Source organism: Dendrobates tinctorius, unplaced genomic scaffold (assembly GCF_039654945.1).
Source record: "Dendrobates tinctorius isolate UK_male_01 unplaced genomic scaffold, ASM3965494v1 ptg000111l, whole genome shotgun sequence".
In the NCBI taxonomy this organism is placed as follows: domain Eukaryota; kingdom Metazoa; phylum Chordata; class Amphibia; order Anura; family Dendrobatidae; genus Dendrobates; species Dendrobates tinctorius.
In genome coordinates this window covers 25,889,891-27,043,323 of record NW_027361779.1, presented here as the reverse complement: position 1 = coordinate 27,043,323, position 1,153,433 = coordinate 25,889,891, and the positions used below count along the sequence as shown (strand labels likewise).

Below are 1,153,433 nucleotides of genomic sequence, written 5' to 3'. Positions count from 1 at the left end.
GGCAGTGTGCATGCTTGACCTGCACTCTATTCACTACTCATGGGCCTGCTGAGCAGTTCTCTGGGGTTTTTCCAGCAGAACAGATTTATGTGTCATTATCAGATTAAAAATTGTATAAAGTACAAGAGTAAGTGTCATGGCTTTGGAGATGGACTGAGCAGAACACTGACTCCAATTGATAAGGTTACTGTCAGAGGCTACATCATCCTGTTGTGATTGAGATGAGTGATCAGACATATGATACATTATGCCCTCCACTTCTTCCCCACTAATACACTTGCCAGAGTAACAAAAGTTACAGGACAGTTGCTGCAGTGGCGGTTTTGCTGCTGCTAACAGTTAACTTATTCTCATCCATGATGTTAGGGTTTTTTCCATCCCCCAATGATATCCATTACTTGTGCCATATTTGGGTTTAGCATTCATATTAGACACAAGGATTATGTTTCATTTGGATCTAAGATTTGTTGACAACCTTAGTCAACGCTGGAAAAAAATTACATCAACCAGTGAAGTCACGTGATGGGCAAAAAAAGATAACTAAACAATGGCTTGTTCAAAATATGAGTGTGTGTGTCTATGTGTCTCCAACTTGATACTTTAAACCGTGTGGCAAAACAGACCTCCTGTTAAGAATGAGTCACCGTAGGAGGCAAAAGCAGAAATACAAGCTAAGTCCAGAAAACCAGAGAAGTTGGCAACTATCAGATTGCAGACCCCTGAACCTATCAACACAACTAGCAGTAGCCGTGGCGGCTTCCTACGATGCCCTAGACCCCTCGATCACAGCCGGAGAATTAACTAGGCCTAAAGAAAGAAAGGGGAAATCTAAACTGCCCCAGAGCAGACCCCAAAGAAATAGGCAGCCCCCAACATATAATGACGGTGAAGCAAGATGAAAACACTAACACAGACAGAACGATAGACTGAGCAAAGACGGGGCCCAAAACTACCTAGATAGGAAAGGACAGGAAGGCTGCTGTCTGCAATCTGCCAAAACCCTATCAAAGATATAAGCCAACAAGCTGATATGAAAAAGGCCCTGAAGCAGCTAGGCTTCAAAAACTAATTCAGCACTCAGGTATTTTCAGAAGACAGAGCTAAAGGAATTCAGCACACCCCAGCAGGGAATGGCAGAAATCCAGAAAAACAAAGCAAACAAAGTCAAAGCACAAATGCAAAAGGCCGAGCAGCAAACTTAGCTTTAGAGGAGTAGGAATTCAGACTGGTCTCCAAGGATCCCACAGAGAAATCACCCGCAGGGCAGAAGGGCGTAGGCAGCCTTATATCCAGTCAGTAACTCCACTCAGCCAGTCATCATCATCAGCCTCAGGTGTTTGGTAATCAGGCTCACTACCTTTCTTTACCAGAAGAGGGAGTTCCTCGGGCCTCAGTACTGAAGGGGAAAATGAACTCACAACACCTCCACAATTAAATGTCTTGATTTATTGTGAGCATTTTTGGGAAAAAGCACATTAATTTCCATTGATCTAAAAAGACCACATAAAAACTCATAATACCAGGAAGTAAGAACCATGCCTATAAATGCCGCAAAAGACCACAGTATAGTTAGCTAGCATATTATTGTCAAAATGGAATATTGATCGATCTAGGAAGGTAAAATGTAATTCAAGTGTACTTTGTTTCATTTGACATTTAACTTTGGGGGATGTGGGAGAAATATTTTTGATTTAATATTCTCCTACACATAAGAAAAAAATGCTTAACCCTAAATAAAGAGGCCACTATGTAGGTACGCACATAGAAAGTAATGTGTGGCAAAAACTAGCAGTGTTGTTGTGGAGCTTGCTATTGTTAAATGCAATTTCTCAAACAGTTACAAAACCTTAACATCCTATTGTTTGTTTTTTATTGTTTAGAATTAGAGTTGAGCGAAACGGGTCGAAAAAATTCAAAAGTCGCCGACTTTTGGCAAAGTCGGGTTTCATGAAACGAAACCCGACCCTAGGATGAGGTCGGCCACGAGGTCGGCGACTTACGCGCCAAAGTCGCGTTTCAAAAGTTTGTTTTGCGCTCTTTTTCAGCCAATCAGGATCCACGGACACTGTGGACAACGTGATGACATAGGCACGGGTCACCACCATCTTTCAGAAGGGCATGCAAGTGATTGGCTTGCTTTGGTGGGCGTCACAGGGGGTATAAAAGGGCGTGCACGCCGACCGCCATCTTACTTCTGCCGATCTTATCATAGGGAGAGGTTGCTGCTGATTCTGTAGGGAGAGCGTTAGGCAGGGAAGAAGACAAAAAAACTGCTTCTGCTGCTAGCGATTTGGCCTGCACAACACACCAGTCACTGTGTGTGCAGTGCAAGGGGAGGCTATATAGTGGTGTATCAGTGGTGTTGGTTGTTGGGCTGCCTTCTAAGGCTTCCTGACAGGCTGGCATTGCTGTTTACCCACTGCTCCGCAAACTGCTTTTTTAAAAGCAATCCAATCTCCCTTATCCTCTAGTCACTTTGGTCACAGCTGTGCCATCGAGCCTGTCACATAGCGCTCAGATATTCATTGGGCCTCAAACTGCTTTTTTAAAAGCAATCCCAATTTTTTTTTTTGTCCTGCTGAGAAGAAAAAAAAACTGCTTCTGCTGCTGATAGCAATTTGGCCTGCACAACACACCAGTCACTGTGTGTGCAGTGCAAGGGGAGGCTATATTGTGGTGTATCAGTAGTGTTGGTTGTTGGGCTGCCTTTTAAGACTTCATGACAGGCTGGCATTGCTGTTTACCCACTGCTCCGCAAAACTGCTTTTTTAAAAGCAATCCAATCTTCCTTATCCTCTAGTCACTTTGGTCACAGCTGTGCCATCGAGCCTGTCACATAGCGCTCAGATATTCATTGGGCCTCACACAATCCAAAAGTGTCCAGTGTCCAAAAGTGTGTGCAGAGATTCAAAATCTCACTTATCCTCTAGTCACTTAGGTCACAGCTGTGCCATCGAGCCTGTCACATAGCGCTCAGATATTCATTGGGCCTCACACAATCCAAAAGTGTCCAGTGTCCAAAAGTGTGTGCAGAGATTCAAAATCTCACTTATCCTCTAGTCACTTAGGTCACAGCTGTGCCATCGAGCCTGTCTCATAGTGCTCAGATATTCATTGGGCCTCACACAATCCAAAAGTGTCCAGTGTCCAAAAGTGTGTGCAGAGATTCAAAATCTCCCTTATCCTCTAGTCACTTAGGTCACAGCTGTGCCATCGAGCCTGTCACATAGCGCTCAGATATTCATTGGGCCTCACACAATCCAAAAGTGTCCAGTGTCCAAAAGTGTGTGCAGAGATTCAAAATCTCACTTATCCTCTAGTCACTTAGGTCACAGCTGTGCCATCGAGCCTGTCACATAGCGCTCAGATATCAGTGGGCCTCACACAATCCAAAAGTGTCCAGTGTCCAAAAGTGTGTGCAGAGATTCAAAATCTCCCTTATCCTCTAGTCACTTAGGTCACAGCTGTGCCATCGAGCCTGTCACATAGCGCTCAGATATTCATTGGGCCTCACACAATCCAAAAGTGTCCAGTGTCCAAAAGTGTGTGCAGAGATTCAAAATCTCCCTTATCCTCTAGTCACTTAGGTCAAAGCTGTGCCATCGAGCCTGTCACATAGCGCTCAGATATTCATTGGGCCTCACACAATCCAAAAGTGTCCAGTGTCCAAAAGTGTGTGCAGAGATTCAAAATCTCACTTATCCTCTAGTCCAGGGGTCCCCAACCGCCGGTCCGCGGCCCAGCACCGGGCCGCTGCAGTGCCCTTGCCGGTCCGCGGACACAAGGTGAGCCAGGGGCGGTCAGTGGCATAGCGGGGGCTGGGGCGGCGCGCAGCAGCTCTTAGCGGCGGGCAGGGAGCGATCAAGCAGCTCCGCTGCCTGCAAGAGGGAATAGCAGGAGCGGAGCTGCAAGGACCCGTCCAGCTTCCTGCCCGCCGCCCGCGCTTCCTGTCTCTGACTGACACAGAGAGGAGAGCGCGGCTGCTGTGTCAGTGCGAGGAAGCGCGGGCGGCGGGCAGGTGAGAGGAGAGAGGTGGTGTCTGTGTGTATATGTATGTCTGTCTGTGTGTGTGTGTATAATGTGTGTACATGTATGTCTGTGTGTGTGTTGGTCTGTGTTTGTGTAGCCTGGCCCTGGAGGAGATGGGGACATGAGGAGAAGGCCATGAGGGGAGTGATGGGGTGAAGGCAATGATGGGGAGAAGGGAGTGATGGGGTGAAGGCAATGATGGGGAGAAGGGAGTGATGGGGTGAAGGCAATGATGGGGAGAGGGGAGTGATGGGGTGAAGGCAATGATGGAGAGACGGCAGTGATGGGGTGAAGGCAATGATGGGGAGAAGGGAGTGATGGGGTGAAAGCAATGATGGGGAGAAGGGAGTGATGGGGTGAAGGCAATGATGGAGAGACGGCAGTGATGGGGTGAATGCAATGATGGGGAGATGGCAGTGATGGGGTGAAGGCAATGATGGAGAGACAGCAGTGATGGGGTGAAGGCAATGATGGGGAGACAGCAGTGATGGGGTGAAGGCAATGATGGAGAGATGGCAGTGATGGGGTGAAGGCAATGATGGGGAGACAGCACTGATGGGGAGAAGGCAATGATGGGGAGAAGGGAGTGATGGGGTGAAGGCAATGATGGGGAGAAGGGGGTGATGGAGCACTTATTCAAAACCTATGGTGAGTTGAGTCACATTATAAATGTTATTTAATTATAAGTATGCACTGCTACACTACAACCGTGTACATAGCCCCGCCCCCTTATGACCAAAGCCCCGCCCCTGCCACACCTCCATCCCCGCCCTGCCGGGCCATGGAAGAATGGTCTTGCTTGAAACCGGTCCCCGGTGCAAAAAAGGTTGGGGACCACTGCTCTAGTCACTTAGGTCACAGCTGTGCCATCGAGCCTGTCTCATAGTGCTCAGATATTCATTGGGCCTCACACAATCCAAAAGTGTCCAGTGTCCAAGTGTGTGCAGAGATTCAAAATCTCCCTTATCCTCTAGTCACTTAGGTCAAAGCTGTGCCATCGAGCCTGTCACATAGCGCTCAGATAATTCATTGGGCCTCACACAATCCAAAAGTGTCCAGTGTCCAAAAGTGTGTGCAGAGATTCAAAATCTCACTTATCCACTAGCCACTTAGGTCACAGCTGTGCCATCGAGCCTGTCACATAGCGCTCAGATATCAGTGGGCCTCACACAATCCAAAAGTGTCCAGTGTCCAAAAGTGTGTGCAGAGATTCAAAATCTCACTTATCCTCTAGTCACTTAGGTCACAGCTGTGCCATCGAGCCTGTCACATAGCGCTCAGATATCAGAGGGCCTCACACAATCCAAAAGTGTCCAGTGTCCAAAAGTGTGTGCAGAGATTCAAAATCTCACGTATCCTCTAGTCACTTAGGTCACAGCCGTGCCATCGAGCCTGTCACATAGCGCTCAGATATCAGTGGGCCTCACACAATCCAAAAGTGTCCAGTGTCCAAAAGTGTGTGCAGAGATTCAAAATCTCACTTATCCTCTAGTCACTTAGGTCACAGCTGTGCCATCGGGCCTGTCACATAGCACTCAGATATCAGTGGGCCTCACACAATCCAAAAGTGTCCAGTGTCCAAAAGTGTGTGCAGAGATTCAAAATCTCACTTATTCTCTAGTCACTTAGGTCACAGCTGTGCCATCGAGCCTGTCACATAGCGCTCAGATATTCATTGGGCCTCACACAATCCAAAAGTGTCCAGTGTCCAAAAGTGTGTGCAGAGATTCAAAATCTCACTTATCCTCTAGTCACTTAGGTCACAGCTGTGCCATCGAGCCTGTCTCATAGTGCTCAGATATTCATTGGGCCTCACACAATCCAAAAGTTTCCAGTGTCCAAAAGTGTGTGCAGGGATTCAAAATCTCCCTTATCCACTAGTCACTTAGGTCACAGCTGTGCCATCGAGCCTGTCACATAGCGCTCAGATATTCATTGGGCCTCACACAATCCAAAAGTGTCCAGTGTCCAAAAGTGTGTGCAGAGATTCAAAATCTCACTTATCCTCTAGTCACTTAGGTCACAGCTGTGCCATCGAACCTGTCACATAGCGCTCAGATATCAGTGGGCCTCACACAATCCAAAAGTGTCCAGTGTCCAAAAGTGTGTGCAGAGATTCAAAATCTCACTTATCCTCTAGTCACTTAGGTCACAGCTGTGCCATCGAGCCTGTCTCATAGTGCTCAGATATTCATTGGGCCTCACACAATCCAAAAGTGTCCAGTGTCCAAAAGTGTGTGCAGAGATTCAAAATCTCCCTTATCCTCTAGTCACTTAGGTCACAGCTGTGCCATCGAGCCTGTCACATAGCGCTCAGATATTCATTGGGCCTCACACAATCCAAAAGTGTCCAGTGTCCAAAAGTGTGTGCAGAGAATCAAAATCTCACTTAAACTCTAGTCACTTAGGTCACAGCTGTGCCATCGAGTCTGTCACATAGCGCTCAGATAACAGTGGGCCTCACACAATCCAAAAGTGTCCAGTGTCCAAAAGTGTGTGCAGAGATTCAAAATCTCACTTATCCTCTAGTCACTTAGGTCACAGCTGTGCCATCGAGCCTGTCACATAGCGCTCAGATATCAGTGGGCCTCACACAATCCAAAAGTGTCCAGTGTCCAAAAGTGTGTGCAGAGATGCAAAATCTCACTTATCCTCTAGTCACTTAGGTCACAGCTGTGCCATCGAGCCTGTCACATAGCGCTCAGATATCAGTGGGCCTCACACAATCCAAAAGTGTCCAGTGTCCAAAAGTGTGTGCAGAGATTCAAAATCTCACTTATCCTCTAGTCACTTAGGTCACAGCTGTGCCATCGAGCCTGTCACATAGCGCTCAGATATCAGTGGGCCTCACACAATCCAAAAGTGTCCAGTGTCCAAAAGTGTGTGCAGAGATTCAAAATCTCACTTATCCTCTAGTCACTTAGGTCACAGCTGTGCCATCGAGCCTGTCACATAGTGCTCAGATATCAGTGGGCCTCACACAATCCAAAAGTGTCCAGTGTCCAAAAGTGTGTGCAGAGATTCAAAATCTCACTTATCCTCTAGTCACTTAGGTCACAGCTGTGCCATCGAGCCTGTCACATAGCGCTCATATATCAGTGGGCCTCACACAATCCAAAAGAGTCCAGTGTCCAAAAGTGTGTGCAGAGATTCAAAATCTCACTTATCCTCTAGTCACTTAGGTCACAGCTGTGCCATCGAGCCTGTCACATAGCGCTCAGATATCAGTGGGCCTCACACAATCCAAAAGTGTCCAATGTCCAAAAGTGTGTGCAGAGATTCAAAATCTCACTTATCCTCTAGTCACTTAGGTCACAGCTGTGCCATCGAGCCTGTCACATAGCGCTCAGATATCAGTGGGCCTCACACAATCCAAAAGTGTCCAGTGTCCAAAAGTGTGTGCAGAGATTCAAAATCTCCCTTATCCTCTAGTCACTTAGGTCACAGCTGTGCCATCGAGCCTGTCACATAGCACTCAGATATTCATTGGGCCTCACACAATCCAAAAGTGTCCAGTGTCCAAAAGTGTGTGCAGAGATTCAAAATCTCACTTATCCTCTAGTCACTTAGGTCACAGCTGTGCCATCGAGGCTGTCTCATAGTGCTCAGATATTCATTGGGCCTCACACAATCCAAAAGTGTCCAGTGTCCAAAAGTGTGTGCAGAGATTCAAAATCTCCCTTATCCTCTAGTCACTTAGGTCAAAGCTGTGCCATCGAGCCTGTCACATATCGCTCAGATATTCATTGGGCCTCACACAATCCAAAAGTGTCCAGTGTCCAAAAGTGTGTGCAGAGATTCAAAATCTCACTTATCCTCTAGTCACTTAGGTCACAGCTGTGCCATCGAGCCTGTCACATAGCGCTCAGATATCAGTGGGCCTCACACAATCCAAAAGTGTCCAGTGTCCAAAAGTGTGTGCAGAGATTCAAAATCTCACTTATCCTCTAGTCACTTAGGTCACAGCTGTGCCATCGAGCCTGTCACATAGCGCTCAGATATCAGTGGGCCTCACACAATCCAAAAGTGTCCAGTGTCCAAAAGTGTGTGCAGAGATTCAAAATCTCACTTATCCTCTAGTCACTTAGGTCACAGCTGTGCCATAGAGCCTGTCACATAGCGCTCAGATATCAGTGGGCCTCACACAATCCAAAAGTGTCCAGTGTCCAAAAGTGTGTGCAGAGATTCAAAATCTCACTTATCCTCTAGTCACTTAGGTCACAGCTGTGCCATCGAGCCTGTCACATAGCGCTCAGATATCAGTGGGCCTCACACAATCCAAAAGTGTCCAGTGTCCAAAAGTGTGGCAGAGATTCAAAATCTCACTTATCCTCTAGTCACTTAGGTCACAGCTGTGCCATCGAGCCTGTCACATAGCGCTCAGATATCAGTGGGCCTCACACAATCCAAAAGTGTCCAGTGTCCAAAAGTGTGTGCAGAGATTCAAAATCTCACTTATCCTCTAGTCACTTAGGTCACAGCTGTGCCATCGAGCCTGTCTCATAGTGCTCAGATATTCATTGGGCCTCACACAATCCAAAAGTATCCAGTGTCCAAAAGTGTGTGCAGAGATTCAAAATCTCCCTTATCCTCTAGTCACTTAGGTCACAGCTGTGCCATCGAGCCTGTCACATAGCGCTCAGATATCAGTGGGCCTCACACAATCCAAAAGTGTCCAGTGTCCAAAAGTGTGTGCAGAGATTCAAAATCTCCCTTATCCTCTAGTCACTTAGGTCACAGCTGTGCCATCGAGCCTGTCACATAGCGCTCAGATATTCATTGGGCTTCACACAATCCAAAAGTGTCCAGTGTCCAAAAGTGTGTGCAGAGATTCAAAATCTTACTTATCCTCTAGTCACTTAGGTCACAGCTGTGCCATCGAGCCTGTCTCATAGTACTCAGATATTCATTGGGCCTCACACAATCCAAAAGTGTCCAGTGTCCAAAAGTGTGTGCAGAGATTCAAAATCTCCCTTATCCTCTAGTCACTTAGGTCAAAGCTGTGCCATCGAGCCTGTCACATAGCGCTCAGATATTCATTGGGCCTCACACAATCCAAAAGTGTCCAGTGTCCAAAAGTGTGTGCAGAGATTCAAAATCTCACTTATCCTCTAGTCACTTAGGTCACAGCTGTGCCATCGAGCCTGTCACATAGCGCTCAGATATCAGTGGGCATCACACAATCCAAAAGTGTCCAGTGTCCAAAAGTGTGTGCAGAGATTCAAAATCTCACTTATCCTCTAGTCAATTAGGTAACAGCTGTGCCATCGAGCCTGTCACATAGTGCTCAGATATTCATTGGGCCTCACACAATCCAAAAGTGTCCAGTGTCCAAAAGTGTGTGCAGAGATTCAAAATCTCCCTTATCCTCTAGTCACTTAGGTCACAGCTGTGCCATCGAGCCTGTCACATAGCGCTCAGATATTCATTGGGCCTCACACAATCCAAAAGTGTCCAGTGTCCAAAAGTGTGTGCAGAGATTCAAAATCTCACTTATCCTCTAGTCACTTCGGTCACAGCTGTGCCATCGAGCCTGTCACATAGCGCTCAGATATCAGTGGGCCTCACACAATCCAAAAGTGTCCAGAGTCCAAAAGTGTGTGCAGAGATTCAAAATCTCCCTTATCCTCTAGTCACTTAGGTCACAGCTGTGCCATCGAGCCTGTCACATAGCGCTCAGATATTCATTGGGCCTCACACAATCCAAAAGAGTCCAGTGTCCAAAAGTGTGTGCAGAGATTCAAAATCTCACTTATCCTCTAGTCACTTAGGTCACAGCTGTGCCATCGAGCCTGTCTCATAGTGCTCAGATATTCATTGGGCCTCACACAATCCAAAAGTGTCCAGTGTCCAAAAGTGTGTGCAGATATTCCAAATCTCCCTTATCCTCTAGTCACTTAGGTCAAAGCTGTGCCATTGAGCCTGTCACATAGCGCTCAGATATTCATTGGGCCTCACACAATCCAAAAGTGTCCAGTGTCCAAAAGTGTGTGCAGAGATTCAAAATCTCACTTATCCTCTAGTCACTTAGGTCACAGCTGTGCCATCGAGCCTGTCACATAGCGCTCAGATATCAGTGGGCCTCACACAATCCAAAAGTGTCCAGTGTCCAAAAGTGTGTGCAGAGATTCAAAATCTCACTTATCCTCTAGTCACTTAGGTCACAGCTGTGCCATCGAGCCTGTCACATAGCGCTCAGATATCAGTGGGCATCACACAATCCAAAAGTGTCCAGTGTCCAAAAGTGTGTGCAGAGATTCAAAATCTCACTTATCCTCTAGTCACTTAGGTCACAGCTGTGCCATCGAGCCTGTCACATAGTGCTCAGATATTCATTGGGCCTCACACAATCCAAAAGTGTCCAGTGTCCAAAAGTGTGTGCAGAGATTCAAAATCTCCCTTATCCTCTAGTCACTTAGGTCACAGCTGTGCCATCGAGCCTGTCACATAGCGCTCAGATATTCATTGGGCCTCACACAATCCAAAAGTGTCCAGTGTCCAAAAGTGTGTGCAGAGATTCAAAATCTCACTTATCCTCTAGTCACTTCGGTCACAGCTGTGCCATCGAGCCTGTCACATAGCGCTCAGATATCAGTGGGCCTCACACAATCCAAAAGTGTCCAGTGTCCAAAAGTGTGTGCAGAGATTCAAAATCTCCCTTATCCTCTAGTCACTTAGGTCACAGCTGTGCCATCGAGCCTGTCACATAGCACTCAGATATTCATTGGGCCTCACACAATCCAAAAGTGTCCAGTGTCCAAAAGTGTGTGCAGAGATTCAAAATCTCACTTATCCTCTAGTCACTTAGGTCACAGCTGTGCCATCGAGGCTGTCTCATAGTGCTCAGATATTCATTGGGCCTCACACAATCCAAAAGTGTCCAGTGTCCAAAAGTGTGTGCAGAGATTCAAAATCTCCCTTATCCTCTAGTCACTTAGGTCAAAGCTGTGCCATCGAGCCTGTCACATATCGCTCAGATATTCATTGGGCCTCACACAATCCAAAAGTGTCCAGTGTCCAAAAGTGTGTGCAGAGATTCAAAATCTCACTTATCCTCTAGTCACTTAGGTCACAGCTGTGCCATCGAGCCTGTCACATAGCGCTCAGATATCAGTGGGCCTCACACAATCCAAAAGTGTCCAGTGTCCAAAAGTGTGTGCAGAGATTCAAAATCTCACTTATCCTCTAGTCACTTAGGTCACAGCTGTGCCATCGAGCCTGTCACATAGTGCTCAGATATCAGTGGGCCTCACACAATCCAAAAGTGTCCAGTGTCCAAAAGTGTGTGCAGAGATTCAAAATCTCACTTATCCTCTAGTCACTTAGGTCACAGCTGTGCCATCGAGCCTGTCACATAGCGCTCAGATATCAGTGGGCCTCACACAATCCAAAAGTGTCCAGTGTCCAAAAGTGTGTGCAGAGATTCAAAATCTCACTTATCCTCTAGTCACTTAGGTCACAGCTGTGCCATCGAGCCTGTCACATAGTGCTCAGATATCAGTGGGCCTCACACAATCCAAAAGTGTCCAGTGTCCAAAAGTGTGTGCAGAGATTCAAAATCTCACTTATCCTCTAGTCACTTAGGTCACAGCTGTGCCATCGAGCCTGTCACATAGCGCTCATATATCAGTGGGCCTCACACAATCCAAAAGAGTCCAGTGTCCAAAAGTGTGTGCAGAGATTCAAAATCTCACTTATCCTCTAGTCACTTAGGTCACAGCTGTGCCATCGAGCCTGTCACATAGCGCTCAGATATCAGTGGGCCTCACACAATCCAAAAGTGTCCAATGTCCAAAAGTGTGTGCAGAGATTCAAAATCTCACTTATCCTCTAGTCACTTAGGTCACAGCTGTGCCATCGAGCCTGTCACATAGCGCTCAGATATCAGTGGGCCTCACACAATCCAAAAGTGTCCAGTGTCCAAAAGTGTGTGCAGAGATTCAAAATCTCCCTTATCCTCTAGTCACTTAGGTCACAGCTGTGCCATCGAGCCTGTCACATAGCACTCAGATATTCATTGGGCCTCACACAATCCAAAAGTGTCCAGTGTCCAAAAGTGTGTGCAGAGATTCAAAATCTCACTTATCCTCTAGTCACTTAGGTCACAGCTGTGCCATCGAGGCTGTCTCATAGTGCTCAGATATTCATTGGGCCTCACACAATCCAAAAGTGTCCAGTGTCCAAAAGTGTGTGCAGAGATTCAAAATCTCCCTTATCCTCTAGTCACTTAGGTCAAAGCTGTGCCATCGAGCCTGTCACATATCGCTCAGATATTCATTGGGCCTCACACAATCCAAAAGTGTCCAGTGTCCAAAAGTGTGTGCAGAGATTCAAAATCTCACTTATCCTCTAGTCACTTAGGTCACAGCTGTGCCATCGAGCCTGTCACATAGCGCTCAGATATCAGTGGGCCTCACACAATCCAAAAGTGTCCAGTGTCCAAAAGTGTGTGCAGAGATTCAAAATCTCACTTATCCTCTAGTCACTTAGGTCACAGCTGTGCCATCGAGCCTGTCACATAGCGCTCAGATATCAGTGGGCCTCACACAATCCAAAAGTGTCCAGTGTCCAAAAGTGTGTGCAGAGATTCAAAATCTCACTTATCCTCTAGTCACTTAGGTCACAGCTGTGCCATAGAGCCTGTCACATAGCGCTCAGATATCAGTGGGCCTCACACAATCCAAAAGTGTCCAGTGTCCAAAAGTGTGTGCAGAGATTCAAAATCTCACTTATCCTCTAGTCACTTAGGTCACAGCTGTGCCATCGAGCCTGTCACATAGCGCTCAGATATCAGTGGGCCTCACACAATCCAAAAGTGTCCAGTGTCCAAAAGTGTGGCAGAGATTCAAAATCTCACTTATCCTCTAGTCACTTAGGTCACAGCTGTGCCATCGAGCCTGTCACATAGCGCTCAGATATCAGTGGGCCTCACACAATCCAAAAGTGTCCAGTGTCCAAAAGTGTGTGCAGAGATTCAAAATCTCACTTATCCTCTAGTCACTTAGGTCACAGCTGTGCCATCGAGCCTGTCTCATAGTGCTCAGATATTCATTGGGCCTCACACAATCCAAAAGTATCCAGTGTCCAAAAGTGTGTGCAGAGATTCAAAATCTCCCTTATCCTCTAGTCACTTAGGTCACAGCTGTGCCATCGAGCCTGTCACATAGCGCTCAGATATCAGTGGGCCTCACACAATCCAAAAGTGTCCAGTGTCCAAAAGTGTGTGCAGAGATTCAAAATCTCCCTTATCCTCTAGTCACTTAGGTCACAGCTGTGCCATCGAGCCTGTCACATAGCGCTCAGATATTCATTGGGCTTCACACAATCCAAAAGTGTCCAGTGTCCAAAAGTGTGTGCAGAGATTCAAAATCTTACTTATCCTCTAGTCACTTAGGTCACAGCTGTGCCATCGAGCCTGTCTCATAGTACTCAGATATTCATTGGGCCTCACACAATCCAAAAGTGTCCAGTGTCCAAAAGTGTGTGCAGAGATTCAAAATCTCCCTTATCCTCTAGTCACTTAGGTCAAAGCTGTGCCATCGAGCCTGTCACATAGCGCTCAGATATTCATTGGGCCTCACACAATCCAAAAGTGTCCAGTGTCCAAAAGTGTGTGCAGAGATTCAAAATCTCACTTATCCTCTAGTCACTTAGGTCACAGCTGTGCCATCGAGCCTGTCACATAGCGCTCAGATATCAGTGGGCATCACACAATCCAAAAGTGTCCAGTGTCCAAAAGTGTGTGCAGAGATTCAAAATCTCACTTATCCTCTAGTCAATTAGGTAACAGCTGTGCCATCGAGCCTGTCACATAGTGCTCAGATATTCATTGGGCCTCACACAATCCAAAAGTGTCCAGTGTCCAAAAGTGTGTGCAGAGATTCAAAATCTCCCTTATCCTCTAGTCACTTAGGTCACAGCTGTGCCATCGAGCCTGTCACATAGCGCTCAGATATTCATTGGGCCTCACACAATCCAAAAGTGTCCAGTGTCCAAAAGTGTGTGCAGAGATTCAAAATCTCACTTATCCTCTAGTCACTTCGGTCACAGCTGTGCCATCGAGCCTGTCACATAGCGCTCAGATATCAGTGGGCCTCACACAATCCAAAAGTGTCCAGAGTCCAAAAGTGTGTGCAGAGATTCAAAATCTCCCTTATCCTCTAGTCACTTAGGTCACAGCTGTGCCATCGAGCCTGTCACATAGCGCTCAGATATTCATTGGGCCTCACACAATCCAAAAGAGTCCAGTGTCCAAAAGTGTGTGCAGAGATTCAAAATCTCACTTATCCTCTAGTCACTTAGGTCACAGCTGTGCCATCGAGCCTGTCTCATAGTGCTCAGATATTCATTGGGCCTCACACAATCCAAAAGTGTCCAGTGTCCAAAAGTGTGTGCAGATATTCCAAATCTCCCTTATCCTCTAGTCACTTAGGTCAAAGCTGTGCCATTGAGCCTGTCACATAGCGCTCAGATATTCATTGGGCCTCACACAATCCAAAAGTGTCCAGTGTCCAAAAGTGTGTGCAGAGATTCAAAATCTCACTTATCCTCTAGTCACTTAGGTCACAGCTGTGCCATCGAGCCTGTCACATAGCGCTCAGATATCAGTGGGCCTCACACAATCCAAAAGTGTCCAGTGTCCAAAAGTGTGTGCAGAGATTCAAAATCTCACTTATCCTCTAGTCACTTAGGTCACAGCTGTGCCATCGAGCCTGTCACATAGCGCTCAGATATCAGTGGGCATCACACAATCCAAAAGTGTCCAGTGTCCAAAAGTGTGTGCAGAGATTCAAAATCTCACTTATCCTCTAGTCACTTAGGTCACAGCTGTGCCATCGAGCCTGTCACATAGTGCTCAGATATTCATTGGGCCTCACACAATCCAAAAGTGTCCAGTGTCCAAAAGTGTGTGCAGAGATTCAAAATCTCCCTTATCCTCTAGTCACTTAGGTCACAGCTGTGCCATCGAGCCTGTCACATAGCGCTCAGATATTCATTGGGCCTCACACAATCCAAAAGTGTCCAGTGTCCAAAAGTGTGTGCAGAGATTCAAAATCTCACTTATCCTCTAGTCACTTCGGTCACAGCTGTGCCATCGAGCCTGTCACATAGCGCTCAGATATCAGTGGGCCTCACACAATCCAAAAGTGTCCAGTGTCCAAAAGTGTGTGCAGAGATTCAAAATCTCCCTTATCCTCTAGTCACTTAGGTCACAGCTGTGCCATCGAGCCTGTCACATAGCACTCAGATATTCATTGGGCCTCACACAATCCAAAAGTGTCCAGTGTCCAAAAGTGTGTGCAGAGATTCAAAATCTCACTTATCCTCTAGTCACTTAGGTCACAGCTGTGCCATCGAGGCTGTCTCATAGTGCTCAGATATTCATTGGGCCTCACACAATCCAAAAGTGTCCAGTGTCCAAAAGTGTGTGCAGAGATTCAAAATCTCCCTTATCCTCTAGTCACTTAGGTCAAAGCTGTGCCATCGAGCCTGTCACATATCGCTCAGATATTCATTGGGCCTCACACAATCCAAAAGTGTCCAGTGTCCAAAAGTGTGTGCAGAGATTCAAAATCTCACTTATCCTCTAGTCACTTAGGTCACAGCTGTGCCATCGAGCCTGTCACATAGCGCTCAGATATCAGTGGGCCTCACACAATCCAAAAGTGTCCAGTGTCCAAAAGTGTGTGCAGAGATTCAAAATCTCACTTATCCTCTAGTCACTTAGGTCACAGCTGTGCCATCGAGCCTGTCACATAGCGCTCAGATATCAGTGGGCCTCACACAATCCAAAAGTGTCCAGTGTCCAAAAGTGTGTGCAGAGATTCAAAATCTCACTTATCCTCTAGTCACTTAGGTCACAGCTGTGCCATAGAGCCTGTCACATAGCGCTCAGATATCAGTGGGCCTCACACAATCCAAAAGTGTCCAGTGTCCAAAAGTGTGTGCAGAGATTCAAAATCTCACTTATCCTCTAGTCACTTAGGTCACAGCTGTGCCATCGAGCCTGTCACATAGCGCTCAGATATCAGTGGGCCTCACACAATCCAAAAGTGTCCAGTGTCCAAAAGTGTGGCAGAGATTCAAAATCTCACTTATCCTCTAGTCACTTAGGTCACAGCTGTGCCATCGAGCCTGTCACATAGCGCTCAGATATCAGTGGGCCTCACACAATCCAAAAGTGTCCAGTGTCCAAAAGTGTGTGCAGAGATTCAAAATCTCACTTATCCTCTAGTCACTTAGGTCACAGCTGTGCCATCGAGCCTGTCTCATAGTGCTCAGATATTCATTGGGCCTCACACAATCCAAAAGTATCCAGTGTCCAAAAGTGTGTGCAGAGATTCAAAATCTCCCTTATCCTCTAGTCACTTAGGTCACAGCTGTGCCATCGAGCCTGTCACATAGCGCTCAGATATCAGTGGGCCTCACACAATCCAAAAGTGTCCAGTGTCCAAAAGTGTGTGCAGAGATTCAAAATCTCCCTTATCCTCTAGTCACTTAGGTCACAGCTGTGCCATCGAGCCTGTCACATAGCGCTCAGATATTCATTGGGCTTCACACAATCCAAAAGTGTCCAGTGTCCAAAAGTGTGTGCAGAGATTCAAAATCTTACTTATCCTCTAGTCACTTAGGTCACAGCTGTGCCATCGAGCCTGTCTCATAGTACTCAGATATTCATTGGGCCTCACACAATCCAAAAGTGTCCAGTGTCCAAAAGTGTGTGCAGAGATTCAAAATCTCCCTTATCCTCTAGTCACTTAGGTCAAAGCTGTGCCATCGAGCCTGTCACATAGCGCTCAGATATTCATTGGGCCTCACACAATCCAAAAGTGTCCAGTGTCCAAAAGTGTGTGCAGAGATTCAAAATCTCACTTATCCTCTAGTCACTTAGGTCACAGCTGTGCCATCGAGCCTGTCACATAGCGCTCAGATATCAGTGGGCATCACACAATCCAAAAGTGTCCAGTGTCCAAAAGTGTGTGCAGAGATTCAAAATCTCACTTATCCTCTAGTCAATTAGGTAACAGCTGTGCCATCGAGCCTGTCACATAGTGCTCAGATATTCATTGGGCCTCACACAATCCAAAAGTGTCCAGTGTCCAAAAGTGTGTGCAGAGATTCAAAATCTCCCTTATCCTCTAGTCACTTAGGTCACAGCTGTGCCATCGAGCCTGTCACATAGCGCTCAGATATTCATTGGGCCTCACACAATCCAAAAGTGTCCAGTGTCCAAAAGTGTGTGCAGAGAATCAAAATCTCACTTATCCTCTAGTCACTTCGGTCACAGCTGTGCCATCGAGCCTGTCACATAGCGCTCAGATATCAGTGGGCCTCACACAATCCAAAAGTGTCCAGAGTCCAAAAGTGTGTGCAGAGATTCAAAATCTCCCTTATCCTCTAGTCACTTAGGTCACAGCTGTGCCATCGAGCCTGTCACATAGCGCTCAGATATTCATTGGGCCTCACACAATCCAAAAGAGTCCAGTGTCCAAAAGTGTGTGCAGAGATTCAAAATCTCACTTATCCTCTAGTCACTTAGGTCACAGCTGTGCCATCGAGCCTGTCTCATAGTGCTCAGATATTCATTGGGCCTCACACAATCCAAAAGTGTCCAGTGTCCAAAAGTGTGTGCAGATATTCCAAATCTCCCTTATCCTCTAGTCACTTAGGTCAAAGCTGTGCCATTGAGCCTGTCACATAGCGCTCAGATATTCATTGGGCCTCACACAATCCAAAAGTGTCCAGTGTCCAAAAGTGTGTGCAGAGATTCAAAATCTCACTTATCCTCTAGTCACTTAGGTCACAGCTGTGCCATCGAGCCTGTCACATAGCGCTCAGATATCAGTGGGCCTCACACAATCCAAAAGTGTCCAGTGTCCAAAAGTGTGTGCAGAGATTCAAAATCTCACTTATCCTCTAGTCACTTAGGTCACAGCTGTGCCATCGAGCCTGTCACATAGCGCTCAGATATCAGTGGGCATCACACAATCCAAAAGTGTCCAGTGTCCAAAAGTGTGTGCAGAGATTCAAAATCTCACTTATCCTCTAGTCACTTAGGTCACAGCTGTGCCATCGAGCCTGTCACATAGTGCTCAGATATTCATTGGGCCTCACACAATCCAAAAGTGTCCAGTGTCCAAAAGTGTGTGCAGAGATTCAAAATCTCCCTTATCCTCTAGTCACTTAGGTCACAGCTGTGCCATCGAGCCTGTCACATAGCGCTCAGATATTCATTGGGCCTCACACAATCCAAAAGTGTCCAGTGTCCAAAAGTGTGTGCAGAGATTCAAAATCTCACTTATCCTCTAGTCACTTCGGTCACAGCTGTGCCATCGAGCCTGTCACATAGCGCTCAGATATCAGTGGGCCTCACACAATCCAAAAGTGTCCAGTGTCCAAAAGTGTGTGCAGAGATTCAAAATCTCCCTTATGCTCTAGTCACTTAGGTCACAGCTGTGCCATCGAGCCTGTCACATAGTGCTCAGATATTCATTGGGCCTCACACAATCCAAAAGAGTCCAGTGTCCAAAAGTGTGTGCAGAGATTCAAAATCTCACTTATCCTCTAGTCACTTAGGTCACAGCTGTGCCATCGAGCCTGTCGCATAGTGCTCAGATATTCATTGGGCCTCACACAATCCAAAAGTGTCCAGTGTCCAAAAGTGTGTGCAGAGATTCAAAATCTCCCTTATCCTCTAGTCACTTAGGTCAAAGCTGTGCCATCGAGCCTGTCACATAGCGCTCAGATATTCATTGGGCCTCACACAATCCAAAAGTGTCCAGTGTCCAAAAGTGTGTGCAGAGATTCAAAATCTCACTTATCCTCTAGTCACTTAGGTCACAGCTGTGCCATCGAGCCTGTCACATAGCACTCAGATATCAGTGGGCCTCACACAATCCAAAAGTGTCCAGTGTCCAAAAGTGTGTGCAGAGATTCAAAATCTCACTTATCCTCTAGTCACTTAGGTCACAGCTGTGCCATCGAGCCTGTCACATAGCACTCAGATATCAGTGGGCCTCACACAATCCAAAAGTGTCCAGTGTCCAAAAGTGTGTGCAGAGATTCAAAATCTCACTTATCCTCTAGTCACTTAGGTCACAGCTGTGCCATCGAGCCTGTCACATAGCGCTCAGATATTAGTGGGCCTCACACAATCCAAAAGTGTCCAGTGTCCAAAAGTGTGTGCAGAGATTCAAAATCTCACTTATCCTCTAGTCACTTAGGTCACAGCTGTGCCATCGAGCCTGTCACATAGCGCTCAGATATTCATTGGGCCTCACACAATCCAAAAGTGTCCAGTGTCCAAAAGTGTGTGCAGAGATTCAAAATCTCACTTATCCTCTAGTCACTTAGGTCACAGCTGTGCCATCGAGCCTGTCTCATAGTACTGAGATATTCATTGGGCCTCACACAACCCAAAAGTGTCCAGTGTCCAAAAGTGTGTGCAGAGATTCAAAATCTCCCTTATCCTCTAGTCACTTAGGTCAAAGCTCTGCCATCGAGCCTGTCACATAGCGCTCAGATATCAGTGGGCCTCACACAATCCAAAAGTGTCCAGTGTCCAAAAGTGTGTGCAGAGATTCAAAATCTCACTTATCCTCTAGTCACTTAGGTCACAGCTGTGCCATCGAGCCTGTCACATAGCGCTCAGATATCAGTGAGCCTCACACAATCCAAAAGTGTCCAGTGTCCAAAAGTCTGTGCAGAGATTCAAAATCTCACTTATCCTCTAGTCACTTAGGTCACAGCCGTGCCATCGAGCCTGTCACATAGCGCTCAGATATCAGTGGGCCTCACACAATCCAAAAGTGTCCAGTGTCCAAAAGTGTGTGCAGAGATTCAAAATCTCACTTATCCTCTAGTCACTTAGGTCACAGCTGTGCCATCGAGCCTGTCACATAGCGCTCAGATTTCAGTGGGCCTCACACAATCCAAAAGTGTCCAGTGTCCAAAAGTGTGTGCAGAGATTCAAAATCTCACTTATCCTCTAGTTACTTAGGTCACAGCTGTGCCATCGAGCCTGTCACATAGCGCTCAGATATTCATTGGGCCTCACACAATCCAAAAGTGTCCAGTGTCCAAAAGTGTGTGCAGAGATTCAAAATCTCACTTATCCTCTAGTCACTTAGGTCACAGCTGTGCCATCGAGCCTGTCTCATAGTGCTCAGATATTCATTGGGCCTCACACAATCCAAAAGTGTCCAGTGTCCAAAAGGGTGTGCAGAGATTCAAAATCTCCCTTATCCTCTAGTCACTTATGTCACAGCTGTGCCATCGAGCCTGTCACATAGCGCTCAGATATTCATTGGGCCTCACACAATCCAAAAGTGTCCAGTGTCCAAAAGTGTGTGCAGAGATTCAAAATCTCACTTATCCTCTAGTCACTTAGGTCACAGCTGTGCCATCGAGCCTGTCACATAGCGCTCAGATATCAGTGGGCCTCACACAATCCAAAAGTGTCCAGTGTCCAAAAGTGTGTGCAGAGATTCAAAATCTCACTTATCCTCTAGTCACTTAGGTCACAGCTGTGCCATCGAGCCTGTCACATAGCGCTCAGATATCAGTGGGCCTCACACAATCCAAAAGTGTCCAGTGTCCAAAAGTGTGTGCAGAGATTCAAAATCTCACTTATCCTCTAGTCACTTAGGTCACAGCTGTGCCATCGAGCCTGTCTCATAGTGCTCAGATATTCATTGGGCCTCACACAATCCAAAAGTGTCCAGTGTCCAAAAGTGTGTGCAGATATTCCAAATCTCCCTTATCCTCTAGTCACTTAGGTCAAAGCTGTGCCATTGAGCCTGTCACATAGCGCTCAGATATTCATTGGGCCTCACACAATCCAAAAGTGTCCAGTGTCCAAAAGTGTGTGCAGAGATTCAAAATCTCACTTATCCTCTAGTCACTTAGGTCACAGCTGTGCCATCGAGCCTGTCACATAGCGCTCAGATATCAGTGGGCCTCACACAATCCAAAAGTGTCCAGTGTCCAAAAGTGTGTGCAGAGATTCAAAATCTCACTTATCCTCTAGTCACTTAGGTCACAGCTGTGCCATCGAGCCTGTCACATAGCGCTCAGATATCAGTGGGCATCACACAATCCAAAAGTGTCCAGTGTCCAAAAGTGTGTGCAGAGATTCAAAATCTCACTTATCCTCTAGTCACTTAGGTCACAGCTGTGCCATCGAGCCTGTCACATAGTGCTCAGATATTCATTGGGCCTCACACAATCCAAAAGTGTCCAGTGTCCAAAAGTGTGTGCAGAGATTCAAAATCTCCCTTATCCTCTAGTCACTTAGGTCACAGCTGTGCCATAGAGCCTGTCACATAGCGCTCAGATATTCATTGGGCCTCACACAATCCAAAAGTGTCCAGTGTCCAAAAGTGTGTGCAGAGATTCAAAATCTCACTTATCCTCTAGTCACTTCGGTCACAGCTGTGCCATCGAGCCTGTCACATAGCGCTCAGATATCAGTGGGCCTCACACAATCCAAAAGTGTCCAGTGTCCAAAAGTGTGTGCAGAGATTCAAAATCTCCCTTATGCTCTAGTCACTTAGGTCACAGCTGTGCCATCGAGCCTGTCACATAGTGCTCAGATATTCATTGGGCCTCACACAATCCAAAAGAGTCCAGTGTCCAAAAGTGTGTGCAGAGATTCAAAATCTCACTTATCCTCTAGTCACTTAGGTCACAGCTGTGCCATCGAGCCTGTCGCATAGTGCTCAGATATTCATTGGGCCTCACACAATCCAAAAGTGTCCAGTGTCCAAAAGTGTGTGCAGAGATTCAAAATCTCCCTTATCCTCTAGTCACTTAGGTCAAAGCTGTGCCATCGAGCCTGTCACATAGCGCTCAGATATTCATTGGGCCTCACACAATCCAAAAGTGTCCAGTGTCCAAAAGTGTGTGCAGAGATTCAAAATCTCACTTATCCTCTAGTCACTTAGGTCACAGCTGTGCCATCGAGCCTGTCACATAGCACTCAGATATCAGTGGGCCTCACACAATCCAAAAGTGTCCAGTGTCCAAAAGTGTGTGCAGAGATTCAAAATCTCACTTATCCTCTAGTCACTTAGGTCACAGCTGTGCCATCGAGCCTGTCACATAGCACTCAGATATCAGTGGGCCTCACACAATCCAAAAGTGTCCAGTGTCCAAAAGTGTGTGCAGAGATTCAAAATCTCACTTATCCTCTAGTCACTTAGGTCACAGCTGTGCCATCGAGCCTGTCACATAGCGCTCAGATATTAGTGGGCCTCACACAATCCAAAAGTGTCCAGTGTCCAAAAGTGTGTGCAGAGATTCAAAATCTCACTTATCCTCTAGTCACTTAGGTCACAGCTGTGCCATCGAGCCTGTCACATAGCGCTCAGATATTCATTGGGCCTCACACAATCCAAAAGTGTCCAGTGTCCAAAAGTGTGTGCAGAGATTCAAAATCTCACTTATCCTCTAGTCACTTAGGTCACAGCTGTGCCATCGAGCCTGTCTCATAGTACTGAGATATTCATTGGGCCTCACACAACCCAAAAGTGTCCAGTGTCCAAAAGTGTGTGCAGAGATTCAAAATCTCCCTTATCCTCTAGTCACTTAGGTCAAAGCTCTGCCATCGAGCCTGTCACATAGCGCTCAGATATCAGTGGGCCTCACACAATCCAAAAGTGTCCAGTGTCCAAAAGTGTGTGCAGAGATTCAAAATCTCACTTATCCTCTAGTCACTTAGGTCACAGCTGTGCCATCGAGCCTGTCACATAGCGCTCAGATATCAGTGAGCCTCACACAATCCAAAAGTGTCCAGTGTCCAAAAGTCTGTGCAGAGATTCAAAATCTCACTTATCCTCTAGTCACTTAGGTCACAGCCGTGCCATCGAGCCTGTCACATAGCGCTCAGATATCAGTGGGCCTCACACAATCCAAAAGTGTCCAGTGTCCAAAAGTGTGTGCAGAGATTCAAAATCTCACTTATCCTCTAGTCACTTAGGTCACAGCTGTGCCATCGAGCCTGTCACATAGCGCTCAGATTTCAGTGGGCCTCACACAATCCAAAAGTGTCCAGTGTCCAAAAGTGTGTGCAGAGATTCAAAATCTCACTTATCCTCTAGTTACTTAGGTCACAGCTGTGCCATCGAGCCTGTCACATAGCGCTCAGATATTCATTGGGCCTCACACAATCCAAAAGTGTCCAGTGTCCAAAAGTGTGTGCAGAGATTCAAAATCTCACTTATCCTCTAGTCACTTAGGTCACAGCTGTGCCATCGAGCCTGTCTCATAGTGCTCAGATATTCATTGGGCCTCACACAATCCAAAAGTGTCCAGTGTCCAAAAGGGTGTGCAGAGATTCAAAATCTCCCTTATCCTCTAGTCACTTATGTCACAGCTGTGCCATCGAGCCTGTCACATAGCGCTCAGATATTCATTGGGCCTCACACAATCCAAAAGTGTCCAGTGTCCAAAAGTGTGTGCAGAGATTCAAAATCTCACTTATCCTCTAGTCACTTAGGTCACAGCTGTGCCATCGAGCCTGTCACATAGCGCTCAGATATCAGTGGGCCTCACACAATCCAAAAGTGTCCAGTGTCCAAAAGTGTGTGCAGAGATTCAAAATCTCACTTATCCTCTAGTCACTTAGGTCACAGCTGTGCCATCGAGCCTGTCACATAGCGCTCAGATATCAGTGGGCCTCACACAATCCAAAAGTGTCCAGTGTCCAAAAGTGTGTGCAGAGATTCAAAATCTCACTTATCCTCTAGTCACTTAGGTCACAGCTGTGCCATCGAGCCTGTCACAAAGCGCTCAGATATCAGTGGGCCTCACACAATCCAAAAGTGTCCAGTGTCCAAAAGTGTGTGCAAAGATTCAAAATCTCACTTACCCTCTAGTCACTTAGGTCACAGCTGTGCCATCGAGCCTGTCTCATAGTGCTCAGATATTCATTGGGCATCACACAATCCAAAAGTGTCCAGTGTCCAAAAGTGTGTGCAGAGATTCAAAATCTCACTTATCCTCTAGTCACTTAGGTCACAGCTGTGCCATCGAGCCTGTCACATAGCGCTCAGATATTCATTGGGCCTCACACAATCCAAAAGTGTCCAGTGTCCAAAAGTGTGTGCAGAGATTCAAAATCTCACTTATCCTCTAGTCACTTAGGTCACAGCTGTGCCATCGAGCCTGTCACATAGCGCTCAGATAACAGTGGGCCTCACACAATCCAAAAGTGTCCAGTGTCCAAAAGTGTGTGCAGAGATTCAAAATCTCACTTATCCTCTAGTCACTTAGGTCACAGCTGTGCCATCGATCCTGTCACATAGCGCTCAGATATCAGTGGGCCTCACACAATCCAAAAGTGTCCAGTGTCCAAAAGTGTGTGCAGAGATTCAAAATCTCACTTATCCTCTAGTCACTTAGGTCACAGTTGTGCCATCGAGCCTGTCACATAGCGCTCAGATATCAGTGGGCCTCACACAATCCAAAAGTGTCCAGTGTCCAAAAGTGTGTGCAGAGATTCAAAATCTCACTTATCCTCTTGTCACTTAGGTCACAGCTGTGCCATCGAGCCTGTCACATAGCGCTCAGATATCAGTGGGCCTCACACAATCCAAAAGTGTCCAGTGTCCAAAAGTGTGTGCAGAGATTCAAAATCTCACTTATCCTCTAGTCACTTAGGTCACAGCTGTGCCATCGAGCCTGTCACATAGCGCTCAGATATCAGTGGGCCTCACACAATCCAAAAGTGTCCAGTGTCCAAAAGTGTGTGCAGAGATTCAAAATCTCACTTATCCTCTAGTCACTTAGGTCACAGCTGTGCCATCGAGCCTGTCACATAGCACTCATATATCAGTGGGCCTCACACAATCCAAAAGTGTCCAGTGTCCAAAAGTGTGTGCAGAGATTCAAAATCTCACTTATCCTCTAGTCACTTAGGTCACAGCTGTGCCATCGAGCCTGTCACATAGCGCTCAGATATCAGTGGGCCTCACACAATCCAAAAGTGTCCAGTGTCCAAAAGTGTGTGCAGAGATTCAAAATCTCACTTATCCTCTAGTCACTTAGGTCACAGCTGTGCCATCGAGCCTGTCATATAGCGCTCAGATATCAGTGGGCCTCACACAATCCAAAAGTGTCCAGTGTCCAAAAGTGTGTGCAGAGATTCAAAATCTCCCTTATCCTCTAGTCACTTAGGTCACAGCTGTGCCATTGAGCCTGTCACATAGCACTCAGATATTCATTGGGCCTCACACAATCCAAAAGTGTCCAGTGTCCAAAAGTGTGTGCAGAGATTCAAAATCTCACTTATCCTCTAGTCACTTAGGTCACAGCTGTGCCATCGAGCCTGTCTCATAGTGCTCAGATATTCATTGGGCCTCACACAATCCAAAAGTGTCCAGCGTCCAAAAGTGTGTGCAGAGATTCAAAATCTCCCTTATCCTCTAGTCACTTAGGTCAAAGCTGTGCCATCGAGTCTGTCACATAGCGCTCAGATATTCATTGGGCCTCACACAATCCAAAAGTGTCCAGTGTCCAAAAGTGTGTGCAGAGATTCCAAATCTCACTTATCCTCTAGTCACTTAGGTCACAGCTGTGCCATCGAGCCTGTCACATAGCGCTCAGATATCAGTGGGCCTCACACAATCCAAAAGTGTCCAGTGTCCAAAAGTGTGTGCAGAGATTCAAAATCTCACTTATCCTCTAGTCACTTAGGTCACAGCTGTGCCATCGAGCCTGTCACATAGCGCTCAGATATCAGTGGGCCTCACACAATCCAAAAGTGTCCAGTGTCCAAAAGTGTGTGCAGAGATTCAAAATCTCACTTATCCTCTAGTCACTTAGGTCACAGCTGTACCATCGAGCCTGTCACATAGCGCTCAGATATTCATTGGGCCTCACACAATCCAAAAGTGTCCAGTGTCCAAAAGTGTGTGCAGAGATTCAAAATCTCACTTATCCTCTAGTCACTTAGGTCACAGCTGTGCCATCGAGCCTGTCTCATAGTACTGAGATATTCATTGGGCCTCACACAATCCAAAAGTGTCCAGTGTCCAAAAGTGTGTGCAGAGATTCAAAATCTCACTTATCCTCTAGTCACTGAGGTCAAAGCTCTGCCATCGAGCCTGTCACATAGCGCTCAGATATTCATTGGGCCTCACAAAATCCAAAAGTGTCCAGTGTCCAAAAGTGTGTGCAGAGATTCAAAATCTCACTTATCCTCTAGTCACTTAGGTCACAGCTGTGCCATCGAGCCTGTCACATAGCGCTCAGATATCAGTGGGCCTCACACAATCCAAAAGTGTCCAGTGTCCAAAAGTGTGTGCAGAGATTCAAAATCTCACTTATCCTCTAGTCACTTAGGTCACAGCTGTGCCATCGAGCCTGTCACATAGCGCTCAGATATCAGTGGGCCTCACACAATCCAAAAGTGTCCAGTGTCCAAAAGTGTGTGCAGAGATTCAAAATCTCACTTATCCTCTAGTCACTTAGGTCACAGCTGTACCATCGAGCCTGTCACATAGTGCTCAGATATTCATTGGGCCTCACACAATCCAAAAGTGTCCAGTGTCCAAAAGTGTGTGCAGAGATTCAAAATCTCCCTTATCCTCTAGTCACTTAGGTCACAGCTGTGCCATCGAGCCTGTCACATAGCGCTCAGATATTCATTGGGCCTCACACAATCCAAAAGTGTCCAGTGTCCAAAAGTGTGTGCAGAGATTCAAAATCTCACTTATCCTCTAGTCACTTCGGTCACAGCTGTGCCATCGAGCCTGTCACATAGCGCTCAGATATCAGTGGGCCTCACACAATCCAAAAGTGTCCAGTGTCCTAAAGTGTGTGCAGAGATTCAAAATCTCCCTTATCCTCTAGTCACTTAGGTCACGGCTGTGCCATCGAGCCTGTCACATAGTGCTCAGATATTCATTGGGCCTCATACAATCCAAAAGAGTCCAGTGTCCAAAAGTGTGTGCAGAGATTCAAAATCTCACTTATCCTCTAGTCACTTAGGTCACAGCTGTGCCATCGAGCCTGTCGCATAGTGCTCAGATATTCATTGGGCCTCACACAATCCAAAAGTGTCCAGTGTCCAAAAGTGTGTGCAGAGATTCAAAATCTCCCTTATCCTCTAGTCACTTAGGTCAAAGCTGTGCCATCGAGCCTGTCACATAGCAATCAGATATTCATTGGGCCTCACACAATCCAAAAGTGTCCAGTGTCCAAAAGTGTGTGCAGAGATTCAAAATCTCACTTATCCTCTAGTCACTTAGGTCACAGCTGTGCCATCGAGCCTGTCACATAGCACTCAGATATCAGTGGGCCTCACACAATCCAAAAGTGTCCAGTGTCCAAAAGTGTGTGCAGAGATTCAAAATCTCACTTATCCTCTAGTCACTTAGGTCACAGCTGTGCCATCGAGCCTGTCACATAGCGCTCAGATATTAGTGGGCCTCACACAATCCAAAAGTGTCCAGTGTCCAAAAGTGTGTGCAGAGATTCAAAATCTCACTTATCCTCTAGTCACTTAGGTCACAGCTGTGCCATCGAGCCTGTCACATAGCGCTCAGATATTCATTGGGCCTCACACAATCCAAAAGTGTCCAGTGTCCAAAAGTGTGTGCAGAGATTCAAAATCTCACTTATCCTCTAGTCACTTAGGTCACAGCTGTGCCATCGAGCCTGTCTCATAGTACTGAGATATTCATTGGGCCTCACACAATCCAAAAGTGTCCAGTGTCCAAAAGTGTGTGCAGAGATTCAAAATCTCCCTTATCCTCTAGTCACTTAGGTCAAAGCTCTGCCATCGAGCCTGTCACATAGCGCTAAGATATTCATTGGGCCTCACAAAATCCAAAAGTGTCCAGTGTCCAAAAGTGTGTGCAGAGATTCAAAATCTCACTTATCCACTAGTCACTTAGGTCACAGCTGTGCCATCGAGCCTGTCACATAGCGCTCAGATATCAGTGGGCCTCACACAATCCAAAAGTGTCCAGTGTCCAAAAGTGTGTGCAGAGATTCAAAATCTCACTTATCCTCTAGTCACTTAGGTCACAGCTGTGCCATCGAGCCTGTCACATAGCGCTCAGATATCAGTGGGCCTCACACAATCCAAAAGTGTCCAGTGTCCAAAAGTCTGTGCAGAGATTCAAAATCTCACTTATCCTCTAGTCACTTAGGTCACAGCCGTGCCATCGAGCCTGTCACATAGCGCTCAGATATCAGTGGGCCTCACACAATCCAAAAGTGTCCAGTGTCCAAAAGTGTGTGCAGAGATTCAAAATCTCACTTATCCTCTAGTCACTTAGGTCACAGCTGTGCCATCGAGCCTGTCACATAGCGCTCAGATATCAGTGGGCCTCACACAATCCAAAAGTGTCCAGTGTCCAAAAGTGTGTGCAGAGATTCAAAATCTCACTTATCCTCTAGTTACTTAGGTCACAGCTGTGCCATCGAGCCTGTCACATAGCGCTCAGATATTCATTGGGCCTCACACAATCCAAAAGTGTCCAGTGTCCAAAAGTGTGTGCAGAGATTCAAAATCTCACTTATCCTCTAGTCACTTAGGTCACAGCTGTGCCATCGAGCCTGTCTCATAGTGCTCAGATATTCATTGGGCCTCACACAATCCAAAAGTGTCCAGTGTCCAAAAGTGTGTGCAGAGATTCAAAATCTCCCTTATCCTCTAGTCACTTAGGTCACAGCTGTGCCATCGAGCCTGTCACATAGCGCTCAGATATTCATTGGGCCTCACACAATCCAAAAGTGTCCAGTGTCCAAAAGTGTGTGCAGAGATTCAAAATCTCACTTATCCTCTAGTCACTTAGGTCACAGCTGTGCCATCGAGCCTGTCACATAGCGCTCAGATATCAGTGGGCCTCACACAATCCAAAAGTGTCCAGTGTCCAAAAGTGTGTGCAGAGATTCAAAATCTCACTTATCCTCTAGTCACTTAGGTCACAGCTGTGCCATCGAGCCTGTCACATAGCGCTCAGATATCAGTGGGCCTCACACAATCCAAAAGTGTCCAGTGTCCAAAAGTGTGTGCAGAGATTCAAAATCTCACTTATCCTCTAGTCACTTAGGTCACAGCTGTGCCATCGAGCCTGTCACATAGCGCTCAGATATCAGTGGGCCTCACACAATCCAAAAGTGTCCAGTGTCCAAAAGTGTGTGCAAAGATTCAAAATCTCACTTATCCTCTAGTCACTTAGGTCACAGCTGTGCCATCGAGCCTGTCTCATAGTGCTCAGATATTCATTGGGCATCACACAATCCAAAAGTGTCCAGTGTCCAAAAGTGTGTGCAGAGATTCAAAATCTCCCTTATCCTCTAGTCACTTAGGTCACAGCTGTGCCATCGAGCCTGTCACATAGCGCTCAGATATTCATTGGGCCTCACACAATCCAAAAGTGTCCAGTGTCCAAAAGTGTGTGCAGAGATTCAAAATCTCACTTATCCTCTAGTCACTTAGGTCACAGCTGTGCCATCGAGCCTGTCACATAGCGCTCAGATAACAGTGGGCCTCACACAATCCAAAAGTGTCCAGAGTCCAAAAGTGTGTGCAGAGATTCAAAATCTCACTTATCCTCTAGTCACTTAGGTCACAGCTGTGCCATCGATCCTGTCACATAGCGCTCAGATATCAGTGGGCCTCACACAATCCAAAAGTGTCCAGTGTCCAAAAGTGTGTGCAGAGATTCAAAATCTCACTTATCCTCTAGTCACTTAGGTCACAGCTGTGCCATCGAGCCTGTCACATAGCGCTCAGATATCAGTGGGCCTCACACAATCCAAAAGTGTCCAGTGTCCAAAAGTGTGTGCAGAGATTCAAAATCTCACTTATCCTCTTGTCACTTAGGTCACAGCTGTGCCATCGAGCCTGTCACATAGCGCTCAGATATCAGTGGGCCTCACACAATCCAAAAGTGTCCAGTGTCCAAAAGTGTGTGCAGAGATTCAAAATCTCACTTATCCTCTAGTCACTTAGGTCACAGCTGTGCCATCGAGCCTGTCACATAGCGCTCAGATATCAGTGGGCCTCACACAATCCAAAAGTGTCCAGTGTCCAAAAGTGTGTGCAGAGATTCAAAATCTCACTTATCCTCTAGTCACTTAGGTCACAGCTGTGCCATCGAGCCTGTCACATAGCGCTCATATATCAGTGGGCCTCACACAATCCAAAAGTGTCCAGTGTCCAAAAGTGTGTGCAGAGATTCAAAATCTCACTTATCCTCTAGTCACTTAGGTCACAGCTGTGCCATCGAGCCTGTCACATAGCGCTCAGATATCAGTGGGCCTCACACAATCCAAAAGTGTCCAGTGTCCAAAAGTGTGTGCAGAGATTCAAAATCTCACTTATCCTCTAGTCACTTAGGTCACAGCTGTGCCATCGAGCCTGTCACATAGCGCTCAGATATCAGTGGGCCTCACACAATCCAAAAGTGTCCAGTGTCCAAAAGTGTGTGCAGAGATTCAAAATCTCCCTTATCCTCTAGTCACTTAGGTCACAGCTGTGCCATCGAGCCTGTCACATAGCACTCAGATATTCATTGGGCCTCACACAATCCAAAAGTGTCCAGTGTCCAAAAGTGTGTGCAGAGATTCAAAATCTCACTTATCCTCTAGTCACTTAGGTCACAGCTGTGCCATCGAGCCTGTCTCATAGTGCTCAGATATTCATTGGGCCTCACACAATCCAAAAGTGTCCAGCGTCCAAAAGTGTGTGCAGAGATTCAAAATCTCCCTTATCCTCTAGTCACTTAGGTCAAAGCTGTGCCATCGAGCCTGTCACATAGCGCTCAGATATTCATTGGGCCTCACACAATCCAAAAGTGTCCAGTGTCCAAAAGTGTGTGCAGAGATTCAAAATCTCACTTATCCTCTAGTCACTTAGGTCACAGCTGTGCCATCGAGCCTGTCACATAGCGCTCAGATATCAGTGGGCCTCACACAATCCAAAAGTGTCCAGTGTCCAAAAGTGTGTGCAGAGATTCAAAATCTCACTTATCCTCTAGTCACTTAGGTCACAGCTGTGCCATCGAGCCTGTCACAGAGCGCTCAGATATCAGTGGGCCTCACACAATCCAAAAGTGTCCAGTGTCCAAAAGTGTGTGCAGAGATTCAAAATCTCACTTATCCTCTAGTCACTTAGGTCACAGCTGTACCATCGAGCCTGTCACATAGTGCTCAGATATTCATTGGGCCTCACACAATCCAAAAGTGTCCAGTGTCCAAAAGTGTGTGCAGAGATTCAAAATCTCCCTTATCCTCTAGTCACTTAGGTCACAGCTGTGCCATCGAGCCTGTCACATAGCGCTCAGATATTCATTGGGCCTCACACAATCCAAAAGTGTCCAGTGTCCAAAAGTGTGTGCAGAGATTCAAAATCTCACTTATCCTCTAGTCACTTAGGTCACAGCTGTGCCATCGAGCCTGTCACATAGCGCTCAGATATCAGTGGGCCTCACACAATCCAAAAGTGTCCAGTGTCCAAAAGTGTGTGCAGAGATTCAAAATCTCCCTTATACTCTAGTCACTTAGGTCACAGCTGTGCCATCGAGCCTGTCACATAGCGCTCAGATATTCATTGGGCCTCACACAATCCAAAAGTGTCCAGTGTCCAAAAGTCTGTGCAGAGATTCAAAATCTCACTTATCCTCTAGTCACTTAGGTCACAGCTGTGCCATCGAGCCTGTCACATAGCGCTCAGATATCAGTGGGCCTCACACAATCCAAAAGTGTCCAGTGTCCAAAAGTGTGTGCAGAGATTCAAAATCTCACTTATCCTCTAGTCACTTAGGTCACAGCTGTGCCATCGAGCCTGTCACATAGCGCTCAGATATCAGTGGGCCTCACACAATCCAAAAGTGTCCAGTGTCCAAAAGTGTGTGCAGAGATTCAAAAGCTCACTTATCCTCTAGTCACTTAGGTCACAGCTGTGCCATCGAGCCTGTCACATAGCGCTCATATATCAGTGGGCCTCACACAATCCAAAAGTGTCCAGTGTCCAAAAGTGTGTGCAGAGATTCAAAATCTCACTTATCCTCTAGTCACTTAGGTCACAGCTGTGCCATCGAGCCTGTCACATAGCGCTCAGATATCAGTGGGCCTCACACAATCCAAAAGTGTCCAGTGTGCAAAAGTGTGTGCAGAGCTTCAAAATCTCACTTATCCTCTAGTCACTTAGGTCACAGCTGTGCCGTCGAGCCTGTCACATAGCGCTCAGATATCAGTGGGCCTCACACAATCCAAAAGTGTCCAGTGTCCAAAAGTGTGTGCAGAGATTCAAAATCTCCCTTATCCTCTAGTCACTTAGGTCACAGCTGTGCCATCGAGCCTGTAACATAGCACTCAGATATTCATTGGGCCTCACACGATCCAAAAGTGTCCAGTGTCCAAAAGTGTGTGCAGAGATTCAAAATCTCACTTATCCTCTAGTCACTTAGGTCACAGCTGTGCCATCGAGCCTGTCTCATAGTGCTCAGATATTCATTGGGCCTCACACAATCCAAAAGTGTCCAGCGTCCAAAAGTGTGTGCAGAGATTCAAAATCTCCCTTATCCTCTAGTCACTTAGGTCAAAGCTGTGCCATCGAGCCTGTCACATAGCACTCAGATATTCATTGGGCCTCACACAATCCAAAAGTGTCCAGTGTCCAAAAGTGTGTGCAGAGATTCAAAATCTCACTTATCCTCTAGTCACTTAGGTCACAGCTGTGCCATCGAGCCTGTCACATAACGCTCAGATATCAGTGGGCCTCACACAATCCAAAAGTGTCCAGTGTCCAAAAGTGTGTGCAGAGATTCAAAATCTCACTTATCCTCTAGTCACTTAGGTCACAGCTGTGCCATTGAGCCTGTCACATAGCGCTCAGATATCAGTGGGCCTCACACAATCCAAAAGTGTCCAGTGTCCAAAAGTGTGTGCAGAGATTCAAAATCTCACTTATCCTCTAGTCACTTAGGTCACAGCTGTGCCATCGAGCCTGTCACATAGTGCTCAGATATTCATTGGGCCTCACACAATCCAAAAGTGTCCAGTGTCCAAAAGTGTGTGCAGAGATTCAAAATCTCCCTTATCCTCTAGTCACTTAGGTCACAGCTGTGCCATCGAGCCTGTCACATAGCGCTCAGATATTCATTGGGCCTCACACAATCCAAAAGTGTCCAGTGTCCAAAAGTGTGTGCAGAGATTCAAAATCTCCCTTATCCTCTAGTTACTTAGGTCACAGCTGTGCCATCGAGCCTATCACATAGCGCTCAGATATTCATTGGGCCTCACACAATCCAAAAGTGTCCAGTGTCCAAAAGTGTGTGCAGAGATTCAAAATCTCACTTATCCTCTAGTCACTTAGGTCACAGCTGTGCCATCGAGCCTGTCACATAGCGCTCAGATATCAGTGGGCCTCACACAATCCAAAAGTGTCCAGTGTCCAAAAGTGTGTGCAGAGATTCAAAATCTCACTTATCCTCTAGTCACTTAGGTCACAGCCGTGCCATCGAGCCTGTCACATAGCTCTCATATATCAGTGGGCCTCACACAATCCAAAAGTGTCCAGTGTCCAAAAGTGTGTGCAGAGATTCAAAATCTCACTTATCCTCTAGTCACTTAGGTCACAGCTGTGCCATCGAGCCTGTCACATAGCGCTCAGATATCAGTGGGCCTCACACAATCCAAAAGTGTCCAGTGTCCAAAAGTGTGTGCAGAGATTCAAAATCTCACTTATCCTCTAGTCACTTAGGTCATAGCTGTGCCATCGAGCCTGTCACATAGTGCTCAGATATTCATTGGGCCTCACACAATCCAAAAGTGTCCAGTGTCCAAAAGTGTGTGCAGAGATTCAAAATCTCACTTATCCTCTAGTCACTTAGGTCACAGCTGTGCCATCGAGCCTGTCTCATAGTGCTCAGATATTCATTGGGCCTCACACAATCCAAAAGTGTCCAGTGTCCAAAAGTGTGTGCAGAGATTCAAAATCTCCCTTATCCTCTAGTCACTTAGGTCACAGCTGTGCCATCGAGCCTGTCACATAGCGCTCAGATATTCATTGGGCCTCACACAATCCAAAAGTGTCCAGTGTCCAAAAGTGTGTGCAGAGATTCAAAATCTCACTTATCCTCTAGTCACTTAGGTCACAGCTGTGCCATCGAGCCTGTCACATAGCGCTCAGATATCAGTGGGCCTCACACAATCCAAAAGTGTCCAGTGTCCAAAAGTGTGTGCAGAGATTCAAAATCTCACTTATCCTCTAGTCACTTAGGTCACAGCTGTGCCATCGAGCCTGTCACATAGCGCTCAGATATTCATTGGGCCTCACACAATCCAAAAGTGTCCAGTGTCCAAAAGTGTGTGCAGAGATTCAAAATCTCACTTATCCTCTAGTCACTTAGGTCACAGCTGTGCCATCGAGCCTGTCACATAGCGCTCAGATATCAGTGGGCCTCACACAATCCAAAAGTGTCCAGTGTCCAAAAGTGTGTGCAGAGATTCAAAATCTCACTTATCCTCTACTCACTTAGGTCACAGCTGTGCCATCGAGCCTGTCACATAGCGCTCAGATATCAGTGGGCCTCACACAATCCAAAAGTGTCCAGTGTCCAAAAGTGTGTGCAGAGATTCAAAATCTCACTTATCCTCTAGTCACTTAGGTCACAGCTGTGCCATCGAGTCTGTCACATAGCGCTCAGATATCAGTGGGCCTCACACAATCCAAAAGTGTCCAGTGTCCAAAAGTGTGTGCAGAGATTCAAAATCTCACTTATCCTCTAGTCACTTAGGTCAAAGCTGTGCCATCGAGCCTGTCACATAGCGCTCAGATATCAGTGGGCCTCACACAATCCAAAAGTGTTCAGTGTCCAAAAGTGTGTGCAGAGATTCAAAATCTCACTTATCCTCTAGTCACTTAGGTCACAGCTGTGCCATCGAGCCTGTCACATAGCGCTCAGATATCAGTGGGCCTCACACAATCCAAAAGTGTTCAGTGTCCAAAAGTGTGTGCAGAGATTCTAAATCTCACTTATCCTCTAGTCACTTAGGTCACAGCTGTGCCATCGAGCCTGTCACATAGCGCTCAGATATTCATTGGGCCTCACACAATCCAAAAGTGTCCAGTGTCCAAAAGTGTGTGCAGAGATTCAAAATCTCACTTATCCTCTAGTCACTTAGGTCACAGCTGTGCCATCGAGCCTGTCTCATAGTGCTCAGATATTCATTGGGCCTCATACCATCCAAAAGTGTCCAGTGTCCAAAAGTGTGTGCAGGGATTCAAAATCTCCCTTATCCTCTAGTCACTTAGGTCACAGCTGTGCCATCGAGCCTGTCACATAGCGCTCAGATATTCATTGGGCCTCACACAATCCAAAAGTGTCCAGTGTCCAAAAGTGTGTGCAGAGATTCAAAATCTCACTTATCCTCTAGTCACTTAGGTCACAGCTGTGCCATCGAGCCTGTCACATAGCGCTCAGATATCAGTGGGCCTCACACAATCCAAAAGTGTCCAGTGTCCAAAAGTGTGTGCAGAGATTCAAAATCTCACTTATCCTCTAGTCACTTAGGTCACAGCTGTGCCATCGAGCCTGTCACATAGCGCTCAGATATCAGTGGGCCTCACACAATCCAAAAGTGTCCAGTGTCCAAAAGTGTGTGCAGAGATTCAAAATCTCACTTGTCCTCTAGTCACTTAGGTCACAGCTGTGCCATCGAGCCTGTCACATAGCGCTCAGATATCAGTGGGCCTCACACAATCCAAAAGTGTCCAGTGTCTAAAAGTGTGTGCAGAGATTCAAAATCTCACTTATCCTCTAGTCACTTAGGTCACAGCTGTGCCATCGAGCCTGTCTCATAATGCTCAGATATTCATTGGGCCGCACACAATCCAAAAGTGTCCAGTGTCCAAAAGTGTGTGCAGAGATTCAAAATCTCACTTATCCTCTAGTCACTTAGGTCACAGCTGTGCCATCGAGCCTGTCACATAGCGCTCAGATATCAGTGGGCCTCACACAATCCAAAAGTGTCCAGTGTCCAAAAGTGTGTGCAGAGATTCAAAATCTCACTTATCCTCTAGTCACTTAGGTCACAGCTGTGCCATCGAGCCTGTCACATAGCGCTCAGATATCAGTGGGCCTCACACAATCCAAAAGTGTCCAGTGTCCAAAAGTGTGTGCAGAGATTCAAAATCTCACTTATCCTCTAGTCACTTAGGTCACAGCTGTGCCATCGAGCCTGTCACATAGTGCTCAGATATCAGTGGGCCTCACACAATCCAAAAGTGTCCAGTGTCCAAAAGTGTGTGCAGAGATTCAAAATCTCACTTATCCTCTAGTCACTTAGGTCACAGCTGTGCCATCGAGCCTGTCACATAGCGCTCATATATCAGTGGGCCTCACACAATCCAAAAGAGTCCAGTGTCCAAAAGTGTGTGCAGAGATTCAAAATCTCACTTATCCTCTAGTCACTTAGGTCACAGCTGTGCCATCGAGCCTGTCACATAGCGCTCAGATATCAGTGGGCCTCACACAATCCAAAAGTGTCCAATGTCCAAAAGTGTGTGCAGAGATTCAAAATCTCACTTATCCTCTAGTCACTTAGGTCACAGCTGTGCCATCGAGCCTGTCACATAGCGCTCAGATATCAGTGGGCCTCACACAATCCAAAAGTGTCCAGTGTCCAAAAGTGTGTGCAGAGATTCAAAATCTCCCTTATCCTCTAGTCACTTAGGTCACAGCTGTGCCATCGAGCCTGTCACATAGCACTCAGATATTCATTGGGCCTCACACAATCCAAAAGTGTCCAGTGTCCAAAAGTGTGTGCAGAGATTCAAAATCTCACTTATCCTCTAGTCACTTAGGTCACAGCTGTGCCATCGAGGCTGTCTCATAGTGCTCAGATATTCATTGGGCCTCACACAATCCAAAAGTGTCCAGTGTCCAAAAGTGTGTGCAGAGATTCAAAATCTCCCTTATCCTCTAGTCACTTAGGTCAAAGCTGTGCCATCGAGCCTGTCACATATCGCTCAGATATTCATTGGGCCTCACACAATCCAAAAGTGTCCAGTGTCCAAAAGTGTGTGCAGAGATTCAAAATCTCACTTATCCTCTAGTCACTTAGGTCACAGCTGTGCCATCGAGCCTGTCACATAGCGCTCAGATATCAGTGGGCCTCACACAATCCAAAAGTGTCCAGTGTCCAAAAGTGTGTGCAGAGATTCAAAATCTCACTTATCCTCTAGTCACTTAGGTCACAGCTGTGCCATCGAGCCTGTCACATAGCGCTCAGATATCAGTGGGCCTCACACAATCCAAAAGTGTCCAGTGTCCAAAAGTGTGTGCAGAGATTCAAAATCTCACTTATCCTCTAGTCACTTAGGTCACAGCTGTGCCATAGAGCCTGTCACATAGCGCTCAGATATCAGTGGGCCTCACACAATCCAAAAGTGTCCAGTGTCCAAAAGTGTGTGCAGAGATTCAAAATCTCACTTATCCTCTAGTCACTTAGGTCACAGCTGTGCCATCGAGCCTGTCACATAGCGCTCAGATATCAGTGGGCCTCACACAATCCAAAAGTGTCCAGTGTCCAAAAGTGTGGCAGAGATTCAAAATCTCACTTATCCTCTAGTCACTTAGGTCACAGCTGTGCCATCGAGCCTGTCACATAGCGCTCAGATATCAGTGGGCCTCACACAATCCAAAAGTGTCCAGTGTCCAAAAGTGTGTGCAGAGATTCAAAATCTCACTTATCCTCTAGTCACTTAGGTCACAGCTGTGCCATCGAGCCTGTCTCATAGTGCTCAGATATTCATTGGGCCTCACACAATCCAAAAGTATCCAGTGTCCAAAAGTGTGTGCAGAGATTCAAAATCTCCCTTATCCTCTAGTCACTTAGGTCACAGCTGTGCCATCGAGCCTGTCACATAGCGCTCAGATATCAGTGGGCCTCACACAATCCAAAAGTGTCCAGTGTCCAAAAGTGTGTGCAGAGATTCAAAATCTCCCTTATCCTCTAGTCACTTAGGTCACAGCTGTGCCATCGAGCCTGTCACATAGCGCTCAGATATTCATTGGGCTTCACACAATCCAAAAGTGTCCAGTGTCCAAAAGTGTGTGCAGAGATTCAAAATCTTACTTATCCTCTAGTCACTTAGGTCACAGCTGTGCCATCGAGCCTGTCTCATAGTACTCAGATATTCATTGGGCCTCACACAATCCAAAAGTGTCCAGTGTCCAAAAGTGTGTGCAGAGATTCAAAATCTCCCTTATCCTCTAGTCACTTAGGTCAAAGCTGTGCCATCGAGCCTGTCACATAGCGCTCAGATATTCATTGGGCCTCACACAATCCAAAAGTGTCCAGTGTCCAAAAGTGTGTGCAGAGATTCAAAATCTCACTTATCCTCTAGTCACTTAGGTCACAGCTGTGCCATCGAGCCTGTCACATAGCGCTCAGATATCAGTGGGCATCACACAATCCAAAAGTGTCCAGTGTCCAAAAGTGTGTGCAGAGATTCAAAATCTCACTTATCCTCTAGTCAATTAGGTAACAGCTGTGCCATCGAGCCTGTCACATAGTGCTCAGATATTCATTGGGCCTCACACAATCCAAAAGTGTCCAGTGTCCAAAAGTGTGTGCAGAGATTCAAAATCTCCCTTATCCTCTAGTCACTTAGGTCACAGCTGTGCCATCGAGCCTGTCACATAGCGCTCAGATATTCATTGGGCCTCACACAATCCAAAAGTGTCCAGTGTCCAAAAGTGTGTGCAGAGATTCAAAATCTCACTTATCCTCTAGTCACTTCGGTCACAGCTGTGCCATCGAGCCTGTCACATAGCGCTCAGATATCAGTGGGCCTCACACAATCCAAAAGTGTCCAGAGTCCAAAAGTGTGTGCAGAGATTCAAAATCTCCCTTATCCTCTAGTCACTTAGGTCACAGCTGTGCCATCGAGCCTGTCACATAGCGCTCAGATATTCATTGGGCCTCACACAATCCAAAAGAGTCCAGTGTCCAAAAGTGTGTGCAGAGATTCAAAATCTCACTTATCCTCTAGTCACTTAGGTCACAGCTGTGCCATCGAGCCTGTCTCATAGTGCTCAGATATTCATTGGGCCTCACACAATCCAAAAGTGTCCAGTGTCCAAAAGTGTGTGCAGATATTCCAAATCTCCCTTATCCTCTAGTCACTTAGGTCAAAGCTGTGCCATTGAGCCTGTCACATAGCGCTCAGATATTCATTGGGCCTCACACAATCCAAAAGTGTCCAGTGTCCAAAAGTGTGTGCAGAGATTCAAAATCTCACTTATCCTCTAGTCACTTAGGTCACAGCTGTGCCATCGAGCCTGTCACATAGCGCTCAGATATCAGTGGGCCTCACACAATCCAAAAGTGTCCAGTGTCCAAAAGTGTGTGCAGAGATTCAAAATCTCACTTATCCTCTAGTCACTTAGGTCACAGCTGTGCCATCGAGCCTGTCACATAGCGCTCAGATATCAGTGGGCATCACACAATCCAAAAGTGTCCAGTGTCCAAAAGTGTGTGCAGAGATTCAAAATCTCACTTATCCTCTAGTCACTTAGGTCACAGCTGTGCCATCGAGCCTGTCACATAGTGCTCAGATATTCATTGGGCCTCACACAATCCAAAAGTGTCCAGTGTCCAAAAGTGTGTGCAGAGATTCAAAATCTCCCTTATCCTCTAGTCACTTAGGTCACAGCTGTGCCATCGAGCCTGTCACATAGCGCTCAGATATTCATTGGGCCTCACACAATCCAAAAGTGTCCAGTGTCCAAAAGTGTGTGCAGAGATTCAAAATCTCACTTATCCTCTAGTCACTTCGGTCACAGCTGTGCCATCGAGCCTGTCACATAGCGCTCAGATATCAGTGGGCCTCACACAATCCAAAAGTGTCCAGTGTCCAAAAGTGTGTGCAGAGATTCAAAATCTCCCTTATCCTCTAGTCACTTAGGTCACAGCTGTGCCATCGAGCCTGTCACATAGCACTCAGATATTCATTGGGCCTCACACAATCCAAAAGTGTCCAGTGTCCAAAAGTGTGTGCAGAGATTCAAAATCTCACTTATCCTCTAGTCACTTAGGTCACAGCTGTGCCATCGAGGCTGTCTCATAGTGCTCAGATATTCATTGGGCCTCACACAATCCAAAAGTGTCCAGTGTCCAAAAGTGTGTGCAGAGATTCAAAATCTCCCTTATCCTCTAGTCACTTAGGTCAAAGCTGTGCCATCGAGCCTGTCACATATCGCTCAGATATTCATTGGGCCTCACACAATCCAAAAGTGTCCAGTGTCCAAAAGTGTGTGCAGAGATTCAAAATCTCACTTATCCTCTAGTCACTTAGGTCACAGCTGTGCCATCGAGCCTGTCACATAGCGCTCAGATATCAGTGGGCCTCACACAATCCAAAAGTGTCCAGTGTCCAAAAGTGTGTGCAGAGATTCAAAATCTCACTTATCCTCTAGTCACTTAGGTCACAGCTGTGCCATCGAGCCTGTCACATAGCGCTCAGATATCAGTGGGCCTCACACAATCCAAAAGTGTCCAGTGTCCAAAAGTGTGTGCAGAGATTCAAAATCTCACTTATCCTCTAGTCACTTAGGTCACAGCTGTGCCATAGAGCCTGTCACATAGCGCTCAGATATCAGTGGGCCTCACACAATCCAAAAGTGTCCAGTGTCCAAAAGTGTGTGCAGAGATTCAAAATCTCACTTATCCTCTAGTCACTTAGGTCACAGCTGTGCCATCGAGCCTGTCACATAGCGCTCAGATATCAGTGGGCCTCACACAATCCAAAAGTGTCCAGTGTCCAAAAGTGTGGCAGAGATTCAAAATCTCACTTATCCTCTAGTCACTTAGGTCACAGCTGTGCCATCGAGCCTGTCACATAGCGCTCAGATATCAGTGGGCCTCACACAATCCAAAAGTGTCCAGTGTCCAAAAGTGTGTGCAGAGATTCAAAATCTCACTTATCCTCTAGTCACTTAGGTCACAGCTGTGCCATCGAGCCTGTCTCATAGTGCTCAGATATTCATTGGGCCTCACACAATCCAAAAGTATCCAGTGTCCAAAAGTGTGTGCAGAGATTCAAAATCTCCCTTATCCTCTAGTCACTTAGGTCACAGCTGTGCCATCGAGCCTGTCACATAGCGCTCAGATATCAGTGGGCCTCACACAATCCAAAAGTGTCCAGTGTCCAAAAGTGTGTGCAGAGATTCAAAATCTCCCTTATCCTCTAGTCACTTAGGTCACAGCTGTGCCATCGAGCCTGTCACATAGCGCTCAGATATTCATTGGGCTTCACACAATCCAAAAGTGTCCAGTGTCCAAAAGTGTGTGCAGAGATTCAAAATCTTACTTATCCTCTAGTCACTTAGGTCACAGCTGTGCCATCGAGCCTGTCTCATAGTACTCAGATATTCATTGGGCCTCACACAATCCAAAAGTGTCCAGTGTCCAAAAGTGTGTGCAGAGATTCAAAATCTCCCTTATCCTCTAGTCACTTAGGTCAAAGCTGTGCCATCGAGCCTGTCACATAGCGCTCAGATATTCATTGGGCCTCACACAATCCAAAAGTGTCCAGTGTCCAAAAGTGTGTGCAGAGATTCAAAATCTCACTTATCCTCTAGTCACTTAGGTCACAGCTGTGCCATCGAGCCTGTCACATAGCGCTCAGATATCAGTGGGCATCACACAATCCAAAAGTGTCCAGTGTCCAAAAGTGTGTGCAGAGATTCAAAATCTCACTTATCCTCTAGTCACTTAGGTCACAGCTGTGCCATCGAGCCTGTCACATAGCACTCAGATATCAGTGGGCCTCACACAATCCAAAAGTGTCCAGTGTCCAAAAGTGTGTGCAGAGATTCAAAATCTCACTTATCCTCTAGTCACTTAGGTCACAGCTGTGCCATCGAGCCTGTCACATAGCGCTCAGATATTAGTGGGCCTCACACAATCCAAAAGTGTCCAGTGTCCAAAAGTGTGTGCAGAGATTCAAAATCTCACTTATCCTCTAGTCACTTAGGTCACAGCTGTGCCATCGAGCCTGTCTCATAGTACTGAGATATTCATTGGGCCTCACACAACCCAAAAGTGTCCAGTGTCCAAAAGTGTGTGCAGAGATTCAAAATCTCCCTTATCCTCTAGTCACTTAGGTCAAAGCTCTGCCATCGAGCCTGTCACATAGCGCTCAGATATCAGTGGGCCTCACACAATCCAAAAGTGTCCAGTGTCCAAAAGTGTGTGCAGAGATTCAAAATCTCACTTATCCTCTAGTCACTTAGGTCACAGCTGTGCCATCGAGCCTGTCACATAGCGCTCAGATATCAGTGAGCCTCACACAATCCAAAAGTGTCCAGTGTCCAAAAGTCTGTGCAGAGATTCAAAATCTCACTTATCCTCTAGTCACTTAGGTCACAGCCGTGCCATCGAGCCTGTCACATAGCGCTCAGATATCAGTGGGCCTCACACAATCCAAAAGTGTCCAGTGTCCAAAAGTGTGTGCAGAGATTCAAAATCTCACTTATCCTCTAGTCACTTAGGTCACAGCTGTGCCATCGAGCCTGTCACATAGCGCTCAGATTTCAGTGGGCCTCACACAATCCAAAAGTGTCCAGTGTCCAAAAGTGTGTGCAGAGATTCAAAATCTCACTTATCCTCTAGTTACTTAGGTCACAGCTGTGCCATCGAGCCTGTCACATAGCGCTCAGATATTCATTGGGCCTCACACAATCCAAAAGTGTCCAGTGTCCAAAAGTGTGTGCAGAGATTCAAAATCTCACTTATCCTCTAGTCACTTAGGTCACAGCTGTGCCATCGAGCCTGTCTCATAGTGCTCAGATATTCATTGGGCCTCACACAATCCAAAAGTGTCCAGTGTCCAAAAGGGTGTGCAGAGATTCAAAATCTCCCTTATCCTCTAGTCACTTATGTCACAGCTGTGCCATCGAGCCTGTCACATAGCGCTCAGATATTCATTGGGCCTCACACAATCCAAAAGTGTCCAGTGTCCAAAAGTGTGTGCAGAGATTCAAAATCTCACTTATCCTCTAGTCACTTAGGTCACAGCTGTGCCATCGAGCCTGTCACATAGCGCTCAGATATCAGTGGGCCTCACACAATCCAAAAGTGTCCAGTGTCCAAAAGTGTGTGCAGAGATTCAAAATCTCACTTATCCTCTAGTCACTTAGGTCACAGCTGTGCCATCGAGCCTGTCACATAGCGCTCAGATATCAGTGGGCCTCACACAATCCAAAAGTGTCCAGTGTCCAAAAGTGTGTGCAGAGATTCAAAATCTCACTTATCCTCTAGTCACTTAGGTCACAGCTGTGCCATCGAGCCTGTCTCATAGTGCTCAGATATTCATTGGGCCTCACACAATCCAAAAGTGTCCAGTGTCCAAAAGTGTGTGCAGATATTCCAAATCTCCCTTATCCTCTAGTCACTTAGGTCAAAGCTGTGCCATTGAGCCTGTCACATAGCGCTCAGATATTCATTGGGCCTCACACAATCCAAAAGTGTCCAGTGTCCAAAAGTGTGTGCAGAGATTCAAAATCTCACTTATCCTCTAGTCACTTAGGTCACAGCTGTGCCATCGAGCCTGTCACATAGCGCTCAGATATCAGTGGGCCTCACACAATCCAAAAGTGTCCAGTGTCCAAAAGTGTGTGCAGAGATTCAAAATCTCACTTATCCTCTAGTCACTTAGGTCACAGCTGTGCCATCGAGCCTGTCACATAGCGCTCAGATATCAGTGGGCATCACACAATCCAAAAGTGTCCAGTGTCCAAAAGTGTGTGCAGAGATTCAAAATCTCACTTATCCTCTAGTCACTTAGGTCACAGCTGTGCCATCGAGCCTGTCACATAGTGCTCAGATATTCATTGGGCCTCACACAATCCAAAAGTGTCCAGTGTCCAAAAGTGTGTGCAGAGATTCAAAATCTCCCTTATCCTCTAGTCACTTAGGTCACAGCTGTGCCATCGAGCCTGTCACATAGCGCTCAGATATTCATTGGGCCTCACACAATCCAAAAGTGTCCAGTGTCCAAAAGTGTGTGCAGAGATTCAAAATCTCACTTATCCTCTAGTCACTTCGGTCACAGCTGTGCCATCGAGCCTGTCACATAGCGCTCAGATATCAGTGGGCCTCACACAATCCAAAAGTGTCCAGTGTCCAAAAGTGTGTGCAGAGATTCAAAATCTCCCTTATGCTCTAGTCACTTAGGTCACAGCTGTGCCATCGAGCCTGTCACATAGTGCTCAGATATTCATTGGGCCTCACACAATCCAAAAGAGTCCAGTGTCCAAAAGTGTGTGCAGAGATTCAAAATCTCACTTATCCTCTAGTCACTTAGGTCACAGCTGTGCCATCGAGCCTGTCGCATAGTGCTCAGATATTCATTGGGCCTCACACAATCCAAAAGTGTCCAGTGTCCAAAAGTGTGTGCAGAGATTCAAAATCTCCCTTATCCTCTAGTCACTTAGGTCAAAGCTGTGCCATCGAGCCTGTCACATAGCGCTCAGATATTCATTGGGCCTCACACAATCCAAAAGTGTCCAGTGTCCAAAAGTGTGTGCAGAGATTCAAAATCTCACTTATCCTCTAGTCACTTAGGTCACAGCTGTGCCATCGAGCCTGTCACATAGCACTCAGATATCAGTGGGCCTCACACAATCCAAAAGTGTCCAGTGTCCAAAAGTGTGTGCAGAGATTCAAAATCTCACTTATCCTCTAGTCACTTAGGTCACAGCTGTGCCATCGAGCCTGTCACATAGCACTCAGATATCAGTGGGCCTCACACAATCCAAAAGTGTCCAGTGTCCAAAAGTGTGTGCAGAGATTCAAAATCTCACTTATCCTCTAGTCACTTAGGTCACAGCTGTGCCATCGAGCCTGTCACATAGCGCTCAGATATTAGTGGGCCTCACACAATCCAAAAGTGTCCAGTGTCCAAAAGTGTGTGCAGAGATTCAAAATCTCACTTATCCTCTAGTCACTTAGGTCACAGCTGTGCCATCGAGCCTGTCACATAGCGCTCAGATATTCATTGGGCCTCACACAATCCAAAAGTGTCCAGTGTCCAAAAGTGTGTGCAGAGATTCAAAATCTCACTTATCCTCTAGTCACTTAGGTCACAGCTGTGCCATCGAGCCTGTCTCATAGTACTGAGATATTCATTGGGCCTCACACAACCCAAAAGTGTCCAGTGTCCAAAAGTGTGTGCAGAGATTCAAAATCTCCCTTATCCTCTAGTCACTTAGGTCAAAGCTCTGCCATCGAGCCTGTCACATAGCGCTCAGATATCAGTGGGCCTCACACAATCCAAAAGTGTCCAGTGTCCAAAAGTGTGTGCAGAGATTCAAAATCTCACTTATCCTCTAGTCACTTAGGTCACAGCTGTGCCATCGAGCCTGTCACATAGCGCTCAGATATCAGTGAGCCTCACACAATCCAAAAGTGTCCAGTGTCCAAAAGTCTGTGCAGAGATTCAAAATCTCACTTATCCTCTAGTCACTTAGGTCACAGCCGTGCCATCGAGCCTGTCACATAGCGCTCAGATATCAGTGGGCCTCACACAATCCAAAAGTGTCCAGTGTCCAAAAGTGTGTGCAGAGATTCAAAATCTCACTTATCCTCTAGTCACTTAGGTCACAGCTGTGCCATCGAGCCTGTCACATAGCGCTCAGATTTCAGTGGGCCTCACACAATCCAAAAGTGTCCAGTGTCCAAAAGTGTGTGCAGAGATTCAAAATCTCACTTATCCTCTAGTTACTTAGGTCACAGCTGTGCCATCGAGCCTGTCACATAGCGCTCAGATATTCATTGGGCCTCACACAATCCAAAAGTGTCCAGTGTCCAAAAGTGTGTGCAGAGATTCAAAATCTCACTTATCCTCTAGTCACTTAGGTCACAGCTGTGCCATCGAGCCTGTCTCATAGTGCTCAGATATTCATTGGGCCTCACACAATCCAAAAGTGTCCAGTGTCCAAAAGGGTGTGCAGAGATTCAAAATCTCCCTTATCCTCTAGTCACTTATGTCACAGCTGTGCCATCGAGCCTGTCACATAGCGCTCAGATATTCATTGGGCCTCACACAATCCAAAAGTGTCCAGTGTCCAAAAGTGTGTGCAGAGATTCAAAATCTCACTTATCCTCTAGTCACTTAGGTCACAGCTGTGCCATCGAGCCTGTCACATAGCGCTCAGATATCAGTGGGCCTCACACAATCCAAAAGTGTCCAGTGTCCAAAAGTGTGTGCAGAGATTCAAAATCTCACTTATCCTCTAGTCACTTAGGTCACAGCTGTGCCATCGAGCCTGTCACATAGCGCTCAGATATCAGTGGGCCTCACACAATCCAAAAGTGTCCAGTGTCCAAAAGTGTGTGCAGAGATTCAAAATCTCACTTATCCTCTAGTCACTTAGGTCACAGCTGTGCCATCGAGCCTGTCACAAAGCGCTCAGATATCAGTGGGCCTCACACAATCCAAAAGTGTCCAGTGTCCAAAAGTGTGTGCAAAGATTCAAAATCTCACTTACCCTCTAGTCACTTAGGTCACAGCTGTGCCATCGAGCCTGTCTCATAGTGCTCAGATATTCATTGGGCATCACACAATCCAAAAGTGTCCAGTGTCCAAAAGTGTGTGCAGAGATTCAAAATCTCACTTATCCTCTAGTCACTTAGGTCACAGCTGTGCCATCGAGCCTGTCACATAGCGCTCAGATATTCATTGGGCCTCACACAATCCAAAAGTGTCCAGTGTCCAAAAGTGTGTGCAGAGATTCAAAATCTCACTTATCCTCTAGTCACTTAGGTCACAGCTGTGCCATCGAGCCTGTCACATAGCGCTCAGATAACAGTGGGCCTCACACAATCCAAAAGTGTCCAGTGTCCAAAAGTGTGTGCAGAGATTCAAAATCTCACTTATCCTCTAGTCACTTAGGTCACAGCTGTGCCATCGATCCTGTCACATAGAGCTCAGATATCAGTGGGCCTCACACAATCCAAAAGTGTCCAGTGTCCAAAAGTGTGTGCAGAGATTCAAAATCTCACTTATCCTCTAGTCACTTAGGTCACAGTTGTGCCATCGAGCCTGTCACATAGCGCTCAGATATCAGTGGGCCTCACACAATCCAAAAGTGTCCAGTGTCCAAAAGTGTGTGCAGAGATTCAAAATCTCACTTATCCTCTTGTCACTTAGGTCACAGCTGTGCCATCGAGCCTGTCACATAGCGCTCAGATATCAGTGGGCCTCACACAATCCAAAAGTGTCCAGTGTCCAAAAGTGTGTGCAGAGATTCAAAATCTCACTTATCCTCTAGTCACTTAGGTCACAGCTGTGCCATCGAGCCTGTCACATAGCGCTCAGATATCAGTGGGCCTCACACAATCCAAAAGTGTCCAGTGTCCAAAAGTGTGTGCAGAGATTCAAAATCTCACTTATCCTCTAGTCACTTAGGTCACAGCTGTGCCATCGAGCCTGTCACATAGCACTCATATATCAGTGGGCCTCACACAATCCAAAAGTGTCCAGTGTCCAAAAGTGTGTGCAGAGATTCAAAATCTCACTTATCCTCTAGTCACTTAGGTCACAGCTGTGCCATCGAGCCTGTCACATAGCGCTCAGATATCAGTGGGCCTCACACAATCCAAAAGTGTCCAGTGTCCAAAAGTGTGTGCAGAGATTCAAAATCTCACTTATCCTCTAGTCACTTAGGTCACAGCTGTGCCATCGAGCCTGTCATATAGCGCTCAGATATCAGTGGGCCTCACACAATCCAAAAGTGTCCAGTGTCCAAAAGTGTGTGCAGAGATTCAAAATCTCCCTTATCCTCTAGTCACTTAGGTCACAGCTGTGCCATTGAGCCTGTCACATAGCACTCAGATATTCATTGGGCCTCACACAATCCAAAAGTGTCCAGTGTCCAAAAGTGTGTGCAGAGATTCAAAATCTCACTTATCCTCTAGTCACTTAGGTCACAGCTGTGCCATCGAGCCTGTCTCATAGTGCTCAGATATTCATTGGGCCTCACACAATCCAAAAGTGTCCAGCGTCCAAAAGTGTGTGCAGAGATTCAAAATCTCCCTTATCCTCTAGTCACTTAGGTCAAAGCTGTGCCATCGAGCCTGTCACATAGCGCTCAGATATTCATTGGGCCTCACACAATCCAAAAGTGTCCAGTGTCCAAAAGTGTGTGCAGAGATTCCAAATCTCACTTATCCTCTAGTCACTTAGGTCACAGCTGTGCCATCGAGCCTGTCACATAGCGCTCAGATATCAGTGGGCCTCACACAATCCAAAAGTGTCCAGTGTCCAAAAGTGTGTGCAGAGATTCAAAATCTCACTTATCCTCTAGTCACTTAGGTCACAGCTGTGCCATCGAGCCTGTCACATAGCGCTCAGATATCAGTGGGCCTCACACAATCCAAAAGTGTCCAGTGTCCAAAAGTGTGTGCAGAGATTCAAAATCTCACTTATCCTCTAGTCACTTAGGTCACAGCTGTACCATCGAGCCTGTCACATAGCGCTCAGATATTCATTGGGCCTCACACAATCCAAAAGTGTCCAGTGTCCAAAAGTGTGTGCAGAGATTCAAAATCTCCCTTATCCTCTAGTCACTTAGGTCACAGCTGTGCCATCGAGCCTGTCACATAGCGCTCAGATATTCATTGGGCCTCACACAATCCAAAAGTGTCCAGTGTCCAAAAGTGTGTGCAGAGATTCAAAATCTCACTTATCCTCTAGTCACTTCGGTCACAGCTGTGCCATCGAGCCTGTCACATAGCGCTCAGATATCAGTGGGCCTCACACAATCCAAAAGTGTCCAGTGTCCAAAAGTGTGTGCAGAGATTCAAAATCTCCCTTATCCTCTAGTCACTTAGGTCACAGCTGTGCCATCGAGCCTGTCACATAGTGCTCAGATATTCATTGGGCCTCACACAATCCAAAAGAGTCCAGTGTCCAAAAGTGTGTGCAGAGATTCAAAATCTCACTTATCCTCTAGTCACTTAGGTCACAGCTGTGCCATCGAGCCTGTCGCATAGTGCTCAGATATTCATTGGGCCTCACACAATCCAAAAGTGTCCAGTGTCCAAAAGTGTGTGCAGAGATTCAAAATCTCCCTTATCCTCTAGTCACTTAGGTCAAAGCTGTGCCATCGAGCCTGTCACATAGCGCTCAGATATTCATTGGGCCTCACACAATCCAAAAGTGTCCAGTGTCCAAAAGTGTGTGCAGAGATTCAAAATCTCACTTATCCTCTAGTCACTTAGGTCACAGCTGTGCCATCGAGCCTGTCACATAGCACTCAGATATCAGTGGGCCTCACACAATCCAAAAGTGTCCAGTGTCCAAAAGTGTGTGCAGAGATTCAAAATCTCACTTATCCTCTAGTCACTTAGGTCACAGCTGTGCCATCGAGCCTGTCACATAGCGCTCAGATATTAGTGGGCCTCACACAATCCAAAAGTGTCCAGTGTCCAAAAGTGTGTGCAGAGATTCAAAATCTCACTTATCCTCTAGTCACTTAGGTCACAGCTGTGCCATCGAGCCTGTCACATAGCGCTCAGATATTCATTGGGCCTCACACAATCCAAAAGTGTCCAGTGTCCAAAAGTGTGTGCAGAGATTCAAAATCTCACTTATCCTCTAGTCACTTAGGTCACAGCTGTGCCATCGAGCCTGTCTCATAGTACTGAGATATTCATTGGGCCTCACACAATCCAAAAGTGTCCAGTGTCCAAAAGTGTGTGCAGAGATTCAAAATCTCCCTTATCCTCTAGTCACTGAGGTCAAAGCTCTGCCATCGAGCCTGTCACATAGCGCTCAGATATTCATTGGGCCTCACAAAATCCAAAAGTGTCCAGTGTCCAAAAGTGTGTGCAGAGATTCAAAATCTCACTTATCCTCTAGTCACTTAGGTCACAGCTGTGCCATCGAGCCTGTCACATAGCGCTCAGATATCAGTGGGCCTCACACAATCCAAAAGTGTCCAGTGTCCAAAAGTGTGTGCAGAGATTCAAAATCTCACTTATCCTCTAGTCACTTAGGTCACAGCTGTGCCATCGAGCCTGTCACATAGCGCTCAGATATCAGTGGGCCTCACACAATCCAAAAGTGTCCAGTGTCCAAAAGTGTGTGCAGAGATTCAAAATCTCACTTATCCTCTAGTCACTTAGGTCACAGCTGTACCATCGAGCCTGTCACATAGTGCTCAGATATTCATTGGGCCTCACACAATCCAAAAGTGTCCAGTGTCCAAAAGTGTGTGCAGAGATTCAAAATCTCCCTTATCCTCTAGTCACTTAGGTCACAGCTGTGCCATCGAGCCTGTCACATAGCGCTCAGATATTCATTGGGCCTCACACAATCCAAAAGTGTCCAGTGTCCAAAAGTGTGTGCAGAGATTCAAAATCTCACTTATCCTCTAGTCACTTCGGTCACAGCTGTGCCATCGAGCCTGTCACATAGCGCTCAGATATCAGTGGGCCTCACACAATCCAAAAGTGTCCAGTGTCCAAAAGTGTGTGCAGAGATTCAAAATCTCCCTTATCCTCTAGTCACTTAGGTCACGGCTGTGCCATCGAGCCTGTCACATAGTGCTCAGATATTCATTGGGCCTCATACAATCCAAAAGAGTCCAGTGTCCAAAAGTGTGTGCAGAGATTCAAAATCTCACTTATCCTCTAGTCACTTAGGTCACAGCTGTGCCATCGAGCCTGTCGCATAGTGCTCAGATATTCATTGGGCCTCACACAATCCAAAAGTGTCCAGTGTCCAAAAGTGTGTGCAGAGATTCAAAATCTCCCTTATCCTCTAGTCACTTAGGTCAAAGCTGTGCCATCGAGCCTGTCACATAGCGCTCAGATATTCATTGGGCCTCACACAATCCAAAAGTGTCCAGTGTCCAAAAGTGTGTGCAGAGATTCAAAATCTCACTTATCCTCTAGTCACTTAGGTCACAGCTGTGCCATCGAGCCTGTCACATAGCACTCAGATATCAGTGGGCCTCACACAATCCAAAAGTGTCCAGTGTCCAAAAGTGTGTGCAGAGATTCAAAATCTCACTTATCCTCTAGTCACTTAGGTCACAGCTGTGCCATCGAGCCTGTCACATAGCGCTCAGATATTAGTGGGCCTCACACAATCCAAAAGTGTCCAGTGTCCAAAAGTGTGTGCAGAGATTCAAAATCTCACTTATCCTCTAGTCACTTAGGTCACAGCTGTGCCATCGAGCCTGTCACATAGCGCTCAGATATTCATTGGGCCTCACACAATCCAAAAGTGTCCAGTGTCCAAAAGTGTGTGCAGAGATTCAAAATCTCACTTATCCTCTAGTCACTTAGGTCACAGCTGTGCCATCGAGCCTGTCTCATAGTACTGAGATATTCATTGGGCCTCACACAATCCAAAAGTGTCCAGTGTCCAAAAGTGTGTGCAGAGATTCAAAATCTCCCTTATCCTCTAGTCACTTAGGTCAAAGCTCTGCCATCGAGCCTGTCACATAGCGCTAAGATATTCATTGGGCCTCACAAAATCCAAAAGTGTCCAGTGTCCAAAAGTGTGTGCAGAGATTCAAAATCTCACTTATCCACTAGTCACTTAGGTCACAGCTGTGCCATCGAGCCTGTCACATAGCGCTCAGATATCAGTGGGCCTCACACAATCCAAAAGTGTCCAGTGTCCAAAAGTGTGTGCAGAGATTCAAAATCTCACTTATCCTCTAGTCACTTAGGTCACAGCTGTGCCATCGAGCCTGTCACATAGCGCTCAGATATCAGTGGGCCTCACACAATCCAAAAGTGTCCAGTGTCCAAAAGTCTGTGCAGAGATTCAAAATCTCACTTATCCTCTAGTCACTTAGGTCACAGCCGTGCCATCGAGCCTGTCACATAGCGCTCAGATATCAGTGGGCCTCACACAATCCAAAAGTGTCCAGTGTCCAAAAGTGTGTGCAGAGATTCAAAATCTCACTTATCCTCTAGTCACTTAGGTCACAGCTGTGCCATCGAGCCTGTCACATAGCGCTCAGATATCAGTGGGCCTCACACAATCCAAAAGTGTCCAGTGTCCAAAAGTGTGTGCAGAGATTCAAAATCTCACTTATCCTCTAGTTACTTAGGTCACAGCTGTGCCATCGAGCCTGTCACATAGCGCTCAGATATTCATTGGGCCTCACACAATCCAAAAGTGTCCAGTGTCCAAAAGTGTGTGCAGAGATTCAAAATCTCACTTATCCTCTAGTCACTTAGGTCACAGCTGTGCCATCGAGCCTGTCTCATAGTGCTCAGATATTCATTGGGCCTCACACAATCCAAAAGTGTCCAGTGTCCAAAAGTGTGTGCAGAGATTCAAAATCTCCCTTATCCTCTAGTCACTTAGGTCACAGCTGTGCCATCGAGCCTGTCACATAGCGCTCAGATATTCATTGGGCCTCACACAATCCAAAAGTGTCCAGTGTCCAAGAGTGTGTGCAGAGATTCAAAATCTCACTTATCCTCTAGTCACTTAGGTCACAGCTGTGCCATCGAGCCTGTCACATAGCGCTCAGATATCAGTGGGCCTCACACAATCCAAAAGTGTCCAGTGTCCAAAAGTGTGTGCAGAGATTCAAAATCTCACTTATCCTCTAGTCACTTAGGTCACAGCTGTGCCATCGAGCCTGTCACATAGCGCTCAGATATCAGTGGGCCTCACACAATCCAAAAGTGTCCAGTGTCCAAAAGTGTGTGCAGAGATTCAAAATCTCACTTATCCTCTAGTCACTTAGGTCACAGCTGTGCCATCGAGCCTGTCACATAGCGCTCAGATATCAGTGGGCCTCACACAATCCAAAAGTGTCCAGTGTCCAAAAGTGTGTGCAAAGATTCAAAATCTCACTTATCCTCTAGTCACTTAGGTCACAGCTGTGCCATCGAGCCTGTCTCATAGTGCTCAGATATTCATTGGGCATCACACAATCCAAAAGTGTCCAGTGTCCAAAAGTGTGTGCAGAGATTCAAAATCTCCCTTATCCTCTAGTCACTTAGGTCACAGCTGTGCCATCGAGCCTGTCACATAGCGCTCAGATATTCATTGGGCCTCACACAATCCAAAAGTGTCCAGTGTCCAAAAGTGTGTGCAGAGATTCAAAATCTCACTTATCCTCTAGTCACTTAGGTCACAGCTGTGCCATCGAGCCTGTCACATAGCGCTCAGATAACAGTGGGCCTCACACAATCCAAAAGTGTCCAGAGTCCAAAAGTGTGTGCAGAGATTCAAAATCTCACTTATCCTCTAGTCACTTAGGTCACAGCTGTGCCATCGATCCTGTCACATAGCGCTCAGATATCAGTGGGCCTCACACAATCCAAAAGTGTCCAGTGTCCAAAAGTGTGTGCAGAGATTCAAAATCTCACTTATCCTCTAGTCACTTAGGTCACAGCTGTGCCATCGAGCCTGTCACATAGCGCTCAGATATCAGTGGGCCTCACACAATCCAAAAGTGTCCAGTGTCCAAAAGTGTGTGCAGAGATTCAAAATCTCACTTATCCTCTTGTCACTTAGGTCACAGCTGTGCCATCGAGCCTGTCACATAGCGCTCAGATATCAGTGGGCCTCACACAATCCAAAAGTGTCCAGTGTCCAAAAGTGTGTGCAGAGATTCAAAATCTCACTTATCCTCTAGTCACTTAGGTCACAGCTGTGCCATCGAGCCTGTCACATAGCGCTCAGATATCAGTGGGCCTCACACAATCCAAAAGTGTCCAGTGTCCAAAAGTGTGTGCAGAGATTCAAAATCTCACTTATCCTCTAGTCACTTAGGTCACAGCTGTGCCATCGAGCCTGTCACATAGCGCTCATATATCAGTGGGCCTCACACAATCCAAAAGTGTCCAGTGTCCAAAAGTGTGTGCAGAGATTCAAAATCTCACTTATCCTCTAGTCACTTAGGTCACAGCTGTGCCATCGAGCCTGTCACATAGCGCTCAGATATCAGTGGGCCTCACACAATCCAAAAGTGTCCAGTGTCCAAAAGTGTGTGCAGAGATTCAAAATCTCACTTATCCTCTAGTCACTTAGGTCACAGCTGTGCCATCGAGCCTGTCACATAGCGCTCAGATATCAGTGGGCCTCACACAATCCAAAAGTGTCCAGTGTCCAAAAGTGTGTGCAGAGATTCAAAATCTCCCTTATCCTCTAGTCACTTAGGTCACAGCTGTGCCATCGAGCCTGTCACATAGCACTCAGATATTCATTGGGCCTCACACAATCCAAAAGTGTCCAGTGTCCAAAAGTGTGTGCAGAGATTCAAAATCTCACTTATCCTCTAGTCACTTAGGTCACAGCTGTGCCATCGAGCCTGTCTCATAGTGCTCAGATATTCATTGGGCCTCACACAATCCAAAAGTGTCCAGCGTCCAAAAGTGTGTGCAGAGATTCAAAATCTCCCTTATCCTCTAGTCACTTAGGTCAAAGCTGTGCCATCGAGCCTGTCACATAGCGCTCAGATATTCATTGGGCCTCACACAATCCAAAAGTGTCCAGTGTCCAAAAGTGTGTGCAGAGATTCAAAATCTCACTTATCCTCTAGTCACTTAGGTCACAGCTGTGCCATCGAGCCTGTCACATAGCGCTCAGATATCAGTGGGCCTCACACAATCCAAAAGTGTCCAGTGTCCAAAAGTGTGTGCAGAGATTCAAAATCTCACTTATCCTCTAGTCACTTAGGTCACAGCTGTGCCATCGAGCCTGTCACAGAGCGCTCAGATATCAGTGGGCCTCACACAATCCAAAAGTGTCCAGTGTCCAAAAGTGTGTGCAGAGATTCAAAATCTCACTTATCCTCTAGTCACTTAGGTCACAGCTGTACCATCGAGCCTGTCACATAGTGCTCAGATATTCATTGGGCCTCACACAATCCAAAAGTGTCCAGTGTCCAAAAGTGTGTGCAGAGATTCAAAATCTCCCTTATCCTCTAGTCACTTAGGTCACAGCTGTGCCATCGAGCCTGTCACATAGCGCTCAGATATTCATTGGGCCTCACACAATCCAAAAGTGTCCAGTGTCCAAAAGTGTGTGCAGAGATTCAAAATCTCACTTATCCTCTAGTCACTTAGGTCACAGCTGTGCCATCGAGCCTGTCACATAGCGCTCAGATATCAGTGGGCCTCACACAATCCAAAAGTGTCCAGTGTCCAAAAGTGTGTGCAGAGATTCAAAATCTCCCTTATACTCTAGTCACTTAGGTCACAGCTGTGCCATCGAGCCTGTCACATAGCGCTCAGATATTCATTGGGCCTCACACAATCCAAAAGTGTCCAGTGTCCAAAAGTGTGTGCAGAGATTCAAAATCTCACTTATCCTCTAGTCACTTAGGTCACAGCTGTGCCATCGAGCCTGTCACATAGCGCTCAGATATCAGTGGGCCTCACACAATCCAAAAGTGTCCAGTGTCCAAAAGTGTGTGCAGAGATTCAAAATCTCACTTATCCTCTAGTCACTTAGGTCACAGCTGTGCCATCGAGCCTGTCACATAGCGCTCAGATATCAGTGGGCCTCACACAATCCAAAAGTGTCCAGTGTCCAAAAGTGTGTGCAGAGATTCAAAAGCTCACTTATCCTCTAGTCACTTAGGTCACAGCTGTGCCATCGAGCCTGTCACATAGCGCTCATATATCAGTGGGCCTCACACAATCCAAAAGTGTCCAGTGTCCAAAAGTGTGTGCAGAGATTCAAAATCTCACTTATCCTCTAGTCACTTAGGTCACAGCTGTGCCATCGAGCCTGTCACATAGCGCTCAGATATCAGTGGGCCTCACACAATCCAAAAGTGTCCAGTGTGCAAAAGTGTGTGCAGAGCTTCAAAATCTCACTTATCCTCTAGTCACTTAGGTCACAGCTGTGCCGTCGAGCCTGTCACATAGCGCTCAGATATCAGTGGGCCTCACACAATCCAAAAGTGTCCAGTGTCCAAAAGTGTGTGCAGAGATTCAAAATCTCCCTTATCCTCTAGTCACTTAGGTCACAGCTGTGCCATCGAGCCTGTAACATAGCACTCAGATATTCATTGGGCCTCACACGATCCAAAAGTGTCCAGTGTCCAAAAGTGTGTGCAGAGTTTCAAAATCTCACTTATCCTCTAGTCACTTAGGTCACAGCTGTGCCATCGAGCCTGTCTCATAGTGCTCAGATATTCATTGGGCCTCACACAATCCAAAAGTGTCCAGCGTCCAAAAGTGTGTGCAGAGATTCAAAATCTCCCTTATCCTCTAGTCACTTAGGTCAAAGCTGTGCCATCGAGCCTGTCACATAGCACTCAGATATTCATTGGGCCTCACACAATCCAAAAGTGTCCAGTGTCCAAAAGTGTGTGCAGAGATTCAAAATCTCACTTATCCTCTAGTCACTTAGGTCACAGCTGTGCCATCGAGCCTGTCACATAACGCTCAGATATCAGTGGGCCTCACACAATCCAAAAGTGTCCAGTGTCCAAAAGTGTGTGCAGAGATTCAAAATCTCACTTATCCTCTAGTCACTTAGGTCACAGCTGTGCCATTGAGCCTGTCACATAGCGCTCAGATATCAGTGGGCCTCATACAATCCAAAAGTGTCCAGTGTCCAAAAGTGTGTGCAGAGATTCAAAATCTCACTTATCCTCTAGTCACTTAGGTCACAGCTGTGCCATCGAGCCTGTCACATAGTGCTCAGATATTCATTGGGCCTCACACAATCCAAAAGTGTCCAGTGTCCAAAAGTGTGTGCAGAGATTCAAAATCTCCCTTATCCTCTAGTCACTTAGGTCACAGCTGTGCCATCGAGCCTGTCACATAGCGCTCAGATATTCATTGGGCCTCACACAATCCAAAAGTGTCCAGTGTCCAAAAGTGTGTGCAGAGATTCAAAATCTCCCTTATCCTCTAGTTACTTAGGTCACAGCTGTGCCATCGAGCCTATCACATAGCGCTCAGATATTCATTGGGCCTCACACAATCCAAAAGTGTCCAGTGTCCAAAAGTGTGTGCAGAGATTCAAAATCTCACTTATCCTCTAGTCACTTAGGTCACAGCTGTGCCATCGAGCCTGTCACATAGCGCTCAGATATCAGTGGGCCTCACACAATCCAAAAGTGTCCAGTGTCCAAAAGTGTGTGCAGAGATTCAAAATCTCACTTATCCTCTAGTCACTTAGGTCACAGCCGTGCCATCGAGCCTGTCACATAGCTCTCATATATCAGTGGGCCTCACACAATCCAAAAGTGTCCAGTGTCCAAAAGTGTGTGCAGAGATTCAAAATCTCACTTATCCTCTAGTCACTTAGGTCACAGCTGTGCCATCGAGCCTGTCACATAGCGCTCAGATATCAGTGGGCCTCACACAATCCAAAAGTGTCCAGTGTCCAAAAGTGTGTGCAGAGATTCAAAATCTCACTTATCCTCTAGTCACTTAGGTCATAGCTGTGCCATCGAGCCTGTCACATAGTGCTCAGATATTCATTGGGCCTCACACAATCCAAAAGTGTCCAGTGTCCAAAAGTGTGTGCAGAGATTCAAAATCTCACTTATCCTCTAGTCACTTACGTCACAGCTGTGCCATCGAGCCTGTCTCATAGTGCTCAGATATTCATTGGGCCTCACACAATCCAAAAGTGTCCAGTGTCCAAAAGTGTGTGCAGAGATTCAAAATCTCCCTTATCCTCTAGTCACTTAGGTCACAGCTGTGCCATCGAGCCTGTCACATAGCGCTCAGATATTCATTGGGCCTCACACAATCCAAAAGTGTCCAGTGTCCAAAAGTGTGTGCAGAGATTCAAAATCTCACTTATCCTCTAGTCACTTAGGTCACAGCTGTGCCATCGAGCCTGTCACATAGCGCTCAGATATCAGTGGGCCTCACACAATCCAAAAGTGTCCAGTGTCCAAAAGTGTGTGCAGAGATTCAAAATCTCACTTATCCTCTAGTCACTTAGGTCACAGCTGTGCCATCGAGCCTGTCACATAGCGCTCAGATATTCATTGGGCCTCACACAATCCAAAAGTGTCCAGTGTCCAAAAGTGTGTGCAGAGATTCAAAATCTCACTTATCCTCTAGTCACTTAGGTCACAGCTGTGCCATCGAGCCTGTCACATAGCGCTCAGATATCAGTGGGCCTCACACAATCCAAAAGTGTCCAGTGTCCAAAAGTGTGTGCAGAGATTCAAAATCTCACTTATCCTCTAGTCACTTAGGTCACAGCTGTGCCATCGAGCCTGTCACATAGCGCTCAGATATCAGTGGGCCTCACACAATCCAAAAGTGTCCAGTGTCCAAAAGTGTGTGCAGAGATTCAAAATCTCACTTATCCTCTAGTCACTTAGGTCACAGCTGTGCCATCGAGTCTGTCACATAGCGCTCAGATATCAGTGGGCCTCACACAATCCAAAAGTGTCCAGTGTCCAAAAGTGTGTGCAGAGATTCAAAATCTCACTTATCCTCTAGTCACTTAGGTCAAAGCTGTGCCATCGAGCCTGTCACATAGCGCTCAGATATCAGTGGGCCTCACACAATCCAAAAGTGTTCAGTGTCCAAAAGTGTGTGCAGAGATTCAAAATCTCACTTATCCTCTAGTCACTTAGGTCACAGCTGTGCCATCGAGCCTGTCACATAGCGCTCAGATATCAGTGGGCCTCACACAATCCAAAAGTGTTCAGTGTCCAAAAGTGTGTGCAGAGATTCTAAATCTCACTTATCCTCTAGTCACTTAGGTCACAGCTGTGCCATCGAGCCTGTCACATAGCGCTCAGATATTCATTGGGCCTCACACAATCCAAAAGTGTCCAGTGTCCAAAAGTGTGTGCAGAGATTCAAAATCTCACTTATCCTCTAGTCACTTAGGTCACAGCTGTGCCATCGAGCCTGTCTCATAGTGCTCAGATATTCATTGGGCCTCATACCATCCAAAAGTGTCCAGTGTCCAAAAGTGTGTGCAGGGATTCAAAATCTCCCTTATCCTCTAGTCACTTAGGTCACAGCTGTGCCATCGAGCCTGTCACATAGCGCTCAGATATTCATTGGGCCTCACACAATCCAAAAGTGTCCAGTGTCCAAAAGTGTGTGCAGAGATTCAAAATCTCACTTATCCTCTAGTCACTTAGGTCACAGCTGTGCCATCGAGCCTGTCACATAGCGCTCAGATATCAGTGGGCCTCACACAATCCAAAAGTGTCCAGTGTCCAAAAGTGTGTGCAGAGATTCAAAATCTCACTTATCCTCTAGTCACTTAGGTCACAGCTGTGCCATCGAGCCTGTCACATAGCGCTCAGATATCAGTGGGCCTCACACAATCCAAAAGTGTCCAGTGTCCAAAAGTGTGTGCAGAGATTCAAAATCTCACTTGTCCTCTAGTCACTTAGGTCACAGCTGTGCCATCGAGCCTGTCACATAGCGCTCAGATATCAGTGGGCCTCACACAATCCAAAAGTGTCCAGTGTCTAAAAGTGTGTGCAGAGATTCAAAATCTCACTTATCCTCTAGTCACTTAGGTCACAGCTGTGCCATCGAGCCTGTCTCATAATGCTCAGATATTCATTGGGCCGCACACAATCCAAAAGTGTCCAGTGTCCAAAAGTGTGTGCAGAGATTCAAAATCTCACTTATACTCTAGTCACTTAGGTCACAGCTGTGCCATCGAGCCTGTCACAAAGCGCTCAGATATCAGTGGGCCTCACACAATCCAAAAGTGTCCAGTGTCCAAAAGTGTGTGCAGAGATTCAAAATCTCACTTATCCTCTAGTCACTTAGGTCACAGCTGTGCCATCGAGCCTGTCTCATAGTGCTCAGATATTCATTGGGCCTCACACAATCCAAAAGTGTCCAGTGTCCAAAAGTGTGTGCAGAGATTCAAAATCTCCCTTATCCTCTAGTCACTTAGGTCAAAGCTGTGCCATCGAGCCTGTCACATAGCGCTCAGATATCAGTGGGCCTCACACAATCCAAAAGTGTCCAGTGTCCAAAAGTGTGTGCAGAGATTCAAAATCTCACTTATCCTCTAGTCACTTAGGTCACAGCTGTGCCATCGAGCCTGTCACATAGCGCTCAGATATCAGTGGGCCTCACACAATCCAAAAGTGTCCAGTTTCCAAAAGTGTGTCCAGAGATTCAAAATCTCACTTATCCTCTAGTCACTTAGGTCACAGCTGTGCCATCGAGCCTGTCACATAGCGCTCAGATATTCATTGGGCCTCACACAATCCAAAAGTGTCCAGTGTCCAAAAGTGTGTGCAGAGATTCAAAATCTCATTTATCCTCTAGTCACTTAGGTCACAGCTGTGCCATCGAGCCTGTCTCATAGTGCTCAGATATTCATTGGGCCTCACACAATCCAAAAGTGTCCAGTGTCCAAAAGTGTGTGCAGAGATTCAAAATCTCCCTTATCCTCTAGTCACTTAGGTCACAGCTGTGCCATCGAGCCTGTCACATAGCGCTCAGATATTCATTGGGCCTCACACAATCCAAAAGTGTCCAGTGTCCAAAAGTGTGTGCAGAGATTCAAAATCTCACTTATCCTCTAATCACTTAGGTCACAGCTGTGCCATCGAGCCTGTCACAAAGCGCTCAGATATCAGTGGGCCTCACACAATCCAAAAGTGTCCAGTGTCCAAAAGTGTGTGCAGAGATTCAAAATCTCACTTATCCTCTAGTCACTTAGGTCACAGCTGTGCCATCGAGCCTGTCACATAGCGCTCAGATATCAGTGGGCCTCACACAATCCCAAAGTGTCCAGTGTCCAAAAGTGTGTGCAGAGATTCAAAATCTCACTTATCCTCTAGTCACTTAGGTCACAGCTGTGCCATCGAGCCTGTCTCATAGTGCTCAGATATTCATTGGGCCTCACACAATCCAAAAGTGTCCAGTGTCCAAAAGTGTGTGCAGAGATTCAAAATCTCACTTATCCTCTAGTCACTTACGTCACAGCTGTGCCATCGAGCCTGTCACATAGCGCTCAGATATTCATTGGGCCTCACACAATCCAAAAGTGTCCAGTGTCCAAAAGTGTGTGCAGAGATTCAAAATCTCACTTATCCTCTAGTCACTTAGGTCACAGCTGTGCCATCGAGCCTGTCTCATAGTGCTCAGATATTCATTGGGCCTCACACAATCCAAAAGTGTCCAGTGTCCAAAAGTGTGTGCAGAGATTCAAAATCTCCATTATCCTCTAGTCACTTAGGTCACAGCTGTGCCATCGAGCCTGTCACATAGCGCTCAGATATTCATTGGGCCTCACACAATCCAAAAGTGTCCAGTGTCCAAAAGTGTGTGCAGAGATTCAAAATCTCACTTATCCTCTAGTCACTTAGGTCACAGCTGTGCCATCGAGCCTGTCACATAGCGCTCAGATATCAGTGGGCCTCACACAATCCAAAAGTGTCCAGTGTCCAAAAGTGTGTGCAGAGATTCAAAATCTCACTTATCCTCTAGTCACTTAGGTCACAGCTGTGCCATCGAGCCTGTCACATAGCGCTCAGATATCAGTGGGCCTCACACAATCCAAAAGTGTCCAGTGTCCAAAAGTGTGTGCAGAGATTCAAAATCTCACTTATCCTCTAGTCACTTAGGTCACAGCTGTGCCATCGAGCCTGTCTCATAGTGCTCAGATATTCATTGGGCCTCACACAATCCAAAAGTGTCCAGTGTCCAAAAGTGTGTGCAGAGATTCAAAATCTCACTTATCCTCTAGTCACTTAGGTCACAGCTGTGCCATCGAGCCTGTCACATAGCGCTCAGATATTCATTGGGCCTCACACAATCCAAAAGTGTCCAGTGTCCAAAAGTGTGTGCAGAGATTCAAAATCTCACTTATCCTCTAGTCACTTAGGTCACAGCTGTGCCATCGAGCCTGTCACATAGCGCTCAGATATCAGTGGGCCTCACACAATCCAAAAGTGTCCAGTGTCCAAAAGTGTGTGCAGAGATTCAAAATCTCACTTATCCTCTAGTCACTTAGGTCACAGCTGTGCCATCGAGCCTGTCACATAGCGCTCAGATATCAGTGGGCCTCACACAATCCAAAAGTGTCCAGTGTCCAAAAGTGTGTGCAGAGATTCAAAATCTCACTTATCCTCTAGTCACTTAGGTCACAGCTGTGCCATCGAGCCTGTCACATAGCGCTGAGATATCAGTGGGCCTCACACAATCCAAAAGTGTCCAGTGTCCAAAAGTGTGTGCAGAGATTCAAAATCTCACTTATCCTCTAGTCACTTAGGTCACAGCTGTGCCATCGAGCCTGTCACATAGCGCTCAGATATCAGTGGGCCTCACACAATCCAAAAGTGTCCAGTGTCCAAAAGTGTGTGCAGAGATTCAAAATCTCACTTATCCTCTAGTCACTTAGGTCACAGCTGTGCCATCGAGCCTGTCACATAGCGCTCAGATATCAGTGGGCCTCACACAATCCAAAAGTGTCCAGTGTCCAAAAGTGTGTGCAGAGATTCAAAATCTCACTTATCCTCTAGTCACTTAGGTCACAGCTGTGCCATCGAGCCTGTCACATAGCGCTCAGATATCAGTCGGCCTCACACAATCCAAAAGTGTCCAGTGTCCAAAAGTGTGTGCAGAAATTCAAAATCTCCCCTGTCCTATAGACACCTTGTACCTTGTTTTACATACTATATAGTTTGCTGGATTTTGTTTACATTTCTACCAAAAATGAGGAAGGCTGGTGGAAGAGGCCGTGTAATTGGGCGGGGGTTGGCAGCTGGTAATGATGGTGTTGGTGGTGGATCTGATGGTAGTGGCAAGAGCAAAATAGGACCGAATGCAGGAGGTGTTGAGCCTGCGTCATCGTCTGGCTACATAAGGCCTCGAACGCTTAGTTTTCTAGGAGTTGGCAAACCGCTTTTAAAGCCAGAGCATCAGGAAAAAGTTTTGTCTTAGATTGCTGACTCCGCCTCCAGCTCTATCGCCTCCTCTTCTTCAGTTGTAAAAATTAAAAGCACTGAGTCGTCATTGGAGGCTCATGTTCATGAACCACACCTTTCCTTGTGTCCTTCACCCCAACCAAGATTGAAGGATGACGCAGGCCATACTACTGATTACTCCATGGAGCTGTTTTCACATACCATGCCTGGATTATCAAGTCAAATGGTGAATTACCCAGGCCAAGATGAATCTGACATGGAGTGCACTGATGCACAGCCGCTGATGGATGATTCTGCTGGTACATTCACTCAGAGCACTACATTGTCCTCGCAGTGTACAGAGCCAGATTCTGACCCTGATGAGACTCAGGTGCCCCTTCCCGCACACTATACCACCATACACGGTGACACAGAGGAAGGTGCACATGACATAGAAGAGGAGGTGATGGATGACCCAGTTGTTGACCCAGATTGGCATCCATTGGGGGAAGAGGGTGCTGCTTCCAATAGCTCAGATGAGGAGCATCCACAGCAGACATCGACATCGCAACAGCTGTTATCTGGCAGGCCCGGAGCACTCCAAAGACAGGTTCCAAACATCAAAAGAGTTGCTGGACAGCTTGTCCAGAGGGTCAATAGATCACAGCGTGCTAGGCCGCAAAATGTCTGCCAAAGTAGGAAGAGTGCAGTGTGGCACTTTTTTGAACAAAATCCTCATGATCAGGCCAAGGTTATCTGTAAGAAGTGCGCAAAGACCTTTAGCCGAGGGAAAAATCTGAAAAATTTGAATACCAGTTGCATGCTTAGACATTTAACCAGCATGCACTTGCAAGCGTGGACACAACACCAAACCTCAAGTGCCACATGTGCAACTGATCACAACGAAGGTAGTCAGCATCGCTACATTTTTTCCCCCACTGTAAGCCCACCGGTTAGCACAGCAGCAAATGTTGAGGTGTCGTTGCAAGGCCACAGCAGTCAGGGAATCCCACTGTTATATCAACGAAAGACTGATTCTAGGCCATCAGAAAGAACACCAACTCCATCACCATCATCATCCCTCTCTCAGTCCGCCCTGTCCACCGCTACTTCCACCATATGCAGCTCTCAAGTCCAGCTCACCCTCCCAGACACTATGAGTAGGTCAAGAAAGTACTCAGCCTCTCATCCGCGTACACTGGGTTTGAACGCCCACATTGCCAAACTAATCTCGTTTGAGATGATGCCCTTTCGGTTGGTGGAAAGCACAGCTTTCCGCGAACTCATGGCCTATGCAGTACCACGCTATGACCTACCCAGTCGCCACTTCTTCTCTCGCAAAGCCATCCCAGCCCTCCACCATCATGTGAAAGACCGCATTGTCCATGCACTCAAGCAGTCAGTGAGCGGAAAGGTGCACCTCACTACTGATGCATGGTCCAGTCGGCATGGCCAGGGCCGTTACGTGTCCATCACTGCGCACTGGGTTAATGTGGTGGATGCAGGGTCCACAGGGGACAGCGGTGGTGGGACAGTGCTGCCTAGCCCACGGTATAGGAAACAGTTGGCTGTAGGCGTTCCACCCTCCTCCTCCTCCTCCTCCTCCAGAAGCGAAAGCTCGTCCACAGAGCGCAGTCGTACGAGCACTCCATCTGCAGCTGCCACTGTTGCACACGATGTGTCCCCCTATCGAGCAGCTAGTGGAAAGCGTCAGCAGGCTGTGTTGCAGATGATGTGTTTGGGCGACAGACATACCGCCGAGGTGCTGGCCGAGTACTTGAAGCGACAAACTGAGTCATGGCTGGGCAGTGTACATCTTGAGGCAGGCAAGGTAGTTAGTGATAACGGCCGTAATTTTGTGGCAGCCATAGCCCTTTCAAAACTCAGCCACATACCTTGCTTGGCTCACACCTTGAACCTGGTGGTGCAGTGCTTCCTCAAAAATTATCCGGAGTTAACAGCCCTGCTCCAGAAGGTGCGAAGACTGTGCGCGCACATCCGCCGGTCGCCTGTACACTCCGTTCGTATGCAGAAGCTGCAGCGATTGCTCCACCTTCCCAACCACCGCCTCATTATCGACATTGCAACAAGGTGGAACTCCACCCTGCACATGGTGGAGCGGCTGTGCGAGCAGAGGCAGGCCATAATGCATTTGTGGGAGGATACACGGCCAGGCACTTTGAGAGCAGACATGGAGTTGACAGGTGTGCAGTGGTCGAAGCTGAAAGACCTCTGTAAAGTCCTTCAGTGTTTTGAGGAATGCACACGGCTGGGAAGTGCAGACGACGCCATCCTAAGCATGAGCATCCCACTTATGCGTCTGCTCATGCAAACTTTGACGCACCTTAAGGAGCAGGCGTCTGCAGCCAATGTTGATGAGGAGGAAGAGGAGGAGGGAATCCTTGATGACATTCAGCCATTGTCTGCTCAGGGACCTCTCCTGGACGAGGTGGAGGAAGAAGAGGAGGAGGAGGATGATGATGGGGATGATTACTTAGGGGAGGAGGATGCATCTCGTGGGGCAAGTGAAAATGTTGGCGTGGCAAGGTCTGGTACAGGGTTTGTGCGTGACTGGAGGGATGTGGATTTGCCAGAAAGTGCTCCTCCAACCAGCACTCGCAGTGCATCATTGACACCGGGAACATTGGCCCACATGTCAGATTATGCCTTGCGGATCCTAAAAAGGGACCCCCGCATTGCCAAAATGATGAACGATGACGACTACTGGTTGGCCAGCATCCTGGATCCACGCTATAAAGGCAAATTACAAAACATCATGCCACAGGAGAACCTTGACCTAATATTGGCTAATAAACAAGCAACTCTGGTAAATCGGTTGCTTGAGGCATTCCCAGCACACAGCAGCGGTGATGGTTCTCACACGAGCCGTACGGGCCCGGGGCAGCTTGGCAGAGGTGTTCGTGGTGCACACAGCAGAAGTGGCGTTGGAGACAGGGGTTTCATGACAATGTTGTGGACTGATTTTTCAAATACCGCTCACACAACTGGTAATACTGCATCGATGGAAAGTGACAGGAGACAGCAGTTGTCAACCATGGTTACAAACTACTTTTCCTCCCATATCGATGTTCTCCCACACAGGTCATTCCCCTTTGACTATTGGGCCGCTAAACTGGACACCTGGCCTGAATTGGCACAATATGCCTTACAGGAGCTCGCTTGCCCAGCTGCAAGTGTGCTATCGGAAAGAGTCTTCAGTGCAGCTGGATCAATCCTGACAGAAAAAAGGACCCGTCTGTCAACCCAAAATGTGGATGATCTAACCTTCATTAAAATGAACCATGCATGGGTTTCCAAGGATTTTGTCCCACCTTCCCCTGATGACCCATAGGGTGACAGAAAAATGGCTTGCTTTGGTCCACCTCTTCCTGGGACTTGACCTATTTCGCCTTTTGCATCAGCTGAATGTCCAACATCAACATATGCCACTTTCTAAAACTCCCTAACTGTGCTGCCTCCCCCCCATGGCCGGGGTCACCACCTAGCGCACGACATCGTGCGAGTGCCGTTGCCCTGGACAGGTGGGTAGGCCAACTCTTGGGGGCGGGCACTGGCACAGGGTCCCTCATAGTGCAATCAAGTGTCTCTGACGGTGGTGGTGCACACCTGCCGTCAGACACACCGCTGTACTATGAGGGGCCCAGTGCCAGTACCGACGCCCACGAGTGGGCCCCCCTTGCTTGGGCAGGGCCCCAGCATTTGCAATCTTTACCTCTCCCTGCTCCTCCGCTGTGTAATCTGGGCCGTCAAATCCATACTGTGCCTGACACCGTCTGAGCCTGCCTCCTGAGACATATATTTTGAATGTGTACGCTATCCATACATGTTATCCGGGGATACGGTACCCTTTCTAACCTTTGTGCAATCACGTGCAATCCATACTGGGCCTAACACCGTCTGAGCCTGCCTCCTGAGACATATATTTTGAATGTGTACGCTATCCATACATGTTATCCGGGGATACGGTACCCTTTCTAACCTTTGTGCAATCACGTGCAATCCATACTGGGCCTAACACCGTCTGAGCCTGCCTCCTGAGACATATATTTTGAATGTGTACGCTATCCATACATGTTATCCGGGGATACGGTACCCTTTCTAACCTTTGTGCAATCACGTGCAATCCATACTGGGCCTAACACCGTCTGAGCCTGCCTCCTGAGACATATATTTTGAATGTGTACGCTATCCATACATGTTATCCGGGGATACGGTACCCTTTCTAACCTTTGTGCAATCACGTGCAATCCATACTGGGCCTAACACCGTCTGAGCCTGCCTCCTGAGACATATATTTTGAATGTGTACGCTATCCATACATGTTATCCGGGGATACGGTACCCTTTCTAACCTTTGTGCAATCACGTGCAATCCATACTGGGCCTAACACCGTCTGAGCCTGCCTCCTGAGACATATATTTTGAATGTGTACGCTATCCATACATGTTATCCGGGGATACGGTACCCTTTCTAACCTTTGTGCAATCACGTGCAATCCATACTGGGCCTAACACCGTCTGAGCCTGCCTCCTGAGACATATATTTTGAATGTGTACGCTATCCATACATGTTATCCGGGGATACGGTACCCTTTCTAACCTTTGTGCAATCACGTGCAATCCATACTGGGCCTAACACCGTCTGAGCCTGCCTCCTGAGACATATATTTTGAATGTGTACGCTATCCATACATGTTATCCGGGGATACGGTACCCTTTCTAACCTTTGTGCAATCACGTGCAATCCATACTGGGCCTAACACCGTCTGAGCCTGCCTCCTGAGACATATATTTTGAATGTGTACGCTATCCATACATGTTATCTGGGGATACGGTACCCTTTCTAACCTTTGTGCAATCACATGTAATCCATACTGGGCGTGAGAACGGCTGGCGAGCTGTTAAGCAAGCTACAGCACCTGTGGTTTGCACACGTAAGTTTTTCATTTTTTCAGGAATGACGGTTAGGCCTAATTCCGGAACTGCAGTTGACCTGCACTTACTGGGAAATCATTGTTCGCGGGTAATAATTGTAATCAGTGATCCCCATCACTAACGTTGTTCAGCGGGTTATCTGCACCTGTAAGCGACAAACGCTGGCCTTTTCAGTGTAGCGCACATGCAGCCACGGACATGTAAGGGCATGACACACCAGTTATTGGCCAATCTCATGTTCCAGAGCCTCACGTGTCCCTCTAGTAAGCCGGACTCGGACCGCGGGGCATGACGGAGTCTCGTTCGTTAACGGAATTAAGCTTGCAATGTGTGCATCTGTTCTGTAGCTGGCATGGTTGAGGTTTCCCAGGTGGAGTCGAATTTAACCGTAGGCTCCACTCCTGGTGGTGCCCTTCTGGACATTCCTTTAAGGTTCAGCTTTGCAACCATACTGCCCACGTAAAACAAACAATTTGCCTTCATGAACGCTGTTTGGAGGGTCATGACTCGTGGGAATAACGCCGCCCAATCAGTTAACCTGCTAGAGAGATCCTTCGTTGCTCCCAAGCATGACATCACACTCCCTAGGAGGAAGGTAATGCCACTGTGGCGACCGTACTCCTGGGGGCGACACAAGTGCACTGATGCCCAGCCACTGCTCGATGAATCTGCTGGTACATTGACCCAGACCACTACATTCCCCTCGCACGCTACACGGCCTGAATCTGACCCTGATGAAACTCAGGTTACCCTTCCCATATACAGTTCCATCTTACACGGTGACAAAGAGGAAGCTGCAGATGAAAGTGCAGGTTCGGCCCACCCGCCATCAGACACACCACCGTACTATCAGGGGCCCTGTGCCAGTGCCGTCGCCAACGAGTGGGCCCCCCCTGCTTGCTCAGGATCACAGCACTTGCAAGGTTGAAATACTGTGCAGTGAGATGGAAGATGGGGACGACGAGGAGTCCAGACTAGTACAGGGATTCCCTAGCGAGGAGACTTATTTGATTGTTTTCAATGTTGGGACAGCAATTTTTGGGGAGCATGTTACTCTGGAGAATGATAGATGGGGCCCACCATACACTGGAACATTCCAAAGGTGGACATCAGACACTGGAGCAGCATTTACAGGGCCCATTATACACTAGAGCATTAGAAATGGGGCCCATTATGTTTGGAGCATTATTTGGGCCCATAAGACAGTGGAGCTTCATCCATGGGGACCAACATATACTGTAGCATTATGTGGAGCTCACCATATACTGTTTCAAACATTATATGGGACTAATGATTCTGTATGGAGAAATAGATGGGCCTCGTCATGAGATGTAAAAAGTGAAGTATTTTTCATTGTACTATACCGCTATTTCTCTGCCGTATCGGAGCATGATGAGTTGTGGTATGTGTTAAAGGGGCGCTCTTTCGCCCAGGGCACATGAAAACCTGGAGCCAGCCCCCCCCCACAACTTTAGCCAAATAACCCCCATTTTTCAGTGCGTAACTTGTATTATGAAGTTAATTAAGGTTGACAAGCTTAAGTAAGAAGAATTGATGCTTTTGGCATTCAAATGGGCACTGTAGGTGTGTTTCCTGTCCTCCTCTCACTGCCGACTTTTATTCCCCATTGACTTACATTGGGTTTCGTGTTTCGGGACGACCCCGACTTTTCCCTATAATCGGACGATCTTGCTCGACCCGACTTTTGGAAAAGTCGGGTTTCACGAAACGAAACGCGACCCTAAAAAAACAAAAGTCGCTCAACTCTATTTAGAATGTTTTTGTTTTTTTAATATTGATGATTCTTTCATTTCAAGGAATTTAAGGAAACCGTAAGTGCAAGACTGTGAAGTATCCATGTGCAAATTCACAACTATAAAAGATCATGTAGCAATAACAGGCTGTATGGTCGTGGGGTACACAGTATCTACAGTAGACAATTAAATCAGGTATTTCAAAAATGAAAAGAACGTTTATATTACAGCTGAAAAAAAAACACGGGGACGTGCCTTTACAAAATAGGGTAGGATCTTAAAAATCTTGGTACAGTAAAGTCCCAAAAGACAACCTTTGCTGCTGTACTCAGGTGGTGTGCATACACATCTAATATTAGACTATTAGAGCAATGAAGCAGGCTAAAAAATATATTTTAACCAACTTGCACACTTTATTAGGTAAAGAGTTTTGTTAAGAGATTCAGGATTCTGAAGATTTCTCTTTAAAAAAAATAAATGAATAAATAAAATTTAATTTTGCATCTCAAAATACAAGAATCACACTTTTAGTAACGTGCAGGCTTTAAATTAAGAATTTGGTTTGAGTTGCACAATTAGCAATGAGGATTTTAAAGGGGTTGATCACTGCTAGGACATCCCCTTCTCATTCCCCAGGTTAGACCTCGATAAAATAAAAACAATTATACTCCCTTCCCATGCCAGTGTCATTCCAACGGTGCCAGCACTTATGATCCTGTGGCTCTGGTGCGGTTGTTATGACACATGAGCTTGGCACCCAATCAGCACTGGTGTCACTGTCCCCGCCCCAGGATGTATTACTAATGAAGAGGAAGTGAGTGCTCTGGCTGGACGCTCGCTTCCTCTTGATTACTTATATATTACAGGGAGGGCCATTTATATGGATACACCTAAATAAAATGGGACTGGTTGGTAATATCAACTTCCTGTCTGTGGCACATTAGTATATGGGAGGGGAAAAACTTTTTAAGATGGTTGGTGACCATAGTGGTAATTTTGAAGTCGGCTATTTTGGATCCAACTTTATAAATGGCCCACCCAGGTGTATCCATATAAATGGCCCACCCTGTACTTATATATATAATACTAGCTGAAGAGCCAGGCGCTGCCCAGGCATAGTAACTAACTGTGGTTAATTATAACAAATTATAATTATCCTCCATCCCATAGTCCCGTGCCCATATACCCTTAATACTTATCCACGATCCCATAGGCCCGTGCCCATATACCCATCATACATATCCTCCATCCCATAGTCGAGTGCCCATATACCCATCATACATATCCACCATCCCATAGGGTATATGGGCATGGGACTATGGGATGGAGGATGTGTGATGGATATATGGGCATGGGACTTTGGGATGGAGGATGTGTGATGGGTATATGGGCACTCAACTATGGGATGGAGGATATGTATGATGGGTATATGGGCATGCGCCTATGGGATCGTGGATATGTATGATGGGTATATGGGCACGGGCCTATGGGATGGAGGATATGTATGATGGGTATATGGGCACGGGACTATGGGATGGAGGATAATTATAATTTGCTATAACTAACCACAGTTAGTTACTATGCCCAGGCAGCGCCGGGCTCTTCAGCTAGTATAATTATATAATTCTTTATTATTGTGAACTCCACTATGCATGCATTAGCTTATGTGATATGTGCATTAGTTCCTACGATATTTTCATAATATTTGTTTTTAATTGCATCTTTAATGGGGCAATCAAGCAGATTTGATGAGTGATCTTAGCAGATGGAAGAACAAAACTATTTTTTTTTGTTTTATATAAATATAGCAAACCAGTATAATAATACAATGACTTAATACCAAAATAAGAATAATTAACATCTACAAAATGGGATTTTTAGAGGACTCATTGAGATCGGTGTGTCACGCCCATGTTTTTTTAAAACATTGCACAAAACTATAATGCAAGCAATTATATCTGCACAGAGATTGAAGCTTCAGAGACTGGGAGTACTGTGGAAACTGTTTGGGTAAGAATACAAGGACAGAACAATGGAAAGGACACCATTGTAGGCATTTACTACAGGCCGCCTGTGCAAGCTGAAGATATGGATGAACTCTTTATGCATCAAATGGCCAAGTTCTCCAAAAAATATGACATAGTTGTCATGGGAGATTTCAACTATCCAGACATTTGTTGGGAATCTCTCTCAGGCAAAACTAACAGGTCAAGGAAATTCTTATCCTCTCTTGCTGACAACTTTATCTTCCAAAAGGTAGGGGAGAAAACAAGGGGAACTGCTACCTTGGATATAATCCTTACAAACGGTTGAGGAGGTAAAAGTGGCTGGGACCCTAGGAGGTAGCGACCATGCTATTTTAGAATTTTGGATAACTAGTGGAGGAAGACCTGTGAAGACTCAGACGTCAAGGTTAGATTTCAGAAAGGCAGATTTTAAGGGATTCAGAAAGAGAATTGGAGGGATCCAATGGCTGGATATCCTTAAAGACAAAAATGTCCAGGAAGGATGGGAAATCTTGAAAAATGAAATTCTCAAAGCACAATTGTTAACAATTCCAAAAAGAGGGAAGAATAGGAAGCATTTAAGGAAGCCAGGATGGATGAACACAGAACTTAAGCACATGCTAAAAAGGAAGAAAATAATGTTTATAAAATGGAAAGAGGGAGGCATATCTAAAGAAGAATATAATGCTGTCTGCAGAACCTGCAGGGAACAAATCAGATTAACTAAAGCTGACAATGAATTGAGGCTTGCAAGAGATGTCAAAAGCAATAATAAAGGATTTTGGGGATATGTCAAAAGTAAAAGAAAAGTCAAAGATGCTATAGGATTTTTACAGGATGAAAATGATGAAATGGTAAGACAGGATGTTGAGAAGGCCGAACTTTTAAATTCCTATTTTGCATCTGTTTTCTCTCAGAAAGGAAATGTAACATCAACTGTTCTTCACTGTCCTATTAAGGGAATAGAAGAATCCAGGATATCTATAAACAGAAAGATAGTGAGGAAACACTTAGCTAACCTAAATGAATTCAAGTCACCAGGTCCAGATGAATTACACCCCAGAGTACTGAAGGAGATAGCAGAAGAAATTTCTGAACCCCTCTCCATAATCTTTGAAAATTCTTGGAGAACAGGAGAAGTCCCAGAAGACTGGAGAAGAGCAAATGTTGTTCCTATCTTCAAAAAGGGGAAGAAGGTGGACCCAGGCAACTATAGGCCGGTGAGTCTGACTTCTATACCAGGAAAGATCTTTGAACAAATTATTAAACAACATGTATGTCAGCACCTGGATAAGAATGAAGTGATTAAACAGAGTCAGCATGGGTTTGTAACTAATAAGTCATGTCAGACTAAGGCCGGTTTCACATTAGCGCTTTTTAAGCGCACGCACGGCCGGGGGTAGCTCCGCCCCCGAGCCGGCTCTCTGCCCAGCGTGCCCGCCCCTTGCTTATAGCGCCGCCTCCTAGCGGACAGCGGCGCCTGCGATCGGCGCACCCTATCTTTAGCATAGGGTGCGCAGATCGTGCGCAGGCCGTGCGCTAGTTGCGCTTTGACCTGCGCTGCGCACTTTTGACGGTGCGCCGGGCGCGCCAAAATCGAACTTTTCGGATTTTGGCGCGCACGGCGCACTGTCAGAAGTGCGCAGCGCAGGTCAAAGCGCAACTAGCGCACGGCCTGCGCACGATCTGCGCACCCTATGCTAAAGATAGGGTGCGCCGATCGCAGGCGCCGCTGTCCGCTAGGAGGCGGCGCTATAAGCAAGGGGAGGGCACGCCGGACAGAGAGCCGGCTCTGGGGCGGAGCTACCCCTGGCCGTGCGTGCGCTTAAAAAGCGCTAATGTGAAACCGGCCTAACTTAATTTCCTTCTATGATGGAATCACTGATTGGGTGGATCAAGGAAATGCTGTAGATATAGTATATCTTGACTTCAGCAAAGCATTTGACAAAGTATCTCATACAATCCTTATTGAAAAAATGTCTAAGTATGGAATGGACAAGGCAACTGTTAGGTGGATTCATAACTGGCTTAGTGATCGGACCCAAAGAGTGGTCGTAAATGGCTGCACATCCAGTTGGAAGAATGTCTCAAGTGGGGTACCACAGGGCTCTGTCCTGGGCCCTGTATTGTTCAACATCTTTATCAACGATTTAGATGAAGGAATTGAGGGTAAACTGATTAAATTTGCTGATGACACAAAGCTAGGAGGGATAGCTAATACTAGAGAAGAGAGAGAGAGGATTCAAAAAGATATAAATAAACTGGAGAAGTGGGCAGCAACTAACAGAATGGTTTTTAACAGGGAAAAATGCAAAGTACTACATCTGGGCAATAAAAATGAAAAAAGCATATACAGAATGGGAGGAATAGGGCTACGCAACAGCACATGTGAAAAAGACTTGGGCATACTAATAGATCACAGACTGAATATGAGTCAACAGTGTGATGCAGCAGCAAAAAAGGCAAATGCAATTCTAGGATGTATTAACAGAAGCATACAGTCTAGATCACGTGAAGTCATTATTTCCCTCTACTCCTCTTTGGTCAGACCTCATCTGGAATATTGTGTCCAGTTTTGGGCGCCACATTTTAAAAAAGACATCAACAAACTGGAGCAAGTTCAGAAAAGAGCGACCAGAATGGTGACCGGTCTGCAAACCCTGTCTTATGAGGAAAGGTTGCAGGATTTGGGAATGTTTAGTTTGCAAAAGAGAAGACTGAGAGGAGACTTAATAGCTGTCTACAAATATCTAAAGGGCTGTCACATTGTAGAAGGATCAACTTTATTCTCATTTGCACACGGAAAGACTAGAAGCAATGGGATGAAACTGAATGGGAGGAGACACAGATTAGATATTAGAAAAAACTTTTTGACAGTTAGAGTGATCAATGAGTGGAACAAGCTGCCACGAGAAGTGGTGAGTTCTCCTTCAATGGAAGTCTTCAAACAGAGGCTGGACAGACATCTGACTGGGATGATTTAGCGAATCCTGCTTTGAGCAGGGGGTTGGACCAGATGGCCCAGGAGGTCCCTTCCAACTCTACGATTCTATGATTCTATGATTCTATGATAAGAAAGGAAGGAAGGAATATTTATTTGAAAAATATGCTTCTTTCTCCTCCTTTGAGCCATTTCATCTTCCTCCACTACCTCTTGAAGTAATAGTTCACCCTGGAAAACATACATACTCTCTCCAGTTGTCACAACCCACCTAACTAAAATCTTTAATCTCTCCCTCTCCTCGGGCATTTTCCCATCCTCCTTCAAACATACCATCGTTACTCCATTACTCCATTACTAAAGAAACCCGCTCTCGACCCATCCTGCACAAACAACTACAGACCAGTCTCCAATTTCCCCTTCATCTCTAAACTTTTGGAGTACCTAGCTTACTCCCGCCTTACCCGTTACCTCTCCACTCACTCCCTTCTAGACCCTTCACAGTCCGGCTTCCGCCGCCTACATTCGACTGAAACTGCACTCATCAAAGTGACCAATGACCTTCTGACAGCAAAACGTAACGGTGACCACTCTCTACTCATTCTCCTTGACCTATCTGCAGCTTTCGATACTGTTGACCACCATCTTCTAATCTCTAGTCTCCAGTCACTAGGCATTAAGGACACTGCTCTCTCCTGGTTCTCTTCCTAGCTCTCTGACCGCTCCTTCAGTGTTTTGTTCTCTGGCTCCACTTCATCTCCTCTTCCTCTAGCTGTCGGGGTACCTCAGGGCTCAGTCCTTGGCCCCCTTCTCTCTCTACACAGCCCCAATTGGACAGACCATCAGCAGATTTGGCTTTCGGTACCATCTTTATGCTGATGACACACAACTATATACGTCTTCCCCCGACCTTACCCCCTCTGTACTACAGAACGCCAGTGACTCTGTCCACAGTCTCTAATATCATGTCCACTCTCTTTCTGAAATTCAACCTCTCCAAAACTGAACAACTTCTGCTCCCGCCGTCTACTAACTTCCCTAAATCTGACATTTCCCTCTCCGTGGGTGGTACCACAATAACACCCCAGCAGCAGGCGCGCTGTCTGGGTGTTATGTTTGACACCAATCTCTCCTTCACATCCCATATACAATCTCTTGCCCGCTCTTGCCGCTTACACCTAAAGAACATCTCTAGAATCCGCCCTTTTCTCACCATAGAAACAACAAAAACCCTCACTGTAGCATTGATCCACTCCCGCCTGGATTACTGCAACGCTCTATTAATTGGCCTCCCCATCACTCGACTATCCCCTCTCCAGTCCATACTTAATGCAGCAGCCAGGGTCGTCCATCTGGCTAATCGGTACTCAGACATGTCCGCTCTTCGCCAGTCATTACACTGGCTGCCCATTCATTATAGGATCCAATTCAAAGTACTTGTTCTCACCCACAAAGCTCTCCACGGTGCAGCACCTCCCTACATCTCCTCCCTCATTTCTGTCTATCGGCCTAGCCGATCGCTGCGCTCTGCAAATGACTTTTGACTAACCTCTGCACTAATCCGTACCTCCCACTCCCGACTCCAAGACTTCTCCCGTGCTGCTAGTATCCTCTGGAATGCTCTACCCCAAGAAATTAGGACTAACCACAATTTGCATAGGTTTTAGGTGCTCCCTCAAAACACATTTGTTCAGAGCGGCTTATCACGTTCACTAATCAAAGTAATTCTATGTGTAAGTGTGCATGTGTAGCCCATTCACTATCTCCATCCATCCTTCACTCCCTTAAGATGGCTGGACCTTCATTGTAAATACACCATTGTAAATACACACCTGTGCTTTGTATCTCCCCCACCTCATTGTAGATTGTAAGCTCTCACGAGCAGGGTCGTCTTATTTCGTCTTATTTTGCTTTAATTATTGTATTGTTAACGTTGCTACTTATGACTTGTGTTTTAAAAATGTTAATCTGTAAAGCGCTGTGGAATATGTTGGCGCTATATAAATAAAGATTATTATTATTATTATTATACTGACAGCTCAATGAAGTATAAAATTTTTATGGCTTACTGAAGTCTATGGAGATGTTAAAAGGTAAAAGAATGAAGATACAGAGTGAATGAAGGCACAGACACACAAAGCCCCATGCTGCTGCATCCTGTTAAGTGGGTTATCTCACTCCATAGCTGGATTCCCAGCTACACTACTAATTAGCACAGTATAATATATTTTGTAATATAAGAAGTTCCGGCACTCAAGTGCCGGAACTTCTTATTTGATTTGAGGAGTGGTATCCCTTTCCGTGCACCTTGGACAACAACAGAGTGACGTGTACTCTATCCCTATAATATATTTTGTGCTGCTGATATTTTACTTGTTCTCCACATGTTTACCTCATATTGTGTTTTAATGGATGTGCAAAAAACATAGTGGACCACGTAATTTGGGTCATAAAAAAACAAATGATAGACAAAAAGTTGTTCTCCATTGTTCTCAATGTACTGAAGATGTATTGAAACATATAGCAGTATATTTCATTACATCGAAAACATATACATTTTTCTGTCTGTAACATTAACAGCTAGTTGAGAAAAAGTAAAAAAGGATACTTTTTGGCGGATTTTTATTTTAATGTATATAAACATAGATGCATTTAGATTTTGTATAGGTGGAAATGGCACACACTTGAATATATGTTATGCATAAATCCTACCCATGTGACATACATTTGTATAAATACAAATATGAACCTAGTGAAAGCCTGCAATTTCGAGAAATATATTGAGGAAAAAGTGCAGTATGTCTGGCTTGTAACATTGAAAATTGTCTACATGCTTCTAAATATTCAGTTTTTCTATGGTGTGATAGGGTTATTTTAGTACTTTTTTTAACTGCCTTTCAGTTTGATCTCAAGTGACGACTTGATTGTGAAATATCAGTAGGAAGATCAATCTTGTGCAAGCCTAGATAGGTCCACCAGGGTCTTCTCCCCCTGTATCTTCATAGAAGGAAACACACCAACACTGGATGTAATATATTATTGTATATTATAATAAACCAATAAATAGCAATAATAATAATAATAATAATAATAATAATAATAATAATAATAATAATAATAAAAATTAATAAAATATACCACCAGTGTCCAGTGAAATCAGTGATTACACACTGTTAAGGATAAAATACACCAACCAACCAATCAAAAGACCTCTTTACCATAGAAAACCAGACAGGGTGTGCTTATTAAATATTATTTTATTATTTTTGTAATATACAGGTGGTTATATTAAAACCAATTAAAACAAAAAAAGTGCACGTATAGGAACAATTTAACAATATTCTAAAGAATAATAAGACCCAATTTATATATCAAATATGTATACCACATATATTATGAAATGACCATTTTCCAAAAGAGATTATAGAAAAGTGCAAAATTACATAAAAATAATATAATAATAATAAATAACACTCATAAAACAGTGCAAAGTGCGATGTGCAAAATTGTCACATAGTGATATCATATACTAAAAAATAATAAATTACACATGTGCCTTTTAAAACCTCATTTGTATATATTCACAAAGTTTTACACATGTCCAAGATAAAGTGCAGAGTGCCTGTGCAATGAAAACTGTGCACAATATATAGAGCAAACAGTGCCACCTTTTTCTCTGGAAAATTGCAATTAGTTCATATATAGCGCGATATAACATAAACAGATCATTACCTATAGGGGTCACCACGTCCCTATCACGCGCTCCCCGACCCGATAGTATCAAGCTATTGGGTTGCTGGTTTTCTTCTTTGCCTTGTTCCTTCTTTTCTTCCAACCATGATGTCCTTCTCCAGTGATTGCTCTCTTTGTATGATGTGTACAAAGTAGGCAAGTATTAGCTTCATGATCCTTGCTTCCAGTTACATGTCTGGCTTGATTTCTTCCAAAATTGATTTGTTTGCTCTTCTTACTATCCATGGTATTGATAACATAATTCTCTGACACCACATTTCGAAGGTGTCAATTCTTCTTCTGTCTTGTTTCTTTATCGTCCAGGTTTTGCATCCGTATGTTAACACATAAAAAGACCAGACTATGTACGATCCATGTCTTCATCATGAGTGAAATGTTCCATGATTTGAAGACCTTGTCCAGTGACTTGTTTATTTCCCTGTAGCTATTCTCCTATTGACTTCCAGTGTTGTCATTGCATCTTGAGTGATCATCATTCCAAGTAGGCTGAAGTCCTTTACAACGTTCAGTTCAGTGCTGTCCAACCCAAATGTGTCCTGATCATACCTGGTAGTCTATATCTTTGTCCTCTTTGTATTGAGTAGCAGTCCCTTGTTCGAGCCTTCCACTTGACACTCCGTGATAAGTCCTTCATTCCATTTACACTTGTTGCTATCAATGTTGTATTGTAAGGGTATTTAAGAGTGTTGATTTCTTAAATATGTAGATGATACAATTGTAGTAGTATGGGTCATTAACTATTGCACACCAATTTGCACTTGGGCCAAGTATTTATATCACAGATTATAGAAAAAATCCTACTCCTAGCCAAGAGCAATGTGTTAGATTTTCAGACTTAGTCCGGAGTCACACTACAGCGAGATACGGCTGAGTCTCGCAGGTTAAAACCAAGCTCTGGCACCGGCACTCCGGAGTGGAGCGTGCAGCTCCATGTATTGCGGTGCGGCTGCACGCTCCGCTCCGGAGTGCCGGCTCCAGAGCTTGGTTTTAACCTGTGAGACTCGGCCGTATCTCCCATATCTCGCTGTGTGTGATCCCGGCCTTAGTATTACACAGGGTCATGGTTTAGGTAAAGTAAGAAAAAATAGTACCAGCTCCAACCGTAACTTTGAAATGAAATATCAAATATTTTATAGTATTAATATGGCAAACAAATATTAAAAGCATAGCTTACTGTTTACTTTTAAAGGAATTTATGAAAGCATATACATTTTAATATATACAGTTAAAAATATATATACAGTCATATGTTAAAGTTTGGGCACCCCTATCAATGTTAACCTTTTTTCTTTATAACAATTTTGGTTTTTGCAACAGCTATTTCAGTTTCATATATCTAATAACTGATGGACTCCGTTATATTTCTGGATTCAAATGAGGTTTATTGTACTAACAGAAAATGTGCAATCTGCATTTAAACAAAATTTGACCGGTGCAAAAGTATGGGCACCCTTATCATTTTCTTGATTTGAACACTCCTAACTACTTTTTACTGACTTCCTGAAGCACTAAATTGGTTTTGTAACCTCATTGAGCTTTGAACTTCATGGCCAGTTGTATCAAATCATGAGAAAAGGTATTTAAGGTGGCCACTTGCAAGTAGTTCTCCTATTTGATTCTCCTATGAAGAGTGGCATCATGGGCTCCTCAAAACAACTCTCAAATGATCTGAAAACAAAGATTATTCAACATAGCTTTTCAGGGGAAGGATACAAAAAGTTGTCTCAGAGATTTAACCTGTCAGTTTCCACTGTGAGGAACATAGTAAGGAAATGGAAGAACACAGGTACAGTTCTTGTTAAGCCCAGAAGTGGCAGGCCAAGAAAAATATCAGAAAGGCAGAGAAGAAGAATGGTGAGAACAGTCAAGGACAATCCACAGACCACCTCCAAAGACCTGCAGCATCATCTTGCTGCAGATGGTGTCACTGTGCATCGGTCAACAATACAGCGCACTTTGCACAAGGAGAAGCTGTATGGGAGAGTGATGCGAAAGAAGCCGTTTCTGCAAGCACGCCACAAACAGAGTCGCCTGAGGTATGCAAAAGCACATTTGGACAAGCCAGTTACATTTTGGAAGAAGGTCCTGTGGACTGATGAAACAAAGATTGAGTTGTTTGGTCATACAAAAAGGCGTTATGCATGGAGGCTAAAAAACACAGCATTCCAAGAAAAACATTTGCTACCCACAGTAAAATTTGGTGGAGGTTCCATCATGCTTTGGTTCTGTGTGGCCAATGCCGGCACCGGGAATCTTGTTAAAGTTGAGGGTCGCATGGATTCAACTCAGTATCAGCAGATTCTTGACAATAATGTGCAAGATTCAGTGATGAAGTTGAAGTTACGCAGGGGATGGATATTACAGCAAGACAATGATCCAAAACACCGCTCCAAATCTTCTCAGGCATTCATGCAGAGGAAAAATTACAATGTTCTGGAATGGCCATCCCAGTCCCCAGACCTGAATATCATTGAACATCTGTGGGATGATTTGAAGCGGGCTGTCCATGCTCGGCGACCATCAAACTTAACTGAACTGGAATTGTTTTGTAAACAGGAATGGTCACAAATACCTTCATCCAGGATCCAGGAACTCAATAATAGCTACAGGAAGCGACTAGAGGCTGTTATTTTTGCAAAAGGAGGATCTACGAAATATTAATGTCACTTTTATGTTGAGGTGCCCATACATTTGCACCGGTCAATTTTTGTTTAAATGCAGATTGCACATTTTCTGTTAGTACAATAAACCTCATTTGAATCCAGAAATATAACTGAGTCCATCAGTTATTAGATATATGAAACTGAAATAGCTGTTGCAAAAACCAAAATTGTTATAAAGAAAAAAGGTTAACATTAATAGGGGTGCCCAAACTTTAACATATGACTGTATAATATATAGAGTTACTGGTAGTATGAAGCCTACTATTATATTGTTCATTTGAATGCAACTGTTACTAGGTGATGTTGAGAAAAACTGCATATTAATGTAAGTCTAGTCTCTTACCACCATATTTCTGTTATTTAAAACTGTGAATCATAGTATCCCAGTGTTCCTAAATCCCCAACGGGAAGGTGTTAGCAAAGTACATGTGATATCAATACAAGTAGGTGGACTTTTTTGTGACACCTTCATAAGAAGTTGTATAAGACTGAAAATAATGGGGTTTCGTGTTATTTATCATTTAGATTATAATTAACAATATTATTGAAAATTATATTCATCAAAGGGAATATGAAATAAGAAAATTAATTTTGGCAATAGTTTTTTTTTTTTTTTTCCATATCACAAATTGTATTAACAATAACAATGAGAAATCTTGCAACTTTTATACTGGCCACTGAGGCTATACTAAATGTACTGTAGACCTTACTTCAAGGAAATTCACATGAACATTAGCTGCAGCAGGCTATGTGTGAATGGCTTCTTCAGCATCTTTTTTTTTAATTATTTTACATATGAAGTAGTGATGTCCTCCAAGCAGGAGCCACCAGAAGAATGGATCGGACACTTCTTTTAGCTACTTCACACTTAGAGTTTGAATCACTCTGTTTTGTTTTAAAGCATCTAATAAGCATGTGCATAGGCATTGCGAAGGGAGGGGGAGCCTTGACATCACCTACTGTGGTTGGTGGATCCTGTATTTTCAGCTAAGTATAAATGTGTCATTGTATTTCTACTAGTTATGATAATGAGATTTCTAAAAAATTCTTCTTAAAAGGAAGCCAAGCGTTTAAAAAAAATGGATTTAACCCAAAAACCTGATTTAACAATAGATCATTTTCTGATGATACATTCTTTTTAAGTAACACTTCAGAGATGCAAGGTACATAGGCTTTTTTTATAATCTAATTTTGCAGTTTATCAAGCATTGATCACGTAAATAACTACTGAATCTGTTAATAATTATCTGCTAAGATGCTAATTATATATATTAACATTATATTATTACCTTTATTTTTAAAACTTGCCCTGAGAGGCTAATTATCTTCTGCCCTGGATGTGTTTGCTCTATCGAAAGAAATTCTAATTCACTACATAAGAGACCTGAAGAATTGAAAGGATCTCTTGAAAGCATAAAAATGGACTGGTTATTAACTATTAAATAAGCATAGGGGAGTTTTCATCTTCCTGACAAATTGGTTCAGTTTTTGTGTTAACTGGAAATAACATTAAATAATAAATTGCATTAGAAAAGTACACAATACCAGAAAGAGTATAGAAAACTCAAGATATACAATGAAAAAATTATATAAACATAAAATGTATTATATATGCAGTCACAGGAAAGATGTATAGCTTTGTACCGTGTTAGCCAGTAGATAGAAAAATATTCAGGATTGAGAGTCCTCAGTAGTTGATACCTTTTAATGGCTAACTGAAAAGATGGTAACACATTGCAAGCTTTCAAGACTACTCAGGTCTCAGGCATTGACTAATACAAAATCTGAAGAGTCACATATTTATACGCAACACGGCACAGAAAAAATGCAATACATAAGACAAGTGACGCGAAGCAGAACTATCAGTACGGGAAGGGAAGAAACAGTTCTGGCTGTAAATATTGGAAATATTCGTAGATAAGGAGTGTGAAAGTTTTATTGGCCAGTGTTTAGATAGGAAAAAATGTCACTGTCCAATAGTGCACGTTTCTTCAGAAGTGGCTTTAGTTCCATAAGGATGTGGTACAAATGGTATCTTCCATGATATACTGTATATAGTAGCATTTGTTATCAATCCAAAGAAGAAAGGCAACTTCAGCTGCTTGGATGTCCAAATATCCAGATGAAATTGAAAATTAAAATACATTTTATTATCCACACGGTACAACTTGCTTCAACCCCTGGAACATGTTTTTTTTGTGTGAATTGTTGGTTTAGTATAAAATCCAACAATTTGTGTAAAGACTTTGTTTAACTTGAAAAATTGCAGAGTGCTACTAAATACAATGAATGTCCCTGAAGCACTTGATCAAAGACCATTAAAGAGTGCATCACTCTAAAATGAGAGGGATTGCCAAATCCATAGCTCTTTCACCACGCTGTCATAGAGAGTCACCTGAGTCCTACTAACTAAACAGCAGACAGAAATGCCTTGCTGAACCCCCAGCGTATGTTCTGTTATTACTCGCTGAGTGGAGGTTTGCTGAAAAGACACAGATGTCACTTTATAGATTAGCAATGTTATATTGCACTCACCTTATTGTGCTGCTATTATTTCAATCCTCATGAATATCCACAGATAATTGGAAGGCCTCTATTAAGGCAGGTAATAGATTGAACCTGGAACCAGTACAGCTACAAGGCCCAGGACGGTGGTGTTAGCAGGACAGCAACAGATAAGGTGAAGCAGAGTCAGGTATGAGGATACACACAGAACATTACATTTATAGGAATTTTATACCTCTCAGTAGAGATGCAGTTAAGGGCATGTCACACTAAGAGATATCGCTAGCAATATCGCTATAACTAGTGACGTTATAGCGATATTGCTAGCGATATCTCTGTGTCTGATACTTACCTCCGACCGCTCCCCCGCTGCTTATCGCTGATCGCGCGAGAACGTCCAGGACTGTTTCTCGTCGTCAGCTTCCTGCTGGGCTTCCTGCTGTGAGGACGAGCGACGCGTGGAGCCGGGCGGGAGGACGCAGGATCGCCTAGTGTGACAGGTAAGTAGCGACCCCCGTCCCCAGCGATGTCGCTGGTGAGATCTGCCTGTGTGGCAGCTCACTAGCGACCACTTAGCGATGTACCAGCGATCCTGACCGCGTCATATCGCTGGTCGGGATCGCTGGTACATCGCTAAGTGTGACAGTACCTTTAATCACAGGAATTACAGAGAAGGGTATGAAGTCTGGTTATCACAAAGAGGCATGTACAAACTGAAACTTGCAGCAGAGGTTTCTTGATTGCAGAATTTCTAAGTGTGAGCAACACCTACTGATGCCGGCTGCACCAGGCTTTTGCTTGACCTAATCATACAAAAAGGAATGGAAGCTATATACCATAAAATCAGTATGGTATCATGCCCCCATATGTATTGTATTGTGCTATAAGGCATTTTTCATCTATTCCTAATAAAACTTTACTGATTTTATGGTATATAGCTTCCATTCCTTTTTGTATGATTTGTTGATAATTGGAAGTGCCTCATATCTAGGCAATATATAATGTTGTATTTTACTTGACCTAAGTGGAAGATTAAGCAACTCTTGACAAGCACATGGTTGCTGGCAGCAACTTCCAATACTCAGACAATAGTCTGACATTAAAAGGCCTTGAGTTGGAATTGAGATGACATTAAAAGGCCTTGGGTGATGATGTCAGAAGTGTTTGCTACAAGTCAGAAGTAATGCAGAATGATTTAGTACAAAGGGAGCGGGACATAAAGCAAACAACCTGGCCTGGCGTTTGATCTAGGACAGGTGAGTAAGAACTAGATAACCATTTAGTAAAGTGTAAAATAAGCTATTTCATTTGGCATTGTATCAGCTCCTTTAAAATGTATCATAATGCAATAGAAAGTTTGGGGGAGTAAAGGATGAAGAGTGGACACAAAAGCAAGCTGTAGCTGAAAGTTAATTGAGCAGCTAATATTTCCTTGTCATGTCCAATAAAGCTATTAACCTGATCTAAAGGTTAATGGCATTATGGAAGGGCCTGGCTGCAAATCTAAAAATTCATTCATACAGGCATGTCTGGAGAAATTACAGTCACCGCACACAGCACTGAAAGTGGCAGCCGTAAGCATGATCTGGCATTGACTGACAGCCAGCTTTAGAGTGCATCAGTGCTGAGCTGACTGTCAGTCAACGTGTAGAGGCGTGCTTACAGCTGCTGCTTTCAGTGCTCTGAGTGGTGACTGTAACTGCTATAGCACTCGTGCATGACTGAAAGTCGGCAAATCCTGGGAGAAATAAGGTTAATTTTCTCCTGGTGCCTCATTTTCAGTATTGCAGCCAGCCATGTCCATAATGCTTATAACTTGCAATTAACTATATATCTGCAGATTAATATAATTACCAGCCCCGACACGTTCTCTTTAACAAGATATTTTTGGTGACAGTTACAACACCTTCCCACCCTACTATGTGACAATGTCTTTCAAATATATCTAAATATATCTAAATTAATTTATAGAAAATGAAATTATTTTATATACACTCAGTATTCTAGCCTTTAAACACTATAAAGCGTTAAAAAGAATCTGTAAAGAAAAAATCAAATCTGCTAAAAGTAGAAAATGAACAGCAGATAGCCAAGCAACATGAATGCCAAGAAATTATTTAAATATATAAATACAAAAAAAGAAGTTCCGCAAAGGTGGCTTCCATAAGTAATGGTAACGGGATGTTGGTAACTGAGGATCAAGAGAAGACAGAATTACTAAATGGGTTCCTTAGTTCTATATATACCAAAAGAAAGTGCGCAGCAGTTATAATTGATCCCAGTGCTCTTATTATGACATCTAATATACTCAGTCAGTTAAATGTAAATATGGTCTAAGCTAAGTTACATAAAATCAATTTGAACAAGGCCCCAGTCCCAGATGGGTTGCATCCTAAAGTTCATAAGGAATTTAGCTCAGTTATGGCTATTCCCCAATGCAACTTTTAGAGCCTCTCATGGGGCAGGTACTGTAACAAGTATCTGGCGCATATGGGCCACAGGGAGACAACAAGCCACTTGGTTTATGTTATCTCACTGACAAATAATTCTATCCACCGTTTTCCTAATTATAGAATTCTCTATAACCACTGACTATACAAACCTACCTACATTACTTTTCCCTATCCACAGCTGCTATTTGGGCTGTTCTCCCAGCTGTTAGGGAGAGCAGTAGCTATACTATAGAAGGATTCATGCTAAACTAAAGAGACGGCTCCCAGCTCCCAGTGTTCCCCCGAGCCGCACCAGTGATGCCATGACACGGCAACAATGTGACCATCGAGCAGGATAGCTCTTCCATGCTTTCAGACTGTGTTTGCAATGCTGTAGCTGTCTTAACCCAGTACATTAAATCTTTTTTCTTCAATCACCTGTGCTCTTAGGAACTTCAAGCCTGCATCCAAAACACCAATTGTAGGGGTTCACACTCTCCGGTAGGTATTAGGTAGTGTTCATACTGGCAATGTGGTTTGGTCCAAATGTGCAGCTTTATTGCTTTCAGAAACCTTCAACAGATTCAAAATCAATACAGCCTCTTCCAGGCACGAAGGTATAACCGCAAATAAACAGTTCATTCAGCAGGCACATATTTGTCAGTGAGGGCTCACCCGACCAGATTACAGTCGTTTCTCTTCAGGAGTGGTACGGTCCTTCCAATCTCAGTATTAGCTTAGATCCAGCAGCTTCCAGTGCCAAAAAGAGGTGTTCGACTCCAACAGGCTGCAGCTTCCACATGTTTACTCTGCAGCTCCAACACACTGCTCAGCTTTCCTAGCTGAGCCATGCAGTCTCCATTCAGAGAGAGACCCTGGCTTGTCTCTCTCCCAGCTACAGGTTACATCCAGCAGACTGACACAGAGTGAACCCATTCCCTGGTTCTTAGTCAAAGATAGCCATGTGTATATAATTTAGACTTGTAGTTCTAGGATTTAACACAATCCAACCTCGCTTTACTACAACGAACATTGCCAGTTTTGAAACTGACACCCTTGAATCATTATGCAAATTGGCAAGTTTGCTTGGACATGCAAAATCAGTGGTGACCTTCCTTTTCTGAGAATCCTTTTAATTCCCATTACTACATTAACTTACCTACTTGCATACTTGTCTTGACTCACTTCTTCACTCTCTAATTGCTTGCTCAGTGAGCACAATGCTCCTCTCAAGATTGTCAATCACAGGCCGTGTTGCATTTTGCTCTTCCAGGTGAGCAACATACTCACCTCTGTTACCGGGTATTCACCTAGGAACTTTGACTATAGCTGTAAATATATTTGGCAGACTGTATCTGCAATCCATCATGCAATGAAATAGTAAAGAATAATAAAAGGAAGGGAACAATTAAGTACTTACAGGCCATCAACTTCTTTTTTCAACTCCTGTTTTTTAACTCCACCTTATGTATTGCTTATAAAATTCATGTTTAATCAGATCTGGAATAGAACACAGGCCTAATCAGGTGAATTCCAAGTTGTCCTCTGTTCTTGAAATTTCAGTAATTCTCATGGACTTCCAGGCAACCACAGACTGGATGTGCTTGATCACAAAAAAATAGAATAACTACATTTGGACAGTTTGTTATTTGCAAATAGTATGAAAACTATATCTGTGCTGTGAGTTATTAAACAGACTGTTGGTTATCACCAATTGTTTACCCAATTGGACATGCAAATCTTCAAAGATCCCCTGCTGGCAGTGTCCCTGGAGCATTTTTCAACATGACATTGCCAGCCTACAACTTGTTTGTACTACAATGAGTAGCCTGTGTGGCCTAAAGAAGCTATCCTGAAGTTACTCTGGACTTGTCTCTCATCAAGCACATTTGGTATGTCACTCAAATCATTAACATATCTATCGATCCTATGATTTCCATAATTCAACAACTTTTCCCTTTTGGTCTTATATGCTGAGAAACATATGTACGATTATTTAATATTGTTTCTCCTTTGCAACAGCCAAACAAAACTAGTTGTGAGATAGAAGTAGGTCAAATCTCTGGTCCTTTACTTACTGGTTACTAGCAAAACTTTGATCCATCATTCTTTGTTAAAAACAATATGGAAGTATACTATGTCAAAGATAGAGATATGTGTAATTTGTTGAAGATTATAAATAACAGATTTCAATTTAAAGAAACTGTTATGTATAAATCCAAATGTGCAAGTTCTAGATACTTGGACAGGCTCCCTCAGTCTTCATTTTATGTTATTGTGTTTGTTAGGAGATATTTTACTAGTCAAATGTACGGTAATTAGGTAAGAGGTTATATAGGGAATATATAGTTCAACCTAAAAACTACAAAGACTTTCTATGTGTGCTTATCTATCCTGCCCAGACTCGAATATCTAACATTGAAATCAACAAACCTTTCATTTTCTTTGCTAGATACATTTATACATCCTTCAAACCAAGCAAGCCATTGATGTGGCATTGAATCTACTAACAAGAGAACATGCTAGATCTATAGAATGAACACGCATTTCTTCTAAAACGTCACCTATGTGAGAAGAGCATATTTTTTATGTGAACCTCTCTTTAAAGAAATAACACATGAAATTGTGCGTTTTATGAAAAGTATTGCCAGCTTCCACCATAGAAAAATAGGTCCTACTTGCTCATTTGTTGCACAATAGACTACATCTCAATAGGTGGCTCTTCTAATTGTTCATCCCCCGTGTGGGTTATTGTGCAGAAAGGATGGATTCAGATGTTTTATTCAGCCTTGGCTTAGCAGCTCACGGTGGATGCAGCTGGAGAATTCGTTTTCATCCTTAATGAGCATTAGCACCTAAAATGAAAGATCCTTCTCTTGCCGCTGTGTTCTGTGACACCAGAATAAAGCCACATGTTGAGAAGTCATTTAAAACAGATATTAGACACAACAAAGGCCTTATCTGAAACTCCAAGCAACAGAGACTCTCATGCTTCTGATTTCAAGTATAATTTACTTAAGAGTAATGTACATTGTAATAAGCACGACTCACAGAGTCATCCTTTTCATATTGGACCATATTGGTATTATTATTAAAGCAGTTGTGTGACAAAGTGAAAAATACATTTATAAAAAAAATTGATAAACTGAGTTATATAAATCATTCCACTTACTGGAGTTTCATTCCACAGGGCTTAGTAGTTGTAAATCATTACCATGAAATTGCAACTGTTGCTTGTCCATAAACATATGGCATAAAGATTTTCTTCAGCTTCATGTTTATGAGAATAAAGCAAATTTGAGAGTTTTAATTTCTGTATGCACCCAGTGAATGGAAATATAACTGCCTTTGGTGAAGAAAGGAATTTCTTGTAAGTTTTTACATTTCTATAAAAACACAGGATTAAGAAACCCAAATGTCATAAGTGTACATTGAAGTCATTAAAGCTAAGACAACCCCTTTTAAATGTTATGCCCTGATAAAATAATAAAGTCTATGCTCAGCTCCCATGCCGGCTCCGTTCCAGCGGTGTCGGCACTCGCGGTCCTGGGGCTGAGATGCGGTGGAATGACACGTGATGCCCCGTGCCCAATCAGCATACAAGCTGAAAATGAAGCGGAAGCCAGGGGTGAAGCTGATCCCGGACTTCCTCTTCATGTTCAGTTTGTACGAAGGTGGGGACAGTGACACAAGCCCTCGTTGGGTGCCGGGCATTACATGTCACAATACCGCATCACAGCGGAGAGAGCGATTGCCAACACTGCTGAAACAGCGCCGGCACAGGAGTTGAGTATAGGTTTTATTATTTTATCGGGGCCGAACCTAGTTTAAGAATGGGTTGTCCTAATAGTGAACCACCCCTTTAAAGCTCATATTTATCCCCACCAGATTCTATGACAGCGAACTATAGTTTTTGCAAGTTGTTTCAGAAATGAACTTTGTACAAGATATAAGCAAAATATAAGCAGGAAAAGTTGTACTTTTAAAGGATGCCATTCACTTCATCATGTGATGCACTGGAAAGAAGGTAAAAAATTCCAAGTGTGTTGAAATTGCAAGAAAATGCAATTCCACAATTATTATTTTTTTTAACTTAACATGTTCACTATCCGGAAACAAAATTCATGAATTTGTAAAAAGAAAAAAATTTGATTTTGTCTCCATTTTTTGAGACCTGTAATATTTTTAGTTTTCAGGATATGGCGTGTGATAGCTAATTTTTTGCTCCCTGAGCTGATGTTTTTAATGATATCATTTTGGAGTAGCGGGAAGACTTTCAGACAAGGACCGTTCCTTCCTTGTGGCTGCGGTAGGCGGAGCTGTGCTAAAAAGCGCTGTACACGGGAAAAGGAGTCCAGGTGGGAAAACTAAGCGGACAGTCAGGTGTAGTGTCAGCTGTAAGAGTAGAGCATCCATTGGGCGCAGGGCGAATCGAGCGATCCCTGGTGTACCGATCTACTGTGGGTGGATGACGGAGTGCCAGCTTCCCGTTTATCTCTGCGCCTGGAGGTGACCCACATTTTCAACCAGAGACTGTAACGTGCACGCGGCGCAGTGAGAAGAAGGTGACTAGGCCAGAGCCCCTTATCCAGAAACTTGCATACACCGCAGAGCGAAGTTTTGTTCCACCTGTACCACGTACTGGACTGAGCACCGCTTGTGGCATTCGTGAGTGTGGGAATCTCCCACAACTTTCAAGGATCCTTCAACCTGCCCATGAACTGGAACTCCGTCTTCTACAGACACTGCTGAGACGTCATGTGTCGCTGTTGTCGGTGCCACCGTTGGAGAACTGAGACGCTGAAAGCAAGAAGACTACAGACTGATAAGTTTGACCTACTCTCTACTATCAAACCCTCATTCGTTCCTGCCCATCCCCTTCCAAACTCCCTGTCCTGTCCTCCATCCTAACATACCCCCGTTTCCTCACATTTCCTGTCTGGAGAATCCCTGTTGTTAATAAAACCCTGTTAACTTTTGATCTGTCTCCTGTCCGTGAGGACATCCCACGTTCCTGCGATTTCTACAACTAGACCAAAAAGCCAGTCACCAGTTGCTTCTGTCTGCTCGCTTTGCAACTGTCAAGTTACCTTTAAGCACAGGGCAGCATCATGTTGGGAGAGCACATTGCTGTTAGAGATACCCATGCAGTTCACAAAATAAATGGAATTAAGGATGTAAAATTAAGGAAAATCAGCAACATCTCAACACTTACTCCACAAGAAGTTTAAACTTTTTAAACAAGTTAGACAATTTAATAACAATGCTACCAAATACTGACCATATGTACAGGTGTGGGGAAAAAGTGTTTGCCTCCTTCCTGATTTCTTAAACTTTTGCATGTTTGTCTCACTTAAATGTTTCAGATCACTAAACAAATTAAAATATTAGGCAAAATTAACACAACTAAACACAAGATGTAGTTTTTAAAAGGTCTTTATTAAGGGAAAAATAAATCCAAACCTACAGGTCACTGTGTGAAAAGTGATTGCCCCCTAAACCTCATAACTGGTTGGACCACCCTTAGCAGCAACAACTGCAGTCAAGCATTTACGATAACTGGCAATGAGTCTTTTACAATTGTGAAGCTAGTCACTTCTCACGGCTAAGCCGTGAGTCAGAGTGGTCAAGGAGCACAATGGCAGAAGCCAGGAGGGTACGTCATAAACAGAAGGAAGAGACAAAAGCATAGTCAGGTAACGTTCTGAAGTCAGAGTACCGGGAGGATAACGGATCAGAGCTGAAGGGGTTAAACAGGTGGATAGTCAGAACAAAGTCCAAGGTCAGGCAACAGATCAACCATATAGAACTCAAGGCACAGAGAGCACAGCACAAACCTCACAAGATGAATGTACATCTGGCAGTGGTCTGGGATAAGTTGCTCAGCTAAGTAGGCATGGCATTTACCGGGGATAGTGAACACCTGGAGACTGCCGACACCTCCCAGTCACAGATTGGCAGGTCCAACTGTCTATAAACACACTGACAGCTCAGCACGACCCTGAACCAGACAGGAAGGCCATGCTGTCAATCAAAGTACTGTGTAGCGAATGGAAGCGGAGGCACAGGTGGTGAAGTTCACATTCATCTTTTATTTTTTGAGTGGAACCTCGGGACAACAGTCCGGGGGCTCTGAAGGGGGCATGACTAGTGAGCCCCAGGTACTTGTAAGATCCCTCGAACAGGACCAGAGTGGGATACCTGGGGGACACAGGTGCTGCCTCCAGTTAGACCCCGGTTACGTAGCAGCTGTCCCAGTGAGACAAACGGGTAAACAGATATTACAGATATAGTGGAGCTGACCGGCAGAAACCGGGAATATGGGGTGAAGCTGGCTCTGGCGACTTTAGTGTTGTCCATGGGTACGGATGGCGGAGTGGTGGAATGGGATGAAGCTTGAGAGTTATGGTACAGATGTCGTCTGGAATAGCCGATCCACTGGTCAGTGATATTCTGCGGAGACAAAGAGTATAAGCAGAGTGCAAAAACGGAAGGCTATGCAGAGTAGGCAGAACAGAGACAGAACCGGGATTAGCAGGAGTAGATATTCGTTGCTCCGGCACTCTCCCTATGGCAGAGGGGTTAGAAATACTAATCAGTACGCTGCCATTGGTTAATTGATATTTTCAAAAAATGCGCGCTGTCTCTTTAAGAAACTGAGGGTAAGCGTGAAGAGAGAGAGGCAGCAGCAGGATGTCGAGAGACAGACAGAAAGCGAGGATCCTGGCAGGGGCCTCGCAGAGGTAGAGGGGCAGCATTAGGAGCAGGAGCAGGTGAGGGACCAGAACTGGAACCAGTGCCAGAACTGGGTCCAGAACTGGGTGTAACATACTGACAGCTTCAGCATGCCCCTGTACCAGACTGGACGGCCATGCTGTCAATCAAAGTACTGACAGCTTCAGCACTCCCTTGTACCGGACTGGAAGGTCGAGCTGTCAATAACTGCATCCCAGACACCCTGAGGGTTGGAACGGTGACAGTACCCCCTCTTCTAGAAGGTGCCACTAGAACCCTAGGCTTCCCAGAAAATTTTAGATGGAAGGCCCTGACTAACCGATTGGCCTTCACATCTCGAGCAGGGACCCAGCATCTCTCCTCTGGTTTGTATCCCCTCCAGTGGATGAGATACTGAAGCGAATTATGGACCCTCAGAGAATCCACAACCCTCTGAACCTCATATTTCAGGCCTCTGTACACTGAAATCAGAGGAGGCAGTGATGAGGCAGACAATGCAGAAAGGACATACCCCTTTAAGGGATTGATGAAATACGTTAGGGATGCGAAGATATGGAGGAAGTTTTGACCTAAATGCCATAGGATTGACAACCTCTAGGATTTCATATGGACCAATAAACTTTGGACGCAACTTCGCTGACAGCACTTTAAGTTTAATGTTCCTAGACGACAACCAAACCTTATCCCCAATCTTAAAAGCAGGACCACCTACCATCTTCTATCAGTCTTTCGTTTTTGGTGAATCTGAACAGTCCCAATATTCTTTTGAACCTCCCTCCAGACATCCCTAAGTCTCTGCACAGCGACCTCCACCCCAGGGCATTCAGAACTAATCCTAGAAAATTCGCCAAAATGGAGATGAAAACCATAATTACAGAATTGTGTGGTTCCGGTAGATCGATTTACTCGACTGTTGAAAGCAAACTCAGTGAGAGGTAAAAATGAAGACTAGTCCTCCTGTCACGCTGCCACAAAGCACCTTAAAATCTGTTCCAAATATTGATTTGTCCTCTCAGTCTGACCATTGGTTTCAGGGTCATAAGCAGATGAAAATGACAAGTCAATCCTAGTTTATTGCAAAAAGCTGTCCAAAATTAAGACACAAATTGTACTCCTCTATCAGACACAATGTTCAGAGAGATCCCATGTAATCTTACAATATGAGAGATGAACAAACTGGAGAGTCTCTGCATTAGGTAATCCTGACAAAGGAACAAAATGAGCTTGTTTGTTGAATCGATCAACTACCACCCAAATAGCAGTCTTCCCATCAGACAGGCAAATGAGTAATGAAATCCATGGACAAATGAGTCCATGTTCTTTCTGGAATAGGCAATGGAGCCAATTCCCCAGCCGACCAGCTATGACTGACTTTGGCACGTGCGCAGTCTTCACAAGCAGATACAAAATCCTTAATATCCTTATGCATGGATGGCCACCAAAAAAGTCTAGTAATGGCTTTCCTTGTGGCAGTAACCCCAGGATGACCACTTAAAATAGTATCATGAAATTCCTGTAACATCTGCAATCTTAGGTACACAGGCACAAATAATTTGGACCCTGGGGAAGTAGAAGGAGCCAACGACTGGGCTTTACGAATCTCCTCTTCCAGCTCCGAGGTTACCATAGACACCACAATACCCTGAGGAATCATGGAGGATGGAGGTTCTGAAGGAGAAATGGAACCTAGACTACGAGATAAAGCATTAGCTTTCACATTCTTAGACCCTGGCCTGAATGTAATAGAAAAATTAAATCGAGAGAAAAACAAGGACCATCTGGCCTGTCTAGGCGTTAACCTTTTAGCCAATTCAATGTAAGCTAAATTCTTGTGATCCGTGATCACTGAGACTGGATGAATCGCCCCCTCCAAAAAATGACTCCATTCCTCAAAGGCCAATTTTACAACAAGTAACTCCTGATTCCCACCATCATAATTTGTCCTCCACAATGAATGATTTTTGAAGATCAGGTTGGATCAGAATGGGTGCGGACATAAAACACTCTTTAAATCTTTCAAAACCCTGATAGCAACCGGCGACCAAACCTTGAGATTCACCCCCTTATGTGTAAGGTCAGTAAGTGGTTTAGCAATTTGTGAAAAACCCTTTATAAATTTTCTATAATAGTTGGCAAATCCCAGAAAATGCTGCAAAGCTTTAAGATCACAAGGTTGAACCCAGTCAATTATGGCCTGCACCTTCCCAGGGTCCATCTTAAACCCTTCTGCTGCAAAGATAAACCACAAGAAAGAGATTTCCCAAACAGAAAAAAAACACATTTCTCTAATTTAGCAAGCAGAGAGTTCTCCCTCAGTCTCTGTAACACCACACGGACATGTTCCTGGTGAGTGTCCAAGTCTGGCGAGAAAATTAGAATGCCATCGAGAAATATTACAACAAATCTTCCAATGCAATCAGAGAAAATATAATTCATAAAATTTTGAAACACAGCAGGTGCATTAGATAATCTGAAAGGCATGACAAGGTTTTCAAACAGACCCTCAGATGTTAAAAAAGGCTGTTCTCCATTCATCAACCTTCTGAATGTGTATCAAATTGTAAGCCCCACTGTTATGGTTGCTGTTACAGGGGCGATGAGGAACATTGCCATTGGTGAAATGCCGAAGGTATGACGTGAGAGCCTGGTTGACTCGCTCCACTTGACCATTAGACTGGGGGTGATAGGCGGAGGAGAAATCCAGAGTTATCTTTAACAATCCGCAGAGTGCTCACCAAAAACGAGAGGTAAATTGAACTCCCCGATCCGAGAAGATATGCTGAGGAAATCCATGGAGGCGGAAAACATGGAGTAGGAAGATCTTCGCCAACTCGGGAGCAGTAGGCAGGCTAGGCAGAGCTATAAAGTGGGCCATTTTGGAAAATCGATCCATGACCACTAATATCACCGTACATCTGGAAGACGGAGGCAAATCGGTGACGAAATCCATAGCAACATGGGTCCAAGGTTTGGCAGGCACCGGTAATGGATGCAAGAGACCCGAAGGAGGATGTCGAGGGACCTTATTTCGGGCGCAGGAAGGACAAGAGGCGATGAAATCCAAGACGTCTTTGCGAAGGGAAGGCCACCAATAATGACGGGAAACGAGAGAGTCTTTTTAACTCCTGCATGTCCAGAGAATTTAGACGAATGGCTCCAACGTAGAACCTTCAGTCTGTCTTTACTTCGAACAAGGGTTTTACCGGACGGTGGGGACACTATGTTCAGTGGAGCCACAGTAAGGATTTTGGCAGGGTTGATGAGATTGCAGGACCCTCCTCCTTATCCACTGATAAGAATGACCGTGATAGGGCATCGGCCTTGATGTTCTTGTCCCCAGGCCGGAAGTGGAGTTCGAAGTCAAAACGTTCGAGGAACAGTGACCACCTGGCCTGCCGAGGATTAAGCCTTTGAGCGGACTAAAGGTAAGCCAAATTCTTGTGATCTGTGAAGATGGTGAACGGATGGATGGCTCCTTCGAGCAGATGACGCCATTCCTCGAGAGCCAACTTTATGGCCAACAGTTCTCTATCTCCAATTGCATAGTTTCGTTCAGGAGCGGAGAAAGCTTTAGAAAAGAACCCGCAGGTGAGAGTACGGCCGGAAGAGTACTTTTGCATCAGAACAGCTCCCACTGAGGATGCGTCGACTTCGAGAATAAACGGCCTGTTGGTATCTGGGCGATGGAGTACAGGAGATTTCGCAAATTCTTGTTTCAAAGCTTCAAAAGCATCTTGCGCATCAGGAGGCCAGAGGTTGGGATTGACTCCTTTGCGGACAAGAGCGGAAATAGGTTTAGTCAAAGACGAGAAGTGGGGAATAAATTGCCTATAATAATTGGCAAACCCCAAAAAATGTTGGATTGCCTTTACACCAAGAAGACGTGGCCAATTGAGAACTGCGGAGACTTTCTCAGGGTCCATCTCCAACCCCGAGCTCGAGACGATGTAACCAAGAAAAGGCAACAAAGTCTGCTCAAAAGTGCACTTCTCCAACTTAGCAGAAAGGTGGTTTTCTCCGAGACGTTGGAGAACTTGGCGAACATCTCGACGATGTGTGGCTAGATCGGGAGAGTAGACCAAGATGTCGTCCAGGTAGACTAGGACACAAGAGTAGAGGAGATCTCGAAAGATGTCGTTAACGAGTTCCTGGAACACTGCAGGGGCGTTGCAGAGACCAAACGGCATAACCAAATATTCATAGTTCCCGTCTCGCGTATTGAACACGGTCTTCCACTCATCCCCTGAGTGTATGCGAACGAGGTTGTAGGCTCCTCGTAAATCGAGCTTGGTGAACACTCGTGCTCCCCTCAGGCGATTAAAGAGCTCAGAGATGAGCGGCAGGGGGTATTTGTTCTTGATCGTGATGCGATTCAAGCCACGGTAGTCGATGTACGAACGCAGAGACCCATCCTTCTTTTTCACAAAAAAGAAGCCTGCTCCTGCAGGGGACGAAGACTGACGAATAAATCCTCTGGCCAGGTTGTCTTGGATGTATTCAGACATGGCTTGAGTCTCTGCCGAGGAGAGGGGATAAATTCTACCACGAGGAGGAGTGGCACCTGGAACGAGCTCGATGGGACAGTCGTAGGGGCGGTGCGGAGGAAGAGTCTCAGCTTCTCTCTCGTCGAAGACATCTGAAAAAGCAGTGTAAGCCAACGGCAACCCGGCGGGAACAGGGGAAGGAGAGGGGTTACCTACGGGACGCACCAACAGCAGATACCGAGCCCAACAGGACTCCCCCCAGCGCAAGACGTTGCCAGTATGCCAATCCAACGTGGGTTCGTGGAGCCGCAGCCAAGGGAGATCGAGTAAGATAGGATGGGAGATCCCTGCTAAGACACAAAATGTAACTTTCTCCCTGTGCAGGGCCCCTATCTGCAATTCTACCTCTAGAGTAACATGAGTAACGGCCTCCTGTAGGGGTCAGCCATCAACGGACGCAAGAACCTGGGGGTTCTCCAAGACCCTCACAGAGACAGAAAGTTTATTAACTTCCTCAAGTCTAATAAAATTTCCGGCGGTGCCCGAGTCCACATAGGCCATTAGAGAAGCCTGCTTCCCACCAACATGCAAGAGGACAGATAAAGTGAGGGGTTGAGAGGTATCACATACGCCTAGGGAGGCCTCTCTTACCTGGCCTAGGCGGCGAAGTTTTCCGGACGCTCTGGACAAGATCGGAGTAGGTGGGAGTTGCTGCCGCAATAGAAACAAAGGCCCTGGAGACTTCTCTCCCTATGATGCTGGTTCGAGAGCTTAAGGCGGTCCACCTGCATGGGTTCAGGCACAGAAGCAGGAGCGGGGGTCTTCGGTCGGGGACTGGGCGGTCTGCGAACTGAAGATATAAGACGGGGAACCCTTCTCTCGGGCTCGTTCCTGGAACTGGAGATCAATCCGGGTGGCCAGGGAAATCAGATCTTCCAGAGCTGTGGAGGTGTCACGACCAGCAAGCTCGTCCTTAATACAGCCCGAGAAGCCTCGCCAAAAGGCGCCCACCAGCGCCTCGTTATTCCAGCCTAAATCAGAGGACAAGGTCCTAAACTATATGGCATACTGGCCCACAGTCTGAGAACCTTGACAAAGGTTGAACAGTGCCTCGCCGAAAAGTGTCCAAAAATACGGATAGCTGGGTGACCGCTGGGTCGTGACGCTCCCAGAGGGGATTGACCCAAGCCAAGGCGTCCCCCTCCAAATGGGAGATGATGAAGATCACCTTGGCTCAGTCTGTTGGATACTGCTAGGGCAGTAGTTCAAAATGGAGACGGCACTGGTTTAAAAAACCCCGGCATAATTTGGCGTCACCATTATACCAAGGTGGCTTGGCTAGCCATGGAGGTGAATAAAAAACAAATCTGAACTGAGAAAAGTAAGTTAATGTGTATGCACAATGTAAGTGCATATTAACACATGACCATTCACCAGAGAAAACAAAAAGCAAAAAACACAAATATAACTAAGGTTTTAAATACTAGAGTAGGGACTGTCCCACAAGGGTTGCTGTGACGTGGCGGGATGGCTTGTACATTATTTTGATCAAAATTATGTTTACTAAATACCCTTATTATTATCATTACCTTTATGCATTATTTGCAGTATATTTTTTACTTTTTAGTTATATTTGTGTTTTTTGCTTTTTGTTTTCTCTGGTTAATGGTCATGTGTTAATATGCACTTACATTGTGCATACACATTAACTTACTTTTCTCAGTTCAGATTTGTTTTTTATTCATTTCATTGTGCATTCAGTGCATATATGGGTGTGACCTCCCTCTTTCTGAGCTGGGAAAGCCATCCAGTCTGGCCTAAGCTGTTACTAGTGGTTCAGCCGCTCGACCCTTATTCACATTCACGCCACTTGGCAAGTGAAAAGGTTTTAAATACTAGAGTAGGGACTGTCCCACAAGGGTTGCCGTGACGTGGCAGGATGGCTTGTACATTATTTTGATCAAAATTATGTTTACTAAATACCCTTATTATTGTCATTACCTTTATGCATTATTTGTAGTATATTTTTTACTTATTAGTTATATTTGTGTTTTTTGCTTTTTGTTTTCTCTGGTTAATGGTCATGTGTTAATATGCACTTACATTGTGCATACACATTAACTTACTTTTCTCAGTTCAGATTTGTTTTTTATTCATTTCATTGTGCATTCAGTGCATATATGGGTGTGACCGCCCTCTTTCTGAGCTGGGAAAGCCATCCAGTCTGGCCTAAGCAGTTACTAGTGGTTCAGCCGCTCGACCCTTATTCACATTCACGCCACTTGGCAAGTGAAAAGGTTTTAAATACTAGAGTAGGGACTGTCCCACAAGGGTTGCCGTGACGTGGCGGGATGGCTTGTACATTATTTTGATCAAAATTATGTTTACTAAATACCCTTATTATTATTATTATTGCCTTTATGCATTATTTGCAGTATATTTTTTACTTTTTAGTTATATTTGTGTTTTTTGCTTTTTGTTTTCTCTGGTTAATGGTCATGTGTTAATATGCACTTACATTGTGCATACACATTAACTTACTTTTCTCAGTTCAGATTTGTTTTTTATTCATTTCATTGTGCATTCAGTGCATATATGGGTGTGACCGCCCTCTTTCTGAGCTGGGAAAGCCATCCAGTCTGGCCTAAGCTGTTACTAGTGGTTCAGCCGCTCGACCCTTATTCACATTCACGCCACTTTGCAAGTGAAAAGGTTTTAAATACTAGAGTAGGGACTGTCCCACAAGGGTTGCCGTGACGTGGCGGGATGGCTTGTACATTATTTTGATCAAAATTATGTTTACTAAATACCCTTATTATTATCATTACCTTTATGCATTATTTGCAGTATATTTTTTACTTTTTAGCTATATTTGTGTTTTTTGCTTTTTGTTTTCTCTAGCCATGGAGGTGGGTGAGAAACTGGAGCTGGGGAGGAGGCAGAGGCGGCCGACTGCAGGGAAAGTAATCGGGTGTCCACAGACGCCATGTAACTAAGGATATGGGTCTGAGTATCACGCTGCTGAGCTAATTCTTGTTGTAAGCCCGCCAGCTGGGCGGCGTTACCAGGATCAGAGGATTGGAGAGCGGACAGACGCGAGTCCATGGTTTTCATAAAGGACATAATGTGCGTCTGATTCTCCCGAGGGAAAACTAATTCTTTTTGTGCAGCCAAGGCTCCAGCGGGGTCCGTGGCCTGACTGTACTGTTACGGTTGCTGTTACAGGGGCGATGAGGAACAACCCAGAAGTGGACCCTCTGGGTCACGGCTCCAGAGCCCCCGAGGGTGAGTGGCCCAGATGTGGCCACTCCCTATACAGGGAGTGTTAGGGGCAGGCCCACGGAGGGTAGAACCGTGACGGCTGGAGCCAAAGGGGCGACTGGGGTACGCCTGGAGAGGATACACAGGGAATCAGGGCTGATGCAGAGAAGGACCTGGAATAACAGAGAAGGGGCTGTGAGACAGACTCAGCGGATAGCACAAGCGGGAGGCTGCAATAGAGAGGGACAATGGATAAGGCACAGACTTGGAGACAAGGCAGGAGACAAGCGGACAGAGGCAGACACAGGAGACAACGGAGGCAAGGGCAGGCAGAAGAGACAGAGCGAGAGCCGACAGGGAGAGCGCAGGCAAGGCGCAGACAAGACAGGGATGGCACAGCAAGGGGCAGACAGGAGGCACGGCATGAGACACAGTGAACGCTGCAGGAGACAGCGTCACCGAAGTCGACAGTCAGGCACCTTACCTGACTAGACAAAGATCCTAAATAGCCGGTGGATGCCACCATGTTGGGGGCGGCGCCACCGCGTCATCACTCCCAGGAGGCAGAGCGCAGGGATCCCCACAGTGCGCAGGTGCCCAACGCCGAGGAACCCGGAAGCCGGGCGCAGGGACGCGCCGGGGCACAGGGACGTGCCGGGAGGAGCACGCAGCAGTCGGGACCGGGACACCCTCTAAGATCTAAGAAAACACCCTGGCCCCAGAAGCTGATTATATAGGTCGGGGGTGAGTGGAAGTGGGTAGGTATTTTTAACCGTAATCTTGTTTAGTTCTCAGAAATCAAGGCAAGGACGGAGGACCCCCATCTTTCTTTTTAACCTAGAAAAATCCAGCAACTACAGGGGAGGAGGAAGGATGGATATGACCCTTCCGTAAACTCTCATTTACATATTCTTTCATGGCAGCACACTCAGGCCCCGACAAATTGTAAAGGCGAGCTTTTGGCAATTTGACGCTAGGAATAAGGTCAATAGAACAATCATAGGGATGATGGGGAGGTAGTATCTCCACCTCTTTTTCCTAGAACACATCCCCGAAGTCCTTCGGGTACCCCGGAAGACTCTCCAGACTAGCGGGGCATATTTGTACATTTTTTAGACACCAATCAATAACTGGATTGTGAGTCTGCAACCATGGAAACCCCAGTAACAATCCAGCAGGTAAATTATCCAACACAAAACAGGAGATGGATTCAGAGTGGAGTGCTCCCACTTGGAGAGTGAAATTCACTGTTGCTCTTTTGACCAAATTGTGAGCTAAAGGTGTCTTGTCAAGGGTGATTATTTGAATGGGTCTTTCTAAACTACCTGTCCGGGTCTTTCTAAACTACCTGTCCCTGACCCTAAATTCAGAACCAGTCCCGAATCAATAAAGTTAGCAGCAGACCCACAGCCAATGTGGATAACACCTGGTTGTCGAAGGAAATCATCGTATTTATTAGTATATCTGAGGAAGAAAAAGGTACCTGGGAGTCTGGGTGACCTCCTCGGTTGTCACCCAGACTCAGACATTCTCACAATGGTTTGGTGGCTTGAGGATGAGTTGGGCAATTCTTAAGAAAATATCCAGAGAGACCACAGTATAGACAGAGTCTGAGATCTTGTCTTCGTCTTCTCTCCGCAACACGAAGACTGGCAACCCTAACATTGAGTAAATGGACCTGATCTGGGGAAGCAAAACATGCGGCCTGCTGTTCAGCATGTCTCTCACGAATTCTGCGGTCCATTCGTATGGCCTGAGTCATGGCCTCCATCAGAGAACAAGGGGCATCATGGAGGACCAGAGCATCCTTGAGTGTCTCGGAAAGGCCTCTTTGGAACTGACACCTGAGAGCAGCATCATTCCATAGAACTTCGGTGGCCCACTGCCGGAACTCAGTTTAGTAGTCCTCAGCTGTGCAACCCCCCTGTGCCAAATTCATGATCTTAGCCTCTGCAGCCTGGATCCTGTCGAGTTCGTCATATATCAGACCTAACCTGTCAAAAAAGGCAACAATGGAAAACCGTTCTGGGGCTTGTGGGGACAAAGAAAATGCCCAGGTCTGAGGACCCCCTCACAGTTGGGACATGATTATTCCCACACGCTGGGACTCCTCCCCTGGGGTGCAGGGTAAAAATTAACTTACAGCTCTCCCTGAATACCCTAAACTGGTCTTTCTCTCAAGAAAATTTATCAGGGAGGCATATGACACGTTCGGAAGAGACCAATTGTACATCAGAGGGTTCTGACATCACAGCCACTGCCACTGTGGCGGCCAGACATAATGTTCCAAGGTCAGAGTTTCGGGAGGATACTGGATCAGAGCTGAAGGGGTTAAACAGGAGGATAGTCAGAACAATGTCCAAGGTCAGGCAACAGATCAACCATATAGAACTCAAGGCACAAAGAGCACAGCACAAACCTGACATGATGAATGTAGGTCTGGCAGTGGTCTGGGAGAAGCTGCTCAGTTTTGTAGGCATGGCATTTACCCAGGATAGTGAACACCTGGAGACTGCTGACACCTCTCAGTCACAGATTGGCTAGTCGAACTGTCTATAAATACACTGAACCAAACTGAATGGCCATGCTGTCAATCCAAGTACTGACAGCTTCAGCACGCACCTGTACCAGACTGGACGGCCAAGCTGTCAGTAACTGCATCCAAGATACCCTGAGGGGTGGAACCGTGACAACAATGCTCTTTAGGAATTTTGGCACACTCATCTCTGCAGAATTGTTGTAATTCAGCCACTTTGGAGGGTTTTCGAGCATGTACCGCCTTTTTAAGCTCATCTCACAGCATCTCATTTGGATAAAGGTCAGGACTTTGATTAGGCCACTCCAAAGTGGTTTTTTCGTCTTGGAACTCTGCCATGCATGCCATTTTTGTCCTGTCTCTTTCTTATGGTAGAGTCATGAACACTGACCTTAACTGAGGCAAGTGTGGCCCACAGTTCTTTAGATGTTGTTGTGAGGTCTTTTGTGACCTCTTGGATGAGTCGTTGCGCTCTTGGGGTTTTTTGGTCTGCCTGCCACTACTGGGAACATACCCCACTGCTCCATGTTTTCGCCAATTGTGGATAATGGGTCTCATTGTGGTTCGCTGGAGTCCCAAAGCTTTAGAATTGGCTTTATAACCTTTTCCAAGACCGATAGTTCTCAATTTCTTTGTTTCTCACTTGTTCCAGGTTTTCTTTGGATCGCGGCATGATGTCTAGCATTTAAGGATCTTTTGGTCTACTTCATTTTGTTAGGCAAGTCCTATGTAAGTGATTTCTTGATTGAAAACAGGTGTGGTAGTAATTAGGCCTGGGTGTGGGAAGAGAAATTGAACTCAGCTTCTTAAAGATTTGATAAACCACAGTTAATTTATGTTTTAAAGGGGGGATCACTTTTTCACACAAGGCCCTGTAGGTTTGGATTTCTTTTTCCCTTAATAATTAAGCCCTTCATTTAAAAACAAACTGAACTGCATTTTGTGATTATTTGTGTTATATTTGTCTGACATTTAAATTTATTTGGTGATCTGAAACATTTAAGTGTAACAAACATGCAAAAGAATAGGAAATCAGGAAGGGGGCAAACACTTTTTCAAACCACTGTATGTAAACATCTTAGTCACTGGGAATGTGAGGAAAAAAATAAAAGCTCAATTAAATCATTGTCTCTAGTTTTATTTTAAGATTATACTATAGAAATCTAATAGTGATACAAAGTTAACTAAAATAGGGAATGCTTACTAGAATTAGAGGGAACCTGACAGATGATACATGCTGCCCAATGTACAGCATTTCAGATAAAAACATACATAAAAGCTGCTGGGGAACAAGTCGCTCAGTAGACTAGTTGGACAGGTGGTTCCCCAAAGGTTTTTCCCCACTCAGTGAAACACACCTGGCTGGAATCACACAGCCAATGTTTGATACATGCTACCTGTGGATTGGGATGAAATTATCAGCTTTCAGGTTCCTTTTAATTGTCATGAGTTGTGGGAAAAAATTGAGTTTTGCTGAATGTGGCAAAGGTATATGTGAACTTATGACTACAATATATACTAAGGCTAGGTTCACATTTGCGTTTGAATCCGCAGCGTATCATCTGCATTCTCAAACGCATGCAAACGCATGTTTACGCAGTGTTTTTTATCCGCATCATCTTACGCATGACGGTAAAAAAACGCAGCGTTTACATGCATTTATGCGTTTTTGCATGCGTTTGAGTTTTTTATGCGCATACGTTAGAAATTTCCAATTTTTTCCAGTAGCTTTTCCTTAACATCAAACACCCAGTAGGCGTGTCTCATGGGATTTATATATATATATATATATATATATATATACAGTCATGGCCAAAAGTATTGACACCCCTGCAATTCTGTCAGATAATACTCAGTTTCTTCCTGAAAATGATTGCAAACACAAATTCTTTGGTATTATTATCTTCATTTAATTTGTCTTAAATGAAAAAACACAAAAAGAATTGTCCTAAAGCCAAATTGGATATAATTCCACACCAAACATAACAAAGAGGGTGGACAAAAGTATTGGCACTGTTCAAAAAATCATGTGATGCTTCTCTAATTTGTGTAATTAATAGCACCTATAACTTACCTGTGGCACCTAACAGGTGTTGGCAATAACTAAATCACACTTGCAGCCAGTTGACATGGATTACAGTTGACTCAACCTCTGTCCTGTGTCCTTGTGTGTACCACATTGAGCACGGAGAAAAGAAAGAAGACCAAAGAACTGTCTGAGGACTTGAGAAACCAAATTGTGAGGAAGCATGAGCAATCTCAAGGCTACAAGTCCATCTCCAAAGATCTGAATGTTCCTGTGTCTACCGTGCGCAGTGTCATCAAGGAGCTTAAAGCCCATGGCACTGTGGCTAACCTCCCTAGATGTGGCCGGAAAAGAAAAATTGACAAGAGATTTCAACGCAAGATTGTGCGGATGTTGGATAAAGAACCTCCACTAACATCCAAACAAGTTCAAGCTGCCCTGCAGTCCGAGGGTACAACGGTGTCAATCCGTACTATCCGTCGGCATCTGAATGAAAAGGGACTGTATGGTAGGAGACCCAGGAAGACTCCACTTCTTACCCGAGACACAAAAAAGCCAGGCTGGAGTTTGCCAAAACTTACCTGAAAAAGCCTAAAACATTTTGGAAGAATGTTCTCTGGTCAGATGAGACAAAAGTAGAGCTTTTAGGGCAAAAGCATCAACATAGAGTTTACAGGAGAAAAAAGAGGCATTCAAAGAAAAGTACACGGTCCCTATAGTCAAACATGGCGGAGGTTCCCTGATGTTTTGGGGTTGCTTTGCTGCCTCTGGCACTGGACTGCTTGACCGTGTGCATGGCATTATGAAGTCAGAAGACTACCAACAAATTTTGCAGCATAATTTAGGGCCCAGTGTGAGAAAGCTGGGTCTACCTCAGAGGTCATGGGTCTTCCAGCAGGACAATAACCCAAAACACACTTCAAAAAGCACTATAAAATGGTTTGAGAGAAAGCACTGGAGACTTCTAAGGTGGCCAGCAATGAGTCCAGACCTGAATCCCATAGAACACCTGTGGAGAGATCTAAAAATGGCAGTTTGGAGAAGGTACCCTTCAAATATCAGGGACCTGGAGTAGTTTGCCAAAGAAGAATGGTCTAAAATTCCAGCAGAGCATTGTAAGAAACTCATTGATGGTTACCGGAAGCGGTTGGTCGCAGTTATTTTGGCTAAAGGTTGTGCAACCAAGTATTAGGCTAAGGGTGCCAATACTTTTGTCCGGCCCATTTTTGGAGTTTTGTGTGAAATGATCAATGTTTTGCTTTTTGCTTCATTCTCTTTTGTGTTTTTTCATTTAAGACAAATTAAATGAAGATAATAATACCAAAGAATTTGTGTTTGCAATCATTTTCAGGAAGAAACTGAATATTATCTGACAGAATTGCAGGGGTGTCAATACTTTTGGCCATGACTGTATATATATATATATATATATATATATATAGAGAGAGAGAGAGAGAGAGGGATATATATATATGTATAGACGCACTGCACTGAGGAAATCCTCGTCTTTGACTGCTGTATCTAGCTGCAAGATGGATCTTGACCTGGACATCTTCCTAGAAGATCTGGATTTAGAATTGAAGTTGGCTGCTGCCTTTGCATCTGCTTGTCAAGAACACAGAAGAAGAGAAAGACTGAGAAGACTTCGTCGTCGCTATTGGCAACACCCCATCCTTGAACTCCGAGAGAGCTGTGGAGCCTACCACTCTTTGTACACCGAGCTGCAGCAAAACCCGGAGTTTTTTGACTACACGAGGATGTCGCAACAGAGCTTCCATGACTTGCTGCTACGTGTCCAAGGATCCATTGCCAGGCAGGACACACAGCTCCATTGAGCAATTCCTGCTGAGGAACATATCTTGGTCACCCTGAGGTACGTAGTGTTGAAAAAGAAACTCCTCTCACAAATAACCCTAACCCTACCCTGTTTTTAATTTTCTTTTCCGCAGATTCCTGGCTACTGGAGAGACATTGTCCTTGTTACATCTCCAATTCTGGATTGGAGTATTCACCCTTTCTGGGATTATTGTAGACACTTGACGTGCTTTAGTTGGCATTCTGCGGCAAGAATTCCTCCCCCAACCCACAAGTGAACTCTGGATTGAAAATGCATCCAAATTCCAGGAAATTTGCAATTTTCCTAACTATGTGGGGCCTGCTGATGGAAAACACATTAGGATTATGAAACCATCTGGAAGTGGAACATAGTACTTCAATTATAAAAAATATTTTTCCATAGTTCCAATGGCTATTGCGGATGCCGATTGTAAATTCGTTGCCATGGACATTAGCTCATTCAGATGAGGCAATGACTTGCAGACGTTCAAAAACTCAGACATGGGCCAACGTCTGTATAGCAATGATTTTAATTTTTCGCCGTCACGACCTCTGCCCAACACTGATGGACCGCCAATGCCTTTTGTTGTTGTTGGTGATGAGGCATTCCAAATGTGTGCCAACCTCATTAAACCATACTCTAGTAGAAACTTAAATCACACAAAAAAAAATTTCAACTACAGACTGACAAGGGCAGGAAGAACCGTGGCGTGTTATGAATGAGTCACTGTAGGAGGCAAACACAGAAATACTAGCTAAGTCCAGAAAACCAGAAAAGTTGGCCGCTATCGGATTACAGACCCCTGAACCTATCAACAACAACTAGCAGTAGCCGTGGGGGGTTCCTACGATGCCCTAGACCCCTCGATCACAGCCGGAGAACTACATAGGCCTAAAGACCCCAAAGCAATAGGCAGCCCCCAACATATAATGACGGTGAAGTAAGATGAAAAAACACTCACACAGATAGAGCAAAAGATGGGGCCCAAGCTAACTACAAAGGACAGGATAGAAAAGCTGCTGTCTGTAATCAGCCAAAACCCTATCAAAACAAGAGCCAACAGCTGATAGGGAAAAAAGCCCTGAAGACGCTAGGCTTCAAAAAGACTATATCAGCACTCATGTATCTTCTGAAGACAGAGCAAAAAGGAATTCAGCACACCCCAGCAGGGAATGGCAGAAATCCAGAAAAACAAGGAAAAACAAAACCAAAACACAAATGCAAAAGGCAGAGCAGAAAACTTAGCTTTTGAGGAGCAGGAATCAGACTGGTCTCCTAGAATCCCTCTGAGAAATCACCAGCAAGGCAGAAGGGCGTCGGCTGCCTTATATCCAGTCAGCAATTCCCGTCACCCAGTCATCATCATCCTGCCCAGATGCTTGGTAATCAGCCTCACTACCTTCCTTCACCAGAAGAGGGAGTTCATTAGACCTCAATGATGAAGGGGAAAATGAACTCACAACAGTACCTCCCCCTTGAGGAGGGGTCACCGAACCCTCATCCACGCCACCAGGGCGATCAGGGTGAGCCCGATGAAAGCCACGCACCAATCTTTTGGCATGAATATCAGAAGCAGAGACCCAGGAATTATCCTACTGACCATAACCCTTCCACTTAACCAAATACTGGAGTCTCCGTCTAGCCAGACGGGAATCCAGTATCTTCTCTACCTCATATTCCATGTTACCTTCAACCAATACAGGGTCCGGAGGTGCCACCCCAGGAACTACTGGTTCAACAAACCTCTTCAACAAGGACTTATGAAACACATTATGGATTTTAAATGTGACAGGAAGAGCCAAACGAAAAGAGACCGGATTAATAATCTCCAAAATATTGTAAGGTCCAATAAATCTAGGCTTAAACTTAGGAGAAGCCACCTTCATAGCGATATTTTTTGATGATAACCAAACCATATCACCAACCTTAAACTGGGAACCAATGGTCCTATGTCGGTTGGAAAACCGCTGGGCCTTTTCCTGGGAGAGAGATAACTTATCCACCACTTGGTCCCAGATCTGGTGCATTCTCTCCACCACAGTGTCAACACCGGGGCAGGCAGAAGGCTCCACCTGCCCTGAAGAAAATCGAGGATGAAACCCAAAGTTACAAAAAAAAGGTGACATCAAAGTGGCAGAACTAGCTCTATTATTTAAAACAAATTCGGCCAAGGGCAAAAATGAAACCCAATCATCCTGATCAGCGGAAATAAAACATCTCAAATACGACTCCAAGGTCTGGTTTGTTCTCTCCGTCTGCCCATTGGTCTGAGGGTGAAAAGAAGCGGAGAAGGACAACTGAATTCCCAGCTTGGAACAGAAAGTCCTCCAAAATCTAGACACAAACTGAACTCCTCTGTCAGATACAATGTTCTCAGGAATCCCGTGCAAGCGAACCACCTGTTGCAAAAACAGGGGCACTAACTCAGAGGAAGATGGCAACTTAGGGAGTGGTACAAGATGAACCATCTTAGAGAACCTATCACAAATCACCCAAATAACAGTCATTCTCTGAGAGACAGGCATATCAGAGATTAAATCCATTGAAATATGGGTCCATGGCCTCCTGGGGACCGGCAAAGGCATCAACAACCCACTAGAGCGAGAACAAGGTTAGACCGGGAGCAAGTCCCACAGGACTGCACAAAATTCCTGACATCATGAGACAAGGTGGGCCACCAAAAAGACAGACTCACCAGATCTCTAGTACCAAAAATACCTGGATGACCAGCCAATGCAGAGCAATGAACTTCAGACATCACTCATTTCTTCCACTGGTCAGGAACATACAACTTCCCACTGGGACAACGCTCAGGTTTGTCCTCCTGGAACTCTTCCAGAGCACGTCTCAAATCGGGCGAGATGGCAGAAAGAACTACCCCTTCGCCTAAGATGGTAGCAGGCTTGGTCACCACAGGAGAATCAGCAAAGAAGCTCCTAGAGAGAGCGTCAGCCTTGGCATTCTTAGTGCCAGGGAGAAAAGAGACCACAAAATCAAAACGTGTAAAAAACAAGGCCCACCTAGCCTGTCTAGGGTTCAAGCGTTTGGCCGACTCCAGGTAAATCAAATTCTTGTGGTCAGTGAGGACCACGATTTGATGTTTAGCTCCCTCCAACCAATGTCTCCACTCCTCAAATGCCCATTTCATGGCTAACAGTTCCCGATTCCCCACATCATAGTTACGTTCAGATGGAGAGAACTTTCGGGAAAAGAAAGCACAGGGATTCATTTTAGATGTTACAGGATCCTTTTGGGACAAAACAGCTCCTGCACCAATCTCAGAAGCGTCCACCTCTACCTGGAACGGGAGTGAGACATCAGGTTGCCGCAAAACCGGGGCAGAAGTGAATCTTTGCTTCAGCTCCTGAAAGGAAGAAACAGCCTCTGGAGACCAATTCAACACATCAGCACCCTTCTTAGTCAGATCAGTCAATGGCTTGGCAATACTAGAAAATTTTGCTATAAATTTCCGATAAAAATTAGCAAAACCCAAAAACTTCTGGAGGGCCTTCAAAGAAGTGGGCTGAACCCAATCATAAATGGCCTGTACCTTGGCCGGGTCCATTTCAATAGTTGATGGAGACAAAATAAATCCCATAAAAGAAATCCTCTGTACCCCAAAAAGGCATTTCGATCCTTTGACATACAGGGAATTCTCCCTCAAGATCCGGAACACAGTCCGAACATGTTCCACATGAGAATCCCAATCCTTGGAGAAGATCAAAATATCATCCAGATAGATAATCAAAAATTTATCCACAAAGTCTCGGAAAATATCGTTCATGAAGCACTGGAAGACAGAAGGGGCATTAGTGAGCCCAAAAGGCATCACCAGGTACTCAAAATGTCCCTCCAGAGTATTAAACGCCGTCTTCCATTCATCCCCATGCTTAATGCGGATAAGATTATACGCCCCCCTGAGGTCAAGCTTGGTAAACCAGCAAGCACCTTTAACTCTGGAGAATAGATCCGAAATCAGGGGTAATGGATACTGATATTTAATAGTAATTTTGTTGAGGGCACGATAATCAATACAAGGCCTTAATGAACCATCCTTTTTGGCCACGAAAAAAAAAACAGCACCTAAGGGTGAAGAGGATGGTCTAATATGACCCTTCTCCAACGCTTCCTTAATATAGGATCGCATAGCCTCGTGCTCGGGTAAAGATAAATTGAAGAGCCGACCCTTGGGAAATTTACACCCCGGGCTCAGTTCAATTGCACAGTCATAACTCCTATGAGGAGGCAAAGACGCAGACTCATTCTCACTAAATACATCATAAAAATCCGCCAAATAGTCAGTAACATCATGCGACTGAGGTGAGGTGGAAAAAACCGGAGCCTCACTAAGGGCACACCGACAACCCCAACTCACCACAGACACAGATTTCCAATCCAAAACTGGATTATGAATTTGCAGCCAGGGAAACCCCAGAACAATGGTATCATGCAAATTATGCAATACCAAAATTCTGCAATTTTCTTGATGGTCTGGGGCGACCCGCATTACCACCTGGGTCAAAAACTGAGGTTTATTTTTAGCCAAAGGAGTAGCATCAATCCCCCTCAAAGGGATAGGCGTCCGCAGAGGTGTCATCGGAAATCCACAACGTTTAGCAAAATCCAAGTCCATTAGGTTCAGGGCTGCTCCCGAATCCACAAAAGCCTTGGCGGAAAATGTGGACAGGGAGCAGATCAGAGTAATTGCCAGAAGAAACTTAGGTTGAACACCACCCACAGAAAACGTGTGTGCAAAACATTTCTCTCGTTTAGGACAGACAGAAATAATATGCGAGGCATCACCACAAAAAAACACAGCTTATTACGCCTTCTGAACTCCTGACGTTGCTCCCTGGACAAAACTCTATCACATTGCATAGGTTCAGACACTTGTTCAACAGGTGGCAACACCTCTCGTGCAGTCCTGCGTTCACGTAAACGCCGATCAACCTGAATGGCTAATGACATAGAATCGTCAAGACCAGAGGGAACAGGAAATCCCACCATAGTATCTTTTACGGCTTCTGACAAACCCTTCCGAAAGAGAGCTGCCAAGGCATTATCATTCCAGGTAGTAAGGACCGCCCACTTTCGGAATTTTTGACAGTACAATTCTGCAGAATCTCGACCCTGGCTCAATGCCAACAGGGTCTTTTCAGCCTGATCAATAGCATTAGGTTCGTCATACAACAACCCCAAAGCTTGAAAAAATGCGTTCACATTAGTCAGAATAGGATCATCTGGTTTCAAAGAAAACGCCCAATCCTGGGGATCGCCACGCAGCAAAGAGATGACAATTTTAACCTGCTGCGCGGAGCTCCCTGACGAGTTAGGCTTCAAGGCAAAAAATAATTTACAATTATTTTTGAAATTCAAAAATTTAGACCGATCCTCAAAAAACACATCAGGAGTAGGGATCTTTGGTTCAGCAGCATGTGAATGAGCAAGGTAGGCGGAAATTCCCCGCACTTCCGCAGCGAGCTGCTCCACACGATCAGACAATTGCTTTATCTCCATTGAGAGAAAAAAAAAATCCCCCTACGGCCTCAGAGATATAGAGGAAAAAATATACACACTTTTTTTTTTTTTTTTACAATTCTTTCCTGTTATTGAGTACCCTAGGATCTGCGGTATGGCTGGTGATTCTGTTATGATTGAGTCACCGTAGGAGGCAAAAACAGAAATACTAGCTAAGTCCAGAAAACCAGAGAAGTTGGCCGCTATCGGATTACAGACCCCTGAACCTATGAACAACAACTAGCAGTAGCCGTGGGGGGTTCCTACGGTGCCCTAGACCCCTCGATCACAGCCGGAGAACTACATAGGCCTAAAGACAGAAAGGGAAATCTAAACTGCCCCAGAGCAGACCCCAAAGCAATAGGCAGCCCCCAACATATAATGACGGTGAAGCAAGATGAAAAAACACTCACACAGATAGAAAGATAGGCTGAGCAAAAGATGGGGCCCAAGCTAACTACAAAGGACAGGATAGAAAAGCTGCTGTCTGTAATCCGCCAAAACCCTATCAAAATAAGAGCCAACAGCTGATAGGGAAAAAAGCCCTGAAGACGCTAGGCTTCAAAAAGACTATATCAGCACTCATGTATCTTCTGAAGACAGAGCAAAAAGGAATTCAGCACACCCCAGCAGGGAATGGCAGAAATCCAGAAAAACAAGGAAAAACAAAACCAAAACACAAATGCAAAAGGCAGAGCAGAAAACTTAGCTTTTGAGGAGCAGGAATCAGACTGGTCTCCTAGAATCCCTCAGAGAGATCACCAGCAAGGCAGAAGGGCGTCGGCTGCCTAATATCCAGTCAGCAATTCCCGTCACCCAGTCATCATCTACCAGATCAGGTGTTTGGTAATCAGCCTCACTACCTTCCTTCACCAGAAGAGGGAGTTCATCAGACCTCAATGGTGAAGGGGAAAATGAACTCACAACAGTGGAGTGTACATTTGGATTGCTGGTATCAAAATGGTGCATTTTGTGCACATCCATTAACCTAAAAATTGACATTATTGATGAGGTTGTGAAAGCATGTGTTCTGCACAACTACATAATGGTAAAAGAGTGACCAAGCTTACAACCTGAGAAACCTGCTACATTGCATGATTACCAATTTCACCCTCTGAGAACCACTGTGGAAGTTGCCCAGATGAGGGATAAGTTTGCCGCTCACTTTGTTTCAGATAATGGACGTGTGGCATTGCAAGACAAAATGATTTAAGCCGCTAAGTTAAATGTACCTGTTATGTACCTGTAAGGTCAAATAATACATACCTGTTATATTTAAATGTACCTATGATGTTAACATGCACATGTAATGTAATAATTTACCCCTAATGTTTACTGATTTAAATATAAACTACCTTCCCTCAAAAAAAGTGTGTTTGTGTTGTACCTTACCTCAAAAAACAAGTGTGTTTGTGTCAGCGGCGCATAAAGATTAAAAAAAAAGCACAAGATATAATACAACTTTTATTTTCAACACTTTTACAACTTTTATTTTCAACATTTAAAAAAAAGGGTTAAGGTTGGGGTGATTAGTTTTTTCTTTGGGGTTTACATGAGGGTGAAATGAGTAGGATATTGGGGGTGTGGAACTGTGAGGATTGGGTGGTAGTTGATGAGGAAGGGGTTACAGGAGAAGGGGCAACCAATTGAAGGATTGGATCAGGGATGTCAGTGGAGACATTGGGGATATATGACAAAGTAGAATCATGGGAACCGATAGACAAACTGGAAGGAACAGACCGAGACACAAGGGAAGGTAGTGACAAATTGGGACAAATTGGTAGGTGAGGGTGAAGGTGGTGGGTTCAAGGTGGGCAGATTTTTTTGGCTCCTAGTTTTGGTCCTGATGCCAAGATTTTTTTTTGGACCTTGCTTTTCTTGGCCGAGTGGGAGTGCTGGGCTCTGTAGCAGTCATCTGGCATGGTGCTGGACTGGGCCACATTATTGGTGATGTAGTGGGCAGGGGTTCCGGAATGGGCAGGGGTGCTGGACTGCGCAGGGGTGCTATAGTGGGCAGGCGTGGTGGATTGGGCAGGCGTGGTGGATTGGGCAGCATCGTTGATCCTGCTGGCTGCATGGGTGCTGTACTCTGGAGCATGGTGGATGCTCCTGGCTGCAGGGTTGAAAGACTTGGCAGCGTGGTTGCTTGGTGAACTGGTGGCAGTGGTGGTGGCGGATAGTTCAGTGCTGTGGGAGTTGGATAGTAGATTTGCTGATGTTAGTATCCTCTGGCCTGTTGAGTGTAGGATTGTGACTGCTGCTGCTGTAATGCATGGCTGTAAGCAACCTGGCAGGCCTGCATGACGGAAAGCTGGAGTTGAGGCGTAAGGTTTTCTGACACGCTCCGCTCAATTGCAGAGAAAAAATGTTGCGCCAGTCTATTAAGGTCGACTTCCAGGTGGTCTAGGCGATTGTTGTCTTCCTTGAACCCACTCTTCACTCTGTCCGCAATCAACCTAACCCCATCCTGGAAGACCGAGCTTAATTGAAGAAACTCGGGAATGCCTCACTTCTCCCAGGCCCTCTGCCGCTGACGAGAAGACCCAGCAAAAGCAGAGGCAGAGCCGGACTGGGACAAAAAAGCAGCCCTGCCACACAAACCCCACCAGCCCACAAACTAGAACACTCATCAGCCCCGATCAGTGAATTTTTGCTATACTATGTCATCCCCTCATCACTCTATTAGAGGAGTTATTTAAAGAGCCACATGTTAATGGCGTCACAGTGCGTATGATTGGACCACAGCTCCATTTACATGGTGCTCTTCAAACTACGTTTCCTAGGATCATGGGGGTCCCAGCGGTCAGATCCACAACAAACAGAAAGTCATCCCCTATCCAAAAGATAGAGGAGAACTTCCGAATTTGGATAACCCTCCATACAGTATTATGGGCACCACATAGTCCTCCATACAGTATTATGGGCACCACATAGTCCTCCATACATTGTTATTGGTACCACATAGTCCTCTTTACAGTATTATGGGCACCATGTAGTCCTCTATAGAGTATTATAGGCACCATATAGTCCTCCATGCAGTATTATGGGCCAAACATAGTCCTCCATATAGTATTATACGCACCTCATAGACCTCCATACAGTATTATGGGCACCACATAGTCCTCCATACAGTATTATAGGCACCACATAGTCCTTCATAGTATTATGGGCACAACATAGTCCTCCATACAGTATTATGGGCAACACTTAATGCTCCATACAGTACAATGGACCCCACATATTCCTCCATACGGTACAATGAGCCCATATAATGCTCCATACACTATTATGGGCCCCATACATTACTGCATACAGTTTTATGGCCCCCATATAATAGCCCATACAGTATAATGGGCCCTCATACTGTATATTACTTCAAACAGTATAATGGGCCCCATATATTACTTTATATAGTATAATGGGCCCCATATATTACTTCATACAGTACAATGGGCCCCATATAATACTTCTCCCTGTCCCCACTGCTCTGGTCTCCTCAGTGTATTCTGATCCTCTGCACTGCTTGGCACAGACGATTCGCTGTAGTGATGTAATTGCACCCTCTGTACTAAGATGTCACAGAGCTCAGACGCAGAGGGGAAATGATGAGAGAGGGAGCATCAGCAGATGGCTCCCTCACTCATCGTTTTCAACTGTGTCGGCGCTGGCACCGGAGCCCCTACTTACGAGCCCCATAGCATGCCAAGTCCCCGACGGCACTTGCCCGCTTTTGCTGGGTGGTGATGTCAGCCTTGATATGTGTCATAATTGAGCACCACCAAATATTAAGCAGTGGGAGAAATGCTTTTAGGACACACATCCTTAAATCAAAGGCATTTATAAAAAGAAAATAATCAGCACACCGATTAAATGATTAAATAAGAGAAAAGTGGAGGACTCTTTATTTGCTCATGTGGTAATATTTCAATTCCATAGCAGAGAAATGATCTGTTATAGATCCAAAACTTTGTCATGTGGGCTAATAAAGAGTCTGCCACTTTGCACAATTCATCGGAGCGCTTTTTATTTTCATATATACACACTTAAAGCAGATACTTATATTTACTCCATGTATACAGGACAGGAGTATACACAATATACACAGCTCTACGCTATATACTGTGGTAAGGAATATAGAGTGGAGCTGTGTATATACTATATAGTCTAGAGATGGGCCAGTATATATAGTGTGGATTCCACACTATATACTATATACACAGCATCATACTATATGAACAGCTCTACACTATATACACGCAACTCTACATCATAATTGACAGTATTATACTATATTATGTTACATACTGCTGAATATATATCACATTGAGACTACTGTATATACATATGTATATTCGAGTGCTGGGGCTGATGTACATACGGGTGCTGGGGCTGATGTATATATGGGTGCTGGGGCTGATGTATACACGGGTGCTGGGGCTAATGTATATACGGATGCTGGGGCTGATGTATACATGGGTGCTGGGGCTGGTGTATATATGGGTGCTGGGGCTGATGTATATACTGGTGCTGGGGCTGATGTATATACGGGTGCTGGGGCTGATGTATGTATATACAGGTGCTGGGGCACATGTATATACGGGTGCTGGGGCAGATGTATATACGGGTGTTGGGGCTGATGTATACACAGGTGCTGGGACTGATGTATACACGGGTGCTGGGGCTGGTGTATATAGAGGTGCTGGAGCTGATGTATATACAGGTGCTGGGGCTGATGTATACAGTTGTGGCCAAAAGTATTGACACCCCTGCAATTCTGTCAGATAATACTCAGTTTCTTCCTGAAAATGATTGCAATCACAAATTCTTTAGTATTATTATCTTCATTTAATTTGTCTTAAATGAAAAAACACAAAAGAGAATGAAGCAAAAAGCAAAACATTGATCATTTCACACAAAACTCCAAAAATGGGCCAGACAAAGGTATTGGCACCCTCAGCCTAATACTTGGTTGCACAACCTTTATCCAAAATAACTGCGACCAACCGCTTCTGGTAACCATCAATGAGTTTCTTACAATGCTCTGCTGGAATTGTAGACCATTCTTCTTTGGCAAACTGCTCCAGGTCCCTGATATTAGAATGGTGCCTTCTCCAAACTGCCATTTTTAGATCTTTCCACAGGTGTTCTATGGGATTCAGGTCTGGACTCATTGCTGGCCACCTTAGAAGTCTCCAGTGCTTTCTCTCAAACCATTTTCTAGTGCTTTTTGAAGTGTGTTTAGGGTCATTGTCCTGCTGGAAGACCCATGACCTCTGAGGGAGACCAAGCTTTCTCACACTGGGCCCTACACATGGTCAAGCAGTCCAGTGCCAGAGGCAGCAAAGCAACCCCAAAACATCAGGGAACCTCCGCCATGTTTGACTGTAGGGACCGTGTTTTTTTCTTTGAATGCCTCTTTTTTTCTCCTGTAAACTCTATGTTGATGCCTTTGCCCAAAAAGCTCTACTTTTGTCTCATCTGACCAGAGAACATCCTTCCAAAACGTTTTAGGCTTTTTCAGGTACGTTTTGGCAAACTCCAGCCTGGCTTTTTTATGTCTCGGGGTAAGAAGTGGGGTCTTCCTGGGTCTCCTACCATACAGTCCCTTTTCATTCAGACGCCGACAGATAGTACAGGTTGACACTGTTGTACCCTCGGACTGCAGGGCAGCTTGAACTTGTTTGGATGTTAGTCGAGGTTCTTTATCCAACATCCGCACAATCTTGTGCTGAAATCTCTTGTCCATTTTTCTTTTCCGTCCACATCTAGGGAGGTTAGCCACAGTGCCATGGGCTTTAAACTTCTTGATGACACTGCGCACGGTAGACACAGGAACATTCAAGGTCTTTGGAGATGGACTTGTAGCCTTGAGATTGCTCATGCTTCCTCACAATTTGGTTTCTCAAGTCCTCAGACAGTTCTTTGGTCTTCTTTCTTTTCTCCGTGCTCAATGTGGTACACACAAGGACACAGGACAGAGGTTGAGTCAACTTTAATCCATGTCAACTGGCTGCAAGTGTGATTTAGTTATTGCCAACACCTGCTAGGTGCCACAGGTAAGTTACAGGTGCTGTTAATTACACAAATTAGAGAAGCATCACATGATTTTTCGAACAGTGCCAATACTTTTGTTCACCCTCTTTTTTATGTTTGGTGTGGAATTATATCCAATTTGGCTTTAGGACAATTCTTTTTGTGTTTTTTCATTTAAGACATATTAAATGAAGATAATAATACCAAAGAATTTGTGTTTGCAATAATTTTCAGGAAGAAACTGAGTATTATCTTACAAAATTGCAGGGGTGTCAATACTTTTGGCCACAACTGTATACAGGTGCTGGTGTATATACGGGTGCTGGGGCTGATGTATATACGGGTGCTGGTATATATATGGGTGCTGGGGCTGGTGTATATATGGGTGCTGGGACTGGTGTATATATGGGTGCTGGGGCTGGTATATATATGGGTGCTGGGGCTGATGCATAAACAGGTGCTGGGGCTGGTGTATATATAGGTGCTGACTAGAGGCTGATCAGTGATGTATATACATACAGCCCATATATACATCAGCCTCAAGTCAGCACCAGTTTATACATCACCCCCGCTAGCACCTGTATATACATCAGCCCCAGCACCTGTGTATTATACAGGTGCTGATGTATATACTGGTGCTGAGGCTTACGTATATACTGTTGCTGAGGCTTACGTATAGATAGGTGCTGACTCGAGGCTGATGTATATACAGTGTACAGTGTATATACATCAGCCATTTTGGGCACAGTGGCTGGTACTGAGGAAAAGAAAGAAAGAACAGAGAGAGAGAGAGAAAGAAAAAAAGAAAGATTAGAGAGAGAAAGAAGGAAAGAACAGAGAGAGAAAGAAACAGAGAGATAAAGAAATATTCTACAAAAATACTATAGCAGCCTGGCTCCCATTGTAGTGCCCACCTGAGCCTCCCGATGCAGGACATATCATGATCTGCTCACATGGCTGGCATCCCTGATTCGAAAGCAATCTCACTGTCTGCGCTGTCGGAGGAGGACACGGTGATCTGAAGCATTCCCTGAAGTGCCTCCATGGTTCCGTCACAATCTCCTCCCGAAATTACCTAATTTCCGGTCAGCTTCTAGCACGTCACTTCCGGTAGAACGTCACGTGCGAGTTTTAAAGTGCTCCTCGGGGCTCCGCCGTGTACTCCTATGTCTGCGGGAAAAGTAAGTTCCCAGCTGGGGCAGTCTCTCTCTCTCTAAATCAGGACTGTCCCATTGGATACGGGACGGTTGGGAGGTATGAATGTTCCCCACCATACACCTCGTACATGCATGGCTCCGCACGCCTCATAAACACACGGTTGAGCTTTGTATGCCACGTACACACACGGCTCCGCTCCGTACACCTCGCGCACACATGGTTCCACTCAGTACACACATGACTCCGCTCCGTAAAACTCGTACACATGCGACTCTGCTCCGTACGCCGTGTACACACGCGGCCACGCTCTGTACACCTTGTACACACATGGCTCCACTTCGTAAACTTTGTACACATGCGGCTTTGCTCCATACACCTCGCACACATGCGGCTCCGCTCCATACACACGCAGCTCCACTCTGCTCCGTACACCCCGCACACACGCGGCTTCATTCCGTACACACCCAGATCTGCTCCGCTCCATAAACACAAGGCTCAGATCCGTACACTTTGTACACACAGGGCTCCATTCCATACACCTTGTACACACATGGCTCCGCTCCATACACCTCCGGCTCCGCTCCGTACACTTCGTACACACACGGCTCCGCTCCGTAGATCTCGTACACACCTCCGCTCCGTACACCTCATACACACGCGGCTCGGCTCTGTACACCTCGTACACACGTGGCTCCGCTCCGTACACCTTGTACACACATGGCTCCGCACACCTCGTACACACACGGCTCTGCTACATCCACCCTGTAAACCCTTCCTGACCCCACACAAACTTCCCTCATTCAGCACCATGACAACCAGCACAGCAGACTGCAGCAGACACCAAGAGGCAGGGATGTGCGCACAGGACCTGTGATGAGGTCACAAGAGGGGAGGAGTCAGAGGTCACATGATCAGGGGTCTGGATGTAATACTTACATTACAGGCAGAAGTCCAACACCACAGCAGTCAGCACAGGCCAGACGGCAGCAATAGGAGCCAACCACAGCACCAGGAGATGACCATGGGAAACCCGCTGCACCAGGAGACACCCACTGCGCCAGAGAGAATAGGCCAGTCTACAAGGAACAGAAGAAGGATTCAGAGAGACAGACATTTCCAAAGCTTCTATACTTACATAGACAGTGTTGTCCTCACCACGACAGAAAGCAGCACCAGGAGACGAAATGGAGAAAACCGCTGCACCAGGAGACACCCAGTGCGCCAGAGAGAATTGGCCAGTCTACAAGGAACAGAAGAAGGATTCAGAGAGACAGACATTTCCAAAGCTTCTATACTTACATAGACAGTGTTGTCCTCACCACGATAGAAAGCAGCACCAGGAGACGAAATGTAGAAAACCGCTGCATCAGGAGACACCCACTGCGCCAGAGAGAATTGGCCAGTCTACAAGGAACAGAAGAAGGATTCAGAGAGACAGATATTTCCACAGCTTCTATACTTACATAGACAGTGTTGTCCTCACCACGATAGAAAGCAGCACCAGGAGATGAAATTGAGAAAACCGCTGCACCAGGAGACACCCAGTGCGCCAGAGAGAATTGGCCAGTTTACAAGGAACAGAAGAAGGATTCAGAGAGACAGACATTTCCAAAGCTTCTATACTTACATAGACAGTGTTGTCCTCACCACGATAAAAAGCAGCACCAGGAGACGAAATGGAGAAAACCGCTGCACCAGGAGACACCCACTGCACCAGAGAGAATTGGCCAGTCTACAAGGAACAGAAAAAGGATTCAGAGAGACAGATATTTCCACAGCTTCTATACTTACATAGACAGTTTTGTCCTCGCCACGACAGAAAGCAGCACCAGGAGATGAAATTGAGAAAACCGCTGCACCAGGAGACACCCAGTGCGCCAGAGAGAATTGGCCAGTCTACAAGGAACAGAAAAAGCATTCAGAGAGACAGACATTTCCAAAGCTTCAATACTTACATAGACAGTTTTGTCCTCGCCACGACAGAAAGCAGCACCAGGAGACGAAATGGAGAAAGCCGCTGCACCAGGAGCCAATCAGGAGCCAACCACTGTACCAGGTCAAGCGACACATCTAAAAGTAAACAGAAAAAAAATTTAATACAAAGTACAAATAGCAGTGTGGGAGGGTTACATTTTCTAAGGTTCTATACTTACATAGCCAGCGTTGTCCAGAGTCTAGAGTTATGGCCTTGCTGTGTCCACACTTCCTTATACAGAGCTCTCAATTGTCAGGTGGATGAATCACTTCCTGCACCAACTCATTAAAAAAAGGCATGCGTATAAAACGCAGGTGCGTACGCATGTCCTTGCGTACTCATGCGTTCCCATAGACAGTAATGCATTGATTTGACTCACTCATCCGCATGCGCATGAATGTACATATATGACGGATTTTTGCCGCTTCCAAAAATCCAACATGATGCGTTCGCCAGACCACGCCGCACACACAAAAACAACGCATGTGTATGCTGACGCATGCGAACTGATGCAAACGCATGCCCCTGTGTACACCATGTTAATGATAGGGAAACACGACGCATACAGACTGCTGGGGATAAAACCCTGCGCAAACAGACGCAAATGTGAAACCAGCCTAAGCTGCTTTTGTGGATACATTTCTTTATGATAGGCGTCTTCATACCAGTGACTGGAGGGATGCCAAAGGCAGGCTTGTAGACAGTTATTTAACCACAACAAGTAATGTTACTTACTAAATGGAAATAACAATGTAGTTCAGTAAGCTTAATCTAAACTTTCCAGAACTCAATTTTTGAGAAGTTTAATTAAATACTGTGCAGTTTATATTTCATTTCTAGGATGTAGTATGATAGCTTCCTGCACTCACCAACAGTAAAAAGACTAGAAACAATGGAATTTTTATTGGAAATTTTCAGAAGTAATTCACTATATTTGATGATGAGGCAGTTTTTCTATTACTGCAAGCAAAGGAAAAAGAAAACTTGCAGAACAATGTGTAAATATTTACACTTTTTCATTTTGCCCTCTCATAATCCTTGCGCCATGTCTTCCCTATGTCGGCGATGCACATTCATCCCACTGATCATGATGTAAAAAAATGTGTCGTCTTCTTCCATTGCTCCATTTGTGATGAACACATGCCTATTTTAAGTACTTTCAGCAGTGGAATGTGGTCGTCATGGGCATTTTGAATAGTCTCCAGCTATGTCGACGGTGGGATGGCTTTTATGCTATTTTTGATCAAAAACAGTATTACTAAGAATTCTGTGTTATCTAAATGCACTTTTGCATTTTACTTATTTAGTTACAGCAGAGTTTTTGTTCATTTTGTCTCTTGTAGGTTTTGCATGTTTTATGGCCAATATGAACATGCGTTTATGTGCTGCATGTGTACCAACTCAAACCAAGCTCAATTTTTGTGTTTTTTCTATGTAGCACCATAACGTGCAAGCTGTGATGCACATTTGTATCATGGCCAACCATAATTGTTTCTCACCCCTCCAGAGGTGTTACGGTAATGAGATCATCTCTTCAGCACGCAATGCTTTTCATGTTATGGTTGATTGGTTTACATTAATGATTGTAGGAAAAGATGGAAGCATTCTATTCCTTCCTATTCTCAGTACGTTGATTGCAATATGTATAAATTAATTCCACTAATAATTAAAATTATGATTATTATTTGTCTAGTACATATTAATTGTATGTAACAAGCGTCAGAAGTGCTCACAAATCTAATTAACTGCACATTATTCAAGGTGAGTCAAAAGGATGGCACAAAATTATAGCCTTGGATTCGTAACCAAGAGAACATAAAAGTTGGATAGAGTGTATTTTCATTTTAATAAATTAGTGTTATCTATACACTACAGATATTCAAAGTGATTTGCACTTGTGACACTGCTGATATCTTGGCAGTAGTCCAGGTCTGTCCAGACGCATTAAAGCATATCCTCGGATATGGATTCCACAGTTTCAGTGATGCATTGTCTCAGGTTGTTCATGTCCTGGGGTTGGTGAGGGGTCACCACACTGAGTACTTGATTTAGAACCACAGAAAGAAGTCATAGGATGTTAGATACAGAGACCATGGAGACCAGCACAACATTGGTGAATAGATCTGAGACAGCGTATCACTAAATCAGTTGAATTCATATCCAAAGATATATTGGTACATGTCTGGACAGAACTATACTACTGCCTAGATATCTGCTGTGTCACCAATGGAAATTACTTTGGACATTTGAAGTATATAGATAAAACTTGGATAGACAGTGTCTTATCATGTAAATAAATGTGTTATGTTCTTTCAGTTATGAATACAAAGACTATAATTTTGGGGTACATATGCTTACTGGACACTCAGGTGTAGAGTTGAGCGAAACGGGTCGAACAATTTCAAAAGTTGCCGACTTTTGGCAAAGTCGGGTTTCATGAAACGAAACCCGACCCTAGGATGAGGTCGGCCACGAGGTCGGTGACTTACGCGCCAAAGTCGCGTTTCAAAAGTTTGTTTAGCGCTCTTTTTCAGCCAATCAGGATCCACGGACACTGTGGGCAACGTGATGACATAGGCAGGGGTCGCCACCATCTTTCAGAAGGGCATGCAAGTGATTGGCTTGCTTTGGTGGGCGTCACAGGGGTTATAAAAGGGCGTGCACGCCGACCGCCATCTTACTTCTGCCGATCTTAGCATAGGGAGAGGTTGCTGATTCTGTAGGGAGAGCGTTAGGCAGGGAAGAAGACAAAAAAACTGTTTCTGCTGCTAGCGATTTTGCCTGTGCAACACACCAGTCACTGTGTGTGCAGTGCAAGGGGAGGCTATATTGTGGTGGATCAGCGGTGTTGGTTGTTAGGCTGCCTTCTAAGGCTTCCTGACAGCTGCATTGCTGTTTCCCCACTGCTCTGCAAACTGCTTTTTTAAAAGCAATCCCAATTTTTTTTTTGTCCTGCTAAGGTACTGAGCGTGCATTTATTCACACCATACAGCGGTGTACGCTCCTCACACAGTACCGTGTAACGGCTGTTATCACAGCCACAGTGAAGCTATCTGTGTGTCACTGTGGAAGGATAAGTGGAGGACTTGTTCCGTTCTTACAGACCTACACTCTAGGGAGATTCCTATTCTGCCCAATTCTACAATTCACTTTTTTCACACCTGTGCCATCGAGCCTGTGACATAGCGCTCTGATATTCAGTGGGCCTCACACAATCCAAGTGTCCAGTGTCCACAAGTGTCTGCAGAAATTCAAAATCTCCCTTATCCTGTAGTCACTTTTTTCACACCTGTGCCATCGAGCCTGTGACATAGCGCTGTGATATTCAGTGGGCCTCACACAATCCAAGTGTCCAGTGTCCACAAGTGTCTGCAGAAATTCAAAATCTCCCTTATCCTGTAGTCACTTTTTTCACACCTGTGCCATCGAGCCTGTGACATAGCGCTCTGATATTCATTGGGCCTCACACAATCCAAAAGTGTCCAGTGTCTGCAGAAATTCAAAATCTCCCTTATCCTGTAGTCACTTTTTTCACACCTGCTGCATCGAGCCTGTGACATAGCGCTCTGATATTCATTGGGCCTCACACAATCCAAAAGTGTCCAGTGTCCACAAGTGTCTGCAGAAATTCAAAATCTCCCTTATCCTGTAGTAACTTTTTTCACACCTGTGCCATCGAGCCTGTGACATAGCGCTGTGATATTCAGTGGGCCTCACACAATCCAAGTGTCCAGTGTCCACAAGTGTCTGCAGAAATTTAAAATCTCCCTTATCCTGTAGTCACTTTTTTCACACCTGTGCCATCGAGCCTGTGACATAGCACTGTGATATTCAGTGGGCCTCACACAATCCAAGTGTCCAGTGTCCACAAGTGTCTGCAGAAATTCAAAATCTCCCAGAAATTCAAAATCTCCCTTATCCTGTAGTCACTTTTTTCACACCTGTGCCATCGAGCCTGTGACATAGCGCTGTGATATTCAGTGGGCCTCACACAATCCAAGTGTCCAGTGTCCACAAGTGTCTGCAGAAATTCAAAATCTCCCTTATCCTGTAGTCACTTTTTTCACACCTGTGCCATCGAGCCTGTGACATAGCGCTGTGATATTCAGTGGGCCTCACACAATCCAAGTGTCCAGTGTCCACAAGTGTCTGCAGAAATTCAAAATCTCCCAGAAATTCAAAATCTCCCTTATCCTGTAGTCACTTTTTTCACACCTGTGCCATCGAGCCTGTGACATAGCACTGTGATATTCAGTGGGCCTCACACAATCCAAGTGTCCAGTGTCCACAAGTGTCTGCAGAAATTCAAAATCTCCCTTATCCTGTAGTCACTTTTTTCACACCTGTGCCATCGAGCCTGTGATATAGCACTGTGATATTCAGTGGGCCTCACACAATCCAAGTGTCCAGTGTCCACAAGTGTCTGCAGAAATTCAAAATCTCCCAGAAATTCAAAATCTCCCTTATCCTGTAGTCACTTTTTTCACACCTGTGCCATCGAGCCTGTGACATAGCGCTGTGATATTCAGTGGGCCTCACACAATCCAAGTGTCCAGTGTCCACAAGTGTCTGCAGAAATTCAAAATCTCCCAGAAATTCAAAATCTCCCTTATCCTGTAGTCACTTTTTTCACACCTGTGCCATCGAGCCTGTGACATAGCGCTGTGATATTCAGTGGGTCTCACACAATCCAAGTGTCCAGTGTCCACAAGTGTCTGCAGAAATTCAAAATCTCCCAGAAATTCAAAATCTCCCTTATCCTGTAGTCACTTTTTTCACACCTGTGCCATCGAGCCTGTGACATAGCGCTGTGATATTCAGTGCGCCTCACACAATCCAAGTGTCCAGTGTCCACAAGTGTCTGCAGAAATTCAAAATCTCCCTTATCCTGTAGTCACTTTTTTCACACCTGTGCCATCGAGCCTGTGACATAGCACTGTGATATTCAGTGGGCCTCACACAATCCAAGTGTCCAGTGTCCACAAGTGTCTGCAGAAATTCAAAATCTCCCTTATCCTGTAGTCACTTTTTTCACACCTGTGCCATCGAGCCTGTGACATAGCACTGTGATATTCAGTGGGCCTCACACAATCCAAGTGTCCAGTGTCCACAAGTGTCTGCAGAAATTCAAAATCTCCCTTATCCTGTAGTCACTTTTTTCACACCTGTGCCATCGAGCCTGTGACATAGCACTGTGATATTCAGTGGGCCTCACACAATCCAAGTGTCCAGTGTCCACAAGTGTCTGCAGAAATTCAAAATCTCCCAGAAATTCAAAATCTCCCTTATCCTGTAGTCACTTTTTTCACACCTGTGCCATCGAGCCTGTGACATAGCGCTGTGATATTCAGTGGGCCTCACACAATCCAAGTGTCCAGTGTCCACAAGTGTCTGCAGAAATTCAAAATCTCCCAGAAATTCAAAATCTCCCTTATCCTGTAGTCACTTTTTTCACACCTGTGCCATCGAGCCTGTGACGTAGTGCTGTGATATTCAGTGGGCCTCACACAATCCAAGTGTCCAGTGTCCACAAGTGTCTGCAGAAAATCTAAATCTCCCCTGTCCTATAGACACCTTGTACCTTGTTTTACATTACTATATAGTTTGTAGGATTTTGTCTACATTTCTACCAAAAATGAGGAAGGCTGGTGGAAGAGGCCGTGGAATTGCGCGGGGGTTGGCAGCTGGTAATGATGGTGTTGGTGGTGGATCTGATGGTAGTGGCAAAAGCAAAATAGGACCAAATGCAGGGGGTGTTGAGCCTGCGTCATTGTCTGGCTCCATAAGGCTTTGAAGGCTTAGTTTTCTAGGAGTTGGCAAACCGCTTTTAACGCCAGAGCATCAGGAAAAAGTTTTGTCTTACATTGCTGACTCAGCCTCCAGCTCTATCGCCTCCTCTTCAGAAGTTGTAAAAAGTAAAAGCACTGAGTCGTCATTGGAGGCTCATGTTCATGAACCACACCTTTCCTTGTGTCCTTCACCACAACCAAGATTGAAGGATGACGCAGGCCATACTACTGATTACTCCATGGAGCTGTTTTCACATACCATGCCTGGATTATCAAGTGAAATGGTGAATTACCCAGGCCAAGATGAATCTGACATGGATTGCACTGATGCACAGCCGCTGATAGATGATTCTGCTGGTACATTCACTCAGAGCACTACATTGTCCTCGCAGTGTACAGAGCCAGATTCTGACCCTGATGAGACTCAGGTGCCCCTTCCAGCACACTATACCACCATACACGGTGACACAGAGGAAGGTGCACATGACATTGAAGAGGTGATGGATGACCCAGTTGTTGACCCAGATTGGCATCCATTGGGGGAAGAGGGTGCTGCTTCCAATAGCTCAGATGAGGAGCATCCACAGCAGACATCAACATAGCAACAGCTGTTATCTGGCAGGCCCGGAGCACTCCAAAGACAGGTTCCAAAAATCAAAAGAGTTGCTGGACAGCTTGTCCAGTGGGTCAAAACATTACAGCGTGCTAGGCCGCAAAATGTCTGCCAAAGTAGGAAGAGTGCAGTGTGGCACTTTTTTGAACAAAATCCTCATGATCAGGCCAAGGTTATCTGTAAGAAGTGCGCAAAGACCTTTAGCCGAGGGAAAAATCTGAAAAATTTGAATACCAGTTGCATGCTTAGACATTTAACCAGCATGCACTTGCAAGCGTGGACACAACACCAAACCTCAAGTGCCACATGTGCAACTGATCACAAAGAAGGTAGTCAGCAACGCTACATTGTTTCCCCCACTGCAAGGCCACAGCAGTCAGGGAATCCCACTGTTATATCAACGAAATACTGAATCTAGGCCATCAGAAAGAACACCAACTCCATCACCATCATCAACCCTCTCTCAGTCCGCCCTGTCCACCGCTACTTCCACCATATGCATCTCTCAAGTCCAGCTCACCCTCCCAGACACTATGAGTAGGTCAAGAAAGTACTCAGTCTCTCATCCGCGTACACTGGGTTTGAACGCCCACATTGCCAAACTAATCTCGTTTGAGATGATGCCCTATCGGTTGGTGGAAAGCGCAGCTTTCCGCGAACTCATGGCCTATGCAGTACCACGCTATGACCCACCCAGTCGCCACTTCTTCTCTCGCAAAGCCATCCCAGCCCTCCACCATCATGTGAAAGACCGCATTGTCCATGCACTCAAGCAGTCAGTGAGTGGAAAGGTGCACCTCACAACTGATGCATGGTCCAGTCGGCATGGCCAGGGCCGTTACGTGTCCATCACTGCGCACTGGGTTAATGTGGTGGATGCAGGATCCACAGGGGACAGCGGTGGTGGGACAGTGCTGCCTAGCCCACGGTATAGGAAACAGTTGGCTGTAGGCGTTACACCCTCCTCCTCCTCCTCCAGAAGCGAAAGCTCGTCCACAGAGCACAGTCGTACGAGCACTCCATCTGCAGCTGCCACTGTTGCACACGAGGTGTCCCCCTATCGAGCAGCTTGTGGAAAGCGTCAGCAGGCTGTGTTGCAGATGATGTGTTTGGGCGACAGACACACCGCTGAGGTGCTGGCCGAGTACTTGAAGCGACAAACTGAGTCATGGCTGGGCAGTGTACATCTTGAGGCAGGCAAGGTAGTTAGTGATAACGGCCGTAATTTTGTGGCAGCCATAGCCCTTTCAAAACTCAGCCACATACCTTGCTTGGCTCACACCTTGAACCTGGTGGTGCAGTGCTTCCTCAAAAATTATCCGGAGTTAACAGCCCTGCTCCAGAAGGTGCGAAGACTGTGCGCGCACATCCGCCGGTCGCCTGTACACTCCGTTCGTATGCAGAAGCTGCAGCGATTGCTCCACCTTCCCAACCACCGCCTCATTATCGACATTGCAACAAGGTGGAACTCCACCCTGCACATGGTGGAGCGGCTGTGCGAGCAGAGGCAGGCCATAATGCATTTGTGGGAGGATACAAGGCTAGGCACTTTGAGAGCAGACATGGAGTTGACAGGTGTGCAGTGGTCGAAGCTGAAAGACCTCTGTAAAGTCCTTCAGTGTTTTGAGGAATGCACACGGCTGGTAAGCGCAGACGACGCCATCCTAAGCATGAGCATCCCACTTATGCGTCTGCTCATGCAAACTTTGATGCACCTTAATTAGCAGGCGTCTGCAGCCAATGTTGATGAGGAGGAAGAGGTGGAGGGAATCCTTGATGACATTCAGCCATTGTCTGCTCAGGGACCTCTCCTGGATGAGTTGGAGGAAGAAGAGGAGGAGGAGGATGATGATGGGGATGATTACTTAGGGGAGGAGGATGCATCTCGTGGGGCAAGTGAAAATGTTGGCGTGGCAAGGTGTGGTACAGGGTTTGTGCGTGACTGGAGGGATGTGGATTTGCCAGAAAGTGCTCCTCCAACCAGCACTCGCAGTGCATCATTGACACCGGGAACATTGGCCCACATGTCAGATTATGCCTTGCGGATCCTAAAAAGGGACCCCCGCATTGCCAAAATGATGAACGATGACGACTACTGGTTGGCCAGCATCCTGGATCCACGCTATAAAGGCAAATTACAAAACATCATGCCACAGGAGAACCTTGACCTAATATTGGCTAATAATCAAGCAACTCTGGTAAATCGGTTGCTTGAGGCATTCCCAGCACACAGCAGCGGTGATGGTTCTCACACGAGCCGTACGGGCCGGGGGCAGCTTGGCAGAGGTGTTCATGGTGCACACAGCAGAAGTGGCGTTGGAGACAGGGGTTTCTTGACAATGTTGTGGACTGATTTTTCAAGTACCGCTCACACAACTGGTAATACAGCATCGATGGAAAGTGACAGGAGACAGCAGTTGTCAACTATGGTTACAAACTACTTTTCCTCCCATATCGATGTTCTCCCACACAGGTCATTCCCCTTTGACTATTGGGCTGCTAAACTGGACACCTGGCCTGAATTGGCACAATATGCCTTACAGGAGCTCGCTTGCCCAGCTGCAAGTGTGCTATCGGAAAGAGTCTTCAGTGCAGCTGGATCAATCCTGACAGAAAAAAGGACCCGTCTGTCATCCCAAAATGTGGATGATCTAACCTTCATTAAAATGAACCATGCATGGGTTTCCAAGGATTTTGTCCCACCTTCCCCTGATGACCCATAGGGTGACAGAAAAATGGCTTGCTTTGGTCCACCTCTTCCTGGGACTTGACCTATTTCGCCTTTTGCATCAGCTGAATGTCCAACATCAACATATGCCACTTTCTAAAACTCCCTAACTGTGCTGCCTCCCCCCCCATGGCCGGGGTCACCACCTAGCGCACGACACTGTGCGAGTGCCGTTGCCCTGGACAGGTGGGTAGGCCGACTCTTGGGCACGGGCACTGGCACAGGGTCCCTCATAGTGCAATCAAGTGTCTCTGACGGTGGTGGTGCACACCCGCCGTCAGACATACCGCCGTACTATGAGGGGCCCAGTGCCAGTACCGACGCCCACGAGTGGGCCCCCCTTGCTTGGGCAGGGCCCCAGAATTTGCAATCTTTACCTCTCCCTGCTCCTCCGCTGTGTAGTCTGGGCCGTCAAATCCATACTGTGCCTGACACCGTCTGAGCCTGCCTCCTGATGTATAGACATATCTTTTGAATGTGTACGCTATCCATACATGTTATCCGGGGATACGGTACCCTTTCTCACCTTTGTGCAATCACTTGCAAGCCATACTGGGCCTTACACCGTCTGAGCCTGCCTCCTGATGTATAGACATATCTTTTGAATGTGTACGCTATCCATACATGTTATCCGGTGATACGGTACCCTTTCTCACCTTTGTGCAATCACTTGCAAGCCATACTGGGCCTTACACCGTCTGAGCCTGCCTCCTGATGTATAGACATATCTTTTGAATGTGTACGCTATCCATACAGGTTATCCGGGGATACGGTACCCTTTCTCACCTTTGTGCAATTACTTGCAAGCCATACTGGGCCTTACATCGTCTGAGCCTGCCTCCTGATGTATAGACATATGTTTTGAATGTGTACGCTATCCATACATGTTATCCGGGGATACGGTACCCTTTCTCACCTTTGTGCAATCACGTGCAAGCCATACTGGGCCTATCACCGTCTGAGCCTGCCTCCTGATGTATAGACATATCTTTTGAATGTGTACGCTATCCATACATGTTATCCGGGGATACGGTACCCTTTCTCACCTTTGTGCAATCACGTGTAACCCATACTGGTCGTGAGAACGGCTGGCGAGCTGTTAAGCAAGCTACAGCACCTGTGGTTTGCACACGTAAGTTTTTAATTTTTTTCAGGAATGACGGTTAGGCCTAATTCCGGAACTGCGGTTGACCTGCACTTACTGGGAAATCATCGTTCGCGAGTAATAATTGTAATCAGTGATCCCCATCACTAACGTTGTTCAGCGGGTTATCTGCACCTGTAAGCGACAAACGCTGGCCTTTTCAGTGTAGCGCACATGCAGCCACGGACATGTAAGGGCATGACACACCAGTTATTGGCCAATCTCATGTGCCAGAGCCTCACGTGTCCCTCTAGTAAGCCGGACTCGGACCGCGGGGCATGACGGAGTCTCGTTCGTTAACGGAATTAAGCTTGCAATGTGTGCATCTGTTCTGTAGCTGGCATGGTTGAGGTTGCCCGTGTTGAGTCAAATTACGCCGTAGGCTCCACTCCTGGTGGTGCCCTTCTGGACATTCCTTTAAGGTTCAGCTTTGCAACCATACTGCCCACGTAAAACAAACACTTTGCCTTCATGAACGCTGTTTGGAGGGTCATGACTCGTACGAATAACGCCGCCCAATCAGTTAACCTGCTAGAGAGATCCTTCGTTGCTCCCAAGCATGACATCACACTCCCTAGGAGGAAGGTAATGCCACTGTGGCGACCGTACTCCTGGGGGCGACACAAGTGCACTGATGCCCAGCCACTGCTCGATGAATCTGCTGGTACATTGACCCAGACCACTACATTCCCTTCGCACGCTACCCGGCCTGAATCTGACCCTGATGAAACTCAGGTTACCCTTCCCATATACAGTTCCATCTTACACGGTGACAAAGAGGAAGCTGCAGAGGAAAGTGCAGGTTCGGCCCACCCGCCATCAGACACACCACCGTACTATCAGGGGCCCTGTGCCAGTGCCGTCGCCAACGAGTGGGGCCCCCCCTGCTTGCTCAGGATCACAGCACTTGCAAGGTTGAAATACTGTGCAGTGAGATGGAAGATGGGGACGACGAGGAGTCCAGACTAGTACAGGGATTCCCTAGCGAGGAGACTTATTTCATTGTTTTCAATGTTGGGACAGCAATTTTTGGGGAGCACTATACTCTGGAGAATGATAGATGAGGCCTACCATACACTGGAACATTCCAAAGGTGGACATCAGACACTGGAGCAGCATTTACAGGGCCCATTATACACTAGAGCATTAGAAATGGGGCTCATTATGTTTGGAGCATTATTTGGGCCCATAAGACAGTGGGACCAACATATACTGTAGCATTATGTGGAGCTCATCATATACTGTTTCAAACATTATATGGGACCAATGATTCTGTATGGAGAAATAGATGGGCCTCGTCATGAGATGTAAAAAGTGAAGTATTTTTCATTGTACTATACCGCTATTTCTCTGCCGTATCGGAGCATGATGAGTTGTGGTATTATGTGTTAAAGGGGCGCTCTTTCGCCCAGGGCACATGAAAACCTGGAGCCAGCCCTACCCCCCCACAACTTTAGCCAAATAACCCCCATTTTTCAGTGCGTAACTTGTATTATGAAGTTAATTAAGGTTGACCAGCTTAAGTAAGAAGAATTGATGCTTTTGGCATTCAAATGAGCACTGTAGGTGTGTTTCCTGTCCTCCTCTCACTGCCGACTTTTATTCCCCATTGACTTACATTGGGTTTCGTGTTTCGGGACGACCCCGACTTTTCCCTATAATCGGCCGATCTTGCTCGACCCGACTTTTGGAAAAGTCGGGTTTCACGAAACGAAACTCGACCATAAAAAACCAAAAGTCGCTCAACTCTACTCAGGTGCAGTCTACTACATCTGAGTGTCCAGCTCCAGTAGGTGTTTACGCCCGAAAATGATGCACGTCAGAGCGATTGTTGACTCTGTCAAGCACTATAGACTATGGCCCCCATAAAATCATACACCCAAATCCCATCTTGCGAGGGGGGATTCAGACGTAACACCCGACGGGGCCAACAAACGTGTGGCTACACGCCATATGGAGGCACCCTTGGACTGAATTGATGAGTCATAAGGCTGGAGTTCATAGATCATGAAAAAATAGGCAGAGTATATTATATGTTATTCCTACATATAGAAAAAGAAAACACACTATTTTTCCTAGCCTGTCGGTTCAAGACGTGGAGTAGGGTTTATCTTAAAGAATAAAGTAATTTGGTAGGGATGTAACTAATGCAGGCAGAAGTTCAGTACCGACAATGAAGCGCTAGAAAGATCAAGTTGTAATGGTTCTAAATAGATATTGTTATGAAAACCACCTAGAGACACACTGACTATGTCCTTTAATGGCCTTCATATTCAAAACATATCAACTTGTGTACTGAAAGGCCATACACCAGATCGAACTAAGTCACCAGATTAGAGTTTCGCGTAATGAAAGATATGGCTTGAAGCATCATCAATTAAGAAACAATAAAGCATGGAAGAGTATCTGCTGAGATTTTGGTAACATTAATATATACAGCGCTCAGCATAAATGAGTACACTGCAACAGATTTTGTCAGAAAACCTTTAGTTTCCTTTCAGAACCAACATTTTCTATGGTAAACAGTACTACAAAATACTCCCACAAACGTAGGCCATTGATTGCAAACTAAATTTATTTTGCTTACTCAAAAAGCTAATTTTTTTAGATTAATTCACAGGTAAGTCTAATTATTCAGTAAACAGGTGTCCAACAGATAGTTGACAATAAGGGTGTGTCCACACGTAATCGTTTTTTCACGTTTTTAAGCATTTTTACTGGCAAAAACGCTTACAAGAAGCATCCCATTAATTTGAATGAATTCTGCACTTTTTGCGGAAAAAAACGCATCGCGGTAAAAAACGCAGCATGCTCTTTAATTTCACGTAAAAATCTGCATTTCTAACTATATTTGAGACTGGGGATGCTCCGGAAAAAAATCATGGCAAAAACGCTTAAAAATCGCAACAAAATCACACGGAAAAAGACACGCGTTTTCTGGGAAGGAGTCTGTTTTTTTGTCAGGAATTTTCTGCATACGTGGGTACATAGCCTAAAAGCATGTTACTTATAGAAAAGCCCATCCCATTTCACTTTGTCTGCAATAAGACCATATGGAAGAGAAATGTCACAAGGCCTGAGAAAGAAAATAATTACACAAGAATGATGAAAGCTACAAGAAGATCAGCAAAGCGCTACTTATCAGTTAGAATACTGTAGCAAAAGTAATATAAAAAACTAATGAAGATGGAATTACAGCCAGAGAGATGGCAAAGCGGAATTTAACACCTAAACAAGAGCATCTTCTGATATGAAGGTGTAGGGTCTAGCAGGTTCGCAGGATGCAGTGACGAGACACTAGACGGATGGTGGTTTGTGAAATAACTTTTATCAAACTGTAGCCGCTGGGCTCGGCTGAACAAACATAAATTAATGACAAAACAAACAGTCCACGCAGGGACTCAACAGTCTTAACAAGACTATATTACAACTTAGCCGGTTTCGTGGCTGTCCTGACGCCTCGCTACTCCGGAAAGGAATGGGGCTCCACAGGCCCTAAGGAAAGCGATGTCGGTGGGGCGCAACAGGCCCTGAAGAAAGCGATGCCGATGGGGCGCAACAGGCCCTGAAGAAAGCGATGCCGATGGGGCGCAACAGGCCCTGAAGAAAGCGATGCCGGTGGGGCGCTACAGGCCCTGAAGAAAGCGATGCCGGTGGGGCGCAACAGGCATGAAGAAAACGTTGCCGGTGGGGCGTGGTGATGACGCAGTTCCCCAGATGACCTGTAGCAGTCCTTTATCAAGGAGTCTCTCCCAAAGCCGGGGTAGCGGGCCTTTTAACCTCGCCTATGACGAGGTGGCGTATCTTCAGGCCGGTGATGGCAAGGTCGCCGTGGTGGGAGAAGGCACAAGCCTCTGTGGCCTGGTTACGTGTACTTATGGCCACAACCTGAGGTAAAGATCCTCCCCCACAAAGGCGGGGGGCAGCGGGGATGATGCTCTGAGAACAGGGGCGGGGAGCAGTCTCCGGTAACAGTCTCTCACGTCTCTCTTGCGCAGTTCTCTCCTCACAGGCTCCTGTCGGTCTCCCTGCCAGTCACCCTGCTTCCTGTCTTTACTCTGGCTCTTTTCCAACTGCCACCTCAGCGCGCCCCCTGCTCTTTTTTTTCCTAGCCCCGCCCCCTGTTGCCCTGACAACTTCAGTTGCATGTCTCTCTTTGTAATCCCTGTTATGATTGAGTCACCGTAGGAGGCAAAAACAGAAATGCTAGCTAAGTCCTGAAAACCAGAGAAGTTGGCAACTATCAGATTGCAGACCCCTGAACCTATCAACACAACTAGCAGTAGCCGTGGGGGGTTCCTACGATAACCTAGACCCCTCGATCACAGCCGGAGAGATACATAGGCCTAAAGAAGGAAAGGAGAAATCTAACTGCCCCAGAGCAGACCCCAAAGCAATAGGCAGCCCCCCCACATATAATGACGGTGAAGCAAGATGAAAACACTTACACAGACAGAAAGACAGGCTGAGCAAAGACGGGGCCCAAAAACTACCTAGATAGGAACGGATAGGAAAGCTGCTGTCTGCAATCTGCCAAAACCCTATCAGAGACAAAAGCCAACAAGCTGATATAAAAATGGCCCTGAAGCAACTAAGCTTCAAAAACTAAATCAGCACTCAGGTACCTTCAGAAGACAGAGCTCACGGAACACTGCACACTCCAGCAGGAAGTGGCAGAATCCAAAAAGCAAGAAAAACAAAAACAAATCTTAGATGCAAAAGGCAAAACAGAAAACTTAGCTTTAGGAGAGCAGGAATCAGACTGGTGTCCAAGAGTCCACAGAGAAATCACCCGCAGGGCAGAAAGGGCGTAGGCTGCCTTAAATCCAGTCAGTGACTCCACTCAGCCAATCGTCTTCATTAGTCCCAGGTGTCTGATAATCAGGCTCACTACCTTCCTTCACTAGAATAGGGAGTTCACCAGGCCTCAGTGACGGAGGGGAAAATGAACTCACAACAAATCCCCCTGATGTAGTTCCTTCAATAACCCTGATGGCGGTCCCCTTGATTCCGGCCCAGTCACTATATGGGGGTCCTCCTCCCCACAAAGGGTTGAACAAATTCAACATGCAGGTTCACAGCAGTTAACAAAAGAAGTAGAAAGCCAAACCAGAGTGAGTGTTTGCCATAACATAGCATGATAAATGGCATGCATGTATTGTCCATAATGGAAGACTCTGCTAAAGTCCATGCGCAAAAAAAAAGCCTGCTTCAGTTTGTCAGGGCCCATGTTGAAAAATATGAAAAATACCGGGACTCTATACTCTGGAGTGTTGAGATGAAGATAAATGTTTTTGAACTGATAGCTTTGAAATTGTATTACAAAGGTCTCAAAGGTGAGAGGTACAAAGAAAAATGTATGGTGCCTACAGTAAGGGTACCGTTACACTTAGCGATGCACCAGCGATCCCGACAACGATATGGATCGCTGGTGCATCGCTAAGTGGTCGCTAGTGAGCTGCCACACAGGCAGATCTCACCAGCGACATAGTAGGGGTCGGGGGTTGCTACTTACCTGTCAGACGCGGCGATCCTGACGTCCTCCCGCCCACGTCCACGCGTCGCTCGTCGGCGCCACAGGAAGCCCAGCAGGAAGTGCCCAACGAGAAATGATCCAGGACGTTCTCGCGCGACCAGTAATGAGCAGCGGGGGAGCCGATCGGAGGTAAGTATCAGACATAGCGATATCGCTAGCAATATCGCTGCTACGTCACAAAATCGGTGACGTTACAGCGATATTGCTAGTGATATCGCTATGTGTAACGGGGGCTTTAAACATGTTGGTGGGAGTGTCCTTTTGTGGGATGGCATGAGGGCTGCTGGTGTCAGGGAGCTACATTTCATTAATAGTAGCATGGATTATTATTATTATTTATTATTATAGCACCATTTATTCCATGGTGCTATACATGTGTGTAGGGGTATACATAATACATACAAGTACAGTAATCTTAAACAATACAAGTCACGACTGGTACAGGATGAGAGAGGACCCTGCCCACGAGGGCTCACAATCTACAACGGGATGGGTGAGGATACAGTATGTGAGGGTAGAGCTGGTCATGCAGCGGTTTGGTGATCGGTTTGGTGGATTCACAGATGTACTGCTTTATATTGAATGAGAAAATGCTACCATCACTCTCGGCCCTTGGTAGACATGCACTTAGAATCATAGAATCGTAGAGTTGGAAGGGACATCCTGGGCCATCTTGTCCAACCCCCTGCTCAAAGCAGGATTCGCTAAATCATCCCAGACAGATGTCTGTCCAGCCTCTGTTTGAAGACTTCTATTGAAGGAGAACTCACCACCTCTCGTGGCAGCCTGTTCCACTCATTGATCACTCTGTCAAAAAGTTTTTTCTAATATCTAATCCGTGTGTCATCCCATTCAGTTTCATCCCATTGCTTCTAGTCTTTCCTTGTGCAAATGAGAATAAAGATGATCCTTCTACAATGTGACAGCCCTTGAGATATTTGTAGACAGCTATTAAGTCTCCTCTCAGTCTTCTCTTCTGCAAGCTAAACATTCTGTGGTGTAGTAACCACTGTGTCTGCTAGGGAGCGCTGTGTGGAGGTCCCAGGAGAAGGGATGAATGGCAGAGTGTTGAGTGGCCGTTATGTATCTCAAAGTGGGTGGCTTTAAGATGGAGACTTATGTATGTGTGATCAGCAAGGACATTGCTGAGGTCCTGCGTTAATATGTGAGGGAGAAGTCTCCAGGTAACTAGAGTTGGGGGTGCCTGGTTACCTACAAACCCACCCAGGGGGTGTGCTTAAAGCACAGTTGTAAAGAGTGTGAAAATGCCTGAAGGACCTGTGGTGAGGTCAGAGTCATGTGACCCAGTGGGCGTGGCTATGAACGATATAATATGGCCGGGGTGAGTCACAAGGGGTGAATGCAGGGACCTGGTTGGTCCAGAGCGGAAGGTCCCGTGAGGAGAGTTGTCTCCTGGCTAACAGCCTGTGGAGTAGCTGTGTAATGGCTGCCAGCGTCTGAGAGTCCCAGAGGAGAGAGTGGATGCCTGTAGCGTGGAGCAAGAGTCATGAGGAAACCCTGATGTGGGTGAGATAATGATGAGGCTGAAGAGCCTGTGTATGCTGGACACTGCTAACAGAGGGAAACTCTGTAATGGACGCTATGCTGGTGAAATTAACTGTCTGTTGCTGTGATGGTTTATGCTGCATAATAAACCGCATGGATTGCTATGTTTTGTTGGAAAACCTTTGCCGGATGTGATTTGTTCGCTGCCTAGCGAGAATCCCCTAACTAAATGACAGCGCTACCTCACATTTGGTGGAGAATTGCAAAGGGCAATTTTGTAGTCTTGTTGCTAGGGGCAACGGAAAAGGACTGCAAAGTTGGTTGCTACGGGCAACGCTGAGCCAGGAGGGCTGACGGTATGGAAAGCCGTGTGATATGCTGACTGGAGTCAGTGGAAAAGACTTATAGGATACCTCTGCGGTAGAGGAGTCCGAGAACCTGCGCGGCCAGCAAGTGACGGTCGTGAAAACCGTGTTGCACTGACCGGGGTCAGTGAGAGACTGGTGATTGATAGGGTGCCTCTGTGGAGAAGAGGTATCCGAGGACCTGTAGGGCCGACACAGGCAATGAACTGGTGTTTGTGTGGTACTGACCTGGGTCAGTGAGAGAGACTGTGTACCTGGAGGGTTCAGTGAGCAAGGTCCTGGAGGGTCAGTGTTGGGACGTTCTAGATGAAGAATCGTCTCCCTGGAGCACGTGGTATGACCTTGGACCTGGTGAGGCGTGAGTGTTGGGCAGTCTCAGGCGGAGACGGATGTCCTGAATAGCACCCGCTGAGCCCCTGGACCTGGTGAGGCCGGTGTGTTGGGAAACCCTGGGAGGAGGGCTGCTCCCTGAATAGCACCCGGTGCGCCCTGTGTGTTGGACGGTCTCAGGCGGAGACGGTACGTCCTGAATAGCACACAGACAGGACACGTGAGTTTTTTGTATGGTGTATTTTTCTTTTTTTCTCAACTCAGCCTGCGGTGGCTCAGTGGGAGTCAAGAAGGTGACAAGCAGCTTCCGGTAACTCGGCGGGGTTACGAAGGGGACAAGCGGCTTCCGGTGGATCGGCGGGTCCACGAAGACGGCGCAGCAGGAGCTGTCGCAGTGCCAGAAGGAACTGGTGTGGTGTCGGTGATTGGTGACAGCAGGAGCTGTGGTGGTGCCAACAAAGGACTTGTGTGGCATCGTAAAAGAGACAAACTGTGTTGTGTGAACTGTGGTCTGAGAAGACCGGTATAATGGACATGGGGAAATCCTGAAAGGGGCGGTGGCCCAAATTGGGGTGGTAGCCCAAAAGGGGGTGGAGTCCTGGAAGGGGGCGGTGACCCAAAGTGGGGTGGTAACCCAAAAAAAGTGGAGTCCCAGAGGGGGGCGGTGACCCAAATTGGGGAGGTAACCCAAAAACGGGTGGAGTCCCGGGAGGGGGCGGTGACCCAAATTGGGATGGTTCAAGAAATGGCAGCACTGGTTGACTCAGTGGGTATGTCTGGAAACCCGCAGTGTGTCTGTATGAGTTTTGAGGAGTGTGGAATATTCTTTCCGGATAATGACGGGCCACAGGTGTGTACTGTAATGCTGCACCGAGAAGGAGTCTCGGGTCGGCTGGGCTCAAAGAGTCAGGTGACTCTGACAGGAACTCCTCTCGTTTTCTCTCTGACCGAGAAAAATGTCAGGATTCTCTGTAAACATGGGGTCACGGTGAACTATGCCGTAGACAGGGTAATGTTTTAGGGGCCCGTGGGTGGTGTGTGCCAAGAGGGCGGGATACCACGTGACTTAGTCTATGCCTTGGAGAGGGGCCGGGACTTTGTCGCATTTGATGACATATGGCAGGAGGTTGGAGACGTTTCTACTGTTGGGTTAACAGATATTGAGACGGTCACTGCTCCTGACGTGGACAGGTCAGAGGTAGAACTGTCCAGAAGAAGAAATTCATCTGCCCAACTGACGGACCTGACGTCTTGTGACAAGATAGATGGTGGGCTGGGAGATGAGGTGACTGGAGTGGACACACGGTCAGAGGGTAACTGGAGGGTTGACTCGGATGATCGGCGTGACTCAGACTCTGGGGGTGACTGTGGCTCTGAGAGGGAAATAGAGCACAGAATAGAAGGGCTAGAGAAGGAGGTCTCTGAGCTCAAAGGTCACCTGTCAACGTGGCAAAACGTGAACAAGACGCTCAGGGAAGAGATGGAAGAACATGTGAAATGAGAAAGAGTCCTGAGACAACGGGCCGAGCACAGGGTTGAGGAGCTCGAGAAAGAGGTCTTAGAGCTCAAAGAAACTGTAAGTGGTCTTCTGCGGGAGAAGAACTTGGACAGTGATGAACAAAGGTCGGGTCCGACTGGTGGTGGAACGGAGCTGCCGGTGCCCGTCTTGGCAGATGGTCGGGAAGAGATTAGATCTCGTGAAGTTGAGGAACGGAGAACTGAAGAAGACAGTCACCCGGTAGGGGCAACTGTAGTGAGGGAAGTGTCCGTGGTAAAGCCAGAGCCTCCTGGTCAGGAAGAAAGCAAGACCACGACCTTCCAGTCTGTGATTGAGGTACCCAAAGACATGCAAGAAGCCTGTGCGGAGGAAGGTGTACATGAGGCTTTCAAAGAGGCGGCCAAAGAGTGTGAGGTGCACTGGGCACGAGACTCGGCAGTTGGTGGTAATATCAGCCAGAGAAGATACATCAAACCGAGTGGCTGTCCTGAAAGAAATGCATTTACAATGTCTCCACGCCAAACAGCTGGTCAGGCGGAGTAATATGAAGGCTGCTCAACACCTAGAGTTAGCAAAGGAGGCTATGGATTGGCTGGGTTTGCGGAAAGGTGTGGTTCCGGTACCCAAAGCTCTGATTGGAAGAATCATTGGAAGATCCAGGAAGGTAATGCAGGACTGTTGTGAGTTCATTTTCTGGTCTACCAGTTGTGAGTTCTCCTTCCAGGCTCCCTCTGGTGGTAACAGGAGGTAGTGAGGCTGATTTAATCAGTAGAGATCTGCCACCTGATAATGAGGATGATGATTGGACCTCAGGAATCTCAGATTGGATTTAAGACAGCTGACGCCCTACTCTGGTGCTGGTGATTCCTTCTGCTTGTCAGGTCTTGGTTCTCAGCTCTGTTCCAGTCAGCTCAAGCTAAGTTTTCTGCTAATGTTCACACTTGATTTTGTTGTTCTATTCAGTTTTTTGTGTGGTCAGCCAACCCCGGCTGGGGCTGTGCTGTGAGTTCATTCTCTGCTTCACCAGTTGTGAGTTCCCCTTCTAGACTCCCTTTGGTGGTGACAGGAGGTGGTGAGGCTGGTTTGATCGGTGGAGGTCTGCCAACTGAGAATGAGGATGACTATTGGACCTCAGGATTCTCAGATTGGATTTAAGACAGCCGACGCCCTACTCAGTTGCTGGTGATTCCTTCTGGCTTGTCAGCTCTTGGTTTTCAGCTCTGTTCCAGTCATCTAAAGCTAAGTTTTTCTGCTAATGTTCACACTTGATTTTGTTGGTCTATTCAGTTTTTTGTGTGTTCAGCCAGCCCCGGCTGGGGGCTGTGCTGAATTTCCACTCTTATTTATCAGTATTTTGCCAATTGGCTTTTTGTCCCTTACTAGTTCGGTCTCTTTTTGCTCTGTCTCAGAATATTTGTGCTTAGTGCTGATATAGCGGGAGAAGTCTAGTGACTTCAGGGTTAATTTTGCTATCAGAAGTGTTGGACATGATTTTTGTAGGGTTTTTTGCAGGTTGCAGACAGTGTCTTTCCTTTCCTGTCTAGTTAGTTTGGGCCCCATCATTTGCTCAGCCTATTTTCCTGCCTGTGTTTGTGCCTTCATCTTGTTTCACCGTCAATACATGTGTGGGGGCTATCTATTCCTTTGGGGTCTGCTCTGGGGCAGTTAGTCTTCCCTTTTCTTGCTTTAGGCTTATTTAGTCCTCCGGCCGTGACGAGGCGTCTAGGAACATCGTAGGCACGCTCCACGGCTACTGCTAGTTGTGTGGCAAGATCAGGGATCTGCAATCTGCATAGTTAACAACCTCTCTGGTTTTCTGTGACTTAGGCTAGTTTCACACTTGCTTTTTTTTGCAGCGCGTTTTTCCCGCAAAAAAAGCATTGAAAAAACGCATACATAAGCATACAACTGCTGCGTTTTTTTCAAGCATTTTTATGAGCATGCATGAAAAAAACGCAGCGTTTTTATGCGTTTGTATGCGTTTTTAGTGCGTTTTTACCGCGTTTGCGTTTTTTTCCAACATTTTTAGGTGGCCCCTCACACTACCCAAACCATGACTTTACTAACCCTAACCCTGACCCTAACCCTAACCCTGACCCTAACCCTAACCCTGACCCTAACCCTTAACCAAGTCATACTTAACCCTAACCCAAACCCTAAACCCTAACTAACCCTAACCCTAACCCTGACCCTAACCCTGACCCTAACCCTAACCCTGACCCTAATCCTGACCCTAACCCTGACCCTAATCCTTAACAAAACCATACTTAACCCTAATCCTGACCCTAACCCTGACCCTAACCCTAACCCTGACCCTAACCCTAACCCTGACCCTAACCCTTAACAAAACCATACTTAACCCTAACCCTGACCCTAACCCTTAACCAAACCATACTTAACCCTAACCCTGACCCAAACCCCAACCCTAACCCTGACCCTAACCCTAACCCTAAACCCCCTTAACTAACCCTAACTCTAACCCAAACCCCTAAATTCCATGGTTAAAAAAAAAAACGCATATGCAAAAAAACGCATACATGAGCATGCCAGTGCGCACATATGCGCATCCATAGGCTATAATGGCCATTTTTAGCGCAAAACGTGCGCATATGTGCGCATGCGCTTTTTTGCAGGGCCAAAAAATGCAACATGCTGCGTCTGGAAAATACCAACGCACACCCCAAAAAAACGCAGCGCATGAAAATCGCATACATGCGCTTACCAGCGCGCAGGTATGCGCACCCATGTTAAATATAGGGGAAAAAACGCATGCGCAGGTATGCGTTTTTTTCCAGCGCTAAAAAACGCAAATGTGAAACCAGCCTTAGCTTGTTTTGCTTTTTTCTCCTCGGTGACGCATTCATAACAGAATCACCAGCCATACCGCAGAAAGGTAATCAAAAGCAGGAAAGAGTTGTAAGAAAAAAAAAAAGTGTCAGAATTTTTTTATTTTTTTTTATATATATTCTTTCCTCTTTTTTTCTCTGGGGTCGTGTGGAGCAGCTGGCTGCTGAAGTGCAGGGAATTTCCACCTACCTCATTCAGTCACATGCTGCTGAACCTAAGATCCCTACTCCTGATTTGTTTTCTGGGGATCGGTCTAAATTTCTGAATTTTAAGAATAATTGTAAATTATTTCTGGCCTTGAAGCCTAGTTCATCGGGGAGCTCTGTGCAGCAGGTTAAAATTGTCATCTCCTTGCTGCGCGGCGATCCCCAGGATTGGGCTTTTTCTCTGACACCTGAAAATCCTATTCTGACTAATGTGGATGCATTTTTTCAAGCCTTGGGGTTGTTGTATGATGAACCTAATGCTGTTGATCAAGCTGAGAGAACCCTGTTGGCATTAAACCAGGGTCAGGATTCTGCAGAGTTATACTGTCAAAAATTCCGAAAGTGGGCGGTCCTTACTACATGGAATGATAGTGCATTGGCAGCTCTCTTTTGGAAGGGTTTATCAGAGACCGTAAAGGATGTTATGGTGGGATTTCCTGTTCCCTCTGGTCTGGATGATTCTATGTCATTAGCCATTCAAGTTGATCGGCGTCTACGTGAACGTAAAACTACACAGGAGGCGCTGCCACCTTTTGAACAAACGTCTGAACTTATACAATGTGATGGGGTTTTGTCTAGGGCGCAACGTCGGGAGTTTAGAGGGCGTAATAAGCTGTGTTTTTCTGTGGAGACGTCTCTCATACTATTTCTGTCTGCCCAAAATGAGAGAAACGTTTTGCACACACATTTGCTGTGGGCAGTAGACAACCTAAGTTTATTTTGGCAATTACTCTGATCTGCTCCTTATCCACATTTTCCACAAAGGCTTTTGTGGATTCAGGAGCAGCGTTGAATCTGATGGATTTGGACTTTGCTAAACGTTGTGGCTTTTCCATGACGCCTCTGCAGACGCCTATTCCTTTGAGGGGTATTGATGCTACTCCTTCGGTGGAGAATAAACCTCAGTTTTGGACCCAGGTGACAATGCGAGTTGCCCCAGACCACCAAGAAAATTGTAAATTTTTGGTGCTGCATAATTTGCATGATACTATTGTTCTGGGTTTTCCTTGGTTGCAAACTCATAATCCAGTTTTGGATTGGAAATCTGGGTCTGTGGTGAGTTGGGGTTGTCAGTGTGTTCTTAGGGACGCTCCTGTTTTCTCCACCTCTCCTCAGTCTCATGATATTCCTGATTATCTAGCTGATTTTTCTGATGTATTTAGTGAGAGCAAGTCTGTGTCTTTGCCTCCTCATAGGAGTTATGACTGCAATTGAGTTGATGCCTGGGTGTAAATTTCCCAAGGGTCGGCTTTTCAACTTATCAGTACCTGAACATTATGCTATGCGATCCTATATTAAGGAGTCATTGGAGAAGGGTCATATTAGACCATCCTTGTCACCTTTAGGTGCTGGGGTTTTTTTTGTGGCCAAGAAAGATGGTTCATTAAGACCGTGTATTGATTATCGTTCCCTTAACAAGATGACGGTTAAATATCAGTACCCATTACCTCTGATGTCTGATTTATTCTCCAGAGTTAAGAGTGCCTGCTGGTTTACTAAGCTTGACCTCAGGGGGGCGTATAATCTTATTCGCATCAAGCACGGGGATGAATGGAAGACGGCGCTTAATACTCTGGAGGGACATTTTGAGTACCTGGTGATGCCTTTTTGGCTCACTAATGCCCCTTCTGTCTTCCAGTCCTTTATGAATGATATTTTCCGTGACTTTGTGGATAAGTTTTTGATCATCTATCTGGATGATATTTTGATCTTTTCTAGTGATTGGGATTCTCATGTGGAACACGTCCAGACTGTATTCCGGATTTTGAGGGAGAATTCCCTGTTTGTTAAGGGATCGAAATGCCTCTTTGGTGTACATAGGATTTCATTTTTGGGATTTATCTTATCTCCATCGACTATTGAAATGGACCCAGCCAAGGTACAGGCCATTTATGACTGGGTTCACACTACTTCTTTGAAGGCCCTCCAGAAGTTTTTGGGTTTTGCTAATTTCTATCGTAAATTTATAGGTAATTTTTCTGGTATTGTCAAACCAATGACTGATCTGACCAAGAAGGGCGCTGATGTGCTGAATTGGCCTCCTGAGGCTATCTCAGCATTTCAGGAGCATAAGCAGAGATTTACTTCAGCTCCAGTTTTACGGCAACCTGATGTCTCACTTCCATTTCAGGTGGAGGTAGATGCTTCTCAGATTGGAGCAGGAGCTGTTTTGTCCCAAAAAGACCCTGTGACTTCTAAGATGAATCCCTGTGTCTTCTTTTCTCGAAAGCTCTCCCCATCTGAACGCAACTATGACGTGGGGAATCGAGAATTGTTGGCCATGAAGTGGGCATTTGAGGAGTGGAGACATTGGTAGGAGGGAACTAGACATCAAGTTGTGGTCCTCACCGATCACAAGAATTTGATTTATCTGGAGTCGGCCAAACACTTGAATCCTAGACAGGCTAGATGGGCCTTGTTTTTCACGCGTTTTAATTTTGTGGTCTCTTTTCTTCCGGGCACTAAGAATGTTAAGGCAGACACCCTTTCTAGGAGTTTCTTTGCCGATTCTCTTAGTGTGACCGAGCCTACTACCATCCTAGGTGAGGGGGTAGTTCTTTCTGCCATTTCGCCCCATTTGAGACGCGCCCTGGAGGAATTTCAGGAGGATAAACCTGAGCGTTGCCCTATGGGAAGTTGTATGTTCCTGACCAGTGGAGAAAGAGAGTGATGTCTGAAATTAATTGCTCCGCATTGGCTGGTCATCCAGGTATTTTTGGTACCAGAGATTTGGTGAGTCAGTCCTTTTGGTGGCCTGCCTTATCTCGTGACGTCAGGAATTTTGTACAGTCCTGTGGGACTTGTTCTCAGTCTAAACCCTGTTCTCGTTCTAGTGGGTTGCTGATGCCCTTGCCGGTGCCCAAGAGGCCATGGACGCATATCTCAATGGATTTTATTTCTGATCTTCCTGTCTCTCAGAGAATGACTGTTATCTGGGTGATTTGTGATAGATTTTCGAAGATGGTCCATCTTGTACCACTCTCAAAGTTGTCATCTTCTGCTGAGTTGGTGCCCTTGTTTTTACAACAGGTGGTTCGGTTACATGGGATTCCTGAGATCATTGTGTCCGACAGAGGAGTCCAGTTTGTTTCCAGATTCTGGAAAGCCTTTTGTTCCAATCTGGGAATTCAGTTATCCTTCTCCTCCGCGTTTCATCCCCAGACCAATGGACAGATTGAGAGAACAAACCAGACCTTGGAGTCTTATTTGAGATGTTTTATATCTGCTGATCAGGATGATTGGGTCTCATTTTTGCCCTTGGCCGAATTCGCACTGAACAATAGAGCTAGTTCTGCCACTTTGATGTCACCCTTTTTCTGTAATTTTGGGTTTCATCCTCGATTCTCTTCAGGGCAAGTGGAATCTTCTTCCTGCCCAGGTGTGGACACTGTGGTTAAGAGAATGCAGCAGATATGGGACAAAGTGGTGGATAAGTTGTCACTCTCAGGAAAAGGCCCAGCGATTTTCCAACCGGCACAGGACCATTGGTGCCCGGTTTAAAGTGGGTGATATGGTTTGGTTGTCATCTAAGATTATTCCTATGAAGGTTGCATCTCCTAAATTTAAGCCAAGATTTATTGGTCCTTATAAGATTTTGGAAATTCTTAATCCTATTTCGTTTCGATTGGCTCTTCCAGTTACGTTCAAGATCAATAACGTATTTCACAAATCTCTGTTGAAGAGGTTTGTTGAGCCAGTGGTTCCTATGGCAGCACCTCCTGACCCTGTGTTGGTCGAAGGCAATGTGGAATATGAGGTAGAGAAAATATTGGATTCTCGTTTGGTTAGACGGAGACACCAGTATTTGGTCAAATGGAAGGGTTATGGTCAGGAGGATAATTCTTGGGTCTCTGCCTCTGATATTCATGCCAATAGATTGGTTCGTGCTTTTCACCGGGCCCATCCTGATCGGTCTGGTGGCGTGGATGAGGGTTCGGTGACCCCTCCTCAAGGGGGGGTACTGTTGTGAGTTCATTCTCTGGTTCACCAGTTGTGAGTTCCCCTTCCAGACTCCCTCTGGTGGTGACAGGAGGTGGTGAGGCTGGTTTGATCGGTGGAGGTCTGCCACCTGAGAGTGAGGATGACGATTGGACCTCAGGATTCTCAGATTGGATTTAAGACAGCCGACGCCCTATTCAGTTGCTGGTGATTCCTTCTGGCTTGTCAGCTCTTGGTTTTCAGCTCTGTTCCAGTCATCTAAAGCTAAGTTTTTCTGCTAATGTTCACATTTGATTTTGTTTGTGTATTCAGTTTTTTGTGTGTTCAGCCAGCCTCGGCTGGGGGCTGTGCTGAATTTCCACTCTTATTTATCAGTATTTTGCCAATTGGCTTTTTGTCCCTTACTAGTTCGGTCTCTTTTTGCCCTGTCTCAGAATATTTCAGAGTGCTGATATAGTGGGAGAAGTCTAGTGACTTCAGGGTTAATTTTGCTATCAGAAGTGTTGGACATGATTTTTGTAGGGTTTTTTGCAGGTTGCAGACAGTGTCTTTCCTTTCCTGTCTAGTTAGTTTGGGCCCCATCATTTGCTCAGCCTATTTTCCTGCCTGTGTTTGTGCCTTCATCTTGTTTCACCATCAATACATGTGTGGGGGCTATCTATTCCTTTGAGGTCTGCTCTAGGGCAGTTAGTTTTCCCTTTTCTTGCTTTAGGCTTATTTAGTCCTCCGGCCGTGACGAGGCATCTAGGAACATCGTAGGCACGCTCCACGGCTACTGCTAGTTGTGTGGTAAGATCAGGGATCTGCAGTTACCAACCTCTCTGGTTTTCTGTGACTTAGCTTGTTTTGCTTTGTTCTCCTCGGTGACCCATTCATAACAGGGCTGTGCTGAATTTCCACTCTTATTTATCTGTATTTGCCAATTTGCTTTTTGTCCCTTATTAGATTGGCCTCTTTTTGCTCTGTCTCAGAATATTTCAGAGTGCTGATATAGTGGGAGAAGTCTAGTGACTTCAGGGTTAATTTTGTTATCAGAAGTGTTGGACATTATTTTGTAGGGTTTTGGGCAGATTGCAGACAATGTCTTTCCTTTCCTCTCCTTTCTAGATAATTTGGGCCCCATCGTTTGCTCAGCCTATTTTCCTGCCTATGTTTGTGTTTTCATCTTGTTTCACCGTCAATACATGTGTAGGGGCTGTCTATTCCTTTGGGGTCTGCTCTGGGGCAGTTAGTTTTCCCCTTTTCTTGCTTTAGGCTTATTTAGTCCTCCGGCAGTGACGAGGAGTCTAGGTTCATCGTAGGTACGCTCCACGGCTGCTGCTAGTTGTGTGGTTAGGATCAGGGATCTGCAATCTGTGTTGTTACCAACCTCTCTGGTTTTTCTGGGGCTTAGCTTGATTTTGCTATTTTCCTCCTCAGTGACCCATTCATAACACAGAACCTTGTGAATATATCCGGTGTGGTGAGGGTGAGGATCCCTCCTGATGATGAAGACCAAGTGTCCAGTGAAGTGGATAAGATTCCCATCAGGGTGGTTGGCTCCATGGAAAGCCTGAGAGACTTTCGGATGCTCGTGGAGTACCTACAAGAAACTGAGCATTTGAGGCTGGACCGTCGGCGAATTAATGAAGGAATATGGGATACCAGGTGGTGGCCGTCTCCAACCCAAGATGTAAGGACCCGAACGGTTCCTCCAAGAAGCGACATGGCAGATGGCCGAAGAGTGTCAGCAAGGGGTAGTTCGACTGGCATGATGACGTTGAAAGACCGTAGTTCCTGTGAGACGCTGAATGGGTCAGACTTAGGCCAGACAGTAGGCCCGATTAAGACTGATGACCGTACCAACCGGGAGAGCCGGTCAGTGAGAGAAAGGTCAGGTGACGAAGCGCACTATAAGAGTGTAGTGACTAAACAGTGTCTGATGACGCAGACAAACTGTGACTGGAGGGTCAAAGACAATGACCGGTATTATGACCGCTGGGAGCGGGGGAGGCCTAATGTAGAGATGAGGCCGTATGACAAATGGAGACGGTTCTCTCGACCCAGGGGGCAAGGTGTAGTGAGTGCCCGGTCTCGAGAGCCGGGGGTTATGCTGTGTGTTCAACCCCACAGGTTTGAACATAGGGGGAAGGTATGTGGTGTAGTATCCACTGTGACCGCTAGGGGGCGCTGTGTGGAGGTCCCAGGAGAAGGGATGAATGGCAGAGTGTTGAGTGGCCGTTATGTATCTCAAAGTGGGTGGCTTTGAGATGGAGACTTATGTATGTGTGATCAGCAAGGACATTGCTGAGGTGCTGCGTTAATATGTGAGGGAGAAGTCTCCAGGTAACTAGAGAGTTGGGGGTGCCTGGTTACCTAAAAACCCACCCAGGGGGTGTGTTTAAAGCACGGTTGTAAAGAGTGTGAAAATGCCTGAAGGACCTGTGATGAGGTCAGAGTCATGTAACCCAGTGGGCGTGACTATGAACGATATAATGTGGCCGGGGTGAGTCACAAGGGGTGAATGCAGGAACCTGGTTGGTCCAGAGCGGAAGGTCCCATGAGGAGAGTTGTCTCCTGGCTAACAGCCTGTGAAGTGGCTGTGTGAAATGGCTGCCAGCGTATGAGAGTCCCAGAGGAGAGTGGATGTCTGCAGCGTGGAGCAACAGTCATGAGGAAACCCTGACGTGGGTGAGATAATAATGAGGCTGAAGAGCCTGTGTATGCTGGGCATTGCTAACAGAGGGAAACTCTGTAATGGACGCTATGCTGGTGAAATTAACTGTTGCTGTGATGGTTTATGCTGCATAATAAACCGCATGGACTGCTATGTTTTGTTGGAAAACCTGTGCCGAATGTGATTTGTTCGCTGCCTAGCAAGAATCCCCTAACTAAATGACAGCGCTACCTCACAATTCCCAAATCTTGCAACCTTTCCTCATAAGACAGGGTTTGCAGACCGGTCACTATTCTGGTCACTCTTTTCTGAACTTGCTCCAGTTTGTTGATGCCTTTTTTAAAATGTGGCGCCCAAAATTGGACACAGTATTCCAGATGAGGTCTGACCAAAGAGGAGTAGAGGGCAATAATGACTTCACGTGATCTAGACTGTAAGCTTCTGTTAATACATCCTAGAATTGCATTTGCCTTTTTTGCTGCTGCATCACACTGTTGACTCATATTCAGTCTGTGATCTATTAGTATACCCAAGTCTTTTTCACATGTCCTGTTGCTTAGCCCTATTCCTCCCATTTTGTATATGCTTTTTTCATTTTTATTGCCAAAATGTAGTACTTTGCCTTTTTCCCTGTTAAAAACCGTTCTGTTAGTTGCTGCCCACTGCTCCAGTGTATTTATATCTTTTTGAATCCTCTCTTCTCTAGTATTAGCTATCCCTCCTAGCTTTGTGTCATCAGTAAATTTAATCAGTTTACCCTCAATTCCTTGATCTAAATAGTTGATAAAGATATTGAACAATACAGGGCCCAGGACAGAGCCCTGTGGTACCCCACTTGAGACTTTCTTCCAACTGGATGTGCAGCCATTTATGACCACTCTTTGGGTCCAATCACTAAGCCAGTTATGAATCCACCTAACAGTTGCCTTGTCCATTCCATACTTAGCCATTTTTTCAATAAGGATTGTGTGAGATACTTTGTCAAATGCTTTGCTGAAGTCAAGATATACTATATCTACAGCATTTCCCTGATCCACCCAATCAGTGATTATGTCATAGAAGGAAATTAAGTTAGTCTGACATGACATATTAGTTACAAACCCATGCGGACTCTGTTTAATCACTTTATTCTTATCCAGGTACTTACATACATGTTGTTTAATAATTTGTTCAAAGATCTTTCCTGCTATAGAAGTCAGATTCACCGGCCTATAGGTGCCTGGGTCCACCTTCTTCCCCTTTTTGAAGATAGGAACAACATTTGCTCTTCTCCAGTCTTCTGGGACTTTTCCTGTTCTCCAAGAATTTTCAAAGATTATGGAGAGTGGTTCAAAAACTTCTTCCGCTATCTCCTTCAGAACTCTGGGGTGTAATTCATCTGGACCTGGAGACTTGAATTCATTTAGGTTAGCTAAGTGTTTCCTCACTAACTTTCTGTTTATAGATATCCTGGATTCTTCTATTCCATTAATAGAACAGTGACGAACCGTTGATGTTACATTTCCTTTCTGAGAGAAAACAGATGCAAAATAGGAATTTAAAAGTTAGGCCATCTCAACATCCTGTCTTACCATTTCATCATTTTCATCCTGTAAAAATCCTATAGCATCTTTGACTTTTCTTTTACTTTTGACATATCCCCAAAATCCTTTATTATTGCTTTTGACATCTCTTGCAAGCCTCAATTCATTGTCAGCTTTAAATAATCTGATTTGTGCCCTGCAGGTTCTGCAGACAGCATTATATTCTTCTTTAGATATGCCTCCCTCTTTCCATTTTATAAACATTTCTTTCTTCCTTTTTAGCATGTGCTTAAGTTCTGTGTTCATCCATCCTGGTTTCCTTAAATGCTTCCTATTCTTCCCTCTTTTTGGAATTGTTAACAATTGTGCTTTGAGAATTTCATTTTTCAAGATTTCCCATCCTTCCTGGACATTTTTGTCCTTAAGGATGGATATCCAGTCATTGGATCCCTCCAATTCTCTTTCTGAATCCCTTAACCCTGAAGGGTGGTTTGCACGTTCATGAACGGGCCAATTTTTACAATTCTGACCACTGTCCCTTTATTAGGTAGTAACTCCGGAATGCTTCCATGGATCCCGGTGATTCTGACATTGTTTTTTCATGACATATTGTACTTCATGCTAGTGGTAAAATTTAATTCATTTAACTTGCGTTTATTTGTGAAAAAAAACGGAAATTTGGCGAAAATTTCGCAATTTTCCAACTTTGAATTTTTATGCCCTTAAATCACAGAGATACAGCACACAAAAAACTTAATAAGTAACATTTTGTTATGGTCGGCGGAACGCACCAGATATAAAATAATAAGAGGTGCGTTCGCCGCCCGGGGTCCACCGTGCGGTAGTTGGTAAGACCGCTGCTGGGCAATGGCAGATGCACCAGAAGGTGAAGTAGTGCGCACGGGTTAACGTCACCCGAACGCTAGGAGCGGCTCTGTTCAGACACAGAGTCGCTTGCCAGAAATATATACAAAGGTGCTGGCCCTGTTATCGTCACAGGAGTCAGCGTGTGGCGTCGCAGCCGCGAACACCAATAGCTGCTGTTAATGCAGCGCAGCGGCAACTATAGCCGCAAGCGTCGGCGCCGAGGACCGGGCACCGATGGATGCTAGTGTAGGCGAAGGAGCACTGTGGCGTAGCTTGCCTCTACCTGGTGCTGACCTAAGAACACACTCTGTCACCAATCGTATTATCCGAGGGAAGGGGTTTCATAATGAGTCAGCCACCAGTCCATGCATCCGTCACCATTCACACACATAGCAAGATAAGTCTACACTAGCGCATCGCCGAGCCGCCCTGCGGGCTTTTTATAGCGATGCGCTTCCGGAACCCTCCATTAGCTTGGGAAGGACCAATCAGATCCAACGCAGGACCTGAGCATGTGACCCCTGCTCTCCAGTGAGAGGTCAAGTTGCGGGCATGCCCAGTAGCACGGCATGAGGACTTAGCCTCAGGAGCGGTTCCCTGCAAAGCAGGTTGCGCTGCCATTGCTGCACCAGAGGTGGCAGCAACATCCAGGCTGCCAGAGCGAGTCTGAGCAGCAAGTCTGGCTCGCTGTGTTTGCTGAGCAACACCCAGAGCGGTCGAGGAAGAATAGGAGACCGCAGGATGTCTGGCTCTGGATTCCCGCTGTGCAGTGCCAGGAATCCGACGCCTAACACATTTCCCACATGTTTACTTTACATCAGCACAATTTTGGAACCCAAATTTTTTTCCTTAGGAAGTTATCAGGGTTAAAAGTTGACCAGCGATTTCTCATTTTTGCAACACCATTTTATTTTTACGGACCACATCACATTTGAAGTCACTTTGAAGGGTCTATATGATAGAAAATACCCAAAAGTGACACCATTCTAAAAACTGCACCCCTTAAGGTGCTCAAAACCACATTCAAGAAGTTGATTAACCCTTCAGGTGCTCCACAGGAATTTTTTGAATATTTAAAAAAAATGAACATTTAACTTTTTTTCACAAAAAAAATACTTCAGGTTCAATTTTTTTTATTTTACCAAGGGTAACAGGAGAAGTTAGACTGCAAAAGTTATTGTGCAGTTTGTCCTGAGTACGCTGATACCTGATATGTGGGGGGGAACCACTGTTTCGACGCATGGCAGAGCTCAGAAGGGAAGGAGCGCCGTTTGACTTTTTGAATGCAAAATTGGCTAGAATTCAGATCGGACGCCATGTCACGTTTGGAGAGCCCCTGATGTACCTAAACAGTGGAAACCCCCCACAAGTGACCCCATTTTGGAAACTAGACCCCCCAAGGAACTTATCTAGATATGTGGTGAGAACTTTGAACCAACAAGGGCTTCACAGAAGTTTATAACGTACAGTGGTACAATTAAAAAATCATATTTTTTCCACAAAAATGATCTTTTCACCCCCAATTTTTATTTTCCCAAGGGTAATAGGACCCTAAAAGTTTATTGTACAATTTTTCCTGAGTTCGCTGATACCCCATATGTGGGTGTAAACGACTATTTGGGCGCATGGCAGAGCTCAGAAGGGAAGCAGCGCCATTTGACTTTTTTGGCTGGAATTGAGATCGGACACCATGTCGCGATTGGAAACCCCCCTGATGTACCTAAACAGTGGAAACCCCCCACAAATGACACCATTTTGGAAACTAGACCCACCAAGGAGCTTATTTAGATGTGTGGATAGAACGTTGAACCAACAAGGGCTTCACAGAAGTTTATAACGTACAGCGGTACAATTAAAAAATCATATTTTTTCCACAAAAATGATCTTTTCACCCTCAATTCTTATTTTTCCAAGGGTAACAGGACCCTAAAAGTTATTGAGAAATTTGTCCTGAGTATGCTGATACCCCACATGTGGGGGTAAACCACTATTTGGGCGCATGGCAGAGTTCGGAAGGGAAGCAGCGCCATTTGACGTTTTTGGCTGGAATTGAGATCGGACACCATGTCGCGTTTGGAAAGCCCCTGATGTACCAAAACAGTGAAAACCCCCACAAATTACACCATTTTGGAAATTAGACCCCCTAAGGAACTTATCTAGATGTGTGGTGAGCACTTTGAACCCCCCAGTGCTTCACAGAAGTTTATAACGCCCGGGCGTGAAAATAAAAAAATCGTATTTTTTCAACAAACATGATCTTTTAGTCCCCATTTTTTTTATTTTCCCAAGGGTACCATGAGAAATTGGACCCCAAAAGTTGTAGTTCAATTTGTCCTGAGTACGCTGATACCCCAAATGTGGGAGAAAACTGCTGTATGGGCACACGTCGGGGCTCGGAAGGGAAGTAGTGACGTTTTTGGAATGCAGAATTTGATGGAATGGTCTGCGGGTGTCATGTGCGTTTGGAGAGCCCCTGATGTACCTAAACTATTGAAACTCCCCACAAGTGACCCCATTTTGGAAACTAGACCCCCCACGGAACTTATCTAGATGTGTGGTGAGCACTTTGAACCCCCAAGTGATTCACAGAAGTTTATAACGCCCAGGCGTGAAAATAAAAAAAAATAAAAAATTTTTCCACAAAAATATTTTTGCCCACAATTTTTTATTTTCCTAAGGGTAACAGGAGAAATTGGACCCCAAAAGTTGTTTTGCAATTTGTCCTGAGTATGCTGATACCCTATATGTGGGGGTAAAACACTGTTTGGGTGCATGGCAGAGCTTGGAAGGGAAGGAGCACCATTTGACTTTTTCAATGCAGAATTGGCTGGAATTGAGATCAGACGCCATGTTGCATTTGGAGAGCACCTGATGTGCCCAAACAGTGGAAACCCCCCCAAATCTAACTCCAACCCTAACCCCAACACACCCCTAACCCTAATCTCAGCCCTAACCCTAGCCCTAACCCTAATGGGAAAATGGACATAAATACATTTTTTAAATTTTATTATTTTTCCCTAACTAAGGGGGTGATAACGGGGGGTTTGATTTACTATTTATAGCGGTTTTTATGTTTGGCAGCTGTCACACGCTAAAAGACGCTTTTTATTGTAAAAATAGTTTTTGCATCACCACATATTGAGAGCTATAATTTTTCCATATTTTGACCCACTGAGTCATGTGAGGTCTTATTTTGTCGGGACGAGTTGACGCTTTTATTGGTATCATGTTCGGGCACGTGACATCTTTTGATCGCTTTTTATTCCGATTTTTGGGAAGCAGAATGAACAAAAAACAGTGCTTCATGAATTTCTTTTGGGGGGTGCGTTTACACCGTTCCGCGTGTGGTGAAATTGATAAAGCCCTTTTATTCTTCGAGTCAGTACGATTACAGCAATACTTCATTTAGGTCATCTTTTTATGTTTTGGCGCTTTTATGCAATGAAAACAATTTTATATAAAAAATAATTATTTTTGCATCGCTTTATTCTGCGAGTTGTAACTTTTTAATTTTTTCACTGACGAGCCGCCATACCGCGTTGTTTTTTGCGGGACAAGATGACATTTTGAGCGGTATCATGCATATTTATATGCGTCTTTTTGATCGCGCGTTATTGCACTTTTTGTTCGGCGGTATGATAATAAATCATTATTTTTTGCTTCGTTTTTTATTTTTATTTTTTAAGGGGTTCGCTAAAGGGGTTAACTAATGGGACAGTTTTATAGGGCGGGTCGTTACGGACGCAGCAATACCAAATATGTGTACTTTTATTGTTATTTTTTTATTTCCAAAAAATGAATTTATTAGGTACCGTATTTTTCGGACTATAAGATGCACCGGACCATAAGACGCACCCCAATTTTCAGTAGGAAAATAGGGGAAAAAAAATTGTGTCAGATGGGGGTCCATCTTACAGTCCGAATTCAGCTTACCTGGGAAGGGATCCGGCACAGGTGGAGAAGTAGTCACAGGGGTCATTCAGTGGTCCAGGCTCGTGCAGTGGCGGCTCTGTGCTGGGGCAGGTTGGTTGTGCTGGGGCAGCTGCGCTGGGGTAGGGGCAGCTGGGCTGGGACTGGGGCAGCTGTGCTGAGGCAGGGGCAGCTGTGCTGGGGCAGGGGCAGCAGTGCTGGGGCAGGGGCAGCAGTGCTGGGGCTGGGGCAGCTGTGCTGAGGCAGGGGCAGCTGTGCTGGGGCAGGGGCAGCTGTGCTGGGGCAGGGGCAGCTGTGCTGAGGCAGGGGCAGCAGTGCTGGGGCAGCTGTGCTGAGGAAGGGGCAGCTTGCTGGGGCAGGGGCAGCTGTGCTGGGGCAGGTGGGCTTTGCGGTGGTGGCAGCGGGCAGCGCTCTGCGGTGCGGTGGTGGCAGCGGGCTGAGCTCCAGTGCAGGGGCGGCGGCTCCGCCGCCCGGTGGCCCCCGCACTTCCCTTGCTGGCCGCCGCCATGTTGCGGTGGCCTCCGGGAGCATGGACGCCGGAAAGATGGCCGCCGGTCCGGGGACGGCGCATGCGCGGGATCAGATCTCGTCCCAAGCCACCAGGTTAGTACCGTGTATTGCGACCATAAGACGCACCCCCCATTTTCCCCCAAAATTTTTGGGGAAAAAAGTGCTTCTTATGGTCGGAAAAATACGGTAATTTTTTTTTTTTTTAATTTATTTAGCGAATTTTTTAAAATTATTTTTACAACTTTTTTTTTTTTTTTAACTTTATTACATTGTCCCAGGTGGGACATCACTGTCCTGTGACAGATCGCTGATCTGTCACATCACAGATCACTGTGACAGATCAGCGATCTGTCACAGGCATTGAAGCAGACTTCCTCTTGTCTGCGCTTTGCAGGCACTGAGGAAGCCAGCTCCCTGCAGGCCCCCGAAGGTCCCCGTCACCATCTTGGATTCGGGGACCTGCAGGGATGGAGCCCCCCACAGCAGCGCTGCACATTGCGCTGCTGTGGGGTGCTCAGGGAAGCACAGAGGGAGCCCCCTCCCTGCCGATGATTCCCTTTAACTCCCGGTACACCGCGATTGTGTTTGATCGCGGTGTGCAAGGGGTTAACGTGTCGGGGGCGGTCCGTGACCGCCCCTGTCACATTGTGCCGGGTGTCAGCTGTGATAATCAGTTGACATCCAGCCGCGATCACCACGTACTAGTGACATACTATCCCGTCCCTGGGAATTAAGTCCCAGGGCACATGGACAGGATAGTATGTTACATGACAGAAAGGGGTTAAAATCTGCCTTTCTGAATTCTAACCTTGACGTCTGAGTCTTCACAGGTCTTCCTCCTCTAGTTATCCAAAATTCTAAAATAGCATGGTCGCTTCCTCCTAGGTGTCACGATGACCAGTCCTGTGTGACGCGACCCGCAGGTCGGTAACTAAAACAACAAGACGCGGCACGTGATACTGTCCTGTGTGACACGGCCCGCAGGCCGGTAACTAAAACAACAAGACACGGGGAAAGGGGAAACAGTTACAACGGTGGGCCCTGCGATAGGTGAAGGGGAGACCTCCTGCACTCCCCTGAGTCAGCGTCCCTAACGCTCCTAACGTCCCCTATGCCGGTTCCGCACCCTGCTCCGATCAGGAACCTGTCGCCCTAGCACACCTAACACCTATCCCTTGCTAGGGAGCTGGGTGGCGCAGGCACTGGCCCCACCGCTGTACTTATACACACAAAGGGAAAACACAAACAGGGAAACACCACTTAGCTTTACTCTGTTGCACTTGCTCCTGGCAACAGAGTCCACCACCAGAATGCAGCTCTCCTCCTGAATCGCTGCCACCAAGCTCTGTCAGAGCTACAAGGAAATCCCCTATGACTCCTTCCACACCAGGGCTAAGACAGTGCTGCAAGGAACGTTCTCCAGCTCCTTCCTCCACCAAGGATGGTTGAAAAGAACACTATCACCAACACTGATTGCAACACCTGTGACTCTTTTATAGCAGCCAGAGCAATCACACCTGCATTATAATCATGTGCACTTAACTAAAGAAATCAGAGAACAATGACGCTCACCACCACCGGGGGCAAACTTAGAACAAACGACACCACAGTGCAATAATCCTAATGGCCACCGGGGGCAAAAACCAAACTTAAGCACAGCTTAAGAAAAAAAAAGGTTACCTGTGCTTTTTATCAGTCCTGATCCAGCATGGATCATGACACTAGGGTCCCAGCCACTTTTACCTCCTCATCCATTTCCTCCCTGTTTATAAGGATTAGATCCAAGGTAGCAGTTCCCCTTGTTTTCTCCCCTACCTTTTGGAAGATAAAGTTGTCAGCAAGAGAGGATAAGAATTTCCTTGACCTGTTAGTTTTGCCTGAGAGAGATTCCCAACAAATGTCAGGATAGTTGAAATCTCCCATGACAACTATGTCATATTTTTGGAGAACTTGGCCATTTGATGCATAAAGAGTTCATCCATATCTTCAGCTTGCACAGGCGGCCTGTAGTAAATGCCTACAATGGTGTCCTTTCCATTGTTCTGTCCTTCATGTTCCTTTTCCAACATGACAATGATCCAAAACACACATCTAAGGCCATGCTTGCATTTCTTAAAGAAAGAGGGCAAAAGTGATTCATTTTCTAAGTGTCTCCTGATCTGAACCCAAATAGAACAAAGTATCACTCTCCATCCAGAATCCAGGCTCTAAAAGAAGTCTTGCATAGTTACATAGTTTGAAAAAAGACCAAGGTCATCAAGTTCAACCTTTATCCACCAATGATATATTCTGAATGGAATATTTTGCCAACTTGTCCATTCCATGCCTAGGAGACTTGGTGCTGACCTTAACAATCGTGGAGGTAATACATAATACTAAATATAGTAGTTTTCGATGTGAGTATTCATTTTTGCATCAACTAATTTCAAGAGAACTGAAGATTTTGCAACAAAACATATATTATTAACCTTATTTTCAAGTGAAGGGTTAAAAAATATACTAAGAAACAAAGTTGTGTCAAAATGTTGGAAACTGTTCTTGTGTTCAGTGAGATATAGATTAAATTCTTACTTTTCAAAGGAGATATACACTGCTCTGCGTAAATAAGCACATCTGAAGTGCTGAAAGTAAAACTGAAGGAGCTGAAGGATGAGATAGACTGGAATTTATGCCTACATTGGGAATCACTTTACTCCTTTTAGCTACACAATGAGAAAAATCTGGAAGAAGGCTCAGTAATTTCGTTATGATGATATATGTAAGGCTAGGTTCATATTGCGTTAGGGCATCCGCTTAATGGATCCATTAAACGGATGCGCTAACGCTGATGTCATTTTTGACATCTCTTAGGACCTAGCCCTACTGGTATGCGTTAACGCATGGTAGCGCTAAAGTACCATGCACTACCATGCGTTAGCCCATTCAGTTCTATGCACAGTGAACGTGTCCGTTCGCTGTGCGTTACTGCCAATGCACTCAAAAACGCTGCATGCAGCGTTCGAGGGTGCATCATTAGTTAACACATACTTGCTAATGCATGTCGATTTTGGCATGCGTTAGTATGCGCTACATTCATTGTGGGCAATGGCGGCGTTAACGTGTCCGTTACATAGCGTTAGTGTCGCTATGTAATGGATCTGTCAGCGCATTGCCCCCTAACGCAACGTGAACCCAGCCTAAAGCTGAAAATTCAGAACTTAATTTGTTTTCTGAAATTAATTTAAGGTATTATCAATGAAACATATATAAATATATAAAAGCGTAGAAGAGTAATGACCCAACAAATAGAGCTTCCACACAAGATCTGTCGCATGTCCTGTTCAAGTCAATGACTAGAGACCTTGAACCTAAAAATTGAGTTTTTTCAGTCATATAAAGCTTTCTAGATCCTAGACATTTCTGAGAAGCTGCTATTTGCATAGCAGACAAAGTGCTAGCCTTTCAAGCTTTGGAAAGAATTGTTGAACATTTTGATATACCGTTCATAAGTATATATTTTTAACCCCTGCATGATCAGGAAGTCTCTCAGTGTCAGTGCACTAAGTGCAGCACTGACAGCTTCTATAGCATGCAGATGCTGCTTCATCTGAATGCTATAGAAGCGATCAGCCTGAAAAAAATGATTGGCCCATAGTGGGACAAAGTGTAAAAGATAAAGTAAAAAAAAAATTAAATAATTGTAAAAATATTTAAAAATTAAAAAAAATAATAATATATATTCTATATAAATATTTGAATGAAAAAATCTAAACAATAAAAGTACACATATTTGCTATTGCCACATCCGTAACGACCCAACCTATAAAACAGTCCCACTAGTTAACTCCTTCAGTGAACACCATAAAATAAGGTAAAAAACATTGCTTTATCATCATACCGCCGAACAAAAAGTGGAATAACATGCGATTAAAAAGACGGATATAAATAAACATGGTACAGATGAAGACATCATCTTTGTCCCACAAAAAACAAGCCCCATACAACGTCATCACCAGAAAAATAAAAAAGTTATAGCTCTCAGAATAAAGCGATGCAAAAAATAATTATTTTTTATATCAAATAGTTTTTATTGTATAAAAGCGCCAAAACATGAAAAAAAGATGTAAATGAGGTATTGCTGTAATCGTACTAACCCGAAGAATAAAACTGCTTTATCAATTTTACCACAGACGGAATGGTATAAACGCCCCCCCAAAAAATAAATTCATGAATTGCTGGTTTTTGTTCATTCTGCCTCCCAAAAATTGGAATAAAAAGGGATCAAAAAATGTCATGTTCCCGAAAATGGCACCAATAAAAACGTCAACTCGTCCCGCAAAAAAACAAGACCTCACATGACTCTGTAGGCCAAAATATGGAAGAATTATAGCTCTCAAAATTTGTTGATGCAAAAACTATTTAAATAAAAAGCGTCTTTCAGCGTGTGACAGCTGCCAAACATAAAAACCCGCTATAAGGCCTCTTTCACACGTCATGATATTTCCGGTACCGGAGATGTCAGTGTCCGTGTGTCACACGTGTGGCATGTGTGAGCCGTATCAGTACCACAAGGACAGGGCGCCAGGGAAGAAGCATTACAGTAAATGCTGTTTCCCGGTGCTGGGTGCTGAACACGGCTCTCATCATTCTCCCATGCTCTGCCGGCGATCGGCACCTGCAAACTATAACAGTAAAATCTTGCACTCCTTCCATTCTGAGCTCTGCCATGTGCCCAAACAGTGGTTTACCCCCACATATGGGGTATCAGCATACTCAAGACAAATTGCACAATAACTCTTGGGGGTCAAATTTCTTCTATTACCCTTGGGAAAATAAAAATTTGGTGGTGAAAAGATCATATTTGTGGAAAAAATATGACTTTTTATTTGTACAGCTGTACGTTATAAACTTCTGTGAAGCACTTGGGGGTTCAAAGTGCTCACCACACATCTAGATAAGTTCCTTAGGGGGTCTAGTTTCCAAAATGGTGTCACTTGTGGGGGGTTTCCACTGTTTAGGCACATTAGGGGCTCTCCAAACGCTACATGGCGTCTGATCTTAATTACAGCCAATTTTGAATTGAAAAGTCAAACAGTGCTCCTTCCCTTCTGAGCTCTGCCGTGCGCCTAAACAGTGGTTTACCTGCATATATGAGGTACCAGTGTATTCAGGAGAAATTGCACAACAACTTTTGGGGTCCAACTTCTCCTGTTACCCTTGGTAAAATAAAAAGAATTGCATCTGAAGTAATTTTTTTTGTGAAAAAAGTTAAATGTTAATTTTTTTTAAACATTCCAAAAATTCCTGTGAAGCACCTGAAGGGTTAATAAACTTATTCATTGTGGTTTGGAACACCTTCAGGGGTGCAGTTTTTAGAATGGTGTCACATTTTGGTATTTTCTATCATATAGACCCTTCAAAGTGACTTCAAATGTGATGTGATCCCTGAAAAAATGGTGTTGTAAAAATGAGAAATCACTGTTTAAATTTTAACCTTTATAACTTCCTAGCAAAAAAAAACTTTGGTTCCAAAATTGTGCTGATGTAAAGTAAACATGTGGGAAATGTTGCTTATTAAGTATTTTATGTGGCATATCTCTGTGATTTAAGGGCATAAAAATTTAAAGTTGGAAAATTGCGAAATCACCGGGATCCAAGGAAGTGTTCCAGAGGTATTATCTCATAAAGGGACAGTGGTCAGAATTGTAAAAATTGGTCTGGTCATTAACATGCATACCACCCTTGGGAGTAAAGGGGGTTAAAATTATTCTTTGGGAAGATACTTAATTTGACTGTACCAACTTATATATCCCTGAGCAAGAAAAACGCTAGAAACATCTCACACAAAATGTTCTATATCACATACTGCAGGTGGTACGGTATTTTTGAGCATATACTGTACCTTTACCATAATATGTTCGGTATTCATACATTTTGCATATTGTCAGCAGAACATCCCAAACGTGAAAGAATATGTGCTGCCAACAATGATGATTACAAAATAACAATACGATCTGTATTTGCTCATCAACTAACAGTCACTATGTTTACATGGGCCAATGATCGGGAGCAAGTGTCCTCCGTTCAGCCGCTTATCAACAGGTGATTTTTTTCCCCTCATGTAAAGCTTTTGGATGAAGCCACCGAATTGCAAAAAGTCATTATGAAATATCAAGCTGTGGTCATTCGTGTGTATTCCCTTATAGGTATATAAACAAGTTGAACTAAAAATGCCCATTGAGAGTAAAGCAATTTTTTTTATTTCTTCCTTCACATTGGAGCATTTTCAAAGTTTTCTTCAGGGAGAATATTTGATTTGATTCCTTAAATTTATGTGCAACATAAAAGTGAATGGTCACCTTTGAACATCATTCCATTTTCGGGTTTAAAATTCTGTGCTGATTAATTTCACATTATATCCTTATTTATGTCTATGTGAAGGAAAACAGATTTCTGTAGAAAAAAATAGTGCTCTCAACATAATTTTGCTACAGTGCTGAAAATCCTCTTCCTGAAGGTGGGGTTGTTAGACACCCGGCCCACTCACAGATCAGAACATCGAAAAGAGACAGAACAAAAAAGCACCGGTTACTGTGCTGTGGTTGTTGCGATGAAATGCAGCTCACCTCATAATCAAGAGATTAGAAGCTGCGCCTCAGTTCTCGGCAACAGCCTGGATGCCAGATGTAATGCCCCCATCAATCTGATATCGATGATATATCACAAGAATATTTCAATTTAATAAAATTCCTTTAAGCATGTTAGGGAAAACTGAAGATTTCAGAAACTTTTAATTGAGCTTATCTATTTAAAGGGAATCTGTCAGTAGAATCAACCCTCTCAAGCCATCTATATGGATATAGAGTTCAAAAGAAGCTGAATAAAGTGATACTTTCATATCTGCAATCAGATTTCTTATTCCAGAAAAGTCCATTTTTTGCTTGTATGTAAATAAGCTGTTAAAGAGTAAACGCCGGACACTGGTCTGCAGGAGAATTTGCATCCACAGATTATTTTAAAAGGAAGTGGGGGGATTTCTAGTGAGATGTGTAATGGCCACTCTCTGCTCTCCTGATCTCACTGAAGAGCTGTGTGTCGTTGTAACTGACACATCTGCAGGTTCAGCTTCCATCTCACAGACAGGGCTGCAATATTGTTGTATTACAGAGCTGTGAGAGCTGCAGCTGTGAGGTGATGGGGAATAAGCCACTGACCGTCATCTACCATTAACCGTTTGCATGTAATTTGCATCTGCTCTTCTATTTTGCTAGCAATGTAGAATAGACAATATTATTGCCTGCAGTACTACTAATCACCAGCCACAGGAGGCCACTGTTTCCTCTGCACCTGCTTGATGACTCGGATTTAAGCTGGTTTGTGCAGGATTTTCACTGAGGCGGTGACCCCAGTTTTGTGAGGAGAAATAAAAACAGCTATTCTGTTGGTTGAGACTGGTGTTATGTTAAATGGACTCTGTTCTGATGGTTTGAACTGCAGTTTGCACAGATCCAGACAGAGCCCCATGCCTGGGGGCAGTACAAGAAATGAAAAAGTGTCTGACAGGAAGGGGTTGGGTCGGTGGCCATCTTGAGAAAGCTTGGTGCAATCGGGAAGGAGGACGACGTGTGACGTCTCCATTGAGCGCCACCCACGGAGCCAAAATCCCCAAGATCTGACATCCGTGACACACCCGGCAGGTCCTCCAACAAGTCAGCTGTGGTGCCACCACACACTGATTAGAAATACGTCATCCCTTGGCCAAAAACTTACCGTCCAGGCGGGCTCATCTCTGCAACGACAAAGCAACTAGGCACAGGTTGGTAAATCTTGAGCTCAGGCCCACTGCAATTATTACGGTGGGAGTGTGCAAGTGTGAGCAGGTTGTGGGATGCAGTGAGGCAGCAGAAGCAGAGCAAGGGTTAAAGGATTTAATTAACAGGGAAATACTCTATGCAGGGAGATAAAGCAATATAAGGAGGAAACAGGTGATTGAACGTGGGTTATATGATGGGGCAAATAGCAGTAACTATAACAACAGAAATTCTCTTGGTTGACTTATCATTTGGGTCAGTTCTTGGGTTGTGGATGTTGCTGAACCAACGATGCCGCCCACAACGGCGGGTGCAATGCTGATCCGATGAAGTCCTTGGGTAATGAGCCTTTAGTCTATTTACTAATGCAGCCAAGAGGGTACAAGTCTCATTGCTCTCCGGGTTCAACGTAGACCGGTGGACGTAAACGGGGGAATCGGGGAACAGCTTTCGGTTCCACACTAAGTCTCTCTGAGGTGATGCGTGCACGGTACTCACAAGCCCAGAGCATTTGGCACCTCGCTTCAGGGTGACCAATGGGCGTCCTGCATGTCTCTCCTGGCGGACACTGCTAGTCACCGTGGTGATCTGAGGGCGTGGATCTAATCCATGACAGGGCTCGAGGGCCAGAGCACTCACTTCTGCCTGCCGCGCGCTGTATCTTCCCGCCAAAACTATGTACTTACGCGCGCGCTGTGGCTGCAGCCACTTAGCTACACCCCCTACTCCCAGATGTATAGATTTGTCTGGTCTCATTAACTTACCCCCTGACAATAGAGGAGACAGCCCCGAAAGTCTGGACCCGGCATAGAACAGGTACCCATGGTCCGGTCCTTCTTTTTACACACAGATACAGGCACTTGAATGCATCAGCGCCCATCAGACTCAGCTTGCTGAACCACTAGAGACTTACAAAGACTACAGTATTAAAGAGGATGTGCCAAAGTATACAGAGGTGATCTGAGGTGTGGCCCATTACACTCTGTCTGAGTTTAACAGTAAAAGTTAATTTGAGAAATTTAGTATTTACTGCTTTCCTTGTCCACATCTTCGCTGTATCCTGGGAAGCCCACCCGGATCCACGTCTTACACAGCAAATATTTTATAATAAGAAAAATTTCAGTTTTACTGTTCTGTGTTAATAACATGTCTCATACTGGTAATGCCTGATTCTATTAAAAATAAGCCCTGGAGGCAGATGTGCATGCAGATCAGTGTCCGACCCATAGTCCTGAACAGCTCATTTATGTATAAGGAAAATGAGAAGACATCAGATCAAAGATATCAAGGTATCATTCCTTTCAGATTCTTATGACTTCCATGCCCATATAGGTCACTTAGGAGGGTTGAACCTACAGTAATGCTTTAAGCATTACTGTTTAGCATTTTGCAGATTTTAATTGTTCAGGGTTCTTGATAACAATAATATACATACAATATTGGTAAACGTATAGGGACTAGTGATGAGCGAGTATACTCATTGCTCGGGTGATCTCCGAGTATTTGGATGTGCTTGGAGATTTAGTTTCTGTCGCCATAGCTGCATGATTTGCGGCTGCTAGCCAGCCTAAATACATGTGGGGATTACCTGTTTGTTAGGAAATTCCCACATGTATTCAGGCTGGCTAGCAGCCACAAATCATGCAGCTACAGCGACAGATTCTAAATCTCTGAGCACATCTAAATACTCGGAGATCGCCCGAGCATGCTTGGGAAATCTCGAGTAACGAGTATACTCGCTCATCACTAATAGGGACAATTATAGACTAAATCAACAAAGTGTGTGTGATAAATTTACACAATTCATCCAGAAAATCATTTGTGAGGTCACTAATGCCTTTTTCACAATCTCTGTTTCAGTTCTTTACAAAGGTGTTGAATGAGGTTGAGGGCTCACTGTGGGTCATTCAAATTAATACACATCAGACTCACCTAATCATTTCTTTATGAACATTGCTTTGTACACTGTTATTCTGGAATGGAAAAGCCCTTCTCACAAAGTTAGACGAACACAATTTTACAAAACGTCTTGGTAAGCTAAGGCTATGTGCACTCGGTGTGTTTTTGGTGTGTTTTCTCCGCTCGGAAATGGGCGAAAAATGCTATGGGACTCTTATGCTAGCTAATTCAATGAGAATCCTGAAGTGCTGTGCACATGATCAGTAATTTTCCTTGAGTATTTGAAGTGCGCTTTTTTCTGCAGCAGGTCAATTCTTTGTGCGGATTTTTAGTGTTTTTTACCCATTGACTTCAATTGAGTCAGTCAAATCTGCAGCAAAAATGCAGGTATAAAAATGTTTGCGGATTTGCTGAGTTTTTGTTTGCATTTTTACGGGCTTCCTATGATATTTCCCATGCTGTCATCTGGGAATCACCAGTGTGGCAGTACTGATCGGCCGTAACGTCTAACGCCGTTAGAGTGCTGCAAGGTCATACTGTCAGATGTCTGCGTGACCCCGCAGACATACTGTGACCCATGGTAAAAAGCTTACCACAGGTCAGCAGGCACCAGCTGATGAGAAACTACTCCTCCCAGAAGGCTACTTCTGCTGTCACTGACGCCTGTGCTCAAACTTTGGAAAAAACATGTAAACTAATATATTCAAATAAAAGTAAAAAACACATTATACTCATCTAACAACAAATCCCAGATCCTCTTGTCTCCTATAAAAATGTAAAATAAAAAAACAACATATACTCATATTAACACCCAATCCCTGATGCCCTTGTCTCCTATAAAATAAATATAATAAAATACCATATACTCTCCTGACCGCCGTAGTCCACACAATCCAGAGTGTCCCATGGCAATCTCATGCGTAGAAGTCACATCAGGAGATATGACTGCTCTAACCAGTGAAACACTTATAGGAGCGTCATCACTCCGTGTATCACTGAGCTGCCGTGAGAGAGTTCGCCAAAGTTCATCAGCTGATCAGCTCCGGTGATTTCACTTACGGCAGCTCAGTGATACACTGAGGGAGCTTATCAGCTAATGAACTCTGGTGAACTCTCTCACTGCAGCTCAGTGCTATACACTGCAATTACCTCCTGTTTCAGTGTGTAGCTGGCTATTTTTGAGAGCAGTCACATAAGTGACTGCTCTCAAATTCATCATTATTGTTGTGGACCATTATGGATTATCTTCTCTGCAGACAGGTGAGGAATATTGTGCTTTATTATTTATTTTTGTTAGTAAAGGCAGACTACGTGGTTCACTACTGGATTTTATATACCTGAAGCAATGGGGCGGAGTAAAAATAACCTGAACTCAAAGATTAAGAGGAGTGTCCCAATTTGTATGTCTTTGTGGTTTACAATCAAAGGATTTATGGGTTAAGGATTCATAATATTCTTCTAAAATATGGTTCTAATTTAGGCAACAAATAAGAAGAATATGCATAATAAGATACCGTATAACTACATTTAATTATACAGGTAGCACTTTATTTTTGCTGCATGTCTAAGAAAAGGCATTTATGCATATCCCTAAACCATAGTTACTTATTACTTTCGGATAAGTCATCCAGTTTGATTTACATCTTAACACAATAAACCCATCTGGGATGTTAAGCGATATGCTGCATAATACAAAATTGAAATATTTTTGTGGCTAATGAAAGTTAAATATTTTGAACTTTTTACGATTAGACATTTTAATAGTCATATAAGCATACAAGCTTAGATCTTTTATATTAACAGATAAATATGCAGCTTTGATTAGGCTCCAAAAGAGACTTAAGGAAAGAAACCGAAAGAATATTGAAATGCAAATTTGAAAGAAAAAAAACAGTCTTACCTTCAGGATATTACAAGAAAAAGTTCTTATTTGAAATCCTGTTTAATGCGGTAAAGCAATCTCATGTACATTTCAATTAACCCAATGAAGACATTCCTGGCTGCATAATGTAGAAAATTGCCTTGATTAAAACAAACAAAGAGGGCAGCAAGCGGACATCAATCTTTTATAGCCTGAATATTTGCATCATTACTATTATTTACATTTATGTGCAAAAAGCTCAATCTTCAGCATTTATTTCCATATACACAAAGGCACAGGGATCACTGCACATTCAATGCCAAGTGAAAACAAGAACAAAATATCAATATTTAAACTGAAAATGTAGGAAAAGTAGTAACAGCTTGCTAAAAAAAATAACAGTGTCTGCCTTTTCATTTACAAAATTGAATATTTGCAATATAAATGTTCGCTCACATTTGCGCATAAATACGCCAAGTGAAATGTGATTCAAAATCGCATTGCATTTGCACCAATGTTATGCAACGAGGCAGTTTTCATCTGCAAGTTTTCCTTCAGCTGAAATCGGGCTGAGGAAAAAATCTCAGTCTGCTGTGTATGGCCCCTTACAGTAAAGCGGCCAAGGTTCGCCAATGCAAATCTATGGGTGTGAGAAAAAAAATCAGATGGCACACGGATCATCCATGTGCCATCTGACTTTATGCACAAATCTCAAAGAAAAAAATAATATAAATTTATACATAGATAGATGACAGAAAGATATCAGAATAGATATTCTACAAATGTATAAAGTCAGAACTCCCTACATATTAAAAACTTGCATACTTTAGTGCCTTTCACTTGGTACTAAAGAGGATTTAGCTTGGTTTAACCTAATAAATAAATAATTAAAAAACTATGTGGGGTCCCCCCTATTTTTTATAACCAGCAAAGGTAAAGCAGACAACTGCGGGTTGATATTGTCAGGCTGTGAAGGTCCATGGCTATTGGGCATTTCCCAACCTAAAAATACCAGCCCGCAGCTGCCCCAGAAGTGGGTCATCACATTAGATATTTTCCCCAGGTTCACAAATTTATTGAAAAAAAAATACCCTATCTTTAGCATTGGGTATGCAGGCCGTGCGCAGTTATGCATTTGTCGGTGCATGCGTCCTTTTGACGGTGCGCCGAGTGCACCAAAATGCAACACGGTGCAGGTCAGTGAAATGCTAGTGTGAAACTAGCCTTACTGGGTTCTGTATCAATTTATATAGAGTATTATTAAAGTATGTATAAGATGATGTTAAAAAAAAGTATAACATACGGATGGCATATGCATGACATACAGATGCTAGACCAGAAAAAAAATGCACACTCGCATGACATATGGAATAACATATGCAAGACGCTTGCCTAACAGTTGCCAAATTTTCTGGGTCAGAATCTGAGCGATTTTATATACGCAGATGTGATCAAACCCTAAACTGAAATTTGCTTCCAGACTTAGCTTTTTTGTTAATCACAGTACAAATATTTAGTTCTCTAACCTTTATTTCTGAAAACTGCTTTACATCTGTGTGGCATGGAATCAACTAACATCTGACACCTGCAAACAAATGTTCCAGCCCAAGCTGACTGATTACATTCCATAGTTCTTTTGCATTCTTATGTTTTCCTTCAAAAACGGCATTTTTTATGTCACTCCTCATATATTCAATCGGCTTGAGGTCTGTGGATTGGGATGCCCACTGCGTAGCATCAATCTTGTTGGTCTGAAACCGGGATGTTACCTGCTTGCTGATGTGTTTGAGGTCACTGTCCTACTAAAACAGCTATTTCAAGGGCATTTCTTTTTCAGCAAAAGGCAACATGACCTCCTCCGGTATTTTGATATATTCAAATTGGTCCATGGTGCCTGCTATGTGATAAATGATCCAACACTATAGTATGAGAAACATCCAGAAACCCTTATGCTTGCACATCCATGTTTTACAGTCTTCACAGTGTACTATGTCTTGAATTTAGTGTTTTCAAAACAAACTGCGGCCTTTAAATCCAAAAAGAATAATCTTGCTCTCATCGGTCTATAAAATGTTGCACCTCTTCTCTTTAGGCCAATCAATGTGCTCTTTGGCAAACTGTAACCTTTCAACAAGTCTTTTTTTTAGCAATGGTACTTTACAAGGGTTTTTTGTAAATAGTTTCGCTTTGCATAGGCAACTTAAAATCTTGGATGCTTCTTTGCCATACTTGTGATTCTATGATCGATGCGGATGGTAGTATTTCTTTTAACACCACGTGTTTTGGGCTTTGTTTGTAATTTAAAGCACTGGAAATATTTTAAGCTAAGCGGACAATTATTTTCTGTCCTAGTTTAAATGTTATGCCCTCTCTAATTGACTTTGTGATCAAAGTTCTTTTTCATTTGGCACAATGTCTGGAACAACCTATTTTACTCACTGAGCAAGGGCTAAAAACAGCAAGTACATTTGCTGCCCCCTTCTTTAAATAAGGGTCATAGTTGACACGTTTCTTCACAGAATGAATGACCTCACTAATTGAACTCTGCACTGCTATTAATTAGAATACCCCCTTCCATTAAATGAGTCAATTACATCCAATTAGCAGCGTGTATGTTATGGCTGTTGATTATGTTGGATCCCCATTACTCGCCGATATCTAGTCACGATTTTTTTCTGCCAAAAACAGTAAACACCTTCATGATATTAGATTGCTATTATTTTGCACACAATTGTATATTTTCTACATTTTTGTTACTGTTGAATGGTATTAAGTTATGATTGCAAGTTTCACTTGGTTTTATTCTCTTTTTGCTGTCATGCGCATTAGAACTTGCCCGCTTACTGCGTCCACCTACCAGCTCAGCTTCTATATACATGGGTCTTTTTTTTTTTTTTTTAGAAAAGGGTGTGATGTGATCGATGTGCTATATTACCTTGCCCTCTTTTTTGTAGTTGTTTTATTTGACGTAGGACCGGGGGGGTTCACAATTTGTTCACAATATAATCATTTACATGATGAGCATGACATCAAGGGCTGCCAGCAAGCTGATTGAACACTTAATATATAAGGAATATCCTTAAGTGATGATACAACCCCTTAAAAATGGTGGCACCAAAATGCGCATTGGATTTGACACCATCAAATGGACTTTGGGAGCTAATTGGCATAAGTGCATCATGATTTTCTTTAGGTCTCTTGATTTTTTCACTCTGCACTTTATGGTTGGTGTCATTCATATGATTACAGTGGACATAGGCTGGTAAACCAAAATGAGACACAGGTGTATTCAGTGTACAAAATATGCAGATGTAGGTTAGTATGGTTCAACCAAGTGGCTATAGATATCTCCACCAATAGTTAAAACGTGACATGTGTCCAAAATAAAATTCAGGGAATCAAATTGCCCAAGGATGTCCCCCAATTAGCCACAAGGAAACTGCTTAAGCACGGTTTTCCTAAGTATGTGTGATAAAAGTTGGTTCCAGCGATTAATGTAAGTAGAGTACTTACTGGTATCATTCATCCAGCTCCAAATTCGGCGTTGCGCTTGAACAAAGGTCCTTTCCAAGGTAAGACTATTGCAGGAGCACCCTCTCATGAATGCTCCTCTCCTATGCCTGTCATGAGATGTTGAAACGGCAGCGCGATCTGACAGTAAGCGCTGCTGCTAGGCTGCAGCACGAGCAGGGGGCCGGTAAAGTGTGACATCACTGCCAAAAAGCTACGGAACCTTGGTGTGGCCACATTCGAAGATGTGGTCCTTCTTCCTCAGTGTGTGGCCCACCCAGATAAATTAGGTTTAAATAGACTTGCTCATTGAATTGCACTAGTTTCATAACAGAAGGTTCCAGAATGATTCTTCTCCTGACCAAAAATGCAATAAAATAAGTAATCAATTTCAGTAGTCATACATTATCTATCACCTGTAGATTTACAGTAGATGTTCTGAAGAGGTCTTACTTTTTGTCCTGAAAGTAATTTTAATCTATTCACAGCAACTAAAGATCTTCACCTTTTCGCCCAATCTTTAACTTTTCATGATCAAAATGTCGAAAATCTATTTCCAACTGAACCACAACAGAAAGTTTTAAACATTCTATAAGAACTTGCACTTGACCAAAATATCACCGAAGGAGGCAAGATTCTATCCACCATTGCTGCAAGATCCAAAAAATGTTCCCCTTTCTCTACTACCGTGTTTCCCCGAAAGTAGGACCCCCCCGAAAGTAAGACAGGGTGGGGGTTACGGGGGGGTCCTTCAATGTAAGGCCTCCCCCGAATGTAAGGCAGGGTTGGGGGCCGCTGTGAAATGTAAGGCCCTTACCTTTGGGCCGCCGCTGTCCCCCATTGGGTCCCCAGGCTCCAGAGGTGTCCTCAGGTGCAGCTGGGCGGGTCCAGCGCTCATGGGGTTAACTCGCCGTGTTAACCCCGCAATCCGCCCAGCTCAACAGCTCATTGGCCGCCCCTGTTCCCCACGTCACCGCCGGCCCCCGGCTCGAGCACTGATTGGTCCAGCAGCTCGGGCTGTAATTGGCCGCCCCAGCCCCACGTCACCGCTGTTTCCCTGCTAATTGGCACAGCGTTCCCTGCAGCACAGGCCTTCCGCACCCACAGCCGCACCGCAGAGGAAAACGCCCAGCATTTAAAAACCAAGTAGGGAAACATGTACTGTATAGGGTATGGGGCTGTGTGCAGTGGGATACGGCACTGTTATGGGGTATAACAGCATGTTAATAAATGTTAATTTATTGGTTAAAAAGAAATTGTCATTTTTTTTCGGCTAATGTAAGACCTCCCCCGAAAGTAAGACAGGGTGGGACTTTTTGGGGTAAAATTAATGTAAGACAGGGTCTTACTTTCGGGGAAACACGGTAGTTCAAATAGTGCTGATTTAACAACAAAGCCTTAAAAAAACAATCAAGATAACCTATGTAGGGAGGAACGCAATAGCCTTAACAAACTAAAAATTCTTGATGATGTAAATTTTTAACCTGCAGATAATGGAGGCAACATTGTTATATGGCCCAAAACCATTTATGAGGTTGAGGAATTTTGACACTTCAAAAATAAGAATTGTTATTGGAAACTGACCTATAATCCCCTTACATCCTTTACATCACAGCTTTCCCACATTCTAAAAACAGCCAAGGATAGTATTATTGCTAAAGAATTACAATCAGCCCTTAAGTACAGTGAACCAACGATTCTGACATTATACTTTTTTACATAAAATTCCTAAATATTTGTTGCCACCTCCTGGAAGTCCAAAAATTACAGGTAATGGAAACTACCTTGAAAATGTGAGCAAATACATTGAAACAAAACTTTAACAGTAACACTCTTTTGGTAACAAGTCACATTGAGTCCTTGTATATTAATATTAAACATAGATGGCTTAAAGGCTACTAAGTTTTTCTTACAAACTTTGAACATGTCTCCCTCAATGGTACAGTCATGGCCAAAAGTTTTGAGAATGACACAAATATTAATTTTTACAAAGTCTACTGCTTCATTTTTATATAATGGCAATTTGCATATACTCCAGAATGTTATAAAGAGTGATCAGCTTAACAGCAATTACTTGCAAAGTCAATATTTGCCTAGAAAATTAACTTTATCCCCCAAAACACATTTCAACATCATTGCAGCCCTGCCTTAAAAGGACCAGCTAACATCGTTTCAGTGATTGCTCCATTAACACAGGTGTGGGTGTTGATGAGGACAGGGCTGGAGATCAATCTGTCATGATTAAGTAAGAATGACACCACTGGACACTTTAAAAGGAGGCTGGTGCTTGGCATCATTGTTTCTCTTCTGTTAACCATGGTTATCTCTAAAGAAACACGTGCAGTCATCATTGCACTGCACAAAAATGGCCTAACAGGGAAGAGTATCGCAGCTAGAAAGATTGCACCTCAGTCAACAATCTATCGCATCATCAAGAACTTCAAGGAGAGAGGTTCCCTTGTTGTCAAAAAGGCTCCAGGGCGCCCAAGAAAGACCAGCAAGCGCCAGGACCGTCTCTTAAAAGTGTTTCAGCTGCGGATCGGGCTACCAGCAGTGCAGAGCTTGCTCAGGAATGGCAGCAGGCAGGTGTGAGTGCATCTGCACGCACTGTGAGGCGGAGACTCTTGGAGCAAGGCCTGGTCTCAAGGAGGGCTGCAAAGAACCCACTTCTCTCCAGAAAAAACATCATGGACAGACTGATATTCTGCAAGAGGTACAGGGAGTGGAGTGCTGAGGACTGGGGTAAAGTTATTTTCTCTGATGAATCCCCTTTTCGATTGTTTGGGACATCTGGAAAACGGCTTATTCGGAGAAGACCAGGTGAGCGCTACCACCAGTCTTGTCTCATGCCAACTGTCAAGCATCCTGAAACCATTCATGTGTGGGGTTGCTTCTCAGCCAAGGGAATGGGCTCTCTCTCAGTCTTGCCTAAAAACACAGCCATGAATAAAGAATGGTACCAGAATGTCCTCCAAGAGCAACTTCTCCCAACCGTCCAAGAGCAGTTTGGCGAACAACAATGCCTTTTTCAACATGATGGAGCACCTTGCCATAAAGCAAAGGTGATAACTAAATGGCTCAGGGAACAAAACATAGAGATTTTGGGACCATGGCCTGGAAACTCCCCAGATCTTAATCCCATTGAGAACTTGTGGTCAATCATCAAGAGACGGGTGGACAAACAAAAACCTTCAAATTCAGACAAAATAAAAGCATTGATTTTGCAAGAATGGACTGCTATCAGTCAGGATTTGATCAAGAAGTTGATTGAGAGCATGCCAGGGAGAATTGCTGAGGTCCTGAAGAAGAAGGGTCAACACTGCAAATATTGACTTGCTGCATTAACTCATTCTAACTGTCAATATAACCTTTTGTTACTTATAATATGATTGCAATTATATTTCTGTATGTGATAAAAACATCTGACAAACACACATAAAAACCAGAGGGCAGCAGATCATGTGAAAATATAATATTTGTGTCATTCTCAAAACTTTTGGCCATGACTGTACTGTGCAACTTCTGGAATACAGTCTCACACATAATTTTCTCACTTTCAAGGGACCCTACTACCTTCAGCTTCAGGGCAGAGACATTGGTGCTACTTTCGTACCCTTATATTCCAACCCTTTCCTGTGGGTGAGGGAGAGGTACCTCTTCCTGTCAGATCAGTATGCGTGGATGAACCGTGTTTTTTCGGGGAGTGGTACATCAACGACATGTTCTTGATCTGGCAGGACACGGTGGATGAACTACACAAATTTATGTCTTTTCTATACTCCAGTGACAAAAATATACATCTACCATACCATTTGACCCTAATAACTAGTGATTTTTGGATATTAAAATTTAGAGATTCTACCAACATGTTAGCGATGAACATTTAAAGGAAACCCACATCTGTTAATGCATTATTACATTCCTCCTCATCACATCCTGCATCCCTAATTATATCTGTCATTCATATTCTAATACTAATCATCACACTATACCACCAATGAATACAGGTACTATTTTCTAAAAGATACAATTTGGTGTCCTTGATGAATATAATGCAACACCTGTACAGAACATCTCGGATACTTCCTTGGTATTTCAACGTATACCAACACAAATTCTACACAATATATCCCTATATCATGCCACACTAGGAGCAATCATAAGCCGGAGGAAGAATCTTGTCTGGACAACACAATGACTCAAGAAGACACTTGTCCTAATAACACAAAACGGCAATAATGTCCTTCTTGCTGATGTTAGTACTATTGAGTTGGGAGGGGTATTCCTATTTCAAATAGATATTCCCAGCTTTCAGTGTTGGCAGAAGATACCAACACACCCAACTCACTAGGTGAACTCACACCTAGTATCACTCCAGTTGCTAACATCAGAAATACCAATCCTGAAATACCCACCAACAGCAAGGAACACCAAGGAACTTGTGAGAAAGTGACCAAAAACAGGTGAGGCACACATATGACCAACCTAACTTGGGCAATACCACCAGGAGCACGAGCATAAGAAAAATTTGTGAGAACAAAACAAATAGATACATAGGGAGGAGTTTTATTGCCAGAAACAAAGTGACAAGACCATATTTAAAATCCCAATTCAACTGGAATTTTTTCAGGGCAAAAGAACAAAGAATAACAAAACAACAAAGGTAAATGCGGGGGGAAACTCACTAAAAAACAAGCAAAAAACAAATGTAGAGGAACTAAGCCCCCCCCTCAAAAAAAATCTACAATTTAAGATCAGACACACTATTAAAAGAAGAGGAGACCCTCTGACAGAAGGGGCTTAAATTTGCCTGAGGCTTGTCCGTTCATCTTATATATCTTAAATTTTTTTTACGAAACTTAGCCCTAAAGAAGTATTTTATGAAAAAAGGATAGGAATGTATAACATTATCCGAGCAATCAACATTAAATCCGATTAATGAGTACTCTAGTGCCTTCACCACATTTAATAATATGGTCAGCTTGGATATTAGAAAAATTAAAAAGTGGAACCTTAGGGTAAGTCCAGACTAGGCTTTTTTTCTGCAGCAAAACCTGATCTCTTGGCAGGAAAGAAAATGCAGAAAAAAGCATGTTTTCCTTGTTTGCTTTTATTTTTTGCTGCATTTTGGTGTTTTTGGCATGCTATATTTGTCTCTTGTGCATGCTAATAAAGTTTAGTGTTTAAAAAAGGTCCTATTCCATAGAATCAGATTTTGGCATAAAAACGCAGCAAAACTGGATACCTGCGATTTTGGTGCTTTTTGGCACCACCCATTCATTTCAATGGGTGAAAAACGCTGAAAGAAGTGACATGCTTCATTGTACAAAATACCATGCAAAGCACAAAATCCTGATGACAAAAAAAAAACAAGCTGTGTGCATGAGATTTCTGAAATCTCATAAACTTTACTGGTAAGGTAAAATGCAACTGAAAATTTGCATAAAAAGAGCATAAAAAAGGTGCAAAAACGCCCAGTGTGATCCTAACCTAAGTACATACAATCAAATCTCACTAAAAAAGAGAAGGAGGCAATTATCCATCTACAAGAAAATAGTGATGTAATCAATCGCCCAGCCGACAAAAAGGGGTGGTATTGCAATTTTGATCAAGGGCATGTACGATGAGGAGACACTCTGTCTCTTGAGAGGACTCTATAACATATAAAAAGTTCAGACATAACTTGAAAACCCACCTCTTCAAGAAAGCTTACAGCCTGCAATGTTCCCGCTGTGTCCTCACCACTACTGGAGCTGCCACCTCACCAACAATGGAGCTGCTGCAACCATCCCAACCTACTGTCTCCTTCCCCATAATCCTGTAGAATGTAAGCCCACAAGGGCAGGGTCCTCTTTCCTCTGTACCAGTATGTCATTGTTAGTTTGTCTACTGTAAGCAAAATCTGTATTTTAACCCCTTCTGATGGAGAGCGCCATGGAATCAATGGTGTTACATAAATAATAAAAAGAGTGAACCTACAGTAAGATACATCAAATAACTGTGTACTGGCAACAAAGGGGGAATTCCTTAGGGATCAGGAATAAGAAGGAAGACCAAGTCATACTAAATAAGACTCCAAGTACAGCAGTCTTTTACCATATTGCGAAACTCCACAAGAGCACCACATGCTCCCCAAGGAGACCCATCATCTCTTTCATCAACTGCCTAACAGCTAATCTTTTCAAATATGTGGATAGATACCTACAAAAATTTGTCCCATATTTACCCGCTTATTTAAAACATGCGGGATATATATTATAGATTTTGAAGTCAATTGAATGGAAGACTAGTTACACTTTGGGAACTCCTGACATCAAGTCTCTGTATACCGTAATTAATCAACAGAAAGGATGTAATGCAGCAGGCCATTTTTTATATATGTCAAGCACATATGTGGAAACCCAATTTCAGCTTCTCTTGGATAGCATTCTATTTATCTTCACACAATTATTTTATGTACAACCAGCAGATAATTTATCCATCTGGGAAGGGTCACAAGTTCATCTCAATTTATTTATAGCAGATCTATGCCAGAATGATTTCAGCCTAGAACTTATCCCTACCGCTAGCAAATTAAGCGTACATTTTCTAGATCTAACAATTTATGTAGATCAGAATAGTCTTGTCACAAAATGTTATCGCAAACACAGATTCCAACAGCTTCTTGCATATTACCAGTTGTCACCTGCCTGGCTCACAAACATCCCCAAGGCCGGTTTACACGTATTCGACGAAACTGTACTAATTTGGATGACTACACCATAGAGACAGAATACATTAAGCAACAATTCATAGATAAAAGTTATAATAAACCACTTTTAGAGAAATTCATACAGGAAGCCCAATCCATTCTAAGAGGCAACCTGGTATATAAGGAGAAACAGATGAACGAACCTCTAAGCATTTCCCAGCAAATCAGTCAGTTACCTATTATCACTTAACATCATACTAATCATAGTGTATTCAAAAACATTATTCGCAAATATTGGCCATTCCTCAAAGACAAGATTGTTGGAGCGCTATTAACAGATCCCCTTGTCTATAGGAAAGCTCAAACCATAGGCAACTTTACAGCACCCACAATAAAGTCAGGAAATACTCTAAAAATACAATTCAGGATGGAATTGAATTCCTTAGCATGAAATATAGGCTTTATTTCACGCAGAAAATGTTCTTGCTATATTTGCAATAAAATTAGGAAAACCCTTCAAACCACTTTCATCAACTCAAGTGGGACAAATCAATTTTCAATTAAAGAAGCCATTTCATGCCATAAGGCTGGAGTCATAAATATGATCCAATGTCCAGGCAATAGAATCTATATAGGCCGTATAAAAATCACATAGCGCTAACATATTCCGCAGTGCGTTACAGTTTGCACACATTATCATCACTGTCCCCGATGGGGCTCACAATCTAAATTCCCCATCAGTATGTCTTTGGAATGTGGGAGGAAACCGGAGGAAACCCACACAAACACAGGGAGAACATACAAACTCCTTGCAGATGTTGTCCTTGGTGGGATTCGAACCCAGGACTCCAGCGCTGCAAGGCTGCAGTGCTATCCACTGAGCCACCGTGCTGCTGAAACCCACAATCAGCCTCGTGCTGGTGATCATTTTTGTGGCATAAAACAGTCCAAAAAAATTAAAGAGGGGGAGACTTTTTAAAACAAATGTCCAGAATCTAATCTAAGTGGATCTTTGCACTGGGTAGTTTAGCCCTGAAAAGATTGAACCACAAAATCAAGCTATACGCCTTTTAAAATATTCATGGGTACAGATTAACTATTAATACAAAATAAACATCACCATATGCATACTAATTTACAATCATGCCCATTTTATTTGCACATAAGTGGATTTATAACCGTTTTTAGTTCTGGTAAACATGAATTATGGTGTTCTATATGTATAAGTGGAAGTTTACAGATAAATACTTCTGTTGCTGCACACCAGATTAATTTTTTATTGCAACTAGTGTTTTGTAATAAAAGGTTTTTAGCAGGTATTATCACGTGGAATATAATTACCTATGCCATTCCTTTTTTAATGCACCCTCACACACAATTCTGGCAGTATTGGCGCATTTTCCTTAGGCGGCACCTTTCCGTTATATATGTCATGCATAATCCCTTTGTCCAATGGTGAATTTTATGACAATTTTATGAATTGTTTGTCCATATTTTAACACTTTGTATAAGTGTGGCCTTTCCTTACATTCTTCCCCGTCCCTTCTACTTTGAAGAGATCGCAATTAGAAAAGAAATGAAAACAAAAATAAAAATAAATACAAAAAACACACGTAACAAAAATCTTAATAAAAATTTAAATATTAAAATTCCTAAAAATAATAATTAAAGAATCACAGTTTTCCTATAGTAACCCAGTATGTAAACACATTTACAGGTGCTTCTCACAAAATTAGAATATCATCAAAAAATTCATTTATTTCAGTTCTTCAATACAAAAAGTGAAACTCATTATATAGAGTCATTACAAACAGAATGATCTATTTCAGGTGTTTATTTCTGTTTCTGTTGATGATTATGGCTTACAGCCAATTGGTACTTTTGGCAGTGTGGACAGGTGCCATGTCCTATGGGAGAATGAAATTTCCATCTCCAAAAAGCTTGACGGCAAAGAGAAGCATGAAGTGCTCTCAAATTTCCTGGTAGATCGCTGCGCTGTCTGGCGTTGTCTATTGGTCATGAGTGGCTTCACATAAGGAATGCGACACTTGTAGTCCATGTCCTGGATACGTCTGTGTGTGGTCGGTCTTGAAGCAATGACTCCAGCAGCAGTCCACTCGTTGTGAATCTCCCCCTAATTTTTGAATGGCCTTTTCTTAACAATCCTTTGAAGGCTACAGTTAATTCGATTGCTTGTGCAACTTTTTCTACCACACTCTTTCCTTCCATTCAACTTTCCATTAATATGCTTGGATACAGTACACTGAACAGCCAGCTTCTTTAGCAATGACCTTTTGTAGCTTACCCTCCTTTTGGAGTGTGTCAATGACCACCTTCTGGACATCTGTCAAGTCAGCAGTCTTCCCCATGACTGTGGAACCTACTGCAACAGATAAAGGGACCTTTTTAAATGCTTAGGAAGTCTTTGCAGGTATTTTTTGTTAATTATTCTAATTTACTGAGAAAGTGACTTTTGGGTTTTCATTGGCAGTAAGCCATAATCACCAACATTAACAGAAATAGATCACTCTGTCTGTAATGACTCTTTATAATATATGAGTTTCACTTTTTGTATTGAAGAACTGAAGCAAATTAACTTTTTGATGATATTCTAATTTTGTGAGAATCACCGGTATGTTTTTGAGGCTTGGGACCAGGGAAAAATGTATGATACTTAATGTGTTCTAGGTAGAATTCAAATTAACATTTTAAATAAACAATAGTATCTTAGTCATTCGTTTTCTGTGCACATTTTGGTTTACCTGCATTGTACACTCACATCTTGCATTATAGGGCAATCCTAATAAGCAAGGCTATTTAAACCTGATATATGTGAGTGGGCCTCACCCTGAGGAAGGACCAGATCTCATTCGAAATGCGTTGGTTTGTGGCCGCACTGAGGTTCTGTAGCCTTTTTGCCAGTGATGTCACACATTACATGCTCCCCGCTTGTGCCACAGCCAAGCAGCCAGAGTGCGCTGCTCTTTCAACATCTCCTGACAGGCACAGGAGAGGGGCATTCACAGGATGGTGCTTGCACAGGACCTTGATTCAAGCGCAACACTGAATTTGGAGCTGTATGACTGTTACCAGGAAGTACCCTACTTATATCAGTCACTGGAACAAACTTTGTCACACATACTTAGGAAATCTGTACTTAAGCAGATTTCCTGAGGTTGATCGGGAGATATCCACGGGCAATTTGATCCCCTGAATTTTATGAATTTGATCTATTTATTGAATATAGATCTATATATAGCCACTTGAACCACCTCGACATATGTTGTACACTGAATACACCTGTGTCTCATTTTGGTTTACCAGCCTATATCCACTATAATCATGTGTTCTCTTTACATATATGATCCAATTTCTATCACCTTTGCTTCCATTTATCCATAGTCACCGCCAACCTTACTGTGTACAATTTTCTCCAGTAGCGCAGTAGTGTATACTTTGATCATGATATCCTAATTATAAGTATTATTCGCCTAGTGTGTCCATGCAATGCTTTTGTCATTCACCTATTTTTTTTGCAGCTTATTTTTATCATGTTCATAAATAAACATTTAATTATACAATAAAATCATGATTTTGCTTTAGTTGGTGTTTGTGAAATGTCTTGATAGCTTTATATACACATAGTACAATTGAGCATAAAGGTTTACATGACCCTGGTCCAGTAGCTACGTCAGTAGTCCGTGGCTGCCATACTAGAGCACTGTGAACCTACTACACCCTGTGACATCCCTAGTACTTATTCTGATTGTTAGGCCCTCATGACATCATGCATTTATCCGCCGCTACATAATGATGGCACAGATAGCAGGAGGATCATATTGCTTTAGTCCAGAGGCCAAGGACTACCGTTATGAATGCTGGTCATGGATCCTATACATCTTTGTGCTATACTCTATGTATATTTTAGGTCATTCCAGCATGTAGTGATTCAGAATGTCTGATCATCTGGCATTTGTTTCCAGCACAGAACTTTAATGTAATATAATAGAATAAAATTAAGAGTAATTTCTAAATTGCGGTTTTTACCTGGGTCCAGTGAAGCTTTTTGCTCAACCCTAACACACAGTATATAAAATTTGACACTGGCCTACATCCAGAGGGGATTGATTATTCGTTTTTTTAGAATATACACTGCATTGTATCATCCAGTTGTAATAATTTAGAAAAAAGCTGGAAAAGATAATAGCTTATCTGTAGAGGTGTGGTGACCTCATTGAGGCTATGCATTTCAGCACCGAACAGATGCATGACAACTGGGGGTTTGGTGAAGATCCCCGTGCTTGTCATTGCAGATTTGCTATGAATGTCGATGGTTGGCATTCATAAGAAATGATGATTTCTGCTACACTGAAGCCCTGCTACATTTAGCACAAGCAATCAGAAGATCGCAGCTTGGAACGCCCATAAGGCAGTCCTCAGGAGAGGCCTCATTCCGATCTCAAGATACAAAAAAACAAACAAGGAAAAATGTACTAATTTGCAAGCTCAAATAAAAAAGAGGAACAACAAAACAATCTGAAGATACCATCCTCCACCATCCAGGCAGAAATTTTGAAACTTAGACAAAATTTGAGATCTGAGATCTTCCAGGAATATGAATCAGTCATCAAAGCCTCCAAGTTAAAAGTATACACGTCTTTGAACCAGGGCTGTGGAATCGGTAAGCCACAGTTGCGACTCCGACTCCTGGATTTTATCAGGCTCCGACTCCGACTCCTTCATAAATGGCCAATTCATAACAACAAATTTACTGTTGTAAAATATTAAACATCGTGCTTATTCAGTTTCTCACCATCATATAAGTAATCAGACCACTTAGAGCAAAAACTACATTTATTAGAATACAATTAGAATATAGCAAATAACTTTTATAAACTTTTCTAAACTGTAAGTAAATATGCAATAAACACTTATGCAGTTAATAAGAAGAAATCTATAAATTTGTCCTCAGAAAAAGTATTGCCTCTGTCAGATCCTCCTTCATGGATGCCCTCAAATCTGATCTAATTATTTGAGAGCAGAGAACAACCTCTCTACACTAACTTGTGTTGGTGGCAAAGCAGTAACCACTTGGGCAACATCTCTGACAATGTAAGGATACAGAGGAATCGCTTGTTGCACTGTTATTTTTGATGAACGGTCAAATTTCTCAATTTCTTTTAGTGCACATGAAAAATTCTGCTGAAATGTACTGGCTGTGTTCCTTGATGGGGATGACTCTTCTTCTATGCAGGAAAGCTTTGCACGGTCCTTGTGATCCAAATATTTTTCGAAATTAAATTCTTCATCAGTTGATGATGAGGGTGAAGATGTGGCAGGACGACCAAATTCTTCTTGTTCCTCCTGACTGTTCTGCAACCCTTTCATCCTTACTGCTATTTCAAACAGAGCTTCTTTTCCTTTACTTAGCTGTTGATCATCTAGAAGAATCCGATGCATTGGGTCTACATAAACAGCTGCCAAAAGAATGTTATTTTGTAATAGTAGCTCCTCTCTCCGTTTCAGTGATGTAGCAATGCCACTTGCAATTAACCCTCCTCTTTGGGACAGGCGAAACATCAGGTTCTTCCACTCCTTTAAGAAAATACCTGGAGTTAAGTCCTCTGCTTGTAATTTTTTAGTCACTGTAAATGGGTGCTCTAGCAATTTTTCCAGCTCAGTCACCTGATTCCACTGACTTTCATTTAGCATCAGTTGAGGGTTAGCCATGTCTACAAGAAAGGTTTTCAGTTCAACCAAGCGCTGAATCACTATTGATTATTGGCAAACTATTGCCCCTTTTCCAGCACGTCTCTTCAAAATTGAGTCAACTTTAGGGGTTCTGGCAACAGTAGCCAATTTTCTCACCTTGCCAATCAGTGCAGCAGCATGTCCTTCTTGCAGACTGTCTCTTATAGCCAGCTGTAGCGTATGCACAACACAGCGCATGTGATGAATGAAAGAACATATTGACACAGTTTCAACAAGATCATCTAAACTATCATGTTGCTGTTCATCTGAAGCAACTTCAGTTTGCTCCTCAGTTACAATACTGTGTTCCTCTATTTCAAACATTTCTGTGTCTGTGGACCCAGAATGTTGTTCTAGCTGCTGGTCACCATCATTACTCTCATTCATTAGCTTAATAGTACTTATCGTATTTGAAGCATTGTCAGTTACGACAGAAAGAACTTGCTCTTTTTTAAGTTCATAGTCTTGCAGAACCTTTTCCACCAAGACCTGGAGAAACTCACTGGTGTGATGAGCTTTGGTGTCTTTTACTGCCAATGTCTTGGTAACTATTTCATTTTTGTCACAAACAAATCGGACATTGATGGCAAAATAGTTCACTCTGTGAAGTGTGCAGGCATCCATTTTAAGAAACAGAAAGCGTCCCTTGAGAGTTTTTTTAAGTTCTTCCTTTTGTTTAAAAGCTTCTTCGATTACTAATTTTCTAATACTCTCTCTCTCCAGAGAAACACCAAGCTTGCGGGCCATTTCCCCATTCAGACACATAAAAGCTGGTCGTGAAAATAATGAAATAGGCACACTATCCTTTACAAGCTCTATGATCTGTTTTTTAAATGTATCTACTGTCATTGTCACAGTAACTTTGTCACTGACAAAATATCTTGCAACTGATGGCTGCAAAGTTCTCTGCTCCTTTGTTTGGCTGGAAGAGCTGGGCACTGGTTCATTGGTTTGGATGCAGTCTTTCTCATCCACTGCTTTCAGTACTTCTGGATGAAAGCGCTGTAAATGTCTCTTTAGATTAGAAGCTCTGGTAGGAGCATTTTTATCTTTGCCTGAATATGCACTCATCTTGGCTTCACAGCATTTGTTTTCGTCTGGATCATTTGTCATACACTGACAGACATAATGTTTTCTATCTTGAGTGATGGTGAAATGTTCAAATACAGCTGATTTAATGTGATGCTTCTTTGACATTCTCAGGTTTTTAATTCTGCATTCACAATCCAAATGACAATTGTTTTTCCTAAAAACAATTGTACAAAATTATTGCCAGGTCGTACAACTGATATAGTGGTCAGTAATACTGTTATTATTCCTCATGTACTCACAGTTAACTGATGCAAAGTTTGTTGAAAGGATAATACTTCTTACAGTCTTCCTCTTCTGAGTAGCAGGCAGCTGTGAGATGCTTGGAAGACGCACACCTAGTATGATCTAGTCTAGAGGAGGAGCTTTACTACTAAGAATTTGCAACACATTTTCACTTTCAGTTTCATACATTGTAAGTAGGGGGGTTGGGGCAGCATGAGGTTAACCAAGTATAAGATTAGATAAGGGCAATGGAGAACAGTGACACACAAGAAGTAAGAAATGTCTCTATCTCCAGCAGAACTGCTTATCACTGTTGTTCATAGTTTGATACAACATATATATTTGAGTAACATTTATAAAATTCATATGAAAGTTCAATTATGAAATATTAATACATTTTTTTTAAAGCTGGAGTCGGAGTCGGTACATTTCTACCGACTCCGACCAAAACTAACTCCGACTCCACGACTCTACAGCCCTGCTTTGAACTAGCCAACTAAGTACATGATGGCAAAACTTAGTAGAATAACCAAAATTACCCCTTCAGATGAAACCAAGACGCACCCAAGGGACAGTCAAGTCCTTTGCGGAATTCTTTCGTAACTTATATAATTTGAAAGACGACCCTTCAACTCCTATTGTAGACCCAGATTCTATCAATACCCTTTTATCAGATATTAATCTTCCAAAAATAACCTGGACAGTACTAAACTACATTAATAATCCCTTCTCAGAGAAAGAGATAGTTAGTACTATCAATAAACTAAAGACTCAAAAACTGCCTGGGCCAGATGGCTTTTCCAACGAATACTTCAAATCCTTCACAAAAATTTTAGCCCAGCACTTGGTCTCTGTCTTTGATTTAGCATCCTACCGTGGTTCATTCCCCAAAGAGATGTTGGAAGTGGTAACTGTCATGATTCCAAAGGCGGGGGGGGGGGGACACACACACTGAGAGGCTACAGAACTATGGGCCAATATCGCTTATTAATAGAAACATTAAAATCTACTCCAAAATACTCGCAGACCGTCTAAAAAACATCCTTCCTTATCTACTATCAGACGAGCAAATTGGATTCACATAAGGACGTCAAGCATCAGATGGGACCAGAAGGGTGATACATTTAATCAATATGGCTAACACTTCAAAATCCCAATTGGCTTTTCTGGCACTGGACCCCGAGAAAGCTTTTGACAGGTTAAACCGGTCATATTTGAAAGCGACTCTTGATAAACTTGGATTTGACCACAAATTCCTGTCCTCAGTCTCTGCACTTTACTCAGGCCCCAGTGCTAGAATTTATGCCAACAACTTCCTATCCGAGCCCATCCCCATCTCCAATGGAACAAGACAGGGGTGTCCCTTTGTCACCCGTTATTTTTTCTTGCTATCGAACCATTGGCCGAAAGAATTAGAATAAACAAAGACATTCATGGATTTAATTTACCTTCCTGTCATTTCAAAATAGGATTATTTGCTGACGATCTTTTCCTCACACTGCTTGACCTGCAAATTCTATTAAAGCCCTCTGTCTAGAATTGGAACTATTCTCCAAGGCTTCACATTTTAAAATTAATTCCCACAAATCCAAATTTTTGACTTTCAACATGAGTGACTCTGAGATTGAAAACTTAAGGAAACAAACAATATTTGAATGGGAAGGATAGGGGATAGTTTATTTGGGGATTATTATAGAAAATATGATTCAAGCTACCGTTAAGGACATTATCTAAGTTAGCCCTAAGACTGTTTCCCATGACATTTCATTTTTTGTGCAATCAGATCTCTCTATGTTTGGGAGAATATTGTCAGTCAAGTCTTTTATTTTACCCAAGATCCTATACGTTTTCAGTACCTTCCAGGTAACCCTTCCACCTCATTCTATTCAAAAGATCCAAAGTCTAATATATTGGTTTATATGGAAGAGTAGGAGGGCTAGGGTATCATCAGTCATACTTCACAGACACAAACGTAACGGGGGAGCAGGTTTGCCTTATGTGCACGCTTACTACTTGGCCTTGCTGGTTAAGCAGAGCTGGCACTGGTTAAGGGCCACCCTGCTTGGTTTCAACTAGAAGGGGAAATCAGCAAAATTGACTCTGCTCAGGAACTTTTTTTCAATTTCCTGTTCCAAAAACCACATAAGGAATCATCACATCCTATATTTCAATCCATAATTTATGCCTGGAGGGTGCTGGTCAAACCATATAAAAATGTTAATAAAATTGAGCAAGCCATGAAACTCCCTTTGCATTTACTAGCTTTAATATGCAACTTCTCCTTGCCTGAATCATAGGTCAAATTGGTCATTAAAAGGATTGGGAATATTCACAACGGGACCAAATTCCTTACCTTTAGCAAGATAAAATCTAAGCACAATTTACCTTCTTCTGAACTGATCTTTTTCACCATGTTAAAAGACAACATTCAGAAAATTTTGACCGGTAAAGCCTTAAACCTTGAAATTATTTCCTTACTGCTGTGCAACAAACAATAAAAACACTTGGAGCTTAAGTAATCTGTATTGTTACTTTATCAGTGACAATGTCAGCTCTAAAAATGTGTACATGAAGAGATGGGAGTCCGACCTTGGTGTGGACATACCGGCTGAGCAATGGGACCGCGCTATCAAGAACACATATGAGTCAAACATTTCAATGGTTCTTCATGAGTCTTATTTTAAATTAATGAGAAGATGGTACTTTACCCCTATCAGGTTGTCGCACATAAATCCGGAGCATTCTCCCTTATGTTGGAGAGACTGTGGGCAACAAGGTAATCTCTACCATTTATTCTGAGGATGTCCAAAAATAAAAAATCTCTGGTTTCAGGTTTCATGCCATATCAATTCCTTTTCTGAAAATGTTGTGATTACCCCCCAGAGGGGGCTTCTTTCCATTGATCTGGAACAATTTGACCCTTCGGTTAAATACATGATCACACATATCCTCCTAGTGGTCAAAAACACACTGGCATACTGGTAGAAAAAATCCGAACCACCTAGTTTCTCAAGATATTCTGGATAAAATTCACCAGCATAATGCACTGGAATGGAGATTCGCGATCAACAATAATAATGTTTACAAATATACTAACAAGTGGAAGATCTGGAACAGTAAATTTCGAAACATATAAACTCATGGTTACTGGTAATTACATGAGAATGGTTTAAAAATTGCCATTTATATCTCTTTCCTTGAAATTACGTATGACATTTATTTATATCTTCATTCAATTTGCAAACTACTACTGGATTGTTAGAGATTGTTATGAGGGTTCTCTAATTTCATTGATCCCTTCCTCTGTCCACTGTTAACCCTTCCTTTCCTCCCTTCCCATACTTCCCTAATACCGATTTTAACATAAAATCTAATAAAAATATTTAAAAAGGAAGATTGCAGCTTCAAGTCTCCTAAGGGGAATATTGAAGCAATTAAAAAGTAGAATTTTTTTTTTTAAATATAAAAGTTCAAATCATTCCCTTTTGTCCCATTCAAAAAAAAAAAAAAAAATACACATCTGGAATTGCTGCATTCAGAAATGTCTGATCTATCAAAATATAAAAATAATTACCGTAATCCGTTCGGTAAACGGCATAACGAGAAAAAAAAATAAATCAAAACTACAGAATTACGGTCTTTGGTCGCCGCAACATTGCAATAAAATGCCATAACAAGCGATCAAAAGATTGTATCCACACCAAAAAGTCCTCACCCAGCCCCAAATCCTGAAAAATGGAGACACTACACGCCTGGGGAATCATAAAGACAGGTCAGTTTTAGCATTTAGTGAACATGGTAAAAAAAAAAAAAAAAATTGTGGGATTGCACTTTTTTTTGCAATTTCACCGCATTTGCAAATTTTTTTCCCCATTTGCCAGTACATTATATGGTAAAAAAAAAAAAAAAAATCAATGGTGCTGTTCAAAAGTGCAACTCGTCCTGCAAAAATCAAGCCCTCACATGGCCATATTGATGGGAAAAATAAAAAAAGTTTTGGCTCTGGTAAGAAGGGGAGCAAAAAACACTCAAAATCCCAATGTCGTGAAGGGGTTAAAGGAGTTCTCCAAAAGAGGGAATAAAGTAGCTAATGCATGAAAATAATGTATAATCACCTTGCATATCTTTGTGAAGTCTCCAGAAGTGATGTGAGTTCATCAAATTAATCTGATCACTGTAGCCAATTACTGGTCTTATGGGTCATTGTGCTGACCATACTGAAATCGCAGCTTAAGGGCCTGTCACAATAAGCGATATTGCTAGCAATATCGCTATAACTTGTGATGTTATAGCGATATTGCTAGCGATATCGCTGTGTCTGATACTTACCTACAACCTGCTCCCCCGCTGCTTATCGCTGATCACACGAGCACGTCCAGGACTGTTTCTCGTCGTCAGCTTCCTGCGGCGCTTCCTGCTGTGACGACGAGCGACGCGTGGAGCCGGGCGGGAGGACGCAGGATCGCCTGGTGTGACAGGTAAGTAGCGACCCCCGACCCCAGCGATGTCGCTGGTGAGATCTGCCTGTGTGGCAGCTCACTAGCGACCACTTAGCGATGTACCAGCGATCCTGACCGCGTCATATCCCTGGTCGGGATCGCTGGTACATCGCTGAGTGTGACAGTACCTTAAGGCTACAGATCGGCTGCAGCGGTAACATGCATGTGGTCAAAATATCATCACTTGCAGACTGGCAAGAGCAGAAGAGCAGCATTGATAGAGGAATTAGTAGGTGAAAGTGGTTTCAAATAAATCTTGGACTACTCTATTTTACCTGGAATTCTGCAAGTTTTGTTCCCTGAAAGGCGTACTCCTCTCCCTCCTAAAGCAAGGTTTGTTGATTTTCTTGAAAAAGTTTCCCTGTCCAGTAGACTAATTTGTAGGAACTTATGGGAAGATGATCAATGTGAAAAAGTGACATTTAGATAGGCAGTGATAAATATTGTGGTGTTCTTAAAAACAGATTTAAGCATTTATCCCCTTTGTAAATAACAACATAAGCAAAAAAAGAACAAGTTTCACTTTTTATTTCAAAATTTGAAGCAAGGTTTAAAACAGGCAAAACCAGACAATGATGTTGTGTCCTATACAAAGAAAACAATATGTAAAGCGTTGTTTTGTTCAGACTGTGGAGATCTCAAGAAAAGTACATTAAATTAAATAAAAAAGGTCTTTAAGAAAATGAAGGACAAAAGCAACTTATATTTTCTTACACATGGACAAACTGGTAAGAAAACACAAAAGGTGTGTTCCTTGATCTGACGGTTCTTGCTTGTGCATCTTTCAAAAATAAAGTCTTTTCAAAGTCTGTAATGCAATGCTTTGGGTTTTCTGGACTTTCGTGTTAGATTCAAAGTTGATGCTTTTAGTCTTTGATGCACATTTTGGGAAGAAGCAATCTTTGTACATGTAAGAGTGTTGCAATGTCCATGTGCAAAAAGTTGCTTTGTGTGTGGAAAGGTCCTTATTGCAAGTATGTAACATGAACGGGTTCTTAGGATTTCCCCTGTCTGAGATGAAGTCTTTCTGCTTCCGAGAGAATTCTCCTTCAGTTTATCACTCGTGGGATTTTGGGAGGAGGTGGAGGCATAAGCTCAGCATCAGGATCCATTGGATTTCTTTGACTTTGCCCCTGATTTGCTCCTGTGCATCGATCGATGAATTCAAATAGTATTTCCTTTGTTACTGGATACTTAATGCTGTTACATACAGCTATAACGAAAAAAAGGGAAGGAAGATAAGGCACATTTATCAAGTACTGCACATACACAGAAGCATTTTAGCAAGGCTGGTGTCATAGTTGTAGGAAGCATAGGCAATGCAGTCACACAAATGCTAGGATGGGAGTATATGGAAATATGTGTACAATGAATACGGACCCTATAAATATTCCCAAGAAGAAAGAGTCATGCCAAAATAAGCATAAAAGATTATTCAAAAAAGGTGTAAGAGAAGAATATTTGACAAAAGGTGCCTCACTGAAAGGAAAATACTATATAATGTGCCTGGATGAACAAAGTTAATTTTTGGGACAAGCAATGTGGTCAGGAATACTGTATAAATAGGAGGGCTAAAATTCACTCAATAAGTAAGTCCCTAGATGACCCCTATAAAGTCTACCAAGTCCCAAAGTTAAAGGGAATCTGTCACCTCATTTTTGGCCTATAAGCTGCGGCCACCGCCATGAGGGGCTCATCTACAGCATTCTGTAATGCTGTAGATAAGCCCCCAATGTAACCTGAAAGATAAGAAAAACGAGTTATTATACTCATCGGGGGGCATGGTCTAGTGCGGTGGGTGTCGCAGTCCGTTCCGGCGCCTCCCATCTTCTAGCGATGACGTCCTCCTTCTTATGTCTACTGTGACTCCTGCGCAGGCGTACTGATTTGCCCTGTTGAGGGCAGAGTGAAGTACTGCAGTGCACAGGTGCGGGACCTCTTTGACCTTTCCCGGCGCCTGCCCACTGCAGTACTTTACTCTGCCCTCAACAGGGCAAATAAAGTACGTCTGCGCAGGAGCCGCTCTTTATAACCTCGCCTACAACAGTGACTGACAGCTTTCTGTACACTGTGCATAAGCAGAAAGCTGCCAATCAGAGGTGGGGTTATACAGAGCTCATGAATGTGAAGGACTACACAGCAGCAGGTTTACTAGTCCCTTTGTGATTATCTGATAAAACAGTGATCTCATCACAACTACTGCATCACAGTAAGTGATATATCTCCGAAATCAATTAATTTGATTGGTTGCTCCAGGAAAGTGCTTTATAAGACTAGTTTCACATTTGTGCTTTTGAGCGCAGCAACGGCCTGTGCACGGCCGCCGCTAAGCCCCGCCCCCTGCTGCGCCTCCGCTGGTAGCTCCGCCTACCGGCGCATGACGCTGCATGCGTCCCCTATCTTTATCACTGGGGGCGCAGGCCGTGCGCAGTATGTGTTTGGCGGCGCAAGCGTCCTTTTCACGGTGCGCCGAGCGCAACCAAACTGCAGCACGTTGCGTTTGGCGCTGGTCGGCGCACCGTGAAAAGGATGCATGCGCCGCCAAACGCATACTGCGCACGGCCTGCGCCCCCAGTGATAAAGATAGGGGACGCAGGACGCATGCAGTGTCATGCGCCGGTAGGCGGAGCTACCGGCGGAGGCGCGGCAGGGGGTGGGGCTTAGCGGCGGCCGTGCGCAGGCCGTCGCTGTGCTCAAAAGCGCAAATGTGAAACTAGCCTAAATCAGAATTAGAAATAAATCAGTATATAGAAAAGAGCCATCACTTAATGTGAAGATAATCATTGAAAATAAAAGTGGAATCTGGTAAAGTATGCAATGTAATGAAGATGAGGCTAGACACTGGTCAGTCTTTCATAAATTTTACTCACCCAAAGCAGTCTCATAGGCGTTTGGAAAGCTTTTATCAACTCTTTGCCGCATGAAGACCCAGGAATTGTTCTCAAACTTGCACTCTATGATTTTATTGTCATATTGTTTTAAGTCTCTTGTCACCTGTTCAGAAATTATGAGAAAGAATATACTTATAATTGGAAATTCGCCATTACAATTTAATCTTCTCTGCAGCTTCTAAGCCGTCAAAGGCAAAAAGAAATAAAAACACAACGTAGTTGCATTGGAAAATCAGCTTTAAACCTTGAAAGCAGAAAAGAAACCGAGCACGTAAAAGCTCAGCACTTAATAGGTCTATGGCTGCACGCCTGGTGGCCATTATTTTAAACGGACGTGATTTAGGGTTTGAAGAAAGGAACCAGATTATATTTTACATATTCTGTCTACGCTTAACTGGTTTACAACAATCTATGGTTTGCTAAACAGGATAAAAAGGCAGAACTCCGCTTCTACATTATTGTCTAAAAATAGGAAGATTGGACAGTTGTGGCACTTGACCATAGCAATTAATCTGTATTATTAGACATCTATATATACTTCAATGTGCAGTCATTAGCAAACTGGGAGAGCTCATTCTCTGCAGAAAAAGCTAGAATCAGTCTATGCAGCGAACCATATAAATCTTCCAGTTACAAATTAGCTGATCATAGGTCTTAACACAAGCATGTTACACCATACACCCCCAAGAGGAAAACTACACCGATCAGGTATCTGGGGGTCGCTACTTACCTGTCACACTAGGCGATCCTGCGACCTCCCGCCCGGCTCCACGCTTGTCGCTCGTCTCTCCACAGGAAGTACCGCAGGAAGCTGACGACGAGAAGTGGTCCTGAACGTTCTCGCGCGATCAGCGATAACCAGCGGGGGAGCGGGTCGTAGGTGAGTATCAGACACAGCGATGTCACTAGCTATATCGCTATAATGTCACAAGTTATAGCGATATTGCTAGCGATATCGCTTAGTGTGACAGTACCTATAGAGTGAGTGCGGACTTGAAGCCTATGTGTCTGCAGACTTGTGAATCCTCACAGCATGCACACTGCACGCTATGAGGATTCTCCAATGCTGGGAGTGGGCGCTCATGTGACTGCAAGCATACAATTTATATACCAACAGCAGAATTCTGACTAGACATGTCCGGCGGCTTCGCTTAATACTTTTACATTGAGCAAGGCCTTGTGTCACCATTTCTCCGCTAGGTTAATGATTGCTATGCTGTTCTATGGAAACTGTCTTGCTAAGCTGCCAATGTCAGGATTGACAGCTTGGCTGCCCAATACTGGGATGTGTTTGCTGGGCTGTTGGTGCCTTGATTGACAGCTCTGTTCAATCTGTGACTGGGACGTGCAGGACTTTCTGCAGGTGTTCAGTTTCTGGTGATCACCCAGCTACTTAACTGAGCTGTCTGCCCCTGATTCCTGCCAGATGAAGTTTGTGCCTCTTGGTGAGTGTTAGCCTGATTCTGTTGGTCTGAGTTCTGATCTTCTGCATTCTGACCCTTTGGACCGTATTCTAACAATTCATTTGTCTGGACCTTCGCCTTTTGATCCGCTATCTCTCGTTATTGACCATGGACTGTGACCTGACTTACGCCTTCATCTTTTCCCTTGGTAATCTATGTACTCTATTGGTATTGACCCCGAAACGTCTGACTCTTCTGCCTCATGGCTTGTCCGTGAATAGTGGTGACTAGTGTCACACCTTGCATGTCTAGTCTGCACATGAATGCAAATCATACACTTGTGGATGCGCCCACCACTCCCTATACCGGCATCAGAGAATCCTCACAGTGCATTAGATAAGAGGATTCACAAATGACTGCAGACTTGTAGCTTAAGGCCTGAAACCCCTTTCAACTACTAGTTCTAAAAGTGAATACAATAAAGAAAATATTGACATTGTACGGAGTAAGTAAAGATTTTCTTTTAGAAAATAAGCCAAGTATTGTGAGCCGAAATATTCGGAGTTACTAAAGCCCTGTTCACATAAACCTTGGATATTCAATTCAGGGGAACCAGTTAATATTGTCTGCTGAACATTTCGCTCAAACATTTGCAATTGTATACCTACAGATGCACTTAATATACAATCGAATGCATCTGTAACTGACTCCCATAAACTTTGTGCAGCTGGATTGACAGTGTAGAATAGACTACACTTAGCTACAGGTGAGCACTTGCCTACAAAATGAGTAAACATTGACCAAAAGGACACTTCTTGAAATTTCCAAATACATTCAGCTAATGAAAGTCTATGGGGCCCCATTAGTCAGACATTGTAGAGATTCTGAGCATACACGCTGAATCTGTAGGCAAAATGCTAAGTGAACCAAGCCTAATAGAGAAATTAATGATTAATACAAAAGGGCCACAATGGATAACTCCAGCTGGAAAGTAGATTTTTAAATGAGTAAACTGTTAAAGCCAGCCACACACAGCATAAAAAATAAAAAATGTAATGGATTTAATATATTTTCTCATTGTACTGTTAAAAGTTCCATCTCAGCATGTGAGACCCACTTATGAACAATTAAGCTTATCGGGCCTTACAGGCTTCATTTGATTATGACGTGGCCAAGCTAATTAGGAACACAATGGATCCACTAAAATACTTATTATTAATTAGGCTGTGTGATCTTTTTCTTTCAAATGGTAAGAAATGCAGACTGTTCCTTCCATAGAGAAAGATGCAGTCAGCACAAGATGAGGAGGCTTCCAGCTATGGCCGGGAGAAAAACGATCTACGAGAGTTCATGACCAGGGAAAATCCCTACAGAATTTGTACACTGTGCGGTTATTTATTTACTACATCGTATACATAGCTGTCATGTCATACCATATTACACATTATAAAATCTTCCATACTCCAGGGGAATTTCTTGCTAACCCCAGATGTACTATACCAGAGCCAATTTCCTTAAAAGCAAAGCGTTTGCCATAGGAACAGTTCAATTACTATTTCAATGCTGCTAAATTTCCTGTTAAACACCCTCTCAGGAAAATTTCACTCACAAGACAATTATATTTTTGTACTTTGGAATAAAATGTAGTGTACAAGAACCTGTGTACAAAGGGTGTCCTTCAACACGTCAAACAATATTTCTTGCTCTATATCCTTTCTCTGAATTTCTGAAATAAAATAGCGAGTACATTCTCTACATAGCACTCCACAGAAGCTGGCACTGCAAAGCAATGGATAATAAATAGACGCCTTATCATATGCACGGAATACAATAGCAGAACGTATGGTACAGTAATTCTTCATTTTTACGATTCCAGCACCTTGCCTAAAACTTGTGCCGTGAATGACCCTACTATGAAACATGCAAATAGTGCAAACAATGGACTGAAGCCTACAATAGATGGTGGCAGGTCACGAATCAGATTTGGACCATGCCGTGGAAACATAATAGCATTATATGGAGCACATTACATATAAATGCTGCTGTCAGAGATTGACAGGGGTGTTTAAATGGTTAACAGCAACAATCGGATCATAGATCTGGCCGCCTCTGATACAAGCTCTAGATATCATAATATTAATTCAATATGTGTATTACTTAACAGCTAAATAAATAAAATTTAAAGAGAATCTGTCAGCAGGCTTTTTTTACATAATCTGAGAGCAGCATGAGTTAGGGACAGACAGTCTGATTCGAGCAATGTATCTCACTTACTGGACTGCTTGGTTTAATTTTGATATATTCCCCCGTGTTCATTGCCATAGTAGTGGTCAGAATGCTTAGCTGTGTGCAGTATCAGCAAGCTGCCAATGGCAGTCATGGACAGGTGTGGGCAATCCCTTCGTTATGTCATTCTCAATTAATCAGATAAAAGGCCTGGAGTTGATTTGAGGTGTGGTGCTTGCATTTGGAAGGTACAGCAAAAAAAGGTAAATGTAGGCATGAAATGCAACAATTTGTAGCCCACAGATAGATCTTCCGTGGGCGCCCAGGTCTTTTTGCATTGATGAGTTCACCAGTGCTTTTTCTTTCTTTCTCAGGATGTACCAAACTGTAGATTTTGCCACGCCTATTGTTGTAGCAATTTCTCGGATGGATTTTTCTGTTTTTGCAGCTTAAGGATGGCTTGTTTCAGCTGCATGGAGAGCTCCTTTGACCACGTTTCCTTCACAGCAAAACCTTCCAAATGCAAGCACCACACCTCAAATCAACTCCAGGCCTTTTATCTGCTTAATTGAGAATGACATAACGAAGGGATTGCCCACACCTCTCCATGAAATAGCCTTGGAGTCAATTGTCCAATTACTTTTGGTCCCTTTAAAAACAGGGTGGCACATGTTAAGGAGCTGAAACTCCTAAACCCTTCATCCAATTTTAATGTGGATACCCTCAAATGAAAGCTGAAAGTCTGAACGCAAACTGCATCTGAATTGTTTTGTTTAAAATTCATTGTGGTAATGTCTAGAACCAAAATTAGAAAAATGTTGTCTGTCCAAATATATATGGAACTAACTGTAGGTTTTCAACAGGAAGAGTAGAAAAAGCAGCTTCCAGATACTACTGGCAATAGCTCATCTCCCCTGGAAACAAGACTCCCATATGCATCAGATGATTAGCCGGTCCCAAAAAAAATTAGTAGGTTTGGCTGACCATAATCTAACTTGTATGGGGGCCCTGTAGCATTAGGCAAGAGTATTTTTATGTCTTATTTATATCAGGTTTTTGGTTTTGCTTTTCTTTAATAAGGTTCATAAAAATTATTTTGCTGGAAATGAAATAAAAGACAATCTGTCAGTAGGATCATTCCTCCAATATGAGCATGTAGGTCACAGGAAGTTGAATAAAATGCTATCTTGATATCTGCGATCCAATGTCTTATTCTAGAGATATTCATGCTTTTCTTATATGTAAATGTTCCAGGCTATGAGCTGGACACACTACATAAGAATCTACCTCCAGAGATGACCTTAAATAAAAAGTGGCCGTTACTGGTGTGAGACATGTAACTAACATAGAACAGAATGGACATTTGTCTCATAACACACACGTTAGCAGCCGCAGCACTCATAGCTCTGCTGTACTGTAATAGTATTGTATTTTTGTTTGTGTCTGAGATGGAAGCTGAACCTGCAGATGTGTCAGTTATAACCACACACAGCTCTGCAGTGAGATCAGGAGAGCAGAGAGTGGCCATTACACATCACACTGGTAACCATTACACATCACACTCGTAAAATCCACTTGCATTTACAATAATCTTTGGAGGCAGATTCTTACACAGATCAGTGTCGGGCCCATAGCCTGGAACAGCTCATTAACATAAGAAAAACGGGGATTTCTCTGGAATAAAACATCGGATCACAGATATAAAGGTGTCATTTTATTCAGCTTCCTATGATCTACATGGCCATATAGACAGCTTAGAAGCATTAATCCTACTGACAGATGTCCTGTAAAGTCCAAAGAAACATTTTTGAAAATTGACATGCAATGCATTTAATTTAGTTTTGTTGTTTTTGGGCAGCTATCAATTTTTTGAAATAGGACAGGCTCTGTGTCTTTACATGGGAAGTTTTCTTTGTTGTCTTTCTACATAAATTACAGGAAAGATGTATATCTTTGTACCGTGTTAGCCAGTAGATAGAAAAATATTCTGAATTGAGAGTCCTCCGTGGTTGATACCTTTTAATGGCTAACTGAAAAGATGGTAACACATTGCAAGCTTTCGAGACTACTCAGGTCTCTTCATCAGGCATAGACTAATACAAAATCTGAAGAGTCACATATTTATGCACAATACGGCACAGAAAAAATGCAATAGATGAGACAAGTGACGTGAAGCAGAAATGATTATGGGAGAGGGAGAAACATAAATATTGGACCAGTTTATAGATAAGGAGTCCGGATGTTTTATTGTCTATCTACAGGAGACTGGCACAGCTATGGGAAGTAAAATGGCTCCACGGTATGCAAATCTTTTCATGGGCAAGCTTGAAAACGACTTTTTGTCCTCATGCCCCATCAGGCCCCTGGCCTACTACCGCTTCATTGATGATATTTTAATAATCTGGACGGAGTCTGAGCAACAGCTAAAGACGTTCCACGAACAGATTAATCAATTTCATCCCACCATCAATTTAACACTCAACTACTCTAGCACTGAGATTAACTTTTTGGACACCATCATTAAGCTGAAGAACAATGAAATAGAGACATCCCTGTATCAGAAGCCAATCGACCATCCAACATACCTTAAATGTGACAGTTTCCATCCAAAACACATAAAGAACTCTATTATCTATAGCCAAGCCATCAGATACAATCGTATATGTTCCAACCCTATGCAGAGAGACAAACACCTTGGTCACCTCAAAAAGACCTTTTTGAATCAGGGCTACCATCCGAGAACAATTGAAAACCAAATTACAAGAGCCACCAGAATGTCAAAGAATCACCTGCTACATTACAAAAGAAGAAAATAACCGAGTGCCTCTAGTAGTCACCTACAACCCAAATCTGGAAGTGCTAAGGGGAGCTGCACGGAAATTACAACCTTTACTACAAAAAGATGCAGTATTACAATCCATTTTTCCAGACCCCCCACTACTGTGCTTTAGGCAGCCCCCAAATCTAAGAAGCATCATTGTCAGAAGCTCCCTGTCCTCTCCAACAGCTGCAGGAACCTTTCCTTGCAACCAGAAAAAAACAGAAAAAATGTCCCCAATTCACATCAGGACTACAAGATCCCAGATACTTTCAGCTGCATTACATCTAATATGGTGTACTTAATTATTTGTACTAAATGTCCAACTGGGGGTCTGTATGTGGGGGACACAGGGCAAAAGCTTAGAACAAGGATGAATGCTCATCGTCACACAATAAGAGAAAAAAGAATGGATCTACCTGTGGCAAAACATTTTTGTATGATGGACCACAACACCATGGATATGAAATTACTGGTATTGAAAGGTAACTTCACATCTCAGAGAGAGAGAAGAGTCTGTGAGTATAAATTTATGACGACCTTTGACACTCTCAATGCTGGAATGAATGTGTCGCATGGATTTATGTCTTTTTACATCAATTAAGGAATTTGCTCCTAAGACCCTGTGGGGGCATCACAACACATTAGGAAACCCCAATCAGAGGACAATAAAACATCTGGACTCCTTATCTATAAAGTGGTCCAATATTTATGTTTCTCCCTCTCCCATAATCATTTCTGCTTCACGTCACTTGTCTCATCTATTGCATTTTTTCTGTGCTGTATTGTGCATAAATATGTGACTCTTCAGATTTTGTATTAGTCTATGCCTGATGAAGATACCTGAGTAGTCTCGAAAGCTTGCAATGTGTTACCATCTTTTCAGTTAGCCATTAAAAGGTATCAACCACTGAGGACTCTCAATTCTGAATATTTTACATAAATTACAGTGCTTTTCACAGCGGTTTCAAAACATATCAAAAATAAGTCATAGAATCATAGAATCGTAGAGTTGGAAGGGACCTCCTGGGCCATCTGGTCCAACCCCCTGCTCAAAGCAGGATTCGCTAAATCATCCCAGTTAGATGTCTGTCCAGCCTCTGTTTGAAGACTTCCATTGAAGGAGAACTCACCACTTCTTGTGGCAGCCTGTTCCACTCATTGATCACTCTGTCAAAAAGTTTTTTCTAATATCTAATCTGTGTCTCCTCCCATTCAGCTTCATCCCATTGCTTCTAGTCTTTCCTTGTGCAAATGAGAATAAAGTTGATCCTTCTACAATGTGACAGCCCTTTAGATATTTGTAGACAGCTATTAAGTCTCCTCTCAGTCTTCTCTTTTGCAAACTAAACATTCCCAAATCCTGCAACCTTTCCTCATAAGACAGGGTTTGCAGACCGGTCACCATTCTGGTCGCTCTTTTCTGAACTTGCTCCAGTTTGTTGATGTCTTTTTTAAAATGTGGTGCCCAAAATTGGACACAATATTCCAGATGAGGTCTGACCAAAGAGGAGTAGAGGGAAATAATTACTTCACGTGATCTAGACTGTATGCTTCTGTTAATACATCCTAGAATTGCATTTGCCTTTTTTGCTGCTGCATCACACTGTTGACTCATATTCAGTCTGTGATCTATTAGTATACCCAAGTCTTTTTCACATGTGCTGTCACTTAGCCCTATTCCTCCCATTCTATATATGCTTTTTTCATTTTTATTGCCCAGATGTAGTACTTTGCATTTCTCCCTGTTAAAAACCATTCTGTTAGTTGCTGCCCACTTCTCCAGTTTATTTAAATCTTTTTGAATCCTCTCTCTCTCTTCTCTAGTATTAGCTATCCCTCCTAGCTTTGTGTCATCAGCAAATTTTATCAGTTTACCCTCAATTCCTTCATCTAAATCGTTGATAAAGATGTTGAACAATACAGGGCCCAGGACAGAGCCCTGTGGTACCCCACTTGAGACATTCTTCCAACTGGATGTGCAGCCATTTACGACCACTCTTTGGGTCCGATCACTAAGCCAGTTATGAATCCACCTAACAGTTGCCTTGTCCATTCCATACTTAGTCATTTTTTCAATAAGGATTGTATGTGAGACTTTGTCAAATGCTTTGCTGAAGTCAAGATATACTATATCTACAGCATTTCCTTGATCCACCCAATCAGTAATACCGTCATAGAAGGAAATTAAATTAGTCTGACATGACTTATTAGTTACAAACCCATGCTGACTCTGTTTAATCACTTCATTCTTATCCAGGTATTGACATACATGTTGTTTAATAATTTGTTCAAAGATCTTTCCTGGTATAGAAGTCAGACTCACCGGCCTATAGTTGCCTGGGTCCACCTTCTTCCCCTTTTTGAAGATAGGAACAACATTTGCTCTTCTCCAGTCTTCTGGCACTTCTCCTGTTCTCCAAGAATTTTCAAAGATTATGGAGAGGGGTTCAAAAATTTCTTCTGCTATCTCCTTCAGTACTCTGGGGTGTAATTCATCTGGACCTGGAGACTTGAATTCATTTAGGTTAGCTAAGTGTTTCCTCACTATCTTTCTGTTTATAGATATCCTGGATTCTTCTATTCCCTTAATAGGACAGTGAATAACAGTTGATGTTACATTTCCTTTCTGAGAGAAAACAGATGCAAAATAGGAATTTAAAAGTTCAGCCTTCTCAACATCCTGTCTTACCATTTCATCATTTTCATCCTGTAAAAATCCTATAGCATCTTTGACTTTTCTTTTACTTTTGACATATCCCCAAAATCCTTTATTATTGCTTTTGACATCTCTTGCAAGCCTCAATTCATTTTCAGCTTTAGCTATTCTGATTTGTGCCCTGCAGGTTCTGCAGACAGCATTATATTCTTCTTTAGATATGCCTTCCTCTTTCCATTTTATAAACATTTTTTTCTTCCTTTTTAGCATGTGCTTAAGTTCTGTGTTCATCCATCCTGGTTTCCTTAAATGCTTCCTATTCTTCCCTCTTTTCGGAATTGTTAACAACTGTGCTTTGAGAATTTCATTTTTCAAGATTTCCCATCCTTCCTGGACATTTTTGTCTTTAAGGATATCCAGCCATTGGATCCCTCCAATTCTCTTTCTGAATCCCTTAAAATCTGCCTTTCTGAAATCTAACCTTGACGTCTGAGTCTTCACAGGTCTTCCGACTCTAGTTATCCAAAATTCTAAAATAGCATGGTCGCTACCTCCTAGGGTCCCAGCCACTTTTACCTCCTCAACCATTTCCTCCCTGTTTATAAGGATTAGATCCAAGGTAGCAGTTCCCCTTGTTTTCTCCTTTACCTTTTGGAAGATAAAGTTGTCAGCAAGAGAGGATAAGAATTTCCTTGACCTGTTAGTTTTGCCTGAGAGAGATTCCCAACAAATGTCTGGATAGTTGAAATCTCCCATGACAACTATGTCATATTTTTTGGAGAACTTGGCCATTTGATGCATAAAGAGTTCATCCATATCTTCATGTATAAAGTGTATAAAGCTAGTCTGGACTGATTGGCAAATCTTCAAATGAAAAGTATGGACACATGCACATACATTGGCTTTTAACCGGGAAAGTTCTCACGGCGCACGCACTGATGTCCAGGAGGTGAAAGGAGTTCATTGGCTCTGAACTCCAATGACCTTTCTGATGTCACCGCGACTGTGAAAACTTTCTCATGCTCGCAAGCACACGTAGCTTCTTGTCTCTGCAGCCTGGCATGCTGAACACTCATATCATGCCAGCGTGCCAAGTAGATGTAGCAGTGCTAGAGTTGTCTATGGACAAATGAATTATCTTCTCGTCGAAGAGGAGAGGAATATATGGTAGTCTATTTTATTTCTTTTTCAACTCTTTTACAGGTGACATGAACTTCAATGGATTGGGCGTAAAGGTCAGTATGCGATTTTCTTTTAACTCAATAAAAAGAAGTCTGTCATTATTTCAAATAAAGTACTTTATTCTGTTTGACTATGGGGTTAGTAATGGAGATGTCTTATAGACTTCTCTCCATTACTAAGCCCTGGGCTTGATATCACTTGAAAATACAAAGGTGACATCAACCAAAACCCTATCACGCTACTTGCCAAAGCCACAAGGCAAGTGGAAAAGCAAGGCTAAGTGCGAGATTTGACACATCTTATGGATGCGCCATTTCTGGGGCGGCTGAGAGCTGATGTTTTTAGTCTGGGATGGGGCCAATATCCATGGCCCCTTCCTAGCCTATTAATATCAGCCCACAGATGTCTGCCTAGCCTTTGCTGGCAGTTAATTATACAGGGGATCCCACGTCATTGTTTATTCAGAGTTCCCCATTTTAAGAACCAGTAAAAGGCTATATACAGCTGTGAGCTACATGTGTATCACCCCCTTTCCAGACTATAAACATCATCCCACAGTTTTCCGCTCTCCCTCTGCTGGTTAATGTCAGGGGATCCCACACCATTTTTTTCAGAAAATGAATCACACTGACGCCGCATGGACACGTGGCGCATCCGGCAAAAAGTGACAGTGCGGCGTCTGGAAAAAACGTTACATGTAACGTTTTTTGTCTGCGGCGCATCATCCGGCTTTTTGTATAATGGAAGCCTACGGGCGCTGGATCCGGCGTCATCCGGTTTTTCTGTCTGAGCATGCTCTACAAAGTATCAACTCATCAAAAAAGTTGGCAACCAACCCCCACATAGGAAAGGTATAAAAACCTGATTTCCTCGCAACTTCAGATATAAAGTGGAAAACACCCCACGTGTCATCCTCTGTGCCGTTATAGAGTGAATCCAAAACCGACGTCGGCAAAGACGCATGACACGCTGTCTTTCTCGCTCCTTCTCCATGACTATCATTGCCAAACGATTGGCCTCAAAAGTAAAATCCACGATGTTTGCAGTAACAGCTTCCATTTTTCCTCTTGCTCGACAACAATCTATCAACCATGGGGTGTAAAACCAATGTATATATAGGTTTCCTGTAGTTTTCCAGTAGCCAATAACGTTTTTGGGGCATTTTTAAAAACCGGATCCGGCAAAAAACAGACGACACATGACAAACTGGATGAAAACAAATGCGCCGGATCTGGCTTTTTGCCGGATCCGGCGATGCGTATGTTGTGGCTGTGTCACAGCACATGCATGGAGAGCCCAACAAACAGGCCCTCCATGCATGTGTTGTGACTGTGACACAGCCGCAACACATGTAGCTGCGGTGCTGATCAGCTGCCGTGATCCAGGAAGCCGGGTTCCCTCTGCAGCTTATTCGGCAAGCGCTAAAGCTTGCCAAATAAGAGGGAACCCGAACAAATTTGCTCAACTCTATTTAGGAGCAATAAGGTAATATGGTGATTATCAATGCTTTTTCCAGAATGATGCCGCACCATGTCGCAAGGCAAAAATGATCAGATCTCAATCACACTGAGAACCTGTGGTCAATTTTCAAAGAGCAGGTGAACAAACAAAAACTTTGATCAAAAATATTTTTTTAATCAAGTTTGCGTGTTACATGCATGTAAAATAAATGGCAATTATTTTTTTCTTATCACAATCTTTATTTAAAAAAAAAAAAAAGTCTTTCAATATTAATGCTGGCCTCTGGGATTTTTTCAGACTCTTTATTCCAGCAATATTCCTTATCAGAAGCAGGATTGCAATGATAGACAATACCTTCTACATAGCTGATAACACTGAATCCCACATTACAAATAAAGGAGGTCACTGCTCCCCCTTCCTTAACAATGATGTTTGCAAAGGCTCATCAGATGCTTAACCTCTTATTGACCAAGCTAATTTTGCCCTTAACCCCTTTCCCTTCTTAGATGTATAGTAACATCTAAGGTGGGCTCCGGCAATGAGCTCGCAACTTTTCCGGCACACAACAGCTGATTTGAACAGCTGACACATGTCCCTAACAGCCGTGGATGGAATCGCGTTCCACCCGCAGCTGTTAACATGTTAAATGCCGCTGTCAATCTCTGATGGGTCAGAATCTGATGACAGTGGCTAATGTTTTCTGTTCATGTTCTTTGAAATAGGAAGTTAGAGTCTAATGAAGCCCTAGTGGTCAGTGTGAAAATTGCTACATATCTATTTTTTTCTTGTTAATACAGATTGTAACAATGGGGAGAACACTGCCAAAAATACTTTTAACATAAAACCATGATTTTAAAAAATTGGTCATTTTCTGATAAGAGATCTTTAAAGGAAAGCTGTGTGATGCAATGATTAAAACAAGTCTAATTGAGGAATAACCTTGCAACTTAAAAAGACCAACAACTTTTATTGTCTCAGCGTCAAATAGTAGAGGTCATCCTCGGAGGTCTTTGGAGCCCATGTCTTGATAGGTCTGAGCTGTGGTTGTTGGATGAGTAGGACCAAGACAATACTAAGGCTGGAGTCTCACACAGCGACTCACCAGCGATCCTGACAATGATATCAATGTGTTAGGATCGCTGGTGAATCGCTATGTGATCGCTGGTGAGCTGTTAAACAGACAGCTTCACCAGCGATCAGCACAGTGACGCCCAGCGCCCCGGCGTCGCTGTGCACGTTAGTTACCAGCGTGCTGATGCAGGAAGCTGGTAACTAACGTACACATCGGGTATCTAAGGGACGTACACTAGTTACCAGCAGATCGCTGGTCTCCCGCCTGTCACACGCAGTGAAGCGTGGTGGCCAGCGGGAGACCAGCGACCAAAAAAAAGTCCTGGCCTTTCCTGCAGCGATCAGTGATATCGGCAGGGGGGCCGGTCGCTGATCGCTGTCACACACAGCAATCTCGCTGGTGAGATCGCTGTAGTGTCACAAAAATTGTGCCTCAGCAGCGATCTCACAAGCGAGATCGCTATGTGTGATGGGGCATTAAAAAAGTGGCCAGTTGGTATTTACCTAATGACTACCATCTTTAAATAAAGATAAATGACAATTGTCTCTGCAGAAGTGTCTCCTGTAAAATAGTGTAGAGCACCTTGTACTTCTGGTGTGACAGTGGAAAGCCTGTGGATAATTACAAAACAATAAGGAGTAAAAGAATGATGCTGGTGTTCATCTGATGGCATCAGGACAATGACCAAGACAGGAATTTCTTAATATTTACACAGAAAATACAAGATATAAAAAAATCACTTATTAGATCTAAAAATCAACTCTGAACTTTCTTTTTACATATGTAGTTTACAGATGTATAAAATATATTTATTTTTTGTTTGATGCATACATCCAGTATATAAACACTAGTGTGTATATCCCTGAAGCATACATTCACAGTAAAAAAACAACAAAAAATTTATTTAACTTTTAGCGGCATTTAGGAAAAATCTTTCCTTTGCTTTCAAGAAAAATAAGAAGGCATTTGTGTAATTGCACAGTAAACACTAAATATTACAGCTATTTAACCACTTAATGATGTAGAAAGCAAACATTATACTTCCTTATGCGGTTATTTACCTTTTTTATTGTGCTCCCTAAGTTCTTTTGACTTTTGCCAGTTTGGGAATTAAAAAAGGATCAAAATTGAGCTTAGTGATGCTTCTCTATTTCTCAACTGACTCTAAAATCTGTCTCCCGTAACAAAGGCAGGTGTTTGGTACCGAGCCTAGAGAACACAAAGGTCTGCTCCACTTCAGCTGGTGGGCATTGGACACATGAATCTTCCAACTTGCCCAAAACGAAACGTGGTCAGGATCACCCAACCCAGTCATACGCTGCGCTGGTAGTAATAAAGTGTATATTCAGATATGAAGAAGAATGTATTCGGGATCTGCATAAACACAATGCACAGTCCTATTATTGGTATTCTGCGCAGGGGAATGAGTACTTTGCCCTTGTTTAACCAGTGTAACTACACATAAATGTATTAATTTGCACATTTTAAAGATACTGCACCGAAATCGGGTTTCGTATAATGCCGATACCATAAGAAGAAATATTATAAAACAATGGAGCTATTATAAGAGAGTCTGGGGCAGAGGGTATTCATATCTTAAGAATATGCATTTCATCATTAACCACACTTTTATGATGCTACTCTATCCTTGTCAAACTGCACTCATTAGTTCATAGATTCAATTAAGTATCAAATGACTACTGGGCAACACCAGTCAGGAATATTAATAGACGTGAACTGCACTTAAACCTTACATCCCTTGTTATCATTTCCATCTATACTTTTTACCTTTGACTTCTGACCCCTCTATGGCAGAAGTTGCCTCAGATCAAATAGTATTTTAGCCTTGACAGCACTTATGTTTCTCAATAAATGCTGTGAACATAATTTGTAATTTTAAGTCATTCCAGTCTTGGCATGGATTGCTTTTAAGGCTCTTTATGAATCCCAATGTTGTCTTTTGATAAGAAATTTAATTGCATGCACGCCATCTGTCTGTATTGTAATCTCCGATACAGGATATCAGCAGACTGACCTAATTGCAAACCCCTTTACCAAACTACATGCTACACCCCGACCCTGGAAAGAATCTCGGGTGAACAAAGTCTTTTCTGCAGTGTACACTGGAATATATGTGAGCACAGAGCTCATTTGAGTTGGGATATCTAACAATATTGAAACTTTTATTTTTGCGCACATTAAGTGCCGATGCCTAATCCTACCCAACTGAAAGGAAAAATTGTATTGTGAAATAAACATATTAAAAAAGGTTGGCCACTATTTTTTTTATTGGTGGCCTATCCTCAGGATAGTTGGGGGTGCGACATCTGGTACCCATGCCGTTCAACTATTATCGGAGGCGGCTGGAAGATCTTACATGCTGATGGTACAGAGCACCTCCGTCAAAACTACAGTGGCCGTGCCCAGGAACTGCAGATCCATCTCCTATTCAAATGACTAGAAGGGGGATCTGAAGTGCACGGCCGTGGCCACTATAGCTCCTTTAATGCTACAGATAAAGCACAACATATAGATAATCAATCCATAGGAGAGGCCATCAATCCAAGACCAGTGGGGGGTCTGACAGTCAGTACTCCCACCAGTCAGCTGTTATTTGCTCTAGTAACTTCTGGATGAAAACACTTTGGACAGAGCTGCACAGCTACTATTTCTTTTGATAGGCCATCAATATGCTGTGTCCAGACAATCCCTTTAAATCAAACGTTGTTAGCTTAATCTTCATTAAAGGGAATCTGTCAGTAGGATCAACCTTCCTAAGCTGTCTGTATGGGTATGTAGGTCATAAGAAGCTGAATAAAATGATTAATTTATATCTGCGATCCAATGTTTTATTCCAGAGAAATCCATATTTTTCTTGTATGTAAATGAGCTCTTAAGATCTATGGGCCGGACATAGTTCTCCCTGACAATCTGCCTTCAACACTTATTTAAATGAAAGGGGGTGTTACCAGTGTCAGACAAGTAGATCAGGAGAGCAGACTGTCAGTCATTACATGTCTTACACCGGTAACAACTCCTTTCATTGAAATCATTGGACGAGGATTCTCAGGGAGAATTATGTCTGGCCCATAGTTCTTAGCTCATTTACACATAAGAAAAATAACAAATCTGGACTTCTCTGGAATAAGACATCAGATTTCAAATATCAAAGTATCATATAAATGTAGAAATGTACTATATACTAATTATGTAGTTTTCTGACATATAGAAACTGTGTTGTGCAAATGTGTTAAATACAAGGTGCAATTGTGGGCGCACTCAGCTGTGCATGATACAGTAGCAACATCAATGATATGGCCAGGTGCCGCAGCAGTGGAATAATGACAATAAGAAAAAAAAGGAGCGAAAGCACCACTGCAGAAAAAGCACACACTGCACCAATCACAATTAAGACTGAAATAAGTAATTTTTATTGATACAAAAGAGTTATGCATAATAAAAACCTGAAAAAATCACAAAACTATGGCATCCATAGTACCCATAATACATATCAACACATAAATATCATACATATAAGCACATATAATGTGAGCATATAATCCAGCAACACTGTGGCACTATAGCAGTATCCCTCCCTATTCCTAGGCTCATGAGGACTATATAACCCTAGATAAAGCTCAGCCCATAAATGCAATGCAGCGACCACACACAAAAATCCATGTTATATAATATTCATGCCAGGACCCTAATAAGCCCAGATAGCAAGAAAGGGGGGAAAAAAGTTAAATACTCCACATATCAGTGGTGCCAGAGCACATAGTAGGGCAAAACAATATCAAAAACTGCCATAAGGATGATCAATAGCCGCCATGAAAATACGGATACACGGATGCCATACCCAGGACCATTACCCCACGCGTATCGCTGTAACCTGTACGGCTTTGTCAGGGGAAGTGACACAGTGATCCATGGGGCTTTAAATACCTTGCAGAAATCAGTCGGGGCGTTACCACGCTCTGTGAACATCCCCTCTATGAGTCAGCCAAAGCAGGAAGTGTATAGTCCGGCGTCCCGGTCATGTGAATAGGGGCCATGGCAACTACACATGCACTATTTAAGCACAAAGCAAGTACAAGCCGGCGGTCTTGCTGCAGCGCGCATGTATTATAGAAGCCCATAAGGGCCAAGAATATCAGCCCCACCGCGCCTGCGTCCAGCGGAACGCAGGCTAGCGTGTCTGGGGCACACTGAACCTGCGCGCATATTACCACCACCAGCGTGAATTACTAAGAGTACATAAATGAACGCGTGGGCCACTCCCGGGAGTACAGACACACACAAAGACCCAACATACATAGACACCATACAATACAATACACATAGGGGTGAATGGGAACACAGGACATAACAAATATAAAAAACTTCATCTTACTAGGTGATATCATAACCGGTGATCAGGACACTCTTTGAGGAGGAGCCCTCAATAGTTAATCGGGAATCCATTTTGCTTCTAATCCGACACAAATCAAAAAGAAAAAACCCAATGTCTAAATTATTAAAAAAATATGGTATGGAGAATAACGGTATTTAAATAAATAACGGCAATTACCAAGTCTTTTCTGCAGTGTACACTGGAATACATGAGAGCACAGAGCTCATTTGAGTTGGGATATCTAACAATATTGAAACTTTTATTTTTGTTCACAAGGATTCTCACGGAGAATTAGGTTTGGCCCATAGTTCTTAGCTCATTTACACATAAGAAAAATAAAAAATCTGGACTTTTCTGGAATAAGACATCAGATTTCATATATCAAGGTATCATATAAATGCAGAAATGTACTATATACTAATTATGTAGTTTTCTGACATATAGAAACAGTGTGTTGTGCAAATGTGTTGTAACTTTTTTTTTCCAGCCCCGACGATTTTCAGAAAAAAAAAGGGACTTGGCAGTAAGGCCAGGGCCAATCACAGACCCACAGATTCCGTATAATTCTAATTCTGGCACATATCATCCTGAAAAGATGTGCCAAATTCATTAAATGGCATGCATCTCTCATCGAATTTTGCACATCTTATGCCAACAGACTATTCTTGAAGGCTGGCATATAAAATGCCATGTTGAATAGCTAATTAAATATTACACGTAATTTCCGATAAATCACCAACACTGGAGATTCTGCAGCAATAACAGTTGTGGCACAGATTATTACTTTACCCACCTACTTGATCATCACTTTTTGTGAGTATTTATAGGATTTATACATTTTTATACATAAAACTTTTTACCAGGTTCTTCCCAAGTCTAAAACTTGCTATATAGGAGGCAAAAACATTAAAGGGGTTGTCTAGCCTTAGGCTACAAGTGTGCAGTGTCTGCAGACTTGTGAATCCTCACATCGCACCCATTGTGCATTGTCCAGTTCCGGCGTCGGGAGCGTGACCGCAAATATGTGAATTGCTTACATATGGTCAAGTGCTAACTAGACGTGTGCAGTCTATCTAACTGCAAGTGTATTGAGCAGTATTAGCAGAAGTATGCAAAGTACATACTTTCAGACACTACCACCCTCTGCTGTCGCCGGAGAATCGTCAACGCAGGCAGTGCCCAAAATGTGAGGATTCTGTAGTCACAGAGTGACTGTAGACTTGTAGCTTAAGGCCGGACAATCCCTTTAAGATTCAGTCATTTTTACAGAATAAGAATGCATACACACAGTAGAGATTTGGTGCCGATACCATCCCACAATTCTGTTCCAATTTATCGGTTGGATGTGGATTATTAAATCAGCAGCATTCTCACTGTACAGTGTTGCAGAAATCCGCTAAACATAATCGCCAGCAAAATAGGTATGGAACACATGCAGATTTTGCTGCAGAATCCAAATCCATTTGTTTTGAGATCCAAACCACGTGTGGACTTACCCCGAGAAGGCCTACATTGACTGCAGCGATAGACATCAAACCCACGGATTAGTAATGGAGAGGCCGTCTATAAGACACCTAAAACTATAGGATTAGTAATGGATATTGTAAAAAAGAAACAGCAAGAGTAAAGTCTTTTATTTGAAATAAAAACAAAACACACTTTTCCTTTTTCATTTAAAAATAACAAACACAGTTATACTCACCCAACGCCTACTCCATTGGAGCCCTCACCTCCTTTTGTAATAAAACAAAAATAGAAAACAACCATATACCTCACCTGTCAGACGTTCTGTGAATGTGAGGGATATGGTTGTTTTGTATTTTGGCTTTCCTACAGGAGACAAGGGATTCAATGGAATGGACGTTATACTCACCTGTTTGTTATATTTAAATAAAAAAAAGAAAAAGTGTGTTTTGCTTGTATTTCAAATAAGAGACTTTATTCTGGCTGTGTGTTTATTTACCATATAACTATAGGATTAGTAATGGATGGGTGGCTTATAGACGCCTCTCCATTATTAATCCATGGGCTTGATGTCACCAGACAATACAAAGGTGACATCAACCCTACAAATATGAACCCCTTAGGCCACCGCTAGAGGGCAAGTGGGAAAAGCCAGGCAATAGATTTGTCTTTTCTAGGTGGCTGTGGGTTGATAGGCTGGGGGGGTGTCAATATCCATGGCCCCTTACCAGCCTGAGAATACCAGACCCCAGTTGTCTGCTTTAGCAAGACTGGTTTTCAAAAATGGGGGGGGGGCCATGTCATATTTTTTAAAATTATTTATTTAAATAATTATAAAACAGCGTAGGGGCTCCTCTATTTTTTATAACCAACCTTCCTAATGCTGGGTTGCAGTCCCCAGCTGTCAAGTTTTGCCTGGCTGCTTATCAAAAATATAGGGGAACCCACTTTTTTAAATAATTTACTTAGAAGCAGGCGCCGACTGATGAAAACTCCCATCATTTGACGCCTGCTCTTGCTGTTATTACTGGTGGCAGGCATAGGCTGATGGGATCAGTAGTCCCATCAGCCGGCTTAGTGACCGGAGGTAAACTTTTTACCTCCGATCACAGCTGTGGGCTCATGCTGTCATTTTACAGCCTGGGGACTGCGGCTGTCTGACCTGTGGTAATGATTTTACCGCGGATCAGAAGCAGTGTTTGCCGTGCTGTAATGCACATAACAGCACGACAAACACCAGGTGTTCGGGGGGGGCCGAATCCCAACAGTAACACAGATTTCCAGGTGAAGTCCGTGTTTGGTGTTCGGTACGGACGCCAAACTTTACTATTCGGGTTCGCCCATCTCTAACCTTGACTATCCAATGCTAATTATGTGAAACTGATATATAACAGACTGTGTCCAATATAATTAATAAATTCCTTCATAACACAGAGGTGTTTGACTCTTCCATTTGAGTTATAATTCATACATGTTTTTAGAAAATATTACTTTACTTCTGCATAAAAAAAAGATTAAGTAAGAATGTGAATACAACCAACTTCTTGACGAAACGTACTTAATAACTATGTTTATCACATCCTGCAGCACTAAAATATATGGTCTTGAACATTTGTGCTGGAATGGTGGGATTATTACAGGTTCAGCAGCAGAGCTATCGCACCAGTGTAATTGTGTTCAATAAATCACACTAGAGATTTGAATTCTAACAGGAGGAAAGTCTTTTTACCTACTTTACAATTTTATTTTAACAACCAAGGGGCTGAAAGTCAAAGAGCGAGAACATAGATATTATTTTTTTTTACAGAACTGAAAATTATCTGGAACATAAATCCCTCCATATGAATACATCAGAGTTAAAACCAGCTTATAAGTCTAATAAAAGAAGGGGGAAAAAAAATCACATTCTTGTAAAGCTTTCCTGGAAACATCCTGTCCAGTGAACCAGTGAAAGGATTTAACATGTACAGGTTATTGCCATGGAATATGCTACAAGATGACAATCGAAACACGCAAGCTGTTAAAAGTGCTACCGCGTTGGAAAACAAACAGATATGCAATAGTATTCATTATTTCTGGCAAAAGGAAAAATATAAATCTAGTGATGAAGAACAAAACCTTGGTGGACATTTCAGAATGTATGATTTTACGCGCAACACGTTATAAAGGGTTAAAAAGCGAACACCACCTCCTGTCAAAGCAGTGGAATATGCTAATATTAATTAATTGCAAACACAAATATGAGATAAAGCACCAACGCACAGCAAAAAAAAAAAGAAAGATGGAGGCGGTCTGTGTTAGTTGGCTTACTTCCTAGAATGTAATCCAGAATAGTCAGCAACTGTGTAGGTAGTTAATTATACTGCGCAGGAATGCATCACTCCACAATCCTAAAAATAATAAGCGCTTTCTCTTGGTATTATCCAGCATGTCTGGAAGGCTCCAGGAATTGTGGGGCAATGATGATGTGTCCTTTACAAGCAGACATCCGATCATCAGTCTGTGCCCGGTTAAGGGAAGTTAGAGCATTTTACACCGGGGTGGCGTGGCGGTCAGGACAGCAAGCTGCGGGAATGTCATCCATTGCTCATGTGCATGGAACATAACATTACTCAGACATTTAGTAATGCAATTACTCCATTTCTAGATAAATAAAGGGACAGAGCAATAAGCAGCATCTATTAATGTGCCAGCTGTTTGTAACATACATTACTTCCTAGCATGTGGCTGGAACAGTTGATATATGTATGATAATTAAGCATAATGATGTTAAAAGAATAATTAACTGCAACCATATGATTAACTATTCCCATAAGACTATCACGGAGCTCCATCTACATCTTAAACTAGGACTGTACAGGAAAAACAGTAAGACAGCGAAGAACCTCAGCGAAGGGCTAATGAAGGCTAATCCGCTGATTTAAAATGCAAATTAGTGCTTCATCCTCATTTCCCTGCTTATAAAAATAAAGTGTACAGTATATCATGTGGATCATTTACTGAAGGCTTATTAAAAGGACGCAGTCCTGCAACCTCAAGCACTGACTATGACAATGTCAGACAGTTGCTTTTATAGCTGGAAAAGAAAGCAATGAGTTGTGTAAGAAAAGTGCTGCACTGACTACATGTAACTGAGGGTGGCCGTGTGGACTGAACATGCGACTAGACCTGAACAGTATATACTTCATTCATAACTGGAAACCACTTGATCATTGGTCTCCAACCTTTTTTTCACCTTGTGAGCTACATCCAGCACACCCCCACACACGAGTGACACTCAGAAACCATCATGACCAGTGTGATGATAGCCAAAGCTTCCACACAGAAAGCAAAATGAGACCTTGTGCCCTGCTGCCATATATGCATTATACATACAGCCAAGGGTTCCTATTTTACCCTTACGCAGTATTCCCATATCAGGCACACTCGCCACACACACCCCTGACCACCAGTATCATTCTATTCCTCGCCCCTGACCCTCTTACAACCATATGCACATCCACATCTGTTGTTCTGTGTGTGGTTACCTACCACAGTCATCATCTGGAGATCTGGTCTTCATAGCTGGTTGCTATTCCTCTCCCCTGACTCTCTTACAACCATATGCACAGCCACATCTGTTCTTCTGTGTGAGGTTACCTACAAAAGTCATCATCTGGAGATCTGGTCTTCATAGCTGGTTGGTAGATGTCGTGCTAAGGCACCATGCTGACAGACAGTCGTGAGCCACATATCTTGGGCCTGCGAGCCACATGTGACTCTTGAGCCACAGGTTGGGGACCCCTGCTCTGGATACAGCCTTGTCTGTGGAAAAGCGTTTGGATTTATTTATAAAAAATGTAGCTCCTAAGAGTGAATGATATCCCCCTGCTCCATTCATTCTGTTGTACATGTACATGAGTCATCGATGTATGTATCTAAATGGCTAATGTGTAATACATTTGGCCATAGTGCTTTATCTTTGGCTGACTTGGGTGGTTATAATTGTTAGCTGGAGGTGCCCGGTAACTCTGACTACAGAGGGAGGTCTAATCCTGAAGGGGATGTCTCTGATTGGACAGACCCTTTAATATGAATTGTCAGCAACAAAACTTTCCCTATTTGACCTAAATCATACTGTAAGTATATCTATAAGGTCAATATAAAACTGTAACGTTTCTATAAAACATAACGGCTTTGAATGTTAGCATATGACACTCTAATCCAGTAGGTTCCAAGGTGGCAGAGGATCCAGCACACGTAAATAGATGACATTAATGTCTGTGTCAAAAGTGTTAAAAACCATCTTCATCAGTATATATTCCATGTTATAACTAAGAACCAATGAGTTCAAAGATTTGAAACACGTAATAACCCCCATGTCTTATAGACCTCTCGTCAATCTTTTATGGAATATTCACTGTTAAACCTTCTGCGTGGGATTGATTCTCCCAAGTGCTCCTGTACACTGTGTTTCCTGTGATTGCCGGCCGATAGGAAGGTGAGATCAATAATTTTTATGATTCTTATACAGTTGTACCTTAGCTTAAAAATATATACAGTGCACCCCTGGTCAAAATTACTGTTATTGTGAACAGTTAAGAAAGTTGAAGATTAAATAAACTCTAAAAGGCCTAAAGGTAAAGATGACACACTTTGTTTGCATTTTAGACAAAAAAAAAAAGAAGCAATAGTGAAACGGCGCCTGTCGGGTGCAAGGGGAATGCTGCATGACATCCTGACTGCACTACCATCTGTGTCTTACAACTATTCCATGTCTTTACAGCCTGGTACGCATCACTGAGGAAAGGGAATGCATTTACCCCCTATTCATAGATACCCGTTTATGGCAATAAGTAACCACACTTACACATTTTGCAGAGCCCCACAAGGGACTGCATGATAATCAAGGGTATGAGTATTTACTTGCCATAAATGCACAGCCTCACTCCACCACCCTTCCTCCTGTCCTACCTTCCCGATGTCTTCCTCCCCTTTATCTAATTCTTTGCGTACAGTAGCTTCCCCTCCTTATTTGGAGGTCTCATCCCTTGTCTTTTTAAGTGATTTTAATTTTGTATATCAATAAAAATATATTGTTTTATCTCTAAAATGTTTGGAATCTCTTTTTACCAGGTGGTTTTTATCCACCACCTGTCTTTAGTGTTTCTAATGAACTTGTGAAGTGCCTAAAGCCTATTCTTGTATGGACTTATGATTTTGATGGTTAATACATAGTAGTGCCCCCTTTTGCAAGTTTCACAGCTTGTAAACGCTTTTTGTAGCCAGAAAAGAGTCTTCAATTCTTGTTTGAGGGATTTTCATCCATTCTTCCTTGAAAATGTACTTACCTTTATCGGTTTACAGACATATGGGCTAGAGAAACCAAATACATATTGAAGTGGAGACAAATGGAGTTTACTTTCAGGACAGTTAACAGCAATCAATTTTTATTCTGGGTGAGGTCAGCATTGGGAGTGCTCCATACTCCACGTGACTCCATAGCTTATGCCAAGCAGCAAAAAAACACGATCAAAACTGGCATTTTCCATACCAGTCGTTATCCACACATCAGGTATGAAGTAGCATGCACCTTGCTACAAATCTTACTCCAATCCCTCCCAAGGACTAGAGTAAGATTTGTGGAGTAAGGAATGCCATCACTCATGAATTAGACAAGCTGTGGTGGTGTCACGTCACTGTTTTACCTATTTCGGCAGAGCTGGGCAAAATGGTAGTGAAAATGTCCAATTCTGCGCTGAGCAAAAATATACTGACTTTTCAATGCGATTTATGTCATAATTCTGATGTAATTGCTTTCATGAATCGGGGCCTTACCGTCAGTCTATTGTATTCAATTTCTCTGCATTTAGACAGTTCTAGGCCAGAAAACTACAATGTTTCCCACTTTATAAACAAGTATAACAGTATGAACGAATACAGGAAGGAATGTTTTTATTCAATTACTTGAAAAGGTCGCTATAAGCTGACTGAAACTTTGACATTTTAAATAGATTTAGTACAGGTTAAATTATAAACTTTGTGACTTTCTGGAGGGCAATAAATTGTGTTCGATAGCTTTTAAAACCTGCTTTTTTTCATTGAGAGGATCTGAGAAAATTACTTACAACATACTTTGAAATGACTACGTATTTACAAGAACATCAACTCCATTAAAAGGGCTTGCAGAGATCATGTGGGTAACAGGAGAAAAGGTAATAAATTAACAACATTACTCAACTGTTCAAATCCCTGATGCTCCAGCACCCGGAGCTGGGTAGTTCATCTGTGCAACTGATCACTTCCAGTCACCAGCGGCACCGAGTAACGTATTATTCGGACTATAAGACGCACCGGACCATAAGACGCACCCCAAATTTTCAGAAAGAAAAAAGGGAAAAAAATAATGTGTCAAATTGGGGTCCGTCTTACAGTCCAAATTCAGCTTACCAGGGAAGGGATCCGGCACAGGTGGAGTGGTCACAGGGGTCATTCAGTGGTCCAGGCTGGTGCGGTGGTGGCAGCTCTGTGCTGGGGTAGCTGGGACACTGTGTTGGGGCAGCTGGGGCACTGTGCTGGGGCAGGTGGGCCACTGTGCTGGGGCAGCTGGGCCATTGTGCTGGGGCAGCTGGGCCATTGTGCTGGGGCAGGTGGGCTCTGTGGTGTGGTGGCGGGCTGTGCTCCGATGCAGGAGCGGCAGCTCCGATGCAGGAGCAAGCGGCTACGCCGGCATTTCCTCAAAGGCCCCGCACATCCGTTGCTGGCTGGTGCCATGTTGCGGTGGCCTCCGGGAACATGGACGCCGGGAAGATGGCCACCGGTCCGGGGACGGCGCATGCTCAGGTTCAGATCTCGTCCCGAGGTCTCGGGAGATGAGATTCAAATCTCGGCAACGAGATCTCGCGACGAGATCTGAACTTGAGCATGCGCCGTCCCCGGACCGGCGGCCATCTTCCCGGCATCCATGTTCCCGGAGGCCACCACAACATGGCAGCAGCCAGCAACGGATGTGCGGGGGCCTCCAGGCTTTGAGGAAATGCCGGTTGTGCCCCCCACGGAGACCAGAGAGCCGCTGCCCCTGCACCGGAGCACAGCCCGCCGCCACCACCATACCACAGAGCCCTGCGGCACCTGCACCAGCCATGGTCGCAAGTGAGTATATTGCGACCATAAGACGCACTCCCCAATTTTCCCAAAAATTTTTGGGAAAAAAAGTGTGTCTTATGGTCCGAAAAATACAGTATTACTCATCGACAGGGGTACCAAGTGTCACCCCTCCAACCTATCTGACATTGCCAGATCGCACCTGAGCTTCTTTTTCTAAGGAATTAATAAATATAGTAATGCAATTTTTATGGGATGTAAAGAAAAATATTCCTGTCCTTTCACAAAAACCTATAGTAAAACATGCTCTTGTTTCCCTCAAAAACTTGATTTCGGTATACATACCAGTACATGTTCAGAATCTGTCCTTATTCTCTTAGTTAGAACCTTGCTATATACTATTTTCAGTGGGCAGTTCCTTTTTACTGTCATTCTTATGGTATTATGGGTGCATTATAGGTTGATAGTTTTCCAAATCTCCCCGGCTGCCGCACTTAAAGCCAGGCTGCAGGGAGGAAATTAACTTTATTCCACCTGGCAGCCTCCGGCTTTCAGTCCAAGAGGCCAGGCTGAAGAAGTGGTTATAACCACACACGCAAACAGGACAGGAATATAATGGGAAACTATGCTGTAGAACAGAGCAACATCAATAATTTGAGGATATATGATGTGCATTATTGTCACATTTGATACCCCAATTTTAATCTTTAATTCAGCCTAAATAATTACGCAAACACTAATGACTTTACACTACTGATTCCAACGACCTATACAATAACACAATATAAAGCAAAACACATTGCCTTGGGATGTTTCTCTAGTCATAAAGCGACTGAATAAAAAGGCAGCTGACATTCTGAAAAAGCTCCAAACTCACAGTCACAAGATATCGCTATAATGATAGAAATGTGGATTAATCATTAAAAGTTACTCCCTAAAGAGACATAACAGCTGTTGTAAAGGGAAAACATAAGGTTCTGTTAGGAGGCAGATGACCTGGTGTAATCAAGTGCAGAATCTAGTCCAAAGTGACTTCAAGGTTAGAATAATGATTAGACTCTATGCCTGCAGCGTATGCGTGTGTATGTCATATAACAGGACATAAATAGGTATTAGAATGAAATATAGAGAATAATGTAGAATCGGTTACTATAAATCAAGAAGTCATACATTTTTGAAGGGTTGCACATATTCATTGCTGAACTGAGATTTGGTATATTAAATCAGGTTTCACAGTAAGGTGTGCCAATTTAGGTAAGACTTTTTTCATCTCTGAATTTTTTTTTCTTTGCAATATCAAAAACAGTCACTAATTTATAGTTTGTTAATTCTAATTATATTTAGTTACATATGTTTCATGGAGTAGTACTCATGTACCTGCTATTTCTCCATCCTGTAGTAAAGTGTACCTTTAAGTTACAGTATTATTTCATTCTAAACATGTGATGTAGCTACCGGGAGATCAGAGTGGGCGGGTGCCCAAGCCCCTGATTCGGAGGGGCCAAGCAGAGCGGCCACTACCCTTACACTCTGTGGTAGAGAAGGGATACATGTTCTCCCTGCACTACCGCTCTTCATTCTGTAGGCGGCAGGTTGCTGTAGGACTTCGGCCTGTAGAACGGCAGGTCCCAGACTTCTGATGTCCCGTGCGTGCCTCGGCACGATGATATCCCCACATGGACCACCCGCTCTCTGTGCGTGGATTCACTGAGGTTAGGGGAGTAGATTTTTTATTTTAATATTGTGTGAAGGCCCTCATACAGCGCAGGGGCTACTAAGGCTGGGTTCACATTGCATTGCGGCAATGCGCTGATGGTATCCGTTACATAGCGGCACTAATGCTATGTAACGGCTGCGTTAACGCCGCCATTGCCCGCAATAATAGTAACGTATCCCAACGCATGCCAATATCGGCATGCGATAGCGAGGATGTGTTACTTCATGACGCACCCTCGAACACGGTCTGCAGCGTCCGAGGGTGCGTCGGGTCTAGCACAGCGAACGGACGCGTTCGCTGTGCATAGACCTGTATGGGCTAATACATGGTAGCGCATGGTAGCGAACTGCTACCATGAGTTAGTGCCTACGTTAGCACTATGGTCTCAAATGATGTCAAAAATGACATCTGTGTTAGAGCATCTGTTTAACGGATCCGTTAAACGGATGCCCCTAATGCAATGTGAACCTAGCCTAAGGCAGCAGTCATACAGAGTAGGGGCTACTAAGGGGGCTATCGTACAGTGGGAGGCAATCATACAGTGTGGAGGCAACTCTAGGGGCATCATACATTTTGGAGATATTATATTGTGTATAGGGGAACTGTATAGAAGGTATCTGTGGAGACAACATACTGTTTATAGTGGAACCGTGGGTGCATTATATTGTATATATTAGAGCTTTGGGAACATCACATTGTATAGAAGGGATCCGTGGAGACATCATACAGGGTATGGGGAATGTGTATTGAGAGCTGTGATGACATAGATCATAATGAATAGAGGGGAACTGTGATCATACATTGTACAGGGGAGCTGTGGGGTAATTATATTATGTATAGGGGACCTGTGAAGGGGGACTCAAGGGACATTATTAAATGTCAAATGGACACTAATTGTTATAGGGGCACTCAGTGTATTGTGACTGTCAAAGGGGCACACAGGTATTACTTTCTTGGGGACAAAAAGTGTGCACTGTTTTCTAGGACACTTTAACACAGCATTAATATTTTCCATGGGGCAGTTCTACCAGCTTCTAGAGGACACAAAGAAGGCATTTTACTTTGTAAGAGGCACAATGATGGACATTACTATGTGGGAAACTGTTTTTGTGTCACACAGCAGGTATCAAGATTCGCGGCAGCTCTGGTTCCACTATAATTTAAATATAGCTTTTTTCCTTTCAGGCCAGCAAGGTTTAATGTCAGTTTCCTTGCTGGTCAGCTGGTGTGGGTGGTGACCACTCCTACTACCCTTTAAATAGTCACCGGACGCATCAGCTGACTGTAGGTAATAGAGTTTTCCATGTAGACCAGCCTTGGAGTTGTAGCTCTCTGGTGTCAGCGCTGAATCTGCTTCTTCTGTGGAGTTTGGGGTCCTGTTTCCGAATGTTCTGCAGGGTGGAGCTTGGCAGTGGAGGCTTGAGCTAAGTTTTGTGTATTTACCTTGTCTGTCTCGTGCTTGTCACTATCCCATGTTTGTACCATCTGCAGTGGTGATGCTAGCGTCCTTGCCGGCCAGTGCACTAGCCAGGGTGTTGTGAGGTGACAGGGATGTGCCACATCTCTCGTTCCATATTGTTAAGGCCTTCATCTCCCCTTTACCATCCCATTGTGTGTGTATTGTGCTGTCTGCTGGAACGACCCCTGTTGGGTCGTGACAGCAGGTGCAGTAATAAGGATACATATATGAGCAACAGCTCAACCCTGGGATGACAGCAAGATGAGGAGTTTGTGCAAGTTGGGAATAGATGGGGACGGTGCTGGAAATGTGAAAAGTCAAATGTATCGGTGTTATAAATGCCACCAACAGTCCTGGCTAGAGAATTATATTGGTCTGGGCGAGATGGGAAAAAAAAAAGGAAACGTGAACGGAACCATCATAAAGAACGTCAGCTGTATCTATAACTCTATTGTAGTCTCTTACATATTCAGCAGGACTGGTATCTACCACTACATGGCGGTAATATCATTATTGGTCTTTGTATAAAGATTTATTTTCAATAACAGCAAAGTCATCTACTAAGGTTTCCTTACACCCACAATTTGGTGCGGTGAGCCCCCTTAGCTGAAAACATAATTAGCCGGTTAGAGGTCAACTGATTCTAAAAGAACTCTTGTAAAAATGTAATTTAAAGGGATTGGCTCATAAAAGCTTTCACAAATATGTAGTACAGATTATAGAATAATATCAAGTAAAAGGCTTTTCCCTTTACTTTATTACTAGATATGCTGATTAGTAGAGAGCTGTCCCCTTATTTAGTTCAGTCTTCTGAACATAAAGCCTGGTGATCCTGACCTGAACACTGCTGCTTACATAGGGGCATGTAACAGACACAGCCTAGAAAAACACTACACATGGGGAACCCTACGCATGCGCAGAGCTGTGCATCATGCTTTTCATGTGTGGCTGCTGACAGATGTCTTGAGTCCCCTCCATTACCGAAAAAGATAGATTTCAACTCACCTTTTGTAAGTTCATAAGAACTATTGAAAAGCTCTGAGCGCGGACACGTCTCTGCCAGGACGTATAATGACTCCAACTGAACGAAGAAAGGTCCAGCTCCAGAAATTTAAAATCCAGGATTTTTATTGTATCATGTTTAAAATACATTCATGGCTGCTTGTGATCAAGTAACGGCAACAAAGTTCACCACATGGGGATATTCTCCAGGTCTCTGTACGCGTTTCGAGCACAAATGCTCTTAGACCCCAACAGGTCATGTTTTCAGGATTACTGAAGCTGGATCTTTTCTACCTACATGCACTTCGCTTCTACGTCCAGCAGAGGCGTGATCTCGTACTTCTTCCCATGGAACGTACTGGAAATCTACTAAGGGTGAGCTGAAAAACTCTCATTTTGTTCAGGATTTAACAAGTGCCATGTGCCTCATGGGTTAAAACTTTTTGTTATTTACATTTATTTATACTGAATAAAACCATGGCTTATCAATGATATACAGTACTATGTAAAAGTTTTAGAGGTGTGGAAAAAATGCTGCAAAGTTAGAATGCATTACAAAATAGAAACATTAATAGTTTTTCTTATCAACTAACAAAATGTTAAGTGACTGAACAAAAGAGAAAGCTAAATCAAATATTTGGCGTTACCGCACTTTGCCTTCAAAAGAGAATCGATTCTTCTAGACACACTTGCATACAGTTTTTGAAGAACCTCAACAGAAAGGTTGTTCCAAACATCCTCCAGAACTAACCACAGATCTTCTGTGGATGTAAGCTTACACAAAGCCTATTCACAAAGTCTATTCATGTAATCGCATACAGGCTGGATAATGTTGAGATCAGGGCTCTGTGGAAGCCATATTATCATTTCCAGGATTATTTGTCTTCTGTAAGCTGAAGATGGTTCTTAAAGGGGTTGTCCGGTCCAACTGTGTGTGACTGAAGACTTATGAATCCCCCCTGGCGCACATGCACTGTGGGGATCCGCTGGTTTCTTACCCTAGACCAGAAGGTATGTATGAGTAAGGCCGGGATCACACATATGAGGAATACGGCCGAGTCTCGCATGTTAATACCTGGCATTGCCGCCGGCACTCGGATCGGAGCGTGTGGCCGCATAGCAATACATGCAGCTGCACGCTCCCCTCCTGAGTGCCGGCGGCAGTGCCGGGTATTAGCATGCGAGACTTGGTCGCATTCCTCGCATGTGTGATCCCGGCCTTATACATGCTCCCGGCCAGAGCATGTCCACTGGGCATGGCCTCGCTCCATACACTTATACAATGGGCGGCTGTGTCACTAGTCAGGGCGTGGCCTAACTCCATACAAGTGTATGGAGCAAGGCTGCATCCACTGGATAGGCTCTGCCCAGGAGTATGCATAACACATACATACGCTCCGGTCTCGGCTCAGAAACCATCGAACTCCAGCATTGCACAGTGCATGCGCTGGGGGGATTCATAAGTCTGCAGTCACACAGAGCGACTTCAGACTTATTGATTTGGACCGGACAACCCTTTTAATAATGCTGGCTATATTTTTGGAGTCAATGTCCTTTTGCATACATTTGGAGGCAAATCAGATGTCTCCCTGATGGTACTGCATTATGGATAAGTATCTGCCTATATTGCTTCAATGTTGCCAGGAGACACTCATTGTGGTACCACTCTCAAGCTCTTTGGTGACTAAACTGCTTTCTGATACAGTCAAATACAGTAATACCTTGACTAACGAGTGCATCTACTTACAAATTTTCCAAGAAATGAGCCGAGCCATTGCTCGGTTGTTTTGTTGTTTTATGATACGAGCTGAGATCTGAGTTACAGGCGAGTGACCATGGGTCCTAAAAAAGTGAGTTGCCCTGTCAGTTGCACTTTTGACCCTTTCTTGTGAATACATTTCCTGGGGTGTACTGTATTGTTAGGGTACAGTTACAATTAGCGACGCACCAGCGATCCAGACGATACGACCTGGTAATCGCTGGTACGTCGCTAAATGGTCGATAGTAAGTTGTCAAACAGGCAGATTTACCCGACGCAGCAACGATCCAGCGATCCGTATAACGACCTCGGCGGTCGTTGGGACCTTGTCACACAGCAGCGATTCTGACGACTCCTGCCTGCGTCCATGATTTGAGTCGCTAACAAGGCCACTCGTCGGTGTCAAACACAGCGATGCACGCTGGCCAGCGGGACACCAGCGATCAAAAAATGGCCCAGGACATTCGAGCACCATCAGCGACATTGCAGCGGGGGTCTGGTCACATGTAGCGACATCGCTGTTGCGTCACAAAATCGGTGACGCTTCAGCGATCTAGCTAACGATCTCGCTATGTGAGACGGGGCCTTTAGCACCACATGCATTTCACATGGTGCTGTACATAGGATAGTGGTTATTATTTATGCTGAATCCATATGTAAATCTAATAAAGTATATAAAGCTCAATGTGTGTGTGTATGTGTGTGTGTATGTATGTGTGTATGTATGTGTGTATGTCTGGGATTGGCATCTGCACCGTCGCAGCTACAGCCACAAAATTTTGCACAGTCACACGTCTGGACCCCAAGAGCGTCATAGGCTGCGGGTTCCAATTCACCAAACAATTTGGCCTATTATTCTTATTTCTATGGTGTTATCATCCTTCTGTAAAGTTGGAAATAACACAATTTATTACCGTGTCAACACAGACCACCCTCTGACAGACTGCAGGGGGAGCCCAGTATCACACAGGATAGGATTAGATACACGGCTCAGCAGTCAGTATCACACAGGATAGGATTAGATACACAGCTCAGCAGTCAGTATCACACAGGAGAGGATTAGACACATGGCTCAGCAGTCAGTATCACACAGGATAGGATTAGATACACAGCTCAGCAGTCAGTATCACACAGGAGAGGATTAGACACATGGCTCAGCAGTCAGTATCACACAGGATAGGATTAGATACACAGCTCAGCAGACAGTATCACACAGGATAGGATTAGATACACAGCTCAGCAGTCAGTATCACACAGGATAGGAACAGATACATGGCTCAGCAGACAGTATCACACAGGATAGGATTAGATACACAGCTCAGCACACAGTATCACACAGAATAGTATTAGATACACGGCTCAGCAGACAGTATCACACAGAATAGGATTAGATACACGGCTCTGCAGTCAGTATCACACAGGATAGGATTAGATACACAGCTCAGCAGGCAGTATCACACAGGATAGGATTAGATATACAGCTCAGCAGGCAGTATCACACAGGATAGGATTAGCTACACGGCTGAGCAGTGAGTAACACACATGATAGAATTAGGTACACGGCTCAGCAGTCAGTATCACACAGGATAGGGTTAGATACACGGCTCAGCAGATGGTATCACACAGGATAGAATTAAGCTGGAGTCACACATAGCGACTTACCAGCGATCCCGACAACGATATCAACGTGTCAGGATCGCTGGTAAGTCGCTATGTGATCGCTGGTGAGCTGTCACACAGACAGCTTCACCAGCGATCAGCACAGCGACGCCGAGCGCGCGTCGTTGCGGTGTTCGTTAGCTACCAGCGCGCTGATGCAGGGAGCTGGTAGCTAACGTACACATCGGGTATCCGATGTGTTACCAGCTCCCTGTATCAGAGCGCTGGTAACTAACGTACACATCAGGTATCAAAGGGAGGCGCGTCCCTTGGATACCCGATGTGTAAGTTAGTTACCAGCTGATCGCTGGTCTCCTGCCTGTCACACGCAGCGATGCGTGCTGGCCAGCGGGAGATCAGCGAAGAAAGAAATGTCCAGAGGTTTCTTGCAGCGATCAGTGATACCGGCAGGGGGGCCGGTCGCTGATCACTGTCACACACAGCGATCTCGCTGGTGAGATCGCTGTTGTGTCACAAAAATTGTGACTCAGTAGCGATCTCGCTAGCGAGATCACTTTGTGTGACGGGGCCCTAGATACACTGCTCAGCAGTGAGTATCACACAGGATAGTATTAGATACACGGCTGAGCAGTCAGTAACACATGATAGGATTAGATACACAGCTCAGCAGAAAGTATCACACAGGGGAGGATTAGGTACACAGCTCAGCAGACATTATCACACAGGATAGGGTTAGATACACAGATACACATGTTGTTTATCAAAACGCTCTTGAATGAGTTGAAAATAAAATACTATCAATACTTGGGTAATCGTTTAGTTAATTTGTGTTGCAAATATGTAGTGTTGAATATATGATGTGAAATGTTTTTTGGGCAATATAATCATTATAATTTCTTATAACTAACCACAGTTGGTTACTATGCCCAGGCAACGCCGGGCTCTTCAGCTAGTATCTATTCATCCATCCATCCATCCATCCATATATATAACAGCGAGGAAAGCGTGGCGAAAAAGGCAAAAGTCAGTGAAGATGATGATTAAGTGAAGCTACTGTATTTAAAAAAATATATATAAATAAAGCACAGTACAATAGTTTTTCCATATACATATACTGTACATTACTGTCTTCATTAATAAAGTTAATTTTTCCTATTTAAAAACAAGAAAATGTTTTTTTTGCAGGGCTGTAACAATATCAATTTGATAAACAAGCAAATGAGTTTAAGAGCTCGGTTACAGAACAAATTAAACTCTTGAGGGGGGTTTTCCATGAACAAAAGTTGATTTTAATCAATAGACCTTGGAAAAATAATAATTTTCACAATTGGTAGAGATTAAATAAAATGTTCATGTGCTGAGATAATCTTATAATCGTGCCACTGCTATGTGTTGTGTAATGGCTGTGTGTCACCTACAGGGACATGGTCTGATCATACCACAGCTCCTGGGCAGGGGAGGACACAAAAGAGTATACAGACCTTACAGCACAGGATCACAGCTGATTCTTTCTTTAGAGTAAGATATTGTTTAAAAGCAGTAAGGGAAATTGTTTAAATCACAAAAAGAATTAGCTGGTCTCTCATGCTGTCCTCCCCTGCCCAGGAGCTGTGGTGTGATTAGACCATGTCCCTGCACGGTCAGACACAGCCATTACACAGAACACAGCAGGGGCATATTTATAAGATTATCTCAGCACAGAAACATTTTATTTAAACACATCCAATTGTGGGAGTTATTATTATTCCAAGATCTATTGATTAAAATCAACTTTTGATTGTGGGAAAACCCTTTTAAGTTAAGGTATTACTGTAGTTCAAAGTTTGTCTCGTCAGTCTACAGCACCTGCTGCTATTTTTTCTGCGCCCAAGCTCCATTCATAGTTGAGTTGCATGGCCTTATTTCAATATCAAAAGGTATGGCCTTTTGGCCATAATTCTTCCATAAAGAACGTTTCCCAGAACATTAGATTGGCGCAGACAGATCCCAGCGATTGCTGCCAGTTCTTAGTTGATGGCATTGCTAGACATGTTTTGATTTCTAAGGAAGCATGATGTGCCTTTCATTTGCTGCACTAAGTTCCTTGGACATCTATGGTTCTCATGGTTGCCTATTTCTTGGTGTTTCTTCAACAGACCTAAAACTGTAAAATTTGAAATCCGGGTATGTTTTAATCTTTGCGTGGGAGAGACCTTGCTGATGCAGAATGACAGCCTTGTGTCTTGCTGCTTTGCTTAGTCTTGCCATGGTGTATGACTTGTGACATGAAAGTATCTTCCACAAACTCACCTTTGCAGCAGTTTGGCTGTTCCTCTACCAAATTAAGCCTCTTATACAGGTATTTCTGTGTCAGATAAGGACTGTTTCAACATACATATGAAAGCGATAATCCTTATCACCTCTTTATTAGAGTTGAGCGAATATGATCGGGTCCCTGCTTATTCGGCAAGCTATAGCGCTTACCGAATAAGCTACAGCGGGAACCCAGATACATGGAGCGCGCCAGCTGATCAGCCCCGTAGCTGCATGTGTCGCCACTGTGTCACAGTCGCAGAACATGAATGGAGAGCCCAACACACAGGCTCTCCATGCACACTTCACTATAATCCTACAAAATCCCCTGACTTTGTCAAAGTATACCTACAAGAACTGATGCTGCTTTTAAAGTAAAGGTTGTCACACCAAATAATGAATTGACATAGATTTCTCTTATACTAGATGGTGGCCCAATTTTAACGGATCGGGTATTCTAGAATATGTATGTAGTTTATTTATGAAGATTTAATAATAATGCAATAATGCACCCCCCAATCCTGATATGCATGGTCCTCTCACCCCCATTATCCTGTTATGTATGGTCCTCCTCACCCTCCAATCCTGGAATGCATGGTCCTCTCACCCTCCAATCCTGGAATGCATGGTCCTCTCACCCTCCAATCCTGGAATGCATGGTCCTCTCACCTCCCAATCCTGGCATGCATGGTCCTCTCACCCCTCTTTCCTGGTATGCATGGTCCCCTCACCCCCCTTTCCTGGTATGCATGGTCCCCCCCTCACCCCCTTTCCTGGTAAACATGGTCCCGTCACCCCCCCTTTGCTGGTATGTATGGTCACCCTCATCCCCCTTTCCTGGTATGCGTGGTCCCCCTCACCCCCCTTTCCTGGTATGTATGGTCACCTCACCCCCTTTCCTGGTATGCATGGTCCCGTCACCCCCCTTTGCTGGTATGTATGGTCACCCTCATCCCCCTTTCCTGGTATGAGTGGTCCCCCTCACCCACCTATCCTGGTATGCATAGTCCCGTCACCCCCCTTTCCTGGTATGCATGGTCTCTGTTAAAATAAAAAATAGTTATATACTCACCTTCAGACGGCCCCCAATCTCCACTCCACGCTCCATGCACCTGGCATCTTCCGGTCACAGTAATGCTTTGCGCGAAACACCGCTGATGATGTCGCGCTCTCGCGACGTCATCTCCGGCTCTTCGGGCAAAGCATTACTGGGACCGGAAGGTGCCGGGCGAGTGGAGCAGAGTATGGGGTCATCGGAAGGTGAGTATATAACTATTTTTTATTTTAATTCTATTTTTTACATATTCTCACCTTCCGACGGCCCCCGATCTCCTTTCCACGCGCCCGGCCTCGCGGTCCCAGTAATGCTTTGCGGCTTAGACCACTGACGACGTCGCGCTCTCGCGAGAGTGACGTCATCTCCGTTCTAAGGCGCAAAGCATTACTGGGACCGCGAGGCCGGGCGCGTGGAAAGGAGATCGGAGGCCGTCGGAAGGCGAGTATAACCTTATTTTAATTTTAATTCTCTTTTTTACAGATTAAGCCCTGCGCCCGATTGAGTGCTGCGCCTGACTGCGCCTGTCACTGATTGGTCGCGGCCACCAATCAGCAGCAGGCACAGCTTACTGTTACAAACAGCTGCGCCTGTCGATTGGAGCAATCAGCGACACGGGATTTCGGTTACAGACAGATATGATAAGACGATTATATATATACACATTCATTCACATGGCATTATTTCTATTGATAAAAATAAACAATTAACACTTCTATTTTTAAAAGATATTGAACGATCAAAGGTGGTCACTTAAAAATAGTATACCTTTATCTGGGAAAATGGACGTTCGTAGTTTCCAACATAGAGCAATCCAACATTCTGAGTTAGAAGCCTAGAGGAGAAAATAAAGGACATTCAAAATAATTTCTTGCATCTTCAAATAATACTCGGCACTATAAAAAAAAATCTAATTACATATAGTAAGAATTATAGTTTGCTTTTAAGCTAGCTTGGTAGACTTTATACAATAAATATTAATCTGCACAACTAATATAGCAGGCAGCTGGTAAAGAAAACAATCAAGAAACTGTCTGCTTTTTATTCGGCATCTACAATTTACACTGCAACCATCTAAAATTTATAGCAATAGAAAAATCTCCCAGTGCTTATACAGAGGAAAGCACAAAAATACCTATGAAAAAAAGAGCAAAGTCAAACTGAAGGGAAGATAGAGCGGAGTTTTGTGGACACTAATTTCAGCCAGAAGGTACTTCATTCAGATGCTTATAGAGTACATATGGCTACACTTACGGGTAGATTGCAATAGCAATTACTGCCGATACACCAACAGCTAAATCAGAACAATGTTCCCGTGCCTGAAACGCAGTGCTATGTATTAGGATGCGTTGCCACACAACCTACAAACTGCTAGTGTTATTCATCATCAATTCTATGAAATGCCATTTTGTCTGGCTCGTTGATGGAGAGATGACTTACAAAACTTTTTTAGGTATCTAAAAGTCATGCAATTAATAAATAATGGGCAGCATGAATCAGACACTGGCTCCATTTTTGCAGCGGATTATGTTTTTCTATGTAATGCTGAGACTTTTCAGAGAAAGATGTGAGGAAAAAAGGAATTTAATACAGGAAAGAGAAGTAACCGGAACAATATATACCGGTAACTTTCATTAATATTTGTCTACAACTTTGCCATCATATAAAAAGTAAATCGACAAAAAAGACAATCACGTTATGTAATTATTTTAACTTAAAGCCCCCATCACACACAGCGATCTCGCTACCAAAATCGCTGCTGAGTCACAAGTTTTGCGACGCAACAGCGATCTCACCAGTGAGATTGCTGTGTGTGACACCAGCGACCGGCCTCCCTGCCGGGTATCGCTGATTGTCCTGGAATGGCCAGGACATTTTTTTGATCGCTGGTATCCTGCTGGCCAGCACGTATCGCTGCGTGTGGCAGGCGGGAGACCAGCGAGCTGGCGCTGGTAACTAAGGTACACATCGGGTTTCTAAGCGCCGCACGGCGCTTAGAAACCCGATGTGTACCTTAGTTACCAGCGCGCTGGTGCAGGGAGCTGGTAACCAAGGTACACATCGGGTTTCTAAGTGCCGCGCGCCGCTTAGAAACCTGATTTGTACCTTGATTACCAGCTCCCTGCACCAGCGCGCTGGCAACTAAGGTACACAGTGGGTAATTAAGCGATGTGCGTCGCTTGTTACCTGCGTGTCGCTGGTGCTGATCGCTGGTGAAGCTGACTGTTTGGCAGCTCACCACCGATCATGTAGCGATACACCAGCGATCCTGACAAGGTCATATCGTTGTCGGGATCGCTGGTGCGTCACTATGTGTGACGGGGCCCTTACTCTGACGATCTACCAATTTGTATAATTACGTAAACATACGATAAATACCAAAAAGACAAAACAGAACAGATTTTTTGGGGGGCGCTGCACTCCCTACAAAAAATGCAATAAAAAGTTCAAAGCATAGTATGTACCCCAAAATTGTAACAATAAAAATTAAAGCGTGTACCCAAAATAAAAAATGCCGCAAAAAGGATTTTTTTTCTTGTTTTTCAGTATGGTAAACTGAATGGTGTCAGTCAAAATTACAACTTATCCGTCGAAGTCCTCAGATGACTATGTTGATGGACAAATAAAAAAAAGTTATGGTTCTTGCAAGAAAAGGAAATAAAGATTAAAGTGCACAAACTGAGAAATTCCTAATCACTTAGGGGTTAAAAAAAAAAAAAAAGTATTGCCAGGTCTAAAAGAGATAAGAAACTTAATTTATATAACATAATGGCCAATTAAAGATAAGTCACAGAAAACATGTCTCCCGGATAGGTTTCCTTTGGAAGAATTAGTGCGCGTTAGCACTGTGTTCCTATCTAGTTTATCTTTTATTTTATTGATTTTCAAAAAGAAGGAAAAAACTATTTACAATGGTTAAAAAAAACATCAACAGCAGAAAGCACAGATTAAGGCCATTTCTAATACGAGAAATCTCATCAGTGGTGGTAAGTAGGGTACAGACACTTACAGCATTTTGAGGGAGCTGAGACATGGAGTCCTTCGTATATCTTTTTAATCTCACACCGTTTTAGACAACATAGCATTATGCAGAATTTACAGTATATATAATGTTGGAAGAAAATCTATTTTACTAGGTTACACATCTGTATTTGCCTTTTTTTTATTATAAATAAAATTAGATGAATTGGTGTTAGGAGGTTAGTCTCCTCCATAGATTGTAAGCTATATGAAAAATCAATAAAATCAAAACAATTAGGAAAACAAAAAAGAAAGAGGACTCAAATAGTGGAAGGGTAAAATCAGCAGAAGGGAACAAATACTTACAATCACAATGTAAAAGTTACAAGAAATCACACTACATATGAGTGTGAATCAATGTGTGGGAAATGACCCAATACAAAATATACAGCCAATAGTAAAGTACCGAGTGATCACACACACACACACACACACATATATTATACACACATATATATATTATATATATATATATATAGTGAGGTAGCGCTGTCATTCGGGTAGGGGATACTCGCCTGGCAGCCACAAAACTAGATCCAGCACGGGTTTTCCATAAAACAAGCATAGTCCATGCGGTTTATTCAACATCATAAACCTACAGCAGCAACTGGAAACAGCATATAAACAGTAGAGCGTCCATGACAAAGCTTCACTCTGTAAACCTTGTGTTCACACAGGTTGTACAATGTCCAGCATACAGGCTCTCTTAGCTTAACTTATCTCACCCACATCCGGGTTTCCTCATGGCTGCTTCAGCTTACTGCAGACGTTCATTCCCTCCCCTGGGAACTCTCAGACACGTGCAGTCATTCACCACAGCGTTCCTTGCGGTCAGGCAGGCAGCCCCATTTCTCAGCAGGACCTTCCACACTGGACCAACCTGGTCCCTGCATTCACATGTGACTTATCCTGGCCACCATATATGGTCCGTAGCCATGCCCACCGGGTTACATGGCTATGACCTCATCACAGGTCCTTCAACCACTCACACTCTTTACAAGTGTTCTTTAAACACACCCCCTGGGTGGGTTTGTAGGTAACTAGGCCCACTCTTCTCCCTAGTTACCTGGAGACTTCTCCCTGACACATTGAAGCAACACCTCTGCAACCGTCTCCGTCCGTCATCCGGCCTCATCTCTACGTTAGGCCACCCCCGCCCCCAGCGGTCAGCATATTGGCCTTGCTCCTTGGCCCTCCAGTCACAGTCTGTCTGCGTCATCAGACATTGTTTAGTCACCACCCTCCTATAGTGTGTTTCGTCACCTGACCTTTCTCCCACTGACCGGCTCTCCTGGCTGGTACAGTCATCAGTCTTAGTCGGGCCTACTGTCTGGCCTGAGTCTGACCCAGTCAGCGTCTCACAGGAACTAATGTCTCTCAGCCTCGCACGGTCCGTCGAACTGCCACTCGCTGACATTCTTCGGCCACCTGCCATGTCACTACTTGGAGGAACCCTTCGGGTCCTTACATCTTGGGTTGAAGGTGGCCGCCACCTGGTGTTGGGTATCTCTTTATTGATTTGGCGACAGTCCAGCCTCAATAGCTCAATCTCTTGTAGGTACCCCACTCGATACTCCAAGAGCATCCGAAAGTCTCTCAGGCTTTCCACGGAGCCAACCACCATGATGGGAATCCTATCCACTTGGATACCTGGTCTTCATCATCAGGAGGGATCCTCACTCTCACCACACGGGAGATATTTACAAGGTCTTCCCCTACCTTCCCGGATCTCCCAATGATTCACCCAATCAGACCTTTGGGTACCGGAACCACATCTTTCTGCAAACCCAGCCGATCCATAGCCTCCCTTGCTAACTCTAGGCGTCGAGCAGCTTTCGTATTACTCCACCTGACCAGCTGTTTGGCGTGGAGACATTGCAAGTGCATTTCTTTCAGGACAGCTACTCGGTTTGATGTATCTTCTCTGGCTGATATTATAACCAACTGCCAAGTCTCAGGTGTCCAGTGCACTTCACACGCTTTGACCCCTCTTTGAAAGTCTCATGCACACCTTCCTCATCACAGGCTTCTTGCATGTCTTCTGGTACATCAATCACAGACTGGAAGGTCGTGGTCTTGCTCTCTTCCTGGACAGAAGACTCTGGCTTTACCACGAACACTTCCCTCACTACAGTTGACCCGACCGGGTGACTGTTTTCTTCAGCTCTTTGCTCACCAACTTCAGGAGATTTTATCTCTTCACGACCCTTTGCCAAGATGGGTACTGGCAGTTCCGTCTTGTTATCACTCGGACCCGGCTGCTGTACATCTCCGTCCAAGTTCTTTTCCCGCAGAAGACCTTCTACTACTCCTCTGAGTTCCTCCATCTCTTCCTTAAGGCTCTTGTTCACATTTTGCCAGATGGATAGGTGACCTCTGAGCTCCAAGACTTCTTTCTCGAGCCCCTAAACCCTGTGCTCGGTCATTTGTCTCAGGACTCTTTCTCATTCGAGATGTCCTTCCACTGTCTCCTTTATTAACTGTATCTCACGATCTTGTTCTCTTTTAGCCAGCACGTGGTGCACTACTAACTCTTTAATTATATTGTCAAAGAGTACAACTGGGTCAGTCCCGTCAGCCGAGTGAACCCTCCAGTTACCGTCCACCCGTGTGTCTAGTCCAGTCGTCTCATCTCCCCGCCCACCATCCGTCATATCACGAGACGTCAGGTCCATAAGTTGGGCAGATGTACCCTTTCCTCCGGTCACTTCTACACATCTGACCTGTCCACTTTAGAAGGCGTCAGCGTCTCAGTGTCTACTAGCCCCACAGTAGAAATGTCTCCATCCTCATGCCACACATTCTCAAACATGACAAAGTCCTGGCCCCTCTCCAAGGCATAGACTAAGTCTGGTGGTATACCGCCCCCTTGGCACTCAACGCTGTGAGACGGGTCAAACATTACTCTGTCTACGGCATAGCTCACCATGACCCCATGTTTACAGCGAACTGGACCATTTTCTGGGTCAGCCAGAAAGTGAGTGAAGTTCCTGTCAGAGTCACCTCTCTTTGAGTCCAGCCGACCAGAGACTCTTTTCCGGCGCAACATCACAGTACACACCTGTGGCCCATCCTTACTATCCGGAAAGGATAACCCACATTCTGACCAAGTCATACACACACACTGCGGTATTCCAGACATGTCCACTGAGGTACCCAGTGCTGCTATTTCCTGAACCACCCCACATTGGGTCGCCGCCCCCTCCTGGGACTCCACCCCTTTTTGAGTTACCACCCCAATTTGGGTCACCGCCCCCTTATGGGACTCCACCCCCTTTGGGCTACCACCCCGATTTGGGTCACGGCACCCTTCTGGGACTCCACCCCCTTTTGGGCTACCACCCCGTTTTGGGCCACCGCCCCCTTTCGGGATTTCCCCATGTCCATTTTACTGGTCTTCTCAGACCACAGTTCACACAACAGTTTGTCTTTTTTACGATACCACACAAGTCTTTGTTGGCACCACCACAGCTCCTGCTGTCACCGATCACCGACACCACCGGCTGCCTTTCACACACAGCGGCTAGTGTCCTCTTCGTAACCCTGCTGAGTTACAGAAAGCCGCTTGTCCCCTTCGTAACCCCGCCGAGTTACCGGAAGCCGCTTGTCACCTTCTTGATTCCCACTGAGCCACCGCAGGCTGATTTGAGAAAAGAAGTAAAAAAACATACTGCATACCCAATGTTAAAGACAGGTACACAGGATGCTGTTATGAATGAGTCACCGTAGGAGGCAAAAACTGAAATGCTAGCTAAATCCAGAAAACCAGAGAAGTTGGCAGCTATCGGATTGCAGACCCCTAACCTATCAACACAACTAGCAGTAGCCGTGGGGGGTTCCTACGATGCCCTAGACTCCTCGAACACAGCCGGAGGACTATATAGCCTAAAGACAGAAAGGGAAATCTAAACTGCCCCAGAGCAGACCCCAAAGCAAAAGGCAGCCCCCAACATATAATGAAGGTGAAGAAAGAAGAAAGAACACTAACACAGACAGAAAGATAGACTGAGCAAGATAGACTGAGCAAAGACGGGGCCTAAGCTAACTAGATAGGAAAGGACAGGAAGGCTGCTGTCTGCAATCCGTGAAAAACCCTATGAAAATAAGAGCCAACAAACTGACAGTGAAAAAGGCCGTGAAGACGCTAGGCTTCAAAAAGCTATGTCAGTACTCAGGAATATTCTGAAGACAGAGCAACCGGCAAAAGGAGATTCAGCTCACCCCAGCAGGGAATGGAAGAATCCAGAAAAGCAAGGAAAACAAGAACAAAACACAAATGCTAACAGGCAAAGCAGAAAACTTAGCTTTAGAGGAGCAGGAATCAGACTGGTCTCCTAGAAGTCCACAGAGAAATCACCCACAGGGCAGAAGGGCGTCGGCAGCCTTATATCCAGTCCGTGACTCCACTCAGCCAGTCATCATCATCAGGCTCAGGTGCCTGATAATCAGGCTCATTACCTTCCTTTACCAGAATAGGGAGTTCACCAGACCTCAGTGACGAAGGGGAAAATGAACTCACAACAGGATGCATGCAGAAGTAGGCGGACTTAAATGAAAGAAGTGCAGAATTGGGTGGAGCTTCAGGGAGGAAGTATGCAGCCCTCCGCAGAACCCCGGCACGCTAATGTGAAACCAGACTAAGATTACTGGGGGCAGCCGTTCTCACACAATCAGAGCTTTTAGATATAGAATGCAGCAGAGCTGAGTAAGCTGCCAATTTGCACACCAGGCTCTCCACATACAAAGTCCATAGACAGTGAGGTGCTTACTATACGAGGGGGCGTTGCCGGACTAGTGTAGTCTGGCAATGTTAATATCTTGGTGATAAATCCTTCACTTTTAGTAAAGAGCACACACTTTGACAAGTGACACATCCCTGAATTCAGTATTTCAGTCTCTATCTACTGCAGTCTTTAGATTACATAGCAAAAGCCTGCTGACAGATTCTCTTTAATGTACCCCTATACTTTTGTCTCCGACAGTGATGGCACCAACCACGATACAAATGTCTATGAAGCTTTAGTCAGTAATTAATTTTCTCAATTGTATACTTGACAACAGCAACTTTGCAGCAGTATGATTATGCTGTCACAGCTCAGACCAAGCTATAAATTAGAGTTTTCTAAAAAAAATACATTTAGGGCATTAATATCTTTAAAATTCTGTTAGCATGAACTCGAGGCTGAAGACTTTGAATACCCCAGTAGATTCCCAACCATCCGGCAGTGCTGTGTTACCTTGCAGAACACTCATATATTTCAGCACATCAACATTTCGGGAGAAGTTTATACCATCCTCCTCTGCCCACCGGCTTTTTACTTTACAAACACAGATCGATTCTTCTTTTTAGGTTGAGCATGGAGGTCACGGCTCTTCTTCAGCAGCGCCTTGGCATTGCCTCTACCTACTGTCTCTGCTGATTCCCGCTCATAGATCGTTCCTGGGATGAGTCAGCAGGGCTCTGAGCTTTTGGTGTGCGTTGTAACTTGTGCCCCCTTTTTTAGTTTACTGTACTATTGCTGTAAGTTACAAAATTTTGAAAACCAGCAAAGTAAATATAAATGTGCTTCAGCTTTCTGAAACAGTAGCTGGTATATCGAAATGCTCTGGTCATAGCTTACATTTTAATATCTTACATTTTAATATTAACACTTTCTTTAACTAGGTCTATTCACATACCGGTGATTGCACCCAATGAATCCTAAGGGGTATTGAAATGTGAACCACAGTGCAAATTGGCAAAACACAAATCAGGGGAACAAATTGCTCATCTCTAATCGACAGCTGTTGTTCAGTGAATATTTGGCATCTTACCTCTTTTGTCAGTCCATTTTTGATGGAATATGCATTCAACATCACAATTAGGCTAAGTCCGCAGGACTGTATAAAAAGTCGTCAGTTTCATTCAGAAAACTTGGATGATATTTTTCTCACTTGTCAGCCGTGCGCAACTAGTTTTTTTTTTAATCATTTACAGTCTCCTATGTTACAGAATTGCAACGTATCCGTAAAAAAACAGATGCTGCACTGTGGCTCCATATAGAATCTAAGTTTATGCCGCACCCGTAGACTTGAATGACTGAGTCTCAGCTGACACATGGAAGAAACTAGTACTTGCTGCAAATTTTTTCACAAGCAGATTTGGTCAATGAAAAAATTTCGAACTGAAAATATGCTCATGTGAACAGACCCTATGGACAAAACCCACACAAAATAGCTTTACGTATTTGAAACACTAAGTACTCTAACGGAATGGCTTCCAACGCACATACTAATGAGGAATAAGATAGAATAAAGTGTTTTTCTGCAGGTTGAGGTCATGACAAGTGGAAAGCTCATGGAGACAAGGGATCAATAAAAAATAATTTTTGAACTGCCAATGGACATCCACACAAAACTTTACATTTTTTCCAAAGTTTAATAATCGCTGGGTTTAGTGCTAATCCTCTCACACTGTATTTTCTACACAGACTCTCTGAAGACCACAAAAGATGGCCTGAAAACAGCTCCAATTCTCTCACAGTGCTTCATATCAAACAAAAATATCAATATCCCCCAACAGAAAACAGAACATAAAAGAGTCAAGTTTTCTGTTTGAACCACAGAAACCCAGTTTCATTTCACCTTCTGCTAAGCCAAGAGGATAAGTATTCATGATCCAGCAAACCATTCCCATTTCAAGGACATTTCTGAAATAACCAGGCTCTCTCACAGGGCCGCTCATACAATGGACTGTGCATATTAAGCATTCAGCCAGTATAAACACTTGGTTCCGGCTGCCTGCAATCTGCCGCATGCCACTTCACATTCGGTCAGTCGCTTCTTGGCAGTCACCATGTTTGATATGGTACAGTCATTTTAGAGAGTTTTAGGGGTTAATCATTCAGAACATTTCCCTTACTAAACCGCAAAAAGTGTTACTTGTCCATCATGGGAAAACTAAACATACCTACGCAGTCGCAATGCCCAGAGAGCTAACCCTTTCATGACAGCAAGATTTCACATGATGTTTTGTGCTTCTGTTTTTCCCTCTCCTTCCAACAGCCAAAGTCTTTTTATTTTCCTGATAACAGTATGAAGGTTTGGGGCAAGCTGCAGATTTGAATGACAATATTTACTTTAAGAAAATAAAATTACAAGTGTTGTGAAAACAAAAAACGAGAGAAAAGAAAGCGCCTGCAATTAGGCCATTGTTTTTACAGTGTTCATTGTGCAGTAAAAACACCTGGCAATAGGATACATCAGGTCAGTACAATTAGGGCGGCACCAAACTTCTACGTATTTATTTATATTTTAGTGTTTTAAATAATATGGAAACTCCGTAGAAGAGGAAAAAGAGAACTTTTTGTCGCCATTTCCTGAGAATGGTAACTTACCACCCCTCTCCCCCAATCACTTGAGCTTTGTGAGGGCATATTTTTTTGTGCCAAGAGCTGATGCTTTTCATTAACATCATTTTGGGCTACAGTGTTTTAATCATTATCACTTTTTAGAGGAAGTGCAGTAACCAATGAATGGTAATTCTGGTTTAAAGGCAACCTGGCCACATAAACACCGCAGTCAATGATTGACAATGAACATTCGGTTTCTGAGCTAGTGCCAGTCGTTGGTGTTACAGGCAGATGTTGGCTGTTCCGGAGTCTGTGCCATACACTGCCCGGGTCAATATCGCAAATTTACTTTACATGGTCTGGAAGTAATTAAATGGACTGTCAGCACAGAATGCCATATTCAAGCCAAGTAAGGCACTTGGTGCATCATGGCGGGGCCAATCATTTAAGTAAACCTTTCCACCTACATGATTTCCATCTGTCTATGCCGTTCTCTGGCTCTATGAAGCCAAAGCAGTCAATCAAAGAAGAGGTGGATGGAGATAGATGGAAACCAATCAGGTGGGAAGATGCATATAAATGATTGGCCCCGCCATGATGTACCGAGCGCCAGTGCTTGGTTTGAATAGTCATATTTGCTGACAGTCTATTTAAACAAGGATTTCAAAGAAGCCACGTATGTAAGGTTTTCTCATGGTACGTTTTGCAGTGCCCAGTGTGGCTGTACATCAGGAGAATCTCCTAAAATATAGTAGGTTAAAGGGACTCTGTCCGCACAGAACAACTTCTCAAACCACGTGCAAGTGCTCGGTGCACCTATGTTGTGGAAAATCATTTACGGTAATTACACCTTCCCACCCGCTTATTTTCCATCTATTTCTATTGACGGCCAGAGCTCTCAATCAAAGAAGAGAGGGGGAGTGGAGGCAGAGGGAAAACAGGTGGGAAGGTGAAGTTAAATGATTTGCCCTGCCATGATGCGCCGAACACATGTACAATCTATGCTGACAGAGTCCCTTAAAGTATATTGCGCGTGATACTTTTTAAACTGTAAGTCACAGTGAGCCACTGCGTTGTCAGCAAATTTCTTCCATATGTCAAAATAAATTTCTACCCACAATATACCGGCCCAATAGAGGCTAAAAGGCCTTTTTTGGCCCCCAGCAGATAAATGGGAATCTATGGATACTATAGCTATGTGTGGTGTAATGGAGATTTCTACGGGAATACAACCAGCAGGCACTGCAAAGCAGGCTGTGAGAGCAACCTTACCCACACACTCATGCTAAATTGCATCTTTCACATATAATATTATGTAGGATTGGGTAAACTACAAATACATTTAAATAATGTATTATAAACACATTAGAGCTTATTGCAATCAGTATGCACCAAATTATGCTAAGTAAATCAAACTCCATATTGCAGCTGTGCTACAGTGATTACATTAATAGGTAATGTGACAGTATAAAATATACAGGAAATCAGGGCCAAGACACTTCCCTATAACTCAGGAAGCCAAAGGAATAGATATGTTTGGCTTTGGTTAATAGCTTATATCAGATAATTTCCTAACAAAGCTAAACAATATTAAGGGACATTCCTCCGTTATGAGCCATTATTCATAACGTGTCGCAGCCTACAGGGTACTTGCTGCTGTACATGTGAAATAGAGGAACGTTAACACACAGTCTACGATGCACACAACAGTCAAATGAGCAAATACAATACATTACAATACATTAGCAATAAAAGAAAGAGGACCTGCCCTTCAAACCTTCACATTTTGTTGAGGTTGTGGTCACTCACTTTGAGATGGTGAGATCAACTAAAGAGCAGAAACTTCAAAATAAAAAATATTCACAAAGAAATGATTTTTTTTTTTAATATTATGAAATACTGAGTTGTTACGTCTTGTAAATCCTGAGAACTAGAGTTAAACATCAAACTCATAACGGTGTTCACCTAAAATCAAAAGCTTGAGGAAAGCATTTTATGCTTCACTGTCAACTCTGTCAACAACTGAATGCATCATGGAGATGGTAGACATTAGCTGTGTCACACTGGCGGGTGTAGATCCTCTGCATGATGGACCAGGCCTCCCTGGAGGTACAAGGCATAGTGCCTACCTGGTATTCACCTGCCCTCTGATGGCGAGGTGGGACTTGACTGCTGACAGACAAGCAGCACCACTCCCGGGAAGTCCCTGGATGTCACACTCCACCATGGAGCCAGATGGCGCATGGTGAGATGATTGGGAAGGGGAGCACTGCCTCTATTGAAAGGGGCCAACCCTAAGCTCCCTAACATCCTTAGACGGGTTCTTTCACCCCATGCAGCAATCGCTTTCCTATTCCTGTCTTACCCTAAGCAATAGTCCTGCTCTAAGATCTGAACACAAAGGGAAACCGACAAGGGTAAAAAACAGTAATCACTCAATGCGCACCCAGACTACGGAAAGGTATAAAGGGAAAGGAAGGATTTGACAAACCAAAAGGCAGATAAAGAAAGACACCAAACAAACTTCCAAACAGCAATCTACGGAGATGACTTCAAGATGACTTCTCTTTCCAGATCGCACACCTCCATAACGATATCAAGATATAGCAAGCTATCACTGGTAACTACCCAATCTAAGATGTGAGTACTTATACCAGAGGGAGTGGAGAAATGAGAACAGCTGAGATAATCCAGGATGGAAAGCTATAGGTGACCAACAAAACTGCTTAACCCTTGCAACAAAAATTACAAGGGAAATCTGTACAGCTAACTGGAAAGCAAAGAAGATCCAACCAGTGCAGGTGTGCGTGTACCCAAACACTGCGATCTTCTGACCCCTGAAATAGAGGAGACCACTCTGTGGTGGTATCGCTGTGACAAGCTGTTAGCATGTAGAAAGTTAGCAGCCAATTCATAAAGCTAGAAAAGTGGTATAAAAGCTTTGAAAAATTGCAAAAGTTTTGATCAATTGGGAGCTGCGAAAACATTTTGCAAGTTTTGGACTTTTCACACCAGTTTAAATCATTTTAGCCAAAATGGGCAGATTCCTGGGATGTAGCCCTGTCTGCCCATGGAATTCAGCAAAAGCACCTGCATTTTGAAAGTCAGAAATGAAACTACTATTCTCTAACTGGAGCAGTATTTTTGATATGTTGACGCATGACACTCAGAAAATGTGCCAAATTCACTAACTGGTGCGTGCCTCTAAAAGGGATTGTCCACTTCTTGGACAACCCCTTCAAATTCCTATGTTTCCTCCAAGTAAAATAATAACACTTCTACTCAACTCTGGCACTGGCGCCATTCCAGTGGTGTTGGCACTGTATCTCCCTAGAAATGCTTGACATTGTGTCATGCAATCGCTGTGGCCAATCAACGCTGTTTTCATTCTCCTCTCATTCTGACAACTGAACTAAATGGCCACAGGGAATGCAGGACATAATGTAACACAATCACCGGGAGGAGCCAGGGACAACACCTCTGAAAAAGAGCCGACACCGCAGGAGAGTAAAAGTTTTAGTATTTTACTGAGGGAAAGAGGGGTGGAGAATAGAGATTCTGAAGAGGTTGTCTGAGTAGTGACCGATCCCTTTAATGAATTAGGCGCATTCTATTTCAACAAGACTGGCATAGTGAGAGCGGGTTTATGTCCCTTACAGTGTTCTGAATCAAGGTATAACGAGTAGAGTGTTAGGTTAAGAAAAGCTATCCCTGAAACAAACTCAAATAAAAGGAAAATATGTCCTCAAACACCAAAAACAAATCTATCACATTTCTAATTATAAAGAAAAAACTAAATCAACTCCATACCCCACAAACTCATTGTTGCCGTCCCCCGAGGATACAGTAAATTCTGCATAATAAACACACATTATGTTACCTTGGATTCTCTCCTAAATCTGAATGACCACTACAAAAAGGTTTTGTGCACAGGTATTTCAAGATATATGGAGCCATATGTCATCTAAAAATTGGAGAAGAGCAAAGAACAATAAATAGAAACCTTTCTTTGAACCATGTTAGGTAATAGCAAATGCAGGATTATATTCTACAGTAAAACTAAAGGTTCAGACAGCTGTATTTTCTACCAAGAAATAGGAAGGAACAGATGTCACATTGTCAGTTTCCCACCCCAATTAGTAAGCATCTGTTTCTTTACAATTTCTATCATTGTATAATAAATTGTACTTTCTAGTACATTTACTGAACCTGAACAGCCTTGTGCTGAATTCGACCCATGACTAAGTAATGAATATTTTACAATGCTAGCAATAACCATACACCATTTCAATAAATGGCTAGTTTTAGGACACATGCCAGGAAGATACAAACAGTAAAATGGTTAGCTATTTAAAGGGAATCTGTTACCAGGTTTTTGCTAACTGATCTACGAACAAAATAATTTAGGGGAAGAGACCCTGATTCCACTGATGTATTACTTACTCATCTGCTTGTTTTTTTTTTCTTTTTATAGATAATCATTGTTTTATCATCAGGAGATTATCACTGGCGGTATTGGTATATTTCTGTGTTCCAGCCTGGGTTATGCACAGCTCAACATTAGAGAATGGTAGATCTGTAGCATATAAAACAGTTTTTAATCAAAACTGCAGCACCCAGTAAAGTAAATGATGCATCACTGGAATCAGGGTCTGTGTTCCTACAGCAGGCTGCTCTCAGATTACATAGCAAAAACCTGGAGACAGATACCATTTAACGTAATTTTTGTAGTGGTTTAGTTATTCAATACATGGTATGGGGTAACTAATTTGTTTGTCTCGCCATAAAAAAAATAACAATAATAAGATTATTGATTTTACTTCTCACTTTGGCAGGGAACCACAGTGCCAGCTAGCATAGTAATTCACAAACAAAGATCCAAATATTGCAGCACATCTTCTTACTTAAAAATAGACTCTTTATTGAGAAATCTTCATTAAAAATCCAAAAGCAGGATACAGGTTAATAAACCATGGTAAAGACAGGCATTTACGCGTTTCAACTCAACAGAGTCTTACTCATACTCTTTATGAGTAAGACTCTGTTGAGTTGAAACACGTAAATGCCTGTCTTTACCATGGTTTATTAACCTGTATCCTGCTTTTGGATTTTTAATGAAGATTTCTCAATAAAGAGTCTATTTTTAAGTAAGATGATGTGCTGGAATATTTGGATCTTTGCATTTATGTCAGCTTGTGACATTTCCTAGCACCTTCATCAAAGAACTGCCTCCAACGTGACAAGTAAAAAAGGTGAGCTGAATATATTCGTTTTTGTAATTCACAAACCGTGAACAACAGTTCCCACTAGGATGGGATGCACCAATGTTATTGTAAGCTATGCAACCTTCTTATTAGAGCACAGTAGATCTGTAAGGACCCTTTCACACAGCATTTTTTTTATCCTACATTCAGGAAACGCATCGGGGCTAACGCCCAAACCGCCCTCAAAATGGGATTTGAGCATATGCACCAACGGGGCCACTGACTATATTAGTGTAGATGGGGGTCATAATGTACTCTGTTGTGCATCATTTTCAACCTTAAATGCCCCACTGGAGGTGGACAGCACAACGTAATAGACTACATAATGCTGTACACCCAAATCCTGTTTTGCTAATGGGGTTCGGACATAAGCCCCAAGGTGGACACTGAATGTAGGATAAAACACTGTTTGAAAGGGGCCTAAGGGACTACTGATTGCCCTGTCAATTGGCCACTTGCAGAAGTGCATTAGTCACTTTAAGGCTGTAAAATACACCTCCACCACACCACTACATTTCACACCGTCACCTCCTGCATCCATGAACATTCAGCATGTTGGCTAATATGCATATTCACACAATTCATGCCATTGTGTCCCGTTGTGGCTGGGGTGGGCCTGCTACTGGAGGTCTCTCTGTCTACACATGTGGTCTAAACTTTCTGGCACTACCTCCTATCACCAACTGTTCTTGACTTCGCCTCATGGTAGCGCCATGATACAGTCACCCCTGCGTCAGGATCTGAGCGGATGCCAGGCTCCTCCTCCTGATGGATGCTAAAAGAGTGTGTAGATTTTAGAGCATCCAGTTTCAAATTTGTTGTGGTTTCTGTGATCTTACCGAACAAATTGGTATTTGCACAGACCATCACATTCTCATTTTGGCTTTTTAAAATGCCTAGGTGGAATCTTTCTGTCGGATATCATTAATTTTAGCCATTGACTTCGTGTTTTATATTTTATTTTCATCACTGTTTGACCAGAGTGTTAGGTTTTACCATTAGTGTTTAATTTGTGATGTTTCACTGATGGGGGAAAAAACCCTGCAACATTTCTCCTATTCTTTACCATGTTAATCATGGACAGTGTACAGACCAGACATTGATGTCATCTATGTGCTGCCTGGGATAAACTTGTATAGGTCATTTTGATCTAGGAGTCAGATTAAGTATTTCACTGTGATTTTTTGCGGACCGAGGGTGTGGGTCTTTAGAAGAGAGGAGAGGTGTCTATGCTTGTGGGGTAAACTCATCAGCATCATGACATCAGTTGTTACAATCAGGTTGTGACTAGAAGTTTATTATGTAAATGATTGGGATGATGATACTTTCTTTAGGGCTTTGTTATTCACTAATAGCCCCTTTGTGACCAATACTTGGCAGAATTACAAACCCCAGTGTTTACTAGAATGGCCACACTTGTTAGCATTTGCTCATTAGAAAGTAAAATTTCTCTAATGTTACAATTTAATCTTTTTACAATCAGGTTGTGATTACCGATTGTTATCTTTTCTTGTTACCATTTCATTATACAATATATAAATTTATCATTGCTACCAATGTTGATAACTAGATTTACATATGTTTTCTATTATTGGTTGTGAATTTTTTTGCTTTTACGGTATGTCTTGTATTTGCACTTTGTGTTCCATTTTCGAGATTTTTGTCTGTGTAATTTATTTTGTGAATATTTTATTGTTATCAATTCTGTTTTGCTCTTCTGATTAGCGTATACGGTTTTATAATGGGTACGTGTCACATTCTTGAAAAAAATAAAACAGATAAAACAAGTACGCGACTAAGGCTGGTTTCACATTAGCGTTTTATCGTGCAGCGCATCGTGCGCTATAGTAAGCATGCGCAATGCTCCCCTATCTTTAACATGGGTGCGCATTGTATAGCGCTTGCACGTGTTCATCAGCGTTTGTCGTGCGCTGCGCATTTTCCAGGTGTGCGCCCAGATGCTACATGTTGCATTTTTTGCTCCGCCCAACTGATTAAAAAAGCGCATGCGCATGTGTGCGCAAAAAAACTACATTACAGTCTATGGGTGCGCTGGCGAGCGCATGGCTCAGCGCATGTCAGCGCATGGAAAGTTTGAGTAAACAATGTCTAGACACTGGTTCAAACTACCCCCTACACAAGAAACATTGTTTGAGATAAGTCTAGAATAAAAGAAGGTGTCTCCCTGTACTGTACCATAACTCTACAGACAGCCTGGAGAGCAGACACCTTGAAAAATAACACAGAATTTTGGATTCAAGCTTCAGCAGCAAGAATGTGAGTATTCTTACATCTAAAATGTGTGCCTGTCTTGACAAATGTATTATGTACTAATGCTTTTTTTTTTTTTTTTTTTTTTACATGCAGTATGTCTTCAGGATCAAATTATTCACCATCTCGGGAAGAACTGGCCCAATCAGAGAGTGAGGTGATTATTTTCGTGCCTTTCGTAAGTACAGCTGCTGCATCTACAAATGACTAATAATTTTTTTTTCTTTTTTTCAGACATCATCTTCAGCGGACACGGCTAGTGAGGTCGAACAGGGGGAGAAGCAAAGCCAAGTCCCGGCGGTGAGACGCAATGTAAGTATAAAATTATTTTGAATGTCCCTTTTTTTTTTTTAACCTTCTATCTTTCTTCTTTTCTGTTTCTTTTTAGAACCTTTTAATTCATACATTCCAATATACTAATGAGTGTCTTTTTTAATAGGTTCCACAACGGGATGAAGAGGTCTACCTGGATAATGAACACCTGATCCGCCTGGTTCAGGAGCGTGTCCCGTTGTGGGACAGCCGTGACCAGCTTCACAAGGACAATGTGGTGACCCGGCAGCTATGGAATGAGGTGGCCGCAGCGTTGATGGATGGATGGGACAGAGCCCCTGCAACCTCGTCTTTCCCTGCTCTGTGATGCCGCAGTGACTATTGTCCTTGATGACACTGTTGTGTATCCAGCTAGATATATTCTAGCAGGAAACACAACAGTATATCTGGATCAACAGTGACTGCTTTGGGTTTTGTACTGCTGAATTGTGCTGCCTTTACTGTTTTTCCTGATGGCACTGTTGTGTTTACTGATAGATATATTCTATCAGTAAACATAACAGTAATATCAGGATCAACAGTGACTGCTTTGGGTATTGTATTGCTGAATTGTGCTGCTTTCACTGTTTTTCATGATGGCACTGTTGTGTTTACTGATAGATATTGTCAGGAACACCGCACTGCACTTGCTCACTGAGCCAGTGCACGTGTCCTGAGTAAAGCAAACTGTGCTCAAAGATACCTGTGGAGCGGCAGCAGCCGAGTAGGTGTGTACTTCAGAACAGCAGGACCTGAAGCACGTGACTGCTGGGGGCGTGGCCTAAACTCCATAGAGCTAGGAGCTGCACGAGAACTCCTAGCAGGGTAACTGCGAGACAAAGTTACCAAGGGCCATAGACAGGGAGGATAGTCAGGACGTAGCCAATGAATCATACACAGAGATAGCTGCAAGGTACAAGAGGGGCGAGCAGAGAGTAGTCAGATCACAGGCAATGAGTCATACACAGGGAGGGTAGCGAAGTACAGAATCAACAGGCAAACTCACAACGGGGAACAGAACCGGGTCAGAATCATATAAACAAGCTATAACAACTAACAGGCACAGGCACACAGAGGTCACCACACTCGGCCAAAGGCAAAAGTATAACTGACAGGGATTGGAGCTTCCCAGGGGTTTAAGAAGCTCTCCCAGAACCATAGAGAGGCCACAATCATTAACCCCAGGTGTGCAGGTCAAAACCTGCACTGAGCTCCAGACATTAACCCCTGACGTGCAGCTCAAAAACCTGCACTGGGATCATGACAGATATATTCTATCAGTAAACACAACAGTAATATCAGGATCCACAGTGAAAGCAGCACAATTCAGCAATACAATACCCAAAGCAGTCACTGTTGATCCTGATATTACTGTTGTATTTACTGATAGAATATATCTGTCATGATCCCAGTGCAGGTTTTTGAGCTGCACGTCAGGGGTTAATGTCTGGAGCTCAGTGCAGGTTTTGACCTGCACACCTGGGGTTAATGATTGTGGCCTCTCTATGGTTCTGGGAGAGCTTCTTAAACCCCTGGGAAGCTCCAATCCCTGTCAGTTATACTTTTGCCTTTGGCCGAGTGTGGTGACCTGTGTGCCTGTTCGCTGTTATAGCTTGTTTATATGGTTCTGACCCGGTTCTGTTCCCCGTTGTGAGTTTGCCTGTTGATTCTGTACTTTGCTACTATTCTATCAGTAAATACAACAGTAATATCAGTATCAACAGTGACTGCTTTGGGTATTGTATTGCTGAATTGTGCTGCCTTCACTGTTTTTCCTGATAGCACTGTTGTACTTACTTCAAGAATATATCTTGCATCATACACAAATATATTTTCTTTGTATTTCCAACAGTGAACAAAGTCCGAACACGTTGGCGCTCGATGAAGGACCGCTTCAACACTGATGTTCTTGCTGAGGAACAGGTTCGCAGTGGGTCAGCGGCAAGGACCAGAAACAAATACCGGTACCATCACAATTTGGAGTTCCTAAGACCGGTCCTTGCCACCAGAGCTTAAGTATTTTTTTTTTTTTTTTCTTACTATGCTTTTCTATTCCACAGCTGATGCTTCTTGCAAATGCATGACAGTATTGTTTTTCTTTTATTTCCACAGCATCTGGAGCAGCACCCTGCAACCTGTCCCCTGCCACCACTGAGCAGCAGCAGCAGCCGCAGCACCCACAGCAGCAGCAGCCACAGCAGCAGCAAACAGGGGACCTCCATTCCTTATTTGCCCCAAGTTCCAGCCGGAGCCAAGAATCAAGGCGGTCATTGGGCACAAGGAGGTCCAGGCAGGACAGTCTCAGGAGAAACAAAAAAGTTCGCAGAACTTTAACTGTACCTCCCCCCTCTCCTAGTAGTGAGTCTACCTCCATTTCAATCACTTACCTCCCTTCCCCCACAACTTTTGTGGCCCCTTCGCCTAGAACACCTTCACCACTGTAAGCCGTTCACCGTCACTGCACACCCCAAACTTGCTCTCATCTTCCCCCAAACGGGGTAAAAAATAAAGTTAATTTTTCATATTATAAAAAAAATAAATTTTCATTTCAGGTTTACCATAATAAAGTTTGATTAATGTGTTTTTCACCGCCTACACACACTGCACCGTACACAATGTGTATTTGACAACTCATAACTCCACTACTGACACGTTTCTTGTGTCTGTCAAGGAGATATGTGTAGCCAAAAACACAAATATATGACTTGTATTTTCACCACCAGTCTATTCAGTTTGCTAAAATTGCACAGACTGAATAGAGGATGGTGTTGAGTGCAAGGCATATCTATTGTCACCTTAGCAGGTATCCTAAAAATTGAATTGAGGATGTTCTGTTTTCTAACATCCTCAATTCAGTTATTGTGAGACCAGCCCAGGGGGGATTCTAGATATATCTTGTAATTAACGACATCCTCTATTCAGTGAGTGTTGAATAAAATGAGGAAATGATGGGTAAAATACACGTCATATGTACAGTACAATACCCAGGCCTAGTATCACAACTATATATCAAAACTGGGCCGGTGAATACACATGATTTTTCACCTGCAGCGTCACTTCAGTCTGAATATATTTCACGCAGACTGTAGCGATGCTGTAGTTTAACTCATATGTGTATTTACCTGCCCAGGTGTGATAACATTCTGAAGTCAGGATGCGTTATTTTTGGCGTCCTCACTTCAGCATGACACTAGGCCTGGGGATTGTAGTAATTTTATAAACTTTATTATCTCTCCAGTCTCATTTCAAACTTAAGCCACAGTGTTGATCCTACAAATAATATTTAGAGTCACATGGTCAGGTGTCATAACGATTGACAGATGCTACTGCCTAACCATCACACAAATTTTAAAATTCAGGTCATGTGACACAAATATTATTTGTATTATTCACCGTCGCTTTGTATTATCCACTGTTGCTGCAAACTGTAGAGTTGATAAAGGTCATACAAATTGTGTGTATGTATAGTCACCTATTCAGGAGTGCTAGTAAATTCATGAGGCACAAAACACAGCATCATGAATTCACATGGGCAGTTGATTATTGTATTGTAGTGTAAAAATACATAGTGCACTCGGTACAGGTATCAAAACAGTTTATTAACTTTTTTTTATTAACATACACACAAGAAAATATTTTTACACCATTTGATCTTGCCATTCCACCCGTCCTACATCTGAGATGAAGTAGGCCGCAAATTGGTCCCTCATTTGGCCAACTTCAACGGATGACCTGAGAGGGTGCTGAGTGAATTCAGGCAATGGGTTAGGAGCAGCATCATCGAGTTCAAAGGTCGGGTGCTCTTGAGCCATTACAAAATTATGTAGAACCACACACGCCTTCACCACCTCATCCACTGCTTCCAGTTTAAGATTAATGGCTGTGCCGAGAATGCGAAATTGGGAGACAAGAATCCCAAAAGCACACTCTACAGTTCTTCTGGCCCTGGTCAGACAGTAATTAAAATTTTTTTTGGTGTAGTCCAAGTCACTGTTGGGAGTATGGTTTCTGTAGGTTTGCGCACATTTGAAAAGCCTCATCCCCAACCATTACAAAGGGCTGTGGCGGAGCTTCGGTGTGGGTAAAAGGCTGTGGCATGGGGAAATTAAATTGGTTGCCATATAACCTCCGGCCCATGTCCGAGTTTTTAAAAGCCTGGGAGTCATTCCCACGGCCAAATGCCCCAATGTCCACTGTTACAAACATATATCTGGCATCCGCAATGGCCATGAGTACTGTAGAAAAGTACTTTTTGTAATTATAGTACTCAGATCCAGCTCTTTTGGGTTTGATGATTCATATGTGTTTACCATAAACAGCTCCCAAACAGTTGGGGAAATTGCAGACTGTCCAGAATGTCAGCAATTTCCATCCACTTTTCTGCGGTGGGCAGGGGCATAAATTCTGGACAGAGAATGTCCCACAAAGCCCGGCAGGTGTCCGCAACAATTCCCAACAAGGTGGAGATTCCAATCCGGTATCGGAAGTGAAGATAGGGTCTCTCCAGTCGCCAGGAATCTGCTAAACAGAGAAAGAAGTAAAATTATTATTTCTGTATATTGCTTTTTAACACAATTAAAAAAAAATTTAGTACATAGCATAAAAAGAATTCTGCCAGGTTTGGAAAAGTACATGTCACAACAAAGAAAATTATGCAGGCATTGGTTTGTAAATATAACGTACCGTAATGTGACCAGGAGCCGTTCCTCAGGAGGAATTGCACGACGGAGCTGTGTGTCCTGTCTCCGGATGGATTGTTCAACACGAGCAAGTAAATCCTTTAAGCTTTGTTGGTACATCCGTGTCTAATCAGTAAATTTCTCTGGGTTTGCCTGGAGCTCGCTGTAGAGGGTGTGGTACGCTCCCCGGCTCTCCCGGAGTTCAACAATCGATGTATCCACAAATGCCGCCGCTGCCGTATTTGCTGTGTCTCTCTCTCCATTTGTTGATGGCAAGCAACTGCATAAGCCTGTGCCATACTGATGTCCAGATCCAAATTAAAGTGAAAACTCTTCCAGCGCAGATCCATGTTGACACGAGAAAAAGAAAGCAAATGTGAATAGTACAGCTGTAGACAGGGTCTATATAAAGAATTACCATAACACACGCCCAGTGATGTCCCATTGGTGGTGTCTGTTGCAAGTATTTTTCTACAATTTTCCTCCTCCGATTGTGACATCATGCGCATAAAAAACGCAAACGCTTGAAAACGCAAACGCTGCGGTTTTTTGTCGAAATGCGCACGATGATGCGACGAAAAATCGCAGCGTTTACAAGTGCTTGCACACGTTTTTTCAATGCGTTTGATGTGCGCTCGAAACGCAGCGCTAAAAGGCGCAAGTGTGAAACTAACCTCACAGACGTCAGAAATGTCCCTAAGGCCGGAGTCACACTACTGTATAATACGGCCGAGTGCTATACTATAAAACATAGATCTGCAATTATTTGCTCATGCGGATTTGGCATAAGAGAACAATTTGAGAGTGGCAGCGAGACTCGGCTCACTCGCACCCATACAAGCCTATGGGTGTGAGTGAAACATTAGACCGCACTCAGATGTCACCCTAGTGCAGGCCGATATATACAGAATCAGGCCATTGAGGAGATGGAGAAATTACTTTCTCCGTCTTCTCCGCACCCATGGAGAGAATCGCAGCACAGAGCACGGACACTCGCCTCCCACTCTCAGCAGAGTTAACACAGTTTCATTAGCACATGGTTTCTGATGCGCTCGCTGGTGTGATTCCAGCAAAAAGCTCAATGATTGGTGCTGCAAGCCTCTCCTTCATTCTGATGCACTACCAAAAAGTTGCTGTCGTTGTCCATCATGTTATAGACACAATGGAGCAGTGGCCTAGTCAATGATAATCTCATATATATGCAAGTATAAAACGTTTCAAAATTGGAACACCCAAGTACTGTCATAGCAACTAAAAAAAACTGAATTTTTACATGCATAAACACATAAAACTGTGAAGATGAGAGATGCATGAGGACTTCAACTGCATGAAGTGGATTATATCGCTGATACACATTGGCAGAGCCATAGTAGAGACGTAAGAAGATGGGAAGTGGATAATGTCTGCGCTGCTGAATTTGAAAGAGGATCCAATTATCAAAGTGAAGGAAGGTGGTTTATTTTCAATGAGTTTCAAAGTCAAAACTGACACTGTCCTCAGGACAACCACAAGCATCTGAGGAAGGAATCAGTTTTGACTTTGAAACGCGTTGACAATAAACCACCTTCCTTCACTTTGATAATTGGATCCTTTTTCAAATTCAGCAGTGCAGAGTTTATCCACGTCTAATCTCCTTTCCTTACATACGTTCGCAGATGCTGCAGCAGCTGATATCTTCATATTACCAGTGGTTGTGCCACACACAACCTCAGTATGTGAGATGTAGCGATTCTCCACTATCTGTGGACGGGGAGTACTCACTTGGCCGCTGGGACACTCAGGGTTAAAACAAAAGTCCATTCGGTTTATTAATACACAGAATAGACCGTATCTCAGGTACTTGGTAACATGCAGCACCTCGTGCACCTTCCGGCAACCGTTCGGCTCTACAGTACCCACTGTCCTCGCTGAGCCCTTACGTGCCTAGCTGCCATTTTTTCTGAACTATAATACTGGACTTGTAGATAACATGCTCCCTATTTCTGAACATAAGAAAAAACACTAAATGATGAGAAAATAGACATCGTTCCAATCAACCAAGCATTATAAAATGAAAAAATTACTAATTTTTAGATAAATAACTTTGTAAAAGACCAGGCAGCTAAGCATCTTATGTTCTTTGGGTGATATCCTGGAACAGGAGGGGGCGATATCAGACACAGCATTTTTGAGAGTATTACTTCATTTGAATGTGGTCTGATTTTGTATAAAATATGAAACAAGTTGCTGATTGCATTGCATTCTATTGTGTGAACTAGCGTCACACTTCATATACTCCACTCTGACAATATATGGGTAAGAATTGTGTTGAGTGAGCAGAGTCTGACAAAGAAGGCTGGTGTTATAAAAGGGGTATCTAGAGTTGCAGGAAGAGAAGAAAATGGCTTTGATTGCAGATATGGAATAGATAGGAAGACACGTCTATGCATTAGTAGTTATGCATATTTTAATTTTTGTATTACTGATAATACATATAGCTAATAGATTGCCTGGGTTCGTAAAAATTAAACCTACAGGAGGATCTCACACAACTCTGTTGATCCCTGCTGGGCTCTGCTAACTTTCCTATAGTGGTAACGAGCCATACATTCATGAGACTTCAACAGCCAATCACTAGTCTCATCAATCTTGTGCAGTGCATGCTAGGATCACTGCTAAGGCCACAGATTGGCTGTTGCAGTCATGTGGACATATCACAGATCACCACTGCAGAGAAACCAATAGAGGTTAGGGGAGGCCAGCAGACCAATGACCCTGGATCATCAGGCAATTATTCAGATGACATAAGCACTCACCTGCTGGGAAGGGGGGTAACCACTCCAAAGTGTTTCGGAGAGTGGCTCCTGCTACACTTACAATCAGTGCCTACATCAAAACACCATACACGAATGTACCGTGTGATGCGAGTGGAGCCAAGCAGGAGATGGGATAGAGGGGAAGGTGGCCGTCTCATCTAAACTCACTCCGATGTGCCCTGTACTAAACAGTGTAGTGAGTGCAGCTCCCACTAAGCTAACCTGCGGGGCAACACACAAAGGGACCTCCACATTGCTTTGTCCTGGGTATTATTATACAGACGACAGTCGTCCTGGGACAAGAACTCTGCCTCTGAGTGAATACATTTTCTATTACAGTCACCATCCTGGGATAGGCTATTAGTTTTATCATATTTCCTTCTGTTCGCTTCCTTTTTTCAAATCCCAGACAACTCCTTTAATCTCAAATCAAATACCCAACATCTCAATTTAAAAAAAAAAAAAAAAAAAGCTACAAAAGAGTGTTCAATGTAAATTACATTATGAAAAAATCTGTATCAGACAGAGATGCCATCTGGGGGTCTGTGCTATTTTGTTGTATGAAGAGAAAATAGCCCCCATTTATGCAGCAACATCCATCGTTTTGTGCCCCCGGATGAGTCTAACGCACACTGCCCTTGAGTGGAAGCCAGAAAACCATACAAACTAATAAAGATTAAGCTCTCCAAAGCATATACAATTTGGTAAGATGTACTTATCTGCTTAAACATAGGTGTATTTCTCACACACTGCTGATCTTTATGAATATGTGTATTAATAATTAGCCCATTTATACCTGTATCTAGACGGCTTTGGCTTTATTGTTGGTAGTGTACTCAGTAAATGGATTATTTGTAGTAATAATTTGTTGGTCAATTCTGCATGCTCTGGAAATTCTATAAATTCCAGATGTGATCTAATTTGAACCTGGCCAAAACTTAGAATCATGTACCGGATTATCAGGCACTTGATTGGTTTCAAAAGCTTCTGAATTGAAATGACAGGGCAGCTGCTCATGGGTCAACACGATCGCTCACGACATGGTGATGCTGTGGTTTAGGTGTGCACATATTATGGGTATTCATGTGTACCCGTGATGTTTGGAAAATCTAGGAATGTTAGTTTATAAGATTAGTGCACCTATCACACTATATGGTACCTGCAGAACACATACATACTGCATAATGACATACAATTCATATAAAAAAGAAACAGTACAGCAATGTAGGTGATGTAGGAGGGAGCCATGTGTAGCAGAGTGGATGCGTTACAACTAAATATCCTGTATGAAATTATTAGCAAAAACATTGTAATAAAAATTAAAGATTTATATTTACAAAATTTAACAGTAACTTATGTGCATCATTTTCATCTTTTGTTTTCAAAATGGATGTATAAATGAATTGCGTAATTTCTTAGAGAACTTGGCAGCTCTCCTGACATATATGTTTTATTAAATCACTGTATTCGCTAGAAGAATACCGGTCTGGAGCATCCCCTAGAGACCGCTACTGGTCCAATCAGTGATGACAGTATCAGACTGTGCAAAGATACTGTCTGACCTTTTAACAAGGAGAATGATACCACCCAGTTACCAATGTAAGAATGTTACTCAGGAGGAACAACAGAGGAATGGCACGGCACAAAGTTCTGAGAAAAAGATTCTTAAAAATTGTTATTCCTTGGAGAATTCAACTTTTTAACAAACAAGAAGAAGAAAATCCAGCACCATGAACATGTAAAGTATGGGTCTGATTTCCAAACTATCAGGATCCGGGTGCTCACCAAGAATTAGTTCATAATGCGAATAAAGTGAAGAAAAGGTGGCCCTCACCAGCCCTTTAAAAATCCAAACGTCACCATAAAAACTGGTTAGAGGAACGAATGTGGTACAATAGATGGACATTTCAAGCCCATCTACCTATACCTATTGAGCTTCAACGGGTCCTGGAATTCAACTTTTTAAATTACACAGTCATGTCAGGAGTGGAGATGTATTCAGTTAAAAAGAGTGATCTGCTATGGAAAAACCCTCTTCCACACAAGCGTATTAGGTCCATAATACAGATTCACAATACACGGGCATGATAGAACACGATGCATCTATATTTGGTCACTTTTTGATCAGTATTTGCACTCATTGCCATTTTTTTCTACTGGGCCAAAATGGATTGCTTTTGCCCAATAGAAATTGATTGCAATGAATACAAATAATGACAGCATACAGATGTAATAATGATGCATCTCGTTCCATTGTGCGAATCTGTATTATGGATGTACAAAGATATGCTACAGTGAAAGAGGCCAAAGGTTTTCCAACAGTAGACTCCTATAAAGAAGATATAACTCCACTCCCAATATGTTCTGTTTTATTAAAGCGCCTGTCAGCACAAAAAGACTGTTCAAACCAAGCAGAGGCCCTCGATGTACTGTGGTATAGCGCAATATTTGAGTGCACTTCCCACCTGCTTGTTTTCTCTCTATTTCCACTCCCCCTCCTCTTCTTTAATTGACAGCTCAGGCTTCATAGAGCTGAAGAAGAGCAGCCAGAGATGGAAACCAAGCAAGTGGGAAGGTGCACTGAATTGTTTGGCCATGCCCCAGTGCACGTACTTGGTTTGCACTGTCATTGTGTGTGGAGAAAGTCCCTTTAAGTACGGTATATCTATAAGTAAATATGGATAATAAAAAAATACACCAAGCTGCGTTTCTGAGAAAAACAAAACACAGAAGTAAAAAAAAAATAAATGTGGAACAAAATCCTCCTTGTGTCCCACGTCTCCATTTTCTAAGACAGGAACATTTGTGGGGGACTCAGGCACAAATAGGAGAAAAGTGGAGGGGGATCAAGCTTATTGTTTTTATTTTTAAACCCTACTGGGCGGCTGTTAAACATAAAGAAGTGGCGGTCAGCACCTTGGAAGGAGACAATTCCAATAATTTCAATAGAGTAATAAGTTATTGAAGCAATTATCCAATGCATCGCTACTGAACAAGTCATTTTTAATTAGCCTCCCAGCCAAACTCTTCTAAACTCAAGTGCCCAAACAATAAATCAGCTTCATTCTAACAAAGCTACTGTAGAGTATTCACAGTATGCTGCGTGTGAACCATGCCTACAGCTATCACTTCTTGTTAGGAAATCAATAAGCTAGTCTAAAGAAAACGGGAGCTATTACAGTGAGCAGAATTATCTGCATCATTATCAGATACTTCATTGCAACGAGAACGAATAAAAGGTTATCGTAAAGATGAGACAGAAAGCATCATATCTAGCAGAAAACATCTCATTCACACTATACAGAATGCTCGATCTTAATGATTCACAATAGAGAAAGAGGACATGTAGGAGGGGATAGCACGCAATACTGAAGAAAGAGCCCATCTGTAGCTGGATACATGATGTAAGAAAACTCGGCATTCAAAACATGTTTTCACCAAGCATGGAAATAACAAATGAAGCCATACATGTTCAAGAACTAGGTATAAGGGCTTTCTTTATACTGCAATATAACTTGAGTGGGTCTACCCCAGGTGCTCTTCTTACCCTGCAAGAACAACATACATGTTCAAGAAACTAGCTATAAAGGTTTTCTCTATACTGCAATATGACCTGTAAATGATATTCTACAGTTACTCCAGTGTGGATGGAAGCTCCAGCGTGCTAAGTTTGCACTTGAGTAGGTCTACCCCAGGTGCTCTTCTTACCCTGCGAGAACAACATACTTATAGGTAACTCGTTGTATTACACAACAGCCATTCACGTATTATAATGATGACTGGAGCCCACCAGAAGCTTATTTCTCATGAGAATGGATTGGGACTGCTGAATTCTAGCATGCTTGATCATGCATTCCCTAACGTGCTATCAGGACAAAGTCTGGAAACCTCATAGATGGCTGGCTGGTCCCACCAAAAATTGGCAGATTCAGCTGACATCTGTCTAAATTATATGGTCAACTTAACATATCCAATGTGTGCATTAAATGAAGAGATACTGATAAAAATATAAATTAATAGGAGCAAAAAAAGAAGCAATGTATAACTGGCAAGATATAACAAACCACGCAGGAAAACCTCAGCATATGGTCTGTTATTACGCTCATTTATATGCACATATAGAGACAGCCGCTCAGAAAAAAAGAAAAAAAAGCAGAGAACGAACCTTACACATCCTCTCCAGCTGTATAACACTAAAGAATGTGCCAAATATAGAGTGGAAAGTCATCAAAAAACAAAAATTAGGTACATTTGCAACAGTAATACAGTATTTGCTGATTTTAATATGTGCCTTTATTTTTGTAATTATGCTTAACCACTTGTTGACATTTGCCATACATTTATGTCACATGTGAGATATGGAGTGGGTTTGAGAGCGGAGCTCCAATAATTCCAATTGAAAGGTAATCTGTTACTATGAAATTGCTGTCCAATCTGAAAGCACTATGTTATAGAGCAGGAGGAGATGAACAGACTGATAGTTTTTTGTTTTTTTTTCTTTTTTAGAAAAGATTCAGTATAACCTGGGTATTCATCATTTAATGCTGCTCTTTCTGGGATTTTCAGTCCAGTGAGTGGTTCTCATTAGTATACTTGTGGTCTTTCCTCATTAGTATACTTGTGGTCTTTCCTCATTAGTATACTTGTGGTCTTTCCTGATGAAGAAGTCATTTGTCCTTTGAAACGTGTAGAATAAACCACCATTTTGTTTTATATCCTGGGATATACGTCTCATTAACTGTCGGCAAGCGCCGACACCATCCACAAACCTTTCCTTCCATGCTTTGATGACTTATGGTCAACTGCTGACCCGTGGATCTGCTGCAGCTGAAATTACATTTGACAAGCTCTTTGAATATGTCTATAAGGTGAGTATAATCTGATTTTACCGCCTGTCATATCTCTCGGATAAGACCCTATTTTTGCGCTGATCTCTCCTCCAGCTCTGTGATGGTTCTCATTAGTGAAAGCTTCCTTTGTATAATCTGCATACAGTGCTAGCTATCAATCACTAATGGGACAACCCACAGGACTGAAAATCACAGAAAGACCAAGATTTAAGGGAACCTGTTACGAGAAACACAACTTGCAAATATGAGGTTAATCTGCAGGTTAATTGCGCTACTAACCTGCCCATCATCCGCAGTTATCCAACCTCTGTGGGGAGAAAAACTTTATTCTCCCCGGCAGTGTTCCGGTTCCAGTCATGGGGCAGTACCTGCGCAGGTCCAGTCACCGCTCTGAAAATAGAGGACAGCGTCTGTAACTGCTCCCCTGCCCTGACTGACAGCTGTCCCCAACAATGGGCAGGTCAGTATCTTTCACCCAATAAAATAGGAGTGCACAACATTTTCTGGTCCAAAAATCACAATGTGAGACTGAAACTTTACATGATCACTTGGGCACAGCCAATCATGTCCAATCCAAGGTCTGAGCGGGAAGTGAATGATATAGGGATTCAAAGAACGCTATAGAGAGAATATCAATAATGTGTATTGCACCTGCACATGATAACTATTTTTTGTATCAGAAAAATGTGGTTGTCCTTTGACAGACACATTTTTGCAAACCATCAGGACAATGATAAGAATGTTGGCGGTCTGGTGGCTGAAGCCACAAGAATGGCACTAAGGGTGCCAGATAGTACTACCCAGCTATAGATGCATTGGCCACGACCATTGGACCATGTTCAATTTTGTATATCATGTTATACAGCAGCCCTGACGCGCAGTTTCTTTTCTCTTATCAGACATTATCATTATTCCCAATGAGTAAGGACAAGTCTTGGTTCCAGCCTTAAACTCTAAAAAAAAATAAAATAAAGTAAATTGACAGTGTTCCCCACAAGGGAATTGCTCAGGCACTAAACAATTAAACTTTCATCAGTGCAGTATTTGTAGGATTTAATGTCTGCAACATGTTTAATGAAAAAAGAGAAAAAGACTTCAGAAACGCACAATAAGACACCAGCGATGTGTCATAGTGCTGCTCTATATATAAACTGTGTATATCTATAATAATAAATGCCCTAAGCAGCTTCCGGTTGTAACTGGTGACGTCACCGCACACCTCTTTCCATGTTAACCCTCAACACACCACTCCTCCACACACACTCCTCTCACCTTTCACCATCTCCACTCACGTCCACTCACTCTTTCACTCCACATACGACCCCTTCTCTCACTCCGTCTCTCATACTCACGCCGTCATCGCCGCTGATCCACGATCCCCGACATCTTCCGCCGGCGCCATCCTGGATCCAGACGTCCTCCACGCCGGCGACATGTTCTTGCGGCGACGCCATTTTGGATCGGCGAAATCCCGCGATACTCAAGATGGCGTCGCCGCAAGAACATGTCGCCGGCGAGGACGACGTCGGGATCCAAAATGGCCTCGGCGAAAACTTGCGAGATTTCGCCAACGCCATTTTGGATCCTGACGTCGTCCACACCGGCGACATGTTCTTCCAGCGACGCCATCTTGAGTATCGCGGGATTTCACGATACTCAAGATGGCGTCGCCGCAAGAACATGTCGCCGGCGTGGAAGGACGTCTGGATCCAGGATGGCGCCGGCGGAAGATGTCGGGGATCGTGGATCAGCGGCGATGACGGCGTGAGTATGAGAGACGGAGAGAGAGAAGGGGTCGTATGTGGAGTGAAAGAGTGAGTGGACGTGAGTGGAGATGGTGAAAGGTGAGAGGAGTGTGTGTTGAGGAGTGTGTGTGTTGAGGGTTAACATGGCAAGAGGTGTGATGCTATCGCATCCTCCCGATGCAATAGCATCGGGCCATAATCTAGTATATTATATATAAAAAAGACCACCCCTATTGGGGGAGAGAAGGAAGTTCTTTTTTATATATACATATATATACAGTGCCTTGCGAAAGCATTCGGCCCCCTGGAACTTTTCAACCTTTTCCCACATATCATGCTTCAAACATAAAGATACCAAATGTAAATTTTTGGTGAAGAATCAACAACAAGTGGGACACAATTGTGAAGTTGAACGAAATTTATTGGTAATTTAAAATTTTTGTGGAAATTCAAAAACTGAAAAGTGGGGCGTGCAATATTATTCGGCCCCTTTAACTTAATACTTGCGCCAATGTTGCGCCACCTTTTGCTGCAATTACAGCTGGAAGTCGCTTGGGGTATGTCTCTATCAGTTTTGTACATTGAGAGACTGAAATTCTTGCCCATTCTTACCTGGCAAACAGCTCGAGCTCAGTGAGGTTTGATGGAGATCGTTTGTGAAAAGCAGTTTTCAGCTCTTTCCACAGATTCTCGATTGGATTCAGGTCTGGACTTTGACATGGCCTTTTTAACACCTGGATACGTTTATTTGTGAACCATTCCATTGTAGATTTAGCTTTATGTTTGGGATCATTTTCTTGTTGGAAGACAAATCTCTGTCTCAGTCTCAGGTCTTTTGCAGACTCCAACAGGTTCTCTTCAAGAATGGTCCTGTATTTGGCTTCATCCATCTTCCCATCAATTTTAACCATCTTCCCTGTCCCTGCTGAAGAAAAGCAGCCCCAAACCATGAAGCTGCCACCACCATGTTTGACAGTGAGGATGGTGTGTTCAGGGTGATGAGCTGTGTTGCCTTTATGCCAAACATATCGTTTGGCATTGTTGCCAAAAAGTTCGATTTTCATTTCATCTGACTAGAGCACCGTCTTCCACATGTTGGTGTGTCTCCCAGGTGGCTTGTTGCAAACTTTAAACAACACTTTTTATGGATATCTTTGAGAAATGGCTTTCTTCTTGCCACTCTTCCATAAAGGCCAGATTTGTGCAGTGTACGACTGATTGTTGTCCTATGGCCAGACTGTCCCACCTCAGCTGTAGATCTCTGCAGTTCATCCAGAGTGATCATGGGCCTCTTGGCTGTAACTCTAATCAGTCTTCTCCTTGTTGAGATGAAAGTTTAGAGGGACGGCCGGGTCTTGGTAGATTTGCAGTGGTATGATACTCCTTCCATTTCAATATGATCGCTTGCACAGTGCTCCTTGGGATGTTTAAAGTTTTGGAAATCATTTTGTATCCAAATCCAGCTTTAAACTTCTCCACAACAGTATCACGGACCTGCCTGTTGTGTTCTTTGGTCTTCATGATGCTCTCTGTGCTTCAAACAGAACCCTGAGACTATCACAGAGCAAGTGCATTTACACGGAGACTTGATTACGCATAGGTGAATTATATTTATCATCACTAGTCATTTAGGACAAAATTGGATCATTCAGAGATCCACAATGAACTTCTGGAGTGAGTTTGCTGCACTGAAAGTAAAGGGGCCGAATAATATTGCACGCCCCACTTTTCAGTTTTTGAATTTCCACAAAAATTTAAAATAACCAATACATTTCATTCAACTTCACAATTGTGTTCCACTTTTGAGTCTTCATCAAATACTTAAATTTGGTATCTTTATATTTGAAGCATGATATGTGTGAAAAGGTTGAAAAGTTACAGGGGGCTGAATATTTTCGCTAGGCACTGTATATATATATATATATATATATATATATATATATATATATATACACACACACACACACACACACACCCACACACCCAAGTACACACACATTATACATACATGTTCACAGCGTTTCACAATAAGGGAGATGAAATCAAAATAAAAGAACAAGTCACACAAACATAATAGATGAGACAAAAGAAGAGCTGTCCCTGCATATAAGATATTAAAATTCTAACTAAAACAGAGTGAAAGTTTAAAGTGGTAAAATGTGTTCAATATGACTTGTGTTTGTTCATGAAAATAATGGAAATTTGGCAAAAATTTTAAAAATTTCACAATTTTAAACTTTTAATTCATATGCCCATAAATCCGTTATGTCACAGAAAATAGTTCATAAATAACATTTCCCACAATTTTTAAAACTCTTTTTTGGTAGGAAGCTAAAAGGGTTAAAAGTTGATCAGCAATTTTTTATTTTTCCAACAAAATTTACAAAACCATTCTTTAGGGACCACCTCACATTTGAAGTGACTTTTAGGTGTCTATATGACAGAAAATACCCAAAAGTGACACCATTCTAAAATCTGCACCCCTCAAGGTGCTCAAAACCACAGGAACTGAAGCAATGTGGAAGGAAAAAAATTTACATATAACATTTTTCAGTAAAAATTTACTTTAGACCCAAACTTTTTTATTTTCACAAGGGTACCAGTAGGAAATGGACCCCAAAATTTGTTGTGACTTTTTGAATGTGAAATTTGCTGGAATAATTAGTGGATGCCATGTTGCGTTTGGAGAGCCCCTGATGTGTCTACACAGTGGAAAGCCCCCACAAGTTACATTATTTTGGAAACCATACCCCTCAAGGATTTTATCTAGGGGTATAGTGAGCATTTTGAACCCACAGATGCGTCACAGAATTTGATATCATTAGGTCGTCATAATGAATATGTCGTCATTAGTAATGTGCCCAAGCGTTCACTACTCCAGTTTGCATAGGGTGCTCGGGTATGCATCGAGTATCGCAGGGGCTCGTGTGACATTCTTGAGTCCCTGCCCCGCATGTTTCACAAATTTTCTATTGTTGCCGGGTACCAGCCGGCAGATATCAGCGGGAGCACTGCACATGCACCCGTCGTTTTTTTCCAAGATGATGATGCCGGGCTGGTGGACAGATCAGGAGGGGCATCATTTCTCTTCTCTGACATGTATAGGACATGATATACATGTCAGAAGATAAATCATTGAAACAGTGGGCATACTTTTTTTTGATTGCTGCTATTCACTGAATAACTGCAATCACATGATCAGGGACAGCAAAATGCGGCCCTGATCATGTTAGCCGGAGTCTCAGCTACCACCTGTAGCCGAGAGCTTGGTGATTTTTTGACTCGGGGGGGGGGGGGGGGGGGTGTTCTACAGCCTTATTACTAATTGCCATTTTAAAACCTCAATGAGGGAATAAGTACTCTTAGCGGCCGACGTTTCAATGCGTATCGGCGGTCGCTAAGGGTTTAAACAGGTTTTCCACTATTAATTTAACCCCCTTTCATATGTCTGATCTCTTCCTAACACTTGTCTAATACACTTTTATTACCTGCACCGCTCCTGTGAGGCTAGTTTCACACTTGCTTTTTTTTGCAGCGCGTTTTTCCCGCAAAAAAACGCATTGAAAAAACGCATACAAAAGCATACAACTGCTGCGTTTTTTTCAAGCATTTTTATGAGCATGCATGAAAAAAACGCAGCGTTTTTATGCGTTTGTAGTGCGTTTTTACCGCGTTTGCGTTTTTTCCAAACATTAGGTGGCCCTCACACTAACCCAAACCATGACTTTACTAACCCTAACCCTAACCCTTAACCAAACCATACCCTAACCAAACCATACCCTAACCCTTAACCAAACCATACCCTGATCCTAACCCTAACCTTGACCCTGACCCTAACCCTTAACCAAACCATACCCTAACCCTAACCCTTAACCAAACCATACCCTGATCCTAACCCTAACCTTGACCCTGACCCTATCCCTTAACCAAACCATACCCTAACCCTGACCCTAACCCTTAACCAAACCATACCCTGATCCTAACCCTAACCTTGACCCTGACCCTAACCCTTAACCAAACCATACCCTAACCCTGACCCTAACCCTTAACCAAACCATACCCTAACCCTGACCCTAACCCTTAACCAAACCATACCCTGATCCTAACCCTAACCTTGATCCTAACCCTTAACCAAACCATACCCTAACCCTGACCCTAACCCTTAACCAAACCATACCCTGACCCTAACCCTAACCCTTAACCAAACCATACTTAACCCTAACCCAAACCCTAAACCCTAACTAACCCTGACCCTAAACCTAACCCTGACCCTAACCCTGACCCTAACCCTTAACCAAACCATACCATAACCCTTAACCAAACCATACCCTGATCCTAACCCTAACCCTGACCCTAACCCTTAACCAAACCATACCCTGATCCTAACCCTGACCCTAACCCTAAACCCCCTTAACTAACCCTAACTCTAACCCAAACCCCTAAATTCCATTGTCTAAACTAATGGTAAAAAAAAAACGCATGTGCAAAAAAACGCATACATAAGCATGCCAATGCGCACATATGCTCACCATAGACTTATAATGGGTGTCTTGCTGTAAAAAAACGCATTGCGCGCATGCGTTTTTTTGAGGCAAGTCAGACGCACAAAAAATGCAACAGGTTGCATTTTGTGCGCCCGAGCGCATACCGCAAAAAAACGCATGCGCGGAAAAACGCGTACAAACGCATGTGTATGCGCACATAAGCGCATCCCATGCAAAGTATAGGAAAAAAAACCGCATGCGCTATTTAGCGCTAAAATACCGCGGAAAAAAAACGCAAATGTGAAACCAGCCTAAGCTCATCTTTGCATGGATCATATAGCTTTCTTTATTTTCTGCCTCTGCTACTTCCAATCTGTGAACTGGAATTGGATGAACAGAGCAGGGCATGTCACTGGTGGGGGGGCGGTGCTACATCTCAGCGAGTGACAGCAGTCTGCGCACGTATGCTCAGATCAGACTTCACGTTCTTCTCTCTTGAATCCTGTTCTGGAGTGCTGTCCCTTCAAAGCTTTGGCAGAGAGAGTCTGCACCACACATCACAAAGCTCAGGTCAGGCTTCACTCTCCTCTGCCTGAATCCTGCTCTGAGTGGTCTCAATGCTGGACATAGAAAAAAGTGGGGCACTGTGAAAAAAAAAAAGCAAGGTCCCATTGGTAGTTCCTTTGTCAAGAGTTCACATCTCAGGACCCTCTTGGATACAGGACCCTCTAGCAAATCTTTAACGTAATATTTTTTCTTTTAAATTGTATTCCATCGGTAATTGTTAGCCATTGTGCTCATCAATCGTACTACGGCAGAAACTGCATTTTTGTTTATGGTGGACACAGGCCTCCTTACATTTGCACGAGCTACCCAAATAGTTTAGAGGGGTGGTATATATTTCACCCTACATCCAGATGTATTTTAGGTCACTGGTGCAGCAAATCTATATAGTAATGCTCTCATTAAAGAAAATAACAATAGTCAGATAGGTAAATGTTGTACGGATATTTTATAATGATTGGCTCTTTGTAACAAATATCAAACATCTAAGATTTTTTGTCACACTAGCAAAAACTGCTAAACTATCCCAAGCAGTTTTCTAATTAACAGTTGCAATGTAACTTCTACATTGATCCCATTTCTAAGGGTTCTGCAGTATCTCTTAGAATGAAGGTAAGAAGCTGAAGCTCCCAAGCGGCTGTAATGCATTTACAATAATTTGAAAAGTCAATTTATCATTTTAGACTACGGCAATAAAATTACATCATTCTACTAATTCATTTTAATTACCGACAGTAATGAATGACCACAAATGAGTCTCTCAGGTCACACTTAGCAAGCATCCAGGAATCTAGATGGACTCTAGAAGTTATAGCAAAGCTTATAATAGCCCTCATAATAAAAAAAAATAATGGAATGTGATCGCAAGGTCAATTAGTTTGTTAATATTTTATACACACTACACTATGCAAGCTGCATGTACAAAGGACCATACAAAGTAAATGCCTTGGTAAAATGAAGATGTCAATTTAGATCAAATGGCAAACAAAGGTTCAAAGGCCACAGTGCAGCATTCAGGTCAGAAAGCCTCATCTTGATGAAGGTAGCATCTGGTGATGAGACCTAAAGTGTACCTATTATAATTTCTTTTTTCTTCGAGATATGGTTGGAAATGTGACAAAATCATTCTTTGGAATAAAAATTATTCATCTCCCATTGAAAGGTAATTCAATTTATTAGCACAATTCTGCAGCACTTTCCAATTAAGCAGGGATATACCGTATACATAAAATAAATACAATACAAAGTAACACATAGTTCAGTTACAGGGGAGTGAGGGCTCTGCTCATGAGCTTATAATCTACTAGGAAATAGGAGAGACACGATAGCTAAAAAGTGCTGGTCATGTGTGGTACAGCTATAATAATAAATAAGGCATTTCTATTTACCTGCATAATCTGGTCATCAGCAGTTTGTGTCTAAGTACAGTTACCCAGTGGTATTGGGTGCATGGAGAATGTGGAGAGACAAACAGTAGTGACCAGATTATGAGTAAAATTTAGAAAGAGGGAACAGGGAAGAGTTAGATTAGTAAAGTGAAGTGATAGGCTTGTCTACAGAGATGTGATTCTAAAGCACGCTTAAAAATGTGGAGGCTGATTGTCTGACGTAGTGCATTCCAGAGTGCTGGTGGAGTACGAGAGAAGTCTTGAGACAAAAATGTGAGGTTTGGATTATGGAGGATGTTAGTCTTAGATCAGGTTCACTACAGAATGCATGAGTAGGGTTATAGACAAGGATAGGGGAGGACCTGTAGAGTGGTGCAGAACTGTGGCGAGCTTTGTGGGTGAGGGAGATAAGTTTATATTGTATTCTGTATTGAATGGGCAACCAGTGCAATGACTTGCACAAGGTGGAGGCATCGGTGTAGCAGCTGGACAGAAATGAGACTCTGGCTGCCTCATTCAGAATGGATTAGAAGAGAAAGTTTGGCTTGAGGGAGTCCGTTCAGTAGAGAGTTACAGCAGTCCAGATGAGAATGAATAAGAGCAACAGTACATTTTTGCAGTTTCAAACGTGAGAAAAGGTTGGATTCTGGAGATGTTTTTAAGATATAGGTAACAACAGCGAGTGTATATAGGGAATAAAGGAAAGTTGTGTGTCAAATATAACCCCAAGACAGCAAGTGTGTTGCTTGGGGGTCGGGGGTTATGGCTGAAACATCCAAGGCAATTGCAATATTTGGTATAGGTAGGATAGTAGAGGGAGGAAACATGAGCAGTTTAGTTTTGGAGAGATTCAGTTTCAGATAGCGGAGGACTTGATGTTAGAGACCAGCGTACAGACAATCCCTTTTGTATTAAGGTGGAAGTGAGGTCAGGAAAAGAGGTATATAATTGAGTGCTGTCAGCATAGAGATGATACTGGAAATCAAATCTGCTGATGGTTTGACGAAGAGAGGTGGTTTATAGAGAGAAGAGGAGGGGCCCTTGAATTAAGCTTTGTGGAATCCAGATAGCAAGGGAAAGATAAGAGGAATAAGAGCAGGCAAAAGAAACAGTGAAGGAGCGGTCAGAGAGGTAGGAGAAGAACCAAAAGAGAGGAGTTTTTTTGGAGACCTATAGAGTGGAGTATAGTGAGGAGGGTCTGGTGATCCACAGTGTCAACTGCAGCAGTGAGATTCAGGAAAATCTGTAGGGAGTAGTGGTCATTAGGTTTACCTGTTAGAGACTTTCATAAATGCAGTTTCAGTAGAGTATAAAGAGAGGAAACCAGATTGTAAAGGGTCAAGAAGAGTAGTTAGCAGTGCAGTTCTGGTAAAGGGATTTTTAAAATGTAATAGTGGGGTTATGACGGCGTGTATGTATGAAGAGAGAAAAAGGATAAATATTTTAGTAAGGTGGGCAGTGACAGCTGGGGACTGAAGGAGATGGAACGGAATAGGGTCATTGGTGCAGGTTCAAGAGCTAGAGCAAGCAAGGATCCTGGTAACCTCTTCCGTCAAAATTTCAAAGGTGGAAAGTGAGCTTGAGGTGCAGGAAAGAAGGACATTCAGGCTCTGTGGGGATTGTGTGAAAATTTTCTGATGGATCTGGTTGATTTCTTTTCTAGGAAATAAGTGGTCAGATCAACAGCTTGGAGGTTGGTGACTGGGACCTATACTTTAGGGCTCAGGAGAGAGTGGAAAGTTTTGAAGAGTCATTTTCTATTGTTGGCTAGTGAGATGATTCGGGTGCTGAGGTAGACTTGTTTGGCCAGATGGAGAGGAGAGTTATAAGTTTTGAGAATGAACTTATAGTGGATGAAGTCTTCTGCTGAAAGTGATTTTCTCCTCTAATGCTTGGCACACCTTGAGAAACTCTGGAGAAAATGTGATTGCAGTGTGTACCAGGGTTCCATTGTCAGTGCTGCCATCCAGGGCACTTTCCAATGTCTTATCATATTGTGACAATGCAGAGTCTGAACAGGCGAGCGAGGAGGTCGGAACTAAAGATGACTGTAGATTGTTCATAAGCTGCTGGGTATAGATGGCACGTAGATTTCAGTATGTGTGGTGAGTGGTGGTGTCCTGCACAGGGAGAGAGTTCTTCACAGAGAAGGAAGGAAAGTTGTGATCAGAGAGCAGGAGAGGGGAATTAGGAAAGTCATACACTGAGCAAAGCTAGGAGAAGACCAGGTTGAGAGAATTCCCATTCTCATGTGTAGGAGGGTTAGTAAGATGTGAAAGGCTGAGGATGAGGTGAGAGAAAGATGAGTGGCAGATGGGGAGAGTAGAGTATCGATGGGGATGTTAAAGTCCCCCATGATGAGAGTGGGGATGTCACAGGCTAGAGAGTGTGGAAGCAAGGAGGCAAAGTGATCCAGGAACTGGCTGGTTTTGTCTGGAGGGTTATACACAACCATTAATCGCAGGGAGAAGCATTTGAATAGTCTAATGGCATGGACTTGAAAAGGAGGAAAAATAAGGAAGGGTACTGGGTGGATAAACTGGAAACAACATTATAATGAAGGAAGCAGACCAACAAGTCCACCTTATCTGCTCTCAGTTCTGGCGGTATATTAAAATTATCACCCACCATAAGAGCAGTAGCAGAGGTGGTGTCAGACTGCTGGATCCAGGTTTCAGTGACAGCCAGAAGGCAGAGGAAATGGAAGTCTTGGATGTATGGTAGTTAGTTACTAGTGCATGAGCGAACATGCTCGCCACTACTCGTTAACCACCCAAGTATCGCTGTACTCGTGGTACTTGGTGAGCACCGAGCATTTCCGGAATTATTCGTTGGGAGCTCGGGTCCCAGCCCTGCAGGTTTGTCACTCTTTAGAGCGCCAGTCAACATGCAGGGATTGTCTGGCTAGCAATGTAATGCCACAGCCTTCTTTGTTGTGGTATTACAGTGATTGTCTGGCCACACAGCGTCATCAGGTCTATATCAGACCTGGTGACGCCCTGCTCGGCACAGTCGCCTTCGGAATTAAACAGTGTAGGGAGAGTTGCTGCTGAGATAGGGAGAGATTTGTGCTTTTATTAGTCAGTGTGGGTATACAATTGTTAAATCTACATTTCCAGCTAAACCAACAGTCCTTCTAAGGGTATATTGTTTGAAGTGTTAGGTAGGCAGGGGAGTGTATGTGGATATATACACATCAGTGCAAGGCATGCAGGCAGTGCATGTGGGTATATAGATATCATCGCATACATGAAGACAGTCCATTCCATTCCTGTCTGCTGCTGCTGCCTATTACATATACTGACCGTATATACCTAGCCCCAGGTATCAGTGGCTAGGAATACATTTTTTTGCATCCTAATCCTGATTATTTTATTCCAAAGCAATCCAGAACCCCTTTTTTCTCCATTTGCTTGTTGACATTGCAGACTACTGCCAAATCCTTTTGATAGTACAGCATGAAAATCCAGCAATTTTAAATGGGTTAGCCAGTCCCAGGCATCACACCTGAGTGTGCAGAAAAAACTACCATTTTTTGTGGTAGAATTTTTTTTGGAGTGTTACAGTGCAGATATTTTACACTGGGCTTTGTCTGCCACACGGATCGCATATCATTGCGCTGAAAATTTTGCCATTTCAGGACCCCATAGAATTTTTTTTCTTGTGTCTCAGCCTACTTATTGACACAATTTTGCTGGTCAAAAAAAAAATACCGGGCAGATATTTGAAAGTGGGCTATCTCCATCAGATACCTCACCAATCTGTGGGCTACAAATTGTGGCATTTCAGGACTCTATTCCACTGTATTTGCTGCCTGTTACCCTAGTTCTATAGACTATTTTGGGGAGAAAAAAAAAAAAATACAGGCCACATATTGAACAGTGTGGTATCTCCGTCAGATGCCTGATTTATCTGAGGGCTACAAATTGTGGCATTTCAGGCCTACAGTCACCTTTTTTTGCTGTGTCTTACTCTAGTTTTATAGACTATTTTGGAGTAAAAAAAAAAAAAAAAAAAAATACAGGTCACATATTGAACAGTGTGGTATTCTCCATCAGACGCCTCTTCTGTCTGTGGGCTAAAATAGTGGCATTTGAGGGCTCCATTCAACTGTTTTTGCAGTGTCTTTCCTTAATTCTATGCAGTATTTTTCTGTAAAAAAAACAAAACAAAACAAAATACAGGCCACATATCGAACAGTGTGGTACAGTTAGGTCCATATATATTTGGACAGAGACAACATTTTTCTAATTTTGGTTCTAGCCATTACCACAATGAATTTTAAACAAAACAATTCAGATGCAGTTGAAGATCAGACTTTCATTTGAGGGTATCCACATTAAAATTGGATGAAGGGTTTAGGAGTTTCAGCTCCTTAACATGTGCCACCCTGTTTTTAAAGGGACCAAAAGTATTTGGACCGATTAAATAATTGTAAATAAAATGTTCATTTCTAGTACTTGGCTGAAAACCCTTTGTTGGCAATGACTGCCTGAAGTCTTGAACTCATGGACATCACTAGACGCTGTGTTTCCTCCTTTTTGATGTTCTGCTAAGCCTTCACTGCGGTGGCTTTCAGTTGCTGTTTGTTTGTGGGCCTTTCTGTCTGAAGTTTAGTCTTTAACGAGTGAAATGCATGCTCAATTGGAGATCAGGTAACTGACTTGGCCATTCAAGAATATTCCACTTCTTTGCTTTAATAAACTCCTAGGTTGCTTTGGCTTTATATTTTGGGTCATTGTCCATCTGTAGTATGAAACGACGACCAATCAGTTTGGCTGCATTTGGCTGGATCTGAGCACACAGTATGGCTTCTGAATACCTCAGAATTCATTCAGCTGCTTCTGTCCTGTGTCACATCATCAATAAACACTAGTGACCCAGTGCCACTGGCAGCCATGCATGCCCAAGCCATCACACTGCCTCCGCCGTGTTTTACAGATGATGTGGTATGCTTTGGATCATGAGCTGTACCACTCCATTGCCATACTTTTCTCTTTCCATCATTCTGGTAGAGGTTGATCTTGGTTTCATCTGTCCAAAGAATGTTCTTCCAGAACTGTGCTGGATTTTTTAGATGGTTTTAAGCAAAGTCCAGTCTAGCCTTTTTATTCTTGCTGCTTATGAGTGGCTTGCACCATGCAGTAAGCCCCCTGTATTTACTTTCATGCAGTCTTCTCTTTATGGTAGATTTGGATATTGATACGCCTACCTCCTGTAGAATGTTGTTCACTTGGTTGGCTGTTGTGAAGGGGTTTCTCTTCACCATGGAGATTATTCTGCGATCATCCACCACTGTTGTCTTCCTTGGGCGCCCAGGTCTTTTTGCATTGATGAGTTCACCAGTGCTTTATTTCTTTTTCAGGATGTACCAAACTGTAGATTTTGCCACTCCTAATGTTGTAGCAATTTCTCGGATGGGTTTTTTCTGTTTTTGAAACTTAAGGATGGCTTGTTTCATCTGCATGGAGAGCTCCTTTATACGCATGTTTTCTTCACAGCAAAACCTTCCAAATGCAAGCACCACACCTCAAATCAACTCCAGGCCTTTTATCTGCTTGAGAATGACATAACGAAGGGATTGCCCACACCTCTCCATGAAATAGCCTTGGAGTCAATTGTCCAATTACTTTTGGTCCCTTTAAAAACAAGGTGGCACATGTTAAGGAGCTGAAACTCCTAAACCATTCATCCAATTTTAATGTCGATACCCTCAAATGAAAGCTGAAAGTCTGAACTTCAACTGCATCTGAATTGTTTTGTTTAGAATTCATTGTGGTAATGTCTAGAACCAAAATTAGAAAAATGTCTGTCAGACGCCTGATCTATCTGCGGGCTATAAATTGTTGCATTTCATGCCTACATTCACCTTTTTTTGCTGTGTCTATCAGTAATTCTATAGACTATTTTGGGGTAAAAAAAATAAAATACAGGCCACATTGTTATGAATGAGTCACCGTAGGAGGCAAAAACAGAAATACTAGCTAAGCCCAGAAAACCAGAGAAGTTGGCAGCTATCGGATTGCAGATCCCTGAACCTATCAACAACTAGCAGTAGCCGTGGGGGGTTCCTACGGTGCCCTAGACCCCTCGATCACAGCCGGAGAACTACATAGCCCAAAGACAGAAAGGGAAATCTAAACTGCCCCAGAGCAGACCCCAAAGCAATAGGCAGCCCCCAACATACAATGACGGTGAAGCAAGATGAAAAAACACCCACACAGATAGAAAGATAGGCTGAGCAAACGATGGGGCCCAAGCCAACCAGATAGGACAGGACAGAAAAGCTGCTGTCTGCAATCCGCCAAAACCCTATCAAAACAAGACCCAACAGCCGATAGGGAAAAAAGCCCTTAAGACGCTAGGCTTCAAAAAGACTATCAGTACTCAGGTATTTTCTGAAGACAGAGCAAAAAGGAATTCAGCTCACCCCAGAAGGGAATGGCAGAAATCAAGGAAAACAATGCGAAACAAAACCAAAACACAAATGCAAAAAGTAGAGCAGAAAACTTAGCTTTTGAGGAGCAGGAATCAGACTGGTCTCCTAGAATCCGTCAGAGAGATCACCAGCAAGGCAGAAGGGCGTCGGCAGCCTTATATCCAGTCAGTAATTCCCGTCACCCAGTCACCATCATCCTGCCCAGGTGCTTGGTAATCAGCCTCACTACCTTCCTTCACCAGAGGGAGTTCATCAGACCTCAATGGTGAAGGGGAAAATGAACTCACAACACCACATATTGAACAGTGTGGTATCTCCGTCAGACGTCGGATATGCCTGATCTATCTGTGGGCTACAAATTGTTGCATTTCAGGCCTACATTCCACTGTATTTGCTGTGCCTTACCCTAGTTATTGACACCAGTTGGATAACAAAAAATAAATTTCTACCTATATTCCAGATATTTTAAAGAGCGGTTTTCCCGCACACGGATCACATACAAGTTCACTCCCAATTCAGCCATTTGTAGTGAACGTGGAAAATCTTGTAATCCATTTAAAATGGGCAAGGCACGTGGCAAGGGACGGGGAAGTGGACATGATGGTGCATGCAGAGGCAGAGACCATGGGCAAGCTGAAATTGGGCCACAACACCCACATCTTCAAGCATGACCATCCTGGCCGAATTCGTAGGGGACCGCAGAACAGCACTATTGAAACCAGAGCAGTGTCAAAAGGTTGTTGGTTGGATAGCGGATAATGTTTCCACTTACTTTTCCACCACCAGCAGCACCCTGTCTTCCACACGGTCAAGTCTGAATAGCCGTGAGTCTGGACCGCATATTCCGCACCCTGATCCTCCTTCCTCATGCCATGCCGAGTGCCCGGAGACAACTGATCCCACACTTGGACACTCCGAAGAGCTGTTCACTTTTCCATTTATAGATTCGGGCCTCTCGCCCGTTCCACTTGAAGCGGGGCAAGGTGAGATCGGATGTAGCGATGCCCAAATATTTGAACAGCCACGTTCACACGAAGGCGACGGTGGGAACATGTCACAACAGGTGGACGATGATGAGAAACAATTACCAGAAAGTCAGGAGGAGGACCAGGGTGCAGAAGTGGAAGACGAGGTGGTGGATGATATAGTAACTGACCCAACCTGGCAGGAGGACATACAGAGCGAGGACAGCAGCACACAGAGGGAGGAAGGATTAGCACCCCAACAGGCAGGAGGAAGCAAAGTGGTGTCTGCAGCCAGAAGGCGGGCAACCATTCCTTGTAACACCAACACGACGGAAGTTGGCAGTACAATTGTTAGGTCTTTCCGAGTCTGGTTGTTTTTTAAAGACTCTGCCGATAACCCCAAACAGGCCATTTGCACCACCTGCATCAGCAAGGGTAGCAAAACTACCAGTCTGACCACCACCAGCATGATCAGGCACATGGCAGCAAAAAAACCTGACTTTGTGGGCTGAACACCAGGCTCCAGGAACAGTGTCTGTGGATGAAAACACTGCTTCATCCACTGTTGTGGAAGCAAATCCCTTGTCCATGTTGCATGCAAAAATGCCTCCTGCCCTGCACCTGTTGTTGCCCACACTCAACTACCACCATCATCAAGCACGTCCACGTCCTTTTCCCAGCAAAGCCTTCAGTTGTCTATACCCCAGTCATTGGAATGCAAGCGTAAATACGCAGCCAACGCCCCACAGACCACAGTACTAAATACACACATTTCCTGTCTGCTTGCGCTCGAAATGTCGCCTTTTAGGCTCGTGGATATGGAAGCTTTCCGCAACCTGGTGGCTGTGGCCGTCCCAAGGTACTCGGTCCCCAGTGCCACTATTTCTTCCGATGTGCCGTCCCGGAATTACACAAGCATGTGTCCCACACCATTACCTGTGCCCTGAACAATGCTGTTACTGGGAAAGACCACCTAACCACAGACACGTGGACAAGTGCTTGTGGGCAGGGACGCTACATCTCACTGACGGCACACTAGGTTAACATAGTGGAAGCTGGGACTCAGAGGGACCTTGGGATGGAACACGTCTTCCCAACGCCGAGGATTGAGGGCCCTACGTCAGTCTACAGCTCCTGTACCCCTCATCCTCCTCTTCAGCCTCCATCTCCGAAATGACATCAATCACAAGCTGGAAGCACTGCAGCACTGCCTCAGCCAAGCGTCAACAGGCTGTACTGAAGCTAATATGCTTAGGTGACAAACTGCCCAATGCTGAAGAGTTGAGGACAGCTCTGAAAGAACAGGCAGATGTGTGGCTGACACCGCTGAAACTACAGCCAGGCATGGTTGTGTGTGACAATGGCCGGGCGGTGGCTCTGAGGCAAGCTCACACACATACCATGCCTGCCCCATGAGCTTAACCTCGTTCAACGTTTTTTCAAAACCTACCCGGAGCTGACGGATCTGCTTGTCAAAGTACCCTGCCTGTGTGCCCATTTTCGAAAGTCAGCTCCAGCAGCGTTTGCAGATTCCGGCTCATCGACTGGCGTGTGATGTCCCCACGCGTTGGAACTCTACACTGCATATATTGGAAAGGATTTGTGAGTAGAAGAGGGCACTTGTTAACAACCAGCATCAACAAGGCCGTCGGTATTCAGTTCAGACTCCACACATATAACCTCAGGAGTGGACATGGGTGTCAGACATATGTAACATCCTACAAAACTTTGAGAAGTCCACCAAGATGGTGAGCGGCGATGACGCCATAACTAGCGTCACCATCCGGCTTCTCTGTCTTCTGAAACAATCTCTGCTCACAATCAAAGAGGTAGCATTGCAAGCTGAGCACGATGAGATGGAGCAGGGAAGCATACAGGGTGACTACACACAGTCCAGCCTCATGTCATCCCAACATGTATTGGTTGACAATGAAGAAGAGGAGGAGGAGGAAGAACAGGAGCTACTTTCATGTGATATAGACGATACTACAAGCACAACTGTCATTACGTCTGTTCAACGTGGATGACCTGAGGACAGGCAGGAGGAGGAGAGCATGGTCAGTCGTTCTCCTGGTGAGGACACGGAAGTCTTGCCTGTTAAAAGTCTGCCACGCATGGCTGACTTTATGTTGCGCTGCCTTTCCCATGACCCTCGTATTGTCAAAATTTTGGCTGACAGTCATTACTGGTTGGTGACACTTCTAGACCCACGCTACAAGGAGAGCTTTCAATCTCTTCTTCCAGAGGCAGACAGGTGTACTAAAATGTTGAAGTACCAGAAGGCCCTTGTTGTGGAAAAATTAAAAAAAAATTCACATCTGAAAACGCTGGTGGCAGAGGTCACAATTTATTGGACAACAAAGGAGTACAGGTGAGAGACAAATCCAATCCAGCAGAGGCAGGGGAATACTGGCAAAGTTCTGGTTGAGTTTTCTGAAAAGTTCCCATCGCAGTGGCCCTGAGGCGCGAGGTACTGTCACAAGGAGTGCAAAGTTTTGGAAGATCATGAGGGAGTACCTTGCTGACCGTACCAACGTCCTCCAAGATTTTTCTGTGCCTTTTAATTATTGGGTCTCAAAGCTGGATACGTGGCATGAACTGGCTCTCTACGTCTTGGAGGTTCTGGCCTGTCCTGCCAGTAGCGTTTTGTCAGAGTGCGTCTTTAATGCCGCTGATGGAATTATAATTGATAAGCGCATCCGCCTGTCAACTGAAAATGCTGAAAGGCTGACTCTTATAAAAATGAACAAGGGCTGGATCGGGCCAGACTTCTGTACAGCACCGCATGATAACCGTGAAACCAAACCTCAAATCCAGTGTCTTTTTTTGGGAGGTAATTTCCATGAACCTCTTCACACCCACACATGGGTATACACTTCCCGATTTTGACTATTTGCGATTAGCCTCTTTCTTTTCCTCATCTCATCATCCACCACCACTAAATCACCATGGTGACCGTGGTCCATGATGCATCAGCCACTATAAATTTTGCAAGGGTGTTTATAAACCCATTCCAAAAATGTTTACAACTGTATGTTGAGGTGTCCCCCCCAGAGAAAAATGTTTTTCAGCCTTTACATTTAGTGTATGGGCACTACAAGTATAGGAGACCCGCCCCTTTAAACTGGGAAAACACTTCAGAGGCCATCCTCCATGTCTTTTCCATCACCACCACAGCCACTAGAAATTTTTGCAAGGGTGTTTATGATGCCCGTTCCAAAAATGTTTACACTCTATATTGAGGTGTCCCTCATCCCCCAAGAGAAAATGTTTTTCAGACTATACACTTAGTGTATGGGCATTACAAGTATGGGTGATCCGCTCCTGTAAAGTGGGAAAACATTTTTCAGACACCATCCTCCACATTTCTTCCTTGGAGGATTGAAGTATGTGGTAATTTTGGCCAGACCTTGTATTCACTTCATGGGCAAACTTTAGGTGACTTAAAAAAATCAGAATAACGGGAACTTTGGTTTCATGTGGCCATCTAGTACGCGTGTTCAAAGGCTTATTGGGGTGATTGTAACTTTGCATGGTTGCATGTGGTCATCCATGACGTCTGTTCAATGGGTTGTTTGGGTGTGTCCAAATTTTGGGCAGCCATGCCACTCACTACATACGCAATAACAGTATAAGAGACCCAATGTTTAATAATAGGAACAACAAAGCATAGCCGGCTGATGGCTCTCTAAGAATAGTGAGGGCTGACTGCTGGCCCTCTAAAAATAGACTTTGTGGCTTTCAGAGTCCCTCCTTGTTAAATGAAACAGGATTTGTCTGATGTGTCACACACCACATGGCCACAGGTGGTTGTAAACTGTTAAAATGACATTTCCCAGTGAATGCATTTGTCTTGGTTGAAAGCAATGCTAAAGCTGAAAAACACCTCAAAAACGCTTTATGTGAACATAGCCCAAGTGGTGGAGGAACATGTTTGTTTTGGGTTAATTATTTTGCCTTATATAAAAGTCATTACCCTGGAAAGGATGTTCCTTAACATAATTCCCCGGAAAACCCATTTTGTTTTTTTGGTGTGCCTGTAAAAATGGCGTAACACTCTGACATTGTTCACAGCTGTGACCTGGGAGTCACCAGGAGCATTCCCCATGATGTTCCCATGGCATTTGAGCACTGTTTCCATCATTTTGAGACATTTTTAGACTGTAAAAGGACCCCCGGGGTGGGAGTCGCGGTAAAAATACTCGGTTTTCCCATAGACTTACATTGGGCTCGTTGCTCGGGTTCAGCACCCGAGCATTTCAATGCTCGCTCATCACTATTAGTTACATAATGATCGCAAGTTCAAAATAGCACAATTAGAACGGACAGGAGAATACATGCTGAATGTTGATAAAATTGGCACACATACAAATAACAGACAAATCTACAGATTTAACACATCGGCACACATTACACATGCATATACACAAATGTACACCCAAACATTAAATGTAAATACACACATTACTCACATAAAAATAGCATAAAAACTGCATAAATTTCATTTCCAGTAACTCTGTACCAAAACAACTACCACTTTTTAACTTAATTTTTGAAAGGAGAGAAGCAGTCCTACGCAACAAACTTAGTAATTTAAACCTACTACTGATGGAAGTTTGGTAATGCACTTATTCGGACAGCCAAAATAGTCTTTTTGCATTCACCTTCCCACACACTCATAGCCATAAACGCGATTACTTTGTTTTTAAAAGTAACAATTACTACATAAAGTCTTGATTTTTTTTTTTTTTTTTTACATTTTTTACCTCTGAAATTAACATGCTTAATGTGCCAGTGCATCAAAACTTAGGGAAAAAAAAAACAAATAATTTTGTAATTAGTCTTCATGTAAAAATCTCTTAATGTTTGTAACCATAAGCAAGCAATTCTGAATAGGAACTGTAAGTGCAAACGAACCTTGTGTGCAGTCTACTCTTACATTTACACATTTCTTGATTCCCTTGTGCTCACAGATGGCAAACGGAAATTTTATATTAGATGCAATGGAGGTGGAAAACAAAAGTTGAAAATATACACACAATTTCATAATGTGGACATTTTAAAGCAACATGCTGTTCTGTCCATTTAAAAACCATGTTATGTCTACAATATTTATAAATCCAAAGAACGTTTATGCTATGAACATCAGAAAAAACAACAAAGAGGGAACATGGTATGCTGTACATTGAATAAAAAATCTCTTATCAAAAACACGTATGTATCTGTAGTGGACTTATTCCCCTTTGTAATCTTTATGCTGACCTGGATAATAAGAAATTGGAAAAAGTGTTTCCACATGGGATCAGTAAATATATAAAACATAAGCCTTTGAGTTTTTCTTTTACTGTGTAACATTACCCTGAAGCCTCTCATTCCTGCAAGGTTACTAAAGCAAGGTAACAATAGGAGAAGAATAACTGGGTTCTTTTAGAAGAATCTCAGATATTTAAAAAATTGACAAGTATTCAAGTCATAAAATAAATTAAGTTCTTTGCAGAAGCGGACACTGACAGCTGTGCAAGAAAAGTATTTGTGCCCCCTTCATTTATGGCAACCACGCCACAGATTATATATCACTTATCACTAAATTAGAATATCATCAAAAAGTTAATTTCAGTTCTTCAATACAAAAAGTGAAACTCATTACATATAGTCATTACAGAGTGATCTATTTCAAGTGTTTATTTCTGTAAATGTTGATGATTATGGCTTACAGCCAATGAAAACCCAAAAGTCATTATGTCCGTAAATTAGAATACTTTATAACACCAGTTTTAAAAATGATTGTAAAATCTGAAATGTTGGCCTACTGAAATATATGTTCAGTAAATGCGCTCAATACTTGGTCGGGGCTCCTTTTGCATCAATTACTGCATTAATGTATGTGGCGTGGCATGGAGGTGATCAGCTTGTGGCACTGCTGATGTGTTATGGAAGCCCAGGTTGCTTTGATAGCAGCCCTCAGCTTGTCTGCATTGTTGGGTCTGGTGTCTCTCATCTTCCTCTTGACAATACCCCACAGATTCTCTGGGGTTAAGGTCAGGTGAGTTTGCAGACCAATCAAGCACAGTGATACAGTTGTATTTAAACCAGGTATTGGTACTTTTGGCAGTGTGGACAGATGTCAAGTCCTCCTGGAGAATGAAATGTCCTGGTAGACAGCTGTGCTGATTTTGATCGTGATAAAACACAGTGGACCTACACAAGCAGATGACATTGCTCCCCACACATCACTGAATGTGGAAAATCCACACTAGACCTCAAGCAGCTTGGATTGTGTACCGCTCCACTCTTCGTCTAGACTCTGGAACGTTGACTTCCTAATTAAATGCAAAATTTACTTTCATCTGAAAACACCACCTTAGACCACTGCTCAACAGTCCAGTTCTTTTTCTCCTTGGCCCAGGTAAGACGCTTCTGGTGTTGTCTATTGGTCATGAGTGGCTTGACCTTGGCTACCAAGGAAATCGCTATATCAGGCGCAAAACCAACACCGTTCATCAATCCAAGAACACCATCCCCACAGTGAAACATGGTACCAGCATCATGCTGTGGGGATGTGTTTTGGCAGCAGGGACAGGGAAAATGATCAGAGTAGAGGGGAAGATGGATGATGCAAAATACAGGGATATTCGTGAGCAATATGAGCAATATTTGTTGCTTCACAATAAAAAGAAAATCAAATGTTCACAGTTGTAGGCATGTTCTTTACATGAACTAATGCAAACCCGCCGAAAAAAAAACAGTGAAATTCCAGGTTGTGAGTTAGCAAAACACAAAAAATGCCATGGGGGTGAATATATTTGCAAGACACTGTGTAGTCCTTTCTTTTTATGCACAGCACAGTAACTTATATATTGGATTCTCTTGTTATTTTTGTTATTTATAGTGCCCTATCTTTATTAGATACAGTCCTCTCTTGTTACCTGTAAGATGCAATGACCGCTGATGGAACATTGTAAAGTTTCTTTTCTGATGGAGGAGGCTGATGAACAGGTCTTCTGGTCACATGCTGCTCCATCAGCAGTCATTTTATTTGTCATTCTCATTTTATTTTACAGTTAACAAGAGAGTACTCTATGCAATAAAAAGAAGGTGCTCTAATTAACAAAAATAATGAGAATACGCTATGTAAGGGACAATGCTATATAAAACAAAATATAACACTCTGTAATAATGAGAAGGTGCTGAATATAAAGGATGCTACGTAATAAAATAGAAAGGATGGTATGTAATTAGGAATGCCCCTTCCAGTAATAATGACCCCCATACTGGGCCCTTTCCTCAAATAATGTCTCCTACCATTGTACCATTTCAGGTATAATATCCACCATACTGGTTCCATATACCTGGTCACCTTTCTGGTATAATGAGTTGTATCCTGGTCCCCTTTCTGGCATAATGAACTCTATCCTGGTCGATTTCCTGTGATAATGTACCTCACCCTGGTCCCCCTTCCTGGGATAATGTGCCCCATTTTGATTCCCTTCCTGGGACAATGTGTCCCATTCTGGTCTCCTTCCTGATATAATGTGCCCCATCCTGATCCCCTTCCTGGAAAATGTGTCCTATCCTGGTCCCTTTCCTGGTATAATGTTCCTCATACTGGTCCTCTTCCTTTGATAATGTTCTCTAATACATTAGAAAAAAAATGAAAGTACTCACCTTCCCCCACACTCATATGCTGCGTGGAGTCCTCTTCTACAGCAGATGCAGTAGCTGGCAGCTGACTTTGGCATCACTGCCATGGCACATGACATCACTCCTATGCGTCCCCTGTCACCGGCAAGTCACTGTCAGCTGCCAGTCTCTGACTGGTCGGTGGTGTGCATTGCAGCACAGAGAGCTGACGGGTCTCTCCGCCACAATACATTTCAGATGAATGTGCGTCCTTGGACGAAAGGTGCATCTGAAAATTATTATAAAGCAATTGTTCAGGGGGCTAATTTATACCTTATGACAAAATTAAATAATTTACTTGTTATTAATGGACTATCAAATTAATCCAAAACCCATAACGAACACAGGATTTCCAAATATATGGATCAATGGAGATGGATGGGATAGAAAATTAGCCTTGAATCAAAGTGATCTGTGGTATTTTGTCTGGAATAACTAGAGGTATTTGCAAATCTGACAGAGCCACAGAAGTGTATTAATATTACAATATGTATTCCTAATGTGACCCATAAACGGGCATATTGATTAGCATTAACCCGAAGCTAGTTGTCTAATTCTGGAGACTAATATTTGAGAGTCAATAAGCCAGCTTTACTTCTATGAAAAAAAATAAGATTGTTTGGGAAATTCTAGGTCTCTTTCCGGACCAGACATAACTCATATCTTGTTTTTAAAGAAAAAAAACAAACAAAAGATCTCTCCCCTCTGTCCTAATTGGGAGACTTCTAAACAAAAAAAAGCATGGGAGGAACTACCATCTTAATTGAGGTATCATAGATGGAAAATTCCATTTATATAAAGCTGTGGGATCGAATTGGTAACTTTAGATGCAAGATGTAATGAGAATGGTACATTGTATAAACTCTTCAGCAGGTGAAGGACTATTCTTAAATAAGGCTTTAAATTTATTTATGTTATTATGCAAGCCTGAAATATCAGTACATTGGTTTACGGTTTGAAATAAATTTGGGAAAGAAGTGAAAATATGTATAAAGCTTAAGTAGAAAGTCATCTGCAATAAAAGCTCATTATGAATTCAATATGGCCCACCGATAAACCTTTGATATTAAGTTATTTTTCATATTAAAGCTGACAGTAGTTCTATTTCTAGTGCAGATGAAGGTGGGGGGGGTGCAACCTTGGTGTTTCCTTCTATGTATATGGCTGGTATCATTATGCAAAGAAAGGAGTTTAAGGCAGTTATAGTTGGTAGATAGGTTTCACAAATGCCGAATCTGCTTAGTTTTGTGATATGGTTCCATGAGAGGCTATCAAAAGCCTCAATGTCCAATGTCTATCAAAAGCCACAATGTTAATAGCATGAATTTAGTTGATTTCGATTTGGCTTAAAAAAGCAAATCAATATCTTTTCTGACTTTACCAGGTGACTACAAATTAGTATCAGCTGGACTTAGGAACGAAGTGTTAGTGGGAGGCTGACATGACTCAGGGAGGACGGGACGACCAGGTACAGCTTAGAGGGGGGGTGTAAGATGAGACGAGGGGTAAGGGGCTGGAAGAAGGGGATATGACATAGGATGAGGGGTGGGTTTAGGTGGACAAAAGGATTGAGCAGGGCTAGCGAAGCCCTTTCTGACCTCCAAGGACTGGACCGCCCCAGAGGAAGGAGAGAACTTCGGGTTACAGTGGCGATTATCGGCAGTGTTATCATGTTCTTAATGTTTGTAAATTGTGTTTCAAAAAAAAAAAAAAAATGTTTTTTGTTCTTTCACAATGAAAGTAAGAAAAAATTTAAGCGCATTGGCCAGGTAAGCCCTGGGGAAGGGCAATCTTTCAGTCGTGGTTCCCCGGAGGTTTCCACCTATAAAAAAAAAAAAAAAAAAGTAGGGGGTTTTTCCTCTCCCGAGTACTGTCGGATGGCTCTTCGTGAGCGAATGGCCTTTGCTACGTTGGGTATTAACGTTTGAGGCGCTGGTGGGTCCTCGAAGTTGAAAAATATTAGGATTGGGGATTCTTTAAAGGCATGGATCCCCTTCATTTGAGGCAGTGGTTGTCTGGTGAGTTTGGGTGATACCTGGCGATGGAACATCGGGTTCTTATTAACGGGACATTTGGGTGATACCTGGCGATGGAACGTCAGGATCACAGTAACATAAGTGGCAGGTGATACCCGGCGATGGAACGTCGGGTTCACATTAGTATGGGATTGGGTGACTCCCGGCGATGGATCGTCGGAATCACAGGGTCAAGAGTGCAACCCCTTCCCTCGGTGCATGGTGCTTCTGAGTCAGAGGAAAACGCGGCTAGGAGTAAGGCTGGGGGAATGCGATTTGGGAAAACCACCAGACCGGCATAACTTCGAGGACCTCACCATGTGTCTTTGATTACCAATAATATCAATAAACAGGCTGCTGTGGCCATTATTACTCGAAGAAATGGTTGTCGCTTGTCTTTAATTAACATAAAGAAGGGAGGGGCCGGGGGCCCGGGAGGGGGTTACGGCGTCAGGAGAAATCAACCTCTCCAGAGTCATGGATAAATCCTACTTTATTCCTGCTAATAAGTGGAGAGAGGAAGCAGTTTAATCTTATGGTCATGATAGATGTAAGCATTTTACACTATGTTTAGTAAAGAAATAGGTCAATAAAGTGACAGATTAAGATGGTGCTTCTATGGCTTAGGTATAAGTGCTTCTAGGAACTCAGAAGGGGGAACTTTTCCTGAAAATATTGCATTGTAAACAGGCAATAAATAAGAAATTAGTAGCACTCCAAATTTCTGACATGTTGATGAAAAGCAGTCTGTACCTTGGGCCTTTCTGAGCGTACTTTTTTTATTGATAGCTCCAATACTTCCTCAGTGATAGGTAGATTTAATGTTTCTATATTAGCGCTTGTTAAACGAAGAACCTGAATATTCTGAAAAAGTGTAGGAAGCAAAGAGTCATACGGAGTGGTGTATTGTGTGTATAGGAACTTTTAATATTTAAAAAGACTTTGCGAAAGTGCTATGTGCGTGACAAGTCTCTACTGATCCATGGTATACTGTTCTTTTTGTAAACCTTTCAACCATGCAAAGAAAAAAATAAGCTGTTTTATCGTACTATGTGGTAAGAGCTAGGGATGAGCGAGTAGTGAAGTATTCGGACTTGCTGTACTCGTTACAAGTACCTCCTAATACTCGGGTACTCGTAACGAGTCCAATGTAAGTCTATGGGAAATGCGAGTAATGTGCTGTGTATGTATGCTGGGCTGGGCATGGACTGTGGCCGGGCTGTACGGGACTGTGCTGGCCTGTGCCGTGCTCTGCGGGACTGTGCTGGGCTTTGCAGGTACTGTGCGGGGAATATGCCGGGCTATGTGGGACTGTGCTGGGCTTTGCAGGTACTGTGCGGGGAATATGCCGGGCTATGTGGGACTGTGCTGGGCTGTGCAGGACTGTGCTGGGCTGTGCAGGTACTGTGCGGGACTGTGCTGGGCTGTGAGGGGACTGTGCGGGGGACTCTGCCGGGCTGTGCGGGGGACTCTGCCGGGCTGTGCGGGGGACTCTGCCGGGCTGTGCGGGGGACTCTGCCGGGCTGTGCGGGGGACTCTGCCGGGCTGTGCGGGGGACTGTGCCGGGCTGTGCGGGGGGACTGTGCCGAATATTGCGAGGCGAGTAGTGAAATACTCGCCAGGATTCAAGTACCGCATTACTCGTCGAGTACCGAATCCTAACGAGTATACTCACTCATCCCTAGTAAGAGCTAATCTGCTTTTTGATATGTCACATTTGAACCCTCTCAAACATTGTGCACCAATGAATGTGAATTCAGACCAATATGTTTTCTCTGTTTTGGGGAGTAGTGTCAACCTATTTTTCTATTATATGGAAAAAAAAAAGAAAAAATTAGGTGATCGGTCCCAATGTACCCTAAAGAGAATATACTGTATTGGTTTAACACCTTGCTCTAAATTTGATTTCAAGGAAATTAAATTTTTATTAGCAAATATATAGAATGTGGCATTGGTACACAGCTTTTTCTGTTCCTTGAACTAAAATTACATTAATTTTCAACTTAGTATTTTTTATTTGATGTGAAAAAGGAGTTTTATAGATTTGCTTTCTATAATAATAATAATAATAATAATAAAAGGCAAAATGGAAAAAAAACACACTTTTCTAAAGACTTGAGTAGAGGAAGAACAATCTATAGTTGGATTATTGGTGAAATTAAAATGTCCAGATCATACTTAGCGGGAGGGCCCTTTTCGAATTTGCAGAGAAAAAAAATAGAGATCCCCTACAAATAATACAACTAATAGTGAAGGTTTATATTTTTGAGTCAGAAAGGAAGAGAATTCCTAATAACAATTAAGATTCCCCTAGGTTTGCGAGCCATCTAAAATACAGAATAATGATTATGAAAATACCAATGATTTATCAGTGGCAATGACTTATCAGTAAAGTGGGTCTCTTGGAGACATATTATATCTGGTTTAAACTTAAGATTGTGTACAAAAAATTGTCTCCATTTCCAGGAGAGATAAAACCTCTGATGTTATGTGTTATTATATCCCAGCAATGCTTTAGTACCCATGAATATTATCAGAGTTTTTAATATAAAACAAGTGTAAAACTGAAGGGGAGTTATGAAGGAAAGAGTAAGAAATATAAAGAATATGGAAATAAAATTGAAAACTTTTGTCATGTGAAGAAATACACTAACAGCGAAAAATGGGTGCTGTTATGAATACAGGCCAGATGTTACAGCATAGTGGACGGGATTTTATGAAATCCCATATCCACTATGCATTCAAAGACGCAGGTGGCAGACCTGTGTATACGCACAAGTGGCGCGTCTTTATAGATCGCAGCATGTCTATTTATCTTAATGAGACCCTCAGTCTCCGCAAGAAAAATTACAGTATATGTATAGGTTGCGCAGATTCCGCATGTGTTCAATGAACACATGTGGAATCACTGCGCCTACAAAAGTCGGCGGAGCGGCTTCCAAAGCGCTGCTGTTACAGACCGTGGAAACATACCCTAATAGAGAGTCAAGTCCAAAGGTAAATGGTGAATCCAAAAGTGATGAACATCAAAATAACAGGAGAGGTGTAAGGGAAGAAACTGAACGAAAAACTGAAAAGATGGGAAATAGAAAGCGGGCAATGAGAAAGACGGAAAAGGGGAGGTAAGGAAAAAGGAAAATACATAAGAAAGGTGAAAAAAATGAAAAAAAATGAAAGAAGGGGATAGTCAATTAAGTAACTGTGGATTTTTTTTGTTGTTAAGTAATGGGCTTAACAACAGAAAGTCTACAAGTAAACTCAAATTTACAGAATATCAAGAGCCAATATGTATAGTTAGCCACCACTAAAAAAACAAGCAAAATACTGCAGGAGAGAAGAGTGCAAATAGGGTCTTAAACGAGGTTAAAATAATCCTTTGATCAGTTTTCACTCACCTGATTTCTATGATACCGAGGCAAATAGACACATCCGAGTTACAAGCTGCAGCAGATCCACGGGTCAAACCGATGACCGAATCGTAGTATAATAGGGAAAAATTGTGGTTATCATCAGCGCTGCTATCCAAATAATGGTCCAGTCATGTAGATGAAGAAATGGTGTTTTATTCTCTCGACACGTTTCGAAGTCTACAGGACTTCTTCCTCAGGAGATGCTATAGTTGTACAATATTACCACATGCTGTTTAAATAGTCTTTTTTATCTTACTCCTTTTCTTTTTACACCCGTGAACAAATATATAATGTTACAAACAAATTGGATTTGCTTTATTCTATTTTTACTGCATTTTATGTTATAATTTGAACTGTCATGTGCTACATTAAATGTCTGTGTCATGACTGGACCATTATTTGGTTAGCAGCGCAGATGATAACCACAATTTTTCCCTATTATAACACATAAAAGTGGCATATGCATTATATATATTTACAGCTCTGGCAAAAATTTAGAGACCTCTGCAAAATTTTCAGTTTATCTAATTTTTCTCTTTATAGGTATATTTTTTAGCAAAATGTAAATTGCTCTTTTATTTTATAAACTACTGACAACATTTCTCTGAATTTCCAAGCACTAAATTTTGTATTTATTTTCAGAAAATGAGAAATGGTCAAAAGAACAAACAAATGAAGTGGTTGCAGAACTCAAATAATGGTAAGAAAACAAGTTCATAATCATTTAGAATCAACGATACTAATGTTTTAACTCCGGAAGAGTTCAGAAATCAATATTTTGTGGAATAAAATATTCCTGCAGGACCCGGAATGACCCCGCAGCCATCTTAGAGCCGGGGGGGGTTTCCATGGAGCCCACCGGAACAATGCGATCGAATTCTTCTCTATGCCGCCGTCAGTACTAACAGCGGCATCAGAGGGGTTAAATGCCCATGATCGGTGCAAGCACCGATTTTGGGCATTGCTGCGGGGTGTCAGCTGTCACTTACAGCTGACATCCGCACACGATCGCCGCGGCGTTCAGCGTGAGGCCGTGTAATCGTGCCGCCGTACTAGCACTGCGGTTTGTGGGAGTGCAGTTCCCGCAGAGCAGTACTAGTATGGCACATGTCGGGAAGGGGTTAAAAGTTATATTTTAGGGGTCCTTGTTCTCTATAAGTTTGCTCACTTACCATATTTATTTCTCACTGCAAAATGCAAATAAATTTATATAATTTATACAATGTGATTTTCTGGATTTTATTTTTGATATTTATCTCTCAATGTTAAAATTAACCTACTCTTAAAATTATAGACTGTTCATGTCTTTGTCAGTGGTCAAAGTTACAAAATCAGTAAGGGATCAAAAATTAATTTCACCCACCATATATACACAAATAAATGTTTATATATAAATATATATATATATATACATATACATATATATATATATATATATATATATATATATATATATATATATATATATATATATACACATACATACACAGTACAGACCAACAGTTTGGACACACCTCATTCAAAGAGTTTTCTTTATTTTCATGACTATGAAAATTGTAGATTCACTCTGAAGGCATCAAAACTATTAAATAACACATGCGGAATTATATAATTAGCAAAAAAGTGTGAAACAACTGAAAATATGTCTTATATTCTACGTTCTTCAAAGTAGCCACCTTTTACTTTGATTACTGCTTTGCACACTCTTGGCATTCTCTTGATGAGCTTCAAGAGGTAGTCACCGGAAATGGTCTTCCAACAGTCTTGAAGGAGTTCCCAGAGATGCTTAGCACTTGTTGGCCCTTTTGCCTTCACTCTGCGGTCCAGCTCACCCAAACCATCTCTATTGGGTTCAGGTCTGGTGACTGTGGAGGCCAGGTCATCTGGCATAGCACCCCATCACTCTCATTCTTGGTGAAATAGCCCTTACACAGCCTGGAGGTGTGTTTGGGGTCATTGTCCTGTTGAAAAATAAATGAGGGTCCAACTAAACGCAAACCGGATGGAATAGCATGCCGAGTTCATCTGTGGTAGAAGAGCTTGAAACCGGTTTGGGGCTGTATCTATAAGAGCGGTTGTGGTTTCTAGCAGAACACAATTTCTAATATTTGCTCACTGCGAGTGATATTTAAAATCCTTGCATTTACTCTCCAGAAGCTCAGCATTGCACATGAGTTAATCTAATCTTTTTCTATAAAAATTTAAGGTATCCAACAGGTGGTCTGTCTTATACTCAAGAGCTGCCTTAAACTGATGGAGATCATGAATTTGATTAGGTAACACTGTGACGTATGCGGTGATAACAAATAGGTTACGTCTGAGAGTGGACCCTCTGGATCACGGCACTGGAGCTCCCAGGGGTGAGCGCGCCAGGTGGTGCCGACCCCTATACAGGAGCCGTTAGGGGCAGACCCTAAGGAGACAGATGCCGCGACTGCTAGAACCAAGAGGGGCGGCTCGAAGGACTGAGTAGAGGGTGCCGGACTGAGAACTGGAGTATAGGACTGGGCACTGAAGTACAGGACGGAGACACGGAGTGCAGGACGGAGACACGAAGCACAGGACTGGGCAGTGGAGTGTAGGACTGGGCACTGGAGCACAGGACGGAGGCACGGAGTACAGGAGGGAGACACGGAGTACAGGACTGGGCACTGGAGCACAGGACGGAGGCACGGAGTACAGGAGAGAGACACGGCGTACAGGACTGGGCAGAGGAGTGTAGGACTGGGCACTGGAGCACAGGACGGAGGCACGGAGTACAGGAGGGAGACACGGCGTACAGGACTGGGCAGAGGAGTGTAAGGAGTGAGAAGGGGAGAAACCCCTAAACACCCAGGCCAGGATACCGTACGGGAAGTCCACACGATAATCAGGCGTCTCCACCATGTTGGAGACGCCTGATATACCCTGTAGAAGTCGGCTGATTGGGCGCTCAGACCGCTGGGCGGGCGCTACAGAGTTAAAGGATCTGCAGAGCGCGCGCCTGCGGCCTAAGGCGCCCGCAGGAATCCGGCACACGCCGGACGGAGGAGAAGGAAGAGGAGGCGGGCACAGAGCGGCGCGGCGAGCGCAGGCAAGTAAAGGCGGCGGCGGGCCCCGCTGTTGCTGGGATGGCGGCGGCTACCGCCGCCGACGTGACAAACTCTTTTATCGCTGCTGCAAGTTCAGAGGGCAATAGTTATTTAATATGATCAAATAAAGTAGCTTGGGGCCTCCTAATCCTCCAGAGAATGTTTAAGCTCTAGAGCTGAGTAGCTGGATCACTGCAACTTGTGGGAAGATGGCCGTGAACCTTAAAATAGAGTACAGCGCAGGCATCAGGATTTCAAAAGAATGCTGGGGAGGTGCAGCAAGGACTCAAGGAAGAAATGAGTGATGGATGTGAGGCATCTGTGTCAGAGGGGGAAAGACCTGCCCGCCGGTCAAAATTCAGGTATTTTTGAACAATTTTAAAAACTATTATTTCTGTGGTGGAAGAGACGCTAAGTAAAAGAGCCACCTTGACAGAATGCAGCATTAGTGCTGCAAAAGGTGGCTGTTTTACTTAAAAATGCCTGGGGGTGGTGACAGGTTCCCTTTAAAGTGTTTTCCTGAGGATTGATTGCTCAAGTGAGGTTTCCAGTGGCCCATGAGACTGTATTCAGTATGAAATGTGGATTTTGAAGCTGATTTTTATCCATCCAAGCAAGAAAACATTGCCTGAATGATGAACTTACTTTTGAACAACCTTTCAATATCTAGCTTCTGAAAAACTGGGTGAAATTGTAAAATATTTTACTTATTTTTGTCCTTACTTATATTTTTTTGGCACTCAGACTGAAACAGAAATAAATCAGAAAATTCTGCTGGTTACATTTGGAATTTGTGAGCTTTTACTGCTCATCATAAAGATCAAGTGCACACAGAATAATTCCTGCTGCTGAGATTGCCTAAAATTGAAGGCAAATACACATTTTAACAGTATACGGTATATAGTATGTATATTCTCAATATACAGTATATAGTATGTATACCAGGGGTTTCAAACCTTTGCTGGTTAAATGGGCCACACAGAAATTTTTTTTGGAAGTTTACAGGTTGAATTCTTTGCAGGAAGAGATGACATTTTCAGTGATGCCATTCTTTTTATCTATTCAAGCTTTTAATTACATTTTATTCCATTATTTTGTGTGTCAGCATGATGAGAAAGCTACTTTTTTATATACATTATTAATGGTGATCTTTGTATGGGTTAGGGTATAGTTTTAGAGCTTGGGTCATTCCTGATGTGGTGATACCAAATGTATTCTTATTTTGTCTACTTTCATTCTTACATAAAACGGCAAAATATTTTTTTAGGTTTTTTTTTAAAATACTAATTAGCACACTACAGTAATTAGTGGGCCCCATTTGTTCCCATAAACTATTAAAATATGTTCAACATTCTAGCCCTTAACCTGTAATAATGTCCCTGTAACATAACCACCATACAGGACCACCTTTCCCTTGATTAACCCCTTCACCCCCAAGGGTGGTTTGCACGTTCATGACCGGGCCAATTTTTACAATTCTGACCACTGTCCATTTATGAGGTCATAACTCTGGAACGCTTCCATGGATCCCGGTGATTCTGACATTGTTTTCTTGTGACATATTGTACTCCATGATAGTGGTAAAATTTCATTGAAATAACTTGCGTTTATTTGTGAAAAAATTTCGCAATTTTCCAACTTTGAATTTTTATGCCCTTAAAGCACAGAGACACGGCACACAAAAAACTTGATAACTAACATTTCCCACATGTTTACTTTACATCAGCACAATCTTGGAACCAAAATTTTTTTTTGTTAGGAAGTTATAAGGGTTAAAAATTGACCAGCGATTTCTCATTTTTGCAACACCATTTTATTTTTACGGACCACATCACATTTGAAGCCACTTTGAGGGGTCTATATGATAGAAAATACCCAAAAGTGACACCATTCTAAAAACTGCACCCCTCAAGGTGCTCAAAACCACATTCAAGAAGTTTATTAACCCTTTAGGTGCGTCACAGGAATTTTTTTGAATATTTAAAAAAAAAAATGAACATCTAACTTTTTTTCACAAAAAAATTACTTCAGGTTCAATTTTTTTTTATTTTACCAAGGGTAACAGGAGAAATTGGACTGCAAAAGTTATTGCGCAATTGGTCCTGAGTACGCCGATACCTGATATGTGGGGGGGAACGACTGTTTCGGCGCATGGCAGAGCTCAGAAAGGAAGGAGCGCCGTTTGACTTTTTCAATGCAAAATTGGCTGGAATTCAGATCGGACGCCATGTCACGTTTGGAGAGCCCCTGATGTACCTAAACAGCGGAAACCCCCTACAAGTGACCCCATTTTGGAAACTAGACCCCCCAAGGAACTTATCTAGTATGTGGTGAGAACTTTGAACCCACAAGGGCTTCACAGAAGTTTATAACGTACAGCGGTACAATTAAAAAATCATATTTTTTCCACAAAAATGATCTTTTCACCCCAATTTTTATTTTCCCAAGGGTAACAGGACCCTAAAAGTTATTGTGCAATTTGTCCTGAGTACGCTGATACCCCACATGTGGGGGTAAACCACCATTTGGGCACATGGCAGAGCTCGGAAGGGAAGCAGCGCCATTTGACGTTTTTGGCTGGAATTGAGATCGGACACCATGTCGCGATTGGAAAACCCCTGATGTACCAAAACAGTGAAAACTCCCCACAAATGACACCATTTTGGAAACTAGACCCCCTAAGGAACTTATCTAGATATGTGGTGAGAACTTTGAACCCACAAGGGCTTCACAGAAGTTTATAATGCCCGGGCGTGAAAATAAAAAATTTTCTATTTTTTCCACGAACATGATTTTTAGTCACCATTTTTTTTATTTTCCCAAGGGTACAAGGAGAAATTGGACCCCAAAAGTTGTTGTCCAATTTGTCCCGAGTATGCTGATACCCCATATGTGGGAGAAAACTACTGTATGGGCACACGTCGGGGCTCGGAAGGGAAGTAGTGACGTTTTGGAGTGCAGACTTTGATGGAATGGTCTGCGGGTGTCATGTTGCCTTTGGAGAGCCCCTAATGTACCTAAACAGTGGAAACCCCCCACAAATGACCCCATTTTGGAAACTAGACCCCCTAAGGAACTTATCTAGATGTGAGGTGAGCACTTTGAACCCCCAAGGGCTTCACAGAAGGTTATAATGGCCAGGCATGAAAATAAAAAAATCGTATTTTTTCCACAAACATGATCAATTAGTCCCCAATTTTTTCATTTTCCCAAGGGTAACAGGAGAAATTGGACCCCAAAAGTTGTTGTCCAATTTGTCCTGAGTACACGGATACCCCATATGTGGGAGAAAACTATTGTATGGGCACACGTCGGGGCTCGGAAGGGAAGTAGTGACGTTTTGGAATGCAGACTTTGATGGAATGGTCTGCGGGTGTCATGTGCGTTTGGAGAGCCCCTGATGTACCTAAACTATTGAAATTCCCCACAAATGACCCCATTTTGGACACTAGACCCCCCACGGAACTTATCTAGATGTGTGGTGAGCACTTTGAACACCCAAGGGCTTCATAGAAGTTTATAATGCCCGGGCATGAAAATAAAAAAATTGTATTTTTTCCACAAAAATGATATTTTTGCCCCCAATTTTTTATTTTCCTAAGGGTAGCAAGAGAAATTGGACCCCAAACGTTATTTTGCAATTTGTCCTGAGTAGGCAGATACCCTACATGTGGGGGTAAAACACTGTTTGGGCGCATGGCAGAGCTTGGAAGGGAAGGAGCACCATTTGACTTTTTCAAATCAGAATTGGCTGGAATTGAGATCAGATGCCATGTTGCATTTGGAGAGCCCCTGATGTGCCCAAACAGTGGAAACCCCCAATTTTAACTCCAACCCGAACCCCAACACACCCCTAACCCTAATCTCAGCCATAACCCTAACCCTGGACCTAACCCTAGCCCTAACCCTAACGGGAAAATGGAAAAAATACCTTTTCTTTTAATTTTATTTTTCCCTAACTAAGGGGGGATGATAACGGGGGGGGGTTTGATTTACTATTTATGGCAGTTTTTATGTTTGGCGGCTGTCGCACGCTAAAAGACGCTTTTTATTGTAAAAATAGTTTTTGCATCACCACATATTGAGAGCTATAATTTTTCCATATTTTGACCCACCGAGTCATGTGAGGTCTTATTTTTTGGGGGACGAGCTGACGTTTTTATTGGTACAATTTTCGGGCACGTGACATTTTTTGATCGCTTTTTATTCCGATTTTTGGGACGCAGAATGAACAAACACCAGCGTTTCATGAATTTCTTTTGGGGGGTGCGTTTACACCGTTCCGCGTGCGGTAAAATTAATAAGGCGGTTTTATTCTTCGGGTCAGCATGGTTACAGCGATACCTCATTTAGGTCTTTTTTTTATGTTTTGGTGGTTTTATGCAATGAAAACTATTTTATACAAAAAATAATTATTTTTGCATCGCTTTATTCTGCGAGCTATAACTTTTTTATTTTTTCGCTGATGATGCTGCATGGCGGCTTGTTTTTTGCGGGACAAGATGACGTTTTCAGCGGTACCATGGATATTTATATGCGTCTTTTTGATCGCGCGTTATTACACTTTTTATTTGGCGGTATGATAATAAATCATTATTTACTTCGTTTTTTATTTTTATTTTTTAAGGGGTTCGCTAAAGGGGTTAACTAATGGGACAGTTTTATAGGGCGGGTCGTTACGGACGCGGCGATACCTAATATGTGTACTTTTATTGTTTTTTTTGTTTTTTTTATTTCCAAAAAATGGATTTATTGGGGGAATATTTTTTTTTTTTTCTAATTTATTTGGCGATTTTTTTAAAAATTATTTTAACACTTGTTTTTATCTTTTTTTTTTAACTTTATTACATAGTGGGGATCAGCGATCTGTCACAGGCACTACTGCAGACTTCCTCATGCCTGCGCTTTGCAGGCACTGAGGAAGCCAGCTCCCTGCAGGCCCCCGTCGCCATCTTGGATTCGGGGGCCTGTAGGGAAAGAGCCCCCCGCAGCAGTGCTGCACATTGCGCTGCTGTGGGGGGCTCAGGGAAGCACGGAGGGAGCCCCCTCCCTGCCGATGCTTCCCTTTAACCCCGGTACACCGCGATCATGTTTGATCGCGGTGTGCAAAGGGGTTAACGTGTCGGGGGCGGTCCGTGACCGCCCCTGACACATTGTGCCGGGTGTCAGCTGTGATAATCAGCTGACACCCGGCCGCGATCAGCGGCGCTCACCACGTGGGCGCCGCTGATCGCGTTAGACGTACTATCCCGTCCATGGGCATAGGGGCCCGGGTCCCATGGACGGGATAGTACGTCTGATGTCAGAAAGGGGTTAAAAAAAATGGTGTGGTCTACTAGTAGCAACCAATGACTACTCCAACACGTTTAGACTGATGTCTGTCAGCTTATTTTCACTGCACAGCACAGAAAAACAAAACCATAAACACAAAATCCCTAGCCTTGTCCAGGTGCTAGCTAAACAACATAAACCCTGGCTACTCAGACACGGCTGAGCTAGTCCCAGTCCAGTCACACAAAACAACTGTTGTCAATAGCAACCAGTGGCACTAGAGCTTGTGAAGCACACTGCCTGCGCAGTCTCCTCTCTGAGAGATGTGGCTTCTCTCTCTTCCAGGCCAAGAGACTAAGGTGAACACTTGGCCAGGTATATGCACAGCTAGCCAGGTGCAGCGCATTAGGTCATGTAATACTGGTATTTAACCCTGTCCTACAGTTTTCCTCAGCATTTAACAAGAATCAGGGAGAAACACAGACCACTCCAATAACTTCACCATGCAAGACACTACAGTTCCCCATTCTGGCCTCCAATAACGTCTTTTGTCCTGGCACCCATCCCATAAAAATTTCTCATCCTGGCCTCTAGCATTTCAAATATTCCTTGTTCTAGACCCCATCCTCTAATAACTTTCTCTGTCCTGGCCCACATCTTGTAATAACATCCTCATCCTATAGTAACATCCCCCTTCATGGCCACTGTCCTGTAATAAAAACCCCTATCTTAAAATAATGTCCCATGTCCTATAATAATGACCCCCCATCCTGGCTCCCATCCTGTAATTAAGTCCTTTGTCCTAGCACCTATCCTGTAATGTCCCCCCAACCGATAATTTTTTTTGTCCTGGCCCACATCTAATAATAATGTACTCTGTCGTGGCCCCCATTCTGTAAAAATGACCCTCTGTAGTGGCCCTTATCTTGTAAAAATGTCCCTCGTTCCAGCTCTCATCCTATAATAATGTCCTGCCGTCCTGACCCACATCTTGTAAAAATGTCGTCCACACAATGTCACTTATCCTGCAATAATGTAACTGCTCCTGGTTCAAATTCTGCAATAGTGTCCCTTGCACTGTAATAATGTTGCACATCCTGTGATAATGATCCCAGTCCCGATTATCATCCTGTAATTACAGTGGGTACGGAAAGTATTCAGACCCCTTTAAACTTTTCACTCTTTGTTTCATTGCAGCCATTTGGTAAATTCAAAAATTAATTTTTTTCATTAATGTACACTTTGCACCCAATTTTGACTGAAAAAAACCCAGAAATTTAGAAATGTTTGAATATTTATTAAAAAAGAAAAACTGAAATATCATATGGTCATAGGTATTCAGACCCTTTGCTCAGACACTCATTTAAGTCACATGCATGCTGTCCATTTCCTTGTGATCCTCCTTGAGATGGTTCTACTCCTTCAATGGAGTCCAACTGTGTTTAATTAAACTGATAGGACTTGATTTGAAAAGGCACACACCTGTCTATAAGACCTCACAGCTCACAATGCATGTCAGATAAGTATAATAAGAATCATGAGGAAGTATTTTGCTGTGTTCCGGGATATAGTTCATCAGCGCATGCGCAGTAATGCTTTTCGGCTTTGCCCGCAGTTGGGAAAAGCATACTACGCGTGTGCGAGGCAAGATTGCATTCCGCACGTGCCGACTATGGAGGACAACTACTCAAATTCCCGAAAATATTGCGGACAAGGATGGAATGGAGGAAAGGAGACGAAACACCGCCCGTCGGACCGAACACAAGGCATTTAAAGGGAACCTGTCACCCCCCCAGGGCGTTTTTCAGTTAAAGAGCCACCTTCAGCAGCACTAAGGCTGCATTCTGTGAAGGTGGCTCTTCTTATTCTGACCCCTAGTAACGCTGAAATATCGACTTTTATCACTAGCTCCTCATACCTGTAATGAGTCCCATAGGTATGGTGTGTCCCCCTGTATCAGCCGCCTACTATCCGTCCATCATGCCTATCCGGTGTCTCGGCGCCGCCCACCATCTGTCCATCATGATGACCCTATGCATCGGTGCCTCCTCCTGATTTGAATGCCGGCGCTTGCGCTGTGACAAGAGTTCTCGGGCATGCGCAGTGCACGCTGCCCAAGAACCGACATCAGGCTATTGCGCCTGCGTGTTGCGTAGGGCCCAGCCCCGCAGTGTGAATACATCATAATACACTGTGGGGCGGGATCTGGGGCCTCCACAACACGCAGGCGCAATAGCCTGATGTTAGTTCTCGGGCAGCGCGCCGGCAACGAGATCTCAACATGAGCATGCGCCACCCCCGGCAGCCAGTTTCCCGGAGGCCACTGCATTGCAGCAATGGATCTGCAGGGGCTTCCGGGCTTTCAGAAAATGCCGGTGGAGTCCCCCGCACCACTGCTACATCACAGAGCACGACCACCGCATCAGAGAGCACGACCGACGCACCAGCCTGGGAAGGGAGGCTGCATTGCCCTGCAGCGTCAGACCGGAACTGCCGCCACAGTATTTTGTAAGTATATTTCGACTATAAGACGCACCCCCGTTTTCCCCAAAAATTTGCGGGGGAGGGAGTGTGCCTTATGGTTCGAAAAATACGGTAATCTAATCGTTGAATTGCAATTGTGTGAAAATTTCCTATTATTTTGCATGTGTGCAACACATAGATGTTTCGGATCACCAAACAAATTTAAATATTAGACAAAGATAACAAAAGTAAACACAAAATGCATAAAGCAAATAGATGAAGCTACGACTCAAGGAGAAGTCATTATTATGGGGGACTTCAACTACCCTGAAATACATTGGGGAACCGAAACCTGCAGTTCCAGCAAAGGTAATAGGTTTTTGATAACTATGAGAGACAATTACCTTTCACAACTGGTTCAGGACCCAACAAGAGGGGGGGCACTGCTAGACCTAATATTAACCAACAGGCCAGACCGCATATCAAATGTAAGGGTTGAAGGTCACTTGGGTAATAGTGATCACAAATTAATAAGTTTTCATGTATCCTTTAATAAGATGTGTAGTAGAGGGGTTACAAGGACACTAAACTTCAGGAAGGCAAATTTCCAATGGATGAGAGATGATCTTGGTGCAATTAACTGGGACGATATTCTGAGACATAAAAATACACAAAGAAAATGGGAGACATTTATTAGCATCCTGAATAGGACCTGTGCACAATATATACCATATGGGAATAAACATGCTAGAAATAGGAGGAAACCACTACGGCTAAAAAGAGCTGTAAGGGGTGCAATAAGAGATAAAAATAAAGCATTTAGAGAATTAAAGCAAGTAGGTAGTGATGAGGCATTAAATAAATACAGAAAATTAAATAAATTCTGTAAAAAGCAAATCAAGACAGCAAAGATTGAGACAGAGAGACTCATTGCCAGAGAAAGTAAAAATAATCCCAAAATATTCTTTAACTACATAAATAGTAAGAAGCTAAAAAATGATAGTGTTGGTCCCCTTAAAAATAGTCTGGGTGAAATGGTGGATAAGGAAAAAGCCAATATGCTAAATGACTTTTTTCAACAGTATTTACACAAGAAAATCCCATGACGGATAACATGATCAGGGATAAAATTCTCCATTAAATGTCACCTGCTTAACCCAGCAGGAAGTACGGCGGCATCTAAAAATCACTAAAATTGACAAATCCCCGGGCCCGGATGGGATACACCCCCGAGTACTGCAGGAATTAAGCACAGTCATAGATAGACCATTATTTTTAATTTTTAAAGATTCCATAATAACAGGGTCTGTACCACAGGACTGGCGTATAGCAAATGTGTTGCCAATATTCAAAAAGGGGACTAAAACTGAACTTGGAAATTATAGGCCAGTAAGTTTAACCTCAACTGTGGGTAAAATCCTGGAGGGTTTTCTAAGAGATACTATACTGGGGTATCTAGAGAAGAATAACCTCATGACCCAATATCAACAAGGGTTTACAAGGGACCGTTCCTGTCAGACTAATCTGATAACCTTTTATAAAGAGGTAAGTTCAGGACTGGACCAAGGGAATGCAGTGGACGTGGTGTACATGGACTTTTCAAAAGCTTTTGATACAGTGCCACACAAAAGGTTGATTCATAAAATGAGAACAATGGAGATAGGGGAAAATGTTTAGGTGGGTTAAGAGCTGGCTCAGGGATCGGAAACAAAGGGTGGTTATTAATGGAGCACACTCGGACTGGTTCACAGTTAGCAGTGCGGTACCACAGGGGTCAGTTTTGGGCCCGCTTCTTTTTAACATATTTATTAATGACCTTGTTGGGGGCATGGAGAGTAGAATTTCAATATTTGCAGGAGGACAATTTTATATTACAGGAGGATTTATGTAAACTAGAAGCTTGGGTTGATAAATGGCAAATGAGCTTTAATGGGGATAAATGTAAGGTCATGCACTTGGGTAGAATGAACAAGATGTGTAATTATGTGCTTAATTGTAAAACACTGGGCAAAACTGTCACTGAAAAAGACCTGGGTGTATGGGTGGACGACAAACTCACATTTAGTGGCCAGTGTCAGGCAGCTGCTGCAAAGGCAAATAAAATAATGGGATGCATTAAAAGAGGCATAGATGCTCATGAGGAGAACATAATTTTACCTCTATATAAGTCACTAGTGCGACCACACTTAGAATTAGAATACTGTGTACAGTTCTGGTCTCCGATGTATAAGAAAGACATAGCTGAACTGGAGCGGGTGCAGAGAAGAGTGACCAAGGTTATTAGGGAACTAGGGGGGTCTGCAATACCAAGACATGATATTACACTTGGGGTTATTTAGTTTGGAAAATCGAAGGCTTAAGGCCCCGTCTCACTAAGCAATCTCGGTAGCGAGATCGCTGCTGAGTCACAACTTTTGTGACGTAACAGCGATCTCACCAGCGAGATCGCTGTGTGTGACAGCGATCAGCGAGCGACCCCCCTGCCGGTATCGCTGATCGCTGGAAGAAATCTCTGGACATTTCTTTGGTTGCTGGTCTCCCGCTGGCCAGCACGCATCGCTGTGTGTGACAGCGGGAGACCAGCGATCAGGTGTAAAAAAATAATAAAAAAAAATAAAAAATATAGTTATTCTCACCTTCCGATGTCGCGTTCAGCCATCCCGCCTCTCTCCACGCTCCGGTCCCAGTGATCCTTTGCACGAATGACCGCGAGACTTTGTTATCCCGCGAGACTGTGACATCTCGCGGTCATTCTCGCAAAGGATCACTGGGACCGGAGCGTGGAGAGAGGCGGGATGGCTGAACGCGACATCGGAAGGTGAGAATAACTATATTTTTTATTTTGATTCTATTTTTTACAGGATGGCCAGCGATGCCGGGCGCTCGGCATCGCTGTGCTGATCGCTGGTGAAGCTGTCTGTGTGACAGCTCACTAGCGATCACATAGCGTTTTACCAGCGATCCTGACACCTTCATATCGGTGTCGGGATCGCTGGTAAGTCGCTTAGTGTGACGGGGCCTTTAGGGGTGATCTTATTACAATGTATAAATATATGCGGGGACAATACAAAGACCTTTCTAATGATCTTTTTACTCTTAGATCTGTGACGGGGACAAGGGGGCATCCTCTACGTCTGGAGGATAGAAGGTTTAAGCATACTCACAGATGCGGATTCTTTACTGTAAGAGCAGTGAGACGATGGAACTCTGCCATATGATGTTGTAATGAGTGATTCCCTAATAAAATTTAAGAAGGGACTGGATGCCTTTCTTGAAAAGTATAATATTACAGGGTATATACACTAGTTTCCTTAATACTGCGTTGATCCAGGGAGCTAGTCTGATTGCTGTATGTGGAGTCGAGAAGGAATTTTTTTCCCCAATGTGAAGCTTACTGTTTGCCACATGGGGTTTTTTTTTTCCTTCCTCTGGATCAACATGTTAGGCAAGTTAGGATAGGATATGGGTTTAACTAGATGGACTTAAAGTCTTCCTTCAACCTTAATAACTATGTTACTATGTTTATAAATGAAGGTCTTTATTAAGGGAAAATGAAATCCAAACCTACAGGGCCCTTTGTGAAAAAGTGATTGCCTCACACATTAAAGTATAAATTAACTGTGGTTCATCACATCTTTGGGAAGCAGAGATCAAGTTCCCCAGCCAAACGCAGGCCTGATAACTGCCACACCTGTTCTCAAACAAGACATCACTTAAATGGGACCTGCCTGACAAAGTGAAGTAGACCAAAAGGTCCTCAAAAGCTAGACATCATGCACAATCCAAAGAAATTCTGGAATAAATTAAAAATAAAGTAACTGAGATCTATCGGTCTGGAAAAGTTATAAAGCCATTATTCAAGCTTTGGGACTCCAGCGAACCACAGTGAGAGCCATTGTCCCCAAATGGTGAAAACACGTAACAGTGGTGAACCTTCCCAGGTGTGGCTGGCCTGCCAAAATTACCCCGACTCCACCATAAGAGACTGGGCAAAAATTGCCTGCATGGCAGAGTTCCAAGATGAAAACCACTGCTGAGCAATAAGAATTAAGAGGTTCACCTCTGTTTTTCCAGAACACGTCTTGATGATGACCATGACTTTTTGGAGAATACTGTGTGGACTGATGAGACAAAAGTTGAACTTTTTGGAAGGTGTATATCCCATTACATCTGGCGTAGAAATAACACAGGATTTCAGAAAAGTAACATAATACCAAGAGTAAAATATGGTGTGGCTAGTGTGATGGCCTAAGGTAAAATGGAACCATGAATTCTGCTGTCTGACAAAACATCCTGAAGGAAAATGCCCAGCCATCTATTCCTGACCTCAGCAGTACAATGATCCAAAACATACCAGCAAGTCTAATTCTGAATTGCTTAAGAAAAACAAAATTAAGACTTTGGAGTGGCCTACTCAACGTCCTGAGATTAATCCGAGATGCTGTGGCATGACCTTAAAAATGCGTCTCATGCTGGGAAACCCTCCAATGTGACGGAATTACAATAATTCTACAAAGATGAGTGGGCCCAAAATCCTCCAGAGCATTGCAAAATACTCATTGCCAATTATCACAAACGATTGATAGCAGTTGTTGCTGCTAAGGATGGCCCAACCAGTTATTAGGTTTAGAGGACACTTTTTTACACCGTGCGCTGTAGATTTGGATTTCTTTTTCCCTTAATTATAAAGACCTTCATTTAAAAACGGCATTCTGTATTTGTGTTATCTTTGTCTAATATTTAAATTTGTTTGGTGATCTGAAACATTTAAGTGTGACAACCATGCAAAAGAATAAGAAATCAAGAAGGGGGCAAACACTTTTTCACACAACTGCATGAGGCTTAAAGCACCACTCCGGTGTTTTTTTATTATTTCAGTGCTGGAGTGGTGGTACCTGACCCTAATACTAAACGTTCCACCCATTGTCTTCAGCTGTTCCTGGGGCCACTCTGGACCCATGGCATCATCTTGTGACCACAACTGCTGACCTCATTCTGCCTCTCATAGACTTAGATTGAGTTGTGACTCCCTGACTGCTTCAGAAAACACTGGAGCATTCCAGCAGGTTACAAACTGCTGGAGACTGGCCAGAGTGGTGCTGGGAACAGAAGATGATGGTGAATAGTAGCTATAAGACTGGGGGCAGGGATTAGAAGCATTACTCCAGCACTGTAATACAAAAAAAGAAAAGCTGGAGTGGTGCTTTGAGATTGTTACGTAGAGCATATGTTTTAGGGTATGAAAGCAAGGCCACGCCCACTGGCTGGGAGTATGCATAACTCATTCATACCCTCCGGATCGGGCTCAGAAACCGGCAAATCCCTGTAGCGCAGTGCGTGAGCTGCAGGAATTCATAAGACTGTACTCACACAGAGTGACTGCATATTTATCGATTTGGACCGGACAACTCCTTTAATGGCTGGAGCCAGTCAGTCTTTCAGTTCACTAATTTGCCACTCAGCAGAGGTGGTGCGTGCTGACACTTTTTGTACTCTGTTGTACACAAGTAGTTACTTTTTGCAATGCGTGATCGCAACAAAAATGTCTTTCAATGTGGTTTACACTAACCTGCCTAACTCTTGCTAGAGATATAGTGCCATTTCTTATAATGTTACTGTCAACAGTTGTCAGGGCCACCTTACTGCATCTACTTTTCCCCCCTTGCATTTTAGAAGGCATTTTTTTTTTAGAGAGTGGATATATTACCCATGGACACTAGCATATTATTCTAGGATGACAGCCACATCCGCTCACCAGGTTTGGAGCTAGGCTGCCACCAAGGATGTGCAGACACCAACAAATGGCTGATAGTTTTCTGACTATACACATTCTACATATAATGCATTTAATCGATGGTGGGAGTTGAGGAAGATGGTTCATCTATGACAGGAATACCGTAATTGTTTTTCTTAAACCCATCCATTCCACATAGTCTTATCTTGCTGAAATTTGCTTGGAATGAATCTTATGACATTAATTCATCCCTGACATTTTAACCTATTCTGGCTTACAACTTCCTTCCTTTAAATATACAGTAGAAAAAATGGTCACATTATCTGAATATTAATATTCATAAATGCTCCCTGTGAAGATCTGACGTTGTGGGTTGTCAAAGAAACTTAGATTAACAATGCAACTACTTTTTTATTCCTTACGTTCATGGTCCTACAGTAATTGCGGGTATATGGCCACAATGCAATGCCCCCAGTAGTTAAACTGCCCCATACCAGGCGATACCCACTGTCTCCCAACTTTTTGTTGGCCCATAGCTTTTGTATCTCCCGCCAGTATATTTTGTAGTCACAGTTCATGCTCCTCCAGACGACGGATATTACGACTGTAGCACATGTATTCAGCAACAACAGTCCTAAGGATAGTTCCTCAAATCCAGGCGACAGATGTAACGATTCTAATACATGTATCCAGCTCCAGCCAATAATAACCCCTCCACTTCCTTGTCAGTGTCATAATACCCCAAGCCCCTCCAGAATGAAGCTCGGCATTCGAGACCCCCAATCACCCAAAGCTAACTGTGCATTGGAGGAGGTATTTTTCTGTGGCCAAGCCCCATCGCGTGGAACTGTATGTGAGACATCCTGTGGTGACAGCTCCATTGGGTCTACTACCCCATCCACAAAATGGCACCGGTGACTGGAAGAACAATGGCTTTATTGAGGCCCCTGAGACACTGATGAGAGTAATAGAATGATTGCAAAATGCAACTCGCATGTCTTCCTCTGAGAACAGTTAGTGAAAGGAAACAGATTCCTGAGGCTGAACACATTCCAGGAGAGATAAGGTATGTGCCCCATAAACTGATGAGCAAGCAAATCTCTAATAAAACACAAAAATAAGATTGACATAACCAGTGTTCCATGCTGGAAAAAGTCCTTATCCCTTAGAGCCATGGGTCCAATAGTCTTTAGTCTGAAGCCAGCTCCTCACTCCCTAAGGGATCATAGGATGCATTCAAAGCATACGTTTCATGGGTTTACAGCGACAGAGGTGCCAGAAGACCGCAGTGTCTGATTTCCCGCACTGATTAGAAGCACCTCACCATCATATTAAACAATGCAAGTTTCTGCTAGCAGTGCAGGGGATAAAATGTTCAGTTGATAGCTTTTAGTGTTTCCATGTGTTGATGGTCTCAGTATTGGCTACTCCCCTCTACTATATTTACTCGCCTCTGGCTATCAGGGATGCCTGTGTAAAGCGCCCGTTACACAGTGATATCGCTGTAACGTCACTGGTTTTGTGACGTAGCAGCGATATTGCTAGCGATATCGCTACATGTGATACTTACCTCCGACCGGCTCCCCCGCTGTCTGTCGCTGATCGCGCGAGAACGTCCTGGACCATTTCTCATCGGGCGCTTTCTGCTGGGCTTCCTGTGGCGCCGACGAGAGACACGTGGGCGGGAGGACGTCAGGATCGCCGCGCCTGACAGGTAAGTAGCGACCCCCGACCGCTGCTATGTCGCTGGTGAGATCTGCCTGTGCGGCAGCTCACTAGCGACCACTTAGCGATGCACCAGTGATCCATATCGTTGTCGGGATCGCTGCTGCATCGCTTAGTGTAACGGTACCCTTAGTTTCATGCTGCTTGGCTCTGGAGCTGGAGGAGTTGGGTGTTTGAGAAGGCATTTGGAGTGTTTAAAGACTGTTGCTTGGTTATTCGGCTGTGTGCAAATTCTACTCTTCTATTTGATTTGTTTTCCTTCCTTCACTCCCCAGTGTTTCACTCTGTTAATAGTGAGTGCTTATTTGTGTGACTGGTATTTTCCATTATCTCTGTACGTATTCCCTTGTTAATCTGGTTTCTGTATCCACATACATTTCTACTCCCCACTTCCCTGGGTAAGGAACAGATTAAGGGCAGATTTAAGGGCACTTCACACATAGCAAGATCGTTAGCAAGATCGCTGAAATGTCAAAGGTTTTGTGACACAACAGCAACCTCGCCAGCGATCTCGCTACGTGTGACACAAAGCAGCGACCTCCCCCTGCTGCGATATCGCTGATCGTGCTCGAATGTCCTAGGCCATTTTTTGATCATTGGTGTCCCGCTGGCCAGCATGCATCGCTGTGTTTGATGTCATAACGACAAGCGACCTCGTTGGCGACTCAGAACTCAGGGATGCAAGAGTGATTTTGCTTTGTCTTTTCTTTCTTTCAACAATCTTTTTATTGAAAAATTTGCAAGTAGCAAACAGTGGTTGAGAACACAAACAATTCAGCACTAAAAACAGTAGCACAAATATTCAAAAGAGAAAGCAAAAATTTTGTATGTCAGATTTTCAAACACTGCAAGCAAAAGAATAATAGACAGTTGCAGATTTCAATTTTTGTTGACGAGTAGATAACAAGAGACTAGGAAAGGGAAGACGGGGATGGGATCAAAGGGGCAGGTGGGCAAGTGGTGAAGAAGGGAATTGGGAATGGAGGTTGCACCTTGGGATATGTGTCTAATAAAAAATTACAATGTAATTACTGAGTGAAAGGATGTTTGTTTCCTAAATTGGGACCAGTATCTCCAAATATTATTAAATTTAGCCGAACTATAATTTACTCTTGCTGCTAGTTCTTCTACGTAAAAAATTTGATAAATTTTTGAGTAAAGTTGCTGTTTAGTGGGTGTGACTGCGGTATTCCAATTTATAGGGATCAAAGATTTCCCGGCTGCCAGGATAAATTGAGCCAGTTTGTTCACTTCTTTATCTTTCTGCCAGAATGGAAAATTTAATAAAACATTTTCTGGATTCAAAATGGCGTGTTTGCCCAAAACTTTTCGAATGGTTGTGGATATTTCTTTCCAAAAGGGTTGATGCGCCAAACAAGACCAACATATGTGTATATAGCTGCCATCGCTCTCCACACCTCCAACAATTTGTCTCTGCAGTATGTTGCCATCTGCGAATTTGGTTGGGCATAATAATAATAATAATTTGGTAATTATTTTGAATGCGTTTTCCTGAATTCGTACACACTGTGAAGGGCCGTGGGAGTTCCTATAAATATGATTAATTTGTAAGTTAGAAAAGGAGGTACCCAAGTCCCTCTCCCAGTGTGCCATGTATGCCCATTTTAGAGGTACATCAATCTTAAGTAGAGATTGATAGATTGTAGAGAGAACTCTGACTGGCGCTTTTGTTGTGGCACATAAGATTTCGTAAGGAGTTAAGGCTCTGTCAAAATTGATCGAGTAGTTTCAATGGCGAAGTAGGTGGGAAAGTTTTCCATGTTATAAAGAAAGTGAGGCCTGATAACTCTGGTAATTTATGCAACTCTTGTAGGGGGAGAAGGGCCCCATCCTCAAGCAGCTGCTCAATCAGAAGTTGTGCAGCCTGATGAGGCAGGGTTCCCACTAGATCAATGACTTTGGTCAATGGTGAGAGAGGGGGGGCTAGAGCACCACGAGCCTTGTTCCATATTTTAATTGTGGCCAGTGTGTGGATATTTTTACATTCAACTGGGGTTGGGACATCGGAGTGCCCCAGCAAGATGGATCGTAAGGGGAGCGGTGACATTGATTCTTCTATTTTAAGCCATTGTTTGTCCCTTGAGCCCCTAATCCAATTCACTGTTCTGGTTAGATATGCAGCCTGATATTTAGCAACATCATGTGCCCCCATTCCACCCATATCTTTTGGAAGTGTAAGTGATTTAGTATTTATACGAGGTTTACATTTTTGTCAGATATATATAAAGAATAAGGAATGTACTTTAGCTAGATATGACCTGGGTATTTGAATAGGAAGCATATTAAAAATGTAAATAAATTTTGGTAGAATTAGACTTTTTAAGATGTTTTTTGTTCCCATCCATGATAGAAATGTATCTTTCCATGAACCTAGGAATGTGATCGTGGAGTCCAATAGAGGCTTAAGATTGAGTTCAAAGAGATCTTTGTCCAATATGCTTAATTTGATGCCTAAGTACGTTAGACTCTTAAGGGGGTTTTACACATAGCAATATCGCTATAACGTCACCGATTTTGTGACGTTATAGCGATATCGCTATGTGTGATACTTACCTCCGACCGGCTCCCCCGCTGTCCATCGCTGATCGCGCGAGAATGTCTGGCTCCATTTCTCGTCGTCAGCTTCCTGCTGGGCTTCCTGCTGTGACGACGAGCGACGCGTGGAGGCGGGAGGACGTCAGGATCACTGTGTGTGAAAGGTGAGTATCGTGCGCTGCATGGCTGTGAGGTCTGCCTGTGTGACAGCTCACTAGCGATGCGCCAGCGATCCTGACCGGGTCGGATCGCTGGTGCATCGCTAAATGTAAAAGGGTCTTTAGATTGCCAGGCAAAAGGAAAGTTAGATTTGAGTTTGCCTACAATGCAATTGGGCAGCCCCAGGTTTAGCACTTCAGACTTAGTTTCATTAATTTTAAAGTTAGTGAGCTTGCTATAGTTATCCAGGATCTCCATCACAGCAGGAATTCCCCGCAAGGGTTTAGATAATATTAGTAGCAGGTCATCGGCGAAAGCCGCTGTTTTATAGTGGATGTCCTGGACACGCATGCCTTCCACCTCTGTGCTTTGCTGGATAGCCTGTAGGAGAGGCTCTAATGACATTACAAAGAGCAATGGGGATAATGGACATCCCTGCCGCGTCCCATTGTAGATTTGAAAATTTTGTGAGGGAACCATCGAGTCTAATTCTTGCCATGGGCACGGTGTACATTCCCATAATTGCCGTTATTAATGAGGGAGGTAAGCCAAATTTTATTAATGTTTCTTGCAAGAACAACCAGCACCCTGTCAAATGCTTTTTCAGCATCTATACTCATTAACGCTAGCGGGTGTTTTGTAATTTTGCACACTGGATAAGGTGCAGGATCTTATAAGTATTATCCTTTCCTTCTCTCCCTTTCATGAACCCGATTTATTTAAAGAGATTATTAGAGGCAGCACGACCGCAACTCTGTTTGCCATCATTCTCGCATACAATTTTAGGTCCGTATTTAGCAGTGAAATTGGCCTATAGCTACCACACTGCTCCGGATCTTTCCCTTCTTTATAGATCAGCGAGATTCTTGCTTCCGGAGATTGGTGCGGAGCCTCTTCACCCTTTTGAAGAGCGTTGCATGTGTTAAGGAGGTGGGGGAGTAATGCTTCAGGGAAGGATTTGTAATAGTATGCTGTAAGGCCGTCTGGCCCAGGGGCCTTCCCCTTTGGACAATTAGACAGGGCAGACTGGAGCTCTCCAAGAGTAAATGGTCTGGCGAGTTTTTGTTGCTGTGCAGCAGTTAATTTTGGAAGGTTTAAATTTTGCAAGAAGGTTTTAATTTCCTGACTCCTTTGGGTTTTTTCTTGTTCCATTTCGTTCGGGCGCAAATGATAGAGGGATTTGTAATAGTGAAGAAATTCTGCTATTTGGGAGTAATTTTGAGTCCTGGAGCCAGTTTTGGTTTTAATGGCATGTATAAAAGTGCGTGCCTGTCTCCTCTTAGTGAAAAATGAGGATGAACGAACTCATGGAGATCAACATCCAACACTGCGGAGACACCATCACATGTTTCTCAACGCAGTGATTCTAGCGCAAAGCCCCCATCCCTTATGGGAAATATGTAAAATCTGCAAAACACAAGCCACGGAGACACCATGACATGTTTCTCAACACAAGCAATGACTAGCCAGGTCTGTGGATGGATACCATGTTTTGCCATAGGTGGTTTCCTTCATTGGAGACTGCCCTTCCCTTGGTTGTTCCTTCCCGGGGAAAGACCTGGCTAGTCATTGCTTGCGTTGAGAAACATGTGATGGTGTCTCCGCGGCTTGTGTTTTGCATATCTTCTTAATTAGAGACATGGTTAGTTTAGTGGCTTTATCCCCATGGACAAACATACGGTTCCTCCAAGACGCAAAAAACGTAACAGATTTTTCGCTAAGGAGGTCCTTCAGTTTTTGCCTTTTGGCTGCAAGTTCTAGTAGTGCCTGTGACAGTAAAGATTTTTTATGTTGGGACTCTAATTTTGTTATGTCTTGAAGTAAATCGTCTATTTCCTGATTTTTAGCTCTATTTAAGTAAGATGCTGCAGAGATGAACTCCCCCTTATCACAGCTTTGTGAGCTTCCCATAGCACTAAACGTGAGGTCCCCTCGATATTGTTGAGTTCAAAATATGTTTGAATGGCTTTGCTGATACGAGATTTAACTGAGGGGTTATCCAGTAAAGACTCATTTAGTTGCCATGATATACAGGGCGAGAATTGTTTAGAAAGAAGCAAATCAACTGTCACATAAGAACGGACGGAGAAGAGGGAAGGGATGATATCTATTTTTTTGAATGTTGGACAATAGCGATCTGGGAACAATTAGATAATTGATTCGATGGTATGAGCCATGTGAGTGCGAGAAGTATGTGTAATCACGTACATTTGGATGCATGTAGCGCCACAAGTCTACCAGGTTCAGGGAGTGGAGAGCAGCTTTTATTCTCCCTAGGTCCCTCAAAGAGATCACGCTTTTCTTTTTTGTTGTGTCCAAGGTAGGTTCCAGGGCTAGATTGAAATCTCCACCTATAATTAGTGTACCTTTTCTGAAGTCTCTAACTCTTTTAAACACAGCAAGTATCCATTTCAGATGTTTCTTGTTTGGTGCGTATATATTACAGATGGTGACCACGACTCCCGCCAATAATCAATTTATCAAAAGGAAGCGACAGTCTGGATCTGCCAGCTGGTCATGAAGAAGAAACAGGATATCTTTGGCTATGGCGATTGAGATCCCTCTTGATTTCGGTTGGGGAGAGGTGGCATGAAACCATCTGTCATAATATGCTTTCCAAAAAGAGGGAATTTTATCTGTGGTGAAGTGTGTTTCTTGCAAAACTAGCAAGTCTATACCTTTTTTCTTGAAGTGCGAGGGTGTTTGGCCTCTGGGTAACGGGGAACTGAACCCATTAGTGTTGAGAGTGAGTAGTTTAAATACCTTTTGGTTGTTAGCCATTTGGAAGTATTTTTCTTGTCCGCTGTGCTTGTTGACAGAGAATATCCCAAGGTGCCTGGAGAGGGAGGGAAGAGATGGGGGGGGGGGGTCGGAGCTGGGAAGGCAATAGTAAGTAGAGAGAGGTAACAATAAAAAGATATTAGATTGGTAATTACTTCAATATGATGTGAAGCTAAACATAACATATTAACGATTTATCAAACTGGGAGGAGCCTAATGCTACCAGCCAGCAGGGGAGGTAATGTTTATCTATAGATATCACAGTATTAATGAAACAGAACCTTTCTTATATAACATATACATTTTTCAAAATGGTTTGCGGAATATTTTTTTTTCGCAGGGTGTTTCCACAAGAAAGTTCATCTCTTGGACGAGATATTGAAATGTTTATCCGAGATTCCATTCATACGGACAAATATCTTTGTCGACGACTCGGGGGTCATCTTCAGGTGTCTTGAACTTTGGTAGGGGTCGATTTTGATGCTTTACGTCTTATCTTTTGTGATTTAGGTGTAGCGACCAGGTGCGAGGGGGTTGGAAGAGGGAGGGGTTGGAACATGGAGGCCGCATGAAAAGTCTCGATGTCCGGGTATTGGCCTACGGAGATATTTAGGGTGTTGCATAAATTTTTAATTTCCACCGAATTCCTTGCCTGAAGCATTTTATCTTCAAAGGTTATCTGAATCCCAAATGGAAAAAGCCATAGGTATTGTAGTTTTTTCTGGAGCACGGCATCAGTAAGCGGTTTAAGTAGTTTTCGCTTCCTTAGGGTGATTGCTGAGAGGTCTTGAAAAGGCCTGAGTTGCGATCCTTCGTACATGATGTCCTACGCCTCTCTGGCGCGTTTTAGCACCAGATCTTTGGTGCGAAAGTCTAGGAATCTGCAGAGTACATCGCGGGGTGGTTCTGCTTGTTTAGGCTTAGGACAAAGTGCTCTATGAATTCTTACAATTTCGATGTCATGAGGGCCATGTTCCAAAAGGAGCGAGCAGAATATCTCAATTGCAGCATTGTTTAAGGCTTCAAAAGCAACAGACACTGGTAGTCCTTTTATCCGAATGTTATTTCTGCGTTCTCGATTCTCATGATCCTCCAATGTGGAGTGGACAAGTTGCAGTTGTTCCTCTTGCGTTTTAAGACAGGAAAGAAGGGCATTAAAGTGCTCCGTATAGGCGGACTGAGTACTTTCTAAAGTTTCAAGTCTGTGTCCTTGCTGAGAGATTTCCTGTTTAATATCTGTTCTTTTCCAATGGGTTCCAGGGCTTGGATAGGATTTGTTTAATAAAGGAGCACGTCACGGGTTGTTCTTTGCAGTTGGTACCCATATCAGAGTCGCTCTCCGTATCTGTCTCACCTTCTTGAGCTGAATTAGATGGATAGTTTGCTTTATCAGCACCTGGGGTTGAGGGGTGTTTTTTCAAGTATTTGTCAAGATCTGATTGGGTGACTGGATTATTCGTTCTGGTTGATCTGGACGCCTTTACTCCGGATTTAACCATTTTGCAAGATATTGGATTCAACTGAGACAGCTTCTTGCACCTTCCCTGGCCAGCAAGGTGGCTAACTAGAATATCATATTACGAGAGTTCTGTTGTGGGTACAAGAAATTTCGTTTTGACTTAGAAAATAGGCAATGGGTAGGAGAAGTTATGCTGGAGGCAGAGAGTGGATCTCTTATAATTCTTAGGAAGGACAGATCCTGCTATTGGCTAGTAGGTGTCAGTATAGCAACATAGATCAGATATAATGCTCTACTGGTCCTGTGTAGGTACTTTGATATTTATAAATTAGGCTGTGGGGATCCTATTTTCTAGCTTTATGCCTAGAGGATATAACTGAATAGCTGGGCTGCTCCTCTATGGTCCTCTGGAGCCAAGCACTGCTGCTCCTCCACTCCTCCGGAAGCTAAAATGGCACCCGCCTCTGCAGGAAAAACTCCGGGCCCGCTGCCACCTGCACAGGACCATCAATCAAAGGGTCTCTCCTCCGAGCCAACACAAGGGGAGAGCGTCAAATCCACGTTCTTTCAGAAGGCCAACTCGCAGGGTCCAGCACTGCAGGAGTCTCTCCTCTGTGTGCAGCAGCTGGGGGGAGGAGAAGCCAGGCTGTCAGAAATGAATCACTGCAGTGCTTATCTCTTCGGAGCTCAGGAGAGCGTTATGTGGCTAGACAATGAGTAGTGAGGCAGGGGAGGGGAACGCTGACCCAGGACTCTATCTAGTGACACTTCCACAGCAGCAGTACCTTCACAGCAGCTGTCGCAGATTGCAGTCCATCTTCCCCCTCAGCCTTACAAGATGGCATCTGTCTTCTCCAGCCACACTCCACTGCTCGTCTGTGATGCACCTCAGGGGTGACTGGGGCCAAGTCCCCCTCTCTAGTCCTGATTCTTAAAAGTGCCAGATGGGTTTATCACAGCTCTGGGAGTCAAACCGCAGCCGTAGCTTCTCTCAAAACTCTGATTTTAGCAGGTAATGTGGAGGAGCTTCAAGCACACACATCCTGTCTCCTGTGCAGTTAGGCCACGCCCCTCCTTTGCTTTGTCTTTTCAACGCCCCTTCAGCTCTGATTAGTGGTCTCAAATTAGGATCTTTGTAGCGTTTCCTTTTATAGGTCAGCTATCAATTATATGCAATCATAACATTTAACATGTACAATTACAATAATTGCGTGTCCCTGTGTCAGTGACTGTGGATCCACCAATAAATAGCGCACTAGCGACTCAGACAGGGACACTGAAGCAAACCGCGTAGTGATAACGCAGTAGTGGCCACCAATCAGAGCAGAGGGGCGTGGAAAAGGCAACGTTGAAGCACACCTATTGAGGTCTGAGTTGTCAGAATAACTGCCGTGTGAAAAGGTCCCAATGACCGCCGAGGTCGTTATACGGATCGCCATATCATTGCTGCGTCGTTGAGTAGATCTGCCTGTTTGACAGCTTACTAGAGACGTACCAGCGATCCTTACCAGGTCGTATCGTTGTTGGGATTGCTGGAGCATCGTTTTGTGTATCGGAACCCTTAGGTGCTCAGCATGGTACGTGGCCCCAGCATCTTCACCACTATAAGTAATCCGGGGAGCAGGGATAGCTAGGGCACCCCTAGCACTACGGAAAGGGAAGGAGTCCCTGGCCCCACATTATCTGACAACAGAGTCATGATAATATGCTGAGGGTGAACAGTACTCTGCTGTTGACAACTTTAAAACATATGCCTCCAAAAAGCTAGTTCTTTACCATTAGGATGTTGGGGGCTAAAGTGAAGTACATCTAAGATGCTACACCAACTAATAAGTTAAAGTGAATCTTAGGCTGAGTACACATTACGTTTAAACCAGCCCGTTCAAATAGAAAGACATAATTCTATCTTCTATGAAATCTCAGAAAACTTTAAAAAAGCTGATAACACGGCAAGTCAAAAGTCTGCAGGATAGGAAAAACGTGGTCAGACAATTCACGCTGTGAATCACTATAAACAATTATTATTACAGTGGTCTTTATTTGACGCATTTCGAAATTTCACAGAACTCTTTCCTCAGGAAAAAAACACCTGCTTCTTCTACGTCGGTCCCTCGTGGATCCGTGGTTCCTGCAGCAGCGAATTCTCCATGCTTATTACAAGCTCCATCTGGTGAGTGTATTTTTAAATTGATATACCTACACTGGATAATGCACTATTGCGCTATTTCTCTTCAATAGTATCCCAAGTCAAAAGTCTGGACACACCTGTTCATGCAATGGTTTTCCTTGCTCATATCGGAATATGCACATTGTAGATTTAGACAAAGGCCAACAAAACCACAAATGAAGACATGGAAAGAGTAAAGAAAAGTGAGTGAAACAAACCAGAGTGTGTTAAACCTTACATTCTTCACAGTAGACCATCTCCCCACTTTACTCTGAATATAGCTTTACACCCCCCTTGGCATTCTCTGAAGCAGCTTCATCAGGAAGTACATTGCAATCAGAAAAAGGAAAACCATTACATGAACAGACGTGTTTAAACATTTGGCCAGTACTGCATATGGCTAAGAAGTCTTGTGAACTTCTGGGTGTCATTATTATGCTTCTCATACAATCTAAAAGAAGTAATTTTGGAACCTACAGAAAGCCAATACCTGTTCATAGACTTTTATAACAAGACCAGTATATACACGCACATACATACACCCTTAGCATCCAATAATTAATAACTGAAGTACCTTTTGACACTAATAGTAAAAGATAGTAGAAGATGCCCATTATTTTGTTTTTTTATTAGATTGTTATTCATACCAAACATACGGCATATGCTGTAAGCTGTGCACTTCACATGAATCCATTCTTATTCGCTCAAATAACTGACAAGAACCATTTACAAATTCCTTATGACTGCTTTCTTCTCAACAGCCAGAAGCAGGAAAATAAATCGTTTTCCATGTTCAGGAGCCAAAACTTTCCTCCACAATACAATATCTTCATAGAATGCTTGAGGCACAAACAAGAGAAAATGTGTGTGACAAAAGGTAGTGGGACATATCCATAAAACAAGATGATGGTAGTATTCAATGAGACTTAAAAAAAAACTCCATAGCACACCATGATGTGGGATATCTTTATACCTGTATGCATTTGGAATACTTTTTGTAAAATATGGAATGAATAAAGCTACAAAACTTTATTTTTTCACAGAGAAGCAGAAATGAAATCATATTACAGTATATGCTTATTAAAATTAAATATAATGAAGAAAAAAAGCACTGAATGAAGATGAGAAAATATGTAAAAATTAAAGAGAATCTGTCAGCAAGATTTCATACTAAAACTAAAATTTTCTAATTATAAAACGCACCGGAAGAAAGGCCAAATTTTGGGGATTTAAACAGAAAAAATGGGGATCTGCCTTATAGTTCGAATTTACAGTAGCTTACCAGGGGGCAGCGGCGGTGGGTCACAAGAGACAGGGTCGCTGCTGGAGGGCTGGCGGTGGTAGGAGTGGGGTGATGCTGGGGGGCCTGCACTGGGAGAGGGTGTTCTGATGGTGCGAGGCTGCGGGACCTGGGCTTCAATAAAGACGCACACCCATTTTCCTCCCAAATTTGAGAGAAAAATGTGTCTTATAATCCAAAAAAGGCATTATATGCGCATGTAGCCCTTTCAAAGACAAGTCCAGCAATACCTTATCATGTGCAGTCCATTGTTCCTCCATTAATAAGAAATCAGAATTATAATTGATCTGCAAATGAGGCTATGGAACGATTTGTAGATCTGAAACCTGTCACTCCAGCTCTATTCATAGTCTCCTCTCGCTTGTCTAATAACTCCTTTGCCTGACGTCACAGACTATAGAGGCTGTCAGTCAAGAAGGAGGAGGTGGCAGCATTGAGTGAGGAATAGCACTGGAGTAACAGAGAGGTGTCAGATGTACAGCCTAATTTGGATATCAATTCAAACACTGATTTCTTGATCACAGAGGAACAGACCAGCCATGTATTGCTGAACTTGAAAGAGCTACAGTGGGGAAAAAAAGTATTAAGTCAGCCACCAATTGTGCAAGTTCTCCCACTTAAAAAGATGAGAGAGCCCTGTAATTGACATCATAGGTAGACCACAAGTATAAGAGTCTAAATGAGAAAACAAATTCAGAAAATCACCTTGTCTGAATTGGCAACATTTATTTTTGCAAATTATGGTGGATGTAACGATAATGTAAAGTATGATGTATTTTTCTTTATCATCACACCTATCGGAGCATTCCAGTATCTTTTATTCACATACTGAACTCAGGTATGCCAGTTGTGAAGGCTTGACCACCCCTTCCCTTTCCATAGCCGGCCAGCAGCTGCAACTTTCTCTCACTCACAAACTGTGACACTGTCCACCCCCCTATCTCCCCCCTCAGCCTCCACACACATGCATTGTAACCTGAGATATGAGTGAGTGATTTCCCTCCTCCCAGCAGGGAGCCCCTTTGTCTTTCCCATGTGCTCTGACTTCTCATAGACTATAATTGGAATCTAATACTTTGGTCATAAAGCGACGTGAATTTATGATAGAAATGCGAAAACTACATATCCGGGACGTTCTTCGACGGGACTATTTAGTATTTAGCCTGTGTTTTTACAAATTCTAGCTTCAACGGAATCCGAAAGGTAGATTCCTGCGCAGCCGGTGCAGCCCGATGCTTTGTGTTTGGTTTTTTAAATGAACGCCAGCGACAAGCTTAATAAGATGATACTATGTGCGTTTCTATACGAGGTACCCTCTGCGAGATATGATTATTATAGTTTTCTTAGCCAGATTGTAACTCTGAAAGGGGGGAGGACTGCCACAAACCAGCCCCTTTAGTGATGTCACAAGCCCAGAGGTATAAGGTACTTTCCCTCAGTCTGCAGTCATTTCTTGCCTGGGAAACTGCTGCAACCAGACCCTCAATGCATTGTGACATCTGGCTCCTCCCACCAGCATGGCTTGGCCTAAGATGATCTAAGAAATACGTGAGTTTTTCTTCTCTTAACCCCCTTTTATTTGTATTCACTTTGTACATATTTTAATTGTCTCATATTGTAAAATCTTCTTATATCTTCTGTAAACACTGACTACCTTTTTTTGGAGTAAAATATAAAATTACTAGTTTCTTTCTCCATGTTCTTTACCGAACTTTTATGTGCCTGAAGTAATTACGCTACTAATTTGGGTTGGCTTCGTACCCCTTTATTAACTTAAATATAAAGAAATCGGAATCTGGTGGCAGTGAAGTGTGCTCTGGGCTAGCTGGCAGTGACGGAAGGGGTTTTATAAGCTGATTGTCTGGCTGCGGCCAGTGCCTTAATTCCCTCACTGCAGCGGGCCTAAAAAGCCAGTGCACAACAAGTAGTCAGTCCGGCGACTAATTATCCTAGGTGCAGTTCCCTGACTGACCTGAGCGTAAAGGGGGCGCTAGAGAGCTGCAAGTTCCAAAGCAGAACTGAAAAGTGTGATATACATAAATCCCTGCAGTTCGTGACATATTGTGGCAGCAGTGGAATAATTACAATAAGCCCCTGCTGTAAATTGTTAGGGCAAGACTAGCTTGCTGTTTTGATCACATTGCTGGCAGGGGTGGGATAACTAAGATAAGCCCCCTGCACCTGTGATAGCCGTGTGTAGCCAAAGGTCATATAACCCCCTTCCCTGACAGTGGAAAATAAGTATTTGGTCACCTAAAAACATGCAAGATTTCTGGCTCTCACAGACCTGTAACTTTTTATTTAAGAGGCTTTTCTGTCCTCCACTCATCTGTAGTAATGGCACCTGTTTGAGCTTGTTATCAGTATAAAAGACACTTGTCCACAACCTCAAACAGTCACACTCCAAACTCCACTATGATGAAGACCAAAGAGCTGTTGAAGGACACCAGAAACAAAATTGTAGATTTGCACCAGGCTGGCAAGACTAAATCTGCAATAGGCAAGCAGCTAAGGCTAGTTTCACACTAGCGTTTATGGGCGCAGCGACGGCCTGCGCACGGCCGCCGCTAAGCCCCGCTTCGCCCACCGGCGCATGACGCTGCATGCGCCCTGCGTCCCTTATCTTTATCACAGGGGGCGCAGGCCGTGTGCAGTATGCGTTTGGCGGCGCATGCGCCTTTTTGACGGTGCGCCGACGCAACCAAACTGCAGCAGGTTGCGTATGGCGCAGGTCGGCGCACCGTCAAAAGGACGCATGCGCATGCAGCGTCATGTGCCGGTGGGCGGAGCTACCGGCGGGGGCGTGGCAGGGGGCGGGGCTTAGCGGCGGCCGTGCGCAGGCCGTCGCTGCACTCAAACGCTAGTGTGAAACTAGCCTTAGTGTGATGAAATCAACTGTGGGAGCAATAATAAGAAAATGGAAAACATACAAGACCACTGATAATCTCCCTCGATCTGGGGCTCCACGCAAGATCTCTCCCCATGGGGTCAAAATGATCACAAGAACGGTGAGCAAAAGGCCTAGAACCACACGGGGGGACCTAGTGAACGACCTGCATAGAGCTGGGACAACCGTAACAAAGGCTACCATCAGTAACACACTACGCCGCCAGGGACTCAGATCTTGCAGTGCCAGACGTGTCCCCCTGCTTAAGCCAGTACACGTCTGGGCCTGTCTGAACTTTGTTAGAGAGCATTTGGATTATCCAGAAGAGTATTGGGAGAATGTCATATGGTCTGATGAAACCAAAGTAGAACTGTTTGGTAGAAAAAAAACTTGTCATGTTTGGAGGAGACAGAATGCCGAGTTGCATCCAAAGAACACCATGCCTACAGTGACACATGGGGGTGGCAACATCATGCTTTGGGGTTGTTTCTCTGCAAAGGGACCAGAACGACTGATCCGTGTACATGAAAGAATGAATGGGGCCATGTATCATGAGATTTTGAGTGCAAACCTCCTTCCATCAGCAAGGACATTGAAGATGAAATGTGGATGGGTCTTTCAGCATGACAATGATCCCAAGCACACGGCCAGGGCAACGAAGGAGTGGCTTCGTAAGAAGAATATGAAAGTCTTGGAGTGGTCTAGCCAGTCTCCAGATCTCAACCCCACAGAAAACCTTTGGAGCGATTTGAAAGTCCATGTTGCTCAGCGACAGGCCCTAAACATCACTGCTCTAGAGGAGATCTGCATGGAGGAATGGGCCAACATACCACCAACAGTGTGTGCCAACCTTATGAAGTCTTATAGAAAACGATTGACCTCTGTCATTGCCAACAAAGGATATATAACAAAATATTGAGATGAACTTTTGTTAATGACCAAATACTTATTTTCCACCATAATTCGCAACATGAATCTTGCCAAATTAGAAAAGGTGATTTTATGGATGTTTTCTCATTTTGACTCTCATAGTTGTGGTCTACCTATTGTGACGTTCAGGGAATGGACAACGCCCGAGAGTGGACCCTCTGGATCGCGGATCTGGAGCCCCTGAGTCGAGCGCGCCAGGTTATGACCGACCCCTATACAGGAATCGTTAGGGGCAAAACCGCAGAGGACAGAACCGCGACAGCCGGTACCAAGAGGGACGGCTCAGGGACAAGGAGGACCAGAGGAGGGCCAGGGACACTGGACAGAGATAAGCGTACCTGAACAGGGTTATAGGGAGAGCAGGAAACCATGCGGCAGCTACTAGAAGGGCCAGCAGGAGTAGCCACAGAAGCAGGGGGAATGCAGACGTGGAGAGCCCAAGAGGAGATATAGGGACGGATAGGCAGGAGGGAAGAGCACCAGGGAGCCAGGAGAGCGAGGAAGGAAGCAGGACAAGACGGAGGCTGACAGGGAGAAGGCGAGAGGAATATCACCGGAGAACTATAGTAACACTATAGCGGCCAGAACAACGCGTGGATTAGCACACAATCATCAGGCGTCCTCTCTACAGAGCGGACGCCTGAAATACCTTAGGATCAGGAAGTGGGTAAGCGAGCACCGCCCTCAGCGCCGCCCACCGCCGGCAGAAGAGGGAGCGCTGGCTCGCGCCCGCGGCCTAAGGGAGGAGTGCCGGGACGCTGCAGAGTTGGACGCTGGGTAAGAGTGCGCGCTGCAGAGGGAATGCCGGTAAGAAGAGGCTGTAGCGGTTGCCGCCGCAGAAGACGCCAAGGCGGGCATGGCCGCCGATGTTACAACTATGATGTCACACCTATGATGTCAACTACAGGCCTCTCTCATCTTTTTAAGTGGGAGAACTTGCACAATTTGTGGCTGACTAAATATTTTTTTCCCCACTGTACATGCACTTATAAATAGTTTGGGAGGTAAAATCCTGCTGACAGAATTAGGAAAACTGATTTTTTTTTTTTGTACGTTTTCTTTGTTTTCCAATTTATGTTGCAATTTATTTACATGTATTGTGAAAATTAGCTACTTTAGGTTTAAAATCCACTATATGAGAAACAGACTGTTTTTATGAACACCTCCTACTTTTTCATGTACGAAATTATGAAAACCTTCTACTGTATACTATTATGAAACGGTCATTGCAAGACAATAATAAGAATAGTAAAGGCACACAAAGTCTTTCTATGGAGATTTTCTTAATACAGCAAGTCTCAAGTTGTCAAACTTCTTTCTCTTGTAATATTCCTACTTATGTCAGCAACAAAGAAACAGCAGAGCATAATGGTGTGAGACTCTAGCTGAGCAATATCTTGGAAACTACTTCAGTAAACCTTTAGAAAGCTGAACCACTGAGTCAAACATACAGACATGAAAGAAATAGCTAAAGGGAGACTGTCAGTAGGATCAGCTCTCCTAAGTCGTCTATATGGGCATGTAGGTCATAGGAAGCTTTATAAACTTGATAACTGCGATTAGATGTTTTTTTCTGTAGAAATCTACATTTTTCTTATATGAAAATGAGATGTTCAGGACTATGGGCAGGACATAGATCTCACTGAGCATCTGCGGTCAGAGCTTATTTTAAATAAAAGGGGCATTACCAGTTTAAGACATGTAATGAATGCCACTTTGCTCACAAACAGCTCTGCCGTGACATCAGAACTAACAATACAGCAGAGCTAACAGTACAGCAGAAATGAACTTTGTCTTATACAGTGCATGCACTGTGAGGAGTCACAAGTCTGCAGTTACACAAGAGTGACTGTAGACTTTTCATTCTAGACCAGATAACCTTTTTAACCCCTTCCCATCCTTGATTTTCACATGGCAAGCTGAGGTTTTTATTGATAATATTTTGGGGTAGACAAGTTTTCATCACTTACAATTGTTGCAGAGTTGGAGCAGCCAAAATCCCACAATTCTGGGGCTTCAATTCTTTCTTATTACGCTGTTTACCGATTGGCTTATTTAATTATATATTTTCATAGAGTGTTATCGCCATGTTCGTATAAGTACCAATTATTTTAATGTGGGAAAAGGGGGTGATTCATTTTTTTTTTTTTTTAGCTTTTGTTTTGTTTTTTTGGTCTGTTTTGGGGACTTGAAACAGCGATCGACTGATCTTTTGTACTGTGTATTGCAATAACACCATTCTACTATATAGTAAAAATCTATAAAACACCAGACTGATCATCACAGGAGCACCATCATGGGCAAGCACAGGGGCCTTCAGCAAGTCCCTGGCTGCCATGGCAAACTATTGACACCCTGCACCTTAAGTGGCTTATAACAGCGAGGTGAAGCTACAGTTGTGGCCAAAAGTATTGATACCCCTGCAATTCTGTCAGATAATACTCAGTTTCTTCCTGAAAATGATTGCAAACACAAATTCTTTGGTATTATCTTCATTTAATTTGTCTTAAATGAAAAAACACAAAAGAGAATGAAGCAAAAAGCAAAACATTGATCATTTCACACAAAACTCCAAAAATGTGCCAGACAAAAGTATTGACACCCTCAGCCTAATACTTGGTTGCACAACCTTTAGCCAAAATGACTGCGACCAACCGCTTCCGGTAACCATCAATGAGTTTCTTACAATGCTCTGCTGGAATTTTACACCATTCTTCTTTGGCAAACTGCTCCAGGTCCCTGATATTTGAAGGGTGCCTTCTCCAAACTGCCATTTTTAGATCTCTCCACAGGTGATCTATGGGATTCAGGTCTGGACTCATTGCTGGACACCTTAGAAGTCTCCAGTGCTTTCTCTCAAACCATTTTCTAGTGCTTTTTGAAGTGTGTTTTGGGTCATTGTCCTGCTGGAAGACCCATGACCTCTGAGGGAGACCCAGCTTTCTCACACTGGGCCCTACATTATGCTGCAAAATTTGTTGGTAGTCTTCAGACTTTATAATGCCATGCAGACGGTCAAGCAGTCCAGTGCCAGAGGCAGCAAAGGAACCCCAAAACATCAGGGAACCTCCGCCATGTTTGACTGTAGGGACCATGTTCTTTTCTTTGAATGCCTCTTTTTTTCTCCTGTAAACTCCATGTTGATGCCTTTGCCCAAAAAGCTCTACTTTTGTCTCATCTGACCAGAGAACATTCTACCAAAACATTTTAGGCTTTTTCAGGTAAGTTTTGGCAAACTCCAGCCTGGCTTTTTTATGTCTCGGGGTAAGAAGTGGGGTCTTCCTGGGTCTCCTACCATACAGTCCCTTTTCATTCAGACGCCGACGGATAGTACGGGTTGACACTGTTGTACCCTCGGACTGCAGGGCAGCTTGAACTTGTTTGGATGTTAGTCGAGGTTCTTTATCCAACATCCGCACAATCTTGCGTTGAAATCTCTTGTTAATTTTTCTTTTACGTCCACATCTAGGGAGGTTAGCCACAGTGCCATGGGCTTTAAACTTCTTGATGACACTGCGCACGGTAGACACAGGAACATTCAGGTCTTTGGAGATGGACTTGTAGCCTTGAGATTGCTCATGCTTCCTCACAATTTGGTTTCTCAAGTCCTCAGACAGTTCTTTGGTCTTCTTTCTTTTCTCCATGCTCAATGTGGTACACACAAGGACACAGGACATTGGTTGAGTCAACTTTAATCCATGTCAACTGGCTGCAAGGGGAGCAATTTCCTACGCGTTTCACCCTAAGAGGACATTCCATGATTAAGCCCTCTTAGGGTGAAACGCGTAGGAAATTGCTCCCCTCCATACGCCTCTTTATGTCGTTTTTACCTGATGGTATGAAGATTTTATATTCTCAATAAAGCAATTATTATTTTATCTCCTGGAGACGCTGGAAAAATCCTTTTTTATGTTTGGTGTGGAATTATATCCAATTTGGCTTTAGGACAATTCTTTTTGTGTTTTTTCATTTAAGACAAATTAAATGAAGATAATAATACCAAAGAATTTGTGTTTGCAATCAATTTCAGGAAGAAACTGAGTATTGTCTGACAGAATTGCAGGGGTGTCAATACTTTTGGCCACAACTGTAGGTTCTGCTTACTACTGTTAAGAACAGTTGATGGCTGTATTACCCAATATATAATATAATAGTACACATTTTCCTGAAAGTGATATACCCGCAGTCTTGTACAACATAATCTAAAATTTCCATCTTATATAAAAAGCAGTTGGTTAGGTTTACACTTACTTGTTTTCTAAATGACTACAATGTCTGATAATATTCCAAGAGAAATATCACAATTGTCTGGTAGGCGTCTCTAGGAACTGCATCTTTCTAGAGAATAAGGTCCTGTTCAACAACCAAAATGAAAGGAAAGGTGTTTGTATATGCGCAGTTCTCCATTCACTTCTGCGTGAGACCCCAAAATATCTGAGATAGAGTAATCCACCATTTTCTGATTTCCCATAAAAGTAAATGGAGACAGTTGCATATACCTGACCACATTTTCATTCAAAGCAGCCACAAGACAGAGGTCCTCTTTCTAGAAAAGTGTGAGTCTCTCATGTGGGAGGTACAGCACATATTCCATGCATAATCAAAAATGAAAATGACCCTAAAAAAGGGTGAAGAAAATGTAGGCTTTCATATCATTAGACATGGTCTGCTGTTATAATGGATACCTGTGAACCACTGTGTGCAGTATATAAACAATAGAGCAGTATTATGTGCATAAGACACTTCAGTAAGAACCCTTCAACCTTGGAGCAGGAGCCATTAAAAAACTCTTCATTTAATTTTTCTTATATAAACATCATTGTATGGGGATGGAGTAGTCTCTTCTAGCAATATTGATTGCCTGAATTAATTTTTAGCTGGAAAACATATTTTCTCTCTTATCTACTGTCACACTTCACTGAGCTCAGGGAATGTATTTGTTTTATCTGATAACAAATCTACAAAAGTCTGAAGCATGAAAGCAGGCGAGGTTCATGTGAATTGCTTTTAGTGTGAAGTGAATAGCTCCTGCAGTAGAGGTTACTAGCCTGCAGATAAAACCTTATTAAGAGTAGTGTATCATCAGGAAATTTATAAGTCATCTTATTTTACTCACACAGTATAGCCACCAGGTAAAGAACAGTGCCAGCATTAAACGACATCCAACACAAGAAGGAAAGATATTTTTTTTTAGAATGCCCATTAGTGTACTATAGTTTCTCATCCTAAAGGAGTTGACCACTACTTTGACATAATACTTGTGCCATAGTGGTGCTATTAATATATATATATATATTTTACACATACTCCCCTAACAGACCCATTCCGATCCTGCATAAAGCAGCCTGCTCCGATGTAGGACGACAAAGGACCACTGCAGGCAATCAGCAACCGCATATTGTTTGCAGTTGTCATGTCCCATATGAGCCAGAAGAAAGAGCTAACAGATTGGCTCAGATGGAAACATGACCACAGCAGCTAATCCATGGATGCTGACTGGCTGCACCAATTACCCGACACTCCACAACAGAAGAGGAAGACAAGAAGCTCATTTTATACACTGCCAGTAGCACTAGGGGGGCTTCTAGAGGAGTGTTTTGTTTTTAATTGTTGACACTACCATGATTCCTTTTTTGAAGGGAGCCAGTCATCTGGCAAAATGTTATTAACCCACAAATATGGTAGTGGCAATCCTGTTAAATACATATTCTTATATAATTCTTCCTCCTGCAAGAAAATTAGGGTGACACCCACTAATGCCTACTACTGCAGGACCTAGCAGCTATCCATAGACCAGTGATGTCAAACTCAAATACACAGAAGGCTAAAATTAACAGCTCGGACAATGTTGTGGGCAAACCTTGATATTTGGTATTTAAAAAAAAAAAATATTGGGGATGTTTTTCATTATCAAACAGGACGACAACCTTTTTTTTTTTATATGGAAACAAATTTAAAAGGGTTGCCCCACAAGCAAAGTACATTTAAATTAATAAATCTTAGAATAAAATATTAATATTCAAATAATATAATGTGTTATGGAAGAGCAGTAAAAAGCATATGGCTGAATGGATAAAAAATGTTGAATAATAGAGATAATATAGTATGATGCACACAAAAGTTCCCCCAAAACAGTGAATTCATCCACAGTACCCTCCACACGCATGGTATGATGATCCTACTGCACCCCCACCCTCAATCCCCCCCCAACAAAGAATGGTGACCCCCATCACAGTATGATTCTGCAACTGTACTCCTCACACAGCCCTCCATACAGGGTAATGACCCCAGATAGTGTTCCATACAGTGTAATTGTGCCACATAGTGCTCCATTAAGTATACTAGGCATCACATTAAAAATCAATATTACTCACCTCTGCCATTTCCCTGCTGCTCCAGTCTCTTCAATGCGTCTTTAGATCTTCTGCACATCTTGGTACAGCGGCGCATTGTAATTACATGATCACGTTCAGCTGACGCTCCCTCAATCACTACTTTCAACTGTATTGGTATCTACGATAATGATAGAGTTGAGAGAGTGATACCAGGTGAAAGCGCGATGCCAAGTAGGGGACCTGTCTGGCACCACAGGCAAAATATTCTCATCCTGTGGGCTAGACTTGGCCTACGGGGCAGAGTTTGACATATATGACATAGACAGCGCATTGCTTACCTCTAATTTAAAAGTAAAAACTTAGCAAAAGAGTGAAAGAACCATTAGTAACATATTAAACTTAAAGGGAATTGGTCATGTTATTCAGGTCGTTCAAACCACAGGCAACACGACTCAGAGTCTGACTTCATGAAACTAATGTAATCTGACTGGTTTTCTCAGGACTGCTCTTGGTGACTGACAAGTCTATTGCTATGGTAGAGACCTGTCAATCACCTGGAAAAGCCAGACTAGTCTCATCTTTGGCTAAGGTTCTCGGTAGGATCTTATAACTACATTTTATCTGTTTTGCAGGAGTGTTTCAAGAAAAACATACCTGTCTGCAATCACACAGCCAGTGGGATGGGCAGCATGAATCGCCTAACAGGTTTCCTTTAAAAAGTCACAGATGGTGGATACTAGTCTGTGACTGATCTATTTAATATCATCTTAGGACATTTAATTAAGCCCTATGCTGCATATCTTACTGCGATAAACATTAAAACACACTGGCATTGGGCTCGGCTTTAAAAACAAAATATAAATAGCTGCTAAATCAAACTATGTAAATGAATGTGGTTACCCTCATTGAAATGCACAGTACATCCATCACTCCGAATAACTAAGATGGAGCTGAGGAAGTCAGACCTGGCTGCCTAATTGTTCAAGATGAATCTTTGTTTTTCAAAACAAATTGTATTACCAAGCAAATAAACACAAAAAAGTTTGATAGGCAGCCGTGCGAATATGCCGTTACTGTGCCCACTGGAAAATCACCAGGGGTTGGCATATTAATGACCAGAACAAGGTACCCATTACTAACAATTATCAATGGCAATAAAAAACTATTGATTCCAAGAATGAGAAATCTCTTCTGTGGCACTTATCAAGCAGGATTTTCCCAGTTATCGGTTTTTCTAGACAATTCTCCATGTCGGCAGGCTCAGCCTGGCACATAGGGAAAAAGGTGATTTTCCCTGTGGGCCTCTGTGCATTAGTGGGCCCTCCACCCTACTATATGAGCATTCTTGGCACAATACACATGATTCAGTATGTACAGACAAAAACAGCATCTAAACATTCATGTATCAGGCTACACAGTTTATTAAATTTGTGCATGTGGGTAATGTAAAATTTGCATGTAGCTGAACATTGGCCCCAAGAGTTGAGTTAGTGGTGGACCTTTGGCATCTCCAATTTGACATGGATTTCGGGTATAACTAAATCGTAATATACAGTGCAAAGCCACATATATAATTTTGCGCTTTTACAACTAAAATATTACCAATAAATATTATATGAGTTCTATAGAAAGCTTTCTATATAAGCTACACTGATGGAAACTATTGACAGGTCTGTAATCAACAGTAGCCTGAGGTCAGGGCCTGATAATTATACAGATATGAGTGGTACGTGTTATTCTACCCATACTTTGTGCACAATTTTCTTATAGTTCTTTTCATTCCAAACAAGGAATTGTTCGGTAACATGTTGAGGCATATGACAGACAGCCATTTAATAGTTTCTATACAGACATAGGCCACATATGCAAATACTTGCTTTGCTAATCCTGATATAATTTGCACCACTGTAAACTTTGGCATTAACAATTCTTTTTCTTCGGGGAATAGTGAACCATTTGTTGTCAGATACACTACTAAACACAATATTGAGGGTTTATATTACAATGTTGTGTCACATTAGATTACTGTACAGGAACTCGATGTAACAAAGACCATGAACAAAGCAGGCAAGGTGTGAAATTCTAGATCAGAATCCAACAAAAATGCGCATGCATTGATGAGCAATTTTCATGCAGATTATATATTTATATAGTGGCATGCAAACGTTTGGGCACCACTAGGGTTGATCATATAGCTTTGGATAACTGCTTATGCGAATAGTTATAGCACTTCCTGAATAGCTGCATCGGGAACCTGGATACCTGGAGCGCTCACGAAAATCAACTGTTCGGCGCCGCAGCTGCATGTGCCACAGTGCAGAGTGGGACAGCTGATCAGTCGGCGAGCTCCAGGTATCTGGGTTCCCGATGCAGCTATTTGGGAAGCGCTATAACTATTCGCATAAGCAGTTATCCAAAGCTATTCGATGAACCCTAAGCACCACTGGTCAAAATTAACAGTATTGTGAACAGTTAAACAAGCTGTAGATTAAATGATCTCAGGGGCTAAAGTTAAAGATGACAATTTTTTTTGTATTTTAGGCAAAAAATATATACATTTTCATCTTTTATACTTCAAAAATTACAAAAAGAAAAATGGTCAGATACAAAAGTTTGAGCACCTTGCAAGGTTAGCACCTAGTAGCACGGCTTGTAAATTATTTTTGTAGCTAGACAAGGACCTTTCAATTCTTGTTTGAGGGCTTTTCATCCATTCTTCCTTGGAAAATTCTTCGAGTTCTGTGAGATTTCTGGATCGTCTTGCATGCACTGCTATTTTCAGATCTAGACACAGATTTCCAATGATGTTAGGACCAGGGGCCTGTGAGGGCGATTGTAAAACCTTCAGCTTGTGCCTTTTGAGGTAGTCTATTGTGGATTTTGACGTGTATTTAGGATCATTATCCATTTGTAGAAGCCATCCTCTTTTCAACTTCAGCTTTTTAACAGATGGTGTTATGTTTGCATCAAGAATTTGTTGAAATTTCATTGAATCCATTCTTCCCTCTATCCGTGAAATGTTCCCTGTGCCACTAGCTGCAGTACAACCCCAAAGCATGATTGATCCACCCCTATGCTTAATGATTAAAGGGATGTTCTTTTCCTGAAATTCTGTACCCATTTTTCTGCACACATGCCTTTGATCATTGTTCTATTTTAACCTCATTGGTCCACTTGTTTCCAAAATGCATCAGGCTTGTTTAGATGTTCTTTTGCATACTTCTGAAGCTGAATTTTATGGTGCGAACACAGGAGATGTTTTCTTCTGATGACTCTTCTATGAAGGACATATTTGTGCATTTTTCTCTGAACAGCAGAACAATGTACCACAACTCCAGAGTCTGCCAAATCTTTCTGAAACAGTTACATTGGAGGTTCGATTTTCTTCTCTGGCAATCCCACAACCAGCTCTCACTGAAATTTTGCATTGTCTTTCAGACCTTATTTTGACCTCCACTGTTCCTGGCAACTGCCATTTCTTAATTATATTTCGAACTGAGGAAAGGGCAACTTAAACATTATTTGCCATCTTCTTATAGCCTTCTACTGCTTTGTGAGCCTCCACCATTTTCAGAGTGCTAGGCAGCTGCTTAGAAGAACCCATGGTTGCTGTATTTTGGAACAAGGTTAGAGGCTGGGATTTTATAAAACTGGGAAATTTGCATTAACTGGCCTTTCCTAACGATGATAGTGAACAAGCCATAACTCTAGCAGGCTAATTAAGGTTTGAAACTTTGGTCAAAGTTATCTAAGAATACAAATCTCCAAGGGTGCCCAAACTTTTGCATCAGCCCATTTACCTTTTTGTAATTTTTAAAATGCGGAAGATGAATAAAAACTATATATATATATATATATATATATATATATATATATATATATATATATATATATATATATATATACACACACACACATATACACATATATATATATATATATATATATACACACACACACACACACATATACAATTATTTCTTTTATATTGTAGGATATATTATATATATATATATATATATATATATATATATATATATATATATACACACAGTATATACACACATACACTCTGCTCAAAAAAATAACTCCAAGTAAATCAAACTTCTGTGAAATCAAACTGTCCACTTAGGAAGCAACTCTGATTGACAATCAATTTCACATGCTGTTGTGCAAATGGAATAGACAACAGATGGAAATTATTGACAATTATCAAGACACACTCAATAAAGGAGTGGTTTTGCAGGCGGGGACCACAGACCACATCTCAGTACCAATACTTTCTGGCTGATGTTTTAGTCACTTTTGAATGAATGTTGGTTGTGCTTTCACACTCGTGGTAGCATGAAATGGACTCTACAACCCACACAAGTTGCTCAGGTAGTGCAGCGCATCCAGGATGGCACATCAATGCAAGCTGTGGCAAGAAGGTTTGCTGTGTCTGTCCACAGATGGGGATTGTGCTCACAGCCCAACACCGTGCAGGATGCTATCAGTGTGTCAAGAGTGGGAGAAAAGGGTTGCATTGACAAACCAACACAATGGGCAGCACGTTGAACACATTTTATAAGTGGTCATAAACTTGTAAATAACTCATGAAAGAATAAAGTTACGTTAAAACCAAGCATACCATTATTTTTCTTGTGAAATTCTCAATAGGTTTGATGTATCATATGACCCTCTTCCCATTGGAAAACATTAAGATGGATCCAAAATGGCTGACTTCAAAATGGCCGCCATGGTCACCACCCATCTTGAAAAGTTTACCCCCTCCCATATACTAATGTGCCACAAACAGGAAGTTGATATCACCAACCAATCCAATTTTATTCAGGTGTATCCATATAAATGGCCCACCCTGTAGATTACACTTGACAACAGGTGGTAGACAGGAACTTACATAGCAGGGACGTGCCTAGTGGGCAGTACTTGAGTGTTGTTTAAGTTGTAAAAAAAATAAATAAAAGGATTTGTAGATGTTTAAACGTGAGTCCCGACACCACTGGAAAAGCCTTGGCACAGGAACTGAGTCAAACATCGGGAATGATAAGGAGTTGTCCAAGCATTGCACAATTCCTTTAAGATGCTACAAAAACAAATCAAGATGGCCATGTCCTAATCCCACCCAAATTAGCTGGAGGTATCATTTCAAATACTGTCTTTAGTTAATCACATCAGATTGGTAGGGATAACAACATATCCCTCTTCTTGACTGCAAAGAGGTAATTTTCAAAAAGTGAAAGTAGTAAATTGAAAGTAGAAACATCATCAGAATAAGATAAGGTAGTAGTGGTGAATTTGGGGAGAGGGGGTACAATATGAAATGCTCCCTTTAAGTTAGAAATAAAATAACTATGCTTAAGAAGGTGATATTCAGAACATACACAATAGGAATCTATAACTTACCCTTCTCCACCAATTTTTGTTATTTTCAATCGAAAGTCCACAGAATTCATGTTAGGTGGCTTCCATTTCAGAATGTCTTCACAACGACCACCTTTGTATTTCTAGAACAGAAATAAAAAGTACTGTTGAATTGAAAGCAGGCTATGTGTGGAACAATAACAACAGCAAGGCTGAAAGCTTCCATTTGTGCAGTGGGAGAACATGGTCATGTATAAAAGGTATTAGATTTAAAGCCCTTACTAAATTATAGAGGAAATAAAGAGAAAACACTTAACTTTCAGAAAGTAAGATAAAAATACAGAAATTAAAGAGAAAAAATAAAAACATCTGTAATATAAATTGCATTCTAGTTTTACAACAAATGACATTCAATTGAAAAGCGTGCTGAATTAGAAAAAGGATGAAGGCACATAAAAGTGCTGAGGCACCAAGAAACCAATTACATATTAAAAGAGCCAAGTTGTATGGTTGTGAAGTGGGGTGGTTGTGCCCTTTAAGTTTGCAGGGTCATTAATGGATATGCTGGAAAATGGAAGAGGTGTTCAGAAGATACTGATAGCAGGCCAGAGAACATGCTCATCAAGTAAACTTGTTCTTTGTTTCCAGTGGTACTTGAAAGTTTGAACCCTTCAGATTTTTTCCATATTTCAGCTTAAAATTTGACTTATAACTAATTTAAATTTTCGCACAAGTCTTAAAAGTGGATAAATAGAAGTAAATGAGCCATAAATATTACTCTTATCTTTTAAAGGAGGAAAATATTCCAATGTCACATGCCTGTGAGTGGCAAAAGTATGTGAACCTTTGCTTTCAGTATCTGGTGTGATCTCTGTAATGCAACTGCTCCGTAGTTGCGTGCAGCCTCCACCAGGTGGCACTGTTACGGGGAAAAAAGGGTTGCACTTACTGTGTAACACCTCGGTGCAGAAGTGCAGGCCGCCACCAGAGGTGGCAGACTAGTCAGAAAGGCTGGAGTCAGCAACAAACAGGAAGACAATGTACCAGAGGTCACAGCAATGCACGAGGTCTGAGACGAGCCAAAGGTCAGAGCTAGACGGGAGTGCGGTATACAAAATGTGAGATGGAAAGAGGAGTCAAGGTACAAGCCAGTGGGTCAAAAGCCGATTGGAGAACGTAGTACCAGAGACAGAAAAACCTGAGGCGAAGTTCAGAGTTCAAGCCGAGTCATAGACTGTAGGGAAATCACCGAACATACACAAAATCAGGGATAGGGAACGGGTCAGGCACACACGGGAAGTCAGAGGCAGGAGGGTCACTAGGGTATACAGGTCAGCTGCTCAAGCCAAGGACCAGAACTATCACTGACAAAGGCTACCAAAAACAGCACCAATAAATACCCACCCAAAAACCAAAGAGAGGCAGGAAAAGTTAACCCCTCCATGACCAGGCCGGGGAAAGAAAAGCAAAAAGCAAACCCCGACCTGGATCATGACAATCTCCTTGTGCAGCAATAACTGCATCTAAACATTTCTGGTAAATGTTGATTAGTTCTGCACATCGGCTTGGAGCAATGTAGGCAGTGGGGAGCTGGCTGGTAATAATCATGTCATCAACTAAGATGCCGTGTCAAAAGAGCAGAGCAGAAGAGAAGGAGCTGCTTTGTCATAAAATCAGCAGAAACTGCCTGTGACCACTCTGAGCTGGCACAGATCAGTGCCGATAGAAAATGCAGGTACTTAAGAACTACCTGCCTATTAGTACTTAAACCAATAACAAAAAATAATAAAAGTCCTGGCTAATCCTTTTGAGAATGAAAAATGGACCATTTTAAGATGGCCAGCATTGAGTCATGTATTCATTCCAATATGCCAACTTAAGCTCTCTAAAAAATTTTCAATTTTTAGTAACCCTGCAAATATTCAAGAGCCTGCCAAAATTGCAGATAAAAAAGTACCAGCAGACAGATGCAAGCAGCTAACAGATAGCTTTGTGAGAGCAGGATTTATATTTAACTATTCTGACTCCATCTTGGCTTCTTTATACATGCATCACTTTTCTTGCAAGATGGGTCTCAGGAATGTATGTGTCTAAAGACAAAGATAACAGAGAAAAATTAACTGGGGGGGGGGGTAGTACAACACATAGACCCAAAAGCAGGGTGTCAATAATGTTACCTGAGCCAAATAGAAATATGTATGCTAATGCCAGCACATATTTAGAGATAAGATGAGCCAATTATATTGTTACAATGCATGAATACTAATAACCTATATAAACACTGATCTAATGAGGCAATAAAGAGATCTTCTTTGATGCTCAGTGTATCAGCATACCTCTTCCATGCATGCATTTGAATTTTACAATTTAACGTCCCTCATTATGTGGCAACGACAAAACCAAAGACTGCTTGATCCAAATGTTTTGCTGGTGCCTAGACTGACTGACCAATCAAAGCTACAGCAATAAGTAAAAATTTTATTCTTACACTACCTGAATTTGTCTCTCTCTCTTGGCCTAGTGTGCTTGGGTAAGTGGGTCTGCAGGTCACTTGATCTGTTCATAGTAAGTGGGTCAATTATTGTTAGACAAAGAACCCTGATGTGACCTTGTGTACGGTGTTGAATTTCTGAGTTGTAAAGGGAGTGTGAATTTTGAATTTCGCTGCTCACCTGTATGTGAGGTTCGATTGTAACGATTAGTTGATTGTACCTGGTGGAGCTGATGTTAGTGATTGTTGAAAGTAGCCTCTTGTATTGCTAAGAAACCCCATATGATTTTGGCTCCTAGATGTAGTAGCCAATGTTTTTTGTCTGATTATATTGTGACAGGGTCACTGGCAATGTATGTGAAGGGAGACGTGTCACGAAGATTGCTTTCTTCCATAATCTAAAACCCCATAAGTTTCTCTCCAGCATGCTATGTGCTGGAGGGGTTAATCGGCCATGAAGGGACCAGATTTTTTTCGTGAGTAGGTAAGAGTTGGGCAAGACGCCTACTCACCATATCTCCCCCTCAAGGGTGAGGCTGGGGAGTTAAATGTCCAGCCACTATCTTTTTTCTCTGTTGTGTGTTTTGGAGAGGAAAGTCTCCAGACGTGGCTCCAGGAGTAGCTGAGGACTTTGAGTGTTACCTGTGGGTGAATCTTGCAGGGAAAAGGACTCTATTGAATTTTATCTTTGTTTTGTTTTGCCATTAGGCCAGAAAGATCACGTTTACTTTGTTCAACCCTGCTACAGTTTAAGCGGTGTCCTAATAAACAAGGAGGTGATTTACTACAAGAGCTGTTCCTGTGTTAACAAGGAGGTGATTTACTACAAGAGCTTTTCCTGTGTTAAAGGGTAGCAAAAAGCAAAAACACAAAACAAAAAAAATTCTGGTCATGAAGGGGTTAATGGACGGTCCAAGGGAGGACATTTTGGCACCATTGGATCTGGCCATGACCCTGCTATGCATTGACACCAAGCACAGCTTTGCTACCTGACTCCTACTAGCCATTCCTAGTATCTCCCCACCCTGGAGTGCTAGAGCAGATAATCCTATTCCAAATAGAATAAAAATTGGCACCTCTATCAACCTAAAATGAAACCTGCCCCTTGATTCATATTTGCTCAAACCACAGGCAGCATGAATCAGACCTAACTACATAATTGCAGCCAGGTATATTTTTCTCTGAATCGCTCTGGCAGCAACCCTGGCTGGTTTCTCCCAGTGCTGGGATTGACAGGTGTCTCCCATAGCAAGAGTACTGTCAATCCCCTGGAGAGGTGCTGGGAGCAGGGCCGCCATCAGGGCATTACTGCCCTTACTACTGTATGGGGCCCCATGAACAGTAGCAAAAAGAGGGGCCCGGATACGCTGGCAGACCGGGCCCTCCTCTCTTGATACTGCTGTTTGGGCTACAGGTGCAAGAGTTCATGGCCGCTGCAAGCCAGATACATAACACTGCGGTGATTTAAAGATACACCTACAGTGTTGTTAGTGAATGCAGTGGCCAGAAATCAGTGCTGTACCTTTAAAGCAGAAGCAGGACCAAGTGCATCATGGTCCTGACGCAGGTCATGTGACACACTGCGCGCTCTTCTTCATTCTCGAGCAGAGCTGCAACATGTAACGTTTCTGGGAGACAGAAGATGCTGAAATCGGCAGAGGAGGTGGGCAGTGTGTGAGGACTTGCAGGAAGTTGCAGAGGGGAGTGAGGTGAGGAGATGGAAGGCTGCTGAGGTGAGGAGATGGGAGGCTGCTGAGGTGAGGAGATGGAGGCTGCTGAGGTGAGGAGATGGAGGCTGCTGAGGTGAGTAGATGGGAGGCTGCTGAGGTGAGGAGATGGGAGGCTGCTGAGGTGAGGAGATGGGAGGCTGCTGAGGTGAGGAGATGGGAGGCTGCTGAGGTGAGGAGATGGGAGGCTGCTGAGGTGAGGAGATGGAGGCTGCTGAGGTGAGTAGATGGGAGGCTGGTGAGGTGTGGAGATGAGAGGCTGCTGAGCCGAGGCGATAGAGGCTGCTGAGGTGAGGAGATGGAGGCTGCTGAGGTGTGGAGATGGAGGCTGCTGAGGTGTGGAGATGGAGGCTGCTGAGGAGATGGGAGGCTGCTGAGGAGATGGGAGGCTGCTGAGGTGAGGAGATGGGAGGCTGCTGAGGTGTGGAGATGGAGGCTGGTGTGGAGATGGAGGCTGCTGAGGAGATGGAGGCTGCTGAGATGGGAGGCTGCTGAGGAGATGGGAGGCTGCTGAGGAGATGGGAGGCTGCTGAGGTGAGGAGATGGAGACTGCTGAGGAGATGGGAGGCTGCTGAGGTGAGGAGATGGAGGCTGCTGAGGAGATGGGAGGCTGCTAAGGTGAGATGGAGGCTGCTGAGGAGATGGGAGGCTGCTGAGGAGGTGAGATGGGAGGCTGCTAAGGAGCTGAGATGGGAGGCTGCTGAGGAGGTGGGAGGCTGCTGAGGAGGTGGGAGGCTGCTGAGGAGATGGGAGGCTGCTGAGGAGATGGGAGGCTGCTGAGGAGATGGGAGGCTGCTGAGGAGATGGGAGGCTGCTGAGATGTGGAGATGGGAGGCTGCTGAGATGTGGAGATGGGAGGCTGCTGAGGTGTGGAGATGGGAGGCTGCTGAGGTGTGGAGATGGGAGGCTGCTGAGGTGTGGAGATGGGAGGCTGCTGAGGAGAGGAGATGGGAGGCTGCTGAGGAGAGGAGATGGGAGGCTGCTGAGGAGAGGAGATGGGAGGCTGCTGAGGTGAGATGGAGGCTGCTGAGGAGGTGAGATGGGAGGCTGCTGAGGAGGTGAGATGGGAGGCTGCTGAGGAGCTGAGATGGGAGGCTGCTGAGGAGGTGAGATGGGAGGCTGCTGAGGAGGTGGGAGGCTGCTGAGGAGATGGGAGGCTGCTGAGGAGATGGGAGGCTGCTGAGGAGATGGGAGGCTGCTGAGATGGGAGACTGCTGAGGAGATGGGAGGCTGCTGAGATGGGAGACTGCTGAGGAGATGGGAGGCTGCTGAGGTGTGGAGATGGGAGGCTGCTGAGGTGTGGAGATGGGAGGCTGCTGAGGAGGTGGGAGGCTGCTGAGATGGGAGGCTGCTGAGGAGATGGGAGGCTGCTGAGGAGATGGGAGGCTGCTGAGGAGATGGGAGGCTGCTGAGATGGGAGACTGCTGAGGAGATGGGAGGCTGCTGAGATGGGAGGCTGCTGAGGTGTGGAGATGGGAGGCTGCTGAGGTGTGGAGATGAGAGGCTGCTGAGCCGAGGAGATAGAGGCTGCTGAGGTGAGGAGATGGAGGCTGCTGAGGTGTGGAGATGGAGGCTGCTGAGGTGTGGAGATGGAGGCTGCTGAGGAGATGGGAGGCTGCTGAGGAGATGGGAGGCTGCTGAGGAGATGGGAGGCTGCTGAGGTGAGGAGATGGGAGGCTGCTGAGGTGTGGAGATGGAGGCTGGTGTGGAGATGGAGGCTGCTGAGGAGGTGGAGGCTGCTGAGATGGGAGGCTGCTGAGGAGATGGGAGGCTGCTGAGATGGGAGGCTGCTGAGGAGATGGGAGGCTGCTGAGGAGATGGGAGGCTGCTGAGGTGAGGAGATGGAGACTGCTGAGGAGATGGGAGGCTGCTGAGGTGAGGAGATGGAGGCTGCTGAGGAGATGGGAGGCTGCTGAGGTGAGATGGAGGCTGCTGAGGAGATGGGAGGCTGCTGAGGAGGTGAGATGGGAGGCTGCTAAGGAGCTGAGATGGGAGGCTGCTGAGGAGGTGGGAGGCTGCTGAGGAGGTGGGAGGCTGCTGAGGAGGTGGGAGGCTGCTGAGGAGATGGGAGGCTGCTGAGGAGATGGGAGGCTGCTGAGGAGATGGGAGGCTGCTGAGGAGATGGGAGGCTGCTGAGGAGATGGGAGGCTGCTGAGGTGTGGAGATGGGAGGCTGCTGAGGTGTGGAGATGGGAGGCTGCTGAGGTGTGGAGATGGGAGGCTGCTGAGGTGTGGAGATGGGAGGCTGCTGAGGAGAGGAGATGGGAGGCTGCTGAGGAGAGGAGATGGGAGGCTGCTGAGGAGAGGAGATGGGAGGCTGCTGAGGAGAGGAGATGGGAGGCTGCTGAGGTGAGATGGAGGCTGCTGAGGAGATGGGAGGCTGCTGAGGAGGTGAGATGGGAGGCTGCTGAGGAGCTGAGATGGGAGGCTGCTGAGGAGGGGAGGTGGGAGGCTGCTGAGGAGGTGGGAGGCTGCTGAGGAGATGGGAGGCTGCTGAGGAGATGGGAGGCTGCTGAGGAGATGGGAGGCTGCTGAGATGGGAGACTGCTGAGGAGATGGGAGGCTGCTGAGATGGGAGACTGCTGAGGAGATGGAAGGCTGCTGAGGTGTGGAGATGGGAGGCTGCTGAGGTGTGGAGATGGGAGGCTGCTGAGGTGTGGAGATGGGAGGCTGCTGAGGTGTGGAGATGGGAGGCTGCTGAGGTGTGGAGATGGGAGGCTGCTGAGGAGAGGAGATGGGAGGCTGCTGAGGTGTGGAGATGGGAGGCTGCTGAGGAGATGGGAGGCTGCTGAGGAGATGGGAGGCTGCTGAGGAGATGGGAGGCTGCTGAGGTGTGGAGATGGGAGGCTGCTGAGCTGTGGAGATGGGAGACTGCCGAGGTGTGGAGATGGGAGGCTGCTGAGGTGAGGAGATGGAGGCTGAGGTGTGGAGATGGGAGGCTGCTGAGGTGTGGAGATGGGAGGCTGCTGAGGTGTGGAGATGGGAGGCTGCTGAGGTGTGGAGATGGGAGGCTGCTGAGGTGTGGAGATGGGAGGCTGCTGAGGTGAGAGGCTGCTGAGGAGAGAAGATAGGAGGCTGCTGAGGTGTGGAGATGGGAGGCTGCTGAGGAGATGGGAGGCTGCTGAGGTGAGGAGATGGGAGGCTGCTGAGGTGAGGAGATGGGAGGCTGCTGAGGTGAGGAGATGGGAGGCTGCTGAGGAGAGGAGATGGGAGGCTGCTGAGGAGAGGAGATGGGAGGCTGCTGAGGAGAGGAGATGGGAGGCTGCTGAGGAGAGGAGATGGGAGGCTGCTGAGGAGAGGAGATGGGAGGCTGCTGAAACGACCCAAAAAATTCTAGAATTCCACTTTGTTCAATTTCACCGCACTTTGAATTTTTTTTCCCGATTTTCCAGTACGCTATTTGATAAAGCCAGTCATTTCATTCAAAAGTACAACTCGTCATGCAAAAAACAAGCCCTCACATGGCCATATTGATGGAAAAATAAAAAGTGGGTATATATGATTGGGAAACATCTTTATTTGGGAAATTGTTCTGTGCTCGCACTGCGGTGCATGGACTGGGCGCCGATCTCCTGGCCTGCATCCTCATACATGCTGTGAGGCTGCTGAAATTAGTCAGGAGACCCGCGGCCCGTCCATGCACTGTGGTCCGAGCGCAGATCGATATCCACTGACAGCTTCATACATGTACAGAAAACAATACAATAATCTACAATCAGAAATACAGATTATAAAAAAAGGTCACAATCTGGTTTCAATTATTTTTAAAAAAAAGTATGTGACTCATTTCCTTAAAGAAAAAGAAAAATATACCTAAACAGAGTATTGGGTATTTTAACAAATGATTAATAAGTTACAGTAGAGTAGAGCTCATCTAAAAGAGTCTACCTTGTTGTGGTGGCGGCTTAAAATTCTTTTGGCCAGAACAAAAGCTGCTGGCTATATGTATGATCTGGGAAATGTTAATGTGTGATTGGTGAGGACGTGGTGCAGAAGTGGAGTTTTTCCAAGAGTGGGTAGTGGGACTCTGGAAGATTTGAGGGGTGGAGGCACGGCTGGGGTGGAGCCTGGACGGAGTCTCAAGGGGGCCCAAACATTTTTACAGTATGGGACCCTGAAATTCCTAATGGCAGCCCTGGCTGGGAGATGCAATGGACTAGTCTCAACTCTGGTTCCTAGCTTCAATTTCTAACTAATTTTCTCTAAAACACTGGAGTGTTTCATAGAGAAATATAACTGTGTAACGCCATATCAGCATGGGTTTATGAGGAATCGCTTCTGTCAAACTAATCTAATCAGTTTTTATGAAGAGGTAAGCTATAGACTGGAACAAGGTGAGTCATTGGACGTGTTATATCTAGATTTTTCCAAAGCGTTTGATACTGTGAAACACAAGAGGTTGGTGCACAAAATGAGAATGCTGGGTCTGGGGGAAAATGTTTGTAAATGGGTAAGTATCTGGCTTAGTGATAGAAAGCAGAGGGTGGTTATAAATGGTATATTCTCTAACTGGGACGCTGTGACCAGTGGGGTACCACAGGGGTTGGTGTTGGGACCTATTCTCTCCAACAAATTTATTAACGATCTGGTAGAAGGTTTACACAGTAAAATATCGATATTTGCAGATGATACAAAACTACGCAAAGCATTCAATACAAGAGAAGATAGTATTCTGCTACAAATGGATCTGGATAAGTTGGAAACTTGGGCCTAAAGGTGGCAGATGCAGTTTAACAAAGATAAATGTAAGGTTATACACATGGGAAGAAGGAATCAATATCACCATTACACACTGAACGGGAAACCACTGGGTAAATCTGACATGGAGAAGGACTTGGGAATCCAAGTTAATGATAAACTTACATGGTGCAAGTGCCAGGCAGCGGCTACCAAGACAAACAGGAAACAGGATCATGGGGTGCATTAAAAGAGGTCTGGATACACATGATGAGAGCATCATACTGCCTCTCTGCACATATCCCTGGTTAGACAGCACATGGAGTACTATGTACAGTTTTGGGCACCGATGCTCAGGAAGGATATAATGGAACTAGAGTGAGTACAAAGGAGGGCAACAAAATTAATAAAGGGGATAGGGAAACTACAATACACAGAGAAATTAGCAAAATTAGGATTATTTAGTCTAGAAAAAAAGAGGACTGAAGGGCGATCTAATAACCATGTATAAGTATATAAGGGGACAATACAAATATCTATCCGAGGATCTATTTATACCAAGGAATGTGACAGTCACAAGTGGGAATTCTCTGGGTCTGGAGAAGGTTTTTCCACCAACATAGAAGCGGATTCTTTATCTTTAGGGCAGTGAGAATCTGGAATTCCTTGCCTGAGGAGGTGGTGATGGCGAACTCAGTCAAGGGGTTCAAGAGAGGCCTGGATGTCTTCCTGGAGCATAACAATATTGTAGCTTATAGTTATTAGGTTCTTTAGAAGGACATAGATGAGGATTTATTCTGACTGAATATAGGCTGAACTGGATGGACAAATGTTTTTTTTCGGCCTTGCTTGCTAACTATGCATTCATGCTGCCTTTGGTTTGGGCAGTGTGAATGTCATGCTGCCTTTGGTTTGGGCAGTGTGAATGACATGACAGGTTCCCTTTGACTATCTGTGTGCTTGATCTCCCCCCCTCCCTCCACTCTTGTAGATACTATCTTTGTCGAATCTCTTCCTTTTACTGCAGATTCTGCTTAAAGAAAAAGTTTCATGCGAAAATGACCTACTGATCAATAAAAGTTTTTAGAACTGTAGCATAGAAAAATTAAAATCCAGAGAGGGTACATAACACACCTACATTGAACATATGGAATTATAACGGAGGAAGTGAGAGAGATATGACATTTCAACCTCTGTAAAAATAAAACCTCCTTCAGTGACCAGGTAATTACAGCAGATAACTGCTCTGACATTAAGCCTAGGATTCGTATATTCAGAGCCAGCCAAGTACACTTCCGAGGCAAGAGCTTCTTCTGTTGAAATCACTGGTCACAGGCTTTCTGGAGCCTGTGGTCAGTGAAGAATATTGGGGTGTGCACTGATCCGATATTTATGGGAGATATATTTCCGGCATCGTAGTTAATGGATGAATATAATGCATTCACTCACATCACTGTAAGGCTAGCCGAACACATCCAAATTAATATAGTTCACATGGATGATGCTATCCGTGCCATGTTTAATCTCTATAGCAAGGTAAAATCTTGATAGGAAACATGACCACAATATCTCCTGCCTGCGGTGGTCTAGAAGTGGAACAGCTGCAGCCTTGTCCATCACTCATTCGTCAGTCAATTGCAAAATTTTCCCGACTATTGGAGGCAGCAGAGTTGCATCCCCTGACAAATTGGTGGGAGCGGTGGGATCTGCGTGATCTTTCCGGTGTTGTCCTTCAAATATTGGTGGCAGTGATGAGATCTGCACGATTTTTCCTGCTGTTATCCGTGACAATAACCATGTTTATTTTATTTTTTTAAATAGCTTTAGTTTTTCCTAGCACAGAAAGAAAACTAGAAAAGATGTGACTACGACTCTGTACAAGCATGATTACACTGAACATCAAAAGCAAAGGTGTAAAACTGCTGCTATGGGTACTTTGGCAGCGAGCTGTTTCTTCACGGTAATAAAATACTAAAAATGTTGCATCTTCATCCCATTTGATCAGAGCTCAAGAAAAGTATCATTTTACGTTCCATGCACTTTATATGAAGATATCACATTTTTTAGTTCAGCTGTCAGTCTTTGGATTATCCATACAATGTACAGTAGATTGTGTTAAAACCAGAAAACAGACATATGGCTGCTGTCTCTTAGCAATTTATCTACAGAATATAAAGCTCTAAACCAAAAGCTTTATAAAGTAATGTATATTACCCAGATTAACAGTAACAAATGTTGAATTTTACATAATAAAACTGGTTCTTTAGTGCTAGATTAAGAGATATTTGAATTAATGGACTAGAGAAAGCAAACACCGAATATACAACTCTTATAAAACCATCCATTTGTCTATATTAAGACCAGGCAGACGGATAGTAAAATACTCTATATATTAAAACATTGTGGCAAGGAGAATAAAAGTATCACAATTAAAAAAGTGTAAAAAAAAGATCTGATGATCAACTATGTCAAACGCCGTATTTTTTTTTCTAATCAATACTTTTGTCACTGAGTAATCCTAGTCAGGCTAAAGTATTGGGAAAGGGCCTTGTTCTGTTCCCAAAGCAATGCCTTTACTTTCGATATTTTCCACAATGCAAAATAAAATTACAAAAATAGTATTTTTTAGCTGATTAATAATATATAGTAATTTCCTGCGGTGTTCATGCTACCTGTTACCACAGTACCGTATACTGGAAAATTGAGATACAAAGGGAATATAGAATTTATGCAGTTCTCTCGAAAGCTAAATGAAGAGTCATTTCATTAACTTTTGTGTTCAGGATTTTCAGCATATTTTTTATCAACTGTTAATGCTGCATAAAATAAGCATAGCTTTGCTGACTTTTTGCATTACTTTATGATGCATTTTATACTTTCTCCCCATTCATGTGAATGGGTGAAAAACACTGCAAAAACACTGAAAGAATTGACAGATTTGAAACGGTTTCTGCGTTCTTTTGGCTGCAAAAACACAAAGCGTGAAAAAGCCTTTATTAGGGAATTGCCACTTTTACTGACTCTCAATTTACTTGACAAAGAAAATGTTAGGCAATATATCACAGGTGATAGTTAAAAGAAAAAAGCAAAAGAAATGTTTCTGCTACCAACCCCTTCACAGAAATGTAAAAAATATATTTACATTCTGAAACCAGAGGGTAAAAGTATCAAGGAAGCACTACGGTCTTTGATTGTCCCAAAGGTTAAATTCTTTAAAGGCTCACTTCACTACTAGGATACAGATGATCTATCGTTAGGCTAGTATTAAATGGGTGGTGGTCCCCAACAATCAGCTGTTCTCAGCTCCATTAGCGGCCAGATGTAAAGGGTTAGTGGCTCATACTCACATGCGAGAAACTTGGACGAGTCTCGCACGTCAGTACCCGGCACTGCCGCTGGCACTCGGATTGGAGAGTGCGGCTGCATGTATTTCTATGCAGCTGAACGCTCTGATCCAACTGCCGGGTATTAACGTGCGAGACTCGTCCAAGTTTCTCGCATGTGCGTATGAGCCCTAACAGAGCTGATCACCACAATGGCCATTGCTCATCAGCTTCTATTCATTTCAATAGGAGTTGATCGGAAGTACCTGGAAACAGGTGTGCTGCTCTGCTCCATTGAATCTTAATATTGCTGCAGAAAGAGCCAATACAGCTGACTGGTGGGGGTGCAGGATGTCCGACTCCCATTGATCTGACATTGACCAATGCATAGGTAATCCATAACATAATAAGAAAGCATCCCTTTAAGCAGGGCTTGATAACGCTTCCTTTATTTTCTTCAATTAGACATAAGTTTTGCAGATAGGGAGAATTCTTTTGCTTCACATACTGTCTATTCCCTCTACTATTCTTCAAAGTGCAGTACTACATAAAACAACGTACAAAATCAAAGTAATAGATGCTAAAAAAAAAAAAAAAAAAAAAAACCTGGCCACAATATCAGTGTGCTGAAAATATTCATCAATATTCACATGTTTAGAATTGGATTGTTCTGTTAACAAAGAGAAGGCTGCAATTTCTGTTCTGGAAAATGTTTAGTGCAAAGGAGTACGTACGTACTTGGCGCATAGAGAAGAAAAAACTATTAATTTGTACAAGAAAGATAGGCATTCATCACAATGCAGTTTTTAAAAGATACATTTTTTCCCCCCCAAGATGAAAGGCATAATCCAAGACAAATGTTACAATGTAAATGAAAAAAACAAACGAAGCTAACAGTGATTTACAAAGTACACATACTATGCCACTGCCAATATGGCTGAGATAAGGGCAGTCAGACACAATCTATCATCACGTGAACACCTGCATAAGCAGCATGCAAAATCAATGTCCCCAGCCATTTCACGTCTTGGAAGAGATATCCAGACGTAACGCTGCTTGATCAATTCTTCCCCAGAGATCAGGCTGTGTTTACCAAACCCAAGACAACACTACTCAATACAATGCAAAAATCCCAGCTCCCACAGTCAATACCATTTCTTTACTTCCCATCAGGCTTCTACATTTATCACCGTGCACAGTCATTTTCTTCTCCATAAAAAGTCATTAGCAGGTAAGGAACCCCCAAAAGGTGTTTTGTTCAGTACTGAAAAAGCAGCTTTATAACTTTCCAGTTAAAGGCACCCCTCCTCTATCACAATCTATATATGGAACAGGTAAAACTGCAGGAGGACGGAGCTGACGCTATAATTACAGATGCATACGGATCGTTTCTAAATGACGGTTACTCGGCCCTATTCAATTACAGCTTGCAGATAAAGCTTTGTGTTTCCTCCACAGGATGTAAGGAAAGCAGCTTAATAGCTGGACAAGAGCATATGGAGAAGATGCATGTGTAATTAAAGCCATGAAGAACCACTGCAATAGCCATCTTCTGTACCTGACAAGAGAAGAACACAACTAGCAGGAAGGACGATTACATTACAAGGGGCTCAGGCACACTAGGAACATGTCACAAGACCAACAACATCTATCAGCAGACTAAAGATAGAGTCAAATATCTTGGAAAAATCACACTTCAAGTAATTAGAGTGATGAACTAAAATCGCATTCCAGAATGTAGTGACGAAATACACAAATTAAAATAATTGCAAAGCTATATTTACTGTATACAATCATAATGACATTCGGCAGGAACACACCTGGTTCCTCCAAGCAAACAGTTCGGAGAAAAGTGAAAGTTGCAGCATCCATTAGTCTACGAAGAAGCCATCTTAATCTTCTCTCTGGCATCTTGGCACATAGCTCTAACATTTGCCAAGTGGGAAATTATTCATTTTAACACACTTGTATCTTTGCTTGCTTTCTGGAAAAACCCTCTACTATGCTCATGCCCAGCATATTAGGGGGGTTACACATGCTCAGCCTTCTCTCTCTGCTCCACTGACTGCAGAGGAATCCATGGTGGGGTTGTGCTGGCTGCTTCTGAAGCACCTCCTCTTCGGGCTTGTACACACTTCCATAAAGTGACTTTATTATCCGCGGTTGTGTTATGGTCGTCACTTCTAACCTGACCTAGGGTCTTTTGATCATACTTGATTCTGAGCTTTCATTCACCCCCCACATCCGATCACTGGCTCGCTCTTGTTATCTGCACCTCAAAAACATTTCTAGAATTGGACCCTCTCTTAATTTCGACTCTGCAAAAACTCTTAGGCTAAGTGCACATGTACCGGAACTCTGGCGGAAATTACCGCGAGAATTCCGGAATTCCATTCCGCGGGAAAATCGCATTTTAAATTCCCGTGGAAAAATTAGCATTTTGCAAGCGTGTTTAGCTTGCAAAATGCTAGCGTTTTCCAAGCGATCTGTAGCATCGCTTGGAGAACTGATTGACAGGTTGGTCACACTCGTCAAACATAGTGTTTGACAAGTGTGACCAACTTTTTACTACTGAGGCTGCCTATGCAGCGTCAGTAGTAAAAGATAGAATGTAAAAAAAAATAAAAAATAGTGTTATTCTTACCTTCCAACGTCCCGCGCATCCGTTCCCAGTAATCCTTTGCGAAAATGCCCGCGATGACGTCCGTTCTCGCGGGATCGTGATGTCTCGCGGTAATTCGCGATGACGTCGCGCGAATGACCGCGAGACTTCGTGATCCCGCGAGAACGGACGCCATCGCGGGCATTTTCGCAAAGGATTACTGGGAACGGAAGCGTGGAGAGAGGCGGGAATGCTGCGCGGGACGCCGGAAGGTAAGAATAACAATATTTTTTATTTTAAATTCTATTTTTTACAGGGATATGGTACCCAAAGCCTGGAGGACAGTCACCTCTCCTCCGGACCGTGGGTACCATCCGCAAGTGTTCTGCTTACTTTCCGCATGGTGTGCACAGCCACATGCGGGAAGTAAGCGGAACAATGCATTCCTATGAGTGCGGGATCGCCGCGATTCCGCAAATTAATGAGCATGCTGCGTTTTTTACCACAAAGCGATTCCGCCGCGGTAAAAACCGCAGCATTAGCACAGCATTGCGGAATCCCATAGGAATGCACGGGATGCTTATTTTTCGCGTTTTCGCAGCAAAATCGCGTGGTTAAAACCGCCGCGGAAACACGAAAAAAACGCCACGTGTGAACTCAGCCTTACTGTTTCTCTTATTCATTCTCATCTGGACTATTGTAACTCTCTACTATTCGGTCTCCCTCTTACCAAACTCTGCCCTCTCCAGTCTGTCCTGAATGCTGCAGCTAGGATCATATTCCTCACCAATCGTTATACCGATGCCTCTACCTTGTGCCAGTCATTACACTGGTTACCCATCCACTCCAGAATCCAGTACAAACTTATTACCCTTACCCACAAAGTACTCCATAGCTCAGGACCACCCTACATCTCATCCCTCGTCTCAGTCTACCACCCTACCCGTGCCCTCTGTTCTGCTAATGACCTGAGATTAACATCCTCATTAATCAAAACCTCCCACTCCCGTCTCCAAGACGTTTCACGTGCTGTGCCATTTCTTTGGAATGTACTACCCAGGCTAATACGATTAATCCCCAATTCCCACAGTATTAAGCGTGCCCTAAAAATGCATTTGTTCAGACTGGCCTATCACCTCAACACATTAACCTAAATATCCCTGTGTGGCTCGTTCAAAATTTTTTACCATAACCAGGTTCCTTGAATCATGTTCTCACATAATTTATGCATTTAATAGCCCTCTGTGTCTGTACTGTTACATATTTAGACTGTTAACTGGTTCATGCAGCATTACATGAACACCCGATTCTTACACTATGGCTGGTCCAAACAATAAAAGCAATTGTTACCATCCACCTTTCGTGTCTCCCCTTTTTCCTCATAGATTGTAAGCTTGCGAGCAGGGCTCTCATTACTCTTGGTATCTGTTTTGATCCATGTGTTAATTGCTATGCTGTAATGTCTATTGTCTGTACAAGTCCCCTCTATAATGTATGCATGTATGTAATATATGCTGCGGAATATGTTGGCGCTATAGAAATAAAATTATTATTATTATCTGAAGTAACTGCCCTATAAGCATGTATGATTCTGTAAGCTTGGGCTAGGAACAGGGCTGTGGAGTTGCTGGCCATTTTGGTGAAGTCGGAGTGGGTATAAAATGGACCAACTCCTAAAATATATACGGTAAGAAATTGGCTTCAGTGCAGGATGTGCTGTAAATGGTTCCATAAGATTTGGGAAAGTTCTGAAATGTCCTATAAATGCCTGTTCTATTCCTGATGTAAGGATCTTGGCTTTTAGCTGAGATGAATCAATGCTGCACTTTATGCTCATGTTCAGTAGTGACCAGTGCTGTGGGGTCAGGGAAATGGATGAGTTGGAGTCAGAGTCAGTGGTTTGGCTTACTGATTCCATAGAGCTGGTTAGGAAATGAAGGGTTGGGAATTGTATCTGTAACAAGGACTAGAAAATATGTCTCACACACAGTTGTAAGAATATTTCTATTTATTTCTATGCAGCCGCACGCTCCGGTCCCAGTGCCGGCGGCAGTGCCAGGTTTTCGTGCGAGTCTCTAGCAAGAGAGTATAAGCCCTAAGCCTCATTCACACGTCAGTATTTTTGCATCAGTGTTTGTAGTATGTCAAAACCAGGAGTAGAACTTACAGAGAAAATCTGTAATTGAAAGATTGACACCTGTTCTGTGTTTTGGAGACAGTCCCAGTTTTGACATACAAATACCGACGCATAAATACTGATGTATGAATGAGGCCCTACAAGTAGAGAAGACAATGTAGCTTACAGTAAATCTGTTGACAGGTGATTGCAACCTCATCTTGGAGCAGCATTATGTAGGAAGAGAGACGACACTTCGTTTACTGGGTGCAGTGCTAACAGATTCCCTTTATCAAGTAATGAGCTTCCCCCACAGGATTCCTTACACATAACTATTGGAGTACGGAAAGAAGCAAGCGTGAGGTTGTATGCAATTTTACCTTGGGGCATTTATCGAGGTTAATGTGAAAAAAGCTAATCCATAGAAATGGCAAAGAGGGCTATTCTAAAGATATTAATCAAATATCAGGCGATATAAGCTTTTTAATGATGAGTAAATACAAAAAATGTTAACATGGGATGGATTTACCGGTCAATAATATTCTTCATAGGACTACCCCTTTAAAATGTAAGGATGGCCTGCTTTTTGGAACTACAAAGAGTAATACATGCTTTTTCTTTCAGGATGTATTTTTTGATTTCTAGTACATAATCGTATTTGTATTAGGTGTAGCAAACAGGTATGAAAAGCACATCTAAAAATGGTGAATTTTGTGTGTAGCCCTGTACAGCAAAGCAGATCCGGATGCTCATACACTGTCTTGGGGTTTAGAAAAAAGTTATGTGTGGTAAGCTGAAGACTGGATGATACTACCTGTCAGGGGTGCTTGAAGCTTGATGCGACAGTGTGTTGGGAGTGCTTGATAGGAAAATACAGAATGGGGGTATTGAGGGAACTTCTGGATCTCAGTGTACTGCTTTGAGGTGATTTCTATTGAAAAGCCTTGGTTATCATTATACCTGTACTGGGAACGAGAGCTGCATGTGGCACGCGAATCTCTCTAAGAGCTGAATATGGCTCTCAAGGTCAGAAAGGTTGGGGACCACGGATCTAGATCAATGGCGATTCAATCGAATACATTACGGGAATACATGAGAGAAATACAGTCGTGGCCAAAAGTGTTAGCACCCTTTAAATTGTTCCAGATAATTAAGTGCTTCTCCCAGAAACAGATTGCAATTACACGTTTTGTTATACACATACATATTTCCTTTGCGTGTAATGGAACACAAAACAAAAAACAAAGAAAGAAGGCATATTGGAGGAGCGCAGGTTCCGGGGGCCCTTTGACCTTTTCCGGCACCGGCGCACTTCAGTGCTTTGCCCTGCCCTCAACAGGGCAGAGAAGTACACCTGTGCAGGAGCGCGATGCTGGGGACCCCATGTGGATGACATACGGTCGCGTCATCCACAAGAAGCAAGCAAGAGGGCGGCGATCATAATAAGATGGGAGGCACCGGACCAAGACCAGTGACACCCATCGGACCAGTTCGCCCCACAGGTTAGCATAATAAAACTTATTTTTCAGTTCTTCTAGGTCAGGTTGGGGGCTTATATACAGCAATATAGAATGCTTTATATAAGTCCTGAAAGGTGATGGCAGCATATTATATCGGCCAAAACTGCTGACCATTACCTGTAAACACTTACAGTTGCAAGCTGTCATACTAACCGCAGGATTAGATTTTTCAAGCTACACAGGGACTATAAACCCAATGTATTTTTCAATAAGCATAAACAAAGCCCCGTGTTGTATGAATATATCCAAAGATTGGTCATTTTCACCAATATGAATACACTTGGTTGTACTTATGATGAATATAGATATTTTTTTAAAGAAAAATTGGATACACAGAGCTTCCCAAGTACAAGATCTCAAAATCCAGAGAAATGTCATGGAAACAAAAGTGCTCACCATGGTAACATCCTCTCAATTACTGCAGCAAAGCCCTCTAGTCTCTAATGCACTCTTTGACAACATCTTTACACAGATCTCATTTTCATTTCACAGGTCATCAATAACATATTCTGCAGAGCAGCAAAGACCTTCCAGAAACAGATGCCCACAGCTCACTAAGCCAGGTCAGCAAAAGAATTAAAACTAAAGGAACTGAATATGTCGCATGCAATAAAAGGAGAAAGCACGTCATGTCAATAGACAGCCCCGAAATCTGGATTACTGCAGCATGGAATGGTATCTGGTAGGGGTCCAATATCTGATGATGAGAAGCTCTTATAGGCAGGGGTGAGAAGACTAGACAGCCAGAGGCATCAACAAGGAAAAGTTCATCTTCCAGCACGAAGCCTTCCATTCAATGCACCATGACCTTTTTATCGTGCTTGCAATAGGACTTTGTCTCTAACCAATTCACATAGAGACAAAACATGAGGCAATTGATAGGTTGTGATTCTTGCAAATAACGATTGCTTATATTATACCCCTCAACTTAATGAACGTTGTGTCTGGAGCTGATTAGCACACATTTCACAGACTAGTAGAGCGTGACCTTCACGGTTTAATTTATTATGTTACTACAATTGATGCAAGCCAATATGCACAGTAATCCATGTCAGCCATTGGTCTTACCAACATAAGCAATAAGTTCATCTTTAATCAATAATGTCTTCTAATCGGACAATCCACTGATCACGAGCACATCAGTCACGTGTCCTCATGTGAATGGAACAGTGATGCATATGCCTGACCGCCACTCCATTCACGGTATTGCCATAAAAATTAGAAAATGGGATACTTAAGAAAAAAAAAAAAAGATATAATGGGAAGACTTAGTAAAACTGTCTAGATTAGAAGGTGTAAACTTAGATTAGTCTTAAAATACACCAAAATTATCACACTGGATGCAGGACATTGAATTTAGATTGAACTCTTCGACCAGAGATGAAAACATGCAACCCTGCAACCCAGGGGCTATGTGTGGCCTGCGATACCCTTGTGTGTAGCCCACAACCATCTGCATCACTAGTGTCAGTTCACATGTATTTTCCATGTCATGGAAAAATAACTACGGTAGTACGTAGCAATCTAGAGATGAGTAATTCCGAATGCTGTGCTGTGTGGTCATCTCTGGTCGACCAGCCATATTTTGGTAGAATGGACGAGTCCTGACTCTTACAGCACAAAAAGGAGTATACGAGGTGAAGATATGGCCATGTATGAGTGCCGTTATATTCATTGTTGTTTCTGAGAGAAGGGAAACACTTACGGTAAGTGTTTCAGCATCTGACATATTCTACAATGTAGCAAGCTGAATAAATGGTCTCTTCTCTTCTGGACTGCAAACCCATGGGAGGAATACCGGTACCTTCCTGATCGATGGAACCATAAATGGAACCATAACATATTAGATATTTATGGCACATAATTGAAATATGCGCCAAAAGTCTCAGAAGGTCATACTTTGGTAATATTGCGGCCCATGGGGTTGGTTTCATCTGAGAATCTAGCCCTCAAACCACAAATAGTTGTGCACCCGTTTTAGACAGTCTAGTCTAAAGGCCCCGTCACACACAGTGATCTCGCTGTGTGTGACGGGGATCAGCGACCAGCCCCCCTGCCGGTTATCGCTGATCGTGCTCGATCGGCCTGGGCCGTTTTTCGATCGCTGGGCTCCCACTGGCCAGCACGCATCGCTGCGTGTGGCAGCGAGAGACCAGCGATCAGCGACGCTGGTCTCTAATGTATCCAGGAGTCGCGCGGCTCTTAGATTCCCGATGTTTACCTTGGAAAACAGCGTGTAAGCCGGTTTCCAAGGTAAACAGCGGGTATCCAGGAGGCTCCTGAATACCCGATGTTTACATTAGAAACCAGCGTCCAGCGTCGCTGGTCCTGATCGCTGGGGCTGTCTTGTGACAGCCAGCGATCAGCCTAACGATGTCCCAGCGATCCCATCATGTCGGATCGTTGGTGGGATCGCTGGGACATCGTTATGTGTAACGGGGCCTTTAGTTAATGCAATCAATTAGCTGACCGACTTTGCACTAGCAATTTGAGGTTGTGTTTCACTCCTTTTCCAAAAATGTGAGCTTTCTTAACAAGGAGTTCAAAGTGTCTAAAAGGGATGCAGTGCATGCAAGATTTTCTGGGCATATATTGCAAAGGAATTCTACCACATTTAGCTTAGCAAATGTGTTCCATTATTTAGCGGGATATTCCCATGACAAAACATTGTTAAAATAGCCCTGAATACTAATAGGCGTGTACCATAATACACTGGACAGTTTTATTGTAGACTCTAAGTACTTTTACAGCTGACAATGTAGTCAAACAGCACAATCTGATATTTCAATAAGCACTTCTATACTGGTAGTAAATCTGTTCATAATCCCTACTGGAAAAGCACATCAGACTTCCATTTTGGAAATAAAACTAAGCTCCTGGGGACTATCATACCCATTGGGAGGCTTCACCAGCCAGCAGTGCATATCAAGTTATGAGCTGGCAGCAGCATAACAGAGAAATCCCAATTTATTTGCTGTTCTATTGATCCGACAATGAGCATTTATCTCAAATAATTATCTAAACAGAAATACTCCCTTTAGTTTCAGACCAGGGGTTTAACTTTATTGGGTATATGGTTTGTACTCACACCCAGGTCCTGGAGCCTCAGGGGCCGAAAAGCTCTTTGGCCCATAAGAGAAGACCCATTCTAAAACGCATAATAGTTGGTGGCACTTTTAGTGGTTTTGCATTGGGGCCAGGATCGGACTGACTCACGGAGAAACAATTGAACCCCCTGTTAGGCCCCTGTGCAGGAATGATGCCCTTACATGAGCAGTGCTTGGCACTATACACAGACAATGGCAGCATCTCCTCATTCATATAACAAACTAATCAGATATTTTATAGACTGACTTGTGAATGAGGTTGATGTAATATTTGCATATAGTAGAACACTGGGCCCCCAGTGTCAATGTTAACACGAGATTCAAATTATACCACTACGTCAGACAATTTAACAAGAGTTAAACAGGAAAGTGAGAAAATGGGACATCTATAGTGGTTAAAGGGAATCTGTCATCCTTTTTTTGCTTTGCAGCTGCTGGCATAGACATCAGGGGCTTATATACAGTATTCAGAATGCTGTAGATAAGCCCCCGATGTCTATGCCGGCAGCTAATAGGGGATAAAAAGGGTGACAGATCCCCTAGTGCTGCCGTCAGACTACCAGAGAAAGAGAATTGGCTCTTCATGTCTTGTCAGGTTACTCTTCTCACCATGAAGAGCATTTCTTTTAATCTAAAGGTATCTGCCTTATACCAGGCAGATGTGTCTCAGCAATGTCTGTGATGCAGAAATCCAAGTATAGGCTGCCAAGAGAGCATCAATCAGATGTACAGAACCTTCTTGTGGTCATCTAACCTGGGGTATATAAACTTTTGTTAACGTGATTCCTGTTACCAAAAAACAGGACAAAAACTACTCAAGTCTGGAGGTTCAAAACAAAATTACCATACTGCGATTTAAAAAAAAAAAAAAAAATCCATGATTTACCTTTCTATTTATGTAGCCTTGTTTCATGTTGTCAGAAAGGTTGATCATCATCCGTTGTCATCAGTACTAAAACGGATCCGCCATCCGTCCTTTTGGCGGATTTTGACTGATGCAAATAACTGAAGTGTGAAAGAGGCCTTAGGCTGGGTTCACACGTGGCGTTTTTTTCGCGGCAGTTTTAACCGCGCGATTTTGCCGCGAAAACGCGAAAAATAAGCATCCCATGCATTCCTATGGGACTCCGCAATGCTGTGCTAATGCTGCGGTTTTTACCGCGGCGGAATCGCTTCGCGGTAAAAACCGCAGCATGCTCATTATTTTGCGGAATCGCGGCGATCCCGCACCCATAGGAATGCATTGTTCCGCTTATTTCCCGCATGTGGCTGTGCACACCATGCGGAAAGTAAGCAGAACAATTGCGGATGGTACCCATGGTCCGGAGGAGAGGAGACTGTCCTCCGGGCTTTGGGTACCATATCCCTGTAAAAAATAGAATTTAAAATAAAAAGTATTGTTATTCTCACCCTCCGACGTCCCGCGCAGCCTTCCCGCCTCTCTCCACGCTCCCGTTCCCAGTAGTCCTTTGCGAAAATGCCTGCGATGGCGTCCGATCTCGCGGGATCGCGAAGTCTCGCGGTAATTCGCGCGACGTCATCGCGAATTACCGCGAGACGTCGCGTTCCCGCGAGAACTGACGTCATCGCGGGCATTTTCGCAAAGGACTACTGGGAACGGATGCGCGGGACGTCGGAGGGGGAGAATAACACTATTTTTCATTTTTTTTTTTACATTCTATCTTTTACTACTGATGCCGCATAAGCAGCCTCAGTAGTAAAAAGTTGGTCACACTCGTCAAACACTGTGTTTGACGAGTGTGACCAACCTGTCAATCAGTTCTCCAAGCGATGCTACAGATCGCTTGGAGAACGCTAGCATTTTGCAAGCTAATTACGCTTGCAAAATGCTAGTTTTTCCGCGGAAAAATCGCGGGAATTTAAAATGCGATTTTCCCGCGGACTGGAATTCCGGAATTCTCGCGGTAATTTCCGCGAGAGTTCCGGTACGTGTGCACTTAGCCTTACTGTGTGATGGGGGCTTCTTCATGTGGACAGGGAGGGCCTGTAGCTATGGAGGGTGGGGTTGTTGCTATAGAGGGCATGTTTGGAGTAGAGTAGGAGGTTACGACTAGTTCTCATTTCAATGCCATAACCCCCCCCCCCCCTTGGACGTTCTGTTCAGAATATCTAGAAAGCCGTGCAAACTAGTGACAGAAAGTAAATTACTTATTGTCATAATTCTGCAGTCCAGATATGTACTGAGATTATGTGAAAAGCGCGGACAACCCCTTTAACCCCTTCACCATCTTGGGATTTTCCGCTTTCGTTTTTTGCTCCCCTTCTTCCCAGCCGATCTGATCAGCTATCATGTGCCCCTTAACAGCAATGGGTGGAATCACAAACCACCTGTGACATGACTGAGGGGCACTGATGGGTTGGCATGATAAATGAGAGTCTGCAGAAGACCCCCTAGTTTGTCACTGCATATCTGCTATGAGCACCGCCCTGTGGCTGGAGTTCATAGCACTTGAAGCCCTGTAAGGGTGGTTTCACATTAGCGTTTAAGGCCGCAGCGTTGGCCTGCACACGGCTGCCGCTAAGCCCCGCCCCCTGCCGCACCTCCTCCGGTAGCTCCGCCTACGGGCGCATGACTCTGCATGCGTCCTGCGTCCCCTATCTTAGCACTGGGGACGCAGGTCGTACGCAGGTATGCGTTTGGCGGCGCATGCGTCCTTTTAACGGGTGCGCCGACCAGCGCCAAACGCAACCTGTTGCAATTTGGTCCGCTCGGAGCACTGTTAAAAGGACGCATGCGCCGCCAAACGCATACCTGCGTACGGGCTGCGTCCCCAGTGCTAAAGATAGAGGACGCAGGACGCATGCAGCGCCATGCACCCGTAGCCGGAGCTACCGGAGGAGGCGCGGCAGGGGGCGGGGCTTAGCTGCGGCCATGCGCAGGCTGACGCTGCGGCCTTAAACCGCCAATGTGAAACCACCCTTACACAAGAGACCAGAAGAGCGCAGCAAGTCTCCTAAGGAGACTAAAAAAAAAAAAAATCGGGTAAAAAAAAAAAGTTTTAAAAAATATTTAAAAAATTAAACAAATATAAAGTTCAAATCACCATATCAAAATAAAAAAAGTCAAAAATACATGTTTCGTATTGATGTGTTCAGAAACGCCCAATCAATCAATATATAAAAAGAATTAGCCAGATCAGTAAATGGTGCATCGAGAATAAAAAATCAAAAACACCAGAATTACGCTTTTTTGATTGCTGCAACATTGCAATAAATGCAATATCAGGAAACCAAAACATCAAATCGCTCGGCGCGCAGAAAAATAAACCTTCGCCTAGCCCCAGACCACAAAAAATGGAAATGCCACGGCACCATTTTTTTTTTCTATACCAACTTTAGATTTTTTTCCAAAAATTAAATATAAAAAAACCTATACATGTTTGGTATATACAAACTTATACATATATATGTCATAGACGGGAAGGGGTTCCTGACCTTTCACATATAGGTACATCAAGGAATAAAGGATTGTGCCCGCACGATCACCACCGGGATCTCAGCTTAACATAAAGCGGAGACCAAGTGGTGGCTGTACTCCATTTTCTCCTGTTGCCCTTGTGAAAATGGAAAATTTGGGGAAAACCAACATTTTTGTGGGAAAAAAATTTTTTTTTCATTTTCACAGCTCAACGTTATAAAATTCTTTGACACACCTGTGGGTTCAAGGTGCTCATCACCATTCTAGATAAGTTCCTTGAGGGGTCTAGTTTCCAAAATGGAGTCACTTGTGGGTGTTTCCACTGTTTAGGCACATCAGTGGTTCTCCGAACAAGACATGGTGTCCATCAATTCCTGCCATTTTCTCCTGTTACCCTTTTGAAAATTAAAAATTTGAGGCTACATTTTTAACATTTAAATGTTTTGCTTCCACACTGCTATAATTCCTGTGACACATCTGAAGGGTTAATAAATGGACTGAATGTGGTTTTGAGCACCTTGAGGGGTGCAGTTTTTAGAATGGTGTCACTTTTGGGTATTTTTTGTCATATCGGTCCCCCCAAAGTCACTTCAAATGTGATGTGGTCCTTACAAAAATTGTTTTTTTTTTTTTTTTTTAAACATCATTTTTATTGATTTTGTAATGTAAGTTGCATATTACAGGTTATAAACGTTGCATTGAATTGTTACAAGGAACATATTTAAACATGCTTATCACCTAAGCCTGAATAGAAGCAAAAAAAAACTTAACAAATATAAAATTATCAAACACCCTTACATCCACATTTTCATAGATCACATTGACTGAAATCAGATACCTTATCTCCAGCTCCACCTTATCCTCCATATCTAATATATAACGCTCAAGTGTGTGTGTGTGTGTGTGTATGTATGTATGTCCGGGATTGGCATCCGCACCGTCGCAGCTACAGCCACAACTTTTGGCACAGTCACACGTCTCTACTCCGAGAGTGTCCTAAGCTATGTTGTGAGGCGAAATTTTAACCCCGCGCGTTCCAATTCACCAAACAATTTTGCCCCTATCTACATAATGGGGAAAAAGTTATGTCATAATGGTTGCCATGGCGACGCTGATGTCATCATAGGTTGCAAGCCCCGCCGCTCATTATGATGTCATAATGGTTGATTATGGGATGGAGGATGTGTGATGGTATATGGGCACTGGACTATGGGATGGAGGATATGTATGACGGGTATATGGGCACGGGACTATGAGAAGAAGGATGTGTGATGGGTATATGGGCACTCGACTATGGGATGGCGAATATGTATGATGGGTATATGGGCACGGGACTATGGGATGGAGAATATGTATGATGGGTATATGGGCATGGGACTATGGGATGGAGGATGTGTGATGGGTATATGGGCATGGGACTATGGGATGGAAGATATGTATGATGGGTATATGGGCACTCGACTATGGGATGGAGGATATGTATGATGGGTATATGGGCACGGGAATATGGGATGGAGGATAATTATAATTTGTAATAACTAACCACAGTTAGTTACTATGCCCGGGCAGCGCCGGGCTCTTCAGCTAGTAGCTCATATAACACATTTCAGTTTACCCAGATTACCACTCAAATCCTCTAATAGATACCAGTCCGAATCCACAGGTATATTGAAGCCACATATTGTTTTATGCATTATTCTGAACTGACTATCTCTCCATTGTTCATTGATGATATGCTTTCTTACCATTTCCCAGCCCTGCAGAATCTTATGCTCAAGTTCTTCATCATGTATATGTTTTTCCCATTTGTGAAATATTTTGCCCTTCCCTGAAGAGTGTAATATGTCCCTCAGCATCCCATATATTGAGGTGATAGATATTTCTCCAATGTCTTTAGTAACCAAGTCCTCCTATATTTCTGAATCGATTTCCTTCCTCACATCCTGAAGGAGGTCCAATACATAATGCTTTAATTGACTATATAACATCAAATGAAATCTCGGCAGCTCAAATTTGTCTATCACTTCCAATCTCGTCAACCAGCGGCCTTCTTGTAGATGTAGTAAGTCCCCTAACGTCTGTATACCTTTCCCCAACCACTCTGTGTATAATTTATTTTCTCTTCCTAATCTAAAGGCAGGAAATGCCCAAGGATTCAGGTGTTTTGACACTCTCCACGTCATTTTTAGTTTTTTTCTTAATGCCTTCCATGTGGCAATGGTATCGTTACATATTAAAGAATATTTAATGTTTGGCGGTATGTGTGACAGCGGCGAATGTAGCAGCGCCGTCAGGTCCCACAAACCACAAAATTCCATTTCCAATTTGTACTCAGTATATCGCCCCGTTTTTTTAAATCCAGTCTATTACATTCCTCATTAAACACGATAAATTATATCCCCTAATATTTGGTAATCCCACGCACCTCCCTCCTTTGTGTGCATTAGAGTTCTTATAGCCAATCTCGCTCTTTTACCCCTCCAGATGAATTTAGAAAAGGCCCTGTTTAATCTGAGAACATCTGCGTGACGAATTAACATTGGGATAGTTTGCATTGGGTACAGTCATTTCGCAAAGCTTGTCATCTTGATTAGATGGCAGCGACCCAGCAGCGAGAGGGGTAGATTTCCCCACCTCTCCAACTCCTTCTCTATTTTGTCTATGATAGGCTTATAATTGATATCATAAATCTGTTTCGGCGTTCTCCCCAAATAAATTCCCAAGTACTTTATAGATGTTGTCGCTTTCGGGATACCCATTATATTACTCTCCTGGCCACGTTTTACCTCACTCCTCATGAACAGAATCTCACAAATAGACTTATTTAAACGAAAGCCCGAGAATTTTCCAAACTTTTCAATTTCAAGCAGCAACATAGGGAGATCTTCCTCTGGGTTGTTCATGAACAGAATTATGTCATCTGCAAATAGGGCATTTTTGACTGTCTCATTTCCCACCTTTATCCCTTTGTAGGAACTGCAATCACTTAAATATCTCGACATAGGTTCTATCGCCAAATTAAACAGTAAGGGGGACAGCAGGCACCCCTACCAGATTTATTTTATCCAACACTTGACCCAGCCATGGCCACCTCACATTATCGAACGCTTTTTCTGCGTCCAGTGTGACCATAGCTGGATCCTCTCCCTTATCCAAATGCTAACCTCTAATCTTGTCTAGCAATAACATGGCTTTCCTTATATTAGTAACGGCTGATCTTCCCTTCACAAAACCTTAGTATCCTAAGCCAGCCTGTCTGCCATTATCTTTGAGAGAAGTTTAACATCTTGATTTATTAATGATATCGCTCTATATCCTGAAGGGTCTTCCAAATACTTCCCTCCCTTTGGGAGAAGCTTTATGTAGGCTGTATTCATCCCTTCTTACATAGCTTCCCCTTGCAAAATGTGATTATATAAATCTTTACGCATGGGAACTATTTTCTCACTCAGCACCTTATAAAATGAACCATTAAATCCATCGGGCCCTGGAGCCTTATTGGCCCCCAGTCCTTTTATTGCCATACTAATTTCTTCCTCCGTGATGCAACCATTTAAATCCTGTAATTCCTCCTCCGTCAGTTTAGGGATATCAACTCTACCCAGCCATGTCTCCCCGGCTACATCTTGATGATCCTCATCCTTGTATAACCTAGCATAGAATTTGCCCAGCACTGTTTATATCCTTGGGATTAGTCAGTCGTTGTCCTTTTTTATCTCTAATTGCCATTATAGATGTACCCACATATCTTCCCCTAGCCAAATTAGCCAGTATTCTCCCTGCTTTGTCACCATACCCATTTAATTCTACTTCCCAGTGATTTCTATATAATTGCTCTCTTTTTTCAAAAACTTTTTTGGCCCGCATCCATTTATCTTTATCCTCATCCAGTAGTGAGTTCTTATATTTTGTATAGCTGCTCCTAACTTTGCTGCTTGCTGCTAAGTACTGCTCTTTCATTCGTTTTTTTACTCTCTGCGTGTAAGCCATGATGTTTCCCCTTAACACCACCTTCACTGTTTCCCAATGAAGTCTAGGGTTAGATTTGTGCTCCTCATTATACATTGCAAACTCTGTCCACCATTCCCCCATCCATTTCACAAAATCTTGCTCTTTTGTCATGTTTCCTGAAAATCGCCATAAATAGTCCATCCCTTTATGATGTGTATCAGCTAAGTCTAGAGATATAGGACTATGATCTGATATCACCATGTCCTCAATATTGACATCACACATTTTGTGTATCTTATCTGATACAAAGAACATGTCTATTCTCGACCATGTCTTGTGTGCATGAGTAATGTGAAAATTCCCGATCCATAGGGTGTGACGTTCTCCACACATCTTTCAGCTGCCAATTCGATATCATATCTTCCAAATAACCTTTTTTCCCCTATGTCTCTTCCCTTCTCCTGGATTTAATCTTATTAAGCTCCCTTTTCGGTCCTCTTCCTCCTTAAGCACCTCATTACAATCTCCTCCTATGATTATGTTGTTGCCACTATCAGCCAGTATTTTGCTCTGTAAGGACATAAAAAATTTATTTTGATTTATATTCTTGGCATATATATTGTACAGGGTAATACTTTCGTTATTTATCTCTAATTTCAAATGGATTAACCTACCCTCCTGGTCCATTTCTACGGATGAAACTCTGTGTGCCAATGCTTTATGTATAAGTATTAGGACTCCTGCTTTTCTGTCTACCGAGCTAGAACCATAAACTTCTCCCACCCATAATTTCTTCATTCTAAAAAAGTCTTCTTTACCCAAATGTGTCTCCTGAAGCAAGGCTATATCTGCTTTCAATCTTTTCAGGTAACGAAGTATCATCATCCTTTTATGTGGTGAGCGCAACCCTTTTAGATTCCATGTTATTAATCTAACCATTTTCAATTGCAAAATGGTTTCTTCTGCGAGGACGTGTGACGCTTCTCCCTCTCAGGTATGGACCGCCAGTCAGTCATCTCGGTCAGTAATAAAATAATTAGTACAATAGCAGTGGGCTCATGAACTTTAACCTCCCTCCCTTTCTCCCCCACTTCTCATCCTCTCTCCATATAACAACCTCTTCGTTGACGTCTCTTTTTTCCGCCATTATCCAAACCAAGAGAGAAATAATTTCCCGCCCGCCTTTTATCCCATATTTATCATGTTGTATCTATTTTATATCCATTCTCTATCTGAGTCCTGACCCTCATGTATCCTTGAAACTCTTAGATCAACATCTATTTCCCTTAGTTTATCATATCAATTTCCTAACATCTTAATACTCACAACCATATTATCTTAAAGTCCTTCTCCATCTCTCCTTTTTGATGTCAGAGAGGTATAAAAATACTTAACTCCCACCCCCTTCATCCCCCCAAGCAACATCTCCCAATGTGAACCTAGCATTTGTATGATACTTTCCCCCTGGAAGATATCTTAATTTAACACAAAATACTCCCATCAGCATTCAATGAAGATCTTGTCTTCTACCTAGTATATACATCACATCTGGTCATCATTATCCCAACTTTATATATGTCTTTTTGTTGTGAAAACCTCACAATGTCCATAAACCTGGAAGCCACAAATTCGCCATTAGCCAGTATGATCAGGTTGCACACCAATTAAATCAGCACCCCAAATTCTCCATTCAGTCCACCAGAACCTGTGAAAAGAAATAAGATGGGAAAAAAAGTTAAAAAAAAAAAAAAAAAAAAAGGACAGAAAAAGGGGGGGATCTCTCCACCAGCTGTCCTGTAGTCTTCCTTGAACATACATAGTTCCGTCTGATATTGACCCGGTCGGGTGAATATACCTGTAAATTTTTAAGTTTTGTACACCACCATGTGGTTCACAGATTATATCCCTTATTACTGTACGTATTCCTATTTTACGTGATTGGGAGTGTAAGTAGTCTTTCTGTAGCTCAACCTGGACCACAAAAATTTCTCCCTTCCATCTTCATATTATCATGTAAGGTATTCCAGTCATACTTTTCACTTATGCCGACCCCAGGATATAGCTTGACACAATCTCAAAAGCATTAGATCATTTAGTATTCTGTCTTGTTTGGTTCTTCCTGAATGCCCTTGTCATTGGGGTTCTTTGTTCCTTAGCCATTGTCTCTCTTTCATCATCTCCTTCCAAATGTAAATCTGACCTCAGGCTATATGGATAGGGTCTCCCCCTCTTGTCCTCAGCATCTCCCCTGTCTCCTCCCTCGGAGGGCTGGTATTTTCAGGTGATTGCTGGCCAGATGAAGGTTTCTGCTGGGACATAATTTTCATGGCCTCCTTGGAATCTGTAAACGACCTCATCACACCATCTAATGTCCTAAAACGCAGCGTTGCTGGGTAGTTTAGCTGGAATCTGATGTTGCGTTTAAACAGCAGAGTGCATGCTTCACTGAATGCCCTTCTTCTCCGTGTCACCTCTGCTGAATAGTCTCCAAATAAAAGGACTTTATGTCCCTGAATTATCAGTGGTCGCCTTCTTCCTTTATAAGCCCTGAGTATTTCTTCCTTATCTTTAAAGTTCAAGTACTTTGACACTGTCTGGCGTGGTCTCTGAGCTTCCTTGCTATTCTGTTTATTCCTGCCCCTCTCAGTCTCAGAGGACTCTCTGGGGGGCCTAGCCTGTGTGCACACTCCACACTGCAGTTATATGACAGTCCTAGTGCTTTTGGCAATTCCACCTCATAGATATCATTTAGCTGCTGTGACAGTAATCAGCAAGTGCTGGTAAAAAGATAACAAATACAGGGTATTTAGTCGATACACCACATGCCCACACTAGGAAGCGCCTGTCTGAATCCTGTTCATTTAGACTCTGTTCATAAGTTCAGGTTTTAAATACATTAGATAGGGACTGTTCCGTTAAGGGTTACCGTGACGAGGTGGAGTGGCTTGGTATACATTTTTTTGCAAAAAACGTATCGACTAAATACCCTGTATTTGTTATCTTTTTACCAGCACTTGCTGATTACGGTCATATTTTTTACCGCAGAGTATTTTTGCAAATTTGTCATTCTGTGTTTTCTTTTTGTGTTTGTCAGTGGGTGGTGTGAACACTGTCCGACCGACTTGTTCACATTTGTGCATGTCACATGTGTTTTTAATCTATTTTAGAACAAGCCTACCTAGAAGTCAGTGGTGTCCTAAGAAGGTCCCCACAGACCTTCAATTGTAGTTGGCCACCTAATGCTCGGCCCAAGTATGCATGTGACTGCAATGAGAAGACACCTCTCTGGTGGCCAATCCGGTATATCCCAATAAGAAAACAAAAGATTGGGGGGGTTGAAATTCAACAAGCCTGACTATTATTTCCTCCGATTCCTGTGGTTTGCCAGAGATAAAAACAAACAAAAAAAGGTCACGGCCACTCTGTTTCAATGGATGTGCTATAATTTGCATTTCAGACACTTATTTGAATAGGGTATGGCTGCAATTCCATACACCTCCAATTTCAGAGTTGCATATTTTTTTATGACTTCAGACAACCAAGTAATGGCCCATTTTGACAAGGCCATGAAGGTCCGTAAACCACCACAGATCATCTGTTTAGTTTGCAAAAGAGAAGACTGAGAGGAGACTTAATAGCTGTATACAAATATCTAAAGGGCTGTCACATTGTAGAAGGATCAACTTTATTCTCATTTGCACAAGGAAAGACTAGAAGCAATGGGATGAAACTGAATGGGAGGAGACACATTAGATATTAGAAAAAACTTTTTGACAGTTAGAGTGATCAATGAGTGGAACAAGCTGCCACGAGAAGTGGTGAGTTCTCCTTCAATGGAAGTCTTCAAACAGAGGCTGGATAGACATCTGAGTGGGATGATTTAGCAAATCCTGCTTTGAGCAGGGGGTTGGACCAGATGGCCCAGGAGGTCCCTTCCAACTCTACGATTCTATGATTCTAATCTATACATGGGCAAACCAGATATGGTATACACAGGCTGATAACATTGTAAGCCTGTTTAGCCAAGCAAATAAACAGTAATGAGCATTGCCACAAATGCTGGTACTCCAAATTGCAAATGCTGCAAATTATTGGCTCATCTAAATTGCCATTAGGATTGTAACAAACAAACAACAAAAAAAACAAGAACCTGAGGTTGTAATTGCTACACATATATGTGGAAGGCGTGGTGTACACGTACCACAACTGCAACGCCACTGGGGGAGTGGAGGTCACATGGGACACCATGTGACTCGTTACCACAGCTACCTAAGGTCTTGGCAGTACACCACTTAGGCTGGTTTCACACTTATGTTGGGCAGAGCTGCGGAGGGCTGCATACTTCCTCCGTTAAGCCTCGCCCACTGCCGCACATCTTCTATTCAGCTCCGCCTACGTCTGCCTGCGTCCCCATCTTTAACATTGAGTACGCAGGCCGTGCTGATGTATGCGGTAGCTTCCGCTTGCGTCAAACCCAACATGTTGCAATTTGTTGCGGTTGGCGCAGCGTCAAAATGACGCAAGCAAAGGCATAGGTACGCAGGCAGAGCTGAAGAGAAGAGGTGCGGCAGTAGGCAGGGCTTAATAGAGGAAGCACGCAGCCCTCCGCAGCTCTGCCCAACGCAAGTGTGAAACCAGCCTTACTGACTCCTGCCCCTTGAGAAAGCAAGGAAAAAATCCACGCAAAACCCACGTTGGGGTTTGAACCACCATGTTTTGTGCACTGCACAGCACTGTCCTCGTCCACAGGGTAAGATGGTTTTACTCCCTTTTGAAGACAGTGCTGCGGTCAGCCCATTGATACAAATGGTCCTTTATGACCTAATTAAGCACATGGTACATTTTTGATATTTATATGCTGACCGATGCTGCTCTTACTTAAACCTGTATGCATGTTTGCCTACACAGTGAACAATTTCCTGTGGGAAGTAGTTGGATTACTGTGCATTGTGTATATGTTTGTCCTTATGTTTAAGCATTGTCATATTTTGTTAATTAAATAAAAGTTTAACTTGTTTAAACCTATTACTCTTTTTTCTCTTGTTTCAAAAGCTATGCACTAGAGTGGTTTCATGTATGTGACTGCTTAGCACCCACCTCGTGCACAGTCCCATTAATTACGGTATGTTTCAGGTTTTCTTGTTTCTAACATATACTAAAACTAAGTGTCTCCGGAAGGAAGGAGGTGGTGTGAGTGACAGCTTGTTTAAAAAAGTGGCTTTATCCTGAAGGACAAAAATATGCTATTATAAATAATACTTATATTTATAATTTGGCTTACATTTCCTTATATAATTAAAGTCTAAAAAAAAATAAATCTGGAAAAATGTATAGAAAACTCAGATACAAGCAGAGGTATTCTGGGGATAGGAGAAACATCTAAGATCTAACACAGAGGACTATAAATCATGACTTTAACCAGCCCAATGTTCAACAGGATGATTTTATATTCTATAAAACCCTGGAGCATACCATACTTCCTACTTTTCCACATTTCAGTAAAAGTGCTATTTTTCACTAAAGTTCTGAATGATTATAAAATATGAAGCTCCTTTGAAGCATAGTAATAACGATTTTTTCCCCCAATTTTCTACTTCGGAATCTGTTAGACTATATTGCTACAAGCCATTTCTTTTTGACAGTTCTGTTCTTAGATATTGTCAGACCGTTTTCCAGATTTGTGAATGTGCATGTATAATTTCTCATTGGTTGCCTGGCTCCTACGTACGTAATAGGCAGATCAAACAACAAGCAACATTTACATACTCCCAGACAATGTGTTGATCTCAAAAGTAATTAAGAAATCAAAATTTACAGTACATATTTTATGAGTCTTTCCTGAAGACTCTAAGATGTCTTACCTCAGAGGTAAGCGACATGCATGCCTGCAAGGATGCTCTGCCATATTAGTCAAATCATACCAATAGCGACAAGGGGTTTGCCTGGGTTTTTGTCATTGGCATTTCCTTTGCATAAATTACTTTACTAGCTGAAGAACCCGGCGTTGCCTGGGCATAGTAACCAACTGTGGTTAGTTATAACAAATTATAATTATTATATTGCACATAAAAACCGTGTGTCTAATCCTATCCTGTGTGATACTGACTGCTGAGCTGTGTATCTAATCCTATCTTGTGTGATACTGTCTGCTGAGCCATGTACAGTATCTAATCCTATCCTGTGTGATACTGACTGCTGAGCCGTGTTTCTAATCCTATCCTGTGTGATACTGACTGCTGAGCTGTGTGTCTAATCCTATCCTGTGTGATACTGACTGCGGAGCCGTGTATCTAATCCTATTCTGTGTGATACTGTCTGCTGAGCCGTGTATCTATTACTATTCTATGTGATACTGTGTGCTGAGCTGCATATCTAATCCTATCCTGTGTGATACTGTCTGCTGAACCGTGTATCTATTCCTATCCTGTGTGATACTGACTGCTGAGCTGTGTGTCTAATCCTATCCTGTGTGATACTGACTGCTGAGCTGCGTATCTAATCCTATTCTGTGTGATACTGACTGCTGAGCTGTGTATCTAATCCTATCCTGTGTGATACTGCCTGGTGAGCCATGTGTATAATCCTCTCCTGTGTGATACCGACTGCTGAGCCGTGTATCTAATCCTATCCTGAGTGATACTGGGCTCCCCATGCAGTCTGTGTCAGAGGGTGGTCTGTGTTGGCACGGTAATAAATTGTGTTATTTCCAGCTTTACAGAAGGACAATAACACCATAGAAATGATAATAATAATAGGCCTCAGTTACTACAACTGTCAACAAAGAAAACTGTTGCTGATAGCAACCAATCACAGCTCATTTATCATCTTTTAAACAGCTCTGGGACACCGTGGCAAGTTTTGAGTGGCGACTTTTGTGTTTCGACTTTTATGTGGCGAGGTTGGTGTATGTGTGGTGAAATGTGTGCTGAGGGTGGTATATGTGTTGAAGCACGTAGTAGTGTGTGGCGCATTTTGTGTGTGTGTTCATATCCCCGTGTGTGGCGAGTATCCCATGTCAGGGCCCCACATTAGCAACTGTACGGTATATACGCTTTGGCGCCATCGCTCTCATTCTTTAAGTCCCCCTTGTTCACATCTGGCAGCTGTCAATTTAACTCCAACATTTTTCCTTCCACTTGTTCCCCATTATGTAGATAGGGGCAAAATTGTTTGGTGAATTGGAAGACACGGGGTTAAAATTTCGCCTCACAACATAGCCTAAGATGCTTTTGGGGTCCAGACGTGTGACTGTGCCAAATTTTGTGGCTGTAGCTGCGACGGTGCGAATGTCAATCCCGGACATACACACCCACATTGAGCTTTATATATTAGATTATAACAAAGCCTTATGGCTACGGATTCTTGAAAACTTAAAGGGATTGTTCCATGAGCAAACCAGACTGTAATTAATAATTCTTAGAATATTAATAAGTTCCACAATTGGATGTGTCATCTCTATACTCAGTTATAAGTGACTTGTGCTTCCTCCCCTGGCCAGAAGCTGTGGTATGTGCAGACTATGAACTGGAGCAGCTCTGAACGGTGAGACACTTATCAGAATTATAAAACCCATTTAAGGTCCATTTACATTGCAAAAATATTGTAAATGAGTGTTCTATGCAGTCTAAACAGTCTGCTGGTCACCAAATGACCACTGAATGAGCAAAATCCTCGGTTGGGTGCAGCACAAAAAAAAAATCACTCTCGGCCTCACATTTTTCAGTATAAACAGGGCTCACTCTGTTGAAAACAATAGCAGCCTACACATTGACCCAACTATTACAGCATTTGTTATGTGATCTCTGTTGTGAGTTCATTTTCTGGTCTACCAGTTGTGAGTTCTCATTCCAGGCTCCCTCTGGTGGTAACAGGAGGTAGTGAGGCAGATTTAATCAGTAGAGATCTGCCACCTGATAATGAGGATGACAATTGGACCTCAGGAATCTCAGATTGGATTTAAGACAGCCAACGCCCTACTCTGGTGCTGGTAATTCCTCCTGCTTGTCAGGTCTTGGTTCTCAGCCCTGTTCCAGTCAGCTCAAGCTAATTTTCTCTGCTAATGTTCACACTTGATTTTGTTGTTCTATTCAGTTTTTTGTGTGGTCAGCCAGCCCCGGCTGGGGAGTGCTGAATTTCCACTCTTATTTATCTGTATTTGCCAATTTGCTTTTTGTCCCTTATTAGATTGGCCCTTTTTGCTCTGTCTCAGAATATTTCAGAGTGCTGATATAGTGGGAGAAGTCTAGTGACTTCAGGGTTAATTTTGTTATCAGAAGTGTTGGACATTATTTTGTAGGGTTTTGGACAGATTGCAGACAGTGTCTTTCCTTTCCATTCTAGTTAGTTTAGGCCCCATCGTTTGCTCAGCCTATTTTCCTGCCTGTGTTTGTGTTTTCATCTTGTTTCACCGTCGATACATGTGTGGGGGCTGTCTATTCCCTTGGGGTCTGCTCTGGGGCAGTTAGTTTTCCCCTTTTCTTGCTTTAAGCTTATTTAGTCCTCCGGCCGCGACGAGGCGTCTAGGTTCATCGTAGGTACGCTCCACGGCTACTGCTAGTTGTGGTTAGGATCAGGGATCTGCAATCTGCATAGTTACCAACCTCTCTGGTTTTTCTGGGCTTAGCATGTTTAGGCTTTTTCCTCCTCGGTGACCCATTCATATCAGAATCACCAGCCGTACCGCAGATTCTAGGGTACTCAAAAGCAAGTTGTTAAAAAAAAAAAAAAAAAGTGTCAGAATTTTTTTTTTACATGTATTTTTTCCTCTTTTCCTCTGGGGCCGAAGGAGGATTTTTTTTTCCCTAATGGAGATTAAGCAATTGTCTGATCGTGTGGAGCAACTTGCTGCTGAAGTGCAGGGAATTTCCACCTACCTCATTCAGTCACATGCTGCTGAACCGAAGATCCCTACTCCTGATGTGTTTTCTGTGGATCGGTCTAAATTTCTGAATTTTAAGAATAATTGTAAATGATTTCTTGCCTTGAAGCCTAACTCATCGGGGAGCTCTGTGCAGCAGGTTAAAATTGTCATCTCCTTGCTGCGCGGCGATCCCCAGGATTGGGCTTTTTCTCTGACACCTGAAAATCCTATTCTGACTAATGTGGATGCATTTTTTCAAGCCTTGGGTTTGTTGTATGATGAACCTAATGCTGTTGATCAAGCTGAGAGAACCCTGTTGGCATTAAACCAGGGTCAGGATTCTGCAGAGTTATACTGTCAAAAATTCCAAAAGTGGGCGGTCCTTACTACATGGAATGATAGTGCTTTGGCAGATCTCTTTCGGAAGGGTTTATCAGAGACCGTAAAAGATGTTATGGTGGGATTTCCTGTTCCCTCTGGTCTGGATGATTCCATGTCATTAGCCATTCAAGTTGATCAGCGTTTACGTGAACGTAAAACTACACGGGAGGCGCTGCCACCTTTTGAACAAACGTCTGAACCTATGCAATGTGATGGGGTTTTGTCTAGGGTGCAACGTCAGGAGTTTAGAAGGCGTAATAAGCTGTGCTTTTTCTGTGGAGACGCCTCTCATACTATTTCTGTCTCCCCTAAACGAGAGAAACGTTTTGCACACACATTTGCTGAGGGCAGTGTACAACCTAAGTTCCTTTTTGCAATTACTCTGATCTGCTCCGTATGCACGTTTTCCACTAAGGCTTTTGTGGATTCAGGAGCAGCGTTGAATCTGATGGATTTGGACTTTGCTAAACGTTGTGGTTTTTTCCATGACGCCTCTGCGGACGCCTATTCCTTTGAGGGGTATTGATGCTACTCCTTTGGCGGAGAATAAACCTCAGTTTTGGACCCAGGAGATAATGCGAGTTACCCCAGACCACCAAGAAAATTGTAAATTTTTGGTGCTGCATAATTTGCATGATACTCTGGTTCTGGGTTTTCCCTGGTTGCAAACTCATAATCCAGTTTTGGATTGGAAATCTGGGTCTGTGGTGAGTTGGGGTTGTCAGTGTGTTCTTTGGGACGCTCCTGTTTTCTCCACCTCTCCTCAGTCTCATGATATTCCTGATTATCTGGCCAATTTTGCTGATGTATTCAGTGAGAGTAAGTCTGCATCTTTGCCTCCTCATAGGAGTTATGACTGTGCAATTGAGTTGATGCCTGGGTGTAAATTTCCCAAGGGTCGGCTTTTCAACTTATCAGTGACCTGTTATGAATGAGTCACCGTAGGAGGCAAAAACAGAAATACAAGCTAAGTCCAGAAAACCAGAGAAGTTGGCAACTATCAGATTGCAGACCCCTGAACCTATCAACACAACTAGCAGTAGCCGTGGGGGGTTCCTACGATGCCCTAGACCCCTCGATCACAGCCGGAGAATTAAATAGGCCTAAAGAAAGAAAAGGGGAAATCTAAACTGCCCCAGAGCAGACCCCAAATCAAAAGGCAGCCCCCAACATATAATGACGGTGAAGCAAGATGAAAACACTAACACAGACAGAAAGATAGACTGAGCAAAGACGGGGCCCAAAACTACCTAGATAGGAAAGGACAGGAAGGCTGCTGTCTGCAATCTGCCAAAACCCTATCAAAGACAAAAGCCAACAAGCTGATATGAAAAAGGCCCTGAAGCAGCTAGGCTTCAAAAACTAAATCAGCACTGAGGTATTTTCAGAAGACAGAGCTAAAGGAATTCAGCACACCCCAGCAGGGAATGGCAGAAATCCAGAAAAACAAAGCAAAACAAAGTCAAAGCACCAATGCAAAAGGCCGAGCAGCAAACTTAGCTTTAGAGGAGCAGGAATTCAGACTGGTCTCCAAGGATCCCACAGAGAAATCACCCGCAGGGCAGAAGGGTGTCGGCAGCCTTATATCCAGTCAGTAAATCCACTCAGCCAGTCATCAGCAGCAGCCTCAGGTGTTTGATAATCAGGCTCACTACCTTTCTTTACCAGAAGAGGGAGTTCCTCGGGCCTCAGTAATGAAGGGGAAAATTAACTCACAACAGTACCTCCCCCTTGAGGAGGGGTCACCGAACCCTCAACTACGCTACCAGGGCGATCAGGGTGAGCCCGATGAAAGGCACGCACCAATCTTTTGGCATGAATATCAGAGGCAGAGACACAGGAATTATCCTCCTGACCATAACCCTTCCACTTAACCAAATACTGGAGTCTCCGTCTAGCCAGACGGGAATCCAGTACTTTCTCTACCTCATATTCCATGTTACCTTCAACCAATACAGGGTCTGGAGGTGCCACCCCCGGAAAAACAGGTTCAACAAACCTCTTCAACAAAGATTTATGGAAGACATTATGGATTTTAAATGTGACAGGAAGAGCCAAACGAAAAGAGACCGGATTAATAATCTCCACAATCTTGTAAGGTCCAATAAATCTAGGCTTAAACTTAGGAGAAGCCACCTTCATAGCAATATTTTTTTATGATAACCACACCATATCACCAATCTTAAACTGGGGACCAATGGTCCTATGTTGATTGGAAAACCGCTGGGCCTTTTCCTGGGAGAGAGATAACTTATCCACCACTTGGTCCCAGATCTGGTGCATTCTCTCCACCACAGTGTCAACACCTGGGCAGGCAGAAGGCTCCACCTGCCCTGAAGAAAATCGAGGATGAAACCCAAAGCTACAAAAAAAAAGGTGACATCAAAGTGGCAGAACTAGCTCTATTATTTAAAGCAAATTCGGCCAAGGGCAAAAATGAAACCCAATCATCCTGATCAGCGGAAATAAAACATCTCAAATACGATTCCAAGGTCTGCTTTGTTCTCTCTGTCTGCCCATTGGTCTGAGGGTGAAAAGCAGAGGAGAAGGACAACTGAATTCCCAGCTTGGAACAGAAAGTCCTCCAAAATCTAGACACAAACTGAACTCCTCTGTCAGATACAATGTTCTCAGGAATCCCGTGCAAGCGAACCACCTGTTGCAAAAACAGGGGCACTAACTCAGAGGAAGATGGCAACTTAGGGGGTGGTACAAGATGAACCATCTTAGAGAACCTATCACAAATCATCCAAATAACAGTCATTCTTTGAGAGACCGGCATATCAGAGATGAAATCCATTGAAATATGGGTCCATGGCCTCCTGGGGACCGGCAAAGGCATCAACAACCCACTAGAGCGAGAACAAGATTTAGACCGGGAGCAAGTCCCACAGGACTGCACAAAATTCCTGACATCATGAGACAAGGTGGGCCACCAAAAAGAGCGACTCACCAGATCTCTAGTACCAAAAATACCTGGATGACCAGCCAATGCAGAGCAATGAACTTCAGACATCACTCTCTTCTTCCACTGGTCAGGAACATATAACTTTCCACTGGGACAACGCTCAGGTTTGTCCTCCTGGAACTCTTGCAGAGCAAGTCTCAAATCGGGCGAGATGGCAGAAAGAACTACCCCTTCGCCTAAGATGGTAGCAGGCTTGGTCACCACAGGAGAATCAGCAAAGAAGCTCCTAGAGAGGGCGTCTGCCTTGACATTCTTCGTTCCAGGAAGAAAAGAAACCACAAAATCAAAACGTGTAAAAAACAAGGCCCACCTAGCCTGTCTAGGGTTCAAGCGCTTAGCCGACTCTAGGTAAATCAAATTCTTGTGGTCAGTGAGGACCACGACTTGATGCTTAGCTCCCTCCAACCAATGTCTCCACTCCTCAAATGCCCATTTCATGGCCAACAGTTCCCTATTCCCCACATCATAGTTACGTTCAGATGGAGAGAACTTTCGGGAAAAGAGAGCACAGGGATCCATTTTAGATGTTACAGGATCCTTTTGGGACAAAACAGCTCCTGCACCAATCTCAGAAGCATCCACCTCTACCTGGAATAGAAGTGAGACATCAGGTTGCCGCAAAACCGGGGCGGAGGTGAATCTTCGCTTCAGCTCCTGAAAGGAAGAAACAGCCTCAGGAGACCAATTTAACACATCAGCACCTTTCTTAGTCAAATCAGTCAATGGCTTGGCAATACCAGAAAATTTTGCTATAAATTTCCGATAAAAATTAGCAAAACCCAAAAACTTCTGGAGGGCCTTCAAAGAAGTGGGCTGAACCCAATCGTAAATGGCCTGTACCTTGGCCGGGTCCATTTCAATAGTTGACGGGGACAAAATAAATCCCAAAAAAGAAATCCTCTGTACTCCAAAAAGGCATTTAGATCCTTTGACATACAGGGAATTCTCCCTCAAGATCCGGAACACAGTCCGAATATGTTCCACATGAGAATCCCAATCCTTGGAGAAGATCAAAATATCATCCAGATAGATAATCAAAAATTTATCGACAAAATCTCGGAAAATATCGTTTATGAAGCACTGGAAGACAGAAGGGGCATTAGTGAGCCCAAAAGGCATCACCAGGTACTCAAAATGTCCCTCCGGAGTATTAAACGCCGTCTTCCATTCATCCCCATGCTTAATGCGAATAAGATTATACGCCCCCCTGAGGTCAAGCTTGGTAAACCAGCAAGCACCTTTAACTCTGGAGAATAGATCAGAAATCAGGGGTAACGGATACTGATATTTAACAGTAATTTTGTTGAGGGCACGATAATCAATACAAGGTCTTAATGATCCATCCTTTTTGGCTACAAAAAAAAACCGGCACCTAAGGGTGACGAGGATGGTCTAATATGACCCTTCTCCAACGCCTCCTTAATACAGGATCGCATAGCCTCGTGCTCGGGTACAGATAAATTGAAGAGCCGACCCTTGGGAAATTTACACCCCGGGCTCAGTTCAATTGCACAGTCATAACTCCTATGAGGAGGCAGAGACGCAGACTCATTCTCACTAAATACATCATAAAAGTCCGCCAAATAATCAGGAACATCATGCGACTGAGGAGAGGTGGAAAACACCGGAGCCTCACTAAAGGCACACCGACAACCCCAACTCACCAGACACAGATTTCCAATCCAAAACTGGATTATGAATTTGTAACCAGGGAAACCCCAGAACAATAGTATCATGCAGATTATGCAACACCAAAAATCTGCAATTTTCTTGATGGTCTGGGGGCGACCCGCATTACCACCGGGGTCCAAAACTGAGGTTTATTTTTAGCCAAAGGAGTAGCATCAATCCCCCTCAAAGGGATAGGCGTCTGCAGAGGTGTCATCGGAAATCCACAACGTTTAGCAAAATCCAAGTCCATTAGGTTTAGGGCTGCTCCCGAATCCACAAAAGCCTTGGCGGAAAATGTGGACAGGGAGCAGATCAGAGTAATAGCCAGAAGAAACTTAGGTTGAACACCCCCAACAGAAAACGTGTGTGCAAAGCGTTTCTCTCGTTTAGGACAGACAGAAATAATATGCGAGGCATCTCCACAGAAAAAACACAACTTATTACGCCTTCTGAACTCCTGACGCTGCTATCTGGAAAAAACTCTATCACATTGCATAGGTTCAGACATTTGTTCAACAGGTGGCAACACCTCTCGTGCAGCTTTGCGTTCGCGCAAACGCCGATCAACCTGAATGGCTAATGACATAGAATCGTCAAGACCAGAGGGAACAGGAAATCCCACCATAGTATCTTTTACGGCTTCTGACAACCCCTTCCGAAAGAGAGCAGCCAAGGCATTATCATTCCAGGTAGTAAGTACTGTCCACTTTCGGAATTTTTGACAGTACAATTCTGCAGAATCACGACCCTGGTTCAATGCCAGCAGGGTCTTTTCAGCCTGATCAATGGCATTAGGTTCGTCATACAACAACCCCAAGGCCTGAAAAAATGCGTTCACATTAGTCAGAATAGGATCATCTGGTTTCAAAGAAAACGCCCAATCCTGGGGATCGCCACGCAGCAAAGAGATGACAATTTTAACCTGCTGCGCGGAGCTCCCTGACGAGTTAGGCTTCAAGGCAAAAAATAATTTACAATTATTTTTGAAATTCAAAAATTTAGACCAATCCCCAAAAAATACATCAGGTGTAGGAATCTTTGGTTCAGCAGCATGTGAATGAGCAAGGTAGGCGGAAATTCCCCGCACTTCCGCAGCGAGCTGCTCCACACGATCAGACAATTGCTTTATCTCCATTGAGAGAAAAAAAAAATTCCCCCTACAACCTCAGAGATAGAGGAAAAAATATACACACTTTTTTTTTTTTTTTTTTTAACAATTCTTTCCTGCTATTGAGTACCCTAGAATCTGCGGTATGGCGGGTGATTCTGTTATGAATGAGTCACCGTAGGAGGCAAAAACAGAAATACAAGCTAAGTCCAGAAAACCAGAGAAGTTGGCAACTATCAGATTGCAGACCCCTGAACCTATCAACACAACTAGCAGTAGCCGTGGGGGGTTCCTACGATGCCCTAGACCCCTCGATCACAGCCGGAGAATTAAATAGGCCTAAAGAAAGAAAAGGGGAAATCTAAACTGCCCCAGAGCAGACCCCAAAGCAAAAGGCAGCCCCCAACATATAATGACGGTGAAGCAAGATGAAAACACTAACACAGACAGAAAGATAGACTGAGCAAAGACGGGGCCCAAAACTACCTAGATAGGAAAGGACAGGAAGGCTGCTGTCTGAAATCTGCCAAAACCCTATCAAAGACAAAAGCCAACAAGCTATTATGAAAAAGACCCTGAAGCAGCTAGGCTTCAAAAACTAAATCAGCACTCAGGTATTTTCAGAAGACAGAGCTAAAGGAATTCGGCACACTCCAGCAGGGAATGGCAGAAATCCAGAAAAACAAAGCAAAACAAAGTCAAAGCACCAATGCAAAAGGCCGAGCCGCAAACTTAGCTTTAGAGGAGCAGGAATTCAGACTGGTCTCCAAGGATCCCACAGAGAAATCACCCGCAGGGCAGAAGGGTGTCGGCAGCCTTATATCCAGTCAGTAACTCCACTCAGCCAGTCATCATCATCAGCCTCAGGTGTTTGATAAACAGGCTCACTACCTTTCTTTACCAGAAGAGGGAGTTCCTCGGGCCTCAGTAATGAAGGGGAAAATGAACTCACAACAAGTACCCGAACATGATGCTATGCGATCCCATATTAAGGAGTTGGTTGAGAAGGGTCATTTTAGACCATCCTCGTCACCTTTAGGTGCTGTTTTTTTTGTGGCCAAGAAAGATGGTTCATTAAGACCGTGTACTGATTATCGTTCCCTTAACAAGATGACGGTTAAATATCAGTACCCGTTACCTCTGATGTCTGATTTATTCTCCAGAGTTAAGAGTGCCTGCTGGTTTACTAAGCTTGACCTCGGGGGGGGGGGGGGGGGGGGTATAATCTTATTCGCATCAAGCACGGGGATGAATGGAAGACGGCGTTTAATACTCCGGAGGGACATTTTGAGTACTTGGTGATGCCTTTTGGGCTCACTAATGCCCCTTCTGTCTTCCAGTCCTTTATGAATGATATTTTCCGTGACTTTGTGGATAAGTTTTTGATCATCTATCTGGATGATATTTTGATCTTTTCTAGTGATTGGGATTCTCATGTGAAACACGTCCGGACTGTGTTCTGGATTTTGAGGGAGAATTCCCTGTTTGTTAAGGGATTGAAATGCCTCTTTGGTGTACAGAGGATTTCATTTTTGGGATTTATCTTGTCTCCGTCGACTATTGAAATAGACCCGGCCAAGGTACAGGCCATTTATGATTGGGTTCAGCCTACTTCTTTGAAGGTCCTCCAGAAGTTTTTGGGTTTTGCCAATTTCTATCGTAAATTTATTGGTAATTTTTCTGGTATTGTCAAACCACTGACTGATCTGACCAAGAAGGGCGCTGATGTGCTGAATTGGTCTCCTGAGGCTGTCTCAGCATTTCTGGAGCTTAAGCTGAGATTTACTTCAGCTCCAGTTTTACGGCAACCTGATGTCTCACATCCATTTCAGGTGGAGGTAGATTCTTCTGAGATTGGTGCAGGAGCTATTTTGTCCCAAAAAGACCCTGTGACTTCTAAGATGAATCCCTGTGCCTTCTTTTCTCAAAAGTTCTCCCCATCTGAACTCAACTATGACGTGGGGAATCGGGAATTGTTGGCCATGAAATGGGCATTTGAGGAGTGGAGACATAGGTTGGAGGGAGCAAGATATCAAGTTGTGGTCCTCATCGATCACAAGAATTTGATTTATCTGGAGTCGGCCAAACGCTTGAATCCTAGACAGGCTAGATGGGCCTTGTTTTTCACGCGTTTTAATTTTGTGGTCTCTTTTCTTCCGGGCACTAAGAATGTTAAGGCAGACGCCCTTTCTAGGAGTTTCTTTGCCGATTCTCTTAATGTGACCGAGGATACTACCATCCTAGGTGAGGGGGTAGTTCTTTCTGCCATTTCGCCCGATTTGAGACGCGACCTGGAGGAATTTCAGGAGGATAAACCTGAGCGTTGCCCTATGGGAAAATTGTATGTTCCTGACCAGTGGAGAAAGACAGTGATGTCTGAAATTCATTGCTCCGCATTGGCTGGTCATCCAGGTATTTTTGGTACCAGAGATTTGGTGAGTCGGTCCTTTTGGTGGCCTGACTTATCTCGTGATGTCAGGAATTTTGTACAGTCCTGTGGGACTTGTTCTCGGTCTAAACCCTGTTCTCGTTCTAGAGGGTTGCTGATGCCCCTGCCGGTGCCCAAGAGGCCATGGACCCATATCTCAATGGATTTTATTTCTGATCTTCCTGTCTCTCAGAGAATGACTTATCTGGGTGATTTGTGATAGATTTTCGAAGATGGTCCATCTGGTACCACTCCCAAAGTTGCCATCTTCCGCTGAGTTGTGCCCTTGTTTTTACAACAAGTGGTTCGGTTACATGGGATTCCTGAGAACATTGTGTCCGACAGAGGAGTTCAGTTTGTTTCCAGATTCTGGAAAGCCTTTTTTTCCAGTCTGGGAATTCAGTTATCATTCTCCTCCGCGTTTCATCCCCAGACCAATGGACAGACTGAGAAAACAAACCAGACCTTGGAGTCTTATTTGAGATGTTTTATATCTGCTGATCAGGATGATTGGGTCTCATTTTTGCCCTTGGCCGAATTCGCACTGAACAATAGAGCTAGTTCTGCCACTTTGATGTCACCCTTTTTCTGTAATTTTGGGATTCATCCTCCATTCTCTTCAGGGCAAGTGGAATCTTCGTCCTGCCCAGGTGTGGACACTGTGGTTGAGAGAATGCAGCAGATATGGGACCAAGTGTTGAATAAGTTGTCACTCTCTCAGGAAAAGGCCCAGTGATTTTCCAACTGGCATAGGACCATTGGTCCCCAGTTTAAAGTGGGTGATATGGCTTGGTTGTAGTCTAAGAATATTCCTATGAAGGTTGCATCTCCAAAATTGAAGCCAAGATTTATTGGACCTTATAAGATTTTGGAGATTCTTAATCCTGTTTCTTTTCGATTGGCTCTTCCAGTTACGTTCAAGATCCATAACGTATTTCACAAATCTCTGTTGAAGAGGTTTGTTGAGCCAGTGGTTCCTATGGCAGCACCTCCTGACCCTGTGTTGGTTGAAGGCAATGTGGAATATGAGGTAGAGAAAATATTGGATTCTCGTTTGGTTAGACGGAGACTCCAGTATTTGGTCAAATGGAAGGGTTATGGCCAGGAGGATAATTCTTGGGTCTCTGCCTCTGATATTCATGCCAATAGATTGGTTCATGCTTTTCACCGGGCCCATCCTGATCGGCCTGGTGGCGTGGATGAGGGTTCGTTGACCCCTCCTCAAAGGGGGGTACTGTTGTGAGTTCATTTTCTGGTCTACCAGTTGTGAGTTCTCCTTCCAGGCTCCCTCTGGTGGTAACAGGAGTTAGTGAGGCTGATTTAATCAGTAGAGATCTGCCACCTGATAATGAGGATGACGATTGGACCTCAGGAATCTCAGATTGGATTTAAGACAGCCGACGCCCTACTCTGGTGCTGGTAATTCCTCCTGCTTGTCAGGTCTTGGTTCTCAGCTCTGGTCCAGTCAGCTCAAGCTAAGTTTCTCTGCTAATGTTCACACTTGATTTTGTTGTTCTATTCAGTTTTTTGTGTGGTCAGCCAGCCCCAGCTGGGGCTGTGCTGAATTTCCACTCTTATTTATCTATATTTGCCAATTTGCTTTTTGTCCTTATTAGATTGGCCTCTTTTTGCTCTATCTCAGAATATTTCAGAGTCCTGATATAGTGGGAGAAGTCTGGTGACTTCAGGGTTAATTTTGTTATCAGAAGTGTTGGACATTATTTTGTAGGGTTTTGGGCAGATTGCAGACAGTGTCTTTTCTTTCCTCTCCTTTCTAGTTAGTTTGGGCCCCATCGTTTGCTCAGCCTATTTTCCTGCCTGTGTTTGTGTTTTCATCTTGTTTCACCGTCAATACATGTGTGGGAGCTGTCTATTCGTTTGGGGTCTGCTCTGGGACAGTTAGTTTTCCCCTTTTCTTGCTTTAGGCTTATTTAGTCCTCCAGCCGTGACGAGGCATCTAGGTTCATCGTAGGTACGCTCCACGGCTACTGCTAGTTGTGTGGTTAGGATCAGGGATCTGCAATCTGCATAGTTACCAACCTCTCTGTTTTTTTCTGGAATTAGCATGTTTAGGCTTTTTCCTCTTCGGTGACCCATTCATAACAGGTCTCCCTATTAAAAAGGCTTTCACATGAATAAAGTTAATTTTAAATAAGTAGCTCTTGGAATAAAACTACCACATCTCCTGGCCAAGCAAAAAAGTACACAGACATTACAGCACGGGATCGCAGGTGATTCTATCTTTTAGACAAAACATTGTTTAAAAACAGGCAGTGAAATGTTTTACCTCGCATAAGGAATCCGCAGTGATCTCATGCTGTAATGTCTGTACACTTTTTTCCTCCCCCCTGCCCAGTAGCTGTAGTATGATGAGACCATGTTTTATACTGCAGCAATTACTTTGGGCTTGGCGCAAAATGGGTGCAGTTGCTTTACACATAAGATGTCTTGTTGTCCTGAATCCTAGATACACATGTATACTTAGCTCCTCTGAATGGGCAGTGAGGAGTAGGTCGCTCTCAGACATTTCAGGAAATGGCTTATCATCCCTGCTTACAAAAACTAACAAAAAAATTCAATATGCAGTTCCTGACTTCTCCAATTATATTATACAAGCAAAATGGTAGCAATGTTTTTAACTTCACTTTCAGGCCCCATGTCTCACAATCCACTACTGCCTTGAACGAGACTACCATCATTTTATAGACTATCATCTTGGCGGTCTCATACATAAATTTGACTTTCAACTATTTAGCAAACTTGGAATTTGCAGGGTTGGGTGGATGATGTCCATCAAGACAGCAGGAAGGACTATTAGGTGGCAAGAATTGGTGCCGAGCACAGACCTTCGACATCCATTGGACTGAACCTTGTCCACTAGCGTGGGAGATTTGTAAAAAGTATTTTTCATGGATCTATTTGGGTGCTTAGTGTAAAGTCATTTTGAGTCTCTTATATGCCTGTGTTGTATAAGTTGTAGGATTCACCAACTTAAAAGGAAGCTATCATCAAAAATGGCCTATTGTTGAAACAATTTGTGTGGTAACTGTATTTTTTAAAAACATTTTTGGCAATTTTATTTTACATATCACAATGAGTATTAAAAGTAAAACTAAAAATCTTGCATTTTTCACATTAGTCAATTTTTTTACTAACTTTGTTTTTTACTATCAATCTGTTGTTTCAGGAAACAACACATGTACATAGGGTCGTGGGCATGTTTTTATATCATCTTTTATATTGAACTTTATAATGAGCATTGAGTGAAGAAGTCATTGTGTAGGGAGCAGGAGTAGGGTCAGCTGTGACATCGCCTATTGTGAATGGTGGATCCTTTGTTGTCAGCAGTGTGTAGAGGCTGTCACGGCCCCCGTCGCACCACTACATACTCACCTCCCCGCTCCTGCGCCGCAGCCTCTCACCACCCGACAGCCGCGGCGTCCTCCTCTGACAGGTCCACGGCAGACGGCGTCACTGCACGCTATGTGCATGCGCCGTAGGCCGCGTCATCCCTCCTCCTCCTTGTGCTCCGGCGGTGCCCTGACCAGGAAGCACCACCGGACCAATGGGAGGCTTTACCTGAGTATTTCAGGCCGCCCTCCCGTAATGGAGGCGCCTGATCTTCATGTCACTATAACACATTAGGCCCGCTACCCTTGCTAGTCTCTGTGACCTCTCTCCCTTGCTTGTCCCTGCAGTCCCTGCTCCGGTCCTGTCTCCCTGCTCCGTCCTGCTGTCTGTGCCTCCATCCTGCTGTCCTACTTCGGTCCTGCTTCCTGTTGTCCCATGGTCCATTCCTGCCATCCTACTCCGGTCCTGGCTCCTATTGTCCCGTGGTCCACTCCTGCCGTCCTACTCTGGTCCTGCTTTTTGTGTTGTGTCGTGGTCCACTCCTGCAGTCCTACTCCAGTCCTGCCTCCCGTGTTCAGCACCGTCCCGCTGTTCCGTGGTCCTCGCACACAGTCCTACTCCAGTCCTTTCTGAGCCGCCTCTCTTGGTACCGGCTATCGTGGTACGCGAACCTCTGGGCCTGCTCCCAACGATCCCTGTATAGAGGTCGGCTTCACCTGGTTCCACTCCTGGAAGCTTGCCTCGCCAAGCCAGGATGCTTACAGAGGCGTTATCGGTCATTATAATCCTGCCTATGCTGATAAGGAGTCTTGCTGAAATCTCTTCCTGAAAGAACAGAAAATATAAGTCTGAAAAAAAAGCCCCAGTGGCCAATGTGGAAAGTGCAAAATTAGTAATTTGGCTTTTCAAAAAAAAAAATCAAAGATATGACAAAAAAAAAAAACACAACTTTTTTTTTATAAATACTGTACATGTAACAAAAAGCCTGATTTAAAGAACGGTCACTTCCTAAAGATTGCTTCCCTTTCAATGGAACCCATCAGATTCATGCTATCCCAACCACTGGCAACATGAATCAAAATCTGGCTGCATGATTGCAGCAAGTAATGTTTTACTATAAAATGATGTGGCTTTTCAGAAAACACAGAGACCTGCCAATCAACTGGAGTTGGCAAGCAAGCAGCCAGCCAGGGACCACGTCAGACTAGTCAGGTCTACGATTATAGTTCCTTACCAGCTTTTCAACGTCTGTTTTCTCTGAAAAGCCTCAGCTTTTTAGAGGAAAACTAATCCTGACTGCAGTTGCACACCAAAGCTCAGATTCATGCTGCCTGTGGTATGGGCAGCATGAATCTAATTAAGGGATCCTTTTAAACAACTGGTACCTTGTATACAGAGACTCTGTGTAGCTGCATCTGTTTTTGAAAGGGCATGAAACCGTGACTCGTGCTGGGACAACAGACCGGTAAGTCGTCATACAAACTTTCCAATAACTAAACCTACTAAATCAAGCAACACATAAAACCTTATGGACAGTATTTCAAAGATGACGCTAGCATACTGGAATCAATTCCATAAGGCAAAAGGGAAGTAACAAATTGATGAACATGAAAGATGATGCATTTTATCCATTTAAGTCTAGAACAAATCAATAAAACCACAGAAACGCTCTTAAAAAGGAAGTAAGCTATTATAAGGATGGACAAACAGGAGATTGTTTAACACAGATCTTTTCCAGTGCATACATCCTAAAACCTATGCTCAAAAAATTGCAAGAAATTGCTACTTTTATATTTCGCTTAGAGTTTAGCTTTCAATATTTAAAGCAGTTGTACAAATGAAAGTTCTAATTGGCTACTATGGGCAACAAGGACAGTTTTAGGGCTGCTGTCCTTTGCTGTTACTTTTAATTTAGTAAACAATTTACACGTGTGTGTGTATGAGTGTGTGTGTGGGTGGGTGTATCGAGCCACACCCACTCCACATAGCCACACTCACTCCACACACAGAATGCTGCGTGCAGTATTTTTGGGATTGCTGCTGTGTGTGGATGGATCCCTGCAGCCTGTGATCTGCAATCAAGCATCAGATAACCTTGGTTGAGAGGAGGATGATGCCTAGAGGGGTGCTATGGCACGAGCAGGGCGCTATTTACCTGGGTGGTGCTGCAGAGTGGAGCTGTCCACCGACTGTGGTGCCAGCTCTGCCCACTCCAGCTTCTGCCCACTCCAGCCTCCCTATGTACAAGAAGAACGGCACTGCGCATGCCCGATAGTCTACCCTATTGCTAGCATTACACAAGCCTTCCTGGGAAATAGTGCTGTAGCATTAAGTCACCCAGAGCACAAGGTAAAAATGGCCTGGATTCCTCACTGCAAAAGGGGATTGTAGCAGGCAGATGTAGTCTGTGTGTAGGTGCAGACAGCCCAGCACTAATGTCCTCCCTACCTGGGCAGCAGGCTGGGCATGTCCCCCTGACTAAAACTGGCAGAAGAGTTAGAGTATTTGGTCAGTATTTTACCTGTGTTTGATCGGTATTTTACTTCAGTATTTGGTCAGTAATTTACCTCAGTGTTTGGTCTGAATTTTACCTCAGTAATTTCAGTATTTTTCTCTTTAAAGATTAAGCAATCTTTGCTTATTGAATCTGTCAAATTTCTCAGATTTATCTTCCCCATAAGGTGGAGATTATTACAGAGGGAAATACCTAGGTAAGGAATCTCTCTGTTGCACCAGTTAAGGGATGTTTTTTCCTTTATTGCATCTGTTTGTTTAGTGTCAAGATTAAGGGGAAGGATGTTCAATTTTGACTGGTTGATTTTGTAGTTAGATAGGTCCGAGAATTTGTCTAGTTCATTGAAAACCTCAGATGAAGAGTTTTGGGGGTCAGTTAAAGTCAAAATGATGTCATCTGCGAATAGGCTGATTTTGTGTTCCTTGTGTTGGGTATGGATACCTTTAATTTTGGCATTGTTACAAATGTGTTCGGCTAAGGGTTCGAGGGCCAAGTTGAAAAGTAGGGGTGATAGAGGGCACCCCTGTCTGGTGCCGTTCAAGATAGCAAAGGGGTTTGAGATATGATTGTTGGAGGTTATTTTCGCGCTTGGGTTTGAGTATAGTGCCATAATAGTGGTCACTAATTTTTGATTGAATCCAAATTTGAAAAGAGTGTGTCTAAGGAAGTCCCAATTTATGCGGTCAAAGGCCTTCTCGGCATCTAGTGATATTAAAGTTGTTGGAGTTTTAGTAGAGTTGGCGTACCTAATAACGTTTATTAATCTCCTTGTGGCGTCTGCGGGTTGTCTCCCATGGGTGAATCCCATTTGGTCATTGGCCAGAAGATACGGGAGAAAGTTACTCAACCTATTGGCTATTATTTTGGAGAACAGTTTTATGTCTGTGTTGATGAGGGAAATGGGGCGATAATTGGTCATTAGTTCAGGGTTACCTTTAAGTTTTGGAATCAGGACAATCGAGGCCTCAAGCATTTCCTTTGGAAATAGCCCCCGGACTGCGGCAAAGTTGAATACTTCTGCAAGGTGAGGAGATAAGAGTTTACTGAAGGTTTTGTAGTATGAATTGTTGAAACCGTCGGGGCCTGGGGATTTGTGGAGGGGGAATTTGTTAATAGTATCTTCTATTTCAATAGGGGAGAAAGGGGCAGACATAAAGGCCAGGTCGTCGGTTGATAAAGAGGGAAGATTGATTGAGTTGAGGTAGTCATTGATATCTTGCGAGTTAGGTTGGGAAGAGGAAGAAGTTGGTTTGAGGTTATATAATTTTTGGTAAAATTGGGCAAATTCGTTAACTATGTCTTGGGGGTGGGATAGAATGCCGTTTTTGGAGGTGGCTACTATTCTGTTGATTCTATTGTGAACTCTTTTATTCTTTACCCTATTTGACATGAAAGAAGTTGGTTTATTTAGTGCAGAATAATATTTAAATTTTGAGGATTTTACTACAGCATCATAAGGAGTGCTGATAAGTGATTTGAGCTTTTGTCTCAGAGTCAAGAGTTCAAGTTGGAGAGAGGAAGATTGGGAATGATGGGCTAATAATTCGGATTCTTTATTGTGGATTTTGGTTTGGACTTCCAAGATATTCCCTCTATTCTCTTTTTTAATTTTTGATGAAATATCAATGAAAGTACCTCTGAGTACAGCCTTGTGGGTGCACCAATTATTGAAAGGGTTGGTTGAGGAGGATTTGTTATCTAGGAAGAATTGGGAAATGGCCTTTTCTATTTTTTGCTTGTGAAAGGTGTCGTGAAGGATGTTGGAGTTACATCTCCACATATTAGCTTTCTTAAGAGGGGGACCTAATTGAATAAGACTGTGTACTGGTGAATGATCAGAGAAGGACTTTTTGCCTATAGAAACCTCCTGGAGTCTGGGGAGATTAGATCAATCCGGGATGCGGACTGATGTACGTCTGAAAAGAAAGTGTACTCTCTTGACGACGTGTTTAGACACCTGAAGACGTCGAAAAGTTCGTTTTTAAAGATCCACTGATTTAGGTTATTTGAGGGACTACGGGTGTGTGAGGAAGAGTCAACAGTGCTATCCAGTGTAATGTTGAAATCTCCAGCAAGAATTAGTTCACCTTTTCTAACGTTGGAAATGATTTTCAGGAGCTTGTTTAGAAAGCGAAGCTGGTGCCGGTTGGGGGCGTATAGGTTAACTAGGGTACAGATTTGTTCATTAATTTTGCAGATCAATATGAGGTATCTACCGTTAGTATCTTTATGTTCATCTATGATTTCAAAGGGAGTTGAAGAACTTATCATAGTGATTACACCTGCTTTTTTCTGAGGGCCACAAGATGTAAAAATGTGGGGGAACTTTTTGTGGTGGAGGTGTGGATGGTTGTTAATCATGAACTTAGACTCCTGAATACATGCAATGTCAATGTGTGATCTTTCTAGTTCCCTCCAGAGGGAGAAACTCTTCCATGGGCTATTTAGGCCTTTCATATTGTAGGAGGTGAGTTTAAAACTCATGATAGATCTAATTTGGATTAGGTATGGGGATGATCAGTAAGGAGCTATGTAGCTTGGAACCTGGAGCAAATGAATACAATGATAGAGAATAAACCAATACTCGAATACATTCGGTATGTATCGGCAAAAGAAACAACCTGTAAAGAGAAAAGTAGATTGTGAACAATAAACAGTAAACATAAGCAGAACACTAAATAATGAACTGCTACTAAGCACTCGGGGTATTACACATGGACGGGTAATAGTGAAACCCAATGTAAACGTGAAAAGAACCTAGTAGACATTAAAGTTATTTATCATTTTCCAGTATTTTGTCTTGGTCTGGAGATGGATTTTAGAAAATTGGCGCCTTCCTCTGGGGTGAAGACAGGGATAACTTTGCCCTGGTGGCGGATTAGGAGCTTGAGGGGGAACCCCCAATTGTACGGGATTCCTTTATCTCTGAGGGCAGAGGTGACGCTGGAAAAGGAGCGTTTAGCGTCCAATGTGAATTTTGACAGGTCAGGAAAGACCTTCAGATCACTGTACGGGTCCGGGAATGTTTTTTGGTCCTTTAGGTACTTTAGAATTTTTTCCTTCGTTTGGAAGAAGTGTACCCTCAGGATTGTATCCCTGGGGATATCAGCTGCTAGTTTTGATGGCCGTGGAAGTCTATGAGCCCTGTCTATCTCGAGATCGGAAGAAGAGAGGTTTGGGATAGCTGTTTTGAAGATATCTTTAATATGGTCAGAGAGATGTTCTGGAGGAATGCTTTCCGGGATGCCACGTATCTTTAGATTGTTGCGGCGGCTTCTATCCTCCACGTCTGAGAGTTTGAGTTTGTAGACCTCAGCAGAAAGTTCCTTTAAGTCAAAGGACGAATCAGTTGATTTGCGTTCGAGTTTTTGTAGTCTCTCTTCATGATTGATAATTTTTTCAGAGAACTTTTCGAAGATTGAATTTAATTTGAGGTCAAGCTGTTTACTGTGGTCTTTGAAGTTTTTGTCCATATCCCTTCCCATTTTTTCCATTTTTTCAGATAGATTAACCAAGTATGAAAGTACGTCTCCCTGTAGCGATTCGAGACTTGCTTTGGAACCCTTTAAAGATGGAAAATCTTCTTCATAATTGTAACTTGGGAGATTTTTCTTGGCCTTGGATTTCGCGGGGGAGGAATTCGGAGAGATAACATCTGACTCTTCGTCCGAGCCAGATTGTTCGTGTGAAGAGCTATGAACATTTCCCCACACTCCTGGAGCGCTTCTTTTAAGTCTCTGAGAAGTGTCCATCTCCACGAGGAACTGGTTATTTTTACCAGTATTTAGGGGTATGTGTTGGGGGTAGTAGGTTTGCTTTGTGGGAGAGTTAAGCCTGCGTGGTGAGCGGGATCTGCTTCTATTAGTAGTAGTAGCTCTATCGCTGTTAACTTGGCGTTGTGGGAGAGCTTTGTTGCCTCTTGGTAGGTTAGGGATTTTTGAGGCAGGAGAGGAACCTTTGTTTCTAGTGGCGCTCATTCTGGAGATAAGGAGAGATTTTATGGATGTGTAAAGCGTTGTCCGACTCACCCCCCTTGTTTGTTTTTATGTTTCCCCCTTTTTACTTGAGTAGTGGTGGCTGATTTAGAAGATATAGGTTCACAAAGAGTATGGGAAAAAGAGCTTCACCTTTTAAGATATAAGCCACCAGGTGGTGCTATTGTGCTGAGTGTTCCCCAGACCAGTCTCTCTAATAGGAATTGTGTGCTTTGAGCTTGTTGTTATCACAACTTAGCTCTCTGACCATTTAAGGGAGTGAGATTAACCCTTGCTTTTATAGCAACACAACAGGGCTTCCCACTCAGGCAGTGTGATTAACCCCTCCTCAGATTTTAGTATTTCTTGGGGCAAGAGGGATGTGAGGGTCTGTTATCCTCAGTATATACAACCACAGCGGCTCCCTGCTAATAAAGTTTGTGGTAAGTATTATTACTAGTCCGCTTCTTAAGCTCCCAGCCGTCTATTAAGGAAAGACCTTTCCCTGATGTTGGCACAATTAGAACCACAGCATTGCTCCCTGGCTCTTAGTGAGCGGTGATCCTTGTCTCTATATCAGCGCTGGCTAGCTGATCTTTCAGAGCTTTTTCAGAGCCTGCTGTGCTCGTCAGCTCTAGGGGGATTCTGTGCCACTGCAGATGACCCACCTCTTTAGCTGCTGGCGTGGCCGGCGTGGCAGTGTCCCGGTGACGAGAATTCGGCAGTGGCACCTGCTCCTCCCGGTCTTCCTCTCCTGGTCTGCGGCGTCTCCAATGGTTGTAGATCTCCTAAGAGAGAGGGGAGGAGGAGCCAGGCCTCATGTAGAAAATTTAATCCCTGGCTTCAGGTCTGCAATGAGGTATAGGCCGCAACATCTTCAATAAGGGCCAAAATTAGTCCAAAATGATCTTGAAAGATCCTGTAGCTTTTTGGGAAGCTAATAAAGAGGAATCTGAGCTTGGATGGTTCAAAACCGCCGCAGATTAAGTCGGATTTTGCGGGTTTCACTGGAGCACCCGGTTCCTATGTCCTCATGGTACAAGGCATAGGCCACGCCCCAGTAATTTCAGTATTTTACCTCAGTATTTGGTCAGTATTTTATCTCAGTGTTTTAGCATTTTACCCCAGTGTTTGATCAGCATTTTACTTCAGTATTTGGTCAGCATTTTACCTCAGTATTTGGTCAGCGGTTTACCTCAGTGTTTGGTCAGTGGTTTACCTCAGTATTTGATCAGTGGTTTACTTCAGTATTTGGTCAGTGGTTTACCTCAGTATTTGGTCAGTACTTTACCTCAATATTTGGTCATTATTTTACCTCAGTATTTGGTCGGCATTTTACCTCCGTGTTTTAGTATTTCACCTCAGTATTTGGTCAGTATTTTATCTCAGTGTTTTAGTTTAGAGTTTTACCTCAGTGTTTGGTTGGTATTTTACCTCAGTATTTGGTCGGTATTTTAGCTCAGTATTTGGTTAGTATTTTACCTCAGCATTTCGTCGGTATTTTACCTCAGCATTTGGTCGGTATTTTACCTCAGTATTTGGTCAGTATTTTACCTCAGTGTTTGGTCACTATTTTACCTCAGTGTTTGGTCAGTATTTTACCTCAGTGTTTGGTCAGTATTTTACCTCAGTGTTTGGTCAGTATTTTACCTCAGTGTTTGGTTAGTATTTTACTTCAGTACTTGGTCAGTATTTTACCATGGTGTTTGGTCAAGTATTTTACCTCAGTGTTTGAGTATTTACCTCAGTATTTGGTCAGTATTTTACCTCAGTATTTGTAAGCCAAAACCAGGAGTTTGTGAATAATACAGAAGAGGTGATGTGTTTCTATTATACTTTCCTCTGATTATTCCACTCCTGGTTTCAGCTGATGTCAAATACTGACCAAATAGTGAACGTGTGCACGTGGCCTTAGGCTACTTTCACACATCAGGTTTTCGGCGTCAGGCGCGATCCGGCGTCGTGCCGGAATGCCGGATCCGGCAAATGTTTTGTAAAACCTGAAGTGCCGGATCCGGTTTTCTGCCGGATCCGTCTTGTTCTTGACAGACAAAACCGGATCCGTCTCATCCGGTTCATCCGTTTTTCTATCCGTTTTTCGACGGATTACGCCGGATCCGGTTTTTAAAATTGACCCTTGTGGCCTTCCGAACGGGATTGGCTACTGGAAAACTAGATATAGCATGTTCCTACAGCCCTTCTTTGACAGGTTGTAGAGAAGAAAGTGCAGGTTGGAGAGAAGAGCAAGTTACTGGCGAAGATGGATGTTGTCATTGGAAATATTACCACTAGAAGTTCTGTGACGGTTTCAGGGACAATTTTCCACTATACTTTATGTCACCTCAAGGCAGAGTACACTGGGATGACAGAGTGTGAAAGATTTGTGCCCTAAACTTGTGTACCTTCTGGACCAACAGTATATACCTTTGCCAACCAAAGTTGGCTATCTTGTCATGGTCTTACTATTTTTACCTTTAGGCCACAGGTGTGTACCTGGTTGTGTTTTATGCAAAGTATTTCACCTTTTAACAAAAGTTGTGTACATTGGTAGGAAATCACCAACAATAAACACAACTTTTTAGGTGAAATACTTTGCTTCAAACACAACCAGGAACACAACTGTGGCAAAAAGCTAAAATTTACCCACAGTTATATACCTGGTTTTGAATACCTTTTTACCTTTGAAATACCCTGTATTTAACCTTTTTTTAAAACATAGTTCGCCGCAGAAAGAAATGACAGACAACCATTGTGAAACGATAATTTAACTTTTATTTAAATATTTTTTTTTTTAATGTTTTTAAAGTGCAAAAAACTTTTTTAATAAAGGTTTTAAACCCAATGGGCATTTTTATTACAAAAAAAAAAAACATTACAACTCTGTGTACTGTGGGGTGGAAATACTGCTGGAGGGGCTGCGGGACACTTCGACACTGGGTGTGTGGAGAGAGGACTGGGATCGTGGTGGGGAAGGAACAGTTAGAGGTGAAGGTGTGGAAAAAGCTACAGAATGGGTGGACATGTGGGAGGCAGAAGAGGTGGTGGGTGGTGGAGTGGAGGGTTGGGCAGGGACTGTAGGAGCAGATGATGTTGATGGAAAGTTGTATGGGGAAGGAGTTTGGTACGGGGAAGGAGTTTGGTACGGGGAAGGAGTTTGGTACGGGGAAGGAGTTTGGTACGGGGAAGGAGTTTGGTACGGGGAAGGAGTTTGGTACGGGGAAGGAGTTTGGTACGGGGCAGGTTGCTGGAAGTGGGGAGATGTCTGGTACTGGTGAGGTTGCTGGTATGTAATAGGAGGGGGAGGATGGAAAGTGGCTGGAGGGGGTGCAGATGTAATAGGAGGGGGAGGATGGAAAGTGGCTGGAGGGGGTGCAGATGTAATAGGAGGGGGAGGATGGAAAGTGGCTGGAGGGGGTGCAGGTGGAGGAACTACAGTGGTGGGAGGTGGAGGTTGGGAAGTAACCTGCTGTAGAGCACCGTGGCACGAATGCATTACATGCATCTGCTGGGTAGGAGATAGTGTTGCCATGCGCTCCACAACAGACCTGAAAAAGGTGTGGTTTGGCGAAGATCTTGCTTCTGAATGCATGGTTTGCAGAAGTGTCTTCACCTCCAGAATGCTGGAGTTGATCTGCTGAAAGCCTGCGGAGATTTGCTCTGACAAGACTTTGAGACAGTTCTGGAAAGATGCATTCAGATACAAGAACTCTTGCGCATAACTCTTTTCCTGACCCCTCTGCCGCTGCCGCCCAGTACCCGCAGGTGTACTAGAGGTGGCAGGGGCAGAAGGGTGGGGTAAAGGGAAATCGATCTCCTCACCAGCAGCTTCATGTAATGTAGGCGGCCACGATGCTCCTGTGCTGGTGGATGGGACAGATGGGTCGAATGTGTGGGAAGGCTGGGAAGGTGCAGATGTACCGGGGCGGTCGAAGTGTCCCTCGGTGCCGGTCTCCTCAGGGATCGCCTCAGAAGGGTCCGATCGTGCAGGCTCCCGAGTGCTGCTCACCGTGCTGTGGAATAAAGAGAAAAAAAAACTATTAAAATACTGACATGGTATGGCCCTGGCTGAAAAAAAAAGTTACATCTAACATTTTTTTCACATGTGGTGTGTAATATTTACCTTCTGGTGAGCATTGTTTCCCGGAGGAACGACAGGGCTTCTGCGTACTTGTACTTGCTCCTGCGTCCTCCAGATCCACTCGGGGCCCGCATCTCTTTATTGAACTCCTTCTTGAAACGATCCCTCACAGACCGCCACCGATTCACAATTCTGTTCCCTGAAACGAGAAAGGAGTGGTTAGTATACAACATCAGTGTTTCACAAACTCCAGTCCTCATGGTCCCCAGGGGTCATGTTTTCAGGATTTCCATAGTAAATAGAAATCCTGAACACATGATCCGTGGGGACCACGAGGACTGGAGTTCGGGAAACACTGGTTTACATCAAGCAACCGGTACTGTATATACTTACGCTCTTTAATCTGGGCCCGAGCTTCGAGGTCCTCCCAGCGGCCCACAAGGAGAGAACAGATTTCCTCCCAGAGTCGTCGGGTAACGATAAGGTCAGCGTGGCGGCGGTCAGCCATATTCCAGAGCGGCTCCCTTTCTCTGACGAGATCGATGAGGTGGTCCACATCGAGTCCTCCATCCTCACCGTCAGAGTCGGGAGCACGCTGTGAAGGCTGTTAAAGAAAAAGACAAAAATAACATAATTAGCCTCCACAAAAGAAATGAAATAAAAAGTGCAAAAAAAAAGCAAAAATATTTATACTTACACGCTGGTGACCGCCGCGTTGCTGTCGCCGACGACCCTGGGAGGCACTGCGAGGACCTCTTGGCCGAGCACCAGATTGGGAAGACTAGAGAAGAAAACAAAAAATGTTATGTCTTTGGATGTAGGCATTTGTTTGCTGTGTGTGGTCTGCAGAACATTGTTTTCTATGTGTTGTGTGTAGTGTGATGTTGTGTTTCTGCGTTTGATGCAAAAAACTTACCAATTGTGAGCCCACTCCAGGTGTCTGTCCACCCCTTCCTTCTTCTTCTGGGAGCTCCTCTTCATCTTGTGATTCCTGTTTTGAAATAAAAGGCAATGAATAGACATATATTACAGAGATGATGGATTTTGGAAATAAAAACTTACCGTCAAACGCTGACGATGCGAGGGAGGGCTCCCAGAAGAAGATGTGCTGTCCTGTTGATGGCCAGACTCCATGGCTGTGGGTATTGCTGCTGCCAGTGATGCCATTTCTGCTGCTGCTGCTGCTGCTGCATCTCTTTGGCGGCTGTTGAATAAAGAGAAACAAAGGGCCAATGAATATCTTGATATTCCATGGCCCTAGTTTGGAGGAATGGGGGATTTGATAATTACCGTCTCTCATCTGCTGCTGGCCTCCCCTCCTCAGCATGTTCTATTTGCTGCTCCATTTGGGGTGGTGGTGGTGCTGATGGTGCTGCAGTGGTCTCCTGCCTTCTCCTGCTTCGCTTGGTTGCTTTCTTGGGTGGCATGTTGGGTGTGGCTGTGGGTCCCACTGTCTTGCTTTTATATATGTCTTGTGGGCAGAGCTACTGAGCATGCTCAGACCAAAAAACCGGATCCGGCCGCCGGATCCGGCTTTCGCCGGATCCGGCGCTCATAGGCTTTCATTGTGTGAAAAAGCCGGACGCGCCGGATCCGGCGGGTACGGCTTTTTCGCCGGAGACAAAAAACGTTACAGTAGACGTTTTTTCCAGACGCCGGATCGCGACACATTGCGACACATTGCCGGATCCGGCGAAAACCGGATGAAACGCATGGCCATCCGGCGCGATACGGCGCAAATGCAAGTCAATGGGGGGGAAACCGGATCCGGCATTGCATTTCGCCTGATCCGGTTTCTGTCAAAAGCGCCGGATCGCGCCTGACGGCGAAAACCTGATGTGTGAAAGAGGCCTTAAAATTAGACATCAATACAAAAGGTAAGACTATGTTCCCACAATTAGTTTTTGTTGAGATGTTTTATGCTGCATATATCCAAAAAAATGCAAGTAACCTATTTTACCTAATAGGTGCAGAAATGGCACAGAAAATCTGCAACATCAAAAACTCATTGTGGGAACAAAACCTTAAAGTTAGATAGCAATACAAAATGTAAAGTTATTTTTCTACGATGTGCGTTTGGTGAGTTTTTTACACTGCGCATTTTTAAAAAAATGCAAGTGACCTATTTTGCTTGATCGGTTAATAGTTCAGAAAATCTGCCACATCAAGAGCTCATAGTGGGAATATAACCTTACAAAATTATCAGAATGTTCTCTAATAAGGCTAAGTTCCCACAATGAGCTTTTGGTGAGTTTTTGATGTTGCAGATTTTCTGCACCCATTAGCCACTTAATGACCAGGGGTATTTCATCAGTTTTTGCATTAAGCTTTTTTTGCTCCTCTTCTTCCCAGAGCCATAACTTTTATTTTTTGGTCAGTATGGCCATGTGACTTCCCATAATGCTACACAAAGAAGCAGTGAGCTTCAGGTGTGCATTAAAATACATCAACAGGTGTGTCTCTAACTCAGATGTTGCCAAAAAAACCCAGAAAATCAGAAGCTTTTTAACTCATGAAATCATATTGGCAGTCCAGAATTGTTTAAAGGCATAGTAATCTTAGTCTATGTAAACTTTTGACTTTGCAGTAATAAAAAATGCCTTAAAACATTCTCTCTCTTTCATCATTTTCGCATTTGGCAAATATTAATAATTATGGAAATCCTAACTGACCTAAAACGGAAAAGGTTTATTCTGATTTCAAGTCAGATATTGAGAAAAACATGTAGATGTGCATTTTTCTATAGTGTATATAAACTTCTGGTTTTAAAGGGAATCTGTCACCTTTTTTTCGGCTTGCAGCTGCCGGCATAGACATCGGGGGCTTATCTACAGCATTCTGTTGAGGGCAGAGTAGAAGTCTGCAGTGCGCAGGCGCCGGACCTCTCCTGACACCTGCGCACTGCAGGACTCTGCTCTGCCCTCAACAGGGCAGAGCAGTGTGCTTGCGCCGCAGCCAATACAGGATGGGAGAAGAGGACGTCATCGCATGAAGAAAGGGGGCATCGGACCGGACCGCAACGCTCACCGGACCGCCCACCCCGGTGAGTATAATATAACGTGTTTTTCTTCTCTTTCAGGTTACATCGGAGGCTTATCTACAGCATTACAGACTGCTGTAGATAAGCCCCCGATGTCTATGCCGGCAGCCGCAAGCCGAAAAAAAGGGTGACAGATTCCCTTTAACTGTATAATAAATTGGAGAATGAGGGAGGATGCTATTAGAGACTTTGCATCCTCAAACCTCAATTAATTTTAAGAGTCTATACAGCATCCTCCCCACCCCACAATTCATTATAAATATTTGTATAATTGTCCTCTAAACCCCTATCTATATATATATAAAGCTGTGTGTGTGTGTGTATATATCAAGCCACACCCACTCCACATAACCACATTCGCTCCACACGCAAAGCCCCATCCACACGGCCCAAGTTCTTAACGCACACAGGCGGAGATACATTCACCTCAAAAGCCACCCTGCAAAACTCACCGGCTGCGAAGTCCCAGCCGTTGCGAGCTACAATCGGGGCCGCCGCCTTCAGAGTATCATTGCGTGGCAGGCACAGGCCACATTTAGCTCCGTCGTGTCTAGAATGGAGCTGCTCCTGTGAGGCATGACGTCAAGGGAAAGGGAGGAACCTCATGGTTAACATCGATGTGCTCATAACAGGAGAAGTTGCTGTGCACATGTGAAGTGAAAATGAGAGGGAGGGGAAAATGAGAGGACTGAAGGGAAAATGAGAGGAGTGAGAGGAAAATGAGAAGAGTGAGGGGAAAATGAGAAGAGTGAGGGGAAAATAATGGAGTAAGGGGAAAATGAGAGGTGTGAGGTGAAAATGAAGAGTTGAGTGGAAAAGGAGAGGAGTGAGGGGAAAATATTGGAGTGATCGGAAAATGAGAGGTGTGAGGGGGAAAATGAGATGAGTGAGGGGGAAAAGCCGGATTACTTACCGGTAATGCTCTTTTAATGAGTCCACGACAGCACCCACTGGAGGTATCGGATCCGCCCATTTGGAACAGGAAACCCTACAGGAAAGATAAAAGGGGCGGTCCGCCTTTCCTCCTCAGTTTTACGTTTCAGAGTACCAGAAGGACTGCCAAGGATTAGGCAATGTTCTCTTATTTTAATATCTTTCTTATCCATTATTTGGTTGATATACTTTAACTATTGATATCTTTAGGGAGGGAAGTGAGCGGGTGCTGTCGTGGACTCATTAAAAGAGCATTACCGGTAAGTAATCCGGCTTTTTACTCTTCGCCACGACAGCACCCACTGGAGAGATTCCAGAGACCATCACCTGGGTGGGACCACCGTGCCAAGGACAGTCCTGCCAAAGCTTAAGTCAGAGGTTGATGAAAGATCAAGTCTATAGTGGTTATAGAAGGTAGAAGGGGATGACCAAACTGCCGCCTTACATATAGTTTCAATCGGAACATCTCCCTTTTCCGCCCAAGAAGTTGCCATTGCCCTGGTGGAATGCGCCCTGATGTTCCCTGGAGGATCTTCGTTTTTTGCGGAGTAGGCTAAACGAATGGCCTCTCTGATCCACCGGGAAATGGTGCTCTTCGTGACTCCATACCCCTTCTTACAGCCCTGAAATGAAACAAATAGGGCCCTACTCTGCCTCCAACTGTTGGACCTCTCAATATATTTTAGGACAGTTCTTTTGACGTCCAGAGTATGGAACTTCTGCTCTTCCGGAGTAGAGGGATTTTTATAGAAGGTTGGGAGGAGTATCTCCTGAGATCTATGGTATTTTGTTGCCACTTTTGGCAGGTAGGCAGGGTCTGGTTTTAATACCAATCTGTCTTGGTATTCTTGAAAAAAAGGTGGATCTATTGACAAGGCCTGGATATCACCCACTCTTCTAGCTGAGGTCAGTGCTACCAAGAGGGCCATTTTAAGTGCTAAGTATTTGAAGGGTATTGTGTCGATCGGCTCAAAGGGGTCTACCGTTAGGGCGTCTAAGACCAGATTTAGATCCCATGTAGGGACGGAGGGTATGTGGATTGGAGCTATTCGTTCACATGCTGTAATGAATCGAGTTATCCACTTGATGCCTGCTATATTATGGCCATATAGTGCTCCTAATGCCGATATTTGTACTCTTAGCGTATTTACTGCTAAGCCTAAGTCTTTCCCTTTCTGCAGAAATTCCAAGATTGGGATTATCGGAACTTCTGCTGTATGAGGTACTGTATGGAATTGAAGAAATTTTTTCCATATTCTAGTGTAAATTTGGGTTGTGGACTGTTTTCTACTTTGTAGTAGTGTAGTAATTAAAGACTCAGAGAATCCTCTTGTCCTCAATAACTGCCTCTCAAATTCCACGCCGTCAAGTGCAAGCTGAGCACTTGAGGGTGGAAAAAGGGGCCTTGGGAGAGTAGGTTGGGAGTCGAAGGAAGGACCCAAGGATCTGTTATTGACATAATTTGCAGCCACGAAAACCACGGTCTTTTTGGCCAGAACGGTGCTATTAAGATTATCCTTGCTTTGTCGTCTCTGATCTTCCGAATTACTTGAGGTAGGAGGATCAATGGAGGGAACGCATACGCCAGGTTGAACTTCCATGGAGCTAGAAGGGCGTCTAGTATGTCTGGGTGATCTGATGGAGATAGGGAGGCAAATGTTTTTATCTGCCTGTTCTCCTTTGTGGCGAAAAGGTCCACCTCGGGTTGTCCCCATAGGGCTACTATGTCCCTGAAGACCTTCTGATTGAGGCACCACTCTCCTTGCCGTAGAGTGTGTCGGCTTAGGAAGTCTGCCTTTTGATTGCTCTCGCCTCTGATATGAAGGGCCGAGAGGGACAAAAAATAGTTTTCTGCTAAGTTTAAAATTCTTGCCGCTGAAGACATCAGAGTCTCTGATCGAGTCCCTCCTTGTCTGTTTATATAGGCCACTGTGGTGGTGTTGTCCGATAGGATCCTGACATGCTTCTGTTGGAGCTGCGGAAGGAAGTTGTATAGAGCATAGAACACTGCAGTCAGTTCTTTTAAATTGGATGAGTACTCGCATTCCTCTCTATTCCACCTTCCCTGATGAAACCCATTCTCCATGTGGGCTCCCCAGCCCTGGGGACTGGCATCGGTGGTTACGATACAGGATGGAACTATAACCCATGGAACTCCTGAACATAAATGGTCATCATCTAACCACCACTCTAGAGAAGTCAAGACTTCTTGTGACAGGGTTATTTTGCTCTGTAAATGACCACTATGTCGCTTATCCTCTTGGAGGATCTGGTGTTGTAGTGTACGGACATGGTACTGGGCCCACCGGACTGCCGGGGTGCAAGAATTTAGTGATCCTAATAGTGACATTGCTCCTCTCAAGGACACACGTGGTCTATCTATAGCTGCTCGTATTTTTTGTTTTGTGAGGATGATTTTTACCTGAGGTAGTAGACATCTCTGGGTCAAGGAATCTAGTTGAAATCCTAGAAATGTCTGGAGAGATTGTGGATCGAGTCTGGACTTTTGGATATTGATGATCCAGCCAAGGCTCTGAAAAGAGGAGATTGCGTCAGTCACGCGTTCGGTACATTGTTTGACTGAATTCCCAATTATTAGGAAGTCGTCTAAATACGGCACGATCAGTGTGTCCTTTTGGCGAAGGTAGGCCATCACTTCTGCCATCACCTTGGTAAATATTCTTGGTGCCGTGGAAAGCCCGAAGGGCATGGCCGCGTATTGGAAATGACGAATCCTGCCTTCGACTTCCACTGCGACTCTTAGGTATTTCTGGAATCTATTGTGAATAGGGAGATGATAATAAGCATCTTTTAAATCAATCCCTGCCATTACGCAATTTGGGAAAAGAAGCTTTATAGTGGATCTAATTGATTCCATTTTGAAGTTATAATTTTTTATAAATTAATTAAGCTTCTTTAAATTAATAATGGTTCTAAACGTACCGTCTGGTTTAGAAACCAAACACAGGGGAGAGTAAAAGCCTCTACCCTCTTGTTCCTCAGGGATGTCAACTAAAACTTTTTTAGCTAGTAGGACTCGAATCTCGTCTTCGAGAGCCTTTTGCGGAACTGAGGAATTAAGGCGAGTTATAACAAAGAACTCATAAGGGATCTGAAGGAATTCAATCTTTATTCCTTCCTTGATTATGTTCAAAATCCATGGGCTTAACGTAATTTGTTCCCATTTGGTAACAAAAAATTTTAATCTACCCCCAACTGGTGGGTCTAAACTCTTAATTTTTATCTCTCCTATATGTTGGCCCTCTGAAGATGGTACCCTTCTGCTTTTCGTCTTTCGTGGCCCATCTATTCGTTCTGTCCGACTGTCTTCTTCTCCCGAATGGCCGTCTCTTAAAGGTTTTCCTATAAAATGGAATGGGAGAATCACTGAAGGCCTTTTTCCTCTCTTTTGCCTTGGCGAGAATTTCGTCTAAGGCTTTCCCGAAGAGGAACTCACCCTCGCATGGGGTTGCACTAATTTTGGATTTTGATTGTGCGTCCCCTTTCCAGCTTTTTATCCACAGCGCGCATCTGGCGTTATTCACCAGGGCTGCCGACCTCGCTGCCAGTCTTAGGGTGTCCGCTGAAGCATCTGCCATAAAGGCAGCTGCACCTCTTATCAACGGGATGGCTGCACGCAGTTTCTCCCTTGACACTCTTTGCTCGATCTGCTGATCTAATTGATCTAGCCATACCAGCATTGATCTAGCAGTACATGTGCTGGCTATTGCGGGTTTGAATACCCCGGTGGTGGACTCCCAGGACCTTTTGAGCGAAGATTCTGCCTTTCGGTCTAATGGGTCTGCTAACAATCCTGCGTCCTCGACCTGGATCGAGGTCTGTTTGGAAGTGGAGGCTATGACGGCATCCACCTTTGGTATTTTAGTCCATTTCAATAGGTCTTCATCAGTGAACGGATACTTCAGTTTTGAGGCTGATGGGAGAAAACCCCTCTGGTCGTGTTTTTCCCACTCTCTTTTGATGAGGTCCTTAATTGCCGGTATCACCGGAAATTATCTCCTCTTTTTTTCTGCCAATCCCGCAAACATAATGTCCTGCGCGGTTTGGGCTCCCCTTTCCTCTTCACACCCCATAGTATTTCTAACCGCTTTTACTAGGTTATCTACGCTGTCCAGTGGAAAACATGCGCGTCCTTCCATCTCCGAGGATGACGATGAGGACGTGAATGCGGAGCCTGAATTTAACTCCTGTTCTTCCTCTGACTCTGAACTAACAACGACCTGTTTCTTATGACTGGACTCTGAGGGAGTGCTGGCGCGGTTGATGGCTTGTATCTCCTCCCTAATTATGGCTCGGATATCTTTAGAAGATATCATCGACCCCTGCCTGGTCTCTTTCATGCATTGTTTGCAGAGTTTTTTGGGGTAGGAGTCAGGGAGAGGCTCTGAACATAATGCGCATTCTTTATGTTTAGTTTTTTCTTTTTTCTTTGACTGAAGTGGGAGGTCAAAGGTAAAGAGAGGGGGGGGAGGAGGAGGTTAGCTTAATAGGTAGAGTATATACTTTGCACACTCACCCAGTGAAGCTTAATACCGGGTCGGATGGCTGAGACGGTCTGGATCTGGTTTCTGCTGCCTCGCTCCTGCGGGCAGTCTCTGTCCTGGCGCTGCGGTCCCTGGTGGAATTGCCCCCAGCTGAATCCCCTGCTGGGGCCTGCGACTCCGTGGGGGACGACATGGTTCCATCGTTGCAGCGCTGCAGCGCTGTTTTATCTTCACTCCTGTTGTGCCCCCGGAAGTCGCCCTGTGTCAGGGCGCATGCGCCGCGTCATCGCCATCCTACCCCGGAAGTTCAACCATTACTTCCGGGGTATAGGAGCGTCGGGCGCCGGCCGGCTCCTGCGCCACCGCTACTCACACGCGCGGTTCGCGCGCTCATGGCTTCACCTCCCACGCTGTATCCCCACCGGTGGGGGGGGGGGGGTTCTGCCTCCGGATGCCAGACCGGCCCGCTCCCTGGTAAGACCGGGCGGCCCTCCCCGGACCCGGTCATCACCGTTATGCCACCAGACGAGGGGGGAGCCGTCAAACGGAATCTCCCCCGACGCTGCTTCCGGACCGCAGCCCCTGCCGTTCCCGAGGAGACCGCACAAGCGGATGCATGGCCCAGGTAAGATCCTGCAGGATCCTGCTCCATTTGGAACAGGAAACCAAAACTGAGGAGGAAAGGCGGACCGCCCCTTTTATCTTTCCTGTATGGTTTCCTGTTCCAAATGGGCGGATCCGATACCTCCAGTGGGTGCTGTCGTGGCGAAGAGTAAAATATAATTTGTTATTACTAACCACAGTTAGTTACTATGCCTGGGCAACGTCGAACTCTTCAAATAGTTATTAATAGAGATGAATCAAACAATATAACCTGTTTACTGGAATGTTTCAATAATAATATGCTCAGTCGAGTTTATATTATAAAAATGCAAATGTTTGCACAAGGACTGTAAATCACCATTTGAAAACAACACAATATAAATAGCACATAAGGTCAATAGTGTGGCACACAGTGCTATTTGCCTGATCCACATGTTTGAATTAACTTTAACCGATGTACATTTACATTTTATATGTGATATGAGCGATACTTTGTTCACTTTGCCTTAAACTTAATAAAATTATTTACTGGAAAAGAAAAAAAAAAAAAAAATACTTCTGTGGAAGGCAGATATCCAAGGATATTAAACACAGCTGAATAAAACATGTGGACTTACTTCTATATGCATCTGTCTGTGGTGGTTGATCATGGCACAAACAGGAAGATATTATCAGATTCTACACCTCACTAAAGTATTTTATATCTCAACGCAAGTTACATTTTTTGGTATACTCTTACAGTTTTGCTCCATAACTGTGGCAACATTTCAGAGTCTGAACTGTAAACCTCTACACATCAAAAAAAATCATGTTTCTCTTATATAACTCATTAGTTTTAAGAAAAAAAAAAATGATCATGAAAACTTAACTGAACACAATTACCATTGAAGCCAACAACACTCCTCTTGGACAATTTTTAGTAAAAAAAAAAAAAGAAGTTCCTTTCCACGAGGCTACGTTCCTATAACGAATATTTGAGTGTAGAAACATTTCTAAAGAAAACAGGGTGAAAGTAATTCAGAGGCCAAGAATGATTCCTGATCAGAACCCAACCGAACACCTAAGGGGAATTCTGAGGAGACATGTTGAGCATTATTCTCCATCCAACAATCAGGCTCTAAAAGCAGTTGTTACATTAACTTATAACATGAAAGTGAAGTTAATAAACAATCGTTCTTTGAAACTGTTTTGACAACATTTTGGAAATTGATAAAAACATACTTTTCAAAGGGGTTGTACTCATTTATGCTGAGAACTGTATATGTATTATCTATATGTATTTATACACACACCATATACAGTGGCTTTCAAAAGTATTCATCCCCTTAGCTTTTTACCTATTTTGTTACATTACACCCGATGTTTAAATATTTTTGTAATCAAATTTGTGTAAAAAAAAATATAGGCATAAATTAAATTTATGGGAAAAAAATAACTAAAATTGGAATGTGCATATGTATTCACGCCTTTTGTGATGAAGCCCCTAAAAATTTATGGTGCAAGCAATTACCATAAGTCACATGCTTAGTGAAAGGAAATCTACCTGTGTTTTTGCATAGAAAACAATTAGCGTGTGCTAGGGACTCTTTACAGTCCACGACACCAGCACCTCGCTCTTATAGACTGAGTGCACACCAATTTATTCTATTTATTGATCATTTTCTTGGTGTTTGCACCAGTCTCCCAAATGTCAAGCAATACATTTGCCTATGACAGACACTAGTTCTACAGAGTTCCTCAAGACACCTGTATTGGACTTAAGGACCAGAGATTACGAAAAGGCCACACGTCAATTGGTCGCTTATGACCTCCACTGTACCACATTGGCCGAATATCATCAGCAAAATAAAATCCCAAGGGATCTGAGGAGTAATTTATGCCCTACCTTATTCTCAGATAACCAAGAATTTTTCGAAAAATATAAAAAAAATTTGAACAAATGTTCACTAGACATTATTGTTCTTACTGTGGAATATCTTCAGAAAGAGATAACGGACATCAAGAGAAACATTCAGGCTATTGAAACCCAACTAACCACTACTCTTTCATCCACTGAATGGACTACCCTCAAGAACAAGACAGATAAGATTATTGCGGAACATCAAAAATTCCTTCAGGAATGCAAAAGAATCAAGTTTCAGCGTGATAACGAGGATTATTCCAACAATAGGGAGCGACTCCACCGGCTCTGGACCTTGGCAACGACGAACAAACCAACGAGGATTTGGCTCATTCAGTTCTGGCAGCGTCTCTTCAGTGGGCTCAAACAGACCACGTTTTTTACCCAAAGGCCGCAGGGGAGGACATCAGAACACAGACCAAACAGAAGATGACGCAGAAAAAAAAAAGACTACACGCTCCCAGGTAAGCAGCCGAACCTGGTGATCAATATTTCTAGCCATTTCCTCTCCCCTGCGGAACTTGCGGTACTGCAGAAAGGACTGTCCTTGTGACCAACCCCAAACTGGGACGCTTTCCAGTTGGAGAAAGATTTACAACGGTTTTATCAAACTGTCAGACTTAAAACTCATTTTGGTATGTCAACTGAGACCCCGGTGAACTGTGGAGACCCCATGGGGGTTGATACTGTTCCAGAGCTTTCTATCCTATCTCTTGGTCTTCGTAATCCTAGTACCTTTTCTCCTCCTCACACTTATCATGCTGCTGATACTTATATTTCCTTGGTTGATCGTGAAGTTAAATCACATTCACATCAACGATTGGGTTTCTTTCTTACACATGCAAATCTTCCTCTGGAAGAAAAAAAGGGGCCCTTGCTTCAGTCAGGTTGAAAAATAAGATTATAGCAAAACCAGCAGATAAAGGGGGCGCTACTGTAGTTATAGATCGCACCCAATACTGCAATGAAATTAACAGACATTTATTGGATTCTGACACTTACAAAATAATCCCTAGGGACCCCACCTCTATGATCAGCAAAAGGATTCAGGATCTTATCAGACTATACCTTGTTAATCATACCATTGATAAAAAAAAAAATAGCTACCTTCCTTCAGAGCCCTCACCCTATCACACCTGTCTTCTATCCTACCAAAGATTCATAAATGTCTTAATAATCCACTGAGTAGGCCCATTGTGGCCTCCACAGATTCTATTCTCTCACCTATTCTCTAACGCTTCTGATCAAAAAAAACAAGATTTTTTTACTCGACACAGGACTTTTTTTGGAAATTAAAGAACTCCAAATCGTACCCACCCATAGCCTACTTGTGACACTAGATGTAAACAGCCTATATACCTCTATAGCGCATGAAAAAGGTATTTTGGCCACTAGATTCCTCTTGGAAAGTTCTAACATGTCATCTAACTCTGTTCACCTATGCCTGGATCATCTGAAGCTAGTCCTCTATGAAAACTTTTTTCTTTATGAAGATACCTATTATGTTCAAACACGTGGGACCGCGATGGGCTGAAATGTAGCTCTGGCCTATGCTAACGCATTCATGAATCTATTTTAGATTGATTACATCTATACCAATGGCCTCTTTTTACAGTATGCCACTAATTATTATCGCTATATAAATGACATCTTTATCTGGACAGGTACCTCAGATTCAATACAATCATTTTTTAACAATAAATTTTATATTAAAAAAAAAATCTTATAACAGAAAAAACTTGTTTACACAATTATATCAATATAGCAGTCATGTTCAAATTATCACCACTAGTATAAACCAATTCCAAATTGGATATTATAGGAGAGGGGAGGGAAAGAAGAATCACACAGAAGGAAAGGCCGCCAGAATTGGACACAAAAGGTAAATTAATGGATAGTGGGGGGGATGAACTTTAGGAGCTTTTTTTTTTTTTCAGAAAATATTTATTAAAGTTTTTATAACAAAGAAAGGGTACAATACAATAGACCATATGCTACCATTATCTGGGTAGTTAAGCATTATTTAAGTATGAAAGTAGAGAAAAGAAGGAAAAGACATGAGGGAGAAGACATAGTAGTAAGAGTAAGGAAAAAAAAATAAAATAGGTATGGGGATATAGGGTAAGGGAAGGAAGAAGGGGGGGGATTATAGCCCTCAGTAAAAAAAAAAAATAATTTAACTTATTTAACTCAAATCATCTAAATTACTCGGGAGCTAATTATGTATCCAGTTGGCAAATTCCGGACTCTCTTTGAATGAATGCCAAGGAAACCAAGTGTGTCCCTGTCTAGATGTGGAGCCCCTATCTTGGGACATCAGTGATTCCATACGCTCCAATCTATCCATCTCCACCACCCATTCCATCACAGAAGGGACCCTCACGGATCTCCAATGTTTGGGTATGATCATTCTTGCTGCTATTAAGCAAAATCTCCAGAGGCCCCTTTTAATTGTTTTTAATGGGCCAGGGATCAGAGAAAGGAGAGCAATCTGAGGAGATGGTTCATATCTGATTCCAGAGATGATATAGAAAATCTGGAAGATCGCCGACCAAAATGGCTTCAGCAGACGACAGGACCACCAGATATGTAGCATGGAACCCCCGTCCTCTCCGCATCTCCAGTATAAATCAGGGACCCCCGGATAAATCTTGTGCAGCAAGTCAGGGCATCTATACCATCTAGTCAAGATTTTGTAGTTCTTCTCCTGTGGCTCACAAGTGATAGACAACTTATGAGTCAGGGTGAAGATTTTATGGCGATCCGCATCGGAAAAGTTAATCCGCAGATCTTTCTCCCATGCAGTGATGAAGCGGGGCGTGTCTGTAGATTCCAAATCAGAGATCAGGCCATAGAGGAGTGAGATCACATGAGCAGGGCCCTCCGTTAGCTGCATAAGGGTCTCAAATGGTGTCGGCAGACCAAGAGCTATCTTTGAAAAACAGCTCTTGAGCTGAATAAATTCAAGCCAGGGTATCAATCTCCCCGGGCAGGCCGTCCTCATATCCCCCACCGCAGGGAATCCTGCAATCTTGTCTGCAGCCTGGCCTATACTAAGCCGGTCGTCAGAGTCCCAACAAAGAAATGAAGTCCGTGTCGTGGCAGGAGGGAAGTCTATGTTATTAAAGAGGGGGCCTAATCTACTTGGTCTGTTAATGATTTTCATTTTGGTGCTATATTTGTACCAGAAATTTATTACCACTTGTGTGAGCAGTGGGAGTTCAGAAACTGTGTAGTTCCGAGGATCATAGGTCCAAGGGAGCCAATACAGTGAATGTGGGGACATCAGCTTTTCAATGATCACCCATTGTTTATACAGGTCACCATATCTCCAGTCCACCAGTCTGGAAAGAAGAGCAGACCGGTAATATGTTTTAAAATTAGGAAGACCCATGCCACCCCTCGACTTAGGTCTAATCAGAGTGGAGAACCCAAGTCTTGGTTTTCTTGCGCCCCAAACAAAACTGTTAATTGCTGATTGGAGACGGTTAAAAAAATGATCAGGAACAAAAATAGGGACTGTCTGGAAAAGATAAAGAAAACGGGGAAGAATGTCCATTTTGACTGCATTAATACGGCCAAACCAGGAAAGTTGGGATCTATTGTATTTCTTCAAGTCAGCTAGGGTTGTATGGAGGAGTGGGATATAATTAAGATTGAGTAGATCATTGGAGTTTTTAGGAATCATAACTCCCAGGTATTTAAGTGCCCTGTCCTCCCACCTAAAAGGGAAGGAAGATTGGAGTCTATGGGCCTCTTCCTCGGGGAGAGTTATGTTCAAAACTTCTGTTTTGGAATAATTAACTTTAAAGTTAGATACCTCCCCAAATTTTAGGAACTCTCGCATGAGCACTGGGAACGCAATTGAGGGGTTTGTCACGTATATTAATAAATCATCTGCGTATATTGATAGTTTAAAATTATCGTGGCCAATCTGTATGCCCTTAATATCAGGAGCGCTCCGCAGTGCAACTGCCAGGTGCTCCATGGCAATTATATAAAGCAGAGGGGACAATGGACACCCCTGTCTGGTACCATTAGATATGTTCAAGCAAGATGAAAGAGTACCGTTGACTCTAATACGGGCCGTGGGGTTTTGGTACAAGGCGAATATTCTCCCCAGCATTGTGGACCCCAGTCCCAGTTGCGTCAATGAAGAACGTAAAAAGGTCCACCCAAGGCGATCAAAAGCCTTCTCGGCGTCAATAGATAAAAGGCAAGTTAGAATCTTGTGTCTGCGTACATAAGATGCGAGCAGTAGTGTTTTAACCGTGTTGTCTTTGGCCTCTCGTTTCTGCACGAATCCGGCCTGATCACCATGGATGGATCCCGGAAGTAGAGGGCTCAACCTGTTAGCCAACGCCTTAGCAAAGACCTTCACATCCGCATTAATAAGTGAGATGGGACGATAATTTGAACACATCGAATGGTCCTTACCAGGTTTAGGTATCACCGTAATTGTGGCGACCAAGGTTTGTCTGGAAAAAGGACAGGTCTCTGAGATAGAATTGAATAGTTTAGTTATAATGGGTACTATATTAGGTGTAAATAATTTATAAAAGGAAGCTGGGAACCCGTCGGGTCCGGGGCTCCTACCATTAGCCATAGATTGAATAGTATCTGAGATCTCATGATCTGTGAATGGTTCCTCCATGGCTGCTGTATCTGCCACTGGAAGAGGAGGGAGTGGGGTGTTGTTAACATAGTCGTCCACCCTGGCCTGGAAGTTAGTCGGGGACATATCAGCTATTGGCCCCCTAAGATTGTATAAGGAATCGTAATATTCTTTGAAAGAAGCCGTGATTTCTTCTGGATGATGTAATAGTTTACCAGTTTTAGATTTTATGGTAGGGATGTAAGTAACAGGAATACGTGGGTGCAGGAATCGTGCTAAAGCCTTACCAGGCTTATTGGAGAATTCATATAAATATCTCCGAAAACGGTCTCTTTGCCGTGCTGATGCCGTATCCAACAGGGAGGTAAGGTCTTTCCTGGCCTTTAAGAGGTCAGCCAAGGTTTGGGAATTGTGGGTATGCTTATGATCTAGCTCCAGCTTTTGAATGCGTGTGAGTAGATCGTTGATTGCGAATGCTCTTTCTTTCTTTAACCGCGTTCCCTGTTGGATAAACACTCCTCTAATTACTCCCTTTAAAGCCTCCCACTGATAGGGTAAGGCTGTGTGGTCTGATTTGTGAAAGTCTATGAAGTCAGTGATGGCCGTTCGGATTGCTGTCTGGCATGTGGGGTCTTTAAGGAGGCCAGGGTGTAACGACCACGTCCATTCCGTAGGGGCCAGGTCCGGTAGTCGTATGGACAACAAAACAGAGGCATGATCTGACCAAATCATTGGTCCAATCTGAGTCTCTGGGTGACATGTTAATAGTTTGTGACTGATCAGGAAGAAGTCTATCCTACTATAGGAGTCATGTATAGCTGAGTAGTAGGTGTAGTCGCGTGTAGTGGGGTGAGTCAGTCTCCAAACGTCCACTAGTCTAGACTCCACTAATTTGGTCTTTAGGCTCTCCAGTTGGGACGGGGGTATGGACGACCTACCAGACGACGAGTCCACAGTCCTGTCAAGTACAAGATTGAAGTCCCCGCCGGCAATCACCAAGCCCTCGGCGAATGTTGCGAGGCAATTCAAATATGCTCTACATGTCCGAGCCTGATCCTGATTAGGAAGATAAAAATTAGAAATAGTGAACACACCAGCAGCCATTTTCAATTTTAGAAATAAGAACCTGCCATGGGGATCCAATTTAGAATCCAGTACCTGAGCCTGAAGGGATTTGTGTAGTGCAATACTGACCCCCTTTGATTTAGATTCTGGGTTGGTACCATGGAACCACCATGTGTAGTACCTATTCCTAAGGGCCGGTATGCGATCTGATCTGAAATGGGTTTCCTGCAACAGGAGTACATGGATATGTTTCTTATGCATATGGTAGAGCACTTGGGAGCGCTTTTCAGGAGTGTTAAATCCCCTAACATTCAGTGAACACAGATTTAAAGTTGCCATATCAATATGCTACCCGAGCCGAGGGAATGGTACCAGCGGTGGTTGGTAAAAGGTTGGAGGGGGAAGGTTTACACAAGAGGGGAGAAAAAAGATGGGAAGAAGTGGAAAGAGAAAAGAAGTAGCAGATATTTACAGACGAACAGCAGGAAATTTTCAGACAGGAGAAACTTTCCTGTCAAGACAGCTCCCAGATCACTAAGCCTGGGAACTGGAAACTATACAGAGAATACTCTGTAACGTAGTGTCCTTAGACACTCCCTAAAGTGTGGACTGACTGGACCAGGGCACTGAGACTCAGCCAAGCCCCCGCAGCAATTCAATAAGACGTTTAAACATAAACAAGATTAACTGTAGTCCGGCAAAAAGGCAAACTGTGTTAGTAACTGTTCCTATTAACACATATCAGAGAGCTATGAAACAAAACCACAGTCTAAAGTAAGTAACGGGGCCGCAAAGTGATCTACAGATCATATTAGTATATGGAGACTATATAATAACCAGAAAATATAAAGTTGGTAATAAGATAGCATAATAATAATAATTATCAGCTCTTCTCTGGTCACCAGCAGGAACAGAACGTCTATATTGCTCCCGATTTATTAGCCCAGGGTATAATTCCACCAAACAGAGTGTAGTTCGAGATCTTCAGGTAAGGTGGAGAAGAGGGGTCAATGGGGGGAGAATTCCCCTTGAGTCGATCTAAATAAAGTCAAGGGTCCCCATCTTGGGCTCCAAAATCGTGCCTCGGGCCACATCTCCTCTTCCTATTAGGTCCCGATGGTGGTCTCCCTCCTCTCTGTCCTCCCCATAACAATAAAGGTGATGGTCGAGGCCACTCTCCCAGCTGCACCAAGGGTAAATCCAGAGCAGAAGAAAAGGTTGATAAATCCGCCGGTGTCCTCAATATCACTGGGCCAGCTTCTCCGCGTACTTGTAGTTGAAAGGGGTATCCCCATGAGTAGTTGATGTCTTTAGTGCGAAGAGCCTCCAGGAGTGGTCTGAGCGCCCGTCGTTTGGCCAGGGTCAGGCGAGAGAGATCTGCCATAAGCTGAATGTTAGAGTCATTGAATTCAATAGCCTCTTTCTCCCTGGCCCTTTGCATAATTTCTTCCTTTTGTCGATAGAAGTGGATTCTGCATATAACATCTCTTGGTTTGTTGTCAGGATTTTTGGGGCCAAGGGACCTGTGTGCTCTGTCCATTTCAATATGATCGCCTCCAGGTTTGCCTAGAAGCGAATTAAAGATGTTTTGGATGGCAGGGACCAGGTTTCTATTAGTCACTGTTTCCGGAAGTCCACGGATGCGAATATTATTCCTCCGGTTCCTATTTTCGGAGTCTTCCATCATATCAAACACCAGCTGGAATGTCTGGGAGTGATGATCTAGGAGTTCATGTTGGTTATGTAGTTGAGATGCAAGATCCTCCACTTTAGATTCCAAGGTAGTGACTGTACCCTTAAGCTGTGACACTTCCTCTTTAAGTGAGCTAATTTCACCTCTATATACTGCTTCAAGGCGCTGGATATAACCCTCCATGTCAGATCTAGTAGGTATAGCATTCAGCCAGGCATATAGAACCTCAGAGCTCATGTCACAGGATGGGAGTCCTCGTGGTGTCTCTGGAGTGATTGAGGGATAGCACCATCGGGTCCACAGACTGCATATCTGATATGTCGTGGTTAGGGGACTGTAAATTCTGCATCTCAGTGGTGTTTTGCAAATGAACCAGGGCCCCAGTACTGGGCTGAGGAGGCAAAGTTACCTCCTGCTGGACTGGGGAGGAAGGGGTTACACTGCGTGCTTCTTCAATTGCGAAATGGCTGCCTTCTCCCTCCTGCTCTCTGAGACCTGCTGCAGACAGTGAATGTTTAAGTGATGAATATGTGGCGAGGGGGGGATGGGAGCCCCCACTCACTTCATGGGGCTGTTGCTTACAAACTTCTCTGGCCCTTCCCGGGGAGAGCCCTGTCAGGAAGGAGGTCTCTGGGGACCCCTGTAAATCTGGGGAGGGTCGGGACATGCCGCTCACCTTTCCCTGCTTATGCTGAGCATTCTCCCTGAGTGATCCATAATGGGTTTCTCCAGTAATGATTGGGGTACGGCTGGTGACTTTTCCAGAGGACTGGCGTCGCTCTGCACTGCTGCGCTCCCCTCCTTTGTCCACAGGAGAGGAGCGGACCCCTCCTGTTTGTCCCGCTTTTGGTGTCGCTCCAGGAGCCATCATGGCCGCACGGGTAGTAGTTTTTCCCGCTCTCCCCGAGGCTGCCAGAAAGCGGGTAATATCTCCATTTGTGGTCCCCGCCGGTGGTTCCTGTGATGCCTGGGATCTGAGGCCACTTTTGCTCTTCATTTGGGAAGGTTAATGTGTAAATTAATGCTAGATTTCAGCTGCAGGGGCTCAGAAACTGAGGAGCTCTCAGAAGGCACGTCCTCCCAGCACCATGTCCAGGCCACGCCCCCACAATCATTTTTTAGATATCTCAACTCAATTTTTCCTGAACTCCAATTCACTATCCACCATGATACCACACAAATTCCTTTCTTAGACACCATGGTATTGAAGGACATCAATGGACACATTACGACCAATCTATTCTCTAAACCTACTGACTGCAACAGCCTATTGCACTACTCCAGTTGTCATCCTAAAACGAACAAGGATAGCCTGCCACGCTCCCAATTTAAGAGTGTGCCCCGGATTGTCACTGACCCTGAAAAATGTCATATTAGACTGAATTCCATGGCACAAAAATTTAAGGCCAGACACTATCCAGTTAGACTTTTGGACAAAGAATTGACAATCCTCAATCCCACAATCCTCTCCCCCACTGCGACAGTCGCAAAAAAGGATACCATTTATCTATACACATCACCCCTTTATGCCAAAGGTCTTCTCCGTGATCAAAAAACATTGGTCTCTTCTAAACAAAGCATATCCCAACATTACATCATTCCAGACACCAGTATTTATGAGTATGAGGAGACTCACCAACATTAAAGATCAACTAGTGCGAACTGACATTGGTAGAACACACCCAACCTAACTCCACACAAAGGCTACTCAGCACTCGCCGCAATGGTAGTTTCCCATGTCTTGGTTGCGCCGCATGTTCTAACGTTATCAAGTTGGATTGTGTCACCCACCCCAGAACGGGCAAGTCACATCCCATACATGGTTATTATACCTGTGATTCCAATTTTGTCATCTATGTCATCAAGTGCCCTTTTGGGCACCAAAAGGTCTCAATAGAGAATTAGACTGGCTTGTGTAATCATACATTCTTCTATTAAATCAAAAAAATTTTTTTTATCTTCTAGACCCGCTGAATACACACAAATTTGGACGATTTCCAATATAAATATTTTCTCTATAAAGCAGTAATTCCCACAATCCTTGGGGATCCTTCAATCCGCATACTATTTCTATATTAACCCCTTCGCACCCGAGCCTGTTTTTGCCTTCGTGACCGGGCCAATTTTTTCAATTCTGACCAGTGTCACTTTATGAGGTCATAACTCTAGAACGCTTCAACGGATCCTACTGATTCTGACATTGTTTTCTCATGACATATTGTACTTCATGATGGTGGTAAAAATTTTTAGATATGATCTGCACTTATTTGTTAAAAAAATCAAAATTTGGCAAAAATGTAGAAAATTTTGCAATTTTCAAACTTTTAATTTTTATGCCCTTAAATCAGAGAGTGATATCGCACAAAATAGTTAATAAATAACATTTCCCACATGTCTACTTTACATCTGCACAATTTTGGAAACATAATTTTTTTTTTTTAGGAAGTTATAAGGGTTAAAAGTTGACCAGCGATTTCTCATTTTTACAACAAAATTTGCAACACCATTTTTTTTAGGGACCACCTCACATTTGAAGTGAGTTTGGGGGGGTCAATATGACAGAAAATACCCAAAATTGACACCATTCTAAAAACTGCACCTCTCAATGTACTCAAAACCACATTCAAGAAGTTTATTAACCCTTCAGGTGCTTCAAGTGAATGAATGGAATATGGAAGGAAAAAAATAAACATTTAACTTTTTTTCACAAACATTTTACTTCAAAACCATTTTTTTTTATTTTCACAAGTGTAAAAAGAGAAAATGAACCACTAAATTTTTTGTGCAATTTCTCCCGAATACACCAATACCCCGTATGTGGGGCTAAACCACTGTTTGAGCACACGGCAGAGCTCAGAACGGAAGGAGTGCCGTTTGACTTTTTCAATGCAGAATTGGCTGGAATTGAGATCGGATGCCATGTCGCATTTGGAGAGCCCCTGATGTACCTAAACAGTGGAAACCCCCCACAAGTGACCCCATTTTGGAAATTAGACCCCCCCCAAGGGACTTATCTAGATGTGTGGTGAGCACTTTGAACCCCCAAGTGTTTCACTAAAGTTTATAATGTAGAGGCGTGAAAATAAAAAAATCATTTTTTTTCCACAAAAATGATCTTTTAGCCCCAAATTTTTATTTTCACAAGGGTAACAGGAGAAATTGGACCCTAAGAGTTGTTGTCCAATTTGTCCTGAGTATGCTGGTACGCCATATGTTGGAGAAAACTACTGTTTGGGCACACGGTGGGGCTCGGAAGGGAAGTAGTGACGTTCTGAAATGCAGACTTTGATGGAATGGTCTGTGGGTGTCATGTCGCGTTTGCAGAGCCCCTGATGTACCTAAACAGTGGAAACCCCACACAAATGACCCCATTTTGGAAACTAGACCCCCCAAGGAACTTATCTAGATGTGTGGTGAGCACTTTGAACCCCCAAGTGTTTCAGTAAAGTTTATAATGTAGAGGCGTGAAAATAAAAAAATCATTTTTTTTTTCCACAAAAATGATCTTTTAGCCCCCAATTTTTATTTTCACAAGGGTAACAGGAGAAATTGGACCCTAAGAGTTGTTGTCCAATTTGTCCTGAGTACGCTGGTATGCCATATGTTGGAGAAAACTACTGTTTGGGCACACGGTGGGGCTCGGAAGGGAAGTAGTGACGTTCTGAAATGCAGACTTTGATGGAATGGTCTGTGGGTGTCATGTCGCGTTTGCAGAGCCCCTGATGTACCTAAACAGTGGAAACCCCCCACAAGTGACCCCATTTTGGAAACTAGACCCCCCAAGGAACTTATATAGATGTGTGGTGAGCACTTTGGACCCCCAAGTGTTTCAGTAAAGTTTATAATGTAGAGGCGTGAAAATAAAAAAATCATTTTTTTTCCACAAAAATTATCTTTTAGCCCCCAATTTTTATTTTCACAAGGGTAACGGGAGAAATTGGACCCTAAGAGTTGTTGTCCAATTTGTCCTGAGTCATGAGTACGCTGGTACCCCATATGTGGGAGAAAACTACTGTTTGGGCAAACGGTGGGGCTCGGAAGGGAAGTAGTGACGTTCTGAAATGCAGACTTTGATGGAATGGTCTGCGGGCGTCATATTGCATTTACAGAGCCCCTGATGTACCTAAACAGTGGAAACCCCCAATTCTAATTCCAACCCTAACCCCAACACACCCCTAACCCTAATCTCAGCCCTAACCATAACCCTAACCACAAACCTAACACCAACACACCCATAAGCTTAATCCCAGCCCTAGCCCTAACCCTAACTTTTTTTTTTTTACTTTTTTTTTTTATTTTTGTCACAAGATCGCTGCCCTGCGATCTGACTCATAGTAACGCCACTTCACCTCTGATCATCTGTCAGTGTGAGATCAGAGGAGAAGCAGCGTTACTATGTGACAAGATCGCTGCCTGGCACATAATAACGCGACTTCTCCTCTGATCTCACAATGACAGATGATCAGAGGTGAAGCAGCGTTACTGTGTGACAAGATCGCTGCCTGGCACAGCTGTGCCAGGCAGCGATCAGCTGTGCCAGGCAGCGATCTAGTCACACAATAACGCTGCTTCACCTCTGATCAGCTGTCAGTGTTAGATCAGAGGGAGAAGCCGCGTTACAATGAGGGAGATCGCCGGGAAACAAGCAGCTTTCCCAGCGATCGCTCCCATTGGCTGCTGTGACGCTGACGTCATCGGGACCTGAACCAATCACGTCTCGATGACGTCGGGGGTCCCAGCATGCATTGCGCACCGGGATCCCCGCGTTGTAAGGTATGTGGGGGTCCCGGGGGGCACAAAACCGCCGACAGTAGATAAACGTCGGCGCTGCACAAAGCCCAGCAAGCGCCAACGTTTATCTACTGTGGGCGGTCGTGAAGAGGTTAAGGTAATACAAAACCTAATAGCTGTCTCCTTATTTACTATACTTCAGTCAAGCTCCCTGACTTCTTCCTTTATCTTCAATTTTTATTTCTTTCCCTTTGATTTTATTTAAACCGGATACTCTCTAAACTTTACGCACCTGGCTATATTATCTCCTTGCCGCTCTACACCTCTTTGCTTGTTTTGCTCTATGGTTACTATTTAATTGTATTGCAACCAACATATAGTCATTTATTCTGTTTTATTTTATTTACTTTCTTCTGGTGCACCACGTAAATACATGTACTGTATATATTTCATGTTGTTATTAATAGTCATGTCTGTTTTGTCTTTTAGAGACTTTATGAGTAAGACTCGGGAGAGTCGAAACGTCATACTACTTCAGGTCGCTTACTGCATATTTCTTTTTGCTCCCTTTGTTTATGTCTTGTAAATAAAATTCAATTTTTTGCATAGAAAACCATTAGAGTGTGTGTTGTATTCTAAATCCCTGCAATCTAAGGGTCACATCATGGTCTGTCAGTACATACACACCTTTTTCTGAAAGGCCACAGAGGCTCAAACACCACTAACCTCTTAGTGACGGAGCTAAATTTCAACTTACTGACTAGGCCAAATTATTTAAATCTGACCAATGTCACGTTATAATAATTTTATTTCTAAAGTGCCAACATATTCCGCAGCACTTTACATTTTAGAGAGTACTTGTACAGACAATAGACAATACAGCATAACAAACACATAGATCAAAACAGATACCACGAGGAATGAGGGGCCTGCTCGAAAGCTTACAATCTATTAGGATAAAGGGAAGACACGAAAGGTAGATGGTAACAATTGCTTTCGTGGTTCGGACCAGCCATAGTGTAAGAATCGGGTGTTCATATAATGCTGCATGAACCAGTTATCAGCTTAAGTATGAAACAGTACAGACACAGAGGGCTATTAAATGCATAAAGCATGTGAGAACAAGATACAAGGAACCTGGTTATGGTAAAAATGTTGAATGGGCAACAAAGGGATACTTAGGTTAATGCATTGAGGCAGTAGGCCAGTCTGAACAAATGTGTTTTTAGGGCACGCTTAAAACTGTGGGGATTAGGGATTAATCGAATGGGATTAATCGTATTGACCTGGGAAGTGCATTCCAAGGAATTGGCGCAGCACGTGAAAAGTCATGGAGATTGGAGTGGGAGATTCTAATTATTGAGGATGTTAACCTCAGGTCATTAGCAGAATGGAGGGCACCAGTAGGGTGGTAAGCGGAGACGAGGGATGAGATGTAAGGTGGTGCTGAGCCATGGAGTGCTTTGTGGGTGACGATAATAAGTTTGTACTGGATTCTGGTGTGGATGGTAACTAATGCAATGACTGGCACAAGGTAGAGGCACGATTGTGAGGAATATGATCCTGGCTGCTGCATTCAAGACAGATTGGAGAGGGGAGAGTTTGGTAAGAGGGAGACCGATTAGTAGGGAGTTAATAGTCCAGACAAGAATGAATAAGAGAAACAGTAAGAGTTTTTGCAGAGTTGAAAATAAGAACGGGTCTAATTCTAGAAAAGTTTTTGAAGTGCAGATAACAAGAGTGAGCCACTGATCGGAAAATGGGGGTGAATGAAAGCTCGGAATCAAGTATGACCCCAAGACAGCAGGCTTGTTGCTGGGGAGAAATGGTGGAACAACACACAGAAATGGCAATGTCAGGCATAGGTAGGTTAGTAGAGGGAGGAAACACAAGGAGTTCAATTTTTGACAGGTTCCGTTTCAGATAGAGGGAGGACATGATGTTAGAGACAGCGGTAAGACAATCACTAGTGTTTTCTAAAAAAGTAGGCGTGAGATCAGGAGAACAAGTGTATAATTGGGTGTCATCAGCATAGAGATGGTACTGGAAACCAAATCTACTGATTGTTTGTCCAATAGGGGCAGTATACAAAGGGAAGAGGGGGGGGGCCTAGAACCAATCCTTGAGGAACCCCAACAGTAAGGGGATGATGCGAGGAGGAGCCAGCAAAAGATACAGTCTAGGAGCGGTCAGAGAGATAGGAGAACCAGGAGAGAACGATATCCTTGAGGCCGATGGAGGGGAGCATAGTGAGTAGGAGCTGATGACCCACAGTGTTAAATGCTGTAGAGAGATCCAAGAGAATTAGTAGTGACCATTAGATTTAGTTATTAGTAGGTCATTAGAGTCTTTAGTGAGGGCAGTTTCAGTAGAGTGTAAAAAGCGGAAAACGGATTGTAGAGGGTCGAGAAGAGAGTTATCTGAGAGATAGCGGATAAGACCGGAGTGGATGAGGCGTTCCAAGAATTTAGAGATGAAGGGAAGATTAGAGAAAGGTCTATAGTTATGTGGAAATAATACTATAATAATAAAACTCTAGAATATCTCTAAAACGTTATGTGGAAATAACTCTAGATCGCTTCAAGGGAGCCCAGTGATTGTGATTAATTTTTTCATGACATTGTACCTCATGTTCGTGGAAAATTTTGGCTGATAATATCTGTGCATATTTATGAAAAATCGAAAATTTGACATTTTTTTAAAAATATCACAATTTTCAAACTGTAATATTAATTCCTTAAATCATATAGCTAGAACAAACAAAATAATTAATAAATAACATTTCCCACATGTATACTTTACATCAGCACAATTTTTGAAACAATTCTTTATTCTTAGGAAGTTATGATAGAAGGGGTTCAAAGTTGATCAGCAATTTCTCAATTTTCTAACAAAATTTTTAAGGACCGCATTACATTTGAAGTGACTTTAAGGGGTCTATATGACAGAAAATACCAAAAAGTGACATAATTCTAAAACTGCACCCCTAAAAGGCGCTCAAAACCACATTCAAGAAGTTTATTAACCCTTCAGGTGCTTCACAGGAATTAAAGTGGTATTTCCATCTCAAAGATCTTATCCCAATAGGTAGTAGGTGTAATAATATTACGTACTATAGTTATTTGATTCGCTATGTCTCTTTCCTCATGTGCAGGCATTGCAGGACCTTAGGTATCCATGGTTACGATCACTGATATAGTGACAACTAGTTGCTAGTGGCCATAACCATGGATATCCAAGGTCCTGCAATGCCTGCACATGGGTTAAGCAAGGGATTAAAGTAAGAGACACCACTAAAAAACAATAGCATGAAGACCAAGGAGATCTTCAAACAAGTCAAGGACAAAGTTCTTGAGAAGTACAAGTCAAGGTGGGGATATTAAAAAAAAAAATCCCAATCTCTGATGATCCCCCAGAGCGCAATCCAATCCATTATCATCAAGCGGAAAGAACATGGTACCACACAAACCTGCCAAGAGATGGCCGCCCAACAAAACTTTCAGCCCGGGCAAGGAGGACATCAATCAGAGGGGCACCAAAGAGACCAAAGGTAATCCTGAATAAGCTACAGAGTTCTAAAGCAGAGACAAGAATATCTGTCCAATATGACCACAATAAGCTATATACTTCATAGAGGTGACCTTTATGGAAGAGTGGGTGGAAAAAAAACTTACTTATACACAAAAATTGTAAGGCTCATTTTGAGATGGCAAAATAAATTTGGGAGACTTCCCAATGCATGGAGGAAGGTGATGTGTTCAGATGAGACCAAAATTAAACTTTTTGGCCACCAATGTAAAAGCTATGTTTGGCACCAAACCAGAACAGCTCATCCCCTCAATAACACCATCCCCACAGTGAAACATGGTGATGGCAGCATCATGCTGTGGGGATGTATATCGGCAGAAGGTCTGAGTCGAGGGAAGGATTGATGGTGCAAAATACAGGGATATTCTTGAGAAAAACCTGTTTCAATCTGTCAGTGATTTAAGACCGTGACGGAGATTCACCTTGCAACAAGACAATGACCCAAAGCATACTACTAAAGCAACATTAGAGTGGTTTAAGGGAAAAGGTGGAAATATTTTGGATAGGCCTTGTCAAAGCCCAGACGTTAATTCAATTGAGAATCTGTGGGTAGACATGAAAATTGCTGTTCACCAGAGGAAACAATCTAACTTGAATGATTGGGAACAGTTTTGTGTTGTGAATTCTCTTACTTCTGAGTCAGGGCTCCCTCTGGTGGTTACTGTGGGTAGTGGAGCTGGCCGGATTGACAGAGGTCTGCCACCTGACGATGATTGGAGATCTATTTAAGTGAGCAGGTTTCCCTCAGTTGTTGCTGGTGATTAGTTCTTCCTGCTGTTTCTTCCTGTGCAACTTGAGGTCTGCTGTCTCCTGCCTGATCCTGCGTTTTTCGGCTAAGTTGTTCATTAGCTAATCCTTTGCTTCTAATCTGGTTTTGCCTCTTTCTGCTTTGCTGTGCCAGTTCAGCATGCTCCCTGCTGGGGCTGTGCTGGACCCCGCTCCATATGTAACAGCTTGTGTCAGTTTGTTCAGTCCCCCGTTATATTAGTCTCTTTTGCTTTGCTGCCAGTTTTTACACAAGAATGCTGATATAGTGTGGGAGAGGTCGTGAGACCTCAGTGTTTTTGTACATCAGACGTGTTGGATTTTTTAGGGTTTTTGCGTGATTGCAGACAGTGTCTTTTCTTTCCTATCCTATTTAGTCAGTTTGGGCCCCATCATTTGCTCAGTCTATTTTCTGCCTGTGTTTGTCCCTCATCTGGTCTCACCGACAATATGTTTGGGGGCTATCTATTTCTTTGTGGTTCTACTCCGGGGCAGTTTAGATTTCACCTTTCTTGCTTTAGACCTAGTTAGTTCTCCGGCTGTGTCGAGGTGTCTAGGGCATCGTAGGTACGCTCCACAGCTACTGTTAGTTGTGTTGTTAGGATTAGGGGTTTACAATTCGCTAAGTGACCAACCTTTCTGGTTTCCTGGTGGCCTAGCCTATTCCTGCCATCCTCCTCGGTGACCTGTTCATAACAGTTTTGCATTAATGAATGTGCAAAAATTTCAGTTGCAAGATGTAACATAGTAAGCAAGGCCGAAAAAAGACATTTGTCCATACAGTTCAGCCAATATTCCGTCAGAATAAATCCCCAGATCTACGTCCTTCTAAAGAACCTAATAACTCTAATATACAATATTGTTACGCTCCAGAAAGACATCCAGGCCTCTCTTCAACCCCTCGACTGAGTTCGCCATCACCACCTCCTCAGGCAAAGAATTCCAGATTCTCAATGCCTTAAAAGTAAAGAATCCTCTTCTATGTTGGTGGAAAAACCTTCTCTCCTGCCCCCTTGTGACCTGTCCCCTTATATACTTTTACATGGTTATTAGATTGCCCCTCAGTCTTTGTTCTAGACTAAATAATACTAATTTTTCTAATCTCTCTGGGTATTATAGTTCCCCCATCCCCTTTATTAATTTTATTGCCCTCCTTTGTACTCACTCAAGTTCCATTATATCTTTCTTGAGCACCATTGCCCAAAACTGTACACAGTACTCCATGTGCGGTCTAACCAGGGATTTGTACAGAGGCAGTATAATGCTCTCATCATGTGTATCCAGACCTCTTTTAATGCACCCCATGTAGAAAGCTTAAAGAGACTTATCCAATGCGAATTGCAGCTGTAATTGCCACAACAAGAGGCTCTAAAAAGTAATAACTTTAGCGGGTTAATTGTTATGCACTCTGAAGTTATCTGCTATCCTGTCCTATTTGTTGCTTGCTTCACAATAAAAAGAAAACAAAATATTCACCGCTGCAGGCTACACCTAAATAAAATGGGAATGGTTGGTGATATCAACTTCCTGCTTGTGGCACATTAGTATATGGGAGGGGGGAGGACTTTTCAAGATAGGTGGTGACCATGGCGGCCATTTTGAAGTCGGCAATTTTGGATCCATCTTTATTTTTTCCAATGGGAAGAGGGTCATGTGACACATCAAACTTATTGAGAACTTCACAAGAAAAAACAATGTTGTGCTTGGTTTTAACACAACTATTCTTTCATGAGTTATTTACAAGTTTATGACCACTTATAAAAGGTGTTCAAAGTGCTACCTATTGTGTTGGATTGTCAATGCGACCCTCTTCTCTGCTAGTATAAGGGGGTCAGATTCCTTGTATTAATGCTCACAACTGACCCCCATAATGTGGTGGTGCACCATCTTGCTGAAAAAATTAAGGGAATGTACCATCTTCAGTGCATAAAGAGGGAAACACATCATCATGTAGCAATTTCAGATATCCAGTGGCATTAAGGTTTCCATTGATGAAGAATGGCCCCACTATCTTTGTACCCCATATACCACACCATACCATCAATTATGGGTGTCAGGTCCGAGCATTCCTACATCAAGTTTCCTGGAAAGTGGATTGGTCGTGGTGGGCCAGTTGAATGGCCACAAAGGTCTCCTGATCTGACCCCCTTAGACTTTTATCTTTGGGGTCATCTGAAGGCAATTGTCTATGCTGTGAAGATACAAGATGTGCAGCATCTGAAACAAAGGATACTGGAAGCCTGTGCTAGCATTTCTTCTGCGATGTTGCTATACATGTCAAGAGTGGGAGAAGATGGTTGCATTGACAACCCAACACAATGGGCAGCACTTTGAACACATTTTATAAGTGGTCATAAACTTGTAAATAACTCATGAAAGAATAAAGTCTCTTGTGAAATTCTCAATAAGTTTGATGTGTCACATGACCCTCTTCCCATTGAAAAAAAATAAGTCGGATCCAAAATGGCCACCATGGTCACCACCTATCTTGAAAAGTGTACCCCCTCCCATATACTAACACCAACCATTCCCATTTTATTTATTTAGGTGTATCCATATAAATGGCCCACCCTGCATATAAATACATATATATATATATATATATATATATATATATATATACACACACACACACACACACACACATATATATATATATATATACACACACACACACACACACACACACTGAAGCAGTCCAAAGAAATTCAAAATATAGTTTTATTCATCTATTATCATCCAATATGCCTTTATTTCCATTCTGCACAATTTTCCAGTTATAATAACAATGGATGCTTTCAATCTGGTTGCTATGGCTATGTGCCCAGGGGCATGTATATACATATATGCAAGTACAATTTGTCCTCTAATCTATGCAGGCAAATAAACCCTATTACATTATTGAAGCGTAGTAAGTACACAAGTGAATCAATTGCTTTATAGAGATAAAGTATAAACATGTCCCTGGCAAATAAGATTAAAACTATTTTTTATTATTTGTAATTATTACAAAGTCATGTATTTTCTTGACTTCATGATAAACAAACAATAGGTCTTGACTCTCAGACCAGTATGTGGAACGTCATTTTTTTGTCAGGCTGGGGGTAGGGGAATCATAATGTTCTCCTCAGAGCAGCAGAACCTTCCAGCTCAGAAAAGTCTCATGAGGAAGTGTGTACACAGAGCCTGTACAGAGGCAGCTGCAGCTCCACACTATAGAGTCATAAGCACTAGAAATGAGCGTTCGAAAAATGTTCGCCAATCTCAAATTAGGCACGAATGTAGCACATTCGGATTCGTTTTCACATTTTTACTCAAAGTCGGCAAAAGTCAGTCACATTTGAATAGTCTGCGTGAGGAGGATATGGTCCCAGAGGAAAAGTTGGAAGCAGAGGAGGATGCGGAAGGGATAACAGTATCTCAAATTTCCGGTCTGTCGTCGCACAGGCGGGTGCCAAGGGAGGGATGCTTACAGCGCTCAAGGCAGGCTTATAGTACCAGACAAACTGTTAGTGAAGATGCAGGAGCTGAGGAACAAATTAAGGAGGATGAGGTGATGGACATGCCAGTCAGGAGATGAAAAGGATAATGATACGCACTCTGCTGTCTGTGCTTGGTGGGAGGGGATGGAGAAAGCAACCTTGAGTTTTACCCCACCATCAACACAGCATGGACTTAGTGCAGCAAGAAGGAGCTCATGTGTCGAACGTCAAGACGTCAACGCAAAGACATTCGCAACAGCAGCTGATTAAGTGGCATAAGCAATTTCAGTGAGTCGTTCAACACATTTTTTAGACCAGCCTGTGCACCAGCAGAACAGAGTACAAGTCTGACATGTTGTGAACGACTGGAGAGGATGATGCAGGAGTATCTGGAGCTCAATATTAATGCCATCAGGAGGGGTTTGGACCCGTTTACATTTTGGTCTTCAAAAATGGAAAAGTCGCCTGAGCTCGCCTGTCACACCTTGAAGGTTTTGTCATGCCCAGCAGCCAGCGTTTTCTGAGAACGCGTCTTCAGTGCCACTAGTGGTATCCTGATGGATAAGCACATCCAGCTGTACCCTGAAAGTGTAGACCGCCTAACTTTCACCTAAATGAACAAGTCATGGATCTCCGATGACTTTTGCACCCCAATCGCAGATTGGGCAGACTAGGCGATGGTGTCTTTTTAGTGTCATGTATTGATCTCGTTTGCGTTATTGCAGTCTGTGCCATCTTTTTGGTGTGTTCTGCACCTGCGGTTGTTACTGCTGCTGAAGTTGCAAACAAATGTTCAAAATGTGGAGACTCCAAGTTGGGTCTCCATCTGGTGGATTACCTGTAGTGGAAGGTGTGTCAGAGACCTATTATACTGTAACTACTCTGTGGAAATTCATGCCACTTTAGTGGTGAGTGACAATTATTTTTTTTTTTAAAGGTGGAGACTCCAAATTGGGTCCTCATCTGGTGGGTTGCCTGGTAAGTAGGCCTCCTAGACAGGCAGGAGTGCACTTACTTTCAGTCAACTACTTGTGCTACTTTCCTTACATTTTTCTACCAATAGTACTGTATGAGACTGATGCTTGTGCCATCTGAGTGTGGCTGGAATAAAAAAAAAAAATTGGAGGTGTTACATGAGGTCTCTCAGCTAAGAAGGCTTACACCGCTCCCCTAAACACCAGGTCCTTATTAAAACTTAAATGTCAAGCTGTAAATGCTGGGTCAGACCCTGATGACTGCTGCCATGGCTGACTGCTTCTGTGCCATTATGAAAGGTTCTACTGTGGGTCAATTGATCAGTAAACAACCTGTGTTAATTTCCTTACATTTTTCTACCAGAAACACTGTATGAAACTGATGTTTGTGCCATCTGAATGTGGCTGAAATAAATTTAAAAAAAAAAATGGAGGTATTGCATCAGGTATCAGGTCTCTTAGCTAAGAAGGTTTACACGGCTCCCTTAACCACCAGATCCTCATTGAAACTTCAATTCCAACCTGTAAATGCTGGCTCAGACCCGGTCTCATGCATGGCCCATGCTTGACTACTGCGCCATTTTTCATGGTGTCTGCCCCTAATTTTAGCTGTTTGGAAAGGTTATCACCCCTTAAGGTGTTGTCTATGCGTTTTTTTTTGCCTATCACTGAATCTAATGGGGTCTGGATACGTTCTTCGAACCGTTGGGTGAACAGCGGTCCGTTCGGCTAAGCCAAACCAAACCTTGAAAGGTTCGCTCATCTCTAGTAAGAACACCATAAACTGCATATGTTTCTTCTGTGCTGCAGCATATTACAAAAATGTTCCTCCTTTAGAAGTGAAAAAGAAAAAGGAAAACTCAGTCTTTGTGTAGCACTGAGGCAGATGAAGCAGTCAAATTATAAAATGGAAAGACGCAAACCTTTATTATTCCAATTAATCCACAACGCATTTCAAAAGCGGATTGCTGTCTTCATCAGGTGGTATAACAATAAGGCAAGGAGAAATTACATATATAGGAAAAAGCACCAATAAAAGACAATCAATGATTAAATAAACAACACATTAAGGCTACTTTCACACATCAGGTTTTCGGCGTCAGACGCGATCCGGCGTCGTGCCGGAACGCCGGATCCGGCAAATGTTTAGTAAAACCTGATGTGCCGGATCCGGTTTTCTGCCGGATCCGTCTTTTTCTTGACAGACAAAACCGGATCTGTCTCATCCGGTTCATCCGTTTTTCGACGGATTACGCCGGATCCGGTTTTTAAAATTGACCCTTGTGGCCTTCCGAACGGGATTGGCTACTGGAAAACTATATATAGCATGTTCCTACAGCCCTTCTTTGACAGGTTGTAGAGGAGAAAGTGCAGGTTGGAGAGAAGAGCAAGTTACTGGCGAAGATGGATGTTGTCATTGGAAATATTTTGAAGAATTTGGCGGATTTTATAGCGGAGGCAAATCGTTTGAGGGTGATTGTTCTGGAGAAGGAGAGAGCGAGACAGCAGCGCATCAGGCATCATAGACGACGTTTGTGGATCCACCCCATCACAGCCAAGAGAATGACGCGTGGGGTCTATTCTACACTCTGCATGGACCTTCGACGAAACCCGGATAAATTTTTTGGATATGTTAGGATGAAAATGGAGAATTTTGATTACTTGGTGGAGCGCATTGCACACCGCATAAGAAAAGCGGACACCTATTGCCGCTTCTCTGTTTCACCCGCAGAGCGTCTGATGGTGACTTTAAGGTAAGCCACATTTATTGGATGTGATCGCATCAGAGCACACTTTCACTGCAATCTTGTTGGTGGTAATTTGTATCTCCAAGTGTTATAGGTCAGTTTTGGTATGTAATGCTGTGATTTAAAACTAATTTATTGTTTGTTAATTCCCCACAGATTTCTTGCAACTGGAAAATCCCTTTCGTCACTGCATTTCCAGTACAGACTCGGGATTTCCACCATATCTGGAATTGTGAAGTACACATGCCGTGCACTGTGGGACTCCTTAGCTGAAGAGTTTTTACCAGAGCCCACAACAGAGAGGTGGATTGAAATTGCTGACAAGTTTCAACAGATATGTCAGTTTCCAAACTGCTTGGGCGCTGTGGACGGGAAACATATTCGCATTGTAAAGCCAGCTGGATCGGGATCGGAATATTTCAATTACAAGAAATATTTTTCAATTGTCCTCATGGCCATCGCTGACGCGGAATACAAATTTATTGCGGTTGATATTGGGGCCTATGGCCGCTCCAATGACTCTCAAGTTTTCAAACTGTCTGCCATGGGGCGTAAACTGTATGGAAACACCTTCCAGTTCCCACCACCTAGACCGCTGCCGCAAACATCTGGTCCACCTATGCCATTTGTCTGTGTAGGGGATGAAGCCTTCCAGCTGTCAGAACACCTTTTGAAACCGTACTCTAGCAGAGGATTGACAAGACCAAAACGCATTTTTAATTACCGCCTCACAAGAGCAAGAAGAATGGTTGAATGTACCTTTGGTATTCTGACAGCCAAATGGCGGGTCCTATTGACTGCGATCAACCTCAAGACAGAAACTGTGGACGAGGTGATCAAAGCGTGCGTGGTACTCCACAATTTTGTTATCTGCAAGGAACCCATTTCCATTGAGGACACCTCTGAAGAAACCACCTTGCAAGATTACCATGACATTACCACTAGAAGTTCTGTGACGGTTTCAGTAATGAGGGACAATTTTGCACTATACTTTATGTCACCTCAAGGCAGAGTACACTGGCAGGATGACAGAGTGTGAAAGATTTGTGCCCTAACCAAACTTGTGTACCTTCTGTACCAACAGTATATACCTTTGCCAACCAAAGTTGGCTATCTTGTCATGGTCTCTATTTTTAGCTTTAGGCCACAGGTGTGTACCTGGTTGTGTTTTATGCAAAGTATTTCACCTTTTAACAAAAGTTGTGTACATTGTTAGGAAATCACCAACAATAAACACAACTTTTTAGGTGAAATACTTTGCTTCAAACACAACCAGGAACACAACTGTGGCAAAAAGCTAAAATTTACCCACAGTTATATACCTAGTTTTGAATACCATTTCACCTTTTAAATAACCTGTATTTAACCTTTTTCGCCGCAGAAAGAAATGACAGACAACCAGTGTAAAATAATTTAACTTTTACTGAAAAATGTTTTTTTTAGTAAACTTTTTTAAAATGTTAATAAACATGTTTAATAAAAATTTGAAACTATAAAACTGAAACCATAAAACTGGTCATTTTTATTTAAATACACACATTATAATTCTGTGTAGTGTGTGGTGGAAATACTGCTGTAGGGGCTGCGGGACACTTCGACACTGGGAGTGTGGAGAGAGGACTGGGATCGTGGTGGGGAAGGAACAGTTAGAGGTGAAGGTGTGGAAAAAACTACAGAATGGGTGGACATGTGGGAAGCAGAAGAGGTGGTGGGTGGTAGAGTGGAGGGTTGGGCAGGGACTGTAGGAGCAGATGATGTTGATGGCAAGTTGTATGGGGAAGGAGTTTGGTACGGGGCAGGATGCTGGAAGTGGGGAGATGTCTGGTACGGGGCAGGTTGCTGGAAGTGGGGAGATGTCTGGTACGGGGCAGGTTGCTGGAAGTGGGGAGATGTCTGGTACGGGGCAGGTTGCTGGAAGTGGGGAGATGTCTGGTACTGGGGAGTTTGCAGGTACTGGGGAGGTTGCTGGTGCTGGGGAGGTTGCTGGTGCTGGGGAGGTTGCTGGTGCTGGGGAGGTGGATGGTGCTGGGGAGGTGGATGGTGCTGGGGAGGTGGATGGTGCTGGGGAGGTGGATGGTGCTGGGGAGGTGGATGGTGCTGGGGAGGTGGATGGTATGTAATAGGAGGGAAAGGATGGAAAGTGGCTGGAGGTGGATGGTATGTAATAGGAGGGGGAGGATGGAAAGTGGCTGGAGGGGGTGTAGATGTAATAGGAGGGGGAGGATGGAAAGTGGCTGGAGGGGGTGTAGATGTAATAGGAGGGGGAGGATGGAAAGTGGCTGGAGGGGGTGTAGATGTAATAGGAGGGGGAGGATGGAAAGTGGCTGGAGGGGGTGCAGGTGGAGGAACTACTGTGGTGGGAGGAGGAGGTTGGGAGGTAACTTGCTGGAGAGCAGCGTGGCATGAATGCATTACATGCATCTGCTGGGCAGGAGAGAGCGTTTCCATGCGCTCCACAACAGACCTGAAAAAGGTGTGGTTTGGCGAAGATCTTGCTTCTGAATGCATGGTTTGCAGAAGTGTCTTCACCTCCAGAATGCTGGAGTTGATCTGCTGATAGCCTGCGGAGATTTGCTCTGACAAGACTTTTAGACAGTTCTGGAAAGATGCATTCAGATGCAAGAACTCTGGCGCATAAGTCTTTTCCTGACCCCTCTGCCGCTGCCGCCCAGTACCCGCAGGTGTACTAGAGGTGGCAGGGGCAGAAGGGTGGGGTAAAGGGAAAGCGATCTCCTCACCAGCAGCTTCATGTAATGTAGGCGGCCACGATGCTCCTGTGCTGGTGGATGGGACAGATGGGTCGAATGTGTTGGAAGGCTGGGAAGGTGCAGATGTATCGGGGCGGTCGAAGTGTCCCTCGGTGCCGGTCTCCTCAGGGATCGCCTCAGAAGGGTCCAATCGTGCCGGCTCCCGAGTGCTGCTCACCGTGCTGTGGAATAAAGAGAAAAAAAAACAATTAAAATACTGACATGGTATGGCCCTGGCTGAAAAAAAAATTTACATCTAACATTTTTTTTCACATGTGGTGTGTAATATTTACCTTCTGGTGACCATTGTTTCCCGGAGGAACGACAGGGCTTCTGCGTACTTGTACTTGCTCCTGCGTCCTCCAGATCCACTCGGGGCCCGCATCTCTTTATTGAACTCCTTCTTGAAACGATCTCTCACAGACCGCCACCGATTCACAATTCTGTTCCCTGAAACGAGAAAGGAGTGGTTAGTATACAACATCAGTGTTTCCCAAACTCCAGTCCTCATGGTCCCCAGGGGTCATGTTTTCAGGATTTCCATAGTAAATAGAAATCCTGAACACATGATCCGTGGGGACCACGAGGACTGGAGTTCGGGAAACACTGGTTTAAATCAAGCAACCGGTACTGTATATACTTACGCTCTGTAATCTGGGCCCGAACATCGAGGTCCTCCCAGCGTCCCAGAAGGAGCGAACAGATTTCCTCCCAGAGTCGTCGGGTAACGATCAGGTCAGCGTGGCGGCGGTCAGCCATATTCCAGAACGGCTCCCTTTCTCTGACGAGATCGATGAGGCGGTCCACATCAATCCCTCCATCCTCAACGTCAGAGTCGGGAGCACGCTGTGAAGGCTGTTAAAGAAAAAGACAAAAATAACATAATTAGCCTCCACAAAAGAAATGAAATAAAAAGTGCAAAAAAAAAAAGCAAAAATATTTATACTTACACGCTGGTGACCGCCGCGTTGCTGTCGCCGACGACCCTGGGAGGCACTGCGAGGACCTCTTGGCCAAGCACCAGATTGGGAAGACTAGAGAAGAAAACAAAAAAAGTTATGTCTTTGGATGTAGGCATTTGTTTGCTGTGTGTGGTCTGCAGAACATTGTTTTCTATGTGTTGTGTGTAGTGTGATGTTGTGTTTCTGCGTTTGATGCAAAAAACTTACCAATTGTGAGCCCACTCCAGGTGTCTGTCCACCCCTTCCTTCTTCTTCTGGGAGCTCCTCTTCATCTTGTGATTCCTGTTTTGAAATAAAAGGCCATGAATAGACATATATTACAGAGAAGATGGATTTTGGAAATAAAAACTTACCGTCAAACGCTGACGATGCGAGGGAGGGCTCCCAGAAGATGATGTGCTGTCTTCCTGGTGGCCACACTCCATGCCTGTGGGTGGTGTTCCAGCTGCTGCCATTGCTTCTGCTGCTGCTGCTGCATCTATTGGGCGGCTGTTGAATAAAGAGAAACAAAGGGCCAATGAATATCTTGATATTCAATAGCCCTAGTTTGGAGGAATGGGTGATTTGATAATTACCGTCTCTCATCTGCTGCTGGACTCCCCTCCCGTTGTTCAGCATGCTGCTCCAATTGGGGTGGTGCTGATGGTGCTGCTGCAGATGTCTCCTGCCTTCTCCTGCGCCTGGTTGCTGTCTTGGGTGGCATGTTGGGTGTGGCTGTGGGTCCCACTGTCTTGCTTTTATATATGTCTTGTGGGCAGAGCTACTGAGCATGCTCAGACCAAAAAAACGGATCCGGCCGCCGGATCCGGCGCATTGCGGCGCTCATAGGCTTTCATTGTGTGAAAAAGCCGGACGCGCCGGATCCGGCGTGTCCGGCTTTTTCGCCGGAGACAAAAAACGTTACAGGAGACGTTTTTTCCAGACGCCGGATCGCGACACATTGCGACACATTGCCGGATCCGGCGCAAACCGGATGAAACGCATGGCGATCCGGCGCAAATGCAAGTCAATGGGGGGGAAACCGGATCCGGCATTGCATTTCGCCGGATCCGGTTTCTGTCAAAAGCGCCGGATCGCGCCTGAAGGCGAAAACCTGATGTGTGAAAGAGACCTTATAGTTTAAAAAAAAAAAAAAAAAAAAAAAAAATAGCCGCCATTTTCCGATACCCGTAGCGTCTCCATTTTTCGGCAACTAGGGCTGGATAAAGGCTTATTTTTTGCATGCCGAGATGACATTTTTATTGATATCATTTTGGTGTAGATACAACCTTTTGATTGCTCGTTATTGCATTTTAATGCAATGCTGCGATGACCAAAAAAAGGCAATTCGTTTTTTTTAATTGCTTTATTCTGAATGGGGCGAATGGGGGTTGATTTTAACTTTTATATTATAATATATATACACACACACATATATATATATACATATACACACACACAAACACATATACATACACACACATTTTAATTATTTTTATTTTTTACATTTTCACTTTGTATAATCGTCTCCGAGACTGAAAGCTGCGATCATCTGATCGTCTGTTCTATACAGAGCAGGGCTAAGGCCCTGCTATGTGTAGCAGAAATGCTCACTTGCAATGAGCGCCGGATTACTGCGCGGTGCTCATAGTTATCTGGCAAACCACAGGGGTCTCCTGCAGACCCCAGGTTGTCATTCCAACCCATTGGCGACTTGCGGGCATGCAACATGGGTGCTGATGGGTGGGATTAGTGATGCGCTTCCAGCACGATCGTGTTAGGCCTGTTTCACACATCCGTTTGTCACCATCAGTCAAGATCCGCCAATTTGCAAAAAAAACGGATCCGCCATTTTTGCTTGCGGATCCATTTTTTTCCCTCATAGACTCGCATTATCGGCGGATCTTGACGGATGGTCATCCGTTCGATCCGCTATTGTACGGATCCGCCAAGATTTTGCCGTCCGCTAAGCGGACGGGACGGAGCATGTAACTTTTTTTTTCATGCGCGGATCCGCATTTTGCGCTTGTCCGGGTGATTTAACCCTATATCCAGGCTGCGAATTAATGAAAAAAAATCTCTCTCTCCTCACCCGACTTCCTTGATCTTCTCCTCCATCTCCGGCCATCGCGCAATCTCGGCCCCCATCTCCGGCCATGGCGCGATCTCGGCCCCATATCGCGATAGTCCCACTTACTCTCGGATCTCCACATCTCGTGCTCATATCTTCTCCCAGAATTTGGCTTATATCCTGCGGTCCCTTTAAGAATCCTACATCGGCGGATCCCATCGGTCCGCCCGTCCGCTGCCTCATGTTCCTGGATCGGCGTTCACGGATCTGTAATCCGCCTTTTTGGCGGGTGCCGACTGACAGAACAAACGTATGTGTGAAACAGGCCTTAAATGCGATTCCACCTGTTGGGGTCACACGTCCAGAAAAGTTGCGGCTCATTGACGGAGCACGCAGCAAACAGGGGGAGGCCACCTTAAACATAACTAACCGTCTAACATGGTAAAGGAGTTAAAGGGGATATCTGGAGCTGTTATTCTCTGGCCCAGAGCTTCCGAGACCTCTGCTGACATCACGCCTAAAGAGCGGAGGCATCTTTTCCGCTCCGCTCTGTCGACGGGGCGGGATTTCAAAGTCATTCTGATTGACAGGCAGATCCCCACTGCCTAACTGGGGAGCCAGCTGTCAGTCATAATGACGTCAGAAGTCCCACCCCGTCACATCAGCAGAGGCAGCTGAATCCCCGGCAGGAGCAGTCTGTGACTGCTCAGTTGCAACTACCTGCCTGTTAGTGCTTAGACACATTTTTTATTTTTTGTTAAGATCCGGATACCCCCTTTAAAGAGTGTGTTACGGGGCTTTCATGGGTAAAGCATGATGACAGGTTTCCTTTAAAGCTGATACACAACTACTACAACATAAAAAAACAAACTTTATAGCCCTGACTTAAAGCAATTGCGCCAGAATTCTGGACTAAATTGTTTTCAAAAGTCGGAAAATTATTGAGCAACTCGGAACTGAGCAAAAATGTAGTGACTTTTGTAATTTTCATGTCAGTAACCGATTTTGGCAGAGATGGGATAGGATGGGGCGCAGGAGGGGCATGACGTCACAGCTCATCTAATTCATGATGAGCTGCGAAGTTCCTTATGCCAGAAATATTACTCCAGAGTAAAATTTCTGGTGTTGCGCATGCCACACATCAGTCATTCCTGATTCATTAAGAGAGGTGCGCCACATAATGAATCAGGAGTGTATGACTCCAGCACAGCCCCTCATTAAGACTGTTGAAAAACTTGCTGGGTTGATGAATTAGGGCCTAAGAGTGCACATCACTGACCTCATCCAACAAGACTGTTTTCAGATGCTATTGGTTGGGAAAATATCTGATCTTCCTCTCACGCTCAAGATTCTGCTCTTCAACATGAACAGAAGCAACAGGACATTTCCCCTCTGGGATTTTTTCATGGCATATAACGTCTAAAAATACATGTATTCTACCGAGTGCTGATGTGCAGCGCACACTACAAATATTTTGGATTATTCTTTTTTTCTTTTTTTTTTTAACAATATTTACTACTTAGTTCTGCCTCAGAGTACTTTCACATTGCATTTAGGCCCCTGTTCAGCGGCTGCTTCTGCGTGTCCACCTCAAATAAGAATAAATGCCCAAAAATAATACATGGCAGAGAGCACATTTGCTCTTTTTCGGCACCACCATAGTCTATTGCCCCGTTGGCACATATGGCAAGTCTGAATGCCATTTTGCAAGGGGAGGGTTCAGAAGCCCCAACAGGGCAACTGAACGAGTGCCTAGATGTAATATGAAAAGGAAATGAATACTTTTTGTTGCGCATGCAAAAGACAAACCACAGGGCAGCCTCCATAAACCTACAACCACATTTATATGGCTACAATGCGAAAAGGTTTTTTTTTTTAACCAGACAAATGGATTTAAGGATTTTAGAAATGCCAAAATAAGCAAAAGTAATATGCAGAACAATCACTGGTAGAAAACAAAACATGAAAGAAAGCGTCCTGCGTATTGTGATTTCAGACAACTGCAAGCAAACGATACAAGGCAATAGGATCAACCAGCGGGATATCGGACAGCCTCAACTGCTGGTATTTTGATGTATACCTTTCAGTTCTGGGGACAACGTGTTCTTAACATTGTGATAAATAAGCCTTATCTCTGCTTATTTATTAACATATTTTAATCCATATAGAGGAAAGGCTATTTATTGCTATTCACATCATTATCTGGGAAGGAAACAGAAAATTACTCTTTTAGAGCTCTTTTTTCCTCACTCTGGCAAAAGTGTTCATTGCATACTTCCATTAATGCACGATTAACCTTCTAGTTTTGTGTCACGTCAAACTTGAGAACATAGGAAATGTATCTCATAAGAAAGCTTATAAAACAAAAAAATGTAGTGAGAATCATAATATTTCTTTTACCTATTACTCAGATAAGGAAGAAAAAAGATCAAACTTTAAAACAGGTACGGACTGGGACTGAAATTCAGCCCTGGCATTTGAAATCATATAGGCCCATGCTGTCCCCGTCCCCAAGCACCAGATGGGATAAATTACTATTATTACCCTGGATGGAGGAAAGCAAGACTTGCTACAAAACCAATATTACTAATGATACTCATGGCCTGCTGGGGTTAGTAATAGAGTCAGGACTCTGTGCTCCATCACAACTCTTAACCGAATCAGTGTCTTGAGAACACTGATTCTGTTAAAAACGTAGTAGACAAGGCAGCCCACGAACAGACAGGCCCTTCTGGCATTTGCCAGAATTGCCAGATGGCCTGTCCCGACCCAGCTTTAAAATGAAGACAAGGCAAAGCTACTGAGCTAATAAGCTACTAACCAAGTGTCAGGAGTGTGTCAGGGGTGACTGACACTCATCCTGGATTCGGCTGTAGAAGGTCTTTGTCATTAGCACCAGAATCTTCTTGATTTTTGTATAACTGTAGTGGAGCAATATCCCTCTTCCTTTAAGACCCAACGGTTACCTCCTCCTTCTGCTGCTAATTGGACACCTAGCTGTGTCTGCAGCATGGTGCTGGTGATCGCTCTTACTTGTCTCTGTCTAGTTGGAAGTTAAAACAGTCGGTTAGTACCTTTTCAGAAGACTCAGAGGATCGCTGGTGTACCACCTCGGTGGTCTTCTCAAGCTAAGTGTTACCCTCGTTTGTCTACCCTCTTGTTAAGAATGGATCACCGAGGAGGATGGCAGGAACAGGCTAAGCCACCAGAAGACCAGAGAGGTTGGTAACTAAGTGTATTGCAGACCCCTGATCCTATCCACACAACTAGCAGCAGCGGAACGTTCCTATGATGGCCTAGACCTTTCGTCACAGCCGTAGAACTAACTAAGCTCAAAGACAGAAAGGTGAAATCTAAACTGCCCCGAAGCAGATCCCCAAAGGAATAGACAGCCCCCAAACATACATTGTCGGTGAGACAAGATGAGACACAAACACAGGCAGAGAACAGACTGAGCAAACGGTGGGACCCAAGCTGTCTAGACAGGACAGGATAGAAAAGATACTGTCTGCAATCACGCATAAAACCCTAAAAAAGTCCAACACTTCTGATATACAAAAAACCTGAGGTCACAAGACCTCACCCCCCCTAGATCAGCACTTTGGTATAAACTGGAAGCAAAGCAAAAAGATACTAACATAACAGGGGACTGAACAAGCTGCAACATATGAAGCAGGGCCCAGCACTGCCCCCAGCAGGGAGCACACTGAACCCTAGCAACAAAGAAAGCTAATAAAAGGCAAAACCAGATTAGATGCAAAGGATTAGCAAAAGAATCACTTAGCTGAACAATGCAGATCAGGCAGGGGACAAAAGAACTCCAAATGCACAGGGAGGAAATCACCAGCAACCTCCAAGAGCAGCCAGCTAAATTATATGCTCCCAGCCAGTAATCCCAGGTTCCCAATTATCGTCGTCAGGTGGGGAACTTCCATCCACCTGGCCAGCTCCACTACTCTCAGTAATCACCAGAGGGAGCTTCGGCTCAGAACTCCGAGCAAGAGAATTCACAACACCCTCTCTGTCTTTAGTTGTGGTGGGGACTGACTAGTTCCTACCCCTCCGCTCCGTAACCAGGTCCTATCGCTAGCGTCAGGCAGGGATTAGGTTTCTGCTCGGCGATAGGTGCAGAACCTATATAGGGACGTTTAGGGCAGACAGGGTGATTTTTGATATGCCTAGGGGTCTCCACTCCCCTCTTCCCTAGTGTTTTAGCTCCCCCCTACCTCTCCCCATTGTTGTTGTCTACTTACTCCTTCCTCACGCAGTGTGACACCAAGTGAACAACTTGGGTCACACACATGGACTGCTGAATATTTCATCCTAAGCTTTAAAATGGGTAACGTCAATAATAAAAATCTGTAGCAAGTCAATTATTACTTAAAGGGGTTGTCTGGTCTAGGAACAAAATTCTGCACTTTATATGGTCACTATTCCCAGCCATACCAAATGCGAGCAGGATGCAACATGACCTCATAAATGCAATTTTTATACTTGAGGACATGTGCCGCTTAAACTCATCTGTCTTCTCTCAATTCTCTTCCATTGAGAAAAGTCAACCGAGTCTAGTTAGCATGTGACCTCTAGTCTGCAAATCACATGTATGCAAATCGCATTGGAAATATTGGAAAATCTTGACAGCATATATACCGCATGCTATCACCATTCAGCATTGACTGTGCAGATTTTTGTCCCAAAACTAAAAAATCCTTTTAAAAGCTGCACTTCAGATTCATTCAGCTTATTTTTTATCACAGCATGTCGAAAAAAATGATAAATACTTACCGGTAATTTGATTTTCCTAAAAAGGCAATGCCCTTTTCCTCCTTCAATGTAGTTTCCAAGAAGTCAAGTAGGAGTCACCCAAATTATTATCATTATTCTTGTTATTATTTATACATTCACTCAAGCCCATTCTTCATTGTGAGAAGATTGAGAACCACCACCAGCCAAAAAATAATCATAAGCCAGAGGGAGGGAATAAATAGCGGTGCTGTCATGGGTTATAATTATTTTTCCCCTCACCCATGACAGCCTCAGAGATGATGACCAAAAAATCCTCGGATAGGAAGGGAGCAACTCCTGATAGAGCTCAACAATATCCTAGTTTAATGGATAGTGCATCAGGAAGGAAGATTGAATGCTATCTAAGACTTTCACAATCAAAATAATGTCTCTATCAATTTGGAGCGCCAACAAGACTAAATATATTTATAGACTTCACTTATATTTTTGGTTAAATCACCTAACCAAAAACAGAAGTATATACTAACTGGTACAATGACTTAGCATGTCCTCCTTACCTTGTCAAGCCAGAGCTGGTATGTCAATCTCCAGAAACAGAAACCTTACCCTTTAGACCCCAGTCCAGAGCCTCTCACCTAGACAAATCAGTTCTCATACTTTGCACTGACGAGGGCTAACAGCCCAAAACACCGTGTCTGCAAATTGAAATTCTGATTTCGCTTTTATCCCTAGTCATATTACAAGACTCTTTAAAGGGTTGATTGTGACTTGTAGGATCGCTACTTCCAACAGGTGGTGCTATAGAGTTCAAGTCCTCTTTCTCTCTAAAGAGGCAATTTGCATGTTAAAGGAAACAGAAGTCAAGTGATTCAAAGAACCAGGTAATCTTAAAGCATTGACTAGGGTTCCCAGTGGCCCATGGGCCCAGCAACTGCTCCTGCTTAAAATATTATATGTAACATCAAGCCCAATGTTGTTGACATTTAGCATTGAAGGCACCCCTAAGGCAAAGATTGGACCGTAAAAAGCTCTTCTAGTGTCAACAAGTCTACCCAACGCTAAGCTATCAAGTGTAGATTTAGCATTTTTTTGGTGTGCCCCTTAGGATGTAAAGTTAAAGGAGATATCCAGGACTTAAAAAAAAAAAAATAAATGTGCCTAAGCACTAACAGGCAGATAGTTGCTACCTGCCGGTAGTGCCTGGCACTGTTCTCAGCCGGCAGAGGGCTGTCACAGAATTCCGCTGACGTCACACCAACAGAGCCGCAGTTTGTCTTCCTGTTGACAGGGCAGGAATACTGTTCTCAGGCTGATTGACAGCTGGCTTTCCGCTGCCTATTTGGGGAAACCTCCTGTCAATCAGCATAATGACAGTATTTCTGCCCTGTTAACAGGAACTGCTGCTCTGTTGACAGGGAGCAGCGGAATCTCTGGAAGCAGCCAACAATGACCGGCACTGGGCTCAACAGGCAGGTGGTTGTCTCTGTTAGCAACTATAAGCCATTTTTTTTTAAGTCCCAGATATCTCCTTTAAGCCCTCTGTAGTAAGTTATTTAAGCCAAAACAACTATAGTTTGAGATTTCCATCTTTGAAAATTTCTGTTTACAGCATCATAGACAAGTACTAAGAGCTGATACTAATTCTTACCAACAGGTAGAAAGTGGTTGAGGAAGTAAAGGTGGCTGGGAATAGAGATGAGCGAATTTATTCAGATTCTGGTCCCGAATCTGATTTTGACATTCAAGCCATATTTGAACACTACTCATGTCGAATGTATGTCATATGATCAGTTCAGAACATATTCAGCAATTTTTACTCCCATTGACTAATGACGTTCAACTAGGTTTGACGAATATTGCAAAAAACAATATTTGAGTCGGATCGTATTCGGAACCGAATCTGAACAAATTCGCTCATCTCTAGCTGGGAATTTAAGAGACAGTGATCATGCTATCCTCAAAGTGTATTATAAGAGGAGGAAGACCAGCAAGGACAGACTAAGGTTGAACTTCAGAAAGGGAGATTTTAATGGATACAGGGTAGGAAAAGTCCAATGGCTGGATGTTCTAAAGGACAGAAATGACCAAGAAGGATGTGAAACTTTGTTAAATGAAATTCAAACTGCCCAATCAGTAGTAATCCTGAAAAGAAGATAGAATTGGAAACATATAAGAGACCAGGATGGATGAACACAGAACTTAATAACTTGCTAAAAAGGTAAAAAATGTATATCAAATAGAAAGAGGAGGACATATCTAAAGAAGAATATAATGCTATCTGCAGGGAATTCAGGGCGTTAGAAAAGCTAAAGCAAGTAATGAAGTAAGGCTTCCAAGGGAGACCAAAAGCAATTAAAATGGATTCTGGTTGTAGGTTAAATGCAAAAAAAGTCAAAGATGTTATAGGATTTTTACAGGATAAAAAGGGTGAAATGGTCAAACAAAGTTGAGAAGGCAAAACTTTTAAATTCCTATTTTTCAACTGTTCTCTAAGAAAGCAAATGTCGCATCACCTGATCTTCACTGTGCTATGGAAGGAATAAAAGAAGCCACACTATCTATAAACAAAGAAATGGGGAAGGAACACTTCGCCAATTTAAATGAATTTAAATCTCCTGGTCTAGATGAATTACATCCAAGGGTAGTGAAAAAGATCGCAGAGGAAATTGCAGAACCACTATCCAGAATCTCTGAAAATTCCTGGAGAACAGGAGAAATCCCAGAAGATTGGAGAAGGGCAAATGTTGTCCCGAGTTTCAAAAAAGAAAAGAATATGCAGCTAGTAAATTACAGGCCAGTGACCCTTACTTCTATACAAGGAAATATCTTTGAGAAAATTATTGAATAGCATGTATGTAAGTACTTGGATTAGAACGTAGTAATTAAAGAGACAGTATGGGTTTGTAGCAAAGAAGTCATGCCAGACTAATCTAATTTCCTTCTATGATGGAATCATTGAGTGCGTGGATCAGGGAAATGCGGTAGATAAGTTATATATTGACTTCAGCAAAGCATTTGATAAATTATCTCATTTTATGTATGGGATTGACAAGGCTATGGTACGTGAATTCATAACTGGCTCAGTGATTGTACTCAAAGGAGTGTTATTAAATGGTTGCACATCCAATTGGAAGAGTGTTTCAAGTGGGGTACCACAAAGTTCTGTCTTGGGCCCCGTGTTGTTCAACATTTTTATATCTAGATAAGGAAAGTGGAGATAAACTAATCACATTTGCAGACTATGCAAAGCTAGGAGGGATAGATAACACTGGAGAAGACAGAGAAAGGATTCAGTAGGATCTAGATACGATTGAACAATGGGCAGTGACTAATAGAATGGTATTTAACAGGGAGAAATCGAAGATCCTACATATGGGCAAGGAGAAAACGAAAATTACATCTACAGAATGGTAGGAATAGAACTAAGCAACAGCACATGTGAAAAAGACTTGGGTATACTAATAGATCACAGACTGCATATAACTCAAAAGTGTGATGCAGCAGCAAAAAACGCAAACACAGTTCTGAGATTAATTAAGAAAAGCATACATTCTTTATCATGTGAAGCAATTATCCCCCTCTAAAAGATATTGAAAACCTGAAGCAAGTTCAGAAAAGAGCAACCAGGATGGTGAGTGAACTGCAAACTATGTCCTACGAGGAACGGTTAACAGATGTGGGAATGTTTACCTTGCAAAAAAGTGTAGACTTAATAGCGTTCTATGAATATGTGAGGGGATGTCATACAATCATAGAATGGTAGAGTTGGAAGGGACCTCCTGGGTCATCTGGTCCAACCCCCTGCTCAAAGGACAGTGTAAAGGTATCATTTTTGTTCTAATCTGCACATAGAAACACGAGAAGCAATGGAATGAAACTGAAATAGAAAAGATACATATTAGATATAAAAAAAAAATAAATTTCAGTGAGGGTGATCAATGAGTGGACAGGCTGCCACAAGAGGTGGGGAGTTCTCCTGCAATGGAAGTCTTCAAACAGAGGTTGGACAGACATTTGTCTGAGGTGGTTTAGCGAATCCTGCATTGAGCAGGGGGTTGGACACGATGACCCTGGAGGGAGGTCCAGGTTTCAACTCTAACATTCTATGATTCTATGAACTAGACTAGGCAAAAAAAGAGGTCTAAGATATTGTCAAGATAATGTGAATATGATCTATGGTTTCCTTTCCAGAACATTCCCTGGCTTGTCACACACAAGCTGCAGCTGTGAACCCCCTGCACCAAAGATTTCTTCACTCGCAGCCTGTAACATTGTTCTCCCTCACTCCTTACTCACCCCTACCGAAAGAATGTGTTAATTATCCAAGTGAAGTGTCAAGACACGCTGGGGTCTCTTTTGACCCCCCTTCAGCCTCACCACACACATTCACTGTAACCTGAGATTCCAGTGAGTGATCTCCCTCCTCCCTAAGGAATGCTCTTTGTGTCTTCAACATGTGCTTGGCTGTTCCATAGCCTAGAGTTAGAATCAAATCATTTGGACATAATGCAATGCCAGTTTATGGTAGGAATATGAAGATTACATATCTGAGACGTGAGTCGATGGAGCTTCTTAGCCCATGTTTTTCCCAGTTCCAGTGCCAGCAGAACCTGAGAAATAGATTTCTCCTGAACAGAGTGGGCCAGTCGGTATTTAGTGTCGTTAGAAAGCTAATTCCAAGAAAAGATGAGTGATGGTTCTGCCATTATTCTGCTAGGTTCTCCAGCCAAGTTATGATAATTATGTTTTCTTAGCAAATCTGTATCTCTGAAAAAAGGGGAGGGCGGTGGTAACTCAACCCCCTTTAGTGATGTCACAGGCTACAAGTATAAGTTACTGTCAGTCAGTCCAGCCTTCAGTCACTGCCTGGGAAGCTGTTGCACCAAGATCCCTCCGATGCATTTTGACGTAACGCCCTTCCGCCGCCAGCATGGTTAGCCTGGAATGATCTAAGCCACATGTGAGTGTTTCTGTTTTAATCTTCTTTATTTTGTAATTGCATTGTAGATATTTTAATTGTCTCATATTGTAAAATCTTTTTATACCTTCTGTAAACACTGCCTACCTTTTTGGAGTAAAACATAAAATTATTAGTTTTGTCTTCTCCATGCTCTATAATGAATGTACACGTGCCTGAAGTTAATTATGTTACAAATTTGGGTTGGCTTCGTACCCCTTTATTAATTTGGAAATATTAATAGAGTAATCGGAGCTGGTGGCAGCGAAGTATGTTCCGGGCTAGGTGGGTAGTGCTGGAAGTGACGAACGGGTTTTATAAGCTATTGATTGGCTGCAGCCAGAGCACTTATAATTCCTTCACTGCAGCCTGCCTGATAGCCAGTCCACAGTGACGCGGCCCATCTGACGACCAAATATCCGAGGTGCAGTTCCCTGACTGACCTGAGGGTAAGTGGGGCGCCGGAGAGCTGCAAGTTCCAAAGCGGAACTGGAACGTGGGATATACATAAATCCCTGCAGTTTGTGACATATTGTTAAGAGCAGTGGGATAACTACAATAAGCCCCTGCGGTAAATTGATAGGTCAATAGCCTTGTTTGCTGTTTTCATCACATTGTTGGCAGCGGTAGGATAGCTAAGATTAGCGCCCCTGCACATGTGATAGCCATGTGCCAGCCAAAGGTACCCCTTCTGTTTTTCAGCACATTGTTGGCAGCGGTGGGATAACTAAGATAAGTCCCCCTGCACATGTGATAGCCATGTGCCGGCCAAAGGTACCCCTATTCCGTGACAGATATTCAATAGATAGAAGAGCCATGCTAAAACATTCATTTAGTGATGACAGAATTGATCCTATTGTCTATAATGACATCAATTCGGTAACTGAAATGGATGCTAATAATACAATCCAACCAAGAAGATTGTTAATTCAAAACAAATGCAAAACAGATTAAGGTCCCGTTACATTTAGCGATGCAACAGCGATCCCGACAACGATACGACCCGGTCAGGATCGCTGGTGCATCGCTAAATGGTCGCTAGTGAGCTGCCAAACAGGCAGATGTCACCAGCAGCAGCGGTCGGCGGTTGTTACTTTCCTGTCAGACGGCAGCTCTGATGACGACTTCCTCCCGTGTCCATGGAGTCGCTCGTCGGCGCCAGCAGGATGCCGACGAGAAATGGACCAGGACGATCTCGCGCGATCAACGATAGCCAGCGGGGGAGCCAGTCGGAGGTGTCCCATGTAGCGATATTGCTGTTGCGTCACAAAATCGATGACGCTTTAGTGATATCGCTAGCGATATCGCTATGTGTAAAAGGCCCTTTAGTTTTCGAGTAAAGAGACTACAAAACCTAGTGATAACCATCACCTCTGATACATGACTCAGTCAGAAAGGGATATAGACCTCATATGGTATTGGTCAAAGCTCAGATGGTCTTAAACCAAGGTATTAGAACCCCGTCTCCTCAATCATGTACCTTATGGACATATCATTCTGTTCTTAAGTCAGAATGGTCTTACATCAGTGCCAAGGCATTTATTGTGACTGGCGAAGAAGTTACTCCTTCGCCTCAGGAGCCTGACAGGTAAAGGGACTGTAAAGAATATTGGCGACATAATTCCATGTCAATCATCTGTATACTATTGGGCATGGAATTATAAAAAATCCTTTAGCACGTGCTGTGGTAACATTACACCTGGTCAGCTCAGACAAAAGATTCATACCCCAACCTTCTACAGGAAGACCCCTTGTGGATCCAAGCCAAGTGGCCTTAGGGCACCGTCACACACAGCGAGATCGCTAGTGAGATCGCTGATTTTCTGACGCATCAGCGATCTCTCCAGCGATCTCGCTGTGTGTGACATCCATCAGCGACCTGCCCCCTGTCGGGTATCGCTGATCGTGCAGGATCGTCCTGCGCCATTTTTTGATCGTTGGTCTCCCGGTGGCCAGCACGCATCGCTGCGTGTGGCAGCGGGAAACCAACGATTAGAGACGCTGGGAGCAGGTATCTAGGATAAACAGCGAGTATCCAAGAGGTGCGCGGCTCTTGGATACCTGCTGCTTACCCTAGATACCAGCTTGCTTGCTGGTCCTGATGGCTGGTGAGTCTGTCTATATGACAAGTTACCAGCGATCAGCCTATGTCTCAGCGATCCCATCCATGTCGGATCATTGGTGGGATCGCTGGGACATCGTTGTATGTAACGGGGCCTTTAGTCCTTTATTCAGCCAGCTAAAATTTTATGAAGGAGCTATGCAAAAAAAGGGGTGGGGGGGGGTGGGGGTAGAGACAAAAAGCGCAATAGGGTCTTATCCACGTTACAAAGGACAGTATATTTTGAAATATGCTCACCTGGTTAGGGTGAGATAAGAGTGTGTAGGTAGCGGCTGCTGCAGATCCACAGGTCTTCAGTGACCAGAAGAAATGATAAATCCAAAGGGATTTATCATGAAAGTGTCCTTTCAAACCTATTTATGTCTGTGATACCTGTATGTATTTTGTGGTATTTCCTGATGAAGGGGGCATGTGACCCCTGAAACGCGTAGAATAAAACCACTACAAACATACAGCGTTCTTCTGGAATTTGTCTAAAGCGGCAGCGTGGAATATAGCTACGAACTCCCTTTGGATTTATCATGAAGGAGCTATGGAAATACTATACATCATAGAAGTACATCATATATATTTCTGAGATACCCAGACCAGTGCAAGCTCCTGCCTGGGTCTCGAGTCATTCTAACATGCACAGGAAGGGAGATGTATAGAACAGGCACTAGCAGCTTGGTAGGAAAACTGTGTTTATTCTCTGAGTAGCAGGGGTCCGGTCGGATCCAATGGCGCCAGAACCGCTGTCCTAGGACTGCCCAGAAAGGAGTTATAATCTTTTCATAGGTTTTGGGAGATTAATCTCCAAACCTCCAGGGAAGGAGATTTAGGCTGAGTTCACACGTTGCATTTTTTTCGCGTTTCCGCGGCGGTTTTAACCGCACGATTTTGCCGTGAAAACGTGAAAAATAAGCATTCCATGCATTCCTATGGGATTCCGCAATACTGTGCTAATTCTGCGGTTTTTACCGCGGCGGAATCGCTTCGCGGTAAAAACCGCAGCATGCTCATTAATTTTGCAGAATCGCGGCGATCCCGCACCCATAGGAAAGCATTGTTCCGCTTACTTCCCGCATGTGGCTGTGCACACCAAGTATGCAGAACATTTGCGGATGGTACCCACGGTCCGGAGGAGAGGAGACTGTCCTCCGGGCTTTGGGTACCATATCCCTGTAAAAAATAGATTTTAAAATAAAAAATATTGTTATTCTCACCTTCCGACGTCCCGCGCAGCCTTCCCACCTCTCTCCACGCTCTCGTTCCCAGTAATCCTTTGCGAAAATGCCCGCGATGGTGTCCGTTCTCGCGGGATCGAGGTCATTCGCGCAACGTCATCGCGAATTACCGCGAGACGTTGCAATCCCGCGAGAACGTACGTCATTGCGGGCATTTTCGCAAAGGATTATTGGGAACGGCTGCGCGGGACGTCGGGAAGGTAAGAATAACACCATTTTTTATTTTTTTTTACATTTTATCTTTTACTACTGATGCTGCATAGGCGGCCTCAGTAGTAAAAAGTTGGTCACACTTGTCAAACACTGTGTTTGACGAGTGTGACCAACCTGTCAATCAGTTCTCCAAGCGATGCTACAGATCGCTTGGAAAACGCTAGCATTTTGCAAGCTAATTAAGCTTGCAAAATGCTAGTTTTTCCGCAGGAATTTAAAATGCGATTTTCCCGCGGAATGGAATTCCAGAATTCTCGCGGTAATTTCCGCGAGAGTTCCGGTACATGTGAACTTAGCCTTAGGCTAAGCCCAGAGGGCAAGAGGGAAGTGACCAGAGGGTTAAATGCTTGTGTGCAGCATTTTTCTATTGCTTTTTCTCTGGGAGGTAATGAGGATAAGTCACACATCCAGGGGAACACAAGCCTCCCATGTGGCAGCCCCTCCCTCACATGCCAGGCCTTTGATCTAACTGGTAATTGACTATATATTGTTTATACCCTTTGTCCTACCACTATTGCATTTGCATATCTGACCATTATATACCTATAACCATTGTGTAGTAAATATATCATTCAACCTTATCTAATGGTCTAATCTCACATGCTATTGGGGGGTTGGTGCCTGGCCCGATATGACCCTGTTAACAGACCAGACATATTTTGAACGAGGAACTGGTGGACATCCTACCGCGCTGAAGTTATGATTCACTGGGGCTAGTGAAAGGGGCGTGTAAGTTTCTGTATATCCACTCGTACAATACTGTAAATTTAAATGGAACCTGTAAGGCGATTTATGCTGCCCAAACTATGATTGCAGCTAGGCATATTATTCTCTGAAATGCTCCGAGGTATTCATTATGGTCTGTCCTGAGACAGTACTAGTCCATCGCTGCCCTAGGATAACTTTTTCCAGGGATGAAGCAGATGATTGGCAGGTCTCACCCTAAATACCCAGGAGGGAAAGACTTATTAAACAATTGCAGCTGCACTGGGAAGAGCAGACAGAGGGCAGTGCCAGACTATTCTCCTCTCTCTATATGATCCCCAGGAGGATCTTCATAGTGTATTTTCTAGCCGGAGCATTTCAATAATACACCTAGCTGCAATTTTGGAGCCAGAACGCAATTCATGGTATCTAGCTGCATATCTGCAGATTCCTAATAGATAAATAAGTTCAAGTCTAAGTATTTACATACCTCATAAAAATAGAAGAACTACACAAGAAACTAAGGAGTTCTGGCTCTGAATGAGAAGGTAAAAGAGATATTTATAGGGAAATATTGCCTTTCGGTGGCATGAAATTTCCTAGGGATTAAGCTGTCAAAGTGCCATGCAAACCTGCTGAATTGGACTACTCATTCAGCACGCAGATTTATCAGAAATAGCAGACCCAAGCAAAAATAAATGTTACCAATGCCCTGGCGTGACTGCAATTTACCAGTCATATGAACAGAAAGAATTCTTAAAAAAAATAGAAATACTAAAATTCGAGTTCAAATGTATTTAGGAAACAAAGAAAAAATAAATATGCTATAACTAGAAAAGAATATAACCCAAAGTGAAATAATAGCTGTCTCTATGAATTAATCTGCACTTTTACACACTTAACATTATGGCTGATCCATACAATCAAGGCAACTGTTACCACCCACCTTTCGTGTCTCCCCTCTTTCCTCTTAGACTGTAAGCTTGCGAGCAGGGCCCTCATTCCTCTTGGTATCTGTTATGATCTCTGTGATTATTGTTATGCTGTAATGTCTATCGTCTGTACAAGTCCCCTCTGAAATGTAAAGTGCTGCGGAATATGTCGGCGCTATAGAAATAAAATGTATTATTATTATTAAATTAATAACAGATTGGCATTATCAGCTATTTTAAAGTAATCTAAGAGGTAATTCAGAGAGGATACTTCTTTCAAATTGCCTGTGCAGAGCGCAGTTACAAGGTTACGTTCAGACTATGAGTTTTCGGTGAGTATTTTAAGTTGTGTATTTAAAAAAAAAACAAAAACCTGCAACATGCAGGAAACCTGCAACATCAAAATCCCACCAAAAGCTAATCGTGGCAACGTAGCTTAAAGGTTCTCTCTTTGTGAAGGAACTAGAATTTCCATACTTGCATCCAGGGCTGTGGAGTCGGTAAGCCAAACCTGCGACTCCGACTCCTCAATTTCCCTTACACCGACTCCACGACTCCGACTCCCACATATATTGCTTATATTTAAGTGAAAAATTTATTGTAGCACAATGTGAACATCAGACATTTAATCATTTTTATGATACAATAATCAAGATATTTAGATAGAACATTATATATTTATTGGAATACAACTTTAGAACACAAAAAACTGTAATAAATTGTAATTATGTAGTACACTATGTAACATCGATTACATATTCTGTGTATATATATATATATATATATATATATATACTGTATATACATATATATATATATACACATACACAGATACATACATACACACACACACACTATGTAATAAACTATGTAAGTGGCAAAAAACAGTTTTCAACAAAAACATACTAAATAACATTTGTGCAGTCTATGAATTTGTTCTAGGAAATAGAATTGCCTCCATCAGATCCTCCATCATAGATGACCTCAATCTGACCTAATAATTTTAAGGCCAGAGAACAACCTCTCTACACTAACTTGGGGTGGAGGCAAAGCCGTAACCACATGGGCAACATCTCTAACAATTTCCGGGTATAAAGGAATTGCCTCATGCACAGTCAGTCAGTTTTGATGAACGGTTGAATTTTTCTATTTCTTTGAGAGCAAGTGAAAGATTTTGTTGAAATATGATCAATCTGCTTGCTATAGGAGACGGAGTGAAATCTTTTTCCTTGCGGCAACGCTTTGCCTGCTCCATGTCATCCAAATACTTGTCAAAGTCAAACTCCTCATCTGATGAGGATGAAGATATGGCAGCAGTAGCACTGTCAGGACCCAAGTCCTCTTGCGGCTGGCAGTCCTCTTGTAGGCCACTCATCCTAACTGCTACCTCAGTGAGAGCTTCTTTTCCTTTAGTAAGCCGTTGATTATCAAGCAGTATACGATGACTTGGGTCCACATAAACAGCTGCCAGAAAAATGTCATTTTCCAATAGCTGTGTCTCTCTCCATTTCATTGAAGCAGAAATGACACCTGTGATTAAACCTCCTCTTTGGGACAGGCAAAATAGCAAGTTCTTCCACTCCCTTATGAAAATGCCAGGAGTTAAATTCTCAGCTTGTAATTTTTTAGTCACCGGTAAATGGGTGATTAAGCAATTCCTTTAATTCAGCCACCTGTGTCCACTGACCTTCATTTAGGGTTACCTGAGGGTTCACCATTGTGACGACAGCACGCCGCTGCCACCAAATTGTGACGAACGACAGCGCAGCACCCTGTGCTACCAATACGTCATGATCCCACCGCTGTCACCAATATGTGACGACAGCACGCCGCTGCCACCAAATTGTGACGAACAACAGCGCAGCACCCTGTGCCACCAATACGTCACAATCCCACCACTGACACCAGTATGTCAGCGGACGGAGGGATGCGACGCACTGCCGGCACACTGCTATCATAGGCACAGTGGGGGCTTAACAACCTTCCAAGAACTGCGGGGATTTATGTATATCCCACCTTCTCAGTTCCACTTTGGAACTCGCAGCTCTCCGGCGCCCCCTTACCTTCAGGTCAGTCAGGGAACTGCACCTAGGATAGTCAGTCGCCGGACGGGCTGCTTGTTGTGCACGGGCAATTAGGCTACTGCAGTGAGGGAATTATCAATGCTTTGGGCCTCAGCCCCTCATTCAGCAATATAAGACCCTTTCGGACTGCCAACTAGCCCAACCAACCGAACACACCACGCTGCCACCAGCCACGATTCACTTAATCAAAGAGTTAATTAAGAGGGTACGTGGCAAACCCCCAAATTAGTAGCGATCATCTAAAAAAGGCGCATAGTTCGTTTCTCAGAGCATGGAGGCAAACTGATAATTTTTATCATTTATTCCCAAAAATGCAGGCAGTGATTACACAGATAAAAGGTTATTACAAAGTCGAGACATTAAATATGTACAATGCAGTATAAAACAAAAGGATTAAAAGGCAGAATAACACTTACATGTGCATAGTTGGTATTAGGCAGACCATGTGGCTGGGGGATGGGCCGCAACCAGACATCGGCAGATCTTTCTAGCAGGGCATCTGCAGCTCAAACTGAAGCACTGTACGGGAGGGGTACCTTAATGCCCAGGGTCTGTGATCTCATGAAAGGGGAGGTCTGGTGAGGTCCAACCCCCCTATTCTCTGGCTTGCAATTTAACTAAAAACTTATACTAACTACATAAGTATACGCTCACGGAGGGTCTAGCTGGTTGTAGTTTAACGAATATAATAAAACATCAGGCATGCCATAATTAGGACACTCCGTTTGGGAGCAATCCATCTCTCAGGTTCTGGAGGTCCGAAAACTTCGCAAAAGCCACCGTAGCGAAGCCGGGTCCACTCAGATCAGAGAAATGTAATTATTATATCTCTGGCATGAGCGGAGTGCATGCTAGGCTTCTTTTAATATTTCCTATAACTTTATTTAGCTTCTTGGCCAGGACACAGGAATTCTTTAGCTTAACTAATTAACATTCCTTTCTCAACAGGAAATGGATGGTGTCCTGTTACCCAAATGCAGGCAGAGAGCTGTATGTGGAGGAAGGAAGAAACAAAAGGAGGGGGGATGCTGCGGTGTGACAAGGCGATTTTCTCCTCAGAGTGAAATGGGAGATTACTAGCATGTTCTAGAAACATCATGCCTTACAGTATATTACAGCCATATCTATAAGAAACGGTTTTAGTTCAAACAATCGTTCAATCATTAAATAAGTTCTGCCCCACCGAGTGGCTTGATCAACAACTGCCCCTTTCCCAGCAAGTCTCTTAGAGATGGAATCAATTTTAGGGGTTCTGGCGGCAATAACCAATTTCCTCACTTTTCCAATCAGATTTTCAGCATATCCATCTTGCAGACTCTTATTGCCAGCTGCAGTGTGTGCACAACACAGAGCATGTGATGAATATGAAAGCGTTTTGAAGCAGCTTCAACAAGATCATCTATTTCTACAGTATAATTTTGCTGTTCTTCTGTTGTAATTTCTGTTTGTTCCTCAGTTACATGAACAGCACTGTGGCCTTCCATCTCAAACATACTGAATCCTAAAATTTTCTTCTAGCTGTTGTTCATTACTCTCATTCATCAGTTTGATTGTACTTATGTTTGAAGCATTGTCCATTGCAATAGCAAGAACCTGTTCTTTTTTGAGTTCATAATCTTGCAGAACTTTTTCCACTAAGGCCTGGAGAAACTGGCTGCTGTGATGAGCTTTAGTATCTTTTACTGTCTGTGTCTTGGTAACAATTTCTTTGTTGTCACAAACGTATTGAACATTGATGGCAAAATAGTTCACTCTGTGACGTGTGCCGGCATCCATTTCAAGAAACATGAAGCATCTTTTGAGAGTCTTTTTAAGATCTTCCTTTTGTTTAAGAGCTTCTTCAATCACTAATTTTCTAAAGCTCTCTCTTTTCAGAGAAACACCAAAGGATGGATAGATAGAGCAGGCTTCTAATCTGCTTTTGCTATTGAAAACATTATCTATGAGCTCAAAAACCTTTCAGGTGATGCGGGTTTTTAAAAAGCTGATCTGCTTTTGCAGCTGAAAACCGTATCCTCAAAAAACGCTGTGTGTGAATGTAACCTTAGATTAGGAATAGAACATCCATTTCTAGGACATTTCATAACTTTCCCAAATTCCTATGAAAAAATATACAGCACATTCTGCATTGAACGACTCTACCCAATTTATTATATATTTTAGGAGTCTAAAAGAGTCGGTCCATTTTATTCCGACGCCACCAAAATGAGCACTGACTCCACAGCCCTGCTTGCATCTGTGTTTTCTAGTGGCATTCAGCTGATTGCTGAGGGGTTCCAGCAGTGAGAAACCCTGTGATAGGCTTATTTTTTGGGGGACCCGTCAAAAAAAAAATAAATTATTGTATGAGGCAAAGTGCACAGTAACCAACACACAGTGTTAGGTCGGCGCCGTTATACTGATTAAAATGGTATCTTGGTTGATGAAATTCGTCTTATGGTTGTTTAATCTCTATTTTCAGTTTTGAGTTAATGATATGACTGTGCTCCGGGGCGGCCTGTGGGGGGGGGGGGTCTTCATGTGGTGCTCTGAATAGGTATTCACCAGTATGGCTTCTGACAGGTCACTGATCCCTCACTCACTTGCCCCCCCTATTTTATATCCTGATTATTATATGTATTGGAAAAAAAAAAATTACCTTCAGTAAGCAGGTCCCGGAGCCTGCGCTGCAGTCATGGTCGCATGTATAATGTGCATTAAATTGTTATATTTAGTCTTATACATTGATGCTGCAGGCCCGGTGTCAGCGGTGAGGCAGAGCAGGTGTGTTGCGTGGAGCCAGTCGCGGAGACGGAAGTGCCTCAGGGAGCCGGTGGCAGCAGAAGTATGGCGATGCTGCGGCCCGTTGTTGCCGGTGAGCAGAGGGGAGTACATCATTGGTTTCCCGGAGGACATTTTCCTGAAGTTGAAGATGGCCAGTGCGCAGACTGGGATCTCGACCCAGCTGAGATTTCAGTCTGTGCACACGCGGCCTCCAGCAGCAACTTCCCTGAAACCCACAGATTCAAGAAAATGGTGGCTGGAGGTGGCACGTGTGCAGACTGAGATCTCGGCTGGGCCGAGATCCCAATCAGCACACATGCTGCTGGAGGCAGGCCACAGCTTCAGGAAAAAAGCTGCCGAGAAACCAATGATGTACTCTGTTCACCAGCAACAGCATCGCCACAATTCTGCCGACGCAGGCTCCCAGAGGAAGGGACCCTGCTGCATCACTGCCGCAACCCCTCGGTAAGATTGCATTCGTACTATAAGACGCACCCCCCCATTTGCCTTCCAAATTTATGGGGAAAAAAAAGTACGTCTTATTGTTAGAAAAATATGATACATCAAATCTGAATTCAATATTTGATCTGACCACCCTTCGTCTTAAAAAAGCAAGAAAGCATCAATTCCTCTAGTCTAACTTGCAAAAGTAGCAGATTTTTGACATGGGGTCTTCAAGTAGTAAATACAGGTAAGGGTGCCTTGCAATTTAGGGCGAAAATTCAATTAGAACATAACTTTCTTTGGTATTTTCAACTTGCTAATGCGCTGTTCACACATTTCGCTTTTGGAACCATTTTTGGATATTAAAAAGGCAAATAAGATGTTCGAGTACAGGACCAATTCATTTGAATAGGAACGGAAGTGACATAAAATGCTGCTTGCTTACTTTCTCAAATGTAGTCTACAAAATGTTTTTCTCTATAAAAAAAAAAAAAAATATCCGCTAAACACTGAAGTCAATGGGATGTGTTTTTTTCTAATACTGGCTCTGTTATATATGAATGACAACTGGACTGGGCATGTGAACAGAGCCTAGAAAAGGTTATTGCAACACCTATTAGGAGTATAAGTGATTGCATTTTGTTGTGCATTTGAAAAATGATTTAAGAAAAATTATTAAGATGATTTCAGTGTCCTCAGTGGTTGATACATTTTCAAGGCTAACTGATAAGATGGTAGGTAACAAATTGCAAGAGACTATGGGCATCACAGTGGCACTGCAGCCTTGCAGCGCTGGGGACCTGGGTTCAAATACCATCAAGGACAACATCTGCAAGGAGATTGTATGTTCTCCCCCCGAGTACTACTCCCAAAATTCAAAAACATACTGATAGGGAATCTAGATTGTGTACCCCAATGGGGACAGTGCCGATAATATCTGTAAAACGCTGTGCAATTAATGGCACTACATAAGTAAATAAAATAAATAAATACTTAGGTCTCTTCATCAGGCATACAATAACACAAAATCTTAAGAGTCACATATTTATGCACAACAGGACACAGGAATAATGCAATAGATAAGACAAGTGATGTGAAGCAGAACTATCAATGTGGGACCAATAGAAAACAGATGTGGCTGTAAATAATGGAACATTTCATAGATAAGGAGTGTGAAAGTTTTATTGCCCTGTGATTGAGGTCTGGTCCATGGTTGTGATGGCCCCACAAGGTCTGAGAAGCACATTCCTTACTTGATATGGAAAGGCATAAATCCATGGGACACATTCATTCCTGCACTGTGTCAAAGGAAGGTTGTCATAGGTTTATACTCCCAAATGTTTCTGTGTCTCTGAGATTTGAAGTTAGCTTTTAATACCAGAAATTTCATGTCCATGATGCTGTGATCAGGGATACAAAAATGTTTGGCCACAGATCTATTCTTTTATGGTGTGGTGATGAGAATACATCCTTTTTCTAAACTTTTGCCCTGCCTCTCTTACATATAGACCCGAGCTGGACATTCGGTACGTATAATTAAGGACACATTAGATGTGATGCAGCTGAAAGTACATGGGATCTTGTAGTCCGGATGTGAGTTGGGGATTTTTACATTACAGGGAGCTTCTGACAATGATGCTCCTTAGATTTGGGGGCTGCCTAAAACAGTGGAAGGTCTGGAAATATGGTTTGTAATCAGGCATCTTTTTGTAGTAAAGGCTGAAATTTCCATGCAGCTCCCCTTAGCACCTCCAGATTTGGATTGTAGGTGACTACTAGAGGCAGCAAGTTGCTTTCTTGTTTAGGTTTAGTTTTGTAATGTAGCAGGTGATTCTCTGATAATCTGGTGGCTCTTGCAATCTGGTTTTCAATTGTTCTTGGATGGTAGCCCTGGTTCAAAAAGGTCTTTCTGAGGCCACCAAGGGGTTTGTCTCCATCCATAGGGTTGGATCCCTAATCACAGTAACCCTGATCACAGCATAATGAACATGACATTACTGGTATTAACAGGTAACTTCAAATCTCAGAGAGACAGAAACATTTGGCAGTACAAACATATGACAACCTGTGACACAGTCAGTGCAGGAAAGAACACTTTAAGAGGATACTGGGTATACCACCCTAACTATACAGGATAACATGGGTTCTAGTTATGCTGAGAGTATGAAATATGATGCTATGTCAATTTAATTCAGCACAAAAATAGATAAATTTAGAACTTGAATAGAATCAATTACGGCTATTGAACAAAGCGAAGAAGTGAAAACGCAAGCGATAATTGGAGTTAAGACTGTAATTAAAATAATCTGCTTTGAAACATGCAAAATTGTTAACAGCAGCAAAAATAGCTAAAAAAGAAGATCCCAAAAATAACAAAAACAGCTGCAGGCATTCATGATAGAAGTTATGTTGTGTGGTAAGGCATAAAAGATATTAATTAATGAGATATTGTAAGTGGCTACATCTCTCCATTTGCCTTACTGCATTTTTGTACAGCTCATCTACTTGGAGAAATGTTTGCAAATAATGAATGGAAAGTTTACATGGAACTGCGAAATCATGGAATCTAAATTGATATTTAAAAGATAGTAAGCTATTGAACATCCACATAAAAAGTAGCCAGGGAAGCTTGAATTTGTTATTGGGGTTGTCTGTAGTCACTTTATGTGATTGCGGACTTGTGTATCCTCATAACGAATGCACTACACGATTCTCTGGTGCCTGGAGAGTTGGGCATTTGACGCACGTATGTGATTTGCATACACGCAGTCACGGGCTGACTAGCTGGGCACAGACTTGCTCAATGCAAGTGTACTGAGCGAGGCCTGGCAGTCTAATTGGAATGTGGCTGAATCCTCACAGCACGTAGTGTGCACGATGAGAGGAGTCACAAGTCTGCAGTCACACAAAAAGAGAATGCAGACTTGCACCTTAAGACATCACAACCCTATTGAGCACAGAGGAAACTTGTGGCGCTGCACCACTAGAAATAGTCCTATAATAAAAACGTACATTAATAAAATTGAGAAAGTGCAATTCGCAAGGTTTTCATTTGGGTATGGGACTTTTGTGGTAGAGGTTGAAGGACACTACACGGCGCTCACAATGACATTGGTGGAAATCACTTATTCCAAAAGATTTTAAAGTTCAGCATACATATTAGATAATTTAGCTTCAATCCATCCATTAAGGGCTCGCTCACAGTGGCGAGTAGCGTTCGATGATTGAGTGAGGTCACACACCGAATAGTGACCCAGCTGTATGGTGGACGTGGCCGACTAGGGGGTGTGGTCTTGCTCCATTAAAGTGTAAGGGAGCGAGACCATACCCACTAGATGGGCTCTGGCACAGAGTATGAATAACTTAAAATGTTCATAAAGTCTTCATAAAAATGATACAATTATTAAAATCTCATACAAAGCATGCAAGACTGGATATATAGATGAGTACCAATGTCTTATAGTGCAAATTAAATATAACATTGTAATGGGCAGCACGGTGGCTCAGTGGTTAGCACTGCAGCCTTGCAGCACTGGAGTCCTGGGTTTGAATCCCACCAAGGACATCTGCAAGGAGTTTGTATGTTCTCCCCATGTTTGAGTGGGTTTCCTCCGGGTAATCCGGTTTCCTCCCACATTCCAAAGACATACTGAAGGGGAATTTAGATTGTGAGCCCCATCGGGGACAGTGATGATAATGTGTGCAAAACTGTAAAGCGCTGCGGAATATGTTAACGCAATATAAAAGATTATTATTATTATTATTAATGTTCTAGCAAAATCCTTCACAAGTTGCAATTGACATGATAATCACTAGGTGGTCACACACTAAAAAAAATAAATATATACAATTTAAAAACTGACATGTGCCCTCTCAGCAAAATGAACTAAACGTACACGATTATCGGGAACAAGTCTTCTTAGCTACTGCAGTTGCTTTCTTATTCACCCGTTTTTTGAGATGTTATGGTTAGTTTCATATCTTTTTTGAAGTTCGTATGAAATATTTAGATCATGTACCTCATGAATATGCAGCTTGGTTCAGTACAGTTTAATTTGAGATGTACAGAAGTGCAGAAGTGAATATAAAGAAGCAGGAGTTGTTGAAGAATTTGGAAAGTAAAAAAAAATATGACAGTCATCAAAACAAATGACTTGTTTTTGACATGTCTGACTTGATGAGACAGGTTAATATGATGATACTGGCATATGCTTCGTCAAACTTCAGCCATATCTGTGCATATACAGTATATGGTGCTTTGAAGGAATATAGATAACTCTACTTATACTCATGGATTGCGAGATGTGCATAATTAGAATGTACTGTCACCTACATATTAAAATGTTATCTGCCACTTATTATAGCATCTCTTCAATCCATCTTCAAAAATAACAAGATAGGTACAATCCTGTGACAACCACATGCCCTGGAACCCTACTATTCCAACTCCAGCACCTCTGCCGGGTGCCAAACCTTTCCTTCTTCAGTCTTCCAATCTCAATTTACATGCACAACCACAAATTCTTAATCTATTTGAATGTGTGTCTGTGTGCTTTATTGTATAATGGCAGCTATGCATAGCAGCACTATCGGGATACTAGCACTGTAATCTCTTGCTGGCAGAGCAGGACATCATTGATGCAATTAAAATGACTCTTCTGGGTCTCTCTTACTAAGACACCGTCCCAATATGCGTGGCATTTCCATGATAATCATCTTTTTCAGACTGGTGGTTTCATAATCGGTACTTTAAAAAGAATGTGACAGCAGGTGTTTGCCACTTAATCTGAGAGCAGCATAATACAGAGACTGATTCCAGCAATGTATCACTTACTGGGCTTCTTACCGTAGTTTTCATAAAATCACAATTAAATAAAGTAATACTTACAAAAATATATACTGGTGACACACTGCAGAATGGGTTAAAATAGAAGTAAAGTAATTTTTCATCTTACTCAATGTACTGTGATACACATAGGCTGTAGAAGGTAAAAAGTTTTTTATTTGTATCCATATAATGTCTCCATGGAGTAGAAATGTAGAATGTCTCAAGTGTAAGCTGAGGCTTCTTTAAGCATAATTAATTAGAAACACGAGTCAGCCCTACTAGCCTCTGCCCCTTTACAATGAAGAACTTTTTTACTGTGCTGCTCCCTCCTTAAAGAGTGACAAGAAACAGTTTGCTGGTGATTACGGATGCTATATATGGTGAAACAGGTTACCAAACTAAGGGGATGATTACTATTCCCGAGGGTGAAACAGGTGTTACAATGTTAACTCTGTAAAAAATCAATAATTCAAAGAGTATTTAATGTTTTTCCAGGTTCCCTATGTCCCTAGTATTATTGTAGGTTTTAAATTAAAATTAGAAACCATTCACATAACATCAGAAAAAAAAAAAGAAAACAGGCATCACTACAAGGCAGCCCTATACAGCTGCCAATACAGCCTGCCAATTCCATAGTGTCAAATGCAATCACAATGCAGGGACTTAAAGTAAACTTAATATCGCCATCAACAATTACTTATGAAATATTAAACCCTTCATTTCTGAAGGCTACGTCTGCCAACAGGAAATATATGTGATTCAAATTACACAGATATTAGGATGATCTAAATTCTTAGAGTAGTCACCAGAATATAAGTGAGCCCCTTCCATTAGATAAAGGATAGCTCATTGATCGTCAATGGCTTCAACCTCTGAGACCCCTAATGATGTTGAGAATGTGCTCCCCCGAGCTCTGTCTGAATGGAACACAGGTGGAGCATGCGCACTTCCTTTCCACTCTTTCTCTACTGGAATGAATGGAGGGAGGTGCTCTGCTTCATTCAGATCAGCCTCTACAGAGCACCACTCGCATTGAGGGTCCCAGTAAGTTGTCCTCTAGCCTATAGATTGTGAATAACGTCTAAACTTGGTAAATATCTTTTAATAACTTTTATGAATTCAACAAAATAATATAACATGGCATTTTACATAAACGTGGAATTAGTGCTACTGAATTTTAATCACCAGTATAATTTGATTTTTATAGACTTCTGTCCGGGGAGGGAAGATCATAACGCAATGTCGGTATTAGAAGAGATTACAGTGCCAGACTGAACTTACCCCAGTTGGTTGAAAGATGAGTCCATCAACTTCGTGGCTGACCTCTCTAGCAAAGCTTCCTTCGAGCAGCTGTCAATCATAAAAGTCATAATGTTAGAAGAAAAAAAATCAGTATAAGTTATTAAAGTGGAACGCAACATTTATCTACATATAAGCTCGAGCACTTTTGTTATGCGGCTACATTCACCTTTTTTCACTTCTATTTCAGATACTGTTCTTATTTGCCTACATTAAAACTTTGGAGCAAGAAATTGGTTTTCTGTGAATAATCTTTGAAACAACATTGAACGGTTTTGAAACAACAAAAAGCAGTTGCTCAGCTTGAAAAAATAATTTTTTGGGAAGCAAAAAAACGTTTATACTTGTAAAGTTGTGCAAACAGATGCAACTTGCTAATATACTTAAATAAGGAAATGTGAGCTGATCTCTTCCACATTGGACTCAACTTACCAGTCATGTTTGTGAAGGGGGCTGGGTGACTGCTGATCTCAAGAGATAAGCTAGCTCCTTTCTGTGTGTCTGCATCAGCGATAAAACTAAAGGACGATTTCCAAGCCACTTAAATGAAGCGGTCAGCCAGTATTGTTCATAGATTACACTCTCTCCGGTTAGTGATGGGTGAGTAGCATTGTTGCTTGGGTGTCCTCCGAGTATTTTGGCGTGCTCGGAGCTTTAGTTTTCGTCGTCTCAGCTGCATGATTTGCGACTTGTAGACAGGCTGAATACATGTGGGAATTACCTAACAAACAGGCATTCCACACCTGTATTCAAGCTGTCTAGCAGACCACCCGAGCACCAAGTATACCTCACTATCTCCAGTGTCATAGTCAGAAGTGGCAAGAGCCCAGGACTGCTCACGATACAGCTTGAGATCAGGGCAGCTTTCTCAGTTCCCGTGGTAGTATCAACGTGAATTTTTTTTGCCATTCACAAGCATAAAACCAGATTTTTCTCAAGCTGAATAAATAATTATAGCTGGAGTACACATGCCGTTTTGATTATTTTTATAAACCAAGCCTTAATGCTAAGTTCACATGTCCAACAATCATCCGTTTGAAACAGATCTTGCAGCAGTCGTCTTAGCAGGACAAAAAAAAAAATTGTGCTGACAATTTTATGTCTTGCTAAAAAAAAACTGATTGCAACTGGATCAGAATCTTTTTAACAATGACGTCTATGGAAATTGAGTCCGTTGTAAATCCATCCGTTTTTCTTCCATTCAAAACATCTGTTTTTTTCTTACTAGATCAGTTTCAAGTGGATTATTACTTGTTCAGTAGTCTTGAAATTGATACAGTAAGCAAAAACTGTATCCATTCTGAATGGAAATAAAACGGATGGCTGTCTGATGGCTTTGTAAAAGTACTGAAAAAGTATAGCATATTTTGTTTTATTTTATAGTATTCCCTTCTGTAAAATGTAAATACTGGCCAGTCTCCTAACTAACAATACTCTACATGGCAGTGATCCTATATGGGAACAGCGCCTGAATCCGAAACAAAACAATTCTAACTCAAATATGAACAAAGGTGTAAAAAGCAATAGTATAAGCAATATATCAAATGTTCTGGGTGAAACGCTGAAAGCAGTGAATATTATTACACATGAACTCATTTACAACACAGCCTTTCCTCAGTCCTTGCACAAAAACGATACGACTGACAAGCCGAATTCTGACAAGTCTCATGTTTCAGTACAAAATGCATGAAAGGATTACAGCGAAGCTTCTTGCTTTGGCTGCATCTCAATTCCATAAAAACGTCAGTGTCTCTTTCTAAACATCTCTTTCCCGATATCATATCACTTCATTATTGATTATTCATGTATGGGAGCAGTGTCAGAAAGCGACAAAAGGCCCATTTCCTGGGAGCAAAGCTGAAAAGAGAAAAATAGACATCTCTGGGTAAATAAATGGCGAGGCACGTCTGACCACCACATGCAGAGAATGACAAATTGCGATTGCCTTTCATTGTGATGTCTATAGATGATATTGTATGAAATTGGTTAACTCTTTAGTATACGGGATATATACACTTTTAGTCATACTTGAGAAAAATAAATATATGGCTTTGTTCTTCCATTACAGTAATACAAAAGGTTTAAACTTGCATTAGTAAATACTTTGTAAATCCAAAAGAGAAATTGGAAGACACAAAATAATAGATAAGCTAGGTGTAAGCTAAAGAGGCAGTAATGATACCCTTTCACCAGCTCAATGACTCGCTTGCTCTGCAGAACACTATGATGTTATTAATCACCGCCATTGTGTGTGCTGAGAAGATGCATTAAATTCCAAGCTCCATTTCAGAAAAAGGCTATTTCACATCAACATGCACATTCGTGTTAGGCTGATGTTCTAAGTACTCCGGAAGAGAGCAAGCATTTTCAAAAAAAAAAAAAAGGGATTTTAACGTAATTTAATTAAATCAAAATAGTAATTTATTATAAAATGATTGTAAAATTAAAATCTACAAAGCTTACAAAAATGATATAAAAATGTGTTCTAAGCGCTTTTTATGAACCAATCAACATTGTTTTACCCTGCATAGCCTAATCTACTTTTGCTAAAATCAAGAATCATTGATGACTAAGTGATTATTGAAGTATTATATTCCCAGGACTTAAGTCTGCATTAAATTCTTAATTAACTAGGTAAATAAAGGTTTAATGCTCCCAAATGTTCCCATTACAGGTGCAGTTATAAGAACATAGGGGATCAGTGACTAAGGGTGGTTTCACATTAGCGCTTTTTAAGCGCACGCACGGCCGGGGGTAGCTCCGCCCCCGAGCCGGCTCTCTGCCCGGCGTGCCCGCCCCTTGCTTGTAGCGCCGCCTCCTAGCGCACAGCGGCGCCTGCGATCGGCGCACCCTATCTTTAGCATAGGGTGCGCAGATCGTGCGCAGGCCGTGCGCTAGTTGCGCTTTGACCTGCGCTGCGCACTTTTGACGGATTTTGGCGCGCACGGCGCACCGTCAAAAGTGCGCAGCGCAGGTCAAAGCGCAACTAGCGCACGGCCTGTGCACGATCTGCGCATCCTATGCTAAAGATAGGCTGCGCCGATCGCAGGCGCCGCTGTGCGCTAGGAGGCGGTGCTACAAGCAAGGGGCGGGCACGCCGGGCAGAGAGCCGGCTCGGGGGCGGAGCTACCCCCGGCCGTGCGTGCGCTTAAAAAGCGCTAATGTGAAACCACCCTAAGACGTTCCCTGAGTTTGTAAAACTTTCCAACCAATCACTTTGGGGACAATTCTTCAAAGCTTGTAAGCCACAGAAGTGGTGTAAAAGCTTTGAAAAGTTGCAACATTTTTGTGCAGCACAAATGTGGTGGAGCAGCAGAGAAGCCGGGGCGGGTTCACACCCACCCAACCAACTCATCTAAACAGCCAGCATTTTTTTGCATGGCAGAAATGTTACACAGAGAGGCGAACACCACTAAGGAGAAGCACCAAACTCAAACTTATTAAGTGGTTTGCATCTCTTAATGAATTTGGCTCCTCTTGTGCTCCATCAAGACCCCTAAAGCTTTTTTCTGATCACAGACAACTGAGCTAGCCCTGAGAGACATTTTCATGTTTTTTTCCCTTTGGACTACATAAGAAAGAATAGAGAAACAAATTGGACTACAGTGAATTAACAAAGATAGTTAACATAAATAAAAGGTTGATATGAATTTGTTGTGAAACAAATTAGTGTACCACAAGTTTTCTTTTTTTACCATGAACGGTAAGAAAAAACAAAACAATTTTGGAACAAATCAAACCAGATATGCAACTTGAAGCAATTATCACCAAGCTACTACTTGCCTATTTTGGACACACTATTGCTGGAGAAGAACATTATGGTGGAAGAGTAGATGGAACACAGCAAAGAGAAAGACCTGTAGCCCAATTGCTTAATACCATCTAGATAACATCAAAGCAGACCCTTGAACACCTATCTAGACTTGTAGAAGATCAATCTTCCTACAGCTCTTTCATCCATCAAGTTTCCATGCCTCGAAAACACCGATAACTATTAATAAAAAGTTTAGGAACGGGCTTATTTTCTGCATAGCAACCTGTGCTATATACAGTGGGGAAAGTAAGTATTTGATACACTGCCAATTTTGCAAGTTTCCCCACCTGCAAAGACTGGAGAGGGCTGTAATTTTTATAATAAGTACACTTCAACTGTAAGAGACTGAATCTAAAAATAAAAAAACAGAAGATCACATTGCATTATTTGGAAATAATTAAATTGCAGTTTATTGCATGAAATAAGTATTTGATCATCTACCAAACAGCAAGAATTCTGGCTCTCTATTCTTGATAACCAGCCTTGCTAAAGCTGACAGCTGTGGGTTGCAGCCCATAGCTGTGTTTTGCCTGGCTGGTTATCAAAAATAGAGGGGAACCTACGCCATTTTTTTTTTAAATTATTTATAGCGTCGAATGAACACATGCATCAGCTATCACCAACTCTTGCTGTTATTAGCGGCAGCAGGTGTAGGCTGATGGGAGCAGTAGTTTCATCAGCCAACACCAGTGACTGGTTGTAAATTTTTTACCTCTGGTCACAGGAGCGGACTCATGCTGTCATTTTACAGCGTGGGAACTGCAGCTCTCTGACCAGCAGTAATAATCTTACAGCCGATCAGAGGCAGTGTCAAACACTGGATGTTCATGCCCCCATTCCAGTGAATGGGGTCCGAAACATCCCTATACACCAGTGACAAAACTGTAGACCTGAGAAAGGCTGGGATGGGCTAGAGGACAATAGGCAAGCAGATTGGTGAGAAGATAACAACTGTTAGCGCAATTATTAGTAAATAGAAGAAGCACATGTGACTGTCAATCTTCCTCGGTCTGGGGCTCCATGCAGAATCTCACCTCATAGGATAAGGATCATTCTAAGAAAGTTCAGGAATTAGCACAGAATTACATGTGAGGACTTGGTCAATGACCTGAAGAAAGCTGAGACCAGTCTCAAACATTACTGTTAGTAACATACTACACCATCCTGGATTAAAATCCTGTAAGGCAGAAGGTCCCTCTGCTCACGGAAGCACATGTCCAGGCCCATTTGAAGTTCGTCAAACTTTTGAATCAGATCTGGACACTCTACTAGTTGCTAGGGATAGTTTATCATGTGTGGATTTAGTACCAAGGACTTAAATTTCAACAAATCATTGATTTCTCAAATCTATACAGTACAGAAAGAGTATTCAAACTCCCTGAACTTTTCCACATTTTTTTAGGTCACACCCACAAACTGAAATGTATTCTATTGGTATTTTATGTAATATCCCAAATAAAGTAGCACATATTTGTGAAGGGTAATACACCGTTTTCCATTTTAAAAACAGGAATCTGAAAATTGTGAAGTGTATTTGTATTCAGCCCCCTATAGTCTGATACCCCTAATTGAAATCCTGGGTGACCAATCGCATCCAGAAGTCAAAATTAGCACTAATTAGAGAAACAGCCAAGAGGCCGATGGACACTCTGGAGGAGCTGCAAAGATCCACAGCTCAGGTGAGAGAATTTGTCCACAAGAAAACTATTACTTGTATACTCCACAAATCTGGAGTTTATGAAAGAATGACAAAAAGAAATGCATGCTTGAAAGCAAGCCATAAGAAGTCCCATTAGCAATTTGCAAAAAGCCATGTAAGGAACAAAGCGAGCATGTGCAACTAGGTGCTCTGGTCAGATGAGACCAAACGAGAACTTTTTGCACTAAATGCAAAATGATATATTCAGTGGAAAATTAACACTGCACATCACTCTGAAAACATCATCCCCACCATCAAACATGGTGGTGGTAGCATCATGCTGTGGGGATGATTTTCTTCAGAAGGTACAGGGAACTGGTTAGAGTTGATAGGAAGATGGATGGAGCTAACTACAAGGCAATCCTGAAGGAAAACCTGTAAGAGGCTGCAAAAGACTTGAGACTGGGCGTAGGTTCACATTCCACCAGGACAACAAACCTAAACATACCGCTAGAGCTACAATGGAATGAAGTTCAAACCTAAATCCCATTGAGAATCTGTAGCAAGACTTGAAATTTGCTGTTCACAGATGCCCTCCAATCCAATTTTATTGAGCTTAGAGCTAGTTTGCAAAGAAAAATTGGTAAAAATGTCAACTTCTAAATGAGCAAAGCTGGTAAAGACAGACCCCCCCCCCCCCCCCAAAGTATTTGCAGCAGTAATTGTAGTAAAAGGTGGTCCTACAAAGTACTGATACAAATGTACATCACAATTTTCAGAATTATATTTTTTAAATATTTAGAAAACAATGTATAATTTCCTTTACACTTCATAAATACTTGCTACTGTGAGTTGGTATATCACATAAAGTCTGGATAAAATACATTTAATTTTGCGGGTGTAAAGAGAAAAAACTGTGGAAAAGTTTAGTGGGCATGAATACTTTTTCAAGGCATTGTAAAGGCAAGCAATTTGAGTAGAGAAAAAAAAAGACTCTGTAAGGTCATGGTTAGGAAGTGGTGTATTACAAATTATTTTACCAATCTTATATGGAATAAAATTCTTGGACTTATGTGCGCAGCTGAACAAAGTATCAAATCCAGGTCATGTAGAGAGATTAACCAATTATTTCCCAACACGTTTCAAAGTATATAACACTTCTTCCTCTAGGGATGATATGTCACATATCATCCCCTGAGGAAGAAGTGCTATATACTTTGAAATGCATTGGGAAATAAATGGTTAATCTCTCTACATGACCTGGATTTGATACTTTGTTCAGCTGCGCACATAAGTCCAAGAATTTTATTCCTTATAACATTACATTTTGGCGGTCACTGAGTGGACTTTTGGACGTGCAGCAGGCTGACAACTGATCTGATATACCTTAATCTCTCCTGGAAAGGGTGAGTAAATTTCTTTATTTCTTTCAATATCTACCCGGATAAGACCCTATTGCGCTTTTTTTCCTATAGTGTAAATGTATTGAAATTATTTTACCATTAATTTGTTGAACTTCAATGCTGTGTTATTACATAAGCCATGCAATGGCTCCTTGTTGATTTCTGCAGATTATTGTTAATCCTTATTAGGAAAGTAACATTTTATGAATACTGGTATCCAGGGCTGTGGAGTCGGAGTCGTGGAGTCGGAGTTAGTTTTGGTTGGAGTCGGAGTCGGTAGAAATGTACCGACTCCGACTCCAGCTTTAAAAAAAAATGTATTAATATTTCATAATTGAACTTTCATATGAATTTTATAAATGTTACTCAAATATATATGTTATATCAAACTATGAACAACAGTGATAAGCAGTTCTGCTGGAGATAGAGACATTTCTTACTTCTTGTGTGTCACTGTTCTCCACTGCCCTTATCTAATCTTATACTTGGTTAACCTCATGCTGCCCCCAACCCCCCTACTTACAATGTATGAAACTGAAAGTGAAAATGTGTTGCAAATTCTTAGTAGTAAAGCTCCTCCTCTAGACTAGATCATACTAGGTGTGCGTCTTCCAAGCATCTCACAGCTGCCTGCTACTCAGAAGAGGAGACTGTAAGAAGTATTATCCTTTCAACAAACTTTGCATCAGTTAACTGTGAGTACATGAAGAATAACAACAGTATTACTGACCACTATATCAGTTGTACGACCTGGCAATAATTTTGTACAATTGTTTTTAGGAAAAACAATTGTCATTTGGATTGTGAATGCAGAATTAAAAACCTGAGAATGTCAAAGAAGCATCACATTAAATCACCTGTATTTGAACATTTCACCATCACTCAAGATAGAAAACATTATGTCTGTCAGTGTATGACAAATGATCCAGACGAAAACAAATGCTGTGAAGCCAAGATGAGTGCATATTCAGGCAAAGATAAAAATGCTCCTACCAGAGCTTCTAATCTAAAGAGACATTTACAGCGCTTTCATCCAGAAGTACTGAAAGCAGTTGATGAGAAAGACTGCATCCAAACCAATGAACCAGTGTCCAGCTCTTCCAGCCAAACAAAGGAGCAAAGAACTTTGCAGCCATCAGTTGCAAGATATTTTATCAGTGACAAAGTTACTGTGACAATGACAGTAGATACATTTAAAAAACAGATCATAGAGCTTGTTGTAAAGGATAGTGTGCCTATTTCATTATTTTCACGACCAGCTTTTGTATGTCTGAATGGGGAAATGGCCCGCAAGCTTGGTGTTTCTCTGGAGAGAGAGAGTATTAGAAAATTAGTAATCGAAGAAGCTTTTAAACAAAAGGAAGAACTTAAAAAAACTCTCAAGGGACGCTTTCTGTTTCTTAAAATGGATGCCTGCACACGTCACAGAAGGATCTATTTTGCCATCAATGTCCGATTTGTTTGTGACAAAAATGAAATAGTTACCAAGACATTGGCAGTAAAAGACACCAAAGCTCATCACACATGTGAGTTTCTCCAGGTCTTGGTGGAAAAGGTTCTGTAAGACTATGAACTTAAAAAGAGCAAGTTCTTTCTGTCGTAACTGACAATGCTTCAAATATGATAAGTACTATTAAGCTAATGAATGAGAGTAATGATGGTGACCAGCAGCAAGAAGAACATTCTGGGTCCACAGACACAGAAATGTTTGAAATAGAGGAACACAGTATTGTAACTGAGGAGCAAACTGAAGTTGCTTCAGACGAACAGCAACATGATAGTTTAGAAGATCTTGTTGAAACTGTGTCAATATGTTCTTTCATTCATCACATGCGCTGTGTTGTGCATACGCTACAGCTGGCTATAAGAGGCAGTCTGCAAGAAGGACATGCTGCTGCACTGATTGGCAAGGTGAGAAAATTGGCTACTGTTGCCAGAACCCCTAAAGTTGACTCAATTTTGAAGAGACGTGCTGGAAAAGGGGCAATTATTGATCAAGCCACACGATGGGGCAGTACTTACTTAATGATTCAGCGCTTGGTTGAACTGAAAACCTTTCTTGTAGACAAGGCTAACCCTCAACTGACGCTAAATGAAAGTCAGTGGAATCAAGTGACTGAGCTGGAAAAATTGCTAGAGCACCCATTTACAGTGACTAAAAAATTACAAGCAGAGGACTTAACTCCAGGTATTTTCTTAAAGGAGTGGAAGAACCTGATGTTTCGCCTGTCCCAAAGAGGAGGGTTAATTGCAAGTGGCATTGCTACATCAATGAAACGGAGAGAGGAGCTACTATTACAAAATAACATTCTTTTGGCAGCTGTTTATGTAGACCCAATGCATCGGATTCTTTTAGATGATCAACAGCTAAGTAAAGGAAAAGAAGCTCTGTTTGAAATAGCAGTAAGGATGAAAGGGTTGCAGAACACTTAGGAGGAACAAGAAGAATTTGGTCGTCCTGCCACATCTTCACCCTCATCATCAACTGATGAAGAATTTAATTTCGAAAAATATTTGGATCACAAGGACCGTGCAAAGCGTTCCCGCATAGAAGAGTCATCCCCATCAAGGAACACAGTCAGTACATTTCAGCAGAATTTTTCATGTGCACTAAAAGAAATTGAGAAATTTGACCGTTCATCAAAAATAACAGTGCAACAAGCGATTCCTCTGTATCCTGACATTGTCAGAGATGTTGCCCGAGTGGTTACTGCTTTGCCACCAACAAAAGTTAGTGTAGAGAGGTTGTTCTCACTCTCAAAATAATTAGATCAGATTTGAGGGCATCCATGAAGGAGGATCTGACAGAGGCAATACTTTTTCTGAGGACAAATTTATAGATTTCTTCTTATTAACTGCATAAAAGTGTTTATTGCATATTTTCTTACAGTTTAGAAAAGTTTATAAATGTTATTTGCTATATTCTAATTGTATTCTAATAAATGTAGTTTTTGCTCTAAGTGGTCTGATTACTTATATGATGGTGAGAAACTGAATAAGCGCGATGTTTAATATTTTACAACAGTAAATTTGTTGTTATGAATTGGCCATTTATGAAGGAGTCGGAGTCGGAGCCTGATAAAATCCAGGAGTCGGAGTCGCAACTGTGGCTTACCGACTCCACAGCCCTGCTGGTATCTCATATCCCTGTGCTTATTTAAATGTTAATATCACAGTCCCATGGAAGAGGAGAGCAAAAAATATTCTGGAAATGAATAAGGCAGATGCCAAGTGTAATAACTAGTTTGTGCCATTGATAATCCATTTACCACAGCAGCAGGTCCTCTCTATTCTTATTGTTTCTTTGTAGTCTTATTGTTTCTTTGCCTGGTCATTATTGCAGGTAATCTCATATTCTCATGCATTTGGCAAAACAAAAACTATAATTATGTAATTTATGGGTTATAATGTTAAGAAAAACAAGCAACTTTACAGTTTACTTCTTATTAAAGGGAACCTGTCACCCCCCGCAGGCGTTTTTAAGTAAAAGAGCCACCTTGTGCAGCACTAATGCTGCATTCTGTCAAGATGGCTCTTTTATTTAATTTAGGGTACCTTGCACGGCCAAAATAATCCGTCAGAGACGCTTCACATACGTCAGTCATGTATTCCTGCATTGTGTCTCTGCCTCCAAATCTTTATTTTCAAATCCTCGCGCCTGCGCCGGCTGTACTATGTATTCTTTATTACCGTCGCCCGTCCTCTGTAATGCCGTCGGCGGCCCGAGATCCGGCCCCGCAGTCGCTTATGGTTTATTCACACTGCGGGGCATGAATCTCAGGCATGGGCAGTAGTTATTTGCGCCTGAGATTCCCAGCCCCACAGTGTGAATAAACCATAAGCGACCGCGGGGCCGGATCTCTGGCCGCCGACGTCAAGACAGAGGACAGGCGACGGTAATAAAGAATACATAGTACAGCCGGCGCAGGCGCGAGGATTTGAAAATAAAGATTTGGAGGCAGAGACACAATGCAGGAATACATGACTGACGTATGTGAGGCGTCTCTGTCAGATGGGGAAAGACCTGCCCCCCTGACAAATATCAGGTATGTCTAACCAATTTTAAAAATTATTTCGGCGGTGCAAGGTACCCTAAATAAAAGAGCCACCTTGACAGAATGCAGCATTAGTGCTGCACAAGGTGGCTGTTTTACTTAAAAACGCCTGTGGGGGGTGACAGGTTCCCTTTAAGAATTCTCTCAATTCTTGAGACTGGAGGTTACCGGCCTCCAATGCAGCCTCAGTGGTTGGCAGTTCTTCTACACAATGAATGCAGCACTTACAAACTCTTTTTATACAGATTATAGCACTGATCTAAAGCAGCCTGGATCACTGGATCTGGTCAGCTTTAGTGCCCCTGTACTTATCTGATGATGCAGAGACAAAGCTGACTATGCTTGCAGTATTAAGAATACAGTTTGGACTAGTGGTGCATGGTACGCTGGCCACTGGTCCAATCAGGTGATACAAGCGAGAAAGAAGGAAGCTGGGAAGCGACTGATTCCTGAAGAACAATGTTTAGAAAACCGTTTTAAAGCAAACCGGTCATCAGGATTTTGCTAAGTAAACTACAGACACTGTCAGGTTGGCGCCATTACATGAATTAAAATGATGTCTGGGGTTGATGAAATCTGTCTTTTGGTGGTTGTTTAATCTTTATTTGTAGTTTTCAGCTAATGAGATTCACGTGCTTCGGGGCGGCGACCTGTGTGTGTGGAGGGGTGATGATATGCTTACATATGCATCTATATGTGCTTATGACAGGTCACTGATCCCTCAGTTACCTGCTCCCTATTTTACATACTGCATATAATAGTTGACTTTGAAAAAAAAAATTACCTCCAGCAAAACGTCAGCGGTGGTGGCGCCACGGAGCACGGGAATCCCACTAACTGAAACTACAAATAAATATTAAACAACAACCACAAGACAGATTTCATCAAACAAGGAAGGTATTTTAATCAGTATAATGGCACCAACCTGACAGTGTATGTAGTTTACTTAGCAAAATCCTGATGACAAGTTGACATTAAAGGAAACTTTTCATCTGAATAACGCTAACCAAACCACAGACAGCATAAATCAGATACTGACTATTATTGTAACACTGTTTTTTTTTAACTCTAAAATGCTGTGGCATTTCAACAAAAACATACTAAGTAAAGCTAATTTGGATAATTAGTCCTAGGCAGACCCTTGGTGGCATCTCCCAGCTTCCTGTGACTGACAGGTCCCTCTTTAACCCCTTCCCGACCTTTGACGCCACATAGGTGATGCCAATCCGACCCATGACGCCTATGCAGCGTCATGAATTCATTGCCCCCCTGCGGGTCGGATGACCGGGATCACTGAAAGGTCACCTGACCCGCACACAGAGGACCCTTTGAAGTTAACCCCTGGGGGCGTGGCTTAGCCCCCACGTGCCTATGATCGCTCTGATTGGCTGTTAAAAGTGAAATTGCCAATCAGAGCGATTTGTAATATTTCACCAATGAAAATTGGTGAAATATTACAATCCAGCCATGGCCCGATGCTGCAATAGCATCGGGCATGGCAGGAGAAAGAGACCCGACTCCTCCCACACCGACTGGCAGGGGCGATCGGCACCCGCCACCGACGGACGGTGGCTATGTGCCGCCATTACCATCAGCTCACCCTCCCCTTCCCTCCGCTCTCCCCCACCTTCCGATCCCCCCCCACTTACCATCCACGGTGCCTCCGCCGTCCCTCTGGCCGTCCCGGTGTCCCGCAGTCCCGGATCATGGGCGCTGCCATCCTGGAAAATGGCGGGCGCATGCGCAGTGCGCCCACCGGGACCTGCCGGCTGCAGATTAATTTTTTTTCATTTTGATCACTGTGATAAACTCTCACAGTGATCAAAATAAAAAAAAAGTAAATACACCCCCCCTTTATCACCACCATAGGCAGGATCAAACAATAAAATAAAGAAAATATTTTTATTTTTCCATTAGGGTTAGGGCTAGGGTTAGAAATAGGGTTAGGGTTGGAATTAGGGTTAGGGTTGGAATTAGGGTTGGAATTAGGGTTAGGGGTGGAATTAGGGTTAGGATTGGAATTAGGGTTAGGGTTGGAATTAGGGTTAAGACTAGGGTTAGGGGTGGGTTGGGATTAGGTTTAGGGGTGTGTTGGGGTTAGGGTTGTGGTTAGGGTTATGACTAGGGTTAGGGGTGTGTTGGGATTAGGGTTGGAGTTAGAATTGAGGGATTTCCACTGTTTAGGCACATCACAGGGTCTCCAAACGCGACATGGTACCACCATTTATTCCAGCTAATCTTGCGTTTAAAAAGTCAAACAGTGCTCTCTTCATTCCGAGCCCCGACGTGTGCCCAAACAGTGGTTTACTTCCACATATGGGGTATCAACGTACTCAGGAAAAATTGCACAACAACATTAGGGGTCTAATTTCTCCTGTTACCCTTGGGAAAATAAAAAATTGGAGGCTAAAAAAATATTTTTGTGGAAAAAAAAATATTTTTTATTTTTTTCACGGCTCTGCGTTACAAACTTCTGTGAAGCACTTGGGAGATCAAAGTGCTCACCACACATCTAGATAAGTTCCTTGGGTGGTCTAGTTTCCAAAATGGGGTTACTTGTGGGGGGTTTCTACTGTTTAGGCACATCAGGGGCTCTGCGAACGTAACACGATGCCCGCAGACCATTCCATCAAGTCGGTATATCAAACAGTCACTACTTCCCTTCCGAGACCCGACGTGTGCCCAAACAGTGGTCCCCCCACATATGGGGTACCATCGTACGCAGGACAAACTGGACAACAACTTTTGGGGTCCAATTTATCCTCTTACCCTTGTGAAAATAAAAAATTGTGGGTTAAAAATCATTTTTTGAGGAAAAAAAATGATTTTTTATTTTCACAGCTCTGCGTTATAAACTTCTGTGAAGCACGTGGGGGTTCAAAGTGCTCACCACACATGTAGATAAGTTCTTTGGGGGGTCTAGTTTCCAAAATGGGGTCACTTGTGGGGAGTTTCTACTGTTTAGGCACATCAGAGGCTCTGCAAACGTACATGACTCCAGCAGACCATTCCATCAAAGTCGACATTTCAAAACGTCACTACTTCCCTTCCGATCCCCGACATGTGCCCGAAAAGTGGTTCCCCCCCACATATGGGGTACCAGCGTACTCAGGACAAACTGTACAACAATGTTTGGGGTCCATTTTCACCAGTTACCCTCGCGAAAATAAAAAATTGCGGGCTAAAAAATAATTTTGTGAGGAAAAAAATAATTGTATTTTCACGGCTCTGCGTTATACACTTCTGTGAAGCACCTGGGGGTTCAAAGTGCTCACTATGCACCTAGATAAGTTCCTTAGTGGGTCTAGTTTCCAAAATGGGGTCATCTGTGGGGGAGTTCCAAAGTTTAGGTATACAGGGGCTCTCCAAACACGACATGGTGTCCGCTAACGACTGGAGCTAATTTTCCATTCAAAAAGTCAAATGGTGCTTCTTCCCTTCTGATCCCTGCCGTGCGCCTAAACAGTGGTTTCCCCCCACATATGGGGTACCAGCATACGCAGGACAAACTGGACCACAACTTTAGGGGTCCAGTTTATCCTGTTACCCTTGGTAAAATAAAAAATAGCGGGCTAAAATATCATTTTTGAGGAAAAAAATTATTTTTTATTTTCATGGCACTGTGTTTATAAACTTCTGTGAAGCACTTGCGGGTTCAAAGTTCTCATTACACATCTAGATAAGCTCCTTGGGGGGTCTAGTTTCCAAAATGGGGTTACTTGTGGGGGCTTTCTACTGTTTGGGCACATCAGGGGCTCTGCAAATGCAACATGACGCCCGCAGAACATTCCATCAAAGTCTGCATTCCAAAATGGCACTCTTTCCCTTCTGAGCTCTCCCATGTGCCCAAACAGTGGTTCCCCCCCACATATGGGGTATCGATGTACTCATGACAAATTGCACAACTTTTGTGGTCCAATTTCTCCTGTTAGCCTTGTGAAAATAAAAAATAGCGGACTAAAAAATCATTTTTGAAGAAAAAAAATTATTTTTTATTTTCACTGCTCTGCATTATAAACTTCTTTGAAGCACTTGGGGGTTCAAAGTGCTCACCACACATCTTGATAAGTTCCTTGGGGGGTCTAATTTCCAAACGCGACATGGTGTCCGCTAACGAATGGAGCTAATTTTCCATTCAAAAAGTCAAATGGTGCTCCTTCCCTTCCGGGCCCTGCCGTGCGCCCAAACAGTGGTTTATAACCACATATGAGGTATTGGTGTACTCAGGAGAAATTGCCCAACAAATTTTAGGATCCATTTTATCTTGTTGCCCATGTGAAAATGAAAAAAATGAGGCGAAAAGAAAATTTTTGTGAAAAAAAGTCCTTTTTTTACGGATGAATTTGTGAAGCACCTGGGGGTTCAAAGTGCTCACTATGCATCTAGATAAGTTCCTTGGAGGGTCTAGTTTCCAAAATGGCGTCACTTGTGGGGTAGCTCCAATGTTTAGGCGCACAGGGACTCTCCAAACGCGACATGGCAACCGCTAAATATTCCAGCATATTTTCCATTCAAAAAGTCAAATGGCATTCCTTCCCTTCTGAGCCCTGCCGTGCACCCAAATAGTGGTTTATGACCACATAGGAGGTATTGGTGTACTCAGGAGAAATTGTTTAACAAATTTTAGGATCCATTTTATCCTGTTACTCATGTGAAAATGAAAAAATTGGAAAAATTAAAATGTCCATTTTTTCCTTTCACATTGCTTTAGTTCCTGTTAAGCACGTGAAGGGTTAATAATCTTCTTGAATGTAGTTTTGAGTAGCTTGAGGGGTGCAGTTTTTAGAATGGTGTCACTTTTGGGTATTTTCTGCCATATAGACCCCTCAAAGTGACTTCAAATGTGAGGTGGTCCCTAAAAAAAATGGTTTTGTAAATTTTGTTGTAAAAATGAGAAATTGCTGGTCCCTTATAACGTCCTAACAAAAAAAAAATGTTGTTTCCAAATTTGTGCTGATGTAAAGTAGACATGTGGGAAAAGTTATATATTAACTATTTTGTGTCATATAACTCTCTGGTTTAACAGAATAAAATTTCAAAATTTGAAAATTGCGAAATTTTCAAAACTTTCGCCAAATTTCTGTTTTTTTTCACAAATAAACACAAAAATTATCGACCTAAATTTACCACTAACATGAAGCCCAAAATGTCATGAAAAAATAGTCTCAGAATGGCTAGGATGCGTTGGAGCGTTCCTGAGTTATTACCTCATAAAGGGACACTGGTCAGAATTGCAAAATATGGCCAGGTCATTAGGGTCAAAATAGGCTGGGTCATGAAGGGGTTAAGTGTATTTATAGGGCCAAACCTGACAGTCAAAGATATCGGGATGGGGAGAAGTCAGCAGGGACATGCTTGAAACTAGTCATCTGATACACGCAGTCCTTTGATGGTTTTCTCAAGCATAATGTGTCTGAAATCCTGCCACATGACAGGTTCCCTTTCCTTCACATATACAGCTTTATAACGTAAAGTGTTTGCAAGAAATAGCAGTGAAGAAAGTTTCCATTAAGCTCTTCCTATGTGAGATGGAGCTTCTTTTTCCTCAAGTTTTAATTTCTTTTTAATTGCATAAATAGCATAGTTGGCAGCTCTGTTGTTAAAAGACCAGAATATATGAAATCCCGAGAAGGACACCATTATGTCAATGGGATTCAACCAGATTCATCGAGACTGGTTGATTCCAGTATGAACAGCGCCTTATGTACAGACCATGCAAGTAGGAATTTCAATGTATTATTTAAAACAAAGGTATACAATTTTTTAGTTATACTTACACAGTATGCATTATTTATATGGTGCCATTATATTCCGCAGCGCTTTACATACATCACCACTGTCCCCAATGGGGCTCACAATCTAAATTCCCTATCAGTATGCCTTAGTTTATATTCTTACTAGTCTCTTAGAATAAATGTACAGCTTACAGGGACGACTTACTAAATGCTTGCAAAGAGACAATATATGCAAAGAATACATGAAACTGTATCAAGAAACAATCTCTGACAGACACATTAATTCCTTAGCAAAAAAAAAAAAGAAAAGGCAGAAGGCGAGCATCACCCATCTAAATAACGTGGATCTGTACGCGTATGTAAATAAGCAATCATCCTCCTCCTAAGGCACTCCTCTGAAACGTGAACTCTGCCAGCCATCAAGTATAATTTGGAGAATAAATTACAATTCTCTAATAGCACCGAATGACGACAGTGAAGGCACAATGCACAAAAATACCTATTCCCATTCCATTATGGATCCTGTTATCTGCTGTAATTGTTGACACACTACCCCGCAATTTTAAAATGATATAAAAAAACCCCCATAATTGAATAATTATATAATGGCTGTGAATGTAAAAACACTGCTTACAGTCTGCATTGTCCTGATGCTGCGGGCTTATAGGAGGCAATAAACAGTGACTGACATTTCCAGTTGAAAAATAATCTCTAATAAAGAGCACCACCTTTTTGGAGTTTTAGGACTCGAAACGTGGGGAATTAAATCACAATACCAGCGGGTTTATTTCACAGCTGGAGTGGTGCTACTAATCTAACATCCCCGACCTTAGCATGGTACTTACCAGCCGCCATCTTCAGCTGTTCCTGGCGCTGCTCTACTCCGATGCCATCATCTTGTAACCACAACTTCTGAATTACCTTATTCTGGTTCTCATAGAATTACATTGAGTTTTTGATTTCCGGATCACCTGGCAAACACTGGAGTGATCTGGCAGGTCACAAAACGCTGGAGGACATCTGGAGAGGCAGCGTGAACAGCTGAAGACGGCAGCTGGCGAGTAGAAGACTATGGACAGGGAACTTACATAATTACTACCACTCCAGTGCTGCAAGAAAAAACGCTGGAGTGGTGCTTTAGGAAACGTCGGCTAAGTTATTCTGTAAGGATCAAAGCCATAACTGCAACCTTAAATCCAATGTCCATTTATAGGTTACTGAAACAATTATATTACGAGGTTTAAACTAAATCCAACCTGAAAAATAAGTGATCTTACAACAAACAAATATGGTTTCCAAATGCTTAGGAGGAGTCTTAATTGTAACAGGCGCTATCTGTATTAAAAAAAAATAAATGAATTAAAAAACTAATCTTGCAGTTTTCAAACTGACCACAGAAAGGCTCTGAGTAGAGTTGAGCGACTTTGGTCGGATCGGGTTTCGTGAAACCCGAATGAAACAAAATAAGTTTCAGATGAAACTCGTCCGACTAGAGCAAAACAAAGTCGGAGTTTCGTCCGAAACCCGACCCCAATGCAAGTCAATGGGAAATAAAAGTCGGACGAAACTCCGACTTTTTTTGCTCTAGTCGGACGAGTTTCATCTGAAACTTATTTTGTTTCATTCGGGTTTCACGAAACCCGATCCGACCAAAGTCGCTCAACTCTAGCTCTGAGATGTTCTATTCTGTAGAGCTTACGTTTCACTTTTCAGCAGTCATCTCATTACCATCACAGGTAAAAACAATGAAAGATAACATTCCAGTATAAAAATGGAGACAGTCATATCCTTGTAGACCTTATACCCTCATGGACAGAGATCCTTCTACAATCAAAAATGGAGGAATTTCATGCTTATTCAGCTCATGCATTGTAATTCGTACTAACTTGCCTTATGTATAAAGTTATTACAACAAACACTAAACGTGAAAAGCAACAATGGGTGTTATTCCCCCTTCACATGTCCGTGTTTCCAGTACGTGGGGCATCCATTCTTTCCACAGATAACACACGCACCCATTATAACCTATGCATATGTCCCTGTTTTTACACAGACCATGTGTCCTTGCAAAAACCATGGAGACGTCCTTTTGTTTCCAGCAGCACGGAGGACAAGAGCCAATACCATTCCATGGGTCTGTGATAAACCTGTACAGAAGAAGGGCGGCATCCTCGTGCTCTGTGTGTTTAATATTGCAAAGTACAGGAAAAGCTATGTAATTTAAATCTGTCTTTAACCATTCAGGAAAAACACTAAAGATACACTGATGGTTAGAACGGACACAATAATCAGACATGGATGGAAAACACTGATGGCAAGTCTGGAGAAAATCATGAGACACTGATGGCACCAGTACTGTTTTTTTCATGTACATGTACACGGACAGGTGAAAGAGGCCTAAGGCATTGTTAATGGATTTTGTGTTCAGCTTTCATAAACTATTGGGTGATGATTGATTTGGTGGGCATGATCCTTTTACGATATATATATTGGATATACCATTAAAAAGTCATGTTTTAGGATCACTAAACATTGGTCCAATGCCAATTGTGGTTTTCCTAGTCATAGTGAACCCAAGAATTCTAGTTTAACGCACAACTATCTTTGTTACACTCCTTATAATTTTACCTAATATATATTCCCCCTCTCCATGTTAATTAGCTCCATGCATTAACTGATCCCCAGCCTAATGGGCTGAACGGCACTACTGAAAATCCCTTTAAATTAATCTTCCATATATTATCTCTGAACGGTCACCAGATTACTTTATATACTGTTAAAGCCCACATAAATGTAAGGCTACTTTTACACTTACCGCTGTTTTTGCGGCCCGTTATTGTGGCCCGTTTTTGCGGGCCGTATCGCCGCAATTTTTAAGGGCCGCAAAAAAGCTTGCGGATCGCCGTTTTTTATTATTACAATACTATGTAAATAGTATTGAATAAAAATGGCATTCCGCAAAACTGGAAGTCACGGTGTGCCGTAAAAACAAACTTCCGTTTGTTTTTGTGGCCCCATTGTTTTTCAATGGGGGCCGTGTCCGTATTCCGTATCAAAGATCGAGCAAGCTGGGTCTTTTATCCCGGCCGCAAATATGGCCCTCACGGCCGTACGGCACACCGTTGAATTTTTGTGGGCCGATTTTACGACCCCATAGTAAATCTATTGGGGCCGCAAAATCGCCCCGCAAAAATACGGTATGTGTAAAAGCAGCCTTAGAGAAAGTCATCCCAATCTGCTGACTATCTAAAAGGTATGGGGCCTCCCTTAAGTCAACCACCTGCTCTTCATGTTTTCGGGGGAGACAGGCTGATTGACAGAGGTTTCTGGCATCAGCTTTCCCCCCTCAGTCCAATGAAAACACAGATAGCTGGACAAGCCAAGTGTTCATGTATATCAGAAAGTCTATAGCGATGGCTATGACGTGTATAGTCAGCTTAAATGCTCATTACTCTCCTATGTATGTACTCCTTTAATGTGAACATTTATTCCTTTTATGGGCAGCCCCCATGGTCTCTTGCTGCACAACATCTGATCGGCTGCAGGTGTAAGTATTAGTAAAATGGAATGCCCAAACTTCACTTTCAGCGCAGTCTAATAATTGCAGGGTGTATGTAATAAGGCCTTGCGCACTTCCTGACACATCGCTGGCATGCCTAGCATTTTCCTGCACTTGATTTCTAAGTTCCTGTTTAATCAAACAATAAATGACAACACCATCAATTGAGAGTATTTAGTGTCAAAATAAAGAATTAAGTTAAATGCTATCAGCAATGGATGAGAGGGGGCTTAGAAACCCAAATGTTAATTAAACGGATTTATTAAATGATATTAAAATAATTTTTTAGCAGTACTGCTTATATGGGATGCGAAGCTGCAGCACAATAATTGTTTCTCAGTATACACTGGTGATTGTGTTTTAATATATTCACTTGCCAAGCATTGCATGAGGAAAACAAGTTAATCTTGGATATCATTATTCACAGCAATCACTAATGCAGAATACTTGCTTCTGTCATTTACAATAATTTCATATATACTAAATGAATACTTGAAACATATCCATCAAACAAGTTAGCCAAATCTATGTCCTAACAAACCAAACACCTAAAAATAAGGCTTCCTGTAGTAGTCAAACAAGTCACTTTAATGGGAACCTATTCAGAAGATTTTTTTGTACCCCAAACTGACACAATTTATGTTAGGCTGTGGTAAGGTAGAATAAATTCATTCCTTTGTTTGCTCAATCTTTGACTCCATTGTTGAGGAATTGCTATTCCAGTTTTTATGTCAATGAGCCGCGTGTGCATGGGACGCATCACTCCCGTGAGTGGCACATGTGCAGAGCGATAGTCCGGCTATTACAACGTCATCAAGATTTTACTGCACAGGTAACAAAGAAAAGTGACCTTTCAGCAGTGACATGAACAGGGCCATATATTGTCAGTGCTGGCGGGTGGCAAAACCAAAAAATTAGGCTAAAATGAAGAAATCTATCTGATTCCATATCTCCTCTCAATAAGTTAATATTTATCCATGATGCAAATAAAGGGAAAAGAAAAAATTTCCTCCGTAGAACCATGTAGAGAAAAAAAGATCTGTGAGCGGTGATCTTATTTAGGTAGGCTTATGTCTGTTTTACCAAATTCCTACCAGAATTGTTTAATCTCTTCAGTTGCACAAGTTTCAGGTCTTGTAGCCCAAGGAGCATGACTCAAATCCCCAACACAGTGACATTTCAAAGCCACAAGGATTTGGAAGACATTCACATCTAAAGTTGCCTCTTTTGTCTTAAGAAATATTAAAACGGATCAGATTTCACAATACAAGCAGCATACCGTATTTTTCAGATTATAAGACACAACCCAAATTTTGAGGACAAAAATAGGAAAAAAATTACTTTTTAATAAAATGGTGGTGCTTCTTATAATCCATGTGTCTTATTGCTTACCGGGGGTGGTGGCTGTGGTGAAGCGGGGTCCCAGGGTCGCTTTTGGGGGAGGCAGGAGTGGGGTGATGCTGCAGGCCGCAGGCTGGAATGAGGGGGTGTCCGATGTGCAGTGCGCCACTGCAGGTGTCCGGTGCTGCGGGTGTCGCCGACGGTGCTGCCTGGGGTGTCCAGTGGTGCTGCCTGGGGGTGTCCACTGCACAGGGAACAACGGAACCGCGGGGGGCTCTGATCTTTCACAAAATGTCGGCAGAGCCCCCCTGCAACACAGGACCCCCTGGACAGCAGCACCAGGCACCCCAGGCAGCACTGCCAGGCACCCCTTCATCCCAGCCTGCAGCAACGGTACCGGTAAGGTATATATATTGTAAGACGCACCCCCATTTTCCGCCCAAATCTGTGGGGAAAAAAGTGCGTCTTACAATGCGTAAAATACGGTAATTAAATAAATCTCTTTGAAATGGTGAGATTGTGGTACTTATATTGAAATTCCATGTCAGAATTGCGGTATAATCCATTCTGAAAGTTTAAAATTCAATCTCTACCTTTCTTGCCTGATTGAAAGTTTCTCAATGTACTTCCTGCTGCTGAGATCTCCCATTGCTCTGCCCAAGCTGTAGCTGTCAATTAGGCTGCATACACTTGGACTCATGAGCATTCTGTCACTTCTGACTCATAAAATGCTAATTTTAGCATCAGAATTAAACAACCATTCTAACAGATTGCCTAAGTAAGTGCAACAATTCCTTCAGGTCTACTTAATGTAAGCAGCTGGTATTGAATAATCTTATAACAGACCAGCTTTAAGAGATTATTGAATAGAATGTTTCATCTGCTGCATACGTGCATATAGTATTTGTATTGGTCACCAATCCTCACATTACATGGCTTCCTAAATTACCTCTGTTCGGTTATTACCTGCGTCTGTGCACTTAGCCAACAGAATAGTAGAGCGCTTTTCCTGGAATATACTATAACGATACTATAAGTGACCGTTCATCTGATAGAGGTTAAATGCATGTTCTCTAGGCTTTTCTCCAGCAGGTACGCGCCTTCATAGCTAAAGAAATGTATACCATGCAGTATGAGATTATTTACAATGGGTCCCTTTTGTGGTTGTGCACATAAAAATGCTTAGTATGTATTATGTTAAAGATGCTAGGCACGTGCTTGTTCAAAGTTCTTACCCTAGACCACACTGACCCTAAAAGGGTAGCATGACCAACATAAGTAGGGCTGCAAATACTGCAGTAGCTTCTGTAAATATTACATCTTTACTTAGTAATTGCTTTTTAATCCTAAAATGATCAAGTTTGCTGAGAATAGGATTTTCTACTCTAATTCTTCATTTTATGAGAAGTGCTAAAAGGATGTGGAGAAGATTGATTAAAGGGTTTTATTTGGGATATATTAGTTTACATTAAATTTCCTATCAATAAGGGTATATGCAGACGATCAGGTACTGACAGTGCTTTGGGCGTAGTGCATGCTCTCTGCGTCCAAAGCGCTGCTGGCTATTGAATGCATTGTACCGTGCAGATTCACCGCGTCCAATACATTGAATGGGTGAAATTTCTCTTGTGGAGACAGGTGGTCTGGAAAGACACGCTGCATGTCTGTCTCTGCGGGTGTTTCTGAACAGTGTGCATGGGATTTCTTGAAATCCCATCCACTGTGCTGTAACATCTGGACGCTGCGGGTTGGATGCTGCACAAGGACACAGCGTTCAACCCACAGCGTTTAGTGATCGAGTGCACATACCCTAAGGAGCATGCGAGCAGCAGCTATGCCATCCAGCTTTCACTCATAGCCACACTGGACCACAATACCTTACAGTGTATGGCCTGTCTTATGTGGCAGAATGGCCAAGGACATATTGTTAATATGGATCTGAAAGTTCTACTATTTCCAGACAGTAAAAAAAAAAATTACATTTATTTCAAATTCCACATTCTAGTTTGGTCTTGATATATTCACTGCATTAAGGATAGCAATTATATTTTCTAAGAGTTATGACTTTCTGCACTTCAGAAAGACGCTTTCCTGTGTAACAAGCGGCACTGTAACTGCAGATTCCAAGCCCCAGATACACAAATGGCTTTGGCAAACTAAGTCTCTTTATAAACCAAACTACAGGGATTAAAGCGAATCTGTCAACAGGTTTATGCGACCTCATCTGACAGCAGCTTAATGTAGGTCAGTAGTCCCCAACCTGTAGCTCGGGAGTCACATGTGGCTCGCAGTCCCAGGAATTGTGGCTCACGACTGTCTGCCAGCTTGGTGCATTAGCTTCAGGTCTAGCAAACAGGTATGAAGAGTACATCTCAAAATGGTGAATTTTTGAGTAGCCCTGCACAGAAGAGCAGATCTGGATGCATGCACATATGCTGGTCTTAGGGGTTTGGAGAGGTTTAATGTATGGTACGCTGGAGGATGATACTACCTATTAGAGAAAGTTATTGAAGCTGGATGCGACAGTATGTTGGGAGTCCTTGATGGGAGAATACTGAAAGGGGGTATTGTGGGAACCCCTGGATCTCAGTGTACTGCTTTGGGGTGATTTCTGTGGAAAAGCTTTGGTTATCATTATACCCGTAATGGGGACTTTGGTTGACACAACTTTGGGGGAACAGGAGCAGGATGTTGCTCGTGAACCTCTCTGAGAGCTGAATGTGGCTCGTGACTCTCTGTCAGTGCTGAATGTGGCTCTCAAGGTAAAAAAGGTTGGGGACCAGTGATGTAGGTAAAGAGACTCTGAATTCAACAATATAATACTTGGATTACTGGGGGCAGAAGTTCTGACTCAATCAGAGCTTTAGATTTAGCAGTGAAGCAGGACTGAGAAAGCTAACCCCACCCACACCAGGCTCTGCTTGTACATAGTCTATAGACAATAAGCTGCCTATCCCAGGAGGGGCGTGTTGGACCTGGGATCAGGCACCAGATAGTCACAGCAATGATAAGCTACTACTGCTAAAACAATCATTGTAAGCAAACAAACCCTGGAGCGTAATAAGAGAGACAACACTGAAATCTGTGTTTTAAAGGGAATCTGTCACCTCCTTTTTCGGCTATGAGCTGCGGCCACTGCGTTTCGGGGTTTATCTACAGCATTCTAAATTGCTGTAGATAAGCCCCTGATATAGCCTGAAAGATAAGAAAAACAAGTTTTATTATACTCACCAGGGGCAAAGTCCGGTCCAATGGGCGTTGCAGGTCCGGGTCCGCTGCCTCCCATCTTCATACGATATCATCTTCCTTGCTTTGTGTCGTGGCTCCTGAGCAGGCGTACTGATCTGCCCTGCCTCTCTGACCTTTCCCAGCGCCTGCGCACTTCAGTACTTGGCTCTGCCCCTCAACAGGGCAGATCAGTACGCCTGCGCAGGAGCCACGACACGAAGCATGCAAGATGACATCGTATGAAGATGGGAGGCGCCGCACCCGGGACCTGCGACTCCCATCGGACCGGACCACCCCCCCGGGTGAGTGTAATAAAACTTGTTTTTCTTCTCTTTCAGGTTAGATCAGGGGCTTATCTACAGCATTCTAGAATGCTGTAGATAAGCCCCGAAAGGCAGTGGCCGCAGCTTATAGCTGAAAAAGGAGACGACAGGTTCCCTTTAACCCCTATTTCATGCTGTCTTCAGATTACAAAGGAAAAACCTGCTGACATTCATTTCACATGGAATCTGTAAGGTCTCTGAAGTCTCAGAAAAAATTTTTTAATGCTGTCCTTGGCATATGCAAATGTACCTGACTAGTCCAAGAGACTGAGAAGAGTCAGGATTTCCATGCTGTAATCCAGCCCTTCTGGGCATGATTGACATTCTGCATCTTCTCTTCTTGGCCAAGGAAGCAAGACATTGCGTGCATGCCAGAGATTTCAAGCAGAGAACATTCAGCGGGTCACATGGAGGTCAAGGGTGCTCAGGGGCAATGATTAAGGCTGAGAACGGCATTAAAAGTTTATTTTATGATAGTAACGGCAATTGTCTGTAATCCGAGACATCATTGGGAAGCTGGATTCACATTCTAAATTATACAGAAGGTAGTTTCTGAGACTTCAGGGGACTGACAAGGCATTAAAAGCAAGAACAGGACAACAGATCTTAATTCTTCTCAAACTGTATGTAACTGGTCCGGGGCTAGCAGCGGATACAGCGTCCAGGTCCATACGCCCAGGCACTACACCTGCACGTGTTCATGTAACCTGATCTACTGATACAAGACTGTTAAAGCGCTTCAGGCATTAACCTCTTAGGATTATAAGAAATTTATATTTCTCTAACATTAATTGGTTAAAGTATCAACAGATATTAACCCATGCCCACCAGGCATAAACTCTTACAGGCATAAAGCCCCTAGAGACTTAAGCTCCATTGCCTATTCCAATTTCTCCCGGATTCACCAGAGCACTACACGTGTTATAGACAGTTGGTCATTGCAGTAACCTCCAAAATCACTGCCTTGTAATAGGATCTTATATAATTCTCCACTTTTAACTTCATTATCTGCAGCAATCGGCAGACTGACGAAGGCCAATTGTAGGCCGAAATGTCTTTTGTGACTGCCACAATAAAAACTTATTTTGAAAAAGGATCATTCAGTTGAGTGCCAAGTTACTTTATTAATAACGGCAATTGTCTGTAATCAGAGACATCATTGGGAAGCTGGATTCACGTTCTAAATTATACAGAAGGTAGTTTCTGAGGCTTCAGGGGACTGACAAGGCATTAAAAGCAAGAACAGGACAACAGAACTTAATCCTTCTCAAACTGTATGTATCTGGGCTCCACAGTCCTTGATGTGGTGTTGCATGGCTCTCAAATACCACGGAGACAGCAAAAGAGACAAACTTACCCAGGACACACGGCATCTGCCCTGGCAGAAGTAATTTATCACAGAATGCTTCATCTAGGTGGTTTGGCTTGTAAAGGTCTCAGCAGAAGCAGTTTGAGGAATCCTAGTAGATATTAAAGGGTTTTTCCTTAACTTTTATATCGGTGATCTTTTCTTATGATAAGAAAAACAGTATCATATTTCTGGGATCCAGCACCAGACACCCTCTGCCAATAAGCAGACTCACGGAGTTGTAGAAGGATGGACTGAGGCTGAGTAGCGGTGAGCTGCAATACCAGGCACAGCCACTCCGGTATATACAGAGCTGTGCAAGTTAAACAAGCGGACAAGCCCAGCCAATCATTTGATTATAAAATAGTACAAGTTGTACCGTCTATGACGGCCTTGGACCAGCTTTACAAAGTCCCTGAAAATACCTTAAATTGGAACTAAAGAGAAGCATTTAAAAAAGGAGAAAGAAAAACAAGTCTCTTTTGAAGGAGAATTATCAGGCATGAATTGTGAGTGCCTTGTGTATCCTAGAACCTGATTCGAGGTTGCATTTCTATCTTCAATTTGAATGCTGTTTACAAAAATCAGTAAAGTGAAAATTAAGCCGTGAACACTTGGTTATGTGAATTCTTACAGAAGCCTGTACACCCACAGCTCTTATACAAAATGTAAAGTGTTAAGTTCACAGGCCTATGAAGAGCAAAAGCCATAACTCTTTAAATTCATTAAAATGCCAGTTGATGGCAACACATTATTAATTTTGCATAATTGCTGCTGCCCGAAAAGCTGGCACTGGACAAGCAGTATTATTTCAGGCAGTAAGAAACAGAACCGGACACTTTCCATTAGGCCCAATCCACTTATGATAATTTGCATATATAAATAAAAAGCATAGAAAAAGCTTGATAGCATACCTAATTTATGGTTTTGATTAAATAGCTTGCATAAAGGAAATTTATTATCTATATTTTGTTTTATTAATTAAAACCAGATACTTATAATTTTTTCCGTAAAGATTATGAGGACAGCCATTTACCTGAGGTGTAAATAACATTCAGAGATTTATAGCAGACAAATGAAAGTAGTGTGTAGAATCTTAATTGATGTCTATGAGAAAGTCTTCTAAGCATGCTCTGTAACCTGTGCAGAAGTAACTGCGCAGAGAGGGGATGTGGTCAGAGTCAATCACCTACTGTTAATGGTGTTATCGCATGTTAATGTAATATATGTGCTAAAAAAATAGCATATTGGTGATAGTGAAATGTTTATAGTATCATTTGATTGTAAAAATGCTTCATTTCGTCTTCTTTTTTCCAAAAACACATGACATAGGTATGGTAACTGTATGGAGTGGACATTGAACCCTTTAAAATACTAATAAATGCATGCATTTCCTATACCCAGTAAACAAGGTTCTCCCTCTCTTTCTTATAATGTTGCATTCTTTATATTTTATCTCTCAAGCCAAACTTTTTTACAGATACTCATTTAAAAACCATGAAGATCCGACCATTAGAGAACGCAAAACTAAAATAAATAATGTATTTCGCTTACAAAGCGGCGTTTACCTTAAAAGTAATGCTTTACATAAATATTATAAGATCTGAGGTATGTGGTGTCACGATTCAGCTGTCGGATGACCCAGGCTCCTTCCCTGTCCCTAACACTAGGGGCGCCCTAGTTCTCCCTATTCGCCGGGATACTTCTGAAAGCGAAGATGCTGGGGCTTCCATCCTTGCCTCATCTCCTAAATCAGCCCTCCATCTGTTCTCTTCCCACACCAAGGGAAACGGGGTGCTGCCGTGAAACCCGACAAACAAGGCAACACGAACAAGGATAACTGAAAATATAAGGCATTCAAATTTTCACTCACATATAACAGAGTAATGCACTGGGGAGTGGAGGCTGGGGAAAAAAACCAAAGCAGGAGAAGGAAAGGGAATTATCACACGTAGGGCAGAGTCAGACGGCTGTATAACTCATGCGAGAATCGCATCGCACTGAACGGACTGGCCCGGCACCTCTCCTGACCTGAGCAAGACAGCGTGATGGATTACTATGCAGCTGTCAAACTCAGGTCAGGAGAGCCCACAGCCAGTACAAGGTTTACAATGCGATTCTCACATGAGTTATACAGCCGTCTGACTCTGCCCTTACAAACCCACACAACAGTCACAGATAAATCCACCAAACTCCTCCTTATATAAACACCTCTCCTCCTAGCCATGCAGCATAAGCTATGTCTGACATGGATTTCAAACAGGACCCAGATTGGAGAGGCTAACCGAGCCCAGACTCCCAGAGCTCCCAACATGGCCAAAAAACACCTGTTCTGCAAAAAAAAAAAAATAACACCATTTAAAAAGAAGGTAAAGTGTTTCTTTTTAGCGCATAGCAGGAGCAATCAGACACTGCGGTCTTCTGGTTCCTCTCTGTTGTGGATTGATTCCCTTGGTCTAACGTGCCCCACTCTAATTCGTTACAATATGATGGGTCAATTCAAACCTCTTATATGCTGACCCCTATCAGATTTGCCAGTAAGGGAGAATATCTTTTTGGCAACAGTGTTTAAAGAGAACCTGTCAGCAGGATTGAGCCCTATAAACTAAAGGTATGGCCATAATGGCGCTGAGATACTGACTAATTATGCCTGATGTGAAGGGATCTGCTCAGTGGTTGTTTAATACTCACCTTATGAAGTTTACATAAAATTACGTCTTGTGTACTTCGGGGCGGGATGTGGGGACAGGGCCTTTTTCTTGTTCTCGGCATCCCCCACCTGCCACCTCTGCTTCTGGTGCAGGTTACTGATTATACCCTAACCTGCCTCCTCCTTAAAATTCTGCGCAGCAACCATCATTGTGTGGGTTGCGAGTGCGCAGTGGGAGTCGGAGACCTGTGTGCAGGATTTCAATAAAATGGCACTGGAGGTGGCGCATGCGCAAATAGAAATCTTGATCAGCGCATGTGCAGCCTCCTGCACCATTTTATTAAAGTCTTGCCCACAGGATGCAGGCTCCCACTGCACACACACGGCCCACACAATGATGGCAGCTGCGCAGAATTTTAAAAAGTAGGATGCTGGTGGGGAATGCGGATAACAAGATGAAGACCCTGCCCCCACATCAAGCACCGAAGCACACAAGCCGTCATTTTATGAAAACTTTGTAAGGCGAGTATTAACCATTGAGTGGAGCCCTTCACATCAGGCATCATATTAATCAGTATCTCAGCGCCATTATGACCATGCCTTTAGTTTACAGGGCTCAATCCTGCTGACAGGTTCTCTTTAACTATATCTTGAAGTATCTTACTGATTTGTTTCAAAGATTAATAAGGATGGTTAATTGAAATGTTGAAAGTTCTTTTGACAAATGCAACATGTATTTTCTTTATGTAACTCTAATTTATTTTCCATTCTGTATTTATTGGTTTATATCTTAAAAGTTGGAATACTTGTGCAATAAAACCAAACCTGAATTAAAAAAAAAAATGATATATTAAAAAAACATGAAAATTACCAGGTGCTGCTTTTTATAGGTATCTTGGCTGTGAAGATAACAACAGGCTTACTGAAAGGTAATCTCTACAGAATATGAAGCATCAGTCTATTATAATGCCAATAAGAAAACTTCAAGTCTTCAGATTTTTTTTTTTTTTTTTTTTTTTTTTTAAACATACATGTTATGTAAAATAAAATAAAAAACAATGTAATGAATTCTTGAATTGTTTAATAAAATATTTCCACCTACAAGTGACAAAAAAATAAACAGTTTAAATATTAGGGGAACATTAGATCAGGTCACTAATGGTCTAGAAACCAAAAGCATTCTGTGCGTAATAATTCTGAAAACAAGTATTTAATAAATGACTGCTTCTGCCTTTCTTAAATTCTAAGTAGACGATTTAAAACAGTTCTCTATTGACTCCCTCTTCTCTAATAGGTAAAGTTGGAAACATCACCCTAACTCCTAGAGCAGTTAGTATACTATACAGTATACTCAGGAAATTTAATATCCACATCTGATTGTTATTGGTACACTACCAATCTGATAGTGATGACTTATGCTAGGGATAGGTCACTTTTACCTGTACATGGGGTTCCAATGGATGCTACAGTGATAGAAAAAAAAATAGAAAAATGTATATGAAGTTTAAATGGCTAGCACATTTATGACCTATTTAGTGATGGCAAACTGCATATATACTCTCTATATATTGGCAGGTAGATTGTTGGATGGTAGGTATGTGACTGAGGAAGCTACTCAGTAGTATGGATCCTGGAAAAACATGCACACTGAGTAATATTTAGTTGTCAAGTCTGCCATTTAGTAGGTTCTAGGGCAGTGATGATGAACCTCTTAGAGAGAGAATCCTCAAACTGCAAGCTAAAACCCACTTATTTATGGCAAAAATGCCAACACGGCAATTCAACCTGAATACTGAGGTTTTATTTTAGAGAAAAAAAAACTCACTTAGGCTATGTGCACACGCTGCGGTTTTTGCTGCGGTCTTGGCCCTGCGGAACCGCAGCAGTTCCGCAGACATGGTACAGTACGATGTAACCTTATGGGTTTTCAAAACCGCAGTGCTCACGCTGCGGTTTTTTCCACGCAGTTTTGCTGCAGTTTATAAATCGCAGCATGTCAATTGTTTCTGCAGATTCCGCTGTGGTTTCACACCTTTAACATAGAATCATAGAATCGTAGAGTTGGAAGGGACCTTCTGGGCCATCTGGTCCAACCCCCTGCTCAAAGCAGGATTCGCTAAATCATCCCAGTCAGATGTCTGTCCAGCCTCTGTTTGAAGACTTCCATTGAAGGAGAACTCACCACTTCTCGTGGCAGCCTGTTCCACTCATTGATCACTCTGTCAAAAAGTTTTTTCTAATATCTAATCTGTGTCTCCTCCCATTTAGTTTCATCCCATTGCTTCTAGTCTTTCCTTGTGCAAATGAGAATAAAGTTGATCCTTCTACAATGTGACAGCCCTTGAGATATTTGTAGACAGCTATTAAGTCTCCTCTCAGTCTTCTCTTTTGCAAACTAAACATTCCCAAATCCTGCAACCTTTCCTCATAAGACAGGGTTTGCAGACCGGTCACCATTCTGGTCGCTCTTTTGTGAACTTGCTCCAGTTTGTTGATGTCTTTTTTAAAATGTGGTGCCCAAAACTGGACACAATATTCCAGATGAGGTCTGACCAAAGAGGAGTAGAGGGAAATAATGACTTCACGTGATCTAGACTGCATGCTTCTGTTAATACATCCTAGAATTGCATTTGCCTTTTTTGCTGCTGCATCACACTGTTGACTCATATTCAGTCTGTGATCTATTAGTATACCCAAGTCTTTTTCACATGTGCTGTTGCTCAGCCCTATTCCTCCCATTCTGTATATGCGTATATGCTTTTTCATTTTTATTGCCCAGATGTAGTACTTTGCATTTCTCCCTGTTAAAAACCATTCTGTTAGTTGCTGCCCACTTCTCCAGTTTATTTATATCTTTTTGAATCCTCTCTCTCTCTTCTCTAGTATTAGCTATCCCTCCTAACTTTGTGTCATCAGCAAATTTAATCAGTTTACCCTCAATTCCTTCATCTAAATCGTTGATAAAGATGTTGAACAATACAGGGCCCAGGACAGAGCCCTGTGGTACCCCACTTGAGACATTCTTCCAACTGGATGTGCAGCCATTTACGACCACTCTTTGGGTCCGATCACTAAGCCAGTTATGAATCCACCTAACAGTTGCCTTGTCCATTCCATACTTAGTCATTTTTTCAATAAGGATTGTATAAGATACTTTGTCAAATGCTTTGCTGAAGTCAAGATATACTATATCTACAGCATTTCCTTGATCCACCCAATCAGTGATTCCGCCATATAAGGAAATTAAGTTAGTCTGACATGACTTATTAGTTACAAACCCATGCTGACTCTGTTTAATCACTTCATTCTTATCCAGGTACTGACATACATGTTGTTTAATAATTTGTTCAAAGATCTTTCCTGGTATAGAAGTCAGACTCACCGGCCTATAGTTGCCTGGGTCCACCTTATTCCCCTTTTTGAAGATAGGAACAACATTTGCTCTTCTCCAGTCTTCTGGGACTTCTCCTGTTCTCCAAGAATTTTCAAAGATTATGGAGAGGGGTTCAAAAATTTCTTCTGCTATCTCCTTCAGTACTCTGGGGTGTAATTCATCTGGACCTGGAGACTTGAATTCATTTAGGTTAGCTAAGTGTTTCCTCACTATTTTTCTGTTTATAGATATCCTGGATTCTTCTATTCCCTTAATAGGACAGTGAAGAACAATTGATGTTACATTTCCTTTCTGAGAGAAAACAGATACAAAATAGGAATTTAAAAGTTCAGCCTTCTCAGCATCCTGTCTTACCATTTCATCATTTTCATCCTGTAAAAATCCTATAGCATCTTTGACTTTTCTTTTACTTTTGGCATATCCCCAAAATCGTTTATTATTGCTTTTGACATCTCTTGCAAGCCTCAATTCATTTTCAGCTTTAGATAATCTGATTTGTGCCCTGCAGGTTCTGCAGACAGCATTATATTCTTCTTTAGATATGCCTCCTTCTTTCCATTTTATAAACATTTTTTTCTTCCTTTTTAGCATGTGCTTAAGTTCTGTGTTCATCCATCCTGGTTTCCTTAAATGCTTCCTATTCTTCCCTCTTTTCGGAATTGTTAACAACTGTGCTTTGAGAATTTCATTTTTCAAGATTTCCCATCCTTCCTGGACATTTTTGTCTTTAAGGATATCCAGCCATTGGATCCCTCCAATTCTCTTTCTGAATCCCTTAAAATCTGCCTTTCTGAAATCTAACCTTGACGTCTGAGTCTTCACAGGTCTTCCGCCTGTAGTTATCCAAAATTCTAAAATAGCATGGTCGCTACCTCCTAGGGTCCCAGCCACTTTTACCTCCTCAACCATTTCATCCCTGTTTATAAGGATTAGATCCAAGGTAGCAGTTCCCCTTGTTTTCTCCCCTACCTTTAGGAAGATAAAGTTGTCAGCAAGAGAGGATAAAAATTTCCTTGACCTGTTAGTTTAGCCTGAGAGAGATTCCCAACAAATGTCTGGATAGTTGAAATCTCCCATGACAACTATGTCATATGTTTTGGAGAACTTGGCCATTTAATGCATAAAGAGTTCATCCATATCTTCAGCTTGCACAGGCGGCCTGTAGTAAATGCCTACAATGGTGTCCTTTCCATTGTTCTGTCCTTGTATTCTTACCCAAACAGTTTCCACAGAACTCCCAGTCTCTGAAGCTTCAATCTCTGTGCAGATATACGCGTTTCTAACATACAATGCGACACCTCCTCCTCGTTTATCAAGTCTGTTTCTTGCAAATAAGTTGTATCCTTCTAGTCTTGTATTCCAATCATGTGTAGCGTCCCACCAAGATTCACAGATTCCAATGACATTTATTTTCCTGTGTTAGTAGTTTCAATTCTCCTTGTTTGTTGCCCAAGCTTTGTGCATTAGTATAGAAACATTTTAGTTTGTGATAGGTTTCTCTTTCTCCAATATTTTTATTAATTAGATTCTTTTGTCTTTGTTCTTCCTTTCCACTTCTATTAGCAGAGTTCTCAATAGCATTTGTCAGGTGTATGGCTTTTTCTGGTCTTTTGCTTCCCTTCCCATGTTGTTCTAGTTTAAAGCTCTCCTTACAAGTGTAGCAAGGCGACTTCCAAATACATGCTTTCCAGTCTTCGTAAGGTGCACCCCATCTCTAGCAAGTAGTCCATCGTATAAGTAATTCACTCCATGATCCAGAAATCCAAATCTTTGCTGACGGCACAATCGACGTAGCCAGTTGTTCACCTGCAGAATCTTATTCCACCTCCTTGTTCCATGGCCATCCACTGGGAGGATGGAAGAGAAGACCATCTGCGCTCCCAGTTCTTTCATTTTCTTGCCTAAGTCTTCAAAGTCTCTGCAGATGGTTTCCAGGTCATTTCTTGCGGTGTCATTTGTCCCCACATGTAGTAGCAGGAATGGGTAGTCATCTGTAGGTCTGAAGAGTCCTGATATCCTGTCAGACACATCTTTAATTTTTGCACCTGGAAGACAGCACATTTCTCTTGAAGTTATATCCGGTCTGCAGATAGCGGCCTCTGTTCCTCTCAACAGGGAATCCCCCATGACCACCACTCTCCGCTTCTTCACAACATTTTTCTTTCTCCATCCAGGAGGACTCTGAAGGCGTACAAGGTTGCTGTTTTGTTGTGAGTTCATTTTCCCCTTCGTCACTGAGGTCTGGTGAACTCCCTATTCTGGTGAAGGAAGGTAATGAGCCTGATTATCAGGCACCTGAGTCTAATGAGGATGACTGGCTGAGTGGAGTCACTGACTGGATATAAGGCTGCCGACGCCCTTCTGCCCTGCGGGTGATTTCTCTGTGGACTTCTAGGACACCAGTCTGATTCCTGCTTCCCTAAAGCTAAGTTTTCTGCTTTGCCTGTTTGCATTTATGTTTTGTTTTTGTTTTCCTTGCTTTTCTGGATTCTGTCATTCCCTGCTGGGATGAGCTGAATCTCCTTTTGCTGGTTGTTCTTTCTTCAGAATATTCCTGAGTACTGACATAGCTTTTTTGAAGCCTAGCGTCTTCAGGGCCTTTTTCACTGTCAGTCTGTTGGCTCTTATTTTCATAGGGTTTTTCACGGATTGCAGACAGCAGCCTTCCTTGTCCTTTCCTATCTAGGTAATTTGGGCCCCGTCTTTGCTCAGTCTATCTTTCTGTCTGTGTTAGTGTTTTCTTCTTGCTTCACCGTCATTATATGTTGGGGGCTGCCTATTGCTTTGGGGTCTGCTCTGGGGCAGTTTAGATTTCCCCTTTCTTTCTTTAGGCCTATTTAATTTCCGGCTGTGATCGAGGGGTCTAGGGCATCGTAGGAACCCCCCACGGCTACTGTTAGTTGTTGTGATAGGATCAGGGGTCTGCAATCCGATAGCTGCCAACCTCTCTGGTTTTCTGGACTTAGCTAGCATTTCTGTTTTTGCCTCCTACGGTGACTCAATCATAACACTGTTTGTTGGCAAAGTCTTATCCTGATGTATTTCTTCATTGTTTTCCTGCGTGAGAGCCTGGTACTGATTCCTGAGAAGTATGGGTGCTGACTGCCTCCTGATCCTCCTGCTTCTCTGGGTCACATGTCTCCATTCCTGTTTCTTCAGGTGCACTTCAAATTTCTTCTCTTTCTGTAACATGAAGAGATAATTCTGCTCTGTCCAAGAACTCTTCACCTTCCTTAATGATCTTCAACGTAGCTAACCTCTCTCCGAGATTTTGCAACTTTTCCTCCAACAGGGACACAAGCTTGAATTTGTGGCATGTGAAGTTCGGCTTTTCCACTGGTAAGTCTGTGAACATGTAGCATGAAATGCAGCTCACCAAATGGCTCCTGGCCTCTTCCATATTGAGATTTCTTAAAAACGATGAAAGATGAGCCAAAATTCGGCGCGCGGTTTTCCGATTTCCTCTTTTCAGCTGCAACGGCCAAAACCCAGTGATCGTTGAGCTCTCGGAGACTCTTCACTTATCCCAAAAGGCACTGGGAATATGCAAATGATCTCCTCAAGACTCTACCCCTGGTTTTCCAATTTCCTCTATTCAGCTGCAACGGCCAAAACCCAGTGATCGTTGAGCTCGCGGAGACTCTTCACTTATCCCAGAAGGCACTGGGAATATGCAAATGATCTCCTCAAGACTCGTCCCCTGGTTTTCCGATTTCCTCTTTTCAGCTGCAATGGCCAAAACCCAGTGATCGTTGAGCTCGCGGAGACTCTTCACTTATCCCAGAAGGCACTGGGAATATGCAAATGATCTCCTCAAGACTCGTCCCCTACATAGTAGAGGTGTGAAACCGCAGGTCACTTTACCTGCGGTTTTACCTGCGGTTCCGTGGGGAAAAACCCGCAGGTGATTCCGCAGTGTGTGCACATAGCCTTAGAGAGCAGGCAGAGGCAGCAGAGAGTAGCCACAGACATAAAGAGGGGTACCAGACTGAAGATATAAAGTATATTGCTTCCTATCCTAGTATATGCTCTTCCCATGCTGGTATATGCCCCTCCAACCTGGAAAATGCACCCTCATCTTGGTATATGCTCCCCCTTCCTGGAAAATGCACCCTCATCCTGGTACATGCACCCTAATCCTGGTATATGCTACCCCATCCTTGTATATGCCCTTCATCCTGGTATATAATGTCCCCATCCTGGTATATGTCCCCATACTGTCAATGCAAAGGAAAAAAAAAGCACAATAAACATTGCTACTCTCCTTCCTCCTGTCCCCCGCCGCATTGTCTTCTGAAGCCAGCAGCTGATTTCAGCGTCCAAGCGACGGGAGGAGCCTGACGTCACTGCCATGCGCTCATACGTGTGCACGCCAACGTCAGATGCTGGCCTCTGGTTGGCCAGCAGCGTGTATTGCGGCGCACAAACCTGGCAAGTTCATGCTATGCAATACACTTCAGCTGGATCTGTGTCTGAGGACACAGATCCATCTGAAGTATGGGTTGGCGTCGCAGGGCTCCTCACCTGCCGGCCCCAGTTCACTGATATGAACAGCCATGGTGCACGTGCCCTTTCTGGCACAGATGCCATAGGTTCGCCACTGCTGTTCTAGGGTCTGGGAAGAGTGACTGTAGAGCTTGGGTGGGATGCCCATTCCCACTATACTCCAGGGTAAACACCTAAGGCTCCATGTTGTGGCTCTAAAAGTAAATAAAACGGGGACGTTACCTTTGTGCAAGGGAGAGGAAAAGTGGTGTGTTTAGAGAAGCTGGAAGGCTCAGTTCTGTTGAAAGAACAAATCTCGCTAAACAAGGACGTGCTTATTGTCATCTCTAAAAGCATGTGCTTCCCCGTGATATCCTATCTGTGTAAAAATTGGATTATGTGAACGATGTCTAAGAAAAAGAATTGTTTGCCTTTTGTTGAAGAAAATTGTTATTTCAGTTGTAGTTTATATGCTGCAGGACAAGCAAGTTCTAGTTTTACAATCAATTAAGAAACCTATTCCGTCCACAACACCAATGTACACACATATATGTAGAATCCCAACTTAGGCGTTAACTTAAAGGGACTGTCTGGTCAAAACCGATATGTCTGCAGTCACACTTTGCTTTGTCTCAGAAACTGCATTTTTGATTTCACCACACAACTGTTCTATTCGATTAAGCTCTGGGGATTGGGAAGGCCACTCCATAACCTCAATTTTGTTGTACTAGAACCAAGATTTTGCTCATTTACTGGTGGGTTTAGGGGGTCATGGTCTTGTTTAAACACCCATTTCAAGGGTATATCCTCTTCAGTGTAAAGCAACATTACCTCTGCAAGTATTTTAATATATGCAAACTGGTCCACAGTAAGAGAAACATGCCCATATCATGATGTTTGCACCACCATGCTTCACTGACTTCAGAGCGTACTGTGGGTTGAATGCAGAGTTCGGGGGTCGTCTGACAAACTGTCTACGGCCCTTGGGCCCAAAAAGAACAATTTTACTTTCATCAGTCCACAAAATGTTTCTCCATTTCTCTTTAAGCCAGGTCATGTGTTCTTTGGCAAATTGTATCTGCTTCAGTACATCTTTTTTAATAGGACTTTGCGGGGACTTCTTGCTAAGAGATTAGCTTCAAACAGGCGTTTTCTGTCTTTCGATGATCATCCTAGAGCTGATCATTGGCTGAGCCTTTGCCATTCTGGCTATTCTTCCATCCATTGGAATGGCAGTCTTCCTCTTTCTTCCACATCTCTCTGGTTTGGCTTTCCATTCTAAAGCTTTGGAGATCATTTTAGCTGAACAGCCTATCATTATCTGCACTTCTTTATAAGTGTTACCCTCTCAATCAACTTTTTAATCAAAGTACGCAGTTCTTCTGAACAATGTTTCAAACGACCCATATTTCTCAGGCTTTCAAGGAGAAATGCATGTACAGCATGTCCTGGCTTCACTCTTAAATAAGGGCCACCTGACTCTCACCTGTTTCTTCACAGAATGATTGACCTCACTAATTCAACTCCACACTGCTATTATTTTTAACACACAGACTTTCAATTAATTCTAATACACAGACTGTATTAACGCATCATGCGTTTTTGCATGCGTTTGCGTTTTTTAGGCGCATTCGTTCTTTATGGGTAAACCTAGTGTCTACACATTTTTACGACAAAAACGCATGTTCATCAAAACGCAGGCGTGCACATTTCCATGCGCACGCCTGCGTTCCCATAGACTGTAATGCATTTTTTGTCGCATTCCGTGCGCAAGCGTTTTTTTGACAAATTTCGGCGCACCCAAAAATGCAACATGTTACGTCTGAAGTGCAAAGGCGCATGTGACTAAAAAACGCATGCACGCGAAAATGCATACGGACGTGTGCAGACGCAAGACCATGCGCCCACATGTTAAAGATAGGGGCGAATGACGCATGCGCATGGATGCGCCGCAAACGCTGCGCACAAGAACGCTAATGCGAAACCAGCCTTAGTCTGCATATTTACACCATCTTGCCCATCAGTTGATAGCTCAGTCTAGAGAACCTGCAGCTCGCATATTCTTGCAAAACCATTTACTTTAAAAACTAACGCAATTTATGGCAATGGAGAAATAAGTTACAGAACACAAATTGTCTCATTAAAAACAAACGATTGATTTCTTTTTTTTTTGGGGGGGGGGGATGTTTTCTGCATGCTATTCCTCCTCTTTGGTATGAGAAAATGACAGAGGACAACACTTCACAGTGGAAAAGTTCAGCGGGGATGCCAACTGCAGAAAATGTCCTGTAAATAGCTGGAACAATTCATGTCCTTTCCTCAAAAAGAAAAGTACAACTAATTCTACAAGCGTGTCCTGGACTCCAAGAAGTTCTCTAGAACAGAACTGCCAGGGAGGATACATTTAATTGATACAGATTCAACCAACTTCACTGATAAAGTTTCAGAACTATAATAAGTGTGTGTGCATAATAATAAATATGATTGTCGGTATTCTGAGGTTAATTTGCTGTTGCAAATAATTTCTAATAAAATAATCATTTATACTCACTTTCAGTAGCTGTAAAACAGGGAAATGATACATGCCATGTTGATATGCCACCCCACCACTTTATGGAAGAAACAAAAGAACCAGGACAGTACTTTCAATTGTTTCTGTGTCCTCCAAGAGCCACAATGTAAAGCCTTGGTCCCCAAACAGTGACTCTCCAGCTTAGGCCATGTTCACAGATACAATATTTGGTCAGTATTTTACATAACTAGGAGTGGGTGAAAATGCAGAATTGCTGCACCAGATATCCCATATTGAAGTGGTGCACAAGTTTCTATTATACTTTTCCTCTGATTGTTCCACTCCTGGTTTTGGCTTACAAATACTGATGAAAAATACTGGCCAAATACTGAAAGTGTGAATGAGGCCTCGAAAGGTAAGATGCCAATCAACAAATATTAGAGACCTATCAGACAACATTCCTTATTGTGGCTCCAATATGGAGCTTCATTCTAGGACTAAGATAGATTGCAAAAGTTCATTTTGACATCTTTAAAAAATATTGTAATACCCGAAAACGACAATGTACAGAGCAGTGATATTCCCGGTTCTGTACACTGCTTTTTTATTGCTGCTATGGATCCTGCTGTTAGATGAGAGACTGGCAATGCCAGGAATTTGATATTAATGACCCATCCTAAGGATAAGATGGCAATATGAAATACCTGGACAACACTTAAAAAAAAAATCAGCAGCCTGTTAATCAACAGACATTTTAATGGCGCTTTCCGATATTTTATACTGATGAGCTATTGCAGGGGTGGAAATCTCAGATGTATTGGGCTCCCCAATAGGTAAGGGGGCCCAATATCACTTCCAATTCAGGAGCCAGCCTCTCTCAGACAGAAATATTGCACTGCAAAGGGCCCATATACTGCTCTTGCACAGGGACTCTTTTCTACCTGTGTCGGCCACTGGCCTATCCTGACTATGTAGTTACACTCGGCAACTCATCAAATCTGTATGTCATCAAGAACCACTGGTTGGCGGGGGTGCTGCGTAATGCACTCTCATCAATCTGATATTGATGACCTATGCTAAGAATAGGCCATCAACATGAAATACTAAACTCTCTTTAAGGCATATATTTCTATCAAAGCGACTGAACATAATCTCCTTTAAATTGGAAATACCAAAGACGACTATAGGTCACACTGCTTTTAATATAATTTGTTCCTGTTGCAATTCAAGAGCTTTACCAATCGTACAGTAATTTGCAGTTGCTTTGGAAGTAATGTAGGTACGGTAACCTGCTTTAATGACTCTTTGATGGAAAGAAAGAAAAATGCTTTGCTTGCCTTGAAAAAGACACAAAGCCAGAAGAAGTATGACCACAGGTCAAAATGACATCAAATTCCTAAAAAATGTACTTAGAAAGCAGCACTGCATTTCTGCTCTTATATTACCACTATAAATTGGATTTGTAGGGTATCCTGCTCCAGTGTGAAAAGTTCAAGCTTTATGGAAGAAATAAAGGAAAGTAGAAATTAGTTACATTGGCGGTCCATGAACTTTAGAACATCTGGCATTCTATTAAAGATACAGCATCACAATGCATACCCCTGTAGAGAAATAAAGCCCAAAATCTACAGCAAAGATAGTAATCAAATATGAATGCTTTTGTTTGGGTGGTTTCTATGTTCTTTGTTTGCATCTCCATGTTAACCCTTGTAATATGTTGAGATGCGGAATTATAAAATTTTGCAACAAAAGATGTGTACACAGGGATATACTTAGCCTAATACCGCACAGCAAGTAAAAAATAACTACCGCATATACAATTGGAAATGATCATATACAAGAGCATGTGAAAAGCTAGCAGTCTCCTTTGTCACATACAGACTGCGTTCAGGTCTGTGTCAGCAGAATCCCAAATACAAAACGCATACATTGTTACACAGATATTATGGACCTGATGGGGCTGGTATTCTTAATTTGAAAGTCCATGCCAGAATAATTAAGTACGGTAATCCTTATTAAAAGTTTTTTTGTCCAATATTAAAACCAGCCTGTAGCTCTGGATTGACTCTTAAAATGCCAAGATCAGGATTATAAGCCATTCTGAAATGGACGGAAGTACACTAGTGTCATCGAGTCTTAAAAATATGTTTAATAACTTATACAGTTTGCATTGTGAAATCTGGCAACAGAACAAGGAGTCTGGGAAGTGATGATATAGCCCCCACAGCGCTCTAATATGATCTTCATCGAGTCTGTGATTATTATGTAAGCCAACATCCACAAAAGATCTGTGGTTAGTTCTCCAAGACGTGTAGAACAATCTTCCTGCAGACTTCTTTCAAAAACTGTGTGCAAGTGCGTTTAGCAGAATAGATACTTTGATGCCGATTTCAAGGAAAAGGGTGGTCACACCAAATATTGATTTGATTTAGATTTCGCTTTTATCCACTATCTATTTTGTTAATCGATAAAAATAAACTGTTAACATTTATATGTTTGAAAGCATTCTTACTTTTCAGCATTTTTCTAAACTGGACTAAAACTTTTGCACAGTAATAAAGGTTGTTAAAAAAATATAGGCAGGTACAGGTGCATCTCATAAAATTAGAATATCATCAAAAACTTAATTTCAATTCTTCAATTCAAAAAGTGAAACTCCTATATTATATAGAGTCATTACAGAATGTTTTTTTTTCAAGTGTTTATATCTGTTAATGTTGATGATTATGACTTACAGCCAATGAAACCCCAAAAGTCATTATCTCAGTAAATTAGAATACTATATATAACACCAGCTTGAAAATTGATTTTAAAATCCGAAATGTTGGCCTACTGAAAATGTATGCTCAGTAAATGCAATCAATACTTGGTCGGGGCTCCTTTTGCATCAACTACTGCATCAATGCGGCATGGCATGGAAGCGATCAGCCTGTGGCACTGCTGAGGTGTTATGGAAGCCCAGGTTGCTTTGATAGCAGCCTTCAGCTCATCTGCATTGTTGGGTCTGTCGTCTCTCATCTTCCTCTTGACAATACCCTATAGATTCTCTATGGGGTTAAGGTCAGGCGAGTTTGCTGGCCAATCAAGCACAGTGATACTGTTTTTAAACCAGGTATTGGCATTTTTGGCAGTGTAGACAGGTGCGAAGTCCTGCTGGAGAATGAAATTTCCATCTCCAAAAAGCTTGTCGGCAGAGGGAAGCATGAAGTGCTCTAAAATGTCCTGGTAGACGGCTGCGCTGACTTTGATCTTGATAAAACACAGTGGACCTACACCAGCAGATGACATGGCTCCCCAAACCATCATTGATTTTGGATACTTCACACCAGACCTTGTAAACCAAGGTCCTAGAGTCTGGAAGGAAGAGTGGAGAGATAGACAATCCAAGCTGCTTGAGGTATTTGTTGAAAATACACCACCTTCTACAACGCAAGCATGATGCATGGGATTTTAAGAAAATTCAAGAAAATGCTGCAAAATATAGCCGCAGTGTAAAGTGGCAGGAGCTACTGGTTTGAGATCCGCAGCATGTCAATTTAAGCTGCATATGCAGGGAGAACTTTTGTCCTTTACAATGCAAAAGATGCAATGATATCTGCAGTAGTGTAGATATTTGGACTCATTCATACGTCATGTCTATCCGTTTTTTTTTTTTTTTTTAAGGATAAAGCACTTATCCATTACAAACTATGGTGCTAATCACATGGAAGAGTTTTTTCCTGGACTGTGTGTGAGTGAAAAACACTTGACATGTGTTTTTTTCATCTGGTATCACAGATGAAAAGGGCCAGTACAAGTCTATGGGTCCATGAGAAACACGTACAGAACACAGATGACAACAGTGTGCTGTCTGTATTTAACATTGCAAAGGATAGGAAAGCTTTGTCATTTAATTTATCCATCTGTGAAAAATCACTAATGGTAAAAGCAGACACACGGACCATACACTGATGACACACTGATGGCAAAAACCAAAAATAAAAACTATACACAGATGACACACTGATGGTAAAAACGGACATGATCCAAATAATGAAGATACACTGACGGTAAAACAGGACATGAACCATACACTGATGACACACTGATGGTAAACAGGACATGAACCTTACACTGATGACACACTGATGGAATCACTAACTGAGTGGATCATAGAAATGCAGTATATATAGTATACCTTAACTTCAGCAAAACATACACGAACCAAACATTGATGACAAAAACGGACATGAACCAAACACTGATGATATCCTGATGAAAAACACTGATGACACAGACACCATTTTTTCACATTTGTATATAAACATGGACGTGTGAATGAGGCCTTACATAGAAGCATAGACTAAAGCTTCTTTGTAAATTTCTCACCTGGTATTTCCATATCCAATTTACAACTGAAATCAACTGTCACTATGACTTTGTTAACTGATAATAGAAAAAAAGAAAAGGGACAAAAAAGTGGGGTCTTTAAAACAAAAAAAAAAAAAAAAATCAATCATGGAAATGTACTACCATATTTGAAATTAGGAGTGGAGGACACTAAATAATGTAAAGTTTATGTCTGCTTAACATTAACAGAGCAATGTGGAGCGTGCTTAGGAGGAGAGTTGGCTTTACTGTTTCTCCGGTTTTGGATGTCTTGATAGCATGTCTCGTTAGGTACTGTTCACTACCTTGGAGTACTAAATGTCTGCAGTTCTATTCTTCAGTTAAATTATAGGGAAGTCTGACCGAGTCTTCTCATACACAGGAGATTTTTCAGGTCAAAAAGAAAGATATAACAAAAAGGACTATATCCCCAGCCTACCAGAAAGCTCTGTGCAGCACATTATTACAAGTAGCTAAAGAATAGCACAGCAATTCTTATTTTAGATTCTATTTTCAATGGCTAACAAGGAAAATTTTAACATGCATACAAAAAAAGAATATTGATAGCTGCTGATAAGTACTGTGGAGTGAGGTCATACTGGCAGTGTTCTTTATAGATCATTTGGCTTTTCTATTAAAGAGTTGTCCTCTACTCAGAGGACTTAACTGCTGCAGTCACCTGAGTAATAGAAAAAGCTTAAACTTCCCACTCGCACAGGTGTAGTTCCAGCAATATAGTCTCCAGTCTCTCAGCGCTCGCATTACATAGTTAAACAAGGTGAGCGCTGCTGTCAATCAAATGCGCTAACAGACTGCAACATTCACACTTCCTCTGAACAGCCAATTTTCATCAGTGGGAAGACTAAGCACTGCAGCATCTCAGCGCCCGCTGATATGCAATGTCAGATATGAAGCCCAACAACTTCAAGCAAGCCCAGGGAGACAAGGGTTCGTCATCGATGGAATGTCGCTGATGGAGGAAACATGGATATATTTTTTTGCTTTACATAAAGGACTACAGCATGTAAGATGGGGTTGTCCAAGTAGAGGACAACTCCTTTAATGGGTCATTCCAGGCTTGTTGAAGATTATTTCCCGACAACTGATACATGGAGAATTCTTTTAAATATTTAGAAAAATGCAGACAGAAAAAAAATGTGTAGCGGAATTGTAAATACTGAAAAAATACAAAATGTATAATACCTGCATCCACTCTGCAAAAGGTAATGCAGAAAGTTTCACTAAATTATGACATAAAATGCTATGATCCTGCTTCGTGAAATAAACCTTGAAAGTGATGGTCTTAATTTGAACACCATATTACATGTTAAGGAACTGAACTGCCGGAAGGAGGCTAAACAGTGCCCAAAGTTTCATATTTAGACTGTGTTGGCGTCAATACAGTCAGTGGCTACATGAGGGAATGTCTGAATAATGCTTTTGGGGTTATCAGATGGAAGCTGCCAGAACAAGGACCAAGATGCGCTATGAACTCAGCCTTAAGCTGGAGTCACACATTGCGACTTACCAGCGATCCCGACAACGATATCAACGTGTCAGGATCGCTGGTAAGTCGCTATGTGATCGCTGGTGAGTTGTCACACAGACAGCTTCACCAGCGATCAGCACAGCGAATCCAAGAGCGTGGCATCGCTGTGTTCGTTAGCAATGATGCCAATATTCATTTAATATAATATTTATTAATATTAAATATTTAATATATAATATTTAATATTCATTTAATATAATATTCATTCAATATTTCATTTAGGGACAATATTCATTTAACTCCACATGTATGCAGATGATTTGGAGCACTGCTGAATTAAATTAATTTGTACAGAATTTTGAGAAAATTTAGATTAAAAAAAAAGATGTTATTCATCGGTGGACATTCACTTTGAGAAATTTAGGTATGTTTCTCAACAAATATTGCTTTGGTTCTAAATTACCAGACACTTGACAATTGTGCAGGATTAAAAGCTCAACTTTTTTAAATTTGTTGATTGATTTCTGCGCTGTGTTTCTCGTGCCTTTTGGGACATTGTTTAGTGCTTTATTCTTTACATTTGCTAGTTCACAATAATATAAAGTTTTGGAATATGTAGCTCATGGCGCCCAATAATTTAAATGCCAGATGTGGATTGGATCTCTGAAGTTAAAAAATTAGAGCTTTGTTAAGTTTTATGCACTATGCTCCACTCGACTTGATGACCGTGTTCTGCAACTTTACATGGTTTGCTGATTTGTGACTAACTCGCTGTGGCTCTTAAACCCTCCCATTTTTAAAAAATAATACTCAAAGTTGATTGTGGACAATTTAGGACTGAATAAATATCACAAACTGACTGGATACTACAGTGACAGCCTACTACAGAACTACACTATTTTTATATTAGGACTGTGTGACAAAATTGTATTATAAAGAATATTTATAAATAACACACAATCTAACCAAGATAGGCACCACTCTCTGTGAAGCAAAAAAAAAACTATTTCTCAAGCTCAGTGGTTGTTGGGCTAAAATTAGCATATAAAAAATGGTTTCTTTATTCTTTAAATCATTTTGGTGTACAAGCTTCTTTTTTTGCACTCGTGAGCTGCTTCCAAGAGGAAGTCGCCAGGAGAGTGAACATGCTACTTTTCCGAAAAAGTAAAGGACTAAACATGTTCACAGCAATTAGGCTTTTACATTGCTGTGCAATATGTTCACTTTTTATGGCAGTATATGACATTTTCAGGTGATGTGTTTGTATATCTGTATATTAAAGAGTTTTCCCATGAACAAAAGTTAATTTTAAATCAATAGATCTTGGGAATAATAAGTTACACAATTGGATGTGTTTAAATAAAATATTCTTGTGCCGAGATAATCTTATAAATATGCCTGTCACGACTCTGTTGGGTGACCTGGGACCAGGGTCTTCTTACCTGTCCCTACCACTAGGGGGAGTCCTAGCTCGCCCCCTGCTCCGGGATACTTCTGAAGGTGAAGATGCCAGGGCCGCCACCCTTGCCTTATCTCGTGAGTTAGCCCTCCGTCTGTTCTCTTCCACCATCCAGGGAAGAGGGGTGCTACTGTGCAGAGAAGTACACCAACCCGACGAACAAGGCAACACGAACATGGGTAACTGAAAATACCAGGCATACAAATATTCACTCACAAATAACAGCAGAATGCACCAGGGAGTGGAGGACGGGGGAAAAAAAACAAAGTAAGAGGAGGGAAGGGAATTATCACACTTACAAACCATGTAACAGTCACAGATAACTCCTCCAAAACTTCTTCTCATATGAACAACTCTCCTCCAAGCCATGCAGCAAAAGTTAGTTCTGACATGGGTTTGAGTCAGGACCCAGATTATAAAGGAGATGGGGAGTGGCTATCTGAGCTCAGCTGAGAGGTCATACTCCCTGATTTCCATCATGGCCGAATAAATCCTGTTCTGCCAAAAGAAATGAACACCATTTAAAAAGAAGGAAACGTGCTTATTTTCAGCGCAGGAGTAGGTGCAATCAAACGCTGCGGTCCTCTGGCTTCTCTCTGTTGTGGTAGCACCGTGAGTGCCTCTGCTGTGTACTATGTAATGGCTGTATCTGACTGTGCAGGGACATGGTCTGATCATACCACAGCTCCTGGGGGGAAGGAAGCAAAAGAGTATACTGACACTATAGCATGGGTTTACAGCTGATTCTTTGAAGTAAAATATTGTTTAAAACAGGCAAGGAAATGTTTTACATGACAAAAAGAATCTGCTACAATCCCATGCTGTAATGTCTGTATGCTGTTTTGCTTCCTCCCCTGCCCAGGAGCTGTGGTATGATCAGACTATGTCCCTGCACAGTCAGACACAGCCATTACACAGTACACAGCAGGGGCACATTTATAAGATTATCTCAGCATGAAACTTTCTATTTTTTTTTTTTTTTTTTTTAAGTAAAATCGTAAGTTGGTTACCAGTCAGTGATTCAAACCAGTTTTAACTGCTTTGAACAGGTGTGAGTGCCTGTTCAAAGCAGTTAAAACTGGTTTGAATTACTGACTGGTAACCAACTTACGATTTTACTTAAAAAAAAAAAATGCTTTGTCCCAATTAATTTGCACAGCACTGTATTGATTAAAATCAACTTTCGTTCGGGGGGAAAATACCCTTTCCAGGGCTCAGCACCTTCTCCTCCCATGTTTCCCACAAAGGTTTTAATTGAGAGCTACGCCTGGTTTGCTTTTCTTTCCCCATTTACATGAGGCTGTTTATGGCACACAGAGAGGTAAGACATTTAGTGTTAAGGGACCATCCAAAATAAAATGGCATTTGCACTCTTTGATCAAAAAACACTAGCTAAAAACCTCACATTTTAAACTTATTCAGTAACATCGGAGTTCATGTATTCATTATTTTGTTTGTGCTGATGCATGTATACAGTTGTGGCCAAAAGTATTGACACCCCTGCAATTCTGTCAGATAATACTCAGTTTCTTCATGAAAATGATTGCAATCACAAATTCTTTGGTATTATCTTCATTTAACCCCTTCACTACCAAGGGTGGTTTGCACGTTAACTACCGGGCCAATTTTTACAATTCTGACCACTGTCCCTTTATGAGGTCATAACTCTGGAACGCTTCCATGGATCCCGGTGATTCTGACATTGTTTTCTCGTGACATATTGTACTTCATGTTAGTGGTAAAATTGCATTCAAATAACTTGCGTTTATTTGTGAAAAAAACGGAAATTTGGCGAAAATTTTGAAAATTTCGCAATTTTCCAACTTTGAATTTTTATGCCCTTAAATCACAGCGATACGGCACACAAAAAACTTAATACATAACATTTCCCACATGTTTACTTTACATGAGCACAATTTTGGAACCAAAATTTTTTTTTGTTAGGAAGTTATAAGGGTTAAAAATTGACCAGCGATTTCTCATTTTTGCAACACCATTTTATTTTTAGGGACCACTTCACATTTGAACCCACTTTGAGGGGTCTATATGATAGAAAATACCCAAAAGTGACACCATTCTAAAAAATGCACCCCTTAAGGTGCTTAAAACCACATTCAAGAAGTTTATTAACCCTTTAGGTGCGTCACAGGAATTTTTTGAATATTAAAAAAAAAAAAATGAACATTTAACTTTTTTTCACAAAAAAAATACTTCAGGTTCAATTTTCTTTATTTTACCAAGGGTAACAGGAGAAATTGGACGGCAAAAGTTATTGTGCAATTTGTCCTGAGTACGCTGATACCTGATATGTGGGGGGGAACCACTGTTTCGGCGCATGGCAGACCGCAGTAGGGAAGGAGCGCCGTTTGACTTTTTCAATGCAAAATTGGCTGGGATTCAGATCGGACGCCATGCCGCGTTTGGAGAGCCCCTGATGTACCTAAACAGTGGAAACCCCCTACAAGTGACCCCATTTTGGAAACTAGACCACCCCAAGGAACTTATCTAGATATGTGGTGAGAACTTTGAACCCACAAGGGCTTCACAGAAGTTTATAACGTACAGCGGTACAATTAAAAAATCATATTTTTTCCACAAAAATGATCTTTTCACCCCCAATTTTTATTTTTCCAAGGGTAACAGGACCATAAAAGTTATTGTGCAATTTGTCCTGAGTACGCTGATACCCCACATGTGGGTGTAAACCACTATTTGGGCGCATGGCAGAGCTCGGAAGGGAAGCAGCGCCATTTGACGTTTTTGGCTGGAATTGAGATCGGACACCATGTCGCGTTAGGAAAGCCCCTGATGTACCAAAACAGTAGAAACCCCCCACAAATGATACCATTTTGGAAACTAGACCCCCCAAGGAACTTATCTAGATGTGTGGTGAGCACTTTGAACCCCCCAGTGCTTCACTGAAGTTTATAACGTCCGGGCGTGAAAATAAAAAAATCGTATTTTTTCCACAAACATCATCTTTTAGTCCCCATTTTTTATTTTCCCAAGGGTAACAGGAGAAATTGGACCCCAAAAGTTGTTGTCCAATTTGTCCTGAGTACGCTGATACCTCATATGTGGGAGAAAACTACTGTATGGACACACGTCAGGGCTCGGAAGGGAAGTAGTGACGTTTTGGAATGCAGACTTTGATGGAATGGTCTGTGGGTGTCATGTTGCCTTTGGAGAGCCCCTAATGTACCTAAACAGTGAAAACCCCCCACAAATGATCCCATTTTGGAAACTAGACCCCCTGAGGAATTTATCTAGATGTGTGGAGAGCACTTTGAACCCCCAAGTGCTTCACAGAAGTTTATAACGCCTGGGCGTGAAAATAAAAAAAACATTTTTTTCCGCAAAATTATATTTTTGCCCCCAATTTTTTATTTTCCTAAGGGTAACAGGAGAAATTGGACCCCAAAAGTTGTTTTGTAATTTGTCCCGAGTAGGCTGATACCCTACATGTGGGGGTAAAACACTGTTTGGGCGCATGGCAGCTTGGAAGGGAAGGAGCACCATTTGACTTTTTCAACGCAGAATTGGCTGGAATTGAGATCAGACGCCATGTTGCCTTTGGAGAGCACCTGATGTGCCCAAACAGTGGAAACCCCCCAATTATAACTCCAACCCTAACCTCAACACACCCCTAACCCTAATCTGAGCCCTAGCCCTAACCCTAGCCCTAGCCCTAACCCTAGCCCTAACCCTACCCCTAGCGGGAAAATGGAAATAAATACATTTTCTTTTAGTTTTATTATTTTTCCCTAACTAAGGGGGTGATAACGGGGGGTTTGATTTACCATTTATGGCGGTTTTTATGTTTGGCAGCTGTCACACGCTAAAAGACGCTTTTTATTGTAAAAGTAGTTTTTGCATCACCACATATTGAGAGCTATAATTTTTCCGTATTTTGACCCACCGAGTCATGTGAGGTCTTATTTTTTGCGGGACGAGTTGACGTTTTTATTGGTACCATTTTCGGGCACGTGACGTTTTTTGATCGCTTTTTATTCCGATTTTTGGGACGCAGAATGAACAAAAACCAGCATTTCATGAATTTCTTTTGGGGGGGTGCGTTTACACCGTTCCGCGTGCGGTAAAATTGATAAAGCGGTTTTATTCTTCGGGTCAGTACGGTTACAGCGATACCTCATTTAGGTCGGTTTTTTGCAATGAAAACAATTTTATATAAAAAATAATTATTTTTGTATCGCTTTATTCTGCGAGCTATAACTTTTTTATTTTTTTGCGGATGACGCTGTATGGCGGCTCGTTTTTTGCGGGACAAGATGACGTTTTCAGCGGTACCATGGATATTTATATGTGTCTTTTTGATCGCGCGTTATTGCACTTTTTGTTCGGTGGTATGATAATAAATCATTATTTTTTGCTTTGTTTTTTATTTTTATTTTTTTAAGGGGTTCGCTAAAGGGGTTAACTAATGGGACAGTTTTATAGAGCAGGTCATTACAGACGCGGCGATACCAAATATGTGTACTTTTATTGTTTTTGTTTTTTTTATTTTGAAAAAATGGATTTATTGGGGAATATTTTTTTTTTTTTTACTAATTTATTTAGCGATTTTTTTAAAATTATTTTTAACACTTTTTTTTTTTTTACTTTATTACCTTGTCCCAGGTGGGACATCACTGTCCTGTGACAGATCGCTGATCTGTCACATCACAGATAACTGTGACAGATCAGCGATCTGTCACAGGCACTGCTGCAGACTTCCTCATGCCTGCGCTTTGCAGGCACTGAGGTAGCCAGCTTCCTCAGGCCCCCGAAGGCCCCCGTCGCCATCTTGGATTCGGGGGCCTGGAGGAAAGGAGCCCCCCGCAGCAGCGCTGCACATTGCGCTGCTGTGGGGGGCTCAGGGAAGCACGGAGGGAGCCCCCTCCCTGCCGATGCTTCCCTTTAACCCCCGGTACACCGCGATCGCGTTTGATCGCGGTGTGCAAGGGGTTAACGTGTCGGGGGCGGTCCGTGACCGCCCCTGACACATTGTGCCGGGTGTCAGCTATGATAATTAGCTGACACCCGGCCGCGATCAGCGGCGCTCACCACGTGGGCGCCGCTAATCATGGTGACGTAATATTCCGTCCATGGTAATTAGGTCCATGGTCACATGGACGGAATATTACGTCAATTGTAGGTAAGGGGTTAATTTGTCTTAAATGAAAAAACACAAAAGAGAATGAAGCAAAAAGCAAAACATTGATCATTTCATACAAAACTCCAAAAATGGGCCAGACAAAAGTATTCACACCCTCAGCCTAATACTTGTTTGCACAACCTTTAGCCAAAATAACCGCGACCAATCGCGTCTGGTAACCATCAATAAGTTTCTTACAAATGCTCTGCTGGAATTTTAGACCATCCTTCTTTGGCAAACTGCTCCAGGTCCCTGATATTTGAAGGGTGCCTTCTCCAAACTGCCATTTTTAGATCTCTCCACAGGTGTTCTATGGGATTCAGGTCTGGACTCATTGCTGGCCACCTTAGAAGTCTCCAGTGCTTTCTCTCAAACCATTTTCTAGTGCTATTTGAAGTGTGTTTTGGGTCATTGTCCTGCTGGAAGACCCATGACCTCTGAGGGAGACCCAGCTTTCTCACACTGGGCCCTACATTATGCTGCGAAATTTATTGGTAGTCTTCAGACTTTATAATGTCATGCACACGGTGAAGCAGTCCAGTGCCAGAGGCAGCAAAGGAACCCCAAAACATCAGGGAACCTCCGCCATGTTTGACTGTAGGGACCGTGTTTTTTTCTTTGAATGCCTCTTTTTCTCCTGTAAACTCAACGTTGATGCCTTTGCCCAAAAGGTTCTACTTTTGTCTCATCTGACCAGAGAACATTCTTCCAAAACGTTTTTGGCTTTTTCAGGTAAGTTTTGGCAAACTCCAGCCTGGCTTTTTTATGTCTCGGGGTAAGAAGTGGGGTCTTCCTGGGTCTCCTACCATACAGTCCCTTTTCATTCAGACGCCGACGGATAGTACTGGTTGACACTGTTGTACCCGTGGACTGCAGGGCAGTGTGAACTTGTTTGGATGTTAGTTGAGGTTCTTTATCCAACATCCGCACAATCTTGCGTTGAAATCTCTTGTGGACGGAAAAGAAAAATTGACATCTAGGGAAGTTAGCCACAGTGCCATGGGCTTTAAACTTCTTGATGACACTGCGCACGGTAGACACAGGAACATTTTGGTCTTTGGAGATGAACTTGTAGCCTTGAGATTGCTCATGCTTCCTCACAATTTGGTTTCTCAAGTCCTCAGACAGTTCTTTGGTCTTCTTTTCTTTCTCCATGCTCAATGTGGTACACACAAGGACACAGGACAGAGGTTGAGTCAACTTTAATCCATGTCAACTGGCTGCAAGTGTGATTTAGTTATTGCCAACACCTGTTAGGTGCCACATGTAAGTTACAGGTGCTGCTAATTACACAAACTAGAGAAGCATCACATGATTTTTCGAACAGTGCCAATACTTTTGTCAACCCTTTTTTTATGTTTGGTGTGGAATTATATCCAATTTGGCTTTAGGACAATTCTTTTTGTGTTTTTTCATTTAAGACAAATTAAATGAAGATAATAATACCAAAGAATTTGTGTTTGCAATCATTTTCAGGAAGAAACTGAGCATTATCTGACAGAATTGCAGGGGTGTCAATACTTTTGGCCACAACTATATGTGCATGTATGTCTATGTTGATATTTTCAGGTGGATTCTGGGTGGAATCTGCCTTAAAAAAAATGTCATGTGCACATAATGTAACAACAATGCCGGTGTCCCTCCGTGGTTCGTTTCCCCCTCCCAGCAGGGACACGGGCACAGTCACCGTCCCCGCCGTTCGGCGGTGTCCCCTTTCCCTCTTGTGGGTTCTTGATTCTCTGGGCCTGCGCACATCGCGCAAACCTCCCTGCGGAGCAACTAGTGTGTGCGCACGCTCTCAGATTCTTAAAGGGGAAGAGTGCACTTTGGGACTGCCCCCAGCCAGTAGCTTTGAGGCATCAGGTATATATAGGGCAACCTCCTTAGAAACCCTTTAGTTTCCCTACTTAATAATAATTTTATTTCGATAGCACCAACATATTCCGCAGCGCTTACATTTTAGAAGGGACATGTACAGACAAAAGACATTACAGAAAAACAATCACATAAATCATCTGATATAGAAGGAGTGAGGGCCCTGCTTGCAAGCTTACAATGTATGTGTCACGTGGACCCGTCCTGTGTGACACGACCCGCAGGTCGGTAACTAAAACAACAAAACTGGCACGTGTAACTGTCCTGTGTGACACGACCCGCAGGCCGGGAACTGAAACAACAAGACACGGGGGAAGGGGAAACAGTTACAACGGTGGGCCCTGCGATAGGGAACGGCGACGTGGAGACGTCCTGCACTCCCCTGAGCACTTGCTGATTACTGCCATTTTTTATTGCAGAGTATTTTTGCAAATCTGTCATTCTGTGTTTTCTTGTTGAATCTCAGTTAGTGGGTGGTGTGAGCATTGTCTGATCGACGTGTTCACATTTGTGCATGTCACATGTGTGTTTTTAATCTGTTTTTTTCCTTGCTTAGCATGGTTTGGGAGACCCCACCCCTCTCTTGTGTGACGTGCACATAAGAGCTGTCTCAGAACACAAGCCCATACTAGGGAGCGGCTTGTCTGAATCCTGTTCATATTAGACACTGTTCACATGTTCAGGTTTTTAATACATTAGATAGGGACTGCTTCAATAGGGGTTACCTTGACGTGGTGGAGTAGCTTGGTGTATATTTTTTGCGCAAAAAAAAGTATCGACTATATACCCTGTGTTTGTTATCCAGCACTTGCTGATTACTGCCATTTTTTATTGCAGAGTACTTTTGCAAATCTGTCACTCTGTGTTTTCTTGTTGTATCTCAGTTAGTGGGTGGTGTGAGCATTGTCTGATCGACGTGTTCACATTTGTGCATGTCACATGTGTGTTTTTACTCCCCTGAGTCAGTGTCCCTCACACTCCTAACGTTCCCCATACAGGCTCCTCACCTGTCGCCGAGCCGGAACCTGTCACCCTAGCACACCCTACACCTATCCCTTGCTAGGGAGCTGGGTGGTGTAGGCACTGGCCCCACCGCTGTACTAATACACACCAGGGAAAAATACAAACAGGGGAAACACCAAAAACACTTCTCTTGCTCTGCTGCAGCACCAGGCAGCAGAGTGCATCACCGGATTAACTTTTCGCAGTGGCTCGACACCTCACAGCCAGCTGCCACCTTCACCATCTCACTCTGCTGTGGACACCAGGCAGACAGAGCTCAACCCCAGTTTCAGCAGTGGCTCCAACCTTCAAGCCAGCTGCTAACTTCACCAGGTTTCTGCAGTGGCTTCACACCTCAGCCAGCTGCTCCCTTCACCGTGGTTGGAATCCCAAAAGGATGCTATCGCCAACACCTGCTCATAGACCATGTGACCCTATATAGGAAAAGGGAATGGTCAAATGATCAGGGGCCAAAAGCTGCTATAACCCCAGTGACCACCGGGGGCAAAAGGCAAAGCAAAGAAAACATCAAGTGCAATGACACTTGTGGCCACCGGGGACAAAAGGTAACCAAAGCAACCATTAGGATGCAATGACACCCGTGGCCACCGGGGGCAAAACTAACCTTAAGCCAAAGGCTTGAAGGGAAAAAAAGGTTTACGTGCGTTAATCCAGAAGCTGACACGGTTCCAAGAATTGGATCGTGACACAATGAGGAAATAGGGGAGACACAAAAGGTAGATGATAACTGCTTTTATTGTACGGTCCAGCCACCAATGTAACAAACAGAGTGTTCGTGTAATGCTGCATGAACCGGTAACCAACCAGTATGTATAAGAGTACAGACACAGAGGGCTATTAAATACATAAAGAGTGTGAGGACAGATGATACAAGGGTCCTGGTTTTGAAGATAATTTTGAATGGGCAACACAAGGATAGTTAGATAAATATGTTGAGGCGATAGGACAGTCTGAAGAAATGCGTTTTTAGGCCACGCTTAAAACGGTGTATATTGGGTATTATTTAAACTGTCCTGGATAGTATATTGCAAAAAATCGGCACAGCACGTGAGAAGTCTTGGAAAAGGGAGTGGGAGTTTCAGATTATTCAGGATGTTGATCTTAGGTTATTAGCAGAAAAGAGGGCACAAGTAGGGTGGTAGACTGAGACGAGGGAGAAGATGTAGGGTGGTGCTGGACCGTGTTGTTTTTTTTTTGGATGTGAAAAGTGAAAAGATTATATTAAACTCTGAAGTGGATGCGTAATAAGTGCAATGACTGGCACAGGGTATAGGCATATGTGTAGCGGTTGGTGAGAAATATGATCACGGCTGCAGCATTCAAGACAGATTGGAGAAGGAGGAGTCTAGTAGGAGGGAGACTAATTAGTAGAGAGTTACAATATTCCAGAGGAGAATGAATAAGAGCTACAGTAAGCGTTGTTGCAGCGTTGAAAGTAAGAAAAGGTCGAATTCTATAACTATTTTTGAGTTGTAGATGACAAGAGCGAGCCAATGATCGGACGTGAAGTATGAATGAAAGATCTGAATCAAGTATGACCCCAAGACAGCGAGCATGTTGCTGGGGATTAATGGTAGAACCACATATGGATACGGCAATGTCGGGCATAGGTAGGTCATTGGAGGGAGGAAACGCAGAGGTCGGTTTTTGACGGGTTTAGCTTCAGATAGAGGGAGGACATATTTTTTGTAATAATGCATGCATGATGTCAGGAGTAGAGGTATATAATTGGGTGTCAAGAGCATAGAGATGGTGCTGAAGACCAAATCTACTGATTGTTAGTCCAATAGGGTCAGTATACAAGGAGAACAAGCGGGTGGCTTAGGACTGATACTTGAGAAACCCTGACAGTAAGGGGGAAAGGAGAGGAGGAGGAGCCAGCAAAAGATACAGTGAATGAGTAGTCAGAGAGGTAGTAGTAGAACCAGGAAAGAACGGTGCCTTTGAGGCCGGTAGAGCGGAGCATAGTAAGGAGGAGCTGATGATACAGTGTGTCGAATGCTGCAGAGAGATCCAAGAGAATCAGCAAGGAGTAGTGACCATTATATTTAGCTGTTAGTAGATCATTAGATACCGTATATACTCATGTATAAGCCGACCCGAATATAAGCCGACACCCCTGGGTGTCACGGTTCCGTCCGGCGCCTCCCATCTTCATACGATGACGTCCTCTTCTTCCCATCCTGTAGTGGCTCCGGCGCACTGAACTACCATGTTGAGGGCAGAGCAGAATACTGCAATGCGCAGGCGCCAGACCTCTCCCATATAATGCTCCATACAGTTCATGATGGGCTCCATACAAAATACACCCCATATAATGCTGCACAAATGTTTATAATGACCCCATAAGATGCTCCATAGAATAATATGCCCCATATGCTGCTCCATAAAGGTTATGGCCCCATATGCTGCCCCATAAGATGCTCCATAGATTATTCCCCGTAAGATGCTCCATAGATTATGCCCCCATAAGATGCTCCAGAATATGCCCCCATAAGATGCTCCATAGATTATGCCCCCCTAAGATGCTCCATAGATTATGCCTTATATGCTGCCCCATAAGATGCTCCATAGATTATGCCCCATAAGATGCTCCATAGATTATGCCCCCATATGCCGCCCCATAAAATGCTGCATAGATTATGCCCCCATAAGATGCTCCATAAATTATTTCCCATATGCTGATGCTGCAAATAAAAAAAATGACATACTCACCTCTCCGTCGCTGTGGGCCAGGTGCCGGTGTCCACTGGCTCAGGACCTGACAGCTGAGATATTCACCTGTCCCCATTCCATCGCTGCTCGCCGCTGTCTGCTGGGTCCTCTGTCAGTGACATTCAGGAAGCAGAGGGCGCGGCGCGCACTAACCATGTCATCGCGCCCTCTGCTGCCGGGAACGTCACTCACAAAGGACCCGACAGACAGCGGCGAGCAGCATTGGAACAGGAGAATACTACATATACTCACCCCCTCCTGGTGCGGTCTCTGCAGCCCCGCTTCTCTCACGGTCTCCCTTCCTTCCTTCAGTGGTCACGTGGTACCGCTCATTAAAATCATGAATATGCACATATTCATGACTTTAATGAGCGGTACCACGTGACCGCTGTAGGAAGGAAGAACATGGGAGAAGCGGGGGGCTGCAGAGATTGCACCGGGGGGTAAGTATGATCTGACACACCCGCTCCCCCGCCGACCCCCTGGCGTATATGACTCGGGTATAAGCCAAGGAGGACTTTCAGACCAAAAAAATGGGCTGAAAATTTCGGCTTATACGCGAGTATATAAGGTACTTTAGTCAGGATAGTTTCAGTAGAGTTTAAAGAGCAGAAATCGGATTGTAAAGGGTCAAGAAGAGAGTGATCTGAGAGACAGCGGATTAGACGGGAGAGGACCACGCGTTGCAGGAGTTTAGAGATGAGGGGAAGATTAGATACAGGTCTATAGTTAGCAGCACGGTTTTGGTTGACAGATTTTTTTTAAGTAATGGATGTATGTTGGCGTGTTTAAATGAGGGAAAGATACCGGAAGAGAGGTTGAATATTTTTGCTAAGTGAGTGAGGACAGCTGGGTAAATGGACTGTAGGAGATGTGAGGGCCATTAGTGCAAGTAGTAGGGCAATAAGATGCAATGAGCATGATCACTTCTTCCGTGACTGGTTAAAAGACAGAGTGAGCTAGATGCAGTGGGGTAGGGAGGACAGTACATGGTATGAGGGGATTGGGAGAAAATTTCCAGTCGGATATGGTCAATTTCTTCTTTAAAATAATTGGCCAGATTGCCAGCACTGATGTGTGTGTTTGGGGCCAGCACTCTTGGAATGAGGAGGGAATGAAAAGTGTCAGACGTTTAGGATTGTTCGAAAGTGAGGTGAAGAAGGTGTTGAAGTATGCTTGCTTGGAGAGGTGCAAAAACTTACAATCGATGAAATCTTCGGCCAGATTGGATTTCCTCCACAGACGTTCGGCACACCTGGAGCACTAGTGTAGGAAACGTGTTAGCAGCGTGTGCCAAGATGTTTTATGTATAGGAGGTACAGCTTAACCCAGGGCACTTAGTGTGTGTATTTTTGTTACTCTTGTAATTGAAACTGCTGCGGTGGTACCTGAACCAAGACCAGTGCCTGTCCTGTCAGTTTATCCGAAATTTGTACGGTCAGTACAGGCTCCGATATCTATCTACCTGTGATTCTGAATTCTGTCCTGCCACTGACACCAAGCTCGTGTCGGTGATGCTACAGTACCCGGGACTGCCCAGGAATGATACCTGGTGGCTGCTTGCACAGCAAGCCTAACACCACCATGAGGAGCTCTAGTGAAAACTAGGTAGGCATTTAGGCTAGTTTCACGCTTGTGTTAGGAGGCACAGTTCACGGCCGCCGTGCAGCTCTGCCCCCTGCCCCCCCCTCTGGTCAGCTCCTTCTATGGGCGCATGATGCTGCATGCGACCTGCGCAGCCTATCGTTAGCATTAGGTTCGCAGGACGTGCGCTGGTATGATTTTGACGGCGCATGCGCTCTTTTGACGTTGTGCCAACGTGCGCCAAATGCACCATGTTGCATTTTGGTGCACTCGGCGCATGCGCTTTCAAAATCATACCAGCGCACGTCCTGCGTACCCAATGCTAACGATAGGGTGCGCAGGTCGCATGCAGCATCATGCGCCCATAGGAGGAGCTGACCGGAGGGAACACTGCAAGGGGCGGAGCTGCACGGCGGCCGTGAGCTGCGCCTCCTAACACAAGTGTGAAACTAGCCTTAGCGACGTCCCTCCTGAGTAAGCCCGGCTCGTGGCACAGTGGATTCAAGATCCATGTGTGTGTAACATAACCTTTAAGACTAGCTACAACTGTATCCACCTCCCAGCTGTGAGCAGAACTCTGTAGAGGTTTTCTACCAGTGAAGTGATATTTTCATACATGCATCCAGCAGAGAAAACAGAAATGTTGAGGATTTAGAGCAACAAATATATTAGAACCTTTGTGTGAGAAACAAAACAAAAAAAAATTCGGGATAGTGACAATTTATGAACTGGCGTCACTCTGTCTTCCACAGTTTTGCTTCAGTCAGTAAAATGTCATGCTAAAGCGGTGTGTGACAAAGCGATATCTAGCATGACAGATTAACAGTGAACAGAAGTTATAATTACAATTTATTTCTTAGTAAAGTAACAGATAGCTGTGATCTGCCACAATGGGTAGCAGGGTTGTGATAGTAAACATGAGACAGCATGTAGGTATGTTACAGCTGTATTCAATCTCTTTTTACCATTGCAGTGCAATATAAGATACATTAAAACTAGAGTTGAGCGAAACGGGTCGGTCAATTTCAAAAGTCGCCGACTTTCGCAAAAGTCGGGTTTCATGAAAACCGACCATAGCGTGAGGTCAGCCACGAGGTCGGCGACCATGGCACCAAAGTCGCGTTTCAAATGATGCTTCAGCGCCCTTTTTCAGCCAATGATGGAGGACGCACACTGTGGGCAACGCAATGACATAGGCAGCGGTCACCACCATCTTTCAGAAGGGCATGCAAGTGATTGGCTTGCTTTGTGTGGCGTCACAGGGGCTATAAAAGGGCGCACGCCGACCGCCATCTTACTTCTGCTGATCTCAGAATAGGGAGAGCTGCTGCTGCTGATTCTGTAGGGAGAGCGTTAGGCACGGAAGATACAAAAAACTGCTTCTGCTGCTAGCGATTTTGCCTGTACAACACACCAATTAGTGTGCAGTGCAAGTGGAGGATATATTTTGGTGCATCAGCTCTGTTGGTTATTAGGCTGCCTTATAAGGCTCCCTGATAGCTGCATTGCTGTTTTCAAACTGCTGTGCAAACTGCTTTTTTAAAAGCAAAAATACTTTTCATCCTCTTTTTTGCCCAGTTACCAAGCGTTCATTTTTCCACACTTTTGTGTGTAGCAATCCTGCTAATTAGGCTGCCTGCTGCCATACTTGGGACTGAGAGCATCATTGTCAGCTTGCTAAAATCTCTAGGGAGATTCAAATTCTCCCCAGTCCTATATAGACATTTTATACACCATCCAATTTCAGCCTGTTATTTTGAGGTGTAATCTACACTGGGCCTGAGATAATAGTTCAGTGTCCTCAAGTCTGTAGGGAGATTCAATTTCTCCCCAGTCCTATATAGACATTTTATATACCATCCAATTTCAGCCTGTTATATTGAGGTGTAATCTACACTGGGCCTGAGATATTAGTTCAGTGTCCTCAAGTCTGTAGGGAGATTCAAATATCTCCCCAGTCCTATATAGACATTTTATACACCATCCAATTTCAGCCTGTTATATTGAGGTGTAATCTACACTGGGCCTGAGATATTAGTTCAGTGTCCTCAAGTCTGTAGGGAGATTCAAATTCTCCACAGTCCTATATAGACATTTTATACACCGTCCAATTTCAGTCTGTTGTATTGAGGTGTAATCTACACTGGGCCTGAGATATTAGTTCAGTGTCCTCAAGTCTGTAGGGAGATTCTCCCCTATACTATATACACCCTGTACCTTGTACCATATTGCTGGTGGTATTTTGGGTGAATTTTCCCAAAAATGAGGAAGTGTGTTGGAAGAGGCCGTGGAAGTGGGCGGGGGTTGCCAGCTGGTAATGATGATGGTGGTGGTGGTGGTGGATCTGCTGGTAGTGGCAAAAGCACAATAGCACCTAATGCAGGAGGTGTTGAGCCTGCGTCATCGTCTGGCTCCACAAGGCCTCGAAGGCTCCCTTTTCTGGGAGTAGGTAAACCGCTTTTAAAGCCGGAGCTTCAGGAACAAGTTTTGGCTTACATTGCTGACACAGCCTCCAGCTCTATCGCCTCCTCTTCTGAACTTTCAAAAAATAAAAGCACTGAGTCGTCATTGGAGGCTCATGGTCAGGAACCACACCTTTCCTTGTGTCCTTCACCCCTACCAAAAGTAAAGGATGCGGCAGGCCACACTACAGATGACTCCATGGAGCTCTTTTCACATACCATGTCTGGGTTATCAAGTCAGATCGTGAATTACCCAGTCCAAGAAGAATCTGACATGGAGTGCACTGATGCACAGCCACTGCTAGATTTATCTGCTGGTACATTCACTCAGAGCACTACATTGACCTCGCAGTGTACTGAGCCAGAATCTGATCCTGATGAAACTCAGGTGCCCCTTCCCGCATACTATGCCACCTTACAGTCATGGCCAAAAGTTTTGAGAATGACACAAATATTATATTTTCACATGATCTGCTGGCCTCTGGTTTTTATGTGTGTTTGTCAGATGTTTTTATCACATACAGAAATATAATTGCAATCATATTAGGAGTAGCAAAAGGTTATATTGATAGTTAGAATGAGTTAATGCAGCAAGTTAATATTTGCAGTGTTGACCCTTCTTCTTCAGGACCTCAGCAATTCTCCCTGGCATGCTCTCAATCAACTTCTGGATCAAATCCTGACTGATAGCAGTCCATTCTTGCAAAATCAGTGCTACTAAGAAAATCTGGAGAACATGACTTGTTGGGGAATATGAGGACTGAAGTTTGGGAAACACTTGTTTAGATCACACTTTTGGATCTGGATACCAAATTGTTTGTATGTCCTTTTTGAGGCGATTCAATGATCATTTACAATCTGGGCTTTATTACTTACTCATATTCAGCACTTACGGTATACTGGAGCAAGTTCGGAGAGGAGCGACCGGAATGGTGACCGGTCTGCAAACCCTGTCTTATGGGGAGGGGTTGCAGGATTTGGGAATGTTTAGTTTGCAAAAGAGAAGACTGAGAGGAGACTTGGTGGCTGTCTACGAATGTCTGGGGGGCTGTCACATTGTAGAAGGATCAACTTTGTTCTCATTTGCACAGGGAGGGACTGGAAGCGATGGGGTGGGGCTGAATGGGAGGAGACACAGATTGGATATTGGAAAAAACTTTTTGACGGAGTGGTCGGTGGGTGAAGCAGGCTGCCGCGGGAGGTGGTGAGTTCTCCTTCAGTGGAGGTCTTCGAGCAGAGGCTGGACGGACATCTGACTGGGATGATTTAGCGAATCCTGCTTTGAGCAGGGGGTTGGACCAGATGGCCCAGGAGGTCCCTTCCAACTCTACGATTCTATGATTCTATGATTTTTTTGTTTCTACAAAACCGATCTACTTTGGTTTCATCTGACCATTTGACATTCTCCCAATACTCTTCTGGATAATCCAAATGCTCTCTAGCAAACTTCTGATGGACCCGGACATGTACTAGCTTAAGCAGGGGGACACGTCTGGCACTGCAGGATCTGAGTCCCTGGCGGCGAAGTGTGTTACTGATGGTAGCCTTTGTTACGGTGGTCCCAGCTCTATGCAGGTCATTCACTAGGTCCCCCCGTGTGGTTCTGGGATTTTTGCTCACCGTTCTTATCGTTTTAACCCCACAGGGTGAGATCTTGCGTGGCGCCCCAGATCGAGGGAGATTATCAGTGGTCTTGTATGTCTTCCATTTTCTTATTATTACTCCCACAGTTGATTTCATCACACCAAGCCGCTTGCCTATTGCAGATTCAGTCTTCCCAGCCTGGTGCAGGGTGTGGTGTAATGACGACTGTGTCCGCTAGGGGGCGCTGTGTGGGTGTCCCAAGAGAGGATGAGTGGCAGAATATGGAAGGACCGTTATGTATCTCAAGGTGGGTGGCCTTGAGATGGAGACTGATGCGTGTTGAGCAGCAGTGATACTGCTGAGGTGCTGTGTCAATGTGTTAGGGAGAAGTCTCCAGTAACTAGGGAGATGGGCGGGCCCCAGTTACCTACAAACCCACCCAGGGGGAGTGTTTAAATAACACTATTGGATAGTGTGAGTGGTTGAAGGACCTGTGATGAGGTCATAGCCATGTGACCTGGTGGGCGTGGCTACGGACCATATATGGTGGCCAGGGTAGGTCACATGGGGTGAATGCAGGGACCTGGTTGGTCCAGAGCGGAAGGTCCCGCTAGGAGAGGTGTCTCCTGGCTCACAGCATGTGAGGTGGCTGTGAGCAATGGCGATGTGTGCCTGAGAGTTCCCTGGAGGGAATGAATGTGTGCGGGATGGTGAAGCCGCATGAGGAACCCTGACGGGTGAGATAATGCTGAGGCTGAAGAGCCTGCGCAATGGACATTTGCATAACCTGTGTGAGTACAGGATAACCAGAGCGATGCTCTGTAATGGACGCTAAGCTGTTGTATATTGCTGCTGTGGGTTTATGATGGCGGAATAAACCGCACGGACCCTGTTATGGTTTTATGAAAACCCGGTGCCGGATGTGTTTTATTCGCTGCCAAGCGAGTGATCCCCTAACTGAATGACAGCGCTACCTCACAAGGGCTACAATTTTGTTTCTGGTGTCCTTCAACAGCTCTTTGGTCTTCACCATAGTGGAGTTTGGAGTGTGACTGAGGTTGTGGACAGGTGTCTTTTATACTGATAACAAGGTCAAACCTGAGCAAATACTGCAGGTAATGAGTGGAGGACAGAGGAGCCTGGAGGACAGAGGAGTTACAGGTCTGTGAGAACCAGAAATATTGCATGTTTCTAGGTGACCAAATAATTTCCACCTTAATTTGTAGAATAAATCTTGCCAAATCAGACAAGGTGATTTTCTGGATTTGTTTTCTAATTTTGTCTCTCATAGTTGAGCTCTACCTATGATGCCAATTACAGGCCTCTCATCTTTTTAAGTGGGAGAACTTGCACAATTGGGGGCTGACTCAATACTTGTTTCCCCACTGTACGTACTGTGTAATTATATAATTTCATCCATGTTGTGGTTGGCGTGTGATGGATGTGAGAGCATCAATGAGGTTTCTTGTAGTTCCTTGATGCAAATTCTCAATTCTGGTACATTGGGGAAGCGTCCAGGACAAATTTGAGCGTTGTGCGGACGTCTCTGTTGCAGTGGAGCTTGCCTGTAATGCCTTGGTACATTGGGGGCTCGCCTGTGACGCCTTGGTACATTGGGAGCTTGCCTGTAATGCCTTGGTACATTGGGGGCTCGCCTGTGACGCCTTGGTACGTTGGGGGCTCGCCTGTGACGCCTTGGTCTTGCCTGTGACGCCTTGGTACCTTGGGGGCTCGCCTGTGACGCCTTGGTAGGTGATGGCTCTTTCCTTTGCCACCTGGCAGCTTGCTGTCATATAAGAGAAGGAAAATGATAATCTAGAACAGAAACAGAGGAGGACGGAGTCCTCAGACTTTAAGTCGGGGAGGATGAATCGCCACACTGGTGGAATGCTCACAATTCATAAAGTGTGTGGTGTCTTCTACCGGTATCCTGTGTGCGATTGTGGATTGTGATGACGCTTCCATGGAGGGGGCAGTGGTCGCAGCAGTGATTGCAGCTGAGACTGCAACCGTGACCGCAGCACGTGTCCCCCTGATGACTTGTTGCGTATCTCGGCATGCACTTGGGATTCTCAAATGAAGTGTCTCCAAAAAGGAAGAAAGGGAATAGAAAAGCAGAGGATTATGAGGGAAGGATGAACGTATATTAGGAACTGTTTCAATTATGGCACCAGATAGATCGGGATTCAGATGAAAATAACGTTGGCTCCTGGATTCCCCCCCCCCTTTGCAGCAGATAAAGATCCAAATGAGACAAGTAAAAAAATATTATCGGTTTGCATATAAATGTTGGTCCTCCACATCAGCTTGGAGGAATTGTCGCCTATTCCTCCTTACAAAACCGCTTCAACCCTTTCTTCCCCTCTAACTTCCCAAAGCTTAGTGAGGAAAAAAACTGAACTCCTCTTTCCCAACTAACTCTCCTACCAGATCTATCTATCACAGTAATGACCTCACGCTTCCCCTGTTTCGGATGTCCACTGCCTCGGAGTGACCCTCGACTCTGCCCTGTCCTTCACAGCAAACATCCAAGCCCTGACCACCTCCTGTCGCCACCAACTCGAAAACATTTCCAGAATCTGTCCTAAACCCTGAATTTACTAAAATATTAGTTCCCTCCTCATCTCCAGTCTTGACTACTGCAATATCCTCCTTTTATGGCCTCCCTGCTAATACTCTCGCTCCTCGGAAGTATGTCCATAATTCTGCTGCTCGACTAATCCACCTCTCTCCTTGCTACTCCTCCGCTTCTCCCCTTTGCAAATGCCATCATTGGCTCCCAATTCTCCAACATATCCAGTTCACACTACAATTACTGACCTACAAGGCCATCTATAACCTTTCTCATCTGTATATCTCAGAACTAATCTCCCGATATCTTCCCATACATGATCTCCGCTCCTGCCAAGACCTCCTTCTCTCCTTCACACTAATGTGTTCCTCACCCAACTGCGTCCAAGACTTCTCCCGAGCATCCCCCATCCTCTGGAATTCTGTTCCCCAACACATGTGATTATTTGCCACAATAAGAACCTTGAGATGAAACTTTAAAACCCATCACTACAGGAAAGCTACTGCCTGCATTGACCCCCGCTGCCGCCTCACCACCTTTGTGAGCTGCCACCACAACTGGAGTAATTTTAACCCTCTGACCCACGGTCTCCTCCTTACTACCCTGTATATTGTAGGCCTTCTCCATTCTGTACCCGTCTGTAAGTTTACTGTAACCCTTTCCACATTGGATGTGGGTGGATGTGGGTGGATATTGTTAGCGTTGTTACTTATGACTTGTGTTTTGAAACAGTTAAACTGTAAAGCGCTGCGGAATATGTTGGCGCTATATAAATAAAGATTATTATTATTATTATTATTATACTGTGTCTGCTTCTAGCATTGGTCTGTGCATGATTTAGGGATTTAGGATTGTAGCAACCCACTATGGCTGCTTTTACCATGCTTCTGGTCAATTCCATTGTAGTGTTAAGGCCCCTTTACATTTAGCGATGCACCAGCGATCCCGACAACAATACGACCCGGTTAGGATCGCTGGTGCATCGCTAAATGGTCACTAGTGAGCTGCCACACAGGCATATCTCACAGCGATGTAGCGACGCAGCAGCGGTCGTTACTTACCTATAGGCTATGTGCACACGCTGCGATTCTGCTGCGGTTTTGGCCGCAGAACTGCAGCAGTTCTGCAGACAGTGTACAGTAACATGTTATCCTATGGGATTTACATTCTGCTGTGCACATGCTGCGGATTTTTAACTGCGGAAAAGTTGCGATTTTAAATCCGCAGAAATTGACATGTCGATTCTTTTCTGCGGATTCTGCTGCGGTTTACCATCTCCTCCATTGTAGAGATGATAAACCGCAGGTCATTTTACCTGCGGTTTTACCTGCAGCTCCGCAGATAAAAAATCCGCACACCAATCCGCAGCGTGTGCACTTAGCCTTAGTGTCAAGAACTAATCGTAGGTACTTAGAACATGACATTAAGGTTAAGTACCTACGATTAGTTCTTGACACTAAGGTTAAGTGCACACGCTGCGGATTGGTCTGCGGATTTTTTATCTGCGGAACTGCAGGTAAAACTGCAGGTAAAATGACCGGCCTGCGGTTTTTCATCTCTACAATGGAGGAGATGGTAAACCGCAGAAAAGAATCGACATGTCAATTCTTTCTGCGGATGCAGAACCGCAGCTTTTCCGCAGTTAAAAATCCGCAGCATGTGCACAGCAGAATGTAAATCCCATAGGATAACATGCTACTGTATACTGTCTGCAGAACTGCTGCAGTTGTGCGGCCAAAACCGCAGCAGAACCGCAGCAAAAACCGCAGCATGTGCACATAGCCTAAAGGTATGTGCACACGCTGCGGATCCGCAGCGGTTTTGGCCCTGCGGATCTGCAGCAGAATTAGCTGCGTTGTACAGTACCATTATATCCTATGGAAACAGCAGTGCAGACGGTGCGGAATTTTCCGCGTGGTTTTTGCTGCGGTTTCCAATCTGCAGAAAGAATGGACATGTTGATTCTTTTCTGCGGATTCTGCTGCGGTTTACCATCTCCTCCATTGTAGAGATGATAAACCGCAGGTAAAACCGCAGGCCAATACGCAGGTCATTTTACCTGCGGTTTCACCTGCAGTTCCGCAGATAAAAAATCCGCAGACCAATCCGCAGCGTGTGCACTTAGCCTTAGTGTCAAGAACTAATCGTAGGTACTTAACCTTAATGTCATGTTCTAGGACTCAAATTTTTTGGAAACCGCCATATGAGGGCTTGTCTTTTTTCGGGATTAGGCAGGGTTCACACCATGCAAAGGGGGGAGGATGAATCCAGAAACAACCACTGGTCATAGTAAAATTGCTTTATTAGAAGTGTTTAAGGCAAGGAACAAATACAGCGTGCTTTGTAACTATAAAAACATTGCCAAAAAATAGGGACACACAGAACCACTACTGCCATTGCTACATTATAAGTTATATCCATGATTCATGGCAAAGTCAAATATAAACAGATGTGACAGGAGCCTAACAGCTAGCATAATTTAATGTGCCATACATAGTGTAATAATAAGCAGCATAGGTGAAGGCAACCAATCCAGCAAAAATCAAATAACATATAATTGCAGTCAATATATTTTACCTGGACAAAGTAGCAGTTAGCGCACAGAGGGACCCCGTGCCCGCCCTAACGCGCGTTTCGGAACACCTTCGTCAGGGAGTTACAAAGCACGCTGTATTTGTTCCTTGCCTTAAACACTTCTAATAAAGCAATTTTACTATGACCAGTGGTTGTTTCTGGATTCGTCCTCCCCCCTTTGCTATGTGTATTTTCACAACCGGTCAGTTACAGTCCTTTTGAGTACATTTTGGCAGTATGTTGTTTACTTTTATATTAGATAGACATACAAGATTCTCTCATATGCTATATGTACTGTTTTTCACTACCTTCCTCTTTCAGGGTTCACACCATGTTTGCCCTTATGTTCAGTGCCTCAGTTGGGGCTTATATCCAGAACCCCGGCAAAACGAGATATGGGCGTATGCGCTAAAGGAGCCACTGACTATGATGAGGCAGACGGGAGTCACAGCGTGCTTGGTTATGCATCATTTTCGGCCATATAAGTCTAGTTGAGGTTTGCAGCAAAATGTAAGACTGTACATATTGTGATCCTCCCCAAATAAGCATATACGGGTTGAAAATGTTTTCAGAGAACACTGTGACTCTGTCTGCATCATTACTGTCGGTGTACCAGTTAGCGTATAGGCTCGAATACCGTTTTGTGGGGGTTCAGAGGTAATCTCTGACCAGGGTTGCCAACCATACCGAAATTCCAGGACAGCTCGTAAAAATAGAGCATTTTTTTCCCTTATAGACATTTTTAAGGTGTCCGTGATTTATTTGAAGCTGAAGAAATTTATGGTATACAGAATTTTGTTTACTATAATTTTCATAATTTTACAGTTTACAGTGACTGCAGCTGATTGTTCTCATATCAAAATTATGAGCTGTAGATATGTGTAACTTATAGCATAATGATTTATTATAGTTTTGCAATGTGTCCATAAAAAATATCGTCCGTGATTTATTTGATAACCTGACCAGAAAAAATAATAAGTCAAGTGGTCCCGACGAAGCAATGAATGTATGGGGAAATGCCATGTAACCACAGCCTGAGTTGTTTTTGGCAATGGAAACATTTTGGTGTGCTTCGTAATAAACTTTTAATAACTCTTTATGGGGAGGGACATAAAACAAGAATTCTAACACTTAAAAATTTTCAGAGGTTTGCATTTTTATTTACTTTTTTTGTGAAGCAAAATGAACAGAAACATTAATTCTGGCAAAGTTTTTCCCTTTCTTTACAGCATTGACCATGCACAATAATAGCTTAGTTACTCACCGATAACGGTGTTTCTCGGAACCCATGACAGCACCACGGAGAGAGGGGATCAGCCCTTCAGGGACAGGAACCTATAGATAAAAAGGGCGGTACCTCTCCTCCGCCTTCAGTTGGTTACAGAGCATCAGAGGGTCTCCAGGTTAGACAACAGAAATATATACACAGCATTAGAATATTGCTTATTTATCAGGAAACACTCTACAAACAGTAAAACGTGCTCACCACACTTGTGAAGGGGAGGGGAATAAGCGGGTGCTGTCATGGGTTCCGAGAAACACCGTTATCGGTGAGTAAATAAGCTATTCTCTCTCACCCATGACAGCACCACGGACAGAATTACAGAGATTGGTAGCTTAGGGAGGGACCACCGCCTGAAGGACCCTTCTCCCGAAGGTCAGATCAGACATAGAGGCTAGAGCTAATCTATAGTGCCTGAAAAAGGTCGAAGGTGATGACCAGGTTTGTTCTATTGATACCTCAGATCTTTCAGCCCATGAGGTCGCCATCGCTCTTGTGGAATGAGCTTTTAACCAGGGATGGTATTTCCACTGGATGAATGCCAGGGCAATCACATCTCTAATCCATCTTGCCAGGGTACTCTTGGATGCTTTTAGTCCCTTCCGAGGTCCCTGGAAACATACAAAGAGAGAGCCTTCCTTCCTATATTTTTTGGTGGCCTCTAAATATTGTACTAAGCACCTCCTCACGTCTAAGGTGTGAAATTTTTCTTCCTCATTTTTAGGATTTGGACAGAAGGAAGGAAGGACTACCTCTTGGGATCTATGAGAATGTGATGACACTTTTGGTAGATAGGCCGGGTCAGGTTTTAAAATGACTATCTTGTAAAATTTTTGTGAAAGGTGGCCCTGCTGACAGAGCCTGAATATCGCTCACCCTGCGAGTTGATGTTAGTGCAACCAGAAGTACCGTTTTAAAATGACAGGGTTCTGAGGGATGCCGAGTGAATGGGTTGGAACGGAGGGCCTGTCATTGTGGACAATACAAGATTCAGGTCCCATGACGGAATCCTTTGACTAGCTATTGGCCTGGATCTGGTTGCAGCCTTAAAAAACCGTGCCACTCAGGGGCTACCCGCCACATCGTGGTTATAAAGAGCGCCTAAAGCCGCTACTTGGACCTTTAATGTGTTGACCGTCAGACCCCGTTCTAGGTCCCTTTGTAGAAATTCTAGGACCTTATCTATCTGAACCCCGTCCTGAACCTTTACCCCAGAAGTAGATAAGAATTTTTTCCATGTTCTTCCATATGCTCTCATCGTAACCGGTTTTCTGCTTTTTTGTAATGTAGTTATCAGGTTCTCTGAAAATCCTCTGTCCCTCATCAGCGCCCTCTTAAATTCCATGCTGTTAAATGGAGGTTCGCTGCCTGAGGGTGTAGCACTGGGCCCTGCGATAGCAGGTCCGGGAGATCCGGTAGGATCCATGGGTCGGTTACCGAGAGCATTCTTATCCAGGAGAACCAGGTTCTTTTGGGCCAGAAGGGGGCTATTAGTATCATTCTTGCCCCGTCCTCCCTGGCTTTTCTTAGCACTGCCGGGATAAGCATGATCAGGGGAAAAGCGTATGTAAGACTATGCGTTCATGGGAGCATATATACGTCCAGAGCTAGAGGATTCCCCCTGGGGTCTAGGGAGCAGAATGTTTCCACCTTTTTGTTTCCGAAGTCAGCAAACAGATCCATGTCCGGGGCCCCCCACCTTTTTACAATCTGCCGAAAAAAGGACCGTTTTAGTACCCATTCCCCCTGCCGTAGTTGGGTGCGGCTCAGGAAGTCTGCCCTTTGATTCTCCGTGCCTCGGATATGTAGTGCCGACAGTGATAGCAGGTTTGACTCTGCTAGTTTGTGGACTCTGGAGGATGTGTCCATTAGGGCCCGGGACCTGGTTCCCCTAGGCCACTGTGACTTGATTGTCCGAAAACATGCGGACATGGTGATTCTGGAGCAGGGGTAGGAAGCGTGTTAGCGCGTAGCCCACTGCTAACAGTTCTTTCTGGTTTGAGAAGGCTTCTAGTTCTTAGTCTCCCCACGCCCCCTGAGCCACCTCGTTGTTGATGAGTGCTCCCCATCCTGTGGGACTGGCGTCTGTGGTAACTATGTGTGTTATTTTTGTTACCCATGGGATCCCTTTTGGAAAGATTGTCCTGGTTTCTCCACCAAGCTAGGGAATGAATAGTTTTTGAATGTAGGGTAAAAAGACCCTCTAGGTGTCCCCCTACAGCTGATTGGTTGGCTAATACGTCCCACTGGAGTTCTCTTGTGTGTAACTGAGCCCATTGGACTACTGGCAGGCAGGTGGATAGGGAACCCAGTAGTGACATAGCTTTCCTTAATGTCATGGAGGGATTTTGGGTTGCTCTTGTTATCATTTGAGCGATTTTCTCTTTCTTTCGGTCTGGGAGGCGATACTCTTGAATGTTTGAGTCCAGTGTTAGACCCAAGAATTCCTGTACTCTGCTGGGTTCCAATCTTGATTTTTTCAGATTTAGGAGCCAGCCTAGGCCTTGTAGAATGTGCATCACCCTTTCCCTCTGTTCCTTGCATTTTCGGGCCGAGCTGCTTGCTATTAAAAAAATCGTCCAGATACGGAACTATTATGTCTTGCTCCCTTATATGGGCTATCATTTCCGCTACTATTTTGGTAAGCACCCGTGGGGCTACCGATATTCCGAACGGCAAGGCTCTGTACTGGAATTCTTTTACCTCGCCCTTTATTGAGACGGCTAACCTTAGATATTTTCTGGAGTTTTTGTGGATGGGAACGTAATAATAGGCATCGCTGAGGTCTAATACCATCATGAAGCAGTTCAGGAACAGGATTTTGGTGGTGGACCTGATCGACTCCATTTTGAAGCATTGATTCCTGACGTATCTGTTTAATTTTTTCAAATTTATGATCGTCCGAAAGGTGCCGTCTGGTTTGGTCACCAGGAAAAGAGGTGAGTAGAACCCTCTGCCCATTTCCTGCAGGGGAACCTCCTGGAGGACTCCTTTTTTTAACCAGGTTTAGGACCTCGTTTTCTAGGGCTTCCTGCTCCTGCATACTGGATCTTAGCAAAGTTATGTATTTTTGAGGTGGGAGAGAGAGGTCGTCTATTTTTAGGCCATCCTGGATTAGGTTTAATATCCATGGGTTGTTTGAAATTTCCTTCCAGGCTGGAAGGAAACAGGTTAGCCATCACCCCACCCTGGACGAACTGACACTTAGAGGGCTTTTTGTCTCAGGACGAGTTACCAAAGAGGAAACCTCTATCTTTCCTTCTGTCGTCCCATTTATGTTCTCTCGGTGGTCTCCTGTGAAAAAATTTTCTATTCCGAGAGGGCCTCTTAAATGCTGCAGGCCCCAAATTCGGGAACCCTTTCTTCTTGTCCCCTGCTTTCTGTAGGATGTCATGTAATGTCTCCCCAAAAAGGAATTTCCCTTCACAGGGGATTGAACACTTTCATTTTTGTCTGTAGGTCCCCTGGCCAACTTTTGAGCCAAAGTGTTCTTCGGGCTGCATTTGAGAGTGCTGCTGCTTTGGACGCTAGTCGGACTGAATCAGCCGATGAGTCCGTTAAGAAGGCAGCTGCTCCGCTTATTAGTGGGATAGAATCTAGGATCTTATCCCTTGGCGTCCCTTCCCTTAGTTGGTCCACCCATACCATTAGGGATCTTGAGGTACATGTCGCTGCTATGGCTGGTCTGAGATTACCTCCTGCTGACTCCCATGCCCCTTTAAGGAAAGTATCTGCCTTTTTATCTAGGGGATCCCTGAGGGTGCCCATGCCCTCGAAGGGGAGAGCGAATTTTTTTGAGGCCTTTGCGACGGCTACGTCGAGCTTCGGGGCCTTATCCCAAGACGTGGACGCCTCTCCATCAAAGGGATATTTCCTTTTAAGGGAAGGGACTGTTGTGTTTTTCCTGTCCGGTTTGTCACATTCTTTTCGGATTAGCCCCTGAACATTTTCATTTAGCGGGAACACGCTCCGTTTTTTCTGGCCTAGTCCCCCGAACATTATGTCCTGGACAGTTTTACCAGGCCTAGGGTCCAACACCCCCATGGTAGACCTTACTGCTTTTACTAGCTTGTCTACCTCTTCTAGGGGAAAGCAGTGATGCCCCTCTGATTCCTCGTCTGAGGATGAGGAACCGGATTCTGAAGTTTTAGACGAGATTTCCCCAACGTTGAAGAGTCCGACTGGGAGGTCACTACTGTGTCTTTCTTTTTCGATTTGTCCCTGTGCTTAAGGGATGTAAGGGCACTCCGAACCTCTGATTTGATTGCGGCTCTTAAGTCAGAGGCGAAATCCGGAGTTTCCTGACAGAGGACTTCTTTTGTACAAGACTCGCAAAGTTTTTTCTCCCATGATATAGGTAGGGGTCTAGTACAAGTGGGGCATTCCCTGTTCTTTTTCCCCTTCTTCTTTCCCTATCAAGGGAAAGGGATTCTATTACAATGGTGAACATTCACGGAGATCACTCACCTAGAAGTATGCGGCTGCAGGTACTGATTCGGGAGATGGAGTCAGGTCCTGTACAGGCTGACCTCCTTGTGGCGATTTGCTCCTTGCAGCTGACGTGCTGCGCTGCGTGGAGTGACTGCTGGAACGGCCATTCCTGTCTCGTTCCCGATGATGGTGGTGGTGCTGCTGCTGCTTCTTAAGCTGCTGCCTGGCTTGCTGCTCCTGCTGCTGGTCGCTATCCCCCATTGCTCAGGATCGCTTCCAGCCAGGAGTGCTGCTAGCCCCACCATTTTAAATTTCCCGGCTGTGATGTCACTCTCCCATCCTGCACCGCGTTCATCGGGGAGAGTACTCCTGCGCATGCGCCGGTTCCCGGGACTCGGAAGCCGGTTTCTATTTCCGGGGCAGCTGCCATCTTGGTACAACTCTGTACCATGGCGCCGCCCGCATGTTTACCGGGTCCCTGCGAGCCCCGACCTCCTCTCCAGAGCGGCAGCTCCACCGTCTCTCCTGCCCACTCACCTGGCAGCCCGCATCGGCCCCAGCAGTGGCAGCTTCGGGAACCAAACCTTCCCATGGCAGGGGCCTCCCCGCTGCCATGCACCGGTCAGGCCGGCCCCGCACATTCAGGTACAAGGAAACAGGTACCATCCTGTGGGTCCTCTGTCAGGGACAGGAACCCAACTGAAGGCGAAGGAGAGGTACCGTCCTTTTTATCTGTAGGTTCCTGTCCCTGAAGGGCGGATCCCCTCTCTCCGTGGTGCTGTCATGGGTGAGAGAGAAATGATAACATTACAAATTCACAATACTAAATATGTTTTTGAGAAGGTTTGGGTATTTTTATTGTTTGTTACAAATAAACCACTTTTATTACTATAGTTGTGATTTAGTTGTTTTTTTTTTAATATGCATTTTTTTTATTTTACACTTGAAAAGATTTTTTTCAATACTTCCTAGTCGCACGAGAGGACTTGAACATGCAATCCTGTGATCACATTGACAACATACAGCAGAGCTGAGGTTTATGGCAGACATGGAGGCCATTGTTAGACCTCTTTGTTGTTTTAGCAAGAATTATTATCCTGCGATTGTGCTGTGGGGGTGCCGATGGACTGACAAACTAACACTACTGATGGGCACAATTCCTGAGGCCATGCCACGCCAAAATCATAACAGTCAGATTAAGGGCAACCACTTGCAATTTTGACATACATCCATTTGTGGGAAGGGGATAATGATCGTAATAAATGATTACTATGCATAGTAGATTTTAGCTACACAGGTTACCCTGCTTTCTCCTGCCAGGAAACCGTGAGTCTAAAAATCAATGTACATGACACACAAAAGAAACAAATACCGCAGTTTCTAAATTCATAGTACACACAAGGGGAAATGTATCATTTGTGTAGTTTTCTCCTCCAAGACGGTGCCGCCAGCACTTGCGCAGTAGCAGCTATCGGCAAATTGTTTGTCAAGGGTCCTGTTCCTGCCTTTCCCAGCATATGACGGTCAATTTCTGACAGCGAAATTTAACATGCAAGGACAGAGGGGTGAATCATTCCACGGTCTCATTGGCGTGTCAGTCATGTGGTCACGAGGCGTCAATGGGTTGTCATAACAGCCGGTGGTTTGCTGAAGACCCCCATGTCTGTGATTATGATCCTCCGTTAAAAGTATAAAAGTTTGATCACAATATAAAATAAATGAATCTGATCAGTAAATAAAATAACGGGAAAAAAATAAAAACTTCAGAATTACTTTTTGGGGGGCTGCTGCAACGTTGCAATAATCGGCAATCAAAACATCGTATCTATCCCAAAAGTCTGCCAGCCTTCAGTCAGGATTCTCTAACGTTGGCGGAGAGAGCAGGCGTTCACGTGAGCTGATTTATGCGCTTTGAATACTTCCGGCTACATTACAAACTGTCGTGTGTAGTCTTGCTCTATTCACTTGCGTCGTGAGGGGCTTGAGCATGTCTAGTAAGAATGTAGCTGGAAGTATGCAAACTTGCAGTCATGTGGCTGGATGCTCTCGCCGCTGACAGCAGAGAATCCCGACAGCGTGCAATGCGTGCGCTGAGAAGATTCAGAAGTCTGCAGTCACAGATTGGTGATATGCGGTGAAGCAGGGCGTACACTTCCTGGCCTCACTGGAGCACTGTACATGGCCAAGGAGCCAGCAGTCATCCCGGATTCAGCCAGCCACAGGAGCTCCACGCACTTGTCGATAAAACATTGCAAGGCTGGTCTTACATCTCTAATATACCACCAATGAAACGCCCACCTCACTAGTGGGTTATGCATTTCATGGGAGGTATATAAGGGATGTAAGACCTCCGCCAGTGTGCCGGCTACAAATTGCCACAGACAGCAAAGTTGCAGCGATTAGAGGCCATAAACAGGTGATGTGTAATGTATTGTTGCATATGTGGAAAGGGAGACGCTCCTTACTGTGGTGCACCTCCGTAGTTAATAGAGGGGGGTCCCAATATCCTCTGTTATGATGTCCTCATAACATACTAAGGAAGAAATACAGGTATAACACCATTGTAGATATAAACATTTCATCAGAACAGAAAAGTAAAATCAACCAACTATTATACTACGGCACAAAAATAAAGACCGTTATGTTGCGATAAGAAAACACTGTCTACAGCGGCCCTTATCTCTCATCAGCCTCATCATTTACCGGGATGAAACATGATCATCGTTGAGAGAAGGATTCCGCTATCTTTCCTGATCTTGTCTGCTCTTTGGGAGGTATCTGCAGGCAATTGTTCCTCTCACCAGTGGCACTGACAGCGTTAGAGAACCACGAATTGTACTCATTTTCTAGGCTATGACAGAGAGCAGCCTAGACATGGTAAGTTTTCATGTCAACACGAATAGGAAAAAAAATTGATTTTGGATGATAACAGAGGATTTATAGTCTTAGCGCCTGTTCTCTGTCATACAATTAAAGTTTCTAAACTTTTTTTTTCCTCTTTCAACGCTAGAGCTACTGATCTGTGAAATTAGAAATATTAAAAACGGATTTGTCTGACAAGAGCAGACTGCTAATAATATCAAGTCTGGTGTTGGATGGCTTCTAACAACGCAGCACAAGTACTGCTAGTTTTCTGGATGAATGGAGTTGTTGTTTAAAAGAACAAGAGTAAGGTAATTCAGTCTTCGCAAAATTGACATATGTGATAAATGTGCCATTGCTTTACCCATTCTGGGACACACAAGTTACTGTTTCATTTTTATTAACTATTATAATGCAGGAAAGATTAGGATTTTCACTCTGGTCACAGACCACCAAAATACTTTGTCCAATATATATATATCTATATACAGTGGGGAAAAAAAGTATTTAGTCAGTCAGCAATAGTGCAAGTTCCACCACTTAAAAAGATGAGAGGCATCTGTAATTTACATCATAGGTAGACCTCAACTATGGGAGACAAACTGAGAAAAAAAAATCCAGAAAATCACATTGTCTGTTTTTTTTCATTTTATTTGCATATTATGGTGGAAAATAAGTATTTGGTCAGAAACAAAATTTCATCTCAATACTTTGTGATATATCCTTTGTTGGCAATGACAGAGGTCAAACGTTTTCTGTAAGTCTTCACAAGGTTGCCACACACTGTTGTTGGTATGTTGGCCCATTCCTCCATGCAGATCTCCTCTAGAGCAGTGATGTTTTTGGCTTTTCGCTTGGCAACACGGACTTTCAACTCCCTCCAAAGGTTTTCTATAGGGTTGAGATCTGGAGACTGGCTAGGCCACTCCAGGACCTTGAAATGCTTCTTACGAAGCCACTCCTTCGTTGCCCTGGCGGTGTGCTTTGGATCATTGTCATGTTGAAAGACCCAGCCACGTTTCATCTTCAATGCCCTTGCTGATGGAAGGAGGTTTGCACTCAAAATCTCACGATACATGGCCCCATTCATTCTTTCATGTACCCGGATCAGTCGTCCTGGCCCCTTTGCAGAGAAACAGCCCCAAAGCATGATGTTTCCACCACCATGCTTTACAGTAGGTATGGTGTTTGATGGATGCAACTCAGTATTCTTTTTCCTCCAAACACGACAAGTTGTGTTTCTACCAAACAGTTCCAGTTTGGTTTCATCAGACCATAGGACATTCTCCCAAAACTCCTCTGGATCATCCAAATGCTCTCTAGCAAACTTCAGACGGGCCCGGACATGTACAGGCTTAAGCAGTGGGACACGTCTGGCACTGCAGGATCTGAGTCCATGGTGGCGTAGTGTGTTACTTATGGTAGGCCTTGTTACATTGGTCCCAGCTCTCTGCAGTTCATTCACTAGGTCCCCCCGCGTGGTTCTGGGATTTTTTGCTCACCGTTCTTGTGATCATTCTGACCCCACGGGGTGGGATTTTGCGTGGAGCACCAGATCGAGGGAGATTATCAGTGGTCTTGTATGTCTTCCATTTTCTAATTATTGCTCCCACAGTTGATTTCTTCACTCCAAGCTGGTTGGCTATTGCAGATTCAGTCTTCCCAGCCTGGTGCAGGGCTACAATTTTGTTTCTGGTGTCCTTTGACAGCTCTTTGGTCTTCACCATAGTGGAGTTTGGAGTCAGACTGTTTGAGGGTGTGCACAGGTGTCTTTTTATACTGATAACAAGTTTAAACAGGTGCCATTACTACAGGTAATGAGTGGAGGAAAGAGGAGACTCTTAAAGAAGAAGTTACAGGTCTGTGAGAGCCAGAAATCTTGATTGCTTGTTTCTGACCAAATACTTATTTTCCACCATAATATGCAAATAAAATGAAAAAAAACAGACAATGTGATTTTCTGGATTTTTTTTTCTCAGTTTGTCTCCCATAGTTGAGGTCTACCTATGATGTAAATTACAGACGCCTCTCATCTTTTTAAGTGGTGGAACTTGCACTATTGCTGACTGACTAAATACTTTTTTGCCCCACTGTATATATATATCTATATATATATTTTTTTTTTGTTTTGTTTTTTTAATTTACTTATTGCATTAGTTCTTTTTACCCTGGTAACACGAGTGCCAACACTGATGGTGAGTATAGGCGTTTTTACATGAACGGGGCCAAACATGAGGGATGAGAAGGGGTTCTTGTGGCAGTAGACAACCCCTTTAATTTAATAATTTGCTAAAAAAAAGGCTGTATGCAAATTATTTAAAAATAATTATTTTAAAATGAAGTTGTCTTGTTCGATGACCATTTAGAAGTCCGGCTTTGACACTTTCCGTCTCGTGTAGCAATACGGTTACCTACTTAGGCTACGATCCCATCAAACCATTTTTTCAAATCTGTAACAGGTCAATTCTTTCAGCGTTTTTCGCAAATTCAAATGAATAGGAGAAAAAACAAGTAAAAACGCATAAAAAATTAACACAAAAAGGCTTCAAACCATGTGTAATGTTATGCAGCGTTTTTCCTATTAATACTGACTTTTGGTGCTGGAAAATATACTGCTAATAGTGTGTGCACATATCCATACATATTAATTGCAGACTGTGAAAGATGCCTATCGGCTGCATCCAATGGAATCACTGTAATGGATATGTAATAGGACATATCCAGAAAAATAATGTTATTATAGACAATGGGGAACTGATAGCACTGTTAGGCAACTGTCTAACATGTCCATCAACCATGTCATCTGTTAAATGAATAAGTCAGAAAATCTACCGAAAAGCTCAAGATATATCGGTTAAATGGATGTCTTCAACGTGTTGGGCTACTATGATATTTCATAATGTTTGTAGTATCCTGACATATAAAAAGTCAAAATGTTTATAATCAAGACCCTTTTTAATTGATTCTAGATAGACACTGATATAAGAGTGATGCAACTGCAAACATAAGGGAACCACTCTTCTATACATACCCTAGATATGGAAGAAATAATGTGTAACTTTTTTCCATTTTAGTTCATACACATACCTTTCTTGCTGTGTTAATGTCAAAAAATGGCTTATTCCGAACACTAAAAGGTTCCTGCGTTTTATCTATATGTCCAGTCTTCATTTTTTCATGCCTGGGAAAAATAATCTCCTTTTCAATGCACGCCAGACGGATGTTAAAGTCACAGTCCCCAACAGGCTGGCCCTGAAAAATGACAATGTGGGCAATTAAAAAGAAATCTAGAGGTTTAGCAGCATAGACTAGGCAAGGAAAAATGTTGCAATGTGCTGACCTTTGGGAAGGAGAACAAAAACCTAATTCTAATAGCAGAATTGAGAGACAATGACTATTATGGAAAAAAAATAAAGCAGCTTTCAAAAAATATTTAAGTAGCCAATAAAAGTGTATGCCATTATCTTCTACCCAACTTACCTAAGGCTACTTCCACATGTCAGTTTTTCTGCATTAGGCGCGATGCGGCGAAATGTGTAAAAAACGGATCCGGCGCTGTTGCCACCAGGTCTGGTTTTTTCCCATGGAGTTTCATTATCACCGCATGGCGCCGGATGCGGCTCGTCTGTTTTTTTGCCGGATCCGGTCAAAACTGCGGGTCCGGCGTCTGGAAAAAACGTTGCATGCAACGCTTTTTCCAAACGCCGGACTGGTTTTTCGCACTGTGCATGCCCGGAAGACCTTCTCTGCCAGGAATATATCCGGCAGAAAGAAGGATCCGGTGTCTGCGTTTGCGGCCGGATCCGGTAGTCCGGTTTTTCGCCGCATCGTGCCGGGACAAAAAAACTGACATGTGAAAGTAGCCTAAAACACAACTCACAATGACTGATACATAAAAGGCCTTTAGATCACGCTCTTCACTACTGACTACAGAGTTTAGAGAAGGCGCAATAAATCAGAACTACCACTGTCCTATAAATGTGTACAAAAAATCTTTCACTTTAGGCTGGTCTTTCTGTAAATTTCATTTAACATTTATATTTATTTGCTAAAACCACAAGAATACTTTTTGGTCAGATATACCTCAAGCTACTAGCTTTTATCTTAGGAGCCAACTACTCGTCTCAGCCTAAGCTGAAACCTTATAGGTTTCACATTCAGCAAATACTGATTCAGTCAACCAAGACACATCCTTGATAGTCTGCAAAAAAATATGATATGTAATGCAGGGCTGTGGAGTCGGTGCTCATTTTGGTGGAGTCGGAATAAAATGGACCGACTCCGACTTCTAAAATATATAATAAATTGGGTACAGTAGTTCAATGCAGAATGTGCTGAATATTTTTTCATAGGAATTTGGGAAAGTTATGAAATGTCCTATAAATGAATTTCTATTCCTGATCTAAGGCTACATTCACACACAGCGTTTTTCCTGCGTTTTTTGAGGATACGTTTTTCAGTTGCAAAAGCAGATCAGCTTTTTAAAAAACCGCATCACCTGAAAGGTTTTTGTGCTCATAGATAATGTTTTCAATAGCAAAAGCAGATTAGAAATCTGCTCTATCTATATATCCATTTATCCATATCTGTCTATCCATATCATATCTGTACCTAAAAGAATGAAAGTCGGATAGCACACAGACTAACACTCCTTTTTTTTAGCACCAGTCAGGTAAACCTCATAGCTGCCCAAAAGGACGCCCAGGACAGGCATTGCTCGTCTTCAGTAACATCAACATCAACTGATAGTTGGAATAAATAGACTGCATTCATCACCACATCTTCTTAAGGTGCAGGCTTTATTTTCAAGTGTAGGGGTGTGAAGTATGAGGTTCTGCAGCAGCTGAGGTGTGCAGTATGAAATTCTGCGAAACAGTATGAGGTTCTGCCCCCCCCTCCTCTAGGTTTGATCCTGGCTACGCCCATAGTGTGAATGTAGCCTGAGGATCTAGGCCTTCTCTTGGCCGAGATAAGTCACAGTGTGTGCGTATGTGTATATATATATATATATATATATATATACATATATATACACACACAATATATATATATACATATATATATATATATATATATATATATATATATATATATATATATATACACACACACACCGTATATACTCGAGTATAAGCCGACCCGAGTATAAGCCGACCCCCCTAATTTTGCCACAAAACTGGGAAAACTTATTGACTCGAGTATAAGCCTAGGGTGGGAAATGCTCCATAGATTATTCACCCATATATGCTGCCCCCATAAGAAGCTCCATAGATTGTTCCCCCATATGCTGCCCTCATTAGAAGCTCCATATTGTTCCCCCATATACTGCCCCCATAAGAAGCTCCATAGATTGTTCCCCCATACGCTGCCCCCATTAGAAGCTCCATATTGTTCACCCATATGCTGCCCCCATAAGAAGCTCCATAGATTGTTCCCCCATATGCTGCCCCCATTAGAAGCTCCATATTGTTCCCCCATATACTGCCCCCATAAGAAGCTCCATAGTTTGTTCCCCCATATGCTGCCCCCATAAGAAGCTCCATATTGTTCCCCCATATGCTGCCCCCATAAGAAGCTCCATATTGTTCCCCCATATACTGCCCCCATTAGAAGCTCCATAGATTATTCCCCCATGTGCTGCCCCCATTAGAAGCTCCTTAAGATTATTTCCCCATGTGCTGCCGCTGCTGCAGCATGTAAAAATAAAAAAAAATGACATGCTCACCTCTCCGCCGCTGGGTGTCAGATACTCACCTGTCCTGCGTCCATGGCTGCTCACCGCTATCTGCCACGTCATCAGTCAATGACGTTCAGACTGCAGGGGGCGCGGCGCGCACTAATCACGTCACCGCGCCCTCTGCTGTCTGAAGTCACTGACCGATGACAGACAGCAGCAAGCAGCCATGGACGCAGGACAGGTGAGTATCGCTATACTTACCCGTCCTGACGCTGTGTCTTGAGCCCCCAGCTTCTCCGTGCTCTCTCTTCCTGCCTTCAGCGGTCATGTGGTACCGCTCATTAAAACTCATGAATATGCGCATATTCATGAGTTTTAATGAGCGGCACCACGTGACCGCTGAAGGCAGGAAGAGAGAGCACGGGGAGAAGCTGGGGGCTCAAGACACAGCGTCAGGACGGGTAAGTATGACCTGACACCCCCGCCCCCCCCCTCCCCCTCTGACCCCCCGGTGTATATGACTCGAATATAAGCCGAGAGGGGGACTTTCAGCCCAAAAAAACGGGCTGAAAATCTCGGCTTATATTCGAGTATAAACGGTATATATATATATATATATATATATATATATATTATATATACACACATATACACACACACACACACACACACACACACACACACACAGTGCAGACCAAAAGTTTGGACACACCTACACAATCAAAGCGTTTTCTTTATTTTCATGACTATGAAAATTGTAGATTCACTCTGAAGGCATCAAAACTATGAATTAGCACATGTGAAATTATAGAATTAACAAAAAAGTGTGAAACAACTGAAAATGTGTCTTATATTCTAGGTTCTTCAAAGTAGCCACCTTTTGCTTTGATTTCTGCTTTGCACACTCTTGGCATTCTCTTGATGAGCTTCAAGAGGTAGTCACTGGAAATGGTTTTCACTTCACAGGTGTGCCCTGTCAGGTTTAATAAGTGGGATTTCTTGCCTTATAAATTAGGTTGGGACCATCAGTTGTGTTGTGCAGAAGTCTGGTGGATGCACTGCAGATAGTCCTACTGAATAGACTGTTAGAATTTGTATTATGGCAAGAAAAAAGCAGCTAAGTAAAGAAAAACGAGTGGCCATCATTACTTTAAGAAATGAAGGTTAGTCAGTCCGAAAAATTGGGAAAACTTTGAAAATGTCCCTAAGTGCATTGGCAAAAACCATCAAGTGCTACAAAGAAACTGGCTCACATGAGGACCGGCCCAGGAAAGGAAGACCAAGAGTCACCTCAGCTGCGGAGGATGAGTTCGTCCTTATTCACCAGCCTCAGAAATCGCAGGTTAACAGCAGCTCAGATTAGAGACCAGGTCAATGCCACACAGAGTTCTAGCAGCAGACACATCTCTACAACAACTGTTAAGTGGAGACTTTGTGCAGCAGGCCTTCATGGTAAAATAGCTGCTAGGAAACCACTGCTAAGGACAGGCAACAAGCAGAAGAGACTTGTTTGGGCTAGAGAACACAAGGAATGGACATTAGACCAGTGGAAATCTGTGCTTTGGTCTGATGAGTCCACCTTTGAGATCTTTGGTTCCAACCACCGTGTCTTTGTGCGATGCTGAAAAGGTGAACAGATGGACTCTACATGCCTGGTTCCCACCGTGAAGCATGAAGGAGGTGTGATGGTGTGGGGGTGCTTTGCTGGTGACACTGTTGGGGATTTATTCAAAATTGAAGGCATACTGAACCAGCATGGCTACCACAGCATCTTGCAGCGGCATGCTATTCCATCCGGTTTGTGTTTAGTTGGACCATCATTTATTTTTCAACAGGACGATGACCCCAAACACACCTCCAGGCTGTGTAAGGGCTATTTGACCAAGAAGGAGAGTGATGGGGTGCTACGCCAGATGACCTGGCCTCCACAGTCAACAGACCTGAACCCAATCAAGATGGTTTGGGGTGAGCTGGACCGCAGAGTGAAGGCAAAAGGGCCAACAAGTGCTAAGCATCTCTGGGAACTTCTTCAAGACTGTTGGAAGACCATTTCCAGTGACTACCTCTAGAAGCTCATCAAGAGAATGCCAAGAGTGTGCAAAGCAGTAATCAAAGCAAAAGGTGGCTACTTTGAAGAACCTAGAATATAAGACATATTTTCAGTTGTTTCACACTTTTTTGTTAATTATATAATTCCACATGTGTTAATTCATTGTTTTGATGCCTTCAGAGTGAAATCTACAATTTTCATAGTCATGAAAATAAAGAAAACTCTTTGAATGAGATGTGTCCAAACTTTGGTGTGTACCATATGTATGTAATCGATATTATACAGTGTATTACATATGTACAATTTATTACAGTTTTTTGTGCTCTAAAGTTGTATTCCAATAAATAGATATTATGTTCTATCTAAATATCTTGATTATTGGATCATAGAAATGATTAAATGTCTGATGTTCACATTGTACTACAATACATTTTTCACTTAAATATAAGCAATATATGTGGGAGTCGTGGAGTCGGAGTTGGAGTCGGTGTAAGGAAAATTGAGGAGTCGGAGTCACAGGTTTGGCTTACCGACTCCACAGCCCTGATGTAATGGCCGCTCTCTGCAGAGCTGTGTGTGTCAGAACTGATAAATCTGCAGGTTCCTCTCAGCTTTAGTTTCCAGCTCACGGCCTGACAGGGTTTTTATTATTGTTTCCATACAGCAGAGCTGTAAGAGCTGCAGCAGCTAACATGTTTGTTATGAGACAAAGTTCAGCTCTACTGTTGTGTGTTCGTTACATGTCTCACACTGGTAATAGCCCCTTTAAATTAATCTCTGGAGGCAGATTCTCATGCAAATCAGTGTCCAGCCCATAGCCCTGAATAGCTCATTCACATGTAAGAAAAACATGGATTTCTCTGGAATAAGACACTGGATCGCAGCAAGTTATCACATTATTCCGCTTCCTATGACCTACATACCAATATAGACCACTTAAGAGGGTTGATCCTACTGGAAGATTCTCTTTAAGTGAACAGACGAGTTAAAAAAAAACCAAAAACTCTCCATTTTTCACTGTCTAATACTAGGAGAAGCCTGAGAAAACACAATTAGGTTTTTTTGGTATAATAGAAAAACAGAGCTGACACAATGTCCAAACATTAATAAATAAAAACATTATCAATTTTATCCAGCACAATGATGAAAATATGTCCCCTTTCTTTTCCTGTACAAGAGAAAAAACTGGTGCATGAAGGAAAATTAAACTGAAAAGGAGGTTTTTGCAGTGCTACCGATGGAAGAGTTTGTTCATTTACAGCCCAGTGATGGAGTGCTATATAGAGTGTGAACCGACATTAGTCAAGTTTATAAACCCGGTGGCCACAATATAAGTCAATTCTGAAAGCGAAACTTAATACAGTAAAAGCCAAAACTTGAATTAAAAAAAAAGCATCGAGTGATTCAAGCACATATTAATAATAATCTTTATTTTTATGGCGCCAACATATTCGGCAGCGTTTTACAGTTTCAAAACACAAGTCAGAAGTAACAGCGTTCACAATACAATAATTAAAGCAAAATAAGAAAACAGAAATGTCAATGGCAACGACATTCAAGAAGAATAATGTAACAGGCAAACCACACAACGGCTGAAGTGTGAGGAACAACTGTCTCAAATGGACATGATTTAGACTACTATGTCAAATAAAATGAATGACTTAAAGATGATCACTACCAGTAGACATGATAAACTTGTGACAGGCAGGATAAGGAAACGGTTATTCCTGCTACCACACAGAGACAGACGGGATAGACACAGTGGGATCTGGGAAAGAATCTCATCTGCTTGTGTGGCACTGATGTTTGCTAAATTTTAGTTCTACCATCAAGAACATGTTGGAAATGAATGCAATGTGAAAGAGACCATATTTGCATTTCAAATGCTTACTGGAAACTTTGAAAGGAGACCCCCTACAGGCATCGCGGTGTAACATTAAATTAAATTGCCGAACCCAAAGAAGATTCATGACCCACTCCTTTCAACTGCACTTGTAATCACTGTGATGTGAATACTTGAAAGCTTTAAAAGGAACGAGTCATAATAAGAACTCAAAAGGTTTGTATTATTTAAACAGATTACAATTATAATAGTTTTTGTTCTCAGCCTGACTTATTAAACAAGGTACATTTTAGTTCTACTGAAAAAAAAAAAACTCCAATTGCTGCTATGAAAGGTGTAATGTAATTATAAACATTCATTACATTTCAGATTTTAACACTAGAAAACATCAAAAAGGGAGCAACTGAGAAGAGGCATAATTTATGACAAGAAATCATTGATGGGAGCCAGTCACCAGATTCATGCTGTTAAACCATGAGGAGCATGAATCAGACACTGAGCGACTGCAGTCTGGTATGTTTTACTGTGAAATGTAAGAGTAAACATACCATATTTTCGAGACTAGAAGACACTTTTTTCCTCCAAAATGTGGAGGAAAATGGGAGATGTGTCTTACAGTCCGGATGTACCTACTCTGGCTTTGATGGGGAGGTGGGGGAGCGGCAGCGAGGGAGTAGCGGGTCACAGAAGGCAGGAGCTGGCTGCTGCGGCTAACTCCTGTGCCCGCTGCTAAAGAGAAATGAATATTTACTGTTCTCCACTCCTATAGGCGTGGAATGCAGTGAATATTCAATCCCTTTAGTAGACGCACATGTGAATGCCCGGCAACTGCAGGAAGGCGGCGACTGACACTGCTCGCTACAAAAGAGCAATGAATACTCACTGTCCTCCACGCACATAGTCCCTGCATGCAAAGCAGTGAGTATTCCCAGCAGGCTGTGCTCTGCTTGTGAGCAGCGCCATGCTCTGCTTACAAGCAGAAAGCATCTGCTGGCATCGGAACAAGATGCTGTGAAGGAGCGCAGGAAGGTAAGTGTAATATTTTTTGCTTTTTTTAAATATTTTTCTGATGGGGCCATACATACCAGGATGGGGATGGGGGCCAATCATACCAGGATAAAGATAGGGCCATGCATACTAGGATAGGGATGGGGTTAATCATACCGGGGCCATGCATACCAGGATAGAGATAGGGGCCCTCCATACCAGGATAGGGATGAGTGGACCATTCCTACCAGGATAGCGATGAGGGTGCCATGCACACCAGGATGGGGATGAGAATGGTCATACATACTAGGATAAGGATGAGGGGGCCCAAGCACACCAGAATAAGGATGAGGGGGCCCATGCATACCAGGGTGGGGAGCCATGTATGCCAGGATAGGGATGATGGGGTCATGCACACCAAGAAGGAGATGAGAGGTGGCATGCATACCAGCATAAGAATGAGGGGGTCCATGCACACCAGGATAAGGATGAGGGGGCCCATGAATACCAGGGTGGGGGTCCATGTGTGCCAGGATAGGGGTGACTGGGCCATGCGCACCAGGAAGGGGATGAGGAGGCCATGCTCACCAGGATAGGGATGAGGGTGCCATGCACACCAGGATGGGGATGAGAGGGGACATACATACCAGGATAAGGATGAGGGGGCCCATGCACACCAGGATAAGGATGAGGGAGCCCATGCATACCAGGGTGGGGGGCCATGTATGCCACGATAGGGATGAGTGGGCCATGCATACAAGGATGGGGATAAGGGGACCATAAAAGAAAGGATATGGCATATTAGGTACAGAATTTACCACATTATTGCTTCAGTTTTTTCTTCTAATTCCCTCTTCTAAAATCTAGGTGCGTCTTAGAATCATAGAATCGTAGAGTTGGAAGGGACCTCCTGGGCCATCTGGTCCAACCCCCTGCTCAAAGCAGGATTCGCTAAATCATCCCAGTTAGATGTCTGTCCAGCCTCTGTTTGAAGACTTCCATTGGTCTTATGGTGCGGTGAGTCTTATAGTCCGAAAGATACTTTACAAGGTGGCCAGGGACTATGGGTTCTCGGCTGCATAGCTCAAAGCGATCTCCGACGGCTTTTCCCTGCTCCACTTCCATGACGGACAGGTTTCTCCCCATATATACATAGGAAATGACCTGTCAGCTGGTGTAGGGCGGGAGACTGCATCAGATGACTCAGCCAAGACATACAGACAAGTTAGGCCGGTTTCACATTAGCGCATTTTCAGCGCGCGCACGGCCGGGGGTAGCTCCGCCCCCGATCCGGCTCTCTGCCCGGCGTGCCCGCCCCTTCCTTGTAGCGCCGCCTCCTAGCGGACAGCGGCGCCTGCGATCGGCGCACCCTATCTTTAGCATAGGGTGCGCCGATCGTGCGCAGGCCGTGCGCTAGTTGCGCTTTGACCTGCGCTGCGCACTTTTGACGGTGCGCCGTGCGCGCCAAAATCAAACTTTTCGGATTTTGGCGCGCACGGCGCACCGTCAAAAGTGCGCAGCGCAGGTCAAAGCGCAACTAGCGCACGGCCTGCGCACGATCGGCGCACCCTATGCTAAAGATAGGGTGCGCCGATCGCAGGCGCCGCTGTCCGCTAGGAGGCGGCGCTACAAGGAAGGGGCGGGCACGCCGGGCAGAGAGCCGGATCGGGGGCGGAGCTACCCCCGGCCGTGCGCGCGCTGAAAATGCGCTAGTGTGAAACCGGCCTTATAGATTACTCGGCCAGTTTTTTAAAGTATGTTTTTTTCTGACATTTCAGAATAAAACATACCAGGGTGCATGGCTCAGTCAGTGTCCAATTCATGCTTCCCATGTTTCGACCAGCATGAATCTGATGACCTGTTCCCTTTAATGATTTCAGGTCAACGATACATAACTTGCTTAAAGAAAATTTTCTCTGAAATGCTGAAGCATTTCAGAGTAAAATATATCTGGCTTCAATTGTGCCGCCAGCAACTGGTTCATGCTGTCCATGAAATACACCTATTTTGGAACATCTTGGGCTATAATTTTCCCCATTTCCACCAGAAGATTTATTTTTTTAAATCTGTCAGACTGATGACTACCCTAACCTCCCTAACCCACTTCATTTTCAAAGTAGATGAGAGGGAAAGAACGAGAGAGAGGGAGGAAAGAGCGAAAGAGAGAGTGGAAAGAGCGAGAGACAGGGGCGAAAGAGACAGAAAAGGGGGAAATAGACAGAAAAGGGAGAGAGTGAGAGGAGGGGCGAGAGGAGGGTGAGAGCGAGAGCAAGGGTGAGAGCGAGAGCAAGGGTGAGAGCGAGAGAAAGGGTGAGAGCGAGAGAAAGGGTGAGAGCGAGAGAAAGGGTGAGAGCGAGACAAAGGGTGAGAGCGAGACAAAGGGTGAGAGCGAGACAAAGGGTGAGAGCGAGACAAAGGGTGAGAGCGAGACAAAGGGTGAGAGCGAGACAAAGGGTGAGAGCGAGACAAAGGGTGAGAGCGAGACAAAGGGTGAGAGCGAGACAAAGGGTGAGAGCGAGACAAAGGGTGAGAGCGAGACAAAGGGTGAGAGCGAGACAAAGGGTGAGAGCGAGACAAAGGGTGAGAGCGAGACAAAGGGGGAGAGCGAGACAAAGGGGGAGAGCGAGACAAAGGGGGAGAGCGAGACAAAGGGGGAGAGCGAGACAAAGGGGGAGAGCGAGACAAAGGGGGAGAGCGAGACAAAGGGCGAGACAAAGGGCGAGACAAAGGGCGAGACAAAGGGGGAGACAAAGGGGGAGACAAAGGGGGAGAGCGAGACAAAGGGGGAGAGCGAGACAAAGGGCGAGACAAAGGGGCGAGACAAAGGGGGAGACAAAGGGGGAGACAAAGGGGGAGACAAAGGGGGAGACAAAGGGGGAGACAAAGGGGGAGACAAAGGGGGAGACAAAGGGGGAGACAAAGGGGGAGACAAAGGGGGAGACAAAGGGGGAGACAGAAACGGGGAGCGCGACAGAAACGGGGAGCGCGACAGAAACGGGGAGCGCGACAGAAACGGGGAGCGCGACAGAAACGGGGAGCGCGACAGAAACGGGGAGCGCGACAGAAACGGGGAGCGCGACAGAAACGGGGAGCGCGACAGAAACGGGGAGCGCGACAGAAACGGGGAGCGCGACAGAAACGGGGAGCGCGACAGAAACGGGGAGAGCGACAGAAACGGGGAGAGCGACAGAAACGGGGAGAGCGACAGAAACGGGGAGAGCGACAGAAACGGGGAGAGCGACAGAAACGGGGAGAGCGACAGAAACGGGGAGAGCGACAGAAACGGGGAGAGCGACAGAAACGGGGAGAGCGACAGAAACGGGGAGAGCGACAGAAACGGGGAGAGCGACAGAAACGGGGAGAGCGACAGAAACGGGGAGAGCGACAGAAACGGGGAGAGCGACAGAAACGGGGAGAGCGACAGAAACGGGGAGAGCGACAGAAACGGGGAGAGCGACAGAAACGGGGAGAGCGACAGAAACGGGGAGAGCGACAGAAACGGGGAGAGCGACAGAAACGGGGAGAGCGACAGAAACGGGGAGAGCGACAGAAACGGGGAGAGCGACAGAAACGGGGAGAGCGACAGAAACGGGGAGAGCGACAGAAACGGGGAGAGCGACAGAAACGGGGAGAGCGACAGAAAAGGGGAGAGCGACAGAAAAGGGGAGAGCGACAGAAAAGGGGAGAGCGACAGAAAAGGGGAGAGCGACAGAAAAGGGGAGAGCGACAAACGAGAAAGCAAGAGAAACGCGGAGAGCAAGAGAGGGAAGAGCAAGGGGGGTAGAGCAAGGGGGGGGGAAGAGAGAGGGGCAGCGTGAGAGAGAGGGGCAGAGAGCGAGAGGGGGAAGATCGAGAAAGAGGAGGGGTAGAGAGAGAAAGAGGAGGGGAAGAGCAAGAAAGAGGAGGGGAAGAGCGAGAAAATGGAGGGGAAGAGCGAGAAAATGGAGGGGAAGAGAGAAAATGGAGGGGAAGAGAGAGAAAATGGAGGGGAAGAGCGAGAAAGAGGAGGGGAAGAGCGAGAAAGAGGAGGGGAAGAGCGAGAAAGAGGAGGGGAAGAGCGAGAGTGAGAGGGGGGAGAGTGAGGGGGGGGAGCAAGAGTGAGGAGGGAAAGAGCAAGAGGAGGCCAAGAGCAAGATAGGGGAAGCCAAAAGCGAGAGAGGGGAGGCCAAGAGCAAGAGAGAGTAGGGCAAGATCTAGAGAGAAGGGGGCCAGAGAGAGAGGGGAAGAGAAGAATAGTGGAGAGGGAAAGAAATTGCCACTGTTCGGAGGGATCCAGCAAAACGACCTGACACCATAACTAAAACAAGACTTCCATAGTCAATGGGTTCGGTCCAACACTTCAGTTTTTCTGTATGTCTGTTTGGAAGTTCGGAACAAGAATACTGAAATGAGAACGGAGATGTGAACATAGCAAGATTTAAACGTTTCACAAAAAATATAGCCCCAAGCATCACAATGCCCAGCAGCAATTAGTTTTCTCAAAAAGTTTTTTGTCCGTCTTAAAATAAAAATAATTTCAGCTGGATCCACTTTTTTTTTTTTTTTTTTTTTAACATTGAAGGCTATGAAAAATGGATCTGATGTGGTGTTACATACACCCGACTGTTCGCATGATGTAGAAAATATTAAGATTTAAGAGACCAGGCCAACATCTTCCATTGATGCAGTTCTACCGCCTAAATGTCTATATGTGATCAAGATTTGTGCAGTGTTCAGCAGATATGTTCATAATAGGCGTTTTTCACTGTGGATGAGAATTAGCATGGCACTTTTATTAAACAAAACAGATATTTGTCACACAAAAAAAACGGCATCATTTTTATTTAGCTGAGGATCAAACTCATTCCCTGGGTCATAACTGCAGACAAGAGTGCTCTGCAGCAATGACAGAACCTAATGCATAGGCACTCATTATTAACTTAAAAAAACTTTATTACAAATACTACAGTTATACACGGGTTTGGCAACAACCCCTCAGACCAATGACGTTTTGTATAAAAACATGCTTTCTCAAGGTATTCTAAAAATTAACTTACTTTCCAACCGAGTGCTCATTGATTTGGTGCATTCTTATAAATTTCCCTGGGAAAAGAATATGCTCATACATTCCCACCCTGCTTTTATACTATCCATATTTAAACCTTCTCTCGTTAGTGTTGTCCTCCATGCTAGAGCCTTCTGTCATAATCAATCAGCATGCTCAAATGAAAACAAAGTTAACACAACAAGTCAGCAGTAAAGAAATTCCTCACTGGCACTACAGAGTCCATTAAATCATGGCTTCTGTTAGCATTTATCTGAGGATCACACTCATTCCCAGGGCCACAAGCTCGGACAACAACTGTGCTCAGCAACACTAGACAATCGATTTTTTGGTATTAATAGAAGACTTGCAGCATCCGTCCTTAATTTCACACCTAGAAACAGAGTTTGTTCACTTGAAATGGCATTGGCCTGAGAGTGTGCCACTTATCCCGTATATCTGCAGCATTTGGAATAAAGCACATTGAATTCATGGATAAGTGCTGAAAGTCTTCTATTTACTCTTAGGCTATGTGCACACATTGCGGATTCTTATGTGGATCTGCAGTGTTTTTTCCGCATGGATTTGCATAAGAATCCGCAATGTATTGCCCAACCAATGTTAACCAATGGGAATCCAAAATTGGTGTGAACATGCTACGGAAAATTCCGCGCAAATTTGCAGCATTTTATTAGCCGCAGCAAGTCAATTCTTTTTGAGAATCTGCAGCGCTTCTGCACCCACTGACTTACATTGAGTCAGTCAAATCCACAGCTAAACCGCAGGTGTAAAAAGGTCTGCGGATTAGCGTGCCAAAAACGCTGCATAAAGGAAGGAGGAAAAGTGTGTTTGCGTAGACTGTGTGGGAGGAGACTATGTGTGAGCAGAGGACGTGTGTGTGAATGGGGAAGGTGTGCGGGACCACTCATTTAGGACGTCAGAGGAGGGAGAATTTGTGCTGGTATATTATTTTATTTTTGTTGCAGGAGACGAGGGATTCGGGGATTAGGCGATGCAGTAAGTATGGTAAATTAAAGATTAATAAAGGAGTCATTGTGATTATTTCAAATAAAGAACTTTATTATGGGTGTCTGTCTTTACCATATCACTATAGGATTAGTAATGGATAGGTATCTTATAGACGCCTGTCCATTACTAAGCCGTGGGCTTGATGTCACTACAAAGGTGAAATCAACCCCACAAATATTACCCCACTTGCCATCGCTACAGGGTAAGTGAAAAGAGCAAGGCTAAGTGCCAGAATTGGCACCATTTCTGGGGCAGCTGAGAGCTGATTGTTTTATCCTCTGGGAGGGCAAAATCCATGGCCCCTTTCTCAGGCTATTAATATCAGCCCACAGCTGTCTGCCTAGCCTTTGCTGGTTCGATTTTAAAGGGGGACCCCATGTCAATTTTTTTCTGAGGTTCTCCTGTAAACTAGCCAGTAAAGGCTAAGCAAACATCTGTGAGCTGATATTAATACCCTGGGAAGTGGCCATGGATATTGGCTCCTACCCAGAATATTAACATCAGCCCTTAGTCGTCAGCTTTCCCTCTGCTGGTTATGAAAATTACGCGGGAGCCCACATTATTTTACAAAAAGAAATTTAAAAAAATTAACAGTTATAGCATTTGACGTAGATTTTGTGTGTGTGTTTTATTTCACTCTTTCTGTACACGATTTTATTAAATGAGGGTATCTGCATACAGCTCTGGCAAAAATTAAGAGCCCAAATTTTCAGTTTGTCAGATTTTTCTCTTTATATGTATATTTGAGTAAAATGTAACTTGATCTTTTATTCTATAAATTACTGCCAACATGTCTTCGAATTTCCAAGCACTAAATATTGTATTTATTTTCAAAAAATGAGAAATGGTCAAAATAAAAAATACAGTGCTTGCAGACCTCAAATAATGGTAAGAAAACAAGTTCATAATCATTTAGAAACAACAATGCTAATGTTTTAACTCAGGGAGAGTTCAGAAATCAATATTTTGAATATTTTGTGGAATAATCATGATTTTTAATCATAGCAGTCATGCATCTTGGCATGCTTTCCACCAGTTGTTCACACTGCTTTTGGGTGACCTTATGCCACTCCTAGCACAAAAATGTAAGCAGGTCGTCTTTGTTTGATGGCTTGTGACTATCCATCTTCCTCTTGATTACATTCCAGAGGTTTTCAATGGGGTTCAGGTCTGGAGCTTGGGCTGGCCATGACAAGAGATTTGATGTGGTGGTCCTTCATCCAGACATTGATTGACCTGTGTGGCATGGCGCATTGTCCTGCTGGAAAAAATAGTCCTCAGAATTGGGGAACATTGCCTAAGCAGAAGGAATCAACTGTTTTTCCAGGATAACCTTGTGTGACGTCCGCCTGCGGGTCTGGGCTGCAGCCAGGCAACACCCCGAGAAACACTGATACCCTTTACCCCTATACAGGGATCTGGATTTATAGCAGAGCCCAGGAGGCGCTGTCTGAATAGGAGCAGTGACCAGAGCAGGACGGTTGCCAGAAAGGTGTTCCAATACAGGACACAAACGTGGAGATATGCGAGTCTAAACCAGTCGGGCCGCAATGGTACAAAAACGGTAGACAGAAGCAGAGTCAGATTCAGGCCGAGAGTCATAAACCAGGAGAGTAGCAGAGGTACAGAATCGTTAGGCAGAAGCAGAGTCAGATTCAGGCCGAGAGTCATAAACCAGGAGAGTAGCAGAGGTACAGAATCGTTAGGCAGAAGCAGAGTCAGATTCAGGCCGAAAGTCATTCAGTCAGAAAGCAATTCACACAGTAACACACAGGGGAACCAAGAATATATCCGGCGGCTTGCAAGACCAGTCCCAAGGTATTTCAGGGATCAGGTCACCCCTCATAGGTTCCTGGACTGATGATGTCATCAGTACCGCCCCCAAGACCAGGCCAGATGGAGATGCAGTAACCTCTTGATGACTGACAGAGGGGTGGAGCCTGCGTCCACCAGATGCCTGCGCAGGTGCCCTTACTCTGTCAGCACCATAACTCCCGGGCGAGCCATGGCGCCTCCTAGTGACCGCGACAGGAGCAGCAGACCCAGAATTTAACGGCGACGTGACAGACCGGCGCCTCCTAGAGGCTAAAGCTGGGACAGTAGGCTCTGAGCCTGACGTGACAGAACCACGGCCCTGTCCAGTGGCCGAGGCAGGAACAGCCGTCCCTGAGTCTGACGATAAAGTGGCGGTCCGGCGCCTCCTAGAGGCCGCGACCGGAACAGCAGGCCCTAAGTCTGGCGGAAACGTGACAGTACCCCCCCCTCCAAGAGGGGCCTCCGGACCCTCAAAACCCGGTTTATCAGGGTGAAGGAGGTGAAACCTTCTAATCAACCCCTTGGCATGAATGTCACTAGCGGGGACCCAGGACCTCTCCTCTGGGCCATAGCCTTTCCAATGAACTAAATATTGCACAGACTTTCTCACTAAACGGGAATCAAGGATGCCCTGGACTTCGTACTCCAAGGCACCCTTGACCAAAACTGGAGGAGGAGGGGACTGGACGGGATGAATTGGGGAGCGGTACACCTTGAGAAGGGATTTGTGGAAAACATTAGGAATTTTAAAAGACTGAGGGAGCCTTAAACGAAAGGCTACCGGGTTAATTACTTCTAATATCTCGTAGGGACCAATAAACCTGGGCCCCAGTTTGGCAGATGGCACCTTAAGCTTAATGTTTCTGGTAGACAGCCAAACTTTGTCCCCAACTCCTAGGTGCGGCCCCGTGGACCTCCGTTTATTTGCGGCCGAAGCCTGCCTGACCTGGGACCCTTTCAAGTTTGTGTTCACCTCCGACCAGATTGTCCTTAAGTGACGTATGGAATTCTCTACTCCCGGAAGCTCCGACATCTTGGCCGAAAATGAACCAAAACGTGGGTGCAAACCATGATTGCAGAAGAACGGGGTGGTTTTGATAGATTCCTGGTACTGGTTATTTAGAGCGAACTCAGCTAATGGGAGATGTTCCGCCCAATCAGACTGATGTTCCGAGACATAGCAGCGAAGATATTGCTCTAGAGCCTGGTTGGTACGCTCCGTTTGACCATTGGTCTCAGGGTGGTAAGCGGAGGAGAAGGATAATTCAATACCAATACGTTTGCAGAATGCTCTCCAGAATTTGGAAACAAACTGGGTACCTCGGTCGGACACGATATTCTCTGGAGCGCCATGCAGCCTTATTACATGAACAATAAACAACTTACTCAGAGCTTCTGAATTAGGTAATCCAGAGAGGGGAACGAAATGACATTGCTTACTGAACCTGTCCACCACCACCCAGATACATGTCTTCCCCTCTGAGGGTGGTAGGTCAGTAATGAAGTCCATGGAGATGTGGGTCCATGGACTCTCTGGAGCGGGCAAGGACTGGAGCCAGCCGGCAGGCCGATTGTGAGGGGACTTGGCGCGAGCACAGATTTCACAAGCTAGTACATAATCCTTGCAGTCCTTAACTACCGTTGGCCACCAAAAACTCCTAGTCACAAGCCTGGCGGTATTATTGACCCCAGGATGGCCTGCCAGGACGGAGTCGTGCGACTCCTTCAGAACTTGTAGGCGAAACGGCGCTGGAACAAACAATTTCTGGGGGGGCGTCGAGTCAGGGGCTGGTTCTGGGGACCTACGGATCTCCTCCAGAAGGTCCAGAGACACAGCCGACACAACAATACCATTGGCCAGTACTGGAACTGGCTCCGAGTCCTCAGCCTGTGAGGGGCAGAAACTTCGAGAGAGAGCATCAGCCCTCACATTTTTGGTACCAGGACGAAAGGTTATTAAGAAATCAAACCTAGAGAAGAACAAGGCCCACCTCGCTTGTCTAGGATTTAATCTTTTAGCTGACTCCAGGTAAGTCAGATTCTTGTGATCTGTAATCACAGTGATCTTATGTTTGGCGCCTTCGAGGAAGTGGCGCCATTCCTCGAAGGCCCATTTGATCGCCAATAACTCCCGATTACCTATATCGTAATTCTTCTCAGTGGCAGAGAATTTGCGGGAGAAAAAGGCACATGGGCGAAGCTGAGTGAGTGATGCAGTGCCTTGCGACAGCACTGCTCCAACTCCGACCTCAGAGGCGTCCACCTCTACAATAAACGGGTGGTCCAGATCAGGCTGAACCAAAACTGGGTTGGCTACAAAGCACTCTTTTAACGTAGCAAAAGCCTGAATTGCCTCAGGGTTCCAATTGGTCACGTCTGCCCCTTTTCGGGTCAAATCCGTGAGTGGTTTAGCAATTTCGGAGAAACCCGATGAATTTTCGGTAATAATTTGCAAACCCTAAAAATCGCTGCAGCGCTTTTAGCGACTTGGGTTGCACCCAAGTTTTAATAGGTTGGATCTTGGCAGGATCCATACGGAAGCCTGTGCTTGAAACCACATATCCTAAAAATTGTACCTCCTCCGCAAAAAAAAACACATTTCTCCAGTTTAGCAAACAGGGAGTGTTCTCGCAGTCTCTGCAGTACAGAGCGAACGTGCTGAGCATGTGTCACAGGGTCAGCAGAATAAATCAAAATGTCATCTAAATACACGACGACATACACCCCACAAATGTCCCTGAAAATGTCATTTACAAAGTGCTGGAACACGGCAGGTGCGTTACTGAGTCCGAAGGGCATTACCAGGTACTCGAAGTGGCCAAGAGGGGTATTAAAGGCTGTTTTCCACTCATCCCCGTCTCTTATGCGGACTAGATTGTATGCCCCCCGGAGGTCCAGTTTAGTAAACCAACGGGCTCCCATTAGCTGATTAAAAAGATCAGGGATGAGTGGAAGCGGGTACTGGTTCTTTACAGTGATTGCATTCAATTCCCGGTAGTCAATGCAGGGTCTGAGACCACCATCTTTCTTTTCTACAAAGAAGAAGCCAGCTCCAACTGGTGAAATGGACGGTCTAATAAACCCCTTTTTTAAGCTATCAGCTATGTACTCCTTCATAGCCTGACGCTCTGGACCTGAGAGATTAAATATTCTCCCTTTTGGGAGACGGGCATCTGGAATCAGATCTATAGGGCAATCATACTTTCTGTGAGGGGGTAGCTTTTCAGATTTTGCAATAGAAAAGACATCCTCAAAATCTCTGAAGGCAAACGGTATGTGGAGGGGTTTAACTTTAACTTGGTTTACTGTTAGCGACATGCAGTTTTCCTGACAGTGTGAACTCCAGCGTATAACATCGCCTAGGTGCCAGTCGATGACTGGATTATGCTGGCGTAGCCATGGCATCCCCAAAATGACTGCAGCAGACAAATTATCCATCACAAAAAATGACATAACCTCGGTATGCAATGCTCCCACCGACATAGTGATTTTGTCAGTAACAAATTTAACCCCCTCCTGGACAATAGATGTGCCATTAATAGCCGTAGTTTTTATAGGGGCATTAAGTCTTAATAGGGGTACACCGAGACTTTTAGCAACCAAAGAATCCACAATCCACATATGCGTTCACACACTGAGATTTCTGACCAAAAGAAAGGGCAATAGGCAATAAAACTTTAGCCGCATCTGCGGGCAATACCTGTGCCCCTGGGCAACCATAGCCAGAGTTGCCCAGAGGCCGATGTCTCAGTAGTATGGATCTCTGACGCTCAGCTTTCTCTCTGAAGGCTCCAGACTGCAGCTTACTGGTGCAGGAAGATGAAAGTGCTCCTTCAGGCTGTGCACTGAACCAGGTGTTTAGGCCAGAAATCAGCTCAGTCAGAAGAAGGGAGAGAAAAAAAAAGTTCAGGGAGACTGCTTTTGTATATGCTGGATATATACACAAGAAGTAGTTTTTTTTTATATGGCCGGATATAATGTGACGTCCGCCTGCGGGTCTGGGCTGCAGCCAGGCAACACCCCGAGAAACACTGATACCCTTTACCCCTATACAGGGATCTGGATTTATAGCAGAGCCCAGGAGGCGCTGTCTGAATAGGAGCAGTGACCAGAGCAGGACGGTTGCCAGAAAGGTGTTCCAATACAGGACACAAACGTGGAGATATGCGAGTCTAAACCAGTCGGGCCGCAATGGTACAAAAACGGTAGACAGAAGCAGAGTCAGATTCAGGCCGAGAGTCATAAACCAGGAGAGTAGCAGAGGTACAGAATCGTTAGGCAGAAGCAGAGTCAGATTCAGGCCGAGAGTCATAAACCAGGAGAGTAGCAGAGGTACAGAATCGTTAGGCAGAAGCAGAGTCAGATTCAGGCCGAAAGTCATTCAGTCAGAAAGCAATTCACACAGTAACACACAGGGGAACCAAGAATATATCCGGCGGCTTGCAAGACCAGTCCCAAGGTATTTCAGGGATCAGGTCACCCCTCATAGGTTCCTGGACTGATGATGTCATCAGTACCGCCCCCAGGACCAGGCCAGATGGAGATGCAGTAACCTCTTGATGACTGACAGAGGGGTGGAGCCTGCGTCCACCAGATGCCTGCGCAGGTGCCCTTACTCTGTCAGCACCATAACTCCCGGGCGAGCCATGGCGCCTCCTAGTGACCGCGACAGGAGCAGCAGACCCAGAATTTAACGGCGACGTGACAGACCGGCGCCTCCTAGAGGCTAAAGCCGGGACAGTAGGCTCTGAGCCTGACGTGACAGAACCACGGCCCTGTCCAGTGGCCGAGGCAGGAACAGCCGTCCCTGAGTCTGACGATAAAGTGGCGGTCCGGCGCCTCCTAGAGGCCGCGACTGGAACAGCAGGCCCTAAGTCTGGCGGAAACGTGACACCTTGTATGCAGCTTGATTCAGACGTCCGTCGCAAAGAATAACCTGCTCAATTGCAGCCTTGCTGAAGCATTCCCAGATCAACACCGATCCTCCACCAAATTTCACAGTGGGTGCAAGACACTGTGGTTTGTACGCCTCTCCAGGTCTCAGTCTAACCCATTAGACGACCAAGTGTTGGGCAGAGCTGAAAATTAGACTCATCAGAGAAGATTACCTTACTCCAGTCCTCTATGGTCCAATCCTTATGGTATTTGGCAAACTTCAGCCTGGCTCTCCTTTGCTTCTCATTGATGAAAGGCTTTTTTCTAGCTTTACATTACTTAAGCCCTGCCTCTAGGAGCCTGTTATGAACTGTTCTTGCCGTGCACTTCACCCCAGCTGCCATTTGCCATTCCTTTTGTAAGTCATTTGATGTCATCCTGTGGTTGCTGAGTGACATTTGAATAAGGTGACGGTCATCCCGGTCAGTGCAGAGTGGTTTTCGCCCTCTGCCCGTCTGTAGCTTTGCTGTCCCCAATCTCTGCTGCTTGACTTTGTTGTAATAGACTGCCGTCTTAGAAATTTTAGGGATAAAGGCAACATGACGCTCACTGTATCCGTCTGCTAGTAAAGCCAAAATTGAGCCCTTCTTTTCCTCACTCAAGACTTTTCTTTTCAACTCCTTTGGCATGCTTATAAGTTATTTTTTTCATTCCTATTACGTTAGGGACATTACTAGCACTTGATTTGCCAACCAGCCAGTTCTATTGCAAGCGGATTCTGAACACCACAGCAGGGTTTTTTTTTATACTTTCCCTCGTTAAATAAGATTTGCTTCAGGAGATCACTTAATCAGAAGCACAATAAGCAGAATGGGGTGAACTCTGGTTGGAATTCAACTGACACTGGAATGGAATGGCTATCAGACATGTGGAGAAGCTTATTTTTATAAAACTGTGCAGTGGTCCTTTAATTTTTGCCAGAGCTGTAAAATAAATATATATATATATATATATATATATATATATATATATATATATATATATATCTCAAGAAAAATAGGCAGCACTCCAAATTAAATGTGATAAAAATGGATACTTTACTGATCCTCAGGTGGCGACGTTTCGACGGTGACCCGCCTTTGTCAACCCGTCCTTGATAAAGACGGGTCACCGTCAAAACGTTGCCACCTGAGGATCAGTAAAGTATTCACTTTTCCACATTTAATTTGGAGTGCTGCCTATTTTTCTTGATTTATTAACTCAGCTGTTTGGACACTGCCGAATAGGTTTTGCACCAATTGTATAATTTTGGTATGGCTGCTATATATATACACATGTAGTCACAACCCTGACTAACTTTGTCGCTGACTTGTTTGGAGGTCTCCTTGGTCTTCATTGTGTAGTTTGGTTAGTGGTGCCTCTTACTTTATGGTGTTGCAGCCTCTGTGGCCTTTCAGAAAAGGTGTGTATACACTGACAAACCATGAGACACTTAAATTGCCCGCAGTTGGACTTCCTTTCACTAATCATGTAACTTATCAAGGTAATTACTTGCACCAGAAAATTGTAGGTGCTTCCCAGCAAAAGGGGTGAATACATAAGCAGAAGCCAATTTTTAGTTATTTGATTCCATACATTTAATGTATGATTATATTTTTTTCACTTCAGCAATTTAGACTATTTAGTGCTAATGCATCACACATAAATCGGACTACAAAAATATTTAAACACAGGATGTCATGTAACAAAATAGGTAAAAAGCCAAAGGAGTGAATACTTTTGCAAACACTAACTCAAGAAGTATTGTCTTTAAGAAAGTATATTTCCCTATACACAAAGACTTAGGGAGGTGCCACGTGGCAACATACAAAGTGCCTACAGGTCCAAACAAACAGTGCCACATGATATGCCTACTCTGAAGAAAGCAGTAACCGTGGCTCCTTTGCTAGTATACTACCATGATACAGAGCTCCTGTGCAAATTAGGAAGAAATGACAATCAGATAAGCCAAATTCTCGCAAAACACATGAAGGAGTCCGATCTTTAATGCAAAGTGTTTACATAACTCAAATGTACTATATCAATATATTATTGAGCTCAGTAATATAAGCTGGTTTCATTTTGTGGAGGAAAGTAATTTAAGTATCTCTATATATAAATCTGAATCTGTGTGTGTGTGTATCACCAACCAATAACGAAGCAGCAGAGTGGGACGCAGTTGAAGAGCAGGGCAGAGGACGGATACAGCAGGACAGTGCATGGAGAGCGGGGCTGTGAGGAAGACAGTCTTCAGGACAGGGGCCAAATAGTGCCGGTACCCTCCCAGCCCTATCCCGGCTCAGTCGGCGCTCCCCGTCGCCAACTGCGCTATCCCCCCTTTCCCCTTCAGCTTCCCGGCCTAAATTTAGTCCCCAGCTTCTACTGCAGCCTACTACAGCGCTAGGCCAAGCCCTCCGCAGGTCGCCCAATTACACGCGCTGCAGCTTTGCTCTAGCTCCGCCCACTCCGGCCGCCTGCGCTAGGCCACGCCCCCACGCAGGCCGCCCAATCACATGCGCTGCAGCTCCACTCTAGCTCCGCCCACTCCAGCTGAACGAACAATCTGTGCACCTCTCTCTCCTGGTCCCGGCATCACCGCGTGTGGTGCATGGAGAGCGGGGCTGTGGAGGAAGTCACATGTCTCACTCCTTGAGGCAGGGGGAAGGCACGCATTCAGGTGCAGCGATGGCATTGGTTGTTCTGTGTGCGCACACTGCACAGGACCTGTGATGAGGTCACAGGAGGGGGAGGAGTCAGGGGTCACATGATCAGGGGCCTCAGTGTGTGCAGGACGGACGCTGCTGTCTGTGCGCTGGTTGTCATGGTACTGGATGAAGCTAAGTTTATGCGTGGGGTCAGGAGGGGTTTACAGGGATAGAGCGGAGCCCTGTGTGTACGAGGTGTACGGAGCGGAGCCCTATGTGTACGAGGTGTACGGAGCCCTGTGTGTATGAGGTGTACGGAGCAGAGCCCCGTGTGTATGGAGCGGAGCCGCGTGTGCACGGGGTGTATTAGTTTGAAAGGAATGCGGCCCACCAGCTCTTTTTTTTTTTTTTTTTTTTTTTTATGTGCGGCCCATTTACTCTGCCGAGTTTGAAACCCCTGCTGTAGAGGGAGAGAGTGGGAGAGCAGGGCTGTGAAGGAAAAGAACGGGGTTGTGGACGGGGAGAGCAGGGCTGTGAAAGAAGGCAACGGGGCTGTGGACAGAGAGCAGGAGAGCAGGGCTGTGGACGAAGAGACCTGGGCTGTGGAAGAAGAGAGCGGGGCTGTGGAGGGACACCGGGACATGGATGTAGAGCGCAGGTGCGGAGGGAAAGAACGGGACGGCGGGTGGAGAGCGGGGATGTTAAGGAAGACAGCTAGTTAGGTACTATGTCCGGGCAACGCCGGGCTCTTCAGTTAGTTAAAAATATTTACGGTAAGTCGTTATTTTTCCTATAGCTACCAGATCTAATACAAAACTTGTTTAACCCCTTAATGACTGCCAATACGTCTTTTAACTGACGTGAGATATAAAAGAATAGCGCACCCATACAGGTGACAATCCAGCAGCTGTCGGCTGTACACTATAGCTGACAAATTGCTGCATCAGCCACGATCAGTGTTTGCACCGTCCAAATCATTTTATCCCCTTAGATGCTGCTGTTAATAGTGACATCATATAAATGGTTAACAGTGTGGGGGCTTCCTCTTTATCCCCATCGGCACCCTGAGATCATGATTGTGTGGTCCTCATGTTTGCCATGGCAATTCAAGACCAAATAGCGCCCTTAGAGCCTGACGGCTGTTGCAACCTGTTCAGAAGTTAGCGGCATTTAGGTGGTAAAAATACACTTTTTCATTTCTGTCATGCCACTTTGCATTAATTCCTGAAAATGACCTGAAGGGTTAATAAACTACCTGACAGCAGTTTTCAATATGTCAGGGGGTGCTGTTTTTAAAATGGTATGACTTTTGGGGGTATTCCAATATATAGGACCCCCAAAGTAATTTCAAACCTGGATCGGTCCCTAAAAAAATTTTTTTTGTAAATTTCCTTGATAAAATGAAAAATTACTGCGACATTTTTAAACCTCCTAAAATGCTAACAAAATAAAAGAACATTTTAGAAATGGTGCTGATGTAAAGCAGGCATGTGGAAAATTTTATTTATGAATGTTTTTGTGTGGTATGACAATCTGGATTAAAGGGATAATCATTCAAAATTTGAAAATTGCTAATTTTTTTAACATTTTTCTCAGATTTCTGATATTTTTTATAAATAAAAACAAAACATTGACCTAAATTTACCGTTATCATAAAGTACAATGTATCACGAAAAAAACAATCTCAAAATCACTGGGATTTGTTGAAGCGTTCCAGAGTTATTTCCACATAAAGCTACACTGGTCAGATTTAAATAATTTGTCTCCGTCGCTAAGGGGTTAAGAAACATTGAGATTTAAAGACAACTCCAGAGTTTAATTTTTTAATCGCAGAGCTGGAGTGGTGCTACTAATCCAAGTACCCTGTCCCAAGCCTTATGCTTTCAGCCTTTATCGGCACTGCACTGTGACCTGACGGATAACTCTAGCGTTTGCTGGGTGAGATGGAAGTCACTACTCAAAGTAAGTCTATGAGAGACAGAACGAGGCCATGACAAGACTCCCGTAGACTTACACTGAGGCCTTGTAACCGTTCCCTCCGACTTCCGGTCAGTCAGAAGCTGCAGTCACACCGGAGAAGCGCGAGAAAATCTGAAGATGGCACAAGGTAAGTTTAAGTATTGGGTCAGAGAACATTAGTGGCACCACTTCAGTGCTCAAATAATAATAATTTAAAAAAAAAAACACACTGGAGTGGTGCTTTAACAAGGTTGCCTTTTGCATCACTAACATCTTACTAGCGAAGGTTTTATAGATCTTCCATAGGCATGTTTAATGCAAAACATAGGTCTGCAATGGTACGCAAGGGAAGGAAATCACATTTAACAGTTGTACCGTTTCATAAATCCGCGTTGGTATAGAATGCAAAGGGTTAATTTGATGTGAAATAACTTTCTCCCAGGAAGCACAATGGAGAAAGTCTGCATGCACATCATCATGACTTCAGAAAACATTATTGGATTTGTGGTTTAATGAAAACGCAGAAAGACTGCAAATTGTGAGCCTCAATTATGGCTTGGTAGGTCTGACAATTAGAGTTCAATAACTCCAATTTCTATAATACCCAATTCTATTTTCCAAGAGAAATGATATAAATTGCTTCTCTTTATTCACCTGCCTCATTTCAGACCAGAGCTTTCATTCTAGAGAGCCGTGCCTACAGTTATCTATGTAATGGACATCCTATCATTTACAGCTATTTTAGTTTCAGACAGAAGTGGGAGGGGGGGGCAGTCACCTCCAAAATGGTTTCTGCAGCGTTAATACTTCAAGCCATGCAATCTGCTTCTGCAATAAATGTAATACTGACTATATCCCGATATCTTCATGTAACCCATAGTAAACGTCTGATACTGACCCCAATAACTTTCACATACACCACACTAAATACCCAATACTGACTATACCCCAACATGTTTCATGTAGACCACAGTATATGCCAAATACTGACTATATCCCAATATTTTTCATGTAATCCAATGTAAATGCCTAATATTGATTTTATCCCAACTGCTTCTTGGTTTCCAAACCCTCAAGCAGCTAAAAGAAGTAACAAAGGACTGAACCTGTGCACAGCAATTTGGTTTTTACATTGCAGTGCGTCATGTGCATTTTTTGCAGTCGTTTTGCAGTGCTTTTCAGGCAGAATCCACCTGAAATAAGTTGTGTACACTTATCCTAAATACCTAATACTGACTAAATTCCAGTACATTTCATGCAAAACATGGTAAATACCTAAACTAATAGTTAAAGTGGGATTTTGCAATAAAAAGCGGGCATTAGAGCACCTAGAAAAAAATCCACAATATAGAGCTTTACAATTTTATTTAAAAAAAAAAAATAAGATATCTCATTGTAAAATAATTGAAAACAACCAGAAAGTAGATTTCCCTGCAAGGAGTCTGTGACTACATTGTTAAACCCTTACGTTAAGAGTCCATTGTGGCTGGGGGGAGTGGCTATGCCGTGAACAGGAGAGGACGCTGATGGAGAGAGCTCCTCTTAATCCTGATGAATCCTGACCTCTAGACCCTTTCCTGGTGACTTACTGGAAGCTGGCTGGGCCCCCTTGGACTTCGGGACCCCACCGGGAAATTCGTGGCAGGTCGGGAGACGGCTCTTGGGAGCAGGCGGCAGGGAGATAGAGGCGGACGGCTGGTTCCCCCACGAGGCGGCGGCCATCTTGGGCGCGCGGCTCAGATGCTGAGAGCTGCAGCGCCGGCTTCCCACTGCTGCATCGCCGCTGGGCGGTGAAGAAAACCGGCTTACGACCTGAGGGAGCGCACGGTGAATGCCCTGAAAAACGGGCCCCGCGTGATATCCCTTTCTTTTTACCTGCTCACTGCGCTGGCTGGCGCCATCATTAAGGAAGGCCCTGTGCGCCCTCCCCCACTGCCTCTGCGGGACCCCCTCCCTCCCTGGGCCATAAGGATCATTCAAATTGTGCCTGGCTGCCGTCCGTGTAATCTCTCAGACATTCCTCTGTAGCCTGAGACACATTCAACTGTTGCCAGCCCGCTGTGATACCCGTCTGTAGTGGGTATTACCTGGATTACAAATTTCAATTGTTTTAACAAAACGCACCGCAGACAATCATGAGCCAACTTAAAGGGTCGGGAGCGGCGGAAAGATTGAGGGAATATGCTAGACCTGACCCCGCTGAGAGTGCGCGGCATAGCAGGAGCACGTCCTATCAAGTTCAACGGAAAAATCGCCATTCTGGGGGGCGAGGAGGAGATAGAACAGGAAGAACTGACCCTCAGACAAGTATCTGAGCAGTTGATGCAGGCTCTCTCATTGACCAGGACATCCCTGACAGAGAGAATTGAGGATGTCTATACGGAGGTGGGGAGACTCCGTCAGGATATACAGGCCATGAAGGGGCGCATCACGGAGGTGGAGACGAGGGTGTCTAAGGTGGAAGATACCATTGCGCCTATGGAGGCTAAATTAGCAAAGGTGGCGGGCTCCATAAATGTTTGGAAACAGAAGGCGGATGATTTGGAAAACAGAATGCGCCGGAATAATATCCGTATTGTTGGACTAGTTTCTGGAGGATTGGCTTAAGACCTCTCTGGTAGATGAATTCTCCTCAATGTTCGCCGTTGAAAGAGCTCACAGGGTCCCTACAAGACCCCTGCCTCTGGGGGCCCCGCCTCGACCATTCCTGGCACGCCTGCTTAACTGCAAGGACAGAGATACCACTTTACGCTTTGCAGGCCTGAAAAGTCCTATTAAATTCAACAATGCTGTCGTTTCCATCTTTCCGGATTTCTCCATGGAGCTGCAGAAGCAACGGGAACAGTTCTCCAAGGTCAAGAGGCGACTCCGAGACAAGAACATCGTATATTCAATGATATATCCGGCCCGGCTCCGAGTTGTCCATGTGGATTCCTCCATATTTTTCACAGATCCGGCGGAGGCGACTGAATGGCTGCGATCCCGTGGGGGATCCCCTGCGAAGAAATCCTAATGTGGCGGCCGTTGCTTCAGATCTTCTCAATTGACGGTCTAATTGGAGCTCTCCCGGCGAGCTCCCAGATGCCAGCTATACTGGACGCTGTATTCAGTGATGGTATCCCCTTGTTTATCTTTTAACGGGGGCGTAAGACTGTACGCCTATGTTACTAGGTTCCTGTTTTGCTTTTTCTTTTTCAAAAGTTTTAATTTTTATAGTTGTTTAGATGTAGGCCGCAGCCTACGCCAAATTCTGTTATCTGTGTGGGCTCTCTGCACCTGGTTCGGGCACCATTATACACCATATTCAGATAGAGGGGTATGGGTTCTGAGCTGATTTGTATGACCTGGAATGTAAGAGGCATAAAAACCCCTCGAAAGAAAATTAAGGTGTTCTCACAGGTCAGACATTACCATCCTCACATTGTGGCCCTGGTGGAGACGCACCTGACTAGAGATACAGTTAGGTGGGTACAGAAACCATGGGTGCAGTGGTCTGTTCATGCTTTTCACACTAGCTACTCAAGGGGAGTTTCCCTGTTAATTCATAAGGATGTTCGGTGGGTGGCCGGGGAGGCCCGGAGAGACCCCGAGGGACGATTTGTGTTCGTACATGCGCTAATTAACTTTCAGAAATATGTCATTCTTTGCATTTACAATCCCCCTCCGGCCAGTATATCGATTGCTCAGAGGGCACTGAGCTTTGCTTTAAACTACCCAGACGCACATGTCATCTGTATGGGAGATTTTAATTTGGTCATGAACGATCATCTTGATAAATTGAGACTGGGCGATGAAATACAGGGTGGGGTCTCCCCCCGGGACACGTCCCAATTGTCACAATTCATGGCGGGTAGTGGGTGGCTAGATCTATGGAGAATGCGTCATCCAGGGACAAGGGAGTACACTTGCCATTCCTCCACCAACCGTTCACTGTCTCGTATAGACTACATTTTTGGGTCCAGCAGTCTGGTGGCGTGGGTAGATATTATACATGGAGGAAGGGGGATTTCGGATCATAGTCCAATTATTCTCAAACTTAAATATGGGCCATTGACTAATAGGATAGCATGGAAGCTGAATCCTTTCTGGCTAAAGTTGATAACATCCCCTGATAGAACGATAGATCAGTTACATTGCTTTGTCTCGCCCCACCCCGAACCCCGGGATATTAATATATTTTGGGATGCCCTCAAAGCCTATCTCCGGGGCTGGCTATCCTGTACGATTTCTCACATTAAGCGGGTAACATCGGAGGAGGATGGTGAGATGGAGCGACGTCTGAAGGACTCGGAGGCAGCTTATATATCGGATTAAACTAACAGTAATAGGGTAGAATGGCTGACCGCTCAAAGATTATATGCCCAATACACTGACACCAAGACGAAGCGTAAATTATTTTTTGCCCGGCAATCTTATTTTGAAATGGGGAATCAGGCGAGTAAGTTTCTGGCCTACTTAGTACGACAGCACAACACAACTAATACAATTCTACAGATCCGTGACTCAGGTGGTATGTTGGTTTCCTCAACTGAGGAGATACTAAAATGCTTTTCTGATTATTATAGTTCTTTGTATAATTCTAAGACGGATGTGGATGGCCCGGAGTCTCTAAACTATTTGTTAGACATAGAGTTTCCTACTCTAAGTCCTTCCCAACAGGCATTTATGGATGCTGCGCTTACTCTAGAGGAGGTAGAGGATGCCATAAAAGACATGGCCTCCGGGAAGGCTCCTGGGCCGGATGGGTTCCCCGTGGAGTTATATAGGAAATCCCAGGATATACTGGCGCCCCTTTTGTTGACAGTATTTCGGAGGATCTGGGAGGGTGGGATGTATGCCGGAGTCCTTTTATGAGGCCAATATAATAGTTCTTAAAAAGGAGGGGAAGGACCCTTTAGATTGTGGATTTTACAGGCCTATATCACTAGTGAATGTGGATTATAAAATTTTTACAAAGATTTTGGCCAAGAGAGTGAATTCAGTTATATTGGATCTTGTACACTCTGATCAGATGGGTTTTATGCCGGGTAACAGCACCTCCATAAACATCAGACGTGTCCAATCAGTGGTCCAATATAGCTCTCTGGTACCGGATAATGAATGGGCACTGGCATCACTGGATGCGGCTAAGGCCTTTGTCTCACTTGAATGGCCTTTTCTCCGTGCATGTTTGCGGAGATACGGGTTTGGAGATAGATTCCAAAAATAGGTCAGTGTCTTATACATGAAGCCCAGGTCATCGTTAATAACTCCATATCTGAATCATTCTCACTGCATAGGGGAACTCGTCAGGGGTGTCCTCTTTCCCCAGCCCTTTTTGCTCTCGCTATTGAGGCGCTGGCAATTCGTATAAGATCCTCCCCTGATGTTGCTGGTATAGAAATAGCAGGTCGGACGGATACCATAGGCTTATATGCTGACGATATGGCGATATTTATGGACAAAGCAGAAGAGACTCTACCAAGAGTGATCACTACCATAAATAAATTTAGTAAATGTTCTGGCCTATACATAAATTGGGAGAAATCTGCGTTGATGCCTCTTTCCCACATTCCAATGCCACGACTTGAAACTCTCTCCTTACTGCCCACTGTAACTAGTTTTAAATTTGGGTGTTTATTTCTCTAAGGGTAGTAAATTTGATTTACAGCTTAACATACAACCATTGCTGGAGACGGTTAAAGGTAAAATTGCGATTTGGGGTAAGCTTCCACTGTCAGTAGCCGGACGTATTAATTTAATTAAAATGATATTACTCCCCAAGCTTAATTATTTTCTTCAACATAGTGCGGTAGTGGTGCCCAAATCCTTTTTTGCTAAGCTAAATTCCCAAATCACATCCTTTATTTGGGGGAAAGCCAGGCCTAAACTCAAACTGACCACTCTGCAGAGGCCCAAGGGGGGAGGAGGGGCGGCGTTACCCGATTTCTTTTTATATTATTTAGCTGGACAGGCCAAGGCTATAAGCACATGGATGCCTGGGGGTCGCCTCCCGAACTCTGAGAGTCATATACTTCATGCTGCGGGGACTGGTTGCCCACTGGGTTTTTTGGAAATGAGGAAAATAAATGTCTCGAGACTGTTGCCTCTACTCCGTTTGGCTCGATCGATATGGAGACAGATTAAGAGGGTTTTTAGATTTGGGGATACTGTGGCTGAAATGCCCCTGTGGAATAATGACTACCTCCCGGTGCTACGTGAACATCCATCCGCCGAGTTCTGGATTCAGTACAGTGTCTCTACGATAGGTGATCTATACGATCAAGGTACTTTGGTGTCCTTTGAGCAATTACAAGCTGATCGAGGTGTTCCGAGGTCCCAATTCTTCCGTTATTTACAACTAAGGTCAGCTCTTCAATCACACATGAGAAGTCTAAATATGAGTGATGCCATTTCGTCTCTACCTTTGATAGGGATCCTCAAGTCACAGGGCCCTCAAGGTCTCATCTCCTCTCTATATACATATATGTTCTCAGTGGGGACAGAATGTGCCTTAGATTCCGTTAAGAGGAAATGGGAAGGGCTCATCCCTGATACACAGAGTGAGGAATGGGAAGAAATCCTGGAGTCGCCAATTTGGGTATCTCCATCTGCCAACAACAGGATGATACAACTGTATATCATTAATCAATCATATTTGACCCCAACTCGACTCTGTAAGATGGGCCGTTACCAGTCATCGCAATGTTTGAGATGTCATTCAATGGATGCAGACTTTATTCATATGATCTGGTGTTGTCCTGTTGTTGTGCAATATTGGAGAGGGGTGACGTCATTATTAACATCCTTGGTACAGACCCCAATTCCCCTTGAGCCACTGATCTGTCTGTTTGGAGTGTGGGATGAGGAAGCATGGGGTCGTTATGTTGGGATTTTTCTGCGGGAGACACTGTTAATGGCACGGAAGATACTGGCATTACGGTGGATGGGGAATTCACCTCCCTCTCTTGGGTCCTGGATCACTCTAGTAAATTCGATTATCCCATATGAAAGTACCTTATACCAAAATAGAGGATGCCCGGGAAAATTCAAAAAGATTTGGGAGAGATGGAACTCCTCTCATCTCACTTTGCAGAGCGGAGATGTTGCACAGTAAACTGCTCATTATATAGAAGTAGGCTGCGGAATAGTTTGTTATGGTAGATGTAGGTAGGGTTTATAAGCTAGGCAAGTTTTACTGCTGGAGCATTAACACAACACTACTGCGATTTAATTGATATTATGTTTGCTTTATTTACGCTCAATTGAGGCATACATTATGTTTCACGTCTACATGCTAGTTGAACACATGTTTTGTATCAGGCTTAACATCTTGTACTAAGTGTGTGTACTGTAAAACTGCTTGTGGTTTAATAAACGAATTTAAAAAAAAAAAAAAAAAAAAAAAAAAAAAAAAGTCCATTGTGGCTGTATGACAAAAGGAGGGTTTTATCATCCGCACCTTCCAAAAACGATCTATTAAATACAAGTTATATTCTTCCTTCAGCCCCTCACACAGTCATCAGGGCAGGACTGTGCGGTGAGTACACCGTTATCACTCTTCAACACTGACAGCCTGCTCTGCACGTTTGTGTGCGCAGAGCAGGCTGTCAATCAATGCAGCAGTGTACAGTGGCACTGTATAGCGAGTGCAGACAGTAAACTCTCCTGCACCGCTATGCTTTTTAAAAAGAAATTTTTTTTAAATTTGTGTCACCATATACTGCATGCCATGAATACTCTTCTGCTCACGGAGCAGTGCTAAGGGCTTGTTTTTTTGTAGGACAAGTAAGGCCATGCTCAAAGTTCAGTAATTGGCATCAGTATTTGTAAGTCAAAGCCAGAACCAGGAGTGGGTGATAAATACAGAAGTGGTGACGTGTGTCTATTATACTTCTCCTCCAACTGTTCCTCTCCTGGTTTTGGCTTACACATACTGATATAAAATACTGAATGTATGAACGTGGCCTAACTGTTTTCACTGGCACCACAATTTGTTAAATACAACTTTTTGAACTTTTTTTTTGATTGGGGGGGGCAGGAACCATGTGGGTTAAATAACATTATGATTTGATGGTGTAGGTCCGTGATGGCGAACCTATGAAACGCATGTCAGCACTGACACGCATAGCCATTTTCCATGACACACGGCCGCATACAGAGAATTATGGGGTCCGCATGCCGAGAAAGAAGTTCCATCCTCGGCTCCTGAACGGCCAGGTGCAGTAGCCGAGGATAGAGATGGGCGTACCCGAACAGTAAAATCGGTTTAGGCTGCCCGAACACCAGGTGTTTGTCGCGCTGTCATGTTCTTGGCAGTGCGGAAAACACCGCTTCTGAGCGGCAGTGAACTCATTCCTGCCAGTCAGACAGTAACGGTTTTGACAGCGTGAGCTCTCAGCTGTGATTGGAGGTATAAAGTTCACCTCTGGTCACAGGTGTCAGCTGATGGGACTACGGTGTGGGGACCCCTCTATTCTTGATAACCAACCTTGCTAACGCTGACAGCTGAGGGTTGCAGCCCCCAGCTGTGACTTTGGCCTGGCTGTTTTTCAAAAATACAGGGGAACCCACGTCGTTTTATAAAAAAAAAAAAATAATAATAATTTACAGCGCAGGCGTGGTTGATGAATACTTACATCATCCCCTCCTGCTGCCAATGTTATTAGCGGCAGCAGATGTTGGACGATGGGATCAGTAGTCCCATCTGCTGACACCAGTGACCGGAGGTATACTTTATACCTCTGATCACAGCTGAGCGCTCACGCTGTCTTTTGACAGTGTAGGAATCGCTGCTCTCTGACCTGACCGGTGGGGATGATTTCACCGCCTTTCAGAAGCGGTGTTTGCTGTGCTGTCATGCACATGACAGTGTGGAAAACACTGGATGTTCGGGCCCCCATTCAAGTGAATGGGGTCCGGGTACTGTTCTGGTACCCGAACTTTTTTTTTTTTTTTTTAACTGTTCGGCCGGACCCGAACATCCATGGGTCCGCCCATCTCTAGCAAAGGATAAAACATTTGCTGTAGTGTAGCGGAGATATGGTATACCAGAGGTCTGTAGGTCAAAACAACAGAACTTCGGCCTAGAGTGTCTAACTCTGGGACTTCCATTAGATCGCTAAGGGATCTCTGACCTAGCTTCCAGCAAGCAGGGCAGCGGAATGCCGTGGGGGACGCATCTCTGGGGTTCCTGTGATCGCCATTACCAGCAACTACATAACCACAGCAATCATCATCGAATCTACTGTTCTGGGGTGTCGTGGATTTCTTATTGACCATCATTACTGAGATAAGTGATGAGGAGGGCTGGGAGAGGTGAGGGCCTGTGCTATGGGTGCCGTTTCCCACCATTAGAAATAGAGGCAGCCATCTTAATTTACATAAGGAACCCCACCGTTCAGTATAGTGCAGACTATATTTCACCACTATTACTGTTGTGCATCCTTATTAACCACTATAAATGCTTATTAACCCTGCCCTTTCCTAAAAGACAGTTACATGTGCCATCTTGTGGTCAGTTAGGCTAGTTAACCCCTAAATGCCTGCAGGGCTAACAGGTTATCTTTAATTCTATCTTCTGTCACTGGCCCCTGATGGACAACCCAAAACATAAAAAAACAAGGTTAAATAAAGGAAGTTTAACACAAGTTAAATAATATCAAGACCAACAAAATAAACCAACTGATGGATGAACAAAAGTCACTAAGCAGCTAAGTTAAATAATTAGTTTTTGGTTTATTAACCCCTTAAGCCCCAAGGGTGGTTTGCACGTTAATGACAAGGACAATTTTTACAATTCTGACCACTGTCCCTTTATGAGGTAATAACTCTGAAACGCTTCCATGGATACCGGTGATTCTGCCATTGTTTTCTCGTGACATATTGTACTTCATGTTAGTGGTAAAATTTCATTCAAATAACTTGCGTTTATTTGTGAAAAAAAACGGAAATTTGGCGAAAATTTTGAAAATTTCGCAATTTTCCAACTTTGAATTTTTATGCCCTTAAATCACAGAGATATAGCACACAAAATACTGAATAAGTAACATTTCCCACATGTTTACTTTACATCAGCACAATTTTGAATCCAAAAATTTTTTTTGTTAGGAAGTTATAAGGGTTAAAAGTTGACCAGCGATTTCTCATTTTTGCAACACCATTTTATTTTTACGGACCACATCACATTTGAAGCCACTTTGAGGGGTCTATATGATAGAAAATACCCAAAAGTGACACCATTCTAAAAACTGCACCCCTTAAGGTGCTCAAAACCACATTCAAGAAGTTTATTAACCCTTTAGGTGCGTCAGAGGAATTTTTTGAATATTTAAAAAAAAAAATGAACATTTAACTTTTTTTCACTAAAAAAATACTTCAGGTTCAATTTTTTTTTAATTTACCAAGGGTAACAGGAGAAATTGGACTGCAAAAGTTATTGTGCAATTTGTCCTGAGTACGCCGATACCTGATATGTGGGGGGGAACCACTGTTTCGGCGCATGGCAGACCTCAGCAGGGAAAGAGCGCCATTTCACTTTTTCAATGCAAAATTGGCTGGAATTCAGATCGGACGCCATGTCGTGTTTGGAGAGCCCCTGATGTACCTAAACAGTGGAAACCCCCCCAAGTGACCCCATTTTGGAAACTAGACCCCCCCAAGGAACTTATCTAGATATGTGGTGAGAACTTTGAACCCACAAGGGCTTCACAGAAGTTTATAACATACAGCCGTACAATTAAAAAATCATATTTTTTCCACAAAAATGATCTTTTCACCCTCAATTCTTATTTTTCCAAGGGTAAAAGGACCCTAAAAGATATTGTGCAATTTGTCCTGAGTACGCTGATACCCCACATGTGGGGGTAAACCACTATTTGGGCGCATGGCAGAGCTCGGAAGGGAAGCAGCGCCACTTGACGTTTTTGGCTGGAATTGAGATCGGACACCATGTCGCGTTTGGAAAGCCCCTGATGTACCAAAACAGTAGAAACCCCCCATAAATGACACCATTTTGGAAACTAGACCCACCACGGAACTTATCTAGATGTGTGGTGAGCACTTTGAACCCCCCAGTGCTTCACAGAAGTTTATAACGACCGGGCGTGAAAATAAAAATATTGTATTTTTTCAACAAACACCATCTTTTAGTCCCCATTTTTTTTTATTTTCCCAAGGGTAACAGGAGAAATTGTACCCAAAAAGTTGTTGTCCAATTTGTCCTGAGTACGCTGATACCTCATATGTGGGAGAAAACTACTGTATGGGCACACGTCGGGGCTCGGAAGGGAAGTAGTGACGTTTTGGAATGCAGACTTTGATGGATTGGTCTGCGGGTGTCATGTGCGTTTGGAGAGCCCCTGATGTACCTAAACTATTGAAACTCCCCACAAATGACCCCATTTTGGAAACTAGACCCACCACGGAACTTATCTAGATGTGTGGTGAGCACTTTGAACCCCCAAGTGCTTCACAGAAGTTTATAACGCCCGGGCATGAAAATAAAAATATAATTTTTTTCCACAAAAATGATATTTTTGCCCCCAATTTTTTATTTTCCTAAGGGTAACAGGAGAAATTGGACCCCAAAAGTTGTTTTGCAATTTGTCCTGAGTATGCTGATACCCTATATGTGGGGGTAAAACACTGTTTGGGCGCATGGCAGAGCTTGGAAGGGAAGGAGCACCATTTGACTTTTTCAACGCATAATTGGCTGGAATTGAGATCAGACACCATGTTGCATTTGGAGAGCACCTGATGTGCCCAAACAGTGGAAACCCCCCAATTATAACTCCAACCCTAACCCCAACACACCCCTAACCCTAATCTGAGCCCTAACCCTAGCCCTAACCCTAACGGGAAAATGGAAATAAATACTTTTTTTAATTTTATTATTTTTCCCTAATTAAGGGGGTGATAACGGGGGGTTTCATTTACTATTTATGGCGGTTTTTATGTTTGGCAGCTGTCACACGCTAAAAGACGCTTTTTATTGTAAAAATAGTTTTTGCATCACCACATATTGAGAGCTATAATTTTTCCGTATTTTGACCCACCGAGTCATGTGAGGTCTTATTCTTTGCGGGACGAGTTGACGTTTTTATCGGTACCATTTTTGGGCACGTGACAATTTTTGATCGCTTTTTATTCCGATTTTTGGGAAGCAGAATGAACAAAAACCAGCGTTTCGCGTGCGGTAAAATTGATAAAGCGCTTTTATTCTTCGCGTCGGTACGGTTACAGCGATACCTCATTTAGGTCGTTTTTTTTATGTTTTGTCGTTTTTTTGCAATGAAAACAATTTTATATAAAAAATAATTATTTTTGCATCGCTTTATTCTGCGAGCTATAACTTTTTTATTTTTTTGCGGATGATGCTGTATGACGGCTCGTTTTTTGCGGGACAAGATGTCGTTTTCAGCGGTACCATGGATATTTATAAGCGTCTTTTTGATCGCGTGTTATTGCACTTTTTGTTCGGTGGTATGATAATAAATCATTTTTTGCTTCGTTTTTTATTTTTATTTTTTAAGGGGTTAGGTAAAGGGGTTAACTAATGGGACAGTTTTATAGGGCGGGTCGCTACGGACGCGGCGATACCAAATATATGTACTTTTATTGTTTTTTTTATTTTCAAAAAATGAATTTATTGGGGAATATTTTTTTTTTTACTAATTTATTTAGCGATTTATTTAAAATTATTTTTACACTTTTTTTTTTTTTTTACTTTATTACATAGTCCCAGGTGGGACATCACTGTCCTGTGACAGATCGCTGATCTGTCAGATCAGCAATCTGTCACAGGCAGTTCTGCAGACTTCCTCATGCCTGCGCTTTGCAGGCAGTGAGGAAGTCAGCTCCCTACAGGCCCCCGTCGCCATCTTGGATCCGGGGGCCTGTAGGGAAAGAGCCCCCGCAGCAGTGCTGCACATTGCGCTGCCGTGGGGGGCTCAGGGAAGCACGGAGGGAGCCCCCTCCCTGCCGATGCTTCCCTTTAACTCCCGGTACACCGCGATCGTGTTTGATCGCGGTGTACAAGGGGTTAACGTGTCGGGGGCGGTCCGTGACCGCCCCTGACACATTGTGCTGGGTGTCAGCTGTGATAATCAGCTGACACCCAGCCGCGATCAGCGGCGCTCACCACGTGGGCGCCGCTGATCGCATTAGACGTACTATCCCGTCCTTGGGAATTAAGTCCCAGGGCACATGGACGGGATAGTACGTCTAATGGCAGAAAGGGGTTAAATACAGTTATATATTAGAATTATACATTTTTGATATTTAAAGTATAAATATCGCAAAATTATGCTTTTCTTTTCTCAAAGTGACATGCCACCCAAGTTATGCTCGTTTTTTGGCAAATTTCAACACACCAAGCTAAAAGGTTGCCCATCACTGAAGTAGGCCATTGCATACTTATATAGGTAATAAAACAAACTGAGTGATTTTTATTTTTTTTCCTACAAAATAAAGCATTTTACATCAGGAAAAGTATTTTTATATTTGTACCATTAATTTTTTTAGTCCATCTTGGGGATTTAGCCATGTGATTGAAGCATAATATACGACAATGCTTCTCTTCCCTCTTACTATTTAGGTTTTGGCTGTTGACAGCAGTATCTAAAAGGACTTAACAGTTGGATTTGTCATCCGCTCAATGCCGACTTTCATTTCCCATTGACTTGCATTGGGGTCGGGTTTCGGACGAAACTCCGACTTTTTTTGCCCTAGTCGGAACAGTTTCATCCGACTCAAATTTTGTTTCATGAAACCCGATCCGACCAAAGTCGCTCAACTCTAGTCGTGGATGGTTCTTCCAGCACCACAATGACCCGAAACACACAGCTAGGGCAAGTAAGGAATGGCTCCGTAAGAAGCAATTCAAGGTCCTGGAGCGGCCTTGGCAGTCCAGACTTGAACCCAATAGAAAATCTTTGGACAGAGGTGAAACTCAATATTGCCAAGTGACAGCCCCGAAATCTAAAAGATCTAGAGAAGATCTGAGGAGTTGCCAAAACCCCTGCTGAAGTGTTTACAAGCTTGGTCAAAAACTACAGAAAATGTCTGACCTCTGAAATTGCAAACAAAAGTTTCTGTGCCAAATAATAAGTTCTGTTTTTCTATTGTATCAAATATTTATTTCATGCAATAAAATACACATTATGTAAAAATCATACAATGTAATTTTCTGAATTTTGTCTCTCACAGTTGAAGTGTACCTATGACCAAAATTACAGACCTCTCAATTCTTTGTAGGTGGGAAAACGTTTGTATATGATACACTGCAAAATCGGTAGTGTATCATATACTTATTTTCCCCACTGTAGAAATAGTGAGACATAACAAATACCATGAGCATGTTTGCATTATAATGGATTAAAACTTTTTTTTTTTTTAAAAAGGATGTCAAACTCCAAAGAAGGCAAGAGCAGTTCTGAAAAGTTAAAATGAAGTAAGAGCTATATTAACATCCCACAAGACACTATACAACGGTAATATGCCATTAATTGACTGAATTGGTAATTCACAGGAACAAGCAAACTTGAAGCTGAAGAGAAGCTATCAAATAAGAATGGCACCTATTGCCTTCTACTCAGCTGAGATTATACTCATTAGATTTGGACTAAACTGATGTTTAATGCTTTAGGCCTGTTTCACACTTCCGTTTTTGTGTCCGCCAAACGGATCCGTTTCCGTTTTTTTGACGGAAACTGATGCAGACGGATCCGTTTTTAAAAAAACGGATCCGTTTTTTTGACGGATCCGCGGTAACCACTAATGTAAGTCTATGGGACAAAAAAACGGATCCTGCAAAAAAATGGCGGATCCGTTTTTTTACGGAAACCAACGGATTTAGACGGATTTGAAAAAACGAAAGTGTGAAACAGGCCTTACACTAAGGCCTGTTTCACACTTCAGTTTTTGTCCATCAGTCAAGATCCGCCGTTTTGCGAAAAAAAACGGATCCGCTATTTTGTTTGGCGGATCCGTTTTTTTCCCATTGAGTTGCATTACCGGCGGATCTTGACGGACGGCCATCCGTTGGATCCGTATTTTTGCGGATCCGCCAAAATTTTGCCGTCCGCCGACATGCCCGAACGGAGCATGTAACGTTTTTTCGGGCGGCAGGATCCGCACTTCACACTGCGCATGCCCGAAAGACTTCACTCAGCCTGAAATTTAACCCTAAAGTCTGTTCTGGCAGCTGGAAAAAACAAACAAAAAAAAAAATCTCTCTCTCTCCCCTCTCCGGGCTGCGTTTTTTTTTTTTAAATTCTTCATTCATCGGATCCGTCAAAAAAACGGTCCGGTGGCATCCGTTCACATCAGTTAGCAACGGATCCGCTTTCCGCCATTTTGGCGGATTTTAACTGACATAAAAAAACTGAAGTGTGAAACAGGCCTTTGTAGATGTTGGTTTAATATTGTCCTTTATTCTCTCTCATTAGCCGGTACAGGTACATTTGTTTATTTCTGTTCAAAGATATATTGAGCTGCTTTTATATTATACAGAATTTTCCGCAGGATGCCAACTACTTTAGCCTGGAGGAGTCTTGGTTTTGACCTGTTGGAAAGGAGCCGTTTTTCCTTTAGAGGGAATTTTTCTGTTCTCTTTCTCTCTTGCCATTATTCAGGTTAAAGTCTGGGCTTCATCCCCACAGAGAACTCTCCTAGGTTTACGTTGCCTTGTTTTGCATCCCTGGTGCATCAGTTTGATCCACAGGAGTAACCCTGGGCCAGGAGATTTCTCCTGTGAAATATGATTTTTGATCATATATTGTTTACAATCTGTTTTCTTTTTTTTTTCTTCCGTCTTTGACTTTCCCCCACCCTTGTGTTTCCACATTAACCATTTGTTCAAGCACACAATTGATTTCTTTTTTGAAAATGTGTTAACTCTGTGGATGCTAAAAAAAGGTAGAGATGGGTCAAATTACCTAGTCGGATCACTCTCCTGTTGCACTAGATCTTGACGCATTCACCTACCCAGTCTTTTCAATGGCGACTTAATGAGCTTTTAATTAAGGATTCCACTATTAGAAAGACTCTATTGGATCATCTCGTGGATTTCTTTCACCTTAATGAGGGTTCAGTTTCTTCCCCTTCAGCTTTGTGGGAAGCTCACAAAGCTTTGATGAGGAGTTATTGCATAAAGGAGGGCTCGAGACTGAAATAAAATGCCAAAAGTGAATATAACGAGCTAACTTCCCAACTTAGGAGAGCAGAAAGTAAATTGGAGGTTTCGCCTTCGCTGGGGGCCCTGAAGAGGGTTGTGGGGGTTAGAAAGAGGCTGAAAGACCTTGCTATACGCAAGGTTGATAAATTGCTCCCACATACAAAACAAAAATACTACGAAAAGGGTAATAAGGCCCATACATTATTGGCTAGGCAATTGAAAGATAGGGTCTTATCCTCACACCCCCAGGCCCTTAGGGGGGAGGATGGTACGATTCATTATAATCCTTCTGAAAATTCCAATATATTTTAGGATTTTTACCGCAAATTATATAATCTACAGGAGCCCCTTCCATTAAATGCTAATGATAGAGATACCCTACTGCAAAATTACCTCTTGAGCCTAAATCTTCCAGTGCTTTCGCCAGAAGCTTTAACAACCCTTAGGGTATGTGCACACAAAATTTCCGCGGGAATTCCGCAACTCCCTGCGGCGGGAAATACGAGAGAAATCCACATGCGTAATTCCCGCGTTTTTCCAGCGAAAATCTAGCGTTTTGCAAGCGTAATTAGCTTGCAGAAGACTAGCGTTTTCCAAGCTATCTGTAGCATCGCTTGGAAAACTGACTGACAGGTTGGTCAGTGGTCACACTCGTCAAACAGTGTTTGACGAGTGTGACCAACTTTTTACTATTGAGGCTGCCTATGCAGCCTCAGTAGTAAAAAGATATAAAGTTTAAAATAATTAAAAAAAAAAAAAATCGTGTTATTCTCACCTTCCGGCATCCCGCGTAAGCGTCCCCAGGCCTCGACGATGCTCCCGGCAAGTCCCGTTCCCAGCGATGCCTTGCGACAATGACCTTTGATGACGTAGCGGTCTCGCAAGACTGTTACGTCATCAAAGGTCATTGTCGCAAGGCATCACTGGGACCGGAAGATGCCAGGAGCATGGCTGACAGGCGGGAAGGCTGCAGGGGACGCCGGAAGGTGAGAATATCATGATTTTTTATTTTAATTCTTTTTTTTTTTTTTTTTTTTTTTTTTTTTAACAGGGATATGGTACCCAGGGCCTGGAGGACAGTCTCCTCTCCTTCAGACCATTGGTACCATCCGCACATTTTCCGCTTAATTTGCGCATGTTGGGCATAGCCACATGCGGAAAGTAAGCGGAACAAGGCATTCCTATGTGTGTGGAATCGCTGCGATTCTGCAAAAAGAATGACCATGCTGCGTATTTTTCCATGATGCGATTCCGCCGTGGAAAAATACGCCGTATTAGCACAGCATGTGTGGAATGCTATTGAATTCACGTCGAAAAAACGCAGCAAAACCGTTAAAAAGCCGCAACGTGTGCACATAGCCTTAATCAACCAGTAACCCAGGAGATTGTGGATATCTTGAAAGATCTTCCCTTGGGTAAGTCCCCAGATCCAGATGGGCTGACCTATTTGTATTATAACACCTTCTTAGAGGCGCTTTCTCCAAATATGATCAAGATGTTCAATTCCTTTGTAGAGGACTCTCCCATCCCGGATAAAATGTCTCACTCCTATTTGGTCCTTATTCCTAAAGCGGGAAAGCACCCCCTAGATTGCTCAAACTATCGCTCAATATCATTATTAAATTGTGACCTGAAAATCTTTACCTGTATGCTGGCTAACAGGCTTATTCGCTGGCTACCCGAACTTATTAATAAGGATCAGGTTGGCTTTGTCCCCTTTCGCCAGGGAGGCGGGCAATACCAGACGGGCAATATATTTGATAGAGATAGCGAATAGAAATAATCTACAAACCTTTGTACTGAGTTTGGATTCAGAGAAGGCATTTGATCGGCTAAATTGGTCTTTCATGTTTGAGACCTTTAGGACCTTTGGCATTTCTGGTACCTTCATGACGGCCATTAGGGCACTGTATAGATCTCCTTCGGCTTCTATTACAATACTGCATCATTCTTCTCCTACTTTAAGCATTGCGAATGGTACCCATCAGGGATGCCATCTATTGCCTTAGGCCTGTTTCACACTTCCGCTTTTTGACGTCAGTCAAAATCCGTCAATTTTTGAAAAAAACGGATCTGCCAAAAAGGGGCGGATCCGCTTTTTCCCCCATAGACTTACATTAGTGGCGGATCTTGACTGATGTTCGTCTGTCCCACCTGTTTTTTCACGGATCTGACAAGATTTCAGCATCTCCCGGGCGGATGGGACAGACACTGCAACGTTTTTTTGCTTTGACGGTCCGCTATTTAGCTGTGCGCATGCCCGGAAGTGCTGTCATTCAAGGTTGGGGACACTCGCTTGGCAGCCAAATAATCACGTCCGGCACGGGTTTTCCATAAAACAATAACAATGCATGCAGTTTATTCAGGCATCATAAACCCACAGCAGCAACATAAAGTTCATATAATCAGCATAGCGTTCATGACAGAGCTTCCCTCTGTTAAAGCCTGTGGTCACACAGGTTACGCAATGTCCAGTACTCAGGCTCTTCAGCCTCACAGATAGCTCACCCAGTCAGGGTTACCTCATGGCTGCTTCAGCTCACTGCAGACGTTCATTCCCTCTGCCTGGGAACTGTCAGACGATTGCAGCCATTACTCACAGCATTCACGTGCTGTCAGGCAGGAAGCCCCATCTTCCAGCGGGACCTTCCACAACGGAACAACCGGGTCCCAGCATTCACTCATGTGACCTACCCTGGCCACCTTATATGGTCCGTAGCCACGCCCACCAGGTCACATGGCTATGACCTCATCACAGGTCCTACAAGCATTCATACATTCTTTACTATGGCGTTCTAGCCACACCCCTGGGTGGATTTGTAGGTAGCTCTCCCTAACCCAATGGCACGAAACCTCAACAGTATCACTGCTGATCAACACATACACAAGTCTTCATCTCAAGGCCACCCACCTTAAGATACATTACGATCATTCAGCATCCTACACCTATCAGGACACTGGAAATGCTTATACGCCTGTCCTGGGACACCCACACAGCGCCCCCTAGCGGACACAGAGGTCACTACACCACATAATCTATATTCTTGCAATTTTCCATCACTTTTTGGTGATTTGAGGACATTGCTGGATAGATGGTCGCCGCTCTCGTTAATAGGTCGGAGAGCCTCAATTGAAATGTCTATCTTTCCCAAGCTGCTCTATCACTTTGAAACTTTATCAGTTAGGGTCCCTATGGGGGAACTTAAGTCTCTCCAAGCAGCTATAATTAGGTTTGTCTGGAATAGTCAGCATCACAGGATCTCCAAGCATTTCCTCATCTCTCATAAAACACAAGGGGGCCTTTCGGTTCCTGACATCAAATATTATTGGGCAACCAATCTGCGTGGGATTCCCTCGTGGGCTACACTATGGGCTTTTAATAAATGGACAGAAATAGAAAAATTATAGTTAGCTCCGTTTCATCCGAATTCCAAATTATGGACAATTAAGCCCATTGGGTCCCAACGTCGCTGTTGGGCCCTATGCAGTTTACAAGGGAGGTTTGGCTTGCGTGTATGAGGAAGTTTTGTTTGGCTTCCCCTAATTTACCAATGATATCCTTCATATATCAGCCATTAATACCAAATAGCACGGATCCTGCAATGGTCCATCCGTGGATCTCGGCAGGTATATTTAGATTTGCAGACTTGGTTGATGGGGACACGCTGGAGATTCTTTCGTTTGATGTTGTTAAGTCCAGATTTGCTATCTCTATTAGTGAATTTTTTCAGTACATGCAGATTAAACATTTTGCTTCTTCCTTATTTGGCTGGTTGAAGGTGTCTACACCAATTGACTTTGAAAGGTAATGTAAAAGGAGTCTATCGATCAAAGGTCTCATATCGGCTATATACAGAATTTCGCTAAGGGGCCAACAGTTAAAGCATCCATATAAGAGCAGATGGGAGCCTATTCTTGTGAGGGGTCTGTCACCTCAAACTTGGCAGATCTTTTGGGAAAGAATGGCTAAATCCTCTATCTGCACTCTTTATAAGGAAATAGACATGAATCCAGACTCATCATCACACCATGTGGACTAATGTGCCATGTGGCAACAAGAAAAGCCCCCAGTGACTGCACTCACTTAAAATAGATTAGGCAACAGGAGGAGAAAGTAGCTACGAGTGCTTTATAGTAAAATAGCAAAATTTTTATTAAATATAAATAGTTAAGTGACAAGACAATCATGAGCAAAACATAATAGAGGTACAGGATAGCACAGAGGGAGAAAGGGGATACCCTTCCATAGTAAAGAGCTCAAAAAGCTACATTTAATAGATGGGCAGTGTCAGATCACAACAGATCACCAACATTAAACAACATCAAAACTATTTAATATAAATAGTGATCCGGCTTACCGCTAGAATGCCAGGTAGTGGAAGAGGTAACCCTCTCGTCTGGGGTTATCTTTATAAGGAGAATCAGTACAAAATAATGATGTTCTGGTATCTCACCCTGGACCTCCTCCACAGATTGAATCCTCAACTTTCAAACCTTTGTTAGTGTTGTGGTTTGAAGGTAGGTTCACAGTTTCACATCTCTGCTCTTGTCCCGAGATCATTGGATTTTGGAAAGAGGTGAAAGCTTTAATAAACAAGATCCTTATGTGGAGGTTGGACCAGATCCAGCTATTTATCTTCTTAACGCCCCTCCCATAGGAATGGGAAGGAACTCTGCTAGATCATTACTTCATATTCTTACCACAGCGAGGTGACTGATAGCTCTTCCCTGGAAGCAGACCTCCCCCCCTTCTCATCAACATTTATTGAACAGAATCTCTATCATTCGTAGGATGGAATATATGACGGCCTTGATGAACGCGAATGTTGACAGATTTGACATTGTATGGGCCCCTTGGGACTATTATTGGGCTCAGAATAGCGCCTAAGCTTCTTTTCTCCTTACTACTACAGGTTTTGTGCTTTTCCCCCTCTCTATCCTACCTTGTGTCTGTCCTGTCCTTTTATGTGTAGTTAGCTTAAGTTTTATTAGGTGGTTTAATAATCGGAGCTAGTATACAGTAGTGTCTAATATATGTATCTGAAAGCATTATTAGAAAATCTAGCTACATTTTAGTCTTCAATGTATTATATTGCATTTTGGGGTTTATTTTACCACTGGAGGGAGCGATCCCTACTACTCTATAGTATTGTGTTTTACCTTGTATTTCTTTTACAGCAATTTAATCTGTAGAAAATGTTTCTGAATACATTTGCTTGGATTTTTTGTATTATTTTCAACTGTTATACTTGAAAAATTTAAGAAAAATTTACAGTTAAAAAAAAAAAAAAAAAAAAGAATAGCACCTGTAAATCATACTCCAACATAGGCCACCGAATTGCTCACTCTTTACCCATTGATGGTTAACTATAGAAATTCCTAATTCTTTTTCGTGAATCTGGAAGATTCCTATTTTTCTCTAGATGGTGAAGGGAAGAACCATACCTTAGCTTTTGACTACAAAATATAAACCTTAAGAACTTTTCTAAAGGAGGGAGGAAACAGGAATCATCTTGACATAACCTATCATCATTCAGTGCTTGTAAAGGGATTGTTGTGACTTGCGGTGTGGACTTTTTGACAGCACTTAGTTAGGATTCTGGCACTGCGTCAGTATGACAAAGCCCATGCAATGAAGCATAAATTCAATAGAACCTGCTTTCCCCAGTAGAGCAGAAGTATAAATCACAAGAAAGAAAAGTCCATGTAATAACTAAAATATACCTGTCATCCCATACAAATCATAGGAGAAGGAAAGAAAAACTGCAATACTTACACTAAATTTGATGATGTCATATATCAAATATCGTGGCACAGCTTGCCCTTTCACTTTATCAATAATCATTTCCTTCAAAAGAGAAAATAAATAAGTCATTATAACACAGGCTTTAAGTTATCTTTCCAGAAAAATCATGATGATTTTTTACGCTTACCATAAAGCCAAAGGGTATCTATGTTTTTAGCTCACATTTTTGCTGACTAAGATCTGTTTAACTGTTTGAGTTTCAAAGTGACAAAAACTAGGCTCTGTCTCTAGAATAGACCAGTAAGTCAGTATATGCCTAACCCAAAGGACAATATCGTAGAAATTGAGGTACTAAGGTCATTAGTACCTTAGAACTGTACTCCTAGGCACCGCTAGATACTAACGGCATCAGATCTCACTGTAAGCCCTCTAAGCCACTTAGAAGATCACTTTTTGGTGGGTCAACAAGACTTGGTGGAAATCAAGAAGTGATAAGCTCATTGTCAAGCTTAAATGATATTTATTATTGGCTCTAAATGTGATGTGAACAGAGCCTTATAAGGGTTATTCACAATCTATTAATTGGTTACATTTGTACTTTGTTAATAATAGTCCTTCCGCTCACAAGAACAGAGATTTTTAATTTTATTGTCTTCTTCTCATTGCTTAAGTAACCAACTACCGTGGCAGTCTATTAGTGGTGACTGATCTCCTAAACCAGGACCGCAGTACTTACAAAAGTTCTTTCCTAATGACAATGTAATCACTGCTATTAAAGCACCCCTCTAGTGTTTTGGGTTTTTTCCCCAACACAAGTCCCCTGCCCCTGGTGTTCTATTCAAACTCCAGCATAATCATTACAGAGCTTGAAGTATCAGGCAATCATAAGAGCAGTCAGCATGAAGGTATTTTTTCAATATAGCTTGTGACATTGAAAATTAAAGTGGTATTGCAGATACAAGACTTTATCATATATCCTAGATGGAGGTCTTCTAACAGAGATCACCACTGATCGACAGAGCTGGGAACTTTTATTCCCAAACTGAATGGAGCACCAGTATGTATGCTTGATTGCCACCCCATTCATTCTTTATGGAATGGTCAGACAATGCCAAATGATCAAAGACCAAGATCTATACTAAGGGTCGGAATGTTGATGGTGTATCTGTATTTGTGATGCTATAATGAAGCAAGATGACCATTACTGGATGGTGAAGCCATCATCTTTTAATTACCTCCATAAGTCCTATAGAGGAATGAAGTGGCAGTATTTATGCTTGACGAAAGCCCCATTAAAATGGGTGGGAAGAACACATTCTGATGATCAGTGGGGGTCTGACCACTTAGCTAGAATTTATCACCTATTTAGCTCTATACTTGGAATTAAAGGAATAATATGTACATTAAATAAAGATGTCAATGATTTAACCAAGACCCTATCACAATAAAAACCTAATGAGTCCTTGAATAGTGGTAGAACATTAAAGCATGTGGTAAGAAGTGTATAGGTTAGTAGCCAAGTGCAGTGATCCCATATAAGCGCACACAACGGAAGAGCGCATACTATAGCAAGACAAACTTCAAAGTCGAAGATTGACAATCTGATAAAACCATCTTCCTTCTTGCAATGCCTCATTAAGATCCACTGCCTTGAGTTATAGCATGTCATATTCCCAACAGATGAACCTGTAAGAATGTCCAGTAATTTAGAGGCTGATATATTTTAGCTATTGGAAGAGGTTTTAATGGAAAAACAACAAAAAATGCTACATATGGGCGATCTGCTCATCGCCCATATGTAGCAGAGACGATCGGGTTGTGCATGCTTCTAGCCTCCTATGGAGGCTACTGAAGGATGCCAAAAGTAAAAAAAAAAAAAAAAAAGTTTAAAAATAAAAAAAAAAATAAAAAAACCTAAAAGTTCAAATCACCCCCCTTTCACCCCAATCAAAATAAAACAGTAAAAAAAAATCCCACATACACATATTAGGTATCGCCGTGTTCAGAATCGCCCGATCAATAAAAAAAAGCATTAACCCGATCACTAAATGGCGTAGCGAGAAAAAAAATTCAAAACGCCAGGATTACGTTTTTTTGGTCGCCAAGACATTGCATTAAAATGCAATAACGGGCGATCAAAAGAACGTATCTGCACAAAAGTGGTATCATTAAAAACGTCAGCCCGGCATGGAAAAAATAAGCCCTCACCCGACCCCAGATCATGAAAAATGGAGCCGCTACGGGTCTCAGAAATTTGCGCAAATTTTTTTTTTTTTTTTTTAGCAAACTTTGGAATTTTTTTCACCACTTAGATAAAAGAGGACATAGACATGTTTGGTGTCTATGAACTCGTAATGACCTGGAGAATCATAATGCCTGGTCAGATTTAGCATCTAGTGAACCTAGCAAAAAAGCCAAGCAAAAAACAAGTGTGGGATTGCACTTTTTTGGCAATTTCACCGCACTTGGAATTTTTTTCCCGTTTTCGAGTACACGACATGGTAAAACCAATAATGTCGTTCAAAAGTACATCTCGTCCCGCAAAAAATAAGCCCTCACATGGCCATATAGACGGAAAAATAAAAAAGTTATGGCTCTGGAAAGAAGGGGAGGGAAAAATGAAAACGCAAAACCAAAAATACCCCTGGTCGTTAAGGGGTTAATAGAAAATCGACCTTAGGCCTGTTTCACACTTCCGTTTTTGTGTCCGCCAAACGGATCCGTTTCCGTTTTTTTGACGGAAACTGATGCAAACGGATCCGTTTTTAAAAAACCGGATCCGTTTTTTTTGACGGATCCGCGGTAACCACTAATGGAAGTCTATGGGACAAAAAAACGGATCCTGCAAAAAAAATGGCGGATCCGTTTTTTTTATGGAAACCAACGGATTTTGACGGATTTGAAAAAACGGAAGTGTGAAACAGGCCTTAGCCATCCCTAACAGTGTAGAAGCTGGAGCAGCTTTACTAGTGCATACAGGTGGCTAAGTTTTGTGCAGAGCATGTATGTGACATAAATGGAAGACATTACACAAGTGGCATCATGGACATAGCTGACTCCACACTAAGAGTAATTGTGCCCTTTATGAACTTTGGCAAAAGACCGCAAAAACAAAATGCAAAACTGCATTGGGGCTTTTCTATGTAACTGTTTCAGACATATTATGCCCCTTTTTTAGTCCCCCTACACTTTAGTGCACAGGTATGAGTCCTTACTTATATTACCACTTTACAGTAACACATTACCCCCTTGTCTTCTACTCCAAAGGCACAACCCTAGACTACAAATGTTAGTGACATTAACCCTTCCATTACTTTACATCTCTAGGGTAGTTTTAATTACCATGACGTATTTTTTTTTCTTATTTTCTGTTGTCTAAACCAGGGTGCATATTACAGTCATGTGCGTTGTGAGAATCATGTGGGAATAGTGGATGAGGGCAGGTATATCTCGCCCACATTCCTTTCCTATGTGGCCTAGTCTGGTCAGTATCGCACCTGCTTGCTAATGAATAATGGGAGGTGGATATAAAAGGATGCCAGGTGGTTGTGTGAGTGTCTCAGCCTGGGAACACAGAGAGCCTGTCTGTGTGAGAGACACACGTGAGTGGAAGCAGTGCCCACTGCAACTGTGGTTTGGCTGGACGGGAGAAGCCCGCCAGTTGGTAGTTAGGTTGTCCATTGTTTAGTTAGTGCCGGACAGGCAAGGATTTGTTTTATGTTTTATTTCCTTTTTGCAATGCTTTCACCTTTAATAAACCTGACCCAGGGTCAGTTACACCCGAATCCCAGCTCTGCGCCTGAGTTTCATGCTTAACGCACGTGACCTTTGACCCCAGCAAAGCCGATCCCGGAGTGTTTTATCACATTGTGGTGGAGAACGCGGGCATCACGTTGCAAGCATGAGCATGGAGGACGTGGTGAAAGCGCTGGTACAGTCCACCGCCGTCCAGCAAGAAGCTAATCGGGTGATGATGGCCCAGCTGAAGGAGTTGGTGGACATGACAGTTACCGATCGTTCACTTCTCCAGCAGGTGGCGCAGCGCTTGGCAAGCTTACCTGAGCTTAACCTGGAAGCCGAGTCGAGAGTGATTCAAGTGAGTCGGTACTGGCAGAAGATGACGACCGAAGATGACGTCGAGGCATACCTGACCATGTTTGAACGGACGGCGGTGCGAGAAAAATGGCCGAAGGCACGATGGGCCAGCCTGATTGCCCCGTTTCTTTCCGGTGAGGCCCAAAAGGCTTATTATGACTTAGAGCCTGAAGCCGCGCAGGACTTTGAGAAACTGAAAGCCGAGATCTTGGCCCGGCTGGGAGTGACGACCGCTGTCCGTGCACAGAGAGTGCATCAATGGACTTATCAGCCGGATAAACCACCGCGGTCACAGATGTTCGACCTGATCCACGTGACGAAGAAGTGGCTACAACGCGAGGTGTTGACAGCGCCAGAGTTAATCCAGAGAGTCGTCATGGACAAGTACTTGAGAGCTCTACCGCCAGCCCTGAGGAAGTGGGTAAGCCATGGAAATCCTACGACGGCAGATCAACTTGTGGATCTGGTTGAACGTTACTCCGTGGTGGAAGGACTCCGAGACAACGCTACCCCACCTCGTTCTTCATCATCTCCACGTGGAACCGGTAAGACTGTTCCAGGGAGTAGGGGAGATGGAAAAATCCCTAAGACAGTGGGGGAGGAAAACGGGACTGCCCGCACTGCGAGGCCGAGAGTAACGAACTATGGTCTAAGCAAGGGGCCCGTTAGGTGTTTCCGCTGCCAAGAGATGGGACATATTGCTGCGAACTGTCCAGTCACTACTGAACCCATGCAGTGCGATGTCACAGACTCTAAAAACCGCATGTCTATGGTTGCACGGGTAGTGAGTGTGAATGCCGGTCAAAAGGATGTGGAAAAACACTTGTGTGATTTAACTGTTGATAGCAAAAATGTGGTGGCATTGTTAGACTCAGGAAGTGTGGTGACTCTGGTGAAGGCCAGTCTGGTGTCAGCCCCGACTGGACCATCAGACAAATTTTCTGTAACGTGTGTGCATGGAGACACCTGTTTGTACCTCACCACGGTCATATGCATTACTACTTCCTATGGGTCTGTGCAACATAAAGTGGGACTCGTCCCGGCGTTATTGCATGATGTTATCCTGGGCCGGGATTTTCCCCACTTCTGGCAATTGTGAATCATAGAATCATAGAGTTGGAAGGGACCTCCTGGGCCATCTGGTCCAACCCCCTGCTCAAAGCAGGATTCGCTAAATCATCCCAGTCAGATGTCTGTCCAGCCTCTGTTTGAAGACTTCCATTGAAGGAGAACTCACCACTTCTCGTGGCAGCCTGTTCCACTCATTGATCACTCTGTCAAAAAGTTTTTTCTAATATCTAATCTGTGTCTCCTCCCATTCAGTTTCATCCCATTGCTTCTAGTCTTTCCTTGTGCAAATGAGAATAAAGTTGATCCTTCTACAATGTGACAGCCCTTTAGATATTTGTAGACAGCTATTAAGTCTCCTCTCAGTCTTCTCTTTTGCAAACTAAACATTCCCAAATCCTGCAACCTTTCCTCATAAGACAGGGTTTGCAGACCGGTCACCATTCTGGTCGCTCTTTTTGAACTTGCTCCAGTTTGTTGATGTCTTTTTTAAAATGTGGTGCCCAAAACTGGACACAATATTCCAGATGAGGTCTGACCAAAGAGGAGTAGAGGGAAATAATGACTTCACGTGATCTAGACTGTATGCTTCTGTTAATACATCCTAGAATTGCATTTGCCTTTTTTGCTGCTGCATCACACTGTTGACTCATATTCAGTCTGTGATCTATTAGTATACCCAAGTCTTTTTCACATGTGCTGTCACTTAGCCCTATTCCTCCCATTCTATATATGCTTTTTTCATTTTTATTGCCCAGATGTAGTACTTTGCATTTCTCCCTGTTAAAAACCATTCTGTTAGTTGCTGCCCACTTCTCCAGTTTATTTAAATCTTTTTGAATCTTCTCTCTCTCTTCTCTAGTATTAGCTATCCCTCCTAGCTTTGTGTCATCAGCAAATTTAATCAGTTTACCCTCAATTCCTTCATCTAAATCGTTGATAAAGATGTTGAACAATACAGGGCCCAGGACAGAGCCCTGTGGTACCCCACTTGAGACATTCTTCCAACTGGATGTGCAGCCATTTACGACCACTCTTTGGGTCCGATCACTAAGCCAGTTATGAATCCACCTAACAGTTGCCCTGTCCATTCCATACTTAGTCATTTTTTCAATAAGGATTGTATGAGAGACTTTGTCAAATGCTTTGCTGAAGTCAAGATATACTATATCTACAGCATTTCCTTGATCCACCCAATCAGTGATACCGTCATAGAAGGAAATTAAGTTAGACATGACTTATTAGTTACAAACCCATGCTGACTCTGTTTAATCACTTAATTCTTATCCAGGTATTGACATACATGTTGTTTAATAATTTGTTCAAAGATCTTTCCTGGTATAGAAGTCAGACTCACCGGCCTATAGTTGCCTGGGTCCACCTTCTTCCCCTTTTTGAAGATAGGAACAACATTTGCTCTTCTCCAGTCTTCTGGCACTTCTCCTGTTCTCCAAGAATTTTCAAAGATTATGGAGAGGGGTTCAAAAATTTCTTCTGCTATCTCCTTCAGTACTCTGGGGTGTGATTCATCTGGACCTGGAGACTTGAATTCATTTAGGTTAGCTAAGTGTTTCCTCACTATCTTTCTGTTTATAGATATCCTGGATTCTTCTATTCCCTTAATAGGACAGTGAATAACAGTTGATTTTACATTTCCTTTCTGAGAGAAAACATTGCAATATAGGAATTTAAAAGTTCAGCCTTCTCAACATCCTGTCTTACCATTTCATCATTTTCATCCTGTAAAAATCCTATAGCATCTTTGACTTTTCTTTTACTTTTGACATATCCCCAAAATCCTTTATTATTTCTTTTGACATCTCTTGCAAGCCTCAATTAATTTTCAGCTTTAGCTAATCTGATTTGTGCCCTGCAGGTTCTGCAGACAGCATTATATTCTTCTTTAGATATGCCTCCCTCTTTCCATTTTATAAACATTTTTTTCTTCCTTTTTAGCATGTGCTTAAGTTCTGTGTTCATCCATCCTGGTTTCCTTAAATGCTTCCTATTCTTCCCTGTTTTCGGAATTGTTAACAACTGTGCTTTGAGAATTTCATTTTTCAAGATTTCCCATCCTTCCTGGACATTTTTGTCTTTAAGGATATCCAGCCATTGGATCCCTCCAATTCTCTTTCTGAATCCCTTAAAATCTGCCTTTCTGAAATCTAACCTTGACGTCTGAGTTTTCACAGGTCTTCCGCCTCTAGTTATCCAAAATTCTAAAATAGCATGGTCGCTACCTCCTAGGGTCCCAGACACTTTTACCTCCTCAACCATTTCCTCCCTGTTTATAAGGATTAGATCCAAGGTAGCAGTTCCCCTTGTTTTCTCCTTTACCTTTTGGAAGATAAAGTTGTCAGCAAGAGAGGATAAGAATTTCCTTGACCTGTTAGTTTTGCCTGAGAGAGATTCCCAACAAATGTCTGGATAGTTGAAATCTCCCATGACAACTATGTCATATTTTTTGGAGAACTTGGCCATTTGATGCATAAAGAGTTCATCCATATCTTCAGCTTGCACAGGCGGCCTGTAGTAAATGCCTACAATGGTGTCCTTTCCATTGTTCTGTCCTTGTATTCTTACCCAAACAGTTTCCACAGAACTCCCAGTCTCTGAAGCTTCAATCTCTGTGCAGATATACGCGTTTCTAACATACAATGCGACACCCCCTCCTCGTTTATCAAGTCTGTTTCTTGCAAATAAGTTGTATCCTTCTAGTCTTGTATTCCAATCATGTGTATTGTCCCACCAAGTTTCAGTGATTCCAATGACATCATATTTCTTTTCCTGTGTTAGTAGTTCCAATTCTCCTTGTTTGTTGCCCATGCTTTGTGCATTAGTATAGAAACATTTTAGTTTGTGATTGGTTTCTCTTTCTCCAATATTTTTATTAATTCGATTCTTTCGTCTTTTTTCTTCCTTTCCAATTCTAATAGCAGAGTTCTCAATAGCATTTGTCAGGTGTATGGCTTTTTCTGGTCTTTTGCTTCCCTTCCCATGTTGTTCTAGTTTAAAGATCTCCTTACAAGTGTAGCAAGGCGACTTCCAAATACATGCTTTCCAGTCTTCGTAAGGTGCACCCCATCTCTGTGGGAGAATCAGTTGATGCCCTCGGGTAATAGTGTACATGGTTCTTCTCCCAGGGCGCGTGTGGGTCCCGAACCCCTGGGAGAGGTCTCCCCGGAAGACTCGGGGGAAGAGTCTGCGGGAAATGACCTGCAGTTCCCGTTTTCAGTCATGGCGGGTGATACGGAGGAGACCGGGGAAGAGGAGGAGGCCGACAGCCGTCCACCTCCCCGTTTGCCGGATTTAGAAGTTCAGAAAGATGACTTCCAAAGAGAGCAAATAAAGGATCCTACCCTTTCTCAGGCTGGGACGAATGTAAAAGTGATAAATGGGGTACCCGTAGAACCTGGCTCTAGGCTGGCATATCCTTACATGGTTCTGGAGAATGATTTACTCTATCAGATAGAGAAAAAGGGGGAAGATACGGTGCAACTATTAGTCGTGCCAAAAGCCTACCGGCGGCAGGTGCTGGACCTGGCCCACGGACATGTGATGGGAGGTCACCTGGGAGTCCAGAAAACCACCGAAAGGATATTACACTGTTTTGTTTGGCCAGGCATGCATCACGATATTCGTGTATATTGTGAGTCTTGTCCTGACTGCCAAGCCTCTGCACCTAAGCCCCGGTTCTGTAGCCCTTTGGTACCCCTACCTATTATTGAAGTCCCGTTTGAGAGGATTGGGATGGATTTAGTTGGGCCCCTTCCACGGTCGGCACGAGGACACCAACATATCCTGGTCATCTTGGATTATGCCACTCGTTACCCGGAGGCCATCCCTTTGCGTTACACGGCCACCAAGACGATTGCCAAGGAACTGGTGCATGTGTTTAGTCGGGTCGGTATACCAAAACAGATACTCACCGACCAGGGGACCCCCTTTATGTCCAGGGTAATGAAGGAGCTCTGCCGATTGTTACAATCGAACTGTTACGCACATCCGTGTATCACCCTCAAACAGACGGGTTGGTCGAACGGTTCAATAAAACTCTGAAGCAGATGCTGAGAAAGGTGATAGACAAGGATGGGAAGAACTGGGACTATTTACTTCCGTATTTGCTTTTTGCCATCAGAGAAGTACCCCAGTCTTCCACAGGATTCTCGCCTTTCGAGCTATTGTACGCCCGACGTCCTCGCGGACTGTTAGACATTGCAAAAGAAACCTGGGAGGGTCAGGTCACTCTGTTTAAAACAGTGATAGATCACGTCACACAAATGCAGGACCGTATTGCGGCTGTTATGCCTATCGTCAAAGAACACATGATACAGGCTCAAGGAGCCCAAAAAAGAATCTATGATAGGGGCGCCAAGATCCGTACGTTTGCACCCGGAGATAGGGTGTTGATTCTGGTCCCCACGGTGGACAGTAAGTTCCTGGCAAAGTGGCAGGGCCCCTTTGAGATTAAGGAAAGAGTTGGTGAAGTAAACTACAAAGTATACCAGGCAGGTAAACGGAAACCTGAACAGATTTATCATGTAAATCTGATAAAACCCTGGAAAGATCGGTCTGCCTTGTCAGCGGAGCTGGCCCGTCCCGTCTGCTCGCATACCGAACCGGAGGTACGGGTAGCAGAGACTCTCTCGGAGCGGCAAAAGACTGAGGTCAGGCAGTGTCTACTTCACAACCAAAAGTTTCTCTCAGAAAAACCTGGGCAGACTACGCTAATGGAACATGACATCGTAACGGAACCTGGTGTCACGGTTCACGTAAAGCCCTACAGAATCCCGGAAGCGCGCCGTGAAGCAGTTTCCCGAGAAGTGAAGGCAATGTTAGAGTTAGGCGTCATTGAGGAATCGCACAGTGCTTGGTCCAGCCCGATTGTGCTAATTCCTAAACCAGACGGCACCATCTGGTTCTGCAATGACTTCAGGAAACTGAATGCGGCCTCAAAATTTGATGCCTACCCTATGCCCCGGGTCGACGAGTTAATAGATCGGTTAGGAAAAGCCCGGTATATTACGACTCTAGACCTAACAAAGGAGTATTGGCAGATCCCTCTGGCGGAGGCTGCCTGAGAAAAGACGGCATTTGCTACCCCAGAAGGTCTATTTCAGTATGTGTATATGCCGTTTGGACTGCACGGAGCACCGGCGACCTTCCAGAGACTGATGGATCGAGTCCTGAGGCCACATAGGCAGTACGCTTCGGCCTATTTGGACGACATTGTCATTTACAGTTTGGACTGGGAAACTCATCTCCAGAAAGTACAAGCTGTGATTGACGACCTGTGGGAGGCAGGTCTAACCGCGAACCCCAAGAAATGTCACATCGGGCTAGAAGAAGCCTGGTATTTGGGGTATGTAATTGGAAGGGGTGTTGTTAAACCCTAGGTTGATAAGATTCAGGCGGTTCAGGACTGGCCACAACCTGTCAACAAGAAGCAGGTGCAAGCCTTCCTGGGGATCGCCGGCTATTATCGCCGGTTCATACCCAATTTTGCAGCCATCGCTACCCCCCCTGACAGATCTTACAAAAGGGAAAGACTCCGTCATGATTAAATGGAGTTTAGCGGCTGAAGAAGCCTTCCATAGCCTAAAACGGGCACTGTGCTCTCAGCCCGTACTGGTGACTCCGGACTTCCGCAGCGAGTTTGTGGTACAAACGGATGCCTCTGATACCGGTATCGGGGCAGTACTCTCACAAGTGAGGGACGGAGTGGAACACCCAGTCCTCTATCTCAGCAGGAAGCTGAATAAACACGAGCAAAGGTATGCAGTCGTAGAAAAAGAGTGCCTCGCCATTAAGTGGGCTCTAGAGGCCCTCAAATATTACCTGGTGGGCCGAAAGTTCAGGCTGATCACGGACCATGCCCCTCTCAAGTGGATGCACTTGAACAAGGAACGGAATAGCCGAGTGACCCGGTGGTTCCTTGCCCTGCAGGCCTACACTTTTACGGTGGAGCACCGCCCAGGGGTACAGATGGGGAATGCAGATGCCCTGTCCCGAGTGCACTGTATGGCGGGTGTCATTGCTCGACCGGAGTGGTCTGAGCAGAGGGGTGGGATATGTGAGAATCATGTGGGAATAGTGGATGAGGGCAGGTATATCTCGCCCAGATTCCTTTCCTATGTGGCCTAGTCTGGTCAGTATCGCACCTGCTTGCTAATGAATAATGGGAGGTGGATATAAAAGGATGCCAGGCGGTTGTGTGAGTGTCTCAGCCTGGGAACACAGAGAGCCTGTCTGTGTGAGAGACACACGTGCGTGAAAGCAGTGCCCACTGCAACTGTGGTTTGGATGGACGGGAGAAGCCCGCCAGTTGGTAGTTAGGTTGTCCATTGTTTAGTTAGTGCAGGACAGGCAAGGATTTGTTTTATGTTTTATTTCCTTTTTGCATTACTTTCACCTTTAAAAAACCTGACCCAGGGTCAGTTACACCCGAATCCCAGCTCTGCGCCTGAGTTTCATGCTGAACGCACGTGACCTTTGACCCCAGCAAAGCCGATCCCGGAGTGTTTTATCACAGCGTCTTATCTGAAAAGTACAGTAAACATAGCTCACCAACTTATACGCTGGTTTCACACGTCCACCATTCACGGTCTGAGCACAGACCACAATGTCTACACTAGCCCATAGTCGATCAGGACACTGTGGTCCATATTTAGACCAGGAATTATGAATGAGACAGGCCCAATATATTCTTTGTTTATAGCCATTGTCATACTTGCGTGTGCAATGCCGTGAAACTCGCCCAAGTCTCTTGCATCAATACTCGGCACTGCCGCCTGCACTTTTGGACCGGAGTGTGCGTCTGCATGTATTTCTATGCAGCCGCACACTCCGGTCCCGAGTGCCGACGCCAGTGCCGGGTATTGATGCGATAGACTTGTGCGAGTTTCTTGCATTGCACACGCAAGTGTGACCCCAGCCTAAAGCCGCAATACAGCCTTTTTTTGTTTTTGCATTGCAGCCATGGAGTGGTAACAGTAATGTAAGTTCCCTGCCCCTAGTATAATGCTCATCAGCTGCCGCCTTCAACTGTTTTCGGTGCTGCTCCGACAGTCTTCTGTAGTTTGTGACCTACCAGATCGCTCAAGTGTTTGCTGAGCAAACCAAAAGTCACAAATCAATCCAAATCTATGAGAGCCAAAACGAGGCCAGAACGAAGATCTCATAGACTTACACTGAGAGCTTGTGACCGTTACCTTTGGACACCCGGTCAGTCAGAAGTTGTGGTCAGAAGATAGTGGTGTGGGACTGCAGTGGCGCCAGAAACAGCTGAAAACCGAGGATGATAAGTATCATACTAAGGTCAGGGAACTTGATTAGGTACTTTAATAAATATACTAACAAAACATATATGCAACACAAAGTTAACGACCGACTATGATGTGTGGTACATAGAATATGGATTAAGAAGAGGGTTTTCACATAAAAAGACAAACAAGAGGCTGGAGTTCATTTATGAACAAGTTTTAGGGGAAAAAACAAAAATGTTTAGGCTACATTTCTTTTACTTAACGTCTTACCCCATCCAGAAGAGTATTGGTCAAGTGGACTCTGAGATCTTTCCGAAATGGAAATTCAAGTTTAGAAACATGAAACACGGAGTTATCACGGTCAATCATATGTACTTCATTTTTACCATCAATAAGCATCATGTACCTTAAAAGAAAAATAAATAATGAAATGTACAGGAGGATTACACATCTGATATTTCACTGTAATAGAGCAGAAGAAATAAGGAAAATGAGGAAACATTGTGGCATTGGGAAAGCAATAACTTTGTAGCCAACCAAATTCTTTTTTCTCTCCCCTAAAAGTCAAACAGATTTACTTCCCAATATATTGATTATCTGACATTTAGGGTATGTGCACACGTTAAGTCTTTGGTGCAGAAATTTCTACACCATTTCTGCATCTGTTGACAGGAAAAGCACAGCATAAAACTTGCGCGTTTGTGACACTTTTTTTACATGCGTTTTTGTTGCAGATTTTTCCCACTCATAAGAGTGAAATCTGCAGCAAAAATGCTGAAAGAATTAACATGCTGCAGATTGAAACCTGTTCCAAATCTGTAAGTCAAAAATAAGCAACATGTACATGAGACTTCAGGATTTTCTTTCAGTTTGCTGGCATCAAGAAACCCTTCAGATCTTGCGACAAAACTGAGCAGAAAAAAACGACACAAAAGCTTGACAAAACATACCGTGTGCACACAGCCTTAAAGATATGGATGTGTGGGAACTACCCTGACTTTATTAACACCTGTACTGCACATCGGCTTGGAGGATTGTCAGCCCATTGCTCACTATGAAATAACTTCAATTCTGGTATATTAGTGAGTTTTCTCCAATAACCTGCTCACTTCAGATACTTCCACAGCATTTCTATAGAATTAAGGTCAGGACTTTGACTTGGCCATTTCAAAACTTTAACTTTATTCTTCTTTATGTGTTCTTTTGTAAAGCGATTGTATGCTTTGTGTTGTTGTCTTGCTGGATTATCCATGATCTCTTGAGACTCAGCTCATGAATAGCTGTCCCGAGCATTTGCTCTAGAATTTGATAGCAAAATTCACAATTCATTGTCCCATTAAAGATGACAATCCCAGATGCAACAAAAGAGCCTCCAACCATGACACTACCACCACTGAGTTTCACAGATGGCATAAAGTCTTTATGCTGGGAGGCAGTATTTTTTCCAAGAAACTACGCCTCTCTTTAACCCCTTCACCATCTCGCAATTTTCCATTTTTGTTTTTTGCTCCCCTTCTTCCCAGAGCCCTAACTTTTTTGCCATGTGAGGGCTTGTTTTTTGCCGGATGAGTAGAACGTTTGAACGACACCATTGATTTTACCATATAGTGTACTGGAAAACGAGAAAAAAATCCAAGTGATGTGAAATTGCAAACAAAAAGCGCAATTCCACAATGTTTTTTTAAATATATTTACCACGTTCGCTAAATGCTAAAACTGACCAGCCATTATGATTCCTCGGGTTAGTACGAGGTCACAGATGCCAAACATGTATAGATTCTTTTTTATTTAAGTGGTGAAAAGAATTTGAAAATTTGTAAGACGAAAAAAAAAATCGCCATTTTCAGTTACCCGTAGCACCTCCATTTTTCAGGATCTGGGGCTGGGTAATGGCTTATATTTTGCGCCATGAGCTTATTGATACCATTTTGAGGTAGATACAATGTTTTGATCACCTGTTATTGTACTTTATTGCAATGTTGTGGCAGCCAAAGAACCCTAAATCTGCCGTTTTCGATATTTTTTCTCGTTACGCCATTTACCAATCAAATTAATGAAGTTTATATTTTGATAGGACATTTCTGAACACATTAATACCAAATATGTTTTTTTTTTCTAATTGTTTTAATTTGAACTAGCTGAAGAGCCCGGCGCTGCCCGGGCATAGTAACTAACTGTGGTTAGTTATAGCAAATTATAATTATCCTCCATCCCATAGTCCCGTGCCCATATACCCATCATACATATCGACGATCCCATAGGCCCGTGCCCATACACCAATCATACATATCCTCCATCCCATAGTCGAGTGCCCATATACGCATCACACATCCTCCATCCCATAGTCCCATGCCAATATACCCATCACACATCCTCCATCCCATAGTCCCATGCCCATATACCCATCATACATATTCGCCATCCCATAGTCGAGTGCCCATATACCCATCACACATCCTTCATTGTTATGAATGAGTCACCGTAGGAGGCAAAAACAGAAATACTAGCTAAGTCCAGAAAACCAGAGAAGTTGGCAGCTATCGGATTGCAGACCCCTGAACCTAACAACAACAACTAGCAGTAGCCGTGGGGGGTTCCTACGGTGCCCTAGACCCCTCGATCACAGCCGGAGAACTACATAGCCTAAAGACAGAAAGGGAAATCTAAACTGCCCCAGAGCAGACCCCAAAGCAATAGGCAGCCCCCAACATATAATGACGGTGAAGCAACATGAAAAAACACTCACACAGATAGAAAGATAGGCTGAGCAATGGGGCCCAAGCTAACTAAATAGGACAGAATAGAAAAGCTGATGTCTGCAATCCGCCAAAACCCTCTCAAAAACAAGAGCCAACAGACTGATAGGGAAAAAAGCCCTGAAGACGCTAGGCTTCAAAAAGACTATATCAGTACTCAGGTATTATCTGAAGACAGAGCAAAAAGGAATTCAGCTCACCCAGCAGGGAAAGGCAGAAATCCAGAAAAACAAGGCAAAACAAAACCAAAACACAAAGGCAAAAAGTAGAGCAGAAAACTTAGCTTTTGAGGAGCAGGAATCAGACTGGTCTCCAAGAATCCCTCAGAATAATCACCCGCAAGCCAGAAGGGCGTCGGCTGCCTTATATCCAGTCAGCAATCCCAGTCACCCAGTCATCATCATTCTGCTCAGGTGCTTTGTAATTAGCCTCACTACCTTCCTTCACCCGAAGAGGGAGTTCATCAGACCTCAATGGTGAAGGGGAAAATTAACTCACAACACTTCATCTCAGTCACATGCCCATATACCCATCATACATATCCTCCATCCCATAGTCCCGTGCCCATATACCCGTCATACATATCCTCCATCCCATAGTCCAGTGTCCATATACCCATCACACATCCTCGATCTCATAGTCAACCATTATGACATCATAGTGAGCGGCAGGGCTTGCAACTTATGATGACATCAGCGTCGCCATGGCAACCATTATGACATAATGAGGGGCGGGGCTTGATACACACTTTTTTCCCCATTATGTAGATAGGGGCAAAATTGTTTGGTGAATTGGAACACACAGGGTTAAAATTTCACCTCACAACATAGCCTATGATGCTCTCGGGGTCCAGATGTGTGACTGTGCTAAATTTTGTGGCTGTAGCTGCGATGGTGCGGATGCCAATCCCGGACATATACACACACACACTTGAGCTTTATATATTAGATGAAGCAAAGGGTGGTCATTTGAACTTATTTTTAATTTTTTTTTTTTACTTTTTACTGTGTACAATAGTCATCTTAGGAAACTCGAAGCTGCAATCATTTGATTGCCTGTGCAACACATGGCAGCACTATAGCACTGCTATGTGTAGCATAAATTATGATCTATGAACACCGGGCAAGGTGCCAACATTCAAGTAGAATTACAATGACAGGCACAGGGGTCTTCTGCAAATCCACAGCTGTCATGACAACCTATTGGTGTCCTGCAAAAATGCAACAGTGCGCTGAAGAGCGGGTCTTGTGACTCGATTTCATCCGGCGCATGCTAAATGCCGCTGTCAGTGATTGACTGTGGCATTTGACTTGTTAACAGCCGTTGGTGCATCTCAAATTTACTCGTGGCTGTTAAAGGTACATGACAGCTGATCCGATCTGCGCTGCGCATTTTCCAGGTGTGCGTCCAGACGCGCCATACGCTACATGTTGCATTTTTTGTTCCGCCCAACATCGTTAAAAAATTGAGCGCGGTATGCGCAAAAAAAATAGCATTGCAGTCTATGGGGTCGCTGGCGTGCGCTTGGATGTGAGCACGTCAGCACTTTTTGCGCGCACGAAATTTCAGTAAACAATGTCTAGATACTTGTTTAAACCTACCCCTAAACAAGCAACATTGTTTGGGAGGAGTGTAGATAAAACAAGGTGTCTTCAGGGCCACACCACTACAGCCTTGAAGATAAGAGCAGCTACAGACAGCAAGAGAAGAGCAGCCTTGAATAGAAGACCAGACAAGAGCCTTGGATTCAAGCTTCAGCAGCCAAAATGTGAGTATTCTTCAACATAATGTCTGTGTGTCCTGTACAATTTATTATGTACTTATGTTTTGTTTTTTTTTAAATTTCAGCATGTCTTCTTCTGGATCGGCCTATTCCCCATCCCAGCAAGAACTGGCTCAAGCAGATCGCGAGGTGAGGATCATTCTGCCTTTGGGTAAGTATAGCTGCTGCATCTAGAAATGTGTAATAATTTTTTTTTCTTTACAGACACCGGACACGGCAAGTGAGGCCGAAGAGCAGCCTCAGCGGGAGCAGCCTGAGCGGGAGCAGCGCAGCCAAGTCGTGGCAAGGAGACATAATGTACGTATATAGTATTTCAATGTTCCTTTGTTGTTTTTGTCCTGATTTTCATCTTCTATATTCCTTCTTTTATTTCAATTTTTCTATCTTTTTCAGTCTCCAAAATTTCCAAGATTATAATTTTTTTTTTGTTTGTTCTAGGTTCAACAACGGGGATGAAGAAGACGTGTACATTGATAACGACGCCCTGATCCGCCTTGTTGAGGAGCGTATCCCGTCGTGGGACAGCCGTGACCAGCAGTACAAGGACACAGTGCTGACCCGGCAACTCTGGAATGAGGTGGCCGCAGCGATGATGGACGGCTGGGACAGCGCCTCTCCCACTTCAAAAAAGGCGTTCAGTAAGTATAAAGCTGCTCTGTGATGTTGCATTGACTCTTGGTCTTGAAGGTACTGGTGTGTTTGTTGCAAGATATATTCTTGCATCAAACACATCAGTCCCCTCATGATCAACAGTGATTGTTTTGTGTATTTTACTGCTATTCTATTTTCACTCTTGGTCTTGAAGGTACTGGTGTGTTTGTTGCAAGATATATTCTTGAATCAAACACATCAGTCTCCTCATGATCAACAGAGATTGCTTTTTGTATAGAATTATTTTGTGATGCCGCATTGACTGTTTGTAAAGTTCACTTAGGTTTGTGTGCTGATAATGATGTTGGCATCAGTGCATTGCATAATGTTTTATCTTTGTTTTTCCAACAGTGAACAAAGTCCGCACACGTTGGCGCTCGATGAAGGACAGCTTCAACAATGATGTTCGTGCTGAGGGACAGGTTCGCTGGCGTTCCTGAGACCGGTCCTTGCCATCAGAGCGTAAGTCTAATTTTTTTTTTTTTTTTTTTTTAACCTGTCCTTTTCTATTCCACAGCTGATGCTTCTTGTAAATGCATGATAGTAGTGTATTTCCTTTCTTTCCACAGCATCTGGAGCAGCACCCTGCAACCTGTCCCTGGAGTGGCCCTTCATCGGACGACCTCGGACCCGTCCCAGCCATCCGACAGCCAGGAAGCATCTTGCAGGTCAGCAACACAGACAGCTGGTGACCAGGAAGCTGGTCAATCAGGTGTTCCCCTGTCCCAGGTCTCTGCCACTGGTCATGCGGGCACTACCCGCCAGCGGCAGAGGGCCTTGGCCAGGCCTGTCATGCCCGAGTTCATGTACTTGAGCGAAGCCTTTCAGGCCAGCCTCAAAGCGCTGTCCGGCAGAGTGGAAAGCGTTTTTTCCCTGATGGAACGTGGTTTTAACCACATGGAACACCGCTTCCACTCTGTCGACCAGCGCCTTGACCGTCTGGAGGCCGACCTCAACAGACCAGCGCACCATTTTTTCAGTAAAATTGAACATGGCATGGCGGAATACCTTAGTTCTGAGCAACAGCTGAGTGTGTTACATGCCTGCAACCAGGGCTGTGGAGTCGGAGTTAGCTTTGGTTGGAGTCGGAGTCGGTAGAAATGTACCGACTCCAGCTTTAAAAAAAATGTATTAATATTTCATAATTGAACTTTCATATGAATTTTATAAATGTTACTCAAATATATATGTTCTATCAAACTATGAACAACAGTGATAAGCAGTTCTGCTGGAGATAGAGACATTTCTTACTTCTTGTGTGTCACTGTTCTCCACTGCCCTTATCTAATCTTATACTTGGTTAACCTCATGCTGCCCCAACCCCCCTACTTACAATGTATGAAACTGAAAGTGAAAATGTGTTGCAAATTCTTAGTAGTAAAGCTCCTCCTCTATACTAGATCATACTAGGTGTGCGTCTTCCAAGCATCTCACAGCTGCCTGCTACTCAGAAGAGGAAGACTGTAAGAAGTATTATCCTTTCAACAAACTTTGCATCAGTTAACTGTGAGTACATGAGGAATAATAACAGTATTACTGACCACTATATCAGTTGTACGACCTGGCAAAAATTTTGTACAATTGTTTTTAGGAAAAACAATTGTCATTTGGATTGTGAATGCAGAATTAAAAACCTGAGAATGTCAAAGAAGCATCACATTAAATCAGCTGTATTTGAACATTTCATCATCACTCAAGATAGAAAACATTATGTCTGTCAGTGTATGACAAATGATCCAGACGAAAACAAATGCTGTGAAGCCAAGATGAGTGCATATTCAGGCAAAGATAAAAATGCTCCTACCAGAGCTTCTAATCTAAAGAGACATTTACAGCGCTTTCATCCAGAAGTACTGAAAGCAGTGGATGAGAAAGACTGCATCCAAACCAATGAACCAGTGCCCAGCTCTTCCAGCCAAACAAAGGAGCAGAGAACTTTGCAGCCATCAGTTGCAAGATATTTTGTCAGTGACAAAGTTACTGTGACAATGACAGTAGATACATTTAAAAAACAGATCATAGAGCTTGTTGTAAAGGATAGTGTGCCTATTTCATTATTTTCACGACCAGCTTTTATGTGTCTGAATGGGGAAATGGCCCGCAAGCTTGGTGTTTCTCTGGAGAGAGAGAGTATTAGAAAATTAGTAATCGAAGAAGCTTTTAAACAAAAGGAAGAACTTAAAAAAACTCTCAAGGGACGCTTTCTGTTTCTTAAAATGGATGCCTGCACACGTCACAGAGTGAACTATTTTGCCATAAATGTCCGATTTGTTTGTGACAAAAATGAAATAGTTACCAAGACATTGGCAGTAAAAGACACCAAAGCTCATCACACCAGTGAGTTTCTCCAGGTCTTGGTGGAAAAGGTTCTGCAAGACTATGAACTTAAAAAGAGCAAGTTCTTTCTGTCGTAACTGACAATGCTTCAAATATGATAAGTACTATTAAGCTAATGAATGAGAGTAATGATGGTGACCAGCAGCTAGAAGAACATTCTGGGTCCACAGACACAGAAATGTTTGAAATAGAGGAACACAGTATTGTAACTGAGGAGCAAACTGAAGTTGCTTCAGATGAACAGCAACATGATAGTTTAGATGATCTTGTTGAAACTGTGTCAATATGTTCTTTCATTCATCACATGCGCTGTGTTGTGCATACGCTACAGCTGGCTATAAGAGACAGTCTGCAAGAAGGACATGCTGCTGCACTGATTGGCAAGGTGAGAAAATTGGCTACTGTTGCCAGAACCCCTAAAGTTGACTCAATTTTGAAGAGACGTGCTGGAAAAGGGGCAATTATTGATCAAGCCACACGATGGGGCAGTACTTACTTAATGATTCAGCGCTTGGTTGAACTGAAAACCTTTCTTGTAGACATGGCTAACCCTCAACTGACGCTAAATGAAAGTCAGTGGAATCAGGTGACTGAGCTGGAAAATTGCTAGAGCACCCATTTACAGTGACTAAAAAATTACAAGCAGAGGACTTAACTCCAGGTATTTTCTTAAAGGAGTGGAAGAACCTGATGTTTCGCCTGTCCCAAAGAGGAGGGTTAATTGCAAGTGGCATTGCTACATCAATGAAACGGAGAGAGGAGCTACTATTACAAAATAACATTCTTTTGGCAGCTGTTTATGTAGACCCAATGCATCGGATTCTTCTAGATGATCAACAGCTTAGTAAAGGAAAAGAAGCTCTGTTTGAAATAGCAGTAAGGATGAAAGGGTTGCAGAACAGTCAGGAGGAACAAGAAGAATTTGGTCGTCCTGCCACATCTTCACCCTCATCATCAACTGATGAAGAATTTAATTTCGAAAAATATTTGGATCACAAGGACCGTGCAAAGCGTTCCCGCATAGAAGAAGAGTCATCCCCATCAAGGAACACAGCCAGTACATTTCAGCAGAATTTTTCATGTGCACTAAAAGAAATTGAGAAATTTGACCGTTCATCAAAAATAACAGTGCAACAAGCGATTCCTCTGTATCCTGACATTGTCAGAGATGTTGCCCGAGTGGTTACTGCTTTGCCACCAACACAAGTTAGTGTAGAGAGGTTGTGCTCTGCTCTCAAAATAATTAGATCAGATTTGAGGGCATCCATGAAGGAGGATCTGACAGAGGCAATACTTTTTCTAAGGACAAATTTATAGATTTCTTCTTATTAACTGCATAAAAGTGTTTAAAAGTTTATAAAAGTTATTTGCTATATTCTAATTGTATTCTAATAAATGTAGTTTTTGCTCTAAGTGGTCTGATTACTTATATGATGGTGAGAAACTGAATAAGCACGATGTTTAATATTTTACAACAGTAAATTTGTTGTTATGAATTGGCCATTTATGAAGGAGTCGGAGCCGGAGTCGGAGTCTGATAAAATCCAGGAGTCGGAGTCGCAACTGTGGCTTACCGACTCCACAGCCCTGCCTGCAACACAGCTTACTTGCAGGCTAAGCAGCAGAATCGGTATGTGCAGCAGTCAGTGGTGTCATTTCCAACAGTGCCACCACTGACTCGCTACACCTCACTACCGACTTCTGCTGCATACCACTGCACGGCCACCTGCATTCCAAGCCAAGCCAGACACCACTACACCACCCCAAGTCAGAGTGATGCTGGACACTCCTCCGCCACCACCACTATGGCAAGCGCTGCTCCTGTCTGGAGCACCACCATCGTCACCGCACCACCACCAGAGAACCTGCTTGGGCCACCGCCACCACCACTCAACAGCATTAAAGGAGCACCGCCACCACTCCTCACCAAAGGAGCACCGCCACCACTCCTCACCAAAGGAGCACCGCCACCACTCCTCACCAAAGGAGCACCGCCACCACTCCTCACCAAAGGAGCACCGCCACCACTCCTCATCAAAGGAGCACCGCCACCACTCCTCATCAAAGGAGCACCGCCACCACTCCTCATCAAAGGAGCACCGCCACCACTCCTCATCAAAGGAGCACCGCCACCACTCCTCATCAAAGGAGCACCGCCACCACTCCTCATCAAAGGAGCAACTCCACCACTCCTCATCAAAGGAGCAACTCCACCACTCCTCATCAAAGGAGCAACTCCACCACTCCTCATCAAAGGAGCAACTCCACCACTCCTCATCAAAGGAGCAACTCCACCACTCCTCATCAAAGGAGCAACGCCACCACTCCTCATCAAAGGAGCACCGCCACCACTCCTCATCAAAGGAGCACCGCCACCACTCCTCATCAAAGGAGCACCGCCACCACTCCTCATCAAAGGAGCACCGCCACCACTCCTCATCAAAGGAGCACCGCCACCACTCCTCATCAAAGGAGCACCGCCACCACTCCTCATCAAAGGAGCACCGCCACCACTCCTCATCAAAGGAGCACCGCCACCACTCCTCATCAAAGGAGCACCGCCACCACTCCTCATCAAAGAAGCACCGCCACCACTCCTCATCAAAGGAGCACCGCCACCACTCCTCATCAAAAGAGCATCGCCACCAATTCTCCTCATCAAAGGAGTCCCGCCAACACTTCGCCTGCTCGGAGCACCGACACGACTTTGTCTCCTAGGATCACCGCCACCGCCACTTCTTTGAGCACCGACACAAGTTTGTCTCCTTCTCGGAGCACCTTCACCGCCGCCACTTCTAGGAGTACCAAAACAACTTTGTCTCCTTCTAGGAGAACGGCCACCACCACTTCTAGGAGCACCAACACCGCCACCACAGAGCATCCGAGGGGTGACCCACATTCCATCTTTTACAGGTCAACGCCACGGTCCACCAGCTCAAGGCGGTCGAGCAATGTAAGGCGGTCACAAGGTGGAAGTCTGTCCAGGCAGGATACTCCTGCGCCAAAGGAAAAAAAAAAAAAAAAAAACTGTTTGTCCATCCACCCTCTCCTCCTAATGTGTCTCAACCTGCCTCCATGTCCATCCCGAGCTCCCTTCCCCCAGTACTTTCGTCGCCCTTTCTCCTAGAACCCCTTCCTCAACTTCCAGCCGTTCCTCGTCTCTCCACACCCCCCAAAGTATCCCAATCTTCCCCCAAACGTGATTCATAATAAAGTTTTTTTTTTTTCTTTTTTAAATGTGCAATTCTGCTTTCAAAAAATATGGTTTGATTAATTTGTCTTTTGCCGACTACACACTGCATTTTTGACACCAGATATCTCCATTAGGCTGGTTTCACATTTGCGTTTAAGGCCGCAGCGTCAGCCTGCACACGGCCGCCGCTAAGCCCCGCCCCCTGTCGCGCCTCTTCCGGTAGTTCCGCCTCCGGGCGCATGACGCAGCATGCGTCCCCTATCTTTATCACTGAGGACGCAGGCCGTGCGCAGTATGCGTTTGGCGGCGCCTGCGTCCTTTTGACGGTGCGCCAAGCGCAACCAAATTGCAACAGGTTGCGTTTGGCGCTGGTCGGCGCACCGTCAAAAGGACGCAGGTGCCGCCAAACGCATAGTGCGCACGGCCTGCGTCCTCAGTGATAAAGATAGGGGACGCATGCAACGTCATGCGCCCGGAGGCGGAGCTACCGGAGGAGGCGCAGCAGGGGGTGGGGCTTAGCAGCGGCCATGTGCAGGCCGACGCTGCGGCCTTAAACGCAAATGTGAAACCGGCCTTACTGAGACATGTTTCTTGTGTCAGTCTTGGAGATATGTGTTGTCAAAAAAACAAATCTAGATGACTTGTATTTTCACCACCAGTCTCTCCAGTCTTCTATTGCACAGACTGAAAGGAGTCGGCTTCCCAAAGTCCAGTCCTCAAGGCCCACCAACAGATCATGCTTTAAGAATTTACTTTTTTATTGCTCAGGTGAAACAGTTATCACCGGAGCAATGGAATTCCTTAAAACATGATCTGTTGGTGGGCCTTGAGGACTTGAGTTGGGGAACCCTGCTCGATTCAGTCTGTGCAATATTAGAAGAATGTAGAGACTGGTGTGGAAAATACAAGTCATATAGCTTAATGTTTTTGACAACAGATATCTCCATTACTATGTGTCTTGTGTCAGTCTTGGAGATATGTGGTCTCAAAAAATCAAATTTAGATGACTTGCATTTTCACCACCAGTCTCTTCAGTCTTCTATTGCACAGACTGAATGGAGTCGGCTTCCCAAAGTCCAGTCCTCAAGGCCCACCAACAGATCATGTGTAAAGGAATACCATTTCTTCGGTGATAACTGCTTCACCTGAGCCAAAAAAAAGGAAATCCTTAAACCATGATCTGTTGGTGGGCCTTGAGGACTAGAGTTTGGGAACCCTGAAATAGAGGATGGTGTTGAGTGTAAGGCATATCTATTGTTACCTTGCCTATTTTCTTTTATTACAATCATCATTTAACTATTTTTGAGAAAAGGCAAGGGACTGTAGATATACCTTGTAAATAACCACATACTCTATTACGTGTGTGCTGAATAAACTGATGACATGATGGTGAAAATAAATGTTATATTTACTTCAACAATACCCTGGCCTTGTATCATAACGATTACACCTGGGCAGATGATTACACATGAGTTTTAACCTGCAGCGTTGCTTCAGTAGACATATATTTGAAGCAGACTGTAGCGATGCTGCAGTTTAATGTTTAATTCTCCTGCCCATGTGTGATAACTTTGTGAAGTCATCCTCACTTCAGCATGACACCAGACCTGGGTATTGTAGAAGTTGTATAAACTTTATTATGTCTCCAGTGTGCGTTCAAACTCAAGCCACAGTGGTGATCCTTCAAATAATATTTATAGTTACATTTTAAGATGTCATAAAAAGTGAAGGATGCCAGTGCATCCACAAATCACTATTTGTGATATCGGCCCATGTGACACAAATATTAGTTGTGGCATCTCCACCGTCACTGCAAATTGAACACACACTGTAGAGATGACAAAGGTCATACAACTTGTGTGTGTATGTATAGTCACCTGGTCAGGATTACTAGTGAATTCATGATGCACAAAACACAGCATCATAAATTCACTGGTACACCTGGCCACTTGATAATAGTATTGGGAGTGTAAAAACACAGAGTGCGCTCAGTACAGGTATCAAAAGAGTTTTTTTTATTAACATACCAACAAGAAAAATTTTTTACACCATTTGCTCTTGACATTCCACCCGTCCTACATCTTGAGTTGAAGTAGGCCGCAAATTGGTTCCTCATTTGCCCAACTTCAACGGATGACCTGAGAGGGTGCTGAGTAAATTCAGGCAATGGGTTAGGAGCAACAACATCAAGATCTAAGTTCGGGTGCTCTCTAGCCATGACAAAATTATGAAGAACCACACAGGCCTTCACCACCTCATCCACTGTTTCCAGTTTCAGATTAATGGCTGTGCCGAGAATGCGCCATCTGGAGACAAGTATACCAAAGGCACACTCTACAGTTGTTCTGGCCCTGGTCAGCCTGTAATTAAAAATCTTTTTGTTGTGCTCCAAGTCCTGTCTGGAGTAGGGTTTCAGAAGGTTTTGGCACATCTGGAATGCCTCATCCCCAACCATTACAAAGGGTTGTGGGGGACCTTTGGTGTTGGGAAGAGGCCGTGGCATGGGGAAATTGAACTGGTTGCCATACAACCTCCGGCCCATGTCCGAGTTCTTAAAGGCCTGGGAGTCATTCCCACGGCCAAATGCCCCAATGTCCACTGCAATAAACATACAGTCTGCATCAGAAATGGCCATCAGTACTGTAGAGAAGTACTTTTTATAGTTGTAGTACTCAGATCCAGTTCTTTTTGGCTTGATAATCCGGATGTGTTTCCCATCAACCGCTCCCAAACAGTTGGGGAAATTGCAGACTGTCCAGAATTTTTCGGTGATTTCCAACCACTTTTCTGCAGTGGGCAGGGGCATGAATTCGGGACAGAGAATGTGCCACAAAGCCCGGCAGGTGTCCGCTACAATTTCAGAAAACGTGGATATTCCAATTCGTTACTGGAAGTGGAGTGAAGAAAGGGTCTCTCCAGTAGCCAGGAATCTGGGAAACCAAGAAAAAAACTAAAGTTATTATTTATGTACACTGTATATGGATTTTTAAAACACCAAAAATAAACTAAAAAAAAAAAAAAAAAAAAAAAAAAAAATCTTAAAAATACATCTGCAGCCTTTTGTTCACTACATGTCATAAAAAAAAAATGCAGCCTTTTGTTAACTACATGGCAGAACTATAATTCTGCCAGCTTTGGAATAGTACATGTCACAACCAAGAAAATTATGCAGGCATTGGTCTTGCAATACTATGTACCGTAATGTGACCAGGAGCCGTTCCTTAGGAGTAATCGCACGACAGAGCTGCGTGTCCCGTCTCCGGATGGCTTCTTGGACACGACCAAGCAAATCATTAAAGGTTTGTTGGGACATCCGGGTATAGTCATTAAATTTCTCCGGGTTTGCCTGGAGCTCGCTGTAGAGGGTGTGGTACGCTCCACGGCTCTCCCGGAGTTCAATAATGGGATGTATCCACAAACGCCGCCACTGCAGTCTTCGCTGTCTCTCTCTCTCCCTTTGTTGATGGCAAGCAACTGTATAAGCCTGAGCCATCTTGATGTCCAGATCCAAGTCAAAGTAAAAATTCTTCCAGCGCAGATCCATGTTTCACAAAGGAAAATGCAAGCAAATGTGAAGAATTCAGCTGTAAACAGGGTCTATATAAAGAATTCCCATAACACACGCCCACTGCTGTCCCATTGGTGGAGTCTGCTGCAAGAATTTTTCTCCTGTGAAATGTGACACCTAGACTACCATTGCGCATAAAAAACGCAAACGCGTGTATAAACACTTACAAACGCATAAAAACGCTGCGATTTTTTTGTCAATGCTACAAAAAAACGCAGCATTTACAAGCGTTTGCACGCGTTTTTAGCATGCGTATCATGTGCGCTCGAAACGCTGCGCAAAAAGGCGCAAGTGTGAAACTAGCCTAAGCAAATGCAGGGACATGACCTTAGACGTACCTATACGTCCAAGGTGGTGAAGGGGTTAAAACCAAAAAGCTCTATTTTTATTTCATCTATCCATGAAACATTGTTCTAATAGCTTTTCGCCTCATCTAGGTGATCTTAACCAGAACTGGCAGCAATCTTCTTTTTGGAGAGCAGTGGCCTTTACCTGGGAAACCGGACATGTACGCCTTAGTTATTCAGTGTTCTCCTGAAAGAGGACTCATGAAAATTAACATTACTTAATGTGAGAAAGTCCTTTAAGTCTCTTTGATATTACCTTGTGTTTTTTTGTAACCTAGCAGACTTTTTTTTATATTACATAGCATGGCTTCACAGAAGAAAAGTTTGAATGATGAACTTGCTGCTTGCAGTCCTGGCATTTCACTAATAGAAAACACCTGAAACATCACAAAACTAAAACAATGCAGCAAAGACGACTCGGGGCTGATGAGCAGCTAGAGTATGAATAAAAAGGTAGCTATAAGAGATTTCCAAATCATCCCATTCCGTTTCTTTACATTTTACACACTGTCCCAACTTTTTTGGAATTGAGGTGGTCACCATGAGAATAAGTTTATTCTTTTGAGTAGGACTATATCCTAGCTTGGAGTAGTAACATCTTTCTTTTAGTCACATCTGCACATCTTTCATGCTGTCTGAAGTATTCATCAGCGGTATTGCTCCACTGCAATCCTTATTGCTATTTTATGGCTCATAATGCCTTACCTCTCAAGAAACGCTTTTCAACTTTATTATGGTGTGTAACAAAAAGAAGTCCGCTAGTTTGTACCGCTGCAAATTTCAAACCGTAAAGAGCATTCAAACTGCATTGGTACTAGTGAAAATCGCACAGAGAACACTAATAGCACACTGCCATTGATTTGCAGAGAATGTGAGTAACTGACATTTCTGACATGCCAGAAAAGATTTAAGAACTTCTGGAAGTGCAGAAGATTCTTCGCTCTAAAAAAACAGTGTAGGTCTCTGTCTAAGACATTTTAGAAGGATTTTCCATACAGAGATACCTGCTAGTACAAGATCAAACTGCCATCTTCTACAGTTTTTCTTTGTATTCTAACTGTTTTCCTCCGCCTAAAATAGTGTAGAAAACTAGATGGCCCTATAAAATTGCTTGCCTGGAGCAGTCAATCACAACAGAATGATGCCACTAGAGGAGATGTATATTTTATACATTGTGAACAGCTTTTTGCCAACATAAACTGTAAGGCCAGGATCACACACAGCGAGATACGGCCGAGTCTCGCAGGTTAAAACCAAGCTCTGGCGCCGGCACTCCGGAGTGGAGCGTGCAGCTGCACAGCAATACATGGAGCTGCACGCTCCGCTCTGGAGTGCCGGTGTCAGAGCTTGGTTTTAACCTGCGAGACTCGGCCGTATCTCGCTGTAGTGTGACTCCGGCCTTATGAAAAGTGTATGGACACCTGAACAAAGCATTATTGTGCATAGTTAGAGGGGTTCTCTGACTGTAAAATATATATACTTTTTGGCATGAATGCGTCCAAAACAAAGCAGAGGCATAGCGAACCTTCCAGTATCCCTCACAGATCCAGCGCAGGCTACTTTTGAGTTTTGAACACACTCCAAAAACAGTGTGTGCCCTATACAAAATTTACACCTCCATTACAGCCTGAAGTTGCTGCAGTTGTCAGGTAACTAGAAGAGTAGGTCCTCGGAGAAATATCCAATGATGCGTTCTTCCAGTCACTTGCCCAGTATAACCAATTACAGGCTGTAACGGTGTTCTGGCTGCCGAATGGAGCATCCGTGGTGGGCTGGGAGAGCAGTTTGCCTCTCTTCATTGTTTCTGATGTATATGTACAGTTTATGTATCGAAGCCTTTATCGGTTTCCATAAGTAATGGAGCTAGGACTGGACCTTGGCTGCTACAATGACCACACCTCTTCTAGATTTCTGAACTTTGCTACAGGGATTTACACCCAAACTTCCACAAGAGGATTAGTGAGATTAGGTAATGCTGCTTGGCGACCTGCCTTACTAAGAATTAACTTATGGCGTTTCAACTGATTCTAATTAACAGTGTGGATACCTGTTCTAAACGGTCAAGTGTTGCTGCAAATCCGGCAAACCAATGTGTTGTTATTATCAAACAGAAAGGCCCATGTCTAAATTGTTGCCTTATATTTAGATCCAACCGTTGGTCTAAAGTGTCAATTTACTGTGCAGTATAAAGATTATCTTTCTCTGGAACGAATATATAGGTATACACAAGAAGCCAGGAAAGTAGCATATCTACTAGCCAGGAAAAACTATTTTAGGAGCTTGCCAGTAAGGCAACTCTGGAGAAAGAAAGGGGCACCCTGGCAACATAAGTATTTGTTGTTGTATTGAAGAATAAAGATAATCTGTTACACTTCCCCATTATCCCTAGCGAGCCATTAATCTTCATCAGTCTGCACAATTCTAGACAATGACTGGTAACAAATGCAAGGGCTAAAGACAGAAAGCAGTCACCTGCCAGCTCCCGCATAATAAGAGAAAGAATGGACTCAGTCAGAAAGATTCTTGTGTCCTCATTATATTCAATTGACTTAAAATCCATTTGCTTTGATAATGATTAACAAGTTCAAAATCTCTCCTTAATGCCTATAATTAAACCATCCATTGAGCTTTTTCCCAGCATCCTATAATTTTCTATGCCAAGCTTTTTGTTATTATCTGTTGCTACCGCCTTCAGAAATAGATACAAGCAAATGCCAGCAAATCTGTCCTAACTATTACAGTTTGTCTACAATTTCGCACAGAAGATCACAGCTGAAGTCTTCAATGTGATCGCTGAAGCAAAATCCGGATGACAAATACTTATTTCATATGGTCGCAATTTTCCAATTTCACTTTGCGCAGTCAATTTCTGCCTATTCAATGGAACAGTTACATGGAGCAAACCACTTATTTAGTAAAGGGAGTGTGTGTTAAATGGCCGAGAAGAAATACCCATCTGCAAAACAGAGAGAAATAATTGCTGCCTCTCAAAAATCTTTTCTACATGTTATGTGAACACTACATTCTGGGCTTGTTTTCCATGCCGTATTCAGACGCTGATATATCAAGGGCATCTGCCAAATTCAAAGCAGTCTCCATAGGTGGATAGTTAAAAAGAATAAGAAAATAAAGCGCGATTGATATAAAAGGTCATGCTTGGTAATATAAAAACACACATTTTAGAATCTTTACTGGGCAAACTCCTCACCCCTGGACTCTCAGAAATATGTTATTGAAGTAAAAAAATGGTAGCAATAGGGAGCACAACTTGAGATTAGTCCCTATGCCTTCTCTCCCATTTCTTATCTCCTGGTTCAGAAATCTAAATATATCAGACTAACTTTAATGAGTGGACTTCCTCTCATGAGACCTCCACATTAATAATGGCAGGAAGCTTATGTGATTCTACCATTGCAATACCAGAGCAATCAAAATACTCGTAATGGGGTTGTCCTGCTTTAAGCTACAAGTCTGCAGTCACTCTACACAGTGCACGCTGAGAAAATTCTTGGATGCCAGCACAGGCGGACACATGACCGCAAGTATGTGGCTAGCATATATGCGTTGTAGGACAGTGCTGGGGGGACACTCTTGGCAACGGGATGAAGGCACACAGGAACGTTTTCTTTCTTAAACAGTCAATGTGATTTATTTAGGCTCAGCATTAACCACTGTAGGCCATGTTACACATCACAGACCTAACACCTAGTCCATAACACTTCATAGTCACTAAACACGTCGAACTTCTTTGTCCAGTTACTGTGGGCGACCGCACGCCGTGCCAATGTCACTTTCCCAGTCTTACTCCATGACACACAACATTAGATTGCAGTCCCTAAACACGCTGGACCTCACTTCCTCCAGTTACCGTGGGTGACCCTCATTACTGCACAGTGTCCCTCATACTCTGGGTTACCTTACAGGAGCTCCGCTCCAGAGGCTGACCTCTTGTCAATCCTAGGTTCCTGGGAAAGCTGCCTAACTGGGATCACTGTCCCGGACAATGACTTGCACCACAGGCCAAACTCGAACAGTTCCAGACCCTCAGAAGGTCGGTAGCTTCCCCCAATGCAGTTAACCGTCACTGACTCTGCAGATACATGGTCTCAACCATGCTCTTCAGGAATCCAGTCCACTTACAGGACCTTCCAACACACAGAGATCTGTCCTCTTTCAAGACCTTACAACACAGAGCATGTGACAAAACCACAGTCACATTATGTAGCTGAAACCACCCCCATAGGTGGGAGGTGTGTGTGGTTAGCCAGTCCCGTCCAGCTCTCCGGCTAACCCTGTAACCCCCCCCCCTTTTATAAACAAAAACTACAGGTCCCAGAGCAACATTTCAGGCTAAAGGTACTGTCACACTTAGCGATGTACCAGCGATCCCGACCAGCGATATGACGCGGTCAGGATCGCTGGTACATCGCTAAGTGGTCGCTAGTGAGCTGCCACACAGGCAGATCTCACCAGCGACATCGCTGGGGACGGGGGTCGCTACTTCGTTGTCACACTAGGCGATCCTGCATCCTCCTGCCCGGCTCCACGCTCGTCTCTCCACAGGAAGCGCCGCAGGAAGCTGATGACGAGAAACAGTCCAGGACGATCTCGCGCGATCAGCGATAACCAGCGGGGGAGCGGGTCACAGGTAAATATCAGACACAGCGATGTCGCTAGCAATATCGCTATAATGTCACAAGTTATAGCGATATTGCTAGCGATATCGCTTAGTGTGACAGTACCTTTACAGTGCAGAGGACTTCCTCCTTTGTGACACATACCGACCATTTACAACATTTACACTGTCTCACATACCCTCCCTCCCCCTCTGTTCAAACTTGTGGGGTTGAACACTTGTCATAAACCAGGGGCCCCGAGATCGGGCAGCCACGTCACTTTGCCCTACCAGTTGAGAGGGCCCTCTCAGTCATCTTTGAGCGACAGCTTCTGAATCAAAGTCCATCACTGTTACTGTATCCTTCTCTGTGACCAACGCACTATCGGACTTTGTCGTTTCACGATTCAGAGCCATTCTGTTAGGCCTCCCCTGCCCCCAGCAGTCCGTATGCAGGCCCTGAGCTTCAGCCCTTGAATCACAGTATGTGTCACCATATCCTTTTTAGTCATCACATTTCTCAAGTACATCCCTTCAACCGACCTTTCTCTCCATGGCCGCCTCCACCAGTTGGTACAGTGCTGACACTCACAGTCGAGCCTACAGTCTGGTCAGAGTCTCACCCATCTAGTACATTAAAGGGGCTACGGTCCAGGTCCCTCAGCTTTGTACTGAGAGTCGAACTGCCACTTTCAGATTCTCGGCATCCTTGTCTTGCTAAACTACCAAGGCCTCTTCTTGCTGGATGTCTTTGGCTGTCACTCTGCTGGCGAACTTCTCTATCGTCATTCCTAATTAGAGAACAGTCAGGACAATTCTCTCTTTTTCCTTTTTCCCCAGCCTCCGCTGTTGTAATTCTATTATTTGGAGGGCCCCTTCTTTCCCCCAGTACCTTGGGTTGAAGGTGGCCACCATCTTCCACCAATTTGGCACAGCAGTCTTGTAAGGCGCAGTCTTTCAAGCCTTAACTGCTCTATCTCCCTTAGATACACCACACGATACTCCAGCAGAGTCCATACATTTCCAAGACTCTCCACCATACCTAGAACGAAGAATGGTACCATACCCTTTTCCCTAGGTATCTGGTCTTCATGGTCACCTAGAATTCTTAACTTCACCACTCCAGACTAATTCACCATCTCTTGCATGGCTCGACCAATTTTCCCAATGACTTTCTTCACTATAGGAATTGGCACCTGTATTACATCTTCCAGAAGACTCTGAGCTTTCCTCCCATGCTCCAGCAGCCAAACAGTTTTCATTCCTCAACTGGATCATCCAATTCGTCCGCACACATCTCCAGTGCAGGTCACTCAGGACAGCTACTCTCTTCGCTGTGACACCAGTTGTGGACAGTACCACTAACCGTTTAGTTTCCGGGGTCCAGTACACCCTATACGCCCCCACAGCCTTCTTGAATTTTTCATGCATAGACTTCCTGGCACATGCCTCTCTCAGGTCTTCAAGAACATCTATCAAGCATTTAAACAGGGAAGTCTCTTTCTTCTGCTATAAGACTACCACTTTTTTCCACTCTCAGAGCCACCTGCCTGGCCAAGATAGACACCTGCTGCTCTATCTTCTTCAAGGCCGCCGCATTCATCGACTGGCTTTCTGCCAGATGGCCTCTGAGCTCGGACACCTCTTTCTCCAAGGCACCTACTTGGCTCTCAACAGCCTGTCTCCGAAGCAGACTGCAGACTTGTAGGCTAAGGCCGGACAACCTGTTTAATTGCTGCAGCATTTAGAGAATCAGAGCAATGACCGTAACATTTTTCGTTTATACAGCGGCATGTAAAAGTTTAAATTTTAAAAATTACAAAATGGAAAATGGGCCTACGCAAAAGTTTGGGCACCCTTGGAGATTTGTATGCTCAGATAACTTTGACCAAGGTTTCAGACCTTAATTAGCCTGTTAGGGTTATGGTTTGTTAACTAAAACCGTTAGGAAAGGCCAGGTGATGCAAATTTCCCAGCTTTATAAAAACCCAGACTCCTATAATTCCTCTTTCACACGTCAGAGGTCCGACAAGTGTGGTGATAGTTTTCACATGTACTGGAGACACTTACACACTTAGACCCATTCAAGTGAATAGGTCTCTGCACATGTCAGTGTATTTCCACGGACCGTGTGTCCGTGGGAAAACAAGCTGACATGTCCGTTATTTATCGTCCACAAAACATCCCGCACACGTGCACTCGGATGACATACTGGGATGTCATCTTTGTGACACGAACCAGTGCCTGTGAAGCAGCGGTACAGTAAGCGCTGTTCCCCAGCCTCGGGTCCTGAAGACTGCTCTCATTCTCCCCTGCTCTGCCGGTGATCAACACGAGCAGGGGACAATGTTATATTTAAGTGATAACAATGACAGTAGGCGGAGGCTGATGGCATTAATGTTCCCATCAGCTTACACCTGCTGCCACTAATAACAGTGACAGCAGGAGCAGGCTGATGGGAGTTTTCATCAGCCGCCGCCTGCACTATAAATAAATTAAAAAATCCGGCGTGCGTTCCCCTGTATTTTCTATAACCAGGCAGGCAAAACTCACAGCAACCCTCAGCTGTCAGCTTCAGCAAGGCTAGTTATCAAGAACAGAGGGGTCCCCGGTTTTTTTTCTAATTCTTTAAAAAAAAAATTTAAAAAAATGTGCCCTTCTCACATTTTTAACAACCAGCCTTTCTTTCTAAGGCTGCTTTTACACTCAGTGTTTTTGCGGTCCGATGTTGCGGCCCCAATAGATTTCTATGGGGCTGCAAAATCGACCCGCAAAAATTCCACTGTGCGCAGTACGGCTGTATTTGCGACCGTGATAAAATATCGAGCTTGCTCGATCTTTTAAAAGGCATATGGACATGGCCCCCATTGAAAATCAATGAGGCCAAAAAAACAAACGGAAGTTTGCTTTTGCAGCACACCGTGACTTTTGGTTTTGCGTAACGCCTTTTTTTTCAATACTATTTCCATAGTGTTTGAAAAATGAAAAACTGCAATCAGCAAGCTTTTTAGCGACCCGTTAATGGGGCAGACCGTAAAAATTACGGCGATATGGCCCGCAAAAAAAGCGGTGAGTATAAAAAGTAACCTTAACCCCTTTCCTACATTGGACGTAATATTCCGTCCATGTGACCTGGGCCCTAATTCCCATGGACGGAATATTACGTCATAGCGATCAGCGCGCCCACGTGGTGAGCGCCGCTGATCGCGGTTGGGTGTCAGCTGATTATCACAGCTAACACCCGGCACAATGTGCCAGGGGCAGTCATGGACCGCCCCCGACACGCTAACCCCTTGCACACCGCGATCAAACACGATCGCGGTGTACCGGGGGTTAAAGGGAAGCATCGACAGGGAGGTGGCTCCCTCCATGCTTCCCTGAGCCCCCCACAGCAGTGCAATGTGCAGCGCTGCTGCGGGGGCTCTTCCCCTGAAGGTCCCCGGATCCAAGATGGCGACGGGGACCTTGGGGGGCCTACAGGGAGCTGGCTTCCTCAGTGCCTGCAAAGCGCAGGCATGAGGAAGTCTGTGTCTATGCCTGTGACAGATCGCTGATCTGTCACAGTGATCTGTGATGTGACAGATCAGCGATCTGTCACAGGACAGTGATGTCCCCCCTGGGACAATGTAATAAAGTTAAAAAAAAAAGTGTAAAAATAATTTAAAAAAAAAAAAAAAAATTTCGCTAAATAAATTAAAAAAAAATATTCCCTATTAAATTCATTTTTTGGAAATAAAAAAACAAACAATAAAAGCACACATATTTGGTATCGCCGTGTCCGTAACGACCCGCCCTATAAAACTGTCCCATTAGTTAACCCCTTTAGCGAACCCCTTAAAAAATAAAAAACGAAGCAAAAATTAATGATTTATCATACCGCCGAACAAAAAGTGAAATAACGCGCGATCAAAAAGACGCATATAAATATCCATGGTATCGCTGAAAACGTCATCTTGTCCCGCAAAAAACAAGCCGCCATACAGCATCATCAGCAAAAAAATAAAAAAGTTATAGCTCGCAGAATAAAGCGATGCAAAAATAATTATTTTTTATATAAAATTGTTTTCATTGCATAAAACCGACAAAACATAAAAAAAGACCTAAATGAGGTATCGCTGTAACCGTACTGACCCGAAGAATAAAACCGCTTTATCAATTTTACCGCACGCGGAACGGTGTAAACGCACCCACCAAAAGAAATTCATGAACCGCTGGTTTTTGTTCATTCTGCGTTCCAAAAATCGGAATAAAAAGCGATCAAAAGATGTCACGTGCCCGAAAATGATACCAATAAAAACGTCAACTCGTCCCGCAAAAAATAAGACCTCACATGACTCGGTGGGTCAAAATATGGAAAAATTATAGCTCTCAATATGTGGTGATGTAAAAACTATTTTTACAATAAAAAGCGTCTTTTAGCGTGTGACAGCTGCCAAAAATGAAAACCGCCATAAATAGTAAATCAAACCCCCCCAGTTATCACCCCCTTAGTTAGGGAAAAATAATAAAATTAAAAGAAAACAGGATTTTTGGGTTGCTTACCGTAAAATCTGTTTCTCGGAGCCTTCATTGGGGGACACAGAGACCATGGGTGTATGCTGCTGCCACTAGGAGGCTGACACTATGCACAAAAAAAGGTTAGCTCCTCCTCCGCAGTGTACACCCTACCGACCGGCAGGAAGTTCCTCAGTTAGTGAGAAAGCAGTAGGAGAAGTAACAGAATAGATTGAAAACAGAACAGACAACTCAAACCAACCAACATAATAACAAGAGTTGTAGAACATGGGAGGGTGCTGTGTCCCCCAATGAAGGCTCCGAGAAACAGATTTTACGGTAAGCAACCCAAAAATCCTGTTTTCTCGTTCGCCTTATTGGGGGACACAGAGACCATGGGACGTCCCAAAGCAGTCCCTGGGGTGGGAAAAACAAACTTCCATCAGGCCAGCGGACTCACTACCGCAGCCTGCAGGATCCTTCTACCTAGGCTGGCATCTGCCGAAGCGTAGGTATGGACCTTGTAGAATTTTACAAACGTGTGAATCAATGACCAGGTTGCAGCTTCGTAAAGCTGCAGCGCGGAAGCTCTGTGACGTACCACCTAGGAGGCACCCACTGCCCGGGTAGAGTGCGCTCTAATTCCCGGAGGGACCACTCGTTGTTTGACCCGGTAGGCCTCCAAAATTGCCGATCTGATCCAGCGAGCAATAGTAGCTTTGGAGGCCGGGTGATCTTTCCGCGCCCCATCTGGAATGATGAAGAAAGAATCTGTCTTCGGCAAGAAGTCATCCTAGTTAGGTACACATTCATCGCCCTGACCAAGTCCAGCTTGTTCAAGGACCGCTCCCGAGGGTGAGCTAGACCCGGACAAAAGGACGGGAGAACAATGTCCTCATTCAGGTGGAAAGTGGACACAATCTTAGGAAGGAAAGAGGGCGGAGGCCGCAGAACTACCTTGTCCTGGTAGAATACCAAGAGAGCGGCAAGAGAGGGCCGCCAATTCCGACACGCGCCGGATGGAGGTGATGGCTGCCAGAAAGGCTACTTTCCACGAAAGGAGAGAAAGGGAAACATCCCAGAGAGGTTTAAAGGAAGGACCTTGCAGAACCTCGAGAACCAGATTAAGATCCCATGGATCTACGGGCGCTCGGTACGAAGGAACCATGTGAGCCACACCTTGACGGAAGGTTTTAACCTGAGGACGGGAGCCGTCTTCCGAAATAAAATGGACAGCGCCGACACTTGACCCTTTAAAGAGCTGAGGGGAAGACCCGCATCCAGCCCCGCTTGAAGGAACGCCAGGACAGAAGGGAGCGAAAAAACACATGGGCGGAATGACATTGATCTCGCACCAAGTGAAATAGTTCTTCCAAGAACGGCAATAAAACTTGGAAGACGATGGCTTCCTGGCTCAGATCATGGTATGAATAACTCGATCGGAAAATCCTGATCGTTGCAAAACCTCAGCCTCAACAGCCACACCGCTAAATTGAGCGGCCGAGAATTGGGGTGGCAAATCGGACCTTGAGACAGCAGATCTGCTCAGTCTGGAAGCTTCCAGAGGGTGTCCGCGAGAAGGTTGGCGATGTCCGCGAACCAATCCCTACTGGGCCAATTCGGGACGAAGAGGAAGACTGAAATTCCTTCCGCCTTGATTTTCTTCAGCCGCCTGGGAAGAAGAGGCAGGGGAGGAAACCGGTAGGGGAGCTCGAACTGTGACCAAGGAATGGCCAGAGCATTGGCGCCCACCGCGAGAGGATCTCGAGCCCTGGATACAAACTGTGGAACTTTTCTGTTGAGGCGAGAAGCTAGCAGAACTACGTCCGGGGTTCCCCACGACGGCAAGTTGAAGAAATACTTCCGGATGTAGGGACCACTCTCCCGCCGCGAGATCCTCGCGGCTGAGAAATCGGCGGCCCAATTGTCCACGCCGGGAATGTGTACCGCGGATATTGCCGGGACTGAAGCCTCCGCCCAATGAAGAATCTTGGACCTTTCTGCCAGGGCTGAGACACTCCGCGTCCCTCCCTGGCGTGTGACATATGCCACCACCATGGCATTGTCTGACTGAATCCGGATAGGCAGTCCCCTGAGAAGTCTCTCCCAGTGAACGAGAGACAGATAAATCGCTTGTATCTCGAGGACGTTGAATGGCAGGGCTGACTCCTGAGTTGACCAACGACCCTGAACAGTGATTGCGGAACACTGCCCCCCCAGCCGAGGAGGGTGGCATCCGTTGTCACAATCTGCCAGTGAAAGGGGAGGAATGACCGTCCTAGGGAGATGAGAGGAGACGTCAGCCACCAATTGAGGGACTGCTTGACATGGTTTGAAAGACGAAATGGGCGATCCAGGGAAAGGACAGACCTGTTCCACCGGGATAGGATGGCGAGTTGGAGAGGTCTGGAGTGAAAATGGGCAAAGGGGACCGCCTCTGTTGCCGCCACCATCTTTCCCAGGACTTTGATGATCGTCCGGAGAGATGGAATTCTCATGAGCGGCCGCGATCGTACATCCCGTTGCAGGGAGCCAATTTTCTCTTGAGGGAGAAAAACCCTCGATCGACGAGTGTCGAACAATAGACCCAGAAACACAAGACGTTGTGTCGGGACAAGACAAGACTTCTTTTCGTTGATGAGCCACCCGAAATCGGTCAGGTAAGACTTTGGCGAGCTTGACGAAAGGATGGAGCTTTGATCAGAATGTCGTCGAGGTACGGAAAAAGAACGAGACCTCTGATTCTCCACCAGGCCATCAACGCCGCCATGATCTCTGTAAATGCTCTGGGTGCGGTGGCAAGACCGAACGGCAGTGCACAAAATTGATAATGTTCCTGGCGAATCGCAGGAATTTCTGATGCCCGGAGAATATGGGAACATGTAGATAGGCATCTTGAATGTCTATTGAACACATGAACTGCTGCGTCTCCATGGAAGCGATTAACCGAAGAAACTCCATTCGGAAATGACGCAGTCGGGCTCTCCTGTTGAGTAATTTGAGGTCGAAGATGGGGCGAACTGCCCCGCCTTTGTTCGGCACCACGAACAGGTTTGAAGAAAACCCTGTGAAACATTCTGATTCGGGAACGGGCACAATCACCCCGGAACTGAGGAGAGAGGCGATGGATGCAAGAACCCCGGAACTAAGGCTGGATCTTTTGGAGGACGGGACTCGAAGAAGCGATCCCGTGGACGAGAAATGAACTCTATCTTGTACCCTGAAGATACAAGCTCCCTGACCCAAGCGTCCTCTACTGAGGCCAGCCAGGTATCCCTGAAGAAACGGAGTCGACCTCCCAATTGGGAGGGACCCTCGGGAGTTCGTTGACAGTCATGCTGACGTGGACCGTCCAGATCTGGACCTGGAGGGTCTGCCCTGGGAGGAGTGAGATCGCCAGGAGGGAGTGGGTCTGAAGGACACCGTCTTTCTATCCTGGCGTACCTGTGGTCTTTGTTGGTTAGAGAAGTTCTCTGCCGTATTGAAGCGGCGGTAAGCCCGAAAGGGCCGAAACTGACGCCTTGGCGGGGGTCTGCGATGTTTGGACTGAGGGAGGAGAGAACTCGTGCCTCCAGTGGCTTCCTTAATAATCTGGTCCAGCTGGGACCCAAAGAGACGCGCTCCATGAATAGGCAGATAGGTAAGAGACTTTTTAGAAGACAAGTCCGCCTGCCAAGCCTTGAGCAAAATTGTACGTCGGATTGCCATAACGTTGCTTGACGCCTGAACAGCGCGAGACGCGGCATCCAAGGAAGCAGAAAGCAGATAATCCCCTGCATGGGAAATCTGGTTGGCCAGATCGGTCAATTGCTCTGGTTGGGCCTTATCTAGGATGCCCTTACGGAGATCCTCTGCCCAAGTGGCTATGGCCTTTGCCACCCAAGATGAGGCAAAGACTGGACATAGCGCCGCTGCAGCCGCCGCGAATGCTGACTTTGCCAAGGATTCTATAATTCTATCATTAGAATCCTTTAGTGACGCTACACCTGAAAGCGGGAGAACCGTGTTATTAGAAAAAGTCTGGACATGGGTGCGTCCACCGACAGGGAAGCAGACCAGTTGTCAGAGAGCTCTTTAGCCAACGGATACAGCACGCCGAGACGCTTCCCTCTTTGAAAACGCCTGGACGGATTTTCTCTTTCCCTGGCAAGGATCTTGCCAAACTCAGAGTGGAAGGCGAATACCCTGGATGGTGTTTGTGCCCGTGTGAACGAAACCTCCTGATCTGAGGATTTCGCAGGGGAGTCAGATATTTCGAAGGTGTGGTTAATCGCAGCAATGAGGTTCTGTACCGTAACCTTCATGTCCGCGTCCTGGTCAGAATCCAGCTCTAAAATCCCTTCAGAGGACATATCCGAGAACGCTTCACCTGACTCGGGTGAGGAGGCACGGGAGGGCGACTGCTGGGAAGGACTAGGTGCCGATGAGAGACCAGGAGAGGATTCCAGCCGTGGATCCTGCCTGGGCCTTTCGCGGCATCTGCTAGCTGGCTCAGATGGAACGTCTTGCGACCTGCTGGACCCTGCAGAAGTGTCCAGGGGCAACTTATCAAGAACGGCCAACTAGGGACTGAGACACCCTGGTGAGGTCTGCCACAGATTGTGAAAGGGACGAGGCCCAGCCAGGAATGGGGGGTTCGATTTCACGTGGGGCAGTAGATGGCTCCTGGACGGCATCCTGCTGAACGGGATTGCTGCAGTCCCGGCAGAGGCGAATTTGCGATTGCAAGAGGAGCATGCGAAAAAAAAAAAAAAAATCTGCGGAAGTGCTGGAGGGTAGGGGGACAGCAAGGCAGGGTAGGGTGTCAGTCTGCAGTTGCAGAACTACTCACGGTCCGGTGTCCCCGAAAGATGGCATCTGCTGTAGTCTCCGGCTGTCAGGCTGCAAAGATGGCGGCAGCCTGATGTGAGGAATCAAAAAGCGCGGTCTCTGTGTAAGAAGAAAGGCGGAGTTAGCCGCCTGCACCAGAGGGAAGAACCGCCTCCTCCCCCTTCCCAGCCACAAGACTAGAGAGGCGGTGGGAGGGCTTAGGAACGGGCGGGAGCGCAGCCGGCCTATGATAATGAACGGGGGGCGTGGCCGCGACGGGTGCAAAGGCCCAAACTGAAGCCGGGGACTAAATTTGAAACGGCGGCCGCCTGTCAGCACAGCGCGGCGCGGAAGAATTGCGACGCAGCCGCGTCCGCCCCTAAAGGAGACGCCGCCATAGCCCTGCTCCCAGACGCAACCCTCACAAGAATACCGGCGGTGGGGTGAAGGCCCGCACCGCTGCCGGGGCCAAAAAGGGATGCGACGACCATCGGACGGCGCGAGCAGTGCGAGAATCTGCGGCGCTACTTTGGCGCCGCTCCCGGGTCATCTTGTGGCTTTATGTTCCGGTGCTCCAATAAAGGTACCTTCTGTATCCCACGCTGTCTGCTCATCTTCTACATATTCGCGCCTCGTCCAACCGACAGGCTCTGGTGGGCGAGTGGGTGGGAGGCGGGGGGGCAAGGACCATCTGTTTTCGCTGGCACGACACCTGTGCTCAGCCTGTGGTCCGCCCGGAGAACTAAGAGGATACGGGGTGGCAGTACACGCCGTACTCATAGCCTCTTTGTGGGAGTACAGTTGTGACTCTTCACACTGTATCCCTCCTGGAACCTGAACAGGAACGACGCACATCAAGGTAGATATGGGTCTAATGAAAGACCCGTGTCCACCTCCTACTGACACTAAGCTAAACTGAGGAACTTCCTGCCGGTCGGTAGGGTGTACACTGCGGAGGAGGAGCTAACCTTTTTTTGTGCATAGTGTCAGCCTCCTAGTGGCAGCAGCATACACCCATGGTCTCTGTGTCCCCCAATAAGGCGAACGAGAAAATGTATTTATTTCCATTTTCCCATTAGGGTTAGTGCTAGGGTTAGGGCTGAGATTAGGGTTAGGGGTGTGTTGGGGTTAGGGTTGGAGTTATAATTGGGGGGTTTCCACTGTTTGGGCACGTCAGGTGCTCTCCAAATGCAACATGGAGATGATGCTCCTTCCCTTCCAAGTTCTGCCATGCGCCCAAACAGTGTTTTACTCCCACATATAGGGTATCAGCCTACTCAGGACAAATTGCAAAACAACTTTTGGGGTCCAATTTCTCCTGTTACCCTAAGGAAAATAAAAAATTGGGGGCAAAAATATCATTTTTGTGGAAAAAAATGATTTTTTTATTTTCACGCCCGGGCGTTATAAATTTCTGTGATGCACTTGGGGGTTCAAAGTGCTCACCACACATCTAGATAAGTTCCGTGGGGGGTCTAGTTTCCAAAATGGGGTCACTTGTTGGGGGTTTCCACTGTTTAGGTACATCAGGGGCTCTCCAAAAGCAACATGACACCCGCAGACCATTCCATCAAAGTCTGCATTCCAAAACGTCACTACTTCCCTTCCGAGCCCCGACGTGTACCCATATAGTAGTTTTCTCCAACATATGGGGTATCAGCATACTCAGGACAAATTGGACAACAAATTTTGGGGTCCAATTTCATCGGTGACTAAAAGATCATGTTTGTGCAAAAAATACGATTTTTTTATTTTCATGCCCGGGAATTATAAACTTCTGTGAAGCCCTTGGGGGTTCAAAGTGCTCACCACACATCTAGTTAAGTTCCTTAGGGGGTCTAGTATCCAAAATGGGGTCATTTGGGGGGGGGGGTTTCCACTGTTTTGGTATATCAGGGGTTTTCCAATCGCGACATGGTGTCCGATCTCAATTCCAGCCAAAAAAGTCAAAAGGCGATGCTTCCCTTCTGAGCTCTGCCATGCGCCCAAATAGTCGTTTACACCCACATATGGGGTATCCGCGTACTCAGGACAAATTGCACAATAACTTTTACGGTCCTGTTACCCTTGGGAAAATAAAAATTGGGGGTGAAGAGATCATTTTTGTGGAAAAAATATGATTTTTTAATTGTACCGCTGTACGTTATAAACTTCTGTGAGGCCCTTGTGGGTTCAAAGTTCTCACCACATATCTAGATAAGTTCCTTGGGGGGTCTAGTTTCCAAAATGGGGTCACTTGTGGGGGGTTTCCACTGTTTAGGTATATCAGGGGCTCTCCAAACGTGACATGGCGTCCGATCTGAATTCCAGCCAATTTTGCATTGAAAAAGTCAAACGGCGCTCCTTCCATTCTGAGCTCTGCCATGCGCCGAAACAGTGGTTCCCCCCAGATATCAGGTATCAGCGTACTCAGGACAAATTGCACAATAACTTTTCCAGTCCAATTTCTCCGGTTACCCTTGGTAAAATAAAAAAAATTGAACCTGAATTATTTTTTTTGTGAAAAAAAGTTAAATGTTCATTTTTTTTTTTTAAATATTCAAAAAAATTCCTGTGACGCACCTGAAGGGTTAATAAACTTCTTGAATGTGGTTTTGAGCACCTTAAGGGGTGCAGTTTTTAGAATGGTGTCACTTTTGGGTATTTTCTATCATATAGACCCCTCAAAGTGGCTTCAAATGTGATGTGGTCCGTAAAAATAAAATGGTGTTGCAAAAATGAGAAATCGCTGGTCAACTTTTAACCCTTATAACTTCCTAACAAAAAAAATGTTGGTTCCAAAATTGTGCTGATGTAAAGTAAACATGTGGGAAATGTTATTTATTAAGTTTTTTTGTGTGCCGTATATCTGTGATTTAAGGGCATGAAAATTCAAAGTTGGAAAATTGAGAAATTTTAAAAATTTTCGCCAAATTTTCATTTTTTTTCACAAATAAACGCAAGTTATTTGAATGAAATTTTACCACTAACATGGAATACAATATGTCACGAGAAAACAGTGTCAGAATCACCGGGATCCATGGAAGCGTTTCAGAGTTATTACCTCATAAAGGGACAGTGGTCAGAATTGTAAAAATTGGCCCGGGAGTTAATGTGCAAACCACCCTTGGTAGTGAAGGGGTTAAGCTGACAGCTGGGGGCCGGTATTCTCAGGCTGGTAAGAGACCACTGAAATGGACACCCCCCCACCCGCCTAAAAATAGCAGCCCGCAGCCACCCAGAAAAGGCACATCTATTAGATGTGCCAATTCTGGCGCTTTGCCCAGCTCTTCCCACTTGCACTGTAGAGGTGGCAAGTGGGGTTCATATTTGTGGGTTGATGTCACCTCTATTTTGTCAGATGACATCAAGCCCACGGTTTAGTAATGGAGAGGTGTCTGAAAGACACCTCTCCATTACTATAGTTGAACTGTAAATAAAGACACAGCCAGAATAAAGTATTTTATTAGAAAACAAAATGCACTTTCCCATGTTTATTTAAAAATAAACAGTTATATTTACCCAACGCCTAGTTCCACTGAATCCCTCGCCTCCTGTAATAAAAAAAAAAAATAAAAAACAACAATATCCCTCACCTCTCCATCGTTCTGTCCCACACTGTAATCCATGTTGGGGGATAAATAGTTTTCAACCTTGACGGTGCCAAGATGTGACTGTCCAGGCTGAGAACAACTGGTAAATGGGCTGCTGCGAGCGCAGCATCACTGACCAGCAGTTACATTGTGGTTACCATGGATCAGTGACGCCGCGTGCCTAGCAGATCTTAACTACTGTGACCTCAACACCATGGTAAAAAGTCAGTGATAAGGTCACCACAGTTCAAGCTCAGTTACTTTACAATAGATAACCGTGAGAACGGGCAGCACTGTGTAGGGGTAAAGAATATGATTCCAGTGATGTAACACTCACTGCGCTGCTTTAAGTAGTTTTCATTTTAAATGGTATTATCTACTGCCCATCAGATCTACCATTTGAGCTCAGTATAACTCCACCCACACCACTGGCACAAGATTTTTGTGCACACTGTGCATTGGCAGAAAGTTACCAATCAGTGGTGAAGGTGGGGTTATACAGAGATCATGAATTAGGAATTAGGAGAATGAAAAGGAAGCATGTTTATTAGTCCTCTAATGATTATCTTATGTTGATTAAAACTTATTCAAAACTACAGCAAGTGACCAAGTAGCACATCACTGGAATCAGGGTCACAAAGATTAAATTATGCTGCTTGTTAGGAGGCAAAAACTTCACAGGGTTGGGCTGGTAGTAATTAAGAGTCAATGCAACAGTACAATGTAATAGTTCAACTACTGAGCAACTGACCAAGACGGTCGATTTCACTTCTCTGCCTCGCATCAAGAAAGAATGATTTATTGTCTACACATTAGGGATAGAGAGACAAACAAAAGGCGTATTTACTAGAGTTTCAGATATGATATATGGTTCACCAATACTAAAACAACATTAAAAATACATTAGAGTTAAGAAAACTTCTGGATTACGGAGAAGGAAGAACAGAAATACAAGTCAATGAAAGAGAATCCCACAGAAGTACAGTAAAATCTATGGAAAGCCCAAATTATAAAAACAGCTTTCTCTAACGATTTTGGAAAAATAACGTGTAGAAGCTAATTTGCCAGCTATTCAAAGAGACCCTCACACAGGTAGTATTTAATAATAATCAATTCTAATTGCTGCCCTTTTCCAGGCACTGCTATTGCAATGTACAGAGTGTGGCGGTGAAGTATCGGACATGTCTCTTACAAAGGAATCAATTGTCATCATCTGAAACATATCTTAGGTTTAAGTGGATTTATTAGAAAAACATAAGTTCAAGTCACAGAAAAGTACGAGATTACATCTTAACTAGGGATTAGTGGACCCTTCGATGTTTAGGTTCGTCAGGTTCAGCCGAACTACTGTACAGTTGAAAGTTCGGCTCGCTATCCGAATTTGACCCCGAACACGAACCCAATAGAAGTCAATTTTAACCCGAACACTGGTGCTGTAAAATGGTCATAATGAGGGATAGGGTGATGCAAAAAAAAGATAAACTAGGTAATTGCAGGACAATTGCCCTGCAAACAAATGTGGATAAGGAAATGACTTCACATAACAGAATTAAAAAAAAAAATGATAATCTTGAACCAGGAAGTCCAAGTGGAGGAGGAGGTTTTAGTTTTACTGCTTTTTTTGGGAGGGTACTCTGAAACAGACAGTCTGTGGGCCACGTTCTCTCTGTATACAGGCCATGTAATACACTGCATTTTTGGGGGGTGAAAACAATGAGGAGAGCATCAACTAGGGTATATTGGCCTTGTTGCTGGTGGTGGTGATGTACCTGCTGCAGGGAGAGAAAGGGCATGAAGTCGATCTGTGCCTGAAACGCACCAAAAAGTAGCACCTTTATCCGGGTCACAAAGCACTAGGAAGTTAGTTAGATCATGTACAATGTGTCATGAAAAAACAATTTCTGAACAACTGGGACACGTTGAAGTGTTCCAGAGTTGTTACCTCACAATGTGAAACTGGTCAGAATTGAAAAAATTGACATGGTCTGGAAGGTGAAAACAGGTTTCAGGGCAAAGGGGTAGGGGTTAAACTACTCTTGTTTAAAGCGTAACAAAAATGAAAAAAAAAAATGCTGTCATTAAAAGAGGTTGGCAAATAAAATTTTTCTCATTTCAAATGAATAGGGGTGAATCTACAGTATCCGACCGCAGCCACTATAGCTTTGAGAGGCCTGTTATGTTCCGGCAGCTTTAGAAATCGTCCGTCCATCACAGCAGCTAATCGGTAAGGGTGCCAGGTGTCGCACCCCTACCAATCAGATATTGATAGCCTAATCATAGGCCCTCAAGAAAAAAGTAGTGCCCAACATTTTTAAGGTGCTGTGCTGCAATGTATCATGAGTTAATCAATTTACAGACTTTTTTATATTCCTCAGCAGTGCAGTAGTACACCACACTCAAATTTAGATCTTCCTATCCATCCCTAATGATGAGCTCTGCATTATGAACTTTTATTCTTACACTGCAAAACCACTGCCTCATTTTTTAGAGTGGTGGTGATAATTGAGAGTGGTGAGGGGCGAGGGAGACTACCTGGGCTGGACCATGTGATAGCTCCAAGGCCCTATGGGGAAGCCCACGCGGCCGTACCTGATGTTGCGAGACTACTGTATGGCTGATGCATTTTTCATCAATGTATGAAATTGTGTCTTTTTTTTTGCAATCTGCAAGGCTTGAATCGTAAATTTTTCAGATACCGCAGGAGCATGGGTTCTGAAACGCTTTACATTTCAGTCTAAGGAAATCTTTGGCAGTTAATGTATTAACTACACATTTTTGCAACCCGTTTGACTATTTGCAACAAAACTTTTGATGGTTCTGTGACCACGCTCCAATATCTTAGCGAATTCAAGAGTGCTGCATATTTCTGTAAGACTAGTAACAATTTGTGACTTTTCAGAGTCAGTTACTGTATTTTGCAGATTATAAGATGCACGGTATTATAAGATGCACCCCAAACTTTGAGGAGAAAAATGGGCAAGAAAACTTTTTTTTTAATAAAATAGTGGTGCCTCTTATAATCCATGTGTCGTATTGCTTACTGGGGGTGGTGGCTGCGGTGGAGCAGGGTCCCAGGGTCACGGCCGAAGGAGACAAGAGTGGTGCGTTGCTGCAGGCTGGGATGAGGGGGTGTTCCGATGTGCGGTGAAAATGGCTGCGGTGCTCTGTGGTGCGGGGGGCGCTTCTCCGGCATTTTGTTTAAGTCCAGAGACCCCCCCACCGCACATCAATTACTGCGATGCGGTGGCTTCCGGGAAAATAGCCACCAGGGGAGCTGCATGCTCAGATTGAGAACTCCACAACGAGATCTCGTTGCCGGGTTCTCAATCTGGGCCTGCACCGCCCACAATGGCCATTTTCCCGGAGGCCCCGCATCGCAGTAATGGATATGCGGGGGGTTCCAGGCTTAAAATGCTGGTGGATCCCCCCCCCCCCCCCCCCCCGCTCCACAGCCATTTTCACCTGCAGCGGCGCACATCGGATACACCCTATCATCCCAGCCTGCAGCAACGTGCCACTCCAGCCTCCTCCAGCAGTGACCCTGGGATCCTGCTCCACCACAGACGGTAAGGTATAGCCGCATTATAAGACAACCCCGTTTTCCCCCCAAATTGAGGGGGGAAAGTGCGTCTTATAATCCGAAAAATATGGTAAATCTCTTTTTTGGCCCACCTTTCCTGAGGAAAACAAGCTGCCTAAGAATTCTGCACAACTTGATAAAAGACATTGATATTCTCAGTCCAGACCATCCCTAATTACACAAATACACATCACCTGATCATCTTCATCCAATAAACATTCAAGTTTATACAGCTCGGAATTGGAAAATAGTCCTAAAAATCATAATATGGTGAAAATACTCACTTGACTAATAATTGTGCACACAGTGTACTACAATGTTCCATATATTTGCTTGTACATTTATGCAAGGTTTGTTTAAAAGTACAGTTCCACTTTGTTTTTTTTAATTTAAAACGAGCAATTTCTCTAATTTTTCTATCCCATTCTAAAGTTATGCCCTCTGATAATGATGCAAATTTCCCCTTCAGCCAACTAGGCGTATACCACAAAATTCTCTGTGGGCAAAGACATTTTTGATTGGCCAGTGGTGAAAAAGTAAATGTCTCAGTTCTCAGGTATACGCGCAGTTGGCTGAAGAGAACATTTCCACCATTAACATCAGTAACATAACTGTGGAACGGAGGGGCACTGCAACAAAGGGAAAAACTGCTCCAGAATCAGTGGAGTAGCATAAACTGAAGGCACTCCGATTAAATAAAAAAAAAAATCAAGTGAAAGGTCCACTTTCAAATACAATTTCTGTGTAAAAGTCATATCTAGACATTGCAAAGTGAAGGGGTTCCTGTAGGAAGGAAAATAATCCCCCACAGAATCTACATAGCCAAACCTTGAACAATTCTGAAAGCTATGTTTGACAATGTGTATAACACCAATTCCTAACAGGAGACGTTTGCTTTTGCAACGTCTAAAAAGTCCAATTCCAAGAGCTCACAATTCATTGTCTGTGCGCCTGTACCAGCAGTAACACAGATTTGGACGGCGGCTCAGTGCGATGCTATGCGGCCCTTTTCCATTAAGCAGCTATTGAAAAACAATGTACTTTCTGTTCTAATCTTCCAAACAAGCGATCTGCCTTTATTTTCTGCTGACCTCTGTAGAAATGTAACCCATACATTTGTCTTTCAGCTTTTAATCTCTCGGAGAGAAGAGGAATGACTGTTTCTATGCTTCTTCCCGCTTCTCATTTACAGCCAGCCATTTCCACTGCATGTCCTCTATTAATATTGACTGGATTTCCAGAGAGCACTTTTCCATTGCATTTGCTAATCTCTTTGCTAATTTTATTTCTAAAGAAGACGACATTATAGTAAGAACATCACCATATAAATGTTTCACTCTTGCTGAAAGCTTTAGAAATAATTACAACTTTCAGAAAAGCTAGAAGTCCTGAAGTGGAAGGTGTTAGAGGCATTTACCAGAGTGGGCATTACTGGGTCCACTATTTAGGTGTGGCGTGATTTCTTGAAGTCGCCTTCACAATGTTCCGTGGTATATCTAATGCCTGACAAATTTTTCTTACACCCTTCTCCTAACTGATAAGTTTCAACAATGAGATCCCTTTACTGTGTTGTAAGTTGTTTACGGTCCATGGCTTCTGCTATAAGAAAATATCTGGAAAATCCTACTGACACAGCTAAAGTTTAAATGGGGTTAATCAGAATCACTTTAATGATGGCAGTTGTGTACAGTCTATATGCATCAAATGGCCAAGTTCTCCAAAAAATATGACATAGTTGTCATGGGACATTTCAACTATCCAGACATTCGTTGGGAATCTCTCTCAGGCAAAACGAACAGGTCAAGGAAATTCTTATCCTCTCTTGCTGACAACTTTATCTTCCAAAAGGTAGGGGAGAAAACAAGGGGAACTGCTATCTTGGATCTAATCCTTATAAATAGGGAAGAAATGGTTGAGGATGTTGAAGTGGCTGGGACCCTAGGAGGTAGCGACCATGCTATTTTAGAATTTTGGATAACTAGAGGAGGAAGACCTGTGAAGACTCAGACGTCAAGGTTAGATTTCAGAAAGGCAGATTTTAAGGGATTCAGAAAGAGAATTGGAGGGATCTAATGGCTGGATATCCTTAAAGACAAAAATGTCCAGGAAGGATGGGAAATCTTGAAAAATGAAATTCTCAAAGCACAATTGTTAACAATTCCGAAAACAGGGAAGAATAGGAAGCATTTAAGGAAACCAGGAAGGATGAACACAGAACTTAAGCACATGCTAAAAAGGAAGAAAAATGTTTATAAAATGGAAAGAGGGAGGCATATCTAAAGAAGAATATAATGCTGTCTGCAGAACCTGCAGGGCACAAATCAGATTATCTAAAGCTGACAATGAATTGAGGCTTGCAAGAGACGTCAAAAGCAATAATAAAGGATTTTGGGGATATGTCAAAAGTAAAAGAAAAGTCAAAGATGCTATACAGGATGAAAATGATGAAATGGTAAGACAGGATGTTGAGAAGGCCAAACTTTTAAATTCCTATTTTGCATCTGTTTTCTCTCAGAAAGGAAATGTAACATCAACTGTTCTTCACTGTTTTATTAAGGGAATAGAAGAATCCAGGATATCTATAAACAGAAAGATAGTGAGGAAACACTTAGCTAACCTAAATTAATTCAAGTCTCCAGGTCCAGATGAATTACACCCCAGAGTACTGAACGAGATAGCAGAAGAAATTTTTGAACCCCTCTCCATAATCTTTGAAAATTCTCGGAGAGCAGGAGAAGTCCCAGAAGACTGGAAAATAGCAAATGTTGTTCCTATCTTCAAAAAGGGGAAAAAGGTGGACCCAGGCAACTATAGGCCGGTGAGTCTGACTTCTATACCAGGAAAGATCTTTGAACAAATTATTAAACAACATGTATGTCAGTACCTGGATAAGAATGAAGTGATTAAACAGAGTCAGCATGGGTTTGTAACTAATAAGTCATGTCAGACTAACTTAATTTCCTTCTATGACGGAATCACTGATTGGGTGGATCAGGGAAATGCTGTAGATATAGTATATCTTGACTTCAGCAAAGCATTTAACAAAGTATCTCACACAATCCTTATTGAAAAAATGACTAGGTATGGAATGGACAAGGCAACTGGTAGGTGGGTTCATAACTGGCTTAGTGATCGGACCCAAAGAGTGGTCGTAAATGGCTGCACATCCAGTTGGAAGAATGTCTCAAGTAGGGTACCACAGGGTTTCTGTCCTGGGCCCTATATTGTTCAACATCTTTATCAACGATTTAGAGGAAGGAATTGAGGGTAAACTGATTAAATTTGCTGATGACACAAAGCTAGGAGGGATAGCTAATACTAGAGAAGAGAGAGGATTCAAAAAGATTTAAATCAACTGGAGAAGTGGGCAGCAACTAACAGAATGTTTTTTAACAGGGAAAAATGCAAAGTACTACATCTGGGTAATAAATATGAAAAAAGTATACAGAATGGGAGGAATCTAAGCAACAGCACATGTGAAAAATACTTGGGTATACTAATAGATCACAGACTGAATATGAGTCAACAGTGTGATGCAGCAGCAAAAAAGGTAAATGCAATTCTAGGATGTATTAACAGAAGCATACAATCTAGATCACGTGAAATCATTATTGCCCTCTACTCCTCTTTGGTCAGACCTCATCTAGAATACTGTGTCCAGTTTTGGGCACCACATTTTAAAAAAGACATCAACAAACTGGAGCAAGTTCAGAAAAGAGCAACAAGAATGGTGACCGGTCTGCAAACTGTGTCTTATGAGGAAAGGTTGCAGGATTTGGGAATGTTTAGTTTGCAAAAGAGAAGTCTGAGAGGAGACTTAATAGCTGTCTACAAATATCAAAAGGGCTGTCAAATTTTAGAAGGATCATCTTTATTCTCATTTGCACAAGGAAAGACTAGAAGCAATGGGATGAAACTGAATGGGAGGAGACACAGATTAGATATTAGAAAAAACTTTTGACAGAGTGATCAATGAGTGGAACAGGCTGCCACGAGAAGTGGTGAGTTCTCCTTCAATGGAAGTCTTCAAACCGAGGCTGGACAGACATCTGACTGGGATGATTTAGCGAATCCTGCTTTGAGCAGGGGGTTGGACCAGATGGCTCAGGAGGTTCCTTCCAACTCTACGATTCTATGATGTGCGAGAACAGCGGAAAAACAAGTGACGTCATTTTACAAACTACATCTCTCAATTAATCTATCTATGGGTGCAGTGAGCAAGTTGACACCACATGTGCCTCACGGAAATTTATACCATTGGGCAGTGAAGAAAGAATTTTTTGGACTATAAGACACACCTAGGTTTTAGAGGAGGACGTTAGGGAAAAAAAACTGAAGCAAAAAAAATAAGGTCAATTCTGTTCTTAATATCCCCTATCCTGGTATGCACGGCCTCCTCATCCCCATTCTGATACACATGGCCCCATCATCCCTATCCTGGTATGCATGTCCCCCTCATCCCTATCTGGTATGCATGTCCCCCTTATGCCTATCCTGATATGCATGGCCCTCATCCCCATCCTGGTATGCATGGCCTCCTCATCACTAGCCTGGTATGCATGGCCCCCTCATCCCAGACTGGTAGGAATGGTCCCCCTAATGTTTATCCTGGCAGGAATGAACGCCCTCATCACTATACTGTTATGCAGGGTCCCCATCTCGTCCAAGTATGCATGGTCCCATCCCTATCCTGGTATGATTGGGAGCCATGCATACCAACTGCACAGTAATCTACTGTGTAAGCTTTCGAGCAGGGCCCTCACTTCTCCTGTAACTGTTCAACTTTCTTACATTGTATTGATTTTATTGTTTGTATATGTCACCACTTAATGGTAAAGTGCTGCAAAATATGTTGGTGCTATATAAATCAAATTATTATTATTATATCTTGGATTAAAAATAAGTTCCACAACTGGATGTGTTAAAAAATGCTCTTGTGCTGAGATAATCTTATAAATGTGCCCCTGCTATGTGTTGTGTAATGACTGTATCTGACCGTGTAGGTCCGTAGTCTGATCATACCACAGCTCCTGGGTAGTGGAGGAAGCAAGAGAGTATACAGACAGGACAGCATGGGATCACAGCTCATAAAGACAGCATCAGTCTGGAGACACAAAGACCTCACATCCATCTTATGTAATGGGAAAGAATCTCTCAAGAGAATAATCTGAAACTTGGATCATGCTGCTAATTGTATTAGAAGAGCTCTGAAAAATGAATGAATGAAGATTGCAGACTGAAACTTAGTGCAATTTGATTAGCGAAAAGTAACCATTAACATATCTTTTTTTTCCCCGGATAAAAAGGTATACACAGCTTTTAAGGGATTTCAGGTACGAGAGATACCTCATGGGAACCACTTCATACCTACCCTCTTATTTTTTATCTAAACCTACAAAGTGTCGCAGCACACTTACTGAATCCAACGTGGTCAGTCTACAAGAACCAAGAGGCGTGATTGACACTGTTCACTTCTTTAGCACATAGAGAGAAGTCTCAGCTGGGGGAAGTTAAAGGTGATCAGCTCAGAATGCCTCATTTTATGTTTTACCAGATTTTACTATTGGGGCTTACAATCCAAAAAAACAAAGTAAATATTCACTTTTTAAAAACGCTTACACTATCACAAAATGTCGTTGTTTTTGATGCTTTATAAAAGAGGCAGAAATTGCTCAAATGTTGAGCACCACTCTAACAAATGAGATGAGAAAGGATTACTGGTTCATACTGCACAGCAAAAGCATAAAGTAGACAGAACGTGCTTTGCAATAAAATACTGCCAGAGAGATAATGGATGTCCAAAGAAATATATTCCCACCAGGAGACTGTAAAGAGCTGCAACCTATAGGAAGCAATCAGACACTTACATCAACTGTATACTGCTCTTATAAATAGGAATTTAATACAGACAGAAGATTTTTAATCAAATGAATCATTTCAGGATAGAATCTTTATTGATTCTAATTTACATATAAATAATCTGGTAATTTAGACTCTTTCATTCATTAAATTAACAGACAATGATATGTTTAAAAGGAACTAGTGAGACCCCCAGACCACCAACATTATGTGTCCAAACTCTATCCATACAAGTCTTAAAGAAACATTGAAACTGCAACACCAAGAAAAAAAAAAGTTGTTAAATATTAGGATTCTGTTTGTCTTCATCATTACGGATGGAGCTCACAAACAAAAAGAAAAACCCCTAAAATATAACTTATTTGTTATCAGATAAAACCTACGTATAATATAACTCACATTATATAAAAGTATAGGGTCAATTTAATTACAGTTATGTATAACCAGACAACCATATTGATACAGTTCTTAACTTTAGCACTTTAAATACGTGATGGGGGTGGTTTGGCCTTCAGGGAGGCCACAGTAGGATCACATAGCTAGTCCAAGTTGAGCAGGGACACTATTGACTTATTAGGGTGCCGACCTCTGCGGTCAGGTAGGGTCAGTGAGAGTAAGAATCCCCCGCACTCTTTACTTTTATATATCGTGGGTTAGATACATTATACCTAGGTTTTATCTGATACACACTACAAGTTACTTTTTAGGAGTTTTTCTTCTTTTCATTCGGAGTTCTGCTTTTTTTTAACCCCTATTTTTATATCTTCTAAAGGTTCTGTTACACATAGAGCTGCAGTGACTGAAGATGTAAGTTACATTATGTAGAAGATCCTTTCCCATTACATATTGGGACAAATCTGTGGCTGTCAGGTTTAAGTATTGGGTCTATATAGATCAGGGCGCTTGTTTGGAAATTGCACTGGTAAATCTGACCGACGTTTTATAAAAGCTATAAGCCAAATAGGTGTTATCTTGGCGTGAAAGCTTTGATGAATCGGGTCAGTGTCATTTCTTTTTAAGAGGTTGTATCATGCAACTCTATGCTCCATATGAGCACAGTTTGTTTTTCTGGGCATACATGTCGCTTGTATCAGGCAAGGGTAATAGACTCATTAGTGATGTGGAAGTGCGCATCTGCCTACGAGGAGCCCCTTAAAAGGAATGTGTCAGGTCAGATCACGCTTACTCTGTAGGCTTATAGCATTATGACAGTGCCCGGCCACAGTACTGAAAGTTTGGCACCTGGGAGAAAGTGAAGTTTGTTCCTCCTAGGAGCCGCTGGCTTTCAGTCATGCAGGGTTGCCAGTGCCGCTACAGTCACTTCTCTCAGCAATAAAAGCAGCAAATGTAAGCACACTGCAACACTCTACAGTGCTCCGTGTGGCTGATGGTCACAAGTACTGGGCCTTACAGTCACAGTATAGTGAGCAATGGTTGCAGCCACACTGGCACATGACTGAAAACCGGTGGCTCCAAGGAGAAAGTACATTTATTCCCGGTAGGCGTGCTTTCAGTACTTTCATAACACTATTAACCTGCAGATTAACCCCATATCTGCATATTAATAGCACTATATGAACTGACAGTTTCCCTTTAAATACAGTTTGAAAGGCACATGCACTGGTGCTGGCTGCTGCTAATTATTGTAAGGCATTTATCATTTTTACCTGTGATTGACTGGTCTAAGCCTTTGTGTCCATGTAATTGTATTTTATTGCCCAACTGAATAGTGATTTGTGTGTGCATATAAGGAACTGCTGCTCACTTTTATCATTATTCTTGACAAAAAAACATTACTGTTGAAACGATGTATTACTGGTAAATAAAACACCTTGGATGAAGTTGGAGTGCTGCGGTTTTCTTTTCTAGTTGACCAATCATAAGCAGGAGGCGCCATCAAGGTGAAAAAAAAGATCAGAAAAACATCAGACGTTGATTTTTTCTGTGTGAGTCATGTAATGACACATAGCCCTGGTCTTATAAGCAGCACTTACTGTGATTACAAGCGGGGTAGGGGAGTAGAGCTATGTGTCATTACAAACATCTACAGCTCTCATCTCTCAGCACTGTCAGCTCTCCTCTACTCCACTGCCCTTGAATGAGAGATGCAGATACACAGCTTTACTCTCCTCCCCTTCCCTGCTTGTAATCAAACTAGGTGCCGGCAGTGAGATCAGTGAAGAGAGCAGGGCTGTATGTCATTATATGTTTCACACATGAAAGCCGGGTCTGACAGCCTCTGAGGGAGTCATTTTCCCCCCTGTATGACACCTCCTGCTTTTGATTGGTCAACATCATGCAGGAGAAAACAAACGCCCCAGAGATGCATCTCTGCTAACGCCCACTTGGTCTTAATGAAAATTAGAATCTAAACCTTACAAGCTAATATATCTGCAATGAAGGTGAAACATTAACAAATAATAAGGGAGTTTTATTCATCTCTGCAGCCACTATTCCAATATGTGGCCTGTTTAGCATGATAAAACTGGTTGAGGGTCCTCTAAGTGCGTACAGACTGCCATTGTTCTTGGCAGCATGAATGCAGTTTACACACTATGATGTGGTGCCAAGAACGATGATGTTTTGTGCTGCACAAAAGATTATTTCACCTGATGAACTCGTGTTTTCCTCATTTGTCGGGGTGATCGGCAGTCTGTTTAGAGAGCACAATCATTGTGCACTACAAACGGACCTTGTCTGACTCTTTAAGAACAACTTTTTAGAAGAAATCATTTGTATTTCATGTTGCCAATTAGCCAAATGAAGGTTAACAATCGTGAAGGTTGTTTTCCTGTAAATACTGTTTTACTTCACACATTGGCTAAGTACGATCACTTTTTCTCCATAACCATTTTAATTTATAAATAAAAGCGGAAAGGTAAGGCATACATCCTACAATCCCTAGTTACTAACCAGAGCAAAGAAAATAGGCACCTAGAGGCAATGGCAGGCTCTTTACCAAACCACTCTGTAAACACGCTGTAAATTGCTCCCAACACTGGAGGGAAGCCTAGAGAAAAACATCAGTAACTATGATCCAGAGTCTAATCTCCCATTGCTACAGCACAGAACATTCTCAATTTAATTAACACACGGCTACACATCTACAATGCCGCTGATTGACATGGTACAGAAGAAAAATAATTACACTTGTCCTCAGCAATAAAGCAGTCAGTGATAATTTATCAACAAAATGTGCTAACTTCCACATTTCGCTTGTTTGTCTCTGCAAAGAAAACCTAAATATGCTGCTTGTTCTTACTTTATTTTCAATACATATCCCAGTGGGTAGAACAAACTTTACCACTTTGCTGCCATCTAGTGGTAAAAACAGCAACATGCATGGAGGTGGTAAAAAAAAAATAAAACACCCTACAAAAACTGACATTGCCCGAAAGATCAGAAACATCTGCTTCTCCCACAACCCTTCACTCACCTGGCAATAAAAGCCTTCCTGGAACTACAAAAATCAGATATGCTGACAAAGTCAACAATGTCTGTCAATAATATCATCCGGCATTCGGATCACACGTTGTAATCTGGCTGGTATGTTCTATAGAGATTCAGTGGGACTCGCTGTAACAAAGCTTTACAAACAAACTGCTGACAAGCAGAATGGGAGGAAAATGTGTGCGGAGCATTCAACAACTAATGAAAAACACCTGCGAAAATAGGTCATGCCTTTATCGTGTCTTTCTAGAGGTACTAGCAAAAGCACTAAGCAAGGCAGAAACATAAAAGAAGGCATGCAAGCAACTGGGCCATCATACAGCACTAACATATACAGGCGGGAATGCACACTGTGCAGTTTATCCGGCATATTCTTAGCTTGCCAGCCCTAACAAGCCCCATAATATGACATAAGGATTACTCACACTGCACTGTAGAAAATGTATACAGAAAGAACAATGTAGTAAAGTGCAGGAGGACGTACTCCTGGGCAGACAGAACCTGCTTAGTAAGCTAGCTATCCATATGTGAGAACCATACCGACAGTAAAACTGAACCGCGACTCAATACTGAAACTCGGATCCATAACACTTGTGACATTTTATTGTGAATGTGAAAAATCACGGACCTCTGACTGTACGGAGCAGTAATATTAATGAACAAACACACACTGATCAAATCCATGACTCTTCAGTGCCGTGGCTCCAGGCAGACGACTGAAACCGAACAGCGTGGGCTAGAGATTTAACTTCATTCTACATCCCATGATGGGGTGGAAGTTAAAAAGAAAAAAAAAATCTCAACACAAGTTCCTTTTTAAGGGAATTTCTCATCAGTGTTTTTTTCCACCTAATCTGAAAGCAGAAAGATGTAGAACAAGTGACTCCGATTCCAGTGATGTGTAACTTACTAGGCTAACCGCTGTAATTTTTTATAAAATCAGTTTTATCAGCAGGAGATTATCACTAGAGGACTAATAATCCATGTAGTACTCCATATTCATGAGAACTGGTAGCTCTGAATCATTTTATCCCCCAGTAAGTGACAAATTGCCAGAACCAGGGTCTCTGTCTCTACAATATCCTGCTCTTAGAAGTAACAAAAAACTGGTAACAGATACCCTGTAAAGTGAACCAGTCAGCAGAGCAGGATTGTGCTCAGTAACCTACAGACACTGTCAGTAACATAGTAACATAGTTATTAAGGGTGAAGGGAGACTTTAAGTCCATCTAGTTCAGCCCATATCCTATCCTAACTTGCCCTAACATGTGGATCCAGAGGAAGACGAAAAAAACCCATGTGGCAAACAGTAAGCTTCACATTGGGGAAAAAAATTCCTTCCTGACTCCACATACGGCAATCAGACTAGCTCCCTGGATCAACACAATATTAAGGAAACTAGTGTATATACCCTGCAATATTATACTTTTCAAGAAAGGCATCCAGTCCCTTATTAAATTTTAGTAGGGAATCACTCATTACAACATCATATGGCAGAGAGTTCCATAGTCTCACTGCTCTTACAGTAAAGAATCTGCATCTGTGATTATGCTTAAACCTTCTTTCCTCCAGACGTAGAGGATGCCCCCTTGTCCCCGTCACAGGTCTAAGAGTAAAAAGATCATTAGAAAGGTCTTTGTACTGTCCCCACATATATTTATACATTGTAATAAGATCACCCCTAAGCCTTCGATTCTCCAAACTAAATAACCCCAAGTGTAATAACCTGTCTTGGTATTGCAGACCCCCTAGTTCCCTAATAACCTTGGTCGCTCTTCTCTGCACCCGCTCCAGTTCGGCTAGGTCTTTCTTATACACCGGAGACCAGAACTGTACACAGTATTCTAAGTGCGGTCGCACTAGTGACTTATATAGAGGTAAAATTCTGTTCTCCTCATGAGCATCTATGCCTCTTTTAATGCATCCCATTATGTTATTTGCCTTTGCAGCAGCTGCCTGACACTGGCAACTAAATGTGAGTTTGTCGTCCACCCATACACCCAGGTCTTTTTCAGTGACAGTTTTGCCCAGTGTTTTACAATTAAGCACATAATTATACATCTAGTTCGTTCTATATAAAGAATACTCCAAAGAAACATCCTTATTCCATTATTTGTAAAATACATAGATAATGCCTCATGAAGTCTCATTATATGGAGACGATTCTCGTATAGATTAGGAAAAAAGAGGAGAACATAGAATCCAAATCCATTTCAAGCGTATACATATTTATTTATCAATAGGAAGACACATATCAGAGATACAGAGTAGTGAAAAGGCAATAAAAATGGGTAATCACATAAATGGCGCCCCCCGAGGAAGCGGTGTTGCATACCGCGAAACGTGCGTAGGGGTATACAAGCCGGCGCCTGTTACACACCAGGATATGATGGGTATGTTCACCCAGCTTATTTAAGCTTACCTTTTTTCATCCTCCAGGATTTCATGTTCATATGCCTCACTATGTACTGTCAGGATGGTGTATTGCTGAGCTATGAATAGACTCAGTGTCATGTTATGGTACAGCCAGTCCTGTGAATGAGGGTTGCTTTCCCGTTCGTTCTACCCAAGTGCATGACCTTACATTTATCCCCATTAAAGCTCATTTGCCATTTATCAGCCCAAGCTTCTAGTTTACGTAAATCCTCCTGTAATATAAAATTGTCCTCCTCTGTATTGATTACCCTGCAGAGTTTAGTGTCATCTGCAAATATTTAAATTCTACTCTCTATGCCCCCTACAAGGTCATTAATAAATATGTTAAAAAGAAGCAGGCCCAAAACTGACCCGTGGTACCCCACTGCTAACAGTGACCCAGTCCGAGTGTGCTCCATTAATAACCACCCTTTGTTTCCTATCCTTGAGCCAGCTCTTAACCCACCTACACATATTTTCCCCTATCCTCATTGTTCTCATTTTATGTATCAACCTTTTGTGTGGCACCGTATCAAAAGCTTTTGAAAAATCCATGTACACCACGTCCACTGCATTCCCTTGGTCCAGTCCGGAACTTACCTCTTCATAAAAGCTTATCAGATTAGTCTGACAGGAACGGTCCCTTGTAAACCCATGTTGATATTGGGTCATGAGGTTATTCTTCTCTAGATACCCCAGTATAGTATCTCTTTGAAAACCCTCCAGGATTTTACCTACAGTTGAGGTTAAACTTACTGGCCTATAATTTCCAAGTTCAGTTTTTGTCCCCTTTTTGAATATTGGCACCACATTTGCTATACGCCAGTCCTGTGGTACAGACCCTGTTATTATGGAATCTTTAAAGATTAAAAATAATGGTCTATCTATGACTGTGCTTAATTTCTGCAGTACTTGGGGGTGTATCCCATCCGGGCCCGGGGATTTGACAATTTTAGTGATTTTTAGACGCCGCCGTACTTCCTGCTGGGTTAAGCAGGTGACATTTAATGGAGAATTTTTATCCCTGATCATGTTATCCGTCATGGGATTTTCTTGTGTAAATACTCTTGAAAAAAAGTCATTTAGCATATTGGCTTTTTCCTCATCCACCATTTCACCCAGACTATTTTTAAGGGGACCAACACAATCATTTTTTAGTTTCTTACTATTTATGTAGTTAAAGAATATTTTGGGATTATTTTTACTTTCTCTCGCAATGAGTCTCTCTGTCTCAATCTTTGCCGTCTTGATTTGCTTTTTACAGAATTTATTTAATTTTCTGTATTTATTTAATGCCTCATCACTACCTAGTTGCTTTAATTCTCAAAATGCTTTCTTTTTGTCACTTATTGCTCCCCTTACAGCTCTATTTAGTCATAGTGGTTTACTCCTATTTCAAGAATGTTTATTCCCATATGGTATATACTGTGCACCAGTCCTATTCAGGATGCTAATAAAAGTCTCCCATTTTCTTTGTCTATTTTTATGTCTCAGGATATCGTCCCAGTTAATTACACCAAGATCATCTCTCATCCGTTGGAAATTTGCTTTCCTGAAGTTTAGTGTCCTTGTAACCCCTCTACTACACATCTTATTAAAGGATACATGAAAACATATTTTGTGATCACTATTACCCAAGTGACCCTCAACCCTTATATTTGATATGCGGTCTGGCCTGTTGGTTAATATTAGGTCTAGCAGTGCCCCCCCTCTTGTTGGGTCCTGAACCAGTTGCGAAAGGTAATTGTCTCTCATAGTTGTCAAAAACCTATTACCTTTGCTGGAACCAGGGCTGTGGAGTCGGTAAGCCAAACCTGCGACTCCGACTCAGACTCCTCAATTTCCCTTACACCGACTCCGACTCCAACTCCGACTCCGACTCCGACTCCCACATATATTGCTTATATTTAAGTGAAAAATTTATTGTAGTACAATGTGAACCTCAGACATTTAATCATTTTTATGATCCAATAATCAAGATATTTAGATAGAACAGAATATATATTGGTGTACTACCCGGTTTTCATTCTTTTTGGTACAGATACGATATGGATAGACAGATATGGATAAATGGATAGATAGAGCAGATTTCTAATCTGCTTTTGCTATTGAAAACATTATCTATGAGCTCAAAAACCTTTCAGGTGATGCAGTTTTTTAAAAAGATGATCAGCTTTTGCAGCTGAAAAACGTATCCTCAAAAAACACAGGAAAAACGCTGTGTGTGAATGTAGCCTTAGATCAGGAATAGAACAGTCATTTATATGACATTTCATAACTTTCCCAAACTCCTATGAAAAAATATTCAGCACATCCTGCATTGAATTACTGTACCCAATTTATTATATATTTTAGGAGTCGGAGTCGGTCCATTTTATACCGACTCCAACTCCGACTCCACCAAAATGAGCACCGACTCCGACTCCACGACTCCGACTCCACAGCCCTGGCTGGAACTGCAGATTTCGGTTCCCCAATGTATTTCAGGGTAGTTGAAGTCCCCCATAATAATGACTTCTTCTTGAGTCGCCGCTTCATCTATTTGCTTGATGAGGATATTCTCTGTTGCTTCCATTATTTTTGGAGACTTATAACAAACCCCTATCAGTAATTTATTTTTCCCCCTCCCCTTATCTCCACCCACAGAGACTCTACATTTTCATTAGATTCATATATATTATCACGATGGGTTTTAAGGATGATTTTACATATAAACACACGCCTCCCCCTCGCTTATTTGTACGGTCATTTCTGAACAGACTATAGCCCTGTAAATTAACCACCCAGTCGTGGCTCTCGTCCAGCCATGTCTCAGCTATCCCCACCATGTCATAATTATGTTTCAACAACATTAACTCCAATTCCTCCATTTTGTTGGTGAGGCTTCTGGCATTAGTATACATGCATTTTATGTATCCCTCTGTACCTCTATTCTTTCTTAAATTATTAACTGTTCTAACCCCACCCCCCATGCCACCCTCACCCCCAATTTCATTATTTGTGCCCAGGTCTCTATCTGCACTGTCTTCCCTTCCTATAAAAGGAATACCCTCCTCCCCCCCCCCCCCCCGTGCCTAGTTTAAACACTCCTCCAACCTTCTAGTCATTTTCTCCCCCAGCACAGCTGCACCCTCCCCATTGAGGTGCAGCCCGTCCCTAGCGTAGAACCTGTAGCCAACTGAGAAGTCGGCTCAGTTCTCCAGGAACCCAAACCCCTCCTTCCTACACCAATTCCTGAGCCACTTATTAACCTCGCTAATCTCCCGTTGCCTCTCTGGCGTGGCACGTGGTACAGGAAGAATTTCCGAAAATACCACCTTGGAGGTCCTTGCTTTAAGCTTACAGCCTAATTCCCTGAAATCATCTTTAAGGACCTTCCACCTACCTCTAACTTTGTCATTTGTGCCAGTCTGCACCATGACCGCTGGATCCTCACCAGCCCCTCCCAGTAATCTGTCAACCCGATCAGCGATGTGTCGGACTCGAGCGCCAGGTAGGCAGCACACCTTTCGACGATCCCTGTCTTTGTGACAGATTACCCTATCTGTTCCTCTAATAATTGAGTCCCCCACTACCAGAACCTGTCTGGCCTGCCCTGCTCTCCTATTTCCCCCCTTACTGGAGCAGACACTCCTCCGGCTTTCAGAGGACATGCCTTGCTGCAGCGGTGCTACCCCTGCACTGACACTCCCCTCAACTGCCAACTTAGCAAACTTCTTGGGGTGTGCCAGATCAGGACTAGCCTCCCTGGTGCTCTTCCCTCTACCCCGCCTTCTAACTGTCACCCAGCTAGCTGCTTCATTGTCCTGCAGCTCCAACCTAGCATCCCCCCCTCATCTATCCCATTGAGCGTCTGCTCAGTGAGCAGAAGACTCCTTTCCATATTGTCTATGGATCTCAGTGTTGCCAGCTGCACATTTAGATCCAGTATCTGGGCTTCCAAATGCACAAAGTGCTCACATCTTGCACAGCAGTATTCACCCTCTACCGGCTGTTCAAGGATTTCATACATGAGGCAAGACGTGCACTGGATGGCATTGGCAATAGTGGAGCGCATCCTAATGGGGATTGCACCAGAAAGAAAAGATAAAAAGAAATAAAAAGTATTAATAAAATATAACAGCAATTCAGTAATACCTCCCTTGGAAACTCCCTGAATCCAAAGTCACTGAATCACAAGTCACACACTTACCACAGTTCGCACTTACGCTCAGGTCACACTCAGCTCATTCACACTCGCTCAGGCAGAAGATTTGAGAGGTTTTTTTTTCCCTTTTACCAGTACACCACCCTGCTGCTCAATGCACTTCCAAAAGGAGTTGAGCCCCAACCAGCTGCCCCTTAGAAACCCCTAATTTTGAACTCCCACCCTTAATTAACCCCTTGTGAATATAGTTACACCTCAAGACGTAAATGCAATATAGTTAACCCTTAAAAACACAGATAGTAAAATAAGAGATTAACCCTGTAGAGAGAAAAAATAGGTTAAACAAGCCCCCCAAAAATTGAACAGGTAGAAAGCACTCAGCAACCTACAATTCAGCAACTCACACAGGTATTTGTTATAGGTTTTCCAAACACCTTTTCACTAGATCTCAAGTAACACACTTACCACAGTTCGCACTTACGCTCAGGTCAAACTCACACTTGCTCAGGCAGAAGATTTAAAAGATTTTTTTTTCCCTTTTACCAGTACACCCCCCTGCTGCTCAATGCACTTCCAAAAGGAGTCAAAATCAGTTTCAGGTTGGTGCCATTATACTGATTAAAATGATACCTTGGATGATGAAATCCGTCTTGTGATTGTTGTTTAATCTGTATTTTCCGTTTTGAGTTAATGATATGCTCGTGCTCCAAGGCGGGTCTGTGGGGAGGTCTTCATGTGGTGCTCTGCCTACATATTCATAATGAAGACTGCTGACAGGTCACTAATCCCTCACTGACCTCCCCCTTATTTTACATAATGAATATCTTATTGTTTTGATGGGGAAAAAAATTACATTCATCATGCAGGCACCGGCGCTGTAGTATGATCGGATGTATAGTAGCCATATATTAATTTTATTTAGTGATATAAATTTGTTGAGGGGAAAAAAAAAAAATTCTTACTCAAAATGGCGCCAACCGTGTCTGCACAGTAGCATAATTCGGAAAGCGATAGATTCTCCTGCATCGGCGTCATTTTGCTAGAGGATAAAAAAATTTAGTCCACCAAGATGGCGCCAGCAGCGCCTGTACAGTAGCATTAATTGGATCGCCACGATTGCCTTACCGGTAACGGGATTTCCAGAGCCCATGACAGCAACACCTGAGCGGAGTCAGGACAGGAAAACCCACTGAAATAAAAGGGTGGCACCCCGCATCAGTTGGTTTACAGAGCATTATAGGACCTCCAAACAATCATTAGTACATACCTACACCAAATTCTCACAATTTATAATTTAATCTCTCCACCTGAAAGACAGCATTCACAATCTGTGACAGAGGGGAAGGGGTATAAGGGTTGTGTTGTGGGCTCTGGAAAATCCTATTACCAATAAGTACCTTAGATTTTCCCCATCACCCATTACAGCACCACCTGAGAGATTATATAGAATAACAATCCAATTTAGGGAGGGACCACCACTTATAGAACCGTTCTACCAAAAGTTAGATCAGTTGTGGAGGACAAGTCTAGCCTCTAGTGTCTATAGAAGGTTGAAGGGGAGGACCAAGTTGCTGCCTTATAGATGTGGTTGAGGAGTACCTCCGCTTTCTCTGCCCAAGAAGTCGCAATCGGTTGGGTGGAATGAACTCTAATGCTGTCCGATATTGACACACTACTGGCCAAACAAGCTATACTGATGGCCTCCCTAATCCACTTTGCTAAGGTGCCCTTTAAGACTTTAAAGGAAATCTGTCACCCCATTTTTCGAGTATCAGCTGCCGGCACAGCCATCAGGGGCTTATCTAAAGCATTCTGTAATGCTGTAGATAAGCCCCCGATTTAACCTGAAAGATAAGAAAAACAAGTTATATTATACTCACCCAGGGGCGGTCCGGGTCCGGTTTTGGCTCGATAGGTGTCGCGGTCCGGTGCCTCCCAACTTCTAACGGTGACGTCTTCTTCTTTGCTGCCTGTTGCGGCTCCTGCACAGGTGCACTGCTCTGCCCTGTTGAGAGCAGAGTAGAGTCCCGCAGTGCGCAGGCGCCGGGAGAGGTCCGGTGCCTGCGCACTGCAGCATTACAGAATGCTGTAGATAAGCCCCTGATGGCTGTGACGGCAGCTGATAGGCAAAAAATGGGGTTACAGATTCCCTTTAAGCCCCTTTCTAGCACCCGGAAAAGACATGAACAATTTTCCGCCACCCTTTAGTTGTTTCTATACATTTATTTAGGGCTCTTCTAACATCTACTGTATGGAACTGTTGTTCTTTGGTATTTTTTGGTGTACTACAAAAAGAAGGATGAACAATCTCGAGTCATACGGAATCTTGTAGCCACCTTTAGTAGGTAAGCTGGTTCAGGTCTCAAGACCACTCTCTCTTCCAGCACATGAGAGTATGGGGGATTTACAGACAAAGCCTGAATATCACTGACCATATGAGCTGATGTCAATGCTACCAGTATTATAATCTTAAGAGTATGTGCACACGATCAGTAATTGCTGCGTGTTTGACGCTGCATACTTATGCAGCGTCAAACCCACCGCAGCCAGCTGTTACAGCATAGTGGATGGGATTTCTGTCCTGTATGTGTCCACAGCTCACCCGCGAAGACTAGCATGTGAACCATCTTTCCAGAATACAGCATGTAAATTTCACCAACAGAATGTATTGGATGCACTGAATCTGAATGGTTCAGTGAACACATGCGGATTAATCTGCGTTCAATAGACGGCATCGCTTTGGACACTGAGAACATGCACTGCATACAAACCACTCCCACTTCCGGATAGTGAGCACCCGGCCTACAGTAAAAGGAGAGATTCTTGATGGAAGCTTCCTTTAAGGGCTCAAATGTGCTACTAGTCAGAGATTTTACAACTATAGTCGAATCCCAAGGAAGAATCTTTGATGGGTCTAGATATATGACAAGATTTAATAAATTGCACAATCCAACTATTGGCTGCCAGATTACAATTGTACAACACCCCCAATGCTGAAACCTGAACCTTAACCGGTTCCCGACCTGTGTCACAGCGTATGCGTCATGAAAGTCGGTGCCAATCCGACCTGTGACGCATACCCTGTGTCACAGAATGATCGCCCTCCTGCGGGCCGGGTGACCGGGGTGAATGAAAGGTCACCCGGCCCGCAGGTACAGGGGGACCTATACTTGACCCCAGGGGGGGTGGCTTAGCCCCCCCGGGTCTACGATCACTCCTGGTGACCTTTTTGTCACCCCCCTCATATCTGATTGGAGCTAGCGTCCATGTGACGCTAGCCCTCCAATCAGATGTGGAGGGGCGGAGAAAAACAATGTCTGCCTCGCTCCTCAGCTTCATCCCATCTGTGGAAGCCGAGGAGCGAGGTGCCCGACCGCTGACCTGCCACCGCCGCCGCCGCTTGCTCCACCGCTGCTTGTTCTGACAGGTACTCCCCCCTCCTGTCCTCCACTCCCCCCGACCTCCCCTCCCTCCCCCCTGATCACCACTTGATCGGCTGATCACCCCCTCCACCTCCAATTACCTGCTGCATTTTCTCACCTCCTCCAGCAGGCTCGATTTGCTCCCCTCCTCCCTCCTGCCCCCCCTGCGCCTGACAGCTCCATTTCTCTCCTCCTCCCCTTGTGATCACCCCCTGATCACCCCCTAATCACCCCCTGCCCCCCCAATCACCTGTTGCTGGTCCTCTGCTCCCCTCCTGCCCCAAACCGCATCTGACAGCCCCATCCTCCCCTCCAATCACCCCGTGCCCCCCTGACCACCCCGTGCCCCCCTGATCACCCCCTGCCCCCCTGATCACCCCCTGACCACCCCCTGACCCCCTGATCATCTGCTGCCGGCTTCATCTACAGCTGGTCCTCTGCTACTCTCCTGCCCCCCCCCCCCCCGCACCTGACAGCCCCATCCTCCTCTGGTGATCACCCCCCCCAGTGATCACCCCAATCACCCCGTGCCCCCCTGATCACCCCGTGCCCCCCTGATCACTCCCTGATCACCCCCTGATCACTTACTGCTGCTGCTGGCTCCATAAACAGCTCGTCCTCTGCTCCCCTCCTGCCCCCTCAGCGCCTGACAGCTCCATCCTCCCCTGGTGATCCCCCCACCCAGTAATCACCCCGATCACCCCGTGCCCCCCTGATCACCCCGTGCCCCCCTGATCACCCCGTGCCCCCCTGATCACCCCGTGCCCCCCTGATCACCTGCTGCTGCCGGCTTCATCTGTAGTTGGTCCTCGGCTCACCTTCTGCCCCCCCCAGCAACTGATAGCCCCATCCTCCCCTGGTGATCACCTCCCTCAGTGATCACCCCAATCACCCCCTGCCCCCCTGATCACCCCCTGATCACCTGCTGCTACTGCCGGCTCCATCTGCTGCTGCATCTTCCTGCCCCGCCCGCGCCAGACAGCCCCCGCCACCCGCGCCAGACAGCCCCCGCCGCCCGCGCCAGACAGCCCCCGCCCGCGCCAGACAGCCCCCGCCCGCTCCACCCGCGCCAGACAGCCCCCGCCCGCGCCAGACAGCCCTCGCCCGCGCCAGACAGCCCTCGCCAGACAGCCCCCACCTGACAGTCCCGTCCTGCAGTAGAAAGTTTTTCACCAAACAATCGCACATACACACGCACACTATAATAAAGCTTTTTTACACACGCACACACACCACACACAATGTCCCGCTCATCCCGGTCATCCCAGTCACAAAGGGTCTACTCAGTTGAGGAGGCATATGAAATTATTGCCTCCGAAACTGATAGTGAGGAGGACCCCACCTTTCTCTATACCTCCCACTCTTCCTCTTCCAGCGACATAGACTTGCCAACTTCAGGGAAATAGACTTTTTCAAAAGTCTTTTTCTCTGAGTCAATCGTCAGTCTCATGGTGGAGCAAACAAACTTGTATGCCCAACAATTTTTAGCGGAACACCCAATTTCTTCATTCTCTACTTGGAGTCCCGTGGACTCTGTAGAAATGATTAAATATTGGGGACTGGTCCTTCACATGGGGATTGTGAAGAAACCAGAAATTCGCCAATACTGGAGTACCGATATTTTATATCAAACTCCAGTATTTGGCATGGTTATGTTTCGCAAACGTTTTGAGGCGATTCATAAATTTCTCCATTTCAGGGACAACACTGAAAGCCTTCCCCGCGATGACCCGAATTTTGATAGACTGTTCAAAATTCGGCCGCTCGTCGAACACTTCAGCAAAAAGTTTGCTGAAGTGTACATTCCCGAAAGGGAAATTTGTGTGGATGAATCCCTCGTCCACTACAAAGGGAGGCTTCAGTTCCGTCAGTACCTGCCCAGCAAAAGGGCGAGGTACAGGATAAAACTCTACAAGCTGTGTGAGAGTTCCTCAGGGTACACTCTCAGCTTTAGAGTTTACCAAGGAAAGGAGAGTAGGATCCAGCCCCCAGAATGTCCACTTGCTTTGGGGGTGAGTGGGAAAATAGTGTGGGATTTGGTCCACCCAATGCTTGATAAAGGTTACCATCTGTACGTTGATAACTTTTATACAAGCATCATACTATTTCAATCCCTCTCTGCCAGAGCTACCGTCGCTTGCGGTACCGTGCGCAGAAACCAGAGGGGTCTCCCTTTGCCGCTAATTGAGCAGCCTCTCCGAAAGGGTGAGAGCCGAGCCCAATGTAGCGGCAACATGCTTGTGGTCAAGTTCAAAGACAAACGAGACGTCTTTGTCTTGACCACAATCCATGGTCCCGGCACCATGGCCACCACCGTTCGAGGTACCCCAGCACCGGTCCACAAACCGGACTGTGTCCTGGCGTACAACCATCACATGGGGGGAGTTGATCTTTCTGATCAAGTCCTCCAGCCCTATAATGCCATGCGGAAGGCGAAGGTGTGGTACAAAAAACTGTCTGTGTACCTCGTACAAATGGCACTGTATAATGCATGCGTGCTATCACGATGTGCAGGCCAGAACCACTCCTTCCTTGATTTCCAGGAGGCGGTGATAAAGGCCATGAGAGGAGGACGGAGCGCGCCCCAGCACCCCTGGAACTCAAGTTTCCCGTATGGTACCAGGGCAACATTTTCCCAGTGAGGGGACAAGAAAAAGGTGCCGGGTGTGCTATAAAAGGGGGACAAGAAAAACGACTCGTTTCCAATGTGAAACGTGTCCTGACAAACCTGGACTGTGTTTGAATGAATGCTTCAGAATTCATCACACGTCCATGGACTAAACACATCCAGACATTCCACGACAGAACTCACCCACACTAGGCTGACATACACAACACCACACACATCAACCTGACGTACACTACACCACACACACCAACCTGACGTAGTGTGTCAGGTTTGTGTGTGTGTGGTGTAGTGTACATCAGGTTGGTGTGTGTGGCCTAGTGTACGTCAGGTTGGTATGTGTGCTGTACACTACACCACACACACCAACCTGTCATTCACTACACCACACACACTAACCTGACGTACACTACACCACACACACCAACCTGACGTAGTGTGTCAGGTTGGTGTGTGTGGTGTAGTGTACATCAGGTTGCTGTGTGTGGCCTAGTGTACGTCAGGTTGGTGAGTATGTGTGCTGTACACTACACCACACACACCAACCTGACGTACACTACACCAAACACCAACCTGATGTACACTACACCACACACACCAACCTGACGTAGTGTGTCAGGTTGGTGTGTGTGGTATAGTGTACATCAGGTTGGTGTGTGTCGCCTAGTGTACGTCAGGTTGGTATGTGTGCTGTACACTACACCACACACACCAACCTGTCGTACACTACACCACACACACTAACCTGACTTACACTACACCACACACACCAACCTGACGTAGAGTGTCAGGTTGGTGTGTGTGGTGTAGTGTACATCAGGTTGGTGTGTGTGGCCTAGTGTACGTCAGGTTGGTGAGTATGTGTGCTGTACACTACACCACACACACCAACCTGACGTACACTACACCACATACCAACCTGACGTACACTACACCACACACACCAACCTGACCTAGTGTCAGGTTGGTGTGTGTGGCGTAGTGTACGTCAGGTTGGTGTGTGGTGTAATATAGGGTACATCATGTTGTTGTCGTGTGTGTCGATGGTGTATACAACACCACACACCAACCTGACATACACTACATACTTTCCATAAGCGACATGGTGTCCACTAACGATTGGAGCTAATTTTCCATTCAAAAAGTCAAATGGCGCTCCTTCCCTTCTGAGCCCTGCCGTGCACACAAACAGTGGTTCCCCCCCACATATGAGGTATCTGTGTACTCAGGAGAAATTTCCCAACAAATTTTAGGATCCACTTTATCCTGTTGCCCATGTAAAAATGAAAAAATTGAGGCTAAAAGAAAATTTTTGTGAAAAAAAAGTACTTTTTTATATTTACGGCTCAATTTGTGAAGCACCTGGGGGTTCGGAGTGCTCACTATGCATCTAGATAAGTTCCTTGGGGGGTCTAGTTTCCAAAATGGGGTCACTTGTGGGGATGCTCCAATGTTTCAGCACACAGGGACTCTCCAAACGCGACATGTCAACCACTAAATATTGCAGCATATTTTCCATTCAAAAAGTCAAATGGCGCTCCTTCCCTTCTGAGCCCTGCCGTGCGCCCAAACAGTGGTTTATGACCACATATGAGGTATCGGTGTACTCAGGAGAAATTTCCCAACAAATTTTAGGATCCATTTTATCCTGTTGCCCATGTGAAAATGAAAAAATTGAGGCTAAAAGAAAATTTTTGTGAAAAAAAAAGTACTTTTTCATAATTATGGCTCAATTTGTGAAGCACCTGGGGGTTCAGAGTGCTCACTATGCATCTAGATAAGTTCCTTGGGGGGGTCTAGTTTCCAAAATGGGGTCACTTGTTGGGGTGCTCCAATCTTTAGGCACACAGGGGCTCTCCAAACGCGACATGGTGTACGCTGAAGATTGGAGCTAATTTTCCAGTCAAAAAGTCAAATGGCGCTCCTTCCCTTCTGAGCCCTGCCGTGCGCCCAAACAGTGGTTTATGACCACATATGAGGTATCAGTGTACTCAGGAGAAATTTCCCAACAAATTTTAGGATCCATTTTATCCTGTTGCCCATGTGAAAATGAAAAAATTGAGGCTAAAAGAAAATTTTTGTGAAAAAAAAGTACTTTTTCATAATTATGGCTCAATTTGTGAAGCACCTGGGGGTTCAGAGTGCTCACTATGCATCTAGATAAGTTCCTTGGGGGGTCTAGTTTCCAAAATGAGGTCACTTGTGGTGGTGCTCCAATGTTTCGGCACACAGGGACTCTCCAAACGCAACATGGCAACCGCTAAATATTCCAGCATATTTTCCATTCAAAAAGTCAAATGGCGCTCCTTCCCTTCTGAGCCCTGCTGTGCACCCAAACAGTGGTTTATGACCACATATGAGGTATCGGTGTACTCAGGAGAAATTTCCCAACAAATTTTAGGATCCAATTTATCCTGTTACCCATGTGAAAATGAAAATATTGATGATAACACAAAATTTTTGTTGGAAAAATTAAAATGTCCATTTTTTTCTTCCATGTTGCTTTAGTTCCTGTGAAGCACCTGAAGGGTTAATAAACTTCTTGAATGTGGTTTTGAGTACCTTGAGGGGTGCAGTTTTTAGAATGGTGTCACTTTGGGGTATTTTCTGCCATATAGACCCCTCAAAATGACTTCAAATGTGAGGTGGTCCCTAAAAAAAATGGTTTTGTAAATTTTGTTGTAAAAGTGAGAAATCGCTGGTTAAATTTTAACCCTTATAACTTCCTAACAAAAAAAAATTTTGATTCCAAAATTGTGCTAATATAAAGTAGACATGTGGGAAATGTTATTTATTAACTATTTTGTGTCAAATAACTCTCTGGTTTAACAGAATAAAAATTCAAATTTTGAAAATTGTGAAATTTTCAGAATTTTCACTAAATTTCCATTTTTTTCACAAATAAACGCAAAAATTATCAACCTAAATTTACCACTAAGATGAAGCCCAATGTGTCACGAAAAAACAATCTCAGAATCGCTAGGATCCGTTGAAGCGTTCCTAAGTTATTACCTCATAAAGGGACACTGGTCAGAATTGCAAAAAATGGCCAGGTCGTTAAGGTCAAAATAGGCTGGGTCATGAAGGGGTTAAGGATGCAGGTGGACAACCCCAGCTCTAATTCTTTTAGGATAAATTCTAGCATAGATTTTATTGGGACTTCACCCATTTCCTTCCCTGAACTAGACAGAATCTTCTTCTATGTTCTACCATATATATTAGTGGCTCACAGGCTACTTTTCAAAAGGGTAGACACTAAACCCTGGGAAAACCCCTGCCCTGTCAACAATTTCCTCTCAAATTCCAGGCTGTTAAATTGAAACCAGCAACCTGAAGGTAATAAAGTGGGCCCTGGGAGAGTAGATCTGGGACCTCCAGGAGGATCCAAGGATTTGAAATCATCATTAGTCTAATCTAATAAAACCATGGTCTTTTTGGCCAGAATAGAGTAATTAACAAACTTTGCCTGATCTTGCCTGATTTTCCTCAGGACTGATGGCATCATTACTAAAAGAGAGGCAAGGAATAAACTAGGCTGGGCCCTCATAGTATTTGCACAGTGTCCACAGCATAAGGCTTCTCCCTTGGGTCTAGAGATTAAAACTTGTCCTTTTTCCTGTTTCCACTGTTGGCGAAAAGATCTATTTCTGGGACCGCTCACAGATCTACAACCTGTTTGAACACTGCGGGGTTCAGGGACCGTGCCTTATCTGGTTTCGACTCAAGAAATCTGCCTTGTCATTTTCCTTAGCCCTTATGTGAAGAGAGATGGTGCTCTGCTATTCATAAAATGTCCCCCTGTTGTCTTCATTAAGGTGCGAGATCTCATTCCCTCCTGATGGTTTAAATATGCCATCATCACTCGGTTGTCTGACAATACTTGGACATAACGGCTCTGAAGCATAGGGAGAAACTTCTCTAATGCCTTTCTCAAGGCTAACAGTTCACTGATATTGGAGGAAACCTTTCCTTCCTGGATCATAAACACACCCTGGACTGCACACTTTCGTGTATGTGCACCCCATCAAGTCATGTTTGCATCTGATAAAATATTGATTGTTGGAGTTACCTAGGGGACCCCTACTGACAGATTATCAATCTCTAACCACCATAGCTGGGAGGCTGTTGTTGCTGAGGAAAGATTTATTCTTACTTCCAAATGCCCTACTAAGTCGCTCTTGCCCTCTCAACACTTCCCACTGTAGTTGCCGGGAATGGAGCTGGCACCATAATACTGTGGGGATGCACGAGGTCAAGGATCCCACTAAGGACATAGCCCTCATGAGAGACATAATTGGCCTGTTCACTGTCAAGCCAAGGACATCATCTTGTGTTTTTTTCTTCTGGAAGAAAACACATCTGGGTTGTCAAGGGAATAGGAGTTTTATGGCAGTCCTTATTGACTCCATCTTGGAGGGACGATGAATCAAAAAACTGTTTAGTCTTTTTAAGTTGATAATTGTCCTGAAGGTTCCATCCGTTTCTTTTATCAAAAAGATGGGGGAATAAAATCCCTTGCCATCTTCTTCTTTGGGGATTTCAACAAGAACTTACTTCTGGACCAGACTCAGAACTTGCTTTTCCAAGGTTAACTGTTCATCGTGCGACCTCCTACAGATGTTACTAGTGACCCATGAGGGGGTCGAGCGAAACTCCAGCTTCAAGCCATCTTTTATTATATTTAAATATCCAGCTGCAGGATGAAATTATTTTCCAGACTGGAAGAAAAGAGTTGCGCATTCCTCCCACCCAGATGATTGAGTCACTGGGAGGTCTTTTTCCCACTGAGGAGGGAGTTCAAAACATAAATCCAGAATTCCTTCTCTTCTTATTTTCCTAATTGTCCTTACTTTTGGGAGGCTATCTTTTATGTGTTTTTTCCTTTGAATAAACCTACTCCTGAAAGTGGTCACAGGCAGACTGGGGAACACTTTGTCCCCCGCTTTCTCTAGGATATTGTCTAAAGGTAGGCCAAAGAGGAATTCCCCTTTTCAGGGAATGAAGTATAGTCTGGAATTTTGACTGCGCATCACCTGGCCAGCATTTTAACCATAATGCCCTTCTAAGCTGAGTTTGAGAGCACTGCAGATCTTGCCACCAACATAATTGAGCCCGTTGAGGCGTCTGCTAGAAAGGCTACTGCCCCCTGTACTAATGGCAGATTAGAGAGGATCCTTTCCCTAGGGACATTGTCTTTAAGCTGCTCCTCCATCTGCTGTAGGCAGACCATCACAGATCTTGACGCACAAGTCCCTGCTATGGCAGGTCTCAGGGCGCCTGCTGATGTCTCACAGGTGCCTCTCAGCTAGCGATCTGCCTTCCTACCTAATTGACCCCTAAGAACATCCAAGTCTTTGATGGGTAGAGTAGAATTTTTTTTCAAGATTTAGAAACTGCTACATCAATCTTTGGGATTTTATCCCATAATGAGGTAAACTCCTCCTCAAATGGATATTTTCTCTTGAGAGAGGAGGCCAATGGGCCCTTCCTATCAGGTCTTTTCCACTGTTCTCTAATGAGTTTTTTATCTTCTCATTTACGAGGAATGCACGCTTCCTTCTATGTTCCAGGCCCCATCTAAAATAATATCCTCAATTGATTTAGGGTCTTTTGTTTCTACAAGCCCCATGGTGGTCCTTATGGCATTAATCTGTTTGTGTCTCCCAGAGGAAAGCATTGTCTACCACCGACATCATCCACAGATGATGAACAGGAGGAGAAGGATCCTGAATCAGAATTGTCCACTATTCCAAAGAATTCATCTGAATCCGACCATAATTGTCTTGGCCTCCTTTTCCCTAGTCTACATCAGGGTTTTGAAGGAAACTTTAACCTTTGCTTTAATGATTAGATTTTAGATTTAAAAGAATCCTCAGAGATTGTCGTCTGAATGCAAGACGTACACATAACCTTCTGCCAATCGGAGGGTAATGGGGATTTGCAAAGTGCATATTCTTTATTTTTTCGTTTTGCAACAGCTTTTCTAGGCCTCTCCTATTTGGAAAAATAAACAAGGAGGCCACCATTAGCAAAGTGTACTTTTTTTAAAGGTCACCCACCACCCGCTATCACTCAAAGATACCGGATCTGGAGACTGGATTATGTCAGAGGGTTGTTCCTTCCTGGATTCTCTGGACCTTTGGCTGGTCTTACTAATGCTTTATCACGTGTGACTGTCACCGCTGCATTCACTTCTGTGACGATGCCGCTGGCGCTGCTGCTGCATCTGCTTCCAGGGGTCCTGCGGCTGTTCCTTCATCATAGAGAACAGCAGGAGCATCACCACCTCCGCTTGCACCATGCTTTTAAACATAGTGCCTACAACATCTTCCTGCCTCCTATGGCACCTTGAAGTGAAATCACTTCCTGTAGGACACCTGACTAGTGTCAGGAGTCAAGCTTTTGTAACTTGTGTAGGGCGGTTACCAGGTTACTTGGCGCCATCGTCATCAGGGCAATTCTTCTTGCATTCACCCGGCGCACAGCATGACAAGGCCAACCATCTTGTGGATAGCAGTGTGTGCAAGCAGACCCGAGCAGCGTGCTAGCAGCGGATCGTGCCAGACCCCTTTCTACCCACCCTCGCCTATCTCATAGGTCATTTAAAGGCCCTCGGGTGACGTTTCCAGACCTGACACACTGGTGCCACGTCCAGGTAAGCCACTCTTCCAGCTACCGGGTCAGGCCTGGGACACTGTTCAGCCGCACCTTCTTCTTGAGGTCTCCCATCAAGGACAAGAAACCGAACTGATGAAGAGGAGAGGTACCGCCCCGTTTTTCAGTGAGTTTCCTGTCCTGTATGGGCAGATACTCTCTCTTCCAATAAGTACATATAAATTATAGTTTAGAAATCTAAAAGCAATACCAAACATGTATCCGAAAAGATGGCACCTCTACTCATTATTAGCTAAAGAAAATGAAGACAGTCACTGTGCCTCTATCATGGATGATGAGCTTCTATCCCCTGGAGACCAGCATAGATCCAAGGAAGTGTACCCTGCAGAGCAATGTTCTGAAAATATTTACCCATAATGAGTTGTAGGGGCCAATTTAGAATCTGATTTACATGTCAAATGTTCATCCGGCAGAACAAAAGTACATGGGGGGTATATGTATTCTCCCATAATTACACACACAGTGTGCAGAGAGCGACGTGACCAAGAAAATAATCAAGGAAGGATCTTTTTTCGACGTGAATCCATGAGGGACATTGCGAAGACTCATAAGATTTCTTTCCGGAGGCAGAAATTCATCATGCAGACAGGCCCTGTTGCTATGACAGCACAAGTGTCAACATCCAGCAAATAATGAAAGGTCAAATCAATGGGAGAGCTGTAGTCTCATCAATGCAAACTATGGAGTGTATCATAAGTGTGTCAACATGTCTCCGGCTAGTAAACAGTTGTTCTCAATGACAGAACTCGAGATAACAAAGACAGTAGTCTCTGCGTGACATGACAGCTCTTCAGACGGAGCAGATAAGCCACTCCTTTATTGTCACACAGGTTGTACATGACATTTATTTCCATAATCGCACAGTTCACCACCTGCCTCATAAGGTCAACGGCTCAGGCTGTCATTTGTCATTATAAGGTCCGTGACATGAAAAAGGATTTTTTGATTTCACAAATAACTGCTCTTATTATTTGCATATACAACTTTCCTTTACACTTTTTATATATATTGTTTACAGAGAACCCTTCACCAAATTGTTCATGTTGCTCTGGGTACACACTACTACTAGTGGCTGCAGAGATGGGCAAAATGTTTTGTTTTTTTTGTTTTCTTTTTTCTTTTGCATTTCCGTTGTTGAGATATTTGCAATCAAAGTATTTGGCATGTAATCAGTTAATGAGCTTTTTTCTTTTTTTTTTTTTCTCTCCCGGCATTTAAAGTCCAGTTTAAATAATTTTATATTTTGATTGATCAGACAGTTTTGGACACCAAGATACACTAACAAATATTAATATTTTTTGTATTTTTATAATTTTTGTATTATTGAAGTGGAAAAGATGAGGTGATTTAGAACACATTAAAAAACATTTCTTTTTAGTTTTTACTTTTTTTGGCACATAAGAGACTTGAACATGTGACCGTTTTAACGCTGATACTGTAATACTACAGCATTTCAGTATATAGAGAAGTCACGGTTCTCCTATAAAGCTAGGTCTGTGGCTGAGCCAAGGTGGCAGATATGCTCTGGTTACTTCCTGGAGACTTCCTCGCTTCAGCAGGCCCTCGGCTATCATGGTAACCCTTCGGTTCCCCACGATAGCATCAGAGATTCACAGCGGCATTTAAATGGATAAATAATGCAGTGATCAAAAATAGCTACAGTCGCTGTAGTCACAGGCAGATGTCAGTTATGTAACACAGCCTATATCTGCCTGATATGAGGCAGGCTCAGCTCCTGAGCCAGCTTCATAATTTCCTTATTCTATGATGAAAATGTATGTCGTAGGTCGTTAAGGAGTTATGGGTGGAAAGCAAAAACCCAATCAATGAAGAATGACTGAGATACTATGGTTTGTAAATGTTTCCACTTTTTAATAATACCACCTCCAGGATTTCATGGAATATTTACGAGAGAAGAAATTTCTCTAACTCAAATTCAGTGAGCTCTATGGAAAGACTCAATCTGTCACAAATGGTTGTAAAGGTAGATTGCATGGCTTGGTGCTTGATGGTCTACACTTTTGGCAAAAGGGACATCATGAAAATCCTGTCCATAGGGTGAATAGAACCGTGTGGACAGATTAGATATAAGTGGTATATAGACTGCAATCACAGAGGAAGCACAAATTAGGCCAATAGTTTGTTATTTCTGACAAGGTTAAAAATAAAGAAATTAAAAAATAAGGCATATACTGTATATACTCGAGTATAAGCTGAGTTTTTCAGCACATTTTTTGTGCTGAAAAAGCCCCCCTTGGCTTATACTCGAGTCAGGGTCCCAGAAGATGGAGGGGGAGTGGAAGGGGCAGAGCAGCGGGTCACAGGGAGCAGGAGCTGCGGCTAAAGCCTGTGCCCGCTGCTAAAGAGAAATGAATATTCATTGCGCTCTGAGACATGCATACAAGGATGGGCATGAGGAAACCACGCATGCCAGGATGGGTATGCGGGGGCCATGAGGAGGCCATGCGTATCAGGATGGGGATGAGGGTGCCATGCATACCAGGATGGGGATGAGGGAGCCATGCATGCATACCAGGTTTGGGAGGAGGGGACCATGTATACCAGGATGGGGATGACGAGCCATATATACCAGGATGGGGATGACGAGCCATATATACCAGGATGGGGATGACGAGCCATGCATACCAGGATGGGGATGAGGGTGCCATGCATACCAGGATGAGGGAGCCATGCACGCACACCAGGATGGGGATGAGGGGGCCATGCACACCAGGATGGGGATGAGGGGGCCATGCACACCAGGATGGGGATGAGGGGGCCAGGCACACCAGGATGGGGATGAGGGGGCCAGGCACACCAGGATGGGGATGAGGGGGCCAGGCACACCAGGATGGGGATGAGGGGGCCAGGCACACCAGGATGGGGATGAGGGGGCCAGGCACACCAGGATGGGGATGAGGGGGCCAGGCACACCAGGATGGGGATGAGGGGGCCAGGCACACCAGGATGGGGATGAGGGGGCCAGGCACACCAGGATGGGGATGAGGGGGCCAGGCACACCAGGATGGGGATGAGGGGGCCAGGCACACCAGGATGGGGATGAGGGGGCCAGGCACACCAGGATGGGGATGAGGGGGCCAGGCACACCAGGATGGGGATGAGGGGGCCAGGCACACCAGGATGGGGATGAGGGGGCCAAGCACACCAGGATGGGGATGAGGGGGCCAGGCACACCAGGATGGGGATGAGGGGGCCAGGCACACCAGGATGGGGATGAGGGGGCCAGGCACACCAGGATGGGGATGAGGGGGCCAGGCACACCAGGATGGGGATGAGGGGGCCAGGCACACCAGGATGGGGATGAGGGGGCCATGCATGCATACGAGGTTGGGGAGGAGGGGACCGTGCATACCAGGATGGGGATGACGAGCCATGCATACCAGGATGGGGATGAGGGGACCATGCATACCAGGATGGGGATGAGGGGGCCATGCATGCATACGAGGTTGGGGAGGAGGGGACCATGCATACCAGGATGGGAATGACGAGCCATGCATACCAGGGTGGGGATGAGGGGACCATGCACACCAGGATGGGGATGAGGGGGCCATGCACACCAGGATGGGGATGAGGGGGCCATGCACACCAGGATGGGGATGAGGGGGCCATGCACACCAGGATGGGAATAAGGAGGCCATGCATACCAGGATGGGGATGAGGAGGCCATGCGTATCAGAATGGGGATGAGGAGGCCATGCGTATCAGAATGGGGATGAGGGGGTCATGCATACCAGAATGGGGATGAGAGGGCCATGCATACCAGGATGGGGATGAGGGGGCAAAGCATACCAGGATGGGGATGAGGGGGCCAAGCATACCTGGAAGGGGATGAGGGGGCCATGCATACCAGCATGGGGATGAGGAGCCATGCACACCAGGATAGGGATGAGGGGGGCAATGTGTACCAGGAAAGGGATGAGGGGGCCATGCATGTTACCAGGTTTATACTTCAGTCAATAAGTTTTCCCATTTTTTTGTAGTAAAATTAGATGACTCGGCTTATAATTGGGGTTGGCTTATACTAGAGTATATGGGGTAATATATTTTCTTCTGAAGATCACAGTTTCAGAAAACCAATAAATCACATTACTTAGACAGTGAATGTGTATTGTGTATATTTAATAGTGCAGTCAGAAATGAACTTGCATACTTTAGGGGATTTGCTTTCTTTCAGCTGCTTTCTGTAAATACACTTTTTTCTCTATGCTTGGTAAGTGTCCTCTTCCTCCCTACTACTCCCTCTCATATGTTTCTCTAAAAAACTATGCAAATTGCCTCTTCAGAGACGAAGATGACTAGAACTATAGTGCAACCTACAGGAAGTAGCAATCCTAAAAGCCAATATTGACCCTTTAAGCAAGCCTTGTCACATGACTTAGGGAAAAAAAGCCAAAATCTCAACTTGCAGACACTATTTCGGGGTACCGCCCCACAGTGTGAGATCCGTTTTGGCTGGGTGAGAGCCAGGAGTAATGTTTCTCCTTGTGGAGAGCGGTTATTAACCTAAGTCATGTGACAAGGCTCGTTAAAGGGTCGATATTAATTTTTAGGATTGCCATTTCTTATAGGTGTTATAGTCTTCTAGTATATCTTCCAGAGGAGCATTGCGGTTTAAAAGTCTCCTCACCTCGGCATGTCAGGCTTGACATGTCGCTCTCCTCAACGAGAAACGTAACTCCCTAGATCTCTTAAATATTAGTGAGACACTGCAGATTCACCTCCCTCTTTTCTGTCTGTTCTTTATCTTTAGTTTTCCACTACATATGTTGGGGGAGATTTATCAAGCTAAACACACCAGAAGTCTAGAAGTCTTAGCCAAAACTTGACTTTCATGACTTGCACTATATTCATAGATGTATCTTTATTATGAGTTTTAGAAGCTTTCTGCAGCTTTGTTTTGTAGTGGTGTAAACTTAGACTAAACAGTCTAATCATTTGCCAGTATGTCTTACAGCATGAGCCACTGTGATAAATCGGATGCATTTTAAGGTTGTCTAGTTAAGGTTTCCACTAGCTAAGAATTAGACTGCATTGATAAATATCCTTCATTATTTTCGGATCTAAAAGCAACTTCCATTCTTAGAACATAAAAGTCCTAACCTCTCAGCCTTCATGACAGGCCTCATTCACACGTCAGTTATTTGTATGCCAAAGCCAGGAGAAAAACTATGAAAGACTGACACCTGTTCTGCGTTTTGGAGACAGGTTTTGGCACACAAGTACTGATGAAATACTGATACATGAATGAGGCCTCAATGAAGGCCGACAAACTGATCAAAGTGGAAACCTGGAGTTCCAATTTTCTTCTGCAAAAGACCAAACTAGATTTACTCTACAAAAAGTTTGCTTCTCCAAAGCACTAGGGATCCATGTACAGTATCATGAGTATGCCAGCCCTACCTCTGGAGGAATACGGCCACTGAAAATAACATGACAACATTTACAATATAACAGGAAAATTAATACAAATACTAAATGAAAGATTACCTGTAAATATTTGGGTAATATTAAGACCTGGATTACCAATCAAAGCAGGACTGAAACATTACAGTAATCTCTCTACACTGCACATTGAGGTGTATAGCCAATAGCATACGGATCACAGAGCACCTATGAAGTCCATCAGTCAAGAGGGACCATCACAATTTCAACAGTATCTGCATGGTTTGGAAGTCAATACGCTTACATAGGATGGTGAGGCAGGGAGCCATTGGCACCCTTTTGGCACCATACATCCTGTCAGTCAGTGCAGCAGGTGCAATCATGCCACTAGATGGTGCCAGCTGTGTAGAGCTTCAGATTACAACTGCAACGAGTGGAGCACCGCATTGGGGGAACACATCTAGGGGAGGTGGGCATGAAGCAGAGTGAAGGGCTGTGGGGGCATAATATTGTGTAGAGAGGCAATACCGTGTTTGTGGAAGAACTATAGGTACATCATATTGTATGGGTGCCCTTTAGGTGAATCATGCATCTTAACGTCACCATGACTTCTGTTTTTAAAAGTTGAGATATGACCTCGCCGAGTATTTTTTTTACTTGGTGTGCAGAGCAGGGAGCATTTTGCTAGACTTTCCTATGGGGCTTCGTGAATTCTATTTATGGTGCAGACGACACATTTTCTGCTCTAAGAAAACCGATCACTCCCACTCCAACACACTCCATTAGATAGTTTATGGACACACACCAATATAAAACATTTCACCTCCATTCCTCACTGATCCTGATGAAAACCATCACAGATGGAAAGGCTATAATGGCCCTTTTAGATGTTAAATTTACCTGCATGATAGAAATACTGAACGACTCCTTCAGGTTTCCCTCTAGGAGTCACCTTTCTGTGTGTATTTAGAGACACTGCCTGCAACGCCTCTACTAACGATAACCTGCTTTCTGGGCTTAATGCGGTCATGTGTTACCATGACTAATATCTAGCAAGTAAAGGGGGAAATAGCATCTTGCTAAATGGTTAAAATTACAAAGGGCTTATAAAAATAAGAAATTTTGCAATTTACCTTTTATTAACCCCTTCACCCCCCAAGCCCATTTTCACCTTCATGTCCAGGCCAATTTGTACAATTCTGGCCAGTGTTCTTTTATGAGGTAGTTACTGTGGAACGCTTCAATGGATCCCACCGATTTGGAGATTGTTTTTTAGTGACATTCTATTTCATGATAGTGGTAACATTTGATCGCTATAACTTGTGTTTATTTGTGGGAAAAAAATAATTCGGTGAAAATTTGAAACTTATTTTTGATGCTCTTAAATCAGAAAGTTATGTCACACAAAACAGTTAAATAACATTTACCTCGAGTTTACTTTACATCACCACAATTTTTCAAACCATTTTGTTTTAGGAACTTAGAAGGGTTTAAAAGGTGACCAGCAATTTCTCATTTTTCCAACAAAATTTACAAAAAAATAAGCTGTGCTTTATAACGGTCAGTGCTGTACTGACACAAGCTTGTTAGACTATGCTCTGTGCAGGACTACGTCAGGTCACCATGCCAACAATTGGCCCCTTGCCAAGACACCACGGGGGTGCGGATCAGAGGGGAGAGGGAGCCCCCTGCCTACTAAATGCTGCGATCGATTGGGCATCGCTCCAGGCAGTGAGAGACGGGTATCAGCTATCCTTTTTGTTGAACACATGGCAGCAATTGTGCACGCACAGCTCCTGTGTGCAAATCCGCCATGACGTATCCACACGTCCAAGGTCGAGAAGGCCTTCCAAACCAAGTTGCATAGATAGGTCTAAGGCCGTGAGGTGTTAACCCCTTCACCCCCAGGCCATTTTCCGTTTTTAAGTTTTCCGCTCCCCTTCTTCCCAGAGCCATAACTTTTCTATTTATCCGTCGACATGGCCATGTGTGGCAAGTTGTACTTTTGAACAAAACCATTAATTTTACCATATAATGTACTGGAAAACCGGAAAAGAATTCAAAGTGCGGCAAAATTGCAAAAAAGTGCAATTCCAAAATAGCTTTGTTTTTGCTCTTTTTTTTAACCAATGTTACCTAAATGCTAAAACTGACCTGCCATTATGATTCTCCAGGTCATTAGGAGTATGTAGATACCAAACACAGTTTATATTAACAAAAAGGCACCATTTTTAGAGACCCATAGCTTCTCCATTTTTCTGGATCCAGGTGAGGGCTTATTTATTGTGCACCGAGTTGACGTTTCTATTGATACCATCTTGGGGTACATATGATCTTTTGATCACTTGTCATTGCATTTTATTACATTGTTACGGCGACAAAAAAAAAATGTAATTCTGGGGTTTTGAATTTTTTTCTTGTTATGCAGTTAACCAATCGCATTAATTCTTTTTATATTTTAATAGATCGGTAGACCGGGCGTTTCTGAATGCAATGATACCAAATATGCTTATTTTTATTTTTTGAATGGGGAAAAAGGGGGGCGATTTGAACTTTTATATTTAAAAAAATGTTTTTACACTTTTTACTTGCTTCAATAAGCTGCGATCTTCTGATCGCTTGTGCTACACATAGTAGGACTTCAGCCCTGCTATGTGTAGCAAATATGATCATCTGTTATCAATGCAGGCCACTGGGTTGCGCTCACAGCAAATCGGCAATGACAACCAAAGGGGTCTCCTGCAAACCCCGGGTTGTCATGCCAATCCATCGGCGCCCTGCAGTCAGGTGACAGTGGTGCCGATGGGCGGAGCTAGTGAAGCGTTTCTGGCGATTATGTTAAATGCCGCTGTCAGACTGATTATCTCCAGATTATCAAGAAGAGGAAAAAATTTAAACACATTCAATTGCGGAAATTATTATTCAAAATATATATTGATTGAAAAATAACTGTTTGTGGGAAACCCCTTTAAAAATCTTTTCCATTCTCCAGAATAGATGGATTTTCAATTGTGCACTGCTTATTGCCTAGGTTACCGGCCACTTGTACGGTCTAAAGCTCTGAGCTTTAGCACCTGCGAGACCTTCTCTGAAGCTGGGAGGATCATTTGTTGCAAGCCAATTGAAAGCATTTTTAATGTGGATTTTTGCAATCTGGGCCTATAACAGAGTAAAAAAAAAAAAAAAAAAAAACTTTGAGCCAATTCTAACCATAGCTATTTGTGCTACAGCCTCAACTAAATCTCTCTTCTCTCACTATGCTGTCACCTCGATCTCCTTTCTATGACTGTCATCTCAATCTCTTCACTGGCCATGATGGTGTTGTCGTTACCGCAAACTTTTTGTTTTCACTGTCTGAGTAGCACCATAGCTGTCATGATCTGACTTCAGTGTCCAAAAGTTTGTCTATCAGGTATGTGTCTTGACAAACTAGAGCATTTGTTGTAACTTACAACTAATACAACTAATGAGTCTCACTTTTAACAAGAAGAAAAACAACAAGACCTTCTTAAAAAGGTACTGATGCTCTCACTGTCACCATAAATAGCACAAAGCACAAATGTCCTTTTTGTCTTCGGCAAAGCATAGCGAATTTATACCACCCAGCTCAGCTTTAACCTTCATTAGTACAAGGCTTGGAAACCATTCATCTATGAATAAAGGCTTGAGGTCACACTACAAGCTAGGTAGGCATATTCTACAGGTGATGAAACATAACCAACAAATCAGACAAGTACACATGATATTTACCAATAATTCTCATGGATCATGTGCATATGGATTAAATACGCCTATCATCGAAATACAGATGAAGCTCAACAAAAGATGATACATAGGCAATGATAATATATAACAAAATAATTTATTTTATTAGAAAACGATTAAAAACATATACCAAGATATGGGGAAAGAAGGGGGTGGGCTAGAGGCTCACCGCCATGATCAAAAATCGACATGCATGTCCAGGCAACGGACAGTACCATATAAAGGGAATAATATGTCTGCTATGAATATCTAATCAATAACATGTCATTAAGGAACAAAAATTCTTTCACAGACAAGACCCTCATCTACACCTAATAACAATAATAATAGTACCTGTGTACCCTGGATAAACATATAACATTAAAAAGTTATATGCGCGGCGTTTCGCATGAGGAATGCCCCCTGAGGAAGGCATTATCGCCGAAACGCCGCGCGTTGGGGTACGGCTTTGGTCTCCCTTGCTGCTCCTTCTTGTGTAAGTGCCTCCTTTATTACCATATTGTATGTTTTTGCCTGTCATCATTCATGTAGGAATTTTTTCCCTGTAGTTATGGTCACGACCATGGGCAAACATTATTTATGTTTAGACAGTTAGACACTTCACAATGTTCATGTATTTCTCATGACTATTTATTTGGAGCTGCCATGGTCACCCGGCCTTTCTTTTCCTACCAATGTCACTTTTTAGCCATGTTCTGTTTGTTTCACCTTTCAATAAAAACCTACTTTGCACTTTACCTTGTGATATGAGGACTTTTTCACTGCTTTTCGTCAGTTGCTATGGTTATATGCAGTGTGTTCTGCACTATCCATTCATGTGCTGGAATCTTGGTTGTGATTACCAACACATCTAAATCACTATGATTTTGATAACCCACTCCAGCACATTTTGCTGTCTTTCATTCTTATGCTAAAATAAATGCATAATGAAAGTATTTTTCGGTTCCTGTAATAAAGACACATGCTTTGTATTTTTTTCCCCACAAAATACAAGTTTTTTTTCAGCAGAAAAAAGTCCATCCATCGGTAAAACACAGCATGGATTGGATTAATAAATGTAGAAATGAAGGGGGAAAAAAAACAAATTTGAGGAATCAAAATAATGTCGCATTTAGAAAAAATACACAACATGGACTTAATATTTTAAATGCAATTTAATGTGCATGGAAACTACAGCTCTTGTTCATTCCTGATGAGGTTTTTTGTCTTAAAAACTGAATTATGTTAAATTATGAGCTTCCGCTGTTTGGCTGCAGGGTTTACTATTCAGGGTATGTTTCCACGGTCAGTAAACGCTGCGGGTTGGACTCTCCGTACATCCACAGCGTTCAACCCGCAGCAGCAAGATGTTGCAGCATAGTGGATGGGATATCAAGAAATTCCATGCCCACTATGCGTGCACTGGCGCCCGCGGCTCACCTGTGGAGAAGGACATGCGGCGTTCAAAAGCCGGCAGCGATTTGGAGGCAGCGGACATCTGCTGTGTTCAAAGCGCTGCCGGTTACTGAGCATGGGAACATACCCTCAGTCAGATGTTCGACCCCACTGAATATTTATGCACTGCAGCCAAACACCGGTTGCTCATTGGCTGCAGTGAGAGCATGGCACAATTTAGTTTATCCGCCAGAAACATTGGTGCCAGCATAGCTGGAATGGCGCTGCTACTGGAGTCAAGAATCCAATGTTTTTATTTTAATTGGGATCCTGAAGTGATTATTTAGGGAACTAGATTAAGGCCCGATGCTATCGCATCGGGAGGATAATGATGTAGCGTTGACCATGTGTTGTGCGGCACTGTGAGTAGCACACCTTGAGAAGGAGATGTGGTGAACAGCCATCCCGCCCATCTCTTTAGTGACGCCATCTTGAGTATCGCGGGATTTCGCCGATACAAGATGGCGTCGCCGCAAGAACATGTCGCCGGCATGAACGACATCGGGATCCAAGATGGCGCCCGCGGAAGATGATGTCGGGGATCGTGGAGCAGCGGCGATGACGGCGTGAGTATGAGAGACTTAGTGAGATTAAGGGTCGTATGTGGAGTGAAAGACGGGGGGGATGTGAGTGGAGATGGTGAAAAGTGAGAGGAGTGTGTGTGTGTTGAGGAGGAGTGTGTGTTGAGGGTTAACATGGCAAGAGGTGTGTGGTGGATGTGACGTCACCAAGTTACAACCGGACGGAAGCTGCATTACAACCGGACGGAAGCTGCTTAGCGCATTTATTATTATAAATGTCCAGTACATGCACAGTACATGTACGGTGCAAGTTGGAAGACTGTGCATTGAGCAGGTTCACTGGTTAAGCCCGCCCACACCTCCTGCAGATAATGGTTGATTGTCACAGCTGGGGTCTGCCTTTAACAGCCGTGGGTGGAGCTGAACCCTGCCTGTGACTGTTATTCGGTTAAATGTTGTCAATCAGGAGAATTTACAGTGTGCCGCCGCAGGGGTGTGTCATTCAATGGGCCACTGAATTGCTATTGGCAGCTAGGGGGCTGGTGTAATCCAGCTTTGAGCTGGGCTTCCAAGGAGACCATAATTTTTATTATGTCAAGCAATATTGAAGTACTGTACACAGTACAAGCAATCAGACAATGTCCAATTCAAGTTAAAAGTTAATAAATAACCTGGAAAAAAATAAATAACACAACAAAACCTAATAAATTTGAAACCCTTCCTTTCTCCCCATTTAAAATAAAGACATTTAAAAAAAAAAAAAAAAAAAACAAAAACACTAATGTGGTATTGCCGCATCCATAAAAGTTTGATCTATCAAGATGTAAAACTAATTTTTACATCTTTTTTGTGCTTAATAATGAACCCCTTTAGCTTGTAGTGAACTATAAAATACACACAAATAAATTGGATTGCTACTGATTAGGTAGTTATTACCTTAAGGTGTAATCTGAATAGATGTGTGGACACCATAGGACCAGTAAAGTAGTGAGCGCTGTACAGTGGGGAAAAAAAGTATTTAGTCAGTCAGCAATAGTGCAAGTTCCACCACTTAAAAAGATGAGAGGCGTCTGTAATTTACATCATAGGTAGACCTCAACTATGGGAGTCAAACTGAGAAAAAAAAATCCAGAAAATCACATTGTCTGTTTTTTTTTTTCATTTTATTTGCATATTATGGTGGAAAATAAGTATTTGGTCAGAAACAAAATTTCATCTCAATATTTTGTGATATTTCCTTTGTTGGCAATGACAGAGGTCAAACGTTTTCTGTAAGTCTTCACAAGGTTGCCACACACTGTTGTTGGCATGTTGGCCCATTCCTCCATGCAGATCTCCTCTAGAGCAGTGATGTTTTTGGCTTTTCGCTTGGCAACACGGACTTTCAACTCCCTCCAAAGGTTTTCTATAGGGTTGAGATCTGGAGACTGGCTAGGCCACTCCAGGACCTTGAAATGCTTCTTACGAAGCCACTCCTTCGTTGCCCTGGCGGTGTGCTTTGGATCATTGTCATGTTGAAAGACCCAGCCACGTTTCATCTTCAATGCCCTTGCTGATGGAAGGAGGTTTGCACTCAAAATCTCACGATACATGGCCCCATTCATTCTTTCATGTACCCGGATCAGTCGTCCTGGCCCCTTTGCAGAGAAACAGCCCCAAAGCATGATGTTTCCACCACCATGCTTTACAGTAGGTATGGTGTTTGATGGATGCAATTCAGTATTCTTTTTCCTCCAAACACGACAAGTTGTGTTTCTACCAAACAGTTCCAGTTTGGTTTCATCAGACCATAGGACATTCTCCCAAAACTCCTCTGGATCATCCAAATGCTCTCTAGCAAACTTCAGACGGGCCCGGACATGTACAGGCTTAAGCAGTGGGACACGTCTGGCACTGCAGGATCTGAGTCCATGGTGGCGTAGTGTGTTACTTATGGTAGGCCTTGTTACATTGGTCCCAGCTCTCTGCAGTTCATTCACTAGGTCCCCCAGCGTGGTTCTGGGATTTTTGCTCACCGTTCTTGTGATCATTCTGACCCCACGGGGTGGGATTTTGCATGGAGCATCAGATCGAGGGAGATTATCAGTGGTCTTGTATGTCTTCCATTTTCTAATGATTGCTCCCACAGTTGATTTCTTCACTCCAAGCTGGTTGGCTATTGCAGATTCAGTCTTCCCAGCCTGGTGCAGGGCTACAATTTTGTTTCTGGTGTCCTTTGACAGCTCTTTGGTCTTCACCATAGTGGAGTTTGGAGTCAGACTGTTTGAGGGTGTGCACAGGTGTCTTTTTATACTGATAACAAGTTTAAACAGGTGCCATTACTACAGGTAATGAGTGGAGGAATGCGGAGACTCTTAAAGAAGAAGTTACAGGTCTGTGAGAGCCAGAAATCTTGATTGCTTGTTTCTGACCAAATACTATTTTCCACCATAATATGCAAATAAAATGAAAAAAAAAACAGACAATGTGATTTTCTGGATTTTTTTTCTCAGTTTGTCTCCCATAGTTGAGGTCTACCTATGATGTAAATTACAGACGCCTCTCATCTTTTTAAGTGGTGGAACTTGCACTATTGCTGACTGACTAAATACTTTTTTTCCCCACTGTATATCTTGATGTGAAGTCAGATAAATTGATATTTGCCAGTTAAACGTTGGTTAATACCACGGCTCTTCAGGAGTGCTGTCCTGGACGGTGACAGACACTTCATGCTCCCCTCTTCCAGCGGCGCGCAGTGTGCACGATGTGAAGCTGTGGCGTGAGATGAGCTAACAGGACATTCGTAATGTCACCGGTCATGTGATAGATTTTACAGGGAGCACAGTGGACCAATTCCTTTCTGACTAGTTTCGGAAATAACAGTTTCCTTCATCAGGGTAGGAAACTGATGAAAGAAACCGTGTTTTTCCGAAACTAGTCGGAAAGGAATTGGTCCACTGTGCTCCATGTAATCTATCACGTGACCGGTGACATCACGAAGGTCCTGTTGGCTCATCTCACGCCACAGCTTCACATCGTGCACATTGTGCCGACGAGCCGCTGGAAGAGGGGAGCGTGGAATGTCTGTCACCCGCCGGGACAGCACTCCTGAAGAGCCGTGGTATTAACCCACGTTTAACTGGCAAATATCAATTTATCTGACTTCACATCAAGATATACAGCGCTCACTACTTCACTGGTCCTCTGGAGTCCAGACATCTATTCAGATTACACCTTAAGGTAATAACTACCTAATCAGGAGCAATCCAATTTATTTCTGTGTATTTTATAGTTCACTACAAGCTAAAGGGGTGCATTATTAAGCGCAAATTTTAACTATTTATTTTCAATTTTATTGATTGGATTAGAAACCCCAAAGTTGCATTTTTTTTGTTCACTGCAAAACTAAAAAATGCTATAAGAAGCAATGTCATATCTATCCCAAAATGATAGCAATAAAAACATTCAAAACATTCACTCACCCCGACATAAACAAATGCTCACACAGCTCCATCGATCTACAAATGAAAATGTTATGGAGCTTGGAAAATGGTGACAGAGGCAAAGAAAAAAATGTCACTAAAATAATTTATGTAAACAAATAAATTGGTATAGCCATAGTCTTACTTACTCGGACAATCATATTGCAAGGCAATTTTTATCTCACAATGTACGCTGTAAAAACCATTTTAAAAAAACTGCCAGAATTGCATTTTTTTCACAGTTTAGCTGCACTTGAATTTTGTAAATTTTTTCCCAGTTTGTCAGTGTCAAAATGGATGGTGTCAATCAAAAGTACATCTCGGCCCACAAAAAATATCAAGCCCTCAAACATCTAAGCGGACGAAAATTCTAAAAAAAAGTTGTGGCTCTTGGAAGAAGGGGAGGAATAAAACAAAAATGTAAAAACTGAAATTGGCTGTCAGGAAGGGGTATAAAGGCTGTTCACACACAGAGCAATGCAATAGGTAACATCGTGATTGGTGAGTGGCAGGAAATCTTGCTTTATTGACAGTTTGGACCAGCAGCATACTTACTATACCGATGGCCCAAACTACATGCCCTAAATGCTTTTACATATGGAAGCTTTGCTCCAGCAGCACAGTAAATCCAGTGGCATTGAAGATGGCGGGAAACAGGAAATGAGCACTCCAGCGATCCCAGCCTGTTTCAGAACAGCACTGACAAGCTCTATTGCAAAGAGTTTGTAAGTACTGCACATTGTGCCAATGGTGACTGATTCCCCTGGCGACAAGTTGCACACAGTAATAAAAAAAAAACAACTTTAAATTATTAGGGGAAATGAGGGGGATTTTAATAAATAGTAACGTATAAAATTGCTTGTCTTTATGAGCAGTTTCCAACAGTACCGATCAATGAAGATTTGAAATAAGTTACAATTTGTGGATACATATTTCATGCAAAATGATTGTATATAAATAGCACTGATATTTTTCTACAAAACAGCATGGGGGGGGGGGGGAGGAGTAATATAGCAAGAAAGAAATAAGATAACTATGAGGTTATGATCCTTTTTTATGCTTCCAAACTGCACAATACCTTATATAATGAAAGCGAGTACATTCCTATTCTAGTGAAGAATCATGGTATAAGGTAACAATCAAGCTAAACAGATGGTTTACTTCTTCCAAGAACAGAACACAAAGTTTGCAAATTACCGTACTACATGGGAAAGGTCAGCATATCAGAAAACAACATAACTTGTGAAAAATAAGCCCTGAAAACAATACACCTCACTGTCACACCACCAGGCAATATCACAGAGAAAGAAGGATTTAATGGAACCGCATCACATGCTATACATTGACATTTCCTAGTTTAACAGTACTAAATATTCTCTATATTTTATTTAAATATAATACTCCCGAGTCACAATCCATCGTGAGTGTATGCTGCACTGCAGATGACATGCCATGAATGACAGGGCTTGAGACATGTAGCGTTACAATATGGCATGCTGGAGTATGTGGTATATTCTCTAGATACTGTACATTTCCAAGGTTTACGTTTCCAACGTGTTAACCTCCCACATTGCAGAGTTAAAGGGGCTGTGTCAACTCCTTTTGTTCAGGAGCACACTGTTCCTGGACTCTTGCTTTGCTTTGTTCACATGGCTGGTGGGGTGCAGCCATCACTTATCACTGGAGAGGACATCGTCGGCTCCCTCCTTATTCGGCAAGCTATAGCGCTTACCGAAGAAGCTGCATCGGGAAGCCGGATACCTGGAGCGCTCACGATAATCAGTTGTTCAGTGCCGCAGCTGCATGTGTCGCAGTTGTGTGACAGTCATGGATAGCCTGTTTATTGTGACTGTCACACAAATTTGGCCAAATTTTGGGCTAAGCATCTCATGTGTTTTTTCTAAATTTCAAAAGCCATTACTCTATTCACACTTCATGTATTTCACACTGACATGCCTTAATGCACTTGAGTGCAACCATTACCTCATTTTGATATGCAAGCTGTTTTTTGGTATGCACCTATTCAGACTAGCTCTTGATGTGCCGTCTGTTTTCTGTTATTTGTATGTTAGCTTTCTGACTGAGCACTTCGCCCTTCACCATGCTGTGGTTTTAATTACATCCCATCACATTTGGTTCTGACCTTCCTATAAATATAGGCTTTACCAAGTTATTAGCCAGAGGTTAGTTCACACTAGGCAGTTCGATTAGGGACTCATTCGATCATGAGATTACCTTGACGTTGGTGAATGGGCTCACATTTTTTGGCCACATTTTGTATTAATCATCTCCTGTGTGTTTTCTAAATTTCAAAAGCCATTACGCTATTCACACTTCATAGTGACATGTCTTAATGCAATGGAGCGCAACCATTTCTTCATTTTGATATGTAAGCTGTTGTTTGGTATGCACCTATTCAGACTAGTTCTTGATGTGCCGTCAGTTTTTCTGTTATTTGTTACACAGCCACAACACATGCAGCTGCGGCGCCGAACAGCTGATCGTCGGGAACTGTAAGGATTCTGGACTTTCCTTTGTGCCTGTTTGCCCTTATCCAAGATGGAGTCTTGTATCTCGCCTTGTCATGGATCTTCCTGTCTGTGCTGTTATTTAAGTCTGAGTCGTGTGCTCCTCCTTGTCTGAGTATTTTGTGCATTTGACTCCAGAGCTCCTGCCCGTTGTGCTGGTGAACTCCCTGCTACTTCTGCTCATTACTAGGTGTTCTGCCTCGCCTCATTCAGCTGCCTTCCATTTTCTGTGTGCTCCTGGATACTGTCCGGGGTTGCCTATTCACAGGAATACTTGGGTGCTGTCTCTCGCCTCAGAAGCTGCTGCGCTCAGTAAGAAGTGTAACTTCATATCTTCTGGACTACGTTTGTTGGGCTGTGGTGCGGGACTTGTCAGTCCTAAAAGGTACCTTTAGAGACCTTCCCCCGTCTACACTTCTTCTACGTATTATTGGACTCCCACAAACAAGTGCCGTATCCACGTCAGATCAACTTATTGCTGGACTCAATTGTTTAAGTACTGTGTGCATTTCCACTACCCCCTTGCTGGATGACCACATTTAATGCCTGTATGCCTACCCTGTGATATCTTTAATGGACTTCATCGTTTAAGTGTCTAGCGCACTCCTTCGTCATATCCTTGCTGGTCTGGATCGTATTAGCAGTCGCGTCCCGCTATTCAGTTTACTGTGATTTTCTATATTGTGCTGAGCACCTCATTTCCATTGCAGGAATATCTGTGCTAGTTCTGTTTGCTTGGCAAATTGCTGTGATTTAGTATATTGTGCTGAGCACCTCGTTACAATTGCAGGAATATCTGTCTTCGTTCTGTTTGCATTCCTGTTTTGTATAAATACACCTTTTTACTGCAGCTTTGATAACGTGGGATAAAACCAGTCTGAGGACAGATTACTTAGTACCTAGATAAATGTTACAGGAGCGCCCCAGGTAACCGGGTTCCAGATGCAGGTTCTTCGGTAAGTGCTATAGCTTGCCGAATAAGGAGGGAGCCGATGATGTTCACTCAACTCTACTTATCACCTATCTGGAAGATTCCCGAATCCTCTAACCAAAAAATCTAAATAAGGCTAGTTTCACACTAGCGTTTTGAGGCGCAGCGCACGCTCGGCGTGCTGCTCCTCCCCCTGCCGTTCCTCCTCTGGTCAGCTCTGCCTATGGGTGCATGATGCTGCATGCGACCTGCGCACCCTATCTTTAGCATTGGGTACGCAGGCCGTGCGCAGGTATGCTTTTGACGGCGCATGCGTCCTTTTGACGCTGCCCCGGACGCACCAAAACGCAACACAGTGCGTTTGGTGCAGCGTCAAAAGGACGCCTGCGTCGGCAAAAGCATACTTGCGCACGCCCTGTGTACCCAATGCTAAAGATAGGGTACGCAGGTTGCATGCAGCGTCATGTGCCCATAGGCGGAGCTGACCAGAGGAGGCGCGGCAGGGGGCGGAGCATCACGCCGAGCGTGCGCTGAGCCTCCAAACGCTAGAGTGAAACTAGCATAATTGGGCCTTTCTTTGTCAGGAAGGTTCTCAGTAACCATTTCACAATTTGACCTTTTCAAGTCAAAGTGTACTCTGAACGGTATTTATCCACAGTAAAGAATAAGTGCAAACTTTTTTTTTTTCAGTCAAACCCTACCACAGGTAGCAACTTCAAACCTCTGGTACAGGAGTCACGCACACTAAGGCCGGTTTCACACGTCAGTGTCTCCGGTACGTGTAGTGACGGTTTTCTCACGTACCGGAGACACTGACACATGGAGACCCATTCAAATGAATGGGTCTATGCAGATGTCAGTGGGCTTTTTTCAAAACACGGAGACATGTCCGTTTTAACACGTACACACGGCCCGCAACACATGCTGCATAAGTGCACACAGAGAACTGTTCACACAGTCCTCCGTGCTCATGAACGGCCGACGGGAAGAAGCAGCTACTGTAAGCGCTGTTCCCAGCGGCTGGTGCTGACCGTGGCTGTGATTCTGCTCTCCTGCTTTGTCGGCAGAAGAGCAGAATGAATGAAAACCCGACGTGGGTCCCCCTCATTTTCTTAACCAACCAGATGAAACTTACAGCTGGGGGCTGCATCCCTCAGCTGTCAGCTTCAGCCAGGTTGGTTGTGAAGAATAGAGGGGTCCCCACGCTGTTTTTTTTAATTATTTAAATAATTTGAAAAAAATGGAGTGGGATCCCCCTATTTTTGACAACCAACCTGACTAATGCCGACAGCTGAGGGCTGATATTCTCAGGCTGGTACGGGGCCATTGATCTTGGCCCCCCACAGCCTAAAAACAGCAGCCCCCAGATGCGCCTAATCTGGAGCTTTGCCCGGTTCTTCCCACTTGCCCTGTAGCAGTGGCAAGTGGGGTAATAAGGAGTTAATGGCACCTTTCTATTATAAGGTGCCATTAAGCCCGGATTAGTAATGGAGAGGTGTCAAGATACATATCCATTACTAATCCTACAGTAAAGAGGTGGTTAAATAAACACACACACAACAAAAAATAAATAATTTTAATGAAAGAATACAACACAAACATTTTTATAATCTTTATTACACTGGTAATTCCTTAGCGAAGCCCTCGTTCTTCTGAAAAAAAAGTTGAAAATAATAAAACAAATCTATGCATTACCTGTCCGGCTCTCAGTCACGTCCCACGGCGTAAATCCATCTCGGGGGTTAATATATTTACAGTTGGAGCACTGCTAATACAGCCTCTCCTGACTGTAAATGACTGGGAAATGAATGGGAGCAGCCGACGCATGCTCAGTAACTAGTGGTGAAGTCACCGCTCATCACTGAGTCTGGCTCTGCTCCATTCATTCCCCAGTCAGTTACGGTTGTATTAGCAGCGCTCCAAATGTAAATGTATTAACACCCCTAGATGGATTTACGCCGTGGGACGTGACTGAGCGCCAGACAGGTAATGTATAGATTTGTTTTATTACGTTCAACTTTTTTTCAGAAGAACGAGGGCTTCGCTAAGGAATTACCAGTATAATAAAGATTATAAAAATGTGTGTTGTATTTTTTTATTACAATAATTTATTCTTATTGGGTGAGTGTGTTTATTTAATCCTTTCTTTACTGTAGGATTAGTAATAGATCCATGTCTTATTGACACCTCTCCATTACTAATCCGGGCTTAATGGCACCTTATAATAGAAAGCTGCCATTAACCCCTTATTACCTCACTTGCCACCGCTACAGGGCAGTGGGAAGAACCGGGCAAAGCTCCAGATTAGGCGCATCTAATAGATGCGCCTTTTTTGGGCAGCTGGGGGCTGCTGTTTTTAGGCTGGGGGATGGCAAAGATCAATGGCCCCTTACCAGCCTGAAAATATCAGCCCTCAGCTGTCTGCTTTAGTCAGGTTGGTTGTCAAAAATAGGGAGAACCCCACGCCGTTTTTTTTTAATTATTTACAGAATTTAAAAAAACAGCGTGGGGACCACTCTATTTTTCACAACCAACCTGGCTGAAGCTGACATCTGAGGGATGCAGCCCATAGCTGTAAGTTTCATCTGGTTGGTTATGAAAATGAGGGGAACTCCATGTCGGGTTTTCATTCATTTTGCTCTCCTGCCGGCAGAGCAGGAGAGCAGAATCACAGTCGCAGTCAGAACCAGCCACCAGAAGAAGCGCTACAGTAAGCCGTCCATGTTGTCTTGATGCGGCACACGGTTGCCACACGGAGGTACCACGTGTCCACACAGACACGGATAGCTCCAGTACCGGAATTATCTGGGCGTGTGAAACCGCCCTAAGGGAATATTTACATGTTGCATTTGTGCGGCAAAACACAGCCTTTTACAGTACCAGAAAAGTGAATGAGATTTCTGAAATCTCAGCACATGATGCTTATTTTTTCGTTGCAGATTTGAAGTAGTTTCATATCTGCAGAATGTAAGTTCTTTAACCCCTTTCTGCCATGTGACGTACTATCCCGTCCATGTGCCCTGGGACTTAATTTCCAGGGACGGAATAGTACGTCACAGCGATCATCGGCGCTCACTCTGTGAACGCCGCTGATCACGGCCGGGTGTCAGCTGATTTTTACAGCTGACACCCGACACGTTAACCCCTTGCACACAGCGATCAAACCCGATCGCGGTGTACCGGGGGTTAAAGGGAAGCATCGGCAGGGAGGGGGCTCCCTCCGTGCTTCCCTGTGCCCCCCACAGCAGCGCAATGTGCAGCGATGTTGCGGGGGACTCCTTCCCTGCAGGTTCCCGGATGCAAGATGGCGACGGGGACCTTCTGGGGCCTGCAGGGAGCTGGCTTCCTCAGTGCCTGCAAAGCGCAGGCATGAGGAAGTCTGCTTCAATGCCTGTGACAGATCGCTGATCTGTCACAGCGATCTGTGATGTGACAGATCAGCGATCTGTCACATGACAGTGATGTCCACCCTGGGACAATTTAATAAAGTTAAAAAAAAAAAAGGGTAAAAATAATTTTAAAAAAAATTGCTAAATAGATCAAAAAGAAAAAATATTTCCTAATAAATTCATTTCTTGGAACTAAAAAAAAAAAATAAAAATAATAAAAGTACACGTTTGGCATCACCGCGTCCGAAACGACCCGCCCTATAAAACGAAGCAAAAATTAAAGATTTATTATCATACCGCCGAACAAAAAGTGCAATAACGTGCGATCAAAAAGACGCATGTAAATATCCATGGTACCGCTGAAAACGTCATCTTGTGCCACAAAAAACAAAAAAGTTATAGCTCGCAGAATAAAGCGATGCAAAAATTATTATTTTTTATATAAATTGTTTTCATTGCATAAAAGTGCCAAAATATAAAAAACGACATAAATGAGGTATCACTGTAACCGTACTGACCCAAAGAATAAAACCGCCTTATCAATTTTACCGCACGCGGAATGGTGTAAACACACCCCCCAAAAGAAATTCATGAAATGCTGGTTTTTGTTCATCCTGCGTCCCAAAAATCGGAATAAAAAGCAATAAAAAGATGTCACGTGCCCGAAAATGATACCAATAAAAACGTCAACTCGTCCCGCAAAAAATAAGACCTCACATGACTCGGTGGGTCAAAATATGGAAAAATTATAGCTCTCAATATGTGGTGATGCAAAAACTATTTTTACAATAAAAAGCATCTTTTAGCGTGTGGACAGCTGTCAAACATAAAACCCCGCGCTATATAGTAAATCAAACCCGCCGTTATCACCCCCTTAGTTAGGAAAAATAATAAAATTAAAAGAAAATGTATTTATTTCCATTTTCCCATTAGGGTTAGGGCTGGGGCTTAGATTAGGGTTAGGGGTGTGTTGGGGTTAGGGTTGGAGTTAGAATTGGGGGGTTTCCACTGCTTGGGCACATCAGGTGCTCTCCAAATGCAACATGGCGTCTGATCTCAATTCCAGCCAATTCTGAGTTGAAAAAGTCAAATGGTGCTCCTTCCCTTCCAAGCTCTGCCATGCGCCCAAACAGTGTTTTACACCCACATATAGGGTATCAGCATACTCAGGACAAATTGGACAACAACTTTTGGGGTCCAAAATCCCCTGTTAACCTTAGGAAAATAAAAAATTGGGGGCAAAAATATCATTTTTGTGGAAAAAAATATGATTTTCTTTTTTTTTTTCAAGCCCTGCCGTAATAAACTTCTGTGAAGCACTTGGGGGTTCAAAGTGCTCACCACACATCTAGATAAGTTCTGTGGGGGGTCTAGTTTCCAAAATGGGGTCACTTGTGGGAAGTTTCAATAGTTTAGGTACATCAGAGGCTCTCCAAACGCACATGACACACGCACACCATTCCATCAAAGTCTGCATTCCAAAACGTCACTACTTCCCTTCCAAGCCCCGACGTGTGCCCATACAGTAGTTTTCTCCCACATATGGGGTATCAGCGTACTCAGGACAAATTGGACAACAACTTTTGGGGTCCAATTTCTCCTGGTACCCTTGGGAAAATAAAAAAAATTGGGGACTAAATGATCATGTTTGTGGAAAAAATACGATTTTTTTTATTTTCACGCCCGGGCATTATAAACTTCTGTGAAGCCCTTGGGGGTTCAAAGTGCTCACCACACATCTAGATAAGTTCCTTAGGGGGTCTAGTTTCCAAAATGGTGTCATTTGTGGGGGGTTTCCACTGTTTTGGTACATCAGGGGCTTTCCAAACGCGACATGGTGTCCGACCTCAATTCCAGCCAAAAAAAAGTCAAATGGCGCTGCTTCCCTTCTGAGCTCTGCCATACGCACAATTGAGTCGTTTACACCCACATATGGGGTATCAGCGTACTCAGGACAAATTGCAAAATAACTTTTAGGGTCCTGTTACCCTTGGGAAAATAAAAATTGGGGGTGAAAAGATCATTTTTGTGGAAAAAAATATGATTTTTTTAATTGTACCCCTGTACGTTATAAATTTCTGTGAAGCCCTTGTGGGTTCAAAGTTCACACCACATATCTAAATAAGATCCTTGGGGGGGGGGGGTCTAGTTTCCAAAATAGGGGCACTTGTGGGGGGTTTCCACTATTTAGGTACATCAGGGGCTCTCCAAACGTGACATGGCGTCCGATCTGAATTCCAGCCAATTTTGCATTGAAAAAGTCAAACGGCGCTCCTTCCCTTCTGAGCTCTGCCATGCGCCGAAACAGTGGTTCCCCTCCACATATCAGCGTACTCAGGACAAATTGCACAATAACTTTTGCAGTCCAATTTCTCCTTTTACCCTCGGTAAAATCAAAAAAATTGAACCTGAAGTATTGTTTTTGTGAAAAAAAGTTTGTTCATTTTTTTATTTTTATTTTTAAATATTCAAAACATTCCTGTGAAGCACTTGAAGGGTTAATAAACTTCTTGAATGTGGTTTTGAGCACCTTAAGGGGTGCAGTTTTTAGAATGGTGTCACTTTTGGGTATTTTCTATCATATAGACCCCTCAAAGTGGCTTCAAATGTGATGTGGTCCGTAAAAATAAAATGGTGTTGCAAATATGAGAAATCGCTGGTCAACTTTTAACCCTAAGGCCTCGTTCACACGTACCGCTTTTTTCGCGTTTCCGCGGCGGTATTTTCCGGGCGTTTTTTCCGCGAAAACGCAAAAAATAAGCATCCCATGCATTCCTATGGGATTCCGCAATGCTGTTCTAATGCTGCGGCTTTTACCCCGGCGGAATCGCTTTGCGGTAAAAATCGCAGCATGCTCATTAATTTCGCGAAATCGCGGCGATCCCGCACCCATAGGAATGCATTGTTCTGCTTACTTTCCGCATGTGGCTGTGCACACCATGCGAAAAGTAAGCAGAACATTTGCGGATGGTACCCACGTCCCGGAGGAGAGGAGACTGTCCTCCGGGCTTTGGGTACCATATCCCTGTAAAAAATAGAATTTAAAATAAAAAATATTGTTATTCTCACCTTCCGACGTCCCACGCAGCCTTCCCGCCTCTCTCCACGCTCCCGGTCCCAGTAAGCCTTTGCGAGCGATGACGTCCGTTCTCGCGGGATCGCGAAGTCACGCGGTCATTCGCTCGACGTCATCGCGAATGACCGCGAGATGTCACGATCCCGCGAGAACGGACGTCATCGCGGTAATTGTCGCAAAGGACTACTGGGACCGGGAGCGTGGAGAGAGGCGGGAAGGCTGTGCGGGACGTCGGAAGGTGAGAATTACAATATTTTTTTTTTTATTATTATTTTTTACATTCTAACTTTTATTATTGAGGCCGCATAGGAGGCCTCAATAGAAAAAAGTTGGTCACACTCGTCAAACACTATGTTTGACGAGTGTGACCAACCTGTCAATCATTTCTCCAAGTGATGCTACAGATTGCTTGGAAAACGCTAGCAATTCTGCAAGCTAATTACACTTGCAAAATGCTAGTTTTTCCGCGGGAATTTAAAATGAGTTTTCCCACGGAATGGAATTCCGGAATTCTCGCGGTAATTTCCGCGAGAGTTCCGCTATGTGTGAACCCAGCCTTATAACTTCCTAACAAAAAAAAATTTTGTTTCCAAAATTGTGCTGATGTAAAGTAAACATGTGTGAAATGTTACTTATTAGGTTTTTTGTGTGCCGTATCTCTGTGATTTAAGGGTATTAAAATTCAAAGTTGGAAAATTGTGAAATTTTCAAAAATTTCGCCAAATTTCCGTTTTTTTCACAAATAAACACAAGTTATTTGAATGAAATTTTAACACTAAAATGAAGTACAATATGTCACGAGAAAATGTTAGAATCACCAGGATCCATGGAAGCGTTTCAGAGGTATTACCTCATAAAGGGACAGTGGTCAGAATTGTAAAAATTGGCCTGGTCATGAACATGCAAACCACCCTTGGGGGTTAAGGGGTTAATTCGAATGAATGGGGGAAAAAGTATGCATAAAACAAATGCATCTATATTGTATACAAAAAAGCTAGAAAAACATTTTACGCATGCATTTTTTCAGCTAACACTTCAGTATTTGCAGCAGAAAAATCTGCAAATACTGGACATGCGCACTTACCCTTACCCCAACACAAAGAGGACAGGTTTCTGGATAACTCAAGTTTTACATGAATTATCAGAGTATTACTCCAGCGCATAGATCAAGCTTTGCAACGCAAATGAAGCAAACTAAATTTCTCGCAGTTAAACAAGACGGCAGCATCTTTATGTCGTCACGTGTTCCTTGCAATGAGCAGTGTTACAAGGCAACTGCACCGCTAATTATGTTATGCGGCAGTCCCGTGTATTTGCCTTCCCCTTCAGCGCAGCTAAGGATTGATAACTTAAACATCACAAAGTGAAATGAGCGGCACAAAATTAATTACAGTGCCTACAAGTAGTATTCAACCCCCTGCAGATTTAGCAGGTTTACACATTCGGAATTAACTTGGCATTGTGACATTTGGACTGTAGATCAGTAGATCAGCCTGGAAGTGTGAAATGCACTGCAGCAAAAAAGAATGTTATTTCTTTGTTTAATTTTTTTTTAAATTGTGAAAAGTTTATTCAGAGGGTCATTTATTATTCAACCCCTCAAATCACCAGAATTCTGTTTGGTTCCCCTAAAGTATTAAGAAGTATTTCAGGCACAAAGAACAATGAGCTTCACATGTTTGGATTAATTATCTCTTTTTCCAGCCTTTTCTGACTATTTAAGACCCTCCCCAAACTTGTGAACAGCACTCATACATGGTCAACATGGGAAAGACAAAGGAGCATTCCAAGGCCATCAGAGACAAGATCGTGAAGGGTCACAAGGCTGGCAAGGGGTACAAAACCCTTTCCAAGGAGTTGGGCCTACCTGTCTCCACTGTTGGGAGCATCATCCGGAAGTGGAAGGCTTATGGAACTACTGTTAGCCTTCCACGGCCTGGACAGCCTTTGAAAGTTTCCTCCCGTGCCAAGGCCAGGCTAGTCCGAAGAGTCAAGGCTAAAGGGGGTTTTACACTAAGCGATATCGCTAGCAATATCGCTAAAACGATATCGCTATGTGTGATACTTACCAATGACCGGCTCCCCTGCTGTCCATCGCTGATCGCGCGAGATTGTCCGGCTCCATTTCTCGTCGTCAGCTTCCTGCTGAGACTTCCTGCTGTGACGACGAGCGACGCGTGGAGGCGGGCGGGAGGACGCCAGGATCGCTGTGTGTGAAAGGTGAGTATCGTGCGCTGCGTCGCTGCTGCATCGCTGTGAGATCTTTCTGTATGAAAGCTCACTAGCGATCATTTAGCGATGCATCAGCGATCCTGACCGGGTCGGATCGCTGGTGCATCGCTAAATGTAAAAGGGCCTTAACCCAAGGACAACAAGGAAGGAGCTCCAGGAAGATCTCATGGCAGTGGGGACATTGGTTTCAGTCAATACCATAAGTAACGTACTCCACCGCAATGGTCTCCGTTCCAGACGAGCCCGTAAGGTATCTTTACTTTCAAAGCGTAATGTCAAGGCTCGTCTACAGTTTGCTCATGATCACTTGGAGGACTCTGAGACAGACTGGTTCAAGGTTCTCTGGTCTGATGAGACCAAGATCGAGATCTTTGGTGCCAACCACACACGTGACGTTTGGAGACTGGATGGCACTGCATACGACCCCAAGAATACCATCCCTACAGTCAAGCATGGTGGTGGCAGCATCATGCTGTGGGGCTGTTTCTCAGCCAAGGGGCTTGGCCATCTGGTCCGCATCCATGGGAAGATGGATAGCACGGCCTACCTGGAGATTTTGGCCAAGAACCTCCGCTCCTCCATCAAGGATCTTAAGATGGGTCGTCATTTCATCTTCCAACAAGACGACCCAAAGCACACAGCCAAGAAAACCAAGGCCTGGTTCAAGAGGAAAAAAATCAAGGTGTTGGAGTGGCCTAGTCAGTCTCCTGACCTTAACCCAATTGAAAACTTGTGGAAGGAGCTCAAGATTAAAGTCCACATGAGACACCCAAAGAACCTAGATAACTTGGAGAAGATCTGCATGGAGGAGTGGGCCAAGATAACTCCAGAGACCTGTGCCGGCCTGATCAGGTCTTATAAAAGACGATTATTAGCTGTAATTGCAAACAAGGGTTATTCCACAAAATATTAAACCTAGGGGTTGAATAATAATTGACCCACACTTGTATGTTTAAAATTTATTAAAATTTAACTGAGCAACATAACTTTTTGGTTTGTAAGATTTATGCATCTGTTAATAAATCCTGCTCTTGTGTGAAGTTTGAAGGCTCGAACTTATTTGCATCTTATCAAACCTGCTAAATCTGCAGGGGGTTGAATACTACTTGTAGGCACTGTATGGTTGTCATTCTTCAGGACATAGTGTAAGGATTTCCACATTAGCATACTCATTCCTCTATAATAAAGAGATCAACTTTAAAAAACGGAAACAAAGAGGCAAATGTGTAAACCAAAAAAGGAAACAATTACTCAATTCTTCTTTCCTCAATGAAACACTGCTCCAGTGCTCCTCCTATTCCTTCACTTTACGGCTCACTATCAATGACTGTGAAGAGCAGCTATGTGTCAGCTACTCAGGTGCAAATACCACCAAAGTGTTGGATCGCTGGAGGAATCAAGTGAGAATTGGGTTTTTTTTGTGTGTTTTAGAATATTTGGAGCAGTTTTTCTTTTTATTTTTCAAGTTTGATATCCGCTTGATACTCTGTAAGCCATCATGTACATTCATTGCAGTGTGTATAGTTACGCAGGTCTTAACATTTTCCTGAACGCATATTTATACAATGCAATCTTTACATGATATTTGCTGTAATTCATGTATGAGATATAGACTAGGAAATATGGCACATCTAGGGTCTCTTGGTGCCCCGGATAGTATCCCACCCGTAAATATAATAGGACTGAAATAATATGGCCCCCTGAAGTAAGAGGAGACGATGTTCTATATTCATACAATCCAATCCACAGGCTACCACGTAAGTGTGAAGTTTCAAGCGATGCGTGCTGGCCAACGGGAGACCAGCGATCAAAAAAATGTCCTGGCCATTCCAGGACGATCAGCAATACCCGGCAGGGGGGCCGGTCGCTGAAAAGTGTCACACACAGCGATCTCGCTGGTGAGATCGCTGTTGCGTCACAAAACTTGTGACTCAGCAGCGATCTCGCTAGCTACACCAATGCACATGGATGAGCATAGGCTGTGACTATACAGGCGGAACATTCAAAGTAAGTGGGCCAACCAAAAGTTGGTAGACAGTGGGTATCGCCTGGAATGGGGGCAGAGGAACTACCGGTCTCTGGTTGGGATCTCGTGGGCTGAGGGAATTTCATTGTGGCCATCTACCTGAAGTTGCTGTAAGACCGTGGACGGTAGAATTAAAACTACCGTAATTACATTGTTAACCTGCCTAGGCGATTATTACAACTCACAACCTTATTAATGTAGGTGGATTTTCTGATAACCAATGTGAAAAATCTAGCATTAGTCACCTTAGCAAGTTAGTCACTGTAAATGTGATTGATATATTCCAAAATTCAAACTATTGGGTTTTTAGGAACCATTATTTCCCATAAAAAGTATTAGATTCAAAACGATCGGTAAAACATCTGTAAGCATGGACTACTCCATAGAATGTGTAGAAGGACTGTCTCCACTGTGGTACAAATCTCCAGAAATCTGAATCGGTGCGTAATCCAGCTTTAGACATAACTAGATATGTTTTATATACCCTGTACACAACATATATTGTGAGAGTCTTTTAGTCTCTCCAAAAGATATTTTATACATAAACTCTTAAAACTGAGCACCATACCACAATACAATAGGTCCTCTATCATTCCCCCATTTATTTTTGTCTTATCTAATTAAAAGATTATGATAGACAATAAATAGAACTCATTTGGTACTTCTTAACATTCCTATTCTGTCACAATGTCAACTTTTAACACACCTAAAGTCTGGAAATCACAGATGACAATCAAAATTAATCGCATAATACTCATCAACGAAGCATGGAAACGCCATAAAAAACCTTTAAGGGTCAACCAATGCGATATTGCCTCACTCTGGCAATATATGTGCCTGTTAATTTTGTCAGTTTAGATTCCTATATTAGTAAGTTTATCCATAAGCTTAATAACGCAGTGCAAACCAACACTCCTGCCCTCAGTGGGCATCTTTGTTCCCATTTATCATGTCTGATATAAGTTATACGCAAATGCTTATATCATGGTCACAAATCGGACCAAAATTGGTCTTCCAGCACGAAAAGCATGTACAAATACATACACTGTCCTATCACAGGGAACATATAACCAGAGAGCATAATGCTGAAATTGAAGATGAGCAATTTTAACACTTCTATTAGTGATATAATTCATTTTCTTCCAGATTGTTCCCGTCTTACTATATACTTGCTAATCCTGTCTGAACATTCAGCCTCACTCATTAGAACAAACATCTGCTACTTGCGTTGTTAATGAGAGACGTAATGACAAGATGTAGGAAAGACACTGACACGTTGATTATTACAAAAGATAACGGCTTCAAACACAACATTCTACCAAACTCATGGCAACAACTGGTACTCAGGGCCCACCTCACTTATTGCAGGCCACACACATATTAAGACTTCACCAGTGGCTCCAAGGCCATGTTCATTACAGAGGAATACAGCTTTAATTAGGGGATGGCTACATAATTATGGATTTCATGCTACTTAATCCATGACACCTGCTTTAATCCATGCAACCCTGACCATAGTAAACCCGGTAGGAAGTCAGCATGTCTTCCTTATGCTTGGAGGCTTGTGTCTTCTTACAATCCAACAACAAAGGGCCAAACAAATTAAATGAAATTTGGGCTTTGCATACATATGGTAGACTCATGTCAAGTTTTCATATTTATATTCTTTTTCTCCTCAGTCATGCAGATGTTAGAATTTCAAACGTGATCGCTACTCAAGTAAATAACCATATTGCAAAGCAAGGATATCATACATCTTTCCAAAACCACGAAAGGCCTAGTAATATGCAGCTACACAACGCTACATTCTAAAATTTCTGCATTTTGCTATTCTACTCATTTCTCAGAAAATAAATAAAATGAAAAATGGAAGCCTATTTTCTGATTCATACTGCCTGAACCACAGAAGCATGAATCAGATGCTAGCTGAGTTATTGCAGCCTGGTATGTTTTACTCTGGTACAATGCGGTGTTTCGGAGAAAACATACATTGAAAGGCCGGTCGAGGAAAAAGTGTCTTGGATGACAAGTATGAGGAAGGTCCCCGGCAACATCTCCGGACTTTGCTTCCCTAGTCTCTCCTTAGCCAATATAAAGAAAACAAGTCGGCGTCTCTGAAAAAAAATCTTGACAACTTTTATACTTTCATTAAAATCTGGTCACAAACAAGACATTGTACTGGTGTTAACGCGTTTCCACTTGAACAGTCTTAATCAATGTGATTAAAGGAAATCTGTCACCCTTTTTTTGTACTATCAGCTGCCAGCATTGACATCAGGAGCTTACAGCCCCCGATGTAACCTGAAAGAAAAATATGTTCGATTATAGTCACCGGAGGGGGCGGTCCGGCCCGGCGCCTCCCATCTTCATACGATGCCGTCCTCTTCTTCCCTTCCAGTCGTGGCTCCGGCGCAGGCGCACTGCTCTGCCCTGTTGAGGGCAGAGCAGAGTTCTGCAGTGCGCAGGCTTTGGGAGAGGTCTGGTGTCTGCGCACTGCAGTATTCTGCTCTGCCCTCAACAGGGCAGAGCAGTGCGCCACTACAGGAAGAGAAGAGGAGGACAGCATCATATGAAGATGGGAGGCGCCGGACCGGACCGCGACACCCATTGGACCGGACCGCTCCCTCCGGTGAGTATAATCTAACGTGTTTTTCTTATCTTTCAGGTTACATCGGGGGCTTATCTACAGCATTACAGAATGCTGTAGATAAGCCCCTGATGTCAATGCCGGCAGCTGATAATCCAAAAAAAGGGTGACAGATTCCCTTTAAGACAATTCAAGTCAACACTCTTCAACACCAGTACATTGTCCGGTATGTGACCAGATTTTAACAAAAGTGTAAAAGTTGTCAAGATTTTTTTCAGAGACGTCAACTTGCTATCTTTATATTGGATTTACATGCAAGGGCCGATGGTCTTGCTGGACCTCAGAAACCTATGCAATGATGGATACCTACAATGGTGAGCTCACCTAGGTCTCTGTTCATATTTATGTGGTGAGAAATCTGTCGGTGTAAGTGTGCAAGGCAGAGAGAAAATCACTGAGAACCTTCATTAAACTAGTTAGCAAAGACACTTAGTCCCCGTCAGGCTTTTCAAAGAATGTTTTCTCTGTAAAGCTGCAGTGTGCTCCATAGTAAAACACAAGATGTTTTTCATGACTGTCTTGATGAGCTGTTGGTTGGGTTGATTTCGAGGCGCCTGAGACATTAAGAGACAGATGTCTCAAATCAGGCAAAGTTCCAAGTGGTGTGCACCTCTGTCAGCACCTTGTGACAAATCTTATTCCGTTCAGTGACTCAAGTAAGATTTGAGGTCATGAATATGACAAGCAGTGGTCACCATACCTCCACCATGATCCCGTCCCAGCTCAGCCAAAAAAGGGAAAATGGCATTAAAAAGGCTAAGATGTCACAAAATGTTTGCGCAGTTTCACGTTGCACCAACTTTTGAGACTTTTCAAAGCTTTTTATGTCCAATTTCTGTAAAAAATAAATGAGAAAAAGATTTTTTAAAAATTTGATGAATCGGGGACATAGTCCCAGTCCAGTTTTTCAAAGTATGTTTTCTCTGAAACACTGCAGTTCATGAGAGCAAAACAAAACTGGCTGCAATAACACAGCCAACGTCTGACTCATACTGCCCATGGTTCGGGAAGCAGGACCCAGATAAAATGTTCCCTCCAATTAATCAATCATAAGAGTAGTCTCCCTAAAGGTCATTCACACGTCAGTTTATCATGTACGAACTCTGTGTTGTTCATGGATAGAGTTCGCAACTATTTTAGCTTATGGGGCTGTTCACATGTTTATGTATTTTTTCAGACCAGACAAAAAACACAGAGGATATATCCAAATTTTTATCTGAGTCATGCCAATGCAAGTCTATGGGTCAGTGAAAAAACACTCGGCTGCCATCTGTGTGCTGTTCGTTTTCGCGTTTGGTGAACTGTTTGACAGATGTTTGAGAAACCGCCATCTTTTTTCATATGCGGAGACCTAATGATACTAATGGGAAAAACTGACACTAACCAAACTGATGAAAATTGGATAAAAAAAATATGATGAAACTAGGACCAATTTTTTGCGTTTGAGAAAAATAACTGACGTCTGAATGAGGCCATACACAGCCTCTTTGTTTTTGCTTTGGACAAAACAAAAAAAACACCACCACATGATCACAGGGGACAAAAACATTAAGCATCCCTTTTACAATCATCAGGTGGTTGGAAAATGAGGTTAAAAATGTCTTAATGTAGCTTAACAAAAAAAAATTCCACAATATATTCATGAAAAAAAAAAGATTTATTAGAATAGAACAATTGCTTTGCAATAATAGCACTTTGGCGACAAAAAGAAAATAACAAAAGAAAACCACTAGCTGAACACTGATGTGATTTCATGTCGCAGTTCCACTTACCGGGTACCATCTGCTTTCCAGCTCACTTTATATGACTTCTGCTCGAGAAATTTGATATTGTTTCTGTCCATGGATACAGGCTGTGCTCCAGGGAACCCAGATCTGAAAGACATTTTTTTCCTCTTAATGATGTTATTGGGATAAAAAATTAAATCATGTCTGAACGACATTTCCTACAAAAAAAACCACCGCTCTGAAGACAACACTTTACAAAGTAAGCGAGTCTGTGCGAGCAGTATTTAATGTGTTCTCAGGACGCGGATAAGGAAGATTATACATCATCCACTAGTTAATGATCCCAGGCTTCAGGAAGGATAAATATTTAAGTTTTAGCTTAATGATGCCTGGATTGGCCATTATGTGTTGGGCCGTTATATAATGACAAAATGGGGCATAAAAGAAGGTAATCCATTACAATGTATATTATACTCACAATGTTTTCATAGAAATTGGTCTCTAAATTCAGTGACTGAGCTCAAAGCGTAGAAAATGTACAGTACTTTCCATATGCCGTTATCCAATATAGAAGCAATTTTTCAGCCCAGGCAGGAAAATCTGCCATGAGCACTTGACAGTGCTGAAAACATAGTGCTCCCTTGTTTCTTCAGCACTATCGGGGAAGATTGGTGGGTAAAGCAAGTCATTTTGAAGATGAAAGGGGAGTCTCAACTTTTTACCATTCTCGCTCTTTGAAGAAAGCAAAATGTACGAGACAGCAGCTTTCATCTGAAAATGTATGCTTACACTTCATATCTGAGCACCTTTCTGTTTTAGCCGGCATAATAGTAAATTAAGTAAATTTTAGAATACTTTCAGTCACAAAAGTGGTGCTCAACAGTAGGATATATTTATCCACAATCACAATGTTAGAAACCATGCAAAAGAATGTCAATTATTTAAAGAAAGAATAGAGATGAGTGAACCCGAACTGTAAAGTTCGGGGTCCGTACCTGACACATAGTATATGGTGCTGAACCCTGAACATGTACTTCTCTTGGAGCCAGTTTTACAGAGAAGTGTGGGGGAGCGAGAGAGAAAGAAAGAGGTGGGGGAGCGCGAGAGAGAGAGAGGTGGGGGAGCGCGAGAGAGAGAGAGGTGGGGGAGCGCGAGAGAGAGAGAGGTGGGGGAGCGCGAGAGAGAGAGAGGTGGGGGAGCGCGAGAGAGAGAGAGGTGGGGGAGCGCGAGAGAGAGAGAGGTGGGGGAGCGCGAGAGAGAGAGAGGTGGGGGAGCGCGAGAGAGAGAGAGAGGTGGGGGAGCGCGAGAGAGAGAGATGGGGGAGCGAGAGAGAGAGAGAGGTGGGGGAGCGAGAGAGAGAGGTGGGGGAGCGAGAGAGAGAGAGAGGTGGGGGAGCGAGAGAGAGAGAGAGGTGGGGGAGCGAGAGAGAGAGAGAGGTGGGGGAGCGAGAGAGAGAGAGAGGTGGGGGAGCGAGAGAGAGAGAGAGAGAGAGAAGTGGGGGAGCGAGAGAGAGAGAAGTGGGGGAGCGAGAGAGAGAGAAGTGGGGGAGCGAGAGAGAGAGAGAGAAGTGGGGGAGCGAGAGAGAGAGAGAGAAGTGGGGGAGCGAGAGAGAGAGAGAGAGAGAGAAGTGGGGGAGCGAGAGAGAGAGAGAGAGAGAGAAGTGGGGGAGCGAGAGAGAGAGAGAGAAGTGGGGGAGCGAGAGAGAGAGAGAGAAGTGGGGGAGCGAGAGAGAGAGAGAGAGGTGGGGGAGCGAGAGAGAGAGAGAGGTGGGGGAGCGAGAGAGAGAGAGAGAGGTGGGGGAGCGAGAGAGAGAGAGAGGTGGGGGAGCGAGAGAGCGAGAGGTGGGGGAGAGCGAGAGGTGGGGGAGAGCGAGAGGTGGGGGAGAGCGAGAGGTGGGGGAGAGCGAGAGGTGGGGGAGAGCGAGAGGTGGGGGAGAGCGAGAGGTGGGGGAGAGCGAGAGGTGGGGGAGAGCGAGAGGTGGGGGAGAGCGAGAGGTGGGGGAGAGCGAGATAAATATATAGAGGGACAGGGAATAGTAAGAGTCAGCTCACCATATACACACGTGGTCAAAATTGTTGGTACCCCTCGTTTAATGACAGAAAAACTCACATTGGTCACAGAAATAACTTGAATCTGACAAAAGTAATAAAAAATCTTTGAAACTGGACAAATGAAAGTCAGACATTGCTTTTCAACCATGCTTCCACAGAATTTAAAAAAAAATAAAACTCATGAAATGGACAGAAATGATGGTACCCCTGAAAATGTGAAAAAGGGACATGTTGAATCAAGCTGTGTCAACTAATTAGCATCACAGGTGTCTACAATCTTGGAATCAGTGAGTGGCCTCACTGTGCTGTTTGGTTAAATGGTGTGTATCACACTCAACATGGACCAGAGGAAGCAAAGGAAAGAGCTGTCTCAGGAGATTAGAAAGAAAATTATAGACAAACATGTTAAAGGCAAAAGTTATAAGACCATCTCCAAGCAGTTTGATGTTCCTGTGACTACAGCTGCACATGTATGGACCAAAGTGGACTTCATGGGAGACGAACAAGGAGGACACCATTGTGAAAAAAGAAAAAAAATCATAAAAAAAAGCCAGACTGGAATTTGCCAAACTACATGTTGACAAGCCACAAAGCTTCTGGGAGAATGTCCTATGGACAGATGAGGCAAAAATGAACTTTTTGCAAAGGCACATCAACTCTATGTTCACAGACAGAAAAATGAAGCATATCAAGAAAAACAACACTCTTCCTACTGTGAAACATGGAGGAGGCTCTGTTATGTTCTGGGGCAGCTTTGCTACATCTGGCACAGGGTGTCTAGAATCTGTGCAGGGTACAATGAAATCTCAAGACTATCAAGGGATTCTAGAGAGAAATGTGCTGCCCAGTGTTAGAAAGCTTGGTCTCAAGTCACAGGTCATGGGTTTTTCAACAGGATATTGACCCAAAACACACAGCTAAAAACACCCAAGAATGGCAAAGAGGAAAACATTGGACTATTCTGAAGTGGTCTTCTATGAGCCCTGACCTAAATCCTACTGAGTATCTTTGGAAAGAGCTGAAACATGCAGTCTGGAAAAGGCAACCGTCAAACACATGACAACTGGAGCAGTTTGCTCTTTAGGAGTCGGCCAAAATACCTGTCGAGAGGTGCAGAAGTCTCATTGAGAGTTACAGGAATCGTTTGATTGCAGGGATTGCCTCAAAAGGTTGTGCAACAAAATATTAAGTTAAGGGTACCACCATTTCTGTCCAAGGCCTGTTTCATGAGTTTTATTTATTTATTTATTTTTTAAATCTGTGGAAGCATGGTTGAGAATCAACGTTTGACTTTCATAGAATCATAGAATCGTACAGTTGGAAAGGACCTCCTGGGCCATCTGGTCCAACCCCCTGCTCAAAGCAGGATTCGCTAAATCATCCCAGTCAGATGTCTGTCCAGCCTCTGTTTGAAAACTTCCATTGAAGGAGAACTCACCACTTCTCGTGGCAGCCTGTTCCACTCATTGATCACTCTAACTGTCAAAAAGTTTTTTCTAATATCTAATCTGTGTCTCCTCCCATTCAGTTTCATCCCATTGCTTCTAGTCTTTCCTTGTGCAAATGAGAATAAAGTTGATCCTTCTACAATGTGACAGCCCTTTAGATATTTGTAGACAGCTATTAAGTCTCCTCTCAGTCTTCTCTTTTGCAAACTAAACATTCCCAAATCCTGCAACCTTTCCTCATAAGACAGGGTTTGCAGACCGGTCACCATTCTGGTCGCTCTTTTCTGAACTTGCTCCAGTTTGTTGATGTCTTTTTTAAAATGTGGTGCCCAAAACTGGACACAATATTCCAGATGAGGTCTGACCAAAGAGGAGTAGAGGGAAATAATGACTTCACGTGATCTAGACTGTATGCTTCTGTTAATACATCCTAGAATTGCATTTGCCTTTTTTGCTGCTGCATCACACTGTTGACTCATATTCAGTCTGTGATCTATTAGTATACCCAAGACTTTCATTTGTTCCTTTTCATAGATTTTTATTTATTACTACTTTTGTCAGATTCAAGTTATTTCTGTGACCACTGTGGGTTTTTCTTTCAAAGGGTACCAACAATTTTGACCATGTGCGTATTACTTCTTCAGATGAAGATGAAGTCCACGCAGGGAGTGGCCTCGGCTCTGGGCATGCAGAAGCAAACGTATGTGAAAAAGTTCTCTAGTGTGGTCAGGAAATAAAACTTCATGTTTATTGTAGAAAGGGGACAGACAGGGATGCAGCCTGAACCCGACCCTATTCAACATCTACTTAAATGGACTGGCTGCAGCTCTGGAATCCTTCTATGCCCAGGCCTAAGTCTTCTGCTTGACCAAGAGGTAAAGTTTTTGCTGTATGCAGATGACCTCCTCCTACTCTTCCCAACAGAGAGGGCTAGAAGATAGCCTGACAGTGCTGTAAACATTCAGCACTACATGGGTGCTGCCCATCAACCAAAAGACCAAAGTCATGGTGTTTCAAGAAAGGAACCAGAACAAAACCCCCACTCCCTACCCCCTCATATTAAAGTCTCCACGCTGGAGAAGATCAGCAGCTATACCTAACTCAGTCTGGAGCCAAGCCAAACCGGGAGACTTAAGCAAGCAGCAGAGACCCTGAAAAGAAAAGCGTGCAGAACCTTCTATGCCATCAGAAGAGAACTGTATTACCTCAAACCACCAATTAGAGTCTGGCTTAACATATTTAACAACACCATCACCCCTAAACTGCTGTATAGCAGCAGGGTATGGGGCCCAGCGACCTACCCAGACCAGATAAAGTGGGATCTCAGCCCAACCAAAGACCTCCACCTGGAGTTCTGCAAATATCTTCTCCAGGTCCATCGCATCACCTCCAATACAGCTTGTTGGGCAGAGCTTGTCAGATTACCCATATGGCTCACTATACACAAGAGGGCGCGATCACACCAGGAACACACACAGAGCAGCAACTTCAGCTTCAACTATCAAAACGCTGCTGAGCCAGAGCCGAGAGAAAGCCTGGAACCTCACCAGCCAGTCAAGCTCAAGTCAGCAACATAAACTGACAAAAGCCCAAATAAAGGGGACCTCAGAGAGCTGTAAGAAGCAATACATATAAGGATGGGAAAGTGAATTAGAGATCGCCCAGAAACTCCACATCTCGCTGTGGAGAAACTACGCTTTGGCCCCATATTTGGAGAAGTTACGCTATCCCAAAAACAAACAGACCCCGAGTCTGTACAGGCCAAGTGCTCACAGCCTAGAGATGTAAACAGTGTGGCACTGACAGACATACAAGCCACGTGAGAACAGACTGTGCCAGCACTGCCAGCAGAGGGCCCTGGAGGACGGCACACTTCCTGCTGCTCTGCAACAATTATTCAACAGTGAGAGCCCTCACACTTAAATTGACTCTCCACTCACATCCCAGACTTCCAATCCATGAATGAGGAGAGGAAATTCAGCATCCTACTGGAAGAGGAGGAATGAATGGTGGAGATCGCCATTCAATAGGTTACCCCACATCATAAGCTGAGCGGAACGTAAGACACCCGAATGGACTATTACTGCCCAAATTGTGCCCCCCAACAGTCCATCCCCATAATCCCAATCCTCTCTACTGTCACACTTATTTTTTCTATAATTAAAAATCATGGTTATTCCACAAAATATTGATTTCTGAACATTAGTATTGTTATTTCTAAATGATTATGAACTTGTTTTCTTAGCATTATTTGAGGTCTGCAAGCACTGTATTTGTTTGTTCTTTTGACCATTTCTCATTTTCTGAAAATTAATACAAAATTTAGTGCTTGGAAATTCAAAGACCTGTTGTCAGTAGTTTATAGAATAAAAGAGAAAGTTACATTTTTCTTAAAAATATACCCATAGAGAAAAATCAGACAAACTGAAAATTTTGCAGTGGTCTCTTAACTTTTGCCAGAGCTGTATATGTGTGCGTGTCAATAACATCTATATATCCATGTATTCTATATGTATATATCTATTCTATCCTGTTACACTGCGATTTAACAGAATTGCCGGCTTTTATTCTAATATATATATATATATATATATATATATATATATATATATATATATATATATATACACACACACATATACACACATACATATACATACATACACACACACACACACACACACACACACACACACACACACACACACACACACACACACACACACAGTATTACTAACCCTACAGTCACATTGTATTTGGGGAGTCTCTCAAGTGTCTTTTGCAAACTCAAGATGAGCCTTACAACTTTTGAGTGCAAGTAAAGTTTTTTCATGCCCACTCTTCCATAAAGGCCACCTCTATGGAGTGTACTTCTTATTGTGGCTATATGGATGGGAACTCTGCAGTTCCTTCAGGGTTACCTTTGGCGTCTATGCTGACTTTCTTATTAATGCCCTTCTTGACCAGGCTGAGAGGTTTGGTGGGTGGTCTTTTCTTGGCAGGTTTGTTGTGGTACCATTTTTTATCCATTTGATGATAATTTTAAGATCAGTCCGATTTTGATGAAGGAGAGTCAGACAAGTGTAATGCGATTGTCATGCATTTTTTATGCGAGTACAATCCGACTTTTCACACCTACCATCCGATTTACATCCGAATGCAGCGTGATTCCACGCCGACTGCAATGCGATTTTAACATGAGCTTTTACACAGAGAAATTCTCTAAGTCATTTACACATCATTTTCAAAGGAAATATTCTTCAAAACAGGTGTAGTGACCATTTGACTCCATGGAGCAGTGGATGCTGCTGAGTGAAAATTGCAAACACATTGCAATGAAACAGCATTGAAATGCATTATACCTGTTCATTTTTAAGCTTATTGAAGCCTTTTACTTAGCTGCTTTTTTCTTGCCATAATACAAGTTCTAACTGTCTATTCAGTAGGACTATCAGCTGTGTATCCACCAGACTTCTGCACAACACAACTGATGGTCCCAACCCCATTTAGAAGGCAAGAAATCCCACTTATTAAACCTGACAGGGCACACCTGTGAAGTGAAAACCATTTCCGGTGACTACCTCTTGAAGCTCATCAAGAGAATGCCAAGAGTGTGCAAAGCAGTAATCAAAGCAAAAGGTGGCTACTTTGAAGAACCTAGAATATAAGACATATTTTCAGTTGTTTCACACTTTTTTGTTAATTATATAATTCCACATGTGTGAATTCATAGTTTTGATGCCTTCAGAGTGAATCTACAATTTTCATAGTCATGAAAATAAAGAAAACTCTTTGAATGAGAAGGTGTGTCCAAACTTTTGGTCTGTACTGTAATACTAAAATATTGCAGTACATAACCAAATGATAAGTGGTATTGCTCAATATGTCATGTCGTTGGATTCAAAGTTTTACATGATGAGTAGAAGTGCTCTCTGCCTGGGACTCCTGGAAGAAGATTGTGCAATGACAGCAGGAGAATTTTAAGGGCTTTGATCTCCGACATAGGACTTCTATGAAATAAAACAAACCAGGAAATTTCTGTCTGTCCTGGCGTGCCTTTTAGTAAATTTAACTCTATTATTAGAAATTACATTTCTAGGAGCATCTTTTCTTACATTTCTTTATTCTGTGGTTCCTCTTGGGTGTTACCACTCACACTGCTGACCGTATCAGAAACGCCCATTTGAGAAGAAAAATCTTAACATTCAGTTTTTAATTTATTCATAAATTTTTAGGAAGAATAATAGCGGAACGGCACAATTCAGATTCATAGGAAAATGTGTTCCACAATTGTTATTTTACGGCAAACAAAGGATTTACTAACAAACATGTCAGGAGATGGTGACAGGTCCACTATAATCAGGTTGTAGACTCTCCTTACTGGCCAGAAAACAATGAAAACTGTAGAAACAGATCATCTTTTACATACATTAGGTGCATAAATTGTAAACTATTTCTCAAAGAGAACAGATGGCCAAATTAATAGAAGAAAGGCAAGAATTTGCATACCCTTCCCATGAGGCAAACTGCTGACACTTCCTCTGTATTTCTCCAAGTTTTGGTTGTGTAGTTACCTGGGCTACATGTTTTACTGCGATACCTTCTAAAAATATTGCACCCTGTGGAAATTAAGAAAAGAAAAACAAAAATGATTAATAATGTAGTGGCATGCTGAAAGAAACAGCTTCTATCATCTTCATAAAGGATGAAAAAACATAGTACAGAAAGAAAATAGCAAAACAAGGAAAGCAAGAAGAAAGCATACCTTACCAGATAAAGAAACTCAGAAAAGCGATAGAATACTCATGCTGCGCATCAGTTCCTTGGTCTGCTAGAATTGTGAATGTAGCTCTGGGCTAAAACACAAACTAACTAAAGATCAATATACCGTAATAATGTAATGTATTTTCTACGCTACTCAATGTTTTACACAGAATAATTCTATACAGGGGTGGCACGGTGACTCAGTGGATAGCACTGCAGCCTTGCAGCGCTGGGGTCCTGGGTTCGAATCCCACCAAGGACAACATCTGCAAGGAGTTTGTATGTTCTCCCCGTGTTTGTGTGGGTTTTCTCCAAGTACTCCAGTTTCCTCCCACATTCCAAAGACATACTGATAGGGAATTTAGATTGTGCGCCCCATCGGGGACAGTGATGATAATATCTGTAAAGTGCTGCTGAATATGTTAGCGCTATATAAAAATAAAGATTATTTGTTTTTATTATACAAAAACTGAAAAACCGTGTTCCAAGTTGGCTCTACATTTTTCCAATTTTATCTGGCAAAAATGGAAACAATGATTTTGGATCTTCCTAATGATGAGGTTGTTTCTAAAAATGCATAACACTCAACTTTACGGAAGGGGAACCTTCATAAGTAAATAAAAAGTTATATACTAATGTACAGCTATGGGATGCAACAATATATTCCAGTTCCAGTATGAAAACAAGTACTCTGATTATTAGTTTGTTTTTTTTTAATGACAACAAATTTTTAGATTTGAGACTTAAAGAGGTTGACCACTACTTTTTTTTTTATTAATGTCCTATCCTCAGGTAAGGCCATCATTATCTGATCAGTGGGGAAGCGACACCCGGCAACCCCGCTAATCAGACGTTATCGGCAGGAAGTTTTCTACTGTTGCGGGAACACAGAACCTCTGTCATTTCTATAGTGGCCGTGGCCGGGTAATACGGATCCAACCACTACTCAAATGAATAGGAGTGGATCCGCAGTACCCGAACACAATCACTATAGTTTGGTCGGAGCTGCTGTGTTCCAGCAGCTTCCGAGAAATTCTGGCCACCACCGATAACAGCTGATCACTTAGGCTGCCGATGTTGAATCCCCACTGATCAGAAATTGATAGCCTAGCCTAAGGATTGGCCACCAATAAAGTACTGGGCAACCTCTTTAAATATGACCTATAACAGCTCTCCCAAAATGTCTCTTTTTTAAATAAATGTAGCAATCATGAGATATTCTGACATCTCTACTTGTGATGTGTTGATTCTCTGTTATTCATCTTCGAACATGTTTGAACACATTGACAACAACTGGGTGTTACCATTGGGAGGTTATGTCCCTAAAGACTGACACTGTGCAGTGACGACCATTATCAGACGCTGTAGGGACGCACCCACTTGACAAGGGCAATGGTAATAGCAAGAAGTGACAGAGGATCAGAATTTTGCAGAGTTCTAAGTAACGATGCTCCTGACTACACTGTGTTCCAAATTATTATGCAAATTATATTTTTCTATGATTTTCCTAAATAGTCGGTACAAATGACAGTCAGTCTAATAAAAGTCATCACCCAATAGAGTATACAAATTTTATTGAAGAAACCTCCCAATAATAACAGTATAATCTCCAAAATGAATAAAAACTCAAATTGCACTGTTCCAAATTATTATGCACAGTAGAATTTCTAAGCATTTGATATGTTTTAAAGAACTGAAAATGTTCATTTGTGGAATTTGCAGCATTAGGAGGTCACATTCACTGAACAAAAAAGATATTTAACTCCAAAACATCCTAACAGGCCAAGTTATATGTTAACATAGGAACCCTTCTTTGATATCACCTTCACAATTCTTGCATCCATTGAACTTGTGAGTTTTTGGAGAGTTTCTGCTTGTATTTCTTTACATGAAGTCAGAATAGCCTCCCAGAGCTGCTGTCTTGATGTGAACTGCCTCCCACCCTCATAGATCTTTTGCTTGATGATACTCCAAAGGTTCTCTACAGGGTTGAGGTTAGGGGAAAGATGGTGGCCACACCATGAGTTTATCTCCTTTTATGCCCATAGCAGTCAATGACTCAGAGGTATTCTTTGCAGCATGAGATGGTGCATTGTCATGCATGAAAATGATTTTGCTCCTGAAGGCACGTTTCTGCTTTTTATACCATGGAAGACAGCTGTTAGTCAGAAACTCTATATACTTTGCAGAGGTCATTTTCACACCTTCAGGAACCTTAAAGAGCCCTATCAGCTGTTTCCCCATGATTCCGGCCCAAAACATGACTCTTCCACCTCCTTGCTGATGTCGCAGCCTTGTTGGGACATGATGGCCATCCACCAACCATCCACTACTCCATCCATCTGGACCATCCAGGGTTGCTCGACACTCATCAGTAAACAAGACTGTATGAAAATTAGTCTTCATGTATGTCTGGGCCCACTGCAACCATTTCTGCTTGTGAACACTGTTTAGGAGTGGATGAATAGTAGGTTTATGCACCACAGCAAGTCTTTGAAGGATCCTACACCCTGAGGGTCAAGGGACTCCAGAGGCACCAGCAGCTTTAAATATCTGTTTGCTGGTTTGTAATGGCTTTTTAGCAGCTGCTCTCTTAATCCGATGAACTTGCCTGGCAGAAACCTTCCTCATTCTGCCTTTATCAGCACAAACATGTCTGTGCTCAGAATCAACCACAAATCTCTTAACAGTACAATGATCACGTTTAAATTTTGGGGAAATATCTAATGTTTTCATCTCTTGATCAAGGCATTGCACTATTTGATGCTTTTCAGCAGCAGAGAGATCCTTTTTCTTTCCTAAATTCCTTGAAACCTGTGCCCTGCTTAATAATGTGGAACATCATTCTTAAGTAGTTTTCCTTTATTTGGGCTCACCTGGTAAACTAATTATCACAGGCATTTGAGATTGATTTCAGTGATCCAAAGAGCCCTGATACACAATACCATCTAGGAGTTTATTTGAAAAACAAAAAATTACATCTTTATGACACTTAAATCCAATTTGCATAAGAATTTGGAACACAGTGTAGAGTTGAGCAAATTTTTCAAATTTCGGTTCCGATTATGACCGGCAGCAAATATTGTTTTTGCAATATTCACCGAACGTCATTGGAGTCCATGGGAGTAGAAATGACCGAATATGTTCGGAAACAATCTACAAACGTAAATTCGGCATACTACTGTGGTACGAATATGGCAAATTCAGATTCAGCGAATGAATCCGAACAAATCTGAAAAACTCTACTCCTGACAGGTCCTCTGTCTGTCCCCAACTGTTAAAGCTGCAATCTTTGACAAAATGAAAAAAATAAATAATAAAAGAACAACATTAAACCAAGTGCTACACATGTTACTGAGGCAGTACTACTCTGGTGAGGAGTCCCTTCTACAGAGTAGTCAGGAATTTGATCTCTGAATCACACCTTTCTGGGTGTGACTGACAGAACGATTCTGCAGGCTGTCAATCATGCCTAAGGAGGCGTGATTAGAAGACCCAAGGTAGTACTAGTTCACGGAAGAGATGCACTGCCGGACTAGTCCTGCCTCACTAGCATATCCTGTGATGCTGTAGGTTTCATGTTAATTTTTTTAAAGATTGAAGCATTAGTAAGGCATATGAAACACCTTATAAAAAAAAAAACAAAAAAAAAAAAAAACAAAATCCCCATAAATACCGCTATAATAGGGGCCAGGGAAAGTCAGGGCATCGGACAGGTTCCATTTATTCAGCAGAATTTCACAACACAAACTATTTATATGTTCATGCAGCCCTTTCAAAGACAAGTTCAGCAATACCTTTACATGACAAGACTGTTCCTCGGTTTCAGAGAAAACAGCATTTTATTTCATATGCAAATAAGGCTAAAGGACTATGGTAGATCTGAAGCCTTTGTCACTCCACTGCCTCCTACTGCTTGACTAATGACTCCTTGGCTGAATCATAGAGGCAGTTAGTCAAGCAGGAGGAGGGAATGCTGGGTGGCAAATAGAGCTGGAGTGACAGAGGATTCAGATATACCATTTGATAACAATTCAAACAACGACTGCTCAGTAACAGAGGAACAGACAGGCCATGTAAAGGTATTGCTTAATTTGTCCTTTTAAGAGCTACATACACATATAAATAGTTTGTGAGGTGAAATTCTGATGACAGATTCCTTTCAAAAAATTGATACAGATAGAGGTTGCCAAATCAAACCCATCAGGTGTCATTTAGGGTATGCTCATACAGGTCACATCACTACAGGTTACCAAAAGTCTCTAGCATCCTAGACTTGTGCATGTCAAATACCCACTGCAAAAAAAAAATTGTAAAAATTCACATTTCATTTCTTGAAGAATGTAACAATTTAGGAGCCTAAAATTCTCCGCAAAGAATTGACTCATGAAGAAAAATGAAGAACAGTATGAGTCATTCAGCACCTACAGCCTGAAATGTGCATTATATACAGCATAATGATTTCATCTTGTCGGCATTTTCACAAGAAAAAGCACATAATACAAATCATTGAAAAAGCACTGCATAAAAGACCCATTATTAATGGGACAGTGAGGGACCGGGCCTCTTCAGAATCAAAGGACGACAAGTTTGACAAATCCACCAAATCTAAATGATGTGAACTGATAACAGGAGATGGAACAAACTTGCTAATGAGTATATGAGAATGAATTCCACGCTTCATTTTGGAAAAAGCTCATTTTAGATAATTTAGCATGAATAATGTTGGGTAGAACAGAGAAAGGGATTTCCAATGCTAGAATAACTTCTAAAAAAATCTCTTATTCCGCCTCACTTCCCTACACTCACAAGTATCGTAAATGGTTGTTCCACTACAAAAGTATTGATGATGCATTTTTGGAGTAGGTCATCAATATGAGATTAGTGTATGACACCCAGCACCCCCAAAGATCGGCTATATTCAATGTTGGCCAGATGGAAGACATTGCCGAGCTGCACGACACAGATGATTCAACTTTTTAGCGTTCGCTGACAAATACTGCAAATCTGCTCTATTCATTTGGTTGTCATTTCAGGTGACCCTGGCTGCTTATCGGTTTCGTTCTAGCTCTTGCAGTCTCCTCCACCCTGCCATCTCTATTAATATTTATAAACCGTAACAGTCATCCCATGTCTCAGCAAGCGGACAATCAGTCTTCACTAAAAAACAGATTTTACCAGAGGATACAGAGTGAAGTTTACAAAGTTTCTTATATTCGTTTGTACTATTAATCTACAGTTAATCTTTTTATCTAGGACTATATTATTATTTTAGTGTAGGCCTAAGAACTAACAGGTACGTAGCTGCCAACTAATTGCCTATTCTGCCCGCCCTATCTCTGCGGGCACAGAGCGTTCTTGACGGTTATTCCGCCACAGCTTCCGTTGATGTCACGTCCTTCCTCTGCTCAGTTGATGGGGCATGACTGCGGTCGTCATGCTGATTGACGGCTGGCTCTCCGCTGCATAACTGCCGTAAGCTGGCTGACAATCAGCATGACGTCAGCAGTCATGCCCCTGTCGACACTGCAGCCCAGAAGAGGAGTAACTACTCTGACACTGAAATTGTACAAAGATACCAGTTCTACATTACTAATTTACCCGTATGTTTAGTGACTCATCTTAATATATTTAGCAAGGAGAACTAGAGTCAAAATATGCTAAAAAAGGTCAAAGTTTATTTATAAATACACAGGATTACAGAAAAAATACATAATACTACATAATTATGGTAGATGTGATTTGATCCCTAGGTAAAAAGCAGGCAGGAGAATAGGTCAGGACATAGTTAACTGAATACGGACAAATGAGGATATTGTTTTCAAATCTTACAATATCATATAGTCTGGTGCTTATGGACTAAGTTGATACTCTATATAGCCCAGGTGTGGAAAGGTAGTCCAATAATGGGACAATAGTTCAGTTCTTGTCAAACAGTAACAGCAGACTTGTATTGTACGCATTTACATATTATAACGGTAGCAAGTAAAGAGAGTATTCACCCTATTTGTCAGTCTTGCCTGAACTATGGCCATGTTCACCAATGCAAGTTTCGCATTGATGTCTCTTCTTCAGGAGGTGAATGCAATGGGTGAATACGCTCTTTGTTACCCTTATAATATGTAAATGTGCACAATACAAGTCTTTTCCGCTTGGCTGCACAGACAGTCTAGGAGCCAAGTTAATGAGTTTGAGTGCCCGTTCGGCCTGTATAACTAAAATGAGTTTTGGAGGCAACAGTCTCATTGGCTTATCAAAATGTAGTGAGCAGCCACAGGAGAGATGAGACTTCTATAGGAAGCATGACAGCTGAAAAACAAAACTGAAGGCAGAGATAGCAAAAGGAAGTTCTCAGAGTTTTTTTTTTTGTTTTTTTTTCCATCCCTACATCCCCTAACTGAATGTTTATCACACTCTGGATTTCGCTTATTTACAGTGTATTTTCTTCCTTGGACTTCAAAGCCTCGATTTCCTCTCTTCAGCGTCAATCTTGAATTTCGGATTTCACACTGCTTTTTTCTACTCTATGCCCTGCAATCAATCCCTGATGCATCAGCATAGCATCTCATGACAACTAGTTTCAGTACCACCTTCGTCTGCTGTGGAGAGAGTGTAATTATCCTCTCCTCTCCATTCCCCTAAATGAGCTTATAGATCAGTATGCAGTCAGGGTGTCTGAACTGTGATCTCCGTCCTACATTACAACTAGGACACCATCAGGTACATGTCGTATTAGATCATACAACCATAGGCAGTTCTATTGATTGAGATGTTGATCCCCTGAAGAGAACATAAAGCCATGTAATTCCCAAGGGGTCACTGTGTTCACATGAGCAAACTCAGGAACAGTATACAATTACTTATCTGATATAAAGGAACAAGTATACAAGGTAACACCTTAATACTATTTTATTATTCATATCAGTATGAATAATAAAATTTGACTTACTGAAAAAAAAAGTCCAGGTACCACGATCTGTCTGAGCTTAGACAATGGACACCGCAGTTCACATGAAATACGTAACTGCCGCCATTTGCTATGACAGTGTAGTTGTCATGTCACATTTATCATGGATCCTGGATTTTAATTTGATAAATAAAAGTTAATTTTTATTATTCATACTTGAAGATGGATGATATTTCTGCCAACTCATCGCAACTGCAGAACTCTGCATAGGAACCCAAAATGTCAAAGCGGTCCCCTTGCTGCCTTACTCACCTAGACTGCTGGATACCAGAGCGGCACTCACTACACCAGTCCAAGAAAAAGCTGCATTAGGGCAAAATTTTGCCCAGGGGCAACTGCCTCTATGGACCCTCGCTCTACAGAACACCACTGTCCGGTACTATTGCTATCAGAAATGTTTTTTTAAAAAAAAATTTTTAAATATTCCCCTTCTGAATGCATTCGCTACATGTTCAGACTGGCCTACCTTCTCAACGCATTACTCTAACTATCCCTGTGTTGCCCATTCAAACATTTCTTTTTACCATAACCAGGTTCCTCGTATCTTGTTCTCACACGCTTTATGCATTTAATAGCCCTCTGTGTCTGTACTGTTACATACTTAGGCTGATAATCAGTTCATGCAGCATTACATGAACACCAGATTCTTACACTATGGCTGGTCCAAACGAAAGCAAATGTTACCACCCACCTGTCGTGTCTACCTCTTTCCTCATAGATTGTAAGCTTGCGAGCAGGGCCCTCATTCCTCTTGATATTTGTTATAATCTGTGTCTCTATTGTTATGCTGTAATGTCTATCGTCTGTACAAGTCCCCTCTAAAATGTAAAGTGCTGCGGAATATGTCGGCGCTATAGAGAGAATATATAATAATAATTGTATTATTAATAATTATTATTATTATTATTATTATTATTATTATTATTATTATTATTATTATTATTATGGAACAGCTTGTTGCCCTTACAATTATCACACACAATTGGTTAACACCGAGTAAATGTTACTTTTCAAGCTGATACACATAATAAGATTGTTAATCCATTTAAAAATATCAAACAAATTATCAATATTTGTATCTATAAATGCATACAAGGTTTAATGAGATTCAAACCAACAAAGCCTACTTAGTCATATTAATGTGGTGTGACCTTTCTGAGCACAATAAATACTCGGACAAGGAAACATTAATAGGGAGAACAAACACTAAATTTTATTTTACTGTTCATTGGAAAATTAGAGTTTGCCTCATCTGCATAAATGTAAACGAAGCAACTTGGCAATTTAGTAGTTATTAAAATCACTACATTCTTGAGAAAGGAGAGGAATTTTAATTCTGGTGTATACTGGTCACGGCCTGGGTTACTAGCCACCTCTGTGTTCTATCAGCGGTGGCCAGTGTCTCCTATGCATGGAGTGCAGTGCTTACAAGATCATTGCTATAGAGCTTGTAAGTTTCTCTGCCTCTGAGCATTGGAGAGTGCAGAGTCTAAACTGTCTATCATTTAGGAGTGCACCACAAGACAGGAGGCTGAGGTGTATTGCACTCCTGAAGACAAATCGTAAGAAAGCTTTTTCTTTAAACATGGAACAAACAAGTAGGAAAAAACAGGAAGTAATCACTCATTGAACGTCCACTTTTCCCTTCTTCTGGCTATGGATCAACTGTGGAGAAAAGCAATGTATCCTGTTCTTCTTGTGAACCTCACCTAAGCAGTTACACACTGAAGGAAACATAAAATGGATGGATGGCTCCCAGAGGAATTTTTTTTCCCATGGGGATGGTGTTTTCATATAATATACAATAACTAAGTCACTGGCAAAGTGCTGGTGGGGAGATACGTTTCACTGAGCCTATTAGCTTCAGTGTTTTGAAACCCAGAAGCTTCCTCCAGCACACTACAAGTCAAAAGAGGTTAATAGGCCATTTTAAGGGCTGGGTTTTTGAGGACAACCATAGAGCTGGTGGGAGGTTGTCCACCATATCTCTACCCCAGGGTGTGGTCGGGGGTTTAAACACTCAGCCTCCAGAGATATTCAGTGTTCAGTGGAAGAGTTAAAGAGATAGTGTACCTGTGCTTCTGTGTACAATAGAGTGAGCCAATCTACCACAGTTGGTGCTAGAAGTGGGAACATGGTCCCCAGGAAGCAAGTGTGACTACTGTGGACAAACCAAATGTACTGGGTGAAGGACAGGGATAGAACTATGGTCAGGCAAAATAGCAAAGGGGATCTTAAGCCAGCAGCAACAACACCAGCAGTACCGAGAGCAGCAGCAGCGCCAAGAGCAGGAGCAGCATCAAGTACAGCAGGAGACAAAACTCCTGATAAAGTAGATCCAGTAGCAGCAAAAGCAGATAGAACCCATGGAAGGGGATGTCCACAGCAGAGAAACCACCCTTCCCCAAGTCAAGGTGATAACACATACAACTGGAAGGTGGTAAGATGAGTGATGCAAAAGATGACCCCGGGTGGTGATGTGGAAGCATTTTTGACTATTTCTGAGCGGGTAGCAGAGCGTTAGAAACTACCAATAGACCAACGGGCGGAGGTGCTGGCCCCCTATCTAACTGGCGAGCCCCAGAAGGATTATCATGACCTGGTCTTACAAGATGCCTGGGAATATGCCAAACTAAAAACGGAGATACTGGCACGCTGAGGATTGACTATGTCTGCCCGAATGCAAAAGGTCCACCAGTGGGCACAGTGCGGCGATAAAACCCCTCGCTCCTAAATGTATTTGCTGCATCTGGTACAGAAATTGTAGCAGCCGGACTCCTCCACCCCAGCCCAGATGGTAGAGCAAGTAGTAATGGGCAGATTTATCCAGGCCGGTGAAGACCTGGGTTGCCCTGAAATGAGGATGACGTGGTTGGCCTAGTAGAAAGGTACCAGGTGGTTGAGAGGACCCTAAGGAAGTCTGGTGGTGTTGCATCCCCATTCTGGGGAAACCAGAGGGAGCCCGAATCCCGAAAGAGGGCTAGTAGAGCTATTGCTGGGGAGAGTCCAAGGTCCAAAGGGGTCGCTGAGGGGTTGCCAAAGGCCACTGCTAAAGACATGCTCTGCTGGAGATGTCACTGCCTTGGTCATACAGCCTCCCGGAGTCCCATGTCTTAAGAACAGATGGACTGTAGGATGCGGAGGCGCTGGTCGTACTATGCCTACCCCTCATGCAATGTGGACTATCAGCCCAGTGAGGTGCCGCAGTCATGTCCTGTAACAATAAATGGGGTACTTGTGTCAGGACTCTTGGACTCAGGGAGTTTGGTGACTCCCCCCACCAGCTGATCCCTGGAAAACATGTGGGCATCCGCTGTATTCACGGGGATGCCAAGGACTACTCAGTTGCCAGACTGCCTATAAAAAACAACTGTGGGGCTGAGACCCATGAGGGTGGGGAGGTTAAGGACATACTACACCATGTGATAATAGGGTGGGACTTGACCTTGTTTTGGGACTTATGGCGGAAGGTGGCAGTATCATGTGACTAAGACAGGAGCCGGTTCCACAATGATGAATCCCCATCGCAGTCAGAGGCGGATGAGTTCCCCCTGTGTGTCCTTACTATTGACACGGACAACACAGTGATCAGTGAGCCCGAGGATTCCTGAACTGGGGGTTTCTGGGGGAAATTTTGAGACTGCTCATACACGGGATATTACTCTAAAAGGGACATTTGACAATATAACTGTGATGAGTGGGGTCGCTCAAAAGCCGGGGGCCGACACCAGGTTTCCCCGTTTTGCTTTAAAAAAGAAGCTGCTATACTGCGTCACTAAAATAAAAGACGCAGTTAGTATAGGGTCCCTATAAGCAAAGAGTACTAGACCTGGCCCATTCTCACATCTTGGGTGGGCATCTGGGAGTAGACAAAACTCAAGAAAGGAGCCTTCAGAAATTCTACTGGCCTGGATGTCGCAGAGATTGTTCACTACTGCCGGCCCTGCTCTACTTGTCAGTTAATGGCTCCGTATCCCACTTCTGCTTCTGGAGTCCGCTAGTGCCGCTGCCCATTACAGAAGTCCCATTTGATCGGATTGCCATGGACATTGTAGGGCTCCTAGTCAAGTCCACCAGGGGGCACCAAAACACCCTAGTGGTGATGGACTATACAATACAATATCCAGAGGTGGTACCACAGAGAAACTCCTCCGCCAGGAGTATAGCTCGAGAAATAGTCCATATTTTCTCCTGGACGGGCCTGCCAAAGGAAATAATGACAGACCAAGGGACTCCTTATATGTCCAACGTGATGAGGGAGCTGTGCAAGTTGTGAAATTATGCTCAAGAAGGTAGTGGAGAATGATGGAGAAACTGGGATTTCCTACTACTCTACTTCCTGTTCTCCATTAGAAAAGTCCCACAGGCCTCTACGTGGTCCTCACCGTTCGAGTTCCTATACAGACGGCACCCTTGGGGACTTCTAGACATTGCAAAGGCAACCTGGGAAGTGGAGTCAACACCCCACAGAAGCATTATCAAACATGTGGCCCAAATGCAAGACAGGATCGCGAGAGTGATGCCGATTGTGAGGGACAGCCTCCTTCAAGTCCAAGAGGCCCAGGCAAGGGTCCACAACCGGTCGGCGAGACTGAGACAGCTCAACCCTGGAGACTGGGTGTTGGTGTTGATCCCCACAGTGGAAAGTAAGATCCTGGCTAAATGACAAGGGCCATAGGAGGTGGTCGAAAAGTTGAATGACATCAATTACAAGGTCTACCAACCAGAGAGCAGAAAGCCGCATCAGGTGTACGACATTAACCTGCTTTAACCATGGCGACACAGGGAACCGCTGGAAGCTATGTGCCTGGGGTCAATCCTGAAGCCAGGGTCGAGGATGTCACAGTAGCAGAGATACTATTACGGGCCCAGAAGCAACATTTCCGAGAGCTGCTTTAGCAGAACAGGGACCTGTTTTCGGAATTGCCAGGTGGTACAGTCATGGAGCATGAAATCCTGACGGAACCACATGTGAGTGTAATCCAAAAGCTGTATCGGATTCCTGAAGCCCGCCGCAAGGTGATCTCCAAGGAGGTGAGCCTGGGCGCCATTGAGGAGTCAAAAATTGGCTGGTCCAGCCCCACTGTCCTTGAGCCAAAACTGGACAAAGAGTGGCGTTTCTGTAATGACTACAGGAAGCTAAATGAAGTTTACAAGTTTGACGCATATCCGATGTCCCTGGTCGATGAGCTCATTGAGAGACCAGGGTCAGCAAGATATATCACCACCCTGGACCTAACAAAAGGGTACTGGAAAATTCTCCTGTCCCCAAGTACCAAGGAGAAGACTGCCTTCTCAACACCTGACGTGTGCTTTCAGTATACCACAATGCCGTTCGGTCTGCAAGGAGCCTTCAGCTACCTTCTCGAAGGCCATGGACAAGATCTTAGCCTCTCACAAAAAAGTACGCCGCAGCTTATCTGGATTATATTGTGATCTTCAGCCCAGATTGGGGAAGTCACCTGCAGAAGGTCCAGGTGGTACTGGATGCCCTGAGGAAGACAGAGTTTACCATAAACCAAAAGAAGTTCACCATGGGGAAAGAGGAGGCAAAATACTTGGGCTACATCGCCAGAAGGGGAGAAATAAAGCTGCAAGTAAATAAGGTGGGAGCAATCCAAAATTGGCTGCAACCAGTCAAACAAGTTCGAGCATTTCTGGGACTAGTGGATTACTATCTTCAATTTATCCTGAATTTCACCATGACAGCCGCCCCCTGACAGATCTTAAGGGCACAAAGATGTTTATGGTCAAGTGGTCCTCTGAAGAAGATGGCATTCCAGGAATTAAAGCTCGTCCTATGCAAACAGTCGGTCTTGGTCGCACCTGACAACACAAAGAAGTTTGTGGTCCAGAAGGACATCTCGGAGGTTGAGTTGGGAGCTGTGTTGTCCCAGGAAGTAGATGGGGACAAACATCCAGTCTTAAACCTGAGTAGGAAACTCTCCTTCTGTGAAAATAAGTATGCCATCAGAGGGAAAGAGTGCTTGGCCATCAAATGGGCAATAGACAAGCTGAGATACTACATGTTAAGCAAGAAGTTCAGTTTAGTGTCAGACCATGCACCCCTCAGATGGATGAGGGAAAGAAACGGGAAAAATTCCCAGGTAACTAAGTGGTTTCTGGTGCTCCAGGACTTCAGCTTCTACGTCGTGCAGAGGCTAAAAAAGCTACATGGTTAACGCAGATGCCCTATCCAGACTTCCCTGGTTGGTGAGTGAAGGTGCCAAAATTCCAGCTTTGGGCAAAGGGGAGATATGTGACTAAGTCGCTGGCAAAGTGCTGGAGGGGAGACATGTTTCACTGAGGCCATTAGCTTCAGTGATTCGCAACCCAGAAGTTTCCAACAGCACACTATGTGTTGAGAGGGGTCAATTGGGTGGGAGGTTGTCCACCTTATTGTCACAGTGATGAGGAGGCAAAGAAAGCAGCAACATCCAAATACCATCAAAGGGCAAGACAGGTCCTGAAGAGCCAGCTCAATGGGAAGAATACATATCAATACATATGCCCTGCCAGTTATCAGATACCATGCTGGCACAGTGTGCTGGCCAAAAGAAGAAATGGAAGCTGCAGATGTGAAGACATGAAAGCTTATCACAATGCATGGAGGTCTCCACCCTAAGTCTAGCACACAAAGATTGTATACCAACAGAAAGTAGGGTGGTCGAGGATTGATAAGCATCCAAGCTACAGTCATGGATGAAACAAGTAGTATCCAGGAATACATCAGAAAAAGATGAGATGCTGAGAACTAGCGTAAGGCAGCAACAACAACAAACCTGAAAAGGAAGAAGATGAAGCACCATGGCAAGACAAGCTGCTGCATGGGATGTACCATCGACAGATAATGGAGGTGGCCGATATGGAAAAATCCTACCAATGGCTGGAGAAAGCTGGACTCCGAGACAGCACAGAGGCACTAATCATAGCAGAACAAGAGTAAGCACTAAGTACGCGATCCATAGAAGCAGGAATCTACCACACAAGACATAACCCAAGGTGCAGACTATGCAAAGAAACCTCAGAAACCGTCCAACACAAAGTGTTAGGATGCAAATTGCAAGCAGAAACAGCGTATACCGAACGCCACAACCAAGTAAAGGGAATTGTATACAGGAACATCTGCACAGAATATGGGTAAGTCCCCCTAAGCCAAGGTGGGAGAGCCCAGAAAAAGTGGTGGAGAATGAAAGGGCTGGGACTTTAAGATCCAGACGAACAAGCAGTTGTTAGCTAACCAACTAGACACTGTGATAGTAGACAAGGATCAGAAGACAGCAATGATAATATATGTGGCAGTGCCAAGTGAAAGCAACATCAGAAAGGAGGAATATGAGAAGCTGTAGCACTACCAGGGCCTCAAAGGAGAACAGGAGAAGATGTGGAAGTTGACGGCAACAGTGATTCCAGTGGTGATCAGAGCACTTGGAGCTGTGACCCCCTAAGTTGGAAGAATGGCCACAGCAGATCAGATCCCAGGAGAAAGGTCAACAAAGACCACACCCATCGGGGTGAGAAAGAGATATATATATATAATTAATATATATATATATATATATATATTTATTATACACACACACATTAAAAAAAATTATTATTTGGAATACTGCTGATTTTGCAAGTTTTCCTGCCTACAAAGAATGGTGAGATCTGTAATTTTTATCATGGGTATACCTCAACTGTGAGAGAGTCACAATCTACAGAAAATCACATTGTATGATTAAATTGCATTTTATTGCATGAAATAAGTATTTGATCACTACCGACTAGCAAAAATTCTGGCTCTCACAGACCTGTGTTAGTTTTTCTTTAAGAAGCCCTCCTACTCTGCACTCATTACCTGTATTGCTTGCATCTCTTTGAACTGGTTACCTGTATAAAAGACAGCCGTCCATACACTCAGTCACACACCAACCTCTCCACCATGGCCGAGACCAAAAAACTGTCTAAGGAAACCAGGGACAAAACTGTAGACCTGCACAAGGCTGGATTGGGCTACAGGACAATAGACCAGCAGCTTGTTGAGAAGGCAACAACTGGAAGAAATACAAGGTGACTGTCAATATACCTCGGTCTGGGGCTCCATATAAAGGTCTTGTCTAGTGGGGCAAGGATGATTCTGAGAAAGGTCAGTAATCAGCCCAGAACTACACGGGAGGACCTGGTTAATGACCTGAAGAGAGCTCGGACCGCAGTCTCAAACATTACCCTGAGTAACACACTATGCCATCATGGATGGAAATCCTGTGGGGCACACAAGGTCCCCCAGCTCACACCAGCACATGTCCAGACCCGTTTGAAGTTCAACAATGACTATCTGAATGATCCAGAGGAGGTATGAGAGAAGGTTATGTGGCCAAATGAGACCAAAATAAAACTTTTTGGTATCAACTTCACTCGCCGTGTTTGGAGGAAGAAGGACAAGTACAACTTCAAGAACACTGTCCCAACCATGAAGCACAGTGGGGTAAACATCATACTTTGGTGCTTTTCTACAAGGGGCACAAGACGACTGCACCGAATTGAAGGGGGATGGATGGGATCATGTATCGTGAGATTTTGGCCAACAACCCCCTTCCCTTATTAAGAGCATTGAAGATGGGTTGTAGCTGTGTCTTCTAATACGGCAATAAACCGAAAACACACAGCCAGGGCAAGCAAGGAGTGGCTCCGTAAGAAGCATTTCAAGGTCCTGGAGTGGCACAGCCAGTCTCCAGACCTGAACCCAATAGAAAATCTTTGGAGGGAGCTGAAATTCAATATTGCCCAGCAACAGCCCCGAAACCTGTACGAATTAGAGAAAATCTGTATGGAGGAGTGGGCCAAAATCCCTGCTGCAGTGTGTGCAAACTTGGTCAAGAACTACACAGGAAACATCTGACCTCTGTAATTGCATACTAAAGTATCTGTACCAAATATTTAGTTCTGTTTTTCTTGAATCAAATACCGTACTTATTTCATGCAATATAATGCAAATTATGAAAAAATCATAGAATGATTTTCTGGATTTTTTTGCCCAAGAATTTACATTTTGTACATGGAATATCATCCCCATATCAAAGCAGGCTACTTCAACTAGATTCTTGCTCTCTGGCAAACAAACTGTTAATGCACACCCTTCAGAAGAGAGATACAGATGGTCTATAAAAGCTATAACACTACAAAGTGCAGATTTACTGCAGTCTCAGTGCAAGCATCAGAGGAATCCCAGTGGAGAACCCATCCCATGTCAAGTAGCCATCTGTTTCACTGACACCTTACGGACACAATGCCAGAGGGAAAAAAAACTTGAAGAGAAGCAAACATCCATTACTTAGAGGGTCCATTTCATATCATACATAACACAATTAACATTATGTTTTCGCTTTGCTAAGATCAATGTAAGGCTTGGGATTATATAATAACATAGGGTGACATTAAAGTAATGAAACAGTGAAAAGAATGATACAGAAGCATGTAAGCCCCAGTCCCCATCCCTATAAACATCATTGAACTCATGTTGACAGCTATTAAAACTACTGAAGATTATTGGTTGTACGAAAAATCTGAATATATGGCAGCCCTCAAATGAGACAAGTGAGGCATAGATGTCATATTGGAAAAATAGTGGTTTCAAGCTCCAGATAAAAACATTTCTTTTACTGAAAAATATTAAAATGACAACTCCTTGAAAGAAAAGGAAGGGTGGTTGAAGTTTGACAGACAACTGCAACGAGTTTCAAACACAGCTCCAGCGCCTAAATGTAAGCTGAAGTAGAACTTATATTTTCTGGTGTACCCAATAAATTGTAGATCTAAACATGAAATTTGAGTGGAATGAGAAGAAAAAGTAAATTTTAAATTGAGGTTATTATTGTTTATGTACTCAATGAACTTTGGTATGTCAGATACATTGCCTCTCCAAATGAAGAGGTTGTCATGTCGTCAATGTACACAACCGTGTAAAAGTTTAGAGTCACTTTGTTTTTCTTTCAAAAATAAGGAAATTCTCAGTTTTTTCCAATGAAGCTAACATTAAATGATTCAGAAACAGACTCTATTATTATTAATATTTATTTATATAGCGTCATTGATTCCATGGTGCTGTACATGAGGGGGTTACATACAAATTACAGATATCACTTACAGTAAACAAACTAACAATCACAGACTGATATAGAGGGGAGAGAGGACCCTGCCCTTTCGGGCTTACATTCTACAGGATGGTGGGGAAGGAGACAATATATTGTTAATGTGGTAACTGACTATTCTAGCTGCAAACGTCTGGTTTGTAATGCAGTATCTTCATAGGTGTACAGAGGCCCATTTCCAGCAACCATCACTCCAGTATTCTTATGGTACTTTGTGTTTGTTAACTGTGTTAGAAGGCTAATGGATGGTTAGAATACCCTTGAAAACCCTTGTGCAAGTATGTTAGCACAGCTGAAAACAGTTTGGCTGATTAGAGACGCTATAAACCTGACCTTCCTTTGAGCTAGTTGAGAATCGAGAGCATTACATTTGTTGGTTCCATTAAACTCTCAAAATGGCCAGAAAAAAAGAAATTTCATGCGAAACTCGACTGTCTATTCCTGCTCTTAGAAATGAAGGCTATTCCATGTGAGAATTTGCCAAGAAACCACCATGGTTACTTACCGGTAGCCGGTTTTTCCGGAACCCATGACAGCACCACATGAGAGGGATCCGCCCCGCCAGGACAGGAACCTACTGAAACATAAGGGGCGGCACCTCTCCCCCGCTTCAGTTGGATTACAGAGCATTGAGAGGACTTCCCGGTTAGTTACACGTTTATCCATCACCACATCACACAAATGCACTCAACTATTGTGCACACCCATATGGTGAAAAGAGGGGGGGGGGGAAATATACGGGTGCTGTCATGGGTTCCGGAAAAAACGGCTACCGGTAAGTAACCATGGTGGTTTTCCCTTCACCCATGACAGCACCACATGAGAGATTTTTGGAGACTTCGAAACACCGTAGGGAGGGACCACCGCTTGCAGCACCCTTCTACCAAAGGTTGAGTCAGCAGAGGAGGATAGATTTAATCTATAGTGTTTAAAGAAGGTTGAGGGTGAAGCCCAGGTAGCGGCCTTACAAATTTGCTCAATTGATACCTCTGCTTTTTCAGCCCAGGAGGTCGCCACGGCTCTGGTCCATGACGGGCACCGCCGCTGTCAGACTGGGATCCCGTTCCAGGACAGGAACCCAACTGAAGCGGGGGAGAGGTGCCGCCCCTTATGTTTCAGTAGGTTCCTGTCCTGGCGGGGCGGATCCCTCTCTCATGTAGTGCTGTCATGGGTGAAGGGAAAACTGTAGATTTCCTACAACGGCGTGTACTACTCCCTTCAGAGGAGAGCACAAACAGGCTCTGACCAGTGTAGAAAAAGAAGTGGGAGGCCCCGCTGCACAACTGAGCAACAAGAAAAGTACATTAGAGTCTGTAGTTTGAGAAATTGACGCCTCACAGGTCCTCAACTGGCAGCTTCAATAAATAATACACCCAAAACGCCAGTGTTAACGTCAACAGTGAAGAGGCGACTCCGGGATGCTGGCCTTCAGGGCAGAGTGACAAAGAAAAAGCCATATCAGAGACTGGCTAATAAAAGGAGAAAAGATTAATATGGAAAAAAGAACACAGACATTGGACAGAGGACGATTGGAAAAAAGTGTTACGGACAGACAAATCCAAGTTTGAGGTGTTTGGATCACACAGAAGAACATTGGTGAGACGCAGAACAACTGAAAAGATGCTGGAAGGGTGCCTGACGCCATCTGTCAAGCATGGTTGAGGTAATGTGATGGTTTGGGGTTGCTTTGGTGCTGGTAAAGTGGGAGATTTGAGCAAAGAAAAAGAGATTTTGAATAAGGAAGGCTATCACTCCATTTTGCAACGCCATGCCAGACCCTGTGGACAGCGATTGATTGGAGCCAATATCATCCTACAACAGGACAATGACCCAAAGCAAACCTCCAAATTATGCAAGAACTATTTAGGGAAGAAGCAGGCAGCTGGTATTCTATCTGTAATGGAGTGGCCAGTGCAGTCACCAGATCTCAACCCCATTGAACTGTTGTGGGAGCAGCTTGACTGTATGGTACGCAAAAAGTGCCCATCAAGCCAAACCAACTGGTGAGAGTGGCTTCTGGAGCATGGGGTGAAATTTCTCCAGATCACCTAAACAAATTAACTGCTAGAATGCCAAGGTCTGCAATGCTGTAATTGCTGCAAAGGGAGCATTCTTTGACAAAAGCAAAATTTGAAGGAGAAAATTAATATTTCAAATAAAAATCTTTTTTTCGAACCTTGTCAATGTCTGGACTGGATTTTAAATTCATTTGGCAACTCATTTGATTATTGAATGTATGAGTTCTCATGGAAAACACAAAATTGTCTGGGTGACCCCAAAATTTGGAACGGTAGTGTATCTGTTATTCCAAATATTTAGAAAAAGGATTGGACTCAAAAAAAGAAATAATTCTATTTCTCAGTATGCCACGACTAAATTAGCTAAAGATGGAGAATATTTTGCACCCATGGATACGCCTCTTCTCTGCAAATAATACGATTAATCAAAAGAAAAAAAAATTGCACTTCATGAAAAAGTGTGAATTGTATTATATAATTTTAGAGATCCATGGAAAAATTGCTCTAGCAGAATTCTAGACCACGTAGTATGGACGTGTACAATGACAGGACGCAGCTTAACCTTGAAAACGCTTTAGACCAAGTTTTCTTCGAAAAGCGTTTTAGAATGTCACATAAATCTTTGAAAAAACCCGTGGTTCTTTGTGCCAATGGCCGGAGGGCAAAATCCAGCCATTCGCCCAAATGTTCTGTCATTAAACCTGTCCCTGATACAATAGGTCTCGTAGAAGGGGGAATTCGTAGCTAATAGGTGGGGAAATTTCTCATGCATCTCAGCACTTTATCACACATCACAATAAACAGACTGTTTCTCTACAGGATTTTGGTATCGATAAACATAGGAAGTTTTAGAGGGGAGGAAACCACAGGAGACACTTACGCACCAAGGAAGCTTTCTAGATGTATAATTTAGAGATGTGATGACGAACCTTTTAGAATCCAAGTGCCCAAACTGAAACCCAAAAAACGCTTATTTATGGCAAAGTGCCAACATGGTAATTTAACCTGAATACTGAGGTTTTAGTTTAGAAAAAAACAACTTGTATTGCTTGTATTCGTCTACTTGTCTGGTTTCAATTATTATGTTAACCTGAATTTCGTTGTGAGTCTTTAAATAAAGAAGTATAAAAAAAAAAAAGAAAAAATAACTTGTACAGAGAGCAGGCGGGGGCAGCAGAGAGCAGGCACAGAAAGGAGCAGAGTTACCAGAGAGCAGATATAAAGAAATATGTTCCGCAATCCATGCACATGCTCCAACAGCACCACCTTGTCTTTTGAATCACAAAGCCAACTCAGTGCCATGCGCCCCGTCACATGTACACCGACGATAGCTGCTGGCCTCTGATTGGCCAACAGCATGTATTGCTGCACACTAACCCGGCAAGTTTGTGCACACCAATACACATCAGCCGGATGCGTGTCAGAGGACGCAGATCCAGCTGAAATAGGGGCTAGCGTCCTGTGCCCACAGGGAAGGCACTGCATGCCATAGATTCACCACCACTGGTCTAGGCATTCCTGATGGTTTGAACATGCGCAAAGATGTTTTATTACTAGAAGTAATAATACATATTTGCATTTCTGTTTCTCTGTTCTTATATATGTATTGTATTTATATATTTTTCCTATTTTGCTGATTTTATAATTATGATAATCTGTTGTATGTAAACATTTCCAATTATCTGTGAAACACTATAATGATGTTCGCATTCCTAGAGTTGTCTTCAGGGGCATCTCCCCTATGTCAGGGAATACAAACACTGATTTAATAATGTATATACTGTATATAGTGTTTGCGCCTTTGTAACAGAGGCCATGTTCGAAATGCGTTGCATTTTTCTGTCAAACTTCTACCCCCCTTCCTTTTCTTTTATGGAGTTGTCATTTTAATATTTTTCAATAGAAGAAAAAAAATTTTTATCTGGAGACCACTATTTTCCTATTGAACTCTTCACCTCGAGTCAGGACGAATCTCCATGTGCCAATATAACTGTGCCCAGGTGAGCTGGCATCTACCTTCCATATATTCACAGACGTCATAAACTGAGGAATAGCTCCTGAGAAACAACTGCTTATTTCAAAGTGACAGAAACTTTACTATAGAAGTAACACAATGTACAAATTACAAGCCACGGCCATTTCAGTTGGAAACATTGTCAGAAAATAGGTTAGGGATTTTTCATGTGTAATTATATAAAAATAAAAAAGCAGAAGCATACAATACCACCAGCCATGTGGATGAGCTTCAAACTAATCTTATCCCCATTTTGTAGAATGTTTCTATAGGAAAGTGACCGGTTGTGCAGATTTTAATATTTGCAGCACGTCAACTTCTGTTGTGAATTGAGCAGATGCGGACGTACCCTAATGTGTCAACATGATGAAAGCTGATTATGTCTGATCAGGATTCAATTAGGAAGAAAAGTGAACTAGACTGTTAAAGTACAATTCACTGGCATGATGATTGTGAACAAGCATCGCTAAAAATGCTGATTTCACGATTATATTGCAATGTAACAGGCTGCCAATCATCCACTGAATGTACAAAAAAGCTCATTCATCATTTGAAACGATCTTTTGCACAGCATAAAAGATCATTGTTTTTGGCAGTGAATCTTACTGTGTAAATAGGACTTGCGCCACGGAGAACCACGGCATCCTATGTGCACTGAGCAACCTTGAGTAGATCGCTTGATGTGCAGCATTTATTTTGGTCTGCCTTTGCAAATAGGTAGTTAAATGACCACTGACCTGTAAGAGTTTACCAATCGGCGGCATTAAGGTGCCATCGGATGGTCTGTGTAAACGGACCATTAGACTAAGGGGACCCAAACACAATTGATAACTGCTGGAACACTGGGTTGGCTGATGGTTTCATCAACATATGAAACCATCAGCCAACCCAGCACTTTGAGGACAGGTTTGAGTACAGTTTCCCTCAATGGAGTCATGTTCGTAGCTGGTAGAGCTATATGATGGTGTTTTTTCTGTGGGATGGTGATATTAAGGAGATTCTTGATTTTGGAGGTATATACAGAATTAAAGTTTACTTTAATAAATTCAACTGAGGAATTACAATTTCTGGATACCTTGGTTTATAAGCAGCACGGTCCCTTATGTACAGATCTACTATTTGTAAAACCAACCGATAGAAATAATATTCTTCAATTTGATAGTAATCATCCACGGAGAAGGATTTACCATAATCTTTACCTTGGAGCAAACTACAAAAAAACAAATTTAAGGCTAAGGCTTTGAATCTTTAACTGGAGGATCTTTTGATGCGTAGATGCCAAACTCCGAAGACAACAAGACTTTATGTCTCCACTTATTGCCCCTTTAGTGGATAGATGGTTTGCATTCTTAAGAGGCACTGAATTATCTAGCGACATTGCACAATTGATGACTAAGTTCCCACCTCATTTATCATAAAGACAGGGCACCAATTTGAGGAAAGGCTGGTTGGAGTCCAATATTGGTTCTTTGAAAAAAAAAAAAAAAAAAAAGGTTCAAACAACTCTGTGCATGCTTAGATGGGTAATTTCCAATGCTTGGGATGCGAACGTTTTGGTAATATGTTGAAAAGTTAGCGGTAAGAGATACCGTACATTATAAAGGATATTCATGTTCATCGAGTTTTCTAATTCAAAATCTTGTCCATGTGGGTTATTCTATGTGGATGAGACTACTATGGAATTATGGGCACATTTTAGTAAACATAAGAGTACAGTTAGGACAGGTCTTGTTGACCCCCCAATACAAAAACATTTTAACAGTCATTTGACAACCATCTTTACGGTGGCAGATCTCCATGATATTGCAATCACGTTACTGTGGTTTTTATGGTATTGAAATGCAGTTGATTGATTGCAGCGTTGAAACCATGTGATCATTGTTAGACCATGCGATCTTTGGTTAGTTGATGACGTGGGGCCTAGTGCAGGATTGGACGGCACCCAGGAATGTGCGGTGGTCTGTATAATAATTACAAAAATTTTACTATTTGTTGCTGGATGACATGTCATGGCCTAGTCCAGGATTGGACAGCGCATGCGCATTGTCATTGGCCTACGGCCCACAGAGTTCCTTTAACCGGATATATGGTTGCTTGGATGACAAGATTGCTTATACACCATTAGAGCGCTGGCTCACTTCCAGAAGACTTGACTTTGCAATCCGTGTTTGTGCAATAATTAAGATATGTATTCTGGAATATTTTAAATATCTAATTATCAATTACAGGCTATGGACTGTGTGATTTTATATATATTATGTACTTTTGATGCATGTGGTGGGTGGAGTAAGGGATGTGAACTAGAGTCCTGATTGGTGTGCTCTTGATTATTTATGCAATTTAAACCTATTTACACCATTTTGTATGTATGGTTGAAAAAGACGTGCATTAGGTTGAAATGCTGCATCCTGTATGGCAGAATAAAAGTTTTATGTATCACCCACACCTGGATTGCTGTACTATGTTTTACTTGTGTATCTTTCCAAGTGAGCTCCTTGTCCCAGGCGTCTACTTATGTGCAAAATTACCATGATCCACACTTATTCAAGACGAGTGCTATGGTCAAAATTTTCTACTATTGATGTTTCATCATTAGCAGCTCTCTTTCCTAACTCCTCCATACACAGGCAAAGCGAGTGCTCCTGTGTACTCTGAAAAAGGCTAATCTTGCCGAAAACAAAAAAGTTTCGCAGTCTGAAATTAGACGCGCTGGAATCTTATTCTCCCCCTATATCATCTGTAAGGGAAGACTTGGGAGACCCTCACACACATTTGACCATTGAACGAGCCTGCAGATATCAGCAGATCTAGCCATCTTACATCGAACGTGTATGGGGGTCTTAAAGAACACCTATCATCATTCTGGGGCTGCCCTGTTTAATTAATAAACCAGTACTCAGATTGCTAGAATAATTTAAAAAAAAAAGTCACCAAATGTCAAAGATTTAATGTAAGATATACAGAACTGCCCGTGGGATATAGTGGGCTCGTTAGGAATGCATTAAAAGGGTGAAGACTTGCAGCAATGACTTTTACAGGGAAAACATCTTGGTTTATGCTATACTGCTGAGACAGGAATTGTCAGACCCTGCCCTGAGAAATACCTCATTAATGCCATAAATATCACCATTATTGAGAGGACATGTCACGGTGTATGGCCACCCTACAATGCAGCATATTACCTATCTTTTGAATGTCAGACACATTTTAAAAGAATAAAATTTGATAAACAGATCATATGAACAGAAAATAAAGAAATAAGTAACTTACGAGTTTTAATCTCTCTTTTTTCTTCCTGTGTAAAGCAGTTCCTGAGGACCCTGGCTCTGCCTCTTGACCAATACCATTCCCCTCATCGTCCACATCGTCATCCTCAAAACACCACTCTGGGAGCTCAGGAGGAGGGGGCGCATCTTCTACATCTCCATAGCGTTGAAAAAGCTCCCTTATGTAATCCGCTTTATAAATACCTGGTGGCCTTGTATGAGCAAAAGTAGCTACCGCAGCCTCGATGCTTATAGGAGAAACACAAAAGAAGCAAAGTTCTAAATGCATGCGCTAGAATCACAAACAACAAATACATATAAGGCTATGTGCACACGCTGCGGTTTTTGCTGCGGTTCTTGCTGCGGTTTTGGCCGTAGCAGTTCTGCAGACAGTGTACAGAAACATGCTCCGCAGGGAAAGCCGCAGAGGAATCCGCAGGTAAAACCGCAGGTCATTTTACTTGCGGTTTTACCTGCGGTTCCGCAGAAAAAAAATCCGCAGACCAATCTGCAGCGTGTGCACATAGCCTATAGTTCAATAGAAAAAGCCATACAAAGATAAAATGGAAAAATCATCAAAAGCTGAAGTACAATAACCACTGTTTAGAAATGACATATACAGACGAGGTCACAAGCAATATTTCTCTAGGGGAAAACATGGATGCCATTAGGCAAATTGGAGAGGTGATCTACAGTGAACTTCTAGTCTGCGGTAATCATAATGGGAGAGCAAACCTGTACACCTTTTTCCAGACCTGAATCCCTTAGAAAAACAATGGGATCAGATAAGTCGCCATGTATACGCTTGCAGCTCTGTACCCCAGAACCTCAATGACCTGAGGGCCGCCCTTCAAGAAGAGTGGGATGCCATGCCTCAGCAGAGAATAACCACTTGTGAACAGCATGATACATCATTGTCAAGCTGTACTTGATGCCAACATGACAAGTTACCGAGACATTGACATTTTTGAGGGGTATACCCACTGCTGTTGTTGGATTTGTCTCGATATATATTTTGAGATGAGGAAATCACCATTGCATATGTTGGTACTTAAATGCCTTATTTTCAAGACAAAATATTACTGTAGCGGGAACGTTTTAAATCTTCAAGAAATTTCACTTGAAAGCCAAATATCCTTAACTTTGTGTGAGTAGTGTATCCAAGAACAGCGACCAAAGGTGGTATTTCCTGATGAAGGGGGCATGAGACCCCTGAAACACGTAGAATAAAACCACTGCAATCATACCGCATTCTCCTGGAATTTGTCTAAAGCGGCAGCGCGGAATATAGCTACGAACTCCCTTTGGATTTATATACAGTAGCTAACATACATGGTTACAGCTCGCCTCCTCTCCATCACAAAGACCTTTGCACAGATTAGAAAAAAATCTCAATAAATCAATAGTGTCATAGACAGTCTATTGCGGTTTATGTCCAAGCTACCGTTGCAAAGACCAGGAAACCTGAATCTAAAAGTAGGTCTAGTGAAAAGTGTAAAAACTGAATTAAAGTGATAAGGAAAATATAAATGTTTAATGTAAAAATGTGATAGAAAACAAATAGATTAGATTCTGAGGATACATTCCCTTTAAGAACTTATCACTTATTCTAAGGATAACTGATTAGCTGATTTGCTGGGGGTCCGCAGCTGGGACTACGAATGATCCCAAGAACTTGGCTTTAAAAGCTTGAGCCCAATTACTGTGTGTATGACTGCTGGAAATGGCAGAGTACAGCAATAGGCCATCTCTACAAGGCCCATAGACAATGAACTTCGACAGGGCATTATACAGCTCATTTCTCAGTATTGGTGAGGGTCCCAATGATGGGCAAACAAAAATCAAGATAATCAGTAGAGGTGAGCAAAAAAAGATTTGTAGGACCCTGACTATGTCTGTAGTCCATGGCACCTGGGTCAGAGCCCTGCAGAACTTCTCCTACTTGATGGCACCTCTGGAGCTTCTTCTGAATAGTAGACCAGTGAGATGTCATCTGTGCGTGTTAATCCACAATAATGAGTTCAAAAAGGTGTTGGCGATGCAGACAGGTATGAGAGGGGAGGTTTACAGGCCTTTGGTCTGGCAGCAATGAACTACTGATGTGGCCAGTGGAGCAAGGTCCTGCCAATTTTTTTGGATCAACTCTACTTGTCAGTTAACCTATGGATAAGTGATTACCTTTTAATGTGGGAGTAACCCTATAACATGTCCATTTACTCCCTTTTAATTTTTTTTATTTAGAAAAACCAATAAAGTTAACGAACATCAAAACTCAATGCTTCATGCAAAAATACATAAGGCCAAGCATTATGGGCACATATACAAATACACATCACCATATTAAAAAGTAGTTGACAACTAAAAACGCACATTAAAAGAACAAAATGGAAAAATAAATTATCGGACAGAGAACATCCTGCAAACCGTTTGTCCTAACATTGCATAAATACCTTTTTACGCCTGCTTAACTGCCTTAAGGAGACGCTGCTAATGTCTGAGTTCTGATTTGTGGCTTTAGCTTAATTGCCAGATTATATGTAATCAAATTAAAATGCCAGAGAAAAATATTGAAAGAACACTTTGAGCCTAAACATTTTGGAGGAGAGTGAAGCAATTATATAAACCAAGCAAGTAAACAGAACAATTAGAAACTGACAGGGCAAATGTCAGGAGCAAGGAAGAGTACAAGGAAGGCAATCTGCAACAACATGAGCTGTACAAAAACAACAAGGCCGTCAAAGAAGACCACTTACTTACCGCCACAGCATAAGTTGGCATTGTACCGTTTCATATAAAGTTTAAATATACCAGGAAAACAGTCATCCGTCCATAGGAAAAGAGCTCCTGCACACCATATCTCTACTACACATTAAAGGGGATTTCAAATAAGTTTAAAAAGTTGGACACAGCTACCAGATAGGTAAATTAAAATAGTGTCCACCAACATATCAATTTATCAGAGGGGCCTCAGATAGCCTGAAGCAATTCCATCATAATAGCAAATAGGTGCTCATGAAACATATAAAAAAAAGGGGCAAGAATTATCCAAAAGACACCACGTCACAAAGAGACAATAAAAAAAGACACCACTTCACAAACCTATAATTAATAAAAAAAAACATCAATCTTTATTGGAGATATAAACATACAAATATAAAGATAGCATGAACCGCGTGTACCATGAGACCTGTATGAGCCATAGAAAAAATAGGGAATCAAGCCCATACATATAGTGGAACAGACCAAATTTCAGGCTGCAGCACAGTTAAATGATCTGGATTAAAGAATACTCACACGTATCCTCTTCTACCTGTCAAATACAGGATATCCTGCCCAACCGGCTAATATTTAGTTTACTTTGGTATCAGCAGTGATGCCTATACACACCATGTGACCGCTGCAGCCACTCGCCTCAGTGACATACAATACAAGATTGCCAAGGCCTGTGATTGGTCACCGCAGCCAAGATAAACAGAAGCCCAGCGAGGGAGGATAGGGGACGAAGCTCTGGCAAGGTGGGTAGTTAAGTGTTTGAGTCTGAATTTTTTACTACTTTTAGCAACATTAGTAGCTGTGGGCATTATTTATATTGTGGAAAAAGAGCTGAAAAATTGGGCTAATTTGACTGGGATCAGGCAATACGGGGAGTCTTAAATGGTTCCCTCTCTGCCTTTTCTGCATGTAGATCCTTGGTAATAATGAATTTTTGCACAGTTACAAGTAGCCTCTGTATATAGGGACATGCTGTGAATGTACAGATACAACCCCCGTTAAACGTCCGGCTCACGTGTGTTAGGGGATTCTCGCTGTTCAAGGCAAGAACTACACAACATTGAAAGACCCCATAAAGTTAAAGGGTTGGATCTATCTGTCATCTATGGCATAGCTTTGGGGTTCCCATCTTAAACAGACGCCAGTATGTGAACAGAGCTTTTAAACAGAGCTACAAGCTAAAGTGGGAGCAGGTATTTTTTTATATGGGTGAGCCAATTTATTAACTTGGGGGTCAAATAAGTTGCAGATGTGAAGGCAATGTTTTGGAGGATACAAACTCTTACCTCCAATCCATCTTCTCAACTAAAAAGGCACAGATTAAGAAACCAGTTCTATTAAAGCCATGAGTACAGTGGACACCTAAGAAAGAAAGAAACAGCCATCATTATGTGAAGGAGTTACATGGATAAAACAACAGATGACAACATTCTACCCAGAGCAATATAAATTTCAACCCTTTGGATTTATTCATGGAGTTGTTAGCTTACCTTAAAACTTAACAAATTACATGAACCTGAAATTTACATCCACGTTTGAGGGTTTGAAATTAGAATTATTAGATGTGGAATTGACAATCCAAGACGGGTCCATAGTGACAGAGGTAGACAGAAAACCCTCCTCAACTAATTCTATTTTACATTACAGTAGTTCCCACCTGACACACAAAAGCTGTACAGTTTAGCCAATTTCTAAGACTGAAAAGAATAAACAGCAATGGCACGCAGTTTTCAGAACAGGCACAAGAATTAAAAGAAAGATTTTCCAGCTGGGGCTACAGCACCTGTAACTTACCTGTGGCACCTAACAGGTGTTGGCAATAACTAAATCACACTTGCTGTCAGTTGACATGGATTAAAGTTGACTCAACCTCTGTCCTGTGTCCTTGTGTGTACCACATTGAGCATGGAGAAAAGAAAGAAGACCAAAGAACTGTCTGAGGACTTGAGAAACCAAATTGTGAGGAAGCATGAGCAATCTCAAGGCTACAAGTCCATCTCCAAAGACCTGAATGTTCCTGTGTCTACCATGCGCAGTGTCATCAAGAAGTTTAAAGCCCATGGCAGTGTGGCTAACCTCCCTAGATGTGGACGGAAAAGAAAAATTGACAAGAGATTTCAACGCAAGATTGTGCGGATGTTGGATAAAGAACCTCGACTAACATCCAAACAAGTTCAAGCTGCCCTGCAGTCCGAGGGTACAACAGTGTCAACCCGTACTATCCGTCGGCGTCTGAAAGAAAAGGGACTGTATGGTAGGAGACCCAGGAAGACTCCACTTCTTACCCCGAGACATAAAAAAGCCAGGCTGGAGTTTGCCAAAACTTACCTGAAAAAGCCTAAAATGTTTTGGAAGAATGTTCTCTGGTCAGATAAGACAAAAGTAGAGCTTTTTGGGCAAAGGCATCAACATAAAGTTTACAGGAGAAAAAAAGGCATTCAAAGAAAAGAACACGGTCACTACAGTCAAACATGGCGGAGGTTCCCTGATGTTTTGGGGTTGCTTTGCTGCCTCTGGCACTGGACTGCTTGACCGTGTGCATGGCATTATGAAGTCAGAAGACTACCAACAAATTTTGCAGCATAATGTAGGGCCCAGTGTGAGAAAGCTGGGTCTCCCTCAGAGGTCATGGGTCTTCCAGCAGGACAATGACCCAATACACACTTCAAAAAGCACTAGAAAATAGTTTGAGAGAAAGCACTGGAGACTTCTAAGGTGGCCAGCAATGAGTCCAGACCTGAATCCCATAGAACACCTGTGGAGAGATCTAAAAATGGCAGTTTGGAGAAGGCACCCTTCTAATATCAGGGACCTGGAGCAGTTTGCCAAAGAAGAAAGGTCTAAAATTCCAGCAGAGCATTGTAAGAAACTGATTGATGGTTACACAACCTTTAGCCAAAATTACTGCGACCAATTATTAGGCTGAGGGTGCCAATACTTTTGTCTGGACCATTTTTGGAGCTGTGTGTGTGAAATGATCAATGTTTTGCTTTTTGCTTCATTCTCTTTTGTGTTTTTTCATTTAAGACAAATTAAATGAAGATAATAATACCAAATAATTTGTGTTTGCAATCATTTTCAGGAAGAAACTGAGTATTATCTGACAGAATTGCAGGGGTGTCAATACTTTTGGCCACAACTGTAGATCTATTGAAAAAGAATCAGACAGAAAGAAGATAGATAAGAGATTTACTTTCAGTTTCGAATATGGTCCCATAGACAAGCACATTAGATCCATCATTAACAGACAATGGCACATTCTAGAGAGGGACAATGTAATTGCAGATGTAGTGGCACGTGAACCGCTTATATCTTGCAAGAGAAGCAAAAATGTTAAAGACATGCTAGTTTATAGTCGAATAAAAACAGAACCCAAAATTGGCTAGACACACTACAACCTACAGGTAACCATGAATGTAGCACCTGTAGTTTTTGCCCTTATCATCTTACCTCTCCAACTTTAAGAATAGGAGACCTTATCCAGCGAACACTTCATTTCCTGCAGAACCCGCTTTGTAGTGTACATTATCCTCTGCCCCTACAGGTTCTTTACGTCGGCAAAACGATCCCACGTTATTTGTCAGGGAGTATTTTACGTCAGTTACTACGGCAAAGGCTCATCACGTTTGATACAACACATTGATGTCCATGGAGGGAACCCAGAGGTAATGCGCTTTGCTGGGTTGGAAAGGGTTAGGCCGTCAGCACAGGGTGGGAATCTGCACAAATCACTCTTGATGAGGGAAGCTGCGCACGAAAGTGCAAAGTCCGATGGGTTTTAATGGTAAGCTGGACATGACTGTCTTTTGTATGTTTTGGTGTTTTTTCTGTATGTTTGGGTTTTTGGTTTTTCTTTTTGCTTGAAGGGTTAACCTGTCTGGAGTTCTCGTCCACCTTGTAGGATAGTAAGTGTCAATGGAACAATATATTGTATCAGGTGCGACACTCAAGGTTTAACTGTCTCTCACATCATTTCCTTCTCAAATCAGAAACCGCTGAAGCGCAATCAGCGCAAAACAGCCGTTGTCCATTCCTCCTGCTCACCACACCTCTCCCCAGCAAAATGTTTAACAGGAGCGGTGAGTGCCACCTTCTTTTTCTCCTGTTCATGAACTATTATCATGGGTTTTTCTCAGAGAGCATTGTGTCCACTGTACCATATAGGTGCAGACCCATTTGACTGCACAGGAACTTATAGAGCAGTATTTGATGTGGGTTCAAGATTTGTTCTCTTTTCCCTACACTAACCCCTCCACCCACGAGCCTGTTTTCACCTTCATGACCAAGCCAAATTTTACCATTCTCACTACTGTCACTTTATGAGGTAAAAAATCTGGAACACTTCAACATATCCCACTGATTCGGATATTGTTTTCTCGTGACATATTGTACTTCATAATAGTGGTAACATTTCGTCGATATAACTTGCGCTTATTTGTGAAAAAAAAAAAACGAAAATCTGACGTAAAGTTTTTAAATTTTGCTATTTTCAAACTTTTAATTTTTATGCCCTTAAAATCAGATTTAAGTCACACAAAATAGTCAATAAATAACATTTCCCACATGTTTACTTTACATCAGCACAATTTTCAAGACAATTTTTATTTTTTGTTAGGAAGTTATAAGGGCTAAAAGTTGACCAGCGATTTCTCAATTTTACAACACCATTTACAAAACCATTTTTAAAGGAACCACCTAACATTTGAAGCAACTTTGAGAGGTCTATAAGACATAAAATAACAAAAAGTGACATCATTCTAAAAACTGCACCCCCTCAAGGTGCTCAAAACCAAATTCAAGAAGTTTATTAACCCTTCAGATGCTTCACAGGAATTAAAGGGGGAAAAATGAACTTTTCACAAATTTTTTATTTTCACAAGTGTAAAAGGAGAAAATGGCCCCAAAATTTGTTGTGCAATTTCTCTTGAGCATGCCTATATGTGTGAGAAAACAAACACTGGGCGCACTGCAAGGGCTCGGAAGGTAAGGAGCACCATTTGACCTTTTGAATGTAAAATTTGTTGGACACCATGTCAAATTTGGAGAGTCCCTGATGTGCCTAAAAAGTCAAACCCCCCCCACAAGTGAAATCATTTTGGAAACTAAACCCCTCAGGGAACTTCTCTAGATATGTAGTGAGCATCTTGAACCCCCAGGTGCTTCACAGAAGTTTATAACAGAGTGAAAATGTTAAAAGGGGGGGACACACACAATAATGTTCTTTTAGCCCCGATTTTTTTTTATTTTCACATAGATAAGAGAAAATGGACCTCAATTTCATGTGCAATTTCTCCTGAGTACATTGATACTCCATATGTGGGGAAAAACTACTGTTTGGGCACACGACAGGGTTTAGAAAGGAAGTTTTGGAACGCAGAATTTGATGGAATCGTCTGTGTGTGTTATGTTGCATTCAGAAAGCCCCAACAACCTAAACAGTGGAAAACACCTCAAAAGTGACCCCATTTTGAAAACTATACCCCTCAAGGGATTTATCTAGCTGTGTGGTGAGCACCTTGAACCCACAGGTGCTTTACAGAATTTTAAAATGTTGATCTGTGAAAATGAAAAAATATATATTTCTCATAAAAATTTTGTTTTAGCCCCAATTTTTAGGATCGCCTGGAGAAAATGGACCCGAAAATTTGTTGTGCAATTTCTCCTGACTACGCCAATACTCCATATGTGGTCGAAAACTACTTTTGAGGCACAGTGCTAAACTCAGAAAGGAAGAAGCACTATATTGGGGTTCAGATTTTGGTGTACTAGTTTGAGGGTGCCATGTAACATTGGCAGAGCTCCAAAAGGTGCCAGAGCAACACAATCCTCATAAGAGACCCTATTTTAAAAACTACACCTCTCAATTAATTCATCGAGGGATGCAATGATCATATTAACACCACAGGAGGGTCACAAAGTTTTATACCATTTGGTCAGTAAAGAAAAAAAAGAATTCCATTTCTTACCACCAAATTTTTGTTTTAGCCCCAGATTTTACTTTTTCACACTGAGAAATAGGATACAATGACACCAAAATTTGTCCCACAATTTCTGCTAAATGTAGAAATATTCCATTTGTGGCTAGGCAGTACTGTATAGCCATAAGGCGAGACTTGGGAGGAACGGAGCGCTATTTGCCTCCTGGAGTGCAGATTTTCCAAGAATAGTTTGTGAACTCCATATGCAGAACCCCTAAGTGCTAGAAGGACAGAATTCCCCCTCAAGTGCCCCCATTTTGGAAATTATCTACAGGTGTAGTGATGTTTTGACTCCATGGGTGTTTTCCAGAAACAAGCACCAGTGGATGTTGCTCAGTGAAAATTGCAAACTGCAGTTATTGTGACCAGTACGTTAGAGTACTTTGTGCCAAACTCATGCACCTGTGGTGCTCAGAAGGGAGGGTGGCAAGGAGCCATGTAGCTATTCCAGAGCCTTTGTTCTACCAGAAACATGTAATCCCCCTTATTTCCATTAACAGATGGCAAAAATCAGTGGTGACTTGCTTTCTTGTGGATGGAGTAGAAGCTTCTATTTGGAACGTTTTACATAATGTTTGGGATCACATTTATCCTGCGGTCTATGCTGAGCACTTACATTCGGGCTTCCATCGGAATCTCTGAGTGACATAATTCAGATGAAACCCCGGAGGGATCCATTCACTATAATGAGGCAGCAAAATTTACTCTGGATTCCGTCTAGCCTCTGTTCAGAATTGTCCTTTTTTTCCCCAAACTGCACAAAACTGAGGCCGATGGCACACTGAAAAAACGAACACCGCTGGATCAGAGGCCAGACAGCATGCACAGTCCCTCCATCTGCCTCATTATAGGGAATCTTCCACAGAGTATCCTTTCTGAATCACGAATTTCAGAGATTTATATGGAAACCCAGATATAAGCGCTCAGCGCAGGATAAATGCGAGTTAAGCTTTACATGATCTTTTGGAGGCAAAATGAAAAAAATTGAACAGCAGGTGAAAAAATTTATTTTTTATGCCATTCCTCATGCGGTATAAGTGATTAGACTACTTCATTCTTCGAGTCAGTGCGATTAAAGGAATTCCAGGTTTATATTGGGTTTTTATGTTTGGCTGCTGTCACACACTAAAAGCAGCTTTTTTTCCCCCAAAAAAATAGCTTTCGCATCGCCATATATTGAGAGCTCTAATTTTTCCATATTTCATCCGACAGTCATGTATGGGCTTGGTTTTTTTGGGGAGTAGACATTTTTATTAGTACCATTTTTGGGCATATGAATTTTTTATTGCTTTCTATTTCGATCATTAGGAGGCAGAATTAACAAAAGTCAGCAATTCAGGAATTTTTTCTTTTTTTATGTCATTATGCATGTGGTAAAATTGATAAGGTAGCTTTATTCTTCGTGTCAATATGATTAAAGTGATACCACATTTATAGCTTTTTTATGTTTTTGCACTTTTTTACAATAAAAACTACTTTATAGAAAAAAATTATTTTTGCATTACTTTTTTCTGAGAGCTCTAACTTTTTTATTTCACCACTGATGGAGCTGTATGGTGGCTTGTTTTTTGCAGGACAAGATGGTGTTTTCAGAGATACCATAGTTATTTACATTCATCTTTTTGATAGAGTTTTATTCCTTTTTTTGTTCAGCAGTATGATGATAAAGCATTTTTTTTTTGCCCCAATTTGTTATTTTTTGACGGCGTTCACTAAGGGGTTAACTAGTGGGACAGTTTTATAGGTTGGGTCGTTCCGGACACAGCGATACAAAATATGTGCACTTTTTTTTTTTCATAAAAATATTTATTCATGTGTACAACATTTTTTGTATCATTCTTCTTGTGTCACTTTTTTAAAATAATAATTATATATATTTTTTCCGCTTTTTCACTTTGTCCCAATATGGGACTTCCACTTTTTGCAGTCTGATCGCTTATAAAGCATAGCAACGCAAGAGAATTGCAATGCTTTATAAACTAAAGCTGCACTGACAAACTTGCTTCACTATGATCTGGGCATGGTGTAAAAAGTATGCTAGCTCTGGTGACCCAGATACCGTCACAATGACACTGGGTCACCATGGCAACGATCTGGCCCTCGCAATGACGTTTCGGGGGATGCCGATCGGAGGGCAGAGGGGGCTTCCTCCCTCTGCATGCCTGCTAAATGCTGGGATCGATATTGATTGCAGAATTTAATGGGATAAAAAGCCAGAAGCAGTGGGGGCACTGCTCCTTCACTAAATGTCGGGTGTCAGCTGTCAGAATCAGCTGAGAACCGGCGGAAATAGTCGGCGCACAGCCTCTTTGCCGGAGACCACTTTAACGTATATACTGCATCAGTCGGGAAAGTACTGAACATGATGTATATATACTGCAAATGTTGGGAAGGGGTTAAATATTCAAAATTTAATGGATACTAATAAAATACATGTAAAGGAGCTTCTTAAAGGGAGACGCTTTTGCCATTTAATTGAAAGCAGATAATAAAGGACAAGTAAACCTGACTCCAAGGGTGTGTCACTTATTAGGCGGTGTGCTGTAGTTTCAATATAATGAGTGTTTTATGAGCAGGAGATAGTGATGAGCGAGCGTACTTGTCACTATTCGTTCGCTCGAGCATCAGTGTGCTCAAGATGCTCGTTACTCGGCAAGTATTTTTTGAGTGCTCGAACAGGAGCTCGAGACACCTCCCTGCATGTTTGGTGCTTTTTAGATAGCCAATAAACATGTGGGGATTGCCTGCCAGTCACTGTAAAGCCAAAAAAAAAATGCCGTAGCCATCTTGGTCGTGGCATCACTGTGATTGGCTGGCCACATAGCGTTATCAGGTCTATATGACCCATAACACCCTACTCTGCACACTGTAACCCGGTCACAGACAGCGTAGAAGGAGGTGCTCCTGCAGTGTAGCCAGCCCATCTGAGGTGTGCAAATTTTCCTGTGATTGTAAAACTGCAAAAACAAATTCAGCAATGAAATATTATACAGCATGTATAGTGCTCCACTTGAGCATCAAATCAAAAAAAGCCAGACTTGCTTGGTTAGAAATAGCATTGTTATATTGATACTGCAGGGTAAGAAGTTCATCTGTGTTGGGCCAATTTTCCTGTGCTAGTATTCCTTCCTCTTTTTATTTTCCCCTTCAGTAGACAAATATTATAACATGGCTATATTGCTCCAGCACTGAAACAAATCCATCCGAGGTGGGCAAATTTTCTTGCAATAGTAATACTGCAAAGTTTTCACAACAGGGATATATCACATGTAATTTAAAATGGGCAAAGTGCAGGGTAAGGGACGGTGAAATGGCCGTGATACTGATGGTGAGCACAGAGGCTGAGGCCGTGGGCAAGGTCAATCGCTGTCTGCCGCAGGAGCATAAGAAACACACATCATGTCAATCTAGCTTCCTGTCCCACTTTAGTATTCCTTGCCCCCTACACTCGTGAAGCCAGACCAGTGTGAAAAGGTTGTTGGACGGATAGCAGATCATGCTTCTAGTCACTTTGCCAGCATCACCTTGATCCTCCTTCCTCCCACCATGTCGAGTGCCCGGACACAAGTGATCCCACACTTGGATACAACGAAGAGCTGTTCTCATTTCCAGTTATAGATTCTGGCCTCTCAACCTGCCCATTTCAAGGAGGACAAGAGGTGATTGCATGTAGCGATGCCTAAATATTTGAGCAGCCACGCTAAGGCAACAGTGTGAAAAAGCAATTACTGTCACAAAAGGTGGATGACGATGAGACACAATGGTCAGCAAGTGATGTTGTTACATCAGCAAGTCAGGAGGAGGACCAGGGTGTGGAAGTGGAACACAAGGTGATGCAAAATGAAGTCACTGACCCAACCTGGGAAAAAGCGACATGCAGAGTAAGAACAGCAGCACACATGGAAAGGGATCTGCAGAACCACAAAAGACAGGAAGATGCAGTGGGGTGGCCAGAGACACAAGGCAGGCAACTGTTCCCCAAAGCATCAACATGGGTGAAGTTGCCAAACCAAGGGTTAGATGTTCCAGAGTCAGGCGTTTTTTTTTGTTTAAAGACATTCCAGTTAACCCAAAAAAGGCCATTTGCAACATCTGTCATGCCAGCATCAGCAGGGGCAGCACAACATCCAGTCTGACTACCACTAGCATGCTCAGGTACATGCAAGGAAAGCACTTGACTACTAGGGCTGAATGCCAGGATCCAGAAACAGTGTCTTCGGGTGTCACCACTGCTCTTCCCTTGTTCTACATGCACCCTAATCCCCTGTCCATGATATAAGTGAATACGACTCTCACCCTGCACCTGTCGTTGCACACTTGCAACCATGATCAGCAACTACATCCATGTCCTTGTCAAAACACAGCGATCAGTTATACCTACCCCAGTCCTTGAAACGCAAGCATAAATACGCACCCACCCACAGGTCACAATACTAAACGGCCACATTTCCAGACTGCTTGCCCCAGAAATGATGCAGTTTAGGCTTGTGGAGAAGGAAGCTTTTCGCAAACTCATGGCGGTGCCCATCCATCAGTACTCAGTCCCCAGCCACCGGTTTTCACCTAGTGTGCCGTCTCCGCCTTACACAAGCACGTGTCCCATATCAGCAGCCATACCCTGGCTAATGCTGTTACTGGGAAGGTCCACTTAACCACAGACACCTGGACAAGTGCTTGTGAACGTGGACGCTATGTTTCACCTGATGGCACACTGGGTGAACGTTGTGGAAGCCGGGACCCAGTCGGACCCTGGGACAGAACATATGCTACTGACACTGAACACTGCGGGCCCTGGTTCAATCAGGGTTTCCCCCACCTTCTACAGCAGTTCCTGCATCTAGTCCTCCTCACCCTCCATTTCCGAAACATCAACATCAGTCGCAAGCTGGAAGAACAGCATCAATGCCACGGCCAAGTGGCAAAAGGCTCTGCTGAAGCTAAATCTGCATAAGTGACAAACGAACACCGCCGCAGAGTTGTTGAAAGGTCTAACAGACCAAACTGATCTGTGGCTTTCACCACTGAACCTACAACCAAGCATGGTTGTATGTGACAATAGCCCTAACCTGGTAGCAGCTCTGTAGTTTGACAACCTCACAGACTTACCATGCCAGGCCCACGTGCTCAGCTCAGTGGTTTCTAAATACCTACCCAGATCTGCTTGAGCTACTTGTGAAAATACACCGCGTGTGTTCCCATTTCGGCAAGTCAGCTACAGCTGCCGCCTTAGGAGTGCTGCAGCAGCGTTTGCAACTTCCAGCTCACCAACTGGAGTGCAATGCCACCACGTGTTGGAACTCAACGATACATGTGTTGGCAAGGCTTTGAGAACAGCAGAGGGTAGTAGCTGAACACCAGCTAGAACACGTCTGTCGGTATTCCGGTCAGCCTCCACACCTAAGAGCTGATGAGTAGGCATGGATGTCTGACATTTGTGCGGTTCTCAAACTTTCAGGACTCGACCAAGATGGTTGCTCCTCACAATTAAAGAGGAGGCTTTGGAGGCAGAGCAAGTTGAGATGCAGCAAGAAGCTATTCTGGGTGATGCTACACAGCCCAGTCTCATGTCATCTTCTCAACAAGGATTGGGCAATAATGAGGCAGAGGAAGAGAGAGGAAGAACAGGAGCTAGTAGCCCGAGCTACAGCTGGTAGTACTCACACCACCTTCATCCCGTCTGTTCAGAGTGGATGACCTGAAGATGAGGAGGATAACGGACAGTTGGAAGTCTGGCACACAATTATTGGTTGGTCACCCTTCTAGACCCAAGCTTAAAAAGAGACCTTTACTTCTCTCCTTCCCTTGGCAGTGAGGTCTAATAAAATGTTTGCAGTGCCAGAAGGCCCTAGATGAAAAATTATTAAAAAAAAATTCCCATCTTTCAATGCTGATGGCAGAGGTCACAGTTCCTTGGACAACCAAGGAGTGGAGATGAGGAAAACACACACCAGATGCAGCAAAGGCAAGGATGCGTGTGGTACTCTGACAAGGAGGAAAAAGTTTCAGAAGATGCTGAAGGAGAACTTTGCTGACCGTACCAGCGTCCTCCGTGATTTTTCTGTGCCTTACAACTATTGAGTATCAAAGCTAAACACGTGGCATGAACTGTCTCTTTATGCTTTGGAGGTCCTGGTCTGCCCTGCCGATAGCAATTTGTCAGAGGGGGTTTTCAGTGCCGCCGGGGGTATTATAACTAATAGGCACATTCGCCTCTCAAATGAACATGCTGACATGCTAACTTATCAAAATGAACAAGGACTGGAATTGGCCAAACTTCTCTACACCATAGCATGACAGCAGCAGAACACACTCAAATTCAGTGTTTTGTTGTTTTTTTTTTTCTGGTCTATTCCCATGCACCCCTTCCCACCCAAACATGGATATATGCTTCAGAATCAAGTCTTTTTTGTGTTGCCCTCCTCCACCACCACCACCACCATATCAACAGCGTGATCATGCTATCCTTGCTAAACATTTTTAAGGCTATTTATGATACCTGCATTAACAATTTTTAGAGGCCTACCTCGAACATTCTTTGATACATGTTTACCCCCCCGAGGGGTAAATGTTTTTCAGCCCATGCACTTAGTGCATGCTCATTACCAGTCTAGGATACCCACTTCTTAATAATGGGAAAAAAAAGGTTTTCTGAGGCTCTCCACTATGTCTCTTCAAAGGGTTATTAGAGTGTCTACTTCTATTTTTGGCATCCCTTGCACTTAGTGCATACACTTTACCAGTCTAGGAAACCCACTCCTTAGTAATGGGAAAACATACTTTGCTGAGGCTCCACCTTCTAGTTGAGCGAACATTTTTGAAAACCAATATATATATAACCAGTAATATACGAACCTTGCACCTTGTTGTGGGCTGTCAGGTGGTTGTCACATAGGGAGGTCTCACACTGTGTATAGGATGTAATAGCTGGGACTGGAGAGTTTGTACAGTAAGTACAGAAGAACATGGTCTCCTCCATATTAGGCTGAGTAGACGCGAAACGCTTCACTATATTCCCCAGCAGGATTGATGAAATAACAGTCCTTGATCCTGCTACATTAAAATAATCACTTTTTTTCATGGCTAACTCAAACAGATTCTAATCTGTTATAATACAGCTCTTATCAGCACTTCGTTTATGGTGAGGTGTGGCAGTAGGGATAGCATATTACAGCCATCTAGTTGGGGATTATTACATCATAAATTCTAAGCCTTGCTGTTGCTTTTTCCATAGGGTACCATTACACATAGCGATGCACCAGCGATCCCGACAACGATATGGATCGCTGGTGCATCGCTAAGTGGTCGCTAGTGAGCTGCCACACAGGCAGATCTCACCAGCGACATCGCTGGGGTCGGGGGTCGCTACTTACCTGTCAGACACGGCGATCCTGACGTCCTCCCGCCCGCGTCCACGCGTCGCTCGTCGGCGCCACAGGATGCCCAGCAGGAAGCGCCCGACAAGAAATGATCCAGGAGCTTCTCGCGCGACCAACAATGAGCAGCGGGGGAGCCGGTCGGAGGAAAGTATCACATATAGCGATATCGCTAGCATTATCGCTGCAACGTCACAAAATCGGTGACTTTACAGCGATATTGCTAGCGATATCGCAGTGTGTAACGGGGGCTTTACACTCATTGACCAATTCATGTTTTTTACAGTGATCTGTATTCAGATATTCATCAAAGCAGGACAATTAACGGATTTAATGTGCCCATTCACAGTTTCTCAGTATCATCTGTATGTAAAGGGTAGTGGTGGTATACTGTACGCTACTGGAGCTGGAATTACCACTTTTGCACAGTACTCTGTTTCCATCCATCTAAGGGTACTTCTTGAAATATGTATGGGGTCATTATCATGCTGGAAAACCCATGACCTAGGATGCAAACCTGGCTTTCTGACCCCAGGCACTACACTGCAATCAGAATCATGTGCTTTACCAAAAAGCTATCTTGGTCTCATCTGTCCACAAGATGACTGCTGGCCCTCTATAAATTGTGAGGGCTGCCTGCTGGCCCTCCAAATTTCAAACTTTACAGTATTAACACAAAAAAGTAAATCTGCAAACCTCAAATTGATAAATTATACTGTAATAGCAATATATGGCTATGCAAAGCATAAACATCAGATGGCACTCCAAACAATTTACGAAGGCCACCTGCTAGCTCTCTAACAATAGTAAGGGACGCCTGATGGCCCACTACAAATAGTGATGGCCCTGAAAAAAAAAAATTGACTTCAAAGTCACTCTTTCATAAATTAAACAGGATGTGTTTGATCATGTCTCACACACACCACATGGTCAGATAAGGTATTAAAATGAAAAAATTACATTTCCAGTTGAAAAGTGGAAAAAAACCACAAAAACGCTGTGTGTGATTATAGCCCTAAGTGTGGAGGAGCCTTTTTTTTGTCTTATTTATTTTGCCTTACATACAATTCATTATCCTGGAAAGAATGTTTCTTAACATTTTTTTTCCAGTAAAACCAATTTTAACTGTGGTTTTGAATGTTTTATTGTCAGTCCATAAAAGTGGCGTAATACTCTGACAACCTTGCTCCCAGCGGCTGCTTAGGATTCAGAGATGCTTCCAGAGGTCTTTCCCATACTTTTCAGCAATCTGTAGACCTCTTCCAAATCTACAGGGGGGCCGACAGAAAAATGGTCAAGTTTCCTACTGACTTCCATTATACTCGATACTCAGGTCGAGCACACGAGCATTATGATTTGCTCGACTCAAGTAACAAATACCCGAGCATTTTGGTGCTCACTCATCACGAGCAGTAGAATAGGGGTTCCCCAACTCCAGTCCTCAAGGCCCACCAACAGGTCATATTTTCATGACTTCCTTAGAATTGCCCAGGTGATAATTGTATTGCACAGGTGAAGGAAAGGAAATCCTAAAAACATGACCTGTTGGTGGGCCTTGAGGACTGGAGTTGGGGAACCCTGCAGTAGAATATCACTGCTGGACTAGGTTTCACGTGTCAGGAAGTCAGGCTAATCTGTGTAAACCCACCCCCACACCACTGATTGCCAGCTTGCTCACAGTGCACAGTTGTACACAGAAAGTCGACAGTCAGGGGAGTGGGCGGGGATATACAAAGTTCAACTTTCTGAGCACCGCTATATCTATAACAGAGAAAATAAAGACCATCAAAACTACACCAGGCAGTCCAGTAAATGATATATCCCTGGACTCAGGCTCTCAGCTACTACATTGCGTTGCTCTTAGGCTAGTTTCACACTAGCGTTCTTGGGCACAGTGCAGGGCCGCCGTTAAGCCCCACCGCCGGCCACGCCCCTGCCGGCCAATTCCTCCTCTGATCGCATGACGCTGCATGCGATCAGTGCACCCTATATTTTGCGTTGGGTACGCTGACCTTGCGCTGGTATGATTTTGCTGGCGCTGCGCCCAGCGCACAAAAACGCGCTGTGTTTCATTTTTGTGTGCTGGGCGCAGCGCCAGCAAAATCATACCAGCGCACGGTCAGCGTACCCAACGCTAAATATAGGGTACGCGCACGCTGATTGCATGCAGCGTCATGTGATCAGAGTAGGAACTGGCCGGAGGGGGCACGGCCGGGGGCGGGGCTTAGCGGCTGCCCTGCGCCCGAGAACGCTAGTGTGAAACTAGCCTTAGATAACAGCAAAAAACTGCTGACAGATTCTCATGGGGTATTCCACTTTTTAGTTTCTCCTCCTCATAGGAGTTAGCATAAAATAATAAAATTATCATTACACCATTCACCTGCTCCTAAGCCTACCTTCTGCTTCCAATGATGGCTTATTTGCCACAGCAATGTTAATTTAGATTGCACAATCCACTGAGCTCAGGGATTGGCTGCAATGGTCACATGAACTTTACTTGTGATACCACCACTTCACTGGGAAGCAACGGTAGAGAGTTGGTGAAGGGGAGTAATGCTAAAGACCCTATTTTTTTTTTTAGCAAGTGCCAGCCTACGAACTGAAGAAAAATGAAAATGGAAAAACCCTTTAAAATGCATAAAGAAATATAAGTTTGTGCGTGAAAGTCAAAAATTCTAAAGATGACTAAATGTGGAAGTAGTAGAGGGGGAAAACACGGTCCCCATACATTTTCAGGATGTCAAGCTATGCTGTGAAGACTAAAAGTTTGCAAAGAACGTTCCATGGAGTTGCTATACCAAGACATATAGATAGCTCACAAAGATGTTGTCCCTTTAATCTAGTATTGGAGAATCAACTGATATACAGCAAAGCAGAGGCATACAAAAACATATGGGAATTGTGTCATGTATTAAAGGAGCTCATGTCTGTAGGGGTGTAGTTAGGGACCAAAGACATTAATCCCACACAATACAAACCTAAATGTAGCTGAGTATTAGGAAATATGGCAATGAGAAAGAAATGGGCCAAGGCAAAATAATATAGGTGACCACAGAATTCTAATAAATATGCAGCAAGCCTGGAAAATTAAATAAGTTATTTCTATTTTTTGCATCTTTACAAGAGGATTGCTGAGGCTGAGACCCCAGCAAAAAAATACTTTTATATATCTAGGAGAACTTAATGAGGAATAAATTACCTGTTCTGTTTTCCAGCTAACGGCTTCTGTGAATAAACGCCTAGAATTTATTTTATAGCTACCGCAAATAGATAGACATCCCCATCTAGTGGCTGGTTTCTTGCATTACACAGGCAATGCATTTTATTGTTTTACAGATTAAAGAGGAGAGTGAACATGAAATTTCTGGTTTACATCCAGAGGCTGAAACCCAGTACAAACACAATACAGCTAAGAATCTGTTCCAATTACATCCAGTCTGTGCTAAGCACATCGCTGGCACACGTCTTGTGTTCTGTGCTAGAAAAATTGGATACGATATATAGCACTGTCAGCTGTGGAGAGGACTGAATATGTAAGGTATTGCAGACTTCATTTAAACAAGAAATTGAAAAACAATGTATATTCAAAGGCTGCATAACTGTTAAAGGGATATTCCAAAAGATAGAAAGATAGTAAGTTATCCCTTACCCATAGCTGACTGATCGCTGAGGGATGTCTGCTGTGACCCCCAGCGATCCTTATAGCCAGGAGCCTGGTGAAGCTCAGATAAGCATGCTCCATGTCCGCTCTATTCTGGGCCTATGGGGCTGCAACTTACTATCCTGGGAATAACCCGGAGACCTTACAGAGTTGGAAAAAGATATATATGCGTTTCCTACATGTAATGAGAATCTGTCACTAGATTTTACATTACACTGTATAAATAATAATAATAATAATAATAATAATAAATAATACATTTTATTTCTATAGCGCCGACATATTCCGCAGCACTTTACATTTCAGAGGGGACTTGTACAGACAATAGACATTACAGCATAACAATAATCACAAGCTTACAGTCTATGAGGAAAGAGGTAGACACGAGTGGTGGGTGGTAACAGTTGCCCTGATTGTATGGACCATAATGTTAAGTGTGTAACAGTACAGACACAGAGGGCTAATGGATGCATAAAGCATGTGGGAACATGATGCGGGGAACCTGGTTAAGGTAAAACTTTTGGCTCTGCCACACAGGGATAGATTAGGTTAATGTGCTGAGGCGGTAGGTCAGTCTGAATAAATGCGTTTTCAGGACACGCTTAAAATTGTGGGGATTGGGGACTAATCGTATTGACCTGGGAAGTGCATTCCAAAGAATTGGCGCAGCACGTGTAAAATCTTGGAGACGGGAGTGGGAGGTTCTGATTATTGAGGATGCTAACCTCAGGTCATCAGCAGTATACATAGATACTGTACCTGAGAAGGCTGGGCTACTTACCGTATATACTCAAATATCAGCTGAGTTATTCAGCACATCTTTTATGCTGAAAAAGCCACCCTTGGCTTATACTCGAGTGAGGGTCCCACAAGACGGAAGGGGAGCAGCAGTGGCGGAGCAGCGGGTCACAGGGGGCAGGAGCCGGCCGCTGCGGCTAAAGCCTGTGCCCGCTGTTAAAGAGAAATTAATATTCACTACACTGGCAATGAATATTCATTGCTCTTTAATTGCCTGCAGAGTAGTCACAGATGGGGATGAGGGGGCAATGCATACAAGGATGGGGATGAGAGGACCATGCACCCCAGGATGGGGATGAGGGGGCCATGCATACCAGGATGGGGATGAGAGGGACATGTATACCAGGATGGGGACGAGAGGGACATGCATACCAGGATGGGGACGAGAGGGACATGCATACCAGGATGGGGACGAGGGGGCCATGCATACCAGGATGGGGACGAGGGGGCCATGCATACCAGGATGGGGACGAGGGGGCCATGCATACCAGGATGGGGACGAGGGGGCCATGCATACCAGGATGTGGACGAGGGGGCCATGCATACCAGGATGTGGACGAGGGGGCCATGCATACCAGGATGTGGACGAGGGGGCCATGCATACCAGGATGTGGACGAGGGGGCCATGCATACCAGGATGGGGACGAGGGGGCCATGCATACCAGGATGGGGACGAGGGGGCCATGCATACCAGGATGTGGAAGAGGGGGCCATGCATACCAGGATGGGGACGAGGGGACCATGCATACCAGGATGGGGATGAGGGGACCATGCATACCAGGATACAGAGGAGGGGACAATGCATACCAGAATAGGGATGAGGGGGCATGCATACCAGGAACGGGTTGAGGGGGCCATGCATACCAGGCTTATACTCAAGTAAATAAGTTTTCCCTTTCTTTTTGGGGGGGGGGGGGGGGATAAAATTAGGTGCCTCAGCTTATATTCAGGTTGGCTTATACTCGAGACTATACAGTACTTTGAAAATCCATGGAAGAATGGCTGTATACCGTATATACTCGAATATAAGTCGAGTTTTTCAGCCCCCTTTTTGGGCTGAAAAAGACCCCCCTCGACTTATATTCGGGTCACGGTTCAAACTTACCTGGTCCCCGTCGTCTCCGCGTTCCCCGGTATGTGTCTGCGGTCCCCTGCAGCCTGTCAGTGTCCCGGCGGCGGCGGGTGATGATAGGGCAGCGGCGACGGCGTTACAAGTCACTGTGCGCCGCTCTCTCCCGCCTTCCGTCTTCTGGCAGTGACGTACAGGGGGGCGCGATGACGTGGATAGCACGCGCCCTCTGCCTGAGTCACTGAAGAGCCGGTAACGCTCAGGAGCAGCTGTCCGCAACGGAGGTGAGTATATAGTGTTTTTTTTTTTGCTTTGTTTTTTTTTTTTTTTTTTTTTAATTCCAGCAGGGGCAGCAGCAACATGATAGGATTACCTATCACTTGGCCAATAAATCATGCATTGGGGCCCACTATTACGGTACTCACTGTGCAGCATTTATGGGGGCATATGTTGTGCAGCATTACGGTACCGGTATTTGGGCCACCATAATTCACTGTGCAGCATTTATGGGGGCATATGTTGTGCAGCATTACGGTATTTGGACGGAGCGTATCTTCGGCAATTCCCACCCTAGACTTATACTCGAGTCAATAAGTTACCAGGTTTTTGAGGCAAAATTAGCTGGGGGTCGACTTATACTCGGATCAACTTATACTCGAGTATATACGGTAATCATTTTTTTGAAGTGCACATGGTCAGGAATGGCTCAGTATTTGCTCAGGATTTTACACAGGTGAAATCTGCAACAAATCTGCATCTGAGGTCACTGGCAGATCACTTGCATTTTTTATGTGTTTTTACATGTGCTTTTGATGCGTGTTTTCATTGCATGCATTTTTTTGTCACTTGAAATAAAGTTAATTGAAAGTTGGCTTCTGGGAAGGGAAAAAAGTGATTTCCTGTTTGCAGATATATTGGGGTATGTTCCCATGGTCAGTAAATGCTGTGGGTTGGACTCTCTGTACATCCGCAGCAGCCAGATGTTACAGCATAGTGGAAGGGATTTTATGAAATCCCATCTCCACTATGCATTCAGAGACTCCTCCGGCTTCCCTGTGTAAACGGACATGCGGCCACAGCATGTCTATTTATGTAGAAGAGACGCTCAGTCTCTGCTACATAAATTACCCATAGGATTTAATTAGATGCGGTAAAACCGCATTATCTTTATAGTCCCGTGTATTAAGTGTGGGAATGCAGCTTACTACGCATGTGAACCAATTAACATAATGGTGAATCATTGGAGAATAATTTAAATCTTTCCAAATTATTTTCCTAAAAGTGAGAATACTGTCCATCCAACCCACATATCTTCTAGAAATTAATTCAGGAGTGGTTATATATTTGCACAGGCCCTGACAACATCAGGTAGAGCCCTGGAACGTTATGCTTATTTCATTTCAAGCCAACAAGGCTGGAAGCATTACAAATATTAACTAATAAATTATAATCAAAGTACTGAAAAAAACGTTTGCAACTCTGGTAGGACGGAAGTTCTCCGTACGTACAGCATAATAATTTTGTATGGTAACTTTCTAATATACTATGTATAAATACCACATTAACAATCTCGGCTTCTTTTCAGTGAAAGCACATTAACACAGCAAATTACATAGCTCCGTCATATCGCGTTCAAGAAATTTCAGACATTAATTGAAAAAAAAAAAAACAAGCTCAGTAGGAGCCATCATTCACACCCTGGATCGCACAGCATGAAATTAAATGCTAGGGTAATATGACATATCAAAACTGTCACATGTTAATACTGCTCTACTGACAATGACATTTTAAGACTAACTTGAGGGCAAACTAGTTCCTTGTGCAGGACCAGAAAGACTGCTGAACCCAAACCAGCTGTGCAACGGGACAGGCCGGTTCAGAGCTGGCACGCCTGATATTTGTGTTCGCCATGGCAGAATGTAGGAGCCACAGAGCTGGTGACAGATTCACCTTTAGGAATGTCCTGAGCGCTTTATCACTTAGCTCTTGTACACTCCTGCTGACAATTTCTTTTACCTATGAAGTTTCACATTTAAACAACAATCAAAATGACATTTCTACTTGGAATACTCCTTTGAGAATGGATTTCGGCTGTGATCCTTAAGAGGAGTAATTAGTAACTTGTCATTAGTCATTCAAACTCCAAATACGGTAAATAATTTTTATTAGTCATGAAGTCCACACTGTCACTCCAGAGCATTCAGATGCAGCGCTATCACTTCAATGCCTGGCATTTTGACAGCAGATTCCATCAGCATTATTGCACCCATGTGTGTTCACGCGGACGTGCTGCAGGTCCTTCACAGAAAATATCCTTTGAAGCAGCAGCCTACAAACGTACAACTACAATGACTAGTCCAGCCGCTCCCTGCCACAATAAACAAGCCAGTGCCCCATTCATTCTGCCCATGGTTCTGGTATCAGGAATCTGCTGACAAATTCCCTTTAGGCTAAGCCCCTATGTCTCTATTAACAGTCACCTGATTAATCCAATAAAAGAGGTTTAAGAAGAGTAAAAGAAAAATAAAACCAAGACAAGCCATCAGGTCCAGATGGCCTACTACCTTGCTGTCTACAGATAATTTGGTGATGAACAGACTTTAATTTCTAATATTTAAAAGGAATCCGTCAGCTCATAACCTACATAACTGAAGGCTAGGAGACCATCAGTACCTTTCTTAAACAAAAGCAAAGCGGCCTTTCCAAGAAAATGGACTTTAGAAATGTTATGCAAATGAGGCTGAAGTGCTCTGGAAAGGACAGAGCACTTCCACTGCCTCAGTTTCAAGCTTCATCCTCAGCGTAGGTGACTGACAGTCATGGCTGCTTGAGACGTCAGTGCAAATTGGTCCGAGCACAAACAGAAATGCACGGTCTGGCTTGCCGTGACTCTCCAAACCCAAATATCCCAGCATCATAGATTTATATGTAGCTGCCACACTCCGGTCAGGAGACTTGCAGTCAGTCTGTGGATTGTGGTTTATGCTCAGACAGATTTGCATGGTCGTCTGAGGCAACACTTAGTCAGCTGCCACAACATGACAATCACTTAATGAAGGGCGGAGTTAGGCTGAGAACAGAGTTGAGATGCCGAAGTAGTGGAAGTGCTCTGTCCCACCCAGAGCTCTTCCAGCATCATTTACATAACATTTCTAAAGTGAATTTCTCGGCAATGTAGCAGCGGTTTTGCTTATTAAAGGTACTGAATTACTTATTGTCTCATATCCTACACAGTTGTGTAATCTGCTTGTGAGCTTCAATAAACTGATAGATTCCCTTTAAAAATAGTACTCCCCCATCTATAATGCTACCTCACCAGCAGTATATATTACATCCCAGCTCAATTGCATCTACGCAATTTGAACCTTTTATTGGGAGAAATTGTGTCATATGGTCTGCAGTCTGGTACATGCTCTCCTGTGTAAACAAGGAGCAATTCTCGGAATTTCTGTGAACTAAAAAATGAAATAATTCCAATTCACTTTCCTCCTGGCATCTTAGACTCCTGTGTGGTGTACTTGGGAATGAGGGCAGCGCCTAAAATGCTGCCACGGCACAACCGTTTCTACCGCCCATGACGTCTATTAGCAGAAGTCTGGCCTACTGGCGTGAACTAAAATGATACAGATTGTACTTTAACGTAGTCAAGTTTGGTCATGTCTCAAAAGAAACGCTCTTGTGATTTATTCATAGGTTCCTAAAATGGAGAGTAAGAAGAGCTCAGACACACAAGCCTACTCTGGGCTTAGTTGTTTCAACAGCAGTTCTACTTCACAAAAAAGGCTGCACGGCACTCTGAAAGAAGGATAGTCCAAAAAATAAATTCGGAGAGTGCTGAAGATAAAGCGCTTTATCTCCAGCACTTCAGTCACCCCTGCGCTTTATTCCGTCATTCTGACAGTCTATTGGTAAGTCTTTTCTGACCTGCTGTGTCGTTTCTAAAAATGGAAGACCATTTCTGGCGAAGGCCTAGTGTTGGCCGAAACGTCAAACATTTATACACAGTGGACGTACCTCCGTTAATAAAACGTTATTGATGTTTTTTCTGCAACTAATAGTGGAGTGCCGAATTTATTTTTTGAGCAGCTCTACTTCAGTAAAGGATCATTGGCTGCACTGCAATTGGATAGAAGCAAGACCAAATGCGGAGTCTCCACCAACTCTGCCAAGCGAGAGAAATGTACTCTGCACTAGGGGAATCGTATTAGAGTGAAAGCAGAAATCAAGAGGATAGACAACTCAGAAATGTCATATCTATAAAGAAGATAAAAATAGTAGTTTGTCACGCTAGTCTGTTTATAAGACTGGTACTTGGCAGGTATAGGTACCTGGTGGAAGAAATGTATGAAGCCATAGATAGTTCACCACTGTTACAGAATGTAAAGTGTAACACAGAAACCCAATGTATAAGTGTTAGTAATATGGTGCACAGTATACCTGTTCACAATTAATTGGCAAGTACTTAAATTGTAGAGTTTTAAAATAAAAGATGAACAGCAGGTAGGATTGTTAAATCTGCAGTTGCACCGTTCAGGTGTGATGCCGAGCAGCGTCGGGAAAAACTGGCTGGTTACTGGGGTCCAAAGTGACAGAGTCAAGCGTCTATTGCGGTGTAGATCGGAAAATGTACGTGTAGAGCCAGGGATGATCCGGCCGGTAGCGTCCCTAGATACCCGACAAAAAGAAGATGGCCGACGGTGCTTGGAGACTGCATGTGACGTCACAGGAGTACGGAATATCAAAAAGACCACAAAGCTAACCGACGGGTTTTGGGGAATACACCGTTCACCTTCCTCAGGGTGTCTGTGCAGGATAGCAAAGAGCGGTGCTTTATAGGCTCGCACGCCACCTTTTTACTGCCAATTACCAGTCTTATAAACAGACTAGTGCGAAATACTACTAGTTTTATTTTATTTTTTTGGTTCATCTATTAGATTTATCACATAGAATCCAGAGCTTGTCTGCAGCTTACTGTTCTTCCTGTTTCTCCTGCATACTACCATAGTGAGGGCGTTAGTGTCATCTTTACTATTTTCATATCTATAAAAGTCAAGTCTCTGCATTATCCTTTAACTTGATAATTGACCAAGTACCATTAATGTACAGCACTTGGTCCTGGGATTTGACCCCATGCTACTGTAAGTTTGTTGACCACAATTTAACCTTTTCGCGCCAGAGTCTATTTTCATCCTCTTGACCAAGCCAATTTTTTCTATTCTGACCAGTGTCACTTTATCTGTAATAACTCTGGAACGCTTCAACATATCCCAGTGATTCTGAGAATGTTTTTTCATGACATAATGCATATCATGTTAGTGGTACATTTAGGATAATATTATTTGCGTTTAATTATGAAAATATTGGATATTTTCTGAAAATTTAGCAATTTTCAAACTTGCAATATTCATGGCCTTAACCCCTTCACCACCTTGAGTTTTTTCAATTTTAAGTTTTCATTTTTTGCTCCCCTTCTTTCCAGATCTATATTTTAAGGGGTTGATACACTTAGCTGCTTCCTCAGGTAGACACAGGAACCATTCAGGTAGAGAATCATGTGCTGGTTTATTGTGGATAGCATAAACCTTGGCAGAGTTTAGCAGAATAAACAGAGCCTTTCTGGCATAACAGTAAAACAAACAAAACACAGTCCATAAGACTCCATTCCCTGCAGGGTTCACCTGCAGTTACCCTGCACACTCCTTTAGCTCCTCCAGGAGCTTTGTGGGAGTTCCTGCTCTCCCAATACACACCACCCACTGACTCTCATGGCCAGGTATTTAACACCCAGGTGATTGTCACATGACTTTGACCTCACACAGTTCCTGCCAGGACTCTGAACGTGGAGATACGGTGGACCTCCGCCAACCCGCTCTATGGAGGTCCACTAAAATCAGTCCATAACATATGTTCCTATTAACCCTTTCAGCACTTAGCGAGCTGGAGGCAAAAACACTCTGGTTTTACATCACTGTGACTCTGTCACAGTATCTTTTATTTTTCCGTCAATATGGCCCATGTGAGGGCTTGTTATTTTGGAAGACAAGTTGTACTTTTGAACAACACCATTGATTTTACCATATCGCGTACTGTAAAACGGGGGAAAAAAAAAACAATCAAAGTGCAATGAAATTGCAAAAAAGTGCAATTTCACAATTGCTTTGCTTTTTTTTTTTTTACCATGTTCACTAAATGATAAAACTGACCTGCCATTATGATTCTCCAGGTCATTATGAGTTCACAGACACCAAACATGTATAGGTTCTTTTTTATTTAAGCGGTAGAAAAAAATTCAAAGTTTGTAGCGCCCCCATTTTTCGTGATCTGAGGCTGGGGAGGGCTTATTTTTTGCATTCCAAGATGACATTTTTATGGATACCATTTTGGTGAAGATACGATCTTTTGACTGCCCGTTATTGCATTTTAAATCAATGTTGCGGCGACCCAAAAGCTCATAGTTATCTGGTAATGACAACCATGGGGTTGCTTGCACACCCCGAGTTTTTAGGTCAACCCATCGGTGACCTGCGGTCATGTGCCGATGGACAGGGTTTGTGACGCACTTCTGGTGCAGGCATGTTAAATGACACTCTCAAGATATTGGCTGTTGATGAAATCAATTGACATGTTTCAAAAAATTTACATTTGCTAAATGTCTACTTTACATAATTATTTTTTATACATTTATTTTTGCGCTAGGAAATTGGACGACAAAGTTTAACAGCAATTTTTCATTTTTCCAACAAAATTTACAAAGCCATTTTTAGCCACCAGATTACATTTAAAATTAAAGCAACGAGGAAGGAAAAAAAAATGAAAATTTTACTTTTTCCCATAAAAATGTTGATTTAGTTACCAATTTTTCATTTTCACATAGGTAACAGGAGAAAATGGACAGTACAATTTGTTGTGCAGTTTCTCCTGAGTACGCCGATACCCAATATATGGTGGAATAGTACTGTTTGGTTGCACTGCAATTCTTGGAAGCGAAAAAGCACCTTTACACTTTTGGAGTGGAAAATTGGCTGGAATCAAGAGCTAACGCCATCTCGCGTTGGCAGAGCCCCTGGTCTGTGTCAACAATGGAAACCCCCCACGTGCCCCCATTTTGGAAACTAGACCTGTCAAGGAATCTATCTAGAGGTGTGGTGAGCTGTAAAAATAAATAAAAAAATGTTGTTTTAGCCCCAAATTTTTAAGTTTCACAAGGCTAATAGGAGAAAATGGACCATACATTTTGTCGCCGATACCCCGTATGTGATGGATAACTACTGTTTGGGCGCACGACAATGCTCAGAAAAGGAGCAACAACTGAATTCTGGAGCGCAATTTTGACTGAAGTAGGTTGCGGACCCCATGTCACATTTGAAGAGCCCTTGACATGCCAAAACAGCAGAAACCCCTACAAGTGACCCCATTTTGGAAACGAAACCTCTCGAGGAATTCATCTAGGGGAGTAGTGACTATTTTTAACCCTCAGGCAATTCACAGAATTGTGTAACTTTGGACTGAGTAAATGAAATATTACCATTTTGTTTTAACTAAAATGTTGCTTTAACTCCTAGTTTGTAATGTTCAAAAGGGGTTATTGGAGAAAATGAATGGTACAATTTGTTACTTAATTTGTCCTGCGTATGCTAATACCCCATAAGTGGTCAAAATCTACTTTTGAGGCACAGTGTAAAGCTCAAAAGGGAAGGAGTGCCATATTGTAGTGAAGATTTTGCTGTTATGGTTTCAAGTGCCATGTCACCTTGGAAGAACCCTCTGAGGTGCCAAAACAGCAGAACCCCCGATAAGTGACCTCATTTTACAAACACCACTTCTAAAATTAAATTAATCTAGGGGTGCATTGATCATATTGAAACTTCAGCTGTGTCGCAGAATTTTATAACATTGGGCAGTGAAGAATGAATAATTAAATTTTCTCTTCTGGGAACTTATCTACCAGTGTGTAGTGATGATTTTTACTCCAAGGGTGTTTTCCAGAAAGGAGCAGCAACGGATGTTGCTGAGTGAAAATTGGAAGTCTGCTATTGTAATTCCAATAAGTTGTAGTGTCCAGTACGTTGTAATGCAGACCTAGTAAATTAGGTGAGCTGTCATCGCTACAGAAATGCCAAACAAGTGGACTCTAAATGAGGTTTAGACACACTGAGCTCAGAAGGAGAGGGGCATTGTCATGACACAGCTGTCAGGTGACCTGGGACCAAGGACTCCTTCCTTTCCTAAACACTATGGGGTGCCCTACCTCGCCGTATTCCCCAGGATACTTCTGAAGGTAAAAATGCCAGGGCCTCCACCCTTCCCTTATCTCATGAATCAGCTCTGTCTTTTCTTTTCCCCCCACCCAGGGAAGAGTGGAGCTGCAGCGCACCGCAGTACACCAACCCAACGAACAAGCAAACTGGAGCAAGGGATAACTGGAAATTCCAGGCATACAAGTATTCACTCACATATAATAGAGGAATGCACCGGGGAGTGAAGGATGGGGAAAAACCAAAATAAGAGGGAAGGGAATTATCACACAAACCCACACAAAAGTCACAAATAGCTCCTCTAAACTCCTTCTCATATAACCATCAAAACACCTCTCCACCAAGCCATGCAGCATAAGCTAGTTCTGATGGTGTGTTTCAATCAGGACCCAGATTAGAAAGGGGATAGGAGTGGCTAACCGAGTTCAGCTGAGCACTCAGACTCCCAGAGCTTCCAAAACGGCTGATTTAACAACTACTTTGCCAAAAGAAATTAACACCATTTAAAAAGAAGGTGAAGTGCTTCTTTTCAGCGCAGGAGTAGGAGCAATCAGATGCTGCGGTCTTCTGGCTCTTCTCTGTTGCGGTAACCTAGTGACATGTATTTGGATTTGGGAGTGCAGAATTTGCTGAATTTCTTTTGAAGGGTGAGGAGCCATTTCACATTTCCAGAGCCTTAGTTCTACCAGTAAAATGGAAACCCCCAATATTTCCATTGACATGACAGACCTGAGAGGGGACTTGATTTTTTTGTGGATCAAGTTGAAGCTTCTACTGGGAAAACATGGATTTTTGTGATAACTCACCGCAAAATCCTTTTCGCCGAGATGCTCATTGGGGGACACAGGTACTGTGGGTGTATGCTACTGCCGCCTGGAGGCTGACACTAAGTGAAAAAAAGAGGTTAGCTCCTCCTCCGCCGTATACACCCTCGCCCCGATTGTGGGCGGAAACCAGTTTTTTGCTTAGTGTCTGTTGGAGGCACACGTCGGTCTGTCTCAAGACTGATTTTTTTTTTTTTTTTTTTTCCCTCTTTCCCCATGAAGATAAGACAGGGGCGACGGACCCTATTGAAAGGGTCCGATCTCCCCAAACCAACAACGGGCGAGCTCGTGCAAGTGTCCCTCCACGTATCCTCTCCCGCACCGTGGGATATTTTCAGACTACGGAGGTGAGATACAGGCAACGGACCCTATTGAAGGGGTCCGATCTCCCCAAACCAACAACGGGCGAGCACGTGAGTGTCCCTCCACGTATCCTCTTCTTTCCCAGCTTCCCAAAGTGGATACCCGGGCAAGGGCTCTACTAGAAGCCATCGATTCGCTCTCACAACCGAGTTATCATTCCAGTACCGGAAAACGATAAGGCGCAGGGCTTCTATTCCAACCTGTTTACAGTTCCCAAAAAGGACAGGACGGTCAGGCCCGTTTTGGATCTAAAGTTCCTGAACAGATTTATCAGGATCAGACATTTCCGGATGGAATCTCTCCATTCAGTCATAGCGGCAATGAGGCAGGGAGAGTATTTGGCCTCTATGGATATCCAGGACGCCTATCTACATATTCCCATTTTTCCTCCGCATCAAAAGGTTTCTACGCTTCGTCATCAACGGTCTACATTTTCAGTTTGCAGAGCTGCCCTTCAGGCTAGCTACGGCCCCCAGAGTGTTCACAGAGGTCAGGGCAGTCCCCATGGCCATCCTGCACTCCCGGGGCATAGTAGTATTCCCCTACTTAGACGACCTCTTGGTCAAAGCCCCTTCAAGGCAGGCATGCGAGGAAAGTGTCAGCATTACGCTAGATACTCTTGCCCGCTTAGGGTGGTTGGTCAATGTAAGGAAGTCATCCCTTGTGCCAGCTCAGAGAATTTCCTTTTTAGGGATGACCTTCGACACTTGCCGAGGGTTGGTAAGTCTCCCTCGAGACAAGGACCTAGCCCTCTGGCAGGGGTGTGAGTACTGCGCCAACCAGTCCCTCACACCATCCGTTTCGGCATGAGGATTTTGGGGAAAATGGTGGCAGCGATGGAAGCGATCCCGTTCGCCAAATTTCTTCTTCGTCCCCTGCAGCACGCCCTCTTGTCAGCCTGGGACAAGAACCCATTCACGCTCGATCATCGGTGCTGGTTGTCCTCTCAGGTCAGGCTGTCCACCACTCTAGTGACTATCAATCCCTCCCTGCTTCAGGGGAAACCCTTCCCCCCCCCAGATCAGTGGCTGGTGGTCACAACCGACGCCAGCCTTTTCGGCTGGGGAGCGGTTTTCCGCCACCACACGACCCACGGACGGTGGTCGCCACAGGAGGCAGCCCTCCCGATCAACTTGTTGGAGATACGGGCGATCCGGCTGACTCTCCATCGATTCCATCACCTTCTAACAGGCCGCCCCGTCCGGATTCAGTCGGACAACGCCACGACGGTGGCTTCCATAAATCACCAGGGGGGCACCCGCAGCAGGGAAACCATGCGCGAAGTAGGGCACATGCTTCGCTGGGCCGAGAGGAACCACTCGCTGATATCGGCGGTCCACATCCCGGGGGGTAGAGAACTGGGCGGCCGACTTAATCAGCCGGCAGGGGCTTGCGTCCAGAGAGTTGTCACTTCACCCAGAGGTTTTTCAGCAGATTTGCCAACGGTGGGGAACTCCGGATGTGGATCTGATGGCGTCCAGGTCGAACGCCAAGGTGTCCATGTTCAGCAATCGCCGTGGATGCACTGGTTCTGCCATGGAATCTGTTTCGCCTCCCATACCTGTTTCCCACCGCTGCCCCTGCTTCTGAGAGTCATCAAGAAAATCAAGGCAGAGGGGGTGCCAGTGATTCTGCTGGCTCTAGACTGGCCTCGTCGGGCGTGGTACGCAGATCTAGTGCAGCTGTGTCCCCCAATGAGAGGAAGTAGAAATTTTTTATAACTTTTTGAATCACATTCATCCTGCGCTCTATGCTGAGCACTTTGACGTGAGTGACGCGATTCAGATGAAACCCCCAAGGGATCCATTCACTATAACTAAACAGAAAGTGGCCGCGCTTAAAGCACTGTGTACTGAAAATACAACCAACTGAAAATGGTAATGGACCTCTAAAAAATATAATGCAAATACAAACAGCCAAAAAGGATAGATAACGTTACTCACTGTTGTGAAGATCGGCTGTGAATGGAAATGATGCTCCGAGTCACAAACAAATGAAAGGAGGGCCACTGAGCAAACAAAACTGGAGCAAATCCAGGGAGCGTCCTCCCGTTTGCAAAAGAAACAGCTCTCCGCAAGAACACGCGTCCCGCAGGACGGCAAGCTGCCACGGCCAATGGCGCCGCCAAACAGTAGCGTGGTGATCGAGGGGCGTGACCAGCGGGGGGCGTGTAGTGTGGGCGGTGACGTCACCAGTCTGTGCAAGACGGACATGTGCAAGGGCCAATCCTGACGCGTTTCGGGGGAACCGTCCCCCTTCCTCAAAGGTTCCTCAAAGGTAACTGGAGCAAATCCAGGAAGCGTCCTCCCGTTTGCAAAAGAAACAGCTCTCCGCAAGAACACGCGTCCCGCAGGACGGCAGGCTGCCACGGCCAATGGCGCCGCCAAACAGTAGCGTGGTGATCGAGGGGCGTGACCAGCGGGGGGCGTTTAGTGTGGGCGGTGACGTCACCGGTCCATGCAAGACGGACATGTGCAAGGGCCAAACCTGACGCGTTTCGGGGGAACCATCCCCCTTCCTCAAAGGTACGCTACCTCCTCACCACTACTAGAGCTACCGCCTCACCATCACTGGAGCTGCTGCAACCCCCCAACCTACTGTCTACTTCCCCACCATCCTGTAGCATGTAAGCCCGAAAGGGCTGGGTCCTCTCTCTCCTCTATATCAGTCTGTCATTGTTAGTTTGTTTACTGTAAGTGATATCTGTAATTTGTATGTAACCCCTTCTCATGTACAGCACCATAGAACCAATGGTGCTTTATAAATAACACTGGTCAACAGCATTTTTGGTGCCAAAGATATTTCATCGAATTTAGGGTATTTTTGGGGTGCTGATTCTGAATATGTCATCAGTTTTGCCAGATTGGCTCAAGTTTTTGAGATTTTTGGTATCTTATTTATAGCACTTGTTGGTAAATGCGACGCATCATCTCATTAATTTCTTTGGATTAGTACTTGAACTGAGCAGTTCTCAATATAGTTTTGTGTTAATTAGTGTTCTAAAAGTTTGTTCATAGCTTGATTTTTGCACTAACTTTATGTTGTTGTCTGTTTTCCAGTGAAAAGCATGAACTCATCATGAAGAAGTTGTCTTAACGATCCAGACTCATTCTGTTACATTTGTGGTGAATACACACTGCCAAAACATAGAAGAAACATAACAGACTTCGTAAAAAAAGTGTATTTTGCCTATTTTGGGGTTATGCTTGGGGACCAAGACAAGTTTTGGGCACCACACATAGTGTGCAAAGCATGTATCGAATTATTACGAAAATGGAGCAAAGGACAAAGAAAAAGCTTCAAATTTGGTGTTCCAATGGTGTGGAGAGAGCCAAAAAATCATCATGATGACTGTTATTTATGGTAAACACAGGTACAGGCACATCTTCACAATGAGGGACAGGCCTTCTTGCAGATTCCATGTTACTCCCATTTTCGTTTCTTATGCTTATTGAATCCTTGCACTTGCACTGCACAGAAATAACAGTCATCATGATGATTTTTTGGCTCTCTCCACACCATTGGAACACCAAATTTGAAGCTTTTTCTTTGTCCTTTGCTCCATTTTCGTAATAATTCGATACATGCTTTGCACACTATGTGTGGTGCCCAAAACTTGTCTTGGTCCCCAAGCATAACCCCAAAATAGGCAAAATACACTTTTTTTACGAAGTCTGTTATGTTTCTTCTATGTTTTGGCAGTGTATATTCACCACAAATGTAACAGAATGAGTCTGGATCGTTAAGACAACTTCTTCATGATGAGTTCATGCTTTTCACTGGAAAACAGACAACAACATAAAGTTAGTGCAAAAATCAAGCTATGAACAAACTTTTAGAACACTAATTAACACAAAACTATATTGAGAACTGCTCAGTTCAAGTACTAATCCAAAGAAATTAATGAGATGATGCGTCGCATTTACCAACAAGTGCTATAAATAAGATACCAAAAATCTCAAAAACTTGAGCCAATCTGGCAAAACTGATGACATATTCAGAATCAGCACCCCAAAAATACCCCAAATTCATTAAAATATTTTGGACACCAGAAAAAAAATTTTTTTTCGTTGACCTGTGTAATTAATAATAATAATATTCCGTTGAAGTTTCTGTCTGAATAAAAATTTACACGGAAACACCGGTGTAAGCGCTCAACGCAGAGAACGGGATAAATGTGAGCCTTATTTCAACATTTGGGAGGCAGAATGAACAAATCAACAGCAGGCGAATAATTGGTTTTATTTTTTAAGCGGTTCACTGTGCGATTCAAGTGATTAGACACATTTTTTTTCTTCTGGTTGGTGTGATTACAGTGATACCACATTTATATCTTTTTTATGCTTGGCTGCTGTCATACACAGAAAAAAAACAAAAAACACTTTTTATTAAAAAAAAACAAAAAAAAACAAGTTTTTGCATCATCATATTTTGATAGCTATACATCTGCCGACATTCATGTGGGGGCTTGGTTATTGCAGGACAAATTGACATTTTTATTGGTACCATTTTTGGACAGAATGAACAAAAAACAGCCAGCAAGTTAGGATTTTTTGAGGGTTTTTTATGCCGTTCACCATCTGATAAAAGTGATAAGACAGTTTTACTGTTTTATTATTTGGGTCAGTATGATTCCGGAGATACCATAACTTTTTTTTTGCCACTTTTACACAAGAAAAACTATTTTATAGAAAAGAGAATAGTCTTTTGCATCACATTTTTTTTTTATAGAGCTATAGCCATTTTGTTTCTCCGTTGACGGAGCTGTATGGCGGATTATATTTTCAACGTTTTCAGCTATACCATTTTTCCGTAAATCAATATTCTATTGAATTGTTTACAGTCAAATTGGAAAATACAAACATTTAGTAATGTGTGAGCCCAACAAATATTAAACTCGCTGAATCCTATAATAACAAAACATTTCAAGAATAAGCTTGTATTAAGATGTACAGTGGGCGAGTAAAAAGTTGCAGACCTCATCCGAAACGTCTAAGTAATATGAGTGCTCACATACAATTTCTAAGCAACAAGTAGAAATGGAGGAGGGAGGAGTATATGGGTTAGGCACCTGTTAGGTGAGAGTGGGCTAAGCAGAGAGGGTAAAAGACATCAGGGTAGAATAAAGGATGGGGGTAAGTTAGGGGGTCTGGTTCCACATCCCACAGACCTGATTTAAAATATCATGAATACAGGTCACGGTTGGTTAGCGTCCTACTGAGGTGAGTAAAGAAGAGCATATTATTTGTGTTTGTTAAGACAATTAGTTTGACCAAGTGCTTAATTCCATAGTTTCTCTGAATGCAATCCAAGGCGCCCAGGTGTTATAGATCTTATTTGAATTCCCATTACTCTGGCCTATCAGTTGTTCCATTCTGTATATATTATTGAGTTCAGATACAAAGTGAGAGCGTGATGGAGAATTAGTTTGTTTCCAGTAGCGAGGGATCAAATTCCTGGTACCTGTTAGAAGTGTCTGAGTAGGTCTTTCTTATATCAGGAGATAGAGATGTCACATAGAGATCGTAAAGCCAATTCCATTGTAGGCTGGACTTTGTATAAAGACAATTTGTTATACAGGTCAAATATTGCTAACCAGATATTGTGAACTGGCGGGCATGACCACCATATGTGCAAGTATGTGCCCTGGTTCTCCCAATATCTCCAACATGTATTTGGAGCTGTGGGGAACATGTGCATCTGTACCACCAAGATAGTAACTAGTAACTTCTCTCTTGGGATACAGAGCAGAGTGAGGATCTGAATGTAAATCGGAGAATCCCTAGATCGGTCCCCAGGGGTTGGGACCTCCCCAGTTCACCATCTCACCTTGAAAAGATCAAAGATGGATTTTGTGATGTCACTTGATTCTCTAGTAGTATCTTGTATACTAGGGAGATGGTATGGTCCCCGCCACACACTGAGATTCAAAAGTAGTCAGTGGTCTAAAGATATTGGCAAGCTTGGATATTGTGCTAATAAAGCTTTTAAGTTGTTCATAAAACCATGCGCCTGCCAGAGGTTCCCAGCTATACAGTTTTTATTTCTATTTGACCTTTTTGATCACGCTTTATTCCACTTTTTTTCCGGTGGTATGATGAAAAAGAATAGTTTTTGCCTTTTTTTTCAACGATATTCACTGAAGGGATTAGCCAGTGTGACAGTTTTATAGGGTGGGTCGTACGTATGCGGCGATAAATATGTGTGGGGGGGTTTTAGTTCATTTTTGCATATATAAAAAACAAAACAAAACATTTTTAAGTGCATCACAGCTGCAGCCAAAGATAAAAAAAACTATAAAAATTTGTCATCGCCGTAATCGCACAGCCACAAAGAATAAAGTTGTCAAATCACTTATACCACACAAGGAACGGAGTAAAAAATAAAACCAATTTTTCACCTGCTGTTGATTTTTCCATTCAGTCTCTCAAATATTGCAGTAAGGCTCGGTTCACATTTATCCTGCGTTCTGTGCTGAGCACTTACACCATGGTTTCCATGTAAATATCTGATTCAGATGTAACCTCTGGTGGAAGATTCCCTACAATGAGGCAAATGGAGACACTGTGGATGCCGTCTGACCTATTATCCAGTGATGTCCGTTTTTTTTAGGCGCGCATAAAAGCTCCGTAGGCTAGTTTTGTGCACCTCTGAAGAGTAACTCTGCTGCCTCATTATAGTGAATGGATCCCTCGGGGCTTTCGTGTGAATCACTTTATTTGGAGATTTAGACTGAAACCCTGATGTAAGTGCTCAGTGTAGAGCGCAGGATAAATGTGACCCAAAATGTTATGCAAATTGTTCCCTATAAAATAGTCAATGCAATCGACAAAAAAAAAACAAAGCAAAAATGACTCAGGTCTCATCTGTCAATAGAAATATCGGGATTTTTCACATTACTGGTAATACAAAGGCTCTGGAAAATAACTGTGGCTCCTCGCCCCCCAGAAGCCCCCCTCCCTTCTGAGCCCCACAATGTGCCTAAACCACATTAAGCATCCAAATGTATGGCATGTCTGTAACAATGAGAGGCCGCTTAATTTACTGGGTCCATGTCTCTAGAAGCACGAGCTTTGCATAACGTACTGGGCACGACAATAGCATATTTCCAATTTTCATCCACTGCTAGCTTCTGGAAAACACAAAAAAACTCTGTATGCAGCGCTGTTCACACACAGGCAATGCCTAATTTAACAGTATGGGCGTCACCAATAGGCTGTAAGCCAGAATGCTCTGCATCGCCTGTGTGTGAATAGTGCCACATACAGACTTTTTTTGTACATTAATATGCCAAACAACAGCCCCCTCCATGGATTGGCAGGCTGTGAGTGGTTGTCTCATCGGCTGGTTTTCAATTTTTGGGAGGTTCTTTAAGTCCTCTTTTTGCTGCTTAGTGTTGCATTTGAAAGAAACATGAATGTGGCCAAGTGCAGAGATATCCTGGATAAAAACCTCTTCCACAGTGCTCTGGACCTCAGACTTGGCCGACGGTTCACCTTCCAACAAGGCAATGACCCTAAGCACACAGTTAAAATAACAAAGGAGTGGTTTCAGAACAACTCTGTGACCATTCTTGACTGGCCCAGCCAGAGCCATGACCTAAAACCAACTGAGCATCTCTGGAGAGACCTGAAAATGGCTGTCCACCAACGTTCACCATCCAACCTGACGAAACTGGAGAGGATCTGTAAGGAAGAATGGCAGACGATCCCCAAATCCAGGTGTGAAAAACTTGTTGCATCATTCCCAAGAAGACTTATGGCTGTACTAGCTCAAAAGGGTGATTCTACTCAATAGTGAGCAAAGGGTCTGAATACTTATGACCATGTGATATTTCAGTTTTTGTTTTTCAAAAAATTAGCAAAAATTTCTACATTTGTTTTTTTCCAGTAAAGATGGGGTGCAGAGTGTACGTTAATGAGAAAAAAAATGAACTTTTTTGAATTTACCAAATGTCTGCAATGAAACAAAGAGTGAAAAATTTAATGGTGTCTGAATACTTTCCGTACCCACTGTATTTTGGGCTCATGGACACTAGCATATAGCACCTCCGTATGAAAGCATAATAAAATCCCATAAACTTTTATGGGACCTCTGATTTCATGTGGAGAAACACAAAGGTTTTTTTTTTTCCTCTTAAACGGCACAGGATGACATCTTGTTCCACCATATTACACAGCTTATTTTATCTGAAGCAATGCTTCTAATGTGACCATCTCTGTAATACGCTACCATGCAGAACACTGCGTGGCAGTACACAGACTGCCTATACCTCTGCAGCTCGATGCCCAAGGGAATCTGCAAATCATTGTATAGCCGCCTTATGCTCTATGATTCATTAACAAAAGTTTTATTACATATCATTTTTTGTTTAGCTTGTCCCGTTACAACCATCATTTAAAAAAGAAGGATCTGGTAACATACCAATAAGCTCATCCGGGCTTCTGTCCGCAAATTTTTCACAGAGTCGAATAAAGGTTTCAGTATTCTCTTTTGATGGACATTCGCCATGTCTACACAACAAAAATAAGTAAAATCAAAGCATTATTGCTAGTAGTCAGAATTTGGATCACTTAATAGTTTAGACTGTATTTTTCTACTGCAAGCTTCATTTTAATAATGACTATTTATTACCTCTTATGTTTCTAAAATGGGTTGTCTCAACATCATACAGTAGTGCTCAAAAGGTTACATACCCCGGCAGAATTTTTGCTTTCTTGGCCTTTTTTTCAGAGAATATGAATGATAACGCCAAAACTTTTTTTTCCACTCATGGTTAGTTAATCTGTTAATCTGGGTCCCAGAAACTCACTCAGCTTTTATGCACACACTGATTACAAGCAAACAGGTCACAGATGAGGAGGTTACCTTTAGTAGCCATTCAAACCCATTTGTGTCAACTTCTGTGCATGTTACCAGGCCAGAATCAGCAGGGTGTGTGAACTTTTGATCAGGGTCATTTGGATGTTTTGGGTTGTCATTATGATTTAAAAAGAGAAAGCACAGTAATTTGACAAGAAATGGCTTCACCCAACCACTGACCATGAGTGGAGAAAAAGATTTGGTGTTATCATTCATATTCTCTGAAAAAAGGCGAAGAAAGCAAAAATTCTGCTGGGGTATGTAAACTTTTAAGCATAAATGTTAATAAATGATTAATATGACAAAAGTGCTTGTCAAAACAAATAACTTTGCAATTTACCGTGTTTTGGAGACTATAGGATGCACCTTACTAAAAAAAATGCACCTGAAGTTTAGACAGCAGAAAACACATATTTTCTAGTAATTACACCTTTACTGGTGGTGCAAGGAAGTGGAAGGGTGAATATCACTCATTTAATGCACTGGGGAAAAATAAAAAGGCAACTGATCAATTGTTCGCTCGTCTCTGCAGCATCTGTAGATATAGCTTTACAGCATGATCGCGCACACTCTCTGTAGCGCACACACAGACAACGCTGCTGCATGCACAGCAAGTTCTGCTGTATATACACACACAGCTCTGCTACAAACATGCACATACAGTTCTGCTCTATCAACACACAACCTCAATTCAGGCATTAAAAGTCCTTCAACTAGTCAAGATCTTTAGCATTCATGGAACTTTAGTGAAGAGTAGTTCCTGGTAGCTTTCTCTCCGGTCCTTCACCATTCAGACCGCAGTGTCAGGCTGTTGGGAGGAGAGAAAGAACTCTGCAGTTGCATAGGTTTCTCAGTGATTGAGAAGGATGATGTGTCAGTGTTCTCCATCATAAGTAGCTGTCTCAAAACTATAAAAAGTACAACTTATTTAGCAAGATTTTGTTTTATTGCTTAACCCCCTAATGACTGCCAATACGTCTTTTAACTGACGTGAGATATAAGAGAATAGCCTCCCCATACAGGTGACAATCCAGCAGCTGTCGGCTCTCCACTAGAGCTGACAAATTGCTGTATCAGCCACGATCAGTGTTTGCACCGTCCAAATCATTTTATCCCCTTAGATGCTGCTGTCAATAGTGACATAATATAAATGGTTAACAGAGTGAGAGTGTGAGGGCTTCCTCTTTATCCCCATCGGCACCCTGAGATCATTATTGTGTTGTCCTGATGTTTGCCATGGCAATTCACGACCAAATAGCGCCCTTAGAGCCTGATGGCTGTTGTAACCTGTTCAGAAGTTAGCGGCATTTAGGTGGTAAAAATACACCTTTTTCATTTCAGTCATGCCACTTTGCATTAATTCCTGAAGGGTTAAATAAACTACCTGACAGCAGTTTTCAATATGTCAGGGGGTGCAGTTTTCAAAATGGCATTACTTTTGGGGGGTTTTCCAATATATAGGACCCCCAAAGTCACTTCAAACCTGGATAGGTCACAAAAAAAAAAAAAAAAAAATTGTAAATTTCCTTCATAAAATGAAAAATTACTGCTACATTTTTAAACCTCCTAAAATGCTAACAAAATAAAAGAACATTTTACAAATGGTGCTGATGTAAAGCAGACATGTGGAAAATATTATTTATGAATGTTTTTGTGTGGTATGACAATCTGGATTAAAGGGATAAGCATTAAAACTTTGAAAATTGCTAATTTTTTTAACATTTTTCTCAAATTTCTGATTTTTTTTTATAAATAAAAAACAAAACATATCAACCTAAATTTACCATTCTCATAAAGTATAATGTGTCACAAAAAAAAAAAACAATCTCAAAATCACTGGGCTTTGTTGAAGCGTTCCAGGGTTATTACCACATAAAGTGACACTGGTCAGATTTTAAAAATTTGACTCCGTTACTAAGGGGTTAAAAGTGGATTTGAGAGTCCAAAAATATGCTACTTGTAATTAAAAATTCTCTCTGTTCTCACAAACGGAAGGATTTTTAATTTTATTGTTTTACTGCTCGCTGGCTGGTTTACCCAGCCACCTTCGATGAAGGTCTGAGGAAAATGGGTGAATCAATTCTGTCATGATGTTCTATGGAACAGCAACTGGACAAAACGGTGCTACTGGCCAAATACTGGCAGGTTCGAGCACAAATCTTTATTTAATATCCATGTTCAGATGATGGACGACATAAGATCCTTACCCAGTCACATTTGGTACCTGGGAATTGGGATGCTCTGTGCTCACTCTGGTAAAATTAAAGAATGAAGTGATTAAACAGAGTCAGCATGGGTTTCTAACTAATAAGTCATGTGAGACTAACTTATTTTCCTTCTATGACGGTATCACTGATTGGGTGGATCAAGGAAATGCTGTAGATATAGTATATCTTGACTTCAGCAAAGCATTTGACAAAGTCTCTCATACAATCCTTATTGAAAAAATGACTAAGTATGGAATGGACAAGGCAACTGTTAGGTGGATTCATAACTGGCTTAGTGATCGGACCCAAAGAGTGGTCGTAAATGGCTGCACATCCAGTTGGAAGAATGTCTCAAGTGGGGTACCACAGGGCTCTGTCCTGGGCCCTGTATTGTTCAACATCTTTATCAACGATTTAGATGAAGGAATTGAGGGTAAACTGATTAAATTTGCTGATGACACAAAGCTAGGAGGGATAGCTAATACTAGAGAAGAGAGAGAGAGGATTCAAAAAGATTTAAATAAACTGGAGAAGTGGGCAGCAACTAACAGAATGGTTTTTAACAGGGAGAAATGCAAAGTACTACATCTGGGCAATAAAAATGAAAAAAGCATATATAGAATGGGAGGAATAGGGCTAAGTGACAGCACATGTGAAAAAGACTTGGGTATACTAATAGATCACAGACTGAATATGAGTCAACAGTGTGATGCAGCAGCAAAAAAGGCAAATGCAATTCTAGGATTTATTAACTTAAGCATACAGTCTAGATCACGTGAAGTCATTATTTCCCTCTACTCCTCTTTGGTCAGACCTCATCTGGAATATTGTGTCCAGTTTTGGGCACCACATTTTAAAAAAGACATCAACAAACTGGAGCAAGTTCAGAAAAGAGCGACCAGAATGGTGACCGGTCTGCAAACCCTGTCTTATGAGGAAAGGTTGCAGGATTTGGGAATGTTTAGTTTGCAAAAGAGAAGACTGAGAGGAGACTTAATAGCTGTCTACAAATATCTAAAGGGCTGTCACATTGTAGAAGGATCAACTTTATTCTCATTTGCACAAGGAAAGACTAGAAGCAATGGGATGAAACTGAATGGGAAGAGACACAGATTAGATATTAGAAAAAACTTTTTGACAGTTAGAGTGATCAATGAGTGGAACAGGCTGCCACGAGAAGTGGTGAGTTCTCCTTCAATGGAAGTCTTCAAACAGAGGCTGGACAGACATCTGACTGGGATGATTTAGCGAATCCTGCTTTGAGCAGGGGGTTGGACCAGATGGCCCAGGAGGTCCCTTCCAACTCTACGATTCTATGATTCTATGAAAATGACATAAGACCTGTATCCCTGTAATACTGATGGTAATCTGATTGGTGTATGAGAATAGTCTTATAATTTCATCTTCTGTCACTTTTTAATTTTTTTTTTATGCCGAAAAGGTCCTTAACCCCTTCACCCCCAAGAGTGGTTTGCACGTTCATGACCGGGCCAATTTTTACAATTCTGACCACTGTCCCTTTATGAGGTAACTCTGGAACGCTTCCATGGATCCCGGTGATTCTGACATTTTTTTCTCGTGACATATTGTACTTCATGTTAGTGGTAAAATTTCATTCAAATAACTTGCGTTTGTGAAAAAAACAGAAATTTGGCGAAACTTTTGAAAATGTCGCAATATTCCAAATTTGCATTTTTATGCCCTTAAATCACAGAGATACGGCACACAAAAAAACTTAATAAGTAACATTTCCCACATGTTTACTTTACATCAGCATAATTTTGTTACCAAAATTTTTTTTTCTTAGAAAGTTATAAGGGTTAAAAGTTGACCAGCAATTTCTCATTTTTACAACACCATTTTATTTTTACGGACCACATCACATTTGAAGCCACTTTGAGGGGTCTATATGATAGAAAATACCCAAAAGTGACACCATTCTAAAAACTGCACCCCTCAAGGGGCTCAAAACCACATTCAAGAAGTTTATTAACCCTTCAGGTGCTTCACAGGAATTTTTTGAACATTTAAAAAAAAAAAAATGAACATTTAACTTTTTTTCACAAAAAAAATAATTCAGGTTCAATTTTTTTTTATTTTACCAAGGGTAAAAGGAGAAATTGGACTGGAAAAGTTATTGTGCAATTTGTCCTGAGTATGCTGATACCTGATATGTGGGGGGGGAACCACTGTTTCGGCGCATGGCAGAGCTCAGAATGGAAGGAGCGCCGTTTGACTTTTTTCAATGCAAAATTGGCTGGAATTCTGATCGGACGCCATGTCACGTTTGGAGAGCCCCTGATGTACCTAAACAGTGGAAACCCCCACAAGTGACCCCATTTTGGAAAATAGACCCCCCCCCCAAGGAACTTGTCTGGATATGTGGTGAGAACTTTGAACCCACAAGGGCTTCACAGAAGTTTATAACGTACAATGATATTTTCACACCCAATTTTTTTTTTCCCAAGGGTAACAGGACCCTAAAAGTTATTGTGCAATTTGTCCTGAGTACGCTGATACCCCACATGTGGGTATAAATCACTATTTGGGCGCATGGCAGAGCTCGGAAGGGAAACAGCGCCATTTGACTTTTTTGGCTGGAATTGAGATCTGACACCATGTCGCGTTTGGAAAGCCCCTGATGTACCTAAACAGTGGAATCCCCCCACAAGTGACCCCATTTTGGAATCTAGACCCCCTAAGGAACTTATCTAGATGTGTGGTGAGCACTTTGAACCCCCCAGTGCTTCACAGAAGTTTATAACGCCCGGGCGTGAAAATAAAAAAATCGTATTTTTTCCACAAACACGATCATTTAGTCCCCATTTTTTTATTTTCCCAAGGGTACTAGGAGAAAATGGACCCCAAAAGTTGTTGTCCAATTTGTCCTGAGTACACTGATACCCCATATGTGGGAGAAAACTACTGTATGGGCACACGTCGGGGCTCGGAAGGGAAGTAGTGACATTTTGGAATGCAAACTTTGATGGCATGGTCTGCGGGTGTTATGTTGCCTTTGGAGAGCCCCTGATGTACCTAAACAGTGGAAACCCCCCACAAATGACACCATTTTGGAAAATAGACCCCCTAAGGAACTTATCTAGGTGTGTGGTGAGCACTTTGAACCCCCCAGTGCTTCACAGAAGTTTATAATATATATAACGTTTATAACGCCCGGGCGTGAAAATAAAAAAAATCATATTTTTTCCACAAACATGATCATTTAGTCCCCAATTTTTTTATTTTCCCAAGGGTACCAGGAGAAAATGGACCCCAAAAGTTGTTGTCCAATTTGTCCTGAGTAGGCTGATACCCCATATGTGGGGGTAAAACACTGTTTGGGCGCATGGCAGAGCTTGGAAGGAGCACCATTTGACTTTTTCAACGCAGAATTGGCTGGAATTGAGATCAGACGCCATGTTGCATTTGGAGAGCACCTGATGTGCCCAAACAGTGGAAACCCCCCAATTCTAACTCCTACCCTAACCCCAATCTCAGCCCTAACCCTAAGGGTACGTGCACATGCTGTAGATTGTAGTGCGGATTTGGCCGCGTGGTTTTTGTAAAATCCGCAGGTAAATCTGCAGGTCAAAAGACCTGCGGTTTTACCTGCGGATTGCTCTGCGGTTTTTCATCTCCTCAATGGAGGAGATGGCAAACCGCAGCGGAGTCCGCAGAAAGAAATGACATGTCAATTCTTTCTGCGGTTTCAAAACCGCAGAAAAACTGCGCGGAAAAATCCGCACCGTCCGCACTGCGTTTTTTTTATTCCCATAGGGAATAATGGTACTGTACACCACAGCAAAAACTGCTGCGGACCCGCAGCGTCCGGAACCGCAGCAGAATCCGCAGCGTGTGCACACACCCTAATGGGAAAATGGAAATAAATACATTTTTTTAATTTTATTATTTTTCCCTAACTAAGGGGGTGATAACGGGGGTTTGATTTACTATTTATGGCGGCTTTTATTTTTGGCAGCTGTCACATGCTAAAAGACGCTTTTTATTGTAAAAATAGTTTTTGCATCACCACATATGGAGAGCTATAATTTTTCCGTATTTTGACCCACTGAGTCATGTGAGGTCTTCTTTTTTGCGGGACGAGTTGACGTTTTTATTGTTGGTATCATATTCGGGCACGTGACATTTTTTGATCGCTTTTTATTCGGATTTTTGGGACGCAGAATAAACATGAAACGCTGGTTTTTGAATTTCTTTTGGGGGGGGTGCGTTTACACCGTTCCGCATACGGTAAAATTGATTAAGCGGTTTTATTCTTCGGGTCAGTACGGTTACAGCGATACCTCATTTATGTCATTTTTTTATGTTTTGGCGCTTTTATGCAATAAAAACAATTTGATATAAAAAATTATTTTTGCATCGCTTTATTCTGTGAGCTATAACTTTTTTATTTTTTCTCTGATGATGCTGTGTAGCAGCTCGTTTTTTGCGGGACAAGATGACGTTTTCAGCGGTACCATGGATATTTATATGCGTCTTTTTGATCGCGCGTTATTGCACTTTTTGTTCGGCGGTATGATAACAAATCATTTTTTGCTTCGTTTTTTATTTTTATTTTTTAAGGGGTTCGCTAAAGGGGTTAACTAATGGGACAGTTTTATAGGGCAGGTCGTTACGGACGCGGCGATACCAAATGTGTGTACTTTTATTGTTTTTTTTATTTCCAAAAATGAATTTATTAGGGAATATTTTTTTTTTTTTAATTTAGCGATTTTTTTAAATTATTTTTACACCATTTTTTTTTTTTTTAACTTTATTAGGTTGTCCCAGGGGGGACATCACTGTCCTGTGACAGATTGCTGATCTGTCACATCACAGATCGCTGATCTGTCACATCACAGATCACTGTGACAGATCAGCAATCTGTCACAGGCAGTGCAGAAGGCTTCCTCAAGCCTGCGCTTTGCAGGCACTGAGGAAGCCAGCTCCCTACAGGCCCCCGAAGTTCCCCGTCGCCATCTTGGATCCGGGTACCTGACCTGTAGGGAAAGAGACCCCCGCAGCAGCATTGCACAGTGCGCTGCTGTGGGGGACTCAGGGAAGCACAGAGGGAGCCCCCTCCCTGGCGATGCTTCCCTTTAACCCCCGGTACACCGCGATCGTGTTTGATCGCGGTGTGCAAGGGGTTAACGTGTCGGGGGCTGTCCGTGACCACCCCTGACACATAGTGCCGGGTGTCAGCTGTAATAATCAGCTGACACCCGGCCGTGATCAGCGGCGCTCACCACGTGGGCATAGGGGCCCGGGTCCCATGGACGGGATAGTACGTCTGATGTCAAAAAGGGGTTAATATATGCAAAGTATTAGCAAAATATTTCATTTTTGAATAATTCTAAACAGTCTTGTATATTGAGGTTTCCACAAAGCCACGTGCACAGTGATAGTGGTCGCTGCGTTGTAAGTTCTCATAAAGGTGTGGGGATCCCTCTCCAATACAGATAGTTGGACACCCTCCAGAAATGTAAAAATGGGTTACATCTGCACCAAGAAAATACATAGAGCAGATTTTTTCCAAAATGTATACATGTCTGATGAAAAAAAAAAAAAATATTCAAATACATTTCCAGCAAAATAAAAGCAGATTCTGTATGTGACCTTGGCACAGTCACACTGTCGTACACAAATAACTAAAAAAAGGAGGAGGGGGGGGAGTTGGTTCACCAAGTGCGGAAAAAAATTCCCGCAATAGAGATGCGGTGCAGAGACTCCAGACTGACTTCTGGACAGTGAGGGCAACAAGAAAAGAAAAATCCAGCATCTGCAGCAATGGGTAAAGGACCAAGTCCAGACTAAGAGCGGTTGAGCTCGAAGTGTGCAGACTTGTGTCCTCCCCCTATCTTTTTTATTTGTTGGATTTTATGCTTTCTTTTCTCTTACAATTTTTAAATGTCGCTATTAAAAGTCATATTTTAATACCTTTACCCATTGCCTCAGATGCTGGATTTTTCTTCCCTTGTCGCTTACACAACTATCAAATATTAACCCCATTAAAATGGCGGTTGCTTAGAGGCCTTATTCCCTCATCGCCGTATTAAAAATCAGGAACAAGTGTGTAGCACCCCCCAGAGTAGAAAACTTTCTGAGCTTTCAGCTACCGGGGGTAGCCGAGACCCTGGGGAAAACGATCAGGGCTGTTTTTTCCAATCCCTGATCACGTGATTGCCGTTATTCAACGAATAATGGCGATCACATAAAAAAAATAAAAAAAAGTGTAAATAGGTTAAAAAATTATTTCTCTCTGTTATATCATGTCAGAAGAGAGAGAAATGATGTCTCCTATCCTCCAACAGTACCTTTGTACCATATCCAAAATCCCTGGACCCCCCTCCTCCTCCTGCTGAAAAACAAAAATCAAAAAATGGTGAGCGCATGAGCAGTGTGCCTGCCACGATCTGCCTCCTCTGCACCCGGCAACAACAGGAATTTTTTTCATTAGCAGACGGCTTTTTGTTACTGTGATAGGGTCTATTACAGTGATCAAAAGACCCCAATATTTGATAAACACGGAAACACTTGGGCTGTGTGTCTTCTCCCTTGTAGTTGTTTTGGGAGAGAAGAGAGATACACTACTCTCAAGTGCTGCCCTCCCAAAGGAAAAAGATATATATACTGTTTATGGCTCTGTTTCTGTAAATCCTTCCACAATCTCCTAACCACCCCCTTCCCCTCCCTCACCATACCTCATCCCACTTGTCAGATTAAAAAAAAATAATTTTTATTTCTTTCATTCTTTGAAGTTAGGGTTAAGCTTACAGTTTTTTTCAAGAGTAAAAAAAAAAAAAAATATCTATATAATTGCCTTGTAATGTTTTCATTTCCTGTTCTGCCAGATGTCACCGTATCCCAGAATTCCAAACGGAGGAAGTTCACCAACCACCATACTGGGACACCCAAGTGATGGGTGTCTCAATATGGAAACTGCTGCTGGTACCAACCTATTGCGCGTTACCACCAGCGGAACACCGTCGCACCACACACACCCACTCATGCAGCCTCTTGCGCGGTACCACCAGCAGAACACCGTCGCACTGCGCCTGTGCGAATTCTGTACAGGCACAGTGAATCATTAGTCTGATCCCGGTGGCAGATGTGCGAAGTGTCTACAGGCAGAGGAAGCTGATCACATTAAAGGGGTTTTCCCATGAACGAAAGTTAATTTTAAAAATTGTCTGTGTCTGACCGCATACGGAGTATGCCACATCTCCTGGGCAGGGGAGGAAGCCAAAGACAATACTGACATTACAGCAGGGGATCACAGAGGATTCATTTTGTGAGGTAAAATACCCTGCTCAAAAAAATAAAGGGGACACTTAAACAACAAAATATAACTCCAAGTAAATCAAACTTCTGTGAAATCAAACTGTCCACTTAGGGAGCAACACTGATTGACAATCAATTTCACATGCTGTTGTGCAAAAGAAATAGACAACTGATGGAAATTATTGGCAATTATCAAGACACCCTCAATAAAGGAGTGGTTCTGCAGGTGGGGACCACAGACCACATCTCAGTACCAATGCTTTCTGGCTGATGTTCTGGACACTTTTGAATGTTGCGCTTTCACACTCGTGGTAGCATGAGACGGACTCTACAACCCACACAAGTGGCTCAGGTAGCGCAGCTCATCCAGGATGGCACATCAAATGCGAGCTGTGGCAAGAAGGTTTGCTATGTCCAGAGGCTGGAGGCGCTACCAGGAGAAAGGCCAGTACACCAGGAGACGTGGAGGGGCTGTAGGAGGGCAACAACCCAGCAGCAGGACTGCTACCTCCACCTTTGTGCAAGGAGGAACAGGAGGAGCACTGCCAGAGCCCTGCAAAATGACCTCCAGCAGGCCACAAATGTGCAGGTGTCTGCACAAACGGTTAGAAACCAACTCCATAAGGATGATCTGAGGGCCCAATGTCCACAGATGAAAGATGGGGGTTGTGCTCACAGCCCAGCACCATACAGGACACTTGGCATTAGCCACAGAACATCAGGATTGGCAAATTCGCCACTGGCGCCCTGTGCTCTTCACAGATGAAAGCAGGTTCACACTGAGCACGTGACAGAGTCTGGAGACGCCGTGGAGAGCGATCTGCTGCCTGCAACATCCTTCAACATGACTGGTTTGGCAGTGGGTCAGTAATGGTGTGGGGTGGCATTTCTTTGTAGAGAAGCTGATTTTTTATATTTTATTAAACTGTGCAGTGGTCTCTTAATTTTTGCCAGAACTGTATATATAACTCCCCCAAAAACCCACATCCTTTCCTCCCTTTTACTGGATCCCCATGAATATCCCTGAAATAAAAAAAAAAAAAATAACAAAAATAGGCATTAGTAATAAAAAAAAAAAAAAACCCACACTCATTCCTACTGGGCAACAAAATCTGTCCACAGTACCCCTGTATTTTTAGCTTTCATGTCCTGAGCCAGCTATGAAACCCTAGGGAGAATTCTTCATTTCAGTGACAATTCCCAAGCCCCCCACCAAGAAGTGACCCGAACTACGATCACCGGAAAAAATTGAGACACCTAATTTCTCTCTATAGGCCCCTCAAAGTCCATTTAAATCTGAATAGGTCCCTAAAGAAACAGGTTTTGATTTGTTGAAAAAATGAGAAATTGCTGCTAAAGTTCTAACCCCTCTAACATCCTAACAAAAAAAAATGATTTTCAAAAATGATTCAGATGTAAAGTAGACATGGAAAATACATTTATTAATTATTTTGTATGGTGTAACTATCTGATTAAAGGGCATAAAAAAAATTAAAGTTTGAAAATTGCAACACTTGCTAATGTTTTATAAAATTTTCGATATTTTCATAAATATATGCAAATCATATTGACTGAAATTTACAGCTAAAATGAAGTACAATATATCAAGAAAAAAAACAATCGTAGAATCAGCAAGATCTGTTGAAGAGCTCGAGGTCAGATTTCATTAATTTGGTCTGGTCATTACGGTCAAAATTAGCACCGTCACGAAGCGATTAAAACGGACATGTAACTCACCCTTTGCACTGAAGCTTTATGTACTTTATTCCTTCCTTTTCAATATCATTCCGATCATAGAACCTTGTAGTATTAGTTAAATCGACTAAAAGAACCATTTTTACCTGCAAAGGAACACAAATGCAGAAAATTATTGTTACCTTCCAAATCTACTGTTCACATCGGGTCATAATTGATCATGACTCCTTCAGTAAGAAATGTATGAAGCTTTAGGCACAAATACATAATGTTAAACACAATGTAATGCCAAAGGACATTTACTGTATGGGAACAAGTCATCTGATTCATGCCCCCCGAACCACAGACACCATGAATCCACGACTTGCTTTGTTATTGCGGTATTACTAACTGGGTTAGTAAACAACCACGGGGAAGGGGGAGGGCGGGTTATGCAAGTCATAATTGGTACGATGTCAAGACCCCTATGCACACACCTACAAAGAGACCTGTCAGTCAGAAGGAGTGGGACACGGAGAAACTGCCAGGGACCTGCCTCTAATTGATCATCCGAGACGCATAGTGCCCCATCGGCTTTTCAAAGTATATTCTCTCTGAAATGCTGCAGCAAATCAGGTTAAAACATAGATAAATCTGTCCAATTCATGCCGACTATGGTTCAGACAACTGGTTCTCTTTAGAAGGGTGTCAACATTGTCAGTAGAGAAGAAGAAAGAAGGAGAAAAGTTATACACATTAGAAACTATGGCCCAAATTCATAATTTCCTTTGTATTTTTGTCTGGTTTTGCCCCCAATTCAATATTCTATTTGCCCCTTTTATGAAGTCTATTAGCTCACCTATTTTTGTTTTTCCGCTTCATGGACAGAGGTTAGCGATTCCAGATGCTTTCATCTGCTTCATCAACTGCAACTTTTTAAAAAGAATTTGGCACAACTCCACCCCCGACACCCCCCATCATCACTCCTAGTGTATTCTTGAGTACACCAGTATTTTTATTTTGGATCAATTTTTGCAGCATTTTGCAAAACGTGCAACTTTTGCTGTCAAATAGTTCCAAAACAGTTCAAGACAGAAAACAAAAAGCATTTTTTATTACTTTTTGCCAAATTCGTGAATCACATGCGCTTTTTGAAGAATTTGGTGCCCAAACTGGCAAATAATACTACAACACAAAAAAAAAAAAAAGCAAATGATGAATCAGAGGATAAGACTATTCGCTCAGGTACTAGGAAGCCCAAGGAAATTAGTCATGTATCCCCAAGTAATGGCAATAAAAAGAAGAGATTTTTGTGGTAAAGAAAGTGAAAGTCAATAATTTGATAAGACATAAATGATTACAAGTCCCCAGATATTAGAAAACTAGTGTACTACAAATGGCTAAATTGGCAAAGATTCATATGCAAGACATGAATGCAAACATTATAAAGTGGGCAACATATGGCTCAACTGCATACAAAAGTCTAATAATTCATGGTGAAGCCCAGCAAGAACTACAGTACATGATGGGAAATTGGTGGTGACTGGAGTTAAACTGCAGAGAATAGCGATTAACGCATCTTAACTGTATCGGAAACTATGGGATTCCTCATCAAAACTAAAGAGCAGCAGAATTCTCAAACCTTAAGACTCTTCAGGTAGTTTGATAGCATGCTCGGGTGAAAACGATTCTCCTCGGGCACCTGATCATCATATCTGGGTCCAAGCATAGTTTTTAAAGGTAAAAATTTTCCTGTAAAGAGAACATAAAATTATGAATGGCACATTACTTAAGTTACCAAAAGTGAACTCTTGAAAACAGCCATTAGGAAAACCAAGGACTAACAAGCGGTTTAATACGACTGGCCTGTTGCAACATTACCTTCGCAAAAATGCCTCTTCTGCCTTCCTAGTATTACTGATAGACTTTGCTGCAAACTTTGATTTGGTTTTCTAATATGGCAACGAAAAAAAAAACTGTACATTCCCAATATCCAGTGCAATTTCCTTTTTATTCTCATTGAGACTGGTGTTTTACACTCAGGTCTTAAACACAAGCCTGCTGGAGAGACCTCAAACACATTGTCACACAGTGGGCTGTCAATGCACCAAGTTGTTTAAATTAACCAATTAACCCCTTCAAGACCCAGCCTATTTTGACCTTAATGACCTGGCCATTTTTTGCAATTCTGACCAGTGTCCCTTTATGAGGTAATAACTCAGGAATGTTTCAACGGATCCTAGCGATTTCGTGACATATTGGGCTTCATGTTAGTGGTAAATTTAGGTCGATAATTTTTACGTTTGTGAAAAAACAGGATTTTTGGGTTGCTTACCGTAAAATCTGTTTCTCGAAGCCTTCATTGGGGGACACAGAGACCATGGGTGTACGCTGCTGCCACTAGGAGGCTGACACTATGCACAAAAAAAGGGTTAACTCCTCCTCCGCAGTGTACACCCCACCGACCGGCAGGAAATTCCTCAGTTAGTGAGAAAGCAGTAGGAGAAGTAACAGAATAGAATGAAAAACAGGACAACTCAACTGTAAATAACCAACAAACATAAGAACAGGAGTTGCAGAACATGGGAGGGTGCTGTGTCCCCCAATGAAGGCTTCGAGAAACAGATTTTACGGTAAGCAACCCAAAAATCCTGTTTTCTAGTTCGCCTTATTGGGGGACACAGAGACCATGGGACGTCCCAAAGCAGTCCCTGGGGCGGGAAAGCAAACTTCCATCAGGCCTGCGGACTCACCACCGCTGCCTGCAGAATCCTTCCACCTAGGCTGGCATCCGCCGAAGCGTAGGTGTGGACCTTGTAGAATTTCACAAATGTGTGAACCGATGACCAGGTTGCAGCTTTACAAGCTGCAGCGCGGAAGCTCTGTGGCGCACCGTCCAGGAGGTACCCACTGCCCGGGTAGAGTGAGCTCTAATTCCCGGAGGGGTCAATCGATGTATGACCCGGTAGGCCTCCAAAATTGCCGATCTGATCCAGCGAGCAATAGTAGCTTTGGAGGCCGGCTGACCTCTCTGCACCCCATCTGGAAGGATGAAGAGAGAGTCTGTCTTCCGCAAAGAAGTCGTCCTAGCTAGGTAGACCTTCATCGCCCTGACCAAGTCCAGCTTGTTCAAGGAGCGGTCCCGAGGACGAGCTGGACCCGGACAAAAGGACAGGAGAACAGTATCCTCATTCAGGTGGAAAGTGGACAGCACTTTAAGAAGGAAAGCGGGCGGAGGCCGCAGAACTACCTTGTCCTAGAGGAGTACCAAGAAAGGAGAGCGGCAAGAGAGGGCCGCCAATTCCGACACGCGCCGGATGGAGGCGATGGCCACTAGGAAGGCTACTTTCCATGAAAGGAGGGATAGGGGAAAGTTCCCTGAGAGGTTCAAAGGGAGGACCTTGCAGAGCCTCAAGAACCAGATTAAGATCCCAAGGATCTACGGGCGCTCGGTACGGAGGAGCCGTATGAGCCACTCCTTGAAGGAAGGTTTTGACCTGAGGACGGGAGGCCAACGTCTTCTGAAATAAAATGGACAGCGCCGAAACTTGACCTTTTAAAGAGCTGAGGGCAAGGCCTGCATCACGCCCTGCCTGAAGAAACGCCAGGACAGAAGGGAGCGAAAAATGTATGGGCAGAATGTCGGTGGACTCGCACCAAGTGAAATAGGCCTTCCAGGTACGGTAATAAACTTTGGAAGACGATGGCTTTCTGGCCCGGATCATAGTATGAATAACTGGATCCGAAAAGCCTGATCGTTTCAAAACCTCGGTTTCAACAGCCACGCCGTTAAATTGAGTGGCCGAGAATTGGAGTGGCAAATCGGACCTTGAGACAGCAGATCTGCCCTGTCTGGGAGCTTCCAGGGGGCGTCCGCGAGAAGGTTGACGATGTCCGTGAACCAAGCCCTTCTGGGCCAATTCGGGGCGATGAGTGACTGGAATTCCTTCCGCCTTGATTTTCTTCAACAGCCTGGGAAGAAGAGGCAGAGGAGGGAATAGGTAGGGGAGCTTGAACTGCGACCAAGGAATGGCCAGAGCGCTGGCGCCCACTGCGAGAGGATCTCGAGCCCTGGATACAAACTTTCCTGTTGAGGCGAGAATCTAGCAGGTCTACGTCCGGGGTTCCCCAACGATGGCATAGGTGAAGAAATACCTCCGGACGTAGGGACCACTCTCCCGCCACTAGACCCTCGCGGCTGAGAAAATCGGCGGCCCAGTTGTCCACGCCAGGAATGTGCACCGCGGATATTGCCGGGACTGAAAGCTCTGCCCAATGAAGAATCTTGGACACTTCTGCCAGGGCTGAGACACTCCGTGTCCCCCCTGGCGGTTGACATATGCCACCGCTGTGGTATTGTCTGTCTGAATCCGGATAGGCAGGCCCTTGAGAAGCCTCTCCCAGTGAACAAGAGACAGATAAATCGCTCGTATCTCGAGGACGTTGATCGGCAGAGCTGACTCCTGAATCGACCATCGACCCTGAACAGTGAGACTGCGGAACACTGCCCCCGGCCGAGGAGGCTGGCATCCGTTGTCACAATCTGCCAGTGAATGGGAAGGAATGGCCGTCCTAGGGAGATGAGAGGAGACATCAGCCACCAATTGAGGGACTGCTTGACCCGGTATGAAAGACGAAATGGGCGGTCCAGGGAAAGAACAGACCTGTTCCACCGAGACAGTATGGCGTGTTGGAGGGGTCTGGAGTGAAATTGGGCAAAGGGAACCGCCTCCGTCGCTGCCACCATCTTTCCCAGGACTTTCATGGTTGTCCGGAGAGATGGAAGTCGTAAGATATGCAGCGCTCGCACATCCCGCTGCAGGGAGCAAGTCTTTTCTTGTGGGAGAAAACCTTCGATAGACGATTGCCGAACAATAGACCCAGAAACACAAGACGTTGTGTCGGAAAAAGGCAGGACTTCCTTTTGTTGATGAGCCACCCGAAATTGGACAGGGTGTCGGGGACGATGGTAAGACTTTGGCGAGCTTGATGAAAGGATGGAGCTTCGATCAGAATGTCGTCGAGGTACGGAAAAAGAACGAGACCTTTGATTCTCAACAAGGCCATCAACGCTGCCATGATCTTCGTAAATACTCTGGGTGCGGTGGCGAGATCGAACGGCAGTGCAACGAATTGGTAATGATCCTGGCGAATCGCAGGAATTTCTGATGGCCGGAGAATATGGGAACATGTAGATAGGCATCTTGAATGTCTATTTAACACATGAACTCCTGCGTCTCTATGGAAGCGATTACCGACCAGAGACTCCATTCGGAAATGACGCAGTCGGACTGTCTTGTTGAGTAACTTGAGGTCCAAGATGGGGCGAACTGTACCGCCTTTTTTCGGTACCACAAACAGGTTTGAGTAAAACCCTGTGAACCGTTCTGACTCGGGGACGGGCACGATCACTCCAGAAGTGAGGAGAGAGGCGATGGACGCAAAGAACCCCGGAACTAAGGCAGGATCTTTTGGAGGTTGGGACTCGAAGAAACGATCCCGGGGACGAGAAATGAACTCTATCTTGTATCCTGATGATACCACCTCCCTGACCCAAGCGTCCTCTACTGAGGCAAGCCAGCCGTCTCTGAAGAAAAGACGTCGACCTCCCAATTGGGAAGGACTCTCGGGGGTTCGTTGATAGTCATGCTGATGTGGACTGTCCAGATCTGGATCCGGAGGTTCTGCCCTGGGAGGAGTGAGATCGCCTGGAGGGAGTGGGTCTGAAAGACGCCTTTTTTCTATCCTGGCGTACCAGCCAACTTATCAAGGACGGCTACTATGGACTGAGACAACCTGGTGAGGCCTGCCACAGATTGTGAAAGAGACAAGGCCCAACCAGGAATGGGGGGTTCGCTTTCACGTGGCGCAATAGGTGGATCCTGGACGGAGTCACGCTGAATGGGATTGCTGCAGTCCAGGCAGAGGGGTGGGGGCAGGCGGACGTCCACGCTCAGCCTTAGAGATAGGATAATGAAGGAGAAAAGAAGAAACCTGCGGAAATGCTGGAAGGTTGGGGGACAGAAGGCAGAGAAGGGTGTCAGTCTGCAGTTGCAGAGCTACTCACGATGCGGTGTCCCCAAAGGTTCTGATACACGGCTCGTCTGAAGATGCAGGGCCCCAGCAGAGGAGAACGTGGAATCCCTCTGTGTCCGGCTGACATGGTGATAAAATGGCGGCAGCCTGAGGGAACCAGGATAAACGCGCGCCTTCAAACGAAGAAGATGGGCGGAGCTAGCTGCTGAGGCAAAGAGGGTACCGCCCCCTGCTGCCCACCGCAGGCTCTGAGAGGCGGTGGGTGGTCCTAGAACGGGCGGGAGAGAAGCCCGCCTATGAGAGAGAGAGCGGGGGGCGTGGCCGCGACGTCAGAGAAGGCCCGAAATGAAGCCGGGGACTAAATTAATGGCGACGGCCGCCTGTCAGCGCGGGGCGGCGCGGAGGTCTCGCAGCGTCGCCGCGGCCACCTCCCTACCTATCACCTGGATCCCCTGCCGAACGCCGAAGAAAGAAGGAGGTGGAGAAGCATAGAACAAGGCCCGCGCAACAGCCGGGGCCCGTACGAATGCGGCGGCCGCCGGGAGGCGCAGAGACTCCACAGTACTCCCTCGGCGACCGCTCCCAAGAATCCTGAAACCGCCAGGGGGCTGCGTCTTGGACTGCATACTCACCTCCGTTTGCAATAAAGGTACCTGATATATCCCACGCTGTCTGCGTCTTTGTGGTATCCGCGCCTCATCCGACCGACAGGCTCTGGTAGGCAAGTGGGTGGGAGGCGGGGGGCGAGGACTCTCCTGATCGCTGGCACGCACCCGTGCTAAGCTGTGGTCCCGCCACTGAGAGCTATGAGGATACGGGGTGGCAGTACACGCCGTACTCATAGTCTCTTGTGGGAGTACAGTAGTGACCATTCACACTGTATCCCTCCGGAAACCTGAAAAGGAACGACGCACATCGAGGTAGATATGGGTCTAATGAAAGACCCGTGTCCACCTCCTACTGACACTAAGCTAAACTGAGGAATTTCCTGCCGGTCGGTGGGGTGTACACTGCGGAGGAGGAGCTAACCCTTTTTTTGTGCATAGTGTCAGCCTCCTAGTGGCAGCAGCGTACACCCATGGTCTCTGTGTCCCCCAATAAGGCGAACGAGAAAAAATTGGAAATTTGGGGAAAATTTTTAAAATTTGAATTTTTATTCTGTTAATCCAGAGAGTTATATGAGTTTTTTTAGGGACCACCTCACATTTGAAGTCACTTTGAGGGGTCTATATAGCAGAGAATACCCAAAGTGACACCATTCCAAAAACTGTACCCCTCAAGCTACTCAAAACTACATTCAAAAAGATTATTAACCGTTCAGGTGCTTCACAGGAACTAAAGCAACGTGGAAGGAAAAAATGGACATCTTAATTTTTCCAACAAAAATGTTCTTTTAGCATCGATTTTTTCATTTTCACATGGGTATCAGGATAAAGTGGATCCTAAAATTTGTTGGGCAATTTCTCCTGAGTACATCGATACCTCATATGTAGTCATAAACCACTGTTTGAGCGCATGGCAGGGCTTGGAAGGGAAGGCGCGCCATTTGACTTTTTAAATGGAAAATTAGCTCCAATCGTTAGCGGACACCATGTCGCGTATGGAGAGCCCCTGTGTGCCTAAACATTGGAGCTCCCCCACAAGCGACCCTATTTTGGAATCTAGACCCTCCAAGGAACTTATCTAGATGTGTTGTGAGCACTTTCAACCCCTAAGTGCTTCACAGAAGTTTATAACGCAGAGCCGTGAAAATAAATATTTTTTTTCCACAAAAATGATTTTTAGCCCGCAATGTTTTATTTTCACAAGGATAACAGGAGAATTTGGATCCCAAAAGTTGTTGTCCAATTTGTCCTGAGTACCCTAGTACCCCAAATGTGGGGGGGGACCACTGTTTGGGCACATGTCGGGGCTCGAAAGGGAAGTAGTGACGTTTTGGAATGCAGACTTTGATGGAATGGTCTGCGGGCGTCATGTTGCGTTTGCAGAGCCCTTGATGTGCCTAAACAGTAGAAACCCCCCACAAGCGACCTCATTTTGGAAACTAGACCCCCCTAGGAGCTTATCTAGATGTGTGGTGAGCACTTTGAACACCTAAGTGCTTCACAGAAGTTTATAACGCAGAGCCGTGAAAATAAAAAATCATTTTTTTCCACAAAAATGAATTTTTAGCCCCCAATTTTTTATTTTCCCAAGGGTAACAGGAGAAATTAGACCCCCAAAGTTGTTGTGCAATTTTTCCGAGTACGCTGATGCCCCATATGTTAGGGTAAACCACTGTTTGGGCAGACGTTGGGGCTTAGAAGGGAGGGAAGCGAACACCGTTTGACTTTTTGAACGTAAAATTGGCTGGAATCAATGGTGGCGCCATGTCGCGTTTGGAGAGCCCCTGATGTGCCTAAATAGTGGAAACCCCTCAATTCTATCTCCAACCCAAACCCCAACACACCCCTAACCCTAATTCCAACCCTAACCCCAACACACCCCTAACCCTAATTCGAACACTAACCATAACCACAAGCCTAACCCAACACACCTCTAACCCCAACTCCAACCCCAGTTCCAATCTTAACCTTAATTCCAACCCTAATGGAAAAATGAAAAATACTTTTTTCATTTTATTATTTTTCCCTATCTAAGGGGGTGATAAAGGGGGTTTATTTACTTTTTTTTTTTTTTTTGATCACTGCACCCATTTTTTTTTTTACCGGAAGAAGATGGCGGCGCCCATGGGGGAAGGCCTGGAGATAGAGGGACACCGGGAGGTACGGAGGGGGAGCGGAGGACAGGACGGAGGGGAGGAAATACTGACGGCGGCGGCAGATCACGGCCGTCAGTCGGTGGCTACTGCCCCTGAGGAAGCCAGATTCTCTGGCGACACACGTTGGGCTTATCCTTGCCCTTGTCGCTCTCCACCACTCTTTATCTTTATCACCATGTCTTTGGGTCCATTATAGGCACTTTACCAGGCAAACTCCAGTGTACAGGTTGTATGGACTATGTTTCTCTCCCCTCATTTGAGAGGGACGATGGTGATATAGGTTTCTTCTATGTCACAGTAAATGGTTCCTCCCTTTGACCATTACTTTTATTCTCTCACACCTTAGTAAGATTCTTAAGCCACATATCTGCTTTTTTATACCAACCTATATTGTTCTGGGTCTATGGCTTTTGGCCCTGGTGAAATGGTCATTATAGTGGGATATATATTTGGTATTATGTGGTCATTTTTTTGCCATTGAGGAGGCTACTAATAACAAAAGCTTGCACTATATTTCCAGCAAAATATTATATGTGGTTTCTATTTATATACTGTACTATAGCTGTGACCTAATAAGATTGTAAATCTGTGTCTTATATTGCACATTCATTATTATCATTTTCTGCTCATAGTGCCTATATATCGAGAGTAATTAACTATTGTGGAGTGACAAGGGCATGACCCTATTGTGTGTCACGTTTCTCATTTTTGTTGCTTGTTTGCAATTTTAAAAGTTTTTAAAGTGTTTGCAGTGTTGTGAATTGTGTTGCATAATAAAAACTTATATTTTTTTGGTATTTTGTGGTGATCCCTGTGTTCTTGCATGTTTCTTTTTCTTGGTTGTTTATAGCTTGCTTTATAGCATGCAATAGTTGATCCGTAAACGGTGGTGCCCTCCTATCCTTCATTATTTAAATAGTGGGAACCCCTCAATTCTAACTCCAACCTTAACCCCAGCACACCCCTAACCCTAATTCCAACCCTAACCATAACCTTAACCACAAGCCTAACCCTAATCCCAGCGCTAACCCAACACACCTCTAACCCCAACCCCAATTCCAATCCTAACCCCAATTCCAACCCTAACGGAAAAATGAAAATAAATACTTTTTTTATTTTATTATTTTTCCCTATCTAAGGGGGTGATAAAGGGGGTCTATTTACTTTTTTTATTTTGATCACTGCGCCCGACATTTTTTTTACCGGAAGATGGCGGCGCCCATGGGGGAAGGCCTGGAGATGGAGGGACACCGGGAGGTACGGAGGGGGAGGGAGCGGCAATCAGTCGGTGGCGGTACAGATCGTGGTCTCCAGCCATGGCCGATTATATTGAAGCATTGGTCATGGCTGGATTGTAATATTTCACCAAGTTCCATTAGTGAAATATTACAATTGCTCTGATTGGCTGTTGAAAGTGAAACAGCCAACCAGAGCGATCGTAGCCACGGGGGGGGGGGGGGGGGGCAAAGCCACCCCCACTGGGGTCAAGTACAGGTCCTCCTGTACCTGCGGGTCGGGTGACATTTCAGTGACCCCGGTCACCCGACCCGCAGGAACGTGATTTCACCATGACGCCACATAGGCGTCACAGGTCGGATTGGCACCGACTTTTATGACGCCTACGTGGCGTCACAGGTCGGGAAGGGGTTAATGGGGTGGTCCGAAACACATTAATTTTTATCCTAAATGCCTATTTAATGCCATAATCAAATTATTTTTTAATATACATAAAATTAAAAAGTCCCTAACTTTTTTTTTTTTTATGGTGCTATGTTTGAGATACCCAGTGAATACTATTCATTTTATATTTATATCATTCATTGATCCCTGGTGTTTGTGTCCATGAGTCCAGTGGGCGGTCCTACTCAGTGACTGACATCCCTGTATGACTGTGCAGGCAGAGACAGCTGTCAGTCACTGGTAGGACCACCCACTGGACTTGTATGTATACAAAACGCCAAGGATTTCAATGAATAAAGTACAAGTCAGACTGAACCAACAATCCGATACAGAATTCTGCTCATCTCCTTCTCTCCACCGCACTGTCCACAGACTGTACGGCATCTACAACGTGACAGGTTCCCTGTAGCACTGCATTACCACACGTTATAAATGTACTTCTGTTCTCTGACTATAAAATGGACAGCACACTGCCTATACACTTTCACCTACAATTTAATACAGATCCATGTATTTGGACTGAGAGACTTGGAGCGTGTTCTATTCTCATCCATTCTGCAGATTAGACTAAGACCAATAAAAGCCATGGGAACCCTATAAGGCCATGCTCACACATTCAGTGTTTGGTCAGTATTTTACCTCAGGATTTGTAAATCAAAACCAGGAGTGGGCGATAAATCCAGAAGTGGTGACGTGCGTCTATTACACTTTTCCTCTGATTATACTGATGTAAATACTGAGTGTGTGAACTTGGCCTAAAAAGAGTGAAACTTAAGACACGGAGTTCTTCAGTCTCCCATCTGTTTGTCATCACATTTTAACTGATCTATTGCTGACATCCAATGGATAAAAAAAGTTTAGTTTATCAGATTCAGTAGGACGAGAAAAAAAGAAAAACAAATGACAAGGAAGGAAATAAAATGCTGTTTTTCAAGGGTGTAAAAATGGATATGTGAAAGTAGCCTAGGCCTGACCACCAGGACACAGCCTGCTGCAGGCATTACTGATGGCGCCTTCAGCTCTCTTTGTGGCACAGAGCTGGTTTCTGTGCATTTACCTACTAGTGACCCTTGTGCTTCAGCTCCTCTCCACATCACGTGTTTGCTGCCACCATGCAGAGGAATGGGATGCCTTGTAGCTGCCATACACTAGCCATGGAGGGGTAGATGTAGTCCTAACCTAGACACCAGTGGGCCAGACCCTCAGCTGTACACAGGGTGGGCGGTGGCTGTTCCATGACAGCAGAGCTCTTCAGTCCTCAGAGATGGGCTGTCAATGACCAGACACACGGCCACAGCTGCCCGTGCCATGCAGCGTGCCCAGGCAGGGACTCCCCCTGGGAAGCAGACGCCACGTGACTGGGGCAGGCTTCCTGGCCGGAGAGGCTTTGCCCTGATCTTAGCAGTGTGTCGTGTCACCCCACTCGCGCCCTGCTGCAGCCATTTACCTGCCACCGGCTGTCCCCTGCGAGGGCAGTTCAGCCACCTGGGTGGTATCTTGTTATGAGCCATGCTGATGGAGACTGGAGTAGGTTACACTGATATTATTGTTCCTGGAGGATCAGCCGTCACGTGACCCCTCCCAGCGGCGAGCTCACACAGTGACGTCACCCCCTTACGTAACGGACCAGGGCTCCCACCGGGATCCCGCGTCTCGCAAACCCCATTCAAAGTAGTTCACTCGGCCCACAATGCACAGCGGCACCAACCTTCACACGGAGGGTGCTTCCGGGTGGGGAAACTTCCGGTGGAAGTCCTACACGGGGTTGTAGGAGGGTGACATCTGGCGAGCAACTGTGGAACTGCAGGACGGGAGGCTACTAGTTGGGGCTCTGTCTCCGTTTGTAATACTTCTAAGTACACAACGGGGAGTGACGTCATAGCTCGCTGGGCTGACTGTATACAGGCGTGTGGCCCATATGTCTCTGCAGGCCCCGGGCAAGACCCTGTCAGCACGAAGTCACTTTGCCCTGCTGCAGGCCTGGGTGTCAGTATAGTGGGCACTGGAATGAGACCGTGTGCCTCTCTGGTGTGGGACACGATGGCACGTTGTCAGACGTCATTCACACACAGCCATGGAGATGGCAAAGTAACAAAGTTATGGTGCTTGGAAGAAGGGCCATAAAAAAGGAAAACCGTCCATGTCCTTAGCGGTAAGCTGTCACCAGGAGCGCGGTGGCTGCCATCATGCAAGTGTCTGCACGGATCAGCTCTATCACCTGCGGCATTAGGAGGGCTGCTCCTAGTGACAGATTCCTTCTACATTAGACCGAGTAATCCACTTTATGCTACTAGATATGTTGGGGACGTGATTTTGTGTCACTAATCTATTGTTATTACAGGTTGTGATAACACGGCATTTAATCTTAATTATACCAGACGAATATTTTCAGTAGACCAATAGACATTTCTAAGTCTGAACGTTGACTCTTGAATTGATGTTTGTGAATTGTTGAATGGCTGCTGTTTACCTATTATATCAGCTGCTATGGTTTATTGTGTTGCCATCCTTGGAGCCCAGGGACGCAGGGTGATTGAACAATTGATGTTTACTAATATACTGATTGCCCATTGTATGAGTCTATGTAACTTGTTGACCTTCAAACAGTGAAGGACAAGCTATGTAGACTGATTAAATACTCAAACAATGAGAGTTAATATCATCCCACCTTCCCCCTGACCTGTGGATGATGATCTAAAGGACAGTTGTGAACTATAAAAGGGGCTCTGCCTCTATTCTTGGAGAGAATCTACAGTATGCCAGCTTAAGGGACCAGGGCCCTAGATGGAAGACCATAGATCTGCTTCATTTACCATCACTGAATCCTCAAAGATGTTTGGAGAATCCAGGTTGGGACAATCAGGTCATCTGGCCACATACCTCACTGTCGTCGGTCACCTTCCTAAGCTTGTTGTTACCTCTTCTCTTTGGGTGACCTCCAAAAGCAGGGTGCTGCTAAGGCTGGGTCCACATTGCGTTAGGGGAGTGCATTTAACGCATCCGTTACATAGTTAATGCCGCTAACGCACCCTTAGATTGCCATAAGGTAGCGCATCACTAACGCATGTCATAATCAGCATGCGTTAGCGATCTGCCGCCATTCTGTGACGGACCCTCGGACGCGGTCTGCAGCTTTCGAGTGTCCGTCACTGCTAGCGCAGATGGAGCATCTGCAATTTCATTAGGGAGTAGCGTTAATGCAGTCCATTCACGCTGTGCGCTGAACGGACTGCATTTACGCAATCTGAACCTGGCTTAATGGGGGTAGTTGGCCCTGGAAGCACCAGTCACAGATATTCTAATCCCAGCGAGCCAGCGGAAGGGTGAGACTCTGTAATTTGCACCATCTTAGGAATTTGCTGGGATTGTTCTATGTTATTGTTTGTTGTTGGTTCAATAAAGTATTGCCACACTGTTTTACCCTCACCCTGTGTTGTTTGAGTGGTATTCTAACCACAGGAAAGGAGAGTGGGTGTTCAGTGGGATGAGCCCTGGTCCATGCAGTCTTTCTTAAGACAGCCGGGCCAGCGGATGAGGGCACCCACTGACTCCTGTGTCTCTACACAGGTTCATTATTAATCTCCTTTGTGAGGTGCCGTCCGCTTGTTAGTACAGCCTTGTTCACAGACGGCACAGCTGGAGTGGGATTCAGGAAAATTAGTCTCCTGATATCTCAATCTGCGCATGTGTTGCCTCCGATGAATATTTTCCCGAAGCCCACCACAGGGAAATCTATGGGAAAGGGGACTGCACACACCAGCACCGACATCTTCTGAGAGCCGAGGCACTTCAGCATTGCCCCACTCCTGCTACCACCGATCTCCTAAAGCAGCAACCCTGCCGCCTGTGACCCCGCTCTGCCGCCGCCCCCCGATAAGCTTAGGGTTATAAGACACACCCCCATTTTCCTCCCAAATTTGGAGGAAAAAAGTGCATCTTCTAATCTGAAACATACGGTATACTAGAAACACATCACCACTTCTGCATTTTTGCTCTGTATAGTGAAGGAAATGCTCATAAAGTTGTGTACCTGCTCTACTGTACATAATCCCCACAAAGTTATCATTTATTTTTGACTGGTGGTCTCCCCCATTGAAGTCCTCAACATCTGGTACCGGCCTACCAAAGTCATCAGTATTAGGCTTCCTGCAAGGGAGTATCGCCCCACAGCACAGGTCCACACACTCAGTGAGGACCCCCACATTCATACAACGTGCCAGAGTGCAAGACTCGTACCTTGCCCATGGCTACTGCACATTACATTTCCACATTGGAAACACATCAGACACGCATGGATTCTCCATGTAACTATATCAATAACGTTTAGGGGTTTTTTTTCAAACAAACCAACAAGAGGCAAAAAAATGCAGCAGCAAGAAAAAAGATAAAAATGTATGTAAAAAAAAAAAGCACTAAAAATGCAATGAAAAAACGCCAGTAACCTAATTTACATAAGAGGTGGAGAAATTCTGCAACATCAAACACTCACCAAAAGCTCACCGAAGGCCACAGTGACAAATTCAGTATTTTACCTCAGTATTTGTAAGCCAAAACCAGGAGTGGGACAATCAGAGGAGAAGTATAATAGAAACCCGTCACTTCTGTATTTATCACCCACTCCTGGTTTTGGCTTACAGATACTGATGTAAAAAACTCCCCAAATGGTGACCGTGGCCTTAGAGTCAGGTCATGGCCATTATTTGCCGTATATCGGTTGCTCTATACACCCGCTACCGACTTGCGCTGTACATGTACGGCAGGCAAGTCGTTACATGGAATGAATGTTCCTTTTTAGCATTTTCTGAGCGCTTTTCCGGGTGGCTTTCAGACAAGAGCCGCTCCAAAATTGCCAGAAAAAAAATGTTGAGTGACAAGGGCCACAAAAGATTTGTTGTCATAAGGTTGGGGCTACAGGGCGACGTGTAGTGCGACAAAAAGATGTGTAGATAAGTTGCATGTTGCGTGCAATTTTCATTGAAGTCAATGGCAAGTGTGTAATGTGGGAAATCGTCATGGGAAGTCATTACATCCAATACTGAAATGTATCACTGCAATTGTGTCGCTGTTTAGACCCAGCCTAAAGATAAAGGGCCTAGTACATCACTACTGCCGGCCTAGAGGAGATGTGCTGGGCGCCGGGCATGAGGTGTACCCCTCATCGTGTGCCTCACCAGTGTAGCCACAAATCCTACTCCAGTCCCTGGCGGTAAGCAATGGTACTCACACTCATGAAAAAAGCATATACAGAATGGGAGGAATAGGCCTAAGCAACAGCACATGTGAAAAAGATTTGGGTATACTAATAGATCACAGACTGAATATGAGTCAACAGTGTGATGCAGCAGCAAAAAAGGCAAATGCTATTCTAGGATGTATTAACAGAAGCATACAGTCTAGATCACGTGAAGTCATTATTTCCCTCTACTCCTCTTTGGTCAGACCTCATCTGGAATATTGTGTCCAGTTTTGGGCACCACATTTTAAAAAGGACATAAAAAAAACTGGAGCAAGTTCAGAAAAGAGCGACCAGAATGGTGACAGGTCTGCAAACCCTGTCTTATGAGAAAAGGTTGCAGGATTTGGGAATGTTTAGTTTGCAAAAGAGAAGACTGAGAGGAGACTTAATAGCTGTCTACAAATATCTAAAGGGCTGTCACATTGTAGAAGGATCATCTTTATTCTCATTTGCACAAGGAAAGACTAGAAGCAATGGGATGAAACTGAATGGGAGGAGACACAGATTAGATATTAGAAAAAACTTTTTGACAGTTAGAGTGATCAATGAGTGGAACAGGCTGCCACGAGAAGTGGTGAGTTCTCCTTCAATGGAAGTCTTCAAACAGAGGCTGGACAGACATCTGACTGGGATGATTTATCGAATCCTGCTTTGAGCAGGGGGTTGGACCAGATGGCCCAGGAGGTCCCTTCCAACTCTACCATTCTACGATTCATGTCCTGCCCCAGCTCCGTCCACCTTGTGGGATCATCTGAGCAAAAATGGCTCAAGAATGCCATGTCACATATTAGTACAGCCACCAACTGCACCAAAATCCGGCGCCCAGTGTGAATAACTCCTTTAGCTTTGAGGTGTGGAAAAGCGCAGAAGTAAATGGTACTTTGCGCCCCCCTTTAGTTCAATGGCGAGTTTGGCACATTTTCCTTGCAGTAACCACTTCTAGAATGGTTAACACGTTTTTCCTCTGCCATGAAAAATGTTGTATTTTTTCCCCTGAAATTACTTGGAGGCTTATTTGAATATGCACCAGTATCTCCCCATGAAGTGCCTTCCACTGCTAGTGCTTCTAGGGGCCTCTGCTATGTTCTGAGGAAGCATGCACCGTGCGCTGACACCCCCAGGGGGCGCACGTACAGCGCTACCCATATCACCAATCAGACCATGCGTGCACCAGCAGGCGGCGGGACCGCGCGGGAAACCAGCATTACCTCACAGCGAGCGGGAGCGCGCCTCAGGAGGTGACGCGGCGGGAACGCGCAGAGGCGGGGCCTGAAACAAAAACACAACCGAGGAGGTGGGAGCCCACAGCAGACATCTTGTGTGACAACACCGGAGCCCGTACTTGTGTACGTGGGACAGTGGTCAGTGTCCGGGAGCAAGCTGGACGCGGGCAGATCGTCAACAGCTGGAAGGTGACCATACAGACACAGCCTTGTCCTGTGCGCTCTGTGACACGGCGCGGTCATGTCCGAGCCCCAAGGCGGCGGCCGGAGGCGGGGGAGCAGAGCGAGGAGCTGCGGCCGCAGGAAGCGGAGGAAGAATAAAGTCCGAACGACCCCTTTCCCTACCCGACTCCATCATCACATCCCGCTGCAGAGAGGAGCAGCAGAGAATGCAGCCAGGAGCCCCAGCCCGGGCCCCCGGGAGCCCCAGCGCGCGGCCCAGTACCGGCAGCTGCGGAGAGAGGTGGGTCCGCCGACACTGGGCTCGGGGTTCGTGCAGTGACGCTGGCTCCCACTCGCTGACCCGTGCAGTGTACGCCCCGTCGGCGGCCGCTCATGTGACCCATGGGTGCAATCTGCAGAGTTGGGGTCACGTGGCAGCCAGTCTCATCCACCTCACTAGACGAGAATGGACTGGTCGTCACGTGACATGCAGTCACATGGGCATTCCAGCTGTGTCTTCTGAAACTGGACCATCCCTCTAAGGACTGGCCCAGTTTGGGCCATTAGGACACAACTTTGTGTGTGTTCCATGGTGGCGCTCCAGGAGCCTTAGGCCACATTCCCACCTTCAGTGTAAGCCAAAACCAGGAGTGGAGCAATCAGAGGGAAAGTATAAGGCTAAGTGCACACGTACCGGAACTCTCGCGGAAATTACCGCGAGAATTCCGGAATTCCAGTCCGCGGGAAAATCGCATTTTAAATTCCCGCGATTTTCCCGCGAAAAAACTAGCATTTTGCAAGCGTAATTAGCTTGCGAAATGCTAGCGTTTTCCAAGCGATCTGTAGCATCACTGGGAGAACTGATTGACAGGTTGGTCACACTCATCAAACATAGTGTTTGACAAGTGTGACCAACTTTTTACTACTGAGGCCGCCTATGCAGCATCAGTAGTAAAAGATAGAATGTAAAAAAAAAAATACTGTTATTCTTACCTTCCGACGTCCCGCGCATCCGTTCCCAGTAATCCTTTGCGAAAATGCCCGCGATGACGTCCGTTCTCGCGGGATCGCGACGTCTCGCGGTAATTCGCGATGACGTGCGAATGACCGCGAGAACGGGCGCCATCGCGGGCATTTTTGCAAAGGATTACTGGGACCGGAGCGTGGAGAGAAGCGAGAATGCTGCGCAGGACGTCGGAGGGTGAGAATAACAATATTTTTTATTTTATAATTCTATTTTTTACAGGGATATGATACCCAAAGCCCGGAGGACAGTCTCCTCTCCTCCGGACCGTGGGTACCATCCGCAATTGTTCTGCTTACTTTCCGCATGGTGTGCACAGCCACATGCGGGAAGTAAGCAGAACAATGCATTCCTATGGGTGCGGGATCGCCGCGATTCCACAAAATTAATGAGCATGCTGCGTTTTTTACCGCGAAGCGATTCCGCCGCGGTAAAAACCGCAGCATTAGCACAGCATTGCGGAGTCCCATAGGAATGCATGGGATGCTTATTTTTCGCGGCAAAATCGCGCGGTTAAAACCGCCGCGGAAACGCGAAAAAAACGCCACGTGTGAACTCAGCCTAATGGAGACACGTCACCACTTCTGGATTTATCGCCCACTCCTGGTTTTGCCTTACAAGTACTGAGGTGAAATACTGTCCGAATAGCAGCTATTTTTTCAGCGCCGTGATTTCCCGAGGGCTTGCTGTTTCCTGGATACGTTTCTCAGGGACAGTATTTTGGGGTCCATATAGCTTGTCTTTTACTTGCATGTAGAGGTGAAACAAGCCAGATAAAGGGCCCTTATTGGATCCATTTTCAGTTTTCATCTTTCACCTGGTGTGTTTCACTTTCATCAGCTCTGTAGGAACCCCCCATGGAAGATATCCCCACATTACACCGCACTAGAATGCAATTGGAGTCGTGTCAAGAATATCTATAGTGAGAAACAGGGGGGGGGGGGGAGCAACAATTCTGATGTGGTGTGTGTGTTTTCTTTTTTTATAGTTTTAAAGGGAACCTGTAAGGACCCCCGGTCCCTCAATCCATCAACATCAGCTATTTGTGATTAAACTCCATCCCTAACCAGCCCTATATAACATAAATCAGTTAGTGCTTTTAAAAAGCATTCATAACCTCCGCATTCCCTATGCTAATGAAGGCTTGGAGTGGTCGATGGGGCGATAGTTCCCCAGACCAGTCAGCCCTCTTTCCATGTTATTATGCCCCCTTGGGTGTGATCACATAATTTGCACAAACGGCGCCATTGACACTTAAGCAATCTAGCGCATGCTCGCCGCTCATTCCGGCAGCGTCACTGTGACTCTGATGCCAGGCGTACGACTTCTGCCTTCAGAGACGTTCACTGTACATGTCTGAAAAATTGGAAGATAGCTTCCATTCGTGCACATCGCACCCTTCTGAAGCCGAGAGTCGGGCATCTGACTTCAGTGACGCTGCCGAAATGAGCCGTGCACGTACTCAGATTTGCATGAGCTGGCAATGTGCCCAACTCGTGCAAATTATGTTATCATGCCCACAGGGACGTGATAACATGCAAGAGCGCTGACTAGTCTGGGAAACTAATGCCCCATTGACTAGTCAAAGCCCTAATTGACATAGGGAAAGCAGAGGTTATGAATGCTTATTTAACCCCTTTAACGACCATAGGTATTTTTGGTTTTGCATTTTCATTTATCGCTCCCCTTCTTTCCAGAGCCATAGCTTTTTTATTTTCCCGTCAATATGGCCATGTGAGGGCTTGTTATTTTGCGGACGAGTTGTATTTTTGATCGACACCATTGGTTTTAGCATGTTGTGTAACAAAAAAACGGGGGGGGGGGGGGATTCCAAGTGTGGTGAAATGGCAAAAAAAAGTGCAATCCCACACTTGTGTTTTTTGCTTGGCTTTTTTGCTAGATTCACTAAATGATAAAACTGACCTGCCATTATGATTCTACAGGTCATTACGAGGTCATAGACACCAAACATGTCTGGATTATTTTTTATCTAAGTGGTGAAAAAAAATTCCAAAGTTTGTTAAAAAAAAAAAAAAAGAAAATTGCCATTTTCCGAGACCCATAGCGCCTCCATTTTTCAGGATTTGGGGCAGGGTGAGTGCTTATTTTTTGCGTGCCAAGCTGACGTTCTTATTGATACCACTTTGGTGCAGATACGTTCTTTTCATTGCCCGTTCTTGCATTTTATTGCAATGTTGCAGCGACCAAAAAAAACGTAATTCTGGCATTTAGATTTTTTTTCCCCCGCTACGCCTTTTACCGATTCAATTAATTCTTTTTATATATTGATAGATCGGGTGATTCTGAACATGGCGATGCCAAATATGTGTATATTTGATTTTTTTTTTTTGTTTTATTTTGAATGGGGCAAAAGAGGAGTGATTTGAACTTTTATTTTATTTTAATATTTTTAAAAACATTTTTTTTACTTGCTTCAATAGTCTCCATAGAAGACTTGAAACTGAACTTGTCTGATCGTCTCTGATACATAGAACAGGGCTGCAGCCCTGCTCTATGTAAATGCTCGCTTGCTATGAGTGCCGACCACCAGGCGGCGCTCATAGCGATGCAGCAATGACAACCACAGGGGTCTTCTCCTGACCCCGGGTTGTCATGCCAGCCCATCGGCAACATGTGGTTATGTGACATGGGAGCAGGAAAGGACGCGCTTCCTGCGCGTCCATGTTAAATGCCGCTGTCTAGAGTTTGACAGCGGCATTTAACATGTTAACAGCCGCGGGTGAATCGTGATTTCACCTGCGACTGTTAGGGAACATGTCAGCTGATCAGATCAGCTGTCATGTCCCGGAAAAGGTGCGGGCTCATCGCCGGAGCCCGCATCAAACAGGGGAAGGCGTCCAATGACAGACTCTTGCCATCATTGGGCGTTAAGGGGTTAAAGGGAATCTGTCACCTCCCCCAGGACGTATATGACATATTAATATGGGCATACAGGTAATAGAAATGTTACACTAGTCCTACCTGTATGTCTCATATTAATGGTCTTGTTGTGGAGAAATGTTATATTCTGTCTTTATGCTAATGATTTCTTCCAGGCTCCGGAGCATGTGGTGCCTGGAATAAATCCCTGTCTCCTCTCTTCATTGTAATATTACCCCCTACCATGCACATCAGTTATGGCCCTTAATCCTGCGCCCTGCACTCCCTCAGAAATACATACCTCATCCTCCCTTCTGTGGGTGCTATATTCAGGGATCTTGTGCGCCAGTGACCTCCAGTGTGTGCGACGATAAGGTACTCTCCCCACTTCCCTGCATAGACTATGCAGGGAGGAAGTGAGGAGAGCACTTTATCGGAGCGCACACCGGAGGTCACAATGAGCCACCTGCGCAGAGGATCCTTGAATACAGTGCCCACAGAAGGTAGGATGAGGGATGTATTCTAAGGGAGTGCAGGGCGCAGGATTGCGGGGCCACAACTGACATGTATAGTAGTATTGGAATGATGACAGGGAGCAGGGTTTTCTTCCAGTGTCAAGTATAGCGTGGCACTACCACAGGGTGCACAAGTTGGTTACCCAGACAAAAGTGATAATAAAATAACTTGGCACTCAACTTAGGATGTCCTTTTACAGGGAATCTGTCACCCTTTTTTGCCTTTTTAGCTGCCGACATAGACATCGGGGGCTTATCTACAGCATTCTGTAATGCTGTAGATAAGTCCCCGATGTAACCTGAAAGAGAAGAATAACACGTTATATTATACTCACCGAGGTGGGCTGTCTGGTCCGATGGGTGTTGCGGTCCGGTCCGACGCCTCCCTTCTTCATGCGATGATGTCCTCTTCTCCCATCCTGTAATGGCTCCGGCGCAGGCGCATTGCTCTGCCCTGTTGAGGGCAGAGCAGAATTCTGCAGTGTGCAGGCGCCAGACCTCTCCCGACGGCTGCGCACTGCAGGACTCTGCTCTGCCCTCAACAGGCAGAGCAGTGCGATTGCACCGGAGCCATTACGGGACGGGAGAAGAGGACGTCAAAGCATGAAGAAGGGAGGCGCCGGACGGGACTGCGACACCCATCTGACCGGACCGCCCACCTCGGTGAGTATAATATAACGTGTTTTTCTTCTCTTTCAGGTTACATTGGAGGCTTATCTACAGCATTACAGAATGCTGTAGATAAGCCCCCGATGTCTATGCCAGCAGCTGAAAGGCCAAAAAAAAGGGTGACAGATTCCCTTTAAAAAGATGAACTTTATTTTTGTGCAGCCTGCGAGACTTTTCGGCCTATTATCGGCGCTCGTCAGTCCGAATGCTAATGAATTATGGTGACAGGGTAGAGAGTAAAAAAGTTATGCAGGCTCCTGTTTTTTGAAGGTATAGTATAAAGATATACTGTCCAGCTCTCTCAAGAAGTTTAGGCTGTGTGAGGTGCCAAGGGGAGAGGTACTAGAAAACAGGTATGTTTCTCCCCATTTCATTTCATATGTCTCCCTGTACTGATGAAGAAGCCAGTTTATTTCACTGTAATCCAGTCCTGGTTTCCTTAGTGATCAGCATGGAAAGGACTGGTAGTTCCCTCTCCACTAATTCAATCCAGGTTTTGGTTTCCTGACTGGTCCAGCTGATATAATCAGGAGGAGCTGGAATCTCACAGTCTATCCTCTGCTGAGCTGGGAGCTGACACAGTAAGATAACATGGACTTGTTTGCTGTTATATAGTGTCGGGATCCCTCAGATTACTCTTTCATCTGAAGGACCGATGTTCTTAGGTGTGAAGCACCATATGTCTCTAATCAATTGCTCCGTCGAGAAGGATAACACCGACACGGCTGTATAATACCACTCGGGATGCCTCTCAAGACGCCTCTGGCTTATCAGTTAGGCTTCCGTCTTTTATAGTAAAGAATTTAAACATTTTACAGACATGCGCAGTACAAATGATTTTACAACTTGTTTTCGACAAAGAAAGTCATTTAGGCGAAAAAGCAGAGGTATTTGACCTTGGTTCACAAGGGAGATGTCTGAGACATCTCCTCGAAGAACAGATAAGGTTTTAAACAAGAGAATGCAACATAGACAGAACTCAATTTAACTCCTTCAGTTCCTATCATTCCCCCCTTTGACATCTTCATTTTCCACAATCTGGAACACTGGATCCTGCAACAACAGCGGATAGTGGCTCGTTCACCAGGTACTATCCCAGGCCGACGGGTTGCCCAAGGGAGACAGGTCTTCTACCTTCTCCATCCCCCAGATACTGAAGCCACGTCCATCATTGCAAGAGTACGCTCCTTCATGCCAGAAATGAGATGTCAATCTAGGACTCAAAGGAATAATAGTTAAATTCTTGTTGTTTACAGTCAAACTTCCTTATCTATTTCTACATCTTTTCTTGCATACAGAGATACACCAAAAAACAAGTTTCAATAGCACATATATTACGAAGATACAAACAACAATACGTAATAGACTTAGTATAATCCCAGTTATCCAGCCTCCAATACCCTTAAACCAATTAGCTGGATTAAGAAAGGAGAATGTATCTGACCACCAACTATCCTTAGTACGATCATTGTCTTTATTGTACTGATCTCTAAGTCTTTGAACATCCTCTATTTTTGATCTTAACTTTAAACTACTGTTGGGATCTATATAATGACAGCAAGCGGGTCCGATGACTTGACACATACCTCCTTGCGCTGCAGTTAAATAATCTAATACTATGGTATGCTGATTAGTGGCTATGATGAGCTGATTTTGGACAGCAACGGTGGTGTTCAATATATCCAATATATCCCATATTTGGTCATCTAAGTAATCTGTAGCCCTGACTAATTTATCCCACATTTGAGTAATCATAGGATAAATAAAAATAGAACTGACAATTTTATTAGCCACACTCATCTGCACTATATGTGGTCTCCCAGAGAGGCGAGGTGTATTGTCAGCAGCTCTTTTGTACAACGTGTGTTTAGGTATGCTCTGAGTATTCAACTGGTCATTCGGAATAACAAAGGTAGCTGGAGTCAAACGACCCAGAGTACAAGCACCTTTTACCCCTACTGGCAACCATTTATATGCATTGTCTCCACATACCCAGTACATGTCACTAGGTAGGTCCCATAGGGCTGAATGTTGTAATACCAGTCTATGAACTAAATCTATGAACGCAGATACATTCTGAAGCATACACCAATTTGGAAGTTGTCCTAAAGGGCTACAATACCCTACATCGGGATTTCCACAGGTGGGAGTTCCTTTCTCATATCCAGATGACTCGTTGCAAGGTATATTACCTGAAATATTAAAACAAGTTTCATTATTGCCCTGGGGAAATAAATTGGAATACTCCCAGGACGTATTATGCAACCTTCTTTCTAGCAGTATTGGTTTGAAGGCATCAGTAGAGTGGGAAGTTACATTAAAACTAACTTGTAGGCCATACATTGGAATTTGCCCCAGGTAGGTTAATCGAGTTCTATTCCTGGGTACCCAAGCCCCCCCTTTATATGCCAGATATTGAAGGTATGTATTACTTCCTGAAAGATTACCCTGCCACCAAGGGTATCCTACCCATCCCACAATAGGTATACCAACAGTTGTGTTCCATAACTTCACATTATTTGTGGCATTATTAGCAAGTGTATCAGAACAACTGGTCCAGGCAAATAATTCCTCGGGTGGCACAGGAATAACAAGGAACGGAATACTAGTGGCTGATACTGGTGAATGTGTGCAGATCCAGCAAATGATTTGACCAATCATTCAGTAATTTTTCATGATGTTGTATAAACTTATTATTCAAGGACATTGGAGAATTTAGATTGTCCCACGCAGCTACCATTATTACAGATAATGCAACAAAACCAAACCAAAACATTATGCACTCTTATGCTTTGTTAATTCCTGTGGCTAGTTTGCAATGCGATGCGTGGATCCAGGTTGGTCGTCCTTCCAACTTAACAGAAGTAGGTGTTGTTAGGAGTACTTGGTAAGGTCCTTGATATCGGGGTTCAAGGGTCTTTCTGGAGTGTTTCTTGACATATACGTAATCACCAGGTTGTAGACAGTGATTCCTTCCACACTATCTGGATCTGGAGTGGAAGAGAAAACTAGAGAATGCATTTGAGTTAAATGCTTTTGCAACTGGATTACATAACTTGTCAAATTATCCACATTGAGTGTTAAGACCTGTGGGTAGTACAACCCTGTGTTCGGTGGTCTTCCAAACAGTATCTCGAAGGGTGACAGTTTAGCTTTCCCCGTGGGTGTGTACCTTACTGAGAATAATGCTAATGGGAGACACTCTGGCCATGGTTTATGGGTTTGTTCCATGGTTTTCTGTATTTTCAATTTTAGTGTCCCGTTCATTCTCTCTACCTTCCCTGAACTCTGTGGGTGGTAGGGTGTATGAAATGCTTGTTCTACACCTATCATTTGCATTACATTTTGCATTACCTCAGCAGTAAAGTGTGTACCTCTGTCTGATTCAATTGTTTCAGGGACACCGAATCGTGGTACTAGTTCCATCACCAGTTTCTTTGCAGTGGCTCGAGCTGTAGCCGTTTTCACCGGGTAGGCCTCTGGCCATCCAGAGAAGAGATCTACACATACTAGGATATTTGCATACACTCCTACCTTGGTAGCTGTATGTCGTCAATCTGCCGTCTCTGAAACGGGTAGAGAGGCCTAGGTGTCGCTTTCTTAGGGACTTTTACTGTTTTACCTGGGTTGTGCTGTGCACAGATGAGGCATGATTGTACAAGTTTCGCAGCTGCGCAACTGAAGCCAGGAGCGATCCAGAAGGCATCTACCATGGCACACATGTGACTTTTTGAGGTGTGATTGGGGCCATGTGCTGCTTGTGCCATGATTGGGAACAGGGACTTTGGTGGGCACATTTTATCCTTATTCTCCCATACTCCATTTGAGTTCAGCTCAGCTCCCAGTCTCCCTCAGTGTACCTTCTCTGTTTGGGCAGCCTTTTGCTGGAGGGATTTCAGGACATCTAGACCCAATGTGGCTGGAATACGCTGACTCCCCGCCACCGTCCACTGCTCTCTCTAGGCCGCCTTGTGCTATTTTAGCAGCCTCGTTCGCCCTTCTATTGCCCTCTACCTCCACGGAGTCACCTTTTGTGTGTGCTTTTACCTTGACAATGCCAACCTGGACTGGTAACATCAATGCCTCCATCAATTGTTTCACCAGCTCTGCATTTTTAATGGGCTTCGAATCTGTGAAAATATTAGCGACTTTACCTGCAGCGGCTCTACACGCCTCAGTGAGTGCCTTCAACTCTGCCTCCTGCGCCGACATGTGAGGAGAGAGTGGTTCCGCTCGGATTATCTCATGTGAGGATACTACTGCATATCCAGTGTAGAATCGTCCATCCTGGTGGTATCTGGGGCCATCTACAAAAAAGAAACTCAAAGTCTGCATTAGGAACAGGTTTTTCATGAATGTGTGCAAACCCAACTGTCTCCTGACTCATCAGTTCTATGCAGACATGTTCATGCGTCATGTCAAAGTATCCTTCCTCACTTGCCAATACGGTCACCAATTCCCCCTTTTCTGAATCCACAGGCAGGAGGGTGGCTGGATTCAGAACGTTACATCTTTTGAGGAGTGACATACTCAGGAATTAGTAGAGCACACTCAAGTCAGAGCTGTCTGGCCATAGACAGATGTTTTGGTTGAACTTGTAGGAGTATGGCATGGATGTCATGTGAAACGTCAGTGTCATCTCACATGCCTTCCCTATTACGTCTCCACTTTTTTCCTTGTGCTCCAGCATACATGACAGGTCGTTTTATTGTCCTTGTTTGCTCAATTTCTTTAGCTACCTTAAGGAGGTCTTTCGGATCTACATGTCTCCTTTCAGGTCTGACTGTCTGTACTGCGTCTCGTAAGTCTTTGTTCATACCGTCAATGAATGCATTCACCAGTATTCTAACATCAAGTGGATTTATGCAAATGTACCCCATGTCTGCCCATTTCAGCTGTAACCGTCCAAGGTATATCTCTACTCTCTCTCCTCTTTGCTGTGTCACATTAGTCAGGAGTACAGACTGCTCTGATTGTTCCACTGCAGCCCATTGTCTTAGTGACTCACAGTACGTCTCCCCAGATCGTGCAGATTTATCATCCATGCCCCAAGCCTGATTCTTTGTCACATCTGTGTGTCTTAATTATATGATCTAGTGCGTCACCTGCCTTTAAACTCATCAACCTCTCTAGGTCTGCCCAGGTACACTTATATGTCTGCTGTACTTCCTTTATGTGTCTGTAAAACGGGAATGGTTGGTCTTCAGGGGCAGGCAGCTGCTTCAGCAAAGCTAGCTGGTCAGAGGGGCTCCAGGGATAATACAAACACCTGCATCTTTCTTATTCTAGTCACACTTCTAGGTCCTGATGGGGTTGGCCGTCTGATGTCTACTGTCAGCTTACTCCTCAAGGGCCAATGTCCCCACTACCCACTATCCACACTATTATGTCAGCTTCTTATGATCTTGTCTGGATAGGATTTAGTGCAATTCTCTTAGGTCAGTAGCACAGGTCACACAAGTAGCTATTCAGTCTGGGTTTGTCTGAGTCTGACCACAGTGTTTACAAGTCCATCTATTTTGTCTGGGTCTCTGGTTACACTTTGTCAATCAAACATTCATAATACACCTTCCATACTGCTGCACATTCTCAAGCATCATTTATTCACTTGCTATTTTCTTCCCTTGTCTGTGCCTTTTTGTACATCCAAACATTCACACTCTGGTATTTTTGCCTTTTTCAATGTTTGTCCCACTTGTTTTACTGCTTCCTTCCTTCTCTGTCTTTTGTAATTTGACACAATTTGCTATACAAATCAATCACACAACTAGAAGCAGGTTCAAACACATTAATGACCAAGCAATCACTTACAATTCCCTTCTAAATTAGGCCCCATATCTTACTTTTAACTTCCAATCTTCAATTAAGTACTGTTGCTTTAAAATGCACAAATCTTTCAGCGTGTACCTTACGGATAGAATTACAGAGAATTTTGAGCACAGCTCACACTCAGCAGAGATAAGAGCGAAGGGAGAAGAAAAACTACGCAGCGCCATCCTTCACCCCTCCCGTCAGAATGCAGCGTCGTCCTTCACAGAATTCTGTAGTTCTTTAGACTTATCAAAATCAATTTCTACAAAGAAACTCAAAATCACGGGATTTCACTGTAAGGGCAGATAACTGTATAATGAGATTAACCATGCCTTGCCCTTTTTCTGGCCAAATGCATTCAGGAAACTTTACAATGTAATGCCACATATAACACGAACTATATCATTACTCAATTCATTCAGTCTCAGATGTAGATTTGAAATATCTATAACGCATCTGTCCGGGATTCCACCACAACTAGAAAGGTCACAAATCTCTTGACACAAAAATGATGTGTGATGATTCATTCATACGTGCTCATTCACTGATTTTTTTTTTTTTTTTTTTTTTTTTTTTATACTCAATTACTCATCTCTCATCTTATTCAGAGGTTCTCATAGACATATATACAAGGATTCACACAGCCTGCCTATCTTGCACTTTGGATTTGATTAATACTTTTTCCAGGTTCTTTGCTGCACTACTTCCATATCTATCCTCAATTATATCACATAACCGATTTCCTTCTTCAGGTGTCTTTCCCTGACTGTTCCCCATTTTATCTTTTATTCTTATCCTGTCTCTCTTGTTGTCTTCCTGTTAGTCCCCTGCCTTAGGTGGTGTATTGGGTAAGCTCAAGACTAGGCTCTACTATACCTCGTTACCTTCTTCCTAAGGTGCTAACAGGCTAAATGGAGTGTCTGTTCCTCGGTGTACTACGTGTTTCGTGTACTTATATGCTATGTAGCATCCGAACAGAAATACTCCCACAACACACAGGATTGTAAATAAAGTGTCCATCTACTGGGGTTCTTCAGTCATATCCTGTCACAGGCTCATTTCACGGTCCTGTGCTCATTCGGTCACACTCTTATCTGTCACAAGGTTTATTCGTAAAGGGTGTTGATTTAAGCTTAGGCGGTGACCTCCCCGAAAGGACGCTGTCACATGGCCCAGTTAGGCAATATCACCACTCTTTGAACGAATACCTACTGTGCAGCTTATTTTTCTACTTTCCACAACCTTTCAAATCAAAGTAGCCATTCAACAACCTCCTCTATTTCTAGTGCGGAATCGTCTATTGTGAAAAACTTGTCCGTCCGGGCTGCGCAGTATGAACTGTTCACCCAGCCTTATATTCCATAATGTCAGACCTCTCCCATTTTGATTTGCATCAGCTCTTTTTCTAAAACTAGCTGTGCACAGACAGAACCTACAGTAACCTCTCATTCGAGCAGAAATTACATATGCGTGTCACACCCGATTTCCTCAGAGTTCTTATATGGACCTGATTTTACGGCCCCCTCCTCTACTAGATTCCCCTTTATACGGACCTTAGTTATAATGATAGATTATGAAGAGCAGAGAAGAGAAAAATTGATCTTTTACCTGGCCAGGTGTTTAGGTCTGCTGTTCACAATTTCATCAGTAACTGGAGTGGTCTGTAGATCGGGTAGTCTTGGAGAGGTGCCTATATCAGGTCCCTGTTTCGGGCGCCAGGAAACTGTCGGGATCCCTCAGATTACTCTTTCATCTGAAGGACCGATGTTCTTAGGTGTGAAGCACCATATGTCTCTAATCAATTGCTCCGTCGAGAAGGATAACACAGACACGGCTGTATAATACCACTCGGGATGCCTCTCAAGACGCCTCTGGCTTATCAGTTAGGCTTCCGTCTTTTATAGTAAAGAATTTAAACATTTTACAGACATGCGCAGTACAAATGATTTTACAACTTGTTTTCGACAAAGAAAGTCATTTAGGCGAAAAAGCAGAGGTATTTGACCTTGGTTCACAAGGGAGATGTCTGAGACATCTCCTCGAAGAACAGATAAGGTTTTAAACAAGAGAATGCAACATAGACAGAACTCAATTTAACTCCTTCAGTTCCTATCAATAGGTTTATTTTGTAGTTAGCCTGCTATTGTTAGTTAGTGGCCAGACGGCCTTAGACGTTTTATTTCATGTTTGGCATGTGTAACATTGGATAACAAGTGTGCACAATAAATATGCCGTGTCCATATTGCTAGTCTGCTGAAGTGACTTCATAGCCACACGCTTGTGCCAAAGCAAAGATCCTAGCTGAGCTATCTATTCCCCACAAATGGTGTTTCGAATGCGGGCACTTGTGGCTGCTGGACTGTGACTGCAGAGAAAACGCTGTGTATGTCCTGGCTGAAAGCTTCTGCGCTTTTGAAGAGCCAAGAGTCCAGTAATATGGAGGAACTAGTGAAGCAGTTATTGCAAGCAAATGTGCAACAACAGCAGACTAATGCTTGCTTCCAGAAGGCTCTGGAGCAGCAACACCAGATGCAGCAAGAGCAGTTGGAGGCAATAAAACAGGCCTTGGTTCGGCAACCCCGAGATGAGGGAGACCGTGCACAAAGCGCTGCTAGTGCGCAGAAAGCCGTACAGAAGACTTTGCTTAAAATGACCGCAGACGATGATGTGGAAGCATACCTCACCGTGTTTGAACGTATTGCAGAACGTGAGCACTTACCACTGGACAGATGGGCTGAGGTAGTGGCTCCATTTCTGAGCGGAGATCCACAAAAAGCCTATTACGATCTGAGTGGAGCGGATGCTATGGACTATATCAAACTCAAAGGCGAAATCCTGGCAAGGCTGGGAGTAAACACGTATGTACGTGCACAGAGGGTGCATTTATGGAATTTTGTGGAGCATCAGCCAGCCCGCTCACAAATGCATGATCTCATCCATCTAGTAAAATAAATGGCTGCAACCGGAGGCTTTGACGTCCGCACAGATGGTGGAGCGTGTTGTTCTAGACAAGTACCTGCGGTCTTTACCCGCTAAGATCCAGAGGTGGGTTGGACAGGGTGACCCAACTACCGCTGACCAGTTGGTGAATATGGTCGAACGCTACAATGCTTCTGAAAGCCTACTCCAAGGGACGTTAGCACCCCACTGGCCCCCCCAAGAAATCGCTGGAGAGTCCTGCGAAACCTACTCCATCTTCAAAAGAAGAGAACGTCACAATGAAGGGTAGCAGACCTACAAAGGACTATGGAGGTGGTACGGGCTCACATCAAGCCAGCAGACCTCGTCTGGGATCTCCATCGAGGAGACAAGGGCCTATACAATGTTGGCGATGTCGTGGGCTTGGCCATGTAGCAGCTAACTGCCCAATGACTACAGAGCCAATGGACTGTAATGCTATGAGGCGTCTTTCATTATATGTGCAGTCAGTCTGTGTGGCGGAGACCCTCACGGGAAATGAACAACATGTGTGCCAGGTCGAGGTTGACGGTTATAGTGTGAATGCCGTCTTGGATTCCGGCAGTCAAGTAACTTTGGTACATGCCAGTTTGGTGGACTCTAGCGCCCTAACGAACTTAACCGTGGGCATTAGTTGCATCCATGGGGATACTAAGAACTACCCCACTGCCTGGGTTACTCTTGCCACGCCAGTAGGGACCAAAAGACATCAGGCGGCAGACATAAAGTCCATGGGACACAGTGTAATCCTGGGGAGAGACTTTCCCTTATTTTGGGACTTGTGGAACTTCAAAAGTGGCATGAACCCTCTAGTTGAAGACGGTGCTCCGGAGCTAGCCCCTGAACCATTGCAGCAAGACGACGGAGAACTCCTCTCAGAGGAAGTACTAGAATCTGTGGACTCTCCTCTGGCTGTGTATGCAGGCGAGGCAGACCAGCTAGAGGATGTTTTAGAAATGCCTGACCTTGAGGTGGCCCGTGGTAAGTTCGGGACCGCTCAGCACCAGGATCCTACTCTAGCAAGGGCGTGGGAAAACATAAAGGTCTCCGAGGGAAGACCATTGTACCCAGGGGCTCAAAACGAGTTCCCACACGTGGCGGTGCAGCAGGATATGTTGTATCACATAGACAAGGTGCGAGGGGTGGTGGTAGAACAACTAGTGGTACCTAAGTCCTTTCGCCAGGTAGTTTTGGAGTTGGCACATAAACATCCCTTGGGAGGACACCTGGCGGTAGAAAAGACAAAACACCGTATTCTGCAACGTTTCTTTTGGCCGGGTCTAGTGGGAGACGTGACCCAGTACTGTCGGTCATGTCCTACGTGTCAATTGACCGCACCTATGTCACATTTTAGAAGCCCCTTAGTGCCCTTACCAATAATAGAGGTGCCGTTCGAGAGGATAGCAATGGATATAGTCGGTCCATTAGTTAAATCTGCCAGGGGTCATCAGTACATTTTGGTAGTATTGGATTACGCCACGCGTTATCCCGAAGCAGTGCCCTTGCGGAATGCCAATGCAAAATCAATTTCAAAGGAGCTGGTTAATATGTTTTCCCGCACCGACATTCCGAAAGAGATACTTACGGATCAAGGGACCCCCTTTATGTCTCGTATACTTAAGGATTTATGTAAACTGCTAAAAATCTCCCATTTGCGTACCTCAGTATATCACCCTCAGACTGATGGTTTGGTGGAGCGCTTTAACAAAACCCTGAAGGGAATGTTGAAAAGGGTGGTGGATAAGGACGGGAGAGATTGGGATGCCCTACTACCATACCTCCTGTTCGCTATACGTGAGGTACCCCAATCCTCCACAGGCTTTTCACCTTTTGAGTTGGTTTATGGGCGGTGTCCTAGAGGCCTGTTAGATATTGCCAAGGAGACTTGGGAACAAGAGGTGACTCCTTATCGCAGTGTAATTGAACACATAACACTTATGCAGGACCGAATTGCAGCAGTTATGCCAATAGTTAGAGTGTTTAGAGCGCGCACAACATGCCCAAAGTACGGTATACAACCGAGCGGCAAAAACACGAGTCTTTCAACCCGGAGACAGGGTGTTGGTATTGGTGCCTACCGTAGAGAATAAATTTCTTGCGAAATGGCAGGGACCATACGAAGTGCTGGAACGAGTAGGTGAAGTAAATTATAAGATGCACCAACCAGACAAGAGAAAGCCCGAACAAATATACCACATAAACTTGCTTAAGGCCTGGCGGGACAGGGAGAGTCTGGTGGCAGGAGCTGCCCTTGAGGATGGGCCTCGAGGGGCACCACCTTCTAAGGTAAAGGACCCCCAGGTAGCTCCGCCAGAAGTGGGTATTGCAGACACGCTATCCGAAAGCCAAAAACGAGAGACCAGGGAGTTCATACAGAGGAACGCAGATATTTTCTCGGAACTTCCTGGCCGGACTCACCTAATTAAACATGACATTATTACTGATCCACAGGCGCGGGTACGGCTTAAACCATACCGAATTCCGGAGGCTCGGAGACAAGCCATTGCCCAGGAAGTGAAGAAGATGTTAGAGCTCAGGGTCATTGAGGAGTCCCGGAGTGATTGGGCTAGCCCTATCGTACTGGTGCCCAAACCCGATGGGACTATCCGATTTTGTAACGATTTTCGGAAAGTAAACGAAGTATCGAAATTCGATGCCTACCCGATGCCAAGAGTCGATGAACTGATAGAGAGACTGGGTTCGGCTAGGTACATATCCACTATTGACTTAACAAAAGGTTATTGGCAGATTCCCCTCACGGAATCAGCCAAAGAGAAAACTGCCTTTGTTACGCCCCAGGGATTATTCCAGTACCGAGATATGCCATTTGGGTTGCATGGTGCCGCAGCCACCTTCTAACGTCTAATGGATATTGTCCTAAAACCCCATGGCCAGTATGCATCTGCGTACTTGGACGACATTATTATCTTTAGCAATGACTGGGACACGCATTTGTCAAAAGTACAAGCCGTCTTAGACTCCTTAAAAACAGCTGGGTTGACTGCCAATCCCAAGAAATGTACGTTGGGATTGGAAGAGGCTCGCTATCTGGGATATAGCATAGGGAGAGGCGTTGTGAATCCTCAAGCCAATAAAGTGGATGCTATTCAAAATTGGCCACGACCGGTAACCAAAAAACAGGTTGGAGCTTTTTTAGGGATCGTTGGTTATTATAGGCGGTTCATCAAACATTTTGCGACCATCGCAGCTCCTCTCACAGATCTTACTAAGGGGTCGAAATCTGTCACAATAAAGTGGAACGCAGAAGCAGAGGAGGCCTTTCAGCGATTGAAAACAGTCCTCTGTGACCAACCAGTGTTGGTTGCACCAGACTTTAAACGGGAGTTTATTGTCCAAACAGACGCCTCTGGGGTGGGCCTCGGCGCGGTTTTGTCTCAAGAAGTAAATGGCGAGGAACACCCAGTGGCCTATCTAAGCAGAAAGCTTACGAGAGCAGAAAAGAACTACAGTGTAGTTGAGCGGGAATCCCTGGCTGTGAAATGGCCCCTGTGCACCTTGCGCTATTATTTACTAGGTCGCCAGTTTAGGCTAGTGACGGACCATTCGCCCCTAACATGGATGTCCCGGGCAAAAGAAGGCAATGCACGGGTGACACGCTGGTTCTTAGCATTACAAGGGTTTAAATTTTCCGTTGAGCACAGGGCGGGCACAGCGCACAGAAATGCAGATGCGTTGTCTAGAACGCACTGCTTGGTGACTCGTCGTGTCCGACCCCACGGGCTCGAACAGAGGAGGGGGGTGTGTGAGGTGCCAAGGGGAGAGGTACTAGAAAACAGGTATGTTTCTCCCCGTTTCATTTCATATGTCTCCCTGTACTGATGATGAAGCCAGTTTATTTCACTGTAATCCAGTCCTGGTTTCCTTAGTGATCAGCATGGAAAGGACTGGTAGTTCCCTCTCCACTAATTCAATCCAGGTTTTGGTTTCCTGACTGGTCCAGCTGATATAATCAGGAGGAGCTGGAATCTCTCAGTCTATCCTCTGCTGAGCTGGGAGCTGACACAGTAAGATAACATGGACTTGTTTGCTGTTATATAGGTTTATTTTGTAGTTAGCCTGCTATTGTTAGTTAGTGGCCAGACGGCCTTAGACGTTTTATTTCATGTTTGGCATGTGTAACATTGGATAACAAGTGTGCACAATAAATATGCCGTGTCCATATTGCTAGTCTGCTGAAGTGACTTCATAGCCACACGCTTGTGCCAAAGCAAAGATCCTAGCTGAGCTATCTATTCCCCACAGCTGTTATATCAGGAGTATTGGAATACTGGGTATGAAGTCCATCACTCTTAAGGCAATGGAACCTGTTGTACTGAGTCTGTATGCCAATATAATGGGCCCATATGAGGCATTGGTGTGCAGTGGGTGAGGATCACCTCTATATACGCCGATAGTTACTACTGCGCAGGTGCGGCGAGCACCATTTTCAAATGGATTCTTCTTTTTCTCTTTGCCATGACAGCACACACTGAGAGAGGGGATCCGCCTCTAGGAACAGGAAACCTACAGAGAGATAAATGGGGCGGTCCCCCTCGCTCCCTCAGTTTGGTTTCCTGTTCCTAGAAGGAACCCACAGAGAAGCGGATTCCTGGCCTGGTAGCCGCCCGCGGCATTATATGAGCAACGGGGGCCCCAGAGCTGGAAGCAGCGACGGGCGGATCCAAACCTGGGAATCCCCCCTCAGCTGGTAATGCGGGTGATGCCTTGGCGAAGGCTGCCTGGCTCACCTAGGGGTGCAGTGGAGCGGCAACAGAGGATTTCCCTTCCGGGAAACATCGCATTACTGAGTGCGGCACAGCGTCGGGGAGAACCCCCCACGGAGATGGCGAGGCCAGGGAAGGAAAATGGATCCCTAAGCTCGCGCAGGACGCGGAGGTGCCTGGAGTGCTGAAAGGGAGAATCAACATACCAGATGATGAGCATCGGTATGTCGCTCCAGCAATGCAGGGGTAGCATTGGGTGACGCGCGGCGTCCAGAGGAGGTAAGGAGGCTGGCGCCAGCATGCAGAGACCAGGCGGCCCGGAAGTGAAGGAGCAACTTCCGGGGCAGGGGGAAGTATCGCCGTGCGTGACCGCGCATGCGCAGACAGAAGAAAAAAAATGATGAAACCGGAAAGCTGCATAAAAGCACCGGCCAGAGGCATACCGGTGCGCAGCCATGTCGTCGACAAACGACCCGGTTTCGCTCCAGGAGGTGCAGCCAGGGAAATCCCCACAGGGCAGCACGAGGAAAAGTGGCAGCAAAAGAAGGACTGAGAACACCAGAAGAAGCAGCAGCTCCAGGAGGGATACTAGCGAATGCTCAAGGCAGAGCGAACCCTCGGAGAAAAAGCGGAGAAAGTCATCTCGCGCCTCACCTCAGCCTGAGTCTCGAACCCCGCAGCCGGTATTAAGCTGACGAACTTCACGGGTGGGTGTTGGAGTCAAGCTCCTAGCTGATGGCGTCCTGTCTTTGTCTGTTTATGTACCCTTAGGCCAAAAGAACGGAGAAAAATAAAAACAGGGAATGTGCGTTATGCTCCCAGACGGTCACCCTAAGAGGTTGTGTCAAACCTGTATTCAACAGACCTTGCGAGAGGAATCCCCGGGTGGGAAAGAGGATATCCGGGCAGTAATCAGGGAAGAGTTGCGGGCCCTAGGCGGTCCCAGTGCTCTGAGTCCAGACCCCCATTAGGGGGATAGCCTCACCAGCTATTAGATCGCCTTCGGAAGCTGGGGATTTGGACTCTGATAGATCTCAGGAGTACCTAACCTCAGAAGAGGAAAAGCAGGCTTGCTTTCCCACAGACAGTGTGAATAATTTAGTTAAATCCGTACGGAATACCATGGAGCTATCCGATGTTAAGGAGCCCAAGACCCCGCAGGAGATAATGCTTGCGGGTATCTCCCAAAAGAAAGTCAAAGCCTTCCCAGTAGTCCCAGTAATAAAAGAGCTGGTAAAAAGGGAGTGGGAGAAGCAGGGGCAAAGAACCTTCATCCCCTTAGCTTCCAAACGGAAATACCCGTTTGAAGACGACGAGTTTGCGTCTTGGTCAAGAGCCCCTAAGGTAGATGCGGCAGTGGCCTCCACCTCCCGACGATCTTCCCTGCCAGTAGAGGACACAGGGACATTATTAGACCAAAAGGCGGATACTTTCCTCAAACGGTCTTGGGAAACATGCGCAGGGGCCTTCAAACTGGCTATAGCGGCCACGTGCATGGCAAGGTCCATGGTAATATGGCTAGACGAATTAGGGGAGAAGATAAAAAGCGGAGCATCCAGAGATAGGCTCCAGGCCTGTATTCCCCTGATTAAGGGCGCAGCCGCCTTTTTATCAGACGCCTCAGCTGACTCCCTCAGTCTATCTGCCAGAGCGGCAGGGTTAACCAACGCAGCCCGGCGGGCCTTGTGGTTAAAGGGGTGGAGAGTTGATGATGTACAGACAAAGACTAAACAGTACCTGTTTGGCGCACAGTTGGACGAGATCCTGACGAGAGCAGGAGAAAAGAAGGATTTCAGATCCCAAGACCGCTGGGGCAATAAAGATCCCAAGCAGAGAGGCAACCTGTTTGGAAAGCACTCCTTTAGGTCGGGGGACAGGTTCCGGTAATGATAAATCACCGGTAGGTGACAGGCTACTAAAATACAGCCACCAATGGGGAAAAATAACATCCAACTGCTGGGCCATTAATATTGTATCATCGGGCCTAAGGCTAGAATTTGTTCGGTATCCACCGAACTCCTTCCTATTGACTTCTTTGAAGTCCCCAACGCAGCAGAAGGTGTTAGAAAAAGAGATAACGGCACTCTTGTCTAAACAGGTACTGATAGAGGTGCCAAAAGATGAATGGGGAATGGGATTTTATTCTCCCCTATTTTTAGTTCCTAAGCCGGATGGTTCCTTTAGAATAATAATTAATTTAAAAAAGCTCAATGCTTTCCTGAGGCTACGGTCCTTTAAAATGGAATCAATACGATCAACACTAAAACTCTTGTTTCCTAGGTGCTATATGGCAGTTTTGGACCTAAAAGACGCCTATTACCATCTCCCTATATGCAGAGAGCACCAAAAATACCTACGAGTGGCAGTCTCGTTAGAGGATCGGATACAACATTTCCAGTTCACGGCAATGCCGTTCGGGTTATCCATGGCACCCCGTGTTTTTACCAAGCTAATGCTAGAGGTGATGTCATATTTAAGACTAAAGGACACCTTAATAATTCCGTACTTGGACGACCTGCTCATAGTAGGAAATTCTGTTTCCCAATGCGAGTGTAGGATTGCTGATGGTATCTCATCCCTACAGAGACTAGGCTGGCTGATCAACTGGGAAAAATCCATACTGAAACCAGTAACCTGTCAGACGTTCCTGGGCCTCCAAATAGATTCTGTAAGTCAAAAATGCTTTCTGCCAGAATCTAAAACACGGGCTATAATTAACAAGGTGCGAAAGGCAGGTAATAAAGACACTATGTCCTTGAGAGAAGGCATGTCCTTATTGGGGTCCCTAATATCATGCATTCCAGCGGTACAGTGGGCCCAATTCCACTCCAGGAAATTGCAGTGGAACGTTCTGCGAGAAGCAGACTGCAGGGCCGGTTAGAGGGGAGAATATCCCCATCACCAGAAGTAATCAGCTCCTTGGAGTGGTGGTTGAACCCGAGCAATCTAACAGGAGGAGTTCCATGGTGGATTGTCCCCTCAAGAATAGTCACCATAGACGCTAGCCCCTTGGGGTGGGGGGCCCATCTAGAAAGAGATATGATGCAGTGTCAATGGTCCAAACTCAAAGCGGGGAACTTGTCCAATATGAAGGAACTAACAGCGATATATCACGCTATATCTAAACTTCTCCCGCAGCTAAGAGGCACCCACACGAGAGTCCAGACAGACAATACCACCGCAGTGGCATACATAAACCGGCAAGGAGGTACGCGATTGGGACCGCTCATGTCTATCGTGGAAAAAATTCTAGAAATGGCCGAATCACATCTCCGTTCCTTGTCCGCTGTCCACATCAGAGGAGTGGACAATTCCAGGCCGGACTATCTCAGCCGCCAGACTTTACACCAAGGAAAGTGGGTCCTCAGCCGGCACATCTTCGAGATGATAGCGGCCAGATGGGGCAGACCAGACATATGGTGTTGTTACCAACAGTGGTCAGGAAAATACGGGAGGAAGGGGCCAGGGTCATCTTGATAGCCCCGTTTTGGCACAAGAGACCGTGGTTTTCATGGTTGAGAGCGATGTCGATTGCCGACCCATGGATTCTCCCTCTACACCAGGACCTTCTGTCACAGGGACCCTGTCACCATCCCTGGGTCAGATCCCTGCACCTGGCAGCATGGAATTTGAAAGGGGGTTATTGAAGTTGAGAGGATTCTCAAATAATCTTATCAACACTCTACTTCAGAGTAGGAAAGAATCCACAACAAAAATTTGTGAAAATATGGAAAAAAAAATTTTAGCTTTTCACACTGCAAAATTTTCCAGCGAGGTATCCATTAGAGCTATTCTAGAATTCCTGCATAAGGGCCGAGAGTTGAAACTCGGTGAACACCCTAAAGGTCCATGTATCGGCTCTAGGAGCCTTATATAACCACAATGTGGCTGGAAATAAATGGGTGGCCAGATTTATTTCAGCCTGTCAACGAGCGAAGCCAATCCACATCCCTCATCTCCCAACATGGAACCTTAGCTTGGTCTTGGACGCCTTCACTCAGGCTCCATTTGAGCCCATACACTCGGCATCAATAAAATGCCTTTCATTGAATCATAGAATCATAGAACCGTAGAGTTGGAAGGGACCTCCTGGGCCATCTGGTCCAACCCCCTGCTCAAAGCAGGATTCGCTAAATCATCCCAGTCAGATGTCTGTCCAGCCTCTGTTTGAAGACTTCCATTGAAGGAGAACTCACCACTTCTCGTGGCAGCTTGTTCCACTCATTGATCACTCTAACTGTCAAAAAGTTTTTTCTAATATCTAATCTGTGTCTCCTCCCATTCAGTTTCATCCCATTGCTTCTAGTCTTTCCTTGTGCAAATGAGAATAAAGTTGATCCTTCTACAATGTGACAGCCCTTTAGATATTTGTAGACAGCTATTAAGTCTCCTCTCAGTCTTCTCTTTCGCAAACTAAACATTCCCAATTCCTGCAACCTTTCCTCATAAGACAGGGTTTGCAGACCGGTCACCATTCTGGTCGCTCTTTTCTGAACTTGCTCCAGTTTGTTGATGTCTTTTTTAAAATGTGGTGCCCAAAACTGGACACAATATTCCAGATGAGGTCTGACCAAAGAGGAGTAGAGGGAAATAATGACTTCACGTGATCTAGACTGTATGCTTCTGTTAATACATCCTAGAATTGCATTTGCCTTTTTTGCTGCTGCATCACACTGTTGACTCATATTCAGTCTGTGATCTATTAGTATACCCAAGTCTTTTTCACATGTGCTGTCACTTAGCCCTATTCCTCCCATTCTATATATGCTTTTTTCGTTTTTATTGCCCAGATGTAGTACTTTGCATTTCTCCCTGTTAAAAACCATTCTGTTAGTTGCTGCCCACTTCTCCAGTTTATTTAAATCTTTTTGAATCCTTTCTCTCTCTTCTCTAGTATTAGCTATCCCTCCTAGCTTTGTGTCATCAGCAAATTTAATCAGTTTACCCTCAATTCCTTCATCTAAATCGTTGATAAAGATGTTGAACAATACAGGGCCCAGGACAGAGCCCTGTGGTACCCCACTTGAGACATTCTTCCAACTGGATGTGCAGCCATTTACGACCACTCTTTGGGTCCGATCACTAAGCCAGTTATGAATCCACCTAACAGTTGCCTTGTCCATTCCATACTTAGTCATTTTTTCAATAAGGATTGTATGAGAGACTTTGTCAAATGCTTTGCTGAAGTCAAGATATACTATATCTACAGCATTTCCTTGATCCACCCAATCAGTGATACCGTCATAGAAGGAAATTAAGTTTGTCTGACATGACTTATTAGTTACAAACCCATGCTGACTCTGTTTAGTCACTTCATTCTTATCCAGGTATTGACATACATGTTGTTTAATAATTTGTTCAAAGATCTTTCCTGGTATAGAAGTCAGACTCACCGGCCTATAGTTGCCTGGGTCCACCTTCTTCCCCTTTTTGAAGATAGGAACAACATTTGCTCTTCTCCAGTCTTCTGGCACTTCTCCTGTTATCCAAGAATTTTCAAAGATTATGGAGAGGGGTTCAAAAATTTCTTCTGCTATCTCCTTCAGTACTCTGGGGTGTAATTCATCTGGACCTGGAGACTTGAATTCATTTAGGTTAGCTAAGTGTTTCCTCACTATCTTTCTGTTTATAGATATCCTGGATTCTTCTATTCCCTTAATAGGACAGTGAATAACAGTTGATGTTACATTTCCTTTCTGAGAGAAAACAGATGCAAAATAGGAATTTAAAAGTTCAGCCTTCTCAACATCCTGTCTTACCATTTCATCATTTTCATCCTGTAAAAATCCTATAGCATCTTTGACTTTTCTTTTACTTTTGACATATCCCCAAAATCCTTTATTATTGCTTTTGACATCTCTTGCAAGCCTCAATTCATTTTCAGCTTTAGCTAATCTGATTTGTGCCCTGCAGGTTCTGCAGACAGCATTATATTCTTCTTTAGATATGCCTCCCTCTTTCCATTTTATAAACATTTTTTTCTTCCTTTTTAGCATGTGCTTAAGTTCTGTGTTCATCCATCCTGGTTTCCTTAAATGCTTCCTATTCTTCCCTCTTTTCGGAATTGTTAACAACTGTGCTTTGAGAATTTCATTTTTCAAGATTTCCCATCCTTCCTGGACATTTTTGTCTTTAAGGATATCCAGCCATTGGATCCCTCCAATTCTCTTTCTGAATACCTTAAAATCTGCCTTTCTGAAATCTAACCTTGACGTCTGAGTCTTCACAGATCTTCCGCCTCTAGTTATCCAAAATTCTAAAATAGCATGGTCGCTACCTCCTAGGGTCCCAGCCACTTTTACCTCCTCAACCATTTCCTCCCTGTTTATAAGGATTAGATCCAAGGTAGCAGTTCCCCTTGTTTTCTCCCTTACCTTTTGGAAGATAAAGTTGTCAGCAAGAGAGGATAAGAATTTCCTTGACCTGTTAGTTTTGCCTGAGAGAGATTCCCAACAAATGTCTGGATAGTTGAAATCTCCCATGACAACTATGTCATATTTTTTGGAGAACTTGGCGATTTGATGCATAAAGAGTTCATCCATATCTTCAGCTTGCACAGGCGGCCTGTAGTAAATGCCTACAATGGTGTCCTTTCCATTGTTCTGTCCTTGTATTCTTACCCAAACAGTTTCCACAGAACTCCCAGTCTCTGAAGCTTCAATCTCTGTGCAGATATACGCGTTTCTAACATACAATGCGACACCCCCTCCTCGTTTATCAAGTCTGTTTCTTGCAAATAAGTTGTATCCTTCTAGCCTTGTATTCCAATCATGTGTATTGTCCCACCAAGTTTCAGTGATTCCAATGACATCATATTTCTTTTCCTGTGTTAGTAGTTCCAATTCTCCTTGTTTGTTGCCCATGCTTTGTGCATTAGTATAGAAACATTTTAGTTTGTGATTGGTTTCTCTTTCTCCAATATTTTTATTAATTAGATTCTTTCGTCTTTGTTCTTCCTTTCCACTTCTAATAGCAGAGTTCTCAATAGCATTTGTCAGGTGTATGGCTTTTTCTGGTCTTTTGCTTCCCTTCCCATGTTGTTCTAGTTTAAAGCTCTCCTTACAAGTGTAGCAAGGCGACTTCCAAATACATGCTTTCCAGTCTTCGTAAGGTGCACCCCATCTCTAGCAAGTAGTCCATTGTATAAGTAGTTCACTCCGTGATCCAGAAATCCAAATCGTTGCTGACGGCACCATCGACGTAGCCAGTTGTTCACCTGCAGAATCTTATTCCACCTCCTTGTTCCATGGCCATCCACTGGGAGGATGGAAGAGAAGATCACCTGCGCTCCCAGTTCTTTCACTTTCTTGCCTAAGTCTTCAAAGTCTCTGCAGATGGTTTCCAGGTTGTTTCTTGCGGTGTCATTTGTCCCCACATGTAGTAGCAGGAATGGGTAGTCATCTGTAGGTCTGAAGAGTCCTGATATCCTGTCAGACACATCTTTAATTTTTGCACCTGGAAGACAGCACTTTCTCTTGAAGTTATATCCGGTCTGCAGATAGCGGCCTCTGTTCCTCTCAACAGGGAATCCCCCATGACCACCACTCTCCGTTTCTTCTTCACAACATTTTTCTTTCTCCATCCAGGAGGACTCTGAAGGCGTACAAGGTTGCTGTTTGTTGGCAAAGTCTTATCCTGAAGTAATTCTTCATCGTTTTCCTGCGTGAGAGCCTGGTACTGGTTTCTGAGCAGTATGGGTGCTGACTGCCTCCTGATCCTCCTGCTTCTCTGGGTCACATGTCTCCATTCCTCTGTTTCTTCAGGTGCACTTCGAATTTCTTCTCTTTCTGTAACATGAAGAGATAATTCTGCTCTGTCCAAGAACTCTTCACCTTCCTTAATGATCTTCAACGTAGCTAACCTCTCTTCGAGATTTTGCAACTTTTCCTCCAACAGGGACACAAGCTTGCATTTGTGGCATGTGAAGTTTGGCTTTTCCACTGGTAAATCTGTGAACATGTAGCAAGAAATGCAGCTCACCAAATGGCTCCTGGCCTCTTCCATCTTGAGATTTCTTAAAGACTGCCCTACTAATAGCTCTAGTCTCGGCAAGAGGAGTAGGTGATCTCCAAGCCTTGTCGGTAGACACCCCCCCCCCCCCCTTTCATAGATCCCAAGGGGTGTGCCTTCCCTCGTTCTATGAGAACCCGGTAATGCCAGAGGAGGTTACATTCCATACATTAGATGTGAAGAGAGCAGTTCTAGCCTACCTAGATAGAACCAGTCCCTGGAGGCAGAGCAGGGCTCTTTTTATCTCCTTCCAGGGTAACAAGAAGGAGTCTAAATTTACCAGAGGCACGCTGTCCAGGTGGATCAGAAATGCAATCACGATGGCATATTCAGCGAAGGGAGAAGACCCTCCACGGGGTATAAAGGCGCACTCTACTCTAGCCATATCATCCTCCTGGGCAGAAAGAGCGAACGTCCCAATCGAGCTAATATGTAAGGCTGCGACTTGGTCGTCTCCATCTACGTTTTATAGCCACTATAGACTAGATCTATCCTTCTCCGATGACTTGGTTTTTGGTAGATCGGTCCTTAGCACGGTGTGCCCTCCCAAGTGATTATCTCTGAAAATCCAAAAAAATATATATATGTAAATCGTTGATCTAACAAAATTTGACTAAAACATGGCGGCTCCTCCTTGTTCTCTGTAATCCAAACTTAGTGAGCGATTGGGACCACCCCATTTATCTCTCTGTAGGTTTCCTGTTCCTAGGGGCGGATCCCCTCTCTCAGTGAGTGCTGTTGTGGACTCTACAAAAGAGTATTACCAGTAAGTAATCCGTTTGTTTTTTTTTGTTTGTTTTTTTTTACCCCTTTCTGACATCAGACGTACTATCCCGTCCATGGGACCCGGGCCCCTATGCCCATGGACGGGATAGTACGTCTAGCGCGATCAGCGGCGCCCACGTGGTGAGCGCCGCTGATCGCGGCCGGGTGTCAGCTGTGATGATGTGTCAGGGGCGGTCACGGACACGTTAACCCCTTGCACACCGCGATCAAACATGATCGCGGTGTACCGGGGGTTAAAGAGAAGCATCGGCAGGGAGGGGGCTCCTTCCGTGCTTCCCTGAGCCCCCCACAGCAGCGCTATGTGCAGCGCTGCTGCGGGGGGCTCCTTTCCTGCAGGCCACCGAATCCAAGATGGCGACAGGGGCCTGCAGGGAGTTGACTTCCTCAGTCAATAAAAGTACACACATTAGGTATCGCCGCGTCCGTAACGACCTGCCCTATAAAACTGTCCCATTAGTTAACCCTTTTAGCGAACCCCTTAAAAAATAAAAACAAAAAACGAAGCAAAAAATGATTTATTATCATACCGCCAAACAAAAAGTGCAATAACGCGCGATCAAAAAGACGCATATAAATATCCCTGGTACCGCTGAAAACGTCATCTTGTCCCACAAAAAATGAGCCGCCATACAGCATCATCAGCGAAAAGATATAAAAGTTATAACTCGCAGAATAAAGCGATGCAAAAATAATTATTTTTTATATAAAATAGTTTTCATTGCATAAAAGCGCCAAAACATAAAAAAAAGACCTAAATGAGGTATCGCTGTAACCGTACTGACCCGAAGAATAAAACCGCTTTATCAATTTTACCGCACGCGGAACGGTGTAAACGCACCTCCCCCCCCAAAAGAAATTTATGAAACGCTGGTTTTTGTTCATCCTGCGTCCCAAAAATCCAAATAAAAAGCGATCAAAAAATGTCACATGCCCGAAAATGGTACCAATAGAAACGTCAACTCGTCCCGCAAAAAATAAGACCTCACATGACTCGGTGGGTCAAAGTACGGAAAAATTATAGCTCTCAACATGTGGTGATGCAAAAACTGTTTTTTACAATAAAAAGCGTCTTTTAGCGTATGACAGCTGCCAAAAATAAAAACCCGCCATAAATAGTAAATCAAACCCCCGTTATCACCCCCTTAGTTAGGGAAAAATAATAAAATTAAAAGAAAATGTATTTATTTCCATTTTTCCATTAGGGCTTGGGTTAGGGCTGAGATTAGGGTTAGGGGTGTGTTGAGGTTCGGGTTGTAGTTAGAATTGGGGGTTTCCACTGTTTGGGCACATCAGGTGCTCTCCAAATGCAACATGGCGTCTGATCTCAATTCCAGCCAATTCTGAGTTGAAAAAGTCAAATGGTGCTCCTTCCCTTCCAAGCTCTGCCATGCGCTCAAACAGTGTTTTACCCCCACATATGGGGTATCATCCTACTCAGGACAAGTTGCAAAACAACTTTTGTGATCCATTTTCTCCTGTTACCCTTAGGAAAATAAAAAATTGGGGGCAAAAATATCATTTTTGTGGAAAAAAATGATTTTTTTTATTTATTTTTTTTATTTTCACACCCGGGCGTTATAAACTTCTGTGAAGCACTTGGGGGTGCTCACCACACATCTAGATAAGTTCCGTGGCGGGTCTAGTGTCCAAAATGGGGACACTTGTGGGGAGTTTCAATAGTTTAGGTACATCAGGGGCTCTCCAAAAGCACATGACACCCGCAGACCATTCCATCAAAGTCTGCATTCCAAAACATCACTACTTCCCTTCCGAGCCCCGACGTGTGCCCATACAATAGTTTTCTCCCACATATGGGGTATCAGTGTACTCAGGACAAATTGGACAACAACTTTTGGGGTCCAATTTCTCCTGTTACCCTTGGGAAAATAAAAAAATTGGGGACTAATTGATCATGTTTGTGGAAAAAAAATACGATTTTTTTATTTTCATGCCCGGGCATTATAAACTTCTGTGAAGCCCTTGGGGGTTCAAAGTGCTCACCACATATCTAGATAAGTTCCTTAGGGGGTCTAGTTTCCAAAATGGGGTCATTTGTGGGGGGTTTCCACTGTTTAGGTACATTAGGGGCTCTCCAAAGGCAACATGACACCCGCATACCATTCCATCAAATCTGCATTCCAAAATGTCACTACTTCCCTTCCGAGCCCCGACGTGTGCCCATACAGTAGTTTTCTCCCACATATGGGGTGTCAGCGTACTCAGAACAAATTGGACAACAACTTTTGGGGTCCAATTTCTCCTGGTACTCTTGGGAAAATAAAAAAATTGGTGACTAAAAGATCATGTTTGTGGAAAAAATACGAATTTTTTATTTTCATGCCGGGGCATTATAAACTTCTGTGAAGCCCTTGTGGGTTCAAAGTTCTCACCACATATCTAGATAAGTTCCTTAGGGGGTCTAATTTCCAAAATGGTGTCATTTGTGGGGGGTTTCCACTGTTTTGGTACATCAGGGGTTTTCCAATCGCGACATGGTGTCCGATCTCAATTCCCGCCAAAAACGTCAAATGGCGCTACTTCCCTTCCGAGCTCTTCCATGCGCCGAAACAGTGGTTCCCCCCCACATATCAGGTATCAGCGTACTCAGGACGAATTGCACAATAACTTTTGCAGTCCAATTTCTCCTGTTACCCTTGGTAAAATAAAAAAAATTGAACCTGAAGTATTTAGTATTTTTTGGTGAAAAAAGTTAATGTTTTAATTTTTTTTTTTTTTTTTTTAATAAATATTCAAAAAATTCCTGTGACGCACCTAAAGGGTTAATAAACTTCTTGAATGTGGTTTTGAGCACCGTAAGGGGTGCAGTTTTTAGAATGGTGTCACTTTTGGGTATTTTCTATCATATAGACCCCTCAAAGTGGCTTCAAATGTGATGTGGTCCGTAAAAATAAAATCGTGTTGCAAAAATGAGAAATCGCTGGTCAATTTTTAACCCTTAACTTCCTAACAAAAAAAAATTTTGGTTCCAAAATTGTGCTGATGTAAAGTAAACATGTGGGAAATGTTGTTAAGTTTTTTGTGTGCCGTATCTCTGAGATTTAAGGGCATAAAAATTCAAATTTGGAAAATTGCGAAATTTTCAAAATTTTCGCCAAATTTCTGTTTTTTTCACAAACGCAAGTTATTTGAATGACATTTTACCAAAATCATGAAGTACAATATGTCACGAGAAAACAATGTCAGAATCACCGGGATCCATGGAAGCGTTCCAGAGTTATGACCTCATAAAGGGACCGTGGTCAGAATTGTGAAAATTGGCCCGGTCATGAACGTGCAAACCACCCTTGGGGGTGAAGGGGTTAAATATTAGGCTAACCTCAACCATAATAATTATATGCACACTTCACATGCGATTATGCTGCAGCGCAGGTGCCACTGCTGACGCCTGCAGGTTTTTTTGTTTTGTTTTTTTAGCACATATATATAATATTTGTTAGCTAGGGAGTAAGTCACTGTGGCATCAGTGACCTGTCAGGAGTCTTCATTATGAATACCTAATCAGAGCACCACATGAAGACCCCACACAGGCCGCCCTGAAGCACGAGCATATCATTAAAGGCCCCGTTACATTTAGCGATGCACCAGCGATCCCGACCACGAAATGACCTGGTCAGGATCGCTCGTGCATTGCTAAATGGTCGCTAGTGAGCTGCCAAACAGGCAGATCTCACCAGCGATGCAGCAGCGGTCGTACTCACCTGTCAGATGTGGCGAGGGTGACAGTCTTCCGCCTGCATCCATGGCTCGCTCATCGGCGCAAGCAGGAAGCCGACGACGAGAAATGGACCAGGCCGATCTCGCGCGATCAGCGATAGCCAGCGGGGGAGCCGGTCGGAGGTGAGTATCACATGTAGTGATATCGCTAGTGATATCGTTGCTGCGTCACAAAATCGGTGACGCTTTAGCGATATCGCTATGTTTAAAGGGCCCTTAACTCAAAATTGAAAATAAAGATTAAACAACAACCACAAGACGGATTTCATCTATGATGGTATCATTTTAATCAGTATAACGGCGCTGACCAGACAATGTCAGTAGGTTACTGTGTACAATCCTATCTGCCGGTAAGTTCTTGGGCCCCGTAAGAAACCCAACAGTTCTGGATAATAACTGTAAACTTATTCTGCAGGTTCATGCTTTAATGACAGCGACTCATTTTTATGATCCATAACTTTTTATTTTTCCATAGACTGTTGTGTTAGAGCTTCTTTGTTGCAGGACACGCTGTTGTTTACACTGGTGCCATTGTTGGGTGTATATGACTTTGATTACTTTGTTTCATTTTTTTGTGAGGCTGGATGAGCATCCTTGGTAATGGATGATAAAAAGCTGTGTGTGAGCCCAAGAAGTGTTACTTTTGAGAATTTCATCTTGACATATCTGCAGTAAACTTTTTTTTTTTTTTTTTTTTCTCTCTCTCATGAATAGGTATTAAAAACAAGAGTGAAGACTGACAAAAAGACTGTGAAATCAGAAAAAAACAATACCTCTCACAGTCCAGCAGCACTTCGATGTGAGCAACGTAGTCTCCACAAACAGAAGAATAAATGTAACATTCAGTCTTTAAAGAGCAATTCCCCGAAAAAGGCTGAAAGGCTTCATCCTGACTCTGAGTTTATAAATAGGTCTGTTCAGAAAGTTGAAAAGAAACCATTAACAAGTGCTGAAAATGTCCAAAATATCAAAATGAAAAAAGAAGGGTATACCCAGGATGAAATTGAAAAGGAGATCAATTATGCAGGAGCAAAATTCAGTGATCCACCATCCCCAAGTGTGCTCCCAAAGCCTCCAAGTCACTGGATGGGGATAAATGGTCAGTATTCCGACCACCGTAAGGAGTTAATGACATATCATCTGAAAACCCTATTGAAAGTCCAGCTGTAATCGTCCAGAGTTGTGCTTGAAGCTCTTTTAGTGAACATTTTATTACAGACCCAATTGAGATGTCCAGCATTTTTCCAAGTTTGGAGCTTTTTTTTGTGCAGGAACTTAAATAGACCTTACCTTTTGCATTTCTGTACAGAACTGTAGTATTATATTTTGTATGGTTGTGTAAATAGTGTACACAGTGTAATTTGTGTATAGCCTCGTTTATACTCCAAGTAAATTTTTAGTTTTGTTATAAAGGTATGTATTTTGACCTGACTAAAGAAACCAATGTGTTTTATATGTAAGGTGACAAGGTTTCACTACAGTCAAATGAATACACAGAGGACTTCCCTTTTATGAATCCCTATTTACTATGTTAATTACCCAAATTTCTAGCACTTGACTTGAATAAACTGGCCAGTGCCTCTCCCGACCCGAGCGTGACCGCTTCATATGCAGCAGTCACGCTCGGATCAGGAGAACTGCAGCCAGTCCGAGCACTTCGGTCTGATCATGGTTGGATTTATACGGCCTTCTGACTGCGCCCTTTATATGAAATGGGAAGCACTTTTTGGTCCATCGCTATTGCACCTGTTTTATCTAATTCAGGAGTTGAAGGAAAACAGGTATCTCAAAAGATATTGCACTTCTGTCGCATTTGTAAAGCACTGCACAAATTAACACTGGAATCTAAAACATTCCCAATATGAGTCTATAATGATTACATCCTTCCACATAAATTGGTTATTGTTAAATTAAATAAAATAATTTGGCCCCCCCATTTGTATTTGATGTGGTGATTATGTGAGTATGAATGGATGACGTCTCATAAAGGCTTTCACACCAATAGTAAGATTTGGTGGGCGCAACCTAAATTATAATTTGGAATGTTGTTTAAACATGCATAGCTACAGTATGATGAAACGTACATTTATTAATAGAGGACAGCACATCCTAAGAAATAATAGATGTTTAGCACAATCTCTAGAAAGAAAGCTGTACAAATCCACAAATAACAATCCTTTAAAAGCACACAGATGTGTGAAGTTGAGAGTACGTGTCCCAAATGGTAGACCGAAAGGATGACCGTTCCCATACCCAAAATAGGAGCAAGACGTATCTGGGAAAAAATGCAAGGTCTAGAAAAGTATACTCAATAAAACCAGAATGACTCTAAGGCTGGGGTCACACTTGCAACTGCAAGGCGAGAAACTCGCACATCAATACCCAGCACTTGGGACCTGAGCGCTCCGCTGCATAGAAATACATGCAACCGCACACTCCGGTCCCAGGTGCCGGCGGCAGTGCCAGGTATTGATGCTAGAGACTGGCATTGCAGTTGCATGTGTGAGCCTGGCCTTAAATTGATTAGATGCAAAATGGCATGAGAGAGAAAAATTGTGTTGGGCCGGGTGCACACGATCTGAAAGTAGCCGCGTTTTGGACGCAGCCCTTGTTAGCTACGTCCAAAGCGCTGCCGTCTATTGAACGCAGGTGAATCTTCATGTTCATTTAACGATGCAGGTTCACTACGTCCAATACATTCTATGGGTGAAATTTCTCTTGAGGAGGCAAGCATCCTCGCAAGAGAAATTGACATGCTATGGTCTGGAAATACACTCCGCATCTCAGTCTCCCCGAGTGATCTGCAGGAGTCTGGACGCATAGTGGACATGGGATTACTTGAAATCCCATCCACTATGCAGTAGCATGTGGCCGCTGCGGGTTTGACGCTTCATTAAGTATGCAGCGTCAAACCCATAGTAACTTCGGATCGTGTGCACATACCCTTACAGAAAATAGCCAATCAATATATCGGTATGGCACATTATCAGTAAAGCTTGTTTTATAAAGAAGTACACTTGGCAAATATAAGAATTCAATAATATGGCAGTATGAAGATCACCAAATGTATATATTAGACAATGATACAGTGGTGAAAAAAAGTATTTAGTCAGCCACCAATTGTGCAAGTTCTCCCACTTAAAAAGATGAGAGGCCTGTAATTGACATAGGTAGACCACAACTATGAGGGTGAAAATGAGAAAACAAATCCAGAAAATCACATTGTCTGATTTGACAAGGTTTATTTTGAAAATTATGGTGGAAAATAAGCATTTAGTCATTAACAAAAGTTCATCTCAATATTTTGTTATATATCCTTTGTTGGCAATGACAGAGGTCAAATGTTTTCTATAAGTCTTCACAAGGTTGGCACACACTGTTGGTGGTATGTTGGTCCATTCCTCCATGCAGATCTCCTGTAGAGCAGTGATGTTTTGGACCTGTCACTGGGCAACACAGATTTTCAAATCTCTCCAAAGGTTTTCTATGGGATTGAGATCTGGAGACTGGCTAGGCCACTCCAGGACCTTCATATGCTTCTTTTGAAGCCACTCCTTTGTTGCCCTGGTCGTGTGCTTGGGATCATTATCGTTCTGAAAGACCCATCCATGTTTCATCTTCAATGCCCTTGCTGATGGAAGAGCGTTTGCACTCAAAATCTCACGATACATGGCCCCATTCATTCTTTCATGTACACGGACCAGTTATACTGGTCCCTTTGCAGAGAAACAGCCCCAAAGCATGATGTTTCCACCCCCATGCTTCAAAGTAGGTATGGTGTTCTTTGGATGCAACTCAGCATTCTGTCTCCTCCAAACATGGCAAATTTTGTTTCCACCAAACAGTTCTACTTTGGTTTCATCAGACCATATGACATTCTCCCAATACTCTTCTGGATAATCCAAATGCTCTCTAGCAAACTTCAAATTGGCCCGGACATGTACTGGCTTAAGCAGGGGACATGTCTGGCACTGCGGGATCTGAGTCCCTGGCAGCGTAGTGTGTTACTGATGGTAGCCTTTGTTACGGTGGTCCCAGCTTTATGCAGATCAATCACTAGGTCTGTTATGAATGGGTCACCGAGGAGAAAAAAGCAGAACAAGCTAAGTCACAGAAAACCAGAGAGGTTGGTAACTATGCAGATTGCAGATCCCTGATCTTACCACAACAACTAGCAGTACCCGTGGAGCGTGCCTACGATGTTCCTAGACTCCTCGTCACGGCCGGAGGACTAAATAAGCCTAAAGCAAGAAAAGGGAAAACTAACTGCCCCAGAGCAGACCCCAAAGGAATAGATAGCCCCCACACATGTATTGATGGTGAAACAAGATGAAGGCACAAACACAGGCAGGAAAATAGGCTGAGCAAATGACTGGGCCCAAACTAACTAGACAGGAAAGGAAAGACACTGTCTGCAACCTGCAAAAAACCCTACGAAAATCATGTCCAACACTTCTGATAGCAAAATTAACCCTGAAGTCACTAGACTTCTCCCACTATATCAGCACTCTGAAATATTCTGAGATAGAGCAAAAAGAGACTGAACTAGTAAGGGACAAAAAGCCAATTGGCAAAATACTGATAAATAAGAGTGGAAATTCAGCACAGCCCCCAGCAGGGGCTGGTTGAACACACCAAAAAACTGAATAGACCAACAAAAGCAAGTGTGAACATTAGCAGAAAAACTTAGCTTTAGATGACTGGAACAGAGCTGAAAACCAAGAGCTGACAAGCCAGAAGGAATCACCAGCAACTGAATAGGGCGTCGGCTGTCATAAATCCAATCTGAGACTCCTGAGATCCAATCGTCATCCTCATTCTCAGGTGGCAGATCTTCTTTTTTTTAAATCAGATAATATTTATTAATAAGATTCAGAATGAAATTGCACACAATTGTGCCCAAAAAGGAGCATAGACATATTTACAGACATTATAAAACCAATCCCCCATTTCCCTCCCTCCACCCCCCCTCCCTTAAATCCTCAATAGCCAATAATGAGACATTAGCATCCATTGCTTACACATGTAAACAGCATCCCTCCGGAATCAGTTTCTCTCCACCCATGGTTTCCAAAGTGATTCAAAAGATTTCACACTTTTCCTTTTCTTATAAATATCCTCCATTTTAACAACTACATCAGACTGTCTATAAAATTCCCCCAGAGTCGGCGGCTCTCCACTCAACCAGTGTCTGGCAATCAATTTACGTGCAACATATAGTAATCTAGCTATGGCCAGTTTATGATGATTTTGAACTTGGATCTCCTCCACATACCCCAAAATGCATACCACAGAATCCCATGTAATTGTTCATCCATACGATTTCCCAATTGCTTCTCCCACCTCCAACCAGTATGCATTCAGTCTCGTACATTGCCATAGCATATGCAGAATCCCCGCTCCCTCAGACCGACACCTAGGACATTCAGAAGTCTGTCTCAACCCTGCCCTATAAAGCCTATCTGGAGTTCTATATACTCTGTGAAGTACATAATATTGTGAAAGTCTACCCGGCTCACTTAATGATAACTGAGGAATATATCCCATGATATCTTCCCATGTATCCTCTATCCTTCCCACCTCTTCCTCCCATTTCTCTTTTGCTTTAATGGGAAATCTATTAAGAAAGGTATGCAGCAAATCCCTGTAAATATTTGAAACTACCCCCTTCGTTCCACCCTCCGCACATACGTAGTCCACCAGAATATCTCTACATATTTTCATATTAACCTTTTTACTCTGCGCCTGATAGGCATGTCTCAGCTGTCCATATTGAAACCTGCTGCTCTCCCGCAACCCATACCTCCCCCGCAGTATCTCAAAGGGCAATAACCCCCGTTCGTCCTGTATCTGATCCACATATAGTATACCTAGTGATATCCAATTTTTAAATTCCCCCATTTTAACAAATTCAGGCAGTACTTCATTGTTCCAAATTGGGGAGAGATTTGTTAATGCTCCCACTTCTCTTGTCCTTTTAATTGCCTCCCACACTCTGTGGATTAGCATCAAAGTAGGATAGGTCCCACCCAGCTTCCCAAAATTCCCTGCCTCCAGACCTTGAACCAATGGGTCCCTTCCCACCAACCAAACCATAATCCTTTGAACCGAACCCAATCCTTTCTCCTCTCTCCATCCTCTTAACTGCTGACCCTGTGCCGCCAAAAAATAAATCCAGGGATTCGGAAGAGCCAATCCCCCCCCATCCTTAGGCCTCTGCATGAGTTCCAGCCTGATTCTCGGCTGTTTTTTCCCCCATACCAGGTCTCGAAATATAGAGTTAATGGTACGAAACCACCTTCTGGGCAGCCACACAGGGGAGTTATGTAATATATATAACAATTGAGGCATAAGAATCATTTTAGCCAGGTTTATCCTACCCACCACAGAGAGGCACAACCTACACCACGCCCCTACTTTCTTCCTAAATTTGTCCAGTAATGGGGACAGATTTAAATCAATATAACTCGAAAGAGGAAAGGCCACCTGAACTCCCAGATATTTGAACCGCTGAACCACCGGCAACCTACTACCCTCCAGTGTCGTCGGAATCTCCCCACCCCCCTCATCTACCAGCAAAATATTTGACTTTGCCCAATTGATCTCCAGACCCGAAACTTCCCCAAATGCCCCAAGAATATTCATCACCCCCTCTAAGGCCTCTCCAGAATTTTCTAAAAATAATAGTATGTCATCTGCGTATAAGGCTATTTTCTCCTCTATCATACCATACCGGAACCCCTTAACCAAAGTGGAGTTCCTGATTGTCTGCGCCAGGGGCTCCACTGCCAACGCAAAAAGTAGCGGCGACAGCGGACACCCCTGCCTAGTCCCCCTATGTAAACCAAAACTTCCAGAAACCTCCCCATTAACTCTCACCCTAGCAGTCGGAGAAAAATACAACAACTTCACCCACGAGACAAAAATTGGTCCAAAACCAAAAGATCTCAACACTTCCCAAAGATAGCACCATTCAACACTATCAAATGCCTTACGCGCATCCAAGGAGACTACAATTCTATTCCCTTCATTATCCGACGGCACCTGCAAATTCAAGAATAATCTACGTAGATTTATCGCTGTAGACTTATTTGGCATAAAGCCCGACTGATCCGAATGCACCACACCTGCCAACCGGCCGGCCAAAACCTTAGCCAAAATCTTAACGTCCGCCGACAACAATGAAACTGGCCTATACGATTCCGCTAATTCCGGGTCCTTTCCTTCCTTTAAAATGACTACTATTATCGCCTCTCTCATGGAGACCGGCAGCTCTCCCACCCTTAACGCCTCCTCAAAAACTTTTTTTAATTTGGCCACCGAGATGTCTATTAAATTCTTATATATCTCAACCGGTAGTCCATCAGCCCCAGGAGCCTTGTTATTAGCCATTGACATAATAGCAGATCTAATCTCCTCCTCCGTTATAGGTTCCTCCAACCTTCCCCTATCATCGTCCCCAATCCTAGGCAGTTTCGCCTTACCCAGGAAACTTTCAATATTCCCCATTATATCTCCCACCCCTGACGTATACAGCTGCTCATAAAAACTTTTAAACTCCCCTAAAATATCCTCTACTTCCGTCAATACAGTCCCCTCTCCCGTTCTTAGTTTGTATACATACCCCGATTCCCTGTCCCACTCTTTCCCCATCCTCAAAAAACTGTACTTTCTGAAAAGCTCTTTTTCTCTCCGCCTTTTTTATATATAGCTTATTAACCGCTTCCTGAGCTTTTAAACTACATTTAGTTATCTCTGATGGGTCCGACACCATATCCCTTTCTGCTCTTTCCAAACCCTCTATGATCTCCTTATCTTCCAACCTAGTCTTGGATTTACATCTAGAAATTTCCCTAAAAAGAATACCCCTCAGAAAAGCTTTCATTGCGTCCCACACCACCCGCCCCTCCACACTTCCCTCATTAAACTGCCAGTACTCTGTGATTTCCTTCTTAATGATATCCATATAAATATGTTCAAGCCACAAGGGGTGCAATTTCCATCCCACTCCCCGTCTATGCCTCCCATCTGCCCGTCTAATCAAGAGCTCTATAGGCCTATGGTCTGAAATCACCCTCGGCAGATATTCAATTCCACAAATCATACGCGTCATTAAATCATTTCCCAGTGCCAGTTCAATCCTGGAGCGGGAGCCATAAGTTGCCGAATAACAGGAGTAACAAACCACGCTCTCATTCCTCACCCTCCAGAGGTCCACCATCCCCATCTCCGTCATATAATTCCCAAACTTCGACAGTTTTTTAATACCTTTGCTTGAATCTTTCTTATGTCTATCCCACCCTTCATCCATCACATTATTGACATCTCCAATGATTAACATGGGAAACCCCATAGCCCTTTTATACAATTCAAATATTTCTTGTACCTTTTTCCCGGAATATGGGGGTGGGAAATAAACGCCGCAAGACACAGTGACTGCCCATAGAGTTTACAGAATAATAGAACATATTGCCCATCCCTATCTATATGGCACTCAATTTCTTCAAAGGGCGTGGTCGCCCCAATCAACACCGATACCCCCCTAGCATACGAGGAGTACGTAGAATGGTAAGACCTCCCTATCCACCTTCTTTTTAGCACATCTACTTTTTCTGCAAGCAAATGCGTCTCTTGGAGACAGATGACATCCGGGCCCCTTTTTCTCATATATTCCATTATTGCCGTTCTCCGGTTCCCCTCCGACAGTCCTCTTATATTCCAGCTAACGACTTTAATTGTGTCTCTCACCATGATACCTCCCAAGTACCAATTCCCGACCCCTGAAAATAGGACACTGTTCCCAGCAATTTGTAAGTCTCATTTCCCCGCAACAATCCCCAACCCTACCCTCCCAACTCCCCCCCCATATTCTTTAACACAGTAACCCATAACAATCCGCTGTTGTCGTTCACCTCTCTTATCAGAGAGTAGGTAGTCCAGCGTCTAGCTACCTTTTCCGTAGTACCTTAATCCGCTGTTACTAAAACACCTCCCCAGCCCCTCCGCATATAAAACAACATTTTGACAATAAGTCCTCCGGAAACCACGATAAATTGTGAACTCAAAGTCCAAAGGCAGCAATATGGCAGCAACTTCTTCACTTCCGGCCTCATCCCTTCACTTCCCTCTTTCTTTATTAGCCGAGAGCTTCTGCTGATTTAAGTCCAGCCACTTAGTGGCGTCTTCTGGTGTTGGGAAAAAATGAACCGTCCCCAGTGCTACAACTCTCAATTTCGCTGGGTATAGAGTAGAGTACACCAATTTCAAATCTCTCAATCTCCTTTTAACCCCTCCATAGCTCATCCTCTGTTTTTGTACCTCAGCCGAATAGTCTGGGTAAATAGAGATCTTCTGGCCATTAATACACATGTCTTCAGCCGTACGTGCACACCTCAATATGGCATCTCTATCTCTATAGTTCAGGATCTTGGCAAGGACCGTACGAGGGGGGGATCCCATCGGTAGGGGTTTCATAGGAACTCAATGAGCCCTTTCCACCACAAACATCTTAGACAGGTTATCACCACCTATCTTGTCCAGGAGCCATTTTTCAATAAATTTTGTAGTGTCATTTCCTTCAGTCTTTTCAGGGATACCCACTAATCTTACATTGTTCCTCCGTGAACGATTCTCCAGATCATCAGACTTATTAATCAGAGCAGCACATTTTTGCAAACACTGAGTGTGGGCCTTTTGCATTTTAGAGATATGGTCTTCCAACACACTCACTCTCTCCTCCACCTCTCCCACTCTCTTATCCATTTTGCCCATGTCTGCCTTTATTGTAGTAACTTCTGCTATAGTTCCATCCACTCTGTGAGTTAACGTTGTTATCGCAGTTTTGCATGATCTGATCAGCTCATAAATGTCCCGCAAAGTGGGCTCCCCTATAACCAGCTCCTCCACATTCTCTTGTTCCACACCATCATTCCCCCTTCCATCTTCTTCCCCCTCCGGCCCCCCCTGTACCGTATCATCCTCAGAGCCTTCTCCTTGCTCATTCCTCCGTTCTCCAGCCTGTTCCTTCTTCTCTTCAGCCATCTCTTGCCGTGCTCCCTCCACCCAGGCATATTTCTCCAGCTTGGCCGCCACTTCTAGCCTCTTTGCATAAGAGGCATTTGCCGCGTCCGCTCTCTCAGCCGCCTCCACGCTGTCGGCGCCATCTTGGGTGCGGATCCCCGCTCCTGCCTTGGCGTCCTGCTGCCTTCTCCTGACCATCGCTGCAGCTCCGCACCACTTCACCCGTCGGGGCCGACCTCCTGAGTCCCTTCTCAGCCGCCCAGAGATTCACCAGCCTCCAGAGGGGTCCTATCGTCAGGATAATTGCCAGTCTCAACGGAGGAGCTCCAGAAGTCGACCGCTCACATCAGGTGCTAGGCCACGCCCCCATGACTCAGGTGGCAGATCTTCACCGATCAAATCAGCCTCTCTACCTCCTATTACCACCAGAGGGAGTCTGGAAGGAGAACTCACAACTGGTGAACCAGAGAATGAACTCACAACATAGGTCCCCCGTGTGGTTCTGGGATTTTTGCACACCGCTCTTGCGATCATTTCGACCCCACGGGGGGAGATCTTGCGGGTAGCCCCAGATCGAGGCAGATTATCAGTGGTCTTGTATGTCTTCCCTTTTCTTATTATTGCTCCCACAGTTGATTTCATCACACCAAGCTTTTTGCCTATTGCAGATTCAGTCTTCCCAGCCTGGTGCAGGGCTACAATTTTGTTTCTGGTGTCCTTCGACAGTTCCTTGGTCTTCACCATAGAGGAGTTTGGAGTGCTACTGTTTGAGGTTGTGGACAGGTGTCTTTTATACTGATAACAAGCTCAAACAGGTGCATTTACTACAGGTAATTGTGGAGGACAGAGGAGCATCTTAAAACCACCATGGTTAATTACCGGTAGCCGGTTTTTCCGGAACCCATGACAGCACACCTGAGAGAGGGATCCGCCCTGGCAGGACAGGAACCTACTGAAATATAAGGGGCGGCACATCTCCCCCGCTTCAGTTGGTTACAGAGCATGAGAGGACTTCCTGGTTAGTTACATGTTTATTCAACACCACATCACACAAATACACCCTACTAACGTGCACACCCATACGGTGAAAAAGGGGGAATATACGGGTGCTGTCATGGGTTCCGGAAAAACCGGCTACCGGTAAATAACCATGATGGTTTTCCCTTCACCCATGACAGCACACCTGAGATATTTTTGGAGACTTCGAAACACCTTAGGGAGGGACCACCGCTTGTAGCACCCTTCTACCAAAGGTCAAGTCAGCAGAGGAGGATAGGTTTAATCTATAGTGTTTAAAGAAGGTTGATGGGGAGGCCCAGGTAGCGGCCTTACAAATTTGATCAATTGATACCTCTGCCTTTTCAGCCGAGGAGGTCGCCACGGCTCTGGTGGAATGAGCCTTGATGCTGTCAGGAATCGGTACACCACTAGCTGAGTAGGCTATACTAATAGCCTCCCTAATCCATCTGGCAATAGTCCCTTTTGACACTCCATAGCCCTTTCAGGCACCCTGAAAAGCTACGAACAGGGACTGGGACCTCCTCCACTGGCTAGTCACAGATATATATTCTAGCAGGGCTCTCTTAACATCCAAATTGTGGAATTTTTCCTTCCTTGGATTTTCGCAAAAGGAAAGAAGGACAATCTCCTGACTTCGATGGAAATCTGATACTACCTTAGAAAAATATTCAGAATTGAGAGTCCTCAGTGGTTGATACCTTTTAATGGCTAACTGAAAAGATGGTAACACATTGCAAGCTTTCGAGACTACTCAGGTCTCTTCATCAGGCATAGACTAATACAAAATCTGAAGAGTCACATATTTATGCACAATACAGCACAGAAAAAATGCAATAGATGAGACAAGTGACGTGAAGCTGAACTATCATTATGGGAGAGGGAGAAACATAAATATTGGACCAGTTCATAGATAAGGAGTCTGGATGTTTTATTGACAAGTTCATAGATAAGGAGTCCGGATGTTTTATTGTCCTCTGATTGGGGTCTCCTAATGTGTTGTGATGCCCCCACACGGTCTTAGGAGCAAATTCCTTAATTGATGTAAAAAGACATAAATCCATGCGACACATTCATTCCAGCATTGAGAGTGTCAAAGGTCGTCATAAATTTATATTCACAGACTCTTCTCTCTCTCTGATATGTGAAGTTACCTTTCAATACCAGTAATTTCATATCCATGTTGCTGTGATCAGGCGTACAAAAATGTTTTGCCACAGGTAGATCCATTCTTTTTTCTCTTATTGTGTGACGATGAGCATTCATCCTTGTTCTAATCTTTTGCCCTGTCTCCCCCACATACAGACCTCCTGTTGGACATTTAGTACAAATAATTAAGTACACCACATTAGATGTAATGCAGCTGAAAGTACCTGGGATCTTGTAGTCCTGATGTGAATTGGGGATCTTTATCTTGTCCGTGGTCATTATAGATGAACAGGTTTTACAAGGAAAGGTTCCTCTAGCTGTTGGAGAGGACAGGGAGCTTCTGACAATGATGCTTCTTAGATTTGGGGGCTGCCTAAAGCACAGTAGTGGGGGGTCTGGAAAAATGGATTGCAATCGGGCATCTTTTTGTAGTAAAGGTTGTAATTTCCGTGCAGCTCCCCTTAGCACTTCCAGATTTGGGTTGTAGGTGACTACTAGAGGCACCCGGTTATTTTCTTCTTTAGCTTTGTAATGTAGCAGGTGATTCCTTGACATTCTGGTGGCTCTTGTAATTTGATTTTCAATTGTTCTTGGATGGCAGCCCTGATTGAAAAAGGTCTTTTTGAGGCGACCAAGGTGTTTGTCTCTATCCATGGGGTTGGAACATATACGATTGTATCTGATGGCTTGGCTATAGATAATAGAGTTCTTTATGTGTTTTGGATGGAAACTGTCCCATTTAAGGTATGTTGGACAGTCTAATGGCTTCTGATACAGGGATGTCTCTGTTTCATTGTTTTTTAGCTTAATGATGGTGTCCAAAAAGTTAATCTCAGTGCTGGAGTAGTTGAGTGTTAAATTGATGGTGGGATGAAATTGATTAAACTGTTCGTGGAACGTCTTTAGCTGTTGCTCAGACTCTGTCCAGATGATTAAAATATCATCAATGAAGCGGTAGTAGACCAGGGGCCTGATGGGGCATGAGGACAAAAAGTTGCTTTCAAGCTTGGCCATGAAAAGATTTGCATACTGTGGAGCCATTTTACTTCCCATAGCTGTGCCAGTCTCCTGTAGATAGATTTTGTTGTCAAATTCAAAGTAATTGTGGGTGAGGATGAATTTTATAAGTTTCACCACAGCATCAGTATCAGTCCCTGTGTTTTCCACGAAGAATTTGCAGGTATTTAATCCATCTTGGTGTGGTATATTAGAGTACAAAGATTCCACATCCATGGTGGCCAGGATGGTTCCTTGATACTACCTTAGGCAGATATGCGGGGTCTGTTTTTAATACTACCCTGTCCTGAAATACTTGTGTATAACGTGGACTTACTGAGAGAGCCTGCAAGTCACTTACTCTACGGGCCGACGTAAGGGCCACTAAAATAATCATTTTTAGGGTAAGATGCTTTATGGGTAGTTGTTGAATAGGCTCATATGGTTCCTTTGTAAGGGCCTCTAATACCAGGTTTAGATCCCATGGAGCTTTTCTTGGTAATGGGATAGGTCTGGACCTATGGCAGGACTTAATAAATCTAGCTACCCATCTGTTTGCTGCCAGACTGCAGTTGTAAAGCACGCCCAGTGCGGATACTTGCACTTTGAGGGTATTTACCGCTAACCCCAGCTGTAATCCTGATTGTAAAAACTCCAAGATAGCACTAATCGGGGGCTCTTGCTCTAACGGCTTACCTAAGAACTGCAGGAATTTATTCCATGTTCTGCCGTAGATATTAGTCGTTACCGGTTTCCTACTTTTTAGCAGGGTGGCCACCAACCCGGGAGAGAACCCTCTATCCATTAGAAGCGACCTTTCAAATTCCACGCCGTCAGATGGAATCCCTTGACCTGAGCGTGAAATATTGGACCCTGAGATAGCAGGTCTGGGATTTCCGGCAGAATCCATGGATCTAAGAGGGACATCATTTGCAGCAGAGAGAACCAGAGTCTTTTTGGCCAGAATGGGGCTATTAGAATCACCCTGGCTTGATCTTTCCTGATTTTTCTCACTATTATTGGGATCAGAGTCACTAGGAGGAACGCATAGGCTAGCCTGACGTCCCACGGAATCTGCAATGCAGCCACCGCCCATGGCTTTTCCCTTGGGTTTAATAAACAGAATCTCTCCACTGGCCTGTTGTTTTTGTTGGCGAAGAGGTCTATCACCGGTTCCCCCCATAGCTGTGTTATCTTTTGAAAAATGGACCGATTTAGAGCCCATTCCCCTTGCCTTAGTATATTGCAGATCAGGAAATCGGCTTTTATATTCTCTACCCCTTTATATGCAATGCCGTCAGAGAGAGTAGGTGCTGTTCTGCTCTGTGAAAAATGTCTCTGGCTGCCTTCATTAGGGAGTGTGATCTTGTACCCCCCTGGTGATTGATGTATGCCACTGTTACTTTGTTGTCCGACATGATACGGTCATTGCGGCCACTGAGGAGGGGAATAAAGTCTTAGGGCTTTGCTCACTGCCCACAGTTCTCCCAAGTTGGAAGATGTGCCCCGTTCTTGAGGACCCCTGGGCCACATGACCCCTTAGGTGCGCCCCCCACCCTGAGAAGCTCGCATCTTTCAGAATTATGTTGGTCACTGGTTTGTCCCATAGCATCCCTGATGCCAAGTTTGTCCTGTCTAACCACCAGTTGAGAGAGTTCCTGACCTCTTAGGAAAGCTCCAGTCTTCCTTCTAAATGCCCTCTCAGCGATCTTTGTGATGCTAGAATTTCCCCTTGAAGCTGTCGGGTGTGGAATTGTGCCCACCTGACCGCCAGGATACAGGACGTCAGGGTACCTAGCAAGGACATCGCGTTCCTCAGGGTCATGTGGGGTTGGTCTAGGGCAGCCTAGGTCACATTCCTCACCTTCTCTATCTTGGCCTCTGGTAGTAGACAGGCTTATTGCTCGGAATCCAGGATAAACCCTAGAGAAGTCTGTTTTTTAGGGGCTGTAACCTTGATTTTTTGACATTTACCATCCACCCCAGTTTCTGTAGAGTGTCGGTCACTCGTCTCAACTGTACAGTACAGTGGTCTTCTTAGCTGCCCACTATTAGGAAATCGTCCAAATAGGGTATTATGATCATGTCGTGAATTCGGAGGAAGGCTGTCATTTCCACTACGACTTTGGTAAAAACTCTTGGGGCTATGGATATGCCGAATGGAAGGGCCCTGAATTGAAAATGTCTGAGTGGATGGGGATGTGATAGTATGCATCCTTTAAATCGACTACGGCCATAAAACAATCGTGATGCAGCAGTTTTATGGCTTTAGCTGCCGACTCCATCTTGAAAGTCTGATTTTTTTTATCCACTGATTGAGGACTCTAAGGTTTATGATTGTTCTGAGTGACTGGTCCGGTTTTTTTATCAGGAAGAGGGGCGAGTAGAACCCTGATCTCTCCTGTTTGCTCGGGACTTCGGAAAGAACCTGCTTGTCTAGCAGGCTCAGGATTTCCGATTCTAAGGCCAACTGTTCTTCTATCGCCTTCCTGATAGGGGTAATGACAAATGCTGTTTTCGGCTGATGTGAAAAATGGATCTTCAGGCCTTCCCTTATGATGCTTAGGATCCAGGCATTGGAAGAGATGTTTTCCCAGGCCTGGGAAAAGAGCGCCAATCTCCCCCCTACCGGAATACTGGCGTCATTGTGGGGATTTTATGGAAGTGGAGGTGGTGCCACCAAACATAAATCCGGACTCCTTTTTCCTTTTATCTTCCCATCTCCTTCTATCCCCCGGGGGACGGCCCCTGTTGAATTTTCCTCTCCGAAAGGGCGGCCTCCTCTGATTTGCTGGAAACCTGGGGAAGCCCTTCTTTCTGTCGCCTTCTCTAGGATGTCATCTAGGTTTTTCCCGAATAAAAACCGACCATCGCATGGGAGAGAGCACAGTTTAGCTTTAGACTGCAGGTCTCCTGGACAGCCCTTAAGCCACAATGCGCGCCTGGCGGCGTTTGATAATCCTGCCGCCCTAGCTGTCAACCTCATAGAGTCAGCAGAGGTGTCCGCCAAAAAAGCTGCCGCCCCATGCAGAAGGTACATATCTGCCAGTATTTTTTCTCTCGAGACTTTTGAAGCCAGTCTCTCTTCTAATTACTGCAGCCAAATCATTAGGGAACGCGCCGTGCAGCTATTGCAGGCTTCAATACTGCTGCTTCCCATGCATGTCTTAAGTAGGAATCCGCTTTTTTATCTAGCGGGTCCCTAAGTACCCCTGAGTCTTCCAAGGGCAGAGACAATTTTTTGGATGACCTGGACACCGTCGTGTCAATCTTTGGGACTTTGTCCCATATTTCTGTGTCCTTATGCTCAAAGGGGTACCTCCTCTTAGAGGAGGAGGGAAGAGCCCCTGACCTCTCAGGCTTCCTCCATTCTCTCTCAATGAGTGCCTGGACCTTTTCATTGACTGGAAAGGTCCGTTTCTTCCTTTCTTGTAGTCCCCCAAACTTGACGTCCTCCAGGGACTTAGCCGTTTTTTTCCTCCTCTAGGTCCATCGTCACTCTGATGGCCTTGAGGAGAGCATCCGTATCTTCTACTGGGAAACACGGTTTGCCACCCGTGTCACTGTCTGAGGAAGAGGATGGGTGTTTGGCCTGAGATAAGGCCGAGGACGAGTCTGAGATAGAGCTAGGGGGTGATCTAAGGTTGGTTGCGAAACTAGGTGCTCCCTCTGCCATGGTATGCTGGATGCAGCTGGCGCAAAGGTCCTTCTGCCAGTCTCTTGCTAGGGGGCTTTTACATATGACACAATCTCTATTGTTCTTCTTACTCTCTGCTTTCTTAAGGTTTTTCCTAAGGAATTTAAACATACAAAAGAAGACCCCTATTAACAGCTTGCTAACATTCACGAAGATCACTCACCACCCGTAATCAAGGGTACCGGACTCGGAGGCTGTGGAGGAGCACGTGATCTGTGCTTTCTCGATCTCGATGATTCCCCTGACCTACGGCTGGGGCGACTGCTGCTTGATCGGCTGCCATGCTTGTGGACGGAGGGTTGTGAATGAGGCAGAGACGGTGGAGACGGCGACCGCTCCTGCTCTGACCCCATGGTTACCCATCCGTACCGACTGCCATCCTCCATCCTCCTGTAAATAGTCTGCCTCGGTCCTGTGAGTGTTTCCTCCCCTCCCCCCTGCGACCGCCGGCCGAGCGCTGCATCTCCCTGCTTAGGAAAGGCCGGCCGGCGTCACACCAGGCGTCATGTTACTGTCGCCTAACTGACGTTAGCCGGCGCGCTCCCAGGATGCCCTGCGCTGTTGACGTCAGCGGCCGGAAGACACCCACGGCCCTCCCTCACTAGGCGTTCTGAGGGAGCGAGACCGCGGGCACGCGTGAGGGGAGGGAGGCGCGGTGGAGCCGCCAGGAGCCGCCGCCCGCACAAACATGGAGCCCTAGGGACCTCTGGGGACTGCGCTTCCAGACACCCGACGGCCGGCGCTACAGGTGAGGCACCCTGTTCGTCCCGCTGGGACGGGCCAGGGACCTTTCACCTATGACAAGCACAGCCTCTGTCAGTGGGATTCCCTTCCAGGACAGGAACCCAACTGAAGCGGGGAAGAGGTGCTACCCTTATATTTCAGTAGGTTCCTGTCCTGGCGGGGCTGATCCCTCTCAGGTGTGCTGTCATGGGTGAAGGGAAAGAAAAAGTTACAGGCCTATGAGAGCCAGAAATCTTGCATGTTTTTAGGTGACCAAATACTAATTTTCCACCATAGTTTGAAAAATAAATCTTGCCAAATCAGACAAGGTGATTTTCTGGATTTGTTTTCTCATTTTGACTCATAGTTATGATCTACCTATGATGTCAATTACAGGCCTCTCTCATCTTTTTAAGTGGGAGAACTTGCACAATTGGTGGCTAATTAAATACTTTTTTCCCCACTGTAACACAAGTAAGCACAAAATGCAGTTTTGAAATAAAGGTATTTATTAAGGGAAAAATAAATCCAAACCTACAGGTCACTGTGTAAAAAGTGTTTGCCCCTTAAACCTAATAACTGGTTGGGCCACCCTTAGCAGCAACAATTGCAATCAAGAGTTTGCGAAATGTGGCAATGAGTCTTTTACAACGCTCTGTATGAATTTTGGCCCACTTACCTTTGCAGAATTGTTGTAATTTGGCCACACTGGAGAGTTTCTGAGCATGAGATGCCTTTTTAAGGTCATGCCACAGCCCACAGCATCTCAATCGGATTAAGGTCAGGACTGTGACTAGGCCACTCCAAAGTCTTAATTTTGTTTTTCTTAAGTCATTAGGTGGTGTACTTGCTTTTGTGTTTTGGATCATTGTCCTGCTGCATAAGTCTAGTGCGCTTCAGCTTGAGGTCAGAAATGGTGATGAGCGACAGCCACAACACATGCAGGGATTGCCTGTTTGTTAGGACGGACATTCTCCTTCATGATTTGTTGGCAGATAGCAGAATTTATGGTTCCATTTACCACAGCAAGTCTTCAAGGTCCTTAAGGAGAAAAACAGCCCTAGACCATCACAATACCACCACCATATTTTGCTGTTGCTTCCTTTTCTGAAATGCTGTTACTTCTACCCCAGACACACACCTTCCAAAAAGTTAAACATTTTTTCTCATCAGTCCATAGTATTCTCCCAAAAGTCTTGGGGATTATCAAGATGTTTTATGGCAAAACTGACACCATCCTTTATGTTATTGCTCAGCAGTGACTTTTGTCTTGGAACTCTGTCATACAAGCCATTTTTACCCAGTCTTTTCAATGGTGGCGTCATGAACACTGACCTTAAAAGGAATCTGTCACCCCTTTTTCGAATATGAGCTGCCGGCACCGATATCAGGGGCTTACCTACAGCATTCTGTAATGCTGTAGATAAGCCCCCGATGTAAACCTGAAAGATTAGAAAAAAGAGTTAGATTATACTCACCAGGGAGGGGGCGGTCCAGTCCGATGCCTCCCATCTTCTAGCGATGACGTCCTCTTCTTTCCTTCCTGTCGTGGCTCCGGGGCAGTCGCACTGCTCTGTTGAGGGCAGAGCAGAATACTGCAGTGCGCGTACGCAGGCGCCAGACCTCTCCCGGCACCTGCGCACTGCAGGACTCTGCTCTGCCCTCAACAGGGCAGAGCAGTGCGCCTGCGCAGGAGCCACGACAGGAAGGAAAGTAGAGGACTGCATCGTATGAAGATGGTAGGCACCGGACCGCGACACCCATCGGACCGGACCGCCCCCCCCCCGGGTGAGTACAATCTGACAATTTTTTGTTCTTCTCTTTCAGGTTACATCGGGGGCTTATCTACAGCATTACAGAATGCTGTAGATAAGCCCCTGATGTCGGTGCCGGCAGCTCATATTCAAAAAAAGGGGTGACAGATTCCCTTTAAGTGAGTCCTCCAGTTTTTTGGATGCTGTTGTACGGTCTTGTGTGACCTCTTGGATGAGTGGTCGCTGCGCTCTTGGGTAATTTTGACAGGCCTGCCACTCCTGGGAAGGTTCACCACTGGTCCATGTTTTCACCATTAGGGGATAATGGCTCTCACTGTGATTCGCTTGAGTATCAAAACTTTAGAAATGGCTTTATAACATTTTCCAGTCTGATAGATCTCAATTACTTTGTTTCTCACTTGTTACAGATTTTCTTTGGATTGCAGTGTGATGTCTAGCTTTTGGGGTTCTTTTGGTCTACTTCACTTTGTCAGGAAGGTCCTATTTAAGTGATTTCTCTATCGCTTCATTGGGGGACACAGGAAACCATAGGTGTATGCTGCTATCACTAGGAGGCTTACACTATGCTCAAAAAAAAAATTAGCTCCTCAGCAGTGTATGCCCCACCAACTGGCACTAGGTTAATCAGTTTTAGCTTGGTGTCAGTAGGCGGACACGGGTCTTTTTACTAAACCCATATATACCTCGGTTTTTGTCGATTTCCAGTAATGTCTCCCTCTTTTATTTTTTAGATGGATTTTCTCCTTTATCTCTAGAGGGATACATTGTGAAGAGTCACCCTGTACTCCCACATAGAGACTATGAGAACGGCGTGAACTGCCACCCTGTATCCGGCAGGACGCCAATCCCTAACACATGAATAGTGCTTAGGTGATCTGGATTTTGGTCCTAGTCCCCTGTCTCTTACCCACTCACCCTCCAGAGCCTGTCGGTTTTAGGAGGCATGAACGTCCCACATCCCCAAGAGGCTCAGACATCTAATGAAAGTCTCACCTTCAGGATGGAGAGGTACATCTCCTTTTCTATCTCTGTCAGATTCCAGTTCAGAGTTGATAGAGAAGATTCAGATAAAGAAGATGAAGATTATGAAGGCATGGATGACGGTAGAGGAAGATGGAAGAAGAAGATGGGTGAGGTCTTCCAGCCTTCCTATTAACTCTTCTTAATTTAGGGGTTTTTAGTTAGATATGGGCCTTGGTTTTTTTTTTCTAGGACCTTTTATTTCAGTATAGACCTTTTTTGGTGTATATGGTGCCTGTTTCTTTTATTTCTGCGAGATTGATGGCGCAGGGTTACCTTACAGGTAATGTCTGGGCCTCCACGCCACACTCCCCTGTCTCGGCGGCCACTGTTCCTAATCTAGGCCCCAGCTTTAGCGCGGCCTAGTTCCCGCAGTAAGCGCCGTTTCCTTCTGGCAACTTCGGGTGGGCTTTTCTCCCGCCCCCTTCTCTCTCCTCAGTGGCACGGAAATCTGCACGCACTTTTTTCTCTGCTGGCCCTCCTCTTCCTCCCTGCGGTCGCCATTTGCCGGCATCTGGACCCAGAATGTGGCATCTTTCTGCAGGGAACTCTGCATCTCCTCTGCATTCACTCTGCAGTCCTGCTTGTCTCCAGGAGCTTCTCTACAGCCTGGAAGCAGACTTCAGGACCTGCATCTTCCTGTGAGTAAGCTCTGCTCTACAAACTGTCGCTCCCCGTAACATATACAGTGGGTATGGAAAGTATTCTGGCCAGCCATTTGGTAAATTAAATGTACACTCTGCACCCCATCTTGACTGAAAAAAAAATAGAAATGTAGAAATTTTTGAAAATTTATTAAAAAAGAAAAACTGAAATATCACATGGCATAAGTATTCAGACCCTTTGCGCAGACACTCGTATTTAAGTCACATGCTGTGCATTTCCTTGTGATCCTCCTTGAGATGGTTCTACTCCTTCATTGGAGTCCAGCTGTGTTTAGTTATACTGATAGAACTTGATTTGTAAAGGCACACACCTGTCTATATAAGACCTCACAGCTCACAGAGAATTTCAGACCAAAAGAGATTCATGAGGTCAAAGGAACTGGCCAGGGAGCTCAGAGACAAGGCACAGATCTGGCCAAGGTTACAAAAGAATTTATGCAGTACTCAAGGTTCCAAAGAGCACAGTGGCCCCCATAATCCTTAAATGGAAGATGTTTGGGACCACCAGAAGTCTTCCTAGACCAAACTGAGCAATCGTGGGAGAAGAGCCTTGGTGAGAGAGGTAAATAAGAACCCCAAGAACACTGTGGCTGAGCTCCACAGATGCAGTAGGGAGATGGGAGAAAGTTCCACAAAGTCAACTATCACTGCAGCCCTCCACCAGTCGGGCCTTTATGGCAGAGTGGCCCGACGGAAGCCTCTCCTCAGTGCCAGACATATGAAAGCCTGCATAGAGTTTGCTAAAAAAACACATGAAGAACTCCTAGACTATGAGAAATAAGATTCTCTGGTCTGCTGAGAAAGAGATAGATCTAGATCTTTTTGGTGATAATTCTAAGCGGTATGTGTGTAGAAAACCAGGCACTGCTCATCACCTGCCCAATACAATCCCAACAGTACAACATGGTGGTGGCAGCATCATGCTATGGGGGTGTTTTTCAGCTGCAATGTCAAGACGACTGGTTGCAATTGAAGGAAACATGAATGCGGCCAAGTACATAGATATAATGGATGAAAACCTTTTCCAGAGTGTTCTGGACCTCATACTTGGCCGAAGGTTCACCTCACAACAAGACAATGACCCTAAGCGCACAGCTAAAATAACAAAGGAGTGGCTTCAGAACAACTCTGTGACCATTCTTGACTGGCCCAACCAGAGCCCTGATCTAAACCCAATTGAGCATCTCTGGAGAGACCTGAAAATATCTGTTCACCAACATTCACCATCCAACCCGATGGAACTGGTGAGGATCTGCAAGGAAGAACGGCAGAGGGTCCACAAATCCAGGTGTGAAAACTTGTTGCATCATTCCCTTGAAGACTCATGCCTGTACTAGCTCAAAAGGGTGAATACTTGTGACCATGTGATATTTCAGTTTTTCTTTTATAATAAATTTCAAAAAATTTCTACTTTTCTGTTTTTTTTCCAGTCAAGATGAGGTGCAGAGTGTACATTTTTTTTAATCAAGTAATTTTTATTAAAACATATATCCAGATTGAAACACAGTCTGACACAAACTCCAGAAAATACATAATGTCCAAAGCAGATTAATACATTTTCCATTAACATGAAGTAACCCGGTAACCCACCCACCCCCTCCCTCCCTACCTCGCCCCCAATCCCCATCCCATTAACCTTTATTATCAAACTGATACATCACCTCTTGATATATTTATACACAGCTGTACAGGGGCTCAGCTACACAAGTAGAAATTCCGTCAGAAGCAATTAAACGACTCCGAACCTACTCTGCAATAGCTCCGCAGACGCCACACCTGGATAATCCAGCCATCCGCCCCACACATTCTCTAATTTTGTATGTTGACCTCTCTTAAATGTATATATTCCTCTCCATGAGGACAATAAAGTTTACTTTGTTCACTAATTCTTTTTTGACTGGTGGTTTTTCATCCAGCCAATGCATCGCAATAAGCTTCCTAGCAGCATACAGCAGTCTTGCAATAGCCAATCTCCCACATTCATCTGTAGCAATATCATCCACAGAGTGTACATTAATGAGAAAAAAAAAGAATTTACCAAATGGCTGCAATGAAACAAAGTAAAAAATTTAAAGGGGTCTGAATACTTCCCGTACCTACTGTATCTTTCTGTCCCCTAACCATTAGTTAGTGGGTCTGCTTTATATCATGCCTAATCCTAAGGGAGAGGGCTCTCGCCCTCCTGCTTCCTCCTCTGCTCTTGTCAGGCACTTTGCTCTTCATGTAATTGCAAACTCCCTTCAAGTCAGCCCTCTTCCCTCTGTCAGGACTCGTAATCCGGTACTTATTCATTTGATTCGCACTGGTAAGTGATCTTTGTGAAAGTTCACTCTGTGATGTAGTCTTTCCCTTGTTTTTCCCTGATTCCTGCCAGGGAAGGAAGTGTGCAGGGAAATCAAGTCATAAGTAGTGTGCACTTTGCGGGTCCCCCTTGCCAGACCCCTATCTAAAGAGGTTCTCTCAGTCTTGTATCTAGAAGACTGTAGCAGAGGAGACACCTAATTTCGCTTAAAGTCTAAGGGAAATTATTAGACTGAAGTAAAGGATTCCGTGTTGTCCCTGTCCCAGGGAGCAACCCATAAGGGGAAGGATAAGGGGAAGGAAAAAAGAAGGAAGCCTAGATCCCCGCAATCGGACACTTATAATGACTTTATTAGGGGCTAGGATTCTTCCGAGTCATCTTCATTAGCATCTTCTTCTTCGGAAGACAACTGGCCACTTGTTTCCCCATAGACCAGGTGGATAAGTTGGTGAAGGTGGTCTGGAATACTATGGGGATAGTAGAGTCAAAGCCTGAAGGATCAGTTCAGGATGTCATGTTTGGGGGACTGGACCAGAGGAAGCGCAGGTCCTTCACCTTGAATGATAACATCCACTCTCTGGTACACTGGGAGTGGAAGAGACCAGAGAGGAAAGATTCCCTTCCCCCAGAGTTTAAAAGGAGGTATCCTTTTGGCGACCCATTGTTAAGTTCTTCGGATAAGGCCCCGAAACTTGATGCGGTTGTAGCCAAGGCGTCAAAGAAATCCTCTTTGCCCTTTGAGGACGTGGGAACTTTAAAAGACCCACTGGATAATAAGGCAGACACCTTCCTTAAGGGCACCTAGGAGATGTTGGCAGGAGCTGTAAGGCCAGCGATAGCATCTACATGTGCTATTCCATGTGAGGGGGAGTACCTGTTTGGCCGATCCTGGACAAACTTCTTGAGAAGGCAGGGGACGATAATAAGAAATTTCCCAGTCTGTCGGTTCCTTCCTACAGGCGTCTCTTCAGTAGAAAATTTAGCCGTGGAAAGCCTTCCAGGGAACAAGTCAAGTGGAATGAAAGAAGGAGGAAAGATAGGGGGTTTATGTTTGGGAGCTCCTCTCGGTAGCATAAAAAAAACACCCCAATGACTGCTGGCCCAGGTAGGGGGTAGGCTATCAGCCTTCTATCCTGCCTTAAAAACAGAAAAACACAGTAAAACAAACATATAAAAATACACTGTTGTAAAATACACTGTTGTAAAGAAGTAACAGCAAACAGCAAGTGCTAGTAAAAAGATGATAAAAACAGGGTGTTTGGTTGATACGTATTTTTGCAAAAAATGTATACTAAGTCGCTCTACCAAACGTCAAGGTAACCCATATCAGAGCAGTCCCTAACTGATGTATTTAAAAACCTGATCATGTGTATAGTACCTATATGAGCAGGATTCAGACAGGTAATGTCCGACGTGGACACGCTGCAGAGGACGGCCTTTATGTGCATGGCCCACAAGGGAGGGGTGGAATACCTCCCTAATCTTGCAAAACCAAGAAACCAATTAAATAAAAACACATGGGCCATGCACACAGTGAACAAGTCTGTAAGACAATGGTCACACCACCAAAAGACTGAAACACAGAAAAACACAGTAAAACAAACATATAAAAATACTCTCTTGTAAAGAAGTAACAGTAAACAGCAAGTGCTAGTAAAAAGATGGTAAAAAAATTGGTATTTAGTTGACACGCTTTTTGAAAAAAATGTATACTAAGTCGCTCTACCAAACGTCAAGGTAACCCATATCAGAACAGTCCCTAACTGATGTATTTAAAAACCTGATCATGTGTATAGTACCTATATGAGCAGGATTCAGACAGGTAATGTCCGATATGGACACGCTGCAGAAGACAGCCTTTATGTGCATGGCCCACAAGGGAGGGGTGGAAAACCTCCCTAATCTTCCAAAAACAAGAAACCAATAAAACTAAACTTGGTATCAACCAAATAACGTTTTTTATCATCTTTTTACTAGTACTTGCTGTTTACTGTTACTTCTTTACAACAGAGTATTTTTATACGTTTGTTTTACTGTGTTTTTCTGTGTTTCAGTCTTTTGGTGGTGTGAACACTGTCCTACAAACTTGATCACGATGTGCATGGCCCAACTGTTTGTATTCTATCCTGCTTTGTTTGGATTATCCAATAGTGACTGGGTTCGTAGCCTGACATCAGGGCTGAAGTTAGAGTTTCTCTCAATCCCATCGGAACAGGTCCATGATAGCCTCTTCCCGGTCTTCCTCCACAGAACAACAAACCCTGTAAGCAGAGGTGCTGTGTAGTGATCCTCCACCAGGGGGAGCTAGTGAGGGAAGAGAGGTTACACACTAAGCGTAGCAACACTGAGCAACCGCACAGGTGTCACAGATAATGAGAGAATGTTCAGACAAACCGAGTCAGAAACTATCAGGAGCAGATGTACCAGAAGTAGCAGCAATACATGTAGTCAAAATACCAAGCCGTGGGTCAAAAAGCCAAACAATGAGCGCGGTGTCCAAAAACATGAGATGGAAGACGTGGTCGGGGTACAAGCCAGGGAATCAAAAGCAGACATAGAACATAGCAGCAGAGACAAATACCAAGAGATGGGGTCAGATCAGTCCGGGTCATACACGTGGATACAAGTCAAAGGCAGGAGGAGCACCAACGTACAAGGGTCAGAGGCGTTGAAATGGAAGTTAGAGCTATCACTAACAGTGGTCAGCAGGCTGTGACAGACTGAAATAGCCCAGCTAGCTCCAGAACGAGGCCGAGGAGATTAACCCCCGCATGACCAGTCCAGAGCGAGGACAATAGAAAATAAACTCTGGACTGGACCATGACATCCTGGAGCTGTTGTGTAAGACTGTCCTGGCAGAGGTTCCCTTGCCAGAAGGGGTAAAGGGTTTTATTCCCTCCTCTTTCTGATTCGGAAGCCAGATGGCTCCATAAGAGCTATTATTAACCTGAAATCAGTTCTTGAAAGTATGCCACTTCAAAATGGAGTCAATTAGATCAGCAATAAAGCTAATCTTAAATACTGTTTCATGGCAGTGTTGAATCTCAAGGACGCGTACTATCACGTACCTATACATGCTGAGCACCAGTGGTTCCTCAGGGTGGCAGTGGTCATAGAGGACACGATTAGACATTTTCAATTTAGAGCTCTCCCTTTTGGTCTGGCCATTGCCCCTAGGGTCTTCACAAAGGTGGTAGCAGAGGTATTGTCTCATCTATGTGAAACCAATGCCTTGATTATTCCCTAACTGGATGATTTTCTTATTGTAGCTGATCATTGCTCGACGCAAGTAATAGAAATAATGGCCACCTTGGAATGCTTGAGGTGGCTATTTAACATTAAGAAATCACACCTAGAGCCCCTAAAGGTGCAGGAGTTCCTAGAGGCCCCATTACATTTAGCGAGGCACCAGCGATCCCGAACACGATATGACCCGGTCAGGATCGCTGGTGCATCGCTAAATGGTCGCTAGTGAGCTGCCAAACAGGCAGATCTCACTAGCGATGCAGCAGCGGTCGGCGGTCGATACTTACTTGTCAGACGTGGCGATGATGTCTTCTTCCGCCCGCGTCCATGGCTCGCTCGTCGGCGCCAGCAGGAAGCCGACGATGAGAAATGGACGAGGCCGATCTCGCGCGATCAGCGATAACCAGCGGGTGAGCCAGTCGGAGGTGAGTATCATATGTAGCAATATCGCTAGTGATATCACTGCTGCGTCACAAAATCGGTGACGCTTTAGCGATATTGCTAGCGATATCGCTATGTGTAAAGGGCCCTTAGGGCTAATTCTAGACTCAGGAGTGTCGACTACCAGGTAGTAAATTAGATAAAATTTAACATCAGGTGATGAGAGCATTAAACAGTCCCTCTATGTCGGCGATGTCCTTTTCAGGGTCATTAGCCTCCTACATCCAAGCAGTCCGGTGGGCTCAATTTCAATTTCCTCTGTTTGAAGACTTCCATTGAAGGAGAACTCACCACTTCTCGTGGCAGCTTGTTCCACTCATTGATCACTCTAACTGTCAAAAAGTTTTTTCTAATATCTAATCTGTGTCTCCTCCCATTCAGTTTCATCCCATTGCTTCTAGTCTTTCCTTGTGCAAATGAGAATAAAGTTGATCCTTCTACAATGTGACAGCCCTTTAGATATTTGTAGACAGCTATTAAGTCTCCTCTCAGTCTTCTCTTTTGCAAACTAAACATTCCCAAATCCTGCAACCTTTCCTCATAAGACAGGGTTTGCAGACCGGTCACCATTCTGGTCGCTCTTTCATACAAGAGTCTTATAGTGGGACATCTTGCTTAATGACACATCCCTCAGGGGTACCTGTAATATATATAAAGGTACTATGTAATCTGATTGCGTGGGATAAACGAATCTGAGACCAAAGTTGAGACAAGCAAACTGTATTAACAAAGCAAAGAGTAAACATTAACTAACAGCGAAATTAAAAACAGCACAAAATGGAAATGTTCAGCAGCTATGCTAGCGGAGCATGACCGCTAATGCAAGCAAGTCCAGAAATTATATGCAGTAAGAGCACGACCTGCACTTATACTTGGTAGTCCAGAAATACGCAAACATTGAAGTCGACACCTTTCATGGAAGTCCAGTAATATGAAGACGGTGAACCACAAGGAGGTTTTCCAGTGTACTTCCTTTAGGACTGAAAAAGTCCCGCTAAAGTCCAGCACTACAGCCGCACAGACACAGTACAGGAGTTAATATTCAGAACATAATAATATAAAAAAGTCTTATGGACCACAGCAGATCCAGACATGTGTAACTCCACTCTTCAGAAGTCTTGTCAGTAGGTAAGCACAGCCAGGATAAGGAAGCAGCACAGGGGACTGAAGGCAGCTGGAAATGATGAGGCAGAGAACAGAGTAATCAAGCAGCAGTAGGAACTCCAGAAGCAAGTCAGGAGAAAGCTCAGAAGCCACCAGCAACAAAATACTCAGTCAAGGAGTCTTTCTTGACCCGGACTTAAATAACAGAACTGACAGGAAGTTCAAGGACAGGGCGAAGTACCATACTTCATCTTGGATGAGGGCAAAACAGGCTCCATGGAACATCCGGAAACCTTACAGTACCTGGATGAGCTAGTGACTTTAACACCATCTGCTTTGCAGTTTCTGACGTGATGGTTATACCGGGCTAATCTATCCAGAGGGGTTCCCTGGGTAATTCAGGGTAGACACTACAGACACTAGCCCTACAGGTTGGGGGGCTCATCTGGGTGAGGTCATGATCCAGGGAATTTGGAGAGAAGAACAGCTAGATAGCTCATCTAACCTGAAGGAACTGATAGCGGTGGAGATAGCTATAAGAAGGCTCCTTATATCCCTACAGGTTTATCATGTCAGGATCCTCTCTGAAAATCAGGTGACAGTGGCCTACATCACCCACCAAGGGGGAACTTGGTCCTGACCTTTAATGGAGGTGGAGGATCGATTGTTTCAAGTAGTGGAGAACCATTTTCTACCCTTGACTGCTCTTCACATAATAGTAAAAGAAAACATCAGAGCAAACTTTTTGAGCCGCAACCTACTCAGGCAGGGAGAGTGGATACTGAATGATTCCATCTTCGAGCAGATTGTGCGGACAGGGGGGTTATCCGGACATCAGGGCCGGCGTTATCGGCAGGCAAACCAGCCAGCTGCCCATGGGCCCCCAGCTAGTGCCACGTCACTCAGCCACTATCGGGCCCGTGAGGCAGGGGGGCCCGCCTACCGCCAGCGACGATTTCCCCTGCCGCATTGAACTATACCGGCGTCATAGACGCCTGTACAGTTCAAAGCAATGATGGAGGAGAGAGCCGTGAGTACTGGACTGTGGCGCTATGTGGGGGATGGAGGAGGATGTGTTATATACAATGGAGGGGAGAATGGAGGAGACTGTGTTATATACAATGGGGGAATGGAGGAGGCTGTGTTATGTACAATGGGGGGAGAATGGAGGAGGCTGTGTTGTATACAATGGGGGGGATGGAGGAGGCTGTGTTATATACAATGGGGGAGGATGGAAGAGGCTGTTATATACAATGGGTGGAGGATAGAGGAGGCTATGTTATATACAATGGGGGGAGAATGGATGAGGTTGTGTTATACACAATGGGGGGAGGATGGAGCAGGCTGTGTTATATTCAATGGGGGAGGATGGAAGAGGCTGTGTTATTTACAATGGGTGGAGGATAGAGGAGGCTATGTTATATACAATGGGGGGAGAATGGAGGAGGCTGTGTTATACACAATGGGGGGAGGATGGAGGAGGCTGTTATATACAATGGGGAGGATGGAGGAGGCTGTGTTATATAAAATGGGGAGGGGGAGGATGGAGGAGGCTGTGTTATATACAATGAGGAGGTGGAGGATGGAGGAGGCTGTGTTATATACAATGGGGGGAGGAGGCTGTGTTATTTACAATGGAGGAGGATGGATGAGGCTGTGTTATATACAATGGGGGGGAGAATGGAGGAGGCTGTGTTATATATAATGGGGGGAGGATGAGGAGGCTGTGTTATATACAATGGGTGGAGGATGGAGGAGGCTGTGTTATATACAATAGGGGGAGAATGGAGGAGGCTGTGTTATATACAATGGGGGGAGGAGGCTGTGTTATATACAATGGGGGAGGATGGAGGAGGCTGTGTTATATACAATGGGGGAGGATGGAGGAGGCTGTGTTATATACAATGGGGGGAGGATGGGTGAGGCTGTGTTATATACAGTGGGGGTACATTATATCCTATGGGTAGGCTGTATTATATTCTAAGGGGTACATTATATTCTATGGGGGGCTGTATTATATTCTATGGGGTACATTAAATTCTATGGGCGCTGTATTATATTCTATGGGTGGGCTGTATTATATTCTTTGGTGGGCTACATTATATTCTATGGGTGGGCTGTATTATATTCTATGGGGGCTACATTATATTCTATTGGGGGCTGTTTTATATTTATTATATTCTATGAGGGGTGATTGCATCATACTCTGAGGGGGCTACATTATACTACATGAGGGGGCTGCATTATATGAGGGGCTAGATTATATTGTATGGGGGCTTCATTATATTCTATGAGGGGGCTGCATTATACTCTGTGAGGAGAGCTACATTGTATTCTATGGAGGGCTACATTAAACTATATAAGGGGGCTGCATTATATTCTGTGGGGGCTGCATTATACTCTATGAGGTGGCTACCATATATTCTATGGAGAGGCTGCATTATACTATATGTGGGGGCTGCATTATATTCTGTGGGGGTTACATTATATTGTATGGCGGGGCTGCATTATACTCTGTGGAGTGGCTGCATTATGCTCTGTGGGGTGGCTGCATTATGCTCTGTAGGATGGCAGCATTATGCTCTGTGGGGTAGCTGCATTATGCTCTGTGGGGTGGCTGCATTATGCTCTGTGGGGTGGCTGCATTATGCTCTGTGGGGTGGCTGCATTATACTATATGTGGGCTGCATTATACTGTATTGAGGACTATGGGGAATACATTATACTATATGAAGAACTATGGGGTGCATTATACTATGGGAAGTGAATTGTATTACATGTATGACTATGGTGATGCATTATACTATATGGAGCACTACAAGGAGTGTATTATACTATATGGAGGACTGAGTGTATTTTAATATATGGAGGGCTATGAGGAGTATATTATACTATATGGAGGACTAAGTGTATTTTAATATATGGTGGGCTGAGTAGTGTATTATACTATATAGAAGACTGAGGAGTTTATTATACTATGTGGACTGAGGAGTGTATTTCAATATATGGAGGACTATGAGGAATGTATTATACTATATGGAGGACTATGGGAAGTGTATTATACTATATAGAGGACTGAGGAGTGTATTATACTATATGGAGGACTATGGGAAGTGTATAATACTATATGGAGGACTGAGGAGTGTATTTTAATACATGGAGGACCATAGGGAGTGTATTATACTATATGAAGGACTATAGGGAGTATATTATACTATATGGAGGACCATGGGGAGTGCATTATACTATATGGAGGACTATGGGGAGTGTATTATACTACATGGAGGACTATGGGGCACATTATAATATATGGAGGACTATGGGGTGTATTATACTAAACAAGCAAAATGCTACATATTCATCGAGTTATTGGATTGTTTATGCCGGAACAAAAATCATTGTTCTCGGCAGCACATCGCCGGTGTAAACTCTAGATGTGCTGCTGATAACATGATACTGTATGGGGACAGATTGATCTAATAGTGATTGTTCTGTTCCCATCATTCTTTCTCAGTTGGTGTAAAGAGGCTGGGAAACAAGCGTTGAACGACTTCAGTATTGTCGATCACACTCGCTTAGCGGCCTGAACTCAGCACATGTAACTACAACCGAAATGCTTCTGTGTGATGTGCAATATGTTAGCATTTGGGGCCCCATTTTAAACTTTTGCCTAGGGCCCCACTTTGCCTAAAACCGACCCTGCTGGACATAGAACTCTTTGCCACCAAAAAGAACAGAAAGGTGAAGCAGTTCTCTTCTTTCAACCCCAGGGAAAAGCCACTGGCGGTAAATGCCTTCCTGATCAGGTGGAACTTCAAGCTAGCTTATGCTTTCCCCATTAGCTCTGTTGCCACTGGTAGTGAGGAAGGTCAGAGAAGACAGGGCAAGGCTTATTGTGATTGCCCCCTTTTGGCACAGATGGGCATGGTTTTCGTGGCTGAGGACCATGTTGGTGTCCGAGCCTTGGGTGCTACCGGGGCTCCCGGATCTCCTCTTCCAAAGGCGAGTCTGTCATCCACGAGTGGACGGGCTTCTCCTGTTGGCGTGGAATTTGAAAGGTCATTGTTGAGGGAAAGAGGGTTTTCTCCTAATCTGATAGCCACTCTTCTAAAGAGTAGGAAAGTGGTCATGACCAAAAAAGAAAAAGGTGTTTGGCTACCTCAAATTTTAAGATTGGTGGGGAGATCCCAATAGGTCAGATTCTGGAGTTCCTTCAGAAAGAGTACTCTCAAAGTCTAGGTATTAGCTCTGGGGGCCCGGTTTAGATGTCATCTGGTGGTGAATTACTGGATAACTAGAGTTATTAAGGTGTCAACTAGATATAGGCCCATCCTTAAGGAGAGCTACAGTGCGTGGCGAAAGTGTTCGGCTCCCTGGAATTTTTCAACCTTTTCCCACATATCATGCTTCAAACATAAAGATACCAAATGTAAATTTTTGGTGAAGAATCTACAACAAGTGGAACACAATTGTGAAGTTGAACGAAATCTATTGGTTATTTAATATTTTTGTGGAAATTCAAAAACTGAAAAGTGGGGCGTGCAATATTATTCGGCCCCTTTACTTTCAGTGCAGCAATCTCACTTCAGAAGTTCATTGTGGATCTCTGAATGATCCAATGTTGTCCTAAATGACTAATGATGATAAATATAATCCACCTGTGTGTAATGAAGTATCCGTATAAATGCACCTGCTCTGTGATAGTCTCAGGGTTCTGGTTGAAGCACAGAGAGCATCATGAAGACCAAGGAACACAACAGGCAGGTCCGTGATACTGTTGTGGAGAAGTTTAAAGCCGGATTTGGATACAAAATGATTTCCAAAACTTTAAACATCCCAAGGAGTACTGTGCAAGCGATCATATTGAAATGGAAGGAGTATCATACCACTGCAAATCTACCAAGACCCGGCCGTCCCTCTAAACTTTCATCTCAAGCAAGAAGAAGACTGATCAGAGATGCAGCCAAGAGGCCCATGATCACTCCGGATGAACTGCAGAGATCTACAGCTGAGGTGGGACAGTCTGTCCATAGGACAACAATCAGTCGTACACTGCACAAATCTGGCCTTTATGGAAGAGTGCAAGAAGAAAGCCATTTCTCAAAGATATCCATAAAAAGTGTTGTTTAAAGTTTGCAACAAGCCACTTGGGTGACACACCAAACTTGGAAGAAAATGCTCTGGTCACATGAAACCAAAATCGAACTTTTTGGCAACAATGCCAAACGATATGATTTGCGTAAAGGCAACACAGCCCATCACCCTGGATACACCATCCCCACTGTCAAACATGGTGGTGGCAGCATCATGGTTTTGGCCTGCTTTTCTTCAGCAGGGACAGGGAAGATGGTTAAAATTGATGGGAAGATGGATGGAGCCAAATACAGGACCATTCTTGAAGAAAACCTGTTGGAGTCTGCAAAATACCTGAGACTAGGATGGAGATATGTCTTCCAACACGACAATGATCCCAAACATAAAGCAAAATCTACAATGGAATGGTTCACAAATAAACATATCCAGGTGTTAGAATGGCCAAATCAAAGTCCACACCTGAATCCAATCGAGAATCTGTGGAAAGACCTGAAAACTGCTGTTCACAAACGATCTCCATCAAACCTCACTGAGCTTGAGCTGTTTGCCAAGGAAGAATGGGAAAGAATTTCAGTCTCTCAATGGACAAAACTGATTCGAGACATACCCCAAGCGACTTGCAGCTGTAATCGCAGCAAAAGGTGGCGCAACAAAGTATTAAGTTGAAGGGGCCAAATAATATTGCACACCCCACTTTTCAGTTTTTGAATTTCCACAAAAATTTAAAATAACTAATAATTTTCATTCAGCTTCACAATTGTGTCCCAATTGTTGTTGATTCTTCACCAAAATGTACATTTGGTATCTTTATGTTTGAAGCATGATATTTGGGAAAAGTTTGAAAAGTTCCAGGGAGCCGAATACTTTCGCAAGGCACTGTATTACAGGTTCCCCATTTGAGTCAGCCCCAATAAAGGTGCTTTCCCTTAAAGTAACCCTCCTGGTAGCTGTAACAACCCTGCTGGCATTACTGCATGGCCTCCCATCCCCCACACACCAGCTTACTCACTGCTCCAGGCCATACTGTGAGTTCTGTCTGCTGCCGGCTCCATGCTGTGTGCTTCTTGCTTCCTGCCTGCTCTCTGCATGCTTTCTGGCTGTGTGCATAGGGGGCCAGCGCCAACACTCTCTGGTTCTTATGGAATCAGTGTGCACCTGTCTAATGTGCTCCCGGCCAATCACCAAGAGGCCTCTTGTATTTAGGACAGCGCAATGCTTTCACTCAGTGTCTAGAAACTGAGTTGCCAGGACCTGTCCTGTGTTTTTTGCTTTTCTGGAGGCTTGATTCCTAGCCTTGTTTTGAACCTGTCTGTCTGCCCTCCAGGAGGCAGAATATCCTGGTATCTGTGTCTTAGTTCTATCCTTGTCTTGTACCTGTCTTGCCGCCCTCCAGGAAGCAGAATATCTTGGTCCCTGTGATATTGTTCCTAGCCTTGTCTTGTACCTGTCCGTCCACCCTCCAGGAGGCAGAATATCCTGGTCTCTGTGCTATTGCTCCTGATCTTGTCTCTTACTTGTCCTTGATGCCCACCAGGAGGCAGAATATCCTGGTCTCTGTGTCTTTGTCCCTGTACCTTGTCTCGTGCCGTTACCTTGTCTGAACTCAGTCCTACCTCTGTCTCTCAGTCTCCTTGTCTATGGCTCCTTTTCCTGCAGTGTCTTTCCTTGTGTCCTCTCCGTCTGCCTGTGCTCCGCACTCTTGCGGCTCTACCTGTGCTCCCCACTCTTGTGGCTCTGCCTGCTCTGTACTCCTGCGGCTCTTCCTGTGCTCCGAAATTCTTGCGGCTTTTCTCCAGTGTGAACAGGTCCAAACCTGTTCCTTCTATATTTCCATCCTTCCCGTACCAGTACCTGCACCTCCTGTGTGAACAGGTCTCTATCCATTCCATACACCACTCCTTCCTGTCCGTGTTCCTGTGCCTTCCCAGTCAGCCCCCACCTGCCAGTGTCTCAGCTGTGCCCGCCTGCCAGTGTCTCAGCCATGCCTGCCTGCCAGTCTCAGCCGTGCCCGCCTGCCTGTGTCTCAGCCATGCCCGCCTGCCTGTGCCTCACCCGTGCCCGCCTGCCAGCATCTCAGCCATGCCCACCTGCCAGCATCTTAGCCGTGCCCGCCTGCCAGAGTACCAGCCATGACTGCCATGCTCACTTGCCTGTCGGCCAGTTGTGCCTGTCACCAGCACCTGTCCTAGTGCTCTGTTCCCCAGTGTGATCAGCAGCCACAGCCAGACACCACCCTGGAGTGGCACCTAGTAGCTACCTGCAGCACAAGCCTGACCTCACCATCAGAGGCTCCAGAGAAGACCAAGGTAGCTGCATTAGTTACGCCACTTCCAGGGTAGTCTGGTTTGTGGCACAGTGGGTCCACAACCCCCTCGCTCGTGCCAACCTGCCAAGGCACGAGCATGACAGTAGCATTAACATCTGCCGAAGGGTGAGTGATATTCAGGCTCTTTCTAGGCTACCACCATTTAACCAGTTCCTGGAAGATAGGGTTATCCTAATGCCAGGTCTATCTTACTTAGCAAAGATCAATCAAATAAGAAATAGAAAGCTATTTGCCATAAAATCACAGAAATGTTATTAATGTAATATTAAAAAAGTGATTACCTATAAAAAATAAAAATAAATATGGGGACAACAAATGCAAAAAAACAACCATGAAGAGGTACAGGGGATCAAAATGTACATCACTGATGCAATGAATCCCAAAAGACATATCCTTAAGGAGGCTGAAACCACTCAGAGGTCAATAAAAGGATAAATGCTTCAGCATGCATAAGGAGCACAAAACAGAGCTTCCAAAAATCACATAAGGGTAAGTATCCTGACCAATGGAGTTAGCTATGAAGTTACAAGGACAATATTTACATAAAGTGCATTAAAGTGAATTAAAAAAAGGGGAAGGATTCATAGTATACACTCCATTTATCCTTTTATTGACCTCTGAGTGGTTTAAACCTCCTTAAGGATATTTATTTTGGGATTCATTGCATCAATAATGTACATTTTGACCCCCTGTACCTCTTCATGGTTATTTTTTTTGCATTTGTTGTCCCCTTATTTATTGTTATTTTTATTGGTAATCAGTTTTTAATATTACATTAATAAAATTTCTGTGATTTTATGGCATAAAGCTTCTAATTTCTTATTTGATTGATCTATATTTGGAAGTGCCACTGAACTAGGCATACAAAAATACATTTTGAAGGCTATTGTTTTTTGCTGTACTTAGTTTACAGTTTTCTTTTTTGCCAGGATGGATAACAAAGGGAATCAGTTGCGGTATGTAAATGAGTTGTGTCCGGTCCGATGGGCGGTGTTTTGGCTCCTTCCCTCCACCCCTCTTTGGCCACTGTACGCAATCTTTCAGGTAATTTCCTTAGTTGTCGTCCAGATTAAGCGCGTGCGCATTGCAATCTCCAATCGCGCGTGCGCAGTGTGCTTTGTCCAACTGCGGGCAAAGCCGAAAAGCATGAGTGCACATGCGCCGGTGAACTATGTCCCGGAAGTATTTCGCTGCTATTTCTGTGTTCGGGGACATAGTTCACCGGCGCATGAGCACTAATGCTTTTCGGCTTTGCACGCAGTTGGGCAAAGCATACTGCGCACCCACGATTGGAGATTGCAATGCGCACGCGCATAATCTGGATGACAACTACAGAAATAACCTGAAAGATTGCGTACAGCGGCCAAGGAGGGGTGGAGGGAAACACCGCCCATCGGACCAGACCAAACTCATTTATATACCGTGCAAAATTGAGGTGACAGATTCCTTTTAAGGCCAAAGACTAGGATTGGCCTTCTTGTTTGGATACTGTGTTCAATGGGGGCACTATGCAAATGGATACTACAGAAAATGGGCAAAAATCTGTTTTAAAAAATTCAGTGACATCCTCCTTAAAAAAGAGGGCTTGCACATGGTGGAACAAGGCCTCTCTGGAAAATGATCTTGCCAAGGGACTCATTCCTAGAGGTCTCCGCGTACGTATTATGCCTTCCTTTCCCATTGAAGACAATACTTTTAAAATCAGATGGGAGGAGGCGTGTACAACGTGTTCAAAATCTTTAATGGAACTCCTTATAGGAAATAATAAGAAAAATTTGGAGAAAATAGATTCTGAGATTGAAAACACACGCCAGAAGCTTCAACAGAATTTATCTGCTGTGGAGATGGAAGCTTTGAATAAGGATATTGACTCCCAATCCCTTATCTGGGAAAAGGAGATTAACACCTTCATGACCAAGCCTATTTTGACCTTAATGACAGGCCATTTTTTGCAATTCTGACCAGTGTCCCTTTATGAGGTAATAACTCAGGAACGCTTCAACGGATCCTAGCAATTCTGAGATTTTTTTTTCGTGACATATTGGGCTTCATGTTAGTGGTAAATTTAGGTCGATAATTTTTGCGTTTATTTGTGAAAAAAATGGAAATTTGGCAAAAATTTTGCAATTTTCAACTTTTGAATTTTTATTCTGTTAAACCAGAGGTATGTGACACAAAATAGTTACTAAATAACATTTCCCACATGTCTACTTTACATCAGCACAATTTTGGAAACAACCTTTTTTTTTGTTAGGGAGTTATAAATGTTAAAAGTTGACCAGCGATTTCTCATTTTTACAACAAAATTTACAAAACCATTTTTTTTAGGGACCACCTCACATTTGAAGTCACTTTGAGGGGTCTATATTGCAGAAAATACCCAAAAGTGACACCATTCTAAAAACTGCACCCCTCAAGCTACTCAAAACTACATTCAAGAAGATTATTAACCCTTCAGGTGCTTCACAGGAACTAAAGCAACGTGGAAGGAAAAAATGGACGTTTTAATTTTTCCAACAAAAATTTTCTTTTAGCATCAATTTTTTCATTTTCACATGGGTAACAGGATAAAATGGATCATAAAATTTGTTGGGCAATTTCTCCTGAGTACATCGATACCTCTAATGTGGTCATAAACCACTGTTTGGGCGCACGGCAGGGCTCAGAAGGGAAGGAGTGCCATTTGACTTTTTGAATGGAAAATATGCTGGAATATTTAGTGTTTGCCATGTCGCGTTTGGAGAGCCCCTGTGTGCCTAAACATTGGAGCTCCCCCACAAGTGACCCCATTTTGGAAACTAGACCCTCCAAGGAACTTATCTAGATGCATAATGAGCAATTTGAACCCCCAGGTGCTTCACAAATTGATCCATGAAAAAAAGTGCTTTTTTTCACAAAAATGTTCTTTTAGCCTCAGTTTTTTCATTTTCACATGGGCAACAGAACAAAATAGATCCTAAAATTTGTTGGTCAATTTCTCCTGAGTACACCGATACCTCATAGCATACTATGGCCCCCCTGCTCCTCCATGCAGCACATTGTGAGCCCCCAGCCCCCCTGCTCCTCCATCCAGCACATTATGGCCTCCCCTGCTCCTCCATGCAGCTTACTATGACCCCCCTGCAGCATACTATGGCCTCCCCTGCTCCTCCATGCAGCACATTATGGGCCCCCAGCCCCCCTGCTCCTCCATGCAGCATACTATGGCCCCCCCTGCAGCATACTATGGCCTCCCCTGCTCCTCTATGCAGCACATTATGGGCCCTCGGCCCCCCCTGCTCCTCCATGCAGCATACTATGGCCCCCCTGCTCCTCTATGCAGCACATTATGGGCCCCCGGGCCCCCCTGCTCCTCCATTCAGCAGCCTATGGCCCCCTGTTATGATTGGGTCACCAAGGAGGAAAGCAAGACCAAGCTAAGCCACAGAAAACCAGAGAGGTTGGTAACTAGGCAGATTGCAGACCCCTGATCCTGTCCACACAACTAGCAGTAGCCGTGGAGCGTACCTACGATGATCCTAGACGCCTCGACACAACCGGAGAACTAAATAAGCCTAAAGCAAGAAAGTGGAAATCTAAACTGCCCCAGAGCAGACCCCAAAGGAATAGATAGCCCCCAAACATATATTGTCGGTAAGACAAGATGAAAACACAAATGCACGTAGGAATAGACTGAGCAAACGATGGGGCCCACACTAACTAGATAGGACAGGAAAGGAAAGACTCTGTCTGCAATCATGCAAAAAGCCCTGCAAAAAATACCCAACACGTCTGATAGAAAAATACTGAAGTCACTAGACTTCGCCCAGTATATCAGCACTCTGGTATATTCTGAAAGCAGAGCAAAAAGAGGCCAATCTAATAAGGGACAAAAACAAACTGGCACAAGCAGTAACATGAGGATGGAAATTCAGCACAGCCCCAGCCATAGCTGGCTGAACACACAAAACTAAAATAGACAAAACTAGATCAAATGTGAACTATAGCAAAGAACACTTAGCTGAGCATGCAGGGACTGAGCTGGAAACTAAGACCTCAGGAGGCAGGAAAAAATCACCAGCAGGGATAGAGGGAGTCGGCTGTCTTAAATCCAGTCAGAAACTCCAGATCTCCAGTCATCCTCCTCATTATCAGGTGGCAGGCCTCTGTTAATTAGATCAGTTCCATTACCTCCAGTAACCACCAGAGGGAGCCCGGAAAGAGAACTCGTGACGCATCTGTCAATACAACCAGCTCCACTACCTTCACTAGTAACCAGAGGTAGGCCAGAAAGCAAATTCACAACAGCCCCCCCTGCAGCATACTATAGCCCCCTGCTCCTCCATGCAGCACATTATGAGCCCCCGGCCCCCCCTGCAGCATACTATGGCCCCCCCTGCTCCTCCATCCAGCACATTATGGCCTCCCCTGCTCCTCCATGCAGCATACTATGGCCCCCCTGCAGCATACTATGGCCTCCCCTGCTCCTCCATGCAGCACATTATGGGCCCCTGCCCCCCCTTCTCCTTCATGCAGCATACTATGGCCCCCCTGCTCCTCTATGCAGCACATTATGGCCTCCCCTGCTCCTCCATGCAGCATGCTATGGCCCCCCTGCTCCTCTATGCAGCACATTATGGCCTCCCCTGATCCTCTATGCAGCACATTATGGGCCCCTGCCCCCCCTGCTCCTCCATGCAGCATACTATGGCCCCCCTGCAGCATACTATGGCCTCCCCTGCTCCTCCATGCAGCACATTATGGGCCCCCGGACCCCCTGCTCCTCCATGCAGCATACTATGGCCCCCCTGCTTCTCTATGCAGCATATTATGAGCCCCCGGGACCCCCTGCTCCTCCATGCAGCATACTATGGCCCCCCTGCTCTTCCATGCAGCACATTATGGCCCAATGGCCCCCCTGCTCCTCCATGCAGCATACTATGGCCCCCTCTGCAGCATACTATAGCCTCCCCTTCTCCTCCATGCAGCACATTATGGGCTCCCGGCCCCCTGCTCCTCCATGCAGCATACTATGGCCCCCCTGCTCCTCTATGAAGCACTTAATGGGCCCCTGGGACCCACTTCTCCATGCAGCATACTATGGCCCCCCCTGCAGCATACTATGGGCCCCCTGCAGTATACTATGCCCCCCCTGCAGTGTACTATGGCCCCCCCACTGCAGTATGCTATGGCCCACCCTGTTCCTCCATGCAGCACATTATGGGGCCCATTTAATGCTGCATACATGAAGAAAAAAAAAATTAAGTACTCACCTTTCTCGTTCCCACCGCAGGTCCCGTACACTCAGTGCCTCTCCCGACTCTGCAACGCTCAGGACAGAGAGGCTGAGCGCACAGTGATGACGTCATCGCACCCTCTGCCCTGAGACGTCGCAGAGTCAGAGGGCACTGAAGACACTGCAGCTGCCGGAACGAGGAGAGGTATTAGATGGGGGCCCCGATGCTAGCGCTGGAACCGGGCTCCCCCGACTCACAGACGGACCCCCATGCTGTGTGTCACACTCCCTGTTTGCCCAGGGCCCCCTACCTGGGTTTGTCAGGTGGTTTCGCTGGCCCAGGTCCTAGCGGTGGGACAGCGTGCATGTGCCCGCGTGCGCCTCTGCCTCCGTCCGTTTTAAAGGGCCCGCATCCGTAAATTTTTTTTTTCCTTCTTCCTTCTCTCTGGGGCCCAGGGCCTACCGGGCATTTCACCGGTATCCCGGTGGGCCAGTCCGACCCTGGTCAGGATACTTACCCTTATGCGATTTTTGGAAGCTCTGTTTTGTGCTCCTTATGCATGCTGAAGCATTTATCCTTTTATTGACCTCTGAGTGGTTTCAACCTCCTTAAGGATATCTCTTTTGGGATTCATTGCATCAACCATGTACATTTTGACCCCCTGTACCTCTTCATGGTTGTTTTTTTCGCATTTGTTGTCCCCATATTTATTGTTAATATTGGTAATCACTTTTTTAATATTACATTAATAAAATGTTTGTGATTTTATGGCATAAAGCTTCCTATTTCTTATTTGATTGATCTATATTTGGAAGTGCCACTGAACTAGGCATACAGTAATACATTTTGAAGTCTTACCTAGCAAAGGTAGCCTCCAAATTCAGTAGGCTGCAGGAAAAAGTTTTCCCTTCCTTCCCAATCCTAAGAACCAAGAGGAATTGAAGCTTCATACACTGGATGTCAGGAGCTGCCTGTTAGAGTACATGTCAGTCACTAATCCTTGGAAAAAAGATAATTCCTTATTTGTATATTTCCAGAGGGCTAGAAAGGGTTTTAGGGTGTCAAAAAGCACTTTAGCTAGATGGATCAGGGAGGCAATTGCATTAGCTTATACGTCAAGTGGAAAGACAGTGCCAGAAGGTCTGAGGGCTCACTCTAAACGGGCCACGGCAGCCTCCTGGGCAGAAAGATCGTGGTTCTCAGTCAAGCAGATATGTAAGGCAGCTACATGTGTGGATTCTGTCACACTAGGGTGTGACCCGTCTTAATTGTCTGTGGCCGAATTGGATCTCTGGGAGAGATGATACTTGCACGGAGGAAAGAACACACAAGACAAGGTGGATCGTGTCTTAAATGATTCTTCCCTACTTTAATCTCAGAAGTGTACAGTTTTTATAGCAAGAAATCGAGCTGTCTCATTACATTACATCATGGGTGTTTTTTCCAAATTACTGATTATCACAAATCACAATTGATCCCTCATGTTCTATTTACTATATAATCATTACACAACTAATTATTGTTTCTAGCCTAGCCTAACCTAGCTTCGATGAAACTAGGTGGATACAGAAATAAGTCTTAGAGAATCAGAAATATCAGAAATATCTTAAAGCTACATGATTCTAATATTCAGCAAAGTGTCCATATAGTGGTATCACTTTCATTCTTGTATATATTCATATGCCATATATTCTCCCCTTAACAGTTCCCACTTTGGAAATATGCAAAATCAAAATCCTAATCTCGTCGAACCTATCGATCTGTCCTCCTGGTCTACCTATCTCAACAATGCTGGAACCTAACTAACTAATCTTCACAGTATACACGAGAAAACCATCTCTAGTAGATGGACCCCTCCTAACCGACTTTGCACAGGAGGAAGTCAGATCCTGGACTCTCCCTTGTTGGTTTGCTTCAGGCAGACATATTCCGGGGGCGGTGCTTGCATGGTTTCATAGGGGCATCTTCAAAATCGGCATGCATGGTCATTACTGTGGTTTCCATGGTTTTCATCATCATCATCATCATCTTCTTCTTCTTAAGGCATGGAGCTAAGCAGCATAGAATTAAGGCTAAAATAATTAAATCACATAAAATAGCTATTCCAAACTTTGTGAGTGCTTTTTGCCAGCCATCCCAGCACCCAAACCAGGTGTCCCATTGATCCTTTACTCTTGAGTTTTGGGCTAACCCTTCTGATAGGTCAGTGAGGCCTTTAAGTGCTCTGGATATACACTCACTGGCCACTTTATTAGGTACACCATGCTAGTAACGGGTTGGACCCCCTTTTGCCTTCAGAACTGCCTCAATTCTTCGTGGCAGAGATTCAACAAGGTGCTGGAAGCATTCCTCAGAGATTTTGGACCATATTGACATGATGGCATCACACAGTTGGCGCAGATTTGTCGGCTGCACATCCCTGATGCGAATCTCCCGTTCCACCACATCCCAAAGATGCTCTATTGGATTGAGATCTGGTGACTGAGGAGGCCATTTGAGTACAGTGAACTCATTGTCATGTTCAAGAAACCAATCTGAGATGATTCGAGCTTTATGACATGGCGCATTATCCTGCTGAAAGTAGCCATCAGATGTTGGGTACATTGTGGTCATAAAGGGATGGACATGGTCAGCAACAATACTCAGGTAGGCTGTGGCGTTGCAACGATGCTCAATTGGTACCAAGGGGCCCAAAGAGTGCCAAGAAAAAATTCCCCACACCATGACACCACCACCACCAGCCTGAACCGTTGATACAAGGCAGGATGGATCCATGCTTTCATGTTGTTTACGCCAAATTCTGACCCTACCATCCGAATGTCGCAGCAGAAATCGAGACTCATCAGACCAGGCAACGTTTTTCCAATCTTCTACTGTCCAATTTCGATGAGCTTGTGCAAATTGTAGCCTCAGTTTCCTGTTCTTAGCTGAGAGGAGTGGTACCCGGTGTGGTCTTCTGCTGCTGTAGCCCATCTGCCTCAAAGTTCGACGCACTGTGCGTTCAGAGATGCTCTTCTGCCTACCTTGGTTGTAACGGGTGGCAATTTGAGTCACTGTTGCCTTTCTATCAGCTCGAACCAGTCTGCCCATTCTCCTCTGACCTCTGGCATCAACAAGGCATTTCCGGCCACAGAACTGCCGCTCACTGGATTTTTTTTCTTTTTCGGACCATTCTCTGTAAACCCTAGAGATGGTTGTGCGTGAAAATCCCAGTAGATCAGCAGTTTCTGAAATACTCAGACCAGCCCTTCTGGCACCAACAATCATGCCACGTTCAAAGGCACTCAAATCACCTTTCTTCCCCATACTGATGCTCGGTTTGAACTGCAGGAGATTGTCTTGACCATGTCTACATGCCTAAATGCACTGAGTTGCCGCCATGTGATTGGCTGATTAGAAATTAAGTCTTAACACACAGTTGGACAGGTGTACCTAATAAAGTGGCCAGTGAGTGTACTTCCAGCAGGGGCAGTGTTGTTGGGTATGTAAGTGCAACAGCTGGTACCTATCATTTTGCAGACTACGCCTTTCTCTGCTAGGATCATATCTAGGGCCATCCTGTTCTTGAAGGTCATGATGGATGTGGGGCCTAACTGTTCAATAAGTCCCCATATAGCATCTCTAGTAGAATTAACAAACCTCTGCTGATTATAGTATAGGTAATTTATCCATTTTACATTCTTGTTTACCCCAATCATTGGGATAATTGATTCAAAACCAGCTGCTACCTCATTTCTGGCTTTAAACTCGTTAGGTACTCCCTGTGGAACCCCAATGGAGTCTATGTAAATATGGGGGTCGAAGGAACCTTGTAGTTCCCTTTTTACCCTTTTTGGCAGGTGATTTTCTTGGAGTACTTGATCCCAGCTGGGTAGATCAAATATATGGAAGGGTATAAGGGCTTTTGCCAAGGCACACTGTCCTTTCCATGGGACAGAGAGTCTAGGTCTGATCTTCATGTCCCAACATAGCCAATATACATCGGTCAATTGGTAGATTTGGCCTACTAAAAAAGAGTCGTTATACAGGCTACCCTCCTGAACCTGAATAGCTTGATTATTACAGTAGTTAGATGGTAGGTTGTCTACCTGTCTCCCGGGGGCATCTCGTTGGAAGCAGGTGTAGCTACCTGGGTAGGGGGTGATCCCATGGCCAGTTGGTTCGGTACTTTGGTGAGGTGGGTATAGGTGGGATATGGATTGGCATTTCTGTGAGTCACCTGGTTGATTATTCATGTATAGAGATAGAGCACACAGGAATCCCTTCTCATATACCCATGGGTTTATTGGGAAAGGTACTGTGCCTAAATGAGGTCTGGCGGTGGTGCAGGCTATACATGAGGAGCGATTTGCATTAGTGGCAGTATATCTCACCCACTCGAGCCAGACATTGGAGTCAGAAAGTCCTGTTTCTATGGCAAGTCTTTCTTCATATGTCAAATCTAATAGAAACTTGGCTCCTGGTACTGGTTCATCTATCTCTTCAGTTGGTGGTTGTGACGACTCCTGGAGTGGACCCTCTGGGTCGTGGCACCAACCTCCTCAGGGTGAGCTGACCTAGTGAGGACCACCCCCTATACAGGGAGTGTCAGGGACAAGCCCCAGGGGGTATGGTACCACGACTGCTGGCACCAGGTGGCCGGCTCACAGGAGGCACGAGTGAGTGTGTCTAGGAACCAGGGGTGTGTAGAGTGCCAGAGTGTGCAAAGCGTGGGCAGAGGGAATTGCAGAGTAAACAGGATGAGTGTACGGGAGCACAGAGAGTACAGGACAATACTAGGAGTGTTCACAGGAGTGCGCTGGATGCTAAATAGTGCAAGGCGAGTACACGAGAGTATGTATGGCGTGTACAGGCAAGCATGCCCGGGTGAGAGCAACGCAGGGTGCGTGCAAAGGTGCACGCCACAGTACAGAGTCAGACAGAGCGTGCACAAAGAGCACACCGGAGTGCAGAATTAGCCAGAACACAGAGCAGAATGTATGCACGGAGCATGTGCTGGGAAGTACGGCTAGGCAGAGTATAGGAACAGCACACAAGGCAGAGTCCAGGAACAGAGCAAAAGGCAGAGGACCTGAATACAGCGCACAGCCAGGCAAGGACTAACAAGACGTAGCCAGGAAGCACAACAATAATCAGGCACCTCCCATAGGAAGAGGTAGCCTGATATAGCACATGAGTACAAGAACTTCCGGGTCAAGTCCTCGAGTATCATAGAGAGGACAAGACCGAAGACAGAGCTGGGCAGAATGCGTGTGCGCACTGGAACAGCGCAACCATGGAGCTAGGAGCGAGAGGTGCGTGTGCGCACCCGACGGGACCCTAGGAGCGGCCACAGCACTGGAAGTGGTGACACCAGGCCCGGGGTCCCGCCCCCATGTGGGAGCGGCGTGACAGGCGGTGTGACAGTGGTCTGGATTTAAGGTTTGGATAATAATAATATAATAACACACTGGCGCAAATCCACTTGACCAGGAAGGGGGGAGTTTCCAAATAATCCCAGATGCAGCTGGTGCTTAACAGGCTCTGTGCTGGTGCCTGTTTAAAAAAGCAAAAAGCTGGTAGAAAAGGGTATTACACAGCGCTATTCTGGGAAAATAAAAGGGTAAAAACAGATTACTCACTTGTTAATAGATGGAAAAAACGTGGTGTCCTGAGGCCATTTGCCTTGACTTGGATATGTATTTTGCCTTTTAATTGAAAAAGCTGCCAAATAAAGAAAAAATAAAAATAAATAAAGACTTAATACCCTTTTGTACCTGGATTTAAGGTTTCACAATCAGAATTTACCCATTCTGGCACCCTCCCCTGCTCTACCAGCCTTTGTACTTGAGCCTAGTACGTATAACCCTTGGTCATTCCCTGAGGGGCTGTCAATAGTAAGGTAGAGAATTATGCATCCCTCCCTGAGGCAGTGGGTGGCAGGGATGGGTAGGCCTGGAAAGGCTCTCTGGCCTTTAAAAGGGGCTTTGGTCAGGGTCATGCGGGTTAATAGGCTAGCTCCCCACTTGTCCCTTCGCTGTAGGGCTGGGATTGGTTGGTATCCCCAATCGTGTTCACTGGTGTTCCACCCAACAAGTGTCCAGTCCTCACAGTTTGACCCTTCCTCCCTTTCAGCTGTGGTGACACAGATGAATTGAGAGCCTAACCAGATATCAAACTGTGCCATGGGGCCTGGGCATTCTACTATGAGGCAATAGTCAAATTGATATGTTACCCTGGAGGTGCAAACATTATACTAGAAAGTCATCATACCCTCCTCGTGAGTGATTGTCCCTTGGAGAATGACTTCTGGTTGGGCTAAATAAAGGATAAGTATCAGGCGGATGAAGAGTGGCGGTCGTCCACTGGTCTCTGGAACCTCCTTCCGTCTGAAGCGTGGATCCATGTGGGCTTCCCTTCGAGCTTGACTGCTGTGGTAGTGGTCAGCAGGACATGATACGGACCGTCGTATCTGGGCTCCAGGGTATGTCTGTTGAACCTCTTAGTGAGGACCCAATCACATGGTTGGATCTGGTAGGTTCCTTCTAGGTCCTGTGGATCTAGGATGGATGAAAAATCTCGAGAATGTATTTTAGTTAAGTGCTTGGTTAATTCAATCACAAACTTAGTCAAAGTGTCATACTGCATAGACAACTGCTGTGGGAAATACAGTCCTAGTCTGGGAGCACTACCAAACAGGATCTTGTATGTACTAAGCTTGGTGGGACCAGCTGGTGTATGTCTGATACTAAACAGTGCAAGGGGAAGACTCTCATGCCATGGCCTTCCTGTCTCCTGTGCAGGTTAGAGCATTTTGCACTTCAATGTCCCATTCAACCTCTCAACCTTGCCACTGCTCAGCGGATGATATGGAGTGTGTAGGGTCAACTCGGTCCCGAGGGCTTCCCATATCTCCTTTGTGAGATTGACTGTGAATGCAGGCCCTTGATCACTCTCTATGGTCTCTGGGAGCCCATGCTTGCACACTATCACAGAGAGAAGCTTCCTTGCAGTGGTTTTTGCAATTGGTTTTTAAGTGGAAAAGCTTCTGGCCACCCTCAGAATATGTCTATCACCACTAAGGCATACTCGAAACCCCGAGTGTGGCATTTGTATGTGATCTATCTGTATGCGTTGGAAAGGGTACAGGGGTCTGGGTGTGCATTTCTGGGGTGTCTTTTCTGTTTTCCCTGGATTTCATCGGGCACAGACAAGACATCTTTTTGTGATGTTGGCGGCTATTGTTGAAAAGCCTGGTGCGTGGTAGTACTGGCAGACAAGGTTGTGCATCTTGGTCTTGGACTGGTGAGTTGTGCCATGGGCTCATTTGGCCACCATAGGGTAGAGGACTCTTTGTAGACAGGGCTTTCCTATGTTCATCATCAGGTGTCTTACATCTTCTGTGGCTCCATCTTGGGTCCATTGGTCCTCCTCTTCCTTGGATGCTTGTTTCTGGAGTGTGGAGAGTGTCTTCTCCCATGGCTCCTTCTTTTCCTCTGTTTCCGAATACTTGAGAGAAAAAATGACCTGCTTCTGTGTCAAGTGGTAGTAAAGCTGCTTCTTTTGCTGTGACATCAGTCAGTCTGTTGCCCACTGCTTCCTTTGAAGTCCCTCCAGTGTGTGCATTTACTTTTACCACCGCAACTCTTTCTGGCATCAATAAAGACTCCATCAATTCTTGTATGGCTTTGTGATGTCTGACAGGCGTTCCATTGGATGTGATGAAGTCTCTTGCTCTCCAGATTGGTCCATAGTCATGACAAACACCATGAGCGTAGCGTGAGTCAGAGTATATCGTGGCTGTGCGTTGGGCAGACATCTTGCATGCTTCTGTCAAGGCTCGCAGTTCTGCTTCCTGGGCAGAGACAGATGGGGGTAATGGTTGTGCTAGTAGCACAGTATCTTCTGTGACTACTGCCATACCCATGTGAAAGTGGCCTTCTTGGTCTGCATACCATGATCCATCCACAAAGAGCATCAGGGCAGGATTTTCCAAAGGCACATCAGTGACTGAGTCAAATCCGGAGGTTTCCTGTCTTATCAGGGCGAGACAATCATGCTGAGCCATTTCAGAGTCGACACGTCTTCCACTGATGTCAGAGATGTGGTCTTCACCCTCCTCCCCCCTTGGCAGAGGTAGGAGAGTAGCTGGGTTGAGGACAGCACACCTGGAGATGGTAACGTTGTCTAGAAGCAGAAGAGAGCATTGGAGACGTAAGTGGCGGGCAGCAGACAGGTGCTTTGGCTGTGTCTGGGCCAGGATGGAAGTAATGTCATGAGGTGCCATGATCTTCAGTTGGTGGCCCAGTATGACATCAGATGTCTTGTCCAGGAGCAGGTGGGTTGCAATAACGGCTCTCATGCAAGTTGTGGCTCCATGGGCCACTGGGTCCAATCTGGCAGAGTAATACCCAAGAGGGCGTTGTCTACCTCCGTAGAGCTGCATCCGGACTCCAGTTGCATGGCCTTGTTTCTCCATGAAGAACAGGCAGAATAGTTTGTTGTAGTCTGGTAGTCCTAGGACCGGAGAGGACGTGATGGTAGCCTTTAGAATGTAGAATCCATCAATGACTTCCTTGGTCAGACTGAAGGGATCTTCATTAAGGCAGTCATACAGGGGTTGTATGTGCAGAGAGGCATCAAGGATCCAGGGACGGCAGTAGGAGACAAGGCCAAGGAAGGTCTGCAGCTGTGGGGGCTTGATTGGCAGGGGTATGTTCTACACGGCTATTTTCCTGTCCTCGGTCAGCTGTTTGGTTTGGTGGGAAATGCAGTGACCCAAAAATACAACTTTCTCCTTGCAGAACTGCATTTTGTCTTTCAATGCCTTGCATCCATTATGCGCCAAGAACTGCAGTAAGGAGATGGATTCTACCTGAGATTCTGCCAGGGTGTCAGCACAGAGGTGGAGGTCTTCCACATATTGTAGGAAAACGACAGTGGGATGTGTCATCTTCCAGGGGTCCAAGACCGTTATCATGGCTTAGGTGAACATAGAGGGGCTATTTTGTGCCCCTTGAGGCATCACAGTCCAAGCATATTGCCGACACCCATATGTGAAATCAAACAGATACTGGCAGTCAGGATGTAGGGACACACTGAAAAAGGCATTGGCCAGATCAATCACCGTGAACCATTGGGAGGTGGGCGGGATTGATGAAAGCAGTGTGTGTGAGTTGGGCACAATGGGTGTGTCCAGTACTGTGGCTTCATTGACAGCACGCAAATCATGTACCATGCGGAACTTAGTAGGTTGTCCTTTAGGTGTCTTCTTCTTTACTGGAAAGAGGAGTGTTGCAGGGTGACTTGATGGGTGTGATGGCTCCATTTTCTATGTAGATTTTCAGTTGTTGTGTAATGGCAGCAGATTGTGAGATGGAGAGCGGATACTGTGGTTTCCTTGGCAGCAGAGATCCTTGCTTCAGCTCTACTTTCACAGGCTGAACTTTGAGCCTGCCAATATCTTCTGGGCCTCGTGCCCACAGTGAGTCTGGGATCAGTGCCATCAATTCAGCATCCACCTGATCTATGGGTGTGCCCTGTAGAGGGAAGAGACCGTATACTTCTGTAGACTGCTCCTGTGTGAGAGGGGTTGTAAGACTGACAGTTCTGTCTTCGTGAAACAGAATGTTAGCTTGGAGTTTTGACAGTAGATCTGATCCCAGTAGATTGACGGGGCAGGTGGATGAGACTACTAATTGAGACAACATGCTTTGTGTTAGCTGGAGGCCTATATGGAGAGGTCTGGTCATAGGAGTGTACCGAGTATTTCCATCTACCCCCACACAAGACACTACTTTATCCATGGGCAGCACAGTGGATAGCACTGCAGCCTTGCAGCGCTGGAGTCCTGGGTTTGAATCCCACCAAGGACATCTGCAAGGAGTTTGTATGTTCTCCCCATGTTTGCGTGGGTTTCCTCCCAAAGACTGATAGTGAATTTAGATTGTGAGCTCCATTGGGGACAGTGATGATGTTTGCAAACTGTAAAGCGCTGCAGAATATGTTAGCGCTATATAAAGATTATTATTGTCAGAGTCTGGTAAGTTAATGTTCCTGATTACACTTCTGGCTGCACTGGTATCCACTAGTAAATTGAGGGGTCTGCCTTCAATTTCTAACTGGATAGTAGGCGTTGATCCACTTGGTTGTTTTGTGAAGTGTAAGAGTAATGGGGTGTGTGGTGAATCCAGCTTGCCAATGTCCTATTGTGGATGGGGTCCAGGTGGTCCCTGGGTGGGCTGCTGCTGTTCTGGCCCTCTCCTGAGTGGAGCTGACCTGCAGTTCCATTTTAGGTGTCCTACTTTCCCACAGTAGAAGCAGGCACCCCTAGGTCTCTGTGGTCTGGGGTTGCCCTGGGAAGGGTCCTGAGACAACAGAAGGGTAGTACGGGGTGGTTTAGCTGGCTGATTCAACTCTAACCCTTTTGCCACTGTGTGTAGTACTTCTGATTCTAGCCTGCGGTATTCTGGCCTGGTGGTCTGCAGTTGTTTGCGTATTGGCTCTCGGAGACCCTGCACAAAGGCTTGCACCCAGATTTGGTGGTGGGCTTTGTCCAGGAGATCAAATCCTAGATCAGTAAACATTTGGTTTAACCTGTGGTAATATTTTTCCACAGACTCGCCTTTCTCTTGCATGGTAGTGGCTTGGTCTATTAGACAGTCTTTGGCCAAGAGCTGGAGCTTGTTGAGGAAGTCCTGACCAGATGTTAAGGACTGATAGTACTCAGGCATCCCACTCATGGGTCTCAAGGCTGGTTCCATTACAGGCCAGAAGAAGTCACCTGCTTTAAATTCGGCTAATCCAATCAAATCTATCCAAGAAGCTGCATGTTTTGTGTATCTGACTCATCTTCCTATAGAAAGGCATAGGATGCCCTTCTGGGTCTGGGAGACTGTTAACTAGAGTGGCAGCTTCCTGGTGTTTCCAGCTCACATATCGGGTGCCACGTCTGGAAGGCATTAAAAGGTCATTTGTGGGAGCTATACGCCTAGTACGTCATGGGTTGAAATCATCTATAGATTCGGACCTGTCTGGGGGACTGTCATCTATGTACAAAGGTATAGATAACCTTTCTAGATTGGGGGCTGGTGCCACTATACTACTGCTTGGGTTTGCATCCTGCCGTAAGGATGTGACTGTGGGGAAACAAGACTCTATGTGTTCTTCCTTAACGTTTCCCTCTTCTGTTTCACTGTGCTCACCATTTATGTATATGCCAGATACTACCGGAGCAAAAGTGGCTGCTGAATGACGTGTGCCTTTGCATGAAATGGCTGCCGGTCTGGGTGTAACTGTGGGTGTGGCCTGCCTCAAGATGGGCTCTGGGACATGGGGTGTGCCATCTGCGTTGAGAACTGGGTACAGGGAAGTAGGTTTATGCGGGCGTGGTGCCCCACAAACAGCACATATGTCCCTCCAATCTGGGTTCTGATTATGGCAGACTGCACATGTCCACCCCTCTGGGGAATATGAAGGTGGCTTGTGCAGTGTAGGTGCAGCTGCCAAAACCGGAGTCATTTTATCAGGAGGTGGCCTGTATATATATTCACCAGTGGCAGAATAACATTCTTCAACCCACATTTGTCTCTTAACCCCTTCACTACCAAGGGTGGTTTGCACGTTAAAGGGAAGGTGCCATCCCAAAAATTTTTTTTCAGCAATTGAAAAAATGTAAAGAATTAATGTTTACATTTTCTTAAAAAATATTATCGTTTGTTTTTAATTTTGCAAAATATGAAAAATAATTTTAAAAAGTTTGGCATTTCCACTTGTTAACACTAGGGGGAGCAGCTACTGAAATCTGGCACAAAAACCTATGACATCTATAGACACAGTGAGCAGCCATTTTGATGGGGCTTGCAAAGTTACTGACTGTCTTTGCATGTAGTCTGGATCAGAACAGGCCATCAATCAGCAGACATGTTTCCTGGATTTCTGTGGAGCAGACAAGCAGACGGTCCATCCATGTGAATAAAACACAGCGCTCTTTGTACAATCCCTGGCACCGAACAGGGCGCCCCCCACAGACCAGCACACTGCTCTCCTGAAATACTCTGTGCTGCTGTCGCCCTGCTCCTTCCACCATACATCAGGCCCCTGTCCCCTCGGTTTCACACATCGCCAGGACGGGAACTGAGGAGAGGAATGGGGTCTTCGGTCACCGAGGATGGCAGGCAGCAAGGATTCTGGGAGCAGAGTGACAGCAGCACAGAGTATTTCAGGAGAGCAGTATCACACGGGATAGGATTAGATACACGGCTCAGCAGGCAGCATCACACAGGAGAGGATTAGATACACGGCTCAGAATACAGTATCACACAGGATAGGATTAGATACACGGCTCAGCAGTCAGTATCACACAGGATAGGATTACATACACGGCTCAGCAGTCAGTATCACACAGGAGAGGATTAGATACACGGCTCAGCAGTATCACACAGGAGAGGATTAGATACACGGCTCAGCAGGCAGTATCACACAGGATAGGGTTAGATACACGGCTCAGCAGGCAGTATCACACAGGAGAGGATTAGATACACGGCTCAGCAGGCAGTATCACACAGAAGAGGATTAGATGCACGGCTCAGCAGGCAGTATCACACAGAAGGATTAGATGCACGGCTCAGCAGGCAGTATCACACAGGAGAGGATTAGATACACGGCTCAGCAGACAGTATTACAGATATGCCCACACTGGTGAAACTTCCAGCCCCCCCCAATTATACACAAGACTATGGGCTGTATAAGTCACTGTCCTCCTCAGACAGCCATAAAAGCAAAGGTGTCAGATTACCGGAGATCACTGGGGCTGTGAGTGAGGAGGCGGAGACAGAGCAGGAGGACGCTGGAGCAGGAAGCACAGGGCTGAGCCTGGAGTAAGCAGTACAGAGGAGCATAGATGAAAGTCACCCGCACTCACCACTCTCCATCCTCCGGCTCCAGTGAGCGCTTCTCTCCTCTGCTGACCACCTTCTCCTTTTCTTCAGCCTCTCCTCACAACACAGGACCCGTTATGCCACAAGTGGTCCTGTGATAGAGGGTAAGTGGAGCTCAGCAGATAGCACTGGGCTACAGTAAAATGGCGCCCAGCCACACCTACAGCAGTGAATGGTGCAGCCCACAGGGGCGTGCCCAGTTCTCTGCTACTGAGGCTGCAATGTGCGGTCGGAAGCCGACCGCAGTTTCCTATGTGCAGGGACGGCCATATTTGCAGACTGTATGAGTCCTCCACAGATCTGCAAATCAAGATGTCAGCGTCCAGTGGCTACATGAAAACATTATTACAAACAAACCATAAATCCTGGTTAGTACAACATTTGCTGAAACAACATGTTTTGTAACTTACTATTTTTTTGCAAATTATATAAAATTGCGGCACCTTCCCTTTAACTCTTTAATTTTTACAATTCTGACCACTGTACCTTTATGAGGTCATAACTCTGAAACGCTTCCATGGATCCCAGTGATTCTGACACTGTTTTCTCATGACATATTGTACTTCATGTTAGTGGTAAAATTTCATTCAAATAACTTGCGTTTATTTGTGAAAAAAACGGAAATTTGGCGAAAATTTTTAAAATTTCGCACTTTTCCAACTTTGAATTTTTATGCCCTTAAATCACAGAGATACGGCACACAAAAAACTTAATAAATAACATTTCCCACATGTTTACTTTACATCAGCACAATTTTGGAACCAAAATTTTTTTTGTTAGGAAGTTAGAAGGGTTAAAAGTTGACTAACGATTTCTCATTTTTGCAACACCATTTTATTTTTACGGACCACATCACATTTGAAGCCACTTTGAGGGGTCTATATGATAGAAAATACCCAAAAGTGACACCATTCTAAAAACTGCACCCCTTAAGGTGCTCAAAACCACATTCAAGAAGCTTATTAACCCTTCAGGTGCATCACAGGAATTTTTTTGAATATTTAAAAAAAAAATGAACATTTAACTTTTTTTCACAAAAAAAATACTTCAGGTTCAATTTTTTTTATTTTACCAAGGGTAACAGGAGAAATTGGATGCAAAAGTTATTGTGCAGTTTGTCCTGAGTACGCCGATACCTGATATGTGGGGGGACCACTGCTTCTGCGCATGGCAGAGCTCAGAATGTAATGAGCGCCGTTTGACTTTTTCAATGCAAAATTGGCTGGAATTCAGATCGGACGCCATGTCACGTTTGGAGAGCCCCTGATGTACCTGAACAGTGGAAACCCCCCACAAGTGACCCCATTTTGGAAACTAGACCCCCCAGGAACTTATCTAGATATGTGGTGAGAACTTTGAACCCACAAGGGCTTCACAGAAGTTTATAACCTACAATTAAACAATCATATTTTTTCCACAAAAATGATCTTTTCACCGCCAATTTTTATTTTCCCAAGGGTAACAGGACCCTAAGAGTTATTGTGCAATTTGTCCTGAGTACGCCGATACCCCATATGTGGGTGTAAACGACTATTTGGGCGCATGGCAGAGCTCTGAAGGGAAACAGCGCCATTTGACTTTTTTTGGCTGGAATTGAGATCGGACACCATGTTGCGATTGGAAAACCCCTGATGTACCAAAACAGTGGAAACCCCCCACAAATGACACCATTTTGGAAACTAGACCCCCCAATGAACTTATCTAGATGTGTGGTGAGAAATTTGAACCCCCAAGGGCTTCACAGAAGTTTATAACGTACAGCCATACAATTAAAAAATCATATTTTTTCCACAAAAATGATCTTTTCACCCTCAATTCTTATTTTTCCAAGGGTAACAGAACCCTAAAAGATATTGTGCAATTTGTCATGAGTGCGCTGATACCCCACATGTGGGGGTAAACCACTATTTGGGCGCATGGCAGAGCTCGGAAGGGAAGCAGCACCATTTTACGTTTTTGGCTGGAATTGAGATCGGACACCATGTCGCGCTTGGAAAGCCCCTGATGTACCAAAACAGTAGAAACCCCCCACAAGTGACCCCATTTTGGAAACTAGACCCCCCTAAGGAACTTTTCTAGATGTGTGGTGAGCACTTTGAACCCCCCAGTGCTTCACAGAAGTTTATAACAACCGGGCGTGAAAATAAAAATATCGTATTTTTTCAACAAACATCATCTTTTAGTCCACATTTGTTTTATTTTCCCAAGGGTAACAGGAGAAATTGGACCCCAAAAGTTGTTGTCCAATTTGTCCTGAGTATGCTGACACCCCATATGTGGGAGAGAACTACTGTATGGGCACAAGTCGGGCTCGGAAGGGAAGTAGTGACGTTTTGGAATGCAGACTATGATGGAATGGTCTGCAGGTGTCATGTTGCCTTCGGAGAGCCCCTAATGTACCTAAACAGTGGAAACCCCCCGCAAATGACCCCATTTTGGAAACTAGACCCCCTAAGGAACTTATCTAGATGTGTGGTGAGCACTTTGAGCCCCCAAGTGCTTCACAGAAGTTTATAACGCCTGGGCGTGAAAATAAAAAAATAATTTTTTTCCACAAACATGATCTTTTAGTCAACAATTTTTTTTTATTTTCCCAAGGGTACAAGGAGAAATTGGACCCCAAAAGTTGTTGTCCAATTTGTCCTGAGTACGCTGACACCCCATATGTTGGAGAAAACTACTGTATGGGTACATGTCAGGGCTCGGAAGGGAAGTAGTGACGTTTTGGAATGCAGACTTTGATGGATTGGTCTGCGGGTGTCATGTGCGTTTGGAGAGCCCCTGATGTACCTAAACTATTGAAACTCCCCACAAGTGACCCCATTTTGGAAACTAGACCCCCCAAGGAACTTATCTAGATGTGTGCTGAGCACTTTGAACCCCCCAGTGCTTCACAGAAGTTTATAACGCCTGGGTGTGAAAATAAAAAAATCATTTTTTTCCACAAAAATGATATTTTTGCCCCCAATTTTTTATTTTCCTAAGGGTAACAGGAGAAATTGGACCCCAAAAGTTGTTTTGCAATTTGTCCTGAGTATGCTGATACCCTATATGTGGGGGTAAAACACTGTTTGGGCGCATGGCAGAGCTTGTAAGGGAAGGAGCACCATTTGACTTTTTCAACGCAGAATTGGCTGGAATTGAGATCAGACGCCATTGTTGCATTTGGAGAGCCCCTGATGTGCCCAAACAGTGGAAACCCCCCAATTATAACTCCAACCCTAACCCCAACACACCCCTAATCCTAACTAATCTCAGCCCTAACCCTAAGGCTAAGTGCACACGTACCGGAACTCTCGCGGAAATTACCGCGAGAATTCCGGAATTCCAGTCCGCGGGAAAATCGCATTTTAAATTCCCGCGATTTTCCCGCGGAAAAAATAGCATTTTGCAAGCGTAATTAGCTTGCAGAATGCTAGCGTTCTCCAAGCGATCTGTAGCATCGCTTGGAGAACTGATTGACAGGTTGGTCACACTCGTCAAACATAGTGTTTGACGAGTGTGACCAACTTTTTACTACTGAGGCCGCCTATGCAGCATCAGTAGTAAAAGATAGAATGTAAAAAAATAAAAAATGGTGTTATTCTCACCCTCCGACGTCCCGCGCATCCGTTCCCAGTAATCCTTTGCGAAAATGCCCGCGATGACGTCAGTTCTCGCGGGATCGCGACGTCTCGCGGTAATTCGCGATGACGTCGCGCGAATGACCGCGAGACTTCGCGATCCCGCGAGAACGGACGTCATCGCGAGCATTTTCGCAAAGGACTACTGGGACCGGAGCATGAAGAGAAGCGGGAAGACTGCGCAGGACGTCGGAGGGTGAGAATAACAATATTTTTTATTTTAAATTCTATTTTTTACAGGGATATGGTACCCAAAGCCCAGAGGACAGTCTCCTCTCCTCCGGACCGTGGGTACCATCCACAATTGTTATGCTTACTTTCCGCATGGTGTGCACAGCCACATGCGGGAAGTAAGCGGAACAATGCATTCCTATGGGTGCGGGATCGCCGCGATTCCGCAAATTAATGAGCATGCTGCGGTTTTTACCACGAAGCGATTCCGCCGCGGTAAAAACCGCATTAGCACAGCATTGCGGAATCCCATAGGAATGCATGGGATGCTTATTTTTCGCGGCAAAATCGCGCGGTTAAAACCGCCGCGGAAACGCGAAAAAAATGCAACGTGTGAACTCAGCCTAATGGGAAAATGGAAATAAATACATTTTTTTTAAATTATTTTTCCCTAACTAAGGGGGTGATAATGGGGGTTTGATTTACTATTTATGGCGGTTTTTATGTTTGGCAGCTGTCACACGCTAAAAGACGCTTTTTATTCTAAAAATAGTTTTTGCATCACCACATATTGAGAGCTATAATTTTTCCGTATTTTGACCCACCGAGTCATGTGAGGTCTTATTCTTTGCGGGATGAGTTTACGTTGTTATTGGTACCATTTTCGGGCACGTGACATTTTTTGATTGCTTTTTATTCCGATTTTTGGGACGCAGAATGAACAAAAACCAGCGTTTCATGAATTTCTTTTGGGGGGGTGCGTTTACACCGTTCCGCGTGCGGTAAAATTGATAAAGCGGTTTTATTCTTCAGGTCAGTACGGTTACAGCGATACCTCATTTAGGTCTTTTTTTAATGTTTTGGCAGTTTTATGCAATGAAAACTATTTTATATAAAAAATAATTATTTTTGCATCGCTTTATTCTGCGAGCTATAACTTTATTTTTTTGCGGATGACGCTGTGTGGTGGCTCGTTTTTTGCGGGACCAGCTGACGTTTTCAGCGGTACCATGGATATTTATATGCGTCTGTTTGATCGCGCGTTATTGCGCTTTTTGTTCAGTGGTATAATAAATCATTTATTTTTTGCTTCGTTTTTTATTTTTTAAGGGGTTCGCTAAAGGGGTTAACTAATGGGACAGTTTTATAGGGCGGGTCGCTACGGACACGGCGATACCAAATATGTGTACTTTTTTTTAAAAAAATGAATTTATTGGGGAATTTTTTTTTTTTTAACTAATTTATTTTAGCTTTTTTTAAATTATTTTTACACTTTTTTTTTAGCTTTATTATATTGTCCCAGGTGGGACATCACTGTCCTGTGACAGATCGCTGATCTGTCACATCACAGATCACTGTGACAGATCAGTGATCTGTCACACGCACTGCTGCAGACTTCCTCATGTATGCGCTTTGCAGGCAGTGAGGAAGTCAGCTCCCTACAGGCCCCCGAAGGTCCCCGTCGCCATCTTGGATCCGGGGGCCTGTAGGGAAAGAGACCCCCGCAGCAGCGCTGCACATGGCGCTGCTGTGGGGGGCTCAGGGAAGCACGGAGGGAGCCCCCTCCCGATGCTTCCCTTTAACCCCCGGTACACCGAGATCGTGTTTGATCGCGGTGTACAAGGGGTTAACGTGTCGGGGGCAGTCCGTGACCGCCCCTGACACATTGTGCCGGGTGTCAGCTGTGATAATCAGCTGACACCCGACCGCGATCAGCGGCGCTCACCACGTGGGCGCCGCTGACCACTATGACGTACTATCCCGTCCCTGGGAATTAAGTCCCAGGGCACATGGACGGGATAGTACGTCTCATGGCAGAAAGGGGTTAAAATCATTTTTCAAGCTGGTGTTATAAAGTATTCATTGGCTGTAAGCCATAATCATCAACATTAACCAAAATACACACTTGAAATAAATCACTGTAATGACTATGAGTATCACTTTTTGTATTGAAGAACTGAAATAAATTAACTTTTTGATGATCTAATTTTCTGAGAGGCACCAGTATATCTCAACCCAAATTAGCTCTCCTTGGAACGTGGTAGCACATTATAGACAGTTCTGCAATGAGATCAGCCATTACACTGAATTGTATTCTGAAGATGGCAAAGAAGGTGGTATCTGGAGCTGCATAACCAGTCATTCAGGTGAAGAATCCCCATTATTATCCCCTAAATCCCAAGAGTCTACTTCGTTGATGACTGAGCAAAACAAATCATTTGCAATGAAGTTATTCAGGCAACTTGAGTATCATCATTTATTCTTAGCTTGAAGGCTGAAGATTATTGATCAAACTCCTTGAGCATGCTATGGGGGGAAGTAGGCCAAACACGTTTTTCTACAAATTTGTGAAGGAGAGAAAGATGAATTGGACTTCTATAAATTAACAAAATGGCCTGAAAGGCAATTTTGTATGTTGAGTCACATGGACAGCCTGGAAAGAAACTGATATAAGCAAAAGTGAGGTATAGAGTACTTGTCCCCTTTCTACTGCTTGATCCAAGAATCACAACCAGTGGCATTAGATACCATACTTCTGAAAATTCTCATGGCAAGCAAAGGAAGATCACACAAAACCAAAGCACCTTTTTCAATGGCATGTCATGTAGCTTCTCTTCTATGGGACCTCTTTCCTGGAGATTGTAAGATTTCATTTAAACCACCATTCCTGGAGTGGCACTTTAAATATAAGCCCCCTGGTCATATAGTAATACTCCGACATCTTCCATGATTTTCCGAACCACAACGCCATATTATGGAGCAGATTCTGACTGGCTGGAAGTCAGAAGCTACATCACATGCTCTCACTGCAAGTCTAAGAGCCAGAACAAGGCTCTCACTGACTTGTATTAAAAAGGTGACCTCCGCGTCACTCCATGAAACACTGGAGCTGTAGGCAGATCACACTTCACCAGAGACTAACAGGAGTGACGATAAGAGATGGCAGCAGGCGAGTATGAGACAGTATAATTACATTTAAATCACCACTTTAACAGTGCGATAAAATGCTGGAGTGGTGCTTTATCCCATACATGCAAGTTGGGAAGTTCTTACCCGACCTTGGACATATGGCTACATCCAGGCGATTTTTCACACACAGGAGCTGTGCAATCACCTTAGGGTGTTGAACTGACAGGTATGGCAGTCACACTGCTCCAGGCAGTTTAACCCATTACATGCTGCGACCGATATAGATCAGTGCATTGAGAAAGCAAGCAGAGGGAGGGGATATCCTTCTGTCCACTGACCGGTGCCCCACCAATGTAATTGTGAGTGGCTGATCATTGCCATGGTGACCCAATGTCATGACTACATCCAGGTCACCAGGGCTAACAAGTTAGTTAGGTCATGTGCACTGCATGATCTAACAGTGCAGCATTGACAGTTATAAAGCACAGCAATGCTCCTGCATATACCTGCGATCAGTGCTGAAAGTGCCATAATGGATGGAACCAAGTACAAAAGTTAAAAAATATGTTTAAAAATAAAGATATTTATGAGTAAACATTTTTATGAAAAATACACCTATCAGAAGAACCAGACCTAAAATTATTCCACAATATAACCCCTTCAGTGAACACCATAAAAAAGTGCTACTTTTTTTTTACCGCCAAAGAGTAGAATAAAGCAAGATCAAAAAGACCAATGTAACTAAAAGTTGTGGGGCTGAAAACATCATCTTGTCCTGCAAAAACTGCTATTAAGCTCCAATCCGTGAAGAAAAAAAAAAAGTTATAGCTCAGGAAAAAAACATTTGCATTGCTTTATTCTATGAAAGTTTTTTACTATGTAAAAGTCCCAAAATATATAAAAAATATATAGAATTGTAGTATCGCTGTAATTGTACTGACCCGAAGACAAACTGCCTTATCAATTTTACCACATGCATAAAAAAATCCTGAATTGCTGATTTTTGTCTGTTCTGCCTCCCAAAAGTCAGAATAGGACATACAAAAAAAAAACAAAAAACCATGTGCCTGAAAATGGTACAATTAAAAACGACAACTTGTCCTGCAAAAAACAAGACCTCACACAAGGAGCTGCATAAAACCAGATTCTTTCACTCTGCCTTCCAAACATCGCAGCAAGGATCAGCTCACATTTATCCTGCGCTCTGCACCAAGTGCTTACACTGGAGTTTCCATGTGAATCGCTTGAAATACACGATTCAGACGAAACCCCAATGGGAAAATTCCCTATGAGGCACGTGGCGGCACTGTGGATGCAGTCTGGTCTATGATCCAGCAATGTCCAACTTTTAGGGGTGCATAAAAGTGCAGTCACACAGTTTTGTGCACTTCTGAAAAGCAGGACACCACTGAACAGAGGCCAGACAGAATCCAGAGTAACTCTGCTGCCTCATTAAAGTGAATGGATCCCTCGGGGGTTTCATTTGGAGAATTAGATGGAAACCCCGAAGTGCTCAGCGTAGAGAACAGGATAAATGTGATCTTAAATGTTATGGAAAATGTTCCCAATAAATGCTTCAACTCAATCCACAGAAAAAAACTCCCCACTCAGGTCTGCCATCTGTTAACAGAAATATAGGAGGCTTCCACATTTCTGGTAGTGCAAAGGCTCTGGAAAAGCACTAATGCTCCTCACCCCCCAAAAGAAACCCAGTGAATTCTGCACTCCCACTACAACCCCCCTCCCCTACTGAGCCCCACAGTGTGCCTAAACCACATTTAGCGTCCCCATGTTTAGCATTTCTGTAGCTATGGAAGTCTGCTTAATTTACGGGTGTGCGTCTCCAGAAGTATGAGCAGGGCATGACATACTGGGCACTAGAACAGAAGATTTGCAATTTTCACTGGAAAACAGCCAAGGAGTCAAATCATAACTACACTTGTAGTTAATTTTCAAAGGGGTATAATTTGCGAAATGGGGGCACTTGAGGGGAGATTCTGTTATTCTAGTAGTTGTGGACTCTGTATATGGAGTTTGCAAACTATTCTAGGAAAATATGTGCACCAGGAGGCAAACAACTCTCTGTCCCTCCCGAGTCTTGCTGTGTGACTATGCAGTACTGTACAAGGCACATATCGGCTAATGCCAAGTGCAGCAGAAATTGTGGGATAAATTTTGGTGCCATTTTTACCCATTCACCCTTGTAAAAATGTAAAATCTGTGTATTAAACATTTTTTGTGGTAAATAGTAAAAGTTCAATTTTTTTCTTCACTGCCCAATGGTATAAAGTTCTGTAAGACCCCTGTGGTGTCAATATGATCACTGCACCCCTAGATGAATTTATTGAGAGGTGTAGTATGTAAAATGGGGTCATTTATTGCAGGGTTCCCCAACTCCAATCCTCAAGGCCCACCAACAGATCATGTTTTCAGGATTTCCTTAGGCTACTTTCACACACCCGGCTTTTGTAATCCGGCACGTTGCGGCGAAATTTGTAACGGGTTATGCGTCGCGTCCGGTTTCTGCCGGACACCGCAATAAATAGCCTTCCGGCGTCTGCAGAAAACGGTCCCTGCAACGTTTTTACCCAGTGCCGGACCGGCTTTCGGTACAGTGCATGCCCAGAGACTGAGTTTAAACCTACAAGTGGCGAATGAAATAAAAAAAAAATATTCTCTCTCGTCGCCCGGATCAGATCAGCAGTGCAGGTGCGCTGCTCCTTTAAATCTGAGCAACACCGTATCCGGCCACACAAAAGGATCCGGTGTCACCGGCACATCCCGGATCCGCTGCTAAAAGCTTTTCACCGCACGGTGCCAGATTACAAAAGCCGATGTGTGAAAGTAGCCTCAGTATTGCTCAGGTGATAATTGCATCACCTGTGCAAAGGAAATCCTGAAAACATGATCTGTTGGTGGGCCTTGAGGACTGGAGTTGGGAAACCCTGATTTATTAGGGAGGGGGGGGAGGGATTCTGTTCTGGCACCTCAGGGGCTCTCCCGGTGGGTAATGGCACCCTCAAACCATAAAATCTGCACTATAAGGCTGTGTTCACACATTTCGTTTCTTAAAAGAAGCTTCCCATTCATTTTAATGAATTCCGCACTTTCTGTTCATATTGATGCGTTTTTTTTTCAGCGAAAAAACCTTATCGCGGAAAAAACGCAGCATGTTCATTAATTTCGCAGAAAATCCCGCATTTCTAGCTATCTTCTGTGTGACTGGGACCACTCCGAAAAAAAAACGTACATTTTTTACGCAAAAACCGCGCAGAAAAAAATGCGCGTTTTCTGGGAAGGAGTCAGGTTTTCATGCAGAAATTTTCTGCATATGTGTGCACATAGCCTAATATGGAACTCCTTCCCTTCTGAGCCTCAAAAGTAGTTCCCAATTACATACAGGGTATCGACTCACTCAGGAGAAATTGCACAAGAAACTGAGACCCATTTTTTTTTTCTTTATAAAAAAAAAAAAAAAAAAAAAAAAAAAGTGTATAATATATATATATATATATATATATATATATATATATATATATATATATACACACACATATATATATACACACATATACACACACATACACACACACATTAAAATAATTCCTTGTTCACCCCCACCTCTGTAGTGTGCATCTCACCAAAAACGTTTCAGAAATGGTACTCCAGTTCATGAGTGGATTAAGTTTATCACCATTGATGAATTTAATAGCTGTTTCGGCACCTGAGGATCTCTTCAGATGCAGCATGACATTGCAATTCCAGCCAAAATTGTGCACCAAGTGTTAATTTGTGTTCCTTCCTGCCAAACAGCAGCTTCTGGCCACATATGGGGTACCAGTGTATTGAGGAGAAATTGCACAACCAATTGTCATATCCATTTTTCCTGCTACCCTTGAGAAATTGAAAATTTGGGGAAAAAGTAAGATTTTCAGGGAACAAAGAAAAAAAATAAAAAATTTTCATTCCACTTTATTTTTACTCTACTGAAGCATTTGAAAGGTTAAGTTCTTGAATGCATTTTTGAATATTTGGAGGGAGTACAATTTATAAAATGTAGTCTTCTTTGGGGGATTTTCAGATATGTACAGTAAGCCCCTTTAACTTCAAAAGTTAAGTGGTCCTTACGAAAAAAAAATTTGTTAGTTTTGGTGAAAAGAAAAAACCCTAAACCATTCTAACACCCTAAACAAAGAAAACAAAAAAATTCAAATATGATGCTGATGTATATGGTAAATGTTATTTATTAGAGAGGTTGTCCATGCTTGAAACAAAAGTGGCTGCAGCCTGCTGAGATGTGCAAGCAGGAGGTCACGAGACCTTAATGTACGCAATGTGCTGACTAGACGTTCTCAGCTTGTCTCCATAGAAGTGAAATGAGCCGAACACGTCTAGTTGTCACGTGAATGCAAGTCACATTCAAGTCGTCATGTGGCCGCCTGGTTACACAGGGGAACCATGACAGCAGTGATTGCAGATTATGACTTAAGCAAAAGTTCAAAACTTCAAATTTACTAAACTACAGCAACATATTTACCGTGACTGAAGTACAAGCTATCAAAGAAAAAAAAACAAAAAAACTAAAATCTTAGAATCCCTGGGATACATAGAAGCATTGCAGAGTTGCTATCAGATAACATGACACGTGAGATTTGAAGTTTGGCCTGATCAGGAAAGTGGAAACTTGCTTTGGCTTGAAGAGGCTAAAGACGACTTTTCACTATATTTTTATATTAAACTGTAAAAGCTCACTAAATGAGGACTGGAGTGCTTGTTAAAGCGGTTTTGTCTTTAATTTTTTTTTGTTCTCTTACACTTATACTTTTGAAAGATTCAGTCTTTAAAGTGAAAAATATTGTGCACTATTTATTAAAACTGCGAGACAAATTATGGAACTACTGTATATGCAATAATATTTCAACAAGACATTTCCAAGCATCACAACTTCAGTATGAAAACTGTATTTGAGTAAAATACAGAGAATATAGATTACGAGAATCAAAGACCTAGCAGTGGTGTTTTAAATGGCTGTCATGCCAGGCAAAGAAAATGCCTTTAGTTTAACCCCTTAATGACCACCAGTACACCTTTTTACTGAACTGTGAAATAAGAAAATCTAGTAGGTGTTAAAGGGACTCTGTCACCCTTTTTTCCCCTATTGGCTGCCGGCATAGACATCGGGGGCTTATCTACAGCATTCTGTAATGCTGTAGATAAGCCTCCGATGTAACCTGAAAGAGAAGAAAAACACATTATATTATACTCACTGAGGTGGGCGGTCCGGTCTGATGGGTGTTGCGGTCCGGTGCCTCCCCCCTTCATGCGATGACATCTCTTCTCCCGTCCTGAAATGGCTCCGGCGCATTGCTCTGCCCTGTTGAGGGCAGAGCAGAATTCTGCAGTGCGCAGGCGACAGACCTCTCCCGACGCCTGCGCACTGCAGGACTCTGCTCTGCCCTCAACAGGGCAGAGCAGTGCGCCTACGCCATTACAGGACGGGAGAAGAGGACGTCATCGCATGAAGGGAGGCGCCGGAGCGGACCGCCCACCTTGGTGAGTATAATATAACGTGTTTTTCTTCTCTTTCAGGTTACATCGGAGGCTTATCTACAGCATTACAGAATGCTGTAGATAAGCGCCTGTCTATGCCGGCAGGTGAAAGGCCAAAAAAAGGGTGACAGATTCCCTTTAATTGAAAGCTAAACCTGACACCCTGCTGTATTTATCATAATCTGTTATGGCTGTTTAGCCCTTTAAATATTGCGGTCATTAGTGACTGCAGCATGTAAATGGATAACAGAGGTCCCGGTAGTTGCCACAGCAATCTGAGGGCATGTAATGGCCTTGTAGTCTGCCCAAGTATAGTGCCCTTTTTGGACATTAGCAACATTGTAGTGTTAAAACAATTTCTTCACTCAACTCATTCCACTTTGCATTAATTCTCAAGAGGCACCCAACAGGTTAACATTAGTGATGAGCGCAAGTGCACGTTACTCAAGCTTGCACAGAGTATCGCGGGTGCTCGAGTGGGGTTGTCTAACAGCCGTGAAACATGCGAGGGCTCAAACATGTGACTTGAGCACCAGCGATACTCTGTGCAAACTAGAGTAACGAGAACTTGTGCTCATCACTAGTAAAATACCCGATAGTATTAAATATTTTGAGGGGTGCAGTTTTTAAAATAGTATCAATTTTAGGAGTTGTCGTATATAGAGACCACTAAAAGACACCTTAAAACGAAAAAGATGTAACAAAAAAAAAATTTCAATTGAAAGTTTTGTAAATTTCCCTAAAAAATTTGCTTAGTCATTAAGGGGTTAAGGAATACTGTGAATAAATGCAACTTTACAGGATGTTTGAATATATTTAAAGACCAACAGAATAAAACTTGAGTTTATTAGAAGTTCATTTATCCAAAAAAAGCTATTACAAACTAAGAGGAAAGGTAACAATTTCAATAGCATTAAATGCACAAAGCCAAAATACCCCAGATAAAGCGGCCCCAACATCAGCCTCTGAAACACCGCACTTCAAACAAGATATAAAAAGTTATTCCAATACAACTAAATGTACACACACACTTGGGAGGCCAACACAATACTGATGTCTGTTAAACAAAAACAGAATTGCCTCCACTCACATTTGATAAATGAATTTTAGCCGTTTTGCATTTACAGTACACTATAAAGACTGTTTTTTCTCTTCCAAGGAAGCTAAAGTAATAAGAGAAAAGCCTCAAACAGTCAAGGAACTTACAAAACATTTGTTAAATGATGTGTGTTCCTTTGTCTTGAAAACTGGTTTGAAGCAGACTAGTCATCATCAGAACCAGACTGCCGGCTATTTTTACCCCTATAGCCCCGTGATCTAGACCTTGACTCTGCATTTTGGGTCATTTCTTTTCGAATATTAGAATTTGAGTGTCTTTGATGAGGGGACTTTGAGCGGGATCTTGCAGAACCAGAACGCCTCTGACCAGATCGAGACTTGGAACCAGACTGCTTCGGTGGAGATCCAGATGGAGAATTCTCTGCTGATCTAGACCCTCTTGAGAAAGAATGTCTCAGAGGTGATCGCGAATGCTTTTGTGGAGTATTGGAACGAGATTTTGATTGGCTATATGAACGTCTCCCATGTCTTGACCTGTGAAAAATAAACGTTTCCAATAATGTTTATTTTATATCAATGACATGCACTCTGTACTCAGAAAGACTAACAAGAGAAAAAAAAATACCATCTATACCAATAAATAAAATCAAAAGAAAAAAAACCTGATAAAGATCAGATGATTGTGAACTGGAGAGAAAAGTGGTATCCATTATTAAGACAACAAATCGGTGCAAAGTTCAATTCATCCATTGCGTAAATTTCTACAAAGGAATTTAGGTTACCATATGCCACATTTCTGCAGACAGCATTAGCACCAGTATTCTATCATTAAAATTACTTGGTTATCTGCACTATAGAACCAGAAAGCGCCCAGTAACAAATCACAATCTAGATTCCCCACCTTCTCCTGCCACGGTCCCATGAACCGCTTCGGCTGCGTGTTCTTCGCCTGCTGTGGCTTCTGGATCTTCTGCGATCAACTGGTGAACATGCATGTCTTTCCTTTGATTTCATTTGTCCAGGAGCTAAACATTGAGGGATTAAAGCATAGTTAGATGGTAAGTAATCAGAACTTTTAACTATACTTTGGTTACAATAGGTTTCCAAATAAATTGCATCATTCTGTGGTTTTGTTCTGTAGCATCTGCTTTCAGATGAAGTGTTGTGCAAGAGGGACAAGTGACCAGAATTTTTACTTTTGCATGTCTAGAAATGCTGCTCTAAAAAGTGAAGGGCTTTAGTTACATAATGCAATAGTCTGATGCAATCCAACTACAGGACACTGGACTTTTACTCTACTAGCTACACAGTGACATGGTCAAATTGTAGCCCTAGCAAAAGACGTGGAGTGTATGCTTTTACACTGTATATGTGGCAAGAGGCAACATGTTGATGCAATATAGTTATTCTAAAATATGTTTTACAACAGCCACATGACCATAGGGAAATGGTGTGGGTTGTGCAGCACTTGCTTGAGCTGTGCAGAGGTCAATCTGCAGGGAGGAGGAGGTAATAATCTGTGTTTATCAGCTATTGTGAATGGTGGATTCTGTGTTGTCTAATCTGTATATAGGAGTTACCATTCATTGGCACTTCTGCACGTGATAATGAGATAATAGAAGTGACTTCAATGAAACGGGAAATATCAGCCCATATAAACACAAACTGGGCGCTCATAAGAAAATGCAGCATAACATAGATGGAAAGGTAGGATCTACCAGAGCAGTTCTGGCTCAGAGAATAGGGAGTGCCAAAAGGAGCACACCACAGACAACTATAAGTAGGAAGATAGCAGTGCAGGTTCTCTACACAAGGTTTACTCTTATTTTGCAAGGTTACTTTACAGGAGAGATTAGCACCAGAAGATTTCCTACCTTTAACTTCTTTAGGCTGTGTGCACACGTTGTGTTATTTTGCGCTTTCGCAGCATTTTTCCCGCTGCAGAATCGCCGCGAAAATGGAAAACGCATCTCATGCAATTCTATGGGAATGCTGTGCTAATGCTGTGGATTTTTCCGCTGCGGAATCGCACAGCGGAAAAATACGCAGCAGGCTCATTCTTTGAGGAATTGCGGCGATTCCGCACCCATAGGAATGCATTGATCCGCTTACTTTCCGCATGTAGCTATGCCCACCATGCGCAAAGAAAGTGGATCATGTGCGGATGGTACCCAGGGCCTGGAGAAGAGACTGTCCTCCAGGCCCTGGGTACCATAATCCTGTAAAAAAATAGAATAAAAATAAAAGATATAATCACCCTCTAGCGGCCCCTAAAGTCCTTCCCACCTCTCATCACGTTCCCGGCATCTTCCGGTCCCAGTAATGCTTTGCACGAATGACAGCTGATGACGTCGAGCTCTCGTGAGCCTGACATCATCTCAGGTCCTTTGCGCAAAGCATTACTGGGACCGGAAAATGCGTGGAGCGCCGCAGAGCAGATGGGGGGCCGTCGGAAGGTGAGAACAACAAGATTTTTTTTTTTTATTTTTAACATCCTATCACATTTCCAAGCGATGCTTGAAATCACTTGGAATGCGCTAACATTCCGCAAGTGAAAAACGCTTGCAAAATGCTTGTTTTTCGTGAGAAAACGCATGTGAATTCGCATGCATTTTACCAGCGGCGGGAGTTGCGGAAATGTCCGCAGCATTTCTGCACATAGCCTTATACCTTTTTCCACAAGAGAGATTAGTGCAAATATTTATCATCTATATTCAGGAGTAACTACCAAGTAAAACTACCAACCAGTTCCCTTAAATCTAAAAGTAATTAAAGAGAACCTTTCATCATTTTTTTCATGTTGAACAGGACACAGGATGCAGTAGTGGCTGCAGAGTAAAACACATACATATATGCCACTTCAATGCAGGTATTTCAGCAAAGTATTTGGCAGTGAATAAGTTAACTTGTTCTCACTGGGGATGTTTACTTCTTCCCCCTGTATGAGGCTGACCAATCATAAGATTAAAGGGGTTGTCCTGTCCAGAATGACTGAGTGCAGACTTGGGAATCCTCCGAGTGTACGCACTGCCTGCTCGCTGTGAGGATTCACTAGTGTCTGAGTCAGGAATGGCGGTCAAGCAGCTGTCAATTATAGAAGTTAGCGTGGCTTTGATTATAGAGCTATTCTGAAGGGACAGAAGTGAACGCCCCCAGTGAAAAAAACTGTCCAACACCACTCACTCAGACTTAACTAAAGTTAACCCATTAGGTGCCAAATATTTGATTGCCAATATCTCTGCAAGAGGCAAAATAAAACAAAAAACAAACTTTTTATTCCGCTTAGTAGCCACTATTACATCATGCTTCCAGTTCATCATGAAAAATTTGGTAAAGGGACCTCTTTTCAGAGAATCAGTCACCAATTTTGCAATTCCCTAGATGTGTCACTTACTGGTTGCCTTGTCACAAAACCATCCTTTGGCTAGATTCAGACTTTAGTTTCTCATGCTCTGTATACAGACTGCAATGCTAGTGAAAACCAGCAGTCCCATAGGCATCGATGATGATGATAATAATTCAGGTCAGGAGACCCTCGGTCCGTCCTGGCATTGCAGTTTGTACACAAACCATGGGCGAATGAATCCATCCTTTATCAGATGCACAGATAGTTCAGTACGCATCTAAAGCCGCATTAGCCTATACAAGGAGGTTATTAAATGGCTGCTGACCAAACATGTTGGTAGTCATTTTCATTTTATATTACTTTCAGATAGGGCAGCATAACACTAGTAACATCATACAAAGAAAAAAAATCTAAGAACATTTCATAACCCTTTAAAGAGATTCCTTCTTAATGCCATTTATAAACCTGTAAACCAAAGTACTTACTTTTACGGTCACCTTGCGCAAACTGAATTTCAATCTGGCGGCCACAAACCCATTTTCTGTTGAGATTGTAAAGTGCATCTTCAGCATCACGGATATCTTCAAACCTGGCTGTCTGTTAAGGAGACTGAGGTACACTGTACATGGCACCACTAAATTATTTTCGGAGGAAAAACCCATTTCCAGCTCACTGAAATTGACTTTGGAAATTCACTATGGAAGTTCTACAATAGAACCATAAGCACCAGAAAGAAAAAGGTTCAAAATGTATTAGTCTCATTTTATTGTGAACGAGAGTCAACAAAATTCAGTTCCTTTCTGCACCCAACTGCAATACAGACAAGGCTGCACTCAGATGTGATTATGTCCATTATTTACGGATTTGACTGCTGTGATTTGCCACATAATTGAGTGCAGCTTGAAGCTTGTTTTCCACTAAGCCTTTTTGTTATAAGACTATTGTAGAAAAGACACATATATTAGAGTGGTTGTCAACCACTGGACAACCCTGGCTTAAATAAATTCAGTGACCCTCTGAAAATAAAGGCAACACTCAAGTACACTCGCCTCCATTCCAGCAATGAGGGCACCGACATTAACGGTTGGTGACAAAATGGCAGTAGCGATCATGTGACACATTCAGTGTCAGTCGAGTAGCTGCAGATCTTTAATGTTTGATCATGGAGGACATCTGCCCTGACAAAATATTGATTAGCTGCAGCCGATCAGCAGCCACTGATTGTGCGAACGCTGCTGTCAATGTAACTTCAACGGCCGGAAAGTGCGGCACTGCCATCACTGGAATGAGGTCGCTACAAAAGGAGAGTAAACATTGCTTTTCATTTCAATAGTGCCCTTTGCCAATTACGGAGGGGTTATTCATTACTGGGCAACCCCTGCTTAAAGAGCATCTCAAATCTTTCTGGTTAGAGAATGTGTGTGAAGAATTGGGCTGTTCTTCTGGTCTATTGAAGCTTTCCTTGGGCAGGTGTGAAACAGACAGGTCTAGGTCCTGCTCTGCCCCCGTATACTTTGAAGCTTGCTGGCATATTGCGAGGTGATACACTAGACTTGGGGACCTTCCTGATTGGATATACCTTTGTCACGGAGGGGATGGCTTTTACACACTTGGGATCTTGGGAATAATAATTTCCACAATTGGATGGGTTAAAAATGTTTTTTCCTTATATATGTAATCTTATAAATATGCCCCTGATGTGTACTGTGTAGTGGCTGTGTCTGACCGTACAGGAACATGGTCTGATCATACCACAACTACTGAGGAGCAGGAAGCAAAAGTTTATAAAGACAGGACAGCACGGGATCACAGCTGATTTTGAGAAGACCTTGCTTAAAAACCAGCAGCAAAATGTTTCACCTCACAAACAATCAGCTGTGATCCCATGCTGTCCTGTATGTATACTCTTTCTTCCTCCCCTGCTCAGGAGACGTGGTATGATCAGACCACAGACCGACACAGCTATTACATAGTAAGGCCACATTTAATATCTCAGCACATGAACAGTTTTTTTTTCTTTTTTTAACAAATTCAATATTTTTAATAGATCCAATTGTGGAACTTGTTATTTCAAGATTTATTAATTAAAATGTACTTTGGAAGACCCTTTGAGTACCCCCCTTTTATTTACATGTACTATTTAACTTTCTGCAGGGCATTTGCTCTGTTTTTATCCTAACTATAAATATTTTTTGGAGCTGATGTTGCCAACTATATCTTGCTGATAAGAATTGAGGCAAGAGAATAGGCATTTAGGCTATGTGAACACGGTGCGGATTCTGCTGCGTTTCCGCAGCGGTTTTGGCCCTGCGGAAACGCAGCAGTTCCGCAGACCAAGTACAGTACAATGAAACCCTATGGGTTTTCAAAAACGCTGTGCCAAAGGTGCGTTTTTTTTCCACGCGGTTTTGCTGCGGTTTACAAACCGCAGCATGTCAAATGTTTGGGCGGTTTCCGCAGCGATTTCACACCTTTAACATAGTAGAGGTGTGAAACTGCAGGGCAAAACCGCATGTCACTTTACCTGCGGTTCCGCGTGGAAAAAAACGCAGGTGAATCTGCAGCGTGTGCCCATAGCCTTATGGTAAAGTTAGGAGAAATAATCTAGCGCCTGAAAATGGACACAGATGGGTTGTGATTTATGACCTCAGAACACACATTGATATTAACCATAGTATCGAGCTCCATTGTGGCATTTGGTGGTGCAATTTTTCAATTCTGTCAAGTGGCACTGCGGATCACTTGAGTGCAGCAAATTACAGGCAACTCAATCCTGTGGGAGTAGTCATTGTGGCTCTGTGTTTACAAGGGGAAAGTCGCAATACTAGAGGTCACAGTGGAGCACCAGCCTTACAGGGGTGGTCACTTTATCCTTAATTTAAGACCTATATTACACACATGATTTGGTGGCACTTAGTTTAAAAGTACTAGAGTTTCTCCTCCTGTGCTTGTTAGTAAAGTCCTTCAGCAGACACTGCAGCTCTCCTGTCTACAAACATGACTACTGATGGAGGAGCATCTGAACAGGTCCTGAGATCAGCCTCCATCAACTGATGAGCAGCTTTCCCATTTGAAGTTTACTCCATTGGAGAAGTCTGATGGACTGCTATGGTTGCATGTCACTCCACCAGCAGATATTTTGAGAACAGAAGGTCCCTGTCAACTGGTAGAAAGGCAAAACTGTTCAGATTAGTATATTAGTGTCACAAAAGCATGTCACCATTGAGGTAGACCACCTTTGCCTATCATAACCAATTTCATATTCATGTAGGAAAATATGAACTTTTATACATTTTCTTATTCCAGCCATTGCCCTTCCAAAACTATTCCAGGTATTTGCAGTTGCCTGCTATCATGTCAGGAGCTTACCTTGCAGCAGCCAGAAGGGGATTTCTTTGTTTTTTCTTTGCAATACAACAAGTCATTCAGCCTTGTGGACACTTATTTTGAGGGATGTCAAACCACCCTTTGCTTAACCCTTTTCATTCTAATAAAGCCTGAAACCCAGCATTTTCAGTACATCTCGCCAGAATTGTTAGCTTTATGTTCAGGCAGAATTTATTTAAAATCCCATAGAACATGTTAAATAATCCCCAATATGTCCACTAAAATGATGCCACTATACCTTCCCTGTCTAAAATGCTGTAATTAATGTGGCTAAAAAACCTAAAAAATATGAAATGGAAAAAAAAAAGTGTAGCAACAATACAACCCTTTACTAACATGTAGCTGAATGTGTACCACCAGCCTTATAATTCCTACTAGGAAGTAAACCTGCGATGGAGTAACCCTGCCAGAAGTTACAGTAGGTCAGCCAAGCCAACCCCATGAATTACTGCTTTAGCAGCAACTTCCACAATCTGATACATCCTTAACCGATTAGACATTTTTGAGAAGTAGGATACAAAAGGAAACACTTGCGGTTACCTCGTTTGACTTGATCTTGAACCTTGAACTTTACTCTTTGGGGCTTGCAAGGTGAACTTGGACAAGGGTCAACCAAATCGAACTTGGCTTTGGATTTAAAGGTACGTAATTTGAACCCTCAGCTTGGTGCAGGCTGTGTCTTTAGTGCGTGGCAAGAACCTTCCCTCTTCCAGTTTTCTTATCTGTTTCCACCCTCCCTCTTTATTCCTTGAAGCTGTAACTTCAAATAGGTCTGTGGGCTTTACGCTTGGCTCTATCTAACCAGGCTCATTCAAACCTTGGGGTGCTTGCCAGCTACTGTGGACTGCTTTACATTTTCTGAGACAGAGAAATAAACACACATACAGTTAGGAACAAGCACGTCCATGCTCCTGAGCATCAACACAGGTACATAAAGGATATTGTATATATGCAAATCCTCTGGAGCGACGATTGTAGTAGTCAAGTGGAATGTAAACGTCTACTATGGGGCCGTAGCGACCAAATTCACGCCGTAAATCCTCTGGCCTGAAGTGTGCAAGGTAAAGAAACAAAGTGGATAGTGTAATTGCACGGCTTTCGCATGTTAACAATACATTGGCTCTGCTGTATACAATACAAGAGGGTTGTAGGAAGTATGATTTTTTGGGCACTTACAATCAGTTTACCCTCTAGTTGCAATTCTGGAGAAATAAAGCCTGTTACTCAAAGTGCCACAGGATTTAGCACCTGGTTGCCTGTTTTATTAAGTTACTGGTGGAAGAGCACAAGACAAGCTGATAACCATATCGTACAGCAAGCATCCCAGGGATACATCACCTTCTGGTAAAGCAGCTGCTTAAAGGGAATCTGTCAGCAGGGTTTTGCTACATAATCTGATGGGATCATGTTGTAGAAGCAGAGACACCAATTACAGTGACGTGTCACTTACTGGGCTGCGTGTTGCCGTTTCAATACAATTGGTGTTTTATCAGCAGGAGATCACTATAGGACAAACTGCCTCCTAGTCCAAACATTACCACACCACTGATTTGCAGCTTTCTGTCACTGTACACCAAAGCTGCTCATTAGTGGTATGGGTGGGGTAATACACAGCTCAGCATTTCAAGCTCTGCCAAATCTGCAACAGAAAGACGAAGAATAAGCAAGCGCAAGGTACAGAGATGAGAATGAAATGACCTGCTGAAATAAACTAAAAATAAATAAAAATTAAGCAGTGTTTAAAAGCATACAAGACGCTCATCATGGCTGATCAGAGTAGTGATATCACTACTCAGCCATAAGTGTCTTTCATGTTTTCAAATAAACCTTTTATGAAATAAAAAAAAAAAAAAAAATGATTTTATCCTCATCTCTGCACCTTGCACTTAGGCTATGTGCACACAGAGTTTTTTTGCCTCTGCGGATTTTGTAGTGAAAACCGCAGATAAATCCGCAGGACTTTAGTCCTGCGGTTTTACACCTCATAATGGATGAGGTGCGAAACCGCAGCGTTTCTGGACAAAAGAATTGACATGCTGCGGATTGTAAACAGCAGCAAAACCGCGCGGAAAAATCCGCAGCATGTGCACAGCGTTTTCCAGTTTACCATTGAAAACAATGGTACTGTACAACGCACCTAAATCTGCTACGGACCCGCAGCTGCAGAAACGCTGCGGATCCGCACCGTGTGCACATACCCTTACTCTTAGGCTATGTGCCCACAGTAGCGTTTTTTGAACGCTCAGGAAACGGGTCTCCTTCCCAGAAAACGCGTGGAAAAAGTGCGTTTTGATGCGTTTTTTTCCGCGTGTCTTCTGGGCTATAGGAAATAGCCAAAAACGCGGACCTAAGCGGAAATTAATGAACATGCTGCGTTTTTTTTTTTTTACCACTAAGCGTTTCCTTAGCAGTAAAAAATGCATCCGTTGGCACAAAAACAGGATTTTTGGGTTGCTTACCGTAAAATGTGTTTCTCGGAGCCTTCATTGGGGGACACAGACCATGGGTGTATGCTGCTGCCACTAGGAGGCTGACACTATGCACAAATAAAGATTAGCTCCTCCTCCGCAGTGTACACCCCACCGACCGGCAGGGAATTCCTCAGTTAGTGAGAAAGCAGTAGAAGTAACAGAATAGATTGAAAACAGAACAAACAACTCAACTGTAACCAAAGTAAGAACAGGAGTTGTAGAACATGGGAGGGTGCTGTGTCCCCCAATGAAGGCTCCGAGAAACAGATTTTACGGTAAGCAACCCAAAACTCCTGTTTTCTCGTTCGCCTTATTGGGGGACAGAGACCATGGGACGTCCCAAAGCAGTCCCTGGGGTGGGAAACAAACTTCCATCAGGCCAGTGGACTCACCACCGCTGCCTGCAGAATCCTTCTACCTAGGCTGGCTTCCGCCGAAGCGTAGGTGTGGACCCTGTAGAATTTCACAAACGTGTGAACCGAAGACCAGGTTGCAGCTTTGCAAAGCTGCAGCGCGGAGGCTCGGTGCCGTACCGCCCAGGAAGCACCCACTGCCCGGGTAGAGTGCGCTCTGATCCCCGGAGGGGACACTCGATACTTAACCCGGTAGGCCTCCAAAATTGCCGATCTGATCCAGCGAGCAATAGTAGCACTAGCTTTGGAAGCTGGGTGATCTTTCCGCGCCCCATCTGGAATGACGAAAAGAGAGTCCGTCTTTCGCAAGGAAGACGTCCTAGACAGAGACTCTCATAGCCCTGACCAGATCCAGCTTGTTCAGGGACCACTCCCGAGGGTGAGATGGACTCGGACAGAAGGACGGCAGAACAATATCCTCATTGAGGTGAAAGGAGGACACCACCTTCGGAAGAAAAGAGGGCGGAGGCCGCAGAACTACCTTGTCCTGGTGAAGTACCAGGAAAGGAGAGCAGTAGGAAAGAGCCGCCAATTCCGACACGCACCGGATGGAGGTGATGGACATCAGAAAGGCTACCTTCCAGGAAAGAAGGGAAAGGGAGACTTCTCTGAGAGGTTCAAAGGGAGAAACTTGCAGAACCCCATGGATTCACGGGCACTCGATACGGAGGAGCCGTGTGAGCCACGCCCTTAAGAAAGGTTTTGACCTGAGCGCGGGAGGCCAAAGTCTTCTGAAATAAAATGGACAGCGCCGAAACTTGACCCTTCAAGGAACTGAGAGCAAGCCCCGCATCCAACACTGCCTGAAGAAACGCCAAACTGAAGGGAGCGAAAAGCACATAGGCGTGATGTTATTGGCCTCACACCAAGTGAAATAGGCCTTCCAAGTACGGTAGTAAATTTTGGAAGATGATGGCTTCCTGGCTCGGATCATGGTATGAATTACTCGACCGGAGAATCCTGCTTGTTTCAAAACCTCGGTCTCAGCCACGCAGTTAAATTGAGCGGCCGAGAATTGGGGTGGCAAATCGGACCTTGAGACAGCAGATCTGCCCTGTCTGGAAGCTTCCAGGGGGCGTCCGCGAGAAGGTTCACAATGTCCGCGAACCAAGACCTTCTGGGCCAATTCGGGGCGAGGAGAATGACTGAAATTCCTTCTGCTTTGATCTTCAGCAGCTTGGGAAGAAGCACGGTGGCTCAGTGGTTAGCGCTGCAGCCTTGCAGCACTGGGGTCCTGGGTTCGAATCCTACAAAGGACAACATCTGCAAGGAGTTTGTATGTTCTCCCCGTGTTTGCGTGGGTTTCCTCCGGGCACTCCGGTTTCCTCCCACACTCCAAAAACATACTGATAGGGAATTTAGATTGTGAGCCCCATCAGGGACAGTGATGAAAAAATGTGTGCAAACTGTGAAGCGCTGCGGAATATGTTAGCGCTATATAAAAATAAAGATTATTATTATTATTAAGAGGCAGGGGAGCTCGAACTGTGACCAAGGAATGGCCAGAGCGTCGGCGCCCACTGCGAGAGGATCTCGAGCTCTGGATACAAACTGTGGGACCTTCCTGTTGAGGCGAGAAGCTAGCAGATCTATGTCCGGGGTTCCCCAACGACTGCAGAGCTGAAGAAATACCTCCGGATGTAGGGACCACTCTCCTGCCGCGAGACCCTCGCGGCTGAGAAAGTCGGCGGCCCAGTTGTCTACGCCAGGAATGTGTACCGCGGAGATTGTCGGTACCGAAATCTCTGCCCACTGAAGGATCTTGGTCACTTCTGCCAGGGCTGAGACACTCCGTGTCCCTCCTTGGCAGTTGACAAATGCCACCGCTGTGGCATTGTCTGTCTGAATCCGGACAGGCAGGCCCCTGAGGAACCTTTCCCAGTGGACGAGAGCCAGATGGATCGCTCGTATCTCTAGTACGTTGATCAGCAGAGCAGATTCTTGAGTCGACCAACGACCCTGAACAGTGTGATTGCGGAACACTGCACCCCAGCCGAGGAGGCTGGCATCCGTTGTTACAATCTGCCAGTGAACAGGAAGAAAAGACCGCCCCAAGAGGATGAGGAGACGTCAACCACCAGTTGAGTAACCGCTTGATCCGGCATGAAAGACGAACAGGGCGATCCAGGGACAGAGCCGACCTGTTCCACCTCGACAGAATGGCGTGTTGGAGAGGTCTGGCGTGAAATTGGGCAAAGGGAACTGCCTCTATCGCCGCCACCATCTTTCCCAGGACCCTCATAGCTGTTCGGAGGGACGGAAATCGTGTGGTCTGCAGTGATCGTACAGCCTGCTGCAGGGAGAGAATCTTCTCTTGTGGGAGAAAGACCCTTGATCGACGAGTGTCGAACAGTAGGCCCAGAAACACAAGACTTTGAGTAGGGACCAAACAGGACTTTTTCCTGTTGACGATCCACCCGAAATCGTAAAGAGTGTCCAGGACGATCGTCAAACTTAGGCGTGCCTGTTGGAAAAAGGGAGCTTTGATCAGAATATTGTCGAGGTACGGAAAAAGAACGAGACCTCTGATCCTCAACAAGGCCATCAACGCAGCCATGATCTTCGTGAAGACTCTGGGAGCGGTGGCGAGACCGAAGGGCAGCGTGACGAACTGGTAATGTTCCTGGCGAACCGCAAAACGCAGGAACTTCTGATGTCCGGAGAATATGGGAACATGTAGATAGGCATCTTGGATGTCTATTGAACACATGAATTCCTGCTCCTCCATCGAAGCGATTACCGAACGAACCGATTCCATCCGGAAGTGGCGAAGACGGACTCTCTTGTTGAGCAGCTTGAGATCCAAGATGGGTCGGACCGCCCCGTCTTTTTTCGGCACGACAAACAGGTTTGAATAAAACCCTGTAAACCGCTCCGATTCTGGAACGGGCACAATCACCCTGGAACTGAGGAGAGAGTCGATGGCCGTAAAGAACCCCAGGATCAAAGCTGGATCTTTTGGAGGACGGGATTCGAAGAAACGATCCCGTGGAAGAGAGACGAACTCTATCTTGTATCCTGACGATACAACCTCCCTGACCCAAGCGTCCTCTACTGAGGCCAGCCAGACGTCCTTGAAGAACAGGAGTCGACCTCCCAATTGGAAGGGACCCTGGGGAGTCCGAGGATAGTCATGCTGATGTGGGCCGTCCAGATCCGGATGGTCTGCCCTGCGAAGAGTGGGAGCGCCAGGAGGGAGTGGGTCTGAAGGAAACTTTCTTCCTATCTTGGCGTGCCTGCGGTCTTTGTTGGTTGGAGGACTCCGCCGTATTGAAACGGCGGTAAGCCCGAAAGGGTCGAAAATGAAGCCTCAGTGGGGGTCTGCGAGGCTTGGACTGAGGCAGGAGAGAACTCGTGCCACCGGTGGCGTCCTTAATAATTTGGTCCAATTGGGATCCAAAGAGGCGCCTTCCCTGAAAAGGCAGATTAGTAAGAGACTTTTTAGAAGACAGGTCCGCCTGCCAGGCCATGAGCCAAATTGTACGTCGGATTGCCACAACGTTACTTGATGCCTGAACTGCGCAGGATGCGGCATCCAAAGAAGCAGAAACAGATAATCCCCCGCATGGAAAATCTGATTGGCAAGATCGGCCAATCGATCTGGTTGTCCTTTCTCTAGGATGCCCTGATGAAGATCCTCTGCCCAAGATGAAGCAAAAATTGGGCATACCGCCGTCGAAACCGCTTCGAAGGCAGACTTCGCTAGGGATTCTATGATCCTATCATTAGAATCCTTTAGAGACGCCATGCCTGAAAGCGGGAGAACCGTGTTATTAGAAAGCCTGGACACGGGCGGATCGACCGAGGGAGAGGCAGACCAGTTGTCCGTGAGCTCTTTAGCATACGGGTACAGAACGCCGAGACGCTTCCTTCGTTGAAAGCGTCTGGTCGGATCCCCTCTTTCCCTGGTAAAAATCTTTCCAAACACGGAATGTAAAGGGAATACCCTGGAGGGTGTTTCCTCCCGTCTGAACGAAACCTCCTGATCTGAGGATTTCGCAGGGGGGGGGGGGGGGGGGGGTCAGCAATATCAAAAGTCTGATGGATCGCTGCAATGAGGTTCTGCACAGTAACCATCATATTCGCATCCTGGTCCGAATCCAGCTCTAAGATCCCCTCAGCTGACCTGTCCAAGAGCGCTTCACCTGACTCGGGAGAGGAGGCCCGGGAGGGAGGCTGCCGAGAAGGACTATGTGGTGACATGGGGCGAGGAGAGGATTCTGGCTGGAGATCCTGCCTGGGTCTTTTGCGACCAACGCTGGCCGACTCAGATGGAACCTCTTGAGGCCTGCTGGACCCTGTAGAGGTGTCCAGGGGCGACTTATCCAGGACGGCTACTAGGGACTGAGACACCCTGGTGAGGTCTGCCACTGACTGTGATAGAGACGAGGCCCAGCCAGGCATGGGGGGTTCACTCTCGCCTGGGGCCCTAGATGGCTCCTGGGCGGCATCAGGTTGAATAGGATTGCTACAATCCAGGCAAAGGGAAGTGGACTGACCTGAGGGAAGTTTGCAATTGCAAGAAGAGCATGCAAAGAACTTGACGAGAGTGCAGGAGGGAGCCGCAAGGGCGGTTACGGTCAGATTTGGAGTTAGACAGTGAAACCTGAGGTAGTGCCGGAAGGTTGGGGGACAGGGTGCAGAGAAGGGTGTCAGCCTGCAGATGCAGAGCTACTCACGGTCCGGTGACCTCAGAGACGAAGGTATCCACCTCTCTGCAGCTGCAGGTCAGAGCGACAGGCCCAGGGAGCGATATCCGGGTGACAGGGGCGTCCGGGTGCAAGATGGCGACCGCCTGAGAGGAATCAGGGAAAAACGCGCTCCCAAGGGAAGGAGGGTGGGGCTAACCGCCTGCTGAAAACGGCACCGCCCCTGGCCAGGAACAGGCTGAGAAGAGCGGTGGGAGGGCCTGGAACGGGCGGGAGAGAAGCTCGCTTAGTAGAAAGGGGCGGGGGGCGTGGCCGCGATACAGGAGTAGGCCCAAACTGAAGCCGGGGCCTAAATTAATCGCGGCGGCCGCCTGTCAGCACAGGGGCGGCGCGGAGGAACCGCAACATGAGCGCTTCCGGGGAAAAGACCCCTGTCCGGGATAGGGACAGCGGCTGACCACAAAAAAGGCTGGCTGGAGGCGCGGGACGGCCACAGAGACCCGCAGTGCTACAATCTCTCCTGACCAAGTCCAGAGACAGTGGGGATCTAATACTCACCCTGTCCCGGGCCCGCAGTGCTACAATCTCTTGTCTCCGGGAACCCTGAAAATAAAGGTACCTTCTGTGAAGCTTGTCTGCCTCTCATCCGACCTACAGGCTCTGGCAGGCGAGTGGGTGGGAGACGGACGACCAGGACTCTCAGAAAAGCCGACACGTATACATGTTGGCGTCCGCCCGGAAGGCTGCTGGTCCTAGTGCAGAGAGCTGCGAGGATACGGGGCGGCAGTACGCACCGTACTCGCAGCCTCTTCGTGGGACTACAGAGTTGACTATTCACCCTGTATCCCTCCGGCGAAACCTGAAAAGGAACGACGCACATCAAGGTAGATATGGGTCTAATGAAAGACCCGTGTCCACCTCCTACTGACACTAAGCTAAAACTGAGGAATTCCCTGCCGGTCGGTGGGGTGTACACTGCGGAGGAGGAGCTAACCTTTTTTTGTGCATAGTGTCAGCCTCCTAGTGGCAGCAGCATACACCCATGGTCTCTGTGTCCCCCCATAAGGCGAACAAGAAAAGGCCAAAATGCATTAAAATGAACGGGATGCTTCTTTTAAGCGTTTTTTATGTGGCTTGACCCCGAAAAACGCATCAAAAACGCAACTTCTATTTTTTTGCTATATATTTTAATAATATATACATATATATTTATTATTTATAAATCTGCAATAGCGAAAACTGATTCTATCATAACTGCTGAACCCAGTAAAATAAGCGACACATTGCTGGAATAAGGGTTTCTGATCCTATATCATGCTGTTAGATTACATTTCAATAACTTGCTGACAGATTCCCTTTCAAAGGCGTCTGTCCCTTGATTCATGCTGCTGCCCAACCAACAGACCGCATGAATCAGAGCCTGGCTGCACCATTGCAGCAAGTTACATTTCCTCTGAAATGCCAGAATGTTTGGGCGGCATGAATCAAGCAATAGGTTCCCATTGGAGACAACATCATTTCATAAAGCAATGTTCCAGCTGCCAAGAAAGTGTTTCTAGCCAATTTCCATGTGTAATCCAGTTACTGTTACCTGTAGACTGGTACTTCGACATTGACCACAGACTAGGCATGATTCATCAAGGCCATTTTTTATGCCCGTCTTGATGTCGAGTGAGCTGGAGTAAAATGCGCCAACTTCATTGATACGCCTGCCTTTTGATGAATTTGCACATCTTTCCAGCTGTTCTGTGCCACTGTTCTCGAGTCAGGGGTTGTAGTACATTTCTACAGTAATTTACGCCAATTTTGCACAAATTATGATGAATGCGCATCGGCTGTGCATCCTGTCAGCTAAGCATTGCCCACTCCTAAAATTTGGTGGAGCTACTGTAGCTGGGTGTCGTATAAAAACCTCAGAACTACATTTTTTCTGCAATTACAATTTGCACAAAAATGTGGCGAAATTTCAACACAACGTTAGAAGGGAAATCAGGGTTTAAACATAGAACAGCACAAAACATATGTTTGCACAGCTTTAACTCTGATCGCTCAATGTGAAAGGGATGCTGAAAGTCTTAGCTGAACAGTCCCCTCTTCCCAATCAAGATTTTTGTTTTAATGCTTTTGCTTTTTTTCTTCCTTTCCTCTCCATAACTTGGCGTCCTATTGACAGCCGTTGGAGGGCTTTTTTTTTCTTGCTGGACAAAGTTGAAGTTTTGAATGACACCATTCATGTTACTATATAATATACTGGAAATGAGGGGAAATAAAAAAAAAAGATCCAGTGAAATTGCGAAAAAGAAAAAAAAACATAATTCCACCATTGTTTTTTGTGGTCATTGTGCCTTAACATGACACGGAGATCTGGTGCTCCAGCCAAGTATGAATACGGCGATCAGAAACTTGAAGCGTTAATTTGTTAATTGACCGCAAATCTGGGAGATTAGCTCAAGTTATTATGTTTATTTCTTTTGTAGCCAATTAACTGTAGAGGTTAATTTTATATTTTGATAGAACAGACTTTAACCGACATGGCAATAATAAAAAAAACGTATTTTTCAGAATATTAGACGCACTTTAGCTCCCCCAAATTTTGGGGTAAAGTGGGGGGGTGCGTCTTATAATTCGAATCTGTATGCTGTGCTATAGAGTGGGCGGGCGGCTCTGGCGTGGTGTCAGGGGTGGGCTGGCTGCGGAGACAGTGGGAGGTCCTGTGCTCCCGCTCATTAGGCTCACGTAATATTCACTGCGCCCGCTGTCCATCACCTCGGTGCTGAAGCTGCGCAGAGTTGGTAGACAAGGGAGCGGTGCATATTACATGTGCCTGCACTCCCCCCCCCGTCACTATAGTCACCCTCTGATGATGGCTCCTGCTCCCAGCTCCCCCTGTGGCTTTCCTGTGTCTGCTGAGATCCTCCTCCTGCAGGGCGCACGCAGCTGCTGCTCATTCAGGCAGTTTATCGCTTCAGGACCTTCCATGATGTGACCAATAGGACCTGCGGTCACGTGACTCCCAGTGTGCACTGCGAGTCACGTGACTGCAGGTCCTATTGGTCAAATCATGGAAGGTACTGTAGCTACAATGAGCACCAGCTGCATGCACCCTCGCAGGAGGAGGATCTCAGCAGACACAGGAAAGCCACGAGGGGGAGCTGGGAGCAGGAGCGATTGGTAGGCGAGTTAACTGTTTATAATGTGCTTGCCAGCAGGGGGGAAATATAAGGAAGGGGGAATGTGTGCCGGCAGGGGGGAATATAGGGACGGGGGGGGGGGGGGACAATGTGTGCCAGCAGGGGGGAGTATAGGGACGGGGGGACAATGTGTGCCAGCAGGGGGGAATATAGGGGGAGGGGGGGGGGGTTACAATGTTTGCCAGCAGAGGGGAATATAGGGACGGGGGGGTTTGGGGACACAATGTGTGCCAGCAGGGGGGATATAGGGACGGGGGGGGGGGGACGGGCAATGTGTGCCAGCAGGGGGGAATATAGGGACGTGGGGGACAATGTGTGCCAGCAGGGGGGAATATAGGGACGGAGGGGGACAATGTGTGCCAGCAGGGGGGAATATAGGGACGGAGGGACAAAGAGTGCTAGCAGGGGGGAATATCAGGACGCAGGGGCCGTGTGCGTACCAGCAGGGAGGCATATAGAGGAGGGGGGAGGGAGGCCATGTGCGTGCCAGCAGAGGGGTATATAGTGACGGGGTGGGGGGGATCATATCCAGGATGGGATGGGGGGCTATCTGCCAGCACAAGGGGGCAATGTGCCAGGATGGGTGTTATATAGATAGTTTGCTTACTGTAAGTCATATCTGTAATTTGTAACCCTGTCTCATGTACAGCACCATGGAATCAATGGTGCTATAGAAATAAATAATGATTTGAAAGACGGAGACTGGCATTATAAGACACACCTCCATTTAACAAAAAAACTTTTCTTCAACAAATTTGGGGGTGCCCCTTATAAAGCGAAAAATACGGCATGTTCATTATTTGTTTTTTTAGTTCCCTTAAAGGACATGAATCTGCAGTTGACCACTTGTTCTATATACTAAAATACTAACGTATTAGGGTACGTGCACACGCTGCGGATTTTGTAAAATCCGCAGGTCAAAAGACTTGCGGATTTGCTCTGCAGTTTTGACCTGCAATTTTTCATCTCCACAATGGAGGAGATGGCAAACCGCAGCAGAATCTGCAGAAAGAATTGACATGTCAATTCTTTCTGCAGTTTAGAAACCGCAGGAAAACCGTGCGGAAAAATCCGCACCGTCTGCACTGCGGTTTTTAATATCCATAGGATATTATGGTACTGTACACCACAGCAGCCGAATCCGCAGCGGTAGCGCAGCAGAATCCGCAGCGTGTGCACACACCCTTACGCTATATACCGCAATCAATGTTTGCCTGTGGCCGGACTCGGAGAACAAGCATGGTAACAGCGAGGTCTCCAGCTAGCACCCAGCTTTTGTTTTTTTACCACAGTATCTGTAAGCCCAAGCCAGGAGAAGTGCCGGATTGGGGACGTGTTTCTATTCTAGTTTGATTCTGATTTTGGCTTACACATACTGAGGTAAAATACTGAGCATGGCCTACAACTGACAATTTCAGTCAGGCGTGGACCGTCCCAGACTGGTGACTGTTCTGTTACTGTCAAAAATACATAACAGGAACCCCAATGACCCCAGAGCTGGATTTCTAGCCAAAGTGAGGGGAGAATGTCCAGGGAGTGGGACCCCACATTCCCTATCGCAGGGAAAGCTCTCCCTGTGACGTGATCACATCACCACAGGAGCTCAGAGAGTCCCGACAGCCGCCACGCTATGTACAGCCAATATGGCGGCCCTGCTTGACGAGCATGTGTGGCGAAGGCGCGCTCCCCCGACTCCGTCCCCTGCAGGCCCTGAGGCCGCGCTCACAGCCGGCGGAGCCGCACACTGCGCCCCGTATACACGAGCCTGTGTATGTAGCGACAGCTCTACATCACCTCCCCCAGCCGTGGCCCCGCTCAGGCCACCTACCGACTAGGCCCCAGTGATAGCGGCGGGTTCGCACCATCTGTGTATACCTGGTAGCATCGGCCACATTTCTGACGAAAAGCGAGGTGTTGGGCGGCCTGGTGTAGCGGGACATGCTGGACCGAGAATCCGAAACCGGGGACCGAACACAGAGCACTGTACGTAGTCACATAAACGTCCAATATGGCGGCACGGCCCTGGTCTCCAGAGAAAAGGCGGGAATGCGTCCTCTCAGGGTGGAGCCGGAAACGGCGCTGCGGACATTTTTCTTAAGGGAAGCATTACCTCTCTGCGCATGTCTTGTAATGGACTCAGCCCGCCGGCCACCAGGGGGCAGTGCAGAGTGGTCACGGGACTGCTTTACACCCGTGTCCCGATAAGGAGCATAATGGCGCTAAGGTGCCTGCAGCACTGCTGGCATAGGATAATAAGTGGAGCGTTCCTCCTCTGCTGCTCCTGGTGTGTAGGTGTCACTATGCCAGCGCTGCAGCCTAGCACAGAGCTCAGCAGCTTGCATACAGAGGCAGAGCCACCGAGCTCTGTGATTAGCTGCAGCGCCACCACATGGCATGTTGGCACCTCATACTGTGGGAATGCCCTGGATTAGAGCCAGGGAGGGTTTCCAGAAGGGCACAACCCCTTTAATAAATGGCAAACATGCCTTGCTGCCGATGTGCTAGAAATACGAAGGCTGGCGACTGACCAGGTGTAGGCCTGCCGCCTTCTGCTGTGCTCCACCACCGTAACTGGGAGACAGCGACTAGTGATGAGCGAATGTGCTCTGATAAGGTGTTATCTCAGCATGCTTGGGTGCTAACCAAGTGTCGTCGGCTTAGGGCTCAAAGCCATTTGCAAGAAAAAACACGGTCCGATTTCCGGACTGAAAAAACGGACAAGTGCTATGCAAGTGTCGTGCGAGTGTAATGCGATTTCCGTGTAATTCTTCCACGGAACATCTGTATGACGTGCGTGTGCAATCCGTAGCCAATGCAATTTTAACATGAGCTTTTACATACAGCAGTTCTCTCTATGTAAAAACTCATGTTAAAATCACATTGTAAAAAAAATGTACACATTGTTTAAAAAGCAAATATTCCTCTATATATACCCTGGTCAAAAAATACAGGGAACACTTAAACAACAGACTCTAACTCCAAGTAAATCAAACTTCTGTGAAATCAAACTGTCCACTTAGGAAGTAACACTGATTGACAATCAATTTCACATGCTGTTGTGCAAATGGCATAGACAACAAATGGAAATTATTGGCAATTATCAGGACACCCTCAATAAAGGAGTGGTTCTGCAGGTGGGGACCACAGACCACATCTCAGTACCAATGCTTTCTGGCTGATGTTTGGCACATGACCTCCAGCAAGCCACAAATGTGCATGTGTCTGCATAAACTGTTAGAAACCGAGTCCATGAGGATGGTCTGAGGGCCCGACGTCCACAGATGGGGGTTGTGCTCACAGCCCAACACCGTGCAAGACGCTTGGCATTTGCCACTGGCGCCCTGTGCTCTTCACTGATGATAGCAGGTTCACACTGAGCACGTGACAGTCTGGAGACACCGTGTAGAGCGATCTGCTGCCTGCAACATCCTTCAGCATGACCGGTTTGGCAGTGGGTCAGTAATGGTGTGGGGTGGCATTTCTTTGGAGGGCCGCACGGTGTTGGGCTCTGAGCACAACCCCCATCTGTGGACGTCGGGCACTCAGACCATCCTCATGGAGTCGGTTTCTGACCGTTTGTGCAGACACATACATATGTGTGGCCTGCTGGAGTTCATTTTGCAGCGATCTGGCAGTGCTCCCTCTGTTCCTCCTTGCACAAAGGCTGAGGTAGCGGTCCTGCTGCTAGGTTGTTGCCCTGCCATTAGGTACCAAGATGAGATCCTCAGAACCCTTGTGAGACCATATGCTGGTGCGGTTGGCCCTGGGTTCCTCCTAATGCAGGACAATGCCATACCTCATGTGGCTGGAGTGTGTCAGTTCCTGCAAGATGAAGGCATTGAAGCTATGGACTGGCCCGCCCGTTCCCCAGACCTGAATGGGACATCATGTCTCACTCCATCCACCAACGTTACGTTGCACCACAGACTGTCCAGGAGTTGGCGGATGCTTTAATCCAGGTCTGGGAGGAGATCCCTCAGGAGACCATCCGCCGCCTCATCAGGCACATGCCCAGGCGTTGTACAGTAGGGAGGTCATACAGGCACATGGAGGCCACACACAATACTGAGCATCATTTTGACTTGTTTTAATTGTTTTAAGGACATTACATTCCACTTTAATTTTGTGGGTGACTCCAAATCCAGGCCTCCATTGGTTAATAAATTTGATTTTCATTGATGATGATTGTGTGATTTTATTGTCAGCACATTCAACTTTGTGCAGAACAAAGTATTCAATGAGAATATTTCATTCTTTCAGATCTAGGATGTGTTATTTGAATGTTCCCTTTATTTCTTTGAGCAGTGTATATATACAGTGGGGCAAAAAAGTATTTAGTCAGTCAGCAATAGTGCAAGTTCCACCACTTAAAAAGATGAGAGGCGTCTGTAATTTACATCATAGGTAGACCTCAACTATGGGAGACAAACTGAGAAAAAAAAATCCAGAAAATCACATTGTCTGTTTTTTTTTCATTTTATTTGCATATTATGGTGGAAAATAAGTATTTGGTCAGAAACAAAATTTCATCTCAATACTTTGTGATATATCCTTTGTTGGCAATGACAGAGGTCAAACATTTTCTGTAAGTCTTCACAAGGTTGCCACACACTGTTGTTGGTATGTTGGCCCATTCCTCCATGCAGATCTCCTCTAGAGCAGTGATGTTTTTGGCTTTTCGCTTGGCAACACAGACTTTCAACTCCCTCCAAAGGTTTTCTATAGGGTTGAGATCTGGAGACTGGCTAGGCAACTCCAGGACCTTGAAATGCTTCTTACGAAGCCACTCCTTCGTTGCCCTGGCGGTGTGCTTTGGATCATTGTCATGTTGAAAGACCCAGCCACGTTTCATCATCAATGCCCTTGCTGATGGAAGGAGGTTTGCACTCAAAATCTCACGATACATGGCCCCATTCATTCTTTCATGTACCCGGATCAGTCGTCCTGGTCCCTTTGCAGAGAAACAGCCCCAAAGCATGATGTTTCCACTACCATGCTTTACAGTAGGTATGGTGTTTGATGGATGCAACTCAGTATTCTTTTTCCTCTAAACACGACAAGTTGTGTTTCTACCAAACAGTTCCAGTTTGGTTTCATCAGACCATAGGACATTCTCCCAAAACTCCTCTGGATCATCCAAATGCTCTCTAGCAAACTTCAGACGGGCCCGGACATGTACAGGCTTAAGCAGTGGGACACGTCTGGCTCTGCAGGATCTGAGTCCATGGTGGCGTAGTGTGTTACTTATGGTAGGCCTTGTTACATTGGTCCCAGCTCTCTGCAGTTCATTCACTAGGTCCCCCCCGCGTGGTTCTGGGATTTTTGCTCACCGTTCTTGTGATCATTCTGACCCCACGGGGTGGGATTTTGCGTGGAGCACCAGATCGAGGGAGATTATCAGTGGTCTTGTATGTCTTCCATTTTCTAATTATTGCTCCCACAGTTGATTTCTTCACTCCAAGCTGGTTGGCTATTGCAGATTCAGTCTTCCCAGCCTGGTGCAGGGCTACAATTTTGTTTCTGGTGTCCTTTGACAGCTCTTTGGTCTTCACCATAGTGGAGTTTGGAGTCAGACTGTTTGAGGGTGTGCACAGGTGTCTTTTTATACTGATAACAAGTTTAAACAGGTGCCATTACTACAGGTAATGAGTGGAGGAAAGAGGAGACTCTTAAAGAAGTAGTTACAGGTCTGTGAGAGCCAGAAATCTTGATTGCTTGTTTCTGACCAAATACTTATTTTCCACCATAATATGCAAATAAAATGAAAAAAAAACAGACAATGTGATTTTCTGGATTTTTTTTTCTCAGTTTGTCTCCCATAGTTGAGGTCTACCTATGATGTAAATTACAGACGCCTCTCATCTTTTTAAGTGGTGGAACTTGCACTATTGCTGACTGACTAAATACTTTTTTGCCCCACTGTATATATACCTAAAATACAAAGGAAATGTGTCATCTTTAACTTTAGGCCTTATAGTGATCATTTCATCTTCAACTTGCTTAACTGTTGGGGTGCCCAAACTTTTACATGTCACTGTATATTTGCATGCAGATACATTACATATTGTGCTCTGAAGAATCCACCGGCCAGGTATTAGAAGACACTGTTGTAGAGCATAAAAATGTTCTGATTTAGTAAATAGTAATTATATGTAAAACAAAACTTTTAACCCTTTTATTATTAAAGATGTACGTGACATACAGTATATTCTCTTTGATCATATAGGAAGCCAGAACCGAACTCCCAACCTACATAATAAGATAAAGGGACACATACTGTGCCGTGTGAGCTTTTCAGCTTGCTGCTTGACTTCAGTTTCAAAAGCTTTGTTTCTAGGCTTTGCTATAATACCAGGATCTTAGCAGTAGTTTGTTTAAAGGAATCCTTGTACCTTGAGAAACGCTATTTGCCTAAACATATAGGGGTAATTGGCAAGTAAATAGCATTTAAACCCTGTACTGGGAGAATATGAAGTTTGAATCCACTTTTAGCTGCTCGCTTTCAGTCATTAGGGCAGTGCAGAAAGTGGTTAAAGTAACCATTTGCTATACACAGTGAGCATTGCTGTAATCACCTCCTGATACCTTGACTGACCGCCTGTCCTGCACACACACACTGCAGAGCAGGCTGTCAATCAACGTTCAGTGGAGTGACTGATTACAGCTGTGTACTGTATAGTAAGAGGTGACTGTTACCATTCCAATGACTGGAAGCAAATGGCAAAAGGGAGAATAAAACTGCATTTTCTCCCAGTAGCCACTACTCCAGATTAACCCTCGATTTGCAGGCAAATAGCATTTCTTAACCCCTTTCTGACATCAGGCGTAATAATACGCCGATGTCAGATTCCCGCACTTTGATGTGGGCTCCGTCGGTGAGCCCACAGCTTTCCTGGCACATGTCAGCTGTTTTGAATAGCTGACATGTGCTCAGAACAGCCGTGGGTGGAATCATGATCCACCTGCGGCTATTAACCTGTTAAATGCTACCGTCAAACGCTGTCCTCGAAACAGTGCAGCTAAGGCCTGTTTCACACTTACGTTTTTTCTGTCAGTTGCAATCCGTGAAAAAGGCGGAGAACGGATCCGTGTCCGTTGAGATACTAACGGGTGCCACCGGACCGTTGTTTTGACGGATCCGCCGAAGTCTGTATTTTAAAGGAACCGCAGCCTGGGGAAAAAGGAGAGAGACAGAGAATTTTCGGCGCTCCCCGGAACGGCATTTCATAGTTAAAATGCTTCCCGGCGTGAAGCTTCCGGGCATGCGCACAGCTAAATAGCGGAACGACAAAGCAAAAAAAGTTGCAGTGTCCGTCCCATCTGCCCCGGAGACGCTGAAATCTTGGCGGATCCGTCAAGAAACCGGTGGGACGGACGTACGTCAGTCAAGATCCGCCACTAATGTAAGTCTATGGGGAAAAAAACGGATCTGACCCTTTTTTGGCGGATCTGTTTTTTTTCAAAAATTGGCGGATTTTGACTGACGTCAAAAAGCGGAAGTGTGAAACAGGCCTAATAGGTTACAATAACTGATGAAGTCCCCCTTGGCTGGCTGCTATCTTAGTTCTCCTATGATGCCCTGTCTTATTTACTGCAATACATTAGTATTGGAATATGCAGTATGATCACAGGTTAACTGCCCTGAAAGGACTAAAAAAAAATGAAGTAAAAATTACTAAAAAAATTTGTAATAAATGTTTGGTACTGTCTCTGTAAATGTCTAAGCTTTAAAAATATAAAACTATTTAAACAGTGTGGTAAATGCTGAAATGAAAAAAAAAAGAAATGTTATCAATAAAAACTACAAGTCAATGTGCAAAAAACAAACCCTCAGGCAGCGCTATCAACAGAAAAATAAAAAACATGGGTTTCGGAAATTGGTGACACAAACATATATTTTTTTTATAATGTCTTTAATTTTTGTAACCAATGGTAGAAATGTGTTATTTTTCACCATTTCACGCCGCTTGAAATTCTTTATACATTATATACTGTATACAGCAGAAGTGAATATTATGAAACAATTACAATCTTTTAATAAAATCATACTGCAAAAATAACTATTTGTGATGCATTCCAATAATTTATTTGTCTCCGGAATACTCCCTGTATTTACTTATTTGAATTCAGCTCTAAAGGCCTGTAATGTACTGTAGATATGTTTCTGGAACATTCTAGAAAATCCCTCTGTCATGTAGCTGCAACCCCCCCTCTCTTCCCCCACAACACACACACCAGCGTCTTCCTGTGTGCAGCTCTGTGAAACCTGAAGCCTCAGTGTAGAATTCTTCTCCTCCCCCCCTCCCTGCACAGCTAAAGGAAGTCCTTTGTCTTCTGGGACATGTGTCTGAAATAAAACTGTGAGAGATATTAAAATAGGCTAGCATGTGCTCCGATCGTGACAGAAAAACGAAATGAACATTTCTGCGCGGACCCGGCTTCCCTACGGTGGCTCTTGAAAAATCCTAATCTCTCCAGAAAATGAGATATGGATTGCTCCCAAATGGAGGGTCTTAATTATGGCATGCTTGGTGTCTTCAGATTCTATTCGGTAAATCACAAACAATGATGCCCTATGTGTGTTGGTACAGGCTTTTCTCGTTTAGATATAGTTATTCTAAGTTTTGTAGCCAAATCCTAACTTGGAGAGAGGGAGGTTGGACCTCTCCAGACCGCCCATTTCGTGAGGTCACAGACCCTAGGCTATAGGTATTCCCTACCAAATTCCAGGCAGTTCAGCTGGAGTCCTCCTGCCAGAGAGACGTGCCGATGAGTGGGGACGATTGGTTAAGTGCCCCTCCCCCAGCCACATGGTCTGTCTAATACCAACTACGCACATGTGAGTGTTACTTTCTGTTCTTTCATCCACATTGCTTTATATTTGTACATATGTAATGTCTCAACTTTATAGCAACTTTTATCTATGTAATCACTGCCCGCATTCTTTTAGGAATAAATGATAAAATCTATTAGCTCTGTCTCCATGCTCTAGGAAACGAACTATGCGCCTTTTTTTTAGATAATCGCTACTAATTTCAGGGGGTGTGCCGCAGACTCTCTTAATTAACTCTTTGATTAAGTAAAGCGTGGCTGGTGGCAGCGTGGTGTGCGCGGCTGGCGAGGCTAGCTGGCAGTACAAAAGGGTCTTATATTGTTGAATGAGTGGTTGAGGCCACAGCATTGATAATTCCCTTACTGCAGTAGTCTAATTGCCCGTGCACAACAAGCAGCCCGTCCGGCGACTAATTATCCTAGGTGCAGTTATCTGACTGACCTGAGGGTAAGGGGGGCGCCCGAGAGCTGCGAGTTCCAAAGTGGAACTGAGAAAGTGGGATATACATAAATCCCCGCAGTTCTTGGAAGGTTGTTAGCAGTGGTGGGGCAACCAAAATACCCCCCTGCGATAAATTGTTAGAGCAAGATTATCTTGCTGTGCTTTTGCCACATGGTGCCAGTGGTGGGATAACTAAGATAAGCCCCCACTGTGCCTGTGATAGCCGTGTGCCGGCAGTGCGTCACGTCCCTCCGTCCGCTGACAAACCCGTGACGTTTTGGTGGCACCGGCCGCGCCGTTCATCACAATTTGGTGGCAGCGGCGTTCATCACAAGGCCCATTTACATTTAGTGATGCACCAGCGATCCCGACCAGCGATATGATGCGGTCAGGATCGCTGGTGCATCGCTAAATGGTCGCTAGAGAGCTGCCAAACAGGCAGATCTCACAGCGACATAGCAGCGATACAGCGGTCGTTACTTACCTTTCAGACGCGGCGATCCTGACGTCCTCCGTCCGCGTCCACGCGACGCTCGTCGGCGCCACAGGAAGCGCCCGACAAGAAATGGAGCTGCGTGATCAGCGATGGACATCAGGGGAGCCGGTCGGAGGTAAGTATCACACATAGCGATATTGCTAGCGATATCGCTGCTGCGTCACCAAATCGGTGATGCTTTAACGATATTGTTAGCGATATCGCTATGTGTAAAGCCCCCTTTACATGTATGATTTTGCTCTGTGAGTGAAACCTTCTTGTTTACTGCCTAAGAATAACACTTGTCCTGGAATTGCTGCTGATGCACGATGTTGTGAAATTTCTAGAGCAGACTGCTCATGTGCTTCTAAGCGTAAACAACCATGTATTATACTGGAGAAGAAGTACTGTACCTTCAAGGGCAGGTTTGCGGTTAGTCAGGCCAGGACAGTGGTGCCTTTTTACACAGTACAATAGCAGTGTGAAAATGGCATGCTTTGGCATACTGTACAGTGCCTTGCAAAAGTATTCGGCTCCCTGGAACTTTTCAACCTTTTCCCACATATCATGCTTCAAACATAAAGATACCAAATGTAAATTTTTGGTGAAGAATCAACAACAAGAGGGACACAATTGTGAATTTGAACAAAATTTCTTATTTTAAATTTTTGTGGAAATGCAAAAACTGAAAAGTGGGGCGTGCAATATTATTCGGCCCCTTTACTTTCAGTGTAGCAAACTCTCTCCAGAAGTTCATTGTGGATCTCTGAATGATCCAATGTTGTCCTAAAAGACTAATGATGATAAATATAATCCACCTGTGTGTAATCAAGTCTCCGTATAAATGCACCTGCTCTGTGATAGTCTCAGGGTTCTGTTTGAAGCACAGAGAGCATCATGAAGACCAAGGAACACAACAGACAGGTCAGTGATACTGTTGTGGAGAAGTTTAAAGCCGGATTTGGATGCAAAATGATTTCCAAAACTTTACACATCCCAAGGAGCACTGTGCAAGCGATCATATTGAAATGGAAGGAGTATCATACCACTGCAAATCTATCAAGACCCGGCAGTCCCTCTAAACAAGAAGAAGACTGATCAGAGATGCAGCTAAGAGGCCCATGATCACTCTGGATGAACTGCAGAGATCTACAGCTAAGGTGGGACAGTCTGTCCATAGGACAACAATCAGTCGCACACTGCACAAATCTGGCCTTTATGGAAGAGTGGCAAGAAGAAAGCCATTTCTCAAAGATATCCATAAAAGTGTCACTTAAAGTTTGCAACAAGCCACCTGGGAGACATACCAAACATGTGTAAGAAGGTGCTCTGGTCAGATGAAACCAAAATTGAACTTTTTGGCAACAATGCCAAACGATATGTTTGGCGTAAAGGCAACACAGCTCATCACCCTGAACACACCATCCCCACTGTCAAACATGGTGGTGGCAGCATCATGGTTTGGGCCTGCTTTTCTTCAGTGACAGGGAAAATGGTTAAAATTGATGGGAAGATGGATGGAGCCAAATACAGGACCATTCTTGAAGAAAAGTGTTGGAGTGCGCAAAAGACCTGAGACTGGGACGGAGATTTGTATTCCAACAAGACGATGATGCCAAACATAGAGCAAAATCTACAATGGAATGGTTCACAAATAAACGTATCCAGGTGTTAAGGCCCCTTTACATTTAGCAATGCACTAGTGATCTCGACAACGATACGACGCGGTCAGGATCGCTGGTGCATCGCTAAATGGTCGCTAATGAGCTGCCACACAGGCAGATCTCACAGCGATGCAGCAGCGATACAGCGTTCGTTACTTACCTTTCAGACGCGGCGATCCTGACGTCCTCCCGTCCGCGTCCACGCGCCGCTCGTCGGCACCAGCAGGATGCCCAGCAGGAAGTGGCCGACGAGAAATGGAGCTGCGCGATCAACGACAGACAGCAGGGGAGCCGGTCGGAGGTAAGTATCACACATAGCGATATCGCTAGCGATATTGCTCCTGCGTCACCAAATCGGTGATGCTTTAGCCATATTGCTAGCGATATCGCTATGTGTAAAACCCCCTTTAGAATCGCCAAGTCAAAGTCAAGACCTGAATCCAATCGGGAATCTGTGGAAAGAGCTGAAAACTGCTGTTCACAAACGATCTCCATCAAACCTCACTGAGCTCGAGCTGTTTGCCAAGGAAGAATGGGCAAGAATTTCAGTCTCTCGATGTACAAAACTGATATAGACATACCCCAAGCGACTTGCAGCTGTAATCGCAGCAAAAGGTGGCGCAACAAAGTATTAAGTTAAAGGGGCCGAATGATATTGCACGCCCCACTTTTCGGTTTTTGAATTTCCACAAAAATTTAAAATAACCAATACATTTCGTTCAACTTCACAATTGTGTCCCACTTGTTGATTCTTCACCAAAAATTTACATTTGGTATCTTTATGTTTGAAGCATGATATGTGGGAAAAGGTTGAAAAGTTCCAGGGAACCGAATACTTTTGCATGGCACTGTATGTCTAACCAGAATCAATGGTTGTACATCACTAAGTTACAGTATCATCATGCTGAATATATCACTTCTTCCGGAGGCATGAGCAAAACTGCGTTGAGGTTGGGAGGCATGGCACTTTAATTTTGTTCCCTCTGGTCCAGCATACCATTATCGAGGTCTATTAAAAACTATACATATATTCAGTATGCCGGGTGGCGAAGCAGGGAGATTGAGTCTCCCTGCTCTGCTGCAGAGTGTAACTGTATGAGCGCACTGAACACACCTATACAGTTACAGTAGCATAGCTCCTGGTGGGCCCCCTCAGAGGGCGGTGCTCGGGGCGACCACCCTCTCTGCCCTCCCAGGAAGCTATACAACTGGCTCCTGTGTATAATGGTACATAGTTTTGTGTTTTTTTTTTTTTTTTTTTTTAAATGATCAGTATTGTAGTATTCAATCACTATGTGATGGCAATATGTAGTCTGGCCATGGTGGTATTTGTTCCTTGTACATGGTATAATTCGGTCACTATGTGGTAGTAATATGTGGTCTGATCATGGTGTGGTGGTATTTGTTCCTTGTATGTGGTATTCAGTCGTTATGTGGTGGTAATATGTGATCTAGCTATGGTATGATGGTAGTTGTCCCTTGTATGCGGTATTATTACTCATTTTAAAAAATGTATGTGACTCATTCCTCCTAAGAAAAATAAATAAAAATATACATAAAAAGAGTACAGGATATTTTAAGAAATATTTAACAGGTTAGATTAGAGTAGGGCCCGGCCATAAGAGTCTGCCTTGTCATGGTGGTGGCTTAAAAAATCTTTTGGCCAAAACAAAAACTGCTGGCTGTGTATGGGATATATGGTGTTTAATGGGAAATGTTAATGTGTGATTGGGAACATGGTGCAGAAGTGGAGTTGGGGGTGGGTGGTGGAACTGTGGAAGGTTTGAGGGGTGGAAACGGAGATAAGGTGGAGCCTCAGCAGAGTCTCAAGAGGGCCCAAAATGTTGCCAGTATGGGGCCCTGAAATTCCTGGTGGCAGCCCTGAGAGTAAGCACAGCACATGTGTCAAGAACACCGCACTGAACTTGCTCACTGAGCCAGTGCGCGTGTCCTGAGTAAAGCGAACTGTGCTCAAAGATACCTGTGGAGTGGGCAGCAGCTGAGTAGATGCGTACTTCAGAGCGGCAGGACCTGAAGCACATGACTGCTAGGGGCGTGGCCTAAACTCCAGAGAGCTAGGAGCTGCAAGAGAACTCCTAGCAGGGTAACTTTGAGACAAAGTTACCAAGGGGCATAGACAGGGAGGATAGTCAGGACATAGCCAATGAGTCATACACAGAGCTAGCTGGAAGGTACAAGAGGGGCGAGCAGAGAGTAGTCAGGAAACAGGCAACGAGTCATACACAGAGAGGGTAGCACAGTACAGAATCAACAGGCAAACTCACAACGGGGAACAGAACCGGGTCAGAACCATATAAGCAAGCTATAACAACGAACAAGCACAGGCACACAGAGGTCACCACACTCAGCCAAAGGCAAAAGTATAACTGACAGGGATTGGAGCTTCCCAGGGGTTTACGAAGCTCTCCCTGAATCAAAGAGAGGCCACAATCATTAACCCCAGGTGTGCAGGTCAAAACCTGCACTGAGCTCCAGACATTAACCCCTGACGTGCAGCTCAAAAACCTGCGCTGGGATCATGACAACATGACTTGGTATTGACAGTCAGACCAACACCTTGAAAGCAGTCAAGAGAGTTTTCACCTCCTCTTGCCCGACTTTAGCAGTGCACTGATCAGCTGAGGCACATCCACGTCAGTGCCTCTGCCGTGGTAGTACTAGTAAGTGAAGTTGGACTAATACCTCCAGCAGTCAGGAGAGATGTTCGTATCACTGACAGCTCTCCTATAGAGATGTCAGTCTAACTTCATTTACTAGGAATAGCACAGCTGGGGAAGAAGACAGTGCATTAGGCCGGGGTCACACTTGCGAGTGCAATGTGAGAAACTCAAGCGAGTCTCGACTTAATACCCGGCACTGTTGCCGGCACTCGGGACCGGAGCGTTCAGCTGCATAGAAGGACATGTAGTTGCACACTCCGGTCCCGAGTTCCGGCGGCATTTTTTTTTTTATTTGCAGCAGCAGCATATGGGGCCTATTCTATGGAGCATCTTAAGGGGGAGCATATTGGGTATAATCTATGGGGCATCTTATGGGGGCATAATCTACGGAGCATCATATGGGGCATAATCTATTGAGCAGCATATGAGGCATAATCTATGGAGCATCTTATGGGGCATAATCTATGGAGCATTTTATGGGGCCATAACCTTTATGGAGCAGCATATGGGGCATATTATTCTATGGAGCATTATGGGGGCATTATTATCCTTTGTGCAGCATTATATGTATTTTGTATGGAGCATCCCACTGCGCAGAGATAAACTTATTCATTCTGGCAGTGGTTTAGAGTGGGCTGGTCGCATTAGCACCGGTCCCATTACAAACCACTTAACCCCTTCTGATGGATTGCAGCGGGGGGACATGACTGACCAGCAGAGAGGTAAGGATATTGTTGCTTTTTTGTTATATTTTTGTTACAGGTCCATTGTTTATTTATGGATTAGCAGAGGAATAAATATGGTCAAAATCTTGTTGTCTTTATTTCATTAAAAGAATTTTTAATTAAGGTCTGTTTTTTTAACTGTTTAATAGTCTAGGGATAAAAATGGATAGGTGTCTCTATTGACACCTCTCCATTATTAATCTGACTTATAGTCACCTTCCAACAGCAAGGTGACATTAACCCATTAATATTACCCCATAGCCCACAGCTACACAGGAGTGGGAAGAGAGAGGATAAGTGCCAGAAAAGGTGTAACTTATATATTCACCTTTCTCTGGGGTGTCTGGGGGCAGATTATTCTAGCCGGGGGGGGGGGGCAAAAAACAATGGTCCCTCTCAAGGTTATTAAAATCTGCCCTCACTCACTGGCTTTACCTCTCTTGGTGAGAAATTGCTGCGGGAGACCACGCAATTTTTTTCAACTAATTAACCCCTTAATTTAACACCTACGTGTCTCAAATTTTGCACACATACCCTCATCTAATTATTAGTCAAAGACATAGAAAAAAAATAAATGAAATGAAATGGTTTACTGTATGTATACCATGTGTCATTTCATGTCGGATTTTGTAATGATTTTACAGAAGCCGGAAATTGAATTAGCGGCTAGTCTGCTATGTAGAACTCTATGAAATATAAATATATATATCTATATATGTCTCAATGACGTGTATATATATGTAGTCTATGTTATACAGTGGGGAAAAAAAGTATTTAGTCAGTCAGCAATAGTGCAAGTTCCACCTCTTAAAAAGATGAGAGGCATCTGTAATTTACATCATAGGTAGACCTCAACTATGGGAGACAAACTGAGAAAAAAAAATCCAGAAAATCACATTGTCTGTTTTTTTTTCATTCTATTTGCATATTATGGTGGAAAATAAGTATTTGGTCAGAAACAAAATTTCATCTCAATACTTTGTGATATATCCTTTGTTGGCAATGACAGAGGTCAAACGTTTTCTGTAAGTCTTCACAAGGTTGCCACACACTGTTGTTGGTATGTTGGCCCATTCCTCCATGCAGATCTCCTCTAGAGCAGTGATGTTTTTGGCTTTTCGCTTGGCAACACGGACTTTCAACTCCCTCCAAAGGTTTTCTATAGGGTTGAGATCTGGAGACTGGCTAGGCCACTCCAGGACCTTGAAATGCTTCTTACGAAGCCACTCCTTCGTTGCCCTGGCGGTGTGCTTTGGATCATTGTCAGGTTGAAAGACCCAGCCACGTTTCATCTTCAATGCCCTTGCTGATGGAAGGAGGTTTGCACTCAAAATCTCACGATACATGGCCCCATTCATTCTTTCATGTACCCGGATCAGTCGTCCTGGCCCCTTTGCAGAGAAACAGCCCCAAAGCATGATGTTTCCACCACCATGCTTTACAGTAGGTATGGTGTTTGATGGATGCAACTCAGTATTCTTTTTCCTCCAAACACGACAAGTTGTGTTTCTACCAAACAGTTCCAGTTTGGTTTCATCAGACCATAGGACATTCTCCCAAAACTCCTCTGGATCATCCAAATGCTCTCTAGCAAACTTCAGACGGGCCCGGACATGTACAGGCTTAAGCAGTGGGACACGTCTGGCACTGCAGGATCTGAGTCCATGGTGGCGTAGTGTGTTACTTATGGTAGGCCTTGTTACATTGGTCCCAGCTCTCTGCAGTTCATTCACTAGGTCCCCCCGCATGGTTCTGGGATTTTTGCTCACCGTTCTTGTGATCATTCTGACCCCACGGGGTGGGATTTTGCGTGGAGCACCAGATCGAGGGAGATTATCAGTGGTCTTGTATGTCTTCCATTTTCTAATTATTGCTCCCACAGTTGATTTCTTCACTCCAAGCTGGTTGGCTATTGCAGATTCAGTCTTCCCAGCCTGGTGCAGGGCTACAATTTTGTTTCTGGTGTCCTTTGACAGCTCTTTGGTCTTCACCATAGTGGAGTTTGGAGTCACACTGTTTGAGGGTGTGCACAGGTGTCTTTTTATACTGATAACAAGTTTAAACAGGTGCCATTACTACAGGTAATGAGTGGAGGAAAGAGGAGACTCTTAAAGAAGAAGTTACAGGTCTGTGAGAGCCAGAAATCTTGATTGCTTGTTTCTGACCAAATACTTATTTTCCACCATAATATGCAAATAAAATGAAAAAAAAACAGACAATGTGATTTTCTAGATTTTTTTTTCTCAGTTTGTCTCCCATAGTTGAGGTCTACCTATGATGTAAATTACAGACGCCTCTCATCTTTTTAAGTGGTGGAACTTGCACTATTGCTGACTGACTAAATACTTTTTTTCCCCACTGTATATCTATTCTTTTGTTTGTGCTTTAACCTGTCATTGGTCTCCATTATATGTCCATTTTGCAAGTCGCCGACAAAATCTCGCCAGACGGATGTCAAACGGATGCTCAGATGCGAGAAAATTGCATCCTCGCATTCCAATCGGATGACAGACGGATCACTGGAAACATTTATGTGATTGTGGTCCGTCAAAAACGGACCGACTTTTTAGACGCTGTTTGTGACTCCAGCCTAACAGCTTTACTCATTTTTGTATGCAGCACATCCATTCTCTTTACAGCGGTTACCTCAGATTCCACAGTGCACAATTCTGTCACTTTTCTTAGCTTCTCACTGTCTTCTTCCAGAACATTCCCGGGACGCCCCGCCCCATTCAGCATCCTCCCTGTCCATCTTCACCATTTTTGTGAGTTCCCATCTGTTTTGCCCCAGACAAATGGGCGTCTGTCCACGTAGCAAGCTGCCTCATAACGAGCGATCTGTGCTGCCGTACCGCTGCCAACTGTCTCACTACCATCTGTATTATAGTCATCTGCGCTGCTGTGTTGTCTTTTTTCCCTCAGGCCCGGGACGGCTGGACCTGTGTCTTTAACGTTACAGAGCTGACTGCCCTGTCAGGGCGCTCTCGACCAACTGATTCAAATCTCAGCTGTTCCTCAGCTTAACGGCCATTAGATCCTCCTACTTTAACTATTTACAGGCTGAGTATGCGCTCCACCCCCATCTAGTGGCCTAACTAGAGTACTACGCTTTCCCTACAACTATAACAGTAGTTATACATAGCAATAACATAAATATACATTACACTTTTATCCCTTAAGGTAATACACAGAATAGTGTAGCAGGAACTATGTGACACACACATGAACGTGTAGCAGTACCAGTAAAATACGAGAAAGAGCTAAAAGATTGACCAATAACATTTTCCATTCCCTTACAATCACATTTGTAGGGTCACACCCCAGAGTTATTGTATGGGGAATGTAAGCAGTTCCATGGCAGGGGAGATGCCAGGTCCTCTCAGTAAAGGTACTGTCACACTTAGGCTAGTTTCACACTAGCGTTTATGAGCGCAGCGACGGCCTGCGCACGGCCGCCGCTAAGCCCCGCCCCCGCCGGTAGCTCCGCCCACCGTCGCATGACGCTGCATGCGCCCTGCGTCCCCTATCTTTATCACAGGGGGCGCAGGCCGTGCGCAGTATGCGTTTGGCGGCGCATGCGCCTTTTTGACGGTGCACCGACCTGCGCCAAACGCAACCTGCTGCAGTTTGGTTGCGTTGGCGCACCGTCAAAAAGGCGCATGCGCCGCCAAACGCATACTGTGCACGGCCTGCGCCCCCTGTGATAAAGATAGAAGACGCAGGGCGCATGCAGCGTCATGCGCCGGTGGGCGGAGCTACCGGCGGGGGCACGGTAGGGGGCAGGGCTTAGCGGCGGCCGTGCACAGGCCGTCGCTGCGCTCATAAACGCTAGTGTGAAACTAGCCTTAGCGATGTACCTGCGATCCCGACCAGTGATATGACGCGGTCAGGATCGCTGGTACATCGCTAAGTGGTCGCTAGTGAGCTGCCACACAGGCAGATCTCACCAGCGACATCGCTGGGGACGGGGGTCCCTACTTACCTGTCACACCAGGCGATCCTGCGTCCTCCCGCCCGCGTCCACGCTCGTCTCTCCACAGGAAGCTGACGACGAGAAACTGCCCAGGACGTTCTCGCGCGATTAGCAGCGGGGGAGCGGTCGGAGGTAAGTATCAGACATAGCGATATCGCTATAACGTCACAAAAACCAGGGAAGTTATAGCGACATTGCTAGCGATATCGCTTAGTGTGACAGACCCTTGATAGTCTCCTGTCAGCTAGTGTTATCCGGCACTTTGTGTTCACAGCTGCCAAAATCTAAGCAGTAACATCCAGTCTCTTCTAGGCGCTGGGGAGTCATTAAAAATAGCAGCACCTGAATGCTGAGAATGCGCCCTAGAGGAGGGAGGCCGCGGGTCATCTGGGAGATGAAGTCCGGGCGATGCCAATGCCAAGGGCAGTACTGGGGCGGCGGACTACACTTCCCAGAAGACACCGCCTGATCTGGCACAGACAGCTGACAGCTCCCCTGGACTGGGGCAGAGCGGCCAGACCGACCGCGCCATTGCCTGTAGCTTACATGTGAGATGTCTCCTCTCCAGCAGAGCAAGCGGAAGGCCAGCCACGTGATAGAGCAAGAGTCCGAGCCACTGCATGGCCTGAGCCGGGACATATGGGAGACGCCGGAGCTGGCCTACCGGGAGCACACGGCTCACCAGCGCCTCTGCAGCTTCTTCTCCAGCCGGGCATGGCAGGTGCAGCCGCGCTACCACCTGGACACTGCATTCCGGGCACACTGGACCTCGGAGCCCACTGACTGCCCGCGCCTGCACGTGGGCTTTCTCTGCGAGTATGACGCCCTGCCGGAGCTCGGGCACGCCTGTGGGCACAACCTGATCGCGGAGGTCGGGGCAGCGGCTGCACTGGGACTGAGGGGGGCGCTGGAGGAAGTGCGACCACCGCGGCAGATCCAGGTGCGAACAGTGCTGTCTGTAGTGATTGGGCGGGAGTCCTAAAGTGGGGGAGACCAGGGCACCAGACAGTCACTGGTCCATAAGAGCGTGAGCCAGCAGAAGTAACATGGTGGGAGATCGGAGATAAGAGAGACGTGGGGCAATCAGAGAGCCAGCCGTAAGAGAGACGTGGGGCAATCAGAGAGCCAGCCGTAAGAGAGACGTGGGGCAATCAGAGAGCCAGCCGTAAGAGAGACGTGGGGCAATCAGAGAGCCGGCCGTAAGAGAGACGTGGGGCAATCAGAGAGCCAGCCGTAAGAGAGACGTGGGGCAGTGGGAAAGCCAGCCGTAAGAGAGACGTGGGGCAATCAGAGAGCCAGCCATAAGAGAGACGTGGGGCAGTGGGAAAGCCAGCCATAAGAGAGACGTGGGGCAGTGGGAAAGCCAGCCGTAAGAGAGACGTGGGGCAATCAGAGAGCCAGCCGTAAGAGAGACGTGGGGCAATCAGAGAGCCAGCCGTAAGAGAGACGTGGGGCAATCAGAGAGCCAGCCGTAAGAGAGACGTGGGGCAGTGGGAAAGCCAGCCGTAAGAGAGACGTGGGGCAGTCGGAGAGCCGGCCGTAAGAGAGACGTGGGGCAGTCGGAGAGCCGGCCGTAAGAGAGACGTGGGGCAGTCGGAGAGCCGGCCGTAAGAGAGACGTGGGGCAGTCGGAGAGCCGGCCGTAAGAGAGACGTGGGGCAGTCGGAGAGCCGGCCGTAAGAGAGACGTGGGGCAGTCGGAGAGCCGGCCGTAAGAGAGACGTGGGGCAGTCGGAGAGCCGGCCGTAAGAGAGACGTGGGGCAGTCGGAGAGCCGGCCGTAAGAGAGACGTGGGGCAGTCGGAGAGCCGGCCGTAAGAGAGACGTGGGGCAGTCGGAGAGCCGGCCGTAAGAGAGACGTGGGGCAATCGGAGAGCCGGCCGTAAGAGAGACGTGGGGCAATCGGAGAGCCGGCCGTAAGAGAGACGTGGGGCAATCGGAGAGCCGGCCGTAAGAGAGACGTGGGGCAGTGGGAAAGCCGGCCGTAAGAGAGACGTGGGGCAGTGGGAAAGCCGGCCGTAAGAGAGACGTGGGGCAGTGGGAAAGCCGGCCGTAAGAGAGACGTGGGGCAGTGGGAAAGCCGGCCGTAAGAGAGACGTGGGGCAGTGGGAAAGCCGGCCGTAAGAGAGACGTGGGGCAGTGGGAAAGTCGGCCGTAAGAGAGACGTGGGGCAGTGGGAAAGCCGGCCGTAAGAGAGACGTGGGGCAGTGGGAAAGCCGGCCGTAAGAGAGACGTGGGGCAGTGGGAAAGCCGGCCGTAAGAGAGACGTGGGGCAGTGGGAAAGCCGGCCGTAAGAGAGACGTGGGGCAGTGGGAAAGCCGGCCGTAAGAGAGACGTGGGGCAGTGGGAAAGCCGGCCGTAAGAGAGACGTGGGGCAGTGGGAAAGCCGGCCGTAAGAGAGACGTGGGGCAGTGGGAAAGCCGGCCGTAAGAGAGACGTGGGGCAGTGGGAAAGCCGGCCGTAAGAGAGACGTGGGGCAGTGGGAAAGCCGGCCATAAGGCTGCGTGCGCACGCTGCGGATTCACCTGCGGATTTTTCTGTGCAGATCCGCAGGTAAAGTGACCTGCGGATTTGCCTGCAGTTTTCCTCTGCGTTTTGACACCTGGACAATGGAACAGGTGTCAAACCACAGCGGAATCCGCAGAAAGAATTGACATGCTGTGGATTTAACCCCTTAATGACCGCCGATACGCCTTTTAACAGCGGTAATTAAGGTTACTTAAACCACAGTACCGTTAATTCACGGCGCTGTGAAGTAAGCAAATAGCGCCCCCCTGTGTCGGATTTTTCCGGAGTCTCGGCTGCCGGGGGTAGCCGAGACCCCAGAGAACATGAATCTGGTCGGTTTTTACCGACCCTTCTTTTGCGATCGCCGTTATTAACCCTATAACGGCGATCGCAAAAAAAAAAGAAAGCCGCGATTTTGCATTTAATTTCTCTTTCCTCTGATGTGATCGCACATCAGAGGAGAGAGAAATAGGATCCCCGATTTTCCCCCCCCCCCCCCCGTACCTCCCGGTGGTCCTCCGTCCTCTCTCGGTGGTCCTCTGTCGCGCCGGCGTCCTCCGGTGGGCGCCGCTATCTTGGATCTGGAAGAAAATGGCGCAGATTCATTTTGATCACTATGATAAACTATCATGGTGATCAAAATAAAAAAAATAGTAAATAACCCCCCCCCCCTGTTTATCACCCCGTTGGTTAGGCAGACATAATTAAATTAAAGAAAATATTTTATTTTTCATTTTTCCATTAGGGTTAGGGTTGGAATTAGGGTTAGGGCGAATTAGGATTAGAGTTGGGATTAGGGTTGGAGCAAGAATTGAGGGGCTTTCACTATTTACCAACTTTCGGGGGTGTAATTTCTCCTGTTACCCTTGGGAAAATAAAAAAAAAAATTGGGGGCTAAAAAAATCATTTTTGTGGAAAACAAAGACTTTTTTATTTTCACGGCTTTGCATTATAAACTTCTGTGAAGCACTTGGGGGTTCGAAGTGCTCACCACTCATCTAGATAAGCTCCTTGGTGGGTCTAGTTTCCAAAATGGGGTCACTTGTGGGGGATTTATACTGTTTAGGCCCATCAGGGGTTCTGCAAACGCAACATGACGCCCGCAGACCATTCCATCAAAGTCTGCATTGCAAAATGGCGCTCCTTCTCTTCCGATCTCTCCCATGCGCCCAAACAGTGGTTCCCCCCCACAAATGGGGTATCAGCGTACTCAGGACAACTTGCACAACAACTTTTGTGGTCCAATTTCTCCTGTTACCCTTGAGAAAATAAAACAGCGTTCTAAATTATCATTTTTGAGGAAAAAAGTGATTATTTTATTTTCACTGCTCTGCGTTATAAACTTCTGTGAAGCACTTGGGGTTCAAAGTGCTCACCACACATCTAGATAAGTTCCTTAAGGGGTCTAGTTTCCAAAATAGTGTCACTTGTGGGGGTTTTCACTGTTTAGGCACACCAGGGGCTCTCCAAAAGCGACATGGCGTCCAATATCAATTCCAGCCAATTCTGCATTGAAAAAGTCAAACAATGCTCCTTCCCTTCTGAGCTCTGCCGTGCGCCCAAACAGTAGTTTACGCCCACATATAAGGTATCGGCGTACTCAGGATAAATCGCACAACAACTGTGGGGGTATGATTTCTCCTGTTACCCTTGTAAAAATAAAAATTTGGGGGCGAAATATCATTTTTGTGGAAAAAAATGATTTTTTATTTTTGCGGCTCTACGTTATAAACTTCTGTGAAGCACTTGAAGGTTCAAAGTGCTCACGACACATCTAGAAAAGTTCCTTAATGGGTCTAGTTTCCAAAATGGGGTCACTTGTTGGGGGTTTCCACTGTTTAGGAACATCAGGGGCTCTCCGAACGCAAAATGGCATCCGATCTCAATTCCAGCCAATTCTGCGTTGAAAAAGTCAAACGGCGCTCCCTCCCTTGCGAGCTCTGCCGTGCGCTGAAAAAGTGGTTTACCCTCACATTTTGGGTATAAGTGTATTCAGGAGAAATTGCACAACAAATTTTGTGGTTAAATTTCTCTTTTAACACTTGTGAAAATAAAAAAAAATTGGTTCTGAAGTAAATTTTTTTGCAAAAAAAAGTTAAATGTTAATTTTTTCCTTCCACATTGCTTTAGTTCCTGTGATGCACATAAAGGGTTAATAAACTTCTTGAATGTGGTTTTGAGCACTTTGAGGGGTCTAGTTTTAGAATGGTGTCACTTTTGGGTATTTTCTGTCATGTACACCCCTCAAAATGACTTTAAATATGATGTGGTCCCTGAAAAAAAAAAAAAAAGGTTTTGTAAATTTTGTTGTGAAAATGAGAAATCGCTAGTCAACTTTTAACCCTTATAACTTCCTAACAAAAAAAAATTTGTGTCCAAAATTGTGCTGATGTAAAGTAGACATGTGGGAAATGTTATTTATTAAGAAATATGTGTGATACATCTCTCTGATTTAAGGGCATAAACATTTAAAGTTTTAAAATTGCAAAATTTTCACCATATTTCCGTTTTTTCATAAATAAACACAAGTCATATCGAAGAAATTTTACAACTAACATGAAGTACAATATGTCATAAAAAAAAATCTCGGAATCAGCAGGATCCGTTAAAGCGTTCCAGAGTTATAACCTCATAAAGTGACTGTGGTCAGAATTGTAAAAATTGGCCTGGTCATTAATCTGCAAACTGGCTCTGGGGTTAAAACTGCAGCAAAACCGAATGGAAAAAAACGCAGCATGTGCACTGCGGTTTTGAAATCCCATTGGCTAATATGGTACTGTACACTGTGGAACTGCTGCGATCCGCAGGGCCAAAACCGCTGCGGATCCGCAGCAGAATCCGCAGCGTGTGCACATACCGTAAGAGAGACATGGCGCAGTGGGAAAGCCAGCCATAAGAGAGACATGGGGCAATCGGAGAGCCAAGACATAGGGCAATCAGAGAGCCAGCCATAAGAGACACATGTGGCAATCACAGAGCCATCCATGAGAGACGTGGGGCAATCACAGAGCTAGCCATAAGAGACGTGGGGCAATCAGAGAGTGAGTCAGTCATAAGAGACATGGGGCAATCGGAGAGCCAGCCATAAGAGACGTGGGGCAATGGGAAAGCCAGCTGTAAGAGCGATGTGGGGCAACGGGAAAGCCAGCCGTAAGAGAGACGTGGGGCAACGGGAAAGCCAGCCGTAAGAGAGACGTGGGGCAACGGGAAAGCCAGCCGTAAGAGAGACGTGGGGCAACGGGAAAGCCAGCCGTAAGAGAGACGTGGGGCAACGGGAAAGCCAGCCGTAAGAGAGACGTGGGGGCAATCTGAGAGCCAGTCGTAAGAGAGACGTGGGGCAATTGGAAAGCCAGCCCCACGTCTCTCTTATGGCTGGCTTCCCTTTGCCTCACGTCTCTCTTATGGCTGGCTTTGTGATTGCGCCACACCACATTATTGCTTGAACACTTTCTAGTGATTTGCTCTCTGATTGCCTCACACCATGTTATTGCTGCTTGCTCATTGTCTCACGGCTGACTTTCCTATTGCTCCACATCTCTTGCCCCACATCTCTTATGGCTGGCTTTGTGATTGCTCCACTCCACATTATTGCTTGAACACTTTCTAGTGGCTGGCTCTCTTATTGCCTCACACCATGGTATTGCTAATGGGCGAGTCAGAAAGCCAGTAATTAGAAAATGTTCCAGCAATAATGTGTTGTGGGGCAATCAGGAAGCCAGCGATAAGAGAGTGGGCCAGCAGCGATAACTTGGTGTGGGGCAATTAGGAAGCCAGCCAAAAGAGATGTAACGCTCCTGAAATTGATAAGATATCTGGGTTTGATCACAGAACTGTCAAAATTCTTGTTGCAAATAGGGATGAGCGAGTAGTCAAATATTTGGATTCGTTACGAATATACGAGTATTAGGACCTACTCGTTACGAGTATAGCAAGTCAATGGGAAATGTGTGTAATTTTCTGCTGGACCCTGCAAAGCCGTCTGGGGGCCTGAGGAAAAGGCTGAAATGGGTGCATGATTGTTTAAAAGCAGGCGGTAAAAAGCTGTGTGTTGGTTAACGCAGGAAGAAGCCACCCATTATCACCAGGGCTTCACAATTATAAAGGTTGGATTACTGTCCTTGTTTTTCCACTGCACAATGTGCAGGCATAGTGTGTCCAAAAAATTAGCCCTAGGGGCTGTATAATGGTTGATGCAGGAAGGCGGTCTCAAGGGCCAGACAATTATGGAGCTAGGCTAGCACGGTAGTTCCAGTGCCCAATGTGCAGGCATAGACCTAGTGTTTCCAAATATTAGCCCAAAGGGCTGTATCATGGTTGACGCAGAAAGGAGGTCTCATCACAAGTGCCTCCGATGAGAAATATTAATGAATGGAACATTGTTTCTAGCTTGTTGACCATGAGGTACATGTGGCAGAAGCAGGAGTAGGATACACATGTAAGAAGAAGGAACGGGGTTTGTATGGGAAGGGATGGACGTGATCACCTGTAGCATAAAAGAGCGTTTTTGGTGAGTTTAGGTTGGGATGCTGTCGTCTGGAGGGCTTAAAAACTGTGGCGAAATCCAGTCCTTGTTAAATTTTATCAGAGTCAGCCTGTCTGCATTCTCTGTAGTCAGCCGTGTGGGTGTATCAAATTGCCCCAGCGGCACTAAAAACACACTCTGACATCACACTAGCAGCAGGGCAGGCTAGCACCTCCAAAGCATATAAGGAGAGGTCTGGCCAACTGTGCAGCTTGGATACCCAGTAATTAAACGGAACAGAAGCGTCAGGAAGGATGCAGGTATGGTCACTTAGATACTCGTTGATCATGTTGTTCAACTTCTGCCTCCTTGACATTGTTACCGGTCCAGCTAGTCCTTGGTGATGAGCCGGTTTATTGAAGATTCCCCAGTTTGTGGATATTTTCTCCCCAACTCTTTTGGACCTGCTTGGCGTGTCTCTCACCATTAATGCATGCTGTTGCACAGAGCTGGTACCTCTGCTACCAGCGGTGTCTGAGTGTGATGTTGTCATCAAATGATTGACAACGGCCCTCTTGAAGGATACAATTGTGAAACCCCTTGGTGACTGCAACAGTAGTGAAGGAAACTTGTTCTTGTACCGTGGGTTGAGAAACGTGGCCAACCAGTATAGGTTGCTGATGAAATTGTGGATCGCGTGAGGGTCTTGGGACAGACAAAGACAGGCTGGTTTCACACTGTGCGCAGGGTAGGACTGCGTACTTCTTTCCTTATGATCTGCATAGATCCAGATGCATCTTGCGTACCTGTATTTGAGTTCGGTGGGCACATCAAAACAACGCACGGGGACGCATCCGCATACAACACATGTCCCTGCGTACATAATGTTAAATATACAACCCCTGGCAAAAATTATGGAATCACTGGCCTTGGAGGATGTTCATTCAGTTGTTTAATTTTGTAGAAAAAAAGATCACAAACATGGCACAAAACTAAAGTCAATTCAAATGGCAACTTTCTGGCTTTAAGAAACACTAAAAGGAATCAAGAACAAAAAATGGGGTAGTCAGTAATGGTTACTTTTTTAAACCAAGACTGTCCGGTGCTGGGACAGTCTTCGTGGAGCGTGCGGTGAGCAGTGGGAGCATCCTCCCGTTGCTATGCTTCCCCTGGTGCTTGCAGAGACACGGAATATCGGCGTGCTTTGGCCCGGAAGCGCCGCCGTGTAGTAGCGTGGGGATGGGGGGCATGGTGAAGGTGACTAGCTCATGTATGGGCCAAAATTGACGCGTTTCAAAGGACACAGTCCTTCAGATGAAGAACTGGGATGCAAGCCGCATTCATTGGGGGAAGAGTAAGGCTAAGTGCACACGTAACGGAACTCTCGCGGAAATTACCGCGAGAATTCCGGAATTCCAGTCCGCGGGAAAATCGCATTTTAAATTCCCGCGATTTTCCCGCGGAAAAACTAGCATTTTGCAAGCGTAATTAGCTTGCAGAATGCTAGCGTTTTCCAAGCGATCTGTAGCATCGCTTGGAGAACTGATTGACAGGTTGGTCACACTCGTCAAACACAGTGTTTGACAGTGTGACCAACTTTTTACTACTGAGGCTGCCTATGCGGCATCAGTAGTAAAAGATAGGATGTAAAAAAAAATAAAAAATGGTGTTATTCTCACCCTCCGACGTCCCGCGCATCCGTTCCCAGTAATCCTTTGCGAAAATGCCCGCGATGACGTCAGTTCTCGCGGGATCGCGACGTCTAGCGGTAATTCGCGATGACCGCGAGACTTCGCGATCCCGCGAGAACGGACGTCATCGCGAGCATTTTCGCAAAGGACTACTGGGAACGAGATCATGAAGAGAAGCGGGAAGGCTGCGCGGGACGCCGGAGGGTGAGAATAACAATATTTTTTATTTTTAAATTCTTTTTTTTACAGGGATATGATACCCAAACCCCGGAGGACAGTCTCCTCTCCTCCGGACCGTGGGTACCATCCGCAAATGTTCTGCTTACTTTCCGCATGGTGTGCACAGCCACATGCGGGAAATAAGCGGAACAATGCATTCCTATGGGTGCGGGATCGCCGCGATTCCGCAAATTAATGAGCATGCTGCGGTTTTTACCGCTAAGCGATTCCGCCGCGGTAAAAACCGCAGCATTAGCACAGCATTGCGGAATCCCATAGGAATGCATGGGATGCTTATTTTTCGCGTTTTTGCAGCAAAATCGCGCGGTTAAAACCGCCGCGGAAACGCGAAAAAAACGCTACGTGTGAACTCAGCCTAAGTGCTACAAGGGCCGTCCCGTGTTTCATACGCATATTTTACATTTTCAGCAGGTCTGTAGCTCGGTAGTTTTGTGAATTAAGAATTGAAAGACTCTTGGCTGTGATACTTGCAAAGGTAAAAACGTGAAGGATGAAATCATATACAAAGGAAATGGCTCAGATTTAACTTTAGGCATTTTAAAGATCATTTAGCCTTTAACTTGCTTAACTGTTCACCATAACAGTAATTTTAACCAGGGGTGCCCAAACTTTTACATGCCACTTTGTGTATAATATTATTATTAGATGGATACAGTGGGTATGGAAAGTATTCGGACCCCTTTAAATTTGTCACTCTTTGTTTCATTGCAGCCATTTGGTAAATTCAAAAAAGTTCATTTTCTCTAGCAACCTTCCACGACAGCATAGGAGGTTGTCTCCACGCCCTAATGGGGGACAGGAAGTACGAGAGATTAAAAGGTCCTACCCACCTCCCTCTCACCAATGTCTTTCCTGTCCCCCATGGGGCATGGAGAGGTTCGGTATGCTGTGTGGCCGGCTGCTGCAGCGTACCTGGGATCCTAAGCCGGGCAGTGGTGGTCGGTGGTGCCGCCTCCCCTCCTCCAGACTGCTCCTGTCTTCTTAGAATTCGGGACCGTTCCTGGCCCACCCGCGCTCTCCCAGGGGGAGTAAAGCGGGCCAGTGATCCCCGACCGGAGGCCTCCCGCAGCTCTCCGGTCTCTCCTGCTGCGCGCTGTGCAGTGACCCGGAAGTGACGTCACGTGCGGTCACTTCCGGGGTATGTCTGACGACTTCCTATCATGGCGGCCCCCATTCAGCTGCCGGCGCGTGGAGCTCGCCAGCACCAGCTGTGCCTGCTCCAGGACCCAGGGAGGAGGACGTGGAAAAATGAGAAACTGCGCTGAGGGCGGGGTTAACCCCTTATTAACCCGCCGGAAGACGCCGACAGGTAAGACTAAATCTCCTGTCAGCATGGACGGTTCTTCCTGCCCTGCGTCTGCAGAGCCCAGCGCTGCCCCAGCCACAGTGAGTTTTACCTGGGGTGGGTCCTAGTGGTGCGGTCCTGGGATAGAGGTCCTCAAAATGCTTCTCCCCTTTTTTTTAGGGAGAAAAGTCTGCCCACAAAAGCACCAATACCACCAGCAAGTCAGCCAAATGTGCCATATGCAGTTCAAAACTTCCCTCAAATTGGGTGAAAAAACTGTGTCAGGCTTGCACGGACAGGGTGGTCAGGGATGAGCACCCGTCACTAATTGACGAAATCCGCAGCCTGGTTACTCATCATGTCCAGACCTCTTTGGCTGCCCTGTCTCCCCCACCACCACCTCCTCCTCCGATTGTAGGCTCCCCATTCCCAAAAAAACGGAAAATACAAATAGAGGACTCGGAATCCGAATCAGAGAGGTCATATAATTCAGGCTCCGAGAGTTGGGAACAACCGGGAACTTCTAAATCAGCCGGAACTAGGAGATACCTCCTTTCTACGGAATATGTGGAGGAGCTGGTCAGTGCTGTGCGGGCCACCATGGGCCTAGAGGACGAACCAGTTACTCAGTCAGCACAGGACCGCATGTTCGGAGGATTTGAGGGACCCAGACAAACAGGTTTCCCAGTTCATAAGAGCATAGTAGACATGATCTCTCAGAAATGGGAGTACCCAGAGAAGCGCTACTCAGCCCCGTCGGAGCACAGGCATAGATTCCCCCTGGAAGGAGAGGAGTTTAATTGGGACATCCTGAAGGTTGATGTCCAGGTGGCGAGAGTGGTGAAAAAAAAACGGCCCTTCCATTTGATGACGTGTCCCAGCTTAGAGACCCGATGGACCGTAAGGCAGAAAGCCTCCTAAGAAAAGCCTGGGAAACTTCTGCCTTCTCCCTAATATCAGGAATAGCGTCCACATGTGTCTCTAGGTCTCTCTTCCAATGGATAGAGGAACTAGAGAGTCATATTTCCCGGGGAACCTCAAGAGGTGACCTCCTTAACTCCCTTCCCATACTACAGAGAGCTACAGGCTTCTTGGCCGATGCATCAATGGAGATGATCCGCACCTCTGCCAGAGCCATGGTCAAGTCCAATTCTGCTAGACGGGCCCTTTGGCTTAAAACGTGGAGCGGGGATGTGACTTTTAAGGTTAACTCTGCTCCTTACCCTTCAAGGGTGAACATGTCTTTGGCCCGGCCTTAATAGAAATTCTTGAAAAGGCCACAGATAAGAAGGTGCTTCCTGAGCAGAGGACCACAAAAAAGCGGCATTTTCGAGCCCCCCCCCCCCAGAATCAGCCATCCCAGCCGAGAGGCAAGGGAAAGATGGGAAGATGGAGTTATGCTAAGGGGTGTCGGGATCCCTCAGATACCTCTTTCATCTGAAGGACCGATGTTCTTGGGTGTAAGGCACCATATGTCTCTAATTGATTGCTCCGTCAAGAAGAATAACACAGACACAAGCTGTATAATACAACTCGGGATGCCTGCCAAGACGCCTCTGGCTTATCAGTTAGGCTTCCATCTTTTATAGCAAAGAATTTAGACATTTACAGACATGCGCAATAAAGAAAAGAAAAATAGTTACTTCTACAACAGCTTTGCCATGTAAGCAGGAAATATTTGACCTTGGTTCACAAGGGAGATGTCTGAGACATCTCCTCGAAGAAAAGATAATGTTCAGCATAAATGAATTTAACTCATTCAGTTCTTATCATTCCCCCCTTTGACATCTTCATTTTCCACAATCTGGAACACTGGATCCTGCAACAACAGCGGATAGTGGCTCGTTCACCAGGTACTATCCCAGGCCGACGGGTTGCCCAAGGGAGACAGGTCTTCTACCTTCTCCATCCCCCAGATACTGAAGCCACGTCCATCATTGCAAGAGTACGCTCCTTCATGCCAGAAATGAGATGTCAACCTAGGATTTAAAGGAATAATAGTTCAATTCTTGTTGTTTACAGTCAAACTTCCTTATCTATTTCTGCATCTTTTCTTGCATATAGAGATACACCAAAAAACAAGTTTCAGTAGCACATATATTACAAGGAGACAAACAGCAATACGTAATAAACTTAGTATAATCCCAGCTATCCAGCCTCCAATACCCTTAAACCAATTAGCTGGATTAAGAAAAGAGAAGGTGTCTGACCACCAACTGTCCTTAGTACGATTATTGTCTTTATCGTACTGATCTCTAAGTCTTTGAACATCCTCTATTTTTGATCTTAACTTTAAACTACTGTTGGGATCTATATAATGACAGCAAGCGGGTCCGATGACTTGACACATACCTCCTTGCGCTGCAGTTAAATAATCTAGTACTATGGTATGCTGATTGGTGACTATGATAAGCTGATTTTGGACAGCAACAGTGGTGTTCAATATATCCAATATATCCCATATTTGGTCATCTAAGTAATCTGTAGCCCTAACTAATTTATCCCACATTTGAGTAATCATAGGATAAATAAAAATAGAGCTGACAATTTTATTAGCCACACTCATCTGCACTATATGTGGTCTCCCAGAGAGGCGAGGTGTATTGTCAGCAGCTCTTTTGTACAATGTGTGTTTAGGTATACCCTGAGTATTCAACTGGTCATTCGGAATAACAAAGGTAGCTGGAGTCAAACGACCCAGAGTACAAGCACCTTTTACCCCTACTGGCAACCATTTATATGCATTGTCTCCACATACCCAGTACATGTCACTAGGTAGGTCCCATAGGGCTGAATGTTGTAGTACCAGTCTATGAACTAAATCTATGAACGCAGATACATTCTGGAGCATGCACCAAGGTGAAAATTGTCCTAAAGGACTACAATAACCTGCATCAGGGTTTCCACAAGGGGAGGTTCCCTTCTTATATTCCGAGGACTCGTTACAAGGCATATTACCAGGAATATTAATACAAGTTTCGTTAGTGCCCTGGGGAAATAAATTGGAGTACTCCCATGACATATTATGTAACTTTCTTTCTAGCAACATTGGTTTGAAGGCATCAGTAGAATGAGAAGTTACATCAAAGCTAACTTGTAAACAATACGTTGGAACTTGCCCCAAGTAGGTTAACCGAGTCCTTTTCCTGGGTACCCAAGCCCCCCCCCTTTATATGCCAGATATTGAAGGTGTGTATTACTTCCTGAAAGGTTACCCTGCCACCAAGGGTATCCTACCCATCCCACAATAGGTATTCCAACAGTTGTGTTCCATAACTTCACATTATTTGTGGCATTATTAGCAAGTGTATCAGAACAACTGGTCCAGGCAAATAATTCCTCGGGTGGCACAGGAATAACAAGGAACGGAATACTAGTGGCTGATACTGGTGAATGTGTGCAGATCCAGCAATCTGCTGGAGACTGAGTGTTATTTGACCAATCATTCAGTAATTTTTCATGATGTTGTATAAACTTATTATTCAAGGACATTGGAGAATTTAGACTGTCCCACGCAGCTACCATTATTACAGATAATGCAACAAAACCAAACCAAAACATTATGCACTCTTATGCTTTGTTAATTCCTGTGGCTAGTTTGCAATGCGATGCGTGGATCCAGGTTGGTCGTCCTTCCAACTTAACAGAAGTAGGCGTTGTTAGGAGTACTTGGTAAGGTCCTTGATATCGGGGTTCAAGGGTCTTTCTGGAGTGTTTCTTGACATATACGTAATCACCAGGTTGTAGACAGTGAGTTCCTTCCACACTATCTGGATCTGGAATGGAAGAGAAAACTAGAGAATGCATTTGAGTTAAATGCTTTTGCAACTGGATTACATAACTTGTCAAATTATCCACATTAAGTGTTAAGACCTGTGGGTAGTACAACCCTGTGTTTGGTGGTCTTCCAAAGAATATCTTGAAGGGTGACAGTTTAGTTTTCCCCGTGGGTGTGTACCTTACTGAGAATAATGCTAATGGGAGACACTCTGGCCATGGTCTATGGGTCTGTTCCATGGTTTTCTGTATTTTTAATTTGTGTCCCGTTCATTCTTTCTACCTTCCCTGAACTCTGTGGGTGGTAGGGTGTATGAAATGCTTGTTCTACACCTATCATTTGCATTACATTTTGCATTACCTCAGCAGTAAAGTGTGTACCTCTGTCTGATTCAATTGTTTCAGGGACACCGAATCGTGGTACTAGTTCCATCACTAGTTTCTTTGCAGTGGCTCGAGCTGTAGCCGTTTTCACCGGGTAGGCCTCTGGCCATCCAGAGAACATGTCAACACACACCAGAACATATTCATATGGTCTACTTCTGGGGAGTTGAATGTTGTCGATCTGTAGTCTCTGGAAGGGATATAACGGCCTAGGACTGTGTTTCCGTGGAGTTTTCACTACCTGTCCGGGGTTGTGTGCTAGGTATATGGGACAGGAGGTACAGTGTAGCTGCGCCACCTTCCCAAACCCAGGAGCAATCCAAACCTTCGTGACTAGGCGCGTCATTCCATTGGCGGACATGTGAGTTGGAAGATGAACTACTTCTGCCATCCTTGGGTACAAAACCCTAGGCAAGCAGTACTTCTGATCTTTCTTCCATATTCCGTTCGTCTTCTCAGCTCCCATCTTTTCCTAAGTTTCCTTGTCCGTCTGAGCGGAGTCTTCTTGGAACTTTTGTAAGTCTGTAAACAATTCTGATGCATCCTTGTGCACTATGTTTACTTTTTCTGGAGTCCCCAAGGCAGCTTGCTTCGCCGCCTGGTCTGCTTTTTCGTTGCCTTTTGCTTCCATGTTGTCTTTTCTGGTGTGTGCTGGCACCCTCATAACGGCCACCCCCTGTGTCTGGGCCACATTCTCGAGGATTTCTCTGATCAGTGTGGCATGTTTTATGGGTGTTCCTGCTGCTGTCATGAAACCCCTTGTGCGCCACAAGACCCCAAAATCATGTACTATCCCAAAGGCATATCTCGAGTCAGTGTAGATATTTGCTGTTTTTCCTTTGGAAAGTTTTAATGCCTCATTCAGAGCTGTCAGCTCAGCCTCTTGTGCGGACATGTGGGGTGGAAGTGCCTTTGCTACAATAGTCTCATGTGGTGACACTACCGCATATCCTGTGTGGAATTTTCCACTTTCATTGGCATATCTGCTGCCATCCACAAAAAGTACAAAGTCTGGATTTGACAATGGTGTGTCTGTGACATTGGGCAAGCCAACAACTTCTTGCTGCATCAGTTCTATGCAATCATGTTCAACCTCGTGTGGGGACTCAAAAGAAAGCGATAATGTGTTCTCATCTATATCCCCCCCTTCAGAATCTGCAATTGGCAACAATGTAGCCAGATTCAGATTCTGAGTTTTGGTAAACGTAACATTAGGAGGCATAAGCAAGGCACATTGCAATCTGAGTTGTCTTGCCATAGAAATATGTTTAGAAGAAACCTGATTCAGGATACCGTATATATCATGTGTGGTACAGACAGTTAGTGGGTTATCCAGTACAATATCAGAAACTTTGTCAAGTAGCAATGCGATTGCAGAGACTGCTCTAACACAGGATGGTGTTCCCTGTGCTACAGAGTCTAATTTGGCAGAATAGTATGCAAGGGGTCTATTCTTTTTGTCATGTTTTTGTGTCAAAATGCCAGTAGCATGCCCTCTAATTTCAGCGGCCATCAGTTGAAAGGGTATATCATAGTTAGGTATACCTAATGCTGGGGCTGACACTATGGCCTTCTTCAGATACTGAAATGAGTCTCGTGCAATGTCAGTCAGTTGGAAAGGTATTGTGTTGATGCAATCATACAGTGGCTGCATGTGTTCACTAGCATGTATGACCCATTGGCGGCAAGACGAAACTAAACCCAAAAATGCTCTCAACTGCTTATGGGTTGTCGGTTCCTTCATTTGTTGTACAATTGTGATTCTGTCATTGGTTAAGTGTCGGGTACCATGTGATAGACAATGTCCTAAGAATATGACTTTTGGTTGGCAAAACTGTAATTTTTCTCTGTTGACCTTACATCCATTGTCTGATAAAAACATCAGTAGTGAAAGTGTATGGATTCTACAGTTAGCCTCATCAGGTGCACAAAGCAACAGGTCATCCACATATTGTAAGAGCACAATATCAGGTGGGTGTGGCCAGCCGGCCAACACAGACTGCAATGCTTGCGTGTACAATGTGGGTGAATGCTGCATGCCCTGTGGCAGTCTGGTCCAGGCATATTGTTTGCCCTTAAATGTAAAAGCGAACAGATGCCAACAGCTTTTGTGGAGGGGCACTGAGAAAAATGCGTTTGACAAATCAATCACTGAAAAACATTTCGATTGACTAGGGATTTTTGCCAATAGCGTGTGTGGGTTAGGTACTACTGGTGTCAAAGGAACAAGGACCTTATTTATCTCTCTCAGATCATGTACCATGCGATATTTCGGGGCATCACCTGGTCCTCCTTTCTTTTTGACAGGAAACAATGGCGTATTAGCTTGTGATTTAATTGACACCAATGCTCCATTGTTTACAAGATCAGTGACTTGTGCCTCAATAGCAGCCTCTTGTTGGGCACTGATAGGGTACTGCCGCAGCTGTGGCAACCTTGTGTCTGCGGGCACCTCCACCACAACTGGGGATACGGGAAGTAAGCCAATATCCGCATTCCCTTTTGCCCACAAGGTATCAGGTAATTTGTCTAGGGCTGGGTCCCATGGTTGTGATGTGGTGTCATCAGGATTTTGTGACTCGAGAGCTTGAATTATCATGCAAGCCTCAAGAGCATCCTCATCCTCATCTGGGATAGTAAGATGTACTGTACCATCTTCAGCAAATTTGATATCTGCCTGCAGTTTCTTTAGTACATCTACTCCCAATAGGCAAATTGGTGCTCTTTTGACAAACAAAAATTTATTCAGGAACATTTTAGGTCCTATCTTAACTGGTAAAGGTTTGCTAAAAGGAATTAGGCTAGATTGTCCACTGAATCCTGAGACAAAAGTCGAATACTCTGAAAGGAGGTCTGGAGTTATTACTTTGTCATTGACCACTGAAGAGGTTGCTCCAGTATCTAATAGAAAGGGTACCTTTTTACCATTCACCTGAATTTTAATTACTGGCTCCCTAGAATCGAGTGTCATTCTAGTGGCATTTAGTCAGTCGGTTGTGTCCTCCTTTCTAGATTGATGTTCCCTATCTGCTTTTCTTCTTTCGGCAATCTCTTTGAAAGTGACCAGGTTTCTTACAGTAATGGCAAGTAAAAGTCTTTCTCCTTGGTCTCCCTACCGGGTCTTCCAAATCTAGTGTAAGAAACACTTTCCCTTTTTCTCTTTTGTTTTCCCTTAAGTCCATCTCAATTCCCATGGCTCTCTGCTTTAGACCATGGGCATTGTCTGCTGACCTCCAATCGGGAGTACAATTTTTCAACTTCAATTTCATTTCTGGCGTTAACCCATCTATGAAGGACTTAGCAAGCAGTCTCTGTACCCCCGGGTTGGTAAGGTCTAGTCCCTCATCGCTAAATCCCATCTCTAATGTCTGGTAAAAATCAGCTACTGTTTGTCCAGGTTGTTGTGAAACAGCTGTCTGTGAACCTCGCTGTCTCTGTTTGTCTCCCATGAACGTGTCAAGGACTTCTAGGAATATTCCTGCTGATGCCTGTGTGCGAGGGTTGTCTGCTGCATCCTCCGCTGGCTTTCTAATTGTCAAAGCCTGCCAGAGCTCGTGTTGGAGTGGCAGAGGTAGTTTTAATCTGAGCATATCTTCCCCGTCATTCCAGGTACCTCTGTGTACCATCAACACCTGTCTTAAGTAAGCAGCAAATCGGGCTGGATTGATAATCGGGTCAGGGGCGTTAGACAACAAAGCCATACATTCAGTTGCAGTCCAAGGCTGGTAATGATTAGTAATTATATGTCTAGTGACGTAATCCCCCTGTGCTGTAATCTCCCTGAAGGGTCTGCTTTGTGATCTGACAGGGGCTAATAGGTTGGGCACATGGTATCGGGGTGCACCACAGGCAAGACAATTCTCCCTCCAATTGGGGTTTTGTTGACCACAATTACTGCAGTCCCATCCAGGTTCATCACTGCCACTAGGTGGCTTAACAGCTATTTGCGTCTCTGGGTACAGCTTAGCCGGTGGTGGAGGTGAACTGGGAGTTGTGGCAGGAGCCATAGGTACTGGTGGTGGCACTGACAAAGGGGTTGGATAGGGTGGAGGCTCATGCATTTTCTCCACTGGGTCATCCGTCATTCTGACCTTCTTTGGACGTATCCATTTCCCTGTCTTCTCGTTATATGCCCACTTTTCCCTCTGAGCAACTTGTGAACATTTTAAACATGCTTCAACCTGTTCTCCCCATCCCGCATCTGCAATTTTTCCTGACTTCGTGTCTTTTATTTCTTTCCATTTATCCTCATTCAAAGCCTCTTTCCCTTCTACCTTGAATTTTTTTAATACCTTTTCTAGGTCTCTTGCTGCACTTTTTCCATATCTATCTTCAATTATATCACATAACCAATTTCCCTCCTCAGGTGTCTTTCCCTGACTGTTCCCCATTTCTTTATCCTGTTTCTCTTGTTCCTTCCTGTTAATCCTCCCTTCCTTAGGTGGTGTATTGGGTAAGCTCAAGACTAGGCTCTACTATACCTCGTTACCTTCTTCCTAAGGTGCTAACAGGCTAAATGGGGTGTCTGTTCCTCGTTGTACTACGTGTTTCGTGTACTTATATGCTATGTAACATCCGAACAGAAGCACTCCCACAACACACAGGATTGTAAACAAAGTATCCATCTATCGGGGTTCTTCAGTCATATCTTGTCACAGGCTCATTTCACGGTCCTGTGCTCATTCGGTCACACTCTTATCTGTCACAAGGTTTATTCGTAAAGGGTGTTGATTTAAGCTTAGGCGGTGACCTCCCCGAAAGGACGCTGTCACATAACCCAGTTAGGCAATATCACCACTCTTTGAACGAATACCTACTGTGCAGCTTATTTTTCTACTTTCCACAACCTTTCAAATCAAAGTAGCCATTCAACAACCTCCCTGATTCCTAACACGGAATCTTCTATTGTGGAGAACTTGTCCGTCGGGGCTTTGCAGCATGAACTGTTCACCCAGCCTTATATTCCGTAATGTCAGACCTCTCCCATTTCGATTTGCATCAGCTCTTTTTCTAAAAATACCTGTGCACAGACAGAACCTACAGTAACCTCTCATTCGAGCAGAAATTACATATGCGTGTCACACCCGATTTCCTCAGAGTTCTTATATGGACCTGATCTTACGGCCCCCTCCTCTACTAGATTCCCCTTTATACGGACCTTAGTTATAATGATACATTATGAAGAGCAGAGAAGAGAAAAATTGATCTCTTACCTGGCCAGGTGTTTAGGTCTGCTGTTCACAATTTCATCAGTACCTGGAGTGGTCTGTAGATCGGGTAGTCTTGGAGAGGTCCCTATATCAGGTCCCTGTTTCGGGCGCCAGGAAACTGTCGGGATCCCTCAGATACCTCTTTCATCTGAAGGACCGATGTTCTTGGGTGTAAGGCACCATATGTCTCTAATTGATTGCTCCGTCGAGAAGAATAACACAGACACAAGCTGTATAATACAACTCGGGATGCCTGCCAAGACGCCTCTGGCTTATCAGTTAGGCTTCCATCTTTTATAGCAAAGAATTTAGACATTTACAGACATGCGCAATAAAGAAAAGAAAAATAGTTACTTCTACAACAGCTTTGCCATGTAAGCAGGAAATATTTGACCTTGGTTCACAAGGGAGATGTCTGAGACATCTCGAAGAAAAGATAATGTTCAGCTTAAATGAATTTAACTCATTCAGTTCTTATCAGGGGAGAGGCAGGAACATCCTGGTCCCCCAGCAGCAGCAACAGCCACAAGAAAAGCAATGACTCGACCCCAGTGGGGGGAAGGCTTTCGAGGTTTATTCACTCTTGGCAGATGATTTTCAAGAGCCCATGGGTCCTCAGCATGATTAGGGAGGGCCTGCTGCTAGAACTCGAATCCTTCCCTCCGCGGGGTATAAGGCTACGTTCACACATACCGGAACTCTCGTGGAAATTACCGCGAGAATTCCGGAATTCCAGTCCACGGGAAAATCGCATTTTAAATTCCCGCGATTTTCCCGCGGAAAAACTAGCATTTTGCAAGCTTATTTAGCTTGCAAAATGCTAGCGTTTTCCAAGCGATCTGTAGCATCGCTTGGAGAACTGATTGACAGGTTGGTCACACTCGTCAAACATAGTGTTTGACAAGTGTGACCAACTTTTTACTACTGAGGCCGCCTATGCAGCATCAGTAGTAAAAGATAAAATGTAAAAAAAATAGTGTTATTCTTACCTTCCTATGTCCCGCGCAGCCGTTCCCAGTAATCCTTTGCGAAAATGCCCGTGATGTCTCACGGTAATTCGCGAGTGACCGCGAGACTTCGCGATCCCGCGAGAACGGACGTCATCGCGGGCATTTTCGCAAAGGATTACTGGGAACGAGAGCGTGGAGAGAAGCGGGAAGGCTGAGCGGGACGCTGGAAGGTGAGAATAACAATATTTTTTATTTTAAATTCTATTTTTTACAGGGATATGGTACCCAAAGCCCGGAGGACGGGCTCCTCTCCTCCGGACCGTGGGTACCATCCGCAAATGTTCTGCTTACTTTCCGCATGGTGTGCACAGCCACATGCGGGAAGTAAGCGGAACAATGCATTCCTATGGGTGCGGGATCGCCGCGATTCCGCAAAATTAATGAGCACGCTGCGGTTTTTACCGCAAAGCGATTCCGCCGCGGTAAAAACCGGAGCATTAGCACAGCATTGCGGAATCCCATAGGAATGCATGGGATGCTTATTTTTCGCATTTTCGCTGCAAAATCGCGCGGTTAAAACCGCCGCGGAAACGCGAAAAAAATGCCACGTGTGAACTCAGCCTAAGAGTTACCTCCCTACCACCTCGGGAGTCCCCGGCACTAAAAACTGGCATCCTGCTCCTGCTCCAATCAAACGCCATCTGTCCGGTCCCTGTGGAGGAACGGGGAAGGAGGGCATTATTCCAGACTGTTCCTAGTGAGAAAACACACAGGAGAGGCAAGAATAATAATAAATCTGAAGGGCCTCAACCGACACATCGTATATCACAGATTCAAGATGGAGTCGGTGAAAACCGCCATTCCTCTGATAGGGCCGTCTCACTTCATGGCAACCATAGACTTAAAGGATGCCTATATTCACATCCCCATACATCCTTCTCACAGGAAGTATCTGAGGTTTGCGATCCGCCAGGGTACAGAAGTCAGGCACTATCAGTACAACGTGCTTCCCTTTGGAATATCCTCTGCCCCTCAAGTATTTTCCAAGGTTATGGCAGAAGCTGTGTTCCACATCAGTGGGCAGGGCATATGCATTGTGCCCTACCTGGACGACCTGCTGATAATAGGAGCCTCCTACCAGATCCTGGAAAGACAGGTGACTCAAACCCTGAATATTCTTCAATCCTTGGGGTGGATCCCGAATATAAAAAAGTCACAGATCCAGCCCTCCCAGGAGATAAAATTCTTAGGAGTCCTCCTAGATTCAAGACAACAAATGACCTTCCTCCCAGAGGAACATCAGAAGTCCATAATATCAAGGATCTCAGCTTTCAGGGAACAAAGGTCCCCAACCCTCAGGTCAGCCATGTCTATACTAGGGTCAATGACCTCCTGCATCCAGTCAGTGCCTTGGGCACAGGCCCACTCCAGAATACTCCAGTCCCACATCTTGGGGAGCTGGAACGGGGATCATACCTGCCTGAACAAAAGAGTCCAGACCCCAGGAAAGGTGAAAGCTTCACTAGCATGGTGGATGGACCGCAAGAATCTGTGCAAGGGAATCAACTGGTCCCAGATTCCCCTGGTCACGGTAACATCAGATGCCAGCAAAAGAGGCTGGGGAGCTGTGGTGTCCCGACAACCATTGCAGGGGTTGTGGAGCCAGAAAATGAGTGCAAAATCCTCAAACTTCAGGGAGCTGAAGGCCGTGGAGGAAGCTCTTCTGGCAGAAAGACACCTAGTCCAGGGCCATCATATCAGAGTCTATTCGGACAATGTAGCAACAGTGGCCCATCTCAGACTCCAGGGCGGCACGAGATCCAGCAGCCTAGAGGGCCTTTCTGGTCGAATATTTTGCTGGGCCGAAAGACACCTCCGTTCTCTAACGGCAGTCCACCTAAAGGGTACCTCCAACCTTCAAGCAGATTTCTTGAGCAGAAAATGCATCCAGCCTGGAGAGTGGAGCCTAAACCAAAGAGTCTTTCAGAGGCTGGTCAAAAGGTGGGGTCTTCCAGAGGTGGATCTTCTGGCCTCAAGAGAAAATGCCCGAGTGAGAAACTACTTCTCCCTGAACCCCAGAGACAGATCCCTGGGGGTAGATGCCTTCGCCCACAGGTGGAGATTTCGTCTGGCGTATGCATTCCCGCCAGTTCCACTCCTTGCCGCAACCCTGAGGAAAATCCTGGAGGATCGGACCCAAACCATTCTAGTAGCCCCGCTATGGCCAAAGAGGAGCTGGTACTCTCTAATTATGGAGCTACGGGTAGACGGGCCATTCCACCTACCCCTGGAAGACGACCTTCTCTTGCAGGGCCCTCTACATCACCCAAACCTCCGGGGAATGAAGTTAGCGGCCTGGTTACTGAGACCCAGATCCTGAGGGCCAGGGGGCTAACAGAAGCAGTAATAAAAACCCTCCAGAAATCTCGGAAACCGGTCACCATTGCTATTTATAACAAAATATGGAAAAAATTTTCCTCATGGTGTCTGCCAGATTTGCCTGACCCAGAAAACCCTAACATTTCCCGTATCCTGGATTTCCTACAGAGGGGGCTTAAGCTAGGTCTAAAACCCAGCACGCTTAAAGTTCAGATATCAGCATTAAGCTCCATGTTCGACTGTGACTTGGCCAACCACAGGTGGATAAAAAGATTCATCACATTAGCCACTAGGCTACATCCAAAAAGGCTAGTCGCCATTCCACCTTGGGACTTGAATGTGGTACTTACGGGACTCACTTAATCACCCTTTGAGCCCCTGCCATCCTGTACTTCTCAGCTGCTCTCTGTAAAGTGGCCTTCCTTATAGCGATAACCTCGGCAAGGCGAATAGGAGAGCTCCAAGCTCTCTCAATCAGGGATCCCTACCTAACCATTATGGACGATTCCATAGTTCTTTCCCATGATCCATCGTTCCTACCAAAGGTTGTCTGATTTCCATAGATCGCAGGAAATCATTCTTCCCTCGTTTTGTCAAAACCCAGCAAACCCTAAGGAAAAGGTGTTTCATACGCTGGACGTGAGGCGCATAATTCTCTACTACTTAGAGTGTACCAAACCCTATAGAATTGATCACAACCTATTTATCCATACTTCTGGTCCAAACAAGGGAAAGAAGGTAGCAAAAAACACCATTGCCAATTGTATTAAGAAAGCCATCTCCAAAGCATACCTGGCGCAGAACATCGCTCCCCCTATGGGGATAATGGCGCATTCAACACGATCTACCTATACGTCATGGGCTGAGAGGGCAGGCGCATCCTCGGAGCAGATTTGTAAGGCAGCAACCTGGTCCTCCTTACATACTTTCACTAAACACTACAGGTTGGACCTTGTGTACAACAGGGATCTAGTCTTTGGCCAAAAAGTTCTTCTGGCCGTTGTCCCCCCCCCCCCAGTGCAGTATAGGTTGTTATGCCTCCTATGCTGTCGTGGAAGGTTGCTAGAGAAAATAGAATTAGACTTACCGGTAATTCGGTTTCTAGAAACCTTCCACGACACCACTATTTCCCTCCCTGCATTCTTGGACAAAATTCTGAGAATCTTAAGGTAACCGGTGCTATGGTAATCAGTTATAAGTCACTGGTGAGAGGGAGGTGGGTGGGACCTTTTAACCTCTCGTACTTCCTGTCCCCCATTAGGGCGTGGAGACAACCTCCTATGCCGTCGTGGAAGGTTTCTAGAAACCGAATTACCGGTAAGTCTAATTCTGTTTTTTTCCTCATTAATGTACACTCTGCACCCCATCTTGACAAAAAAAAACAAATGTAGAAATTTTTGAAAATGTATTAGAAAAGAAAAACTGAAATATCACATGGTCAAAAGTATTCACACCCTTCGCTCAGTATTGAGTAGAAGCACCCTTTTTAGCTAGTACAGGCATGAGTCTTCTTGGGAATGATGCAACAAGTTTTTCACACCTGGATTTGGGGATCCTCTGCCATTCTTCCTTGCAGATCCTCTCCAGTTCCATCAGGTTGGATGATGAACGTTTTTGGACGGCGAATTTCAGGTCTCTCCAGAGATGCTTAATTGGATTTATATCAGGGCTCTGGCTGGGCCAGTCAAGAATGGTCACAGAGTTCTTTTGAAGCCACTTCTTTGTTATTTTAGCTGTGTGCTTACATTGTGTTGTTGGTGAACCTTCTCCCAAGTCTGAGGTCCAGAGCGTTCTGGAAGAGGTTTTCATCCAGGATATCTCTGTACTTGGCCTTATTCATGTTTCCTTCAATTGTAACCAGTCATCCTGTCCCTGCAGCTGAAAAACACCCCCATAGCATGATTCTGTCACCACCATGTTTCACTGTTGGGATTGTATTGGGCAGGTGATGAGCAGTGCGTGGTTTTCTCCATGCATACCGCTTAGAATTATTACCAACAAGTTCTATCTTCGTATCATCAGACCAGAGAATCTTATTTCTCATAGTCTGGGAGTTCTGTTTTTTTTTTTTTAGCAAACTCTATGCGGGCTTTCATATGTCTTACACTGAGGAGAGGCTTCCAATCAGGCCACTCTGCCATAAAGGCCCCACTGGTGGAGGGCTGTAGTGATGGTTGTCTTTGTGTAACTTTCTCCCATCTCCCTACTGCATCTTTGGAGCTCAGCCACAGTGATCTTGGTGTTCTTTACCTCTCTCGCCAAGGCTCTTCTCACACGATTGCCCAGTTTGTCTGGACGGCCTGGTCTAGGAAGACTTCTGGTGGTCCCAAACTTCTTTAATTTAAGGTTTATGGAGGCCACTGGGCTCTTAGGACCTTGAGTACTGCAGAAATTCTTTTGTAACCTTGGCCAGATCTGTGCCTTGCCACAGTTCTGTCTCTGAGCTCTTTGGCCAGTTCCTTTGACCTCATGATTCTCATTTGGTCCAACGTGCACTGTGAGCTGTGAGGTCTTATATAGACAGGTGTGTGCCTTTACAAATCAAGTCTTATCAGTTTATCTAAACACAGCTGGACTCCAAAGAAGGAGCAGAACCACCTCAATGAGGATCACAAGGAAATGGACAGCATGTGACTTAAATATGAGTGTCTGAGCAAAGGGTCTGAATACTTATTATGGACCATGTATTTCAGGTTTTCTTTTTTAAAAAATTTGCAAAAATTTCTAATGTTTTTTTCAGTCACGATGAGGTGCAAGAGTGTACATTAATGAGAAAAAAAATAACTTTCCAGGACGTCCTATCCTGACAGCACCATGGGGTTGTCCTTTCATCCTTCCAGGGACAGGAAATGCACGAGAGGTTAAAAGGTCCCCTCCCACACCACACTCCAGTGTTTTTCCTGTCCCTGTAAGGACAGGCACGGGAGCGCCGCAGCCGCGGCATACAGGAAGGCAGCAACAGCCAGGAATCTTACCGGGGCCAGGAGGTGCGGGGTCCTAACCGCCAACTCCTCCGGGTCGGACGATGTAAGCGGCACCCCCCTAAGGGGGGTTCCCCGCCGGGTGTCCCGTGGAGCGTCGCTCCGGGACTCATCCCCGCTTCCCCCAGCGCGGCTCCCGCGAGGCCCAGATTGCAGAGCGGCGGTGCGTCACTTCCGGGCGCCCAGGGATGACGACTTCCGATCGGGGCACGGAGGACGGGTCAGAGGGCGGCAGAAGCAGCGTTCCTGCGCAAGACAAGGTAGGATAAGAGCGAGGGGAAGCGGGAGACCAGCGCACCGGCTCCAGGCAGATTGAGAGGTGACAGACGCCTAAGTTTCTGTCAAACGCCGCCAGCATGGACGTTAGGACCAGTGACCAGCCAGAACCAGCGTCCGTGAGTAAAGGGCACAGGGGCAGGAGGGCCGGAGACAGGAGCTTTTTTTAAAGGGAGGACTCCTGTCTTTTCAGGATAAGGCGACACCAGCGCCAGCAACAGCCAGGACAGGCAAACCTAAATGCCCCATCTGTGCCAGTAAACTGCCAAGCGTATGGAAGAAGCCCCTATGCGAGGATTGCACACTCCGAATCGTCAGAGGCGAGCAGGCAGCCTTTCTTACGGAGATGCGCGCAGTAGTCAGAGATGAAGTTCAAGCCTCGGTCTCTGGAATACTACCTACTCAGTCTTCCGGCCGGTCCCAGTCCAAAAGACCTAGATGGGAGTCCGACCTATCATCGGAAGAAGAGATACGGGCCACGGACTCGGAGGAAGAGGGCGAGATTACCTCGGAACCCCTAGAAACAGGGAAAAGGTACCTCTTCACATCAGAGAACACGGAAGAGCAGCTCAGGGCAGTAAGAAGTACAATGCAGATCGAGGAAACCCCGAAAGAACAATCCATCCAGGACACAATGTTCGGGGGACTTAGAGCCAGGATTCGTCAGGTCTTCCCAGTTAATGACCATATCCGGGCAATGATCCTGGAAGAATGGGAAGATGCGGAGAAAAGACTGATCGTGCCGCGAGACTTTAAGCTGCGACTTCCATTTAACCAGGAGGACATCAGCACTTGGGACGAGGTGCCTAAGATCGATTCACCGGTGGCCAAGGTGTCGAGAAAGACTTCGATTCCTTTTGAAGATTCTTCCAGTCTCAAGGAGCCCATGGACAAAAAAGCCGACGTGCTCTTAAAAAGAGCTTGGGAGGCCTCAGCGGCAGTGATAAAAGCAAATATAGCCGCTACATCGGTCGCTAGATCCATGCACCTATGGATCGACCACTTGGAACAACAGTTAAAGGATAAAACCCCTAGGGGTGATATCCTTGAGAGTATTCCCCTGTTGAAAATCGCCACCGGTTTTCTGGCAGATGCTTCTGCAGAATCGGTACGGTTTGCGGCCAGAAATAATTCCCTATCCAACGAGGCCCGCCGAGCCATTTGGATGAAAACCTGGTCGGGGGACTACCAATCTAAAAATAAGTTATGTTCCATACCCTTCTCGGGCGGGAAGGTATTTGGGCCAGCTTTGGATAAAATTTTAGAGAGTGCCTCCGACGACAAAAAAGGTTTTCCAGAGGAAAAACCAAAAAGGCAATTTCCCTTTCAGAGATCCCGCCCATACCAGAGGCAGGAATATAGAGGGAAAGGGAAATCTTCTCACTGGGAGTACTCGAGGGGGGGAAGAAGTAGAGCTCCCCCCGTCTCGCTCCGGACAAAGTTCCAGGAGCAGAAGGCAATGACGCCATGCCGGTAGGGGGGCGCCTAAAACACTTTGCAGGGGCATGGCAGCGCATCTCCCAGAACCCATGGGTCCTCAATACAATTGCCCAGGGCTATACCCTCGAGTTCACAAGATCCCCTCCAGCACGATTTGTGGTTACAAAACCCTGTTCCGAAGCCATGATAGACCCTATATGGGCAGACATAAGAGACCTGTTAAAATCGGAAGTAGTAATTCCTGTCCCAGAGGTAGAGAGAGGTCAGGGCCACTATTCTACACTCTTCACAATAAAAAAACCATCGGGGGAAAGCCGAACTACCATAAATTTAAAGCCATTGAATCAATGGGTTCGTTACAAAAGGTTCCGAATGGAGTCCCTGAAAACCGCCATCCCGCTAATAGACCAGAACGCGTCCATGTGCACTATAGATTTAAAGAACGCATATTATCACGTTCCCATCCATCCTCAATCGCAGAGGTTCCTGCGTTTCGCCCTAGAGAAGAGAGGCAAACACTACCACTTCCAGTTTCAGGCTCTTCCGTTCGGCCTGGCATCAGCACCTCGTGTTTTCACAAAACTGATGGCAGAAGTCGTGGCAGACTTAAGACAAAGAGACATAATCATTGTGCCTTATTTAGACGACTTCTTGGTAATATCCCGGTCAGCGTCCGAGTTAAAAGAACAACTCGGCTCAATAATTTTCAGCCTCGAGAGCCTAGGTTGGATCCTAAACAGAGAAAAATCAGATCTGCGGCCCAGCACCCAGAAAAAATTCCTAGGGGTAATGCTAGACTCCAGAAGAAGGGTCTCGTTCTTGACGGAGGTGAAGAAGAAGCCCATCATGGACAAGGTGCGGCAGTTCGGCCAACATCAGGTTTCGATAAGGACCGTGATGGAAGTCCTGGGCACCCTAACCGCATGCATACCCTGTGTCATGTGGAGCCAGGCTCACACAAGAATCCTACAAAAGGAGATCATTACGAAATGGGACAGACGGCAGTCCTCGCTGGACAAGAAGTTCCGACCGTCTCCGGCGCTGAGATCATCTCTGAAATGGTGGATCAGCAACAGAAACATCAGCCGGGGGGGTTCCTTGGATCCTGTCTCCATGCGTGACCATCACTACAGATGCCAGCAGGGAAGGATGGGGAGCCCACCTAGAAGGAAGATTCTTACAAGGAACGTGGCCCAAGAGTATCAACTTACAGTCCTCAAACTACCGAGAGCTGCGAGCAGTCTGGGAGACTCTGAAGAGAAGCGGTTCAAGACTACAGAACCAACATATAAAGATCATGTCGGACAACGTGACCACAGTAGCCTTCCTACGCCACCAGGGGGGCCCAAGGCACGGGAAACTTCAGAAGCTAGCAGCTCGCATCCTCACCTGGGCAGAAAACAATTCTCGCTCCCTATCAGCAGTGCACCTGGAAGGCTCCCAAAACAGGATAGCCGACTATCTAAGCAGACAAGAAGTCCGAACCACCGAATGGGAGCTAAAAGAGGAGATCTTCAAGGATCTTTGCCATCGCTGGGGGACACCCCAGCTGGACCTCTTCGCGACAAGAAAAAACGCCAAGCTGAAGAGGTTCTACTCCCTCAACCCGGCGGACCATCCGGAAGAGATCGACGCCCTGGACCAGAATTGGGGAAGGGGACTCCTATACGGGTTTCCACCGATTGCCATAATACCGAGGGTCCTCAGGAAGATCCAGGAGGAAGGAGCCCGGGTGATGCTGGTCATACCTTTTTGGCCCAGGCGGAGTTGGTTTCCCCTCCTCAGAAAGATGGCTCAGAGGGGGCCACTCCACCTACCAACAATACCAGACTTGCTCTCCCAGGGTCCAGTGTTACACCCAGACCCAGGAAGCCTGCAACTGGCAGCATGGATCCTGAGAGGGACATCCTAAAGTCCAATGGCCTCTCGGACCAGGTGATCGCCACATTGCAGGCCAGCCAAAAACCGGTGACAAGAGCGATATATTGTAAAATCTGGAAGAGATTCTGTACAGAAAGTGGTAGTGCCCCTCTAGACCTATCTCGGCCTAATATCCCTCGGATCCTGGGCTTCCTACAGGCCGGATTCGATAGGGGCCTGACCCCGAGCACACTCAAAGTCCAGATAGCGGCCTTAAGTACCTTCTTTAATTTCTCCCTATCCTCCCATCCATGGATAGCGTGATTTACTAAAGCCACCCAGAGGCTAAGACCCACATTGAGGAAAACTGTCCCCCCCATGGGACCTAAATCTGGTACTCAACGCGCTGTGTAGGCCCCCTTATGAGCCAATTTTAGAGATAGACATTTCAAAGCTCACACAAAAAACTGCTTTTTTGGTAGCTATCACCTCAGCTAAACGTTTAGGTGAGATCCAGGCCCTCTCAATCCAGAATCCCTACATTCAGATCTTCGAGGACCACATAACGCTCAAACTAGATCCAAAGTTTCTCCCTAAGGTAGTATCGCCGCAGAATCTAAACCAAGAAATAATCCTGCCCTCGTTTTGTCCAGCCCCAAAGAATGATAAAGAAAGATTGTTTCATTCTTTGGATGTTAGACGCACGGTCACCCGTTACCTGGAAGTCACCCGGGGCTGGCGACAGGACACAAAACTATTTGTCCAGTACGGCAGAAAAAATAAAGGTAGAAGTGCGGCTACACAGACTCTAGCGAGGTGGATAACAACAATAATCTCCTCGGCGTACGAGGCCGAGGGCTCGCCGGTACCTGAATGGCTTAGGGCTCATTCCACCAGGGCGATAGCGACTTCATGGGCAGAGAGGGCGGGTGCCTCGGTAGAACAGATATGCAGGGCCGCCACCTGGTCTACACCAAATACTTTCTGTAGACACTATAAGTTGGACACTCTATCAGCTAGCCAGGCGACCTTCGGTCGCAGAGTGCTACAAGTGGTAGTCCCACCCTAAGCGAATTCCTACTTTGGTATTCCCCATGGTGCTGTCAGGATAGGACGTCCTGGAAAACGGAGATTAGACCTACCGGTAATGTTATTTCCAGGAGTCCATCCTGACAGCACTGGTAGTTCCCTCCCTATGATTTGTATTGGTATCATTATGCTTGTACTAAATCTAAATAAAATTGAATTGCATCATACTGGTGTGGTACTTGGAAAAATCACTGGAGTGTGGTGTGGGAGGGGACCTTTTAACCTCTCGTGCATTTCCTGTCCCTGGAAGGATGAAAGGACAACCCCATGGTGCTGTCAGGATGGACTCCTGGAAATAACATTACCGGTAGGTCTAATCTCCGTTTTTTTGAATTTACCAAATGGATGCTGTGAAACAGTGTGAAAAATGTAGGGATCTGTACTCACTCAGCTGCAGTTGAGGCAGGCACAGGAAGCGGTATTACTGGAATGTCCAAGCAAGTTTATTAAAATGACATAAACTGCTCTGGATAGAAAAACAAATGAACAGCCTTTTCCGGCACAAGGTAACAAACAGAAAATAAACAATCCATATAGTACTGGGCGGTCTGCCCGCTCAGGTCAGTGCTCTCAGTAACACACACATGAAGGTCTCCACACCTCACGATACCATCAATTATGGGTGTCAGGTCCGAGCATTCCTACATGAACAATTTCCTGGAAAGTGGATTGGTCGTCGTTGGCCAGTTGAATGGCCACCAAGGTCTCCCGATCTGACCCCCTTAGACTTTTATCTTTGGGGTCATCTGAAGGCAATTGTCTATGCTGTGAAGATACGAGATGTGCAGCATCTAAAACAACGGATACTGGAAGCCTGTGCTAGCATTTCTTCTGTGTTGTTCCTATCAGTGTGTCAAGAGCGGGAGAATAGGGTTACTTTGACAATCCAACACAATGGGCAGCACTTTTAACACATTTTATAATTGGTCATAAACTTGTAAAGAACTCATGAAAGAATAAAGTTACGTTAAACCAAGCACAGCATTGTTTTTCTTGTGAAATTCTCAATAAGTTTCATGTGTCACATGACCCTCTCCCCATTGAAAAAAAATAGTTGGATCCAAAATAACCGACTTCAAAATGGCTGCCATGGTCACCACCCATCTTGAAAAGTTTCCCCCCTCCCATATACTAATGTGCCACAAACAGGAAGTTGATATCACCAACCATTCCCATTTTATTTAGGTGTATCCATATAAATGGCCCACCCTGTAGTTTATCCAAAAGCTTGTATGTGTACTGTGCCAAAAAGAGTCTGTTTCTGCTTTAGCAAAAGGCCTCTGGGAGTATTGTGCCAAGAAACCTCTGTTTATTCTGTAACAAAAAAACCTGTCTGTACTGTACCAAAATAGGGACCATATCAGATGGTGGTGCTGGATTTTGCGACGAGATAAGTGGGGTTTTCCACACTTCTGCCATGCTAACCATGCCCTACCTATTCCTGACCACTCATACTTTCTCGAGAAATTAACCAAGGTGGTTACCAGTTCTATACACAAATATTGCCTATTTCATTACTATTGCAGATTTTTATTATAATTTTATATTTATACAGATGCTTGTCATTTCTTAGATAACAGTGTTAGGAACCCCTGCTGAGGAAGAAGGCGGAGGAAAAGTTGACCTGATCAAAGCTGGAGCTTTTGAAGATATGGATGTTGTGTTTATGGCCCATCCTGCCCAAGACGATGCAGCTTATCTTCCAGATGTTGCCGTACATGAGTGAGTAACATGACAGTCTTGCCATTGTCAGTGTTGTCATGGTAAGAAAAATGCCCATCGGATAGTTATGACCTGCATTACACATATTTGATGGATTATCTGGGAGAGGTTGCAATTTGCAAGAGCACCCTTCTCTTAAGCCCCCTACATCCTTTATAGAGCTCTCAGCCTATTATTCATCTGGCAGCTATTTCGCCCAACTCCCTCATGCAGAGGGACACTCTCTTGGCTAAGACATCTCTGCTAGTGGCTAATCTCTTAGATAACAAAGGAATTGGCAGTCTGAAATTGGACATGGTGGATCCTTCTCTCCCCCGAAAATCAACTGACAATCATAGACTGTCAATCTGTTGACCATCGATATCTTTTGGCCAACGTTATATCATATTTATACGAGTTTGCCCAACGTTGGTCTTCTATGGACCTTTAGTCTTTGCACCTCTTAAAGTTCTAAGCCTAAATTGATGTTTTTGTTATGTTCTCAATTAATTTTCAATCTGCTTATCAGTGACCCCCTACTTTAAAATGGTGTAGTTTTCTTTAGTTATAGTAAGTTGTACGGGCTTTGGTTTTGTAAATTCTTAAACTGAATTACATTTTTTCACTTTATAAGACACACCTGATTATAAGACGCACCCCCAAATTTGGTGAAGAAAAAGAGAATTTTTTTTTTTTATGTTAAATGGAGGTGTGTCTTATAATGCCAGTGTCCGTCTTTCAAATCATATATATGTCCCTCATCCTGGTATCTATATAACCCTAATCCTGGCACATTGCCCCCTTGTGCTGGCACATAGCCCCCCCCCCCCCATGCCATCCTGGATATGGCCCCCCCCGGTCACTATATGCCCCCCTGCTGGCACGCACATGGCCCCCCTCTCTCTATATTTCCCCCTGCTGGCATTCACACGGCCCCCCCGGTCCCTATATTCCCCCCTGCTGGCATGTACACTGCCCCCCCGTCCCTATATTCCCCCTTGCTGGCATGCACACGACCCTATATTCCCCCCTGCTGGCAAGCACATGATAAAATAACAAACACTTAACTCACCTTCCAATGTTGGCTCTGCGCTCCCAGCTCCCCCCGTGGCTCTTCCTGTGCTGACATCCTCCTCCTGTGAGGGCGTGCGGCAGCAGCTGCTCATTCAGGCAGTTCATTGTAGCTTTAGGACCAATAGGACCTGCGGTCACTTGACTTCCAGTGCACACTGGGAGTCACGTGACGGAAGTTCCTAAAGCTACAATGAAGTGCCTGAATGAGCAACTGCTGCCGCGCACCCTCGCAGGAGGAGGATGTCAGCACAGAAAGAGCCACGGGGGGAGCTGGGAGCGCGGAGCCATCATCGGAAGGTGACTATAGTGACGGGGTGGGGGGAGAGTGCAGGCACATGTAATATGCACCGCTCCCCTGTCTACCAACTCAGCGCGGCTTCAGCACCGAGCAGATGGACAGCGGGTGCAGTGAATATTACATGAGCTTAATGAGCGGGAGCACCCCACCCCCTTACACCATGCCAGAGCCGCCCTTCTCCTCTACAGCACACAGATTCAGATTATAAGAAGCACCCCCCACTTTCCCCCAAAATTTGGGGGAACAAAAGTGCATCTTATAATCCGAAAAATACGGTACATTTTTTCCGGGAGACTTCCTGCAGAACCTCCTTTCCCATAAAATACAGAAGTTTGACAACTACCACCGTTCTTATGTTGCTCTTAAAAATAAGACTTCCAGCAAATTGTCAATAAGTTGAAATCAATTTTAATTCTCCAAACTTAATGCCTAGTTATGAATCTTCAGTAAATTTCCTTTCTGAACTCTACCATTACTCATTTATCCATCATGGCATCATGTATTCCGTTATACTTGGTTGACATGATGCTAGTATGAACAGAGTGTGTAGAAGGTCAATGTGCTGCAATTTTCAGAACCAGTCAAAAATTAGACTAGGACACGGATACTTTGACTTTGGAACCTTCTGTTTTTTTCTTATTTCTACTTGTGTATCCTTTCACTAAGAATATCAAATATAATTCTTAAAGGGGTTGTTCACTTTCATTATTTTAATTCACATGCATTCTGTGTTTTAAAAAAAAAAAAAAAGCTTACACCCTGCGCTCAAGCGCTGCCTTTCCATCACTACTGTTCCTTGATGACTTTGCTTCAGCAGTGACATCACAACTACAGCAGGTAACCTCCGCTGCAAATCTCGGCCCAACGATGATTCTGCAGTTGTCGTGATTTTAGCGTCGCAGCTATGTGAACAAAGACTAGGGTCGGCGGCAAAGACGCAGTGCTAGTAGGGCCGGGGTCTAAGTTAATCTGCTTTAGTTACTTTTTTAACAGAGCATGCATTTGAGCAAAAAAAAAAAAATTGGGTAGTCCCTTGAATTAATGTCCGCATAGTTTGTACGCACAGCCAGTAATTTGATTAGGCAGCATGATTATTTTTTTTTTTTTTTACTATATAATTTGTGTGCTGGTAAGATTTCAGAGAAAAGAGAAATAATTGTTAAGAATTGGCTTTTATTTCCTAGTGTGACTGTGAAATATTATGGAAAAGCTTCTCATGCAGCTGCATACCCATGGGAAGGAATTAATGCTTTAGATGCTGCTATTCTTGCATACAACAATATCTCTGTCTTAAGACAGCAAATGAAACCCTCGTGGAGAGTTCATGGTGAGAAATGTAACGGATAACTTTGTATTGCTGTTTCTAATCCTGCAGAGATTGGGCCTTTGCACAGCAAGTGCTTCATTATTGTATACACAGGCTATAACTACTACAGTTTGTGCTATTACCATACACTCACCCCTACTCCTTAGATCTGCACTACTTCTTTGAGGCGTTGTCTATAGAAACTCCTACTCTATATTTGGCCTTAGGATTCTATAATTTCCAACCAAAAGATCCTCCAGCTAACAAGGTGTCAATTTGTATCCTGCTTGTCTGAAGATGCAAATGTAATTTCTAGAAATTAAGGCTATGAGTAGTAGCCAGACACCTATATTATTACTTTTCTCTACAGAAAACAGGGGAAGTTCATATCCCTTCTCCTTATATGCCACTTCATACAGTGTTCTAACGTTGACCTTGTGACACAGCACTGTTGCTTCTCCTCAGTGTACCCCCTCTCTTCTGGCACACAATGTCAGGCTTGTTTTGTTCTGCCTGCCTGCACCTTCATAGCTTGTCTGTGACCTGTCAAGAGCATGGAGCAAGAGCTGGAGAAACAATGAGAGATCCATGCCAGCATAGCCCAGCAGGGAGAGTGGGGTGATGGGAGAGACACAAAACCAACACAATGCATGTGATAAGCCTAGGTCATTGGTTAGGTTTCTGTAAGGAAATAAGCACAAGCAAAGCCCCTTGATCTGTGAGTGCAAAGAGAAAACTTGGTCAGGGGAATAGCTTACATATTGGACAAGCAGCAAGCCAAATCCCTTGATCTCTGATGTAGTGTCTCAGAAAGGAGAGGGTGCACTAAGGAGCAGCAGCAGTGTTGTGACACGAGGACGCAGTGTGTTGTAGTAAAAGTACATGAACTGACATGCAATAACATAAAAGGGAAATGAGCCTTTATAGTTTCAGACAGAATGTGGTTCGAAATACATTAATTCCCCAGAGTACCTTATTAATGTTAGAAATGTTAGAAAGAAATGCGTGGCCCATGTGTACTTCACATGTTGCTCCATTTCTGGAGATGCATTGCATAGCTAGTTATTTCTATGCTGTTTTATAGTATTCATATACTTTCAAACTGATCAGTCACCAAATTTCTCAATACATATTGCATATATTATTAAATAGATCTTAGACTTCGAAAGACTGGTGTACTTATTTTGAAAATCCATGTCAGAATGGCTGTATAATTCTGATGTTATATTGCACATTTAAGTCCAGTTCTAGATAGATTGATAAGATGTCATCACCCCAATGGTCTGGGGGGAAAGGTTACCCCTGGGTCATAGAGAAACTGGTTAACCACCATCCGAGCGACTGCCTGACTTGAAAAGACAGTCGGCATTGCCGATCGAGCGTGAAGGGATTCTTGTCCCCAGCTGACAAAAGGGCGTGCTGCAGGGGGCGAAGATGGAACTGGGCGAACGGTACCGCTTCCATTGCTGCCACCATTTTCCCTAGACTCCTCATCCCGGGTCGGATGGTATGACGGACTGGTTGCTGAAGTGTCTGGACTCCCTGTCGGAGCGCTCGCACCTTTTCCTGAGGGAGAATTACCAACCACCAACCCTCGACGAGTGTCGAGAATCATTCCTAGGAAGGAGATCCTTTGAGCTGGCACAAGGGATGACTTCTTCGCATTGACCAACCACCCTAAGGGGGCAAGCGTATCTAGCGTGATGTTGACATTTTCCTCGCATGCCCGTATTGAAGGGCCTTTGACCAAGAGGTCGTCCAGATAAGGCAAGATGACTATGCCTCGAGAATGCAGTATGGCCATGACGACTGCCATAACCTTTGTGAACACTCTGGGGCCGTGGCTAGCTCGAAGGGTAGTGCTACGAACTGAAAACGTAGATCGCTGATGGCGAAGCGTAGAAGAGGAGGAAACATGGGAATATGCAGATATGCGTCCTGGATATCTATTGAGGCCAAGTATTCTCCCTGCTCCATGGCCGATATGACTGATCGGAGAGACTCCATCCGGGAATGTCCGACCCCGATGAATTTGTTCTGAAGCTTCAGGTCCAAAACAGGCCTGACAGACCCGTCCTTTTTGGGAACCGCAAAAAGGTTGGAATAGAACCCCTGATTTTTTTTCGTGTTCCGGTACTGGAACAGTGACTCCGTTGTGCTGGAGCGACTTGATGGCCCCCAATGGAGCCCTTGCCTGGGCATCCACTCTGGGAAGCTGGGAAAGAAAAAAACCGTTTTGGTGGGTATCTGACAAATTCTATTTTGTAACCTGAGGCCACCAATTCCTTTACCCATGCGTCGTGAGCGACATTGGCCCAGACGTGGAAAAAAACCAGAGTAGTCGGCCGCCCACTTTGCCGGTGTCGTCTGGTAAAGGCCTCGAGTCATTTGGCCGACGATCTTTGGGATCTGGATCCCCTCGATCTGGGCTGCTGAGTACGCAATCTCCCAAATGGGTTGGCTCTATATGAGACCTGCCGCTCCCTTATCCTGGTTGGGGCGGCCTGAGGCGGCGGAATTGGCCGCTGTAGTCCACCCAGTGTTGCGAAAGGCCTGAGAACGTGCCTGAAACGGGTGACGAAAAAGCAGTTTGACCCTTTGTTGAGGGAGAAACCCGCTCCTTCCTCTTGTGGAGTCGGAGATAAGTTGATCCAACTTCTCCCCAAATAGGCGGCCGCACTGATAAGGCAGGGAAGTCAAGTACTTCTTAGAAGAAGAATCGGCTCTTCTGATCGAAATTGCCTTATCGGCAGCAAGTGCCGAGCAATTGGCCGCATCCAAAGACGCATTGATTACAGTACATAGTCTCTGGCAATCACCATCTGACCTGCAACCTCCGAAATATCTGCAGGTAGATCCTGCTCCTCCGCAACCTTGTATAATGTGTCTGACCATGATATCATAGCCTTGGCTACCAAGTTGCTGCGAACGAGGGAGCGAGTGCTGACCTTGACGCCTCATATACTGAGTGAGCTAAGCTCTGTATAAGGCGATCCGTGGGATCCTTAATCGAGGAAACACTAGGGACGGATAGCAGGGTCTTAGTGGCTAGGCGCGAAACCGGAGGATCCACCATCGGGGATTCCATCCATCTTTTACGGAGATCCGGAGCAAATGGATACCTTGTTTCAAGTGCCTTTTGACCCGAGAAACGCCTGTCTGGACGTTCTCTGTGCCGCTGCACTATGTCCTCAATCTCCAGGTGAGAAGAACAAATTCTGTGCGGGCGCTTCACTCGCTTAAATGCCACTTTATGCCCCATAGCTGCTGCGGGATCATCCTCAATCCCCAGGGTCTAATTGACGGCTTCTGTGAGGCTGTCCACTGTTTCACGTGACCCTGGAGCGTCCAGGTCAAGGGGCTCGTCTGGGTCGCAATCTGAGGTCTGCTCGCTATCAACCACTGGTAACGGGGAGCGAGAAGCAGAGCTTATGGATGCCAAGGCACCGGATGGTCAGGGCGACACCATGTGGATTCGTTTCCTTCGGGTCTGCCTGCAGTGAGAGTGGCCACTGCAGGCCGGAGGCTTTTGTGAGGTGGAGGTTCCCTCTGAGGCCGGCGAGCCATCGTCCCTGCCCCTATGTGGGGCTTGAAGGGACTCTATTGCTCTCGTAAGTGACGCCATGGACTGTGACAGTGATCAGGCCCACTACGGGGGATTTGACACATTGGTCGGGGTAACAGGGGAGGGCTTCTGGGCGCGTTCGGATTCGCAGGCTTTGCATAATCGCTTGCTCTGCGCCCGCGGAAACGCAGCCCGACGAGATGCATGTAGCGTTAAAGAACGTGTGCATCTTTGCCTTTTCGGACATACTGTATCTGTCCGCTGCTGGGGATGTGGGGAGGAGGTAGCACCTCGTTCTCCCTGTAGCGTGGCCTCTCGGGCAGCACTTACCCCAGTCCTGTGCCCCCCCGTCCTGGCTGCTTTTTCAAATCGCACGCCACCACCTGTGGGAGTGAGCCAGCATGAAAAACGGCTCTAGGGGCGGTGCTTTCGGTCTGCGGCCTAGCCGCGCTCCGACGCCGGGTCCAAATTTCTTCGCCGCCACCCAGTGCGGGGCGGACCGCTGGAAGTGGTGCGCGGCTCTGGGGGCGGGACTTCCGCCCGTGGCCTAGCTCCGGCTGAAGCCGAGGCCTCAATTTTTTCCCCTACCCGACCGGGGGGGGGGGGGCGCGGTTCCATGGCGCTAACAAAACATGGCACTACTAACCGGCGCGGTGCCGCCTGACGGATCCAGCCACTATTGCCTTGCATGGCCGGTAACTTCCGCTGGCTGGGGCTCCAGCCCTCGGATCTTTGCAGGAGCCCTCCCAGACCATCTCCTCACCGATGATCCTCTTCAGCCTGAGCGCAGGTATGTGAGGGGGTCTTCATAAAAAAATAGGACGGTGCAGGCACCCTAGCTCCATCTAACCCCTTCAGGGGGTGAGGAGAGGGACCATCCGCCACCTTGCAGCACCGCAGTCTAAGCATTGGTGGAGCAGTGGGGGCCGCACGGACTAGTCTTGTGCCTCTGTACAGCCCATGGTTTCAATACCTAGGGGTGGTCAGGGCTAAGTCCGGCACTGTGTCCCACGACGCGGGAGAGGATACGTGGAGGGACACTCGCACGTGCTCGCCCGTTGTTGGTTTGGGGAAATCGGACCCTTTCAATAGGATCCGTTGCCCCGTCTCAGCTTCATGGGAAAAAGACGAAAAAAGTCTGGAGAAAAACCAGACGTGTGCCTCCATGGACACTAAGCAAAAAACTGATTTCCGCCCGCAATAGGGGCGAGGGTGTATACGGCGGAGGAGGAGCTAACCTCTTTTTTTCACTTAGTGTCAGCTTCCTATCGGCAGAAGCATACACCCACAGTATCTGTGTCCCCCAATGAGCGTCTCGGAGAAAAGGAGGTAAACTTTAAAAAAATGATTATGCATCTTTTATGGTAGCAGTTTTCAAATTAAGTACACCAGTCTCATCAGGTCTAAAATCTATTTAATAATTAGTATGCCATACTAATGGGCTGCTGGAAAGCACTGTAGTGTAAGTTCAAAAGCAACTTAAAGGGCTTGTTCCATAAGCAGCATCTATCACGTAAACCTTCAGCAATAATTTAAAGTTTGATTGCAGGGGGTCCAGCTTCTGAAACCTCCTCTGATCCCAAGAATGGGAGGCCTAAACTACCCCGTGTAAATGAAGTGTTAGGAGACACTGTTTGATTACCGGTTTATTCCCATAATTAAAAGCTACCACCTATCAAAAGGATAGGTTATAAATTTCAGATTGATGGGGTCCACCTGCTGAGACCCCTAAAATTCATATGAATGGGGCCAGGAAATCCTTCGTCAGAATGGCTTTGCAACTAGGGCCATGCTCAGCTTTTTTCAATAGATCTCTAAAGTAAGAGACTGGACATTTCAGATCCCAGAGCCTCATTCTTGGGATCGATGAGGGACCACCCCATCCATCGGCAAGTTATCTATCCATTTGATATGTGTTAACTTTTAATGGAGGAAATAAGCCATAGTCTATTTATTACTGTTTAATTCTCAGACAGTTTATGAAACAGTGGGATCTTTGGGGTCATTATTCTAATGACCGGTGGGATTCTCAGGAGCGGCACCCCTAGTGATCATACATTTCTCATCTATGCCCTGTAAAAGTTATGTATGTTGTTAATTGGACAACCCCTTTAACAGTGAAAATTGTTTAAAATTCTTTAAATTTGGGATCTCAAGACCACAATATAGCTAACCGAGAAATATTCTTTCTGTAATATTATTCTGGTCACTTGGCGCTGGCCCGAATGTCCATCAGTCTGCCATGTACCCACAAACTTTGGTTACAGAGAAGATATAGCTAAGGATGACATGTACCTTCAATGGCCACATGACACGGCAGGGAGACCAGTTATGGAGGACCACGAATAAGGATATGGCAATATTTTGCTATTTTGAGCCCAAATTGAAAGATTCTTCAAATTGAAGGACAGGCCTTTAACAGCTACGCATATAGAATTTAGGGCTCTGCATATTGGCAATGAGCTTCAGCTATGGATATTTTTGTCTTTCAGGAGTAATAAAAAATGGTGGTGTGAAACCTAACATCATTCCATCATACACTGAATTAGAATTTTATTTGCGAGCGCCGTCACGCAAAGATCTTGCAGAACTACTGGAACGGGCTAATGCTTGCTTTAATGCTGCAGCTACAGCGACGGGATGTAAGGTAAGCCACTGTGCATGATAACTTGTCAATATGGGTAATTATGATATCCTTTAAGAAAAAAAACTTATATATTTGCATGATGAGAGCGAACCTCAGTTAATTGCTTTGCTTCAAGGTCACATATGTAAAGTCCAATGGTAAAAATCAAGCAATGATAGTGTAGTGGATAAAGGAGTGGGCTTCATGCAGGAGCAGTATATGGGCTCCTTGATATAATCTGATGGTACCTATGGTTTGTAAAACCCATATTTAGTCTAGTAGGCCATAGTTTTATTTTTTGTAAGGTAGCAGTGTCCCCGTGCCGCTGCAAAGGTCACACATATAGTATACCTGGCCATTGCTAGATCACTTAAAAGGAAGCAGGAAATGACCCATTAAATAAATCCGGTTTCAGGGTTTATTATAATTTTAAAAAAATCTTTTCCAATGTTTGAGGCTTTTTTAGACTCATATTTTCTCTTCTCTAGGAAATATCACATGTACGTTAGCTACAATGGTCAGATCCTGACCCTATCATTTGTATTGAAGCATTTAATGTGTGTGCAAAGGTTATTGTGTTATCAGCTGTGTATAGAGGGGTTACTTGTTGTTATTCCGCCTCTACTGATGAGAGAACTCCTGTAAACTTCTTGTAAAAGGACAGGAAGTAAAAGTCTAAAATAGTCCCAGTGGCCAGTGTGACAATTGCAAGAAAAATTTTGCTTTTAACCCCTTTCCGACATGTGGCGTAATATTCCACCCATGTCGGACTCCCCCTGTTTGGTGCGGGCTCCGGCGCTGAGCCCGTACATTTCCAGGCACATGACAGCTGATCCTATACACCTGACATGTACCCGCAACAGCCGCGGCTGTTAACTAGTTAAAGGCTGCTGTCAATCTCTGACAGCGGCATTTAACGGATAGGTTCTTGGAGATGGGTATACCCCTATAACAGTGCCATGTTTAATATCAATGGCCCTGATTTATAGTCAATATCCCCACTTGCTGGAGTCAGGGGATCCTGATTTATTAAGGGAACCTGTCAGTAGCATTGTCCTGAGGAACCTACAGACACTCAGGTCGGCGCTGTTATACTGATTGAAATGATACCTTGGGTGATGAAATCCGTCTTGTGGTTCTTGTGTAATCTTTATTTTCCGTTTCGAGTTCATGATATGCTCGTGTTTTGGGGCCGTGCTGTGGGGGGGTCTTCATGTGGTGCTCTGATTTAGATATTCATCTGTATGGCTTCTGATGGATCACTGATCTCTCACAGACCTGCACTGCACCCTAGTTTACATAATGTATATTACCTTATACATATTAAAAAAAAAAAAAATAAAATCACCTTCTGCAGGCAGGCGCCAACACTGCCTGCGCTGCAGCAGGATCGCATCTATGTGTATATAATTATTTTTTTTATTTTATACATTAATTCCTAAAAAAAAAAATCAGTCTGAAAATGGCGCGGCTGTCCCTACGCAGTAGCAGCTATCTACGTTATCGGTATCGGATCACCAATAGCTGCTACTATGGAGGGGCGGCCGGCGCCATTTTCAAACTTTTTTTTTTTTTAACGAATTAATGTATACCGTCAAAACAAGTAATTGCATACACATTATAGATGTGATCATGCTGCAGCGCAAGCATCACCACCGGCGCCTGACTGCAGAAGGGGATTTTTTTCAAATATATATAATACTAGCTGAAGAGCCCGGCGCTGCCCGGGCATAGTAATAAACTACGGGTAGTTATAACAAATTATAGAGCCCTGCCCACTCCGCATAGCCACATTCACTATAATATCCCACATCAACCCGTCAGCCAGAGCTACCGGACTACTACCCCAAATATCCCACATCGTCCCGTCAGCCAGAGATACCGGACTACTACCCCTAGTATCCCACATCGTCCCGTCAGCCAGAGATACCGGACAACTACCCCTAGTATCCCACATCATTCCGTCAGCCAGAGCCACCGGACTACTACCCCTAATATCCCACATCATCCCGTCAGAGCCACCAGACTACTACCCCTAATATCCCACATCATCCCGTCAGCCAAAGCCACCGGACAACTACCACTAATATGCCACATGATCCCATCAGCCAGAGCCACCGGAATACTACACCTAATACCCCACATCATCCCGTCAGCCTGGGGTCAGAACCAGAGCACTGAGTGAAATTGCCCTAACATACCAATGATCCCTTTAAAAGAGACCCTGGGGTCAGCACCAAAGTGCTGAGTGGAATGGTCCTAACTTCCATAGCGGGGATCCCTTTAAGAGAGGCCTCGGGTCAAAACCAAAGCGCTGGATGGATTTGCCCTGACTTCCATACCAATGATCCCTTTAATAGAAGCCTGGGGTGAGAATCAGAGTGCAGAGTGGATTTGCCCTCACTTCCATACATATATACACATACATATACATACATACATACATGCATGCATGCATGCATGCATGCATACATACATACATACACACATATATTTATTTATTTTTTTTTGAATGTATGTGTGTATCACTAACCAATCATGAAGCATCTTTCATTTCACCAGAGCGGTTTAAAAAAAGCTGAGCTGTGACTGGTTGCTATGAGCAACAGTTCTCCCACTCCAAAGCACCTCAGCAGACACTGACCGGGTGGGAGAAATCTAGCATCCCTGGGAACATAAGCTCCCAGCCATTGTCTGCCCCCAGAAAGGAGCAGAGAACACATGACAGAAATTAATCACCCCCTCCCGTGCCCATATACCCATCATAAATCCTCCATCCCATAGGCACATCTTCCCTCTTAAAGGGATCATTGGTATGGAAGTCAGGGCAAATCCATCCAGCGCTTTGGTTCTGATCCCAGGCCTCGATTAAAGGGATCCCCGGTATGGAAGTTAGGGCAATTCTACTCAGCGTTCTGGTTCTGACCCCAGGCTCTCTTAAAGGGATCCCCGATATGGAAGTCAGGGCAATTGCCTTCAAATGCTCTGGTACTGACCCCAGGCTCTCATAAAGGGATCTCCTGTATGGAAGTTAGGGCAAATCCCTCAGCGCTCTGATTCCGACCCCAGGATTCTATTAAAGGGATCATTGGTATGCAAGTCAGGGCAAATCCACTCAGCGCTCTGGTTCAGACCCCAGTCTCTCTTAAAGGGATCATTGGTATGGAAGTCAGGGCAAATCCACTCAGCGCTCTGGTTCTGACCCCAGGCCCCTCTTAAAGGAATCCCCGGTATGGAAGTTATGGTAAATCCCTCAGCCCTCTGATTATCACCCCAGACTTCTATTAAAGGGATCATTGGTATGGAAGTCAGAGCCATTCCACTCAGCGCTCTTGTTGATGGGATGATGTGGGATATTAGGGGTAGTAGTCCGGTGGATCTGACTTGACGGGATGATGGTACTGACCCCAGGCCTCTCTTAAAGGGATCTTCGGTATGGAAGTGAGGGCAAATCCACTCTGCACTCTGATTCTCACCCCAGGCTTCTATTAAAGGGATCATTGGTATGGAAGTCAGGGCAAATATATTTATATTTAGATTAGATTCATTATGTAAACTAGGGGGCAGGTCAGCGAAGGATCAGTGACCTGTCAGAAGCCATACTGGTGAATACCTAAACAGAACACCACATGCAGACCCCCACAGGCCGCCCCGGAACACGAGTGTATCATTAACTCAAAACTGAAAACAAAGGTTACACAACAACCACAAGACTGATTTTCATCAGACAGGTGTCATTGTAATCAGTATAACGGTGCCAACCTGACAGTGTCTGTAGGTTACTGTGCACAATCCTGCTGACAGGTTCCCTTTGAGAGGCACATGCTTGTCTGAAAAGTTTTGTGCTCCTCCATGCGTTTCGCCATAAAGTTCAGTCAGTTCTGGCATAAGGCACATAACAGCTTTTCATGAATTAGATGAGCTGTGGTGTCACACCTCGGTTCCACGAAACTACTGTGAAATTTCCAAAGGTCTCAGAAGACTTAAGTTGCTCAAAAATGTTAAGACTTATCAAAGTGTTACACCAGAAATCTGTTGAAAACACTTTGATGAATCAGGGCGATTGAGGTCCTAAGTATGACCCATACCACTGCCAATGTGTGGCTACAGAGATACCATGGTTGTGTGCTTGATTTATGCACGTGTCTGGAATGGGATGTGGACGCAGCACTTACACTAGCAGTGGCGTGGTATTAAGTTCCACCCTTTAGCTGCAGCATTGAGCGGCTGTATACATCAGTTGTATGTTGGCTGAACCTGTCAGTTATGACTTGACATGACAACTATTTGATATGTATGGTGTGGCCTCCCAAATCATCCCTTATAGCAGATGTTTGGGAAGATAAGAATCGGGCAGTTGGATTCCAGCTGATCTGCCTGGTCCTTTTATTCTTAGAGGCAACTGGGAATGTCTTACTCATGCCTTCCTGCTGGAAACATATGCACTCTCGAACAAGCTGAGCATGCATGTGCATGGGGTTTTCAGGAGAGATATCTGTCACAGCAAGTCTTGGATCTGCAGTGTGTGCCTGGCCTAAGTACAGTAAAGCATCGCTGCTATTGCTTGTTCTTCTTGCTGCTTATGATGGTCTATCCTTTTTAGGTGGAGTTTTGTGCTTCTAGTCATGATTACTATAATGTGCTTCCAAATAAAGCTCTTGCAAAAGCATATATAGAGAATGGCAAACAGCTGGGGATGAAGTTCACAAACGATGACCTGGTGTTAAACGCTCTGTCAGGTAAGATCTGGGTGTGCATAAACTTTCAATGATCATTTTTATTTTATTAAAAAAAATCTTTTAATTAAAGATTTTTACATTAAAAGGTATCTGTCACTAGGTTTTTGCTACCCCATCTGGGAGGTGCATGATATAGGAGCAGAGACCCTGATTCCAATGGTGCCACTTACTTTAACCCCTTCACAGCCATTGACATGCCTATACGTCACAGATGAGAAGAAGTTCCCGACCTTTGATGTATGGGTACATCATGCCGATCGTGTGGGGCACTGCCTCTAGCATGTTAAACCCTAAATGCCATGATTGATATCAAAGCATTTAGAAGGCAGTAGGAGGTAAGGGTCACCCTCTCCTGTCCATCGGCGTCCCCGTGACATCAATGAGATCGCCCGATTGTAGCCATGGCAACTCGAGGTTGTCATGACGACATCTGGGTCACACAGCTACTGCAGGCCTGTTAGACTATGCTCAGATCATGGTCTGAGAGGCTTCTGTCAGTGCAGCACTGACCGGTATTATGCATCACAGTTCTCGTGCATCGCAATGCATTACACCAGCGATCAGACAAAAAAAGTACAAATTTTTTTTTATATTAAAAATCACAAAATGATGAGCACTAAAAAGAAAATACCGTATTTTTCGGACTGTAAGACACTCCAGACTATACGACGCACCCAGGTTTTAGAGGTGGAAAATAGGGAAAAAAATATTTGAAGCAAAATGTGGTAAAATATTTAATAACATAAATAACATACTATTATATGTGGTGTTATTATATATAACATGTTATGTTGGAAGCTACGGGCAGAAGATGGTGCTGCGGGAGCAGTGTGGTGTCTGTAAAGTACTATATGAAGACGCTGGAGGGTGAGTATAAGAATGGGGGCACATGGCTTATATTTAAAGCACCACTCCAGCACTGAAAAATAACACTGGAGTGCTGCTTTAACCCCTTAATGACCGCCGATACGCCTTTTAACGGCGGTAGTTAAGGGTACTAAAACCACTGCGCCGTTAATTCACGGCGCTGTGATTTAAGTGAATAGCGCCCCCCAGTGTCGGATTTTCTCCGAGGTCTCGGCTGCCAGGGGTAGCCGAGACCCCAGAGAACATGAATCGGTCGGTTTTTACCGACCCCGCTTATGCGATCGCCGTTATTAACCCTATAACGGCGACCGCAAAAAAAAAAAAAAAGCCGCAATTTTACATTTAATTTCTCTTTCCTCTGATGTGATCGCACATCAGAGGAGAGAGAAATAGGGTCCCCGATCCCCCCCGGTACCTCTCCGTGGCCCTCCGTCCCCTCCCGGTGGTCCCACGTCCCGCCGGCGTCCTCCGATGGGCGCCGCCATCTTGAAAATGGCGGGCGCATGCGCAGTGCGCCCGCCGGGAATCTGCCGGCTCCGGCTGGCAGATTCCATTCATTATTTTGATCACTATGATAAGTGATCAGAATAAAAAAAAATAGTACATAACCCCCCCGTTTATCACCCCCTTATATAGGCAAATATAATGAAATAAAGAAAATATTTTTTTTTTCAGTTTCCATTAGGGTAAGGGTTAGGGTTGGGCTAGGGTTAGGGCTCGGGTTAGGATTAGGGTTAGAATTAGGGATTAGGGTTGGGATTAGGGTTAGGGGTGTGTTGGGGTTAGGGTTGGAGCAAGAATTGAGGGGTTTCCACTATTAACCAACTTTGTGGAAATAAAAAAGACTTTTTATTTTCACGGCCCTGCGTTTATAAACTTCTGTGAAGCGTTTGGGGGTTCAAAGTGCTCACCACACATCTAGATAAGTTCCTTAGGGGGTCTAATTTCCAAAATGGGGTCACTTGTGGGGGGTTTCCACTGTTTAGGCCCATCAGGGGCTCTGCAAACGCAACATGATGCCCGCAGATCATTCCATCAAAGTCTGCATTCCAAAATGGCACTCCTTCCCTTCCAAGCTCTCCCATGCGCCCAAACAGTGGTTCCCCCCCACATATGGGGTATCAGCGTACTCGGGACAAATCGCACAACAACTGTACGGGTATGATTTCTCCTGTTACCCTTGTAAAAATAAAAATTTGGGGGCGAAAAGATCATTTTTGTGGAAAAAAATGGATTTCTTATTTTCACGGCTCTACGTTATAAACTTCTGTGAAGCACTTGAAGGTTCAAAGTGCTCACCACACATCTAGATAAGTTCCTTAATGGGTCTAGTTTCCAAAATGGGGTCACTTATTGGAGTTTTCCACTGTTTAGGCACATTAAGGACTCTCCAAACGCAACATGGCATCCGATCTCAATTCCAGCCAATTCTGCGTTGAAAAAGTCAAACGGCGCTCCTTCCCTTGCGAGCTCTGCCGTGTGCTGAAAAAGTGGTTTACCCCCACATATGGGGTATCGGCGTATTTAGGAGAAATTGTACAACAAATTTTGTGGTTGATTTTCTCTTTTAACACTTGTAAAAATAAAAAAAATTGGTTTTGAAGTAAATTTTTTGCAAAAAAAAAGTTAAATGTTATTTTTTTCCTTCCACATTGCTTTAGTTCCTGTGAAGCACTTAAAGGGTTATTAATCTTCTTGAATGTGGTTTTGAGCACCTTGAGGGGTCTAGTTTTTAGAATGGTGCCACTTTTGGGTATTTTCTGTCATGTACACCCCTCAAAATGACTTTAAATGTGATGTGGTCCCTAAAAAAAAATGGTTTTGTAAATTTTGTTGTAAAAATGAGAAATCGCTGGTCAACTTTTAACCCTTATAACTTCCTAACAAAAAAAAAATTTTGCTTCCAAAAATTGTGCTGATGTAAAGTAGACATGTGGGAAATGTTATTTATTAAGAAATTTGTGTGACACATCTCTCTGATTTAAGGGCATAAAAATTTAAAGTTTTAAAATTGCAAAATTTTCGTCATATTTCCGTTTTTTTCATAAATACAAGACTTATCGAAGAAATTTTACCACTAACATGAAGTACAATATGTCACAAAAAAACAATCTTAGAATCAGCGGGATCCATTAAAGCGTTCCGAGTTATAACCTCATAAAGGGACAGTGGTCAGAATTGTAAAAATTGGCCTGGTCATTAAGCTGCAAACTGGCTCTGTCGCTAAGGGGTTAAGATCCTATGGAAGAACTATAACTCCCAGCATATCCTGCAGATCCTATGGCATGCTAGGAGTTACAGTTCACAACAGAACTAGAGTGCATTTTTTTTTTTTTTTAAATTCGTTTATTGAACTCAAAACAAGAAAAGCGTGTAATGGACAGCATACATATTTGCTCGTGGTTATGAACATTATACAGAGCATAAACACTCTTATTAGTATACGAGTAATACATGCATAACCCCCCAAGCATATACAAAGAAAACCGGCCTATATATTATAAACATGTACATCAATTATATCTCACAGGCCTCTATCATGTCGCTTAGATAATGCAGATCGATTATAAATTCCTAAACTAAGCTACAACTACATCAACTATTTACCAATTCGCAGCCTACTATCCTTCACCATAGTGTCTCACATGCACTGTCTCCGTCCTACAATGTAAAATGAGAAGAATTCCATTTCTCCTAGATCTTTTCAAATTTACCCGGACATCCCCTATTCTGATATAATGTGCGCTCGTATGGAACAGTCGTATTTACTAGATCAATCCAGGTTCTGAGAGAGGGACATGAATTGCCCATCCACCGTAGTGCCAATACTTTCCGTGCCATGAACAGCGTTTCACATAGAAATATCCCAACATGGTGACCCTAAATCTCCTCCTCCCACAACCCAAACAAGCAGACCAGTGGCTCAATAGGGACAGGAGCTTGCACCAGTGATGACAAAAATAGCGTCACCTCTTTCCAGTACTGTAGGACAGTGGGACATTGCGATAATCATGTGGACAAAGTCTGCATCTGGTGCATGACAACGCAAGCATTCTGATGATTGGAATCGACCCATCTTAAAAAGTGGTATCAGAGTCAAATATGATTGGTTTATTATATACAGCTGTATCATTCTATTAATAGATGGTGATACTCCGATCGGGGATTCCAGGATCTCTTCCCACTCCTCTCCCTGCGTATTAGGGATGAGTCATTCCCACTTCCCTTTAACTGAGCTTATGGCAGACTCTGCTCCCACCGACAACATGTACGTATATAAAGAGGAGATAAGGCCCTGGGGACCCTGTGAATTAAGTATTCCTATCAATGGTAGAGATGAAATGGCACGGCCCACACCCACACACCTCATGTGCGACTGAAGAGCAGATTTTAGTTGTAGATAACGGAAAAATTGAGATCTCGGGACACCACGTTTAGCCTGTACCTGCTTAAAAGACATTAAAGTCCCATGATCGTACAAGTCTCCTATCAGGGAGACATTATGTTGAATCCAAAAGTCAGTGGACGGGTGATTTAGTAATATTGGAAAATAGGTGTTTTTCCATAGGGGCATTTCAGCTATGATATCCCGAAATCCAATCACTTTTTTAATCTGCCTCCATACTAATCGTGCCGGACAGAGCAGGGGCAGTAGACGAGGGACACTAGACTTCTCCAACTCCAGGAAACCCAGTGCGCAATCAGTTCCTGCAGCGTGAAGCAAGTGGCTTTCAGAAATAGGGAGATCATTACCCGGCATCCATTCACTGAGAGCCTTAGCCTGTCCAGCCAAATAATATAGAAAGAAATCTGGTGGTGGCTCCGCCCCACCTTCCTTTTTAGGCCTCTGTAGAGTGGACAATTTAAGTTTGGGTCTGGTTTTCCCCCATATAAAAGATGTGGCCTGGGAATTAAGATTCACAAAAAAGGACTTAGGTACCATTACAGCACTGTGCTGAAGGGAATAGCTAAGTTTGGGTAGTAATATCATTTTAATCAGGTTGATGCGTCCGGCCACAGACAACGGTAATTAGCTCCATGTTGCAAATTTAACTCTAACCAGTTCCAGCAATGGGTAGATATTAAGTTGTAAGTCGAGCGTGCTGTTATGGGATATATGAACACCTAAGTATTTAAAACTAGATGCAATAGACAGCGAGGAAAGAGCCTCAAGTCGGGGCATGGGATAGGGGTAGTAGGGCAGACTTCTCCCAATTTATATATAAAACCAAATATTTACTGAATCTGTCTATGGTGGCAATCACTTGAGGCAAAATTTCCTCCGCCTCATACATAAATATCACCATATCATCTGCATATAAACCTATGGTATCCACCCGACCTGCTATATCTATACCCCTAATGCCAGGGGAAGACCTTATACTTATTGCCAATGCCTCAATCGCCAGGGGCGAAGAGGGCTGGGGAAAGGGGAAACCCCTGACCGGTTCCCCTATGTAATGAAAAGGACTCCGATATGGAATTGTTCACAATAATATGGGCTTTGGGCTTCATATATAGTGTTTTAACCCATTTTTTGAACTTATCACCGAAGCCATACCTCTGTAGGCATGTGGAGAGGAAAGGCCACTCAAGAGAGTCAAAAGCCTTGGCGGCATCTAACGATGTCAGTGCCCATTTGTTGTCTGGCATTAGGGAACTATATTGAACTATTGACTGGACTCTTCTGATATTAAATGAAGTGCTCTTACCAGGCACAAAGCCCGTCTGATCAGGATGTATAAGGTTCAGTATAATCGAATTTAATCTGGTGGCTAGAATCTTAGTAAAGATTTTATAGTCCACTTTCACTAACGATATGGGACGGTAGGAACCACATTCCAAAGGGTCCTTCCCCTCCTTCCTAAGCACTATGAAATTGGCCTCGTAAAAGGAATCAGGCATAGATTCCCCCTCCCATATTCCCTGAAATACCTTTTTCAAAAGTGGCATTAATATGTCCCGGTATTTTCTATACAATTCAATAGGGAACCCGTCCGGCCCAGGGGCCTTCCCAGAGGCCATGTCCGTTGTGGCATTCTCTATCTCCTCCACAGTAAATTCCGCGTCCATAAAAGCTTGCTGATCAGGATCTAAGGTAAGGAATGTTACATCCGACAAGTAACTCAAGCACTCCAGACTATCAGAGCCACTTTTAGATTCATATAATGACTTATAATAATTACAAAAGCAGCCAAGAATCTCCTCAGTTGAAGACACCAACGAATCATCCGACCTACAGATCTGCAATATCGTGTTAGAGGTATTATGTTGGCGCACCAGATAGGCCAAAAGCTTACTTGCTTGATTTCCCAGTTCAAAGTAGGATTGGCGAGCAAATAATAATTTGCGCTTAGACTTAGTATCTATATGCTGGGTGTATAGTCGCTGGGCCGCCAACCACTCAATCCTATTGCCACTGGTTTGGTTAGATATGTATGCAGCCTCTGAGTCCTTCAATTGCCGCTCCACCACCCCATCCTCTCTTGAGGTTACCCGCTTAATATAAGAGATTGTGGAGGACAAGCAGCCCCTCAGATACGCCTTAAGGGCATCCCAAAATATATTAATATCCTGAGGTTCCTGGTAAGACAAAATGAAACAATGCAGTTGATCAATTGTTCTATCTGAAGTTACTATCAATTTCAGCCAGAAAGGGTTCAACTTCCAAGCTATCCTGTTATTTAATTGCCCGTACTTGACTCTGAGGATGACCGGGCTGTGGTCTGAGATCCCTCTACTACCATGCTCCACACTATCCACCCACATCGCCAGACCGCTGGTTCCAAAAATGTAATCTATGCGCGATAGGGAGCGCTTAGTGGATGAGTGGCAGTTATACTCCCTCAACTCAGGGTGCTGCACTCTCCACAAATCCAGCCACCCGCTACCCTCCATAAACAGCGACATTTGGGTTGTTGTCGGCGAAGGAACCCCCCCAGCTGCTCCATCATCCAATCTCAATTTGTCGAGACGATTGCTCATAACCATATTAAAGTCCCCCATACAGATAAAATCCGCGTCCGGATAATTTAGGGCGAAACTTTCCGCCTTCTGAAGAATGGACAAATTAGCCGGAGGCGGATTGTAAACACATAAAATTACATATTTCCTGGTATTTATTGATGCATATACGAAGACAAATCGTCCCTCAGGATCCCTCCGGTTTACCCTGGCTTCCCATCTAACATCTCTGTGTACCAGCAGTGAAACCCCTCTCGAGTAGCTTGTATGGAATGCATGAACAGACCATTGTACCCAAGGTTTCTGCACGCACCGGGCTGTATCCCTGGTCAGATGTGTCTCCACCAAGGCCACAATGTGAGGGCGGTAATGTCTAATCTGCGAGAAAACTTTGATCTTTTTCCGGGGGGGTTTTTATACCTCTCACATTCCATGTCATAAATATCATTTCAGACCCCATATTTACTCCGCTGAACATGGCCTACATCAATATCTGAGTAAAGTTTAGAGACACCACAAGTAAACTGAAAATACTGCTGGCTGCGAATTATATCTAGAAAACAAATAAAACCACTACAAAAAAACATCAAAGTTGAAAAGTAAACAGTACGGGAGCAAAGTCCTGCTCTCCCAACACGAAATAAACACGGGGATACCATCACTGGGCTCAGTGTTATTGCTGGTAATCCGGACGAGCGTGGAAAAAGCTCCAATCAGACCATTAATAATAAAAAAAAAAAAAGAAAGGATTCTGATTAACAATAAAAGACATTAGGATTCCTTCGCAGCAGACCCTTTGTGGGACCGCAACCACTCAGTCGCCTCCGCCGGATCTGTAAAAAAAATAGAAGAACCCTCGTGGACCACCCGGAGCCTGGCTGGATAGATTATTGAGTACACAACATTCCTCTCCCGGAGCCGCTTCTTGATTTTCTTGAATTGTGCTCGTTGTTTCTGGAGTTCCATGGAAAAATCCGGAACAAAGCAGAAGGGCCACACAGGAGAATGGAACCCAGCTCCGAGGAGTGACCAAGAGGCCCTATGGCTGGGGGGGGGGAATCCGCAGTGCCCGCAGAGACAGCAACCAGGGACGAGTCTGGAGGACCCTGGAGTAATAGCACCGACCAGTTGGGCGATTTAGCAGAGGGGAGTGCGGGGCCCAATCTTTCAGAGCACTCACCGCTACTCCCCTTCAGTTCCTCAGGATATGTGCTCACCGTTCTGTTCAGCGCTGCAAGGAGGGAGCCAGTGCCGCGTCTCTCACAGCCAGAGCGCGCGCTTCTGAAAATGGCCGCCGCCCCGTGCAGGCCCCACCGGCCGCCCCAGCCTCCACCGCCATCAGCCCACCGAAATTCGGCCTCCCTCGGGGGCCCCGAGATGCACCACAGGTCAGGGGGTCTGATACCGGCAAGTCCGCCGCGGCACCACGGGTCCGCTACCAGGATGGAGTGAGGATGTGAGGAGCTCTCCCTGAACGCGTCCTCTCCTGACCACTATATAGCCACGCCCAGAGTGCATTTTTATGTGTTATTACTAAACTTTTAATTAATTCTTACTTGTACAGGCTGTGCTCACATCAGTGCAAGTCCAGCAGCCAGCCACACTAGAAAACCGAAAGTCTCTCTCTCTCTACAGCTGACAGGACCTGTTGTGAGGTAATGAAGGGCTGGAGCATCACATGACCGCACAGAGCCCTCCCGCTTGTTACCTCACCACAGGTTGTGTAAGAGGAAGCTGTATTGTTTCTAGTGCGGTGTTTGCAGGAGCTGTGGTGACATAATGAAGAGGCAGGGCTCTGTGCTGTCATGTTATTCTCCAGCCCCCCCTCTTCATTACCTCACACAGGTCTTATACGGGAGCACTCAGCATCAGCACAGCCCACGCTGTGCTGTCAGGTATGTGGCGATCCCTCCAGTGGCACTCTGCTCCTGCCGCCTCCTTCTCCACCGGACACACAATCTCCCCAGCCGCTGTATGAATCCGGAACTGGGGAAACCATGTGGGTCCGCTGTTTAAGTGAAGGAATATTCATTTGCTGCTCCCTGACCACTGCTCGGCGCTGACAGATGGGTGGGAACGCAGCTAATGAATATTCCATCATGGGACCATGTGGTTTCCTCAGCGCCGGATTCCTGCAGCGGTGACATTTTCCTGTCTCCTGCGAGTGCGATCCCACTCTGCCACTGCCCCCTCCCGACATGTTACATTTGGACCATAATGCGCACCACAGACTTTCCTCCCAAATTTGGAGAAAAAAAAGTGTCTCATGGTCCGAAAAATACGGTACATATTATACCAATAAATACACTTTTTTATGTAAAAAAAAAAAAAAAAATACAGATTTGATTTTGCCAAGTCAGGATATAAAACTGTCCACTAGTTAACTGTCAGTTAACACCGTAAAAAAATTCTGTAAAAATCGTGGCAAAAAACTGTTTTGTCACCATACCTCCCGAACAAAAAGTCGACTGGAAATAAAAATGGTAATGTGCCTGAAAATAATACCAATAAAAACGTCAATTCATCCTGCAAAAAACAAGCCCTCGCGTCACTGTCGGCATAAATATAGAAAAATTATAGCTCCCAAAATATGGCAATGCAAAGAAGACCTTAATCTCAAAATTTGATCAACATGCTCCATCCAAAACACCTAACAATCTAAACATCAACTCGCTGGTGATCGGGTGGCTCTTATCGGCCACACCACTGACCCTTTATTATTTTTGTTAACAACTGTTTTACATAAAAAAGGTATTCACAGGCCTGGTCTCAAATAACTTTTGGAAAAAAAAAAACTCTTGCGTAAGATACTGGCCAATGATGAGTAAGAATAATTGCTACCAATCAACCAGGAAATAAAATGAACCCCCAAAACCGAAAACGATGAATACGCGTTACTACCAACAGTGTCACAAATTGACAACAATTTAATTCATGAACTAGAATAATCATCAGAGGTTTTTAGATAAACCGACCTTTTAATGAAATGTAAAGCAAATGATCAGACTCCATAAGTTAGATGTGTAGCAGATTCCTTCTCGATCTGCTCCTGTACCATCCTGTGAAAAATCTGCCATTGAAAATTAGATGAAGCATCAACTGCTGAGTTTTTTTTGCGCTAGCATGTCTTGTTTTGAGCCAGGTGTTAAACTCAGGGTAGACAAAGACTAAATGCCTAAGCAAATTGACTACCATCACGATATTAGAATTAAGACTTTTTACTGCAAAAATTATACCTTGGTTTCTTCCACTAATGGAAAACTAAAAAAAACTGCAACTATAATAAATTTCTCTAACAAAGGCAAGCAGACCGTTGATTCTGAAGAGCCGATAAACAAAAAATATTGTCCAGATAATAGATTATACCCTCAAACGGTTCACCTCTAGCAACCACCCAATGCAAAAAAGTTGCTACTGCCTCAAAATAAAAACAACAAAATCAAAAACCCATTGGAAGACACTTATCAAAGAAAAAAGAACTGTCAAAACAAAGACCTAATGATGAAAAACCATCAGGATTCACTGATGGTGCCCTGAAAACAGATTTTATATCCACTTTTGCCATTAAAGCACCTTAACAACATAATAGTACAAATTCCGCCTTCAAATGATGCAAACTTAACTGACACACAAGAACTATCTACCTTTTTGTTTAAAGACAATCCTTTCAGAAAGTATAAATGGTGAATAATCCTGAAAATATTTGGTTCTTTATTTGGGACAACGCCTGATGGCAAAATTCTAAAATCCTCAAATGGAGGATTAACAAAAGCATCGGCAATTCTACCTTCTTCTAAGTCGTTGAGTAATTTTTCTCTAACCACTGGAAAATGATTTAGTCAATTCTAATTATTAACTACCGTACAACCTTTTCCAGTAAACAGGGCTATGAAAAATCTGTCACAATAACTTGTAAACACAATTTTCAACATGTCCCTGCATCAAAAGTATCACTGCAGCTAAAGTATCGAGAAGCTGCAGTTATTTAAATGGACGTTAGTCATGGCAGGAGTTGGGACCCCACACTGTCTCTCTCTTTTGGGTATGACTGCCGAGTAAGCACTCCTTATAACTTGGACCTAGCTTTTCAATTAACCCATCTTACTCCTTCACCATGTTTACATATGCCCTCACAGTGTTTGCTTCGTTAATCCTCACACTCCTTCGCTATCCCTAAACCTCAGCACCCTCTAACCAAATAATCATCTCTCTTTTCCTCTTTCCTCCCCACCTGACCACCTCTGCTTGACCTGCTCCTCAACCTCAGATCGCTCCTAATAAAAAAAAAAAAAGCCCATTCTCCCTCTCTCTGCTTCTCTTCACTGCTGTTGACATATCTTCCAATCCTGGACCCCCACAACTCCCATTACTACCCCCTCCTACCGCACCCTATCTAATATAAACTACCACAATCTTCCAACTTAAAACCCGTGCCCTTGACGCTCACCCCCCTTCATTTTCTTTCAACTAACATCCCCGCTATCATCATGGGTGACTTCAACATCCCCACTGATACCCTTCAGTCAACAGCCTCCAAACTTCTGTCCCTAACTTCATCTTTTGGACTTGCTCTGTGGTCCTCCTCAGCCACCCACACAGACGGACATACATTAGACCTGGTCTTCACCTGTCTCTGCTCTCTATCTAATGTCACCACGTCCACTCTCCCTCTATCTGACCACCACCTACTCACTTTCTCTTCCCTGTCCTTCTCACCTGTCACCCCTGTCCAGCAACATGCGCACACCCACATGCTCTTTGACTCTATTCTACCACTGGCATCCATATCCTCACTCCACGACACATACAATGCCACTGCTTTCTACAATGCCACTCTCACATCAGCTAGTAACTCTGTCTCCCCTCTCGTTCATGGCAGAGTGCAACGTATCAACAGACAACCCTGGCACAACAACACCATTGAAAAGCTCTGGCAAGTGTCCAGGGTTGCAGAACGGCATTGGAAGATAACAAATTCGCAGGACGACTTCACAGCATTCAAACAGGCAACACTCGCTTTCAAATCTGCCCTCACCTCTGCTAAACAGGCCTACTTCACAACCCTCATATATTCCCTATCCTACAACCCCAAACAGTTATTCAAAACTTTTAACTCATTCAACAGTACGCAAACGCAGGAATTACAAGAAATGCGTAAAGCAAGACAGGAGGGGTGGGAGATGGACAATAAGCCCCGCCCAGCAGATCAGACCGAGCATTTTTACATACACCGAGGGAGGAATATAAACGGTAGTTATTGATCAAAGGTGGGGGAGTCAAGGGGTATCAAAAGTACTGTTATAATGCATAGGTGACACTGAATTTAATGATATTTTTACATGATTTGCAAAAAAAGTGGTGACAGATTCCCTTTAAGCTTGCGCCTTTTGAGGTAGTATGTTGTGGATTTTAATGTATGTTTAAGATCATTATCCATTTGTAGAAGGCATCCTTTTTTCAACTCCAGCTCTTTTTACAAATGGTGTTATGTTTGCATCAATAATTTGTTGAAATTTCATTGATTCCATTCTTCCCTATTCACTGTCATTGGATGCAACACAACCCCAAAGCCATGGAATTGTTTTAGGTTTACAACCCCAAAGCATGTTGATCCACCCCCATGCTTAAAGCACCACTCCATGCTTTTGAGGACCACTCTAGGTCCCTCAGTGTCATCTTGTGCGTGCAGCTTCTGACAGCTGGAAATCACAAGCTCTTACTACAAGTCTGAGAGCCAGAACGAGGCTCTAATAGACTTGCATTGAAAAGTCACCTCCCACGCGCTCCAGCAGACACTGGAGCTCGCTGGCAGATCAGTTTTTACAGGAGACGGAACGAAGCGGTGGGAAAGGTTAGCATAGGACAGGTGGCAGGGAACTTACATTTAAAGTACCACTCCAGTGGTGCACGTAAAACAATACTGGAGTGGTGCTTTAATGTTTGGCGAGATGTTCTTTTTCAGATATTCTGTGCCCTTTTTTTCTCCACACATACCTTTGATCATTGTGGCCAAAGCGTTCCCGTTTAACCTCATCGGTCCACAGGGCTTGTTTCCAAAATGCATCAGGCTTGTTTAGATGTTCTTTTCATACTACTTCTGATGCTGGTGAGGACGCAGGAGAGGTTTTCTTCTGATGACTTTCACGAAGGCCATATTTGTGCAGGTGTCTCTGATCAGTAGAACAATGTACCACAACTCCAGAGTCTAAGTCTTTCAGAAGGTCTGTTGCAGTCAAGCGCGGGTTATGACTTGTCTTTTTAGCAATCCTATGTCACTGAAATTTTGCTTGGTCTTCCAGACCTTATCTTGACCTCCATTGTTCTTGTTAACTGACATTTCTCAGTACATTTCGAATTGAGCAAAGTGCAACTTGAAAACGCTTTGCTAGCTTCTTATAGCCTTTTCCTGCTTTATTTTATTATTGTAGGTCACCACCATTTTCATTTTCAGAGTGCTAGGCAGCTGCTTAGAAGAACTCATGGCTTCTGTTTCGAACACAAAATTAGAAGAGGCTTGTTTTTTTTATAAAGCTGTGAAATTTCCATCAGCTTGCCTTTCCTAACAGGCTAATTAAGGTCTGAAGCCTTGGTCAAAGGTATCTAAGCACACAAATTTCCAAGGGTACTCAGAATTTAGCATCGGACCATTTTCCTTTTTGTAATTTTTAATATGAAAATTTACCACTAACATGAAGTACAATATTTAGCAAAAAAAATCTCAGAATCACTGAAGCGTTCCAGACTTATTTCCACATAAAGTGACACTTGATAACATTGGAAAATTTGGCCTGATCAGGAAAATAAAAACAGTCTGGGTGGTGAAGGGGTTAATGATGCTGCTGCTTTGGTTAAAAATTGATTTACCTTCTGCAGATCTGCCAGTTCTCTGAAAACTCAGCTCTGTATAACCCTGCCCACACCACTGATTGATGTATTAATTGTTACTCTGTGCATAGGCAGAAAGCTGCTAATCAGTGTTGGGGGGTATGTCTGGATTACCTGGCAGCAGTCCATAAAGTCCGTCAATGATGATTTCCTGTTGATAAAGCAATGATTTTATGAAAAGTACACTAAACAGCTCAGTAAGTGACAAATCGCTGAATTCCGGGTCTCTGTCTCTACAGTATGCTGCTATTAAATTAGGTAGCGACAACTTGGTGACAGATTCCCTTTAAAAAGAGATAACAGGTAATGTTAGAATGTTAGAGCAATCAAGTAAGCCAGCACATATTATTATAATTTTACATATATATATATATATATATATATATATATATATATATATATATATATATATAGTATGTACTTTTTCTGTTTTTATGTCTTCTAGGTTCGACAGATTTTGGTAATGTGACCTTTGAAGTTCCTGGAATTCATCCCTACTTTTTCATTGGTTCTGATGCTCTTAATCACACTGCAGAATATACTAAAGCGGCAGGTAAACATTTAAAAGCAAAAGCGTTCCATAAGGAAAGACGCCTGCACAGTATGTAGCAGCATACTTATTTTTGGAGGATCATCTACACAACATGACTTTAGGACGTTTTGCTTTTTCATTCTTCCTTTTCTTCTGATTTCTCCATATATTCAGCTGATGTTTTTAATGGTGACTGTCGTTTTATAAACTAGATTGTGATCCTGGGGTTCTGATATTCCCAATGAGTGCTAGGGGCTTCCTATCAAAACCCCGACTCCCACTGATTACAACTTATTACATGTATATGTCGCTATAAGGCTAAGTGCACACGTTGCAGAAAATTTCTTCTCAAAAACCTGAATCCCTTCCCAGAAACCGCACCTATTTTTCCGCAGCAGTTTTTGCGCGTTTTTGATGCGTTTTTTTCCGCAAAGGTTTCAAACCGCATGGAAGAAGCCAAAACCGCGAAAAAATCCGCAAAATTAATGAGCATGCTGCGTTTTTTACTGCAATGCGTTTTTTTCGCGGTAAAAAACGCATCAATGTGCACAAAAAGTGCACAATGCATAGAAATGACTGGGAAGCTTATTTTTAGTGGTTTTATAGTGAAAACCGCGGTAAAAACCGCTAAAAAAACGCTGTGTGTGAACACAGCCTAAGATTGTCGGCGGATACTCCACCACTTCTACGTTTGCAGATGTAGGTTAAAAAGAAAAGAAAAAGCAAAATTACAAATAATTAAAACCAAAAGTCTTTTTCTATAAGCTTGAGTACCATTGTCTGAAGCTCTCGGTGGATTCAAGTTACTTTGTATTCCTTTTTTATAACAAATATAAATTTTATCTTTTTGCTTTTTAACCCCATAATCATGATGGCAAAGCTGGTACTAGTATATACAAATCCTCTACTCTTATAGTGTAATGTTGGACGTATTTCACAGCAACCCTGCAGTGATCCTGGTTCAGCATCAACTAAGTGTCCTTTTCCCTTCATAACAGTAATGCCGGAATTGTTGTGTTCAGCAGACTCTCTTGAATGTGAACAGTTGAGATGTCGCCTCCTCTTGTCAACTTCAGTCATAAGTGGCACTCCACTTTTCTCTGACCCTATGCACTCCTCTCCCAGTCACCAACGACTAGATCAGTTTCATGCCCAAGATGAAGCCTACCTAGGTGAAACTCTAGTTGGGTGGACGGTTTTTTTGATGTGACATGCATTTTTTTTATATAGAAAGTTTATCAGCATAATAAATCTACTTCATCATAGACTGGACTACATAATGTTATTACATTATGGGTGTGGGTTCTTCCCTTGTACAGAGACCGTGATGTCCATGTTAACAGATAGAGGAGTGCATGTGGTCAGAGGCAGAGGAATATGAATTGCCACTTACAACCAGGGCTGTGGAGTCGGAGTCGTGGAGTCAGAGTCGGAGCTCATTTTGGTGGAGTCTTGAGTCGGTATAAAATGGACCGACTCCAACTTCTAAAATATATAATAAATTGGGTACAGTAATTCAATGCAGAATGTGCTGAATATTTTTTCACAGGAATTTGGGAAAGTTATGAAATGTCATCTAAGGCTACATTCACACGCAGCGTTTTTCTTGCGTTTTTTGAGGATATGTTTTTCAGCTGCAAAAGCAGATCAGCTTTTTAAAAATCTGCGTCACCTGAAAGGTTTTTGAGCTCATAGATAATGTTTTCAATAGCAAAAGCAGATTACAAATCTGCTCTATATATCCATTTATCCATATCTGTCTATCCATATCATATCTGTACCAAAAAGAATGAAAGCCGGGTAGCACACAGACTAACACTCCTTTTTTTTTTTTTTTTTTTATAGCACCAGTCAGGTACACGTCATAACTGCCCAAAAGGACGCCCAGGACAGGCATTGCTCGTCCTTAGTAACACATCAACATCAATTGATAGTAGGAATAAATAGATTGCATTCATCACCACATCTTCTTATGGTGCAAGCTTTATTTTCAAGTGTAGGGGTGTGCAGTATGAGGTTCTGCAGCACCTGGGGTCTGCAGTATGAGGTTCTGCAGAACAGTATGAGGTTCTGCCCCCCCCCCCCCAAGGTTTGATCCTGGCTACGCCCATGGTGTGTGTGTGTGTGTGTGTGTGTGTATATATATATATATATATATATATATATATATATATATATATATATATATATATATATATATATATATATATATATATATATATTCGTACAGACCAAAAGTTTGGAAGCACCTCATTCAAAGAATTTTCTTTATTTTCATGACTATGAATATTGTAGATTCACTCTGAAGGCATCAACACTATGAATTAACATATGTGGAATTATATAATTAATAAAAAAGTGTGAAACAACTGAAAATATGTCTTATATTCTAGGTTCTTCAACGTAGCCACCTTTTGCATTGATTACTGCTTTGCACACTCTTGGCATTCTCTTGATGAGCTTCAAGAGGTAGTCACCGGAAATGGTTTTCACTTCACAGGTGTGCCCTGTCAGGTTTAATAAGTGGGATTTCTTGCCTTATAAATTAGGTTGGGACCATCAGTTGTGTTGTGCAGAAGTCTGGTGGATACACAGCTGATAGTCCTACTGAATAGGCAGGTAGCTGCTTTTTTCTTGCCATAATACAAGTTCTAAGTAAAGAAAAACGAGTGGCCATCATTACTTTAAGAAATGAAGGTCAGTCAGTTCTAAAAATTGGGAAAACTTTGAAAGTGTCCCCAAGTGCAGTGGCAAAAACCATCAAGCGCTACAAAGAAACTGGCTCACATGAGGACCACCCCAGGAAAGGAAGACCAAGAGTCACCTCAGCTGCGGAGGATAAGTTCATCCCAGTCACCAGCCTCAGAAATCGCAGGTTAACAGCAGCTCAGATTAGAGACCAGGTCAATGCCACACAGAGTTCTAGCAGCAGACACATCTCTACAACAACTGTTAAGAGGAGACTTTGTGCAGCAGGCCTTCATGGTAAAATAGCTGCTAGGAAACCACTGCTAAGGACAGGCAACAAGCAGAAGAGACTTGTTTGGGCTAAAGAACACAAGGAATGGACATTAGACCAGTGGAAATCTGTGCTTTGGTCTGATGAGTCCACATTTGAGAGCTTTGGTTCCAACCACCGTGTTTTTGTGCGATGCAGAAGAGGTGAACGGATGGACTCTACATGCCTGGTTCCCACCGTGAAGCATGGAGGAGGAGGTGTGATGGTGTGGGGGTGCTTTGTTGGTGACACTGTTGGGGATTTATTCAAAATTGAAGGCATTCTGAACCAGCATGGCTATCACAGCATCTTGCAGTGGCGTGCTATTCCATCCGGTTTGCGTTTAGTTGGACCATCATTTATTTTTCAATAGGACAATGACCCCAAACACACCTCCAGGCTGTGTAAGGGCTATTTGACCAAGAAGGAGAGTGATGGGGTGCTATGCCAGATGACCTGGCCTCCACAGTCACCAGACCTGAACCCAATCGAGATGGTTTTGGGTGAGCTGGACCGCAGAGTGAAGGCAAAAGGGCCAACAAGTGCTAAGCATCTCTGGGAACTCCTTAAAGACTGTTGGAAGACCATTTCCGGTGACTACCTCTTGAAGCTCATCAAGAGAATGGCAAGAGTGTGCAAAAAAGTAATCAAAGCAAAAGGTGGCTACTTTAAAGAACCTAGAATATAAGACATATCTTCAGTTGTTTCACACTTTTTTATTAATTATATAATTCCACATGTGTTAATTCATAGTTTTGATGCTTTCAGAGTGAATCTACAATTTTCATAGTCATGAAAATAAAGAAAACTCTTTGAATGAGAAGGTGTGTCCAAACTTTTGGTCTGTACTTTATATATGTAATCGATATTACATAGTGTATTACATATTTACAATTTATTACAGTTTTTTGTGTTCTAAAGTTGTATTCCAATAAATAGATATTATGTTCTATCTAAATATCTTAATTATTATATCATAAAAATTGTACTACAATACATTTTTCACTTAAATATAAGTAATATATGTGGGAGTCTGAGTCGCAGGTTTGGCTTACCGACTCCACAGCCCTGCTTATAACTGGAGTCAACGATAGGAGCAGACATGTCATCGGTGTACACTTCAAGATCCTATCCCAATATGTAGAACGTATAATAATATTAGCAAATACCTTCAATTAGAAGTGTATAGTTTTTCTGATTTGCTATGTCTCTTCATGTGCAGATTTACTGCAGTACCTTTATCCATGACTATGTCCACTACCAACTAGCCAAATGTCACTTTATCAGTCGTCACAACCATGGATCCTTAAGGTCCTGGAATGCTGCACATGAGGAAAGAGACATAGCCAATCAGAAAAACTTTACTACATTTCTAATTGGAGGTATTTGCTAATATTATTATTACACTGACTACATATTGGGATAGGATCTTGGTGATGGCAATTCCCCTTTAAGTGAGCTTGTCTGTCACAAATACTGTATTACTGTCAAGCGCAAAAATCTCGGTATTATTGATGTATAAAGCTTGATTCACTGTGGAGACAAATGCTGTTGTCTGTGATGTCTACAGACAACAGCCTCTGTCAATCAACTGTTGGTGGCGCCTGGATGGGAGAACTGAAGAGGAGCTGTGGACCACAAGTGCACTTGCAATTACCAGTGCACTTGCAGTCTAATTTAAATATGTAAGTATGGATTTCTCTGCAATGAAGCGAGATGATGTAGGTATTGTTTTAATTTAACGCTGACCTATACATCACCACGTTTAGTTGCTCTTAAAATTAATTTGTCTGCAGAATTTTAGAAGGCATCTACTAAAGAAGAATACACATGTTGCCTACAGAATATTTGATCATTGGACCAATATCCTCCACTTGTCTGTAAATCTTTATTCATTCATTCTTTGTCATTGTATTTGCCATTTTAACAGGCTCAGAAGAAGCTCAGTATTACACACTACGGACTGCAAAATCATTGGCAATGACTGCATTAGATGTGATTTTCAACCCAGATTTACTGGAAAGTGTTCGCCATGATTGGAAGATGATGAAAGAAATGGAGGAAGAGATTAATTCAGGAGTCGTTAATAAAGCCAGAGAATCAAGTAGCGGAGCAGGATCTGCTTCATGCTGAAGAGTGAAGGTCTCTGATGGGGCCGTCCCACCCTGATTCATAGATACATCCCTGGTTACTGGTAACATTGTGAATAAAGCACAGAATAATGATTGTGAGATTACTGGGAATCTGTCATTAGGATTCAGTTATTACTCTAGATCAGTAGTCCCCAACCTTTCTGACCTTGAGAGCCACATTCAGCTCTGAGAGAGGATCGTGAGCCACATTCAGCTCTGAGAGAGGGTCGTGAGCCATATTCAGCTCCAGCCCCCCTCAGAAGTGAAAACCAAAGCCACCATTACAGGCATAATGGTAACCAAACATTTTCCACAGAAATCACCCCAAAGCAGTATATCAGGATCCAGCGGTCCCCACAATACTCCCATTTAGTATTCTCCCATCAAGCACTCCCAACACACTGTCACATCAAGCTTCAAGCACCTCCTCTGACAGGTGGTATCATCTTATCTCCAGCCTATCATACTTAAATTATCTCAAAAACCCTGAGACCAGTATATGTTGTGAGTTCATTTTCTGGTCTACTAGTTGTGAGTTCTCCTCCTAGGCTCCCTCTGGTGGTAACAGGAGGTAGTGAGGCTGATTTAATCAGTAGAGATCTGCCACCTGATAATGAGGATGACGATTGGACCTCAGCAATCTCAGATTGGATTTAAGACAGCCGACGCCCTACTCTGGTGCTGGTGATTCCTTCTGCTTGTCAGGTCTTGATTTTGTTGTTCTATTCAGTTTTTTGTGTGGTCAGCCAGCCCCGGCTGGGGCTGTGCTGAATTTCCACTCTTATTTATCTGTATTTGCCAATTTGCTTTTTGTCCCTTATTAGATTGGCCTCTTTTTGCTCTCTCAGAATATTTCAGAGTGCTGATATAGTGGGAGAAGTCTAGTGACTTGAGGGTTAATTTTGTTATCAGAAGTGTTGGACATTATTTTGTAGGGTTTTGGGCAGATTGCAGACAGTGTCTTTCCTTTCCTCTCCTTTCTAGTTAGTTTGGGCCCCATCGTTTGCTCAGCCTATTTTCCTGCCTGTGTTTGTGTTTTCATCTTGTTTCACCGTCAATACATGTGTGGGGGCTGTCTATTCCTTTGGGGTCTGCTCTGGGGCAGTTAGTTTTCCCCTTTTCTTGCTTTAGGCTTATTTAGTCCTCCGGCCGTGACGAGGTGTCTAGGTTCATCGTAGGTACGCTCCACGGCTGCTGCTAGTTGTGTGGTTAGGATCAGGGATCTGCAATCTGCATAGTTAGCAACCTCTCTGTTTTTTCTGGGCTTAGCATGTTTAGGTTTTTTCCTCCTCTGTGACCCATTCATAACAAGTATATGTGCATCCAGATCTGCTCTTCTTTGCAGGGCTGCTCACAAAATTCACCATTTTCAGATGCGCTCTTCATACCTGTTTGCTAGACCTGGAGTTAATGCACCAAGTTGGCAGACAGCCGTGAGCCACAATTAAAGAGCCCGTGAGCCACAAGTGGCTCCTGACCTACAGGTTGGTGACCCCTGCTCTAGGTGATGCTCGATAGTAGACTATTATGGACAGAGCTTCTCTACCTTTTCCACTTCATTGTATATGTGATTGTATGTGCTACCACTGGCAGTTTTCTATATATGAATGTAATTGGCACATTGTAGATCAGCACATCTGTAAAATAAATGTATGACACTTTTACACACGTTCTGATACTCCATGTCATTTATGTCCTGAGGGTATGACTACATCGTGATCCCGATAATATCAGAATTGTAGGTATAAAATTATCTCACTAATATTGGCAGGACTTTCCATACCAATTCATCATGAAACTGTGTTTGAGCCCCTTCATGACATGATGTATATTTGTCATATGTCTTGTTCCTGACTTTTAGGCACTCTTTAACACTATCACCATAACCTTTGCCGTAAATTACATCAAAGATCATGTTCCTGACTTTCCCAGCAGATAATGACAGATTTAATCAGCCATCGTATACCTTTAGCAGCTCCGCTCTACTTGCGGCTGTTAATCTGTTAAATGGCACTGTCAAACTCTGACCTGGCATGTAACATGCACCTGAAGGGAGCGTGTCTTAGACGTGATCGCTGGGTGCCGATGGTTTGCCATAACAGCTGGAGTCTGCTGAAGATCCCTGTGTCTATCATTAGGGTACTCCTGTGAATGCCAGCCTGTAGCTGGCGTTCATAGGAGACTGTGGCTTTTGCTGTAAATAGCAGTACTGTAGCACTGCTGCGTATAGCACAAGCGATTAGATAATCACAGCTTAAAGTCACTTACGGGGGACTTAAGGGTATGTGCACACGTTGCAGATTTGCTGCGGATCTGCAGCGGATTTTCCACATGGATTTGCTGCAGATCTGCAACTGTGTGACCAACCAATGTTATTCAATGAGAAAAAAAATGCTGTGCACATGCTACGGAAAATTTCGCACAGAATCCGCAGCGGTTTACTTTAAGCAGCATGTCAATTCTTTTTGCGGATCAACCTGCGTATTATACTTATTGAATTAATTAAATCCGCAGGGGTAAAAATGCATGCAAATCCGCAAAAAAAGCACTGATTTTTACCTGCGCTTTCTGCCAAGAGATGCAGATTCCATGCAGAAAATTCCGAGTGCACATACCCTTACAAATACAGTAAAATGTGAACCAATTTTTTGTTTTGCAAAATATGGAAAAAAAATAAAGTTCAAATTACCACCTTTTTGCCCTATTATAAATAAAGCAATTAAGAAAACCACATGTATTTGGTATCGCTGAGTTTGAAAAAGTCTGATCTATCATAATATAAGAGAAATTCATCTGTTCAGAACACGGCATAACAAGAACAAAAATTGAAGCTCCAGAATTATATATAATTCATCACCAACCAATCACAAAGCAACTTTCATTTCACTGGAGCTGTTCAAAAGATGCTCAGCTGTGATTGGTTGCTATGATCAACCGTTTTCCTTGCAACCAATCACTAAGCATCTCTCATTTCACCAGAGCTGGTTAAAAGTAGCTGAGCTGTGATTGGTTGCTATAAGCGAGTTTTCCCACTTGACAACACCTCAGCAGACACTGACATGGTGGGAGAAATCTAGCATCCCCAGGAACATAAGCTCCCAGCCATTGTCTGCCCCCAGAAGGAAACACAGAGCGCATGACAGAAATGAATGCCCCCCTCCCGTGGATCAATGGTATGCAAGTTGGGGCAAATCCACTCAGCATTTTGGTACTGACCCCAGGCCTTTCTTAAAGGGATCTCCAGAATGGAAGGCAGGGCAAATCCATCCAGTGCTTTGGTCTTTACCCTAGTCCTCTCTTAAAGGGATCCCTGGTATGGAAGTCAGGGCAATTGCCTTCAAATGCTGTGGTACTGACCCCAGGCTCTCTTAAAGGGATCTCCTGTACAGAAGCTAGGGCAATTCCCTCAGTACTCTGATTCTGACCCCAGGGTTCTATTAAAGGGATCATTGCAATCAAAAATCACAAAACGCCTAATGAAATAGCAACTTCCAAATAGTCAATTCATCATATAAGGAAACCAAGAGTACATCAGCCTTACAAATATGGGCAACATTCATAGATAAACATATCAAAACAGCCTGAAAGGCTTGCATATATAAAGATCACACAATGTATTATCAGATCAATAGACTGTTATTTATATTGCTCACAAAAAGTCATATAGAGGATATCTGCCCACATACAAGTATATCAGACAGCCGAAAAAGGCCTACAAATAAAGTGCATAGTGCATGAATATACATATATTATATCTGGTAGCAATAAGGAAGCATATTATATCCATGTATACTCAAAAACACCCAGCCTGATTGCCTAAAGAAAATGATTGCCCCAATATCAATATATCCTCAATGCAATTCAAGTGATATAGTAAAGGTATTGATGTAAGGGGCAGATTGAAAATATAAATAGAAAATGGCAGCTGAATGTCCAGTGTCATACCTCCCAAAGAGCCGTGGCACCCCCGACGCGCGTTTCGCGTGATGCTTCTTCCTGGAGGGCGTGTGCCTTCAAATGCTCTGGTACTGACCCCAGGCTATCATGAAGGGATCTCCTGTATGGAAGTTAGGGCAAATCCCTCAGCGCTCTGATTCTGACCCCAGGATTCTATTAAAGGGATCATTGGTATGCAAGTCAGGGCAAATCCATCCAGCGCTCTGGTTCTCATCCCAGGCTTTCTTAAAGGGATCTCCGGTATGGAAGTTATGGTAAATCCCTCAGCGCTCTGATTCTCACTCCAGGGTTCTATTAAAGGGATCATTGGTATGGAAGTCAGGGCAAATCCACTTACCTTGACGTGGTGGAGCAGCTTGGTGTACATTTTTTTGCGCAAAAAAAGTATCGACTAAATACCCTGTATTTGTTATCCCGCACCTGCTGATTACTGCCATTTTTTATTGCAGAGTATTTTTGCAAATCTGTTATTCTGTGTTTTCTTGTTGTATCTCAGTTAGTGGGTGGTGTGAGCATTGTCTGATCGACGTGTTCACATTTGTGCATGTCACATGTGTGTTTTTAATCCTTTATAAGTTTTAATCTACAATGTTCACGTTCCAATAACGTTTCTGACTAGTACTTTGCATAATATTCAAATCAGGTTTTATGGTAAATTGTTTTACGCACTAAATCTGTTGACAATATTAGAAGTTTGCATAGCTTTCCCTGATTCAAATCTATGTTTGATGGAACTAGAGCACCACTGTAACATTTTACTTGCATAATGCCCTATCCAATAACACAAACGCATATATGAAGTAAACTTAACTTTATTAAAGGATTTACCCAGAACAAGATTCTAGGGGGTTACCTGCTAATCATTAAACTATGCAAACTCCCTTCATCCTCCTTCCAAACCAGTACAGTTACACCATTACTGTGCGTGTTCATTGTAGAATCAGTTGGCATACAAAGTATGCAGGGGCACAAACCTAGTAACACAAGTGTCTACTGTACAAATACGACCTTCTACAGGTGTCTTCATATTGGTATATTGGCTAACAATAGTAGAAAAAAAATTGAAGAAATGTCAATTTACATAAAAAAAGCCTGGTCGCGTGGACACAAGATACAGTACAGATGTGTTGTTAAAACAAAACAAAAGTGAATTATTAATGAATAACAATATATAAAAATGAGCCTGTTATGTTAGCAAACTTATGCTTGTAGGGTTTCCTGCCCATAGTCCTCTGGTATAGTTCATTGGCAAATCAGAGGCTTTTAGGAGAAAATTAACCAGTAGATAAGATTGAATAGAATATAAGCTGCAGGAAAAACTATTCGTGAATACTTGTCAATCGCATGTGTGTCAATCCGCATACTAACGTACGAGGGCCGTTGGCTCTTCCTTCTGTTTGAGTTTCGCTCTGTGTTGAGTGCTAGTTGTACCATGATGCGATCTTCATTTTCACCATTTTCAGACACAAACCCACCGAGATTGTTTACTTCACCATCACTGTAGCTGCTGTCCATCATCACCCGCGGTACCCCACATGTACATGGGAGCTTAAGAGAAAAATAAAAGTGCATAATTGGTAGAGCCACCAACATTTACCTTGAAAACTGTTATGTATTATATTTCAAATTAATGGCCAGTGTCAGCATATGGAGCTGCTAATTGGGGTGTGGGGGTATTTATTTTACTCGCTTATATGGTACCATTAATTACACAGCGCTTTACAAAACCGATAATCATTGTCCCCATTGGGTATTACAATCTAAATTCCCTGTCAGTATGTCTTTGGAGTGTGGAAGGAAACCATAATACCCAGTGGAAACCCATGCAATCATTGGGAAAACATATAAGCTTCTTGCAGATGTTGTCCTGTCCTGTGACGTCACAGGAGGCTGGGGCTTCACTCACCACAGCGACCATCGCCCTTCCTGGAACAGGATGTCACAGAGGGCAGTGCTGCAGTTACTCACTGGTTGCTTGCATCACTGACAAGACGTCTCGGATCCTCGGTGATGGACGCTGTGACAGAGTCGCGTGCAGTGCCCACTCTCTGCTTCTGTTGCCACCATAGCTTCTGTGAAAGAAGTCTTCAGGGAGCAGTTAGTGACACCAGTGCCGTCCGACAGTTTTTAGCACTGCCCTGAAACAAATTGTCATTATGGGTGAAGCTGTTATAACTCATTGCTTCTATCACCAACCTCTGCTGGTGACTCGTTTGAGAGGCAGTGCTAGAAACTGTGGGGCAGTACTAGTGTCATTTACTGCTTCTATCTCCGCCTCTTGACGACGTCTTCATGCACAGAAGCTACAATGGTGGCGGAGATAGAAGCAGAGTGTAGGTACTGCACTCGCATCTCCCAGAGTGTCCATCACCCAGGATCGAGGATGACTTCAGTGCAGGGCAGTGATGCAAGAAAGTAGTGAGTAACTGCAGCACTGCCCCTTGATGACATTCTGTTCAAGGAGGGGTGATGAATGCTGCGGGGAGAGAGTGCAGCCCTAGCCTACTGTGAAGTCACAGGACAGGACAACATCTGCAAGGAGTTTGTATGTTCTCCCCATTTTTGCATGTGTTTTCCCCGGCTTCTCCGGTTTCCTCACACACTCCAAAGATCGGGAAGCCCTTAGCATGGCCAAATCAGATTACATGCTGTTTTCTTAAAAAGCACTATTAGCTTCTCATATTTTATTGAAATATATAAATTGTAATAACTTACACAGTGCAGTAACAGTAAACAGCCCTGAAGTTTTGAACTAACAACAAAAATCCAGAAATCATATAGACTTAATAGGTCAAAACATAGAAAGCATACTGTCAAGAAAAATATCGCCTGCACCATAAGTCACAAACACAACAATTTGTAAAAGGAGGGTTCCTGTCAAGGTAGAGCACATGTAGGCAAATACACAGACTTCATATCAATGGGCCTCACAGGGAGTGTGTCAGCAAGATCAACCCATCAGATTCCATATATGTGCATGCAGGTGTGACGACAGGGTCAGCCTAGCCTGGTGAGGGGGTGAATTATTCTTAATTATTCCAGATGTATTGTTCCTTTGTTCAGTAGGTCATTCAACATGAGCTATTGTTTCATATGAGCCTGAACGTTGACTCTTGTTGTATGTTAATCTGTCGACTGCCTGCTGATTACGTATTGTATCAGCCCACTGCGGTATACTAGTCTACACCCCTTGGAGGACAAATATGCAGGTTAATTGAACAATGGGGGATTATCTCCCCCCCCCCCCCACTTACCCACTTTCCCGTGGAAGAATACCCTGAATGGGAGCTGTAGAATATAAAAGGGGTCCACTTCTGTTTCCAGAGAGAGTCTACAGGACATCAGCTGAGGAACCATGACTCCTAACTGGTGGAATACAGATCTGTTCCACTGCCCTTCCCTGAACCTACAAAGACGTCTGGAGAACCCAGGTTGGGACAATCAGGCCACCTCCTAGCCACATACCTCACTGTACGCTGTCCGCTTCCTAAGCTTGCTGCTACCTCATCTCAGTGGGTGCCCACTAAAATCGGAGGGGCTACTGGTTGGTGTAGTTGTCCCTGGAAGCCCCAAAGTTGCAGATGATTTAATCCCCGGCAAGCCAGCGGAAGGGTGAGACTGTAATTTGCACCATCTTGTGTACTTGCTGGGACTGTACTACATTGGTTTGCAAAAGTATTCACTCCCTTGGCATTTTTCATGTTTTGTTGCCGCATAACCTGGAATTTCAGGGGTTTTTTTTGAGGATTTGCATCAGTTCATGTAAAGAACATGCCTACAACTGTGAACATTTGCTTTTTTTTTTATTGCGAAGCAAATAGAAAATAGGACAAAATAGCTGAAAATTTCAGGGTGCATAACTATTCACCCCCTAAAGTCAGTACTTTGTAGAGTCTCCTTTTGCGGCAATTACAGCTGCAAGTTGCTTTGGCTAATGAGTTTTCCACATCTTGCCAGTGGGATTTTTGACCATTTCTCAAGGCAAAACTGCTCCAGCTCCTTCAAGTTAGATGACAATCTTCAAGTCTGACCATAGATTCTCAATTGGATTAAGGTACAAAACGAGCCTTACAATTTTTGTGCGTAAGTAAAGGCTTTTTTCTGACTACTCTTACATAAATTCCACCTCTATAGAGATTATAGCTTATTGTGGTCACATGGACAGATACTCCAGTCTTGCTTGGGAACTCTGCATCTCCTTCAGGGTTACCTTTTGGTCTCTGTGTTGCCTCACTGATTAATGCCCACCTTGCCTGAGCTGAGAGTTTTGGTGGTCGGCCCTCTCTTGGTAGGTTTGTTGTGGTACCATATTCTTTCTATTTGATGATAATGGATTTGATGGTGCTATTATCAGAGATTGCAATAATTTTAAATAACCCAACCCTGACTTGTACTTCTCAATAACTTTGTCGCTGACTTGTTTGGAGATTTCCTTGGTCTTGTTTGGTTAGTGGTGCCTCTTCCTTTATGGTGTTGCAGCCTCTGTGGCCTTTCAGAAGATGTGTGTATGTACTGACAGACCATGTCACACTTACAGTAGATTACACACAGGTGACCTTCCTTTGACTAAGTATGTGACTTATGAAGATAAGTGGTGAATACACATGCACATGGCAATTTTTAGTTATTTGATCCCATAAATTAAATTTATGCCTATATTTTTCTCTCTTTACGTCACCAATTTAGACTATTTAATGCTGATGCATCACACACAGGTTATAATGTAACAAAATAGGTAAAAAGTCAAGGGGTGAATTCTTTCAGAAGCCACTGTTATAGGTTATTGACTGTTGATGATCCAATAAAATACAGTATTACTGCAGTGTGTTATCCTCACCCTGTGTTGTCTGAGTAATACTTAGCCCTCGGGGAAGGAATATGGATGTTCAGTAGGACAAGCCCTGGCCCATGCTGTAATTTCTATAGACAGCCAGGCTCAAGGATGAAAGCATCCACTCACCCTTGTGTCTCCACAGCAGGTCTTAGGGCCCCGTCACACATAGCGACGCACCAGCGATCTCGACAACGATATGACCTTGTCAGGATCGCTGGTGTGTCGCTACATGATCGCTGGTGAGCTGCCAAACAGGCAACTTCACCAGCGATCAGCACCAGCGACACGCGGGTAACAAACGACGCTTAGTTACTCACTGTGTACCTTAGCTACCAGTGCGCTGGTGCAGGGAGCTGGTAACCAAGGTACACATCGGGTTTCTAGGCAGCGCGCGGCACTTCGAAACCCGATGTGTACCTTGGTTACCATCTCCCTGCACCAGCGCGCTGGTAACTAAGATACACATCGGGTTTTTAAGTGCTGCGCGCCGCTTAGAAACCGATGTGTACCTTAGTTACCAGCGCCAGCTTGCTGATCGCTGGTCTCCTGCCTGCCACACGCAGCGATGCGTGCTGGCCAGCGGGAGACCAGCGATCAAAAAAATGTCCTGGCCATTCCAGGACGATCAGCGATACCCGGCAGGGGAGCTGGTCGCTGGTTAGTGTCACACACAGCGATCTCGCTGGTTTGATCGCTATTGCGTAACAAAACTTGTGACTCAGCAGCGATCTCGCTAGTAAGATAGCTGTGTGTGACGGGGGCTTTAAAAAGCTAAATCTATCTTCACCTTTATATCTTTTATCTGTTGCTGTATTTCTGAGTATTTAGTGTTTAAGATCATAAGCAAATGAGGGATTAAGTGCTCTGGGACTGACAAAGCACTTCCCAAGCCTCTGTGTCCCAAGGTTGTGTCCCCACTCGGCACCAGCCTCTATAGCTGATATGTCTACATGGCAATATATGTGAGCAATGCAAAGAAGAATGTCAGAATCATCATAGGGCACATCTTTGGACAAACATTGTCCACAGATGTATGTCCAGGTGAGATTATAAGGGTCTATTAGTTGACCAGGTATGCAGTATACTGTATATATGTTAAGGTTTGTGGATACTTTGTTGCAAGAGTTTTGGAAATTGAGCTTTCTTGTTGTAGCAACATCGGAGAAACTGAAGCTGGCTGGATCTTTAGCCAAGAGCTTGGAACCACTGCGCTCCTTGCTCAGGACACTGGCAACAGTGGCCAGAAAGCAAGGTAACAAAAACGGAAGGGCTTTTTAAGGAGGTAAATTGCAAAGATGCTTGTTTTTACAAACACTTTCAGTTTTACCCATTATAGAATTTGAAAAAACCCCATTACATAAACCCATAGACTTATATTGGGCCTTGTCATCCATGCAGCCGGTACAAAGTGGACATGTCTCTGCGCAGTTTGCACAGATATAAATTATGTATAGCACTATAGATTATAATGGGTACTTGTGGTATCCGTGGAGAAATTGGGTGCCACACGTACTGCAAACGCAGACATGTGAATGGGGCCTTACCTTGTACAACTTTTTTTTTACCATCACCATTTTTATCACCTTTGTTTTGTTGTCAGTTTACCTTTTCCCTTAGTTTTCTTTCTTTTCTTTCTTGCACTGTAGTCAGGTAATTCACCGCAGCATACTCCAGCACCGATAGAAAAACAAACACAAAACTGACCCATAAGTAAATGTCCACAGCTTTGATGTATGACACGCGAGGCATAGAGGCATTGACACCAGTAATGATGGTGGACATAGTCAGCACTGTGGTTATACCTGTAGAAAGGACACAACGCATTTGTTAGGTTCACAGAATGCTCACTATGGTCTGGTATCATTTGTAAGTTATAAAAAAAAAAAAAATAGGATTCAGTCTTACCCAGAGGAACTCTGGCAGGGACTGCTCTGCGATCTATCCAAAAAGAGACCCAGGAAAGCATGACCATTAGAATCGCCGGAAAATAAGTTTGTAGAAGGAAGAAAAAGATGTGCCGTCTCAATGTGAAGTTAATGTACAAGCGATTGTACCATCCTGTGTATAAAAAAATAATTAAAAAAAAAATCAGGCAATTTCATAATAGCCCAGGTTCATCAAAACTGGAGATAAATTAGAAGAGCTGTGGCGTCATGCCCCCATTCCAGCAAAACCAACATTTTTTTAAGCTCTGCATTGTGCAAAGACTTTGTGTCTTTCATGAATCGGGCTGATGTGTCTTTCATTTGCTGCAGCACTAAATTTCCACCACTGCAATCTACTGTGCTCAATGTTGCCATTTTGTGTTGTCCTCAATGATGACAAATACAGGGAGATACTTCCATCATGCAATGCCATCAAGGAGATATCTGATTGGCTCCACATTTTTTCTGCAGTAGGACAATGACCTCAACCATATAGCCAATGTCGTTAAGAACTACAGTCTGCATAAAGGAGAACAAGGAGTCCTCAAAGTAATAATATGGCCCTTACAGAGCGCGGATTTCGAAATCATTGAGTCAGCATGGCATGAAGAGACTGAAGGATTTGTGCAAGCCTACAGCCACAGAAAATCTGTGGTTCTTCAAGATGTTTGGAACAACCTCCGTTTTGTTCCTTTAAAAACTGTGTGCACGTTGTGAGGGGTTGACGGTCTCAGCTGCTTCACAAGGTAGACACAGGAACGGTTTTGGTAGCAGATCACCTGCTGGTTTTAGCAAAATAAACAGCCTTTCTGGTGTAGCAGTAAAACAAAGCAATGATACAGTCCAAAAGAGTCCTTTCCCTGCAGGATTCACTCACAGGTAGCACACAACATCTTCAGCTCCTCCTGGAGCCACGTGGGAGTACCTCCTTTCCCAAAACGCAACACACTGACTCTCTAGACAAGCTTTTTAAGCCAGACCATGGTGATGATCACCTGACCGTGGCATCCTCCCAGGTCCTGTCAGTCACCTTCCGGTGTCTGCTCTGCAAGTGGAGATATGGTGAGTGCCCTCCCACCCACTCTATGCTAAAAATTAGAAAACATCTTAACAAATTTATCCCAGTGTTTTTGAGCTGAAAAGTATAGCAAATTGTAAGCGATACTTATTTTCTGAAGGTTACATGTATTCTGTCATCATAAATTCACAGGATGAATACTAGAAAAGTTTTTCATTAATTCACCAGATTGTTACTACTCCATTACCTGTGCTACTATAAAAGGCGAGTCGCGTGGTTGTGTGAAACTCCTGGATAAGAAATTGTGATAGAGAAATCCTTTCATCTGTTTTTAAGGATTCATTACCATTCTTCCAGTAAAGCATAAGGTCATCTTCTGTGTAGGCGTCTAAGAATACAAGAGTAAAAAATTTCAGTTCAGTATATAGTCTGTCTAGAAAATACTCAAGACATTTTCCCAGGAAGCTGGTGTTTGTACCACAAACAAAGTAAATTTCAATCAATACATCATGGAATAATAAGTTTCGCAATTGGATGTTATAAATAAAATGTTCCTGTGCTGAGATAATCTTATAAATGTGTCCCTGCTGTGTACTGTGTAATGGCTGAGTCTGACCCTACAGGAACATGGTCTGATCATACTACAGCTCCTGGGTAGAGGAGGACACTAAAGAGTATACAGACCTTACAGCATAGGGTCACAGCTGATCCTTAACATTTACTGCTTGCTTATAAACATGTTTTACCTCACAGAAAGCAGGAGCTGCGATCCCATGCTGTCCTGTCTGCACCACTTGGAAGCATCCCTGACTCTTCTAGTAATGGCTTGGTGCACCATAATCATTGTGGTGTAATACACATGTGATGCCCGCTAGGCCGACTGATCAAAGGAAGAGCTGTAGTTGCCATCAGATAGGTAAGAGGTGGTTTTCAGGGCTCCAATCCATCGGTCACAGATTAGTAATGTGGCCAATGAACAGGATACTACAAATCAATTTGCACCAACTCCAGTAACAACACAGGCAAAAATTATTTTTAATTTCCAGTTATATGCAGAGTACAGAAGATGGTGAAGCAATTCTAACTGCAACAATGGAAGTTAATAGATGGAAAGTGGTGGCATTTGCCGAGTCTGAATTGTCCCCATCCCTTGGTGGAGTCACGGTGCATTGGTGGGTTGTGTAGCGGGGTCAGAGGACATATGCACAGTAACAGAAGATATCTTCCAGAATGAAGACTTGGCTGGCTAATAAGCAGAGCTTCTTTCTGAGTATTTGCCAGCTGAGTCGGCTGTCATTTCTATCAACAAGGGAGTTGGGACACAGACGGCAGGCAGGAGTCAGAGCAGTTTGGCGCCGGTTTACCCCAACTCAAAGTAATAAAACATTATTGTATTATTCGAGTAAAGGACTTAAAGGTCATGGACGCCACTGAAAAGCTTTAGGAGACCGGACGGGTTTTCTTATTCCACTTATACATTTTATTGTGGCACGAAATTATATACCAAAAAATGAAATGTGTTTGGCAAAACATCTATCTCTTCCATTTCTCATGTGGATTTTTTCTGTTACCCTTATTGTCTAAAAAGCACTGGTGGGAAACCATCATGTAATAATATAGAGTCCAACAGAAACTTTATAAGATATCTTTATTAAGGGACATAGAAAAAAGTAAAATTCGATGCTTACAGCTTTCAATCTCCAAGGAACAGGACTGCGTGTCAAGGGGAAATCGACTGAAGTCCATATTACACATGGCTGTAACTGTCACCCTAAGGGAAACAATATACTTTAATACGCTCCAAAAATCATACAATTATATTTTTCCAAACTGTTGGACATTAAAGGGGTTGTCTGGGCATATTTTATTGATACCTTTCTTGATCACTGATCAGCTCTTATTGGAACAGATCTGTCTCACTGTTTAGTAATACTGCCATATACCAGCTACCATCCCCTATTCATTGTAGTGCCCGCTATTCAAATCAATAGGGGTCGGATGTGCAGGACCCAGCCATGGCCATTATTCCGTCGACAGAGCTGTGCAGCGCCGAAACTGAGCAGGTACGGCCGACACCAGGAACTGCTGATTGGCAGGGGCACCATTTATCGCACCCCACCGATCCGACTTTGATACCTTATCCTAAGGATCGGCCATCAATATTAAAGTCCTGGATAATCTTTTAAGGCTAGATCACCAATATTAAATGCTCGGACAACCTCTAACTTCTGAGGCATAATGCAGTATCTACAGTAGGTAAATGTCATGTTACATTTTGGTGTCCTGTTATAAGTCAAATAGACCATTGGGACAACATACTGTGGCTTCATCTGAGTTTTTGCTCAGCCGCACACTATAGGACATAAAGATGTGGTGCAAGTAAAGGAGGGCACAACAGTGGGGCCAATTTAACACTTCAAGGTTAATACTGCTATGCAGGGACGTCGAACCCTATAAGGGCCAAGCCACTTATGGCAGAATAAGGTGAGGCCAATGTGCACTTTGGGTATAACTCTAAGACCCCCATTAAATCACATTACTACATTCATGGCGCATGTATTTTTGTATGTGATAATTATATTGAGGAATAAGTCAAGCATACCAGTAGATTCAGAACAAGACTTTTACAATGCACCAACTATATTTTTTAGCCGAATAATCCAGAAAAGAGAAGGGAAAATGTCCAGCACCGTAGAAAAAGCATTAAGTAAAAAAAAAAATCACATTTATTGCAAAACGTACTTCATTTAAAAATATATGCAATAAAAAAGATAAAACCAGGGAGCAAGAGGGGGAACCCAACTTAGTCCAAAATGTGTCAGCTTCAGATGTGTTAATTTACTCCTCTTTTTCTCTCCCAAGTCTTATTTTTTTTTCCATATTTTTAAATTTAGTGAGCTTTACAATAATTGCTATTTTTTTAACTTAACTTTTTTCTACGGTGCTGGAAATTTTTGCCATTAGCATTTATTCTTCTACACTTATAGGTCCTACCTACTTGCACCTTAAAAATTGGTAAAAAATAGTAAATGTAGATAAAGCACAGACGAGAAACCTGTGTAAACCTAGAACTCATGTATAACAGTATTTCACCACAAGATGTCACTGTAGTACTGTGTCGGTAGCACATAATGATCCTTAGGCATAGCGTGAAAATGGAATAATGGAAAAGGCAAAAAAAGGGGGGATAATGTAAACCAAGGCCCTACAACTAGCAACATATAAACATGGGGGAGATTTACTATGCTAACGTCTCCACAATTTGGACACAATTTACACTATAAGATGGTCTTACATGCCTTGTATCACATTTGTTATGTGTTTTAAACACTTACGATGGGGGGCATGATTTTGCACAAAATAAATTTAGCTTCACATGAAAGGGGAGTAGTCTAATATGCCATACTGTTCTTAAAAAAAAAATATTCCAATCTTTGGCACAAAGGGAGTTAAGTGAAAGGTGATGTAAAAATATGGCATTTTAGACAAGCCAATAATCACAGAATGAATGATCATTGGAACACTCGTTCCCAACTATTGACATGTCTACACAGATCAGCAAACATCCAACGAGCAATCAAAGTGCTCTCTCATTGGGTGTGATGATTTTTAAGTTAGCTTCAAAATCCTCGCTCTCTGCAGAACATTGTCCCATGTAAACAAGTTATGTGCTGTTGATAACATGATTCTGTATGGGGACAGAAAGATCATAGTAACGTTTGTTCTGTCTAAACAGGCCTGTAAGTGACCGCGAATTGTATATAACCGATTGGCAGTCGTGTAACAGCATGCACTGTGTCATTTAAAAGGAATCTGTCACCTACCTCATTTTTGGCATATGAGATGCAGTCACTGCCATCAGGGGCTTATCTACAGCATTCTGTAATGCTGTAGATAGGCCCCCGATGTAACCTGAAAGATAAGAAAACCGAGTTAGATTATACTCACCCGGGAGTCCGGTCGGGCGCCTCCCATCTTCTAGTGATGACGTCCTCCTCCTTCTGCCGCGGCTCCTGCGCAGGCGTACTTTACGTGCACTGTTGAGGGCAGAGTAAAGTACTGCAGTGCGCAGGCGTCGGACCTTTCTGACCTTTCCCGGGGCCTGCGCACTGCAGTACTTTACTCTGCCCTCAACAGGGCACATATAGTACGTCTGAGCAGGAGCCGTGGCAGAAGTAAGGAGAAGGACGTCATCGCTAGAAGATGGGAGGCGCCGGACACAGACCGCGACACTCATCGGACCGGACTGGACCGCGCACCCCCCGGGTGAGTATAATATAACTTGTTTATCTTATCTTTCAGGTTACATCGGGGGCTTATCTAGAGCATTACAGAATGCTGTAGATAAGCCCCTAATGGCGCTGGCCGCATCTCATAAGCCAAAAATGAGGTGACAGATTCCCTTTAAACCAGCATTGCTAGACCCAATTTTTTGTCCCATAGACATAGCCATATGAGGGCTTGTTTTTTTGTGAAACAAGTTGTAATATTCATTTTACTATGCAAAAAGCGCTATGTTGGCGCTATATAAATAAAGATTTATTATTTATTATTACTCGAAAACTGAGAAAAAGTTCCATTACGGTGACATGGTGAAAAAGCATTCATTGTGCCGTAAAAATAACCTGTGATTCTCCAGATCAGTATGGTTACACCACTATCAACTTACGCTATGGAAAAAAAAAATCAGAAATTTGCTAAAAAATTTTTGTTTATGGAGATTCTTAACTTTCATACAGTATTTTTCCATCAGTGGCACAGCATAAGAACTTGCTTTTTGCATGGCACGTTGAAGTCTTCATTAGTACTATTTTGGTGTACAGTGTTTGATTACTTTTATTGCATTTTTTAGAGGAAATGCAACTACTGAAAAACAGCAATTCAGCAATTCTGGTGTTTTTTTTTTTAAATCTTTTATGTATGTCTTTAACAGACATAGAAATGCAAAACTAGTTTTTTTATTTCAAAGAGGGGAAAAAGGGCTGATCTTATATATATATAATATATTATATATAAATAATATAACAAAGTTAAAGGATATTGAAATATATAAAATATATATATCCTGTCACTTTTATTTTTTATTCTCCCTCTATGACCCTTTAATCATTTGTTCTATGTACTGCAGTATTTCAGTATTGCAGTATATAAATAAAATGATGGCTTCCTATGAAGCTCTGCTTGTGGCTGGGCTTCACAGATATACCCACATAGCAGCCTTGGGGATTTTCAGCCGGCCCCTGGCTGCCATTGTAATCCATCAGCATTTCGCAATCATGTCATGGGGACTGACGGAGCGACATAATGATCATATGAGCTAGCTCCAATCATATGTTAGTAAGGGGTTAAAGATACGCCATAATTTATCATCCAGCCAATGCATATATGATAAATCTGATTTACATTAATACTATTAAGTCTCCATTTACACTGTCTAAAAATGTGACAGTTTTAATCAACCTTCTCCATTGTTGTAAGCCTGGGTGATGTCCCTACAAACATAAAAGTGTGAACAGTTACCTTAAACTGTACAGCACCTTCCCATTAGGCTGTACCCGCAGCATTATATTGTCTGTTGTGGTGTCATGGATAAAGGATCTTTTTGAATGGACAAAGAACATGTCCGGTACCCAAATCTTTTTTACCAATCTCCCATCAAAGGTCATACTTTGGTTGGTGGTGCTAGGAAAGGACAGTCTCTCATCTTTCCAGTAGTGTCTAAGGTACAAAGTCATTGTGAAATCCTGGAAAATAAAAATTGTGAGAACAAACTAGTGAACATCACACAAAACCCATTAATGGCAGCATATCACAGTAGCCACTCCCAGCCGCTCATCGGCTGTTTCTTTTCCGTATTGGCGGACAGATTGTCATCTGCAACCTGATAAGGATTCATTAGCGGGAACGTACAAAATTTAGTATTGCATTGGCGCCTATTCGACTATCCAGCCCCAGGCTTCACATGATGATAGAAGCTGATCTCCGTAGCCACAAAGAATAAGTTATTTTGTCTAGTGATTTGATGGATACTAGCGGAAATTGACACAAATGAACAAATCAAACACAGAAAGATAATGCGCATTATAGTATTACTGGCTTGACTGAGTATTCAACATTTTTTATAATTTTTGTTGTACAGTTGTGACCAAAAATGTTGAGAATGACTCAAATTATGTTTTAAAATGTATTTTTATCTATCGAATTTTAAATACAATACAAAAAGTATGTGATTTACAGGAGGAAGAAAATATGAAACTATACAAGTATTAACCATCTTCATGAAAATAAAATATGGTCTTAAAATAGAAATCAAGATGACAATCCATAATTATTAAACAAGCTGTACATTAAAAGGAATCAGGTATAGAATCCCTTGACATTTCACAGTGGGTGAAATTCAACACCTAAAAAGTTTCAAAGAACAAAGAAGAGAGGAGAGATAAGAAGAATAAGAAAAGAGAAAGAAGGGAAAAAGAGAGGGCGGTGTGGGAGGTTAAGATTGTGAAAAAAGGGGGGAGGGGGATATGGGATCCCATAACTGCAAACTCAACTTTCGCCGGCAAGGGTCTGATATTCTGCAGAGAATTTGAATTCCATCCAATAATACCAAGTCTTATAAAATCTTTCATAGGAGTTATTGACTGAGGAGGTGAGTTCCTCCATTAACATAACTTCTTTCAATTTTGAAAATCAGAAATAGTCAGAGAAGGGTCACCAATCTAACCCAAGAAGAGGGGCAAATCCGGCTAAATAAGATTAAAATAGATAAATCTCCGGGTCCGGATGGCATACACCCATGAGTACTAAGAGAACTAAGTAATGTAATAGACAAACCATTATTTCTTATATTTAGAGACTCTATAGCGATGGGGTCTGTTCCACAGGACTGGCGCATAGCAAATGTGGTACCAATATTCAAAAAGGGCTCTAAAAGTCAACCTGGAAATTATAGGCCAGTAACTCTAACCTCTATTGTTGGTAAAATATTTGAAGGGTGTCTGAGGGATGTTATTCTGGATTATCTCAATGAGAATAACTGTTTAACGCCATATCATCATGGGTTTATGAGGATTCGCTCCTGTCAAACCAATCTAATCAGTTTTTATGAAGAGGTAAGCTATAGACAGGACCAAGGTGAGTCATTGGATGCGGTATATCTTGATTTTTCCAAAGCGTTTGATACCGTGCCACACAAGAGGTTGGTACACAAAATGAGAATGCTGGGTCTGGGGGAAAATGTGTGTAAATGAGTAAGTAACTGATTTAGTGATAGAAAGCAGAGGGTGGTTATAAATGGTATATTCTCTAACTGGGTCGCTGTGACTAGTGGGGCCCGGCAGCGGTCGGTGTTGGGACTTATTCTCTTCAACATATTTATTAACGATCTGGTAGAAGGTTTGTGCAGTAAAATATCGATATTTGCAGATGATACAAAACTATGTAAAGCAGTCAATACAAGAGAAGATAGTATTCTGCTACAAATGGATCTGGATAAGTTGGGAACTTGGGCCGAAAGGTGGCAGATGCAGATTAACAATGATAAATGTAAGGTTATACACATGGGAAGAAGGAATCAATATCACCATTACACACTGAACGGTAAACCACTGGGTAAATCTGACATGGTGAAGGACTTGGGGATACTAGTTAATGATAAACTTACCTGGAGCAGCAGTGCCAGGCAGCGGCTGCCAAGGCAAACAGGATCATGGGGTGCATTAAAAGAGGTCTGGATACACATGATGAGAGCATTATACTGCCTCTGTACAAATCTCTGGTTAGACCGCACATGGAGTACTGTGTACAGTTTTGGGCACCGGTGCTCAGGAAGGATATAATGGAACTAGAGCAGGTACAAAGGAGGGCAACAAAATTAATAAAGGGGATGGGGGAACTACAATACCCAGAGAGATTAGCAAAATTAGGACTATTTAGTCTAGAAAAAAGACAACTGAGGGGCGATCTAATAACCATGTATAAGTATATAAGGGGACAATACAAATATCTCTCTGAGGATCTGTTTATACCAAGGAAGGTGACAGTCACAAGGGGGCATTCTCTGCGTCTGGAGGAGAAAAGGTTTTTCCACCAACATAGAAGAGGATTCTTTACTGTTAGGGCAGTGAGAATCTGGAATTCCCTGCCTGAGGAGGTGGTGATGGCGAACTCAGTCGAAGGGTTCAAGAGAGGCCTGGATGTCTTTCTGGAGCGTAACAATATTGTATCTTACAGTTATTGTTAGGTTCTTTAGAAGGACGTAGATCTGGGGATTTATTCTGACAGAATTTTATAGGCTGAACTGGATGGACTAATGTCTTTTTTCGGCCTTACTAACTATATTACTATGTTACTATGTTTTTTCTAAAGCAGAGGAGTTCACGCTCTTGCTGTCGCAATTAAATGACTTACTATGGAGTGTCTATATAGTCTTACAGGGATATTGCAGTGATAGAGATGGACAAAAGCTGGGTTTACGTCAGATGTAAGGTCTGTGATCTTATGTATAACGAGTTGCACTTTTTCCCAAGAAAAGGGAAAGTCTGCAGGACAAAAAAATATGTAATAAGTCACCTTCTGAGATTCCACATCTCCAACACATATGGTTGACTTCTGGGAAGATAGAATGTAAGCGGGTTAGGGCTCTATACCACTGAGATAGTAGTTCATAACTGGCTTCTTGGAAGAAATACACTTCCACTGCTCCCTTGAGAGACTAAACTTCAAGTCACTTTCCCATTGAGTTTGAAAGTAGGAGGCAGGTTGTTCTGGTGATTTGAACACCAAGGAATATGAAAAAGAGTATGTCTTAAAGCATCTGAGCAAGTGGCTAAAAAAGGGAGTCGTGACTCTTGAAGCTATTATAGTGAGATCTGGGAGAGATTGATTGGAAAAATGGGTAAGTTGACCAACTTCCCAATCTCCCAGGGAAACGTAGTGGAAATCTCTTGAAGTTGTTCCTTTTGAAGGCCAATTAAGTCTGTCCCCAAAGTGGCATATTCTAAAGCAGCCACTGTTTAACCAAGAGCTTTACATAGATTCATATAAACCCGAGGGGTAAAGCGGATAACCCAAGATAGGATACATGGAGGAGGTTTGTTGAATAAATTAGGAACGAATAACAGGGTTGGCACAACATGCAAGGGTGGCCTCAATCACGAGGTGTGTTTTAAGTGATTTAACCGGAGTCAAGTCCAGCTAAGGTGCAGCGGCTGAGACTTTACTCTTACTCTGTATATGAAATTTAGTGCTTTAGTTGTGTTGTCCTTGCCCTCTCTGCCTCTCATGAGCCCTACCTGATCTGGATAATTTCTGCTAAAAGTCTGGACTCGATAATTTTTGCAAATAGTTTGATATCTACATTAAAGAAACACTCCCATCAAAATTGTTATCCTCTCAATATAAAGCAATCATCATATTATACAGTTGTGCTCAAAAGTTTACATACCCCAGCAGAATTTTTGCTTTCTTGGCCTTTTTTCAGAGAATATGAATGACAACACCAAACCTTTTTCTACACTGGGTAAAGCCATTTATTGTCAAACTACTGTGTTTTCTCTTTTTAAATCATAATGACAACCCAAAACATTCAAATGACCCTGATCAAAAATTCACATACCCTAGTGATTTTGGCCTGATAACATGCACAGAAGTTGACACAGTGGGTTTGAATAGCTACTATAGGTAACATCCTCACCTGTGACCTGTTTGCTTGTAATCAGTGTGTCCATAAAAGCGAGTGTGTCCATAAATGTGTGTCCATAAAAGTGAGTTTCTGGGATCCAGACAGACTCTTGCATCTTTCATCCAGCCACTGAAGTTTCTGGATTGTGAGTCATGGGAAAGCAAAAGAATTGTCAACAGATCTATGGGAAAAGATAGTTGAACTGTATAAAACAGTAAAGGGATACAAAAAGATATCCAAGGAATTGATAATACCAGTCAGCAGCGTTCAAACTGTGATTAACAAAAGAAAAATCAGGGACTCTGTAAAACCAAAACCATGGTCAGGTAGACTAACAAAAATTTCACCTACAACTGCCAGGAAAATTGTTTGTGATGCAAAGAAAAATCCACAAATAACATCAGCTGAAATACTGGACTCTCTGTAAACTAGCGGTGTGGCTGTTTCAAGATGCACAATAAGGAGGTACTTGAAGAAAACTGGGCTGCATGGTCGAGTCGCCAGAAGAAAGCAATTACTGCGCAAATGCAACAAGGTATTTTGCCTACAACACACAAAACAGCACAGAGACAAGCCTCAAAACTTCCGGAACAGGTTAATTTGGAGTGATGAGACCAAAATTGAACTTTTTGGCCACAACCATAAACGTTACATTTGGAGAGAGGTCAATAAGGCCTATGATGAAAGGAACTCCATTCCTACTGTAAAGGACAGAGGTGGGTCACTGATTTTTTGTGGATTTGTTAGCTACAAAGGCACAGGAAACTTTGTCAAAGTTGAAGGAATGAATGAAGCATGTTATCAGCAAATACTGGAGGCAAATTTGCAATCATCTGTCCGGAAGCTGCTGTAAGGTAGCGCTGTTATTCAAGGTTGGGGACACTCGCTTGGCAGCCAAATAATCAGATCCGGCACGGATTTTCCATAAAACAATCACAGTCCATGCAGTTTATTCAGGCATCATAAACCACAGCAGCAACATAAAGTTCATATAATCAGCATAGTGTTCATGACAGAGCTTCCCTCTGTTAAGCCTGTGGTCACACAGGTTACGCAATGTCCAGTACTCAGGCTCTTCAGCCTCACAGCTATCTCACCCCATCAGGGTTACCTCATGGCTGCTTCATACTTCAAACTTCAGACGTCCATTCCCTCCAGGGAACTATCAGGCACTTGCAGCCATTAAACACAGCCACTCCACGTGCTGTTAGGAATGTAGACACATCTCCCAGCGGGACCTTCCAAAACGGACCAAACAGGTCCAAGCATTCACTCCATGTGACCTACCCTGGCCACCTTATATGGTCCATGGCCATGCCCACCGGGTCACATGGCTATGACCTCATCACAGGTCCTTCACACACACTCATATACACTTTACTATGGCGTTCTTAAACACACCCTTGACACATTGGAACGAAAGATCAGCTCTGCTGATCAGCACATAAGCAAGCCTTCATCTCAAGGCCACCCACCTTGAGATGCATTACGATCATTCAGCATCCTACTCCTATCAGGACACTGGAAATGCATATACGCCTGTCCTGGGACACCCACACAGCGCCCCCAAGTGGACACAGTGGTCACTACACCATACTGCACATGGGACGTACTTGGATGTTCCAACATGTCAACGATCCAAAACACAAGGCCAAGTCGACCTGTGATTGGCTACAGCAGTACAAAGTGAAGGTTCTGGAGTGGCCATCTCAGTCTCCTGACCTCAATATCATTGAGCCACTCCAGGGAGATCTCAAGCGCGCAGTTCATGCTAGACAGCCCAGGAATTTACAGGAACTGGAGACTTCTTGCCCAGAAGAGTGGGGAGCTTTACCATCTGAGAAAATAAAGAACTTCATCCACAACTACCACAAAAGACTTCAAGCTGTCATTGATGTTAGAGGGGACAATACACATTATCAAGAAATGGGGTATGTGAACTTTTGCTCAGGATCATTTGGATGTTTTGGGATATCATTATGATTTAAAAAGAGAAAACACAGTAGTTTGAAAATAAATGGCATCACCTAACCTCTAACCATGAGTGGAGAAAAAGGTTTGGTGTTATCATTCATATTCTCTGAAAAAAGGCCAAGAAAGCAAAAATTCTGCCAGGGCATGTAAACTTTGGAGCACAACTGTATAACACTGTAATTACAATTGCTCATTTTGCCTTTCTACCCAGCTAATTCTTCTGTTTTCCATTAGGTCTATGACATCACATGATTAAAAACTGAGTAGCTGATTCTATCTAAGTTCTATGTAAAAACAGGAGGTCAAATTTCCATGCATGAGCCATGAGTCATGAGTCACTGCAAAAGTCTCTGGCAGGAGGAGAAGGGAGCAGCTGGGTCAGGAGCTTAACAGGGGGATGATAAATTCAGGTACAAAAGACTTACTATTTTTAAATAGAGTAGGGAAAACAAAAAAATTAACTGGGTAGAAAGGCAAAATGTGCAATTGTAAGTACACATTGCTATACAATTTGGTGACTGCAATATATTAAGAGGATAAAAACTTTCCTGGGAGTGCTTCTTTAAGGACTGAGATAGGTCTAAAGTTTGTACTATTCATTGAGATGGATCCTTGTGCTCCTTGTGAATAACCGATATATGAGCTTGTAAGGAACCCCCTGGAGTAAAGAGCTCTTAGATATCACATTGAAATTAGAAATAAGGTGAGGTGAGAGAGAATCAATATACTGTTTATAATACCGTAAGGAGAAGCGGTCCAGATTTTCCCTGATTTTTACTCTTTTATGGCTGCCCGTAGTTCTCCTTCAGAAAAACAATAACTTGAGAGATTCTGCATTGTCTTCTGATAAAACTGATAAACCAAATTCTTTTATATAGGCATGAATGTGAGACTTATAGTCTGCTTTTTTGTGTTTCAGGGTTAGTTGCGTCCCCTGAGTATAAGGAAGAGTAAAACGTTTTAAATGTGTCAAGAATGTCAGGTAAAAGGTGCTTGCTTGGCTTTGAGTGGTATAATAAGATGGTTGGACCATAAGCGTTAGTTGTCTGTACTCTTAGGGTCCTAGCTGGTGATGTACCGCTTTCATTGCCATGTTCGTAATAATGGCATCAGTATTTAGATGAATTGTCTTTCGCTTTATGTAAAAGTAAAGAACGAAGAGACTCTCATTTATATATAATGGAGTTCCTTATTTTATCAGTAGATTGTTCACTGAGCCACTCAGTTATAATTTTTGCCTTGTGACATGGTGCTCCATCATGCTGGAAAAAGCATTGTTCATCACCAAATAGCTCCTGGATCATGGTTAGGAGATGCTCTTAGAGGATGTTTAGATCCTATTCTTTATTCTTGGCTATGTTCTTAGGAAAATTCTGCATGAGTTTCAAAACTTTTGGCCACAACTGTACACGCTTAATCGAAATGAAAAAAAGAAAAGCTCCATTGAGAGCCATAACTCTGGCTAAAGCGCAATTGATATTTTGTAATTAAATGTTACTTAAGTAGTTATTAGATACCCAGTATACTTGTATCTTTCATAAATACATCGTAATGATGACTATGAACAATGTTATACTTACCATGTCCACTTCAGAAATACTGTCTAAGCTTTCCACTTGCACATCTACCCCAACAGGAATTGCTGGTCCTTTAATTACAAAAGAGTGAGCAACATTAAAAAAATCTTTTTGAAAAATATGCAATACCTTAAAGTAAGGGCATACACACTTGAGTTTTTCTCTCACGAGTTCTTTTCGTGTTTTTCACGGATAGAACTCATACCTTATATAGTCTATGGGACTGTTCACATGTCCATGTAGTTAAGTGTGAGGACCTTTCAAAAAGATGGCACAGAATAGATCAGTCAGATATAATATAACGTAAAACATGTCACAGGCATTTATAAAAGATATTACTTGTACAAGAATTCATACAAATTATGGATTTGCACAGGTTACTTTGATTTTACATAGGCTTTTGTAATTGCAAAATACATTCATGCATAAAAGATAATGTTGCATCACACTAATAAGGCCTGGTCATATAACTTTTAACTTACTGGTGAAGGGGTTGTCCAACTAGAAAAATACAGGAAGAGATGGGTAAAAAATAATGAAATTATATATACTCACCCCTCCAAATCCCATGGCTCCTGCGCAATGTAGTCTGATGGTCTCCATGGTACAAGATGTGATAATTGTCCATTTTTCAGTCATTGACCACTTAGCGATACCAAACATGCATAAGTGTGGTGGACTTTTGTATATATCGTGTCATGTAAATTGTAGTGTAATGTATAGGGATGTAGATATTTGACAATAGGGTAAGTTAGAAGTTAATGTTTACGGACTAGCCCATAGTGGGAGGTGTTAGAGTTAGGCAGAATGACGACTAATTAAGGAGTTAGGCTATGTGCACACGCTGCGGTTTTTGCTGCGGTTCCGCTACGGTTTTGACCGCAGCAGAATTGCAGCAGTTCTGCAGACAGTGTACAGTAGCATGTTATCCTATGGGATTAACATTCTGCTGTGCACATGCTGCAGATTTTTAACTGCGGAAAAGCTGCGGTTTTGAATCTGCAGAAACAATTGACATGTCAATTATTTATGCGGATTCTGCTGCGGTTTACCATCTCCTCCATTGTAGAGATGATAAACCGCAGGGAAAACCGCAGAGCAATCCGCAGGTAAAACCGCAGGTATTTTACCTGCGTTTTTACCTGCGGTTCTGCAGATAAAAATCTGCAGACCAATTCGCAGTGTGTGCACATAGCCTTAGGGTTTGGAGTGTGCAGTGAGCAGTGCTGCAATTAAAGGGTGACCCTGAGCAAGAGGAGACTGAAGAAGGAGGGATAGAGTGATCCTGAGGAAAAGTGACTGACGAGACAGAGTGGCTTTCCGGAAACAGGTCCTAGGCTAAAACACCTAGCCATGAGACCTTGAGGTTGCTATGTAAAAAGGTAACGGGCCTTAGCAGGACTTAGAGACGACAACTATCTCGCTAGCGATCTCGCTATGTGTGACGGGCCCCTTACCGTGGCTTCCAGGTACACAAAAATTGGCCATTTTATGCGCTAAACTTTCTCAATTTTTCATACTTCCAATCCAGTAATGCAATTCATTTTTCATATTTCATGTTTGCATGTTATGGCGCTACAGTGTGCTTCCTTTTTTGTTTGAATGTATATGAGTTGGTGACTCTAGGTTAAGCACCTGTTCACACTATGCTTATGCTTGGATGTGACGGTCAGTTTTTGAAATCTGCATTTAATGTAAATGACTAGGACAAGTTTTTACCCTATATTTATATACGTATACAATGCCACAGAAAAACAGTGAGACAATGATTCAAATAAACATAACCTTTTATTAGTTAAACTCAGAAAAAGACAACGTAAACTCTAGAAAGAGGCAACAAAAAATGACCATATAAAATATAGTACAGAGTTAGAACAAGAAGCATGGAGCAGTGATATTAGCGAATAGTAATTAATACTAAAGTGGTATAGTAATACAGCAGTGCCTAATAGTAATCATACACAAGCTTCTCATATATACTTAATGGCAGTGGTTTCGTTCACGAGTCCCCCACCCCAACACGCGTTTCGCAAATCTTCGTCAGGAGGCATCACACCAAGTTTACCTTATCTCCTTATCATTTTAACTAATAAAAGGTTATGTTTATTGGAGACATTGTTTCACTATTTTTCTGTGACATTATATATATACAGTACAGTGTAGTCTCTATTACCTACATGTTCAATAAGAGCGTTGTTTTGTTTTGCTAATTATTGTATACAGATTTATGAAATGTGATCTGACCTACTTATACCAAAACCAATCTGTTTGATGTAGCCAGGTTTTAATTCTTGGATGGAGATACTGAAGCTATTTCTGACAACCATTTACAGTACTTCAGATGAAACCGCTTTTTCATGAGCACAAACTGGTAGACAAGGGATAATAAGTACACGTAGATCTATGTCAATATGTACAGACTTTACAAGGACAGATTACTGATCATTTAGCTGTGCTATTTCTGTAAGGAGAATTATTTTACAAGTACAAATGTATGGATTACCCAGTTCTGTACATATTGCTGGTAGGAAACAACCTACTGGATTTATATGATTACCATCTGGCAGCCAAGAAAGTAAGATGAATTACCATTTCTAATCCTATGAGTCATAAGAAAAGCATCCTCTTACTTAACTGTATTTTCCAGATATCACAGTAAAGAAAATCAAGAACCTTCTTCACATATAGAAACAATGGAGTCTGCCTGGCTGCCCTATTTTTCTAGTAAAATAATGCAAATCATAGAGACCAGGCAGACCCCATTACAGTAAATGGGGTCCTACTTGTGCTATTTGAATCCATTATGTAAGAGATCTGTCCTCACATGAATTCCATTTATCTGTTCTTAGAATGGAGGTGTGAGTAAAGCCTAAATTAAAATACAAGTTTTAGCAAAATAAATGATTTATTATTTGTAGGACCCGTGGAAACGCGGCAGCGTGAAACGGCCGTCGTCCTCGTACTTCACACATTGCTCCCCTGCTGAAGAATTTAATGTTGAGATAAATGGTGGATTTTAAAACGGTGGGTGCCATCCTTCATTTTTCTCAGGCTTGGACATTTGATTTATTATTTAGCTGCTTCCTTATCCCCTCCATTTCATGGCCATTTTCTATTTTTTCACTTTTGTTGTTTCCTCCCCTTCTTCCAAGAACCTTAACTTTTTATTTTTCTGTCTATAGCCTTATGCGGGTTTGTGTTTTGTGGGACGAATTGTACTTTTGACTGATGCCGTTGATTTTACCACATAATGTACTGGAAAGCGAAAGTGCGTTGAAATGTAAAGAAAAAGTGCACTTCCACAATTGTTTTTTTTTTTAAATTTACCTTGTTCACTATTTGGTAAAACTCACCTGGTAATATGATTCTCCACGTCAGTACGATTATTCAAATACCAAACATGTATAGTTTCTTTTTTATTTAAATGGTAACATTTTCTTGGGAATTTTGTACAAAATAAAAATTTTTTTTGCCAACTGGCTTTGACGGGAGTATAGTAGTAATAGGTGCCGTGATCTTCAGCAGACTCTGACTCTTATGCCAACCCATCAGCGCCCCACAATAATGTCACAGGTGTGCTGATGGGCGCATGGAATAAAGTGTCCCCTGCTGGCACGTGTTAAATGCTGCTGTCAGAGATTGACAGCAGCATTTTACATGTTAACAGCCGAAGGTGGAGCTACTCAGGGCTTAGAGGTAGATGACGGCGGAATAAATCAGACATCATCTGCATGCAAAAATGCAGACTTTGTGAGCTCGCAGGGATACGACATATGACGTAAACGTAGATCATATGTCGTGAAGTGTTAAGGGATATTCTCAAGTTTTTAAGTTGCTTTAATTAGCATGAAAATACTATAAGCAAGTTTACAATTGACTTGTGTTTTCTATCTGCTGTCATTGTCCTGCTGTGAGAGCTTTTATCTTTCATAGTGTGTAGCTGGTTTCCATGGAGCTTGGCAACTGCCCAGGTCCAGCTTGGAGCTTGGTGCCTGCCCAATCACTGGCCCAAAATATTCAGTAATTACAATACAAGGGAGGAGTTAACTTCTAGCATTCCAGTTAGCTCTATCCAGCCCATTGATTTCTGTGCAGCAGTTAACTGCTCAACTCCCAAGTCCTCCATCTCAGCTACTGACAAGCTACTGTTATAAATCTTCCTATATCATGAGCCTGCAACATCAGCTTCTCACACAATAATTCTAATTATGGCTCTAGGAGCCATGTGCTTATTCAAATGCCCTGTTAAATCTATATGTGAATATAGTGATAGCAGTGTACACTCCAGAATAAGCACTGATAGGTGAATATGTTATAGTAGAGCTTGTGCTAAGCTTTATAGTTTTACTAATTCTACAGCTCTGGCACTCAACAGAACTGTCACTCAGGGAGGAGAGCCCTGTAAAGCTTTTCTCTGCTTAAGAGACAACTTGGGAATACTCATTTAAAGAAGACCTGTCACCAGGTCAAAAGTGGCCAGGTTTAGTTCTAAAGCTGTGTGCACACATTGCGTTTTTCCATGCGGATCTGTTAACAAAACGTGAAGCCAGCAAAGTGAATGAGAAACGAGGCATGTCATGCACACATTGAGTATTATTGACCTGCAGATTTGGTGCAGAAAATAATCTGCAGCATGTCGGTTCTCTGTGTGTTTTTGCCCTGTGCTTTCCACCATTGACTGTACTCAAATCAGTCAAAAACGCAGGCAAAAAACGCACCAAAAAATGCTCGTTTTTTTCTGCCAAGAGCTGAAGAAATGGTGCAGAAATTTTGTTCAACGTGTGCACATACCCTTAATCTCCGCTTAGCATTCTTTTTTGTTTGACTTTTTGTTTGTCTCTCTAAGCTGCCATAGGGTTCTTGCAATGTGATCAACCAAAGTCCTGTATAATAAAGGGCACTTCACCTCAGAACATAACACTAATCCCATATACCGCTACACAGGATAACGAAGAGGTCCCAAATATGTTATAAAATAATTTGAGAAGAGCTGAAGATGGCAGCTGGAAAGTATAAGACTAGGCTCAGGGAACTTAGATTAGTAGCACCACTCCAGTACTGAAATTTAAAAAAATGCTGGAGTGGTGCTATAAAAAAAATCAAAAAGAATGAACATCTGCACCGCAATATCAAAATGACTTTCTGTGCACATGTTCCATTTTTTGTAACTTCTTTTAACTGCTTCAAGCGTTAAAAAAAAAGTGCATGCGATTTATAGAAATTTTGTGTCTAATGCCCGCTGTGCTTTTTTTTCAGCAGTATAAATTGACCTTGTGGCACATTTTTTAAATCTGCAGCATGTCAATTTCACTTGCGGTACAAATGTATTTTATATGTGGATTTTCTTCCTAGACGTGAATGAGATGAGGAAAATTGGCAGGTAAAAAATACATATGCATCTTAAGACACGCTCCCTGGAAGAAGCTGGCGGCGAAATGCGCGTCGGGGTGAGGAGACGCCACGGGCACTTATACATATTGGTAAATATTGGTAATATACCTTTGACATCATGACTTAAGGGCTGGGGGAATTCCCTTTGAGATATGGAGGGTTGATGTTATTCACATGCGATTCTAGTTTATTTTTCTAGGTAGTCTGGATTTTCTTTGGTGATATAGTGGGTCCATGTCACCTTACATGTGACTCTTGTTTATTGATTTATTTATTTATTTCCCTTCCATCTAGAATCCACTGACAGTTCCCTTGGTCATAGTTATAAGGCACCTTTTTATATTAATGGTATTTTCCACCAAACTCCATACATTTATGGGTAATTCTTTTGAGATATATACATATAGGTTAGGCAGTGTTTTGAAAACATAGCACTACGTGATAGTGTTAGCTCATTGGAGCAAATGTTATCGTACATGCGTTTTGCAGTATATACCATTTTTTGCACTTCTGTTTCATATATATTCATATATTTTTAATATTATTAGTACATTTATTGCCTGTATAGATCTCAACTCTGTTTACATGTGTTATGGAGTGATAATGATATGTGCTTTATTTCTGTATTTTTGTAACTTTGTGCTCGGGCGTTTCCTATACACGCCATTTTGCTTTTTTATAATGTTTTTTAATTATTTGAAATAAAAATTATTTTATAACATATTTGGGACCTCTTCGTTATCCTGTGTAGCGGTATATGGGATTAGTGTTATGTTCTTGCAATGTGAGCCTTTTTGTTTAGTGCACTCAATATGCACATTTTTATGGGCTTTACCAAGGGTTCTTTGACCACAGGATTCTTATTATCCTGTGAGCAATGCACCTCGGTAAAGTTCATAAAAATTAGCACTGAATAAAAAAGTCCCAGATCTCTGAGACCATGTGGCAGACCCATTCTCAGCATTAGCAATACGTGTACAGCGCAAGTCAGAGTGGGAGATAATGACTGTCATACACAGCCAGGATCAGCCTGTAAGGCTAAATTGCCACAATGAGTATTTAGTGCTTTTTTGATGTTGCAGATTTTCTGAAGCATTTCTTCACAAATTATCTAGATTACCTTACTGCGATTTTTCATTTAATTTTTGTGCGTGATTTTTTTTTACATGCATTTTTGTTGCATTTTTTATGCTACTTTTTTCTCCTTTTTTTAAGTACAACTGCTTTGTTTTAGATATTTTCTGTTCGTTTCGGCAGCAGAAACGCACTAAAAATGCATATGTATTTTTTACCTGCCAATTTTCGTCATCTCATTCACGTCTAGGAAGAAAATCCACATATAAAATACATTTGTACCGCAAGTGAAATTGACATGCTGCAGATTTAAAAAATGTGCCACAAGGTCAATTTATACTGCTTGAAAAAAAGCACAGCGGGCATTAGACACAAAATTTCTATAAATCGCATGCACTTTTTTTTAACGCTTGAAGCAGTTAAAAGAAGTTACAAAAAATGGAACATGTGCACAGAAAGTCATTTTGATATTGCGGTGCAGATGTTCATTCTTTTTTATTTTTTTATAGCACCACTCCAGCATTTTTTTAAATTTCAGTACAGGAGTGGTGCTACTAATCTAAGTTCCCTGAGCCTAGTCTTATACTTTCCAGCTGCCATCTTCAGCTCTTCTCAGTTTCTCTCTGCACTTGCGTCACCATCTTGTGACCGCAACTTCTGACTGACGCAGTTGTAGAGAATTTGACCGTGCTGGGACACGTTCAGGAAGTGAGCCTGCGGATGCCATTAGCTATTTCAGAAATGTATTGCGGCACAGAGACCCACCGGTTCCCTGCACTGCAATACATGCTGCTGGCCAATCAGAGGCCGGCAGCTGAAGTCGGCGGTGTCATCATGCGCCACCCATCGCTTGCATGCTGAAGTCAGCTATCGGCTTCTGCGCCAGTTATAGAAGAGATGCAAAACACAAGCCGCGGAGACACCATCACATGTTTCTCAATGCAAGCAATGACTAGCCAGGTCTTTCCCCGAGAAGGAACAACCACGGGAAGGGCAGTCTCCAATGAAGGAAACCACCTATGCCAAAACATGGTATCCTGTTGTGAGTTCATTTTCCCCTTCACCATTGAGGTCTGATGAACTCTCTCTTGTGAAGGAAGGTAGTGAGGCTGATTACCAAGCAGCTGGGCAGGATGTTGATGACTGGGTGACGGGAATTACTGACTGGATATAAGGCAGCCGATGCCCTTCTGCCTTGCTGGTGATCTCTCTGAGGGATTCTAGGAGACCAGTCTGATTCCTGCTCCTCAAAAGCTAAGTTTTCTGTTCTACTTCTGCATTTGTGTTTTGGTTTTGTTTTGCATTGTTTTCCTTGATTTCTGCCATTCCCTGCTTGGGTGAGCTGAATTCCTTTTTGCTCTTTCTTCAGAAAATACCTGAGTACTGATATAGTCTTTTTGAAGCCTAGCGTCTTCAGGGCTTTTTTCCCTATCAGCTGTTGGCTCTTGTTTTGATAGGGTTTTGGCGGATTACAGACAGCAGCTTTTCTATCCTGTCCTATCTAGTTAGCTTGGGCCCCATCATTTGCTCAGCCTATCTTTCTATCTGTGTGAGTGTTTTCTCATCTTGCTTCACCGTCATTATATGTTGGGGGCTGCCTATTGCTTTGGGGTCTGCTCTGGGGCAGTTTAGATTTCCCTTTCTGTCTTTAGGCTATGTAGTTCTCCGGCTGTGATCGAGGGGTCTAGGGCACTGTAGGAAACCCCCACGGCTACTGCTAGTTGTTGTTGATAGGTTCAGGGGTCTGCAATCCGATAGCTGCCAACTTCTCTGGTTTTCTGGACTTAGCTAGTATTTCTGTTTTTGCCTCCTAAAGTGACTCATTCATAACAGAATCACCAGCCATACCGCAGATCCTAGGGTACTCAATAGCAGGAAAGAATTGTAAAAAAAAAAAGAAAAAAAAAAAGTGTGTATATTTTTTCCTCTATATCTCTGAGGCGTAGGGGGGAATTTTTTTTTCTCTCAATGGAGATAAAGCAATTGTCTGATTGTGTGGAGCAGCTTGCTGTGGAAGTGCGGGGAATTTCCGCCTACCTTGCTCATTCACATGCTGCTGAACCAAAGATCCCTACTCCTGATGTGTTTTTTGGGGATCGGTCTAAATTTTTGAATTTCAAAAATAATTGTAAATTATTTTTTGCCTTGAAGCCTAACTCGTCAGGGAGCTCCGCGCAGCAGGTTAAAATTGTCATCTCTTTGCTGCGTGGCGATCCCCAAGATTGGGCGTTTTCTTTGAAACCAGATGATCCTATTCTGACTAATGTGAACACATTTTTTCAAGCCTTGGGGTTGTTGTATGACGAACCTAATGCTATTGATCAGGCTGAAAAGACCCTGTTGGCATTGAGCCAGGGTCGAGATTCTGCAGAATTGTACTGTCAAAAATTCCGAAAGTGGGCGGTCATTACTACCTGGAATGATAATGCCTTGGCAGCTCTCTTTCGGAAGGGTTTGTCAGAAGCCGTAAAAGATACTATGGTGGGATTTCCTGTTCCCTCTGGTCTTGACGATTCTATGTCATTAGCCATTCAGGTTGATCGGCGTTTACGTGAACGCAGGACTGCACGAGAGGTGTTGCCACCTGTTGAACAAATGTCTGAACCTATGCAATGCGATAGAGTTTTGTCCAGGGAGCAACGTCAGGAGTTGAGAAGGCGTAATAAGCTGTGTTTTTTTTGTGGAGATGCCTCGCATATTATTTCTGTCTGTCCTAAACGAGAGAAGCGTTTTGCACACACGTTTTCTGTGGGTGGTGTTCAACCTAAGTTTCTTCTGGCAATTACTCTGATCTGCTCCCTGTCCACATTTTCCGCCAAGGCTTTTGTGGATTCGGGAGCAGCCCTGAACCTAATGGACTTGGATTTTGCTAAACGTTGTGGATTTCCTATGACACCTCTGCGGACACCTATCCTTTTGAGGGGGATTGATGCTACTCCTTTGGCGAAAAGTAAACCTCAGTTTTGGACCCAGGTGGTAATGCGGTCGCCCCAGACCATCAAGAAAATTGCAGATTTTTGGTGTTGCATAATTTGCATGATACCATTGTTCTGGAGTTTCCCTGGTTGCAAATTCATAATCCAGTTTTGGATTGGAAATCTGTGTCTGTGGTGAGTTGGGGTTGTCGGTGTGCCTTTAGTGAGGCGCCGGTGTTTTCCACCTCTCCTCAGTCGCATGATGTTCCTGATTATTTGGCAGACTTTTATGATGTATTTAGTGAGAATGAGTCTGTGTCTCTGCCTCCTCATAGGAGTTATGACTGTGCAATTGAACTGAGCCCGGGGTGTAAATTTCCCAAGGGTCGGCTCTTCAATTTATCTGTACCCGAGCACGAGGCTATGCGATCCTATATTAAGGAGGCGTTGGAGATGGGTCATATTAGACCATCCTCTTCACCCTTAGGTGCTGGTTTTTTTTTCGTGGCCAAAAAGGATGGTTCATTGAGGTCTTGTATTGATTATCGTGCCCTCAACAAAATTACTATTAAATATCAGAGTCCGTTACCCCTGATTTCGGATCTATTCTCCAGAGTTAAAGGTGCTTGCTGGTTTACCAAGCTTGACCTCAGGGGGGCGTATAATCTTATCCGCATTAAGCATGGGGATGAATGGAAGACAGTGTTTAATACTCCGGAGGGACATTTTGAGTGCCTGGTGATGCCTTTTGGGCTCACTAATGCCCCTTCTGTCTTCCAGTGCTTCATGAACGATATTTTCCGAGACTTTGTGGATAAATTTTTGATTATCTATCTGGATGATATTTTGATCTTCTCCAAGGATTGGGATTCTCATCTGGAACATGTTCGGACTGTGTTCCGGATCTTGAGGTAGAATTCCCTATATGTCAAAGGATCGAAATGCCTTTTTGGGGTACAGAGGATTTCTTTTTTGGGATTTATTTTGTCTCCGTCAACTATTGAAATGGACCCGGCCAAGGTACAGGCCATTTATGATTGGGTTCAGCCCACTTCTTTGAAGGCCCTCCAGAAGTTTTTGGGTTTTGCTAATTTTTATCGGAAATTTATAGCAAAATTTTCTAGTATTGCCAAGCCATTGACTGATCTGACTAAGAAGGGTGCTGATGTGTTGAATTGGTCTCCGGAGGCTGTTTCTTCCCTTCAGGAGCTGAAGCGAAGATTCACTTCTGCCCCGGTTTTGCGGCAACCTGATGTCTTACTCCCGTTCCAGGTAGAGGTGGACGCTTCTGAGATTGGTGCAGGAGCTGTTTTGTCCCAAAAGGATCCTGTAACATCTAAAATGAATCCCTGTGCTTTCTTTTCCGGAAAGTTCTCTCCATCTGAACGTAACTATGATGTGGGGAATCGGGAACTGTTAGCCATGAAATGGGCATTTGAGGAGTGGAGACATTGGTTGGAGGGAGCTAAACATCAAGTCGTGGTCCTCACTGACCACAAGAATATGATTTACCTGGAGTCGGCTAAACGCTTGAACCTTAGACAGGCTAGGTGGGCCTTGTTTTTTACACGTTTTGATTTTGTGGTGTCTTTTCTTCCTGGCACTAAGAATGTCAAGGCTGACGCTCTCTCTAGGAGCTTCTTTGCAGATTCTCCTGTGGTGACCAAGCCTGCTACCATCTTAGGCGAAGGGGTAGTTCTTTCTGTCATCTCGCCCGATTTGAGACGTGCTCTGGAAGAGTTCCAGGAGGACAAACCTGAGCGTTGTCCCAGTGGAAAGTTGTATGTTCCTGACCAGTGGAAGAAGAGAGTGATGTCTGAAGTTCATTGCTCTGCATTGGCTGGTCATCCAGGTATTTTTGGTACTAGAGATCTGGTGAGTCGGTCTTTTTGGTGGCCCGCCTTGTCTCATGATGTCAGGAATTTTGTGCAGTCCTGTGGGACTTGCTCCCGGTCTAAACCTTGTTCTCGCTCTAGTGGGTTGTTGATGCCTTTGCCGGTTCCCAGGAGGCCATGGACCCATATTTCAATGGATTTCATCTCTGATATGCCTGTCTCTCAGAGAATGACTGTTATTTGGGTGATTTGTGATAGGTTCTCTAAGATGGTTCATCTTGTACCACTCCCTAAGTTGCCATCTTCCTCTGAGTTGGTGCCCCTGTTTTTGCAACAGGTGGTTTGCTTGCAAGGGATTCCTGAGAACATTGTATCTGACAGAGGAGTTCAGTTTGTGTCTAGATTTTGGAGGACTTTCTGTTCCAAGCTGGGAATTCAGTTGTCCTTCTCCTCTGCTTTTCACCCTCAGACCAATGGGCAGACGGAGAGAACAAACCAGACCTTGGAGTCGTATTTGAGAGGTTTTATTTCCGCTGATCAGGATGATTGAGTTTTATTTTTGCCCTTGGCCGAATTTGCTTTAAATAATAGAGCTAGTTCTGCCACTTTGATGTCACCCTTTTTTTGTAACTTTGGGTTTCATCCTCGATTTTCTTCAGGGCAGGTGGAGCCTTCTGCCTGCCCAGGTGTTGACACTGTGGTAGAGAGAATGCACCAGATCTGGGACCAAGTGGTGGATAAGTTATCTCTCTCCCAGGAAACGGCCCAGCTGTTTTCCAACCGACATAGGACCATTGGTCCCCAGTTTAAGGTTGGTGATATGGTTTGGTTATCATCAAAAAATATCGCTATGAAGGTGGCTTCTCCTAAGTTTAAGCCTAGATTTATTGGACCTTACAAGATTTTGGAGATTATTAATCCGGTCTCTTTTCGTTTGGCTCTTCCTGTTACATTTAAAATCCATAATGTGTTTCATAAGTCCTAGTTGAAGAGGTTTGTTGAACCAGTAGTTCCTGGGGTGGCACCTCCGGACCCTGTATTGGTTGAAGGTAACATGGAATATGAGGTAGAGAAGATACTGGATTCCCGTCTGGCTAGACGGAGACTCCAGTATTTGGTTAAGTGGAAGGGTTATGGTGAGGAGGATGATTCCTGGGTCTCTGCCTCTGATATTCATGCCAAAAGATTGGTGCGTGCCTTTCATCGGGCTCACCCTGATCGCCCTGTGGCGTGGATGAGGGTTCGGTGACCCCTCCTCAAGGGGGAGGTACTGTTGTGAGTTCATTTTCCCCTTCACCATTGAGGTCTGATGAACTCCCTCTTCTGGTGAAGGAAGGTAGTGAGGCTGATTACCAAGCAGCTGGGCAGGATGATGATGACTGGGTGATGGGAATTACTGACTGGATATAAGGCAGCCGACGTCCTTCTGCCTTGCTATTGATCTCTCTGAGGGATTCTAGGACACCAGTCTGATTCCTGCTCCTCAAAAGCTAAGTTTTCTGTTCTACTTCTGCATTTGTGTTTTGGTTTTGTTTTGCATTGTTTTCCTTGATTTCTGCCATTCCCTGCTGGGGTGAGCTGAATTCCTTTTTGCTCTGTCTTCAGAAAATACCTGAGTACTGATATAGTCTTTTTGAAGCCTAGCGTCTTCAGGGCTTTTTTTCCCTATCAGCTGTTGGCTCTTGTTTTGATAGGGTTTTGGCGGATTACAGACAGCAGCTTTTCTATCCTGTCCTATCTAGTTAGCTTGGGCCCCATCATTTGCTCAGCCTATCTTTCTTTCTGTGTGAGTGTTTTTTCATCTTGCTTCACCGTCATTATATGTTGGGGGATGCCTATTGCTTTGGGGTCTGCTCTGGGGCAGTTTAGATTTCCCTTTCTGTCTTTAGGCTATGTAGTTCTCCGGCTGTGATCGAGGGGTCTAGGGCACCGTAGGAACCCCCACGGCTACTGCTAGTTGTTGTTGATAGGTTCAGGGGTCTGCAATCCAATAGCTGCCAACTTCTCTGGTTTTCTGGACTTAGCTAGTATTTCTGTTTTTGCCTCCTACGGTGACTCATTCATAACAGTATCCATCCACAGACAGCTGTTTCGGGGTATTGCCCCTCATCAGTGTGGAGTAGGAAACTGGCTAGTAGGAGCAATGCCTAGTAAAAGACTGTGAAAAATGAGGATGAATGAACTCATGGAGATCAACATCCAACACTGCAGAGACACCATCACATGTTTCTCAACGCAGTGATTCTAGAGCAATGCCCCCATCCCTTATGGGAAATATGCAAAAACATGCAAAACACAAGCCGCGGAGACACCATCACATGTTTCTCAAAGCAAGCAATGACTAGCCAGGTCTTTCCCCGGAAAGGAACAACCACGGAAAGGGCAGTCTCCAATGAAGGAAACCACCTATGCCAAAACATGGTATCCATCCACAGACAGCTGTTTCGGGGTATTGCCCCTCATCAGTGTGGAGTAGGAAACTGGCTAGTAGGAGCAATGCCTAGTTATAGAAGAGGACACATGGGAAGGTGAGTTGAAACTTTTTTTTATACTTGCTGGAGAAGAGTCACAGAACAGGGACATTATTACTGGAAAATGCCCAGGATGGAACACATTATACCAGGATGGGGGACAGATATTACTAGTAGGGGCCCAGGATGCAGGACATTATACCAGGAAAGGGAGACTTTACACCAGGAGCAGGACCAGGATGGAAGACATTATACTAGGAAAGGGAGACATTATACCAGGAAATGGCCCATTATGGAGGACATTATACCAGGAATGGAAAGACATTATACCAGAAAGGTGACATTAAACCAGGATGGGCACATTATTATTCACAGGGTCCCAGGATGGAGGACATTTTACCAGGAAAAGACCCAGGATGGAAAACAATGTACCTGGATGGGGTCCAGGATGGGAGACATTATTACAGGAAGGGGTCAGGATGGAGGACATTATTATATGGAAGGGGCCCAGGATGGAGGACATTATACCAGGAAAGGGAGACATTATACCAGGAAGGGGCCCAGGATGGAGGACATTATGCAAGGAAAAGGAGACAATATACAACGAAGGGCCCAGGACAGAGGGCATTATACCTGGAAGGTGATATAGTATACCAAGAAGGTTCACAGGATGGATGACATGACACCAGGAAAGGGAGAAATTATGCTAGGAAGTAGACATTATACCAGGATGAGGGACAATATTACTTTAAGGGGCCCTGGATGGGGGCTATGATACCAAGAAAAGGTCCATGATGGAGAACATAATAATCGGAGGGGGCCCAGGATGGAGGACATCATTACAGCATGGGGCCGAGATGGAGGCGATTATCACAGGGAGAGGCCAGGATGGGGGACATTTTTACAGGAAAGGGCCAATGGATGATGGACATTATTACAGGAAGCAGTCAGGATCGACGACAATATTATAGGATATAATTGTTACATGAGAAGGTATGAAGACGTATGTCTTCACAGTATCTGGAATGCTACAAGAGCCCATACAACTGACAAATATACAGGTGAGAGCTCAGGACCAAATTTTGCACTGGGGGCCATCAGAAGTTACCTACATATGCCCCTAAATGGAATGGCTGTTGAGCATGTGTGCACTGGGCTCCATTGTATAACAGGAATACAAATTCCCTGTTCTGCTGCTCAGTGCAGGTCCCTGCAGTGGGACTCCCACTGATCAATAAGTTATCACCTATCCAGTGGGCTTGTGAACACTTGTTTGCACTGGACAATCCCTTTCAATCTGTTACATCTGAGATTTCTTTTTTGCATTTATCATATTCTTTAGGCTGTTTTGATGATACTGTTTGTTTTCACGATAATTGTATTTCATGTGTATAGTTATAGTCCTAATCAGCTGGAAGAAATGTACAATAGCATTTATAGCAAAATATTCAACATACCCCCAAAGCCAGGTCTCATAGTGAAGTCGTGGTCGTCTATTCGAAGAAGCTGTTCAGACTTTGTGAGTGGTGATTTTGTTATATCTGGACTTCTTTTTATAACTGGGCTGTTTAAAAATACACAATGAGTTAACACCATTTTTATATATATTGTACATTGCATATCATTACTAAATAGAATACTGAATCACAGTGTTAGGTTGGAGTCACACCAGCGTATAGCATCCGATGCGATGTGCTAATGATTCTCGGCTCCTGCTTTGCTGCGAGCGGGAGCCAAGTGTTATGCTACTGTTTTTCGATGCTCTCGCCTCCACTACTGGCGTCGGTGTATATCGCACCGCACTCAGATGATGTCAGAGTGATGTGCATTGTTCTCGCATGCTGATTCCGGCATGAGAAAATAATCGCAGATGTGAGCTGTCCCATAGATTAACACTGGGCCAAGTGCTATGCCATATTTTATCGCATGGCACTCGGCCGTATTTTAAGGTAGTGTGACTCCGGCCTTAGACTGAGAAACATGCACAGTCACAATCAAAATGATTTGCAAACTACAAAAACAAATGACAGCATTCAGATCTTTGATTTCTTCTTTACTCAACCTTTTAAAAACTTCAGTAGTCGCCATGTAAAACTCATTAAAATTGCAAACACATTTCAGTTCAGCATTTGTAAATATTGCATACATTGTAGTGAACATGCAGCAAATGAAACTCCTCAACATTGAAATAGCAACACCAGGAAGGAAAATTTGTGGAACTATGGAAATTACAGGATTGATAGACATGTTAATGGTGTACAAATTATGAAAAATTTTAAATAACATTTTCAAACATCTCAGTTTACGGGCTACACACAGAATATTTTTTTTATGCAGACCAGCATTTATGATGACAAATCCGCTTCCTTTGTCCTATGGTCTCACTAAGAAATCTTTATTCCCTTTAAGTTGTTCTATTGCTTCTTTCTTTCTGCCCAGACATTTGTGTTTCGTGTATTCTTCATGGATAAAACATGTACCCATTATAATCAATGCTGCTATTAACATGCCATTGATAGCGTAGCATAGTGCACACCGTGCACTTAATTTGGTCTGCAACATGTGGGCAGGGCATGGATAGCCTGAAAAGATAGTGGCATCAGGGAACAATGTACTGAGGGACAGTCACCACCATCAGATTTTTAAAAATGTCCATCTTCACTAGCTGGAATGACAGCATTTCAAAGGCCAGGGATTTGTAAATGCTGTCTGTAATGATACTGTACGATATGACATAAGGTTCCCTGAGTATTACACTGCAGATGAGATTTTTGCCTGTCAGGAGCTGCGACCCCCCTTCCTCACCCACAGCTTACACACATTGCAGCTCTGTGCCTGCATCTGTAAGAGGACACCAGGCACTTCCTGTGCCAACATTCCCCTCTCCCCAGCTATGGAATGTTAATTAGCTAAGTGGAAAGAATGTCTTTTGTTCTCACCATGCGGTGAATTCAAGTATGGGAGATATGAAAGAATGTCTTTTGTTCTCACCATGCGGCAAATTCAAGTATGGGAGATATTAGCAAATCCATCGCTCGGACCCCGTTCACGACAGAAAAATGAAATGGACATTTCAGCGACGTGCTCTAATCCGGCTTCACTATGGCCCTTCTTGCTAAGGTCTAGCCCCGACGGAATCCGAGAAATGGATTTCTCCTAAACGGTGTGACATATTTACTGCATGTTTGGTTTTGAATTATGCCCTTCGACAGGCTAAAGAAAATGATACTATGTGCGTGTTTATACAAGGTACCATCTGCGAGATATAGTTATTATAAGTTTTGTAGTCAGAATTGTAACTCCAAGAGCAGGGGGAGGACCATAACCAGACGGCCCCTTTTGTGATGTCACTAGCCCAGAGCTATAAGGCATTGTCCGCTAAACCTTCAGCATTCTTGCTGGAGATTCCATGCTGCTAGGATCCCAGATGCAGGGAGACATCTGGCCGCGCCTCCCCCAATGGTTCGCCTAAGTCCATTTAAGCAAATGTAAGTGTTAATCTCTATTTTAATCCCATTTATTTTATATTTGCATTGTACATATCTAATGTCTCAACTTTGTAAAACCTTTTTATCTTTGTAACACTGCCCGTCTTTGGGAATAAACTATAAAGCTTATTAGCTCTGTCTCCACGCTCTAGAAACGAATTTACATGCCTTTAAGATAATTACGCTACTGAATTGGGTTGGCTTCAAACCCCTCTATTAAGTTCATAAATTAATCAGAGAAATCTGGAGTTGGTGGCGGCGAAGTGTGGTCTGGGTCCTGGGCACTGCTGAGAGTGACGAAAGGGATTTTATAAGCTAATTGGGTGGCTGCGGCCAGAGTATTTATAATTCCCTCACTGCAGCATGCCGGGTGGCCAGTCCTCATTGAAGCAGCCAGCGACCAATTATCCCAGGTGTAGTTCCCTGACTGACCTGAGGGTAAGGGGGCGCCGGAGAGCTGCGAGTTCCAAAGCGGAACTGAAAAGTGGGATACACATACTGTAAATCTCCGCAGTTCATGAAATATTGTTAGCAGTGGTGGGACACCCAAAATAACCCCCCTGCGATAAATTGTTAGGGTAAGACTAGTTTGCTGTTTCTATCACATTGTGACAGCGGTGGGATAAAAAAGATAAGCCCCCCTGTGCATGTGATAGCCATGTGTCGGCAGTGCGTCGCGTCACTCCGTCCGTGACATACCGGTGTCAGCGGCCGGATTGTGACACTGTCATTTAGGATCATGGCTCATGGGTGGGTAGGGGGGGTATTTCCTCTTTCTCTCTTCAGGTTTTGTTGGATGGAGAGCTGATCACTTCCAAGGGATGGTGTAGAGATGCCCGGTGGCTCTGCTGGTGGTGCTGTCACTTCCTTTCTTTACGGTGAGGCAGGTGGCCCTGTTAATCGTGGTCGGGAGGAAGAGGCCGAGACTGCAGCAGAAGAGAGAGCAGTAGGGGGCTTAGATCTGTCATGCTTTATAAAGTGTGTACTCCATAGCACCTTGTGCTTGGAATTCAGATGCCTTGTCATGCAGGTGGTGATCAGGTTCAGAACATTTATGCCTCGCTTCAGGCTCTGAAGACACAGCATGCTAACCACCTGTGTCTTGTCGTCAGCATATTCCCTGAAGAAATGCCACACCAAGAAACTTCTTGGACCTGGTTTGCTCATTTCCTCAGCGCGGTGGGCAGTAGCAGCCAATGTACTGGCTAGGGTCCTCCTGCTGTGCTTTTGCATCCTGCCCCCTCTTTTGCTATACTGATTGGGATAGAATGGCCTTCGCTACCTGTGGGATCAAAGATCCCATCATCCACAGCATCAATTTTCACCGACTCCTCATCCCTTCTCTCCTTGCTGGTCTGCACACTGCAGAATGATGCTGCAATTGGCAACATTGTTTCATCATCCTCTGAGATGTGCTGCGGTGGTTCACTGACCCTGTGCACTAACCCTCCAATGTCCTCAACCTCCAAACTAACAAGTGGTTGGGCATCAGTACACTCAGTCTCTTCCACTTCAGGGTCGGGGCCAGGTGGATGACCCACAGAACCCCTGCCAGAGGCCTCATTAAGGCTGTGTGCACACGTAGCGATTTTTAAGCGTTTTTGCTGCGATTTTCGGTGCGAAAATGCTGCGAAAACGCTTAAAAATCGTGTACAGAACGCCCCCCATGCATTCCTATGGCATTCCGCACATGCTGTGCTAATGCTGCGCTTTTTTCCGCGGCGGAATCGCATCGCGGAAAAAATCGCAGCATGCTCATTCTTTGTGCGGAATCGCAAAGAATTGCCGCGATTCCGCACCCATAGGAATGCATGAGAATCGCTTACTTCCCGCATGTGGCTATGCCCACCATGCGGGAAGTTAAGCGTCTCATGTGCGGTTGGTAACCACGGTGTGGAGGAGAGGAGACTGTCCTCCAGGCCCTGGGTACCATACCCCTGTAAAAAAAGAATAAAAAAATAAAAAATCGGGGTATATTTACCTTCCGGCGTCCCGCGATGCATTCCCGGCCTAAGCGTTCCCAGTAATGCCTTGCGGCAAGGTCCTGTGATGACGTAGTCTCGCGTGACTCTAGCGGTCTCGCGAGATCACTATAGTAACGCGAGAACAACGTTATCACACGTCTCGCAAGGCATTACTGGGAACGCTGAGGCCCGGGAATGCAGCGCGGGACGCCGGAAGGTAAATATACCCCGATTTTTTTTTATTTTTTTTAGCATTTTAACATCCTATCTTTTACTATTGATGCCGCATAGGCGGCCTCAATAGTAAAAACCTGGTCACACTTGTCAAACACTATGTTTGACGAGTGGGACCAACCTGTCAATCACTTTCCAAGCGATGCTTCAAATCGCTTGGAAAGTGCTTGAATATCGCACGCGAAAATCGCAGCAAAATCGCGATCATAATCGCGGTGAAGTCGCGCGGAAAAAACCGCGCGATTTCTGGGAAGGAGTCCAGTTTTTAGTAAGCGTTTTAAAACGCTACGTGTGCACATAGCCTAAAAACCAAAAGAGACTGCTGCATGACTTGGAGCTCAGACTATTTAGCTGATTTGCAAGGGAGTGAAATGGAAGCTGGATAACCATGGTCCTCAGGTGCTAACTCTGTGATTTATATAGGAGACCGAGTGGAAGATAATGCAAAGGAACTGTAGTCACTCTCAGCCATCCAATCTCACACCATCTAAACATGTTTTGGCCTGACCATTCGTGTAGCGGTACTCAGCCTTGCGAAATGATGCAAATGTCCTGTCGCCTAAGTGCCCTGGAAGAAGCAATCAGTGGAACGGCACCCGTCGGGTGTGAGGGGAATGCAGCACTCAGCCTTGTCACCTTCCTTGGGTAGGTAAAGTATGGAGATTCAGTCCAACATTGATTTAGGTTATGTTAGGAGGGTTTTGAAGCCACATGCTTAATATGGAATTCTTTTGTAGTGATACAATCTCTGATATATACACTGCAGAGCCTATGTAAGGACTGCATTGATTTACAGTTGTGGCCAAAAGTATTGACACCCCTGCAATTCTATCAGATAATACTCAGTTTCTTCCTGAAAATGATTGCAATCACAAATTCTTTGGTATTATTATCTTCGTTTAATTTGTCTTAAATGAAAAAACACAAAAGAGAATGAAGCAAAAAGCAAAACATTGATCATTTCACACAAAACTCCAAAAATGGGCTAGACAAAAGTATTGGCACCCTTAGCCTAATACTTGGTTGTACAACCTTTAGCCAAAATAACTGCGACCAACTGCTTCCGGTAACCATCAATGAGTTTCTTACAATGCTCTGCTGGAATTTTAGACCATTCTTCTTTGGCAAACTGCTCCAGGTCCCTGATATTTGAAGGGTGCCTTCTCCAAACTGCCATTTTTAGATCTCTCCACAGGTGTTCTATGGGATTCAGGTCTGGACTCATTGCTGGCCACCTTAGAAGTCTCCAGTGCTTTCTCTCAAACCATTTTCTAGTGCTTTTTGAAGTGTGTTTTGGGTCATTGTCCTGCTGGAAGACCCATGACCTCTGAGGGAGACCCAGCTATCTCACACTGGGCCCTACATTATGCTGCAAAATTTGTTGGTAGTCTTCAGACTTCATAATGCCATGCACACGGTCAAGCAGTCCAGTGCCAGAGGCAGCAAAGCAACCCCAAAACATCAGGGAACCTCCACCATGTTTGACTGTAGGGACCGTGTTCTTTTCTTTGAATGCCTCTTTTTTTCTCCTGTAAACTCTATGTTGATGCCTTTGCCCAAAAAGCTCTACTTTTGTCTCACCTGACCAGAGAACATTCTTCCAAAACGTTTTAGGCTTTTTCAGGTAAGTTTTGGCAAACTCCAGCCTGGCTTTTTTATGTCTCGGGGTAAGAAGTGGGGTCTTCCTGGGTCTCCTACCATACAGTCCCTTTTCATTCAGACGCTGACGGATAGTACGGGTTGACACTGTTGTACCCTCGGACTGCAGGGCAGCTTGAACTTGTTTGGATGTTAGTCGAGGTTCTTTATCCAACATCCGCACAATTTTGCATTGAAATCTCTTGTCAATTTTTCTTTTCCGTCCACATCTAGGGAGGTTAGCCACAGTGCCATGGGCTTTAAACTTCTTGATGACACTGCGCACGGTAGACACAGGAACATTCAGGTCTTTGGAGATGGACTTGTAGCCTTTTGATTGCTCATGCTTCCTCACAATTTGGTTTCTCAAGTCCTCAGACAGTTCTTTGGTCTTTTCTTTTCTCCATGCTCAATGTGGTACACATAAGGACACAGGACAGAGGTTGAGTCAACTTTGATCCATGTCAACTGGCTGCAAGTGTGATTTAGTTATTGCCAACACCTGTTAGGTGCCACAGGTAAGTTACAGGTGCAGTTAATTACACAAATTAGAGAAGCATCACATGATTTTTCGAATAGTGCCAATACTTTTGTCCACCCTCTTTTTTATGTTTGGTGTGGAATTATATCCAATTTGGCTTTAGGACAATTCTTTTTGTGTTTTTTCATTTAAGACAAATTAAATGAAGATAATAATACCAAAGAATTTGTGTTTGCAATCATTTTCAAGAAGAAACTGAGTATTATCTGACAGAATTGCAGGGGTGTTAATACTTTTGGCCACAACTGTACATTATTAAAGAGGATTGCCCCATTCAGGGATATTATCTACAGAGAATACCATTGTTAATACCGGTATAGTCCTATTCCTTCTATGATACATGCATTGCAGATCGTATGAAAGGTCTACATGGACTTACATAATTAAATAGGATTGCTCCATTCAGGTACATGAATTATAGAGAATATCATTGATAATACAGGTATTGTCCTAATTCTTCTTCTTTTTCCAATTATTTGGCTTTCTACCTGTATTGAAATAATACCACATAAACCCAAAGACCCCACCTTTCATTTCCTTCTGCCTCCCCACTCGTATTAACACCCTTTGGCAATTATTTGTGGTGCATCCCTCTTCAATTGGAGGCTTCTTGGCCCTGTCTGTTTTAACTGTTTTTAAATATTATTTTAAATTTTGCTATATCAACAATAAATACATTCAGTTTATTTTGTTTGGATTCGCTTCTTGCCAGGTGGGGTGACCCCCTACCTGATTTAGCTTATTTATGTATTTTGAAGTGCCTAACACTTACTGTCTTTTGGACTTATGAGATTGACTTTGATTTCTCAATAGGATCTTATTGCTTTACCATGAATCTGTTATTTTCTATGTACTGCTCTTCGGGCATTCTACTTTTTCCATCTCGTCTTAGTGTGTAGACTGTGGGAAATGGTTATATTTTTTTCAATATGGAATGATACACTTGTTACTTTTGGTCCAACATAGTTTTATTTTTCATGTTTCTTCCCTATTACCTATCAGCATAATTTTATTTTTCATGTTTCTTCCCTATCACCTATTGGACTTATTTTGTATACATCCTTTATTTGGCATTGTTATTTATCAGGCTACTATGCATGTTGTAGCAAAGATACAGTAGGTAGGCTAGAGTTAAATCCTAGCACCCATAGTCCTGATTAGGTTCACCTAGATAGCTGACTAGAACCACACCTTGTGTTCACTGGTCAGTCAGCTGGGGAAGCTGAGCAGAGTGGGTTGTGTTGGAGCTAGAGAGAGGGTCAAGCCAGAATCTCTCCGAAAAGAGACTGCACAGGCCTTGTGCATCATACTGCACATATCACTGGGTTTCAACACTATGTCCAATTATACAAAAATGGCACTTCGAAATAAATCAGAAAACACACTATGATGGCCACAAAATGAGCTCACCACGAAGAACCGATCCACAAAGTTATATAAAAAAATTATTTTTATTAACAAAATCATGTACATTAAAAGGGCCACATACCCATAATTACAAAAATAACCCAAGAAGGGGACTACAGCATTATTTTACTAATGTGTTGCATAGGTAAGAATATGCGTTGATATTATGAGGGTACGTCACATATCAATCCATAGCACAACATCATATATCTATATGTAAAATAAATCCACAAGTGCTAAAAATTAGCATCTATTACAAATGATATTATCCTTATTTGCACAGTGGAACACCCTCAGAACATCATCATACATAATTAAACATATAATCTCTCATAACATCAGATTGAATCTATGATGGCAAAAAAGGAGGTATAATTAATCAATGCTAGATGAATCCACAGCATTGTCCCCATACTCCACTATACAATGTATGAGTGGAGCGACCAATATATTAATGACAACCATCAATAAGGAGTTTTTAAGTAGATGGAGACATAATGTAGATACGTTATAATGTGCTAAGTGAAATCCAGCCGCTGTCCCCTGCGCCCCGACGTGCATTTTGCCCTGCTGCTTCTTCCGGGGGAGAAAGAAGCAGCAGGGCGAAACGCGCGTCGGGGCGCAGGGGACAGCAGCTGGATTTCACTTAGCACATTATAAGGTATCTACATTATGTCTCCATCTACTTAAAAACTCCTTATTGATGGTTGTCATTAATATATTGGTCGCTCCACTCATACATTGTATAGTGGAGTATGGGGGACAATGCTGTGGATTCATGTAGCATTGATTAATTATACCTCCTTTTTTGCCATCATAGATTCAATCTGATGTTATGAGAGATTATATGTTTAAGTATGTATGATGATGTTCTGAGGGTGTTCCACTGTGCAAATAAGAATAATATCATTTGTAATAGATGCTAATTTTTAGCACTAGTGGATTTATTTTACATATAGATATATGATGTTGTGCTATGGATTGATATGGGACGTACCCTCATAATATCAACGCATATTCTTACCTATGCAACACATTAGTAAAATAATGCTGTAGTCCCCTTCTTGGGTTATTTTTGTAATTATGGGTATGTGGCCCTTTTAATGTACATGATTTTGTTAATAAAAATAATTTTTTTATATAACTTTGTGGATCACATATCACTGGGTGTTGGGGAATGATCGCTGTTTTGTGTGACCGAACTGAGACTAGCTCAGCCATGTCTGTGTATCCAGGGTCTGTATTGTTTAGTTAGTGTTGGGACAAGACTACGGATTTTATGTTTATGGCTTTGATTTCAGTGCTGTACAACCAGTAGAAATAAACACTATTCCGTGTGTGATATAAAAACCCTGTGGCTTCTTGTTCCAAGCGGTAAGTATTCAGTAAGTATTCAGTCCTCAAATAATGCAAAGAAAACAAGTTCATAATCATTTAGAAACAACAGTACTTATGTTTTAGCTCAGGAAGAGTTCAGAAATCAATATTTTGTGGAATAACCATGATTTTTAATCACAGCTTTCATACATCTTAGCATGCTCTCAACCAGTCTTTCACACTGCTTCTGGCACAAAAAATTTAAACAGTTCTTATTTGTTTGATGGCTTGTGACTATCCATCATCCTCTTGATTAAATTCCAGAGGTTTTCAATGGGGTTCAGGTCTGGAGAATGGGCTGCCAATGACAGGGTTTTGATGTGGTGGTCTCTTAATTTTTGCCACGGCTGTATATACACATAGTTTGAGGCATCCCCTCATTTTCAATACTTATGACAGTAAAGTGGATTCTTCACTTTGTAAAAGATCTTTGTAAAAGATTTACTGGTTGCAATCCAGTTACTTATATGGTAACGTGTTGCTAATGAGAAAGCAGATGACCCAATCACCAAGTTATCACAGTACTCACACCATCTGAGGAGCCCGCAAATCGGTTCCTCAGTGTAAATGATGTCACCCAGCATGCCTTTTCTCTGGAAGTTCTGTGGGGAAGGTGACTTGACGGACAGACGTGACTGGTAGTAGGAGGGGATGGTTTGTGCACTAGAGATGGAGATTGACAGGATAGATGGGTGACAGCTGGGAAAGGTGGATAGGAGAGTGCAGTACCTAGAAATGACCACAAGATGGCAGGGGGGAGTAGCTTAGGACTCAACATCAGCTTATGACTTGAGAAATGCTTAGTCATGGGGGGCGGGGAGATAGGAACCCAGGAGGGGAATTCCCGGTGAGAGAGGGGATAAATAGAACAGGATAGGGTTCCAGGCAGGCTAGTCCCGGGAGGAGCTCGGTAGAAGACGTTTAAGAGAGAAGAGCTCCACCAGGGGATGGACAGCAAAGAGACAGTCAGGGGGGGTGGCCCTGACCCGACGGACCGCAGGACAGACGAGGCCCCTGGGGTACCGATTGGACGACGACCTCAGGCAGGTGAAGCGCTGGAGGTAGATTGGTCTAGGACAGCCCCAGTGCAAGATCCGTGAGGGACGTTACTTCGACTGGAGCAAAGGTGCAGGTACCCGGGCCTGGAGACAGAGAACTGTAAAGAGGCTGGGGTGCGTGGCTGTGGTCGTCAGGAGGATGACGAATAAATCCGGGACTGTTACTGTTGAAATCTGTCTCCGCCTCGTCCTTGCATCGCCTGGTGTCTGTGTCATCTGGACAGGGTAAGCAGTGGTCCAGCCCCCAAGCCCGGCCTCCTACCACATTTGGCGTAGTCGGCAGGATCGCCGCCGCTAATACGACATCTTCCGCGGCAGGCCTGCGCCTGGAGGACTGTTCACCTGCGGATTACAAATACCTGTGGATTGCAAGTTTGCTCCCCTGTGGATTACAGATTTGCTAGCCTGTGGATTACAAATCTGAGACTTTGTTCCGGACCATTGGCTGTCATTGGAGGATCCGGAACGGAAAAAAAAACTTTGCGAGATGGTGCCCGAGTGGAATACCAATTGGGACTGTGGCTGGACCCATCCAAAGAAAACCCGAATGAGACTCTGTGCCCCTGCGGCACTGGTGATCTGCGAGCAGGAGGGGGGTGGCACTGAAGTGGATTACCCAGGGCGTCCGCTGGAGGAACTGTCGCCTGCCGTCCCTGCGGAACTATCCGGCCTGAAGGCTGGTCCTGCCGAAGGGCAGGATGAAGAGCCGCAGCGGGCGCCAGATGACGGGAGCGGGAGCTGCAGAGGAGCAGCGGAGGCCATCTGCTTCCTGGACCAACTCCTGGGAGAGCGGAGGAACAACCTGCAGAAAGCCGCGGCGCCGGGGAAGGTGAGAGTTCCCCCGACTCAGCCAGCGGCTCCGCAAGTGGCCCCCACCACTCAGGCCTCCCCTGCGGCCTCCTCACCAGTGCCGGCCTCCTCACCAGTGCCGGCCGCCACTCCGGTCCCGTCTGCGATTCCGGTTGCAGCCTGCTCTGCGGCCACCTCTGGTTCGATTGCGACGCTGGCTGCGGCCTACCCGGCGGCACCCACGGCCGCCTCTGCCTCGCTCATGGTTCCAGTTGCGGCCTGTCCGGGGCCCGGGGCCGCCTCTGCCGCACTCCATACCACAGCTGCGGCCTGCCCATCAAGGTCTGCGGCTGCTCCAGCCCCATTCCGGATTGCGGCTTCGGCCGGGTCATCGGGCTCCGCCGCCTCTGCGGAGCTGTCTGCCATCCACACTAGCAGGCCCCAGCTTCGCTGCTCTGTTTCTCACCGGTCAACGACCCCAGTCCCTCCCCTGCGGTTGGAACTGCAGGAGCTGGGGGCCGGATGGAGTGAAGCCAACACGTCGACAGAGATGAGTGCGTCCACGCCACCACCGGTGGTGGACTGCTGGTTCCCAAGCAGAGAAATGGAGCGGAACGCACGCCGTGGAACTACTTTCGGCCCCTTCTACCCCTTTTGACTCATCTCTCAGGAGGGAGGTGACCCCTGAGCCCTGGGCAAAAAGAACACTCGGGGCTCAGGAACAGTCGAGACATCCCGGGAACCTCACGGCTGTGGGGTTCCCCTGCTGGACTGGCGCAACATCAGCCGTCAGGAGATGGCCCAGACTGTCGGGATTTCGCTGCACCATTGTGCAGGCCCCAAGAGGACAGTTCGATGTCCAAGATAAGGGACATGTTTTATTGTTGATTGTTTGCTCTTGGCATAGCGGGGATGTGGGAGAGGAAGTACTCATGTTAAAGGGAGGGGGAGTATTTATGTTCCGTTTTAAAATGTTATGTTGAAAGAAAAGAAAAAAAAAAACGGAAAAAACAAACAAGGGAAAAGGGGTTACCCCTGTTGGGTAACTCATATTGTTATTAAGGTAGAGATAACAGTATGTTAAAGTTGATTTAATGAGTAGTGTGTTTTAAAAAAAAAAATGTGTGTAACAGGTTCCGGGTACGAGGTAGATGTGACAAAGACGCCGACCATGACTCTCTTTAAGTGAAGGACGAAGAGAAGAGAGATATCGTACCAGACAGTGGTCCGTCAGTCAGGTCCCCGACACCACGGACACGGACACCCCCAACAGGACGGGCGGGCGCTAATGATGACCTGGTAGGCGAAAGGCCTCGGTCATGGCGTCCCAGACAGCTGAAGGTAATAGAAGGGTAGATTAGTGAGAGGTACACGCCGTAGAGTAGTCCGGGTGGACCACGCCAACCCAAACAAAGTTGTCACGTGGCGTGCGCGCTGGCGAGTAGCAGTACGCTGCTTGGAGCATGGTGCTCCCGGTTTAGTTCGGCCCCCGTGTGCAGCGGGTTTGGCCCAACGACCGGTCCGACAACAGACTGTGGACAAGCTTCAGAACGACGTAGGTAGGGAGTACGATTGTCGGGACGACAATGGACAAAGGGAGGGGGAGTGTGGGGAAGGTGACTTTATGGACAGATGTGACTGGTAGTAGGAGGGGACGGTTTGTGCACTAGAGATGGAGATTGACAGGATAGAAGGGTGACAACTGGGAAAGGTGGATAGGAGAGTGCAGTACCTAGAAATGACCACAAGATGGCAGGGGGAGTAGCTTAGGACTCAACATTAGCTTATGGCTTGAGAAACGCTTAGTCATGGGGGGCGGGGAGATAGGAACCCAGGAGGGGAATTCCCAGTGAGAGAGGGGATGAATAGAACAGGATAGGGTTCCAGGCAGGCTAGTCCCGGGAGGAGCTCGGTAGAAGACGGTGAAGAGAGAAGAGCTCGACCAGGGGACGGACAGCAAAGAGACAGTCAGGGGGGGTGGCCCTGACCCGATGGACCGCAGGACAGACGAGGCCCTGGGGGTACAGATTGGATGAGGACTTTGGGCAGGTGAAGCGCTGGCGGTAGATTGGTCTAGGACAGCCCCAGTGCAAGATCCGCGAGGGACGTTACTTCGACTGGAGCAAAGGTGCAGGTACCCGGGCCTGGAGACAGAGAACTGTAAAGAGGCTGCGGTGCGTGGTTGTGGTCGTCAGGAGGACGACAAATAAATCCGGGACTGTTACTATTGAAATCTGTCTCTGCCTCGTCCTTGCATCGCCTGGTGTCTGTGTCATCTGGACAGGGTAAGCAGTGGTCCACCCCCCAAGTCTGGCCTCCTACCACAGTTCTCTCAGATCTCAATCATCTGCCTCAGCAGTCGGTCAGAGATCTTGGGAAAAGTGTGTGAGATGTTTAGAGTTACAACTTGTAGACTTTCTGTTGGACCATCCTGTAGCAATTAAGTTCACATGTTCAGTATTTGGTCAGTATTTTACCTCAGTTTTTGAAAGCCAAAATCAGGAGTGAGTGAGAAATCCAGAAGTGGTGACGTGATTCTATTATACTTTTCCTCTGATTGTTCCACTCCAGATTTTGGCTTAGAAATACAGAGGTAAAACTCTGACCAAATACTAAACTTGTGAATGTGGCCTAAACCTGAGCCTTCTTCATAGTTCCAAACCAAGATTTGTATTGAAAGGACAGAGTTTGTGGGATAATGATAACACTCCAATCTGCCATTATTATTGTGCAATAAATCCTATGTAGGATGCACATCTAGGAAATTGAAGACTAGGGTAGTTGAACATTTGTATGATATAACTAATGTGTCAGATGGGGTTCGCAATGTTTCTTACGCTGCCAAGCATTTTATTAATTTCCATTTTCGCAATGTTGTCTCTTTCCAGGTAAAAGGCATTGAAAAAAATCAGGAAATCTTCTAGGGGTGGTGATACCAGAAGGACACTGCTCACCCGGGAGGCTTTCTGGATTTTTAATTTGGGAACCAGATTTCCTGATGGATTGAATAAAAAGAACGAAATCATGTTCAACTATTGAAATTTCAAAGTATTTTTCATTTGAATAATGTTTTTTATATTTGCATGTTCTTCACCATATGTTTTCTTGTTGAATCATGTGGATTTTATATCATTCTGCTAATTGATATATGTAATATCGCCACGAGAACCTTTTGGTCACATGATTTTTTTATTTAACGAAATCGTTTGAATTTTGATAAAATTGTGATATTTTATATCAACAGATATTTTTTTACATTTATGTGGACATATCTTAAATGATTTTTCTATATAAAATCGATGTAATTCGTATGATCTCGTTATGTGGTGAATTACATTTCTTAGAGCAGGACCTTCTGATCATGTGACATGTATTAGCTAGATGATTGGTTCCTGTCTCTTTTTATACTCGTGTGTGATCTTGATATGCCAGCTTTGATAAAGATCGCATGTAGCAATTGAAACGCGTCGCTTTATCGCTCCTGTGTGAGCTGATGCAGTCCTGGAGCTGATATGTCTATTGTCCATGTTGGAATAAATTTTGGAAATTTGAATTTCGCTTGGAGCTGGATTTTTTTCTCTTTTTCTTCAAGGGAGGGACAGGACGGTAGCCGTGACCTGAATTACTTGCAACATCCAGTACTTCCCCTACTGACAACTGTATTCTTCTCTTCTCTTTTACATGCGTAATACGGAGAAATGTCCCCTAAATAGTGCTCCGTATGTCATCCGTAATCAAGGTGTGGTCGCGTATTTTGCGCATGTAAACATCCGTATGTAATCCGTATGCCATCCATATGCCGAGATTTTCTTGCAGGCTTGCAAAATGGACATTTAAGCCTGCACCCTATTTCTTGGCTCTGGAACAGGTGGCTGCCTCCATTCGGTCCATTTGTGACCTTGCCTTGACTAGGTGTGTTGGTGTTGTATGTGCAACATGGCAGACAGTCTGAGTTTCAACACAACTGAGCAGGTTCTCTTCAACTGGCTTTTGTCACACCGCTTTGGTCACCCATACCCAGTGATAGTGGAACCACGGAGGAGGAGACACATGTGGGTCCATCCACTTTTGAGTCAGCGACTCACAAGAGGTCATTTTCACCGCCTGTATGCTTCTCTGTGGGAGCATCCGGAAAAATTTTACCAATACTGTCGCATGAGCCTTGCAACATTTGATCTACTCTTGGAGACACTGCGCCCTGGGATCACCTTTTAGGACACAAGGATGCGCAAAGCTACAGTTGTGGCCAAAAGTATTGCCACCCCTGCAATTCTGTCAGATAATACTCAGTTTCTTCCTGAAAATTATTGCAAACACAAATTCTTTGGTATTATTATCTTCATTTAATTTGTCTTAAATGAAAAAACACAAAAAGAATTGTCCTAAAGCCAAATTGGATATAATTCCACACCAAACATAAAAAAGAGGGTGGACAAAACTATTGGCACTGTTTGAAAAATCATGTGATGCTTCTCTAATTTGTGTAATTAACAGCACCTGTAACTTACCTGTGGCACCTAACAGGTGTTGGCAATAACTAAATCACACTTGCAGCCAGTTGACATGGATTAAAGTTGACTCAACCTCTGTCCTGTGTCCTTGTGTGTACCACATTGAGCATGGAGAAAAGAAAGAAGACCAAAGAACTGTCTGAGGACTTGAGAAACCAAATTGTGAGGAAGCATGAGCAATCTCAAGGCTACAAGTCCATCTCCAAAGACCTGAATGTTCCTGTGTCTACCGTGCGCAGTGTCATCAAGAAGTTTAAAGCCCATGGCACTGTGGCTAACCTCCCTAGATGTGGACGGAAAAGAAAAATTGACAAGAGATTTCAACGCAAGATTGTGCGGATGTTGGATAAAGAACCTCGACTAACATCCAAACAAGTGCAAGCTGCCCTGCAGTCCGAGGTTACAACAGTGTCAACCCGTACTATCCGTCGGCGTCTGAATGAAAAGGGACTGTATGGTAGGAGACCCAGGAAGACCCCACTTCTTACCCCGAGACATAAAAAAGCCAGGCTGGAGTTTGCCAAAACTTACCTGAAAAAGCCTAAAACATTTTGGAAGAATGTTCTCTGGTCAGATGAGACAAAAGTAGAGCTTTTTGGGCAAAGGCATCAACATAGAGTTTACAGGAGAAAGAAAAAGGCATTCAAAGAAAAGAACACGGTCCCTACAGTCAAACATGGCGGAGGTTCCCTGATGTTTTGGGGTTGCTTTGCTGCCTTCTGGCACTGGACTGCTTGACCGTGTGCATGGCATTATGAAGTCTGAAGACTACCAACAAATTTTGCAGCATAATGTAGGGCCCAGTGTGAGAAAGCTGGGTCTCCCTCAGAGGTCATGGGTCTTCCAGCAGGACAATGTCCCAAAACACACTAGAAAATGGTTTGAGAGAAAGCACTGGAGACTTCTAAGGTGGCGAGCAATGAGTCCAGACCTGAATCCCATAGAACACCTGTGGAGAGATCTAAAAATGGCAGTTTGGAGAAGGCACCCTTCAACTATCAGGGACATGGAGCAGTTTGCCAAAGAAGAATGGTCTAAAATTCCAGCAGAGCATTGTAAGAAACTCATTGATGGTTACTGGAAGCGGTTGGTCGCAGTTATTTTGGCTAAAGGTTGTGCAACCAAGTATTAGGCTAAGGGTGCCAATACTTTTGTCTGGCCCATTTTTGGAGTTTTGTGTGAAATGATCAATGTTTTGCTTTTTGCTTCATTCTCTTTTGTGTTTTTTCATTTAAGACAAATTAAATGAAGATAATAATACCAAAGAATTTGTGTTTGCAATCATTTTCAGGAAGAAACTGAGTATTATCTGACAGAATTGCAGGGGTGTCAATACTTTTGGCCACAACTGTATATCTGCAGAGGAGCGACTTCTCACATTACGGTATGTACTACACAACCACATTCTCTGTGCTCATGATGTGTTGCCCAATGTATGTTTTGTTTTGGTTTAGAGAATAATTTTGTTGCCCTCATCTTAGTCCACATATATTTAAACTTACATACCAGAATGTTATGTGTAATATGTACTGAATATCAGGTAGTCATTATGCTAGAAAATATATGTGTGTTAGTAGATATGAAACAAAAAAAAGTTTGGTATGTATGTACCTGGTATTCTTATCATTTTTCCCTTGTAAAATGTTCCATTTCTGTTGTTCTTCAGCTTCCTGTCCACTGGACTGTCTTATGCCGCCCTCCACCATGAGTTTCTCATTGGAAGATCTACCATTTCTGGCATAGTCAGGTCGACATGTAGTCAAATATGGTGCAGACTCCATCAACTCATCATGCCTGAGGCCAGGATGAAAGACTGGTTGAGGATATCAAGGGACTTTGAGGAGGAAGGCCAGTTTCCTAATTGTATTGGGGCCCTGGATGGCAAACATATCCGGGTGCGTAAGCCGCCAAACTCAGGCTCCCAATTATTCAATTATAAACAATACTTTTCTGTTGTATTGTTGGCTCTGGCCGACCCTCAATACAAGTTTATAATTGTTGACATTGGGGCCTATGGAAGGACGGGAGACTCTCGAGTCTTCAATACTTCCATTATGGGTTGGCGGCTATGCACCAACCAGTTTGATCTACCCCCACCACGCCAGCTACCAGGCTCCACTCAAGAATCAGTCCCTTATATCCTTGTGGCAGATGAGGCGTTTTTGTTAACGCGCAATGTCATGAGGCCATATCCCCGGCGCAACCTGGACCACCGGCGCAGAATTTTTAACTTGCGCCTATCACGTGCTCGGCGACCGGTGGAGTGTTCCTTTGGCATTCTTTGTGCCAAATGGCAGGTCCTACAGTCTGCCACTCAGCTGAGTGAGCAAAATGTTAATGAAGTTATCAAAGCATGTGTCGTTCTTCATAACTTCACCAGGATACATGATTGTTCCTCCTCTGCTGGTGTTGTGCGTGGGTCGGACAATGTGCTTAGGGCGAGACCACCTATCAACCCTCAATGTAGACCGCTCTCTAGGCTCAAAGTGCGTGATATTTTCACAAATTATTTTATGTCACCTGAGGGGGAAACTTCTTGGCAAGAGCATGCTGTGTCCATGTTATAATTTTTTTGTTTATGTCTGTCTAAATATATATATTTAAACCCCATATGATTCTCTGACTGTTTAATTGCCTTGGTAAGCGTATGTTAGTATGCTGACACCTTTTTTATAATTGAGACAGAAACGTAAAATGTAGTAGACAAATGTTTACTTTTGCCTTATTTTTTTTGTTTTGAAAAACGTTTTTGACATATGATAAATGTGGCAGTGGCCTTTTTGCATATGTGAAAATTTAGAAACAAAACATTTTCAGAAAAACAAAAATACAACAAAACCATTCTGCAAGACCAAAATGGCTACATTACAAATTTTGGTAGGTCAGGGGAGGAGAAGGCGGAAGACCAGCCTGTGTTTGCTGCTGGCTACTTTGCCAACTTGGCCATCGCCCTGTGTGGGGGCATGCTGTTGCCCATGATGTGGCTAGTGTACTGCCTCCTGGGATTGTGGTGGGTACTCGGCTGACTGAAATTGTAGAGGGGCCTCTTGTTGGCGCAGGTAGGCCCTTGGCTCATTCCCACCAAAATAGCCACGTCGTCCCCAACCAGGTTGGGACCAGCCTCCAACACTGGGTGGGAACAAGTGGCCATATTGATGAGGTTGGCTAGAGGCAGACATATGTGGCTGCTGTGGAAAAGTTGGGTAGGGGGAAGAAGGGGGTGAGGTGTAGGCCCACGTATTTGAGGATCCTCAGAGCCTGCTTGAGCAAGCATGTGTGGGGTGTCTAAGGCGCATCAGATTCCTTGGGGAAAGCTGCTACCTCTCCAGATATTCAAATAACTCATATGGGGTATTGGGGTGAGTGCTTGCATCAAGCAGGATCTGAAAACATCCTCGAATACGTAGCCTCACCTCACGGGAAAGGGCCCGAAGATAACGTGCCAGGCTGCGTGAGTACGCCTCCTCGCCATCATCATTATTGACTCTAGCCAGATTGTTCAGTACCCTTGTGTCAACATTGGTACGGGTATCTTTGGCAGGGATCTGGCGCCTTCCTCTTCCTCGCTGGGATGGTCCAGCAGGCTGTGGGGAGCCCTGGATCTGGGCAGTTGGGCTGGTGCTGATGTTGCCCTGCAGATGGTCCTGCTTGTGGATGTAGTCCTGGTGGTTGGGTTTGTGGTGCCGGCACTGGGTTTTCCGGAGAGGAATCTTCACCAATGCTTCTTGGAGGGGGAGAAGATGGGCCAGCCATCTCTTCTCCTCCAGCCACAGGATCAATTATGGCCTCTGTATCTGAGCCAGTTTCTCTCTCGGTAAGGTTGGACTGAGTTCTGTTATGAAATCGAACAGAGCCAAAATTCTAAACATTAGTTTTCTCCCTGTAAAGTATCTGTGTAATGTGATGTGAGGTATCTACTTACGGTCTCAGATCCAGAATTGGAGCGAGGAAGGAGAGGCGATCATAATAAATATATTTTCACTTTGTGTGACCCGCATCACCACTCCTGGCCCGCAGCTGACGTTCCCACCTGTATTGGTCGCGGATGCAGCATCTCATTACATCTTCCACTGCAATGTGACAGGAAATATTCTAAATTGCACATATTTGCTTGCTAAAATTTACTACAAGTAGTCTAGGCATGTGGCCTTCTAGGGTGTGCTTTCTACCCATGGTGGCATATATAATTGGGGCATCTAGGCCAGATACACAGGGTCACAATAGTTCAGGGGTCAAGTAACTACACTTAATAACTTGGTTGGCTAGGAGGATGAGGAGCTTGTGTGGGAGAGAGGGTCCCCGTCGAGTGTCCGGGTCGGAACCAAGGGGACCTTCACCTGGGTTCCGGGGGAAACTGTTTCCGGGGGACAGAGTTCAGGGACGGACCGTGGAGACTGACAGGTGGACTGGGGGAGGAGCCAATATAAAAGGGGCGGAGAACGCGAGTCACAGTGAGTCAGCAGAACGATACAGAAGGAGCAGGAGATCGTGGTAGCGACTGAGAGCCAGAGCGACTCACCAGAGCCAGGAAGGAGGCCAGAGACAGGAGAGATACTTCCCCTGGACATCAGTGGGACGGCGCCGAGACGACCGTCCGAGAACCGCTGCCCCACATCGACCAGCGGCTGCCGCCTTCCTCCAGCCCGTGGCTGCGGCCTGCCCGCGGTCACCAGCGGCCGTTGCCGCCTCGCTCCTGCCCGCGGCTGCGGCCTGCCCGTGGACAACAGCGGCTGTTGTTGCCGCCTCACTCCTGCCCGCAGCTGCGGCCTGTCCGCGGACACCAGCGGCCGCTGCCGCCTTGCTCCAGCCCGCGGCTGCAGCCAGTCTCCCGCCGCCTGCAGCCACTCTGCCCTCACCCGTGGTCGTGGCAAGTCCAGTGCCGTCGGCGGCCACCACTGTCCCGCTCCGATCTGCGGCAGGGGCCGAGCCTCTGCTTGCCGCGGATTCCCCGTCGCAGCTTCTAGCTGCACAGGTGGCCTGCCACTCGCCACCCCGCACCGCTACTGCTTACCCCAGCCCGGGGGCTGTGGCCCACTCATCCAAGGACTCCTCCGGGGCTGGAGGTGCCTCACTGTCACAGGAGCGTTGGAACACGCGAAGACTATGTTGACTCTTCAGCAGATGGGCCCAGCAGCTGCTCCACCGAAGAATCACTGTCTAGGATGCTGAGGGACATCAGGACAGCTAAGTTGACTATATAGTTAAGGACCCGTAGTCGGCCATACCGCGGCCCTATAGTGACCGGCTTTTGCCGGACGTAGTCGTGTTCTACTCTGGTTGTGTGTGCTTGTATTGAGCCCCTGCGAGGGCAACCCTTGTTACCCCTTTTGTTGGTCAGGCTGTGACTGAGGATAGTTACCTCTAGGCCTATAAACGTTATTATAAAAGCACTAAACCGTGTTGTGACTCGTCACTGCATCCTGCGTACCTGCAAGTACCACACTTGTGGCCTGGGCCAAATTATGTCAGTGTAAAACAATGGATCACATAAAAATCTACACGCCTCATGAGGCAAAAAGGGCAAGCACAGGAAGGGGGGGGGGGCTGACTCTAAATGCCTTTTTTGATATGAGGTAATTTTAAACACTTTTTGGGTTATACTTACTCATTTGCTGCTGCTCCTCACGTGGCCGATCACCAAAATCGTGGAACATCTGGCGACATATGCGCCTCCATGACGCCTCCTTTCTTGCCCGGTTGGCATAATGGGCATCACGTTGGTCCCAGATTTCCTGGCGCTCCTGCACTAGTACAATCAGCATCTCCACATTGAGGAAATATGGTGCCATGACGCTGCAGGACTCCGTGGAGGCGTACTTCCTGGATGCTTGGAGCGCTTTTTGAGCTAATTAGCATGTCTAAGCTTCCTGATCATGGATTGGCCAATTTCCTGTCACCTGCCAAAAGACCTGCGTATTTCCCGCAAGTCACACGTGTGGTCCTTGTGTAGTCCGTATTTTTTGCGCACCCATAGACTTGAATTGGCATACTATGGGCGTAGTACGCTGACAATCGCAGCATGCTGCGATTGGCACGGACTGTAGAATACGGCCGAGAAATATACGGCTGATGGGAGCTGCCCCTTAGAGAATCATTTGTCCGTGTGTTATGCGTGGTTTTAACGCCTCTCACTCGTCCGTATTTCACTCTAGTGTGACCCCGGCCTTAGATGCCAAGATAGATGAATAACTAAGTGATATGAATGTCCAAAATTATATTCTGACATAACTTGCATGTGAAAATAGCTAGCCAGTAATTATTTACAGGCTGCGCAGAATTAACACGCCTGCAACAATAAAATTAACGAAAGGCTTGGTTACTCTCCAGTATATTACTACAAAATATTCTTGTCAGTGCATATATACTGTACTGTACAATTTCTCTGCCTTACAGAAAATATATTTTGTTACAACGACACAAAGCATTGTAAGTGCCTAACCATCTCACCTTTCCCATGTAAGACTGGGCAGATTTTCTTATCAGTGTAAGAACAGGCAATGTTGATCTATTCAGAGAGAATAATTCTTCACTCAGATCATTAAAATAAATTTATGTATGTTTTTGGTTAATTGGACATTGGTCTTATAATAGTTTTTATGGTGTCTCCTCTTCTAAAAAGTGGCCAGAAAATCCACTGTATCAGTCTCATGTACTGAAGCAATTTAAAAGAATAATAATAATAATAGTGAGGATACAGTAATAAGAGTTAAAAAGAAAGAACTAATAGTTTGTAAGTAGGATCCTTTGTTGGGAAATAGATTGAATATTTTCTTAAATTCCCAGCTTTTGGTATGGGGAGAAAATGTTGCTATCCTCTTTCAATGCATATTTATATCTTTATGTCTTTGTACTGTAATCTCACTTCTAAATAAACATGTATATGGATGCTTTCCATATACATATAAACATAGTATACTATGTTATAGTCCTAATTTGGAGGCAGGACTGATATAGTTGTGAAGGTTCCTGACCACTAAGTGCTGATTTTCCTTATAAATGTTTGTCTACAATGACATTTGTGATTTGAATCTTTTGTCTTTTATCGTTATAATTTTTTTTCCTATTAACATGTCTGGAAATAATTCTGCCAATACCAGCCTTTTCCTTTTTTCAAATGTCTTTTTGTTTGATTTTGAAAAAAGAAGAGAATAAAAAAAAGTAGCAATAAGTAGAGTTGAGCGACTTTTGGTTTTTTAGGGTCGCGTTTCGTTTTGTGAAACCCGACTTTTCCAAAAGTCGGGTCGAGCAAGATCGTCCGATTATAGGGAAAAGTTGGGGTCGTCCCGAAACACGAAACCCAATGTAAGTCAATGGGGAATAAAAGTCGGCAGTGAGAGGAGGACAGGAAACACACCTACAGTGCCCATTTGAATGCCAAAAGCATCAATTCTTCTTACTTAAGCTTGTCAACCTTAATTAACTTCATAATACAAGTTACGCACTGAAAAATGGGGGTTATTTGGCTAAATTTGTGGGGGGGGAGGGCTGGCTGCAGGTTTTCATGTGCCCTGGGCGAAAGAGTGCCCCTTTAACACATACCACAACTCATCATGCTCCGATACGGCAGAGAAATAGCGGTATAGTACAATGAAAAATACCTCACTTTTTACATCTCATGACGAGGCCCATCTATTTCTCCATACAAAATCATTGGTCCCATATAATGTTTGAAACAGTATATGATGAGCTCCACATAATGCTACAGTATATGTTGGTCCCCATGGATGAAGCTCCACTGTCTTATGGGCCCAAATAATGCTCCAAACATAATGGGCCCCATTTCTAATGCTCTAGTGTATAATGGGCCCTGTAAATGCTGCTCCAGTGTCTGATGTCCACCTTTGGAATGTTCCAGTGTATGGTGGGCCCCATCTATCATTCTCCAGAGTATAGTGCTCCCCAAAAATTGCTGTCCCAACATTGAAAACAATCAAATAAGTCTCCTCGCTAGGGAATCCCTGTACTTGTCTGGACAGGTACTGTAGCTTGCTTAACAGCTCGCCAGCCGTTCTCACGCCCAGTATGGATTGCACGTGATTGCACAAAGGTTAGAAAGGGTACCGTATCCCTGGATAACATGTATGGATAGCGTACACATTCAAAATATATGTCTATACAGCATGAGGCAGGCTCAGACGGTGTTAGGCCCAGTATGGATTGCACGTGATTGCACAAAGGTTAGAAAGGGTACCGTATCCCTGGATAACATGTATGGATAGCGTACACATTCAAAATATATGTCTATACAGCATGAGGCAGGCTCAGACGGTGTTAGGCCCAGTATGGATTGCACGTCATTGCACAAATGTTAGAAAGGGTACCGTATCCCCGGATAACATGTATGGATAGCGTACACATTCAAAATATATGTCTATACAGCATGAGGCAGGCTCAGACGGTGTTAGGCCCAGTATGGATTGCACGTCATTGCACAAAGGTTAGAAGGGGTACCGTATCCCCGGATAACATGTATGGATAGCGTACACATTCAAAATATATGTCTATACAGCATGAGGCAGGCTCAGATGGTGTTAGGCCCAGTATGGATTGCACGTCATTGCACAAAGGTTAGAAGGGGTACCGTATCCCCGGATAACATGTATGGATAGCGTACACATTCAAAATATATGTCTATACAGCATGAGGCAGGCTCAGACGGTGTTAGGCCCAGTATGGATTGCACGTCATTGCACAAAGGTTAGAAGGGGTACCGTATCCCCGGATAACATGTATGGATAGCGTACACATTCAAAATATATGTCTATACAGCATGAGGCAGGCTCAGACGGTGTTAGGCCCAGTATGGATTGCACGTCATTGCACAAAGGTTAGAAGGGGTACCGTATCCCCGGATAACATGTATGGATAGCGTACACATTCAAAATATATGTCTATACAGCATGAGGCAGGCTCAGACGGTGTTAGGCCCAGTATGGATTGCACGTCATTGCACAAAGGTTAGAAGGGGTACCGTATCCCCGGATAACATGTATGGATAGCGTACACATTCAAAATATATGTCTATACAGCATGAGGCAGGCTCAGACGGTGTTAGGCCCAGTATGGATTGCACGTCATTGCACAAAGGTTAGAAAGGGTACCGTATCCCTGGATAACATGTATGGATAGCGTACACATTCAAAATATATGTCTCAGGAGGCAGGCTCAGACGGTGTCAGGCACAGTATGGATTTGACAGCCCAGATTACACAGCGGAGGAGCAGGGAGAGGTAAAGATTGCAAATGCTGGGGCCCTGGCCAAGCAAGGGGGGCCTACTCGTGGGCGTCGGTACTGGCACTGGGCCCCTCATAGTACAGCGGTGTGTCTGACGGCGGGTGTGCACCACCACCGTCAGAGACACTTGATTGCACTATGAGGGACCCTGTGCCAGTGCCCGCGCCCAAGAGTCGGCCTACCCACCTGTCCAGGGCAACGGCACTCGCACGGTGTCGTGCGGTAGGTGGTGACCCCGGCCATGGGGGGGGAGGCAGCACAGTTATGGAGTTTTAGAAAGTGGCATATGTTGATGTTGGACATTCAGCTGATGCAAAAGGCGAAATAGGTGAAGTACCAGGAAGAGGTGGACCAAAGCAAGCCATTTTTCTGTCACCCTATGTGTCATCAGGGGAAGGTGGGACAAAATCCTTGGAAACCCATGCGTGGTTCATTTTAATGAAGGTTAGATCATCCACATTTTGGGTTGACAGACGGGTCCTTTTTTCTGTCAGGATTGATCCAGCTGCACTGAAGACTCTTTCCGATAGCACACTTGCAGCTGGGCAAGCGAGCTCCTGTAAGGCATATTGGGCCAATTCAGGCCAGGTGTCCAGTTTAGCGGCCCAATAGTCAAAGGGGAATGACCTGTGTGGGTGAACATCGATATGGGAGGAAAAGTAGTTTGTAACCATAGTTGACAACTGCTGTCTCCTGTCACTTTCCATCGATGCAGTATTACCAGTTGTGTGAGCGGTATTTGAAAAATCAGTCCACAACATTGTCATGAAACCCCTGTCTCCAACGCCACTTCTGCTGTGTGCACCACGAACACCTCTGCCAAGCTGCCCCCGGCCCGTACGGCTCGTGTGAGAACCATTACCGCTGCTGTGTGCTGGGAATGCCTCAAGCAACCGATTTACCAGAGTTGCTTGTTTATTAGCCAATATTAGGTCAAGGTTCTCCTGTGGCATGATGTTTTGTAATTTGCCTTTATAGCGTGGATCCAGGATGCTGGCCAACCAGTAGTCGTCATCGTTCATCATTTTGGCAATGCGGGGGTCCCTTTTTAGGATCCGCAAGGCATAATCTGACATGTGGGCCAATGTTCCCGGTGTCAATGATGCACTGCGAGTGCTGGGTGGAGGAGCACTTTCTGGCAAATCCACATCCCTCCAGTCACGCACAAACCCTGTACCAGACCTTGCCACACCAACATTTTCACTTGCCCCACGAGATGCATCCTCCTCCCCTAAGTAATCATCCCCATCATCCTCCTCCTCCTCCTCTTCTTCCTCCACCTCGTCCAGGAGAGGTCCCTGAGCAGACAATGGCTGAATGTCATCAAGGATTCCCTCCTCCTCTTCCTCCTCATCAACATTGGCTGCAGACGCCTGCTCCTTAAGGTGCGTCAAAGTTTGCATGAGCAGACGCATAAGTGGGATGCTCATGCTTAGGATGGCGTCGTCTGCGCTTACTAGCCGTGTGCATTCCTCAAAACACTGAAGGACTTTACAAAGGTCTTTCAGCTTCGACCACTGCACGCCTGTCAACTCCATGTCTGCTCTCAAAGTGCCTGGCCGTGTATCCTCCCACAAATGCATTATGGCCTGCCTCTGCTCGCACAGCCGCTCCACCATGTGCAGGGTGGAGTTCCACCTTGTTGCAATGTCGATAATGAGGCGGTGGTTGGGAAGGTGGAGCAATCGCTGCAGCTTCTGCATACGAACGGAGTGTACAGGCGACCGGCGGATGTGCGCGCACAGTCTTCGCACCTTCTGGAGCAGGGCTGTTAACTCCGGATAATTTTTGAGGAAGCACTGCACCACCAGGTTTAAGGTGTGAGCCAAGCAAGGTATGTGGCTGAGTTTTGAAAGGGCTATGGCTGCCACAAAATTACGGCCGTTATCACTAACTACCTTGCCTGCCTCAAGATGTACACTGCCCAGCCATGACTCAGTTTGTCGCTTCAAGTACTCGGCCAGCACCTCGGCGGTGTGTCTGTCGCCCAAACACATCATCTGCAACACAGCCTGCTGACGCTTTCCACTAGCTGCTCGATAGGGGGACACATCGTGTGCAACAGTGGCAGCTGCAGATGGAGTGCTCGTACGACTGCGCTCTGTGGACGAGCTTTCGCTTCTGGAGATGGAGGAGGAGGAGGAGGGTCGAACGCCTACAGCCAACTGTTTCCTATACCGTGGGCTAGGCAGCACTGTCCCACCACCGATGTCCCCTGTGGACCCTGCATCCACCACATTAACCCAGTGCGCAGTGATGGACACGTAACGGCCCTGGCCATGCCGACTGGACCATGCATCAGTTGTGAGGTGCACCTTTCCGCTCACTGACTGCTTGAGTGCATGGACAATGCGGTCTTTCACATGATGGTGGAGGGCTGGGATGGCTTTGCGAGAGAAGAAGTGGCGACTGGGTAGGTCATAGCGTGGTACTGCATAGGCCATGAGTTCGCGGAAATCTGTGCTTTCCACCAACCGAAAGGGCATCATCTCAAACGAGATTAGTTTGGCAATGTGGGCGTTCAAACCCAGTGTACGCGGATGAGAGACTGAGTACTTTCTTGACCTACTCATAGTGTCTGGGAGGGTGAGCTGGACTTGAGAGCTGCATATGGTGGAAGTAGCGGTGGACAGGGCGGACTGAGAGAGGGTTGATGATGGTGATGGAGTTGGTGTTCTTTCTGATGGCCTAGAATCAGTCTTTCGTTGATATAACAGTGGGATTCCCTGACTGCTGTGGCCTTGCAACGACATCTCAACATTTGCTGCTGTGCTAACCGGTGGGCTTACAGTGGGGGAAACAATGTAGCGTTGCTGACTACCTTCGTTGTGATCAGTTGCACATGTGGCACTTGAGGTTTGGTGTTGTGTCCACACTTGCAAGTGCATGCTGGTTAAATGTCTAAGCATGCAACTGGTATTCAAATTTTTCAGATTTTTCCCTCGGCTAAAGGTCTTTGCGCACTTCTTACAGATAACCTTGGCCTGATCATGAGGATTTTGTTCAAAAAAGTGCCACACTGCACTCTTCCTACTTTGGCAGACATTTTGCGGCCTAGCACGCTGTGATCTTTTGACCCTCTGGACAAGCTGTCCAGCAACTCTTTTGATGTTTGGAACCTGTCTTTGGAGTGCTCTGGGCCTGCCAGATAACAGCTGTTGCGATGTCGATGTCTGCTGTGGATGCTCCTCATCTCATCTATTGGAAGCAGCACCCTCTTCCCCCAATGGATGCCAATCTGGGTCAACAACTGGGTCATCCATCACCTCCTCTTCTATGTCATGTGCACCTTCCTCTGTGTCACCGTGTATGGTGGTATAGTGTGCGGGAAGGGGCACCTGAGTCTCATCAGGGTCAGAATCTGGCTCTGTACACTGCGAGGACAATGTAGTGCTCTGAGTGAATGTACCAGCAGAATCATCCATCAGCGGCTGTGCATCAGTGCACTCCATGTCAGATTCATCTTGGCCTGGGTAATTCACCATTTCACTTGATAATCCAGGCATGGTATGTGAAAACAGCTCCATGGAGTAATCAGTAGTATGGCCTGCGTCATCCTTCAATCTTGGTTGGGGTGAAGGACACAAGGAAAGGTGTGGTTCATGAACATGAGCCTCCAATGACGACTCAGTGCTTTTACTTTTTACAACTGAAGAAGAGGAGGCGATAGAGCTGGAGGCTGAGTCAGCAATGTAAGACAAAACTTTTTCCTGATGCTCTGCCTTTGAAAGCGGTTTGCCAACTCCTAGAAAACTAAGCGTTCGAGGCCTTATGTAGCCAGACGATGACGCAGGGTCAGCACCTCCTGCATTCGGTCCTATTTTGCTCTTGCCACTACCATCAGATCCACCACCAACACCATCATTACCAGCTGCCAACCCCCGCCCAATTCCACGGCCTCTTCCACCAGCCTTCCTCATTTTTGGTAGAAATGTAGACAAAATCCAACAAACTATATAGTAATGTAAAACAAGGTACAAGGTGTCTATAGGACAGGGGAGTTTTAGAATTTCTGCACACACTTGTGGACAGTGGACACTTGTGGATTGTGTGAGGCCCACTGATATCTGAGCGCTATGTGACACGCTCGATGGCACAGCTGCCTGTGACCAAAGTGACAAGAGGATAATGGAGATTTTGAATCTCTGCGTACACTTTTGGACACTGGACACTTGTGGATTGTGTGAGGCCCACTGATATCTGAGCGCTATGTGACACGCTCGATGGCACAGCTGCCTGTGACCAAAGTGACAAGAGGATAATGGAGATTTTGAATCTCTGCGTACACTTTTGGACACTGGACACTTGTGGATTGTGTGAGGCCCACTGATATCTGAGCGCTATGTGACACGCTCGATGGCACAGCTGCCTGTGACCAAAGTGACGAGAGGATAATGGAGATTTTGAATCTCTGCGTACACTTTTGGACACTGGACACTTGTGGATGGTGTGAGGCCCACTGATATCTGAGCGCTATGTGACACGCTCGATGGCACAGCTGCCTGTGACCAAAGTGACGAGAGGATAATGGAGATTTTGAATCTCTGCGTACACTTTTGGACACTGGACACTTGTGGATTGTGTGAGGCCCACTGATATCTGAGCGCTATGTGACACGCTCGATGGCACAGCTGCCTGTGACCAAAGTGACGAGAGGATAATGGAGATTTTGAATCTCTGCGTACACTTTTGGACACTGGACACTTGTGGATGGTGTGAGGCCCACTGATATCTGAGCGCTATGTGACACGCTCGATGGCACAGCTGCCTGTGACCAAAGTGACGAGAGGATAATGGAGATTTTGAATCTCTGCGTACACTTTTGGACACTGGACACTTGTGGATTGTGTGAGGCCCACTGATATCTGAGCGCTATGTGACACGCTCGATGGCACAGCTGCCTGTGACCAAAGTGACGAGAGGATAATGGAGATTTTGAATCTCTGCGTACACTTTTGGACACTGGACACTTGTGGATGGTGTGAGGCCCACTGATATCTGAGCGCTATGTGACACGCTCGATGGCACAGCTGCCTGTGACCAAAGTGACGAGAGGATAATGGAGATTTTGAATCTCTGCGTACACTTTTGGACACTGGACACTTGTGGATTGTGTGAGGCCCACTAATATCTGAGCGCTATGTGACACGCTCGATGGCACAGCTGCCTGTGACCAAAGTGACGAGAGGATAATGGAGATTTTGAATCTCTGCGTACACTTTTGGACACTGGACACTTGTGGATTGTGTGAGGCCCACTGATATCTGAGCGCTATGTGACACGCTCGATGGCACAGCTGCCTGTGACCAAAGTGACGAGAGGATAATGGAGATTTTGAATCTCTGCGTACACTTTTGGACACTGGACACTTGTGGATGGTGTGAGGCCCACTGATATCTGAGCGCTATGTGACACGCTCGATGGCACAGCTGCCTGTGACCAAAGTGACGAGAGGATAATGGAGATTTTGAATCTCTGCGTACACTTTTGGACACTGGACACTTGTGGATGGTGTGAGGCCCACTGATATCTGAGCGCTATGTGACACGCTCGATGGCACAGCTGCCTGTGACCAAAGTGACGAGAGGATAATGGAGATTTTGAATCTCTGCGTACACTTTTGGACACTGGACACTTGTGGATGGTGTGAGGCCCACTGATATCTGAGCGCTATGTGACACGCTCGATGGCACAGCTGCCTGTGACCAAAGTGACGAGAGGATAATGGAGATTTTGAATCTCTGCGTACACTTTTGGACACTGGACACTTGTGGATGGTGTGAGGCCCACTGATATCTGAGCGCTATGTGACACGCTCGATGGCACAGCTGCCTGTGACCAAAGTGACGAGAGGATAATGGAGATTTTGAATCTCTGCGTACACTTTTGGACACTGGACACTTGTGGATGGTGTGAGGCCCACTGATATCTGAGCGCTATGTGACACGCTCGATGGCACAGCTGCCTGTGACCAAAGTGACGAGAGGATAATGGAGATTTTGAATCTCTGCGTACACTTTTGGACACTGGACACTTGTGGATGGTGTGAGGCCCACTGATATCTGAGCGCTATGTGACACGCTCGATGGCACAGCTGCCAGTGACCAAAGTGACGAGAGGATAATGGAGATTTTGAATCTCTGCGTACACTTTTGGACACTGGACACTTGTGGATGGTGTGAGGCCCACTGATATCTGAGCGCTATGTGACACGCTCGATGGCACAGCTGCCTGTGACCAAAGTGACGAAAGGATAAGGGAGATTGTATTGCTTTTAAAAAAGCAGTTTGCGGAGCAGTGGGTAAACAGCAATGCCAGCGTGTCAGGAAGCCTTAAAAGGCAGCCCAACAACCAACACCACTGATACACCACAATATAGCCTCCCCTTGCACTGCACACAGCAGCGTGTGCACATAGCCTTAGGCCTCTTTCACACATCAGTTTTTTGCCGTCAGGCGCGATCTGGCTTTTTTTTGTAAAACCGGATCCAGCGAAATGCAATACCGGATCCAGTTTTTCCCCATTGACTTGCATTAGCGCCGGATGGCATTGCGTTTCATCCGTTTTTTGCCAGATCCGGCTACTTGTCTCATTCCGGTGTCTGGAAAAAACGACTACTGTAACGTTTTTTGTCTCCGGCGAAAAAGCCGGAAGCGCCGGATCCGACGCTTCCGGCTTTTTGCCACAATGAAAGTCTATGGGCGCCGGAATGCGCCGGATCCAGAAAAAGACGGATCCAGCCACCGGATCCATTTTTTTAAGTCTGCGCATGCTCAGATCCAATTGGTCAGCCCCCAGGAAACAGATATAACCTGCTAGACGGATCCAGCAGAAAAATGGATCCGTTTCTACAGTTCTCTAAAATTTATGCCGGATCCGTTTTTTCTAAAAATAGTCAGATCCTGCCTGATGGCAAAAAACTGATGTGTGAAAGTAGCCTTACATTTCAAACCCACTTCTAGTTTTAGCTTGCAAATATTGATGCAAAGAAATCCCCAGCACTAAGCGGAGGAGGACATCCTGTTATAATCACTGTCCTAAAACATTTTATCTAAACATTGCTTGCATAATGATGAATGCTTTATTGTATTTGTTTAATTAGCCATTGTATATCTTGTACCAGGTCCAATTTTATCATGGCTATAAAGAGTTAACATTAGCATTAACCTCTAAGCCCAAGGGAAGGGCAGTCCTTCAGCCATGGTTGCCTAGAGGTTTCCTCCACAGGGGGTTGTCCTCTCCTGAGCGCTGTAGGATGACTCTTTGTGAGTTGGAGGTTTGACAAGTTAAGTTCCCTTAATGCTTTTGCAGGGACAAATACTTTATAAGTTTACTAAAGTAATTTATAAAAAAAAATACTAATAAATAAAAATAGAAAATGGATAAAAGTTTCATATGTGACTTGGAATTGATAACCCGTCACAGCTTTGCGGTTTAGGCGTCTGATGGAAGTTGCGGACAAGTTAAGGTGGACTCATTTTAACTAATAGAGGAGATAAAAACCTCATCATGGTGAACAGGCTAGGCTTTGGTGACCAGCCTCAAGGACGTTGTAATGGTAACATCAATCAGGGGTGGGCACAGTGGTTAAGCACAGGAGTGAGGATAATAGGGTCATTGGTGCCCTGAAAGTTTACTGCCTATGCTTGAATGGCAAGCCAGTGCGTGCCGCCCCTTTTATGGCTGTCTGTCCTGGTGCTATATGTGAGACAGCTGGGGGTATCACAGGACTTGTGAATCCCAATGTACCAGCACTTCACCTGACTCCTACTGTGAAATTATATAAAAAGGTGGGAAAAATTGAATTTATCAGAAAAATACATTTTAAAACTGATAAATGGAATCTGAGGAATGCAGATATATGTCCACGACAGACTGCTAAGCTACGCATTAGACTAAAAATATCCCAAATAAAAGCCAACTGGCTTTATTCCAGGAATAAATGGAGATGCTAAGAGAAGCCACTGGGCCACGTGATGCCTCCGGCAGAGTAAACTGCTTAGCCAGTGCTTTATTTTAGTAAGTGCAATATTATCAGCTACGCAGCCCTTGCCTCTAGACAACAGAAAATCAGCTATTGTTCTGTATTCTGGCAGCCGAACCAGGTCATATTGACATGGTAGGGGCACGAATGCAATCTTTCCATCAGCTGGCATACACAGCTATTGTACGGTATTAATCACATTAGCGGCTCATGCACACCACTGAGCTTATGCACGTAGGCTCTTGGGCAATGCACCGGGTCCAATTTTGGACCAAAAGTACCAGCTTCTATCATTCAACATGAAGTGACAAAAAAAACAACCCAATCACAATAATGTCTTCTACAATGTGCCATTAATAAGTGTAAAGCAGCTCTATTACAGTTCAGATTCTCCGGAGAACTGTATGACTGTACCACATTTATCACATTCAAGATGGAATATGTTCTTATACAAAAAAAATTTAAATTGCGTTTCCCATGATGAGCATTTCATGAGTTTTTGATATTGCAGAATTTCTACAACTTTCATGTAAATTAGGTTATTTGCATTTTATCATACTTTTTTACTTGCGTTTTTATCATGTTTTGATGCTGTGTTTTTTGTCTCTTGTTGGTGTGTCATGCTTTAAATAAAGCTGCTTTGTTTTTGATGGTTCCTGGTATTTTGGCTTTGACAAAAAGTTTTTGATGCAGTCACGTGCCGATTACATGCATTTCCGCAGTGGAACAGCACTAAAACCACACGTGTGTTTTTTGCCTGCTGATTTTCTACATCTAATGGAAGTCTAAGGGAAAAATCTGCATTTAAACCTCGGCGTACCCGCAAGAGAAATCGACATGTTGGGGATTTGAAACACTCACCCAAGATCGGTTTATGCTACATAATAAAAGCACGGTGGGCATGAGATTTCTAAAAATCCCATCCACTTTGCTGGAACTGTAAAATGCTGTATTTTTGATGTGGTGAAAATACGCAGAGTCAAAACAGACCAAAAACTCATCATGGGAACAGAGTCTTAAAGTATGACATCAGAAAAGAAAATGCCACCGACAGAACATGCTGTGTCCAAAGAAAAAAGTAATCAAAAACCCATGTGTCACTGACATGATCCAAATGTGAGATCACACTATTCCCCAATAAATCACATAAAAATGTCTTTGTACATGAGATAAGAGCAGTAATGTATCATAGCGCACCAATATTAGTCTTAACGATAAGCACGGACATTTCATTCCTTTTCTACACCAAATCATATACTTGGTAGTATTAATCTGGATCCACATCACTTGTGTGGATGCAAAAGCTATAGATGCATAATGATACACTCGCGTTTCCTCTTGGTTTAGTAGAATCTGCATTTTTTTTGTTTCCGTACTAGCACATTACCTGCAGACATTATAGGCATGTCATAAAATGAAAACCTGGCACTCGACTTAATGCTTGGTGAGGCAGTTTATTGCAGTACCAGAAAACGTTTCGGTCAATATAGACCTTCATCAGTTACGTGCTAGTATGTTTGAAAGTAGCTTGAAGGAGGGCGCTTTTTATGTTATTCACTGATAACGCCAGTAATCAAATGGTCAGAATGCTGCTGTAACGCACGATAATCTTAATAGCTGAAAATATCAGCGCAGCCTGGTCCTCCTGGACGTGGGTAAACACCACAAGTGGTGTTTCAAACATACTAGCACGTAACTGATGAAGGTCTATATTGACCGAAACGTTTTCTGGTACTACAATAAACTGCCTCACCAAGCATTAAGTTGAGTGCCAGGTTTTCATTTTATCATATATGGTTTGGGAACCTAACTTGGCACCAATACAGTAGAGCACACGGTGTTTTCTATTATAGGCATGTCAGGCAGACGTACATCAGATACTATTACCTAAAGTCCGAGAAAAGCCATAAAAACAGACATTAAAGACATCAGCATACCTGCCTTGCTTGTGCGTCTCTTCTTGTACCTCCCTTCTGTGCCTTTGTGGTCTACTGTAATGAACAATCCAACAAAAGATTAAATGATTACATGGTATAGGTCTTGTTGGGAACATTTCTGTCATTAGTTAGTACAGACATTTTTCGTAAATCTATGTTCATAGCGTAATCCAGAGAACTTTGCATTTTCCTATGAAGAGCCTCAGCAAAGCCTCTAAAAGCTCCTTACTAATGCCGCTCAATTCGTGATATTGTAACCCATTTAAAGAGTTCAGTAAGTCCGGCCTGTGCTCTGCCCTGACAGAATCAAGATGTGAGACTGGACACGGCTGAATAACAAAGCATGAAAGGTGTCAGTCATGAAGAGATTGTTATTTTGTTAGCAAGCTTCATCACAAAGATGAGGAATTATAAATGAGCTATACATCATCAAATGACTTTATTCAGATATTAATCACTTGTATAAGCAATTCCGCCCTTTCAAAGTCTCTTCTCAGAAAGTGCATTCCCTCACAGACATTCAGGTCATCATGCCATTAAATTCTGTCTCAACCAAGTTTTTGAGGTCTTCATTTCTATTGTTCTTCATCCTCTTCGAACTAATAAGAATTGTTGTCTTTGCGGCAATTTTCTGACTGGTCGCAGTGAAGTTCTGTTGGTATCCTTCTGTGAGGTTGGAGACACACTAGCAATTTGAAAATTGATCCAATTTTGTTCCTACAAAATCGGACGAGTGTAATGCGAGTGTCATGCGTTTTTCGTGCGAGTACAATCCAATTTTTCACACATAGCATCCGATTTACATCCAAATGCAGTGTGATTGCTATTCGATTGCAATGTGATTTTAACACGAGCTTTTACTATGTAATTCTCTGTCATTTACCTATTGTTTTCAAAGGAAATATTCGTGAAAACACACACATACACACATATATATATATGGCAAAATTTAAGAGACCACTTTCAAATATTGTGTTTGTCTGATTTTTCTCTTTAGGCCGGAGTCACACTAGCGAGAAATACGGATGAGTGCTATGCGAGAAAAAATTGCATAGCATTCAACCCAATGTTAATCTATGGGGCAGCTCCCATCAGCCGATTTGTTTCTCGGCCGTATTATACGTGCTGAGAAAATCACAGCATGCTGCGATTGTCACCATATTACGCCCGTAAAACACCAATGCAAGTCTATGGGGGCGAGAAAAATACAGATTACACACGGACCAGATGTGTGACTTGTGAGAAATGCGCACCGATGTCCTTTAACAAAAGCAGGCAATTCAGTTCGCGATACAGTAAAATCACACTGATATGTTTAATAAAGAATAGAAAGAATATATATATATATATACATACATGTCACTGAGACACACACATATATATATATTTCATAGAGTTCTACATAGCATAATAGCCGCTAAATCAATTGCTGGCTTCTGTAAAATCATTACAAAACCCGACATGAAATAACACATGGTTTACATACAGTAAACCATTTCATTTAATTTAATTTTATATATGTCTTTGACTAATAATTAGATTAAGGTATGTGTGTAAAATTTTGGACATGTAGGAGTTAAATTAACAAGTTAATTCGTTGAAAAAAATTGCGGGGGCACCCACAGTATTTTCACCACCAGAGAAGGAAAGCCAGTGAGTGAGGGCAGATATTAATAGCCTAGAGAAGGACCATTGTTTTTGCCCCCCCGGCTAAAAAAATCTGCCCCCAGCCACCCCAGAAAAGGCGCATCTATAAAATGCGCCTTTTCTGGCACTTAGCCTCTCTATTCCCATTGCCTTTAGCGGTGGCTCATGGGTTAATAATGGGTTAATGTCACCTTGCTGTTGAAAGGTGACATTAAGCTGGGTTAATAATAAGACACCTATCCATTATTAATCCTATGGTAGTAAAGGGTTAAAAAAGACACACACACAATTAAAAATTCTTTTAATGAAATAATGACACCAAATTTTTGAAAAAATTTATTATGCTGCCAATCCAACAAAAGCCCTTGTTTTGTAAAAAAATAAATAAAAAAACAACAATATCCATACCTCTCCGCCGTTCAGTCAGGTGCCCCGCTGCAATCCATCACAAGGGGGTAACTAGTTTACAACCGGGACCAGTGCTAATGCTACCAGCCCGGCTGTAAACTACTGCAGAATGAATGAAATTATGTCTGCACAGGTGCCCCGGCTGACCGGAGATGAACTGATTAGCGTGGGAAAGTGGGAAAGATGAATGCCATCCGCTCAATGCCGACGTTTATTTCCCATTGACTTGCATTGTGGTCGGGTTTCGGATGAAACTTTGACTTTTTTTGCCCTAGTCGGACCAGTTTCATCTGAAACGAATTTTGTTTCATGAAACCCGATCCGACTAAAGTTGCTCAACTCCAGCCCCGGCTTTATCCTGCCTTCCGCTACCCGAGAAGTTCTCGGGCGATAGTGTCACTTGTAGGGGTTTCGTGAGCCAGTGCACTATACAGCTGGAGCTGCTGGCTGCACAATTCCCCCCCGAGTGGGCTAAGGTGGGATTTATTATTTCCCTCTTGTCGGGCAGGGCTTTGGAGTGGGCCACACCACTGTGGGAGCATGGTGATCATGTGGTACAGAGTGCCTCGCAGTTCTTGGGCACTCAGGTCTTCCAGGGACCACGAGTCACCCATGACAATGCGCCACAGCTGCTAGCATTGTCACAGGGCTCGTCCATGGTCAGCCACTTTGCCTTCCAGTTCCGGACGCTGGCCTCTGAGTTGGAGTGGCCAGATAAGGTCCTCATTCCGGCATTCTGGAGAGGTTTGGCTGACAATGTGAAGGACGTCCTGGCCACCAGGGAGATTCCTGACACACAGGGGGAGCTTATCACCGTCTCCACCCTTATTGATCTTCGCTTTGCCGAGCAAAGGTTGGAGCGGTCCCAGTGTAGGCGGAGGTTTAGGTTGGCACCCAGTTTTGCTAAACCTCTGGAATCTCCCGATCGGGCGTCCGAGCGTCAGGGGGCTTCCCGTGAGGGATCCAGGCCTCGGTCCGCTCGAGCTCCTGTGATCTGTCATCTTTGCCGGCAGTCTGGTCACCTGGCCAACTGGTGCCCACAGCGGCTAGGAAAACACTCACGCCTAGTGGCCGTAAGGGGCGGCGCACTAGAATCAGCGGCGTTTTCCTCCAAGCTGTTTTTTAAGGGGACACTTGAGTTTGGTTCTTCCATTCTGGCGGTGGAGGTTTGCGTGGATTCTGGCGCGGAGGGCAATTTCATGTTGTCTACCTTCGCTCAACGACACGCAATAACCCTGGTTATGATATCTAAACCAGTCACCGTCAGGGTGGTGAACGGCGCAACTCTACCCTCACAGATTACCCACCAGACCGACCCCTTGTTACTCTCGTGGTCTCCATCTCATCAGGAGACGATATCCCTCCTCGTCATACCCGAGGGTATCGACCAGGTTCTTCTAGGGGTCCCCTGGTTGCGGTATCATTCTCCCCATATAGAGTGGTCCTCGGGAGGATTCTTGGGTGGAGTAAATCATGTGAGGGTAGATGTATGAGGGAGTGCGTTCAGGTTGCCTCCACCGAGTTCCCCACAGATCTCTCCTCGCTCCCCAAACACTATCGTCAGTATGCAGACGTGTTCTCCAAAAAGGCAGTGGAGACCCTTCCACCGCATCGCCCCTATGACTGTCTTATTGACCTCTTGCTGGGTGCTGAGCCTCCCCGGGGTCGAGTCTACCCCTTGTCTCTCCCGGAGACAGAGGCCATGTCTCAATACATCAGGGAGAATCTGGCAAGAGGATTCATTAGGAAGTCAGTATCACCAGTGGGGGTGGGATTCTTCTTCGTCCAGAAGAAGAATGGAGAACTACGTCCCTGCATCAATTACAGGGGTCTTAACGCCATCACCGTTAAGAACAAATATCCTCTGCCCCTGATATTGGAACTGTTCGATAGATTACAGAGAGCGAGAGTTTGGCAGCACTATTTATTAAGCATATCTTTTGCCTTCATGGTATGCCGGATAAGGTAGTCAGTGACCGGGGCCCCCAGTTTGCGTCTCGGTTTTGGAGAGAACTGTGTAGTCTCCTCAGCATTGAGCTGAATTTCTCCTCGGCCTATCATCCCGAGACGAACGGGTTGGTAGAAAAGGCCAACCAGACCCTGGTCACATATCTACGATACTTTGTCTCGGCAAGGCAGGATGACTGGGCATCCCTGCTACCATGGGTGAAGTTTGCATTGAACAACGCTGTGGTCAATTCCACCGGTCAGTCCCCATTCCTCCTCAATTACGGCCAGCATCCTCGCGTCCCTGTTCCCATGCCCGTATCTTCCACCGATTCTAGGGTGGCAGACTGGGCAGTAGAGGCACGTGACGTTTGGGACCGCACTCAGGATGCCATCCATGCCTCCAAGGAGAGAATGAGGGCTTCTACCAATGCACACCGGAGCCCCGCTCCTACCTTCTCTCCTGGCAACTTAGTGTGGCTCTCCGCCCGTAACATCAGGTTGCGGGTCAAGTCCACTAAGCTTGCACCTCGCTACATTGGTCCTTTCAAGGTCCTCGAGCAGGTCAATCCTGTAGTCTACCAGCTGGCCCTTCCCCCACACCTGGGTATCACTGATACCTTCCACATTTCTCTCCTCAAGCCCGTTCACATGTGCTGGTTCTCCGAGTCATCTGCCGGGACATCAAGCTTGTCCTCGGATGAGTTTGAGGTGAACGCTATTGTAGGCTGTAAGGTGGTACGTGGAAAAAATTATTATCTGGTGGATTGGAGGGGTTATGGCCCAGAAGATCGGACCTGGGAGCCAGTGGAGAACATCCGCGCTCCACTACTCATTGCGGACTTTGAGCGTAGCGATGCTCAGGGGGGAGGGGGGTAATGTTAGGAGTAGAGTTTCCCCTACTGCACGGGGGGAATCTCAAGCCATGTCCTCTGCGGCCTCCCATTCCTCTGCGGCCGCAGAGATTCCTGCTCAGCAGAGGCGTCAGTCTAGACATCTTGCCCAGGCTAATGCTAGGCATCTGATTGCTCCTTCAGGCTCTGCTGTAACACCATGCTTGAATCAGCAGCAAGCAGACGCTCCAGGGACTAAGTCCTGTATTTTGTCTACTGAGCATGCCCGTGGGACGACCTCTCATTGGAGGTCGGAGGTCACATGCCCAGGTCCCGCTCCTGCTCGGACTGGTCCACCACTGGGAAGGTCCTGGAAGGATGCCACTATAAAAGAGTCACGTGGCCGCTCGGCCATGCGCTAGTATAGACTCTTATGCTAAAGGTGTGTATGATGATGATGGATGCATGTATCTGGTAACTGACTCATTTGAAACCCCTACCCTTGGTTGTGCCTGTTGTTAGGGTCTAGTGGTTAGAGTCAGTGCCTGTCAGTGGCTAGGCTTTAGTCCACAGTGCTCCAGGTCAGCACCTCACGTAGTGCCATATTGTGCCATCCAGCGCAAGGCACATAAGTACACCGAGTGCTGGTGAGTTTAGAGGGGCTCCGACCCTGTGTCTTGGGGCTTCGGCAATTATATTCGGTGGTAGTGCGGCTCTGTGAGGCAACAGAGTCCGCCTCGTACACACCGGGTGATGTTAACCCGCGTGTGTTCGCTTTTTATACCGCCATATAGTATCTGCCATTACTTAGCTGCAGTATTCCATCTCTGCACAGTGGACCCCAGGCTGCGAACGCACCTCATTATCATTTTATTATTTGGTGCGTTCCGCCAGCCTAACACATTATATGTCCATTTTGCAAGCTGGCGAGAAAATCTCAGCATACGGATGCCATACGGATGTCACACGGATGCTTACATGTGCAAAAATCGCATCCTCGCATTGCCAACGGATGACATAGGGATCACTGTTCAGGGAACATTTCTGCGATTTTTGACCGTAAAATATGGACCGTATTATTATACGTTGTGTGTGACTCCAGTCTTATACAGTAGGTATATTTTTGAGTAAAATGTAAATTGTTCTTTTAGTCTATAAATTTCCTACGACATGTCTCTGAATTTCCAAGCATTAAATTTTGTATTTTTTTTCTGAAAAAGAAAAATGGTCAAAATTGAAAAAAACCCCAGTGTTTTCAGACCTCAAATAATGCTAAGAAAACAAGTTCATAATCATTTAGAAATAACAATACTAATGTTTTAACTCAGGAAGAGTTCAGAAATCAATATTTTGTGGAATAACCATGATTTTTAATCACAGCTTTCATGCATCTTGGCATGCTTCCCACCAGTCTTTCACACTGCTTCTGGTGCAAAAATTTAAGCAGCTCTTTGTTTGATGGATTGTGACTATCCATCATACTCTTGATTACATTCTATAGGTTTTCAATGGGGTTCAATGGAGAATTGACAGGGTTTTGATGTGGTGGTCATTTAACTTTTGCCAGAGCTGTGTATATATATATATATATATATATATATATATATGATAGATAGATAGAATAAAAGCCGGCAATTCATGTGCCGTGTACAGTAAAATCAGAGTGACAGGATGGAATAGATAGAATAGATACAGTATACACACATAGAATAGGTAGGTCTATAGATGTGAGTGACACACGCATATATACAGTGCCTTGCAAAAGTATTTGGCCCCCTGGAACTTTTCAACCTTTTCCCACATATCATGCTTCAAACATAAAGATACCAAATATAAATTTTTCATGAAGAATCAACAACAGGTGGAACACAATTGTGAAGTTGAACAAAATTTATTGGTTATTTTAAATGTTTGTGGAAATTCAAAAACTGAAAAGTGGGGCGTGCAATATTATTCGTCCCCTTTACTTTCAGTGCAGCAAACTCACTCCAGAAGCTCATTGTGGTTCTCTGAATGATCCAATGTTGTCCTAAATGACTAATGTTGATAAATATAATCCACCTGTGTGTAATTAAGTCTCTATATAAATGCACCTGCTCTGTGATAGTCTGAGGGTTCTGTTTGATGCACAGAGAGCATCATGAAGACCAAGGAACACAACAGGCAGGTCTGTGATACTGTTGTGGAGAAGTTTAAAGCCGGATTTGGATACAAAATGATTTCCAAAACTTTAAACATCCCAAGGAGCACTATGCAAGCAATTGTATTGAAATGGAAGGAGTATCATACCACTGCAAATCTACCAAGACCCGGCCGTCCCTCTAAACTTTCATCTCAAACAAGAAAACTGATCAGAGATGCAGCTAAGAGGCCCATGATCACTCTGGATGAACTGCAGAGATCTACAGTTGAGGTGGGACAGTCTGTCCATAGGACAATAATCAGTCGTACACTGCACAAATCTGGCCTTTATGGAAGAGTGGCAAGAATAAAGCCATTTCTCAAAGATATTCATAAAAAGTGTCATTTAAAGTTTGCAACAAGCCACCAGGGAGACACACCAAACATGTGGAAGAAGGTGCTCTGGTCAGATGAAACCAAAATCGAACTTTTTGGCAACAATGCCAAATGAAATGTTCAGCATAAAGGCAACATAGCTCATCACCCTGAGCACACCATCCCCACTGTCAAACATGGTGGTGGCAGCATCATGGTTTGGGACTGATTTTCTTCAGCAGGGAGAGGGAAGATGGTTAAAATTGATGGGAAGATGGATGGAGCCAAATACAGGACCATTGTTTAAGAAAACCTGTTGAAGTCTGCAAAAGACCTGAGACTGGGATGGAGATTTGTCTTCCAACAAGCCAATTATCCCAAACATAAAGCAAAATCTACAATGGAGTGGTTCACAAATAAACGTATCCAGGTGTTAGAATGGCCAAGTCAAAGTCCAGACCTGAATCCAATCGAGAATCTGTGGAAAGAGCTGAAAACTGCTGTTCACAAACGATCGCCATCAAACCTCACTGAGCTTGAGCTGTTTGCTAAGGAAGAATGGGCAAGAATTTCAGTCTCTCGATGTACAAAACTTATAGAGACATACCCCAAGCGACTTGCAGCTGTAATCGCAGCAAAAGGTGGTGCAACCAAGTATAAAGTTAAAGGGGCCGAATAATATTGCACGCCCCACTTTTCGGTTTTTGAATTTCCACAAAAATTTAAAATAACCAATAAATTTTGTTCAACTTCACAATTGTGTCCCACTTGTTGCTGATTGTTCACCAAAAATTTACATTTGATATCTTTATGTTTGAAGTATGACATGTGGGAAAAGGTTGAAAAGTTCCAGGGAGCCGAATACTTTCGCAAGGCACTGTACATGTATATATATTAGATAGGTAGAAGAAAAGCCCGCAATTCAGCAGCCGCGTAGTGTAAAATCACAGCAGGAGCTGACAGGACAAAAGAGATGGATTGCATTCAGTAAATACACATAGAATTGTTAGTGACAAATTCTATTAGTATTCTGTGTGCAGCTTAATGTACATGTATCTATAATAAATGCCCTAAGCAGCTTCCGGTTGTAACAACTTCCGTCCAGTTGTAACCGGTGACGTCACCGCACACCTCTTTCCATGTTAACCCTCAACACACCACTCCTCCTCAACACACACACTCCTCTCACCTTTCACCATCTCCACTCACGTCCACTCACTCTTTCACTCCGCATACGACCCTTTCTCTCACTCCGTCTCTCATACTCACGCCGTCATCGCCGCTGATCCGCGCCATTCTGGATTCAGACGTCCTCCACGTCGGCGAAATCTTGCGAGTTTTCACCGACGCCATTTTGGATACCGACGTCGTCCTCGCCGGCGACATGTTCTTGCGGCGACGCCATCTTGAGTATCGCGAAATCCCGCGATACTCAAGATGGCGTCGCCGGAAGAATATGTTGCCGGCGTGGACGACGTCGGGATCCAAAATGGCGTTGGCGAAATCTTGCGAGTTTTCGCCGACGCCATTTTGGATCTCGACGGCATCCACGCCGGCGACATGTTCTTGCGGCGACGCTATTTTGGATCGGCGAAATCCCGCGATACTCAAGATGGCGTCGCCGCAAGAACATGTCGCCGGCGAGGACGACGTCGGTATCCAAAATGGCGTCGGCGAAAACTTGCAAGATTTCGCTGACGCCATTTTGAATCCCAACGTCGTCCACGCTGGTGACATGTTCTTCCGGCGATGCCATCTTGAGTATCGCAGGATTTCACGATACTCAAGATGGCGTCGCCGCAAGAACATGTCGCTAGCGTGGACAACGTCTGGATCCAGGATGGCGCCGGCGGAAGAAGATGTCAGGGATCGTGGAGCAGCGGCGATAACGGCGTGAGTATGAGAGACGGAGTGAGAGAAGGGGTTGTATGTGGAGTGAAAGAGTGAGTGGACGTGAGTGGAGATGGTGAAAGGTGAGAGGAGTGTGGGTGTTGAGGATTAACATGGCAAGAGGTGTGATGCTATCGCATCCTCCCGATGCAATAGCATCGGGCCATAATCTAGTTTAATTAATAAAAGACTAGCTTGGCCCGTGCGAAATATTCGCACATTGGTCGTCGGGGGCACAGGCAATTTCAGAAAAAGCAAGCTGGTGAAATGTAAATGTATCTCATGAGCTGATGAACCCAGACAGGTATTTATATATGTAGATTGGTAATACAATAAATTGTTTTGATAAGTAGAGGCCAAAAAAACAAAAAACATTTCTGGATGAGGTGCCACCTGCAGGTCAGTGTGTCTTTCTGCAGGTTTATGAGAATGAATGTTTAAACTGTATTTAGTGATAAAATTGTGGATGTGTGGTTTGTTTGGCTATATTCTTGCTGAAGGGAGCAAGTTTACCTTTCAAATGGTGTATCAGATGTGTGTGTGGGTCGAAATAATCAGCGAAAAAGCAGCGCATGTTTACAAGTGTGTTGGTAGTGTGCTTTGGGGTACTGTGGTGCCACCTGCAGGTCATTTTTCCTTACTGCAGGTTTATGGAAATTAATGTTTAAACTGTATTTTGTGATTAAATCGTGGTTGTGTGGTTTGTTTGGCTATTTTCTTGCTGAATGGGACTTTCAAATGGTGTATCATTTGTGTGGGTGCAGTATGAACAGGGATACAAAGGAATCACCGAAAAACAGTGTTTAGAAATAATAGAATAGATAATTTTTCTAAAAAAAATTGTGTGGGCTCCCGCACAATTTTTGTAACCAGCAGATGGAAAGCCAATGGCTGGGGGCTGAAATTTATAGCCTGGGAAGCGAGTAATACCCATGGAGCTTCCCAAGCTATTAATATCAGCTTACAGCTGTATACTTAGCCTTTATTGGTTATTAAAATAGGGGCCTGGCATGGGGTCCTCCTATAATTAATAACCAGCAAAGGCTATGCAGACATAGCTGGATCTGAGCTGGAAAAAAAAAGCGCAGATGAACACACTCATAAAATAACATTGGTCCGAATTCAATCCAATTTTTTATTGGATTGCATTTGATTTTATCGCAAGTGGGAATGAGCCCTTAGAGTGTTATTCAGCATGGCAGACTTCTGCCTGGTTCCCTAAAGACACCTTACTTTGTGGTCAGGTGACAGTCCTGTGCTTCCAGCTCTAGGCTCTAGCCTCTTGGGGTATGTGCACATTTGGTTTATCAGCAGTCTACCTACTGTACATATTTGCTGCGCTTCACACTGTAAAACCAGAACTAATGGTCAATAGCAAGTAGTAATTGCAATGTAGACCTAGAAGCAGTGGATTTACTTCTAGATTGCATCCCAACACAGAATACTTGGTGCCTCAAATTCTTTCAGACAACATGTTCATATGCAGCAGTAGATTTGCGCACATACTGCTATCATGCAATGTTGGTAATAAAGTGACCACACTTGATTGCTATATAGTGCCTATATAACAGTGCTATTCAATAGTCCCTTAAAGGGAATCTATCAGCAAATTTTTGCTAAGAAATCCAGCATGATGTAGGGGCAGAAAACCTGATTCCAGCATTGTATCACTTACTGTACTACTTGTTGCAGCTTTGATAAAATCTCTATTTTCTCTACTGCAGCTGGAGAAGTGGTCAGAATGCTGAGCGGTGCATGACAGTGTCTACACCCCCGGTTGGCAGCTTCCTGTGTACAGTGTACATTGTCAACAAACTGCCAATAGGTGCTGGGGGCGGGGTTACAGATATTAGCTGGACTGCCTGGCACTTGACACACAGTCCTGTAATGGTAATAATCACCTGAATGTATTGAAGCTACAGTAAGCTGCTGAGTAAGTGACACATCCCTGGAATTAGGCTCTCAGCCCCTACATTATGCTGCTCTCAGATTAAAGAGCTAAAACTTGCTGACAGATTTTAATGCCACAATTAGTATCAGCTTGGGCCACTGTGATCTCCATGTGGAAGGTAATGTTCTGCCTATTGCACATGAAGTTTACTGTGCTGATGAGCAGTGCCATACCTACTATAAATACAAGACATAAGGCTTCTTTGCAGTCAGTGGTGGGGCAAGGATTTCACTGCTCTGTGTGACACTATCATAGTGATCAGAGTTGCAAACTTGATTTAATGATTTTTTCTGAACAATGTTTCCAAAAAATCATGGGCAGACAACATTTTCTATGCACTCACTGAAATACCATAATTAATTAAGATCTTAAGGTTTATGTCTACAGTTTATCTAATTTAACCCCTTCACCCCCAAGGGTGGTTTGCACGTTCATGACCGGGCCAATTTTTACAATTCTGACCACTGTACCTTTATGAGGTCATAACTCTGGAACGCTTCCATGGATCCCGGTGATTCTGACATTGTTTTCTCGTGACATATTGTACTTCATGATAGTGGTAAAATTTCATTCAAATAACTTGCGTTTATTTGTGAGAAAAATGGAAATTTGGCGAAAATTTTGAAAATTTCGCGATTTTCCAACTTTGAATTTTTATGCCCTTAAATCACAGAGATACGGCACACAAAAAACTTGATAACTAACATTTCCCACATGTTTACTTTACATCAGCACAATTTTGGAACCAAAATTTTTTTTTGTTAGGAAGTTATAAGGGTTAAAAGTTGACCAGCGATTTCTCATTTTTACAACACCATTTTATTTTTAGGACCACATCACATTTGAAGCCACTTTGAGGGGTCTATATGATAGAAAATACCCAAAAGTGACACCATTCTAAAAACTGCACCCCTTAAGGTGCTCAAAACCACATTCAAGAAGTTTATTAACCCTTTAGGTGCGTCACAGGAATTTTTTTGAATATTTAAAAAAAAATGAACATCTAACTTTTTTTCATAAAAAAAATACTTCAGGTTCAATTTTTTTTATTTTACCAAGGGTAACAGGAGAAATTGAACTGCAAAAGTTATTGTGCAATTTGTCCTGAGTACGCAGATACCTGATATGTGGGGGGAACGACTGTTTCGGCGCATGGCAGAGCTCAGAATGGAAGGAGCACCGTTTGACTTTTTCAATGCAAAATTGGCTGGAATTCAGATTGGACGCCATGTCACGTTTGGAGAGTCCCTGATGTACCTAAACAGTGGAAACCCCCTACAAGTGACCCCATTTTGGAAACTAGACCCCCCAAGGAACTTATCTAGATATGTGGTGAGAACTTTGAACCCACAAGGGCTTTACAGAAGTTTATAACGTACAGCGGTACAATTAAAAAATCATATTTTTTCCACAAAAATGATCTTTTCACCCCAATTTTTATTTTCCCAAGGGTAACAGGACCCTAAAAGTTATTGTGCAATTTGTCCTGAGTACGCTGATACCCCACATGTGGGGGTAAACCACTATTTGGGCGCATGGCAGAGCTCGGAAGGGAAGCAGCGCCATTTGACGTTTTTGGCTGGAATTGAGATCGGACACGATGTCGCGTTTGGAAAACCCCTGATGTACCAAAACAGTGGAAACCCCCCACAAATGACACCATTTTGGAAACTAGACCCCCTAAAGAACTTATCTAGATGTGTGGTGAGAACTTTGAACCCCCATGGGCTTCACAGAAGTTTATAACATAAAGCCATACAATTAAAAAATCATATTTTTTCCACAAAAATGATCTTTTCACCCTCAATTCTTATTTTTCCAAGGGTAACAGGACCCTAAAAGTTATTGTGCAATTTGTCCTGAGTACGCTGATACCCCACATGTGGGGGTAAACCACTATTTGGGCGCATGGCAGAGCTCGGAAGGGAAGCAGCGCCATTTGACGTTTTGGGCTGGAATTGAGATCGGACACCATGTCGCGTTTGGAAAACTCCTGATGTACCAAAACAGTGGAACCCCCCCACAAATGACACCATTTTGGAAACTAGACCCCCTAAGGAACTTATCTAGATGTGTGGTGAGCACTTTGACCCCCCCAGTGCTTCACAGAAGTTTATAACACCCGGGCGTGAAAATAAAAAATTCGTATTTTTTCCACAAACATGATCTTTTAATCACCATTTTTTTATTTTCCCAAGGGTACCAGGAGAAATTGGACCCCAAAAGTTGTTGTCCAATTTGTCCTGAGTATGCTGATACCCCATATGTGGGAGAAAACTACTGTATGGGCACACGTCGGGGCTCGGAAGGGAAGTAGTGACGTTTTGGAATGCAGACTTTGATGGAATGGTCTGCGGGTGTAATGTTGCCTTTGGAGAGCCCCTAATGTACCTAAACAGTGGAAACCCCCCACAAATGACACCATTTTGTATACTAGACCCCCCAAGGAACTTATCTAGATGTGTGGTGAGCACTTTGAACCCCCCAGTGCTTCACAGAAGTTTACAACGCCCGGGCGTGAAAATAAAAAAATTCGTATTTTTTCCACAAACATGATCTTTTAGTCACCATTTTTATATTTTCCCAAGGGTACCAGGAGAAATTGGACCCCAAAAGTTGTTGTCCAATTTGTCCTGAGTATGCTGATACCCCATATGTGGGAGAAAACTACTGTATGGGCACACGTCGGGGCTCGGAAGGGAAGTAGTGACGTTTTGGAATGCAGACTTTGATGGAATGGTCTGCGGGTGTCATGTTGCCTTTGGAGAGCCCCTAATGTACCTAAACAGTGGAAACCCCCCACAAATGACACCATTTTGTATACTAGACCCCCCAAGGAACTTATCTAGATGTGTGGTGAGCACTTTGAACCCCCCAGTGCTTCACAGAAGTTTACAACGCCCGGGCGTGAAAATAAAAAATTCGTATTTTTTCCACAAACATGATCTTTTAGTCACCATTTTTTTATTTTCCCAAGGGTACCAGGAGAAATTGGACCCCAAAAGTTGTTGTCCAATTTGTCCTGAGTATGCTAATACCCCATATGTGGGAGAAAACTACTGTATGGGCACACGTCAGGGCTCGGAAGGGAAGTAGTGACGTTTTGGAATGCAGACTTTGATGGAATGGTCTGCGGGTGTCATGTTGCCTTTGGAGAGCCCCTAATGTTCCTAAACTATTGAAACTCCCAACAAGTGACCCCATTTTGGACACTAGACCCCCCACGGAACTTATCTAGATGTGTGGTGAGCACTTTGAACCCCCAAGTGCTTCACAGAAGTTTATAACACTCGGACGTGAAAATAAAAAAATCATTTTTTTCCACAAAAATGATATTTTTGCCCCCAATTTTTTATTTTCCTAAGGGTAACAGGAGAAATTGGACCCCAAAAATTGTTTTGCAATTTGTCCTGAGTAGGCTGATACCCTACATGTGGGGGTAAAACACTGTTTGGGCGCATAGCAGAGCCTGGAAGGGAAGGAGCACCATTTGACTTTTTCAACTCAGAATTGGCTGGAATTGAGATCAGACGCCATCTTGCATTTGGAGAGCCCCTGATGTGCCCAAACAGTGGAAACCCCCAATTCTAACTCCAACCCGAACCCCAACACGCCCTTAACCCTAACCCTAGCCCTAACCCTAGCCCTAACCCTAACCCTAGCCCTAACCCTAACCCTAGCCCTAACCCTACCCTAACCCTACCCCAACACACCCCTAGCCCTAACCCTAGCCCTAACCCTAATGGAAAAATGGAAATAAATACATTTTTTTAAATTTATTATTTTTCCCTAACTAAGGGGGTGATAACGGGGGGTTTGATTTACTATTTATGGCGGTTTTTATGTTTGGCGGCTGTCGCACGCTAAAAGACGCTTTTTATTGTAAAAATAGTTTTTGCATCACCACATATTGAGAGCTATAATTTTTCCGTATTTTGACCCACCGAGTCATGTGAGGTCTTATTTTTTGCGGGACAAGTTGACGTTTTTATTGGTACCATTTTCGGGCACGTGAAATTTTTTGATCGCTTTTTATTCCGATTTTTGGGACGCAGAATGAACAAAAACCAGCGTTTCATGAATTTCTTTTGGGGGGGGTGCGTTTACACCGTTCCGCGTGCGCTAAAATTGATAAAGCGGTTTTATTCTTCGGGTCAGTACGGTTACAGCGATACCTCATTTAGGTCGTTTTTTATGTTTTTGTCGGTTTTATGCAATGAAAACTACTTTATATAAAAAATAATTATTTTTACATCGCTTTATTCAGCGAGCTATAACTTTTTTATTTTTTCGCTGATTATGCTGTGTGGTGGCTCGTTTTTTGCGGGACAAGATGACGTTTTCAGCGGTACCATGGCTATTTATATGCGTCTTTTTGATCGCGCGTTATTACACTTTTTGTTTGGCGGTATGATAATAAATCATTATTTTTTGCTTCGTTTTTTATTTTTATTTTTTAAGGGGTTCGCTAAAGGGGTTAACTAATGGGACAGTTTTATAGGGCGGGTCGTTACGGACGCGGCGATACCTAATATGTGTACTTTTATTGTTTTTTTTTTTTATTATTTCCAAAAAATGGATTTATTGGGGGAATTTTTTTTTTTTTTTTTCTAATTTATTTGGCGATTTTTTTTAAATTATTTTTACACTTTTTTTTATTTTTTTTTACTTTATTAAATAGTCCCAGGTGGGACATCACTGTCCTGTGACAGATCGCTGATCTGTCACATCACAGATCACTGTGACAGATCAGCGATCTGACACAGGCACTGCAGAAGAAAATTTTGCACAGTCACACATCTGGACCCTGAGAGCGTCATAGGCTATGTTGTGAGGCCAAATTTTAACCCTGTGCGTTCCAATTCACCAAACAATTTTGCCCCTATCTACATAATGGGGAAAAAGTGAAAGGAAAAGTGTTGGAGGCAAATTGACAGCTGCCAGATGTGAACAAGGGGGACTTAAAGAATGAGAGCGATGGCGCCAAAGAGTATATACCGTACAGTTGCTAAGGTGGGGCCCTGACATGGGATACTCACCACACACGGGGATATGAACACACACACAAAATGCGCCACACACTACCACGTGCTTCAACACATATACCACCCTCAGCACACATTTCACCACACATACACCAACCTCGCCACATAAAAGTCAAAACACAAAAGTCGCCACTCAAAACTCGCCACGCTGTCCCAGAGCTGTTTAAAAGATGAAAAATGAGCTGTGATTGGTTGCTATCAGCAACAGTTTTCTTTGTAGACAGTTGTGGTAACTGAGGCCTATTATTCTTATCATTTCTATGGTGCTATCATCCTTCTGTAAAGCTGAAAATAACACAATTTATTACCGTGCCAACACAGACCACCCTCTGACACAGACTGCAGGGGGAGCCCAGTATCACACAGGATAGGATTAGATACACGGCTCAGCCGTCAGTATCACACAGGATAGGATTAGATACATGGCTCAGCAGTCGGTATCACACAGGAGAGGAATAGATACATGGCTCAGCAGGCAGTATCACACAGGATAGGATTAGATGCACAGCTCAGCAGTCAGTATCACACAGGATAGGATTAGATACGCAGCTCAGCACACAGTATCACACAGAATAGTATTAGATACACAGCTCAGCAGACAGTATCACACAGAATAGGATTAGATACACGGCTCAGCAGTCAGTATCACACAGGATAGGATTAGATACACGGCTCAGCAGTCAGTATCACACAGGATAGGATTAGACACACGGTTTTTATGTGCAATATAATCATTATAATTTGTTATAAATAACCACAGTTGGTTACTATGCCCAGGCAACGCCGGGCTCTTCAGCTAGTAATACTAATATGAACACATTAGCAGCATTTATTGTGAACTGTAAAATATTGAAAATTGCAGTCATAGTAATCGAAATCACAGAATAATAAATAATTTTACGAATAGGAGAAAAGTGACCTGTCTGTCACGAGGGCACTGTTCATGGTTACCTGGCAGTTCCAAAATGGCTACCAAGAACAGGCTTGCTGCTAGCTACTTGACTTCCAGAACCCAGGGGCTGAACGGACCTTCACCCTTTAACCCCTGTACAGGGTTCTGGCCTTAAACAGGGGTCCCAGACCTAGGGCTACACAGCCAGCTGCTGTTTTGTGGCACAAGCGGGCAAGAAGGATAGTCAGATAGCTGGGTCAGAACTAGGAGGTATAGGGGGTATAAATTTGTCAGGCAGGAGAAATGTCAATAAACTAACCGAGGTCAGGAAACAGGATAAACCAGGATGAAAAATCAGCTGCACAGAACACAGGTAAAGCCAGCTACAAGCATTGACTGGCAGTGGGAATTCGCTCACAGGGATTTATATAGTGAGCAGCCCCAACCAGTGCGGACACCAGGAAGGAACCCAAACTAACTGGATTATCCCCATAGCTTCAGGACTGGCCAGAGCAACAAGTTACTGAAATACAATAGGATTGATGCCGACAAGAATAACCTGCCGTAAAGGCGTAATGCCTCCTAGGAGCTGATACAGGAAACGCTACAGATGTTACACTATCCAGACAGCGCTTGGCAACCCTGATAATGGTTTCCTGTAGCTTTCATTTGGTGGATTTTCTCATGTACAGTAGGTTTATAAAGGCTCAACTGAATTCCAAACTGCCTATATAAATACCGGTGCCACTAACTTGTGTGTAGTCAAAAGTCCAAAACACATGGATCCTTGATACAAACGTGAATTAGAACCGATTTTTTTTTACTTAAAGGAAATGGTTAATTATGGCATTATGGTAATTCAGCTTTTCTAAAAAAAATATTCCATATATTATACCTATCATCAAAATGTGCAAGAGAACAACCAAACTGAAGATATCAATGGTAAAAAGGTAGCAAATTACAAAATGGATAAAGTACAAGATTTGGATTAAACAGTATGGAGTCATGGTATAAAATAGACAGAAATATTGGAAAGTAAAGGAACAAAAAAAAGTAAAAGGGAGAATAAAAAAGTTGGGGGCAATTTGCAGTCAGGTTGCCCATTAATCTACAATGGGGACTGAGATAGCAGCCACTTTTGAAAAGCTCTCAAATCTTGAACAGTATCCTACTGGTCCATGTGGTGAGAAGCATCAGTATTCTACAGCAGTCCGCTTCTTCATTCTTTGGATATAACCACTGACTGGGGTTCAAATGCTGCTATTGGCAGTAGGCGAATTCTGTCTTACCTGCAGTTACACAACTGGTCTATGAGCCGGACATGTACATCCAAAGTGCCTGATCTGACAGTGAAAACACTTTGCAGCTGCCCTTTACTTTGGTTATTAGTAGTGACTATTGTTGAGCGAAACAGGTCGGCCAGATTCATAAGTCGCTGACTTATGGCAAAGTCGGGTTTGGCCGACTGAAACCCGACCATAGCGTGAAGTCGGCCATGCGGTCGGCAAAACAAGCGCCAAAGTCAGATTTCCCAGAATGTTTGCACGTGACTTTTTTCAGCCACTGAGCAAGGACGTACACTGTGGGCAACGGGATGACATGTGCAGCATCCGGTGGAGAAAGAGAGAAAGTTTTTGCGCACTTTAAAAAAGCGGTCCGGCATGTAGGTGTGTTTACTGTCCTCCACTCCCTGCCGACTTTGCTTCCCCATTGACTTGCATTGGGTTTCGTGTTTCAGTCGGACCTTCGACCTTTCCTGATAGTCGGCCGATTTCGTTCGACTCGACTTTTGAGAAAGTCGGGTTTCATGAAACCTGACTCGACCCTAAAAAAGGCAAAGTCGCTCATCTCTAGTAGTGACCCCACCATTATTACATATATTACATATGCCACACAACGAGCCTGATGGTTAAAAACTGTTTCACAACCCAATTTGAATAGACTTTATATTACAGCAACTAAAACTTTCTTTTTAGGTCATTATACAATGAGTCTGGAAAGTGTTCAGACCCCTTTAAATTTTTCACTCTTTGTTTCATTGCTGCCATTTGGTAAATTCAAAAAAGTTCATTTTTTTCTCATTAATGTACATTCTGCACCCCATCTTGACTGAAAAAAAAACAGAAATGTAGAAATTTTTGCAAATTTATTAAAAAAGAAAAACTGAAATATCACATGGTCATAAATATTCAGACCCTTTACTCAGTATTGAGTAGAAGCACTCTTTCGAGCTAATACAGCCATGAGTCTTCTTGCGAATGATGCAACAAATTGTTCACACCTGGATTTGGGGACCCTCTGCAATTCTTCCTTGCAGATCCTCTCCAGTTCTGTTAGGTTGGATGGTGAACGTTGGTGGACAGACATTTTCAGGCCTCTCCAGAGATGCTTAATTGGGTTTAGGTCAGGGCTCTGGCTGGGCCAGTCAAGAGTGGTCAGAGAGTTTTTCTGAAGCCACTCCTTTTTTATTTTAGCTGTGTGCTTAGGGTCATTGTCTTGTTGGAAGGTGAACCTTCAGCCAAGTCTGAGATCCAGATCACTCGGGAAGAGGTTTTTATCCAGGATATTGCTGTACTTGGCCGCATTCATGTTTCCTTCAATTGCAACCAGTCGTCCTGTCCCTGCAGTTGAAAAACACCCCCATAGCATGCTGCTGCCACCACCAAGTTTCACTATTGGGATTGTATTGGGCAGGTGATAAGCAGTGCCTGGTTTTCTCCACACATACCACTTAGAATTATCACCAAAAAGTTCTATCTTCGTCTCATCAGACCAGAGAATCTTATTTCTCGTAGTCTGGGAGTCCTTCATGTGTTTTTTAGCAAACTCTATGCGGGCTTTCATTTGTCTGGCACTGAGGAGAGGCTTCAGTCAGGCCACTCTCCCACGATTGCTCAGTTTGACTGGATGGCCAGGTTTAGGAAGACTTCTGGTGGTCCCAAACTTCTTCCATTTAAGGATTATGGAGGCCACTATGCTCTTAGGAACTTTGAGTACTGCAGAAATTCTTCTGTAACCTTGGCCAGATCTGTGCCTTGCCACAATTTTGTCTCTGAGCTCCTTGGCCAATTCCTTTGACCTCATGATTCTCATTTGGTCTGACATGCACTGTGAGCTGTGAGGTCTTATATAAACAGCTGTGTGCCTTTACAAATCAAGTCCTATCAGTTTAATTAAACTCATCTTGACTCCAATGAAGGAGTAGAACCATCTCAAGGAGGATCACAAGGAAATGGACAGCATGTAACTTAAATGTGAGTGTCTGAGCAAAGTGTCTGAATACTTATGACCATGTGATTTTTCACTTTTTCTTTTTTAATAAATTTGCAAAAATTTCTACATTTCTGGGTGTTTTTTCAGTCAAGATGGGGTGCAGCGCATTAATGAGAAAAAAATGAACGTTTTTGAATTTTACCAAATGGCAGAAATGAAGCAAAGAGTAAAAAATTTAAAGGGGTCTGAATACTTTCCATACCCACTGTACATACATGGACAAAATTGTTGCTACCTCCTGTTAAAGTACGATAAACCCACAATGATCACTGAAATTTCAGAGGCCCAAGCTCCAAGACTTTTATGCTTTGCCACATATCCTCCCATCCAAGCAAAAAATATCACAGATAACAGTGATAATTCTCTATACAGACAATGTAGTAGCTGTCCTGTGAAGTCCGATGTAACAACACAGATAAAAGTAAAACTCTGAGAACAAATAATGTAGCTGTTACCTGCAGTCCTATGTAACACCACAGATAACACAGTGATAACAGTAATAACTCTGAGTACAGATAATATAGTGGCTGTTAACTGCAGTCCTATGCAACAACACAGACAGTGGCGTAGCTAGTGTCCAATGGTCCCCAGTGCAAATTTTGGACCATCCTGGCTCCTTCTTTTAATAATCTCCCCCATCCTAGACACCATGCTATAATATTTTCCCCATCCTGGGAACCTTCCTGGCTTAATGTCCCCATCCAGGTATAAAGTACCCATTCTGGTATAATGTCATTCATCCTGATATAATGTTCCCATCCTGGTATAATGTCCTCCATGCTGGTATAGTGTCTCTAATTATGGTATAATGTCTGCCATCTTGGTATAATGTCTCTATTCTGTTATAATGTCCCCCATCCTGGTATAATATCACCAATTCTGATATAATATCCCCCATCCTGGTATTATATCCTCAAGTCTGCTTTAATGTGTCCTATGCTGGTATAATGTCCCCCATGCTACTATCAGGTCCTCAAGTCTGGTATATTGTCCCCCATTCTGGGCCCCTTCTGTTCTTCTGCAGCAAATTTTAAATAGAAACAAGTGACTCTAATCACTTTCCTCTGCTCCCATGCTATGCAGCATCCTCTTCTGTAGCTGATGCAAGAGTCGGCAGCTGACTTCAGCGTGCAAGTATGAGCAGCACATGATGTCACTGCCATGCATGTCACTTGCAAGCCAACATCTGCTGACATAGGTGATTTTTGCAACGCAGGGACCTAGTGGATTTCTTCGCCACCATATATTCAACCTGAATGTGCGTCTTAGGATGCATCCTCACGAGTCCAGTTTCGATCTCACCCTATCCAAGGGTGTTACCTACAGTACAGTCGTATGTAACATCAGTGATAGTTTAAAGATATTGTACATGAAACTTGCAGTCCTATGTAGCACCACAGCTTACACAATATTTATATAGGCAACAGGACCAAACCAAAGTGAATAGATATTTTCAACAAGCTGGAAACTGCTGTCCTCATAAATGTGCACTGTGTTGGCAAAAACCATGAATGTAATGCAGTAGATGTCATTACATAGCTAGACCACGTTCCCACCTGCATTTGGATATTTCTTTGGTCTGTTCTTTTAAAAAATAAACAGGATTAACTATTGCATAATGAAGCAGCACGGTGACTCAGTGGTTTGCACTGCAGCCTTGCAGCACTGGGGTCCTAGATTCAAATCCCACAAAGGACAACGTCTGCAAAGAGTTTGTATATTCTCCCCTTGTTTGTGTGAGTTTCCTCTGGGTTCTCCGGTTTCCTCCCAGGCTCCAAATATCTAATGAGCCGAGACCGAGTTAGCGTGGCCGGAACTATCGGGACTGTCACCACTATTGCCGGGGGAAGGTTCTTCTGGGAGGGGAGGACCTTTGCACTGGACAGCAGGGGGCGTGGGGGAGATAAAAGGGACTGAGTGCGGGAACGAGAGAGATTAGGCGGGAAGGCGACAGGAGAACAAGGAGAAGGTTGACTCCCTCCCCACTGCGCCGACAACTAACTCCACATCATCCATCCCCCAGCGCTCAGACTTGCAAACTGACTGTGTCCCTACTGACCTGTCTTCGGACCATTCCTTGCTGGACGGCTCCTTCCCGCCCTCAGTGGCAGACAATCTGACTTGCTCCGTTCCTAGAGACTACTTCAGAGGATCGCACGCTGCCGCGGCCTGCAAAGGTGCACACGGTTCGTGTTTGGTGCCATTCCAGAGGAAGGACTGTTTCTACATTCCAGCACACTCAATCCAAGCAAGACTGCATACATCAGCACAGTCGGGAGACAGTGCTTTTCGTTCATCCGTAGCAGAGCCAGAGACATTGTCCACGATCTACGACGTCGGCGGGAGATATTCCAGCCTTTCCCCAACAAAAACTGCAAGTGATAAGTTATCTTTTTCGTACATCTTTTTCTCAAATATTGTGTTTGTGTGCCGTTACTGATCTCGTTTCCCTGCGTGGAGTATTCCTTGTATGATAATAACCTGTTCTAGTAAATCCTGTTAACCCCTTCTCTGCCTCCGGCTCTTCACTGCATCCAACAAATCTTATCCCCTTACATTAGCTCCAATGGGGACAGTGCCGATAATGTTTATAAACTGCTGTGGAACTAATGATGCTATATAAGTGAATAAAATAAATATATTTGCATAAATTTAAGCATAAGGACCCCATTAACCTCTTCCCAACATATGCATGCCGAACCCTCATTATTTTGACAGATAATGGCTGATTGAATTATTCATCATCTGCCTCTAATAGCCGCGGGTGCAGCAGAGCAGCGCTTGTGGCTGTTAACATGTTAAATGTGTTAAATGTCTATAACAGTACGGGGGTGCCATTCCAAGTGCCCATCATGTTTGTCATGAAGATGCTCCTATCCATAGCAGACCGTGATGTTCGCTATACAGTATATATTTAGTACAATCAGATGATCAAGTCCTCTAAGATGACTAAGGCTAGTTTCACACTAGCGTTCTTGGGCGCAGCGCAGGGCCGACGCCAAGCCCCGCCCCCGGCCGTGCCCCCTCCAGTCAGTTCCTCCTCTGATCGCATGAGGCTGCATGCAATCAGCGTATCCTATATTTAGCGTTGGATACGCTGATCGTGCGCTGACCATGCGCTGGTCTGATTTTGCTGGCACTGCGCCCTTTTGGCGCTGCACCCAGCGCACAACAACGCGCTTTGTTGCATTTTTGTGCTCTGGGCGCAGCGCCAAAAGGGCGCAGGGCCAGCAAAATCAGACCAGCGCATGGTCAGCGTATCCAACGCTAAATATAGGATACGCTGATCGCATGCAGCCTTATGTGATCAGAGGAGGAACTGACTGGAGGGGGCGCGGTCAGGGGCGGGGCTTAGCGACTGCCCTGCGCTGCACCCAAGAACGCTAGTGTGAAACTAGCCTAAAGAATATAGTATAAAGTGAAAAAGTGTTGTTAAAAGTTCAAATTACCCACTATTAAAAATTAAAGCAATTCAAAAATAAACAAAACATACACATACTGTATTTTGGTATCACTGCATTAGTAAAAGTCCGATCTATCAAAATATAAAATTAATTAATCCAACTGGTAACTGATGTAACAAGAAAAAAATAATGAAAATGAATTACCTTTTTGGCCGCAGTAACATTGCAGTAAAATGCAATAAAAGGCAATCAAAACATCATATCTACCCCAAAATAGTATCAGTATAAACAGCTGGAAAATAGTGACACAAGCAAAAATTTTCTTTTTTTTTTTTTTTTTTTTTTTTTTTTAGAAATTTACAATTTGTTTTCACTACTTAAATAAAAAACTATGTTTGTATATTGCCAGAACGGTTTTATCGTATAGTGAACATGGTGAATAAAAAAACAACTGTGGAATTGCGCTTTTTTTTGTAATTTCAAAGCACTTGGAAGTTTTTTCCCATGTTCCAGTGTCTCATATGATCAGGGCCGGTTTTGGGCAAAGTGGGGCCCTAGGCAAAGTTTAAAATGGGGCCCCAAATGCTAACATATTGCACATCACACTGAAGTATTTTGGTTGTATTTACATGCGCTGAGTTCAGGCCGCTAAATGAGTGTGATCAATATTGAAATCGTTCAACACTTGTTTCCCCGCCTCTTTCCACCATCTGAGAATGAATGATGGGGACAGAACAATCACTAATGGATCACTAACAGAACACCATACAGTATCATGTTATCAGCAGCACATCTACAGTTTACACCCCATAGTCCTCCATATAATATAATTTGCCCCATAGTCCTCCATATAGTATAATACACTCCTCAGAGCCCTTCATATATTAAAATACACTACTGTGTCCTCCATATTGTATAATACACTCCTCATAGTGCTCCATATAGTATAATGCATCACCATAGTCATCCATGTAGTACAAATCACTTCCCATAGTATAATGCACCCCATAGTTCTTCATATAATGTATTCCCCATAGTCCTCAATACAGTACAATGCAGCCCACATATAGTATAATGCAGCCACCCCATAGAGCATAATGCAGCCACCCCACAGAGTATAATGCAGCCACGCCATACAATATAATCAATATAATGTAACCCCCTCATAGAATATAGTTCAGCCCCCCTCTTATAGTATAATGCAGCCACCCCATAGAGCATAATGCAGCCACCCCACAGAGTATAATGCAGCCCCGCCATACAATATAATGTAACCCCCCATAGAATATAATGAAGCCCCCCTCTTATAATGCAGCCACCCCTTAGAGCATAATGCAGCTACCCCACAGAGTATAATGCAGCCACTCCACAGAATATAATGAACCCCCCCAGAATATAATGCAGCCCCCTCATATAGTATAATTCAGCCCCTCCATAGAATATATGGCAGCCCCCTCATAGAGTATATTGCAGTCCCCCATAGAATATAATGTAGCCCGTTATATAGTATAATGTAGCCCCTCCATAGACTGCAATGTAGCCCTCCTCATATAGTGTAATGAAGCCCACCTACAATATTATCTAGCCCACATAGAATATAATGCAGCCCCCATAGAATACAATGCAGCCTTCTTATATAGTATAATGTAGCCCCCTCATAGAGTATGATGCAATCACCCCCATAGAATATAATAAATATAATACAGCCCCCCATAGAATATAATGTAGCCCCAAATAGAATATAATACAGCCCACCTCCCCATAGAATATGATATACCCCACATATTATATAACATAGCCTCCCCTGTAGAATATAATGTAAAATGTACCTTCTCATGGTATATAAAAGAGCCGCATAGTATATAGCTCAGCACCACATGGTATATAGCCCAGCATTACATGGTATATAGCCCAGCACCACATGGTATATAGCACAGCCCCACATGGTATATAGCCCAGCACCGCATGGTATATAGCCCCGCCACACAAGGCATATAGCCCAGCACCACATGGTATATAACCCAGCACCACATGGTATATTGCCCAGCACCACATGGTATATAGCCCAGCCACACATTGTTAGGGACGGCGGAACGCACCAAATATAAATAATAGGAGGTGCGTTCGCCGCCCGGGTCCATCGTGCGGTAGGTGTAAAGACCGCTGCTGGTTAATGGCAGATTCGCCAGAGGGCGGAGTACAGCGCTCGGGTTAGCATCACCCGAGGTGCTAGGAGCGGCTCTGTTTAAGGCACAGAGACGCCCTAGAGTAATTTAGAAATAAACGCTGGGCCTGTTCACATCACAGGGCCAGCCAGCGTGTGGCGTCGCTGCCGCGAACGCCAAGAGGTGCTGCTGACTGCAGCGCGACGTAAACAGAAGTCACTTAACGACAGTGCCGGAGGAACCGGACACTGTCGGACGCTAGTACTAGGTGCGGAAAACACAGTGGCGTACTAGCCTGCCACTACCTGGCGCTGACTAGAACCAACACTCTGTCACCATTCTTATTATCAGAGGGCTTCTTAATAAGTGAGTCACCAGAACATGCATCCATCACCAATCACACTCGGCATAATATGAAATAAGAGGGGATTATAGGGAGAAAAATGGGAAGCGCAAGCTTCTAAGTGTAGTAGTTAATTGTCAAAGGTATATGCTCAGTGTGAATACACTCACCTATTTGGTGTCTTGAGATACTGCATGTAGATCCAGTCCCTGGATCACTCCATTCCTCTTTCCATTCAGTTTGCTGCAAAGATCTGGGAACTATTGAGAGCACTGGAGAGTGCTTTCATAGGTTATAACACTTGGTGAATGTTTTTCCCAGCAATATGCGCTCCTGAAGGATGATGATGGAACTTGATATTTAGGTTCAAGGATGATTTTTATTTTTGATTAAAAATAGAATACAACCGGTTTCGACTGCTAAGAGTCTTCCTCAGGTATAATGTCAAGAATATAAACGGATCTGTCTGAACACATTTTATAGCAGATCTCCCTGCATGTGGTTTTGGGTGGGGGCTGAAAGGTCTGTTTTTCAGACACACCCAGATACTCAGATATGCAGGATTTTGCACTCTGAGGAATTAAACAAAACCCATAAACCAAATAAATGTTACACAAAAAGTTTCACACAAAAAAATTTTCACATAAAAAAACAATTAAAAAATATATATATAAAAATATTCCAAACTTTTCACACTAAATTTTTTTTTTTTTTCCCTTTTTCTAAAAACACTATAAATAATATTATGTGTAAAATTTCTTTCAAATGTTATTAAACATACTGAGGTGTGATTTGATACAAAAATATAAAATCCTACAAACATGTACATTATAGCAAAATTTAATACTCTTCCTTAAAACTCTTCCTAATAAAAGTATCATATGCCCTCTATAACATCATTTAATCCATCCGGGTATAATGTACCCAGACGGAAGATCCAATATGATTCTTTCCGGTTTAGCTTTTGTATCCTATTAGTACAATTCTCAGGTATTTGCTCCAGCGGAGTCACGGAAATATTGAATGTTTTATTACGCTTCAAAGATAAGTGCCGGGATAAACTCTGTTTTAAAAAACCATTTTTAGTATTGTGTCTGTGGCCATTCATACGGGATCGTAAGGACTGAGTGGTCCGACCCACATATTGCAGCCCACAGGCACAGGTGATAGCATATATAACAAAATCACTATCACACGTTAATTTTTGCGTGATTGCTATGGTTTCACCCGTACTGTACGACGTAATGTATTGAGCCATATGACTGATAATTTCACAGGTAAAACATTTTCGGGAACCACATCGATAGATACCCAGTTTGAAAGCATCAGTTTCATTTATCCTAATTTTTTCTTTTTTCTTTATACATTCCCGTTCCTTATCTTTGGTCATTCTGAGATTACTAGGGGCAATTATACCCTTCACCGTTTGGCCCCTACGAAAGGTAATATTGGGTCTATCTGGTAAAAGTTTTTTCAAAAAAGTATCCTTTTTCAACAAGTACCAATATTTGTTTAAAATATTTCTTATCTCTGTATTACTACGATTAAAAGCGGTAATAAAATTGTACTGCCACCCATCTTTTTTTCTTTCCTTATTCCTATTTTTGTTTACATTAATTCTCTGCTCAGGTTTTTCTCCTCCTTCTTTAGTTGTCCCCTCTTCCACTTCCTTGTTTTTATTCTTCTCTCTAGATAAACACTCCTGCTGAGTTCTTTCTAGATTAGTTCTGTATGCTGCCATAATTAATCGTTTTGGATATTTCTTATCCGTAAATCTATCAATGAGAATTTTCGATTGTTCCACATAATCTTCCTTATTGGTATTGTTTCTCCTAATTCTGCGGAATTGGCTATAAGGAATGTTTTGCTTCCATTTTTGATGGTGTGCACTTCGATAATTGAGGTAACCATTTGTGTCAGTTTTCTTGAAATATGTTTTCGTGCAGATTTTTTTATTTTTATGGTATATTTCTAGATCAAGAAAATGTATTTTTTCCTTATTAACCTCTGCAGAAAAAGTAATACCCCAGTCATTCCTGTTTAATGCCACAATAAATTCTTGAGCTTCAACTTCAGTGCCTTTCCAAAATACAATTAAATCATCAATAAAACGACGATAATATATTATGTTGTTACAGTAAGGTTGCTGACACAGGGGCGATGAGGACTCGAAGCACCCCATGAAAAGATTTGCGAAACTTGGCGCTACCCGAGTCCCCATTGCGGTGCCAAGCCGCTGTATATACAATTGCCCCTGGAAGGTAAAAAGGTTATGTTCTAATATGAATTTTAAACCCCTTATTAAAAATTGTCTCTGTTGTTCTGGCATATCTGCTATCCCATTCACGTAATGTGAAACTGAATTAATTCCCAATATATGATCAATATTGGAGTAAAGGGCATGTACATCTAAAGTTATAAACATGTACTTTTCTTCCCAAACAAAATTTTCGCATTCTTTTATTAATTGACTGGAGTCTAGGAGAAAAGAAGGTAATTTTCTGACTAGATCCTGTAAGTACAAGTCGATATAATGCGACAGCTGGCTGGTTAATGATCCGATACCCGAAATGATCGGTCTTCCGGGAGGTTTCACAGGATTTTTATGCACCTTGGGCAGGTGATAAAAGAGGGCTGTATTCGGATTTTTGTTAGTCAGGAAACGTTTTTCCCTTTTATTTAGAATGTTTTGGTTAAAGGCAGTGTCTATCAACCTATGGTATTCTTCAATATGTTTCTTGGAAGGATCAGCATCTAATTTTGTGTAGTATTTTGCATCTGATAGTATACTATATGCTTCCTCCAAATAGTCATCTCGGTCCTGAATGACAATACCCCCTCCTTTATCTGCCTCTCTAATTACAATTTTATCATTGTCCTTTAGTTTGTTTAAGGCTTCTTTTTCTTCCTTTGAAATGTTAGTTTTTTGAAAGGGTCCTTTATGCCTTATTGGTATCGGATCATTAACCAGTCAGCTATCGCATTATATCGGCTTGGCACCGCAATGGGGACTCGGGTAGCGCCAAGTTTCGCAAATCTTTTCATGGGGTGCTTCGAGTCCTCATCGCCCCTGTGTCAGCAACCTTACTGTAACAACATAATATATTATCGTCGTTTTATTGATGATTTAATTGTATTTTGGAAAGGCACTGAAGTTGAAGCTCAAAAATTTATTGTGGCATTAAACAGGAATGACTGGGGTATTACTTTTTCTGCAGAGCTTAATAAAGAAAAAATACATTTTCTTGATCTAGAAATATACCATAAAAATAAAAAAATCTGCACGAAAACATATTTCAAGAAAACTGACACAAATGGTTACTTCGATTATCGAAGTGCACACCATCAAAAATGGAAGCAAAACATTCCTTATAGCCAATTCCGCAGAATTGGGAGAAACAATACCAATAAGGAAGATTATGTGGAATAATCGAAAATTCTCATTGATAGGTTTAGGGATAAGAAATATCCAAAACGATTAATCATGGCAGCATACAGAACTAATCTAGAAAGAACTCAGCAGGAGTGTTTATCTAGAGAGAACAATAAAAACAAGGAAGTGGAAGAGGGGACAATTAAAGAAGGAGGAGAAAAACCTGAGCAGAGAATTAATGTAAACAAAAATAGGAATAAGGAAAGAAAAAAAGATGGGTGGCAGTACAATTTTATTACCGCTTTTAATCGTAGTAATACAGAGATAAGAAATATTTTAAACAAATATTGGTACTTGTTGAAAAAGGATACTTTTTTGAAAAAACTTTTACCAGATAGACCCAATATTACCTTTCGTAGGGGCCAAACGGTGAAGGGTATAATTGCCCCTAGTAATCTCAGAATGACCAAAGATAAGGAACGGGAATGTATAAAGAAAAAAGAAAAAATTAGGATAAATGAAACTGATGCTTTCAAACTGGGTATCTATCGATGTGGTTCCTGAAAATGTTGTACCCGTGAAATTATCAGTCATATGGCTCAATACATTACGTCGTACAGTACGGGTGAAACCATAGCAATCACGCAAAAATTAACGTGTGATAGTGATTTTGTTATATATGCTATCACCTGTGCCTGTGGGCTGCAATATGTGGGTCGGACCACTCAGTCCTTACGATCCCGTATGAATGGCCACAGACACAATACTAAAAATGTTTTTTTAAAACAGAGTTTATCCCGGCACTTATCTTTGAAGCGTAATAAAACATTCAATATTTCCGTGACTCCGCTGGAGCAAATACCTGAGAATTGTACTAATAGGATACAAAAGCTAAACCGGAAAGAATCATATTGGATCTTCCGTCTGGGTACATTATACCCGGATGGATTAAATGATGTTATAGAGGGCATATGATACTTTTATTAGGAAGAGTTTTAAGGAAGAGTATTAAATTTTGCTATAATGTACATGTTTGTAGGATTTTATATTTTTGTATCAAATCACACCTCAGTATGTTTAATAACATTTTAAAGAAATTTTACACATAATATTATTTATAGTGTTTTTAGAAAAAGGGAAAAAAAAAAAAAAATTTAGTGTGAAAAGTTTGGAATATTTTTATATATATATTTTTTAATTGTTTTTTTATGTGAAAATTTTTTTGTGTGAAACTTTTTGTGTAACATTTATTTGGTTTATGGGTTTTGTTTAATTCCTCAGAGTGCAAAATCCTGCATATCTGAGTATCTGGGTGTGTCTGAAAAACAGACCTTTCAGCCCCCACCCAAAACCACATGCAGGGAGATCTGCTATAAAATGTGTTCAGACAGATCCGTTTATATTCTTGACATTATACCTGAGGAAGACTCTTAGCAGTCGAAACCGGTTGTATTCTATTTTTAATCAAAAATAAAAATCATCCTTGAACCTAAATATCAAGTTCCATCATCATCCTTCAGGAGCGCATATTGCTGGGAAAAACATTCACTCAGCATAATATGCTACACTAGCACATGGCCGAGCCGCCATGCGGGCTTTTTATAGCCATGCGCTTCCGGGACCTTCCAGTACCCTGGAAGGAACCAATCAGATCCGACGCAGGACCTGATCACGTGACCTCTGCTCTCCAGTTAGAGGTCAAGTTGCGGGCATGCCCAGTAGCACGGCATGAGGACTTAGCCTCTGGAGCGGTTCCCTGCTGAGCAGCTTGCGCTACCATTGCTGCACCAGAGATGGCAGCAACATCCAGGCTCACAGAACAAGTCCGAGCAGCATGCCTGGCTTGCCGTGATTGCTGAGCAGGGCCCTGAGTGGTCGGAGCGGAATGGGAGACCGCTGAATGTACGGCTCTGGATTCCTGCTGTGCTGAGCCAGAAATCCGACACCTAACACACATGGTATATTGCCCAGCACCACATGGTATACAGCATAGCCCCATATGGTATAGAGCACAGCACCACAGGGTATATAGCACAGCCACACATGGAGTATAGCCCAGCACCAAATGGTATATAGCCCAGCACCACATGGTATATAGCCTAGCACCACATAGCGTATAGCGTTTAACCCCCCTGAGGTTTTCTAATTCTGTGTCGGTGCAGATGGAAAAAGAGGAGTGTAGGATCCATTTGGATGACAGGGCAAATGGGGAGGTGTATGTGTGCTTTGAGGGTCCTTTGGGGGCTCATCTTAAAAAGGAAGTTAGGGAAAAATCTGGAAGGATGAATTTGTCGAGATTTTCTCCCTGCTTCCGCTTGAAAAGTTCAATTTGGATAAAAGCAAGAAGGATGATAAGAAGGATGGGAAGTGCTGGTGACGCCTGATCAATCAATCAATTGGCTTCAAGCTTTTGGCAAGTGATATAGGTGAGAAGGTGCCAGAAAACTGCTCTCCCCTATTTTGCTATATTATGGACTCCATTGGTGAGACCCATAGGATTTATGGGGAAACAAGCGTGACTCCATTATGATGAGCAGTTCCAGCAGAGGAAAGCGGTTCGGCCTGCGTTTTGGTGGGATCAAAAGACATAAGCCTTTGATTGCGTGTTATGGCTCCCACTAGGTTCGGACATTCCTTTCATGGGGGGCCAGGGGGGCGACAGCCAATACAATAGTCAGTCCAATACTCAAGGGAATGCGGGACTATCAGGTCAGTCGGGTGTGCAAAAGCCAGGCTTAGGCTGGCAGTTCAATGAAAGCCTGTGTAAGTTTGGAGCCAACTTTAAATTCAAGCATCTCTGCTCACATTGCAGTGGTTCCTCTCACGGGGCCGCCAGGTGTTTTAAGAAAAACAAATCAAAGCAAGGGAGCAATAATACCCAAGGGGGAGAAGCCAGTGAGGCTGGTAGAGGTATCTATATAGATATCTAGACAGAGGCAAGGAGGAATTGTTATTGTCAGGTTTTGAGGACTGTTTCAGGATTCCCAATCTGCCGTTTGATATCCCCGAGTCTTTAAAAATCTGCGGTCAGTGGATCAATATGGGGAGGTTGTTTCTGAAAAGTTGGGGAAGGACGTTGCTTTGGCTGGCTGTCTGAACTTGTCAGGGACCCTCCATTTGAGAATTTGATGGTTTCCCCCATGGGGGTGGTACCTAAGAAGGAGCCAAATAAGATTCGGCTCATTCATCAATTGTCTTATCCCCGAGGCATGTCAGTGAATGACGGGATTGATCTGGAGCTATGCTCCGTGGTCTATATGTCATTTGATGAAGCGGCACGTTGGATTAGGAGTTGTGGGAGGGGGGCTCTTATGGCAAAGACGATTATTGAATCGGCGTTTCGATTGTTACTGGTTCATCTGGAGAGTGTTAGGTTCTTTGGCTGTTATTGGAAGGGGGAGTTTTTCATTGATAGATGTTTGCAAATGGGTTGTTCTCTATCTTGTGCTTTCTTTGAGGCTTTCAGTTCTTTCTTGGAATGGGTTGTCCGTGATGTGTCAAGTTTTGATTCTCTGACACATTATTTGGATGATTTTTTATGTATTGGTCCTGGTGACTCAGCTTGTTGCAAAGTCATTTTGAGGGCAGTGGTGTGAGTGGCAGAGCGTTTTGGGGTGTCATTAGCTCAGGGAAAAACGGAAGGTTCAAGTACATGTCTTTGATTTTTGGGCTTCGTAATTGATACCATTAACTAGGAATTCAGGTTACCAGAGGAGAAGGTGGTAGCACTAAGGGAGGAGGTGGCTAGAGAGCAGCGCTTAAAGAAATTGTCCTTGCGGGAAGTTTAGTCGCTTCTCAGAAAGTTTAATTTTGCTTGCTGGATTATCCTGATGTGGAGAGTCTTTTCTAGGTGGTTGGCCAATGCTACTGTGGGAGTTGGAGCTCCTCATCACTTGTTCGGCTGTCTACTGAGTGTAAGGTACTCCTGGGGTGGACCCACTAGACCGTGGCAACGAACCTCCCGAGGGCGAGCTGACCAGGTGGACCACCCCCTATACAGGGAGTGTTTGGGGCAAGCCCGTGGGTAACTATCACCACGGCAGCTGGTACCCAGGGAACGTATCAGCGGACAGACAGGTAGATCCGGATTGGAGACACAGGACAGACGGGCACAGCTTGGCGGCACAGAAGTGACGGCACGGCTAGGAGACACAGGAGTGACGGCACGGCTTGGAGACACAGGAGTGACGGGCACGGCTTGGAGACACAGGAGTGACGGGCACGGCTTGGAGACACAGGAGTGACGGGCACGGCTTGGAGACACAGGAGTGACGGGCACGGCTTGGAGACACAGGAGTGATGGGCAAGGCTTGGAGACACAGAGCCTAGGGGAGAGAACAAAGGAGGAATGAGTAACGGACGGACAGGATGCCGGAACGCACAAGGAGAGCGGGCCAGAGTCACTAGCAAGGTGCAGTGATAGTCAGGCATCGCCAGCAGGAGGAGGCGGCCTGATATAGGGAAGTGGGAGACCTTCCGGGTCGTGACCTCCAGTTGGAGGAGGAGACGCGCGTCCTCAGGAGGAGGAGAGCGTGTGCCCGGCCATAGTGTGGACGCGCGCCCGCCGAGGAGGAGGAGCGGGGGCGCGCACCTGGCGCGATCCAGAGGACCGGACGGAGGCGGTCGCCGGCCGAGGAAGAATGGCCGGAAGAGACCGCGCCGTACCCCGCAGCAGCCGGCGCCGAGGCGAGGAGGCCACCGGCGAGCGGGTGAGCTGGGGCCGGGGGGAGGTAAGGGAAGGAGTGCGCGGCAGCCGCCGCGTGACACTGAGCATAGAGCTGATTTGGTGGTGTGGGGTAAATTTTTGCAGCAATATAATGGACATTTGTTTCTGATAGAGGAGGCGGTGGATAATTGTACGTTGGATTTGTTTACGGATGCGGGAGGCGGCATTGGTTTTGAAGCATACTTTAGGGGGCAGTGGTGCGCATCAAAGTGGCTAGAGGGTTTGGTTTGACCGACCTTGTGAAAAATGTTGCATTGTTGGAGATTTTACCCATTCTAGTTGCAGTTCATTTATGGAGGAATGAGTTTCAGGACAGTGTGCGTTTTAATTGTGACAACATGGGGGACTTGTGTGCAATTAATAGTCTCACTGGTTCGTCACCCCAGTGATTCGGTTACTTCGGCAACTGGTCTTGACTTGTTTGTCAATAAATGCGTATGTTATGGCGTCTCATGGGCCGGGGGTGCAGAATTCCATTGTTGATTCATTTTCTCGTTACGGTGGGAAGGTTTTCGGTCATTTGCTCCAAAGGCGGAGGACGAGGGGTTGGAGTGCCCGGCGGAGCTTTGGAGTGTGGTCTCCGGGCTGCAGAGTCCTTGATTAGGTCCTCTTTGGCTCCGAGTACTTTGGCGGCCTACCAGTCGGTATGGTATTTATGGGAGGGTTTTGTGGCAGTGAATGTGGATCGATCGACTTTTGAGGATCAGTTGGGAGTGTTACTTTTATGGTTAAGTTGTTACTTTTATGGTTAAGGAGGGCAAATGTAAGCGGGTAATTTTGTATGCAGTAAATTAATCTTTGATGTGTCCGGTAAGGTGTTTTCAGTGTTTTAATGTTTTTCAGCCCAGCCGTGAGGGTCCCTTGCTGTGTCACCTGGACGGGTATTTCCTGACAAAATACCAATTTATCACAGTATTAGGAAGGGCTTGCAATTGTTGGGTATGGACGCATCCCGGTTTGCGCCTCACTCATTTAGTATAGGAGCTGTGACAGAGGCGGCGGTGTGAGTATAGGCATTATCGCAGTTACATCAGGCCTCAGGGCTTAGATGCTGAATTTCAGAGCTGAGGTGAATTGTGGGGACGTTGTTTATTGTAGTTAGGAGGCTTATCTACAGCATTACAGAATGCTGTAGATAAGCCCCTGATGTCGATGCCTGCAGCTCATAGTCCAAAAAAAGGGTGACAGATTCCCTTTAAAGCTTTGTGTTTTTGCTTCAGGTTCCAATCCACTGTTGATCTGGATCCTGGGCCATTCGCATGTCCATTGCGGAGCGTTAGAAGGTGATGTGAGGAAGGAGGGTAGATAGCTCGAGTTTTCCAGAAACACAGCGGTGATCAGATGGCTCGGTTTTAAGAGTATGGATTGGAACAAGGTGTTACAGGAGGTACATAATAGTGGTCGGTTGGACAGGGCTCCTGATATTGTGGTTTTACATGTTGGGGGTATTGATCTTGGGGTTCAGCCTTTTAGGGAGTTGGTTAAAAACATAAAGCACAATTTGCTACGGCTTAGGATGTCGTTTTCGGGGATCATCACGGTGTGGTCAGAAATCGTGCTGCATAAATGTTGGCGGAATGCGAGGTCGGTGGAGATCAACAAGGCCAGAACTAAGGTGAACAGGGTGGTGCCTAGTTTTCTTCGTAGGAACGGTGGTGTGTCGGTTTGACATTTTGAGTTGGAAAAAGGGGAGGGTGGCAGATAGGGTCCATTTGAATGCGGTGAGTAGTGGGCACTTAGTTGGCAGAAGGGTATGGAAAGGGCCATAGCATTTCGGTGTAGGGGGGGTCTTGGGCATTTGAGGTGGTCAAAGGTCCTCATTGTGGTGGTTGGGGGGATCCTTGAAGTTGGTGATAAATTGGTCTGGGGATCCATTGAAATATGGATTCCTCAATTTGGAATTTAAATATGGTTCTGGATCTGGTGAATTTTTGGGGGGCGTTATGGCAAGGGTTTGTCGGATCCTTAGGAAGTTAAGTAAACAATGGAACCCTTGTGATAATGGTGCTCCCGAGTCAATGGGGTAACAGCTGGGAGTAATTTATGGTATTTTTATGTTCCTATTTTATATTTGGTAATCACCAGATTTTGGGAGCTTCAAGGACCCTTCCCAGCGTGTTATATATATAGTCATTGTATGCTTGCTTAACCCCTTTACCCTCAAGGGGGGTTTGCATGTTAATGACCAGGCCAATTTTTACAATTCTGACCACTGTCCCTTTATGAAGTAATAACTCTGGAACGCTTCCATGGATCCTGGTGATTCTGACATTGTTTCTCGTGATACTTCATGATAGTGGTAAAATTTCTTTGATATGACTTGCGTTTATTTGTGAAAAAAAATAGAAATTTGTCAAAATACTTGATAAGTAACATTTCCCATATGTCTACTTTACATCAGCACAATTTTGGAACCCAAATTTGTTTTTGTTAGAAAGTTATAAGGGTTAAAAGTTGACCAGCGATTTCTCATTTTTACAACACCATTTTATTTAAGGGACCACATCACATTTGAAGTTACTTTGAGGGGGCTACGTGACAGAAAAAAAAACAAAAATGACACGATTCTAAAAACTGCACCTCTCAAGGTGCTCAAAAACACATTCAAGAAGTTTATTAACCCTTCAGGTGCTTCACAGGAATTTTTGGAAAGTTTAAAAAATAATGAACATTTAACTTTTTCACTAAAAAATTTACTTCAGATCCAATTTGTTTTATTTTACCATGGGTAACAGGAGAAATTGGACCCCTAAAGTTGTTTTGCAATTTGTCCTGAGTACACTGATACCCTATATATGCAGGTAAACCACTGTTTGGGTGCATGGCAGAGCTCAGAAGGGAAGGAGCGCCATTTGATTTTTCAATGCAAGATTGGCTGGAATTGAGATCAGACGCCATGTCGCGTTTGGTGAGCCCCTGATGTGCCTAAACAGTGGAAACCCCCCACAAGTTACATTATTTTGGAAAGTAGACCCCCTAAGGAACTTATCTAGATGTGTGGTGAGCATTTTGAACCCCCAAGTGCTTCACAGAAGTTTATCATGTAGAGCCGTAAAACTAAAAAATCATATTTTTTTCACAAAAATGATCTTTTCGCCCCCAATTTTTTATTTTCCCAAGGGTAACAGGAGAAATTGGACCCCAAAAAGTTGTTCTGCAATTTCTCCTGAGTATGCGGATACCCAATATGTGGGGGTAAATCACTGTTTGGGCGCATGGTAGAGCTCGGAAGGGAAGGAGCACCGTTTTACTTTTCAATGCAAAATTGGATGGAATTGAGATCAGACACCATGTTGCGTTTGGAGTGCCCCTGATGTGCCTAAACAGTGGAAACCACCCAATTCTAACTCCAACCCTAACCCCAACACACCCCTAACCCTAATCCCAACCATAACCCTAACCACAAACCTAACCCTAACACACCCCTAACCCTAATCCCAACCCTAACTCTAATCCCAACCCTAACCCTAATCCCAACTGTAACCGTAATCCTAACTTTAGCCCCAACCCTAACCCTAACTTTAGCCCCAACCCTAACCCTAACTTTAGCCCCAACCCTTGTTGGCATATGCAGCAGAAATGGACTTATTGTTTATGTAAAGGAGGACTTTACACTAGTCTGACAACAGATGGCGATAGTGTGAAGTTAAATGTTTTCTGTATTGTGGGGAGGGAAGTTCTCTATTGTTGATGTTAGTTTTACTTTCGCTTTTGACTGTGTTATGCCAGCAGCACGACTGTGTGCTTCTGAATTCTTATCTCATGTTTGCCCATAAGAAGTAAATGCTGTTTACTCAAGATAACTTGCTCAGTGAAGTTCTCCTGTGTACCAGTGGATTCTCAAAAGGTACACTCTGCTACAACCCTAACTTTAGCCCTATCCCTAACCCTAATGGGAAAATGGAAATAAATACTTGATAAAGGGGGGGTGATAAAGGGGGGTTTGATTTACTATTTATAGCGGGTTTTTATAGCAGGTTTTTATGTTTGGCAGCTGTCACACACTAAAAGATGCTTTTTATTGCAAAAAATAGTTTTTGTATCACCACATTTTGAGAGCTATAATTTTTTCCATATTTTGGCCCACAGAATCATGTGAGGTCTTGTTTTTGCGGGAAGATTTGACGTTTTTATTGGTACCATTTTGGGGCATATTACATTTTTTGATCACTTTTTATTCCGATTTTTGGGAGGCAGAATGAACAAAAACCAACAATTCATGAATTTCTTTTGGGGGGCGTTTATACCATTCCGCGTGTGGTAAAAATTTTTCGTCGGGTCAGTACGATGACAGCGATACCTCATTTATATTTTTTTATGTTTTGGCGCTTTTATACAATAAAAAACTACCATACTTTATATGAAAAATAATTATTTTTTGCATCGCTTTATTCTGAGAGCTATAACTTTTTTATTTTTCCAGTGATGGAGCTATATGGCAGCTTATTTTTTGCGGGATAAGATGACGTTTTCAGCAGTACCACGTTTATTTATATCTGTCTTTTCGATCGCGTGTTATTCCACTTTTTGTTCGGCGGTATGATGATAAAGCATTGTTTTTTTGCGGGATAAGATGACGTTTTCAGCGGCACCACGTTTATTTATATCTGTCTTTTTGATCGCGTGTTATTCCACTTTTTGTTCGGCGGTATGATGATAAAGCATTGTTTTTTTGCCTTGTTTTAATGGTGTTCACTAAAGGGATAACTAGTGGGACAGTTTTATAGGTCGGGTCGTTGTGGACGCGGTGATACTAAATACAGTTGTGGCCAAAAGTATTGAGACCCCTGCAATTCTGTCAGATAATACTCAGTTTCTTCCTGAAAGTGATTGCAAACACAAATGCTTTGGTATTATTATCTTCATTTAATTTGTCTTAAATAAAAAACACAAAAGAGAATAAAGCAAAAAGCAAAACATTGATCATTTCACACAAAACTACAAAAATGGGCCAGACAAAAGTATTGGCACCCTCAGCCTAATACTTGGTTGCACAACCTTTAGCCAAAATAACTGCGACCAACCGCTTCCGGTAACCATCAATGAGTTTCTTACAATGCTCTGCTGGAATTTTAGACCATTCTTCTTTGGCAAATTGCTCCAGGTCCCTGATATTTGAAGGGTGCCTTCTCCAAACTGCCATTTTTAGATCTCTCCACAGGTGTTCTATGGGATTCAGGTCTGGACTCATTGCTGGCCACCTTAGAAGTCTCCAGTGCTTTCTCTCAAACTATTTTCTAGTGCTTTTTGAAGTGTGTTTTGGGTCATTGTCCTGCTGGAAGACCCATGACCTCTGAGGGAGACCCAGCTTTCTCACACTGGGCCCTACATTATGCTGCAAAATTTGTTGGTAGTCTTCAGACTTCATAATGCCATGCACACAGTCAAGCAGTCCAGTGCCAGAGGCAGCAAAGCAACCCCAAAACATCAGGGAACCTCCGCCATGTTTGACTGTAGGGACCGTGTTCTTTTCTTTGAATGCCTCTTTTTTCTCCTGTAAACTCTATGCTGATGCCTTTGCCCAAAAAGCTCTACTTTTGTCTCATCTGACCAGAGAACATTCTTCCAAAACGTTTTAGGCTTTTTCAGGTAAGTTTTGGCAAACTCCAGCATGGCTTTTTTATGTCTCGGGGTAAGAAATGGGGTCTTCCTGGGTCTCCTACCATACAGTCCCTTTTCATTCAGACGCCCGACGCATAATAGCACGGGTTGACACTGTTGTACCCTAGGACTGCAGGGCAGCTTGAACTTGTTTGGATGTTAGTCGAGGTTCTTTATCCAACATCCGCACAATCTTGCGTTGAAATCTCTTGTCAATTTTTCTTTTCCATCCACATCTAGGGAGGTTAGCCACAGTGCCATGGGCTTTAAACTTCTTGATGACACTGCGCACGGTAGACACAGGAACATTCAGGTCGTTGGAGATGGACTTGTAGCCTTGAGATTGCTCATGCTTCCTCACAATTTGGTTTCTCAAGTCCTCAGACAGTTCTTTGGTCTTCTTTCTTTTCTCCATGCTCAATGTGGTACACACAAGGACACAGGACAGAGGTTGAGTCAACTTTAATCCATGTCAACTGGCTTCAAGTGTGATTTAGTTATTGCCAACACCTGTTAGGTGCCACAGGTAAGTTACAGGTGCTGTTAATTACACAAATTAGAGAAGCATCACATGATTTTTCGAACAGTGCCAATACTTTTGTCCACCCTCTTTTTTATGTTTGATGTAGAATTATATCCAATTTGGCTTTAGGACAATTCTTTTTGTTTTTTCATTTAAGGCAAATTAAATGAAGATAATAATACCAAAGAATTTGTGTTTGCAATCATTTTCAGGAAGAAACTGAGTATTATCTGACAGAATTGCAGGGGTGTCAATACTTTTGGCCACAACTGTATGTGTACTTTTATTGTTTAGATTTTTTTTATTCAAATATTTATTTATTGATGGAATAAATATAGATTTTTTTTATTATTATTATTTTTATTATTTTTTAAATATTTTTACAATTATTTAAAACATTTTTTTTTATTTAATTCTTACTTTTACATTTTGTCCTGCTATGGGACACTCATTTTGTGCAGGCTGATCGCTTCTATAGCATGCAGATCTGCATGCTATAGAAGCTGTCAGCGCTGCAGTTGCTATGACACTGACCTGAGAGACTTTCTGGTCATCACTGCGCATGACAGGAAGTCTCTCAGGTCTGGAGACCCGGATGTCGTCATGGCAGCAATTCGGGACCCCGCGTAAGCTCCTCTGCCGGCTCCGGAACGCTGCGATTATGTTTGATCGCAGTGTTCCGGGGGTTAAAGTCCTGGCACTTAGTGCTGGGTGTCAGCTGTGAGCACGGCTGATCGTCCATGACGTACTATCCCGTCCATGGTCTAATTGTGCCGGGGCACATGGACGGGATAGTATGTCAGATGTCAGAGAGGGGTTAAATAAAGGCAGCTGTAGCCATAATTATCTCCAAAGAAGTTATGGTGTTCTTGTGTTATTTTTTGGGTTTTAAGAGGGTGATGTAATTAGTTAATCGGGATAATAATAAGACAGGTTATCCCACCGGAAACATCAACAATACCAGTGTCAAGGGTTTGTGCACACGTTAAGCATTTGTGATGTTTTGGTCACATTTTTTCCTTGCAGTTTTGTCACAAAAACTGAAACATTTCCTAGTGCGGGCAAATTGAATGAGATTCCTGAAGTATCGTGAATACATTGCTTACTTTTTAAATACAGATTTGAAACAGTTTTATATCCGCAACATGTCAATTCTTTCAGCAGCTTTGTAGCACTTTTCACTCATTCCAAAGCATGGAAAATAATGCACAAGTAAAAAAAAAATGAGTAAAAAACGGAGAAAAATGTGTACAATTTATGCTGTGTTTTTCCTACGAAGAGATACGTTTTTGGTGCAAAAATATCTGCAGCAAATACTTCACGTGTGCACATACCCTTATTTTATGTCCATGTAGTTGGGTAAGGATTTGATTTTTGCGTGCTTTTTTCCTTTTCTGCATTTAACAAACGTTTACATAATTTTTAAATGTACATAATTTAAAATTTTACATAACTTTACATTTTGATAGATCGGACATTTTTGGTCTTGTGGATACCAAATATGTTTATTTAAAGAAACAAAATTTCTTTATTTTTAAAAGTTTCTTTTTATATTACAATCCCTCAGTATTGCAGTATATAATGAAATTGCTGTTCTATGAAGTTCTCTCTGTAGCTGAAATACAGCAGCCCGACCATCTGCAACGGTGACTTATCAGCTCCCCGTGATCGCCATTTCGTAACCGACATTGGCATTTAAATAGTTAAAGCAACTTCCCCTTAACTTTCTTCCCTTAAACCTGTAAGTCTATGGAGCATCAGAACAAGGCTAGAAAGACCTATATTACTAAAGAGGCTTCCGTCTCACAAATAGATTATACAGTGATGCGGAGATCTTGATTCGCTGTCACGTGACTCAGAAGAGAACATACTTACACACACATAACACCAGCATGAGCACACACATAATACACACATTACAACACATAATCTGCACACATGCACACTATACACAATGACAAAAACATACTGTATATACTGTTTTAGTCATCATAGAGGAGAATAAAGGGGGAGGGGGTTGTGTGGTCAGGAATCAGAAGCTTTGTGTCTTGTGAATATGCATTTTGGCAAATTCCATTCTCACTTTTCTATGATTTGCTTTCAACAGTGGTTTCATCCTTTGTCATCTTCCATGAAGTACACTTTGGCCAAGACAGCAACGGAGGATGCGATCTGACACTGATGAACCTTGACCTTGGAGTTTACTTCTAATCTCTTTGGAAGATGCTCTGGGCTCTTTGGTTGCCGTTCCTATTATTTCTATCTTCAATTTGTCACCAATTTTCTTCTTGCAGCCAAATCCAGGGAGGTTGGCCACAGTTCCATATGCCTTAAAACCCCTTCATGACAGCCAATACATATATTTACTGACCTGAGATATAAGGGAATATCATCCCCATACAGGTGACAATCCAGCAGCTGTCAGCTGTCCACTATATCTGACAACTTGCTGTTTCACAAATGATCTGTGTTGGCACTTTTTCATTCCGGCTATACCACTTTGCATTAATTCCTGAAAATCACCTTAAGGGTTAATAAACTACCTGACAGCAGTTTTCAATATGTCAGGGGGTGCAGTTTTTAAAATGGTATCACATTTGGGGTTTTCCAATATATAGCACCCCCAAAGTCACTTCAAACTTGGATAGGTCCCTCAAAAAAATAAATTTTGTAAATTTCCTTGAAAAAATGAAAAATTACTGCTACATTTTTAAACCTCCTAAAAGGCTAACAAAATAAATTAGCGTTTTAAAAATGGTGCTGATGTAAATCAGGCATGTGGATATTGTTATTTATTAATGTTTTTCTGTGGTATGACTATCTGGATTAAAGTGATAATCATTCAAAGTTTGAAAATTGCAATTTTTTTTACATTTTTGTCAAGTTTCTGATATTTTTTTATAAATAAACACAAAATATATCAATCTAAATTTACCACTATCATAAATTATAATGTGCCATGAAAAAACAGTCTCAAAATCACTGGGATTTGTTGATACAGGAAAGATATATATCTTTGTATCGTGTTAGCCAGTAGATAGAAGAATATTTAGAATTGAGAGTCCTCAGTGGTTGATACCTTTTAATGGCAAAGGCCTGTTTCACACATCCGTTTTTGACCATCAGTCAAAATCCGCCGCTTTGGAGAAAAAACAGATCCGCCATTTTTCTTGGCGGATCCGTTTTTCTCCCAATTGACTAGCATTATTGGAGGATTTTGACTGATGGTCGTCCGTTGCTTCCGCATGTCAGCGGATCCGCCAAGATTTTGGCGTCCGCTGACATGACCGGACGGACCCTGCAACGTTTTTTCGGGCCGCGGATCCGCCATGTAGTGATTTAACCCCCAATTCTGTCTGGCTGCCGGTAGACAAATCTTTCTCTCTCTCTCTCATCCATGGTCACCGCAGCTCCACACTTCCCACGATGATGGCATCCCTGCTCCCCACATCGTGTGATGATTGTTACTCACATCACGCGATCGCTCCACACATCCCGTGATAATGACCGCTCACTTCCCACGATGTCTGCTCCCCACATCGCGCGATGGTTGGCGCTAACATCCCGCGATAATCCCCAGGTTATCCCTCCCATGATCCATCACACCTGCTCATGTCCCCTGGTCCCGGCTCCCGCGAGAGCTCAGCCGCGCCATTACTCCCACCCCGGCTCACGCGAGATCTCGGCAGCGACATGGAGAACACTACATCACCAGTATTTTTTTTTATTTTTTAACCAGGCACGGTTCCTTTAAATTTGCAAGATTGGCGGATCCGTACATCCGCCGATCCGCTGGCACACGTTTCTGTCAGTTCGCCTGCGAATCCGTTTTCCGCTATTTTGGCGGATTTGGACTGACAGAAAAAACTGACGTGTGAAACAGGCCTAACTGAAAAGATGGTAACAAGTTGCAAGCTTTCGAGACTACGCAGGTCTCTTCATCAGGCTAGACTAATACAAAATCTGAAGGATAACATATTTATACAAAAGACAGCACAGAAATAACCCAATAGCTAAGACAAGTGATGTGAAGTGGAATAGTCATTATGGGGGAGTGATAAGCATAAATATTGGAACAGTTCATAGATAAGCAGTGTGAAGGTTTTCTGTCTGGTTCTGTGTTGTGATGACCCCAGAAGGTCTAAAGAGCAAATTCCTTAATTGATGTAAAAAGACATAAATCCATGCGACACATTCATTCCTGCACTGAATATTTGGAAAGTTTTCATAAATTTGTACTCTGAGATTTTTCTTTCTCTCTGAGACTTGAAGTTACCTTTTAATACAAGTAATTTAATGTCCATCATGCTATGGCCAGGGATACAAAAATGCTTTGCCACAGGTAGATCCATTCTTTTTTCTCTTATTGTGTGACGATGAGAATTCACAATTGTTCTCAATTTTTGCCCTGTCTCACCCACAAACAGACCCCCAATTGGACATTTAGTACAAATAATTAAGTACACCACATTAGATGTGATGCAGCTGAAAGTACCTGGGATCTTGTAGTCCTGATGTGAGTTGAGGATCTTTATCCTGTCCGGGGTCATTATAAATGGACAGGTTTTATATTTTTTCTGGTTGCAAGGAAAGGTTCCTGCAGCTGTTGGAGTGGACAGGGAGCTTCCCGACAATTGATGCTTCTTAAATTTGGGGGCTGCCTAAAACACAGCAGTGGGGGGTCTGGAAATATGGATGGTAATCGGGCATCTTTTTGTAGTAAAGGTTGTCATTTCCATGCAGCTCCCCTTAGCACTTCCAGATTTGGATTGTAGGTGAACACTAGAGGCACCCGGGTTTTTTCTTGTTTAGCTTTGTAATATAGCAGGTGATTCCTTGATATTCTGGTGGCTCTTGTAATTTGGTTTTCAATTGTTCTTGGATGATAGCACTGATTCAAAAAGGTTTTTCTGAGGCGACCAAGGTGTTTGTCTCTATCCGTGGGGTTGGAGCATATACGATTGTATCTGATGACTTGGCTGTAGACAATAGAGTTTTTTATGTGTTTTGGATGGAAACTGTCCCATTTAAGGTATGTTGGACGGTCGATTAGCTTCTGATACAGGGATGTCTCTTTTTCATTGTTCTTTAGCTTAATGATGGTGTCTAAAAAGTTAATTTCAGTGCTGGAATGGATGAGTGTTAAGTTGATGGTGGAATGAAATTGATTAAACTGTTCGTGGAACATCTTTAGCTGTTGCTCATACTCCGTCCAGATGATTAAAATATCATCAATGAAGCGGTAGTAGGCCAGAGGCCTGATGGGACATGAGGACAAAAAGTCACTTTCAAGCTTGGCCATGAAAAGATTTGCATACTGTGGAGCCATTTTACTTTACATAGCTGTGCCTGTCTCCTGTAAATACTGTAGATCTTATTGTCAAATTCAAAGTAATTGTGGGTGAGGATAAATTTTGTGAGTTTCACCAAAGAATTCACATTTGTTGAAGCATTCCAGAGTTATGACCACATAAAGTGACATTGATCAGAATTTAAAAAATTGGCTCGGTCACGAAGGGGTTAAACCTCTGATTAATATGTGCAACTGAAGTAACAGTAACATCAAGCTGTTTTGAGATAGTCTCACAGCCTATACTTTTAATATGTTTGTCTCTAATTTTCTTTCTAATCTCTTGATATAACCCTCTCTTTAGCTTTCGTTGGTCCATGTTCAGTGTGGTGTACACCATGATACCAAACAGCACAGTAACTACTTTTCACCGTTTAAATAGGCAGAAAACCTGGTTACATTTTTGTAGATACCTGTGTTGCTAATTATAGGACACTAGATGTGTGCCCGATGGCAGTAACATCATGATGAGGGCAGCTTTTGACGCTGGGGGGGGCGTCCCACCCACTTCGGTGCGGTCACATCCGGCAGGAAAGATGGTATTTTGCGGACTGTGCTGGAGATGGTGTGCAGCGCCACCAGGCCTCTTTCCTGCCGGCTGTGACTGCACGGAGGTGAGTGGGCAGACAGCGGGGGGATGCGGCGCATGTAGTCAGGTTGGTCTTAGCGGGGGTCTGGCGGTAGCATCCCTCTCATTACTCCCCCCTCATTACACCCTCTCGTTACACCCCTCTCTCAGCCGGCAGGAAAGATGTTTTGCGGCCTGTGCTGGAGATGGTGTGTGAGGCCACCAGAAGGTGGCCGCACCCAATCTCCAGCACAGGCCTCAAGCCGCGGTCTTTCCTGCTGGCTGTGACTGCATGGAGGTGGGTGGGCAGGCAGAGGCGGGATCTGGCGCGTGTAGTCAGGCGGTGGGTTCTGGCGGGGGTCGGGTGACGGCATCCCTCTCATTACACCCCCTCATTACCCCCTCTCATTATACACCCTCTTCACACCCCTTTCACAGCCTCGTGATCGCAGCGACGGCCTGGATCCGAGCTGGAACTGGGATCCGAGCGGCGACTGGGATCCAAGCAGTGGCGGGGATTCCAGCGGCAGTTGGGATCGCAGTGGTGGCCTGGATACGAGCGACAGCTGAGATCCCAGTGGCGGTCGGGATGGCAGCGTCGTTTGGGATTGCAGCGGCAACCTGGATCCGAGCGGCTTTCGGGATCGCAGCTGCGTCCTGGATCTGAGCATCATCGCTTGGGTGTTCCAAAATGGCGGTCGGCGTACTTCAGGTGCGGCGTGGTGGATTGTGGGATTCGGGGACATCCAGACGGAAGTGGATGACAGACAATTTAAGGCAATCTAATATATAAAGCTCAAGTGTGTGTATGTATGTATGTGTGTGTGTATGTGTGTGTGTATGTCCAGGATTGGCATCCGCACCGTCGCAGCTACAGCCACAAAATTTGGCACAGTCACACGTCTGGACGTCTGGATGTTGTGAGGCAAAATTTTAACCCCGCTCGTTCCAATTCACCAAACAATTTTGCCCCTATCTACGTAATGGGGAAAAGTGTGGGTATCAATCTCCACCCCTCATTATGATGTCATAATGGTTGCCATGGCGACGCTGATGTCATCATAGGTTGCAAGCCCCGCCGCTCATTATGATGTCATAATGGTTGACTATGGCATGGAGGATGTGTGATGGGTATATGGGCACTCGACTATGGGATGGCGAATATGTATGATGGGTATATGGGCATGGGACTATGGGATGGTGAATATGTATGATGGGTATATGGGCATGGGACTATAGGATGGAGGATGTGTGATGGGTATATGGGCACTCGACTATGGGATGGAGGATATGTGTGATGGGTATATGGGCACGGTCCTATGGGATCGTGGATATGTATGATGGGTATATGGGCATGGGACTATGGGATGGAGGATATGTATGATAGGAATATGGGCATGGGACTATGAGATGAAGGATGTGTGATGGGTATATGGGCACTCGACTATGGGATGGCGAATATGTATGATGGGTATATTGTCATGGGACTATGGGATGGAGAATATGTATGATGGGTATATTGGCATGGGACTATGGGATGGAGGATGTGTGATGGGTATATGGGCACGGGACTATGGGATGGAGGATAATTATAATTTGTTATAACTATCCACAGTTAGTTACTATGCCTGGGCAGCGCCGGGCTCTTCAGCTAGTTATATATATATATATATATATATATATAGATAGTTCAGTTTAACATGACCCTATGGTTAAATTATCTAGGGGTGCCATCATTTTTGTCCAGGCCACTTTGATTATTTTTTTTTATTTTTGTTGTACCACAATTAGTGTTGAGCATTCCAATACTGCAATATCGGGTATTGGCTGATATTCGCTGTATCGGAGTTCCGATACTGAGTTGCGATACTTTTAGAATATCGAATACCGGAATCGGAAGTTCCCATAATGCAATGAGCCAGTTTGATTTTATTCAGCCAATGAGGAATCCTAAGAAGTGTGGGCACATCCTGTTATGCATGTTAGGCATGTTAACTAATGGCATGGCTGTGATTGGCTGCGAGCAGACCACCCAGCTGCTCCTCCCCCAGACACACGCTGAACAGTGATCTATGGAAAGTGAAACTAGTGAGGGAGGAGGAAATGACCAGTTCTCATTTCAATGCCAGAACACACCCCACAGGACGTTTATCTTAGAAGCAAGAGATGATATCTTGGAAACCGTGCAGACTAGCCACAGAAGGTAAATTACTTATTGTCAGCATTCTGCAGCCCAGATATGCACTGAGATTATGTGAAAAGCCCGGACAACCCGTTTAACATAGTCAATATCTTTGTAACGCCGAACGTCTTAAAAAAAAACATAATTCCTGCTATTCCATTTGATTGGGCTAAACCTCAATGCCTTTAATGTCTCCTCCACCTCCCCCAATACATTCTACATTATTCTTAGTTGTTTTCCTTCATGTAGAATTAACCTGCAAGGAAAGTAAGGGTTTATTTTCATTCTGATATTTGTGTCCCATTGACTTGCATTGGTTTCCGGTATCGGAATCGGTGATATCTGATATTTTGGGGGTATCGGTCCGATCCAATCCGATCCGATATTTACCGATATTGGAAGCTATCGCTCAACACTAACCACAATTCAAAAGCAATGTCTTATTTTGATTAGTTTGCATTCATTGAATAAAATCATAATCTCAGTTCTAAGACATTTCAGTGACCAATGTTGTTTTTTCATACTTTAATAGAAGTGTACCAATAATTATGTCCATATATATATATATATATATATATAAGCAGTATATATTATATATATACATGAATTGCAGCTGAAATAGATGCATATTCAGTTTTGACAATGATTTATCACAATAAATTTTTGTTGTTTTAACCAAATGATAATGATGATGTTGAATGTGTATTGCTTACATTGATTACATTGTTTATTGTCTAATGAGTATATCCATGCTGTTTGATGTCTGCACACACACCTCATGGCTGTGGGAAGATAGATGCAATTTATAGCCAAATATTCTTAAAGGATTTTTTTATGATAATTTTATTTATAAAGAATATCCAATTTTTAATAATTGATTGAATTTTTACTTCATATTGTGTGTGCCAGTAAACAGCTGTTTTCTTTCTTTTTTGTTTTGCTGTTTTTCCTTATTTTTTTAGGATGAGAATTTAAAATTTATTTTTTTGATTCAAAATTGATATCACGATGCAGCCATTATTTTTTTCATTTATTTTATTGATGAATCTTGTCTTTCCTTTTTTGCTGAAATGTGACTTGTTACTTTAGAAAGATCCAAACAGGCTATCAGAAAGAAGACTATAAATGGTTATTACTAGTGTAGAAAAGAATTTTAAAAGATTACCAACCTAGTGGACTTCAATTATTCTAGTGTGCACTGTTCCACAGATAGAAAGGTTTTCAAACTACCATCTTGCCCAGGCCCCACTGTACCAGCAAGTTCAGCTTTGGAGATTGCAATTGACAGAAAGCCAACTAGGCTAAAGACAGAGGCTAACGTGCATAATGCTTAGTGACATACAAGGATAGTAGTGTAATAACTGAGCAATCTGGAGATTGGATGTTTAAGTCCCTTTGTAGGATGAAACAAAAAAAGTAAAAAAACACAGGTCAAAAAAAGGTTTTGAAATAAAAAATGTTATTGGCCTGAATGCAATAACACAGAAATGTTTGAAAAAGAAAAACATAAACAAATCTACAAACATTTGCCACTAAAGTATCATAGGAAATTATGTTATCATTTAATTTATACTAATCAGTAATCAGGCTCCTTGCATCTTCTCACCCGACCACTTGCACCCCACTTTCCTCTGCTGTCACCCCTCACCTAACAAAAATATTCAACCTCTCTCTCTCTTCCGGTATCTTTAAACTCCTCAATTAAGCATGCCATCATACAGCCATTACTTAAAAACATCCCTCTACCAAAACTGTGCCACTAACTATAGCCCTGTCTCTAATCTTCCGTTCATTTCTAAACTCCTTGAACGCCTGGTCCATTCCCATCTTATCTCCTATCTCTCAGATAACTCTCTACTCGACCCTCTGCAATCCGGTTTCCGCTCTTTATGCTCTACTGAAACTGCCCTTACTAAAGTTTTTAATGATCTACTAAACAGCTAAATCTAAATCCATGCTAATTCTCTTGGATCCCTCTGCAGCATTCAGCCCTGTGGATCATCAGCTCCTCCTCACTATGCTCCGCTCCATCTGCCTCAAGGACACCGATCTCTCCTGGTTCTCCTCCTATCTCTCACTGTACCTTTTGCTAGCCCCTCCTCCTCTCATCTTCCACTTACTGTTGGGGTTCCTCAAGGATTGGTTCTAGACCCCCTTCTCTTTGTATACTGCCTCTATTAGTCAAATAATCAGTAGATTTGGTTTTCAGTACCATCTCTATGCTGATGACATCCAATTCTACACTTCTACTCCTGATATCACGCCTGCCTTTTTAGAAAGCACTAGTGATTGTCTTACCACTGTCTCTAACATCATGCCCTCCCTCTATCTGAAACTGAACCTGTCAAAAACTGAACTCCTTGTGTTTCCTCCCTCTACTAATGAACCTATGCCTGACATTGCCATTTCCGTGTGTGGTTCCACCATTACTCACCAGCAACATGGCCGCTGTCTTGGAGTCATACTTGATTCCGAGCTTTCATTCACCCCCACATCTGATCACTGGCTCGCTCATGTTATCTGCAACTCAAAAACTATTATAGAATTCGACCCTTTCTTTTGACAATGCAAAAACTCTTCCTGTTTCTCTTATTTATTCTCGTCTGTACTATTGTAACTCTCTACTGATTGGTCTCCCTCTTACCAAACTCTCCTTTTTCCAATCTCTCTTGAATGCTTCAGCCAGGATCATATTCCTCACCAATTGTTATACTGATTCCTCTACCTTGTGCCAGTCATTACACTGGTTACCCATCCAGTCCAGAATCCATTGCTAACTTATTACCCTCACCCACAAAGCACTCCATGGCTTAGCACCACCCTACATCTGCTCCATCGTCTCAGTCTACCACTCTACCCGTGCCCTCTGTTCTGCTAATGACCAGAGGTTAACATCCTCAGTAATCAGAACCTCCCACTCCCGTCTCCAAGACTTTTCACGTTGTGTGCCAATTATTTGGAATGCACTACCCAGGTTAATATGATTAATCCCCAATACCCACAGTATTAAGCGTGCCCTAAAAACGCATTTGTTCAGATTGGCCTACCGTCTCAACACATTAACCTAAGTAACCCTATGTTGTCCATTTAAAATTTTTTATCATAACCAGGTTCCTCGCATCATGTTCTCACACGCTTTATGCATTTAATAGCCCTCTGTGTCTGTACTGTTACATACTTAGGCTGATAACCGGTTCATGCAGCATTACATTAACATCCGATTCTTACACTTTGACTGGTCTGAACAAAGAAAGCAATTGTTACCATCCACCTTTCGTGTCTCCCCTTTTCCTCATAGATCGTAAGCTTGCGAGCAGGGCCCTCATTCCTTTTGGTATCTGTTTTGATCTTTGTATTTATTGTTATGCTGTATTGTATATTGTCTGTACAAGTCCCCTCTAAAATGTAAAGCCCTGTGGAATAGGTCAGCGCTATAGAAATAAAATTATTATTATATTATTACTGTGCTGTAAACAAACCCATCAAAACTGACAAAATATCTGTTCTCTTTAACCTCATAGCCATTAAAATAAAAAAAAAATTGAAAGGATTCTGTCATTCCCAAAATGATAACTAAACCACTCATACTGATATATAGAGGTCTTAAGGCCCCGTCTCACTAAGCAATCTCGGTAGCGAGATCGCTGCTGAGTCACAACTTTTGTGACGTAACAGCGATCTCACCAGCGAGATCGCTGTGTGTGACAGCGATCAGCGACCGGCCCCCCTGCCGGTATCGCTGATCGCTGCAAGAAACCTCTGGACATTTCTTTGGTCGCTGGTCTCCCGCTGGCCAGCACGCATCGCTGTGTGTGACAGCGGGAGACCAGCGATCAGGTGTAAAAAAATAATAAAAGAAAATAAAAAATATAGTTATTCTCACCTTCCGATGTCCCGTTCAGCCATCCTGCCTCTCTCCACGCTCCGGTCCCAGTGATCCTTTGCATGAATGACCGCGAGACTTTGTTATTCCGCGAGACCGTGACATCTCGCGGTCATTCGTGCAAAGGATTACTGGGACCGGAGCGTGGAGAGAGGCGGGATGGCTGAACGCGACGTCGGAAGGTGAGAATAACTATATTTTTTATTTTGATACTATTTTCTACAGCGATAGCCAGCGATGCCGGGTGCTTGGCATCGCTGTGCTGATCGCTGGTGAAGCTGTCTGTGTGACAGCTCACCAGCGATCACATAGCGACTTAACAGCGATCCTGACACCTTGATATCGGTGTCGGGATCGCTGGTGAGTCGTTTAGTGTGACGGGGCCTTTAGCCCCTATAAAAATCCTATTTGTAGAATATGTTTTATTGGCTTAGTTGGCATATACTACAATTCATTTTGTATGTAAATGAGGGGGCTTTGGTGTATCCTTGGTCAAGGGCTCAATGCACCATTATGCCCCCACAATTTGATACTGATCACTGTGAAATCTGTACTCTATAGCCACACCCACAAAGTGTTATTGCCGTATCTCATGGCTAGCTCTGTCTTTAGTGCGGAACAGATTCACTGATTGCATCTAGCACTGTCAATCAAGATATGACAATCAGTGACTGCACCTCCGGATAGACACTGCAGCTGCACTCACATAGTGTCATTGCCGCCTCTTATCTCTAGCTCTTGTTTGTGGCTGATGGAAGCTAGCAATGGGACCTTGCAATAACATTATGTGAGCATTACTGCATATATCAGTGCTTGAGCGCTGTCACCCAAGGTATGCTCAATATGTAAATTTGTGAAGCATAATGGCACACTGAATCCTTTGCAAAACTAAAGGCTCCATCACACACAGCGAGATCGCTGATTTTGTGACGCAACAGCGATCTCGACAGCGATCTCGCTGTGTGTGACACGTATCAGCGACCGCCCCCCCCCGTCGGGTATCGCTGATCGTGCTTGAATGTCCTGGGCCATTTTTTGATCGTTGGTCTCCCACTGGCCAGCGTGCATCGCTGCATGTGGCAGTTAGAGATCGACGATCAGCGAGCTCCTAGTGCTGTAAGCAGACGCTGGGAGCTGGTATCTAGGGTAAATATTGGGTAACTAAGCGCGCGCATCACTTAGTTACCCGGTGTGTACCTTAGATACCTGCGTGCTCGCGCTAGGACGCTGGTATCCAAGGTAAACAGCGGGTAACTAAGTGCCGCGAATGCTTAGTTACCCGATATTTACCTTAGATACAGACTCACTGTAAACATTATATTATATTTACCCCAAAATGGTACAGTATTCCTTGAAAAAAGACAGTTCATGGAACAACAAAAGCAGAAAAAACCCTTTTGCAATGTGGAGAAAAAAAACACATTAGAAAATGTATGTACCAAACTATAGTAAAATAACAAGAGAACACAAAATGACAAATTTGCAAAAATACTCTGCAGTAAAAAACATGACAGTAATCAGCAAGTGCTGTATAACAAATACAGGGTATTTAGTCGATACATTTTTTGCAAAAAATGTATACCAAGCCTCTTCACCACGTCACGGTAACCCTTCACGAAGCAGTCCCTATCTAATGTATTTAAAACCTGAACATGTGAACAGTGTCTAAATGAACAGGATGCAGGCGCCTCCTAGCATATGGGCTTGTGGTGTAAGACAGCTGTTTTTTACTGCAGAGTATTTTTGCAAATTTGTCATTTTGTGTTCTCTTGTGTTTCAGCCATTGGGTGGTGTGAGCAGTGTCTTACTGACTTGTTCACACTTGTGCATGTCACATATGTTTTTAAACCGTTTTTCCGTGCTCAGCATGGTTTGGGAGACCCCACCCTTCTCCTGTGTGACATGCACATAAATGAGCTGTCTTACACCACAAGCCCATATGCTAGGAGGCGCCTGTCTGTATCCTGTTCATTTAGACACTGTTCAGATGTTCAGGTTTTAAATACATTAGATAGGGACTGCTTCGTGAAGGGTTACCGTGACGTGGTGAAGTGGCTTGGTATCCATTTTTTGCAAAAAACGTATCGAATAAATACCCTGTATTTGTTATACAGCACTTGCTGATTACTGTCATGTTTTTTACTGCAGAGTATTTTTGCAAATTTGTCATTTTGTGTTTTGCGTTTCAGCCATTGGGTGGTGTGAGCAGTGTCTGACCGACTTGTTCACACTTGTGCATGTCACATATGTTTTTAATCTATGTTTTTAATCTATAGTAAAATAAGTTACAAGAACATTGATCTTCTTTAAATGGAAAATTTAGCTCTATTCCCTTCCTCAATGGATGATGAGCTCGTCACTGGTGATATCACGGCTACAGATTTCTGCCTTCTCACTTCCTCAAACAGGGGGTGTTGTGCATCAGTCCGATTTTGAGGAATACGACGACACATGTGTTATACCGGACCCTCATGCAAGTGATCTGACAGATACCAGGGGGCTTGACATTACCTGGCCCGTTCATTACCTGATGTGAAATGAATAAGATAGGTGTGCGATACCTGCTGGTACAATACAATAATAATCCAGTAGTCCAATAATTTTACTTATAAGGAGGTAATGAGTAAATGGTAACAGTCTCACATAAGGCACCGAAGTTGGTTTCAATTGTCTTCCAAGAGTGGACAGCTTGGATTGAACAGAGATGGAAACATTTCTATGAACACTAGTCGACTGACACTTCGAACATTTCACTGTCTATTGCAGGGTGGGAACCTTTTTTCTGCCAGGGGCCATTTGGATATTTATACCATTATTAGGGGGCCATAGAATATTATCAACTTGATATGTATCCTCTTATATAAACATTTAAATAACTCAAGCGAAGAAAGGAAAACTTTCTCATCCCTTACAGAACACCTTGCACATTGTAAATTAGGTATGTAATGTATGCCTGCAAACTTTTTGGTATTTTTGGGGAAAAGAAAATATGTAGACTGTCACCTGAAAAGGACTTTTGTTTTCAGGTTGCAGCAGCAGCAGTACCTATAGAAGGGCTGTAAGGAAATAAACCCTACCTATATGCCTCTAATTCAAAATTATCCCTCCTTCACCAGCTATCCCTACACTGAATGCAGGTAAGGCTAGTTTCACATTTGCGCTTTATAGCGCTGCGACGGCCTGCGCACATGTTGCATTTCGGCGCGCCTTCAAAAGTGCGCAGCGCACGGCAAAATCCAGCTAGCGCACGGCCAGCGCATGATCTGAGCACCCTATGCTAAAGATAGGGTGCACAGATCGCAAGCGCCCATGTGCGCTAGTAGGCGGTGATGACCGGATGGGGCGGGCAGGGAGCCGGCAGGGGGCGGGGCTTAGCGCCGGCCATGCGCAGGCCGTCGCAGCGCTATAAAGCGCAAATGTGAAACTAGCCTAACAGCAGTTTTACTAGAGAAGGGGCAGTATGTTGCCCTGAAAAGAACTTTTATTTTAATGATGCAGAAACACTGCAATAGCAATTAAACACAGCCTGTATGCCTGCTCTAATCTACGGTCTCCATCCTAGATGATCTCTCCCTGAACTGCTTCCAGAGGCGAGTGCATCCAGCATCACATCAATGGATTCTATACATGACCCAATGATGCAATGCAGCAGACCAATCACAGTGATGCCAGTAGCCAACATTGGCAGGCAATCCCCACAGGTTTATTGGCTGTCTAACAGCCGTGAAACATGCGGGGCGGGACTCGAGCATGGCATTCAAGCACCCACGATACTCGATCGAGTAACAAGCATACCCAAGTACCCTGATACTCCATCGAGTATAGAGCAGTGGTGAGCACGCTCACTCCCCAGTACTTAACTTCAAAACAGCACCAAAAATATCAAAGTGCAGCATCAAATATCTCCACAAAAGCACAAAAATAATATTACAGTGACAAACATCACAATGCAGCACAACACACCTTTTAGACAGTGCCAAACATACTGTATATCACAGTGTCGTACAAAATACTTTCATAGCAGTGCCAAATACAATAATACAACACTAATGGTCTACTCTGTGCGTTTTCATGCCAAGAAGTACGACGTGTGTCAACAAAGTATGTGGAGAACATCTGCACTGAAATAATGAGTTTAAAGATAATAATCTTATCCATATACATAGGGAGACATCGCCCCATGTCTCCATGATTATTACATGTTAATCATAGTCTTTTACATACACCACAACAGGTGGAGTATTGAAATAGAACAGGAATAATAACAAAGACAAAAGTAATATATCAGTGTATAACAGTGCAGGTACTCCATAAGAAAACAAAAGTAGTTCAAGAATATAATTATTATTAGGTATTCACCTAGAGCATAAATATGTCATCAATTTTGGGTTTCAATGCTGTCCACATATTCCATCTATCTCTATAAAGTTTTATTGACAGGTTGTTGATGTAATATATCCTCTCATAGGTTCAATGTTTATCTACAAGCATAATTAGAGTTTTGATGTCGGGTGGTTGCATATTGTTCCAACCCTTCGCAATTAAATAAGTTGCTGACATCAAAAAATGGGCTATCAAAAATTGTTCCTTTTTACAATTGTAAACCCCTATAAGTAGCATAGCCAGTGCTGGGCATGGACGAATAGGATGGCTGCATATAGTTGAGATCAATTCAAAGACTTTAAGCCAGAACGTCCTCAAGGAGGGACATTCCCAGAAGACATGAATCAGGTCCGCCGGCAGTCCACAGTTTCTCCAGCATAGACCTGAGCCACCCCCTCCAAAGTGTTTAAGTCTATTTGGGGTGAGATAATATCTGTGAATAAGTTTAAAGTGAGTCTCCAGGATATTCATGCATTTGGTGGCCTTGGATGCAATTCTAAATGAAGTTGTCCATTGGGACATTGATATTTGTTTTTGTAAGGTGTTTTCCCATTTTTCAAAACATCCCTTATTTATGAATATATGTTCATATTTGTTATTATAAACTCTCGTAATAAAAACATTGTTTAAGAAAAAAGATAATAGTCTTTATTTTTATATAGCGCTAACATATTCCGCAGCGCTTTACAGTTTGCACACATTATCATCACTGTCCCCGATGGGGCTCACAATCTAAAATCCCTATCAGTATGTCTTTAGAATGTGGGAGGAAACCGGAGTACCAGGAGGAAACCCACGCAAGCACAGGGAGAACATACAAACTCCTTGCAGATGTTGTCCTTGGTGGGATTCGAATCCAGGACTCCAGCGCTGCAGTGCTATCCACTGGAAAAGGTTGCTTTATACAATGTAATGCTTTCCCCGATCAATGTATGCACATAATATCCAATGTTTCGGCCGTGCTTGGCCTATGTTAAGGTTATCTGGTTTCAATGGGGGATAATTAGACACGGTCTAGATGCAGCCACGTGGGATGATACTGCTGTGAGCAGCAGTGGTCAGCAGGACTGGTGCAGAGCGGGACTCGTCGCACAGTATCACATTGAAACCAGATAACCTTGACATAGGCCAAATGCGGCCGAAACGTCGGGCATTATCTATATACACTGATCGGGGAAGAATAAGAAGCATTATATTGTATAAAGCAACTTCTATCTCATAATTTTAGTGCCAAAATCCTCCTCATCAAAATATTTTATGTCAATATCAACGTTTTCATTACTATAGAGGCAAAAATATCAAGAAGCTTTTTGCGTTATAACATATGTTATGGTATCTGAAGACTTTAAAACCGACCTAGATACCTTTCTTGAAATAAATAATATTACAAATTTGTAAATTACATTACAGCAGATTTGTTTTTGATCAAGAGATTTTTTTTCTGATTGCCATAAGTGTAGTACGGAAATAACTGTTTTTTCTACCAGGTTGGGAAAAAAAGTACATTGAATCTAAGTGTATGTGCACACAGCGTCTTTTTAGACAAGCAAACCCCCTGAGTTTTTTCAAGAAGACACTTAAAGGGAACCTGACAGCTGATACATGCTGCCCAAACCGTGCGTAGCATGTATCAGCTATTGGCTGTACGATCACAGCTAGGAATGTTTGACTCTGAAACGCTATGGCCTTTCAGAGAAAAACATACTTTTATACTTTTAATAGCTGCCAGGGAATGAGCCGTGCTGGAAACTAGTCATACAGGCGCGTCCCAAGCAGCTTCTTTCCTCCTGCTGACAATGACTGACAGGTCTCTGTCTATACACGCATGTACGTAAAGACCTATCAGTCACTGTTAGCGGGTGGAAAGAAGACCATTAAAAGTATGTTTTACATTCATGCATGGCTGAAATAATACAGCCAGTGCCTGATACATGCTGCCTACAGTTTGGGCAGCATGTATAACCTGGCAAATTCAGTTTATGGAAGCACAGCTGACATGTCCCGGGAAAGATGTGGGCTCACCGCCGGAGCCCACATCAAAGTGAGGGAGTCCGACATCGACATAAATGTACGCCCAATGTCAGAAAGGGGTTAAAAATTCCTTTCAACAATAATGAAACTACTAGTGAGTTTTCAAGCAAAAATGCTGGCAAATGTTAAAAACCATCATTTGAAAGGTAACTCACCAAACCCTGACTGAGGCACTGGCAGGATGCAGCAGAGTCCCATTGATAAAGGCTGGGGCAGCACAGGTGCATTCCACTGATGAGGACAGCAAGTAACCCAATATGGTCTGGCTGCCTAGTGGAAAAAATGCACACAAATAAGGCTTGCATAAAACATAAGTCACACTGATAGGTGCAATGCAAAAGTGTCTGAGCAGACTATTGATGACACCCATAGAATTAGCAGGCGGGCTGCTCCGCACTATCACACAGAAAAACCATCCTGCCAGTGCATCAGTCAGGGTTTGGTGAGTTACCTTTCAAATGATGTATTTTTGTAATTCTGAAAAAAAATTTTCTTATGAGAAATGTTAAAAACCCCCTCGAAAAAGCTGACGCGAAACGGGCGTTGGGGTTGCTCAGAAGTCCTTTGGCAGTGCTTCTAGGGTTAACACCATGTGGCCTCTCTTTGGTTGGGGGAGGGCTATATTTACCCTCCCCTGTGCTGTGCCCGTTGTCAGTTATACATCCAACCTTGGCTGAGCAGCTGACCCTGTGAATACCTGTGTGTATTGCTTGTATCTGTTTGCGTGCTTGTGTATGACCTGGACTGTTCCCCATTTTGCATTTGTCTCCTAATTCGGTACTTTTCGTGATACACCTGGTTTTGATCTCTGCTTTGTCCCCCGACTGTCTGCTCGTTAGTCCCTCTAGTACGTCGTATCTCTCTCTGGCTTCTGACCCGGGCTTGTCTCTTACCAAGCTATTTGTCTCTCCCCTTAGCTACTGCACTGTTCTTTGGTCTGACCTCGGTTCGCCTGACACTTCTCTGGGCTTCCTCGGCTCCTGTCATCATCCCTGGGAGTTCAGGACCTAGCCCCGCCTCCAACCATTCCCACGGTGGTCACGTGCTGCAGGTCCTGTTCACCTGCAGGCATGCTCCCAGCAGCATCCCATGTTACAGCAGAAGTTCCCAGCTTTCCCAGCACGTCCCCGGACACTCGTACAATCTCAGGGGTAAGTCTGTCATGGTGTTCGTTACAGCTGTATCGCATGGCCAGGTGAATATAATAGGCACTTTGCCTCTACTTATCTGTATGCTTACACATATAGATTTTTTTGCTGTATTTATGAGTACTGATGGGACAGAATATGACTCCCTTTTCTGTGGACTTAGGGGTTTACTGTACACGTTATATGAATTTTGAGACAATGGAACTATAATGATATTACTTTACCTTAGTACTTTTCCATGTTATTTGATAGCAGCACTTATCCATTGATATTTACTGCATGGAATTTGATCTCTATGGTGTATTTTACACCACATGATTTACTCTATACCCCCTATGCTGCAGCCTGCTGTTCTTCACTGTCCTATTAAGGGAATAGAAAAATCCAGGATATCTATAAACAGAAATATAGTGAGGAAACACTTAGCTAACCTAAATGAATTCCAGTCTCAAGGTCCAGATGAATTACACCCCAGAGTACAGAAGGAGATAGCAGAAGATATTTTTGAACCCCTCTCCATAATCTTTGAAAATTCTTGGAGAACAGGAGAAGTCCCAGAAGACTGGAGAAGAGCAAATGTTGTTCCTATCTTCAAAAAGGGGAAGAAGGTGGACCCAGGCAACTATAGGCTGGTGAGTCTGACTTCTATACCAGGAAAAATCTTTGAACAAATTATTAAACAACATGTATGTCAGTACCTGAATAAGAATGAAGTGATTAAACAGAGTCAGCATGGGTTTGTAACTAATAAGTCATGTCAGACTAACTTAATTTCCTTCTATGACGGAACAACTGATTGGGTGGATCAAGGAAATGCTGTAGATATAGTATATCTTGACTTCAGCAAAGCATTTGACAAAGTATCTCATACAATCCTTATTGAAAAAATGACTAAGTATGGAATGGACAAGGCAACTGTTAGGTGGATTCATAACTGGCTTAGTGATCGGACCCAAAGAGTGGTCATAAATGGCTGCACATCCAGTTGGAAGAATGTCTCAAGTGGGGTACCACAGGGCTCTGTCCTGGGCCCTGTATTGTTCAACATCTTTATCAACGATTTAGATGAAGGAATTGAGGGTAAACTGATTAAATTTGCTGATGACACAAAGCTAGGAGGGATAGCTAATACTAGAGAAGAGAGAGAGAGGATTCAAAAAGATATAAATAAACTGGAGCAGTGGGCAGCAACTAACAGAATGGTTTTTAACAGGGAAAAATGCAAAGTACTACATCTGGGCAATAAAAATGAAAAAAGCATATACATAATGGGAGGAATAGGGCTAAGCAACAGCACATGTGAAAAAGACTTGGGTATACTAATAGATCACAGACTGAATATGAGTCAACAGTGTGATGCAGCAGCAAAAAAGGCAAATGCAATTCTAGGATGTATTAACAGAAGCATACAGTCTAGATCACGTGAAGTCATTATTGCCCTCTATTCCTCTTTGGTCAGACCTCATCTGGAATATTGTGTCCAGTTTTGGGCACCACATTTTAAAAAAGACATCAACAAACTGGAGCAAGTTCAGAAAAGAGCGACCAGAATGGTGACCGGTCTGCAAACCCTGTCTTATGAGGAAAGGTTGCAGGATTTGGGAATGTTTAGTTTGCAAAAGAGAAGACTGAGTGGAGACTTAATAGCTGTCTACAAATATCTAAAGGGCTGTCACATTGTAGAAGGATCATCTTTATTCTCATTTGCACAAGGAAAGACTAGAAGCAATGGGATGAAACTGAATGGGAGGAGACACAGATTAGATATTAGAAAAACTTTTTGACAGTTAGAGTGATCAATGAGTGGAACAGGCTGCCACGAGAAGTGGTGAGTTCTCCTTCAATGGAAGTCTTCAACCAGAGGCTGGACAGACATCTGACTGGGATGATTTAGCGAATCCTGCTTTGAGCAGGGGGTTGGACCAGATGTCCCAGGAGGTCCCTTCCAACTCTATGATTCTATGATTCTATGATGGGTTTGATAGCCTATAGAGCATTTACAGTATATTCTGTTTGGCCATGTGACATCATATGACTCTTTTCCTTCTTTTATTTGTATTTTTTCATGATTTATTTGAATAAAATTTGTTATTTTTGCATAAAATTGTTTGCCTTTTACTTCCGGGTTCTATCCATGCTATGGGATCGGATGAGGTTGAGAAGAAAGATTTATTGTTTTTTTTATGCAGAGGCTGAACGGGGGACATATATACCAGGATGGGGGACATATATACCAGGAAGGGGCCCATGAGAGAGTAGACATATATACCAGGATAAACACAAAAATACAAAGAAAAAACACAAAAATTGAGCTTGGTTTGAGTTGATACACATGCAGCACATAAATGCATGTTGACATTGGCCATAAAACATACAAAAGACAAAATGAGCAAAAACCCTGTTGTAACTAAATAAGTAAAAGCAAAAGTGCATCTAAATACAGTTTTTAGTAATACTGTTTTTGATCAAAAAAACATGAAAGACATCCCACCACGACATGGTAACTCTGTTCGGGATAGTCCTGCACTGTCTAATATTAAAAACCTTGCCTTGTGTCAAAGTTGACTTCAATGTGTGAACATGGTGTGAGGTAGCACTGTCATTCGGGTAGGAGATACTTGCTTAGCAGCCACAAAACCAGATCCGGCACAGGTTTTCCATAAACAATTGTAGTCCATGCGGTTTATTTAGCATCATAAACCCACATAAACATAAACTTCATAACATCATAAACTTCATAACATCAGCATAGCGTCCATGACAGAGTTCAGCTCTGTAATCCCTGTGGTCACACAGGTTATGCATACACAGGCTCTTCAATCTCAGTTATCTCACCCATGTCAGGGTTTCCTCATAGCTCCATCATCACGCTGCAGACGTCCATTCCCTCCAGGGAATCATCAGGCACGTGCAGCCATTCAACACAGCATTCCTTGCTGTCAGGAAGACATCCCCCATCTCTCCCATACGGGGCCTTCCAAAACGGACCAACCAGGTCCCTGCATTCACCTCATGTGACCTACCCTGGCCACCTTATATGGTCCGTAGCCATGCCCACCCGGTCACATGGCTATGACCTCATCACAGGTCCTTGAACCATTCTCACACACTTTACAATATCGTTCTTAACCACACCCCTGGGTGGATTTGTAGGTAACTAGTCCCTGACACATTGACCCATCACCTCAGCAGTATCACTGCTGATCAACACACACATAAGTCTCCATCTCAAGGCCATCCACCTTGAGATGCATAACGGTCATTCAGTATTCTGCCATTCATCCGCTCTCCTGGGACATCCACACAGCGCCCCCTAGCAGACACAGTGGTCACTAGAAAAAAGAAGAGAGAAGGTCCAGCTTCACAAAAAAAGTCCAATTTAATTATTTAAAAATAAGTCCAAGTCTCAAAGCTGAGAAAGAACAAGCTATTGTTCGAAACGCGTAACCCACTATCTGTTACTCATGTGAATGAATTTCTTTTTTGTTCTGGACTTATTTTTAAATAATAAATTGGACTTTTTTGTGAAGCTGAACCTTCTCTCTTCTTTTTTCTGGCTATTGCGTGATGACTGCACGTGATCCGGGCTTCCTACAGCACATGCTTTCAGGTGAGCTGGCTTTTTTCTCTTTATTCACAGTGGTCACCACACCACATACCTCCCCCCTCTGTTCAAACTTGTGGGGTTGAACACACAACATTACACCAGGATCTCGAGACTGGGCCCTCACTACTCTTTGCCCACAGGTTGAGAGAACCGTCTCCATCTGTCATACGGCCTCATTCGTACGTTAGGCCTTCCCCGCCCCCATCAGTCAGAACATTGGTTCTGATCTTTGGCCCTCCAGTCACAGTCTGTCTGCGTCATCAGACACTGTTTAGTCACCACATTCCTCTCTCTGTTTGTTCCGTTCCACCGACCAGCTCCCCCGGTCAGTACGGTCATAAGTCTTAGTTAAGCCTACTGTCTGGCCTGAGTCTGACTCATTCAGCGCCTCACAGGAACTATGGTCTTTCCACTTCGTCCTGCCAGTCGAACTACCACTTGCTGACATTTTTCGGCCACCTGCCATGTCACTGCTTGGAGGAACACTTTGGGTCCTTACATCTTGGGTTGAAGGCGGCTGCCACCTCTTTATTGATCCACCGACGGTCCAGCCTTAACTGCTCAATCTCTTGCAGATACCCCACTCGATACTCCAAGAGCATCCGAAAGTCTCTCAGGCTTTCCACGGAGCCAACCACCAGGATGGGAATCCTACCCTCTTCACTGGATACCTGGTCTTCATCATCAGGAGGGATCCTCACCCTCACCACACCGGAGATATTTACAAGGTCTTGCATTACCTTCCCAAATCTTCCAATGATTCTCCCAATCAGACCTTTGGGAACCGGAACTACATCTTTCCGCAACCCCAGCCGATCCATAGCCTCCCTTGCTAACTCTAGGCATCGAGCAGCTTTCATATTACTCCGCCTAACCAGCTGTTTGTCGTGAAGACATTGCAGATGCATTTCTTTCAGGACAGCTACTCGGTTTGATGTATCTTCTCTGGCTGATATTATCAACAACTGCCGAGTCTCAGGCGCCCAGTGCACCTTACAGGCTTTGACTGCCTCTTTGAAAGCCTCATGCACATCTTCCTCAGCACAGGCTTCTTGCATGTCTTCTGATATTAGGTGGTATATCTCAGTGGTAGATAGACTACAGATCAAGAGATCTTTGGTTTAACTCCAAGTGCCACCTGAAGATTCAGGTTGCATGTCTTCTGGTACATCAATTACAAGCTTAAAGGTGGTGGGTGGCCTTGCTCTCTTCCTGGCCAGGAGGCTCTGGCTTTACCACGGACACTTCCCTCACTACAGTTGACTTACAGTTTCTTTGAGCTTCACGACTTCTTTCTTGAGCTCCTCGACCCTGTTCTCGGCCAGTTATCTCAGGACTCTTTCTCGTTCGAGATGTCCTTCCCCTGTCTCCTTTATTAACTGTATCTCATGATCTTGTTCTCTTTTGGCCAGCACGTGTCGCACTACTACCTCTTTAATTATATTGTCAAAGGGTACCACTGGGTCAGTCCCGTCAGTCGAGTGAACCCTCCAGTTACCCTCTGACCGTGTGTCTAGTCCAGCCATCTCATCTCCCAGCCCACCATCCGTCATGTCACGAGACGTCAGGTCCGTACGTTGGGCAGATGTACCTCTTCTTCCGGTCAGTTCTACCTCTGACCTGTCCATGTCAGGAGCCGTCACCGACTCAATATCTGCTGGCCCCACAGTCGAAACGTTTCCATTGTCCGACCATACGTCATCAAACAAACAAAGTCCCGGCCCCTCTCCAAGGCATAGACTAAGTCCCGTGGTATCCCACCCCCTTGGCACTCACCACCTTTTGTCCCCTCGAACATTACTCTGTCTACGGCATAGTTCACCGTGACCCCATGTTTACAGCGAACCCTGACGTTTTTCTCGGCCAGAGATAAAACGAGAGGAGTTCCTGTCAGAGTCACCTGACTCTCTGAGTCCAGTCTACCAGAGACTCCTTCCCGGTGCAGCATCATGGTACACACCTGTGGCCCGTCATTATCCAGAAAATACATGCCGCACTCCTCAAAAGACATACACACACACTGCAGTTCCCCAGACATGCCCACTGAGGTACCCAGTGCTGTCCCTTTCGCAAACTCGGCCCTTTTCTGGACCACCATCCCAATTTGGGCCACCACCTCCCTCTGGGACTCCACCCCCTTTTGAGTTACCATCTCAATTTGGGTCACTGCCCCCCTCTGGAACTCCACCCCCTTTTGGGCTACCACCTCGATTTTGGCCACCGCCCCCTTTCGGGATTTCCCCATGTCCGTTATACCGGTCTTCTCAGACCACAGTTCACACCACACAGTTTATGTCTCTTACGATACCACACAAGTCCTTGCTGGAACCACCACAGCTCCTGCTGTCCCCGATCACTGACACCACCGGCTGCTGTTCACATACGGCTGCTGGTGTCACCTTCGTAACCCCGCTGAGTTACAGGAAGCTGCTTGTCCCCTTCATAACCCCGCCTAGTTACAGGAAGCCGCTTGTCACCTTCTTGACTCCCCTGAGCCACCACAGGCTGAATTGAGAAAAGAGAAAAAAAACACACCACACAAAACTCACATGTCCTGTCTGTGTGCTATTCAGGACATTCCGTCTCCACCTGAGACCGTCCAACACGCAGGGTGCACCGGGTGCTATTCAGGGAGCCAACCCTCCTCCCAGGGTTTCCCAACACACAGGCCTCACCAGGTCCAGGGGCTCGGCGGGTGCTATTCAGGACATCCGTCTCCACCTGAGACTGTCCAACACTTACGCCTCACCAGGTCCAAGGTCATACCACGTGCTCCAGGCATCCGATTCTTCTCCCAGAACCTCCCAACACTGACCCTCCAGGACCTTGCTCACTGAACCCTCCAGGTACACAGTCTTTCCCACTGACCCAGGTCAGTACAACACGAACACCTGTCTGTTACCTGTGTCGGCCACACAGGTCCTCGGGTACCTCATATCCGCAGAGGCACCCTAGCAATCACCAGTCTCTTTCTCGCTGACCTGCAGTCAGTATATCACACGGCTCAGCGTTGCCAGCACTGCACCATGTGCCTTTGGAAACCGTTGCCCTTAGCAACTGAATTTTGCAGTCCTCTTCCGTTGCTCCTAGCAACAAGGCTACAACATTGTCCATAGCATTCTCCACCAATTGTAAGGTAGTGCTGTCATTCGGGTAGGGGATACTCACTTAGCAGCCACAAAACCAGATCCGGCACAGGTTTTCCATAAACAATCATAGTCCATGCGGTTTATTTAGCAACATAAACCCACAGCATCAACAAACTTCATAACATCAGCATAGCGTCCATGACAGAGGTCAGCTCTGTAATTCCTGTGGTCACACAGGTTATGCATACACAGGCTCTTCAGCCTCAGTTATCTCACCCACGTCAGGGTTTCCTCATAGTTCCTTCATCACGCTGCAGACGTCCATTCCCTCCAGGGAATCATCAGGCACGTGCAGCCATTCAGCACAGCGTTCCTTGCTGTCAGGAAGACAGCCCCCATCTCTCCCATACGGGGCCTTCCAAAACGGACCAACCAGGTCCCTGCATTCACCTCATGTGACCTACCCTGGCCACCTTATATGGTCCGTAGCCACGCCCACCAGGCCACATGGCTATGACCTCATCACAGGTCCTTGAACCATTATCACACACTTTACAATATCGTTCTTAACCACACCCCTGGGTGGATTTGTAGGTAACTAGTCCCTGACACATTGAACCAGCATTTCAGCAGTATCACTGCTGATCAACACACACATAAGTCTCCATCTCAAGGCCACCCACCTTGAGATACATAACGGTCATTTAGTATTCTGCCATTCATCCACTCTCCTGGGACATACTCACAGAGCCTCCTAGCGGACACACTGGTCACTTCACCACAAAGGGCAGACAAAAGGACTGGGTCCCAAACAGTAGGCACCAGTCTGGGGAAGCCTTATATACAATTTCCAGCTCAGGAGAGGGAGGCCACACCCCAGCTTGCACAGAATGCAAAAATACAAAGAAAAAACACAAAAATTGAGCTTGGTTTGAGTTGATACACATGCAGCACATAAATGCATGTTGACATTGGCCATAAAACATAAAACCTACAAAAGACAAAATGTTTTTTCTTTGTATTTTTGCATTCTGTGCAAGCTGGGGTGTGGCCTCCCTCTCCTGAGCTGAAAATTGTATATAAGGCATCCCCAGACTGATGTCTACTGTTTGGAACCCAGTCCTTTTGTCTGCCCTTGTTCACACATTGAGGTCAACTTTGACACAAGGCAAGGTTTTTAATATTAGACAGTGTAGGACTATCATGAACAGAGTTAACGTGTCGTAGTGGGATGGCTTTTATGCTATTTTTGATCAAAAACAGTATTACTAAAAACTCTGTATTTTGATGCAGTTTTGCTTTTACTTATTTAGTTACAGCAGGGTTTTTGCTCATTTTGTCTTTTGTAGGTTTTATATATACCAGGATGTGGGACATATATACCAGTAAGGGTCCAAGGATGGGGGAAATATATGCTAGGACAGGGGACATATATACCAGGAAGAGGCCCAGGATGCAGGACCTGTATACCAGGATGGGGGACATACAGTATATACCAGGAAGAGGCCCAGGACGCAGGACCTGTATACCAGGATGGGGGACATATACACCAGGAAGAGGCCCAGAATGGGGGACATGTATACCAGAATGGGAGACATTTATACCAGGAAGGGGGACATATATACCTGGATGGGGGACATATATACCAGGAAGAGGCCAAGGATGGGAGACATGCATACCAGGATGGGGGACATTTATACCAGGACGGGGGACATATTTACCTGTATGGGGAACATATATACCAGGAAGAAACCCAGGATGAGGGACATGTATTCTAGGATGGGGACATATATAGCAGGATGGGGCCCAGGATGAGGGTCATGTGCTTTAGGATGGGGACCTATATAACAGGATGGGTTACATATATACTGTATTTACCAGGAAGTGGCACATGATAAAGGACATACAGTGGGTGTGGAAAGTATTCAGACCCCTTTAAATTTCTCACTCTGTTTCATTACAGCCATTTGGTAAATCCAAAAAAGTTCATTTTTTCTCATTAATATACACTCTGCACCCAATCTTGACTGAAAAAAACAGAAATGTAGACATTTTTGCAAATTTATTAAAAAAGAAAAACTGAAATATTACATGGTCATAAGTATGCAGACCCTTTGCTCAGTATTGAGTAGAAGCACCCTTTTAAGCTAGTAAAGCCATGAGTCTTCTTGGGAATGATGCAACAAGTTTTTCACACCTGGATTTTGGGGATCCTCTGACATTCTTCCTTGTAGACCCTCTCCAGTTCCGTCAGGTTGGATGATGAACGTTGGTGGACAGCTATAGTGATCTTGGGGTTCTTGTTTACCTCTCTCACCAAGGCTCTTCTCCCCCAATTGCTCAGTTTGGCTGGACGGCCAGGTCTTGGAAGACTTCTGGTGGTCCCAAACTTCTCCCATTTAAGGATTATGGAGACCACTGTGCTCTTATGAACCTTGAGCACTGTAGAAATTCTTTTGTAACCTTGGCCAGATCTGTGCCTTGCCACAATTCTGTCTCTGAGCTTATGGCCAGTTCCTTTGACCTCATGATTCTCATTTGGTCTGACATGCACTGCGAGCTGTGAGGTCTTATATAGACAGGTGTCTTTACAAATCAAGTCTTATCAGTTTAATTAAACACAGCTGGACTCCAATGAAGGAGTAGAACCATTTCAAGGAGGATCACAAGGAAATAAGGAAATGGACAGCATATGACTTAAATATGAGTGTCTGAGCAAAGGGTCTGAATACTTATGAATATGTGATATTTCAGTTTTTCTTTTTTAATAAATTTGCAAAAATGTCTACATTTCTGTTTTTTTCAGTCAAGATGGGGTGCAGAGTGTACATTAATGAGAAAAAAATGAACTTTTTTGAATTTACCAAATGGTTGCAATGAAACAAAGAGTGAAAAATTTAAAGGGGTCTGAATACTTTCCGTACCCACTGTATAAACCAGGAAGGATCCCAGGATGGGGCACATATATACCTGGTTGGTGACATATATACCAGGAAGGAGCCCATGATGGGGGACATATATACCAGGAAGGGCCCTATGATGTGACTATATACTAAGATGGGGGATATACATACCAGGAAGGGGTCCAGGATGGGGGACAGATATACCAGGAAGGGGGACATATATACCAGGATTGGTGACATATATACCAGGAAGAGGCCTAGGATGGGGAACATATATACCTGAAAAGGGGCCCAGGATGGAGGACATTACTAATGAAGGATGAAACACATATGTCTTTATAGGATTTAGAATGCCCATACATCTGACCAACATAGGGAGGGGTGTGATGAAGCCCAGGTCCTTATTTTTCAGTGGGGTCCATCGGACTCTGGGTGCATGGAAAATGTCGGACTGCATTCAGATATAATGGAGATGATGGAGAAATTTTGTTGTGCATCTGCTCCTTATAGTGTGCTATGGTCAGGGCTGCCACTAGGAATTTTGGGACCCTGTACTGGCAAAATCTTTGGGGCCCCCTTGAGACTCCACCCAGGCTCCACCCCAGCCTTGTCTCCACCCCTCGAACTGTCCACATTCCCACCGCTCTCTCTTGGAAAAACTCCACTTCTCACCAATCACACATTAACAGTTCCCATCACCAGATCACACATATAACAAACAGCCTTTGTTTTAGTCAAAAGATTTAGATTTTTTAAGCCGCCACCACAACGTGGTAGACTCTTTTGGCTAGGCCCTACTCTACTCTAACCTATTAAACATTTGTTAAAATATCCAATACAATTTAGGTATATTTTTATTTATTTTTAAATTTTTAAAATGACCAATAATATCACATACAAGGGACAAATACCTGTTCAAAGCAGTTAAAGCTGGTTTGAATCACTGACTGGTAGCCAACTTACGATTTTACTTAAAAAGATGCTTTGTCCCAATTAATTTGAATAGCCTGAATAGCACTGTATTACCATCACTTTGTGACTGAATACTACAATGCTGATCAGTAATAAAAAAACACAATACTAATATCACCATATGTGTCATTATCTTATTTTTTCCATAGTTATATAAATATAACTATTACGTTTGCAATAAGAAAATACAATGTTGCACTCATACTGATAGTCAGTGCAATGCAATGTACACTGCACAACACTTATAACGTGGGACACTATTTGTTTGTAAAGTGCCAGGGTGTTATGGAGAAGCGGCTTGCCACAGCTACCATGCCGAGCACCTTGAATATAGCAGGGTATGTATTCCTTTCATTTCTATTGTAGGTTTAGTCTGTTTAATGGCCAGTGTGAACATGCTCCTACACATTGCATGCATGCCAACTTATACTCCAGTTCATTTCTTTTAGATTTGCCTCTTTATAATCTGTAAAAGTTGGCAGGTCTAAGTAATATTCCCTATACTTGACTAAGCACAGGAGCACCGTAGCATCTGCAGTCTAGATCTAATAGATGCCCGGCCCTTGCATTAATTACATGTGAGGCTTAGTTAGCTTGTAATCAGTGTGTGAGATCATGAGGAGCTCAGCATCTCCTCTATGTATTAGAACGGTGAACGGTGGACAGCACTTCTGACATTAGACTGGTGAATGTCAGGGCGCTCAATGATTAAGACAGAAGTCGATGCGCTCACGGAATCTGGCTGCAAGGTGCTCGACATCTCCCATAAATATGTGTATGCTACATACTATTAAAGCATTCCCATGAAAATGTTCATCCTCTTAATATATTGCAGTCATCATATTATATAGCACTGTGTACTTACAATTGCTCATTTTGCCTTTTACCCAGCTAATTCTTCTCTTTTCTCTGCTCTATGTAGAAACAGGAAGTCTCTTGTCCCTGCAATTATCATTTCCCTCTTCAACTTCTGATTTGAAGTGTGCCTTCTGCTTCAGAAGTCAATCACCTATATATCCATTCATTGGTTGCCATCTAACGTACTAGCATGTCTGATGCCAGGTCGCATGCCTCCTCCTCCTGTGTCTGCCAGCAGCTAACAATTTCAGCAGCCAAGTGTGTTTTTAATTTGCTGCATATTCTCCACTCCCCAATCAGCTAGAAGAGCTTTCTTTTGTAAGGTGTGTATTTACAGTAATCAAAGGTTTGGACACACCTGTTCCTGCAATGGTTTTCCTTTTTCTTATTGGAATGGTCACATTGTAGATTCAGATTGAATGCAGCAAAACCACAAATTAGCATTCTTTTAAGCAGTTTCATCCTGTAGGCACGTGATTTGGCTTTCTAGCAGTCTCAGAGGAGGCACTGAGGACTTGTTGGCTGCTTTGCCTTTACTCTGAAGTCAAACTCATCCTCTCAATAGGGTTGAGCTTGAGTGATGGTAGAGGCCACGTAATTTGATGTACTTCATCTGATCTGATCTGACTCCATCCCTCTCCTTCTTGGTCACATAGCCCTTACATAGCCTGGAGGTGTGTTTTTCGCTCATTGGCATGTTGCAACATAAATGCAAACCAGATGAAATGGCGTGTAATTGCATAATGTTGAGGTAGTTAAGCTGGATAAATGTGCCCACTGCCCTGAATTTGGAAAAAATTCACTTAACACCAGTAAAGCACCCCCACACCATCAAATCTCAATCTCCATGCCTAATGTTTGGCACTACTCATGTAGAAACCAACCAGCTTTTCTGCATCTCTCAAAGACATGGTGGTTGGTACTAAGCATCTCAAATTTGAACACATCACTGCTCAGTACTGATTTCTCTAATGTCCAGTCCTTGTGCTGCTTGGCCCGAACAAGTCTCCTCTAAGCCCATAACCATATTGCCTAATAATTAATAATAATAAATAAGTCATAGATCAGCCTAAATGACCCAAAAAAGAGGGTTAGGACAATCTATTAAATGAGTATAAAATATTTATTTATTTAAATAACTTCTAAGTAATATTAAATGTGAATGAAACCAAACATAAAATAGGGGGCGACCTGGATATTATAATAGTCCACATAACAGGTCCACTAATGCAGAGAGAAAAAGGACACTCCCCCACTACCAGTAGAGTCATAGTAAATACCGCATCCAACATATATAATTAAATGATGACCTGCTGTCACCATTTCTGTCCAAGATAATCTAATTGGATTGATTCAATAAGAAATCTAAGGTATGACAGCTATGCAGAGGGCAGAGAGACCAGTGAGGAGAGCAAACTGTCTGCCATTACATGCCTCACACTGAGACACCTGCTCTAATCTACTGTTGGTAGGGTGTTGACTTTTTTTTACAAGTATGTTGGTATCTGCTTATGATTGGTCAATGTTATGCAGGAAAAGAAGTACACACCTCAAGTAAAAATCTCTGGTAACACCCCCTTAGATTCAACATAAACTGTAAACTAAACTTTACAAGAAATATAATAATGAAAACTAAGTTTTATTCATCTATGAAGCCACTATTCTACAAATTTGGCCAGTTAGAAATGCTCAAACTGGTGTAAGGTCCTCTGTTAAGGGAATCTGTCAGCAGTTTTTTACACCCTAAACTAATATGTTTTATGTAAAGTCGCGATAATGTTGATAATGATGCATTCTGACCTCTCTACAGTTTTCCTCCTCCTGACTGCCTCCTGTCAGTGACTGACATGTAACTTTTTTCTCTCCTTCCCAAGATCTCATGCAGGTTCAGTAATTCCCCAGGACGGCACATGTGCAGATTGACCATAGTGACACCAGTACCGCCCAACAGCTTTTATCACTGCCATCAAATGAATCATCATTGGGGAAAGAGGTGCTGGTATCACATACCCTGGTTCTCTCACTGCTCCCTAATGATGATTCATTTGAGGGCAGTAGTAGAAACTGTGTGGCATCGCTGGTGTCACTCACACTGCTTCTATTTCCGTCACTTGATGATGTCTTGCTGCAGTGTTGGGGACAGAAGCACATTGTCAGCACTTTACTCATCTTTTATACAACTTCTATCTAGACATATTCATAAGATGGTGTTGAAAGAAACTGTAAGTAACTGCAGCGTCGCCCCTCGATGATTTCCTGTTCCAGGAGTAGTGATAGATGCTGCGGGGAAGTGAGTGCAGTCCAACCTCCTGTGGCAACCTGTTTGAGACTCCTCTAAAATGAAATGTAATGTCACAGGCAGGAAGTGAAGTAAAAAAAAACACATTTAGGGATTAGCTAGATAGGGAAAGTGTCGGGTATTGTATAATAAAGCTAATTACATAAGTGATGAGGGTGTAAAAATAGATATTTAGAGAGGACATTTTAGGCACCAGGTCACCCCTTTAAGTACAACATTCCGACTCCTAACAGTTTAAATATTGGAAAGCTTATCTTAAATTTCAAGTTCTAGCAACCCATAACTGTCTGCAGTTTTTCTGCAGTGCTGGAGAACCAAACTTTTCTGAATTTCCAGCAATAAATGAAAGCTAGAATACAATAATCTGAGCTGACAGCTGACAATAGTTATTTTGCAACGAGTAACGTGCAACAGAACTGTCCGGCTTTGCAATGAAGTTTCATGTGGCGCTGCTAGCGGATCTAATGAACGTAAGACTTTAAATACCTCCCACCCTTGTACATCTGTGGCAGAGCTGCAGGCATTGTGGGTAAGCTTCAAAGCATTTATTATGTTTACACAATGCAGCCATGCTTGTATTAACCCCTACGAGAGCATAACCTCTCCCCCCCCAGAGAAACACAAGCTCTACCTCTATTGTATAGCACGAAACACATTGTTATAAATTGACTTGTCTATCAGCCTCATCTGAAGCCCATCAGAAGATGAAGGTATGCTCAATATCACAACAATGGCTTGGAATTCTGCACGTCAAATCCTAAAATGTGTTTAGACAAAGTGATGCATATAATCAGGATTGGCATATGCAGAATTGGATAGACAGTGTTTTTCAAAGCAAAATGAATAGGAATATATATTATTCCATATTGTTATTTTAAAGGAAGTATCTTGGATGAACTACCTATGGGTCACAATACAGTAACTATCACAGTAAGAAGAAAGCGCAGTGGTACTCACCTGCCTTGCTTATATACCTCGGGTATGACTCTCGTCTGTATATGAAATCTGCATTCCGCAAACACACAAAATGCCCAAATCACAAATAGAGCGCAGATTCCAAGATAGCTGGTAGTCAGCATGATACCTCCAAGACTACAGCCCAAAAATCGTCCCCAGAGTAAGCACTAAGATGAAATTTTGTTTTTTCTTGAAGACATTGGTGGGTCATCTCATTATTAGAAGGATGTTTACCCATACAGAAAGGAAACGCCACTCAGTATTTAATCTGGATGCAGGGGAAAGCAATTTCCACTAAACCTATAAATCCGTCTACGTCAGATGGCTGGGATTTTCAGGCTGCGGAGTATTCACGTCTCTTTCAGAATCGCTTTTATGATTGTTGCTCAGGGCAATGTAGAACATTGTTACAATGGAAGTTGTGGAGAAGAGCTCATTTGTAGAATGCTGTAACTGATAGTAACCTCCAGATATCAGATGTAGAATGATGTCCGCAGAGATTCTTGCCCAAATGTTCCTACGTGCTGCATGTCAATGGAACTGACTCCCGAATAAAGTGGTATTTATATAAAGAGACAAGTCCCAGGCAAGCATGGCACAACATCGTATTTGGGTCATACATTTGTCAAATAGATATGGGTAAAAACTGTTCATGATATCATAGTATAGTAGAATGAAATAAAAATCCTTTTTTTTCTACTGTAGTAATGTAGAATTTTTTTTAATTAAAATGATACAATTAAAATGGAACATATTCAGTATAGTCACACATTGTGTTGAAGCAGGTAGATTAAGGTATAAAAGCTGGATAATGTTAGCTTGATATACATGCTTCATATATAAGAATATGAAGTTTTGTTTCAGTTTTCGTAGATCACATTTTTACTCACATTTTGAATGTTGTTGTTTAGCTACACTAACCTCAATAGGAAAAAAAGGTCACACAAAAGAAATTGCCTGAGTTTCATCGTCAAAAATTGGTTATGAAAAATTAACAAAACTAAATACCGTTTGCTACATTAAAGAACTGCAATGTATCTGTAAAAATCAGATGCTATGCTGTGGCTCCATATGCAATCCGACTTTTTTGCTTAGCCATAGATTTGAATAGGCAAGTTTCATCCAACACACAGAAGAAACTGGTGCATGCTGTGAGTTTTTTTCACCTGCATATTCAGTCTGTCCATGAAAGCCTTTTTTTTAACCGCATAGACTCACACTGGGTGAAAATACCATTCAGAGCCTAACTTATCCCTCCCTGCTTCACATTTTTACCTCCAGTCTTTTTGATAAGTTGCAGTTCTGGCATTGAAATGACACCGCTCAACAAAGATTGGAGGCAATGGTTAAAAAACGATTTTGAAGCAGGGGGAGGGTAACTATAGTTTGTTTGCTATTGTCATCCACTGCGAGTATATGAGGTAAAGTAAATAATTTCTGTAACCTCATTTTAGGCTGGAGTCACACTTGCGTATAAAAAATCGGTCCGATACTGATCCAGAAAAAAATAATGAATGTCATGCGAGTGTCATACGAATACAATGTGATTTTTCTCTACTAGCATCCGTATGCAGGACTGCCACCAGGAATTTCAGGGCCCCATACTGGCAAAATTTTTGTGCCCTCCTGAGATTCCATCCAGGATTCACCCCAGCTCCGCCTCCACCCCTCAAACCTTCTGCAGTCCCATCGCCCACTCTTGGAAAAACTTCACTTCTGCACCACGTCCTCACCAATCACACATTAACAGTTCCCATTGAACACAATATCACATTCATAGCTATCATTTTGGACAAAATGATTTTTTTAAGCCGCCATCACGATAAGGCTGGTGTCACACTAAACGTATAAAAAATTGGTCTGATTTTGACAACCAAGAATAGCATAAATGTTCCCTGAACAGTGATCCGTATGTAATGCGAGGATGTGATTTCCTCGCATCTAAGTATCCGTGTGACATCTGTATGCAATCCGTATGGCATCCGTATGGCGTGATGTTATCATACCCTTGCAAAATGGACATATAACGGTTCTTTGTCCTGAAATTAATTAAAATCATAATCAACAACCCTATTTAATGGTTGAACAACAGGTGACACCCTTCAATCTTTGCATTAGAGTCCATGCTTGTGTTGTGGTATTTCTGCTTTGTGTCAGACATATCAGACAGTCTTACTTTCAACACTACTGAGCGTGTGCTTTACTACTGGGTTTTGTGCCGACGTTTTGGGGAGCCATACCCAGTGATTGTGGATCCGAGGAGGCGGACACTAATATGGGTACATCCGCTTTTGAGGCGACGGCTTACTAAAGGCCATTTCCTCCATCTGTATGCGACTCTACGCAGCCATCCTGACAAGTTCTTCCAGTATTGTCGGATGAGCCTTGCCACCTTTGACATTCTGATGGAGATTGTGTGCCCTGGGATCACCTTTAAGGACACCAGGATGCGCAAGTGTATTTCTGCCGAGGAGCGCCTTCTACTTACATTACGGTATGTATTCATCCTCTATGTTGATAATGTTTAAAACAGTTTTGTTTATTTAATGCGCTCATCCCTAAGGCCTGTTTCACACTTCCGTTTTTGACCATCAGTCAAAATCCGCCAGTTTTTTAAAAAAACGGATCCGCCCTTTTTTTTGCGGATCCGTTTTTTTCCCCATTGAGTTGCATTACTGGCGGATCTTGACGGATGGCCATCCGTTGGATCCGTTTTTTTGCGGATCCGCATTTTACAGTGCGCCTGTCCGGAGGAAGACATTCAGTTGGAATTTTAACCCTGAAATCCTTTCTGGCGGACGGAAAAAATTCATTCTCTCTCTCTCTCTCTGCGGTTCCTTTAAAATTCTGCATTCAATGGATCCGTCAAAAAAACGGTCCGGTGGCATCCATTTGCATCAGTTACAAACAGATCCGCTTTTCGCCATTTTGGCGGATTTTAACTGACAAGAAAATACGGATGTGTGAAAGAGGCCTTACTTTTTGTGGTCTATGTTTTGTAATTTTAAACTACAACATTTATCCTTTCACAATATATGCTGTTATAATTAATAGCAAAGCCATTGCATGTAGTTTAATGTTGTAAAAGCATGGCTTATTAGCTGTTGACTATAACTTTTAAGAAGGATTAAACTGGTTTATGGCGGCATGGATTCTCATTTTTTTTTATTTTTATGTTCAATTTTAGATTCCTTTCCACTGGGCTTTCCTATGCGGCACTGCATCTAGAATTTTTAATTGGCAAATCCACCATCTCAGGCATTGTCTGGTCTACGTGCTCTGAAATATGATCCCGACTACATCAAATGGTCATGCCTGAGCCCAAAATGAAAAACTGGTTGTGGATAGCCCGTGGCTTTGATGATGTGCCAGTTTCCAAACTTTATTGGAGCCCTGGATGGGAAACACATCTGTGTGCGTAAGCCGCCTAATTCAGGGTCCCAATATTATAATTATAAACAGTATTTTTCTGTTGTGCTGTTTGCCCTGGTCAACAGTGCCTACAGGTTTATAATTATAGATATTGGGACATATGGAAGAACTGGAGACTCCAGAGTCTTCAATTCTTCCATTATGGGCCGGCGGCTGCGCAATAATGAGTTGGACCTACCACCCCCACGTCAGCTACCAGGGTCTGCTATGGAAGCGGTGCCTTATGTGATGGTTTCAGATGAGGCCTTTCAATTAACATGTCACGTCATGAGGCCCTATCCCCGTAGAACCCTGGACCACCAGCGTAAAATATCTAATTTCCACCTATCCTGCTCACGACGACTGGTGGAGGGTGCCTTTGGCATTCTTTGTGCCAAATGCCGTGTCCTGCAGTCAACCATTCAACTTAGTGAAGCAAATGTGAATGAGGTGATTAAAGCCTGTGTGATACTTCACAACTTCACCAGAATCCATGACTGTTCCTCATATGATGGTGATGAAGTTGCGTTGCCAAATATTGCTAGGCATAATACACATGTAACTCATCCCCATCGTCAGCCCTCTGGACTAAAAGTGCGGGATGTGTTTACAAATTATTTTGTTTCACCAGAGGGATCTACTCAATGGAAAGACAATGCTGTTTCTATGTTGTAAATTTGAATTATGGGGTGAAATTAAAGTCATGTTTATGATTGAAGTGTGTTTTGTTTTGCCCTAATAATGTGCAAACTGTGAAAATCAGAGGATGAACAATATCGTCATTACATCATACACCAGTCATATATTTTTAACTATTTTTAATCAAAACATATTGTTATTCTAAACACCATATTATTATCATATGGATTTTTGGGCCAATACAACTGGGCCAACAAATAATAAAAAAACTTGCAAAAGTAAAAAATTAACAATAAAAAATTAATTAAAAAAAGCATCTCAATGAACTTTACAAGTTCTGGTAGGTTGGGGGTGGTGATGGCGGGGGCGCAGCTTGCGATGTTTGTTGTGTTTGTGGCATTACTTCTAATTCACCCTGTGGGTTTCCATATGCTGAGTCAGGATGGTGGACCAGGGCAGGATCCTGTGGTGGAGGATAGTAATTGGATGAGGGATAGTGAAGCGGGTACTCCTGGGTAGTTGGGTACCCAAGTTTTTCATATCTCCCAATATGGCCATGTTGACCATACTCATGCTGGGTCTGATCAAGTGGCCATATTGAGCAGGTGCATTATGGCCAGAAATGTAGGCCTGAGTAGGAAGATGTAGGGTTGGGGTGGGCTGTGGCTGAGGTGTAGGCACCCGGGGAGGAGGTTGCTTAGAAACTGATTGAGCCTGCACTTGTGGTAGTCCCGGCATTTGCAGCTGATTACTGGTGGACAACAGCTGCCATTCCAAAAAGGCAAATACTGAGTTGGGGTTATTGGGGGGTGTGCAGGCATCAATCAGGATCTGAATAGCACCTCTGGCGCGCAGCCTCACCTCCCAGGGTATTGGACGGAGGTACCGTGCCAGACTGCAGGTATATGCTTCCTCCCGATCATTGTAGGAAGCCCTTGCCAAATAGTCCAACACCCCACTGTCAAAGTGCTTCCTGGTGCCTGAGGTTGTAACGTCTCTCCTGCATCAGCTACAGCGTGGGATGGCGGCAGCCTGGGGTGAGGTATCCATAGGTATGTTAGGGCTGCTGCTGTTTCTCTGGTCCTCCTCTGGATGTTTCTCCTGTGGTGCTGATACCTCTGCTGGTCGTGGTGGTGGTGGGTGCAGCTGGAAGGTGCAGTAGATAGGCCAGCCACCTCTTCACCTTCCCCGACTGGATCTATAGGAACCTCAGAGTCTGATGCTGTGTCCCTCCCTGTTAGGATTGACTCTGTTCTGGTTTTTTTTTAAATTAAGATTTGACCCTAACAGTATCTGTAAAATGTGGTGTGATGCATGCACTTACGGTCTCAGATCCAGAACGGGATCAAGAAAATTAAGCCGATCAAAGTAGATGTACTTTCTTTTTGTCGGTGCTGCATCCCCACTCCTGGCCCTAGGGCTGCCACTAGAAATTTCGGGGCCCCATACTGGCAAAATTTTCCGGGCCTCCTTGAGACTCCGCCCAGGCTCCACCCCAGCCCTGCTTAAACCCCTTGAACTGTCCACAGTCCCACCACTCTCTCTTGGAAAAACTCAATTTTTCACCAATCACACATTAACAGTTTCCATCACCAGATCACACATATAGCCAGCAGCTTTTATTTTGGCCAAAAGATTTTTTAATCTGTCACGACGACAAGGTAGACTCTTTTGGCCGGGCCATACTCTACTCTAACCTATTAAACATTTGCTAAAATATGCAATACAATTTAGGTATATTTTTATTTATTTTTCAATTTTTAAAATGACCAACAATACCACATACAAGGGACAAATACCACCACACCATGACCAGACAGCATATTATCACCACATAGTGACCAATAATACCATCTACAAGGAACAAATACCGCCACACCATGTCCAGACCACATATTACCACCACAGTGACCAAATAATAGCACATACAAGGAACAAATACCGCCATACCATGACCAGACCACATATTACCACCACAAGATGACCAACTACCAAAAGAAACAAATACCAACACAACATGACCTGACCACAAATTGCCAGCACACAGTGTCTGAATAATAGCACATACAAGAAGCAAATAGAGCCACACCATGGCCAGACAACATATTACCACCACATTGTGACTGAATAGTACAATACTGATCATTAATTAAAAAAATACTATCACCATAAGTGCCATTATACACAGGAGATCTGTACTTAGTATGCAGTGTCTGTGTACAGGTAATACAGTGATCACCAGTGCCATTATACATAGGAGCTCTGTATATAGTGTCAGTGTACAGGTAATGCAGTGATCCCCAGTGACATTACACACAGGAGCTCTGCATATAGTATATAGTGTACAGGTAATACAGTGATCACCAGTGACATTATACACAGGACCTCTGTATACAGTATACAGTGTATAGTGTCAGTGTACAGGTAACACACACACTGATTAATGAGTGCTTTCTCTAGCTGAAGTCCTTCATCTTTGCACTTCTTTTTAATCCAGCACAGACCGCCATCACTTCTTTCAGCCAGGACTCATCTCTGCATAAAATAACAGTTATCTAGAGCACCACTTCCAGAGCACATTCCCCACTTTCTTCTACACTACACATCTGAATACAGACATTCACTCACCATCAGTATACATTACGTGCAGAATTATTAAGCAAGTTGTATTTTAGAGGATTCTTTTTATTATTGAACAACAACTATGTTCTCAATCAACGCAAAAGACTCATAAATATCAAAGCTTAACATTTTTGGAAGTTGGAGTGGGTTTTTTTTGGTTTGGCTATCTTAGGAGGATATCTGTTTTTTCAGGTAACTATTACTGTGCAGAATTATTAGGCAACTTAATAAAAACCAAATATATACCCATCTCACTTGTTTATTTGCACCAGGTAAACCAATATAACAACACAAAATTTAGAAATAAATATTTCTGACATTCAAAAACAAGCCAAAAAAAAATCAGTGACCAATATAGCCACCTTTCTTTAGGATGACA

At 43.9% G+C, this 1,153,433-nt stretch overlaps 7 protein-coding genes across 14 annotated transcripts; 2 read left to right on the top strand and 5 right to left on the bottom strand.

The window, feature by feature from the left end:
• Positions 1-191,250: 191,250 nt before the first annotated feature.
• RNGTT (RNA guanylyltransferase and 5'-phosphatase) lies at positions 191,251-792,434 on the bottom strand. 4 transcript variants are annotated; one of them, XM_073589590.1, is made up of 16 exons: positions 792,309-792,434; positions 781,766-781,875; positions 780,187-780,290; positions 768,524-768,612; positions 733,065-733,140; positions 729,011-729,254; positions 704,354-704,463; positions 696,391-696,492; positions 599,177-599,312; positions 586,509-586,580; positions 539,722-539,886; positions 459,696-459,764; positions 333,750-333,850; positions 231,061-231,127; positions 193,608-193,731; positions 191,251-191,950 (listed from the first exon to the last, which is right to left on the bottom strand). In XM_073589590.1, exons 2-16 carry the CDS (start codon positions 781,850-781,852, stop codon positions 191,787-191,789), a joined length of 1,710 nt encoding a protein of 569 aa, XP_073445691.1. In that variant the 5' UTR covers positions 781,853-781,875; positions 792,309-792,434; the 3' UTR covers positions 191,251-191,786. The 4 variants fall into 4 exon arrangements, with proteins under 4 accessions (XP_073445691.1, XP_073445689.1, XP_073445690.1 ...); XM_073589588.1 differs by lacking the exon at positions 792,309-792,434 and adding an exon at positions 792,048-792,301; XM_073589589.1 differs by lacking the exons at positions 459,696-459,764; positions 792,309-792,434 and adding an exon at positions 792,048-792,302.
• LOC141100870 (uncharacterized) lies at positions 400,869-403,622 on the bottom strand. Its single transcript, XM_073589587.1, has 2 exons — positions 401,424-403,622; positions 400,869-401,329 (listed from the first exon to the last, which is right to left on the bottom strand). The coding sequence occupies exons 1-2, from the start codon at positions 401,665-401,667 to the stop codon at positions 400,869-400,871; spliced, it is 705 nt and encodes a 234-aa protein (XP_073445688.1). The 5' UTR covers positions 401,668-403,622.
• Positions 792,435-797,048: 4,614 nt separating the features above from the next.
• On the top strand, positions 797,049-830,269 carry PNRC1 (proline rich nuclear receptor coactivator 1). The gene is made up of 2 exons (XM_073589586.1): positions 797,049-797,522; positions 829,048-830,269. The coding sequence occupies exons 1-2, from the start codon at positions 797,301-797,303 to the stop codon at positions 829,501-829,503; spliced, it is 678 nt and encodes a 225-aa protein (XP_073445687.1). The 5' UTR covers positions 797,049-797,300; the 3' UTR covers positions 829,504-830,269.
• Positions 830,270-870,466: 40,197 nt separating this feature from the next.
• On the bottom strand, positions 870,467-881,814 carry LOC141100868 (uncharacterized). Of its 4 annotated transcripts, none has more exons than XM_073589585.1 (3): positions 875,377-881,814; positions 874,746-874,827; positions 870,467-871,175 (listed from the first exon to the last, which is right to left on the bottom strand). In XM_073589585.1, exons 1-3 carry the CDS (start codon positions 875,507-875,509, stop codon positions 871,163-871,165), a joined length of 228 nt encoding a protein of 75 aa, XP_073445686.1. In that variant the 5' UTR covers positions 875,510-881,814; the 3' UTR covers positions 870,467-871,162. The 4 variants fall into 3 exon arrangements, 2 of the variants coding, with proteins under 2 accessions (XP_073445686.1, XP_073445685.1); XM_073589584.1 differs by lacking the exon at positions 870,467-871,175 and adding an exon at positions 872,107-874,659; XR_012234807.1 differs by lacking the exon at positions 870,467-871,175 and adding an exon at positions 872,088-874,659 and having other exon boundaries at positions 874,746-881,814.
• An 11,784-nt stretch (positions 881,815-893,598) lies between these two features.
• Positions 893,599-914,885, bottom strand: SRSF12 (serine and arginine rich splicing factor 12). The gene is made up of 5 exons (XM_073589583.1): positions 914,687-914,885; positions 903,030-903,134; positions 899,186-899,289; positions 896,256-896,379; positions 893,599-895,888 (listed from the first exon to the last, which is right to left on the bottom strand). Exons 1-5 carry the CDS (start codon positions 914,749-914,751, stop codon positions 895,558-895,560), a joined length of 729 nt encoding a protein of 242 aa, XP_073445684.1. The 5' UTR covers positions 914,752-914,885; the 3' UTR covers positions 893,599-895,557.
• Positions 914,886-931,975: 17,090 nt separating this feature from the next.
• On the top strand, positions 931,976-998,488 carry PM20D2 (peptidase M20 domain containing 2). Its single transcript, XM_073589581.1, has 7 exons — positions 931,976-932,543; positions 963,706-963,854; positions 966,390-966,532; positions 972,569-972,723; positions 977,306-977,441; positions 991,603-991,710; positions 996,618-998,488. Exons 1-7 carry the CDS (start codon positions 932,157-932,159, stop codon positions 996,818-996,820), a joined length of 1,281 nt encoding a protein of 426 aa, XP_073445682.1. The 5' UTR covers positions 931,976-932,156; the 3' UTR covers positions 996,821-998,488.
• Positions 998,489-1,001,572: 3,084 nt separating this feature from the next.
• LOC141100865 (gamma-aminobutyric acid receptor subunit rho-1) lies at positions 1,001,573-1,146,649 on the bottom strand. Of its 2 annotated transcripts, none has more exons than XM_073589580.1 (10): positions 1,146,383-1,146,649; positions 1,071,636-1,071,689; positions 1,036,930-1,037,036; positions 1,021,790-1,021,857; positions 1,014,074-1,014,297; positions 1,010,242-1,010,324; positions 1,008,801-1,008,941; positions 1,007,516-1,007,668; positions 1,007,216-1,007,412; positions 1,001,573-1,002,324 (listed from the first exon to the last, which is right to left on the bottom strand). In XM_073589580.1, the coding sequence occupies exons 1-10, from the start codon at positions 1,146,502-1,146,504 to the stop codon at positions 1,002,040-1,002,042; spliced, it is 1,434 nt and encodes a 477-aa protein (XP_073445681.1). In that variant the 5' UTR covers positions 1,146,505-1,146,649; the 3' UTR covers positions 1,001,573-1,002,039. The 2 variants fall into 2 exon arrangements, with proteins under 2 accessions (XP_073445681.1, XP_073445680.1); XM_073589579.1 differs by lacking the exon at positions 1,146,383-1,146,649 and adding an exon at positions 1,098,100-1,098,562.
• Positions 1,146,650-1,153,433: the final 6,784 nt, after the last annotated feature.

Coding starts and splice junctions, on each gene's coding strand:
- LOC141100870 (XM_073589587.1), bottom strand. CDS start 401,667: ATGCTGGTATGGCTAGATCAATTAGATCAGCAGATCGAGCAAAGAGTG. Junction 401,330..401,423: donor TAGTGCAACCCCATGCGAGG/GTGAGTTCCTCT, acceptor TCCATTTTATAG/GAAAACCTTTAAGAGACGGC.
- RNGTT (XM_073589588.1), bottom strand. CDS start 792,111: ATGGCTCATAACAAGATACCACCCAGGTGGCTGAACTGCCCTCGCAGG. Junction 780,291..781,765: donor ACTACCTGAAGAGTCTTAAG/GTTTGAGAATTC, acceptor GTTCCTTTGCAG/GTAAAAATGGTTCTTTTAGT. Junction 586,581..599,176: donor CCAATACTCTTCTGGATGGG/GTAAGACGTTAA, acceptor TCTCTTTTGAAG/GAAATGATTATTGATAAAGT.
- PNRC1 (XM_073589586.1), top strand. CDS start 797,301: ATGTCCGAGCCCCAAGGCGGCGGCCGGAGGCGGGGGAGCAGAGCGAGG. Junction 797,523..829,047: donor ACCGGCAGCTGCGGAGAGAG/GTGGGTCCGCCG, acceptor TCTCATGAATAG/GTATTAAAAACAAGAGTGAA.
- LOC141100868 (XM_073589584.1), bottom strand. CDS start 875,509: ATGGATCCACGCTTCAGACGGAAGGAGGTTCCAGAGACCAGTGGACGA. Junction 874,828..875,376: donor GACAATCACTCACGAGGAGG/GTATGATGACTT, acceptor TTTATTTGGCAG/CTTTTTCAATTAAAAGGCAA. Junction 874,660..874,745: donor TTTTTTCCATCTATTAACAA/GTGAGTAATCTG, acceptor TTTTTTAAACAG/GCACCAGCACAGAGCCTGTT.
- SRSF12 (XM_073589583.1), bottom strand. CDS start 914,751: ATGTCCCGCTACACCAGGCCGCCCAACACCTCGCTTTTCGTCAGAAAT. Junction 899,290..903,029: donor AGAGGATTTGCATATATACA/ATATCCTTTATG, acceptor ACAGACAGCCAG/GTTTGAAGATATCCGTGATG. Junction 896,380..899,185: donor TGCGCAAGGTGACCGTAAAA/GTAAGTACTTTG, acceptor CTCAATGTTTAG/CTCCTGGACAAATGAAATCA.
- PM20D2 (XM_073589581.1), top strand. CDS start 932,157: ATGTCTCCTCTCCAGCAGAGCAAGCGGAAGGCCAGCCACGTGATAGAG. Junction 932,544..963,705: donor GACCACCGCGGCAGATCCAG/GTGCGAACAGTG, acceptor GTCATTTCTTAG/ATAACAGTGTTAGGAACCCC. Junction 977,442..991,602: donor GGTGTTAAACGCTCTGTCAG/GTAAGATCTGGG, acceptor TATGTCTTCTAG/GTTCGACAGATTTTGGTAAT.
- LOC141100865 (XM_073589580.1), bottom strand. CDS start 1,146,504: ATGCTGACTACCAGCTATCTTGGAATCTGCGCTCTATTTGTGATTTGG. Junction 1,071,690..1,146,382: donor GAGGTATATAAGCAAGGCAG/GTGAGTACCACT, acceptor TGTTCATTACAG/TAGACCACAAAGGCACAGAA. Junction 1,007,669..1,008,800: donor CGCCTTTTATAGTAGCACAG/GTAATGGAGTAG, acceptor TTTTATACACAG/GATGGTACAATCGCTTGTAC.